Source organism: Meles meles, chromosome 9, assembly GCF_922984935.1.
Source record: "Meles meles chromosome 9, mMelMel3.1 paternal haplotype, whole genome shotgun sequence".
Classification (NCBI taxonomy): domain Eukaryota; kingdom Metazoa; phylum Chordata; class Mammalia; order Carnivora; family Mustelidae; genus Meles; species Meles meles.
Genome location: NC_060074.1, coordinates 73,386,991 through 74,361,140, shown reverse-complemented (window position 1 = coordinate 74,361,140; position 974,150 = coordinate 73,386,991). Strand labels below are relative to the sequence as shown.

The 974,150-nt window shown below is 39.5% G+C and overlaps 9 protein-coding genes, 1 long non-coding RNA gene, 2 other non-coding genes and 2 pseudogenes across 23 annotated transcripts; 6 read left to right on the top strand and 8 right to left on the bottom strand.

Moving 5' to 3' along the window:
• Positions 1–34,255: 34,255 nt before the first annotated feature.
• LOC123951265 lies at positions 34,256–34,359 on the bottom strand. The gene has a single exon (XR_006820410.1). It is a non-coding gene; the product is annotated as a U6 spliceosomal RNA (small nuclear RNA).
• Positions 34,360–53,521: 19,162 nt separating this feature from the next.
• On the bottom strand, positions 53,522–69,488 carry RBM45 (RNA binding motif protein 45). Of its 2 annotated transcripts, none has more exons than XM_046019108.1 (9): positions 69,042–69,488; positions 64,690–64,812; positions 61,804–61,930; positions 59,583–59,705; positions 58,523–58,708; positions 55,831–55,960; positions 55,572–55,656; positions 55,203–55,366; positions 53,522–53,722 (listed from the first exon to the last, which is right to left on the bottom strand). In XM_046019108.1, exons 1-9 carry the CDS (start codon positions 69,339–69,341, stop codon positions 53,530–53,532), a joined length of 1,431 nt encoding a protein of 476 aa, XP_045875064.1. In that variant the 5' UTR covers positions 69,342–69,488; the 3' UTR covers positions 53,522–53,529. The 2 variants fall into 2 exon arrangements, with proteins under 2 accessions (XP_045875064.1, XP_045875065.1); XM_046019109.1 differs by having other exon boundaries at positions 58,523–58,702.
• A 10,202-nt stretch (positions 69,489–79,690) lies between these two features.
• LOC123950661 (cytochrome c, testis-specific) lies at positions 79,691–92,289 on the top strand. Its single transcript, XM_046018853.1, has 2 exons — positions 79,691–79,859; positions 92,141–92,289. Exons 1-2 carry the CDS (start codon positions 79,691–79,693, stop codon positions 92,287–92,289), a joined length of 318 nt encoding a protein of 105 aa, XP_045874809.1.
• An 18,777-nt stretch (positions 92,290–111,066) lies between these two features.
• Positions 111,067–491,170, top strand: PDE11A (phosphodiesterase 11A). Its single transcript, XM_046018850.1, has 20 exons — positions 111,067–111,978; positions 161,206–161,364; positions 255,190–255,279; positions 259,425–259,565; positions 274,763–274,827; positions 302,903–303,035; positions 319,713–319,788; positions 322,741–322,808; positions 323,549–323,641; positions 355,312–355,362; positions 401,160–401,306; positions 401,546–401,653; positions 416,414–416,523; positions 425,715–425,805; positions 429,187–429,287; positions 441,708–441,785; positions 447,677–447,740; positions 454,384–454,458; positions 459,512–459,595; positions 489,708–491,170. Exons 1-20 carry the CDS (start codon positions 111,067–111,069, stop codon positions 489,861–489,863), a joined length of 2,802 nt encoding a protein of 933 aa, XP_045874806.1. The 3' UTR covers positions 489,864–491,170.
• LOC123950660 lies at positions 140,654–141,694 on the bottom strand (annotated as a pseudogene).
• An 8,222-nt stretch (positions 491,171–499,392) lies between the features above and the next one.
• Positions 499,393–502,959, top strand: TTC30A (tetratricopeptide repeat domain 30A). The gene has a single exon (XM_046018852.1). It carries the CDS (start codon positions 499,530–499,532, stop codon positions 501,525–501,527), a length of 1,998 nt encoding a protein of 665 aa, XP_045874808.1. The 5' UTR covers positions 499,393–499,529; the 3' UTR covers positions 501,528–502,959.
• Positions 502,960–519,423: 16,464 nt separating this feature from the next.
• Positions 519,424–557,064, bottom strand: LOC123950430. Its single transcript, XM_046018218.1, has 5 exons — positions 556,971–557,064; positions 554,990–555,188; positions 526,695–526,814; positions 523,222–523,354; positions 519,424–520,700 (listed from the first exon to the last, which is right to left on the bottom strand). The coding sequence occupies exons 1-5, from the start codon at positions 557,062–557,064 to the stop codon at positions 520,635–520,637; spliced, it is 612 nt and encodes a 203-aa protein (XP_045874174.1). The 3' UTR covers positions 519,424–520,634.
• Positions 557,060–559,820, top strand: TTC30B (tetratricopeptide repeat domain 30B). Its single transcript, XM_046018851.1, has one exon. The coding sequence runs from the start codon at positions 557,346–557,348 to the stop codon at positions 559,341–559,343; it is 1,998 nt and encodes a 665-aa protein (XP_045874807.1). The 5' UTR covers positions 557,060–557,345; the 3' UTR covers positions 559,344–559,820.
• Positions 559,821–567,069: 7,249 nt separating this feature from the next.
• AGPS (alkylglycerone phosphate synthase) lies at positions 567,070–715,953 on the bottom strand. 2 transcript variants are annotated; one of them, XM_046019212.1, is made up of 20 exons: positions 715,654–715,953; positions 680,959–681,048; positions 668,885–668,975; positions 666,660–666,780; positions 666,490–666,564; positions 662,155–662,226; positions 660,542–660,621; positions 649,192–649,272; positions 639,820–639,945; positions 637,421–637,529; positions 626,953–627,080; positions 617,052–617,103; positions 609,112–609,188; positions 606,669–606,781; positions 600,239–600,308; positions 597,433–597,494; positions 595,500–595,589; positions 590,326–590,425; positions 588,021–588,078; positions 567,070–572,707 (listed from the first exon to the last, which is right to left on the bottom strand). In XM_046019212.1, the coding sequence occupies exons 1-20, from the start codon at positions 715,911–715,913 to the stop codon at positions 572,586–572,588; spliced, it is 1,977 nt and encodes a 658-aa protein (XP_045875168.1). In that variant the 5' UTR covers positions 715,914–715,953; the 3' UTR covers positions 567,070–572,585. The 2 variants fall into 2 exon arrangements, with proteins under 2 accessions (XP_045875168.1, XP_045875169.1); XM_046019213.1 differs by lacking the exon at positions 649,192–649,272.
• A 94-nt stretch (positions 715,954–716,047) lies between these two features.
• On the top strand, positions 716,048–764,347 carry LOC123950902. Its single transcript, XR_006820315.1, has 5 exons — positions 716,048–716,133; positions 724,594–724,674; positions 725,142–725,225; positions 764,051–764,170; positions 764,293–764,347. It is a non-coding gene; the product is annotated as an uncharacterized LOC123950902 (long non-coding RNA).
• A 21,484-nt stretch (positions 764,348–785,831) lies between these two features.
• Positions 785,832–786,265, bottom strand: LOC123950429 (annotated as a pseudogene).
• Positions 786,266–826,846: 40,581 nt separating this feature from the next.
• Positions 826,847–861,557, top strand: NFE2L2 (NFE2 like bZIP transcription factor 2). 7 transcript variants are annotated; one of them, XM_046018342.1, is made up of 6 exons: positions 828,004–828,437; positions 828,480–828,565; positions 857,457–857,723; positions 858,221–858,310; positions 858,951–859,142; positions 859,813–861,557. In XM_046018342.1, the coding sequence occupies exons 1-6, from the start codon at positions 828,167–828,169 to the stop codon at positions 861,037–861,039; spliced, it is 2,133 nt and encodes a 710-aa protein (XP_045874298.1). In that variant the 5' UTR covers positions 828,004–828,166; the 3' UTR covers positions 861,040–861,557. The 7 variants fall into 7 exon arrangements, with proteins under 7 accessions (XP_045874302.1, XP_045874298.1, XP_045874297.1 ...); XM_046018345.1 differs by adding an exon at positions 843,662–843,849 and having other exon boundaries at positions 828,427–828,565; XM_046018346.1 differs by lacking the exons at positions 828,004–828,437; positions 828,480–828,565 and adding an exon at positions 826,847–827,006.
• Positions 861,558–866,589: 5,032 nt separating this feature from the next.
• Positions 866,590–876,591, bottom strand: HNRNPA3 (heterogeneous nuclear ribonucleoprotein A3). 4 transcript variants are annotated; one of them, XM_046018939.1, is made up of 11 exons: positions 876,460–876,561; positions 874,380–874,502; positions 874,145–874,291; positions 873,856–874,066; positions 873,504–873,593; positions 873,327–873,419; positions 873,162–873,239; positions 872,343–872,486; positions 871,123–871,245; positions 870,939–871,011; positions 866,590–868,161 (listed from the first exon to the last, which is right to left on the bottom strand). In XM_046018939.1, exons 1-10 carry the CDS (start codon positions 876,529–876,531, stop codon positions 870,959–870,961), a joined length of 1,134 nt encoding a protein of 377 aa, XP_045874895.1. In that variant the 5' UTR covers positions 876,532–876,561; the 3' UTR covers positions 866,590–868,161; positions 870,939–870,958. The 4 variants fall into 4 exon arrangements, with proteins under 4 accessions (XP_045874895.1, XP_045874894.1, XP_045874897.1 ...); XM_046018938.1 differs by lacking the exon at positions 866,590–868,161 and adding an exon at positions 868,892–870,846 and having other exon boundaries at positions 876,460–876,591; XM_046018941.1 differs by lacking the exon at positions 866,590–868,161 and adding an exon at positions 868,892–870,846 and having other exon boundaries at positions 876,526–876,575.
• A 69,019-nt stretch (positions 876,592–945,610) lies between these two features.
• On the bottom strand, positions 945,611–945,717 carry LOC123951220. Its single transcript, XR_006820370.1, has one exon. It is a non-coding gene; the product is annotated as a U6 spliceosomal RNA (small nuclear RNA).
• Positions 945,718–974,150: the final 28,433 nt, after the last annotated feature.

Genomic DNA, 974,150 nt, shown 5'->3' with positions numbered 1-974,150 from the left:
GGATGACGTACTAATGCTTCATTGAAAGATACAATCCCTGGGCATCAAGAGCAAGGAAAAGAGGACATGTGACAGGGAAGAATGAGAAGCAAATAGATGATGGTATGTTCCCAACCTGGTCTATGTTTCGTGAACCTGAAAAGACCCAGTTGCTTGGCCATGTAAAGTGTTTGTGGACAGGCTCTGCAGAAAGCTGTGCACAGGAACAGTCTATCCAAGTGAGGACCAAAGAAGAAACTTACCTGCAGTCTCCCTCCCCTCTCCTATTTCCCATTTGTCAAAATTTATCCCACGGGTGGTTTACTACCTAGCTTTCAGGCTGAATTATCTGACTCTTTTGGCAGCTACCTGACCAGCAAATCCATGCTCTGCAACCAGGCTATGGGATTTGTGCTGAATTATTCTATAGACAACTTGGTTATGCTGGAAGCTGTGTTTCCCAGAATCCTCTTTTCTCCTTTCCAGGTCTGTATGCATCCAGATGGATAAAACCGAAGTTGCTGGAGACTTGGCAGTCAAAAGCGAAGCAGCAGCAATTATACTCTCAAAGTTGTCATCCAGTAAACATGGCAAGAGCCGAATGTCCACGTGCAAAAGGGTTCCTGTTTGTTCTCAGTGGTCCCTGCTCTGCGTTCTCCTCTGCCCAGTAACTATGACCACAGTTGGGCTAACAGACTCTTTACAGACACTTTCAGAGATGGCAGCTGCCAAGGCCACAACCTTCCATGGACTTCTATACTTCTACACCAACTGTCCTCATGGTCCCACTGTAGCGGCTGGATGTGCCCAGCTTCCAGATTTCCCCAAACGCTTGGACTGCTTTATCTGTATGAGGGCTGATCTCTGATCTTGGCAACCCCTTTCCAGGCTCTTACTTCCCCAGTTCCTTCCACAAATGTAGACGTCTAATTCCCATAGGAAATTCCTTATTCATCCTACTTATGGTGCTTCTGCTTCCTGGATTGAACCCCGTCTGCCAGAGGCTCAAGCTTGTGGCTGGCCTGTGCATGGGGGCTTGTAGGGGACCTTGTAGGCAGTTGGGGCAGGGTGAGGCACTCAGGAACCTGGAGAAATGTGAAGCTGAGAGAATCTGAAAAGGTACTCTAGTGGTGTCCCATATGAGCAGCAAAAATATACATAGCTTTCCTTTGTGTTTGTTCATTGACAGTATTTAGCCTTGAAAATACTTTTATTATTACTGAATTAACCTACTTTGGTGAATTAGCCTCACAAAATGAAATGAGCAATGACTTTTTTTTTTTTTAACTTTCTTGAGATGCCATATTGGCTTCTTGAGTGGAAAACCATAAATGAAATCTCAGCTGGAAAATTTTGACCAGAATCTTCCCCCAGGTGTGGAAGCATCCTACATGAGTTTCCCACTTTTGTTACAAATGTGAACATAAAGATGGGCCTTCCCTTTGTAACTTACTCTCTGTGAAGTTGGTTTTTTTTAAACAAATTTACCATTTTGCAAGACCAAAGAACACAGGGGGGAAATCAAAAGGCAAACTCTTTGAGGCAATGCGCTCTTGCAGGAAGGGTGCGATGGGAGCTTCTGGGTTGAACGGCCTTCGTGTACTCTTAACCTTCAGCCCATTTGTCACACTCAGCACTGCCTTTGAACATGTGCATACACTACCCCATCCCAATTTCTCAATGCTCCCTAAAAATCACAGATGCTGTTGAAACTTTTTTTTAACCAAGAATATTGCCACCAAGAGCATCTGGCAAGATCAGAAGCCAAACTGCCTGGTCCCAAACTCCATTTGGTCCTATATCCTTCATTTCCACACTGTCGTGATCTGCCCAAATGAGCTGCTGATTGAGCCCAGAGACTACTGCTACATCCGCTTCAGAACCTTTCATTCAGCGTGCTTATCAGAGTCCCTGAAAGGGCAGAAAGAATTGGGATTTTGTTGAGCTTATCGGTTGCAGGTGTTTTGGGTTTTTGGTGCCTCTTTATTCATTTGATCCAGTAAATATTTATTAAGTATCTGCTATGTGTTAGGCATTTATTCTGGGTGCTTGAGATACGACTGAGCAAAACAGAACTTACATTCCAGCAGAGAGAGACGGGCAAGAAATAATAGACCTAACAGATAAGTAAATTACACAGCACATTAGAAAATCTTATGTAGGGGCACCTGGATGGTTCCGTCGGTTAAGCGTCCTGACTCCTGATTTTGGCTCAGGTCATGATCTCAGGGTTGTGAGATCAAGCCCCGCATGGAGCCCCTCACGGAGCCCCACCTAGAGCCCAAGTCAAGCCCACCTTGAGGTCCATGTGGAGCTCTGGGTCTCCATGCTCTGAGGGAGTCTGCTTGAGATTCTCTCTCTCCCCTTCCTTCTGCCCCTCCCCCTACAAGAAGGTGAGCAACTTCTTGCTCTCTCTCTCTCTCTCTCAAAATAAAGAAAATCTTTAAAAAAAAAATAAAGTCTTCATACAAGAAACTATAGAAATTGCACACATTGAGAGGAATGGAGGTGGGCTGCCATGTTGCAATATTAAATACACTGGTCAGTCGGGGCCTCACTGAGAAGGTGGCAGTCGAGCAAAGACTTGAAGGAGGTGAGGAAGTTAGTTGGGCGGATGTCTGGGAATAGGATGTTTCCACTCCAGTCAGAGTGACCAGACACTGCAAAATCCATGGAGTGGGGGTGTCTGGTGTGTTCCAGGAAGGGCAAGGAGGCCAGAGTGCCTGGACCAGAATGAGGGCAGGAGAGAGTGTGAAAAGAGAGAGGTAATAGGATCCAAATCATGTAGAACCTATAGGCCATAGTGAGGACTTGGAATTTTATTCTGAGTGAGATGGATCACAGGCCTATGTCGTGAGAAAGATGGTTTGACTCATGTTATAAAGGATCTGGCTGCTGTGTCGTGAATAGGCTGATAGAGGGACAAGGGTGGAAATAAGGAGGAGGCTGTGCCATCACACTGGTCAGCGGCAACAGTGGCTCAAGGCCAAGTGGTGGAGCGGAAGGGTAAGAAGTGGTCAAATTCAACATGTGCCTTAAAGGTTGGGCCAATTGGATTTTCTGATGGATTGGATTGTACATGCTGGTAAGTGTTTGCATGAGTTATAACTGAGGCTTATTTTTATTACACTATTCACTTGGTGAGGTTGTGGGGAGGAAACAAAGGGCCCTGCTGCCTCTAGATACTGGAGGATGTTGACCATTGGCAAAGATTCTAATGCCTGAAGGTGACCATGACAGTGCTAATACCATTATCTGCCCAGCCACACAATGGTGCTCCATGATTTGGGCTCTTATGAAACACACACAGACACACTCAAACATAAGATTTGTCCACATGGAAAAGTGGAATGTGTGGAGAGATGCACAACAAATCCCTTAAGAGCACAAAAATTCAAAATGAAATTTACCTTGAAATTGTAGAATGACAATAGCAAAATGGAACACACTTTGGGGTTCTTATCGCCCTGCTTCCTATCCCAGGGCTTCATCAGAAAACCAAGACTTTCGTGTGAGCAAACTCAGACCCAGAACATACTTACTTAGCCTTCAGGCCTTTTGCGGTGACTAGATCCTTAAAATACCCTGGTTGTTTCGTAAGTCCTCTCGCAGGCCTGCATGCTTTCCAGAGGAGCTAAGGGAGCTGAGAGTTCTCTAAGGATAGTTAGCACAGTGACGGATGCTGCCAACCTAGAGCATATGACATCTTTCTTCTGATTCCTTAGGAGGGTTATTTCTGTACATTTACCTCTAAACCTTCTACTACTACAAAGAATGGGGCATGTACCAAAGGTGTGGTGAGATGATTTAGCTGGTTCTCAGACATGCATGCAGACATTGATTCATCGATTGAGAATATAACTCTTTCCCTTCCTTTCCTTTCCTTCCTTCCTTTTTCTTTTTCTTTTTTTCTTTTTCTTTTGGAGGTGGGGGTTGACCTCAAGAAGCAAGGCTTAATTTGGTGCTTATATGTTTTCAAAAGCTCTGTTTAACATTTGCAAATCTCTCATTTTAACAAAAAGCAAGCAGATCCCAGTCTTGGGGCCTTTGATCTTAGTAGGATGGTTCCAGAATTGAATGATGGTTTATTTGTTGTCTTCACTGTATTTATTTTTAGAGTTATTTTCTGTTTGTAGCTTGTGATACAGTTGTGATATAAAGTTTTTTTTTAAAAAGATTTTATTTATTTATTTGACAGAGAGAACAAGAGAGCACAAGCAGGGAGAGCTATAGAGGGAGAGGGAGAAGCAGGCTCCCCACTGAGCAGGAAGCCCTATGCAGGACTAGATCCCAGGACCCTGGGATCACGACCTGAGCCCAAGGCACGGAGCCCCCCAGGTGCCTCTAAAACTTGTTTTTAAAATGCATTATCTGGGAATGCTTTTCAAAGGAAGTGTGTTCAGAAACATACTAGACAAACAATACCAAAGATGTTAAGTAGATATGGCCCCCCAAAATCTTTAGAGCAGTAAGAAAACTGAAAATTGAGAAAAACTGATCAACTGGAAAGAGGAAAGTCAGAAAGGCTGAACTTCTAAACCCAGTCTCAATCTCTTCTTGCTGTTTGACTTTGAACACTTTTCTGAACCTCTGTCTAAGCCCTAGATTCTTCCCTTATAAAAGAGTTGAAAAAAATTTCCAAACCTTACTAAAGTTGTGGTGAGGGCTGTCATAGTAACATATAAAGTATGTCCTGTACAGAAGGTTCTGGACAAATATTTGGGTTATCTCTGCCTTCCAAAAGCTCATCCTGCCTTGGAGATGAAACACAAATGTCATGATCTTCATAAAACTTTCCCTAATCCCTGCCAGGTTTGAGTGTGATCCTTAATCTCCACAGAACTGCTTCCTCTATTCCGCTGCTTTGTTTTGTTTTAAGATTTTATTTATTTATTTGACAGACAGAGATCACAAGTAGGCAGAGAGGCAACAAGTACGTTGAACCAATCTGTCTGCTGATGGGCACTGAGAAGGCTTGATGCATCAGCGCACAGCCTGAGAGCCTTTACACACAGAAGGCACTGCCCCAAAACAGAAATCACTGTCTTACACATAATATGGCCTATGCTGTTGAGATTAATAAAGTACAATTTAGTCAAAAGTATGACTAAGTTCGTAGTCAGTTTTGGTTATGTCTTTCCTCAACTGACACTCTCAGGAATGAGTGCAAAGTTTTGGTTTGTCTGCTTTTAATATTATGAGTCTTTGCACTGAGAGAGGTTAGGAAACACTAGATTAAGTGGCACATAAAAGCATTATATTGCCTTTGGTTTACACTTTCAAAGCTGGTATCAAGATATGTTTAGGTTGATACATCTCTTAATGGGGCTTCTGGATGGCTCAGTCATTGAGCATCTGTCTTTGGCTCAGGTCATGATCCCAGGGTCCTGGGATCGAGCCCCACATTGGTGCTCCCTGCTCAGTAAGAATCTTGCTCTCCCTCCCCCACTCCTTCTGTTTGTGTTCCCTTTCTCACTGTGTCTCTGTCAAATAAATAAATAGAGTCTTTAAAAAAAAATATTGTACCATAGTATTGGTACATGAGTTCTAAGTTCATGAGTTCTAAGCATTTCTTGCTTGATACACAGCATACCAAAAAAAGGCTACGTAGTAGGGTCAGGTGTCTGGCTAATACCCAAAGCACCAGTGGTTTTACTGGTACACCAACTATGCAGGGCATTATTTAGATATAACATTTCAAGTTCGTTTTCTCATTTTACTGTGTGGTCACTTTGTGAAACATGCAGGTAAGATATTTATCTAGCATAAGAGGGAACAGACACTGATTGTGACTTGCCTGGGGTCCCACGCGTTAATGGAAGTTCTAGAATACTGTTCTTGGCCTCAAACGCTTTCCCACTCCCTGACAAGTCACAGTACCCTGGAGATCTAGGCAGGTATACAAATGGAGACCTACATACCATGGCATAAATATTCAAAAGTAAGAAATCAAATGAACTGTCCCATAAAATATGGTCTATTCTCCTACTTTTTTAAAATTTAATTTTTTTTCAGTGATCCAAAATTCCTTGTTTATGCACCACACCCAATGCTCCATGCAATCTGTGCCCTCCTTAATACCCACCACCAGGCTTACCCATCTCCCCAACCCCCACCCCTCCAAAATCCTCAGTTTGTTTCTCAGAGTCCACAGTCGATTCTCCTACTTTAACAATGATACCTTTGGCATGACCTGGAAGGTATTCAGAATTTTGAAAGCCCTTGTAGTTCTAACCAGATGACTTAGCAGGGCAGCGAAGTACATCCCGTCCACATCCTGCCCTTTCCTCTCTCCACTTCCAACTCTGCCGCATCCTGGGAGGATCGTGCACTCACATGTGAGGACAATCCAGCCCTGACATCTAAGCTCTGCGTATCCTTCCCTCAAACAGTTGCCCTTCGGCACAGGGTCCTGATGGTCCTGAGTGTGGTATAGAAGAGGGGCCAAGGCTCTGGTGGGCATGCCACCTGGGGTCTCTCACATCCCATGCCCAAAGGGGAGGTGCATGGCTGGAGAAGGACAGGAAGCGACTTTGAAAGGACAGGGCCAGGGGTGCCTGAGTGGCTCAATGGGTTAAGCCTCTGCCTTTGGCTCTGGTCATGGTCTCAGGGTCCTGGGATCAAGCCCCACATCAGGATCTCTGCTCAGTGGGGAGTCTGCTTCCCCCTCTCTCTGCCTGCCTCTCTGCCTACTTGTGATCTCTTGCTCTCTGTCAAATAAATAAAATCTTAAAAAAGAAAGAAAGAAAGCACAGGGCCAGAGCAATGGCTCCCTCAGCTGACACAAGGACAGTTCTGATCTGCACTTAGAATTCTTTTTTAACTTTAGAATTTCCTGGGAAGAAAATTCCTTAAACCAGATGCCTCACTAACTCTAAGAGCTCGCAATCTTCCTATTTTATTATTAAACTCCATTTCATCATTACAGAACTGTAAAAATATTTAAGGCACTCTTTATAGTTCAACTTGCAAAACAAAAAAAAAGCTATTGCTTTAAATTGATGGAGGTGCGCCTGGGTGGCTCAGTGGGTTAAGTCTCTGCCTTCAGCTCAGGTCATGGTCTCAGGGTCCTGGGATCAGGCTCTCTGTTCGGTGGGGAGCCTGCTTCCCCCTCCCTCTCTGCCTGCCCTCTACCTACCTGTGATCTCTCTCTCTCTCTGTGTCAAATAAATAAATAAAATCTTTAATAAATAAATTGATTTGGAGATATTGATGAACAATCACAGTCAAATTCTTCAATATATGATATGGAGAGGAGATTACCAAAAGTAATTCATAAAATACAGACTCTGTTTTGTTTTGTTTTCCTCCAAATTCTAACTCATAAACTAAACAGATGGAGACCAATTTCCCTTTAGGGAGGTTAGTCTTTCATATCCGAAGACTAAATATATGTAGATGAGCAAAACAATATATCATACCGACCAGGCTTTTCTTAAAGAAGAGGACCAGAGGGGAGCCTGGGTGGTTCAGTGGGTTAAAGCCTCTGCCTTCGGCTCAGGTCGTGATCCCAGGGTCCTGGGATGGAGCCCCGCTGGGATGGAGCCCCGCATTGGGCTCTCTGCTCAGCAGGGAGTCTGCTTCCTCCTCTCTCTCTGCCTGCCTCTCTACCTAGTTGTGATTTCTCTCTGTCAAATAAATTTTAAAAAATAAAAAATTAAAAAGAATAAAAAAAAAGAGGACCAGAAATAAGTGTCAATTTAGGGAAGTGTCCTGAATATGTCTCTCCAAGACTCACCTTCTTTAAGTTTTCTCATTCCGATTTCCCTGACCTACCAGCACTTGACTCCCAGGAATTTTGGTGCAAACTTAAGATTCTTTCGTTTGGTTCCATTTACAGAGCTGGGACATGCTGACATTCCCGAAATACCTCCACTGAAGAGTAAGCGAAAGATAAATGGAAATAATTAACTTAAATACGGCCTTGCTTCCAGAATAACGTTTCTGGTCCTCAGCTACTTAACTGCATTTTAACACCCACAGGTTATAATTTCCCAGGGAGCTCACACAGTTTTCTTTCCCTAAGAGCTCCCTGCCTCTCTTTGCTGGGGACATCTGCTTACCATTTCAGTGTCCTAAACTCCCCAGGAATAATGTGCTTCTGTCCTGGGAGCGAGCACCAAATACCCAGATGCATGGTCATGGATATCTTTGGAACCTGTCACAGAGACTCTACTTTCAGCTGGAAAGAAAAATCCCTTATGAAATTAACTGTGAGGATATCATTGGTTTTTTGTTTTTTTAAGATTTTATTTATTATTTATTTGACAGACAGAGATCACAAGTAGGCAGAGAGGCAGGCAGAGAGAGAGGGGGAAGCAGGCTCCCAGCTGAGCAGAGAGCCCGGTGCGGAGCTTGAACCTAGGATCCTGGGATCATGACTTGAGCCGAAGGCAGGTGCTTAACCTACTGAGCCACCCAGGTGCCCCAAGGATATCTGTGTTTGATAGATAAGCTCCAGTGATCAACTCTCTCCATAGCTGAAGAACAAGAGAAGAAACTGCTCCTTTCCCCAAACACAGAGCCAGGAACTCACCCATTATCAGCCCTCCACAGGACTTATTGACCACAGAACAACGTGCAAGCATCAGCATAACATTAGTGAGCCCACATGAGCCCTTGGCTTGAAATAGTTGAAAGAGAAATACACTGAATTACTGCAGCCAGGGAGGACATTTAACAGTATTATGAAAAACGTCTAATAGTCCTCTTTCTTTCTGATGAATCAGAATCTGCTTTTTAAAGTGGAATACAGTTGAGAACTGCGCTGATCCACAGAGTAGCTGCTAGCCACGTGTAGCTATTTAAATTGTAATTGATACCAGGTAAAATTAAATAAAATTTAAAATTGAGTTCCACATTTGAACTAGCCACATTTCAATGCTCAGTAGCCACACGTGGCTGGCAGCTACTCTGGTGGACAGCACAGAGGAGAACATTGCCATCACCATGGCGAGTTCTGCGGGATGACACTGATCCAGAAAATATTCTTGCCACTAAAAAGGAATAAAATTTAACACGTTTCCTGTTACCGCAATTCTGGGCGGAACATGAAACAGACTCAGGAGTAAGATGAAAACTGCTTCTTTTGTTTACTATGTAACAGTTTTAGGACACTTATCAGCATTTTGAAAGGAAGAACCACCTATTTAACAATCAATGCATAGGAAAGAAAATCTGTGCTTAAAGTGAACTTTAAGGTGCCTGATGGAGAATAAAAATAAATATCCTGATGTTAAAAAGTGGAGGCTTGACACAGTAACGGAGGTGAAACCAAGAAGAGAAAATTGGGAGAACCAGGAAAAAGAGATTAGACTAGACCAAAACAGGTGTGATTGTCTTAGTAGCTATTACCTGGCTAAGAGATCTAGCAAGTTTTTCAGTGAGAAAGAACTGTAAGTTACTATCAGGAAACCAACACATGTCTTTTATAGTTGGCTACATATAACGGTGCTTAGTTACATAGTAAAATTGTGCATAGTGAAAAAAGATTTATGATATCAGAGCGTGTTCTAGGACGGCAAAAAGATCAGATGAGATGTCTTTATGACCATTGAAGCTATGAAGAAAGCAGACAAAAAAATAGAAAGAAATCTTAGAAAGCAGATAGACCTACATTTAATGCTACTTAGCTTTAATTATTTAATTTATTTTATGTTACCTTTAAGTATAGATTCCCTAAATCATTTGGTTCAGATATGTAAGATTTGGTTAATTCATTCATCCTTCCAAAGGTTTCTGTCTGGGCAATTGATTCTTTTGAGGACTGGCTATCAATAGCTATAATTTGGCTGCTGTTAACCATTTGCTCTCCTGTGCATTTTTTAAACCCATTGCTGCAGGATGAGTCAGACACAAATCTGTTCCAGAAGTAGACTGGTCATGATGAAGGACCCAGAATTCAATTCACTGTAAGAAGCAGGGTAGTATTTTTTTTCTTTTCTTGAATAATGGACTCAAGAAATACACACAAATACACATGCACACACACATACAGACACATACAATCAATTTTGAAGGCCCCCCCTACCTTGTGACATAACATGCTTCATAGCATATTTATCTTCCAGTCCTCTACCCTTGATCTTAGGTAGACTTCAGCAAAACGACTACTTTGGCCTATGGTGAAGCAAAAAGACAAAGTTCATCAGTCTACATACCACAGGGAGATAAGCAGAGTTTGATTAAGATGAGAAAAAATTAAATGTATTCCTACCTGCCTCTCCAAGGATGGAGGATGGAGAATGCCTCTGCAGCAAAGCCAAAACAATTAATAAGCTCCCAGTTCAGTCCATCCCACCACTTTCTCACTATCCGTTAATGCCCTCCGCTCTTCACACCCCTTTTTGCCCAGTTTCTATTCCAGGGCCCACCATTATAATTCTATAACAAAATATTGCTGATTCCTGTGTTGCTTTCCCTAATTAGCTAAATTCCAGCCCTGTAGAAACTCAACTACCCCACCTTCTCTTGTTCTGCATCTGAGCAGCTGAATGTGGATGGAGAAAAGCATACATTGGCTTCAACTACACCTTTGGAATCTCAGTCCTCAAGAGTGCCCTTTATGCAATACAGCCATCATACCACTTTCCTTGTAGCTTTCCTTTTGGGTCTCAAAAATACTATTTCATGCTTTCTTCTCCACCCTTACATCTGCTACATCATACCATGTCAAAACTCTCATTTGATAATCTTGCTTCATTCTTTGTTGAGAAAAATAGAAGCCATCCATCAGGAACTTCTTGTTTTCCACATTTACCCATCTACAGTCCCTGATTCCCCCTCCTATCAGAGGTCAGTGCCTCCTGTGCTTTGAATCCCAAGTGCCCTAGCCTCCTCAAGGACTTTGCTCCTGGAGTTATCAACCACTCCCTCTTCCTGGGATCATTTTTGACAATATACAAACATGCTCTAGTGTTGTCCATTTTAAAAAGCCTTCCTTGATCTGATCACCTCTCTAGCTGCTATATGTTTTTCTGTTTCCTTTCACTGGTAAATTTCTTTCCTTCTTTGTTTCCCATTTTCTCCATAGGCTTCTACAATGTGGACTGGGCCCTACACTCCAGGACTGTCCTTATTAATTAACACAAGTTATTCTTAGTAACCTCAATGTGGTCAGATCTCATGCACACCTTTCTAGCTACATCTTACTTGACCTTTTAGCTGCATTTGACAAGTTCCGTATTTCTTCCTTGAAGAATTCAATCTTCTTTCTTGATTTCTAGGGATTTTCTTCTATCATTTTGACTCAGTTCTTTCAATTTCTTCATGACTCTTCTTTTACCAACTTCTAAACCTTCAGGTTCTCTAAGCTTTCATCCAGGGCCCAGATGCTTCTCTTTCCTAGGTAATACCTCCAGTCCAAATTTCTCTGAGCTATAGACATTGTTTTCCAAATTCTGACTTAACATTTTCACTTAATATTTCCAGGAATTTCAAACTTAACCCAATGATTTTTGTCCTACCAAACCCTAGGGTTTCCTATCTCAGCAAATTATACCACATTCCACTTAGTTGCCCAAGTCAGAAATCTCATTCCTCGTATCTAATCAATCGTCAAATCCTGTTATTTTTACTGTAAATATGTGTCTAACTGTCAGTTTGAAGCTGTCATTTCTTTCTTCTCTCACTGGAAATCGTACAAAAGCAACAAGGAAGGGAGGAAGGAAGGAAGGAAAGAAGAAAGGAGGAAGGAAGGAAATAAACTCACAAGCTATATTTCTCATTATACTAAGGAAACAGCTAAAATCCCAAACCATAAAACAAGTGGAATGGTTACCCCAAAGCAGGGGAGATCATGCAGGGTGCACACTTAGCAAAAGTGGCAAGAGGGTTTATAGATGTAAATCTTAGAGACAGCAAAGAATGTTTCTTAAAGGTGACAGGTACACCTTTTTTTTCAAAATTGAAATCCCTTGTTTATAACACTAGGGACAAGGTCCACATGGTAGCCCTGAGAGTACCCTGTACCCGGGTTGGTTCTGAGAAGCAGGGGAAGTGGATCTAAATGAGGAAGCATAGAGACAAGCAACATTTACAGGAAGCAGAGCAGGATAAAAAAAAAAAAGGATCATGAAAATTCACTGCCTATCACCATTGGCTGAGGAGAAGTAAAGACTAAACAAAATTACACAAAAACAAGGTTATAAAAAAATTTCAGCTGGCTTGTGACTGGTCCTGGTCCTTCTTGCAAGTATTAATAGTACCATAGAAAAACTCAGCTGCTTCAGAGACAAGTAATCAAAATGGAATATGCACAGTATCTTTACAAAGTTGCTACACAAAGAAAAGAAACAAAGGGTTCATAAATCACACTTACCAGAAAAATGTTTCCATAGAGTAGATGAAAATTATGATCAAACATTTTACCACGAATCTTAAGAATGGAATGAATGAATCTCCTCTATAAGGAAAAGCCATAAAGCAGAGATACAAGAACTCCTGGAGCAGATGTTAACACAACAGGAAGAAACGAGATGATAGAGCACATGGAAGAGTAGAAGAAAAAAAAAAAGTAACCATCAGGAGAATGAGCTCAAAATGGGAAAAAGTACATGGGCAAATAGGTCCTGCTGAAAGTACAGGAAAGGACATAATTGCATGGAAATGAGGAAGTAAACAAAATGAAATGGAAATTTAAAAAATTTCTAAGGGATTAGAAAGCAATGATAGATATAAAAAGCAACAAAAGAGAGCCAATCGAATAACTGAAGTGTGAGGAAAACAAAGATAAAGAAATACTACTTACAGACATAGCTACAGAAACTTTTCCTAAGATAAAGGAATATTTGAACCTACATCATGAAAGGACTCAAGATATCCAAGGAGAAACTCCCCAGAACTGACACAGCCTATTAAAGTTGTTGAATTTCAAAGAAAAGGAAAATATAAAGCTAGGTTTAGACATCTATGTAGCCATATTCAATGCTACAAGGTCTTCAAAGGAAATCAGCAACCAAAGATGTTATCTAATTGTTGCTCAAGTGTAAAAGCAGAGCGTTTTGAGTATGCATATTATTCCCTTGAGGATTACCTAACGATTCTGTCAGATGACAAGCACAGGTGAAACAAAAGATGACCTAAGAAACTACTACAGAGGACTGTCAGGGAGCAATGAATATATTTATCTGAGAGTAAAACAGTATGGGGATTAGGGTTATAGGACAAAATATAAATCTTATATGCCTGACAATGCAAAAATGAAAAACTAACAAGAGTCACAAGGTGGAAAGAAAAAGTAAATTGCATATAAATGTGCTGATTTCCTTACCTTTAATAGCTCAAAGTCAATGGATAAATACAATATAAAATTGTGTAGTAGAGAAGAAGTAGGGGGTGGAAGAGAAAATATTCATTTAACCAATGCTTATGGTAGTAAAATAGTAGATATACCTACAAACAAAGGACTGGGGCATTATATAGAGTTGTATTGTAAAGATAATAACTAGAACGATACAAGTCTTCCTATTTAGCAGAAGAAATACACAAGGAAAAAAAATCATAAGAAACTGACTACTAGTGACTTTTTAAAATATGAAAAGCAATTTGAAAATAACATTAAAAAATTAGACCAGGGGTGCCTGGCTGGCTTAGTCAGTAAAGCATGTGACTCTGAATCTCAGGATTGTAAATTTGAGCCCCACGTTGTAGAGATTATTGAAAGATAAAAAATAAAAATAAAAAATTGAGACCAAATATAGCTGTTAAATCAATGAATATAAATGGGCTAAACTCATACCTTAAAAGAGAAGTACATTTTGATTGTGTCATAGAGCAAATTCAGCACTGAATCTAAGGGATCTACCTAAAACAAACTAGTTTAGTAAGGACAAAAGTTAAAGGCTGGGGCAAAGTAAATCATGAAAATACAAACAAAAAGAAACAGAAATGGTGATCTTATACTAGAAAAGGCTGGATTCAGGCCAAAAACTACCAAATGAAAAAAATAGAGCCCTTTATGACATTCCAAGGTAGAGTTCATAGGAGGAAATGAATAATTTATATCTGTTATCAAATAAAACAGCATTAACATTTATAAAGCAAAAATAGAAGGGGATGCAATAAGAAATGGAAACACATTCGTGGTGGGAAATTCATCACTTCAGTCCACAACAAATCCAGAAGACAAAAACCGAGTAAGATTATAGGACACTTAAATAATATCATGAGATAATCCTTATTATTAAAACAAAATATATCCTCAAGTGCCCATAGGAAATTAATAAAAATTGATTGTATTAATCCATAAAGAGAAACTCAATAAACTGCAGAAAGGAAGAAGTTGGACAACACTGATCACAATGCAGTAAGAGTAAAAATTAAGAGCAAAACCAGATTACACAAACTTCTACCGCTACTATTATCTAGAAATTTGAAAATAAGGAGCTCTCTTAACTCTTGGATACTAATGAAATCAAATGAAATTTGGATGCTGTATGGGAGATAACCATGACAAAAAGCGAAATCAGGGGCGCCTGGGTGGCTCAGTGGGTTAAAGCCTCTGCCTTTGGCTCAGGTCATGATCCAAGGGTCCTGGGATGGAACCCCGAATCGGGCTCTCTGCTCAGCAGGGAGCCTGCTTCCCGCTCTCTCTCTACCTGCCTCTCTGCCTACTTGTGATCTCTGTCAAATAAATAAATAAAATCTTAGAAAAAAAAAAAAGCTAAATCAGAACCAATGAAACACAGGTAAGGCAGTACACAAAGGTAACTTTATAGTTGTAAAATACTTCCATTAACAAAAAAGTAACAAAAATATATCAATTAATAAGTTAGAAAATTAAATACAAATTAATCTTAAGGAAAGAGAAGGATTGACATAGATAAGTCAAAAATTAATAATTTTGAAAATGTAAAAATAGTAAAACTAATACACATATGCAAAAGCTATTTTTAATAAAAACATAGTAATAGTATCATACAAACTGTTAATTAATCTTAATAACAGAGAAAGCATAAATACAAAGAATAAGACGTGAAAAGAATTGACTTATGCAGAAGAAATCAAGTGTCAGAGACAACTTTATAATGTATGAAAAGAAAGTTGAAAACAGGGATGCATAGATGAATGAACATTTGCAAAGAGCTTATAATCCTTATTTTAACAATAAGGACTATCTTATTCGTGATATTATTTAGGTGTACTATAGCCAGGTAAATATAATTTACCAAACTAACTGTGGAAGAGACAGGAAATTCGAATAGACCAATTCCCTACAGAAATAATAACGCAGTGAAATAACACAGTGAAAAATGTAGTCCTCTTTTCCCTACTCTTGATAAAAAAAATCAGGCCCACAGGTTTCATAGAAAATTCAGAGGAAAACAGATAGCTCTAATGCTATCTAAAATGTTTCAGAGCATTAAAGCAAGGAAATCCCTTAAGTAAATTTAATGAATGCAATGATTGCATCAAAAAAGACACACGGACCAATCTCACTTATGACTCTGACTGTAAAATTCCGTTAAAAAATTGTTAAGTAGAATTCAGTAGTGCAATAAGATTATAATACACCAGACCTAGTAAGGTTTACTCAAAAAATGCAAGGATAATTTAATATTAGAACATCTAAAAGAGTCATTCATTACATTAATAAATGCAAGGAAAAAATCATAAAATAACTTTTATATATGCCATTAAGGCATTATCAGTTTAAGAAAATAAGCTTCCTTGGGTGCCTGGGTGGCTCAGTGGGTTAAAGCCTCTGCCTTTGACTCAGGGCTTGATCCCAGTGTCCTGGGATAGAGGCCCACGTTGAACTCGCTGCTTAGCGGGGAGCCTATTCCCTCCTCTCTCTCTCTCTCTCTCTCTCTGCCTGCCTCTCTGCCTACTTGTGATATCTCTGCCTGTAAAATAAATAAATAAATAAATCTTTTAAAAAAAGAAAATAAGCTTCCTAAAAAAAAAAAAAAAAAGACTGTTATTTCCTTAACATGATAAGATATAATTACCTAAACCCTAAATCTAGCATTTTGCTGGATAGGTAAATACTACAAACTTCCTCACTATAGTCAGGAAAAACATAAGGATGGTGCAGAGGTTGATACTGATCATTATTTAACATTTTTTTGGAGGTACTAGCTAATGCAATTAGAGAAAAAAAAAAAACAAGAGATATGGGGCACCTAGCTGGTTCTGTCGGTTAAGCATCTACCTTCAGCTCAGGTCATGACCTCAGGGTCTGGGGATCAAATCCCACATCAGGCTCCCTGCTCAGTGAGAAGCCTGCTTCTCCCTCTCTCTCTGCTGCTCCCCTACTTGTTCTCTCTCTCTCTCTCTGTCAAATAAATAAATAAGATCTTTAAAAAAAAGATAAAATCTACAATATCATAATTTATAGATGATATTATTGTATACTTGGAAAACCTGAGAAAATCTTATAAACAGTAAAAGAATACAATAAAGTAAGTTCTTAGCTACTAAATTAGCATACAGCAATAAACATATATATCACTCTCCCTAAACTGGTCAGAATGGCAAAGGGATGGGGTTACACTGATTGTCATAGCAATAAGGCCACACCTGCAGTCACGGATGAGGTAAATCCCGCTCAAACAGTATGGGCTAGTTTCTCCCAAAGAAAATCTAGGTGCTCTCTGAAGGCAGAAAGAGGAGTGGATGCTGGGTAGACAACAAGCAAATGTCCACTCAGCCAGAGAAAGATTAGATATTTTCACTCTTGACACTAGTAACCGCAGTTAATCTCATCTCATAAGATGGAACAATAACCAATAGTATAGTGGATACTAAAAAAAAATACTTAAAGAGAAGCTAGCAAGGATAGTACAGTGCTGGTTTTGTTTTTTCCTTCGTCCAGCAATATGAAATGAAATATAAAATGAAATAATGATTCTCAAATCCCGATAAATCATAAAATGCTGTTATTCCTTTCATCTTCCTTCCTCCTCTCTCCTGTTCCTTATTTTCTTTTTTTGGCACAAAAAATTATCCAGAATAGTTCTCGAAGGGGACATTAATTCATCTGGGCATATAGGTATTAATGCCTTCTGCTACATAGTTATATAAAGAATGCTGAATAGTTACTGCTTGAGGTCAGTAACTTTTTGATATATAACATCTGGTTTATTGTAGATTATTGGAACCCAAATGCCTTACTCGTTAACAGGAGGCTCATATATTTCAATTATTCTCATTCTCCTTGGATGGTTTAAAATAATATATTTTTTAAAACGCCTAACAGCTATCTCTTATACTTTTATCCCAAATGGCTTTTACAACGGCAGTAGTTATGCTGTATTGATTATGTATTCATGACTTTCAAATACACAGATTATTATAATTGTATTTAAAAGTATACTTTGGAGAAGGATTTAAAAATAAAACAACAAGTTGCTTTGGGTATCTGAGAGATGAGTGAGAATTTCTTCAGAATGGATTATTCTTCACTAGATTAAAATGCAATAACTGTTTAAGATAGATTGAAAATAGAACCTTTATGATCCACAGTTGACTTGACTGAATTATAGTAATACAGCAGAGGAGAGATGACAGGTATCATTTGTGTGTGGGAAGAACATGGTATCATGTTTTGATGGATTTCATCCTGACGTTTATCTCTAGCAAGTATTACTGGAGTTGGGATGAGAATCTTAAAAGTTCTTACCCCCACCCAGCTTTATTGAGATGTAATTGACATGTAACATTGTGTAAGTTTAAGGTGTACAATATGATGATTCAATATATGTACATACTGTGAAATGATTACCACAATAAAGTTAGTTAACACATCCATCACCTTACATGGTTACAATTGGTGTGTGTGTGTGTGAAAACTTTTAAGATCTATACTCTCAGCAAATTTCAAGTGTATGATACAGCATTGTTAACTACACTTACCATTTAAAAGTTCTATTAAGCATTAATTTAATTATTAAGGTAAAATGATTAAAAGGAATCTTGCTTTTATGGTAATAATTAAGGGAGATGAAATAAATACACTAAGTTTGTGAAAGCATATAATTTAACTGTTGCTTGCATTTTAATGACTCAGACTTTAAACAACAAATATGAAAGTTTCACAGAAAACCATGTATTTGTGTTATATTATATTATTATATATTTATTTATTTTTTTTTTTTTTTTTTTTAAATATTTTTTATTTATTTGACAGAGAGAAATCACAACTAGGCAGAGAGGCAGGCAGAGAGAGAGGAGGAAGCAGGCTCCCTGCAGAGCAGAGAGCCTGATGTGGGGCTCGATCCCAGGACTCTGGGATCATGACCTGAGCCGAAGGCAGAGGCTTTAACCCACTGAGCCACCCAGGCGCCCCATATTATTATATATTTATAACAGATACCGCATGTACCAATTTAATCAAGTAAAATGACTATACTACTGTTTCAAATGCAGAATATAAAAATTATTGTATGCCATAACACAAACTAATATGATTTTTATTCAGTTTGAATAAAACATCAATTTTTTTATTTTTAAAAATATTTATTTATTTATTTATTTATTTTAAGATTTTGTTTATTTGACAGAGAGAGACACAGGGAGAGAGGGAACACAGCAGGGGAGTGGGAGAGGGAGCAGCAAGCTTTCTGCCTAGCAGGGAGTCCAATGTGGGGCTCAATCCCAGGACCCTGGGATCATAACCTGAGCTCAAGGCAGATGCCTAACGGACTGAAATACCCAGGTGCCCAAATAAAACTTTTATTTTTACTTATTTTTATTTTTTTATTATGTTCAGTTAGCCACTGTATAGTTAAAACTTCTATTTTTAAAATGATGTAGACACTATTTTCTGTCCCTTGTCCCTTTCGAAAGCAACATAAGAATAGATAACGACAAACACATTTGGCTTAAGCTAAAATAAGAATATGTTAAAACAATCAATTATTTCTTGAATAGTTAACGCAAACACTTTATAATATCCCAAAGCTAGGAAAGAATATCAAGTAAAAATAAACCTTTCTCTTTCCTGCTGCCAGTGTCCGATTCGCCTCCCTGGCAGAACCATTGGTACCGGTTTCTTGTGTCTTTCTAGAGCTGTTCAATACACAAAGAAGCTAATATAATAGCAGAAATTGTATAACAGTATCATTACCCTGAAGTTCAATACTGAAGTTTTTAAATTGAAGAATACTTCCTGGGGTGTTATTAATGTTCCATATTCATGCCTATAGACATACTGTATTCCACACCATAATTTTTTTAATCAATTCTCGAATGAGTCAGCGTTCTCCAGAGAAACAGAACCGATAGTGTGGATATGTAAACAGAAAGAAATTTATTTTAAGGAATTGGCTCATGCAATTATGGAGGGTAGCAAGTCCAAAGTCTGCATGTTGGGTTGAAAGCCTGGCGACTAGGGAAGAGGCAATGTTGCAGTTCAAGTCCAAAAGCCATCTGCCGATAGAATTCCTTCTTGCTCAAGAAAGGTCAGTGTTTTATTCTATTAAGGTCTTTAGTGATTGAATGAGGCCCACCCACTTTATGGAGGACAATATGCTTTACTTAAAGTCCAGTGATTTAATGAAAATCTCATCCAAAAACACCCTCACACAACATCCAGAATAATGTTTGACCAAATATCTGGGCATCATGGCCTAGCCAAGCCAACATATAAAATTAATTATTGAATTGTTTATGACTTTTAGCTAAAATAGTGCATATCCTAATACATAAATTAATTCACAAACATGAACATAATCTATAAAATAAACTCCCAGAAGTGGAATTGCTTGCCTATGGGTGTATGCTTTTAAAATTTTGATAAATATTGCCAAATTTTCTTCCAAGTGCTTGCACCAATTTAAGCTTACAAAGGATGAGAGTGTCTGTTTTCCCAAGGCTTTCCAACATAGCGTGTTAGGAAACTATTTGATCTTGGCTATTTTAGCCGGTGTGGTGTGAGTTAGGTAACTAATGAGAAGACATTGTATGCATTTAGCCAGGATGGCGTTCCCCATGACAAATACAGATTCAGGATGTATATGGTAGTGTTATCACAATGTCGGAATGAAATATAGAATGCAATTGATTTTAGTATTAGCATAACTAATCTAGGGTAAGAAATAGTATAGTAACCGATACTATTTTTTTTTAAGATTTTATTTATTTGACAGACAGAGATCACAAGTAGGCAGAGAGGCAAGCAGAGTGGGGGTTGGGGGGAACAGGCTCCCTGCTGAGCAGAGAGCCTGATGTGGGGTTCGATCCCAGGACCCTGGGATCATGACCTGAGCTGAAGGCAGAGGCTTTAACCCACTGAGCCACCCAGGCACCCATCAATATGATTTCTTTTTTTTCCTCCCAGTACTATTTCTTTAATTATAAGTGATCATTGAAATCATAAACTTCATAACTGACATACGCTAAGATACCATGTTAATCACAGATCAGAACTCTGGTGACACCGGGTTGAAACGTCCAAAATAATATGTAACAAAAGAGTTGATTAGCAATAGGGCCAACTTTGAGCATTTGTTTTTGTTGAAAATATGGTCTCCATTTCATTTACTAATAAATCATATGATTTGGTCTCCTTCCATGGGTGTTTTAAGTCATGATACATAAAAATCAGTCTTACTTTTTTTAGTTACAAGAAGCTCTGTTCATCAGAAAATGCACTTTCTGTTCACAGAAACAGATGGTATGTAATAATTGACCTTCTCAGAGAAGATCGAATTGAAATGTACATGAATAAAAGTATAAACACATGCATTTTGAAATGCTACAGGTGAATACAAAATTTCTAGTTAAAAACTTTCTTAAAATAGAGTACGCCTCTCATCAAATGTAGGTCTTGTCTTTAGACAATGGGTCTGAAAGAAGATAGGCAGCTTGGAATGAAGGAAATCATTCATCAAGGTACTCTGCTTTTCTTTTAGATCTCATGTGGAAAAGAGAAAAATAAGACAGTAGGGAATAAAGGACTCAAACTCTAGCTACCAAGGTTTCTTGATGTAGCAGACATAATTATCAAGGCTTCTTCATGTAGTAAGCACATATTAGGTTGGCTACCCAGCTCACATGGCCATGTTTGTCCTACTCATCTCATCCTTCATTTGTGGGAATGGTTCACCTTTCTATGCTGACCGAGGGTTTTATCCTATCACAGACTAACCTCCATCTCCCCAAAAGATATGCATATAACTAAAAAAGAATTAATCACAGTTCACCCCTTTGGCCATTGTGATTGGTCCGAGGCATGAGTGTATGATTTAGTTTATGCCAATCAGTGTCGTTGCCTGATGTTTTCCAGGTCGGGGCTAAGAGGAAGCACCTCTATTTCTGTTTGGTTGCTAAGCTATGAGGATGATGAGCATGGTTTCACTGGAGGCCGTATTTCTAGTCTTATGTGGAAATCAGGCCCCGAATCGTAAAGCTAATAATCAGAGACAAGCAAACTCAAGAGAGAGGAAGAAAGGGAGAGAGAGAGAGAAAAGAAATTTAAATCATCACCTCACATGCATCAGGATGGCTGCTAAAACAAAAAATAAACGAACAAAAACTGTGTTGGTAAGAATGTGGAGAAATTGGAACTCTTGGGCAATGTTGGTGGGAACAGAAAATGGTGCAGCTACTACAGAAAACAGGATGGCACTTCCTCACAAAAAATTAAATATAGAAATACTGATTCAGGGGCGCCTGGGTGGCTCAGTGGATTAAGCCGCTGCCTTCGGCTCAGGTCATGATCTCAGGGTCCTGGGATCGAGCCCCGCATCGGGCTCTCTGCTCTGCAGGGAGCCTGCTTCCTCCTCTCTCTCTGCCTGCCTCTCTGCCTACTTGTGATCTCTCTCTCTCTGTCAAATAAATAAATAAAATCTTAAAAAAAAAAAAAAAAGAAATACTGATTCAGGAAGTCCAATTCTGGATATAAACCCAAAGAAAGGGGCGCCTGGGTGGCTCAATGGGTGAAAGCCTCTGACTTCGGCTCAGGTCATGATCCCAGGGTCCTGGAATCGAGTCCTGCATCAGGGTGTCTGCTCCACGGGGAGCCTGCTTCCTCCTCTCTCTCTCTGCCTGCCTCTCTGCCTACTTGTGATCTCTGTTGTCAAATAAATAAAATCTTTAAAATAAGTAAATAAATATACTCAAAGGAAGTGAAAGCAAGGATGTGTACAGATACTTATATACCCATGTTCATAGCAGCATTCCTCCAAAGAGCTAAAAGGTTAATCAACCCAAGTGTGCACTGATGATGAATGGATAAACAAAATATGGTGTATACATACAATGGCATTTTACTCAGTCTTAAGATGGATGGAAAGGGGCGCCTGGGTGGCTCAGCGGGTTAAAGCCTCTGCCTTCAGCTCAGGTCATGATCCCAGAGTCCTGGGATCGAGCCCCGCATCGGGCTCTCTGCTTGGCTGGGAGCCTGCTTCCTCCTCTCTCTCTCTCTGCCTGCCTCTCTGCCTACTTGTAATCTCTATCTGTCAAATAAATAAATCTTTAAAAAAAAAAAAAAAAGATGGATGGAAATCCTGACACGGACTACAGCACGGATGAACTTGGAGATCATATGTGAAGTAAAATAAGCCAGTCGTCCAACGACAAGTACTATATGACACTACTTACATAAGGTACTTAGAGTAGTCAGATCCCTAGAAACACAAAGTAGAATAGTGGTTGGAAGGGGCTGGGGGAAGAGGAAAATGGGGAATTGTTCAAGGACAATAGAGTTTCACAAGATGAAAAAGTTTTGGAGATTGTACAACAATGAATGTACTTAATACTAAACCGTACACTTTAAAATGATTAAGGTGTGAGTTTTATGTTAGTGTATTTTACCACAATTAGAAGTTTTAAAATTTAGCAAACTCTTAAAATTGTTGGAAGAAAACATAGGTAAAAATCTGTTTAATGTTGGGATGCCTGGGTGTCTGAGTGGTTAAGTGTCTGCGTTTGGCTCAGGTCATGATCACAGGGTCCTGGGATTGAGCCCCGCATCGAGCTCCCTGCTTAGTGGAAGCCTGCTTCTCCCTCTTCCACTCTCCCTGCTTGTGTTCCCTCTCTTGCTGTGTCTCTGTCAAATAAATAAATAAAATATTTTTAAAAATCTAATGTAAGCATGATGTCAAAAAAAGTAAAAACCATAACAAAATGTCTTTATATACAAAGAATGTGTTAATGCTAGTTGTCTGTTATTCTTGGCATTATGACTCTGTTTTTTTTCAATTTTAACAAACTATTCTTCTGTAATGAACATTATTGATTTGCATAATTAGGAGATCTGATAATTATAAAATGAGATACTTTTTTTTCCCCCTCCATTCTGTCATTCACCAAAGATTGTGAAAAATTACAAAATTCGATGTTGGTGAAGGTACAGAAACGAGTACCCATATACATTGCTCATGGAAGTATCATTTGGTACAATCTTTCAGAAAAGCAATTTGGTCACATATATCAAAAGCCTGAAAAATATGTGTATTCTTTGATCCATCAATTCTGCATATGACTATTTATCTTAAGGAAATAAACCTGTAGCCTTAATGTTTAGCTACAACGTTTTTCATTGTTGATCTCACTGTGGTTCATAATAGTAAGAAACTGAAAATAAACTGAAGATCCAACAACAAGACAATGATTTTAAGTAAATTATAGTCATATTTATAGGATGTGCTTTATAGTCATTTAAAATTGCATTGCAGAAGAATAATAAACAATATGGAATAATGTTTATTGTACAGTGAAATTTAAAAGTAGGTTTTAAAACTGTATGGGTATTATGATATCACTTGTATAAAATATGATCTCTATATTACAAATATTATATAAAACTAGAAAACAAGACTAAAAAGTCATGTGTTAAAATGTTAACTGTGGGGGCACCTGGGTGGCTCAGTGGGCTAAGCCTCTGCCTTCAGCTCAGGTCATGATCCCAGAGTCCTGGGATTGAGCCCCATGTAGGGCTCCCCCCTCAGGTGGGAGCCTGCTTGTCTCTCTCCTCCCCGTTCCTGCTCTCTCTCTATCTCGCTATCTCTGTCAATAAATAAAATCTTAAAAAAAAAAATGTTAACTGTGTTTTTTTTCGAATGGATTATAAACGCTTTCTGGCATAGCGTAGTAAGTGAAATGTTTATGGATCCTCCAAATTCAGGTAGGCCCAGAAGAATGGCCCTATAACATCTGAAAATCCACTTTTTAAAAGTGAATCATCTGAACAACAAGAATTAGACACTACAGATTAATTTTGTGCTGTACCTGTGATTCTACTTACACAAGTAGTTGGAAACTCTTTGGGGAAAGGTCTTTGACACTTCTCTTTAAACTAATGGGAACACTACTTGAATAAATCGTTAACAGAGGAGAAAAAAAAAATGTGTCGATCTTTAGTTGGTTCCTTTGGAACTGTCCTAGAATATAAAAATCAATGTGATACCAGAGATTACATGAATAAATCTAAAATCTCATGGAATGAGAAAGGTTCAAATAACCCCAATTCTTAACTAGAGCTAGGGATACGACCTTTAAAATGAAAGAGCTGAGGTTAATTCATATTTCAAACTACAACAAGGTTTCACATTGCTGATTTCTGAGGTCTGTGATTTGACGAAACTCATGTCCTGATTATCCAAAACACAGAGGACACCAGTTTTCATAGAGGAGCCATTAGCTACCACTTTTACATCTTGTCAAAAAAATAAGGGCACTGGGATGCCTGGCTGGCTCAGTTGGTAGAGCGTGTGACTCTTTTTTTTATTTTTTTATTTATTTGACAGAGAGAGAGATCATAAGTAGGCAGAGAGGCAGGCAGAGAGAGGGGGGAAGTAGGTTCCCTGCTGAGCAGAGAGCCCAATGCGGGGCTCGATCCCAGGACCCTGAGATCATGACCTGAGCCGAAGGCAGCGGCTTAATCCACTGAGCCACCCAGGCGCCCCAGAGTTGGTAGAGCGTGTGACTCTTGATCTACAGGTTGTGAATTAGAGTCCCACATTGGGTATGGAGATTACTTAAAAACAAATAAGGGTGCATATGTAAAGACCGAAAAATGACCAATAAAGGACCGATTTTGAAAACAGAAAAGAGATTAGACAAAAATGAAACAAGCTTAATGTTTTTGTTGAAACAAGACCTTGAAGCACTAAGTTACAGCATTCATACCACGTTTTCTCAGTAAAGAAAAAAAAAATGGAAATAAGGATACGTGTTTTGTTAAACAGACAGTACATCGGATTTTTATAATTTAAACAGTTTAAAAAAGTGATATCCAAGACTACCTACTACAGAATTTTAAACCTCCCAGCCATAAAGATAGATTATCATTTCTTTTTTTTCTTTCTTTCCTTTTTTAAAGATTGTATTTATTTATTTGACAGGGAGAGAGAGCCAGTGAGCACAAGTTGGGGGGTGGGGTTGGAATGTGAGGGGTGGGTGGGAGGGAGGATGGCAGAGGGAGAGGGAGAATCAGGCTCACTGCTGAGCAGGGAACCTGATGCAGTGCTCCATCCCAGGACCCTGGGATCATACAGACTGAGCCATGCAGGTGCCCCAAATTATCATTTCCTTAACCTAAACATTTACTTGCATGGCCCACTGTCTGCTAAAAATAGATGTTAACAAACGAAACAGAGCTAACTTATGTTACTAAGAATTAAAGTGCACTGTGTCTGCAAAAAAATGACTTATTCTACAAACAATGCTTGGGGGTAAACGATTTATAGCAGTTTTTCAATTTGGAGTGGTTCCAAATACTAGCCTTTACCAAGATATTTTCCCAAGGACATCGTATAAGAGAACTTCAATTGTTGTGTAAATGGAGCAGAGAATCAACTATGTGGATGATACAGTAGGGTACCAAAAACATCCTTTTTTAAAAAATTTTTATAAAAAAAGATTTTATTTATTTATTTGACAGAGAGAGACACAGTGAGAGAGGGAATACAAGCAGGGGGAGCAGGAGAGGGAGAAGCTGGCCTCCCGCTGAGCAGGGAGCCTGATATGGGGCTCGATCCCACGACGCCCAGATCACAACCGGAGCCAAAGGCAGAGGCTTAACCCACTGAGCCACCCAGGCGCCCCCAAAACATCCTTCTTACTAATGTCAATAGATTCGTTGCTTTCTTTTGACTATTCTGTGGAAGTGCTCTGTTGTACTAAACCTCAAAGAAGTCAACAGTCTCTTCTGCACTCTTTTAAGGAGAATGACATGTTCCATCCACATCCCCCAGTGAGAATGAGTTACTCTCCTGAGAAAGGAGGAGCCATGGAATGAGTATCCTGGACAAGGTACCCCTGGGAAGTAGGGGTTAAAAGGGGTTGAAAGAGGTAGAAAATTGGGACGTCTGGGTGGCCCAGTTGGCTGCGTGTCTGCCTTCGGTTCAGGTCGTGATCTCAGGGGGTTCTGGGATGGAATCCTGAATCAGGCTCCTTGCTCCATGAGGAGCCTACTTCTCCCTCTCCCACTGCCGGCTCTGCCTGCCACTTCCACTGCTTGCGCCTGCTCTCTCTCTGACAAATAAATAAATAAAAGTCTTTTAAAAAGAAAAGAAAGAAGGAGAAAATAGCAAAGAAAAGAGAGAGAGAGGCTAAGACACACTTGTCTCAGTCTTGCCTTCCCAGGCTCCCACCTATGTTCTTTCTGCTCCCATTCTGCCTTTATATCGCCCACTTGGTGCTAGCTGATCAAGAAACAGAAAGTGGAGTGGACAAGAGGGCAGGTCATGAATCTTTTCAACGTGGGGAAAATAAAAAGAGGGAAGGCGATACAATTTTAATCTTATAACTTATAGCCTTGTTTAATAGTAAAAAATTGAAAAGTAATGATCCTTTTCGGCTCCAGAGAGAAATCTTTGAGACGGGGTGGCACAGGTTGGCTTCCTGGAGCAGACTCTGAGTTAGAGATGCTACAGGCCGGAGGTTCAAAAAAGAGCATTCTAGGGGCGCCTGGGTGGCTCAGTGGGTTAAGGCCTCTGCCTTTCGCTCAGGTCATGATCCCAGGGTCCTGGGATCGAGCCCCGCATTGGGCTCTCGGCTTGGCAGGGAGCCTGCTTCCTCCTCTCTCTCTCTCTCTCTCTCTGCCTGCCTCTCTCCCTACTTGTGATCTCTATCTGTCAAGTAAATAGATAAAATCTTTAGGAAAAAAAAAAAAAAAGAGCATTCTAGGGACCGTTGTCTGTGTAAGGGTAAGGGAAGGCAAAGAGAAGGGAAAAGAACTGGCAGAGGGAGAAACTGAGCTGTGACAGATTCTCAGTGAAAACCTTTGTCCTTTGGAATGTTCTTTAGATGGTTCAACCCTCCTAAGATACCCTGAATTGAGTGGGGCAAGAGGGCAAGGACTTTATACCTTCACACTGACCAGTGATTGGATGCAGAACACCTTGGGAAGGGAGTGTGACCTTAGGCAAGGGCATCCTCTTAGCCAAAGCAATCCCTAAAGAGGGCTGACGGGTGAGGGCGAATTTGTCTGCAGCATTCCTGAAAGCTAAGGGAATCAGGCCTCCATTCCGAAAGTAGATTTGGGTAGTGTATTACAGTGTCCACCACAGAGAGAAAATTAGTACCGACCACAGAGTTTGATGTATTACTCAACAAACATTTGTTGAAGATATGAATTTCCTTGCTTTGTCTTTCAAATTGCTTACCCTTTTCCAACAGAAAAGCGAGTGTGATATTATTAAGCTTTTATAGACAAACAATGGCTTTTGATGTAAGTTTTTGTCAAGAACAAAGACTGGCAAGAAATCTTTGTAATGAAACTATACCTGTGGCCAAGGAAAATGGCATTATGTAACAGACATCCGTGAGAGTCCGCGGTAATTTTATGTGCGTTTAGTTTTGTAATTTTTAAAAAGATTTTTATTTTATTTATTTGACAGACAGAGATCACAAGTAGGCAGAGAGGCAGGCAGAGAGAGGGGGGAAGTAGGTTCCCTGCTGAGCAGAGAGCCCGATGTGGGGCTCGATCCCAGGACCCTGAGATCATGACCCGAGCCGAAGGCAGAGGCTTAACCCACTGAGCCACCCAGGTGCCCCTAGTTTTGCATTTTTATAAAAATATTTCTGTTTTGAAACAATGTCAAACATACAGAAAACTGACCAAAAAAGTACGAAGAACTTTTGTTATTTGAACAATTTGAGAATAGGTTCCTGGCCAGATGCTCCCTTACCCCTTAATACCTTAGTGTGTGCTGCTAATATACAAGGACATATACAATATTCTTTTATTCTGTATATTCTAATATACATTGTATATTCTAATATACAATATTCTTTTATCTGACCATGATAAAACTAGCCAAGATCAGGAAACTAACATCGACACATTACTACCATCAAATCCTTAGACCCTGCTCAAGTTTTGCAAATGTTCCATTGCCATTTATAGCAAAAGGATCTAGTACAGAATTAGGTGTTGTGTTTAGTTTCATGTCCCCTTAGAAGTTTTCATTCAATCTCAAATAGTCCCTCAATCTTTCCTTGACTTTCAAGACCTTATCACTTTGGAAGATGATGGGTCAGTAATTTTTTTTTTAAAGATTTTATTCATTTAATTTGACACAGAGAGAGAGAGACAGAGAGAGAGGGAACACAAACAGGGGGAGTGGGAGAGGGAGAAGCAGGCTCTCCACTGAGCAGGGAGTCCGTTGTGGGGCTTGATCCCAGGATTCCTGGAATCATGACCTGAACAGAAGGCAGCCACTTGACGACTGAGCCACCCAGGCACTCCTATGGGTCAGTAATTTTTAGAATGTTCCCCAGTTTAGTCCTGTCTAATGTTATCTTACGATAAGGTTATGTTCCTTTTGCAGGTGCAGGCATCTCACAGAAGTGATGAAATATTCTCATTACTCTATCGGGTGGGGGTAGGTTCCACATTTTTAATTTGTCCCATTACTGGGGTATTCACCCTGATCATTTGATTAAGATGATGTCTTCCAGGCTCCACTATTATAAAGTAGCCTCATTCCCCCTTTTAATCCATAAATATTTTGTAGGGAGATACTTGAGATAACATAAATATCTTATTGTCATCAAACTGACGACTTATTTATATCAGTGTGGACTCCTGGAGTTATTTATTATTCAATACGTTATAAATTACTACTGCTATTAATTATTTTAATGCTCAGATCATCCCAGATTTATCCAGTGGTTATTCACTTCAAGCTGATGTCTGTCTTTTTGACTCCCCCTTCATCATTTTGGGAAGCATTTCCTTACTTTCTAATACAAGATGCTCCAGGGTTCGTCTGGACCTCCTCTGCCCAAACCCTGGAATGAGCCATTTCTCCAAGCCTCTAAGACCAGATCTCCATGAGTGCTCTGGACCCATGATGAGAATGTAAAAGAAATGCTCGAGGGGTCTATAAAAGCTAGATAATGGATTGTTTCTTGCTCTGTGATTTTGAAAGATACAACACTCTGTGCTTGAAATCCTAAGCTCCAAAGGTACAGATTTCCCAAGAGTTTATTGCAGTATCTTCACTGTATAGATATATCTTTAGCATATCTAGGAGGTAACGCACTTAATCATACTTGCATAATATAGAACATTTATATAACCAAGGCCCGTAAAGGGTGATAAATCCTGTTTAGAACTATTCTCTGGAAAGATCTGTGACCAGGGGTTCAGTGGTGTGTTTGGTGGACTTTAAGCAGATGACATGGGTTTGCGTCTCAGTGGGATCATCCAAAGTGAAAATAAGCTCTTCCTCACTAAGTTGCTATAAACATTAAATGAGATAGCTCCTGAAAAAGCGCCATGTAAACTGAAAAAAAAGTTATTTCAATATAAAGTTTTATTTAGAAATGCTAACAATCACTTCACTGTTAAAATCTCTGAATGTGAACTCCTTGGTTTTCTCAAGAAAAGAAAAACCAGTGTGCCCCACATCTCTAATACCATTAGACTTTTTAAAATGTGAGATTGCCTTTATATGCCCCATTTTTTCATAAGGCCTTTAATATATCACTAATGGCAATTCTGCTGAAACCTCTGATGATTATGCTATTAGTGCTTACTAACTTTCTCACATGCTTTGTTAATTTCAGACTATCTTCTCCTTTGAGGTCCTCCACAGATAAACTGTTAAGCTGTTAAAATTACTGAGAATGGACTACTATTGAAAACAAAAAGGCTGCAGGTTTTCAAAGGTAAGAAAATGGTTTGTTAGACTATGGGTGGCCTACGGTGGACCTGAATAATGTGTCACAAGGAAAGAGAAATGTTAAAGAATTCTCCCTTGTTCTTCAGTGGGAGACTTGTAGAAGAAACAAAACTATGAATCACTGTTAATTTTTTAGTATAAGAATGGTATTGTATTTTGGAGTCCTCATCTTTTAAAATACATACTGAAATATTTTAAAATGAAGTAGGAAAGAGATTTTTGCTGAGGAGAGTGGGTCAGAGTATACTTCAGGGTCAGCAAACTTTTTTTTGTAAATCCTAGATAATAAATGTTTTAGACTTTGCAGGCCACACAATTTCAGTTTCAACTACTAAACTCTACTACTGTAGCACAAAAGTAGGCAGAGGCAACATGTAGACAAAGAGCATGGCTGTGTCCCAATAAACTTTATTTACAGAAACAGGCGTAGGCTGGATTTGACCTGTAGGTCATAGTCTCTCAAACCCTGGTATAAATGAAATAAGACTTATCATGATTAATAGTTATGAAGCTCTGTCATGGGTACATAGAGGTCATCAAACTGTTCTGTGTATATTATATATTTGAATTTTTTTGCAATAAATTATGTATAGTAAAAAGGTCAAAAAACAAAAAAGGATAAAACCTTGTATAAGGCAAAGAGAATGGGATAACCAGGCTGTGATAAAATATATTAATATTTAATATACACATTTAAAAGTAGTCTATCTTAATGATTGGATTTACTGGGAAGAATAAGGACTATTTCCTATTTTCCTTTCATATGATTAGCCTGATCATTTTTCCAAATGTACTGAATTTGAATATGTCTCTCCTTTAAGAAACTGGTTATTTTTTGTAAGGTACTAAATTTAGGCATACTTCAGTACCAAGAAACATTAAAACAGATTTTATGTTTAAAAACCATCACAGAGGGGCCCCTGGGTGGCTCAGTGGGTTAAGCCTCTGCCTTCGGCTCAGGTCATGATCCCAGAGTCCTGGGATCGAGCCCCACATCAGGCTCTCTGCTCAGCAGGGAGCCTGCTTCCTCCTCTCTCTCTCTCTGCCTGCCTCTCTGCCTACTTGTGATCTCTGTCTGTCAAATAAATAAATAAAATATTAAAAAAAAAACAATCACAGAAATAAGAGAACCTTCATATAGTACTCTACCACTTTGGGTGGCAATGCTGTTAAAAGTTCAAGGTTCAAAGTTCCCTCTGCTCCAAGCCCATGGGTGTGATATATATGAAAGAAAAAAAATATGCAGCTTTAAAAAAAAGACACAACTTTGTCTTTTTTTTGAGGTAGGAACAGAAAAGAAATGCAATGAAGGAATGCGGGCTGGAGCCATGGGCCTGTTGGAGTGGGTCATGAAGTAGGCGGAAGCAACTGCGAGTCTACATTCTCTTTGGGGGAGAATAAAATTGCCCTAGATGAGATGGAGATCAGGGACAGATTTGCTGCCTAAAACAAGGTGCTGGCCCGGGGCGGGGGGGGAATCCTTGCTTACATTCACTCCCTTACAAGGAAACTTTAAAAAGCTACTGTTGCGTACTTCTTGGCCTTATAGCTTTCTGGGAAGCTGTAGGCTTCTGGAGGCAGAACAGAAGTGCAGGCTGGCAACCAATATCTCTCATATCACCATGGAGGATGAGATCAATTACTGACCCAAATTCTTCTCCCCTCTCTGTACCCATGTCCTTGCCATTCTAAGTTTGAAGTTCTTTCCACAAAAGAACTTTTCCACCTTTTGATTCTGGGCTCAGCCATAGAACGTGTTTTGGCTGGTGGGGGCTTGAAATGTGCTCATCTGATGGGGCTTATGTTCTTGGACCTCTGTCACCTCACTGAAAGGAGTTTTGCCCCAGAGTAGCTGCCACTCTTCAACCCGGGCCCCAACATGACTATCTGCAAAGCAGGACTGCCCTACCTGCCCACAGCCCCGCAATGTGAAGTGGAGTTGTTTTCACCGTTGCCACCTAAGCTGCTGTATCTGACCTGCAGATCCATGAGAGAATTAGAAGCTTATTGTTATGTGTCACTAAGATTTTGTGGTTGTTGGTTATGCAGCAGTAGCTAACTGATACAGAAAACCTAATACAGGGATGCTATGTAACAAAAACCGAAAACATAAGGTATTATCTTAGAGGACAGGTGATGGATGGTATGCAAACTATTACGGAAGTTGAAAAATGACATGTGTTTAGTAAAACTGTTACCTGTGGTAACATGAAGGATTGCAGGATGATTTCTAGGCATATGTTCAAAGTATGAATCAGTTAGTTTTAGTTTTAGTTTATAAGGTGCTATAAGAAAAAGATACATTTGGGGGAGAAAAACTCCTGCCAACTTGCAAGAACTTAGAGGAATTTAGAGTCCAGAACTTGTTTATTTTGCAAATAAACCTCTTCATCTCCAGCCAGTAAGGGAGTCTCAGATTCAGGTTTGGTTGGGGGGTCGATGTTAAACTAAGGGTATTGCTGTAACTTCCTGTATTAAGACATCTGAAAGACTTAAGGTGATGCCTGGGGCACCTGGGTGGCTCAGTCGGTTAAGCGGCTGCCTTCAGCTTAGGTCATGATCCGAGGGTCCTATGGTTGAGCCCCGCATCAGGCTCCCTGCTCAATGGAGAGCCTGCTTCTTCCTCTCCCTCTGCCTGCTGCTCTGCCTACTTGCGCACACGCTCTCTCTCTAATAAATAAAATCTTAAAAAAAAAAAAAAAGAATTAAGGCAATGCCTGGTAGAACCTCTCTGTTGGACAAATAGGTTTCTAGAAAGCTTAAGGGCAGGGTCTCTCAGAAGCCTAATGGGTGGAATCTCCTCATAATGAGGTCTAGAATGAGAGGCATATACCACAAAGAATCATAGATGATTCTGTCAAACAGAACTCACAGAAAACACAGAGAAAATCTATGTTTTTGAGAGAACTGTACTGATAAACCACCAGCTAAGACTAAAAGGGAATGAGACTGAGGTATAGAGACCACTGGGCCAAAAACTTTTTATAGGCAGGAAGTAGCTGAGAAAGTTATGTAGCACCAGAAGGGGCATATCCTCCAATTTCAGAAGTGACTAAGGGGGATGATAGAAATCTGAAGAATTCACCTTCTGGGAGGCAAAACCAAGAGTAGTAGAGAACAACAGATAGAAGACACTCTGTTAGGGAGCAGAATTAGGGTCTAATCAAGGAAAATTATTTCTTCTCATAATGGGGGTTCCTGGTAACATCTTTCCTTTAGTATTTTAGAACAAGTGAATGTTAATAATGCCTTTAAATCTCTCCCTTTTGACTAGGAGTTAATGGTAGTATCCTATCCTAGGTTCTATCATTCCATGTGGTATAATGGTGGGGGAAGATTACATCCCCTCCGCACCTCACACACATCTTAGTTCACAGGTTTCCAGATCAATGGGAACCACATTTAAGTTTGATGTATATCATAAATTACTGGATATTGATCATGATGCCCTGATTAGATGATGGTGTTAGGGGTGTTAGAATAAGGGTGAATCTGTTTATCTGTGGGAAAACACATCTCGGTGGAATAACCACTAATGGTTGCAAGAAGAAAAGTGAATCCAAGAGGAAGAAGTTGGATGCAAAAACCATGGTGCCCTTTATGGTATATAAATTATATATCACTACATTGTTATTTTAACAAAAAGAAATAAGAGTGAGCATAAAATATGTTGGTATATTTGAATATTGATTTTTTTAAAAATTATGATAAAAAAATTGATGCTAATCTAACCTTACACCCAATGGAGCTAAAAAAACAATGCCCAAAACCAGTAGAAGGAAGGAAATAATAAAGATTAAAGCAGAAATAAATGAAATAGAGACTAAAAAGAAATGATAGAACAGATCAATGAAACCAGGATCTGGTCCTCTGAAAAGATAAACACAATTGATACACCTTTACCCAGACTCAAGAAGAAAAAAAGAGTGGACTCAGGTAAATAAAATCAGAAATGAAGGAGGAGAAATAACAATTGACATCACAGAAATACAAAGGATTGTAAGAGAATATTATGAAAAATTATATACCAACAAACTGAACAACCTACAAGAAATGGATAAATTCCTAGAAACATGGAAGCTTTCAAAACTGAATCAGGAAGAAAAAAAGTTTTGAACAGACTGATTGCTAGCAATAAAATGGAATCAGTAATCAAAAAACTTCCAACAAAAAATAGTTCAGGACCAGATGGCTTCATAAGTAAATTCTACCAAACATTTACCTAATCATCCTTCGCACAGGGGCCATGTTAATCTTCGTGTCATTCCAATTTTAGTGTATGTGCTGCCGAAGTGAGCACCGATCAAACATTTAAAGAAGAGTTAATACTTATTCTTCTCAAACTATTCCAAAAAAAAAAATAAAAGAGGAAGGAATATTTCCAAATTAATTCTATGAGGCCTGCATTATCCTGATAGTAAAACCAGATAAAGACACTACAAAGCAAAACAAAACAAAACAAACCCAATAGGCCAATATCTCTTATGAACATAGATGCAAAATCCCCAACAAAATAATAGCAAACTGAATCCAAAAATACATTAAAAAGAAATCATTCATCACAATTAAATATGAGTTACTCCAGGGATGTAAGCATGGTTTAATATTAACATATCAATTAATATGATATATTACATTAACAAGAGAAAGAATAAAAACCACATGATCATCTCAATAAAGGCAGAAATATCATTTGACAAAGTATAAAGTTCATTTATGACAAAAACTGTCAACAAAGTAGGGTTAGAGGGAACATATCTCAACACAATAAGGTCATATATGCAAAACCCACAGCCAACATCATACTCAACGGTGAAAAACTGAGAGCTTTTCCTTCAAGATCAGCAACAAGACAGGATGTCCACTATCACCCCTCTTATTCAACATAGTGCTGGAAGTCCTAACCACAGCAATCAGATGAGAAAAAATAAAAGACATCCAAAGTGATAAGGAAGAAGTAAAACTTTCACTATTTGCAGATGACCTGATACTATATACAGAAAACCCCAAGACTCCACCAAAAAACTACTAGAACTGATAAATGAATTCAGTAAGTCACCAGATACAAAATTAATATGTAGAAATGTATTGCATTTCTATACAATAATGAAGTAACTGAAGATACTAAGAGAAATTAAGACAACCCATTTACAATTGCACCAAAAAAAAAAAGTTGATGTTAAGTTTTTAGACAACAATAAAAGATAGGAATTTGGTAACAGGTAAATAAAATGAAGTAATCTTCTTTTCCTGTTTGGAAAGAAGAGAGAATATTGAGTAACTTTAGACTTCGGCAAAAATTTTATAGATATGTATGTAGAATATAAGGGTGGTCACTTAGGAAGAGAAATATAATTTATAGCTTCCAAATGAGAAAAAATATAAAGGACGAGGAGAAAATATAGAAAGTCTTTTCAATCTAGTGAAAAACCAGAACTAAAGCATACGTAAATAATGGTATTCAGAACATATAAAATGGTAAAAAAATAAATCCAGATTTCATTAATCACATAAATGTAAATTAAGATTAAACATACTGAATAGTAAACAGAACCAGATTTCATAACAATATAAAACCAGCTACATGCTGTTTATAAGAGATACATCCAGAGTAAAATGAGAAAGAAGGCATAAAGGGATAACAATATATTACTAGGCAGAATTCTGCTTCTAGAAATGGTAGAGCAGCTTTTCTCTGACTAAGACTTCTGTAACAATTATAAATTCTGGGCAACATATTAAAAAACAGCTATCTGAAGGCACTGGAGAATGACCAAAAGCAGGTAGAAACTAAGAAGAATAAACATTTTGGGAATCGCACTGGGTGAGATTTGTTTATAGAACTTTTTACCTGAGGGTACTCTCATTCCTCTTGGGTGCAGAGATGCTATAACTCAGACAGACAGGGTACTTGGGTGGCTCAGTGGTTTAAGCTTCTGCCTTCGGCTCAGGTCATGATCTCAGGGTCCTAGGATCGAGCCCCACATTGGGCTCTCTGCTCAGCAGGGAGTCTGCTTCCCACTTTCTCTCTGCCTGCCTCTCTGCCTACTTGTGATCTCTGTCAAATAAGTAAATAAAATCTTAAAAAAAAAAAAAAAGAGGGGTGCCTGGGTGGCTCAGGGGTTTAAGTCTCTGCCTTCGGCTCAGGTCTTGATCTCAGGGTCCTGGGATAGAGCCCCACATCAGGCTCTCTGCTCAGCAGGGAGTCTGCTTCCCCCTCTCTCTCTGCCTGCCTCTCTGCCTACTTGTGATCTCTGTCTGCCAAATAAATAAACCAACAAACAAGAACTCAAACAGACAAGTGCAATCTTACTGCTTTGAGGAGTCATTTGGCTGAGTTTAGAGATGCCCAAACAACTTTGAAGTTAGGGAGGATAATCAAAAAAGGAGAGTCACAACAGAGAGAGTCCCAAATCTATTGAAGCTCACCCTAATTTTTAGCTGACTCCTTTGACTGTACTTATGCAGGACAGACTCCAAGGGGGCGGGTGGAAGGCAGAAAACTGCAACAGAAATTTCAGCTGCGGCCCTTTGCAAAAGAGATAGAGCTGGAAATTTGGGTCCAGATAGATTAAGTCCCTTCTAAGACAAAAATGAGCATTCTCCAAAAGCAAATAATAAAATCTGGAATCTCTACAATGATTTGTTCCCAAGTTCCTGTATACAGTAAAACATTATTTAAACATGTGGATGTTTATAGCAGCTTTGTTCTGCAAGCTGAAAACCACCCAAATGTCCATCAACAGGGAAATGGTTAAATGGAGGACTATTCTAACAATGGAATACTACAGAGACACAAAAAGGAGTGAACCACTGATATATACAACAGCGTGGATGTATCTTAGAGACCTGCTGACTGAGACATGGAAACACAAGAGTATTTGTTGTATGATTCCCTGTATGTGATGTTCTAGAAAAGGCAAAACTATCTATTGTGAAAACAACCAGAAATAGGATCATCTCTTGTGAGACTCAGGGGAGATGGGTATGAGGGAACCTGCTGCTTCAGTGGATAGGTCTGTACCGTGAAGAGGGTGGCTGTCAAGAACTGTGAAGGGTCTGAGATTTCACCCTAGTTGCAAGATAGCAAGTTAGCTTGCCCATCTTGTGGATGCTGGCAACAGACACAAAACCCCTGGGTCAGAGACAAAGAACTTCAGTATCCACAACACAGTAAGCAGTTTGAGCATCAGGTTTGCATTGGTTCCTCTTGTCCTCTAAGCCTTAAACAGGTAATAAAGAGGGGCCCAGATTGGTGCTGAGTATGCAGTAAGCTGGTGTCAGAACTGAAGATCCGCAGTCTTTTATAAAGGGTAGTAAGTGTACCTGCCCTTTGCTCTGAAAGAAGACATTATCTTTATTACACTGGACAGTAAACAAACTTGCTGTTTGCTCCAGAGGGGACATTACCTTCCAAGACTGTTCACTCTAAAAGCATTCCTGAAAAGAGACGGTGTGCCTCTGCTTGCGAGACATATGGAAACGCTCTCCAGTCGTTAGAAGAGTGTATGCATTTGTCAAAATTTACTGAATCTTATCTGCACACTGCACAGTAATTTTTACCTCAAAAAATAAAACAGAACAAAGACCTGTAAAACAAACAAAAAATGAGGTGTGCGCCAATTAAGGGGGACAGTAAAAGAGGAATTCTTTTGTTTTGGTGAATCTTTTGAAAGAGGTTTGGAAGGAGCCCGTCTGCTCTGCTCAAGTGGCAGCTGACCCTATAGTACACTATCTCTTCAAACTAAAGAAGAATTAGACTAATCTACAGAAGGGCAAGGAGGCTTTTTTTTTCCCTCTCTTCTTCTCACCAGTGCATCCCTGGGCACTCAGTACATAGGTGCTCAACATCATAGTTGTTAAGCTTGTGCAGCAATCAAAGTACAAAAGGAACCGATGCTTTCACCCCAAGGCCACTGAGTCACCATTCCTTTTCCTGCCATCTGTATTCCTTCTCTCCTTTGCTTTCTTCACTTCCTCTCATCTCACTTACACTTTTCTCTCACCCCACCCTCTCAAGGGGCCACACAAGGGAATAAAATTATCTCTCCATTACATGCTCTATTTTTTTACAAAGAAAGATTTTATACTTTATTCTTAAAGAACAGCATTGGAACTAGTGTGTGAACTTAAGTGAAGTCATGGAGTCCTACTTCCTGACTGTGAATATCAGCTCCATTATTTACTTGGTGTGTGTCCTGGTAGAAGTCATTCAACTTCTCTGTGGCTCATAGTTTTAATTCCATGGAACTGTTGGGACTGCTAAACGGGAAAAATGTCTTAAAGCGCCTAGGACAGTACTGACTTAGCAAGAGTTCAATAAATGCTACCTATCATTTCAAAATATCACCAAGATTTGTGTGTGGACTGACTGATTTAGCCATTAATCCATTTAAAAAACACCAGAAGCATAAAATTGAAATTAAAATTAGAATCACTAAAAATGAGCCTAGTAAATAGGTCTCAATCAGAAAAGAACGCATCTGAACAATTACTAGGATATTTATAAAAAATGTCGATTTGTTTACAGCATCTCTGTAGTGAGGGACATATATAGGACCCTTTATGTTGTAACTCAAATAAGTATTTTGTGCCCACTATGTGTAAAGTGCATAGCTGGGTTGGATATTACAAAAACAAACAGGTTTTGCTCACAGAACGTTTTCAATTTTGTAGGGGATACAGTATATTTTTAGATTTTAAAAAACTCATACATGTTCACCAAGGAAAAATGGGAAATAGTGAAAAGCAAACACACGCACATTGGCTTCTTTTCAAACTCACTCCAGTTTAAAAATTTATAAACCAGGGCGCCTGGGTGGCTCAGTGTGTTAAGCCTGTGCCTTCAGCTCAGGTCATGATCTCCGGGTCCTGGGATCGAGTCCCACATCAGGCTCTCTGCTCGGCAGGGAGCCTGCTTCCTCCTCTCTCTCTCTGCCTGCCTCTCTGCCTACTCGTGATCTCTCTCTGCCAAATAAATAAATAAGATCTTTTAAAAAAACTGCTTTAAAAAATTTATAAACCACACTATATGCAATTTTGTATATTACTTGCCTTCGCTAAATAGTAAGCATCATTCTCATGCTATCCCATAGTTCTGGAAGGAGTTGTTGTGTAATATTCAATTGCTGTGTATGGCAGTTTCTGAATTATTTGTTACAGCTGTTGATATTTAGCATACCGGTTAAGAATACAGGTTTCAGTGAAGACAAAGCGCAGCTTCCCCCTTTGCTGGCTGTGTGATCCTGGGCAAATTGGTTCATCCCTCAGAGCACCTTAGAGCCTTTTGATAAATCGAGAAAAATACTTCCTAGATTTTTGAGATGTATGTAAAGCAATTAGCCTAACGCCTGGCAAATAGTAACGGCTCAGTAAGTTGATTTATTTTTTTTAAGAAGCAGTTTTAGACATTTTGGTTCTCTCACTGATACGCATTCATACTTTCTTTCTCCATTCTATAGCACTCTTGTAGTTAGAGGGGAGGTTTAGACACTGCTTCACTTACTAAATATGTCAGGCTAATCCCATTTTTCCAGCTAGCCACTGTTTCAAGTAACCCAAATCTAATCTAACTGTCCACGGCATTTGCACAATCACAAGAATGGATAATCAATTTGCGGATCTCATTATGGTCCTATGAAGATAAATATTACAGTAATTTTTCTTCATGTGAACTGCTCTTTCATCAAAGGATTAAACCCCACTAGGCATGGTGAACTGTTTTTTGAAGATATTATTTGCACTTTCTAGTATCTTATTTAGATTTGTTTACATCCGTATCCATGGGTAAACTAAAATATATAGCTTTGATTTTAACTGTCAAATTTTAAGCGTTGGTATCAGGGTAATGTTACTTATGCAAAATGAAGGTGTGTACTCACCTTTTTCCAGGCTGCATGGAAAAACTTAAAAACCAGAGGAATGATATGCTTCTCAAGTCTGGAAGAATGGATGAAGTTATCAGGTCTTATTTAAGGATCTATAATTCATTGATAACTGCCTGAATTTCTTCTTTGGTTACTGACCTGCTCAGGATTTCTAATTCTTGTTGATTGGATATTCTAAACTGGTATATTTAACATTTTATAACAAACGCTTTAATTAAAATATATAATTGAGGCTGGGACTTAAGTTTCCTCTGTTTTTTCATACCATTGTTATTTCTGATTTTGAATTTTTTAAAAAAGATTTTATTTATTTATTTGACATAGAGAGATCACAAGTAGGCAGAGAGGCAGGCAGAGAGAGAGGAGGAAGCAGGCTCCCTGCCAAGCAGAGAGCCCAATGCGGGACTTGATCCCAGGACCCTGAGATCATGACCTGAGCCGAAGGCAGTGGCTTAACCCACTGAGCGACCCAGGTGCCCTGATTTTGAATTTTAAAAAATGCATTTGCTAGGTTGCCTTTTTACTTTTTTCTAATTTATTTCTAATTAGCCTTTATTGTTACTTTTTTCCCAGTGTTACGTTTAATTCATCCATTTCCCCTCTCTATGCAATAAAGGGTATCAATTTGCCCTTTAGCTTAGCTTTAAACATCATCCTCTACTTTTGCCATTTTTTCAATCTATCTTATTGCATTTTTTGACAAAATAGCTATTTAGAAGAGGGCTTTAAAATTATCTTCCAGGTGACTGTGCTTTTATTTTCTGGTTTTATTATCTTGTGATCAAAGAACACAGCCTGTACAATTTCTGCCCTATAAAATGCCCTGCAGGGGAATTATCAGGCTGCAAGAATTGCTTTCAGCAATTTGGCAGTCTGCTCAGATGCTGATGGAACATCCGGCAGGTGAGCACCAAATGCTGAACCATTTCATTCCTTCAGGAAAGCTGAGGCCCAGAGGGTCCAGGTTTGGAATAGAAGTGATTTCCTTGCAATGTGTCTTTAGGACAAAGAGGCCAAAGTTTAGAACAAGTTCGAGGGTTTGTTTTGTTCTGGATCTTGCTGTAAATATTCTAAAGCAGCTAATGTGCAAGAATTAAGAGATGTTTCTGGGTCCCCTATGCTGCCTGTCATTCAATATTACTAGCTGATCGATTTGTAAACTATTCGAGAAAAAATTGTATTTTTTATACTTAGTAATTTTCATTTTTACCTCCCTTCTTGGTTTGTGTTGATAGTTCCCAGAACACGTGTTAAGGTCTCCACCATAATCTCCACACTATTTCATTGATTTATTTTAAAAGATCTTATTTATTTGAGACAGAGAGCACGAATGAGGGGAGGGGCAGAGGAGAGAGAAGCAGACTCCCCACTGAGCAGGGAGCCTGATGCAAGGCTCCATCCCAGGACCCTGGGAACATGATCTGGGCTGAAGGCAGAGGCCCAACCAATTGAGCCACCCAGGTGCCTCTCTATACTATTTTAAAGGCCTTTTGTATTTCTCCATTTTAATATTATTCTGCATATAAACCCTAAGGTTTGTTGTCTTTCCTACTAATTGTAATTTTAGTAGTGAATATGCTATTTATTATACCTTCTCTAATTGTGCTCTGAAATACTTTAGTATTAGATGTATGTGACAGAATTTGATTAAAAGTAAGCCTTCAGAAAAAGCAGATCATTTAATTCTGTTTTTAGAATTTAAACAATTTAAACAGTTTTGATCCTAAGTGCTATTCTTATTTCTTTCAACTTTTGTCAAATATGCGATTCCTTTTTGTCTTTTTCAAGGATCTGGCCAGGAGACATTCTGTTATTAATTTTATTATTACCCACCTTAACAGATTTCAAATTTTTATTTATTTATTTAAAAAAGATTTTATTTATTTATTTGACAGAGATCACAAGTAGGCAGAGAAGCAGGCAGAGAGAGGAGGAAACAGGCTCCCTGCTGAGCAGAGAGCCCAATGTGGAGCTGGATCCCAGGACTCTGGGATCATGACCTGAGCTGAAGGCAGAGGCTTTAACCCACTGAGCCACCCAGGTGCTCCCCAATTTTTTTTTCTTTTTTAAAGTAGGCTCCACACCCAGTGTGGAGCCAACACGGGGCTTGAACTCACAACCCTGAGATCAAGACTTGCATTGAGATTGAGTTAGATGCTTAACCAACGGAGCCACCCAGGTGCCCCTCAAAAGATTCTTAAATTTACATTTAATTTTCAAAGTAAAAAGGAGTTTTTTTTTAAACAGAAGGTAGTATTTTATCCCTCATTTCACCCCTAAAAAAGAAACTGAGAATCTTTGGGCCTTCAGTAACTTAATCTGGGGTTAATAAACCCCATTTGTTTTTGAGATGTATCACTTAATAAATGTTTTAAATTATCCTAATAATTTTATTGATTTCAGTACTTACCAACTTTCTTTTCTCATTATTTTCTTCTTAATTTTGGTTCATTTTGATAATTTGATTATATTCAAGTAATTTTTTTCTATAAAGGGCAAATAAGTCGTGCATGTTGCATACCACAGAGAGATTTTCAGTGACAGTCACATGTGGATAACTGGAGAAATCCTGAACTACAGAACTCTGCTCCAATCCAGCTGGCATTTATTTATTTGTTTATTTATTTAAGATTTTATTTATTTGACAGACAGAAATCACAAGTAGGCAGAGAGAGGAGGAAGCAGGATCCCCGCTGAGCAGAGAGCCTGATGCAGGGCTGGATCCCAGGACCCTGGGATCATGACCTGAGCTAAAGGCAGAGGCTTTAACCCACTGAGCCACCCAGGCACTGGCATTTAATGTGCAAAAGGGATTTTCACTTAGACTTGAGCCTTTTCTTAGATCAAGGATTCTCCTATTAAAGCTATTGTTTAATTTGTTCTGTTGTTTTCTTTGGGAACACCTATTATTCAAAGGATAAATCTTTGTAATCAGCCCACTAAATTCATCTGAAGGTGCTTTTTGAGTTTATCTTTTACTCTGGTGCTTTTGGTGTATTGTAACATCTTTAAGCTGCAGACTCCCTTAAAGGGAAGCTTATTATGCAGAATACAGAACACTGAGGAAGGCAGCTCTGATCTGGTTGAACACCTTTCCTTTGTTGGCTCAGGAGACCTAGCAGAGTTCTGAAAACCAGTTTGATATTCACCTTTCTTCATTTGGGGTTAGATTTTCTTTAGCACTAGGACTATTGTTTCTGACACAAATTTTAATTTGACTTGTCCCGTTCTTTTCCCACTCTCTTACTCTTCTGCCCCCAACATCGAAAGGCTCTGTTGCACCAGGGTGGGAGCTGAAGCAGGTATTTTCTAATATTTCTTGCTATACATGCACTGGAAAAACAAAGCCCTTCCTTCTAAAAGCCTCAGGATATTGCTCTTCTCTCATAGGGCAGTAGTGTCCGTCCCATTAGCCTCATGCTGTTTTGCTTAATTCATTAAGAAACAAAAACGTTAATTGAAATGTAAGACAAATTTAAAAAAAACTGCATAAGCTGTTAAGCATACAGCTCAGTAAGTTATCACTACACTAGTAAAGAAAGACAAGAATACCAGCACACCATCAGCACCATTTCTGACTTCTCCCCACTCCATTCTGCCTAAAGATGTATTTTGCTTGTTTTTGAACCATTTTATAGTGGCACTCATACAGCACATTTTTTCTTGGATTGTTTCTTTTATCATCATGTTTATAAGATTCACCCAAATGGGTACATGTAGTAAGTTAGCTCCTGTCCTTGTTACAGAGTAGTATCTCACTGTATGCACTCTGTTGCCACTGGAATTGTTTCACTAACTTTGAGGTTATTGTGAATAATCCTAAGAATATTCTTCTCTGTATTTTTTTGTACATGTGTGTTCTTATCTCCGTTGGATACTTGCCTAGAAGTGGAATTACTGAGTTGAGGGTAGAGGTATGACGCAGCATTAGTTGGTGTTTGTCAAACGTTTCCAGAGTGTTTGGGCCGGTTCACCCTACTGCCAGCAGCTCAGGGGAGAGTTCCTGAGGCTCCACATTCTCACCAACACTTGGTACTGTCAGTATTTTAATTTTTTGCTGTTTATAACAGTGGAAGGGTATCTTAATAGAGTTTTAATGTGCATCTCCTTGATGAATAATATGGCTGAACATTTAATAGATTTAAAAATTATTCTTAAACTTGCATTCCCTGTCAAAGTAAGAAAGAGAATGTTTTAGTGTTTCCTTAAAAAAGATAAGGAATTTACTAAATTGTCCCTTCCTCTGCCAAAACAAAAACAAAAACATACACAAAAAAATGGAACTGTGATCCCTTCGTGGCCTTTTTTGTGCAATGCTCGTTCAAATCTCTTGTCCATTTAGTTACTCATTTCTCAGTGAGGAGAGGTTTAGCTAGGCCAGCTGCAGAACTGGCAGACTCTGAGGATTGCTTTCAGTTCTTTTTCAGTCCACTCAAGTGCTGATGCTAATCCAGCAGGTAGTCAGAAATGTTAAACCCATTTCATTCCTCCAGGAGACCCAAGGAAGTCCATCAGATGTAGGCTTAGCGTAGGCGAGGATAATGAATTTCCTTGCAATAAGACCAAAGTTCTTAGGAAAGATAGCTAGAAAGAACACCTTTTTTAAAAAGAATCTTGCACTAAGTATTCTAAATCTGTTAACAGGTAGAGGCTAAGAGATCTTTTGGGGTCACTTTGCTGTTCTTGTCGTTACTCTTCCCTTTTATGACTACCAATCCCCCCCCTCGCCCACCCCAAGTGATTGCCAGCTGTGGTTCTCTTGGTTAAGGAAAAGCTCCAGGGTAGTACACCTTCAGTGCCACCTGTTAGGAATCCAGAAAGCCTCTTCTTCTTCTTTTTTTAAAATTATTTATTTATTGGAGAGAGAGAGAGAGAACGAGAGAGAGAGAGCAAGAGAGGAAACAGGTCATCAGGAGAAGCAGACTCCCCGCCAAGCAGGCAGCCCGATGCGGGACTTGATCCCGGGACTCCAAGATCATGACCTGAGCCGAAGGCAGTTGCTTAACCAACTGAGCAACCCAGGCACCCCCAGAAAGCCTCTTCTGATGGGACTCTCAATAGTTGTCTCAAATGATTAGTGCAGCTTTCTTATACAAAGAGTAATAAGGAATGTTAGATGATGGGAGGCTAAGGCGTCATCTTGCTTCACTAACAAATTATTCTGACATGGAATTTGAGTCACCCACTTAAAAAATCTACCCTTACGGCTTTACCTAGCAAAAATTCCTTCTAATTTCCACTATTCCTACCTAAAGGTCTATGAATAATGTTTTTTATTTGAATGTTTCATGGGTATTTTTGCAGAAAACTGGCATAGGAGTGTTGCAGGTGTTTGTATTTATACTGCCTTTATTATCTCTTATTTTCTAGATGAGAAAACAGGTCCAAAAAGGCAATGTTGGTATCACATATGAAACTCGCTCCTGGGGGATCTGAAAGTTAATAATATCAGTAAGATCTAGAAGACATGATATTCCTATATGACAAGTAACTGAAAGCTATTAAGTAGAAGTATACTGCTAATCTTTCAGGATGGTAAAGGAAACCGACTTTCATTCTCCCCCCAACCCCATACTTTCTTTGAGTTATAGCAGTGAAATAAGACTGGACTGGGTGAAAGACAAGATTACATGACAGTGCCTAGGATTCCCAGATTCAGGGTAAAAGTGGAAGGAAATGAGCTCTGCTAGGAGTTTCTGGTGGAAGCCAAGAGAGTACCTAAATGGTAGGTGGGCCCTGGTGGGAGTTTGTGATGATAAAAGCAAGATGAGTGCTTTTTCCCCAATCTCCAAGTATGGTTTTTTAGTTTTTTGCCATTTTTGGTTAATTTTGGCCTTGCCAATGCAAGTCAGCAAGTTCCAGTTTTCAGCAACCCCTGCAGATTCTTCCTAAAGTCAGTCCTATCAGTAATAAATCGCAATCTCCTTGTACACTGTCCCCCAAGTGTCACATTCCTAAGTTACTAATGTACTGATGTGGAACAGGAAGGATCAATGATTTAAGAATGTAAACACTATTTTCTAGTGCCAAAACCCAATATAACACACTTTGTCAAGGATGAAAGGGAAAAAAATTAAATAATGTATTTCTGTATATCAATTCTTCTAGTAAATGAGGATGACTTTAATTAGATGACTTTAAAGTAGATGACTTTAATTTTCCTTTTAGCATTAAAAAACCAAACCAAACAGAACAAACAAGCCCAGAAACCCTCTGAGAACTCTGTGCTAATGAATTCTGTGACCTGTGTATTACTAATGCTGAAAAATGATGACAATATGTGAGCAAGAAAATCAGTTAGCAGCAACAGCATTCACCTACAAAACCAGAAACGGAGTACAGGCAGGAAAATTAAAAGAGTGTAGATTCATAGGAGTATCTGTGAGTAAGTACTCTGGTTATCCTATTGTGCTCAACATTTTCCCAATTTCTATAGAACACAGTACTTGATTTTTGTATTTCAAATACAAAAATGATTTTCCTGGTGCCCTCCCTCCACCACTTCTGCAGCAGCATTGTCAGAAAGGAGGTCTCCGGGGTACTGCAGGGGTTGTGGCCTTAGTCAGCTCACAGGTTAGTGAGCTCACATGGATCCTGACATCAAGACGTTGACTGCAATTCATCGAAGACAGTCAGAGAACTCTCTGTTCTATGACAGATAACCACTCAAATGGATTTTCACAGGGCCTGGTAACTTTCTCAAAGTATAATATTAGGGACCTCCATATTCTACTGAGGACAAGTGTTTTCTACCTTAAATATAGTCAAAACATTGTCCTTATAATGAATGAACTGCAACTTCATGTTAACTAAATATTTCTAGCTGATCCCCTAGTAATACCATACCTTCAGTTCCCAGGATCCATGTGTCCTTGAGTTACTGTTTCTAGAAAAGGAAATAATGCAATCCATTTATTAGAATTCAGATATTAAAATGAAACTTATCTAATAAGGATGACCTTTATGTTTTCTCCCTTTACTGAAGTCATGTGTAAAAATAGTTGTTATGATTTTAATATAGCTTACCATCCACATATGGAAAAAATTAAAATTTGCAGGTGGCTATACCCCTGGATGAAAAGGCCATATATACATTTCATTTGTTCTTGACCTCACTGACTTCTAGGCAAATAATTAAGAAGCTACTGAAAATTAAACTGCACCTAATAAAAGATTTGTGGGTACACCAAAAAAAGCATTCATTTTGTAAAAAGATTCACTTTGAGATTGTAAAAATACTCAGAGACATATATGTGTATTTCTGTACTCCTGTGATTATTCTATTTCAGTTTTTTAAATACCGATGATAATTACATCACCTTCATGCTCCTTTGCCATTTAAAAAGAATGATAACATATCTATATACTTCTTAGAGACAAAAATCTTTGATGATAATTCATTAAAATAATTTACTTCAAAATAAATGTAAATAAGAAATGAAATTAGGTAGAAATTTTGAGTGGCAAAAAGCAAATAATTACCATCCTATAAAAACATCAAAAAATATTTGCTAACATGAAAAGCTGGCCTGACATCTTGCTATGTATCTCTAAGACCACCTGTGTTTTTTAATTTGTTATTGTAACTCATTACTTACTGATATTAAAGCAGATGTTAAATTCTAAAAAATGCTTAAAGTAAAAAGACTTAGGAAGTTCTCAGAGTCTTATTTTTACAATAGTCCAATTTAAGGTCCAACATACAGAATCTCTTAAGGCCAGTATACTACAAAGTCAATTATCAAAATTGCTTAGGGAGCTTACAGAGAAACTCAGTTCCAGATGTGCAGACTCGGTGTACCTGTATCTTAAACAAATAACTGAGGTAATTCTTGTGACACTAAAGTTTAGAAGCACTGCTTTGGACAATACAAATCCTGTCATTTCATGCTCAAGTACCTTAAATAACACCGGAATGCCGCCCTTCAGTTTCCAAGTGGCAATGTTTATCACCACCTAGTGGTAAAATCTCTTATTTCTATTTTCTGTCTGTTCTTTGAGATCACATAGGTCCCAGTTAAAAGAGAATAGCATTCAGAGAATGTGACAATTTTAGAGTAATAATTCCCTTAGTATTTTGCATTAATTTTTATCTACAGTGGGATAAAAAACACACAAAAAACTTATAAGTAAAACCACACCACTACCACTGAGTAAAAACAGTAGTATATACTATAGAAGAATGTTTCCTAAAATAGGTTCATTGTAGTATCAGTGCCCTGTTAGGAGTATGCCTCTAAAAACACATTTCCCAGTGCAAACTATGGTCTTCTTTTAGAGAGGCAGAGATGATAAATATTAGCATATTAAAGGCTCTGGGAAGTTTCATGCTCAAAAAAATCTGTGCAATAATAACAAAACATTTTCTAAATATCTTCGACCATGAAAACTTTGTCCCTAAAGAACACTTACTGACTTCTCTCAAGACACTAGTATTTCAAGGAACATAGCTTGGGACATGGTACTCTACAAACAGCAAATCTGATACCTGCTTTCAGCATCTACAATCTACCAAAAAGGCCTGACAATGAATTTACAAGAAAGTTTGATCAGGGGTTATTTTAGATACTATTTATATTTGAACCACATATTTCAAAGGGAAGTTTATTCACGTGAATTGCTTAAATGCACACCTAATAAAAACCCCTCTATGTTGGCAGTTTTAGTAGCTGACATATGCCGAGCATCTAAATATCTACGTTCTTATACCCAAAGTGCATTTGAGAAGTAAACATTTAAGACAGGAGCACTAGATTATTAAACACGATTTCTTAGGTTTTAGAATCTCCTGGTTTTAAGAAAAATGTGACATTGTGGCTTTTAAAAATACACTTTTAGGGCTCAACTACAAGCGACAACTGAGAGATGGCAGCTGGAAAATGCAAGAGAAGGCTGCACTGTAAAAGCAGTGTTTCGCAGGCAGAGAACTATGCTACAAATCTCTTTAGAGTTTATATGAAGGAATCAAGGAACTAAATCTACAGAAGACACCTTATTGAAACCACAATTGGTTGCTGAAACTGGCTCTCTGACATCAAATGCAGAGTGGAGAAATTGGGATTATTTCAGCCAAACAGAAAATCTGGAGCTCAGGAGGGTATATGATAGCTATCACCTGAAAGATTCAACTTCTTCTAAATGGCCCAGTGAAAAACTTGAAGACTAAAAAGGTGAAAATTGTGAGGAATCAGATTTTCTCAATTATGAGGATTAATCAACAATGCAATGGACTCAGGTACGAGTTAAGAGAACACCTCCCCTACTTTTATACTGTGTAGATTAACCAGCTGCCAGATACATTTCTGGGGGAATTCAAGTATTCCTTGAGTGGTAGAGCCTGATAACCTGTGGGGCACAATCTGGTTCCAATCCGTGAAAATGAAACTATGTGCACAGTAAATGAGTTTAGGATGAATAAGTCTACCTGTTGGTAATTAATACTCAACTCTCCTCACTTAGGGTTTTTTTTTTTTTATTGTTGTTTTTATTTCAAATGAGAGCATTTACTTTCTTCTCAAAATATGCCCTTTGGTTCACAAAGATTCCATTCTCATTCAGTCAGTCCTGCCTGGGAAGATGAGATTGGAAATTTTCTCATCTATATTTACTAAAATTATGGATTCAAAAAAAGGATTTCAATTTTTCAAGGGAGGGATGTCAAACTGCAATACTCTCTTATGCTCAGTGAATTTAATCCATTATTTTGTTTAGCTTAGAATGTGAAGTAATTCTTAGAATTAGGAAATTCTTTAGAATTCCTCCTTAGAATGAGGAAGTAATTCAGTGGTTTTCATAATTGCATACCATTTATAATACCTTTTTTAAGATGCTGAGTTTCTGACTTAGATATACCTTTTTTGATACATATTATTCACTTTAAGAGCAGCTAAAAAGTTTTCTTGGATTTTCAAAATAAAGCAGAGTAGGGTCCTACTTTTTAATCTTTTTTTGAAATGACTATTCTTTCTATCATAGTCTGTTCTGAAATTACTCACACATATTTTTGCAGCAGCCATTATATCTTGTATTTATAAAGGGAAAACATCCGGTTTATTTATTTAAACTTATTATCAATAATAACCTGAGATTCTTTTTTAAAATTACCATTGCTCTATAATCTTCAAAGATCTTTACAAAACTACAAACAGATTTTGGTATAACTATAAAAATACAGTATAAAATATTTCTGGTATGTCTTTTGGCTCTTGCCTCAGATTAAGTGTAAGGAAGTAGCCAATCTGCATGTGTAGGTTGAGCAGCAAATTACCATATTTTATTGAATCTAAGATGCATTTGACTGAAGGAAGCACCATTATTTCATGTTCCATTAAGAAATAAAAACAGTATGGCACCTAATTGATATCAAGATGTTTCCAATTTCAGAAGTATAAAAATGTGAAAAAAGGTGCATCTCAAAATCAATGAAATATGTCATTTTGTCAAATTCTAAACACTATTATATGTTTTATTCTCTTCTTTCACATAAATAAGGCATGATTTAGTCAAGCAAAGAAAACTTTATTTCTGCTACATATAACAACATATTGCTCTAAGAAACAACTATTATATTAGTTTTAGCACTGACGTGTGAACTCAAAAATACATGTCAACAATCCGTGCTCCCCAGACAAAACAATGTTGTGCACAGACTATCAGGTATATGAAAAAAAAAAGCGGTCAACTGTCCACAGGGAGTGCGTCCAGTCACATTTTCAGTCAGTCAGCTGAGGATTATGTCATTATTTAGTCTTTGTTCTGTAGAAAGAACACAACAGAAGTATGAAAATCATCACCTGAAAGGAAACAGCTGTTGTATTTAGTATTCCTAAAATGTTAGGAATTTCCTTTATTTCAAAATAACCAAAGTTATCTGCTTACTTAATCATAGATGCCCCCAAATAAGCAAAACCAAACTTACTCAGAAGAATGATGTAAGGAGGTACTGAATTTCTGGAGGGAAAATGCTGTGAATTAATACAAAATCAGGAAGCTCTGAAATACTAAGATTTTTATTTTCCTCAAATAGAAAGAGAAACATATTTGGTACATTAAACCCAATTCAAAATAGAACTCAATCACTTTCAAAGTTATATTCTTAGACCAGTTTCTTTCCCTATTTCAAACGTATAGCTCACTTAATCCTAGGCCTATTTCTCAGAGACAAAAGGAACCAGCCTTTATGAGTGGTGCTTGTGTCCCCTAAAATCAAGGAAACAAATAAAAAAATGCTCCCCCTCCCAAAGAATTTCAATTGCCATAATCATGTAAAATTTTAGAAACTCTTTCATATTATTTTACTGAACCTTAAAGTAATACATTTATTTATGGGGTGCCTGGGTAGCTCAGTCATTAAGTGTCTGCCCTCAGCTCAGATCATGATCTCAGGGTCCTGGGATCGACCCCACAACAAGCTCCCTGCTTAGTGGAAGCCTGCTTCTTCCTCTCCCACTACCCCTGCTTGTGTTCCCTCCCTTGCTGTCTCTCTCTGTCAAATAAATAAAATCTTTAAAAATAAATAAATAAATAAAACCATTTATGCAATATACCAACAAAGGAAGAGAATCTCATGGAGTCCACAGTAAAGAGAAAATCTACAGCAAAAATAAATTTGAAAAATGTCCTGCAACTTCCAAAACATTCAAAACCCATACAGCTGGTTATGTCCTACCATTTTCAGCTAACCTGACCCAACTTTATCTTTGCTCTGAATAGGTACAACGGTTCAATAAAGGAAAAGAGGATAGATGTGTAGTTTAAGAACAGTCATGCTGAAGAATATGCACTTCCTCTAATGTGTAGGGAACAGGATGAATGTATATCACTTTTACAGGGGAAAATGTGGTATTATAAAGCTTCATTCGCACAGCACCAGCTGGCCATATTTTGTATCATTAAACTTTTAGTTTCTGACCATTTTGATAAGATGACATCTCAAAGATTCACTGAAATCACCAAGGCAAGAGTTTGAGCTCACACTTGCAAAACGTTATTGTATTTCATAAGGAATTCCAATTAATTTTCTCTCAATAACTCTATTAAAACAATCAGCCTCATAAAGGTGAAGAGATTCGCCCAATCACAGTCAGTTAAATGTTGATAGAATTCCAAGGCAGATCTTCTAATTTTTAAGTTTAATATTTTTGTACTATACAAATAATCACTAGGAAAGGCTCAACCACAGGAGTAATTCATGTATTTCCCCATATTAAGAACTTAGTATTACTGTCCTTTTTAAAAAACAAAGATTCTTTGAATAAAAGAATTGTTAGCTATATGTTAAAATATTCACAGACACAAACACATTTTAGCTATTTTAGAAGATAGCTTGTCTAACCAGAATTCAGGTCTTAACATTTTATTTGTAAATGTAAAAAGACAGCTTTGTTTTAAGAAGGACTTGCTAATTCTTTTTCATTGGCATTTTAATATTTGTATACTGTATGGGGTAATGGAAATGAGTTTTGTAACTAAATAAAACATTTCAAGACATTTCTAAATTAGGATTATTCATAATGGGCCCAACTGGCATTTCCTATTGCCAACTGCCTTCTAGGAAGGAGGAACTAATCACCTGACTTGCTCTATCAGAAAAAGGGTCATCACCAGTAAGGCTTGTGGAATTCATTCTGACACTTCCTGGTGGCCATAATTGGTCATAAAGAAAACAAAGGTAAAAGAAAATGGCTTTCAAGTCAGTAACTTCTAAGACAATCTTAAGGGCTTGCTGATCAGCAGTGGGCTTGGGAAGCTGGATGTGTGGGAAAAACTCTCAGCTGCCCCTGAAACTTAGAATTCACTGCCAGAATAAAAAAAGTGAAAGAGTTGAACATTTTTACTTTAAAGAATGTTTCCCTTGGCCATGGAGGTATGTGTTGACTATCACAGAAAAAGAGATGTAAGTTTGATTTCTGAAAACTAAAAGAAAAAGGAATTCATATTGCTGTATGTATTATTATAATAGACAAGAGTTTTTGGTAAATTGTCAGGATTCCTTTTTTAATACATATATACATATAATAATACTTTCTGAATATGTGGTTTTAATTTGCAAACTCACACATTCAAGTCCAAAGAAAAGCATTTAGGTTCAAAAGGTCCAAAAAGATATATTATTTGATAATGCTTTTTAGCCATTTCACTAGTGAGATGTCAAAACACTCTTTATAAAGGTTATTATAAATTACCTTAAGTTTTAACTCAAGACATTAATCCTTCAAGTTAAAGAACTTTATAACTATTTCAATTTTGAGGTTAGCTAAACATATGGTAAAAAGTCAAATTCTTAATATTTAAGATATTCACAAAAAACCCCAGTTTAATTTTCTACATTAAAAGCTGATTTTATTTCATAGAAAGGCAAAAACATTCTCTCAGTAAACATCAAAAACATTTAAGTTTATGAAGTTCAAGTTCAAAAAATATATTGTGAAATTAACCCAACCGGTGGTTTTATAACCTTTAAGTCACAATGCTTCTAACTGACAACTTCCAAATCCCTAAAAAGAAACTCTATACATACTCTTGTTATAATATCTGGCCAATGTGTTATTAAAATTCAGACTAAAAGGGGCTTACCTCAAAAATCAGTAAGTTCTTTGTCGTTTGTTAGATTCTTCTCTTGGGGAATCGGCCAGCATAACTTTAAGTCTGACTCCATTTAGGATCTTTCCATGTAAAGTAGTAATGGCATCATTGGCACTTATTCTATCTGCGTATTTGGCATACCCCACGTTTTTTCCCGACACAAGGTAAACTTCGATTAGGTTACCAAAACGACTGAAATGAGGTTAAAAAAAAAAAAAATCAAATGAAATTGATAAAAATACAACTGTTTAGTTACACTCCTCTCCCCACATCCCATCAAGTCAATCTTCCTTCTCAAACACATGCTCTATTAGTCAAGTTCTTTTCATTCTTATTCGGGTCTCTTTCCTCATTCTGCCAGTCATTATCTTTTCCTTGGAATGCTCTAACTTCCTCACTTGTTTCCCTGCCCTCTGGGCTTGTCCTTACCTAATCTACTATTTACCTTCCCAGTGATCTTTCCGAAACACAGATATGATCATTTCCACCCTAAGGATTCCATCCAGCGTAAGGACAAACTCCCCAGCATAGCCTGTGGGCTTTTCCTGATATGGGCCTTGTCTTCTCTCCACTTCACCCTCCCTTTCAAATCCCATGTTCTAACCATCTCCTTTCACATTCTCTCTTGCACGAATAACCACCCCCATAACATCCTTTCTTCTCTAAGTTGTTTTTATCTGCAGGTCTCCATTATACATTGCTTCTTAAGAGCTTTAGAACTAGATACTCCCCTTATGTATTTCATAGCCTGGATACTCCTTTTCACAACACCAGCCTCACTAGGTTGTAGTATTCTACTTCCTTATTTGTCTCCTATATGAGATTAACTTTCAGAGGACAAGAACAACTATGTCTTATTTCCATATGTTTGGTTTACGCAATGTCTCTTGCACTTAGTATGACAACTACCTGGCATAAAGGAAATGTTCAGGAAATAAACTACATGAATCAGTTAAATAAAAGACAATATATTTGAACTACTGGTATTTTGTGCAACTCTTCAATGAGCTTTCTATTTTTCAAAATTTGCTAACATTGTTATAAGGCAAATAGGAAAAAGACAAAAAAGAAATAAGTTAAGATTAAAGGAGTTCTATTAAAAACACAAAAATAAACAAGAGCTTTCCTTTTTCTATATTTATTATGTACTCTTACTTACAATCAAGTAATTGTTTACTCAATATAATCCTTAAGGATCCAACACAGTGCTAACAAAATAGAAATGCTATTTTCTATATTGTTTCTATTTCTGATAGAAAATTATTTCTATAATTCAACTCTGTTCAGTTGAATTATAATCACAAAGGAAAAGTTATGTAAAAAGAATTCTAGAGGGCAGGTCTACGCAGATTTGTATTTTCTATAAAGAAACAAATGATTTGTCCATTTTATGCATGCAACTTTTCAAAAACAATACTATGTTTTATATCTTCAAAACAAAATAACAGGAAATTCTGTGTGGAGACTTAGGATATATAAATAAAAAAGAAGAGAAAGAAATGATCATATATTTTAAAAGGTGATATAAATAGGAATTTTTTAAACTGCAGAACAAATCATTTCTATCTGTTAAGTATTGGGTATAGAAAGTTTCAAGTTTGTAAGAGGACTTAAATGACTGGTTTAAATAAATTATATTACAAAATGTAACTTTGTGGAATTGAAATCTTACCAGAATATATCCTCTAATACATCTAAAGGTAAAGGATGAGGATTAAACACGATAAAAAGTCTTTCTTTCACAGGAGTTTCAGGAGGGGCTTTTTTTTTGCATGATGGAAGTACAACATCTGTCTGGATTTGAGGCAACTGTGATCCAGAATTTCCTCCAAATTGCTGTTGAAGAGTTGGGTACAAAATAAGAAAAAGAAAAACTGTACTGTAAGGATTTTAAGCCAAGAGCTAAAGAGACGTATACCATGACTTCTATGTGACCTTGCACTGTAGCTCTGAACAGTTTCTTACATAGGTAACAAACAAAGGCCACATTTATTTTATAACCTACTGATGTATCATAGAGGTTAAGTTCTCACCTACTTACCAGAAATTGCTGCTGACTTGGGTTATTCCACACCATTGAGGCAAGTTGTGCTGCTACCATCTGCGTTGCCATTTTTCTAAGAAGACTAAAGAATAGAACTGATGATTTGCAGAAAACCAGAAACATTCAGTTTCTTACCCGTAACTTGTTTTTGTGTGACTTCCTCACCCAAGAGGTTAACTGATTTCCATTCTTATTCTTCAAGTCCTATCATGTACACCCAGAACCCTGCTTTAGACCCTCCTGAGATGGTACTTACTCTGTTGCATTACTTCCATCATCAATGAAGGAAACACCTATCCGATTCCCAGGAGGGTACTGAAACCCATGTAACTTGTATTTTGCATAAATAGCTGATGCTACATTGAAATACTGAACCACTCCATGACCTAAAACAAAGTAGAGAATATCAGGAGTTAAAAAGAAAAAAAGAGGGTACCTAAAGCCTGTCTTGCCACAAAATGAAGCAATATAGAAATAGCCTGGTATCACACAACTAGTAAACACAGAGTCAAAGGGACCAGAACACAAAGTTTTCTTATACATATGTACAACAACTATGTTCCTACAAAGTCTAAACCAGACTTAGGCAAAAATATAAACATATTTTAAGGAAAATGTTAATTATTGGAGCAAGTACTGCCCAATGAATTTAATTTTAAGATACAGGTGTTTCTTATATGATAGCTATACCTAAAACCAGTTCTTCTTAAATTTTTATTCTTCGAAATCTGCTTTGAAATTTTTAAATTTTCCCTATCATACTGAGTAGGAAATGAAATGAGAATATACAGTCTGATAAGAACATATAGTCATCAGGCTCACTGTAGTGCTAGAGAAAGGAAAAGTGATATTTATAAAAAAACAAAAGGTAGGGAACAGAGGCTCTCAGATTAGAAGTCACATATTTCACATTTCTTTGGAGAGCTTTCAGCTAAGCAGAAAGATTTCAATTCAGGAGGGTGATGCTGAAGTCGGGGGATAATTTTATACCAGAGTCCATATATGGATAGCCCAAGAGGTTATAACATAACCAAAAGGTTTTCATAATATATAACCTTCACATATAATATAACATAATAATAATATAATACAATACAATACAATATATATAGAATATATAACCCATATATATAACATAACCCACTTGGGGGAAAACACTGCTATAATCTCATGTTCCTCTCTAAACCGAAGCACCCCAACATTTTAATGAAATTAAAATTCAGTAAGCAAAGGAACATATAAAACTAATTCAGACAGAACTCTATGATGATACCTATATTAATAAAAAGTGTCCCAATAACACATATATTTTTTTATCAGACACATTCAACCAGAGAAAAGTTACAGAAGGTAAAAGAACACATTTCAACTTATCAGATAAAAGGGAAAGAAATACAAAACAAACAGAATTAGACATAACAATGAATGTGCCAAAAAACACAAACTGTGTGCCTTAGAATCAGAATACAGAATGATAGTCTAAGGCCAGGTTAGGGTTGGAGATGGTCCAAAGTAGGCTCAGACGGGCAGTTATGCTAAAAGACTAGGGCTGGGAAGAGTACTAGTGAGTAAAGTGCATATATCTGGGTGAAGAGTGGCACCATTCCAGGCTTATTAGCCCAGATGACTTGACTCACTTTCCTACTTCCCTTTACATCCATCACACCCTGTTAAGGGCTAAATCGAGTCTATCCATAGTACTAGAACAGATGCCAAGTATGACCTCTCCATACTACCCCTCATTTCCAATTCTCTAAAGCAAACCAATAAGCTCCCGAGATTTCCTGAGTACCTATCATGTGCCAGGACTTGCATTAGGTATTTTTACATACAGCATTCCTAATTCTTATCTAACCCGGACATAGAAGGTATTAATAATCCCCTTTTATGGATGAAGAGAGAGAGATTCAGAAGGGATAAGCAGTTTGTCAAGTTCTCAGAGCTACATGGCAGTGCTAGGATTTGCACCTGAGTCTGATGTGAAATGGAATGCCAACCATTTTCCATTATGCCACAATAACTCCATTTTTTAAAAGCCTTAAAAAAAACCTTAAAAAATTATGAAGATGGTTAAGCCAACACTAGATATTAGGTTTAGTCAATTAACTAGTTAATAAGTTCAAATGGCTGGTATTAGAGCCTTGCTTCAAATTTTCTAAAAAAAGATTTTATTTTTATCTTTTTAAAAAAAGATTTATTTGAGAAAGAGAGAGAGAGAGAACAAGCTGGGGGAGAGAGAGAGAGAAGCAGACTCCTTACTGAGCAGGAAGCCTGACATGGGGCTTGATACCAGAGATCAAGACCTGAGCCAAAGGCAGATGCTTAACTAATGACTGAGCCACCCAGGCGTCCCAGAGCCTTGCTTCAATTAAGACTGGGAAGAAGCAGAGAGAGAAGAAGAGCAATTAGATGCTTGAAATGAAGGGAAGGAGTTTCATTTTGGGTATAAAGTTTGGAAAAAAAAAAAGAGAGAGAGAGAGAGAGAGACACTTAGGGATGAGGAGGAAACTTCGAAGGGTTTCAGAACTTTGCCTAACGTTAATCAGGCGTATAGGGACCCATTCTGAGGTATTTTGGTTATACAACTGGAAACAGAATGCTCTATTTTGTGGAAGTTAAAATATTTTTAAAAACTGTGACATTGGCACGTACTGCATGGAGCACTGGGTGTGATGCCAAAACAATGAACACTGTTATGCTGTAAATAAACAAACAAACAAAAAAAGTCTTTTTTCCCCTTTTGTAAAAAAAAAAAAAAATGTGACATTGTATAAAGGAGATACATTCTCAGGGGTTTATTTGTTAAGTATCACTGTAATTAAAAGTTTAAAACAGAAAAAGAAAACAAAAAATTGCCATAGAAAGAGTATTTGACATAAAAAGCGCCACTGGAGAAAAGACATTTTAACAAAACACAGTAGATTAAAAAATAATAGACATTATTTTACCGTAATTAGAATAAGGATCTCGTTGAACTTCACAGTATTCCAATCCTGGTACTATATCAAAAATACTGAAAAGCTGCTCTTCAGTGAAAGGAACTCTTGATACAACTGACAGGCGTTTGGAGATAGCTTCTTGGCCTCTGTTGTCATTCTTGTCAAAACCTGAAAACTCAGATTGTTGTTCTCCAACAATATAAAAAGAAAAGTACATCTTTTAATTTCTATACATTCAAGAATTCACTTAACATTTTAGGTACAAGTAAATAAGATGAGCTGTCACTAAGTCCATTGCATTTGACCAAGGCACTATATTTTGTAGCACGCTCTTGGCCATTAGCACTATCAGAAGGGACCAATGGTGTGAAAACAGACAACTCTTCCCACTCCCCCGCTTTTGACACAGAAATATAAGCAGAAATGTGTAGTATAACTTCAGAGGAATATGTTTAGTATGCAAATCTGCAAAATATGGCAAGTATTTTGCCTATAACAAAGATTATGCTAAATAATAATTATGGGACTTACTTTTATCACTCACTTCTCCCTTTTGTTAACGTCTATGTTTGTCATTCCTTTCCTTCCTCTAGCCCTAATTTTAAAGCAGCAGTACTTTAGGGATAAAATCTTAGGACTTATACTGAGGGGATATCAGTATAGTCTTTTATACTTTTTGGTCCTAACAGAGGCAGAAGCTTGCTTTAAAAACTGGCAGTGATGTAGTTTAATATTTAGATAATACATAACTGACCATAGAGAACTATAACTGGAAATTATATAGAATTCTATAAGCAATGCTTATATATTATATTATGTATTATATAATACACAATGCTTATATAATGTATAATTTCCAATTAGTTTTCTACGTTACACATAGCGTTAAATATGCAAGTGTTAATATTAAGACCACAAGGAGTCATGACAAACTTCTCAAAAAAACCCCGCATTAACTTTAATTCACTAAGTGAGATTTACAGACTACTGATAAAAGAATATTTTCTAAAATCCAAATCCGACTGTATATATTACATACACTACTAAAAAGAAAGGATAGCTTACTCACCAAATGGAAACATATTTACTCTAGGTTCATGTCCCAGTGTCTCCTGCCTCATGTTACTGTAATAGTCTTGTTCTGAGGATTCAGATGCTTTATTTTTAGGTTCAGCCAAGATTGCCCTAAAACCTGAAAAAGAGAATCTATGACTTTCAAAATTCACAGCAAATTTAGCACACCTGCAAATAGACTTTATTGCTAGTGCTTGACTTAGCTTTAGAACTATAATTGTACAAAACAAAATCTACACAAAGGCCATCTGTACCGCACCTACTTCTTTGCTTTTTGGAAGATGGTAAAAAATAAATAAAAAGAGCAAGAATCTCAAGTTGTGGTCAAGGCAGACATTGAAGATCAGCAGTTCTACCCTATCCTTTCCAGTCTCTTCCCTATTACAAATAATACCCTGGTTTGTTCTCCCTGATTCAACATCAAAATCCTATAGGGCTCTTCACATTCAACCTGTCAGCAAGATTCTTCCTTTGAAATACACTTACAAGATGTTGTCTTTTACTCTAACTTCCCTGCCTTTGTTTCTAAGTCAGATTCCCTTCAATTAATTCCAACAACTCATTAACTGCTCTCTTTGCCTCTGGATCAAAGGTTTTAAGTAGGGGTTCGAAGATGAGCTTCAAAAAGTGGGAAGGTTCCATGAACTCTCTGAAACTTTAAACAATACGCTTATGTATATGTGCACATGTGCATATTTCAAAGAGGGTTCAGAGCTTTCATCATATTATTCTGTGGCTCCAAAAAGGATAAAACCAAGTCACTCTGAATTCTTTCTCTGAAAATCCATCCCTGATACTGTGGTTAGAGCAACTGTCCTGAAACAGTTGTTTTTCTCCTTTTAAAGCAGTCTACAAGGGAATCCTGAGGTTGAACTCTTCATAACCTCCCATATATGGAGCCACTGGACGTAGTTAACTTTGTCTCCTAATTTCTCAGTAGGATTAATTACGCCTTATTCAGACTTTTGCCTTCACAGTATGAAGCAAAGACATGTTTACCCCCAGCTCTGTGCCTTTGTTAACACTGCTCTCACCTTCTGTCCTGCCTACTCTATACCAGATGTCAATCTCACCTCTAGAGGTGTTCTCATGTTCTCAATGCACTTGTTTCTCACTACCGCTGGACCATACCACACATTTTTGAACATTTTCTCATTTGGCAAATATCTGTTGAGTCTATTATAAATGGCAGTTTCTTTGATAGAGATCTCAATAAATCTATACAGAGGGTCTATAACTGTACTAGGTATTAGGAATGAGAGAAACCAACAAACAAAACACTCCCTGCTTTCAAAGAGCCTTTAAAAAAAATCTTCTATTATTCTTTAACTATTTTTTGCCTATTAGAGATTGGCTACCCAATATAATTCCTTAAAAACTATATATTTATTTCCTTTGTATCTTTTTACTTAACATATTGCTGAGTATCCACAGGTACTCAATTAATGCTGGCTGGTTGAGAAATACAGAAGGATCTGAGAGGAAATTTTGATATGCACCTTAGGGTTATTTAAGAATTCTACTGATCAGCAATAATTCTTTCCAGTACATATATATCTTTCTAATATCCTAAAACCTACTAATTTAACTAATCCTCATTTCTAAAGGTCAATATAACTAGGAGTATGGCAACAAAGGATATTTTCCTTGGCTACTTTAAAATTCTTATTCTTCATTATATATAGCATTAACAGCACAAGATCCAATGTCATTCTAGCTCAAAATTAACCTAATATATATTTAGTTACCTATGTAGGCAAAATTTATACTATGTCCCATCCTTAACCTTTATGTTTATTAGCATATCCTTAATTCTATTTAAGGTGTAGTTTAAATATGAATAAATATACCAGAAAACTTGAGGTTTTTTTAAATAAAGAAAAAAAAATTTTTAAAAGCTGGAAAGGGTTAAGTCAATTTTTAATACTTAAAAATTTTAAATTACTATAGAAATAATAACCAAAATGTGCAAACAGTATTTTCACTTGCTAAGTTAATGCAGTTGCTCATATTTCTCTTGAAGACAGTGCCTCAGTGAAAGCTTAATCACAATCCCAAAATAATTTTCATCCTAGGTATATACATATATTTAAACTCATATTGCTAGGATTAAATTAGCAAGTATGCTTACTAGTAAAACCACATGTTAAATTCATTTATTTAGAATAATTAAAAGTTTTTAAAAAGTCTTTAACGTTAAATGAACACATCCTTACTTCGATCACAGTTTTCTATTGCTTGGGCAGCCTGTGATGGTTTTAAGTATCGAACATAGCCCAAACCTTTACTTTCTCCAGTTACTTTATTCTTAATAATGCTGCAATACTCGATATCTCCATATACCTATGAGAGTTAAAAGAAATGATCTTAGAGGAGTCAAAATCAATAACTGAACAGATTATTTCAGAACTTGAAGTTTATTTGTGCCCCTTATTTGCAAAACTAGAAATCAGAATTAGAATTTACATCCATTTTTAATAATAGAATCAAAATGTCACAAACCAATGAGGCATGAGAAAAAGAACCATCCTAATATAAGCGAATAATAACATAACCAAAATAATGATTTTCATTTTCATTTGCTAAGCATTTGCTTTACATATATTACCTTATTGCTATAACAATCCCTCAAGGATATACGTATAATATGTATGTGTATATAGATATATACATACATAATATTTATGTATACACTAATATATATTATATATATGGATACGTATTATACTATTTATCTCACAGACAAAGAAACTAGGTCTTTGAGAAATCAAATAATTTGCCTATGTCACAGAGGGTGAATAAGACTGTGTAAATGGTTTTGAAAGCTTCAGAGTCTTGGTCAGTGGTGATTACAAGCTGGAATTGAACCTTCTATATCCAAATTTTTGCTCAGTCCCTTATTTTTTTTTTTTTTTAAGATTTTGTTTATTTATTTGCAGAGATCACAAGTAGGCAGAAAGGCAGGCAGAGAGGGAGGGGGAAGCAGGCTCCCTGCCGAGCAGAGAGCCCGATGCGGGGCTCGATCCTAGGACCCTGGGATCATGACCTGAGCTGAAGGCAGAGGCTTTAACCCACTGAGCCACCCAGGCGCCCCTGCTCAGTCCCTTATTAACTGAGCAGTTTAGTTACCCTCTCTGTGCCTATCTCTTTACCTGCTAAATGGGGTTAAAAGTTGTACCTACTTCAGGGGCACCTGGGTGGCTCAGTGGGTTAAAGCCTCTGCCTTCAGCTCAGGTCATGATCCCAGGGTCCTGGGATCGAGTCCCGCATCGAGCTCTCTGCTCAGCAGGGAGCCTGCTTCCCTCTCTTTCTCTGCTTGCCTCTCTGCCTCCTTGTGATCTCTCTCTGTCAAATAAATAAATAAAATCTTTAAAAACAAAAAAAAAGTTGTACCTACTTCAAAGGGTTATTTTAAGAGTTAAATGAAGGGCACCAAGGTGGCTCAGTTGTTAAGCGTCTGCCTTCAGCTAAAAGTGAAATGAACTAATAGACCTAAAGTGTCTGGGATACACTAAACATTAGCTACAGCTGTTTGCCCGCTAACAGGATGTAACTGTGTATTCCTTTGAAGAGGAGCTTCTCAAAGTATATCACTAAAACACTGGCATGCTCAGAAAGTCAATTCTATGGAGAAATATGGGATATAAATTCTTAGTGTTTATTATTTATTTTTTAAAAGATTTTATTTATTTCTTGTTTAGAGAGAGACAGTGTGTGTGCGAGCAGGGGGAGGGGCTGAGAGAGAAGGAGAGAGAAAATCTCCAGCAGACTCCAAGCTGAGTGATGAACCTGACGCAGGGCTCCATCTCACGAACTGGAGATCATGAATTGAGCCAAAGTCAACAGTCAGATGCTTAACCAACTGAGCCACCTGGGCACCCCCTTAGTGTTTATTATTTATTTTACAAAATTTTTATATAACCAATTAACAACTTAATTATTATACATTTGGATAAAAATGTCAAATTTGTTCACTCAGAAAAAGATAAAAAGTTCTTACTATTGGAGGAAGTTTGGAATATATATGTTTGGTAGCTGTTATTTTTTTCAACTCTTGCGGTAGGACAGAGAAATTTTGGAAATTACTTTTTACTGTTTCTTTTCTTTCTTGCTTGTTGCCTACCTGATTCATATTATTGGGAAACTTAGTAGAAAAAGAATAAAAAATTACAACTCAAACTAATTTAAGAATTGATTTTTAATAATTTTTGTAGAAGTATATCATGTATATAAAAGTCAATGGCTAAAAAGAGATTTAAAATGATCTTTAAATTTCATTGACTATAATCTTGCTATATGGTTCAAAGCTGTAGTTTTTTTTCCCTTTAAATAGAACTCCTTCAGGGGCGCCTGGGTGGCTCAGATAGTTAAAAGTCTGCGGCTCAGGTCATGATCTCTATGTCCTGGGAATGAGCCCCACATTGTGTTCCCAGCTCACTGGGGATCTGCTTCTCTCTCTCCTGCTGCCTCTCCCCATGCTTGTGTCTTCTCTCCCTCTCTCTCAAATGAGTAAATAAAATCTTTAAAAATAAATAAAATAATTAAATAAAACTCCTTCGAAAGCTTAATTTTAGGACTAATATTCCATAAAGGATGAGCCTTTCTGTGAATAAGTACATCAACATGCCATAGGCTTAGGATAAATACTAGATAATACAGTTCACACACTCAGGCTTACTTGACTCCCCTCTCCATGAGAGCAACAGAGTGGTGAGAGGGTACTTTGAAAGTGTAAAGACCAAGAGCAGCTTCCAGATTCATAGAGCCTGGGTTTAAATCTTGGTCCACCACCTACCAGGTATGTGACCTAATTTAAAACTCCAGGTTTTATACTTTATTTTCCTGAATCCGTGTTTTCCTTAAAGGGGGAGAAAACACCATCATTTATATTTTCCACTTTTTTATGTTTTTTTTTTTTTTTAGTTTATTCTAGGTTTAATATTTTAAAACTAGATGGAAACAGATGACTTAAAAACAGTTATTTAATTCTCTAGCATCAATCTAATGACCTAACGCAAACAACGCTTAAGATTTAGTAACCATACAACCAATTTAGGATTCTAAGTTACCACAGATGCTAGTTGATTAGAAAACATAAGTACCTTAAATTTTTCCCGTAGATCTTCTTCGGTGTAGGACTTTGGTATCATAACGAATATTCTTGTGAGTTCTTCATCTTCAACATCGCGATGACTTCCAGATGATCTGGACTGAGCAATGAAAACCTAAGAAACAAACAAAATCCCCAAAATAATATTTAACTGTTTTCCTATTTCTTAGGTATACTTATTTCATTATTATTATGAGTTTCATGTTAGGATAAACACAATGTAATAGGATTTTGTCAAAAGTTTTTTTAAAGTAATCTTTACTGCAATGGGTTTTTTTTCTTTTTCTGCAGTGTTTTTTTTTTATTTATTTTTTTATATGAGATAATACCAATGTCTGCATTGTTTTTTCCAAATGTATTTTTACTTTCGCACTTTGGTTTACCAAGAGCAAGTCAGTACACTGAAAAAGAATGTGTGATCTGCAATAGCTGAGTACAGTGTCCAATAAATGCTAACTACAGTGATTAAAGTGTTAAGTATCACATCTTTACTGATTTTGTCTAGTTGTTCCAACAGATCCTAAGAGAGGAGTATAAAAACCTGATTGTGAATTTTTCTTTCTCCTCTTAGTTCTATGAAATAATGCTTCTTGTATTTTGAAGCTGTATTATTGGCTCCATAAACATGTGGGATCATTATGTACTTCTGACTGTCATTTTTATTCCTATGAAGTTGCCCTATCTCTGTTAATACTTCTTGTGTTAAACACCATTTTGTATGATATCACACAAACTTTTTCTATCCTTTCACTTTCAACCACTTTGTATCTTTATTCTTTACATGTCTCTTTTAAACAGTATTTAGTTTGGTCTTTCTTTTTTTTAATAAATCCTGATAATCTCTGCCTTTAATTGGCATGTTTAGTCTACTTATGTTTAATGTACTTACTGATATAGTTGGGTTTAAGTCTAGAATGTAATTATTTTTAATTGTTTTCTTTTTAATACGAAACTTTAAAAAAGGTAGCATAATCATATTCTGGATAATCTCAGTGACCATGTGATTTATGTGAGCAAGAAAATGCACCGGAATACCTGAGGCTCCATTTTCTACTATTAGCAATTTATTTTACTGAAACATCATCTGTGACATTAGATTACTCAGATTATTATTATTACTTGGATTATGATATGAGATTATTACTTATTACTTCATAAAATTGTTACAGTTTTATATTATCCTAAAGGAATGTTAAAATCTCTAATTAGGATTGTGGATTTGTTTATAGAGCTATAAGGATAAGAATTTTAATGACTAGTTTTGTTTTTTATTACCTGAAGACATGTAATAAAATTAACATAAATCACCACACGAAGCCCTCAAGGTTTCCTTTTTCTTCTACTTTAAAGGGGGGGAGGGTGGGGGCTGTATACCACTGAAATGGAATTCCAGAGGAGGCAGCAACCCAGAGGACTGAGAGCTTATAAAAGTCATGAGATTTCGAAAGTACTGAAACAGAAGATTGTATATTTGCTTAGAAAACAGCTGTCGTAGAAGTGTAGGACCTTGTTTACAAGATACAGCTGGAGACATATTCCTAAATAAGACTCCCTCAATAAACTTATGCTATATGCCAAGCAGTGTATGAGGTATTAGTAATACAGTACTAAGCAATACAAAAATGACCCACTAGAAAGTCAGTGTAGGGGATATATCACTAATGAATGATCAATAGAAAAATGAAATAGGAAACCTTTACGCATATAGGAAGAAACAGGGAAAAGAAAGAGTCTCAAGTAAGATTTGAGACCAGAAGTGTCATCAGATCACAAACTTCTAAATTTTAGAAGACTGGAGTGTTTCAAATTTCCAATAAGGCAGGCAGTGTCTGAGAAGAACACATGTATAATTAACCACTTAATGGAGATTTCTCCTGAGACTTTATGTTCAGACTACAAGCTCTAAATAAGAGGCATTCTTGCAGAGCTGAAGATAATGTTCTTGGTCGCAGAATAATTCTTACTTAGCCAATCTTCTGGTTGTAGGCCTAGGGCTATAATTTTCTTATGTGTCTTACAGATTCTTTGGAACTTTGCAAAAGCAAACTACACGAGAGAAGTTGAAGCTAAATTAATTTAACTGGAAGTACAGAAGAAACAAAAACAAACACAAGTAAAAAAACTACAATCCAGTGGAAGACAGACCCAAGCTGAACCCACTGAAAATGAACTTAGACTGCCTAGCTCGGTCCTGCACTGCAACAAACTTCTGGCTAAAACTGAGTGGACCAAAATATGAAAAAACAACTTAAACTTTAATTATTTTGGAGAATAACTTCTCTGTGGCTAAAAGGGAGGGTACATTTCAGTGCTGGGACTTTCACTTCTCTTGTAGGAATTTAATCAAGAAAAGGGAATTATATAGGTTTAAGATTTGGGGCATTTTTTGGGTTGTCCACAGATCTCTGTGGTTATACTCAAAGTATAAAAACCCTCTCTGGCTAATTTAATTAGAAGGAGATACAAATTATCAATCTAGGACAGGAGTCAGTAAACCACAGCCTCCTGTTTCTCTACAGCCCATGATCTAAAAATAGTTTTTACATTTTATTTATTTTAAAAGATTTTATTTACTTATTTGACTGAGAGAGAGAGACAGCGAGAGAAGGAACACAAGCAGGGGGAGTGGGAGAAGGAGTAGCAGGTCTCCTGCTGAGTAGGGAGCCCGATGCAGGGCTCTATGCAGGGCTCCATCCAGGACCCTGTGATCATGACCTGAGAAGGCAAATGCCCAACGACTGAGCCACCCAGGCACCACTGTTTTCACATTTTTAAAGGGCTGTTAAAAACAATGAGTAGGGGGGGGCGCCTGGGTGGCTCAGTGGGTTAAAGCCTCTGCCTTCGGCTCAGGTCATGATCCCAGGGTTCTGGGATAGAGCCCCACATCAGGCTCTCTGCTTAGCGGGGAGCCTGCTTCCCCCCCCCCCCCTCTGCCTGCCTCTCTGCCTACTTGTGATCTCTGTCTGTCAAATAAATAAATAAAATCTTAAAAAAAAACAAAAACAAATAGGTCACAGAGACTGTATGTGGCTCACAATGCCTAAAATATTTACTATCTGTCCTCTTACAGAAAAAGTTTGTCAACCCCTGATCTAGCATATGCTGTGGCCTTACAATAAATTTTATTAATGACCTGTTCTACTCCATTTCAGGGAGTTGGGGAGGTGGAAATAAAGGGAATGTCTATGGTCTACTGTAATGCTGATATACTCCTAGGCTCCTTCTCTTTTGTGGATGGAGGGATAGGCAAGACCTCCGGAGACTGATGCACAGTCTTTCACTTGTGTAAGTCAATATTAATGATATTCTTACCAGTTTTCTGTAGTAAATGGGAGGAAGAAAAGGAAAAAAACGTCAAGGGAGAAGGGAATTTTGTGGAAGTCTCCAACAGAATTACAAGACAGGTGAGGATACTGTTGAAGTAACTGTCAGGAGCCTCAGGATTGGGTCTGGAACTGCAGCGAGCCTGCTTCCCTCTCTCTCTTTCTCTCTCCCTGCCTGCCTCTCTGTCTACTTGTGATCTCTCTCTGTCAAATAAATAAATAAAATCTTAAAAAAAAAAAATCACCCTTCCTGCCACTTGCCAGTCTTCTTAATTTTATGCAAGTTTAAGTGCTGAAACAATAGAAATGCCTCCAGGGCGAACTAAGAGTATACAAAGAAGCATTAAGTAGCAATACAACCATATTACCATCATGATGATTTGGCCCTGCTTAAGGCAGGTTACTTTGGTTGCTTTCAAAGAAAAGTGGCAATAACAAAACGTAAGGTATTACTACTTTCACAAAGAGGGCTTAGTTCAGATGATCTTTAAAAACACAACAGTGTGGCAAATACGCAACAGCAGCAGTTATAGTCACCTTCAAACACTATTTACATGTACCCTTTCGTCTGGTACTGGGCAAACGCCCAACACCAGAGAGGCCACAGTTTAACACACTTTTATCAAGTTGTTAAGCTCAGCAGTAACCTGAAGAAAAGCAAAAAAATAAAAAAATTAAAAACAAAAACAAAAACACCCGTGTTTATGTAAACGGGGTTGTAAGACTGGAGCTTCAGGAGTGGGCGATGGAGTCCAGGGTTCCGGAGTAGTGACAGAGCGAGTGAGGGCAGGTCCAGTCACTGCAGCTCTGCTGCCCAAGTCCGGGCGGTCGTTCTTCCCGCACCGCCCAAACCCCGCACCCCTGTCGCGAACGCCATCCTCCCGCCCCCGGAAGGCCAAGAGCTGCCCAGGCCGCCCCAGGGAGCGGATGTATTACTTCGACCCCACGCTGACACAGCTTCAGGCGCGGGAGGCCCCACCCCTACCCACTCGCGCGAGGACCCCAACCCGGGCACCAGTACCTTGATGGGCTTGGTGTCGTTGGGGCTGAGGCACTGGCCGTGCATCTCCTCCATGGCCCTGCAGGCCTGCGAGCTGCGGGCAAACTTGACGAAGGCGATGCCCTTGGACTCCTTAGTGTGCTTGTCCCGCACCACCCAGATGTCCTGGATCTCGCCAAAGGGCGAGAAGCGCTCCCTCAGCACCGACTCCGGTGTGTACTTGCTGATCACCAGGAAGATGCGGCTGTTGGGCGGCTCGTCCAGGCTGTCCACGCCCGGGCGGAAGCCTCCGCCGCTCGCACAGCTGCCTGCTTCGTCCATGGCGCTCCGCCCCGGCGCGGGAGCCAGGCCCGGGTCCCCTTAAGGTCTCCTCGCTGCCGCCGGGCCCGCCACCGCCGCTCCCGCACAGCCAGCCGTTGCGGGTCCGGCGCTCCGCTTCCGGAAGACGCAAGAGTCGGGCGCCTGACCAGCGTCTGGTACCAGCTTCCGGGGAGCGGCCTGCAGCGCCCCCTAGCGATGCGGGGGGGTGGGGAGGCCGACCTGGTCCGGGAGCCCAATCTCGCGGAAACGAGGCTCACATGTCAGGGGTGCCATCCGCATTGCCTGTGGCCAGAACAGCCCTGTCTGGTGCACAGGCTTTCCCAGTGCTGGCTTTATTCCCACCCCTAGAGCCCAAGCATTCTCCCCTCAAAACTTGCCATCTTGGTTATGAGCTGAGTAGAAGACCACTATAGGATAAAGTTAAAAACCCTATAGTCTTGGGGTGCCTGGGTGGCTCATTTGGTTAAGCGACTGCCTTCCGCTCGGGTCATGATCCCAGAGTCCTGGGATCGAGTCCCGCATCGGGTTCCCTGCTCCTTGGAGAGTCTGCTTCTCCCTCTGACTTTCTCTCCTCTCATGCTCTCTCTCACTGTCTCTCTCTCTCAAATAAATAAAATCTTAAAAAAAAAAAAACCAACCCTATAGTCTTATTTGAGATCATCCAATTCGAGCCTCATTTGTTGAGAAAATTGAGATGAGGAAATCGAGGCCTTTGGAATAGCCAAAGACAGTAGGGATACAAATAACAGAGCCAAAACCAGAACCAGGTCCGTCTGCTGATGTGCTCAACTCCCACAAGCACCCCTGGGGACTTGAGGGCTGGAAGGGTGGACTGCTCAGCTACAGGGACTAGGAGAAATCTCAAGGAGAAGCAAAGTGGGAATGCTTACTGACTTCTAAGTCTTCTTGTTAAAGGGACTTGAGGACAGGTTAGTGGGAAACCTAGCAGAAATCCAGAAACAAGATCTGGATTTTGTAGTGGAGTTGGAATAAAATGAAAAGAATGAAACTGAACGTAGTCCAGGACCAGAACTCTTTGAATGCTCAAGTCCAGGTTGCTAAGATCAGGGTTGCTTTGAGTTCAAACAGGTAAGTACTATTTATTGTGTGCCAACTGCATGCCAGTTCTGTCTAAGGAGCTAGATACACCATAAGGAAAAGGAAAAACATGTTCTCTGTCCTCATAGAACTTTCTTCTATTGTGGAAAAATTACATGTAAATATATAGTGCAAAATAATGTCGGATTGTGTTAAATGGTTTTGCCACTGAACTGTGTGAGTTTGGATAAGTTACTTCATATTTCCAACTTCAGTTTCCTCAGCTGCAAGGAGAAATAATATTGCCTACTAAATGGGGTAGTTATTAAGCTCAGTTAATTCATCCATTTATTTAAGGACCAAATGTTTCTGACTGTCTACTGTGTATTGGGCACTGTGCTTTACTCAAGTGATATGGTATTAAACAAAATGATCCTTCTCTTCTCTTACGAAGTTAATAGATTAGGTTTATATACTTGGGATTTTATGAAATATATGGAGCTCGTAGCTTAAGGATCAAATGAGCTAATATGTGTACAATGGCACATGGAGATGAATTTTCTTGTTCCCTTTGATGAGGGTATCCACTCTCCCACTTTTTATATTGTATACTTGTATGATAGCAACTAAGAGTCAGGGATTGTGGGTTCTCACTCTGGCTGTAGCACAAAAGATTGTGATAATTTTTCCTCGCATTACATCCTGTATCTGTAAAGTAAGGACTCTGTTTACCCTGGATCTTAGCAAGTTAAAGAAATATCTTGTTTTAATTTTCCACTTCTCTTTATGTTACCCAAACCAATCAAAGTGTAAAAACAATGTGGCAATGTTAATAATTTTATTGCTGTGAGAATCTGAAGCTTCTAGCAACACTGTTTGCACACCAGTGCCATCTAGTGGAAAATGTATAATTTTCTTTCACTGTAGAGATGGGGCAACTTTTATTCTTTGTCAAAAAAATTACTGATTGATATCCTGAAAATTTGAGGCTGATGTTTAGAGCAGTTAATTTCTTTTCTTAAAGAAGAGAGAAAAGATCGCATGGAACAAAACCAGGACAGAAATATTAGGAAATGCTGGGAAAGCAAAATTTCTTTATAACTCAGTCATGCGAAATACCGCATATGCAAGGAAAATAAGAAATCTGCTTTCTCTAATGAATTTATGACTTCCCCATCTAGTTATTTTAAACAGCTTCCTTGAGACACAATTCATATTTCATACAATTCATCTATTTATGTTCAGTTAAATGGCTTTTAATATGTTCACAGCATTGTGCAACTATCACCACAATCAGTTGTAGAACACTTTTAATCACTCAATAATGACAGTTTTGCCATGTGTCAAATCATATAAAATCATATTTGAACATGAATCGCATGTAGCTAAAACAGCTGAAAATTCTGAGGTTTGAAACAATGATTATTAATCAGTGTTATATTAGAGAAAAGATGTGCTGTGCATTTGCAGATTAAATTTTTTCAAGGCTTTACAACATGTAGCCTATAATGCACAATTGTTTAAATGATAAGCACTTTTGTTGATTTTGCATGAAATCCAGTTTTCCCTTGATGCTTTTCTTCCAACATTCTTATAAATTTTTTTTAAAGAAGAGCTGATATTGTAACTTATTTTTGAAATGCAAGGAGAAAATAATAAATTCTTGTCATTGTTTTCCAAAATTTCTTTAACTATGATATAATTACAATGATATTTACTGCTATCAATATTAGTCTTCATACATTATATTTCAGTTTTGCCTTATTTGAAAATTTTAAATAGGCTTTACCACTGATATTTACCGATAATCAATTAGTAATTTTCAGATTGTTCTGTATGAATAAGGTCCAGAATGTCCATTTTTCCCAGCTGTAAGGCTATGAGGTACTGTGAATGTATTCAGTGCACCTACACTGGCATGTGGTAGGCACTAGAGAAATGGTAGTCTCCTTCCTTTTCTTGAGTTTCATGTTTTTGTTTGAGTTTGAGAATAATATTTAACACCTGATTTTTGCTCCCCCCTCCCAAACCTGGTCCTTTTCATTCAACTTTTTTTTTTTTTAAAGATTTTATTTATTTATTTGAGAGAGAGAGAGAGAGAGTACAAGCAGGAGGAGTGGCAGAGGGAGAGGGAGAAACAGGCTCTCCGCTGAACAGGGAGCCCAACTTGGAGCTCTATTCCAAGACTTTGGGATCATGGCCTGAGCTGAAGGCAGCTGCTAACCAACTGAGCCACCCAGGCACACCCCCTTTTCATTCAACTTGATGACATATGTCTCTTAAATATGTTGCTCATAGAACAGATTCATAGGTATCTCTTAGATTAGCTTCATTCAATCATCTGGTAATTGCGGCTATTTAAATTAAAATAAAAATTAATTTAAATTAACTATAAAATAATAAAAATTTCTGTTACTCAGTTGTATGAGCTACACTTCAAGTACTCAAAGTTACTTGTGTTTAGTAGATGCAGAAGAATTCAATCATTTCATTCATAAGAGCATATGGGAAAGACCTCTGGAGAACTTGACTGTGGTAAACTTCCCACTTACCTAACACACAAAATTGTTACTATTACAAGTACTTTGTTGAGCAATTAAAATTTTTTTTTAATATTCCTATTTCCCTGTCTCCTTACCACATATGTCTCACTGAAGTAGTTATGTAACCACAGGTAAGCAAATTTCCTAAATAAATTTAAGTTTGACCTGTCTGTCTTTAAAACTCTCATCTTCTCTTGTGGTCCATATACACTATGGAGTATTATGCCTCCATCAGAAAGGATGAATACCCAACTTTTGTAGCAACAGGGTTGGGACTGGAAGAGATTATGCTGAGTGAAATAAGTCAAGCAGAGAGAGCCAATTATCATATGGTTTCACTTATTTGTGGAGCATAACAAATAACATGGAGGACATGGGGTGATGGAGAGCAGAAGGGAGTTGAGAGAAATTGGAAGGGAGATGAACCATGAGAGACTATGGACACTGAAAAACAACCTGAGGGTTTTGAAGGGGTGGGGGTGGAAGGTTGGGGGAACCAGGTGGTGGGTATTGGGGAGGTCACGTATTGCGGAGGTCACGTATTGCATGGAGCACTGGGTGTGGTGCAAAAACAATGAATATTGTTACGCTAAAAGAAATAAAAGAAAAAAAAAGAAAAAAACCCCTCTCATCTTCTTGTAGCTTTTTCAGTCCTTCCCTCCATATCCCCCTTCTTGGTCCTTCAGTTCTAATTCTCTTTGTTTCTAGTCATACTTCATTGTGCTTTTTTTTTTTTTTTTTTTTAGCAAGCAGCTTGCAACCTTGCTGTCAGTTCTTATATTATTGTATTTTTTTCTAATGTAGCTCATTTATAGTGATTTAACTTTTAAAAAAAGATTTTATGTATTTATTTGACAGAGAGAAACACAGTGAGAGAGGAAACACAAGCAGGGGGAGTATGAGAGGGAGAAGCAGGCTTCCCACTAAGCAGGGAGCCGGATGCAGAGCTCCATCCCAGGACGGTGGGATCATGACCTGAGCCACCCAGGCACCCCATAATGATTTAACTTTTTTTTTTTAAAGATTTTATTTATTTATTTGACACAGAGAGAGAGATCACAGGTAGGCAGAGAGGCAGGCAGAGAGAGAGGGGGGGACGCAGGCTCCCTGCTGAGCAGAGAGCGCCACGTGGGGCTTGATCCCAGAACCCTGAGATCATGACCTGAGCTGAAGGCAGAGGTTTTAACCCACTGAGCCACCCAGGTGCCCCAATGTATTTAAATCTTGTCCCAACTGAATTGTAACTCAGAAAATTGAAACTGCAGTTCAGTGTTTGTCCAATTGCTTGGCACAGTGCCTTGCCCATCCTATTTGTTTTATTCTTTTGTTGACACGATATGATTCCTAAAATCACATGCTAATGGACCATTCATAAAACGTTGAGTTCCTACTTCAAGCAAGAACTGGGACACGCAGTCAATATGCATAGATAATTTAGCTCTTTGTTTAGGCAAAAGCTAAACAAATAAAAGATGCTTCTGGGGCTGTTGTGCTCAAAGGACGTTCACTTAGTCACGTTTCCACTCAGTCTGCAACTGCCCAGCAAGTCCGTCTTTAAGCTCCTGCGAGAATTGCCAACTTGCGGGATCTGGGAGCCAATCAGCGGTGCAGATAGAGCCTGGCCTGCTATTGGCTGGCGTCTACCAGAAGCACATGCTGGACTGGGCTTCCAGTGCAGGTGTTTGAGGCATTGCTCTGGGATCGCCAACACCAAACTTGCAGCTCAGGTTCTGGCCTGGCAGAGGCCCGACTACTTAAGGGTTCCCCAACGAGGTGGTGGGCGGAGCTGCTGACCCTCTGGTAGGTAGGGGGATTGGCTGGGAAGTAGTGGGCCTGGCAACCATGTGATCTAAGCACTGGTTATGGGCCAGAGCAATTTGGACTGGGGTTTACTCAGAAAGGAGTATCTAACAGGCTCCCTTTAGCCCTAGCCTGCTGGGGACTACGTGTCTCTAAGTGCAGCATAAAACTATTTCTAGTGAGGGGCCTGTCTGCAGCTTTTATGATTTCTGTGTGGAACCGATTCGGGGCAGAGCCTTCCGCCCATGGTTGGCAGAAATCAGCCTCCAAGTGGGAGTGGTGGCAAGAAGGACTGTGAGACTGGCAGTTTGGAAAGCTGGGTTCTTATTCCGGTTTAGGGATTCAGGCACAGCAGATTCGAAGAGGGAAAGGCTGTGGACATCTGTGTTTGGGTGGGGCGGGGATGGAGGGGGTTCATAGACGTTTACGCACGGTCACATCGTTCTGATGCATTCCACTTCCGTACTGATTCTGCAATAGCAGAATCCTACTTTATCTTTTAGTCTGTGTAGTATTCATCCTCCAGTTATTCCAGTGGGTTCTTCCTTCCACTTTTATTGCTTCGAGTTATGTGGGTTTTGTAAATCTTGAAAGCTTTATTGGTGCCTTGATTGTTCTTACCACATCCCTCTTTTTTTACGGGCAAAATTGGAGGTGGCAGTGGTATGTACCAACACTGCAGAGCATTTTATTTACTTCTCTTTAAGCATCTGCAGTGTGTCAAACATTCTGTTCAACCCAATTACGTAGTTTGTTCAACCCAATGTTACTTAGTTTGTTCCTATAAGGGATTTGTTAAAATTAAAAGAGACTGAAAATTGTTCTTCCTCTTACTTTTCACCATCTCTCTCCACTTCTCACCAGCTTGTGACTTAAAGCCGCTTAACTTGTGTGCCTCATTTTCCTCAGCTGTAAAAACAGAGATATTAACGGTATCTATCTCACATGGCTGGTCAGAGGAATAAATGCATTAATAATATATAAAGTGCTTAGCTATGTCTGGCCCACAGAAGCATGCGTAAGTGTTCACTACTCTTATCCTATTCATCATTAGAATTACTTCATTCTTGGAAGAGTGATCCTTCTCATACCAGGTGTCATATCTTTGCCTATTTCAGTGAGAAATAGGTAAAAATCTTTTTAAAGAAAATTTTTATTTATTGAGATAAAATTAGCATGTAACATTATACAAATTTTGGGTGTACATTATATTTCTTCTTTTTTTCATGAAATAATATCTTTATTATTATATCCTTATTATATCTTTTTTTTCTTCTATAAATTTTTTTCCCAGAGGTACAGGCCTATGATTCATCAGTCTTACATACTACCCAGTGCTCTTTGCATCATATGCCCTCCTTAATGTCCATCACCCAGTTACCCCATCCCTCCATCGCCCTCCTCCAGCAACCCTCATTTGTTTCCTATGATTAAGAGTCCCTTATGGTTTGTTACTCTCTCTGGTTTCATCTTGTTATTTTTTTCCTCTCTTCCCCTATGATCCTCTGTTTTGTTTCTTAAATTCCAGATATCAGTGAGATCATATGATAATTGTCTTCCTCTGACTTATTTTGCTCAGCATAATAGCCTCTGGTTCCATCCATGTCATTGCAAATGGCAAGATTTTATTTTTTGATGGCTGAGTAGTATTCCATTATATATCTATATATATCTATCTATGTCTATATCTGTATCTATATATATCTCACATTTTCTTTATCCATTCATCTATCGATGGACATCTGGACTTTTCCCATAGTTTGGCTATTGTGGACATTGCTGCTATAAACATTGGGGTGCATGTGCCCCTTCAGATCATTTGTATCTTTGGGGTAAATACCCTGTAGTGTACTTTCTGAGTTGTAGGGTAGCTCTATTTTTAACTTTATGAGTAATCTCCATACTGTTTTCCAGAGTGGCTGCACCAGCTTGCATTCCCACCAGCAGTGTAGGAGGGTTCCCCTTTGTCTATATCCTCACCAACATTTGTTGCTTCCTGACTTATTAATTTTACCCTTTCTGACTGGCATGAGATGGTATCTCATTGTGATTTTGATTTATATTTCCCTGATGCCAAGTGATGTTGAACATTTTTCCATATGTCTGTTCATATGTCTTCTTTGGAGAAAGGTCTGTTCATGTCTTCTGACCATTTCTTGATTGGATTATTTGTTCTTTGGGTGTTGAGTTTGATAAGTTCTTTATAGATTTTGGATACTAGCCCTTTATCTAATATGTTATTTGCAAATATCTTCTCCCATTCTGTAGGTTGTCTTTTGGTTTTGTTGACTGTTTCCTTTGCTGTGCAAAAGCTTTTTATCTTGTTGAAGTCCCAATAGTTCCTTTTGCCTTCGTTTCACTTCCGTTTGGAGACATGTCTAGCTAGAAGTTGTTGCGGCTAAGGTTGAAGAGGTTTATATTTCTTCTTAATAATGAAATATTATTAGAGTGCCAGATGATTATAGGATAAAATTGACTCACTTGCTATCCTTCCTAGTCTTCCTGCCCCCCTCCCTTGCTCTCACTGCTGAATTTAGTGGTTTTAGTGCACTTTGCAGATGGTCATATGTACTTACATAACTGTGATTAAAGATGGTGGCAGTCAGTGTCTTCACATGGTAAATATTGGTAGTTCAAACAATGACAATGGGCATTTTCTAAAAAGAGAATTGTATGTGAAATCTATTTGAGAAAAGAGGATTTTTTTTCTTTTAAACAAATGTCTGGTTTCTTGACTTATCCGTAACATTTAATAGGTATAAGAATCAATCTGATTTTTTTGCTTTATATAAAAATTGGAAATGATTCTTTAGCAGTACTTAGATGACATTTTCTATTTGTATGATATGGACTTTATGATTATTGTGAATGCATTTTGCTAAAGTCCAAAAATTTGTATTTGTGACTAAAGTTTCTTAATGGCCCCTGTTCAAAGGTTCAGTGAATTTTGTACCTATACGTGAACTGATAGAACTCATTTAAGTCGAAATTGAATGCAGTGTTTTGAGTGAAGTTTGGAATTTAAAAGTAAGCTTCTTCTGGAAAAATGGGAGTTGTTTTTTTTTTTCTGCTTTTTATCAGACCTAAAACATTGATTAATAGCTTAGTTGTTAGTCTGCCCAAAGAAAATTTCTGTCTTCCCTTTAAGTGGATTATTGACACTATTTTGGGTTTCCAAATAGATTTAAAGAAATTAGGGAGATACCAGAGCCCCTCAGTAGCTCAGTCAGTTAGGTGTGTCTGCCTTCAGCTCAGGTTGTGATCCCATGGGCCTGGGATTGAGCCCTGCTTTGGGCTCCCTGCTCAGTGGGGAGACTGCTTCTCCCTTTCTCTCTCCCTTTTCCCATGGCTTATGCTTGTGTGTTTGCTCTCTCAATTAAAAAAATAAATAAAATCTTTAAAAAAAGAGAAGAAATTAGATACTAATTTTGCAGGTTACTGTATAGGATGTACTGACCTTTCTGAGTAATAGCTAACTTTAGTTAAGACACATTGTATTTTTCAATTTTATCAGAATAAACCAAACATTTTTTATTTCTCAGTAGAGTTATAAAGGTAAAAATGTGCTTCAAACTGTACTGTCAGGGCATTAGGTATTTTCATGATTTCTCTAATAGTAATACAATCTCATATTGAAATCCATCCCCACACCTACTGCTCATGATCTAATTTTTCAAATTGGATTGAGCCGCTGCCTTCGGCTCGGGTCGTAATCTCAGGGTCCTGGGATAGAGCCCCGCATCGGGCTCTCTGCTCCGCCGGGAGCCTGCTTCCTCCTCTCTCTCTGCCTGCCTCTCTGCCTACTTGTGATCTCTCTCTGTGTCAAATAAATAAATAAAATCTTTAAAAAAAAAAAAAAAAGAGCAGGGGATGCCTGGGCGGCTCAGTCAGTTAAGTGTCTGACTTCTTTTGGCTCAGGTCATGATCCAAGGGTGCTGGGATTGAGTCTCGCATTGCATTCCTTGCTTGGTTGGGAGCTTGTTTCTGCCTGCCACTCCCCCTGCTCTTGCACACGCTCTCTCTGTCTGTCTCTCTCTCTGACAAATAAATAAATAAAATCTTTAAAAAAACCAAAAAGAGCAGGTAAACAAAACTTAGGTACTATATTTGTTGGCATTTCAAACTACATTTTTTAAAAACATTGAAATTATTTTAGTTTTTACCTAATTTTAAATGAAGGAGACACTTATTTAGATATGCAACAAAATTTTTGGTAGTATTAACCAAAATATCTTTGTACAAATTTTATTTTGTACATCACTGTATCATAAAATCTTCCCTGCTTAGAACTATATTTTCCACTACATTAGTGTTAAACACGTACTACTGCTGACTGAACTCAATAATGGTATTCGATTGCTTTGAGATACTGCTTAATTTAATCTGCTAGATGTGTTTATAGCTGAGAGTATAAAGTAAATGAGAAATTACGTGTTACGTATAACCTGCTGTGGCCTCATTCTTTTGTTTGATATTTAATTTTACAGGCTATTATTGCAGGCATATGAGTACTTACAAAAACATCAAATTTAAGTGCTTTTTGCATTTTGTTCTATTCGTATTATTAAACAAGGGGATGCCAAATTAGACTTAGAAACCTTGCATTGTTTTTTGCACATGTGCTTTCTGGAAGTGGAAAGAAAAAAGTGGAATATAATTGACTTAGGTGAATTACTATAGTTGTTTGAAGGCTGAAGTAAAACCAGGCTTATACCATAAGTTTCTGAAGTATCTATAAATCAAAATTTAAAATAAATCTGATAAATGAGATGATTAAGTCTTTAAAAAATTGGATGCTATAATCTGTTTGTGTTTTTGAGCACTCAGGCTTTAAAAGGATGCATACTTTAAATACGTTTTTGTTTAATATCATTAGTATTCATTTCAAAGTGTTGGCATTTTTTTTTCCAGCTTTGCAAATCTGAGATTTTTTTTGGACTGTGGTTTAATGTTTTGTTGCAGAACAAAATGGGAGATGCTGAAGCAGGCAAGAAGATCTTTATTCGAAAATGTGCTCAGTGCCACACAGTGGAAAAAGGTGGAAAACACAAGATTGGTCCAAATCTCTGGGGTCTTTTTGGACGAAAAACAGGACAAGCACCAGGATTTTCTTATTCAGATGCTAACAAAAACAAAGGTAAAACCTGGGCAGTTATGGGAGAGAACCAGAAACTTTGTAGCAAAGAAAGAAAAGCACCTGATTTGATATTATAGTAATTTCCTAGTTTATTGCATAAAAAATGAAATCCTTATGTTTATATTACTGAAATATTGATTTATATTATAAGATCTATATTTAGATATCTGGGTTTTTTTTGATCAGAGGAATTAGCAATTCTCCGTGGCATAGATTTTTATTTATATGAGGAATTTCTATTTTATGCAGCACATTTATGTAGAAAAAGCATGAGCTAAATTAAAAAGATCAAATCATATTTTAATGGCATAATGGTAGTTTTCTATTTGTAGTATTGATTCTTAGCAGAGTGGAGGGATATTATATAGTTTGAAAAATTATATTCAATGACTTTTTCGTTGGAGGAAAGTAGGTAGATGGCAGTTAAAATGAGAAGGCATTTTAGGTGTGAAATTGAAAATGGCTGGGAAAAACTATAATATCTTTGCAGAGAATTTTATTATTCCTGGATATACACATCCATCTATCCATCCATATATGCATAGCATTTACTTCAAAAAATAGGATGCAACTCTAAATAGATTGCAACTCTATTTCGAACTGTTCTTGGAGGCCTAGCATTTCTAACTGGCCCAAATTTCAGATCATTACAAACCTACTATTTGGAAAGGTTTTTATTTTATTTTATTTTTGTTCCTTTTTATTCTTTTTATTGAAGTGAAATTCACACATTAGCCATTTTGAAGTGTACAAAGCAGTACATTTTGTTTAGTTGCAGTATTGTATAATCAACACCTGTCTGTAGTTTTAAAATTTTTTCATTGCTTGAAAAGAACCCTCACATCTAATAAACACTCCCCATTTCCTCCTACCCTTAACCTCTTGCAAACTCTGATCTGCTTCTTTTCTTTGTGGATTCGCCTATTCTGCATATTTCATAAAAAGGAATCATAAAATATGACCTTTTGTGTCTGGCTTCTTTCACTTAGCATGTTTTCAAGGTTCATTGAAGTTGTAGCTTGTACCAGTACTTCATTCCTTTTTATGGCTAATCATATTCAATTGAATGTATATATCACAATTCGTTTATACATTTATCAGTTGGTGAACATTTGGATTATTTCCACCTTTCACCTATTGTGAATAATGCTGCTATGAATATTCGTGAATAAGCATTTGCTCGAGTCCCTGTTTTCAGTTCTTTTCGATATGTATAGATATGTATATCTATATATACGTTGGGGGTCATTTGTTAAATCTATGTTTAACTTCTTGAGGAAAGCCAGTTGTTTTCCACAGTAGCTATACCATTTTACATTATCATCAGTAATGCAAGATTCCTATTTCTCTGTATCCTCTCCCATGCTTTGTTATTTTCTTTTTCTTTTTAAAATTGCCATCTTAGTAAGTGTGAAGTGGCATCTCATGATTTTTTTTGCATTTCATTAATGAACGATGATGATGAACATGTTTTAGTATGCTTTGTTAAAAAGAAAACCACAGAGCCAAAATAGAGTCACCTGTGCTAGGCCCACAGCATTAAACCAGGACTTAATACCTAACTTAATTGTAGTTTCAGTTCTTCCCAGGAATGTAATCTTAACTGGTTAGTCTGGAATTTCCTGGTCGGTGCTGGAATCCACCCAGTAAGATCTTTTTCTCCCCCAAAAGGAGGTGAATTTGTCTGAAATAAGTCTTTCTTGTTGTTTATGACTTCCTTGTTCTATCTTTAAAAACCTTTCTCTTTCTGTAGCCAGTTGGAATTCCTTTCTATATGCTGCCTGTTTCATGAATATTGAATAAAGTTAATTTGGTCCTTAAATTCACTCAGTTGAAATTTTTTGTTCAACAACTTGTTGGCCATTTGTAGATTTGGAAAAATGTCTATTTGTATCCTCTGCCTATTTTTTTATTTGAATTGTTTGTCTTTTTTATTGTTGAGTTTAAGAGTTCTTTATGTATTCTGGACATTAATCTCTCATCAAATATGTGATTTTCAAATATTTTCTCTTCTTCTGTAGTTTGTCTTCATTTGTTTGATAATGTCCTTTGATTCACAGAAGTCTTTAATTTGTATAAAGTCAATTTATCTATATTTTTATTGATTTTTGGGGAGGGGCATCAAATCTAAGAATCTATCACCAAATCTGAGGTCATAAAGATTTGCCCTTATGTTTTCTTCTAATAGTTTTATAGTTTTGATCCTTAGATTTAGGTTTTTGATGCATTTGTACTTCATTTTCTATAGAGAGTGAGGGAATAGACCTACTTCATTCTTTTGCATGTGGTTATCCATCACTTCTCAGACTTTTGGTTAAGATCAAGTGCATGTGGTTATCCAGTTACCCCGCCCCATTTCTTGAAAAGACATTTTTTCCTAGTTGAATGGTCTTGATATCCTTGTTGAAATTCAATTGGCCATGTATGTTAGGGTTTGTTTCTGGACATTCAATTCTATTCTATTTGTCTATATATCTATCCTTATAACAACACCAGAGTTTTTATTACTGTAGTTTTGTGGTAAGTTTTAAAATTAGAAAGTGTGAGCCCTCCAGCTATGTTTTTCTTATTCAGTATTGTTTTGACTATTCAGGGCCCTTTGCAGTTCTATGAATTTGAGGATAACCTTTCCCATTTCTGCAAAAGAGCCTTTGGAATTTTGATAGAGATTGCATTGTATCTGTGGATACAATGTATTTCCATTTTAGCAACATTAATGTTCTGATCTATGAACATGGGATGCTTGTCCATTTATTTAAGTCTCCTTTCATTTCTTTCAGAAATGTTTTATAATGTTCAATGTAAAAGTCTTTTACTTCCTTGGTTAAACTTTGCCTAAGTATTTTATTCTTTTAAATTTCTATTATAAATAGAACTGTTTTCTTAATTTCTTTTTCAAATTGTTCATTGCTTATATATAGTACACAACAGATTTTTGTATGTTGATCTTATTCCCTGAAGCTCTGCTGAGTTAATTTATTAGTTATGGTAGATTTTTTGTGGATCCTTCAGGATTTTCTATATGTAGAATCATATCATCTGTGATAGAGGTAGTTTACATTTTTCTTTCCAGTTTGGATGGCTTTTCTTACTTTTGATTTTCCTAATTGCTCTGGCTAAGACTTCTAGTGGAATTCTGAGTAGAGCTGGTGAAAATGAGCCTCTCTGTCTTGCTTCTGATCTTAGGGGAAAGTTTTCAGCTTTTCACCTTGGGTCTGGTATTAGCTGGGGGTTTCCAAAAATCCCTGTTTTCTTGTTAAGCAACTTATCTTTTATTCTTAGTTTATTGAGTGTTTATATCATGAAAGGGTGCTGGAATTTGTCAAATTTTTTCCTGCATCTTTTGAAACAATCATGTATTCTTTTTCCTTTTGCTCTATTAATGTGTTGTGTTGATTGTTTTTCTTACGTTGAACCATCCTTGCATTCCTAGGATAAATCCCATTTGGTCATAGTATGTAATTCTTTAATGTGAATTGGATTTAATTTGCTAGAATTTTGTTGAGGATTTTTGCATTTATAGTGATAAGAGATATTGGTTTGTAGTTTCTTGCGGTGTCTTTGTCCAGTGTTGGTGTTTGGAGAAGTTTAAAATACAGATTATTGCTGCTATAAGTTCTCTTCATACATGATTTGAATTTGGTATTTTTAAAATGTCTTAATGGGTTTTATAGTGCTGTGTAGTGTTTATTTAATTGAGCTTTGTGTTTATTTAATTGAGCTATATTGGAGGAGAAGGGTTTAATGAAGGAAGTTGACATTTTGTGCATTATTATTATTATTATTATTATTATTTTGGTGCAAATGTAATAGCTTGTATTTTGTCAAAGGAGGGATTTTACTTATTCTAACCTGTATTAATATTTCTATCAAGATGGTGTTTTGGGTTTGTCTCAGTCTATCTATAGTGATGTTATTGACTAGAAATGCCTGGGGACACTCACCAGGGCCTATATTACTTATAGTAAACCCCTACAGATACTTCCTCAACCAAAGTCAATGCTGTGGCTGGACCAGACCTTGTGGTTCTCATTATGATTGAAACATGCACCCTATTATCAACCATCAGGGAACTTTGAAAAGAAAAATTTATTACTCACAAGTCTTGGAGGTTACATGACATGCCTGGGATCACATAGTGAGGTTGAAAGGAAAAGAGAGAGAGTGAGAGGGAGCTAGTGAGGAGGACTGGTGTTTTGCTTTTATTGGAGTAAAAGGTAGGGTTTCACAGGTACATTCTTTAATGGTGAATTTAAAACATAAGAGTGGGAATTGAAGCATGGGAAGGGAAAAACAAACAGTCCTCAAATGTAGTTATCTAGGTCTACCAGAGCCTTCTTAAAAAAAGAGGGGGGTAAGTTCATGGGTGGGGAAACTTGGCTCTATATACTCATGTAACTGGCAGTGTGTTTATTCAGACTGGATGTGTTTGAAGTAGATGCCTTGGCAAACAAACAAACAAAACACTTAATGCCACACATTTATATTATAGTTGAAAAAACTAATTGTCAGGTCCTACTCTACAGATAAGTGAGGTATAGTGAAATTTTTGTTATCTAGAATATTGGAGAAAGGGACCTGTTTATAGTCAAATGGTTTAGTTAAAACAAAATTAGTACATGTAGGATTTTCACAGCTTTTTATGTGAAAAGAAGATACTTTTCATCTTTCTGAAATGTTGAGAGCAATACAGTTTATTAGGATGGAGAGCTGGGGAAGTTGTTGGTCCCTAGACCTTTCTTGGGTTTCAAAGCAAACAAGGATGGAGTGGAGGGGGGGAATATATGGTAAGAATTTGAGGACTATATTAATTTCTTAGGGCTCCTGTAACAAAATATTATAAATCAAGTGGCTTAAAATAACAGAAATTTATGGTTTCATAGTTCTAGAGGCTAGAAGTGCAAAATCAAGGTGTTGGCAGGACCGTGCTCTCTCTGAAACCTGTAGGACAATCCTTCCTTGTTTCTAACTAGTTTCTGGTAGTTTGCCAGTCATCTTGGTGTTTTGGGCCTTCGGCCGCATAACTCCATTTTCTGTCCTTTCATGATCATGAGTGTCTCTGTCTTCACATGGCTGTCTTATAAGGATACCAATCACATTAGATTGGGAGCCCATCCTACTACAGTATGACCTCATTTCAACTTAACTAATCACATCTGCAATGATCCTATTTCTAAATAAAGCCGGGTTCTGAGGTACTAGAGGTTAAGACAACAACGTATCCTTATTCAGGGAACATCCATAATAAAGGACCTTATATACATATAAAATACATAGATAATTGGTAAAATACTTAAAATAAAATAGAATAAAATTTAATTTTTGGTCAAGGGTGCTTCAGAATCTTTAAATATCAATGTAATTATTATCAACACAATATCATTGTGTTTAGTATGTGCAAAATGTGATTAATAGGGGCACCTGGGTGGCTCCAGTGGTTTAAGTCTCTGCCTTCGGTTCAGGTCATGATCTCGGGTCCTGGGATTGAGCCCCGCATTGGGCTCTCTGCTCAGCAGGGAGCATGCTTCCTCCTCTCTGCCTGCCTCTCTGCCTTCTTGTGATCTCTCTCTCTGTCAAATAAATAAATAAAATCTTTTTTAAAAATGTGGTTAATAAGTATTCTATAATAAAGAATTTGTCTGGTCTTTGTCCTAGGTTCCTAGAAGGGAATCTCTAAAACCTTAGAATTTCCCAAGTGATAGGAGTGCCTCTTTTATTTAAGTTTGGGCCCTTGGACCACAACCTGAGTTTATGCTAATGAGATGACTTATGGTAAGCTTCTAGATAGTTTAAGGATGGGAGTGGCCAAGCTTGAAAGACCAACTGTGTGATTAGAGACTTGGAGCTTTGGGCTAGTTGAGTTATCAGTCCAACCTCCAGGTTAGGGAATAGGAGCTGGGGATTCAGTTTATCACATGGCTAATGATTCAATAGGCATCTTATGTAAGGAAACACAAATAAAAACTCTGGACATTTAATTGGAAGCTCTGTTTGAGCTTCCTGGTTGGTGAGCACATTAATGATTAGAAGAGTGATGAGTCCGGATTCCTTAGCGACAGGACCCAGAAGCTCTCTGTTTGGAACTTTACCAGGCTTCATAATATGGATCTCTTTATATCCCTGTCCTAAATTGTATCCTTTATATTAAAAGTGTAACTAAATATAGTGTTTTTCTTAGTTCTGTATTTTTCTTTTTCTTTTTTTTTTTTAAAGATTTTATTTATTTATTTGACAAACAGAGATCACAAGTAGGCAGAGAGGCAGACAGAGAGAGACGAGGAAGCAGGCTCCCTGCTGAGCAGAGAGGCCAATGCGGAGCTTGATCCCAGGACCCTGGGATCATGACCTGAGCCGAACGAAGGCAGAGGCTTTAACCCACTGGGCCACCCAGGCGCCCCAGTTCTGTATTTTTCTAGCAAATTATCAACCAGGGGGTCCAGGGAACCTTCAAATTTATAACCAATTGGTTAGAATTTGGGATGCCTGGGACCCCAGACTTGTAGCTGGTATCTAAAGTGAGGACAGAATTGTGGGGACTATGGAGTCTGTTCAAATTCAGGCAGTTAGGGTCAGATTTCACTTGCATCTATTGCAATAAGATTTCTAGTTGATAGAATATTGAATAAATCAGTCTGAAACTTGGATTTATTATTTCAATTTGTATGGTTCTTTAGTTTTTAAAGTAATATTTTTCTATAGTGTTATTTTATTATTTTGTTATCATATTACAAAAGCAGTCAACTTTTGTTGTTTATAGACTGGTTATAAGGTAATATTGATTTTTCTAAGTCCCAGTATTTTGAGGGTTTTATTGCTTGTTAGCATTGACTAGAAATAATATTAAAACTGATTACAGGGGCGCCTGGGTGGCTCAGTGGGTTAAGCCTCTGCCTTCGGCTCAGGTCATGACCTCAGGGTCCTGGGATCGAGCCCCGCATTGGGCTCTCTGCTCAGCGGGGAGCCTGCTTCCCCCCCTCTCTCTGCCTGCCTCTCTGCCTACTTGTGATCTTTCTCTCTCTGTCAAATAAATAAATAAAATCTTAAAAAAAAAAAACTGATTACAGAGCACCTGGGTGGCTCAGTCAGTTAAACATCTGCCTTCAGCTCAGGTCATGATCCCAGAGTCCTGTGATCGAGTCCCACATCAGGCTCCCTGCTCAGTGGGGTATCTGCTTCTCCTTCTACCTCTTGGCCCCTGCTTGTGATCACTTTCTCAAATAAATAAAATCTTTTTAAAAAAACAGATTACAAATATATCTTTTATTGTAGATTGTTGCCAAAGATTAAAAGCTGGATAGAAGGCTTGTCTTTAACATTATTTAAGAATTGGTAATAAAACTTCCCTAAGATTGTTTAAATACTATTGGTGACTGATTTGGGGATATAATATTACTATTTGTTCTACTGGTTACGTAATAAGCAGAATCGAATTGAATCCCTATATTACACCACTCATAAAAATTAACTTGAAATGGATTACAGACTTAAGTATATTAAATATAAGACTTGGAACTGTGAAACTTCTAGAAGAAAACATAGGGAAAAATCTCCTTGACATTGCTCTTTGTAATAATCTTCTGGATATTGACACCAAAAGCACAAGCAACAAGAACAGTCATTAAGTGGGACTACATCAAACTAAAAAGCTACTGCACAGCAAAATAAATAGTCAACAAATGAGAAAGCAGCCTATAGAATGGGAGAAAATATTTGTGAATTATGTATCTGATAAAGGGTTGATGTTCAAAATATATAAAGAATGGATACAATGCAATAGTGAAAAAAACAAAAAATTAAAAGGTCAGCAATGGAACTGAATATTTTCCCAAAGAGGACATATAATTCGACCACAGGTACATGAAGAGGTGTTCAGCATCACTAATTGTCAGAGAAATGTAAATCAAAAATGCAGTGAGATATCACCTCTTGCCTGTTAGAATTGCTTTCATCAGAAAGACAAGAAATAACAAGTGTTGGCAAAGATGTGGAGAAAAGGAAACACTTGTGAACTGGTGATAGAAATGTAAATTGGGGCAGCCACTATGGAAAACAGTGTGGAGATTCATTAAAAATTAAAAATAAGGGGCGCCTGGGTGGCTCAGTGGGTAAAAGCCTCTGCCTTTGGCTCAGGTCGTGATCCTGCGGTCCTGGGATTGAGCCCCACATTGGGCTCTCTGCTCTGCGGGGAGCCTGCTTCCTCCTCTCTCTCTGCCTGCCTGTCTGCCTACTTGTGATCTCTGCCTGTCAAATGAATAAATGGAATCTTTAAAAAAAATTAAAAATAACTATCATATGATCCAGTAATGTTCTCTGGGTATGTATCCAAAGGAAATGAAAATAGAATCTGGGAGAAATATATGCATCCCAAGTTCACTGCTGCATTATTTTAATAGTCAAGCTATGGAAACAAGCCAAGTGTTTGTCAATAGATGAATGGAGAAAGATGTGCTAAATATATAAAATGGAATATTCAGCAATGAGAAAGAAGGAAATCCAGCCATTTGCAAAAACTTGGATGAACCTTGAAGGCATTATGCTGAGTGAAATAAGTTAGAGAAAAAAATACCGTGTAATTTTAAAAGGCCAAATTCAGGAAGTCTTAAGAAGATGGGAGGATCCTGAACTCACCTCATCCATGTGGACACACTGAGATAATATACTAACCCTGAAAATGACCTGAAGACTGGCAGAACAGATCTCCCATGACTAATCACAGAAAGAGGGCCACATCAAAAAGGTTGTGAAAGAAGGGGTGAAAACATGATTGAGAACCAAACCCCATCATGCAATAGGAGGAACATCACAAGCACAGAGAAGCAAGAGGATCAGAATCCATACCAGGCAACCCTGGCACAAGAGACTCAAACTGGAAGACAAATCCCCACAACATCTGGCTTTGAAAATAAATGGGGCTTAACTTTAGGAGCCTCAACTTCAACAAAGATATAAAATATAAAAGAATCAGTCAGAGGTGAAGAATTTAATAATTGAAATAAAAAATACACTAGAGGAAATCAAGAACATATTAGAGGAGGCAGAGGAACTACCAGTGATCTGGAAGACAGAATAATGGAAAGCCATGAAGCTGAACAGCAAAAAGGTGAAAGAAAAACAAAAAATGAGAATAGATAAAGGGGTCTCTGTGACATCATCAAGCATAATAACATTTGCTTTGTAGGGATTCCAGAAAGAAGAGAGAGAAAGGGGGCAGAAAACTTATTTGAAGAGATAGTAGCTGAAAACCTCCCTAATCTGGGGAAGGAAACAGACATTCAGATCCAGGAAGCACAGAAGACCCTAACAAGATGAACCCAAGGAGGTCCACACCCAGACACATAATAACTGAAATGGCAAAAAGTACTGATAAAGAGATTTTCTTTAAAGCAGCAAGAAAAAAAAGAAAAGTTATATATATGAGAAACCCCATAAGGTTATCAGCTATTTTCTTAGGAGAAATTTTGCAGGCCAGAAGTGTATTCAATGTATTCAATGTGCCGAAAGGAAAAACCTACAACCAAGAATATTTTGCCCAGAAAAGTTATCATTCAGAAGGAGAGATAGAATTTCCCAAACAGAAACCAGCTTTATAAAAAAATATTAAAGAAAATTCTTTAACTGGAAAGAAAAGGCCATAACTAAAAGTAAGAAAATTATGAAAGGAAAATATTTCACAGTTAAAAGGAAATATAGTTATTTTATTTTATTTTATTTTTTTCAGTGTTCCAAAATTCATTGTTTATGCACCACACCCAGTGCTCCATGAAATATGCGCCCTCCATAACACCCACCACCAGGCTCACCCACCCTCCTACTCACTTCCCTCCAAAACCCTCAGTTTGTTTCTCGGAGTCCACAGTCTCTTATGGTTTGTATCCCCCTCCAATTTCCCCCAACTCACTTCTCATCTCCTTCTCCCAATGTCCTCCATCTTATTCCTTATGCTCCACAAGTAAGTGAAACCATATGATAATTGAATCTTTCTGCCTGACTTATTTCACTCAGCATAATCTCTTCCAGTCCCATCCATGTTGATACAAATTTGGGTGTTTGCCTTTCTGATGGAGGCATAATACTCCATTGTATCTATGGACCATATCTTCTTTATCCATTCATCTGTTGAAGGGCATCTTGGTTCTTTCCACAGTTTGGCGACTGTGGTCATTTATGCTATGAACATTGGTGTAGAGATGGCCCTTCTTTTCACTACATCTGTATCTTTGGGGTAAATACCCAGTAGTGCAATTGCAGGGTCATAGGGAAGCTCTATTCTTAATTTCTTAAGGAATCTCCATAATGTTTTCCAAAGTGGCTACACCAACTTACATTCCCACCAACAGTGTAAGAGGGTTCCCCTTTCTCCACATCCTCCTCAGCACTTGTTGTTTCCTGTCTTGCTAATTTTGGCCACTCTAACTGGTGTAAGGTGATATCTCAATATGGTTTTGATTTGAATCTTCCTGATGGCTAATGATGATGAACATTTTTTCATGTGTCTGTTAGCCATTTGTATGTTTTCTTTGGAGAAGTGTCTGTTCATGTCTTCTGCCCATTTTTTGACATGATTATCTGTTTTGTGTGAGTCGAGTTTGAGGAGTTCTTTATAGATCTTGGATATCAGCCCTTTGTCTGTAGTGTCATCTGCAAATATCTTCTCCCATTCTGTGGGCTGCCTCTTTGTTTTGTTGGCTGTCCTTTGCTGTGCAGATGCTTTTATCTTGAAGTCCCAAAAGTTCATTTTTGCTTTTGTTTCCTTTGCCTTATAGTTAATGCAGTAGGTTAATCACTTTTAAGTCTAGTATGGAGGTTAAAACTCAAAAGTGGTAAAATCAGTTACATCTACATCTAGCCAAGAGATACACAAAATAAAAAGATAAAATACGACATTGTATACATAAAACATGGAGGGGGAAGTAAAAATTTAGTGCTTTTAGAATGTTTAAACTTAAGGAACCATCAACTTTGTATAGATTGCTATGCACATAAGCTGTTATGTATGAACTTAAAGGTAACCACAAATCAAAAACCTATATAAGCTATACAAAATAATAAAGAGAAAGTAATCTGAGTGTAACACTAAAGAAAGCCATCACACTACTAGGGAAGAGAGCAAGAGAAGGAAGGAATAGAAGAGACTTACAAAAACAATCAGAAAACAGTTAACAAAATGACCATAAGTACATAACCTATCAGTAATTACTTTAAATATAAATGGACTAAATGCTCCATTTAAAAGGCACCCACAATAGGGTGACTGAATGAATAAAAAAAATCAAGACCTATTTATATGCTGCCTGGAGGTGACTCACTTCAGTTGTAAGGGCATACCAGAGGGATGGAAAAAGGTATTCCATGCAAATGAAAATCAAAAGGTAGAATGCTTCTTTTAAAGTGGTATGTCTGTGTTTCTTCTTTAATCCTGGCTCCCCTGACCCTCCATACTGTCAAATTGAATTTAGGGAGACTTTCACAGTCTGCTCATATACACTATACTCTTTTTGGGCCAGAGGACTATGATTTGCCCCTTACAATTTATCACCTACTTTGGAGAACTCTTCTTCTTTTGAGATCATTAGTGACAGGTGTCCTCTTACTCTGGTCCAGGTTTTATGTTTTTGGTAGTCTTCTGATTATATGAAGTTTGAAGTAATAGGTGCTCCCTCAATATTTGATCAAAGATGGAGTTAACATTTGTCCATATTCTTTCTGACTGGTTTTAGAAAGGAAAAAAGGAAGAGACAATCTTTCCCTCATTGTAAAACTGGTTTCCTGAAATCATAGCTTTTTGACAGAGATTTGGACAGAGGCAACATGCAATTATTGGAATAAAAAACATGAAAATATGAGTTAGCAGTCACAGATTCTTGACTTTAAGTCATCTTTTCTCTTAGGGCAAATTATTCTCCTCTGTTTGGATCATTTACTCATTTGAAAAATTAGGGGTTGGATTAATTTCTAAGATCTCTTCTAGAAGGAACTCTGTGATTATAGGAGGGTAGGGTAATGTTTAGGTCCAACATGTCTAGGTTGGCAGTTTATTGGTGTACTTTGTGTTATGCTGAACAGCATGTGGATATTAGATTTCTATAGGGAACTAGAAGAGTAGAGCACCAAAGACTAATTTTGGAATTCTCTTATAGGTCAGAAATTGTAAGTATTCCCAGTAATGAGAGTCTTCCTTTTGAATTCAAGAGTAATCTTTTGTTCACATATATAGGTCATATCAGAAAGTAAGCCTTACAAATATAACTACACAAACTTAAAACTTATTTTCACCTCTATAGGTGTTATCTGGGGAGAGGAAACTCTGATGGAATATCTGGAGAATCCAAAGAAATATATCCCTGGAACTAAAATGGTCTTTGCTGGTATTAAAAAGAAGAGTGAGAGAGAAGATCTTATTCAGTATTTGAAACAGGCAACATCTTCATGAAATGCTTTTGCAACTTAAAAAAATATTAGTTATAAGCCAAAATTTTCCAATTTTAAATATTGCATGTTTAAAGAAGTCATTTTAATTTTTCTTAATCAGCCGGTAGTAAATTTAACATTTAAAAATAAAAGTTGAAATTTTTTATTGTGTGTAATCTACTGATCAATGCCTTTCCGAGTCTGAATTGACTTTTGTCTGCTCACTAGGGATGTGAATAAGGTCAGCATTGAGGAAGAGAGGGAAGAAAACTGAAATCTTTTGTGCTTCAGTAATCCCTACATGCACAAAATATTTTCTAAACCTAGCAACTGCTATTGATGATGGAAATAATTTCTATGTATTTATTTCTATGTAATCTATATGTAAACATAGCAGACATTACCTTTAGTTTTTATTAAGCTATGTTTGGTTATGTGTTTGTCTTTTATTATAACTTTATTATATTTGTAGTTACAACTTTATTACAAGTAACTTTAAAAAAAAGGTCAGGAAAGTGACGTCAAATAATTGATCTTACCTTAGGAATATGATTGGAATGAAAAGCAAATTGTTGACCACGAGTGACATGAAATAAAACCTAGAGAAAAGGAGAAAAGTATGTTCTATGTTAATAAGAATTTATGTCACATAAGATATAATATTTTTGCATTAATCTTTTTATGGTACCTTTCTAATCCTGTAATGTAAGGCTGGACTACATGGAGGGATACCATGTACTCTGTAAAAGAGGGAGAAGAAAAAAAAATAGCCTTTACCATTGATGTGGAAAGACCTCCCACCTCACAATAAGTGGCTATGAGACATGGCAGAGCAGGTCCATCGCAGGGGGATGGGGGATGTGGGGAAGGGAATAGTGGCTCTCTGTGGTGTGAGGTGGCCCCTGAAATGACTCCGCAGTCCTACAAGCACTCCATTACCCAAATGTATGGCCCAGTGCAAGAAAGAGAAGGTATTTCCTTACCAAGGTGGTGGGTAATGGACTAGTCAGGGGTCATTACGGGTGAGAATATGATGTCTATTATTTAACTGACAATTCACAATACACCCCTATAATGTAGATTTTACTTTCTCACTGAGACTTGTGCCAGAACCAGCATTTGGATTTTCTGTCCCAATTCCTGGTGACTTTTAACCATGTCATGGGGATAATATGTTAGTTAACTTATTAGCAAATGCTACTACTGGGAAGTTACCCTAACCAAAAATTCCAAAGTGAGGGGTACATGTTTGAAAAAGCTGTGATTTCCAGAAGGTTCTATTATGTCAACTAAGTGCTTTGACTCAATTTTAATGCTTCTGGCAAGTGGAAGCTCAGTGCCACTACTGAATAGAAGAGCATGTCCCTGGGGACCAAATTCAGATGAAGCTGAGCTTGCTACTCTCCTAGGAGAAATTCTTTGATGACAGCAGAGACATCTGTAGGGACTCCAAGAGTGTATTAGGGATATTACCAGTCTCAGCTGAACTGGGTTGACAAGGATATAGAATTTGGTGACATACCTCATATTTTAATTTACACTGGACAGAGAACTCTGTAAGAAAGAAGTTTAACTTAATTCAGATTTGTAATTATAGCTCAGATTTACACAACTCTGACAGATGGACTTGGTGGCTTTGACAAAAGGCCACATTGCAGGGAGGCAAGAAGGAAGGTTTTAGGTTTGGAGTTTAAATACTTTTTGACACAGGAGAAGCAGAAAGAAGATAGTATGAGGAGAGCTGGAATGGTAAAGGGCAGCTGGGTGGAAATAGAGAAGCATTAAGTAGATTTCTTCCATTTGAAAAATCAAACTGATAAGATGTTGAATGCTGCTTTACATTTATGTTTAACTTAGTAACAGCAAAATAAATACCTCTTTGCTGGTAGTTAAAAAAAAAGTTTGGAGGAAATTTTGCAAATAAATGCAGTAATTAAGATTCTATACTATGATAGGCTTTATTATTGAATGAATATATGTGATCTCTGAGAGGCTTAAATCCATCTTAGGGTCAATTTACATGAAGGGACTTCTGGGCACTGTGTAATTTACCTTGTGTCAACTGTGTTTGCCAGACTTCTCTTCTCCGTATGGTTCCTGGTTAGGACTCGTCACATGAGAAATCTGCCTGAGGTTTAGAGAGCAGTGGAGTTAGGCAAAGGCCTTAACATTTGTAAGGTGTAAGGTCAGTGCGGGGCCCCGGGTGCAACTCAGACTTGTCACTAATCTGTTGATAGGAGCCTTCATGTGGTGGCCAGCAGCTGGGCCCTCAGCTTCTCCAACTTATACCAGATCTCTTTCAGTTTGAGTCTTGGGCCAACCACATAATAAAGGTTTGGAATGAGAAACAGACAAAATGGTACCAGTTTGTTCTCACAGGTTTGTCCTTACTCTTCTTACTTTGCTCCCAGCTCTCCTTCCTGACTGTCTGCCCTACAGTAATTTTAGACCCATCACCAAATGCGCAGCCAACAACCTTCCATAGGCTTCACCAGATCTCCTTTGTGGTCTTAGTGACTTTGATCCTTTAGGTGCTCGCTTCTGGACCTGTGTTTCTCAGCTTCTCCCCAAATTGTGTAAGGTCTCCTTTGGTAACTCCCTTATTCACATCTCTCACAGTGGTTCTGCATCCCTGGTCGAACCCTAACTGAAACAGGGACTGTGTCTGTGCAACACACCTCCTTACAATAACAGGAATCTCCAAGGGATTACTCTCTAGGTACTCTCCAACCTAAATTTGGGGTACTTGAACAGAGCAAAGGAAAGAATAGTGAACTTTACAACCATCTAAGGTTGTCAAGTTACTGAAGTCTGTTGTCTCCTAAACTTGAATTAAAGATTCAATAGAAAAAAGGTTCACATTAATCAGAGAACAGATTGCTATGTTTATGAAATCTGGAAGAAGTAGTATCTTTGTTTTATAGGACCATTAACAGGAACCAGGAAACTTTGGTAGAAAGGAATTGTTATGCTGATTGCATATCAATAAAAATATATTTGAAAAGTATTACAGACAGTGGGATGATTATATAAGACTTACCGCTTTTACCATAGGCAATTCTAAAATATATCTTGATAGGGATCTGGAGGAATTAAGTGTTGCATCATTTAATTAAAGTAAAAACGTGAGATCAGTTAACTTGGCAATTACTTGTGTGTTTCAAAAGAAACAGAGGGAACTCTTCAGAAAGCAGGGAACATTCTTAGTTGCTGTGTTCTTAAACTTTTTAAAAGATTTTATTTATTTATTTGACAGACAGAGATCACAAGTAGGCAGAGAGGCAGGCAGAGGAGGGGAGGGAAGCAGGCTCCCTGCTGAGTGGAGAGCCTGATGCAGGGCATGATCCCAGGCAGCACTCGATCCCAGGACCCTGAGATCATGACCTTAGCTAAAGGCAGACGCTTAACCCACTGAGCCACCCAAGTGCCCCTTAAATTTTTTATACTAGTGAGTGAAGTACTTTCCAGATGAAAACCTCTAGTCAGTGGTTCTTGTGGAAAACAACATACTATTTAGTTTTCAAGAAAAGTAATTTTTTAAAATAGAACCCTTGTGTCCCACAGGAAATTGTGTATAATACAGCATGATTTTGAGAGTATTTGCTTATTCTCCCTCATCACCACATTCTTCTAAAATATTAACATGAGGAAAAATTAAGAATCAAATTTTCTTCTCTATATTTTTTCCTCAGTGATCATTATCATCAACTTGTGAGTTCAAAATCACAATTTCATGCAATTCTTTAGCCTGAATTCCTCATTCTCCACAAAGTGGAGACTCATTTAAGCACAGTATATTATGGTGTAGAGGCAGGTGGGAGTGGGGCACCACCATGGGGGTGCGGTGCTGCATGAGGGCACAAGAGCTGATGACAGACACTAAGAAGGCACAGGAAGGGATGCAGAAAAGGGCACTATTTATAAAATTTGGGAGATGAGACCAGATCTCTCATTCTCAAGTGTATTTTATTTTTTTTTATTTATTTTTTTTTTTTAAGATTTTATCCACCTATTTGACAGAGAGAGATACAAGTAGGCAGAGAGGCAGAGAGAGTGAGAGGGAAGCAGGCTCCCTGCCGAGCAGAGAGCCCGATGCGGGACTCGATCCCAGGACCCTGAGATCATGACCTGAGCCGAAGGCAGCGGCTTAAACCACTGAGCCACCCAGGTGCCCCTCAAGTGTATTTTATTTGTACAACCATTTGTTTCTCTTCACCCAAAACCATAAATTTATTAAGTTTATTACCAGTCGTTCAAGTAATTGCAGGTGGCAATTTCATTCACCAAATACCTGATCCCTACATAATAAGGATCACCATTTTTCTGGCTCTACATAACAGTTTCCATGCCACCCATTATCTGATGCTAAAGACAGGGTTATAGAGCAGCACCCTACATCTAGGTAGTGTTTCTGTATTAGTCAACTCTGCTATAATAAGAAAATCTTACAGACTTACAACACCAAAACTTCTATTGCTCATTTATGGGGCATGTAGCCTGTGGCCAGCTTTGGCTCTGTTCAAAGTGTCTTCTCATTCTGGGACTCAGATTAAAGGGGAAGTACCTATATGGGACATTCCCATTCTTAGGCCAGAGGGAAAGATCAAAAACCCTGAAAGTAGCTCCTGATGCTTCTTCATAAAGCTTCTGCTCAGTTGTGGCATATGTTATGTGTGCTTACATTCCAGTGACCAAAATATTAAGTGGCCAAGCCCAATGCCAATGAGATGGAGAGGTATACTCTCCCTGCAGGAGAAATGGCAAGTCACGTAACAATGTTCGGTCATCCTATTAGAAGGAAGAGGGTAGTGAATAATGGCGAACAAGATACTGTCTACCATAAACATGCATAAGCATTTCCTTTGCTCATATTTTTGCTTCAGTTGCTCTGTTGGACCCAGCCTCTTTGCTCTTTAAGTTACATGTTGTCTGGACCAATCACACCCTAGGTGCTAGCTTTGCTCTTTTTTTTTAATTTGTTTTTATTGAGGTATAATTGATACATATCATGTCAATTTCAGGAGTGAAACACAGTGATTCAATATCTGTATGTATTGCAAAATGATTACTATGTTGAGATTAGCTAGCATCCATCACCATATGTAGTTACAAAAATTTTTTTCTTGTGATGAGAATGTTTGAATTTATTCTCTCAAATATACAATGTGGTATTATTAACTATAGTCACCATGCTATACATTTCATCCCCATGACTTATTTTACAACTACAAGTTTGGGAGTGCCTGGGTGGCTCAGTGGGTTAAGCCTCTACCTCCGGCTCAGGTCATGATCTCAGGGTCCTGGGATTGAGAACTGAGTCAGGCTCTCTGCTCAGCAGGGAGCCTGCTTCCCCCTTCTCTCTCTCTCTGCCTGCCTTTCTGCCTACTTGTGATCTCTGTCTGTCAAATAAAGAAATAAAATCTTAAAAAATATATAAAAAAAACCTAGAAGTTTGTACCTTTTGATCCCATTCACCCATTCCTCTCACCTCTGGCAACCACCAACTTGTTCACTGTATCTATGAGCTTGGTGTTTTTGGTTTTTGTTTTTAAGATTTCACATATAAGTGAGATCATAACAATATCTGTCTATTTGACTTCTTTCACTTAGCATAATGCCCTCAATGTCCATCCATGTTGTTGGACATGCAACATGTCTTGCAAATGACAAGATATCATTCTTTTCTATGGCTGAATAATATTCCATTGTATGTATATACCACATTTTCTTTATCTATTCACTCATTAATCAACAGACACTTTGGTTGTTTCTATATCTTGGCTATTGTGAATAATACTTCGGTGAATACGGAGATGCATCTTTTCAAATTAATGTTTTTATTTTCTTTGAGTAAATACCAGAAATGGAGTTAGTGGATCATATGGTAGTTATATTTATTTTTTAAGATTTTATTTATTTGAGAGAGAGGGAGAATGGGTGTGTGGGTGAGAGAGGGCACAGTGGTGGGGAGGGGCTAAGAGTAGGGGAGAGGGCAAGAACGCTCCCCACTGAGCATGGAGAATAACAAGAGGCTCGATTCTAAGACCCTGAGATCATGACTTGAGCCAAAGTCAGACATTTAACTGACTTGAGTCACACAGGTGCTCCATGGTGGTTCTGTTTTTAATTTTTTTAAGGAATTGCCTTACAGTTTTCCATAGTGGCTGCACTAATTTACATTCCCATCAACAGTGCTTAAGAGTTCTCTTTTCTTCATATCCCTGCCAACATTTGTTATTTCTTGTTGTCAGCTGCCATTTTAACAGGTGTGAGATGGTATCTAATTGTGGTCTTGGTTTGCATTTCCCTGATAATTAATGAAGTTGAACACCTTTTCATGTACCTGTTGGCCATCTGTATGTCTTCAGAAAAATATCTTCTGCCCATTTTTAAATATTGGATTTTTTCTGGGGTTGTTTTGTTTTGTTTTGCTATTTGGTGATATGAATTCTATATAAATTTTTATTATTAGCCCCTGATTGGTTATATGATTTGCAGATATTGTCTCTCACTCAGTAAGTTGCTTTTTCATTTTCTAGATGATTTCCTTTGCTGTGCAGAAGCTCTTTGGTCTGATATAGTCGTACTAGTTTATTTTCACTTTTCTTACTTTTGCTTTTCATATCAGATAAGAAAAAATAATCGCCAAGACCTATGTCAGGGAGCTTGCTATCTATGTTTTCTTCTAGGAGTTTTATGGTTTCAGGTTTTACATTCAAATCTTTAATCCATTTTTAGTTAATTTTTGTGAATGGTGTAAGACAGTTTCCAAGTTTCATTCTTTTATATGTGACTTTCCAGTTTTCCCAATGTCATTTATCAAAGAGACTGTCCTTCCCTACAGTGTATTCTTGGTTCATTTGTCACAGTTAACTGACCACATACACATGGGTTTATTTCTCAGCTCTCTATTTTGTTCTATTGATCTGTATGTCTGGTGGCTTTTTTTTACTTAATTTAATTGTGTGTGTGTGTGTGTGTTCCAAAATTCATTGCTTATGTACCTCACCCAGTGCTCCTTGTAATACGTGCCCTCCTTAATACCCACCACCAGGCTCACCCAACCCCCGACACCCCTCCCTTCCAAAACCCTCAGTTTGTTTCTCAGAGTCCACAGCCTCTCATGGTTTGTCTCTCCCTCTGATTTCCCCCAACTCACTTCTGCTCTCCATCTCCCAGTGTCCTCCGTGTTATTCCTTATGCTCCACAATCAAGTGAAACCATATGATAATTGACTCTCTCTGCTTGACTTATTTTATGCCAATACCATACTTTTTAAATTATGGTAGCTTTGCAATATAGTTTGAAATCAGGGAACATGATGCCTCCAGCTTTATTTTTCTTTCTCAAGATTACTTTGGCTATTTGGGGACTTTTGTGATTCCATACAAATATTAGGATTATTTATTAGTCCTATTTCTGTGGAAATGCCATAGGAATTTTGATAGAGATTGCTGAGAAGAGAGCCCGATGTGGAGCCAATGTGGAGCTCAATCCCAGGACCCTGAGATCATGACCTGAGCCGAGATCAGAGGCTTAACCCACTAAGCCATCCAGGTGCCCTGATTCTTTCAGTTCTTGAGCATGGACTGTCTTTGCATTTGTTTGTATCTTCAATTTTTTTTTCATTAATATCTTGTAGTTTTCTTTTCCCTTTTTTTAAAAAAAGATTTTATGTATTTATTTGACACAGAGAGAGAGATCACAAATAGGCAGAGAGGCAGGCAGAGAGAGAAGGGGAAGCAGGCTCCCTGCTGAGCAGAGAGCCCGATGGAGGGCTCCATCCCAGAACCCTGAGATCATGACCTGAGCCAAAGGCAGAGTCTTAACCCACTGAGCCACCCAGGTGCCCCTTGTAATTTTCTTTTTTTAAGGATTTTTTATTTATTTGACAGATGGAAATCACAAGTAGGCAGAGAGAGAGGAGGAAGCAGGCTCCCCGCTGAGCAGAGAGCCCCATGAGGGGCTCAATCCCAGGACCCTGGGATCATGACCTGAGCCGAAAGCAGAGGCTTTAACCCACTGAGCCACCCAGGAGCCCTTTTTTTTTTTTTTAAAGATTTTTTTTTTTATTTATTACCCCTTGTAATTTTCAATATATAGGTCTTTCACCTTGGTTAAATTTATTCCTAGTTATTTTATTCTTTTTTTTTTCTTTTTAAATTTATTTGACAGAGATCAGAAGTAGGCAGAGAGGCAGGCAGAGAGAGAGGAGGAGCCAAAGCTCCCTGCTGAGCAGGGAGCTCGATGTGGGACTCGATCCCAGGACCCTGAGATCATGACCTGAGCTGAAGGCAGAGGCTTAACCCACTGAGCCACCCAGGAGCCCTTTTTTTTTTTTTTTAAAGATTTTTTTTTATTTATTACCCCTTGTAATTTTCAATATATAGGTCTTTCACCTTCTTGGTTAAATTTATTCCTAGTTATTTTATTCTTTTTGACGCAATTGAAATGCAATTGTTTTCTTAATTTCTCTTTCTAATAATTCATTATACCAGTGTGTATAAATACAGCAGGTTTTTGTGTATTGACTTTGTATCCTGCAACTTTATTAAATGTATTAGTTCTAACAGTTTTTTTGATGGAGTATTTAGGGTTTTCTATATAATATTATTGTATCTGCAAATAGTGACAGTTTTTCCTCTTCCTTTCCAATTTGGATGCATTTTATTTCTTTTTCTTGCCGAATTGCTTTAGTTAGGACTTCCAAAATACCATGTTGAATCGAAGTGGTAAGAGTGGGCATCTTTGTCTTATTCCTAATCTTAGAGGAAAAACTTCTAGGTTTTCACCACTGACAATGATGTTAGCTGTGGACTTTTCACAGATGGCCTTTGTTATGTTGAGGTGCATTCCCTCTATCCCTATTTTGTTGAGAGATTTTGTCATTAATGGATGTTGAATTCTGTTAAGTGCTTTTTCTTGTATCTGTTGAGATGATTGTATGATTTTTATTCTGTATTTTGTTAATGTGATCTATCACATTGACTAGTTTGTGGATATTGGTTGCATCCCTGGGATAAATCCACTTGATCATGGATGATGTATGATCCTTTTAAGGTATTGCTGAATTTAGTTTGGACCCTACTTTTATATTAGTTCTTTAAGCAAAAACCAAATTATTCATTGTGGAATTTCCCCCAATTTTTTCCGTCTTTTGTTCTGATTATTAGTAGATCTACACTTTGAATATTAATACTAATTGTGGATTATTATTGAATATAAACAGTATCATATGGCATTTAAGAGTATTTGTGTTTCTTATATAGATTTCATTGTTTGTTATACTCAGTCAGTGGTATCTTATGTTGTCATTTGTACTTTAGTGTAAATATTCTGTCTCTCTAGCTAGACTGTAAACTTTCTTTGAGGAAAGGAATGTCCTTACATTATTTTTCATCCTCAATATCTAACTCAGCCTTTGATAGTTTAAGATATTTGTAGGAAAGTTACCTTATAAAGATTCAAGGTATTTTAAAAATATTCAATCTTTCCATATTCAACTACATTTGAGTTTCCAAATTAGAGAAAATAGTTTGAAATAGTTAAAAGCCAATCAACTTATTTTATCAACAAATCGTTCTTCAGCAAGATACTTTAATTATTGCTTATTTTTCTTCTGAGATAAAATATCTATTTTTAAAAAAGATTTTATTTATTTATTTGACAGATACAGATCACAAGTAGGTAGAGAAGCAGGCAGAGAGAGAGAGGAGGAAGCAGTCTCCCCACTGAGCAGAGAGCCCGATGTGGAGCTCGATCCCAGAACTCTGGAATCACAGCCCGAGTCGAAGGCAGAGGCTTTAACCCACTGAGCCACCCAGGCACCCCTAAAATATCTATTTCTTTTTTAAAGATTTTATTTATTTATTTGACAGAGAGAGAGAGATATCACAAGTAGGCAGAGCAGCAGGCAGAGAGAGAGAGGGAGAAGCAGGCTCCCTGCTGAGCAGAGAGCCTGACGTGGGGCTTCATCCCAGGACCCTGAGATCATGACCTGAGCTGAAGACAGAGGCTTAACCCACTGAGCCACCAGGTGCCCCCTAAAATATCTAATTTTAAGAAGAAAACAATATATAAAACACTTATGGCAAATTATTGTAGTATATTTTTCTCTTTTTTTTTATCTTTTATTGGGTAAATTTGACATCAACATTGTGTAAATTAAAGGGATACATCATGTTACTTTGATATCACATCATACCATAATATGGTTGTGGTTGTAGTGATATTTATCATGTTACTTACTTGTAGTGCAATATTACTGTCTATGTTCAATAAATTTTGCATTACATCTCTGTCGCTATTTTAGTACTTGTTACAAGTTTATACCCTTAAACACCATGGATCTTATCCCCCATCTTGCTTCCCCTGGTAACTGCTGTTTACACACATTCTCTCTCTCTCTCTCTCTTTTTTTTTTTTTGTACATGTTTGACTTTTTTAGATTCCACATATGAGTAATATCATCAATACTTGTCTGGTTTATCATATGAAACTTATTTTTCTACCTTCATTGGTCATGATGGTCACCTGGATATCTTTGAAATTTTTAAAAAATTTGCCTGCTACATACTTACTATTCTTTAATACAATTATGAATGCAGGTAGGCTTATTGATCAGAGTTGTTTCAATTTCTAAACATTTTTTTTTAAAGATTTTATTTACTTATTTGACAGAGAGAGATCACAGGTAGATAGAGAGGCAGGCAGAGAGAGAGAGAGGGAAGCAGGCTCCCTGCTGAGCAGAGAGCCCAATGCGGGACTCGATCCCAGGACCTGAGATCATGACCTGAGCTGAAGGCAGTGGCTTAACCCACTGAGCCACCCAGGTGCCCCAGAGTTGTTTCAATTTCTAAATTGAAAGAAAAAGATAAAAGAGCAAGGAAATGTGCTTTAATGTAAAAAAATTTTTTTAAACAGAGGATTAAATACACCATGTTGGGTTGAACAAATATTAAATGATTTATAGCAGATACCTGACCAAAATGTGTGGAACCAGGAGGATAGATCACAATGGAAGACAGAACACAGTTTCATAATATGAAAGCAGATAAAACTTCATAGAGGATAATAATAAGACCTATTTCAAATAGGTCTTAATGGAAAAATAGAAGTTTGAGAGGCAGGAGAGGGGAGAAGAGCATTTCAGGAGAAATCCCAGAAAGGAGAAGGTATCTGTATGATGGAGAATATACAGCAGGGAGTAACAGAAGATAAGGAAAACAAGAGAGATGGAAAATAGAGATGCAATGATAAAGGATCTTCCATTAGCTTCTCAGGGCTCTTGTAACAAATTACCACAAACGTGGTGGCTTAACACAGCAGAAACTCATTCTCTGATAGTTCCAGAGGTCAGAACTCCAAATTCAAGGTGTTGGGAAAGTTGATTTTTTTCTGGATGCTCTGAGGGAGAAGTCATTTCATGCTTCTTTCCTAGCTTGTGGTGGGTTGCTAGCAATCCTTGGTGTTCCTTGGCTTGTAGATTCATTACTCCAACCTCTACTTCTGTCTTCACATTGCCTTCTTCTCTTTATGTGTCCCAGTCTTTTCCTCTCTATCTTAGAAGGAAAAGTGTCATGGGATTTAGACCCACCTTGAGATCCTCAATTACACCTGCAAAGACCCTCTTACCAAATAAGATCACATTCACAGATGCTGGGAGGATATAATTTTTGGAGGGATCCCATTCAACCCACTGTACATCTTTGCCAAGGACTTAATCCTATAAATAACAGTTTATAGGCAAGGCTGTGCTATTATTATACTGGTTATGTGGAGGATGACACTGTTTGTTAGAGAATGGACAAGTGATGAAGACTTGAATTAAGTCAAGTGGGTTTGGAGAAGAGAAGCTGGATTCAAAAACAAATTTCTGAGGTAAGGTAAATCTCAGGTTCACTGTTTAAGATGGGGAAGAATGAGAGTGATTTTGGGAATGATAAATTTGAGGTGTCTGTGAGGCTTATAGGAGCAAATGCTTTGTAGCTGTTGGAAATGTGGGTTGGGGATTTAGGAGGAAGCTTGCGTGGTTAACTGTTAAGTCAGTGGCTCCCAATAAACTATACCTGTGAGTATTCATATTCTTGTCATTCCTCTACCTGACTCTGCACTTGGCTATATGACTGGCTTTGGCCAATGGGACATTACAAGTATGATGCAAACCTGACAAGTCTTTGTATAGAAGAGCAGTGTGGCAGCAGCACTTTTTATGTGAAGGAGAAAGTAACTTTCACCTTTATGCTAATCTAATTTACCCCATGTGGCATTTATTCACCTACACAGTTAGTTTATAAATTTATTATTCTATTGGGAGTTACTGTGGGTTACAAAAGTGTACTGGATTAAGATGAAATCACTACTAGGATAGGGAATAATGACTTAAATATAGGTACATGTTTAGATTCTACACAAATAGAATGGGGGAAGAAAGTGCTTACAAAATTTAAAACCAGGTAAGGTACCTGCAATGGTTAATTTTCTGTGTCAACGTGAGTACGCAGCAGGGTACCCAGATTGAACATTGTTTTGGGTGTCTGTGAGGGTATTTCTAGATGAGATTAACATTTGAATTTGAGGACTAGTAGATTGCCCTTTCCAGTGTGATTAGATACCACCCATTCATTCCATTGAAGGCCTAAATAGAACAAAAGGGAAGTCAGTCCTTTTTCCTGCCTTATCACTTGAGCTGGAACACCTCTTCTCTTCTTCTCCTGCACTGGGACTGGGATTTATATTATTCTTTTGCCTTAGATCTTTGGACTTGGGCTAAATTATACTACTGGCTTTCCTGGATTTGGATTTCCTGGCAGCATATCATAGCCTCCATAATCATGTGAGCCAGTCTCTTATAATAAATGTATGTATGTATGTATGTATGTATGTATGTATGTATGTATATGGATATAATACTTTTTGGTTTTATTGGTTCTGTTTCTTGAAAAACCCCAAATAGCTCAACTCCTCAGGTTTCGGATTTGGCATACACCATGAACAAATTCCAATATTAAATTCCTATAAGGATAAACATAAATATCTCTGTGTGGAACTTACAGTTTTGAGAACTTTAATCTTTTTGGAATTGGAATAACCCTTTTTAAAAAATTTGATCCCATAGACCTCTATTTCCTAAAATAATAATACATCCATTTAAATTTTTTTGAAGTCAATGTTTCATTTTGAAAATTGTATCAACCTATTTGATGATGCCTATTGTTCACATAGTGAAAGTCCATTTTAGGAGATGGAATAATTAGGAGACAAGCTTAGGAGGCAGAAATTCACTGGGCTTCAAGATACTGATTTCAAGTTTGGATTGTTGGTAAGGGTGGGATGGAATCTAGAGCAGATCAGAGGTTGTGCTTAGCAGATGACACTGGAGGAGGCGAATGTCTGCTCTAGATATCAGTTTCCACATGTACAAAGTGAAAGTAGATTATTAGATGATCTCTAAAGCTTCATCTCATGCTAAAATGTAATGGGCCTCCTTTGGAAAACAGAAATTATCTTGCATGTGAACCAGTGCTTTGACAGGAAGAGTGATCAATCAATAAATGCTAATTGACAATGGCAGTGATAAAGTAATGAATACTTGCATCAAAAAGGAAGACCTTATTCTTGAAAACTGTAAGCGGGAAGGCCCTTTTATCTTCTCCATCTTCCCATGAGAGGGTACTGGGGCAGTAGTTCTGTCTCGGAGAGGAGAGGGGGTAGATAGAGTGGGAGTCTGTAGAGCTTCTTCCTTGAGCTGATTGATTTATCATCACAATAACATAACTTTTCAGGATTAGTGTCCTACAGTAGGGTTCTATTGACTACAAATGTTATAGAATCTATTATAGACAGTTTTGGTGGAATTAGCAGAATTATGCAGAGAAGAGGGCAGAGTTGCAGAAAATTGTTTGGAGCATTATTTCATAAGGAGACATCTTCAAGATTCCATATTGGGGGGCGCCTGGGTGGCTCAGTGGGTTAAAGCCTCTGCCTTCGGCTCAGGTCATGATCCCAGGGTCCTGGGATCGAGCCCTACATAGGGTTCTCTGCTCAGCGGGGAGCCTGCTTCCTCCTCTCTCTCTCTGCCTGCCTCTCTGCCTACTTGTGCTGTCTGTCAAATAAATAAATAAAATCTTTAAAAAAAGAAAAAGAAAAAAAAAGATTCCATATTGGGCCAAATATTTTCCACTTGTCCCTCCATAGTTTATACAGATCCTTCTTTGTCCCTGCTATTCTCTACCTGGGAAGGATGACCCAAATGGATTCTATGAACAAGCTCCAGCTTGTTCTAACATTCTGGCTTCTAACTGGGTCTAGTCATGATAGGAGGGAGGGAGAATGAGTTCAAGGTATTTATTTCTGATATTCCTCCTTTGAGGTCAACTTGAGCTGTTGATGTCTTTTGATAGGCTGTCACTACTCCTCTGAATGCAGTTGTTACTATATAAGTCTCTGTCCTTTTTTCTGGTCACCTTCCCCTTCTGCCTCCCATCAGGACTGGGGCTGGTGATTTCTCTCTTGCCTTAAGGCCCAAGTGTCTTCCCTATCCCAGTGGTTTACCTATATTCCACCTTTGTAATCAGTCTCCTTATAAATTAACTCTCTTGAAATTATTTTGAGTTTGCTCTGTTTTCTCTTGGCACCATGACTAATACACATACCATTCTACAAATTGAAAATGAAGAGGAAATGGCAATTGAGGCCACATCAGCATACATCTTATTATATGTGTATAATATAGCCCTCCATCGATAGCCGGCCATTGCAGCCCTCTGGACTATCTTATGAGTATTCCCTGTCACCTTCTTACTTTCTTCCTCAACCATTGACTCCTTCAGTAACCTCATAAACCAAGCCAGGGAAAAGGTTGGAGCCAATTCAAGACCAAGCCACAAATGCTCAATTCACTTTTCCACCCTTCCTGGTATTCTCTACTCCCACTGCTCTTAGTGCTGTAGACTGTGAGATACTCAATCAAAGGCAGAGGTTTTGTCTTAGTCTCTTTCCTCTAAGAGCCTGGAACACGATAAATGCTAACAACTGCTTTTATAAAAAATACATGGAAGATGGGGTTAAAGAAATGGCTAATTATGAAACCTGTTTCCAAGCAGACCAGGGCTGTCCTCTCCCTTCTTTGAGGATGCTCAGTGCTTTTCTTACCTCCATCTACAACATTGCTGCTGTATTATGACCAGTCTTATCCTGGTAAACAGTTTTTTGTTTTGTTTTATAACAGCTTTATTGAGATATAATTCACATACCATGCAATTCATCTGTTTAAAGTGTACAATTCAATGGATTTTAGTATAGCCACAGAACTGTATAACGAGCACCACAATTAATTTTAGAACATTATTTTCATTATCTCAAAAAGAAACTCTGTACCTATTAGAGGTCATCTGCTTACTCTTTCTCCTCTCCCCTCATCTCCTGGGAACCAGTAGTCTACTTTCTGTCTCTTTGGATTTGTCTATTGTGGACATTTCATATAAGTGAAATACAAAATGTGGTCCTTTGTGCGTGACTTCTTTCATTTTGCTTAAAGTTTTCAAGGTTCCTCCAAGTTGTAGCCTATACAGTGCATGTATCCTTCCTTTGTTTATGGCCAAATAATGTTCCACTTTATGGATATACCACATTTTATTTATCCACTCATAAGTTGATGAACAATTGAACTGTATTCACTGAATGTTGGTAAATGTTTAACAACAAGCAATGTGGAAAAAAATCCTGATTTGTAGCATTTTTTATATCTATCATGTAAATACTCCCATCATGGATGACTGCAAGCTGCATAATGTCACAGAACATGGAATTGGAAAGAGAGGCTAAAATAAGCTCTGTGAGCCCTTGCAAGCCAGTTCCAGCATACCACTTTGACCATCTTTACTGATGTTCCACTCAAGTTACCAGAGATAATGTGATCACGTGCAGTGAGGCTGTTATCACTTTAGGATGATAAAAATGATAATATAAGAGTAATACAACAGCGAACATTTATTGAGTACTTTCTATGTAGAAGGCACTGTGCTAATTGTCTTTGAAAATTTAATTCTTGATCACCACTATTTCCTTAGCAGCCTACATCTCCAAACTACCAATATTTTGTGCTTGAGTCAGTGTCTCCTAGGTGGTCTTCCTCCTATTTCTTAAATAGGCTTAAATAGTTAAATCCCTTAACTATGGCACTTGCTTCCTCTACCTGTTATTCTCTTTTTCCCAGATATCAACATAACTCATCCCTCATTTCCATCAGATCTCTGCTCAGATGTCCCCTCCTCAGAAAGATCTTTCCACTGCCTTATCCCTTTATCTCATTCTTTGCCAAGTTTTGTTTTTCTTCACAGCACTTATCACCAATGTTCTCTTATTCTGTATATTTATTTTTTTATTTGTATATTGGCTATCTCCCCACCATAATGTAAGCTCCATGAAGACAGAGTCTTTGTTTTGTTCATAGTGGCGTTTTCAGTGCTAAGGCTGTATTCTTTTTTTTTTTTTTTTAAGATTTTATTTATTTATTTGACAGAGAGATAGAGAGAGCACAAGCAGGCAGAGTGGCAGGCAGAGTGAGAAGGAGAAGCAGGTTCTCCACTGAGCAGGGAGCCCGATGCTGGACTCGATCCCAGAACCCAGGGATCCTGAACTAAGCTGAAGGGAGCCGCTTAACCAACTTAACCTGAGCCGAAGGCAGAGGCTCAACCCACTGCGCCACTCAGGTGCCCATAAACAAAACTCTTAAAGTGATGAATGCTGGGGTGCCTGGGTGGCTCAGTTGGTTAAGGGTCCAGCTCTTAATTTCATCTTGAGTCATGATCTCAGGAATCGTAAGATCCAACCCTGCATCTGGCTTAGCACAGAGTCTGCTTGAGATTCTCTCCCTCTCCCTTTGCCCCTTCTCTCCCCTCACCCCCCGCCATGCACATGTGCACTCTCTCTATCAAATAAATAAATAAAAATATTTGTTAAAAAACCCATAAACTGATCAGTGCTAGTAGATAGAGCACGCTGATCTCAGGGGTGTGAGTTCAAGCCCCATGTTGGATATGGAGCTTACTTTTAAGAAAACAAATAAAGGGATCAATACACAGCAAATGCTTGATATACCTTGTATGCTTAGCTCTGAAGACATCTTCTGGGCAGTAATTTGTAAGGTTACTGTAAGAGGACTTACACAGACAGTGACTTTACAGTGCTGCCCTGTGGCAGACACACACAGAGGACTTACACAGTAAGTGTAAGTGTAAGATAACAGTAAGTGTAAGTCCTCTGTGTGTGTCTGCCACAGGGCAGAACTGTAAAGTCACTGCTTGCTTCCTCTCTAGCTCTTCTCAATTACCCTTATTGCTGGCATTCTGTAAGGATATGTCTGGATTGTCCTGCTATCCCAGGGAACTGGATAGTTCCCAGTCTGCTTTTGTTTCTCACCAAAGAGGAGACCCCTGAGCATTAAGAAGGTGTTATCAGCCTGTTGTTCTTTCCTTGAAAATCACCTACATTTAACCACTAGGTTTGGAAAAGGCCCAATGGAAACTTGATGTTATTCTCAGTCTAACTAGCTGAGACAAGGCAGATCTGGAGCATCCCTAGGTCTGGAGAAAGAAAAGCTACTTAGTGAGGAGAAATCCTTACCCACAAGATCTAGGGTGTTGGTAGGAAGGGGAGCATTGGTAGCCTTGTCAGATTGAGTGGGGAAAGAAGAAAGATATGGTCAGTCATTCATGAAAAGAAGAGAAACTACCCATGACATGCAGGACTGGCTTGGAAGGAAGCCCCCTGAGGGCCCTGAAGTCCACCTTGCTACATGCCCTGCCAGGCAAGGTAGCCCTAATCCAAAGAACTGTGTTTTACATCCTCCCTCCATGTACTATCTTTACCCACTCTCCCAGGTCCATGAATTTGGTTAAAATCATAAGCTAGATGGGTGACTTCATTTGCTCATTTCGGGGAAATCCAGTTCCATTAATATTTGCTGACTGCCCACAGGAGCTGGGCAGTATTAACGGGCAGTCCCAGGAATCCTAGGAACCAACGATCCACAGTCACATCCTAGAAAAATAATCCTCCCTTTCCCTGAGCATCCTCATTCCCTCAGAGTCAGTTTCTGGGTCTGATGCCAGCAATACACCAACATGTCCTAGTACTTGGGCTCCCACTGGGCTCCGCTGGGGCCTCCTGGAAACGCTGGAGGATTAAGCGGCGGGGAATTGGGAGGGCTGGGGAGGTAAGGAAGGAAGGAGGTGGAAGGAACAAGGTTGCGTTTCCCCCTTTAATCGTGTTCCAATCAGGAGTCGGCCTCGTTCCCAGGCGCTGATTCCGGCGGTCCAAAGACTTCCAGGAACCGCCTGGCATCCTGGGCGGTGGACTTTGCTGGTCCCGCGCCCGATCTCCCTCCTCCCACTCCTTTCCTCCCTCCCGGCTCCGTGCCTCACTCAGGGGCGTGTCCTGCCCTACCTCCTTTACACAGTGGTCCACTCATCCGGTTCCAGCGGCAGCGGCGGCGGCGGCGGCGGCGGCGGCAGCTGGAGCGAGGACAGCGATAGCTCCGATTTTCCAGACGGGAACTGTGGCGGCGGCAGCAGCTCAGTGGGGGCACCTGTGCGGAGCAGGAGTTGCAGGACGAGGGGGTGGGGTTCCTGCCAGCCACTCTCTGAGCCCGAAGGAAGGGGCATCTCCCAGCTGCTCCGCAGAATCTCGCAGCTGGGAATACTGGTGGGAATAGACATGTGCAGGACCAGCTAGAGGGGTAGGGTAGGCAAACATTCGGTCCAAGTGTAGAGTGGCAGTGAAAGCTGTGTCTGGGACCATGACAGCCTCCCACCTGGACTTTGGGGAGGTGGAAACTTTCCTGGACAGACACCCAGAGTTGTTCGAAGATTACTTGATGCGGAAGGGGAAGCAGGAGATGGTGGAGAAGTGGCTGCAGAGGCACCGGGAGAGTCAGGGGGCTGTAGGCACAAGGCCCACAGTGGCCGGCACCAGCAGTGTGGCTCACAGTGGTGGCTCAGGCAGCGGCCGTGTTGGTGGTGGCACTGGACCAAATAACTCTGCCAACAGCCAGCCTGCTCCGGGCGGCGGGGACTGTGGTGGGGTTCCCCTGAGTCCCAGCTGGGCCAGTGGCAGCCGGGGCGATGGGAGCCTGCAGCGGAGAGCTTCTCAGAAAGAGCTAAGGAAGAGTTTTGCTCGCTCCAAGGCTATCCACGCGAACAGGACCTACGATGAACAGGTGACCTCCCGGGCCCAGGAGCCCCTGAGCAGTGTGCGGCGGAGGGCACTTCTCCGGAAGGCCAGCTCCCTGCCCCCCACCACGGCCCACATTCTCAGTGCCCTGCTGGAATCGAGGGTGAATCTGCCTCAGTACCCCCCTACAGCCATGGACTACAAGTGCCACCTCAAAAAGCATAATGAGCGTCAGTTCTTCCTGGAACTGGTCAAGGATATCTCCAATGACCTTGACCTTACCAGCCTGAGCTACAAGATCCTCATCTTTGTCTGCCTCATGGTGGACGCTGACCGCTGCTCTCTCTTCCTGGTGGAAGGGGCAGCTGCTGGCAAGAAGAGCTTGGTCTCCAAATTCTTTGATGTGCATGCAGGAACCCCACTACTGCCCTGCAGCAGCACAGAGAACTCAAACGAGGTGCAGGTCCCCTGGGGCAAAGGCATCATTGGCTATGTCGGGGAGCATGGAGAAACAGTCAACATTCCTGATGCCTACCAGGTAGGACTTTGCAATGTCCCCCTTCCAGAGCCCCACTGGCTTGGAATCTAAGCCTTCTGTTACCCTTTGGCATCCAGGAACACATTAATTTAGATTCTTTACTAATCTTGCTACTTAAATTCCTTCTGAGTTTAGACCAGTTAGAATGTTACTACACCGTCTTTGATACAATGGTCTTTTCCTAACACACGGTGGGTTGTGAACAGTTCATAGGTCACAAGGATAATTTTGCACTCAATAATATCACATGTTTCTCTGTCAAGATTCCTTGTCTTTAAGCATTTCAGTGTATGGTTTTAGACTGCAGTTGAGAGGTGTTTGAAAAAAATGCTCCAGAATACTAGTGTTAGTCTGAAAAAAATGGGATGTTGGTGTCTCTGATGTCTTTTGGGACTGTAATAAGTTTCATTCTCTTTCAAAGTTGGACAGGAAACAAAGTACCAAGCTACTTTCACATCCCTTACCTTAAAGTTGCATACATTTCAAGGCAGGGAAGTAGAAGAGAGGAGGAAAATCAGAGGAAGAATGGGCCATTTTAGTTGTTTCTGTTACTGAGTTTAGAAAGGTTGGACAAATAGAGGGATTATTTATCCTGAGGTTTGAATACAGCATTTTCTGCAGGCAGCTTTTGACAGGACAGAGCAAGTAGGTTTTTAGTTTGTGAAACAAATAAATATTGATAATTTTTTTAAACAACTCCAAAGGCAATCAGCAGGGTAAACATGCTAGTTTCAAGTGGAAAAGGAACCCCAACTGTTTTCTGGTATTACTAAGCCTTTCATTTTCACGGCGATTTGAACTTGATATTAGATGCCAGATCCAAAAGCCAGTCAGTTCTAATTTCTGTAGTGCCTCTTCACTGAATATGATGAAACTGGGTGTGGTGTCTATGAGACTTCTTCAGGGTTCCTGAGAACTACAAGTTCTTATTCTTGGTTATGAAAGTTTTATGGTCATTTGCTGAGCACTTCTTTCAGGGTCTAACAGAGCTACCTGTTTCTCTAGAGTTCGGTAGCTGTTGTTCAGAATAGCGAATAGTGGTAGGAAGGACAATGAGGGCAAAATTTTCTCTATTTCATCTGAAAGTTGACAATTTTACATAGGAAATGGAATAGTTTGGACTAAAACCGAGTTTCACATTTTCGTGGGGTGTCTGTCAGCATAACACTTTTGTAGTCGGGGATGCCTGTCAAAATGCCGTCTTCATTAACCTTTTGTTATTGATTAGGTGTCTTATTCATTATACCCTCTCGAAGGCTGATAGATTTAGGTCAAGCAACCAATGAGTGAATTTGCACAAGTGTCTGTTTCTCTATGATCTTGAAAAGCCATAAGAAGAAATGAAAACATTTAACAGTTGCTATGTTGAAGATTCTATAAAAAGTTGAACAATCACAAAGTATTTTCCTTCCCATTAATTCCACATTCTTATTGTGTGTTCGGGGAAAAAAAATCCCTTCCTAGTTGGATGGCACTTGTTAGAACCCAGAATTGCTGTCTTTCTCTTCATTGCCTTTACTTTTCTCATTCTTCCCCAGCTGATATTCTCCCATTTCTATAGTCTTTATTTCTTGCTCTCCTCCTTCAACTCCCAACTTGTATTTAATATTGTCCCCATCACTATCTTTTCTTCCGGAGCAGAAATCCCAGCTTCCTCACAGTTGGCTTGTCCTCCTGCTGCCTGGGATTGTGGCTAGAGGTGGTTACAGAGAGGTTACCAGAGTTACAGACAATTGGGTTTGTAGCAGCTGGTATTTCTTCTGGGCCCTACTTGTACTCTGGACAGAATGTAAAGCAAAGTTGCCTTTGATATTGGAAGCTGACAGTGGGAAGGGAGAGTCCCCAGGGTGGCAGCGATGGCTATGGAGAAGACCAGGTTGTTGGGAGGACTGGCAAAAGGCAGGCAGGGGGAGGGTGTGCTATTGGCTGAGAATTTGAGATCTGTCTGTGTCATGCTTTGTCTTCATTTCGACCTGGTCAGGAAGTTTCTCTTTTCTTTCAACACTGGCTTCTATTATATATTTCTAGATTTTTAACCTGGTGTGTTTTTCTTCATTTTTTATGCTACTCTTCTTTTAAAAAATACTGTTTTTTTCCCTTTATTATGGTACACCATGATATGCAGCCACCATGAGTGTCACCTGGGAGAGTTTCTTAATCTCTAAGTCTTAGTTTCCTCATCTGCGGTATGGGAATAATAATATCTATATGGCAAAGATAAGATAATTGTTTGGAAAGTAAAATGAGTATTGCATTATAGCCCCTAAAACAGTATCTGCCACATTGCAATTGCTCAGGAAATGGTAACAATTTATGATGATAATGATGATACTAGTCTGCTAGAATTCTTTTTCTTTATCTCATTTTCAATTGTTTTTCTCCTGATCTGGGGCTGAGATGTGGACTCAGCAATTTTGACCAACCTACTCTTGCCCTGAGCCATGTTCCATCCTTAAATTAAGTATTTCAGCACCATCTTTACATTCAAGGAAGTTAGAAATATCTATCCTTCTACCCTCTACTTCAGATTCCTCTAAATGTGATTGATAACACTTGACACTGTCCTGTCCTATCAAATGTTTTATCCTTTGTTCCTTTTAGAAACTCATACAATATAAAACTTTTATGGAGTTGTATTAATGCTGCATCCTTTCTAAATTCTAGCATTCCCCCCCATCCTTTCCATTTCTGACTCTTACAGATTTCTCTTAATGGAAACTGACAACCTTTCAAATGCATGTTCTTTTATAACAGTGTTGCTATAATTCTGATCATATATAAACATTCTGAAGTTTCTTTGTAAAAATATAACCATCCTCTCTGATTCTTTATTACCTACTATGTTTTTAAGGTGTTTCTTGCTCAGATTCAACTAGCACTCTTTTTCTTCTTCCAGAGGTGAAATTTTTACATGCAGAGTTTCAAAATTTGATCATTTGAAAATTAGATTCGTGATTTTTGTGGGTTCAGAATATGGGTGAGGGAAAAGCATTAAAGATACTTTTGGAATTATGATAATAAGCATGACATTCTGGAGTCAAGAGTAGATTAATGAAATGCTAAAGTTGAATACAAGTTTTGACAGCAAAAAAACCTCCTCAGATTATTTCATTACTTTCCTCAACTCATCTAAAAAAACTGACTTGAAATTAGAAGAAAAAAAATTGCAAGTGAATAGAAATTCATTTTAGCTATCCTGTATGGATCATAGTGATTGCAATTTACCTTTTTTTTCTCCAACAGTTATAAGTTATTTAACAGCCCACTTTAATATAGTAATGAAAAAATTGCCCTCAAGAGGTTGAAAATAAGAGCACTCAAGTAACAGGTGTTCTCTTTGAGATTATTCTGAGCATTCAGAATATAAAAACATTGATAAAAAGTGTGAGATGGTATTTTTGTTAGTGTTGATAATGACAATACAGGTGTTTGATGGGCTTTGGGTCTGAAAAGCAGCCAAGATGTTTTGTTAGGTGAACTGGGAGGAGGAAAGGGCATGACGCAGAAGGGTTGCAGGTGTGCCAGGCTTTCAGAAAACCTCATCTGTTTACACTACAGATTCATTTATTCATTAGTTCCAACAAACATACACCAAGCGCACATTGTACCTAAGGTCTGGTAGGGGGACTAAGGCCTGGGTAGGGGGGCTGTGGGTCTACAAAGGTGAGAGGACACGATATTTGCCCTCCAAACATTTATATTTGAGGGGCATATACTTTACACAAACAAGTGAGTACCAAGTGCTGTCCTTAATAAATGTTGCAAACTAAATGATTAGTCACAGAGGAGAATGGAGTCCCATTATGACTAGCCTCATGATGGAAGACTTCATGGAGGAGGAGCCATTCAAGCTGAAAAAAAGGTTTAGATTTCACCATTGGAGATGGTTGTGGGCCTGGGGGTCGTGATCCTGGTGCAGCAAAATGGCTTCAGCAGAGAGACAGTCGTAAGCAAGTACAAAATGCATATAGAGCACAGTGAATGGTTTCATTGGACCAAAGTATTGCCCATGCTATACAATGAACATGCAAAAGTAAGATGAGGGCAAAAGTAGAAAGAACCTTGAATGCTGACTAAAGAATTTGAATTTTACTAACAGTCAGTGACCAACATTTATAGGGATCCTTAAAAACATTTTAGCAGGACCAGGGTGGTGTTTTGGGTCACCTAGTGGCAGTGGCCAATAGATTGAACAGGGGGAGGCTCAAAGCTATGGCAATAATTAGCAGTCTATTATGATGGTCTAGTGGAGCCATGATGAACAACTGAACTAAAGCAGGAACCGTGGGAATGGGCAGCAGGGGATGGAAGGAAGATGTTCTGCAGGTGTGGGGTTGGGCTAGGAGGAAGGGAAGTTAGTAATACTCTGGAGGATATGGAGAAGGGTGACATGGTTATCAATAACAGGAAAAGAAATTGGATGAGTAAATATTCTAAGTAGAGCCAGCTACATAATTTGTGGAGTGTAGTACAAAATGGTAAAGCAGGAGCCTGGCGGGGGGTGAAGTTAACCTTCTCTTCCCAAGTGTATGCTGTCTCAACCCACAGCAGACAGGTAGCTCCCTCATGATTTCAGACCTTCATGCTGAGAAACTCTAACTGAGGGATAGGTAAGAGGCCCTCACTGAGTTCCCTGCCTAATTGGTCATAATGTTGCCAGCTCTGGGTGCGGGTGACCACTACCTTGCTCCTCTCTGTGCTGATATGGGACATGCACCTGACCCTCCCCACACTCCCAACCAGATCCCAACCAGGAGCAGAGGGCAATAGCAGATGTAGGGTATTGGCCTCTCACTCAACCAGGGCGGCATGGTTGTAGTCCCTGGTCATAAGGGGAGGGTGATGAGGTGGGAGGCTAAGGGAGGCCCGGGACAAAACAGAGCATGGGTAAATGACCAAGAACCAGTCCTGGCCAGGCAATCGGGCAAAGACTGAGTGTGAGCCAAGGCTTCAAGATTTAGGGTCATATGCCACTGCTTGATTGGACTTCACTTAGCACAAATTCAAAGATAAAATTATTAAGGGTTTCGTATAGTACAGCATTAAACCTCAAGCAGGGGGGCCCCTAGGCAACTGTACCAGTCATGTGTCCATGAAGCTGGCCCTGAGTCTGAGTCATTTGGAATGTTAGGTGGAGAAGTTCAATTTTATTTCAGCCTAGTGTCTACTGCTTCCTCTCACATGGCCTCAGCTCCATTCTAATTAAATTAGGTGCCATTTTCAATGCTTGGATTGTGCTTTTCTATTTCTGTGCTTTTCTTCCTTTCTGCCAGGACTACACTTTCTCCATAGTTTCTCATTCAAATCTTGCTTTGCCTTCTCTTAATATAAGAAGGGAGGAGAGCTGATTGCTTATCCTTGACGAGAAGTGACGGAAAACAAACAAAAATGATCCCCAAGTTGTATTTAAGAACACATTCTACTATACCGCCATATTTATTCTATGTATTAAATAAGAATATGAATAATGATATTTTATAATTCACTGTCAGTGAATTTCATTTTAGAATATGCTCCACTAAAATAACTACATTTCAATGTGTTTGGCTTCAGAAGGGATTGATTTCATTTACCTAGAAATTCAGTGCGGAATATGCTTCATTCCCTGATGAGCCACTGCTGGCAGACATGGGTCTGTGGTCCCGTGATTGAGTTGCTGAGATTTGCTTAAAAGGCAGATCCCACCCCAACACTTAAAAGGAGTTACCTGAATTCTTACTTCAGCCTTGCACATAGCATTTTCAAAACTCCCCTAAGCCCACAAACATGTTCACTAGGCTAGAACCAGAATGGATTCTGTGCTTGAAGCAGGAAGCATTTGCTGTTTCAACCCCTCTCCTGACAGACACATGATCATGATAAACACAGTGACAAATTGCTTTTGCTGCTCTGTACATGAGGATAGATTACAGAGAAGTACAGTTCTTACAGAGTCCTACAGATTCCTACAGAATCCTGGGGAGGTAATTTAAGGTTAACTTAATTTTTTCCCAACCCATAAGCTAAATGTTTGCTAATCTGACCAATTTATTTTGGTTCCTGAGGTTTGGGTCACCTGTTTATTTGCAAGCCTGGCTTAATTTGGAAGTTAGTGTTTCATGTTTAATATAGTGTTGAAAAGTCATATGAAGCTTTCCTCTGAAATAGCTTTGAGTTGTTTCACAAGAAAGTCAACCAGATCCTTGACGTCCACTACTTGCTACTTTAGTTACTTATTTTAAGGGTGGTGTTTTGCAATATAACCACGTTCTTTTGGAAAGTGGAATTTGAATCTTAAAAGAAGCCGTTTAGTCATAAAAGGGTGGGTTGGGTTTCTAATATTTTAGGAGAAACGTTGGTTCCTGGCCATTTATAGGCATTCAGGCTAAATTTATTTTTATTTATTTTGGGGTTTAAAATAGTAAAGAAGTCCTCCTGGTATTAAAAAAATGTGCATTTTCTATAACTCCAGTGGTTTCTTATTAATTGGTTGATTTCACTGACTAAACAGTGGTTTTATACATTAATCATGAATTCTCTTTCCCATCACAATATATAGCTTTAGGCTACTGCAAATTTAGTACAAGAAATTTTTTTTATCTCAATGAAAAAATGAAGAATCTTTGAGAGCTTTTTAAGGGTGTCAATTTTTTAAGAATTTAAGTGTAATGATAGAAGGCAAACTGAAACTCCACTGTGGATTAATAATAACTCTATTTATGGAGCACTAATTATGAGCCAGGCATTAGTTCATTAGGAAGCATGGTCTGTTCAATCCTCTTGACAATTCCCAGAGGTAGCTATTACTGCCCTCCTCTTACAGAAGGAGAAACTGAGGCTTGAAAGGGTTGAGTGATTTGCTCAAAGTCACTCAGGGGGTGAGTGGTGAGAGAGATGGAATTCCAAAGGAGATCTTTGGACCGTAGAGCCTTCAGGCCCACCATCCCCGGTGTGGCGTCTACTGACCACTATTACATGCACACTCACAACTGTCCCTTTGCCTTCCCCTTTTCTCTGCCAGTTTAAATCCTCTCACCCCTCAAAGCCCCACTTCACGAAGCTCTTGCTAATCCCTGCCCCATCCCACCCAAACTAGACAGGATTTCTCTCTCTTTGATCTTCCATAATGCTTAATGTATTTCTATTTTCGTAGTTTTATAACTGTTTGAATACTACATGACCTTTCAACCATGAATTCCTTAAGATCGAGATTGTGACTTCTTCACTTCATATTCTGCAATAGGTCATAGATGGATTAATGCAAATCTTTTCAACAGAGTAGTTACACTGATACCCCCTTTATGTGGTCAATTCAACCACCTCTAAGCACAAAGTTCAGACTGCACAAGCCATATAGAGAGCTAAACCAGGAAATTCATCCCCTGAGCACATCTTTTACTCTTTAGACCTGATTTTGTACATTTTTTTCTTAAAGATTTTACTTATTTATTTATTTGACAGAATGATAGAGTGAGCAAGAGCAGGAACACATGCAGGAGGAGTGGGAGAGGGAGAAGCAGGCTCTCCACTGAGCAGGGAGCCCGATGTGGGGCTCCATCCCAGGACCCTGGGATCATGACCTGAGCTGAAGGCAGACGCTTAATGACTGAGCCACCCCAGGTATCCCTTGCAGATTTTTTTTTTTTTAAATAGGGCTTATGAAGCCCAGATAACTGGCCAGTTACCTGAATTGCTTGTCTGCATTAATCAGATCTTCTTATTAGTTGCTGGACCTCTGTCTCCCCAGCCCCTTCATTTTTATTTATTTATCTATTTTTAAATTTTACTTCATTCCATGTGGAAACCATGGCGAAAAATAGACTGCCACTAGCCAAATACTAAACTAGCAAGAGCCCGCTGCCAACTTCTTCTTGGCCAAGCATAAGATGGAGCATGGCCATTCTGGCTAACTGAATTTTCTAATTTTCTCATGATTACCTCATTCATTCAATACAACTTCTTGAAGGTAAAACACTCCTTCCAGGATAAGGTCTAATAGATGTTAGAATTTTTCTCTGAAAGTCTTTCAGACATGAGAGATTATATTGACTAACCTTGTAATATTTATTTTTTTAGCAACATTGAACTTCCAAGTTTATTGATTACATTTCTTATGTTTCCCATACTCTGAAAAAGTCTCAAAAAATTCAACTTCTGAGATGGTTATATTTACAAACTGCTTATTCCCAGATGTAGTTATTAGATGCCCATGGGGCATGTCCAAGTGAGAGCTATCTCTTTCCCTTCTATTCCCTATAGTTAATTAACATCAATAAACTGGGCTGGTTGCTACAAAACCTCTCCATCCTTCCTCCCAGCTGAAATAACAAAGTAGCTAATGGTAAAACAATACAACTACCCTTGGTATATAGATATGAACCACCACCCCTACATCTGAAGTGGAGGGGGCAACTACCAGAACGCTGAGGGAGAGTTCCAGCTGTGGGAGAGGGGCCACCCAGCCAGAGTTGTGGCCTGAGGGAGAAGAGCTCAGCCACTGACGAGCGTGACCTGGAGGAGAGGGAGCCAGGAAATGTTACCCTCCTCACGCCCTCATCTCCTGTCAGTGTCACTCAGTGGTTGAACCCAGGGTTGGTTGAAACCAAGAGGGCAAAGGGAGTCTTCCCTGGCACAGCGATTCATAGCAGTCAACCGTCTGGCACAGAACAGAGTAGTGAAATGTGCCAAGAGCCTCTGGAGAGCCAAATGGGGACTATCCAGAGTCATCAGGTTATTTCTTATTTTACTCACTGGGAATGTGAGTGTGTACAGAGACCAAGTCAGGTGGGAATACCCATCTTTGACTCAAACATTGAATTCCATCAGCATATAGAAAATAGTGATTGAAATCTGTTGAAAATGAGTTCAGAAATGCCATATTGGTATTTGGCCTACTTGTTCTGTCCAAGTAGTTTTGTTTATTCTCAATATGCTATTTCCCAGAAGAAACTCCATAGGAGGCAATCTGGACCAAACACACCTAACAGGGAAGAGATGACTTTGGACCAGTTAATGGAATTTTTTTCCCTAAACAACCTGATTAAGCCCATTTGTCTGAGAAATGAATTCATCAATTACTAATCATCTTGTTAAACTGTAAAAGCCATCAGCATGTAATAGAACATGCTCTAGACTTGGAGATAATCTTGAGTTCTATTCCCAGGTCTGCCTTAGTGTTTTCAGCTATAATAAAGGAATGATATATCTGGACCTGTCTACTCCATGGGATTTTGTAAGGATCTACTTATTAAAACCATATTAGATTCTAATGAGATAACAAGGAAGAATATTCAAAAAGATAAAGAATATTCAAAAGGATAAAGTAAGAAATGTAAGACTTTATGCATTTTTTAAACTTTTAAAAAATATTTTATTATTTATTTGACAGAGAGAGAGATCACAAGTAGGCAGGCGGAGTGGGGGCGGGGAGCAGGTTCCTTGCTAAGCAGAGAGCCCGATGCGGGGCTTGATCCCAGGACCCTGAGATGACCTGAGCCAAAGGCAGAGGCTTAATCCATTGAGCCACCCAGGTGCCCCTTTATTCATATTTTTAAATGCACAGTCCAGCAGGCTTTATTCACAGGGCCTGGCCCCAGAAAGGTCCTTGTGCATGAAAGGAGAAATTTGATTTAAAATGTGGTAGTAACTGTATTGACCATATTTTCTTATTTTCCATATTCTTGATGTTCTGGTTTTGGAACCCCTGATCCTACAAAGACTGCCCCTCTGAGGGGTAACTAATTCCTAGAGAGAGAAAAGGAATCCCCTGCAGGTGCACCTGTGCTGTACAAACCAACCAGCCCAAAGAGGCCACATCCCCAAAAATCTCCTTTATCAGACTCTCACACATCAAGCCCAAAGCCCCCTGCTTATGTCACCCCAGGGCTGGGTCCCAGACAACTAGGGACCACCCCCAGAGTCCAAAGCCTGCTGAAATTCTTCACACTACCCAAAACCTAATTGACCCAAGGACCCTACCTTGCCTCTGCAGTTTCTTCCCAAGAGAATCCCAATAAAGGCTCTGGGCCATGTTCTTCCCTCTCCATTTCTGCCTCCTCACTGACTCTGGTTCTTCCCTATGGGCCCTGCGTGGTATGCCATGCCTCCTGTGCTTGGGGATTTGTAAGTATAACCTTTCTCCTTCAAAACAATGATTTCCATGTCTGCGTGTCTTACAATACTGGATTGAAACAAATCTCAGGCACATGTCAGGATAGTACCATACAGACATGATGCCTTATACATAGGTGATGATTCCTTCAAAATGCAAAGTAACCAAATGCTTTAGCTGAATTTTGGACTGTCAGGATTTACTGGCCATAATACATATTGTGCATATGACAAGCATAGTTACGTTAATTTTTTTTGCAACTAATGAATATGTCTATTTTTCTAGTGTAACGTGTAATCCCAAAAGTATACATTGGGTTTCTGTGCTAGAAATTCCCCCATAAAGTCTCCAGATTGACCATTTGTAGTTTTATTCTTGAAATGCTAAAGATTTTTTTTAAAATGACAGTGTTTGGATCTAGTACTTGTAAACAAAATAAATTGTAGCAGCTGACATTAAAGGGTAAATGAATAATAAATCATGGTGCTTATAATCAAGCTCTAAAAATTTATTAGGCTAGGTGAAATCTATGACACAATTTTATTTTAAATGTGTTGACTATTCAAAGATGGGCTTTCTTTATTTTATGTTTTTCTGTTTAGATATGTTGTTAATTTTATGTTATGCATTATCCTTGTACTTAGGCTACCTATATTTATCAGATTGTCAGAATGTCTTAACCTTTACTTTTTTCAATTTAAAGAAATTAGATGTTATTCCTTTTTCATTTAAATGGCTATATGCAGTTTAATAACCTAACAGTTTTTAATGGGTATTTGGCAACTTAATGTGCATGATTACATATTTAAAGTTTTAATAACATCTGTAATGGAATTAAGAACTGTAGACTTGGGACATTGTGGGAAAGATTATCTCAGGGTTGCTAAGGAAACCAGTCTAGGTTTTTCTGCATAAATTTCTCTGGAAAGGTGAGGCTATTATCCCATCCCTAATGGCCACCTTTATGGAGCATCCGCATTCCCCCCCTTAGCTTCTTCTTTTTGCTTCTAGAGAAGCACTAACTGATAGGGTCTATGCTTTATGCATCTGTTAAGACTGGTTCCTTTTTCTCTCTTGAGGGATGTGAGAGCGGGGTCCGATTCTTTCCTTACTTCCTCTTCTTTGAGCCTGACTTTGAAAGCCCAGGACAGCCATAGCATCCCGTTTTTATTATAGCCCAGAGACTAGTATGCAGAGAAGCAAAGAAGAGAGGAGCCAGTGGCAATGAATTTGCCAAGAGTTGACCAAGCAGGCTGAGGAGTACAGAACCTCTGGAGAGGAGGCCGATAGCACAGCCGGGATCCAAGGCATCTTTCCTCTCTCTCTTTGCCATCCATGTCTTAAATGAGGAAACAGAGAAGTAGCTTCTGATTTGGTCCCTTTATGTTTTCCATGCCTGCTGTGAGTCCCATTGATAGCCAGAAAGGAACTGGCACTAAGGGAGTGTGTGCTAATTTAAAATAGAAAGGGCAGGAAAACATTTTTCCACCTCTGAATTAACCAAATCGAGATGATCTGCCAGGTTAAATAAAAGAACAAAAGGTCAGCCAGGGAAAGAGGAGCCACTGTCATTGTCAGGATGTTTTATACCTAAGACCTTGAGTTTCTGTTGAAGAAACAACCGATTTTATTCTTAGAGATAATTCGGAAGGATCAAGCACTTATGTAGGTAATGATGTGGCAGAATTAATCACTTTTGTGGCAACTTTGTGAGACTGTATAATTTAATGCAAAAGTATATGGAAATCATTTGATGAAGATGATATGGAAAGATATGAAGGTATAAAATGAAATAGAGGTGTTTTCAATCTAGTGAATGAAGGTACAGTTTACTTCCAAACCACCTCCTTTTCTTTACTCTTGACTGTTGATCCGACCCTCCTCCTTGAATGCTAACTCAGCGCTTACTACAGTATCTGGCATATAGTAAGTAGAATCAGTATAGTAAGTAATATAGAATCACGCTATAGCCTTTGTTTTGTCTTCAGAGTGACATGCCCTGATGAAACCGTTATGTAGCTTAGTCTGTCTCAACATTGGCACTCTTGACATTTTGGACGTTTTGGAATCCCACCAGATGCTTCTCCATTGTGACAATAATGTCTCTAGACACTGTCAAATGTCCCCTGGGGGCAAAATCCTCTTCCCCCCTTTTAGAAATCACTGATGTAAGACGGTTGGGCAATATACATGTACTGCCTTAAAAATAGCTCCAACTTCTGATTTAGCAATTCCAGATCATTCTAAGGAAATTTTTATAGGTATGTGCAAAGACTTGTGTAATGAATATTCATGATAGTGTTATTTATAATAGTGTAAGCTTATCAACCTAAACACCCAACTAAATGTTTGGATAAATAGATTATAGTACATCATAAAATGGAACATTTAATCAGAGGAAGTTGCCCACAAAATATTAAGTGAATGAAACATATCTATAAAACAATAGCATCCCGGTTTTCTTAACAACAATAACAACAACAAAACCATGAGGGAGGGGGTTGGATTCAGAATCAGACAGACCGAATTTGATTCCCACTCCCACCCCCTTGAGAGCTGTATCATATTTTACTTCTGTGATTGTTAGTATCTGCAGCCCTAAAATGGGGATAATGATACCTATGTTAAAAGGTTGTTGTCAGGATTAAGTGGCATTATATATGAAAGGTGCTTACTTAACATGCTGTTTGTTACATCATGAGGACTTAGTAAAAGTACTTGGAATAATGCATGGGGAAAGGCCAGAAGATGATTCACGAGAACATTAATAGAGGTGGGCTTCTTTTTCTCTTTTGTGTTTTCTTTTATATGTTTTTCAAAAATTTCCACACATTTGTGTTTATTAATAGAGTAACTGTAGTTACTTTAACAGAAACACCCCGTGAGCTCAATGGTAACTCAACGGTAACTTATTTCTCTCTTGGGAAATTCAGCAGCTCTTGCTGATTGACGGGTAGCCGTCCTCCAAGAGAGCATTCTTTCTTGCCTCCACACCACGGCATGGGGCTTCAATGTGTGATCAGCAGATGGAGGGGAGGCAGAAATGGACAAGCGATGGGGGAGGATTTGTCGGTCAGGTTGGAATTGGCACACATTATTTACTGCTCCCATTTTGTTGTCTTTCCAGGCTCCAGAACCCAGACATGTAGCCGTACCCAACTGCAGGGAGGCTGGCAACTATAGCTTAGCCCTGCCCTAAAGTGGATCAAAGACCAAGAACCATTTGGTCATCATCTATAGCCTGAAGTGTAGGATCTTCCAGTGGGGAGCCATCCTCTCCAGAGGGTTCTGCCAGTTGTCGCAGGCTGCAGCTCATGTGTGTGACTAATTTCTCAGAACAAGATTTGAGAGGGAAAACCAGCTTTGGAAAAGGGACCTGAAACACATGGAGAGAGGATTCCTGCTGTTTCAGTTTCCATTGTTGAGAATGGATTGGAGGATAGGACTCTGTAGGTGGGAAATTTGCTGAGGAGATTGTGGTCTCTAATCTCAAAGGTCTAAAGGTTACCAGGGATGGAGCTAGACCTGGCTATGTAATCCATGGGGTTCTTGAGGCCAGCCACCCTTGCCCACGACCAGCGGTCCACCCCAAAGGACTGCAGCCTCGGTGCAAGAACAGGCTTCATATGTGGATCAGGGGTGGGTGGGAGGCCACTGCAGAGCTGCTTACTGAGCACACTATGGTGTTAACAGTGGAAGCAGCCGGAGCTTTGCTCCACCCCGACACACCATAGGTTCCTGATTCTCCTCATGCCCATGCCCACAACCTCACTGGGAATGGAGGGCAACAGCAGAATGTGAGCACCCTCCCATCCCAACCCCCATCAACCTGACCCTGTTGCAATCCTGGGTAGAAAGAGGTAGAGGTCATGGGGCTGGGGTAAGGAGCAGGAGGCTGAAAACCCATCAGAAAGCCAGCTTGTGTGCAGCCCTGGGGCATGCTCCATCAGACTTCATGGACAAAACACAAATTCACCTTAAACTTCAAGTGTGTGTATAGGGGACCCTTTTCAGCATGGGACTCAGTGTGCCCGCACTGGATGCATACCCATAAAGCCATTCCGGGCTGGTGCCCACACTGTGTTTTTGTCTATAAGAATAATGAGGATGGCAAACTCTCCAAGGAAGTTTACTATTTTTCTATCTACTTCTGTAACACTTCACCCGAACGACTCTTGCTATTTATTCCATTTTTGATCATTTTAATTTTGGCTCACCTCTTTCTCTCCATTAAACTGTGAGCTCTTTGAGGGCAGATACTATGACCTTCTCAGCTTTACAGCACTCCCTGCATGTGGCACAGTACCTAGCATGTAGTAGCTAGGTACTCAATAAACATTTGTTATGTGAATAAGTGAGGAAAAGGAGAGTACAAGAAGTCAGTCAGTAGGGCAAGTGGCTTAGGTATTAGGACTAAGTTATAAGGCCATATTAAGACCAGGGGTTTAGCTGATAAGGTTGAGCTAGGCCACTTCATAGGACAAGGGTCCTTTCATTTTCTCATACATAAGGCCGGGTTGGGTTGCCAGGTGAAGGGGTCAGGTACACAAGGCTCTGACAGTCCAGGCTGTGAATTACTTACAGAAGTGAAGGCACAGGGAACCGCGCAATTCATCCATTAACAGTAGAGAAGAGGAATTAGCAACGCTGGGAGGATGAAAGCAAGGGAAGAAAGGTATCAGCTACGACTAACCTAACAGGCCTGGGGCCTTGGGAAAACAGTGATTAGCAAAGGACGTGTATTCTTCTTTTCATATGGTTATTTAGATGGCAGTTATTTAGATGGCCTATTTTAGGCCAGGCAGATTGATTCGCTAGGGAGAGTGTAAAAGGTCAGACTGGGAGCTCTCTACTTTAGGGGTGGTAATTTAAACCAAAATAATGTAGACAGCCCAGCACCAAGCCTTTAATGAAAGCGAACACGTCACCACCACCACTTCTGTCTCCCGCCAAAGGACCACAAGTGTTCTCATTTCTCTGCCAGGGAGCATCCTCTGAGATTGTCAGATTCTTTTTTTAGACTCTGGATATTTTTATTTGGGTTATCTATCGTTACCCTAGGAAATGGTAACGGTCCGTTGATAAGTATGCAACTCTTCAGGGGTCACCCGTGACCAGTTGTGCTGAACAGTTAAACGACATTTCTAAAGACAGCAATCACAGTCACAATCGCTAATGCTCCAGAGTTCGCTGGGACCAACAAACACATTAACTTAACTTATTTCAGAGTTCCCTTCACTGTTGGCTTGCTTCAACCTCTCACCTTTCCTCTCTCCATTTCTTTATCCTGTGCTTTCCATTTCCTATTTTCTGGCATGTCACACCTGTCTTCCTGTTGAGTAATTGCTTCCCCTCGTTCTTCCCAACTACCCTCTCTCTTCCTTTTGCCTTTTCTGTTCTCCCCACCCCACCTCCTGTCCTTCATCCTGCCTGTCCCTCTTTGCCTTATTCTATCTTCTCTTTTCCATGTCTGTTTCTGGCCCTCCCTGACATTACTGACCTTAACATAAAATGGCTGTAACACAAGAATAAGTATTTGTTCCCAGTTTTTAATTTCCCAAGCAAATTTTTAAATCTCATAGATTCCCTCAGAAAACAACTGAGTTTCCTTTTTACTTCTATGTGGCCTGTAATTGTATCTTTCTTTTTAACTTTAAAATCAGATACATGAAATATTTTTCTTTTAAAACACACAATTTTAATTACATTTCAAACTGTTATCCCATGTGGCCCTTGGTTGTAATTTATTTCCTGAGAGTCAGTGCCTTGCAATATGAGAAAGACCTTGCCCCTCGAGTCCATTCTAAGTAGAACAAGTGACAGGAAATAGTATTTAAACAATTGGTATATAACATCCAGCCTTTTATTAAAGTGAGAAGAATGATAAATATTATTTCTTTGGTATACCTCTTAGATTAGTATCTACCAGGAACTTTTAGCAATGGCAACACCGAAGTCACTATGCCAGGAATTCTCGGGCTGATTGCTTGTTTGAGGTCCTGTCTCTGTTAACCTAAAGTTCCTCTTAGTGAATGTCTCCTGCGGCCTTATTTTTTTCCCTTTTGTACACAGAAAAGAAATCTTTTCCATCCTCCTGAATCCACCAGGAAGCATGTGGGATTTAATCACCTCTGTTATTATATTGCTTTTCCCCCAATGTACTAACGCTCCGAAACTTGCTTAGTCATTTGTAAAATTCAGCCACAGGACTTGCTGTTGCCCTTCCACGACAATCCATCAAAGGAAAGTTAACCAAACTTTATAAGCTGTGTGGCCCTGTTTCCTAGAGCTGATATTTTCTCTTGACTGAAAGCCACATCAGATCTTAACACCTGCATCTTTCTTCATTATTTCTAGCAGAAGGTAATGCCCGACTTATGTGTGGACGTGTGTTTTTTTAATCATCCAGCTTTATAAAAGATAATTTTTTCCTTCCTTGATAAGCGAATCCATTTATTATGAATGCATTTTTAATTCTGAAGTTCTCTGTAAAGATACAAAGCTGAAGAATAGGCCAGAGGCTTCCTAAAGCAAGTCTGGTGACCCTTTCCTAAGGCTTCGGGGCCATAAATGTCAGAGTTAAGATGAGTGTGTTCTTCTATCACTGTCTCTCCCATTCTTGGACTCTGAGAAGACCCAATACATAACATTTCTCTTTCCTGCCCTGAATTGGCTGAGATGGGTGAGAAGACAGAAGAGGAAATAGGACATTAAAATATTACATTTATGGGGTGCCTGGGTGGCTCAGTGGGTTAAAGCCTCTGCCTTCGGCTCAGGTCATGATCTCAGGGTCCTGGGATTGAGCCCCGCATCGGGCTCTCTTCTCAGTGGGGAGCCTGCTTCCCCTCTCTCTCTGCCTGTCTCTCTGACTACTTGTGATCTCTCTCTGTGTCAAATAAATAAATAAAATCTTTTTAAAAAATCACATTTATAATTTGTCGAGCAGATTCTGGGGTATGGCCTTATATTTAAAAGCTTACAATATTCATCTCCAAAATTAAATAGACCTACTCTCCCAGATACAGACAATACTAGATGCTTACAATCTTCTCCACATAAGGGCCTATTCCTTTGAAACTTACAGCATTAAGGAACAGAGTAGAGGAATGCTTTCTGTGGGTAGCCTGACTCTAGAAGGTTAAGGGGAGCAAGGGGCTGGGCCTTGCATACTAATCAGGTAAGTTACCATGCCTTCATAGGGAGGAGCAAGGGGTGGGCCCAAAGGCTGGAAGGTTAAGGGAAATCTATTTTCACAGAATCCAGTCGTTCCTCCTCTCACAGAAGCCATGCCACCTCTCAAATAGATTATTTTATCTGAAACATTGAGAGAACACTCAGTGCCCCCACACTCTCCTTCTCCTGCTTTATCTTCCTTGTCTTCAGTTAACCAAGCCAGAAACTTAGGCATCTTCTCTGATTCCTTACTTTTCTTCAACCACCATATTAAATCCATCAGAAAGTTCTTTTGATTTACTCTAACAGAGATACCAAGTCTATCCACTTCTCTCCATCTTTGCTGCCACAACCCCAGAGCAAGTCACCATTATATTTCAACTACGTTATTGAATCTGCCTCAAATGTATCTCTAATTCTGCTCATAATCAATTCTTACATATGATTTTTATGAAGCGACAAGGAGTCTGTCTTGAATAGCAGTGGCTAGGAGGATGGGGTCAGATAGGAAGATGGGGCCACTTTGAAGACAATGAATGATGGAAGGCTTCTGAATAGGAGGGGGACACAGATCTGGGCTGCTCTGCACTCGTCATCCATGGGAGCTTGGACAGATAACCTGCTCTCTGTGGATTTCAGAATGTTCATATGTAACACGAGAAGGCTAGGAAAATGATTTCCAAGATTTCCAGTTCTAAAATTTCATGTTAATTATGGAAAGGAAGAGGAAAAACCTTACAAAACACCTCTGCCCGTGCTGAACAATTAGTATCTTTCTAGCAAGACATGCTTAGTGTTGAATGAGCCACATGCCTGAGTCACTCGATAGTTACTAGTTGCTGCTCCGGAATGAGCCCTGGGTGCCTCAGGGCTGCCATCTGGCTGGAGGTGTAGACTAAGAGATTTGTAATAGAGCTCTATTTGAGTAGCAACACCTTGTCTTTATATATCTTTGGGAAAGTTGGGAATAAGCCATTCCTTGGTAATGCCATTGGATGATATCTCTAAGAAAGAAATGATTTGTGTTCAGGTTTGCTTTTGGGTCTTCTCATCAACTCCAGTAGAGGATATAGCCAACTGTTTTGTCGTAGGATCTGAGCCTCTTTATCTCTAAGTCAAAAAGAAAGTTTCAGCAGAATTATTCCAGTCTAAGAGCACAAATGAGTCTACACAAACAAGAGAGAACTTAGACATAGCAATAGTGGACAAAAGATATCGAGTAATGTTCTCTGTCCCAAATTAACAACTTTACAACCTATGTAATTCTACTATTAGAGCTTAATTTCCCTCAATATTTCTGGCTTTTCCAACTTTAAGAATTTCCAACTTTGAGAGCCCATCATTGATCAAGTTAACAGTTAACACTAATGGGAATAAATCAACCACTTGGTAAGAGCAAGAATGGGACCAGGAAATGTTCATGGACTGAGAAAAGTAAGGGAACCAAAGATAAACTGGCTAGTTCAGCTTTTCCAAAGGCAAACCATGTTTAAGTCATATCTGCCTGACTTTGATGGGCTAGATATCCTCTGTCTTAACTCTATGATTTTCTCATCCTGAAGTTCTGATCTGAATTCTTAAATTATACAAACAAACACGGGTGCTTGGGTGGCTCAGTTGGTTAAGCATCTGCCTTCGGCTCAGGTGATGATCCCGTGGTCCTGGGATCAGCTCCGCATCTGGCTCCCTGCTCAGTGGGGAGTCTGCCTCCCCCTCGGTGCTTCCCCCATTCATGCTCTCTCTCAAATAAGTAAATAAAATCTTTAAAAAATTATATAAGCAAACAAAAGCCTTAGTAGAAGGGAAGCCCAGGTGATTCTATTACAGAGGTCAATCACTTTCTCAACATATTTCTATAAAGTACTTAGACAACTACTCCAGAATTGTTTTATGTTGTAAGGTTTGTAATAAAATCTTCTGAAAAATGCATCTTAAAGGGAACTAAATTGGACATTATAATGGCAAGAAAAGACTTCTGCCAGTAAATTTCATCTTTACTTTTTATAAGTCTTAAAGTATCAGTTGCTACTATAATTTGTTTTTTGGCTAATACAAAGGCAAAGAACTTGTATCAATTGGACTAAAGAAAACTAAAGAAAAGTTAAAAGCAATAAAACTAAAGAAAAACTAAAGAGAAATTAATAGCAATAGCTAACATTTATTGAATATATGTACTAGGCACTGTGCTAAGATATAATTATCTCACTTAATCCTCATAAAGATCTATGAAATAGATACTATTACTTTCCACATTTTACATACGAAGAGAGGGTTAGTAACTTGCCCAAGTTTATACAGCTAGTAAGTGATGGAGGCAGGATGCAAGTCTACATTGTCTGACTTTGTCTACACTTTTACTATAATGCGAAGTATTAGGGATTATGCTCATGTTCTTACCACATGTTCAAATTTTTATCAGTACTGTCCATGAAAGAAGAAGGCTCCTTGACAGAATATGAAATGTCAGCAATTCACACCCATGGACATCAGACGATATTGATTATTTACATGTAGTGATCCCAGCAATTGAATCATATTTGGAGAGCTTAGGACAAGATGCCTCAGGAAATGTCAGTGCATGCAGTGTAACCCCTTAACGCCGGAGCTGGCAAAATAATAATAGTAGTAATAGCTAACGTTTATAAGGAGCTTAGTGTGTGCCAGGCATTGCCTTAAGCACTTTATATATATTAATTCATTTATTATGCACAGCAATTTTATAAGGTAGGTCAATAATCCATCATACAGCTGAAGAAACTGAGGTACGCAAAGGTTAAGTAATTTCCCTCAGATCACATAGCTAATAAGTTGGAGATCCAGGGTTTAAGCCCAGATTATTTGGAGCCACAATTTGTATTCTTATGATCTGATGCCCCTGTTGTGCTATATAAACATTATGTAACAGGCTACTCAGCAACATCTTTTCATGATGCCCTTTACTGAAGTTGTGAGACAACTTTGATGTGGCTCATATAGTTGATCTCTCCAGAAGATGAGCTGTGAGCGTGCAACACGGATAGTTTCTTTAAAAAGAAAAACCTTTAATTTTTCATCACAACTGGTCGGTACCAAAACCTGTGAACAAAATCGGTTTGCATCATTAGGAATTAACTAGAGGAAATTGTTGACAAATTTCCCATGCTATTTTAGACATATTGATAATCTGCAAGGCAGAGATAGAGTTGTTCTTTGCAGATCTTATAATTGTGTGTGTGTCCATTTTAAAGTAAGAGATGTACATGTCTCTCAGAAATGACCTGGAGCTCTGGAGTATATAAACAAGCAAATTATCCTGGAATAAATTGCACATATCTCTTTACTGTGAAACTTTGTGGAAGCTGTAGGTGAACTGTAAGTCAGGCATAGAAGTTATAGCCACAAAAGTGATTTATTGGCCCAACAACTTTTTGTCGTTTGGCTGGAGGACAAGTTCTTTGGGGGCATTTGTTGCTTTAGTCATGGACTGGTTTGATTGCTGGGGACAGACACCCACTGAAGCAATCAAATATAATAAGTGGGGCGAGGGATGACATCCCAGAAATAACCTCTAGGGAAATCTCCCAGAACACAGACAGGAAGTTAAGCAAGCTTTAAGGGGAAAGGATTTGGCAAATGGAGAGATCCTGATGATTCTAGTCTGAATCCTCTTCTGTATTCTGAATGTGGTGGCATATTTGTGTAGCATTTTATGATTTATACAGTGCTTTAGTCTATATTATTTCAGTCTATCCTCACTTCTGTGAAAGGTAGGAATCATTATTCTCATTTAGAAGGTGAAGAAATTGAGGCTGAGAGAGGTTAAATGGCCCAGAATTTTGGAACTAAATAGTAGCAGAACTGGGACAGGGAAGTCAGGACTTTAAGGATCACATTCAGCATTTTTTGCCCTTCCCACGAACTTCCTTTATGACTGTGATCATGACAGGTTTAACCCAAGGGAATATATTGGGAAATCATATATTATACTTATATTTCAACTTTCACCTTTTGGAAAACAAAGTAAAATCAGGATTCTAGCTTCATTTTCTTGGGTCATTTCATCATTTCTGTGAAATGGGCTGTATCTGGGAAAAGAGATTTACAATTCTCTATGTGCCTTCTCTTCATGAAGCATGAGCTTTAAGCTTTTGGAAAGCATACTTGATTTCTTCTGTGCTTTCCTTCTGCAGAAGTCAACCCTTGCTGAAGTATTTAATCATAGGCTAGAAAAAGAATGACCACCCTGTTGAATCTGGCGAACAAGAAGAATGACAGTGTTAACTTCTGACTGTTTTGGTACATTAAGTTGAACATAAACTACTGTTTATTACCACTGATGGATCTCCTGGTTGTGGAATTGCATCTCACAGCAACATAGGCAGTGGCCCTAAGCGCAAACAGCTAACTCTTCAAAATAGCATAGTCTTATGAAAAGAGCCTAAGCTTTAGATCCTAGCATCTCCAAGTCAGCACTCTAACTCAGTTATTGGTAAATTACTCACATTAGGTAAATTTACTTACCTTCTTTTAGCCTCAGGTTCCTCATGTGCATAACAAGGCCAATAATATTCACTTTGAGTGGCTGCTGTGAATATCATATGTATGTCAAACACCTGGAACAAATACCAGGCCCATGGTAGTCTCTTGGTAAATGAGAACATTCATTTTTATTATCAGAAGGATCAGTTTCATAATTATGTCCGTTCCTTTATAAGTTAAACAGATCACAAACCTCTTTTAGTATCTCTTTGAAAGGCTAACTTACACAGGCAATGCTAGAGTAATTGGTATGAATTGTCTACCTGATGCTGTCTACTGGCTCAGAAGACCAAGATTGAAAGCCAGAGTCATGGACTCTCTGTTGCTGCAAAACCAGATTGTGTAGCTGCTCTCTCTTCAAGGCAAGTTTTAATGTCAGTAGGCTCCTGACCTGTCTTTATGTGCATACACACACACACACACACACACACACACACACACACACACACACACGCAGGCACACACATTCATCCATATACACATCTATCCATCCATCCATCCATCCATCCAACCAACCAACTAACCGTACATGCACTTAACACTGCAGGCTTTGGCTAGTAACTTGAATTTAGTATAAAAGGAGGGCTCAGGGGGTGCCTGGGTGGCTCAGTGGGTTAAAAGCCTCTGCCTTCGACTCAGGTCATGATCCCGGGGCCCTGGGATCGAGCCCCACATCGGGATCTCTGCTTAGCGGGGAGCCTGCTTCCTCCTCTCTCTCTGCCTGCTTCTCTGTGATCTCCATCCGTCAAATAAAAATAAAAAAATCTTAAAAAAAAAAAAAAAAGGAGGGCTCAGTGGAGAAATTTCCTAAAGAATCCATGCTATTTATAAGGCATCAGTGTGAATCATCTGCCCATGACAGATACTGTCCGTGAGGAAAACAGCATTGCTTCTCATCAAAAAGCCATTTCCCGGGGCGCCTGGTTGGCTCAGTCATTAAGCGGCTGCCTTTGGCTCAGGTCATGATCCCAGGGTCCTGGGATTGTGCCCACACGGAGCCCCACATTGGGCTCCCTGCTCAGTGGGAAGCCTGCTTCTCCCTCTCCTACTCCCCCTGGTTGTGTTCCCTCTCTCGCTGTGTCACTCTGTCAAATAAATAAATAAAATCTTAAAAAAAAAAAAAAGCGCCATTTCTTTTTTTTTTTTTAATTTCTTTTCAGCGTAACAGTATTCATTGTTTTTGCACCACACCCAGTGCTCCATGCAATACGTGCCCTCCTTAATACCCACCACCTGGCTCCCCCAGCCTCCTACCCCCCGCCCCTTCAAAACCCTCAGGTTGTTTTTCAGAGTCCATAGTCTCTCATGGTTCACCTCCCCTTCCAATTTCCCTCAACTCCTTTCTCCTCTCCATCTCCCCATGTCCTCCATGTTATTTGTTATGCTTCACAAGTAAGTGAAACCATATGATAATTGACTATCTCTGCTTGGCTTATTTCACTCAGCATAATCTCTTCCAGTCCCGTCCATGTTGCCACAAAAGTTGGGTATTCTTCCTTTCTGATGGAGGCATAATACTCCACAGTGTATATGGATCACATCTTCCTTATCCATTCGTCCATTGAAGGGCATCTTGGTTCTTTCCACAGTTTGGTGACCGTGGCCATTACTGCTGTAAACATCGGGGTACAAATGACCCTTCTTTTCACTACATCTGTGTCTTTGGGGTAAATACGCAGTAGTGAAAAGCGCCATTTCTTAAATTCCGCTTCATAAATGTGTACTGAATACCTATCAGCCAAGTATGATTGTGCTAGTGTAAAGCTGCATTGTATGAACCATAAACAGAAATGGGCTTTATGAGAATACTGTTTAGAATCTATGTTTAAAGGCTTATAATTCATCTTTATCCTGGAAAAGGAAAGGGAGAAAAAAATCCGTAAAATCTTCCCCTTCAGCATCTTAAATGTGTTCCTCACTATCCACAGCCAAGGAGGCCAGTATCCTTTGATCCTAGGAAATTGTTTCAGGCCTTGCCTCCCACCAAAAGCTCTGAACTTTCCAGTGTTTTTCTTTGAAACAGTGTACTTTGATTGTTTCTCTCTGTCTGGCTCCTCTAATTGACTTTTTTTTTTCCTGATTGACTTTTTTTACATGCTCCTCTCTGTTTTCTGATTCAGCCTTCTTTTCTTTCTTTCTTTCTTTCTTTCTTTCTTTCTTTCTTTCTTTCTTTCTTTCCTCTTTTTCTTCTTCTTCTTTTTTTTTTTTTTTTTTTGGTAAGATTTTATTTATTTATTTGACAGAGAGATCACAAGTAGACAGAGAGACAGGCATGGGGAGGCAGACTCCCTGCTGAGAGAGAGTCCAATGTGGAGCTCGGTCCCAGGACCCTGAGATCATGACCTGAGCCGAAGGCAGAGGCTTTAACCCACTGAGCCACCCAGGCGTCCCTTAGCCTTCTTTTCAAATGCTCCCTATATTTCCCATCGTCTTCCACCTTTTGACTACAGCACATCCTTACACTGAGCCCAGGCAGCTGCTGTACCACACACTGATCCAGATCCAGATCCAGTGTCCTGAGCCCTCAATTGCCTGTTAGAGGAGACAGGAATAGAGTTTAGGCTCCCTATCATGACCTTTCAAAAGTACTTAACCTTTCCTTGGAAGTTTATTAAGAAACTTGGCCAAGATGCATTGATTTTTGCTGGACCACAGAAGAGTATTTTAGCTGTATAATTCCTCCTTGTGATGACTTTAAGAGGTTTGTTTTATCTCAGATCACTGCTAAGGCAAATATAACTCTAAATCAGTTATTTTCAAAAATATGGATTATTGGGATTATTTCTCATCTCTTTTTATTTCAGTTGAGTTGAAAGAATTTGTGGCTAAGAAATTTACAAGCTGCCATGATCCTGTTTCAGGGAAGAGGCCAATCTGAAAAGATGGTGTCAGATGTCCTGTGGGTGGATGGTCTAAGATGACAGGTCAAGGAAATTATGCAGGTTTTTGTTACTCTGCATCTCACAGCTGGAGTCAGTCCTGATGAATTACTAAGGGCTTAAAACTTCCATCTGGTGTGTGTGTGTGTGGGGGGTGTGGGAACCTCCATGAGATCAAATTTAGAAGCACAAGGTGAAATACAAGAGGGAAAATTTTTATTTCAACCCTAAGTCTTTACTAGTCTTCGTGGATCTGTGTACTAAAGTTGGTTCAAATTTTTATAATTAAGATTCAGATGATGTGACATATAAAATCTGAGTACACTGTGTGTTGTGTGGATGTGAAAAATCAAGCAGTCCTATGTTAATACCCAGGCTGAGTCACTTACTGCCCACAACCTTGGGTCATTGTTTTACTGCTCATTACTTTCATTTTCATACATGTAAGTTACCTACTGTGCAATTCCCAAGGTGTTCTTCCCAGTTGACAAGAACAGAGCCATTAGAGGTATTAGAATCTTCTGTCATTGGTGTTTTGGATATATTTCTTTAGTACTCTGAACCACAGAATAGAGGAAACCTAAATCCTTTGTTAGCCCCTGCTGTCAAAACTGAGTTGTAATTAAGCCTACCAGGTACATCTTCATTAATGAAAAGTGGGGTCAAAGGGTACCCCATTCCTGGTTAAAATACTTCAGTCAAGGGGGAGATGGGTGTTATGCCTACTTGGAACCTAGTTCAACATTGGTGAATTATTAATCTTCTATTTCTTGTTGCTTGCAACAGTGATTTAGTACGAGGTGATTAACCACCTACCCTTTTAAAATTGTATATATATACAACTAATGAATCATTGAACACTACATCAAAAAACTAATGATGTACTATATGTTAGCTAATTGAATATAATAATAAAAATCAAAAAAGAAAAATAAATCAAATTGTATATATAGTGAAAGTTTGTTAGATGTTTTATAATATAAATAGATAAAATATATAACTCATATGGATTTCATTAATTATATATCTTTTTAGAATTATTGTATAAACACTATGTGATATGTGAAGTCAGTTGAGCTGTATTATATCCCTTTTCTTATTTTCTTGTAAGAAAATGACCACACTTACTAACTGTCCCCTTTGCTCTCACAAGACAGCATACTCATTACTTAGACCCCTACAGAAACAGGAAAAAGAAATAGGAATATTTATACGGTTTCTTTAAAAGTTTTTGAAAAGAAAGGAAAAACTCCTTTTCTTTAAATAGGAATAAAGATACTTTTTAAAAGTCAGTTAATTTATTTTTTAAGTAACCTCTACATCCAATATGGGGCTTGAACTCATGACCCTGTGATCAGGAGTCAGATACTCTGCTGACTGAGCCAGCCAGGCACCCCAGGAAAAATTTCTTAATGTGGCAGAGTTATTTTTGTTACCATCTAAAGTTTCTAGCAGATAATAAATATGGCTCTTATGACAAACTTATGCTCAAGGGAGTCCTTTAGTTCATAGGCAGTTCAGGTAAATATATGGTAACATTTAAGGGGATAATGCTTGAAATACTCTCTTTTCTTACAGAAAAGATATGGGGAAGGTATGAAACTGGACAGATAATATTTCAAAAGGGGAATTAAGTGCTTTGATACCTTGACAATGACATCTGTCATACATGTGGAAAAATGGGAAAACTATTGCCACATGGACTTAAAGTAAATCCTGGGTTCTGCCACTTCTGAAAAATGTTTCTGCATGTGAAAATATCTCATTGTGACTTATCGAGTTAGAGGTTATTTGGAGAAATTGCATATTAAAAAATATGTCTGCCTGCACATTATTATCAATCTATATTTATTGATTAGATTCTTAATTTAAGATTACTTGTCGGCAGCATCAAAGTCATAAAAGTTGTGGACAAAACACAGTGGAAAGGATGGAAAGGACTGTTGAGAAGGAAGGTGGTCCTATTTAGTAGATCATCTGTAATACATGGTAATGTTAGTGCACAGTACAAGAGTGAGAAAAGTGAACAAATTGCGGTGTGTATGTGTAGTCCTCTGAATAAACATTCAGTTTTACTACCAATAATCCCATGGAGTAAAGTTTTAACTTAGTGGTTTAGCCACAATGTTCCCATTAACATAGTGAGAACAGGTTGTTAACTGCTCATGTATGTTGCTAAAGCGTATCCCTTAGAACTCTGCAAATTAAAGTAACAGAATGTGTGCTGAATATATTGGCCTTCCAGTTTTCATTGTATCGTCCATCTCCTTTTTTTGGACATTGTGAAATGTATCATATAAACCAAGGGGGAAAGGAAAATATGTATACCCAGCATAAAGAATAATTATGAACTGGACATTTTTCTATTCCACCAGGTTTAAATAGAAAACACAGCCATTAGCACTGAAGTCTTCTGCTGCCCCTTTATAACTATATTGTCCTCCTTCCTGAACCTCACCCCTGTTATCACAATCCTGAGTATTGTGCAATTATTCCCTTGCTTTTCTTTTGTTTTTATGGCTTTTCCACCTATGTATGTTTTCCTACAGCATACAATTTTGTTTTATCTGCTTTTGAACTTGGTATAAATGGAATTATTCTATGTATATTCTTCTGTTTCTTGCTTTTTCTACCCAACATGTTTTCAAGACCAATTCATGTTGAAATGCATAGTAATAATATCCAATGATATGTAACATTCCTTTGAATAAATATATCACACTTTACCCGTTCTACCGTTGACGGACTTTTGAGTTACTTCTAGGTTGCTGTTGTTGTTTTTCCTGCTATAAACATTTGTACATGTCTCCTGGTTTACAATGTCCCCATCCTAGTCTTCAGAACCTGTGACTGTTACTTTATGTGACAAGAGGGACTTTCAAGATGTGATTAACCTAACAATCTTGATATGGGGAGATTACTCAGGATTATCTGGGTGGGCCCAATACATAGTCATAAGAGAAGGAGGGGGGTCAGATTGAGAAATTAGAAGATGCTGTGCTGCTTGGAAGTGCATTTGAAGATGGGGGATCAGGCCATAAACCAAGGAATGTAGACAGCCTACGAAAGCTAAAAGGAAATGCTTTTCTAGGCTCCCCTAGAGCCTCTAGAAGGAACACAGCCCTGCTGACCTTGAATTTAGGACTTCTGACCTCCTTCTGACTTCTGAACTGTAAGAGAATAAATTTTGTGTTGCTTTAAGCCACTGAATTTGTGGTAATTTGTTAAAGTAGCAATAGGAAACTAATATACTTGTGTGAGAGTTTCTTTGGAGTATACATGTACAAGTAGAATTGCTGGGTCATTGTTAATGCACATATCAAATTTGCTATAGATGACAAACTATTTTCCCAAGTAGGGTCACACCAGTTACACTCCCTCTATCCATGTGTTTGGTTTCAGTTGCTCTACATTCTTAACACTTGATATTATTTCTGCCTTCTTCATTTCTGCCAATCTGCTGTGTTGAAAGTTGCATCTCATTGTGGTTTTAATTTGTATTTTCCTGGTCATTAAAGAGGTCCTCAAATCACCCCCCCCCCAACTCTTTTTTTTTTTTTTTGAGATGGTGATACCATCAAGCATAATTTACCCAAATTATAAAAACAGCAACCTTAAAATCATGCACACTATTTGACTATTTCACAAACTTCTTTTCAAAATTATATCAACTTTCCCAGTATAAAAAGACTCCTGTATATTGCTTGACAATATTAAACTCTGAAATCAACTTTAGAAAATAGGGAGTTATTTTCTCGTTTTGGCTTTAATTTTTTGTTTTGTTTTGTTTTTAACCAGTTTAAAAAATATGGTGGGAAGTGTGTTGGAAGAGGTAGAGAAAAAGGGGTTTACCCCTGATGGATTCAACATATTTGAAAATGTGGAAGTAACATAAAGGAAAAACTTCAAGAGCAAAAATATAGTATAAATAGCTGCCTTTCAGCAAGATGAACAGATGAGAAGTTTTTGTATCAGTTGCTTCTATGAGAGAGAGGTGTTCCTGAAAGATATGTGTTTATAGAATCTTCTGTAGGATAATGTTGGCTATCTTGAATGAGTATGAAATTGTACAAAAATGATATTGAAAGAGTCCAGGTACTTTCCTAAAAGTTTACCCGTTCCATCACTTAGATAGCCAGTTTATGAATATATTCAATATTAGCTCCCTCACTCATAAGTCCACTTGGGAGTCTCCCAAAAGCATTAAGTTGCTATTGTCTTTTGGTGGATTAAAATATTCTGGTTTTGTTAAATGTGTGTATTAATTCCCCTCTTTGTCCTTTGAAAGCCTTATTTTCATCAAAATTTGTGAGGTTAGACACTTCTTTGATATTTGGATGATAATACTCTTGTAGTATATCACCTATTTTATACAGAAAATATGAACACAGGGATATTGTGTTGTTGGAGCTTATCAAATAAATTCTTATTTCCTTCCTTGAACATGACATCAGATCCTTCCATAATTTCTTTAAGTTTAGCTTTTGATAAAGCTTGTTCAACTGGCAGATTATATGACTTAGTGTTCTATCCTACCATATAAGGATAGTTCTAATCTCTGGTAAGAACAAGATCAACTTTAATAACATAATACTTTTCTTTTAGTTGAATATATATTTTTTGACATTTACCTATAAGTAGTTTACACTCTCCCGTTGGATTTGTAGGTGTTTGCAATGTTTAGATAAGCTATCGAGCTGATCTCCTGTTACCTGATGTAGTCTCAGGCTGCTACTTCTCCGCCATCTTGACTCCCACCTACCTATAAGTAGTTTACAGTTGTTGATGATATTATAACACGTTGGAAGGCAGCTATGCTCACCACTATACCACCAACGCTGCACTTACAACACGTTGGGCATCTTTTCCCTTTCCCTTGTATTTCCTGAGTGTGATATCAAAGTCGATTATTACCAGAAGTATGGCAGCTCCTCCTATGACAAGACCATGGTCACAGACAATTTTTTTCTACCCTTGTAGGATTCTTGATGAGAATTGGATGTTTCTAGAGTTTTGGTATCCTTTTCACAAAGATAGCAGACTTTAAGTTAGTCATTTCTTAGCTATTCAATATTCATCTTTTTTTTTTTAAAGATTTATTTTTTTGACAGATAGAGATTACAAGTAGGCAGAGAGGCAGGCAGAGAGAGAGAGAGGAGGAAGCAGGCTCCCAGCCAAGCAGAGAGCCCGATGCGGGGCTCGATCCCAGGACCCTGGGATCATGACCTGAGCCGAAGGCAGAGGCCTTAACCCGCTGAGCCACCCAGGCGCCCCTATTCAATATTCATCTTAATGATCTTGATATTCCTCTGTATCCTTCTCTTCAAGGTAAATATATGTTGGGTCAATACCACCAGTGCCACCAGCACACAGTCTCTGGCACTGAGCCCACTGACATAGCCAGCCAGGGCCTTCATTTGTCTCCTAGCCAGGAAAAGAAGAGACTGATTATAGTGGGCAGTGGGGCACATACATGCTTTACAATGAACCCTTTGAAGACCAACCTCCTTAATGGTTATATATATTGTAAATATCTTTCCCTACTTTATTGCTTGCGTTTCATTCTTTTTTAAAAAATATTTTATTTATTTATTTTGGTTATTATAATTATTTGAGTCTAAAATGAGTTATTTATTGACAGCATATTGATGGGTCTTGTGTTTTTATCCATTATGATACCCTATGTCTTTTGATTGGGGCATTTAGTCCATTTACGTTCAGGGTAACTGCTGAAAGATAAGAATTTATTTTTTATTTTTTATTTTTTTAAAAAAGATTTTATTTATTTATTTGACAGATAGAGATCACAGGTAGGCAGAGAGGCAGGCAGAGAGAGAGGAGGAAGCAGGCTCCCTGCCGAGCAGAGAGCCCGATGCGGGACTCGATCCCAGGACCCTGAGATCATGACCCGAGCCGAAGGCAGAGGCTTTAACCCACTGAGCCACCCAGGCTCAGTATTACCTGTAAGATGACTGTTACTGTATATTGTCTCTGTTCCTTTCTGATCTATGTTACTTTTAGGCTCTCTCTTTGCTTAGAGGACCCCTTTCAATATTTCCTGTAGGGCTGGTTTAGTATTTGCAAATTCTTTTGTTGTTGTTTGTCCTGAAATCTCTTTATGTCTATTTTCAGTGACAGCCTAGCTGGATATAGTATTCTTAGCTCTGTATTTTTCTCATTTAGTGCTCTGAATATATCATGCCAGTACTTTCTGGCCTGCCAGGTCTCTGTGGCTAGGTCTTCTGCCAGTCTAATATTTATACCATTGTAGGATACAGACCTCTTGTCCTGAGCACTTTCAGGATTTTCTTTGTCTCTGAAACTTGTAAGTTTTACTCTTAGATAATGAGGTGTTGACCTATTTTTACTGATTTTTGAAGGGGGTTCTCTGGGCCTCCTGGATTTTGATGCCTGTTTCCTTCCTCAAATTAGGAAATTTCTCCTTATAATTTGCTCCAATATACCTTCTGGCCTTCTCTCTCTTTCTTTTTCTTCTGGGATCCCAATTATTCTAATATTGTTTCATCTTATGGTATCACTTATCTCTTGAATTCTCTCCTTGTGATCCTTGTAATTGTTTATCTCTCTTTTTCTCAGCTTCTTTATTCTCCATCATTTGGTCTTCTATATCACTAATCCTCTTTTCTGCCTCATTTATCCTAGCAGTTAGAGTCTCCATTTTTTATTGCACCTCATTAATAGCCTTTTTGATTTCAACTTGGTTAGATGTTAATTCTTTTATTTCTCCAGAAAGGAATTCTCTAGTATCTTCTATGCTTTTCTCAAGCCCAGCTAGTATCTTTATAGTTGTCATTCTGAATTCTAGTTCTGATATCTTACTAATGTCCATATTGATTAGGTCCCTGGCAGTTGGTACTGCCTCTTGTTCCTTTTTTTTTTTTTTTGAGGTGAGTTTTTCCATTTTGTCTTGAGAAGAATAGATGAATGAGAGAACAAAATGGTAAAAGGTAAAAATGACCCCAGCAAAATATACACTAAACAAATCAGAAGAGACCTGAAACCAGGGGGAAAAGAGAGAAAGAAAGAAAGAAAGAAAGAAAGAAAGAATATGATCAAGCTGGTGAATAGAACACAGCCACACTAAATTTTGGGTGTAGTTTGGTCTGTTAGAAGAAACTGCCTTTTAAAATTTTGAAGAAAGAAAAACATATATATACAAAAATGGGGGAAATACAATGAAGGGATGGAATATGACTGTAAAGAAGAAAGTTTAAAAATATTTTTTTAAAGATTTTTTTTTAATTTATTTATTTGACAGACAGCAAACACAAGTAGGCAGAGAAGCAGGCAGAGAGAGAGAGGAGGAAGCAGGCTCCCTGCTGAGCAGAGAGCCTGATGCGGGGCTCGATCCCAGGACCCTGGAATCATGACCTGAGCCGAAAGCAGAGGCTTTAACCCACTGAGCCACCCAGGCGCCCCTAAAAATATTTTTAAAAAGGAGTTGATAAGAAGTTGGTAGAAAAAAGAAAGAAAAAAATTTTAAAATAAAAGGAGAGAATGTGATCAGGCGGGAGACTAGAACAAAGTCATATGCCAAATTTATATTTTGGTCTGTTAGAAGAAACTGTACCCCAAAATTTTAAAGAAAGAAAAATATATATATATATACAAAAAATAAGGTTAAATACAATGAAGGGATAGAATATGACTGTAAAAATGAAAATCGGAAAGGATTTTTTAAGAGGAACTGAAAAGATGTTGGTTAAAATAAGAAAGAAGGAAAATTAAAAAAAAAAAAGAAAAAGAAAAAATAAAGAATTTTTTAAAAACTTGACTTTGAAAGGCTAAAAAATCATGGGAAAAAGCCATAATGTTATCTGCTATATTCCCCTAACACTGGAGACTGGCAGTTCTCATTGATGGGTAAACTTGGTCTAGGCTGAGTGTTCTTGCTGATCTTCAGGGAGAAGAGCCTGTTGCAGTGATTCTCAGGTGTCTTTGCTCAATGCGGAATTGCACCGCCCTTGCCAGGGGCCAGGCTAAGTAATCTACTCAGATTTGCTCTCCATAGCTTTTGTTCCCTGAACGCTTTCCATACAGCTTTGGAGGATGGGAGTGAAAATGGCGGCCTCCCAGTCTCCAGCCCCGGAGGAGTCGGAGGAGCAGAGACCTTGGGGTCCCCCTCTTCAGTGTGCCCTCAGAGCAAAGCAGTCAATCACTCCTGTCTCCCTGGTCTCAGGCCGCACCGACCTCACCTGGCCTGTGACTGAGCATTTCTATCTTTGGTGAATGGCTATGTTTGGAGTCTCCAAACCCAGTCTATTCCTGCAGTGTACTCCCATGCTGCTCCTCTGGGTGAAGGAAGGGGGGTCTTCCCGGATATGCTACTTGTGGGGTCCCTGCTCAAGGAGCAGTGGCCCAAATGTGCCTTGGATCATGGTTTATGGCAATCCCAAGCTGAGAACCTACTCCTCAGCTGCATCTTTGGAGCCTGCCTCCCCACTCTGATACCTGGGAGCTCTGCCACACTCAGCACCCCATCTTTCTGTAACCCTGAGGGTCCTGAGACCACACTGTCCCAGTGAAGATTCCACCCCCTGCTTAGCCACTGGTGTGATGTCCCTTCATGGAGCAGACTTGTAAAAGTTCTGATTTCGTTCTCCACTGCTCTTTCAGTTGCTGGTAAGTGGCTGATGGAGGCTCCCTCCCCCACCCCCAGCCTATCTTCCCAGATACCGCCTCAGATTCACTTCTCTGCACGTCCTACCTTTTAGAAAGTGGTTGTTTTTTGTTCATAGAATTGCTGCTATTCTTTTCTTCAATCTACTGTTGAGTTTGTAGGTGTTCAGAATGGTTTGATAACTCTCTAGCTGAATTCCTGGGAACAGATAAAATTTAGGTCCCCTACTCCTCTGCCATCTTGCCTGTACTCTTGCTTTCATTCTTAATGGTGAGTTTAAAGCCTGAGTTTTACTGTGATTTATTAATCTTCTCATTAAATTTTACATTATTTGCTTCTTATTTAAGAAACAAGGTTATAGAGAAAATATTTGATATTGTCTTTGGCAAATTTTATAACTTGGTATTTTATATCAAGTATTTAATTGCAATTCATTTTTGTGTTGGTATACAGGAAAGGGATACAACTTCAAGTTTGTTTCTGTTTGGTAAAACAATTGACCTTGTGTCATTTATTGATTAGATCACCTTTTCTCATGACCCTTAATGTCTTCTTTGTCATAAATTCTTTTTCCATATAGGCATGGATTTATTACTAGGCCCTCTATTCTTCCTTTGGACTATTAGTCTGTGCCTGCACTAATATCATACTGTCTTGATTTCCATTGGTTATAGTAAGTCTTGATATCTGGTAGAGAATCTCCCAACCCCTCCCCACACCTTGTTCTTCGGGAGTATCTTAGCTTTTATTGGCCCTCCTTTCTTTCCTGTAAATTCTGTAATCAGTTTGTTGAGTTCTGTTAGAATTGTGCTGAAGTTAAAGATCAATTTGGAGAGAATTATAATATACTTTATGATATTTAGTCTTCTTAACTGATAATATGACAGATCTTCCCAGTCACTATTCTTTAATGTCTTTCAATGAAATTTTTAAGCTTTCTCTATAGAAGGTTTAACATTTTTTACTTTCTTGTAGATATTAAAAAATGTTTTTTAGCTATTTTAAATTGTGTGTTTTAAAAATTTACTTTCTAGCTAATTGTTGTGGATATCTAGAAATGTAATTCACTTTTGTATATAGATTTTGATTTAACATCTCTTACTAAATTAAATTCCTACTTAAAATTTCTTTTGGCAACATGACATAAATAACTAAAATGTAAATTTTAAGGGAAAGGAAAGTAGTATTTATTAAGTTTCTACTATATGCCAAATAGTTGACACAGGTTATTTCACTTAATCTGCACAATTATTTTATTGCTTATTTCCTCAGCAAACATGTATTAGGTAATCCCTATGCGTTAAGGTTTTTTTTTTCCTTTAAGATTTTCTGCATAAGCAATCATAGCATATACAAATGATGAACATTTTTGTTTCTTTTCAATCCTTTACCTTTTATTTCTTTCTCTTGCTTTACTGTGTGTAAGGACCTCTAGTACTATGTAGAATAGGTTTGATGAAAACAGACATTCTTATCTTGAACTTGAGCTTATAGAGGATGCTTTCAAAGTCTCTTTGTTAGGTATGAAGTTTCTCTGGGTCTTCTGAAATGCCCTTAATTGGGTTAAGAAAGTGACTTCCATTCCTAGTTTGCTAAGGAGGTTGTTTCTCTTCTTTTAAATCACAAATGAATATAGAAGGTTATCCATTTTTTTTTTTGGCTTCTATTAAGATTTGATTTTTTTTACCTTAAATTATTAATATACTGAATTACTTTAATTGATCTTCTCATGATAAACTAATCTAGAATTCCTAGTAAAAACCAATTTGGTCTTAATAAGTTATCCTGTTTATACATTGTCTGATTTGTTTTATAAAAATGTTTATTTTCAGAGGTTTTGCATCTGTAAGAGATTGGCCTATATTTTTCTTTTCTTATAATATCCCTGTCTGGTTCTGAAATGCGTTATATTACAAATGACTCTTTTTCCATGGTATGGAATCGTTTGTGTAAGATTAGAATTTCCTAATGCTTGAATGGTAGAATTTCCTGGAAATTCATCTGCATCCTGTGTATGTGTGTGTTTGTTTGTGTGTGCATGTGCACACATGCCTGCACACACACCTAATGGGACTACTTTATTTTATTTATTTATTTGACAGATAGAGATCACAAGTAGGGAGAGAGGCAGGCAGAGAGAGAGAGAGGAGGAAGCAGGCTCTCTGCCAAGCAGAGAGCCCGATGAGGGGCTCGATCCCAGTACCCTGGGATCATGACCTGAGCGAAAGGCAGAGGTTTTAACCCACTGAGCCACCCAGGCGCCCCCCTAATGGGACTATTTTAAACTACTGATTCAATTTCTTAAAAGCTTTAAAGAGCTGGTTTTGTTAATATGTATGGATCTATTTATTTCTTCTAAGTTTTCAAATTAATAGACATAGAGTTGTTAAAACATTTTATCTGTTTAATCTCTGTAGCAATTATAGCTTTACCCCCTTTTTATTTAAAAATTTTAATGCTTTTCTGGGGCATCTGGGGAGCTAGATTGGTTAAGCATCTGCCTTCTGCTTGGGTTGTGATCCCAGCCAGAGTCCAGGGATCGAGCCCTGCATCGGACTTCTTTCTCTGCAGGGAGGCTGCTTCTCCCTCTCCCTCTGCCTGCTGCTCCCCCTGCTTGTGCTTTCTTTCTCTTTCTCTGTCAAATAAATTAATAAAATCTTTAAAAAAAAGTTTAATACCTTTCTTGTTTTTTCCTTTTGATTATATTCTCTAGATTGGTATATTTTATTACTTTTTGGACCTTTATTGACCCTCTTCATTATATGTTTATTTCCTTTATTGTTGACTTCAGCTCTTATTTTTATCATCTTCTCTTGTCTTTTTGAGTTTTGTTTGCTATTCTTTTTTTCTAATTCCTTGTGGCTGGATATTCACTTCACTAAGTTGAACTTTTCTTTCTTTTCTAATGTAAGCATTTAAGAGTAAAACTTTAAGAATCTTTATAACTCGGGGCACCTGGGTGGCTCAGTGGGTTGGACCTCTGCCTTCAGCTCAGGTCATGATCTCAGGGTCCTGGGGTGGGGCCCTACATCGGGCTCTCTGCTTGGTGGAGAACCTGCTTCCCCCTCTCTCTCTGCCTGCCTCTATGCCTACTTGTGATGTCTTTCTCTCTGTCAAATAAATAAATAAAATTTTAAAAAAAGATTCTTTATAACTCTGTTACACAAAACTGTCCTTGTTTTGATACATAATACTTATAACAGCACCCTGTTATTTTTCTAAATATTTTCTAAAAAGTTTATGATTCCATTTTGGTTTTTCTGAATGATAAGCTGTTCAGCAATATATATTAAATTTTCAAATATATTATTTATTTTATTTTTCTAACTAAAGTGCACTGTAGTTAAATGATGTATTCTGTATGATACAGTTGTTTGACATGATGATTTCAAATTGGCCAGCTTGATGATCCACCTTGTAGTCAGTTTTTCTAACTGTTTGATGTCCGCATGACCAATAGTATGAAGTGTCCTGTGTTTGGGTGTAGGGTGTAGCCAGATGTATCAGCTGTTCTTGTATATGTGCATGTTGGTGGGTAGGATATGGTGGGGGGAACATGCTCATAAGGTGTTCTTTCTTTTTAAGTAAACAGAGGGATTGAGACACTACGAAGTTTTAAAGTTGAACTTCCCATTGCCATTAGAAGCCTGTTACTGCTTCATCCATGGGAGCATGAAAGAGTCTTGTAGATTTGGCACGCCAGGGTTTTTGTGGATTTTGCTTCTGTTGTTCCATCCTATGCATACCCTAAACCAGGGAAGAATGGTAGGTGGTTAAACTGCTCATTTTATTAAAGTGAATTGAGATTTACGGAACGGTCATAGAATGGTTCCTGACCTTGTCTAATCTTTCTAACCCGCCAAACCCAGACTGGAAAACTGTGATGGTTGGCTCTGCCAAGGACTTGATCCAGTTTGTAAGAAGGCCATTACGGTGTTCTGCCAGCCAGTCAAGGAAATATCTGGAACAAGGCAGCAGGCAGGGAGAACAGTTTCAGGAGGGGCTAATTCATCCTATCCAAGGCGGAATAATTTAGACAAGACTGCCAAAAATCAGTGTGACTCAGTTCTCCAGGATATCTTTCTAGAAGGCTCCTACTTATAAGCATTTCTTAGAAAGCATCTTGGTGCTTTATCCTGGATAAGATGCCCTGAGTGCTGAGTCCACTCCGGTGTCTGTCCAGATTATTTATGAATGATTTGTGTTGGTGGAAACAAACCTCTGAGAGACCTAACCACATATCAACACCTTCAGTTTGATACATGGCTCTTCGTCTCATATTAGAGGGCTAGAGATTCATGCCCCACTGTTTTGTGATGCACATGACCATATAATTTCTAGGGGGTGTCCAAGAACTCTCAGTACTGCTGCTTACTTGCAACCAAGCTAGGATGAGCACCAGTGAAATGGAGAGCCTGGTATAGGACAGGAAAAGAGGATTTCAGGGACATGGTGGCTTATAGAGGGAATGCAGTGAATATGGAACCAACCAGCCCGAGGGAAGTAGTGACATGCAACTTGCAAGTCTTCTTCCCAGTGAAAGAGCCTGATCTTTTCTAATGTGAACTTTGAGTGGTTGAACACTCTTGTGGCCGCAAGATTTGTTCTTAACCACTTTCTTTCAAGCTTATTATCATCTACTGGTTTAATAGTTTGTTGAGAATTTTGTTTTGTTAGTGTCAGGCTGCTAATTTTTAGTTTCTAATATTTATCCTTTTGAAAATCAGGATGTTTTCTAGCATTATATACACTGTGCCACATATAGTGTTGTGATGTTTAGCAATTAAATGTGGAGAAGGTCAGATTCAAAGAGTTGAAAGATCATCTATATGAGAAAGTTGCCCAACAATAGTATCTCGGCAATCCTTTTGTCCTTTGTTCTCTGTGATTTTCAGAAAATATCAAATTCCGGGGCGCCTGGGTGGCTCAGTGGGTTAAAGCCTCTGCCTTCGGCTCAGGTCATGATCCCAGGGTCCTCGGATTGAGCCCCGCATCAGGCTCTCTGCTCCGCAGGGAGCCTGCTTCCTCCTCTCTCTCTCTCTGCCTGCCTCTCTGCCTAGTTGTGATTTCTCTCTGTCGAATAAAAAAAAAAAAAGAAAATATTAAATTCCATTGACAGTCTGTGTAGCAGTTCAATTGGACTGAATTTTTTTTTATTAAATTTATTTATTTTTTTCAGCATAACAGTATTCATTGTTTTTGCACAACACCCAGTGCTAACTGGTGAATTTTTATGGTAAAAAATTTCATAGCCAGGACAATGATAGTTTAAAAAAAACAGCAGGGCTATTTAGACTGGTGCTATATCCTGCTAAAAGTGTAGAGAGCCCTAGGATGCCTGGGCAGGAAAGGTCAGGCCTTGATACAGTTGCTAACAAATTAGTTATATTTTGAGGCCACTTTTCAGGTTATCTCAATGACCCACAGTTTGAAAAGTACAAGGAGGTTTCTGCTGGAGGTGGTCTTTGTTAGTTTTATTTATTTATTTATTTATCTGAAGAGAGAAAGAGAGCAAGTGAGCTCAAGTAGGGTGAGAGGCAGAGGGAGAGGAAGAAGTAGGCTCCCCACTGAACAGGGCTGGATTCCAGGACCCCGAGATCATGACCTGAGCCAAAGACAGAAGTGTAACAGATGCCACCCAAGTACCCCCCTTCATTAGGTTTTAACAAATGGTGAGACCAATTTTCCAGTGTATCACTGTTACGGTCATACTCCCAACCCAGATCAGATTTTTCATGCATCACTGTCTTGTCCTTGGCTTTCCCTGTATTCCTGGTTCCTGACTGTTTGGTGCCTGAACCATGACTCCATGCTGATCAACCCTTCTTCATATTTGCAGACTTCTTGACCTTCCTGGTTCTACCTTATAGCCTTACCTCCATGATTCACTGCAGTTCTTGGATGTCTGCTCTGTAATAGGAAGGAAGGTGCCTCTAGCTGACTCTTTGCATAGCTTTCTCTTCAGGTACTGGCCTTTTCTCAGACATTTTAATTACACACAGCAAAACTTATAGAGCATGGAGTTGTATTTTAATTCTACATACAGTATATCTGCAGACTTACAGTATATTTGTAATAAGGATCTGTGTTCTCTATTAAAGAAGTGTAATAATTCATCATTTTCTTTTGTACCACCTCATCTGCAGTTTTGGTTTCAACTGTGTTGTAGTTTTTCCATTGTCCTGTGTCTTTTGCCTTGAGATATATTTGTATTTGTCATAAGAAAGATAAACAAAAATAGCCATGATGACTATAGTAAGGGCCAAAGAAAAGTGCCAACTAAGAAGGGAAGAACAAAGAAAGAACACCAGCAAACCAAGTTGACTTTAGCAACATAACTAAAATGGATAACCACGCAAGCAACTAGATAATGACAATGACACCAAATAACGAGTTCAAATGACAATAACAGTGGTTTTGAAACCTCATATTAAATTCTTTTATGGCAGAGGTTAACTGCTAATTCAATTTGGAAGATTTAAATGAAAGTATGCTCATTAAACATTTACCAAAGAGGGCTGACCTCTATGTATTTGCAAACTGCTCCACCACCCACCATAGCACTTAAGGTCCATTAAAAAAATTAAGCCTCTAAAACGTATGTATTTTTGGGTAATATTTTGTACTATTCAAATCTAAAGATTTTTCGTGAAAGAATTCAGAGAGACAAGATTTTTACTTACTGGAGGGCAATGACATTCTGTGAACACATATTAAGAACAACAATGAAAATTTTGTACTTTTCTCAGCAAGCATTGACTTAAGAGGCCCAAAGAATTAGCTATCTAGTTATTATGTCTTTGTTTTTATGCATTATAATCTCAAGCCTTACCTCAATTCAGAACAATTAGTTATCCTTAAAAGCAGGATAGTACATTTGAAATCTTTAAAGATGAATCAAAATTTTTGAGAGCTTAGACTTTTAAGCATTTTCTGGAGAATAAGTGATGTTTATGATAAATCATAAATGTAAAGGAGATGCTTTTATTAATGAGAATCAAATGAGTGTTACTAATTGATATACCAATAAAAGTAATTTTTGTTTAAGCCTCAGACAGTTTGGCAATCTATCAGTTTGAGTTTCAAGGTTTATTCCTTTTACAGTTCATATTTCCATTAGCTTCTCTACATTGCAATTCCATTTGGAAGTTTAAAAAGATATAGATAAAACCTGGGACTGAACTTGGTATCCAAACCTTTCTTTGCGGGGGTGAAATAGTAAGGTGCTGGAGAAGTGTGCAGGCCTGGTAGGTTCAGCCTTAGGGGAAAGTGGATGGAGAACATAACAAAACAGAACAAAGCTAATACATATACTTGTCCTGAAAGCTCTAAAGCAGAGGTTTGTAATCTATTCCCCTCAGACCCCTGGAGGCTTGGAATTATTAAGGGACCTCTATTTCAGTTGTTCTTAACCAAGTCAGATCTCCTATCCAGCCCCTCCTCCCATCTATATGATTTAACTGGTCGCGGTGGGGCTAGGGCCACAGTAATTACCTAAAGCTCCCCACATGCTTCTAATGTTAGCAAGGATTGCCAACCACTGTTCTATTCCTATGAATGTATAAGTCTCTGAAGAAAGAGGAAATACCATATATACACATATATCTTGTATCACCTTTTCTCTATAATTTATGGACACAATGACTCAGATACAAGTTCATTAAACATTTCACGGAATTAATAGGGCCTTTTTGCATTTACATGTTTCCTAATATGTATGTTCTAAAAACAAGGTTACCATCCTGTGGACATTCTCAGACTTGAAAAGTTTGATCATTTTGGCTATGAAGAACCCAAGGTGGGGTTGAAATTGTTAAAACAATCATCCTTATAGGTTAAATGGTGGTCAAGACCAGTTCTTGGCTTAATCATGAGCACTGGAAAATTTTACTATAAAGTGTTGGGGAGAGAAGCTTTAAATACCGAGAGGATGAATGAGATCTTATATGATCCATGCTTGTCATGAATCTGAAATCTGGATAAAATTCTTAGCTCTGGTTCCTGCTTTGGGGAACCTGGAGTGGCTTCTTAGAGAAGATGAAAAGAAGAGATGGACTTCCTTTTGCTTTGATGCTCCTTACGTGTCTCTAAACTGTGTCCCTTTGTGGCTGGCTGGGATTCTTGAGTGCAGTGAACATAGCTCTTTTCTTAAGGACCTGAAAACTCAGACTACAGAAGTTCATTCTCTCTATACCCCCAGTGGATCTTATAGGTAAGACCAATTTTCTGGGTGTGCTATGTGGCATCACATTTGACTGAGGATAGGCTGCAGATCCTGAGGAAGAAGTGTACCAAATTACTGTTCTCTATGTAGTGGGCAGAGTTCAGTTCCATTGCTAAAAAGTAAAAATTGCTCTTGGCCTTATTACTTTTCTTTTAAATATTAAAAATCATAGCATCATATGCAAAAATAGGTCTGTACAAAAGGCTGAGAAAATCCCTGCACTACTTTTTATAAGAGCAGTTATACTTAAAATATTTGAGATAGGAAAAATATTATGACATAAAAATACTTAAAGCAAGAAGAGTCTACCACAATCATGAGAAACTCATTCCAGATTTTAACAACCTTATTAAAGAAGCCCTTACTTTAACTTATTAGAAATCTCACCTATCATAGATCATTTCTTGTTCTTTTGTCCTAAGGGAGATGATGAGTAAAAATTGGACACCATTCTCCATGTGATATTTCATTATAGACCTAGAGGCATTTGTTAGTTTCCTATTAAAGTTGCTATTTTCAGCAATAAATAGGCCAGTGATTCTATCTTATTGGTCCTGTTTCCTCCTTACTTGGCCTTCTTTGCTTTTGAGTGGGATGAACTTCTGAAGACCTCAGGTTAAAAGTTATTGATCTCTTACCTAAACTATCTCTACTTTCCATTCTAAGTACTTTTCCTGAAATTTAAAAAGGAAAAAAAATATGTATTGTTTATCTCTTAAACTACTTTGGGGGAAATACCACCGTATGGATGACCTATACTCAACTAAACCTCTACAAGGGAACTCCTATTCCCACCTCCGAGTCTGTCCTTCCCTGTGTTTCTCACTCAGTGAATCACTCTGCCACTCACCCAGGTACCTATACCTAACATATGGAGTCATTTTTTACTCTTTACAATCTTTCATCAAATTAATCAGCAAGTCCTACTGATTCTACCACCTAAATATCTTTCAACTCAGTCCATTCCCATCACCCCCACCATCATTAACCCCCATCACAGTCCAGAGATTGTTTGTCTCTCACCTAGATCTGTTGCTTCCGATCCATTCTTCACATGTAAGCCAGAGTGGTATTTCTAAAGTGAAGAACCAGTTATATCACTCCCATCCACTTTCTTAAAACCCTCCAGTGCCCTCCTCTTCCTGTTATAAATTAATAATTCTAAACCAGGTCACTAGGCACCCCTTCATGAGTTTCCAGCCGGTTTTTCCTGTCCCATCTCAGACCCTTCATTTGAGAGCTATCTTCAACTTCTTTCAATTCCTCAAACTTACCAGTTTTCTATTGCTTTGCATTTTGGGTACCATTTTCTCTTTCTGAGACATTGATTCTTTGGGTGTCAGCTTAACATTTCACTTTCTTTGGAGGATTTTTTCTGACCTTACACTAAATGTGACTTCCAGCTACATCTTCCAAAACATCCTATGTTTCCCTTACTACCACAATCATTTGTGGTCATTGCTTGGCAAGTGAAATCTATTTTTTTTGCTGTCTTCTGTTTTTAAACTTTCCTTCCCTATATCACATCAGAGTAATATGTTTCTTTAACTAATTATTTCCCTAGTTTTCTTCTTCTCTTACAATTAATTTATACCTCAGTTTTGTGTTCAACTTTCATTTTTTTAAATTAAGAAATTAGTTGAGAGATTAATATACATTAAAGTATACAATTATATCAGCTCTTCTCACCTCCCATTAGGTGGCTTCTATCAAGTTTTTGAGTAAATTTGTGAGAATTATCCCATAAATAGTGTAATGAAGACTTGGACAAAGCATATTTTAAGATGAATTATTTTTTAAACACTAAAACCTAATGAGATAAATCTTTCGGCACAGCTTATAAATTGGAAGATTAACACCACATGTGTCAACATAATTATTTTTTTGCTTTGCATTAGAAATTTATCAGATGGATACAGAGAGTTGGAGAGGTGGTAGGAGGGTTATTAATATTTTTGTGCCCCCGGTCATGCTGAAGCATCTCCATGTCTATTATTCTCATGGGACTTTGGATAGTTTGACAATGAGTACCCCACAGTCTTTGTGGCTGGTCTACACAGAGTTGGACTTGGATGGATGAGGTCCTTCTCCAGAGACGAGAATTATCACAAAGGTAAGAACAGATGGACCATGTCTACTCCAGAGTGGGTTTTTAAGTCCAGTCTAACACAGTCCATCCCATCTGATATGCAACCACTAGAATATGTGATGCTCTCCTCAGTTCTTCCCATCTTAGGCCTCTCCCTATCAATGAATTTTATTGATCTCACCAGTAACTAATCTCTTTAATGATTCAGGCCAGTTGTTCTCATATGAGAATCACCTATAAACATTTTAAAAATGCCAATGTCTAATTTCATTGATTCAGTTTAGAATGGAGCCCAGGATCTGGTCTTTTGAAAATCTTCTCAGGTAATTCTCACACGCAGCTTGTGATTGAGGTCACAGGATGCACATCACCTTGCTTAATAAACTGATTCATCAACCTTCTTGAGTTTCTATCTGTGGACTTTCACCTTATTCTGCATCTCCTCCATTCCAGTAAATGGCGCTTTCATCCATAGTTTCTCAATTTTTTTTGTTTAAATTTTTTATTTAAATTCTAGTTAGTTAACATATAGTGTATAGTGTATAGGAGTATTGTACTCCTGAATATTAGTTTCAGGGGTATAATTTAGTGATTCATCACTTGCATATAACACCCAGTGCTCATCAAAAGTGCCTTCATTAGGGCACCTGGGTGGCTCAGTGGGTTAAAACCTCTGCCTTCGACTCAGGTTATGATCTCAGGGTCCTGGGATTGAGCCCTGCATCGGGCTCTCTGCTTGGCAGGGAGCCTGCTTCCCTTCCTCTCTCTCTCTCTGCCTGCCTCTCTGCCTACTTGTGATCTCTGTCAAATAAATAAAATCTTAAAAAAAAAAAGTGCCTTCATTAATACCCATCACTCATTTAGCCCACCCCCTGCCCACCCCTCCAGCAACCCTCAGGTTGTTCTCTATAGTTAAGGGTCTGTTTTATGGTTTGCCTCTCTCTTTTTTCCCGTGTTCTTCTGTTTCATTTCTTAAATTCTTAAATTTCTTAAATTTCATTTCTTAAATGAGTCAATATAGCTTCTCAAGTTAAAATGAGAGATACATCTTCTTTTTCTAGCCCTCCCAACCTCAACTAATCCATCAGGAAGTACTGTAGACTCAACTTCTAACCTATCTGCCTTACCTTCATTGCCTTTCTCTTAACCCAGACCATCCTCTTGCCTTGCCTGGACCATTGAAGTTTCCTAATTGGTTTCTCATATTCCAATCCTGTATTATTTTCCACAAAGTTCTTAATTTTTTAAACATGGTTTTAAACTTTTTATTATAAAATATTGAAGCATTTAGATGGAAATAGGCCCTCTAGGTTTATAAAATCTTCACATTGTATTATATTTGCTTCACAATTTTTTTTCTAAAGAAAAAAAAATTGTTGGTAGAGTTAAAACCTTCTCTATACCCCTCCCTGATGCTATTCCCCCTTCCTTCCCAGAGGTAACCACTTAAATAAATTTAGAGTTTATTATTCTCATGTATGCTTTATACTTTTGGTACATATTTGAGCCCATACACAGTATTTAGTATTGTTTTTAAATATTAATGGTATTATATAGATGGTATGAGATTACAGGTTGTTTATTTTACTTAACATGTTTTTTAATATTTGTTCATGTTAATATAAGCAGCTTTAGTTTACTCATTAAAATTGTTGCATAGTATGATATCAGAACAAGAGAACATAATTTGTTTATTTTTCTATTGACCAAAATTGAAATGGTTTTTCATTTTTCTTTTCATAATTGATGTTGCAGTCAACATTTGTGTATTTCTTTTCTGTACATGTGCAAAAGTATTCTAAATATACACTAAGGAATGAAATGTGGAGCCTTAAGTCCTTTCCAACTTTTCTATATTTTGCATAATTGCAGTACAATCTTAAAAAAATTCCTATGACTAAAAAAAAAACTATTACGTAGCATCTATGATATGCCAGTAGGAAGCAGGAAACGAGACAAAATCTCTGCTGTTTTAGATCTTATATACTAACAGAGGGAGAACAAGTAAACTAGTAAGTGATTTCAGGGCATGCTAATTGCTGGATAATGAGTGATATCATCCTCTGCTTCAAGATCTTCAATGATGTTCCATTGTATTTAGGGTTAATGTTATAACTCCTTTCCAAACCTGTAAGGCTTGCTACCATCTGGCCCCTGCCTCCCTCCTTTCTCCCTTTGACTCCCTGTGCTTTTGCCACACTGACATTGGAGTTTGGGGAACTTACTAAGTTTTTTCCTTCTTCGGGACCTTCATGTGTACTGTTCTAACTTCTTGGAAACTTCTTCCCAACTTTCTTTGGCTAATCCCTACTTATGATGCAAGCTATAGCTTACTTGTCCTATTTTCAGATAGACCATAGACATAAGTACCTCCTATTAAGTCTCTCTCATGACACCCTGCTCGTTTCCTAGTATCACTTACTACAACACATGATTATACATTTATATGTCATCTGCCTCAACTACTAGATTGCAGGTTCTGTGAAGGCAGGGATGATGCCTCTCTTGCTTCCTGCTGTATCTCCTAGCTCACAGCTTGGTGCATAATTGTTCCTTAGTGAATTTTTAAAAAATTAATACAAATTAGTGTTTTTCTGAGAATTTGGTTGCAGGCTCATTTTGAGCAGGAGATTTGGCTAATCTGGGTTTTGATTTCCCTCTCTCCTTCAGTTCTCTTTAGGGTAGCTTCCATGAGTCCCCAGATCAAAATCAGGTCTTAGTATGGAGTTAAGGGCTCTTGTCCTTGTGATACTGAAGCTAACAAAGATGATATAATAGAGAGATAACTCATCAGAAGGCCAACAGTGTTTGGTTTTGAGGTTGTCACCCTGTCCCAGTCAGCCTCCCTCCACTCTTAGATGAGATTCATAGCTCTAGATGGTAGTAGACAATGGGGCTTTGTTGCTTTTTAAGTCTCTTTTCAGAAAGAATATTGAAGTCCTTGGGAGAAGCTTCACTCCACTCAGCCCCTTGCTTGAAGTAGTGAGCCAGAATCTAGTTTATCATCTTCCTTGGAACATTTTTAGTCCCTATTAGCTTTTCTTTGCTTTTCTTTTTTTAATTTATTTACTTGACACACAGAGAGACAGAGCACAAGTTGGCAAGGAAGCAGACAGAGGGAGAGGGAGAAGCAGGGTCCCTGCTGGGCAAAGAGCCTCTGTTACCTTTTTCAAGAGCCAGTCTCTTCTCTCTCTCTCTCTCTCTCTCTCTCTCTCCTTTCTTCCTCCCTCCTTTCTTTCTCTTTCTTAACCATTTGAAAGTAAGTTGAAAGTATTATGGCATTTCACACCAAAATACTATAGCATGTGTAAGGGCCTATTCAGCCAGAGCAGCCCCACCCCAGTTGAACTGCCATTTTGTTGTAAAACTTAAATTGACTTTGCCCCCCCCCCCCCCAGGGGAACTTACTTAAAAACAAGTCCCGGAAACCAGTCCCACGTAACAAAGTCCAAGTACAAGGGTGGGTCAGGCCAGGTAGAGCCATTCAATCAGTGGGGGGGGGCGCATACTGTCTCCTAGCTACCAAGGAGTATGGGCCCCCGCCCTTTGGGAGTCTTTGGCACCAATCCTAACCAAGGTGCGATAGGCTAAATCAAATGTCTACTCGGGTAAATTGTAATTCAAGTGGTCACCTAGCATGACTGTGCAGCTTTCTCTGTGTGTTACAACTTCATTGGCCCCCTGTGTGTGGCCAGGCCCAACCACATGGCCTTTGCTCTATAAAAGTTAGTCTGGAAAGCAGGGAGGGGTCACCCTCTCTGTAAGAGGTGTGGCCCTGGCCAGCCAGTTTGATTCCTGATGCTTGGCACGAAATAAAGCTTTGCTTGACCTTCGCTTTGTATCAGTCTCGCTCCTTTAATCATGGACCCATTATTGGGGTACCCAATTTTGGGGGACCCAGCACCATGTATATCCTAAAAAAAGAGCATTCTCCTATTTAATTACAATACCACTACCACACCTATGAAAGTTTATGTTAATAGAACAATACTACCGAATATAATGTCCATGTTCAACTTTCTAATTGTCACCCCTCCACACCCAGAAATTGTGTAATAATTTTCAATGAAGGATCACACATTTTATTTAGATTTCAGGTCTCTTAAATATTCTCGAAACCAGCACAGCTCCCATGGCCCTATTTTATTTTTATATTAAAAATTTTTGTCTTTCATGATATTGATTTTTTTAAAAAAGATTTTATTTATTCATTTGAGAGAGAGAGAGAGGCAGAGAGAGCACAAGCAGGGGGAGAGGCAGAGGCAGAGGGAGAGGGAGAAGCAGGCTCCCCACTGAGCTGGGAGCCCAATGTGGGGCTTGATTCCAGGAGCCTGGAGATTGTGACCTGAGCCGAAGGCAGATACTTAACCATCTGAGCCACTCAGGCAACCCCGATATTGACATTTTTGAAGAGTTCACATGAGGCTTCTGATAAAATGATCAATAATCTGATTTTTCTTAGTTTTCTTTTCCTGAGTGGTCAGGAAATGTTGTTACACATTTGACAAGAACACTCCATGTTTTTGATGATGTCCTCATCACATTGCATTCCATCAGGAGGCATATGATATCATTTTGGCTCATTAGTGGTAATGTTAAGTTTGATTACTTGTTTGATTATACTACGTGGTGTCCACCCTATGTCTTTACTATAAAGACGTCATTTTCTCTTTGAATTTAAGAGGGAATCATTGGAGTGGTACCCTGAGACTTTGTGAATATTCTGTTTAACAATAACATTTCACACAGTGGTATTAGCATCCATTGGTGATCCTTGCTTGTATATGTTATTATATTGGTAGTTGTGAAATAGATAATATATAATTTACCATTCCTTCTACATTTTTTAAGCTGACATTCTATAAAGAAGCCTTTTCTCTCCTCCCTCTTATGACATTGTTTTTTTGTTTTGTTTTGTTTTTTTAATAGTATCATTGTGAGCTCAAAGGTTCTTTTCACATAGGACATTTTGACCAGAAGTAAAGTGGTGCTTTTCTGCATATTTTTTCATAGTATGTAATATGAATTTATGGTCTTTTCTTTTATGATACTTCATAATCAGTTGTCTATGTGAAATAACAGATTTGAATTAATAACATAGTGTGGAGTTCCACGAAAAACACTTGCCCCTGGGGGGCACTTGGGTGGCTCAGTTGGGTAAGCAACCAACTCTTGATTTTGTCTCAGGTCATGATCTCAGAGTCCTGAGATCAAGACCCGTGTTGTGTTCTGTGATGGTCCCCATGATGGGCATGGAACCTACTTAAGATTTTCTCTCTCTCCCTCTGCCCCTCCCCCTGCTCTCAAGTGTGTATACTCTCTCTCAAAAAAAAAAAAAAAAAAAATCCAAAAAAACAAACACTTGCCCCTTCTCTAACTTTGAGGGTTTAAAGTTTTTTTCATCATTGACCATGTTTAACAACTATGGTAGTGATTTATTTTCATTTATGTTCCTTTGGTGATTTCAACATGAAATCAAATCTGGTATTGTTACTAAAAATTCATTGGGTAAAATTCCTGGTGATAAAACATCATACACAGAAATACACTTCTCTCTCCTTCTGCCTGACAACAACACACATGCATTTAATGCCCTTTCTGTCTTATTTTTAGGATCGAAGATTCAATGATGAAATTGACAAGCTAACTGGATACAAGACAAAGTCACTATTGTGCATGCCTATCCGAAGCAGTGATGGTGAGATTATTGGTGTGGCCCAAGCGATAAATAAGATTCCTGAAGGTGCTCCATTTACTGAAGATGATGAAAAAGTAAGTTTTCATGCCTTTTGTGACTTGTATGCTCCTTGATCATTGATTATTATTCTCCCTGAAAAGGACAAGATTTGTGTGAATAGTTGTTAGATCAACCTGCTCATGGATCAAAGAGCTTTTTCTCATGTTACACAAAATGTAATAGAAACTTTGGATATTTCATAGAATGTGGTAAAATTGTAAATAATTACTTCATCTTTTTCTTAGTTTACTTTTTATTGCAAGCCTCAGTAGTATTCTTTCCTTGGTCTTTATCTTCCTTATAAGCAAGCTTTTTAATTGAGGATCACACCACCACTGCACATGGCCCAAGGGAAGATAGGGAATTAGGAAGATGATTGAGTTTCAGAAACTCAGCACTTGCTCTTGTGTTTTCATAACTACTACGAAGAATTGTTTTCTGAGTTCTTATATAAAAATCTCAATAAAATGAATGTTATTTAATCATTATTCTAAATTACTAAGTAAAAAAACATTATTTTTTGTCCCCAAAGAGCAGTTGATTTGGTAGAAGTGATGTATTTTTGTTCTGAAATTTTAAGTTCTTTTACCACAGTTTATCCACCAGCTCATATTAAAAGAGAGACTCTTCAAAAAGCTGGAGTTCTTTCTGGCTTTGAAGCTCTTACCTTCATATTGCATAAAATCTGGTGGAATATTTATGAAATTTATATAAAAGCAAATCTCAAATTAGTTTAAGTTTGATGACTGCCATATACCTATTTGATTAAAAAAGACACTTTATAATTTAACCTACTGGATGTGAGCTTGCTATTTGCTAGTGCTAATTACTAATGCATTAAATGAATGCAAATGTTCTGGTACAAAAGGTCAGAGTAAAATATGATTATAAGGAGACAAGATTTTTAAGTGAAGAGAGTCCTTTACTGAGGTCATACCTGTAGTTAAATTTGAGTATCCCAAATCCCGGAAAAGGTTTATAAACCTTTGCAGTTTATGTCTTGAAGGAAAGACTTCTTTCAAGTAAGAGAAGATGTGTCGCATAGTGGCTGCATACAGGCACAACAACAGTCTACCCTGGTTGAAATTCCTTCTTTGCCATAGCCTGTGTGACCTTGGGCAAGTTGCTTAGCTGTTCCGTGCTCCAATTTCCTCCTCTTGGAAGAGAGATGATAATAATAGTAAGTGTAGTAGTAAGCATCTCATGAGGCTATGGGGGAGAGCTTGATAGGACCTCAGACAAAGTCTCACTGATTCAGTGAAAAACTAGTGTGAAGGCACTTGTATTGGGGCTGTAGGAAGCACAAAGATAAATCCCAAGTGTGTTATGTCATCCTGGCGCTGAACAAGGCAGAAGGCAAGATCATCAATAAGATGACCTAGAACATGCTATGAATGCCTGGGAAAGGGAAAGTTTCTCACCTGAAGAACCTGAAGAAGCTTCTAGGAAGAGGCAACATTTGCTCTGATCTTTCAAGAAAGCCTAGGCTTCCATAAGACAGAGTCAGGTGAAGGTGAGGGCGTTTAGGGATATATACAATGGAGGCTGCCTCATTCACTCTGCAAATGCTTCCATGGAATGTATTGATAAAGCAAAAATGTTATTTTGCACCAAATGCCAGAGTTTTATAATGATGTGCCTTTTATAAGGATTCAGATAATAGGATTCGAGTTTTGTGTTTTTCTAAACACACAACCACCTGCCCACATTTCCCAAACAGTTTAGTTGATGGATGGTAGCCCTGTCTTTACTCTGCCTCCTTCATTTGAAAGGATCATGTTATATATTTAATTCTCATCTCTGATTGTGCTTATGTTAGATTTGTTTTCTGGACTTCTCTTAGTGGTTGTATACTTATGGCCTAGGGCTTCATGGGCTCTGAATGATTTTCTGCACCTGGCTTTGTCTTGAACAGCATCAGTGTTTAGCTCTACTGAGAATGAGGGCTGAGACGGAGGTCCGGCCCCACTGTGGACAAATGGGCCTGGTTTGGGTGAGACACTTAATCTTGTGACTCTCTGTTTTTTTCCCCATCAACTATACTATTCACCATTTACAGCATGAGAATTAAATATGATCATAAATTGCAAATACTTTGTAAAATATAAGATACTAGGTAAATAAAAACCATAAATTTTTAAGTTAACATTTTCCCAAGAGATTTAAATGGTTCTTCTATATTTGTCACTTATCCTCAGGCAACTTATTTCTTAGATTCAACATTGTTTGAGTATCACATTTCCTCCATGTGTTATATTTTTCTCATTTGCAATTATCTCATGTGCCCACAATAGCATTTTATTTTTCAGCCTCTACAATTCCCTCACCTGATTTAAAAACCCTACTCTAGTCTACTTCTTGGATGAAGTCTTACCAGTTCAGGCAAGTTGATTATGTTCATGCAGGTGACGCTAGATGGAGAGTGTTTTACCTCAACTTCTATATCTGGTTATTGTTCTTTCCTGTAAGGATACTATATATTATAGACAAAACAGAAGTGGTGAAGAAGAAAAGCAGAAAACAAAATCTAGAAGTGATTAATAGGAAAGAACAAGATCTGGAAACTTCTTTAAAATAAGAGAAGATGTGGCATAATGGCTGCATATAGGTCATAGCAACAGTCTACCCTGGTTAAAAATCCATCTCTGCCATAGCCTTTGTGACCTTGGGCAAGTTGCTTAGCTGTTCTTTGCTCCAATTTCCTCCTCTTGGAAGAGACATGTTAGTAGTAATACTTATCTCATGAGCTATAGGGGGATTATATGAAAGAAGACAGGGAGAGAACTTGGAAGAGCACCTAGCACATAGTAAGTCCTCACAAAAAATTAGCTCTCACTAATAGCACATTAATACATACCAGATACAGTCTGGTCTCAGTTCAAAAACTAGCTCTATAGGGGCGCCTGAGTGGCTCAGTGGGTTAAAGCCTCTGCCTTTGGCTCAGGTCATGATCCCGGGGTCCTGGGATCGAGCCCCACATCGGGCTCTCTGCCCCGCAGGGAGCCTGCTTCCCCCTCTCTCTCTGCCTGCCTCTCTGCCTACTTGGGATCTCTGTCTGTCAAATAAATAAATAAAATCTTAAAAAAAAAAAAAACCAACTAGCTCTATATAAGTGGTCTATACATTTTTATTAAAGACAGCCTACATACCAGTTCCACTATTGGAGTTACAACAATGAAATGAGGCTTATGCGTCTTTATAAATTTACATTTCTCTCGTGTGATTGTTAATGAACAGAGTATTTTACTTGGCACAAGGAAAAAGAAAAGTCTCAGCATAAGACTATGCTTATGCTATTTGTATTCTACTTTTTAGAGTTATTTCTTACATATATGTCCACGTGTGAATGTAGTTTACATTTGCCATTATTAGAGATTATGAAGTTTTTTTTCTTTTTCTACATAACCTTGTTTGCTTAGTCACTGTCCTATTACTAGAAATTTGGGTTATTTCCAGTTTTTCACTAATTCAAAATAGCCCCTGAATGAATATCTTGAACAAATTACCTTTTTCTTTTGTGTTATTTCCTTGGGGTATATTCCAAAGACTGAAATTACTGAGTCAAAGGGCAAGAAAAGTTTTATAGCTCTCATTCCAAGATACAGATAGCTTTCGGGAATACTAAACCGATTTACAATAGTAGTAGCTTGCCTATACCTCTTTTCTGCAGAGCCCTGCCAACTTTGTTCAGTCCCCATTTTAAAACTCAAATTAGTTTTCCTCAGTCTGCCAGCCGGCTTCAGACAACCTCCTCCCACACTCACCAGTATTAACTTAAGCAACATAACTTTCAGTATGGCCTGCAAGTAAGGGAACAAGGAAGGGAACTGGAAGGTCCGAACTCAGTGCTAGGTAGGGGACTCCATATCAGATAGTCTCCAAAGAAGATTCAAGTCTTTGCCCTGCTGCTTATTAGCTGAGTGACCTTGAGCAAGTTGCTCAATTTTTCTTAGCTTCAGAACCTCCATAATAGCATTGTGGTGAGGGATAAAATCGGTAGAGATGTAAAATGCTTAAGGTAGTACTCACCAGTAAATGAACTTCATGAAATGTTGTCATCCATTTCAAAGTAAGACTAAAATAATTTGAACCTTATTTGTGATTTTACTTTATACACATAACGGCTATGTCACCGTTTATGTGGATAGTGGGAAATTTATTGCACATTTAGTGTAATGTGACTTGTAGATCCTGATATCTCAAAATGTCAGCTTCTGGAGAGTATCAGCTGTGTTGTGTTTGGTATAATTCCAAACATTTTACAATATGAGAATCAGTAAATTATTTTCCCAGGATAAACCGAAAATTAAATGTAGTATATTCATTTCTGGGTTATTTATGTATCTAACGCAATTGTGCATAAGATCATACTGTGTTTCTTGAAAATTCAATGCCTATATTTCAGTGGCTGTGCTGTATCACATAAAGTTGATGGAAAAGCCTGGAAAGGTCATCAAGATAATTCCCACCAACCCTGCCTTCATCCAACGCAGGAATCTTTACTTGACAGAGTCATCCAGACCCTACCTAAAAATTTCACTTTTAATGACTTTAAAATCATCATGCTCTTTAAAATTCTAGCACAATAGCAGCTATTTTATCAGCAGTGGTTAGAGTTTTGAGTGAAATAATAGTCTACCATAGGCACATATTAATAATTTAAATTACATACTGACAAATTACTAGTTCTGTAAATCACATTGGAAGTGCACACAAAGGCAGATCATACAAAGGAGATGATTGGAATTCCCTGGTTCACTTCGTGGGTTTCTAGCAAATGTCCCTGTTCTTCAGTGATATGTGTAAGCTAGCTGATTTAGTTGGTATGATTATGCTGCTTGCATCCAATTAATTTATCACTTTGGTATTCTTGGGTGAGTGAAGAGAGGCATTATTTTGTAGAATAAAATGATACCTGGATGGGAGCAAACACTGATGATCTATCAAGGTGTAAGGGCAGACCAGATGAAACCTGGACTATGGAAATGAACATGGGCTCTCACCTGTCTTTGCCACGTTACCCATACCTGGTCCCCAAAGAAGCCATTTCTTATTGCAGTGTTGCATAAAGACTATGTCTATTGCGTTCACTTTCCAACAGCTGACATATAAGCAGTTGTAGCTTGAAGTTCTTTAGCTAATCTCTACAGGGTTTCTTTAGTGTGTGGTCACCACTCCCCAGCTCCTAATTCAGAATGTTCAGCTACCCTGCTGCTCTCCCTCATGCCAGCATGATCAGACACCCTGCCTAGTTGGGATGCAGCCAGCCAAGCTTGGCTTCCCGGGACTGGCCACATTCCAGGAATTCGTTGTCGAAGATGCTGCCCTGCCAATTGGTGTTGAGGATGGTGTACCAATGATGCTAATGAGACTTGCAGAAGCTGGAGTTTTGTTATTTACAGCAGGGCTGTGACTTCCAGCCGAGAACTGGGAAGGATTTGATAAGCTCTTAGCTTTACACTTTTAAGCTGTTCCTGATTGTGCAAAGCTTGTGTTTAGGATCCTGGTGAGATGTCAAATGTGCAAAAGGTATTACAATTCATTTTGGTGAGGAAGAGGGAAATTGAATATGTCTTGCTGATAGGAGTGACAAATTGGGGGTCCCAGAAGACTGAATGCAGCTCACAGATGTGTGACTTGTATGGAATTTGACTGGCATAGGATTGATTTTATTTTATTTATTTATTTATTTTTAGTCTTTTAGGTATGGCTGCAAGCTTTAGTTCTGCCATAATAGCCAATCCCCAAACAACTAGTCAGTTTAATAAAATCAACTTAATGGAAGCAAGACAGACAGGTTTTTTTTCTGTCATCTTTTGAAGAGTTAGTTTCTATACAAAGGTACTTTTCAACAAGTACTTCTCAAATAGTTATTATTTTGAAAAATATCTTGTATGCATGGCTAATAGTATTGCAATTCCGCCAGGTAATTTCATGTGCTTTCTATTAATGCTCTATTGTCTTTTGGATACTCAAATGCTAAATGAGCTGTGAATTAACTAATTGTAAGAAGTGACTTTTTTGTTCTTATCTCATTTTACCCCTTTTCTACCTATATTCCAATTAAGTTAGGATCATGTGGTAATGAAATTATAATTAAAAATCAGTGTTTAGGGGTTCCTGGGTGGCTCAGTTGGTTAAGAATCTGACTCTTGGCTTGGGGCTCAGGTTATGATCTCAGGGTCATGAAATTGAGCCCCATGTCAGGCTTGTGCTCTGTGGGGAATCTGCTTGAGATTCTCTCTCTCCCTCTCCCTTTGCCCCTCCCTCCAATCTCTCTCTCTAATCATCATCATCATTATCATCATCATCATCAGTGTTTAGCAAAAAAGTTTTAGAAGTCCTTGCAGAAGGCTCTTGATTTCAAGTTATACTTGATCAATAAAATTCAGTCCTAGAAAATTCTGGATGAAATCTCCTAACTCTTTGATCACAATACTTTATCTGCATTTAAGTTGGCTAGTCACTGCACTATTTGCCTTTTAAGAGCAATTACTCAGGTCCCATATGATCACTGTGAAACTACAAGAGCTTCAGAGACTCATTTGTTCATATTCTATATATTCCCTGGATTATATCTTACTGAGAGGTTCAGAAACAAACAAGATCTACAGGAAAACCATTACCAACACAGACCCTGTCAGAACTCAGGTTATCATTGTGGACTTTAGCTCTATTCTCTGCCTCTTCCTTAGGCTGTCTAACTTCAGGGTAAGAAAGCAGGTCTACCTGTTGGGACCATCTTAGGGGTTCACATTCGACAAAAAATGGTCACTCTGTCCCAGATTTGGTCTTGTGCTTGACTTATATTCATATCTAACTGCACAAAAGTCTCTTCATCTTTATCCTTTTCAAAGGTTTAAGTCCAAGTCTGACATCTCAGATGTAAGAAGACACTATTCCAAAAGTGATTATTGTTTGTTCTTAATAGTGGTTCTAGTATTTTATAGCGTGACATTTTTTCACATGTCCCTAATGATTGCAGCTGGATTTTGACTAACAATTTAGAAAATATATAGTGACCAAATAATCAGGCAGTAAAAAAGAAAAAAAAATCAGCAATACAACAATTGACAAAATGAAGGGCAGTTCCTACTGGGTGCATTTATATGTCAGATGCAAATAATGCTTGGTATGCATGTAAGTTTGCAGGCCCCTTGCAGAAATTCTGATGTCATCAGATGGCTGGTGATGCTGGCATTTGTAATTTCCTGCTTTCTTAATTTCTATTTTTTATATTTCTAAGAGTTACCAAGGAAATGATAAGTGCTTAGATGTAGCATCTTTCTTTCTATGTCTTTCCATGTACTTTGCAAAACCTTGGAGAGTAGCTTGCATTTAGCAAGAACATGAAAGAGCAGAAACATGAAACAAATGAACTAAATAATTTACATGGTAGTAACTGTTCCAATGCAGAATGGAGAGGATATTGAGTGATCATCGATCTGAACATCACTCATTACTGACTGAGCTTCTACTTAACACACACTATGTATGAGGCACGGTTCCCAGTACTGGAGTTAAACTCATGAATAAGAAGGACAAAAATTCCTCCTCTCCGAGTTTAATTCTTGTTGCAAAAACAGACAATAAATGAAGTAAATATGTAAGTATATAACATAACTTTAAGTAGCGACTAGATGTACAATTTTTATAAATTAGATAATTCAACAGTTTTTTTTCTGTAGCTTCTACTTATATGAGTGTGCTTTATTAAGGCTAGGTAATATCAAAAGGGCTCGCCATAAAACAGCATCTTTTACTAGGGAGCAAGATTTGATCCAGAACTCCTTCTCAAATAACTATGATAAATTGTGATGGACTCTTCAATTGAATCTCTTTCTGTTTTTCTCTGAACTCCATGTGTTCACATAAAGTGTGTGTCCCTCTAGGCTGCCTTAGGCGCTAAACTTGAAGTACAAGAAAGTGTTGTCTTTTTATTGCGCTTACCTCAAGTGTCTTTGGGCTATATCTTCTCATGAGTATCATACTAGCATTATGGTATCAAACTACTATCAACTGAACTGGGGGTGTTAAGAGACTTGTTGACCTTAAACCTGACATTGCCAGACTGCGGAGATATAGACTGGATGGACAGGACTCTGGGGCATCTGGGAAGGAAAGGTCAGGTGCTGAGAGGAGTTCAGTACATTCTGATTTTCAGGGACCAATGATACATCTATGGCTTTTTACTAGCTGGCAGGACATGAAGTACTCTTATTAGTCAAGTCACTTCTAAAAGTGCAAAATGACAAAAAACTGTCATATAAACTCTATCCCTGATTTATACATAGCTTGGACAAGGGAGGATGATATGCAATTGCAGATCAGAAATAAATAAGCACTTGACAGCAGGAAGAATTATTTCTAAAGAATTAGAACAGGGTGTTGTGGATTCTTGGTTAGCAAAGCTTTCAAATTAAGACAGATTAAGACTAGTCTTTGAATAACTAGTTTAGTGTTATTGTCTGAAAAAACAGCAAGGTTTCTTCTTTTCACCTTAGAGGCTGAAATACTTGAATAGGAATTTTGAAAACTTAAGTCAAATTCTTTTTTGATTAAAAGTGAAATTTAGTAGAATTCCAAGTACATTCAGCTATCTTTGAATTAGACATCTTAGTCTTTCTTGTTTTATTTTCCTTTCCTTTTGTGAAAGATTATTTTCAAATTTCAAAAGTAATGCAAGCCTATTATAGAAAATTTGCAAAGTACAAAAATAAAGGGAAAACTAAAATCACCCATAATCCTCACGTTCAGAAATAATTCTGTTAATATTCTTGATGTATTTCCTTTTTTTTTTTTTTTTGCCTATGAATGAAGATATATTTCCAAATTTGTATCATGTAGCATAACTGGTATTTTGTCATGCTTTAAACACTTCTTCAAGGAGGTAATTTAAGTGTTTGCATTATGTTCTACTGTGTAATTATACAATAGTTTATTTAATCTTTTTTTCCCCCCCTCAGCATTTAGGTGTTTTCCAAAATCATGTTCTGGGCTCCTGGGTGGCTCATTGGTTGAGTGGCCTGCTCTTGATTTCAGCTCAGGTCATGATCTTAGGGTCTTAGCATCGAGCACCTTGTGGGTTCCACACTCAATGGGGAGTCAGCTTGAGGATTCCCTCTTTCCCTCTCCCTCTGCTTCTGTGCCTGCTCATATGGGCTTTCTCGCTCTCTAAAATAAATAAATCTTTAAAAAATCATGTCCTAATAAAATTATAATGAATGAACTTCTTTGTAAATAAACCTTGGAGTCCATCTTAGGATAGCTATATTAAGTTGCTGTTTTGTAGGTCAAAAATACTGGTAATTTTCTACGGTTCAAACTGATACTTAGGGTTACTGGGTCAAAGAGATTGAACATTACTAATTTTTACAATGGCGATGTTGTGGTATAATTGCATGCAATACAATGCTTTTATTTAAAGCATACAATTCAGTGGTTTTATTTAAAGCATACAATTCAGTGGTTTTTAGGATTATTTGTAGGGACGTGTAACTATAACTGCACTCAATCTGAGAAAACTCTCATCCCCAAAAGAAACCCCATACCCATTAGCAGTCATTCTCATTTGCCCCCAGCCCTCTCAGTTTTAGGCAACCACCAATGTACTTCCTCTCTTTATGGATTTGCCTATTTGGGCAATTTGTAAAAATGGAATAATACAATACATGGTCTTCAGTGACAGGTTTCTTTCACTTAGCATAATGTGTCCAAGATTCACCCATCTTGCAGCATGTATCAGTGCTTCTTCGTTTCTTTTGTTGGCTGAATATTATTCCATTATATAGATACACCACATTTTATTTACCCATTCCTCCTCAGTTGATGGACATTTGGGTTGCTTCTATTTCTTGACTATTATGAATAATGCTGCTGTGAACATTCGCATACAGATTTTCATTTTTTAAAATTAACAAATAATGTATTATTTGCTTCAGGGGTACAGGTCTGTGAATCATCAGTCTTACACAATTCTTAGCACTCCCCATAGCACATACTCTCCCCAATATCCCTCCTGCCACCGATTTTCATTCTTCTTGGATATGTACCTAGAAGTGGAATTGCTGTGTCATATGGTAGCTCTAATGTTTAATCTTTTGGGGAACCACCAGATTGTTTTCCAAAATGGCTGCACTATTTTCCATTTCCACCAGCAATGTATGAGTGTTCTAATTTCTCCCTATCCTTGCCAATACTTGGTATTATCAGTCTTTTTGATTATAGTCATCCCAGTGGGTACAGAGGGGTATTTCACAGCAGTTTTAATTTGCCTTATCTTGATAGCTAATGATGTCAAACATCCTTTCATGTGGTTATAGGTGGAACATTTATTTTTATGGCTCATGATAAATTTGACCTATTTTCCTCCCCAGAAAGTGGTGTTACTTTATGATGCTAATAGCCGTATATCAACTCACTGAAATTTTACCAGCTTCAATATTAAAATTTTTAAAAATTGTGTTCCTTTGGTTTCTAATTTCACTTTATTTCCATTCCTTTGATTTATCCTGTGTGTGTATGCATTCCACAAGGAATGAATTAACCATTGATCTAAGTTAATATATTTTTTTGATTCTAGAAAAGACTAGGGCACCTGGGTGGTTCAGTTGGTTAATCCAACTCTTGATTTCAGCTCAGATCATGATCTCATGGGTTGTGAAATCAAGCCCTGCTTGGGGCTCTGCACTCAGAGGGGAGTCTGCTTGGAGATTCTCTCCCTCTGCCCTTACCCCCACTCACACTCACACATTCTCTCTCTCTCTAAAATAAATACATAAATCTTAAAAAGGAGAAAAAGCAAAAAAGACTAGCCTGAAGCAAACTGACCTAAGCCAGTTGGGCCACACACAATTGTTAGGTTGTTCATAATAGCACCTGGGTACATCATACTGATTGCCAAGAAGTTTGCAGTAAGTAGGAGTTGACTACTCCCTATCCTATAACATTCCCACTTGATTTTTTAAAAAAGATTTTATTTATTTATTTGACAGAGAGAGAGAATGAGATGGGAGAGGTCAGAGGGAGAAGCAGATTTCCTGCCGAGCAGGGAGCCTGATGCGGGACTTGATCCTGAGACTCCAGGATCATGACCTGAGCTGAAGGCAGTTGCTTAACCAACTGAGCCACCCAGGTGCCCCTGCTACTTGATTTTAATGAAAGGTGATCTCAGACCAAATTCTGCTGCTTATAAAGACATTCATTTAAAAAAAAAACTTATTGGCAAGTCAGGTCAAATAGTTCAGACACTATTCAATAAGCTTTATGAAGTCTAAGTTCTCTTAATGTTAGGTGGTCAAAACACCTGAATATCTCAGAATCTCAGAATATCTCGGTATCTCAGAATCTCAGAAGCAGACTCTCAGAAGCAGAATCTCGTTGCTCTTGTGGTGGACATCAGACAACCAGAATCCTTTGACAGAATGGCAGGATTGGATAGCTTCAGGCTCCATCCTTTATACACATTTGGAACTTGCTAGATTTTTATACCTTATTAATACAAGGGTTGGGGGGATGTCTGTAGAATATTATTACCAATGCGCATATCCTGCATACCACTAATTTCAATAATTACCATCCATATCTAATATCCATTGTACTGATTAATAAGCTATTAATTTCACCAGTGAAAGTCCATTTTTAACATTGACAAAGCACCGTGCTATATTAATGGCAGGCAAAACTCTCTGGAGCACTTGTAATAGCCACATTTGGAGTATGGTTTTTTGATTATACCTGGAGGGCGAATTCTTGATAAGACAACTGTCTGTTCCTCAGTGGCATATTAGACCTGCCCCGCTCCATGGGCACACATAATTTCACATTATCTTTGCTAAAGGAAAAGTAAATTTTAGACATAAAAGAGCATGGAGTATCTCCCCATTTTTTTTTTCTTAGAAAGAAGTTTTTTTCTTTTCTTAGAAAGAAAACAAGAATAAATAAAACCATTTATTGTTTACTCTGTGATAAGTGTTCTGCATACATTATCTCATTTAACCATTTAATCTCCAAAAACCCTGTGTGTAATTATTATCATCCTCATTTTATGGATGGGAAAACTAAATGTGAGGGATTTTAATAATGTGTCCAGGATCACTTGGTTTGTAAATGACAGATCTGGGCGTTGTCTCTGCCTGCCCATCTTCTTATGGCATGTTGGAATGCTTAGCAGATGTTTGTTATTTTCCTATTATGTCATCTTCACTTTGGAGACTCATGAATACTCCTGATGTACTTGCATGGTTGGTTAAATAAAATGTGAGATTCTGCATATTTAATGAATTTCAGGGAGAGTGTATGACGAGTAAAATGTAATTTCTAAATTACATTGCTGGAGGCGTTTTGGCCTTTTATAAATATCTGTAACCAAGTTTGAGTTTTATGTCCATAAGAAAAATAAAAACACTAACAGGCTAAACAGTTAGGAATTATTAAGAAATAATGACGGCTTCATATATGTATAACTATTAAGTAGATGATTTAATATTTTCCTTTTATTCCATTTTCGTGTTTCACTGACAAATAAAACATTTTACATTTATGTTTTTTAATGTATTTTTCCCCCTTGAGGATGAAAAGCAGGTGAGGATAAGTCTGACTATAGCTTTCTTTTGCTTTTTGCAAGTCAGAATTTGCACATAGTGTTCAATTTCACTGAGCAGAGAAGTGAGGTGTTCCACTGAATTATCTCTAGCTTAGAGGGCTGTTTTTGTTTGTTTGTTTGTTTGTTTGTTTAGCAGAATTATGGAGTATGCGGTTTAAATGAAGCTACATTATATTCTTGGAGAACTCAAATAGAATATAAGATGACTTGGTAGCATACTTTATAATTTTTATTTTAAATAATGTATTTTTTTAAAAATATACTTGGATATTTATTTTTTTCTTTTCCTTTTTTTTTTTTTCGTATCAGAGGTAGAAATGAAGCCATTTCTTTTTGTCATTTTCCATTATTTCCTTTTATTTCTCCCACATGTGCCCTGGATAATATCCTGGCTAGATATGATTGTAGGCTATTTGCACTGGCAGATTCTGATTCCATTGCCAATCAGCAACAATAGGAGCATTGTCTCCCCCCACTTTCATATTCTGCACACTCCACTTAGAAATGAGAAAAAGTCTCAAAGGTAGGCACTACTATATTACCAAAGCAGGCAGCAAAGTTCCCCCCGGGGAGGCCCTGAGCTGGAGTGAGAGCATGTTAAGAGGGAGAGAAAGTAATGAACACTTTTGAAAAATGAGGTTATGTAAGTTAGAGCTGCCCAGAGATGCTCTGAAAGTCTATTAGACACAGTTCTTTGAAAGGGGTTTAAATGAAACTAAATGCAGTAACAAAACTCTCTCACTGGAGAGAATTTAAAATGATTCCTCAGAATTAATTGACACTATCAGAAGGCTGGAACATGCTTGTCTGTCTGAAAAGTGTATTTGGTGTTTTGGAAGGGTCACTTTCTATAGCATGTAAGTGACTGGAAAATCAATACCTTTTCTTGAAAGCTGCCACCTAGTTTGTAGCACTGGGTAGTTATGTCCACCGTGGCATCTGGGAAGTCTTCACTCCATCTTTAGTGCTTGACTATTTGGTTTACTTCATTTCCCAAACCTATCCATATCTGTTTTCTTTCTGTCTCTTAAAAAAAACCCAAAAAAACAAAAATGAAAAACCAATGTGTTTCTAATTAATCTTGCAAATCCTTTAATACTGACATCAATTTTGTTTGTCATGATTTCTCAGTAGTGCTTGTGGTTGAGTGTAACTGAAATTTGTTCTAGGTATTTTGTCCAACTTTCTATTTCCAAACCCAAAGTGAGCTTTTAGAATAAGCTGTGAATTATTCCCCCCGTCATGAAGACAAAGAATCACGGTCCTCGGATGAATCTTTAGGTGTCCATTGCTCCTTTTTGTGTTTGACTCTAGATTTAGTTTACAGCCTCAACTTAGCAATTTGACATGATACATTCATGATTTGGATAGTCATGAGACCATGGGAGTTTGCTGTTACTATTCTTTTAACTTCTAAGATAAGGTGATGGGAATTACTGTCTCTTTAAGACTGACTATAAATTCATTTTATTCTAGATCCAGAATGTCCACCGTTTTAAGATTTAGTTCTGATACTTGTGGTTTGTTGTCATGGGAGTTTCCATTGCTTTAGCTTTGAAGACCCATCCAGATGAAAGCAAAACTGTAAAAATTATGGCAAACCTCTGGTTTGCAGCATGGATTTCTTAAGTAGAAGAAAACTGGAAACCAAACTGTTTCTTCATTTCTTGTCTTCAAATTGTTGCCAGGGGGAAGATTATGCACAGATCATTGGGTTAAGCAAGGGTTATTGTTCCCCCTGCCATGCACAGAGTAGTAAGTCATTCTCCTTGAAATTACATCTTCACTAGGACCAGTATCGAAAACATAGTTCTACTTGTGTTGGAAGTACAAGGTCACAGCCATTCACCTGGAAGATGATCCTTCACAATTATTCCCAGAAAAATACTTTGGAAAAATACTCTTGGCTCTTCATGGTTCAATGATGTAAAATGTTTGTACTGAACTTGTTATGGGCACTAAAGGCAGGGAGCTGGTCCAACAGATAGACCTGTGGTCTGGTGCTATATTTGGCAAGACAGTCAACTGGAAGATGGCAGGATACATGCCAGTTCATTCCACTTACCATCTTAGAAGTTACTGGCAGCGTCAATCATTATAATAACAGCAGAATTTACATTTGCAGAGGCTTTAATCTTCACACATATTTAACCCATATGATTCTGTCAATATTCTTATGAGATAGGTAAGACAGTTGTTGGATTTTTTATTACAGATGAGATAACTTCAGTCTGTCTCATCTAGCAAGAAATTAATAGTGGAATTGGGACATTAGTTTGCTTTCCTCTCCTGCTGGCTTGTCATTTTTTGTAAACAGCGCATTGACTATTCCCACTAGAAGGAGGAGAGCTCAGAGTAAAGAGTACCCTTTGGGTTAATTGTAGAAATTATGCCATTTACTATACCACAGTGTACAGCTAACTAATCAGTGGGAAATTGAAGATCATAACAATGAAATCACAGTTCTTCATGTATGATGAACAATGAGTTGTTAAAGAGATAAAGACAACGTAAGAATCTTATTTCATTTCCAAATATCTTACTTGATAAATCCTCATGGAAAATTAAGAAACATCTGAATTTTGATTCAGCTCTGAATGTGTGAAAATCATAGAAAACAAAGACATTTGAGAAATTATTTTCTTCAAACTTTCACTTTACAACTAAAAAGAGAGAGAAGTTCAGAGACTTAAAATCATTTGTCCCAGTTTACACAGTTAGAAAATGCCAGAGCTAAGAGTTGAGTCTGTATCCTCAAACTCCAGTCAGTCCTGGGCTTTACTCTGTGCCATGCTCATGTTTGGCTGCCAATGGACAGAGGGTCAGATCACAGTGACGGTCCCATTCACCTCCGGTACTCTGGTGAGCAGTACCACATGGAGAACCTCATTTTATGGGTAGGAAAATCCTGATTAAAGAATGTCCCCAGTGTGCTCGCTTCGGCAGCACATATACTAAAGAATGTCCCCAGAAGCAATTAGTATGTCAGTCGTGTAATGTCTCCCAAGTGCTCTTTGTCTGTCTTCTCACAGATGAAGGAGTCTACAGTGTTTCTGCTTCCACAGTGAAAAGGATTTGTGGAAAATCATCTATATATTTCAGCTGTAAGAGCTGAGAATGAAAAAAAAAAAAAGGAGACTTAAAAAAAAAAAAAAAGAAAAGAAAAGAATCTCTGTTCTCCAGCCAGCATTGAAGTAAAGTACATATTGTCATGTTCTTTGACAATCTCAGTCATGCTGGAATCATGTCAAAATACTCGGTGAGATTCTAGACTGGCATAGTTTTGACACTCTCAAGCTGATATTTGGATAGAGCAGTGTTATATTATGTCAAATTGAGGAATCTTCAAAAAATTGGTATGCAAATCAGCAGTCTACTTGGCTTAAGAACCTTAAAAAGGATTACAACTATTTAACTATCTACTGTGATCATTGATTTTTGATAGTTAACACAATGTATTTAAGAGAAAATAAACCTCTGGAGTAAAACTATATGGAGTGTACTCTTAACAACTCTAAGAAATAGAAAATATTGGTCAAAATGTGTTTTGAGTAAGTAGGAGGCACAGGTTTATTGGAAAGACAAATACTATGAGTGGTAGGAATATTTTAGTAGCTCCTCTTTATCATCTCACTACATAAAACATTGTGTTTCAAGTGTTTTTGATGCAGGCATTTTGTCAGAATTAAAGTCGTTAAGACAGTCTGTAATCTTGTCCTACCTTTAGCACCCATCCCAATTCTGGGCAATTTTTACTTTCCACTTTATTAATTTATATGTTGTTTGGAAACTTGTAAACTTTGGGTCTGTATTGCTTTTATTTCTGAAATGAATCTTGTTTGGTGGTGTATTGTTTTGATATATTGCTGGGTTTGGTTTCCACTTGATAAATAAGATCAATCTATAGCTTTTTCATATCATTTTTTAAAAGATTTTATTTTTAAGTAATCTCTACACCCAGTGTGGTGCTCAAACTCACAACCCTGAGATCAGGAGTCGAGCACTCTACTGACTGAGCTAGCCAGTTAGTTCTAACTCTACTATTTTTATGAAGATTATTTAGGCATATTATTTTAAATTTAGGGAAAAAGCAGTAAAATATTGTTTTGTCTATTATAACTGGGAAGTCTCCAAAGGGTTATCAGACACTCCCCAAAAGCATTATTAAAAATAAGTTTTACTCTAAGTGTAATGTGCTATTTACAGAAGAGTTAGAAATTTAATTAGCGTCTCTTGCACAGTCTGAAGCTGACAATAAGAGATTTTATTATGGCCCAGATGTCCTTCTCCCACATCTCTAATACCTACTCAATTGAAAAGGAAACTTACAGGAAGAAGATAATGCTTTTCTTTTAAGTAGATGTTTTGTAGCACATGAAAACTCATGCCCTCATAAGAATCTACAAGAGTCCTGTCTTGATTGACCAAGAAGATATTACTGAATGACCCTTTCTACAGTTTGTTTTATGGAAACAATACATATATTTTCATTTCCAAATATAAGGCTGTGTTATGTTCTAAATATTTTTTTCAAACTATCTTGTCAGAAACCTTTAACTCTGAAAATCACTGCTCTAAATTTCTACAGTAAAAACTGTAAGTTTTGTTGTTGATTGAAACCACATGATTTCAAAGGCAAAAGTGTCACCATTGTGACTTTAAAGGTGGAATTGCAACATCTGAGATGCAGAAAACTCAAGACACAAGTGAATTCTCATTAACTGTTATTTGATTGGAATAATTCATGCTTCCTTCTGAGGTGAGTGCATGGTCACTAACTGTAAGTAGTTTGTACTACATTAAGTTACCTCCATCTTCACCTATCTCCATTGGTGATGGGATGACGTTTACCAGAGAAAGAATGTCTGTTTTGCTTATAAATAAAATATATAAACACAAACTTTCAAAGCTGAAACAGTAGTAGTGTACTTTTTAGGCTGGAACAAAATGTCACACAGTTAACATTTTTTCTCTCTTCCCTCTCTTCTTCTCCATCTTGTTCCATAAAGGATCTGAGATAACTGATGGGAAATATTAGGATATGAATAGAAGTCTCATTGCCAGATGAGGCGACGAGCTAGAAGTTCTCTACGGCTCTTTTTTTCTTGTAGATTTTGGGAAATATAAGGGCTGAATGCTGCTTGGATGTGACAGTAGTTTCTGACTACGTTCAGTCTTGATCAGAATGTGTCATTGATCCACCATCTTTCTGGCATGGGATGGGGCTGGAATATCCTAGTGACTCCTAGTACTGAGACAGATGCTCCTAGGTCTCAGGTTGAAGGAATTTCAGACCAGGGGCAGTGACTTACTGAGAATGCACAAGACAACACTATTCAAGGAGATAAAACATTGTATGATCTGCCAACCAGGAAAGCTGTTCTCTCGAGGTGGGGAAATTCGTCAACATAATGAAAAATGTTGTTAATGCATCGGTACTACTATTAGGATTTGGGTTGTAGTGGGTCAGTTAGTGGATCCATTTCCCCACCGTGTAAATGGCAGAAATCCCTGATTTGTGCATGGAGGAACACACAGGAAAAAAAAAAATCCTGTTTTACAGAGGAAATGAGCTTTCATTTCTTTTCTTATTTATAGCTTACCTTGGGGTGTGATAGGGAGATTTCACCTTGGGTGGAGTATTCCTCTGAACTTCTTTCATTCTGTGCTATGACTAATAGCTTTTTCTCATAACCACATCCAGGATTGATAACTGCTTTAGGAAACAGCATTCCACATCTCTAGTGAGCTGCAGCGTATCTTTCTTGAAGCGAAGTGAATTGCTTCAATTGTCCTTCTTCTGTATTTTCTGATGTTATAGAAGCACTAAAGCTATTGGTTGTGTTAGACTGTCTGATGGATACTGAGGGCCATTTAATAGCATGTTGCACAAAACAACTGAATCAGACTCTGAGCTCACCAAAGTTCAGCAGGAAAGCCCATTTCCCCGTCCTCTCTATCACACTGAAATTTTATAAGCATAAGTGGTGCGTTCTTATGTACAGAAAACACACTATCCCGGGTGTATCTGGAAGACTTTGGTTAGTTTTGAGCAAGGGAAAAATAACAGGGCTACCGAAGACCTCAAGAAGATATCAGAGACTCTAACTTCAATATATCTCTCGCCCGCTCATTTGTTGTAAGAATAGCTTTCTCCACAGCTACTCTCTGTGAACCTTGCTTGACTTACCCTTTTGACTTCCAGCACTAATTCTTGTCTTACTCCCAGAGCCATAGACATGAAGAGAGCATGGTCTCCCACATGGGAATAGGCCTGGACAGTTCAGACTCTGTGGCAGGACCAACAATAGAATTTGTAGGGCCCAGTGCAGAATAAAAATGCTGGACCCCTAGTTTAAAAAGTATTAAGAATTTTTAGGGGCACTTGGGCGGCTCAGTCATTAAGCATCTGTCTTCGTCTCAGGTCATGATCCCAGGGTCCTGGGACTGAGTCCTGCATTGGGCTCCCTGCTCAGCGGGAAGCCTACTTCTCCCTCTCCCACTCGCCCTGCTTGTGTTTCCTCTCTCGCTCTCTCTTTCTCTCTCTGTCAAATAAATAAATAAATAAAATCTTTAAAAATTAAAAAAAATAAGAAGTATTAAGAATTTTAAGCCTGTGACAGTAGGGAGTGTTAAACAAAGCTCAGGATTCTTCTAAGCATGGGGTGCTCTGTGACTCCACTGGTTGAATGCCCGGAAAGCTGGCCCAGCTCATTGGTCTAGAAATCCAGAGAGAGAGGGACTTGCTTTCAATCTACAGCGTTTAAAAGCAATAATGGAATGGATAAATTTTTTCAGATGGCATCTCAGAAAATTAACTTTAAGGAAACCACTGAATTCCAAGGTGGATGATAATAGCTCGCACTCCTTTATTTAGTAGCAAACTCCTTTTTCTGAGAAGTTTCACTGGGTAGATCCAAGAGTTTCTTATTTGTGCCAGCCTCGGAGTCAAGCAGATCCATGGAGGCATTGAGAGGTGACTCCTGAAGGCCCAGTTTGGGTAGAGGTGACATTCTCAAATTCCTGGGATAATCATAGAAGGTTCAAAATCAATGTTTTATTTATGTCTCCAGACCTGATTCGCTTTAATTAGCCAGAGCTTTAGAGTAAAGATTCTCACAGAACTTAAAGAGATGAGAAAACGTCTCCTTGCAAGATCTGGTGTGTGGCAGTGGTGGCACCCAGGGACTTCTCATGTTTCACTCACTAGAAATTATGTTTGTACTTACACTTCTCACTAGTGACTAGTGTTGCACAGCTGCTCAGCTTTCAATGGATGGACTGCGACAATGGAGGAAAAAGCATTAACTACTCTGAGGGAATGTTCTAGAGCCATTGAAAAGCTCGTGAAAGAGTATTGTCTGATTCTTTTTGCAATAATACAAAGTATTAAGTATTAAGTATTAAGGAAAAAATGAAAACATATAATAAATGATAAAAATTAAAACACAACAAAGTTCTAAATTTCTATAAGAAGAAAGTAGACCATATCTTTTTTTTATTTTTTTTATTTTTTTTTCCATTTTATTTATTTTTTCAGCGTAACAGTATTCATTCTTTTTGCACAACACCCAGTGCTCCATGCAAAACGTGCCCTCCCCATTACCCACCACCTGTTCCCCCAACCTCCCACCCCTGACCCTTCAAAACCCTCAGGTTGTTTTTCAGAGTCCAGTCTCTTATGGTTCGCCTCCCCTTCCAAATTTTTTTTTTTTAATAAACATATAATGTATTTTTATCCCCAGGGGTACAGGTCTGTGAATCGCCAGGTTTACACACTTCACAGCACTCACGATAGCACTTACCCTCCCCAATGTCCATAGCCCCCTCCCCCTCGTTACACATAGAATATTTATTTCCAAACAAAATAATTCTAGAGACAACAGTCTATCTTCTTTCTTTCCCCCTCCGTTTTCTGTTCATCTACCAGTCAAATAAAACATCTGTTTATTTCTGATGAGAAAAATAGCTCCTGCGGGGACGTGAAACTAACATTTACAGAGGGGTTCACTGTGTTAGACACCTTTGTATATAACATCTCTGCTTTATGCGATTACCCAGTTTGCTATGTATCATTGCACTTGGAGATAGGGAAAATTTGGTTCAAACAGTAAACAGTTCATTACTGGGTATTCCTCAGAGTACTGATTCTGTAAGTTCTGTGATGTGGAATACTTGGGAAAATACTTGATTTTATCAGGCATTAGGGAAGATGATGAAACTTGGAGTATATAATTGACACTTTTTGAGGCCCTTGTTCTTTGTCCTTTTCACATGAGAGTTAGTGGCTTCTGTGTCCTTGGTACTCACTGTAGGAAAATCTGCTGTCAGAAAACAATAAAGAAAATAGTATGCACTATAGCACTGGAGACATCTGTAAGCCTAGCGGACGGAGGGTCTTCATGGAATCCTTGAGATTTTACAATGTACGCAGATGTCAATGGGTAGATCTGCCTTTTTAAACACTCAGAAGTATATAGCTTTAGGAATGTTTGTTGAAAAAATTAGACGCTAAGTATTATATTCAGCTTTCAGAGTTAACATGTTAATTTCCAAGATTTAGATCAGTTATCAAACTATAGTTCTTTCAGTAAAATAATGTTAATTTAAAGTTATTGTATATTCTGTATAATCTAAAAGATATGACTGTACTAGATAAGATAAAAAATAGGATCACAATCATATATAAGAAAGCTTCTTATCTGATATGATCAGGACTGGTAATTGGTTAGTTAAGCCCCAAATTCACTGAAATAATCCTTTGCCTCTTAAACATTTTGTTTTAATTTAAAATATTAATGAACATTCATTTGGTATCTCATCTTGTTGGGTATGTGTTTCCTTTGTGGACTCACTAACTAGAGGAACACTTCATTTTCCTTATTTAAACAACACCCATAATGTGTTATCTATGATTGATCTCTTGGTTTGATTTAAAATGGAGCTAGAGGTAAGAGGAATTTGTGAAGAAACCTAAAGAAATTGAGAATCCTTATAGGCTTTTGTGATTTTTCTCTGATTTTTTACAGCTATTTTACCCACATGTAACTTGAGAGCTCTTATTGATGACACAATTTTATCAAACTCTTTGGCTTTTCACTTAATTTTCCTAGAAAAAATAAAATAATTATTTTTTCTTGTTTTTTTGGCTTATGTTATAAAAAGCATATTTGAACTTAACAATAAGTGCAACTGACCCAACCAGGTTTGGGAACAAATACAACTGGCATGTGGTAAGCAAACACAGCTAGTGGGAGCAGGTAGATGCAGGAGTATAGGTTCCCGGGCCCCAAACTTGCACCATGCCCTGGATATGTCTGCAGCATCTTCCACCCTGAGACATTTAGGGAGCTGGGGAGTCAAGCTCCTACCACCAAATGAATACACTCCCATTCCTTTCTCTCTTCTTAGCCATGTAGCATAAACTGGTTTGGGAACGAACTGTGGCAATCCATTAATAAGGTTTAGTGATATTAAAATTCAATACTCTTAGCTATTATTTTCCCAAAAAGGCTTACTATTCATCTACACTATTTACTTTAGCTGCCAATCCTGCTTGACATGTAGATTTTTTGAAGAAGGAAAGCACTACTTGAAATACCATAGCCTGAATGGCTAATAGGCACAGCACAGTGTCCCGTATCAGAAGCCATGGAGGAGAGCTCCTGAAAATCAAATATGCACTTAATTTCAGCTTATCAAATGCCAGTACACTTACTAGTTTTTCGAGCAACTGGAGTGTATTTCACGAAAGGGGCTATTTGTGCAGTTTAGAGGTACCTGAGGGAAGTTGGAAGGCTCCTAGTAAGAGTTTTTGAATTTCTACTGTATGAACTGCAAGGTGGTCAATAACAACTAAATTGGGACACAGGATGCCTATGTAATGTGCCAAGACCGTAAAGCTGGGCAACTCTGGAGTCGGGTAGACCTCAGGCAACACACTGCCAACCATCATGCCTCTACCTCCGCTCTATAAGGCAAGCCAGGGCTTTGGCATAAAGTATTCTTGAATTCAAAGCTTGGCTCTTTCACTCAGTAGTTGTGTAAACTTGACAAATTACTTTTGTTTCCTCTTTTTTAACAGGGAAAGCATGAGTACTAATCTTATGGGATATTTTGGCAAGGTTTATGTGAAAGGATATCTACTTATCACAAGGCCTAGAGTCTCATAAGAATGTAATAAATGGTAAGCTTTATTATATTATTATTTTTATGACTTTGGGGACATAAGAATTAGATAGATTACTAAGGCCAAGGAACTTTTGATTTAATTGGGGACTGAAACATGTAAGTGGGTGCAAATTAATGTAGAACCAGCAATAAAAGCATTAAGAATAAAATTCCATAATTTGAAAATGCTTGAAGGAGGCACAGGCATAGCCTTGATTTGCTTTCTTTCTGGATTTACTTTGACTCAGTTAAAAGTGTCCATGTAATGGAGAGCCTGGTAGCTTAGTTGGTTAAGCATCTGCCTTTGACTTAGGTCATGATCTCAGGGTCTCTGGCTGGAGCACCACATCAGGCTGCCTGCTCAGTGGGGAGCCTGCTTTTCCTGCGCCCTCTGCTGTTTCCCCTGCTTGTGCTTTCTGACTCTCTCTCACTCTCTGTCAAATAGATAAATAACATCTTTTATAAAAAGTGTGCATGTAATATATACAAATATGGAACCATTATGTTATACAGCTATAACTAATACAATGTTATAATTTAATTATATCCAAATTTTAAAAAGTGTGCCTATGCCATTCTTACATACCTGCAGCAATATGCTATTGAGTTCACAAGAAAATTAGTAATTCCAGATTTTTATATATGGACTATCTAACTTTTCATTTGCCCTACTCTTATAATCTTTTTAGATTAGCAAGCAATTTCTGCATTTTTGCTCTGCATCATTTTTACTCTTCCATTCAGCCCCAGTCTAAAATCAGCGTAGTATTAAGGCACTCTCAAATTAGAGTAGATCATTTCTAGTGACTGGCACATTTCAAATTGGTATAACAACTCCTTTTTTTCTCTAAGTCCTGCAACAACTGAATAGCTGCTAAGTAAAAGAATTTCTAAGAAGGAAATATGAGTACCAGTGTATTAAAGAGAAGATATGTTTCACTAATTGATGCTACTTTGGGAGTTGGCTTTATCATGCCCTTCTGATTAAGAGTCCCTCATCGGCTTCAGAATATTTTATCTGGAAGGTCACTTTTCTAAGCTGTCAATGTCAGTTGGCTTGCTTAGTTGACTGAAACAATCAGATTACACAGACTTGATGACTAAACTTGTTTATGCTATGGTTATATCCAGTGAACCAGCAATTCTTAGTTTTTGGTCTGTCTTGCGCTTCAACTATAAATTCACTGGGGCCATGTATGTAAAAATAAGAAAGACTAAGGAACTTAGAACCTATAAAAATGTTTTATTTAGCCCATCAAATAATAAAATCTTCATGAGTTTATGTTTCATTTTTCAAGTAACTAGTTCATTACAGTAAATAGTAGGAGTCCTTAAAGTTGCTTCTTAGGTGTAGTGGAAGACCTGGAGTGTGTTTCCTATGTAGTCATTATAACTACTTTCTTTCCATTTATGTAATCTTTCCTCATCCTTATTCTGTGTTGCAGTCTCAGAGGTTTTTGGTTTACTTTAGAGCCACATAGATTGGAAGTTTTTAGAGTAGATGCTGATGAAAATAAGCGCCAATAGCCCATTGCTTATAGTGCCATCTTGTGGCCGTAATCCATTACTGTACCCATGAGCAAGGACTGCAGGTCCTCAGTTGAGGCCAGATGTATCCTTAAGAAGTATAGTATTGTTTTCATCTAACTACTTGAGAAAACTGAGGTAAACACAAACCATAGTTATAATGAGCATTGACTACTGCTGAAGACAAATTAAAAATTAAAACAAATCATCTCTGAATTATTTGCTGGAATCAAAGGGAAAATGTGATTTGCTCTATGAAGGTTTGATTGGTAATTTCATTTTCATGATCACTTGCATGGTACAAATAGAGGTAGGTTTACATTTGGATTCTTTCTTCTTTTTGGGGGGAGCACTATCAAGAAGTTACATTTGGCTAGTACTTTTTAGAGGGAAAAAAACATTTGGTGCCTGAAATTTCATCTTGTTAAATTGTAAAATAGTTGGGTGCTTGGATGGCTCAGTTGGTTAAACAACTGCCTTCAGCTCAGGTCATTATCCTGGAGCCCCAGGATAGAGTCCCGCATTGGGCTCCCTGCTCTGTGGGGAGTCTGCTTCTCCCTCTGACTCTCTCCCCTCTCATACTCTCTCTCTCTCCCCCTCTTTCTCTCTCTCACTCTGTCTCAAATAAATAAATAAATCTTTTTAAAAAATATGGTCCATATATACAATGGAATATTATGCCTCCATCAGAGAGGATCAATACCCAACTTTTGTATCAACATGGACAGGACTGGAGGAGATTATGCTGAGTGAAATAAGTCAAGCAGAGAGAGCCAATTATCAGATGGTTTCCTTACTTGTGGAGCATAAGGAATAACATGGAGGACACTGGGAGATGGAGAGGAGAAGTGAGTTGGGGGAAATCAGAGGGGGAGACAAACCATGAGAGACTGTGGACTCTGAGAAACAAGCTGAGGGAGCTGGAGGGGAGGGGAGTGGGGGATTGGGTGAGCCTGGTGGTGGGTATTATGGAGGGCGGATATTGCATGGAGCACTGGGTATGGTGCATAAACAATGAATCCTGGAACACTGAAAAAAATAAAATAAAATTACAAAAAAATTTGTAAGATAGTTAACTAATTTCTTGTCTCTATTTGATTCTTCTCTTCACATTAGCATATGAATATCTCTTTCTCTGCTACTTGTTCTTTTAAAGGAAGTCACTGACACATTTGAATGAATATGGATCAGTACAGCCTGACATAAAAAATAAAGGTGTTGGGGCACCTGGGTAGCTCACTTTGTTAAGCGTCCAACTCTTATTTCAGCTCAGTTCATGCTTTCAGGGTCTTGAGATTAAGCCCTATGTTGTTGGGCTCCTTGCTCAGCAGGGAGTGGGGTGGGGATTCTCTCTCTCTCCCTCTGCCTCTCCTCCTACTTGTATGTGCTCGCTCTCTCTCTCAAATAAATAAATAAGACCTAAAATAAACAAGTAAATAAACATACTATGTCTTCTACTGGCCTTCATTTTATCCCCAAATATTCCTATTTTATTTCTTATGTAACTTAATATGCAGACTTTTATAGGTGTACCCATGACTGCAGTGTTAGGAGATCAAACCTTCATAGCATGTTGCAGCTTTGGATAAAAATATGTCATTTTGTAAAGCATATGAAATAGAGATGAATATATAGCATTTGGGTATTGTGTTTTCTTCATGAGAATGGGCTTAGAATGAGAGTTATGGCAGAGAAGACTGCACAAGAGAAAGTCCATATTACTCATTAAAACATTTAAGGAGAAAACAAAAGAAATTGGCTGAAAACAATCCAATTTGATTAGTAAGTGTGTAATTTATACTCATTTAAATTCCACTGAAGAGCAATTCTCTTCCAGTTGTGATGAGCATAATTGAGATTGTTACAGGAGTAACAAATGGTTCAGAATAGAGGTACATGCTCTTTTTCTGCAGGATATACTTTTGCAGGCCTGGCTGCGTAGTCTGTGGCAATTTTCCTTTACAAGATATCTCTTGTAAAATATCTCTAGCAAAATAGCTTAGTAAATAATTGTTATGGGCTGATTGTCTTCTCCTCAAAATGATAAGTTGAAGTCCTAACCTCCAGTACCATAAGGATGTGACCTTATTTGGAGATTGGGTCTTTACAGAGGTAATCAATTTAAAATAAGGTCATTAGGGTAAGCCCTAATCCAATAGGACTGGTGTTCTTATAAATACGGGAAATTGGGACACAGAAACATATTCCAGAGGATAGACTATGTGAAGTGACACAGGGAAAATGCTGTGTGAAAACAGGGGCAATGCTGACATAAGCCAAACAATGTCTGGGGCTCCCAGAAACTAGAAGAGGAAGGATCCTTCCTCTAGAGATTTCACAGGGGTATAGCCCTTCCAACACCTCTACTTAAGACTTCTAGCCTCTAGAACTGTGAGATAATACATTCTGTTGTCCTAAGTCACACAATTTGTAGTGCTTTGTTAGAAGAGTCCTAGGAAACTAATGCAATCATGACATTGAACTCGTACTTACTACATTGCCCTCTGAGTACTGATAAGAATTGTCTCATTTACACCTAAGAACAACCTTTAGAGGTCTGTTATTATCTTCGCAAGATACTAACTGATGAGGATACTAACTTACTGAGAGGTTAAATTATTTGCCTAAGATCATAGTTAGTAAGTGAATGAGCTAGGGTTTGAAGCCAGGTCAGTTTAACTCTAGAGTGGGGTGTGTGTGTGTGTGTGTGTGTGTGTGTGTGTGTGTGTGTGTGTGTTTTCCTTACTGGATTGTTTAGGGCTGCAGCTACCTTCATACCACTCTCATGTCTCCTCTAGAACCATTCACCTCCATTTGGAGGGGAATTTCTCTTGGCATTCACTGGCAACCCCACACTCAGCTTTCAAGGGCATGAGTAAAACTCCATTTCTCTGACAATAAAGGGTGGGTAATATTCTCTTGTCTCTTTGTAATTTGAAATGTATAACCTTATTGGCCTCTTCTCCCACACCTCTCCATTTCTTTCCGCCTCTTTCCATCACCCAAATCAATGTAGTTTAATGTGTGTATCAGAGTGAAAAATCTACATTGAATCAATTTTCTGCTTCAAAAGAATTTCTTTTAAAAAAAATCCGACCAATGTCTTTGTCAAAGACTAAATAAACCTACATTGAACTGTGTATATCAGAGATACTCAAAACTGGGCTAACACTTAAAACCCAAAATGTCATCAGTGAAACTAATCCTGTCATTCTGAGAGCAGAATTGTTTTTTGAAATCTCAGAATGAGTGCCTTTTGGGTTAATACTTATTTCTGGTATGGTTTAATTCCACTCAATGTTCCCTAAAACCAAGAAATAAATTTAATTTATAACAGTGTCATGGATTGGTACAGTTAAAAATGGAATTCTGGTTAGACCAATAGTTAAGGAAACAGCTGATTATAAATTAGTCATATGATATCAAAGCTAAAGCCATCAAATTAGATTTCTATGAGTTCAATAGAGATAAAAAGAGAATTAGAAATCTCAGGTTATATTTGACGTTAACCTCTAAAATTTCTCCTTGTCGGATATTCTTATTGTTGACTTTGGATGTCAACTTCTGCTCTGTCTTCCACATTAAGCAGTAGGTTTTTAAGTTTTTGACTCTAACCCATAGTCACAACAGTCAGGGTAAGAGTTTGGGGATGGTAGGCAGTGTCAGCGGCTTCAGAGAGAATAAAAAGGTGACTAAGAAGACCTGGTACTTAGGGGATCAGTATTTACTGAAGCAAATGTTTTTACTGTGGTTTCATCAAATGGTCATCTAGGGAATATCTAGTCATGCACGAGTAATAGAGCTGTCAGAGGGATAAAAGTCACTGGATTCTAGAAGACTGGTCGCTGAGCAGCAAGAAAACCCTACTGCGTGGTAGGTGTCGTATGCTCCAACAAACATAGCTGTACAGACAGACCGTCCATTAGCGAGGTCCCAGGCAACTCACTAAACAGCCCGCTATGCACGCTGAGTACTGAGCTGGCTGTCTGACCACAGTACAAAGATAGCAACCCTCTGCAGTAGATATCCTTTCACTTCTTCTTTTCAAATTGTGGTTTTTTTTTTTCTTTTCTCTAATATAATGTTTATACAGTGTGTGGGGGGGGAGGGAATCGGGAGTTTTACATATTTGTAGATTGGAACTCATACAGCTTCGGTGACTTGCCCAGGGCCCCAGAACTAGGAAATGGCTGTATTGGTGAGGCCAGGAAAGCTTCCAAGTCAGCAATTATTCTGCCCCCACTGATCCCTTCCATTTTAGGAGGGTTTTCCCAAAGCCCTGGATTTCCATCCTGCTATCGTGCCTGACTAAACTAAATTAAACTCAAACTACGTTAAACTAAATGATTAAAACATAGATCTGTCCTGAGTTGAGAAATGTCAGGTAGGGACACTCTTTACTGACCCATTATTAGCCACCTGGCACACATTTACATTTATAACTGAAATGTCATGACACGATACTCTTACCCTTACTATGGTCGATGCACTCTGATATTTTTTTGGCCTATTTTACCTCATTTACAAAAATGTTCTTTTCAAGGCTTAATTGATTTCACAGCCCAACTAGTGGGTCGAGACTCGATGTTTGAGAAACATTGCCTTTGAGCCCTCCTTGAGTGTCCTGAGTCACAGCACAGACATCTGATAGGGCCAGCAGAACCTGTCTACTCTGTCTCACACCTGTCCTCCTAAAGTGCCTTCTCCTCTCTAGCTCTATCCTATCACTACCTTAGTTGAAGCTTTTCCCATCTATCATCTGATTTATTTCAATACATGCATCGCACACACTCTCTCTGACCACAGTAGTGATCCAAAGCTTTTCTTCTCTCTGTGAGGCCCTCACTAACCTCTACATTAGTCGCATTCAGTGAAAACTGGCTCCTCAGTCACAGAGAAAGTATCTGGCAGCAGCTCCAACCCCTAACATGACCTGCTACAATGCTGGTCACTTCTTGCCTCTATCCCAGGGATACCCCTACTTCTGTGCAGGGCCAACCCTCCCCATCTACACTGGACCCTTTGCCCACCCACCTTTTCCAAAGCTTCAGTTTTTCAGCTCTCCCTTCTCCTCAGACTCCTTCCCCAATGCTCACTTCTCCCAGTTATAAAATAGCTTCCTTTCAATTCAGCGTTTCTTTTCTCTTCTCTCTCTCTCTCTGCCTTCCTGTCAGGAACAAACATCTTAAAAGATGATTCTACCCTGGTGTGGCCACTCCATTCATTTCCACTTATTGTTCACTCTAATATAATTTGGCTTTCTCCCCACCACTTCACTGAACGCTTTCACTGAGGTTGAGTATTCCCTTCCTGCCAAATCCCAAGGCATATTTTGAATCAACAGTCCTTAACCAGAGAGCAGTCACCAATAGTTTTGAATCTTTCTGGTCTCCTTCTCTCCTTATTTTCTTCCCATGTCTCAGACCACCCTTCTTTTTTTTTTTTTTAATTATTTTATGTTAGTCACCATACAGTGCATCATTAATTTTTGATGTAGTGTTCCAAGATTCATTGTTTACATATAACACCCAGTGCCCCATGCAATACATGCCCTCCTTAATACTCATCACCAGGTTTACCCATCCCTACCCTCTTCCCCTCTAAAACCTGTTTCTCAGAGTCCGCAGTCTCTCATGGTTCATCTCTCCCTCTGGTTTCCCCTCTTCACGTTTCCCTTCCTTCTCCTAATGTCCTCCATGTTATTCCTTATGTTCCACAAGTAAGTGAAACCATATGATAATTTACTTTCTCTGCTTGACTTATTTCACTCAGCATAATCTCCTCCAGTTCCATCCATGTTGATGCAAAAATTGGGCATTCATCCTTTCTTATGGCTGAGTAATATTTCATTGTATATATGGACCATATCTTCTTTATCCATTCATCTGTTGAAGGGCATATCAGCTCTTTCCACAGTTTGGCAGTTGTGGACATTGCTGCTATGAATGTTGGGGTACAGATGGCCCTTCTTTTCACTACATCTGTATCTTTGGGGTAAATGCCCAGTAGTGCAATTGCAGGGTCATGAGGTAGCTCTATTTTTAATTTCTTAAGGACTCTCCATACTGTTTTCCCAAGCGGCTGCACGAACTTGCATTCCCACCAACAGTGTAAGAGGGTTCCCCTTGCTTCACACCCTCTCCAACATTTGTTGTTTTTTGCCTTGTTAATTTTTGCCATTCTAACTGGTGTCAGGTGGTATCTCAATGTGGTTTTGATTTGAATTTCCCTGATGGCTAGTGATGATGAACATTTTTTCATGTGTCTGTTAGCAATTTATATGTCTTCATTGGAGAAGTATCTGTTTATGTCTTCTGCCCTTTTTTTGACTTGATTACCTGTTTTTTGGGTGTTGAGTTTGAGAAGTTCTTTATACAGAACTTCCCAGAAGCTGGGATATCAGCCCTTTCAGACCATCCCTTCTTTGGCTCTTCTTTTTCTACACAAGCTTCAGTATTCAAGATTCTTTACATAATCATCTTCTAGTCTTGGTCTACAGACTTTTTTTTTTTAATTGTCTTTTTTTTTTTTAGGTTTTATTTTTTTGACAGATAGAGATTCCAAGTAGGCAGAGAGGCAGGCAGAGAGAGAGAGAGGAGGAAGCAGGCTCCCAGCCAAGCAGAGAGCCCGATGCGGGGCTCGATCCCAGGACCCTGGGATCATGACCTGAGCCGAAGGCAGAGGCTTTAACCCGCTGAGCCACCCAGGCGCCCCTTTTAATTGTCTTTTTAATTTCAGTGGCGTTGCCTACCACTTTTACCTTGAGATTCCTAAATCTCTCCTTTTAGCTCTGAAGGATACCTGGTTTTGGTGGATTTAGCTTTTACATCCTACTGCTAATATTGCTTTCATCTAAATTAGGAAAACATGCAACAAAGTGACATATGTTACTTGCTCTCTTATGAGAATCTCATTGGCACCTAGATGGTTCTAGTTCTAGCAGCCCACAATGGGAAGTTACCACTCAATAGTCACATTGCCTCTTTTATAACTATTTTTTCCCTGAATTTCTTAGAGGTTCTTATTTTCTAGAATTTTCTCTTCGAACTGTCCAACTCTTATCTACCAGCTTGGAAATAAGTTGAGTGACTGGTGTCATTGTCCTTTTCCTGCCATTTTATTAATAGGCAAAAAGGGAAATATCCTTGTGACCTTAAATAATGAAACTTACTATAAAATCTTGGTTTCTTTTCCCCCACACTTCCCCTGCTCTTCCCCCTTCTCTTCTTTTTATAGACAGTTGATGTCCAGTCAGTAAAGAGTGTCCCTACCTGACATTTCTCAACTCAGGACAGATCTATGTTTTAATCATTTAGTTTAACGTAGTTTGAGTTTAATTTAGTTTAGTCAGGCACGATAGCAGGATGGAAATCCAGGGCTTTGGGAAAACCCTCCTAAAATGGAAGGGATCAGTGGGGGCAGAATAATTGCTGACTTGGAAGCTTTCCTGGCCTCACCAATACAGCCATTTCCTAGTTCTGGGGCCCTGGGCAAGTCACCGAAGCTGTATGAGTTCCAATCTACAAATATGTAAAACTCCTGATTCCCCCACCCCGCCCCGCACACACACACTGTATAAACATTGTATTAGAAAAAGAAAAAAAAACACAATTTGAAAAGAAGAAGTGAAAGGATATCTACTGCAGAGGGTTGCTATCTTTGTACTGTGGTCTGGCAGCCAGCTCAGTACTCAGCGTGCATAGCGGGCTGTTTAGTGAGTTGCCTGGGGCCTCGCTAATGGACGGTCTGTCTGTACAGCGATGTTTGTTGGAGCATACGACACCTACCACGCAGTAGGGTTTTCTTGCTGCTCAGCGACCAGTCTTCTAGAATCCAGTGACTTTTATCCCTCTGACAGCTCTATTACTCGTGCATGACTGGATATTCCCTAGATGACCATTTGATGAAACCACAGTAAAAACATTTGCTTCAGTAAATACTGATCCCCTAAGTACCAGGTCTTCTTAGTCACCTTTTTATTCTCTCTGAAGCCACTGACACTGCCTACCATCCCTGCATCCTTGAACTCTTCTCCTGGCTGTTATCACTCCATGCTGTATGGCTCACTCTGATTCACCACCTGCCTCAGTGTTCCCTGTTATACCTGCTCAGGCTCATCTCCTTTACCTGGTCTTGAAGTGCTGGCATCTCCAAAGGTGCTATCCTCTGCTCTCTTTTCTGTTCTTCACTCTATCCCTCCAGAGTGTCATTAGTGCATTCTCACCATCGTGTTGAATGAAGGTCACTAAGCTTCTTCATTTCTGAAGCTCCAAGGATGCACAGGTCATTTCTACTTGGATCTTCTGCTGGCTTCTCAAATGCTACACATCCCGAACCAAACCCACTACCTTCCTGCACTGGTACCCCAACTTTGGTCTTCCTCTTGAGTTGTCGGAGTTATTTAATGAAATCACCATTCTTTTAGCAACCAGCCTAGAGACCTTGCCATCATCCTTGATTCTACCTCTCCCTTTAATTTCATGTCCAATATCCAGTTAGTTGTCAAATTCTATCAGTTTTTCTTACAAAAGACTCTGGGATCTATAACATTTAAAAGTGATAGTTTATGGGGCACCTGGGTGGCTCAGTGGGTTAAAGCCTCTGCCTTTGGCTCAGGTCATGATCTCAGGGTCCTGGGATCGAGCCCCACATTGGGCTCTCTGCTCCGCGGGGAGCCTGCTTCCTCCTCTCTCTCTGCCTGCCTCTCTGCCTAGTTGTGATTTCTCTCTGTCAAATAAATAAAATATTTTTTAAAAAAGTGATAGTTTATAACTCCATATGGTTGATTCTTGCTATCTCTCTGGAGTACTCTTCCTGAAGTTAGATCTCTACAGTCCTAATATGACCATGTCACTCACTTAAGTCCCTGAAAACACTCTAGTGCTTCTAGCATAAAATGCAAACCCTTAAGATAGCATTTGAATCACTTCAGTTGAAATCATTTCAACTACTTCTTGAATCTCATTTCTAGACACGTTACCCAAACATTGTTCACATTAAGTCACATTGGAATTCTTGCCAATTACAGGACCCAAAATGCATCTTCCCATTTTATGATCTTCGCTTTTTTCAATTCCTTCAGTCTAGAGTTCAGTTAAAGTCACTAACATTTATTGAAAATTCACTATAATGCTACTCAATAATGTTTGTTAGATTGAAATATCATGATTAGCTTCTCTCCTGAACATAAATACGAAAGCAGAGGTCAAATCTTTATCATCTTCTTGCTTCCAGCAATTAGCAGAGTGCCAGAAATATAGTATGTACTCAAGAAATATTTACTCTGAAACAAGAGCTAAAGAATTACTAGTCTGCCGGGTTATATGTATTTTTAATATCCATATTTCCCCCAAGGAGACACAAAGTAGTAAAATAACCAGTTAAAGAAATCAAATCAGCATTCTTTACTACCCACTAACATGAATTGTTATTCACTAGGGGGAGGATAGCTATTTACAAGATTGGTGCTGACATAAATAGTTGCAAACCACTTTTTTAGTCACTTAGATCTGATTGAATGTTTGTAGTAATGAGCTTGCTTATAATTTTTCTCTACATGAGCTTTTACATATAGAGGACCCTCAAGTTTTAGTATCATATATTACAGGTAACCTATCTGCTCCCTACTTTCTGGTAACAAAGGTTCCCAATACAAAGTACATGAAACACTGGGTGTTTGTTTAAATCTGGATCATAATTAACAATGAAATTATGGCTATGATGAAAACACTATGAGTCTTTTTAATAGCCAAAAAGTTGTTTCATCCTGTAGGAATTTACTTGACTGTGGACAAATAAAGTATTTTTACCTGAATAATTTTTTTGAAACAGCAATATCCCGAAGCTTCAGTTTATTTAACTTTGTATATAATAATTATTTTGACCTTCTCAACCAGTCAGCATTGATTAGGAGAGCACCAAAATTCTAAATCTTTTTTAGTTTGTATAGAAAAAACAACTTCTTCCTTAGGATAGTTCTGTGATACAGATTAAGTTGGAGTCAATTAAAGAAAATCTACCAAATACAAGAAATATTTATCTTCTTAAGTAGGTTTGCCTGAGTGAATTATTTTATTATTTTGGGAACCACAGGGAAATTTCATTAGTGTTGGCATAAAATTAAATATATATATTGATAAACCTTTATTTTTTTAGGAGACAAAATAATCTCTTACAGTTATGAGGTAGAATAAATATGGTTTCTCTGTCTTTTTAGTCTGTGATAACACGTCTATGTGGGATGATTCAAAACTAGCACCTTGTCTGTTTCAATCATCACTCTCCCATTTGAGAGGATGGGAGAGTGGTTAAGGACCATGGGCATTCATATCAGTCAGACTGTGGTTTGAATCTTGGTTTCACCATTTAGTAATTGTGTGACCTTGGGCAAAAGGCCTCCTCTCTTTCAGCTTCAATTTCCTCATCCATAAAATAGATATTCATTCATTTAACGAATGTTCATTGAGCAAGTTCTATGTGCAAACTCATGTTCTAGGAATCTGGGAAATAACAGTGAATGCAACAGGCAAAAATGTTGACCTTCATAGAATTTACTTATAGTAAGACAATAGTAATAGTACCCACATCTGTGATTGTTGTGGAAATAAGCTGATACAATACAAGTATACTGCTTGGCACAAAGCCCAGCGCTAATATATGTAGTTCCTAGGGAAAGTGACTGGTCTAATTTGACAGGCATACAGAGGAGGAGCTGGGAGGGTGTGGGAAACCTTGGGAGAGGGTAGGTCAGGTCAGGTTGTTGAGGCTGAAGTTTATTGAACACTTGCTATTTGTCAGACCCTGTACTAGGTGCTTCTAACTTACAATAATTCAATGAGGCAGGTATTTCCCCAGCACCTAACCCAGTCTGAAGGCATAGGGCTGGATGAGGGAGGCCACTGGAAACATCTGAAGCTTGGGTTACAGAATGGCTCCAGTTCCCAATCAGCCACCATGCCCTATCCCTAAGCTGTTATTTGTGACTGACTAAATATTCTCCTGAAAGTTACTCTGTGCTTGTGCTTTAAGGTAAGAGCTATTGTATTTTTTTTTATTTTTTACCATTTCACTTTCTTTTTTAAATTTAAATTCAACTAGCCAACATCTATTTCATCATTAATATCAAATGTAGTGTTCAGTTATTCATCAGTTGCATATAACAACCAGTGCTCATCATATCATATGCCCTCCTTAATGCCCATTATCCAGTCACTGAGATTCTTTCAGTTACCCCATCCCCCCACCAACCTCCTTTCCAGTAATCCTCAGTTTGTTTCCTGTAGTTAAGAGTCTCTCACAGTTTGTCTCTCTCTCTCTGATTTCTTCCCATTTAGTTTTCCCTCCCTTTCCCTATGATCCTTTGACCAGTTTCTTATATTCCACATATAAGTGAAATCATATGATAATTGTCTTTCTCTGATTGACTTATTTCGCTCAGCATAATACCATCTAGGTCCATCCATGTCAATGTAAATGGAAAGATTTCATCCCTTCTGATGGCTAGGTAATATATATATATATATATATATATATATAAAATCTATCTATCTATCTATCTATCTATATCCCACATCTTCTTTATCCATTCATCTATTCATCTGCAGGTGGACATCTGGGCTCTTTCCATAGTTTGGCTATTGTGGACATTGGTGCTATAAACACTGGGGTGCAGGAGCCCCTTGGGATCACTACATTTCTATCTTTGGGATAAATCCCCAGTAGTGTAATTGCTAGGTCATAGGGTAGCTCTATTTTTTTTTTATTTTAAAGATTTTTATTTATTTATTTGACAGAGAGATCACAAGTAGGTAGAGAGGCAGACAGAGAGAGAGGGAGAAGCTGGCTCCCCGCTGAGCAGAGAGGCCGATGCGGGGCTCAATCCCAGGACCCTGAGATCATGACCTGAGCTGAAGGCAGAGGCTTAACCGACTGAGCCACCCAGGGGCCCCAGGGTAGCTCTATTTTTTAACTTCTTGAGGAACCTCCATACTGTTTTCCAGGATGGCTATACCAGCTTGTGTTCCCACCAGCAATGCAAGAGGGTTCCCCTTTCTCTGCATCCTCACCAACATTTGTTGTTTCCTGACTTGTTCATTTTATTTTATTTATTTTTTTTTAAAGATTTTATTTATTTATTTGACAGAGAAAGATCACAAGCAAGCAGAGAGGCAGGCAGAGAGAGAGGAGGAAGCAGGCTCCCTGCCGATCAGAGAGCCCGATGTGGGACTCGATCCCAGGACCCCGAGATCATGACCTGAGCCGAAGGCAGCGGCCTAACCCACTGAGCCACCCAGGCGCCCAGTGACTTGTTCATTTTAGCCATTCTGACTGGTGTGAGGTGATATCTCATTGTGGTTTTGATTTGTATTTCCCTAATGCTGAGTGATGTGGAGCCTTTTATCATGGGTCTGTTGGCCATTTGATTTCTTCTTTGGAGAAATGTCTGCTCATGTCTTCTGCCCATTTCTTGACTGGATTCTTTATGCTTTGAGTGCTGGGTTTGATAACTTCTTTATAGATTTTGGATACTAGCCCTTTATCTGATATGTCATTTGCAATGTCTTCTCCCATTCCATAGCTATGTCTTCTCCCATTCCATAGGTTGCCTTTTCGTTTTGTTGACTATTTCCTTTGCTCTGCAGAAGCTTTTTTTTTTTTTAAAGATTTTATTTATTTATTTGACAGAGAGAGAAATCACAAATAGGCAGAGAGACAGGCAGAGAGAGGAGGGAAGCCAGCTCCCCACTGAGCAGAGGGCCCGATGTGGGGCCTGATCCCAGGACCCTGAGATCACAACCCAAGCTAAAGGCAGTGGCTTAACCCACTGAGCCACCCAGGCGCCCCGGAATTTCTAGGCTTCTTTCTGGATGTATCTGCAGAAGCTTTTTATCTTGATGAAGTCCCAACAGTTCACTTGCTAAGAGCTATTTTAGACATTATATTTCTGAAAACAGATTTTGAGAGAAGAGCAGAGAGCAGGGCAATAATGTATTGGATATTTCTCTGGACCTGCTCTCTTACCTTGTAGGTGGACAAGAGGAGATGGACACTTTGAGTAGCTGGACCCTGGTTTAAGTGGGCCACTTAATTTCATTCAACTTGAGCTCATTTTTCAAAGTTGGGGAAATAACTTCCTTTCTTTGGGGTCAATTTTCGTATTTGAAGTTTTACTAGAGGATTTTAAAGATCTATTCCTACTCTGATATTTTGTGATTCTCCATGTAGGAGGAGGTAGATCACTGAATAGTAATTCGTATTTGTGGGCATCTGGAATTCATGGTTACACCCGCACACACTCATGCACATTTCTTGTTGGTGCTTCCCCTCCATATAGTGCTCATCCTGAAATGGCAGAAATAGTGGCCACGGAACAACTGATAAAACTGAGCAGGAATCCTTACAAATTTAGCAGAAGATTATTTGATAATTTCAAAGCAGTAGATTTTACTTTATTTTTCTGTGTTTGAGATAATTAAAGGACATAGATATAGAAAGCTTATTGTTAAGGTTTGTTTATTTTTCCCACGTAAGGTATAGAGAGCTGGAATAATTCCCACCACTCCAAACAGTTTCTCTATTTAGTTTTTAAAATTCTTGTAAACAGTTTTTTTTCTTTTTTTAAAGTAAAACCATGGGTTTTGGGAATTAACAGTCCAAAACTTAAAAAACAAAACAAAACTGGATACTATATTAACTAAATCTCCAGATCTGAACATTCCTGGGATTGTTTTTTTCCAGGTTTTTCTCTCCCTTGCTTCTGTTTTTGTTTATTGTGATGACAGAACACACCTTAGTTTATCTAATAAATATATTCCTAAAATAGGAATCAAACCATATTTAAAATTTAGTAAGGATTTGCTGTTTAAATAGCTTCTATTGTAAATTTATTTTTCACTGTAAGCTATTTGACCCTAATTTATCTTTGATGAATGCTTGGATTTTAATCTGTTAGGTTTGTCTAAATCAAGGCACATCAGTTAACCATTGGATCTATTCCTGTTTATTGCTCTCATAAAATCTAGAGCTATCACTTTAAAATTTTAAAATCCAGAATCTCCTGTGGTTAGCATAAGTTACTACTATCAGCAATGTAGGGTTTTTCTTTATTTACAATGTATTTTATATCCAAGATAGTATAGTATATATATATATAAATTCTGTATATAATTAAATGGTCTCGTTAAGTTTAACTGAAAGATTAAGTATCTTCCTTTTACTGATTGTATATCTACAAGCTATGACTGGGGGTATTGATATATTTGTGTCCATTTTTTCACTGAACAGATATTTAATGCCTACCATGTGCCAGGCGCTGGGCTAAATAAAAACACTGAGGAATGTAAAGTATAATATATGATCTCCTTTAGGAACTCACAATTTATTAGAGGAAATAGATATTAACACATAAAGAGTTACATGATATAAGACAAATTTCAATATGAGACAACAACATAAAGTAGTCTCTCCCAAATCGTGCTGTATGAGATGATTTTAGGTAGGAGACGTGGACAACACTTTTCACATTAATGGTTATATTTTTATTGTATACATATTTACAATTACCTTCAATTTATGTAAAGTGTTAATGGCTTTCCACTATGGTCATAATCTAAAATTTCCTATAAAATGAAATGTATTAAGTAAAAGTACAGCAGTTCATGTTAAGAAAATATTACAGATGAAAACAAAGCAGGTAGTATGTGGAAATGGAATAATAGTCAAGGATACATGAATACTGCAATTTGGGAAACAAATGAAAGAAATGTCACCAGTGATTTTGTAGCAAGGAGTCTTACCAGCAATTACCAGCCTGTGTGCCAGAGGGAGGCAAGGTTGGAGGGGAGGGCAGGCTCCTAGGAGAAGGAAATACTTAAGACTGGTTAGAGAGGAGGGAGAATAAGGCCAGAACTCATAGTACTTAAGGAATGTGGAAGCCAGAATTCACATTATAGTGAGAGGCAGGGAAAGTGTAGAGTGGAGTTTCTGTGTAGAGGAGCTGAGGATGTGAGATAGAAAATGTAGGCTTGAAGGAAGATGATATGGGGCGTTGAATGTTATGCTGAGAAATGTGGACTCTATTTGCTATTTATATTCAAGATTAAGCATTTTATTCCACATGGGGCCAACATCCAGGAGGGATGATCGGGGGGGGCTCTAAAAAGCCTTCTGGATCACATATATATCTCCCAGCAAGAGAGTCTCAGCATCGTCATTACTGAAGGATTTGCTGTCCTTTCCTACTGATTATGGTTCTATAGCAATTAGTAGCTTGAAAAACCCTTCAGTCAGAAGGCAACATTAGGATATGGATCCATTTAAAGGGAGGGAACATAGGGCAGGACTATAATGGATCAACATATGGACTGCTGGGCAGCCCAGATAGCTTTATCTCAATAGTTTTGCTTAGGGCTGACCTGTCTTCTTGCAGCAATGACGTTCCCATAAGAGTTGCAATAACACGTTACTGGATTTGTCATTATGTGTTTCCTTTTTTTCTTTCACTCTTGGTAGCTTTTCTGTTTGAGACAATCATATGTAACTATGGCAAGTCTCAAGTTCTTTTCATAATTGCCTTTAATTCTCTCAAGTGATTTTACTTTGAGACAGCCTTGGAGTTCGTTTAACAATGTGCAAATTCTCTTAAGTTTATTCTGTAGTATGTTTAAATAAAAATTTGGCTTTAAAAAAATAAACATGAAATGCCTAATGCTTTGTAATGAAATTCAACTTGGGAAAAGAATTTGTAAATAATGAAAAATATTACTAATTTTGCTATTCAATTGAATTTTTTTCATTCCAAATGAGTTCCAAAAGGGTACCTTTAGCTTCTTGGTAATGCAGTGGTACCAAAGTAGAACTATTTTCAAATTGTTTTTAGTTTTCTGTGGTGGGTGAGAAGGAGAACTCTGGGTTCTGATCTCTACTTCAGCTATAGCCAATCTGCTTTAATTTATTTTTTATATCTCTCTCTACTTTGAAACTCTAAAATAAAGATGAAAAAGATAATGAAAACCATAAGCCATGGGGTACTTCTCCAGTGGTCCAGAGATCAAAGCAGTAATGACGGTAATTGCTCATCACCTCTGTCAGGGGGTGTGGGATAATTACTAAACCTTTTGTGATATATAGATAAGCAAGGTCATCACTGTTTATGGCTAGGGTCAAGAATTATCTACTTAGAAAAAGAAGAGAGTTTTTATTTAATTACTCTATTAAAATAAGTTATAATAATTTACTCTACTCGTAAACATCAACCAGTATTCCTAATATTCCTAATACCTAAGAATTTAAAGGCATTATAATTAGAGTAAAATTTAGAGCAATAAAATATGTATAATATATATTTAACCTTCTTGCTAATGCTTGATAAACTTGTATCTCTACTTCTACCTACCTAAATTCAACTATATACTTTATTTGACTTTTAGACATCTAACTGATATGTCAAATCTAATACGGACCAAACAAAAATTTTGTATCCTCATTGCAACACATTTTCCCCCAACTGTTCCCTATTTCAGTAAATGACCCTACCAGCTACCTTGTTCTTCAACCCCTAATCCTTTTTCTCACTGTTTAAATCCAGTCAATCCATAGGCAAGTCCTTTTGCCTATATATTTTGGCTCAAAATATATCCAGTCTCTCCATCTTTACAGTTAACATCCTGGTCATATTCCAAGCCACTAACGTTTTTTGCCCAGAGTATTGAGATAGCCTCTTACTGGGTCCTCCTAATTCTGCGAATGCTGCATAACAATCTATTTTCCATACAGTAGCCAAGAGATCTTTTATTTATTTATTTATAAGATTTTAATTAATTTATTTATTTTGACAGAGAGAGAGAGAGAGTGCACACAAGCAGGGGGAGCAGCAGGCAGAGGGAGAGGGAGAAGCAGGCTCCCTGTTGAGCAGGGAACACTATGTGGGGCTTGATGTGGGACTCAATTCCAGGACCTGATCATGACCTGAGACCTGAGCTGAAGGCAAACACTTAACCAGCTGAGCCACTTAGGCACCCCCCAGGGAGATCTTTTTAAAATGTGTATCAGATCATGGCACTCCTCTAGCTAAAGTGTACCCCTACCTTCTCACTCTATCCACATTCTCAGCCCTGGCTTATAAGGTCCTACCCAATCTGGGTCCAGTCTTCCTTTGAGACACTTCTACTGCTGCTCTCCATGTCCTGTACTCTCCAGCTACAGTGATATTTCTGTTCCTGGCACATGCCAACCTCACTCCAGACTTGGGGATATTATACATGCTCATCCCTCTTCTTGAGAATCCTTGGTCCTCTGATCAGCTTCTTGTCACTCAGATGCCCCTTCCATGGGGGGAGATCCTTCTTAAATTTGTTCTACCACTTTCAAGTCACTCTTCTCATAAAACAAAAATTATCTCATTCATTTCTTTGTTTTATGGTTTGTTGTCTGTCTCTACCTCCTTTTCCTCTGGAATGTAAGCTACATGAGAACAGCAACCTTATCTTTGTGGGAATCACTCATTCCCAGTAATAAGCACAATGGAACATAATAGAGACTCCATAAATTTTGTTGAGTTAGCCAGTTTATGAATTCTGTATTTTTTCTTCCTTTTATTTAATAAATTTAGGGAGAGAAATCTTTAGCTCTTTCTCTGAGATTCTGTTTGCTCCTACTATTGCATCAATCTCTATTTAACTGTAGAATGAAATTATATGGAAATAGGAAAAATATAGCTCTTTGTTCTCCTGAACCCAGCTCTGAGAGTTGCTCAGTTTAGAGAATTATGTTCTTTCCTAATGGCTTTATTCTGTTGAAATTCACCAGAGGTTTTAGCATTTCTCCTTTGATAGCTGTTCTTTCCACTTCTATCATGAGACAGAAATCAGAGGAGGGAGATTAATTATTCCCAATGTGTACAAGAATGGTATTTCGTGATTGCCTCTTTAAAACTACCGGGGAATAATTTACCCCTCTCAACCTTGTCTTACTTCCCTTTGTAGATACGGATTTGTTAGTCTGACTTTTCTCTCCACATCCAAAACAAAATACCTTTATTCAACAATTAGGTAAGGTTGCACAAAAATTTGAAGTAGAGATAGGATGATAGTAGTTTCACAGAGGGCTTGTGGTGATTTGGGGAGGCCCTTGTGCTTCTCACTTCCATTCCTCCTTCCGGTTAACCAAACCCTGTTCACCAAGCCCTTGCATGTATTGCTGGGGGAAAAGCAGGCTGCAATGTACTGTAGGGTTCTACCCATTAAAATGCATTGAAAAAAAAAAAAAACAGGAAGGGAAAACAACAATACACAGGTCCTCAGTAAGTGGTTTTGGAATTATAAACATTTTTATTTTCTTTATATATTTTGAGATTTCCTAAGTTTTAAAATGGTAACATGTATTACTTTTATTTATTATTTTTATTGCTCTCATAATCAGAAAAAAAGAATATTCTCCAAAAGAGAGAATTGTTGGAGCTAAAACCCTAAGGTGGGCTCTGAGCACCCTGGCTTCTGGTCATCTTTCTGAGTGACTGTCACTGAGCCTCTAAATCTTTTTTGTTGTTGTTGTTGTTTATTTACAGCATAACAGTGTTCATTGTTTTGGCATCACACCCAGTGCTCCATGCAGTACGTGCCCTCCCTATTACCCATCACCTGGTTCCTCAACCTCCCACCCCCCCCGCCCCTTCAAAATCTAAATCTTTTTTTTTTATATATTTTATTTATTTGACAGAGAGAAATCACAACTAGGCAGAGAGGCAGGCAGAGAGAGAGGAGGAAGCAGGCTCCCTGCAGAGCAGAGAGCCCGATGTGGGGCTCGATCCCAGGACTCTGGGATCATGACCTGAGCCGAAGGCAGAGGCTTTAACCCAGGCACCCCAGCCTCTACATTTTATTGCTAATAATAACCTGGAGGATCTCGTAGCTCAGTGGGCTTTGTGTTCTTTTCTGGTTCAAAATGCTGGTTTTGGATTCATACCTGGTTTGAGGTATAATTCTTTTCCAGACAAAACTGGTTTAAAGACCACATTGTACTACGTAATGGAATTTCATTTCTTCCTGAGCAACATCACCCAGGGGAGGGTTTTTTTTTTTGGTTTTGTTTTGTTTTGCTGTTGTTTTTAGGATTAAAAAAAATTACTTCCATTTAATCAATAATATTTGGTTCAATGAAAAGAAACACTATTGAATTTAACAGTTCTAATGTTCTAACAATTGGAGATCAAAGACTATTGAAAATAAAAGAATTAAGTTTACCCTCTCCTTTATCCTTTTTTGTTGGGAGAAATAGCATATGTTACATACAATATTGGGTTTTCAGGAAAGGAGGAAATACTTGTACATTTGTGGTTTTAAGGTTGGTGACATACTTTTCCAAGTACCTTGCTCCTTCAAATCTGATGAATGAAACAGCAACTTGTTAGAAATGCATATTCTCAGGCCCACCATGGACTACTGACTCAGAACCTGGAATTTAACAGATCCCTGGCCCATTCTTATGCACATGAATTGACAAGCTTTGTCTTAGTATACTTTGGGGGTTTCCAGGGCCAGATTGCTCCATTTATTGTCTTTCCTCCTTTTCTTCTCTCCAACTCCCATTAAGAACTCATAGAGAAGTCCATAAAGCAGGAGATCTGAAGTTGGGGTCTGTGGACCCTTATGAAGAGTTAGTTGTAGGTGGTTATTTGTGAATCCACTGAAATTCCACATAAAAATTATGTGTGCATATGCTTAGTTAACTTTCATTATAGTCTCATGAAATGGAAAAAAAATAAAAGAGTCAGCCATTTCAGGCTGCAAAAACAGATACCATATTCTGCCCTGAAAGATGGAGTAGGATAATTCTTGTAAGTACAGAATTATTATCCTGGGAAAAATCTAGAAGAAAAATCTGGTAAGTCTTTCCTATTGTTTTAATAAAAAAGAATCAAACTGACCAGAGAACTGATCACACAGATGAGGAATTTTTGGAAGCAGCTTCCTTTTTCCCAAAAATTGAATTCTACTCCACTGTTCCTGATGTGTTTAGGTTAGGAGAAAATTTCCTGTTCAGCTCCCATAGGTCCTGCATACTTTAGGGTAAAGAAGATAAACTTTTTCCTAATATTAATTTTGTATCTTAATTCTATCTTTTTTATTATTTTGAGTGCCTAGGTTAATGCTCCTTAGCCCTGGCTGCATATTAGATTCAACCCACACTAGACTAATTGTTATCAGAATCTCAGCACCTCTGTTGTGAGGACCAGGCTTGCTGGGTTTTGTTTTTGTTTATTTCATTTTGTTATGTTCTAATTCTTTTGGGGTAGTTTTAAAGTGCGGCCAGGTTAAATACCATTTTCACAGAGCAATGTATTTGATGAATTCCAGAATGCCTTTCTTGGAGAACTGTGTTTCTTTTCTACCTAAGGGACACTGATTCCATTTCCTCTAGACAATAATGTCTCTTTTTCTATTGGAATCTCATTATATATGTGCCCTGCTATGCTATCTTTCTTCATCATGTCAAACTGAAACTGATGTGTAAAGAAGTTGGTCAGATCTGGAACTTATTTCAAGAGCTATTGAATCTTTGACTTTTTATCTGTTGTTCTAATAATCAGTCCAACTCAGAGGTTTCCTGAGTTTGTATATTATGAATGACTTTTCAAATACAAAAGATCTGAAAAGGACCTCTCTTTCAGGCTCCTTTATGAAGGACACTTGATAAGCTATGAGAAAGTATAGAAATGAGTAATTATACGTAACTAAATAACTTTTTATTTAGATTCAATTAGTTAACATATAGTACATCATTAATTTCAGATGTAGTGTTCAATAATTCATCAGTTGCATATAATACCCAGTGCTCCTCACATCATGTGCCCTCCTTAATGCCCATCACCCAGTTACCCTCCACCACCAACCTCCCCTCTAGCAACCCTCAGTTTGTTTCCTATAGTTAAGAGTCTCTCATGGTTTGTCTCCCTCTCTGATTTCTTCCCATTCAGTTTTCCCTCCCTTCCACTATGATCCTTTGCCCTCTTTCTTATATTCCACATATGAGTGAAATCGTATGATAATTGTCTTTCTCTGATTGACTTATTTTGCTCAGCATAATACCCTCCAGTTCCATCCACGTCAATGTAAATGGAAATATTTCATCCTTTCTGATGGCTGGGTAATAGTTATATATTTATATCTATAGATCTATCTATAGATATAGATACATATAAATCTATAGATATATCTATATAGACCTATAGATATAGATATCTCACATCTTCTTTATCCATTCATCTGTTCATCTGCAGATGGACATCTGGGCTCTTTCCATAGTTTGGCTACTGTGGACGTTGGTGCTATAAACACTGGGGTGCAGGAGCTCCTTGGGATCACTACATTTCTATCTTTGGGATAAATCCCTAGTAGTGCAATTGCTGGATCATAGGGTAGCTCTGTTTTTAACTTCTTGAGGAACCTCCATACTGTTTTCCAGGATGGCTATACCAGCTTGTATTCCCACCAGCAGTGTAAGAGGGTTCCCCTTTCTCTGCATCCTCACCAACATTTGTTGTTTCCTGACTTGTTCATTTTAGCCATTCTGACTGGTGTGAGGTGATATCTCATTGTGGTTTTGATTTGTGTTCCCCTTATGCTGAGTGATGTGGAGCCTTTTATCATGTGTCTGTTGGCCATTTGATTTCTTCTTTGGAGAAATGTCTGCTCATGTCTTCTGCCCATTTCTTGACTGGATTCTTTATGCTTTGAGTGCTGGGTTTGATAATTTCTTTATAGATTTTGGATACTAGCCCTTTATCTGATATGTCATTTGCAAATATCTTTTCCCATTCCATAGGTTGCCTTTTCATTTTGTTGACTATTTAGTTGCTCTGCAGAAGCTTTTTATCTTTTTTTTTTAAGATTTTATTTATTTATTTGACAGACAGAGATCACAAGTAGGCAGAGAGGCAGGCAGAGAGAGAGAGGAGGAAGCAGGCTCCCCGCTGAGCAGAAAGCCCGATGTGGGGCTCGATCCCAGGACCCTGGGACCATGACCTGAGCTGAAGGCAGAGGCTTTAACCCACTGAGCCACCCAGGCACACCAGAAGCTTTTTATCTTGATCAAGTCCAATAGTTCATTTTTGCTTTTGTTTCCCTTCCCTTTGGAGATGTGTCTAACAAGAAGTTGTTGAGGTCAAAAAGGTTGCTGCCTGTGTTCTGCTCTAGGATTTTGATGGATCTCTGTCTCACATTTAGGTCTTTCATCCATTTTTAATTTTTCTTTGCATGTGGTGTAAAAAAATGGTCCAATTTCATTCTTCTGCATGTGGCTGTCAATTTTCCCAGCACCAGTTATTGAAGAGACTGTCCTTTTTCCATTGGATATTCTGTCCTGCTTTGTCAAAGATTAGTTGACCATGGAGTTGAAGGTCCATTTCTGGGTTCTCTATTCTGTTCTGTTGATCTATGTGTCTATTTTTGTGCCAGTACCATGTTGTCTTGATTACAGCTTTGTAATAGAGCTTGAAATCTGGCATTGTGATGCCACGAGCTTTGTTTTGTTTTATTTTTTTCAACATTCCTTTGGCTATTCAAGGTCTTTTCTGACTCCATACAAATTTTAGGATTATTTCTTCCAGCTCTGTGAAAAAAGTTGATGGTATTTTGGTAGAGATTGCTTTGAATATGTAGATTGCTTTGGGTAGCATAGACTTTTTAACAATATTTGTTCTTCCAATCCATGAGCTTGAAATGTTTTTCCATTTCTTTGTGTTCTTCCTCAATTTCTTTCATAAGTTTTTAAAGTACAGATCCTTTACCTCCTTAGTTAGGTTTATTCCTAGATATCTTATGGTTTTTGGTACAATTGTAAATGGGATCAATTCCTTAATTTATCTTTCTTCAGTCACACTGTTAATGTATAGAAAGGCAACTGATTTCTGTACATTGATTTTATATCCTGCCATGTTGCTGAATTCCTGTATGAGTTTTAGCAATTTTGGGGTGGTGTCTTTTAGGTTTTCCCAAAGTATCATGTCATCTGTGACAAATGACAGTTTGACTTCTTCACCAATTTGAATGCCTTTGAATTCTTTTTGTTGTCTGGTTGCTGAGGCTCAGTATTCAGTCCTATGTTGTACAACAGTGGTGAAAGTAGGCATCCCTGTTGTGTTCCTGACCTTAGGGGAAAGCTCTCAGTTTTTCCCCATTGAGAATGATATTCACTCTGGGCTTTTCATATGTGACTTTTATAATATTGAGGTATGTTTCCTTTATCCCTATACTGTGAAGAGTTTTAATCAAGAAAGAATGCTGTACTTTGTCAAATGCTTTTTCTGCATCAATTGAGAGGATCATGGTTTTTGTCCTTTCTTCTATTAATGTGACATGTCTTGTTGATTGATTTGGGAGTGTTGAACCATGCTTACACCCTGGGAATAAATCCCACTTGGTCATGGTGAATGATCCTTTTATTTATTTTTTTATTTTTTTTAAAGATTTTATTTATTTATTAGAGAGAGAGAGAGCAAGCACAGACAGAGGCAGAGGGCGAAGGAGCCCGATGTGGGACTCGATCCCAGGACGCTGGGATCATGACCTGAGCCGAAGGCAGCCGCTTAACCAACTGAGCCACCCAGGCGTCCCAATGATCCTTTTAATGTACTGTTCGATTCTATTGGTTAGTATCTTGGTGAGAATGTTGGCATCCATGTTCATCAGGGCTATTAGTCTGTAATTTTCCTTTTTGGTGGGGTCTTCAGTTTGGGATCAAAGTAATGCTGGCCTCATAGAATGAGTTTGAAAATTCTCCTTCAATTTCTATTTTTTGAAACATCTTCAGAAAAATAGGTATTAGTTCTTCTTTAAATGTTTGGTAGAATTTCCCTGGGGAGCCATCTGGCCCTGGACTCTTGTTTGTTGGGAGATTTTTGATTACTGCTTCAATTTCCTTGCTGGTTATGGGTCTGTTCAGGTTTTCTATTTCTTCTTTTTCAATTTTGGTAGTTTATAAATTCCCAGGAATGCATCCCTTTCTTTCAGAATGCCCAATTTGTTGGCATATAGTCGCTCATAATATGTTCTTAAAATTGTTTTTATTTCCTTGATGTTGGTCGTGATCTCTCTTCTTTTATTCATGATTTTATTAATTTGGGTCCTTTCTCTTTTCTTTTTGATAAGTCTGGCTAATGGTTTATCTATCTTATTAATTCTTTCAAAGAAGCAGCTCCTAGTTTCGTTGACCTATCTACTGTTTTTTGGTTTCTATTACATTGATTTCTGCTCTGATCTTTATTATTTCTCTTCTCTTGCAGGGTTTAGGCTTTATTTGTTGTTCTTTCTCCAGATCCTTTAGGTGTAAGTTTAGCTTGTGTGTTTGAGAATTTTCTCATTTTTTGAGAAAACTTATATTACTATGTACTTCTCTCTTAGGACCATCTTTGTTGTATCCCACAGGGTTTGAACAGTTGTGTTTTCATTTTCATTTATTTCCAAGAATTTTTAAAATTCTTCCTTAATTTCCTGGTTGACCCATTTATTCTTTAGTAGGATGCTTTTTAACCTTCAAGTGCTTGAGTTCCTTCCAAATTTCCTCTTGTGATTGAGTTCAAGTTTCAAAGCATTGTGATCTGAAAATATGCATGGTATAACCCCAGTCTCAGTCCCAATCACTAGTTGAGACCTGATCACATCACCAGTTGTAATCTATTCTGGAGAATGTTCCAAGTGCACTTGAGAAGAATGTGTATTCTGTTGCTTTAAGATGGAATTATCTCTATGTATCTGTGAAGTCCATCTGGTCCAGTGTGTCATTCAAAGCCCTTGTTTTGATATAGTGTTCCATGATTCATTGTTTGTGTGTGACACCCAGTGCTCCATGCAATACATGCCATCAAAAACTAATTATGTACTATATGGTGACTAACATAACATGATTTAAAAAAAAAAAAAAGCCCCTGTTTCCTTGTTGATCTTCTGCTCAGATATCTGTCCATTGCTCTGAGTGGGATGTTGAAGTCCCCTACTATTACTAGTATTATTATCAATATGTTTCTTTAATTTTGTTATTAATTGTTTTATATAATTGGCTACTCCCAAGTTAGGAGCATAAATATTTATAATTGTTAGATGTTCTTGCTGGATATAGTGTCCCTCTTCATCCCTTACTATAGTCTTTGGTTTAAAATAATTTGTCTGATATGAGGATTGCTATCCCAGCTTTCTTTTGATGTCCATTAGCATGATAAATGGTTCTCCACCCTCTCACTTTCAATCTGGAGGTGTCCTCAGGTCTAAAATGAGTCTCTTGTAGACAGCGTATGAATGGGTCTTGCCTTTTTATCAATCTGATACCTTGTATCATTGATTGGAACATTTAGCCCATTTACATTCAGAGTAACTATTGAAAGATACTAATTTAGTGCCATTGTATTACCTGTAAAGTCCCTGTTTCTGTAGATTGTATCTATTTCTGGTCGATGTTACTCTTGGACTCTCTCTTTGCTTACAGAATCCCTTTTAATATTTCTTGCAGGGCTGGTTTAGTGATCACAAATTCTTTTTGTTTCTGTTTGTCCTGGAAGCTCTTTATCTTTCCTTCCATTCTGAATGGCAGCCTTACAGGATAAAGTATTCTTGGTTGCATATTTTTCTCATTTAGTACTCTGAATATATCTTGGTGGCCCTTTCTGGCCTGCCAGGTCTCTGTGGATAGGTCTGCTGCCAGTCTAATATTCCTACCCCTGTAGGTTAAGGAGTTTTGTCTTGAGCTGCTTTCAGGATTTTCTCTTTATTTCTGAAATTCTTCACTATTATATTTCAGGGCCTTGATCTATTTTTTTTTATTTTTAAAAAAGATTTTATTTATTTATTTGATGAGAGATAGAGAGCATGAGTAGGCAGAGCAGTAGGCAGAGGGAGAAGCAGACTTTCTGCTGACAGAGGCATCTTGTCCTGGGGTTTTATCCCAGGACCCTGGAAATATGACCTGAGCCGAAGGCAACTGCTTAACCAACTGAGCTACCCAGGCACCCCTATTTTTATTGATTTTGAGGGGAGTTCTCTCTACCTCCTGGACTTGAATGCCTGTTTCCTTCCCCAGCTTAGGTATGTTCTCAACTATGTTTGCTCAAATATACCTTCTGTCCCTCTCTCTCTTTCTTCTTTTGGGACCACAATAATTCTAATATTGTTTCTCTTTATGGTGTTGTTGATTTTTCAGAGCCTCCCATCGTGGTCTGTTAGTTGTTTTTCTCTCTTTTCCTCATCTTTCTTCCTTTCCATCATTTGTCTTCTATGTCACTGACTGTCTCTTCTGCCTCATTTACCCTAGCTGTTAGAGCATCCATTTAGACTACATCTCATTTAAAGCATTTTTAATTTTTAATATTGGCCTGATTAGATTTTATTTCTGCATTAAGAGATTCTCTAGTGTCTTTTATGTTTTTTTCAAGCCGAGCTAGTAACTTTATAGTCATTATCCTGAATTCCAATTCTGACATTTTACTTATATCCACATGGATTAGATGGCAGAGAGTATTACCTTTGGTTCTGTCTTTTGTCGTGAATTTCTCCTTCTCATAATTTTCCCAAGAGAAGAATGGATGAATGAGAGAGCAAAATCAAAATATCAATCATGACCCAAGTGAAATACACACTAGACTAGATAAATCCAAAGAAGTCAGAAACCAAAAAAAGAAAAAGAATAAAAGAAGAAGAAGAAAAAAGGGGAAAAGGAGAGAATATAATCTTCCAGTGGACAAAACAGGGTTATCCACTTGGTCCTAAGTGTATTTTGGTCTGTTTGTAGAAAAGAAAATAACTTTGTAAATCCCAAAGTTATAAAGCAAGCAAAAACTTTATATATATATATATATATATATATATATATATACACACACACACACACACATATATATATATATGATAAAATTGAATACGGTGAAAGGAAGCCAAAAACGAAGAACATATCAATAAAATGTAAATGTAAAAATGAAAGTCAAAAAAGGCTTAAAAACAAAGAGTTGATAAAATAAGAAATTAGTTGAAAAAAAAGTAAAAAAAGAAAGAACAGAAAATTTTAAACTGAAAGATAAAAGAATCATGAGAAAAAAAACTCGAATTCTATATACTATTTTCCTCTAGTGCTGGGGTTTTGCCATTCTGTATTCTCCATAAACTTGGTACTCACCAACTGGTCTTCTGGGAGAGGGGCCTGCTGCACTGATTCTCAGGTGTCTTTGCCTGGCCAAGTCACACTGCTTCTTGCCAGAGAACTGGGCTCCAGTGTAAGCTGCTTTTGGGTTGCTGTATGTGTTTTCTATTTCCTGAAGGCTTTTCAACCTGCCTTAGAGGATGAAAATAAGAATGGCGGCACCCTGATCTCTAGTCCTGGAACTGAAAGGTCATGGCCCCTTTCTTCAGTAAACCCTCAGGGAAAAGCAGAATTCAATTCTGTGTGCGCCAAACTCTGCAAACTCTTGTGATGTGCACCTGGGCAGATCCTCTGTGGGCGGTAGAGGAGGGGGAAGGTCGATGTGTTTCTGCCCTTTTAAGGCCCCTGTGCAGGAGGGGTCACCCAGTCATGCTGAGGTTCAAGATTTATGGCAAAATGAGCTGAGAACTCTTTCCCAGGCCCACTGATTGTAGCTGGTTTTCCCACTCCACTGATTGGGAACTCTGCCAGCTCAGGCATCCCTGTTCTTTCTGTGATCCCAGGGATCCTGAGACCACACTGTCTCACTTAGGATTCTGCCCCACTTTGCCACCTGAGCACCTTTCAGGTAGGGATGTCCCTTACTGGAGCAGACTTCTAAAAGTTCTGGTTTTGTGGTCCAGGGCTCTATCAGTTTCCAATAGCTGGCTTATGGAAGCTATTTACCCCCACTGTTTATCTTCCAATATATCCCTTCAGATTCACTTCTCCACACCTTCTACCTTGCAAAACGTGGTTGCTTTTCTATTTGTAGAATTCCAGCCATTCTTTTCTTACATTTCAGGTTGAATTCATAGGTGTTCAGAATGATTTGGTAGATATCTGGCTAAATTCAAGGGACCAGATGAAATGAGGTCCTGTACTTTACTGCCATTTTGCCTCTCTCTAGCTATAACTAAATAACTTAATTATACGTAACTTGGTTCCTCCCACACCATTTAGGATTACTTGGATAATGTTATAGGTATAAAATCAACAGTCTCTGACACTTTGAAAGCCTAAAAACAAATAAAAGTCTGTAGGATTTGGGATTCCAAAGAGAACAGGAAAGAGTATATAGACTGAATATATTTACAGTCACTAGGAATGCCTTTCATTAAACAAAAGAAGTAAAATCCTATGATAAAATTCCCTTTTATAAAGGATTTTCTTAAGACACATGCAGAAATGAATGCAGAATTTCATATATTCACATTTTCTGTGTTGTACTTCAAACATTTCTAGCATTATTAGATTTTGCAGCCAGTCCCTTGAAAAATAACCTGAATTTACTTGTGTATTGTCCTTTTCTGAAGGAGATTTTTGACAATATAAGCACTCATCTTCTCACTTTTGTGAATTTCTATGAGAATTAGTGGGATTTGTGTTCAGCTCATGTTTACCTCTGTGGAAAAGATTCACCAAAGTTTCATTTAATCACTGTTTCCTTCCAGATCATGAGAATGCATGCCTGAGAATGATAAATTAGCTTTAACCTCATTTGGGGGATGGGAAATACGGAATGGAATTACAGAATAATTCAAGTCTGATGAAGATATTTTTGAAGTAGCTGTTTGTATTCAACATTAATGAAAAAAATTAGAACTGATTGTTTTCCTAGTATTCAGTGTTCTCTAGCTTCAGTGTTCTTTATAAATATTCAGAAGGATGTATTATAACTTATATGATACTAACTTTTCTAACCTCTTATATAAACAAGTGATTTTCTGTTTGAAATGGAAAATGTGGGTCACCTCAGTGGTGTGTCATCAGGTAAGTGTCTGACTCTTGGTTTTGGTTCAGGTTATGATCTTGGAGTTCTGAGATTGAGCTCCATATGGGACTCCATGCTCAGTGCAGAATCTACTTAAAACTCTCTCTCTCTTTCTTCTTCTGCCCTTCCTGCATCTCTCTCTCTCTCAAATAAATAAATAAATCTTTAACGAAAAGAAATGGAAAATGCACATAGGTTATATTAATGCTTCAATCTTTATAGAAGATTGCTCAATTGGAGGACCCTCAAGAGGGTTTTTGTGATAAAGTTGCTCTTCTTCTTGATGTGCTTTGGCATTGGAATTTTTTTCCCCCCTGGTGAAGGCTATAGTTTTGTGGCAATCACACCTTTGATATTTCCTTCTTTTTCTAGCTTGCAAAAAGAAGTCCCATGTCTGAGCTCATGAATGATCTGCCCATTTAACTTAAGTCATTTTGAGAGATGTTCCTCTTAGTTTAAGTCAAACTAACATAATCTAGGACATTTGGCAATAAAATTCAAAATACATTTTTCTCTTTTGGAGAAAACAGGTGATTCTCTGAGTTGTGAAAGTTTACTAGTTGTTCTAATTCAGCCCAAGTGTATGAGTGCCTAAAATGTTCCAGGTTCTGTGCGAGGCATTCCAGGGAAAAGAGTGAACACCTTTCAGTGAATCACATATGAGAGGGAAAAAAGAAAATTAAGGACTATAATATAACATTGTAAACACAGTACATAGGGCAGGGTGAGACCACAGAGAAGTTACAAATATCTCTGAGAGAGTCAGAGAGGGCTCCAAGGAGGAGAAATGTCAGTTATCAATATCATCTACTCAGTTACAAGTAACAAAAACTGATTTGGGATAACAAGCCAAAAGAGAAGAAAAGACAGATCAAACTGCTAGAAGAATATGAATTTCTGACAGGTTAAAAAAAGAGGGGAGAGCACTGAAGAATCAGGCCTCAGAAAGGACCTAATTTGGGGAGTTCTGGGCTCCTAAGTAGAAGAAACTAAAGGATAGTTGCTAAAGGGAGTTGCTGAGGGATGAATCAACAGATGTTTTCTGTCCCTGTGTCACTCCTCAAGATTTTCAAGAGATGCAGCATTATTTACAATAGTCAAATTATGGAAACAGCTCAAGTTCCATTGACTGATGAATAGAGGAAGATGTGGTATGTACACACACACACACACACACACACACACACACACACGAATATTACTCAACCATAAAAATGAAATCTGGCAAGGACATGGATGGAGCTAGAGAATATAATGCTAAGAGAAATAAGTCAGGTAGAGAAAGGCAAATACCATATGATTTCATTCATACATGGAATTTTTTTTTTAAGATTTTTATTTATTTATTGGACAGAGAGAGATCACAAGTAGGCAGAGAGGCAGGCAGAGAGAGTGAGAGGGAAGCAGGCTCCCTGCCGAGCAGAGAGCCTGATGCAGGACTTGATCCCAGGACCCTGAGACCATGACCTGAGCCGAAGGCAGCAGCTTAAACCACTGAGCCACCCAGGTGCCCCCATACATGGAATTTTAAAAAACAAAACAAATGATGGGGCGCCTGGGTGGCTCAGTGATATAAAGCCTCTGCCTTCGGCCCAGGTCATGATCCCAGGTCCTGGGATCGAGCCCCGCATCGGGCTCTCTGCTTGGCGGGGAGCCTGCTTCCTCCTCCTCTATCTCTCTCTCTCTCTCTCTATGCCTACTTGTGATCTCTCTCTGTCAAATAAATAAATAAAATCTTTAAAAAAAAAAAAAAAAAACAAATGAGCAAAGGAAAAAAAGAGACAAACAGTAAAACAGACTCTGAACTCTGAAAGAACAAACTTATGGTTACCTGAGGGGAATTAGGTAGAGGGATGGGTGAAATAGGTGATGGGGATTAAGAGTGCACTTCTTTGATGAACACAGAGTAATGTATAGAATTGTTGAATCTATCTTTCATATGGATCAATGAGGAAGGTTGTTTCAGTTACACACTTGTGACAGGATTTGGGGGGGGGGCATATTTTCTAAATGCTGTAATCTAAAGTTTCTCCTGCCCTCAGGTAAAGCACTTTTTCTCTGTCTCTGTCTAGAGGATGTGAGGGGGTGTGATACTTACTTTAATCCTTTGTGTACTAGAAGCCTGCTTTTCTTTTCTATACCATCTTCTTTTGTTTAAAGTCCAAGCTAACTCGTGCAAATAACCTCAGAAATGACAAAGTCCCATCTTCTGAACATTTCCTTGAGAATATCTGACACAAACCCTAAATGCATGTAGGGAACAAACAAACAGCATTAGCTTCTAAGTGTATAAAGGATATCATTTAAAAATGGCTCTCTCAACAAATGGTGCTGGGAAATTGGATATTCACATGCAAAAAAATGAATTTAGGCCCTTGCTTTACACTGTATTCCAAAATTAATTCAAAATGGATTAAAGATCTAAACATAAGACCCCAAACTATCAAACTCTTTAGAAGAAAATGTAAAGGGAAAAGTCATGACGCTGGATTTGACAATGATATCCCAGATATGACACTAAAAGCACAGGCAACAAAAGCAAAAATAGGGGGCTCCTGGATGGCTCAGTCATTAAGCGTCTGCCTTCAGCTTAGTCATGATCTCAGGGTCCTGGGATTGAGCCCCACATGGGGCTCCCTGCTCAGCAGGAAGCCTGTTTCTCCCTCTGCCACTTCCCCTGCTTGTATTCCTTCTCTTGCTGTCTGTCTGTCCATCTGTCTCTCTCTCTCTCTCTCTGTCAAATAAATAAAATATTTTTTAAAAAAGCAAACATAGGGGCGCCTGGGTGGCTCAGTGGGTTAAGCCGCTGCCTTCAGCTCGGGTCATGATCTCGGAGTCCTGGGATCGAGTCCCGCATCGGACTCTCTGCTCAGTGGGGAGCCTGCTTCCTCTCTCTCTGCCTGCCTCTCTGCCTACTTGTGATCTCTCTCTCTGTCAAATAAATAAATAAAATCTTTAAAAAAAAAAAAAAAAAAAAAAAAAAAAAAGCAAAAATAGACAAATGGGGATACATCACACTTTAAAAACTTATATGCATCAAAGGACACAACCAAAAGAGTAAAAAGGCAACCTACAGAATGATAGAAAATATTGGATAAAATATTGGATAATAATGATAATGATTAATATCCAGAATATATAAATAACTCATGCAACTCAACAACATAATAACCTGATTGAAAAAAGGGTTAAGGACTTGAATAGACATTTCTCTGAAGATGATATACAAATGGCCAATAAGTTTATGAAAAGATGCTCAACATCACTAATCACTAGAGAAATTTAAGTCAAAACCACCATGAGCTATAACCTCAAACCTACTAGGATGGTTACCATCAAAAAGAAACCAAAAATCCCCCACAAACTAACAAGTTATTAGTGAGGATATGGAGAAACTGGAATCCTTGTGCACTATTGGTAAGATTGTAAAAGGTTACTACCACTATAAAGAATATTATGGTGGTTCCTCAAAATTTTTAAAATAGGACTACTATATGGTCCAGCATTTCCACTGGTCCAGCATTTCCACCTCTGGATATTTATCCAAAGGAATCGAGTGCAGAGTTTTGAAGAGATACTTGTACACCCATGTTCATAGCAGCATTATCACAGTAGCCAAGAATTTGGAAGCAACCTAAACATCTACCAACAAATAAATGGAAAAACAAAATGCAGTATGTGCAGACAATGGAATATTGTACAGCCTTCAAAAGGAAGGAAATCCTAACCCATGCTACAACATAGATGAATCTTGAAGACATTATACTGAGTGAAACGGTCCAACAAAAAGACAAACACTGTATGATTCCATTTATATGAGGTACCTGGAGTAGTCACATTTCATAGAAACAGAAAGTAGAATGAATGATGGTTGCAAGCAGCTGGTGGGGGAGGGAGAAAAGAGTTGTTTAATGGTGGTGTTAATTTAATTTTTGCAAGATGGAAAGATTCCAGAACTCTGTTCTACAACAAAGTGAATATATTGAACAGTGCTGACCTATACAGTTAAAATGGTGAAGACAGTAAATTTTATGTAGGATACTTTTTAAATTACCATGGTTAGTTGGGGCAGTCGTAATATGACTCAGAGCACTCTGTGCTTTGGAAAAAAATCTGGATTTCTATACCTGAAGTTTTCCAGGAAGAATTGCTATGCTGCTATAAAACACATGCATCAAGAAGAGTGTTTGAGGGATTTAGGCATTTAACTATGCCGGGGGTGGGGATCCTTTGGTAGAAGGATTAGAAGAAAGTATAGGTTTGGATGTGGTAGACTCTCAGCTTTGCTTCTTACTGGTGGAAAGTTTAGGGGCATGCCATGAAGCATCATGTGCTTTAGAATCTGCAAGATAAAGGCTCAACTGTGTGCTCTTGTTAGAGATTCACTGCGAAAGGTATCAGAAGGTCTGCCCAGCATTCTGGTTGTATTTTGTTGTTGTTGTTTGTTTGTTTTATTAACATATAATGTATTATTTGTTTCAGGGTTACAGGTCTGTGATTCACCAGTCTTACACAATTCCCAGTACTCACCATAGCATATACCCACCCCAGTGTCCAGCCACCCCATCACTCCCACCCCCCTCCATTCTAGCAACTCTCCATTTGTTTCCTGAGATTAAGAGTCTCTGATGATTTGTCTCCCTCTCTGGTTTCATCTTGTTTCATTTTTCCCTCCCTTCCCCTATGATCCTCTGTCTTGTTTCTCAAATTCCTCATATCAGTGAGATCATATGATAATTGTCTTTCTCTGATTGACTTATTTCGCTTAATATATACCCTCCAGTTCCATCCACATCATTGCAAATGGCAAGATTTCATTTTTGATGGCTGCATACTAATCCTTTGTGTGTGTGTGTGTGTGTGTGTGTGTGTGTGTGTGTGTGTGTGTACACACACATATATATATATGTATATATATATGCAACATCTTCTTTATCCATTCCTCTGTCAGTGGACATGTGGACATCTGGCCTCTTTCCATAGTTTGACTACTGTGGACATTGTTGCTATAAACATGGCACCCCTTGAGATCACTACATTTGTATCTTTAGGGTAAATACGTAGTAGTGCAATTTCTGAGTCATAGGGTAGCTTTATTTTCAACTTTTTGAGGAACCTCCATACTGTTTTCCAAAGTGGCTGCACCAGCTTGCATTCCCACCAACAATGTAAGAGGGTTCCCCTTTCTCTACATCCTCGTGAACATCTGTCATTTCTTCTCTTGTTAATTTTAGCATTCTGACTGGTGTGAGGTTTTGAGGTTTTGAGGTTTGAGGTTTTGGTTTGTATTTTCCAGATGTCTAGTGATGTTGGACACTTTTTCATGTGTCTCCAGCATTCTCTTTAATTCAGTGATTCCTAACTTATCTGGCAGAACCCTTATTATTACCACACAGAAGACAATTTAGGGTAATTTCTTGATGATTCTTATTTGCAAAGAGAATTGCTTACATTTAAAAAATAATTTTAATGCACCAGAATGTTTATTTTCTGAATGAAATTGATAATGGCATTAGCTAAGAGCACAGTGGGCTAATAAGGCAAACGATTATAAATAGGACCTGCATCCTTCACTCAAGCAGCTGCTGAAATCTCACCTCCTTTAGTAAGCTTTTCTAGAATAAATAAAGTGGCATAAATTCCCAGGACCCCATTCTGTCCGAATCATCATTTCATGTACTTGTTTTCAAATACAGTTATAGTAATATCAGAGTTGCCTTTTGGCCTGATGCTTTTGAGGAAACATAGCCCAACAACAAATAGGTGATTTCAGTTAATTCAGTTTTTTTCCATCTTGGAAGAAAACACTAAATTGGAGATTATATTCTTAATATATAGAAAAAACTTTTCCTTAAAAAGCAACCTTATTTTTATAATGGAAAACTTAAAACTTTTACAGATTAGACAGAATAGTGTAATAATCTCATCTCAAGTGTCATCACTACTCTTGGCCAATCCTGCTTCATTGTATCTTTTACATCATTCCTCCCACCACTTATCTTCTCCTCCGGTCTTATTCTGAAATACACTTCAAACACCATTCAATTTTATCTATAAATATTTCAGTCATAGCTCTCTAAGAGAGAGGGATTCCTTCTTTTAGAAAACATAACAGTATCATTTGCAAATATCTTCTTCCATTCAGTAGGTTGTCTTTTTGTTTTGTTGATGTTTTCCTTCACTGTGCAAAAACTTTTTACTTGAGTGTAGTCCCAATAGTTTAATTTTGCTTTTGTTTTCCTTACCAAAGGAGTCATATCTAGAAAAATGTGTCTACAACTGATATTAAAGAGATTACAGCCTATGTTTTCTTCTAGGAATTATGGTTTCAGGTCTCACATTTAGGTCTTTAATCCATTTGGGTTTATTTTTATATATGGCAAAAGAAAGGGGTCCAATTTCATTCTTTGGCATATAGCTGTCCAATTTTCCCAAAACCATTTGTTGAAGAGACTTTTCCCCATTATATATTCTTACCTCCTCTGTTGCAAATTAATTGACAATATAAGCATGTGTTTATTTCTGGGCTCTCTATCCTGTCCTATGGATCTATTCTTTTGGCAGTATCATACTGTTTTTATTACTATAGCTCTTGTATATCTTGAAATCTTGGATTGTGATACCTCTAGTTTTGTTCATTTTGAAGATAGCTTTGGCTATTTGCAGTCTTTTGTGGAGAAGATATTTGCAAATGCTATATCCAATAAGAGGTTAATATCCAAAATCTATAAAGAATTTACACAACTCAACACCAAAGAACCCCAAATAATCCAATTAAAAACGGGCAGAAGACATGAAAGGCATTTTTCCAAAGAAAACATACAGATGGCCAGAGACACATGAAGAGGTGTTCACCATTACTCATCATCAGAGAAATGCAAATCTAAACCACAACAAGATATCACCTTACACCTGTCAGAATGGCCGAAATAAAAAACACAGGGAACAAGTGTTGGTGAGGATGTGGAGAAAAAGGAGCCCCTCTGCACTGTTGGTGGGAATGCAAACTGGTGCAGCTACTGTGGAAAACAGTATGGAGGTCCTCAAAAAATTAAAAATGGAATTTCCATGTGAACCAGTAATTCCATTACTAGGTATTTACCCAAAGAAAATGAAAACACTAATTTGGAAAGACATAAACATCCCTTTGTTTATTGCAGCATTATTTACAAAAGCCAAGATATGGAAAGCAGCCCAAGTGTCCATCAATAGACGGATGGTTAAAGATGTGATATAAACATAGAATGGAATATTACTCAGTCATAAAAAGGAAAGAAATCTTGCCATTTGCAAAAACATGGATAGAGCTAAGGAGTATAATGCTAAGGGAAATAAGTCAGTTTGAGAAAGATAAATATCATATGATTTCACTCATATTTCAAGAAATGGAACAAATGAACAAAGAAAAAGGAGACAAACAAAAATAACAGATTATTATTATTATTATATTCAATTAGCCAACATATAGTATATCATTAGAAAAACAACAGACTCTTAACTATAGAGAACAAACTGGTAATTTCCAGAGGAGAGGTGGGTGGGAGGATGACTGAAATAGGTGAAGAGGGTTAAGAATACACTTACATGTTTGAACTGTTGAATCATTATATTGTACACCTGAAATTAATATAACTCTGTATGTTATTTATACTTGAATTTAAAAATAAAATAAAAACTAAATACAAAACAAAAACGTAATACTATTATCATACTAAAAAATTAACAATATTTATTTGCCTCATAAAATTGTTCACCAGTTCATTAATCTGTTCAAAACAAGGTCTACATGATTAGCTGATATGTCTTTAAGTATTTTTAAAGTATAGATTCCCTCTCTATTTCTTTTTCCCCTTTCAATTTGTTTTCTGAAATGATGGCTAGAGTAATCAACTTGTGCAAGTTTGCCCATAATTTTCCTTGTGTTAACACTGAAAAATCTTATGTTCTGGAAAGTCCCTCAAACTGGGGATGTTTGTCTTACAAAGTTCCCCACAATATGGATTTTACTGATTGCATCCCTATAGCAACATGTTTCTCTATCCTCTTTTTTATGAATTGGTGGTCTAGTGTTTTGTTTAAATTCAGTTTAAATCTATCTTCCTTCCTTCCTTCCTTCCTTCCTTCCTTCCTTCCTTCCTTCTTCCCTCCCTCTCTTTTTCTCCCTCTCTTCTTTCTTGGCAAGATTACCTTATTGGTTATAGTATTGTACACCTACATCAGGAGGTACATAATTTCTGGTTCTCTATCTCCTGTGATGTTAGCAGTTGTTGATAAACAATATCTAGATTAGCAAAACATTTTAAAAATTCTTTCTCATCTCTTATTTCTTCCCTTGTCGAAGATATTCCTGGTTGCATACTCTCTTAGACTCAGCCTGCCATAAAAAATACCACAGCCTGAATGCCTTAAAAGATAGAAACTAATTTTCTCACAGTTCTGGAGGCTAGAAGTCTGAGATCAAGCTGTTGACAGGGTTGTTTCTTCTTAATTTATCTTTCCTTGATGTGTAAATGGCCATCTTCTTCCTACATCTCCAAACTGTCTTCTCTTTCTACTCATCTGCTTCCTCATCTCTTCTTTTTCTAAGAACACCCATCATTGGATTAGAGCCCACCCATATGACCTCATTTTATGTTAATTACTACTTTAAAGACTAACTATGGTTACTTTCTGAGATACTGGGTGTTGGGACTTCAGCATGTAAATTTGGAGGGGGGACACAATTCAGCCCATAACACATACCAAACCCTGTTTATTTCTCTTCCTCCTTCCTAACAGGATTCCCCCCGCCCCGCCCCCGCCTCATGCCTGACTACCATGAGTTTCAGGGAAGGGAAGCCCATCCTGTGCACTGGAGGGTGAATTGTGGTTGATCTAAGCCATACAGTGGTCCTATTTTCTTTGCCAGGGAACGGTTTAAGCTTGGATATAGCATGCCATTCTGGCAGTGAGATGTGAGAGTCAGCTGGGAGTCTTCTGTAAAGGGTTTTCCTCACTGATAAAAAAGATTTCACAGGAAAAGAAACAGAGCTTCTTTTACTGAAACATGAGGGAAGCAGGCTGACCCTGCTGGATGACGTGACATTGAAATTGACAGGGATGGCAGAGCACAGGAATGGAAGTCCTGGAGGAGACGGTGAAATCTGAATTAATCCACTTGGCTTCCTTACTTTGGAATTCCTATGTGTGATGATGTCTTCCCTTTGTTTAAAGGCACTTTTAGCTTGGATTTCCGTTCCTGCTTTCACAGGTATCCTCCCTAAATGCTGTCTCCTACACTTTCAACAGCTCCAAACCCAGCTCTTGTCACCCTTCACTCCTCCCCTCCAAACTTCCTCTTCCCTTCCTTTTCATCATAGTAGTGATTTTTCTTCCTTTCCACTCTAAGTTTTCCCAACCTTTTCTAGTCACTCCTTCTCTTCTACCTCTCCCTGTGGTTGCAGGCTAAAGAGAAAGGTTGTGAATGCTAACAATTATAATTGTTGCCTGTCTTCATATATGTACTTTCCTCTTTTTCACTCACCTAGTGATTATACTAAAGTCCTAGTGATTGTGCTAAAGTCCTAAAGTGTTAAAGTCATTTCGGTGGTTGGCATGCTCTTCAGAAAAAAAAAAACAACTCTATACTCCTCACTTTATTTCCTGGACATACCCCTTCTATTGGATGAGAGGCAAATCTGCTTCCTGTCTGGGCTATACAGGATCTTCTCTTCATCTTGGAACTCAAGGCAAAGTTTAAGTGTTTTTTTGCTTGCTCCATTGCAACTTTTTGGAAAGAAAATGGAAAGAAAGTTTAGATCATTTTTGTAGGTAAATTTTATAAAGAGCCACACCTTCTTGTCAGTGAAGCTTTTACTTTATTATTAAATTCTGTGTTTAATCCATTATTTGTCTTTTATATCTCCTTGGGGTGACTTATATAACCAAGTGCCTAAAAGAGGGTGGCCATATAACTTATCATCCAAATCGGGCCACTTCTGCAAATCAGAGGAAATGGGTCAAGAAGCATAAGCCAGATCTCCCAAGCCAAATGTGAGGTACATTCACTCCAATTAGAGCACTGTCAAGGCATTCAAAGCTTTCTTTCCTCTGTAGAAATGTGTAAAGAGACGCTTCACAAATATTTCTGGGACATGGCAATTATTTCTAACAGTCCCTGTAGCAGTCAGTCCAAATTTTCAGAAAATTACAACCCCTAGGAATATCAGAGAGGTATTCAAAATACAAAATAATTTAATAAAGGTATTCCTTCAGATCATTACATTGATCCAAAGGGGCATATACACCCTAATGTTCATAGCAGCAAAGTCCACAATAGTCAAACTGTGGAAAGAGCCCAGATGTCCATCAATAGATAAAGGGATAAAGAAAATGTGGTGTATATATATATGCCACATTTTCTTTGCCGCATTTTATAAATAAATATATGTGTGTACACACACACACACACACACACTGAAATACTACTCAGCCATCAGAAAGGATGAATACTTACCGAATACATCAACATGGGTGGAACTGGAGGGTATTATGCTGAGCAAAATAAGTCAATCCGAGAAAGAAAATTATCATATGGTTTCACTCATACATGGACTATAAGAAACAAGGCAGAGGATCATAGGGGAAGGGAAGGAAAACTAAATGCAGAGAGGGAGAGAAACCATGAGAGACTCTTAACTATTGGAAACAAACTGAGGGTTGCTGGATGGGAGATTGGTGAGGAGATGGGGTAATGAGGTGACGGGATTAAGGAGGGCATATGATTTGATGAGCACTGGGTGTTATGGGAAACCGATGAATTATTGCACTCTCTATCTGAAGCTAATATGTACTATATGTTAGCTAATTGAATTTGAAATTTAAAAAAGAAAAAAAAGATTTTCCTTAATTTTTTAAAACGTTGGGAATAAATTAATAAATTTTCAGTCCAAGGCACTTTTCTGATTTCACCTACCCATGGGAGAGCATCTGAGATTGATCAACTTCAGGAACAAGTCCTTCTCAACACGTTTTCACAGTAGGGAAGATCTGTGAGCAGTAGATCAGTGATGAAGGAGTTACCAAAAGCTCTGTTTAAATCACATGAAGGGCATGGAGGTGGCTTTCTGTCCATTGTTTCAAACCATGGAAGTAGAGTGACAGTTTTTTCTAGAAACGGAGTGAAAAATAGATCCAAGTGGCACTAGCAGAATGTGAAATGACAAGCTGTGGCTCTGACATTGTCACACAAATGCCAAAATACAACCAAGCTCAAAATAGACCAGGCATAGAAAACATGAGCAGTGTGTTCTGGGAGTGCAAGGAGAAAAAAAAAAAAAACATAAAAGAATATTCTTTATTATGGCTCAAGACTCACTAATATTTTTCAAACTTCAGTCTGCCTAGGAAAATGTCCACTTGCATTTTTTTTTCTGTCAATACTTCACACTCCTCAAATGACATCCCACCCATCTTTTGCTGTGGTTCCTTATGATAGCAGGTTAAGAGATGTACATAGATGTCACAGAAGAAACAGAATTGCCCAAAGAGCTAGGGGAAAAATAAAGGGAAATTACATAAAGGTAATACAGCATGTGTTGACAAGTGATTTTACATTCCAAGATACAAAATGGAGCAGATTGATAGCTAATTAGGTATTTTGGTCTTTCTGGCATCTGCTTGAGATTAGGGAGGTGGGAATGAGATCCTTATTATTCCCCAAGCCAATGTTAATTGTTTTACTAAATGTCACATTTCTGTTAGGTGTTATGGTCAGAACCAGAACTCAAACCCAGATCATCTGACTTTATATCTGAAGCTCATTCCATCAACATGCTTCTGAGCAACAGTAGCCCCCACACCATGCACACAGACACATCTGCCTCTGGTTGCCCCTTCCCCTAGGGCAAGGACCTGACTCAAGCTGGAAGGGATGAGGCAGGGGCTCAACTTTGAGTGTGGAAGGAGTGGAGAAGCAGCTGGTTCCTGAGGTCTCTTGGGTATAGCCTATTGATTTGTTGTGTCATGTCTGTGAACACATGCAAACTTGAGCTTGCTATGGGCTTAGATGCCAGATTGAGTTGATCAGTCCTTGCACCAAAAGCAAAAACACTCCCTTGAAAATATCATACCTAGATCAACACGGTAAAATGATGTCTCACAGTAGTGTTCACTACAGCTAAGCTACTGTGACTTTTCTGGACCTAAACAAATTTGTAGCTATTCTAGCCCACTGATTCCCAACACAGGAACTCCTGCCCCTAGCTGTGTAAGAAGTTAAGTGGTAGTATTAAGAGTTGGGGCAGTGGGAATTGGTTAGTAAGAGGTGGTATCCATGAATAATTTAAGTAATACAAATAGACTAACAGAGACAACATGCTCAATCAACCAGGACAATTAACCAGATTAAATTAACCAGGTTAAATAAAACAAGGTTTTTAAATGTCTTTTGGTGGGAGTTTTATCAATATTCTTAGCAGAAGACCTGATTCACACTTCCAATATGTATCTGATGAATTAAACAGTGAGAAACAAATCATTATCAATAATGGCAAATTCAGAAAAAGATGAAGATTTGGGATGCCTGGGTGGCTCAGTCAGTGAAGCATCTGCCTTCAGCTCAGGTCATGAGCCCAGGGTCCTGGGATCGAGTCTCGCATTTCCCTCAGCCTACCACTCCTCCTGCTTGTGCACTCTTTCTTTCTCTCTCTCATTCTGATGAATAAATAAATAAAATCTTTTTAAAAAGATAGAGAGAAAGATGAAAATTTTAACAGATGGTACACAAAACAGGAAATAAAAGCAAAAGCTGTTCTTGTTGGTGAAGAGCATGGGAATCAGTGGATTAGCCCATGGCTGATTATGGGTCCCAATGGGAGGTAAGCTGGCTATGAAGCCACAGTGCAGGAGTCTCTTTGATGTGCAAGTTCTGGAACTTTTTCGTCGAGTTTCACAGACCAGTTAAGAATCCAACACTCTGTGGATCCTTACAAGGTCCCAGTTGGTTCATGGATCCTCCTTTGGATTTAGGGCAAGTAACAGAGGGACCAACATTTGTGATTTACTCAGACTTCCCAGATTCTGGACCTTGTATTCTTCAATGTGCATGAAAAAGCTTCCCTGTGAATACTTGTGGAATGAGACTTCCTACCCTTTCTACTTTTCTCTGCATCTCATTTCCAGGTAAAGGAAGAGTTGGGCCCCAGAACATGGTAGTTATTCAGTATTCTACTTTTAACTGATTGTCACTTCTGCCTTTGACTTGGGCTTCCCTAGGATGGACACTGGGACTCATGCCAGAACTATGTTGTCTTTCCTGATCTGGTTTTAGTTTACTCATCCAGGTATCAGATATGGCTGTTGTTTACCTGCAAGGTAGGCATTGTGCTGCTGCTAATACAAGCTTGCCTTCTTGGGTGCAAACCTTTCACTCTGTAAGCATATATGAGTTGTCTACTGCATGCACTGAGGAACTTGTTCAAACAGTACTTTTGTCTCTAATACATTTATCAGAAAAATTAGCTTCAGAAACGCTAGTCATTTTCTGACTAGGGGCACAAATATATAATAATTTTGTGAGATAGCTATTGAATTGCACATAATTAGTTGATCAATTTAGCCTCAAAGAATAAGCCTCAAATTGAGCAAAGAGAAATCTAAAGTATTAACTGCCAAACCACATACATAGACTGACAAAGTGAACAGCCCACTCTTATTCTATCAAACTTTTAAAAGGCGATTCATTCCTATTTCTTGTCAGGGAGTGTATTTTGTTGATTATACTCATATTTATCCTAGAACTTTGGTTTATTAAGTAAATAACTTGTACAAAAGTAGGATTATTGTTCAAATAGCAATTACCTACTTATAAATTTTATTGCTGTCTTTACATTCCCACAGAAAAACAGGCTGGAGGAAAAGCAACACTGTATACTGTGGTTTCTGTGCTGAAAGTTTGATGTGAAATGGGGGGAAGCTTTATAAAATTCTAAACGGAATTTATTCAACTACAAAATTAACTCTCTCTCCCCACACCCCCACATCCACCCACATACAAACTCCTGAAGTAATTTAATCAAAATTAAATGTAAAAGAAACCCAAGAGCTTCAAGCATACATATGTTAAATAAAGAGAAGGCAAACCCCAGAAGCTGCTCAAGGGAATTAGAAACTGAAGCAAGAGTCTTGTCCTTGTATAGATGAAGCTTCAAGTTCATCCTAGCAGGATTTAAAATACTGATGCCATCTTTGGAATGCAGTTCTAAGATAAGTTTATTTAAAAGTATAGCAGTCTTCATTTCTCAAGGTTAATGCACTTACCAAGTATCCATTTTATTTTGATCTTACTGACCTCTAATCAGTGTTCCTGAACGTTATGCTCAAGAGTCTCAGAGAACTAAAGAATGGTCTCTCCAAATATGGTCTCCAAACCACAGAGAATGTGGATGCCTCATGGAGGGTGAGCAGGAGAACAGAGACTAGCTGAGACTTGTGGGCTGGGACTCACCGCTCTTGGAGAGAGACAGAGAAGACGGGTGGGTCAGATTTCCTTGAAAATGCTAGCAAATATCCTGAAGAAAAAAAGATTCATTTTGCTGTAGGTAATTTTTTTTTTCTATTCTTCCCTCCAACTTGACCTAAAGGAACACAGCTTAGGTGTTCGAAGTTCTCAAATGCCTTTATTTTGAGAAACATAAAAATTGAAAACATAACTTCAAGGTTATTTCTAGATAATTCTGTTATTTGCTTTTTTTGAGAGGAGTTGGGGAAAATGGCATAGGGAGAGGGAGATTGAGAATCTTAAGCAGGCTCCACTCTGAGCGTGGAGCCTGATGATGCAGGACTCAATCTCACAACTCTGAGATTGTGACCAAAGCTGAAATGAAGAGTTAGACGCTCAAGTGACTGAGTCACCCAGCTGCCCTCACCCCCGACCCACTGCTTTTTTTTTTTTTTAGATTATTCTGTTACTTGGAACAAAGTTAATTCTTCAGTTTCAGTCAGGATCAGAACTTGTACAAGAACTCAAGATATTGAACCTATATTATCATTTTCTACAATTTATTCTTAGAATCACAGAAAATAAAATCTTGACATTCTGTCAAGTGATTGTCATGTAGCTTTGTAAGTATTCATTAGATGAGATTTACTAAGTGGTATTTCCTCTAACTTATGTTCTTTTACTTTTTTCTTTTTTTTTTATTAAGTTCATTTACCATCTTATGTTCTTACAAAAAAAAAATCAACCAACTTTAGTTTTTAGAGCAGTTTTTATTTCACAGCAAAACTGAGTGGAAAGTACAAGGAGTTCCCATATACCTCTGTCCCCACACATGCATTATCCCCATTGTCAACATCCATCACCAGAAGAGTACATTGGTTATAACTGATAAACATATACCGGCACGCCATTTCACCTAGAGTCTATAGTTTGCAGCATGGTTCACTTTTGGTGCCATCCATTCTATGGGTTTTGACAAATGTGCAGTGGCATGTTTCTACCATTGTAGCATTCAACAGAATAGTTTTATTGCCCTAAAAATCCCCTGTGGTCCACTTTTTCATCTCTCCTTCCCCCAGACTCCTGGCAACCATTGATCTTTTTACTATTTCCATAGACTTGTCTTTTCTAGAATGCTGTGTAGTTGAAAGGCTTCTTTCACTTAGTAATGTCCATATAAATTTTCTCCATGTCTTTTCAGGGCCTGATTTCTCATTTCTTTTTGTCACTGAATAATACTTGAATATTTGAATGTCTGGATATACCACAGTTTGCATATCCATTCACTTTTTGAAGGATGTCTTGGTTGCTTCCAAGTTTTGGCAGTTACGAATAAAGCTACCATAAACATCCATATGCAGGTTTTTGTGTGGACATATTTTCATTTAATTTGAGCAAATACCTAGGAGTGTTATTGCTGGGTCATATGGTAACAGTTCATACATTCTTTTAAAATCCACCATAATAATATATGATGAACCTGGCATTGTAGCATTTTAAATTATAACTTCAGAGCTTTAAGTTATTCCTTTACTTTAGGAAATTAGTTACTATTAGTATTTCTCTTTCAAAAGTAGAAAGACTAATGCAAAGATTGAAATATTGAAATAGTTATTTTCTTGTCCCAATTTACCAATAATCTGATATGTTATCAGCAAAAACTTATTAGAATATGGAAAATGTGTTTTTCTAGAACTCATCTGTCTAAACATGTAAGTATTAATGATTTTTTTTTTTAAGATTTTATTTATTTGACACACAGAGAGAGATCACAAGTAGGCAGAGAGGCAGGCAGAGAGAGAGAGGAGGAAGCAGGCTTCCTGCTGAGCAGAGAGCCCGATGCGGGGCTCGATCCCAGGACCCTGAGATCATGACCTGAGCCGAAGGCAGCGGCTTAACCCACTGAGCCACCCAGGCGCCCCGATTTTATTTTTAAGCAATCTCTACACCCTACATAGGGCTTGAACGTACAACCTGGAGTTCAAAAGTTGCACGCTCTACCTACTGAACCAGCCAGGCACCCCTCAATGCTTTTATTACTTACTAGCCACCTATAGAGCAGTTTTACCTTTGACAGTGTGACACAACAGTTTGGTATCCTGGAAGATTTTGTTCTATAGATTTGTCTTGTTTATATATATATATAGTTCTATAGATTTTGTCTCTATAATTTCAACAGTTAAGAGGCACATTTTCATCCTCTTCACATTTTCACTGAGCACAATAAATACTGAAGATTGGATATTTAAGAAATATTTGCTAATTTGACTTAAATATCAGAAGTGACAGTTTCTACATTAAGGCAAAATTTTCTATTATGAATATAAATAACTGAGAAAGAGAAAATGTATCAGATGCAAAGGATGGCCTGACCAGTTCCATTAGCTATCATGCCTTTTGAAAGATTATTAACAGGAAGGGAGATACTGCTTGGCTTTGTATTTTATAGGTGTAGATCAGGGTCAGTTCTTTAAGGGGCCAGGAGGAGGTGAGAATAGGATATGTGGATGTTGGGTCCAGCCTATAAATGGCCAGGAGTACCCTGACCTACTGGCATTAGGGAGCCACTGAGGTCACTGAAACAGGAGAGTTCATGATCAGATCTGGAGAATAAACGGTGGTAGAGAGGAGGGGAAACAGTTGAGAGACATAAATCCGTAAAGAGATTTTTCTGGTGGTGCAGGTAAAAGCTGAATAGGACTTGCAGACTTGGAATAAAAAAGTTATCAGAAAGTTCCAGTCCATTATTTCCTCATAGTGGGCAGGAGTTCTGAGAAGAAAGGTCTAAAAATGTGTGAGGGCAGGTAGACTGGTAGAGGAAAAAGCTCTAAAGGAGAACTGGTAAATAATGAACAAGATGTTATCCCCGTTACCTCATGGACTTCAAAAAAAATCAATGGGTAGATATGGAATACTTTGAAATTTTCAACTCCCCTTTGAAATATTTCTGAGTGCCAGTACTTTTCTTCAAATTGTTCAAATCTCACAAGCTAAAAGTTGGCCCTGTCTCCTATTTCATGGGTTCTGTATTTTACTGCCTGAAGTTGTTCACGCTCAGCACCTTAGTTTCCTACCTGATTATTGGGGTTGTATCCACTGAATTATAATGCAAACACAGAGGAGTTATTAAATTATATATCAATGAATCAAGTGTTGCCTTTATTGAAACCTTAAATTGATTCTCTTAGACATACAGTCTACTTTTTAGACTGTAAGATGGTTTCTAACAAGAAAATATGAAGCTAATATTTTGCCACAAACTTTTCCCTAAACTATCATGAAACCAAGAATAAAAGAATGTTTGAGTTCCTTTTAACTTTTTTTTTTTTTTTTTTTAATTTTTATTTATTTGACAGAGAGAGAGATTTCAAGTAGGCACAGAGGCAGGCAGAGAGAGTGAGAGGGAAGCAGGCTCCCCGCCGAGCAGAGAGCCCGACGCGGGACCCGATCCCAGGACCCTGAGACCACGACCCGAGCCGAAGGCAGCGGCCCAAACCACCGAGCCACCCAGGCGCCCTCCTTTTAACTTTTAAAAAATATTTAGTAGCAATACATTCTCCCCCCCCCCCAGAAAATGAAAAAGACACTTCTGAAGTTAGCTTGAAACTATTTATTAAGGCTGTGTACTCTATGTAAACAAAAATGAAATTAGTGCTGTTTAACATATAATTCACACAAATAATGCTTCCAATGATAAAAATTGTTTCTTTTGGTTCCTATTATCTTCATTAACTTTGTATATTGATATAGATTTGGAGAGGATTTTTGCTCTCCCCTGTTCTTTCTCAAAGCAAGAGAAGTTGATGTGATCCAAAAGTTGGTTCTTCATCCCCTCCAAAACACCTTTGTCCCCTTAAACTTCCTGCTTCTTGGGTGTCATGAGAAGACTGGCATTCCATCCTTCCTTGATAATGAAATGTACCTAAAAAGAAGCTTGACAGCAGATGGAACATGAAGAAACACATTAAACCATAAAGATATATGTGTATGTATATGTGTGCTTACATCAATTCATGAATTATTTCTTGAGAAAAAGTTTTTTTTTATTTATTTATTTGACAGACAGAGAGATCACAAGTAGGAAGACAGCAGGCAGAGAAAGAGGGGGAAGCAGGCTCCCTGCTGAGCAGAGAGCCTGATGTGGGGCTCAATCCCAGGATCCTGAGATCATAACTTGAGCTGAAGGTAGAGGCTTAACCCCCTGAGCCAACCAGGCACCCCTTGAGAAAGTTTTGTGAAAGACCTTGTGCCCTGTTTCACAGGAATGAGGAAATGAATAAAATAATGACTCTGTCGTCATGGAGTTCACTCTCTATATGTGGATTTGACATTGGATCTTATAAATTCCTTGAGTTGACAGCCACATTTAAGTTTTGTGGTCATTAGAGCAGTCATGAAATCAATACCTAGAGTAAGTCTGCTAGATATATTTGTAAGGGAAAGATCTGCCCTTTAAGACCAAAACAAGTAGTAACATTGCTTTTAGTTCAGGCAGAACTCTACTTGGTAGTCAACATTTCTGTAATGTCAGCTTGAATCAGGGTCTGATTTGATTATGGTCAAGGATGTTTTAACATATAGATGTAAATCCAAACTCCAATTTGGGTTCATACATGATCATTTAACAGTTGATTTTAGTAAGTGAGGGCAAGAATTTAAACCTATGGCCCACATTCTGAACTTTTCTTTTAAAGGAAAGGAAAAGAAAGAGAAGATGGTGGGGGGTGCACAGTTTTTCTTTAAGCAAATACAAGTTCTGTTTCACTTGGTCACTTTTTAAAAAAATTTTATTTATTTATTTGACAGAGAGAGAGAGAGAGAGAGATCACAAGTAGGCAGAGAGGCAGGCAGAGAGAGAGAGAAGCAGGCTCCCTCCCGAGCAGAGAGTCTGATGCTGGGCTCTATCCCAGGACGCTGAGATCATGACCTGACCCGAAGTCAGAGGCTTAACCAATTGAGCCTCCCAGGCGCCCTGGTCACTTGTTAAATAATAAATTACTTTAGGGTAAAGTCAGATCTCTGTGTTTCTTGTCCTGGTTAATGTGTGTATTTATGTATGACATATTCTATATGCTCTTTTAGATATTATTTTATAGGCTGTGCTTTTTAATCAAGTCATTCTTTTATTTATTTAATATATATGTCCTAGCATACATGTGCCAGGTGCCAGGTGCTAGGTGTTATGCAAGATGTTCAGAAACACCAACAGGATGCTCTTAAGAACTGAAGACTCCTTTTTAGGGTGAGATTTCAAATTTTATGAAATTTCAAATAAGTGAGGTAACACTGAGAATTTTGTCTGAAAGGAAAGTTAATGATAATTTTCCCAATCTTAAACTACTTGTGTACATTTGTTATTTTGAGCCCACAGCATCTTGGTAATAGGAGCTTTGATTTCCCCCTAGAGAGCTATCCTATTCCTGGTCTTTGTTTCTACCCCAAGCTCAGTGATGGGCATATTAGGTGTTTGGTTTTCTTTGGCCTCAAGGATGGGTTCAGCAATGATCATGTAATCCAATTAGGTAAATGAGGGCTAGTCCAGCATTTTTGTGCACACTATCAGGGAAAAGAAACTCCCCCTATACTGCTAAGTTTCATCTTAAATGATGGTCTAGGGCTCCTATGCTGCTTGAGAATAAAGCCCACATAAAGGAGAGTGGAGATAAGAGGTGAATAGGGACAGCATTTTACGACCTCATTGAGGTTTAATTCAGCCCCTGCCGGAGCTAGTTCTACCCCTGTACTTTTTATTACGTGAACAAATATATTTCTTATCTCTGCTTATGACAGATCAGTTGGGATCTTTTTCACTTGTAACAGAAAGTATTGAAGGTATGCTGTGGAAACATATATTGAGGTCTTACCTTGTACCTAGGCCCTGTGCCAAGTGGCAAAAGGGAAAAAGATGAGTAAGCCATTGTCTCTGCCCTTGAGCAATTCATAATCTATCCAAGGTTATAGATACTGGTACAAATGAACTATAATATAAAACTGCTGTACTAGTGATATGTACAAAGAGCTATAAAAGCATGATAGAGTACTGGGCATTTATTTGGTGGAGTGGAAAGGGTGGCAGAAAATGGTAGGGCAAAAGGAAAGATCCAGGAAGATGTCATCAAGATGATCTTTGAACTCAGCCTTCTAAAATAAATAGAGTTTAAAAGATGGACAGAGTAGACAAGAAAATTCTAGAATGAGGGAATAATGATGGGAAAAGACAAGTATAAAACTTTATTATGCACAAGAACGAGTAACCTCCTGTGGCTAGCATACAAGGAATGTAGAGAGAGAAGAGTGTTGGAAGATGAGTCTCAAAAAATATGCTGGGGCCCGATTCTGAAGGGCTTTAATTGCCAGGTCCTTTAGGAAGTAGGAAAACATGGAAGAGCCTGGAGGGTAGCTTGGATTGGGGAGAAGGTGAGGCAGTGGGAAGTGATGGGATGATGAATGCAAACAGACAATGTTGAGAGATAACTGGTAAAATCAAGACTTGGTGATGTGTTTAGTATGGGGCTTAAGCTTTTGTATTCAACCCTTGTTTGAGAGGAGGTGCTTTGCTAGGATACCACATTCTTTTCAAAAGAGAAATGTTGAGGGTGGTCAATTGTTACTTCTATCTTGGATAAGGCATTTAACATGCTTTTGAGATATGTAAGTGAAAATATTGAGTAAGCAGTTGGATTTGGGACTTAAACTCTGGATTAGGAATACAAATTTGGAGGTCATAGGCAAGTAGATAGTAATTTAACCTAGCTTTGCGGATAAGATTTTCTAGAAAGAAGTGAGTGGGATAGGAAGTCCCTTGAGGAACTCTAACAAGTAATGGTCAGATGGCAGAAAAAATTGCAAAAGAAAATGAGAATGAACAAAGTCTTTTAAGATTAGCAAATATAAAATATTTCAGTGGTACTCACTTGAGACAGCTTTCTTTTTCCATTCCAACTTCCTATCTGTCATGCTTCCCCATTTATCAAGTGTTCCTGGAGGGGCCACATTTTTGGGACATAGGGAAGAAGTTAGGTTGAGGATGCATTTAGTTTGAGTTTAGTAAGATACATTTATATGATTTTCATTGCCTTTTGTGTAGAGTTAAGTTGTTGCAAGGCTTATGTTGCAAGAATGGCTTCCCTGAATACTCTTTTATTCACTATCCCTGCTCACTCAGTATCTTGGCACAAAGGTTCAAGGCTAGAGGACACACAGGAATATGAATGTTTTCTATAGTACATGGCCTTAGAAGTATTCACAGTGGAGGAGAAATACAGCCTGAAATATATGGGGACAGAAGCTAGTGTATGGAAAATTGTAATCATCAGGTGTGTAAAATTTGGTTTTTAGAGATGTCTAGTTAAAGCAGAAGTTCTCTCCTGTCAGAAGCATATTCATTAATGCAGCATTTACAGTGATAAACACAGCAGGCTGGCTGGCTGGCTTTCTTGTTTGCTTGCTTGCTTTCTTACTGTTAGGTGAGAATTATGCAACATAGAATTGATCAGAATTTCTGCATTTGTAGGACACAATCCTGTACTAGCATTGCAAATAAGAAATAAATCTCTGGGTGAAGTTAATTGTAATATGCATTTTAACCATCAATAATACAGAACAAATATTGATTGCTCATGCTAGAGAAGACAACTATTTTTCTATGTGTCTATAGAAAAGTAATATTAAAAATTGTTATCATATGCAGAAGCAATCAAAAAGCATACTGTCAAAAGTTTAGGAAAATTAATATAAATATGCTGTTTTGGGAGATGCTGTAATGTTTGTGGTATTTGTCAAGTTTTAAAAATTTGTAATATATTATGATTTCTTTCCTCATTCTAAATAAATATTCATTTTATAACTAATTTCCTTTACTTTTTTTTTAAGATTTTTATTTATTTATTTGTCAGAGAGAGTGAGCACAGGCAGACAGAGTGGCAGGCAGAGGCAGAGGGAGAAGCAGGCTCCCTGCTGAGCAAGGAGCGCAGTGTGGGACTTGATCCCAGAATGCTGGGATCATGACCCGAGCCGAAGGCAGCAGCTTAACCAACTGAGCTACCCAGGCGTCCCTTCCTTTACTTTTTAAATAAATATTTTTTTCATTTATTTTGAGAGAGAGCACAAGCATGAGTGGAGGGAGGGGCAGAGGGAAAGGGAGAAACAGACTCCGCAATGATCAGGAAGCCTGACCAGGGCTTGATCCCAGGGTCCTGGGATCATGACCCGAGCTGAAGACAGATGCTTAACTGACCAAGACACCCAGGCATCCCTAATTTTGTTTTCATAATTTTGTATTTTTTTCTATGTATGTATGTATGTATGTATGTATGTATGTATGCATGCATATAGGCTCCACACCCAGCCTGGGGCCTAAAGTGGGCCCTGAGCTCAGAACCCTAAGATCAAGGCCTGAGCTGAGATCAAGAGTTTCATGCTTAACCACTGAAGCACCCAAGTACCCCTTGCATTTTTTTCTTAAAGAGCTCCCTTCCCAAAGTGTACATTTCAGGCCTTACAAAATGTGAATTTGCCCCCGGTAAGATGTAAGCACATTTGAGTAAACGCACATTTGAGTAAACCTGTCAGGTTATTTTCTTAAAATAAATTTCTAGGAATGGAATTGTAAAGACAAAGGGCCTTGTAAAGACAAAGACAAAGCCCTTGATACATTTGGCAAAACTGTTCTTCAGAAATGTGACACCAATGCTCCTTAAAGAGATGTCTCTTTCCCACATTATTATTAGTCTTGGATATTAGTTTTAATTGCGGTATTTGTCAATCTAGTAGGAAAAATGTGACAGTTAATTGTTATCTTAGTTTATACTTATTTGATAATTAGTATATTAAACATTTTTCATTTATTTTTTAGTTATTTGTGGGGGTTTGGGGATAGTTTTTATGAGGTTTTTTTTTTTTCTGATTGCTTTGAGAGTATTCTTTTCCTATTTAGGGTATTTATAATTATCATAAACTTTGCAGATCATTTTTCCCAGTTCATTTTGCCTTTTAGCATTAATTTATATCTTGAGACACAGATGTTTTCACTTACAAATATATCCAAAATCTCTCATACAATTTTCACATTTGGTGGTAGGATTGGAAAAGACTTTCACAATTAAGGGCTATGTATATAAGTATTTATACTTCCCCCATGACTTGCGTAGTTTTTTTTTTTTAGCTTATCATTAATCTCTCTGGAATTTTTTTAAGAAGTTCTTCTAATTTTAAGTTTTTTTTCCCCAAAGAGTGAAATATTTTTCCCAATGTGATTTGTTGATTAAACCATCTTTTCCCATTGATCTGAAATGCCACCATTGTCAATACTCATTTGTTATACATCCTGGTTCTGGACCTCTGTTCCATTATGTTGTGGAATTATTATGTCCCTGGTGCTACTCTATCTTAGCCATCATAGCTTTACTTACTGCCTTCTCTTATTCCTTTCAGTGTTGGTTAGTGTTGTATATTTCTCATTTCATTTGAATTTAGCATTACTTTTTTTTTTCAAATTCCAAATGTATCATTTCAATTTCCACTAGAATAAAATTTACAGAGTAATTTAGAGGGAAAATTGATCTCTTTTTAATATTGAGTCCCTTCATTTAGAAATACGACATGTTCCTCCACTTTTAAAATACTTTTTAATAGCATTTTAGCTTATTGAAACTTTCTTAGGCAATAGGTAGTAGATTTCATCAAATGACTTTCCAGAATATTAAGGTGATCATATCTTTTCCTTTACAAGTTAATATGAAAGTTTGTAATAATTGATTTTGCAATATTGAAACATCAGTTTAGTGAATAGAAATTCTAGGTCATGTCCATTTTTTTATATTTGGGTAAATCCAATGTTCTTATATATATATATATATATATTTGATGTTCTAATATTTTTATTTAGGACCTTTCTCACTTATTTTCATAGGGGACTTGTTTTATGGGTTTAATTTTTGTGCTATTTTTATTAGGAAGTGCTTTCATAATTACTGTGCCTTCAGAAAGTATTTGAGGATTTTCCACCTTTCTCTGTACTCTAGTATAGTTTGAATAGCATAGTCATTACCTTGTTTTTGAAAGTTTGAAAGAATTTGCTTATGAAACCATTTAGACCTGGCACCTTTTCTGAGACTGATTCTATTACAACTCTCCTTATTATTTATTTCTGTGGTGATTTGTTTACTCAGATTAACTCATTCTTATTCATTCAGTTTTGTTAATTTCTATTTTCCTTAAAATGCACCATCAGATTTTCAAATATATAAGCTTAGGGTTGTGCAAAGAAGTCTGTTATAATTATTTTAAAAAAATTGTAGCTGTGATTATATTTTTATCACTTCTGTTTTAGTGTATTTGTGGGTTTTTCCCCATGATTAAACTACCTAGTGATTTATTTGTCTTACTAATTTTCTCTATAAGCACAATTTCTGGAATAATTTATCAGTTTTACTGGTTGTTTTCTCATTTATTATTTTCAGCCTTTATTTTTATGAATTCCTGCCTTCTGCTTTATTTGGGCTTGTATTTTTATTCTTTCTGCTTACTGTATATGTAATTTAGCCCTTAAAATAAATATTTGAACTATGAAAAGGAACAACACCTAAAGCAATTGATGAGACCATATTGCCGACAGACTGAATCTGGATGAAAAATGAAAACTGGATGGGAAAAATAAAGTATTTTGGCTCTGAAGATAGCTTCCTAGCCTGTGAGCTAGACTGTTCCAAGATACGTAATAAGAAACCTTGCTGAATTACCGATGAATCCCATAGAAAGCTTTCCCCTCACCTCTTTGGATTGCTACCCAACACTGGTAATACAAGCAAACTTCAGAGATATTGTGGGTTCAGTTCCAGACTACTGCAGTGAAATGAATATTGCAATAAAGCAAACCAAATGAATGTTTTGGTTTCTCAGTGCATATAAGAGTTGTGTTTATACCAGATCGTAGACTATTAAGTATTCAATATGTCTAAAAATAAAAAAGTGCGTACCTTAATTAACAAATACTTTAATTCTAAAAAAAATGGTAACCATCATCTGAGCTTATAGCAAGTCCTAATCTTTTTGCTAATGGAGAGTCTTGCCTCCGTGTTGATGGCTGCTAACTAATCAGGGTACTGAAGGTTGGGGTGGCTGGCAATTTTTAAAAATAAGAGAGCAGTGAAGTTTGCTGCATCTGTTGACTCTTCTTTTCACAAATGATTTCTCTGTAGCATGTGATGCTATTTGATAGTATTTTACCCACAGTAGAGTTTCTTTCAAAATTGGAGGCAATCCTCCAATTGATGTTCCATTATCAACTAAGTGTATGTAACATTCTATCTAAGTCCTTTGTTGTCATTCCAACAATCTTCACAGCATCTTCACCAGGAGTAGATTCCATCTCAAGAAACCATTTTTTTGGCTCATCCCTAAGAAGAAACTCCTCCAAGTGCCTGTGTGGCTCAGTTGGTTGGGTGGCCAACTCTTCATTTCTACTCAGGTCATGATCTCAGTGTCATTGGATCAAGAGCTCCAAGTCAGGTTCCACACTCAGTGGGGAGTCTGCTTGAGGATTCTTTCTCTGTCCCTCTCCCCACTTGTGTGCCTGTGCGCGTGCTCTCTCTCTCTCAAATAAATAAATAAATAAATCTTAAAAAAAAAAAAGGAACTTGTCATCCATACAAGTGAGATTGTAGCAATTCAGTCACATACTCAGGCTCCACTTCTAATTCTAGTTCTGTTGCTATTTCCATCACATTGGCAGCTACTTCCTCCACTAAGTCTTGGACCCCAAAGTCATCCATGGGGGCTGGAACCAACTTCTTTAAAACTCCTCTTAATGTTGATATTTTGAACTCTTCCTATGAATCACAGATGTTCTTAACAGCATCTAGAATGGTAAATCCTTTCCAGAGTGTTCTAATTTACTTTGCCCAGATCCATCAAAGGAATAACTACCTATGACAGCTTCTGGCCTTATGACATATATTTCTTAAATAGCATGACTTGAAATTTGAAATGACTCCTTGATTCATGGGCTTCAGAATGGATGTTGTGTTAGTAAACATGAAAGCAACATTAATTCCATTGTCCCTCTCCATGAGAGCATTTGTATGACCAGGTGCACTGTTGATGAGCAGTAATATTTTCAAAAGAATCTTTTTCTCTGAGCAGCATGTCCCAATAGTGGGCTTAAAATATTTAGTAAACCATGTTGTAAACAGATGTGCTGTCATCCAGGCTTTGTTGCTCCACTGATAGAGCACAGGCAGGATAGATTGTGCATAATTCTTAAGGACCTTGGGATTTTTGGAATGGTCGGTGAGCATTAACTTCAACTTAAAAATCACCAGGTGCATTAGCCCCTAGCAAGAGAGTCATCCTGTCCTTTGAAGCTTTGAAGCCAGACCTTGACTTCTCTTCTCTGGCTATGGAAGTCCTAGATGGCATCTTCTTCCAATAGAAGGCTGTTTTCTTCTACATTGAAAATCTGCTATTTAAGTGTAGCCACCTTCATTAATGATCTTAGCTAGATCTGGAGAACTTGCGGCAGCTTCTACATCAGCACCTGCTGTTTCCCCTTGCACTTTTATGCTGTGAAGATGGCTGCTTTTCTTAAACCTTATCCACTAACTCTGCTAGTTTCCAACTCTTCCTCTGCAGTTTCCTCACCTCTGTCAGGCTTCATGGCACCCAAGAGTGATAGCCTCATTCTGAATTAGGCTTTGATTTAAGGGGATCTTATGGACAGTTGGATCTTCCAGCCAGACCACTAAAACTTTCTCCATATCAGCAATAAGGCTGTTTTGCTTTTTTATCATTCATAGGTTCACTGGAATAGCACTTTTAATTTCCTTCAAGAACTTTTCCTTTGTATTTACAACTGGCTAAATGCTTGGTGCAGGAGACCTACCTTTTGACCTATCTCACTTTCAATATGTCTTCTCTTACTGAACTTTATCATTTCTAATTTTTTATTTAAAGTGAGAGACACGCAACTCTTCCTTTCACTTGAATACTTAGAGACCACTAAAGGGTTATTAATTGGCCCAATATCAATATTGTTATATGTCAGGAAATAGGGAGGTCCAAGGAGAGGGAGACAGGGTGGGGAATGGCTGATTGGTGGAGCAGTCAGAGCACACATTTACTGATTATACAGAGACATGGTTTGTGGCACTGTGCAATAATTACAATAATAATATCAAAGATCACTGATCATGATCACATAAAAAATATAATAATGATGAAAATGGTTAAAATTTTGAGAGAATTACCAAAATGTGACACGGAGACATGAAGTGAGCAAATGCTATTGGAACAATGGTACCGGTAGACTTGTGGGATGTCAGGTTGCCACAAATCTTCAATTTGTAAAAAATACAGTATCTGCAAAGTGCAGTGAAGTGAAGCACAATAAAATGATGTATGCCTATAAATGATTAGCCCTTCACAAAGTTCTGTGTGTTTTTAGGCTAACCTTTAAACTCTGTCTTTGAGGCTGTCTATTAAAAATGTCTTAAATTTAGTAAGTACCAATTCAGTGTTTTACTTGTGTAGGCACAACTTACAGATTTGATCAAGGCTTTTACACTTATAATATTCATTTTAGGGCCAGTCCTATTACATTAATTAAATATTAATGCTCTCAGCATATTTTTCATAGCCTTCCCTGTTTCTTCTCCACTGGAGAATATTGCTGGAAATTAAAAAATAGTGTGGTTTATTATCCATGTCATTGGCTTTGCATTTTGATGATAAATTATTTTTGGGAAATGAAAAAAAGATATATAAGTAGAAGAATCCCCTCTGGGTCTCATGTGTTCCTCTGAATAGCAATTTTATATTTCCTCACTATTTTTCCTGAGATTATTACATATCTTCCATAAGCATCTATAAAATACTAAGCCATAGTCTTAAATATTCAAGATACTTTCTGATGAGTTTCTAATGAGATTTTTTGGAAAATACTGTATCTGATGAAAACAGGCTCACACAATAGTAGTTTGAAAAAACAGTTTTCAATATGTATAAGGCATTTATAATATTTATTTCTTCTATTCTTTAATTGTCACAACAAGGTACAGTGAGACAGTCACGATGTTTAAATTTATGACTTTTCTGAATGGGAAAGCAAAGATTAATGAGTTCTTGGCACATTGTGGAGATGAGAATGTCTTGACTATCATTACAATACTCTAGAGATAGTAAGGGATGGCAAGGGTATGGGATGGAGACCTCAAAATCTACTGAATTGCTATCATGTGCTTATGCCAATGTACAGATAGCAATCAAAGTTGGCTTTGAGAGTTTGGAACTGAGTAAACAGAACATTAAATGTTCATTTGGCACCTGTAGAGCATTTTTGAAGCTCTCTTTCTTCAGGAAGAGAAGGGGATTGAAATGGTCAACTTGGGTTTGGAATGCTTAGTTTGAGTTGAAATATCCTATAGGCAACTGGTGACATGGAGCTAGAGCACAGAGAAAAGGTCAGTGCCAGAGAGCCATCTTTGAGAATCATCCCTGAGGTTACTATTGAAGACACAGATAAAAAAGAAGAGACTTTGCACTTGTCTAGTTAATATTGTTGAATTCAGGATCAGTTTCAATTTAGGACCAGAAATGCCCAAATTAAACCATGAGATAAAGGAAGCAAATGTTCCTAGAGCTCAACTTGGTGGATTAGGTGTATGAGAAACTCTGAAACCTAAATCTGAAAAATCGCAGAGGGTGGCTGAGAGAAAGTGTGGCTAGGGACATGGGAGATGGAATTCAGAGCCAAAGGGAATTAGAGATGGAGCAACATTTAGGAGTGAGGCAGGAGAAGCAAGCAAGTAAGCAAAAGAAGGAAGTTTCTTGGCTGCTTAAATATCTGACCCTACCAAATTTGCTGTCTTTTCTAGCTGATTCTTTCTCAAAGGTTAACTCTTGGATGGCTAACCTGCTTTATTTTGTAGTATTTTTTAAAGGATTTATTTGTTTATTTGAGAGAGAGAAAGGAAGGGAGAGGAGTAGAGAGAAAGGGAGAGAGAAGCTCAAACAGACTCTCCACTGAGCATGGAGCCCAATGTGGGGCTCCATCCCACCACCCTAAGATCACTACCGGAACTGAGACCAAAGTTGGACACTCAACCAACTGAGACACCCAGGTGCCCCTGTAGGATTCTTATATTATGAGAATAAATAATTCCTTAAAGGGAGAATGTGGAAAGAGAAGGTTAGAAAACCAAAGACTGAATCTGGGAATATAACTTGAATAGGGGTGTCAAAAACGCCAAAAAGAAATAACAGTGTATAGTGTATGGAAGCCAAAATTTTAATATCTAGCTGATGATTAAGTGGCAAAGGCTTTAAAGAGAACAAGGACATAGATTAGTTGTGGGTTTTGTGATCCAGTGAGTGGGAGATCAGCTTCCAGTGAGCCATTTTTATAGACTGAAGATTATAAGCCAGATGATAAGAATGAGGACCTGAAGGTAAGCAGATGAAAACAGCAATACCAAATGAAAGGAAAGATATTTACCTTTGAGAGAGAAGGGATGATCCAGACACAGGAGATCAAAATATAGAAACAATGATGGTGGAGAGGAAGGGCCCCCAAATCCCATGGAAATGACAGAAATGAGAACACTGGGAAAGAGCTTACCTCCATAGGCAAAACATGGCCTTTCCCTTGGGGTTGTACAAAAGGATACTGTCCTGGGTACACTGATATTGAGAATAAGGCTGGAAGTAGATAAGGAAATGTATTAAAATCTTTTGATTAATCCTAAAGTTCTCTGAAATCAGAAGAGAAACAAATAAGTAAAAAATCTAGTTAAGCTTTACACAGATATAGCATGTAATGAAACCACAGACTGGGAGAAAATCTCTGCAAAACATAAAAAGGACAGGTATCCAAAAGATATAAAGAACTCCCAAAACAAACCAAGCAACAAACAACTTGATTTAAAAATGGCAAAAGAGCTGAACAGACATCTTACTAAATAAGATAGGACAAATAAACATATGAAAAGATGCTCAACATCCTATGTCATCAGGAAACTGCAAATTTAAACAACGGTGAGATATAATGAAATATCTATTAAAATGTTTAAAATTCAGGATTCCTGGGTGGCTCAATCAGTTAAGCATCCAACTCTTGATTTCAGCTCGGGTCTTGATCTCATGTTTGTGAGATCAAGTACTATGTTGGGCTCTGTGCTGGGCATGGATGCTGCTAAAGATTCTCTCCCCCTCTTCCTCTCCCCCTCCCCGCTGCTCACTCACTCCCTTTCTCTTTCTCAAAAAAAAAAAAAAAAAAAAAAGAATGTTTAAAATCCAAGACACCGATAACAGCATTTGCAGAGAAGGATGTGAAGCACCAGGAACTTCTATTCATTGCTGGTAGAAATGCAAAATTGTACAGCCACTGTGGCAGACAGTTTGTCAATTTATTACAAAACTATATTTTTTCCATACAATCCAGCAATCATACTCCTGGATATTAAGCTAGATGAGTTGAAAACATGTCCACATAAAAACCTACCCATGAATGTTTATAGCAGCTTTATTCATCAGTCCCAAAGCTTGGAAAAAACCAAGATGTCCTTCAGAAGGTGAATGGGTCAACAAACTGTGGTACATCCATATAATAAAATATTTTTCAGTGATAAAAAGAAATAAAAAGCTATCAAGCCATGAAAAGACATGAATTCACCTTAAGTGGATATTGTAAGCAAAAGAAGCCAACCTGAAAAGACTGCATACTATATAACTCTGACTATATGACATTCCTGAAAAGACAAAATTATGGAATCAATGAAAAGATCACTGACTACCAATACCAAAGGTTTGGGGAGACAGAGGAAGGGATGAATAGGCAGAACACAGAATTTTTAGGTCAGTGAAGTGATTCTCTGTTACACTATAATGGTAAATACATGTCATTATACATTTGTCAAAACCCATAGAATATGAAACAGAGTGAGCCCTATGTAGACTATAAACTTTGGTCAATAATAATATACCAATATTGGCTCACTAATTGTAGCAAATGTACCAAACCAATGTAAGAGGTTAATTCTGAGGGAAACTGTGTGTGCTGGAGGAGGGAAGAAAGAAATCTATGTACTTTCCACTCAACTTTTTGGTGACCCTTCAACTGCTCTAAAAAATAAAGTCTATTAAGAAAAAAAGACAAAAAAGGAATGGAGTACTGATACATGCAACAACATGAATGAACCTTGAAAACAGTATGCTAAGTGAAAGCAGACAGACAGACACAAAAGGCCACATATTGCATGAGCCTATTTATATGAAATGTCCACTACTTTAAGAACCAGCAATCACAAAAAAGAAAGAACTAGATAAATAAGATGGTGAAAGGAAGGATTCTGCTACTATAATAGGAGGCAATAGTATGAAACTGTTCTAAAATTTAAAGAAAAACTAATGTGTTTCTCATTAGAAAATAGCCTAAGAGGAATTTTTCTGTTCACACAATGATTATGATATAATAAGGTTTTTCTAGCAACAAGGTGTTGATACCAAGATTAAATTACTATGCAGCGTAGCTTCTTGCATTTATACCTGTGCTCAGTAATTGGAGAAATCACAAAGACCCTAAAAGCTAAAATTCAAGAATGGCTGGATCAAACTGTAGTTCAAACTGACTTCTTACACTAACTCTGAGTTACAAAAATGAATGGAGCAAATGGGCAGGATGAGATATGTAGGTCAACCTGCTTATAAAAATAACGTTGACAGGGTTATATAGGTAGATACATCTGTAAAATTTCTTTATACTGTGAGAGGGAGTAGGCCTAAGTTTACTGAGTCATAATATCTATTTATCTTAGACAAAGCAATCATAGCTTGTAGGGCTGTTGGACCGTATCAAATAGATGACAACTGCTAATTGTCAAGTAAGATTCATGATTTGCAAAAATGGAAGATGGTTATTATGCTTAGAATAAAAAGAGTGCTCACTAAGCAGTAAAAAAAATAGAATGTCCAGGGGCGCCTGGGTGGCTCAGCGGGTTAAAGCCTCTGCCTTCGGCTCAGGTCATGATCCCAGGGTCCTGGGATCGAGCCCCGCATCGGGCTCTCTGCTTGGCTGGGAGCCTGCTTACTCCTCTCTCTCTCTCTCTGCCTGCCTCTCTGCCTACTTGTAATCTCTATCTGTCAAAAAAATAAATCTTAAAAAAAAAAAAAAAAGAATCTGTTTCTTGGTTTGCTTCCCCTTTAAAAAAAAAAAAAAAATAGAATGTCCAGTAAAAGATAAGCAAAAATAGGCCATATTAAAAAACAGATAACCAACAAATTATGAAAATTATAAGCAACAAATATGGATTTATAAAGTTATTATAATAGCACTAGTAATCAAATAAATGTAAGTTAATGTAATAATGAGTGCTGATTTAATCTGTCAGACAAGATTTTAAAAGAATAATAATACGCAATGTTGTACAAGGAGACATAAATGAATTCTCTGATGACTGTTAGTGGGAGTATAAACCGGTAGAGAAATTTTGGAGGACAAGTTGGCAGTAGTTATGAATATTTTTTTTAATGCACATTTTCTTCAAACGAAATTTCACTTCTAGAAATCTGTCCAGCAGAAATATTGTCCAAGTGCACAAAGATGAATTCATAAGAAAGTTCACGACAGTGTTATTTGTAATACAGAAAAATTGGAAACAATATGAATATCAATTAATGGATACATTCACCTGCTAGAATATTCAGCAAAGATTAAAAAGAACTAAGTAGGTTTCTTTGAATGGATATGTAATGTTTTCCAAGATATAATGCCAAGCAAAAAAAAAAAAGGTGTAAAATATAACCAATAGTGTGATCCCGCTTGTTTTTACAAATACACCCAAAACTAGGTGTTGTATGTAGGCAGTTAATTTAAAAATGTCCAGAAGAATACTGTAAATGCCTCTTAAGGTTGTTCTTTGGGAGAGGAGTAATTAGCAGGATAGGAAATGAAGAGGTATCTGTAGTTATTTTATTGTATACACTCCTATACTGTTGCATTTTTTAACAGAAAGTAAAAATTTGTGTAATATTAGGAGTTATTAAAAATGTACATGCATAATAACAAATTAATATTAGTAAAGCATTGGGAATATTTCTTGGTACAGAGAAAGTGCTATGTAAGTGTGTGTTAAGTTAAATAAATAAGTTCAAATATTAGGGCTTTATCCTAAGAAAATAATTATGAGATGTGCAAATATTTAATTGCAAGGATACATAACCCTGAGATTGTTAAAGTTAGAAGTGACCAAAATATCCAACAGTAGATGATTGACTAAGTGAAAAATATTAATCCATACAGTAAGTGGGATTTTTGAACGATAATTTTTAACAGCTATATTGCTTTATATTTTGCATGCCACAAATGCACCCATTTTAAAGAGCAATTCAGTGATTTTTAGTAACTTTATGAGTGGTGCAAAAATCAGCGTAAATCAGTTTTAGAACCGACCCCCAGTAAGATCCCTTATCTCATTTACAGTTAATCTCATTCCCACCTGTAGCCCAGGGAACCAGTAATCCACTTTCTTTCTGTACCAATTTTCTTTTTCCAATCTATACAAAGGGATATTTTGCATTGGTCATAATAAATGATAGTTGATTATTAAAAGTGAAAAAAGTAGATAAAATATGACATTTAGGATTAGCCTATTTGAATTTGTATGGAGAGAGAGAGGAAAATTTGAATGTCAGTCTCCAAAATGTTCATAGTGGTTACCCTTGAGTGCTGGAAATATGAGTGCTTTTTTTTTTCTGTTGAAATCTTATGATCCCAAAAAGACAATTCAAATTATCTTGGAAAGGACAAGTTTCCTAAAATGGGTTCTTTCAGGGTTTCCCCTTCAATGCAGTGAGTAAGAGGGTGGGAATTTAGAAGTGAGAGGGTTATTTTTTCTGAAGTATCCCACTTCCAGAATGGTAATATGCATGCAGGTAATATGCAAGATTCAAGTGCTCAGCAGATCAGAGCCTGCAAGAAGTCCAGTAGGCCCTGGGGTTGCAAGGCTGCCTGCCAGGCATCGGCCCCAGCCTCTGTACCCTTGGATAAGTTTGCCTCTTAGGGATCTTTTAGCCAACACTAGCCTCAGGAAGAGAGGTGAAGCTAGTGGAAGGGAGCTAATACCAGTTCCCCTGGGCTCCCAGCTTTGATTACCAGGGGCAGAAGCAGAAGCACCTACTCCTACTGCCTATCTCCTCAGAAAGAAAAGCAGAAGAGTAAGTTTTTCTGTCTCCTTTATTTATTGCCTTGTTCTTCCTCATCTTTTTTGAATGAAACGGGCTCCCCTCTATTCTCTCTTGAGTGTTAATTTTTTAAAAATTTTTAAGGTTTAAAAAATTTTTTTTTAATTTTAAAATAAATTTATTTATTTTTGAGAGAGAGAGCATGAGCACGAATAGGGGAAAAGGTAGAGGGAGAAGTAGGCTCCCTGCTGAGCAGAGAGCCCAATGTGGGTCTCCATCCCTGGACCTGGGGATCATGACCAGAGCTGAAGGCAGAGGCTTAACTGACGGAGCCACCCAGGCATCCTTAGAGTATTAGTTCTTAAAGAAACAATTTCCAAAATTATGTTTTGAATCAATCTATTCCACGGCAATGTTCTTTCAAAGTTGGGACCTTATGTCTCTGTATATTTTGGGGAGGCCATTTTCTTCAAAGATGTCTCATCACTGACAAGAGAAAGGCGTGCTTTAGCCAAGAGCATATACTTTGGTATGAGGCAACATGATTCATTTATGGTTCTGATTCTTGAAATAAAACTCTGACCTATTGTCTTTACTGAATTCACATAGAAAGAAAATTGCAGTGTGCCAAACTATACCCGTGGAAGCAGAAATTTTCTCTGGAGAATCTAGAAAACTTCAGACTCATTTCTTTACTATTGTATTTATTTATTTATTTAAGATTTTAAAAATTTATTTGTCAGAGAGAGGGAGCGAGCACAAACAGGGGGAGCAGCAAACAGAGGTAGAAGCAGGCTTCTTGCTGAGCAGGGAGCGTGACATGGGACTCCATCCAAGCGCCCTGGGATCATGACCTGAGCCCAAGGCAGATAGATGCTTAACTGACTGAGCCACCCAGCCATCCCTAGTTTTTTACCATTTTAAATATTCTATTCTAAAATATGTGGGAGGTAGTATTTCATTATGTGAAAATAATGTGACTGCCTCCATAATTTGATACCTTATTTTCCAAATTACTTGAAGACTTTATTTAGTGTTTGAGTTACAACATCCCCAGTTTCAAATCAGTGGGGCCCACCCAGCTCAGGGAAGTTTTGCCTTATAGTTCCGGCCAGAGGGCGGAAAGGACCTGCGAATGCAAATCACAGGGTCGGCACAGAGACAGATGTTGCATGATGGTGGGAAGACCTTCTCTCACCCATTACTTGAGCTGATAGTGATGTGGCTCTTCAAGCGATTTGCCTTCAGGAGTGGAGTCCATAAAGGGGATGGCCCAAGGCCCTCACAGAATCTCCATGTCCTTTAATGATACGTAATTGGACCAGCCCAGACCAGGAAGCTTTAATAATCTTTCTCAGTGCTCTGTGAGTTTGAAAAGGCTCAATACCTACTGTCTTTCTTTAGGACATTGATCAAGGGACCCAGTGCTTCTATCTTATGCTTATTAGTGACACTTTTCCTGAATTTCCAGGGCTGAAGGGACTTTTCTGCACTGTTTAATGATTTTCAGTTTAACTCCCTTTCCACGTGGGATGTTGTAAAGATTAATTAGCCGATGTTCATAAAGTGCTTTCAAGCTGAAAAGTACTGCACAAGCGTGTAACAGACTCATTAGGTTCTTAGTCATTAAGGTTTTCTTAGACCTTTCGCATTGAAACTAGATGATGAAGGCCAAATTAGTATTTTATCTTGGAGGAGGGGGACTTCAAAAGGAGAAGAACAGAGCAGTATCTCTCTTTCTTTGTTTAAAAAAGACATCTGTTGCACTGGGCGTGAAAAAAAAGATTTAAATGTTTAACTTTTCATTATCTCGTATTTCCATACTGCTACTGCTTCTGCAGCTTCTCACTTCCTCCTTTCAAAATTCATTTTCCTGATTCTCCAGAACATTTATTTAGAAACTCTTTGGATCATATTGTCGTATAGGTGTCCATAGTGGAACCAACTCTGGCCTCAGAGTGTTGAATTGTTGTACTAATTAATGACACTGGAAAGTCATTCCCTTTGTAAATCAATCCCCTCTCAGTTTGCAATGTGTCATAAGTGTGTAATATTGTCTCCATCCTCAGTAATCTTTGGCTAATATATTTGGAGTTCTATATGATTCGGTGAAGCCTTAGACTGAGGCTGGGAAAGTACAGACTGACCACCAAAGACAGAAAGAGGTCCTAAGAGAAACTAGAGACAAAGATGGATAACCTACAAAGAATTAGACTGACAGCTGACTGTTTTGGCAGCATCAGCTGTATGTGAATTCTATTATTATTGGAATAATATCTTCTAAGTACTGAGAGAAATAGCTGTCAACCTAGAATTGTATACCAAACTAAATTACCTTTTAAGATTGATCATAGAATAAGAACAATTTTATACAAAGCAAAAATAACACATTTGCCAGCAGTGCTAAAGGATAGCCTAAAGGATTCAAAAAGAGAAAAATTATTCCAGAAGGAAAGAAAGAGATGCTAGAAGGAATGAAGAAGAAAAAGTGGTAAACATGTGAGTAAATCTAAATAAGCATGAATTAATAATAATATGTCCAGTTTGCAATAACGAACAAGATAGGAGTAAAAAAAAAGTAACATATAGCAGGAAAGTTAAAGTAGTGTTAAATTTAGATTTTATTAAGTATACACATAGACTTTCTAGTTTTAATCACTAAAATAAAGGAAACGCAATGTGGTGGAGGGGGAAATCAATGAAATGAGACAATAAGATAAATAGCAATGAGCTCAGTAAAAGGGAATAAAGAAATTTAACATGGATCTCAGTAATTGTTCCTGGGACTCTTAACCTTATAATTACAAATACTAAGTAATTAAGTTACTAAGTAACTATATCAGGGAGTTCATATCAATATACCTACAGGACAAATGAAAAACGAAATACTCTTTTTTAAATTTTTTAAGAGATTTTATTTATTTATCAGAGAGAGAGAGAGCACAAGGAGGGGGAGAGGCAGAGGCAAAGGGAGAAGTAGGTTCCCCGCTGAACAAGGAGCCTGATGTGGGACTTGATCCCAGACCCCTTGGATCATGACCTGAGCCAAAGGCAAACATTTAACCAACTGAGCCACACAGGCATCCCAAAAATGAAATAGTCTTAATGATATGTGAACAATTGCTTCTGACTTGGGATGAAATGTTCAGTAACAGCGTCATCTTGATGACACAGGTCATGGGTTTAGGAGAGGAACCTCAAATGTAGGGAACATGGATCTTTCATAATGGACAGTAAGCCTGCTTAACCTCTGCCCCAGAGAGAGAGACACTATCTTAATTACACTTTGTAGTAAACAAGTTTGCTCTTCACTCTGGAAAAGACACTGTTTTATAAGGCTGTTCATTATACAAACACCTTTGAAAGATAGAGCAATGATTTTGGTTATAAGCGGTGCAGAAATGTGACAGACCCGTGGAGCGATGTCTCCCAACAAATCAGGCTAATTTTCTAAAGCCTCGGTTTTCCCATCTGAAAAATAGAATAAATGGTATGGCATATGTGATTATAAGGATCAGAGTGTAGAGTGCATATAAAATGCTTAACTTCATATCCAAAGACTGTGTCAACATCAATTACTACTACAAATGATTATTTTTTAAATAAAATGTGGGCATGTTTATTGAATTCTTTGTTTTCTCCAGCAAGCAGAATATTACAGCTTATGGATGTTTCTCCTTGTTAGATTCACGGTATATTAGAACTAAAAAGGAGGATTAGCCAGTGAAGCCAGGCATTTTATAGATAAGGAAATAGGTTCAGAAAGGTTAAGTGACTTATTGGCTTTCACACAGAACAGCCATATAAAGGACAATGGTCATCTAATTTAAAATTCACATTCTTTTTAATTATACACAATGCTTGGAGTTCATAAATGTTGGTATTACAAATGAATTGAAACAAGCCTACATATGTTAGAAAACATTTCACATATTCATTTGGTCATTCTCTTCTACCTACTTGCCTAACCTATAAACCACCTTAAACATGGCCTCTGAAGGCAAATAAACACAGGAAGGAAGGAAGGAAGAAGGAAGAGAAGAGGAAAGGGAAGGGAAGGAAAGGAAAGGACAAAGGAATGGAAAGAAAAAAGAGGAGGTAAAATAACCTGTATCTTCCCCTACCCCCCACCTCCATCATGTCACCGCCTCCACAGCAGAGAAAAAAACAGGAAACAACAGGAAAACACATTCTGTGTGTGTAAGTGATGTTGGAAGTGGTCCCGTTCTGGCTAATGACAGGGAAATTCTGACAGACTATCTGGCAGCTTTCTGTCAACAGCTTTATCTGGCTTATCAACAGACTTCCTAAGGCATGAGGGAGAGTGGTAAGGAAGGGGAATAAGGGGGTGACAGAAATAGTATCTCATTCTGAGAGGCAGCATGTTGTAGGGAATGGTCATCAGTTGTAGAATAAGATGACCTGAGTTCCTGTGCGAGTTTGAGCAAGTTACTGGATTTCCTGACCGCTAAAATGTATTTAAAGTCTCTCCGTGAAAAGTTGAAGAAATGAAGTGAGAGTGTCTGGCACCTAGTAGATCCTCATTAAATAGAAGTTCAAATCAAATTCAGTGAAGGAATTTATCCTGGAAGGATGTGCAAAAAAATTAACTCATTAAGTTTGTACCGCTACTTAATCCCAGTCCTATTGTGTCTCTTTCTTTAAGCCTGCTGTCACCGCATTAACTTGTACAGCATTGTGCAATACTTGCTGGGACCTGAAGTCAGAGTTGAGTATGCCCAGGTAGCCAGGGCAAGATTTTAATAGGAAAGAAGTGATAGGGAATGGGGATTGTCCTTCATCTTTTGTCTTTCTCAAGCCCTCTGCAAAATCAATTCAGGTTCTGTGTAATTGTGTTTTGTGTGTCCCCGGGGTGTGTCACGCTGCTCCTGCTGTTCTTGTCCCTCATCCCCACAGTGAACACTGCACTTCCCTCTTCTGGGCATGCAGGAGCTGCTCTGTTTTGTCCCTGCTCTGTACCTCTTCACAGGACATTGCAGTGTGGGGTGTATGTGTGTGACAGAGAGACAGATAGACAGGCAGAGACAGAAAAGGAGACAGAGGAAGAAGGATGGTGGAAGAAAATATGCCCTTTTCCTTCTGCTTCTAGAAATCCCAAAGCAATATTGCTCGTCACAATGTTCCATGTTGCAAAGAGTTTAGGGAAATCTATTCCTTTGGTTTTACTTGGGGCATTCTCTCTCTCGTTGGAATCAGCAATGCTGGAGATAAATTTGAGTGAGAGTGTCAGGCAGTACTGAAAATAAGTGTTGATGAAATGATAAGAAAGTCTTTGTTAGGATTGAGGCCTCCCCATCGAGCTGTTTCTTCCCATAGGAGAAGTGTGCTATCTGAAAGGCTCTCCAAACTTTCCTCGAACAGCCTTCTGTAGGATCATCCCTCACATTCGCATTCACATCCAGTTATGTCAACAGAACAGTGGGCACAATTTGAGCTCTTTTGCACAAGCTTATTAGACCCTGTGGCCCCTAAGTTCTTACTGAGCCAATCTACTGAAATTCGTAGCTGGCAGAGTGCTAGGGTCACGCTGAGAACCCTGCTACACATACACATGCACTAAGAAATTGACTCAGCCTGCCGGCCTCCAAATGTGAGTGTGGACACTTGCCTTAGATTCTAGATGTATGAGTTTATTCATTTATTCCTTTTTCACTGATCAAGGAAGGGATACACAGATGATTTAGGTATAGTTCCTATATCATAGTTTTTAGTGATTTTCATTGTCTGTTGCTTCACTGTATATGCTCATTGATGTGACTGACCCTAGTTAAAGCTTGACTGAGACCGTCTTACAGTTAATGATGAAAAATATCCCTTCTGAAGTTAAGATGCTAGTATTGACAATTCCATGCTCAACTTCTGTGCTGAAGAGAATGTATTATGACCAAACCAATGCAAGGAATATGGAATTTGGGGCAGTAATATTTTAAAGTTCTTAACACTCTCTTTGCCCCCAGGTTATGCAGATGTATCTTCCATTTTGTGGAATTGCCATATCCAATGCTCAGCTCTTTGCTGCCTCGAGGAAAGAATATGAAAGGAGCAGGGTGAGTAGAAAGAAACACTGTTGACAACCCTTAAAGCTCTCTGACTTTCAAGGATCTGTGAACCATCATGTGTTTTAAAACCAGCAGATGAGGTTTGAATAGTCTGGGAGTCCTTTCTATTTGTTTAATCCTTCAAGTTTATGGTTGACGATACCTTTGAAGCAATAAGTGCAAATGGAAGTGGATGCACATTCTCTGTTGTTTGGGGCAAATAGTACCAGCTTCTTTTAAACACGAAATTAATTTCACATCTGTGAAATTAATTTTCTACTTCTATTAATCTACTACTATAAGGTAGTAGATATACTCTTATAGCCTTGAAACAATAACACACTTTAGTGATATTTTTACAATTTAGTTTCTTTAAGAAGCAAGGTATGTTACAAGTGATTTCAACCCACCTCATTAATTTTGCTTTTGAATTAAAAGTTTTTCTGGAAGAGCATCGCTAGATAACTGGACAACAATGCAAATACTTTTATAGGATTATAAAGAAACACACACAAAGAGGGACTTTCACTAGCTATCCATGTGATAGGAAGGAAGGTAGGAAGGAAGGAAGAAAAGGAAAGAAGGAAGAAAGGGAAGGAAGGGAGGGAGGGAGGGAGTCTAAATTATATTAGACTCATAATACAATAGATACAGGTAGGTATAGATAGGTATAGTAGATAATAGAGAAGCAAACAAATAAGAAATAATATAGTATCAGGTAGTGATAAAGAGATAGAGAATGATCATTGAAGGATGGTTTGAGAGGATGTTTATTTCAGAGCATGGTCAAGAAGTTCTCTGTAACATGTTATTTGAGCAGAAACCTGAATGAAATGAAGGTGTAAAACCACACAAAGATTAGGGAAGAGCAGTCCAGATAGTGGAAATGTCAAGTAGAAAGGCATGAGGCAGGCAAAACCTTGGTCCATATGTCTAGGGAGCAGAAAGGAAGAACTCAAATAGCCAAAGCAGTCTGAAAAAGAAGGACAAAACTAGAGGCATCACACCTCCTGATTTCAAACTATAATGCAAAGCTCTTATAATCAAAACAGCATGGTACTGGCACTAAAAATAGATACATAGACCAATGGAATAGAATTGAGAGCCAGAAAGAAACCCATGCTTATACAGTCAACGTATATTTGACAAGGGAGCCAAGAATACTTAATGGAGAATGATGTTGGGAAAACTGGATATTCACATGAAAAAGACTGAAATCAGACCCCTATCTTTCACCACCCACAAAAATTAACTTGGTATGGGTTAAAGATACAAATGTAAGACATGAAACTAAAACTTCTGAACAAAACATAGGGAAAAAGCTTCAGCGATTTTTTGGATCTGATACAAAAGGACAAGAATAAACTAGCGGGACCACATCAAACTAAAAATCTTCTGCACAGCAAAAGAACCATCAACAAAATGAAGAACCAACCTATGGAATGGGAGAAGATATTTGCAAATTGCAATTATGTAAAGTAATGGATGTGTTAACTGACCTTATTGTACTAATCATTTCACAACATGTGATGTATCAAATCATCATATTTTATACCTTAGACATCCAGAAATTATCTGTCAATTATATCTCAATGGAGCTAAGAAAAAAGAAATAATGTGGCTGGGACTAGATCAGTGAGAAATGAGAGATTCTCCCCCAAATTAGCGATGAAATAGACAAAGTTTATTGATGTGGGAAATGAATGAAAATTACTTTTGGCTTGTACAGCTGGCAAATAAACGGGCGGGCACAGGACTCTAGAGTTTTGCTGAGATGTCAGGACTCAAGACTCATATATGGCAAAGATCAGTATATAGGTGATATTTAAAAGTAGGGCACTGAGCGCATCAATGTGGGGGAGAATATGTGGATAAGAGAAGGGAAGAGGTCCGAGAATGAGCCCGGGAACAAAAGATGGCACTAGACGAAGGAGGGGGGCAAACACAAGGGAAATCAAGAAATAGGGAGTATTCAGTTGTGTGTTGACTTTCCTATCATCAAGATTTTCTTCCCTTTTTCTCCCATTGTGGAACAAGTCTGTATTGTTATTTATGAAACTTTTATCACTTGTTAGTAAAGCAGCAATTTTTAATTAGAAACAGTAAAATTACTATGATGTGATTTGTCAGTGCAAGACTCAAGGCACAATTAGTTTTTCCTCCGAGATAAATATTCTTGTATATGGGTCCCAGAGGCCCTATCCACACAGTCACAACAAATTGAAAAGTTAAATAATTGTTCAGTTAATAGGATCTATCTGAAGAAATAGCCTGGATGATTAAGGAAATAATGTTTTCCCCCTTAATAACAGGGAATGGTGTTGGTAATTATTCAGACAATTGCCTCATTTTTAATGTTATATTTAAATATGAAATTATTGCACATTGTTGACTTCTTAGAGCAATTTGCTGTCCAAATGTTAACCAGTCAGGATATAATCAAAACTTTTTTCACCTCCTGGTGTATCTCTGCTTCAGGATCATAGAGCCACCCAGGGCCCTTACCCATACTCACAAGGTCTCTCTCTCTCTCTCTCTCTTTTTTTTTTTAAAGATTTTATTTATTTATTTGATAGACAAAGATCACAAGTAGTCAGAGAGACAGGCAGAGAGAGGAAGCAGGCTCCCCGCTGAGCAGAGAGTCTGATGCGGGGCTTAATCCCAGGATTCTGAGACCATGACCTGATCCAAGGGCAGAGGCTTTAACCCACTGAGCCATCCAGGTGCCCCATTCACAAGATCTCTTTAGAGAAAATGCTGCCAAGGATATTTGATCCTCTTTTAGATGCTCAGTGAACTAGACTCATTTCATGGATCCCTTAACTCATTCAAATGCTTTTCTACCAGAATAGACTCAAAGAAGAAATTTTCACATGTTTCCAATGGTTTCAGGACAAATCAAATTCATTACTAAAGTTGAAAATTGGTCATAACCCTGAGATAATCCTCAACAACATCTACCAGAACAGATGTGAATTTGAAAACCCGCAAAATCCTTTTGTGAGAGGTCAGACCTGAGAGGGTACCTTTTATTAGGTTCTGTTGAACAAAGCACCCTCTGGCCAATTCACTGGCTGTGTAATTTTCTGATTGCTTTCTTGTAGGAGCATAATATCTACTACGTGTACATAGCCTGCTATTCTGAAATCTCTGGGAAGAGTCATGTAATTAAAAATTCCAAATAAATATTATTTCAATGCAAAAATTGCAAGCTTATTTAGCTGGATAAAATGAGAGGTTATACAATTTGATTTTTAAGTGACTATGCTGTTTTCAAGTTAGAATTCTAAGGTTTTTTTTTTTTTTCTTTGTGCGTTTTCATTGTGTTGTTTTAACAGAAATTTTAGTGGATTTCTTTTCTGAGATATATTTTAGTATTATATTTAGATTATATTATATGTTTTCCTGGACAGGTGAGATTAAGCAATACTTCTTATGTAGAGGGATTAATGGGGATTTTATATACATTTTTTGAAGGCTCTGAAGCTTAATTAGCATTCGTCCCTATAATTCTTTCAGGGTTCTGTGAGAGATGTGTATTAGGGAAATAAGTCTCAAGTTTGATCATGAACCTATTTTTTCCTGAGGGTGAAGAAGAGCTGCTTTGTAATTTTCTGAAATAAATGTGCTTTGGAGAGAATCGGGTATTCATAATTTATAAAATGTTGGGTTTACAAAAAACAGACTCTTAACTACAGAGTTCTGGTGGGGGGGAAGGGTAAATAGGTGATGAGGATTAGGAGAGCATTTGTTGTGATGAAAATAAACAAACAAATAGATTTTTAAAATGTTGAGTTTATACCTAGTCACGTTGCAGAAAAACTCATTGGGGCAGGGGTGGGGAGGGAAGCCTAGAGTTCTAGCCAACTAAAACAGGATCGTGTGGTCATTAGCTACTCGGGAGATAGTCCTATAGCTATATGTGGAATTTACAGGGCATTATATGTATTGGCACTATTCTCAAGTTGTATTTTGCAGTTCAAAACTGTGTTATAAGCAAAATGATGGAATATGTCGAAACAATCATCAATGCTCTAAAAAGTAGCCACACAAATATATTTATATTACAACAAAGACTAAATGGAATTTTGAGAGAAAAAAATTGTTTTATTCAGTCTATGCCTACCTAAATACATCCATTTTGTCTTTCCTAGGCTTTGCTAGAGGTTGTTAATGACCTCTTTGAAGAACAGACTGACTTGGAGAAAATTGTCAAGAAAATAATGCATCGGGCCCAAACTCTGTTGAAATGTGAACGCTGTTCTGTTTTGCTCCTAGAAGACATTGAATCACCAGTAAGTCATCTTTTATCATTGAGAGCTGAAGACTGTGTTAATGGACTAAAGTTTCTTTTATTTGTAATTTAGCTTGTGAAATCTTTGCCTGAACCACTCTCTTCATGACTCTTCTAACCATGAGGTCACTTTTCATAATATTAAAGTTTTTTATTTTCTTTTACAAGTATTTTCCATCTTATTTTGCTGTCACCTTGGAAACATAGGCTCTTACATTGATGGGAACATTGAAAATGGATCCCAGCCCTGAGTATTGACAGAGCAGAGAACCGAGGGCTTAGCTGGTTTGCCCGGTGTCTCCCAGCTGAATAGACGTTAGCTCAAGTGTCAGGCTCCCATCCTGTTCGCCAGCATGAGGAAGACCCTTGGCACCTTCGGTCATGGACTGCAGTCCAGGCAGGGTTCCACAGCCCTCTTATGAGGAGGAAGAAAACAAATCCTGGGGAAAGCAGTGCCCTTTGCTGTTGGGCTCAGATGGATTGTACTTGTGCTGAGGGGAGTGACAGGCCTCAGCTGGTCTGTGCTCTGCAGCAAAGGCTTGAAGAGCAGTCTCCAAGTTCTTTATGTTGCTCTGGAGCTGGGATGCTTGCACAGAGCATGCACCAGGTGGAGGCGGCTCCTGGCCTCTTCACCGCTGGGGCACCTGTTATGCCAAGGGCAGGCATCGAGCTAGTTCAAGGCCTCCAATCTATAGCAACTTGGCTTCAGCTTTCTGTTAAACCCTTCGGCTCTTTGAGAGGAAATCTGTTGGGTAAATACACAACAGTATTGAAAATAATGATCATCATCAATCTAACTTCTTGAAAGTTAAATGACTAAACCCTTAGCAGCAATATAATATCTTTACCGTGAAGTGTCTTCAAAGACCAGGAATGTCTAGCTATTTAAGTGCCGTTTTAATGCCTCAGAGGATGGTATTTTACTTTACTTTACTTATAAAAGGTTATTGTCTTTGCCTTTAGGTTTGTTTCCCCCCAAGAATAAGAACCTTAGGGTAAATTTTGGAGATATAATAATAAGTATCATAAAACTTACAACATCATTTTTAAAAATCTATATATGTTTGAAATGTTTAGGAGTATTTGTCCATATTTTAGCAGAGCTTGGCTTTATTTCTACTTCAGTAGGTGTGGTTTAAACAAACGGTAGCTTTGCCATTATCCTGTGACTGTAAAACTCAGTGGAAGCCTGGGAGAACAGCACTCACCCCTGCCCCACACAATAGTCCGCATTTATGGAATGCTTCCGGATGTTGCATGAAGGACTGGAATTCATTTAATTCCCCCTCATCCTTATGAAATAGGTATAATTATCATTCTCATTTTATAGAGGAGGAAATGAGGCTCAGAGAGTTGAGTGACTTGCTGGACTCTCCCCCACACCCGCTGACTTTAAAGCCCCAGAAAGGAATGGGGAGAGGTGGGGGTGTTCGATGGTCCAATGCTCCAGGCAGGCTGTAGCTCTCACTAAGCAAGGGCGGGAAGAGGCAGCTGTTGGAGTCTCAGCTTATGTGAGAGGCAATCTGCAGGCAGTGATTCGGGGTGGTGCAGTAGCTGATGATGTAACCAAAAGCCCAGCTCTGTCCACTTTCCCGTCCATGTCTCAGTGCTCGGCTGCCTTTCACCCTCATGGTGCAGGAGGCTGGCACATCTCCAGGCAGTGTACCATCATGTAACTGTGTCCCAGGAAAGGAAGAAAGGAAAACTGTTCACATATTTCTCTTTTTCTCAAGGGAGAAAGTCTTTTCCAAAAGAGTTTTTTTCCCAGCTGACTTTCCCGTGGGACCCACTGGTCAAGAACGAGATGTTGCTCACATCATTCATATACTTAATATTTTTCCATTCTTCACCTCTCGGTCTCTGATACAGGTGTGTTCTAATGTTCAGTATAACTGGGATTTATCAGTATCTTCTTGCCCAGTTCCATAGGTCGTTGATTTAGTTGTATTAATATTACTTGTTCACCCATTTTTGAGTTTTGGATTAGAGCTCATTTTGTTGGGAGGGTGTTTTGTTTGTTGGTGCCATTGCTTTCTTTGGCTCTTTCTTGTACTCTTTCCTCCCTGTCTAACAATTTGGGTAGTTCCTTGGTCCCTAATCAAGAACCAGGTCTTGGTTCTCCTGCTGTCTGGTAATATTACCCTAAGCCAGGAGCAGTATGGTTCAGATTCTGAGGGTGAAGCTAGGTCACGTGTTTCCAGAGAACATTTCTAGTCCCCAAATCCTAGTAGAAGCTGAAATTCCAATCATTGCCAACTGCCTGTTTCTGGTCTTAGAGCATAATAGGTCTATGTCTTTGGGTGTGGCCCTTTACAGACCTTTTCTTTTTGGTCTTCTCTGCCACCCTCCCCTCTCCTTTTTCTGCTTTTTAACCTCTAGATGTCTTTTTGGTTTTCACTTTCAGTATTTTATCAGTCTGTGCTCTGTTTTTGAGAGAGAACAGATGTGTCCAAGCATTAACTTATGGCATCATGTCTGCTCGTGTTCCATATGCTACTTTTTACAATCATGGGTGGGGGAAGCATCATTTCAGGAAAAAAATCTGCTGGAAGTTTCCTTCCTCTAAAAATAACTTTTGCTTTTGTCTGTTTCATTAAATCATTCTTGGAAACAGAAGTTTCCGATTATTGCCTTGTGGTTTGAATATTTAAAAAGCTGGTTATTTCAGATGTATAATATTTTCTGGCCTTTGTTCATTTGAGGGAAAGAGGAAGAAAAGAAATTGAAATCTTGTTATCAAAGCTTTGACTCATCAAGCTCTTACCTCAGTGTTTAGAAACTGCTTTCCTGGTCTTCAAACTGAGCAGGCAGGTGTTAATTGATCAGTTCACTCAGTGGATGCCAAAAATAGAAACAAGAAAAGCCTTTCTTTCTGGCCAAATTCATATTTTACCCTCTTTTGGTTCTGTTAAATGTTTCAGTCAATCAATTTTAAGTGACTTTGTTGATGGTATCTTCCACTAGACTGAAGAAATAGAAAGATCGCTCCATAGCTAGCTACTGTTGACATTAGGAAATATTTAGTGCTCTGAACTGATATTCCCTGCATAATGTTATGCCATTTCATGATCCTGTCTAAACAATTCCTATCCCGTTCTAGCTCATGTATTTACTTTTATCTCTGGTTGGTTTTTTTTTCCCATGCTTCAACAAGGAAAACAAGAATGCAGACATTTTCATGGCAAAGTCCTAAAGCACTGTCTCAGCCCTGGTGTTTTCTTGTGTTCTCCTTTCATGAATCATCCCAATGGCTGGCAGCTACTGCGTGGTACAGAACTCCAGCAAGGACTTCATCACCCAGCTTATAACGAGGAAGCTAGTTTCTGGAGCTCACTGCCCAAACCAGGAAGCATGAGCTACACTTACTTTTAATATGTTCCTTAACTTCTTAGTTCTTGTGTAAATACACATACAATTAAGCCATTGTACTAGATGATCTTCCTGAATCCCACACTTGAAAGGAAGAGACAGCCTATGATTCAATCCCCTCCATCCTGAGTGAGTGGCAAAAATGGCTCTAGGTTTCCTTTCTATTTCACTTTCTTTCCACTTTCCCACCTTTCTATAGCTTGCCTTTCCCCTCTAAGGAAATCAATGTAAATTCTTTTTGATTTTTGTTCCAAGTACTTTTTCTTGAGTACTAAGTTGCAACTATCTAAAAAAAACACTGATGATCATCCAAATAATCATTTAAATATATGTGTGTGTGTGTGTGTATACATATAAACTCACATCATTAATCATTACTATATCATATTATATATCTGTTATATTAACTCACTTTAATAATTTTATATCAATATATTAACTGACATCATTAATCACTTATGCGTTAACTATATGTATATATGTGTGCATATATATATATCTCTCTCTCTCCAACTTCTGGACTTCAGTCCCCACTGCCCATATCCACCACATACTGCCCTAAATGTTTACTATTTCTGAGATTTCTTATTTCAGTTAATAGAATCATCATCATGTAGTAAGTAACTCGAGCTAAAACCAGTACTTTCTAAGTATTTACCATTTATATTCAATCATTTGTAAGTTCTGTTGCTTTTATGTTGAAACCTCATTTCTAGCCCCTTCCTCTACCTCTTCTACCACTGCCTTTACTCTGTCTTTACTAATCTCTTAGCTTCACATTTTCCTCGACTCATTTCACTTGCAAATGGGGCAGTCTTCTTCCTTTCCATCAATTCTTAATACTCTTTTTAGTTCTCTTTCTAAAACATGCATCTGCCTCTCCCATGATTCAGAATATTTGGTAACTGTCTATTGCCTACACTGTAAAGTTCAAATTGCCCAACATGCAAGGTTCATCACCTCTGCTCCCAACTTAACTTTTGACTGTTCTTTCTGGTCCTCAGCCTCACCCTTTCCCTTTCTTCCTCCGCTGTCACCTCCCCATGGTCCGCTTATGCATGCATTTGCCTCTGTATCTTTGTACATGTTGTTCTTGTGGAAGACAAAATGCACCAAACAATTAGGGAGATAATTTCATCTAGGCTATTGCAATAAGAACATTCATTTTTGAGGAACATCTCAAAAAAGGGAAGGAAGGATGAAGACAGGTCTTATTTTGGAATATGCTAGGGTGGGTGGTCCTTTGAGGTTAGCCAATTCTGGAACAAAATGGTAGGAGGGATTTCTTTTGTCAACTCTGTACTATTTTCTGTAAACCCCACCTCTCCTGTCTATTCTTGATTTTTCTCTCCTTAAGTCAGTGCACTTGAAGGGCTTTCTTGCCCACTGGGTTCCAGTTGAGTTTGAAAAACTGGAGGGATCAGCAGAAGGTTTTTTTGTTTTGTTTTGTTTTGATTTGTTTTGGTTTTTTGGTTTTAAATTTATTTATTTATTTACTTATTTTAGAAAGAGAGAGAGAGTATGAGCAGAAGGGGCAGAGGGAGAGGGAGAGAGACTCTTAAGCGACTTCACGCTGACCATAGAGCGTGACGCAGGGCTTGATACAATGATCTCAAGATCACAACCTGAGCAGAAACCCAGAGTCAGATGCTTAACCTACTGTACCACCTGGGCACCCCTAGCAGAAGATTTAAGGGCTAGAGGGGAGAGAAATTGGGGATAATTATTCCTCTTGATCTTTCTCTGCCAGTTGTTAGAGGTGGCCGGATTCTTCCAAAACCCCTCCATAGTTCTAGTGCCTCAAGGACACCAAAGGCATTATTCCCTCCCTCCTGCCATCCTTCCTTCTTTCTCTCCCTTGTTCTCTGTGACCTTTAGACATGCTCCTTTTGACTGCAACCTTTCCAGAGTTACTAGTTCCTGGGACCTCACCGTTTCTTACTGGTTTCTTTTAACACTGCCCACACTTCTGTAACTAGTCCCTTTATTGAATTAGGTTCAGTTAAACCCTTTTTAAGGTTTTTTCTGCTTTCAGCCCAAACTGACCTATTTGGTCCCTCAACCCAGAAAACTTCCCCCACTACTCAGCCTAGAGCATGCCTGCCCACCCTGGAAGACACAGTTCACACAAAGACTTCTTCAACACCCTCTTCTGTGAATGTTGAATGTATATTGTGGTGAAATTATACTTTTGTGAACTGTTCCCCCCACCCCTGCACTATTTTGTGAGTCCCTCAAAGACAGGACATGATTTATGCCCCTTTGGTATTTCCAGAGCCCACAATGGTGCCTGTACACTAAGTATTTGATAAATGTTGATTGAGTGAGTAGGTGGTTAGAGTAAACTACTCATCAACATAAATGAGAAATTTATCAAGAAGAATGGCAGTGATGATCATCTAGTTCTTCTACCCTATAGAATTGTCCTCTTGTGGAAAAACATGGATTAAGAAAACTAATGAAAAAATTGTGATTATTAGATTATTCCTATTTTCTTTTTTGTGGCAGAAATGTCTATTTGAGCACAGTTTTTGTTTCTTAAGTTGTTTTTGAATTTCAAAAGACAGAGAGAAGCCAAACCAACCAGTGCTTGATAAATATCCAAATCAAAGACTTCTGTCCGTGGAGCTTTTCCAAAGAACAGGCAGAGATGCTGGGGGATATTTTGTTTACTTCACTGTGGCATGTGTAATGCCTTCCCCAGGGTGCAATACTCAGGGCTGATCAACAGCCAGGGAGCTCAGAACCACTTGTTCAGTTTCATTGACCTATAAACCACTTCTGATATTTCTCTTATAAGATTCTCTTTTTACTTAGTGTATGTGAATGTGGCTATTTATTTATTTAATCCAGGGTCACATAGTACATCTATTATCAAATCAGACTTGGATTTAGAGAATAAATTTTAAAAAATTAATGAGACTGAGGACTATACAATTGGTCCAAGTCAAGAATAAAGCATAAATTTTATTCTCTTCTTTTATGCTCTTGTCTGTTTTTTATTGATCGTAATCTCCACAGTGACACTATATATCCCATTAAATTGCACTGAAATATTTTAGCTGTTTTTTCTGTTTCATTTTTTTTTTAAAGATTTTATTTATTTATTTGACAGAGAGAGAGATCACAAGTAGGCAGAGAGGCAAGCAGAGAGAGAGGAGGAAGCAGGCTCCCCGCGGAGCAGAGAGCCCGATGCGGGGCTCGATCCCAGGACCCTGAGATCATGACCTGAGCCGAAGGCAGCGGCTTAATCCACTGAGCCACCCAGGCGCCCCTCTGTTTCATTTTTTAAACCCAGGTGTCTGACTATAAATAATTTTCTACTTGAATGCATTATAATTTTAATAAATATTTTAAAAATATTAAATTAGGGCATGGCTGCCTAGGGTTTTGCATTTCAAATGAAGATACTTTTTGAGAGTGAAAAGAGGCACTCTTAATTATTGTTTCAGGACAACGGGCTTAATTAAAGTGGGACAGTCCATGATAACTGGGACATGTGCTTGTCCTCAAGTGTATCCCCCACCACTTACTGTGGTGCCTAAAATTTCCATCATTGCAGTCTTGTTTCAGATGTGAAGATTCTATCTCCAGAAATCCCCTTTCTGAGTTATAGATAAATTACATAGGAATATAATTTATGATATCTATAAATTATCTGTAATTTATAGATAAATTACATTAATATATTAATCTATCATCTGTCATTAAACTTAGCAAAAAATAACCAGTTGACTTGGTACAGAGATGGCTTTAGACCAGATGTCATCAAACTCTTCTATGAAGGGCCAACTAGTAAATACTTTAGGCTTTGTGGCCCATATGGTCTCTGTTGAAGCTACTCAGTTCCACTGTTAGAGCAAAAAGCAGCCACAGGTAATATTTAATTAATGAGCGGGTTCTGTTAAAAGGAGACTATATTTATAAAAGCAGGTGGTGGAGTAGCTTTGGCCCATAGGCTCTTTTGCATACCCCGGCTCTAGAAGAATGAGAGGCAAGCAGATCAGTCTGCAGTTCCAGAAATGTATTACTTCTCCGCTGTTCGTCAACATGGACCAAGTCCCACGGCTATGTTCCTTTAAAGGCCCAATATTCTGATGACTTAGCAGGTTCATTGGCTGGGCAGGTTCATTGGCTGTGAGTCTAATCTCATATTGTCCTACATTCAGAAAATCTGTAAGAGGATTCCACCAGCAGCCCTGGGCTCCTGACTAGATGTCTAGACTATGATTTCTATGATAAATCCATTCTAAAATGGTCTTAAAGCCCTTCATGGTCAGATCATCTGGGACCAGACTAACTTCATTGATCTTATCTGGCTTACAGTCATCAGTGGGTTTGTCCTCACAGTTTCCATGCTCTACTTATATTTGACCACTCTCTAGATGGGACTCAAGCCTGCTTCTCTTTTATTCTTACATTGTTTGCTATCATCTTGAGGCCCTTAAATGTTGCATTTCTCTTACCCACCACTCCTGATTCCTTTCCCATGCCTCTGAAAAATCCTCTTTCATACAACTTAATGTTCAACTGTAATTAGTCTTACACAAGCGAATTTTTGTTACTTCATGTGTAAAAGTGTTTTTATACATTTTTCAAATATGTAGGTACTTTGTCTCCTCTTGGTTTATACTTTTACCCAATTAATTCTCAAAAGCATTTAGGGAACCCTTCAGTAGAAATAGAAAAATTCATAGTGAGCAAATACTTTCTGAGCGCTTATTAGTTGCCAGACATGCAAAATGAAAGGCAAAATTTCAGATAAAATGGGAGAAAGAAAAAGTAGATGTTATAAGCAAAACCAAATGAAATCAATAATCTCAGAACCAAATTATGCTTCAAAAAGAGAAAACTCTGAAACTAAAACTTTGCTCTGAGCTTCCTAACAGCTAAGATAAAAGAAAAAATTTAATACATTTTATAATTCTGTTTTTATTAGTAAAAGGAATCACATCAGTTGATCAAGAAAAATCTTCCTGGCCTTTAAGTTTAAAGTTTTTTCCCCTTTAAAATATTATTTAGGGGTGCCTATGTGGCTCAGATGGTTAAGTGTTGGTCTTCAGCTCAGATCATGATCTCTAGGTCCTGGAATTGAGCCCCAGGAGGGAGTCTGCTTTTCCCTCTCTCTCTGTTTCTCCCCCTTCTTGTGCTCTCTCTCTCTCTCTCCAGCTCTGTCTCTGTATCTCTCTCAAATGAATAAATAAAATCTTTAAAAAGTATATTATTTAGAGGTTAGAGACCTTATTTACTATTTTTAATATCTTTCTTTGCTATCCAATATACCTTAATATTGCCTTAGATAATCAATATTAGCCAAAGATCAGTCAACATTATTCTCATTTTTCTTCTAAGGACACAAGAACCTATGAATTATCACATAAGGTACAAAGAAAGGGAATATAACCTTTAATACCATCCTCACTTCTGATACCAATTATAAGTTCAAGGGTTCCCCAGACCATCTTCAGTCTCAAAAGTTTGCTTAGAAGGGCTCACAGGACTCACTGAAAGCTGTTATACTCATGGTTATGTTTTTTTATGGGAAAAGATACAGATTAAAATCAGCCAAAGGAGAAATGCATGGGCAAAGTCCAGGAGGGTCCAAATGTGGAGCTTCCACTTGTCCTCTCTCCATGGAGTCATGGATAGCATTAAATTCTCCCAGCAATGGTATGTGACAATGTACATGATGAAGTATTGCCAGCCAGGAAAAGACATCAAAGACTTGGCATCCAGAGGTCTTTATTGAGGCTTAATTACCAAAATTTAGTTGGCCACTTACAATAGCTGACCTCAGTCTCCATTCCTTCCAGAGGTCAAGTGATACCACATGACCCAGTGCTGCACCTGTGCCCCCACAACCCCTGCAACCACATTGTTGTGTGGCTCAAATTACATTGTTCTATCTGGCTGGCCCAAGGTGACCAGGTAAACAAAGTCACTTTTATCAAGGCCTTTGGATAAGCCCTGGACATTCCAGGGGCTTAACATTTACCTCCTAGAAGCCAAGGGCAAAGGCCAGACATTCTTTGCATAAAGTTAATTCTTTATTACACACAAGGTCAACACTATGGTTCATGAATCCAGTGTCTGACCAGGACACCATGGACTGGTTTATTGGGGGACACAACTGGTATTCTCCATGATATAGAGTGCTAAAGTCGAAGGATAAACCTTGACTTTCCCTTTACTCACTAAACATAAATTTAGAAAATAAAACCAATAAAATAAAATAAAATATTTGACACTGTTTTTCTTTATGACATATGGTTTATATTAAAATAATAAGTACTACAATATTTTTTTAAAAAATGTTTTTTTCCTTTTGGTAGTTTTAAAGGGTCCTGCTTTGCGTACCAGGGGTTCAAACACTGACATTTCATCAAGAGGTTAGTTGTTTATCTTATCCATCCTCTTTATCATTCTAGATGTATTAAATATTATAGCTTTAAAATTCCAGGATTTTCTATTCCTTTTCTTATCAGCATTATCCTTTAGCATGTTTTTTTAAAAAATTTTTAACATTTTTTTGGAATCTTTATTCTCTTTGAATCTCTGGACATTTCTTAGGTTTTCCTAAGATGTGGAAAGCAGAAGTTCACTTATTATTTCAGAAAGCACTAGTCTTGAGAAGCCAGGGCAAATTAAGCTCCCTTCCATACAGTAAACTTCATGCATACAGAGGTTTTTGCCCATTTACTCTCCCACATGTAGCCCCAGAGCCCTGTGCTCCTTGATACATATAGACACTCAGTATTTATCTATTGTGTTGAAGAACAGTTTTCAATAAAAATCCCTGCATAAATCTAAAGCAAGCATGTACCAAATCTTTAACTCATTAAAGAGAGAAACCAAGTGAGGTGGTAAAATAGGTACTAAGGGGGCACCTGGGTGGCTCAGTAGGTTGAAGCCTCTGTCTTCAGCTCAGGTCATGGTCTCAGGGTCCTGGGATTGAGCCCCACATCAGGCTCCCTGCTTAGCGGGAAGCCTGCTTCTCCCTCTCCCTCTGCCTGCTGCTCTGCCTGCTTGTGACCTCTCTCTTTCAAATAAATAAATAAAATCTTTAAAAATAAAATGAATAAAATAAAATAAAATAAAATAGGTACTGAAGAAAGCTAGGGTAAGATTGGTAGGTTAGATTTCTAAAATGGTTACTATCATCCAGGATCATAAAATTATGGGCTTACCTTTACTACTGCACAGAAATCATTTGTATTTCTACTTGGATAAAAATTCATTTGCATTTCTGCTTGGATAAAATTCACTTGTATATTGTCAAACTGTTCTTTGTGGCCTCAATGACTCACTGAGTGTCTGCACTCACCTGCTTGTTTTGAACTTTTACGAAGTTAATGCCCATTTCTGGGTACCTATCCCCAACATGTATGTTTAAGCAGTAAGCCTCACAGTGATTTTCCCATTTTGTCCCTTCCCTCCTCTCCATGTTGACCCAGTTACATTCAGATCTCCCAAAGAGCAGGCTTCCCAAGTGCCACAAGCTACCTTATCCCTGGCCTCAATAAAGGAACTTACCCATGGTCCTTGCTTTACTCTTTCCTTGCCTGCCGTGACCAAACTTTGGGCTTTGGGTGACTTTATATGATCCTCTGAACATACTGTGCTCCCCTCTCTGTGGTCTGTGATGAATTCTTTAATTTCACACGCCTTTCCAAGTATCATTTGTGGAGCTTTGTCAGAGTGATCCCTAATGATCCCACAAGGGGAGCTTGGCTTACTCTCTCATTTACAACCCAATTTGTACTGCTATCAGTTTTCAGGAATTATTATCTATCCCTTTAGGGTTGTAAAACTATTCTAATCAATAGTAAGAAGGAAGCCAAATGAAGTACTCCTCAGTACTGTTGGGAAGTTTAATCTCATCTATCAGGTCAGGCAATTTAGAGGTATCTCCTTTTTGAGGGGTGCTTGTGTAGCTAGTTGGTTAAGCATCTGACTTTTGATTTGGGCTCAGGCTGTGACCTCAGGGTGGTGAGGTCTAGTCCTACATCCAGCTCTGTGCTTTGAGTGCATACCCTGCTTAAGATTCTCTCTCTTCCTCTTCTTCTGCCCTCTCCTACTTGCATGGTTTCTCTCTCTCTTTAAAAAAAAAAAAAAAATGTGAGTTCTCTGGGTGGCTCAGTCAGTTGAGTGTCTGCCTTTGGCTTGGGTCATGATCCCAGAGTCCTGGGATTGAGCCCCGCATCTGACTCCCTGCTCAGTGGGGAGTCTGATTCTCCCTCTACTCTTCCCTCCTGCTCATGATCTCCCTCCCTCTCTCTCTCAAATAAATAAAATCTAAAAAAAAAAAAAAGTATCTCCTTTTTTATTTCCAAATGCAGAAACAATTAATAGTTTCCTGGTAATTTGATTAGTCTTATATTAAGTCATGTATTTTACTTGAAGCTACTATTAGTCTGTGTTTATTCAAATTCAGTCAGTAATGGGTACTTGAAAAAGACCGAGTTTATCTAACAATTCTGACTTTGAAGGAGTCATGTCTAAATAATTTGGTGTCACAGTTTTGCTCATGTTTATAAAAGCAGTGAGTAGTGGGGAAACTGGGGGCTGTAGAATCAGACTGACATGGTTCAAATCCCAATCCTGCAGTTTGGTTATACGGTTTCCAAGAAACCACTTAACTTCTCTGAGCCTTAATTTCCTTTCAATAAAATGGGGATAATATTATCTCCCTTGCCAGGATGTTGGAAGCATTGATATCTACATAAAAGTTTGGTCATAATGCATGTAAAATGCCTCACACACATTTGCAGCAAAAAGGGAGAATATTGTTGTCTTAGTCAGTTCAGGCTGCTATAACAAATTATTATAGAATGGATGGCTTAAAGAACAAACACATTATTTCTCACAGTGCTGGAAACTGGGAAGTTCAAGATCAAGGTACTGGCAGATCTGGTGTCTGGTGAAAGCATTTTCCTGGTTTGTAGATGCCTGTCTTCTTGTTGTATCCTCACATAGCAGAGAAAGGGAGAAACAGGCTCTCTCTGCCTCTTCTTATAAAAGTACTAATCCCTTATGAGGTTTCACCCTCCTGATCTAATCACCTCCCAAAGATTCCATCTCCAGATACTACCACATTGAAGATTAGGGTTTCAGCATATGAATTTTGGAGGACACAAACACATAGTCCATAGCAACAGCATAAACATGGTGAAATAGGGAAAAAAAATTCTGTCATCTAACAATATAGTGGAAAGAAATCACAAATCATGAGCGATCAAAGCAGAGATAGAGGACTAACTCCCTCCTTTTAAGATCTGTGACAATTTTCTATAATGCAAACATAAATGAAATACTACTACTTTGTACCTTATTTTTGTTTTAAGTTTAAAAATTATTTGGGATATAGTTTGAGGGATTTATTATTTGGTGATAGCAGATAGTTTCTTTGTGGCTTCCTAGCCTTGTGAGACCCAAGAATATTACAAGTGGATAAAGATTTCTAAGTTGGGGAGGGCATGTTTTGCATGGAGCACTGGGTGTTGTGCAAAAAGAATGAATACTGTTACGCTGAAAAAATAAATAAAATGGAAAAAAAAAAGATTTCTAAGTGATTGGTTTCTGTTGAAGTCCTCGATTAAGATAGATGTTCCTGGTTATTTTTGCTATGTAACAAATAAAGCCAAAATTTAGAGGCTTAAATCAATGTTATGTTCACAGATCCTATGGATCGGGAATTTAGAGAGGGCAACACAAGGATGGCTTGCCCCTTTTCAGGATATCTGAGGCCACACACAGTTGGAAAAACATAGAGACCAGGGGTGACTTAAGGACTGGGAACTGGAATCATCTGAAGCTTTGTTCATTCCTATGTCTGATTCCTAGACAGGAAGAACTTAAAGCCTGGAGCGTCAGACCAGAACAAATACATGTCACATCTTCTATGTGTTGTGGCTCCTCTTCAGCAGAATGGCCTTAGGGTAGCTGGACCTCTTACATGGTATCTCAGGACTCCAGGCACAAGTATTCCATCAGATGACACAGAAGGTGCATTGCCTTTTATGACAATCCCAGAAGGCATATCACATCCATTATCTACACTCTCTTGGTCACAGTGGTCAGTAACCCACTTAGATTCAAGGGAAGAGAACATAGACCCTACCACTTGGTAGGAGGGTGGCAGGATCATATTGTAGTGAAGAGTGTAGGATAGGAAATATTGTCAAACTGACCACAATGAAGAATTTTATAGAGACTCTGTTCATGCTGGAATATGAAATGAAATTTGTGCTCTAATTGTCAAGGGCATTTCCTTGCAGTTGGTCTATTGTCACTGCTCTGTATTCAACTAGTCACACACAATTTTCTTTGTGCTGGGCTTTTCTTTTCTTTTCTCTTTTTCTTAATGTTGCATTTTCTTAGTTTGGGTTCATTACCTCACTGATAAAGCTGTTTTAATATTTAATCTATTTCCAGTTTCCAAATCATTTTCTCAGGTGCCCATCAATTCCTCATAAGTGGTTAATTTAAAAGGCCTTTGAAGCATGACTGTATCCAGCTAAGGCAAATTTAAATGTCAACCTTGGAAGCATCCAGTGACATTCAGATGACTCCTTTCCGTATAAGAGCCTCAATTTTTTTTTAATCAATTGATATAGCTTGTCAAAAGAGGGCCAGAAATGGTACTCTTCCCACTCAAAATTTTTAGTGTGTTGAAAGACCTGACACTTTAGAATCAGGCAGACTTGCTTTAATCCCAGGTGCCCCATTTAGTTGTGTGAAATTGATCAAATTTCTTAAACATTATGGGTTAGTTTCCTCATCTATCCACTGAAGATAAAAATCCTTGCTTTATAGAGTTGTACTAAGGAACTTAAATAGTCAAAGAAGCTTCTGATGTAGAGCCTGGTTTATAGTAAGAACTCAATAGTAGCTAATAATAAAAACTACCTTTACATTTCCTGTGTCCAAAATTCTCTTTCAGTGTAATAAATCTTGATCAGGTTCTTGCACTGAATATGCTGGTTTTACAAGACAGGTGAGAGAGGAACTGTCCACACTAGGGATGATCCTTGAAGAAGATGGCTTTCTCTTTACCGTTGGAGCAGGAGGCAGGGGTTGATGGCAATAAAATGTTTACCTGAGAACAACGTTAAATCAGGGAAAGTGACTTCAGGAGCCTTGGGTTCATGGAGGGCGTACTGTTCCAGGTTTTGTCTCTACCTTCTTCTCCATGTGTATTGATTGGATTGTTAAAGGGGCAATACAAAGTTAAAAATGTTTTCAAATGAGATGTCCCTTAGCAGGACTACCACAAGATAGCAAACACCTCACTGTAAAAAAACAACACATTTAATTTTCCGCCAATGTTCATTTGTTTTGTTTCTCTATGAGGAGGGAAAAAGAGAGGAAAACCAAGAAATAGACTCCTAGCTGTAGAGAACAAACTAATGGTTACTAGCGGGGAGGTGGGTGGGCGGGATGGGTGAAATGGGTGACAGGGATTAAGGAGAACACTTGTTGTGATGAGCACCGGGTGCTGTATAGACGTGTTGAATCACTATATTCTGTACCTGAAACTTAATACTACACTGTATGTTAACTAACTGGGATTGAAATAAAAACTTGAAAAACATATATGCATATTTAGTAAAATGTATTAAAACTTTGGCAATTGTGTGCCATGTTAGATGTAAAATCCAAAATGTAGGATAGAATTTTCTCAAGTCCCTTGAGACTTCTCCACTTAAAATTGCTCTTTAATCTCCAATTTTTGTAATTATCATTATAAGCCTGAAAAATGTTTGTTGCATTATGTTAACCTGCAAGAAGGCGTTAATTGACTTGAATTTATGTCTTTCTGTGTGGCAGGTGGTGAAGTTCACCAAATCCTTTGAATTGATGTCCCCAAAGTGCAGTGCTGATGCTGAGAACAGGTAGGGCTTGTGAGTTTCAGGTTTGTCTTTTGCTCCTTGTCTTCAGTCCTTGGTGTTGGCAGCATCATGTAATTCTTTGAGGATAGGGGTTCTTTCTTTAGATCAGCAAGTGCAGACAAATACCATCACTCTTCTGTATTTCACAGCTTAAATAAAAACTGCTGCCTTTCTATGTCAACTGTACCTCAATAGTAAAAATTTTCAAGAAACTACAGCTTAAAAATACATGTGTCTACATTGCAGAATAAAATTGCAAATGAATGAAGTCAATTTTTAGAGATTCCCTAACTATACAGACAGCCTGATTTTCCACTTTATTCTGTCCCTTTGCTTCTCTTCCTCCCTTTTGTTTGCTTATATTTGGTCAATAATGTACCCTTGGGAAAGAGGGAGAGTGTCCCTCTTTCTTTTTTCTTTTTTGGTCCCATTGACATCTTTGAGGTAAAGGTGAGGGTTGGGGACAATCAGTGCATTTGTACTGCTACCAGTTGAGATGCTACCAAAGTGGATTCTGTTTACTTTGGTCCCTTCTAGAGGAAGGGCTAAGAAATAGTGAAACTGACTAAAATGCAGAAATATGGAGAAAGACAAGTAAGTATTTCTGCCTGCGTGATGATGATAATGATGTTAATACTGATTCCAAGGCAAGCAAGATAAGCAGCTTCCAAGCACTGAGTGCCAAATGTGCCAGGTTCTATCTAAAGGCTTTATAGGCCTTTAATCCCCAAAATAATCCTATGAAGTCAGCTTCATTACCCCGGCATGACAGAGGAGAAAACCAAGGTTCAGCGAGTTTAAGTGACTTGTTAAAAGTCCTGCAGGCAGGGGCGCCTGGGTGGCTCAGTGGTTTAAAGCCTCTGCCTTCAGCTCAGGTCATGATTTCAGTCCTGGGATCGAGCCCCACATCGGGCTCTCTGCTCAGCAGGGAGCCTGCTTCCTCCTCTCTCTCTGCCTGTCTCTGCCTACTTGTGATCTCTCTCTGTCAAATAAATAAATAAAATCTTAAAAAAAAAAAAAAGTCCTGCAGGCAGTAAGTGGTAGCCACATCCAAGGACAAGGTCACCAAATGAACCATGAGATACTATGGACTCTGAAAAACAACCAAAGGGTTATGAACGGGCGTAGGGGGGTGGGGGTGGGGTTGAGGAACCAGGTGGTGGGTAATAGGGAGGGCACGTACTGCATGGAGCACTGGGTGTGATGCCAAAACAATGAACACTGTTATGCTGTAAATAAACAAATAAAAATTAAAAAAAAAAAACAACAAAAAAACCTCTCCCAGCCTCTGAACTTTGATCCTATTCCCACATATAATTTACAACCTGGTAGTTAATCTCATTCAGTGAATGTCTGTTGGGTGAATGTTTCCCAAATCTGGCTGATTAATCAGAATCAAGCTTGCAGAACTTGATGAAGACAATTCCCAGACCCCTCACTGAGAGATTTTTTTTTCCATTTTATTTATTTTTTCAGCGTAACAGTATTCATTCGTTTTGCACAACACCCAGTGCTCCATGCAAAACGTGCCCTCCCCATTACCCACCACCTGTTCCCCCAACCTCCCACCCCTGACCCTTCAAAACCCTCAGGTTGTTTTTCAGAGTCCATAGTCTCTTATGGTTCGCCTCCCCTCCCCAATGTCCATAGCCCGCTCCCCCTCTCCCAATCCCACCTCCCCCCAGCAACCCCCAGTTTGTTTTGTGAGATTAAGAGTCATTTATGGTTTGTCTCCCTCCCAATCCCATCTTGTTTCATTTATTCTTCTCCTATCCCCCTACCCCCCCATGTTGCTTCTCCATGTCCTCATATCAGGGAGATCATATGATAGTTGTCTTTCTCCGATTGACTTATTTCACTAAGCATGATACGCTCCAGCCAGGACGAAGTTCATCTATCAAGGAGAAAGCAGATTCAATTCCTAAGACAGCAGAGCAATTCCAGAGGAGGAGAAAGCAAAGCACGGAACTCACTGAGAGATTTTGATTCCACATGTCAAAATTGAAGTCCTAAAGATTTATATATTCATTAACATATAATGTATTATTAGCCCCAGGGGTACAGGTCTGTGAATTGCCAGGTTTACACACTTTACAGCACTCACCATAGCACATACCCTCCCCAATGTCCATAACCCAACCACCCTCTCCCTACTCAACCACCCACCCCCGCTGCAACCCTCAGTTTGTTTTATCAAATTAAGACTCCCTTATGGTTTGTCTCCATCCCAATCCTATCTTGTTTCATTTTTTCCTTCCCTACCACCCAAGCCCCCCACTAGATCTATATATTCAAAAGGTTCCCTGGGCACTACCTGATTCAAGATGTAATATTCAAGGGTAATTTGATTTTATATATCCATCATTGCCTTAAGTTTGGGAAATAGAAATCAGTACATTAAAATCGACACATCATTTAGTTACTTTAATTTTTATCCAGTGCATGAAATTTAAAAGAGGCTTTTGCTACAAACCATATAATTCCATTTACAAGGCACTTTTGAAAAGGCAAAATTATAGATACAGAAAGCAGATTAGTAGTTTGTAGGAGCTAGAGGTGGAGAGAGGGTTTTACTACAAAGGGCATAGGGGAATTTTGGGGTGTGATGGAATTGTTCTCTATCTTGCTGTAGTTGTGGTTGTACGGCTGCATTTATCAAAATTTGCAGAACTGTACACTAAAAAGGGTAAATTTTACTGTCTGTAAGTTATACCTTAAGATGGGGGGAAAGAGTCCTTTCATAAGAGGCTTCTGTTTTCCTGCAAATATATTTATGTCCTCATCTGTATTTAATGTCAGCCAATCTATACCTAAAAAAAATATTTCGGCATAGAGAGTTACTAGTGGTGTATGGAGCAGTTTTCCTAAAGTCTTCATGTAAAATAACATGAAATATATTAGAAGAAAATGGGTATTCCTACTTACTCCTTGAGCCAGTTACAGCCTCATGTAAGCTCTCCAACATACATGAGGGGGGAAAGGTTTATGGAGTTATTAAAACACAACCTTTGACATACTAGTACTTCAATATTGTTCTTTTTTATGCTACTGAATGTGTCCTCTTGGTCACTGCAAAGTTAAATATTTGTGATCTTTCAATTGTTTTTAATGATGAAAGAATATCTATGTCAAAACAGAATGACCCAAAGCCCAGAGTGTCCTTGGCAAACTTTCTGATAATAAAGAAAGAAAGAAGGAAAGAAAAAAAGGTCAGATTTTCTTTAAAGAGACATTTGAAAAGTGCCTTTGAACTTTGACATTATGAAGGAGTACACTCCATCATTCTATTTGTGGCCTTTAAATTAATTTAGAATGTTCATTTATCTCAGAAGACCTTTCCTGCATTGTCTAGTAATTTCCCTCTTGTAGATGTGGGGATCCTTCGGTCATTTATTGGAAGTTAAAGAAATAAAGACAAGTGGCTCCAGCATTTACCTCACCAGAGGCTGTGGAAGAGTCATTGAGTCTACAAGAGTCTATGAGTCTACAAATCACAACCTGCTCTCAACACATTGTAAATCTTTCCTTTAACCTTTCATCACTTAACATCTTCACTGTAGATAATGTCCATTAGACACCTTAGTCCTCTGGACATCGTTCAGTTATAAGATAGCTTTTGAAGATAATGTCTATGGTTTCATGCAATAATATTTCAGGGTACAGTTTTGTTTTTTTTTTAAGATTTTTTTTTTTTTAATTTATTTGACAGAGAGAGATCACAAGCAGACAGAGAGGCAGGCAGAGAGAGAGAGGGAAGCAGGCTTTCTGCCGAGCAGAGAGCCCGATGCGGGACTCGATCCCAGGACCCTGGGATCATGACCTGAGCCGAAGGCAGCGGCTTAACCTGCTGAGCCACCCAGGCGCCCCTCAGGGTACAGTTTTAATTCTGATTAATTCTGGCTTAAAGCTTGATGATTTTTATAGACAGTCCTTGAAGACTTTTTTTTTTGTTTTTTTTTAATAAACAGGGGCATCTGGGTGGCTCAGTGGGTTAAGCTCTGCCTTTGACTCAGGTCATGATCCCAGAGTCCTGGGATTGAGCCCCGCATCGGGCTCTCTGCTCAGCAGGGAGCTTGCTTCCCCTTCTCTCTCTGTCTGCCTCTCTGCCTACTTGTGATCTCTGTCTGTCAAATAAATAAAATCTTTAAAACAAAACAAAACAAAAACAACGGTTTTGTTGCTAACTCATCATTTTTGCATATTGCCTGTTGGGCTAACTCCTTTGTCATGGCTGCACTTATCTTGGTCTTTGTGTAATTAATACCAAGCAGTTTTAGAGTTAGAAATGATCTGATGTATTTCTGTCCATGAAGAATGTACCCTCTCTGGGGCATCCTTGACAACCCTTCCAGTGATAAAATTCTCACTGTGCCACCAAGGGCTTTTTCTATGGATGGGGTTCTCTCATTGTCAGAAGAGCATTTTACGTTCCTATAACTTCCACCTATTTGTCCTGAACATAGTTGTTCTTTCATTAATTTTATTCCTTCATCCAATTGCAATATGTAGAATACCTACTCTGTGCTGGGAACTAGATAGGTCATGGGGCTACAGAGGTTTTTTTAAAAACCAGCAGTCTCTGCCTTCAAGGATCTCAAGGCCAATGAACAGCAGTCAGAGTTGGTTAAGAAGATAATATAACCATAACTAGATTTCAACAGGCCTCCAGCCTGTGGCTATAAGTAGAGTCACATTAACAGTGATAATTTATACTTAGCTGCTGGTTGTTTCTGCCTTGTAGTGGAAGCCCCTTTCAAAAGTCACTCTTACACTAGTTCTGGGGGTCCCTAAGATTTAAACAAACAGAAACAAAATAATTTTCTTACTGACTTGTCATTTTCCCAAGTGTCCACTCCTAAAACCTCTCCCTCTGGACATGACAGAGCAGCATCTGCTGGGCATGGGATCCCTCACCCACTCCAGAATCCACTGCACTGTCTCAGAGTTATCGGTGGCCTTTCCAAATCTGAGCAAGGCTGGGTAATGAGTGCGTAAGTGGGAAGAGGGCTCACCTTCCCTACCACGTGTTATAGTTTGTTGTTGGGCCCCTAAACAGCTTTGCATGTACCCCATTTTTTCCAAATCTTTCGTGCCCAAAGCTTTTGTCTGTAGCCCTTCTTTCTCTGTACCTTGGACTTAGTCCATGGGACAAGGCTTAGAAACCAGAACCCAAAGAACAACCCATTAAGTTGCTCTCTTGGTTTCCCACCTTACTTTCTTGTTGCCCATCAGGTTTAGGTGCTCAAAGCCTCCCCCTCACAGTCCCTTTCTCTCATTGCACATTGCCTTGTGCAAATAAATGCCTTCTCGTGTACAGATGTAGCTCAGTTTAGGCTCTTATGTCCTGCTATCAAGTAAATCAGTGACTGTTAAGCAAGTCAACACTTCCTATAAAAGGTTTGTGCCAGGTGGTTTTCTAATAGAGAGGAGGGGCACCCAACTCATGTGGATAACAATGGAAGGCCATGTTTGGGGAAAGCTTTTGGATGTGATGAAACTTCACTTAGCTCCTGTAGGATAATGGAAAGTTAGTGACCTTCCAGCTACCTTCCAGGAAGAGGAAACATTGTAGACAGCGGGACAGAGGTGAGAACGCTAATGATGCATGTTTCAGGATCTTTAATTTGAGCTGTGAGCTGTTATCACAAAAGTTATCATAATCGATGTTGGGGACTATTAACTCCCTGTAAGGACATCCAGCTGCCCAGAATGTCAATGGACTGGTGCAGGGGTCTTATCAGGTCCTGAAATGCTCAAGCCCTCTTAACTGGCCTAGAGACGGGCTACATGCTTACTCATAGGGGAGTAATCACAGTCGGGGACATACTGTGATTTGTATCTTGAAAACTCATCTGGGCAGTAGAATGGGAGAAGAGCTGGAGGAATGGCAAACTAAAGCCACCAAGGGTTTGAATCTACTGCCTCGCCCTGGTGGCAGTGGCTCAGTAGTGGAAGACTGCCGTGGATCTGCTGTGCTTACTTCTTCCAAGTCAGCAACTGCTATTCTTAGATGATTTTTATACTTCATGGGTTCCAGACTCTTTGCCAATCTTTTCGCTCTCCCCTGGATGTGCTCTAGCTTGCCGGAATCCTTCTTAAAGTGGTATTTCCCAGAATGGGACATACTTTCCAGTTTTTTCCAGAATCAGAACGTATCAGAAAGTGATAAGTACCTTACTTTTTTAGAACATAGTACTGTTGATGCATTATTTACAGTCATCTTGTCTTCTCAATGATGACTTTTAAAAAAAAAATTAAGATTTTATCTGATTCATTTGATTCTCAACCTCCTCAGATCTCACTATTAGAACCTTTCCTATGAAGCCTAATTTCAGAATATTTAGTGAATCAACTTGAATAAACTTTCTTGGATCTCTTATTCAAACTTTAAAAACCTCTTTTCTGAGGGGCGCCTGGGTGGCTCAGTGGGTTAAGCTGCTGCCTTCGGCTCGGGTCATGATCTCAGGGTCCTGGGATCGAGTCCCGCATCGGGCTCTCTGCTCGGCAGTGAGCCTGCTTCCCTCTCTCTCTCTCTCTGCCTGCCTCTCTGTCTGCTTGTGATCTCTCTCTGTCAAATAAATAAATAAAATCTTTAAAAAAAAAAAACAAAACCTCTTTTCTGTCCTCAGTGGGAACAGGTAGTTTGAATGATCATTGTACCTTAGAAATGGAAAAAGAACTTTTATGGACATCTTAACAGAAATTTTTATTTAGTTTGAAATATATTTGGCCAAATTCTGTTGATCCATCTCCTAGGTATAGGTTTAGATGCTACTTTGGAAATTGTACCTTCTCAGTTGTGTTACTTAAGGTATTTTTTAAAAAGCCAAATATCTATAATTTCTAGAAGGTAACAAACAGCTGATTAAAGGGGAATTTTTCACATTTAATGGAATATAGTGGAAACATTGTTATTTAAAACCTGAGCTCTGTAACCACTTTGGCCTTCTGAGAATAAAGGGAGGTATAGGGGATAAAAATTAAAATTTATTTTAGTGGGAAGGGGTACCTTTTTTTTTTAGCTTAATCTTTATGCTATCTTTTTCATTTGTTGTGACTAGAAGAAGAGGAGAAAATCTCAGAGCAGCTAAAGGGCAAGATGTTTGGTTTAAGGAGCCTTTTGGCATGCAGGTCAGCCTGGAGAGTGGAGAGCTAAAATGTTCTGTTTGAAAAGATTAGGACAAATAGTTCAGAATAATGACTCCCCAAAGATATCCAGCTCCTAATCCGTAAGGCCTGTGAATATTAGCTGGCAAGATGGACTTTGCAGATCTGCATACGAATCTTAAGATGGGGAGAATTATCCTGGGTTATCAGAAAGGTTCAGTGTAATCCTAATGATGTATTTTATGGTGACTAACATACCACAATAAAAAAATAAAAATAAAAAAAGAAGAAACAACAACAACAACAAAAATCCTAAGGTCCTTATAAATGGAGGAGATGTGACAAGAGAAGCAGAGGTCAGAGTGATGCGGTTTGAGAAAGACTTGACCTGCCCTTGCGGGCTTTGGAAATGGAAGAATGGGACCACGAGACAAGGCATGTGGTCAAGCTGAATAGTTAGAAAGGGCAAGGAGATGGATCCTACCCTAGAGGATGGAACAAAATTGTAAGATAATAGCTTTGTGCTATTTAAAGCCACTTAAGTTTGTGGAAATGTGTTATAACAGCAATAGGAAACTAATACAGGGATTTGAGTTTAAAAGGAGTCTAAGAAGAAGATAATTCAGGGGGAAAAAATGGAGTAAGAAGAGGCAAACCAGGTCTTCAAGAATCAAGGGGGCTAAGAAACATGGGTAGAGGCTTGAACTTAAAGGAAAAACATGACCAGTGAGAAATTCCCGGGACAGGACAGGTAATGGATTTGTCTGAACTGTCTGCTGTGCTCAGTGTTAAAATATTGCCCTCACTTTGTCTTTTGTTTGCTGTCTTCAGTGGCTACTGGAGCTCTGGTGTTTCATCCAAAGGCTTTTCTGAGCAGTCGTTCTTACCTTGCAAAACCTAGAAGTTATACTGTTACAGGCCACTTCTGAGAATATAAAGATAAAAAACAAACAAACAAACAAAAACAAACAAAAAAACCCAAGAGATCCTTGAATACTCAGAGATATGTAAGGTTAGAAATTTGTTCTCTTTTCAATTATTTCAGTAAAAACTGTTTCCTCGGTCCAGTGGGTTGAATAGTGTCCCCTCAAAATTTGTGTCCATCTGGAACCTTAGAATGGGGCTTTATTTCAGGGCACCTGGATGGCTCAATCGGTTGTGTCCAACTCTTGGTTTCAGCTCAGGTCATGATTTCAGGGTTGTGAGATCTGGCCGCTGAGTGCAGAGCCTGCTTGAGATGTTCTCCCCAACCTCTTCCTCCCCCACCGCTCCTGCCTCTGCTCATTCTCTCTCTTTCTTATAAATAAATAAAATATTTTTTAAAAAAAATAGGACCTGATTGGCAAGAGGGTCTTGGCAGATGCAATTAATTAAGGGTCTTGTGGTGGAATCATGCTGGATATAGGGCGGGCCATAAATCCAATGACTGGTGAGGACATTTAGGGACATAGGGGAGAAACCATGTGAAGACAGAAGCTGAGATTGGAATGATACATACAAGTCCAGGAAAAATAAGAGCCATCAGAAGCTGGAAAAGGCAAGGAAAGAATCTCCCCTAGAGCCTTTAGAGGAAGGATGGCCCTGGCAATACCTTGATTTGGGTCTTCTGGCTTCCAGAATTGTGAGAGAATAAATTTCTGTTGGAAACCACCAAGTTTATAGAAATCTGTTATGGCAGCCCAAGGAGACTAATACACTCATGAAATGAGGAAGATGAAATAGATAATGTCTACCGAATGTCTCTTCCAGCAACAAAGTTCCAGGAAGCAATGAGTCTAGAAATCAACTATTGAGTATTATAGGGATTTTTAAAATCTAATTAGGAAAAGAGAATTAACTGTCATTGAAAGATTCATATGTTACATTTATGTTGTTTAAGTTAATTTCATAAACGCCCAACGCATTAGATTTTATTGTCCTCATTTTATAAATGAGGGACCTAAGACTCAGAGAGGGTAAGTAATTTGCATACATTTGCAGGTTACTAAGTGTTGAGTTTTTGTTCTGAAAGAAATGCTACTGGCAGCACTCCCCGTTTTCCTGCCGCTTCTGCCTGGAAGAAATTCTTTGGCCATCTAATGCTTTACTCTATTAAGGCTGAAGCTTTAATTGGGTTTAGATGCTGTTTAATGTGTCTCTAATAAGATTATACTATGATCCGGCATTGAAATGAACAGTTATTGTTTCACAGAAAAACATGGAAACAAGAAATGGAGTGTAAATTTGATATTAGTGATGAAAATGTATATTGTTAGGAAACAATGGTCTAGATGTTCTTGCAAATCAAGAATGGCCATGGCCATCTAGATGAATGGCCATGGTCTAGATGTTCTTGCAAAGCAACAACTGAGGAAGAAACTCACAAGGAGATAAGCTAGACTATGCTTTGTTACTGAAATACATAATAAAGGATCACTTACCAATGCCAAGTCATGCAACTGAAGACAAGAGAAATTTCCAAAGCACTCACAAGAAATGAAAGAAATTTCAAAACAGTAAGAGGCTGGTGTAACCATCTTCATGCATGATTGAGACTGCTATTAAAGTGTGGATTATCAATTTGTCAAAAACTCCCAATGTGTCGGAGGCTGTTGAATTTCTAGGACAAGTGATTCAATTAAAGAAATAAGGAAACTCTGAACTTAGTCAAATAGGAAATACTGAGAAAATCCCAGTATCCTTTGCCATGCTTGTCAGTGCCAAAGTTGCTAAAATGACCACCCTCAAGAACATAGATTACAAAATGTGTCATTTCAACATAACAACGTGTGTAATGTCAAATGGTTAAAACTTGCCACTATATTTAATTTTAGACTAATCAAACTAAATGTGGGAAACGGAATTTTGGCTTCCGGGGCCCTCAACTTCAGATGTCATATCCATGAATTTGTTACATTTCATGGCCAAAGACAGTTGCACACGCAATTAGTCAATTGATGTTAAAATAGGGAAATTATTTTATATTGTCCGGGTGGCCCAATCTAATCACAAGCCCTTAGAAACTTAAGAGCTTTCTTCCAGTTGAGGACAAGAAAGGAAGCCAGAGAGATGTAGCCAATAAGGGAAGTCAGAGATTTAAAACACAAGCAGGATTTGACACATATTGCAGGCTTAAATATAGAGAGGGCCACGTGTCAAGGAAACCATGACCACAGCGCTGCAATTACAAGGAGTTGAATTCTTCCAACAATAACAAGCTTGATTCTTCCCCCAGAACCCCCAGCGAAGTTGCAGTTCTCTCAACACCTTGATGTTGCTCTTGTGAGATCTTGAGCAGCAAATCCAGCTAAGCCATGACAAACTTCTGATCTCCAGAACTGTGAGATAATAAAAAGGTATTGTGCCAAGCTGCTAATTTTGTAGTAGTGTGTTGTGCACAGATAGGAAACTTAAGGCACTCTTAGTGCATGAGTTTGAACCCAGTCTCGTATGAGAATGAATTTGAACTCAGTGATGTGAACACAGAAGCACAGATAAATAACTGGCGGCTGAACTGGTGAATGAGCGGTGCGTAGCCAGCCATGTAGAACAGATGACCAGGAGCCCTGCCTACCTAACCTTCGAGCTTCCTTAGGTCTTGACTCAGTTTTAGATGGGGGGCTGCACAGTTAAACATTTGCTGGTGGCATGACTGACAACAGCAACCTCTTAAAATTTCTGGCAACAAACCAACTGAAGATCACTCGAGGGAAGAATATGAGACTGGTTTTGCCTAAAAACTTTCCAGTGACGCTTCCTACTAAGTTCAATAGAACGCCAGCATCAAAGCTTGCCGGAGGGGGCTGGTTATTTGGAAGAGAGTCTTGGAGATGAAAGTGGAGCCCTCTTCTAAGAAATGCTGCATCCTCAATATCCTGACAGCTAAGAGGATGTTATCTGCAAACACCGATGACTGCATTTTGAAAAGTGATTCAGAAGAGTGACACTGAATTTGAGGAAATTTTAGAAATGTCTTAGTCAATTTATTTTACTTATAATTTTTCCTTTTATATATAGTCAACTTGTATAGTTTAAATTTTCCATCAAGAATGACATATCATAAAATTTATACCAAATCTAAAAGATTTTTTAACATAAGATTAAAATAGTATAAGTGATAAGAACAAAACCCCTCATAGCATTTTTTGTCCTTTTTTTTACTGGCTCAAAAGTAACAATGCATCTTATAATTGATGATATTGTAGATTCCATCAAATGACATGATCCTTCCACACATTCTTTTTCCTGTGGCTTTTATACCCCTCAGCTCATTTACACCTACCCCTGAAGGTGTGTATATCTCAACTCTGAGAAGCACCTTAGGGGACTGTTAGGGTTTCTTTCAGTTTTAGGTTGGACAGTCCTGTGATTCTTCTCAACATTAGTTTTCTGCATTACATTTTTTAGATCAGAATACTGAAACTTATGTTTCAATGCCTTATTGATTTTTTTCCTTTCCTTGCAATTCTGTGTGGAATCTAGTTTTGCAAACAAGTTACTCCTTCCAGCTGTGGTTTGCTTACTTTCCTTCTCTTTAACTCTTTCCTTTAGGCTTACAGGCCTCATGGCCCAAATCTGGCCAGTTAATAAAGGGGAACTGACTTCTATGAGATGTGACTATAATGAGACAATATAGGAGGAGCTCCAAGATTGACTCATGAGTCTGTGAATAAGACTCCCAGAGAGGTTCTTTGTTCTTGTCCAGCAGCCATGATGTATTCAGGAATCAACTTGGAATAGACCATCGTAGCCTGAAAAGACTAACTATGATGACTGAGGATTTTGTTTATTCACTTTATTGTGATTGTGCCCTGCAATCATATTGTACATTTTATAACCCTGAGATGCACCTGGCCCAGGCGAGATGATCTCTAGCACCTTTCCAGATTACAAATATGATTCTGGGCTTACACTTCCAGAAAGTGTGATGTAACCCACCTTCACTTGCACATTGCTACCTAACCCTGATGAGGATTTTAGGAATCAGAAATTCTTCTCCTACTTTGAAGAAAGTTGCCAAGTGTCTTCACTGTGAGTCCTAACTGTGCCAGTTTCTTTGGGTGTCCTTTAAATGGTGGCTTTCAACCTTTTTTAATTACAAACTATAACAAAAGATATATTTTCTATCCAAATCTAGTTAATGTACATAAATACACACAAAAATGTACACATACTATCGCAAACAAGTTTTATGAAACTATACTTACCTTTACACTGTATGTATATTTTGATATATTCTATTCTTTAAAAACAAACAAACAAACAATCTGCTGTCCTCATTCACAAAATTGATTTCATGATTCACTATTTTGCTGTGATCAGCTGTTGGAAAAACACGGCTTTAGACTCATAAGCCTTGTTTGATTTATACATGTAGTATGTGTGGCCTCAGTCCATGCCTATACTCATTATTTTTAAATATGGTGGTCATATGAAACATACAACCCAAACTTTCAAGAAATTTTTCACTCAAATATATGTTATGCTTCAAATTTGTCATCTTGGAGAGCGTTTTGTTTGTGTAAGGTTTGCACTAGTTAGTACAAGTGAATGAAATGTGTTATACAATCTGTTGATAAGGTTGACGGTCTTCTTTGAGCACTCTGAATATGTCATACAACGGCCTTCTGGACTCCATGGTTTCTGATCATGGACCTCTTAAACTTATTGAGAATCACTTGCATGTGATGAATCACATCTCTTTTGTTGCTTTCAAAAGATTCTTTCTTTGTACTGGTTTTCAACAGTTTAGTCAGGTTGTGTATGGGTGTGGGTCCCTTTGAGTTTATCCTCAAATGAGAATTTGTTGAGCTTTTTGAATGTATATATTAATATTTCTTTTAACCAAACACGGGAAGTATTTAGCCATTATTTCTTCAAATATTCTTTCTGCCCCTTTTCCTCTCTCCTGCTTTTCAGAGAGTCCCGTAATGTTCATAAGCTTGATGGTGTCTCACATGTCTCTGAGATTCTACCCTGCTTCCCAAATCAGATATTCTTGATTAATCCATCTTCAACTTTGATGATTCTTTCTTCTGGCTTCACAGTCCTTTGGTTGAACCCTCTTAGTGAAATTTTCATTTCAATTACTGCATTTTTCATTCTAGAACTTCTTTTGTTCTTTTTTATAATTTCCAACTCTTGGTTAATATTCTGTATTTGTTGAGATGTTGTTGTCTTACTTTCCTTTAGTTCTTTAGATTTGATTCCTTTTGGTATTTTGAATATATTTATAATAGCTCAATTAAAGTCTTTTTCTAGTAAGTCCAACATCTGGACTTACTCAGGACCAGTTTATGTTGATTGCTTTTTTGCATGTGTACCTTCCCATTTCTTTGTATATCTCAGTTATTTGTTGTTGTTGTTGTTGACAACTGAAAATTTTAAATAAGGTAGTGTGGAAACTCTGGAGATCATATCCACTTCCCACTCACTCCGTCTAGGGTTTGTTGTTGCTTCTATTTGTTGCTGTTGTTACTGCTGCTCTTGGTTGTTTAGTGACTTTCCTGAATGATTCTTTGTTGTGTGTGGCTCCTGAATTCTCTGCTTGGTTAGCTTCTAATCAGCTAATGCCTGGACACAGGTTTCCTTAAAAGACTTGAGCCAATAAATCTTCCAGCCTCGCTGAAGGAATCTGTTTGCATGTGGGTGATACCTTCAATTCTCTGAGGGGAAGTTTACATAGCTTTTGCTTTCTGCTTACACAGAGCTTCAAGGTCAGCCAGAGGTAAGGGATTAGGGCCTTCTTGGTCTTTCCTGGGCATACATGCAACTCTGCAAATGAGTATGACCTTCTAGATTTCCAGGAATATGTCAGAGCTTTTCAAAACCCCCTAGGATTATCTCATTTCCATGCTGCTTCTTTCAAGTTTTCTAGTCTACTTTGTGTTAGCTGCAACTCTTATCTGCAGGTAGCTACAGCAGATGCAGTGTTAAACAATTGCTGCTGGTTTTTTCCCACAAATGCCCCTGAGGTGAAGGCTGTTCTCAGTAAGCAAGCCCCAAGTCAGGTCGAATAAAGTCAAGCTCTGTGAGTGGAGGTTTCTTTTTTTTTTTTTTTTTTTCATTTTATTTATTTTTTCAGCGTAACAGTATTCATTCTTTTTGCACAACACCCAGTGCTCCATGCAAAACGTGTCCTCCCCATTACCCACCACCTGTTCCCCCAACCTCCCACCCTTGACCCTTCAAAACCCTCAGGTTGCCCCAACCTCCCACCCCTGACCCTTCAAAACCCTCAGGTTGTTTTTCAGAGTCCATAGTCTCTTATGGTTCGCCTCCCCTCCCCAATGTCCATAGCCCGCTCCCCCTCTCCCAATCCCACCTCCCCCCAGGAACCCCCAGTTTGTTTTGTGAGATTAAGAGTCATTTATGGTTTGTCTCCCTCCCAATCCCATCTTGTTTCATTTATTCTTCTCCTATCCCCAGAAAGGGGAACCCTCCTCCACTGTTGGTGGGAGTGGAGGTTTCTGATGGAGCTGCCAAACAGGTCAAAAAATGACAGTTCTCTGGGGATAGGACTTTTAGGGAGCTCCAAATCTGTTCTCCCTCTGCCAGTGGCTGCTAGGATGCTGATTTTCACAGCTTGCATGATTATGTAGCTCTTGGTCTTCACAGCTACCCTAGGTAGAAGAGAGGGGGATGGGAATAAAGTCCATTAAAATGCCCCCAAAACTTGCTATCTTTATAGAGATTCTAGAATAAACACTCTTTAGATTTTTTGCAAGCCTTTCCTTAATTTGCAGAGTTTTTAATTTTGTCAATAATTTTGACAATTATTGCTAGTGTTCTTACTACTTTTATGGGGGAACAAATTTTCAATGGCCCTTCTTCTGCCAATTTGGAATACTGTCCTCTTCTTTTTACCTTCTTTTTAATCTCTGTTACCTAGAGTGATAGGAAGTGGTAGACAAACCCACACACTGGTGTAAGACAAAACATCTCCATAGTATATGATGAATATATTCTTTTTTTCTACCTTCTTCTTCATGTGTCTTCTTTCTTCTGTGCTAGAAAACATGTGCTAGGAAGCCTGTGATGGGTATTTCGTATGAATAAAAAGATGATACCTATTCTGAGTTCAAGAAAATGAGAAAACCTTTAAAATGTTAAAAATTAAAACAGCACTGTCACCACCACCCCAATCATCTTGGACCAGAAGCAAGATTTGTGTTGCTATGTCACTTCCTTTAAAACAAGAGCTTCAGGACAGACATTTTTCTTGACTATTGTCTAGCAAGTTCAGGGCTGCTAAACCTCATGATGCCAATATTTAATGTTGCTAATTGAAGAAGAGAGATGCAGATGGCCCAGGAGGTTCATTTTTATCCCCTTTCTATTGTTTAGCAAGGAGGTTTTTCAGCAGATCTGAGTTTACTCAGCAGAAGACAAGATTGCTACCAGAGACTGAACTCTGAGGCTCCCTCTTGGAATAAAGCCTAGTTCTTAACCAGGAAACTCTATTGTGACAGAGTCAACTATGTAGTTCTGATTCATTTCCCTAAAAATATACAGAGTGTTGTGAGACTGGAGTGCTTCCACTGAAACATTTTATATCTGATCTAAGCATACCTCTCAAGGAAACTTGTCACTTTGATACTTCTGGACTTGTGTGCTTTCCCCCCCCCAAATAACACTATTTTATAAATACCCTCCATGATACTAGTGGTATATATGTTCATGCACCATTTGCATGATGCTAATCATAAGAAATAAACATAAATGAAAGAGAAGAAACATTTTTAAGATGCAGTTGTATGTCTTCCAAAATCTTAAGAAAGTCAAGGACATGTATTTCTCGAGTGACTAACCTTTACCTCCTAACCATATGTAATTTCTGTTTTTTCTTTTTCCTGCCTTTGAACATAAAGACTGAAATGAAAGACAAACTCTCTCATTACCCTGGTTTATTTTGGACCCATGGGCTTGTCACTCTAGAAAAACTGTCACAGAGGAGAAGAAAGCTATAAAAATGTTCCATGAACAACAACGCACATGAATAAGTACTGAGATCAAGCATAATAAAGTATCCCACGTAGGTCAACTGTTTCTTCGATTGATGCCATGCAGTAAACAGAATTATGGCAACTTGAAGGCCTTAATGATTGGTTTTTATATTTGACTCTTACTTTTGTAGGTCTCTTATTTAACAGGCTTGAGTTACTATTTTAACACATTGAGTCCACTTCTCCTTTCTTGCTGTGTTGTAGACATATGCCCAGAGCTTGTTAAGAACAAACCATAAATGACTCTTAATCTCACAAAACAAACTGGGGGTTGCTGGGGGGAGGTGGGATTGGGAGGGGGGAGGGGGTTATGGACATTGGGGAGGGTATGTGCTATCGTGAGTGCTGTGAAGTGTGTAAACCTGGCGATTCACAGACCTGTACACCTGGGGATAAAAATACATTATATGTTTATAAAAAAAAAATTGGAAGGGGAGGCGAACCATAAGAGACTATGGACTCTGAAAAACAACCTGAGGGTTTTGAAGGGTCAGGGGTGGGAGGTTGGGGGAACAGGTGGTGGGTAATAGGGAGGGCACGTTTTGCATGGAGCTCTGGGTGTTGTGCAAAAACATGAATACTGTTATGCTGAAAAAAAAAAAAAGGTATGCCCTCAAAGATGGAAGAACAGATGGATGCAGTTGGCCAGAGCACCCCCAAAGAGAGATGTGGTGAGGCTACTTGGAACATCTAGTAGGATAGGAATTTTAACTGTGTGCTCTATTATCAACAATTTTGCCAGCTAGCACATTTTCTCTTCAGTAAGTCTCCAAATATGAAAATGATGCCACAGTCAAAAGCAGTTAACATCTCTCCTGCCCCAGGAAAGAAGCAGTTGAACAGAGCATGTCTCACCTTAGTGTTTTTAATAAAAGAAAAGTCTTTGTGATATAAGGAATTGATATTTATGAGAGCTTTTTATGTGCCATGCATTCATCAATGTTATATTATTGTATCCTCAAATCATCCCTATAAAATGCATTTTATTCCCCCTATTTTCCATTTTGGAAACTAAGAGTTATTAAAATTTTATCTGTAGTCTCACAACTAGGAAATGTTGGGCCAAGATATGAAAAACCCTTCCAGATTTGCTTGGCTGTGAAACCAAGCAGTTGTCACTGTATGATGCTAAATTGTAGACATCAACCACTCGCAGTGATGCCATCTGACACCCATCCGAGAGTCACAAGACTCTTCCCCAAAGTGATACCAACTCCTGTGAGTGATAAATCTCATCACTCTAATGGTACAACTTGAGGAAAGGAAGGACAGAAAATGTGTTCTTTGGCCACCATGTCTTAATTTCTAATAACACAGAATGCTTCAAACAGGAGAAATCAGAGTGTGATGAAGTGTCCTCAGGCAAGACCTTAAAGATAAGTCCACCAGGTCATGGTAAGGTTTTGGAACTGCTGCAACTTAGAGCATCTGCCTCACTTACCACACTGCGACAATTGACAGGCTAGCTCTGCTTGCTAATTGCACTCTCTCCCATTACTTTTTATGACTGAAAGATTTGTTTGGTAACCTTCAAAGATATACTGAAACCAGTAGGGAATTATTCATGTCTCAATTCTGGGTATTTAAGACTCTCTTGGTGGGGTGCTAGCTTTGAGTCCCACTGGTACTGACTTAGTTCCTTAATCTCCTAATTGAAAGACAACTTCAAATAATGTTGCACAGCATGAGGCTTCAGGAAGGACCCAGGGATAGAAAGGTTTACCCAAAGAGAAAAAGTAAGGAATAGAGTGTCTCTCTGTGAACCAAAGCTCAGAATGACCTCTAATCAATGAAACAAAATGGCAAATAGTATCAGGCACAACCTATAGATCAAAAACACAGTTTTTGTTTGCAAAACAGAAAAAAGAAATATCTGTCCTAAAGAGTTCTTGGAGTTCCTGTCCTGTTTCTTTGCCTTTCTGAACCCTGTCTCCACTGGATAATACTGAAGAAAACAAAGGGAATTGACAATCATTTCTTGACAATGAGAAAATCGATGTGCCTAAATTGACACTTCTGCTCCTGACCTAATGATAAATTGTTAGTTAATGGTCATGGTTTTCATTATTAATTGTTATAGCACATCAAGGAGAATATATTAGTGTAGTCTTGAAAATGTTAAATTTGAGGTGCCTGGAAATGACAAGGAAGAATTGTCCAGAAACTTCTTGGATATAAATGTAAGGAAGTCAGGAATCAATGGGCTGCTGCTGTAGATGTCGAAATCATCAGTATATATTTGGTTGTGGATACAAAGTATGTCCATGGGACCACATAATAGCCTTATTGATCACTTCTACCATGTATCCTAAGTTTTAGCTCTAATATTTATCATATCAACAGAAAACCTCTACACTTCTAAAGCTTTACTCATGCTGTGTTTTTGTCTGGATTGTTTTTAGGAACTTTTACTTTTGTAAACACCAACTTAGACCAGCTTCCTTTTGGGAAGTAATTTTCCAAATACCATTCCCAGCCCAAACAAAACTGACCCTTCTTTTCTCTGTTCCTATAATGCCTGTACATTTTTCCATTAGGGTATTTACCATAAACCACTGTCACAGTTTGTGAGCTCCCCAAAGTTGTGGCCCCTTTAGTTTCTTCCTACACCTCTTTCTGTGTAGGTAGAGACAGTGCTGAGCTGGCTTTCCATCCATATACAGATGGGTTCACATTGCCAACTTCTTTAAGCAAAAAAGGAAAAGACCTTTATTGATGTGTTTATGCAAGATTTGCCCCATGACCATCCAGCACTTAGTAGGGAACATGATCATTCTTGAATGACCAACACCTGGTCATTCTTTTTTCTTCTTCTTTTTTTTAAAGATTTTATTTATTTGACAGAGAAGGATACAGCAAGAGAGGGAACACAAGCAGGGGGAGTGGGAGAGGGAGAAGCAGGCTTCCCGCCAATTGGGGAGCCCATTGTGGGGCTTGATTTCAGGACCCTGGAATCATGGCATGAGCCAAAGGCAGACACTTAACGACTGAGCCACCAGGCACCCCAACATGGTCATTCTTGAAAGAGCAAATTCTTGGGAGTCTCTAGTGAAGACTAAACTCTAGGGTTGAGAACAAAAATGTCAATATAAACACAGTCTAATAATTAACACTATTTTACTCAGGTACTTCATCTTCTAATTTAGAGACTCATTTTGAGAATTAATCTTTTACAGAGACTTTAGTGTATTTTTCATATAGCTTTCTCTGTTTGAATCTTTAGCTAAGTTATATTTTTCACACAATTGAAGATGGTGAAATTACTTGTCCCAGGATGTTTTATTTTGTCTTCTTTTGTTTTACTTGTATGGATTTTCGTCCTCCACTACTTTGCAACTTCTTGTCCTCAGGTTTATATCTTACCTCACTGGTCCTCACTTCAGGGGCAACCGCATTTCAGGAACTATGTGTTATCTATAATAGGGCAATTCTGTTTTACCTTCCACTGTCAATATATTTGAGCTCGTGAAGCTCTCTTTGAAGTCAATGTGGGTCTCGCATTTGGGACTCAAGATAGCACTGAGACAGAAGACTAAACTAGCCCTTTGAGGGAAACTCACTTAAAAACCTGCATCTTCGGGCGCCTGGGTGGCTCAGTGGTTTAGGCCGCTGCCTTCGGCTCAGGTCATGATCTCAGGGTCCTGGGATCGAGTCCCACGTCGGGCTCTCTGCACTGAAGGGAGCCTGCTTCCCTCTCACTCTCTCTGCCTGCCTCTCTGCCTACTTGTGATCTCTCTCTGTCTGTCAAAATTAATAAATAAAATCTTAAAAAAAAAAACAAACCTGCATCTTCCTCGGTACCTGGTTCTAGTGAATACAAGTAAAAGATTTCTTTACAATTTTCATGTTATTTTAAACAAATCTTGATTTTAGAGGGGTCTACTTTTTAAAGAGTTAAAATAAGCTAAGTGGTTAATTTTTACTTTTTAAGGAAGAGTCACTGAAGTTAGGTGACAACTGTATTTATTTTCCTTTTCTCGGACTCTTATTTCCTTTTTTTCACCTCCATTTCTTTCTTTTTTTTTCTTTTCAGTGTTCCAGAATTCATTGTTTATGCACCACACCCAGTGTCCATGCAATACGTGCCCTCCATAATACCCACCACCAGGCTCACCCAAACCCCCACTCTCCTCCCCTCCAAAACCCTCAGTTTGTTCCTCGGTGTCCATAGTCTCTCATGGTTCCTCTCCTCCTCCAATTTCCCCCAGCTCCCTTCTCTCCATCTCTTCATGTCCTCTGTGTTATTCCTTATGCTCCACAAGTACACAAAACCATATGATAATTGGCTCTCTCTGCTTGACTCATTTCACTTAGCATAATCTCTTCTGGTCTCATCCATGTTGATACAAAAGTTGGGTATTCATCCTTTCTGATGGAGGCATAATACTCCATAGTATATATGGACCATATCTTCTTTATCTATTCGTCTGTTAAAGGGCATCTTGGTTCTTTCCACAGTTTGGCAACTGTGGCCATTGCTGCTATGAACACTGGGGTTCAGATGGCCCTTCTTTTCACTACATCTGTATCTTTGGGGTAAATACCCAATAGTACAATGGCAGGGGCATAGGGAAGCTCTATTTTTAATTTCTTAAGGAATCTCCAAGTGGCTGCACCAACTTGCATTCCCACCAATAGTGTAAGAGGGTTCCCCTTTCTCCATATCCTCTCCAACACATGGTGTTTACTGTCTTGTTAATTTTGGCCATTCTAACTGGTGTAAGGTAGTATCTCAGTGTGGTTTTATTTGAATCTCCCTGACAGCTAATGATGAACATTTTTTCATGTGTCTGTTAGCCATTTGTATATTTTCTTTGGAGAAGTGTCTGTTCATGTCTTCTGCCCATTTTTTTGATGTGATTATCTGTTTTGTGTGTGTTGAGTTTGAGGAGTTCTTTATAGATCTTGGATATCAGCCCTTTGTCTGTACCATCATTTGTGAGTATCTTCTCTCATTCCGTGGGTTGCCTCTTTGTTTTGTTGACTGTTTCCTTTGCTGTGCAGAAGCTTTTGATCTTGATGAAATCCCAAAAGTTCATTTTTGCTTTTCTTTCCTCTGCCTTTGGAGACATATCTTGAAAGAAGTTGCTGTGGCCGATGTCGAAGAGGTTACTGCCTATGTTCTCCTCTAGGATTCTGATGGATTCCTGCCTCATGTTGAGGTCTTTTATCCATTTTGAGTTTATCTTTGTGTATGGTGTAAGAGAATGGTTGAGTTTCATTCGTCTACACATAGCTATCCGATTTTCCCAGGACCATTTATTGAAGAGACTATCTTTTTTCCAATGTATATTTTTTTCCTGCTTTGTCAAAGATTATTTAACCATATAGTCACGGGTCCATATCTGGGCTCTCTACTGGTCTGTGTGTCTGTTTTTGTCCAGTACCATGCTGTCTTGGTGATCACAGCTTTGTAGTAAAGCTTAAAATCGGGTAACATGATGCTGCCAGTTTTGTTTTCCTTTTTCACCATTTCCTTGGCAATTCAGGGTCTCTTCTGGTTTCATACAAATTTTAGGATTGTTTGTTCCAACTCTTTGAAATATGCCGGTGGAATTTTGATCAGAATGGCATTGAAAGTATAGATTGCTCTAGGCAGTGTAGACATTTTAACAATGTTTATTCTTCTGATCCATGAGCTTGGAATGGTCTCCTATCTTTTTGTCTTCTTCAATTTCTTTCATGAGTGTTCTGTAGTTCCTCAAGTACAGATCTTTTACCTGTTTGGTTAGGTTTATTCCCAGGTATCTTATGGTTCTTGGTGATATAGTAAATGGAATCAATTCCTTTTACTATAGCATCAGACTCTTATTTCAAGGACTTTTTTTGGTCTGCTGATTTTTCTTTCTTTAAGCCAGAATTTATTTTAACATCCCCACCTTAAAGGTCAAAATGGTTTTATGATTTGAATATAAGAAGCTATTAAACATAGATATTAAAACATACAAACTTTAGATGTATTTTAATGGTTTCTCAAAACTTCTGATTTTCAATAAACTGAATGTTGTATAGAATTGTAAGCCATTTTTCTCTCTTTGTGGTGCACTGGTGTACAGTAAGTGTCTTGGGAAAATAAACACAAACCCAGAAACACTCACACCAGACATCCACTTGCATGAGATGATCAGTAAGTGTCTTTTTCTTTTTGCTGAAAGAAGGGCCAGCCCACCCTTATTCCCTGCGTATAACAGAGAACAGTATGGGAGAAGCCAAAGGGACTATTTAATGAGGAAACTTGTGACAGTGTAGATATAAACAATATGACCTTGGGACCTAGGGGCCAAAATACAATGCAGAGTGTGGGGGAGAGGATTCTTCCTTTGCCCCATGAAACTTAAGCACCCTCAAGTGCCTGGTCTTCTATTGTTTTCCACGGCTTTGACAAGGGGACTTGAGTGAAAGAATAAGTCTCCCTAGAAACTACAGGTGGGGAGAGGACTTGGAGGTGTCTGTGGTTTTGCAGTTATGCACGTGGCAACTAAGAGCCACTGAACTGACATGATCTCATTCGCACCCACAAACTACAGAGTAATCCATATTGATGTGTTTCCAAACTGCGGTAACTCTCCTTATCTTGGTTTGGCCCAAACTGAAGATATTAGTGCTGGATTTGATATCTCTGGTCAGATTTAGCGAGCTCTAGAAAGTTGACTAATTCCATTTTGGATATTAATTTAAACTTCTAACAACCCATTAAAAAAACAAGACCTGTTAGAAACTATCAACCCTGACTCTTCTGGGAGGAACAAGATCTAGAGCAAAGGTAACGGTCATCCCACCTCCACCCTGCTCAGACCCCATGGAGAAGACTCTTCTGGACTGCTTTCATGATTAAGAGGACTATTAATCAGCAGGACTACATAGAGGACTGGAATAGTGAGAATAAGGAAGGCATACCAGAGGAGGAGTCACTGGAGAAATTAGAGCTTGTTAAAAAAGAATGGTCTCAGGTGGAAGACTATGGGGAACATGTTAATTATTGCCAACTATATCAAGTGCGGTCAGCTAATGAGATCCCATGGGACTGGGAGCAAAGGATGATGATTAGGAAATAAGCTGAGCGGCCACAAAATGGAATGGAATATTTTGGTAGGTAATGAGTTCCCTGTCACTAAAGACATTCAATTTGATATTAGATGTCCATTTGTCAGAGAGATTGGAACAGGGCCATTGCCAGCGCATACAGTGTCTCTGTGAGAATAGAAAAAGTACTCCCTCTAAATGGATGCAGCTCTAAGTCAACACGCGTAACTAGATTAGATTTCAGCCCCTATTTATTCCTTTTACAGGGAACCCCTATACAGGGCAAGACCTGCATAACCCACATGGCTGTGTCTATGATCTTAATACGTTCTGCTCCAACAGCAGTCAAAAGAGAGGAAGCCACACAGAATAAAAGAGCTCTCACCAATCAGAAGGAGTTGACTAATAGGAGCTTAAGGAAAGAACTGATCCTTTAAGCCAGATGTGTCCCTCAAGAAACAGAAATAATTTGGGCCCTTTCCTTTGTGGTTGAATTCACAATACTTCATTGTGAAAATGTAAAAGGCTGCTGTCACGGTCAGAATTGACTTTAGAGGGTGTTAAAATGTAGATACTTTTTAAAACTATTTACTGTAGGCTAGAAAATATGTTAAGCACTTGTATAAATTCTTACCTTAATCTGCACAATAAGTACTAGTATTATACTTACTTTACAGATGAAGTGTAACCAACTTGTCTGAGATCACTTTGCAAAGAAGTGGCAAAATAGGTATTTGAATCAGTTATATTTGAATATAAAATTCATGGTCTTTTTCAAAAGACAAAATTATCCTTTTGAAATAAAGCAAGGTTTTTGGGGGCACCTCGGTGGCTCAGTCTGTTAAGCCTTTAGTGATCATGATTTAGTGATCATGATCCCAGGATCAAGCCCAACATTGGACTCCCTGCTCTGCAGGGAGCCTGCTTCTGCCTCTGACCCTCCTCCCTCTCATGCTCTCTCACTCATTCTCTCTATCTCCCCCCCCCTCAAATAAATAATAAATAAATGAAATGGGAAAACAGGGGCACCTATGTAGCTCAGTCAGTTAAGCATCTATCTTCAGCTCAGGTCATGATCCCAGAGTCGTGCAATCAAGCCTCACATCAGGCTTCCTGCTCAGTGGGGAGTCTGCTTCTCCCTCTCCCTCTCCCCCTGCTCATGCTCCCTCTCTCTGTCAAATAAATAAAATCTTTTTTTTTTAAAAAAAGGTCTTAGAGAGCTCTAACTCAACATCGTAATTCTGCATTACAGTAAAATTTTAAGATTTGTAAGGTTGAATTGGTGCAAAAGCCGGAATGTGATAAGAATGCTCGAGTGACAGCCATCCTTCCTGACTTTCTCTCTGAACATTCTGTCACACTGGGCCTTGGTTTCTGTACCCGTGCACCATGAAACTGAAGAAATGGAGAGGTGGTTTTCAGAACACCTGCTTGCACTGTTGCAGCTGTAGGGTCCCTAAAATCTCCCCTCCCCTCTGCAGCTGTACCCCTATGAGAAGGGCCACAGGTGGCTGCTTCCTCCCTGCACTTCATTAGCATTCCTGATCTGGTAGAGTTGAACTTGGTAACTAGGCAACACAGCCATGTGACACATTTTTCACTTGAAATTTGAACTGGGCCCTTCAAGTGTTCATTGTGTAAGTGTCACTATGTGTATTTCTCACCTCCCCATCAAGGTGGCAACCCCCGTGAGGGGAGAGAGCATAGCTTATACTTTCTAGAAACCACCTCAACTGTGCTTATGTGCAGTGCCTCGTACAGAGTTAACTGTCTCACGTTGTCCTACAATTTTAGCCTGATTGCAATACATACGCAGCCTGAACTCAATCCATTCTAAGCATGTTTAGATTTAGAATGACTCTTCCAGGAGCCCCTGCTCAGTAAGTGTTTTCATCATCATCTTCTTGAGAATTTTGTAAGTAAGGACCTACGACTGGATGATCAAGATCAATGTCTTTTCCTCCCTCTTCGTTTGACTGTGAGCAGTCTTCGACTGCAGTGTTTCTGATCTGCAGTGTCTCCCTGAAACTCTCTGTGATGTGGACTCTCGCTCCCTTCCTTTCTTTAGGTGAGACCCTACTGTTCTTTCTCTGCTTCTACTCATCAACTTCCTTCCCCGAGAAGCTACAGGATAAGCAGAATAATATTAGCCGAAAGTTCTGTCTCCACTTGGGAAAATTACTTAACATCTCTGAGCCTCAGTTTTCTGATCTATAAAATGTAGAAAATTGTACCCGCCTCATAGGATTTATGTGAAAACAAAACAAATTAGATAAAGCATCAAGACAGACCCTTGGTCTACCGTGGGTGAGGATAAATTTGCTTTCCCTTTTTTCTTTCTTCTCTATCCCCTCCCCCTTTATTACTGCTTTTCTTCATCTTTCTTCCCTCAGATACAGATTTCCCTAGGTATTCGCTCCCTGGATGATCTCATCCATTGTATTCTCTCTGAAGGTAATCCCAGCTCTACGGTATTTTCAGTCCTAAAGGCTTGATATGGGTTTTGTTCCTGGGTTTTCAACGATGAATAATGTGTTCCAGGTCTACAAAATGTCTGTTATCTTTCCTCATCTCCTGCTTCTCAAAACAACTCATTTCTCATAGTGCCACGGGCATGCAGGAGCAAAACGTAGGCCATACCAGCTGCGCACCCAGCCCCGCAGAGTCTAATGCAGGACCTCCTGCGGGACGGGCATTGTCACCTCCCACCTGCACGACTTGGCTGGTCTCCCCTTCATCTCTCTTAGCCAGTTTTTCTTGCTCCCTGTCCCTGGATTGAGCTTCCTGAAGTCACAGCTCCAATCATGTCATTTCCCTGCTCTGTACACTCCCAACAGCTCCCCATCCCCTGTGACTAACGTTTCAGCCCCTTGGTCAAAGCTGCCACCTTTAAGTCCTGATCTTCTTTTCATGCCCGTTCCCCACCATTTGGACCCTGTGCTCCCACCAAAGAGGATTGCACAGTGTTCCAAGGACACTCTCTGTGCTCTTTTCCCTTTGTGTCTCTATTCCTGCTGTTTCCTCCTCCCCTGGCGCTCTCCTCCTCACCAGCCCCAGTCTGCCCTTGCTGAACACATGCCCACCTGAAAGACCCAGCTCCCAGGTATTCAGGCTTTTTGATGAAACTGGTTTCTTCCTTAGGGTGTTCACCTCTGGCCCTTCACCTCTCCGTGCCCCAACCGTTTCTTCCCTCCGTTCTTCCCTCCTTCCTGCCCAGCACTCTCTAGTTCAGCATTTTCCACACTGTTTTATCACACAGCACTTTCTGAGAATTGCAGAATAGAATAAAGTACACAGATGGTACAGAGCGAGTTGACAGACTGACTCATCGCTGCAAGAAAGGAGCAGCGTTCAGTCATACTATTTATGAATTTAGAAATGGCTTCATCAAGCTGGATTCTCCTATCAGGTGCATTATCATGTTTCCACTTCTATTTTGCTTCCATGGCAGCACAACACAAAATGTCCCTTCTCACAGATATAACGTAGCAGAGAAAATAAAACATGGACTTTGTTAATGTCCCTTTGTTTGTCGTAGAAAAGAAAGGTGCTGTCTTATCTTTGAAGTCCTCTGTCTTCTTACTTCTTTGATTTAGGCACCATCTGAGAAATACACGACTCTGCTTTTTAGCAAAACTTCCGCTTCTGAGCCAGAGATCCAGAGCGAATAAGTGGATGTGTTAGTAGTGTTTATTAGGCAAGAAGGGATGAAAAGCATCACAAGTAAATGTTACACTCACCAGACACAGACACAGTCATTCCGGATGACGTCTACAGATGGTGCTAACGGATGTCTCGGCTTCCCACCTCTTCATGCATCCGAGGTCCTCTCTGTGCCCCAGATCCTCCAGACGGCACAAATTCCAGACCTCAGCATGTGGTTACACGGTAACAATGACTAGTGAGAGTGTTTAGAATCTTCCTTATGTATATAGCAGTTTAAATTGAAAAGCCAATAGAGTTCTCACTCTTCTTGCTGTGGTACACTCATTCACGTGTCCTGGGATTGAAAACATCGCCCCAGTAGACTTGCATTCATTTATGTAATTTCAGTTATCACCTGCCACACCACAAACCTCACAGCCTCCACAGTTTTGCATTTCCCTAGCTTCTGGCAGTGCTCAGTTTGTACTTGGGGAAGAAGTGGTGGAAGGGAGGGAGGGAATAGGGAGTCTTAACTAATTCTTACGCCCTTTCTGTAAATTCAATGATTGTAGCAAACGTGATACAAGGGAAAGGTCACAAAACCATTTTGCATAAAATTCCTGTTCAAATCTAATGTGAATATAATTTAAGTGGTTAAGGTTAGGGGTCAGTAAAATTAAAAGGGACTTTTCAGTAAGATTTTGTAAGTAAGAAATATGTTTTTGTTAAGAAACTCTGAGACGTACTACAAAAATAGTTACGTAATTACTAGATTGCACATGGTCAAGATCTGCTCTTTTGCTGCCTTTAAAATTTTGTAAACTCGTATGTTAATTTAAAAAAAATTTGTAAACTCCTAATTTATTTCCTGATTTTTTTCCTCATTCTGGGGCTTAATATTTTCCTTTGTCAAACGTCCAGTCTGCTCAGTTAAGGGGTGTGAGCTGGGGAGGTCCGTGGAATTTATTATCCCATGGTGTTAGCATCCTCTTGTCAATTTCAGTCATTACTTCATTTCTTACTTTATGTCTGTTTACTTTGGCCCAAATACAACCTAGAGTTGTTCTCTGGATCATAGAGAATCTATTATTTCTTCCCATGGATCTGATTATTTTACATTACATTACATACATTACATTACAAAACAGTAAGTTTTTTTGAAGGAGCTACAGATAATTACCTCACTTTTTTGTGACTCAAGTCACTTATCCCTTCTTAAAGGGGAGAGATGATCCCACTATGAGTGTAGTTTTATGAGATTTGCTTTCAAGCAAACTTATGCTTCTCTATTTTCTGACTGCCTCCTTTGGTTTTGATAGTTTCAAAGAAAGCGTGGAGAAATCATCATATTCCGACTGGCTCATAAATAACAGTGTTGCTGAGCTCGTAGCTTCCACAGGCCTTCCCGTGAACATCAGCGATGCCTACCAGGATCCTCGCTTTGATGCCGAGGTAAGAGGAATTCTCTGGGTGCAGTCTTAAGGTTCACTTGTCACCCTGGTGATGGTTTGGTGTTGAAGCAAAAGAGGGACATCATATAGAACCACAGCAAGCCCTGAGTTTACAGGCAATTTTTTTCTTTTTGCATCTTTCCCCTATGATCAGATTTTTAGCATTGCCTACCGTAGATTACCAGAAAAACCTCGTCTCTACTCTGATCCATGGCAAAATGGCTATCTGTTCTGTATTAGTTTGATGCTGTTTTACAATTACATATACAAGTACCTATATCTTGACTCATGAACATTTTATATTAAACATAATTTATATTAAACTATGAAATAGTTATCAATAAAAATGTATATATAACATAGTTATTTCCCAGTAGATGCTAGAACAACTACCATGTCTTTTAAAATTGCTCCTGATAAATGGTAAATTGGTTTGTTATTGTTTAATGTTAATTTTGTAGGCACATTGTGCTATATGCAGAATATATTAAAGCAGTATAGATTCTGACTTGCAGATGTTTAAATTCTAAGTATCTACAGTATCATAGAGATAAATTTACATGAATTTATAAAATACCTGTATGTGTGTGTGTGTGTGTGCAATAAATTACACGTCTTCGATTCTAGATTGCCAAGCTAAGATCTAATGAGTAGCAGGAGTTTTTTGGCAAGGAAGGTGAGGAGATGTGTTCCAGGCAAGGCTGAGAGAGCATGGGGGCTGAGGGTCTGGAGAGCTGAGATGAGTTAATGCTGCCGAAAGCACCAGGTAGAGAAGGCTGGAAGTGGCAGCAGAAGCCAGATTGTTCCAGGACCTTGAAAGCCACGTTACGAATGCCCTGTGCTGTCCTATGTCTGGGGTGGGGCATGATGTGGCAGGAGGCTGCAGTCTAAACTTAACTTCAAACTTCAGTCATGTCATCTTTGCAGATCTCTGCAGGGAAATTTTTCAGTCCCCAAAACTCACCACCTCTCAGTAGCTGCCTGGAGCTTTCTTCCCCCAGGCTATGTCCCCTAGGAGTTTCTAATAATTCCTGAGCATGGAGCTCAGCTGCTCCTACCTTGCAAATCCTTTCACAAACTCCCAGTCTGGGTTGGGAGTCTCTGCAGCGTGCTCCCTCTGCTGTCCCAAACTTGACCACCCTCTGGCTCTCTTCAGTTCTGATGCATTATTTCTGAGTTTTGACTTACCTTCCTTAGGAAAGTACACAGTCTAAAGCTTCTTTAGTTGTCCTCCTTTGTGGGAAAATACCACCACCTTTGTTCTGTGGCAGAGCCGAAATGATTTATAGAGGTCAATATTTGTTTACTTTACTAATATGATTGGGTTAGGACTGCTATGACAGGGTTTTGTGATTTGCTGTGTTTCTTTCTTCCTTGCTTTTAGAGAAAGAATCCTGAAGAACAGATATCTAAACACAGCTTTATGAAGGAATGGTCTCAGTATTCTATTACTGACATCAGTAATAGCTAAACAAAACTGAAAGGCTTGAGGTTGAGTTCTTTCCCAAATTTTAGCACTAAGTTTGGTATGGATTACGGTTATTCTGCTCTTAGCCTTGTACCTTAAAGTTAAATTCTGGGGAAAAGAAAGAATCAACAAATTAGACCATTTTAAAAAGTTGGTTATTAAGCCATATGTAAAGATATAACAAAATACAAGGCAGTGAGCACCCACTACCCAGTTTAAGACAAGAACATGACTATTACTTGTGAATCCTTGTACTGATCTTTCCTAATCCCTCCTTCCCCTTAACTTTGCCTGCAGAGGTAAACCTATCCTAATTTGAACTTAACCTTCTTTTGCTTTTCTGTATAGTTTCATTGCATATGTCTGAATCTATGCCAAATAGATCATTATACCTTGCATATCTTTGAACTTTATATACATTAAATTATACTGTATGTATTCTTCTATGGCTTGTGTATTCGACCATATGTTCCTGAGTCATGTGAGTTTGCAGCTCATTCATTTATTTTCCCTGTGCCAAGTATCCCACTGTATGAAGAAGCCTTGCTTTTTTTTTTTTTTAAGATTTTATTCATTTATTTGACAGAGAGAGAGAGATCACAAGTAGGCAGAGAGGCAGGCAGAGAGAAAGGAGGAAGCAGGCTCCCTGTGGAGCAGAGAGCCCGATGCGGGGCTCGATCCCAGGACCCAGAGATCATGACCCGAGCCGAAAGCAGCAGCTCAATCCACTGAGCCACCCAGGTGCCCCCCCTTGCTTTTTTTTTTTATCCACTATGCTGTTGATGGACATTTGGGTTCCATGTTTGGCTGTCACATACATAACTGCTAAGGACTAGTGTCTATACCGTGGAGTCTGACAGGCTGGGTCATAGGCTAGCAACATCTTCGCCTTCATCAGGGAAGGAAAAATTCTTGTCCAGGCATTGCTCATTTTTTTTTTTTTAATGAAAAACAGCACTTGTAGCAAGCACAATTCATATCTCAAGAATATTTCTTGCTCATACAATTCAGTGATGTTGGATATGCCATCTCCTTGTGTCTTCAGACTCTTGCCACATCTCTTCCTGATTAGTGAGTGATACAGCCATTTTACATTTTTCTCTGCACTTACAGTCCATTCCAATAAAGCAGCATGCTCCACTCATCTATAAAAAGAACAGTGTGGACTCTTGAGAAGAAATGCAACAATTACTTCGGTGGGATTGGACCCCAAAATGTCGTGCTTTTATCCAGTAGTTAGAGGCAACGATGCCTGACGACAGTAAACTGTGGTAGGTTAAGCAGTGACTATTTCGTGAAATCACTTTCTTCCCTCTGATAAAATAAAGCATGTACTTATACCAACATTATTTCTTGGTCTTTCACCTAAAATGCTTTCAATCTGCCACATATCTAATACTGAATTTCAAATGCAAATCTGAAGACGCATCATACTTGATTTTTACATGGTCTCTTTGCATTGTATTGGAATTTAAAATTATAAATTTAAAATTTATATATAAAGTTATATAAATATTTTTATATATAATTTTATATGTATATATGAATTTCTAAATTTAAAATATCAAATTATTTATGTTTCCCTTCTCATGGTAAGGGAAAAAATTGGTAAGGAGTTAATCCATGTAGATGGAGGTGAGAATATTCCTGCAAGCATTTAGTAGACATGTCCTATGAATGTGTGTGTGTGTATGTGTGTTATGTATTACACTAGAAAAAGCAAAATTATTTATCTGCGTAGGCTTCCTCCCTTCTCAAGTATATTTTGCCTCAGGGACAGGTATCAACTGTTTATGTTAATAATGAATGAGACTCCAGCCTAAGCCATGATGCCAAGAGGCTAAGAGGCTCTAACCTTCTCCCCATGAAGCCTGATGTAAGATGGTGTAGATCATAAGATAAAAACAACCATTTCAGATAATATTTCTTATTAATGTTTTAAGTGTTTTCCTCAAGATAAAAAAAAATGTCATGACAAAATGCAATTGCTTTGTTCTTGCACTAAAAATAATTCTGGAATCATCCTAGAGGTAGAAGGTAACCTTTAGAACTGTGTTGTCTTCCTGCAAAGGTTTGAGTTCTCTCTTCTTGGTTGACTATGGACCCATAATTTTTATTGGTAATCATACTTGAGTAATTATTTATTACTGGTAGAATATAGGGAAATAATTTTTTAATCCAGGTTAAATGGAGTATCTCCCAGAGTTCTCTCCACTGGAAAAAGTGCTTGCTTTTTTGTTCTCTACACTCACTGACTTCCCTGAATAGTTTGAAACTGGTTAACAAGAATGATAATGGTATCATGGGTAATATGCAGAATGGTATCATGGGTAATCCCTTTCAAAGCATCTCCTATTTTTCCTACAGATTTTCTCAACATAAGTCTATATAATGAACTTAAATTTGCCAGAAATATATTTTCCTGAATGTTGGTATCTATCCTAAATTTCTCAATGGCTCAATGGCTAATTCTGGCAACTTGAATTCTCTTTACTGAACATGAAGAAGGACCCCAATTCATCAGACAATGTAGTGTCCTGGGATAGAACCCCCCAAAATGGATTGGTCTTATTCTGGGATTTAATATTATAGATGTGTCAACTTTCAGTTAATAGGAATATTAGAGATTTCTTTTTTTTAATTATTTTATTTTATTTATTTTTAACTTATTTGACAGAGAGAGAGATCACAAGTAGGCAGAGAGTCAGGCAGAGAGAGAGGAGGAAGCAGGCTCCTGGCTGAGCAGGGAGCCCAATGTGGGGCTCAATCCCAGGACCCTGAGATCATGACCTGAGCTGAAGGCAGAGGCTTAACCTACTGAGCCACCCAGGTGCCCCAGAATATTAGAGATTTCTTTACAGATGAGGAAACAGACTGACTTGCCTAAGACCACACAGCTTCCTTGAGATAGGGCCTAGAACAGACTGGCCTTTCTGATTCCTAATTTAATTCCCTGACTGGTCTCCCGTAAGAACCAGCTGCAAAGGAGTTGCATGGGCAATGGAATCACCATTCCCATCTTCCCTCTATCTGCAAAGGCACATGAATGTTGGCCAGCAGACCTACCTCTTTGTTCTGTCTGCTCCACTCACCTGCTGTGTCATCTTAGGCATACCACTTGCATATACATTATAACATGTGAAATTATATACAGTTTATAAATGATGCAGTTCTATATAAATATCAATGAAGATATTTGTCTGATTAAGGACTACTTTCTGGGGCACCTGGGTGGCTCAGTGGGTTAAAGCCTCTGCCTTCGGCTCAGGTCATGATCCCAGGGTCCTGGGATCAAGCCCCACGTCGGACTCTCTGCTCGGCAGGGAGTCTGCTTCCCTCTCTCTCTCTGCATGCCTCTCTGCCTACTTGTGATCTCCGTCTGCCAAATAAATAAATAAATTAATCTAAAAAAAAAAAAAGGACTTCTTTCTTTTTGGGGGGTGGGAGCAGGTTGGAAGAAGCAGGTCTTTTTCTCTAAAATGTGGGACCTTTACACAGAGCAGCAGACCAGCAGACCTTGATTATAGACAAACCAGCTTCAATTCTCTTCATCCCCAGACACAGTAGGGAAGGAAGAGGAAAGTTGCTAACCAAAAAGGGGAGTTAAGGATGACTGTTTGTTGACAGTAAACTAAAGATGGTGGCACTAATCTGATAACCTCTAGGTCTTCAAGTTAGCCAGGTCTCTTCTTGTCTTCTCAGAGGAGGAACAGTAACAGATGTTAGTTACAGAGGTGGTGAGGCTGGATACATGTCCTATGGCCTTGGGCTGCCGTGGAGAGATGGTCACCATATCCTCTCCTCAAGGAGCCAGCAAAATGCAGACTTGGCTCTTCACAAGAATGGCCAGACATCCAGGGGCCAGATTACCAAGGCACATTAAGGATGATCAAATTTCTGGAGTCAGCCAGCCACACTGTCCAAGTCCAAACAACCCACCAGTCTTTAAAATGTATAGCTGAAAAATCGATTACTCTGGTATATTTCACATGCAGCCCCATTCCCCACATTCAAATCACAGTATCCGTTAAGGCAATAGATAAACTCCAGAATCTCCGTGGCTTAACACAATAGGAGTTTAATTTTTGTTCCTATTGAGCCCAAACGGACTGTCCTGATCATTGGTACTGCACAGGGAGATGTTATCTTCTCCATGAATGAAATCATCCTGCAACCACCAATGAATGACTTGCCCAGTGAACCATCTTGTGGAGTCTTCAGATCACCAGCTGGGCGCCAACCCCAATACATCTTCTCATGTGCATTTGGTAGTTTCTTCCCCAGTTTAAATGAACACGGGAAGCTTGTCAATTGGGGGATTCACGATGCCAGTGGCTATTTTCTGTTAATAAGAGAGAATTTACTCTGCCAAGCTCTGCCTTAGCTGTACAGCTAACGTGGAAACTAGATTTCCAATTTTGGTGTCTTTCCTACCTTATAATCACTTCTGGGAAGTCCTCACAAGCTCTGCCCAAAGATATGCAGCAAGAGAATGATCCTTACTTTGAAACCTCAGTTTTGAAACTGTTGGTCTTCCTTTTAATAGAAACTACAAAGGAAAGTGTTTCATGTGATATAAAGCCCATCCCAGGTGCTGCCAAGAACTTGCTGTGAAGGCTATAGGGCAAGTAATCATAGTTGTCTACCTGCTGGGTATTCTCTTTGTGACTGTATTAAATGTTTAATGGAGTTCCCTCCTTGTGGGGAGGAGAGCAACTTGGAGGGCAAGCTGCAGTGATTACTCGCCTTCTGTCTGCCTGTTTGAGTTGACTCTGAGGAGTGGCACCTGCTGGGCTTGATGGCCTGCATGGTTTTAAGGCCAGACTCCTTGGCTTATGGGTAGAAAATCATGACAGAATGGTTATATAAGATACACACAGAGCAGAACTAAATTTCTGAGCTCCAAATTCTGCGACCTTATGAAGATCACGGTATGTTCATTCTGTTACAAGACTCTGTTACATCTTCCATGAAAAGGATGGAAGAGAGAAAAGATATACCTGATTATATTTATTCACTGTGGCTCAAGAAGCACTCATGTTCACAGGTTGCCATGTAGGTGGGTTTTTATAGTCTTACCCATCATTTGCTCCTTGGGAAGAAGGTGTCCATGCTCGGCTCCTGAAGATACTGACAGAACACCATGTGTATCAATTTTCTATTGCTGCATAATGAGACACCACAAATTCAGCAGCATAAGACAAACATCCATTTCTTATCTCACAGTTTCTGTGGGTCAGAAAACTGGGCACTGCATAGCTGGGTTCTCCACTCCAGGGTCACACAAGACTAAGATCAAGGTGTTGGCTAGGTGACATTCTCATGTGGATTTTGGCATTTTTCAAAGCTTGTTCAGGTGATGGCAGAATTGAGTTCCTTGCAGTTGTAGACTGAGGTTTTCCTTTTCTTAATGACTGCTGCTAAAAAGTCTCTCAGCTGTTAGAGATTGCCCTTAGGGACTAGCCATACAGCCCTCTGACAACATGGCAGCTCACTTACTCAAAGCCATCAGGAGAATCTGACACAGTCAGCTGTGACAAAGGCTTACCAGGATGTCAGGAGTGACTTACATAATCACAAGAGTGGCTATCCCATACCTCTGCCACATAACATAACCTAATCTAGGAACTGATGATCCTGTCACATTTATGAGTCCTGCCCACACTCAAGGGGAGAGGATTCTACCAGACTTGTAAAAAGTGGAGTGTGGGAAATGGGAAGAGGCCTAAAGAGGGCATCTTTAGAATTCTGCCTACCACACTATAATAATGACTACACTTGCATCCACACAAAGTATCTCTATCCCATAAGATCTTCCATATGTCCTGCTATGGAGTAATGTCCACAAGAAAAAAGCCACAAAGAAGTACATATAGAATAATGTATAGAAGTATGTAAGGAATGATATATGTACATATATACACATATTTTTCTGGTAGACCCCTCAAACCTAACACGTCTAAAACAGAGCTCACAACTTTTCTTCTCCCAAGCCTACTCCTCTCTCTGTTTCCCTATCTCTATTAGGCAACTCAATCATTCCTGATGCTCATGACAAAATTTTGTAGGCATCATTCTCTCATGTTGCACATCTAACTCATCAGGAAGTCCAGCTGGCTCTACCTGCGAAATTTATCCAGAATCTGACCACTTCTCACCACTCGACTCCTACCATCCAGTCTAAGCTACCCCCATCTCTGGGCTATTTCATGCCCATGGCTTCGTCATCTCTGCCCCCTCTACACTCTGTTCTCAATATAATAGCTAGATGCTTTTATATGTTAGGTCAGCATATCACAACTCTGCTCACAAACTCTTCAAAGTCTCTTTATGCCATCACTATAGGAAAAGCCAAACTCACAATGCTTTCAGAGGTTTACAATGCCCTTCATAATCTGGCATCTCATTAACTGACCCCAGCCCTGACTCCTAATTCTGCAGCCACACTGGTCGTTTTGTTATTCCTAGAACATACTGTTCACACACCTACCTCAAGGCCTTTGCACTGGCTATTCCTTCATCTGAAATACTTTTACCCCAATATCTCCATAGTTCAAATCCTCACTTCTTTTTTTTTTTTATTTCTTTTCAGCGTAACAGAATTCATTGTTTTTGCACCATACCCAGTGCTCCATGCAGTACGTGCCCTCCCTAATACCCACCACCAGCTCCCCCAACCTCCCTCCCCTCACCCCTTCAAAACCCTCAGATTGTTTTTCTGAGTCCATAGTCTCTCATGGTTCACCTCCCCTTCCAATTTCCCTCAACTCCCTTCTCTTCTCCATCTCCCCATGTCCTCCGTGTTCTTTGTTATGCTCCACAAATAAGTGAAACCATATGATACTTGACTCTCTCTGCTTGACTTATTTCACTCAGCATAATCTCTTCCAGGCCCGTCCATGTTGCTACAAAAGTTGGGTATTCATCCTTTCTGATGGAGGCATAATACTCCATAGTGTATATGGACCACATCTTCCTTATCCATTCATCCGTTGAAGGGCATCTTGGTTCTTTCCACAATTTGGCGACCGTGGCCATTGCTGCTATAAACATTGGGGTACAGGTGACCCTTCTTTTCACTACATCTGTATCTTTGGGGTAAATATCCAGTAATGCAATTGCAGGGTCATAGGGAAGCTCTGTTTTTAATTTCTTAAGGAATCTCCACACTGTTGTTCAAAGTGGCTGCACCAACTTGCATCCCCACCAACAGTGTAAGAGGGTTCCCCTTTCTCCACAACAACACATGTTGTTTCCTGTCTTGCTAATTTTGGCCATTCTAACTGGTGTAAGGTGGTATCTCAATGGGGTTTTAATTTGAATCTCCCTGATGGCTAGTGATGATGAACATTTTTTCATGTGTCTGATAGCTATTTGTATGTCTTCATTGGAGAAGTGTCTGTTCATGTCTTCTGCCCATTTCTTGACATGATTATCTGTTTTGTGTGTGTTGAGTTTGAGAAGTTCTTTGTAGATCTTGGATATCAACCTTTTGTCTGTACTGTCATTTGCAAATATCTTCTCCCATTCTGTGGGTTGCCTCTTTGTTTTGTTGACTGTTTCCTTTGCTGTGCAGAAGCTTTTGATCTTGATGAAGTCCCAAAAGTTCATTTTCGCTTTTGTTTCCTTTGCCTTTGGAGACATATCTCGAAAGAAGTTGCTGTGGCTGATATCGAAGAGGTTACTGCCTATGTTCTCCTCTAGGATTCTGATCAAATCCTCACTTCTTTTAAAGTCATCTTTCAAATGTTACCTGGTAGTAAGGTCTAACAACCTTGCTATTAAATCCCCTTTACCCTGCCCTATTTTTTTTCTCTATAATTCCTAACACTTTCTAATATGTAATCTATTTCTGTATTTATTTATTTTTGCCATCAGTCTTCTCTCACTAAAATGTAAGCTCAGCGAAGGTGAGGATTTTGTCTGTTTTGCTCACTGATATCTCCCCAACAAGTGGAATGATGTTTAGTACTTAATAGTCATTATTGTTCAGTGTTGTTGAATATTTTATCTATGTTATTTATGAACATATATATTGTTGAATATATCATAGATTGATGTATGAGCATATTATATATCTGTAGGAAAAGATCAAGAAGAACTTACACTAAGTTGTTAATAGTTGCCATGTCTAGAGAGATGACAAAATTTGAGATTTGGATTTTATTTTTACTTAAAAATTTCACAAATATTTGTATTATTTTTGTAATCAGGCAAAATTATAAAGCTATTTTAAAATTTTAGACCCTTTATGTCTTATGTGAAATTATATTCTGCCAGGCTATTGTGAGCCCTCTAAAAACCATAAATTATTACTCAGAGCCAGAAGTGAAAAATAATGCAAGATTTCTAAGTAAATTAACTTGCCTTGTCATATCTTTGGGGAATTCAGATGGTTATTCTCTATTGCCCTAGCCAGCATAGAGTGCTGCCTGAATTTTATCCTAGGATCCTTCTTTGCCTGAGACTGTCCCAACAGCATGTGAATAAAAAGCCTTTACAGATGAGCTGCTGCTGCATCGGGTGACTTCTTGGAGTGCATATTCTATTTACAAATACAGTCACCCTGACATTTATTCTGGTCTTGCTTTTAGCTGACATTGTGCTTATGAATTCAACTCCCAATAATTAGTTGCGCTCTAGTGCATTATCTGTGAAGCTTTCTCCCTTTCTTTTCATACTAGATTCAAAAGAATACCTTAAAACAAACACACTAATGTACAACTAGGCATTATTTAGTCATTATAAGCTGTAATATTCTATTGCTTAATTTAGGATTTCCCCCCATTTGTATGGTCATGGAGAGAATTTTCAGAGCCATTATTTATGGAGTTTGTCTTCTGTCTGGAGCAGGAATGACCAATTGGACCCAACATTTAAATAAGAAAGATTCAGCAAATGGGGGGAGTTGGGGGGAAATGGCAGACAATAACTAAAAAGTAGGGCAGGCCTTATGCATGGATGGTTTGGTGATGTATGTATTTGTTACAAATTTAGGAGCCGTGGGAAACTCATCAGCACCCAGATCTCCTCTGTCATGGGTGGCTGATGCCCAGAGTTACACTGTTAAATCTAAGGTGTCATTACCCTAAATCTATCATGCTTCAATTCCAGTTTTTCCATATGAAATTCTTTCTCTGATTTTTTTTTTTATTACTAAAGCCTGTTGAAGACAACTCAATAGTTCTTGCCCTTGTCACGTAGCACTTAAGGATAATGGGCCTCCAGGCTCTAAGATCCTTTGACTTAGCACATTAAAGCCCATTTCGCCTGTCAGAGCCTCAGAGCCAAGCACTCCCGTAGTCTGGGATGCTGAGTGCTAGCCCAGCAGGACAGTTCATTGTCTGTTTCCTATAATGCCTTCTGGTCTATCAGCTATGCTGCTGTCACAAAGGAAATGCACAAAATTGAAACCATTACGTGATAGAGCTCCATGGATCTGCTAAAAACCATTTGCTTACCAGCAACCTCTCAGTTGCTGATACTTAGTGTAAGCCAGTTTGAGATACCTCCCGGATAGTAAGGTTTGAAGACTGGACAGTGGATGGAACAATTCCAGATGACCAGGAAGGTGAGGAGGGTTAGGAGGATTACTAAGACTTGACTAAAGTATAGAATGGAGAAGCTGTGGGCAGTGAAGCAAACAAGGGTCCTCAGAGTGGAACAGACTTCACTGCATAGGTGGTCAAGACAATGCCTCAGTTCTAAGCCCAATGATCAGGGATTTTTCTAGGAGTACTTTGTCAGAAATTTAAGGAATCATTTGTAGGTATGTTCTAAAAGCCATTAGGACTGATCCTACATGTAGATAAGGTAGGCAAAAAGAAACTGCCTCTCTACTGTTTCAGAAAAACCAAGGGACTGACGTCAGAACATCTCCACACTCAGCTTGTCCTAGCGTCAGAATTTCTCTGGTAGACTGACATTTGGGAGATAAAGTATTGCTTTAAATTATTGCTGGGGCGCCTGGGGGCTCATTCAGTTAACCGTCTGCCTTCGGCTCAAGGCATAACCCTGGCATCCTGGGTTAGAGCCCCTCCTCGGGCTTTGCACTCATCAGGGAGTCTGCTTCTCCTTCTCCCTTTGCCCCTGCCAGTTCTCCTGCTCATACACTCTCTCTCTTTCTCTCACTCACTCTCTCTCTCTCAAAAAAATAAATTCTTTTATTTATAACTAAATACATACAGACAGACATATATACTAAAATTGTACCTACATTTGTAGGGAAAGGAAACACATTGAAAAATAAAGAATAGTGTTACAGTACCACCGACTCACTTAACATTTCCACTGACTGCCTTTGAGAGGCTGGAAAACATCTCAAGTGTATTTTGATGGCTCCAAGTAGAGGCATGCACTGGAAAGACCCAATGAGGACACTAGACAAAATGTTTAGGCATACACATCTTTAACTGGAAAGAAGTAGGCACTCCCAGACAATATGTTTAAGTATAGCCTTTTAGAAAGGCTGATTAGTCTCACATGGTCTAACATCTGGGACTCTAACGATGTGAGTTTTGAACTGAGAATGTTCGGGAACCCTGTGGAACAGTGGGGCCGATATTTGGGGGCAGGTATTCCTCTCAGTATTAACATTTGCAATGTTAGTGTTAATGTTAATTAACATTTGCAATGTTAACGTAAATGTAATATTTACACTTACAAAACACCTTGCAAACTTTGAAATCCTTTCACACATATTCCTACAAAACAACTTGGAAAATGAGAAAAAGCACAAAGGAAAAAAGATGAGAATTGGCTATAATGCCAAAATCTGGAGACAGCCAGGGTTGACATTCTCGTGTGCATGAGATAAATGTCAGTAACAAAACTGAGACATAGAAAGTTTTGGTGACTTGGTTGAGGTGAAGAGGCCAATAGATATTTTTGAGCTCCATTGACTGATACGATCTGAAGACCTGGGTTATCCGATGAACAGAGATGATTCTTTCCTTCTTACTCTGTTATCCCTCTTCGCTCCTGTTTGGGGTTCATTCTTCAGGTGTCTGGTGCTTCCTTTGATGGGCTTCATCTCTTCTCCTTTAGCCCCTGCAGAGGATGATACATGCTCTCAGTCCTTGCTGTTTCATATGGTCGTATCGACTAATCAGGATTTATTTAACTTTTCAGAAACAACAGCATTGCCACAGATAGGCAAGTCGGTGGGGGGAGGGTGTTGCCTTAATATCTTAAAATAAAAAAATTCATTCTCATCATACTCTACCGGGCTTTCTCCCCATGTCCCGTCATGCTGGGCTCATCAAACCTGCTGATCATTATCACTCTCTCTTCCTTATTCTTATCGCCGATTAGCGCCAGCTTCACTTCCTTCCCTCAGCTGCAGTGGGAATGATTTAAAGACATTCTCAGCATTCTCTTTTTGCCCCTCCTCTCCTCTTGTGTTCAGTCCATACAAGCCTCCAGTGTTGGATCTGTGCAACTCCACTCTCTCAGTGTGGCCTTCCTCTCCTCTAGAATTAACCACTTGAATTCTGTCTTTCATCCCATCCCTTCTTGCATTGCCTGTCTTTGTCTTCAGTCATCCCATTTTTGGTGCTTCAATGACCCATTTTTGGGGGCTTATCCTAAATTTGAGCCTACTGTTCCACGTTAGTTCTATTTAGAAAATAACTTTCCCCCTTGTCTACAAGTAATTCACTATCCAAAATTTAGAAAGCAGAAACAGTAGTTTAAAAACTCCCCTAGACAGAATTCTTTCACAATATATACATGCATCAAATCATCACGATGTACAAACAGAATATGTTATAATTTTGTCAATTTTACCTCATCAAACTGGGGAGGAAAAGTGGTGGCCAGAGCTGAGCCGGGATGGAGGAATGAACAGGTAGAACAGAGAAGTTCTGAGAGGCAGTGAAACTACTCTGTGTGATACTGTAATGGGGGATACAGGCCATTACACAGTTGTTAAAACCCGTGAAAAGTACAGCTTCAAGAGCCAGCCATAATGTGAACTGGGGACTTTGTAGGACAAATGATGTATCAGGGTGAGTTCATCAGTTATAACAAATGTAGCACACTGGTGATTGATGTTGATAGTGGGGAAGGCTGAGGTGAACGTGTGGGGCAAGAGATGGGAACTCTCTGTACTTGCACTCATATTGCTGTGAACTTGAAACTGTTCTAAAAAGAAAAGTCTACTTAGAAAGTAAAGAAACAGAAATTCCCATAGGCCAACAATTCAGAGGTACTTAGTGTGGTTATATTTCCAGGATATTCCAACATATATGATAACTGTTTGTACACCTACAGATACCCACACTGTTATCACTTAATGTATTAAAAATGTCCATGTTTAACAAATATTCTTCTATAGCATGATTTACATTCAATGGATAATATTCCATCGTGTAGATGTGCTGTGCTTTCCTTAACCAGCTCCCTAGCCTCATCATTAGTAATGCTATGATTGACACCTTTCTATGTAACTTTTGTGTGTAGCTATAATAGCTACCATAGAATAAATGTCTAGACACAAAAATTGATGGGTCGAAGGATATTTATACTTTTTTCGAGTCTGGATACACATCAATAAATCTGTTTCCGAAAAGGTCGCAACAGTGTATTCACACATTTGAAATGCTATAAAGCCTTAAGTTTACGAGCATGAGCTTTGGAACTCTTTTCCATCCCAGCACTGACCCAATCATCTTCATTCCTCCCAAAATACCAGGTCCCCTCCAGTTCAATTTTCATCCTTTTCGCCTTTTCCTTGCACAATTTCTTCCTTGGTGATTTTACTCACTCACTCCAAACCAGAGGCTGATGACTTCCAGATGAGTGCCTCAGCTCCTCCGTCTCTCCCACCACCATCTCAGTTGTAACTTGAACTCAGAATCATTTTGCTCAGACTGTGTTCCCCACATCAGGGAACTCCAGCCGCTCTTACGCAAACCAGAAATTTCCATGTTATCCTTGGCAGGGATGGGAGAACCTCCTCAGAAAATGAAATTCTTTGGGGGCACTACAATAATAATTTTTGGTAAACAAAACTCTTATTTCACTGATCAACAGCCTGAGGTTTTTCTCACCACCAGCCTCTCAAGCTGTCTCTCTCCTTGTTTCTTTTACTCACCGCATGTTCTCATCTGAGGAACCTCGTTCCTCAGCTGCTCCAGATCTCCCAGGAGAGGTTAGAGTGGGGCTTTGGCTGGCCCAGAGTTGGCAGAGGCAACTGTCCCTCCTTCTCCATGCTGGCTCAGGGCTACCGACCGCTGTGTATGACACTCAGCGGAACAAAGTAGACCCAAGCATTCTAGCGCTGCTCTGGCTAGCCCAAGTCTGCAGCTGATACCTCCCAGACCTCTGTACAATGGACCTCCTCCTTCCTGCTCCCTAGCAGTGCTGTAAGTCGGACTCTAGCCTAAGGGAGAGAAAGAAAACCACTTTGTCTCTTCTGGACGATAACTCTGATGGATGTGTTTGTTATTGTCTGACTTTCTTTGAACCAGTCTTTTCACTTTCAAGGCAGTTAATCTGAGTCTTACCTGAGAGGGAGGAAGTGAACAGTACCTACCTGCAGGGTTGTTTTAACAAGTATATGAAGTAATGCCTGTGAAGGTGTTGAACCCAGTGCCTGACAGGAAGTGAACATCCAGTAAGTGTTAGCTCAGCATCATCAGCGCCATCATCGTTCTTGACCATCCACTTGTAAGGATCTAAAGCTACCCTTTGATTTCTCTAAACAGAGTTTCTGGCTTTTCTATAGTATTTTGAAATTGCTTTACTCGGACCCTTATTTTATCTTAACTGTTTCTATTTTTACTACACTGTGAGCTCCTCACACAATTGTTTAAATTCATTTTTGTATCCTCAAAACCCAGCCATGTGTGTGGTGCATAGGGTGCGACAAATGAATAGAAGTTAGAAGAGTCTTGACTCTTAGCCCACACTGTTCTCAAAAATCACTTCCGGTTTGATTGCAAATCTAAATGTGAAAGCTAAAACAATAAAGATTCTAGGAAAAGAACTGGAGAATATCTTCATGAGCTAGGAGCAGGGAAAGATTTCTTGAACAAAACCAAACAAGTACTTTTAAAAAAGAAACAAACATACTGGTATCAAGAATAGAAGATCTCTGGAAAATTAATTTCTCAGAGGAAAATCAAAACAATCTAAAAATAATATTTAGGTGTGTAAATGAACTTCCAATTTCAAATGTTTAAAATATGTAGCTCTTAACTTCTACAATGACCATTTTAAAGTACATTTTTTATCCCAATAACCATATAAAACCTTGATACCTTGTTTTTTTTCCTATAGCATTGGGATGACATGTTGACCTTTCTCACTAGATATCAAGGTCATATGAACTCACCAACACCCTATCAGTCTTTAGTAGTTCTTATCTAACAGTTAGACATGGACCATTGGTTTTAATATTAAGTGGAGCTTATTACTGAATGAATGGTTTTTGGTCCTGGTAATTACATCTTCATATTTTAAATATGTCATCTGACATTATGCTAGAGTATAGAAAGAAGATCTCTGAACCTCTACGTTTATCATATGTTTTCTCAACTTTAATTTTTTGTGTATGACTTTATAATATATACAGTAAATTAATGATGTCAAAAATATAGAGTACTGGGGCATCTAGGTGGCTCAGTCGCTTAAGCATCTGACTCTTGATTTTAGCTCAGGTCGTGATCTCGGTGTTGTGAGATTGAGCCCCCCTGGGCATGGAGCCTGCTTAAGAGTCTCTCTCTCTTAAGATTTAAGAAAAAAGAGAGAGAGAGAGAAGGTATTAAAAGTATATATGCATATGGTAGCATTAAAGGCTCAAAACATTTTCACTAACAGATGTGCCCAATCAAAGAGAATTGACCACTAGTTTAAATAAAATGTTTTCAATACTCAGGGAAGAAACAGTTTCTAGAATTTTTGTCTGGTGGTATGATCATGATCAAGAGTTTTACATTCAGATCTCTGTGGCTGCAGGGATTGGGGGAGGTAGTGTTGTGTAGGGTCTTTTGGTTGATATTTGATTGGGGCTTAATCTCCTTAAGGTGTTTATTGTGATGTTTTAAATTAAAAGAGGCAGGTGAGTGTCTGCATTAAAAAATAGATTATAATGTGTCTTTTTAAAAATTATTTTAAAATGTCTGTTATGAAGAGTGGTAAGCTTTTGTTAAGTCAGAAATGGGTGAATAATATTTAATTTTAATTAACTACTTTCTTATATCCTAGGCTGACCAGATATCAGGATTTCATATAAGATCTGTTCTCTGCGTCCCTATTTGGAATAGCAACCACCAAATAATTGGTAAGACATTACCTAAATAGTTCAAACTTCTTTTTAACTTTTTTTTTTTAAATGTTAAGGGAGGGTGCAGGTGAGGGATGGTGGGAGAAGGAGAGAGAAATTTAAGCAGACTCCATTCTGAGCGTGGCATCCATGCAAGGCTCAATGTCACGGTCCTGACATGATGACTTGAGCCAAAACCAAGAGTCAGATGCTTAACCAACTGTGCCACCCAGTATAAACTTCTTTTATAAAGAAAGACAAATTTACTTTAAAATACACCACATCTTTTTTTTTACCTGCTCCCCCCTGTTGCACTTGATCTTAGCAAAAAGGCCAAGAAGTGATAGCTGCTCCCCTCTTTTATGTCCAGGACTCATCAACCTATGTTTTATTCCCTCATATCATTTCATAGGTGTAGACTCCTGATGAATCTAGATGAGCCAGAACAATGAACAAAGATTTTTTCTTTAAACCAAGAATTTTGAAGTTGGAGAGGATCTCAGAAATCTACTAATAGAACTCTCTTATCTTACCTTGTGGAAATCGAGGTGGGGTGGGGGAATCACACAAAGACAAGAATAAAGTCACAGAACGTTAGTTGCAGGATCAGGATTACAAGTCAGGCTTTCCCAACTCCTCTACAGATTTTCCCATTCCATCTACATGCTTACATCTACGCTTTTATAGGTGGAGTACATGCAAAGGACAAGAACATGCATTATTAGACATACTGTGCAGCGTCTTTCTGTCTGGATGATTCTGAAACAGGTTATACTTGACCCAGAATAACAGAACTTTGGTTCAAGCAGCTTCCAAGTTTTTCACCCTCCTTTGCTCCTTTCCCTCCCCTCAGAACCTTTGTCAAGAAGTATTAAACCTATGAAAGAAGTCAGTGGGTAAGGTAGAGAAGTCATAAAGAGTAGAGGTGTTAGTTAAAATTATTGAAACATAATTAAAGCATGATTTTTTCTAAGAGACGTAAGGTAATTAGTGCATTGGCCTTTCTTTGTTTCCCCCCAACATTGCCTATTAAACTGTAAGACCTTCTACTTATCAAAGGATTTAGTATTCTGGAAATAAAATACTGTCAAGGCTTGGACTGTAATAGAATTTTTTTCATCAGCTCGCTTTTTGCAGAAAAAATTTTCTACATCAGTGAACATAAAGAATGTTCAAAGATTTCGGAATTTGAACCCCCAGTACGAAGTACTGAATTGCATCATGTATGCTTTTAGATATATTTAAGTTTAAAGAGAAGAGGAAGTGCATAAGAAACACTGTTTCTGTGCTGTTGATGTCCAATGGCAATCTCAAATACAGTCCTAGCTTTCCTTCCTAACAGTAAACATCTGTTATTCTTTCAAAATCAAGACTGCGGTTTGCCTTTTACATGCCAAAGACTTTCGTTTCATTATATACATCATACACACATCATTATTTAATGTCTTCTAGCGTATGATGACTTACTTACCTAGTGGGAATTTAGGTGTTTTAAAAAAATTGGGGGCACCTGGGTGGCTCAGTGGGTTAAAGCCTCTGCCTTCGGCTCAGGTCATGATCCCAGGGTCCTGGGATCGAGCCTCGCATCGGGCTCTCTGCTCAGCAGGGAGCCTGCTTCCCTCTCTCTCTCTGCATGCCTCTCTGCCTGCTTGTTATCTCTGTCCCTCAAATAAATAAATCTTTAAAAAAAATAAAAATAATAAAAAAATTCAAGCATGCTTTAGAGTTATAACTATGTTTGGTTTGTACCAAATGGGGACATGGGAGAATGTTTTTCAGGATTGTTCAGTGTTTCTGATTAGAGCTGTATGTTTTGAGAGTCTTGCCCCAAAACATCTGGTACAGTACTGGAAATGAACTTGAGAAAGAGGAAGTACATAGGAATTAAGTTTGCTAGAACCGTATGTACCCGATCAGTAGTAGACAGCAGAACTAACCTTGCTTTGAAGGTTAACTGTGCCACCACCCCCCACATTTCTTGAATGTTCACTCCATGTGGAGCAACATGCTTTAAAACATTCAACCATTATCTCATTTCCTCTTCATAACCTCTGAGATAGTCAACATTTTCATCCCCATTTTATAGATGAGGACTTTCAGGGCTAAAAAATGTTAGGTAACAGCTGATGGTGGAGTTGAGATGTGAAATGAGACAGTGTGACACCAGAGCCCATGTTCTTTTTTTTTTTTAACTAAAATATAATGTATTATTTGTTTCAGGGGTACAGGTCTGTGATTCATCAGTCTTACACAATTCACAGCACTCACCATAACCCATACCCTCCCCTATGTCCATCCCCAGCCACCCCATCCCTCCCATCCCCCTCCACTGCAGCAACCCTCAGTTTGTTTCCTGCCATTAAGAGTCTCTTATGGTTTCTCTCCCTTTCTGGTTTCATCTTGTGTCATTTTCCCCTCCCTTCCCCTATGATCCTCTGTCTTGTTTCTCAAATTCCTCAGATCAGTGAGATCATATGATAACTGTCTTTCAGAGCCCGGGTTCTTAGTCACAATGCCATCCTGCCTCACTCAAGCGCTGTGTTCCACAGGATTGAAAACATAAAAAACTACAGATACATATGTATATATACACATGTGTATACACACAGTTATTAACACTCAGTGATATAGCTAATTGCATATATGTAAATATGCATGTGTATATATGTCAGATATATCCGAGTCACTGTGCACAGTCATCTTGAAAACCATATTTAAAGAATCAGACTGATGCCTGGTAGAACTCCAGGCTTCACTGTGACTCAGTTTAGATACCACAGCCTTGAAGATAGACTGCATCGATGTACCTCAGATCTGTCCCACGGCGACAGCAGCACTGGGGAGACCAGAGATTAAACTCAGTGTCTAAAATTACCTAAGGGAGGTATCAAGTCAGCTGGGCTTTATTAGATTATAGTAACACAGTGGCCAGTGCTAAAAATGACCACGTAAACCAAACTCTTCCCACAGGAGTGGCTCAAGTGTTAAATAGACTTGACGGGAAAGCTTTTGATGATGCAGATCAACGACTTTTTGAGGTAAGAAAATAAATTTGTGCACCAAAGGCTAGCGATGAGTCACCAATAGTCTCCTGGTGGCAGCTTGTCAAAATCTGTCAAGAGTGTGTGTATAGTGGCGAGACCGCCAGCCAGCTCCACAGCATGTTCAGTCATCTCCTTTCTTGGGTTTTCAAGCCTCCCTTTATTCCAGTCTGCCCTCTAGCTGGAAAGGTTGGCCTCGAACGGGCATCCTTGTATACTTGGCACCAACAAAGTAGCCAACATGAAAACACCATGATTATTTTTCCTCTAGGAAAGAATACCTCACAGCTTCTTTACAGTCTGGTTCTAGATCTATCTCCTTCCTTTTACCATTTACCTAATGGGTACGCTCACTTGGTTTCCTCACCAAAATATTTTATAGCCTAGCCACTGAAAGAGGGTGCTTTAGTTTAATGGAATGAAATTACTAAAACCAGTCCGTGACCTAAATAAATTAAGAACACGTTTGATAAGACTATAAGTATGTTTTAAATTTATAAAGTCATTTCTTCACCAGGACATTATATTAATAATTTTTTCTCATGTGCAATGTGAGCTATAAAGCTGTTACATGACAATAGTAATTAAGAATTTTAATGTGTGTATTTCCCCAAGGCCTACCTCTGTGTACAATAAAATTATATTTTCAGACCCATTTCTGATGACTGCCTGTTTTCCTATTAGATTATACCAATGAGTTATTGCAATTTTTAATTAGTGGGCTTTCTCTTTCCTAGGCTTTTGTCATCTTCTGTGGCCTGGGCATCAACAACACAATTATGTACAATCAAGTGAAGAAGTCCTGGGCCAAGCAGTCTGTGGCTCTTGATGTAAGTTGGTATTTATGTCCAAATCATATGCTTTAAAAGCCCTCATTTTATGAGAGGAAAAAAAGTCCTTATTATGGGACTAATTTCTCAGTTTTTAATTACCTATTCATTGGGCTTTAATTATTTTAGAGTCATGTGTTTGAATTTGATGAAAGCCACTAACCCTCTCTAGAACAATGCACATATGCACATAATTTTTCATACAGTCTTGGGGAATTCACAGATTCCTTGAAGGCCATCCATATGTTGCCCAGTTAGATATAGATTTTATGTGTTAGGTTTATTAAAAGTGATGATGCAAAAATAAGTTGTTAGGATTTATTTAAAATTAAATGCATTATGAACTTACTTTGAATATGTAAAGGTAGTCTGAAATTCACAACTTTTCTTACCAGAGAAGAAAACTTTACTGTGAAGATATGTGACCCAAGTGAGGGAAGCTTCTGCTGTTCTCCAACTCCCCCACCACAAACATGTACACCTCCCACTGAGAACTCCGACCTATTCCCCAGACAAAAACTGCATCTCCCCTCAGACTAAGTCGAAAAACAGTAGTTCTCCTCTGAGTCCCAGCTTGCTTCTTTTTCTCAAATGGTACAATGTTCTCTTAAAGTACTAAGATGTCGAACTCTACTTACAGCATTAGAACAGAAACTTAAAGATTTAAAAGTATTCTGCTCCAAACCCATTATTTTTTTAGCAGCAATCTAAATCTATAGCATTTTTCTTATTTAATTTAAATTCAATTAATTAACATACAATATATTGTTACTTTCAGAGGTAGAGGTGAGTGACTTATCAGTCTTATATAATACCCAGTGCTCATTACATCATGTGCCTTCTTAATGTCCATCACCCAGTTACCCCCTCCCCCCACCTCCCTCCCCTCTAACCCATGGTTAACCGGTAAACCATGGTTAAGACTCCTATAGTTTGTCTCCCTCTCTGATTTTGTCTTGTTTTATTTTTTCCTCTCTTCCCCTGTAATCCTGTTTTGTTTCTTAAATTCCACATATGAGTGAGATCATATGATAATTGTCTTTCTCTGATTGATCTATTTTGCTTAGCCTCTGGTTCCAACCACGTTGTTGCAAATGGCAAGATTTCATTTTTGTTGATGGCTGAGCAGTATTCCATTTTTTCTGTGTGTGTACACACACACACACACACACACACACACACACACACACACATCTTCTTTATTCATTCATCTGTCGAAGGACATCTCAGCTCTTTCCACAATTTGGGTATTGTGGACATTGCTGCTATAAACATTGGGGTGCAGGTGCCCCTTCAGATCACTACATTTGTATCCTTTGGATAAATACCTCATAGTGCAATTGCTGGGTCATAGGGTAGCTTTATTATTATTTTTGTTTTTTTGTTTCCTCATGTCTCCTTCCCATTACTTGACTGGATTATTTGTTCTTTGGGTGTTGAGTTTAATAAATTCTTTATAGATTTTGGATACTAGCCCTTTATCTGGTAAGCCCTTTGCAAATATCTTCTCCCATTCTGTAGATTGATTGTCTTTTGGTTTTGTTGACTATTTCCTTTGCTGTGCAAAAGCTTTTTATCTTGATGAAGTCCCAGTAGTGCATTTTTGCCTTTGTTTCCCTTTCCTTTGGAGACGAGTCTAGCAAGAAGTTTCTGCCGCCAAGGTCACAGAGGTCGCTGCCTGTGTTCTCCTCTAAAATTTTGATGGATTTCTGTCTCACATTTAGTTCTTTCATCCATTTTGAGTCTATTTTTGTGTATGATGTAAAGAAATGGTCCAGTTTCATTCTTTTACATGTGGCTGTCCAATTTCCCCAACACCATTTGTTGAAGAAACTATCTTTTTTCCATTGGACATTCTTTCCTGCTTTGTCGAAGATTAATTGACCATAGAGTTGAGGGTCCATTTCTGGGCTCTCTATTCTGTTCCATTGATCTATGTGTCTGTTTTTGTGCCAGTACCATAATGTCCGATAATTACAGCTCTGTAATAGAGCTTGAAGTCTGACATTGTGATGCCATCAGCTTTGGTTTTCTTTTTCAATGTTCCTTTGGCTATTCGGAGTCTTTTCTGGCTCCATACAAATTTTAGGATTATTTGTTCCAGCTCTGAAAAAAGTTGGTGGTGTTTTGGTAGGGATTGAATTGAATGTGTAGATGGCTTTGGGTAGCATAGACACTTTAACAATATTTGTTCTTCTAATCCACAAAATGGAATGTTTTTCCATTTCTTTATGTCTTCCTCAACTTCTTTAATGAGTGTTCTGTAGCTTTCCAAGTACAGATACATTGCCTCTTTGGTTAGGTTATGGGTTTTGGTGCAATTATAAATGGGATCTACTCCTTAATTACTTTTTCTTCTGTCTCACTGTTAATGTATAGAAGGGCAACTGATTTCTGTGCATTGATTTTGTATCCTGCCGCTTTGCTGAATTCCTCTAGGAGTTCTAACAATTTTGGAGTGTAATCTTTCAGGTGTTCTACGTAGAGTAGTATGTCATCTGTGAAGAGTGAGAGTTTGACTTCTTTGCCATTGAAGATGCCTTTTACTTCTTGTTGTCTGATTGCTGAGGCTAGGACTTCTAGTACTATGTTGAATAGCAGTGATGATAGTGGACATCCTGGCTGTGCTCCTGACCTTAGAGGAAAAGCTCTCAGTTTTTCCCCAATGAGAATGATATTCATTGTGGTCTTTTCACATATGACTTTTTTTGTTATTGAGATATGTTCCCTCTATCCCTACACTGTAAAGAGTTCTAATCGAGAAAGGATGCTATACTTTGTCAAATGCTTTTTCTGCATCTGTTGAGAGGATCATATGGTTCTTGTCCTTTCTTTTATTAACGTGGTATATCACATTGATTGATTTGTAGAATCCCAGCTGGTTTTGATGCAAGATTTATTGTTTTCCCCAACTTTTGGTCTGTAGCTATCATCAAAGATTCTTTTTATATCTGTGAAATCCTTATTAAGTAGGACACATAAAATATCACATAATACATGACATCATCTAGAAACAGCACAATATAATACATGTGCAATCTTCAAAATATCCTGTGTACCAAGCAAGATATTGGTAGAAAGATAAAACCAAGGGAGAAGATAAGTAGGCAACACGGTGGTACTTGCAGCACTTTGTTTTAAGGTTTAAAGACATAAAATTAGTTCTTTACCAAAAACTTTTCTACCCTTAATTGGACTCTGAACTCTGGAAGTACAGGGATTTTACTTTTTTATAATCTTATTCCCAGTTCCTACCAGAGCACTTAGCACAGAGAAGGCATTTTTTTTTTAAAGATTTAAAGACAGAAATTACAAGTAGGCGGAGAGGCAGGCAGAGAGAGAGAGGAGGAAGCAGGCTCCCTACTGAGCAGAGAGCCTGATGCGGGGCTCGATCCCAGGACCCTGGGATCATGACCTGAGCCGATGGCAGAGGCTTTAACCCACTGAGCCACCCAGGTGCCCCGAGAAGGCATTTATTAAATGGTTTTTGGACAGATGGAGGGAGAGAGGAAGGAAAGAATGGGAGAAAGGGATTCTCCTGCCCAATGAAGGGAATTTTTATTTCTGGTTTTCCCTCTGAGTTCTGCTTTATTTATATATAATATCTTTACAACAAGGAATAAAAATAATATCTGCAGGATGAATTAATAAACAAGTAAACTGTAAATATGCAACCTAAGAATCACTAATAAAGCATTAAGCTCTATGTGCAGAAGAATTTTCACATCCCAGCTCTGTCACCTACCTCAGTTGTGAGAATTAAATGAGGTGATACATGAGATTTTAATATTCCATAAATTAATTTATAGTAATACCAATAATCACCACATTATTTCTTGCAGTAGTATGTTCATTACCGAGAAATCACCATAGATTTAAGAAAGAAAAGAGGGCAGGAATTTTGAACAACAAATGTTGTCATGACTCCTTCACCATCTTCAAATTTTGAACTCCACAGAGTTGCCTCAGCCAGCTTCAGTTTCTTTGAAAACTTTATTTTCTGCAACTTTGAAAAGGACACACTGTACACTAGTCCCACACAAACTCTATTTCATCTTGTCGTGTTATACTTCACACAGAGCTGCTCCTACACACCCACATTCGAGCTCCTCACTGCCCCCTGGTGGATCTTCATCCCGCTGAGAATGGCAGCAAGAGCTGCCATTCACCAACGAGAGGCAGCACTCTCCCGAGGCCTAGTCCCCACCCACCCTCAGGGAGCCACAGCAACCTTAACCTACAAAGTGCTAATACAGCCACAGTCTCCTCACCCAGGAACTGCTCATTTGGGTTCATAGTGAATACCCTCTTGTTTGTGTAACTCAGATACCTTCTATCCTTACACACAAAAATTATTGCTGACACTCCCAAATTTCCAGCCCAAGTCTGGGCCTCCTGGCAGTCTCGCCCTTTCAGAAGTTGCTCGTATGTGCAGTTGTATGTTCTGTGTGCTTGCCCAGTCACAGCTCTGGTGTCACCATCTTGATCTCATCCCTCCCCGCCCCACTCAACCCCTACCTCACTAAATACCAAACTGATGTCTAATGATCAGTGTGTTTTGGGGGGTGCCCCCATCCCACTCCCTCACCCAGGAATCCATATGCAGGAATATCTAGAAGAATGTCTTATCTCAGGGCTTTATGAAGACAAAAGATTTATTGAGAGCTACTAAACGCAAACTCCGAAATGAGATCTACATATACTATAATATACATTAACTTTTGAATGAATATATATATTTTAAATTTATGAACTTATAAATACTGTAATAAAATTTTATGTAAATATTTCTGTTAAAAACCTTTATTTATAACCAGCCTATTCCAGAAAAGAGTTTAAGTTACTTTATAGGAATGTAAATAATCCAGCAAATATTTTAAGGTAAAATAATAATGATGACACTAATAATAACAGCAGCAACAATAATCAGCGAGAGAGAGAGAGGACACACAAGCCAGAGGGGACAGAACCACACACATTGCCATTCTTCTATTATCTCCATCCCTCCTTCCCAAGGACCTGGGATGACCCTGTCCTCTTTCTCTAGTGTAGCTAAGGAAAGACTCCCTACTTGGATCTGGGCAGGTTCTTCTTCTACTTGTATTGTCTCTTTTTTTTTTTTTTTCCAGATTATTTATTTATTTATTTGACAGAAATCACAAGTAGATAGAGAGGCAGGCAGAGAGAGAGAGAGAGAGGGAAGCAGGCTCCCTGCTGAGCAGAGAGCCGGATGCGGGACTCGATCCCAGGACCCTGGGATCATGATCTGAGCGGAAGGCAGTGGCTTAACCCACTGAGCCACCCAGGCGCCCCGTGTTGTCTCTTTTTTTACTTACTCTCTTCAGTTTTTTTTTTGCTTGCTCTTGCACAAGAAGATCTTTGTCTAAATGTAGCTTTCCGGGGGCACCTGGGTGGCTCAGATGGTTAAGCATCTGCCTTTGGCTCAGGTCATGATCCCAGGGTCCTGGGATCGAGCCCCGTGTTGGGCTGGCTCCCTGCTCAGCGAGGAGCCTGCTTCTCCCTCTCCTTCTGCTGTTCCCCTGCTTATGCTCTCTCACTCTCTCTGAAAAATAAATAAATAAAATCTTGACAAAAAAAAAAAGAAAGAAAAGAAACTGACAGACTATTGGGGCGCCTGGGTGGCTCAGTGGGTTAAGCCTCTGCCTTCAGCTCAGGTCATGATCTCAGGGTCCTTGGGATCAAGCCCCCCACATCGGGCTCTCTGCTCAGCAGGGAGCCTGCTTCTCCCTCTCTGCCTGCCTCTCTGCCTACTTCTGATTTCTCTCTCTGTCAAATAAATAAAATCTTTAAATGTAGCTTTCCAATTCATATATATATTCATATATATATAGTCTTTGTGTAGTGTGTGTTTTTTTTTTTCATTTGGCAACAAGAGTGAAGGGAAGTAATCCATCCCACAGCTCCCAGTGACAGTAACCCCCCTAGAAGCCTTTCCCTCCCCAGAAAGCAGGCATGCATATTTCATGGCCTAGAGAGGAAATATGAACACATTTCTTCCTGCAAGTTCAGGAGACTCTTGAGAGCCAACACAACATTCTCTTGTTTTTTGTTTTTTGTTTTTAATTTTTTTTTAAAGATTTTATTTATTTATTTGACAGAGAGAGATCACAAGTAGGCAGAGAGGCAGGCAGAGAGAGGAGGAAGCAGGCTCCCTGCTGAGCAGAGAGCCCGATGCGGAGCTCGATCCAGGACCCTGAGATCATGACCTGAGCCGAAGGCAGAGGCTTAACCCATTGAGCCACCCAGGCGCCCCATTCTCTTGTCTTTTAAGAATCCTTTCTGCCAGGCATTTTTTATTTTTATTTTTTAAAGATTTTATTTATTTATTTGAGAGAGAGAGAGCACAGGAGCGGGGGAAGGGTCAAAGGGAAAGGAACAAGCAGACTCCCCACTGAGCAGGGAGCCCAAATGCTGGGCTCCATCCCAAGACCCCGACATTATGACCTGAGCCAAAGGCAGACACTTAAGCAACTGAGCCCCCAGGCGCCCTCCCCCACTGCAGAAGGAGGCTGCTGGCTTTAAGCGCCAGGCAATGCGGGGAGATGATTTAGAGCCCTGTCTTTGACATTGGTCTCATTAGTCTAGTTAGGACTGAATCCTGATTCAGGTGCTCTGGTTCTTGGACAACTAAACTTCTCAATCTTGTTTTTTTCATATGTTAAATGGGTATGATAAGAAGGGTGTTTTAACAGTTAAATAAAACAAGGCAGGGAAAGCACTGAGGGAGTGTTTAGTTACAGTAAGCACTTAATAAAAGCTACCTGTCCTATTAACCAGAGCACTTGCTGCCCTCTAATCTGCACCGAGTCCTGAATGCTCGGACCAAGAGTTGGTGTAAAACTGTGCTGATTGAGGGGCTGGGGAAGAGGTATAATGTTTTGCTTCTTTTAATGAGGAGGATCATTTCCTGCTTGAAGTGTCAACTACAAAGAGATCCCTAATTTCCTAGATACTTGGCGCGCTCCGTGTTCTGCCACTGAGCATCCCAGCAGTGTCACCCCTGCGCCTCAAGGCTCACCCCTACGCCCCATGCTCCCCCTGCACCCCAGGGCTTACTTAATGCAGGCCCATTTTCTGTGGCTCCTGTCGCCTTGTAGGTTTCTACAGAGAAGTCCAGGAGGTGTAAATACAAATTTTCCCATGTCAAAAATAGCCATGCAGGTCTTGGAAAGCTATACATCACCAAGGGCAAAGTCTCTGCAAAAGGCCTGCCAGGCTAGGGGTCCCTTCCCTCTTGCCACATACTGGCAACTTCAGCTCTTTTTTTTTTTTTTAAGTTTTTATTTATTTATTTATTTGTCAGAGAGAGAGAGCACAAGCAGGGGGAGCAGCAGCCAGAGGGAGAAACAGGCTCCCTGCTCCCACTCAATCCCAGGACTCTGGGATCATGACCTGAGCCAAAGGCAGACGCTTAACCAAATGAGCCACCCAGGCGTCCTCTAGGCTCATTTTAGCCTAATCCACAAATGACAAAAGAATCACAATATGAACATACCACATACTTTCTTCTTTTCTGGCCTTTAAAAACTGAAGTGATTAATACATTGTCTGTATTTTGCTTAACAATTGAAGTATAAAACACTATTACTTTGATGACTGTTTTTCTTAATTTCTCATAATTTAGTTATGTAATTCTATTCTTAAAGTTCTTTTTCCTAAATATATAAAACTAATAATCTAAGACTCTTAGAGAGCAGAAATGCTCTTAAAGCTGAATAATGGAACAAAGAGAGGAATTTACTATCATTTTTAATAACTCTAATTTTATTATCCTGGGTTCCATTCTATCGGAGTGCCAAGAGCTTCACAGGAAGTGTACTAATGGATGTTCCCATTTTCTGAGTGTGAGAATCCTATGATAAAAGGGGGAAACTTCACCTGAAAGTCCAGTGGACAAAGAAAATACAGTATGAATGTAAATCAGAATATTACTTCTTCATTTTGAACACCAAGAATTGTCCTTTGGGGTGTCTTTCATAGAAAATGCTAATAAAGAGTTGCCTGATACTGATGAGAAATTTTCCAGGAAATAGAAGTCAGCATATTAAGGACACCTTCTACCCTCCTATGATCAGAGGAAGGAAGGGATGAGGTCAGACAGAGGGTGTGGAAAAGGCATGTGGGATCAGGAGCCAAGCCCCATTGATTCTAGCTCCCCAAGTCCTCTCCCATCCATTTCTTCCTTTCAAATTGCCACAGCAGCCATCCCACTTAAGGGCTTCATTACCTCTTGACTGAGCAATTGTAATAGCCATCTATCTGTTCTTCCTAAACCATATTTCAGATTGCATCATTCACTCACTCAGAGATCCTGAATTACTCCTCCATTACCTATCAGAGTACAAACTTCCTGGCCTTTGGGGCCCTTTGAAAGTTCATACCAAGCTATTTTCCTCCCCCCGGCTCTCATTTCTCTTTTCAGAGTATTCTATGCTACTTACAAAAAACTCAACTACCTCGTAGTCTCCAAGTCAGCCACCTGCTTCTCTGCTGTCTGATCTTTAATATCATTTCCACCTCAGTTACGCTCTGTTCCAACTATGCTGTCTCCCCTCAAAGTTGTTATATCATTCAAAGCTCAATTTAAATGTAATCTTTCCTATTAATCTTTAAATCCCATGCTTACTTATTCCTGTCTTTGTCCTAGATTATAGTTAATTGGGAGTCTGTATGTTTCCCTCTGCTAGAACGTGTGTGCATTAACGTACGTGCTTATGTCCTAGCTATTCTTTATTCCTTTCGGAGAGAGTGGTACTCAACAAAAGTAGATTGAATAAATGAATACACGCAGCCACGGATAATTATTTTGGCCTGCCATGTCAACATTCCAAATGGGAACAGCTTGGGCTGTGCTAGAAGAGCTGGCCACTGACCCATACAGCATACCTCCATATTCCCCTTCTCCTCTATAGGCCGTGAGTGTCAATTATTTCTATTTATTTATTTTGGGAGAGATCTCCTCCAAGATACCATCTTCCCTGAGCTATTTCCTTAGATGATGATCAAGGGGCCAACCTGGCTTCCTGGAGATAATTCTGCCATGCGAAATCTCCTAAGCTTCAAGGAGAAAATTTTCTCTAATGGGGTGATTGACACATAGGATGCTAACAGAATGCCATTCCATTCTTTTTTTCATCTTTCTTCCTTTAGACCTACCCTCTTGAACCAATCTTCCCTGCTCCTGGATGATCTCTCTGGCTCTCGTGTAGGCTCTTCTGATACATTCAAATGTTAAATAGCCTCTGAGCGTCTCCCCTTCCCTAGGATTAGAAGCTATGGTCAGGAGACGGTCACAGTGGGCTTCTTTATTCTCCTTCACTTTACCTCCTTCCCAAGACAGGTGCAGGGAGCAAAATGGAAGTAGGATAAAGAGCAAACTCTTACACGACTAGTGCTGTCCTAACCTGGTGTCAAGGCCCTCTGTGTCAAGCACCAACATTCTCTTTTTATTGTGAGTGGCTTTCATGAATTCTTCGAAGAATTCTGGGGACTAGGAATCTCCTGTTGACAGTTCCTGATGTGGGTTTACCTTTCCTGACTGACAGGTTATAATCCTTTCTCAGGCCCTGGTTTCCAGTGACCCATACAGACCCTTCCTCATGGGGAAGGGGGGATCCCTCATGGGGATCATCTCACTCCTTCAGAAAGTCCTCTTTCCTAGGATCTATGTTTGTTTTTCTCCTTTATTTATTGTGGTCAAATAAACACAACATTAAAAAAAGTTTACCCTTTTTAAGTACAGAGTTCACTGGCATTTAGTGCATTAACAATGTTGTGTAATCATCACCAACATCCATCTCCAGAACTGTTTGCTCTTCCCAAACTAACATTCTGTGGCCATGAAATACTAACTTCTCATTCCCCTTTCCAGCCCTTGGAAACCACTCTTCTACTTTATGTCCATGAACTTGACTCCTCTAGATACCTCATGTAAGCAGAATCATACAGTATTTTCCTTTTATGACTGACTTATTTCACTTAGCATAATGTCTTTAAGTTTCATTCATGTTGTAGCTTGTGTCAGAATTTCCTTATTTTTTAAGGCTGAATAAAATTTTAAGGCTGAATAAAATTCCACTGTCAGTATGTACCATAATTTGTTCATCGGTTCATTGCTTCAATGGTCACAGTCCTTTTAAGACTAGTTATCTCTCATTAGTCCATTTGGCCTATGGAATCACATATCTTGGACCCTTAGATTGCACAAAGTAGCACTCTCCTTCTGCCCCTTAACCTTTAGAATCTTTATTTTTTTCTTATTTTTTTAAAGATTTTATTTATTTGACAGAAAGAGAGAGAGAGAGAAAGAGAACACAAGCGAGGGAGTGGCAGACAGAAGGAGAAGGTTCCCCGCTGAGCAAGGAGCCCGATGAGGAGCTCAATTCCAGGACCTTGGGATCATGACCTGAGCAAAAGGCAGCTGCTTAACTGACTGAGCCACCCAGGTGCCCCTAGAATTTTTAGGCATGAATCAGTGACTAGTGTGTTCCTACACCACCCTCTGGGGGTATACATATTGGGTTCTACATGTGGTTTTTTTAAGAAACTCTAACCAAAAGATTTTAAATATTGGGTCCTCTCCTGAATTGTTTCCTTTGTCTCATACAATGCAGAGATGGGGAATGAGTACCTTAGCTTGAACGTAGCAGAAGTAGTTTGGGGCATCATCTTTCCAAGTCCTGTATTGGTAGCCTAGATGGCCAGGAACCTCCCTTTAGAATGTAGTGTCTGTTGTTCTCAACTATAAAGTCAGACAGAAAGAGTTCCATTTAAACATGCTGTTATCTACCAAAATGACTTTCCAGACTAGGTTACTGTCCAACCATGATCCAGTGATTGTCTGAATGATAAATGTCTACCCTTGGAAGATCTTTATTTGTAGGTTCATTAGCTACAGGTTATCAATTATAAGTCCAAATGCAACACTCGGCAAAAGTGGAATTGTTCCCATTTGTAAAATCTTCTTTATTGAAAACATGTTGCATTGTATAAACCCTTCTTTTTAAGAAAGGATAGAAAGGAACCCTGAAAGGGTTATATGGTCATTATTTCCCCATTGCAGCTACTACTACCTCTTAAGTTTCTTTTAAAACAAATAACATTTTGGAAGCTGTTCTTTGTGAAAATTTCTGGCTCTTAACTGAACTGGTGTATAAATTATGATCAAATAATTGTGGTGGCTTTCTAAAAAGCCCTAAGAGAATAATCATGCCAACTTTCTTGAACTTATTTGAATATAAGGTACGGGAAAGACCAATTAAACAGATAGCATGAGCGTCTTCTCTTCACTTGCTACTTTGAGTGCAGGGTTCAGACAGAAACCAGGGAAACAAATATGGTGATTGTTTACATTTCTGTGAGGGTTCACTGAAGAGGAGGGGCTTGAACTTTCAGGTCCGAGGCTATAGAGCAGGATGCAGCAATTTCATTCTGCCCATCAGTGTTGAAAGCCTTCAGGGAGCAAAATAGCACCACCTAGTTGAGGCCAGAGCCTTGTACACCAAGTCTCGTAATCCCCCCTGCCCCTCTCCCCCGTGCCCTGGACACTCATTTCCACTAAACCAAGTCTGCCTGAGAATCAGTGCAGCAGACCCCTCCCCCAGAAAACCAGTACAACTAGCTCCCACCAAGTTTATTGATCATAGAGTGCTGCAAATCTTCAGCTCTAGGGAAAGTAGGATTGAGCTTCCTTTTTACTCTTATTCTTTATTTCTTTTATTTTTATTATTTTTTTATTTATTTTCTTATATTTTACAATTCCCTTTAAATTTTTAAGTTATTTTTTAAATTTATATAAATATATTTTCATATTTTTAAAAATTTTGGTCTACTTCCATTTTATTTTATTTATTTTATTTTATTTTATGTTTTATTTTGGGATCTAGATTCTTTTAACAAGCAGACCAAAACCCAGCCAGGATCTAGTTTTTGTGTTTTGTTTAGTTTGGTTTGATTTTCTTGTTTTGTGTTTCTGTTTTTCTTAGGGTTTTTTGTTTTTTCCTCACTTTTTCTTTGTTTGTTTTTTTTTTTTTTTTTGCTTTGTTTTTGTTTATTTGTTTGTTTTGCTGGGTTTTTTTCCCGAGTCTTTTCTTTTCTAAACAAAATGACAAGATGAAGGAATTCACCCCAAAAGAAAGAACATGAGGTAGAACTCATGACCAGGGATTTAATCAATACAAGCATAAGTAAGATGTCTGAACTAGAATTAAAACAACAATTACAATGATACTAACTAGGCTTGAAAAAAAGCATAGAAGATACTAGAGCATTCCTTACTATAGAGATAAAAGAACTAAAATCTAGTCAGGCCAAAATTTAAAATGCTATAACCAAGCTGCAAACACAGATGGGGGCCATAAAAATGAGGATGGATGGAGCAGAGGAGCAAATCAGTGATACTGGAGATAAAATTATGGAAAATAAGAAAGCCAAAAAGAAGAGGGAAATAAGGGTAATGGACCATGAGGTAGACTTAGAGTACTCAGTGACTTAGTAAACTGTAACATTCATATCATAGGCATCCCAGAGGATGAGAGAGAGATAAAGGAGCAGAAGGTTTATTTGAACAAATTATAGCTGAAAAATTCCCTAATCTTGGTGGCCATCACCAAGGCATATCGTAGTCAAATTAACAAAATACACAGACAAGGAAAGAATCTTGAAAGTAGCAAGGGAAAAAAGGTCCTTAACGTACAAGAGAAGACAGATCAGGTTTACAATGGACCTATTCACAGACACTTGATGGGCCTAAACAAAGTGGCGGGAAATATACAACTGAATAGAAATATTAGCTGAATGGGAAAAATATGCAGCTAAGAATTCTTTATCCAACAAGGCTGTCATTCAAAATAGGAGGAGAGATAAAGAGCTTCCCAGACAAACAAGAACTATAGGAGTTCATGACCACCAACCCAGCCCTGCAAAAAATTTTAAGGGGGACTCTTTGGAGAAAAAAAGACCAAAAGCAACAAAGGACCAGAGAATATCACCAGAAACACCTCTACAGATAACAGAGTGGCACTAAATTCATATGTCTCAGTAATCACTCTGAATGTAAATGCACTACATGCACCAATCAAAAGACATAAGGTACCAGAATGGGTAAAAAACAAGGTCCATCTCTATGCTGCCTATAAGAGACTCGTTTTAGACATAAAAAGACCTGCAGATTGAAAACGAGGGGATACAGAACCATCTGTCATACTAATAGATGTCAAAAGAAAGCTAGAGTAGCCATACTTTTAACTAGACTTTAAAATAAAGACTGCAACAAGAGATGAAGAAGGGCATTATATCATAATTAAGGAGTCTAACCGTCAAGAAGATCTAACAATGTAAATTTTTATTCCCCCAACTTGGGAGCACCCAAATATATGTCAATTAATAAAAAACATAAAGAAACTCATTGATGATAATATAATAATAGTAGGAGACTTTAACACCCCACTTACTGCAATGGACAGATCATCTAAGTGGGAAAATAAGGAATTTTTTCATTAAGGCTGTGAATGACACACTGGGCCAGATGAACTTAACATATATTCAGAACATTTCATCCTAAAGCGGCAGAACACACATTCTTCTCAAGTACACATGGAACATTCTTCAGAATAGATCAATACTGGGTCATAAATCAGCCCTCAACAAGTACCAAAAGATAAAGATCATACCATGCATATTTTCAGACCACAGAACTTTGAAACTTAAACTCAACCACAAGAAAAAATTTGGAAAGACCTCAAATACATGGAGGTTAATGAATATCCTACTAATGAACGAATTGGTTAACGAGGAAATTAAAGAAGAATTTAAAAAAAATACATGGAAGCAAATGAAAATGAAATCAAGACAGCCCAAAACCTTTGATATGAAGCAAAGTGACCCTAGGAGGGAAATATGTTGCACTACAGGCCTACCTCAAGAAGCAAGAAAAGTCTCAAATACACAGCCTAACCTTACACCTAAAGTAGCTAGAAAAGGAAGAGCAAATAAAGCTTAAAGCCAGCAGAAAGGACTTAATAAAGTTTAGAGCAGAAATAAATGATAATAGAAACCAAAAAGAAACCAGTATAACAGATTAACAAAACTAAGGGCTAGTTCTTCAAAAGAAGTAATAAAATTGATAAACTCTTAGCTAGACTTATCAAAAAAAAGAGAAAGGACCCAAATAGAAAAAAAATCACAAATGACAGAGGGGAGATCACAACCAACTCATAGTTCACACTCTCTCTCCCTTTGAAGCTTCAGATTTTTTTGTTCCAGCTGACTCTTGGTTCTTGTATGCACCTCCAAAAGTCCAGACTCAGCATATCTAGCAGTTATAATCTCCATTAAAAAACAAATATTTAAGCACCTGGGTGGCTCAGTCATTAAGCGTTTGCCTTCAGCTCAGGTAATGGTCCCAAAATCCTGGAATCGTGCCCTTCATCAGGCTTCCTGCTTGGCGGGAAGCCTTCTTCTCCCTCTCCCACTCCCCCCACTTGTATTCCCTCTCTCATTGTGTCTTTCTCTGTCAAATAAATAAATAAAAATTTTTTAAAAGACAAACAAATATTTTTTTATTAACAGAATACTGATTTGATGTTTTCATTTACAGTGGTTTATCTTTAACTTCTCTCCTTGGCTTTTCACATCCAGACACCTGCCTGTCCCAGTCAGTTTTGTTCCTGCAATATCTCCACTTTCATGGTTCAGATCTTTATTTCTTCTTCCCTGTATTAGTTCTACTTACCCAAGCTAATGATCCTGGCTCTAATGTCTTCTCTGCTCACCCATAGTACACTCAACATACAGATTTATTCTCCTAAAGTGCCATAACTTATCATATCTGTCTCTAAAACCATCAGTGGCTCACCATTGCCTGCAAATTAGAGTGATAAAAGATGTAGAGTATTTTTATGAGAAGAAATCAAAATCAGTGGTAACCAGTGCTTGGAGCTAACCATTTTATTATTTGAGTTTACATTTTTTTCTTTCAACCATTTTAAGATATCACAGTCTTCTGGTTTTCACTGCTACAAATTAAAAATCTACCATCATTCACGTTGTTCCCTTAAGTATAATGTACCTTCATTTCTCACTGATTATAACATTTTGTTTTTGTTACTTCTAAGTTATTTTGTTTTAGGCATATTTCTTATAAACTGCATACATCTGAATTTAATGTTTAAATTCAATTTGAGAATCTTTGTTTTTGATGAAAGATTTGGCTTTACTTAAGTTATCTTTTTCTTCCCGAGTTTTTACTTTCTTATATTTTGCTTTTTCTAACTTTTACCATGTGGATCACATTTTTTTTTAATTTTTAGAAGTTTTTTTATTATGTGTCTTTTACAAAAGCATTTTTAATCAATATTACTGTAATTAATAAGGCAAAAATGAACCAGTATCTTTTATCTTCTCACTATGTAGGAAAATGAATCGTGTGCATTTACCTGCAGTTGCCTGGTTTTGTTTATGTATTATAGGATTTTATAGGATTTTAATTACATGATCATGAACAAATTGTTACATTTACACACTGCAGTTATTTTTTCAAAAATATTACTCATATTTTTCAGTACTAATATAACTATATTTATAATACTTATTTAGACATAGATTTTGCTTTGGTACCCTAATTGTGTCCATAAAACCACCTAAAAACTTACTAGTTTTACAATAGCAATTTTGTTATTTTTCACTAAAATATATCTTATATGTCACAAGTGCAAAAAGTGTTGCCCCATGCCTCTTCCCAGAGACACCCACCACCACCCCAGAGGTAACTACTGTTCTGTTTTTCTACCATAGATTAGTTTTACCCATTCTAGAATTCCACATAAATTAAATTATACAATATGAAATCTTTTGTTTAATGCTTCTTTCAACCAGCACAATGCATTTGAGGGTCACCCATATTGAGAATATATGTAAGTTTATTCCTTTCCCACTGATGATTGGTATTTCACTGTGGAATTATACCACAATGTGTTTATTCATTCTCCCATTGATGGATACAGAGGCTATTTCCAACTTGGGGCTCTATGAATAAAACTGCATGAACATTTTTGTAAAAAATATTTTTATAAACATATGCTTTTATATTTCTTGACCTAATACCTAGTACTTGAATTACTCTATCAAAAGGTCTGTGCATATTTAGTTTTTTTTTTTTAATATTTATTTATTTATCTCAGAGAGATAGAAAGGAAGAGAGTGTGAGTGAGGGGAAGGGCAGAGGGAGAAAATCCTCAAGCAGAGTGCCGCACTGAGCATGGAGCCCCAACACAGGGCTTGATCTCACAACCCATGAGATCATGACTTGAGCTGAAACCAAGAGTCAGACCTTAACCAGCTGAGTCACCCAGGCACCCTATATATTAGTTTTATAAGAAAATGTCAGGAATGTTTTTCTTCTGGTGTGTAACTATGAAAGTTTTAGTTGTTTCACAGTCTCATCAGTATTTGGTGCTATCATTGTTTATAATTCTAGCCCTTTGGTAAATATGTAGTGATATTTTATTGTGGTTTTAATTTTAAATATACAATACACAGCAATATAAATATACAAAATATACAACTAAAATAGTTTGGTATTTTTCTCATGTGTTTATTTACCATTTATAGATCTTTTGTGAGCTCCCAAATTTCTGCCCACTTTTAATTGGATTCCTTGCCTTTGTATTACTGGATGGTAGGAGTTCTGTACATATCCTGGATACTGATCCTTGGTCCGATATATGTGTTGTAAATGTTTTCCTCAAATCTGTATCTTGCTTATTCACTTTCTTCATGGTGTCTTTTGATGAGCAGATGTTTTTAGTTTTGATGAAGCCTAATTTGTCATTTCTTTCAGTTTTAAGGTTATTGCTTTCTGTGATATAAGAAACTGTTACCTGCCCACAAATCAAGAATACATTCCCCTATGTTTTCATCTAAAAGCTTTATGGTTTTAGCTTTTACATTTGGCTCTATGATCCATCTCAATAATTTTCGTACATGGTAGTGGTTGAGGTTCATTTTATTATATGTCCCATTTATTAAAAAGTCCTTTTTTTCTCCATTGGAATGATTACTTTGGCACCTTTGCTGAAAAACAAATGACTATGTAAGTGTCAGTCCACTTCTGATCTCTCTATTCTTTTCCAATGATTTGTCAATCCTGAACTCTTGCATTAAAAAAAAAAAATTTTTATTAACTCCTATCAGGATATAAATTCTGCTATTATAATTTGGATTCCCTTGAAACTTTCCCATATTCTAACCAATCCCATTTGCATGTTGTTGACTGTGTATTCAATCACTATTAAGTATTTGTTGAGTTACTTTGTGATGGATATTGTTCTAGGTACTGAGGATTCAGCAGTGAGCAAACAAGTAATATTCCTATTCTCATGCACCTTGTAGTCTTTGGGAAAAGGCAATCAGTAGATAAGCAAACAAATAAGCTAGCAAGATAAATTCATGATTATGTGTCATAAAGAAAACAAAGCAAGATGCTTTAGTAAAGAGTAACTGGAAATATGTGCTTTTGCAGATATGTCGGGGAGAAAGTGACAGTAGACATTTGTTATCTCATTCAATTTAAAAAAAAAATTTTTTTTTAATTTCATCCAGACCTATTTTACCTATATGATTTTCTGCTCCAGCTTCTTGAATCTTATTGAAGACACCAAGCATAAGATTTTTGAAAGGCAATGGCCCTTGCATGAGATGCTATCAAAGGTATATTTTCTCTAAGCTTTCAGTATGAGGTCCCCTTTCCCTGGGACTTCAGTGTTTCCCAACTGGCAAGGCTTTGTGGCTGGCCTTAGGCCTCTCTCACTGTCCACTTACATACTGTTGAATCCCCCAAGAGGGCCAGAATGGAGCCCTTCAAAGCATGGGACCCAGGCCAGGTACTTGGACTGCCACAGTCTCCCCAATACAGACAAAGGCTGAGTACTTCGTGGTTCTGGTCCTCTTCTCTCTGAGCAGGGCTCTTCTTTCTAGATCCCTGTGCATTGTCTCCATAGATCTCAGTCTCCAATTCCACTGTCCTAGCCCATCCACCATTCTCTCATCCATAGCCACTCTTGTCCACCTCCAATCCATCCTCTACACAGCAACCAGGGTCAAATTCTACATGTAATGGGGATCCCTCTATATAAGTTCAAGAACAGGCAAGGGAATGAATGCCTCAAAAGTTGGAAGGGCAGGCACCTCTGGGATCAGGTGTAATTGGGAAGGGGTTTCCACGATCACAGTGATGGGAAAGCTAACCAGATCATGTCAGTCTCTTGCCTAAAAACCCTCAGTGTCTTCCCATTGATGATAATAAAATCCTTTATTAGCCCAGAAGGCCCTGGATGGCCTGGACTCTGCCCAGCACCTCTACCTCATCTCAGGCCACCCCTGCCTCACTCATATTAGCCTTAGAAGCAACTTCACCTTCTGCCCAAAATATCTTCCCCCCACCCTTTGGTCTGGCTAACTCCTTTTTATTTTCCAGGTCTTACCTTAAATACCATATCAGCAAGGCTGTCTCTAACCAACTTTCCTTCCATGCCCCACACTTGGCCCACCCCTATTCTCATTCAGCATTTTGCTAATTGACTCTGTAGCTATTATTTCAATGCATATGTTTGCCTGCTTAGTACACTCTCTAATGCTGAAACAGAAGTTCCATTAAGACAGGGACCATGTGGGGACGCCTGGGTGGCTCAGTTGGTTAAGCGGCTGCCTTCGGCTCAGGTCATGATCCCAGCGTCCTGGGATTGAGTCCCATATCGGGCTCCTTGCTCAGCAGGGAGCCTGCTTCTCCCTCTACCTCTGCCAGCCTCTCTGCCTAATTGTGATCTCTCTCTCTCTAACAAATAAATAAAATAAAATCTTAAAAAAAAAAAAAGACAGGGACCATGTGCACAGTGCTTGGCACAAATTAAGTCTTCAGTAGATACTCCTTGATTGGATGAATGGCTCATGATCTAGATACCCAACTGAGATAATGCTGTTTCCTGACTTTCTCAAATGTCATCTGATCTCTATGGCTACCAACTTTAGGTCAGACAGATTAAAAATTGCCCTTTTTAGTCTTAACTTTTGGACTTCCCTTCCTTCATGGCAACCAGCCATCCCTGTGGGTGACAGTGGCTCAAAGTAGGCCTGGTCCCTCCTTACTCCTTTCACTCCAAAAGGGGCTCCCAGCAAAACCAAGCTGCATCAAACATAACGTTCTCCATGCTTCCTGCATAACCACTGCAATAAGCAATATTTCTTTCTCCCAAATTAGCAACCACAGTAGCCTTGTTGGTTATGCAAAACCCATGAGGGAAGAGGTATAGAAAATATATAAATACTCAATAATGGGCTGCTTAGAAGTATGCCAGTAAGTGAAATCAGACTACTAATAGTTCCAGATATGTAAATTATAGATTTGAAAAGCCATTGGCACATATTATAGTCACATATTATAATATAGGCACATATTATATATTTAGACACAGTAATAACCATTCCAGTTGCTCAGTTAGTCCAGAAAAATGTTACGTTCTCTTCTGTTTGAATTAACAAACAAGAAAAACAAGCAAGGAGTTTCATTAGAAAAGCATTTATGAAACATTAATACATATAATAACATACATGATTAAGAAAAACAGTCTCACATTAAAACAAAATGTGGGGAATAATGCAATTGTGGGAAAGGAACACTTATTTTGAAGGAGTTATAAATGATAGTCCTTTATGTGTTTGTATAGGATCATATTAAATCACACTAAGAATTATCCAAAAGAAACCTTTTTCATTTAACTGTTAATAGCTGAGATCTTTAATGAGAGACTTACTAAAACTTTTATTACTTGGGAGAATTATTACCACATACAACTTTTTTGAAAGAAATAGTGTGTTTCTTCCACCCTAAGGACATTGAAATGATTGACATTAATAACTAAGCAATTCCTTAAAGTAACAGAAAAATCCAATCATAATCCTTCACTTATAAATAATTCTCTTCTATAGGTATCAGAAGATGTTTAGTCAAATCAACAATGTTTAATGAGCATATACTACATGTACTATACATGCTAAATATAAAGAATATTTAATGAGCATATACTGTAATCTCACTTATTTGGAGATCCTGCCTACCAAACACAACTCTTTGAAACTCAGAAGAGAATCAGGAAATAAATGAAAGTCGAATAACACCACAAAATTCCTATACTAGAATTCATACATTGGGCATATCTGCTCTGCTTTTAAACACAGTTCTAACACATCTTGCTATATGATTGCCTAATCCGTTGTGATATTCATTAGGTTCATGAGCAAATATTTCTGATTCTGTCCCTCTTGAGCTTATGGTATGGTTACACTTTTGCACTCCCTTGAAGTTAAATGAAGCCATGGGCCTTGCACTAGCCAGTGAAATTTGAATGGAAAATGCAGATATCTCCCCCTTCTACTGAAGAGAGAACTGAGCATCACATGGGGTGAGCCATTAGGCTAAAGTTACAGGGCTTGTGAAGCCAGGATTATGAGCTCGGTCAGTCTGACTCCAAAAGCCCCTGTGCTCAACTGCCAAGCTATACTGCTTCCCAGTGTCATTGTACTGTGGTGACAAATTAAGAAAACACTTCACTAAATGAAAGGAAATGGCCTGCCTTTAGAATTGCTGTACATAATCCATAAGTCAATTAATCCACACAAGCAAAATCAAGTACTACTATTGACCCATTTAAATAAGGAAAGACGGAGGTCATACTATAAGTCAGTGGCAATTCAGGGATGAATTCTGATTTCTGTACTCAGAAATGTTGTAGAGTTCACTTATGTGATGACATGATTTTAAACAGGATTTTGATCCAATTGCTTTCATAAACCAAAATGAAACTAATTTCACTTATTTTATATTTCCATTTTCAACATAATTAAGAAATGAAAAGAAATCTAGTTACATGAAGTGGAATTAGTAAAATAAAGCTAAGGAAACATTTCAAATAAAGAAGCTATTCAGATCACACTGGGATTTGGGAGAAGATCTAGACGAACTTTATCTCTTTCCTCTCTACTCACTCCAACATCCAGCCAGTAAGGTCCACTCTGATTTCTAGGCATTTTTAACCTGGAATCCATGGGTGAGATTTAGACCGGTGGTTCTCAAGGTCTGGTGTCCAGACAGCATCAGCATCACCTGGGAACTTGTTAAAAATACAAATACTCTGGCTCCCTCCAGACCTGTGAACTTGGGAACTCTAAAGGCAGGGCCCAGACATCTGTGCTCTGATGTACACTAAAGTTTGAGAATCACTGAGCCAGTGAATGACTTAAGGTGTGTATGAGAACTTCTGATGTATAACAATATGGGTGAAATATTATCTAACTATAGGTACAGGCATTTTATGGGAAAATCCTTGGCAAGCCCTCTTGGGGGTAGTAAAGATATGATGGAATAGGTTTTAACTGCCTCCAACAACCAAAGGGTGTAGAAGACATTCTGTGTGAGAAGAAGAGAGAATTTTGTTATTTTACATTTGAAATAGAGGGAGAAGGGAGAAAAGTTGAAAGGGAAGAATACATTGGAGAGTAGCCAGAAAAATGAAGAGAGGCTGCAACTGAAGAGATTAAGGGTCAGTGAAATTCCCATTGGTGTAAGGAATCAAGAGGCATTTTGAGAATGGTGAGGCTGGCATTTGATTTGAAATGATGTAACCCCATCTTTTGTTTTTCACAAAAAGAAGAGAGAGGGGAGAGAGAGAGCTAGAGAGGAGAGGAGGAGGAAAGGAAGAGAGAGAAAGAAAGGAGAAGGGAGGGAGAGAGAGAAGGAAGGAGGAAAGAACAAAAAGAAAATCTTCTTGATCTACTGAACTCATGAATGCTTGATGTGAGTGCACCTTTTTATGAAAATTTAAAAAGGAGTTGAATTTCACATCTCTGTACAATGGATACAGCATAAAAATACATGGGAACTTGAAGGCCAAGGCCAATATGAACCTGCCAAGAATTTGCACATACTTTGAAAAAGGCTTTGAATTTCCGTAGTATTGCATGGTTTTAGGGGTTCAAGCCAATCTTACCTAAGTTTTGAAAGACAAGCTTTAGTTGACAGTTGGAATACATTACATAAATTATGGATGACATGGAGTGGCAAGTCCCAGTTGAAGACTGATGTTGTTTTGCTTATTTAATGCTCCTTATCCACTATCCTAAAATTGAGTGGCTTAAAACACTCAACATTTTGCTTATGATTGTATGGATCAAGAATTCCAAAAGGGCTGGAATAGATGGTTCATCTCAGATCCACATGTTATCAGGTGGGTGATTGGGGCTGAAAGATGTATTTCAGGACAGCTTCTTCACTCACTTTCATGTGTGGCTTCATAGTGCTCCTTGACTTCTTTCTCCTTGCATTTGGCCTTTCATCCCTCAGGCTTCTTTAGTGGTTTAGGGCTACAAGAGAGAATGTTTCATGGGCTAGGCAATTGAAGCTTCCAGTCACTTAAAGCCAGGGCCCAGTACAACTAGCACAGCATCACTATTATATATTATGTTATTAGTGAATAGTCACAAACCCTACCTGGAGTCAAGAGGAAAGGACGTAGACTCCACTTCTCATGAGAAAAATAGCAAAGGATGTGTGGCCTTCTTCATCTCTGTGGATAATAATTTGCATGTAGTTGCAGAGGACCTGTTGAGTTTCAGGATTTATGCAATACAAAATATGTTATCCCCTGGCAAGTGTACCTGTACCAATATTTATCAACTTACAGGCAAAGGGTAAAAGATAGTTTGAGTAACTACCAAAGGAATGTCAGTGTTGTCATTGTATCCTAGCTCATAGGTAGTATTTATAATTATGAAAGTATTTTAGAGTCTTGCTTTTCAAGATTAGGTTGAAATTTGGGGAGTTGTTACTAATATTATCATTTTAATTTGGTAATGACATCGAATAATCAGGTTAAACCTTTGCTTTGGGTGAATAAATGATGAAGACACAACTCATCCCAAGTTGAGGGCTCTCTCAAACCAATGGAGATGTTGACTCCGCACCTTTGAATGAAACAAATGCAAAAATGGCACGTCTGTTCTGTCAAGGAGATTCATTAATAGGGAATCCAGCGAAGATGAGCAGTTCTCACACTGACTTAAAAGTCTAAACTTCTAATATAGGGACATCTTTGTCAAGGTAGATTTCAGAACACCAAGCTCTTTGAAAAACTTCTATTCCCATCTCACTGAACACAATTTGGTGGGCGCTTTTTTATTCTTTCTGTTTCTATATAAAACAAGAGGCTTGTTACATCAAAACTAAGATGATTCTTTTAAGTGCCCACTAAGATGGACCCAGTAGGAACTTGATATTTCTTGCAACCACAGTTTCTTTTTTTCTTTTTTAATTTATTTATTTGACAGACATAGATCACAAGTAGGCAAAGAGGCAGGCAGAGAGAGAGGAAGGGAAGCAGGCTCCCCACCAAGCAGAGAGCCGGATGTGGGGCTTGATCCCAGAACCCTGAGATCATGACCTGAGCCGAAGGCAGAGGCTTTAACCCACTGAGCCACCCAGGCGCCCCCAGAGGCTCATTTCTTATATTCTGATTGCATATATGGAGCACAAATGCCACCACTCTTCTTGCCCAACGCCTACTGAAGACATCAGTAATCAGTCACAGCGCACAGTGCTGGCCTCCTCCATAAGTCTCAACAACCATTTTCAGCACAGTGGTTCATACGACTCCCAGCAGTCAAAAAAATTGAGGCCCCAAGTAAAATTTATTTGGCAGGAGGGGGAAGGGAAGCTCCAAATGTCTGTTACAATGGCTTGCACATAGTAGGACCCACCTAAATATGTGTTGATAGGAACTACAGATGTGGTTCTTGCATGTAGTAGTTAAAAAGCAGCAGATCTTAAAGTCCGGCAGACAATTGGTTATTTATTACCCCAGATTCAGCAGGTATCTTCATTCTACTTTAAATTCAAAAAGGTCAAATCTGTTTTGGATTTTTAAAAATATTTGTTTATAACAGGGGCACCTGCGTGGCTCAGTTGGTTGAGCTTCTGACTCTGGATTTCCGCTCAGGTCATGATCTCAGGGTCCTGGGATGGAGACCCAGGTAGGGCTCCCCACTCAGCATGGAGTCCGCTTGTCTCTCTCTCTCCCGCTGTTCATCCTCTCTCTCTCAAATAAATAAATAAATCTTTAAAATATATATATATTTTAGGGGCGTCTGGGTGGTTCATTTGGTTAAGCATCTGACTCTTGATTTTCACTGGGTTCCTGATCTCCCCGCTGTGAGTTCAAGTCCCATGTTGGGCTCCATGCTGGACATGGAGCCTACTTAAAAAAATAAATAAAATAAAATACAAAATAAAAAATATATATATTTTAATGGCAGATACATTCTGAAGGTCGTGGTAACATATCACATAGCAGACGCAGGTTTCTGAAGTTCCTTTGTGAACATTCCATTCCATTAAAAAGCAAGCAGTTTCTCGGTTTCTACTTAAGTAGTAAAAGCTACTTAAGTTTCTACTTAACAGTAGAAACTGATGATCTCTGTTTCTACACCTTCATTCCGTGGAAGTATCTGTGAAGCTTGTCATCCTTTTGTTAAGAAATCCTCGAGTATCGTTCCTCACTGAGATGGCACTTCCGTTAGGTCATTCCAAGCAAATGGAAGTTCTTTTCCTTTTGGGTCGTCATCATCCTTGGCTGGAGGCCTATGGCTGCTAGCAAATCTTCTTTATTTCTATGGAGCTCATCAACATAAATTAATTAGGACTTTACTTTGGACTGGCTTAACTTAACTCAGATATGTTTAGTTTCTAAATGCCACCACGTGCCACTTTTGCCACCAGAGTCATAAACACTTCAGTAAGTATTTATGCCGTTCCTTTCTGCCCGAGACAGCCAGTCTGGGGCCTCAGCGAGGGCTGTGTTCCTCCTCCCTGTTAAATAGTTCTTTATAGTTGTGCTTCTCTCAGCCAGTATCTGTAATGGTCCATTTCTCATCTTAGGAGCAAATGACTGCCCAGATCTACGATAAATTAACATTCAAAACTATTGATGTGAGAGATTTGCTGTCAGCTACTCAAGGGCAGTTCCTGGGAATTCAAGGGGAGCACTGGCTCTGGTCTTGAACCGCGTTTGACAGAGGGCAAGCCTTGGTCGTGTTTCGTAGCTCAGTTCATTGTTTTTCTTTTGAAATGCAGCTAATTGTATTTTCCCACTGTAGAAGCGCCACACAAAAACATGAGTTCTTTACCCTCTTGTTCATGGGTCTGATGATTGCTTTATCTTGCTTTTCCTGCATTTTTTGTTTCTTTGTTTTGGTAAGAGCAAGTTCAATCCAAAAGCTAATTGTAATTGGTAGGGTTTTGCAAATAGTAACTTATTTTTGGAGCTATTAAGATTTCTCAAGTTAGGGGGTGCCTGGGTGGCTCAGTGGTTTTAGCCTCTGCCTTCGGCTCAGGTCATGATCTCAGGGTCCTGGGATCGAGCCCCGCATCGGGCTCTCTGCTCAGTGGGGAGCCTGTTTCTCCCTCTCTCTCTGCCTGCCTCTCTGCCTACTTGTGACCTCTCTCTGTCAAATAAATAAATAAAATATTAAAAAGAAAAAAAGATTTCTCAAGTTAGAGTTCACCAGCAAAACTGAGTCACTAGTTTTTACTTGAGAAGTTTTCTAATTTAATACAAACACACAAGATAAAACCATCTGGGATAGAAATTTTCTTGTGAACATTTAATATTTGTCAAGTGTTCTGTGGATCAGTTTTGTACATAAGCTTTATACAAATTTATATAGCCATCAAAAAAATTGACAAGTGAGTATGTTATGGCTAAACTCATAACCTAACAATGTTCGTCATAGAGAAAATATTTGTATAATTAAGATTTGCAAAGGCTTCTTTCTTAAAACTACTACAATGCATTCATAGTAAAGCATTTTTACTAGACCAAAGATATTACCACTCAAAAACCGATACCTAGATTCTTGACATGAAATAGACAGTTGATGGAATTCTTCTAAAATTAATAGAGTCTGGACTCATGGAGGAAGTGCTCACTTATCCAAGAGGGTCTGACAATAGTAGTTAAAAAAAAACTATAATTCTTCGGGTGTCTGTGTGGCCCAGTTGGTTAAGTGGCCAATTCTTGATTTTCACTCTGGTTGTGATCTCAGGGTCATGTGATCCAGCCCCACCTCCAGCTAGGAGCTTAGTGCGAGTCTGTTTAGATTCTCTTTCCCACCCCTTCGTCCCCAGGCCCCTGCATGTGCTCTCACTCTCTCTCTCTCTCAAATAAATAAATAATCTTATATATATATATATATATATATATATATAATTCTTCATTTGCAACAACGTGGATGGACCTCAACAGTACTGTCCTAAGTGAAGAAGTCAGACAAAGACAAATTCCATGTGATTTCACTTTCATGTGGAATATAAAAAAAGGCAAAACAAAGCAAATGAGCAAAAAACTAAACACTTTCTTAAATATTGAGAACAAACCAGTGGTTACCAGTCAGAAGGGAGTAAGAGGATGGACAAATAGGTGAAGGGATTAAGAGATACAAACTTCCAGTTATAAAATTAAAAATCACAGAAATGAAAAGTATAGTATAAGGAATATAGTCAATAATATTATAATAACATTGTATGGTAACTATACTTATTGTGGTGAACATTGAGTAATGTGTAGAATTGTTGAATCAATATTTTTTTTAAGATTTTATTTATTTATTTGACAGACAGAGATCACAAGTAGGCAGAGAGGCAGGCAGCGAGAGAGAGAGGTGGAAGCAGGCTCCCCGAGGAGCAGACAGCCGGATGTAGGGCTCGATCCCAGGACCCTGGGGTCATGACCCGAGCCGAAGGCAGAGGCTTTAACCCTCTGAGGCACCCAGGCACCCCATTGTTGAATCAATATGTTGCACACCTGAAACTAATATAACATGTCAATTATACTTGAATAATCTTTTTTTTTTAAAGAAAAACCTCCAGTCCATGTCTATTTATCTATCTACCTATAAATATATATATTATTCTTTAAGTTTGATTCTCAACTATAGAAATTTGCCTGATCTTTAGTCTTTAGTCATTCGTTGTGCCATATGGTGTCATATATGTGTATATATATACATATATATATGTATGATTCTCTTTTGAATATTTTGAATATTTGCTATGCTAAAAGTAATCAGGAATTACTTTTGTTTTATTTTCTTCAGTGGCATCCATCCACAGATTTGTCACAAGATCTTAGATTAATAGGGTTATTTGGCATTGCTAAAAATATTCCAGACTCAAGGCATTTGACAGGTTTGTCAAATAAAATACTGAGGGAAAAAAGTCACTGGGAGATATTGCGGGGTGAGGGTGGAGGAAGAGCATGAATATTCTGGGATGTGGCTTTGAGTTTTCCATATTTGTTTCTAGCCTTTTTAATTTGGAGAGCGTAGAAGTAGGGTTTCTAGGTAAAAACACAAGGTTTTTAAAGGTTTAAAAACACTAGGTACAAACGCGTAGTTAAATTTGAATTTCAGATCAATAACAGTATTTTAGTAACAGTATGTCCCCAATTTTGCAAATATTGATTGTTGATCTGAAATTCAAATTTAACTGGGTAATCCTGTATTTTTATTTGCTAAATCTGGCAACCCTACCTACATGGCTCAGTTTATGCTCTAAGACATATTATGATTTCACTGAGGAAAAGATAGCCATTAAGGCCACTCATAATATAAGCAATGAAGCATTATGGGAAATGGAGAGCTTCTTTTAAGATCATTTTATTTTTTTAGCCCTTGATTCACCAAATATCTACTGAGTACCAACTAAGTATCAGGCACACTCCTAGGGACAGGCTATCCATGGGGGACCCAAACCAGACCTGATCCTTCCGAGTGCTTACAGTATAGCGGGGGAAGCAGGTGATGAACAAGCTAACTAATTACGCCAACTGTGGTAAAGTGGTGTGAAGTGGACAAAAGTCTTTCTCTGCAGTAATTGTCTGCTTCACTGATTCAAATATTTTCAATTAAGTGGAGTTAATGGCTCCTTTTTTCTTTCTTTCTTTTTTTTTTTAATAATAAAGGTTGTGGGCAAATTTGATTTAAACAAGGTGAGTGGGTGGTGTGCCCTGAATACTACAAGCCTGGCTAAGCACCATCTGGTGGTAGAGATTTTGAATTTCAGCTTGAATTCTTGTGCAATTTTCTTTTTTAAAGTAAAGATAAATTTTGCAGATTAAATCTGCAAAGAGAGACTTGTAAGTTGTAAGAAATTTTAATAAAATGACATCCAAATTAAAGTTACCAGAGTAAAACTGAACTAAAAGAACAAAATCCATTCAGTTATTTTTACATTGAAAATATCTATAAGTACTTATGATCCAATGAAAATAATACTAGGATGACACAATACTCTACCAAATACTTATATGACAGAAATGTAATTAAATATTAATACAAGAGCTGTAAGTTGATTATTTGTGTGCCAACCATTTGACATGTATTATCCCATGTAACCTTCCTAAGAACTGAGTGAGGTACAGGACCACATCACAGAAGTTTCCCCATTAGAAAATATCTTGGCTTTTAATAACCAAACCTCATAGAACATATTTCTTTCTCAATACAACATTTTTTTAAAAGACTTTATTTATTTGACAGAGGGAGAGGAAGAGCACAATCAGGGGGAGCAGTAGAGGGGGAAGCAGGCTCCCCACCAAGCAGGGAGCCCGATGTGGGCTTCAATCCCAGGACCCTGGGATCATGACCTGAGCCGAAGGCAGATGCTTAAGGACTGAGCCACCCAGGCGCCCCCTCAAGACACATTGTTGTGCCTTTGTTTATACTGGGAAAAAATATACTCCCCAAAAACTCTGTAATTGTTTTAAACAAAATGAGATATGGGAAAATTTTTGATTTACATTGCAGATAGACTTGGTCTAACGTCCAAATCATGTGTAGACAGACATGTTGGGAACCACACAGAATCTAACAATGAGGCCGTGCATCTCGGCTGTCCCTGCTGCTGCTAATATTTAGCTCTTGTTTTTGCTTCATGGTATCTGACAATGTGTCCCCTCCCAAAGATGAGAAAGTTTTGAGAAAACTAAGGGAAAAGAGGCGAGTGATCAAAGTGCTGACAATGGGAGAGAAAATTCTACTGAATAGAGAGCAATGTTTGATTAAGACGTTTTGGTTATTATCAGAAGATAAACACTTGAAGCAATTTATAACCTAACATTTTTTTGTTTCATACGTACAGATTCATTTTACTGTGTTTTCATTAAGTTTTAGGAAGCCCTTGTAGCTTTTATCATGTATTATAAATTTTTTTCAATGAAAAATAATGGAAAACAGGTTCCCTGTGGGTGTTTTCAGGTGGAACCTGATTTCCAAGAATGGATTACTGGTGTTAAGCAGGAGATACCCGGATCAAGCCCCACATTGGGCTCCCTGCTCAGTGGGGAGTCTGCTTCTCCCTCTACCCCTCCCCCCTGCACATGATCCCTCTTTCTCTCTCAATAAATAAATAAAATCTTTTAAGAAAAGGAATGGGATTGGTAGCATAAAATATACAACGTATATAAAGTGTGTGTGTGTGTGTGTGTGTATGCCTTGTAACATACCAACACTGACTTAAGCAAATGTGTGTTTATTTGTCTTACATAACAAAAGTCTGAGGCAGGGCAGTCCAGGGCCAGACTCATTTCTCTCTCCCATTCTGCTCTACTATCCATTATAAGGCATCACTCACACTCCTAGTGGTCACCTGACAGACACCAGATTTTGCTGCACCCCAAGCCTTGCAGCTGTTTTTCAGAGAAGAAAAAGGAAAGAGGCAGCCAGCCCCAGCCTTCCCACTTGTATTTCACATTCCCACTCCACATGACTGCCCTAGCTGCCGGGAGCCGTGAATTCAAGCCTCTGAATCCTAAGTTACAGTGAGCTTATTACCACAGAGCTTGAGGTCCTGCTGACCTGAGGCATCATCCGCTGTGGTTCAGCTGTGGCAATGCTCTTCATTTTGGGACACTGGCTCAGGGAGCAGCCCTTCTGGGGGCCACACGCTTCCCACCATGGAAGGGAGCAGGAGATGGCAGAACCATGTGATGGCTCTTACAGACTGCTCAAAAACAGGATCTGCCGCTTTTCCCCACATGGCATTGGCTAAAGCTAGTCATATATTAAGGCTGTCAGGAGGACAGAGAAATATAATCCTCTTACAAAAAACATCACAGATGCTTGGGCATATCAATATAATCTTTCCTATGTGAAAAAAGCAAGCTAGTGAGACTAGACCGGAAATGGAAGTTGAGTCAGCCATCTGTAGTGTCTGCCACAGTTCACACACACACACACACACACACACACACACACACACGCACACCATCCACATTTTTATTTATTTATGGTCCAGAGCATTCCACAGAGCAAGTATTCATGTCCTTTGGGAACTGTGGTCTTGAGCCACAACATGTCCCTTTGACAAAATAACTAGCTATAAAAACATCCTGCCTTAAAATACTTAGCCTTTAGCGGGGACTACAGTTCCATTCAGCATTATAGTAGATTCCTTTGCAATTGCACAAGTAACAATCTGTGTCACGGTTATTGGAAATTTTGTGTACATTAAAATCCACTGTTGAAGACAGCCTCTTCAGTAAATGGTGTTGGGAAAACTGGACAGCTACACACAAAAGAGTGAAACTGGACCATTGTTTTACACCATTTACAAAAATAAATTCAAATTGGATTAAAGATTTGAATGTAAGACCTGAAGCCATAAAACTCCTAGAAGAAAACATAGGCAGAGAAGCTTTTTGACATCAGTCTTAGCAATATTTTTTGGACTAGTCTCCTCAGGTAAGGGCAACAAAAGCTAAAATAAACAAATGGGACTACGTCAAGCTAAGCTTCTACACAGCAAAGGAAACCGTCGACAAAACAAAAAGGCCGCCTACTGAATGGAAGAAGACCTTTGCGAATCAAACACCTGATACGTGGAATCTAAAAACAAAACAAAAGAACAAATGAAACAGGGGCGCCTGGGTGGCTCAGCCTTCGAAAGTGTCTGCCTTCCGCTCAGGTCATGACCCTGGAGTCCCTGGATGGAGCCCCACATCTGGCTCCCTGATCAGAGGGGAGTCTGCTTATCCCTCTGCCCTGAACCCAACTCTTTCTCTCTCTCAAATAAATAAATAAAATGTTAAAAAAAAAAAAAAGAACAAATAAAACAAAACAGAAACAGACTCATAGAAACAAGAAACAAACTTCTGATCACCCAAAAGGGGAAGAGTTGGGCAGGGGGAGGTGCTGATGAAATAGATAAAGAGGATGAAGAGATCCAAACTTCCAGTTAGAAAATAAATAAATCCTGGGATATAATGTACAGCATAAGAAATACAGTCAATAACATTATAATAACTTCATGGTGACAGATGGTAACTAGATTTGTCATGGGCATCATTTTGTAATGTGTGAAAGTATCAGATCACCATGACATATATACCTGAAACTAATAGGATATGGTATGTCAATTACACTTCAATTAAAAAAATCCACTATTGTCAAGGTGATATAATGAACTGTGTTTATTTGTAAACCAGGAGAATTTCAGAGAATAGTCATGTCTAGTTATTAAATGGTTCATTTTCCCTTTTCTTCTGAATTAGGTGCTGTCATACCATGCAACATGTTCAAAAGCCGAAGTTGACAAATTTAAGGTAAGGAAGCAAAGTGTGCCCTGCTAGTACATGTTAAGCTCCACACAGCATTCTGACCAGTTGTCATTTGCCTCTGTACAATCATTCCTGCCCACTAGGTATTAGGGAAAAGAACTGAGCAAAGGTGTGTTTGAATATTTCAGTCTTAGAGGGGAAAAGGGACTTACATGTAACTGAGTAGCCCCTTCATGATCATTTAAATGATTCAGTATTTATTTCTTTCCATTTGTTAAGTAAGTGTGATATTAGAAAAAAATCTGTGTTATATTATGAGAATCGGGATACCTGGCTTTAACATTCATTTTCCTCCAACCTTCTATTCACTTAAAATCTGTGTACTTTCATCTGTAAGAATAAGTGAAGAGATTAGGATAATACTAGCTAACATTTGCCAGCTGCTTTTTAACAAAGCATTTTACCTATATAATTCCTCAGAGTCTCATAATCCTGTGAAGTACATAGTCATACAGCTGAGTCAGTTGAGGCATGGAGATATTAAGTAGACAGGCCAAGGTCAAATGATTGTAAGGGGTAGAGCCAGGCAATCTGGCCCTGGAACTGGAGTTCCTAACCACCGTGTTCATTGCTGTTCAGTGGAACCTTCTTCCAACTCCAACATATGGTAAGTCTGTAAATGAGTCTTACATATTCTTTACCTTTGGTTGTTTTTGTTGTTGTTGTTGTTGTTTTTACCTTTGTTTTTTTAAGATTATATTTGTAAGTAATCTCTACCACCAACAGGAGGCTCGAACTCACAACCCTGAGATCAAGAGTCACATGTTCCAACTGAGTCAGCCAGGCACCCTAGATATTCTTTTTCACCTTGGTCACCACCATTCTCATAAAGGCAGCACCAGAATTCTTGTTCCTTGCCGTGCGTTTCTAACCAGTCATGGTCAAAATGTGAGAGTGTGGGAGACCTGAGTTTCCTCCCTTTTGAAAGCTTTGGTCTCTGCCTTTTTAAGTGTTTATGGAGGTTCAGAATGATCAGCTTAGCAAACACAACAGTAAGAAAGATAGTGTTTTCTATTGTGATATTTGTATGTAACAACCCTTGGTGACTGCTACTCTTCTAAGAGTTTCGTTTGCATGCAGATGCATTCATCTTCCCAGGAACAATGGTCCAGAGACCTTTGGACCTGATCCCTGCAACAGATCTTTAGAGTTGAGGCACATGAGTAAAGAAAGGGGATAAGGGAAGACTCCAAACTCAGAGTGGGGATGAGGGGACTGCTCAGAAGGGCGGGGAGCAGCACACTGAGCATGGGTGCAAGCCAAGGGATATGGTGCTCTTGGCTCAGTGAGAGGCTTAGGAAAAGAGCTGCAGTGGTGACCCAGACCAGGATGGACATGTTGCCAGCAAGAGGTGACAGCTGACAGCAGAAGGAGGAGAAAGAACACCCCAAACTGTGGCAGTCAGGGCCTGTTGTTAGGGAGATAAACATCTAGCTTATCAGCTAGAATGTGAATGTCATCCAGGTATCCCTTCTTGTATGTTGTGTTCACTGCTCTATCCCTACGGTTCTGGGAACATGGTGGTACTTAGTAAATATGTGTTGGATGGAGGAAGGAAGGAAGGAAGGAAGGAAGGAAGGAAGGAAGGAAGGAATCCATAAAGCATCAGTGTTCTGTAATTCAAAACAATTACTCATTAAGAATATGTTAAAACCATAGTTACCTATGATTATTTTTTATCTTCTATCTATTTTATAAATATGTCCATGAAAACTAGGTACAGCTTTTATACTTTAATAAAGTTTAGTTACCTAGAAATCCGATTTAGTGAAATAACTGCCACCAATATTTTACTGTTCTTACTGTTTTGTATGTTTACTGTTATTATATTATCATCATTGCTAGAATAAGGAAAGGACCAGCAGGGAGAAAGACAGCAAGGCTTACAGTGGGACAGATACGACTGCGGGAGCTATTTGATGGGACACATACAGAGGCACAGCAGGTCAAAATCAATAGCTGTGTACCCTCTAAACATACCGCCCTTTGTTCAGCTTTAATTCTTTTTTTTTTTTTTTAAAGATTTTATTTATTTGGGGCGCCTGGGTGGCTCAGTGGGTTAAAGCCTCTGCCTTCGGCTCAGGTCATGATCCCAGAGTCCTGGGATGGAGCCCCACATCGGGCTCTCGGCTCCGCAGGGAGCCTGCTTCCTCTTCTCTCTCTCTGCCTGCCTCTCTGCCTACTTGTGATCTCTGTCTGTCAAATAAATAAATAAAATCTTTAAAAAAAAAAAAAGATTTTATTTATTTATTTGACAGAGAGAAACACTGCGAGAGAGGGAATACATGCAGGGGGAGTGAGAGAGGGAGAAGCAGGCTTCCCGCCACGCAGGGAGCCCGATATGGGGCTCGATCCCATGACGTTGGGATCATGACCCGAGCCGAAGGCAGAGGCTTAACCCACTGAGCCACCCAGGCGCCCCTCAGCTTTAATTCTTAATTCCATAGAGTAAGGAAAACACCACTGTCTTGGAATTTGCCATGCTTTTCTATTGTTAGCTGGCAAACTTACTAAAAATATGAAGTATTTAAATTTGAGATCAAAGGGTTATTTCATCTTAAAATTATCAAGAATATTAACTGATTTATTCCAGATTTTATCCTGAAAGATATTGGTAAGTATCTTATTACAATGTAATTGAGATATAGTAGATAATTTCACCCTAATGGCTTTCTTTTTCCTGATATACAAAGTAAACAAAACATTACCATAATTGGTGGCTGATGTCTTATAACTGCAGCACTAACATTAAAATGTAGTCAGCTTAAAATAATCCTGCACATAAGACACTGAAAAGTATTTACTGAAATTTCACACTGGAGTGTGTGCAATGGCAGTTTCCTAACATTGTAGCTAAATAGCAGTGAATAAATGCTTTGTTTTGACCCAAATGTACAGAAAAACCAAGCTTGCATTTGAATATATTGTAACCTCTGCTACTTACAATAATTTTTTAACAGAGATAGTAAAGAAAACAGAGAGAGATTTGAAATCTGGAATCAGAGTTATCCATAAAATTTCATCATTTTAGGATGACTGAGTCAATGTATTGGGTTATGTGCAGCTGGGACCAAGCTATTGATCAGTGATTCAGAGATGAAGTCAGGGTTTGGAAGGAAATACCATCCTCTGGTGCTGACAAGGACCTGGAGGTCAAATACACACATACATAGGCGGGACTCCGGTAGCAGCTCAAACCGTGCCACAGCTTGGATTCAGATATGTTGAGAACACCACTGAGAAGAGGTTGTTTACACAAGAGACTAGGAGGCCTGCCAGTTAAGAACTCTTGTTAGTGGAAATTGAGGCCACAGGCCTCAGTGTCTGAATGATTTCAAGTTCAGCATGGGGTTTGTCTCTTGGATTTGCTCCTTACCCCAGCCTCCTATAGATTCATCTTCTCAGCTAAAAATGTGAATGGACACTAAAGGTATGGACCTCAGTACAGTTTCAGGGCAATGAACGACCCCGAGAGCATGAGGGTTCCAGAGTGTGGATAGAATGCTACAGAAAGTGGCAGCCCAAGAGAAAGGAAGCCTCATATAGACCAGAGGGAAGGCACCTTCTATCAAAATGACCAGCAGAAGCTGAAGGAATCAAGGCAGGCTAAGTGGCCACACTTTAAGGATAAGTAAGGTATACATACCCTGAGAACTCTGAGAAATAAGTAGGAGAGATGGAAATCCCATAATTTTGGAGAGTACAATACATACCATTAATTACTTTCAATTCACTACCATTTGTACTCCTTGGTGGAATAGTTTTAAGGAACATAGATTTCACAGATGATAAACCTATAGCCAATCTTTAATAATCATTAATGCAAGGCTAATATCACCTTACCTTTTTTCATATCTTGTCTTCCTATTTCATACCTGTCTGTGTTTGGGGATTTCTTTTCCTATTGTAGAATGCTAGGGTAGAGGGAAAAGATGTTTTCATTTCTGTTTTGTTTTGTTCTATTAGCTCCATTTCTCCTGTTGGGTAAAGTCTCCTTCATGGGTGAGTGGTGGTGGGTGGATGAAGGGTGGTCAAAGTGTGAAAACCATTCTAGAACTTTTGGATTATCTAGCCAGAATAAGTAGATGAAACAACATATAGTTGCTCATCTAGGAATGTCAGAACCTAAGCTTATTTTTGTGGTTCTGATATATTATTTATACTTTGGGAAACAGTCTTTTTTGGAGGGTCATCTAAACACAAAAAGATCACAGAACTTCCTGGAACTAATGAATTAAATTTTTCACCAAAGTCTGGTTGAGGTTATAATGTTAATAATTTGTCCTTTATGGGCTGGTTGCCCTGTGCATCGAATGAAGAAACTAAAGAATGGTTTTTGTCGTCATTAACATTTACTGATCTTCCTTGAACGTGAAGTAAGAAAGGTGTTCCCAGAAAATTTGTGCAGATTTTAGTGCCTGTTTATATCTCTTGTGCTCTGTGCTAACGGGAATAATGTATAAAGACCATATTGACAATTAGATCTCTTTGAAGATGACTGGCTTAAAGGCTTTTAATAACCTAAAGATGCCAGCTGTGATAACATAAGAAAATGAGTTTAGCACACCAATTATATGCTCCTGTAATTTTATGCACTTTCCTAAGATTCCAATGCGGTGGACAGACCAAAGAGTTACCACTATATATGCCAGTTTACCAATTAAAATCAACTCATGGATGTTCCCATGTTATATTGCCACCTTTTATCATCCCTTCTCTCAATTCCAAACTGCATGGGTTATGGCTGCAATCAGAGATGAACTCGTTTACGGCACCATTTAACTGCCTCAGTAATTAAACACCGATAACTCATGTTGGGTGTTTGGGCTTGGACTACCTCTTGCGTATTTCAAGTTATCAATATTAATGCCTCGACCACAAATTAACATCCTGGTAAAGTAAATAAAATAAAGTGCCCAGGAAAAGGTACCCCTTGTGGCCTTTATGTACCAAAAGAGGAATGGCCACATCAAAAATAGGATCTTACAACCTCCTCTGTAAGATAGTAGGTAGGGTACAGGCTGGACAATGGGATGGGGTATACTAGGCTTTTTTTTTTTTTTTTAAGTAATTAAGTTTGAAGAGACATCTTTGATCCATGAAATATTCAAAGGTTATCATAAGTCCTGACAGTTGTGCGGGTAGATGTGTCTGTCATAGGTCCTGCACGAGGGTCCCTGCACAAGGAGGAAGGGGTTGGGGCTCACCCTCACTGGGCTGGTCAAGGAATGGATTGCCTCTTCGCCACTGAACTCCCAATGGATGCACCTTTTTCTAATTGCACAGAGACAGAACATGTGCTGCCTACTGCCCCACCAACTCTATTTCCAGAGCTGTGGAAATAGTCCCGTCCTTGCACTGGCCTCTTGCAGAGGAAAACCCCATGTAGACAGAGGGTAACACCATGGCACTTACCCTAACCCAAGTAATGAGGCAGCTGCCAAGGAGGGGAGGGGTCAGGAGAAGTCAGGATGCCTCAGGAGCCCAAGGAGGACTCCGTGTCGTAGAAGCTTGGGGAGCTCATGTTCCCCCACCACAGTCAGCAGGAAGCACCTAAGAGTTCCTCCCTGGTAGGCTGGGTGCTTCCACAGAGACACCATCCATGACCTCAGGGTGCCTGCTAGGGAAGAAGACCTTCATCTTGTTACTTTAGCCTCTGCCCTCCCAGTCTTCCTGAAATGCCTCCTTTGGAACTCCCAACAACCAACCACTTTCCGGTTCACCTCTGCTTAGTTCTAACGTTGTTTAAAAGCTGCCCTCGCAGCAGTCTAAATGGAACTTGGGAATCATCTTACACCTAACCTACCCGGTCTCCTCTCTTGTCCCCGCCTCTTGACTTGAGGCCTCTGTTGTTAACTTAAATAGTATCTATGCCAAGTTTAATTTCCTAGATTTTTTTTATTTTTATCATCAGGGAGTTCTTGAACCTTCAGCAGGAAACTGGCTGCAGGGGAAACCTGTGGGAATCTGCATCCAAAAAGGCTTGTCCTGCTCCTGTGGCAGGAGGCTGAGCTGGGCAGCCTGCATTGCTTAGGACATGTCCATAAATCCGTGGAGTGCTTTGTGTTCAAATGTCCGCATGTTCGTATGGGCTTCTCTTTATGAACTGTCTCTTCGAGGAATGTTAGGTCAGATAAAAGATAGTTACACTGTGGGTGCCTGGGTGGCTCAGTGGGTTAAGCCTCTGCTTTCGACTTAGGTCATGATCTCAGGGTCCTGGGATCGAGCCCCAAATCAGGCTCTCTTCCCCCGCGCCCCCACCTCTCTGCCTACTTGTGACCTCTCTCTCTGTCAAATAAATAAATAACATCTTTTAAAAAAAATAATTACACTCTGTCACTGTTGAGTGTCGACAACACAGAGGAGGCAACGGTGTGAGGGGAGCCTGGGCTGAAGTCCAGCCCAGGCTTTCCCATTGCTGCACTATGCGGCTATGAGTTGAGGGCTCTTTAAAAACTCACCTGGTGGAGCTCCATCCCATGGTGACTCTGACCTCCTCTCTAATCAGCTTCAACAGTCATCATTTGTCACTTCTTTCTGTTTGGAAACAAAACAGGGACACCATCTCTGAAAGGTCATGAGGAATGTTGACTTTCCCTGGGAGGAAGGATGTGCCTGGAAGGGTTCTCCCCTCTTCTTGCTTCCACACACTAACACAGCTGGTCCACTGTACTCCTGGAGTGGCACACATGAAGGCCCAGGGAGTCTGCCCTGTGGGAACAAAATAAAGGGCAATTCGTTTTTGGTTTCAGAACAGTGATAAGTCCTGAAGGTCCAGGGAAGACAGGAGTGGAGGACAGTTGTGTGGCCCAGTTAGAATGCTGACTTCTGAATGGTGAAGGGAGCTATAGAGGCCAAGGTGGTCAGAACTTTCCAGAACATTGGGCATCTGGGACTGTATCACTCTCCTTTCTGGTTTGCCTCTAGTTAAAGCAATCTATGACAAGAGGCATCGAACTGGGAAATAAAGAACTGATACACCCTCCCCTCAGTGATGTTGATTTGGCTTAGCAATCATAATGGTTGGTTTTCTCTCTGCATCTCCTTCAGTGTACATAGGTGCTACAAACCCTGACTGTTATGCTTCCCTCCCCATCCTCTCCAGAGGCCCACGTTGAATATAACTGTCCACTCACCTTTGAGTCCTCACACCTCCTCACTCCCATGGGCTCTTCCCTCCATTTGGACTAAACATGTCTCCCATGCTCCCCCACCCACCGCACCCTTCACGCCTGTCCGCACACTCACAGTCTCCACTAGCTCAGATCCTCGTTCTTCTTTCTCATGCAGACATTTGGTATGCATGCTCTCCTAGCTGGTCTCCCTGCCTCCCTTTCTCTCTCACTCTTTTTTTACTCTTTAAGTAAGCTCTTAGACCCACCATAAGATCTGCTCCCAAATTCATCCTGTGCATAGTGGCCTAACAGTATTCTGCTGGTGCCGGTTTCCATCTTATAAAGCTCAACATTTTCTATAAGCCTCTAGATTCCATCATTTCAAATCCTTCATTTGGACATTAAGATGGGTGGAAGACCAGTGGGAGATACAGGCTTCCAGTTACAGAATGAATGAGTTACAGGAATAAAAGGTACAGCAGAGGGAATATAGTCAATGATACTGGAGTAGCATATGGTGACAGATGGTAGCATAGCGTAATGCGTAGAGAAGTTGAGTCACTGTGTTGAACACCTTAAACTGATGTGACCTTGTGTGTCAGCTACACTCAAAACATCTAAAATAAATAACTACATTTGTTATAATAATACTTCTAAAAAGTGCTTTGAACTCTCAGCTCCAGTTCACTTTTCCATCCTGTTTCCCATGTTCCCACTGACCCACCCTTCATATGAGCTCTATTTGATATTTTCTGTCCATTCTCTGATCTCTGTTCCCACTCCTGTTTCCATCTCAGCATGTCTGGAGTCCCGACAGTGCGTCGGCTCCTGCTCGGTTGTGCTCTCCGTGCAGTCGTTCTCACTGTAATTCAGGCAAAAGTAACCAGCTAGTTTTGCCACTTTTTCATTATACTTATCAGTTTCTACCTTGTGATATAAATCTTTGTGCACCTGTCCATTCACCTGATTAAGCCAGGATCATTTTCAGAGCAAACCCTGGTCTTACTCATTTTCATAACCCTTGTATTTCCTTAAGTCATGTCTTGCACCTGGGAGCTGGAAAATTTTCTACGAAATTCATTGAACTATTTGCAGTTTTATTGGCAGAAGTGGTTACAACATGTGAATAGAATTTGGAAGCAAGCGTCTACGACTATAAGAGTGTCTGCAAATTGTATCTCAGCACCTTGTTTTAAGTTCTAGGTTGCTAGCTTTCTGAAAAGCCTGAACTATATGAAAATAAAGAGATTCGGTTTTTTTGTTTAGGATACTCTCTTTGGAGTGTTCAGTAATGACAATATCTGCCCTTCCCTACTTTGGGCAAAGGCCCCTTGTCATTAATTCTTAGTAGATTTGGCAATTTCTATAATACAAATACACCTTGGAGGTGTTGAAGTTTTGGTTCCAGAGTAGTGTAGTAAAGCGAATATCACAGTAAAGCAAATATCACAATAAAGTGAATAAGTCAAATGCATTTTTTGGCTTCCCAGTGTATTTAAAAGTTATGTTTACACTATACTGTAGCCTATTAAGTGTGCAATAGCATGATGTCTAAAAACACAAAGTATATATCTTAATTAACAAATACTTCGTTGCTAAAAAAGGCTAGCCATCATCTGAGCTTTGAGCAAGTCATAATCACTGATCACCTATATATAATAATATATATAAAATATAATAACAATGTCACAGTTTATAGTACTTTGACAGTTAAGAGACTGTGACACAGATACACAAAGTGAGCAAATGCTTTTGGAGGAATGCTGCTGATAGACTCACTCAACACAGGGCTGCCACAAACCTTCAACCTTTAAAAACCAAAGTATCTGTGAAGCACAGGAAAGCAAAGTGTTTTTTTAAAGCAAAATGAGGCATGCCTGTATTAAATAAGACTCTTCACTCATGTAGCCTGCTACCACCATCCAGAAGACTAAATCTGTTAAAACTATTCTTTTCTTTAATCTCAGGATGCCTTTCTAAATTCTTTTTATTTGTATGGTCATGAGTTCTGTCCCTTCTGCCTATTTTTGAAATTACGTGCTCCTTTGAGTAGTTCTGTGTCGTTTCTCACAGTTCGCAAGGGACCCACCAAAAATCATTTTAAAAAGTGCATAAACCGGGGCGCCTGGGTGGCTCAGTGGGTTAAGCCTCTGCCTTCAGCTCAGGTCATGATCTCAGGGTCTCTGGGATCGAGCCCCGTATCGGGCTCTCTGCTTGGCAGGGAGCCTGCTTCCTCCCCTCTCTGGCTGCTGCTCTGCCTACTTGTAATCTCTCTCTCTCTCTCTCTCTATCTGTAAAAAAAAAAAAAAAGAAAAAAAAATTAAAAAAAAAAAAAAGTGCATAAACCATGATTCTATTGATCTCAAAGCCGGACATGAAATACCAAGTTAGGAGAAAATATCTCGCTTGCCAGAACAGTCCCTTTTGAAGCAGTCTTTGTAAGACCATGGACAAAGGAGAGAGAATGAACATGACAAAGCAGGCACCAGATCTCTGGGTTCATTTAAAATTGCTAGACCTCAGGTTTCCTCGTCTGTGCGATGAAGCCATTTTCAGCTATAAAATGCTATAATGTTATGAGCCTATAAAATGTATCTCCAGGAGGGAAGGGGAAAATAAAACACACAGCAACGTAAAGTTGACAAAACATCTTGGGATTCTTATAATTTCTAAATACCCAAACCTTTAAATTTAAGCTTTATTTAAAAATGTGGTTATTTGCTGGAAGACTTGGCTCAGCTTGATGTAATTACATATTATAAGTGATTTCCAAATCCCACCATGGCTCTTTTATATTTGAAGGGTAATAGTATACAGTAATACTTGTGAGAAAGATCAGTGATTATTTTAGGTAGGACAAGAATCTCAACCTCATCAGTTTAGAAAATATACACTAGGGCTACCTATAAATGTTTAAAGAATAATAATGCCTCAAATAATGTATAATATGACTTAGCAGTGTATAAAAACATTTTCCTTCTCATTATCTTACTTGAACCTCACACCTCTTAGTGAGGGCAGGGTCATTAACCTTTACACACAAGCTGACCAAGAACCAAAGAACCAGCAAGAAAAAGGCACATGCTTGGCTTTGATTTTCCCTCTCCAGTGTTTTGTTTTGACCTTGAAGACAATACTTCCCTTCAAGTGCTGAATAGGAAAGTATAAGCAATATCATGGAGTTTTATCCTGAAGTCATTTCTTTTGATTTCCCTGTTATTCTTGGAAACTCTGGCATTTTGACAGTTTGTGGGCCAGATAAGTGTGAATGGTGATGATGTCTGGGGAAAAAAAGAATTTGGGGCTGAACTTAACATAGACATTTAAGAAGAGGCTTTCATGATGCTCTTTAGTCAGTCGAAATATAATACTATTTTATTAGAAACTTCTTTCTGTATTGGGGTTGTATGGTCCATGTGACTTCCAGCCCTGTTGTTTCAGACTGCTTAGAAACCTAAGGAAACTGGAAACAGAAAACATTATGAAGATATTGCATCATTTTGAGCAAGGAGGTATATGATCCATTATTCTGGCATCTTGCTTGTCTTCCTTATGGTCTGATTGGCTATCTAGCTGTATAGAAATCTCTCGACATCTGGAAAGCTCAAAGGAAAGAGAACAGTCCCACTTTATTATCCTGTGTTCTCCAGGCCTGCCAAGTACCTTGTAAGAAAGATAGCAAGGGTATGAGATTGCGAACATCAGTTTAAGGCTGAAGCACTTGTCAGGAGATAAAGTCTTATGTTTAAGGCATGAGAACTCATGAACTGGAGACTCTTTGGGGGAAGATATGAAGTGAAGAATGGGAGACTGGGTTTACATTTGTATGTTTCTTACACTGATGCACACGGTATTAGGGACATCACGGACAGTAATTTTCATATCTGAAATAAGACAACTTTAACATAAGACTCTAAGCTAAATTTTTAAGGACTCTTGAACATTATCATTCCAAATTAACTTCTGTCTATAGCCTCAATTTTGTATGTGTGAATATGTGTGGCGTGTGTGTTTTTGTGTGTGTGTGCGCACGGACGTGCGTATGTGTGTACATACTTCAGCTTAAGGGATAGTCGAATGATTCAGTGTTTCAATTCTGGCGTTAGAAAAAAATGGCAAATCATTGTCTCCAAAGAGACAGGTGATGGGAAATCTGTGAGAAAACAAGATCTGAGATGAAACGCTTTGGCCACTGGGTGCCATCCTTGCTCCACGTAAGGATTTGCTGAGCCACATTTCTAGGAAAATGGTTGAAACCTGAAAGACGGTCACTGAAAGGTAATTTGAAGATATAATAATGTTTGTGTGTGCACATGACCTGGAATATGTTAGTGACACAGCAACTTATTTATCTGCTAAAGCCCGAGGTGGAAGGACTGGGGAGATCACCCCTCTGGTTCAGCCTTACCAACAAAGCCTGGGTAAAGCCCTCTTGCCGGCTGTATTCCAATGAGCCAGTGGGTACAGAGGAGGCACAGTGGAGGTGCTGGGAGTCTATGGGGAGGTGGTGTAGTGGTTATCCAGAGGCCAGGTGCTCCATTAATTATTTGTATGGTTGCATATCGTGTGGTGTGCACATAGCGGGCCTTGAACCCAGCCATCCGTGTGGCTGTGCTCTATCCCTTCCAATGCGCTCCTTTCATTACCAGAGCTGGTGGAGCCATTCAGCACACTTCCCTTTTCTAGGAATGCTGGGGATGCATGTTGGCGGACATAGGAACTCTCTTTGAGGTGCTTTTTCTTTCCCCGGAAGCAATTCATGGGGTCTGCAAAGACAACACTTTAACCAGGCACCAGAATATCCCTAGTCAAGGACACAGTATCCATGCAGGTTTTTGCTATCTTTGGATTTAACACTAATATATGCAAAGCTGAGAAGTTAAACTCAGCTTTATGACCAAGAACAGACACGGAGACTATTCTAAGACTGTCCTGTAGGACAGACTGATGTTTCCAGCTAGGGCCTCACACATGTGGTTGAGACTAAAAGGAATTAAGGTGTAAACAAGTAAGAATTTTAATAAAAATCGAAAATCTGTGATTTTCGGGATCCAAGGGATCCAAGCTCAAAATAGGTTTTACCCCATTCCCCCAGGTAGGGACCGTGCAGCCTGCCTCACCATTGGCCCGAGAAGCGGCCCCAGTTGCTTCCAGTTGCTTCCTCAGGTTCTCATCACATCCCCACACCCACGAAAGGGGAAAGCATAAGAAGTGCTGGTGAGAACTTTGAAAGGGCAGGCTTTTCTCAACCTGCCCAGGGATAAAAGGTTTAAATGCCATCCTGCTGTTAAGCATCCACAGGTGTATGGACTTTAAAACACATTTTTCTGGGCTTACCGTAGGATAACAGGATACCAGTCGTTACATACTTCTAAATATTGCTGCTTGCTAGGAGTTGTGTTGTAACAGCTGTAGCATTCCTTCTGATTCAACGTGCTTTCACCACCGTTATTTCACTGGATATTAACAGAAGCCCTTAAAGGAGGCATCAGTGGCTTTATCCCACTCATGGGTCAGGCCGCTGAGGGAGACCACACGCTGCCCGTTCGGAGGCCTCCTTTCTTGCCAAGGAGGTCCTTTTTGGGACTCTCCTACCCAGTATGTGTTCAGTTCACGCAGCATGATGGTCAATAACAAACATTTAAGGAACATTTTACCTTGTGCCAGTTCTCTTTTCAGCGCCTTACCTGTACTACAAAGTAAGAAATGGAGATCTAGGTGGGCATGCTGAATTTGTCCTATTCCCTTTCGAAATAGACGTGGGACACTTTTTGTTTTAGGTTCTTCTGGTCCTGGTTTGGCCCTGTCCTTATGGTCTGATGACGAGCCCTTCTGACATCTAAGGCTTAGTTCTTGATAGATGGACAAGTTCAGATTTCAACAGGCTCTGCGAAGGGCGTGTTTGTTTGTTCGTTTGTAAAGTGACGCAGTAGGAAGGCAGCCCAGGTCTACCGCGGATGAAGGTGTGCTTTCCAGACTTCGGCCCCAGGAATAGCAACTTCAGTGGACGGTTGTGGGATCTAAGAGTGATTTTTCCCCTTGAAGCATAGATCCCAAACAGCTCTTGTGCTGAATGATCCCATTCCTCAGTATACCAGGTTCATTTCTCCCAACATGTATTGTAATTCATCTTGGGCTTTCCAGAGACAGAAGGGAGTTCTGTGAAAAACCAACTTTGTGATGGTTTTTGCAGGAACAGGTGGCCATCCTCACCACTGGGCTTAAATTTGTCAAGCAACTCCATGAAGTTTGATTTTTTTTTTTTTAATTTTTAAAAGTTTGATTTTTTAAAATCCATGAAGCTGGATTTTAAAGAAGAACACTTAGTACTCTTCCCCTCACGACCAGCAGGAAAACACGAGAATTAAGAAAAGAAAAAGAGGGAGACAGGTTTTCAGTAACTACATTGCTCTAATATGAAAAAATCTTAGGACTCATTCTCCCTTTATTTTTTTATGACACTATCCATTTTCCTTTATTTACTTAACTTTTTTTTTTTACTCACCCTCCCTTTAAAACCAAGGAGAAACTTTTTCTTCTGCCTAAAATATCTTTCAAACCATCAGTGATCTCTTTGAAAACAACTTTCCTCTTGTTCTCTGAGGAGTTAAGTGTGAGAGCCAAGGCTGATTATTTTGATAAGCCCCTTAAGAACCAAAGGTCCAAGTATTCTGTTTTCCCTGTGTGCACTGGGCTGTGATCATGTGTCTGTCTCCACATGAGCTCTTTTTCCCACTGCATAGTGATTCACTTATGAGAAGGCAGGATGGAGGGGTTGCAAGGTACCAGAAGTCAAAGTCTCCTTCCTCTGTATGATACATGTAAGCTCAAAGTCCCTCCCAAGAAGTGTCACAAACAGGAGAGCACTGTATACCAAAAGGACAGCATGCCCCGCAGAATGTACTTGGGCAAAGCCCACTGCTGCAAGCAGACCCACCCGGCCACTCCCAGAGCTGGAGGCAGCAAGCCCCCAAGGGGCCCCTTGAACCAAATTGCAAAACCCTATCAAGGCAGCTCTTAGGCCCTGGATATGCTCCCTGCAGCCTGGCTTTCCTTACAAAAGGGTAAACATTGCCTGTGTCAAGTTTTTCATCTTTCGGCCACCCTCTCCAGAAAGAACTCTGTCCAAGTTCCAGTTCAAAGGATCTCAAGAAGATTTTCCAGTTGGTCCGGTTTGGGTCAAGTGCACAGCCCTGCGCCAACCAACAGTGACAGGATCTTGTCACAGAAGACTATGTCAGCTCCAAGATGGAAAAACATGGTTGGAGCACGACATGGTTTCTTTGAAAGGAGAGGGAGTGTTGCTGGGGTGGCTCAGTCGGTTAAGCTTCCAACTCTTGATTCCAGCTCAGGTCATGATCTCAGGGTTGTGGGATTGAGCCCCGTGTCAGGCTCCAGGCTCAGTGCAGCTGCTTCTCTCTCTCTCTCTCCCATAAATAAATAAATAAACAAATAAAATCTTTTAAAAAGAAAGGAAGGAAGGGTGGAAGGGAGGGAGAGACGGAGGGAAGGTGGGAGGAAGGGAGGGGCGGGGGGAGGGAAGCAATACTAGGCAGATAGTAAAATAGCAGCCTTCACAGGTGAGGTGTACAGGCACATAACTTTACGATGTGACTTTTGATCCTCATCCAACCTACCGTGGCCTGTCTCATGGAAAGCACACATTTCCTGGAGCACAGATGAGATGCTCACAATCTCCCCCTTCATAATTCATAATTGTAGACACTGGCGACACCCACCATTGACCTGTCAGCCATAGTGGTTTCCTAAGAGACTTTGTCTAGATTGCATTATTGAGAAGAATGTTTTCTTATACCCTTAAAGCATTTCTATTTTCACCACTAATCCCACTGAGGGTCACCTTGATTTGGCTCTCAAACTCACCCAAATTTTATAAAGCAGATAAATATAACTTCCAGGGATATGCCAATTAAATTGGCCCAGGAATTCCTCATTAACAATTGTCTCATCCTATCACCTCACAGCAGCATCTTTCCATTGCTCTTGAGTCCTGGGGGCACCGATGCAGACCCAGGAAAGCTCCTTAAAACTGGATCAACCAATAACCCACAGCCCTCTTCTCGGGTAGTTATTTCTTCATGAGCTAAATAGGACTTCCTGGAGAATTGAGCAGATCGAATAAGCCAAACATCCCAAAGATCCCGAAGATCTGATGTTTGAAACTCAAGAGTAAAAACTCAATTCCTAATCTACTTCTTAGCCTCATTAGAATTCAATTAGTAGAAGGACATTCTTTCCCAGAAGTTCTTTGGCAGATTTGTGTATGAACAGTTAACCCGGTGTTAGCAAAAGCAGTTACTTGTACCCAAACAGCTTTCTCTGGCTGCAAAGAGAAGCCCAAAGTCAGTTAGACAAGACTTTGCTTATCCTCCCACCAGGACGCAAATATTTTAAGTGGACAGAGTGAGATAAAATGCAGTCGGTACTGTGCTGACATGACACTGACCACATCCTGTGGCTGCTGGATTTTTGGACTTGAAGGTCAGGGGAGGAAGGTGAAGGAGAGGACACTAAGGATAAGGAGACAAAGAAAAAATTTTAAAGGCTTCCTCATCATCGTTTAAAATTATTTCCCTGTTTAAACAAGTTTGGAGTTTAAAATGTATCAACACGTAACTACAAAAAGTATGTAGAAATGCACATATATTTCTAGGACAGGGAGAACTGCTAATCCAACCGTGAAAAGCAGGATATTTGAGGGTAAGACAACCTTGAGTTGTCCCCCCTCCCCCTTTGATTTCTGCAGTGTTCCCGTAACTGTTCTTCAGATGCCTAAATGTAGACTCGGGGAGATTTATTTTTCTTCTAACAGGGTATGTTATAGTTGTCACTCAGCCTTGAAATAGTTTTCCTCTCCAGTGGAACATAGGGCCAGTAATATATTTGCATTGCTATTGCCACCTGTCATTCACCTGCCAACCCAATGCGTCAGCATTGCACAGGACCCCCAACCGGCCAATGGCAAGCTTTTAAGCTGCTGCATTTATGGGGCATATTTTCAAAATATCTGTAGTCACCCAGCAACAGGAAAAGGTATTTCATTGGCTCACTCGCTGCCAGCTAGAAAGGAGGACAGTCCGGATAGACTTCAGCTGTGAAGATCAAGATGAGGCATTGGAAGAGGGGCGAGGGGGCAGGGGTTCATGGGGGAGGGGTGGATGTTTGAGCACAGGAGCCTCTCAGCAGCCAATGTGATGTTTTACAAGTATTGCGTAAAGCATGATGCTTTTATCCCCCCAGATTTAAGAAAAAAAAAAATCAGATGTTAAAGAATAGCCGGTGGGGGCGCCTGGGTGGCTCAGTGGGTTAAAGCCTCTGCTTTCGGCTCAGGTCATTATCCCGGAGTCCTGGGATGAGCCCCGCATCAGGCTCTCTGCTCAACCGGGAGCCTGCTTCCCTTCCTCTCTCTCTGCCTGCCTCTCTGCCTACTTGTGATCTCTGTCTGTCAAATAAATAAATAAAATCTATAAAAAAAAAAATAGCCAGTGTACAAGAGCAGGTAGTTTTCATCTGCAGTGTCATGGGACGCAGAAGAGATCAGTCTGGGCTCCCAATCTTATTTGCCTGATCAAACGGAGTGCTGCTGAATTTGGAGCCCGAGTGAGAAATAAATTAGAGCTTTTTAGTGTGGAAACACTTAAGCCTTCCTCTACTAGAGGTAGGATGCCATCTATAGTGGGTATTCTAAATGCAAATCAATCCCATGAGTTACTTTATCAATATCTAATCTTGTGAATTATTTTGCCCTTAAAAAGTTCTGCCTAACTCTTCAGGCTGACCTCTGCCCCACTCCCAAGAAAACCCAGGAGAGAGCCATAGAGCAAGTCCATGTGGCCTGGGCCTTAAATAACGGGCTATGTCCTCTGCCTTCTCCTTCAGCTGTTCCCATGCAATCTATCTATAAAGGAAAGCAAGGTTTCCTCTTTCTGATTTTACTCTTTTATTGTTACTTTGGAACAGAAAATTAATACCGATTGGGAGCATATGTAAAATCAAAGCCATTGGGGAATGCTCCGTAAACTAGGCAAGGAAAAAAAAGACTTAAACTGACGACACCCAGTCGTTGCTGAGAATCCAGCCTGATCACTTTAAGCTGTATGATGGAAGGACATACACGCTCAATAAATAAAGACTGTTAAACACAAGGATTCGATGCCCGGAGCACGTACGTATCTTGTCACTGGTCTCATGCAGGGCAGACAGGTTACTAGAAGAGCTCACTCAGCGCCAGCTCGTCCCTGCAGATTCACGTGAGCCGCTGCTCTTGCTGGCTTAAAGCAGCAACATGGAGGGAAGGGGCTGTCTGCTTTTCCAGAGAGTTAGATTGGAAATTAACCATAATTACTAGTAATTATAACTAACAGCGGGCAATGTATTAACTGTAGATCTAATGCTATTACACGCGTGTCAATTCTGGAGACTCATATTAATAAATTAGTATGTGAATATCATTCCTGTGTATCTCTTAATGGATATAAAAAAGCATGCAGGAAAACTGGCCTTAGCCAGACGCTAAGCTACATGAAAACTGCTTTATCTTTGGTGCCTAACACAATGCCTGATAGATGGTATGTGCTCAAGAAATATTTCTGGAGTCACTAAAGCCATAAATGGATGACGAAATTGATGAGTCCATAAATGACACAAAACGTGTGAATCCACCTGAGTTTCACAAGTGACGAGCCTCGGAAAGTTGTGAAACATTTTGATCTTCTTTGAAATGTTTAGATTTACGCAACTCATGAAAACTAAACGCAGGAGACCTGACTTATAGTCTTGTTCTCTCAAAAGTCTAGGAGATAGATTTTTCTTATTACCTCATTTATAGATGAAGAGACTGAAGGCTAAGAGGGAATGTGACTCTCTTAAGGTCACAGCGTGAATAAGTCACAAGAATAAGAGTTGAACCTGGGTCTAATCCCAAGTTCATGTTCTTACCATTATGCAAGTCGTTCAGCACACCTGTGTGTTTTTTAAGTACTGAAATACGCACCCCTGGGGCAAGACATGTTGCCTTCCCACACAGCATTACCACTTTTCCTGCTCCAGAGCACAGACTAGAACATTGAGGAGAAAAGGCTTCTGACATTAAGATGCCATTTTGGGGTTGACACGCAAAAAAAAAAAAAAAAAAAAAAAAAAAAAAATTGAGAAGTCAAGTCAAAATAATGAAAAACCTGCAACTTTCTGAGTGCGAAACAGGTCATCAAGCTCAGACTGGAATCTCAGCCTGTTGTTTCTGTTGGGCTCTGCAGAGGTGGAAAATGTCAGTCTGGGCTTGGGTTTGCCACCATCATCATCACAAGACCTGGGTTCAAGGCCCAGCTCTGCTTCACATTTCCAGCTGAACTGTGGGCAGTGACCGTAAAGGAGTTGGGCCCTTTGAACCTCCCTTTCCACAGTCTGAAAAGTAGGACAATAGGAAACACCCTGAGGGTTAGGGTACAGATGAAATGTGACGACAACATAGAAAGAACTGTATTTATCCTAGCACGTTGCCAATGCTCTGATAAATATAAAATGTCTTTTCTCTTTCTCCTATACCTTTAAATGAAAATGTTGAAGAATCACATGTGTTTTTTGGGTTTTTTTAAGATTTCATTTATTTATTTGACAGAGAGAGAGATCACAAGAAGCAGGCGGCGGGGGGGTGGGGGTGGGAAGCAGGCCCCCTGCTGAGCAGAGAGCCGATGCGGGGCTCGATCCCAGGACCCTGGGATCATGACCCAAGCCGAAGGCAGAGGCTTAACCCACTGAGCCACCCAGGCGCCCCAAGAATGACATTTGTTGAGCAAATTATAAAATGACTGAATTAAATTACCCAGTTTTTCTCCCTGGACTTTTTCATCAGCAAATGTGGGTTCCTTAAGGAAGAAGAAACATACATTTTCCATTCCAGTAAGACTTCAGAAAAGCTCAGAGACAAGGTGAAAATTTGAGCTAGAAATTTACATGAGATAAGGCTTTCCAAGGCTCCAGGTACCAGGCTATTTCCCTGACTTTCATTTCCCAAGTGAGCTACACTAATGATGGACATTTCAGAGTTTTTTCTCACCCACTAGCTCAAGTGGGAGACAGGCTACCATAAGTCATAGAGAAAGTCTTGGAAGGCTTGCCTACAATAGAGGTCCTCACCGTTTTTCACGAGGAAGAGCAATTCCTCACTTACCTGAAGTCGTGATACAGCAGATACAGGTTTTCAGGGAAGGATCTGGATAAAATGACAGCCTGTTCCTTCCCACTGAATATGGCAACTACCAAAGAGTATGGTAGGGAGTTGGCCAGTGAAACCAGCAAATCAACATGTCAGCTAAAACTTCAAGGTCAATTAATGATACAGATCTGACCCCAGGGAAACGTCTTTCTCTGACACATTAGAGCTCTGTTCTGTGTACTGGAGAGGGGACCACTGGGGGCATAGTTGCAGGCCTCTGCCAGAGATTCTTAGCCCTGACTGTCATTAGACTTACCCAGGGAAGAGAGCCTTTAAAAACAATACCATTACCTGGGTATCACCCCCAGATCAATTGAAAAGAATAGGCAGAGGACTGGCATTGGCATACATATTTCTTAAAGCTCCCAGGTGAGTCTTTCATGGAGCTAGGAATGAAAAGTACAGCCCTAGCTAATGTCTTCCAGACTCGTGTCCTATTAGAAACACCCATCCACAGAATATTAATAATGCGATGTGCCACCCACCTGCCCAAAGTGTTCTGATAAAAACTCGATTAAATGAAGCTAAAAAGGTGATTTTACTACACCATTTCTGAGACCTTGTGCCCTGGTGGGCATTGTGTCTCGTACAGTGGAGTATAACAACTTTGCACAGCCACTTTTGACCACACCTTTTTCAAAGTGCACCTGCTCATGGCTCTGTAACAGACAACGCCTGCCTGAGCACAAGCTGGTCTGGGTCTGCGGGTCCTCAAAGGAAAGGCACAGGGAGTCCTAAAAAGAAAACAAGCAGAGGCATCCGCCAGCGGCCACATTCTGTGATCAGAAATGACGAGGACCAAATAAACTACTAAAAGGGTGGCAAAGACCCCGGAAAAATGCGCTGTAACCAAATGAGAAGAGACCCCAAATTGTGGGGGGGAGAAAGGGGATAAAACAGCTTCTGAAAAAAAAAGAAAAAAAAAAAAAAAAGAAAGAAAAAAATTTAAAAAATAAAACAAATAAAAAAATACAAAAAAGAAAGAAAAAATATATATATTTAGATGAACTAGTCAAAAAATGTTAAAAAAGAAAAGGGTAAAAGTTTTAAAAAATTTAGCAGAAGAAGAAAAAAGAAAAAAAGAAAAAAAAATTGAAAAAAGAAAAAAAAATTGAAAAAAGAAAAAAAAATTGAAGTAGCCGCAAGACTAAAGAATCATGGGGAGAAAGCCATGAGTTCCGTGCTTTGCTTTCTCCTCCTCTGGAATTGCTCTGCTGTCTTAGGAATTGAATCTGCTTTCTCCTTGATAGATGAAATTCGTTCTGGCTGGATATTTTGTTGATCTTCTGGGGGAGGGGCCTGTTGTAGTGACTCTCAAGTGTCTTTGCCCGAGGCGGGATGAGGACATGGAGAAGCAACATGGGGGGGGTAGGAGATAGGAGAAGAATAAATGAAACAAGATGGGATTGGGAGGGAGACAAACCATAAATGACTCTTAATCTCACAAAACAAACTGGGGGTTGCTGCGGGGAGGTGGGATTGGGGGAGGGGGAGCGGGCTATGGACATTGGGGAGGGGAAGCGAACCATAAGAGACTATGGACTCTGAAAAACAACCTGAGGGTTTTGAAGGGTCAGGGGTGGGAGGTTGGGGCAACCTGAGGGTTTTGAAGGGTCAGGGGTGGGAGGTTGGGGGAACAGGTGGTGGGTAATGGAGAAGGCACGTTTTGCATGGAGCACTGGGTGTTGTGCAAAAAGAATGAATACTGTTACGCTGAAAAAATAAATAAAATGAGAAAAAAAAAAAAAAAAAAAACATATTATAATACAAAAGAAAAAAAAAAAAAAAAAAAAAAGAAATGACGAGGACATCCAGATCCTGGCATTGATAGTATTCTGAGCCTGACTCTTTAATGCTCGTTGCTCATCATTAAATAATAGATGCAATAAAGACTTGTCTCGGAAATTTCCAAAGATCAAGTCACTTTAATTACGGTAACATATATTTCAAAGCTGTTCCATTTTTATTGTCAGTATTTCTATCCTGAAAAGAAAATGTGTTGCTGTTTTGAGTTGTAAATTGCCTCAAAGAAGGGGAGCTCCTGAAGATTCATATTGCCTTAGAAAAATATCCAGAGACGTTCAGGGAGCAGGTCTTTACCTCCAACCAGGGATCTCGGAAAGGAGGTGGAAATAAAACGGAACTGACAATGATATTGAGCTTGAGAATGTGCAGGAATTAACGATGTACTAACTGTCTAACTGCCTAAAATAAAAATGGGTAGTCAGTGATTTGTATTTTACTGGGCAGAGGTGGCAAGGTTTCTTATGTGTGGCTGAGATTATGTACTGTTGTAAATGAAACCTAAACTCCAGTTTTCAGGATCGGAGAAAGGAGCTCCCTGGGCCTGCATCTTCCCTTCTTCCCAGGATGTTCTCAAAATTATCTGACCTATTCCTTTTCCCAACCAGCTCATCATTTTTCCATTCGTACTTGGGAATACGTAACAATCAGCAATTTCTAAGTCACAGTAAAATGGTGACCATACTTCATGCCAAATGGCCAAGAATGTTAGAATTTATTCAAATGAGCTGTAATGAAAATAACAGTAATGACAATTATTATTATTACTATTATTCTAGTTAGCATTTGTTGAGCACCTACTATGTGTCGGGCACTGTATATGTGTTATCTTGATTGAATCATCAGTATAACTGTGAGATTAGTGATTTGGGCCTTCTGGACCTAATGGGGGACCTTCAGCTCAAACATGTAAAATAACTTGCTCAAGTCAGCATTGAAGCTAGGATTGAAACTACTGTCGATAAAAGAAGAAGAAGAAGAGGAGGAGGAAGAGGAAAGAGAAGGAGACGGAGAAGAAGAAAGGGAGGGAGGAAGGAAGAAAGAAAAGAAGGAGGAAAAAGAAAGAAAGAAAGGAAGAGAAAAAAACTGTGGTCTATAATTCTCTTTGCAGTAAGCCCTTCCCTTAAATGTATGGTATACAGGGCGCCTGGGTGGCTCAGTGGGTTAAAGCCTCTGCCTTCAGCTCAGGTCATGATCCAAGGGTCCTCGGATCAAGCCTTGCATGGCTCTCTGCTCAGCAGGGAGCCTGCTTCCCCCCTCCCCCCGTGTCTGCCTCTCTGCCTATTTGTGATCTATCTGTCAAATAAATAAATAAAACCTTCTAAAAAAAATATATGGTATACATTGTTCCATTAGTTAAGGGAAATGACAATACAGAGGAGAAAATGATACATGTTTATAACTTTACACATGAAATATTTCAGAACACTGAGTCTTCAGTCTCTATAAATATTTTTGCAGCTTTTGCAACTTTTAAAAGACAATTTGGCATCATGTAACCACAGCCCTTCTTTACAAAACGATGCATGGGCTTACAATAGCAGATTAGTAGACATGTATATATTTCTATTTATAGAGATAGAGTTACATTAACATACACCAGCTTTTATTTTGTCTAGTGAGCATTCTTTGATGTCTTTATTATGGGAAGATGACTTTCCAGCCCCATCTCTGTGGCACATCAACTCCTAGTTCTTTAGGGAGCTATAATCACTGGATTTCTTTACCTGGCCACATTCCTTTAATGAGCCCCTTCATGACACATTTATTGGTAAGAAAGATGGCTAGGGTAAGGACCATTGTCTGCAGCCACAGAAAATAACTAGGCTAACTAGCTTCTTAATCCCACAATCACTACCCAGAAAGAGAGGTATAATTCTGACATACTGAATTCATCTGAACTATGAATCTAATGTTTGGTGACTCTGGGAAGGAAATATAGAAAAGAACCACACCAAAAACCAACCAACAAAACAAAACAAAGAACAGTTAAAAGATGAACTCCTATTTATCTAGCAAAAATAATGTTAGATGGTTGCTAAAATATACTGGAAGGATATATGGGAAAGTAGTCCACTCTGGCCCATCCTGGCAATAGCATACATTTGACTCAAAGAAAATAGCTTTTGGCATTTATCCACATTATTTTTACCACCTTATTCAAAAGCAGAACATTCCTAGTTCTGACAAAAAGCTATTTTGATATTTTATTTTTATTTTCCAGAAAATAGTTTCCAATGCCGAAGAATAACTTTACCAATATAAATAATCTGCCTTCAGGTGTTTTATATCACATTCGATGACAAACTCAAAAAGTAACATTTTGTGCTTTGACAGCCCATGAAAGCCATTATCTCTCTTCATAGATCTTTCATTCAGAAAAAAATTTGAATTTAGAGGATTTATGGTCCGATCAGAAATATTTGAATAAAGGATTTGCAGCTTTTAAAATCAATATCAGGATTTACTAGTAAAAACCTAGAGCCAGTGGGTGAAATGTTATTGCAATCATTTATCCTTTGTGACCTTTAAAAGAATTTAAAAAATAACTGCTGTCTCATGCCCATAGTTTATATCCACCAACACTAGGCAAGAGCAGGCAGCTTTTTTCCTTTACCCGGTGGTACATGACTTTTCCAAGAATTACCCAAATACTGTTGCTATGAGGAAGAGGGCACTGGGTGATCTCGGTATTTAATAAAACATGAATAGGTAAGACAGAGAAAGGGTCTTATTCCCCTGGTGCATCTTTATAAAAGTAACTGGAATGATGAGAAATATGACGATTCATTTTCAGAATATAAATTTATAGTCCGGTCTACTCTTTTAGAAGGGTTAACATGCTCCTCTTCTATAGTGGTCCATAACATGGACTCAATCTAAAACTTCTGTTTAATCAAATCATTGTCATAAAGGAAAACTGTTTCCTTTCAGTGGTAGTTAAATTAAGACTATTGTCTCTTGAATACATGCTATTACTTATCATTTATTAGATTTATTAAAGTGCTCCCATGTGCTAGAATTTTCTTGGTATAGAAGTATAAATATGATCATTATGTTCAAATGGGTAACCTGAAATACCACATACTCAAAGCAAAGCTACAGAATGTGACTAATTAGAGTCTGATTTAAGGGAGAGGTTGAACAGAGCACCCTGAAAGTTGGTAAATTTGGCCTCAAACTGGAAGGGGACTTGGTAGGGGCAGTAGGGTCTGGTCCACAGAGCCCTGGATCACGAATCGTGAGATCTTGATCCTGGCTCTGACACCAACAGGTGCTCTCACCGTTTGGCCTACATTCTCCTTAGCAAACTCTGGTGCTGCCCTTGGCCCATCGGGCGGGGAAGTATGGAGACTTTTGTGCAGGGAGAGCTGGAGGCCAGGCTTCCGGGAGTTCGGTGCCCAAATTGAATGATTACAAAGTGGATACTCAACAAGTTCAAGAGCACGTTAGTTCCCAGAGTGGGGCAAGTTTAGAAATGAGAGACAAGTTTTCAAAACAGAACACAGCCAAGGGAATATCAGGTACCCTTTCAGGAGAAGTGAAGCAAGACCCTGACAAAGTCTTTGGTGCTTCTCCAGCTTCTCAATGTCCTCCTTCTCCCCCACTGGTGAGAATTCTATTCCCAGGACACCCTATTGTTAAATGGAGGCAACAGGTCAAACACTTCCCCACTGCTTCTTTCACCTTCACCTCAGCAGACCTTTAGAACGTTCCTACTCCCACCTCTAACCAGCTGCGATCAGGAAATGTTTTCCTTCCTTTCCTTCTCTGCTCCTTTCCTGTGCTTATATATCTCATGCTATCCCCCAGACCTTGATCTTGCCATCAAGGTGTAATGCTTTTTCTTCTAGATGGTTATGAGGTTCCCCCTGGCAGTCACTAACTGTCTCTCTTATTTCAGCAATCCTTACATGACATAGATAGTAATAATTCCAGTCCATCTCTCACTATTTCCATTTAGATTTAGCTCTCTATATTGTAAGTTTCCTCGCTCGCCAATTTTTCCTATCCTTGTCATCTTACACTCTCTCAGAATCTCTGTTCAGACTTGCTCATTTGGTTACAAGCGCTGAATCCTTACCTAGTCACAAATAGCTTCCCTTCACACCAGCGGGTGAAGCCCATCTTTGCCAGGCATAGGAATTCAGGACTGTAGTACTTTGTCTCTCTCACATGGGCATAGAAGTTGTCTTTTGCTTTCAAGGTTGCTTTGAGAAACGAAATACCAATCTGATTCCTTTTCTTAAGATCTCATTGTTCATGTTTAGCAGTTTGTAGATTTTTTTTTTCCTTCTACCTCAGATTTCAGGAATTTTATCAGAATATGTCTGGGTATGGGGCATTTTTCATTGTTTCTATAGACTTCGGTCTTTCATCAATTTAGGGAGATGGCCTATTTTGGTTGTTTAACTATTTCCTCTCCTCGGTAAGTTGCTTTTTCCCCTCCTGGAATTCTTGGTGTTTGTTCATTTCCTTCTGGATCTATCCTCCAGATATTTTGTCTTTTCTTTCCAGATTTCTATATCTCCAAATGTTTCTATTTCTCTTTGTGCTTCAATATATTTCTTTCACCTGACCTTCCAACTCACTACTTCGGATCTAAATGAGACCTATCTTCTTCATTTATCTACTGATTTTTTTTTTAAAGATTTTATTTATTTATTTGACAGAGAGAGATCACAAGTAGGCAGAGAGGCAAGCAGAGAGAGTGAGAGGGAAGCAGGCTCCCCGCCAAGCAGAGAGCCCGATGCGGGACTCGATCCCAGGACCCTGAGATTATGACCTGAGCCGAAGGCAGTGGCCTAAACCACTGAGCCACCCAGGCGCCCTACTGATTTTTTTTTTAAGTCACATTTTTTGGTCCCACTTTCCTGCAGTTATCCTTAGATGTGATGGTGATGATGGTGATGTGCAAAATGTCTACTGTGTCTTTTAGCAACTCTATTTCTCTCTGGTGGCTGGTTGCCTTCCTATATGTGTTTATTTTTCTTTCTTCCTGGAAGTCAGGTCTGGTTCCTTGGAGGCTTCAGTGGCAGTGTCCAAGGAGCATGAGACATCTCAGAGCACCTCCCTCAAGTAAACAGTGAGCCAACAGGGCATGTTGTCAACACCTACACAGACTTCAGCAGAGGAAACCTTGGTTTCCTTGGCCTTGCTTGACTGGCTACAAGGAATGAAGCCATTTCTGCCTTTCACTGGTAAAGGAGGACTCAGTTCACCTGAGAAGTTTGCAGGGGAGAAGGTGAGGAGGGGCCAAGGAGAACAGGTACACTCACTGGTGCCATTGCTGCCCCCCATCCTAGAAGGACCACTGGGGGGTGAGTGTTCCTCAGATTTTCAGAGCTCTCCGGTGCAGGGTGCAGGCTCTCACCCAGCCTGGAGCATCCAATGCCAGCCTTCTGACCAGAACATGGGCACAGTCTGGATTCCTCTGGTACCCTTACAGCCATAAAAGACTGTCAGTTGGGGGCAGGGGACTGGTGGTCATGTCCCAACATGGAGTCTCACCAGCATCACTTGGGGAATACTTAGAGAATAAAGACTCCAGGGCCTGCATCCTAGACTTACCAAAGCAGAATTTCAAGTTAGGTTCTGGAAATCCATATTTATAAGCTACCCATTTGGATCTAGAATGGAACCAAGTACCAAAACCACTGACTTAATGTGGAAGCTGGTGCTTTCTGCCTAGGGGTGCTAGGAGCCACTCTAGTGTTGATACGGGTTGTATATGCTCTGATGAGCGTTCTGGCCAATGTGATTTTATATGCAACAGTGCCAAGTCTCCAAAGACCTGAGATACACTCAGTCTCTTTTTCTTTCTCAATATGGCAGTTGTTCTCCCTCTATTTTTTTTTCCCTCCCTCTTCTTATATCATGATTTTTCGGTCACATACAAAGTCTGCTATTGTTTGGGATAAGAAGGAAAAGCATCCATGAATGGAAACAGTTATTCTTTGCTATGGACACTGGACCTAAAAAAGCCATGGCAATATAAAATAAGGAGAGTGTACAAAGGAAAGGGTCATTATAGCAACTCTCATTAGGTTCCCTTGAGGAAAGAACCACAACAGAGATTTGTTCTAGTTCTCATTGTATGTCAGCTGTCCGTCAGCTCTGGCTGGCTCCTTCCACACATCTTCATTCCAGGGCTTGAGCTAGAGAACTGGAAACCACATGATGGGCCCTATAGATTTGCCCCCTGTGTGTATGTGTGTATTTGGCGGGGGGGGGGGGGGTGTCCGGTCACCCTCACTCACATCCCATAGGCCAGAACAAGTCATGACCAAGCCTGAGGTCAATGGGCAGGGAAATATTGCCATTCCACAGGAGGCACAGGGTCATGTGGTAGTACAAAGGCACGGAGAATCTTCTCATATGGAGAGAAGCAAATCATCAAGAACAATAACAACATTCATCATAGTCACTGTGCGTCCCTTTCAGAAGTTATCCCATGAAGAGGCCCAATCAGGAAAATCCCCTGAGAAACATTGATTGAATAACATAATCTGGACCAGTGACCTGCTGCACCTCCTGCCTGGTAGATCTCCTGGCAGGTCCTCCATGATTCGGGAAGCAGGGAATCTTCTTTCTCCTCCTGCCTCCCACAGTATGAATGTGCCAAGAGGAATTCAAAGAAGGTTTGAACATACTTTAGTTTTGTGCTAATCTATCTAATGTTACATAGTCAAGAAAAGCATGGAACATTGAGAGTCTTCCCACTCATCAGCAGTCTCCCCCAGCACAGAGGATCACCGGCAGACCTCAGAAAAGTCCTACCAGGTCACCAGAACACATTTCTCCTCCTGCCTTTCTCTCAGTGCTCTCCCCCATATTCTTTCTTTTCCTCCTCCAGGATCTCTGCCCTTTTTCCATGTCTAGTCTTTTTTTTTTTTAATATTTTATTTATTTATTTGACAGAGAGAGAGAGTTAACAAGTATGCAGAGAAACAGGCAGAAAGAGGGGGAAGCAGGTTCCCTGCCAAGCAGAGATTCCAATGCAGGGCTCGATCCCAGGATCCCGAGATATTGACCTGAGCTGAAGGCAGAGGCTTAACCCACTGAGCCACCCAGGGGCCCCTCCATGTCTAGTCTTTTGAGCTTCCTTCCTTCCTATGTTTCCTGAGCTGGAGCCCCACTTTGGTCTTAGAAATGTTGAGGTCTCCAGCCCTTCTTGCCTGGTTTCAGTGCTGGTGCAGGGGCAGAGGAGGAGGGAGGGGAGGGAAGCCCCAGGGTGGTCTGGACCCCAGGTGGCAGCAAGCTCATTTTTCTTTTTGAACGATCCAGATACCTAAAAAGTACAAGCCATCTCACCCAGCCAAGACTGCCATAGATTTAGTCTCCTACTCACATGTTCTCTCACTTCCAACTTGAATTTCACACATCGGGGCTCTTCAGCAACCTCTTCCTGAATCCCAGCTGGTTAAAGCTCTCTGAACCCTTACTCCAACCCTTCTCTTCCCTTTTTTCTTTCAGAGCTCTCATGCCTTCTTAACTTACTGGGGCTTCTTACCAGAAGGTTGGTCAACTTCTCTGAGCCTCGCTGGGTTGTGAATATTCAAAGAGAAAATAGCTGTGGTGGTACCCACTCAGAGAATGCTAGTTCCTTTCTTTTTATTTCTCTTCAAAGGATCTGAGAGAACTATTCCTTCTTGGCCATCCTAAATTAGGTGCGGTTGATTTTGGAGACATTTCTCCCCTGAGCCCTCTTATTCCATGCTTGCCTAGTTCAGAGCATACAGTGAGCACCTGATGGCTCAATTTCTTTCCCTCCTCCCTCATTTCCATGCCCCTCACCTCACCAGCCATGCCCTCCACATGTGTCCTCTTCTAATCTCCTTTTCTGCACAGCCAAAACAAAGAGAGCAGCATCTGCACACTTAACTCTTGTGTGGGGCTAGCAATCAAAGATCCCAGGGATCAGAGACTATGAGAGTTTACCAAAGAATCAGGAAAGCAGCAAAGTCCCATTATTTAAAACTTAATTTCTACTTCTGCTATCTATAATCAAGCCTTGATTCTTCTATCCCTCTCCTTGTTCCAAGGAGAATGAAAGAAAAACCATTATAGACAGCTTTATCAAGGGACTCTTTACATCATTAAATTACTGTTGTTTATATGGAAGCAGGACATGAATTCAAAGACATGTTATCCACAAATTCCAGAAGCAGCCGAGGAGGGATGAGCAACTGATATTGAGCTGCCTGGTAATTCCCTTGTGGTAAGGGGCAGCTGGGTGCCTGGGTGCCTGGGTGCCTCAGTGCCTTAGTTGGTTAAGCATCTGCCTTTGGTTAGGTCATGATCCCACAGTCTTGGGATTGAGCCCTATATTGGACTCCCCACTCAGTGGGGAGTCTCCTTCTCCCTCTGCCCCTCCATCTGCTTGCGCGCTCTCTCTCTTCTCTCTTGCTCTCTCTCTCTCTCTCTCTCTCTTTCTCTCTCTCTCTCTCAAATAAATAAATGAATAAACTCTTTAAAAAAAAAAAAAGAAAAGAAAAAGAAACCCAACCCTGTACATTAGAATGTGACTGCATTTAGAGACAGAGCCTTTAAAGAAATTATTCAGGCTAAGTGAGATCCTAAGAGGGGCCCCCATCCAAAATGACTGGTCCTTAAAAAAAAGGAAGTGGCATAAGGGAAGCCCACACACTGAGGAAAGGCCAGGTGGAAGCCAAGGAAAGAGGCCCAGGAGAAACCAAACTTGCCCACACCTCAGTCTTGGACTTTCAGCTTCTGGTCCTGTGAGGAGGTACAGTGCTGCTGTTTAAGTCCCCCAGTCTGTGGTACTTGCTGTGGTGCCCTTAGCCGACTGACACACTGCCATCTACTGAGGGCCTACTGAGGGCTGGCACGGTGCTCACTTAGCCCTTTTAGTGACTAGGAGAGTTCTTTTTACGCTCCTTTTTCAGAAGAGGAAGTAGAGGCCCAAGGCCAGAGCTCTAGTAAGTGGTGATACTCAGATTCAAAGACATAAATAACTGTTGGCCCCAGACAGTATGCACCGAGCAGACTGCCAGCCCCCATTTACTCAGTGCTAGCCATGAAAGCAGTACTGGGCTGAATAATTGCTGGCACTTGAGAATCTTAATCTTTTCCTTATGCAACTTATAAATGGTAAGAGACAGACTTACAAATATAAATACAAGCCTACATACCGCATGGACGAGAACATCTGGCATGAATAAAGCAACGGCAGCATCGCTGTGAATGTAAGCTAAGAGAGCGCTCGGATGATTGCGAAGATGGCATAGGGTAACGATCACACACAGAGAGGGCAGGGAGCAGAAATCCAGCAGTTTTCTATTTATGTGACCTTGGGGAAGTTACTTACATTCTTAACTTCAGTTTCCTCATTAATGGTAGATGGTGCTAAATTGGGCCTAATAATAGAGCACTACCCATCAGGTTGTTAGAGGATTCAACGAGATGCTATAAAACCCTTTGCATGATGCTTGGTACATGGTACATCTCAAGAAGTGTATCACAATCATAAAAAACAAAAACAAAAACATTCTTCTAATGCGTATTCTACTAGGAACTAATAAAAATCGCCAACCTGTCCAAACATGGTTGAGTTCTCAACTGCTTAAATGAAAATTATCAATGTTGTTAAATTTATGAATATTTTCACTGACCCTTATGTGTGAGTTTCTAAATATAATTCCACTTCCAAAATATTTTTGTCCTATCCAGCACATTTAGCTTGAGTCAGATAGCAACGCACAATACCAACAGCCCAACTGGGCAAAATGAAAATGTTCATCATCAGTGTGGGGATGATGGACTGACAGAAAGGCAGGACACAAAAGACTAATAAAATATCTGATAGAAGTCAAAAAGCAAATTAAGAATAAAGCGTGCATGCGCATACAAGCGTGCGTGCGCATGACATTATGTGCGTGGAGGTATGTGTGAGTGTTTTCAGGAGCACCTCCGTCCATCTGGGAATAAATCCAAGTATGATTCAAGACACAATTCAAGACTTGTGGCTGAGGAATCAGCACTGCACCCCACTTTCCTCACGGGACAGATTGCTTCTTTACTGCAGGTGATTGCTTTATTCACCCCAAACTTCTTTTAGAAACTTCTTTTAGAATGCTCCATGGGCTTTTATGGCACAAACCAATACAAATATTTACTGGATCTATAAATAAAACTATACAAATTCTTGTTTATCTTGCTGCATAGAAGAACCATGAAAAGCACGTGGAAAGTTGAGTCTATTTCTCTCCACGTAGTTCCCCAACTACATGGTGAGGCAACAGCAGAGAGATGCTTAGTGTCAGAAGTGACAACAGGCTTTACTATACTTTTAAAAAAAAAACATTTTATTTTTTGAGGGAGAGAGAGAGCACAAGCAGGGGACCAGCAGAGGGAGAGAGAGAAGCAGGTTCCCTGCCAAGCAGAGAGCCTGACAATGCAGGGCTCAATCCCAGGACCCCAGGACCACGACCAAGCCGTAGGCAGACGCTTAACTGACTGAGCCACCCAGGCACCCTATATTTTTTGATGCACAGAATGGGAAATAGTTTCTACTAAATACATGAATATTGAAACATGTACTCTGATCAGCTCACTGGAAAGGGATGATTGGGTGGTCAACCACATATGTCCATGGCAACAGACTGTACTCCTAACCCAACTAGCAGGCCAAGAAGAGTATGGAATTCTGAGTACGGAACAAGGGGAGATAGAGCATGGGATCAGGCCCATAACAGGAGTAGAAAACGTGAACAAAGCCCTGTCCTGGTCACTGAATCACACCATCCTCTTCACCCCCAGTATGGCCCCCTCTTGCTATTAGCTTCTAGTTTTAATCCCATTGTTCAAGTTCTGCCCGTCAGTGGTTCTGTTCTCATGGTGGGGTGTGGAACTTTGCAACAGTGCATTGGGACCCATCACTCCAGCATACACAAGGGAGGGGCAGATGGACGTCTACTAAAACCATAAAGAGAGAAAGTTGAGCTTCTAATTCTCTTTGATCTCCCAACATTATCCTTCTCTACCATTCACCAGTCTCCAGGCTCCATGCCCCTTGGTGTCCTCTATGCTTAGCCATTATGGTTCAGCATTAGTATTTGCTTGTTCTTGTGAATTCTTATTAGTGGAAATTCTTTGATAAGCCTGTTATTTCAAAGTACAGAAACGAGAGAGTATGATGTTCCTTCATCTTTAGCAGTTTGTTAATAAAGTGCAGGACTAACCCGCCTGGTCCCTATTACTGGTTTCTAAACTCTGACCCATCACCATGGGCTGATGTCCCAGACAGCTTCACTTTTTGAAATAGCACCACTTGGCCGTGCTATTTTAGGTAGTCAGGATAGAGAGCTCACCTGGAATTGTTGATCTTCCCCTACCCCCATCCTGGCATGTGCAATTATCTGTTCAACTCATGTAGAGATCATATATGTGCATAAAGTTGCAGGTTTTTTCTTTGAATTATTCTAACCAAGAGTCAGGAATTTCTGGCAATCTTGCAAGTTTCTGTTTGTGAAATTAACATCTAAGCCTGCTCACTACATCCAAACCTTTGAAAAAAATTACAGCATGCCAAGGCTAACAGCAGAAGTTAACAGCGTTGGGTGCAATGTTTTATTTTCTAAGATGCCTAGGTTGTTTTAAAACTAATATAGAAAAAAAAATAAAAAATAAAAAAAAAAAAATAAAACTAATATAGAGTGGCTACTCATTGGAGTAGATGGTATTTAAGCTATAAGAAGCTGACATTTGACGTGTCCTTTTCTTTTAAAGGGGAACAATGTTGACTGAATCTGTATTATTTGATATAGAATCTGTGTCATTTCCTAGAGGATGATCTAGGTTATCTTCTACGTCTCTTTTGTAATATTCTTTAATTTCCTATTCCTCTTTGAGTATTCTTCAGGTGGACTTAGGGACTTGAATAAACTGCCAGTGAGTCTAGAGTTTATCCTCACTTGTCACACAATTACAGATTCCCTGTTATGTGTCCTCAAGCTGCCAGGCACCATAGTGTGGAAGAAGCATGTGTGGCTATGCCTTCCCTCTCCTGGGTAATACTGAAACAAAGAGGGCCATCAAGGACTCAAGCAGCACTCACAGCGCAGCAAGTTCAGGCTGAGGTAAACTGGAGGCTATTAAGGTCCAACCAAGTGAGTCAGAGGAGCAGGATACAGAGGGCATGGTGGCCCTGTAGGGCCGAGATGAAAGGAAGCAGTTTGTTGGGATGGACAGGCAGCACTTGCTTTAGGGCATTCATATCTCACATCTCTTAACTTTAAAGTCTAATGCGATCAACCCAACCTTGACTGGCTGCAAATATCCCCCCATCCTCTCACGGCTAAGACATGGGAAGAAGCTCATGATAACCTCACAGGATCACCACATCGCGCTCGTGCATCCACTGCAAGGACTTATCTCCCTCTTGAAAAGCTGAAGCAAGCTCTTTTGGCACTCAGAGTCACTCAGCTGATGAGCTCAGATTAGAACCTGAGGACCAGGGCCACAGGCTGAGAGGTCCCTCTGTGTGTCTCCAACTGCAAGTAGCCCTGGTGATGTAGACACGTCACTCAAAATTAGAAGGCTGTTTGACTCACTTATTTCACCTGATCTTGGATTTCTGCACATGTGGGTGTCTACACATGGTGAATTCACAGAGGTAGTTGGCAGTAGGTCCCACAAGTTCAAATCCATGAGACGATGTGGTGGCATGGCTTGGGGAGTACTAGTAAACTAACTTTCAGCTCGATCATCAGGTCTTCATTCCCTCACTCCATAAATGTTCAGGGAGTTTCTTCCAGGTGTGAGGCACAGCCCTGTGAAACTCTACTGGACACTTAGGACATAAGAGTAAACAAGACAGACACAATCCCTACCTTCCTGGAGCAGAACTTTAACAGATAGTTACACAGCACATTACTGATGACGCAAGGATGCCATCATCCAGCTTCCCACCCAAGTGCAGGTGTGCAGAGTGCCCCCACCAGCACTCTTCAAGGTACCTAGGACCCTACCCCTCTTTCTTGGCTTTATTGGTGGCCTTCAACACTACGTGTTTGGGGACTGAGCAGAGGGGTTGTTGCCCAGACAAGTGTCACTCCCACTGAGTGGTCTGCAGATGAGGGGCTGACGCTGATAAGCTAAGACTTTACCAGTCTCCATGGGACAAGCAGCTGGTGAGTCCCTGAGTGCAAAACGGGGGAGGGAGCCACTCAGCGAAGGCAGGCAATCCATGCGTGAATCCTGATTCTGCTACATGTGGCTCCCAGGAGCTCATACATGCTTCCAGGGTGGTCCTTGTCTAGGTACATGCAACTGCTTCCTTGGCAGATGCCCCAGGACCAGCTGCTGTGCTCCCAGAGACCCTCTCCTTCCTTTCCTACCCCACTCTGTGACCCCGGCGAGATGGCGACCTTCTCTCATCTCCCCCAGGGGCTCCTTTAGCTCTTTCAGAATAGATCCTGATGGCCCACTGACTCAGAGCCCCATTCAACTGAGAACAAGTTCCTTTTCATATTTTCCCAGAAGGGGAAGGGAAGGGTTTGCTGCTGAGTGCAGCGAAGAAAGGGAAAAACAAGGACATTGTTTTTCTGTAAGAGTAGTCCCCAGTCTATCACCTGCCCCAACAAACACTGTGACCAGAACTTTGAAGGTCGGCTTCTCAGAGCTCTGACCACAGAGGACAGAGACTGGTGACTGCCCAGAGACAAGGAGCAGGCTGGCAGGGACAGTGAGTGGAAGTCAGGCCTGGAATTACAGGCAAGGCACACTCCCGGGCTGTGCTCCAGGACCGCAGATGGGAGCCTGGCCAAGCGGCTGCCTCACAGGCTCTAAGGGCCAATTAGAGCAAGTCCTGAATCTAGCCCTTGTCATCAACCTGGGGCCCTGGAGGTCTGTGCCTCCTGGTTTTGTGCTCTCTGCAGGTGAGCTGGGAACTCTCCTCTGTCCATGCTGTTCTCTGCCTGCAACCATCAGTGTTTCCTGAGGACTGAGGCTCCTCAGGAGCTTGTGTTCATCCTTCAATGCCCACATCAGCAACCCTCCTCCACTGTGTTCCTTGGCCACCTATAAGCTCCCTCCCCTTGTTGCCTCTGGACTTGCCGCTTCCAATTTTTCACTAATCACTCTGTTTCCTCTTCTTTCTCCCTGCATAGACAATGAACATCCTGGGAATGGAGACTGCCTCTTTTCTTAGGTTTCAATACAAGCTTTGTGACCTTGAGAAAACTTTTCATCATAGTAACTATTTTTAACATTTTAAATTATTCTCAATACACTTTATAAAGCTGAATTTAATGATGATCTAGAATGAAGGCAGAAAGGGGCGCCTGGGTGGCTCAGTGGGTTAAATCCTCTGCCTTCAGCTCAGGTCATGATCTCAGGGTCCTGGGATCGAACCCCACATAGGGCTCTCTGCTCAGCAGGGAGCCTGCTTCCCCCCTCTCTCTCTGCCTGCCTCTCTGCCTACCTGTGATCTCTGTCTGTCAAATAAATAAATAAAATCTTAAAAAAAAAAAAAAAGGAATGAAGGCAGGGACACTAAACTAGCCCTATTTCCACCCGTGCCCCCCACCCTCATCACGGCACTTCCCGCACTGTATTGTCACTACCTGTTGGTTCCACTGTGTCCCCTGACAGACCGCCAGCACAGGGACCACACTGATTCCAGAAACATATTGGTAGCACGGCACCGCTCGCGCCTGTCGTCGGGTTAGGTACCCAGTACAAGTGTGTTCAACAAACTGAGGGTTGCTGGGGGCGGTGGGGCGAGGGGGATAGGGTGGCTGGGTTACAGACATTGGGGAGGGTGTGTGCTATGAGGAGTGCCGTGAATTGTGTAAGGATGATTCACAGACCTATAGCTCTGAAGCAAATAGTACCTTATATGTTAATAAAAAAAAAATTATTAACTATGATGGGGCCCCTGGCTGACTCAGTCAGTGGAGCATGCGACTCTTGATCTCAGGGTTTGAGATCAAGTTTGAGCCTCATATTGAGTGCACTTAAAAATACAATTAAAAAAAAAAGAATCATTAATAACGTAATAAAGCCTCCATAAAAATCCCAAAAGTTTGGGGTTTGAGGAGCTTGATTTGGTAAGCACATTCACATGCCAGGACAGTCGTGCACCCCAAATCCATGGGACAGACCTTTCCAGACCTCACACTATATATATCTTTGGTTCTTCATTTTTATCCTTTAAAATATCCTTGGTAATAAATCAGCAACAGTAAGCAAAGGGAGTGGGTAGAGTTGGTCCCTCGGTCTAATCGCTGAAATTCCTTATGTCCACTCCCTCCTTCTTTGAGGCTATCAGTATTAAATTACTAACAGGTATACCAATGACGTGCCACCAACAACCATGATTATATGATCACTATCAGTCACTGTTTCCAATTTTCAGGCACTGTGCTGGACCCTGGCCCTGAGTGGGCGTTACTTCGTTTACTCATCTCGGCAACCGCACAACATAGTTTTATTATTGTGTTGTCAAGGAACACACTCAGTCCCAGGCTTCCCTCAGGGCCCCTTATCAAGTAGGGTCGGGGGTAGGTTTGGAGCCCACATCTGTTGTGAAGGCAGCTGCAAGGTAAATGTAATAAATAGCTTCAAGAAAAAACAAGTATTAGAATTTAAACCACGCTTTTTCGAAACATCACTGCACAAATCCCTATGGAGCCAAAGCTTTTCCTTGGAGGATTGTATTGTTAGGTTGATGTTTTACCACTTGTTGGCAGTGAATAATTTCCCCCCAGATTTTATGAAAATTTTCAAACATAGAAAAAGTCTAAAAAATTGCATAGCAGACTCTCATCAGTCAGTGGCTTTTCATTTCATTGGGGGAACCCCTTATATTCTGCCTTCCATCCCCCAAATTTGTACATCACCCAGAGCCACCCCAACTCTGAGGAATTCACTGCCATGCTTCTTGAAGGGATCTCTTCACAACAATGGTTGTCAAACATTAACAAGCATCAGAATCAAAGGGCTCATTAAACATAAATAGAGTTTTCCGGTTCATAATTTGCATTTCTAACAAGTTCTTCCGTAGTGGCATAGCTGGTCTGGAGGCCGCACTTCAAGAATTAGTGGCTTGGGAAAATCTTCCCTAAAAACCACAAGAGATATTTCTCTGTTAACTCAGAGATAGCATAGCTGTGTCTCTATGGGTTTCCTTAGCCCCTGTCTTTTTAAAAAAAAACTTACGAACTCTGTAAATTATCTAACACACCAGATTCTCTTCATAGTGGTTGCTAGGAAGCTTACAGACAAATTTCTGGCTGTCCTTACAAATGTCTTGACGCAAGGACATGCATTCTGTCTAGTAACTTCACTTATGCTCATGATTTATATTCCTTTCCATAGTTTCTCTTTGATTTCTCTTTCTGGGCTATTTTTATTTTCTACTACTCTTTGTTATTGCATGGATTTTCGAAATCCACATTAAAAAGTTTTTGGAACAAACCAGGTTATGTGTGTACCACTACCACCAGCAACAACAAAACAACATTTGTATATACCATACTGACTAAACTTTAATAAGAAAGCAATAAACTTTTTTAACAGAAACATTTTTTAAAAGAAAAATTACTTCACAGCACTCACCTCATTCAGGGACATTGGCTTGATTTTAAATTAAAGATTCAACACATCATCATCTCTTAGTGCTGATTCTCTTTCACCTTACCCTCTGCCTTTAACACCACTGTAATGTACTCAACGCAAGACAGATTAATCTTATACTCTTAAACTATCTTCTTTCATAAAGAAACTACAGAAAACACGGAAGCATATAAACAAATATTGCATCAACTGACCTGGGATATCTGCATGTGTTTTGTTTGTTTTTTTTTAAAGACTTTATTTATTTATTTGACAGACAGAGATCACAAGTAGGCAGAGAGGCGGGGGGGGGGGGGGGGGGGGGGGGGGGGGGAGGGGGCGCGGGGGCGGGGAGCAGGCTCCCTGCTGAGCAGAGAACCCGATGCAGGCTGGATCCCAGGACCCTGGGATCATGACCTGATCCAAAGGCAGAGGCTTTAACCCACTGAGCCACCAGGCTCTGCATGTGTTTAAGAAGAAATGCTTGATACCTTTAAAAAAACTATAGTGAATTACTTTTTATTTTATCTTAAATGTTATACGCTAGAAAAAATAAAATCTCTTTTAAAATGACCAGTTTCTGTTGAAAGGCAGTATTGAAATTTTCAGTGCTGCTGTGGAGACTGTTTTGCTGATCAACATAAACAAGGAGGGCGTGTTAGCAATATGAAAGAGCCAGTGTTAAAAAGACATCACATAGAAGAACGTTTCTCTGTTCCCAAAGGGAACACTCACTCTGAGGTTTCTTTTACTTTTTGTTCTCACCATGATAAGAAGACTCTGTGGGAATCATGCCTCCTGAGGCTTATGTTAGTGCGTGAAAGATAACAAAGGTGGTTCCTGAGATCAATAGGAAACAGATCAAGCTGAGATTGTTTAGCTGGAACAGCTCAAACAGACATAAAAGAAAGGCCAGAAGATTTTTAACTTCCGGTGAAATTTCTGAAAATCGCATGCCAAGAGATAATAAATGTTCCATTCTCCTATTAAGAGATTCAAAGTAATAGATATACTCAAGCCCAAAAAAACCAAAGTGAATTAAGCAGTAACTGAGAATAACTGAAGGTTAGTAAGAAAAGGAACATACTATACCTAGGAGTTCGTATTTCTTTAAACTTTCCTCTCTTTTTCAATATAGTGATTATTGACAACAAATCTTCCTTGCTTTTACACACTTAAAAAAGACAAATACATAAAATGCCCTTGGACTCGGTTAGCCGTGTAATGGGAAGTGTTGCCACTGTTTAGGTGAAGCTTAAGTATTCATGTATACCAAGATTCTGGGAGGAAACAGCCCTCAGCATGTACAGGAGAGTCACCTGGTGAGTTCGTTAGCTACAGAACACATGTTAAACCAGAGGAGTCAGAAGAAAGCTACGGGGCCCTTCCCCCAAATCACAAATAATCACATTCAAACCAATGGGCATATCTGATCAGGGACCTACTTCCTGTTCTAATGGGCATACGGGAAAACCCTAGAGTATAAAGTGACCGTAAATATTACAGTGATTTCTGTAACGGCAGAGAAGGACAACATCACTGTAGGATAGTGATAGATAGTGATAGATGAGATAGGAATGCATGAATGGAAATGAACTTGTAAAGAAGATAACGTTTAATTTCAGTTGGCACAGGGTAAGGAAGAAGTAAACCCATATGGGGGCAGGGTGGGGGGCGGGAAGTAGAATAATCTGAAACAGAGAGGGAGAGATGAGAATAAGGGTAATGAAATGCCCAGCCTGATGCTTCCACAGACGACTGGAAGATGGTAACTTGGATGGGCAAGCTAGGGAATTTTACTTCATTCAGGAGGCCACATTGAACACTTAGAGGTATTCAAAGAGGGGGTTACAGTGTAGACTGAGTTAAAGGCATAAAATCTATGTTTTAACATATAAACATGTTAAAATATACTATGTTTATATTTTAACCTGAGATAGGATAAGGCCTTATAATTGTTCTTTTAAAAATATTTCTTGAGAATTCTTGAGACATTTATATTCTCTCTTATGTTCTAAATTTTACTGTTTCCACATATCAATTGAGCCCATGAGCTGCAGTGTGTGATCATCTCATTATTGTATGTCTGGCCGCAGGAACATGACTCAGATCTTCACATGACTGCCACACAGGCCACCAGCTGGCCCCCCAGCTCTTTGTGGCTTCTGGTGGTGTTTTGTAGACAAGCATGACGGGTGTCGTCTACACACGAGCTGGGTGGTCAGCATGTCCTCCGTCGGCAGAGCAGCTCGCTGCTGGAACTCGGGTCGTGCTCTCTCCTTTGAGTTCTGTATCTTTCCCCACACGTTTCACATGGCATGGGCTCCCAAATAGCCTACCTTTCCTGTTTGAAAGTTGATTTAGGAAAACAACATTATACTGCAACTAATAAGAAATCGTTTCCTCTTTTCCTGAGCAAGAGGAAATTCGTTAAATGTCACTCTTCGCCTCTGGAAATGTGTCTGCATACCACCTAAACTACTAGCTCCTTCTAGTGCTATGAGTCCCGGTAAAGCCTCAGTGCACGCATATGTTTTAGGCACTTCTCCACTGTGTCCCAAAGGTCCAGAGAAACTTCCCAGGTTTCTGACAGAGGATCCTTCAGCTTCGTGTTCTCCACACAGCACCTCCGCTGTCTGCTGCTTCCCTTACTGGTGCCTGGCCAAGAGTAGTTACCAGCCCCATATGCGCTCTGCTTTCCCATCGGAAGCTAATGCCATTTGCTGGAAGTCTGCTTCCGCTCCCTCAGAGAAGAAGTTATTTTTTCAGGATGGACTTGGGAGTATGGAGCTGATTCCGTGTTCCCTCTAATCCAAACAACACTAACGACTGGGTCTATTCTAAAGTAAGTTGTGAACTTAGAGTCTTCCCAAACGAACCCATAAAAGACCAAAACATTGTCCTCTCAAATGGTTCCAGGCTGCTCACCAAGAAAAATGGATCAATAATTATCTGGATCTAAGTCCCAAACACCACCCCTGGTGCACCCAAGTTAGCTTGCATGAACAGGGATGAGGGAACCCCTTGGCTTGGCATCAGCCCATTTTTAGAGGCAACGTAGTGATTAGGAACCAGTCTCTAGAACCAGATGCCCCAGGTTCAAATCTGCCTCTGCCAGTCCCCACTGTGCAAATCTAAACAGGTTGCCTATCATCTATGCCAGTTGCCTTGTCTGTAACATGGGATTAAAAATATTCCCTACCTCTTCCGGTCCTTGTGAGAAGCAAATGAGTTAATATGCTTAAGATGCTAGAACAGTGCCTGGCATTTGGTAAGAGCTATAAAAGTGCAGTGAAATAAAGAACTTTGCAGTCGCTTCCACATTCCTACAGCCCAGGCTCCTGTCTTCCTTAAAACAGGATCGTAAAGCCCCCAACTTCTGCTCTTGTCCAAAGGCGTCCATGAGTGAGTGGACTGGATTGGCAAAAGTCATTTTGCCTTTGAAATGCTTGCCCCGGGACCCCACTCACTTTGTTCTTTCTTCCCATTTTCTGAACATCACAAAATGTAATATTCATGTGTCAGGGGATCCAGGATTGTATTTTAACATTTTATGGCCTCTTTGTAAAGCTACTTTCTCAGTTTTAGAGGAGGCAGTTTTATGACTCCCTTTGATAACCACTTAACTATTAAGACCCAAACAAAGAAGAGGAATGGTCAAAGGATATCAGGTACTCCCAGCCAGCTAGAGTCCCACTTCTTGAACATTATTCAAATTAGCTCCAGGACTCATAATTCTGTGTTTTCATTTATTGCTGCAGTAAAGTAAATGGTTCTTTTATCCAAATGTTATTTCCTGGCTATTAATTCAGTAGTTATTTTGGATTGTAGCACTCCTCTTTGATTTAGGGATATGGTGCCTTATAAATATTTAAAAGTTGAAGACTGACACTTGGAGAAATTGACTTTGATTTGTTTTGTTAATATCCTATGTCTAGAGTAATTATAGGTTTGGAAGATGTGGTCCCATTCTCTACTTATCAGAAGATACGTGGAGCTTGTGTTCTATAACAAGGAAATTTGGCAACAGAAAACTCTTCAAATCTTTTGCAGACAAGATCTCTGTGCATACCTCCTCAGGACACACAGTACTCTTAATTCTTCATAATTTCCTCCAGAAACTGCTCTTAAACCCAGGAATGTGGATGAAAACGATCTCTATTTCTCAAAATAGCAGAAATTGGCCATTTCTGAAAGGCTGGGGACTTTCTCTGCATCTACAAGTGCCAGCAAGGGTTTACGACAGGGCTTGGGGTGATCTATAGACTGGTATGATTTAACTGTGGATCAATCAACATATTAGGGGAAAAAAGACAAGGTCAATAAGTATGGGTCTTGGTGAACCAGAGGTCACCCTACGTTTTTCAACCTAATGTTCTTATTTCCTTTCCATTAACATTTCATAATGAAAAAATGCCTATATTCTTTAATTTTTAAGATAATTAAGTGAATTTAGTGCCTTTGAAGGGTAGAGGATTTATAATGGCATCAGAGACTACACTATTAATAATCCACAAGACAGGGGCCACCTGGAGAGCAGCATGGCCTCCAATGCCATGTAAGCAGCTCGGCAACCAGCTGGGAGGGGCTTGGACTTCCTCTGCTGGCTCAGGACCAGACTCCACCTGAGAGCAGAAACACTTGTGTATTTCGGGACAGGGCTCCTACCTTCCTAGGAAGTGGTATTCCAGTTGTATCTGGGTTTGAACTTGAACAAATTGCCATGAGTACAGATATTCTCAGTACAGAGAAAGCCCTTGAAACATGTGGTGGAAGTAGAGAAGTAGAGAGTAAGAAACACCACATTCACCTCTAAGATTGTTACAGTCTAAAAGGCAAGATCAGGGGGCGCCTGGGTGGCTCAGTGGGTTAAAGCCTCTGCCTTCGGCTCAGGTCATGATCTCAGGGTCCTGGGATCGAGCCCCGCATCGGGCTCTCTGCTCAGCAGGAAGCCTGCTTCCTCCTCTCTCTCTCTGCCTGCCTCTCTGCCTATTTGTGATCTCTCTCTGTGTGTCAAATAAATAAATAAAATCTTTTAAAAAATTTAAAAAAAATAAATAAATAAAAGGCAAGATCAGGATGGACACAGGTGAACACACAAGGGAACAGATTAAGAGAAAGGGGAGTGCACGGTTGCTACCAGGCCCATGCACATAGAAACAGAGAGACTAAATACCAAAGGCCAGCTTATCTCTGAGTTCTCCAAGCTGATCATTTAAGGCATCATTTAATAAATTGAGTTTATTTTGGATTTTTGGATAATCAGTGATTTTTGGATAACCATGGTAGAGGGAACAGACTCATTTTCTTTTGTTCCTTCCTCAGGCCCCACTAAAAAACCATGAAGAAATTTTTTTAAAAAATTTTTAAGGAATAAGTTCTCAAAAACAAAGAAATTGGGAGAGGACTTAACAATAACAAAATTTAGAAAACAGACGGATAAATATTAAGTAATTTAGCAAACCCAAGAAAGCCAAAATAAGCCAACAATGGGAAAAGCTGAGGCAAACACATTTATACCACAGAGCCCCTCCGAGAGAGCTCCAGAACTGGCTGTGAAGATGAAGGTAGAACCATGGAATCTAAGAAACAGTGACGTCTCCAGATCCTTTGTTTCAGGGCTCCACTTCCTAAATAACGGGGGTCGTGTGTAGCTTAAGAGCGTTCAAGAGCTGCTCTTTGGGTTAGAGAGACACCAGCACAGAGCTCCGAGGTAGGCCCACCGGCTGCAGACCAGGCTGAATGAAGAGCTAGAAAGGGATGCTGAGGCTCCGCCCCCAACCCCCTTCCCAGCCAGGCTCCACCCCCAAGATTTTTGGGGAATCTGAGTAAAGAGCAAAGCCCTAAAGATACCCACGCTTGGTGGCTTTCGCAAGGAAACAGGTCAGTTAGATTCCCCCTGCAGAGAAGGCTACAGAGCTTTAACGGGAGCTATAGAACCCAGCTTGTAAACAGAAGCTGAAAATCCAAGATGACCATACAGCTAAGGAAATCCTCTAACACTCTCAACCCTGTAGTATATAAAAGTGATGCCTCGACAGATAAACTGATTAATACAGAAACTAAACCATGAGCATAAAATGGATAAAGAAAATATTACAGTTGACCCTTGAACAGCATGAGAGTTAGGGGTGGGTGTCAAAATTCAGTGTAAAATTTTGACTCACAGAAAACATAACCGCTAATAGCCTGGTATTGACCAGAAGCCTTACCAATAACATAAACAGTCGATTAACACATATTTTGTATATTGTAAGTATAAGGTACTGATTCTTACAATAAAGTATGCTAGAGAACATGAAACATTAAGAAAATCATATGATGAGGGGCTCCTGGGTGGCTCAGTGGGTTAAAGCCTCTGCCTTCAACTCAGGTCATGATCCCAGGGTTCTCGGATCGAGCCCCACATCGGACTCTCTGCTCAGCAGGGAGCCTGCTTCCTTCTCTCTCTCTCTGCCTGCCTCTCTGCCTGCTTGTGATCTGTCAAATAAATAAATAAAATCTTTAAAAAAAAAAAGAAAGAAAGAAAATCATATGATGAAAAAGAAAATACATTTACAGTACTGTGCCATATTTATTGAAAAAAGCCACATAAAATGGACCCATGCAGCCCAAACCCTTGTTGTTCAAGGGTCAGCTGCATACACATGCAATGGGATATGATTCAGCTTTAAAAAAGAAGACATATTGTCATACGGTACAGCGGGAATGAACCTTAAAGACATTACGCTAAGTGAAATAAGAAAGGCAAATACTACATGATTCCACTTACATGAGGTATCTAAAGTAACCAAACTCATAGAAACAGGAGAATGGTGGTTGCTAAGGGCTGGAGTGGAGAGCAGAGAGGAGAGTGGGGGGTTGTCCATTGGGTACAGAATTTCAGCCACACAAGGAGAAAAAGTTCCAGATACCTATCGTAAACTGTGTGCATATAGTTAATACTGCTGTATTTGTTCATTGTGTTCTTCTGTGTTGTGGGGGTTAAACAGTGTTCGGATTTTAAGCTAGAGATATAAACTCTTATGGAGGAGCATGGAGTTGGGAGGGAAGGATTCTAGAATGCTTGGAGGGACCAGTACTGGATTTCATTGCTCAGCCAAAATAGTCTCAGGGTGAAGATAAATCCTTGAGTAATTTACACCCAGTGAATAGACTAGAAATATGAACCCAGAATGTCCCTGATAACCTGAAAAGTAGAAATTATTCCCTTACCAAGAGTGGCCCAAAGGATATGGTGAACGCAAGGAAATCAGCACAAAAATGGTTCCCCCAAGTTTTTTTTTCTTCCCTTTAAATTTGTGGGCGGGGGGGGGCGGGGACTGAGGGACAGCTGCCTAACATGAGTGTTTTGAAAACTCTGAATATGTATGACTAGTATTGCACTTACGTTGTGACTAGACGGTATTGTACATTTCTCTTTCGGTGAAACATACGCTGGTGCTGATCCTCCAAACATCTCTATTCTATTAAGAAAACATTTTTGCCAGAGCTGCTGTGTCTGATCCTTTCCATCCTTCTGAATATACAGAACACATGTGCAACAAAGTGCATGTGCCGAGATACAGGATATAAGGATACAAGAAACAAGGAAATAAGGATACAAAAAACAAGAATATAAGAATACAAGAAACACTGCAAAGAGGTGTGTTCCCATGTCCTCCTCTGAATAGCAGCAATTAAAATTCACAGCTGCTGGCTGCCCAGATGTTTCTTGCATTTAGAGCTCTGTAATATGCATCAGAATATATTGTATGACTGCAGTTTTCAGTAACCGAGACAGCTTTGTATTCTAAATTCTGCAGACGAGATCCAGTGTGTATATTTTTTCTTCAGATTAGCTTCCCTTCCTCCCCCCACCTTCATTTGCTTGGGGCATTTGCAGTTGGGAAACAAGACATTTCGAGCTCAGAGTTTAGCTGTCTTGGAGTGTAAGTGCAGGTCAGGTCTGATTTATGTGGCATGTCTGATAAGCAGGAAAGGAGAGCAAGATGAGGGGTTTGGAAAAGCTGGTGAACTTGGCTTGACTTATGGCCTCTGTTCTGTAGGCAGCCAACGTCCCTCTGGTGTCAGAACTTGCCATCAATGACATCCATTTTGATGACTTCTCTCTCGATGTTGACGCCATGATCACAGCCGCTCTCCGGATGTTCATGGAGCTGGGGATGGTACAGAAATTTAAAATTGACTATGAGGTAAGATGTTCTAACAGGGTGATCCATCTGAGTCAACATGGTAGCCATGTTTCCCAAACTCGACTAGAGGATGACATCACTCAGCCTGTACCCCTCCTGGGATTACCGTGAGGACCCTGGGAGGTTTGTGGAAGGACGCTTGGGTGGTGAAGGTCACTCAGATGTAACGCACTGTTTTGATAACAGCCCACTGGGGACACGTCCATGCACCTGATTACACCTTTCCCTTCCCATTTCAGACACTGTGTAGGTGGTTATTGACTGTGAGGAAAAATTATCGAATGGTTCTCTACCACAACTGGAGACACGCCTTCAACGTATGCCAACTGATGTTTGCGATGCTGACCGTAAGTGTGCTTGGTGGTGGTGGAAGGTCATCTGTCACGTGTATGGACCTGTAGGCCTTCTCCTTCACATTTCCATTTCTCTGACAAATTGCCACATGATTTATTTTACACTGGAACTTACCTGCCCCGGTTATGGGAATGTATATTTCACAACATTTTCTGGCCTTTAAAGGAGTAAAATCACTGACACCCTAAAGTAGATGTAGTCTTGGCATGATTGCGTGAGCCTCTTTTCTATGTTTTATCTTGGGGAACTGGTTCCTTTTACCAAAGAAGTGCCTGGATTTTCAAAGTAATCTTTCTGCAGTGGATAGAGGCCTGAGTAACAGAACAAAGGGATCCTTGGATAAAACTGTCAGCTGGTGAAAAGCCGTAGTCAGGCCATGTGACATTGCCCACCAGAACGTGGAAATCCTGGAAGAATGATAATCTGTGAGATGCCCAGGGAGGCCAAGGGAAAGAAGTAGTGGGAGCAAAAGCTGTTAGGCCTTTGGGGCACACCAGGCCTAAAATTTCTGTTCTACAGGGTCACCCACGGAAAGTGATAATCTGGTTTTTTAGAGATGGTTAGAGCCACTAGCCAGAAGTAAGTCTTGAAATTTAACTAAAAGCAAATATTTGTGGCAAAGATTGAAACCAAGGAATAAGCCTTGTTTTGGCCTTACCTCCACTTACACTGTTAAACTGTAATCAAGTAAAATGTTTTCTAGCTTAAATATGTTGGCTTCTCTGGCCTCTTGGTTTTATACACATACACATATGTATATAAACACATATATGTACATATATTTGCATGTATCAACATATTTACCATACAAAATGGAAGAAAACACAAGTTTTAGATTATTGTAACATAAACCTAAGTACCTTACATCTTTGTACCCACACTAAAATTTAAGCCCAGAATAGGGAACTCCAAATGATATACCTTTTTCTTTGGTCAAATGAACAACTGTTCTGCTCCTTCCTTATGAATTGCTCTGTCCCATTTTCTTCCTATGAAAATTTTACTCATCCTTGAGGGCACTGATCTATGCCAGTTTTCCACAGAGTCTTCCCCTATATCCCTAAGCATCAGTAATTACTTCTATCTCTGCACTGTGTCTGGTACAACACGTCTTTCTTTCTGCTGTGTGTCTTAAGTCACAGATCACTTATTTTGCTATAGAGTCAGCAGGTTGAGGCCAAAGAGATCATTTCTTATTCTTTCAACAACATTCATTTGCTTGTCCAACAGTTATTTCCTGGGTCTTGCCAGCACTTTCCATGCCCTCATACACTTGGTAGGTTTTCAACAGATGTGTGTTAGATTAACTTGAACTCCAGTGTGCATTTAGCATGAGAAGGTGGGACAAAAAGGTCTTCACTTTTACACTGGAGGACTTCTGTTTTGGATCTTCAACTGCTAAAGGAGCAAGCAGACTGACCTGGAAAAAACTGGACTGACCCTGTCCTTCTGGAACATACCCCGTGAAAGCAGTTGGCCAGGCAAATAAGGGAGGAAGATACTTTGAACTATTAGCCTTAATTGCTCAAGTGCCAATGTTGCTTAAAAACAAAACAGAATAAAACCGCTTTCATCTTGCTTTTCCATATCAGGTCTCAGTAGACAAGGAATCCTTTCCTGTGTGCAGGGTTTATGCATCTGGCTCACAGAAGACATTCAATGAAGAAATTGTTAATCTGTTATTTTGGAGAACCTATGGATTTACGGTGAATTGCCAAAAATAAGTCAGCAGGAGCCTTGTTCGACAAAGGGAAAAAGGAATGGCTTTGCTGTTATAAGTTAGAGATGTGAAAGACAAACGTCAACAACAAGCCTTCAAATAGTTGGGGTGGGGGAAGTTAGCAAGAGCAGCAGGGTCAGGGAGGACGCTTAGGAGTAAAAGGAAATACATACCCAGTTTTCTTCACTATATGTTTCCAAAATACAGATGATGTTGATCCTTTTCAGGAACTGGAAGAAAGCAGAACTCTCAAACTCTGTTATGACAACGGAGGTATTCATGCTGCCAGAATCCTTCAAGGGTATATTTGTTTTTGCAAGTATACTCAGCAACCTTGAAGAGTAGCCCTGTGTGAGAAGGCTTGGGTTTTGTTTTTGTATCAATGTTAGCTAAAAAATGGGAGAATTCTCTACTAAAGTTCCCACCCTGGCTTTAAAAAGAATACACTGGTGAATGTTATTTTTTTTCTCCCTCCTATTGAATTGAGAAGCCACATCTGGAAAAGATATTATTTCCTGCCCATTAAATTTTGCTGAATTTGACTAACGGTTACAATAGGTTGAAAATGTCAACTTCTGTCCCTACTACAAGCAGTCTCTTCAACATGACCATGGGCAGCCTGGTTAATGAGATTTTTTAACTAAGAAAATAATTACATAGGTGAGAAAAGATTACTTGGTCAGTGAAGAAAAAATGAATTTAATTGACTCATCAGTTCTAATTTCTGGAATAAGACCTCAGCTTATGGCAAAATGATAACCTCACTTCAGTGAATGGGCATTAACATTTTAGACTCTCCTGAAGACTAGTGGGGATTTCACTGTTCTGTTATCACTAGTGATTATATTTCCATTCTAGTTATCTCATATTCTATTGCCATGTATTGAGTTAGGAAAAAATATAATACACCTACTAACCACTGGATTCTTTCTGCCTGAGTCACAAAGCCAAGAAAGTGCACATATGCTGAATTTTCCTCTAGATGGCGCTCCAAGGCAAAGTTTCCCAGGCAGTTGCCAGGCAAGGAGGAAAAAAAAATCTTCCCAACCTTCCCTGAAAGTACTTCTTTTTTCCTAGGAGAGGAGATCATGCGGCACACACTCCCACATTCTTTTCTTAATAGAGGCACCAACAAAGCCAGTGTGTCCCAAAAAAGCCTCTCCTATCAGGTCAGACTGTATTATGACTGCCTTGCCCACAGAGCTGTTACGGGAATAATACAACTTTCTCCATGTGACCTTGTATCTGTGCGTGTGTGTATTTATCTAAACCCATCTGTCTCTGAGAGTGGGAAGATGCATAGTTGTGTGCCATTGCTGAGCAAATTATGACACCATGTACAACCGGACAAGCAAATAGTAAATCTACACACCAGCTTCCAAACCTTTAACCCTAAAATCATTTTGAACATGGAAGATAAACTTATTGACTCAGAATTATGTTTTACAAAAGTATTTAACCTCATGTCTAGGTAACAAATCGGTTTTGTTCCTTTACAAGGGAGGAAAAATGAACTACTTTGAAGAATAAGCAATTTGATATAAAACGGTGGAAATTTAGTTCACTGGGAACCCTGCTAATGACTAATTTATTCCACACCTCTGGCCTGAAATTCCCAATTTTGAAATGAAAGCTCTAACATTATCCTTTGCTTCTAGAGATATTTAGGTAGCTAGAATTCACCAAATATTTTGAATTCCTTGGCTAAATGCAGCACGTCCTGCCAGTTACTTGTTGGGGCTGAAACAAGGAATAAAAACCTGCAGATCAAGAAAAATCACACAAATTCTCTTTATCTATGGAAGCTTGTAGAATAAATATTCCATTAAGCACATACATAATGAACAATGAGAAACAACATCTCTTCTATTCACAATGCAGACCAGATAGAGAAAACAACTGTGCTTTTGTTTGCATTCTGTGAAATAAAAGGTATGCGGCGGTGCCAAGGTTGCGGAGACATTTTTCGGTTTTATAAATGATGTATGAGTTCAGACAGATTCTCCAAGGCGTGGGGGGTGGGGTGGAAAGGTTTCCTTAAGAGTCGGTGTTCTTTACTATCCCATAAATGTACTCATTAGCACTTTGGGCCATGCCCCGCATCCTGTCGGGCTCAAAAGAGATTAATTTGAATGAGTGCATTTAGTTGAGGGTAATATTATTCATGTTGCCTTGTGTCCAGTTTTTAAAAAAAACTATAAAACGATGAACAACGATCGCCGTTAGAAATCTTGTTTTTTCTTTATATCGCACTGAGGTTCAGCTCGGGTTCATTTGGAATATTATGATCCTGCAGAATTCACGGGATATGAAAAGGGAAGAGCACATGATCGCATTAAAATTTACGGCAGGGCTGGCGGCATGGCGTTGGTGGGGGATCGCAGTTAAACACTAATAATAACCAAGTATCACAGCAAACACATTGACACCCCCTGACATTTACTGGGAGCTTCTTAAATCTTAAATGTGGAGGTAGCCTGTTGAAGTCCATATTTGTGTTGTCAACAAGGTTATTTTCAGAGATAAGCCAAATCATTTTATTGATAATTCAAACTAGAGAGCAGAAGGGACGTTTAGGGAGAAAAATCCATCCTCTTCTTCAGCTTGAGGATAAGGCGCTGTCTGCTGTCTGCAGTTTTCAGAGAAGTCCTTGATTTTGGAGATAGAAAATTTATTCTGGAAGGAGATCTGAGAGACACAATTGGAACTCTCCCCCACTCCCTCCCCCCTGACCCCCCTCCCCGGCCTCCCAAGAAGGACAGAGCCAATTAAATGTTTTTAGAACCTATTAAATTTTTAAATAAAATATTTTCACTAAGTAATCAGAATCCTAATCTTAACAGAAATCTAAATTTTTTTTTTGTAGATTGTCATATTGAGAGGTCCAGGAGATCTACATGTTCTGTTCTGTAACTGCCTATTAAAGTAACAGACAATGAGCATGTTTATAATCATCAAACACCATTTTCACATTGTATTTCCTTTTCATATAAGGAGCAACTACTGTATTTACTTGAAAATAAATGCAGCATCATCGTAAGAATGCGATAAAATCAGCATGTTAGAAAAACCAGCTCTTTAATCTTCATGTAGGTATGTCTTGACTTCTAGTGTAACTTCAAAGATGGCAAATTTTCAGTTTAGGAAAGGAGTGATTTTCAGTGTATTTGCAGAGTATCAGCCCTGAGCACTAATCAGTTTGAATACTGTGCTTAAATTACATTTCAGAATGCTGCCTTTTCATCATTTAGGAAGGTTTCTATTTTTCTTCTCTCTGGCCACCTCTGAGAGCCCCAATTAGGCACTCCATGCTTCTAGTTGACATTCCCTTTATCCACATTTATTTTATAAAAGAAAAAAGGCAAAGCCGCACATAATTAAGAACCCGGTGTGCTAATAACCAAACATACAATTGGGCAGAAGGAGAAACCAATCCATTTCCTCACACAGGAGAGTAACCTCCATAACTCACTTTAAGCGCTGCCATTCATGAGTTATGGGTCATTCCCTTCCTAGTGAAAATAAATTCTCCCGCACCATCAGCCAGAGCTGGGTATTTTTCTTAGGACATGTAAATTGTAAAAGTGTATGAACATAATCATGTCCGGCATTTCAGAGAGCGTATAAGCTCTCGTTCATGGACACAGGCTTGGGAGGAAATGAATGTGGTTTCAGGGCTCTGGCTGCCTCGTTACAATATAGGATTTTTGATTAAAGGGAATTTATTCTTGAGATTTTTACGGTGTTGGTAAACTGCTTAATCTGTCGCTTTGTGTTTTATGACACCAGCCGAGTCCTCCAGGTCAGGGAGACCCGGCAGCAAAGCTGTGGTCATTCATCACAGCCTCTATTCTCCCCGGTTTATAACTTAGTGATGGCACTTCTGTGGGGCTGGAAACTGGCACTTCAAGGTGTCAGACTGGGAGCTTTAAAAAGTTTTAATTCTTCGTGAGTCCGGTGTTTAATTTTGGCTCAATGATGGCTAATAAAAATTTGGGTAAGCTTTGAAGAGCCCTCATAATCTTGAAATTCATCAACCTGGCTTCTCATACTTGGAGAGGTCTGTCTCTGCACAATTAATGCTCACCAAGTGATCTGCCTCATTTTCTGTGCTCACAAACCACATGCTGTATTATATTCAGTGCGCAAGTAATTTATCTTAAAGTATAAACCACCTTTCTAAACACAAACAAAAAATCTTTGTCCTCAAAGAATCACAAAGCACGTATATTTTTAGTGTTGAAAGCTCAGTCCTTAAGAATCCAACATGCTTTTTCTTGTTTCTTTTTGAAATACACTGGGTGCTGTGTGCACACCAATATGTAGTCCTTGTATTATCTAAATTGAAGTAGAAACTTTGTTTTTTTCCAAGTTTTATTAAGAAAGCCACCCTGAAATTTCCCTTATACCATTTGTATATCTTTTTACACATTTTATCAAAATGTGAGAGAGGAGCTATTCGGCCAGTTTTTATTTGACTACATCTGGACATCTTGAGAATGAGATAAAGAGTGTTGACAGATGCTGGAGGTTTGCTTTGAAAGACCCTAGGACACAAACAAACAAAACAACCCATGCATGTGAACACACAGAACACATAGATGAAACGGGACCAGCAAACCACGGAGCCTGTTGAAGTTGGATAATAAAGACATGGGAGTTCATTATAGTATTCTATTTTTTGTACGATTTCAACTTTCCAAAGTGAATAATTTTTTTAAATTATGGTAATAGGTATGTTAAAAATTAAGTCTTGGAAGCCATTAAAAAATAACTCCATAAAATTTATTAAAATCAATTCAATTTTTTTCATACATCATTCATTCAACATATGCAATTACACCAGACAGACCACTGAGTTTTGCTCCCTCACCTGTCTCAGACTTACATGGGCAAACAGTTGAACATTACTTGAGGGTGACAGCCACGGTGTATCCAAAATATGATGTAGGTTTTACCGTTTGATGACAAGTGCTGTTAGAGGCTTCTGGTTGGAACAGAAAGTATTTTGATGTAGACTATAAGATTTTCCCAACTCTTAGCGTGATAAGGGAAGGGTCACTATAGATTTAAATCAGTATTTGGCTGCATTTATCTTGAGGAGAAAGAAAGGCAAGTTTGATGAAAACTACCCCTGGTCCCATGGATAATTAGACAAACTACAACTGGTTTGTGTTACATTACATGCTTTGGTGAAGGGGATATGTAAACATAATGTTGGATGGTGGTCCCCTAATGGCTGAAAGTGTTCTCGTCCCTGGGCCTCAAAAATAGGGCTAAAGTGCCTCTTTTCCAGCTTAGCACAGAAACCCTGGCAGATGAAGATTACTATAAATGCCAAAGGGATGCGACCATTAAATCCAGATGTTCTGGTTTGTGCAGTAGGGTTTTTTTTTCCCCCCCAGTAGGGGATTGTGGCTATGAATTCCTGTTCTCCTCCCCATTGTGTTTTCATCCCCCATCAGCCCTGGTTGGCAGAGGTAGGATCCTGTTTTAAAAAGAAGATAGACTATGGCATCAAGTAGTGTAAATTTATTCATAAGCACTCTTGGTAAGCTGTTGAAATCTGCTTCCATCTGAAAGCTTGAGAAAGCCTTCTGCCTAAACTCATTGCTTGGGAGCAGTTGAATAACGTTGATGCCTGTCAGCCTGCTGCTTGGATTTGTATGTTGAGAGATACCCATTCCATCCTGAAGCCAACAAAACAGAGGCCCAAAGAGAAACACGCTGGGCTTGTTGTACGTGCCTGTGGAGGCCAAACACGTGCCTTAACAGCCCTCCCTGCTGAGACCCACCCACAGTAGTCTATGTGCTCAGTTGGGAGGGTGACTGGAGGCACCCTTCTCATAGAGCCTTTGGTTCTTGCTCGCAGATCTAAGTTTCACAGATAGACATGAGCATCTGGTATGTGGCATTTGCAATGAAACCCTCGAAGAGTGCTCTTCGGCTAAAGTAAATTTGATTTTAATAACATATCAAACAAAGGCCCCAGAAAGTGACCCTGCAACACTCTGCACACTAGACATTAAGAAAACCAGAAATCAAAAGCTTCTTGTCCAAGGGCTGCATTTGCGCCCCAAGCTCACATCACTTTGAAGTTGGAGTCATCTATAGGTCCGCTGAGACATGATGGAGATTAGGGACTCTTCTAGAGGGCACTTCCTTGAGAAACCATGGTCTTCTAAACCCCTTGGAATGATCTGAGCTCTTCTTACCCAGAAAAGAGAGAAAGATGAAAGGGAGAAGAAAGTCTACAAAAACTAATCGCGTTCCCCCTCAACTTGAGTCAATCCACTGGGGGCTCTCTTTAGTGCCCAGCTGTCAGCATCGTGGAGGAACATTCGGAGCCAAAAACTTTCAGTTTGGAATTTCTACGACCATTAGGAATTCCTAGTACATCACTGGATTCCCTCCTTCTTAGTCTGCCACCTGCTAGATCTTGAAATCAACAGGAAGAACTCAGGAAATCCCTCATCATTCAGTACCTCTGACACAGACGTGCAAAAACTAATGTGAAGGCAGAAATGTCTGGCATCACTCTCTCAGCTTGTTAGGCCGGAGCTGAACATACGACAAAGGGGCTTGCGGTCCATAGTCTACCTTTTCCAGAAACAGAGCAGGGGTGGCTGACCTCTTCCAACAGTACTCTCTCCAAAAAACTCGGCCGGTGCTGTGATGATTTCTCTCTAGAAAAGGGACCTTCACAGCTCTGCTTGGGCTGGCCAGGGTCATGCCTGTCTTCTTCCAAACTCTCTTTCTCATGCCTGGAGCAGTACACGGCTTCATAAGTATTTGCTCATTGAATCAATGAATGAACGGACACTTTTCAGGGTGTTAGTGCTTCCCTAATGCCTATCATGGAGAAAATGCTTAATGAATATTTGCTCGATGAATAGATGAGAGAATGATACTTGTGAGGTTGTCACTATTTTGTTCCAGGGTAGGACAGTTTGATGAAACATGGGCTTATTCAAAAAACAAAAAATAAAACAAAACAAAAAAAAGAATTTACATACACACACACATATATATTATATATATATTTTTATATATGTTATATATAACATATATTATATAATTATATATATTATTTTAATGCATAAATGTTTTTTAATGGAAATTTTGGACACACAGGAAAATTTTTAAGTCAACTGTGATCGTATTACTGGTAACATTTTGATGTCCTGACAGTCCTTTTTTTATGCATGTATTGAGTAAAGTTGGGATGTTACATATAAACCATTGTATCTTTCTTTTCTCTCCAAACCTCATTTGTACGTCACTATGATCAGTTCCCTCTTGATGCGTCAGAGCTCATGCTTAGGGGTAAGACGTTCAGTGGCTCTGTGCTATCCGCCAATCACCACTCAAGGATAACAGCATCTGTGGAATAAAGCACACCTCAGTTGATCCTTTAAAGCCATGTCATCTAACACTGTATCATCAGGAGAGTGTTTAAAAGCCCCCTAACCACACCCACGCCCTCACGTTAGAGGGCTGAGTAGCGGAGTGGATGAGAACACCCTCGGTAGACAGGTTGCCTGAGCTCCTATCCACCTCTGTTACACTCTAACAGTGCGTTTCAGAGCCTCAGTATCCTCGTTGGTAAAATGAAAGATAAGAACAGCATCTCCCTTCAAGCGTTCTTATAAGGATTCAGTGAGTTACTAGATTCGAAGTATGTAGAAGAGTACCTGGTGTTCTCTCAGCACTAAAGAACTGTAGTCTGCTCTCAGCGTTGTCCTCAGCCTTTTCTCAGATATGAAATCATTATCCCCATCACCAGTGGCTTGATATACAATAAGCATTTAATAACATTTGTTAAGTGAGTGAAGCCTCCATAGCACCATCTAGATTGTGTTGATATCATGCCTCTTGTTTCTTAGACGTTTTTGGATTCTATAGAGCAGCAAAGCTGCAGTTATCTTTCTCTGCCCATGATTTCCTCCACTCGCTAGAGGGGTCAGCTTGGAAATGATAGTATATCTAGCTGGTTGATCAGATGATAGGAAATTACTGGGTAGACTAGGATACCCTGTGAATCAGTCTAATTGTCTGGGTTCTTTGGATGCCAGTGATTATATGCTTGGGTGGCTGGGAGTAGGATTATCCCAGCGTATGTTTTAGCCCAAGGAAGAACAATCGCTGGAAGCCTGCTCAGAGGGTAGTCACAGGCTTTTCTGGAAAGGGTGACGTGAGAAGTGGGTCTATATGACTTGACTGTTTCTTCACTTAGATATAGTGTATATCTAAGTATATTTATAGTCAGTAAAATCCATAATTATTGGGTCAGGAACAGAAAAGATATAGTTGTATTTGAAAATAAAAGAATAAAATAGAGTCGGGCAGGGGACAAATACATTAAAATATACTTTCCACTGCCACTGTGTTTTCTTTTGAAAGTACATTGTCCTCAGCAGGCAGTTGACTTTTTCTCTTCAACTTGGGTCAGTGTAAGTCTGAATGGAGAGGGCGCGAAGGAAGATGGATGTGGGGGGAGGGGCAAATGGACACTTACTGGCAGGTGGACACTTTTCAAGCCTGATGATTCTCAGAAGCCATTTACCAGGCAGCTTTAAATCACAGTCAAGAGATAGGTGCTGCTTCAGTAATTCAGGTAAATATGAGAGAGGTAAATATGTTCTGTGTGACTGCAAGTGTGCTGGACTTCAGGGACTCTTCATTCTGAGGATCTAGAGGTGGGGTCCATGGTCTCTGAATACCATAAACTTATAGAATAATTTCTGGGAAGAGGAGCCATGATTTTTATCAAAGTCTCAAAAGTATCCATGATCCAAATAGTTTAAGACCTACTTGTGGGTTCCCAAGAAGGGGCAAGGGAGGTGGGGGGGGGGGGGGGTTGGCGGCATAGAACATTATAGTAAAATACATTCCATCGTATTATATAATGGATGATAACTGATGGCTTAAAAATGACTCAGGATTCTGATCTTGAGTCTATTAGAGGCATTCAGTTTCATCTTCTAATTAAATTTCTAGTCTAATTACCTTGCTTTAACATTATCCTTATTCTTACTATTCTAATTCATCAGCTCATTCTAATCAATAATATTTTCACAGGCAGAACCTCTGTAAATTTTAGTGCAGTTCTATTGTTTTTTACAGCACTGATTTCTACAGTATTCTGGATAATTATGTCATATATTATAGGCTTTGAGGACTTACTTATAATGAGCAGATCCAAACCAAACAAAGCTAACTTACAGTTTCTATGATGACAGAGATGATATATAAAGACATTTATATTCCTTCTTTCAAAATCACCCTCCCAAAATAAGAACAAGAAATGGATACAAATTCCATATGTTATGGAACCATAATATATGAAGGCAGAAAATGGAGAGAGGATGGCTCATAGCTTAGCAAAGAAAAGGAAGATCTACCCAGGTGCCTTCAAGGTGAACCACTAGAGGAAATAGTCCACGTGAGAAACATCTCTCCAGAATCTATCAAGGCTCAGGAACTGGAGGTATCAGATAATTTTTTTTTTAATTGAGTGGAGTGGAGTGAATGGGTGCCAAAAACTCTGAGCCCCAAAGTCTCCACCCCTTCTCCATGTAGTCAGAGGGCTACTCTTCCCCTCACTTATGCAGAAAACCAGAATATTTGCTGGAGAAACTAGGCTCCAGACTTGGGGACACCACCAAAAGAAAAGTTGAGGTGAGATACACCCTGAAAATGAGAGAATTAAGCAAAAGTCTGCATTCTCAAAGATGAGAAGATACAGCTCTCTTTTCTCAAAATGCCAACACCCATGTTTACACCATTTCCAAGCAAGAGATTGGCAAGTCCAGAGAAAATGAGTTTAGATACTGACATTTGGGGATTTCCAACAGAAGAACAGCTGGCCATCTGCTCACCTGGTGGTAAGGCCCAGAAATCTACAGACACCACCTCCATGTGCTGGTGTGAGGTGAACATCATAATGCTTTACTCTTATATGAGTAGACACTCAAGGATATCAGGCATTTGGGGGAAACCAGCAAACGCAGAGAAAAGGAGTTCAGAGGAAAGAGGCAATCAAGGAGCAGAAGAGAATTTCAGAGGAATTATAATGATTATCTTCCAAAAGATGAGGTGATAATGCATCCATGAGAGAAGAGCATGCTATGAGAAAAGGAGCAACAGATAAAATGCTTACAAATGATGACTCCTGGAAAGTAAGAGGGAAAAGTCAATGTGAGCAACGGGAAAGAAGAGACAAGAGTATGAAGAGATCAATACAGGAAGCCCAACATCCAACCAACTGGAGTGCTATTCAAATAGGACCCCAAAAATAGGGGAAAGGAAATTAAAAAAAAAAAATAATAAGATTACAGAAACATTGTACTGAAGAAAATGAGTCCCCAGGTTGCAAAATCCTCACCAAGCAAAACGATGGAGAAAGAAGTTCTAAACCAAAGCATTATCTTTGTGAAATTGCCAAAACCCAGAGATAGAGAGAGGATTCTAAGTGAAAATCAAATAAGTCTGATTTGTTAGGAATAAAAATTGGATATACTTCTCAAAAACAACTTCAGAAGTAGAAAACAACAGAGCCATCCTTCAAAATTCGGAGTGGAAATGTTGCAAGCTAGAATTGTAGGGAAAGCTAACAACTGAATAGAGAAATAAAGTCATTTTCAATCATGCAAAGCTTCCAAAGTTAACACACTCCCCAGTGTTGAAAAGTTAACACCCTTTCTCATGAAGCCACTGGCAGATTTGCTCCTGCGAAATGAGGGAGGAACTGAGGAAGGAGAGAGGTTGGGATGCAGGACCCTGGAGGTCAACCCCAGGAGAGGAAAACTGGCAGCCCACAGAGAATCAGACCAAAGAGCAGGACCAGGCTACCGCAGGGAGTCCCCAGGACAGGAAGGCATTGAAGAAACACCGTGACCCTTTGGAGAGTTGTGTAGAAGGTGAGAAGACTTCAATGTTCAAGGAAATCTTAACTCCAGGAAATAAAAACATTTACATCATAAAGGAAACAATCCTTGAATACTAGTTGGCTCAGTCATGAATATTTATGGAATGTGACTCTGGATTGCATTGTGAGTGTGAGAGGTGAGGGAAAAGAGGAAGGGAAGAGAATTCTCACCCACCACAAGACCAAGACATCAGTGTTTAAGGGGAGATTGGCGGCTGGATGCTGGGAGTTTGCCCACTTCTGCCACATAATAGCTGTGAGTCCTTGGGAACGTTACTTAGCTTCTCTGCCTCAATTTCCTCATCTATACCCGGGGATAACAGTGGTTCCTACCTCACAGGGCTGTGGTGAGAATTAAGTCAGGGAAACAGCTGCAGAGCTCTTAGGACAATGTCGGCAGAGAGGAAGGACTATATACATACTTTATGAATAACCAAGTGCCAATAATATGGACATACTATCTAGAAATATGGTAGGAAATAACTACCAAATTAGAGAAAGGAAAGATTAGGCGCCTTTGGGAATCTGGACAGGGGAAGGGTGAGAGACTACTGGTTTTGATTCGAAGCCTCTTACCATGATTTGATTTTTGTTTTTTAACTATTCAGGTAATACTACAAGTAAAATAAAATTAACTTAAAATGAACAGCCAACTCCAAATTTTAGAATGAAGGGGCGCACACAGCTTTGATATGGGCTATTTAACCCCCCCAACAATTTATAAACATTCCCATTTGCTATGCTAGGGAAATCATGTGTATTTCTTTTTTTTTATATTTTATTTATTTATTTGACAGAGAGAGAGGTCACAAGTAGGCAGAGAGGCAGACAGAGAGAGAGGGAGAAACGGGCTCCCCACTGAGCAGAGAGCCCGATGCAGGGCTCGATCCCAGGACCCTGAGATCATGACCCGAGCCGAAGGCAGAGGCTTAAACCACTGAGCCACCCAGGTGCCCCAAATTATGTGTATTTCTAAATGTAACAGGGGATCCAACTTAATTTTTTAAAAATAAAATTGTCAACACCGAGACTTATTGTTCAGTTATTTCTGCAATAAAAACATAATTAATTAAAAAACAAAGTTTTCATTGCTCTAAAGAAGTGTCTTATAGACACTATCTAGTGGTCCAAGGTGTGGGGAAAAAACATACATGAAAAAGGAAGCAGTGTGAACCCTACTTTCCCCTCCCCCTGCCCTCTGATAAAGATTTTAATAAGTAATGAAATGGAAGACTTAACTAAGGAAAAAGGGGAAGACATAAAGGCTTTAGGTCAAGAAAATGCATGGACTTGTGTTTCTAGAGGCTCACTTCCTCTTCTAAGCTAACCGAAAGACAGCAGGAATCAACAAGCGTTGGTTCCCTAATTACATCACACTGCTCCCCAAAGATCTCGCACCCAGCCTACGCATTCTTCGAGCATGCTACCAGAGGCTAAGAAAAAAAGGATTCCATACAATAACACTCCACCTGGTCCTCAATCTGTGTTGCCTAATCCTCTGCCAAATCCTGGTTTTCAAGACCTACCCTGCCTGCCTCATTTGAATTTAATCTGTCCTCCAACCTATTATGAATTAAGGTAGTCACAAGGTAAGTTCTAGAATATTATGTAGCAATTCGAGTAGCTCTAAGTTTCTTCTTTTAATATGTACATAAAAGGTGTTTTCTGTTGCCTGCCTTCGTTGGAGTGGCCACTGGTGGGTGTAGCTTTCACTTCTCGATTCACAGCCCCCTTTCATCCTCGTGCCTGATGCTCATCATTGCCACATAGAATCACAAAACACATTTTTCTCTGGGCTGCTGCCAAAATGTCACCGTATCTGGATAGCACAGGCTCTTCTCTAAAAAGGGAACAAATAGTCTGAACTGTGTCCTGGTGTGCCGGGGTGGGCCACTACAACAGCTGGCTAATTCATCACTAGCTCGTGGGGACCTTAGTCTGTGCAACTGACCACCCAACTGACTGTCATCGAAGGGGGTGGCAGTTAATCATTTCCTTAAATGATGTGAGTATGAAAACAGAGCTGATTGTTGCTGAGGGGACGAATCTTATCCATCCTCCCTGCCCCAAGGAGTGACTCGTGCCATTTTCCCTTTTCCCCAGACTGCAGGGTTTCAAGAGATTCTGACCGAGGTGGAAATTTTAGCGGTGATTGTGGGATGCCTGTGTCATGACCTCGACCACAGGGGAACCAACAATGCCTTCCAAGCTAAGTAAGTGTTCTAATTGTTGTTATTTTAATGCATTTGCCTTTCTGTTCAGAGCCAAAGGTGACGAGTGCTAAAGAGTCAAGCATTAATTTCTGGCATCGGAGGCCAAGGCCACACAGGCTTGGGTGTGCATGTCATGGGGCTCATCTATCTTTATAATTCCCTATTCTTCTTTTAATTGCAAATTTGCCCTTCATGTCATGCTTGTTGATTTGGTCTGTCTCTGTTGACCTCAGTCAGATAACAAAGCTCCGATTTTAAAAGGCTTTTTTTTTTTTTCCCTCCCAGAGTATTTGCCTTCATGGCATTATAAGCATCTTGGAATTGCCACTCTCAAAATTAGGTTTTAAGACTATTAAAATAGAAGTGGTCTTAGGAAATTTTATGAAGCAAAATATCTTTCTTCACCCAATAGAATCTCTTGCAGGTTCTTTAATGGTGGGTGTTGTATAAACTGCAGTGAAGTAAAGCAACGTGAGGAAGAGGGTCTCTGCTGCTCTCATCCCTCCCCCCACAGAAAGGTGAGAAACAAACAAAGGATTTCATCAGGACTGGGGATGTGCGAGCACCTAATGCGCACAGACAGAATGATCTGCCCCTAAGCAGTTTGGACGGGTCAAGACAACTGTTGCTTGGTAGCTCACACTGTGGCCAAGGCCTTAGAATGTATGGGGGTTGGAAATAAAACAAAACCCCACTCTCCCACTAGACCCTTACATTGAGGGTCTAGTTTCAATGTTCTTTTTATTCTCTGTTTGCAAACAAAATGATATGGGAGTTCCAACTCGGAGCAAAAAGTTTGGGGCTGGAGAAGTTAAGGAAGGCTTCAATAAAGAAGTAAGATAACTGCGAGATGACGGGTTTCAAAGCCCCCGAACAGATCTACCACCACAGTATGAACGTGAATAGGCCATTGGAGGTCAACAGCACACCAGTCGCTTTGTTTGAGGCCTGGCGGTCCTGGCACCTTGCATTTACTCCTGATCGAGCAAATGAATTTTTATCTTACACACCTCTCTATGCATCCTGGATGCTATCACAGCCCATTGCTTCGACCCTCTCTTCTCAGTAGGCTACGATTTCTTGACCGTCTTAACCTTCTGTGACATCTACTTTGCAAAAACTCAGCCCCAGTTCAATCAAACAATTCTACTTCTTGCTCCTCTACCTAGACTTTTAAATGATTTAGGAGAAGTGTCACAGTTGTGAGAGTCTGAGACATACCAAATATATATTGTCCCAACCCAGGTGGCGGCTCTGTGTTCCCCCGGATCTTTCTGCATCCCTAGTCAGCTCCATCCCCCACTGCCCTTAGCAGTTATATGTACCAAACTGTTCTCCCTTCCTGAACCACCTCCTGTCTACCACCACCCCCGCACCACTCAGCAGATCACCTTGCCTCCTCCTTCACCGAGAAAATTGAGGCCATCAATTGAGCACTCCCTCAATTTCCGCCCCTGCCATGTAGAAACTTATCTGTCTGGCCCCATCCTTTCATCCTTCTCTCCTATCTCAGCCAAAGGGCTGTGCTGCCTCCTCTCTGAGGCTAATCCCTCAGCTTTGGGTGCCATCCTTGCCCTCTCCTGCGGAACCCCACTCCATCAATCTTCCTTTCTCTGCCTTGTGTCTGCTTCCCCTTCCTACTAGTGCTCAGCATCCTGTTAATGTGAACGATTCTCTCCCATCTTGAAAAAGACACCTCACTCCCCACTTCTCCTTCCGGCGTCCGTTCTCTTTCTCTTTCTTTCTTTCCAGTCAGGCTTCTTGGAGAGTTGCCTGTTCGTTGTCTTCATTTCCTCAGCCCCTGTCTTCCACATGACTTCTAGTGCCACCTTACCAGGGGAGGCCACCAATGGCCCCCTTTCCCAAAACTGAGGGACACTCTTTTTCTCCTTCTTTCTTGGCCCTTCTTGCCCTCGGGCACATTTTACCACTCCCTCCTTCTGAGAGCTCTCTTCCTATTGGAGTCCCCCACTTCCCTCAGAATCAGTCTTTCCCTCTCCCTTTTCCTCTATCCCAGTGAATGGCAGCACCAGAAATACACAAGGCACCACAATCTTCTCCTTAGCACCCCTCAAGGTCCACATCTTTGCATCCTTACTGTAACTGTTGCTTCTTCATGTCCGTCCTGGATTGCTACAACAAGCAGCCCAATTTCCCTCCTCCAATCTTCCTCCTCCCTGGCACTCTAGAAAAATCGTTATAATTCACAAAACTGACTAGATCACTCTCCTGCTTAAAAGACATTCACTGGCCTCCAGTGACTTTCAGGGTAATATTCAATTGCTTGGATTAGCCCCTGAAGGTCCTTTTCAGTTGGGCTCCTGCCCATTTTTCCGGCCCAACAGCCGCGCCCCCCCCCCCCCACTCCCATCAGCTCATCAGTGTTCCAGACAGAGGGGCTGTTAGAGTGCTCGAGGGGGTTCTGCTTAGTCTCCTCTCTGCTCCCCAGTATGCTGCTTCCCCTGCCTGGAATGCCCTTCTCCTTTCCCCGAAACTCCTCTGAAAGCATCACCCTCTGAGTTTTATCCCTGAGGTGCCATCCCCTTGTCAATTTTCTGTGCCCACATAATGCCCTCTGCTTTTTCAAAAGCGTGCATCTCACTACATTTTAATTGCTGATTTACTGCTGTGTTTTCCTTCTTCCTGAGTACCTGTGATGAATAACAAGTACCAGGAGCATAAGAAACACACAAGGAATGTTTGATGAATGAATAAATGAATGATGAATGTATAAATGGATGAGATAAGTAATTTAAGTAATTTAAGTATTTAACATAGCTCAATAAAGTTTCCTGATTTCTTAAACAAGTATAATCTTTTATAGATTGTTATAAAACATAGTTTTTATACACATAGGTTTGATGTTGCACTAAAGACAATAGTGTCCCTGGGGCCTACTGAAGCGTAAGCTGAGTATACTCTCATTACAGGGTCTGACAACTCCTTATGTTTGAATTCCTGTGTCTGCGTTTCATTATTTTTTAGGATGCCTCTCTCTCTTGGGTCAATGGCGTCACTGTCAGCATATCTTCCTTTAGCACCCTCTCTCTAGCCGCCTACCGTTCTGCCACTTACACATAAAGAAGAGATAAAGGTATTAGAATTATGCTCATTAAACAAGACTGAGCACCTTGTGGGTTCTTTTTAACAGTTAAGTGCACAATACATGTGCTCAGATACCAATGTCCTTTCCCAGAGAAAGCCTGAGTATCACACTGGGAGTGGCGGCCCTTCTTGTTAGTTGACCTCTCAGCTCTTTGGACCAAGAAAACACAGTAAATTAAAACCCAGCTAATCATATTTTATCTGCCAGGGATTACCACGATCCTGACTCAGTTAGCTGTTGAGATCTAAGCTGCAGATCCACAGAGGCTTGACAGCTGTAGGTTGCTATTCTGGGAAATCTGTGATGACCACACCAATAGCTAAGAGAAACAAGAAAGGGAATCTGCAGAGAGAAGAGAAGAAAGTAGGTATTTGGAGAGAAACAGAAAAGAGAGATTGCACAACCCTAGAGAAAGACAGAAAAAGCAGACTTCATCCCTCCTTTCCACAGCTCTCCTCCCTTTCCAGGAGCCCCAGCCACACCTGTGATAACTGGGCTCCATCAGAGTTCCTTTTCTCCCTTAATCAACCTTCTCTTTGGTGAAGCTTCTTCTAACTGGTTTCTGTTCTTTGCAACTAACAGGACCTGAGACCAAGAGAAGAACTACAATGTGTTTTTCCTACCTCCAGTGCTCACCAAAACACTTGTAGGGTATATCTTTTTATCTCCATTTAACAGGGAGGGCCTGAGCCTCAGGAAAGTAATTAACTTAACCAGATTCATACACCCAGAATGTGGCAGAATGGTATTCAGACCTGCGCTACCTGATTCCAAAAACCATTCTTTAACCACCGCACCATACTTTCTTTCATGACTTTGTAATACTTATTTGGGGCCTTTGAGCTTCCAGTTTATTGGCTGCTTTGTCATATACATGAGTTACAGAAAACAGAAATATATTTTGACATCCAGCAAATCAAGACGCAGAGCCATAAAAAGAAAGACCTGAACAAGACCTTAGTAGTCGTATTTTTTTCAACACCTTAATTTTACAAAAATGGAAACTAAGGTCCCCAGTCTCAAGTGACTGGTGTGAGATTAAACAACTTTCAACATATGAAATAGGTATTAAGTTGATGATATTAGAATTCAGTTTTTTTTTGCATCCTCATACCACATGATCAAATCTACCCATTCCAAGATATTCTTGACGTGTTTCCTCGAGACGATTAATCTTGTACACGATTTACCAACTCACAGGATGTCCATTAACCCTGCTTCTACCAAAGCAAGTCACTCTTGAACCCAACCTCAGTTAAAATTTCCTTCAACAGTGAATACTAAAAGAGACATTTTACATCATGGGGAAGGGATTACCTTTTCATTGATTAGAATAAGACTTATTCAGTAAGCATGCCCTTGTTTAGAAAAGTGCTAAGAAGAAATCTAATCCTTATTTCCTTTGTTATTCCACAATAATTGAGTGCTTTTTTGTGTGCAAGACTCTGTGCTAGGCATTGTGGGAGACATAAAGAAGTATAACCAACAGTCCCTTCCCTTAGTTACAGTATAATTCCAACCTTTCAAGTGATTTGGAAATGGGATTTAAATGCACCAATTATTATGTGGCAAAGCATACAGTACCTTTTATTCATATATAAAGCTATAAACAGGAGACATTTAGCAAGGGACAAATTACTATATAAAATGCAAAATGCCTCTACGATAAAAAGTTGTGACTTTAGTTATAGCACAATATGATTTATTCTCTTAGCCTTTCTGATGAGTGAACCTTTTCATTTTCATATTTTATTCTTAATTTTTAAGTATTGGAGGACAGGCAGTGAATGATCAATAGGCAGAGAGGGCGGCCATCCCACCATGCTTGGCAAGTGCTCTGTGAACACCTCTCTCCTGTTTTCTCCAGGGACTGTCTTTCCCACTCATCCCCCTCTCCATTACAGCTGCCCCCGATGATTAAATATCAGTACCAAGCAGCTTTATAGTATATTCTCCTAGGAGACTTCTTCTATTCATTTCTAGCATAATCTCTTATACTCATTTATTGGGAATGAAAACCCATCTTGTCGGTTTCGGCCGGGTCCCAGAAGTGAAATCCTGGGGCACATTAATCTGCCATGACAGCCTAATCCCATTCCTCACCACCTCCCAGCAATTCTCAATTTCCTAATTACCTTTCATAGTTTTCCTTTTAAAACTTTCCCATAAGCCATGGCCACACACTTCCATCACATCTCTCTTTCAAAGAATATGCACATCTGGCAAACTTACGCATGTTTTTGCACGTCTATTTTTTTGCTCCCTGGGCAAAGTGCTGAATGCCTGCAGGGAAAGAATTTTCACTTCAACTTTTCTTTTTAGTAAGTCTCTCCTTGGTGTGTCATTTCAGAAATGAGAAACTTCAATACGTCGGGATGACTTAATCAATAAAGAGCTTCGTGAATAATCGCATGTATAAATATTCCTGTGCTTCTGGGATTTGGATATGCAATATGGATATCCACAATTTGGAGATATATAGAGCTCCATAATTTGGATATGTAATATTTACGTAATTACATTGTGCGTGCCCCAGAGCTCTTATACGATGGATATACTTACCACAGACAATTAAAATGAGGGCTGGAGTTAAGCTTTGTTTTTTTCCATATGTAAATAATATGGGTATCTTTTCATATTTTACATGAAAAACTGGAAGTATACCTTGACACTAAATGTATTACATGAAAGACATGGCCTCTTTTAAAAAATGGTTTTATGACAAAGTAAAATTGGTTAATACCGCATATGATGTTCCCCCCTGCCAAGTCAGTGTATTTTCACATATTGACACCACTGGGAAATCCTACAATTTAAAAAAAAAAAAAGAGCTTAACTTTTTAAACCCAGCATTTTCCAAATGTATTTGACCACGGGACCTTTTTCATTTCTGCCCATATGCCATTTCATATTTCAAAGAACTAATATTCTGCAGACTACTTTTTGATAAGGTATATATATCCTAACGGATGCATTTTATTTTTTGCCACTTACATCAAATTTAATGTCTATGGGCTTCACTCCTATGGCCTAGGAGGTTCATAACCTAGTGGCAGGTAAGGCAACACCCTCAGTGAGACTGGGCCTGAGAGAAAAAGCACCACGAGGTTTTGCAGTCTTAGAAAAATTGACAAAGACCAAATCTGGTAGTGTAAACCAAGGATCCACATGGAAATGGAAGTATTCTTGCTTTTACGATTTTACTCTAGAAAACAAAGTAGGTTTAGTCTCAAGCTCTACTTCATGAACGCTAAGATGGCACCTTGCTTGCAGAAAGGCGAGCATTATTAGAGCAAGTCTAATCAGAGAAATTCTCCCGCACAACTAGAGGGACTGTGAGCTTCCTGAGGGCAAGAGCCAAGTCTTATCTATCTTTGTACATTGCGTGCCTGCAGCCTGGCACTGTGAGAGTCATTAACACTTGATGGGTGAATGAATGATAGATGAATGAATGAACCACAATGTCTTCCTCCACTTTTTGTAGCCTCAATCTGCTTCAGCTGCAAAATCTACATATTTTTGTGATGAACTCAGTATTGTGTGGGAGTCCAGAGAATGTAAGATGCAATTACAAGGGGGAACAAAGAGGGAAGCTGCTGCTGGAGATACTCAGACCGGGGACAGTCACATGGCTGCATTTCCGCAAATGCCCAAGAGGACATCTGATTGAACGCGGCACTCAGAAGACCTGTGGATCTGGGGAAGAGGGAGAGGAGACACTGGAGTATTTGTAATAAGGTGTCCCCTGGTTGAGGGAGGAAACATCCCAGTCATCCTGCAAAAAGAAAATATAAAGTAATCTGTGATCCTCTAGCTGGTTTAACTTTTGTGAGGTCCGCTAAACCAACATGATAAAGGAAGAGAGAATATGTTGCATCGTGACCTTAGCTTGTATCAGTGACTGTTATCAGGATTCACATCACTAAGTTAGGGGCATCTGGGCATGGCCGGCTAATGGAAACAAATCACAGGAATCTGAGCCTGTGGTTAGCAGTCGTACAAGTAGAATTCTCCATTAAATTTTGAAATCTTCTTTCATTGATGACAACCACCTTGGCAAAAATGGAGACTCAGTAGCAGAAATGAGAAAGGTATCTTTCTCGTGATGTAATGAGAAGAAATTTACAAGCTTGGATTCCAGGCCAGAACTGGTACCTGCCAGCTGTGTGGCCTTGGAAAAGTTGTGTAACTTCTCTGAGCCTCGGTTTCCTCCTTTGTAAAATGAGAGAAATTACACTTATTTCATGGTGGTTGTCAGGACTAGATGAAATGATATAGTAAGTCATTATTATGTTGCCTAATGTATGATAGGTAGGTACTCATGATAGCTATTATTATTAATAACATTATTACAAAATATGCTAACACACTTTTTACTGTCAACTTTCTAGTTCAAACTAAGTCTCTAGCCACACCACTGTAAGCTTATTAGCCAAGCAGCTAATTTTTTTAAGCATCTATTCCATGCCAGGTAATTGGATGTGACATCCACATAGGACCTCCTAGAACTTCAAAAACCAAAACAAAGGGATACAGTGAACACTTTGAAAAATGTATTTTCATAAAAATGACCTGTGATAGAAAATACTAACTAAAATTAAATATTAATTAATCAGTGACTACTAAGATTAGCCCAACAAATTTTCACTTATTTAATGATATAAATTAAGGTAAGACTTAAAGAAATAACACATACCCGATTAAAATCTAATTCCCTCCTTACCAACTGTATTCGTAATAATCCCTGTGGAACCCTGTGTTTCCCCCAACATGTGGTCAGCTTTGAGTCTTTGCAAGGATCTTTGCAAGGACCTTTGCAAGGTCCCTGGGCTCCTGATCTGGCTGGGACCTTGGGCCGCTTCACAATGGAGATGGAAGGCAGCTTATGACCAAAATCCTTCACATTGACCAAAAATGCAGTTTTTCCTTCTCTCATTAGCAGGGCATACTGTGAGCTATCAATCTCTGGCATTTCCAAGTAAAAACCAAATTGCCCTTTTAACGTCCAAACTCTCTAGAATGAGCAGGAAAGAATACAAGGACCTGGATGTGTCAATAGAGTCCTGGGACTGCCCTTTAAACTATAGGATTCTCTGGATCTCTCTTAGCTCACAAGATGCTCTAATCCCTAATCCACAAGAGCTGGAAATGAACACACTTGGACATTTCCAATGAACACTTTGGTTAACTGATACTGTTGAGAATTAAGTTGTTCTACATAAGCAAGATTTATAGATAATTCAAAATAATGTTTTTCAACTATCAATATTTTCTTTTTTAAAATGGAAATATATATGGGTTTTAACTGATTTATGGGATTTACTAGACTGAAGTCTACTACATGTCATGCATTATGATAGGCACTTTCAAATATTTTATTTTATTTTTATAAATAACAGGAGGTAGATAGCATTATCATAATTTTAGGACAAAGAAGCTGAATCTTAAGGCACCCAAGTAATTGTCCAAAGCTATTACCAAGAGCCAGGGTCTGACTCCAAAACCAGGGAACTTTCCAGAGTTCTACCCTGGGATATAATGGGACTGTGGGCTGGGAAACAGTAGTAGAAGCTTGTTAGCCATACATGTATTGTTAAATGGTCTCTGCCCTATATTCCAAGGATTTTTTCCATGGAGAGTTAAATGCATTTAGTATAAGACAGTTAGTTGTTTGGACCCTTAGAGGCTACATAAGGCTACATAAGGTTTAGTTCATGAATCATATCCCCTGAGCTAGAATCATCCACAGCACTTGGCTTGGACCTGGAACGCTTTCTATGTTGTTGTGTCACGGGCATTACCTTCCCTTATGACCACATGTCCTATTCCTTACTAGTCTGTAAATGTCTCCCCAACATGGACTCGGTCTCATTTATTGCTGTATCATCCACAGGCTCTAGCCTAACACACAGAAATTTTTCAAAATGTTTCCTTCATGGATAAGTGAACTACACAGTTTCCTGAGAATGTAGATGCTCATGTTCCTGGGCCAAGGCAGGAAAAGCAGTTTGATCCAAAGTGCTGGTGTGGGAGAATCGTTGGCAGATGGAGGGCCCAGGTCACTCACCCTTCTGTCCTCTTTCAGGAGTGGCTCTGCCCTGGCTCAACTCTATGGAACTTCCGCTACCTTGGAGCACCACCATTTTAACCACGCTGTGATGATCCTTCAGAGTGAGGTACAGACCCAATGTTCTGCTTCCCCCTTGGCAGTAAACCATAAAGATGATGTTTGCTACCTCTTTCTTTCTTTGTAGCATCTCAGGTAGATATGGAGAAGAGGGGCGTGTTTTTCTAAGCCAAATGATTGTTTCTCTTGGTGGCTTTTAAAAATTCTTTCAGATGCCTGACCAAGAACCTTATTCAAATTCTTCCTGAGTGGATTCATTTGGGTCTCATTACCAGTAAGAAGACTTCTCAGACTCACTCAGCAGAGGGGACTGCATATATAGCTCGTCACCAGAGCACAGGCTTGCCTTCCTGCAGGACGGAAGCCCACTAACAGAGTGACTTGATCCCAGTAGTGAGCGGCCCAACGTTCCCTTTTACAAAATCCAAAGCCATTTGAAAAGACGGTAGAAGTAGAAACAGGGTGAGAAAATTACACTTTATTAGCACAATTGAGAAGGCTATAAAAGATAAAAGAACCCAAAATTGCTGGTGGGAGCAGTCTGAAAGTGAGAATTGCAGCTAAACTTGAGACCCTGGGCCAAGGCCATATGCCTTATTTTGTTTCATGTGGCAATGCAGGAGTTGGAAATAGTTGGATTTTTGTACTTTTAGCTCTCCACGGAGAAAAAGAAAAACCACTAACTGACTCTGGCTGAGGCATCTGAGTTTTAAATTGCCAGGAAAGGATCTGTTTAATTTTCTGCAGGCGTACAGACTTTTTTTTTTTTTTTTAGGCCAAGAAGGGATCATCTGTTCCCCATTATTTGTCAGTTCTCTAGCTGTGCCATTAATTATTATTATTATCATCATTAAGGCCCTGCTTCGCTGGAATAGCATCATTAAATATGGAGGGTTTTTTCCCTCCAGCCTATCTTGAGAAAGCATGCCTTTTGCAATATCACGAAAGCCTTCTTCGACCCCATAAAGGAGAGGCAGCACTCCGGAACCCAGTGCGTCTGGGGAAGGGCAAACCCGCTGGGGGAGATGCATTTTCAGTTGGGAATGAAACATCAAAGGTTAGGCTCTTGGCAACTTTGACAGAAACCAGCATCCCAGCATCTGCAGCTCTGGGATTTTCCTATGTAAGCCGTGTTTTAGATGAGCGCTGTGGAAGACAGCGGGAAGGAGGGGAAGGAGGAGCTTGGGGGCAGACTGTCTACTCTGTACTTCTGACCCCAGAAACTACCCGCTTTGTAACAACAGGGACTATAAACAGGGTGGTGGGTTCTCTCGGAAGGTCATTTGTTTCCTGGGAAAAATAAACCCCACTAACATAGAATTTGCCTTCAGACAAACAAAACACATTGGCTGGCCCTCACTCCAGGGTTCTCTATGAAGAACAATAATAATGGAACCACACCCCTGAGCAACTGGTGTGTGGGTCGTGGCCTGGCGCTTCCCTCACTTCCCCTTCTGTCCTGCTCCTCAGAAAGGCAAACATGCCGATATCATTATGACTCCGCTTTTCAAATGAGGCAGAGGCTGGCGGAAAGTTGCTCCAGACCTTTCTCCCTCCACATTTGGTTTACTTTTCATCAATACCACTCCCCCCTAAACAGGGAGTAGAAGCAGTGTTTCAGGGAGACAAATGTCTTTCAGAGACTAAACCCTCAAGGCACCGTAGAAGGTCAATTTACATACAAGCAATACTCTGATTACAAATTAGCTATTTTTTTTTTTATTAAAGCTTATCTGGCTAGCTTTTTCACTATTAGCTGTAAGTTGTGTCAGTTACGACATGTGCTTTAAAATTCGTAAAGCACGCTCTCTCACAAAATGATCAAGATCCTTGAATTTAGACCAAGTCTCTCCTGAGCGCCACATATTTTTTACTGTAACTTGCTCTTAAAGGTTTTATCTCTTTCACCAGGAAATGCTAGGCGCACAGGTCTGGATCCGGGTGACGATTTTTCCATAGTTTCCACCCATTTTCTCCCAGGCCCCCAGCATACCAGCCCATGATTAATCCATGGGGCAAGGCTCAGGCAAAGAATCCTGGGCAGAATTATGGCATGGCCTGTGTTTAGTTATTTGTCTTCTTCCTAATGGCTGAATTAAGGGTCTGGAAGAGTTCATTTGAAAATTATTATTAATATTCGACCTGGTCGCAAGTGGAACCAATATACTCTAGTCTTTGAGGAGTGGAGAGTTCACCCAATAAGATAAATTAACTCAGGGAAGGAGATTATTATCTGGTGCCTGGTAAAAACTAATTTGCTAATTGATATTCTGGTTCCCTAAAAGAATTAATTTACCTCTTGGTAGAGAATAGTTTATTCTCAGGCAGTCATTCTGCCCCTTCCTCCTTCAGCATCTTCTGGCTCTCAACACTGGGTTTAAAGCTCCTCTGGTTCCCCGGCCTTCTGTTTTTGAGTACTTAATTCATGCTAGGAAAACCTGGTCATTGAAAAAGTCCCTGGCTTTCAAAGCGAAGTAAGTGAATTGTCGGTCACTGTACATAAGGATTTTTTTTTTTACTTTATAAAAACATGAAAGAACTGTCTCATGCAGCTAAAATACAGTTTGATGAAAAGAAATGTGCTTTGCAAAGGTTTGGAGATACAGGTGCAAGTTTTCCTAGGTCAGAGTCCTTTTACCAGTCCCAAGAACCATGCCAAGAACCTACCGTATACATTCTAGCCCCTCAGTGATGACGTACTGAGCTCAACTACCACACACTTCATTGGGATGTATCTTCACAATTTCATGCAGGGTTTCTCAGACTCAGCCGTGTTGCCATGCTGGACTAGGTAAATCTTTGCTGTGGGGGCTCTCCTGTGCATTGTGAGAGACTAAGCAGCATCCCGGGCGTTTACCCACCAACAACATGCCCAACCAGTGTGACAATCAAGTGTCTCTAACTGCTGCTAGAAGTCCCCATTGCCAAAATCACCCTCAGCTGAGAACCGCTGGTCTAAGGGTTTTTATTCTTCGTCCTTGAAGTCATTTGTTGCCATAGCGGGTGCTCCCAAAATGCCAACCTAAGTCTTTATAAGTGAAACTAGTGTTCATTTTAGGGTCAGAAAGATTCCCAAATGTTTTGCCAACTTCTATACCCAGTAAATTCTACAGGAAGTGGCAGTCAGATGGAGTTTGTTGGGACAAACCTGACCACAGTAAGTTTAAACATTTTCAGAGTTTCCTGTTTAGGACTAATAAAGTCTAATAAAGAATAATAAAGTGCCCCATGGTGGCCCTCAAAAAGGATTGTACTTTCTGACTTTGCTCTGTCTTCCTGAGAATCTGTTTGTATTTGCACAAAATGTCATTAAATTGTTTTAAATGGTTTTATCATGTGCCCATATATTTTTTTTAATATAGGAAACATATGTAATCAACATCCTCAGAGCTAATGTTGTCTTTCGTGACCTTTTACTTTCTCATTACAGGGTCACAACATCTTTGCTAATTTGTCCTCCAAGGAATATAGTGACCTTATGCAGCTTTTGAAGCAGTCAATATTAGCAACGGACCTCACGCTGTACTTTGAGTAGGTATTGGCATTTGATCTATTTGACAAATGGATATTTAAAATTTCATCCTGTAATTAATTTTCAGGTCCGTGTTTGAGGTTGCCTGTTACTCTAACACTGGTATCAATGTGTAAATGAGCTAAATTGTTGTTGTTGTTTTCCTCTCATCTAAATGAACTTCATTAAGGTGGCATCTGTAAGACAAGAAAATCAGGGCTACCATTGTGAAATTTACAGCTTTCTTCTATTTTATGAGCTTTGTGGGAGACTTTTGACTCTGAAGCTAAGTGATGGCCATTTTCATTTTAGAGACTGTCTCAAGATTGGTATTTTGGACCATTATTTCTGGTCAGATCCATAATGGCTCTGATGATGCTAATGAAACATTTGTTGCTGAAAGGTTGACTTGAAATCCAAGTCTTCCTTTCTTGCCTCTCCTCTAGTTCTCTTTCCCAGAAGAAAGGTCCCCTTTACTCCAAAGTTCAAGCCTCCATCTGAGATGGAAATTTCATCGCTCTTATTTCCTCCAAGACCTGCTCTGCCCTGTAACACCTCTTTTGGCAGCCTGGAAGTCTCTTCCTCCACTAATATGCAGTTTCCTCTTAAAGACCCATTTCCCTTCCTTAACAAATTCTTTCACTGGATCCCATGGAGATCTTTAACTGCTTTTTGATTTGCGTTTCTTTTACTGACTACCTTTTAAGATGTATGGAACACGTTAGTACCTTTATTTTCCTAACACCTATTTACACTTTGCAGACCCATGTGCCCTTTCACATTCAACCAGAATTGTTCTCTCAGAGGTCACCAGAGACTTCCTTGTCCTCGCATCCAATGTCCACTACTCATTTCTGATATTGTCTAGCTTCATTGAGATCTCTGAAGGTTTACGGACTTCTTACTGTCAATTTCTACCCTCTTCTCTTCCCCAACATCCAGCTCCTTTTTGTCCTCCTTTTCTGGGTTCTTTGTAGGTATCTTTTTGCCTTGTTCCCACAAATAAGTTCTTGAACCCATGTTCTTCTCTCTCTACTCAAATTTGTTCCCTCAGCCTCATCTCCACATAACCCTGTATAGGTACATAGAAGGCTCTGGAATTCTTCAGTCTAACACTCCCTCACATTCTAATCCTGTATCTCCAACTTCCTTCTCAAAAACTTTCAGTGCCTTCGTTGCTTTCAAAGCAACCTCGAAACCTTTTTTCAAGTTTCAAGGCCTTCCACAATCTGCCCCCAACCTTTTTTCCTCCTTATCTTCCACTTCTCTCCTACCTGATTTGTCTACTCCAACCAGACTGGTCTACATATTACCCTTTGAAAACATCTCATGAGGTGCGCCTGTGCCCTAATCACACTGTTTCTGCATGAGATCCTCTCCCTGCACCACTCCCCCACCCCCACCCCCGAGCCGAACATTCCTTGAAGGTTGGTCTCCTCCATCACCTTTTCTAGAAAGCCTGTTCCACTCTCTTTGAAATCTTACTGCACGTTGGGATTGTGTCAGTTCAAATTATATTCAATTGTAAGGGAAAGAAACCCCAAAATAGCAGTGGCTTACGTCTCTGTCACGTAAAAGAAATCTGAAGATCTGCAATCTGGAGTTGGTAGAGTAGTACACTAAGTCACTGGGGACCCAGTGTTCCTTTTATGTTTCTGAGCTGCTGCCTTCAGCACGTGGTTTCCACCTTAGTCCAAAATAGCTGCTCAAGCTCCACCCATTATGTCTACATCGCAGCTGCAGAAAGAAGGGATGGTGCGGGGGTGGTGCAAAAAGTGATGCAAGCTATCTTTTAGAGGAGTTTTCTGGAAGCTCTGCATAACATGTCCACTTACATTTCTTGGTCAGAATTTAGTCATTCAGCTATACCAAGGTTGAAGGAAGTTTGGGAAAGGAAGTCTTTATTCTGGGTAGCCGTATGCCCTAGTAAAAAAAGGTAGGGGCCCTATTATTAAATAAAGAAAGGATGGATATTAGAGTACACAACTAACAATCTATGCCATAAGTATTTATTGTTGGATTCTGCTGAATGACTTAGTATATGGTATTGTGGAAGGAGAAAGGCTTTGAAGGTATGCTGGTCTGGATTTAAATTGCATTCTGGCACTCTAATTAAACCTGGTAGATTGAGCCCAGTTGTCTATATCTTCTCTCTCCTGAAACTCCACTGAAAGGACACCAAATAAATTTAAAAGAAAAATAAAGGCATAAATCTGCAAGGAGAAAGAAAGAGGACATACCACAACTGAGAAGAGATGTCAATACATTAGTGAAAAATGGAAGGCTGACCAACAAATGGTAACTGACCTAAAAGAGTAGAAGTGAAAAGCAGGACCTACAGAGGAGAACAGCTCTGAGAAGCAAGATAATTTGCCCTGTAAGAGCTTGTTTGGAGCCCAGAGAGAAAACGTGCCATGGAAAGGGGATATGACTCTCAAAGCTTAAGTAAAACAAAGAGATTGATAGAAAGCCAGTTTATACAATGCTCGGAGCCCACAAAGTCTTCCCCCAAAGTAGCCAGTTAGTTTGCCTTCCTCTACCCCTGGAGATAGCTAGAGATTTATTCCCTGGAGAAATGAAAGAGCAGCCTCTGGACTGAGGAAAGTACAACGTGGGAAGGAGATACAGAGCTCAGAAGAGGGAATGAATTGAAATGGAACAAACCTCTGGATTGAAAACCCATAGCCCAGTCACCCAGAAGCTAAGAGTTCATAGATCATATACACAGGGATGTCAGATTTAGCAAACAGAAATATAAGAAGCCCAGTTAAATTTGAATTTCATATAAACAATGAATAATTTTTAGGATAAATTTGTCCCATGTAATGTGGGTGTGGGATGCATACATACAACTCATGCTCAGTCTTTCAATGCCTTACTATTATATTCAAACTGATATGGGGGATCACAGGAAATTTTGTGAAGGCCTCCCATATGAAATACAGAAGCCAAAGAAAATAGGAAAAAATGATATTCAGAGCAAACAGGGAGAAGAAGAAAACAAAACCCAAAAACCCAATACCCTTAGACAGCTAAGATATTACATCCATGAAACAAGAACAGGATGCTTTAAAAAATAATAGGAGTGACCATAGAAGAAGAAAAATCTCTTGAAATTAAGATTACTACAGCAAAAATAAAACCGGAAATGAAAGCAGAGGAAATACACTCAAAGAACAAAAGGCAGCAATATGGAAAACACTGTTTTGGGGGGGTTTTGTTTCTTTTTTAAGATTTTATGTATTTTTTTTAAATTTTTATTTATTTATTTTTTTCAGCATAACAGTATTTATTGTTTTTTGACAGAGAGAGACACAGCGAGAGAGGGAACACAAGTAGGGGGAGTAGGAGAGGGAAAAACAGGCCTTCCACTGACCAGGGAGCCTGATGCAGGGCTCTGTCCCAGGACCCTGAGATCAGGGCCTGAGCCCAAGGCAGACGTTTAATGACTAAGCCACCCAGGCACCCCAAGGAAAACATTGTTTTGTTTAACGACTAAGCCACCCAGACACCCCAAGGAAAACATTGTTTTGTTTCATTATGTGCTTTTCAGTACTGTTTGATTTGTTAACTACATGCCTGTATTACCTTGATAAATATATTAATTAATTTTTCATATATTTTTAAAAACAAAAATTCCAGCTCTGTCACCACCTGTCTGTGTGCCGTCAGACAAATTAGTCTCCTCTCTGAGCCTCTTTTCTTCATTGTAAAATGGAGATAACAATACCTATGTCATCTGTCTTTTGCGTCTTATAAATGCCTGGCAACACCTGCAATCTCATTGCTTTATAGCCCATTTATTTGGGGTATTTTGTGACCCTCATGATTAACTTACCTATCCCAATCTTCCATTTTTTTCTGGAATGATATTCCTTGATTTGGGATTCATGGAGGCCTATATCCCTTCAATGTTTTTACTTCCTGTCTCTGACACTTGCAGGATTTTGTGTTACTTTTTCTCAAAGTCGAAGCATTTTCCCAAGCCAAGTTTCCAAGTAACTTCTAAGGAGGAAAAAAAAATTCTCCCCAGTTGGAGTCCATTTATCAAGTCCTGTTAGGGATGTGTCGAATCACAGAGTGACCGCTGGGACGCAGCCAAGGAAGTTGGTTGCAACTCCTTTTCTCATTACTCTGTTCTTATCTTAATGCTGCAGACCCTGCTGTTTGCTGACTCTCAAAGAAGCCAGCTTGTTCTCTTTTTGTCAGCGTTATTGTCTTTTGAGGTACCAAATAGCTGCTCCTTCCCTAATCTAGACCTTCAGGAGGCTGATTCACTTGCTTGTCTAAAGTTGCCTTAAAGTGTTGCCATATTTTTAGCCAAAACAATCCCTAGGGTTAATGAGGGGAACCGCAGCCACTACAAACTGTCACCCAGATGCTTTTATTCACAAATATACAATTGTGGAACTGGAAGGGATGTTACACGTGATGTAATCCAATTCATCTCCTTTATTTTGTAGATCAGGTACTGAGCTCCAGAAGGTTAAATGGTGCGGCTTCGGTCTCATAACTAATTAGTGGCTAAACTGAAACCCACACCTGCTTTCTCAGGGCTTTTTCTGCAATCAGGGTGTTCCTTCTCTCATGGAAGAATCAAGAAATAGCTGTCATTTGTATCGGGGATACATTATATGGGACATTGACCTTCCCAGATGTATATCAATCAGTTTACTTTGAAAACTAGCATTTCCCCTTTCCCAAAGCAGAACTGGAGACAAGGGCTTGCGTGCAGTTAGCATAGCTTTGGAAGTGACGTCAGAAACAGGAGGTTGGAAAGCTATTATAAGGACACATCTCCTAGCTGGTCATCACTGTGGTCAACTATGCTTGATCCTGCCGGGATTGTCTGAAAAGCCTCAATGCTGCACCTCAAAAATTACCCATTCACCTCCATTCTCCACTAGCCAAGGTTGTTCCATGGGTGTGAACTCCCAGGACTTGGGACTTCGAGGACATACACATCCAAGGGCTGGAGATTCCTCCAGCAGTCCTCACCCCACACAGGAAGTCAAAGCAGCTTCCCCACCCCTCAGCCCCCCACCAGCAGGAAGTAAGTGAGGCACCACGCAGCTTGGGCAGGAGCTCGGTGCAGCAATATCTGAAGAAAGGTGGGCCCGGAGGGTGTGGGTGGCCTGGCACAACTACTGTCTAAGGGTCTGAATTATCTCTGGTTCTTCTGCCCTGACTACTCAAATTGAAAGTCATGGGGCACCTGGGTGGATTAGTCCATTAAGCCTCTGGCTCATGATCCCAGGTCAGGGCTTGATCTCAGGGTTGTGAGTTGAAGCCCCACATTGGGCTCCACGCTAGGCATGGAGCCTACTTTAAAAAAGAAAAAAAAAAGTCCTGATACTCTTGAGGTCAACCAAAAAGAAAGCTTACTGCCTTCCTCCCCTAGGAAAGCGAAAGCACTCTAGAAAGGGCCAGTGCAGGCAAGAAGAAGCTCTTTTGCATCTTTTGGAGCATTTATGACCCATTCCACAGGAGAGATCTCCTGCCACGTGCCAAAAGAGGAAAATAAGATTCCTATAAATATGGGAACCCTTTAAAAAACAACCACAGAAACTTGTAAATTTAATTTCTAATGGCTTTGGGCATTTGGGGAGTTCTATACCACAAGTGATAGATGAAAGCAGAATTCACAGGTTTAAAAAAACAAAAATAAAACAAACAATTTTAAAAAACTTTGGTGTGAATTTCTAGGTTTCACAACCCAAGTCCAGGGTTAATTCTTTAGTCTGATTTTCCAACTCACTGAAAACATTTTCCAGTTTCTGCTCAGTGATCTTCTGAAATTGATTTCTGTGCCTGTTTCTGTGTCCCTGCAGTGAATAAGGTTTTGATAATTAAATAGTAATTTCAGCATCTTAAGCAGGACTTAGATGTACCCTATCGGTAACCAGCCATGTGACTTTGAGGGAGTCACTCACTTAATCTCTCTTTACCTTGGGTTCTTGTCAGCAGCATGGGGATAGGCATAACACCCGTAACCATCCCCTAAGGTCTTTGTGGTGGCCAAAGGAGATTACCTATTAGAAAGATTATTTGATAGTTTAAATAATTAAGATTTCAATAATCTAAATAATGTAAATTTAAATCATTTGAATTTGATAACTTTGATCACTGAAAATACCTTATAAGGAAAAAAAAAATCACTTAGTCAGAAAACTTAATAGAAATTACCCCACAAAGGATGCCGCTTGTTGGACTGTGGGTAGGCAGAGGAAGAGGTCCAAAATTATAAACATTAAAACTTCAAAGGGAAGTCACAAATGCCCTATCCTTTTGTCTGCGTGAAGTCAACAGACATGATTATTAATAAAAACAACAACTAGTATTTCCTGAGTGCTGACTTAGGAGCTTTATATACACATTATCCCATTTAATATTTAGAGCAGTCCTGTTAGCACAGGCACTATTTTGACCTCATTATACACATGACGGAAACTGATGGTCGGAGACACTTAGTAAACTGTTCACAATGTTAATTGATAAAGGTGAGATCTGAACCAGGAAGCTGGACCCCAAACTGTTTTTAATGACGGTGGCATTCTCTCTGCAGTTCTACAACTATTGGAACTGAAGCCAAGCCTGGGAACACTCAGGCATTAGGGGCAGGAGTCACTTGAGTGTGCCCATGCCTGAGGCCGGTTGCAAGCACACTAGGCAGCCAGCAGGTAGCAATTCAAATAACCTCCATCAGGAGGGCGGGGAGGTGGAGGCTCCAGGTTAGAGCTGCTCAGGAGCCTGTCTGGTGGGGCTGAGAGGGCAATCGGAGGCTCTTTGTCTACACTTGAGCTAAGCTGGGGCATCAGAAGTTGGCAATTCTTTAGCTTTAATACAGTCGACAATAGCCATTTAGCAACCATGCCCAAAGGCTGTGATCACATGCCACTCTATCTCTCATCCAGCATCCAGCAGGCGCCTTCACCATCCTAGCATTACACCAGCTTCCTGTATCACCGCCATCATGGCAGCCCTGTGAGTGCTGACCTCTCCCTCTTGGAGGCCCAAAACCTGACACACTCACTGCCTGATGTAATGAGCTCTCAAAATATTAGCTTTTTGATATTGAATTCTCGTACCAGCCTTCAAGGTAGATATTATTATCTCCATCTTAACAGATCAGGATACATGCACGGACTTAGAGAGCATAAGTAATTTCCCCAAAGTCATCGCATTGTCTGTGCTCACATCTCCATGCCACATTGCCTCAGACCACTATAAGAAACTGAGAATTATCCAACACTTCAGATTTTACACATCCATTTGGATGCTCAATGCTTTTCCAACTGGCTCTCTAAATTAATCAAATGGATCTTCAAACTGAAATTTTCCATTTCCCTTTGTGCTCTACAACATTCATCAGCAATTATGGAAAATGCCCAGTCTAATGGTATCTTTGTCTTTGTCTTTCCAAGGGGAGGCAAGCAGTAGCATTTTTCAAAAACATCTGATAATGACAGCAAAATGTACTAAATTATCTTAGATTATTAAAGGAGTTATAGTTTGATCATCCTTTTAAAATTAGATTACTGTCTAGAACAATTTATTTTTTTAAATACAACAGGAACTCAACAAATGCTTCTACTGCTATTCAGGCAGGACTAATCACTCATTCATCACTCAACAAATGTTTATTAAGAGCCCACTCTGCTTAGTATTTTCAACTTCTGCTGCTGCCGGCACTCAACTTAGCCACCATATTGGAAAGAAGAAAGATAATCAATGCAGAATAAGGTATAATGACTTACAAGTCTTAACCCATTCCTATATTTTAACAGACCTTAATGAATTAACCTGCTGAAATTATTCTATTATTAGAACAGGCCCCACGGCAGGTGGACGGAAGAAATATTTTGCCCCCTTTTGGTGTATTTCAAAGCATTTTCACATATATTCATCCCCATGTCCCCACCCACGTGATATGGCAACTGAATAAAACATGAGAAATTCATCCACTAGCATTTATTGGTGTCTTCTTTATACACTTCTCCAGGCAGTGTGCTAGTTTCTGGGAATGCACAGGCAGGTAAGACCTATCTCTTATCTCAGGGGCTCTGCACCTATGGGGATGAGAGAAAACTAGTAATTACCAGAGTCTGAGGAGCGCTATGGCCAAAGTAAATGCAGGAGGCACTAGGGCACGTGACATCTAGCAGTGCCTTGCACCATCTCTTGGTCTGGTGATTGTGCTTGGACTGAATGACTCTTAGGCCCTGTGTTGTCTAATCTTCGGCCATTCTCAACATTCAGGCATTCTAGCCTTTCTGTTTCCTGCATTTCACCATTTTATTCATATCAGCAAAAGCCCAGCTTCCAACAAGTAACTTCATTCAGGGTCTTATCAGTGCTAGTCTAAAGATAGGAGACAATTCTCTTTCAAAACTGAATATATAACTTTTTCCTTTAGTCATAATTACTAGAGTTAACATCCATGTATTAATTTTCTATTCCTCTCAGGTGCTTTGGTGCCCAAATTCCATAAATCTCTCCGGAGTCTACATTTAGCAATCAACCGCAAACCTGTGACTTGCCTGTTGAATAAGCTGTAAGAATACCAAAAGAACAGATCTCTTCCCCCTCTCCCCACAACCTCACCCCCCTCAGCACACACACACTCCTATCACTGCTACCTGACAATTCCGGGGCTGACACTGCAGACGATCACAAGGACAGGACAGTTTGTCAATTTGGCAGTAAATCCTTCCTAACGTTCATGGACTTTTAGTAGATTTGGAGCAGTGAGACGAACAGAAAGATAAAGAATGTGTGCACATATATGCATGTGTAGATATATAAATTTACCCCCCCGAATGGTTTGATTAAAAAAAACACAGAAATGGTGGTTTCTCACTTTACAAATAAAAGGTATCTTGTGCAAGATAGATTACAAACCAGAAAGATTTTTAGTGTGGTGATGGGTGACCAGTAACCAATCTTTAGAATTATTTTTGAGGGTAATTTTAGCAGTTCTGTTCAAATGATGCTTTTTTAAAGACTGCTATTTTTCTAAATGGAGCAGATGTCAGGAGAGTAGGATAAAAGCCTAATAAAAACATATCTGATTATAAATGAGATTTTCCAGTAAGTTGCTTTTCACTAGCCGAGGTATTTGCCATTGTCCTTGAAAACCAAGGTTCCCAGTGATCTGCTTGGGAAGTTAATGATACAGTTCCTCATGACGGAAGAGCTTGGATCCGGGGAGTTTTAGGTAACTTTGTAGTTTTGTAGATGTTCCTTTTAGGAGTCCTGTGTTTTTAAAAGTGCCCCTATGTCTAACAGTTTCACCTATGCTCGTGCTGTTGAGTCAATATAATCTACATAGACATACACATATAGATGCTAAAAGGAGCAGCTGTGAGGGCAAATGCATTTCTCATTATCACAGTGGCTATCCCATTGTTGCTTTGTAATGATCATCACTAAGGAGGAGCTCAGAATTACGCCCCCTGGAGCCGTGAACGACCAACTTGGCTCAGGCCATTTGCCGCTTTTGTGTGGGGCATCCCCTTCTTGATGCCGGAAACACCTGTCTGGTGCCCACCGCGGGACTTGGCATCTGGCACGCCCGTGGAGCATGTGCCTGCAAAGCCATTACATCTCATGAGGGCTGTGGGCCACTGCTGTCCATATCCTCTCAACACGCTGGGCTCTCCGGCCCAAGGATTCACGCTACTCACGGTTTACAAAGATGACCTCAGAGGCCAGAACCAGGAGGCTGGGTGCTTAGAATCTCCCCAGATAAGCCCATAACTGCCATGGGACCTGGAAAAATCACCTCACCTACCTTCATCTTGAGTTTTCTCACCTCTGAAATGAGAGAAACAGTAGATGTTTCTCAAAGGTACCATATGCCTCTAAGAGACTATAATTATAATGAAAACACAAACATAGAAAACAAACCACTCTATGACCCAGCAACAGTACGTAGGCGTGTGCCTGTGTGTGTGTGCACGCGTGTGCATGCATGGAGACAGGCAGAGAGAGAAAATGCACACAAATTCACAAGGAGACATACACAAGGATGTTCATAGCAGCATTCTATGTAATACATAATAGCAAAACAACTGGAGATAATCTAAACCTTCATCCTCAGGAAAGTGAGTAAATAAACAGTGTATAGTAATACACAGAATAACCACATAGAACTGTACATAACGCCGTGGGTGAATCTTACAAATGCTGAGCAAGAAAAGCAAGTCGTTAACGAATACATACACTACAAGGACAGCATTTATAAAGTCTCAAAATATGCAGAGCAATAGTTTGCATGAATCTCCTATAAAATTAGAAGGCTCTATACGAAGATGATTTCTACAAATTTAGGAAATGGACATCTTGTGGTGGGAGGGAGGGAGGCAGAAGCAAGAGAGCAGAGCTACTCAGGACCTCGGAAGGGTCAGTAAAGCTTTATTTCTGGGCTGGATGGTGAAGCGGTAGATGCGTTCTCTATGTGTATACCTTTTAAAACATATTGAGCATGAATAAAAAATTTGTGATGTGACCTTTGCATATCATTACTTCCAAATCCTTTTTGCAGCCTTATGAAAATGATTAAGCCCATCTCCTGATCTTTCAAGATGGTTAATTTTCAGGAACTTAAAAAAATTTAAAATGCACTTTGGTTCCAACTTTAAAGTATCTATTTGACTATTTGTGTGAGCAAGCATGTTGCCACATGTATGATATACACGGTTTCACCAGTGACTGAACTTGACAAAGCTATGGTGTTCAGAAAGTCCTGTTGCCTTCTGAGGTCATAGTCAAACCTTTGAACATGAGAATAAATATCAAGAAATAGCCATACTTTTGTCAGTGGAGAAAAAATAAAATTAGTATGTCACATTTTTCTGTGCCCTACAGATTCTTCACACCCCTTCTCTATTCACCATCCCCTAGGGACAGTGGATAACCCATTTTGTCCCAATGCAGTGGAATCTAGTTTTGTTTTAACACAAGGGGAAGCCTATAGCCAATTTTGGGTCCCGTTGATTTAAGACTTTGACACCAGCAACTCTAGGTATTAAAGTTTCCATAGTTGGGAAGTCTATCCTTAAGGTTCTATTCAGTTGCCCTATCACAGATTTGCATTTTTTAAAACATTCTTTTCTACATCGAATTAACCACCTAGGTAATATGGCTCCATTTTGCATCAGGGATATTATGTCTCATATATTGAAAATACTCTCAGCAGATATAACAATATTAGTGGAAGGGGGAGGGGGTCGGACATCAGATGGGAATGATGTTCTTAAACTTCCCACAACTTGTTTTGTTGTCCTCTTGGTCTCGTGGGAATCTAGTCTTCCAGAATCTAAGGGAGCTTTGCTTGGATAGATTTTATGTTGTTTTCTTATCACAGTCTCTCCAATGGCAACTGTGAATACTCCAGTACCATGAGAATAGAGGTGAAACCAGTGGCTGGAGAATTATTGTTAAAAATGAATAGGTTTCCGAGGTAATCATTCTCATGGATGTTGTAGACACAGGGGATCCAAGAGTGAAGAAAAGGGGCCAGGCCCTTGCCCTCATGCAGTTTGCCTTCTAGTGATTTCTTAGAATAACTCAGAGGATTGAAATGACATCAGGTGCAAATGATGACAAGGATAATGAGACAGGCAAGCTCTTTCAGAAAGACTTCCATGATGTTCCATGACCCTCCAAGTTAAGCTCAGTGCCTTCTTCTGTGCTGCCCAGGACACCCTGGGCATATCTTAGCCACTTGGGGTACCTGATATCTCTAGGTACAGACACTACGCCAAGTGCTTTGCATTTAATTCTCACAATAACAGCCATAACTGTGTGAGTTAGCAAATACGATCCCCATGTTAGAGATTTGGAAACGGAGGCTCAGAGGGTTTACGTAACTTCCCAACGTTGCACAGCACAGAGGTGACTGAGCCACTCTTCAAAGGGTTATTTCTGACTCCACAGACCATGTGGTTAAGCACTGAAATGCTGAAATCCTTATTTTCTAACCCAGAAAAAGCATTTGCCCTGAATTTACTACCGGGGAGTTTATCTTATCTCAGATCCTCATGCAGCTCAGTTCTCTGTTGAATGATAAAAGAACATTCCAAAATTGTTCCCGCTTTTTATTTGTCCTTGCCTCCCCCCTCTGACTTTCAGTGCCCATCACAAGAGCTTCACAGCCAGTAATCCTAGATGCGGGACCACATTGTTTTCTGTTTTATGGCTCGATAATCTCCTCTGCTGTAAATACATTCAGAAATGATTGTGGCTTTTTCTTGAAGCCTCAACATTTTTAAAAAAGTGATTTATTTTGATAGTGCTTTAGCCTCATGATTTCAAATATTAAGTTACTTGGTTCAGGTGATCTTATATTTTCCCATAAATGTGTTTATGTCGCCCCGCAGACTGAGAAATTTCATTCCAGATTTTTTTTCTTTCTTCCTTCATTTGATTTTGTGCAGGAGGAGGACTGAATTCTTTGAACTTGTCAGTAAAGGAGACTATGATTGGAACATCAAAAACCATCGTGATATATTTCGGTAAGAAGCAGCTCTTGTTTATGTGTTTCTTCATTATTTGAAGATTTAGCCATGGTTTTCCGACAGTGGTAAGGGCACACATGTGATTTTTTTAAAGTAACAAATCTTGGCTTACATGTAAAACATTCAGAGAGTAGTTGAATAATTAGAGAAAAGATAGATGGCTCGTCTTTTCATCTTCTAATCCATTAATATTTTTGCTCCCTCTCCATAAATTTGCCTTCAGAATTAGAAAAGGGTGTTCAAATTGGTTCAGTTTCAGCAGCTGTGACTTCCTCTTTTTCCTGGGGAAGCGGGGTGGGGGTGTATGTTGAGGGGAGAGGTAGATTTTTGAACTTTAGAAAACAGTGTTAGCCAAAATAAAGTAGAGAGTTAACTTTGGGAAGTTTTTTTAGAGACAACAGGCATTGTAGATAGAAAACCAATTGCAGCGATTTGGGTGGCAGAAATAAGGAGTCTGTTCTAGACTTTTCACCGGACTTCTTCCTAGTTGTTTAGAAAAGACAGACCACCGCACTTACGTGGCACATCTGAACACCCTGACTGGAGCCATGCCGCTGGCCAGGCTCTGTTCCTCTTTCTCTCACCCACCCCCTACCTCACCCACCCCCAGACCTTTTGCAGTCTTAGTCCTGTTCCAAAGCTGCTGAGTATTCCTGGGAAAGCTTGTGAGGCCTGGACAGACGCGCACTGTGTCTGTTCCACAGCCAGGTGACTACTAGAATCACCCAGAGCAGGACCCCTGTCGTGACCGACCCATAGCTTCGATGCAAACCTCCCCCAACCCCTGTACCCCCCAAGCCCCCACCACCACCTCCAGCTTCCAAACCCAGGGCTGCCTGCCCTCCTTCTGCCCTTCCCTCTGCCCATGACCTCTCTTTACTCTTTCTTAAGAACTTCTCACCAGAGGCCCTCTGTTTCTCCCCTCCTGCGGCAGTATTTTTCTCTGCTATCTTCTCGGGCCTTTTTCTTCTTCCTGTCCAGGGTGGGAGGGGACCCTTCCTCTCTTCAAAACTAGCCCTTCCCAGGTGTCCTAACTCTGTTCCCTCCACCTCCCCCACCCCTAAACTTACCCTACCAATTATGTTCCTTTGGCATTTTCAAAATCTGTTTTTTTCCCTTCAGGACCATTCTAGGCCTAAAAATATGCTCCTATCTCCTCAGGCAAAAAATAATTATCGCTAAAATCTGCCCTCTTCTCAAGGTCCAATCATAGTTTCCTTCTTAACCTTCAGTCCCACATTTGATTCACACTCCTCCTAACTTCTTGCAAGGCAGTGTTTCTTTTTAAATAATTTTTAGTTTCACAAGTAATTATAGGAATATATTTTTCTGTAATAAATGAAAACATGACAGATGAGCCCCCAGACCTCCCTGGGGCTTCATTCTCCATTCCCATACCGACACACAGATATACACTCTGTTATCAACTTATATCCTTCCCAACCACTTCCAAAGCATTTATATATGTATATATTCTAAGGAAAAATTCTGTTGAGTATGGACTTGTCTGTTCTAACATAAGTTACATATGTATATAGCAATCTGAACTGGCTTGTTCACTCAACCATATGCCTTGGAAGTTCTTCCGTGTCGTACCTTATCAGCTTTTCGTATCGCACAGTATTCCAAAGTACGGATTTACCACAGAGTAGCTAGCCGTTCTCTACTGAGGAATTCAGTCTGTGAAATGGGACTTCTGCTCCTTTTCAAAGTCACCAGTCACCTCCCAAGGATCAAATTCTAGGGCCCTTGTTCTCTTCCTGGATCTCATCACAGTCCCTGATTGCATTGGCCTTTCTGTCTTGAAGCTCTCCCGGGCCTTGGAGTCGGCTGAGCCTTGTGCTTCCAGATTTTCTACTCTCTTTTGACGCTTGCTTCTCCTCTTCAGCCTTCTTCAGCCCTTCCCCTCTCCACCACCCCCGAGATGTAAGGACCTCCCAGGACCTATTTTCAAGGTTCCTCTCTCGATCCTCAGCCTCCTGCTGGCTTTAACTACCACCTTTTCTCACGGGGCTCCTGCCCTGTCTCTCCAGCCTGGCCTCTCTTCTAAGCACAACTCTTAAAATGCCAGAGAGGGAGTCAAGTATCATATGGTCTCACTTATTTGTGGAGCATAACAAAGAACACGGTGGACATGGGGAGATGGAGAGGAGAGGGAGTTGAGGGAAACTGGAAGGGGAGATGAACCATAAGAGACTATGGACTCTGAAAAACAACCAGAGGGTTTTGAAGGGCCGGGGGTGGGGGGCCGTGGGGGCGGTGGGAGGTTGAGGAACCAGGTGGTGGGTAATAGGGAGGGCACCTACTGCATGGAGCACTGGGTGTGATGCCAAAACAATGAATACTGTTATGCTGTAAATAAACAAACAACAACAACAAAAAAAAATGCCAGCACTCATTCCACATCTCCTCCCAGGTGTTTTCTGCAGAGTTTTTCAAATGTTTTTTTTGACAGGGAACCCCAAATGGAAGAAAAATCTTATTTGGAAGGAGACCGTGTAAAATAGAGGTGCTCCAGGAGCTCTCTATGGCACGCCCCGGCTTTGCCTTCCCTCCCCCATTTCATGGTTAGACTCTGACCGACCACAGTGCACCGAGGGGCAGGGGGCTCCAGGGACCACCCTCTTAGAGAACTTGAAAATAGCAATAAAACCAATTAAAAGTGTGTCTGCTTTTTATCATCACCACGTGCCTGCAGTCTAAACAATGTCAACGACGAGATATGTTACCACCTCCCCCCACCCCCGCCGCCCTGAGAAAAATCTTGCGTTGGTAGAAGCCCTAAACAATTGCTGAGATTACTGTTGAGTATCAACATAATTGATATAAAGCTTCAGATGAGCACAGGATTACTTATCCTTTAGTTGGACGCGTGCGGCCCCTGTAAATTCATTGCAAGAGTGCGCGGGGCCGTCAGCCGCTGACTCGGGTGGGCGCCGAGCACACTCCTGGGGCAAGTTCCTCACGCTTCAGAGCCTTGGGCGCGGGCCCCGCGGCTAGTTGGTGTCTTTGACCCTACGGAGCGTCACATTCCTGCTTTCAGACAGTATGTCCGGAAGAAACAATGGTGGAACGGTAACGGCGAGGACGAAAAAGCACAGCTTGACTTACTTCACTTCTGTCATTTTGTGTTGCCCGTTTGGACGTCTTATAGGTGTTTATAAAAATTTAAAAACCGTGACACAGAGAGCAAAGCGCAAAGTGCGCTTTTTTGTTTGGTGAGCGCCAAATTCAGTTCATACGTGAACTATTTTACTATGAATCTGTTTTTTACATGACAGTGGGTTCATTTTCATTGCTCATTGTTTTAAAACTGGAGAACTAATCAAGAAAATAATGGCTAACACAAGATTGTTGTTGAAATGACTTAGCATATAGAGGGGAGGTGCGATAAAAGCATCAGAAACTCCGGGTGCAGCCCCTCCCCCCACCCCCGCCCCTACCAAACCCCATCCCCTCTACCACGCCACCTCCCCACCCCCACCACAGAGCTGGCTGTGCCCTCCATGCTCCTGATCATTCATTCCAGCACACACACACCCCACCCCCACACCGCAGACTGGACTAGAATTATGGGGACCTCAAGAGTAACTTCTTCCTCCCTCCTCTCTGACTCTAGAAAAGACCTTTCAGTTTTTCTAGAGGCTCGATCTAAACAATACAGAATAACACTCATTCACCCCCTTTGGTTCTTCCTTTGGAATCTCTCAGCCTTCTCCTTGTCTTTGCATTCTCCTGCCCTTCCTTGTTTTAGACCCTTATCAATTGATACTGTCCAACTGGTCTCCCTGCTTCCCTTCTCGGCTTCTCCAAACTCTTTTCCCACCCACCACCTAAACTTCTGCCTGCAAGGTCTAACATGGTCTAGCTTGGTTGAGCCCCCAACTTTAACAGACTCCCCTGTGCCAGTTGGATAAAGGTTTCAAACTCCCCCACTCCATCCTCCCACGCAGCCTTTTTCTGTCTTCCTTCTCAGTATGGACTTCCTGCTCCACTGTAGGGAAAGAGAGACCCTTCGGTCAGACTCTGTGGATTCCAGCTCCAGCTTTGATGCTCCCTCTCTGTTTAACCGCTGGCAAACTTTCTAACCTGTCTGATCAAGGAATGCAAAACACTATTTACTTTATAAAATGGAGGAAATAATAGTATCCCTACCTCATCTAGAGACTCCGTAACTTACTCTGTAGTGCTTGCTCTATTAATGGTCCCTATTAGAATGATCACTACCTGAGCACCTAGACAGATGCTCAATACACTTGTTGATTGGCTGATTAATGGTGATAGGAATTTGAGAAGTAAGCCTTGAATTATCAAGCAGAGGAAACCAAGTCTTGTCCAAGTTAATGGTACCAGTAGGCAACCTCATAGAGATTCTCTCCTGTCTGGGAGAGAGATTGCAAAGTTCAGTGCATTACCTACAGTCTTGTCTCCCTCTGATACCAGCAGAACCTGAAAGGAGAAGCACCTGAGTGTAGCAAGAGGGGGTCTGGTAGCTTTGTCTTAAACACAGAATCCTGAATCCTTACTCACTTTGGGAAAGTTACTTAATCTCTCCATGCTTCCATTTACCTCTCTGGAAAATGGGAATAACGGTCCCCTCCTCTGAGTGTTCCAAAGATTCATTTAGTTAGTAATTAGTGGGTCGGTGCTTAGTATGGCACAGGCAGAGTGCTTGTCACAAAAGCTCAAATTTGAAGAGTGCACCTCTGCATTGCTCCTTGTAGCGCTTAGCACAGGGGGGCTTGAGGGTAGATGCTGCCCAACTCCTGGAGGGAGCTGCTGAGGCCCGGGTGTCTGGCGGTGCTTTGAATGACCCATTGTTACCTGCCACGCTGCCAGGCTTCCTGGAGGGGTTTCCTGGGGAAGTTACACAAACCCCACTACCATCACGCTCTGCCATCTGGGAAGCAGACATGTTTCCGAGGCATTCGAGTCTGGCAGGGTATGCAATGTTAACACCCGACATCAGGACAGCCCCTTGACCTCTAACAACACACCCCTTTCTTCCAAAAGGAGCCGATCGAGATGTGGTCTCTTGACTCCAATCCTTCATCGCTTTTCATCACGTACTGCTGGCTTCAGTACAAAGAAAGCAAGTTTCGGACAAAGGGTGCGCCTTGTTTTTCCCACCTCCCCACCACATCAGATGATAAGCACCAGAACTATCCACGATTTAAGTTGTTCTCTGTGTTTCTATATCTGTGGTTCAGGGTGAATTCTAGTTAAACCCAGTAGAAATCTGCCCCTCAAAGGTCTGGTTCAGATCTTCCGGTGCTTTCTTAGCTGCTCGAATGAATGAAAGCTGCAGCAGAATACGTTTCTTCTTCAGAAGGCTTGTAAAACATGTTGCAGCCAGGTAATAAACTGGAGTGAAACAGTGTGGCTCTCCCAGGAAATCTCAGCTCGCAGAGCAGGTGGAAATGAAGGGGCTCCTATGGTGGCGGGCGCCTTGCCTCTTTGTTATAGGTTTCCATCCATTCCCATCAATCAGCCATAAGTTGGTGAAGATTTGTCAGCTATGTATCTGGTATTATAAGGTGATTCCCTTGCCACTAGTTAAAAATAAGACGTGTTGTCCATTAGGGATTTTTTAAAGTAGTGCTTGCTTAGCTCAGGTATAGAGCAAGCAGCGCTTTTCCTCCCTTGATCCGCCGCAGACATAACAAAAGGGAAGCCAAGCCGAGGCTGTGTGTGAGCTTTGTCCTAAGCAGTGGCCACATGATGGAGATGCTAAACATGGGGACTGTAAACAGTGCTCCCCTTGTTGAGGGAAAGACGTGTTCGAGTTGGCCTTGGTCCCATTTTATTTATTTATGTATCTAGGACGGGTTTGTTTAGGAATGCAACAAAAGATTATTCAGGCTGTTTTGTTTGGTTCTGTTTTTCAGATCAATGTTAATGACAGCCTGTGACCTTGGAGCTGTGACCAAACCGTGGGAGATCTCGAGACAGGCAAGTGGTGATTAATGGCAGGGCCTGGCAGAGGAGGGACTGGGGGCGGTGAGGTGGGGGGTGCAATATTCCCAGAGCCCCAACTCCTGGGCACTGAAGCCCTAGTCAATTTGCATCAGTATTAACATGGTGTAAAAAATAGCAGGAGGCTCGGGCCAGACATACTTTATTGCACGGTCGTTCTCTAACGTGCTTCCACTGAGTCATAATGTGCCTGATTCTCTAAGATTTTTTTAACATTCTAAATCCAGATAATGCATTGACCATGTCCTAAGGCAAGAGTTTCACAAGTGGCATTTTAAAATAGGTAATCAGATTTTAGCCCAAGGTCTGCCTTTTTCTCATCTTAAGAAAAGAGAGAGAAAAAAGAAACCAAGGAGGTCAAAAGGAAATTTTATTTTTCTTTTTAAAGACTATTTAGAGATCAGATCACTTTGGCCAAAGTGTGCAATATCCACATTTAATTTGTACCAAAAAAAAAAAATCATGCCTTTACCACCTATCCGGTTTCACTGCCAAACGTGTCAGTTTAGATCAAGAATAGTTTTCAAGCCAGTAACCACACAGTTTAAGATCCTTGATTCCTGATAGTATTTGGAGAATAATATCTTTTAATTTTATGAGGCACCTACTGTGTGGGGTCTAAAACAGTGACTTGGTATCTTAAGTCTCAACATTTTAAGGAAAATAAAATAGATTCGTATAACAATAAATAACTAATATTTATTGACTGAATGTCTAATACCCAATTATCTAATTTCAAAGCCCCTCCCCCTACCTTTGATTTAGGTAGTTACTCCAGTAGGCTGAAGAATAGCAACGCAAAGATAACAGATTCTCATTTCTGGAACCTGTAAACATTGCCTTAGAAGGAAAAGGGGTCTTTGCAGATGTGCTGAAGTTAAAGACTTCAATGACAATCGTTATCATTGTCATTATCCTGGATTATCCAGCTGGGCCCTAAATCAATGACAGGCGTCCTTAGAAGAGAGAGATACAGGGAGATTATACATTCAGAAGAGGAGAAGGGGATGTGAAGACAAGGCAGAGAGTGGAGCGATGTGGCCACAGGCAAAGGAAATGTGACAGTCACAAGGACATAGGAAGGACAGAGAACAGATTTTTCCCCTAGAGGTTCCCAAGTAAGGTTGGCCCTGGCCACACCTTGATTTCTGTCTAGTGAACTGATGTTGAGCTACTGATCTCCAGAACTAGGAGAGAATAGATTCCTGTTTTGTTTTGTTGGTGTTTGTTTTTTTTTTTTTTTAAGATTTTATCTATTATTTGACAGACAGAAAGCACAAGCAGGGGGAGCAGGAGAGTGAGAGGGAGAAGGAGACGCGCCCCCCCCCCCCCCCCCCCCGAGCAGGGAGCCCAATATGGAGTTCAATCCCAGGAACCTGGGATCATGACCTGAGCCCAAGGCAGACACTTAACCGACTGAACCACCCAGGCATCCCAGTTCCTGTTGTTTTAAGCCACCAAGTTTGTGCTCATGCCTGGCAACTCAGGGGAACTAATACAGTTCTTACCCCTGTGTCACAAACGGGAAAAGCGAATCCTAGAAAGGATAGCCGGACGTGATAAAGCTGGTGAGCAGTTGGTATTCAAATCCCAGCAGATTAGGCTCCAAAGCCTTCGTTCCTGGCAGAGCCTTACACTGTCTCACACCAGATATGTCAGTCATTTTTAAATGATGTGTGTGTGTCAGCGAAATGAGCTGTTATCCCTCAGCCTCGGGGGCTTCAAACAACGTACTGCTCATGAACGTGTGCCTCCAGGGTCAGTTGGTCTATTCCTTGTTTTGGACTGAGGCTGAAGGAGGAGTTACCATCTGGATCAGTCCAACAGAGGCCCTAGACTGCCTTGCACTGGCAAGAAATTCATTAGCCAGAACTTGTCGCAAGACTCTACTCAACCGGGAAGTATGATCCTTTTCTGTGCCCAGAATGTAGAAAGCCAGAAATAGTTAAGGAATATGTGACTACCATAGTTTGCCCTTCTAATCACCAAAAGTGTGATTCTCTCCCTTCCTGCAGGCAAAATATACTCGGCTTTTCCCAAGAGAAATGACCCAAATGTCCCACTAGTCATAGTATCAAGCTCAAAGGCCAGGATCTCTGGGAGATTCATCCCAGTCTCTACATCAGGTCTGGATTTAAAGTCCTTCACACACCCCAAACACAGCATCTGACATACACCCAAACAGTGAAATACTCATTAGAATAGTCCCAATTTGAAAAGAAAGAGATGGCCAACATTTGACAGTTAGGGGGCCGTAGTAATTCCAAAATCCCACTGGGCAGTCACTGTGAGGCTGTCCACTCTGTAGTAGTCTCTGGTTCTCTGCAAGATGCTCCCCAACCATCATAATTCATGATCACTAGAACTATCCCAAGAAATTATCCTTTTCCGTTGTCCTCCTTGGCTATATCCAAAGGTCAGGCAGTTTTCCAACCTGTTTCCCACCCAAAGAAAGTTGAGGACCCAAGGCCTGTTTTAGGTTTTAAGAAGTCACTCTCCTATGGGGGTTATGGCATCAAACTCTCTTGCCCATTTAGTCAGCTTCTTATGTCTTTGATTCTAGTCATTTCCATTTGCCAATAATCACATCCACAGTTCTATTCTAGACAGACTTCTTAGATCTGCTCTCTTTGCTTCCTTGTTTGCAAGAACAAAGAAAAATAACACATGTACTTCTTTCTTCCTCCTCCATGGCGCTATTCCTAGCAGTCAGGGCCCAACAAGTGCCAGTGAGAGAATCATGTAGTAAAATCATTTCTCTGGGCCAGTTTATACAACTGAAGGGATATCCTGTGTACCACCTAATTCATTCAGAGTCCTTAAGTATGAGTGTACTGGCCATACCTTTGATTTTTGTTTCAAGGCTGAGTTATTTGTTCACGTGCTTGCTTTAAGATTTTATTTTTAAGTAATCTCTATACCCAGCGTGGGGCTTGAACTCACAACCCCAAGATCAAGAGTCACATGCTCCACCCCCTGAGCCAGCCAAGTGCCCCACAAGGCTGAGTCTTGATCAGCCTTTGTCATTCAAAACATATCTTAATTTTTTATTTTTACAGTTTGGGATTAAAAAGCAGCTTTATCTTTCATCCCTGAAGATGAAGACTCTGAATTTGTGACTCTCTCTCTTCTTTTCATTCCTGAAGATAAACCTGCCCATCCTTTCCTGAGCTCACTTCTTATAATACTTAGCAAAACATAGTCAATAGCAATCATCACAGGCTACTAACATTCGTTCGCCATTCTCTTTCCCTAAGGCTGTAAATTCATTAGATACATTATTTGCTTTACTTCAGTGAGAACTGCATAAAATCTGTTGCTGCCGTGGAACATGGGCCATCATCCTCACAGCCTCCAACAATGTCTCCTCACTGTCTGACACCTGAACCCCACACTGATGCCACCTAGGGTCTTCTTATTTTTCTTCCTTCTTACTGTCTTTTTCTTTTAACCGCAGCACCTCATTTCCATGCTGATTGTTGTGTTAGTCAAAACTAGGGTAGGCTATGCTGCAGTGACAAGTATGTTCTCAAATCTCAGTTGCTTAACTCCAAGAAAAGTTCATTTCTTTGCTCCTGTCACAGTCCAGTTTAGATGGGGCGGTTTCCCTACAAAGTTCTCCTCCAAGAAATAGTTCTCCTCCAGCCGAGCCTCGGCTTTCATCTTAGTGTGACACATCTGAAGTTACGTAAAACAGACTCAGTGGGAAAATTCTGTACGGCTGCGTGGCTTGTTTCCACATCGCTGCCCACTCTCTGCTGCCCCGTTGTGCGATGGCTCCCTTACAGTAAAAGTTGGGGAACAGAGAAGAAGTAGGTATCTTCCAGGTACTGGGGAAAAGTGTAGTTGCGGGGGTGGCCACTGTGATTGGGATGGAAAGAAGTGGAAGAGTGGAGAGTGGGAGGAAATTTAGGGGACTGGGGAAGAACCAAGATGATTGGAAACGAGTGGAATGAGGTACGGTATGCCAGGCCGCTCAGAAACCCCAGTGGAATGCATGTCAGCAACTAAAGGAGCAGTAGCCCACTTGGGAGCAGGAAAAAGGCAGGAGAAAATCCTTAGGAGGAAAAAGAGTTTCTGCATTAGTATTTTAGACCAACCTGGGAGGCCCATTGGCCACTTGAAGGTGGTCTTCTTGGTCACTGACGTAAATAATATTTTATTTTTAGGATGTGAAGTTCTGCTGAGACCCAAAAGTTCAGGGAAATAAAACACAAAACCATGTTTTTCCAGACATTTCCATCAGAAATCTTGTGCAACTCTAAACTAGAGATCTCATTTGTGTTTGTCTCCAAATCGAGTAGGTTAAAGTGTTTTCAAAAACATACTCACTTCTATGGTTTTATGAAACATTTGAACAAAAATAATGGAAACTTCTTTTAAAAATATAGACATATTTCTAATTTCCAAGATGTTGATTTTTTTTAACATTTCCTTGCAGTGTTTTGTTTTGTTTTTTTTTTCAAACTGGTGTCTATTCCAACCCTCCTGCCTCACACATGTGGGTTTCCCCAGTGATCCCCCAAGGCCTGATTAGAATCTCAATTTCCTTCTTTAATAAAAAATTCAATCAGGAGCTACTTAATGTTCCTGATTGGGTTTTTTAAGTACAAATGAAACACTGGTACACGTTGAGCCATTAAAAAGCACAGGGAAGATAGCCAGGACCACTTTAGAAAGATCGAGGACAGGATTTTGTTTTAATTTCTTTACTTTCCAGGGGCTATGGACCTATGCAGGACTCCTACCTTGGGGTGATCTGATGTGCACATTTGCATTCTTTAGTGCAAAAGACCCACCTCAGAGCAATCTGAGGTAGTGTTCTGGGAGCTGAATAAATGAGGCCAGGCCCTTAGGGGACCATTTCTTCTTTCAGGAAGGCCGGAGACAGAGAGAGAGGTCTGGAGTGCTAATGGGAAAGGTAGTGGCAGAGACTAGAGACAGAGAAGGGAATCAGGCCCTAGAAAAACTGAGCCAGCCCCACTGGTTTTACGCTATTGAATTTTCAGAAGGTACCCATATTCCTTACTAGAAATGTTTAAAATCAAAAAAAAAAAAAAAAAGAAAGAAACAAATGTTTAAAATTTGAACTGACTAGATATTCTATTTCTTTATAAATGAGCTACATACTTGCTAGTCTCAAGGCAGGGGTTTGGGGGGAGGGTGTCAGAGAGAGATACAGAGAGACAGAGACAGAGACGGAGAGAGATGTTTTTATGGTTTGTTTTGTTTTTTAAAAGATTTTATTTATTTCATAGAGAGGGAACACAAGCAGGGGGGATGGGAGAGGAAGAAGCAGGCTTCCCACTGAGCAGAGAGCCCGAAGCAGGGCTTGATCCTGGGACCCTGGGATCATGACCTCAGCCAAAGGCAGACACTTAATGACTGAGCCACCCGGGCACCCCTGTTTTTATGCTTTATCAATGGTTATGATTTATGGTTGGCAGAATCTCTTGAGACATACAGTTAGGTAAATTATCTTGATTCTGTCCACTTGTCTGAACTGAAACCATTTTAGCCTTTTCCAGACTTAGAATATCATCTTTGTAAGAGCCTGGAATAGAGGAAAAACTAGTCTGGGGATCCAAATCTTCTTGCCATCGAGTTTTCTGGGATTTTTTTTCCTGCTCTTTCAAATTTTCTAAATCCAGCTAGTTCATCGCAGAGATTTCCTAGATGCACACTATAGTGTTGTTGAAAATACTTGTTGAACACTTACCTGCCGTATCATTATGCTTCCCATAAGTGATCATTGGAAGCACAGGGCTTGGAGAAGCTTCTCTTTAGCTTAACAGTGATCAATGAGCAACTTCAGATCATCCATGCTAATTGGTGAAAAGAGGAAAAATAGAAGTCCTTACTTTGGAAAAACCTACCCATTCAGGGTAGAACCACCAATTCCATTGTGCTTGTACCAACCGGATCCTACCATAAATGAACACTTATGTACCTAGATTAAGACAGTCTGAAGACCAGAACAACATTCTTCAAACTGCATCATGACACACTATAGAAAAACCTGGGATGAACAGTCACTCTAGCATTAGTCCTGCCCTTGGCTGATGGCTCCAGTAAGAAACAGAGGTGGCCCTGGGGTTATCTTTCTCCAGAGTGCATGCAATTAGCAGTAGGGTGAGGCAGTAAAGAGTTTGGGGGTGGCAAATGAAACTAAGCTAAGATAAAAGTATGCAACAAAGTGAAGAATCTATGTAGAAACAACCAAAAGTTAGCTAAATTATTATTACAAGTATATCATATTATAAAAACAAAAAAATATTATTAGGCATTATTTGTTTCATTTTTCTGCAGTCGGAACATTTCCTTCTTTGAAGGTGGCAACCCAGTGCCTCATCCTGAATATGCAATCTGTACTCTCTGAGATCGTCTACTAGCATGCATCTCAAAATGCCTGTACAAGTTCTTCTGATTAGAAGGAAATCAGCTTCATTGATTAAAGTCTGTAATACCTTGAAACAGAAAATGTTAATGTATTTCTTCAAAAGCTTTTTTAAATGATTTTCTGGGTTGAAGATCATCACCATACACAGAGGGCAGAAATAACTTCTGAGTCTTATGTTACATCACACATAACCATAAATTAAATATTTATATGTTTCAGGTGGCTGAACTTGTAACCAGTGAGTTCTTTGAACAAGGAGATCGGGAGAGAGCAGAGCTCAAACTCACTCCTTCAGTAAGTTCATGCTTCTAACATGACACATTTACCCTTTGGAGCGACATTTTCGAAAGTAAATCCAAATCATAACTTGAAAGTGGGAAGGACTGAAATTTGAATTTAAGGAAGCACTCCTGAAAGTTTAAAACTTTAATTAAACTTAGATCTAAACACTCTTATTCCCAGGTTTCTGATTAAGAGTGGTGAGCTACTTAACAAGTATTTCCTGAGCTCCCACAGTGGGCCAAGTAGGCATGAAGGAGGACGTGCAGAGTGACATTTGAGTAGCTCAAAGCTCAGTCCTGGCATTTCATATGCGGTCAGTAGCCACTTTGGATTAGAAATACAGACAAAGTCAAAGGCAAGCTGTTCAGCCTCGGGCAGCTAGAATGGACAGCCACAGTGATAACGGGTGTTCTGGATTTTATTTTCCAATTTCAGACATTCCAAAATCCCAAACCCAAATCATTTCAAGTCTCTTTCTTTTCTTTGTTTGCAAAATGAAAAGTTTCACTTGGGGAACTCTCAGTTCTGTTGACTGAAATGCCATGTTCAATGGAATCATCCATTCGATTATTATTTGAAAATGCTTACTTGTAGGCTCAGGATGATGGTGTTTTTACTCAAACAAGACAAAAGACATAAATGCTTCCATCTCCACCCACAATGAGGGGGTGGCCTCTTTATTCATAATGAAGGGTTAGTTAAAAACATATCACCCAACAACTCAAGGAATGACGTAAAGTGTTGGAAAGCCAGACCAGCTCAGTAGACTGAGTGCGGCTCAAGGAACGTGTCTGTTGTCAAGAATGTCTGTTTCTGAGGATTCAAGCCAACTGACTTTTGAACATTTGGAGTTATTTATAAGATCTTCAAGTTTTCAAGGAAAGGCACCAGAACTGGCTTCTAGTTAAACAATGTCACCTGCTTAAAGTCAGACCTCAGAGCCTTACAAATGTTGACTACTCCTAATCGGTTGCTTACTTATGAAAGGTCGGAAGACAACATTGGTTAGAACACTCACCCAGTATTTTAGTTTCCAAAGCGACATCTATTGATACTGTTTCCAAAACCTCCCTTTCCTCTTTTTTGGTGGTGTCACCAGATTTGGTTATAAAAATAAAGACAATAGATTGGGATACATCATTAACGTGTAAAACCTCGTACAACCCCTATTTCTCTCAGCTACGTACCTATTTTTCAAATTAAATCTTTCCTCCACTTAAAAAGAACTGTTTCACAGGCATCCTCTGAAGGGTTTATAATGCAGCAGTACCACAGGTCATTTAATTAAATGAAAAAAAATCTGAGTCAGTTGCCAGCACTGGCGAGCTGGCAGGCGCAGTGACGCAGCACTAAGGAGCCTTTGTCTGGAGGCTCAGGTAAGGCTTTCTCCGAAGACGTAAATGAAACTAATTTTGCAGTGGAAGCATAGCACTAAATGCTACTCTCTCCTCACAAAAGCTTACTTAACATTGTGTTGACAGTCTCCGGGCTGCTATGGCGGGGCTATTTCTCATTAGTCCTTTTCCAGAGAGGTCTGGAAATGCAGGCACCCAGAGGTGACACCAGCTGTGTCTGTTAGTATTTGATATTTAGGAAGAAAATTGTCTGGGAGACCCCATTAGGTGTCAGGGTCCTAAAGGTCATTAAAGTAACCAAAGGGTTAATAGTGGAAGTAGTGAGTCCATTAATAAAACATGCTTGAACACCTCCAGGTAGCCAGCATGAAGCTGGGCACTGTGCATCCAGCCATGAGCAAGACTCCATCTTCTGCTCTTCCCCAAAGCTTGTCAACGGATGGGGAATAGAGATATTGAGTAAATAATCACTCGGAGCACCTGGGTGGGTCAGGTGGTTATGCGTCTGCATTCGACTTAGGTCATGATCCTAGGTCCTGGATCAAGCCCTACATCCGCTCCCTGCTCAGCGGGGAGCCTGCTGCTCCCTCTCCTCCTGCCTTCCCCTCCCTGACTTGTGCTTGCTCTCTCCCACATGCTCTCTCTCTCAAATAAATAAATAAATAAAATCTTTAAAAGTAAATTAATAATCACTCATAATCAACTACAAGATGCAAAATGCTGTAAAAGGAAAGCATAGGACAGTGTGTTATCTCACACTTTCACTCAAAAACATTTATTGAAAAGTGACTGGTCTGGAAATCAACTCTTACAGTATGATCTCCAAAAGGATGCTAAGACAATTCAAGGGGCGGGGGGAGGGGTGGGGAATAGCCTTTTCAAATAGTGCAGGGACAGTAGGATATCCACTGCAGATGAGTCAAATTAGACCCCTGCCTCTCACTGAACCCCAGAATCACCTCAAAGTGGATCATAGACCTAAATGTAAGAGCTAAAACTACAGAAAACTCAGAAGAAAACAGAGTGTTAATCTTCTGGATTGGATCTGGCAGTGATGTCTTATATCTGACACCAAAAGCATACGAAAAATAAAATAGATAATTGGACTTCATTAAAATGTAACACTACATCTGAAAGGACACTCTCAAGAAAATGAAAAGACACCTACAGGATGGGAGAAATTATTTGCAATTCATATCTGATACGGACCTGACATCTAGAATATATAGAGAATTATGAACAACTCCTAGAAAGACCACCCAATGTTTAAAAAGGGCAAAGGATCTGAATACATATTTCTTCAAAAATATATACAGATGGGCCATAAGCACATGAAAAGATGCTCAACATCAGTCATCATCAGGGAAAGGCAAACCAAAACTGCAGTGAGATACCACTTCACGGGGACCAGTTTTGTTTTTTTTTTTAAGATTGATTTATTTATTAGACAGAGAGAGACAGAGATCACAAAGTAGGCAGAGAGGCGGGCAGAGACAGAGAGAGAGGGGGAAGCAGGCTCCCTGCTGAGCAGAGAGCCCGATGCAGGGCTCGATCCCAGGACCCTGAGATCATGATCTGAGCCAAAGGCAGAGGCTTAACCCACTGAGCCACCCAGGTGTGTGGGGACCAGCTTTAATTCAAAAGACAGACAACAGCCAGCGCTGAGGACGATGTGGAGAAATTGGAACTTTGTACACTTCTGGTGGGCACGTAAAATGGTGCCGCTGCTTTGGAAAACAGTGTGGCAATTCCAGGAAACATGAAACATTAGACTGGGCATGTGGCCCAGCAGTTCTGCCTCTAGGTCTATCCCCGAGAGAAATGGAAACGTACATCCACGTGGAAACTTATACATAAACGTTCCCAGCAGCATTACTTACCAGAGCCAGAAAGTACAGACAACCCAAGTGCGTATCAGCTGAGGATCGGATAAATAAAATGGGGTGTAACTATACGGTGGAATATCATTTGGCCAGAAAGAGGGATGAAGAGCAGCTGACTGCTGCAGGAAGGAAACTTGAACACAAAATGCTCTGCGAAAGCCCATCACAGAAGACCACGGATCATTCGATTCCATTTATATGAGTGTGCAGAAAATATAAACAAAAAATAGTCTCGTGGTTGTCTAAGGCTAGGAATTTGGGGGACAATGAGGAGCGACTGCTAATTGGTATGGGATTTCATGCTGGGGTGATTAAAAATGTTCTAAAATTGTAGTGATGGTTGCACAACCAATGTGAACTGAACCCCCCCCAAAAAATAGTTCCGTGCAGCAGAAATAGTATTTAAGTAAATAAGAAAAGTTCAGACAACTCTGAGAGCTCAAGATTAAGTAACGGAATAATATTTTTAAAGGAACATTTCAGACAAAGACTACTGCAACTCACAAGATCCATTCCTCCCTTCCGCTGGCACACGTCAGTCTTCTCCAGATCCTGGTGCTCTTTCCTGGTATTTCACATTTCACGTTACAAGACAAGGATGAGCAGAGTCTGTGGGAGTCAGTGACCTCCTCCCCGATTCGGAGAGATTTCCCTCGGCATCTCCCTTTTGTCTTCCTGTGAGCCTTGGCAGCTCGTGATTTCTGTCCTACCCACTCCCACCCTCATTCATAAGTCCGAAGGATGCTGGCTTTTTCAACATCTCCAGGCCAAGGGAATGCATTGGATCTGCCCTCGTGACCTATGTAAACACAAAAAAATGATGTAGATGCCACATGTTATCTCTATAGAGGAAAGATCTAACCTACTTTAAGACAGTAATGCATTGGGTTATGGACATTGGGGAGGGTATGTGCTATGGTGAGTGCTGTGAAGAGTGTAAACCTGACGATTCACAGACCTGTACCCCTGGGGCAAATAATACATTATATGTTAATAAAAAATAAAAAATCTTTTTAAAAAGACAGTAATGCAGGGAAATGCCGCTTCTTAGAGCCTGGCCTTACTCGTGGAGAGCAGACAGAGGGACATGCTTGATGGAGTAGAACTGGTGGTTGTTTGTTCAAGAACCCACGTGAGCCCCAATTCCAGTTGATCAGTTCCCTTTTCATGTTGCCCACCAGACCTATGTCACTTCTTTTTCTTGAAAAATATACCTAAAATTTCCAAACATTATAATATCATGAAGTTTAAAGGCTGGGAAGGAGGTGAGTATGGGTCACTACCACATCATCCAACCCATGATAGATAAACGCTCAGGATTTTATTAATGACAGAACCTTGTTGAGAAACACACAGAGTTGTCAAACCAAAACCCCACCCTGAAAAATTAACACAAATAGTTTCTATTTAAAATCAAACTGCTTTAAGGATCTTTTCTAATCTATCCCACCTTCTTTCACTATAAAAATAAAAGCCTGCATTACTTTTGTGGCAGTAAAACCTATCCCCTTCCCCTTGACTTGTACCCAATTCCCAGTGACCTGAAGACTTGATTTAGTGGCCATTACCTATATCTGAAGGCAGATTTTGGCCCCAAGGAGTTGCGTGCTGTAAAGTTCAAATAAATTCGCTTACAAATCTCATAAAAAGAGGTGAAAATACTTTATTTCTCATCATAGATAAAGGGGGGAAAAGTACATGTAAAGACTGATTGTGATTTGTGAAGTGTTCAGTTGGTAAAAATTGGATCATTGTGGCAAAGTGTTTGACAAAGCACCTGTAAACTACTCCAACGTAATAAAGCAAGCCTTTCTTCCCCGATTCTAGGCGATTTTTGATCGGAACCGGAAAGATGAACTGCCCCGGTTGCAGTTGGAGTGGATTGATAGCATCTGTATGCCTTTGTATCAGGTAATCGGGATCTGGGAGGGCCCACGTGTCCCGACTGAGCCGGGAGAGAAGGGCATATGTACTCCATGAAGGTAGAGCCTTAGAGAACCTCCAGGATCTGGGCATTGCTAAGAACTCTGGCTGTGGTCCATCTCTTCTCAGGTTTTAACCGTCTCCTAGGAAAAGCTGGTGCCAGGAGGCCGGAGGCCTGAGTTCTCCTTCTAGGACATAATGTCCATGGGCCTTGAGGTCCTCCTCTCTAAACCAGGGTTAATCATGTTTTATCTCAGTATTTCCCAAGCTGTGTCCCAGGGAACACAAGGACCCAGAGCCACAGCCTGATACAAATCTCTTCAAAGAGAGCTCTCAGAGTTCTCCCCACAACTAGAGAACCTGAAACTCAGAGAGTCCTTTAGGAAAGAAACACATTTAACCTTGATTCATTCCACATTTCTCTAACATCTGACTGTACGGGTCTTTTCCTTTTCCTTTTCCTTTTTCTCTTTCTTTTTTTTTTCTTTTTTTTTTTTTTACAATTTTTCTTTTACTTCTCTGAATATCACCTGAGACACAAGAGCTCCAGGAAACCATGAAACGTGGTTTTCTGGCCTGGCCCCATGGTCTGGGCCACAGAGTTTTCAGAGAACCTTCCATCTTCAAAGTCTGCCTCCCTGAGATGCGTGTGACAAAGGCTGAGCCCTACATTCTGAGCAAGGTGCGCTGTGCCTTCCTGCTCTGCTGTCTGGGTTTCAGGCCTCTGCTCCTGGCAAGGAGACGAGTGTCACCGGCTTTGAATGTGCATGCTTCACATTTTGAGTACAGATCAGGGTTGGCTTCAGTTAACACCAACAATTCAGTGTACGTTGGCTTTTAATTCTACTACTAAGCGTTTGCTTTCATGTGTAAAACCCGGTGAGTTCTTTACCCCCTACCCGGCTCAATCAGACTGAGCTGCTTTTCTAACTTCAGACTGAGAAGCGCATGCAGGGAACGTAAAACCGCTGGAGTTTCTCACCCTGTGCAACTCCATTAAAAACACAGTATTGTTTTTTAAGGACCTCACAACCATTAAGTTTCAGGCTTATCTACTACTTCGTTTTTAGTACCTTTAGGAGCTGCTGAGCCCTGTCACATTACGCTAAAAAAAAAAAAAAATCTAGAATACTGTCTTGAAGATGAAAATGTAACTTTTTAGTGACTATAAATACCAAAAATAAGTTCATTTCTTTATTTTATGTTAGCCATTAAATACATGATAGCATAAAAATGAGGCAAAGTTTTAAAATAACCTAAAATAGATTATTTTAGGGGCACCTGGGTGGTTCGGTGGGTTAAGCCTCTGCCTTCAGCTCAGGTCATGATCTGATCGGGTCATGATCCCAGAGTCCTGGGATCGAGCCCCACGTCCGGTTCTCTACTCAGCGGGGAGCCTGCTTCCCCCTCTCTCTGTGCCTGCCTCTCTGCCTACTTGTGATCTCTCTCTCTGTCAAATAAATAAAATATTTTTTAAAAATTTTTAAAAAATAAATAAAATAGATTATTTTAGTTTTAAATGGCACATAATGTTCTTCTGTTTAATAATGGACAACTGGGCGAAAAAATCAGGAGTGATGTGTACTGTATTATAAGAGGATCTTTAACTCCCTTTTCTTCCTGTCCGCTTCTCCCATCCTTGCTCCTCTTGGATCTCTGCTTATGCTGGGCCCCTAGGTATAAAGCCCACAGCTGTTGGGTCAGATATATCTTGCTTTGCCAAATTCACCTTGACTATCCATGTTGAACTATCTGTAATTTATTCCGTTTCCTGTGCAGAGTTATGCAATAAATGGGATGAATTCTTACCATGAATAAATTCATTTTACTGTAGGTAAAGTTTAAGAGGATGAAGACTTGTTATTGTATGACTGATGAATTTTGAGTATTAGTTTGCAAAGCTACTTTGGAATGGACCCAAAGTCCACACGTCCTTCCTATGTGATTAGTTATAGTAAATTCTGGAAAGCACTCTCATGTGCTTTTACATGCTAATTTCATTGTTTGGGTACTGATTCACGATCATTTGGGCTTATTTTATACTTCCTCTTAAATACTTTGAAATCTTTAGGTTAAAAAGGAAGCTGCTTGAATTTAAACTGAAAACTGAACTTCTCAGAACTTAGGGAGTAACATTACCACATCAGATTATCTTTTATTCCTGATTTTCCTTACCTGTTTTACTTTACTACTTCTCTGTGAGATTAGATACATCTGCTATTTTTATCCACAGAAACTTAAGTTACAGACACTTTAAGTGACACTCTCTCACCAAGCTAGAGTTGTGTCTCACCCATCTGTGGCCTTGGTTTTGATGTAGTAGCCTTTCGACCACCCATTCCACTTCTGCTGGATATTTCTTCCACAGTCTTTCTTATTAAACTGATGAGAGAATCCTGGCATTGTAAAGAGGAATGTGGAGGAGCTCTTTGTAAAAGTTCATGTTCATTTCTGCTGCGATACCTTCTTAGTTAGCAAAGCATGAAAATCATGCTCATTTTTTAATGTATTATCATCACTTATTTTTAAAAATAACAGAGAGGAGAACCTGAGTGGCTCAGTCGGTTGAGCATCCAGCTCTTGTTTTTGGCTCAGGTCATGATCTCAAGGTTGTGAGATTAAGTCCCACGTTGGGCTCTGCGATCAGTAGGGATTCTGCTCAAGATCTCTCTCTCCCTCTTCCTCTGTTCCCTCTCTTCCCCTCGCTCTCTCTAAAATAAATTTTAAAATCTTTAAGAAATAATACATAAGTTAGTAAGTAAAAAGATAAAAACAAATTTTATTTTTAAATTATAACTTCTGTGAATAAGTCTTTGAAACCAATATTTCAAAAAAGCCCTCAAGATGAAACTTTGTCAAGCAGTTTTAAGTATCCTCTCCAAGAGTCCCTATTTTGCCCCATTTCATGCTGTTGGGGGGTTGGGACTTGTCTGTAATTTAAGTGGGTAAGCTGACATTAACTGTCCAGCTCCCGAAATGAAATGGAATGTGTCAGTGGGCAGCAATCAGCATCAGTGCAAAGATACAAAACCTTGACGAGACAATTCACCAAGCAAGGAAGGTCACTGATGTGACATTAGTCATTGAGACAAGTGTCTGCAGGAACTCTTGTCGCTGACAGGCCAGTTTGAGGTCTTGACCATGAACGTGTAATAATGAAGAGTCTGAGAGGATAGAAAACACATGGGAAAGTATGCAGGTGGTAGGCATCCCAAAAAGAGACTGATCTGAAATGACCTGGACTGAGTCGTAGAGCGCAGGAATCCAGGGTGGCCTTGCTAGGTCAGTCAGGGCACAGGGCAAAAGAATACAGAATAGTCCATAGGAGACAAAGAACTTTCCTTTTCATGGCCAGGGCCCTGACCTCGAGGTGGAGCGGTCTGGGTGGCAAGAAGCCTCATGTGGCACCCTAGGCAAACAGATACTTGTGGAGAGAGCTGAAACAAATGCCTGTGCTGGGGGGGAGCAGGGTGGAAAGATGCCCTCTAGGGAGGGTGGAAGCTAGCCGAAGCACGGGCCAGGCAACTGAATGGCAGAATACGGACCAAATTTGGAAGTGGGTGAGAGGCAGCTGAACAGTAGATACAAATACGGTTTTAGGACAGCTTTTTTTCTTTGAATTTTTTATTTAAATTCAATTGAATTAACGTATAGTGTATTGTTAGTTGCAGAGGTAGAATTTAATGATTTATCAGTTGCATACACTACCCAGTACTCATTACAACAAGGATGCCCGTCTCCCAGTTCCCCGTCCCCTCCACCTACCCTCCAGCAACAACTCAGTCTGTTTCCTGGAGTTAAGAGTCTCTATGGTTTGCCTCCCTCTCTGTTTTCGTCTTATTTTATTTTTCCTTCCCTTCGTTGTTTCTTAAATTCCACATATGAGTAAGATCATTTGGTGTTTGCCTTTCTCTGGCTGACTTTCTCCCCTTAGCATAATGCCCTCTAGTTCCATCCACATTGTTGCAAATAGCAAGATTTCATTCTTTCTGATGGCTTAGTAATATTCCAGTGTATGTGTGTGTGTGTGTGTGTGTGTTGTGTGTGTGTGTGTGTGTGTGTGTGTACCACATCCTCTCTATCCATTCATCTGTCAATGTTGATGGACATTTTGGTTCTTTCCATAGTTTGGCTATTGTGGACATTGCTGCTATGGATATTGGGGTGCAGTGTGTCTGAAGGTCACTACATCTGTATCTTTGGGGTAAATACCTAGTAGTATAATTGCTGGGCCATATGGTAGCTCTATTTTTAATGTCTTGAGGAACCTCCATACAGTTTTCTAGAGCGGCTGCACAAGCTTGCATTCCCACCAATGGCGTAGGAGGGTTCCCCTTTCTCAGCATCCTTGCCAACATCTGTCATTTCCTGACTGGTTAATTTCAGCCATTCTGACTGGTGTGAGGTGGTATCGCATTGTGGTTTTGATTTGTATTTCCCTGATGCCGAGTGATTTGAGCATCTTTTCATGTGTCTGTTGCCCATGTGTATGTCTTCTTTGGAGAAATGTCTGTTCATGTCTTTTGTTTCTTGGGTGTTGAGTTTGATAAGTTCTTTATAGACTTGGGGGCACTAGCCCTTTATCTGATAAGACATTTGCAAATATCTTCTCCCATTCCATAAGTTGCTTTTTGAACTTCATTGACTTTCACCAAGTAAATTGGTTTCACTTCATGGTTTTGAAAAGGTTGTGTTTGTCAGTTATAAAAATAGATCAAGCACTTTCCTCGTTCATTTCAGTTTGCTGAGTTATGTCCCTCTGAGCCGGGGGTAGATTATCACTATTCCCAGGCGCCTGAAGGGCTACTCATTTGTGTGCCTAGGTGGGAACTCCCACAAACTACATTTTGGACACTCGCTGCATTTAAAATTAGAACTCATCTCTGAGACAACTTCAGTTTCCAGCCAATTGGTTCCTATGGTGAAGGAAAACCAGGCTAACTCCTCCAGTCCTCCTAAAATCTATTCATTAGGAAGTGACCTAAGTAATCTAGTGATTGACTGGAAGTGACTGAGAGAAAATATATTAAAAAGTATATCAACAAAGCAGTGCATAGGGAAGAAGCATGCAGAGAACACGCCCAGATCTGTGACTAGTTATGGAGTTGGGAGATACAACATACTTGTATACATATATTTAGACATGAGTATATAATTCTCCAGAACTTGCTCATCTTTTCAATCTGATGGCTCCAAACTTTTCTTTAAAGAAAATGGAAAATGGTCCTCACAGGCAGAAGTCATGATTTATCTGTGACAGCATTTTAATCAGGAAGCATATAGGAAGTCGAGAGTGGGCAGGGAAGCATCAGAGCGTGTGCCCCAAGAGGAGACTAAAGCCTGGTTAGTTAGCTCTGTCCTAGCAGGGTATCTTGAAGGAACACATTGACATCTGATTCCCGTGCTTTCTGCTGTCTTTGCACCCTGCTGGGGATCCATTAGCCTGCTGCTCAACATCTTTGGAGGGAGAAAAAATAAAAAGGAAGAAAGAAGAAAAAGAAAAAAAAAAGACACCATCAAACTTTGAAGTCATCGCTGCACCAGCCTTAGGGGTAAACAGAAAACCTGATGTGGCAACATCACACTGAGCTTCTCTTTGCAACAGCAAGCAACGTTTTCATTCGTGACTTAATCAAACCTCAGTGTACCTAGAATCTCAATGATGCGCAGAGGTGTTATAAATCTTCTGTTGTTAAGGGTTGAGGGATTTAATTTTTATTATGAACGTCATCGTATTTTCAGCGCATCCCAAACAGGTTCTTGATTTGGGGATGGCTTTTTTCACAGACATTGCCGAAGGGCTTACCTGGACAGGATCTAGCCAGAATAATTCCGTCTCCATCAGAGGAAGGAAAAATTCTGCGAGAGTATTGCCTCTTTATAAAAATGCCATGGGGTTCCTGCAACAGGCAGAGTTTCTGTTCTGATTACAGTAGCTTTTGACATTTTTCTGCCTTCAGTTGTAATTGCTGTTTTGAAAATACATTCGCCTAATACAATTATTAATAAACTCTCTGAAAGAAGGAAGGAAAGAATCTTTAAAATATAATTAGAATTGTAAAGAATGGGAATTAGAATTGATAAATTGGAAAAGAGGCTCAAAGTGCTAGGATGATTTTTCTGGACTTTTTAAAAAGTTCTTTAAAAACAACTTAAAATTCCCCAGATGGCTCATGCCTTGTGTCTAATTTTTTAAAAAAGAATAAGTAATGAGCTACGGAGTGACTAGTTAGAATATAACTAATTATATTCTATAGGGACTAACTAGTCACTCTTCCTCTTAAAAATCTATAAGGAGGGGCGCCTGGATGGCTCAGTGGGTTAAAGCCTCTGCCTTCCGCTCAGGTCATGATCCCAGGGTCCTGGAATCCAGCCCCACATCGGCCTCTCTGCTCAGCAGGGAGCCTGCATCCCCGCCCCCCCCCCACCCGCCTCTCTGCCTACTTGTGATCTCTGTCTGTCAAATAAATAAAATCTTTAAAAAAAATAAATCTACCTTAAAAAAAAAACCCATAAGGAGGGGCGCCTGGGTGGCTCAGTGGTTTAAAGCCTCTGCCTTCAGCTCAGGTCATCAGGTCATGATTCCAGGGTCCTGGGATGGAGCCCCACATCAGGCTCTCTGCTCAGCAGGGAGCCTGCTTCCTCCTCTCTCTCTGCCTGCTTCTGCCTACTTGTGATCTCTGTCTGTCAAATAAATAAATAAAATCTTAAAAAAAAATTTTTTTAAATTTTTAAAAAACCTATAAGGAATAGAATGTGGATACTTTTTTCATCAGACACTAAAAAAAAAAAAAAAAAAAAAAAAAAAAGGACACAACCCAAATCAGTTTTCTATACATATTTTCTCTACAATATTTAGTATTCTTGTGGATGAGAGGAAGAGATAGTTGGGGCTAATTTCTTGCTAGTCTTTACAAGGAATGACATTGTGTGTAACTCAAAAAACGAGAGAGAGAGAAGTAACTTCCTACATTCTCTATAATTTATCCATCTGGCTCCACTTTTCCTGGTAATTGGGGGAAGGGAGACAGTCAGGGACTGGTACTTAAACTTGACAAATAAATTTTAACAATTTTTCCGGTTAAAACCAAAATGTGAATAATTCCGAACTGAAGCTATTTCTTCTACCCGGCTGCCATCTGGGGCCAGGGGGGCTCCCCTCTCTTTGTGAGCCCTCTGTGAGCGTCCGGGAGAGGGACCCAAGCACATATGCTGCTTGTTAGGTCTAAACGGGCTCAGAGAGGTGGCCGGTCAGGGCTTCGCATGATGCCTTGCTGGCCTCCACGTGACGGAGGGTGTGACGTGCACTTGGTGCAGGCCCTGGCCACTGGCTGTGGCTGCTAGCGTCTCCCGGGAAGCCCCCACCAGCTTCCTCTGGTCAGATCTAGTCAGCTCCTTCTCTCGTCAAGTGCTCAGCTCCTGTGGCCCACCCACGAGCTCCCAGCTACTTTCTCCTCACCCCGCGGTCCACACAACTTCCTCTGTCCTTTCTAATAAGCTGTCTGAGGGCAGTGCCTGCTTGTTCTAGGAAAATTCTGTCATTTTCCTGAATTAGGCTCTGAGAGTCAAGAAACAAGCCCTCCCTTGACTGCCCCCTCGCAGACTTTGTCCCCCAAGGTACAGAGAGCCAAGACACTCACTTCTCATTTTCCCTTTCTCACCACCACCCCCCCCCCACTTTCTGTCTCTCTCCATTCCCTCTTTCTCTTCTCTCTCTTTCCCACTCCTCCTCCTCTGCCTGCATTGCTGCTTTCCCCCTGCTGCCCCCTCCCCAACATGGAAAGTTTTTTAACTTTTTTTCTTGTCTGATGGGAGCTACCCTTATATGGTCTCCCCTATGCTGTCTGCACTAGAATTTTGTGGTCAGACTGGGTGATCTGACATAGCCAGATTTGGTTCTTAATAGGTCAAGGAGAATTCTGGGATATAGACACCCCCTCTCGCACCACACAAAGCTGGCATTCAGGATTATAGTCTCTCAATGCCAAATGCTGACAGTTTGCTGTTTCTGACAGGAACTGCCATTTGCCTGCAGGAGGGGCGCCTACTGAGTTAATGGGTGGGAGGCCATGGGCATGACGATTCAAGCAGAACAAAAACACATGGGTTTAAGATTTTCAAAATATTGTCCTTGTCACATATTTTATACCTAAATCTGAGTGCTGATAGTAAAACCCGTTTGCTTCACAATTTTCCAGGTCCTATCAGTCAAATACAAATGGCAGAGAAATGTGAACATTTGGAAGTGTCCGTCTTAGGCAGTTTCTAGGCCCGTCCACGATGGCCTGTCCTCCGAACTTTGGCCAGTGATCTTCCTTTTAAAAAACTGGATCACGCCTCCCCCTGCTTAAAAACCTCAGTTGAGGTTACCATCTGTAAGATCCCTTCTGGATTTCTTGCTTTGGTGTTTTGGGGCACCTTCCTGAGGCCCCCGGCCTCTTGGCCTCATCTGCCGGTGCCTCACCCACTTCCTCAGCCAGGGGCGCCCTTTGTCCCAAAGCATAGGCCTCCCAGCCCTCTTCTTCCCTGGCCTTTGCTGTGCTTCCCTCCCTCTCCTTTCTACTTGGCAAAGCTTTCCTCCCCCTCGATATTTCTGTGGCACTCTGTCTGTCTCTTCATAACGACGCATTAACGCTCCATACTGTGAGTGTCTGGCTGGCTGACTGCCTTCCCCAGTAGACTGGTTTCTGGGGACCATCATGTTCCCAGTACCCAGCACAGTGCCCAGTACTGCTCCGTGAACATTTGTGGAACAAATGAATGAAGAAACAGAGGAATGCATGATGGGTGCAACACCACAAAATTAAGTATAAGCAGCGGAATGTGCGAAGTAGGGTTTATAACATCATGTTAAATTATCATCTATAAATATATAAAACCTTTCGTCAGTGTGCACTGTTCTATTCCTGCCCATAATCTGAAGTATATGGCCTATGATATCTTTTTAGAAAGCGGTTTAGTTCTCATCATGGTTGAATTGGCCCTTAATTCTCATATAAAAAGGCCAGTTTATAGCTGTGAATTTTTCAGGGTTTTGACTTTTTCAGCTAGGAAATACATGAGATTTTCTTTTATCCAGCATTGGCAGAAAATATAGTCTTCTAGTTATTTTAATATTCACATTAATAGAGAGAGCTAGCATACAGATATGGGTATATATATGGATCTCAAGAATTTATGTCACGCATTGTATACATGTGATTTCAACATATATTGAATTATATTCAAATTATAATCAAATTATAATACCATAAAACATGCTAAGTTTATTATGATTAAAATGTAATCTTTCTTTGACTTAGAAGACTTTTCAGATTCCACATTTCCTAACAGTTACCATTACTACAAGTGTCAGATAATCGCGTGCTGCGAAGAGGGAAGTGCTGGACAGGGCTTACTAGCAGAACAGCATTCAAGTTCACGTCGCTGCCTGCATCAAGCATGGTATGTGACAGATGACGGCATCTCACACCCTTGGCTACATCTCAGAGTTCTTCCTGAATATCTGATGTGCCAGGATGTTTGATTTTAGAGAGAATTTTTTCACCTCCAAAAATGAGTTTGGCTTGCAACCAGCTCTATGTACATTTTCTTGTAAATAAAATGGACCTGATTTGTTTCATGTCATGCAAATCTAAAAAAAAAAAAAAAAAAAAAAAACCTGTTCTTTATACAGTAGTACTTAATCTACTCCTATTCCTGTGCATTTTATGAGTTCAAAACTGCCATGATGAATCCATATTAAAATGCTATAATCTGGTTTAAGAAAAAAAGATAATATATAACCTAATAAGGCTTCTGAAGGTAGAATTTAAGATAAGACTACTTCTCCTTATCTGGCTGGTCAGCATAAATAACTCATTTGAAAGGGTTTCTGCTTGAGAATCAAGAAGCTAAAAATGACTTACCTCAAGTCCATACAAGGCCTGGAATGTTGTCTTACATTGCTTCCCAGAACCTTTAGAAAACATATTTTAAAAGCTGATTTACCTCTTTTTCATGGTTCTCTCTTCTTTGAATCTCTTCAGAAAAAGAGGAAAAGAGAGAGGGAGAGTGGGAAGGCAGGAGAGAGAGACAGGGAGAAGAAAATTGCATTTTTCTACCAGGAAATGAATCAAGGCTTCTTTTAAAGATTGTTTTTTGCACTGTAAGTGCCTCTGCGAAATTTCTGCAATTTAATGTGCATTTGGAAGGTCAGCATGGCTTGAGCTCGTGGGAAGTGAGGCATGAGATAAACATAAAGCATTCTTATTATGCTATTGCCAAACAGAATCTTCTGTACTACTCGAAATGTTTCCTAAGAGAATTCAAGGAGGCACTATCTGGATGACCAGCCATCACAACTCTTATATTTAATTATCTGAGCTGCAGCCATAAAAATATGAAATAAATCACTCAAGGCACATTGGCTCATCTAGCAAGCAGAAGCTAGATGGCCATGTGGCCGGAGAGAGCCAGGCTCTCCACCTCACAGACCGACCAATATGGCAGCCCAACAGTTGACTTGTTAGCCAGGGTCTAAAACGAAGTTAAAGACTTCTACAAGACTGAATGCTTGGAAAAGAAGACATTCAGTATTAGAGTCCTGACAGACATGGGGTATCCTAACGCACATTTTTTTTTCAGAAAGCAAATATTTGTTGAATACTGACTGCGTTTACAAGGTACTTTTAGAGATACAGTTTAATTTGACCCTAACTGTGAAGAAGAAAATACTTCATCCTGGATCTGATAATGTCTAATGGTCTAAGTTTAACATATGAGAAAAGTGAAAGCTATAGAAGTTAATGGACTTAATTCTAGTGAAGCAGTGAATACAGAATAGAGCTGGAAATTCGAATCCAAGTTCTCTCTGTCTTCTTCTGCTGCTTTTTCTCACTATATTGCCCCGAGGAAGTAAAAGCTGATTCCATTCTGGCCAGTAGTGCTCTATTTTTGTAAACTTCCCATTTATAGTGTGAAACCCTGAATCCTTCAGAGGGGAGGATACAGGGACCAGAGCAGAGATTCCAGGGAGAGAAACTCCTCGGAGACCAAATGGACTCATAGATTCTGTTTAGCTGGTTACTACAGAAAATTCTCTCAAGAAACATGTTATGTTAAGCTGTTCTTGACCTAACACTTTCAGTTGCAAAGCAGGTTGACATTGCCAATAGAAGATGGCAGACTGGCCTCACTAGTTATCTCCTTATCCTTCTGAGAATTCCATTAATATAATAATAAAGGAATTTTTTAAAAGGTTTAAACTTTCTTGGGTATTGAAAAGAAGGTGAAAAATTTTTGAGGAACATGGTATTAAAAAAAACCTAGATTCCCTTGAACAGACTGTTAGTATAAGTAAGGATGTTAAGGACTCTGCTAACAAGGAAATAAGGAACATGGTAGAGAAAACATATCGCCTTCCAGAATACTTGAATCATTAAGAGCAGGCTGTTAGGAGGAATAAGGACCTCACATTTTCTTCTTCCTGAGGTAACCCTTTATGCTATTGTCCACATGGAAACATGAATTTACCCAGAGACACTAGTGTATTCTGTTTTGGTCACTTAACATAGCATTCTAACAAGTACCCACGTTCCTAAGCCAATTTTCATGTTATCCTTTGAAACAGCAGCCTGGTATTCCAGTCAGTTGACTTTTCATAATTTATTCAGTCATTACCTACTTTCTTTTTTCTTTTTGCGGAAAGAGGTAATTCTGAAATGAACACCTTTGTTCAGTATTTTCTTGACTTGACTTTAAAACTATTAAGCATGATGCAAAATAATGAAGTTGTATTTCTTTAAAAAAAAAAACAAAACCCAAAACTCTCAAAGACAACAGAATGTGAGAGGACATAAGATCTCCTCCAATATTAAAAGCTGGCAAGGAACTAACATCCCAGAACGTCTGCAGTTGCAAGTGAGCTGATCTGTCGTTCAGAGGGTGCTCCTGAGAGGCTTAAGACTCGGAGGGGCCCAGTACACCAAGAGGGGGTGTATTAGTTTTCCAGGGCTAAGAAGTACAACAAACTGGTGGCTCACAACAACAGAAATCTATTCTCTCACAGATCTTGAGGTTAGAAGCCCAAAATCGAGGTGTGGCAGGTTGGTTCCTTCTGGAGGTTCTGAGAGAGAAACTGTTCCATGCCTTTCTCTTAGCTTCTGGTGGTTACCAGAAATCCTTGGTATTACTTGGCTTCACTCCATGCACTACATTGCATCACTCCAATTTCTGCCTCTGTCTTCAGGTGACATTCTTCTCCCGTGTCTGTGTCCCTGTATCGTCATACGGCCTTTCTTATAAGGACACCAGCCATTGGATTTAGGGCTTGTCCAATCCAATATGACTTCATCTTAACCTGATTACATCTGCGAAGACCCAGTTTCCAAATAAGGTCACGTCCCCAGGTAGCAGCGGTGAGGACTTCAGCGTATCCTTAGGGGAGGGGTGGGCACAATTTGATCCACAACAATGACGTGATGGCATAAGCCTGGAAATAAACAGAAAGGTTAGAAGCCGGTGAGTGGAACTTCAGTACACACATGGCCAAGGTAAACCACCTCTGTCCCTGCTGCCAGCCGGGAGACCAGAAAGCTCTTCCCACAGAGCACTCATCCAGAGAATTCATGACTGAAATTAGAAGCCTGTGGAATGACTGCCTGGACCCCCAGGTGCCCTCCTACCCCACACTCAGGATGCCAACAGCCAGAGAGCCCAGGAGCAGAAGAGTGGGATTCTTCTTAAGAGAAACGGTGGCCTCAGAGAAAGGATCTGCACGTATTTGCACTTGGGACGCTCTCAGTGGGAGTCAGCTCCCCGAAGGATGCCCTTTGAATGAAGCTCAGGGGTCAGCGCACACACAGCCCCCCACAGCTTCTGCCCTTCTCGTCCCGCCAGCCACACAGCCTGGGATCTGTCTTTCCGTGCCTTGCACTTGATTTATGCAAACAGAGAAGGACCACTGGCTGTTTCAGGAGAGCCTCCAATATGAAGGAGTGGAAGCAAATCAAAAGACACGAAGGGAAAAAGGAATTCAGAGTATACAGTAAATACAAAAAAAAGAAGACAACTTCAAAAAACCTGGTATCAAAAAAAAAAAAAAAACCTGGTATCATTGATAAGACCGGAAATACATTATAAAACAAGACCAGGTTCCGGTTATTATTTTCTCATTGCCACATCATGACTTTTCTCTTCCTCTGGGTCCTCTGTCCCCACTCAGACCTTGGCACACTCAGCAGGCCCTCTCCGGCTTCATGCCCTCAGTCCCATCCGCAAAATCAACTGGGGAGTTATCTAAAGCAAATTTGATCGTGAGTCCTTCAGACCCTCCCCGTTCTTGGAGGGAAAAGTCAAAGCTGGCATGTTTGACCTTCCTCTGCTCACCTTCTCTCCCTCCTTCCTCCGTCCCCTCTGCTCTTGAAGTAACTGGCCACCAGCCATTTCCCAAACTGCCACTCCACTGGTGTGCGAGCGTGCACACATGCACACATGCGTGCACGCTCGCACACCATGCCTCTGCTCACACAGCGCTCACTGCCCGCACTACCTCTCCCTCTTCTCCCCCAGCAAACCCTACTCTTCCTTGAGGAATCTGCTCAGATGACAGGCTCCTGGTAAAAGCTCTGTTTCCTCCCTGGAGGTAGAGACAGAGCCTCGGGGCCCCTCTGCATTTTCCTTCATTAGCGCATTGCACTGATTTGCATTCATCGCATCTGTGGCTCAGCAGCAATGCCCCGCACATGCAGCGCCACCGCCCTCTGCCCTCCGCCTCGTGCAGGCTGTTCCTCAGCTGCGGGGAGACCCCACAGGACGGCCTTGGCAACACAGCCAGCAAGGACGGGGGCAGAAACGGGAAAAGAGTGGGTTGTCGCTGCGCCCCTGGGAAGCCCTTGGGTCCCCTCTGCGGCGTGTACTTTCCACATGCCCTGAAATAAGCCATCATTCCCGAGGTGCCCTGTGGCGGACGTTAGCATTTCTGTCTTTATTTCACGGCTGAGAAAGTAGGGTGGTTATACTAGTTGTTCACAATCACCCCGGTTGATTAGGAGGAGTTTCAGCCTACCAGCCGTTGCCTCCTACCAGCAAAGGAAAGGATAAACTACAGAACCATAAAATAACAGAACAGGAAGAGTAATTCTTCAGGTCCTCGCCTTCCTATGTCCTCCGTAGTCTCAGTGCTACTGATGCTCTGAAAGGCCAAAAACTAAGTAGGAAAGGAGAAAGAGAGCAACAAAGACCCACAGAGGACAGGGCAGAGAGAAACAGAAATGAGACCTACGACGGGCCAGTAGGAGCTGAGTGTTTTTATAAGCATCCTCTTTCAAAGCCGCCCTCCACACTCATAAAATCTAAAGCTTGCTATCCTCCGACTTCTTTCTTTTAAATATTTTATTTATTTATTTCACAGAGCACAAGCATAGAGAGGGGCAGAGAGAGAGAGACAGGTGCAGACTCCTCCTCGAGCAGGGAGCCTAACGGGGGCTCGATCCCAGGATCCTGGGATCAGGACCTGAGCCAAAGGCAGATGCTTAACCAACTGAGCCACCCAGGCACCCCTCCTTGGACTTCGTATGGTGATCACCACAAGCCTGTAGGTTGGACCGAAAGTATCTCCACTCTGCTACATTTTAAAGATCTTTGGTTTTACAAAGGGACTCTCTTCTTGGAGCAAAGGGAATTGATGACAGTTAATAACAGCCTTTCTAAGAGTCTGAACTGAGGGAGAGGAGGCAAGTGGAAATACTTTGGGAAGAATAAACATGATAGGTTAATGCCCTCCATACATGTGAGTCATTATTATTGTTACTATCATTAATATGACCCCCAAGCTTCAGTGGCCAGTGTTGTAAATTGGAATAACAGCCAAACTGCCCAGCTTACTAAGATGTTGTGAGTCTCTAATAACATTCCTGAGCACGTACTATGTGCCACGCACCAGTCTGACCTTCCAAGCATTATCTGATTCAGTCTACTTAGAGGTAGCGGGCCAGATACTACTATCATCCTCCTTTTCCAGATGTGAAAGCTGAGGCGGGAGAGTTTCTGTATCTTGTCCAAGAAGACACAGCTATTAAGTGACAGAGCTTAGATTCTTTCTGCTTCCAAATCTGGACTCCTGCTACCACCTGAGAGAGAGAGAGAGTGTGTGTGTGTGTGTGTGTGTGTGTGTGTGTGTAGGCCTTAATGTGCCACAAACTTCACATCCTCAGTGGGTCACTGTACATGAAGACAACGTGCTGTTGTGATATGAAGATTCTTGACAAGAAGTGAGCTTGCAAATAATCTGTAGGTCGGGAAAGCGGTAACTTGAAAGGTCACTTGTGACCCAAGTTAATAGTGGCAGAGCCGGTTTACAGCCCAAGACTTTTTTTTTTTTAATATTTTATTTATTTGACAGAGAGAAATCACAACTAGGCAGAGAGGCAGGCAGAGAGAGAGGAGGAAGCAGGCTCCCTGCGGAGCAGAGAGCCTGATGTGGGGCTCCATCCCAGGACCCTGGTATCATGACCTGAGCCGAAGGCAGAGGCTTTAACCCACTGAGCCACCCAGGCGCCCCAGCAAGACTTTTGATCTTCAGTGATGGTTTGTCCCCAAACACCCTGCCATCTATGGGGAAAGTCTGAAACGTATTATCTCAGAGTATCCAAAGCTATCCTGAAGGGACAAAATGTGAAAAGGAAGTCTACACGAGTAGTGAGGCAGATTTCCAGCAAGCAGAAAGCTGACTGAACCAGGGAGTTTGTTTTGAAGGACAGCATGGTGAACCGAGATGCCTCGGAGAACAGGGAAAATGGAATGAAAAGTCAGCAAACAAGATAGAAAAGACAGCCCTGAGAGGGCCTGAGAAACTGAACAGAAAATCTGAAGGAAGATAAATGGATAATTTAACAGCCATTCAGTTTTTAAGAAAGACAAAGAACAAGCTACATTGCATCAGAAAAGGCCCAGCAATGATGATGGATGGGGCCCTTCAAATGCGTGGTGAACACAGCAGAATCCCAGTTGCCTGCCCAATTCCCAGCTGAGGGCACATTTGAGGAACTAAATAAGGATATGAGACTGATACGGATTGAAGAGTTTTTCAGAATCTATTTAATAGCCAGGCAGGGGACATTGATCGCTTCTCAGAGGAAATGTTTAGGATCAATGAGGTAGTGGGCCCTTATTTGTGATGTAGGGGGGAGAGTGGCCTGGGGGAGGGGGTTATAATATCGTCGCATAACATATACATAACAGTATCGCCGCGTACTTGAACGTCCTGAAATAATTTTTGAGTTATGGTGGTGAAATACTAAATTCTTTTGATCTTCATGAACTAAGCATTTCTCTTCTTTATCCTTGTATCTGTAAGCCTTCTTTCACTATGAACCATCAGGTAGATGAGGTGTTATTTAATAAGTCTCACACATGACTGAAGATTGCTAGTTCCTTTATCAGTTCATGATAAAATTTTTTAATACAATATTTTACTGTTAAGTACTTTATACACATCCAGTGAACAGAATTCAAAAGGCACGAAAGTATTAGAGAAAAGTGACCCTTCCTCACACTCGGGTCCCTTGGGGGCCACCACCTTTAAAGACTTTCTCTTGTATGCATCTAATACACAGTGCTTATACACTGTTTTTAAAGATTATTTATTTATTTATTTGAGTGGGAGAGAGAGAGAACACAAGGAAGGGGAACAGCAGAGGGAGAGGGAGAAGCAGGCTTCCCGCTGAGTGGGGAGCCCAATGTGGGGCTTGATTCCAGGACCCAGGAATTATGACTCGAAGTGAAGGCAGACGCTTCACCCACTGAGCCACCCAGGCGCCCCATACAGTGTTTTCTAATGCAGCATATATGTGTATGTACACACACTCTGCTCATAGATATGTATATACTTGTATGCACGTGTCTACATATGTATTATGTATGTGCACATATATGAGCATAATACATCCTGCCCCAGACCATGCTTTTTCACACTTAATATATGTGAGATTTCACATATATTTCATACTTAATATATATTTGAGATTTTCCTGTTTGGTGCCCAGACTTAGATTTTAAAGATAAAGAATAAAATCTTGAACCGATAATTAATTACTTAAGGACACCGATGTCATTTCTCATAGTTGGCTACTGTAAACATTGTCCAATAAGTATTCTTGTAAATGCATACTCTTCACACTTTATTTGTAAGATAAATACTCAGAAGAGGAATTTACTGGCCATTTGGCACACAAGCATTTGACATCTTGATAGGTATTGCCAACTTTCCTTCTGTGGGGTATGAACCAATTTATATTCTCACCAGGAATATGTGAGGGACTCCTCTTTCCACACCCTTACTAATAAACTATGTTATCAAACTTCTTGAATTGTGCTAATAAGATAGTGTAAAGCTTATCTCATGGTTTTCATTTGCATTTTTCTATATCGTAAATGAGTCTAATCATATTTTTAGGATAGACTTGTCAGAAGTAACTAGTATTTTTTCTGTAAACTCTTCATATTTTTGCCATTTTTTCTATTCGGCTGGCAGTCTTTTCTTTTTGATTTGTAGGAGCTCACTATATATTAAGGAAATAGACCTTTATCTGAGCAAAAGTGGCAGATATTTTCCCCGGGTTGTCATTTACCTTTTTCCTTTGTTTATGCTGTAGAAAAATACATCGATTTTAAGTAGTCAAATTCAGGACTCTTTTCTTTTGTGGTTTTGGATTCCAAGTCATACATAGAATGATTTTCCCATTGCAAAAAGATAATGAAGAGTTTTTCTCAGAACATCTTTTAGTATTTTATGGTTTTTTTTCCTTTACATTTGTACCCTGATTCATCTGGCTGTACTTTATTTTGTTGGATGTGACGTATGAGGTCAGAATCCAACTAGGTTTTCAGATGACTCCCCAGTTTTCCCAGCAGCTTTTGACTGGTGTTTTTCCTTAGGATTTAAAAACTCACTTCCATCATACGCTAAGTTTCTTTAAATTTAACTCTATTTTTTGTCTTTCTCTTCTGTTCTATCAATCTGTCCACCTTGTCATACTACCTTAATTAATGTCTTTTATAATATGTTTGAATGATAACCCTAGTTTCACCCTTTTTTTCTAAGAATGCTTGTTTATCTTTCCATGTAAGTTTTAGAATTTAGTTCTAGTTTGTCATTTTATTGGGCTACTTATTTACTTTTTTTTAAGATTTATTTATTTATTTGACAGAGAGAGAGAGATCACAAGTAGGCAGAGAGGCAGGAGAGAGAGAGAGAGAGAGACAGGGAAGCAGGCTCCCTGCTGAGCAGAGAGCCTGATGCAGGGTGTGATCCCGGGACCCTGAGACCATGACCCCAGCGGAAGGCAGAGGCTTAACCCACTGAGCCATCCAGGTGCCCCACTTATTTACTTTTAAATGGTCCCTAAGTTGAAAGATAGAAAATAGTTGCCCATTAGGAAGTTTCTATTCATAACATTCTGAGGTTCCCATCCATAAACTGCACTTCAGTAATGTAATTAAAAAAAAAAAAATGCCCAGTGTTGTGGTCCTGCTGTCCCCCCACACACAAACTTCTCCTGTATCATAGCTTTTGGGAAAGTTAGCAATGTAATTAAAGAAGAGCCACGATAACATGCCCTGGACCAGATCTTAAAATGACCACGTTGACCTCTTTCTTTGGACAAAGAGAAAGTCAGCTAATGAAGAAACATCCTCCTCATAGACCCAGTAGTGTCTGCAAAATATTCCTTTTCTTCTCTTCCTAGTCTCTCTCTCCAAACTCTCACTTTCTTCATTATCTTATAAAATGAAGAAAAAGAAGGTCCTCCTACCATACAGAGAGAGACCAACAAAGGACTAGAGGATTTTTGTCCCAAGGATCTTGCATTTCTCACAGATGCTCTGGATCTGGGGCTCTGTAGATGTGGGACATTGGGGTGCATGGGCCTTGAGGGCTCTTTCCTCAGCCTGTGTGGTACTGAGCATGGGGACACCTGTAAAGCCTCACAAGAGATGTTCCCCAGTCATCTGCATGGTGCCCACTATACAGTTCATCAGTACCAATAATTAGTGTTTTGACTCCTTTGAAATGCTCAAATACAAGCTAAAAAAAAAAAAATCGACGATCAAAATGCTCATGGAGTATTCTAGAATCCTTTCTTGAGGCCCCATAGCACCTTCCTCAGAATACTATTCTCGCCAAAGGCATGGACTTGCAACTCCATATTTATACAACCCCCGCCCACGTAGGCACCCCATCCGTTCTGTTCAGGGAAGCCTAGGACTCAAATAATTGAGAAATCCACACAAAATGTTTAGAAATCCACACAAAATGTATTTAAACAAACTGAAAATGTTTAAATGGTCCTTCTTGCACATTGAACTTGGCCAAAATAATCAAGTCTATGTATTTCTATAAAATCGCAGATGGTGGAGTTTTACCGGAAAACATCCTGGTGCTCGGAGCGGTGTGGCTGAGCTTTAGTTACATGCTCTAACCACCCCTGCTACGAAGCCCCATTCATCAAAGGCTGTGGCTTCTGGGTCAGCAGCCGTTCCTTCCAAGTCAGATGTTGCCTACACCGTGAACATGATTGATTAGCTACCAATACGCTCTAAAAACCCAACCAACAGGATAACCTAGGACAGTATCCTAGAGGGGCTCATTATAACAGAAGAGATGGTTCTCCTTGCTCCCATTTACACAAGCTGTCTTTGGGCCTGCCTGTTATTTACTACTTAAAACCCTTGTTTTATTTTCCTGGGGCAGGAGAGAGTAGATGAGTCACAGATAAAAGAGTCACTGTCTACGTCTAATGTTTGGGAGATGGTGTTTCTTCGTTACTCAGGGAGGCTGTCTCCATCCCCTGGGTTTGTCCTGAAACAGTGTCCCAGGCCCCAGAACAAAAGAGTCGCCCCTCTCTCCTGACACTGCAGTTAGGTGAGACAGACACCTGTCATTCCCAGCGTCCCAGTGAGAACCCTTCATGGGAAGACACCACGGGCTCTGTACTCAGGCAGGCCACGACTGACTTTGCAGCTATGCTGTTTTTTAACCGTGTTCACACTGGTGCCTTTGACTTAATTTCCCCCAATCTAAGGATCCTCATCTGTCAAAATGGAGTCAATAATACCAATCTCCCCACACTGTTGTGGGGTTTAATCAGCTCGCATACGGAGAGATCCTCAAATGGAGCCTGGAACATGGGACACATTCAGTCCTCAGCACTGAGTTCATTTTGGCAAGATGGGTTTTCCTGTCTGTCACGGCAGGCACATGGCAGCCCACAGAACTGAATGCAGTTTTTAACACTGTGAACTGTCCAGTTTCCCGGAGGCCCCACGACTCCCAGCTGTCTCGTGAAGCCTATTTCATGCATTAACTCTACAGGCCTGTCCCTGTAGACATTTGAGTTTAGGACTCTTGCCCTATATGATGGAAATAACAATGCTGTTAATCCCAGGAGAGACTAAAATTCCTGCCTCATTAATTCAGAATGTTAATGTCATTTGTAAATATCATTTTCCACAGAGGAATCCCTTGAGTGTATAAATACAGTAAGCAAAACACGTAACCTGAGAGGTCAGGAAGGGACTGCAAGCAGAAAGAAAAGAGGGAGAGAAGATCACTACCGAGCACTGGAGCACCTGCTTCACACCTTGGAAAGAAAAGGATCTAAGTTATTACTAGTACTGTAATTAGCTTTCAGGATATTAGACATTGATACTACAAACATCAGTGTTATAGCTGGACCAGACTATGCCCTGAGGATTCTCGTTAAAAATCTGAATCACTCTCACATTGGATTCTAATGAGCTCACGTGCTCTCTTAATAAGCATTACCTCTGTGGCTTTATCATCTTTACCGCCCTTCGGGTAACTGCTTCACATTATTTAGATTTTAAGATCTCAAATGTCACTAAAATTTTTCAGAAAGTTCTGACAATGTTTTTTAGCATTTGCAAAATTTGGACACAGCCAAGCTGTTCCAGCTTCCAAGTAACAGATCTAGAGAGTAGATATCACATGTATAGAAAACCAATTTTCTCAAATGGAGAAAGCATCTCACCCACTACGGCAAACAGGAAGTAATAACAAATTCCCACTAAGGAGAAAGTAACAGCTAGTTGCAGTTTGTCCTTTCTGTCAGAGCTCACCTGGCCCACAGGGAAAATGGTGAGTCCCGATTCCCTTGAGAAGCTGAAATTCCACAGGACTGCTGACTTTGCCACCAGAGGGAGTTGGCATACACTGTTAGCATTTTCTGAATCCCCATAACATGGCAGGCGAAGAATGAGCAGCCTGTTAAAGAAACTGGCAGACTCCTGGGATTCAAGGAGAAGGGAAAGAACTGCTAACTGATCTCTGACCCTCACTAATCTAATTGATTGGTAGAGAGCACGGCCCAGTGAGTGTCAGCAGCAACTTTGTGTGCTGAGGAAGCTGAGACTTCCTTAGGTCAGCCACCAGTTCAAAGTCTGGTGGTGGGGGTTCAATCTGGAGTAATTCTGGGAGTGACAGAGGCAAATAGTGACAACAGGAAAAGACTATTTGGAGCTCAGAAACTCACTCAAATTAGTCTAAGCTGAAATGGAAATTGATTGGCTTAAGAAACTAGTGAGCTGAGAGGCACAGCTGGCTGGGTGGCAGAGCTAGAGCCAAGGGATTCAAAGGATACCATAAGATATGTCCCCTTTTTCCGCCTCCTACATATCTTTTGGCATCATTCTCAATCAGCCTTTCCTCACACGTGCTGGCAGCTCTAAGGTCACATGTTTGTTATAGGTATTACCACACCAAAAGAAACATGAAAAGGAAAACCTCATTTCTAGCAGTCCCAGGTAAAACCTAGAGAGAGCTCTGATTGCCTTACCTTGAGCCACAGCCCCATTCCTACACCAGTCACCGGGGCACTCTTGTTGGTCAGGCCTGAATTACTATGCCTACTCAAAGCACATGGAATGGATTCTATTATCAGAGGAACAGTAAAGGGACAGTGTATAGCCTCTGCTGTCTCTTACAGTTCATTTATAACCCACTATCATAAAAAGTTAACTCATAATTCCCCAGTGCAAGGGATCAACTAGAATTCTTTGACATCTGCATAGTTCGACAGAAAACAGAGACCTATAACATGACATCAATTCTCTCAATTAGGAATTGCACACAGCTTGACGGAGATCTGAAATCACAATAGCTTAAACAAAGTAGGTTTCTTTTTCTCTCTGCTTCACAATAGTCCAGAGAAGTCCACTCTAGACTGCTATGATATAGTAGTTCCATAGCCATCAGAGACCCAGTCCCTGTTTATCTTTCCTTAGCACATGGCTCCCATACTCAAAGTTGCCTCATAGTCACAAAGTGGCCACTATAGCTCCAGCCATCATGTTAATAATTCAGCACCAATAAAGAGTAGGACCAAGAGCAAAAGAATATACCTCCCAGCTGAATTAACCCCCATTTAAGAGTTTTCTCAGAAACTCTTCCTCATGAATTCTGCTTATAGTTCCCCGACCATTCCTGATACATATTGGGAAGGCAACTAGCAATCTCTGTTAGAAATACCAGAGTCTTGGCAGAGTAAATGACCCTGTCCCCAAATGGGGCAGAAGTCATAATGCTAGAGCCCTTTGAACTCCACTGCAGTCTAGCCTGGGGAGAACCCAAGAGTACACAGTCCCTGGCCTAGTTATATGTGTAACGTTTGTAAACGATAATTATTAACTTTCTGACTTGAGCAAATTACACACTAAAGATTTATTTTAAAACTGGTGTCTTTAATGTGTAAAAACATTTATTCACAGAAGTCTTGGCTTGCTTCTGTGTTCACCATTAGTGTCTGATTATTTGTTTTTCGAAGCAAGTTTTTAAAACTGCTGGAAGCCTCCTATGGTAGTTAATACATTATCTTAAGCAATTTAATGCAAATTAATTTTTACACAACCTTGAGTTTCAAAGGCCGTTGAACTGGGAAGAGAAGGAGTGAGGTTGAGGAGGAATCTGCTTGCTGCCTTCCATCTGGACCCCACAGCCAGCTCCATCTGCTCTCACATGTAGTAACTAACACTTTGGTGACTCCCCTGCCAAACACACCATGTGGAGTTCAGCTTTTCTCTTTCTTTCTTTCTTTTTTTTTTTTACTTAGGAAAATACTAGAAAGATGCATAGAAAGATGAGGATTTCAGGTTTTCTAGAAAACTTAATGGGATTATTTGGGCATTTCAAAATTCTGCTTTTGTACCCTAACCCAAGTTTTCCTTTGGGTTTTATGGGTTTTTTTCCTATTCTGTTTTATTTTGGATTCCATTCTCTTTTAATACCGTGATTCTCCTTTTCTGGTAGAGTCTTCTAGCACGTTTATATCAAATGGGAGCCACTGAAAGGCTTAGGGTAGAGAAGGGCGGGCTGGAATCTGTGGCTACAATGTGGATGGCTAATTGGATGGGGGAAGGGGAAGGCAGGCATCTTGATATGAGAGGAACAGGTTAGAGCAGTTGGGAATCTGACCGTCATCTAAACCAGGGTTGGAGACACGGCAAGACACTGACATGCAAAGATACCTTAGAAGCAGGATTAATAGGACCTGGTGATAAGTTTGATTTTTGGGGGCAGGGGGCTGAGGGAGATGTCACGGATGGCTCATAGATTTCTGGGCTCAACAGTTGTGTGGAGGGGATAATGTTCAGTTCCCCACGAGAGTAAACTGAAGAGGAAGGTTTGGAGGAAGGTGATGAGTTCAGGACAAGCAGTTCACTACCTCTGGCCTTCGCAGAAGAGTGGAAGGCTGGTGAGCCAAATATGCTCCTTAGCCAACAGCACCGCTGTTGGCTGCCACCGCTGCCGTGTGGCATGGAAAATTCAGGACTATGTCAGCTTGAACCTCTGGGAACCAAGAAACGTAGCTGTTCAACAATGTAAAAGTTTGGATTTCCTCCCACAATTGGCCCCTTCCTTCTGAAGGTGCATACCCTCAGGAGAAGCTGTCTTTGTTCCTCAGAGATGCTCTGGCCAGTCCTGTGAACCCAAAAGAATCTCAGGGCCTGCCACCACTTGCACGCACTCCTGCCCCTCCCGGTGAAGCTCTGTGCAGAGATGACACCAGCTGGTCACACATCGGTGATTTCCCATTTCAAGGTACCAACCCTCAAATGGGCTTTTTGACATTTTCCACTCAGAAAGTAAATAATCCTGGTAGTAAAGTGATCGTATCTTCATAACAGGGATATTGCCTCAAACAGTTGAGATGGGCTCCAAGTCTGATTTTATATTTTATAAAAAAAATTGATATTAAAGAAATACTTTATTTTTTATTTTTTTTTTAATTTATTTGTTTGAGAGAGAGAGCGGGAGAGCACAAGCAGCGGGAGGGGCAGAGGGAGAAGCAGACTCCTGGCTGAACAAGGAGCCTGACACGGGACTCGATCCCCGGGTCCTGGGATCAAGACCTGATCGAGAGGCAGACACTTAACCCACTGAACCACTCAGGAACCCCGAAGAAATACTTTAAATTCATTCTTTTCCACCATGTATTGTACCTCTTAGTTTCTGATTATTTCTCTTGGGTAAGGTGGGAATGAGGGAAGACAGAAAATACTAAATATTATTGCCAGCACTCTGGAATTATATAATTCAACCATAGGAAGTGAAAACCGTCTTCTCTCTTTGGCCTTTTAAAAAAATAAATGAATAGCCAGCTCAGATAACTCCCTCAAAGTTTTTTTTGTTTGTTTGGTTGGTTTTTTTTAAGATTTTATTTATTTATTTGACAGAGAGACACACAGCGAGAGAGGGAACACAAGCAGGGGGAGTGGGTGAGGGAGAAGCAGGCTTCCCGCTGAGCAGTGAGCGGATGCGGAGCTCAATCCCAGGACCCTGGGATCATGACCTGAGCTGAAGGCAGACACTTAACAACTTAGCCACCTAGGCTCCCCAACTCCCTCAAAGTTTTGAAAAGATATTAATGACAGAGTTGGACATTTTCAAGTTCAAAGACAAATGTGGTTTTAATTTGCTGGTGCTCCTTTACGCCCCCTTCCAACAACAGAATAGAGGAGTAATGAGTCTTTCTAAGAATATGGCTTTCTCTTTATCTCTTTGTCCCACATCTGCCCCATCTATGGAGCAGTTGAGTTCTAAGAAGTAACTGCGGTCAGCTAATAAGCACACACCAGGTCAGATGACAGTCTATGTGGACCACGATGGCAGAGGGAAATCAGGGCCAGAATCTGAGTCCTAGCAGCTTGGTAAGCTGATTTAAAAAAACATGGTCTCAGGAATAATGGTAATAGGAGGGAATACTATATTCATTTCCCAGGAGGGTCATTCTGGGATTGTTTTTACAGCAGCATTCTGCAGCAGGTCAGAACGTCCTGACCCCACTCTCAGCTACCGGCAGCTGTCTTAGCCTCACCCCTTCTTCCTGCCCCTGCTCTGGGGGCAGAGGAGAGGAAAGGTTCTTGTTCCCCAGGGCCGCTACAGTAGGAGCTACAGACATAAAGATGACAGGCTCTGGGGCGCCTGGGTGGCTTAGTGGGTTAAAGCCTCTGCCTTTCGCTCAGGTCATGATCCCAGGGTCCTGGGATCGAGCCCCACATCGGGCTCTCTGCTTGGCAGGGAGCCTGCTTCCTCCTCTCTCTCTCTCTGCCTGCCTCTCTCCCTACTTGTGATCTCTATCTGTCAAATAAATAAATAAAATCTTTAAAAAAAAAAAAAGATGACAGGCTCTATTTCCACTCTCCGTAGGAGCTCACAGGATAGTCCCCAAAACAGAGCTGTTTAAAACCACTGATAAGGGACTTCCACTGCTGGCCGTGAGAGAGTGATGGGGGGAAAGCATGAAACAACAGTCTACAGACAGTGGACACAGGCAGCATGCAGTACAATAGCGTGATTCCTTAGAGAGGGGAACGAATGAAGTGAGGCCTGCCATTGTCTTCGCTGGCTGCTGGAGACAACTTCCAGGCTGCGGCACAGGGAGGGAAACCGAGGCAGAGCCCTGCCCTCTTACGGAGCTGGGGAGACAGAGCCCGTGATCTGGGGAGGCCAAGGAGGTTGGAGTTCCCCGGAAAGAGGACCAGAGAATCTACCAGAGAGGGAGAGGGAGAGAGCTCCAGAGATCTGCAGAGCCATCTTGAGTGCTCTTCGCCGCGTGCATGTGGGGAGGGTGCTAAGGCTGAGGGGGAGAGAAAAAAACAGCAAAAAGGAACAAGTAGAACAATGCTCAGAGCTCACACAGGCTGGGGAGCAGTCCATGCTCCCACCAGCCAGAACGTGAGAGAAAACCCTGGAAATGGATGAGGTACCGGCTACAGTTCTCAGAAGATTATTGTCTCAGTAGTGGCCCCAGATTAACCCTAACCTAAAGGCTGCTCTGGACCAACCTAGCAAAGCTTAAAAGTGAGCCTCAAAAGGACCAGATTATTTCCAAGTCACCTAACCACATTCCAGAACAAAACTGAAAAATGTTTAAAGAAGTGCAAAAATAAATAAATAGATTAAATAAAAATCCAGTACACAACAGCATAAAATCCACAATGGCTGATATCCAGTCAAGAATTACCAGGCATGCAAGGAAGCAAGAAAACTTGGCCCATAATAATGAGAAAAAAAAAATCAATCAATACGGACTCAGAAACGATACAGATCATGGAATCGATAGAGAAGGACATTAAGACATTTATTATGTTTTATATGTGCAGAAGGGTGGAGAAAAGATCAAGCATGATAAGCAGAGTGATGGAAGATACAAAAAAAAAACAAATCAAACTTCTAGAAGTGAAAATTACAGTTTTTCAGAGGAAAATGAGAATAGATGGGATTCACAGCAGATTAAGCTCTGCAGAAGAAATCTCAGTGTTGTAGCAATAGAAAATTAGAATTCGGTCCCTCTCCTCTCTGTACACTCCAAGTGCTAATTTCTACACAGTACATTTGGGCTCACTCAAGCATCATAGTAATGTTGTTCCACAAAGTTTTTTGGGTTTTTTTTGTTTTTTTTTTTTGTTCCACAAAGTTTTGATTTCCCTCCATCTCTGAGAGAAATCTCCAAAATGTTAGTGGAAATCAACCTAATTAAACACACACACACACATATAATAATGTATTGTATGTATGCATAATACATGTCATACACATATTATTTATGTGTATATATTTTCTATATGTGCTTACATATGAAGAAAAGGTTTCTTGCAGGATACCCAAGAAATTGGTAACTTTGGTTGCCTCTAGGGAAAGAAACCAAGTGTCTGAGGCAGGGATGAAGGGAGATATTACATTGTACCCTTTTTACCCTTTATATACATTGGACTATGGGAATGTATTACTTATTCAAAGCATAAATAAAATGTGGAATGAACTGTACCTGGCTGGTCAGAAGGGGACTCAACAACAGAGTGAATGGAATCAGGAAGCAAGGAGGTCCCTCAGCCACTGGGATGACTGGATGCCCAGGTCTATGGTCCGGAGTGGACAAGGGTCCAAGGTGCTGTCTGCGGTGGGCCAGGGGGAGCTTGCATGAGCTTGGGAACCCCCGCATGAGCCAGACAGTTGCCCCAAGGGACAGTAAGTAGAACATCCAAAGTTGGGGTTTTAGGTCAACGCTGACCTACACTTGGAGCAGCACATGAGTCATCAGTCCTACGGTGCTCAAGCAGATTCCAGCTCAAAGGGCCATTAGGTAGAAGTAACAAGGATACAAATTTCAGTTCAGTCTAAGGAATACGCTAAAATCAGAACCATCTGTAAGGTAGTGAGTTCACCGTCTCTGGGCATGTGTAAACACTAAGAGTCACAGAGGAGATTCAGCATCCCAGGGCAGATCGCACCAAGTATCTAACCTTTAGAGTCCCTTTGCATCTGTATGGAGAGCGACTAGACAGGTGTTAATTGTCCCCTCTCTCTGGCGAAGTGAAGGACAAGTCAGACAGGACTTGCAAACGAGTAGCACTTGCACAGAACTCATCAGGCATCACTCACTGTTGAGAAGTTTTTAGGACTATCCAAGTTTTTCTGAATAGTAGGAGCAATTCCCTTACTGATGGCACAGGATGGGACTTTTGCTACCTTAGCCTAGACCAGCACCAACCAGGGGAAAACGATATTCTACTATAACAATTCCATGTTTAATTGAAGAGACTGTGAAAGAGAAGGACTTCTGAGAAATATGTTCTGCTCCCCCCAACCTGGAATTTTTTTTTTTTTTATTCACCACAAAGGTAGCAAGAAAGAGAACAAAGAGCTAGATAAAGGAAAGAAATCTCCATTTGGGGCTAAGCCAAATAAACTTAAATGGTTTAAGGAATAAATTGGTGGAGTAATTCGAATCATGGGCAGGTGCTATGAATGTAATTTAGTAAATGCTCGGGAACCTGCCAAGGAAGAGAAAAATGTGTTGTTTTTGAGATCATTTCCCAGCAGCTTCATAAAAGAAAACTGATTACAGGAATTTAATAAGTAAAACAGAGCCAGAAATATAGTAATCAAATGAGTTTTTAATTACATTTCAGGCAGAAAAAAATTCCAATTTGTGCTCCTGGGATTAAAAAAAAATAAGTTCTAGAGAAATGCTTTTGTAGCAGGAAAATAACATAAACACTAATTTCCATAGGAATTATAGTAGTCAGTTTAATTAAAAGGCTTGATCAGAGTGAAGAGGAGCCAGTGCCAAACTATACTAAATAAAACCGTGGCATTCGTTGCTACCCCCACGCTATTGTCCAAATAAAAACACTGTGCATCGAGTAGAAAGCAATAACCTGCATTTTTTTCACAAAAATAAAGGGGATTTTGATCACTACCTGAGTTATTATGTCACTATGTTTTATTTTCATATGGAATGGCTTATAAATCTAATTTAGAATTGAATGGTGGCTGGTGTGATAAAGACCGCTTTCAAGAGAGAGAATATGCTCCGTTTAAGAGACATCCGTGTGAAAAAAAAAAGAGAGAGAGAGAAACATTCGTGTGAAGGGACCCCATTTCAGCCAGGTTGGAGGGCTCACGGCTCAGTAGGATCCCTGGTTACTTCTGGGCTTTTCAACAGCCACTTAACTAACTAACATCCAGTTGCATTTAACTCCTATCCTGGAGTCAGGGCTATCTGAAGAGATAGATCAGGTCTAATTGTTGATTTGCAATCGTGTTAGGGAGGGACACCCTCTACATGAAGGGCTAGTCTTTCCTCCTTTGGGAGGCTTTACTGTGACCACCCCCCACCCCACACATCCTGCTTGAAGAAGGCTGTTCTGAAGGTTTGCTGACGTTGCAGTGGCTTTGTTTCCCTCGGGACAGATGGGACACACCCGCAAGGTGTCTCCATGGAGCGAGGGGATCATCTGTGGCCACAGCATGAAGACCCAAGGCATTGGACAGGAACACTCCCTTTCCACGGGCGAACACCCCCACAGCTCCACGATCCTTGTTTTATTCATTGCTTTGTTCCATGACAGAGGCCATCCATGTTTTGTAAAGCTGGAAGTTTATACCATTAGGGAGTAGGGGACACTTTTTTTTTTTTTTATAACAAAATTGAGTAAAGGAGAAAATATTTAGGAAAGTCTCCTGCAAGTAGGACCCTGAATCCTCGGTTGGCCTCCAGCCTCAGCCTGTGTGTCCTCTTCCCTCCTCCCCTCTGCGGCACCCGGCCCTCACCTCCCCATTCCTGTCTCCCTTCTTGCGCATCCATCTCCATGTTCACATCCACATCTGTACATTTAGCGCAGCTCCCAGATCCTCAGCGTGAAAAATGAGCACCTTCTCTTCTTTCAGGATGTTACCTGGCCTTTCTTATTCAGGTGAGTCCACCCAGAACCATCCATGGTGAAGCAAATGGAGGGTATACCTTGGTCAAAACTGAAGTTCATGGTCTATTGAGATCTGGAGGTCTCCGTGGCAGGCAACAATAGACATATTAGTAATGTGTGAGCTGGGTATTTTGTGTCTTGCCTTGTCTGGGTTCTATTAATGTAACACAGTGGTGTCACGTGCATATTTGCTTCTTGTAAATAGCTCTTGTTTACCAAAATAATTACCACCTCTCATTTCTTACAGCCAGTTTCCATTGTCCTCAACAGTGAAAGCTGGAAAGTCATGTCAGTGACTCGGGTTCTTCTCCTCCACCTGTTTTTTGTTTTCTTTCAGGCATTGGTGAAGGTCAATGTGAAACTGAAGCCGATGCTGGATTCCGTGGCCGCGAACAGAAGAAAGTGGGAAGAGCTGCACCAGAAAAGGCTGCTGGCGGCTGCCTCTCCCTCCTCCTCCAGCCTCATGCTGGCCGCAGGGGAAGACAGAAACTAACCGTCCAGCTTCGCTGCCATGGCAAAATGACTGTGTCCTGACGGGCCGGCTTTGTCCAGTCCACAGCATCCCTTTGTTGCTTTTTGCTCCGGCGGACACAGAATCTCAATTTGTGCGGGGGAAGCTCGCCTGGGCTTTTACCTTGAAGTGCGGTCAGCAGAGGAGAGCACAATGGGAGGGATGGAGCAGCAGGTGGGGAGGGAGAGCCGCCGGGGGCCCTCAGCTTTCCCTGGGAGCATCCAGGGGCTGAGGCTGAGACGGAGCTGCTGGGCAGAGGAGCCAGCACCTGAGCACAGCCAGCTGTGGTCCTCCCAGCCCAGGGAGCCCGGAGCAGTGAGGACACCCTTAGCGCTGCTTCACTTCCTAGCTCACCCTTCATTGGTTACAGGCTAAGCAAGGCCTGCCTTTGCATCCTCTCCTGAGCCCTCTTTTGTCCCGAGAACCCCACTTTGTATTCTGTAGCGGTATCTTATTTTTATCCTAAAGCTTCTTAATGATGGATCAGAGCCTTTAGAATTGCCTAAGAGATAAACTCTATAATTGCCTCCTTAAGAGATAAACTATAGTATCCTTACAAATACCAATCATTTCTAGTTTTCCCCTCAAAAGGCCCATAGTGGGGAGACAACAGATGTGTTCGTGTCACTGGTGTTTACACAACATTCATAGCACTGCATTGGGATCGCAGTCACCGTTTTCAGTCTTTTAAAACCAAACCTTCGTTGTAGACCAAGACTTCTCCCAGAAGGATTGGGGTAATAGACTTTAATTAAAGGAGGGATGAAAGGAAGTCCATAGCTGGATTTACCACAAGTAACATATGAATACTTAGGAACTATTCCCAATAGCAGAGACATTTTATGGACATAGAAACACGGAAAATGATCAGTGACTACCCTGAGTTCTCTTAGGGTATTTCTGTATACTATGTCAGGTTCCCACCAAAACCAACCTAAAGCCAAATGCAGTGGTCCCCAGTTTTTGATTTTTCCTTAAGTGTAAGAAATAATGCTTGAAAACTGAAGAGATTACAGTCTGGTCAGAAGACAAATATTATCTAGGAAACTAAGTTTATAATTAAAATAAATGATATTAAATCGATGCAATGACCACAAAACTCCTTTGCTCCCCATTTTACCCAAGAGATTGAGGACATGGTTTGGTTCATCCAAAGAACACTGGACTAGAAGCTAGACTTCCTACCCTGGCTTTGGCAGGATTGATTGGGTGACTGTTGACAAGTCACCTAACTTCTCCCAGCCTGTTTCATTTGTCAAATAAGATTACATTAGGAAAAGATTTTCAGACATATTTTAACCTCAGAACTCTTTGTGCAAATAAATCTTACGAGGAATGCCCAAGATATAAAATATTTAATAGCTGAAATTCTCTGTTTGAAGCCAGGTTGGGGGAACCAGAACCCCTGTAAATTCTCCTCTCTTTGATTACACACGATGTGGTCCATAAAGGAGCTCTGAGGAGTTGGAAGATTCCCTGGACTAGATGTACCTTGAAGTCCGTTCCAGCTCTGGAAAATCCTAAGTTCACCATTTTTGTTCTTGTTGTTGCTGGTCAATATCAGTTACGAACTTGACTCCTCAAGTATTAAAGAAATAGGGGCTGTGTTCCTCAAAGAGCACGGTTTCCCCCGAGAGAACACAACAGATATTCCGACAATGTTTAAAGAATGGGTAAATGAAGGTACCAAAAACGGGAGGGAAGAGCAGGTATCAATGGAGAAGATGTAAGATTCTTTTTTTTTAAGATCTTACTTATTTATTTGACAGAGAGATAGATCACAAGTAGGCAGAGAGGCAGGCAGAGAGAGGGGGAAGCAGGCTCCCCGCTGAGCAGAGAGCCCGATGCGAGAGAGCTCGATGCAGGGCTCGATGCGGGGCTCTATCCCAGGACCCCAAGATCACGACCTGAACCAAAGGCAGAGGCTTAACCCGCTAAGCCACCCAGGCGCCTCAATGTAAGATTCTTTATGGCAAGAATTAAAGTAACAGAAAATTATAAACCAGGCCAGGGGGTGGGGGGTGGGAAATGAAGACGAGGACGAGAAGCAAAAGACACCCCAATAAGAAAAGATGCCAAGGCAGCTGGTAGGAGGACCACCAAAGGCAAAGTAAACGTCAATCCAAACAAAGAAAAATGGCGCTTCTAACCACCCCCCACCCAAATGAGGTTGCAGAATCCTGCCATCAATTGCTTAGAAGAGAGAGACACTGGAGGGGGGTTTGGCCAAAGAGAGAAGGAGGGAGTGGGAGCCTGAACAATAAGGTTCCTAGCTCGCCTTCACAGCTGCCTCTGCAGGAAAGGCTGGGGGAATGGGGGAGAAAATGAGTGCAGGGGAAATTGCCTCTGCAGAGCAGGTAAGAGGACATTGTTCAGATTTATGGATTTTATTAAGCCAGTTTTCTAAATCACTCTGCTATAAAGGAAAATAGCTTCTGCCACGCTGTCTCGCCTCCTTCAGGTGAGGAACAAAGCGGGGGGCGGAGTTGGGGGCAGACCCTGGTCGGGCGGCTGCGGGCTGCCGCTCAGAAGCACTGCAGGTGTTTTCAGCTATTGCCACATCGTGTTTATAACACAAGCGGGAATTGAAAATCAGTCCGCGTGAGGCAGAGACAAACCCACATCTGTTATCATCCCCAACAATAAATAAATAAATAGCCCCGACAGACGGATGCCAGTCTATCTAGAGCAAAATTTTAAAGCATGTGCTTTATGATAAAACTAGACCCAGGGTCCGACAGAGACTGCAGGCGGCTGGGGGTACTGTGGCCGACCCGAACGTTGATGCTACATATTGCTAAGGGGAACATAATTTATTGCACAAACCCTACGGCTTCCACGAAGGTTGAGCTTTCCTCTCATTTTCTTGCCTTTTTATTGGCTTCACTGCACGGTTGCCAATAGCAACAGCCACTGGTAGCAAGGGGAGTTCAACACCATCGCAATCTGCCATACACTGGAGCCCTGACAATGTCAACCATCAATCAAGTAGCTGTTTGTAATTGCCTCCATCTATTTTTCCTGTCTCGAAGTATCTTTCCTATTGTGGGTCAAAATTCGGGAACTGCTGACTAATGCCATGGGTCTGTTCCTCAGAGACCATGAAGCAGTGGAAAAGGACAGCAACGCCCTCCCTGTGCAACCCCCCAGGGTTGGAGGTTGAACACTTGCAAGTTGGAGATATTTTTAATCCCTTTTCTAAATAATGCATAATTTTCCAAGACTGTGAGGTATGTGTGGTTATCTATATACTCTGCTTTTCTGCAAAACACAGAAATTCTCTCAGTCTGTATTATCAGTGTTTATTTCCTACTGGAGGAAGGCATTTGAAATGTGAGCCTTCTTATAAAACCTTCAACTGACCAGATGATGTTCACTTCCTTCAGTCTCTCGGCCATGGTTGTGATGACTTCATCCTGCTTTCTCTGCCTGATGTATTTTTTCAGACACGATATTTATTTTCTTATTAGTCAAAATATACATAATACACGTCCAGCCTATCATGTAGTTTGTGATCCTGGCGGGGGTGGGGGGGGGGCAGCGTGCAAACTCAAAAGGGCACCAGGCAAAGCTCAGCTGACGGGGACCCTCATCCCCTTGGCCACCAGCTGGACTCTCCAGGTCCTGGGTTTCCCACCTGCAAAATAAAAGTGCTGGCTCTTATTCAGTTCATTTCTACACCAGAGGACCATGCTGTATTTTTTTAAATGTTTTCCGCATAGTAGTCTTACTTACTCTTCTCAAATAAAATAGGAACAAACCTAGAGGGGTCATCTTCTAAAGACAAAATAAAAAGTTACATCCATGGGATAGATATAAAATACCCTTACCACAGATACATCAGAGCCTGCCTCCAGTGATCCTGAACGCTATGGTCATCGGTACAATTTCTTTAAAAATATACCCTTTTACTTCGTAGAGGACAATTTTAGATTATCTCATATCTAGATGTCCTGTAAATGGCAGTCACTTTAATTTAGAAGGCAATTTATTAAGTGAGTCAGATGAAATTAAAATTGCATGTGTTTCTTATTTCTAAGATCTGAGAGGTCTCTACATTTCCAGGTATTTTATATTTGTATACACACCAGGTTGTGTGAGAAATAATCTTTAAAATTTTGTTAGCATCATAATATTATCTAATATTAACGCTACAGGAATTCAGTTGCTTTTATCATGTATTGAGATTTATCATACTTTATCCACTTACCTTAGGTCATTAAACAGAGTCTGCTCAATTTACTTTGCGGTACAATTATTTTAAAATCCATTTCTCCTGCGGACTCTTAATGAATTGCGGAAAAAATATAGTCTTGGTCCCAGAAATAGTGTGAAACAACTCCCTTCGAGCAGGACAGAAATCTAAACATACTGGGGAAGATTTAAATCTAAAGAAAAATGTCTGGGCTGGAAAAAAAAAATCTCAAAGAAGTTTCATTAAACAGAACAAACCTAATTTGGGCCCCTAAAAACTTGGGCCACGCCGGCACACGGAGGTTTCATTACCTGCTTCAACGTTAACAGTCTTTGAAACAGTTGTTCTGCCGCTTGCTGTCAAGAACTCCCCAAACTCAAGTGCGGCAGGAAATGTAAAGGTCGAGCCTGGCTACAAGAAGGCCAGAATTGCCTAAGTGAGCAGTCAGAATCCCAGACAGAGATGGCAGAAACAAAATGAAGCATGTCCGGGGACTGTCATGAGCAGCACACAGCTCAGCACTGCCTGGTGTCCTGCTCACACAGTTTGTGTTACTCTCTTTTCCTCATCTAGAAATCTGGGGTTACATCTTCTCTAATTTAATTCTGAACATTCTTGCATATTTGGCACATCTCTCAACAGGGCTAAAGATCAGCTGTTTGTCTGGGGGCATATCTATACCAATGTTGCCCAAGGTATACACTGGTACAGAAATATATTTATTAAGTAAATGAAGTATTCGCTGTATCCAAAAATGTGCTATTTGAAGCTATCATCTTTGTGTTCACTTTGTGTGTGTGTCAATGTGTGTTAGAATCTCCATTTGTTTTCTTTAGATGTAGGTCAAATCATCTTTAGAAGAATTAAGAAAGGAGAGAGAAAGGGAGAAAGGATGGGGAGAGAGAATAAAGAAACAGCATTCTATGGAAATAAGAGACTAGGTTTTGTTAAGTCTCATTTCCATGGGAGAAAACTGCTTTTGCCATTTTATTTTGATATACAATAATCTAAAAAGGATCCCCTCCGGATTTGCTTCCTTATTATTATTCTACACAAAAGAAGGGAAATATGTCTTCAGCTGAGTTGTCTGGAGTCACTCCCTTTGTGCACATTTGCCGGGCTGATGTTGCACTGTAAGAACACGACCTTGCAGACCGGCATGGCCATTTCCCAAGCAACCAGTTCATGAGTTTGAGACAGTCCGCTTTAAGAGACCTAAATATCTCTGTTTTTAATAAAATGCTTAAGGTTTAATGAAGCCTCTGGAATAATCTTTCTCTCTCAAGAAGGGTGATTTAAAGGCTGAAAGAGGCAAGCATGCATCCGAATAGCGAATAGCGACAATTTAAATTCTGTCAATTCAACGCATTGACCTTGTCTTGATCTGTGATGTTTGCCCATATGAGAGGGATACTGAGACCGTCCTGTTCGTGGAACATTTTAAAGATGACAAAAGGTTCTTCGAATTATTGACGATTTTCTGGAGGGAGAAAAATCTGTAGGCCGAATGGGGGCTCCTGTGTCCGTTACAGATTGCTCGAATTTGCATGGGCAATTACACAAGGGGATCACATCAATGCAGGGCTGCCAGCCACACTGACGCCATACAATTACACAATGGCTCCGGTGCTTAAACTTTAAAATTCTTACACCATTGTGCCTGTTCTATTAGAACAAACTGCAGCAAATGATCCAAAGCCAATTCAAATGACTGGAGAGGAGGCGCCCAGGGGGAGCGAGGGAAGAGGGGCAGTGTGGCTCCTCCCGGCCCACTGAAGCAATTGCCAGGTCCTGCAAGCGGGCTGCAGCCACCACAGGCTTCTTTTTGCGCTTTGCCCATGATTTTCCATGGGGCCAATGATAAGAGTCACCTAATGCATAGGAGGCTGTGAGGATTCATGAGGGGAGTTAGGCAAAGCAGGACCTGGTCCTGGTACAGAAGGTACTTCGTAAACACGAGGCTTAGAGTAGCTCTTTCTTTGCATGGTTGACTGCTTTCTTTAAATGTCAGGATCCACAGTTGTGCCTTCTCTACTAATTCTGTTTATAAACCAGAATGCTATTGTGCTCCCCCCATAAGCTAATTTACATAATAACACTGTAAGCACCCAAATGTAAGCTACTTGATTTAAAAAAAAAAAAACCCAAGGTATATCTAAGAAGGAAATCTAATTAAAATACTAATAAAGCTGAAACTACCAGCAAAAAGAGAGCTCATAATGAGGTTCAATGACTTAGTATCTGAGCATAAATGTCCCCAAGTGTTGATCTGGTATACGACCTTTCCAAAAATGTTAAAAGATTAAACAGATGCTCCTAAAAGTCAATTACGTTGCCAATTTGGCACTGATTTATTCTTTTCCCCTGTTTATTGATGAGAAGAAGCAAGGTAACTGAGCTCCTAAAACTGGACATCCTGAAGAAAATGGCCTGCAATGAGAGGGATAAAGAAAGAACAACTGGCAAATGGTTTTGCAGAAGGTCTTCCATTGTCAAGGAAGATGTCTGCCCACAACTGTGGTAGTTGAGATACTCAGAAAAGACCGCTTTACCTATGGGAAAGGATCACATTTGCAGGATAAATACAAAATCATACCTTCCAACTGTTTCACAATGCTGAATAGATTACACATATATATAGAACAGGATTTGATCATCTTACAGTTTTGCAGACAGAAACATAAGCATATGAAGAACTAAACGTCATGTTTTTAGCCCCTACGCATTTTGCCTGAATGGAAATCTTCTACGTGGTAAACATGCATCCTCCCTTATGCAGCAAAAGCTATCAAGTCCAACACCATTTTCTCAACGCCTAGTTTCTTTCAGTAAAGCACTAAACCATTTTACTGCAACCACCAAATGCTTTCTTATCGCTAGGAATGGTATGATACATTTACTTTTTGATACATGCTCTAGTTTTCAGGATTCTGTTGGAAACAAAATGAGCCTTTATGACATTTTATAATATTCCATCCCATTTATTGCTTTCCAGAATTTCTATCATTAATTAATGGGCCTCCTTTCACCCTCCCCCCCAAAAAAACCTAATCTATTCCCCAACTGCCTATCAGAGACTAAATAAAAGTCAGTCTATCACAGCAGCAGTGATGGTCATGCCAATTTCACAGTGTGATTTGTGCACTCATTTCATTTTGAAAATGACCCTGCCCTCCATCTGTCTAAACCGAATGTCCTGTGCTTTTTTCAAGCCAGGCCTTGGGAGCAGCAGCACATGAAATAAGGGGAAAGACACAGAGCAGCCTCCCTCTTGTCCCCATCAGCTGCCACACCCACAGACAGGTACCAACACAAATAGGGGACCCCAACTGATGCCTGAAGGGATGGAAATTTGAGAGACAGCAGATAGTCCTTCTATTTTTCATCCATTTCCAAGAAGCCATTCGAAGATGAATGCTTTACATGATACAAATATAATTCTGAAAGAAAGACTGACAGACGGAAGATAAAAAGATAGTTTCCCATTTCTATGTTCTGTTGTCTTACCTTGATTTAATAGTAACTTACCCAAGTAACAGTTCTCACAAAAGGATTTTAAAATATTGAGCCTGAGTTTCCAAGGGACAAATGTAGTCAGGCAGCCATAAAGGTGAAGATCCTTCCACACCTCAGTTATCAGCCAGCACTAATCAGTCTCTACCAACTCACATACCTGCTGAGTTGAAGGCCCTAAACGGGTGCAACCCAGAGGTTAGTTTGAAAGAAGTCTCTGAGAAGAGTTCTAGTAGTTCTCACTGCCTGTTTTCTCGGGTTATCTTAGGTGTGCAAGAAACCCCCCTCAATCCTCTGAAATGTGTGCAGTTTGTTCCTCTCTTGGTATTCATGCAGTGATAAGTTCCTTTTCTGATCCCACTCAGAACTTCACAGTTCTATCAATTTCTCAGCAAGAAAAAAGACTGAGTAAGTACAAAATTCAGCTGTTTTCTGCAGTCAAATGCTCTACCACTGAGCTATACCCCCTATTCAGCTGTTTTCTGATATGAACAATCACACACCCAGAGAAGTCTCCTCCTAGATAGACCAAGTGACTAGAAGCTATACCACCCCACCCACTAATTAAGTCCTAACATCTGCTCACAGCTGCCACTCACATCTGGAAGTTCAAATTTCTACTGCCCACACCAAGTCCGTTGGCTGAATGGAGGAAAATGACACTAATCTTCCATTCTACAAACTGGCCACAAACACTGGGCTCTTACAAACTCATCTATATGGGATATACAGAATGAGTTATTTATCAGTTACTATTACCTACTGAAACTAGATGTTGGATATCAGGGTACAGCTGTTACCTACCTACCTGTGTGGTCTTAAGCAAATAACTTAAATCTTTCCAGTACACAGATTCTTTATCTGTAATATACAGAATATGGAGTGGTTATTAAGGTCAGAAAAAATGTATATAAACGGCCTAATAATACAAGATGGTTGATGTCGGGTCTCAAATTTACATACAGATAAGGTGCATGGGCAGCGAAACTATACAGGAGGAGGATAAAGGACTTGCACTTAAGTTTTTAATCAAACAGCAAACGCATGCTTTTATTTGGACACCGTTTATCTTGGGGACTAGACAGACCAATGCAAATGATAGAAGACCAGTGGAGATCTAGGTAGATCAAGAAGAATGGTTTCTTTTTGTAGTGAAAGCCAGAGGACTAGGGCAGGAGATGCAGCCAAGTTTAAACGCAGCCATCTGCTCTGTAATAATTGTTTATGAAAAATAAGGGGACTGGAGACACTTGAATCTAAAAATTGAATGTCTCACAATACCAAATGCTAAACCATTTCCTACCGTCATCTGTGAAAACAATAAAGATAAAGACTTTTGGTCTCTCCTTATTACCTCCGTAGAAAGCATGCCCTCGAGGCAGCTTTAAAAAAGACCCTACTCTAATTACAGAGCAATTCCAAGGAGACAGTCCACCTTTTCCTTCCCGCTAATTTACACACAGAACACGAACCGATATCGTTTGAATGCACTACACACTAAAAAGGCTTAAAAAACAAAGGATTTCCCTTCCTCCCCGACTGCCAGACAGCCAAGTCATAAAACCGGTAGCCAGCAAACTCCTTAACTCTACGGAAAAAAGACACCTCATCTCCCTTCCTGTGAGTTGGTCCCGCGAGACTACGCACCCAGCATGCAATTCGGCCACGTTCCGGCTACGCCACGACTAAAGTGGTGCATGCCGGGAAGTGAAGTTTTCATCTCTGAGCTACCCGGCAGCGTTTGTTCAGTCTTGTGTGACTAACGGCCTTAGCAACATAAAGTCTTCGAGGACAGGATTAATAATGGAAAGACTAACTTCGTTGACTACTTTTTATTCCTTTCGGGTTTATTCCGTTACAAAGTAATCTCAACAAGCAGCCTTCCGTTTCCGGCGGGCTCGTTGCCGTGGTAACCAGCACGCACCACCACCGCGGCGGTTATGGCCGGGCTCAGCGGCGCGCACATCCCCGATGGGGAGTTCACCGCCGTCGTGTACCGCCTCATCCGCGACTCCCGCTACGCCGAGGCCGTGCAGCTGCTGGGCGGCGAGCTCCAGCGGAGCCCGAGGAGCCGCGCCGGCCTGTCGCTGCTGGGCTACTGCTACTACCGCCTGCAGGAGTTCGCGCTGGCCGCCGAGTGCTATGAGCAGCTGGGCCAGCTGCACCCCGAACTGGAGCAGTACCGCCTGTACCAGGCCCAGGCCCTGTACAAGGCCTGCCTCTACCCAGAGGCCACGCGGGTGGCCTTCCTCCTGCTGGACAACCCCGCCTACCACGGCCGGGTCCTCCGCCTGCAGGCCGCCATCAAGTACAGCGAGGGCGACCTGCCCGGGGCCAAGAGCCTGGTGGAGCAGCTGCTGAGTGGGGAAGGGGGCGACGACAGTGGGGGCGAGAACGAACTGGACGGCCAGGTCAACCTGGGTTGTTTGCTCTACAAGGAGGGACAGTATGAAGCCGCGTGCGCCAAGTTCCTTGCGGCGCTCCAGGCTTCGGGATACCGGCCTGACCTCTCCTACAACCTGGCTTTGGCCTATTACAGCAGCCGGCACTACGCCTCGGCTCTGAAGCATATCGCAGACATTATTGAACACGGTATCCGCCAGCACCCGGAGCTAGGCGTGGGCATGACCACGGAGGGCATCGACGTGCGAAGTGTTGGCAACACCTTAGTCCTTCACCAGACTGCCCTGGTGGAAGCCTTCAACCTCAAGGCCGCCATCGAGTACCAACTGCGAAACTACGAGGTGGCCCAGGAAACCCTCACGGACATGCCACCTAGGGCAGAAGAAGAGTTAGACCCCGTGACCCTGCACAACCAGGCGCTCATGAACATGGATGCCAGGCCTACCGAGGGGTTTGAAAAGCTGCAGTTTTTGCTCCAGCAGAACCCCTTTCCCCCGGAGACCTTTGGCAACCTGCTGCTGCTCTACTGTAAGTACGAGTATTTTGACCTGGCAGCCGATGTCCTGGCGGAGAATGCCCATTTGACCTACAGGCTGCTCACACCCTATCTCTATGACTTCCTGGATGCCATGATCACTTGCCAGACAGCCCCAGAAGAGGCTTTCATTAAGCTGGATGGGCTGGCAGGGATGCTGACTGAACAGCTCCGGAGACTCACCAAACAAGTACAGGAAGCAAGACACAACAGAGATGACGAAGCTGTCAAAAAGGCAGTGAATGAGTACGATGACACTCTGGAGAAGTATATTCCCGTGTTGATGGCCCAGGCAAAGATCTACTGGAACCTTGAGAATTATGCAATGGTGGAAAAGATCTTCCGCAAGTCTGTGGAATTCTGTAATGACCATGATGTGTGGAAGCTGAACGTGGCTCATGTCCTGTTCATGCAGGAAAACAAATACAAAGAAGCTATCGGTTTCTATGAACCCATCGTCAAGAAGCACTATGACAACATCCTGAATGTCAGCGCTATTGTGCTGGCTAACCTGTGTGTTTCATACATCATGACAAGTCAGAATGAAGAAGCCGAGGAGTTGATGAGAAAGATCGAGAAGGAGGAAGAGCAGCTGTCCTATGATGACCCAGATAAGAAAATCTACCACCTCTGCATTGTGAATTTGGTGATAGGGACACTCTACTGTGCCAAAGGAAATTACGACTTTGGTATTTCTCGGGTTATCAAAAGCCTGGAACCTTATCAGAAGAAACTGGGAACTGATACCTGGTATTATGCTAAAAGATGCTTCCTGTCCTTATTAGAAAACATGTCAAAACACATGATCGTGCTTCGTGACAGTGTTATTCAAGAATGTGTCCAGTTTCTAGAACACTGTGAACTTTATGGCAGGAACATACCTGCCGTTATTGAACAACCCCTGGAAGAAGAAAGAATGCATAGTGGAAAGAATACCGTCACATATGAATCCAGACAATTAAAAGCTTTGATTTATGAGATTATAGGATGGAATATGTAGTAATGTCTGATAATGGCATTTATCAAAAAATGGCTCTGTTATTTATATTTGGTCCTTTACCTGTATTTATCTTTGGCATCATCTTCACATGTTACATATTGAGCTTTGTACACTTAAAATTATAACAACAAATATTCTGCTTGAGGAATCTTTCCATTTAATTGAGTAAGGATCCCTCAGTATGAGCTAGCTCACTTTGGTATTCTCTGTGCCAGAGGTCACCAGGTTTTGCCCTCAAGCAACAATTGCTGGAGCGATGTTTTTGTGTGAGCAAATTACCCTCCATAGTTTATATTCTAATTTTAGGCTATAGAAGAGAATGAGGCATGAGTCAAAGAACTGTTAGAGTGGGTTTTTTTGCATTCTTCTGGTGACCACTATGTAAATGATTGCTAGACCATGGCTGTACCTTTCTTCAATCAGCAATCAAGACCCGACCATTGTGCCATCCTGGGATACAATTTGTGGTCCAGTAAGACCAATTCTGACATTAACTATATGCCTCCACTCCATTTTTTTTAGTTCTGTATACTTTGGGTCTCAATTGAGTCAAGTTTGGACCTTGGCCTAAGCTCTTATAGACTTAAAAGTACTAAATGAATGAGAATTATTTTTTTGGTTCTTTTCAGGTTATGAGGTTTGGTCCGTGGTTTAATTTTCCTTCCATAATTTGATTGATTGGTTGATCTTAAGTTTTATACAATACTTGCCCTAGTTTTCCATTTTTGATTTTCCAGGATTGATTGTGCCTCCTTGTGAATAGTGACAAATAATCAAATGTAAAAGCTTTCTAATGTGTTCAGCATAGGGAAAAGTAAGCACTGAACTGACAATGAAAAGAGTAAGATGAGTTCCAGACTGCCCACAGTCAAGTTTTTACCTTCATAATTTCTTTTACCCCTTGAGGTGCCACGTCATTTGAACTACTAGATGCTTTTTACAAATACTTCTAGATGTAACGTCTGATTCCACAGAACCATACAGAAGAAAGTTGACTGCTTTTGTGACCTGTCTATTTAAACAAGTCAGTCAGGAAACAATATATATAATTACATTTCAAATGAATATTTCCTGGTATTTGGGGTTACGGTAGAAGTCTGTTGTCACTTTTTGTTGGATACTACAACATACTGATTACTACTAAGAAATACAGATTTTTTGCCTTTTTCTACTTGGAGCTTTTTCTTAAGACTCTATGAAGGTATAAAAGGCCAGTCCTTGTTCTCAGCTCTGGGTTGTGCATAAATTAAGAATTTTGTAAATATTTAAAAATTATTTCACTCACTCACCCTTTTAGTTTTATCCACTAATTTATCTATTTGGTGGGGAAGAGGAGATTTGATTTTAATTCTTCCAAAAAATGTTATACCACAAGTGATAGTAAATGACATATACTCCAGGAGTTCTATTAACAGGATATTATAATATGCATTTTTAAGTCAATTATTCTTTTTTTTTTTTTTAAGATTTTATTTATTTATTTGACAGAGAGAGATCACAAGCAGACAGAGAGGCAGGCAGAGAGAGAGAGAGGGAAGCAGGCTCGCCGCTGAGCAGAGAGCCCGATGCGGGACTCGATCCCAGGACCCTGAGATCATGACCTGAGCCGAAGGCAGCGGCTTAACCCACTGAGCCACCCAGGCACCCTAAGTCAATTATTCTTGAAATAATTAGAGCTCCTCCTATCCAAGGTGAAGGTCTCCAGCTGCCAATCTGCCAGAAGTCTGGAAACAGAGAAACAGGAGAGGTGAAGATGAAGCAGAGATGTAGCTATGTGATTTACTTCACAACCCACCTTGGATCCTCCTCATGTCCAAATCTCAGTAGTTAATCAAATGTCTGCTGCCATTAACAGAACAGAAGTAATGGATAACAGAGTGAAAGTAACAGATGCCAGAGCTACTCCTGTAACTAACTCACTAAATCGAATCATCAGTCCTTGCACCCTTGTTTTATTTAATACAAGGAGGAGAGGTCATGCAGACGTTCCAAAAGGACAAAGCCACAATGAGCAGAAAGACAATCTCCAGCTTATAAAGCTTTCTCTTGGAGAGTTTTCTTTCTCTGCCTTCAAAGGGTCTATTTAAGAGATAGAAATGTTTACTGCTACAGAATGTATCACAAGATAAGAAATGAAAAATCTATCTGCCTTACTGCTCTCCTTTTCTTTCTCTTTTTATCTTTTATTTTCTCCATTTTGTCAATTATAGGGACACTTCTCTGACAGCTGGCAGTTGAAACCACAAGCAGGTATAAAAGATGCATACCAACCTTTTTGCAATAAGTGTCAGGTAAGTAGCACTGTGATTATCACAGTGACTGTAGAAACCATTTAACCATGCATTGTTGCAAATTGAGATAACACTTAGCAATAAAAAGTGACTCTCAAATTGGTAAAGCCAGAGAAGATTTTAAGAGGACTTAACCCAAAGCACTGGATCTATATAATTTGCAGAAATCTTTATTTGTATACTTGCAGTAATCCTTATCTTTTTCTCTTTGACCTCAATAGAAAAACAGTGAATGAAATTTTAAAGAGTACAGTGTTTTTTTTTAATGTTCTATGATACTAGGAATTAAATATACTTAACTCTAGAGAAGCCTTGCTTTTCTGTAGCTATAATTTTTATATTGAATATATATAAATATATATATATAAAATATAAATTTTATATTGAAATTTATATTTTATATTGAAAAATAGAACCAAGCATTAGCCAGAGGTAATTAATTCATTAGTCATAGGTATAGTGTGGTCTTGTTTTAATAGTTCCCTTGGGGAGGGGGGGGGAGTGAGTCTTTACAAGGTGATTGCTTTACACTTAAGTCCATAAGAAACCAAGGTTCTTTTGATTGTTTAATTAAAATCAGTGCCCTTGGATTTGGGCCAAGATTGACCTATCACATATTGAAATTCTGTCTACAACATTATAATGTGTCTATATTAGAAAAGGAATTGCCCTCATAGGGAAAAATGTTCAGAAAATAGAGAGTTCTGTGTACATTTCTAGAGTGAAAGATAGGCATTTGCTAGTTTAAAAAGGATCTGCTGATAACTTGATTGTAAATATTATCAGGTGGACATGTAAACTGAGTCCAAGTCCTTATTTGAAAGTGAAATTTGCATATTTGTGAAATTAAACACATCATCATCAAGGACTGGATCTCTCCATTCAAAATAAAAAATGGCTGAAACTATTGTGCAAACAAGACTTTAATAAGGTGCATGGAAAAGCATTTATTGCTATGATTATGTTTCCAGTTATTTTAGTATAGAGGCAAATGCTTGAGATAAAAGACATATTACTAAAGGTTTTACCAGGCAACGGCTGTAAAAGTTATGTCCACAAAGTGTCCACAGAGTCTTGAAGAGCTTATCAAGATCCACCAGGATCCTACCAGCTGGTTAGTGTTTCTGTCTCTGCTGCATAAGGTCAGAGGCTATTCTGTGAAGACTCAACATCTTGGTCTGAGTTACTCCAAATTTGACAAAGCCATGCCCTGGAGTTTACGCACTTCGGATATGAAAAGAAGAATATACAGTCTGGGGAATAAAAGGCTTGGTCCATTTGTGAGCCAGGAAATACTATATTTAGAGCAAGAGATGATCACACCTTAACACTGTAAAGCAAAAGAAAGCTTCAGGAATTGAATCATAACAGTTTTCTAAAAAAGATCCTATTACAAAGGCAATGTCACATACCCACATTTCGTGTGTCTCTGAGAAAGGTAAAACTTTTTCTATAGTTAATACAGCATTTTTGTGTACTGGTCTTGTAGTCTTGTACTGACTCATTACATTTAAAGTGTTTTGGCAATGTGCCAAAGGACAAAGGTGAGCTATGCATGATTTGACCTAGATGCTGCACGTAGTTACTAGTCCTTTTCAGAAACTAAGGAGACTAGTTTTCTGACAGGGGATGGAAGATCGATAATGAAGTAGTTGGAAAAACTGTAAAATGATTCTAGAAATAATCATGAGGAATCTAAAATGGAAAATCATAAATGGATTCTTCTGTGACATTTGTAGATATGACTTAATAGATTTTTTAAATTACAGATTGGGTTTACGATAAAAATGTGGAATGCATCCGCAACAGGGAGCCCAGGGCTTGAACTAGCACATCTCTTAAATCCTAAGATGAAGGCTCACAGAGAATACTATGATTTGCCCAAATCACAGAATCAAACAGTGGCAAAGCCAGGATCAGAATCTAGGGCTACTGACTCTGATCCAGTGATCTTTCTACTCTACTACCATTTAGGGTTTTGTTTTGTTTTCCAAATTATTCTGACACACTATCAATACTAAGTATTTCTTTTTCCAGAGCTATGACTTTCACTACTTCTGTTGCTGCTGATTGTTTCATTGGTGGTGTAATAAGTTTTTCCTAAAGTACACTCGGCAAACACATTCCCGCGCCAGTCTAAATTATATTCTAGTTTCCAAGTGTGCCGGAGGGGACTGGAGCAGGCGCCGTGTGTTGTTTGCAGCAGGCACAGATTCAGCTGTGGCACAATCTGGGTTGGGCACAAAGATTATTGACCCACCTGTTGCTTCATCAGGTCGTAAAAAAAAAATCACTTTATGAGCCTTCTTCAAGTTAGTGATTTTCTTCTCTCCATTGTGGTCTCTAGCCACCAACCACAGTAAAAACAGCTGTCAGAGGCTTCTCTGCACCTCAAGTGCAAAGGGCTACGTATGAGGCACTTATTCAGAAAGCACAGTAGAGGGCCAGCTGCTTTCACAGGTATTTACAGAGTGTTACCAGAGACTTCTGAGGCTCCATAAAGCTTTACCTTTGCTCGCAAGACCCATTTGAACCAAGACCTTAAGGGCTTACTTACACTCTCTCACAAGATTGCTTACTCGGATTAGTTTGGGTTTGGGGGAGGAAAAATTAAAACAAGCTAAGAACAAGAGTACAGATTATGTCCCTGTTTTCTACCTCCTTTCCCCCCTTTGAACTAATACCCCTCAGTCCTCACTCTATATTAAAACCAGCCAGTAAACTTTTCAAAATTCGGATGCGTAGGCCTGAACTCCTGAAGATTTAGCTTCAACTCATGGGGATGGCAGTGGAAGGGAGGGATCAGTCTTTAAATAAAGTCCCCCCAGATGGTTCTAATGTGTAGCCAAGGTGGAAAACCACTGTTTTCTATGAACAACGGTAACAGTGAGCACGTGAATGCTGCATGCTGGCCACCATGGGGGTGACGTGGGGCGGGGCACAGTCTATATGAGAATAAAATGGCCTGGACATCCAGTCCAAAGAAATGATAAAAAACAGATCATTGGGAAAAGGGCATCTGAATTTTTTTAAGGCATTTGGTCTGGGGTATTTGTATATAGCTTTCAGACTAGTGAAACCTTTTTGTTTTTACTTTTCTTTTATTCCAATGTAAGTAACAGGGTGTTACATTAGTTTCAGGTGTATGATATGGTGGTTCAGCAATTCTATACATTACTCAGTGCTCATCCTGGCAAATGTACACTTACTCCCCTTCATCTATTCATCCACCCCCCACTCTCCTTCCCTCAGGCAACCATCCATTATTCTCTGTATTTAAGAGTCTGAGAAAAAAAAAAAAAAGCCTCTTCTTTTTCTTTGTTCATTTGTTTTGTTTCTTAAAATCCACATATGAATGAAATTATATATTTATCTTTCTCTGACTGATTTATTTCACTTAGCATTATACCCTCTAGGTCCATCCATGTTATAGTGAAATTTTTTTTTTAAGATTTATTTATTACTTGAAAGAGCTCGTGAGGCAGGAATGGGGCAGAAGGAGAGGGAGAGAGAAACTTCAACAGATTCCGCCCTTAGCCTGGAGCCTGACTGGGGCTCGATCTCATGACACTGAGATCAGGACCTGAGCTGAAACCAAGAGTCAGAAGCCTAACTTATTGCACCACCCAGGCACCCTGAAATCTTTTTTTTTTTTTTAACTTAATATCATGCATTCAAGGATTCTTAAGAAATCTTTGGATTTCCTAGAGGGAATGTGGAAAATACTGAAGTTATCTAGAAGCCATTTGACAGTGGAAATTTTTTAAAAGATGGTTTCCAGAATTTAAGAGTATTTTCATGCTTTTTTTCTTCAAAGACTCAGAAGTATCACTTACTGTCATCACTTCTTAATTTAATACACTTTGCTATAGTCAAAAGTCACTCTATATAGGTATTATCTTAACCATGCTCATAAATGGTTTTGATTGGCTTTGAATGCATCCAAATTTGTCTCCCTAATATGGACCACATTCATCTGGTCTCCCTATAAACGTGGATTCCTCCAAACCTGACTCCAGTCCCATGTGTGCATTTATATATGCACATACATCTTTTAGGATTTACATTGAAAATACAGTAATATTTAGTGGCTATGGCAATTTATAATCCAGATATTTGTTCTAAATTTATGCTGCTTTGCCGCAGAATCACCTGGGGAGCTTTTAGAACTCTTCATGCCCCAGCCTGCATCCGGGAACTTCAACTTTCAAAATGCAGCCAAGGTTGAAAATCAGTGGTCTAAATCCATTGTTATAATCCCCCTTTACCATGATTAATTTCAGGATAAACATGTGGTCCAATCCCTACTAAAGCATGAGAAGTCTCTTGAAGGGCTGCTGAGAAAGCTTTTCTTAAAAAAAAAAAAAAAAAAAAGATATAAGGATTCTCCTCCTCTGAGCGTCATTGATCTGAATCCGCAGCCACCATCTTATAACCATAACAGAAACTAACCTAAGTTTGAAGTGTGGCGGGGGGTGGGAAGAACTGGAGTCATTATGTCTTTGAGCCACTATATTACCTTCCTTAGAACCTGACCTACCTCTGAGTCTCCTATAGAATGGAAAAAATAAATTATCTTATTGTTTAAACTTGCCTGAGCCAGATTTTTTTGTTACTTGTACCTAAAAGCACCCCAACTACATTCACCATACTTAGGTGACACAATTTTGAGTGTTATCCAGGAGGTGATGAATTTTTATGCGTGGGCCAACACTATAGTCACCCAGTCTTCCTTGAGACCCAGCATCAATCCTTAGATACCAGTGAACAGGACAAAGTTAGTGGACCTTTGTAAAGACACTGCCTGAAAACTTGCCTTCGTTTGTATTAAATGTTCATGCAGTCTTTTGAAAATTGTAGCAGCTACTCATGAGATTGATAATGCTATTCTTGGGAGAGCATTCACTTAGGTAGAAGTAAATGCAGAATCAAATTGCTCTACCCAGAAAAGCTGCCCTGTCCAAGGCTTGCTCTCTGTTTCTTGGCAGAACCACAAGATAAACACCAGTGCATACCGTGACTCATATTTTAGAATTTCCTCCACATTCTTATAAGGTTGATTCAGTGAAAGCTCAATAATATTGGAATAAAAATGAAAATGAAAACAATGGCAGCATTTATTCACATATAGTAAACCTAAGTGTTAAAGTGAGGTAACCTAATCTTTTTACCAGTGAGAAATGCTAATCCACGTTTTCCAGCTTTGGCCCTTTCCAGTCATAAACCTGGTTATAGGAAAAGATTCATAAAAAATACTTTAGTTTTTGATAATCCCCACAGCACAGCATTCCATGTATCAGGCCCAACTTATTCTGAGTTGTTGGCTTACATCAGTTCTCTAGAAGAAAGATGAAGAAAATTCAAATTCAAACCGGATGGTCCTTATCACATGGGGAGATTGGGACAGTTGATTTACTCATATAATCTCTTTAAACATCTACCAGGAGAGGTTCTCAGACAGAATTTATTGCCTTCTCTGGCCATCTTTGGACCTACAAAAAGCAAAGCAAAATCCTTCAATGAAACCTGAAACTCTAGTCACTGGTTTCCTGGCTGATGTCATTTCAAAGGCATGGCGCAGCCCTGTGATAGCTACAGCAGAAATCTGCCTCTCTATGGGGTTTCCATCTGTTTGCCATCAGAAAGGACCTTTTTGGGGAGCCACAGTAAATGCAGAGCACCCATTCCTCCCTGTGGGTTCTGGAGTCTTGAATTAATGTTTTCAGGATCAGTTGTTATTAGGATTGAATAATGCTTAAATTTTCCCAGAATAAGAAGGTATATAGAATTACATTGCTGTAACTTTAGTTTTCATCTTTGTGGGTTCTCATAAGCTATTTTGTATAAATTTTCCCTATGATTCTGAAACTACTTTGCAAATGTAACCAAAATGAGAATTCGGTCACTGAAATTCTTTCCTTTGGAAGAAGAGTGTTCTATATAATTTTCTATAGTGAACTTCTTATAAAACAGCTGGCATTCCAACTCTTTCTGAACTCCTTAGGCCTAAAGTTTTAAAAAATATAAATTTTGTCTCAAAAGGTTATTTATTTACTTTTCATTAAAGTCAACAGAAATGATATACTAAGTTAAAGCAAAGAAAATAAATTATAAAATAAATTATAATGACAAGAGTTTTCAAAACTGAGATCTTCTATGGATAGGCTTCAACACAAATAATCTACTGTAAATAACCGGGCTTCACAATGGTACCAAGCTAAAACTAGCTGGGGACTGAGTGTGTTCACCCAGCAACAAATGCATAATGGTCGCCTTTATTGCTAAAGAAACAAAGCTTGAATTAATAACACAGGAATGTTTAATAAGGGAAAAGATTTCATGAAGATCAGCCTTTTTCTCAACCCCATCCTCCCCTACAGGTATTCCAGCTTTCACAGTGCCCGGACAAAAACAGACTCCCCATTCTATTCCTCAAGGCATAATTTATTAAATGTGTTTTTATGGATTGGGCTTTCTGTGTTTATGTGCCATTTCCTCAGAGAAGGCTGACTCTAAGGATGAATTAGAAACAACATCACTTTCCAATATTCCTCAAGTCCCAATTCCTAGAAAAAGACATGAATACAAAGGTCCTTTTATTCCTTCTGTCAATTACCAGTTTGTTTCAATATGGTTTTCCTGGAGTTCAGTATCAAATGAAGCACAGTCTCCAATGGGCGATAGAGAGGGAAAGTTTTCCTCACCTCATGGGGAAGAGGAAGTATGAGTATTGAACCAAAGGACTCTGAGAGAATGGAAAGGGGAATGAAGGAAGATTCATGACAGAGGGTAAGGCATGAGGGAGAGGACAGGCGAAGAAAGACAATAAAAAACTTGCCTTTGATGGAAGGATGAAATTCTTACTACTATATTTACATGACTTAAACATGAAGTATATTTACCTCAGTATTTCTTAAAGCATGGTAAACATGTGATAATTGAATGAGAAGAATTTAGTTAGCACAGAGAACATTTTTTAATAGCCATATATTTATTTTTTTGGTATACATACATACATACACACACACACACACACACACACACACACGACACATCAAACCTGAAAATTCATGAATTCTATTGCATGAGATGAGGCTAAAATAAAAAAAAAATGGCTTGACTGAAAGAAAAATATGAAATAATAAGACACAGTAAGTACTTAGCTGTGGCAAGAAGCATGTCAGTAGTACTTGAAGAGTTTAAGAAATCTTAGTTTAGACAAATGGAGCACAGAACTCCATGTGAGGGTGTGGAAGAACCCTACTCTTCACTGAGCAAAGATGGAATTTTTACCTATAATTGATTCAGTAAGTATATGTTAAGGGCCTCTATTTTCCGAAAGCTAACTTCACACTTAAATACAGAGATTTTTGCCAGCTACTGTGAAAATTTCCTCAGTAGAATGTTGCCTAACAAGGGGTGCCTGGGTGGCTCAGTGGGTTAAAGCCTCTGCCTTCGGCTTGGGTCATGATCCCGGGGTCCTGGGATTGAGCCCCACATCGGGCTCTTTGCTCAGTAGGGAGCCTGCTTTCTCCCCTTCTCTCTGTCTGCCTCTCTACCTACTTGTGATCTCTGTCAAATAAATAAATAAAATATTAAAAAAAAAAAAAAAGAATGTTGCCTAACAAATTTATGACCAAAAAAGTTTAAACGTTCTAGATCTCTAAAAGCTGACATTTGGGTATTTATATTTCCTTCCAATTCTAATCTGTTCTGATCCTATGATTTTTTTCCCTCCATTTCCCGCAAACCTAACAAGTTCCGACTTTTTGGTGGGAGATTAATTCCACCAGTAGAGGGGGCCTCGCTCTGTGTTAACAGTGCTCTGAAAGGCCGAAGGGAGGTTACTCCACTCAGAACAGGATCGCCCCTTCATTTGTTTGCCTAGGACCTTGTGGCTTTTCTCTGAATTAGTAATTTTAAAAGGAGACCGCCAGCTGGTGGAGAAGTCTGGGATGTGCTGGAACACTTCAGTCTCGGATCCAGTCTTGTGTTTTCATACAGATCTGGTGTGCTGCTGTACAACACATCTAGCTAAAATAGTGAATGTTTTAATTGTTACCACATTTTTCATATGTTTTTAGTAGTAGTTCCGGGCTGACTAGGCAGGAGTCCAGTTCTGTTCATTTTGAGTTGAATTCAAAGTTCTGAGTTGGAAGAATTTTTAAGAGCATCTGTTCCAACTCCTTCACATCACAAATGAAGGGCAGACACACTCAAAGCACTTATTTCCATAGAAAGATACTAGTGTGGAAACAGAACTATTCAGGGTATATAAAAAACAAAACAAAGCTGTCATTTGCAGCCTGCTTAGTCCCGACTGCCCCTAGGAGCTGTGTGGTAGCTCATTTAACCTTTGGGTCTCAGTTTCCTTTTCTGTAAAATAAAGGCACAGAACCAGGGAACAACAGCGAGGATCACTTCAACTCTATTTTATTAGGCTCTCGGCTTCTAAATGATTATTGCTTTGGTTTCCATTTGCAGGCAATTCTAAGGCTTTTTGTTTGCTTTATTGTTCATTCATCTTCATTAAGTTTATAAATGTGTTTTACCTTTATAAGTATAAAAGGAATTAAAACGCAACTGCAGAACAAAAAGTTAAAACTCCACTGTGAACACAACAATCAAAAATATAATCCAGACAATAAAAGAATGTAGAAAAGTGAAAACAAGCTGGAGTATCAAGGCTGTAGAGCTATGAATGATTTGTCTTTTAAAAATATATATTTACCACCATTGGGTAATAAACATAATTCAGGAGGATGAAAAAGTCCATCTAAAAGGCAACGTCGAGGTTAACAAGTATCAAGTACAGCCAGCTAGAGATTTTAGGAGGTGGAATGAAAGCAATCAGCAGGCCTTCAAGCCCTCATTCCCAGGTCCCCCACTCCTGGTGTACTTCAGCCTTGCAATAAAGCTTCCCATTTTTCAGGATATTAAATTTGAGTTCAGGGAAAGCCAGACATCATGTAATCACCGTTTGGAATTACAGTGTATATCTAATAAAAGCCCACAGAACTTGCCAAAAAAAAAAAAAAATTTTTTTTTTTTTTCCAGAATCTTTTAAAGAGCTATGTGTTTGCTAGGAAGAAGGGAGGTGGGAAAGAAATCATGTGTAAAGGGAAACTTTTCACATAACAGAGGCAGCTCCAGACCAGGCACAGATCCTGGCAGATAACCTAAAATAGGGACCCCCCACCCCTTTCTCTGAAAGAAAGGAAGGAAGAGGAACAGGGAAACTAGTCTCCACCACAGACTGAAGACACCTTTGTTCAGACTGGACCCTAGGGAGGTCCACCCCACATGTTTCCCCCTCTGGCATCACTGCTCTGTGGAGAAAGCCAAATTCTTTCTCTGATTGCTATGTAAAATGAATGCAGGAAAGTTCTGATGATTCACCCAATTAAAGCAATCACATTTGGATTCATGCTCATGGAGACACAGGGCCAAATTCATGGGTGGTTGTATGGTCACACAAGGCTCTGCACACAGAAGCGTCCCCATGCTAGGTTTAATCCTCTGCTGTCACTGTTTTTAAAATTCTCAATAATTTATGAACAAAGGACCCGCATTTTCATTTTGCACTTGGGCTTCAAAACTGACATAGCTGTTTTTGGCTGGGCATTTTTATGAGGCTGTTCATAATACTGCATACTTTTCTTCTGTTGCTGCAACATTTCTGACATGCTTAATCATAGCCTCATGCACTTTGAGAGCCTGGATCTTCCTAAATGTTCCATTCGCAGCCTGTGGGCCTTTTCCACGAGGATTCATCCTCTCACTCTCAAAAACTCCAAGTCAGAGCCTGCATCTTGTCAGATACCATCCAGAGTGCATTTTGTCTCTTCTCCCAAACATCCAGAGGCTCAGTACTCTTTATATGTGGGTGCTCTACGAATACACTACCCTCTTAGAACCAACAGGAAAAGCAGTTGAGTCCTTTTTGCCTGGGGCAAAGATTAGCGTAAACTCCCGCTCCTCTGAGCATCCAAGTTGTCCTGAAACTGGCCTGGATGTGGCAAACAACAAAGAAGCCCGGTGTGCTACTGAATCTTGCTCAGGCTTCTGTTGACCCTTAACATGACCTTGGTCTTGCAGGTCAGAGTCTGCTTTCAGGCCTAAAGTTGTTCCTTCAAGTGGCTAAAATACAATGATTTAACGATAACTCTGGATTCCAAAAATCTACAGCAAGAACTGGCAACCTTCCCACCTCATCCACATACAGAAGGCCTGAGGAGGATGGGGATGGCCCCAGGGGTAAGAGAGCTCCTTTAACATCCCAGCAATCTTCCCCACCAGCCCCCCACCCCAACTGACGGCAGAGCAGAAAGGAAACAAAACACCGTTGTGCACAAAAGATGGAGTTTACTGCCTCCAGGAGAAAGGGGATGAGGGAGAAAGAGGGAGAGAGGAGGAAACACATCTTGAAAATTTGGGAAATACTTCTCAAAATCAATTTACATTGTATCATCCCTGAAAATTAATGTGAGACAGGCAAACCCAACGTAAGAGGTGAAGGAATGAGCATTCCTGCCGCTCACCATGGTAGAAATAATGAAAAATGAATCTGACCAGTAGACTTCAGGCCTACTAACCCTTTTCCAGGCAATAAGGAGACCTCTTCCCTGGCTGTTTTGTGAGGTTTAAACAGCAGGGGGCATCACTAATCATTTTGTAAGACCCAGATGGTTTCTGCAGACCAAATGGCAGGGAAGGGGTGGGAGTTGAGTTTTCACAAAGGAAATGGGTGTGCACCTGAAGGCCAATGAGCTGGTTGTGACCCAGGTTGAGACTGGTAATCTATAAGGGGTTTTCTCCCCCTGAGAAGGCCTATATCTTTACAGGGCATCCCCCTTGAGATTCAGGGCAAAATCTCAGTTAGTTGAAGTCCTGCCTTTTCCTCTGCTGTTGAAGGAGTGGAAAATTTTTCCCTTAGTCTCTTCTAGGTTCTTCGGCTGGTCTAACAATTAAATTGACAAAAGACAGATTAACAGGAAAAAACAAACTTAATCATGTGTACGGGAGCCCTGTAAAAATATGAGACTCAAAGGCAGGTCAGCTAATTGTATATGTCATCCTGAGCTAATGAACAGGATAGGGGCCTGGGGCTTGAGAGGGGAGGAGGGCAGGTCGCAGGAAGATAAAAAGAGCCACTGTAATTAGATGTTTGCCATGCCGTACAGATAGGTCAGATAAAAAGTTATCTCCAGTAATAAATAGCTCTCTTTCTGGGCCAAGCCTCCTATCTCAATTCTTTAAGGCAGTGAAGGAAGAGGTGAAAGTTCTTCCCGAGTCTGTTGGGTCTTCATCCCTTTCAAATAATCCACACAGGGGTGCCTGGGTGGCTCAGTGGGTTAAAGCCTCTGCCTTCAGCTTGGGTCATGATCCCAGGGTCCTGGGATCAAGCCCCACGTCTGGCTCTCTCGGAGAGCCTTCTTCCTACCCTCTCTCCCTGCCTGCCTCTCTGCCTACTTGTGATCTCTGTCTGTCAAATAAATAAATAAAATCTTAAAAAAAAAACACATCTGCACAGCAAAGTGGTACATTTTGGGGTGGCATATTCTGCCCCCCTTCACTATCTGGTTCTTTTCAAAACCATGGAACCTTGGATGGACTCATGGTCCAGGGGATGGACATCACTTATGGTGTAGATGAGGACTCAGAGGGTTTAAGAGAACAGGTAAAATGAGGCTCTCTCCTTCTTCCATCAATGCCTTCTGAAAGAGAAGAGACTGGATACTCGGGAAACCAAAAGAAACTGCCCTACTATCAAGGCCTAATAGGGAAACTGTACTGTTTCTGTTCACCTTCAAAAGGAATTCTGTGGGAGGGGCATTCGGCATCAAATCGCCATCCAATTTCTATAACACTGAAGACAAAGAGGGCCTTAATATTTCCCTCAGCTTGACAAGCCTTTGGAAATGTAATCATCAAAGGAGATAGTAGCCTTCCCCCCCACCCTCCATTTTCCAGTTCCTGAAGAGTAAAAGCCTAACTTCTGGGGATACCTTGTTCTAAGCTGTAAAATGAATACTTGTAAAGATACAAAAACTTATTTTTCCTTAGGTCAAGTCAGTTAGCAAACACAGATGGGCTATGATCATTCTCTCAACCCCAGTGCTTGAAAAGTCTACCACGCTTTGTTGCAGTGGAGTTGAGTTCAGACTGAGTTCTGGGCTCTCTTCCCTAGTGCAACAGCCTTGAATGAAGTCCTCCTTGGATGTTTAATTTTGGTCCATACAATTTTTGCTTTGACACCAACAATGTAAATACTGTCAGCCAAATTGTGTTGTGTTCCTGCAAATCCTGATTGCTTTGCTGATGAACAATCAACAAGGCAAAGTGCCTCTTGGTTTGTGCATCTCCGTGAGGGATGTTGGGAAGGTACGTCTGGGTCAAAGTTGACCCAGGAAGGAGGGATGTCACCAACCACTCTCTATAAGGGGGACATCTTCAGGGAGCAAGAAGGGGCCAGCTGGAGCTGGTCTGCTGCTGTCCAAAGTACAGCTTTCCTAGATTTAACAGAATCTGAGAGAATATCCACTTCACACCAGGCTCTGCTCTAAGCACTCTCCAATAATAATCATTTAATTCTTACAATAACCCTGTGAAGCAAGTTTTATTAGAAGTCCCACATTTTCAGGGAAGGCACATCTCTGGCACGGCAGAAAGCTTAAGTAAACTTGCTCAAGCTCACACACTTCGCAAGCCGAGAAGCCTGGCATTTTAGTTCCAGCAGCAATGTTTTAATGCCAAATTCTGCAGCTAGAACCAAAGAGCACACAATTCCAAGGGATGGTAGTAGGCCCAGTGAGACCTGACCAGGAAACGAGGTCTCCAAAACCAGAAAGCAATTCTCTGTTTTGGAAGGAAAGTGGCCCATAATAGCCCGTCCGCCATGCACCCACCATGTCCTCTATCCTATAGGACAGGACTGTCCGGCACCAGCAGTCCACCATCTCCTAAGGTTCGAGAGATTCCTATATAAAAAGTCCTGTAGATCCTTTCATAAAACTGCTTTCACAATGAGCACAAGACGGTCAGTTCCAGGAGAAAAGCCTGTTTTTCTGCAAAGGACTGTACAGAGGTGGCAGTGTCTGAGAACAATTGAACAATATCCATGTTTTTTTCCTCCCTTCAGTTCTGACGCCCAGGATGACCTTGGCTAATCTCTGCAATATATGCTTAAAATGAAGTGGTGGCTTTTGACTGCCATCAAGGACAAACCAAATTCACATTCAGTGTGCAGGGTTGCTTTTCTCTTCTCTTTGTTCCCTTGCAACATACTTGCCTCCCTTGCTGCTTCATAAAGTGGGAGAGAAGTCCTTTGGCAGAGTGAATGGATGATTGTACCAAAGAAATAAAGCAAAGTGAAGTTGCATTTTCAGTTCAGCTGCACAAGAAAGGGTCCCTTCGCTGGATCCCTGAGACACAGCCACCCTTTGGCAGAACCCCAGGTCTCTGCTGGGTCAGCCCTGGACTAGGCAGGAGGAGACCTGGGCTGTGGCACCCAGTTCACCACCTCATCCCACTCAGAACCTTCCTTTTTCCATCTGTGAAAAGTGACTCAGGATATCTGTGCTTTGTACTCTCCAGGGCTAGTATGAGGCTCAAATGAGATAATGTATGTAAAGCGCTTTGTAAACTGTAAAATGCTCTACAAATGTAAGGGATTATTATAAACCACAATACAGCGATGTTTTATGCTTTTATAAAACTACTGGCTGGAACTGCAGGAAGGGGAATCCCTCTGGTGATTTTTATTTTGGAAACAGGAGGACTTGGGTTTGCTTCCTTGCCAGGAATTGGATTCCTGGCAGCAGCTGTTTATTCCATTTCGCCGGGCGACGCACATATGGCCGCCGCGCGCCTCCTGCGGAGCTGACAATATGTACTGCTTTGTTTGAGCACATCAAGGAAAAGCTCTTTTCGCCTCCCTCGCTATTTCCAACTTGCCAAGTCTAACACCTAGGAAATAGAGACTTTCAAGTCGCACTTCACCGCGGCAGCATTTGGGTTTTTTAGATGAGAATTTTTTTTTCCTCCTTAGCAACCAGAAATTTACAGGCAGACTCTCACCGTAAAAACAGCCTTCCCTTGAACTGTTTGATGCTTTTATAAAGCTTTGCCTTGGTTCAAATGAACATGATATTAATATTTGTCCGGGAACCGAGCTTGGACCAGCTGAAAGGGATTAAGCTAAGAACAGGGTCTCCCCACCCGCCCCCGCGCGCCCCTCCCCTGCTCCCCCGCGTCTCCGCAGCCACAGCGAGGCGGGCGGGGGGCAGCTGGGTGACCTGGGGACGCCAGGGAGCAGAGTGCCTGCCTCTCTGCACCTGCCCCTGCGCTTTGCTGCAGGTAGCCACTCGCTGCAGGCTGAGGTGTGTTGAGATGACTCTACGTATAAGAACTACTACTTGCTTGTAAATGTCAAGAGGAATTATGAACGTCTGTAGAAAAGTAACTGTTGGACTAATTTCCGGTTCCATGGAGCAAACGCACTACCCTATGTATTTAGAACTTGGTGCTGACAGCCAGGCCATGGCAAGTTTCAAGGTTATAGGATCATAAATGGGATTAGATAACCCAGACAGTGTGGCTCAGGCTCTAGCACTTTTAAAACATTATTAAAACCCCAGAAAAAGGCCAAACGATTTCGGAGGGAAAGTAAGATATAACAGACCCTCAACAAAGGGAAAATGGAATCCTGGAGATGGTTCTAGGGATTTGTTAATCCCCTGGAGCATTTCTAGAGTACATGTTAGAATAAATAAATATTTTAGGACATAAGACATAAAGAAGCAGGTCATGATTTATAGCATAGAACGATTTTTCTATTAGATTTGAGCCATGGAAGAAAGACAAAGAAAAGGACAAGGAATGTGTACTGAGAAAACCAAGACTGACAGTAAGAATCTGCAATTCCAGATAGCAGAATTTAGTGCACCACCTGGAAGTCTTTGCATTTTAAATTATCTGCTTCTTTTTAATTGACCAGATTAATTATTTCTACCTTGCCACTTGGCAGGTAGGTCACTGTTCCTTTTCACAACAATAATGAACCCATTCACTTTTTCTCCATGTAATTAAGACGGTGAGTTACAGATCACATTCTTAAATTGGCTTAGTGTACAACCAACTCAGTCTTTATTAAACAAAATATATGACATCAAGTATTTCTCATTGAAAAAGTGTTGAGTTTCTACTGAGGTTTCCTCCAGTTGTTGTGAGAGTGGTGACTTTGTTCTTTTTATTTTTTGGAAAAGAAATACAGACCTATAAAGATTATAGCATCCAGGGTGGTGTTTCATTCTTAATGTGCTTACAGTCTAGAGACCTAAAGGACAGCTGATGGATTAATGTTCAAGTATTTCTTTTTTTTTTTTTTTTTTTTTTTTAAAGATTCATTTATTTGACAGATAGAGACCACAAGCAGGCAGAGAGGCAGGCAGAGAGAGAGAGAGAGAGAGGAGGAAGCAGGCTCCCCGCCAAGCAGAGAGCCCGATGCGGGGCTCAATCCCAGGACCCTGAGATCATGACCTGAGCCGAAGGCAGAGGCTTTAACCCGCTGAGCCACCCAGGCGCCCCAATGTTCAAGTATTTCTAATGCCACCAAAATTCTGACCAAGGCCTTTCATGAGCTCTTTGAAAAGAAATAACTTTGGGTATACTGTTAAAGTTAGTTAACTGAAATATATTGCCCTCTTCTGTTAGCTTTATTTCTAGGCCATTTAGGAAACCCTAGGAACATTAAGAGTTACTCAGTGCATTGAATACAGTAGCGGAACACAGTAGAGAAAGCTTTGTTTGTGGTGTCTATGGCCCTCCAGAGAGCAAGCTTTAATTTAAGGCAACCCAAGCTGTCTCCCAAAGCACTAGGCTTCATTCAGGCCTTCTGGATCTCAACCTTCTTCCCAGAGAACTAAATTTAGAATGAAAGTTTAAGGTGTTTTAAATCTTTCCAGGACCTGAATGGGATTTTCTCCCAGAAAATGAGTCTGGTAGAGCACCTAATCAAGAGGAAAACTGGACAGAATGCTTAATGGTGGTCACCTTTGCTGTTGGCAAAAGACTAACAACACAAATCTAAAATATTAGTAATACAGGTGCATTGTTTTTACATACTGAAAGCCTGTGAGAAATTCTGTTTGCTTTGTCTGAATACATGGGGTTGGGATCAAAAATACAACAACTGAAATTTTTCTAATTCTTTGCCCCATTTCTTTGTAGAAATGGAATATTCTAGTCACATGTAATAAGCTCTACTAATCACTGTGACAAAAGTGCTCAAGTTTGTAACGTAACTTACTTCCCAATTTTTTAACTGAACCTACATTTTGTAATCTTTTGTTCCACAGTTGTAGAACTTCGTGGTGTTCTTTTACTGTTGGGATTTCAGGTGGTTAACTGCTGTCCTTCCTTCCAACCCAAAATGCAAGTGTGCGGTAATGATCTCCATGTGCCTCGATAAAGGCACATTGGCCTGTGGTTGTGTTTTAAATAAGTGCCTAAACACACATACTCATACAGAGTCACAAAGTCAGCAGGAATGGCATTTCATCTTGGTCGCACTGTGGGCAGACTGTGGTTGTGACAAGAAACATACAAAGCTAATTGCAGTGTGGCTTAGCAAGGCTCTGTCTTCTGCACTGAGAGGGGCAGCTTAAATGCATTTTACCCATTGTTGGGATGGCTTGAAACAGCATGCAGTCTATGAATAGGGCATTTCAAATTCATGTCATATAAATATGTGGGAATAGAGGTGATGGGAAGAGAAACATATCCTTTTCAGGAACTGAAGTCCTTATACGTGCTGTTAGGAGTCCTCTTTGGGGCCTATACCCAAATTGTTCTGTGCTGGATAAAGCCGAAGACTGGGGCACTGGAAAGCACAGTAATAAAAGAGAAACGTGCTCAGAGAAATGAGGCTTTCAACTTTCAGGAAGCGAACCAAACTAGGAAGCCACCTCAATATATTACCAGTCTTGGCTGGCCAATTTCACCACAGGGACCGAGTCATTCCAAATGACAGCGAGTCCATCTCTCTGTTTTCTCCTCCAGGAATAGATGCCGAGAAGCAAAAACATCTGCCTTGGGGAAATCTTCAGGCACTGTCAAAGTTCCCTGCTCCCCCTTTAACCAGATTTTACTGCTGGGCTGGCGCAAGAGGGCTGCCTGACACAGCACTTGGGACACCCGCCCCCCGCCCCCACATACTATAATGTAATCAGCTGCTCTCACTGCTGGCTCAGGCCTCTGGAGCCACATCTTTACTAACACCTCCGCTTCTTGCCTCCCTCTTTCCCCTTCCCACAATTAGCTTATCTCATTTCAGGATGGCGTCTAGATTAGGAGCCTTTGGGATGCTGTGGGGGGCGGGGGGAGAAAAATAGGAACCAGGACTAGATTAGGTCTTGAGAGCTTATCCCCCTGTATAAAATATTGAATGTGTCACTTAAAAATAATAATCACCAGGGATCTATCCAGTGATTGCAATACTGGTTTTCAGTTTCCCCCTGAAAAGGGAAAGACAACATGGTGAAGCCGCACAAAAGCCTTTGTGACCTTCTGCTCAGAAGCGGCATGTGTCACTCTGGTAATACTTCATGAGCCAAAGAAAGTCATATGATCAGGTCTCACATCAATAGGGTGAGGATGTATAATTCTGTCCCACAGAGAAGCAGAAAATATTTTGAACAATATTACAATCATAGGCCAATTATCAAACAGATATTTGAAGCTAAAAGTCTAGAAATTAATGAAAATGAAAAAGGAAAGGTATAGGGAATGAAAAGACAAGATCTTGGTCAAACTTGAGTAGCTAAAGAGAACTGGATGTCTGATTATTACAAAGGCTGAGCAAAGATCCATGTCTGATGATTGACTTGGAGTATTTTATAAATGACGTGGATAGAATCTGGCAGAGCTGGCTATCTAGAACTTAGAGCTAAGGTGCTCTGAAGAAGTGAAGTTCAAGTTAAGTACGCACAGCCGTGTGGTTGCAGAATGAGAAAGGTTACAATCATTTGTCAGTATGGGGTTCAAAGCTCGGCACTTCCTGACAAACATGTCAGCAATATGGTTCCCTCTATAACGAAAGACATCTAGACACACCTGGTGGTGCCTAGCAGTTGCGGGGCGGGGGGTGGGGGGGCAGATGTGGTCCTGAAAAGAGTGTAGCCTTGAAAGAAGAAACATCCTCGTTTAAACGGGGCCACAGGCAACTCTGAGAGTTAGGACGTCTTAGACCATGACCTACTGTTGGTTACCTAATTTGGAGTGTTGACCTCACTTCTACTCAGCCAGGAGCCTGGTAAAGGAATTTCTTTCAAGATCAGATGAAAAGAGCTAAAAGGTCCCTAGCCGTTTGCTTCAGCTTCACTCAGTTAGCTAACAGCTCAGAGTCGGCTGAATCTCCTCAGCCCATCATCATCCCTGGCCCTTACTCAGCTCGATGACAAGGGAGAACTCTGGCTCATAAGGCAGATTTTTCCACACCTGCTTCCACATCTGCCTGGATCGGAGTGAATGCGGTCAGTTTTTGGCTTCGCTTAGACACAAATGTGTGCTCCAGCAAAACCCTGAGGCCCCACTGCAGGCTCTCGCACAGACCCACTGCTCCCCGGAAGGCAGCCTGAGTGAGTGGTAGAGGGACACAGAGGCTCTCAGTTATGACCCCCTGAACTTGCACAACCAGAAACGCTCCACCCAGCTGCACACTCACTGACAAGGAGGTGGAATCCCGGGTACAGGCTTCTCACAAAATAGCACCAGCCGTTAACTGGAAGCCATGTAGCAAGCCTGCGCTGACGTGGCCTCAGTGGCTCTTTGCCCTCTCCCCATCTGAGACATGAGGATGATTAATTAGAAACATCCCTGTTAGAAACCCACCATCTTGCTGTGCCTGCCTATTCCTTTGCATGTATTAATCCTACCTGCATGGATGAATGTCAGATTCCTTATGGGGGTAACTGGTTCTGAGGAGGAGGCCCAAAGCTGCCCTAAGTGAATACGAAGCTCAGGAGATGTGCAGGTATGAAATAACTGGGTCATATACCAGACCAGGAGAATGGTTTCAAGGCGAAGTGTTTCTAAGGCTGACCGAAGGACTCTGCTCCCTCAGGATGAGGGGACACACGGCGGGGGATAGGCAGCAATGTCAGCTAATCCCATGCCGTGGAAAGCCATAGGGGTCCACTGTTTTTATCTTTTAGATATTTACCTCCTCAGCACTCTTCTCCTGTCTTCTGGAAAGAGTTCAGCTCCACTGGCCACAAGAGTGGGAACATGTGCCCAGTTTGGCCCCATCATATTAACTTGTATACTTATTTTTTAAACGTGGACAGAGAATCCAACTGGGACTAACTGGACTCCTTCCCTGGGATTTTTAAATGATAACTTACCTCTTGGATCAGTGAAGCTGATGGTACCACATTTGGCCACCTTGGCAGGAAGGCTGTGAGCATGGTATTTCCTTGGAGGACAAGGGTGGGGATCGGTGAAGCAGGCACAGGACTAATGTGTTCCAGTTCGGGTCTGAAGACAGAAAGAAAGAAGCAGCAAGGACCACATCTTATTCTTACTTGCATCGCCAGTGCCTATATGGTAGCTACATATATGTTCAATGAATGGATAAATGCATAAATGAACATATGAGGCAACAAATGAGATTAATGAAGCAGAAGCAAGTGCTACTCAGAAGACAATTAGTCTAACGCCAGGACAAGAAGGAATCGGGACACTGCTCAGCAGCCCTCCTGGACCAGAGCTGTGCCTGGCAGACACTTGTATTCTGGACCCAGACCTGCCCCTCACAGGCTGCTTTCTCAGAGCGTGAGCAAGGAAAAATCCTGTGAGCCAGGTGCTTCGCCCAGAACCTCCCTCTGGCTAGGAAAATCCCCCATGCCAACCACAGGGCTTGACCCAAGAGGCTTCTGGAACAGGAGAGGACTTTAGTTGCACTCTCTAATTAGTCTTGCGTTTGGCAAGAGTGGCTGAGAGCATCAAAAGTCTCTGATCAAACAGATGCTTCTCCTGAGCTCTAACAACTAATAAAGTTGTCAACTATGTTAAGGAACAAGAAGCCATAAAATGGTTTAACAGCCCAGTGCCTTGGTCAAACAGACATGAGAGGAAGGTACTGGATTTTCACCCAGAAGGGGATGAGTCTGAGTCTGAATGACCTGGAACAAGTCACTTAACCTGTAAGGCCCTCATTTTCTTTTAAAATAAGGATAATCACTTCTGTCCTCCCACACTTCATTTGGTTGTAGTGAAGATCATTTTAGACAACGTTTATGAAAAGAGTTTGTAAATGGACAAAACATGGGTATGAGAGATTGTTACTAGTGTCACCAAGCAATTAACAAAAAATGGATTGGTGCTGGGAAAATCTGGAGGTAAAAAGGTCAGTTAGGAGACTACAAGTTACCACCTATGGGAAATGCTAACTTGAACCAAGGCAGAAGCAATAGGAATGAGAAAAGGGACAGGGACTCTCCCTTAATTTTCTGCCCATATGAAGCATCTGAATTGTTAAATAAATAAATAAATAATCAGCAATTCTCGGTAAAGAAATCATCTTTCTTATCAAAACATTACTTGTTACAGTAAATTATCTGTTTCTAAATTCTGAATTTCTCTCTTATTTTTGTGACACAAGTGAGCTTGGTATGTATTTTATTATTGCATTTATCACCCTGATTTAATATATTTGTTAAATTTTTCATCTCCTCTCCTAGACGTGAATCCCTGCAGGGCAAGGGCCATGTTTTATTAATATTTGAAATCTCTCTTGGTGCCTAGCACACTGTTTAATGCATAATAAACAGGTACTGTTTGATGGATGAATGATACATCATATCACTGTGGATTAACTACTGCAAATCATCACGATAACCTTGCAAGGCAGGTATTTTCATTCCCATTTTGCAGACGAAGAAACTAAGACTCAGAGATTCTTAAGTAAATAAGTTACCCAAGGTCCCACAGCTGGTAGAGTTTGGATTCAACTGTCCTGCTCTTGAGCCCACACCACCTCTGCCTGTTTCCTCAGGGCCCAGCAGATAATGACAGCTCTCGAGGAGTACGTCCTTGTGCTTTTGCATGTGTCTTCCAGTTGCTGAACTCCTATCCAACCCCATACTTGTCTTGGCTGGACACACATTTTACTTTGGGGAGAAGGGAAAGAGCCTCTGGGAATGAGGCATGGTGAAGACCACGGGAAGGACCGAGGTTGTAGGTCCTCTTCTGAAAATGATTGGCTTCTTCTGGGCCAAGAGTCTCAGGGATAAAGCCTGAGACAAACCTTCCTTAAATTATTTATTTATTTATTTATTTATTTATTTATTTATTTATTTAACAATGAGAGCAAGAGAGCTCACAAGTGAGGGAGAGGAGCAGAAGGAGAGGGATAAGCAGACTCCCCACTGAGCACAGGGCTCAATCCTGGGACCCTCAGATCATGACTGGCGTTGAAACCAAGACTCAGCTCCACCAAGTAAGCCACCCAGGCTCCCTGAGCCTAATACAAATTCTTAAACAAAACTAAGGGAAGTGCCCATTGCACTGAACTTGAGTAACCCTGCATGCCCCCACCTGTCCTGTGGGTCTTCATTGATTCGGGATGAGTAAAGAATGGAGAGAATGAAAAAGCTCAGGACCCCACATCTGTCTAGCTAGGAAGACAGCTAGCAAAGACTATCCAGAAAGGAAAAAAGGTTTCCAGCACCACTAGTAGTCTAGGATGTAGAGTTTTTAAAGGCTCCTTGTCACTGATAAGGGAAACCAAGCTACTCTTGTATGTCATGTCCCTGCTTTGTTATTGTTTTTGCTTTTTAAAGGTTTTATTTATTTACTTTAGAGAGATAGAGAATGAGAGAGGGAGGGCATGAGAGGGGAGAGGGTCAGAGAGAGAAGCAGACTTTCCGCTGAGAGGGGAACCTGATGTAGGGCTCGATCCTGAGACTCGATCCTGGGATTCCAGGACCATGACCTGAGTTGCTTAATCAACTCAGCCACCCAGGTGCCCCCTGCATTATTTTATTTTGTTCACATATCATAAGCACATCTGACCTGCCTGGTCCAGCTAATATATTGATATGCAAATATGTTCCTCTAATATGAGATCCAGAATTCATAGTGATATTTGTAGAATGCAATTAAAAATTGCTTCACTTCTGGGAGTCTGGGTGGCTCAGTCGATGAAGCATCTGTTGACTTCATCTCACCTCATGATCTCGGGGTTGTGGGGTCGAGCCCCATATAGAGCTCCATGACGGGTGTGCAATTTGCTTGAGATTCTCTTTCTCTCTCTCCCTTTTCCCCTCCCTGCCCCTCTCTTTCTCTCTCTCTCTCTTAGAAAAAAAAATTGCTCCATTTCATTGTAAATTTCATCATAAACCAGTGACAATTTTACTGAGACAAGTGGTATCAGGCACTAGAGATGAAAGGATATTTAACTAAACTCAGAGAGTACAGGAAAGTATAAAATGTAAATATATGAGAGGATATAAATTGTAAAATGTATAAAACATAAATGTCTCCTTTCTGAACAGCTACCTATCCCACTCCCTCCCCAGAGGGATAATGTTGATAGTTTCTGAAGTATCCTTCCAGAAATGTTTCCACATCAGTATAAACTTACTTACAAAATGTATATCCTTTAAAAAAAAAAAAACAACAGTAAGGAGTTCATATTACAGATGCACTTTTGTACTTTGGTATACCAACACAATACATACTATAAATAATAGAAACTATTATTAAGTGGTTTTAAATGAAATAATGACTTTTGAATGAATAAATAAATGAATAACACACACTGTATGCTTTGATATGGTCCTGAAATGATCATGTAGCTAAAATATACACACACCTTGCTCTTATTTCCCAATTAGTCCCACTTTCTGGTTTTTGTGCCCTGTCAGTCAAGTAGGAGCATGTGAGCACTGACCTCCATGCGACTACGTCGTCTGGAAATCCCAAACCAATGGGCCTGGGAAGAGAAGAAGTAGGTTTGTTTTTCATTGACAACCTAAGCACATACCTCTAAAATCTCACTAATTTAATTGAAATGAGGCTGAGTTATAGGATAATTCTATAGGTACACTCTCACTGAGACCTAAAACATTTTTTTCGAACAGTGTTCAGGCCAGGTGACTTTAATTAAGGAAGAAGATTCATATGCTATTTATTCAGTCCTGTGCGTATCAACTACAGATATTCTAAAGCCCTGACATCAGATTCCTATTAATCCCTTCAGCAAACAACTTTTGGGCTACTGGAACAAAGATCACTTCCATTGGCAGTTAGTGTGGAGGAATGGAGTCTGACCACATTCCTGAGCTGGAGCTCTGCTTCAGTCCTTCCACGGAGCTTCACAGTAGGATGGGGAAGGGGCTGAAGGAAGAGCTAACCTAGGGAAGGTGCTGATGTGCACCCAACTGGTCTCTCCCAGGTTGCAACAAGCCATGGAAATCCCTAGAATCTCAACTGGCCTCTGGGACCTCAGAGTGGGAAGCCCAACCAAGGCTGACTTCATGGTCTCCTTAACGTTACCCTTCTCAAAGGCAAGCTCCCAACTCCTCCCTGGCTCCCTACACAGTCCCTATCTTAATATCCTGCTGGCCAAGCAGCTAGGTGCACAGATTTGTTCCCAGCAGGGACAGACCTTAGGGGTAGGGGTAGGGGTAGGGTTAGAGTTGGGGTTAGGGTTAGGGTTAGGTTAACCCTAGGTTAGGTTAACCCCAACCCTAACCCTAACCTTTTGCACCACCCATTCCAATATGCCCATTCTCTACTACCCCATGCCACATAGGAACAAAGATCTTAACCAACCCAAAGGCCTGATGGGAGAGGAGAACTGGTATCTATCTGGAAGACTTTTCTCCCCCACCCCCCACTGAGATCTGTGGTAGTGGGAGTGTAGAATAGCTCAACTTTTCTCCCTGAAGGAATGAGACACACAGGCATTCATACCCTGATTCCTTCACTCAATAGACCTACCACTATGAGGCTTCTTGACTTCTTTGAGTCTCGGCTTCACAAACAGCAGAGGGAGGAGGACATCATCTCCTTCATAGGGCAGTTGTAAGAATTAAGCTACACAAAGCCTAGTGGTTCCAAGGGGTAGACTGCCATGCTAACGTCCGTTTTCACAGTTTGGTCTTCATCTTTATGATGGGACCACTAACCTTGGTTAACCAAATCTCTCATCACTGCTAAAAATCCCTCTTATAACACATGTGTATCAAGTAAAGAGAAGATACACTGTTTGTACTCCAACTGGGAATATGTTTGGTACCTCTCTGTATAAAACACAAGACTAGTTGGGGTTTCATATGGTTTTTGTCTTGTGCAGACATGCTTAAGCAGTACTGGCTAAAACCGCAGGGGATGGATAAGCCCACATGTTAGATGATGTGACAGCTGACCAGACATGCCTTGAACTTTGAAGTTGCCTAAGCCAACCAGTTTATTAACCATGGTGCACTTTTTAAGATATGAGATCAAAGGTGAGTCTCTCCCTGCCCTCCCTTGTAAACAGTGAGACACCCACACACTTACAAGGGGAACTGACCATGCAAGGAGGTGTGTAATAACTGCCAAAGAGTGGCACAGGCAATACTCTAACAGCACAAACTGGACATCTCACTACAAGTGCAGAGAATTTAGAATTGGCCCTTCCGGGGCGCCTGGGTGGCTCAGTGGTTTAAGCCGCTGCCTTCGGCTCAGGTCATGATCTCAGGGTCCTGGGATCGAGTCCCACATCGGGCTCTCTGCTCGGCAGGGAGCCTGCTTCCCTCTCACTCTCTCTGCCTGCCTCTCCGCCTACTTATGATCTCTCTCTGTCAAATAAATAAATAAAATCTTAAAAAAAAAAAAAAAAAAAAAAAAAAAAAAGAATTGGCCCTTCCGCACCACGACTTCTGTGTTCTGAGCTGAACCCGAGCTGAGCTTTAGACCTTGAGGTCAGTTATCTATAATCTCATCTTTGGCCCTCACTAGAAAGGCAACCAAGTTCCTCAAGGGCCTTCCTGATGGCACCTAGGATAATGTTTGGAACACAGTACTTGGTCAATTAATGATAAAACTGATTGACACTTAAGGCTGTCAGTTGCCTGATTTTTAGACCAGGCATACATATGGGATAGGTAGCAGGTGCCTGCTCTGGGCAATTCTAATGCTATTGTTATTGTGCCTTTAATATTTCTTTGCAGAAACAGAACACAAACATCTGGCGGGCTGTGAATGGGGAGGGAAGTAGGAGGGCTTTTTCTTAAAGGAAGCTCAAAGGCTTACAGAGACAGAAGTGAGTCCCGATCCCACTACCAACAGATGTTCTGCAATCACTCCTGGCTGCTGGAGACACTGAGAGCTGAAGTTCCCAGGTGGTTCAGACCTGCCTGAATGTGACAAGGAAGGCCACTCATTAGAGCCCCCAAACCATTGCCCCACGCCAATTTCAGGGTTCCCGGCTGGGTCTGCCTTTCTGGGTACACCACCTGAGCTACAAAGCCTGGAAGACTATCTTGATGGCCCCATCAATTTGGCAGGAAAAAAAGGCACTGAGATATCAGGCAAGCTGCTATTAGTGCCCGTGTTTGTGATCTTCTGGCACTCATAGCGCACATTGGCTGGCTTTCCAGCTTGCCCTGGCACCCAGGCCTAGCGTTTCAGAAAGTTCTGGCAGCAGAGCCTGCAAAACGGTAACTTTAAAAAATGTGGAGAAAGCTAATGTCGCATTGGCAAAGCTCACCTGGGGCCACCTCCATCTGTCGGCCCCTCTCTTTATGGCTCTGCATTTTACTTTCTCTTTAGTGGTCAGAGCCTCTGCTGTCCTTTCCATGTTCTCACTGGGAGAGGTCTGTGGATGGTCTTCCACTGTCCCCTGGTTTATGACTCCCTCCTCCTTACAGTTTGACAGCTGGGCAAGACAGCTGAAGCAATTCCCGTAAGGGCTGGGAGTTAAGACCGCAGTGGAGAGGAAATGGCTTAGGATGCAGTGTACATACCAAACTCCCTACCACAGATGGGCAGAGGGGCTTGCACAGAGCCTGAGATGGTCATAATGGGGCAGCAGGAGTGGTCTCAGGTCTCCTTTTGCAACACAAGGCAGAATGAACAGAGAAAATTGTATAGGGCTTTTCCTGATACCCTCTGGGCTTCAGCTAGAGTTCCTTAGTTGCAAGCAACAGAAACAAAGTATGTTTAAGTTTTAAAAAAGGAACTTGCTGAAAGGATACAGGGTAGCTCACAAAACAGAAGAGGGTGATTAGCTTAGTCTTAGAAAGGGCAGGAAAAAAAGAAGGTCTTGGGATCAAGGTAACAATCCATAAGAACATATGAATTTCTTCAGAATACTTTTTTAATTTATTGATTTATTCCAGAGGGGGGAGAGGCAGAGAGAGAGGAAGAATCTCAAGCAGACTCCCCGCTGAGCACAGAGCCCAACACGGGGCTCCATCTCATTACCCTGAGATCATGACTTGAACTGAAATCAAGAGTCAGATGCTTAACCCACTGAGCCACCTCAGTGCCCCCAGAACATTTTTGGGCCACCTTCTGTCTGTCATGTGAGATCACAGTGAACGGAGGCAGGTTGCAAGCTAGGAAGAGAGCTCTCAACAGAAATCCACCCTGTCAGACTTTGATCTGGGACTTCTAGCCTCCAGAATTGTGAAAAAGAAGTTTCTGTTATTTAAGCCACCTAGTCCATGGGATTATGTTATAGCAGCCAGAACTAAGAAAAGGGGTAAACTGTGAAAGATTCTGCATAAACCTTGACATCACTTTGAAGTTTTTGTTTTTGTTTTTAGGATGAGTTTTGGTATTTTTGCATTTTGCCTCAAAATAGTCTTATTTGCTTTGATATAAATATATTGTTTTCAATCACATGCACAGTGAATCAGGCCATAGCGATCTGCTGACATCTAGGATCCAAAGCCCACCATACCCCGCTCTGCCACCCAAGGGGATTTAGAACCCAGTTTCAAAGCCCATGTCAGCGGTTTCTCCTCAAAGCCTTTGCACACTTCGCTCTCTGCTAGAACATCCTCTAACTCCTTTTTGCCAAGCTGGTAAACACTTTAAAGAAAAACTCAGTTGTCACTTTTGGCTTTTTTTTTTTTTTAAAGATTTCGTTTATTTATTTTTGAGAGAGAGAGAAAGAACAGAAGGAGAGTAAGAAGGAGAAGCAGAATCCGCGCTAAGGAGAGAGCCCGGTGCGGGGGGCTCAATCCCAGGACCCTGCGATCATGACCTGAGCCGAAGGTAGATGCTCAACCCACTGAGCCACCCAGGCGCCCCGTCACTTGTGCTTTTATGATGCTCCTGGCCTCACATCTCAATATGGAGCCGGCGGACATCCTCCTTTCGGCACTCACTAGGCCTTTTGCAGGTGTCCAGCCCTTTATTACTCACATGCATGTTTATGTTTGACCCTACTTAATTGTTAAGGTCATGGAGGGCAGGCAGGAGCTCTGATTTATTGATGAGTGCCTAGGCCCAGAGGACGGTGAAGCATATGCTTGTAGATAACAGTAAAAGAATGAATGAGTGAAAGAATGAATGAACTCATAAATGAGCTTCAGTTAAAGCAGCAGTCATTTCTGTGGGACATTCTTGAGAACAGTGGTAAAATGTGAAACGTCTCAAATGGACCGTGAAACCTCTATCTATGGCTAACGGTGGCAGCAGGGGGCAAGGTTAGGTCTGCTCCAGAAGGTGCGACCACAGAGCAGTCTCATAGAAGGAGGGCAATAGCACAGGGGGTCTCCTGAGAGTTCTGCAACTTGTATTAGTGAGCTTGCTCCTGAAACCCTCGTTGCCTCTCCTACTGAAACCCCTTTCTGAACTCTAACAGAGTTGAGTCCCTTAGTACCCAGGCTTGGATTAGCATTTATTTAATTAGGATGGTGGCCTAAAAGCCAGCCCTCTTCAATCACTCTGCGTATCAATGCCAGGAGTACTCAGCTCCATGCAAAATTCCACCTCAATCCACCACATACCCGGAGAACATTGCCTGAGGAATTAAAGCTCCTTCAGTCCCTAGCCTCAACGTACATCTCAATAGTAGTCCACGAAGTGAATTGGCAGCACTGGCTCTAGGTATTCACAGTAGTGAATTCAATGGACAGAACTTCCAGCCCTTGGGTACCTTCTATCCTTGTAGCCTTGTCTACCCCACCTCCATTCACCATCTTTCCTCACCTGCTCCCCATTACCCCCATCATACCCCCTCATTCCCATTTCCGTGCCTTTGCAAAGGAGTGTGTCTTTTCCACCATTAGAATGTAAACCCTCTGAGGGCAGAAATGGGTTTCTGTTTCCTTCTGGTTCTTGCTCCCTGCTCTCTCTGCACATGGAGCTCCATGAATACGGACTGAAGCAGGGAAGTTAGTTGGCAGGAAACAACTCTGTGGGGCTCTCCCTGACATTGTGGCTTCACTTCCCACTTCCCAAGAGACCCACTTCTTTCTGTTACTCTGTCTGGGTCCTGCCAGCTTAGGCCCTTGTGGCAGTCTTTCAGTTTAGGGTGATGCCCTGCGTCAGGGCTCTGGTAATGTGAGAACAACCCAAGTCTTGATGGTGTCACAGGCAGACATTTTCTTTGAAGCTTGACAGAACTGGCCAGGGTCTTTATTCCTTTCTTGATTTTTCCAGAATAGAAACTACACACACACACACACACACACACACACAGAAACATATTCTAACTCATGGGGATTCTTTTTATTTTTGCGAGTGACAAGGATGTTACAGCAGAGAGAAAAAATAAGGCAGCAAGAGGACCTTCAAAGAGCTGGGGTGTCCTCTCAGGAACTCCACTGCCTACACACATGCACAGAGGCACACAGGGCAGGGAGCTCACAGCGTGCACTGCCGCTAGAATGGAGACTCAACACTGGTCTCATGAACATCATGTCCAGATGGTTGCCCTGGCATAGTCAGACAAAACCTGTTCAGAACACAGAGACTGCAGGCTGTGTCTCTCCTTCACAGTGGAAGTCATGACCAGCACCATTTCCCACTACCTCCAGCCATTCATACTGCAATCTGCCAAAGGGGAAGAAAGGGAAGCAGTTCACAGACATCATTATCACTTGCTTTGCGAGGTGGTCTCCTCCTCTAAACTGATCTTGTCTGCCAAACACGGCAGCCAAGATAGCTACTGCTCTCGGATCAAATCAAAGGAGAGAGGAATTTCAGGGAAAAAAAATAAAATCCTCCTAGATAGCAAAACCCACAATGCTCTGGGGCCACATCTAATTAACTTAGAGCCTCTGATGTCAACAGCTTCCAAGGCTGGTATGGTGCATTCACAAACACATTCCAGGAGAGTCAACATGATCTGGTGTTGACACAGGCCCATAACTGTCAGAGGCAGTAATTTTCAATTTATGGATGCCATAAAGCTTTGGCGATATGATTGCTACAATGTGTGGTGTGTGTTTGACAATAAGCAGGAGGTGGGGAGTTGGGGAGTACTGGCTCCACATTTGGCCATGGCCATGGGCTCATGAAGGCAAACCTGTAGTGATTTCTGCTATTGCAAAGCAACTGCAACAGAAGCTCCAACAATGAACTTAAGACTGTTACATGGTTCTTTATCAGCAAACTCTAGAGTTCCATATCAGACCAAAGGTCATTATTTAGTCAATAAACATTGATTACCACCTATCATGTGTCAGGCACATAATGCAGAACCAGCACAATGGAAGCACAAGAAACAGGGTGTACTCAATAATAGGTCTCCTTGTTTCTAAGAATCCTCTTGGAGGAACAATGGAGGAAGGAAACAAAACAAAAGGAAACGAGGGGGATAATGAACACAGTTCTCATCAGCTTTTGCACCTACCACCTCAAAGATTGGTTCACATGGGCTCCAACAGGAAGAATAACTAGTTCATTGTCTGAGACCCAAAGATAATAGGTCTGATGATTGGCCAAAATAAAACATAACCAAAAATATTCATTTATGATTACTTATAGACCAAGGCTAACACATGGAGGTCCTCAGAGTCTAGGGTTTGAAAGCCTAGGCAATGTGGCCTCAAGCTGGTATAGAACAGTGCCTGTGGTTTTATGTATATGTATGCATGTGCATCTAAGTCCAAATCTCCCCAAACAGATCCTTCCGGTTCTCAAAAGTAGAGGTAGTTGGGTCATTGAGAGCTATGTAATCAGCAAATGTTTTCTAACCACCTACAGGACACCAAGCTGACACAGAGGGGCAGACTGTGTGACTCTCAGAAGTTAGTGGACATCTGCTTAACAACAGAAAGGAGAGAACCTGCTTAGATTAATAGTCACACACTCATTTTCAGGCAATTCCAAGTAGGAAAGACTTTTCTCTTGAACAAAAAGAGATAAAGAAAAATGTTACCACTACTCATCAGACTGTCTAAAATCCAGAACACAGACAATACCAAGTGCCGCCAAGAAAGGGGAGCCATGGGAATTCTCAGACGCTGCTGGCGGGAGTGCAGAATGGTATGGGCACTCTGGAAGATGGTTTCTTATAAAACTACCCATACTTCTACCATACATCCCGGCAATCATGCTCCTCCATGTTTACCCAAAGGAGCTGAAAACTTATATCCACACAAAAACCTGCACACAGATGTTTTTAAGGCAACTTTATTCATCACTGCCAAACTTAGAAGCAACCAAGATGTCATTCAGTAGATGAATGGACAAATAAGCTGTGGTACATCCAGACAATAGAAATATTCAGCAGTAAAAAGAAATGAGCTATCAAGCCATAAAAAAGATGAAAGAAACTTAAATTCATATTATTAAGTGAAAGAAGCCAATCTGGAAAGGTTACATATTGTATGATTCCAACTATATGACATTTTGAAAAAGGAAAAATTATGGGGCCAGTAAAAAGATCAATGGCGGTCAGGGGCTTAGGGGAGGGGAGGGATGATTATGTGGAGCACAAGAGATTTTTTTAAGGCAGTGAAATTATTCTGTACAATACCATAATGGTGAATACATGTCTTTATACATTTGTCAAAAGTCATAGAAGTTACGACACCAAGAGTGAATTGTAATGTAAACCATAGGCTTTGACTGATAATATGTCAATACTGGTTCATTGACTGTGACAAATGTAACATTGTGGTGGGAGATGTTAATGGTGGGGGAGCCTGGAAGTGGGCAGGGGAGGGAGTATATGGGCATTCTCTATACTTTGTTTAATTTTGCTCAACTTTTGTGATTCCAAAACTCTAAAAAAAAACCAAAGCCATAAATAAACAAACAAATGGACGAATAAGCAAGAGAAAATGGCATTCCAACTTGTGAACACTTGAAGAAAGGAGTGGATCTGATGGGTAATTCTCTCAGCGAGGGCCCTGAGCAGATTTCTTGGGTTGTTTTTGACAATGAAGTAGTTTACATTTTTAGGTGAATATACAGCCATATTTAGAGCTGGGATAGTGGTTCCAATGAGCTAGTACCAGCCTCAGGAGTTGGGCCATAGCTTCCAACCCAGGAGCCAGACAAAGTCCACATAAGGAAGTTGGTGTAGTCCAGAGCTCTCAGTGTTCCATGGCCAGGAAAGATTATGCTGAAGAGTAAGAATGCTTGACCAGGCACAGTAACATGGCTGTGATATACTAAGTGAAAAAAGTACTTTGCAGAGAGCATAAATGATCCCAATTCTATTTGCTCTTGGACAAAAGACATACCAATTATTAACAGCAGTTGTCTCGAGATGACAAGCTAATGGTGTGACTGTTATGTTATGCTTTATGCATTTCTATGTTCTAAATTTTCCACAGTGTACAGATGTATTATTTTTTAATCAAAGGCAGAAGAGAGAAAATATAAGAAAGAGAATGCTTGTTCATCAACAGAGTTCCCATTGAAGGTTTGGGTTTATCAAGATGAAAAATGACCAGCAGATAAACCTCCCTAACATCTGACTCAGAGCAAGCTTCTGAAGAAGGATTGCAGTACACTTGGGTTAAAATAAAAACTGCACAAGAGAACATAAACCCATATGTGTTGTTTTTAAGTCAGCCACATGGGCCATAGCAGTAACGATCTGCCCAGTTCTTGTCCATTCCCAGAAGAGAATCAAAAGAGCACAAATTGGGGCGCCGGGGTGGCTCAGTGGATTAAGCCGCTGCCTTCAGCTCAGGTCATGATCTCAGGGTCCTGGGATCGAGCCCCGCATCGGGCTCTCTGCTCCGCGGGGAGCCTGCTTCCTCCTCTCTCTCTGCCTGCCTCTCTGCCTACTTGTGATCTCTCTCTCTCTGTCAAATAAATAAAATCTTTAAAAAAAAAAAAAAGAGCACAAATTATTTGAACATGGCAGGTTTTCCCATCAAGGTTCAACCTCTTCATGCATGGAAAGAAAAGACTCTTTCCAAAGCTGAAAGGGCCAGAATGGTAGTGTCTTCAGCCCTAAAACTGATACAAGTAAGTCAACTGGAGTTGTCCGCCCATGCGTTCAAATCTTAATAGGCTGAGAGTAAGGAGGTGGGGGGAGGAGACAGAAATTAAACAAACCTGAACCACAGCCAAAATCAAAACCCAACACCTTCTACTTGATGTGATGGCTCTTCCAGGAGTCTGTTAACACTTCATAACTTAACTGACACCCACAAAAGAAACCTTTCCACAGGCAGAGCACATAACAGTGTGTCCACACACCCAGAAGTGATCCCAGTCTCTGGAACCGAACAGACAATTAATTCTTCCCAGAAAGGCTCTGCAGTGAAGAAGCAAAAGATTATGGGGACATTTTTAAATGTCCCTCAACATTCCTGAGTGTGATTTGTCCATTCAAATTCTGGGAATACACATTTTTGCATTTCAGTGAAGGGCTCTTGTTTGACATGTGAGATAGTGGATTTCCCAATCTTCTCTGGAGGGCCAGATGAGAACTTGAGGATGGGCTGTGAGTTCCTACCCAGAGCTGTTGGCCCACTGAGGTGCTGTCACCTTGGGTCCCTCTAACATGAGAAACATCCTAGTCAAGGTCACTGTGGCAGTCAGGGGCTCAGTTGAAGGTCAGATCTACAAAGTCAAGCAGGTGTCATTCCCATCCTGGGCTTAAAAAAAAAATACCAGAGCCAGGGGCCCCTGGGTGGCTCAGTCATTAAGTGTCTGCCTTTGGCTCAGGTCATGATCCCAGGGTCCTGAGATTGAGCCCCTGCATCAGGTTCCCTGATCAGCGGGAAGCCTGCTTCTCCCTCTCCCACTCCCCCTGCTTGTGTTCCCTCTTTCACTGTGTCTCTCTGTCAAATAAATAAATAAAATCTTGAAAAAAAAAAACTTGCTGGTATTTAAAAATATATTAGAGCTGAAAAATTCTCTGAAGTCATATAAATTGACAGATATCTCATTAGGAGTTAGGGACGTAAGGTTAGGATTAAGTATGTGTTATTAAATATTAAATGGCCTTTCTAGATTTTTATGATGTATGAATAACATTGATAATCACATCTCCTTTATCCTTCAAAACAAAGCAATATGATAAGTAATATTGTCACTATCATTTTATTTGAAGAAACTGAGCCTCAGGGAAAATGCCTTGCCCAAGATGGTAAGCTAGTAAGTGACAAAGCTGGGGTATGAACCCATATCTTCTCACTCAGCACTCGGTCCACATCGCCTACCCTTGGGCAGCTAGCAGAGCACTACAAAGGAATTTCCAAGCAGGACTTGGAATGTAAGCCTGGACAGTCTGAGAGCCTTTCCAGGACAGGAATCATGTCCTGTTTACCTTCATCTCAGGGGCTGATGAAACAGGTGAATGATAGAGGAAGAGAAATCAGGAAGACTTAAGGAACACAGTGGGACTCAGTGGCAACTCACAGACTAATGGCTTTGGGCGAACCAATGTCTCATGATGGGCTCCATCAGAAGGTAAAGCAATGAAACTTCTTAGAGCACCTCCAAGAGCCGGCTTGGATAGTGGCTGCAGCTCTGGGCATATGTAAACCTCCCTCCCTGACCGTTGGGGACTTTCAGAAACAATTTTGGGCCAGTTCTAAGGCCTAATCTTTCAGCCACTGAAGACTGAAGCAGGTAAAATTTAAATTATTTTTGTATTTAAAGATACTTGTTTTTACTTTTTATTTTTTTAAAAGATTTTATTTATTTATTTGACAGACAGAGATCACAAGTAGGCAGAGAGGCAGGCAGAGAGAAAGGTGGAAGCAGGCTCCCTGCTGAGCAGAGAGCCCAATGCGGGGCTCAATCCCAGGACCCTGAGACCATGACCTGAGCCAAAGGCAGAGGCTTAACCCACTAAGCCACCCAGGCGCCCCTAAAGATACTTGTTTTTAGACAGTAAACAAGTGTTGGAGAGGATGTGGAGAAAGGGGAACCCTCTTGCACTGTTGGTGGGAATGCAAGTTGATGCAGCCACTCTGGAAAACAGTGTGGAGATTCCTTAAGAAATTAAAAATACATCTACCCTATGACCCTGAAATTTCACTACCGGGTATTTACCCCAAAGATACAGATGTAGTGAAAAGAAGGGCCATCTGTACCCCAATGTTCATAGCAGCAATGGCCACAATTGCCAAACTGTGGAAAGAGCCAAGATGCCCTTCAACAGACAAATGGAAAAAGAAGATATGGTCCATATATACAATGGAGTATTATGCCTCTATCAGACAGGATGAATACCCAACTTTTGTATCAAAGTGAATGGGACTGGAGGAGCTTATGCTGAGTGAAATAAGTCAAGCAGAGAGAGTCAATTATCATATGGTTTCACTTACTTGTGGAGCATAAGGAATGACACGGAGGACATTGGGAGATGGAGAGGAGAAGTGAGTTGCGGGAAATCGGAGGGGGAGACAAACCACGAGAGACTGTGGACTCTGAGAAACAAACTGAGGGTGTTGGAGGAGAGTGGGGTGAGGGATCGGGTGAGGCTGGTGGTGGGCATTAAGGAGGGCACGTATTGCATGGAGCACTGGGTGTGGTGCATAAACAATGAATCTTGGAACATTGAAAAAATAAAATAAAATAAATAAATAAAAATAAAGATACTTTCTTTTGAACTTATAATCTAGAGTGGGTATCCTTCTAAATCAGTAAATGTATATAATCTGCATCACAATGGCTAATAGTTATATTGTTCTCCACAATGAATAAGAACAGAATTTATTCAACACTCTAGGGGCACCTGGGTGGTTCAGTTGGTTAAGTTCCTGCCTTCGGCTCAGGTCATGATCTCGGGGTCCTGGGATGAAGCCACGTATCAGGTTCCCTGATCAGCAGGGAGTCTGTTCTCCCTCTCCCTCTGCCCTTCCCTCACCTTGTGCCTGCCCTCAAATAAATAAATAAAATCTCAAAAAAAAAAAAACCAAAACTGGTACTCCCTTGATGGTCACGTATGTTATTTCCCATTTTTTGCTATTATGACCACACTGCTATGAACACCCTTGCAAAGAGAGTTTCTGAACTTAATACAGAGGATTGGATGGTCAAAAGAGAAAAGGTGACTTTCAGCTTGGGGAGGAAATTTAGGCCAGGCTTCATGGCACATGTGAAATCTGAGCTGGACTTGGTGGTCAAGTAGAGATTATAAGGTGAGGATAGGTGGAAAGGTAATCCAAGTAGATGACTGACCTAGAGCAAAGGCAAACAGCTGGGAAAGCATGGGGGAAGAGAGCACTATATAATGAGATTAGAGCACAGAGGGAGGTGATGAAACAGAGGGGCTGAAAATAAGATTTCCAAGTAGGTTTAGACAAGACCAAGGAGGGCTCTGACTGCCAGAGAAAGGGGTCCATTCCTGTAGATCAACAAGATGGTTTCATGCTGACTCATTCATGTAAGAGATCATCCTTCCAGGCCTTCGTACTCAATGTGTAACTCAAAGTCAATTCTCCTGCTAATGGTAATAAAGAAAAAAGAATGCCCTTGATTCCAGATTGGAATATTAGAAAAGAAAATTCACAGACTCAGAAGTTCAGTGAGATATGCATGAAATCACTTGGTATGGATGCATCATACAGTAACTGTTCAAAAAAAGGTAATTATTAGCATGCATAACCACAACAAGAGGTCATTTTGAAATTCTGGGATTCTGCATTTATTCTATTTAAAAAAATTTTTTTTAAATATTTTATTTATTTGACAGAGAGAGGTCACAAGTAGGCAGAGAGACGGGGTGGGGGTGGGGGTGGGGGGGAAGCAGGCTCCCTGCTGAGCAGAGAGCTCAGGAGATCTTGACCTGAGCTGAAGGCAGAGGCTTAACCCACTGAGTCACTCAGGCGCCCAGGATTCTGCATTTAGAAACAGCTTTTCTTCATGTTAACTTTGCTCTCCCTGCATTTGTGTTTTTAGTTTCCAATAATGTTGCATGGGGAGATGGCAAGTTCGCTTTAAGGAGAGAAAAGGAGAAACCCCACACACCCAGGAGGCTACTGGAGCTAGTTTTCAGATTGCTTTATCTCTTTAGTATTCAAATCCTCACTAGCCGATCATCAAATTCACTGCAGTCTAAACTGGCCTATGATATTTCTTCTGTGTTTGGAGTTAATATTAGAAATTAAGATTTACTGCATTTGCAGACCAGTTTTAGCCTTTTCATGAAAAAAATGGAGGCAATAGAGACCCACTTGTCCAATGTGTCATTTTAAACACGGTGGGCAAGCAGAGGGTGGCAGCTTTATTTATCACCACAGGCTCACTGGAGTGCTGGTAAATGGAATTGCTTGCTCTGCCAAGCTCACAGGGAAGAAGCACAGCAGAGAGGCTGAGTTTTTACAGCAGCTCTGTGATCTTGAATTATGAAAGGATTAGACAAGGTTTGAGAGAAGGGAGGCTCTGTTGTTTTTCTTCCTTCTTTTGTGAAGATTTGAGGGTGAGGCTAGCCTAGAATAAAGCCTAGAATAAAGACAAGAAAAAAATCACCAGATGATCCTCATTGGAAAATGGGTTGGGAGATTTCTGATTTATTCCCTCTGGTTATTTGCCAAGTCAGAAATCATGATGCAAATAACGACTTCTCTCGCTGGAGTGTGGAATTCATTAGTGTTAGACTTAAAGTCTTGCTGGGTCCCTGAAGCACTTGCTTTCCCCAGCAACCTCAAGGGCCACACAGTATTCCGTTCCATGAATTTGAGAGTTGAACCCCATGTCTGTTTAATGACATTACTGATAAGTGAACTATATTTTTTGGAGATGCTTATCTTTTCTCTCTGCTGCTGAACTGTGTCAAATCGAACTGACCTGCAAGCATTTGGATATTTTCTTCAGTGCAGACGCTACAGATACCACTAGAATCATTTCCTGGCCAATCCCTTACTTATCTCTGCCTCCCTACCCTTTAGACCACACCCCCAGGTCTCTGCTCATCTCACCATCCTTGAGGGCCTCTGCAAGGCATGTGTCTGACAGAGACCATCTTCCTGGGAACCTTATTCAAAGGCTTCAGTGTAATGGGAGATTTCTCCCTGCAGATGCAACCTCAGGTTACCTCTCCATCTTCCTTGGCAGCTACCAAATTCTTGAACAAGTAAGTCATGCTGTCCCTTATCTCTGGGCCTTTGCAAAGACTAGTCCCTTGGGAAGAAATGCCCATCTGTTAAGGTCAGCAAGGGCTGTCATAACAAAATACCATAGAATAGGCACCTTAAACAACAGACATTTATATCTCACCGCTCTGGAGCCTAGAAGTCCAAGATCAGGGTGCCAGCACGGTCAAGTTCTGATAAGGGCTCTTTTCATGGCTTGCAGATGGTTGCCTTCTCACTGTGTTCTCATGAGGTGGAGAAAAATATCTTTCTCTTCTTCTTATAAGGACACTAATCCCACCAGGAGATCCCCACCCTCATGACCTCAACCAGCTCTACCTCCCAAAGACCCCATCTCCAAATACCATCACATTGGGAATTTGAGCTTCAACTTATGAATTTTGTGGGAATACAAAGCATTTAGTTCATAACACCATCCCACCATCAAAAGGCTTTGCTTCAAGACTTAACTTAAATGCTACCTCTGCTGGGCATATTTCCTGAAATGCTCAAGGCTATATTCTCTTCCAGCATCCTGTGTTACTACAGTACTTGTCACACTGAATTGCAACTGCTGATGTATCTATAAGTCTTCTCCTGCCAGGTTGAACTCCTTGAGGGCAGGAACTATTAGGCATTGATGGATCCCTACTACTCAACATAATATCATGCATATAGTAAGCATTTAAATGCCTATTGCCTGACTGCATTAGTCAGGATCATGCTAGTTGTTTCAACAACAATGACATTAAAGACAAAGAAATTTATTTCTCGTACACATAACAGTCTAGTGCAGTTGCTTAGTAAGTAGCCTTCCATGGGGTGATTCAGGAACTCAGGCTCCTACATTGTGGCTCCTAAGACTGTAGAGTACCATTCCAGCCAGCAGATAGGAAAGAAAGGATAGAAACAACACACCTCTTACCCAATCACTTCTGCCTGGAAGTAACATGCTTCTCTTCCAATCATGTCCCATTGGTAAGAAGTGGCTCCAGCCACATACAAGGGCTGAGAAGGCACGGGGAGCAGGCTGGTGAATATGATCCCTGATGGACAGTTGCTTCTAACTACTCCTTGTCATGGAATGAATGAATCAATGAACAAATGAATGAATGAAATCAAAGATACAGTACAGTGGAAAGAACACAGAAATGCTGGAACCAAGAGGCAAACCATATTAAATCACTCAACACCCTGATGTTATAGGAGAAGAAAGCAGTCCACAGTATATGACTGGCCCTAAGCTGTTTAGTGGAAGACCTGGGGTTTGAATTCAGGTGACCTTGGTTCTTGCCCTAGTTTACTGAATGGAAAAGCCACTCCCCCCACCTCTCTGAACCTCAGCTTTGTCATCTATAAAACAGTATTGAACTAAATGGTCCCTAAGATCCCAGCACAGAAAAGAGGCCACAACCAAGACCTTGAAGGTTTGCTCTGAGAATGGTACAGTTCATGTCTCTGGGATCATACTTGACAACCGAGAAATGAAAATTTAATCTATTGATCAGTTGTTTTATCTGCATATCCTAAATCATCCTTCAGTGAAAAGAACTACATTGTGAAGGTACTTAGAAACAGGCAGAGCATTATCCACATACATTTATTAATCCATAATTAGCCTCCGTTTGCACCTGAAGTCAGTGAGCATGGGCTGACCACCTGTGCCATTACTCAGGCCAACTTCAGACCATCACACAGCAAGAACGAGAGTGAGACTGTATCTCAGTTATTTCAGATGAGAATTTGACACCTGATGGTATTCTGATTCTTTTTTTGTTTTGTTTTTTAAACTTTTTTTTTTTTAAGATTTTATTTATTTATTTGAGAGAGAGCATGAGAGAGGAGAAGGTCAGAGGGAGAAGCAGACTCCTTGTGGAGCAGGGAGCCCGATGTGGGACTCGATCCCAGGACTCTGGGATCATGACCCGAGCTGAAGGCAGTTGCCTAACCAACTGAGCCACCCAGGCGCCCTGTTTTGTTTTTTAAGATTTTATTCATTCATTCATTTGAGAGAGACAGAACATGTACATGAGTCGGGGGATGAGCAGAGGGAGAGGGACAAGCAGACTGCACTGAGCGCAAAGCCTGATGTGGGGCTCAATCTCATGACCCTGAGACTGTGACCTGATGAGACCATGACTCAAGCTGCAATCAAGAGCCAGAAGTCCAACCAACTGAGCCACGCAGGCATCCCAATGGTATTCTGATTCTTTTTTTTTTTTAAGATTTTATTTATTTGACAGGCAGAGATCATAAGTAGGCAGAGAGGCAGGCAGAGAGATAGAGAGAGAGGAGGAAGCAGGCTCCCTGGTGAGCAGAGAGCCCGATGCGGGGCTCGATCCCAGGACCCTAAGATCATGACTTGAGCCTAAGACAGAGGCTTTAACCCACTGAGTCACCCAGGCGCCCCTTAATATTATCTTCTTAATGTTCAGAATTCTTCTTCCTTTCTATTTCTCACCATGCATTTCATGCTATTCAGATGTGCTCTGAATCTCAAATTTTAAAACACCTGGGTAGAAAAGATAAGACAGGACTGAAAGGCATGCTAACTTCATTAGAAGCCCATTTTAGGAAATAAAAATAATAAACGTGAATGACAGAAGTTTTCAAAATGAACTTCAAATGGGAATAAACAAACTTAACTAGTCATTTTTGAGGAGTTACTGTGAAACTTCAAATGTTCCTCAGCCCCAAGACTTTCTTTTAACTATAATGACTTTCTAGATTGATTCTTAGCTAAATGACTTAGGCTTAAATCCTCAAAGTGCACATCAGTAAGAAAGTGTCCTAGAGGCTCTTGCAAATTTTATTTTTGTTTAGACCATTACGTTGCCTCAGGAGAAAATGAAAGGGTTCCCCAATGTTCTGAAACCTATGTATTCCCACGTCAGTGACTCAATAAACATAATCACGCCCTCCTTTACACTTCCCAAACTCCAGGTCTTCTCACTATGAAATCTTGTTCTGACTTAAGTGCCTTACATCCTTGTCCTATTCCCTGCCTACCCCCTGCCCCCATATATCTCTTAGGAAGAATATCACTTCCTGGGGTTAGAAAAGGGTAGCATAGAAATGATGCTGCTTTGAAAGTTATTGGCAAAGCACTTCCTAGGTTCAACTTGGCCAGGGAGGCTTCCCCACCCTCCTCCAGCAACCCGCCACTGCCATTTCACACAGTGTACTTTCCACCCCAAATCTAGAGCACTGATCTATAAAGAAGAAAGGGAAAAGCAAGCTGTCTATAGAGTCTTAATTCTTCTTCATGGAATAAAGCAACATGTTACTGTGGCTTTTGACCTCCAGGGGTTGGATTAGATGATTTTCCACATGGTTTATTGTGAAAGGTTTTATTGCACATTCACCTCACAGATCCCCCAACAATTTAATTGCCATAAAAACAGCTAACATATGTGGCAGGTTTTAAAAATGTCCATCCACCAAATGGATTTGCTTCTCGTGTGGCCGCCCAGAGCTGGCAGCTTTTCCTCCACATACCTCACTCGGGTTCTAAGCAATAGGGTTAGAGAGTCACCCTGAGGAGCTGTAATGAATGTGGCTCTCAGGAGACAGGAGATAGACTCTATGCTTCTACGACCCTCAGAGACATGCCTTGGTTGCCATTTTTCTTTTTCTATACTGGTGGGAGTTTTGCTTGCTTGTGTTTTTTTCTTCGGGAAGTGAGTTTTTAAAGAACATTCTCTGTGGGCCATCAAATTTTGTATAGTCCTTGATTCTGTGAACACAGAATGACCTAACAGGGCTCATGGCCACTGTCTTCATGGGCTAGTCCATCATATTCTCCCGAGTGTTCTCATTTGCATGCCACCACCATTAAATACCTGTTAGAAACAGAGGGAAAGAGGGGCGCCTGGGTAACTCAGTCAGTTAAGTGTTAGACTCTTGATTTTGGCTCAGGTCATGATCTCAGGGTCCTGAGATCAAGGCCCATGTTGAGGCCTGCAATGAGCATCACAATGGGCTCCACACTAAATGGTGAGTCTGTTGGAGATGATCTCCCTCCCTCTTCCTTTGCCTCTTCCCCTGCTGTCTCTCTCTCAAAATAAATAAATCTTCAAAAAAAAAAAAAAAAAAGAGGGAAAGAAATCCAGCATAATCTATTAGAAGCAATGCAATAATTTCCTTGGTAAGAAGTCGCTGTCTTTACATCCCATTAGCTAGTAACAATACTAAAAAAATATATATGGATGCACTTCTCTTTACATAACAGATTTTACTTCTCAAAGTGAGGCTGCCTTCTGAGAAATCTTTCAAGGTCTAGTTAATTAATGTCTCCTCCACAGATATCCAATAACCAGGTGTGATTTCTCCCTTGGCCTCTCTTTTGTTACTTGTCATAGATTCCCCTGGCTATTACTGGGCGATCCGAAAAGCAGCCTCATAGAAATCTGAGCACCAACCTGTTAACAGCAGTGCCCCATTCTTCTTCAGTAGTGGTGCCCGCTTTAGCTGCCTATAACCTAGCCTGAAGAGGACACTGCCCATCAGAGGAATACCAGTATCTATCTCTAGGTGCCAGCAAGATTTCCCAAGCTCCAGGTACCAAAAGAAAGCTGGGGAAGGTCAAGAAAGCCCTCCTCCTGTCCTGTTCCCTCAGACCCTAGAATTATCATCTGGCTTAGGAGTCCCATCCAGGCCCAGTGAAGTCCCTCTTGGGCAGCTCTATCAGTTTCTGGTTTGAAATTTAATCCAAAGGACCACTGAGGGTCCTTCCTTTCTTTATCCTCCTAGTCCAACTGTCATTTTTGACCCCCTCTTCTCTCCCCTTTAGAAACAGAACAAGAGTGGAACATTGCTTCAGGGGCTAGTAGCAGAATTCATCAGGTGGAGACTTGTATTTGTGTACCAAACATGTGGATAACTTTCCCTACCAAACATGATAACTACCAAACATGTGGATAACACTTTGGCTGTAGCAAGATGGTCCATAGGAGATAGGCTGAATGAGACAAGAAGGCTTACAAAGTGAGAAGAATTTTTGAGTTTCTCGGAGCAGTGCTGGAGGAATAGGGGGCCTGAAAAAGGGGAGACGTCGGGAGAGATGAGAAGAGATGATGAGAAGGGATGGCCTAGGAAGAGAGCAGGGAGTCTGTAACTCAAGAGAAGAGAAAGTAAGTGAAAAACCCCTAGTGTAGTATATGATTTTTTACAATAGGGATAGCTAATCTTTTCAGTACAAAGTTGTTTATTCTGCCATGGACACCAAATTTTTATTAAAAGGAGCTGACTTAGGGGCATCTGGGTGGCCTAGTCAGTTAAGCAGCTGGATTTCAGCTGAGATCATGATCTCAGTGTCGTGAGATTGATCCCTGTACAGACTCTGTGCTCAGCGCAGAGTCTGCTGGAGATTTTCTTCCTCTGCCCCTCCCCCTGCTCTCTCTCTCAAATAAATAAATAAAATCTTCAAAAAGAGCTGAATTAAATTCATTCAACGAAACAAGCTACAGGATTAAAAATGATGAAGATCATTATTGCTTAATGAAGATATTTTAATTAGTTCAATATATCAAAATATGTCACATATATAGAAACCCCAAAAAATTAAGTTCTTTTTTTATACACAGACATACTATACCTGGGATAAGAGATAAGGTTTTATTGCTTCTCTTTAACCCAATTATTCTCACATACATCCCCCTCCCCAATGTTACTGCTACTTAGTGCCTTGTGGGAGTGGTATATGGGAAAGTGTAAAGAAAATGAGCATCTTCCATATTTGTATAGTTGTAAGAAATAAAGATTATGCCAGGAAAAGTAATATTTAAGAGAAGTCCGAGTTCAGTGGAAGTAAAAAATCTGAGTATGACACATTGGGGATGGGGTAGCCAGATAAAATACAGAAATGCCCAGTTAAATTTGAATTTGAGATAAATAGATGACTTTTCAATATATGTCGCAAATATACTTCTCCTTATACTACATGTCCTGTCTGCAGTTTTATTTGCAAAAGCTGGCAAACCTGGAGTAGGGGGATACTGAAATATGTTAGTAGTAAAAAAACTTTTTATGGGCACTTAGGTGGCTCAGTGGGTTAAAGCCTCTGCCTTCAGCTCAGGTCATGATCCCAGGGTCCTGGGAGGGAGTCCCACATTGGGCTCTCTGCTCAGCGGCGAGACTGCTTCCTCCTGCCTGCCTCTCTGCCTACTTGTGATCTCTGTCTGTCAAATAAATAAATAAAATCTTAAAAAAAAACTTTTTAAATGTCATAGAAGTGATTTGGTACAGTTAATGTCTGGATTAAATAATACTGTACAGATTCAAAGGTATTCTATTTAGAATCAGGCTCAAAGAAAGCCCTTCACTATGAAACACACCATCTGAATATACCTTTGTAACATCAACACCTTTAAGGAGGTCCTAATGCCATTGACTAACTGTCTAGAAAAAACTAGCCATTCTGTCTTTAAAGGGAATTGCTAGTTAGACCCTTAAACTTATACAGAAACTAATACTAAAAAGGCAAGTGAACAGCCTCCCTTTTGACTCCCTCCCTATAGGATAAACAGAATGAAATGTAGCCTAAGGACCCCTACCTAAGGAAGACTGCAGTTCTCAAGGAGGCCAGCTTAGTCATCAAATAAACAAGTTCGGGGCCCTTTCCCCACTCTCCAACTACCTTGTTTTATCAGGCAGCAATAATCATGCTCTTAAAATGTCCAAATCTTGTTTTAAAAAAGATCTAAGCCATCCACAGAGGCAGAGTGAAAGAACAGGAAATACTTCTCAATTTAAAAAAAAAGGTTATTATGAAGGTGCTTAATAAAATACAAGGTAAATGTACTTAAAATTATAGCTTAAAGTGAAATGTGGGGAACCTGTTTCATTTTTATTAAAGCTGGATTTATTGCTTTGGTTTATTAGTTTATGTTCTCAGAACTTAATTTCGTCTCTAGATGATTTGCCCAAAGGAAAGCAGATGGGTCAGCTGTGTTGGACCATACCAGCTAAGTGGTTGTGATATAGGTATTAACTAACTTTGGCCTGCATCAGCCACTCCCAAAGAAACAAAAAACATTCCAAAAAATCTTTCCAACTTACTCCCAACTTCATCAGGATGAACTTTTTATTAAACATCTTTTTTTTTTTAAATATTTTATTTATTTGACAGAGAGAAATCATAACTAGGCAGAGAGGCAGGCAGAGAGAGAGGAGGAAGCAGGCTCCCTGCGGAGCAGAGAGCCTAATGTGGAGCTCCATCCCAAGACCCTGGGATCATGACCTGAGCCGAAGGCAGAGGCTTTAACCCACTGAGCCACTCAGGTGCCCCTAAACATCTCTTTTTATAACCATGTGCTTTTTAAACTTTGCAGTGAAACTTGACCTCTTTCTCTCTCTGCTATCTGCAAGCTTAAATCCCACCCATCCTCCAAGACTTCTGGATGGCATCACTCCACTTCTCTAACCTGTCAGCTCTCAGTAGGGGCTGCACCACTCTCAGGGGGCATTTTGAATATTTGTGGGGATGTTCTTCTGGTAGAACATCTCAGAAGATTGTTGTTCTGGTATTGCCTAGAACTTATATGCATGAAACTACATACTATTCTATAGAAACATTTTCCATTTATCTCTTCTTCATATTATAGTAAGGGCATTATTTTATAGTATTGATTTAAAAATTAGGTATATAAGGAAAAGTAAAGGGCCAAGAGCAGCCAAAATGCTTTAATTTATTATTATTATTATTATTATTATTTAGGATTTTATTTCTCTATTTGAGAGACAGCACATATGTGCATGAGTGGGGGCATGGCAGAGGGAGAAGGAGAAGCAGACTCCCCTGGGAGCATGGACCCCAATGGTGACTCGAACCCAGGACCCTGAGAATATGACCTGAGCCTTAGAAAGATGCTTAACCAATTGAACCACCCTGGTGCCCTGACAGTTCACTTCTGAAAGTGGGGTATTGCCCAACCATATTTAGATTTATAATGGAGCTACAGAAATTAAGACAATGTTGTGTGGGTCCCAAACTTTGTCCCAAGCTGACAATGGAAAAGAATAGAGAGCTCTAAAACAGGCCGATATACACAGGAAACTTGGTATATTTCAGAAAAGCCATGTCAAATTGGGGTACACTGAGAGACTGTTCAATAAATGGAGCTAAAAAAAGAAGGTTATCCATTTGGAAGAAAATTAGATTGAATCTCTACCTCACAACACACACAATAATCGACTCCCAATGCATTAAAAATTTAAATGAAGAAACAAAACTTTTAAAAATATATGTGAGTATAATGTAGCCGTGAAGTAAAGAAGTTTTCAAAACAAGATATAAAAAGCACTGAGTATAAAAGAAAAGATTAATAAATTTAACTACATTAAACTTAAGTACTTTACCTTAAAGAAAGTGAAAAGTTACTAACCGGAAAAAGAAGCCTGCAATTCACATTACTGATAAAGATTAGTAAAAGAGTATACAAAGAGCTCCTAAAATCCTAAGAAAAACACTAAGAACCTAATAGAAAAATGAGCAAATATAAGATTGGGCTTGTCGCAAAAGAGAAACTATATATATGGCCAATAAATATGAATTTTGACAAGATGAAGTATTAGAGAGAATGCAGATTTCTAGAATCTCTTATATGCTGCTGCGGGGATGTAAATTAGACCAACTATTAAGGAAAACAGTTTGGGTTATGCACAACATTAAACATCCAAATATTCTAATGACACAATAATCTCACTTATAGGCATATATACAAAAGAAATCTTGGACCTGTACACCAAGGAGTATGTACAAAAATATGTCACAGCATCACTTTTCAAAACAGCAAACATTGAGACACAACCTGAATGCCCATCAATAGGACAGTAAGTAAGTAAACCTGGAATGTTCACAGAATGGTATGTAACAGAGTAGTCAAAACCAGTGGACTGCAGCGACATGTGCAAAAATACGGATGAATCTCAGAATTACAACATTACAAGAGGAGATACATGTGAATACTTTTGATAAAGTTAAAACAACTAAAATAAAAATATGTTCAAGAAACCCATATAGATTCAATGAAACTGTATAGAAATGGAACCAAGATGGGGTGTCTGGGTGGCTCAGTCAGTTAAGCACTGACTTCAGCATAGGACATGATCTCAGGGTCCTGGGCAAGCCCTGCATCAGGCTCCTCACTCCGTGGGGAGTCTGCTTGTCCCTTTCTGTTTCCCTCTGCCCCTCCCCCAACTCATGCTCTTCTGTGTCTCGCAAATATATAATTAAAAATCTTTAAGTTAAAAAAAAAAACGGAAGAAAGACAACACCAAACAGGATTTTGGTTAATCAGGATGAAAAAGCTAAGAGGATGGTTTGGGAGACATCTCCAGAGTCAGATGTAGGTTATGGTAAAGGATCTACTTTTTATGTTGGATGGTGCCATCATTATGGTTTTTACATTATTAAAAATAGTTAAACAAATAAACAGAAGACTAGAAGAGGACCATGAATGGACCAATAATGGAGATTATGTCAGTGATTAAGGATTATGACTGATCAGTTCATGTACCTCCTAAGACTTTTTTAAAAAGAAGAAAAAAGGGAAGGAAAACAGGAAGAGAACTTATGTGTATAGGATGTTATATATCATATACAAATTTCATTTCAAAACAACAAAGAGGGCCTTGGAAAATATTTGTTATAAAAGGGAAGAGCAGGGGCGCCTGGGTGGCTCAGTTGTTAAGCGTCCGCCTTTGGCTCAGGTCATGATCCCAGTGTCCTGGGATCGAGCCCCACATCAAGCTACCTGCTCAGTGGGAAGCCTGCTTCTCCTTCTCCCTCTCCCCCTGCTGGTGTTTCCTCTCTGGCTATCTCTCTCTCTGTCAAATAAATAAATAAAATCTTGTAAAAAGGTGGGGGGAAGGAGCAAGGTATCTGTGATAGAGCTATATACCACCACCCTAGCCAAATGCTGGTTTGTTTTTACTCTAAACTCTGAAGCTCTATGTCATGTTGTGCCAACTCGTTAGGTACCACACATATTGCCTGGGTTGTGGATTTTCAATGTACTTAAAGTATCTCCCCTGGTCGATGAGTTTCTTGAAGGTTCTGGATTCTCCACAATACTTTATTGAATGAACAAAATATACTATTTAATTTTGTGCTTTAATTTCCTGGAGAAGCAGGATTAGTGAAAACACCAATTTACACCAGACCATTGCCCCTCCACTTTCTGGAGTTTATCAGGCACTCAGGAATACAGCATCTGAAATGTCAGGAGAACATCTATTCCTGGACGCAAATGTTTAACTTACCCATTAGGTAGCAACCATCCCTTTCAAAACCATTTGAACTTTCAGTCTAAAGACATTCCCATACATGCAGGCAGCAAGAATCATTAGAATGAATGACCACATCTTACACACTTGAGACAGAAACTCTCACTTAGGAAGCAAAGTCACTGGGAGTTTTGTTTTGCACAAGGAGGTTCCGCAGAGTAAAACCCTAAACAAAGAAGGGAGAAAAAGTGCCCTGAATCTTTTTAAGGGTCCCAGGAAGAGATGAAGGGAAGCCATTTAGGAGATTTATCAAAGATCCAGGAGACAGATGGTGGCAGAAAGCAGAGCAGCAGTAGTGGAATTCTGAGAGAAATATACAGAGTTGACATATTTCAAAGGCAGATTGTCAGAATTTTATTCACTGGATTCGGGGAGTACAGCACCAGGAGGCTTGAAGGAGAGGCTTGGTTTCTGAGTTGGGTTCCATGGTCCACCAGCACAGGCCCTGGGAGTGTGTTCCATAACTCTCTATAGGAAAAGCCTAAAAAATACTACAGTACTTTTGAGACAATTAGATGGCTGGTTGTCAAAGCCAACATGGATGGCTCTTTAGTACTGTAAGCCAGAAAACGCGCTCAAAAGCTGATGACAACTTTCTTTGATAAGAATAGCATCTTCTGGGGGCGCCTGGGTGGTTCGGTGGGTTAAGCCTCCACCTTTGGCTCAGGTCATGATCCCAGGGTCATGGGATCAAACCCCTCATCTGGCTCTCTGCTCAGCAGGGAGTCTGCCTCTCTGCCCACTTGTGATGTCTGTCAAATAAATAAATAAAATCTTTTTTTTTTTTTAAGATTTTATTTATTTATTTGACAGAGATCACAAGTAGGCAGAGAGAGAGGGAGAAGCAGGCTCCCTTCTGAGCAGAGAGCCCGATGTGGGGCTCAAAATCAGGACCCTGGGATCGTGACCTGAGCCGAAGGCAGAGGCTTTAACCCACTGAACCAGCAGGCATCCCTAAATAAAATCTTTAAAAAAAAAAAAAAAAAAAAAAAAGAACAGCATCTTCTGAGGCGCCTAGGTGGTTCAGTCAGTTAAGTGTCTGCCTTCAGGTGAGGTCATGATCTCAGGGTCCTGGGATAGAGCCCCACATTGGGTTCTCTGCTCTGGGAAGAATCTGTTTCTCCCTCTCCTTCTGTGTGCGTGCTCTCTCTCTCTCAAATAAATAAATAAAATCTTAAAAAAAAAAAAAAGAATAGCATCTTCTGACCATGGACTTCACAGACCTTTCCCACCCAATTTATTATTTTCATGGCTAAACTGCAGAAATAAGAACAAGCATAGGCCATATCTGACTATGAAGGGCAACAATCTTGGGAGAAAGAAGTGATACTACAAATCATTTCTTGCCTCTTAGAAATGTGAAAAAATGCTCAAATGAAGTGATTTGGGTACCAGTCCCATCAGTGCATTCCACAGCACACTCCAACCCTAGGGAATAAGTTTTTCAAGGGTAGTACCACCATTATGGCTACTCTGCTAATTCCTTTTTCTAAACCATGTTTTGTGATCTCCCTAATAAATTAGTTTGGATAATAACATCATAAACCTCAAAATAGAAATTATTTGAGCAAAATCAAGATATATGAAGAAGGAAACATATTATGATATAAAATATTAATAGAGCTGGAACTACCTGAGGAAAAAGATTAAGTCTCAGTGAGGTTAAATTTCTCACCGTCTGAGCCTAAATGTTCCCACGTGTGACTTCAGCATACAATCTTTTCCAAGAGTCTTAAAAGATTGAACAGATGCTCCTAAAGGTCGGTGAACTGCATTACAACTTTGGCACTAATTTATTCTTTTCTTCCCGTTTATGGGTGAGAGGTGAGAGGTGGTGGAAAGCGGGTCAGTTCTATCATCATCAACAGACACACAGGGACAAAATACCAAGCTGGACTCCAGAGGAATCAATCTTGCCATCCTGCAGAAAATGGCCCAGACTGGATGGGAAACAGAAATAATAACTTGGCAAATGGTTTTGCAGAAGGTCTTCCTTTATCAAGGAAAATGTTCAATCATAGCTGAGGTTGAAATACTCATAAAGGGGCGCCTGGGTGGCTCAGTGGATTAAGCCGCTGCCTTCGGCTCAGGTCATGATCAGGGTCCTGGGATCGAGCCCCACATCGGGCTCCCTGCTCCGCAGGGAGCCTGCTTCCTCCTCTCTCTCTGCCTGCCTCTCTGCCTACTTGTGATCTCTCTGTCAAATAAATAAATAAAATCTTTAAAAAAAAAAAAAAGAAATACTCATAAAAAACAATGTTTACTAAAAAGAAGTGGTTATTTTTACAAGTTAAATAAGAAACAGTCATTTCCAATTAGCTTTATAAGAGAATGCCAAATAGAATATCGATGGGATTTAATCATCTCATGTTTTGGCAGGGACAAACATGAGCACATGAAGAGCCAAATACCATGCTTTTAGCTCCTATACATTTTGCCTAAATTGAATTCTTCTCTATGGTCAACACGCCTCTGCTTATGCAGCAAAATCCACCCTGAGTCCAACTTCATTTTCTCAGAGCCTAGTTTCTTTCAATAAGGCACTGAATCATTTTATTGCAACCGCCAAATGCTTTCTTATTGCTAGGAAAGCTACAATACCCTTACTTTCTGATACATGATCCAGCTTTCCAAGATTTTGCTGGAAACAAAATGATCCTTTATGACATTTCATAATATTCCACCCCATTTATTGCTTTCCAGAATTTCTATCATTAATTAAGGGGACTTCTTTCACTACTGCCTCCCCAAACTAGTGTATTCCCCAACTGCCTATCAGAGACTAAATAAAAGTCAGTCTATCACAGCAGCAGTGATGGTCATGCCAATTTCACAGTGTGATTTGTGCGCTCATTTCATTTTGAAAATGACCCTGCCCTCCATCTGTCTAAACCGAATGTCCTGCTTTTTGCAAGCCAGGCCTCAGGAACAGTAGCACAGGAAACAAGGAGAAAGACACAGAGCAGCCTCCCTCCTGCTCCCCATCAGCTGCCTCATCCACAGACAGGTAGCAACACAAAGAAAGGACCCCAACTGATGTCTAAAGAGATCAGGGAAATTTGGGGGAGAGCAGATAGTCCATTTTTCATACATTTCCAAAAAGCCATCTGGAGGTGAATGTTTTCATGATACAACTCTGAAACACACGAAAAGATATAAAAGGCAATTTCCCATTTCTATGTTGTCATTTTACCTTGATTTAATAGCAAATTACCAAAGGTAATAGCTTCATACTTAAGAACTTAAAATACATTAAGATTTCAAAATATTGAGCCTTTTGGATATTTTTTTTCAAGAGTTAAGTGTCAATCAGGCAGCCATAAAGGAGAAGACCCGATTTCTTGATTATTCAGCCACACTAGCTAGCATCCCTCAAGCCATGTACCTCCTTTGGTTGAAGACCAGAAAAGGCTCCAGCCAGAGACTAGGTTGGAAGAAGCTTTTGAGTAGGGATATAGAGGTCTTCTCAGCTGCTTTTTCAGGGAATCTTGAGTGGCCCAGAGACCCCTCAATTCCTCTGAAATGGGTGCAGTTTCTCCTTTTGCCAGTATTCATGCAGTGAAAGACTCCTTGTCTGGTTCCATCTAGAAGAACACAAGTTTGGCAGATTTCTCAGCAAGGGAAAAGAATGCTTAAGTACATGAATCAGTTGCTTCATAATTTAGCATCCAGATGCCTTACTGAAATCTCTTTTTAGCTATAACAGGTGACTAGGAACTACACTGCCACACACCAATCACTTCCTTACATCTGCTGACAGCTGCAACTCAGGCCAGAAAGTTCCAATTTTACTGCCCAAACCAAGGTGGTTGTTTTAATGGAAAAAATAACAAACAAAAAAACAAGACACTAGTATTTCTGCAAAACTGGGCTCTTAGGTAATACATACATTGAATTAATTCAATAGTCTCTCTTTCCTAATAACTTAGATTTCGATATCATGGCTCAGCTGTTCTTTTTTTTCCTCTCTGTCTAATAAGCAGAATACAAGGTGATTACTAAGCTGAGAGATAATCTATATGAACAGTTTAATAGAGTGCCCTGCAACACAGCTGATATTGGCTCCAAAATGAATTTATAGAAAAGGCTTATAGGCTACAATACTATTGAGGCAGGTAAGGGATTTGCATTGAAGTCTTTAATTACATAGCAAAGACATGTTTTTACCTGGACTATGTTTAGCTTCGATTGTAGTGAAGCCAATGGAAATCTGAAAGGCTGTGTCAGACTATGAAAGAAAACCCCATTACCCCAGACGCACTGCATATGATATTCATATCTTATAGATATTTTTTTTTCCTTTAGAGAGGGACATACACACACAGTGGGAGAGGAGAATCTTAAGCAGGCTCCACAACCAGTGTGGAGCCCAACATGTGGCTCAATCCCACAACCCTGATATCATGACCTGGGCCAAAATTAAGAGCAAGACACACAACTGACTGAGCCATCCAGGCACTCCATAAATTATAGCTAATTTTATTATCTTAAGAACTGCTGCTACCTCACTGGGATAAGCCAGTTGTGTCTTTTGCTATTTTGTCTACCTTTGTCTCTAATTTCTGACTGAAAAATTATACTCATCTCTCACAAATTTTAGTCTCCACATCAGTCTAAACTATGGGTATGTTTTTTATTAGTGATCCATTATAATTTTACAGGATAATTATGTCCCTAGTTTTCCACTGTCCCATGAGGGACAATATTAAATTCAAAAGTATTTACATAGATATAGCCCAGAGGTACTAACATGGAATCTAGAGCATCTATTCCAAATACATGACAAAAGAACAAAAGAAAGTCCAGGATTTTTTCGTACTGGAACAAATTTCCAGAGATCCTCAAACTAGGAATCCGAGGTTAAAAAAAAAAAATTTCTTTTTAACTGAAATAAAACATTAAAGCCTGACAAGTACATGAATCAGCCACACACACACACACACACACACACACACACACACACACACACACACACACACACACACTAGGTTTGGAGAGTTAGAAGAGTTAGAAACTTGGTCGTGCTTTTATTTTCATCCCACCTTGGAACACACACACACACACACACACACACACACACACACACACACACACACTAGGTTTGGAGAGTTAGAAGAGTTAGAAACTTGGTCGTGCTTTTATTTTCATCCCACCTTGGAACACACACACACACACACACACACACACACACACACTAGGTTTGGAGAGTTAGAAGAGTTAGAAACTTGGTCGTGCTTTTATTTTCATCCCACCTTGGAAAAGACCATTTTCTCCACCGTCTTTCTAAGGTAGTGAAATTCGGAGATTCAGGGCAGAGGGTAGCGCGAAGTGTAAACGCTAACGAAAAACAGTCAGAAAAACCTCACCGCCTGAAGACTGTGCGTCCGCCCGGCGGAGACTACGCCTCCCAGCATGCAACGCGGTCACGACCTTGGAAGCGCCGCGATCGAACCAGAGCATGACGGGAAGTGGAGTTTCGGTCTCTGAACTACCCGAACAGTTTCTTCTTTGGTAACGCGGCTAACACTCTGGAGCCTTGGTGACAGCCCAGACATGAAATAATCAAATTAGTGATTCCTTTCTAACCCTAGTCTGGTCTTCCCTTGCAACGTAACATTGGGAATAGACCAAAAAAAAAAAAAAAATCACAAAAAGAAAAAAAACCTAACTATTCTATGTATCTTCCGCTTCCGGCAGGCTCGTTGCCGTGGTAACCAGCACGCACCAGCACCGCGGCGGTTATGGCCGGGCTCAGCGGCGCGCACATCCCCGATGGGGAGTTCACCGCCGTCGTGTACCGCCTCATCCGCGACTCCCGCTACGCCGAGGCCGTGCAGCTGCTGGGCGGCGAGCTCCAGCGGAGCCCGAGGAGCCGCGCCGGCCTGTCGCTGCTGGGCTACTGCTACTACCGCCTGCAGGAGTTCGCGCTGGCCGCCGAGTGCTATGAGCAGCTGGGCCAGCTGCACCCCGAACTGGAGCAGTACCGCCTGTACCAGGCCCAGGCCCTGTACAAGGCCTGCCTCTACCCAGAGGCCACGCGGGTGGCCTTCCTCCTGCTGGACAACCCCGCCTACCACGGCCGGGTCCTCCGCCTGCAGGCCGCCATCAAGTACAGCGAGGGCGACCTGCCCGGGGCCAAGAGCCTGGTGGAGCAGCTGCTGAGTGGGGAAGGGGGCGACGACAGTGGGGGCGAGAACGAACTGGACGGCCAGGTCAACCTGGGTTGTTTGCTCTACAAGGAGGGACAGTATGAAGCCGCGTGCGCCAAGTTCCTTGCGGCCCTCCAGGCTTCGGGATACCGGCCTGACCTCTCCTACAACCTGGCTTTGGCCTATTACAGCAGCCGGCACTACGCCCCGGCGCTCAAGTACATTGCCGACATCATTGAGCGTGGCATCCGCCAGCACCCGGAGCTAGGCGTGGGCATGACCACGGAAGGCATCGACGTGCGAAGTGTTGGCAACACCTTAGTCCTTCACCAGACTGCCCTGGTGGAAGCCTTCAACCTCAAGGCCGCCATCGAGTACCAACTGCGAAACTACGAGGCGGCCCAGGAAGCCCTCACGGACATGCCACCTAGGGCAGAAGAAGAGTTAGACCCCGTGACCCTGCACAACCAGGCGCTCATGAACATGGATGCCAGGCCTACCGAGGGGTTTGAAAAGCTGCAGTTTTTGCTCCAGCAGAACCCCTTTCCCCCGGAGACCTTTGGCAACCTGCTGCTGCTCTACTGTAAGTACGAGTATTTTGACCTGGCAGCCGATGTCCTGGCGGAGAATGCCCATTTGACCTACAGGCTGCTCACACCCTATCTCTATGACTTCCTGGATGCCATGATCACTTGCCAGACAGCCCCAGAAGAGGCCTTCATTAAGCTGGATGGGCTGGCAGGGATGCTGACTGAACAGCTCCGGAGACTCACCATACAAGTACAGGAAGCAAGACACAACAGAGATGATGAAGCTGTCAAAAAGGCAGTGAATGAGTACGATGACACTCTGGAGAAGTATATTCCCGTGTTGATGGCCCAGGCAAAGATCTACTGGAACCTTGAGAATTATGCAATGGTGGAAAAGATCTTCCGCAAGTCTGTGGAATTCTGTAATGACCATGATGTGTGGAAGCTGAACGTGGCTCATGTCCTGTTCATGCAGGAAAACAAATACAAAGAAGCTATCGGTTTCTATGAACCCATCGTCAAGAAGCACTATGACAACATCCTGAATGTCAGCGCTATTGTGCTGGCTAACCTGTGTGTTTCATACATCATGACAAGTCAGAATGAAGAAGCCGAGGAGTTGATGAGAAAGATCGAGAAGGAGGAAGAGCAGCTGTCCTATGATGACCCAGATAAGAAAATCTACCACCTCTGCATTGTGAATTTGGTGATAGGGACACTCTACTGTGCCAAAGGAAATTACGACTTTGGTATTTCTCGGGTTATCAAAAGCCTGGAACCTTATCAGAAGAAACTGGGAACTGATACCTGGTATTATGCTAAAAGATGCTTCCTGTCCTTATTAGAAAACATGTCAAAACATACGATCATGCTTCGTGACAGTGTTATTCAAGAATGTGTCCAGTTTCTAGAACACTGTGAACTTTATGGCAGGAACATACCTGCCGTTATTGAACAACCCCTGGAAGAAGAAAGAATGCATAGTGGAAAGAATACCGTCACATATGAATCCAGACAATTAAAAGCTTTGATTTATGAGATTATAGGATGGAATATATAGTTATGTCTGATAATGTCTTTTATCATAATTGCTTTATATATCTGTATTTATAGTTGTATCTCTATTTAGCTATCATCATCTTTACATTTGTCACATGTTAAACTTTGTACATTTGAAAATCATATTAATTAGATTAACCTTATTTTAACTTTGACCTAGAAAGATACATGAAAAATTATTTTTACTTTAACTTTTTTACTTATTTTAACTTTAACCTAGAAAGATACATGAAAAATTTGAAACTGAATTGGGACTCTGTGTTTATTGGAACTTGTAGTGCCCATGTTCCCTCTCCTTTTTTTCTCAGTTGTGCTTGGCTATATTTAGAGTGTCCCCTGCACAGGGATTACAATTTCCAGCACTATCTTGTCACGATCAAGCCCAGAACAAAGTAGTTAACATAGAGGATTTCTATGCTTTTAGTATTAAGTTTTAGGGATTGTGTGTTCTATTCTCACGTTACCCTCATATTAATTTAAAATGCACACACGTTAAAAAAAATAAAATAAAATAAAATGCACACACGTTGCATAGAGTTTAAGATGTTTTGGCAGGGTTTTCCAATATAGATTTAACACTTTCTGTAACCAAAATTCCTTAGGTGATAAAAGTTCTTGTTTTCTTAATGGACAAGATTCAGTGGGAAATCAATTATGGTGCTATGGTATAAAGACAATAAACAATTGCTAAAAAAACAACTTTACATAGTTTTCTTTTGTTCCATTTGTTAATAATGTGTACGTATGAACAAGATACGCTGTTACTTTTTCATAACTCTGCTCTCATTTATGTCTAGACAGTGACTAAAAGCAGAGGTACCCTGAAAACTTACTCTTTTTAAAAAAAAATTTTTTTTTAAATATTTTATTTATTTGACAGAGAGAAATCACAACTAGGCAGAGAGGCAGGCAGAGAGTGAGGAGGAAGCAGGCTCCATACGGAGCAGAGAGCCCGATGCGGGGCTTAATCCCAGGACCCTGGGATCATGACCTGAGCGGAAGGCAGAGGCCTTAACCCACTGAGCCACCCAAGCGCCCCCCCCAAAAAAATTTTTTTTAAAAAGAGTAAGTTTTCAGGGTACCTCTGCTTTAAAAAAAAAAATTTATTTATTTAACAGATCACAAGTAGCCAGAAAGGAAGGTAGGGGGACTGCGGTGGGGGGGGGCGGGGGAGGAGCAGGCTCCCTGCTGAGCAGAGAGCCCGACAGGGGTCTCAATCCCAGGACCCCGAGATCATGACCTGAGCCGAAGGCAGAGGCTTAACGCACTGTGCCACCCAGGTGCCCCCTAAAAACTTATTCTTAATTCCTACCTACTTAGGATAGGTTAATGCTGGAGTTGTTTCTGTGTTGTAGCCTCTCTGGTAAGGAAAAATCTACCCCATTCCCGTGACCCCACCCAACTTCTTTCCTACCTCTATCACGGATGAAAAGTTCTGAAACCTTATCTGGTAGATTCATAATGCCAGTTGCATACCCACAGCGTTCCCAAGGAGAACTCTACTCATTCTGCTTAGGCATTTTATTTTATGAACCATATATGAGCTTTACTATTTGTTTACCTACCCTTTATCCATAAATGTAACTGTCAACCCCAAATTGACCTGGTTCAGAAAAGAAAGTATTAGGTTGAATTACATGAAATTGCTGTTCTTCAAAGTTATTGACCTACAAAACTAGCAGTTTCTCATAGTTCAATCTGATAGCTTTCAAGTAATAGTGAGTCCCTGCCATAATAAAATGACGATTTTTTTTTCTCCCAGGAGAAATCCCTTATGTGCAGCATAAACCCTTTGCAGCATGACTTCCTAGGTGCTCAAATTCTATTAGATCTGTTAGAAAATTTGGCCTACCATGAAGTCCAATGGTTTTAAATTTATAAACATTTTTAATCTTAATTATAATTATGTATAATATCATTTACCATAGATGTTTGATCCCATGTTTGGAAGACAGTTCATGTTTAATGACTTCAGTGCATCCCACAGCACAATTCTGTCTCTGGGAAATGGTCTTCATTTAACAACTTTTATACTAAAAGTATTGCTGCTTCTTTGTGCAGTAGCTCTATGCGCCTCTCAATCTCCATAGTCCCTTAAGATTAGGAAAGTAAATGAACTGAAATCTTCTTTTCAACAGCCATGTCAAAATTCTGATGTTTTTGCAGCTTTCTTCTATTTTTTTTCTTTAAAAAAAGCAAAAAAAAAAAAAAAAAAGGTGTAAGTAACGTTAACCACCCAAAAGCAAATGTTTTCCAGATTCCCTTTTGCAAATAGCCTGGCCTTTATTCAGTCACATTTTATTTACCCAGGTGCTGTGTGTTTGTGGTTTGCATGTATGTGTAATTTAGCTTTCCAGAACATAAAAAGCTTTTCAGAACAGTTTTAACCCCTTGCCGCTGGGCAGCTGGGATTTCCTGGTTAGTAATGAATCAGGAAATCCTGACTGCTCCTACCTCTGAGTAAAGGAATAAAGGTCAATCAGGGCGTTTGTCCCCTTCCTTACCCAGGCTCTCTGGAGAGGCACCCCTCAGATTGACAGACTGCTGCCTGGCAACAGTAAAGACTTTTGAACCACACCTACGGAAGCTGCCCTGTCTTCTGAATGTTAGAGGAGACTGAGGACATTCCTAACTCTTCAGACGTTACTGTCCTTTATTTTTAGGAGATTTTAATATATGTGTGTGTGTGTGTGTGTATATATATATATATGTACATATATATGTACATATATATATATACATATATATATATATATTTTTTTTTTAAGATTTTATTTTGTCAGAGAGAGAGAGAGAGAGAGCGCGCACGTGCACAAGCAGGGGAAGCCACAGGCAGAGGGAGAAGCAGACTCCTGGCTGAGCAAGGAGCCCAGTACGGGACTGAATCCCAGGACTCTGGGATGATGACCTGAACTGAAGGCAGACATTTAACCAACTGAGCCATCCAGGTGCTTGAGGATATATATTTCTTTTAAATTCACCTCGGAAGTACTTAGCTGTGCTTATTGATACTATGACACTAACAAATGACTTCACAATGGCTGTATTTTGCCATTTAACTGAAGGCTTTCATCATCCCTAAAGCTCTGATGAAAAGTTTTGTTCTATGCTCTTACAACATTATGTATTAAGTGTCAAAAGCACTTTTTAAAGAATTTATTTATTTTTATCAACATATAATGTATTATTTGCCCCAGGGGTACAGGTCTGTGAATCGCCACGTTTACACATTTCACAGCACTCACCATATCACATACCCTCCCCAATGTCCATAACCCAACCACCCTCTCCCTACCCTCCCACCCCCCAGCAACCCTCAGTTTGTTTTGTGAGATTAAGAGTCCCTTCTGGTTTGTCTCCCTACTGATCCCATCTTGTTTCATTTTTTCCTTCCCTGCTCCCCAAACCCCCCACCCTGCCTCTCAAACTCTTTGTATCATAGAGATATAATTGTTAAAAGCACATTTCTTGACAAAAGGATTTCTGTATATTTCTAAAGCATTTACTCTGTTTTCTTCATCATGTCTGCATGGTATATTTTAAAGGAATCAAAGATTAAATCCAGTATTTCATAATCCTAGTCAACCCCCCATCTCCACATATTCAGAATATAAACCTGTTTGTACACAAGTAGTTATTTTCATTTTCTCAGGCATGAATAGGAACTTGATCTTTCCATGCAGAACCACCAGCAGACTCTCTTGATCAGAGACATGACTGCCTGACAAAGGATTCCCATTCCCCGACAGCCTTCTTTGAATCTGGCCTCAGCTGTGGCACGAATATTCACACTAACTCCATCTGTGAGGTCAGATGCATAGTGATTACCTCTGACCTGTTTATAAGAAGTCAGGAACTAGGAGAACTGTGGGGATAGAGGGCGGTCATCAGGCAATGAAATCATAGGAGATGATCACACTCTCTCCCTGCAGAGTGAGACAGGAATACAGAGGTATGGCATCCCAAACCTCAGAGGAGCTCCTCAGATCAAATCCATATAGAACTGCCAGTGATAGGTTCAGCCCCAGATTCTAACAATTTGTTTGTGGAGCGCTATGGGATTGATGCCCAGATAAATAAGCTTACTAGAAAATGTTAGGTAAGAAAGGGTAAATGACTTGAAGAGGATGCTTTAAGGGAATAACCTTCTGACCCCCTGTCCTGTAACTTGGCTTGGGCCTATTTCCACACTTGAATATGGAGGGTTAGCAGTGCTGGAAGTCTGTCCAGGTAAGTAGGGTATAGCTGTTTAAAGTACCTACTTTTAAAAGGATAACATCACCAAAGCGAAGCTTTTCATTTCAAGTGAATGCCAGCATTTTGAATATAAGTTTTTGTCTTAGGTTCCTTAGTCTTTTTCTTAATGGTTATTGGTCTAGATCTAGAAATACCTTGGAGATTGTGGTTTCTTGATGGTATTCTCTGACACACTAATTCCTAGCAAGTGTGACTTGCAGCTCACAATCTACCGTTCACTAACTGCCTCTTATCCTTTGTCTTGTCTCTGGGACTAAAGTGACATTTGGGCTTTTTTGTATTCACTTATTGAGAGCTGTACCCAGAGTATTAAACAGAACATTTTGTGAAGAGCCACTAACTCTGGGTTCTTGGCTGTCCAACCACAGAAGCAGAATGACTGTAACCACCAGATTCTAAACTTATACTTTCATTCTAGCTACAAAATACACACAACTTTTTTAGTATCCTAATGTAGCTCAAATCCTTCAGCAGCAACTTTAATTCTTAAATTAGCAGTTTTAAGCAACTGTGACTTTCCATAGATGGGCTCTAGATTATAATAAAACATTTCCTTAATCTTAACAGTTCTTTCAATTTCCAGTCTCTTTATGGGAAGGTATAGAACTTATAGAAACAGGTATTCTTACATTTTTAAGTGCAGCTCAAAGGAATACAGCATTAAAGCTCTAAAAATGCAAATTTATTAAGGCCATCAAACACAGCACTTCCTTTATAAGTTTCATATTAAACCTATAAAGGCACCAAAACAGGACCTTCTGGATGAAACATTTACAGAGCAAAACAGTATCTGAGACAAAAGACATCCTGGTATTTTTCTATGGTGTGTAATCCTGAAGACAGTGGCCTCCACTTTGTAGCTAGGAGAGATTCCATTTCCTTACTTATGCCCTCCTGCAGAGGGCAATGACTATTTATATAGTCTATATGTAGAATATATACAATCTACTTTAAAAGCAGAAATTCTGTATATGTCATAGATACCGAATACAAGCAGCCTAGAGCAGTGAAGCAGCCAGCAGAGGCACTGGACTTAGACCCACTTGCCAGCTACTTACGAACAGTTGATGTTACTCAGCCTCACTAAACCTTGGTTATTTCACCAGTAAGAAAAAAAAAAGGATAATACCACTCACTTCACAGGATTATTTTAACAATCATTACCTCTTGTCTAGGGTTAAATCTCAGCACAGTGTCTGGCTAAAAAAGGATGAATTAAAAAGTAAATTGGTAATGCAATCATCATTTCTAGGGTAGTATTCAGCAAAAATATCCAGACTTAATCAGAATCACCAAGTTAGAAGGGACCTTAGAGATTTTCGTTTTACAAAAGAAATTGGTTCCAAGTAGGGAAAATGACTTGTAGCTGGTAGAGGAAAATGGATCACACTCAAAATTCCAGAACAGAACTCTTTCCATTGTGTTCTTAGGCTTTGGAACCCCATCCTCTCTTATTTTACAGCTTTATAGTGACAAAATTTCAATTTTTAAAGAGCACTTTCCCAGGTGTACTGTGGATACAACAAGGTACAGAAGATGTGACAGAACTGTGTCAGAATGAATTTAAGAGGTTGTACACCAGCCAATATTAGACCCAATCAACAGGTCGCATCATAAACTGGGTTTAAGTATATCGAAAACAGAAACACGCCCCTGAGGCCAAACGCAGGCAAAAGTAAATGTGATGGCAGACCTCATCTGCTTTCCTCCTGGGCTAGGACAAGACACTTGACAGCAAGCTTCATCAAAGGATTTCAGTCTGGCAACTGACTTAAGTAAATGTAATTGCATGTTTAAGGTTTATTTGAAATAACTGTTGATTGATTCATTGGGACAAAAAGCCTATTTGTGGACAAAATATAAAAATGTAAAGTGGACAATAGCACCTGAAGTGGAAGAATAGCTGTCTGTGCCCCGAAAGCTCTTTCATGGATGTGTTACCGGGCAGACTCTCATGTACTCCAGTTTTCTGCCATTACTTGCAACCAGATCCAGACATACTATGTCTCACTTCTACTAAGGACCTAAAACTGGATGGAACAAAAAACATTCTGGATCAAAGTCAAGATTCTTAAATTTTGAAACTCTGGAATCAAATCCAGCAAGATACAGATTTTAGTAAGAATAAATATAACTAATTGGACTTAAAAAAAAAAAATCAGACTCCAGGGAGATGTGGCCAAAATGGCATAGGCAGAAAAGACAAGCTTTGTTAAATTCAAGTTCAGTGTGAGGTGACAGTGCAATGTTCATCAAAAATGCATTATTAGTGACTAGAATAAGGAAAGCATTGCTACTACTCTGGCACATACAGGCCTAGACGCTTCACTTTAAGAGCATCGAAGAGGAGGCACGTGGTGGCTCAGTCAGTTGAGCATCCAACTCTTGATTTCAGCTCAGGTCCTGATCTTAGGGGTAGTGGGATCCAGCCCCACTCAGCATACAGCCTGTTTGAGATACTCCCTGCCCCTCCTCCCTGATTGCTCATACGCTTTCTTCTAAAAAAAGAAAACATAATAATAAATAAAATTTTAAAAATAAAATTTTGGGGCACGTGGGTTGCGCAGTCGGTTAAATGCTGACTCTTGGTTTGGGCTCGGGTCATGATCTCAGGGTTGTGAGGTTGAGCCCTGTGTCATGCTCTGCAGTCAGCAAGGAATCTGCTTGAGACTCTCTTGCCTCCTCCCTCTGTCCCTCCACCTGCTAAAATAAATAAATCTAAAAAAACAAAAAACAAAAAAGCCCCACCGTATCAAGGAGGCACACAGGAAGAGAGACTGGGATGGTGACGGTTCTGCAAGTCACAGGAGCAAAAGCTGACTGAAGAAGATGTGGGGGAACCTGAGCTGCCCTTCACTAGAATACCTGGACAATTCTCTATGATTACAGAGCTAAAAGTCACCTCGGTGAATAGAACGGGAAGGTAGATTTGTCTAAACAGCAAAAACCTCTTAATACTGGAAGATTTCAAGCTGGACCAGGCTTTCTGAAAAGGCAATAAATTCCTATGTGGTCACAGCAAATGTTCAGAAGACCGGTTATCTGTGGCCTGGGGGGATAGGGGAAATTAGACAATTATGTTTAGGAAAAGGTAAGATGAGAGGATTTCTAAGGTTCATTCAGTCCAAGCTCATACGAGCCAGACAGAAAACTTCTTTCTTTACTTAACTAAGAGCTGAAATCTTAGTGAGGCAAGTGGTTATTGAAATGTACCAAGGAAGGTTAGGTTCAACAGGCTTGATCTTCAGTCATTTCAGAGCCCAGAAAACTGTAACCTTCCCTCCAGTACAGGAGCCACAGGCAGGGAGAAGATCAGTATCTGTACACATGTCCTTCAGTAACAGAGATGGTACTCATGGTTACAGACTATATTCTATCCACTCTCTGGCAGCCTAGCGTGACGCTGCTGAAATAAGGTTAAATGGGATCAACGTGAAATAAGCAACAACTTCTGTAACAATGAGCGGTTTTGATATTGTTTTATTTCTTCCCAGCACATCTTAAAAATCATACATGGGCATTTGCTTATAGAACAGTACAGTCTAGGGAAAGCAATAAAAGGAGAATCCGAACATACACCAAAAGCACAGTAGATAGACTATGTTTTGAGCCCTTGTGGAAAACAGTATGGCTCAGTCTGAACTGACAAAGCTGCTTTGAATCTCTCAGGAACTTCCCTTCCCACTACGTATCAACATTTAAACTATAAACGTAAAGAACTGTTTGTATGCATTAGTTACAGCAATATAATGGCTTACATACAAGAGCTTACCCACATGTAGTTCCCAAAAGATCACTACAGTACTGGCAGGAATATGAACTGCCTTGGAGGAAGACTCAGGATAAGATATTATTCAAGTCAAGTTGTATCAGAGCCAAAGTATTTCACAGGCTTAGCAAAAAAGGACAAAAATTAAGAGATATAATCTACACATATTTCTCGTGAGATTTATCATTGTCCAGGAACAGAAATACTCATTATTCTGAAGGCACCATCACAGAAAAAAAGACTGACACACAATATAAGGAATAGAACCCCCCACCCCAACAGGCCCTGCTCCTCAGGGAGCTGTGTGAGCTAACATCCAAAACCAAGTAGTGGGTGTCTCAGGGACTGAGTGAGTAGGCCACATCCACTAAGCCACATCTTAGGGCTACTAAGTTAGGGCTACTAAATTGGGACAATAGGAATGAAAATCTAAGAATGAAAGTACCTATAAATCCCATCAATTGAATGGATATATGAAGTACAGGTCCACCTTATAACTAGTGAAACAGACTAGAACAGGTGATCCAAACCCACACTGTGGAAAGGATTTTCAGTATTTCTACACATAACTACTTAATTCCTGACATATTCTTAAAGAGGAAGAGCCCTGAACTACTAAACAATCTCAGTCTTTAAAGACTTAATTATCCTCTCCCACTCATTTTAAACAATGGCTATTTCATGGAAAAAAAAAAAATCCCAACAAGGCACTGTAAACTTTTGGGGATATTCCTTAAGAGGTCCAAAAAAATAATTATTTATATAAACTGTGTACCAGTATAAGCATTTCATGTCCTTTACGGATATGTGAACAAGATTACTTTAAGGGTTAAACCATAAGTTTCATAGGGTACTCATATTTTTCATGAAAAACACTGCTAACAATAAGATGCCTGAAAAACAGGTATTTGTGCAGCTTAGAAATCCACACTATAACATTTTTCTTTTCCTTCTCTCTCCACCTTAGATTTGGAAATTCAGTCTCTGAAAAATGTTCTTAATGATACTTAATGTGTTATTTTTCTTCCTTGTGGGGAAAAAAAAGTTATAAAAAAAATCTCCTTTGGGAACCAAAAAAGAAATCTTTTCATGTTCACAGAACTCAAGTTCCTTCATTCTGTGATGGTTCTTTGGCTTGAATGTTCCATATATCAGTGGTCCTCACTCACGTTTGTTAAGGAACTGTTGTGGTTAGACGAGCACAGTGCTCATTTTCTGAGGATCTTCCTAGGTTCAAATTGGAATGCTTCAGGTTCAAGGGAGACTAAACACCTCCTAGGAATACAACATTGATTTAAAAAATAATTAGTGATAAAATCTAGCTAACTATATTCTAAAGGGGCTTGATTATGCTTCATTAATAAAATTATAAAATTTTGTTTTCAAATCAGTGGAAATATGAAGATGAAAAACTAAAAATGAAAGAAAAACCCATATGCAAGCAGAAAAATGAACTTCCCACTCCCTTTGAAGAAAACAAAATCTCTTGGACCTGGGTGCATTTTATTAATGATATACATTTCTATAACCTGTTGATGTTACAAGTAGTTTTTACAAATTCCACACTGAAGGCAAACAGTGTGGTTTAGGAAGCAGAAAGCCAAGTGTCTTACATCCTTCATAGCAGACAGCATGAAATTCAATAGTTAAAAAAAATCTTTTACATTTTTTGAATTGTATCAATGTATACATTCTTTCCTTTTCAGGACCCTGAAATGAGTAAGAATTCAATGAATGTATTGACATATGGTTCATTTGGAGCCTTGAACAAAGCCACACTTCCATACTCGTAAAGCCAAAAGTGATTCTGGATTCTTCAATCCAAAACTGGCACTTGTTATTTTCAGCTTTTCTTCCACCATGAGCTAAGCCCTAATTAAAAGCAAAGTTGCCAAAGATTAAGTGGTAAATGAAAAGCTATTAAAGCTATCCTTAATGCCTGTCTCAGTGTTTCTTAAAATGCAGACACTGTCCACAGCATTCCATTGTGCCTGCTTCAAGCGCCAGCACATGCAGCTTCTGAATCAATCCATGATAAGGAACTGTTTGTGTTCTACATTTATACAGGATAGATGCTCAACCACACCCAGCCCCATTTGAACAGCTGAGGTTACACGCTTCAGCTTGGGACTACAGGGCTTCTTTGATTAGCTCTGATTAAGAAGTTGTAGCTAAAAAAGAAAAGAACAAAAGAAAAATCTCTGGAGCCAGCATGCAGAAAGGCATTATCAAAAAGGTAAGCTAGGACTTAGCAGTTACTAAGAGAATATTCTGAAAACCAGGTTTCCTTGCAACCATCTGTATCTGACACACTGATGGAAGCTCATCCTTCACTGTGCTTTTGTTTTCCAAAATACATCAATACATTTAAGAAGGCTTCCAGCTTCATAAGTAGCTCTTAAGTAATAGTACTAAATATGTAAGTGTTTAGGATGTAAATTCCCAATTCCTCCCAAGACGAAAGAATTCAATCCTCTTTGTGGTAAAATGCTGGACACAATAAACATGTGACTTCCACAATTCTTACTAAACGAAAAAAGCCCAAGTTACTCAGTATAAGAAAAAATTCACTTTTGCACTGTATTTTGCACCAAACATTAAGGCATCAGTTTTTCTAAGGGTCAATAAAGCCTGCTCATATTGAGTCTTTAGTATTCAATGCCACTTCTGACTACCAACAAGTTCCTAGTCCCACTAAAACCTCAACCCAAATGTAACATCAACAAATATTAGAAATATGACTAATTTAAGAAAGACAAGTCAATGTTTATGCTGTACTAAAAATCAAATCGGTTATGAGCTTTTAAAATTTTAAAGAAACTTATTCAAAATGAGTTTAAAAGCTCACATAAACAATGTACTCCAGGCTTTAACTTTTATGAAGCCATTTTCAGACATTCCAGAAATATGAGGCAAGGTTTAAGTGCCTCTGTGCATAATCAAGAACCCCGTTCTCCACAGAAACTAAGTATATTCCGAGGTATCTCTCAGAAGCAGGTGTGAGAAAGTGGGGGACAGGGTTTCTGATTTACTAAATCAGAGTGAAACAGCACTGGCGAGTGTTCATGTGTTTCAAAATACTCCCTGTAGAAATCATTCCAAGAACAGAATGTAGTCGTCACTATAAAATCAAGGTTGGGGAGTCCTGCATACATGGAAGAAGAAAAACAAAGACATAAATCACTAATTATTCCGTAAGGTTCATGTAGAACAGTGAACACAACAATTTTCAGCTGTGATATTTATAGTTTCCTAAAACCAAATACAGATTTCTGAGGTTGTTGAAATCTGAATTCCCTGGGAAGAATGTTAGAACAATCACGTGCAAAGGAATGGGTCTGCTTATGAATCTGTAAATTTTATTTAAAAAAAAAATTACTCAGAAACATGGATACACTCCAGTGAGATATTACTACTGTATTAAGTTTTACATTTTGATTACCAGTTAGAGAAATTACCTTCATGAATAGATAGATGCATTTTATAAAGCTGAGATTTTTATAATTCTAGAGGCAAGTGGAATTTCCTCATCAAGCATCCAACTATTTCAAATAGCAAGGGCTTTTAAAGCTAAGATCTGCTGGAAATTTTATAATTAAAAATAAATCACCAGTGAAGAGAGGCAGCTTCTAATAAATAAACATTTAGTTTTTGTTGTTAAACTGATATTTAATTTTGATTTGCTTACAGATTTTAAGTTTATTAGTTTGAGGCCAATTTTATTACAAATTGTTTTATCATTTTGAAGTCTTAAAAATACCATTTTGTCAATTTAAATTTTCACTTTTCTGGTTAAGTATACTTCAGATATAAAAGGTATCAAACTGCCCAAAAATACTTTGGAGCTGTTGCTACATAGACAGACACTGTGTCCTTTTAAAGGATCGTCTGCACTTTGACTTACATTATTTGATCAAGTATTAATTTTAAAAAATTATCAAAAGTTAGGTATTACATTAAGAAAAGAATCCATCCCAAAATGTGAATCATGAACCTTGACAGACAGTGATTCAAAGTAATAATTTCACTTATTTTAATATCCAGGTTTGAATGTAAAAATGTCTGCTAAATGTGATTAATGTTCTCCCTATTATTTAAGAAATATGACATTTCAAACTTTTGATTATGGCATGTGTATTAATACATTTTTTTCAAAATTTAGGTTAAACCAGTAATTCAAAAAGGCGTTAAATCACTATTAAAAACTAAACTGAAACTTTAGTTTTATATGAAAATTTATCACGTTGTTTGGGTTAATTAAAAAAAATTGTCACTGAAACTTGAAGATTTCAAATTCAATAGTTAAATGATAACTGTGTTTCATTAGCCAAATGATTCTTTAAACTGGAGATATGAAGTGTAAGGAATCTTCCTTCTTCTGCTCCTGTTGAAGCTTCTTCTGCGTCTTAGCAACAAGAATGTGAAATCAGAAACATTAGGACTGTTAAGCTTATAAAAGCATTCATTTCATGGTAAAACTGTCCTTCAAATACAATGAGTGATAGCTCAGTTTTTCTTATACAACATATTATGAAGGAACTAGGATATAACAAGAGGTTTTCTCAGTTATACACGTACAATTCATACCTCAGTAGAAACAGAAACACGGAAAACTAAAACATGTCCCTAACAATAATTTTTAGACTGACTTAAGGTCTGTAACTGTATACTAATTTCAAAGAAAAATGTAGGCCAAGCACCTCACAGAACTGAAGGTATCCTAAGTAACAGGTTGCCTATGTTCTTTCCTGAGTACCCTCCTTAATGGCCTACTCACACTAGAATTTGTAATCACTCCGCAACGGAATCCTTCCCTAGATATCTGCTCCCCAGCGACGCCCTTTTGAAAAAGAGCCTGGATAAGCAGTGGATGATACCCAAATCTGCCTTTGTTCCCAAGGGGAGGCATCAATACAGAGCAGCTGGCAGCATCTTCCTTTGAAATAACAGCTAGCAGCCTTGTGCTGCCTGACTAAAATTTGAAATGACAACCAGTTGGCGATCAACTGATGCACCTACAAGGAGAGAGATTTAGGAATACCATCTGTCAATCCATAGATGTAGAAACAAAACAAATACAGAATGATTAACAACTTATTTTCAACCAAAAAACAAATTTTGCTGAAATACAGTCCATGATATATTTGATTACTGGTATAACCATAGTTGAAGACTTAAAAAAAAAAGTGACTTTTTTTTGTAACAACAGTAATGGATTTATAAAAGGTTTTTGTTTCCAAAGATGTTATTGGGGTCCACATACTCCTTGACAGACTTCAGCATCCCAAAGCCAACATCAGAGATACTTTCCTTTAGCCACTGCTTCCGTAACTTGCCCACTGGAAAAACAAAATAAAAAAATGCTTCAGTATACACTATGATGCTGAGAACCAATCAATCTTGTGACCATGAATGAACAAACACTGTGTGATAAATGCTTTTATTCAAAAATGAGAAATGTTTTGCTTTATTTGATTTATTGAGCCCACCAGACTATCAAGCTCATTAAGCCCAATGTATTCCCAGGGGAAGCCTGAGCTCCACAGTGTCTCCTTTCTCTGTAAACTGTGAAACGGAGATGAAGGAAGCCTGGGCTGAGATCAGGGCCCACTTCACAAATAACAAAATGATAAAAACATGCATTTCAAAAGAACCCTCCTCCTATCTTAACTACCAAAACACGCCAAAGTTTCAGAGAAAATGAAGTTAACTAAAGAAAAACATCATCTCCAGATGAATTTATTGGAACTATTATAGCAAAAATGGAAGGATATATATACATCCATAAAATACTGTAAAGCTTAAAATAATTAAGGAAATCTGAACCTGTAATGGGTTTAAGAAAAAAATGTGGTTATGAAACTTTCATTTGCATTTTATTTTCATATTGCTTTTAAATAAATTTACATGTTCTCTAATAATGGTTATTTTCTTCCTACTGTTTTTCCAGAATTAAAGATTTTTTTTAAGGCGCTAAATAAATACCTAATCCATTTAAAACTTAATCTTCTACTTTTATATATTATATAATATTCCCCTTTTCTGTTTCCAGCTCTTGCTAATTTAAGAATAATGAAGTAATATGATGATCCACAGCATAAATTATCTTTTTGAGGGCACCCAATGAAAAAACAAACTTTTCTAAGCAGAACTTTCATAAGAAAGGATATGGACTTAATCTGTAAAAAAAATTTTGAAATGTTAACTTGCTTTGGCATTAAGAAAAGCAAAGCAATATGCTAATTTATCTGTGGCAAAATGGATAAATCTTTTTAATTTACAGATAGGCTTATTTGTAGTTAGTACTTTTCAAACATATTATTGTAATAATTGAATTCAAATGGTCATTTTCCACAAATGTTCATTAACGATCCAAAGTCATCAACAGTGATTTAATTGGCCAACTGAAATGGAAACCTTCTTTCATTAAAGTATTCAGCCTGTCATTCTAAAATGCAATCTCATTTATCAGACTGCAGTGATACACTGTAGCATCTGCCATTTGGAGCCTTAAATATCATTTCAGGCTCAACTGAAACCATCTTTGTGTCCAGTTCTCCAGTAAACTATCAAATTGTCATTAAAATTATAGCATGATACCCTTAGAAAGCAAAGGATTTCTGCTTGACTTCCAGAAATAAAGTTTGCTGGAATTAAGATGGGGAAAAATGAGAGCAGGAAAAAAAATCTTAAATTCAAAAAGAAAAAAACTGTTTAAAAGAGCTCTAAAACCAGAAGCCAAACAAAACAGATTCTTATTCATGCAATCTCTACCACCAAAAAGATGTTCTACCACGTCCTCCTACTAGCTCCCGAAAGGACAACTCACTACAATGCTTTAGCCTTGGTTTTGTCATCTTCAAAGGGATTAGAATCTATGAAGTCTTTCAACTCAAACAGCCTATGATTTTAAGCACTCAAAAAAGTTACAAATCAGTTATTTTCCGATTTGCTCCAAGGGATTTAAAAAAAAACAAACACAACTACTTTGTGAGTGATAGAAGTCGCATTATTATAAGCTACCCACACGGAGGCAGCTCTAGGGAGAGGGGTGAAGAGCAGTCAGTGTTAGTCTCTGTTATCTGTAATATAGTTTCACTGAATGTGTCCTGTGGTTATGGATGTAATTGTCCTGAAAAGACTGCAAACAACTGCTCCAACAAGATGGAGCACATTAGAACCTCAGCAGGATGCCCAACAGCTAGCTTGTCTGCCTGGTTTTACACCTCTAATAATAATGCAATTCCACAAGGAGCTGAACCATCCTCTGAGAAGCCACCCAACAGCCATTGCATATTTAATGAAGTTGCTCACCAAGCGCTGGAAAACAGAAGGTGCTTGGAGTGCATCATTAGTTCTGTCAGAAGGATAATTTACACATCTATCTTGTCAAATTTTCTATGGTTTATACTTTTACAATAATCAATCTAACATACATTTGATTAGTGAACTAGAAAGTTAAAAAAAAAAAAAGGAAAAAGAAAAAAAGCAGTTGGTTGTGGTCCCTCATAAACATATTTAATGAAAGAATTTAACCCCTTGATGGCAGAGGTCTCTGAGCTTCTTCCATCAGTGATGACAGAATTTGATTTGAGGTCAGAAATCATGGCCTATAAAATTAAAGTGACCAGGAATCTTTTTAGTTTTGCTTAACAATTAGGTCAGCTATACTGTAGCATAAGTGTACAGACAGAAAACACAGTTTAAGTAATAATCTTCAGCCTTCTAAGACTTTAAGATGATTAGTAGAGATAGTCTTCATAAAATGCTGAAGAACCTTTGGTAGCTATCGCAGAAGAATCAATAAGTGAAAATAACAACAAAGTACCAAAGGCCAGGGGCACCTAGGTGGCTCAGTGGGTTAAATTAGCCTCTGCCTTCAGCTCAGGTCATGATCTCAGGGTCCTGGGATCGAGCCCCGCACTGGGCTCTCTGCTCAGTGGGGAGCTCGCTTCCTCCTCTCTCTCTCTCTGCTTGCCTCTCTGTCTACTCGTGATCTGTCAAATAAATAAATAAAAATCTAAAAAAAAAAAACCAAACACAAAACCCAAAAACCCAAAGGCCAGATTTTTAATCTCAAAGAGAGATTACACTTCAAAGTAGAAGATTTTTATTCTAGAGCTAAACAACAACGCTAATAATGTCCTTTGTACAATCCTTACCTGCACTGCATTTAGGCATTTAGAAATTAGTTGACTGTACTGGTCAGGACACGTTTAACACACATGTGCACAAATACATGTGTGCTTAAACATTTGCAGAGCTCATTTCAGAAATGGAGGAAATGACACTCTGTCCTTATGTAGCATGCCATATTGGACGAGGAGAGAATGGATAAGAATAGCAAATAACAGACTATTTCAGCATCCCTAGCATGTATTCACACGTTATTCATGACAAGACATTTATGTACATTCTTACCACATGAAGTTTATGCCTCTTTCTGAACCTGGGTTATTCATAACCACTGACTCAACTATGTTTATTTGACTTCTGATTTTCCAGAAGTTAGCTAAGAGCTAACACTAGAGCTACAAAATGCTAAGATAGGGACCTTGTACTCCACAACTCACAATTATCCTATTGATGCCCAAAGTCTAAAGCCAGGTATTTAAGAGGCTTAGATATATTTTTAAAAATTCAAAAACTTGGGTGCCTGGGTGGTTCAGTCAGTTAAGCCATCTGCCTTCAGCTCAGGTCATAATCTCAGGGTCCTGGGACCCAGGCCTACATTGGGCTCCTATGCTCAGTGGGAAGTCTGCTTGTCCCTCTCCCTCTACCCCTCCCCCTGGTCATTCTCTCTCTCCCTCTTGAAAAAATAAAATCTTTAAAACAAAAAAATACAAAAAATACAGACCAGCTAAATGCTGAACGTTATCAAAACTAAGGGGAAAGGTGCGCCTGGGTGGCTCAGTGGATTAAGCCGCTGCCTTCGGCTCAGGTCATGATCCCAGGGTCCTGGGATCGAGCCCCACATCGGGCTCTCTGCTCAGCAGGGAGCCTGCTTCCCTTCCTCTCTCTGCCTGCCTCTCCACCTACTTGTGATCTCTGTCTGTCAAATAAATAAATAAAATCTTTAAAAAAAAAAAAAAAACTAAGGGGAAAATTCTTTTTCTGCTCAAATTAAAGTGGAATTCACCTTTTTACAACTTAATATCTAATTATGTGTATACAGATTGGATAAGACAAGTATTTTATGTTCCTCCACAATATATAGTATATTTTTTAAAAACTACTTTTGGAACAGAGGAAATGGAAGTGTTTAGGGGCAGTATTTGAAATCTCAAGTTCAACAATCCCTTCTGCATGCTTAAGCTCCAAGAAAGAATGTATTTTGTGATATGAATGACCAAACATGTACAGGGAGTATGGAAGCACTGGGTGTGAAAAATGAAAAATATATATGGTAGCTAGCCTAGTCACCAAAAATTATCTGGAACTACTCTTTGTGGTCTAAGGGACTGAAGGCTTCACAGAAGCTACCAAATAGTCCTGTTTGTTTTTTTCTAAGATTTTATTTATTTGACAGGGAGAGAGAGAGATCACAAGTAGGCAGAGAGGCAAGCAGATAGAGAGAGGGGGAAGCAGGCTCCCTGCTGAGCAGAGAGCCCAATGCGGGGCTTGATTCCAGGACCCTGGGATTATGACCTGAGCCGAAGGCAGAGGCTTAACCCCCTGAGCCACCCAGGCACCCCATCCCAAATAGTCCTGTTTTAAAAAGGATAAAGCTTTAAAAAAAAGGGGGGGGGATAAATCTGGGGTCTGCTGGCCAGAGTTCTTTTTAGCTAAATTAAAAACTTTTTGAATTATGAATCTGATTATAAGATTGCAAAGATTACATGCTTATTTAAAAAACAAATTATGAAACAGACTGTACATTTAGGATTACCAAAGCTAAAGCTCAGAAGTAGAACTCAGCCACAGCTAAAAGCACGTAACCATTACTATATAACAACTATATTTTGAAAGTTCTAGTTTGGGCATCCTGCATATCACTTTAGCACTACTCTATAGGTCAGATTTTAAAGAGAAAATCTTGACTTAGGTGCTTGTATGAGCGATCTGAGCATTAACTTTGTATTACAAGTTTTAATTAATCCAACCAAACTACTGGTGAATTATTATGTAAGGAATCAGTGCTGGAATATGTGTTGGAATCAGCCCAAGAACCTCATGCCATTTGCGGTTCTGGCCCCATGAAACTTATTAGGTACTGGTAAGAAGAGAGAACATGGACAACATCCACTCTGAGGTAATCTGACTGCGATGATGCTTCTTCAGAGCAAGGGTTTCAACATGAAAAGAGGATGCACTTGTCCATGCATTTGTGCTACACAGCACATTTTTGGGTGTGTTTGGTTTTGGTAGAGGTACATGCTGAATGTTAGCCAACAGATCTCCTACTGAGGGATGCTAACATCCAGACTTTAAAGGCACATGAGATGGGACTATGCCTATCCAAGAGTTTAGTTTAGTGCTTTGTGGATAGTTTAAGTCATGTTTCCATTTCTTTTTTAGATATTCGACTTATTTTCTACTAATGAAATTTCCGATATTGAGATGACAAAGGCATGGATATAACAGACTTTAATAAAGCAATTAAAATCTAACAGGATTTTTCTTTTATTCAATATTTAAAATGTGAATTTTTTTCATGCTCAGATTTGATCTGTGCATTTCACACAATAGCTCGAAGATCTTATTGATCCTTGAATAGGTCTTTATAGAGATTATGAAATAGAACAAAAGTCTGAATTACTACGGCCAATAACAGATCATAGGAGATCCGTCTTCAGAATATAACCAAGTGATAATTCTGCTACATTTTCCCCACAGATGGCTTGACACACTTGCAATTTAAACCCAAGTTGTCAAGTAATGCCTATACAATGGAGTAAAAAGCAAGTAAACAGGTGAGATAACATGAGATACATAAGGGCAGAAGAAAAGTAGAAAACATCATATGCTCCTTGAAGACTAGGGCCATGTTTTATTCATTTTTGTGGTTCTGTGGTAGAATAGTGTATGTCACACAGTAAGAATTCAATGTTAGTAGACATAAAAAATAAATACTGAACCACAGTTATCTGTAAGTCTTGTTAGATTAGGAGCAGAAATTCAAGTATCTAGGGAAACCTATCTGAGTTTCCTTAATTTCCATTGCTTCTATTTGCCTTGCACTTCCTATATTCTGATGTTATTTCTTGGATATAAGCAGAGCTATTTATTTTATAGTAGCTAAAACAAAAGGTCAGTCAAAGAACCTAAAGCTCTTTCCTTCAAATCTCTATAACTCTTTGGACTCTATCAGTGGTTCTCAATGAGGGCAATTTTGCCCTCCAAAGTACATACAGTAATGTCTAGAGACATTTTTGGTTGTCCTAGCTGGGATGATGTTACCAGCATCTAAAGGACAGAGGCCAGGGACACTGCTAAACATCTTAAATGCCCCTAACAGTCTCCAGAACAAAGGACCATCTGCAGTGCCGAAATGAAGAAATCCTGGACTAGGTGCTTCCAAGGGGCTCTCTTAGAAGCCCAAACAGTTTCCATAAGGGTAACATACTCTCACTGCTACAATCAACTGTATCAAGGTGAACTTACTCTAAATTTGAGGCTACTGACCAAACTGAAATTCTGGAGAAAGGATAAACGGAAGTTACATCTTAGAACATCAACCACTGATGACAAATGCTACTTTATTTTATTTTACTTTATCTACTTATTTATTTAAAGATTTTATTTATTTATTTGACAGACAGAGATCACAAGTAGGCAGAGAGGCAGGCAGAGAGAGAGGGAGAAGCAGGCTCCCTGCTGAGCAGAGAGCCCGATGTGGGGCTCGATCCCAGGACCCTGGGATCATGACCTGAGCCGAAGGCAGAGGCTTTAACCCACTGAGCCACCCAGGCGCCCCAACAAATGCTACTTTATTTTAAAAGTTAACTCCTAAAAACTTGAATTTAATATCTATTGAAAAAAAACCTGTAAGTCATTTTTTGTGCCATTTTTCTACCCAATGCGTGAATATATATATATATATACATATATATATATATATGAAATAAAGCTTAACAGCACGATCTGATACAACTCTCTTATGATGATGGAAATGTTCTTTATCTGTACTATTCAGCATTGTAGCTCCTACCCACATGTGGATATGAGCATTTGAAATATAGCTAGTGCAAGTGAGGAAATGAATTTTTAATTTAATTTTATTTTTTAAAAAGATTTTTAAAATTATTTATTTGAGAGAGAGAGAACACAAGCAGCAGGGAGAAGCAGAGGGAGAGGGAGATGCAGCTGAGCAAGCAGCCTCACTCAGGGCTCAATCCCAGGACGCCAGGATCATGACCTAAGCTGAAGGCAGACACTCAACCGACTGAGCCACCCAGGCACCCCATGAATTTTTAATTTTAATTAATTTTTTTTAAAGACAGAGAGGTAAGGGAGGGGCAGAGGGAGAGGAAGAGAGAGAATCTTTTTTTTTTTTCAAAGAATTTATTCATTTATTTATTTGAGATCATAAGTAGGCAGAGAGGCAGGCAGAGAGAGAGGAGGAAGCAGGCTCCCCGCTGAGTAGAGAGCCCTATGTGGGACTCAATCCTAGGACTCTAGGATCATGACCTGAGCCGAAGGCAGAGGATTTAATCCACTGAGCCACCCAGGCGCCCCGGAGAGAAAGAATCTTAAGCAGGCTCCATGCCCCTTGCGGAGCCTGACAGAGGCTCAATCTCACAACCCTGAGATCATAACCTGAGCCAAAAATCAAGAGTTGGATGCTTAATGGACTTAGCCACCCAGGCGGCCCTAATTTTAATTAATTTTAATTGATTTAAATTTAAATAGCCAAAGGTAGCCTAGTGGGTTTTGTTATGTATTAGACAATACATAACAACATTTTAAAAAAATTTCAACTAACATCACTTTTAATAGATTCACATCTGAAAATATCTATATGGTTTTTTTTCTGTTATACATTTTTAAAATTTAAAATCTATTAACTAACATATAGTGTATTATTAATTTCAGAGGTAGAGTTTAGTGATTCATTAGTTGCATGTAACAGTCAGTGCTCATTACATCACGTGCCCTCCTTAATGCCCATCACCCAGTTAACCCATCCCACCACCAACCTCCCCTCCAGCAACTGTCAGTTTGTTTCCTGTAGTTAAGAGTCTCTTATGGTATATCTTCTCTGATTTTGTCTTAATTTATTTACCTTTCCCCTCCTCTACGTTCATCTGTTGTTTTTTTTTTTCTTAAATTCCTCAGACAAGTGAAGTCATATGATAAGTCTTTCTCTGACTGCTTATTTTGCTTAGCATAATGTCCTCTAGTTCCATCAGCTGCACTGCAAATGTAAGATTTCATTTTTTTTTTGATGGCTGAGTAGTATCCCACTACACACACACACACACACACACACACACACACACACCCCTACATCTTCTTTATCCATTCCTCTGTTGATGGACATCTGGGCTCTTTCCACAGTCTGGTTATTATGGACATTGCTGCTAAAACACTGGAGTGCATGTGCCCCTTCAAATCATTACATTTGTATCCTTTGGGTAAATACTTCGTACTGTAATTGCTGGGTCACAGGATAGTCCTATTTTTAACTTTTCGAAGAACCTCCATACTGTTTCCTAGAGTGGTTGCACCAGTTTGCATTCCCACCAACAGTGTAAGAGGGTTTCCATCTCTCTGCATCCTCATCAACATCTTTTGGGTGTTAATTTTAGCCATTCTGATGGGTGTGGAGTGGTATCTCATTTGATTTGTATGTCCATGATGAGCATTTGAAAATATCTGTTAGAATTAACTGTTTATCACATGAAACTACAAAGTTAATTATTCTCTAACAATCTAATAATGTAGTATAGACATTCAGACTAAAAACATCTTACTTAGAAGAGTCTTGGATATAAAACTGCTGGGACCTCTTTAGAGGTCCAAAGAGAAATATTAGTATCAAGGCCATCTATTCTATGATGGTGATATACCTGAGGGTGTAAGCTACAACAGGCATCTTCTGGAACTGTATACATGGAAAGGCACAGGGATCAATACATCCTTTACAACAGATTTTTCTGTCAGTTCTCAAATCTGTTTGTCCTATGATATAGCTGTAATAATTAAATGCTCAGTGAAATTATGGGTCAAATTGGCTGGTCTTGAATTCTATTTACAACATTGCTTCAGTGGAAATATATTAGTTTTGTGAGAAAAAGCCAGTCACAAAGCAGGAACCAAAGGAAAAAAAATTAATTTAAAGGACAAAACGAACTTTCTGCCATATTATGGTAATCTGATACTCAATATTGGAAAGGCTATACTTATCTGTTAGGCATCAAAAGATCAAAATCACAACCAGGATACTGATATTGATATACAGATACAGAACAATGCCATCACTACAAGGATACCTGTGTTGTCTGTTCTACAGTCACCCCTTCCCCACAACCGACCTCTGGAAACTGTTAATCTGTTCTCTATTTCTGTAATTCAGTCACTTCAAAAATGTCATAGAAATAGAATCGTATTGTATGTAATCTTTGGGGACTGGCTTTCTTTTACTCATCATAATTCCCTGGAGAATTACCCAAGTTATTGCACGCACCGAAAGTTGCTTCCTTCATAATGCTGAGGAACTGTCATGATATGGATGTGCCAACCACTAGCTGAAGGACATCTACACTGTTTCTAGTTTGGGACTATATAATAGGTAAAGCTGCTCTAAATACTCATGCAGAAGTTTTTGAGTGAGCCTAAGTTTTTAATACCCTGGTATACAATCCCCTGGTATATATAAGAGTATAATTGTTGGGTTAAATGCTAGTTGCATGTTTATTTTATAAAAAACTGCTGAAGTGTCTTCACATCCCTTCCAGCAATGTATTATTGACCCAGTTTATTCATATCTCACCAGCATTTGATATTGTCACTATTTTAAAATTTTAGCTTTCTGATATGTGTATAGTGATTTCCCTTGTGGCTTTAATTTGCATTTTCCTAGTAGCTAATGATGTTGAGCCTCTTTTCATGTGATTATTTACCACCTATATATCCTCTTTAGTGAAATTCTTCGTATCTTTTGCCCACTTTCTAATTGGATTGTTAGCATCTTACTGTTGAATTCTGAGAATTCTTTTTTTTTTTTAAGATTTTATTCATTTATTTGACAGACAAAGATCACAAGTAGCCAGAGAGGCAGGCAGAGAGAGGAGGGGGAAGCAGGCTCCCTGCTGAGCAGAGAGCCCCGATGCAGGGCTCCATCCCAGGACCCTCGGATCATGACCCGAGCCTAAGGCAGAGGTTTTAACCCACTAACCCACCTAGGCGCCCCGAGAATTCTTTATATATCATAGACATAGGTCTTTTGTTGGACATGTGGTTTGCATGTCTTTTCTACCACTCTGTGGCTCAACTTTTCATCCACTTACCAGAGTCCTCCACAGAGCAAACATTTTTAATTTTGATGAGATCCAATTTATCAACTTTTCCTTTAAAGGACTATACTTTTGGCGACCAGCTTAAGAACTCTTTGCCTAACTCTAGACCCTGAAGATTTTTTCCTGTTTTCTTCGAAAAGTTTTATTATTTTATGTTTCATATTTAAGTCCATTATCTATTTTGAGTTAATTTTGGTATAAGATGTTGAAATTCAGGTCAAGATTCTTTTTTTGGGGGGGGGGCTTACAGATGTCCACTTACTACAGGACCGTTTGTTGAAAAACTATATACTTCCTCTACTGTATTACTTCTGTATTTTATCAAAATATTGTTATCAAAATCAGCTGGACATACTTATTGGGGGGGGCTTTTCTATTCTGTTCCATTGACGATGTTTCCCTCCTCCAACAGCACAGTCCTGATTTTACTAGAGCTATAAGACTTGAAATCAAATAGATAGATTCCTATGACTTTAGTCTTCTTTTTCATAATTGTTTTTCCTAACTGTTTTGGCTATCTAGTTCCTTTGTCTTGCCATATAAATTTTAGAATAATCTTTAATGTACCTACTAAAAATTTTGCTGAAGTTTTTACAGGAATTACATTAAACAAATAAGTAAATCTGGAAATGGCTGTCTTCACTACGTCGAGTTTTTAACCAATCTATGAACACGGTTTCTCCATTTATTTAAGTCTTCTTTGATTTTTTTCATCAACATGCTATAATTCTCAGGATACTGATCCTGTATATATTTTGTTAGATTTATGTCTAAGTATGTATAAATTTTGTTAGATTTATGTTCACTTCATTTTCTTTGATGCAACTGGAAATGGCATTGTATTTTTTTAAAAAAGATTTTGTTTATTTATTTGACAGACAGAGATCACAGGTAGGCAGAGGCAGGCAGAGAGAGAAGGGGAAGCAGGCTTCCTGCTGAGCAGAGAACCCTATGTGGGGCTCCATCCCAGGACCCTGGGATCATGACCTGAGCCGAAGGCAGAGGCTTTAATACACTGAGCCACCCAGACACCCCGGCATTGTATTTTAAATTTCAGTTTCTCTCTGTTTTTTCTTCATATTAGAAACATGATTGATTTTTATGCGTGCTCTTAAGTTCTGCAGTTTTGCTGATCTTGTTTTTAGATTCTTTGGGATTGTCTACATAGACAATTATGGCACCTATTAATAGCAAGAATTTTATTTCTTCCTTTCCAATATGTATGTCTTTTATTTCACACTACAGTTTTAACAAAAGGCTTTAAAGCCAATCTTTTGCTCATTCTTTTGAGTCGTCTCTTTTTTACTTTTAAAGTTTCTGATACTACCGGATTCTGTTAAGACCACAAACAAACAAAAAAACAAACAAAACCTTGGAGCAGCTACCCCACAGTTATTCTCTGAACAATAAGAAATAATTTTGGCTAGGTAAAAACACCAATATTTAAACTAAGACTGGTTTTATTTAATCAAAAAGTTATACTTCCTGACAAGGACTTAGGTATAATATTAGCCAATGAACAATTTAAAAACTTAAGTCATAAATTGAAATTAAGGACATGGCTGGTAAAAACTCTTTAAACTGACCAGCTCGTCAGTTATAAAAACAAGCACTATGAAGATTAAGTTAAGCAGACTTTATATTTCCTATAGCCTCCAGTTCCAGACTACATCTGTTTTCTTTGATACACAAAACCAGAGTTAAAATAGCTCCATTTATCACAGCATGATTGTAGGCAGACAAATCAGCCTGTCTGTTTCCAGATAGTGAAAGCAACCGTTATTAATCACAATTACAGGCCAAACCCTCTAAGAGAAATTGCATCAATATTCTCCCACCGCCAGCCCTTCTACTCTTGAACTCAAAAATGGTACTGAGAATGTCATGACACTGCCTGAAGGTCAGTAAATAAAGATGACACTATGAGGTCAACTTGAGTTTTAAGTTCAGGATGCAAATTAAGGAAAATCTTTTTTTCACATAAAAAGAAGTGATCTCTCAAAAGCTCTGTCATTAGTTAAGTTTAGCAGGACAATTAAACCTATTCAATTTCAAATTTATCTAGAAAGGTTTCTGTTTTATGAAACTACACTGAACAGCACAGGATATTTGACATTTATAAATTAGATGATTAACTTTAAGCAGGAGGCATTTATGAGAGTAGACATTTTTGTATAGCATATTTTGTAGCCAAGAGTGTAAAGGAAATTTCTTTCATACAGATTATAACAGAACTTCCTATATAATGAGACCAGCTGCAGGTTACAACTGAAAATATGTTAGGACAATTGTTGTGTCATATACTTTAAATGTATGAATGTATCCTTTTCACATAAACTGTAATCCTTTCTTCAATGGTTAAGAATATAAACCAGAGTTTCCATTTGGAGTTGTCTATTGCTATTTTTTTTTAAGCTACTGGTTTTTTTTTTAAGCGCCTACTATATGCATGGCACCTTGGATACTTTACATATCACATGTAATTCTTATAATAATTGTATTTTAAATTATTATTTTAAATGTATTAATATACAAGGTAGGTACTATTAGTTCTATTTCAGAAGAGAACACCAGCTCAGAGAAGTTATTTCCTTAAGGTCACCAGCTAGTTAAGTGCAAGAACCAGGAGTCAAATACAGATTTGATTCCAATGTCTGTGTTCTTTCCCCTTGTTTATAAGCCTCTCAACCTTTTATTTGCTTTAAGACAAAGTCTGAATGGAACCTTAAGTACATAATGCATCTATGGAAGAATACTAAAATGGCTGCTGTTATACAGTTGTAGAGAAATGTATGTTATTTTACCCTACTTTCTACTGAATAACTGGCTCTAATATATTTTCTCAGAAATATTATGGAATGAGGTGCCTGGGTGGCTCAGTGGGTTAAGCCTCTGCCTTAGGGTTATGAACTCAGGGTCCTGGGATCAAGTCCCTGTATCGGGCTCTCTCCTGCCTCCCCCTCTCTCTCTGCCTGCCTCTCTGCCTACTTGTGATCTCTCTCTCTGTGTCAAATAAATAAATAAAATCTTAAAAAAAAAAAAGAAATATTATGGAATAAACTGAGCCTTTTCATCATTAAACATGACCCCATATTCAAACAAGGCCTGACTATTAAATATTTGAAGATAAATGAGCATTGAGACTATAGCCATTTTAATACGAATGATTCAGAGCTATTTGCAAATTTGCAAAACAGCTCCAAATTCTGTGAGCACTTGGGCACTTAGCCACTCACTTAACATATTCATTGAGCATCTACTATACAGAAGAGCCAGTAGTCACTGTTCTAGGGACTGGGAAACACAGTGATGAACAAGATAAAGTCAATAACCTCACTGAACTTATTCAAATGATGAACACAGAAACTAAAGAACAGGGAGGATACCCCTAAGAAGCTGACATTTTTATCAGAGAACTAAACGATGGGAAAGTGAGCCATGAAAATATCTGGGGGAAAAACAAGAGAATGGAAGAACAGCAGAAAAAAAAGAAACAGCAAAAGCCTTGCAGGCTTTTTTTTTTTTTTAAAGATTTTATTTATTTATTTGACAGAGAGAGATCACAAGTAGACAGACAGGCAGGCAGAGAGAGAGAGAGGGAAGCAGGCTCGCTGCTGAGCAAAGAGCCCGATGTGGGACTCGATCCCAGGACCCTGAGATCATGACCTGAGCTGAAGGCAGCGGCTTAACCCACTGAGCCACCCAGGCGCCCCAAGCCTTGCAGGCTTTTAAGATTTAAGAAAATCTGGGGATTTCCCCTTTGCAGGGGAAAGGGGGTTGGTATGTCTGAAGAATAGCAAAAAAGCCAATGTTGCTAGAGTAAAAAAGTAGTAAGAGATGTGGATGGAGAGATAGAAACATTTATATCCTTAAAGGTCCCGATAAAGAGTTTGGATTTTATTTTTAGTGTGAGGAGAAAGCACTGAATTTTGGGAAAAGATTACTCTGGCAGCAACAGAAATGACAAGGGATCAAGAGTGGCAGTAGAAAGACTAGCTAACATGCTACTGAAGAAGTCTCAGCAGGAAGAAAGAGTGATTTGAACTAGAATGGTGGTAATGCTTTCTGGTAGATGAGAATCATCAGCATATCTTTAAGTCCTGGGACTGAGGTAATCACCATCAGAGTGAACACAGAAGAACAAACTGGCTCAGGGAGAAGTCCTGGAGGACACTCTAATACTTAGAAATTTAGAAGAGGGCAAACTGGTAAAGGGAAAGCATCTTCATTTTACTAGCACATCTGAAATATACTTTGTATTTAGGCTTACCTAGTTTCTTTTTCTAAGCACTAGAGGAAACCAGGTAGTTTAGAGTTTTTTCTATGCAGCTGTAATTTTTGAGAACACAGAAAACAAAAATATGAGAAATACAATAAAAATAAGATTTCTATTTAAATGAGGCAGAATCTTAATAAATTAATACATAATCAAACCTAGCTACATTCAAGTTCAAGTCAATAATTTCTTCTTTTTTTAAAAAATATTTTATTTGACAGAGAGAGATCACAAGTAGGCAGAGAGGCAGGCAGGCAGAGAGAGAGGAGGAAGCAGGCTCCCTGAGGAGCAGAAAGCCCAATGCGGGGCTTGATCCAAGGACCCTGGGATCACGACCTGAGCCAAAGGCAGAGGCTTTAACCCACTGAGCCACCCAGGCGACCCCAAGTCAATAATTTCTAAAATCATTTCATCAAACTTGGGAATCTTTAACAAAGACCTAGGGCCTAGAACCTGAAAATGCAAATAAATTACTGAAGTTTTATTGTAACATGATCTGACCTATATTTATTTTGTTACCTGATACTGACAACATGTTAAAAACCTACAGTCAGGAAGTAAAAAAAAAAAAACAATCTGAAAGTCAAATTGATTTACATGTAAGAGCTCAGAAAACAATAAATGTCTATGATGTGGAAATTAAAATGTTGACTCATTTCCGTTATAACATCTAAAGCATGGCAAGTAATTAACTTCGTGTTTAAATTAGAGAAATAAGATTTTATACTTTAAAAGAAGAACAGTAATGTTTAATATTTCTTCTGTGGGTTACCACCACAACTCTAGGCTACCTCAATGACAGACATACAAACTCTCAAGAAATATCAGGTGCCCTCAAATTACGTACTGTTGTGGCTCTCCCCAGCACTTTATCAAACCAATTATTTTTAACAGTAGGAATATTAGAAATTCTACCTCCATGGTGATGCGACAGACTCCCTCCATTAGCAAGGATTTCTTCTCTAGCAGCTGCCTGTATTTGGAAACAACACAACAAACAGTTGCTACTTAGGTTTCACTTTGCAGGGAAAGAGTAAAACCCAACTCCCAAAGGAGGCACATACTTCCTGGGTTAAACAACAAACTGGAAGCCTAATTTTCCTTTCTCTTGGGTTAACTACATTTAAGAAACAATTAAAATATGCAGCCTAGCTTTTTTTTTTTTCTAGTTTTTTTTTTCTAGTGAATGGTCACAATGCCTACAATGGTCACTTCAAGATTCTAGAAAACAAAAAGAAGAAAAATGATCAATTCAGCAGCACTACATTGTTAATAATAATAAAAAGTTTTGTGAAGACAGTCAAGTCTTACTCTGAAGTAAACATCTTACTATACCAACAAATGTTACTAACTCACACTTATTTTAACTGCTTGTTTTAACATTTAACTGCTTATTTTGTGTCTACAAAAGTACACTAAGCAATTTACCTGCAGCAACTCATTTATTTTCCACTACAGCCTTATGGAATAATTACAATTATCCATATTTCACAGACAAAGAAAATGAGGCGTAGATGGTTAAACTGCTCACCAAATATCATAAAGTGGGCATCAGACTCAAAATCACTTGCAAAGCTACCAGAGATCAACCAGAAAAGCCTTTATGAAGAACATTACTTTTTTTTTTTTAATGTAATTTTATTTTTTCAGGGTTCCAAGGTTCATTGTTTATACACCACACCCAGAACATTTCATAGGTCAATTCCTGGAACAAATTATGGTCAGACCTATGGACATTTAAGTGCAAAAAAAAACCCCTTATTTTCTCCTCCTAACATGTTTGACCCTGATTAATCTCCTTATAGAGCATTAAGGTTAGAAAAATAAACACTTAAAGGAAAATAGAGAATGACTGAAGTGCCGAGTGGAAAAAAGGGAACAGAAGTAGAATTACTTTCAATTCATGAGTATATACCAGCCATGAGATGAAATAGCTACAGTGCCTAAAACTCAGAATTACTCAGGTGTGTATAACTATCAGGAATTAGGCCAGGGTAGAAGAGGGCCCAGGCAGGACAGATGGACCACATCTCATTGCAAAGTAACTTTATAAACCCTCATCACTTAGGATTTAGGGTTTTTCAAATGAATCCAAAAAATGCTAGCATTATACCTTCTAACAAATTATTTTAAATAATTATTTTAAATTTAATAAATTATATTAATTACACAAATAATTTTAAATAAGGCAATAACTACTTAAAATTCGTAGTGCTTAGAGAATGGCAGTTTGGATCGGGGAAAAAGGAATAATTTCACTCTTGTAGTACAGGGACAGGACCTTTGAGTAGTCAGAAGGCAACCAAAACACTGAAAGGCTAAACTGATGGAAAAGTATTTGAACTTTTGGGGGTGATAAATACATTCATTATTTTGATTGAGGTGATATTTTCACAGGTGTAAACATATGCAAAACTCATCAAAATGTATACTCCAAATACGTGCAGTTTTCTCTATGTCAATTATACTTCAAAAAAGCTGTTTAAAAAAAAAAAGGCATAGGAGGCAGCCAACCAAATCCTGCTATGGTTTGAGTCTAAAAGTGTGGCACTGAAAATCATTGCGTGGTGCTACCTTTGGCAGGCATGCAATAACACTAAGACACAAGGTTTTAAACACTAGTTTAAACGGGAGCACACCTAAGGTTTTAACAAACCTCAGTCTCCTCCCAGTTCCTCTGTAGTTTAGTCTGTCTCCTCAACTCTAGGCATACTTATAATGACAATTGGAATCTTAAGGCCACTGAAGGAATGTTAACAGAAACTAGCAGTAAATGAACCTCAGTGGCCTATGTATAGCTATAGCAAAACAGAAAATTATAAAACTAGAATGAGGATATTACAGCAACAAAAAGCAAGAACATCAGGGCTGCTGACTTCAAGTGCGGCCACCATCAGCAAATGGATGTACTGCCAAAGTGGTATCAAGGATTCCTAGTCCTTTGGTATTTAAGTTAATCAGGTTTTATATCCTGTAAGTAACAACCAAAGAATGACAGACTACAGAATATGAATTCTAACATCTCTAGAGAATATTCATTTTAAACTCACAATTCAGTATACAACTCAGTGCACCAAATATGCTTCTCATTTCTATGAACTACCAACCAGGTAAGCCATTGAGTGATTAAAGAGAGTCAAACTAAAATTCATAAATTGATAGGAAAGTTTATTTAAATTAATAAAAGAATATAAAAGTATACTCATGTATGCAAAATTACCTCTGTTTGTTCAAACACAGTCAGTGGGTCACTTATTCCCCTGTAGTTAAAGGCAAAGTAGAAATAGATACATGCACCTGCATCATAAGTCTGCGTCACCCTAAAAAACAAAGAGACAATCCCCACAAGATTTTAAATTAAGTGAAATCAGATTTAACATTTAGAAATGTAAAGGTAAGATCATTTAATTTGCTTAAGCCATAATCTCATTCTCTACCCAGACTCTGAACTCCATGGAAGGAATGGAGATTGGGTGGATGAAGGAAACACAGGAACTATTTGTACTATTTTTAACAACTTTTTTTTTAGTAAATCTGGATTATTACCCAAAGAATTTAAAAAATTAAAAACAATGTATATTTCTCCAATTGATCTGAAATAAACAAAAACCCTACCTCCTCAGAAGAGACTGGTTTGGTTTGGTTTTGTTACAAAGTATAGGGAAGTTAATGAAGTCCCCAAACAGAGTAGATGGGACTTGGTGATCTATCATAAGCCTTCTAAACTTCCTCAAAGTCAACAAAATAGGCATGAGAAAGTAAACCTTGGAAATAAGAGAAATGTTCAAATACCAAAAATGATCAGGCTGGGTAAAATACAGCATCTTCACTAACTTCATATTAATAATTATTAAGAACTTTGGAAACAAATTGCATGATCAGATCGAATGCAGTAACATGGCTTTAAAATACTGTCTCTGAAGGTTTTACTCTAGGTCCCATATATGCGCATGTTGTATATGTGTTTACAAACGATACCAAGCACATCAGATTATTTATTTATTTATTTATTTTTTAAAGATTTTATTTATTTATTTGACAGAGAGAGATCACAAGTAGATAGAGAGGCAGGCAGAGAGAGAGAGGGAAGCAGGCCCCTGCTGAGCAGAGAGCCCGATGCGGGACTCGATCCCAGGACCCTGAGATCATGACCTGAGCTGAAGGCAGCGGCTTAACCCACTAAGCCACCCAGGCGCCCCGCACATTAGATTATTAAATCATATATATGACATATATCTGGGCTTTCAAAGTGCAATTAGGTGAAGCATTTAAAAGAGGGCTAAGATAATCATAGATCTGTGAGTGCAATTTACTGAGGTTCCTACAAAGAATTTAATTTAACAGAAGGAGCATACAGAGGAAATACTCTTTTTACTACAACAATACAAATAGAATCTAATCTAAAATTTTAATGGCCTTTTAGGCCAAATGTTAGGTGCCTTAGCACAGAAGAAATGAACTGTTTAACAATGCTACTGTCAATTTGCCAGCTGTGTGTTTCTTCTAGTGTTAATTCACACTCATAAAAAAGATCCCTTGAATGTTTACATTTTAAATACCAGATTTACACGGTTTAAGAAAAACTGGAGAACAGTTTTAACTATGAGGGCACTATCATTTAGGAATAATCAAATTTAAATACATTGAAAGGATACCTGAATGAAATGAGTTTATAGCAGTTAGTAAAATATGTATCACTCATATTTGAATCAATATCAATAAATAGAAAACACAACTAAATACTAACAGAGCATTGCTACCTTCCAACAAATCTAGGATCTATACCACAGAGTTCAGTTTCAATAGATAAACAGGCTTCTAAAAGTCATATAACAAAGTTTCACTGATCAGTAACTCAAAGACAAAGTAAAAATAATAAAAAAACCATTTTTTTGAAAACCTCAATTTGGATCTACTTCAGAAACTGACTCAGGTCTATACCTTTTAATAGATCAATGCTATCATTTAAGACACTTAAATACCAACAGTTTCCAAAATTATCTGGACAACTGATAGCAAGCCTGCCAAGGTCATTACATTATTCTTTAATTTCTAATAAATTTTTGGAGTTCTTATGTTAGACTCACTGGCCAGGAATTCCTTCCCATAAAACTTCAGAAAATTTAGAATTAGAATTTCTATTCCAGTATAAAGTACATTTTAATGGACAGAAATGAAATAAATGAACCCAATAAATGTACCCTACAGCTAGTTATTTTCCTTGGGATCTTTGATTTCAATGAGAGCTATAATTATTTCAAGTTAATTTTGGAATAAATTTTTAAAAGGTTTAAAAAATGTATCTCACACATTCAACATTTACATTCAACACACAACAATCTCCTTGGCCCACACTATTAAGCGGCTCAAATCAAACTAAACCAAAATCAAACTCTGGTTAAATGTTAATTTTATCAAGTATGAGATACAAGAAGTATATTTACAATTCCTTACCAAAACCATTCAAATAACTAGACTGTACATTCTAAATTTTGGTTTTATAAAATGATCACAGAAGCTGAGCATTTAAGCTTTTATCAGAAAATCATTCTTAAAAATATAGCTGCTTAATAAATGACATATGTCAAATTTAGTCTATCTACCTACAATACATAATAAAGAGCCTTAGTTAAAGCCCTTATGAGATCCTTCTGAAGATCCAAGACTTGTGGTATCCTGAGGGCAGAATATTTTCCTTCCCAGTAACTTACAGTAAGTAGTGGTTTGTCACAGTGATATTCTCATAATGGAAGGGGAGAAGTCTGGACAGAGAAATAGGGAGGTGGGGCAGAAGAAGGAGGAGGGGACAAAATTATTAAGTCGCTACTTGGTAAAACAAAGGAATAAAAAAATTCTCAACTACAAAAAAATAGATTCCATTATTTAAAGTATTTCAAATTTTACTGGTAACAAATGACTTTTGGATTATTAGGCCTGATTTGCTCTCAGTATTACAGTAGGAGGCATAGCAGACCAGACTATCAAAAGAATTAAGCATCAATTTGGGTTCATAATATAAACGAACAGAAAATTTTTTCTTAGACTTTAAGATAAAAACTTACTTTAAAAGACATCTCCAAATTTAAAAAGAGAGAAAGAAAGAAAGAAAAAGAGAGAGAGAGAGAGAGAGAAGGAGAAAGAAAGGTGTATATTGTTACACCTTTATTTGGAGAAGTTCTCTCCAAGATCAGTCACTAGGTTACCAGCAGGTTTATCAAGTTATAAGTTCTTTATTGTACAAAGCAAGGTCCCTATTTTTCCCTTCCTTTAGATATCAAATGACCAGTCAATAATCCACATTTTGAGCTTTTATGTTTTTAGATTCATCCCCAAATACACTTGTTCTAAAACATGTTAATACACAAATTAATACATAGGTTCAGTACTTCCTGAAATGTCATCAAACCCTGATACTCTCCGTCCCACACAGAAGCCAAAAACACAATTTCAAGTAGATCTTTCAAGCTGACATGAACGTTTAATGTCTAAGAGGATTCTCTCAGATCTCATGTTAGAATTTTGCTTTCTTACCCCAGCAAAAGCATAAAAATTTAGCAAATTCTGAAAGATCTCTGTCCCAAAGGGGGCAATAAGTAGAACTAAGAAATACAATCTGGTAGTAGGGAAGTACAAGATGAGGATATAAAAGATAGAAAAAAGAAAAAAAATCAAAAGAAATAGCAGTCTGAAAAGCACAGAAATATTTGTAGTCTTACAAATGAAATATATGCAAATTATCAAGCGACTTAACAACTGGATGCCTTCATGAGGATTTGTCATTGGAGAAAAAAAACAACACCTAAATTTCCCTCACTAGCACTAGTATAGGTTGTCTACCTCAAGTTTCATGTAATGACCTCACAACAATTCAATGGCATTCATATAGCCCTTCACATACCCTCTCTCACATTTCAGACTGACAAGCCTCATCAAGTAGATGGTATTACACTGCCTTACTAACGATAAACTCTGAGCTCTAAGAGATTAAATTACTAATAAACAGTAAAACAGCGCCTTCATCTGTCATACACATGTAGTGTTACAAAAGAAAGAAATTTAAAAGTAAACAGGAAGTTGCCATGGCCAAACAGTGGCCAGCAGGGCCTGGTTCTCGAGCTGGATTAGGCCCAGGTCTGCCTTCCCAGGCTAAGATTAAGTGATTCTGAGCAAATCAGAACAAGCATCACAAATAGAAATATACAAAAATGGTATTTTGGTGAAGTATATCTGTTGTTTAGAGTCCTGCATCAGGTATACTTAACAATAAGGATAATACATTATTTCCCAAATTACCTTAACTTCTAATTTTGCTTCTATTGTAATTTGTGCTTATGTCTATAATAAATATTGAGTTATATTCCTGAAAACCACACACACACACACACACACACACACACACACACACACACACAGAGGAGAGGCAGTTATGCAACATAGAATGTTTAAAAAATTTTAAAGTGCTAGATAACTACTGTATCATTTACTTTAAGGATCCCCTTCACATAATCTCCCCTAATTTCCCTTTATTCTCCATTCCAATTAATTCTATAACTTTATAGAGAAGTCAAATGCTTGATTCAGTCTTCATACATTTAACCTTCTGGTGTTTTATACAGATCTTTTAATAAGAAAAGACTGACTACAAAGTGCCCCTTCTCAAGAAAAACCTCCTTTTGGACTGCTGCTATCTAACAAAGAGGACAAGACTTTCAGTTAACTGCCCACTGTGGAAGATATCAGCTACATGGAGTGTTTTAAATTTAAATTATTTGAAATTAAATAAAACTTAAAATTCAGTTCCAGAGTCACATTTCAACAGCTCCACAGCCACATGTGGCTTGTGGCTACCATAACAGATAGGGGAGACAAAGAACATTTCCATTGCTGTAGAAAGATCTATTGAAAACAACGACTTAATCTTTATTTGGATATTTTGCTCCACTCATTCCTTTATTCTATGCCCATTCATTTAATCAATAACAAAGTGGTTAAAAGCGCCTTTTGTCTATTGAAGAAAAAGTTATGTTGAGTGTGTATTAAATTATACTTTCTTGAATATATATGTGATTGACAGCTTCAGTGAATGAAGAGGGAGTACTTTACTTATTCCAGGAGCTCCAAGGTTTGGCTCTGCACTATCGTTCTGTCCCAGTAGGATAGACGGCTCACTTATGGAAAGGTATTCTACTCCTAAAGTGCTAAGGACTGCTTTAAAATCCTAGTGGCACAATCCTAAGAAGGTGGCAAAAGGGAAGTTTAGGAAAACTTGCTAAATGGAATAGACTGAAGATATTCCTCAGCTGGCAAATATTACACTTCTCCACTAATTAGAAAATGTGGGTTGTTTTTCTTTTCAGGGTAAGTAGTATAAGAACAACAACAACAACAACTCACCTGCAGGTAGAAAGAGGAGCAAACTGAACACCCTTCTCTTTGCATTCCCTTGTTATTCGCTCTTTTACATTTCTGCAGAGATCCACAACCCTAGAAAACATCATTGAACACAATACAAAGTTTTCAAAAAATTTTCAAAAATGTGAATAAATGCTAGTTTACCTGGCATCCTTCCACTTACAACTTCAAAGGAGCAAGTTCTTTCTTTTTTTGCCATAGAAAAGACAGAAGTTAGAAAAGCATACTCAAGCCTCCTGAAGGCAATTTCTTATATTCAGGCAAGCCCAATTTCAAAATAAATTTAATTACAGGATTTGAAAAGCTTTTAAAAAGCCATAATGAACATGTTAATGAAAATTCAATTCTGGGTTTATAGGAATACTAACCTGTGTCCATGTCTAAAACATTTCCCTTAATATAAAAATAGTAGTCATGATGTTATACCAAATGTCCAATAGCCTATTGTCAAGCACCGAGCTAAAATATAGCTCAACAAAGACTTACTGGACATGAACTATGTGTAAAGCTATGCTAGACTGATATTAAAAGTCAATGAAAACAGATAGGTAAGAAATAGCTCTTAAAGGGAAGAGGGGATTGATAATATTCAAAATGTTAATCCTTTTTTCTAGATTTTAAATAAACTTTTTATTTGAAATAGTTTTAGATACAGAAAAATCACAAAAACAGTACAAAGAGTTCCTCTTTTCCCAGTATCCTCTAAGGTTGACATATTATATTAACCATGCCAGATTTGTCAAAACTAAGAAACTGACCTAAGGACATCACTATTAACTAAAACACACACTATATTCATATTTCATCAAATTACAAAATTCATTTTGACCACAAAATACTGTTGTTTTAAAATATGAAGGTATCCGATTTCTTTTTTTTTAGTGTTTTGTTTTTTTTTTAATAAAGAGAACCTTAGGCTTGATTTACTTATTTATTTATTTTTAAAGATTTTACTTAATTATTTGACAGAGAGAGAGAGAGACAGCGAGAGAGGGAATACAAGCAGAGGGAGTGAGACAGGGAGAAGAAGGCTTCCCGTGGAGGGGGGAAGTGGGCTGGATCCCAGGACCACGGCAAGGATCATGCCGTAAGCCAAAGGCAAACGCTTAACAACTAAGTCACCCAGGCGCCCTTTGTTATTTAGTTTTTGATATAATTTTTAAGGTCCTATTTGGGAGTGGAGGAGATCTAATGGTGATGTATCCATATTTGGGTAACAAGCTCAGGAAAAAGTTCTGAAATAGAAAGTGGATGTCAATCATAGCTTCTAGGGTGGAGATCCAGAGACAAAAGATTTGACAGACAAAAGATTAATCTTACTTAATAGTACCCCTACAAATATCAAAAGCTAAATCATTTATTACAAAAGAAGGTTAGCAGTGGTTTTAAAATTTGGGGGGACTTTTCAGAGAACATTTAAGCTATTAAGCACTTAAAATTTTACACCAAAGCTAGTGAAACTATACAGTGACATTTAAGTGCTCAATAAGATTCTTTAAACGTAGACTTCAGTAATATCTTCTTCTTCTCTGGGACATGGACAAATCTGCCTCAAACAAACAAAAAGGCTCACAAATATGACATTCTGAAGAAGATATTGATTTTTTTAAAGACTTATTTATTTTAGAGAGAGAACACGAGTGGAGGGGAGGGGAGAGAGAGAGGGAGAGAGAGAATTTAAAGCAGACCCTCTGCTGAGTCAAGAGCCCAATGCAGGGGCTCAATCTCATGACCTGAACTGAAACAGAAAGTCAGATACTCAACTGGCTGGAACCACCCAGGCATCCCAAAGATATTAATTTAAAGTGTTTCTTTACAAAAATTTAAAAATTTGTATATTCATGTACAAAGATACATTATTTCAGCAACTCCTATAGCATATTTGAATAATATTAGGCATTTTATTATATTTTACCTGTCCCAAGGAGCAGAAGTCTCGAAAGACTCTCCTAATACATAGTATTCCAAACCCAAGTCCTGTTAAAACATATATACAAAAATCAAGATATTACAACAGGCACAGAAGAATTAATACTATTATAATATTGCTAGTATTTCACATAATTTTTAGTATTACCTGTTTCTAATGTAACCTCCACTGCTCTTTACTCTCCATTCTATAAAAGCACTAGAAAGTGGCCCTGAGAGTGAGCTATAACCTCCAGGAGGACAGGAATTTTGTCTGTCTTACTGTCTTATTGTCTTCACACACCAGGCAATGTGCCTGACACATGGCAGAAATTTAAATATTTCTCCAAGGAATGGAGTCTCTATCTAAGAACTGTCTGAGTACATGTAGATACTAAGACTGATTTTTTAGTAACCTAAACAGCAAATTAAACAACATTAAAAAGTGGTCAGGAGGATGGAAGGACCAGGCCAACAGAGAAGTGGGGGAGGGGGACTAAAGGAAGAAGGTATCTCTCTCCTGAAATCAACTTTTCTTTAAAAACAAATTAGAAAATATAGTGCTCTCTTTGTAGTAACTAAATAAGATAGGATATCTGGAAGCATCTCTGCTAGGAAAATATATTTTATAATACACAAGATATAATTCTTATTTGGTAACTAACTTACCATACAAATTTCTTTTTTTTTTTTTAAAGATTTTATTTATTTATTTGACAGAGAGAGATCATAAGTAGGCAGAGAGGCAGGCAGAGAGAGTGAGAGGGAAGCAGGCTCCCGACGAGCAGAGAGCCTGATGTGGGACTCGATCCCAGGACCCCGAGATCATGACCCGAGCCGAAGGCAGTGGCTTAAACCACTGAGCCACCCAGGCGCCCAAATTTCTTTAACCAGAATACAATTCTGCTTTAATACCAAAACTGGAAAAGGCAATTCATAAGCCACCACAGAAGTGCAAAGATAGGAAAGAAAATTGTATAAGTAGAAAAATCAATACATGTTAAATTTTCACTTCTAGCAAAATGAATCATTTCAATTCTACCACTGGTTGAAAGGAAAAATCCCCAAATTACTGATCTAAAATATGTGGATTTTCTCTTCTGCATTCACTTATGTAGTACATACACTTGGTGACAAGGTATTAAGCACTGGGAAAATAAAAAATAAGACAAAACAAATAATCACTCCGCCCCAAATCTCAAAATTGCTTCTAATTCCGTTTTAACAGTGTCTATGCTGTACTTGTTACAGTTACATTTCATTTTCTAGAATTCTAAATTCAGTATTATGGGAAAATGGTCAATATACTTAGAGAAAATGCCCAACAAAACATTTATATATATTCAGATTGCTTACTATGGGAGAGCTTGGGGTAGTAATAGTCTATGGAAGTAAACATTATTAATAAGACCTAAAATCACCTATTACTTTTCATGATCTGTAAATCCCTTAATCACAATTTCGAACATAACATACAAGCAATAAATGTAATTTTCCTTATCAGCATGGAAGAATGGAGTTGCCCAGGAAAACGTATATGCTTCAACATTACTGCAACCTAAAATTTAGATCTTACCAAGGATTAAATTATTTTTTTAAGATTTTTTTAAAAAATTAACTTGACAGAGAGAGAGAGCACAAGTAGACAGAGTGACAGGTAGAAGCAGAGGGAGAGGCAGGCTCCCTGCTGAGCGGGGAGCCCAATACGGGGCCAATCCCAGGACCCTGGGATCATGACCTGAGCTGAAGGCAGATAGATGCTTAACCGACTAGGCCACCCAGGTGCCCCAAGGATTAAGTTAATTTTAAAACGAGAACACAGGGGCGCCTGGGTGGCTCAGTGGGTTAAAGCCTCTGCCTTCGGCTCAGGTCGTGATCCCAGAGTCCTGGGATCGAGCCCTACATCGGGCTCTCTGCTCAGCGGGGAGCCTGCTTCCTCCTCTCTCTCTCTCTCTCTCTGCCTGCCTCTCCCCCTACTTGAGATCTCTATCAAATAAATAAATAAAAATCTTAAAAAAAAATAAAATAAGAACACAATCCAAGCTTTCTTAGAGAAGTAAAAACAAATTTTATATAAGTTTATATATTTCCTTCAGAACAATTTCCAAGTGAATATTTAGAAAATTCAGCACTTAGGAAAGTTAAATTCTCAGTAGGACATCTAAGGAATGACTTTTTAAAATAAGACCCTTCAAATTACATAAACAAGCAATATTTTCAAGATGTAACCCTAATAAGAGCAAAAACAATTATAAAACTTGAGTTTATTATAGCCAAAGTAGAAAAACAAAATGAAATAAATGAATAAACTTCTGAAAGAATACTTTATCAGTAAGGATAGTAGACTTTTTTTTTTTGACAGGAAGATCAAAATATTGTCTTTATATAGTAGACTCTTGATCAACATGACTAATAAAGTTTCTCACAAATAGAAAATCTGGAATTAGAAAAATTTTAGACAAATTATTTTATTTAGATTTAATTTTATATAGCAAGCATCACCAGTGAACCAATTACTACGTGGAACCAAGTTAAATACCAATTTTTAAAGAGTTAAAGAAAGATTATATATCTTTAGAAGAGATTATGAACTAGTCAGAGTAGAATGACCTAAATAATCTTTAAATTCCTCGAAAACATAGAAGGAAGATTTCACTGGGCTTCTGAACACTTGTAAGCTAGTCCTACATTCATGTAAAATGATGTGGTACACCATACTAGATTAAAATTTAAGAAAATAATTTTATTCATTCAAAGTAAGGAAAAGTATGGTCTGCAACATAAACTGACAAGGGAAATACGAGATAACTTACTCGAAGGTATGCGATGACATAGGTCAGCAAATAACCTCTCTGCCCATTATCTTCTCCAGCTGCCAATCCACTGTAATTAAAGAACGAACTGTGAATATATATCATATGTGTTTATTAAAAATATATAAAACTGGGCGCCTGGGTGGCTCAGTGGGTTAAGCCGCTGCCTTTGGCTCAGGTCATGATCTCAGGGTCCTGGGATCGAGCCCCACATCGGGCTCTCTGCTCAGCAGGGAGACTGCTTCCTCCTCTCTCTCTCTCTCTCTCTGCCTGCCTCTCTATCTACTTGTGATCTCTCTCTGTCAAATAAATAAATAAAATCTTTAAAAAATATATATATATATATATAAAACTAACCAAACTAATATGACACCTGAAGATAACTGCTTACAAATATTACATTGCATCTGATTTTTATTTTATTTATTTATTTATTTATTTATTAAGATTTTATTTATTTGACAGAGAGAGATCACAAGTAGGCAGAGAGGCAGGCAGAGAGAGGGGGAAGCTGGCTCCCCGCTGAGCAGAGAGCCCGATGTGGGACTCGATCCCAAGACCCTGAGATCATGACCCGAGTTGAAGGCAGAGGCTTAACCCACTGAGCCACCCAGGTGCCCTCATTTTTATTTTAATCTAATTTATCACAAATGTATCAAAGAGCTGTCAAAAGAATGAGCTTGGATAACAAAAACCTAAAAATACTTATAATATTTCAGTTTGGTCATTAATTTCAAACTTTTATCTATCAAACTAATAAAACTGACTCATATGAACTCAACTACTTCTACCCATACTGGCAACAGAGAATTAGCCAGGAGAAACAAATTTAAGAAAACTTTAATAAACTTCACAAGCATAACAAGATACCTAAAATACTCTTATTTTATTCATATATTCTTATCCATATATTCATGTGTCATTATAGTCTTATAAACATATAAAGATGTACAATGATGGACATCTTCCAAATGCCAAAAAGTTTTTTGCATACTCATGCACACTGCATATGAAGTAACAGACACAGTGTTTATTTTATGAAACTTGTAACTTAAATGAGACAAAATATATGTACACAGAAATATTAAAGTTTATGAAGCAACATACAGACAAAAGAAAACAGGTAAGGTTTTATTACTATGAACTATTCATTTCTGTTTGAAAGTAGTTTTATCCACAGAAACTGTATTTGGTGATCTAGTTAGAACTAATCCCATATGACATATAATTCAGTCCAAGTACTCTGCTTTGTGAAAGTCATTTTTATTCTACTACCTTCAGTAAAGAGCTTTCACTTTCGCTTGTTCCCATTATCAGACAGAAATTAAATTTTAACTATTCTTAGTCAACCCAAAGTGCCCATGGGAAAAAAAAAATCCCTCAATAAAACCAGATGAAAAGAAAAGTGTACTTTCATGTGACTTTCTTGGGTCATAATGGGTGATTATCTTCTCTGTCTCTCTGCAGAATGCCATAATTACACCTCCTTGGTCTCAGCATGCTAAGCCCTTAACCACAATGTTGCCTAAGACTCAGGTCTTGAACCTCTGTTATTTGAGCCTTCTCTGGAAGAATCAATTTTCTTATTGCTTCGATTAACACCTTAGAGTTAAGTTCTTGCTTCCCCCTAAGTTTTGCTTGGATTTAGCAGTAAGTAAGTAATACTGCATAGATGTACCCTTATATTACATAAATACTGTAAGGCAATTTTAGGCTCAGATGTAAGGGCCAAATCAGATTTCCTGACTTAGAATATAGCTGCCTATAAACAAATCAGTATCACCCAGGGAAGTGGCAAACACTTGACAGGAGCAGCTCTAGCCTTACAACCACTTGGGAATGGAATACAATGAAATGAAATTGGCAGGGGGTGGGGGGGTGGGGGGGCACTGTTTGTATTACTAAATGTTAATGACCAAAGAAGACAAAACTTAAAGTCAACCAGTTGAGAGTGAAAAGTAAGAAGAAATAATATAATTCTGGATTGAATATATATGGATTTGAGGTCAGGGTAGGAGGTCAAATAAAGCTCCAAAACAAGAAGCAAACAAGTCAGAAGGTTGCTGTGGTAAGGTAAGTGCATGGAGGAAAATATCTGAGTCTATATGAAGCAGAATCAGACACTGAGTCCAAGGAAGAAAAAACACTACTGAACTAGGAAACAGGAACAATTCATCTTGGGCCTAGCAGCAGAAAGAAAGGACAGTGAAGACTAGCAAAGGGTGCAGGAGACCTGTGCTGGGAATCCCTGAGGAGGCACGCTCTAAGCAGGTATTTGGTGGGAAGTAACAGGTAGGGACATTTAGTAGACCTGTCTCTCTTAAATCAAGATGAGAAAAAGTCCTACTCTGCAATCCCATGTCAAGCTATTTTTCTTTAGATCCTGTTCTAACATATGGTGGGGTGGGAAGATCTGCTTCACTTTGGAATTCAGTGTGACAAACCACATAGAAACATGCATTTTCTTATCCAAAACAGGAAAAAAACAAAGTCATTCTAATTACTCATAAATCCCAAAGAAGAAGAAAAGTCATTCTAGGCTTGCTTTTCAGAATCACAGGTTTTCTGGCAAATTTAGCTTTCTGTAATTTCGATCTCTCTCTCTTTCGCCTTCTCTTTCTCTTTCTGTAACTTTCAGAACTCTATCTTCTAGACAGGATTACTTTAAAATACCATGTATAAACAAGAGTAGGGTGTAGAAATTAAATGCTTCTAACTTGCCATTTTGCAGCCATTTTGGTATTTAACTTGGATCCAAGTAGTAATTGGTTCACTGGTGAGGATTGCTATATAGAATTAATTCTAAATAAAATATGTCTAAAATTTTTCTAATTCCAGATTTTCTATTTGTGAGAAACTTTAAAAGTATACTAAGGTTCAAACCACTTTATGGCAAAGTAGCAATATCCATCTCTTACTTCCTACTCCCCTCCACAAATCTCAAACATCAATTAACAAGGTTCTTAAACAAATTTAAACCTGTTTCATGAGAAAGGGCTGGAAAGACTAATGAAAGAGGAATGAGAGACAATCTTTTTATATAAAAAAGCCATCTGGTGAACCTAATCACTCTCATGTTGAATTACATTAAACAACTTAAGCACACACTTTAAAAATAACAATAACACATTACCTTAAGTTCTATGATAAATGTCAATACATCCATCATGATCGCTGACAGGGAATGTTTATTCTGTTTAACCCTTAGAGAAGTTAAAGTATTTTGCTAGCAAACATAGATAAACAACCAAAATATGATTATTCAACAGTTGCCTATTATGTTCCATTGGCGCATACGTGTTCAAAGGTATGTAACAGTGTTAGGGTAGGGGTATAAGGAAAGAAGGAAAAATGGCTAAGATAACACTTAAAAATGTCTAAACTGTTGGGAGTACTTTATTTAAAATAATCAATTCAAAGCTAATGAGGTGGTAGGAACAGAAGATAAAACAAAAGAACAGAAAATAAAGGATAGATGAATAATGTCCTAATTCAAAATAAAATACGCGAACTAAACTAACTAATCAAACTTCAGCAGAAAGAAATTTATGCTGCTTTTTAGTTATGCAGAAGAAATCATTCATTGGGGAGCAAGGATTGGCCAAGTGACATCTTAAGTAAGAAAAATATCCCTGAATCTTTCAGTGATTAGAACAAAGAACTACTGCCTAGGGAGAAACACGGAGAAAACCCGGACTTCTGCTAGAAAACAATATGAAGATATTTCCAAGTATCAAATCAAATCAAAACCAAAATAGCCCTAAGTCATCTGCCTAATGACAGCCAATTGTTAATACAGAAGATTTCTGCATCCAAATGAAGGAAACCAGGATGAAAGTACATTAAGAAACTAATTATAACATAACTAGTAAGTAGCAAATAATAATAGCCAAAAAACGAGACCCCAATCAGAGTTTGAATTTAATGTTTTGCCCTTGCTTTAAATAGGTATCTCACTTACTATAACCTATTTTAATGGATGATTTTGATATGTTTTGTTTGATATCAACAGATAACTCGAATGAACTCAGTAGTTCTGAGGCTTCAGTATCAGTATCTAAAAAGACCTGGATGCATCTTAAGGAAGTTCATTTTTAACTTCTAAGTTGTAAATGACCGGAATTACATGGGAAAAACAAGACAAATTATATGACAGTAGAATTCATGACAGTTGGCGGCTCAACTTAAAACTGACAAAATGGCTATGATAAATACCTAAAGATTAAAGAGGGGCACAGCAGTTAGGCATATATGAAACAGAATAAAAATTGTTAGGGAAAAATATTGTTTCCTTAATTCTTTCAACAAATGTTCAATCAAGCATCTAGTATATACTAGGCATCAGCAGTGATATCCAAGAGAAGACAGGACATGTCCTATAAAAATTATGTCTTATCTCACATGAAAAGGCATTTTGCCATCATCCTACCCACCCAGTCCAATAGGAAATGTAGCAAATGACTAATGATTCTGCTGGCTACTCTGAATTGTAATGACACTTAAAGATACTATAAAGTAGAATTTCTGTACATGTGTATCTATGTGTGGGGGTGTGTGTGGGAAGTAGGTTGAGGACCAAGGGATTAAGGTGAAGCTAAGCAAATTTACCTTATTTATATATCATGATTCAAATATTATAGTGTACATTTCCCTACAAGTGCTGCTGAACAATTCTGAAATACCAATTAAATATTTAAATATATAGGGTGCCTGAGTGGCTCAGTGGGTTAAGCCTCTGTCTTCGGCTCAGGTCATGATCTCAGGGTCCTAGGATCGAGTCCCACATCGGGCTCTCGGCTCGGAGTGGAGCCTGCTTCCTCCTCTCTCTCTGCCTACTTGTTATCTCTCTCTCTGTCAAATAAATAAAATCTTTAAATAAATAAATAAATAAATATTTAAATATATAAAAATATTTTTAAATATTTATTTAAATATATAAAAAATATTTTTAAGTTTCAACCTCTTTTTAAGGTTAGAACAGAAATAAAAGATTTACTTTAGATATAAAAGGTTTTCATCTAAACCACCTTAATTTTTTCTAACACCATGGATTTTAGGAAATAAGTTTAAAAATCAAATTTTGTATAAACTCCCAAAACTTAGAAACTAAAAAGTAGGTACACGTACATTTCAAAAATAAATTCAGAGATTAGCCTGTAATCTAAGCCTTTCAGTTACTAACTGAACTTTTATAGCACAATTACTCTTAACTAACTTAGTTAAAAAATCAGTAATTCTCAGAAAAGGTACTGTGAAAGAGGAAAAGTGAAAGATTAATTAATTTCATCTTTTACTAAAGAAATTCCACTTGCCAATTTCAGAATAAGGTAAAAATAAAACCGAGAAATTAATTTGCAATACTCAAAAACAGTACAAAAGTAAACTAAAAATTAAGCCCAAGATTAGATCTTTTTCCAAGAATTCTGCATTTAAACACTAAGTTCAGAAAATCCTAACAATGAAGGGCTGAATATTGTATGTGAGAAAAATACATAAAAGTGAGGCATTCTAAAAGACAAGGCTACAAATTAAGTGCCCATTTATTTTCATAATAGCAAAAAAGGGAAATTAAAGTAAATATTTACAAAGAACTCAGATTAAACATAATGTATATTTTAAGCTCTGAAATAAAAAAAGGAAAATGTTATCCAGGAAACTTAATTTATGTACTTAGAAAGGAAAGGAAAAAAATGTAGTCCTGATAAATGGCATTTTCACTATAGTTCTCATCAATCAATCTCATAATCCATCAAGCAGACAGAAAGAAACCACCCAATCATTATTCAGTTGGTTATAGATGTGAAATGTTTTCTGTTTCTTTATACCAGCACAAAACAGTAAGTGACAAGGGGCGGAGTATAGAAAATTTATCAAATTCTTTTGTTTAAAAAATTTCCTTTTAAAAACATACTAATAACATGTTTTATACATATACAATTACCACTAAATAGTAAGAGGACTATGAATTTTTCATATTTTACTCTAGTACAATGAAAGCAAACATTATAAAATCAGCATTAATGGAAAAATATAATAAAATATTTAATATCATATATATGATCACAAATTTTAGATATAAACCAACACATTTTTTTTTAAACCAACACATTTTAAGTTGACTATCATATACTACCCAAATTTAATACTTGAAAGGATACATTAACAACTGTTTACAGATACTAGAATTTTATTTATTTATTTTTTAAAAGATTTTATTTATTTATTTGACAGAGAGAGAGAGATCACAAGTAGGCAGAGAGAAAGCAAGCTCCCTGCTGAACAGAGAAGCCCCATGCATGGCTCAATCCCAGGACCCTGAGATCATGACCTGAGACAAAGGCAGTGGCTTAACCTAGTGAGCCACCCAGATGCCCCTGATACCAGAATTTTAGATTAACATTCTCTTGCCATTATGAACTAAAAGCCATACCCAAATTTTGCAGCGATGTCATACACTTGTTTTTCATGTTGAAGAACCTTCTCACGGTCGCCCTCAAATAGTAATGTAGCGACAGTTAGCTGATTTGGATCAAATCCTTTGAACTACCAAAAAAAAAAAAATTATTACAGATAAGTCTTATCCTACAAAACAGTAAATCAAAATACACTTTGCTCATTTTTCTTTCTGATCGGGGCTCAAAGATACCAACTCTTGAAAACTGAGCTTTGGAATTTTACATGTAAATCAAAAAAGAATGTTTAATGCACCTAATCAGGTTATTACAAGTAACAAAGCTATAGAAAACTACTTATTTTCAAAGTGTGCCAGGGTGTCACTTATAATAACATATGGGTAAGCAGTACAACAATAGAACATGTAAGAATTATAGCTGCAATAAAGAAGCAAATAGAAATACCAAATGATAGAATATAATGAATTAGCAAGATGTAACATGGCAAAAAGTAAAAAATAACAGCATCCTTACATACCAACAATAATTTCTTATTAAATAACATTTCCAAAGGAGAGCTTACATATACAATTAAAATACTTAAGAATAACCATAAAAGGAAATATGTAACCTCATTAGGAAAACATGTCTAAAAATGGATTATAAAGACACATGTTCTAGAATGCCTCAACTAAGCATATAAATCTGTCAATTCTTTTTTTCTTTTTTAAAGATTTGATTTATTTATTTGACAGACAGAGATCACAAGTAGGCAGAGAGGCAGGCAGAGAGAGAGGAGGAAGCAGACTTCCCGCTTAGCAGAGAGCCCGATGCAGGGCTCGATCCCAGGACTCTGGTATCATGACCTGAGCAGAAGGCAGAGGCTTTAACCCACTGAGCCACCCAGGTGCCCCTAAATCTGTCAATTCTTGCTCAACTTAATATACAGGTTCATTCCAATTCTGATAGAAACCTTAATGGACTTCCTAAGGTGGTGAAGAGTTTCTAAAGTTTTTCTAGGTTGACAAACAGTAGGCTATGATGGAAAACAAGGAAAATTCTAAAAAACAAGAACTAGACCTATAGCAATTAAATCCATTTAATTTTTCAAGAACAAAAACTCATTTAAAAAAATGTGATACCTTTATAAAATTCAATTTATATAAACTAAACAAACAAACCAAACAAACAAAAAAAACAGTTCACCTTCTCCTTCCACCCCTCAACCCCTAAAAACAAAAAAAGTTCATCTTCTTTTCCCACCCCTCACCCCTGTCTCTGGCAGTTACCAGTCTGTTCTCTGTATCTATAAGCTTAGTTTTTTGTGATTTTTTAAATTTTTTTTCCAGATTGCATATATAAGAGAAATCATACAGTATTTGATACATTAAAATGGAGTCTACGTCCTGAGTCAGTAAATAAGATGTCTCAGACATGGCAAGTTAATGTAAGAGAAGCAGGGATTAATTAGTTAATGGTGCTGCCACAACTGGTTAGCAATTGGGGGAGTACAAGGTGAAGGTTAATTTAGAGCTTTATCTCAAATCATAAAACTGAAATAAATTCAAAGAGTAATAAAGATAAAAATTTTTTAATTCCCACTTAACAAAAAAAGCAAGAGAGAGAAGAAATGCTCCCAACTTAAAAGTGGTTAAATAATCACAGGAAAAGATACAAAATTTTGAAACTTTTGCACCAAAAAGAAAAACTCTTATTAAAAAGGGAGTCACCCAAATAAATAAATAAATAAATAAATAAATAAAAAGGGAGTCACCAGAGTCAAAAAATTATTCACATTTATGACAAAGGCATCTAATAATCCCATTACTCAAATGGTACATGCAAAGTACCAAGGGAAAAAACCACGAAGTTGCCACCCTTGGCAAAATAACCATACTGAACTAATGCAGACAAAAACTCTACTAGGAATTACAGGAAAATGATGGGTCTCACTGGAATTTCAATGAGAAACACTAACTAAAATAAAGTACTACTTTCCCCCCCTAGATTCAGTACATTTAAAACATAACAGAACACAACTCCCACATGCCATAGCAAGGATGGAACAAAGAAACAGCACCGGTGTGTCCCTAGAGGTAATGTAAGCTGGCATAACCCTTTAGGAAAGGAATTCAGCAAAGATTAAAAAAAAAAAAAAAGTCCACACTCTCATTTCACTAGATACAGATATCTACTACAAAAAAAGAAAAGAAAAAAATCAAACTATAAAAAATCTTACATGTATAAAACTGTTTGATGTTATTTTTAGGAACTTCATATCTGGAAAAAAATTATTTCTGAAATTAAATGCATAACTGATTTACTTGATAAAATATGTATTCCAACATAAAAAATAATAATTAAAAATGTACATAGCACCATGAAAAAACATACCTGATAACAGGTACATGTGAAGGGGAGAAGGCAGAAAACAAAATATCATAAGCACTTATAATTTTAGCATTTTATAAAAATTCTTACCTTCGTAATATAAAATTTCTTTAAGCCATCCAAAAATGATGTGAAAATAGAGGAAACCTGAGGTTTAAGAGCATGACCTAAGAAGAAAAAGTTCATAATTTAAATTAATAGTAAATTCTCTTTTTCAAAAGATTAAGAGGCTAGTTTAATTTAGTATCCTAAAAAAGTGAATGTTTCATGTCTCCTATTTTTTAAATCTTCCTACGTTTTATATATAGCATATTGATATTAATATCTACATCTTTTAACTATTTTCTTTCAAAAGTCAAAATTTTCTGTTACAAAACCTCTCTTGTTTCTTTTTGAATTCAAATTACTATATGTAAATACTACATATAGTTTAAGTTATTTTTCAATGGTATAGTTTATACATAGTAAAATCACCTCATTAATTTTTATTTCATTAAGAACAGCCAATGGTGGCTGAGTTTACTTTTATTTTTTGTAATTATGCAGAAACCATTCAGAACTATAACCGAATATGCAGTCAATGCCAAGTTTAAGATTGTTTCTTAATTAATTCTTAATTCTTCCAGAATTCTTGGCATAAAACTAGTAATTGCTTCCTTAATCACACCCAGAGAGTTAAAATTGCCAAAATAACATAAACAGTGTCTCAGAGTCTGTTAAATTAACATCTTTGCCTGCGGATTGGGCTTAATTGAGTGAAAGTCTTTTACTGTCTTCTCATTGTTTTCAGAGTAACAACTTAACTCCCATGACTGTTAGATTAAGAGTCATACATCTGGCCTTACTGCTAAACCCCATTCAGAAAAATGGGGCATACCATTTACAAAGAATTTTTATGAAGAATTTTACAGTCTCTAGTAAATCTGAAGTTATTTTCAAACAAAAATTTTATTTTTTAAAAAAGGCTTTAAGATTTTGGGATGTTGTTTTTGTTTGTTTGTTTGTTTAAAACAGATCTCTTCTTTAAAATAGGTGCAAACAGCAAAGGAGTTTCTTAGGTGGGGAGGGGAGAGATTTTTAGAGGGAAAAAATAATTACTTGTATTTTTTTTTTCCCCATTCATCTTTTTTTTTTTTAAGAATCTGAATCTGTTATACTTACTATATTTCTACTACTTACAGTAGGAAATTGTGACATGAAAGACCAAGTAACATAAGTCTTTTTTTTTTTCCTTTTTTTTTTTTTTCCCTTTTTATTAATTTTTTCAGCGTAACAGTATTCATTCTTTTTGCACAACACCCAGTGCTCCATGCAAAACGTGCCCTCCCCATCACCCACCACCTGTTCCCCCAACCTCCCACCCCTGACCCTTCAAAACCCTCAGGTTGTTTTTCAGAGTCCATAGTCTCTTATGGTTCGCCTCCCCTCCCCAATGTCCATAGCCCGCTCCCCCTCTCCCAATCCCACCTCCCCCCAGCAACCCCCAGTTTGTTTTGTGAGATTAAGAGTCATTTATGGTTTGTCTCCCTCCCAATCCCATCTTGTTTCATTTATTCTTCTCCTATCCCCCTACCCCCCCATGTTGCTTCTCCATGTCCTCATATCAGGGAGATCATATGATAGTTGTCTTTCTCCGATTGACTTATTTCACTAAGCATGATACGCTCTAGTTCCATCCACGTCGTCGCAAATGGCAAGATTTCATTTCTTTTGATGGCTGCATAGTATTCCATTGTGTATATATACCACATCTTCGTAACATAAGTCTTAACCAGAGGTAAAGAGTTAGCTATCACTACTGGGTATTTACCCCAAAGATACAGATGTAGTGAAAAGAAGGGCCATCTGTACCCCAATGTTTATAGCAGCAATGGCCACGGTCGCCAAACTGTGGAAAGAACCAAGATGTCCTTCAACGGACAAATGGATAAGGAAGATGTGGTCCATATACACTAAGGAGTATTATGCCTCCATCAGAAAGGATGAATACCCAACTTTTGTAGCAACATGGACGGGACTGGAAGAGATTATGCTGAGTGATATATCAAGCAGAGTCAATTATCATATGGTTTCACTTATTTCTGGAGTGTAACAAATAACATGGAGGACATGGGGAGATGGAGAGGAGAAGGGAGTTGAGGGAAATTGGAAGGGGAGATGAACCATGAGAGACTATGGACTCTGAAAAACAATCTGAGGGCTTTGAAGGGGCAGGGGGTGGGAGGCTGGGGGAGCCAGGTGGTAGGTATTATGGAGGGCACGTATTGCATGGAGCACTGGGTGTGGTGCATAAACAATGAATTCTGTTACGCTGAAAAGAAATTAAAAAAAAAAAGTTAGCTGTCCATGCTATAACTGAACAAAACAAAAAACAACAAAAATAAAGGGCAGATTAGATAGAGATCAACCTAGCAATCTTTTCAAGTTCCTGGATCACATGTTTGGGAAATTTTTTTTCTTTTACTGTATCCTGTCAAAAAATGTTTCTCCAGCATAATCAGTGCCTTAAAAAATACCATTTCTAGAAAGTATAAAGTTAGAAATAACATACCATCAAAATATTCACTTCCTGTCCCAAATGGAATTTATCTTACTTTAATAATTGGAAATGAATAAACATAAATGTGTATGTTAGTCATATTCTTGCAAGAAACTGAAGTTATCTGTTTCCATATAAGCCTTCTGATCCACACATCTTTACATAATTTATGGGGACTCCAAAAGTCACTAATGTGAAATAATCCTTAAGGGTCATCTTAACACATGGAAATTTATTTGCACAATTTCCATTAACACTAGTGGGACTTAGTCACATATATCCCAAATAATGAGTTGACATGATAGCTTTGAAGAATAATCATCATAAAAGCGATACTATCCTTAAGTGTGTCAAGCACTAGTAGTCACCTAAGAGGATATGATCTTTTATTTATTCTTAAATTATTGTTGCCTTTCAAATTAATTACATTTTAAATATATTTTGGCTATTGTGTTTATTTTTTATAGTAAATGAAGGAACTAGGTTTTCAACTTTACTAGGTGAACAGTCTGATTAGTAAATTTGGTGTTGTTACACTGTCAAAGAAGCAATCTCAAAAGGTGAAAAAAGTCTTGGGCCTTGGAGTCAGATTTGCGTTCAACCCTGGCTCTACCACATACAACCTGTGGGCTTTGACTGAAGCCTTTGTGTCATTTGTAAACTGGGAGTCACTTTCAGGAACAGCTGTGAGGAGTATTTGATAAACTATGATAAACTATTTTGATAAACATATTTATCAAACATATTTAAACATATGTTTTGATAAACATATTTGATAAACTATGATATTGTGCCTGGCACGGTAATAAGTGCTACTCAAGATTTGTTCACCCTCTTTTGCTAAGTGGATGATTAAGTCAATCAACATCAGGGCCTACCATATGACAGGTGTAGGAGATATAAAAATGATAAAGAAACATCCCCTAAATTTGACAAACTTTAGTTTTTCAGAGGAAATCTATAGATCACTTCAATATACTCAATGATATATATCATTTCAAAATATTTAAAACATATCATTTCAATATAATAAATTGAAGGGTTGCATCAGAGGTAGGAGTGCAATTAAAAATACTAACATCTAATAATAAGGCTTGTGCTTTGTTAACCACCAGTATGGTAAAAACACCGGCAATCAACTAGTTAAAAAGTCCTAGACATCCTTGCTGTGCTAACTGTTATTCTTTAGTTGCCTGATCATGGAGCCGTGACAAGATACATAGATGGAAAGGCTTCAAAAGGTAGTGAGAAATCAAAAAGATTATAGATAGCCAAGAAGCAGAATCAGATCTGTCTGTTCAACAAATCACTTTAATGGCCATGTAAACAGTAGAAAGAAGAGATACAGTCCAGAGGTAGATGGCAGAACCTGCTTTAGAATATGTTCCTAGACAGACCAATAAGAATGTGGAATAGGGATGACAGATGGCCAGAGTAACTTTGCTTTAAACCTTCATTTTAAATTGTTAAAATCCCAGTTATAAATAAAATCTAGTCAAATCAGTTAATTTTATAAATGTGTCTATGTCTAACATAATTCACTATAATAACAGCATATAAATGGATAACACAACATTATTAATCAGATACATGGCTCTCTTCAGACCTACATCTCTAGGGGCACCTGGGTGGCTCAGTTGGTTGAGTGACTGCCTTGGGCTCAGGTCATGATCCCGGACTTCCAGGATCGAGTCCCGCATTGGGCTCCCGGCTCCTTGGGGAGTCTGCTTCTCTCTCTGACCTTCTCCTCCCTCACGCTCTCTCTCACTCATTCTCTCTCAAATAAATAAATAAATAAAATTAAAAAAAAAAAAAAGACCTACATCTCTAAATGCAGGCCGAAACACACAGAAGTCTTCATTTTCATTTGATTTAACGATTTTATTATTTATAGGACACACTTATATTAAGCTTTTATCATTTTGAAAATAATTTACTTAAAGGAATAAAAGCTATGACTTAGAAGAACCTAATTTTAAACCTAACTCTTGAATATTATTAACATGACTTCCTTAAGTTTCTATATAATAATCACTCTTCTCTATATTAAAATCTAAACTGCTTTTAAGTAGAACAAAAACCTGCCTATCTTAGCCATTATATTTACTACTGAGCAATCATTCCTATAATTTCAGACACTGCTCTGAAGACTTCAATTCTATAAACCTGGATCCCAAACTCAATTTCAGCATATGGGAAAAATATAGAAGCAATAAAATTAGAATTTAAAAGATGATAAACTGCATCAGAAAGTCGAATACTTAAAAACAAAATAGGGAGAAAAAGAAACATGGTTATCTGCTAGTGAATTCTCCACAGATTATTCCAAATGGTAACTTACAGGCAACCCACTGTAAGATCTCTTCCACCAAATCATCATCTCTTCCTCTAGACAGTTACTCAATGCACACAGTCAGTCAAATCAGAAATCTGGGAGTTGCTCTCAACTCTTCCCAGTACTGAACCTTGGCAAACTGAGCTTTGGGAAATCTCTGCCTTATTCTTTACCTCCATTACTCCTGCCTTGATCAGGGCCCCCCAAATTTGCCTCTTGAAGCATTTCAACTTCTATTCCACACTTGCACCATTCTACTCCATCCTGCATAAAGCTAGTAGGATGGAGTTTTCTCTGATGTAAACCTAGTTTATTTATTACCTCTACAAGAAATCCCTCTGCTGGCAAAATAAAATCCAAATTGATCCTGCTAAGCCCTAGTGCACCCATCCAATATCTCTTGCAACAATTCTCACCCACCCTCTGTTTGAGCCATATTGAACTATTTGAAGTACAAACATGCCACTGAGGTTTTAAAATTCCGTATTTTTTTGCTGATAAGTGAACAAATTTGGTAAAGGGAAAAGGCAAACTTGTATTCCCCTTTTAAAACTTAGCTTAAGCATTACCATCCTTTAAGAAGCCTTTCCTCAAATATCATTCTCAATGGGGAAAAACTGAAAGCTTTTCCGTTAAGGTCAGGAACACGGCAGGGATGTCCATTATCACCACTGCTATTCAACATAGTACTAGAAGTCCTAGCCTCAGCAATCAGACAACAAAAAGAAATTAAAGGCATCCAAATTGGTAAAGAAGAAGTCAAACTATCACTCTTCGCAGATGATATGATACTATATGTGGAAAACCCAAAAGACTCCACTCCAAAACTGCTAGAACTTGTACAGGAATTCAGTAAAGTGTCAGGATATAAAATCAATGCACAGAAATCAGTTGCATTTCTGTACACCAACAACAAGACAGAAGAAAGAGAAATTAAGGAGTCAATCCCATTTACAACTGTACCCAAAACTATAAGATACCTAGGAATAAACCTAACCAAAGAGGCTAAGAATCTATACACAGAAAATTATAAAGTACTCATGAAAGAAATTGAGGAAGACACAAAGAAATGGAAAAATGTTCCATGCTCCTGGATTGGAAGAATAAATATTGTGAAAATGTCCATGCTACCTAAAGCAATCTACACATTTAATGCAATCCCTATCAAAATACCATCCATTTTTTTCAAAGAAATGGAACAAATAATCCTAAAATTTATATGGAACCAGAAAAGACCTCGAATAGCCAAAGGAATATTGAAAAAGAAAGCCAAAGTTGGTGGCATCACAATTCCGGACTTCAAGCTCTATTACAAAGCTGTCATCATCAAGACAGCATGGTACTGGCACAAAAACAGACACATAGATCAGTGGAACAGAATAGAGAGCCCAGAAATCGACCCTCAACTCTATGGTCAACTAATCTTCGACAAAGCAGGAAAGAATGTCCAATGGAAAAAAGACAGCCTCTTCAATAAATGGTGCTGGGAAAATTGGACAGCCACATGCAGAAAAATGAAATTGGACCACTTCCTTACACCACACACGAAAATAGACTCCAAATGGATGAAGGACCTCAATGTGAGAAAGGAATCCATCAAAATCCTTGAGGAGAATGCAGGCAGCAACCTCTTCGACCTCAGCCGTAGCAACATCTTCCTAGGAACATTGGCAAAGGCAAGGGAAGCAAGGGCAAAAATGAACTATTGGGATTTCATCAAGATCAAAAGCTTTTGCACAGCAAAGGAAACAGTTCACAAAACCAAAAGACAACTGACAGAATGGGAGAAGATATTTGCAAACGACATATCAGATAAAGGGCTAGTATCCAAAATCTATAAGGAACTTAGCAAACTCAACACCCAAAGAACAAACAATCCAATCAAGAAATGGGCAGAGGACATGAACAGACATTTCTGCAAAGAAGACATCCAGATGGCCAACAGACACATGAAAAAGTGCTCCACGTCACTCGGCATCAGGGAAATACAAATCAAAACCACAATGAGATATCACCTCACACCAGTCAGAATGGCTAAAATTAACAAGTCAGGAAATGACAGATGCTGGCGAGGATGCGGAGAAAGGGAACCCTCCTCCACTGTTGGTGGGAATGCAAGCTGGTGCAACCACTCTGGAAAACAGCATGGAAGTTCCTCAAAATGTTGAAAATAGAACTACCCTATGACCCAGCAATTGCACTACTGGGCATTTACCCTAAAGATACAAACATAGTGATCTGAAGGGGCACGTGTACCCGAATGTTTATAGCAGCAATGTCTACAATAGCCAAACTATGGAAAGAACCTAGATGTCCATCAACAGATGAATGGATAAAGAAGATGTGGCATATATACACAATGGAATACTATGCAGCCATCAAAAGTAATGAAATCTTGCCATTTGCGATGACGTGGATGGAACTAGAGCGTATCATGCTTAGTGAAATAAGTCAATCGGAGAAAGACAACTATCATATGATCTCCCTGATATGAGGACATGGAGAAGCAACATGGGGGGGTAGGGGGATAGGAGAAGAATAAATGAAACAAGATGGGATTGGGAGGGAGACAAACCATAAATGACTCTTAATCTCACAAAACAAACTGGGGGTTGCTGGGGGGAGGTGGGATTGGGAGAGGGGGAGGGGGCTATGGACATTGGGGAGGGGAGGCGAACCATAAGAGACTATGGACTCTGAAAAACAACCTGAGGGTTTTGAAGGGTCAGGGGTGGGAGGTTGGGGGAACAGGTGGTGGGTAATAGGGAGGGCACGTTTTGCATGGAGCACTGGGTGTTGTGCAAAAACAACGAATACTGTTACGCTGAAAAAAATAAAATGGGGAAAAAAAAAAAAAGAAGCCTTTCCTGACTCCCCATGTCAACCAACATGCAGCAAAATTCAACATGCTCAACCACTCCTTCATTTGCACCCTAGGGTACCCAGTGCACTCTTCTTTCACAACACCCGCAATAATCCTACACTCATTCTTTATGTAATTGTCTGTCCTCGTTAGACTGAGAGCTTCCTGCAGGACAGGAACTATCACATTCATCTTCCTACCTCTTCATTCAGCACTCTTCCTGGCAGGTAACAGCTGTTTCACAAATTTTGTGGCTTCATGAGCAGTGTTTAAAATGACAACTCCTTACTTACCAAACTGAAACTGTTGGTTGTCCATGAGGCGGATAGATGCAGGAGCACATCTCTATTTTAAAAAGAAGAAAATGTGACATAAATTTAATACTGTAGAGAAGCTACACAGGTAGAATAGAAATGTCATCTTTCTGTATTTGAGATCAAGAGTAGAGTTCCTAGGACTATATACAGTAAAAAAAAAAAAAATCTTAACTTTTTATATAACTTTAAGATGACAAAACATCAGTGACTTCTATAAAATACTTGGAGGAGAAATCTCCATGTATAATACATAAACACATATGTTGCCAGATCTTTAATTTGTCTGCGACTAGATCTTCTTCATGCTTAGCAAAGATCTATGGAAGCACCTAAACAAAATATTGGGGCTTGAAGTGGATTATTTTGGAACAAAGAAGAAATTTCAAAGACTAAAATCAATGCCTAGGACATTACACCACTTGTGAATTATAATGTGTCCTCAGGTTCTTATATCATCTTTTAAAATAAAGAAGATGATGGTGGATATACACTTCTAAGATGAAGAAGATGATGGTGGAAGTTTTGTGAGTATAAGCACTTTAAAAAAAATTATCTGTGATGCCTTCATACGTAACTCTAGGAACTGCCCTTTTTATCCCTTCTCATAATCCCTTTTAAATAGAAAATTCTGGACACTATCAAACAATGTCCAGAATTCTAAAATCTTTCAAGGTTACTTGTATGAAATAGCAACAAAACTCTGAGATAACATTACATATCTAAAACTATGCCAGTATTAAATTCAGTCTAGGCATCACACTAAATGCTACAAGGAAAGAAAAATGAGGAGAGCTGATAGCCATATAAATTTTGTGATGCTGAAATACTACAACACAAACACTAGAAAGGTTTAAGTTAGCTATAATTTTTCCATAACATTAAAGCAAGCTGGACTCCAGAATTTTATTTTCTATGTAAATTTTTAACATGATTAAAGTTCTACCAAGAGATTACTTTCAGATGACAAAATTTTCACATTTATCAATAAAATTTGCATCAACACATTAAGATTTATGCAGATCATTCAAGAGAACAAAAGGTACTATATAATTGTGCATTTTTGCTACTATTCACTTTTAATTAAATGAATACTTAAATTTATAAAATCACTCACAATACACATTTTATTTCACCCAACAAAATGACTAGATTCTCATTTTCAACACTACACAATTTATTTACTCACCTTTGACACTAAAGGTGAGATAATTCAATCTATATTTTAAAAAAGTCACTGCCAAATCTAAAGAAACAGTACTAGGTAATTTTATATATATATTATAATGATAACCTATGCCTCACTTTTATAGAATCCTGTGATGTCTAACTTATCTTCACATGTCTTATTTAATACAAGAAACAACCCCATCAGGGTAGCAGAACCGGTATTATCCCCATTCTTCAGATGAGTACATAAGAACCAGAGAAGTTAAAAGACTTGTCTAAGGTCATATGACTGCTAAATAGACAAAATTAAAAGACAAAAGTAGGACCAAGATATACCCTAACTGCTAGAAAAGCAGTATTTCAAATACACCACAAAACTTCCCAAAAAATGACTTAACACACCACACACACACACACACACACACACACACACACATCTCTTTCAAGTCATATTTGAAACAAAATGTATGTGAAAACTATCTATTCACTATGCAGTTATAAAATAAAAAATATACAATGTGAGTAATTTCAAATCTTGGTATAAAGATACCTTTGTAATTGGGTTATACTTCTAAAAACCAAACTAGTTTCCAAAATACTAAAGAAAAATCAACCTTCATAAAATGTTCCTATTTAACAGGCATATCAACTTTTTCAAAATTTATTTTTATTCTTATTTTTTTAAGCAGGCTCCATGCCGAGCATGGAGTCCAACGCAGGGCTTGAACTTAAGACCCTGAAATTAAGACCTTAGATGAGATCAAGAGTTGGACATTTAACTGACTGAGCCACCCAGGAGCCCCAGGTGTACCAAGTTCTAATAAGACATATGAAGCCTGCTTAGACAAAGTTTCTTTTCTTCGTAAAATAAATAGAGTATCATATAATAAGCAGACTTATATGTTCTGGCTTACACACACCAGTAACGTATAAGAAAGAATTCAGATCCCTTCTATCATTATTAGAGAACAAACATTTTTTTAAAAGAATTTACTTTTAAGTAATGTCAACACCCAACATGGGACTCAAACTACAACCCCGAGATCAAGAGTCAATGACTAAGCCATCCAGATACACCCCCACCCACAAAAAACAACTTTTAAATTCCTAACAACAACCTTCTAACTTCTATCTCCTACTGCTACATAGATTCTACTAGTCCTATACCTACAGCAAGTGCTATTAATGAAAACAACCAGCACAGGACACATATACCAGAAAATGGCAGGGATGTATATTAAGTCTAGTACAGCTAATTTGCAGTGGAATTCCATCTCTGAAACAACTAAAATACAATAAATATGCAGGCCTTGATAAAATCTTGGTTTGAAAAGACTATCTACAAAATACATCTTGGGTATAACTGAAATTGTTCCAGTTGTACCAAGATGTATTTTGTAGATATACAGAGGAGCATTACTCTGTTCTTTTAAAGTTTCTATAGGCTTAAAACTTTCAAATTAAAAAACTGGAAAACTAAGTAAGCTTCAGGGCACTTGTACATATAACAACTCACACTCAATAATATTGACCACGATTTTAACCTGACAGCTGAGTCACATAACTAGTAAATCATGTACTATTCCTATTTATAATGAGGCAGGGTAGATGGTTACAGACTAACACGTACCACAAAAGAATGAAAAGCTAAAGAAAGTTTATTGTATCTAGATAATAAATATTAGTTTTCAATACTGACTTTTAAAAAATATTTTATTTAATCTGTTTATTTAGCTTTATAATAGCTTTATTATTAAAGCTATTATTAAAACAGACTAAATAAATAACTTTATTTAGTCTGTTTTCATAGTGCCACATCTTTTAAAAGTCAGTAAATGAGTTTTTTAGTTATCACAAGTAAAGTCTCATGAGTAAATTCCAATTCTCTCTCTCATAAAATACATTCTCAAATTAAAAAACAGCATCTAGATTGCTTTATGATCCTCTGGCAACTGATAATCTGTAATGACTGTGCATCATTCTAAAAACACAAAGCAAGAAAAGTCTCTTAGAGTTTTACATGAAAACTTGCCACTATAACTAATTAAGTTTAAGTTCCTATAATCAAAAGATCAAAATATTACTCTTAAAAAACAACAACAACACTCAATCTGGGTAACTCTACCTATGGTTAAGATCAGGTTATGTTTCAACTGCTATAAAACCTCATTTGAAAACCTAAAAATATTTCCTTTAAAAGTTAGAAACATCACAAATCCTGAGAATTTGAGTTCTAAATTCATTCCCATGCTATTCAATTATGCTAAGAGTATTCCACAGATGAGGAAAGGGGGAAAAGGGTCCTTGAGTTAAAGTGACCCCTGGTGGTTTGTGGTCAGAACTAACCTGAGAGGGAACAGTTATAACAAGTATTTTTTTTTTTTTTTAAGATTTTATTTATTTAATTGACAGAGAGAGAGATCACAAGTAGGCAGAGAGGCAGGCAGAGAGAGAGGAGGAAGCAGGCTCCCTGCGGAGCAGAGAGCCCGATGCGGGGCTCGATCCCAGGACCCTGAGATCATGACCTGAGCCGAAGGCAGCGGCTTAATCCACTGAGCCACCCAGGTGCCCCATAACAAGTATTTTTATTGGTGGGTTAATAATACGCATTCAGGGAATTTAAGGAACACTCAAACAAAATTTGCTTACCCAAACAGGAGTTAATGAAATAACTGATATATTTTCTACTATGATAAATGTATTTTTACTAGAATCCCTCATGTCATCTGACTTTTACCCAAGTATACTTTATATTAGTAAATAATCTGAAAAGAGATGAGAAACTCATTACTGACTAATAAGGAAATACCAAATTATCTTTGTTCTATCCGAAAATAAATAAATAACTACATTGACCTGAGAGCACAAGTGTAGACTGACTCAGTTAAATTGCTGGAAATCTCTTTCCTTTAATGACACTACAACCAGGAATTTACTTGAATATAAAACCTGAATAATAAAAAACAATCACTGATTAGTCTTATTTACTGAGTAGAATTCTCTATACTAACTTAAAAACCAACAGATTTCTCAATCCAAACATTCTCTCCAAAAAATAATCCCTATAAGAAACACATCAGAAAATTTCTGCAAAATCTGTTTTTATGGACTAAGTCATATCTCTTTCTTATCACAAAGAAAACCAGAACTTGCACTGTAGATGTGACACATTATTTGTAAAGGTATCTCTTAGTTTACAAGTTCTGGAAAATCAATACTAAAACATTTCAAATGTCAGCAGGATTTCTGCTATTCCAATTTCATAAAGGTGAAATATAAAATAAAAGCACTGAATGGTAGTCCCATATCTAAACTACCTTGGTTAACACATGAATCTTCTTTGTATTGAAAAGGCTTGTTTATTCAAGAAGTAAATCAAAACATTCTGTGTAGACTCAAGAACAGCCCAAATTTCTGAACCGTGAGTCTATTTGGGAGATAGTCTAGTAATTTCATACTGTATCAGAAGCCAAAGCTCCAATACCAAACTCCTTGTCCCTAACCATACAAAAATTTAAACACCTAAAATTTATCATGATATACGCCACCTGCAGAGACTGCTAGAAGCCAGGAACTGTCTATTTAACTTACACAATATCCAATGTACTTTGTTGGATATAAAGTTAAGAGCACACTATCTCAAATACAGATACACACACAAAAATAAGTTAATAAATAAATTCAAAAAAGGGTATGTGAAGAGAATTCTGTTAATTGCAAATCTCCAGAGAGAAGAAACTTAAAATGTAGACAGGTAATTGGTTATTCCTCAGAGCTGATACCACAGATGAAATCAGACAGCATTTAAGGCTACTGGTATAACTATCAGTCCCACTTGAAGTGACAGCTAGGAGTCCACACTGTAAACAATAAGAATGTTCTTTAACAAGAGAATTATCTCTTGGTTTTAAAGGATGAAACAATACATCTTATAGAGTAGGTATTTCCCTCCATTTATATTAAGGGAAGAGCCAAAAGTTAATGCCAAACAGTCTCTGGTTCATCATTTTTATTTTTCATTTTTCATTTTCATTTTGTAATGACTTGTTCTGACTAGCTCCTGGTTGAAAGTAGGTCTTGTAACTGTCCTCAAGTTTAATACATTTTGCTGGATCACAGAGTACAGATTCCAATTAATCAAACATTTGTCGAGGTTACTTACTCTGCTTCAGAGGAAGGAAAGAACATGCATTCACGTGTGCATGCATGCACACATACACACACACACAAACACACACACACTCATTTAAAATAACAATGCCATTTTCTACATGTAACAAATTATTTCTAAGAATTACCACTGAATATAAAGAAGTTTTAATTATTTTATAATGTAAGTGCTAAACCTAGCTCCTTTTAATTTATTTCAACCCCTCTAGGATAAATTAAGTTTAAGACAGGACAATCAGAATTGAGATATAACAGTCTGAGGTATCAAACATGAACTATGTACTTCTTTCCAAATTATGGTCTAAACTCTCTAGGAAACAACACTGTATCAGTTTAAAATTGCTTAAAATAAAAGTGATGGTAGGTAGAATGGGCCTCCCCTTGTCAAAAGGGAGAGAAAAAGATGCCTTTTAATTTAAAAACCTAGTTCTTATACTGAGGAAGACTTTTCAGAGGAATGCATACTGATCTGTGCCACACATACAGTCTTTCCCATTAATGGAACAAATGATCCTCCCTCAATACTACAGGGCAGAACTCGTAAGTTTTTACTGGGAAGGGGAAACCCCAGACTTCAAAAATTGCTTTTTTTTTTGAACTAAGTTCTGAGCTTAGTTCAACACTTTTCCCTTAAAACTTTATAAAGATATCCATGTCATCTTTAAACAAACAATAAGAGAATAATAAAATACACCTGAAACTGATATTCTGATTAAGAAACACTTTCTCCTCTCCTGAGATGCTACAGAGGGAAATCTATTTTCTCAGAAAGTCTTAAAAATCACTTACTTACCCATCTACTGAATTAAGTTGGAGATTATACTGGATTGCCATTTGTAAGATAGAATCACATTAATCTTCCACTAAATCTTCCTTTCTAGTTCCTCACCAGGCAGTGAAGTATTGAAAGAGGACAATCCTCACATGGACAAAGATTAGTTGAGAGACCTTAGTAGAATCCTTCTGCTGTCAGTATAAAGCTGTTTAATTTATTTCCTTCAGTAGGAAAAGTGATGAAAATAAGCAAAGAGCCCACTTTGCTATTTGTAAACAAGCATGTATATGCCTTTCCAAAAGATACATATCCAAAGTATAGTTTCCCATTTCAAAAGCAACTTGGGTCTGAAAATACTGCAAAAATGGAAGTACTATGAAATGACAGTGAGAAATTACAAGCAGCCAACTCATTATTCAATCAAGAATTTGGCACAGTCATAAACCATGTACCATCTATTTTAATGGATCTTAATTCTCCTGCTATCAGTTGAAACTCCAAATTGCAAATTGAAGAACTCGTGCCAAAATATGATCATTTTCTCAATTTTTTCTGCCTCAGAATACTGTTACAAAGCACTACAGCACACACAGTTCCATTCTTGACCTACAAGATTTGTACATTCTGTAAACTGACATGTAAATGCCCCTAAACCATAATACAAGGATTTATCCATTTCCAGGGAAGGTAAACATTAATGCTTATGTGCAGAAGTAAAATATGTATGCTCCCCAAACAGCGGAATATCTCCATCTCCAAATTGCAGTAACTATCCTAATTGTTTCATTCATACAAGCAATTTTTGAGAGTAAAATATTATGTATCTAAGCTCTTTAATCAGTTTCAAGCAAGGAAAGCTCTCTAGTTGCATGGTATGTATGTCTTTAAACTGTCTATTACTAAGTACACAGAGCCACATTATTAAAACTGTAGATTAGAAAGGAGCTTTTTTCTGATGTCTTTAACTACAGGGTGGCACTTTGTCAACCATCACCTTTGTTTACTCCAAACCATATACCCAATACAATTTTGTGTAGTCAATTTAGATTATGGTCACTGGTGAATATACCAAGAATTCTTTAAATGAATAAAAGGGCAATTTTTACTGACTTATGCAAGGATGAAGGAAAATTTCACCCTCTGCTTTTTATTAGCACAAGCAGTTTTTCTCTGTTACTTTCTACCAGGGGCATATTAAATTGTACCAAAAACCACATCAGATTATAGCAACTATGTTTAAATCCAACATTTCCATTTTAATAAAATTATAAATTTAGGATTATGATATATTTGTACATCATTTCTCATTAATGAAAGCTAAGATACACATATTTATAATATGGAAAAGCAGGAAAGCACGAAATATGTCTACCTCTACTTCAAAGATCACATAACAACACTTTCTGACAAGTCTACTAAATCTGTTCTAGAATCGAGATCTTGCGAAGGGGCAGATTGGGCCAACAGAGACTGAATGTTACCTCAATGAGATCTTTTGTTGAAAATACATACATACCAGATAGTTTTATAAATTCTATGATTTAAAAAAAAAATCCAATTTGGCATTCCTTCTCATTTTGCCATTAAAAAAACAATGGCCAATTAAAAAGATGTCATTCAAAACTTGAAGAGAGATAAACTGTATCTTTTACTATAAAGCTTTTTTGGGGAGGGAAATAATCAAGCTTGACAGAAAGCAAATAAAAGTACTTAACGCAAAGAATAAATTATAACACCAGGTGAAAACACTTTAATAAAAAAACATTAAGACTGAAATTAATAGGAAAATATAATTTAATTATGGAAAATGGTCCGTTCTAATTTTTAATTGGTAAACTCAGTTATTTTGTAAACAAAAGAAAACAAAAACCTAGCTTTCTACTCTTCTAGGTTTTAACTACCTTGAGCAAAACCATGAGGCTTTGCAAATAGTTCTTTAACTCTTTAACACCTGGGCTATCTTAAATTTGAAATTACTCTCCTTTGCTTCTAAGTGAGGAAGGTTTTGGCAACAATATTTAAAACACACTTGAACTTTACTGCTCAGTGCTCAGATATTACGTTAGAATAACAAATATTTACTCTTAAAACTTATCTCCACTCCTTTATTCAATAATCCTGCTTTTAAATATTATAAATATTTAATAGTACATGAATTATACATAATATATTAATATTTAATAATAGATGTGCTAATATATATTTATATATTAAAATAATATTTAAATATTATACCATCTCATTATTTTAGCAAACATAGCATAATACTTACTGTGTATTTTAGCTCTCTAACCATAACATAATATCCACAAATTCTAGGAATTACAAGCTCTTGTAAGAATTTCAAATATTAACATTCGCTTTTGCTTTAACACCACCAAAGTGACCTGCCACAAGTTCAAGAATGTTCACTCCGGGACTATATTTCTTTATTTAAACTCTTCCCCCACCTAGCAGTAAGACAATCGAGATTAAGGGGGCTATGGCTAAGTTTTGTTGAAGGAAGCAATCTGATAAGTAACTGAAGCTACTTAGAAATTATAAAAATTATCTTTGCCAACCATGAGATTAGGTGACCATGTAGCTGGGAATGTCCTGCAAATGGAAAACCGACAGAAAAAAATAAATGTCTCAGAAAGCAAAACTAAGTGTATGAACTCAAGAACACTGGAAATGGGAAGTGAGTAAATGTAAAATATTTCTGCTAATTTTAGTTTCTTTAAACCATTTAAGAGTGGTTGTCTTGGGATGGTGGGAAGATAAGACTCTTAACCACTTTCCATTTTAATACCTTACAAAGTCTACAATGAATATGGAATGTCTACTGGATATCATTCCTTTGCCTCATCGGATCCTCCCTTCACCCTGCTCATGACACCTGGAAGCTGACCTATATGGGTGAGGTCAGAAAGCTCCCTTGCCCTCAAGATTCCAGTATTATATAGCTGATGGGAAGTACTAACGAACTCCAGGAGTTTGGAGAAAGCAAGAAGAAACAGGCTAGAGTATTTTTCCTTCCTACTGAGAAATGTACAATAAAATTTTATAAAAAACCACTGTAGTTCAAACAATGAACCAATGCCTAAAGAAATGCAAGAATTTCTACAATGATACATAGAACATAGAAATAATATTACGTGGCATTACCTGGTCTTTTAAAAATCCTCAATAATACATCTTTTTTTAAGAAGGAAAGAGAAAATGGGAAGTCTTCTTAACTTACAGCCAAGTATATTATATTATGTTATGTTATTTAATTCAAACTATAGCTTATGTAGTATTATAAAACAAAGCAGGACATAGTAGTAGCACATCCTAAGAACTGAGAAAGTTTGATATACTATACTTAATTTGTTTTTTTTTTAATCCTTGACAGTCAGCCATTATTTTAACTTCGATAACTGTCTTAGTTTAGGAAAAATTACACTTCAAATTAATCACAAAATGTCCTACCTAAAAATAATTTAAGAAAACATAACATTCATTAAAGGCAGAGTCATTCAAAGCCATCAACCCAAGTACACATCTTACCTTGGCTTAAAATCACACAGCACCCTTTAAACCAAAATAGAAAGAAATAGCAACTGCACTTATAGGGATGATTTTTACATTACCTTTTCATAGAGAACTGGGTAAAAACCACATATATAACTATAACACAACTAAATATGAAATTATCTGTGACATATCAAAATCAATTATGCAGTAGAATTTTTAAAATATAAATATAGATGGGTGGGATTTTGTTGTTGTTGTTGTTTTTACCTGTTTTGCAATTTCTCTTAAACAGGCTACTCCTTGTTCAAAATTAGGAAAAGCTACTGAGCCATACTTTTGGTATTCAGGGATTGGTCTGATTTTTATTGTAGCCTCTGTTATCACACCAAGAGTTCCTGAAAAAGAAGGGGGAATAATCCAATATATCACATGCCAATTTTCTAAATCATATTTAAATCTATTTTATCTATTTATTCTATTAATTTATTCTATCCATATTTAAATCTATTTATTCTATGTGGGGAATAATGGCTTCTCAAGTCTTTTTAGAAAAATAACTAAACAAATTTTATACTTTCTAAAAAAAAGGCTTTGGAATACATTTTTCTTATGTATAAATACTTTAAAACTTTTTTAAGGTAACCTTCCTATAAGAAGGTTACTTTTAAATAGTTTTAAAAGTATTACAACCTATTAAAAGAAAAAATTTTTAAAAACAACAGGTTTGTATACCTCAAACATTCAGACAAAAGTATATTTTGATATTTGTGCCTACTTTCACTGTGACAAAAATTTGCTGGGGCAAAAAGAAAATTCTATGAGAATTTAAAAATGATAGAAGAAATTAGAGGGACTATCATTACCCTGCCTTTTTTCCTAGGAATTCATACGAAGACAATGGCAATACTAAGATGCCCTTGTAAGACACAAAAAACCCCAAGTATTTCAGAGACAGAATAGTTGCCATAAATATCTAGTACAAGAGAACCACAATGAAACAAATGCTCTTTCCTTATGTGGAAATGTTCTCCTTACACGGAGGAGGGACAAATCAAAGAGGAAAAAAGCAAGTTAAATATAAACTACATTCTATGAGATCTAAGTAACTATGCTAAAATATCTGAAGAGACATGATTAAAATGATTATATTCACAAAGCCAAGCTTTTCAAATTAGTGGTTTCTGATGTACAAATGGCAGAAATTATTAATACTATTAGTAAATTTTCTGAGAATGATGAAAAAAAGAATCAAGAAAGAGGGAAATCGCTGAATTGGAGAACTTAATGATAACAACAGAAATAAATAAAAAGTATCACAAAAATCAAAGCTCCCAGTAAATTTATAATACACCCAAAATGTCAATACAGGATACAAAATTAAAATAAGAGTTCATTAAAAAGTAAATTACATTAGATCACAGTATGCTCATCACATATACAAATGACTGCCTACCAAGATATCAAATATGACCCTGTTATAATTTGTAAATCACAAAAACTCTGCAAGTCTGGCCCAATTAATATTTAAATAAAAAGTAAATATATCTTGTAAATTTTAAAAGATCACAAAAGTGACTAAGGCTTTATCTTTTATTTCAGCATCTTTATTGAAATATAATTCACAAAGCATAAAATTCACCCATTCAGTATGTTTTCAGTATAATCACAGATATATGCAACTATCATTAAAATCTAAGTTTAGGGGGCACCTGGGTGGCTCAGCTGGTTAAGTGACCAACTCTTGAATTCAGCTCAGGTCATGATCTCTGAGTCATGGGATCAAGCCCTGTGTTGGGCTCTATGCTGGGTGCAGAGTCTGCTTGTCTATCTCCCTCTGCTCCTTATTGCCCCCCCACGACCGCAGCTCTCTCTCTCAAATAAATAAATAAAATCTTAAGAGAAAAAAATTCTAAGTCTAGGACATTTTTATTACCCCCCAAAAGAAACCCCGTTCCCATGAAATAGCCATTCCCCATTTCCCCACACATACATTTTAGCCCCAGACAATCATTAATCTTGTAAAATCTCATAAATCTCTGTAATCTATAAATCTCTATAAATCTGTAAATCTCGTAAAATCTCTATAAATTTGCCTATTCCGGACATTTCATATGGAATTTTACAGTATGTGGTCTTTTGTGACTGGCTTCTGTTTTCAAGGTTTATCCCTATTATAGCATGTGTTAGTACTCATTGTTTATTAATTGTGGACTATTACTCCATTGTATACATAACTCATTTTGTTCATCTATTCATTAGTCAATGGACATTTGGGTTTCCACATTTTTTAAAATAAAACACACACACACACACACACACACACACACACACACACACACGATGCATAGGGCAAAGTAGGGGGGAGGGGGCTCAGAGTTCCTATGCCCTCTGCAGATGCACTACCCTCCCAGTACCTCCATGTGTTCACCATCCTGCAAGCTCCCTGAAACCCACGTTTTAGTGATTTTTATGGAGGCTTCAATACATGGGCATGATTGATTAAACCACTAATTCAATGTCCAGTACCTCTCCCCTCCCTAGAGCTGAAAGTTCCATAGGTTTCCACATTTTGGCTACTTCATATGAATAATGCTACTGTGAATATACATGTAAATTTACATACATATTTTTGTGTGGATGTATGTTTTCCTTTCTCTGGAATATATGCATGAAGACTTTTTTAATTTTAGAAAAACCTCTGGTCCTATTCCATATTACCCTATTCTCAGTTACCTTTTCTTAAGGCTACATTCTGGGCAAGTACCACCAAGAGGCTGGAGGAATGGGAAGGAAGTTAGTTCCCTTCTTGTACCCACCTGGTGGGACAGAGGCTCTACTTGGAGTGACACACTAATACTAGGGTCCCAATTGCCCTTAGCCTGGCTCGTAAAGAGATGGCATCTTGCCAGGAGAAGCAAACCAAGAAAATCTGTTTTCCTTTCCCCTTTTCCCTTGCACTCAGCTACCAAAGTAGGGAGAAAAGCATGCCATTGCTCCCCTCCGCTCCCCTCCTGAGCCATGCTCAGAGACTCAGAGGCTCAGAGACCCAAGCTCGGAGACTTGGTCTCAAGGGACTGAGGAGGGAGGAGGGGAAGGGAATACAAGCCAAAAAGCAGTTCCTAATCTCTTTCTAAAGAAAATTATTTTGTTTGCAACAAATAGAGCATGGAAAAGTTCAAGCCTAAGAGCACTCTCAAAACAGTGGAGGAGGGGTGCCTGGGTGGCTCAGTGGGTTAAAACCTCTGCCTTTGGCTTGGGTCATGGTCTCGGGGTCCTTGGATCGAGCCCCACATCGGGCTCTCTGCTCAGCAGGGAGCCTGCTTCCTCCTCTCTCTCTCTGCCTGCCTCTCTGACTACTTGTGATCCGTCTGTCAAATAAATAAATAAAAATCTTAAAAAAAAAAAACAGTGGAGGATGTGGTAAAAGGCAACTGGGAGGACATAGGTAAATTTATTGTAGATAAAGGCAACACTGTATGCCAGTTAGTTTGCTTACATAGAAACAGTGCACAAGATGCCAAATATGCTCAGAAAAGAATCCCAAACACTAACCTCAGGAACTATCCCTTCTAAGAGATACACTTAAAATGGGTGAATTTTACGGAATGTGAATTATATTTCAACGAAGCTATTAAAAAATAACCATTATAAGTTAATTAATTCTCTAAACGAATTACAAATGAAACTTGAGCTTTTTTTTTTTTAAATAAGGAGCTAACAGTTATACATTTTACAAATTGGAAAATTTGTATCTTACACTATAAAAGTACCTTATGCTATAAAAGGCACCTAAGAGAACTTCTAAATCTTTGCCAGAGAAGAGGCAAAAGGCTGACAAGTAAACTACTTGTACTATGATGTCCCCTCATCTACCAGTACAGAATTATTTACCACACTTGTTCGTTCCTATCAATACAAGTGGTATCACTTTAATTTTTAAAGTTGCTAATTTTCCTAGCACTATGCTGACAGTACCACTAAGCTTATTTGTAATTCTTTCAACCCTTTTTACATTTATAGAAGCTCCTGGTAGCCTTGGAATTAACACCTCATATTAAATGTCCTTTCTACAAATGAACTGAAATTTGACAGGCATATAATCCTAAACACAGGAATCACCTCTATTTAACTCTAATCTGACCACAGATTACAGAACACTTTAATAAATACTTGCTGAAACTCAAAAGTCACCAGATTGAAATCCATTAAGGAAAAGGTCAGAATAAGCCATGATTGCAGACGGGAAAACTTTTCTTCTTAAAACTAAACTCCAAGTTCCCAGGTTTTTGTGAAATCTTTCCTTAACATCTGAGAAATGGAGCCATTTGAAAATCCTTCTTTGAATTATAACATATAATATTATCTAATACAACAAATATAATCCAGGAAAAAGCTGGAAACCATTCAAATGCCAATCAATGAGGGTCTGGCTAGTGTACAGTCAGTAGCTGTCGAAAAGAATGAGGTGGCTCTAAAAGTAATGATATGGAGTAAGCTTTACAAAAGGAAGTGCAAGCAGAGTAGTAAACTCTTGTTTGTGCTTTTAAAAGAGCATATATACACACTTAAATATAGCACAAAGTGTTTACTGTAAACAAAGGAAATGCTCTGAAGAAGGGATAGAAGGCAGATTTCCCATTATACATCCTTAATACCTTTTGAATTTTATACATCTGTCCATATTTTAATTTTGTGCATGTAATTACTATATCCAAAAAGTTTACTTTAAAATATATATACCTTTACATTAGGAAACTTCTTTTAAAGTTCTAATTCTACAGTGGAAAGTGACCATGTCTTAAACTTCTGCATACCTGTATTGCTTCCTATGTAGATGAGGCACTCTCAAGTAATAAAACCCACCATAACATTGTAAGTGAGGTAAAAAAAAAAAAAAATTGTAAAGTGACACTCTGCATTATCACAAGGTTAATGAAATGCCCAAAGCAAGTCTCTGCAACTATCCAGCTATGAGTCTACAGGGAGTTCCACTGTGAAAGCAAAGCCACCCAGGTCTCAGAGAGCAGCTTCCATTCAAATTAGCCCATCACAAATGGATATATCTAAATTCACTCAATCAAATGGCTCGTTTCTGTTGTGTTTTAATAATAAAATTTAAAATAAAATAAAATAATTAAATTTAAAAATAAAATTTATTGATTCTTTTGCTTTGGGAATGTTATGCCAGTGGAATGATATAAAAGACTTGAATTATTATACCTTGAATATATGTACATTATATCACTTTATACACTTATATTCTAAATCTGCTTTATATAATTGCTTATAAATAATTCCATGGCAATATGACATCACAGAGGCTTATATATACATCATTCACTTTTTTGTTTCATCAAAACTACACTACAATAAATTTAAGAATTTTCTAATCTATAATTTTCAAATATAATGTTTCTTCTCAAGAAAACTGAGAGCTTCACGGGCTATTTGATATAAAATGCAAGTATTTGCTTAAAGTAAATAAATTCTTTTGTAATTTGACAATATACTTCCAGGTGACTTCAGGACTAAGAAGAATGTAAGTCATTTGACTCTGAATCTTCCCTCTCTCTCTACCTTCTCCTGCGCCAAAACATAAAAATCAACAAGAAACAGAAAACCACAAATAATATTGAAATAAAACTTTCACTATTACTAGGAGACAAAAAAACACTCTGACCTTCACATTACTTGTTAAATAGAGATAAAAAGAAAAAATTCCGAAAGACCTACTATAGCCTTCCACCTGCTGCAAGCTTCTAAGGGTTGAAAGTAAGGGGAAACTTAAAAGATTTTATATGGAAAAACAAAGAGTATATGAGGACCTGGAGAAAGCAAAGACAAAATCAATCACAGACACCAAAAGTGCAACAGTAACACCAAAATCCTGTACAGGGAAATCCATAGCCCTGGCTGTGGGGAGGGGTCTGAAAATGGGAAGAACTAGAAAGGCATCCTTAGAGAGACAAGAGGAGTATTTCAGAGGAGCATCATATTCAGAGAAGTATGGTACTCCTTGGAGACAAAGTAATGATGGGAAAGAATGAAGTAAGAGAGGGAAATTAAAGATCCTATAGAAATAAAAAAGAAGACATGCCATGCCTTCTCCCACCAAAATACCACCATCCACAAAACAAGTAGCACAAGAGAGGGAAGTAGCACGGGAAAGGACATTCCCAAACTAGGAAACACTTTCTAAGTAATAAATAGCAATAGAAAAAAGCAGACCAAATCCACAAAAACTACTAGAAAAAGACAAAATGTAAATAAAAGCTTTTCTGCTGATGAAAAGTCTCTCTCCTAAACCAACCATGATCGTGAAAAGAAAACAGTAATAAACATCTCAAACTGAATTAAATATTGTCAAGCAAGCCTTTGGGGATATTAAAAAAAAAGAGAAAAACAAAACCTGAATCAGAAATACAATCATTAAAAGTTGGCAAAAAGCAAGAAGAAATGGGGGCGCCTGGGTGGCTCAGTGGGTTAAAGCCTCTGCCTTCAGCTCAGGTCATGATCCCAGGGTCCTGGGATCGAGCCCCGCATCTCGAGCCCTGCATCTCGGGCTCTCTGCTCAGCAGGGAGCCTGCTTCTTCTTCTCTCTCTGCCTGCGTCTCTGTCTACTTGAAATCTCTGTCTGTCAAATAAATAAATAAAATCTAAAAAAAAAAAAAGCAAGAAGAAATGAAATGAGAGATGACTAATCTCAGGAAAGAAAAAGAGCAGCAACAACAATAAAACAACATATAAAAAATGAAGGCTAAGTTATAAGGTATCCAAAGGAGAACAGAGAATAGATTCAAATGAAGACTTAATAGAGGGCACTGAAGAAGAGCAGGAAAATAATGAGGGGACTGAAAATGAAATTTTAAAAAAGCTGGGGAATTAAAAAGAGTTAGTCACTCCCTGAAATGCCAAACAAACACAGTCAAACATAGTATAATTAGTGTCCCTGAAGAAGAAAAATCAAAACGAAGGGGGGGGGGGACCCCTAATATTTAACAGTAGATCCAAAAAAACTTTCCAGAAAGAATAAAAGATGTAAATGTAAACATAGAAAGGGTCCACTGGGTGCCATGCGAAACAACACAGAACAATCAACTCTGAGCTATAGAAGTAGTAGACTGCAATAATTAAAAAATCCTCAGGACACTCGGGCAAAAAAAGGGAAACAATCTACAAAGGCAAAAGAACTAGCATTAGATTTCTTTAAAACAACATATAAAACCAAGCAACACTGGAGCAGCATTTTCAAGAATCAAGGATACAAAGTGCAACCCATGGACATTATAACTACTCAAGCTGTCTTACAAGTGTCAAGGTCATACAAAAGGTAAAATTACACAAAAGGACTGATAATAAGCATTTCACTTATTTCAACATAGAGCAAAGAAGAAAACAAGGGTGGGTCATAGGCTTAAAAAAAATAAAAATGTAGTTTTAACCATTTTTCAAATGAAAGAACAAATTATTTTGAGTTACTAGTAAATTTCATACATAAGAAATTTCATACATAAGGAAAGATGTAAAGCATCTCAGAGGCTTTGACTATTATAGTGTCTAAAATGGAAGGAAGCTGCTAATTGAAAAAAATCATTATGAAAAATTTGTAACACAAAACAAGATAAAAACATTAAATTCAACATGGTTAGTCACATGGAGAACTTCGTAGGATCAGAAAAATACATTCTAAGGGCACCTGGGTGGCTCACTGGGTTAAGCCTCTACCTTCGGCTCAGGTCATGATCTCAGTGTCCTGGGATCGAGCCCACATTGGGCTCTCTGCTCAGAGGGAAGCCTGCTTCCCCCTCTCTCTGTCTCTGCCTGCCTCTCTGCCTACTTGTGATCTCTATCTCAAATAAATAAATAAATCTTGGGGAAAAAAAAGAAAAGAAAAATGTATTCTTTAATGATAATGCTTTCAAGGCTATCATGAGATCATTTTAACTATAGCAAAAAAAGTTTTTTTAACTTGAAGAAAAGTATATGATTCACATTTAAGGCAGAAGGTAATTATTTAGATGGCTCAAGACAACAGATAAAAATACATATTATGAAAGAATATGAACTTGTTGTGATGAGTACCAGGTGATATACAGAAGTCTGAATCACTATACTATACTCCTGAAACTAGTATTATATTGTATGCTAACTAGAATTTAAAAACGTAAAAAAAATAAAATTCTAAAGTAAAAAATAAAATAAAAAGAATATGATTTCACATAAATTAACTTTCTCAATCATGCTGTCTCCCGGCCTACATTAAGATGACTCTGTATCCACATACAGAGATGGGGATTAAGAACTATACTTGTATAGACTATACTTGTAAAGACTACTGATGCCAAAATAATAAATAGCAATGATAGTAATAAACTTAACATTTGTTGAGTATTTACTAAATGCTTATAGACTGCTTATCATAATCTCATTTAATCCTCACAAAAGCTTATGAAAATGGTTTCTTTTATTATCCTCATTCTATAGCTGAGAATACTGGCATAGAAAATTACCTAATTTAAACAAAGTTACAGAAATTTATGTGGTGGAACCAGGACTGAAATCCAGATCTGAAAGATTTCATCATTCATGCTCCTAAATCATTTTACATATATGTGTATAATAAAATCTCACTTAAATACAGTAATTTGCCCTAGTGTATGTTTAATAAATCATACTTCTTTGCTTCCTCTATTATGAGTTTACCTTTCTTAAATTCAGAAAATAATTTATTATTGAGAGAGGTAGTCTAGTCATTTAGATACAGTTTAAACTATTTTATTTTATTTTATTTTATTTTTTTTAAGATTTTATTTATTTATTTGACAGAGAGAGATCATAAGTAGGCAGAGAGGCAGGCAGAGAGAGAGGAAGAAGCAGGCTCCCCGCGGAGCGGAGTGCCCGACGTGGGGCTCGATCCCAGGACCCTGAGACCATGACCTGAGCCGAAGGCAGCGGCTTAATCCACTGAGCCACCCAGGCGCCCCAGTTTAAACTATTTTAAAAGACATAAAAGACCAAATTCTCTCTCCAGTTACCCTATAACCCTTACCACTCTACCCTAGACTTGCTGCCTACTACACTCTTATAGCTAAATCTTATGTTCCTGTTACACTGAAAACCTGGCAGCTTCACCACACAGCTTCACTTTAAGTCTGCCCACCTGCAGTTCTCTCTGCAGGGCAACTAGCTCACCACCTTATTCCATCAATTCCTATCAACCTTCAGGAACCACTTTAGCCATGGCCCCTCTGAAGAGGTCTTCTTAAGCACTCATTAAAATGAACTTTGTTTGTATTTCTCCTGCATTTACTTCTAATCATACAATTTATCATACTATATTATAAAGGTCAATTGTAACCTGTGTCCCTTCAGTGTGCCAGAACAGTACCTAGCACCAAAATTTTAAAATACTAAGTGAAGGGAGAAAAAAATGTCTGATACGGTTACTTAAAAAGATCATTTATATTTACAGAGTTGACTCCAACTATATATGTACCAAGAGTATAATTAATAACTCTCAGTTTTAATACCTATTACTCAATTTGATACCAGGTGGCAAAAGGTTATATATCTTAGTTAACTTTTGGATGATATGTTAGTATTAGAAGTTGCAGAATATTTACCAAAGAACTATATTATTTTAAGGGAATTTAACATTTTTCTCATAAAAATGTAGTTCTATTTTTCCACAGAAGAGTATCCTGATCAGAAAATAAATAAGAAAGTAAACTGGTAAGACATCTTGACAAAGGTTTATCATTGATTATCATGAAAAAATATTTAAGCTATATCACTGCTCATCAAATCAACAGTTGACCTCTAACATGTCACTGAGACATAGCTTGTTGTATTTTCCCTCTTTGATGTTTCTGTCAAAAGATAGGATTGATGTCCCATCATCCTAGTTTATTATAATTGCTCTCTCATCCATGAATACAGCTAAACGTTTCAAAAATCTATCTCTTTTTCAGCTTGTACCATCTTCTAAATTAGTAATGAGTTCCTCCACTAAGTTAGAGACACTTGTTTTATCTTATTTCTCTGAATTTAAGGGATATCCCTCTCTGCTATTCTAAAAATTAAAAAACACGACAATGTTCATCTTATCCATAACATTCACCGCAGAACAGTTAGTTTGCAAAATAGAAGGTCGGTTTTTTCCTGATCAGTACAGCAATTAAATGTGAGATAAAGAACTACATTCTAATCAACCCAGCATTAAGTAACCAAGCAAAGAATAGTAAATAGTTAAAAAAAGAAAGTCCAACATACGTTTTAAAAGATATATAAATCAACAGGATTTTAAATTCCACTTCTTCAAAGAATCAAATAGCAAATAATAAAAAGTACAATTACAGAAAGTCAAGACACTAAGACAATACTTTCTCAGCCCTTCCCCCCTGAGAAGTCAGACAAGGTTAGAGAAAGCAAACCCTTTTAAATCTTAACAACTACTCTTCCTAAAAAACTGTAAAACAAAAATAAAATACCAAAAGGGCTAACTTATCTCTAAAACTATAAAGACCAAAATGTAAAAGGACGTTTAATAAGATGTTCTCATAATAAAAACTTTATGAAGTACTAAATTAAAGTAATAAAACTTAAAAAAAATCACCATTCTTTAAATATATAAAATGTGTCTTTCTTTCAAAGATCTTATATCACAATATCACAGATTTTCACAAAACTGAGTCACTAACCTATAATTTTTTGTAATAAATTTAGTTATATTTACCTTCAGATCCCATGATGAAGTGATGGATATCAGGGCCTGTTGACATACGAGGTCCTTGACAGCTTTTTTCTATTATACCTCTAGGTGTTACCATTTTTATATGAACCACCTGTTTAATACAATGCATGATGTAAAGTCTACATATTTGTCAGTGAATGTTGTGCATATGTGTACACACAACCATCTATATTTATAAAAAAAAAACTCTACTTTAAAAAAACTCTACTTTTAAAATAATAGATTAAGTGGATAAATGGTGACACCCTTCAGAATTCTAATATCTTTTAATAATTCTTAGACTAAAAATAAATTTTATATAACTTTAAAAGAAGAAAAAATCATTCTAAGATTGTTACTGATTTGGGTATGTTCATCACCTTAAAAAAATGAAAAGCACTTTTCTTTAAACCAAATTTAGTCTAGGATTATCCATGTGGCAAAAAACTAAAGGACAAAAAAAATAATGATCATATTTTAATAGGTTCATTCTTTCACTTAATTTTGAATGAAGCACTATTAATAACATCAAGCTGCTTCGATGCTTAGAATTCTAAGAAAAAATTTACTCTTGCCTTATTCCCACCCTCAATTTATCTACTTTGCTCACTTAGTAGAAAAGAATGAAAAGAATGAGAGTATTAATTATAATCAGGTAAAAAATGGGATGAAGAGAGAGATGTAGTGATTGAACTGAAAAGAAGAAAAGAGAGATGCATGTGATACAAGTCTCACACCAGTGAGAATGTAAGCATACTCGAGGGAGAGGGTCACTCAAAAATAGTTCCTGAAATTTAAATCAGGAAATGGTTAGGTGAAAATCCAACACATTTTTACAACAGCTTTTTGACAGATAAACAAAAATAGTCTATTTATTATTTAAGGAAATGAGCAGAGGACATCAATAAACAATTCACAAAATAGAAACCAAAAATCACCAATGAAGACATTTTAAAAGTTACATTCATTAGCAATTAAAGAAATAAAAAAAATTAAAAAGACAAAAATATAAATAAAGGGTCGAGTAAAAGAAATATTCTCATAGTGCTAGTAGGAATGCCAATTGGCACAAATTTCTATGAAACATTTTGGCGATAAAAATTCAAAGACTTAAAAAACATAAATGTCTTGATTCAACAATGCAAGTCTTAGGAACTTCCCCAAAGTGATTAAAGATGTATGCCAAGGAAATTACTAAAGAAGATATTTTCCTCTTTGTTTTCTACAATTTTGAAATCAAGAAAAATTTAAAATATTCACTAATCGGGAATTACTTTAATAAACAATGAATTACCAGTAAAAGAGAATTATACACAGTCTAAAAATGATAGTATATAAATACATTTGTCTTTGTTCTTTTACAAGTTAATATATTGATAACATAGTCTAAAGAGATTAAACATAGCATGATCCTTTTTTGTATCAAAAGCTAGATACACACACGCAAATAAGCACATTAGGATATACGCTTATAATCTGTGGTCCTTAAGGCTCTCCAAAAAAGGAATAAAATAAATTATATGCTTTAGCAGTAAATGCTTACTAAGTGTAGCAGTCTATCACATGTTAACTAAGATAAAGTTTTTATAATCCAACAGTAAAAGGACCAAATTCTCTCCTCTGAAATTGAATGTTATTTTATTTGCAAAAAGAAAAATGTGATTTCTAAAAATATCCTCAATTTTTAAAAAAAGGATAATGTGAACATTTTAAGTGTTTATAATAAACACTTATAATAATTCCATGCCGTGAATATCATTATTCTACTTTACAGAAGAGGAAAGAAGTTTAAAAAGATGAGCCAATTTGTACAAGGTCACACAACTAATCACTGGAAAAGCTACACATGGAACAAATGATATCTAATCCCTAGTCAGAATGCCCACAGTTACACTATTATCACACTAACTCCCAGAACACTGGCACCAGATCAGCTAAAATAAAATGGTGTGCCCATAAACCACTACAGGTCATACTGCCACCTACTAGAACCTTTTTAATCAGACTCTCTCATTCTATAGAGAAAAAAATTTTTTAAGAGAAGTATAAACTCTCCTAAGGCAAGAGTGGCAATGATGAGATCATCTAAATAAATGGACTAAAACCTTGGTGGACTTGAAGACTGAGGCTCCATGAGGCTTATAAAATAATGCTTATATATTTTATAAGTCAGATACTATGAAGCATCTATAAAGTTGAAATATCAGTCACTTGAAAAGGAGCACCTGTAAATAATGACCACAGTTGTCTTTAAACTGTTCCTATTACACACAGTCAACTTCACTATAATTAAAAGGGGTATACTTTTGAGAAGACCCTACCATACAACTCTAAAAAGGGCTTTAATCATTTTATAGTAATATACTAATCAATTATGACATAGTAACCAGAAAAAAATTTACCAGGTCCTCAATATTGCCATAGATATTCTTCTTCATGCCCGATGCCCGAGTAGAAACCCATCCTCCCACGGTGCTGAATTCCAGGGAATCTGGTTCATGACCTGTACAATAACCACTTTCTTTAAGCTGAAAAACAAAAAATGTAGTATTTTACTAGTGAGAATGGCACCATTTCATATAGCATTCAACACATTAACTTATTTTTCAGTGTTCCAAGATTCACTGTTTATGCACCACACCCATGCAAACCATGCCCTCCTTAATACCTACCACCAAGTTCGCCCATGCGCCCACTCCCCTCCCCTCTAAAACCCTCAGTTTGTTCCTGAGTCCACAGTCTCTCATGTTTCACACTTTAAAATTTCCATATGTCACTGGTATTTGGACTCATTAAAACCCATGTAAAAAAAGAAATACTTTTATCATGCTCATCCAAAAAAATTTTTAAGCTTTGGCCCAGTGGAAAACTTTATAAAACTGAAAAATGTGGACCAAAAGATGGGCTTGCTAGCCAATCTTATTCCTTTCATCCTTTTAAAATAAAACCAACTACCGTCCCTACTTTTTTTTTTTTTTTTTTTTTTTTTTTACCACAAAGAGATAACTTAAATACTTACGGAGATCAGATTATGTTTAAATAACTGCCAACTTCACCTAAACACTTTCAATAAATAAAGCACTTAATCTCTTGTTTTCCCTATCCTAACATAATATGCAGCAGGCCTGCAGAAAATATAAGCAAATTGCCTGTACTTAATTCTCTCAAGGAGTCATGTGTTTTAATGTACAGCCATCTGGCTAGGTTTCCTGCATGTAATACAATCATTTATTTGTGATGCAGATCATGCATTCCTGTACATTAAATAGTCACTTGTTTCTCATTTTTCTATATTAGCTTGGCTTTGCCATCTGCACAGCACCTGAAGTTGAATGGATGCCCTTTACTGCAACACCACCAAAGCCATTCCACTGAAATCATTTTAAAGACTCAGTCATCTCATGTCAAATGGTACAGACACCACCATCTGCACACTCACTGTCTACTGCACTCAAGCCCATCAATCTGTATTGACCATTTTGATAGTCATCCAGTTAAGCAACTGCTTCTATTTTCCAAGTAAGCCATGCAGAGATGTAGAATATGTCAGCTATGTTTGTATCCGTAAGTATGGTATAAAAGTTGTGATCCAAGTTGAGAGAACTTAATAAGTTAAACATAATTTGTTAGCTTTTGCACATAAGCATTGCAAATTATTATCTTTTCTAACATTTTTGCTAGAAAAACAGCATTTAAAGATATCAATTATTAATAATAAATTTCACTAAATATTCAAGTGTTTAATTTTAAGAAATTACTAACTATTCACAAAGAAGTACCTTAAATGTATGAACAATTTAAAATGAAGATCATCAGAGTGTTATTTTATAGTTCTTCCTTAACTCCCAATCTATATTCATATTATTTACTCTCAAAAAAGACTACTGTTACTCAATTTTTCTGAAATTAGCAGAAAAAGGAAAAACACTAATAGAGCACTTAGATATCCTAAGCACTAAACAGTGAGTTTTCATATATTCTGATGACAAAATCTCTACATTACCTACACCAAAACAAATTAAATCTAAACTACTTCTGTAAGTACATCCAATGTTACATATAATTTGCCTCTTAAGACTGTAGGTTTACTTCATTACCTTCCTCAATTATAAAGTGGCTACCACAAGCCAGGAATTATGTAAAGCAATGAAAATGAGGATATAAAAAGAATGGGGGTTGGGGGAAGACAGTCTCTATGCTCAAGGACCTCGACCTAGCACACAATTTTAAATCTACTACTTTGTTAAAATCTGACTAACTTCCTACTAGGTAAGTGAAGTAAGTGTAATAGTTAAGAACCTGAACTTGAAACTTGCCATTTATGCTTGCTAGGAAATCTGCATGTTACAGTACACTTATTAATAGGAAAGTTTTTGGCATATGGTTGGGTGCTTAATAAATGGTATCTATGACTATATACATTCAGCCACTTTTTCTTCTAAAGGCTAAGTTTTGTTTTTGTTTTTAAGATTTTATTTATTTATTTGAGAGAGAGTGAGAGAGCACAAGAGTCAGGTAAGGGGCAGAGGGAGAAGCAGACTCCCCGTTGAACAGGGAGCCCAATGTGGGGTTTGATCCTGGGAGTTTGGGATCAGAACCTGAGCCCAAGGCACATGTTTAACCAACTGAGCCACTCAGGCACTGCTTACTGTGTCTTTGTTAATGCCATTAGCTGCATCTGAACAAAGGTTTACAGATTTAACTCATATAGTTAATCAAATATCCTTTTTTAATAAAATAAAATAACCTCTCCTCTCCATCTGTATCCCATAAAACAGAATAAGAAATTTGTCTTACTCATTTCTGTACTCCCATTCAATATTAAAACAAATACTAACTATGTTCTAGGCATAAGACACATCACTAAGAGCAAATTCTAAATTGCAGAGCTTGTTATTATATAGAAAGAGAAGGAACTGAAATTAACAAAAAACATAATTAAGTAAATACAGAACAATTAGAAGTATAAAGAAAAAATTAAAAGTGCAGCAGAGACATTCACCCAAGTTCAAGTAAAAGGAACTAGATACATCCTCTCACATGAAAAAAAAAAAAAAAAAAACCCTGAAAAAATATAGGATACAAGTCTTTAAATAACTGGACATGAGGTAATAAAGGGCTGTGATCCCTTGAGAAAGCAAACAAAGGAACTGAATACTATGAATGCCCCTTGCTTATGCTCCAGATGGTGATGCAGGGAAAGAGAATCCAAGTACAACTCTGGCCAACACTGTATGTGAGGTAAGGAGACTGAGTTTGAAGTTGTGGGAAACCAAAGCATATAAAATTCACAAGAGAAAGTACTGAAGAGAAGAGAACAGCAAAGAGAGAAAACCCTGGAGATTGGCAGAGGGTCCCCTTTAAAGTAGTCAGCAGAGTAATGAAAAGCACATACAAGTGAGGAAACTACCCAGGGTGAGAGTTTAAAACAATGCAAAGGATTCGAGAAAAGTACTAGCACTCATACAGGCCCAGAAGTCTATTCCCACCAGCCTGACTTGGAAAATTTTTCCTTCACAAAGCATAAGACAGAACATCCAAGATGATCATTCTTCAGTAATGAGAAATGATTAGCTTTAAGACTGAGCACTGTTCCTGAACCCACCTAAAAGATCACAGAAGCAAGAACTAAAGAATCAAACTATATCCAAATATCTATATCCCAGGAAAAAAAGGCTCAAGAATATTTATAGAACTGAAAAATATCCAAGACCTAACAAGATGATATTCACAATGTCTGGTACTTAATAAAAAATTGCCAGGGCACCTGGGTGGCTCAATGGGTTAAAGGCTCTGCCTTCGGCTCAGGTTATGATCTCAAGGTCCTGGGATTGAGCCCCCACATCAGGCTCTCTGCTCAGCAGGGAGCCTGCTTCCCCCACTCTCTCTGCCTGCCGCTCTACCTACTTGTGATCTCTCTCTCCCTCTCTGTCAAATAAATAAATAAATAAAATCTTTTTAAAAAAATTGCCAAGTGTACAAGGAAGCAAGAAAACACAACCCATAATGAGGAAAACAATCATTATGAGGTAAATAATCAAAACCAACCCAGAACTAACACAGATGTTAGAAATAGCTGACCAGGACATTAAAACAGTTACTTAACTATATGCCATATGTTCAGAGTAGAGACATAGAAAATATAGAAAGACCCAAATTAAATATCTAGAAAAGTAAGAAATATAATGTTTGAGATTAAAAAATACACTTTGTGGGGTTAAGAGCAGAATATATTCAGCAAATAAAAGATTAGTGAACTCCAAGATGTGGCAAAAGAAACTGAAGAGAAAAATGAGAAAAGCAGGGCGCCTGGGTGGCTCAGTGGTTTAAGCCGCTGCCTTTGGCTCGGGTCATGATCTCAGGGTCCTGGGATCAGGTCCCACGTCAGGCTCTCTGCTCGGCAGGGAGCCTGCTTCCCTCTCACTCTCTCTGCCTGCCTCTCTGCCTACTTGTGATCTCTCTCTGTCAAATAAATAAATAAAATCTAAAAAAAAAAAAAAGAAGTCTCTTATTAAAAAAAAAAAATGAGAAAAGCAGCAGTAAGCTGTAGAACTTCAAACAGCCTAATATATAAGCAAACAGAGTCCCTAAAAGTCAGGTGGGGGAGGGAGAGTCAGATAATTGAAGAAATAATAGCCCCAAATTTTCCAAACGTGATGAAAAGTATAATTGCACAAATAAAAGAAGCTCAATAAAGCCCCAGTGTAAGAAATACAGACACAAAAAAACCCTACACCAAGGTCTATCACAATCACGTAACTCAAAGCAGTTATAAGAAAATCTTAAAAGGAAAACTGAGGGCAAAAAACCCCACAGAATGTACAAAAGGACAAAGATAAGATTTCTAGCCAGAAACAGTAAAGTGAGACAACAGTGAAGCATTATCTTTATATTACTGAAAGAAAAACACTATATACTTATCATTCTTTTTTTTTTAATTTTTAATTTTATTTATTTGACAGAGATCACAAGTAGGCAGAGAGGCAGGCAGAGAGAGAGAGAGGGAGAGAGAGAGGAGAAAGCAGGCTTCCCGCTAAGCAGAGAGCCCGATGCAGGGCTTGATCCCAGGACTCTAGGATCATGACCAGAGCTGAAGGCAGAGGCTTTAACCCACTGAGCCACCCAGGTGCCCCTCAACTTATCATTCTATACTCAGTTAAAATACCTTTGAAAAAACAGAAAAATAACCTTGAACTATTAAGCAATTAAAGCAAGACGACAGGATACATGATAAATATACAAAACTCAATTGCTTTCCAATATACCAACAAGCAACAAGTGGAATTTAAAAATAAAAACATAATGCCATTTACATTAGGCCCACCAAAATGAAATACTTAGGTATAAATCTAATAGATACCTTACAAAATCTATAAAGAAAAGTCAAAGTTTTAAATAAATGGAGAGAAATATCCCATGTTTATGGAAGACTCAATATTATCCTGATGTCAGTCCTTCCCAAATTGATCTAAAGATTCAGTGTAACAAACCCAGTCAAAATCTCAACAAGGCATTTACAGATATTAAGAAACTGATTCTAGAGTCTATATAGATGGGCGCCTGGGTGGCTCAGTGGGGTAAGTGTCTGCCTTTGGCTCAGGTCATGATCCCAGGGTTCTGAGATTGAGCCCCACCATCGGGCTCCTTGCTCAGCAGAGAGCCTGATTCTCCCTCTCCCTCTGCCTGCCACTCGGCCTACTTGCGCTCTCTCTCTCTGTCAAATAGTATATAAAAAATCTTGAAAGTCTTGGGGCACCTGGGTGGCTCAGTGGGTTAAGCCTCTGCCTTCGGCTCAGGTCATGGTCTCAGGGTCCTGGGATCGAACCCCGCATCGGGCTCCCTGCTCAGCACGGAGCCTGCTTTCTCCTCTCTCTCTCTCTCTCTGCCTGCCTCTCTGCCTTCTTGTGATCTCTCCCTCTCTGTTAAATAAAAACAACAACAACAACAACAACAACAAAAACTTGAAAGTCTATATGGAAAGGGAAAAATCCCAGAAGAGCCAACACAATTTGAAAGGTAATCTTTTCAACAAATGTTGCTGAAATAACTGGATATCCATATGCAAAAAAAAAAAAAAAAAAAAAACAAAACTTCAATCCATCCTTTGCACCATACATAGACATTAACTCAGAATCTTCAAAACTCATCAGAGACTTCAATGGAAACCAAAAACTATGAAACTTAGATGGGAGAAAATCTTTGTAACCTTAAGTAAAGCAAAGATTTTAAGATATGACAGCAGAACCATGAAATATAAAGTAAAAAATTAAATACATTATGGAATTCACCAAAATTAAAAAGATCTATTCTTCAAAAGACTCTGTTAAGAGACTGAAAAGACAAGCCAAAGACTGGGAGAAAATATTTGCAAAGCATAGATTGGCAAAAGGACTTTTATCCAGAACATGTAAAGAATTCTCAAAACTCAATAAGAAAACAAACCCATTTAAAAATTAGACAAACAACTTAAACAGATACTTCACCAAAGACACATGGACGACAAAGAGCACTTGTAAAGATCACCAGACACTAGAGAAATACAAATTAAAACCACAATGAGATACTGTAACACATCAAGTAGAATGACTAAAACTTAAAAGACTAACATTAACAAGTACTAGAGAGGATGTAGAAAAACTGGAATTCATACACAGTGCTAGTGGGAATATAAAATGATGCCCTGTGGGAAAATGTTTGGTAGTTTTTCAAAAAGGTAAATATATACCTACCACTTGATTTAACCACTTCATTTCTAAATATCTACCCGAGAGAAATGAAAGCATATGTCCATTCAAGGATCTGCACATGAATGTTCACAGTAGTTTTACTTGAAATAGTCCCAAATTGTAAATAATCTAAGTGTTCATGGATAAACAAACAGTGGTATAGCTATACAATGCAATACTACTGAGCAATAAAAAGGAACAAATTGATATATACAACAATATGCATGAATCTCAAACTAATTATGCCTAGTGAAAGAAGCCATACCCTCAGCGCCCCCACTCAAAAAGAGTACCTGATTAGTTTTCAGTAAAATTGTAGGACAATTAAACAAAATTACAATGATAGAAAGCAGATCAACTTCCAGAACTCTGACATAACACACGTCTGTTATTAAAAAAAAAAAAAAAAAAAGAGGCAGATCAGTGATTCGTCAGGGGTGGAGGGTGAGGGTTGGATGGAGAGAATCATAAAGCAAGAGGAAATCTTTGGGTTTGGTACAGTGTTCACTATTGTGATTGTGGTGATGGTTTCATGATTGTACTCATGTATCAAAACATATCAAATTGTATCTTTTAAATAAGTGCAATTTACTGTATGACACTTATACTTCAATGAAGTTACTCTACAACAAATCCATAATTGACGTGTTAATGATCTCCCTTAAATTGTACACAAAATAAAATCAATGTAATTTACAAACTAAAGAGATTAAAACATGTGCTACCCAACTTCTTTGTGTCATTTTAAAATTTCTAGAAGGAAAAAGCAGGATATTTTAAGCTGGTAACCTCAGCTTATTAAGAAACTGAAGAGTACACAACTTTAATGAGGAAGAACTTGAACTGGGATCAAAATGGCTGTAGAAACTACATTACAGTTTACTGGAGGCAAAAAAGAAAGTTCTATATTGGCATTTAGGGAAATGAACTAGTAGGTAAAATATCAGAAGTTCCCAGTCTAGGAAAATGTCATTTAAATTTCAAGGAAATATGTTCTTTGAATTTTAATTCTAACCTTTCAGAAAAAAAAAAACTTGAAAAGGTTAAAATACTCCATCAAATGCTGTAATAAAAGAAGATATAAAATTAGACACATGAAAGGCCACCCTTTGTTATAAAAAAAAAAAAAACTGGTGTGTTGATAGTGCCTCATTCAGATATAACAGAAAACTAATATGGGATTTTTACAGTCTTTTTCATTCAATACTATTATTCTTCCCACATAAGTTCATTATATACTATAATAATTAAATCCATTACCTGGGTTTATATAAAACCTTGGCTTATAAAAGATCTTTAACACTGCCTCAACTACTATGTTCAATTTCATTCCAGTTCTATCTTAGTGCATTAAATCAAAAATAAAGGTAATAGTTTAATAATTTTTTTCAAAGCCTTTCATTCAGAATGGGTCAGTGGCATACCAATTTCATTCAACTTTTTTCCAAGAAATAAGGAAAAAGACAATAAAAATAAGACCGACAAAGATGTCTCGTCTCTCTCTGTCCCACTCAAAGGTAGAAGAGAAGAGCCTCTGTAACTCACGTTGAACAAAGTGGTCACTATATCACCAACAAATTAAACTTTCTAATTTTGGTTTATAAAAGCTGAGTTACAGTCATCTTGACCATGTCTGAGGAAGTTGGAAATACATTTTAATAATTATCTGCTTAGAATGCCAAACTTTAGAAATCTAAAGTTTTCCAAGAATTCTTCAGGATCCTAAAAAAAGTGCTACAAGGTCTCCAAGAGTTTGACTAATTAATGAGATGCAGTTTTCAATGAAATTAGGCATTGGGGCATCTGGGTGGCTCAGTTAGGCACCTGACTCTTCATTTTGGCTCAGGTCATGATCTCAGGGTTGTGAGATCAAGCCCTATCAGGCTGCACACTCAATGTAGTCTGTTTGAGAGTCATCCCCCTTCCCTCTCCCTCTGCTCTTCCATACCCCTCCAACCCTCTCTCTCTAAAATAAATAAAATCTTAAAAAGAAAAAGAAATTAGGCATTGAAAAGTTAAATTAATAGCAAATACCGACATCTACCAGTTTACCCAATTTATCAACTTCTGAGAGTTCAATGTCCTCTATGTTTCACCTTGCTCAAATCTTACTCATTTATTTTAAGTCACTATCAGCTCTTGCCTGAATTATGCCAGTAACCTTTTACCACCCTTACATGCCCGACCCAACCTCCATACAGGAACTAGCCAGAACTACCTGAATACAGAGGTAAAGTTCAAAATCCTAAAAGGGACTTTGTAAGGCCCCTTTCTAATCTGATCTGTTCATGTTTCCTGGCTTCATCCTTGACCACTACTACACATATTCCCATCCAACATATAAACACCAATCATGTGTATTCTCCCGTAAACACACACTAGACTTCAGCCACACTCAGCTGTCTGCAGGCCTCCCCAAACCAACAGCTGCCCTAAAAGCCTCTGCACTTGCTGCTTCCTCTGATTGGATTATTCTCTCCACTCCCATTTTTTGCTGACTTTCACCCATGCTGAAGTCTCATTTTAAATGCTGTGTTCCCTGTGATATCTTCTTTGCCCAATTCCTTCCCTGCTAACCCTGTCTGATGAGCTATAACACCCTGCATTCAGCCTTCACCTTGCAATTCTCACTCTGAATCATAACTGTCTATTTACCTAACTTTACATTATAAGATAAGCTTTCCAAGTGTAGGGGTTGGGGTCTTATTCACTACTATGTCCTCAGTGCCTGACCCACAACAGAAACTGAGCAAATCTGTTCAGAGAATGTGCTGTAAAAGATACTCCATTCATAAAGAGGACACAAAGCAGGGCACCTGGGTGGCTCAGTCCAGTAAGCGCATGACTCTATTTTGGCTCAGATCATGATCTCTGGGTTATGAGATCAAGCCCTGAGTCTAGCTCTGTGCTCAGCAGGGACTCTGCTTGAGATTCTCTCTCTCTCCCTCTCTGCCCCTCACCCCACTTGCTTTCTAAGTAAATAAATCTTTAAAAAAATAAAGAGGATACATAGCAATTTTGAAAATCTTAATTAAAGAAGTAACATACCTGTCTTTCCAACTCTTGTCCTGTGATACCAGCCTCCACATGAGCTGTTAGATTGTTCTCATCAACCCAGAGGATTCGATTCTGATGCAAAGGGAGAAAAAAAGTCTCATCTCCAATGTCTAATCCAAATGTCTCATCCAAATGTCTATTGACATTTTCTAAGGAAATATAACTTCCTAACTCAAGGAAGCAAGTGACAAGACAGAAAACTAGCAACAGGGTTACCCATGCTACTACATTACCCATATATCCCAGACTACACAACAAGACAGATATAGTAACAAAGGCAGTATATTACATAGGAGTTGGTTTAAAACATTAAAACACAGACTCTATCTTTATTCAAGGATTAGTTTGAATTAAACTCTACCTCTTACCTTAGCCAAATTATGTAACTAACTTTAGTGTTTCCTCATTTGTAAAGTGTGAACAGTAACACTACTCATAAGGTTGGTGTAAGGATTAAATGAGATACTGCACATAAAACTTTAGCATACGGGGGTGGCTGGCTGGCTCATTTGGTGGAGCATGCAGCTCTTGATCTCAGGTTGTGGGTTTGAGCCCCACAGTGGGTGAAGAGATTATTTAAAAATAAAATCTTAAAAAAAACCCGCTTAGCACACAAAGTTCCTGGCATTCTGCAAATACTCTCTATTAATAGTTAACAATCATATGTAACTCAAGAATATCAAAAGATGGCTACTGTGAGACAAGAAAAAGTCACATACAAAGACATAGGATAATACTAAATGGCACTCCTGCTTTGTTTTTAATCCAAAATAGGACCAGGACAGAAACCAAAGCAGACCCCTGCCTCCTGTTTAAAAGAAGGAACTGAGTATCAACTGGCTCAACTTACCAAATGTAAGACTGCCCAAAAAATGTTTTTAACATTTTTGGTTAACCTATTTTTTGTATATATGAATCTCTGTGAGTTATTCACCAAATAAATTTTAAATTTATATTACGTTTTATTTAATATTCTTTTCAATATTTATATTTAATATTGTTTATTTATAACTATAAATTATACTTTAATATAAAATTTATATTATAACATTGTAATATGAAATCTATACTATAATACTTAATATTATTTACATTAACTATTTATGTTAAATATGTTAAAATTTATATTATTTAATATTTGTTTATATTAATTTTAATTTTAAAAAAATTAAATTTATTTCTAAGTAAATTTTAAATTTTCGAAACAGACTTCTTCCCTCTTCTGAGCAATCAGGTTAACATATACACTCTTCTTCTGGATCCCAGGGAAGCTTTCTTTGCACTTTGAAATGTTCGATTTCATGGCAATAACTAACACAGTAAGTTTAGCTAATAATAAAAAGGAAAGAATACAACAGACAATATGAAACTGTCTGCCTATATTTCAAATTTGCATACAAATAACTGTACTACTTAATTCACAGGATTATGATAAACATCAAATAAGGTGATATATGTGAATGTACTTTTTGTTTTGTGTTATATAAAACTCTCATTTGAATTATACTCTCACAATAAGACAACAGTAATTTTAATATAACCAAATCAGTCTTTTGGTTCTAAAGCCACTAAACAAAAGGAAGTATTAAACTGAAGTAAAAAGACAGAATTCAGTAATCTGTTGGTACCTTATAATAACTTATACACATCTTCTCCTCTAGTAGGTTGGCTTTTTTTTTTTTTTAAGATTTTATTTATTTATTTGACAGACAGAGATCAGAAGTAGGCAGAGAAGCAGGCAAAGAGAGAGGAGGATGTGGGGTTCGATCCCAGGACCCTGGGATCATGACCTGAGCTGAAGGCAGAGGCTTTAGCCCACTGAGCCACCCAGGTGCCCCTAGTAGGTTGGCTCTTAAAGAGATTACGTACTTGTGCTAATTATATACCTTCAATTTACCAGGAGCCCAAACATATTTTTGGTAGGAAAAAAAAAAAACAACTGAAGGAAGCACAGAAAAAAACAAAAAAACAAAAATACAACCCTTTATCGGTACTCACAGAAAAGCTCAAAGAAAATATATATAAAATACCCTATTATATCCAGTATACACTACCCAATACAAGTTAACAATAAAACTTTGAGACCAACAGGTCCTAGTATTATTGTATGTATTTAAGAAATAAAGAAATAAAAAACTGGCATAACTATATTACACATACTGTATCAGAAGTACTCTGTGCAAAATCATGCAGAGACATAGCTTATCAACTCTAAAGCAAATCACAATTTTAAGTACCACCCATCCACTACAATATTTAAGACAGTTCAATATTAAAAGCAGTGAATATATAAGGTTTTTCTATAAAATAAATGGTTAAAAACCTGGCATTTAAAATCAGGCACAGAATTTTAAGCATCTACTCAGTGTAAAGACTTTTATATTATCTCACTTAATCTTCACAATTATCTTCTGGATTATTACTGTCTCTATTTTACAAATTCATTAACAGATTTAGTGGTAAATTTGTACACAGTAAAGTATACATATACAGAAATCCAAACACATCCAAAGCCTATTACAGAATAGGCTACTCTTCAGTGATCTTCTAAGGAAACTGCCTTTTCTTAAACTCCGGGGTAAGGACAAAGGTTAATGGGGAACTTTACAGAAGAATAATCAGGCTGTTACCATCTGAACATCCTGATTAATTTTAGCAACACTTGAAGTGGACAACCAGGTATTATGTCCCTCCTGATGTGATGTGACGTGAGGTAGAAAAGCACATCACCATCTACAAGATATCCTTGCTTAAAAAAATAAAATTTAAAAGCTATGCCTGAATCTAACTAGACTTTATATCTGACTTTGAGTTTAGAGGACATACAAAGCCTAGAGGAAGAGTTAAATGACACCAAGATGAAATGACACGGAAATTCAAAATATGACACATTTTATACTGCAAGTAACCTACATTTTCCAAAAGTCAGTAACATTCAGAAAGAGAAAGAAGGGGGTTTCAGATGAAATGAAACAGGGAAACAACCAAAAGCTAACATGGGCCTTGTCTGAATCCCCCTATGAACAAATGAAGTATAAAAGAAAGACAATTTTGAAACAACTATAACATCTGAATGTGAATTGGATATTAAATGATATAAAGAATTCTTTTTAAATTTGCCAGAAGAAATAATAATATAGGGAGAAATGCCTTTTAAAAACAGATACATAAGTAATATTTAGATAAGTAGCATATCAGGCTTTACTTTTAAAATAGTCAAGAGGACAGTCTAAGATGATGGAGGAGTAGGAGACCTTAGTTTCATCCGGTCCCCGGGATTCAGCTAGCCAGCTATCAAATCATTCTGAACACCTGTGAACTCAACCAGAGATCAAAGAAAAGAATAGCTGCAACTCCACAAACAGAAAAGTGACCACTTTCTGTAAGGTAGGAGGTGCAGAGAAGTGAATCCAAGGCAATATATGGGAAGATAAACCACAGCAGGAGGGAGAAAGAGCCTATGTAAGCTGGAACCAGGAAGTGATATAGCAACAAAGCACAAAATCAGAACTTTTAGAAGTCTGCTCCAGTGAGGGACATCCCTGCCTGAAAGGTGCCCGGGTAGCGAAGGAGGGTGGAATCCTAGGCAGGAAGGGGTGGTCCCAGGATCCTTGGGATCACAGGAAGTCCAGGGTGCCTGAGTGTGGCAGAGTTCCCAGGCATCGGAGTGGGAAAGCCAGCTGCAATCAGCAAGCCCTAGGAGTGAGCTCTCAGCTCAGGGATGCCATATACTGCCACCCATGGCACAGCTGGGCAACTGCTCTTTGAGCAGGAGCCCAGCAAGCAGCAGAACCAGGGAGACCTCCCTCTCTCCGCCAGGAGGACCGGCACAGATGCACACCACAGGAGTCTACAGGGTTTAGAGACTTGAAATGGGGCTGCGTGCCTGATATAGAAACACTCGGTTATAGGACGGAGACCAGAGAGACAGGAATAATTGACTGCTTTTCCCTGAGAGTGCACTGAGGAGTGGGGCCCCAAGCTTTCAGCTCCAGGGCAAGAGACTAGAAGGCTGCCATTTTCATTCTCATCCTCTAAAGTGGCAGGAAAAGCCTTCAAGGAACAAAAAGCCACAAAGAGCAATCCAGAGCTGCTTACTTAGCCTGGCCCTCTGCCAAGGGTGGTAAAATTCCACTGGGGCAAATACACCTGAGAATCAATGCAACAGGCCCCTCCCCCAGAAGATCTGCAAGAACATCCAGCCAACACGAAGTTTACCAATCACACAGAAATGTAAAACTCCAGCACTAGGCAAAAACAGTATACAGACTTCATGGTTTTTTTTTTCCCCACAATTCTTTAGTCTTTCAATTTTTTTCTTTTTTGTTTTTCAACCAATTTCTTATTTTATCAATTCTTTCTTTAAAATCTTTTTTAAATTTTCATTTGTACAGTTAAACTCTATCCTTTCATTGTATTTAATTTTATTTCTGTATATATATGTTTTTCTTTCTTTATAATTTGAGATACAGTTTAACAAAGCAACCAAAATACATTCAGGACATAGTGTATTGCTCTGTTCTGTTCACCTGTCTGTTTATATTCATTCTTTCTTTTTGTCTTTTAATTTTCATCTTTACATTTACATTCCATCCTTTCATTGTATTTAATTTTATTTTCATACATATACAAGTTTTTATTTCTTTACAATTTGGGGATCTACTTTTCTAACAAACAGACCAAAATACATACATGATCCAGGGTATTGCTCTGTCTGTTCACCTGTCTGATTACATTCTTTTTTTCTTTTTTTTCGGTTTCAGGTATCTTCTGACTTGTTTAGTATATATTTCTCTGGGGTCGTTGTTGCCATTTTAGTATTTTGTTCTCTCATTCATCTATTCTTCTCTGGGCAGAATGACAAGATGGAAAAACTCACCTCTACAAAGAGAACAAGAGGCAGTACTGACTGCCAGGGTCCTAATCAGTATGGATATAAGTAAGATGTCAGAACTAGAGCTCAAAATAACAATTATGAAGATACTAGTGGGGCTTGAAAAAAAAGCACAGAAGACACTAGAGAATGCATTTCTGGAGGAAAAAAAAGAACCAAAATCTAATCAAGTCAAAATCAAAAGGGCATTAATGAGATACAATCAAAATGGGGGCTCTAACTGCAGGATAAATGAAGCAGAAGAAAAAAATCAGTGATATAGGAGACAAAATGATGGAGAACAAAACTAAGAAAAAGACAGAGAAACAACTACTGGATTATGAGGGGAGAATTTGAGAGATGGTAAAACAATATTAGATAATTGGTATCCTGGTGGGGGGGTGGCAGTGGAGAAGGTATATTGGAGCACATTATACTGGAGAACTTCCCTAATCCAGGGAAGGAAACAGGCATCCAACTCTAGGAAGCACAGGCAGGCACTCTCCCCCAAAATAAATAAAAATAGGTCAACACCCTGACATATAGTGAAACTTGCAAATCTCAGAGATGAAAAAAAAATTCTTGAGAGCAGTTCGGGACAAGAGGTCCATAACATACAAAGGTAGAGACATTAGACAGGCAGCAGGCCTATCCACAGAGACTTGGCAGGTCAGAAAGGACAGGCATGATATATTCCTGTGCTAAATGAGAAAAATATGCAGACAAGAATACTTTATCCAGCTAGGATGTCATTCAATAGAAGGAGAGATAAAAAGCTTCCAGGACAAGGGCAGCAGGGTGGCTCAGTTGGATAAGCTTCTTCCTTTGGCTCAGGTCATGATTCCAGGGTCCTGGGATTAAGCCCTGTACTGGTCTCCTTGCTCAGTGGGGAGCCTGCTTCTCCCTCTGCCCCTCCACCCGCTCCTGCTCTCTCTCTCTCTCTCAGATAAATAAAATCTTTAACCAAAAAAAACAAACAAACAAACAAAAAAAAAACTTCCAGGACAAAAAGAAACTAAAAGAATTTGTGATCAATAAACCAGCCCTGCAAGAAATATTAAAAGGGACCCCTTACGCAAAGAAAAAGCCCAAAAGGAACACAGACCAGAAAGGAACAGGGACAATATACAGAAAGTTACCCTACAGGCAATACAATGCCACTAAATTCATACCTTTCAATAGTTACTCTGAATGTAAATGGGCTAAATGCCCCAATCAAAAGATACAGGGTTTAAGATTGGATAAAAAAAGCAAGACTCATAGATATGCTGTCTGCAAAAGACTCACTGTAGACCCAAAGACACCTTCAGATTTAAAGTGAGAGGTGAAAAGCCATTTATCATGCTAATGTACATCAAAAGAAAGCTGGGGTGGCAACCCTTACCTCAGACAAATTAGATTTTAAACTAAAGACTGTAATAAGAGATGAGGAAGTACACTATATCAGAAAGGATCTATTCAACAAGAAAATCCAACAATTATACATATTTATGCCCCTAACATGGAGCAGCCAATTATATAAACCAACTAATAACATAATTAAAGAAACACATTGATAAGAATACAATAATAGTATCACACTCACTGCAATAGACAGATCATGTAAGCAGAAGATCAAGCAGGAAACAAGGACTTTGAATGACACACGGGACCAGATAGACTTCACAGATACAGTCAGAACATTCTATCCTAAAGCAACAGAATATACATTCTTCTCGAGTGTACATGGGAATATCCTCCAGAATAGATCACATACTATGTCACAAATCAGGCCTCAACTGGTACCAAAAGACTGTGATCATTCCCTGTATATTTTCAGACCACAGTGCTTTCAAAGTTGAACCCAATCATAAGAGGAAATTTGGAAAGAACTCAAATACATGGAGGCTAAAGAGCATCCTACTAAAGAATGAGGGGGTCAACCAGGAAATTAAAGAAAAAAAAATTTTATGGAAACAAAAGAAAATGAAAACACAACTATTCAAAAACCTTTGGGATGCAGCAAAGGTGGTCCTAAGAGGGAAGTAAATAGCAATAGAAGCCTTTCTCAAGAAGCAAGAAAGGTCCCAAATATACAACCTAACCCTACACCTAAAGGAGAAATAGCAAATAAAGCCTAGACGCAGCAGAAGAAGAGAAATAACAAAGATTAGACCAGAAATCATTAAAAAAAAGAAACCAAAAGAACAGCAGAACAGATCAATAAAACTAGGAGCTGGTTCTCTGAAAGAATTAATAACATTGATAAACCCCAGGCCAGACTTATCTAAAAGAAAAGAGAAAGGACCCAAATAAACTCATGAATGAAAAAGGAGAGACCACAACCAACACCAAAAAAATACAATTATAAGAACATATTATGAGCAACTATATGCCAACAAATTAGGCAATCTGGAAGAAATGGATGCATTTCTAGAGATGTATAAACTACCAAAAGTGAAACAGGAAGAAAACCTAAACAGACCTATAACCAGCAAGGAAATGGAAGACATATTCAAAAATCTCCCAATAAACAAAGTCCAGGGCTGGATGGCTTCCCAGGGGAGTGCTACCAAACATTTAAAGAAGAAATAATATGTATTCTTCTGAAGCTGTTTAAAAAAATAGAAAGGGAAGGAAAACTTCTAAACTTGTTCTATGAGGCCAGCACTACCTTGATCCCAACACCAGACAGACTCCACCAAGAAGGACAATTACAGACTAATAACCCTGATAAACACGGATGCCAAAATTCTCACTAAGATACTAGCCAACAGGATCCAACAGTACATTAAAAGGATTATTCACCACAACCAAGTGGGATTTATTCCTGGACTGCAAGGATGGTCCAACATCTGCATATTAATCAGTGTGATACACTACATTGATAAAAGAAAGAACAAAAACCATATGATACTCAGTAGATGCAGAAAAAGCATTTGACAAAGTACAGCATCCTTTCTTGATTAAAACTTCACAGTGTATGGACAGAGGGAACATACTTCAATATCATAAAAACCATATACGGAAAGCCCACAGTGAATATCATTCTCAATGGAGAAAAATTGAGAGCTTCCTCTAAGGTCAGGAACATGGCAAGGACATCCACTGTCACCACTGTTGTTCAACATAGGACTAGAAGTCCTAACCTCAGCAATCAGACAACAAAAAGAAATAAAAGGCATCCAATTAGCAAAGAAGTCAAACTCTCACTCTTTGCAAATGTCATGCTACTCTATGGGGAAGACCCAAGACCCCACCCCAAAATTGCTAGAACTCATACAGCAATTCAGCAGAGTGGCAGGATATAAAATCAATGCACAGAAATTAGCTGCATTTTTATACATTAAGAATTAGAAGAAAGAGATATTAAGGAGTTGATTCATTTACTATTGCACCAAAAACCATAATATACCAAGGAATAAATCTAACCAAAGAGGCAAAGAATCTGTACTCAGAAAAAAAAATAGAACATTCATGAAAGAAGTTGAGGAAGACACAAAGAAATGGAAAAAAGTTCTATGCTCATGGATTGGAAGAACAAATATTGTCAAAATGTCTATGCTACCTAGAGCAATCTATACATTCAATGCAATCCCTACCAAAATACCATCAACTTTTTTCACAGAGCTGGAACTAATAATCCTAAAATTTGTATAGAACCAGAAAGACCCCAAATAACCAAAGGAATGTTGAAAAAGGAAACCAAAGCTGCCAGACTTCAAGCTCTATTACAGAGCTGTAATCATCAAGACTGTATGGTACTGGCACAAAAACAGACACATTGATCACTGGAACACAACAGAGAACCCAGAAATGGATCCTCAACTCTTTGGTCAACTAATCTTCAACAAAGCAGGAAAAAATATCCAATGGGAAAAGGGCAGTCTCTTCAACAAATGTGTTGAGAAAATTAGACAAGCCGCATGCAGAAAAATGAAACTGGACCATTTTCTTTTTTTTTTTTTTTAAGATTTTATTTATTTATTTGACAGACAGAGATCACAAGTAGGCAGAGAGGCAGGCAGAGAGAAAGGAGGGGAAGCAGGCTCCCTGCTGAGCAGAGAGCCGGATGTGGGGCTCGATCTCAGGAACCTGGGATCATGACCTGAGCCGAAGGCAGAGGCTTTAACCCACTGAGCCACCCAGGTGCCCGAAACTGGACCATTTTCTTAAACCATACACAAAAATAGACTCAAAATGGAGGAGAAATCTAAATGTGAGACAGGAATCCATCAAAATCCTAGCGAACATAGGCAGCAACCTCTGTCACCTTGGCTGCAGCAACTTCTTGCTAGACACATCTCCAAAGGCAAGAGAAACAAAGGCAAAAATGCACTATTGGGACTTCACCAAAATAAAAAGCTTCTGCACAGAAATGGAAATAGTTGACAAAACCAAAAGAATGAGAGAAGATATCTGGAAATGTCTCATCAGATAAGGGGCTAGTATCCAAAATCTATAATGAACTTATCAAACTTAACACCCAAAAAAACCCAAATAATCCAATCAAGAAATGGAAAGAACATATGAACAGACATTTCTCCAAAGAAGATAAACAAATGGCCAACACATGAAGGAATGCTCAACATCTCTTTGCATCAAGAAAAAACAAATCAGGGCGCCTGGGTGGCTCAGTGGGTTAAAGCCTCTGCCTTCGGCCCAGATCATGATCTCAGGGTTCTGGGATCGAGTCCCGCGTCAGGCTCTCTGCTTGGCAGGTAGCCTGCTTCCTCCTCTCTCTCTGCCTGCCTCTCTGCCTACTTGTAATTTCTCTCTGTCAAATAAATAAATTAATTAATCTTTAAAAAAAAAAAAAGAAAAAAACAAAACCACAACAAGATATCCCCTCACCCATCAGAATGGCTAAAATTAACAAGTCAGGAAACAACAAATGTTGGTGAGGATGCAGAGAAAAAAACACCCTCTTACACTGTTGGTGGGAATGCCAACTGGTACAGCCACTCTGGAGAACAGCATGGAGCTTCCTCGAAAAGCTGAAAATAGAGCTACCCTATGACCCAGCAACTGCACTCCTACCAAAAGTACAAATGTAGTAATCTGAAGGGGCACCTGCACCTCGATGTTTATAGCAACAATGTCTACAATAGCCAAACTATGGAAAGAGCCCAGATGTCCACTGACAGATGAATAAAGAAGATATCGAATATATATACAATGGAATACTACTCAGCCATCAAAAAAATGAAATCTTGCCATTTGCAACGACGTGGCTAAAACAAGAGGGTATTATGCTAAGCCACATAAATCAACAGAGAAAGATAATTATCATAATATCTCACTCATATGTGGAATTTAAGAAACAGAGGATCATAGGGGAAGAGAGGAAAAAACAGAACAAGACTTAATCAGAGAGGGAGACAACCCATAAGAGACTCTTAATCATAGGAAACAAACCGAGGATTCCTGCAGGGAAGGGGGTAGGGGGATGGGGTAACTGTGTGATGGAAATTAAGGAGGGGATTTGATGTAGTGAGCACTGGGTATTACATAAGACTGATGAATCACTGACCTCTACCTTTGAAATTAATAATACATTATATGTTAATTAACTGAATTTAAATAAAAATTAAAGTCGAGAGACAAAGAAATATAAAGCCAATAGGATAAAAAATGTCAATAATTACTTAATCTAGGAGCCCCTGGGTGGCTCAGTGGGTTAAGCCGCTGCCTTCGGCTCAGGTCATGATCTCAGGGTCCTGGGATCGAGTCCCACATCGGGCTCTCTGCTCAGCAGCGAGCCTGCTTCCCTCTCTCTCTCTCTGCCTGCCTCTCTGTCTGCTTGTGATCTCTCTCTGTCAAGTAAATAAATAAAATCTTAAAAAAAAAAATTACTTAATCTAGAAAATGGATATACTATTGTCTCTACTTCGGTGTTTGAAAAAAATTTCAAACTAATAAAATAAATAATAAATAAATCTTAAACTTTTTATATTAATGAAGGCATATGCAACCACAAATATTGTTGACTATATAAAGTTTAAGTTCATTCCCAAATCAAAGCTTTAACATGGCACAATGTCCAAGTCTTGGACCATAGCGAGCCAAAGGGTCACAAAATAATCCTATGATTAAAATTAGTTTGCTCTCCATTCTTCCAGAAGCAAAAGTGCAAGAGCATTGAAAATTTGGGGGATAAGTCTTGGTGTTTCAAATCAACCTTAAGTAATAATATTTGTTTTGCTTTTAACAATACAAATCAGGTCATCTATTGTATCAATATTCCAACCCATGCCTCTCAAATTATCAATTTCTCAGGCTAACTTGGTAGAAATTACCAAGATATAAACCTGAGTGTAAGTGGACTTAGCTTTCTGAGAACTGAAGACAACGGTAAAAGACAGTAATAAAATAAATTTAAAACAAAATGTACCAAAATATACCTTTTTAATGACAACTAAGACTGAGCCATAAGAGTTTTTTTTAAAGCAAACACTATCTTCAAATATGCCTGAAATTATCATATACCATTTGTGAAGTGTCCAAAGAAATAATTGTTCTTGTCTCATCTGCAGGACACATTAGGCCATATGATACACTTGTTCCTCCTGCCAAAATAGAAAACAATTTTAATATTTTATTTTTTAGCTACATTTCTAGGGCAAATCCCCAATACAAAGTATACAAACAGGCCTGCTAGAAAAGTAATACCTATTTCTACTTTGCAAAATGTAATTTGCAAATGCTAACACACTAAAAGCAAACTCACCTTTATTTTATGCTGCGTGCCAAAATGAAGAAATATTATGGAGCTGAAAGCAATGGGATATGGCTCCATCCCCTGGGCACACTCAAGTGACGCCCCTAGCAATTTGTGAAACTCCAAAAACATGATTAGAAAAATTCTAAGCTAATGATTACTCTGGAGATATTGCTTAAAAGAAAAAATACTTCCTAATTCAACTAAAGACACCTTACCTTAATTATAACATTCATTTATCATTCGAAATATTTTATATTGTCATACAAAAAGACTTTAATAAATCAGAATATAAGAAAGTTAAAATTGCCCAGATTATATAATATTCAAACAAATATATGTTAATGATGAAAAGGTGATTTTAATATAGAATAAATATATACAAGTATATAACCAATGCACTCCTGTTTCCCATGAACATTTGCTATCAAAGGAGAAATGTTTTCTTGATACTAACATAAAATAATACTGCATTTAGTCTTTAATCATCTGTCTTACCATATACCAGAGTAAATTCTTAATTGGTATTTCCATGTGTCTTTTAATCAAGAGATTAAAAAACTCTTGATACGAGTAAGAATTACAAGAGGTGGTGATCTACTATATTCAGTTTACTTTTACAAGGTGAGACCATGAACTGTCAATTAAGAGCATGCCTGTAATTAGTAAAAACTATTTGCTTGTCACAGTCATTTGAAATCAGAAAAATATTTCACTAAAAGCAGCACTGTAGTGCCTTTTTTTTTTTTTTCTATGAACTAAAAGTATCAGCTGAAGAAGGAATCTGGAGCTGATTTGTTTGGGGTCCCACTTCTGTTTCATCAATGCTAACTGAATCAGTGAAGTCAATTTCTTTTGGCTTGTGTAGGTTATTAGAATGTGGCTGATAAGTGATCAATAGATCAAATTTGTCTTAAATGCAAATTTGTCTTAAAATGCAAAGCAATGTTAGTTTTCAACATTAAAATGTATTACTCATCTGGTCATCATTGTCCTAGCTGATCTTTCACACTGCATAGTGTTCCTTCCCAAAAGTATATATTAGATATATTTAGCCTCTGAAAAATAACATTCTCTCCATAAAGAAAAAGGTTATAAAATAATTACTAAGGTGGGAACATTTTCTTATTTAAGCATTAAGTCACAGTGTGAATTGGGATCTATATGGCAAAGAACCCATGAACAACATGTTTCAAACAGTTTAGGTGATAGATCTACTCAAAAATGAGCATAAACAAATTTTTCAGAATAACAATATCATAATTACAAGAATGCTTGCTTTCAATGGGATGATACAAATATTTAGAATACAAATAATTTAAATAAAAATAAAAATAAAAACACATTTACCATATTAAAATTTAAAAGGCACAATACTTACCACCAATTGGTATGATACAAAGGTTATATTTGCATGCTAGGTTCACAATCTTAACTACATCATCATGGCATGCTGTTGAAAAAAAAAAGGAAAATAAATTAATCACTAACCCTGCAAAGTAAGGTCCATGAAGTTCTTTAGTGTATAAACTTTTTCTTTCTTTATTCACTCATTAACACATATTAAACAGCTATATTAAAACAAAATGTTTACTATTTATCTTTTTAACTTTTCACTTTTAAATAATTTCATACTTATAAAAAGGTTGTAAAAAGGTACAAAGAATTTTCTTCATCCAGCAGCCACAAATATTAACATCTTATATTTTCAATTATCAAAATCAAGCAATTTACTATTACAAAATACTATTAACTAATACATAGGCCTTATTCAAATTTGTTCCACTAATGTCCCCTTTTCTGCACCAGCCGATTACACACTGTATCTAGTTGTCATGTCTCCTTACTCTTCTTTATTTTTTGTTTTGAAAGATTTTATTTATTTATCTGACAGAGAGAGAGAGAAAAAGTGTGCACAAGCAGTGGGAGTTGCAGGCAGAGCAAGGAGCCTGATGTGGGTCTCAGTCCCAGGACCCTGGGATGTTGACCTGAACAGAACGCAGACACTTAACTGACAGAGCCACCCAGAGACCTCTCCTTATTCTTCTTTAATCTAAGAGAGTCCCTATTTTTTATTTTCATGGCCCTGACACTTTTGAAAAGCACTGGTCAGTTACGGCATAGAGTATCGGCCAATTTGGGTTTCTGCCTCATCATTAAATTCAGGTTACACATCTCAGCAGGAATTCCACAGAAGTGATGCTGTGCCTTTCTTACTCAGTAACATCTGGAGGCACATGATATAGACAGGTCTCATTTCTGAGACCTGCTAACTTTCATCCATTGGTTATAAATGTTAACTTTCATCCTTTGGTTATAAAGTTAACTTTCATCCTTTGGTTATAAAGTATCTGCTAGGTTTTTCCACTATAAGAAGACTATAATTAATAAGTATCTTGTGGGGAGATAGTTACTCTATATAAATATGTTTCTCATCATACTTTCACCCACTAATTTTTGCAGCCACTGATTCTCTGTTTTTTAAGCAATTTTTAAAATGCTATACATAATGTACTACATATATTCCTTTCTATTGTACAAAACTAAAGAGTAACAAAAACCTGACAACAGAAGATCTTAGATACAAGACACAAGATGCTAAACCTCAATTTGACTAGCAATAGAGCATTAAGTCAGGGACCAACATGGCAAAGAAACTATCTGAGAAAGATAAATCTTTCTCCATTTAATATGGCATGGCAAAGAAGAGAAAAAGACTTGACGCAAGGAAAAGAGAAAAAGACTTGATGCAAGGAAACGATGCAAAAATCAAGTATTACCTGCTAAGAGCTTGAAAGGGAAATTAAGGATGTAAAACATACAAGTGAATATCCATTAATGAAAGTAAAAATATTGTTTTATAAGAGTTATCATTTCTCAGGTTTGTTTAAAACTAGGAATATATCATTTGTGTCATTCCAATTTTTAAAAAATATTTTATTTATTTATTTGACAGAGAGAGAGATCACAAGTAGGCAGAGAGGCAGGCAGAGGGGGGGAGGGGGAAGCAGGCTCCCTGCCAAAAGAGAGCCCGATGCAGGGCTCGATCCCAGGACCCTGAGATCATGACCTGAGCCAAAGGCAGAGGCTTTAACCCACTGAGCCACCCAGGCGCCTCGTGTCATTCCAATTTTTAATAAAAATCCATTTTAAGTTTTCAGATTAAGCTTATAAAAATCACTATGTGTGGTAAAATTTTTTACTAAGTGGAATACCAGTTGATTAATAACTAATAAAATACCCAAATAAAAATGCTTTAACAAGACTAAACTACTTCTAGGACTGTCACCTAATCAGAAGCTTTCGTCAACCACACTATACAATATAGCACTCCCTCATCCCACTGCTCACCTATACAGCTCTCTATTTTCCTACTGTGCCTTTTCTTTACAGCACTTATCCCCACTCAATACATTATACATTCATTTCTCTTTTTCCTGTCTCCTTCCTCACTAAATTGCATGACACCTGAGAACAGATTTTTGTTTTGTTCACAGCCCATCCTTAATACCTAGAACAGTTCCTAGCACATATTTTCACAGGCCTAAAGTTTTGGTATTTAGACAGTTAAAAATAATGCATAAATACTAAGTTTAATAAGTAAAATGATTTAAAAATATGTAATTGTTAAGGGAGACTTTATTTTTATAAGCATACTTAACCACAGACAACATGAATGAGTGACTATTTGTCCAAACTAAGTGAAAGGCAGAGATATTCACACTGTGTTAAGGTTCACAATGGTGACAAATCCTGGTTTAAGGATGAGTCCAAATCATAAAAATTACATATATTACAAGTTCTTATGCTTAAGAACTTAGACATCCTATTAAAAAAGAAGCCCTAGACATCCTATTAAAGCAAATATACAATTCAGATTCAAATTATAGCCAGACTTAAAGACATCCACAAGGATAGATCTCCTAGGTACGTGTATCCAAATGGGGAGTGTGTGTGTGTGTGTGTGTGTGTGTGTGTGTGTGTGTGTGTTCAAACTGTAGGATGAGATAGCCGCCTCCACTCTGTGGCATACCACATTGTCTAAATTGCCACATTGTCTCAAAACTTGCCCTCATTCAAGGACAAAACCCGAACTTTATCACCAACAGAAAATTTACATTAAAGTTAAATAAAGGCCTCAGAAATCTGATAACCTGTTGAGGGGGTAACTATTTCTAAGAAGTCATTATACTGAAAGATTCAACAGAATAAAATTATAAACTTACCTCAGGTATCTTTATTCTATTTATATAGATTCCTGAGGTACAGAACATGACGGTAAAGAGAATATTTTAGAAAAACCAACCTCTCAAGAGTATATGCGACGGTTGGAGGGAACAAGAAACTTGAAGCATGAGAGAGAACCTTACAGGCTATTAAGAAAAATCCAGCTATGTGTTGATAAGGGCCTGATTTGAAAACTGATACAGAAAAAAATAAAAAGGACAACGTTTTAAGAGAACTGACAAATGGGACAGATTTCACAGAACAAAGAAAACGTTTATGCAACAATAGACTAATTCTGCATGTTTCCTAAACCTGGATTTTTAAAAAATATTTGTATTTCCTAAAGCAAGACCTACATTTTCATTATGGTAATTTCTCAGTACTTTAATAGTCAGACACATGAAGAAAATACCTAGAAAGTATGCTTGAAAGTTCTACTCAAAATGTATCATCAAAAGATGGTCTATTAAAGCTTCCTATGGAAAATGAAAACTGATAAATTTTGCTTTCATTTTTTCTAGTAAAAAAATGGAGGAAATAAATCCTCCCCAAATCTTGGTAAAGAAGTAGCCTAAAGCTACTAAAAGAATACTGGGAGAATATATACCACAAGTATCAAGACAGTAATTTAATCTCAGCTACACATGCTCTTGGATTTTCCTCCTATGTATGTCACCTCCCTCCTACCTCTATATTAAAGTATGATTTTCTCCTTCAGATACTCCCTGTAAAGTAAAAGGATCACATCTAAAAACAGATGAGCCAACTTTTGAAAAATAAAATACTCCATCTACTCCTTTAATAGAATCTAAAGAGGAAAAAAGGACCAGACCACTGGAACTTTTTTAAATGGTAATTATGGACAGTAAGGTATACTATATCAATTCTGCTTTAAATTTTCTACTAAGAGATAGATATAAAAATCATATAAATATACTGACTATCTAATCATCAGCAAGAGCAAAATAACAACATAAAACTCATCCATCCTCTTTCTTGAGCCAAAATCATGAATGATATTAATTTTTCAGAATTTAATTATTTATATCAAAGACAACGGGTATCTTAAACAATTTGTTTCACCACTTGGACATAATGCTTTTTAGGCCACAAGCTGATATCAACAAATTACTACAACAAATTTGCAGGAATTAATAGTTAAGAGTTTCTCTACCTCTGAATATATCATTGATCGATACTAATTTCATTAAGCTTTCAAATTAACCAGAAATACATTTTTTTATCTGACCTCCCAATATGATATTAACATTTAAAATGAAAACTTAATCATCAGCAAGATCAGTCATGAAAACCAATAGTTCAGTATGCCCAGATCAAGAAAGAATTATATGACTTTTGGTAAACTTTAAAAATACAGCTACCTGTACTTTTTACAATGCCTATGTTCAAAAGTACGTATTTCCAATACTAAATTTACTTAAGATTTCACAATACTAAACTAATGACACAAAGAAAAAAAAGAACTTACTTGGCCATAAAACTATATCAGGAATTCGCTGAAACATTCCTTCCCTGAGCAAAAATATCTCATGAAGACAATGACCTGTTTTGCAATTTAAAAAAGAATATGTAAAAACATCTTAAATTATAGGAAATTTTTAAATTAAAATCAAATAGTGCTTCTATAAGGTTGCTTACCATGAGCTCTAAATACTCGATCATCTGCTTCTTGTGAATATGAAATATTAGTCTCTTTAAGTTCATGAAGAAAATCTTCATTTACAATAGAAGGAGGTGTATCACTAGGATTTAAGGATGCCTAGAAAATAAAATTGGTTTCTTTGACTTATTTCTAGAAAATAAATTCTGAGTATCTGGTTAGGAGAGTGACCATAAAATGTAAAATTTTAATATCCAAATTGAGACAAAAGCATGAGAAAATACCAAGCAACACATACGGAAACCAACTCTGTGACAATAACAAATTATAAATGGTCCCGTTAATCACATTCTGTAACATAAGTTATAGAAGCCATGTTTCCTCTTTTGCATTTATGCCCCACTTTTTCATTGTTTCTGAAAACTGCAATCAAGAACAGAGAAGATGACAAAGTCTCAAATCTTTCATTTTAGATCAAGGAAACTGGGGAAAAGCCAACTTTTTTCATCATCTACATTTTCACCTGTAGATAAAATTTACCATTTCTTATAGTTCAATAATTATTTTAAAATGATCAACAAGAAACCTCATAATAAGTAACAGGTCCATTTTCACAGAACTGCTTTAAAACTTGTAACATTATAATTTGATACTTAATTTCAACTAAGAGGTAAGTTGGGGAAAAAAATCTTTAAAGCTATGCAACACGGGGGAAGTCACAACTTCTTCTTCTCTTAAATGAGATTATCACCACTAAATTTATACAGCTACCATAAAGGAGAAAGGTTAAATGTCATAATTTTTATGAAAAGCATCAAAAACCTGCCTACTATATATGTAGGTAGCCTCTTCTTACATGTAAGAAGAGGCTGACCAAATCAAACCTGCTATTAAAAAAAAGAAAAAGAAAAGAAAAAGCTATGCTATAGTATTTGGAAAAAAGAAAATATAAGAATGTGTAAAAAAAATATATGATATTTACATACTGTTAGTATCTTATTAAAGGGTCTGCATTTAATATTCAATTATATGAGAAATATTTATTGAGTGTGGGTTATATACCAGGCAATGTTCTAGGCCTTGGGGATACAGCAGTGAGATAATCAGGTAAAAAAATCTTGACCTCAAGGAATTTATGCTATGGTGAAAAGAAATGACCATAAGGACCCCCAACAAAACATACATATTACTATTTTGTTGTTAAAAATTGAAAAGGGCTCAAAATCAGAAAAAAATGCATGTAAAACTGGCGAAATTTCCGAATATGGTATACAGATTGCATCAATGTAAAAAAAAAAAAAAAAAAAGTAACTACGAATAGTCAAAAGAAATAATTAAGGAAATAAAAAAAAGATCTTTTAAGAAAAGTTGAAAGAATTTGGTTTAGGAGGGGTAAAAATTAGCTGTTAACATAATTTACTTAGTAGGATAAAATGTAACTGTGGATTTAGAAATAAAACAAACAGTAGGTGAATATTTAAGTCCTTAATAACATGTTGGATACAGTAGAGAATATAGTATAAGCCACAGCCCCTGTACTTATAGAACTTATATCCAGTTTAGAGGGACATGCAGAATACCATCCCATAGTAAATAATAAATAATAAAAACCATGAAGAAATGCTATTTTGTTAGTTTGATATGAATACAGTTTAAAGGTTTTTAACCCTAGCTTAAGAAAAGTGAAAGTACATGAACTAAAATTATCACTCATATCTTAATCAAATTTTTATTTTTTTGTAAGTCTTCTAATATTCTAAATGTTTTGATATTAAATGTAAAATTACATTTATTTCCAATTATTCTATATTAATCCTGGATTACTGTCAGTACATTAAATATCCTAAAATTAATAGCAACTTATAATATTTTTCTAACAGTCCTCCCACAGAATTAGTTCATGTGCATTTTACTACCACCCTATGAAAGGTAGAATGGACAGTTATTGCTCTCATTTCTCAAATTAGGATAACTATGGCTCAGAGAAGATAAAAAGTTTACCAGACAAATCTCAGATAAATTTTGAGATTGGGATCTAGATCTGTGATACTGAAAAGTCATCCCTAGAAAACCGAGCAAGGCCAATAAAACCAGTAAACTTCTTAACAAAAAAAAACCAAAAAAATTACAACAAATGCATTAAAGCAATTATAACAAATTACAAAGATAAATCTAACTGATTTGGGATTAAACACATGTCCATGCACACACAGACACACCCACACAGACTTAAGCATACTAGTCATCATTCTTATTTGCTTACTTTAGAGGTAGTTTTATGCTCCAGACTTACTCCAAGGGTATTTTGGATCCAGTCTTTAAAAGTTGGTAAAATCATACCACTAAGAGGGTACCTAAGATTACAAAGAAAATAAAACATTAGAGTAAAGGACCTTCATTTAAATTTAAATCTTAGCTTTGGCTTCTAGTAATGGTCAAGTTGTTCCTATTAAAACAACACCCTCTCCCTCCACATATAACTATAAACTCTGGACAAAAACAAAAACAAAAACAAAACACAACTCTGAAGGCAGTACAGACAGATAAAAGCAGGCAATAATAGAGGGTAGGGGGTGTGATACACTTAGAAAAAGTAAACAGCATTACATAAGTTTCCGAGTTTTTTTTATTTTTAATACAGGTTTTAGACTGAGGAACAGACCAGCTGGTACCATAAACGGAAACAAAAATACAGAAAATCTATTGTCTTCCTGCCTTGAAAAACCAGAAGGCAGTATTTGCAGTGAACACAACAGCTGGGAAGAGTCTACACAAATCACAGAAAAGGAGAGAGTCATTGAGTGATATATGCATAAACTCTGTCCACATGCTTAGCTGACCTTGAATTACACACATATGGAGCCAACTTGAAGCAGCCCAACTAAGCTTAAAAGAACTAAGTTGCTCACCACCACAGGGGGAAATGGGAATTTGAGAATAGTCAAGTTAATTACTTAATGTTAAAAAAATAAATAAAGCCCCTTCAGAAGAGCATAATAGAATACAGGGTTTCTACAACAGACTATTTACATTATCCAAAATGCACTCCAAAATTACTAGACACAAACAAACAAGAAACTGTAATCCATAATCAAGAGAAAGGGCAACAAATAGGGACTGACCCTAAGAAGAACTAAGACACTGGAAGTAGCACACAACCATTTTAAAATGGCTATAACTATGTTAAAGGACAAATGGGAAACTATGTTTCCAGTGAGAAAGAAAAAAATCTCAGCAGAGAAACAGAAACTATAAAAAGAAAAAAGCAGAAATTCTATATTTAGAACTTTTAAAAATTCACTGAAAGAACAGAAGGGCAGACTGGAGATGCCTGTAAATGTACAGATAAAGTAAAGTATAAAGTAAAGTAAAGTAAAATGTACAGATATGTTTTATTAACATATATAATCCGAAGGGCAGAGAAAAAGATTGAAAAAATAAACAAAGCTTCAAAACCCTATGGAACAATAGCAAAAGACTAACATGTATATAATACACACAACATACACATAAAGTCCCAAGAAAAAGGAAAAAAAAAAAAGAGGGAAATAGAGTAAAACCATTTGAAGAAATAATGGCAAAAAGTTTCCAAATTTGATGAAAGATACACATTTACAAATTCAAGAAGGCCAGAAGACACTAAGAAAATAAATGCAAAGAAACTCACACTACGCACATCATAGTCAAACTACAATTTAAAAGTAAGAGAAAAGAGGGAGAAAGAAAATGTTAAAAAGCATCTAGAAAAAAAAATTAAAAAAAAAAGCATCTAGAGAAAAATGACACATTACATACAATGTAGTAACACTAAAAATTATGACCAGCTTCTCGTCAAATATAATGAAGTCCTGGAAAAAACTGAACATTTAAAAAATCTATTTATTTATTTATTTGAAAGACAGAGATCACAAGTAGGCAGAGAGGCAGGCAGAGAGAGAGGAGGAAGCAGGCTTCCCGCTGAGCAGAGAGCCCAATGTGGGGCTCGATCCCAGGACCCTGGGATCATGACCTGAGCCGAAGGCAGAGGCTTTAACCCACTGAGCCACCTAGGGGCCCCAAAAAACTGAACATTCTTAAAGTGCTGAAAGAAGAAGAATTTCAACCTAGAATTCTGTATCTGGTGAAAATATACTTCAAAAATAAAAGTTAACTCAGGATGCCTGGGTGGCTCAGTTGGTTAAGCCACTGCCTTCGGCTCAGGTCATGATCCCAGGGTCCTGGGATTGAGTCCCGCATTGGGCTCTTTGGCCAGCAGGAAGTCTGCTTCTCCCTCCTCCTCTGCCTGTCACTCTGCCTGCTTGTGCACTCTCGTGCTCTCCCTCTCTCTCTCTCTGACAAATAAAGAAATAAAATCTTTAAAAAAAAAAAAAAGTTAACTAAGACATTTTCAGATGAAAACTGAGAGAACCTGGTGCCAGCCGACCTATACTACAAGAAATGTTAACGTGATTCCTATAGGCTGAATGGAAATACAACACTTACTATAAACTGAAATCTTCAAGACAGAATAAATAACAGAAAGTAAATAAGTGGGTAAACAAAATGACTTTTCTCTTAATTTCTATCCAATATTTATGGCTTCTAAAAATTCTGTCATGGAACTAGAGGATATTATGTGAAGTGAAATAAGTCAATCAGAGAAAGATTATTATATGATCTCGCTCATATGTGGAATTTAAGAAATAAAACAGAGGATCATAGGGGAAGAAAGGAAAAAATAAAACAAAATGAAACAAGAAAGGGGAGACAAACCATAAGAGACTCTTAATCACAGGAAATAAACTGAGGGTTGCTGGAGGGGAGGGGGGGCAGAAGGATGGGGTAACTGGGTGATGGAGATTAAGGAGGGCACATGACGCAATAAGCACTTGGTATTACATAAGATTGATGAATGACAGACCTGTACCTCTGAAACTAATAATACATTATATGTTAATTAATAAATTAGAATAACAAATATTAAAAATAGCCCCCCAAACCCAAATTCTATCACTATGTCATAGAATTTATGATGTGACAAGTATAAAAAGAATACAGAATGGCAAATAAACCTACAGATTTCAAAGATACTTAGATTTTACATGAAGTTGTACAAGAAATTTAAAACACATAAGAGTTCTATAGAGTAGGAACAGTATGGAAAAAACTAGATTTGCTACTCAGATTTCATTTCCTACATTTTTCATCCCAATCCTTAGTTTATATGAAATATGAAAATTATTTTATATACATAATAAATCCTAAATTATATATATAACTTAGGATTATTACATATATATTTTTATATATTATAATTATATATTTATATATATATATAAAGACTGGTGCAGAAAACTCAAGTGCTTTGAGATACAGCTTTTCAGTTTTGAAAATACTTGCCAGAGGTGGCAAAATATTAAATAGCAGTAAGTGCTAAAAATAAAGACATAAAATAAGTATCCTACCCTAGATTAGTGTAGTGAAGAAGGCTGATATGCAAACAATAATGACCCAGTGTGTTATAACAGCACTAATATAATAGCTCTCTGAAAAGACCAAAACATTTTAAAATGTGTATTTTGAAACAGTACTTTAAACTTTTTCTTAAGTAAATACATACCATTATCATGTGCCAGGCATTGTTCTAAGTGTTTATGTATATTAACTTATAATGTTAGGAGGTTTGTGCTCTTATCCCTATTTTATAGATGAGGAAGGCAACAGAAATTAACTTAAGATGTGAAGTAACTTAAGTAACTTAATCAAGGTCACACAGGTAGTAAATTACAAAACCAGGATCTGAATCAGGTAATAAGGCTTCAGTCTGTGCTTTTAAGCCTTACATGATGCTGCCTTTAGTTTGATTCTTCCCTTACCACCATTCCAAGTGAGATCATTATTCTAAAATTCTTTATGAATGATATTTATAAAATCATGGTACTTACATTCAGTAAATTTTTTTCACTACAATGATCTCACAACTTCTCTACTCCCCCAATAAAATGATAATGAGACAGCCAAATAAACCTATATTATAGCTGCATTATTTTTGTTTGATTTTATAAATATTTTACCTATATGTAAATGTATGTACGACATACATTCAAAAATACAGACAAATAAGTCTGGAGCTGAATGAATTTTTACAAAGTAAACCTCCCATGTAATCACCATTCAGATCCAGAAATAGAACATTTACCGGTACCCCAGAAACACTCCCCTTCATGCACTTTCCAGGCACACCACCTTCCCTCACACCAAAGGAACCACTATCCTGTTATCATTACAGAGTAATTTTGACTGTCTCTGTACTTTATATAAATGAACTCAGTTAATAAAATGTACTCTTCTGTGTTAGCCTTCTTTTGCTCAAATACTATTGTGAGATTTATCTTTTTTGATACATCTAGTTAACATTCATTCATTTCCATGGCTTAATTCCACTGTGTGAGTATAACTAGTTTCTTTATCCACTGTACTGTTGATAGACAACAGTGTTATTTAGTTTTTGGTGCATGCAGGGACATTCCTGAACTTGTTTTCTCAAGAATGTATCACATTTTTCTGACAGGTATATAACTAGAGTGGAATTTCCAGGCCATAGTCTATGCATATGTTCAACTTTAGTAGATACTGGTAGATAAGTTTTCCAACATGATTACCACTAACAGTGCTATATGGACTTATTCCACATCCTTCCCACACTTGGTGGTGGGAATGAGAAACACTCTACTGGTAATCTCTTAACCATTTTAATTTGAATTTCACTGGTAACGTATGGGTTTGAGTTTCTATCCAAATGGATAATAGATACAGGAATATTGTTTTCAAAGCCAGTTCATCTTTTGCTCATTTTCCTATTGGGTTACTATCGTTTTCTCATCTATATATAAGAATTATTTATATATTCTGAGATCAAAGACATATGTATTAAATATTTTCTTCTGCTTTTGCCTTTTTTTTCCTTGCATTCTCTTAGTGGAGTCTTTCAAAGAAAATAAGTTTTATATTTTAGTATTATCTATCTGATTCATTTTTTCCTTCCTTTATAAAAGTTAACACTTTTTGTTCTCTACTTTTTGACAACCTCAAATTCAGAAAGACATTCTGCATGTTCTCCTAGCAATTTTACAGTTTTAGCCTCTACATTTAGGTCTACAGTCTATCTGGAATTGATCTCTGTAGCTGACATGAAGTAACATCAAAATTAATTTTTTCCAAGATGATAGTTCAAATGGCTCTACAGCAATCTTTATTTCTTGCATGTGTGGTGTGTGTGGTATGTGTGTGGGTATGTGTGTTGGGTGTGTGGGTGTGGGTGTGTGTATTTAAATGGAGAAAAGAAGAAATACTCTAGTAGTCACTACCCACTCCAGATCAAAAAACAATTTAAAAAATTATAACTAAACATGGGCACCTGGATGGGTCAGTAGGTTAAAGCCTCTGCCTTCGGCTCAGGTCATGATCCCAGGGTCCTGGGATTGAGCCTCGAATCGGGCTCTCTGCTCAGCAGGGAGCCTGCTTCCCTCTCTCTCTGCCTACTTATGATCTCTCTCTATGTCAATTAAATAAATAAAATCTTTAAGAATAAAATAAAAATAAAAAATAATAATTAAACAAATACTGACAATGAATCAGAATAAACAATAAATTGGTCTTAACATCGATGTGAAGCAAGTTATTTAAAAAGTTCAAAGTATAATGTTTACTCAAAAGGTTATTTCCCACTCATTTCATCAGAACTTGAGTACCAACAAAGCATTTAGCAACTAGCCTCAAAAGATTACTTTGATATCACAAAGAAATTTTAAAGAGCCAGTGGGTAATATATAAACTCTGTTCAAAATTAAATATATATTTATAATAATGCAGAATTCAACATTTAAAAAGCTGGTATTAGGCCCCATCCAAAGGAATGCTTAATTGAAAGTGACAACAAGCATTCATTTTGTCACATAATTTTAACAGTAACACAGCAAGGGTTGAGTGGGTGTCACTCCTCATGTTAACTTCAAATTATACAACAAAAGTCCTATCTAAAATTGTCAAATCAGTCTTTACATAAACATTAACAAAACAAAAATGACAGAGAAAGGATAAAAAATGAAGAACCCATGTGTTTTAATCAAACCAGTATCTTTGTTTTTTTTTTAAAGATTTTATTTATTTATTTGACAGAGAGAGAGATCACAAGTAGGCAGAAAGGCAGACGGGGGGGGGGGGGGGAGGGAAGGGTGCGGGGGGGGGGGGGGGGGAAGCAGGCTCCCTGCTGAGCAGAGAGCCTGACGCTGGGCTTGGTCCCAGGACCCTGAGACCATGACCTGAGCTGAAGGCAGAGGGTAACCCACCCAGGCACCCCTGCCAGTTTCTTTACGTTAAAAAAAAAAAAAAAAAATCACAAGTGCTAAAAATCAAACTGAAATGGTGTGTTTGAAGTACTACATAATAATACCTTTTTCATAAATCTAAAGAAATTGAAATGAGGGATGCCTGGGTGGCTCAGTGGTTAAACCTCTGCCTTTGGCTCGGGTCATGATCTCGGTCCTGGGATCGAGTCCCACATCGGGCTCTCTGCTCAGCAGGGAGCCTGCTCCCCCACCCCTGCCCCTATGCCTACTTGTGATCTCTCTCTGTCAAATAAATAAATAAAATCTTAAAAAAAAAAAAAGGAAATTGAAATGAAAGAAAGTATGGGGCTCATAGCTATAACAATGACAGACAGTCATTCAACATAAAATCTTCCTCATTCCAACTGAGGTAAAGTACAAATTCTGGAAAGCTGGTTGTTAACAGATATGCCATTGTATGTTAGTAATGTCCTACCAAAAGACCAATTTGGAACATTAGGTTTTAATGCTGGGTCTTTATATGTTAAATGTACAATTAATTTGGGTCTCCATAAAATATATTAGACCCTTGATATTCATGACAGAATCATATTCAGACCTTTGTGGATCCCTTAATTCACAAATAACATTATCCATAAAATAAAAAAGTGACCACCTTCAAGATACTTGAATTAATAGATACAGAATTGGTGTTATTGCCATGTGTAAAATTTAAAATTACATTCTACCATTAAATCAAACACAATATATTTTCACATCTGAATGCATAGTATTTTGGACTCTGAAGAAGTTATCTTGTGTGGCAGAATATTTGATTTAAGATTTTGCTCCACTATCAGGGTGCCGGGGTGGCTCAGTTGGTTAAGCATCTACCTTCAGCTCAGGTCATGATCTCAGGGTCCTGGGATTGAGCCCTGCTCCTGCTCAGCAAGGAACCTGTTTCTCCCTTTTCCTCTGCCCCACCCCCACTCATACATGCACACTCACTCTCTCTCAAATAAATAAAATCTTTAAGAAAAAAGAATAACTGTTTCTTAAAAAAGGAGAGAGACTTTGCTCCATTATCTACAATTCTGCACAAAACATATGGTTCAAAAAGTCATGTCAGAATATAAACCATTCAACTGTACTTTTTCTTGCATCTAATGCCCTGGGATTTGAAAAACAGTAAAGGAAGCCTGACTCAATAATCATAAAACCTAGCATATTGCCAAGCATTCCAAAAATCTTACAAAATATCATGAAATAAAAATGAAAACTTTGAAGCCAAAGAAGTAAATTAACTGAAAAGAAACATTTTAAGAAAAGTTAAAGGAATAAGAGGTTTTTAAGAAATAGCCAGGTAATAACTTGCTTATTACATTACAGTAAAAATAATTTATATTTATATTCAAAACTATAAACAAGCATTTAACACTCATAAGACTGTACTGAGTATTGCAGGACACAAAGACTTGGTATTACAACTTTTGTTTTTAAGAAACTTACAACCTGAAAAGAAGGAAGGAATGCAGGCAGGAAGGCAAGGAAGGCAGGAAAAAAGAAAGAAGAGAAAAGAAAAAAGAGAAGAGAAGAAAAAAGAAAGGAAAGGAAAGGAAGGAAGGAAAGAAGGAAGGAAAAAATTAATTTACAACTTAGTTTACTCAAAGCTACAAAGACACTTGATTGATAGGATGAATATATGGGCAAGAAACATGCAACTTTTGCCAGAAATATGGTAAGAGGAAAGCCAGGTACCTATATCAATTACTGAAACAGGTGACTCCCGAATGAATCTTTAATCACGATTGAAGATGAGTTTGAGAATTTTAAGGAATGGTTCATATTGTAAATACAAGGTGAGATCAACACTCCACCTCCCGTCAGGACAGGATTAACAATATTGTAGAAGATACAGAACCAGGGGAAGCATTCAAGACAAAGAAATCACTGTGTGGAAAGAAAATCCTGTGAACATAAATATCCAAGAAGGAGGTGAACATCAGGATTTACTGTGACTAAAGACAAAGCACTCCCAGTCTGTGGCTGTGCACAGAGGCAGCAAGACAGTAGTAGGCACGAACTCTATTCTCAGAGTGAGTTCCTAATAACTGCTAAGCAATTTAAAAATCTTTTTATAATCTGACAAACCTTAATGAAAAATTATGTCACTGAAAATAGAAAGTACATAAACCCAAACAAATTCTCTCCATTTAAAGCACTAACTTTTGCTTTGTAAGCACCAATTAATATTTAATACCTTTAAAGTCAATGAATAATGACACTTTCCAAAAATTTTAGTTTGTAGAAAAATGTAGCATTAGCTCTGACAATATGTATTGCCTTCTGCTGTTGAAACCCAGGAGGACTCAATTCATCTATATCCAGAAGGAGTAAGAATGGCAAATTAATAAACCTAAGGATTTATAACCTGACAAATTGTAAATATGTTCAAAAGATAAGACTGTGTTCAGGGAAAAATTTTTCCCAAAGATCTGTAACAGTTTGTAATAACTGCTTTTAATTTAATGGCTGGAGTGCTTGCTTCGACAGCATATCATATACTAATTTAATGGCTGGGTTTGAAATGTTAACGCCACCCTCCCCAAAATATACACACTCAAACACATTTGCTTAATAAAAATTTCTTACCTGTTCAATGTCTTTGGATCAAAAATAAGGGAATCCCCCAAAATTTTCACTGACCCTCATCCTTGGTTGACAGCACCTAAGAATTCCCCTTTTTTCCCAGCTCTGTTTTATACATTTCTTAGGATATTTTATTCATGTTTTCTATACAGTTATACAGTACAAATGGTCTGTAATTTTTCCAGTCTTCTACAATACTAGAATAAAAAGTCTTTATGAAGAATTTCAAAAACTGTCCTCAGTCTACTATTATTAATACAAAAGGGTGAATTAATACTGTTTAGCCTAATCAGTGTTTTCTTGTAACTCATCCTTTCTAGTCATTCTCTAAGAATATCACAACCTCCTTTTGCATCTGCAAAGTGCCATTCACTAGAAAAATAGGAATCTCTCTCACAGGGTAATTTTTTACAATATGACTAACTCTGCTGTGCTAGTGTATAGCAGATAGAAGGCTACTATAAAGTGCCTACAGAAGCACACTACAATAGAAATGGCACAAGAACAAAGCTTAAAAACACATGGGTTTCAATCCCAGTTTCCTACTGAGCAAGTGACCTCAAATAAGCTCTCTAACCTCTCTCCTCCTCAATCTCTTAATTCTTTTTAAGAAAATACCACTACCCATCTTAAAGTTATTTTAAGATAATTCAGCAGGCACTCAATTAAATAATAGCTATTATTACCTTAAAGAATGTTTAAATGTTTTCTGATAAAAACCAGAGAAATCCCTAGGAGGCTAGACTAAATTTATAGAAAGCTATGATCCAATTCAATCCGGTTTATTATCTGGTCTATGACAAGGTAATGGTACTTCTGGAAGCACTAAAATAGGAACTGACTATTATTTAATTATTGGTTTTAGTTATTAAATAGTTTATGTAGTACATATTTAATCTTAGAATATTTAAATCCCATTTCTGTATTTGGAGAACTGCCTTCTAGATGAGACTTAGTGAGAAGCCAAGGCTACCTTTCCCTAAAGCAAACGTGCCCAAAAATCTGCATTACGGGTTTCCCTTGTAGGCTCTGCCAGTCAGATGCACCCCATTCTCTTTCCTTTTTTTCCCACTGGACCTGATTCAGGAGATAATGCAAAGAAATGAAGGCTTTAAGGAACTAATTCTGGTTAGAGTGGCAGCAGCAGCAATCTTCCAAAGTCAGAAGTCAAACAATTACATTCTCTGGTTCTATTACAACCTGGATAAAAAGCTCTCTTAAGGCCACTGAATCCCCTTTACTCTGAACCTATATTGTTGGGAGAGTTCCAAACAATATATTTTACATTTTATATTCTATATATCTTAATATCATGAAGGCCTCTATACATGGAAAACGGAATAATCTAAACATTAATGAATACACTGGGGTTCTAATGTTTTTCCTGACTATCTCATGAGTGTGGCACTCATGTGTCAGACCTCTACAACCTGATCCACTCTGTGAAAACTGACAAATTGAGTGCCAGAACACCTGCAATAGGAACAAGCTTCTGAATCCATGGCACTAGTAAAATACAATTACTTGTGATATTTTCTGTGACTGATGATTCATTTCGCACACACAGACTTCCAACACAAACCACTAACTAGCCTACAGTGCTCCACACAAGTCAGGAGGTGTCTAATGCTTTCAGTGGCACCATGCACAAGTCACAATTTGCCCCCTCTCATAAAATAAAGATGCCATATTTTCTAGGTCCAAAGAGAGAAAGAAATGAAGACAGGAGAGGAGAGGAAGTTGATTTTCTAAGTTCAGAAGATTTACTTTTCCCCCCAGGAGATTATGCAAAGCCAGTTTCCACATAGATAAGTTTCTATCATATTAGACACTATTCCACTTAAATCACAAAACACTCAACATTTAGAACACTGGTAAATTTAATTTTAACCAGAAATTCCTTCTACCTGATTTACACAATTTCTCAACTAAGCCTCCACCAACATGCTGCCCAGTCACACTTAAAGATGGGAATGAGAATACAGACATTTTTTCTCCTATTAAAAAGCAAATGTCAAATGTACATTTCATACCTTGGTTAAAATTAGTCCCTAATCACTACTCCTGAGGTTTTGTTTCAGGTACAAAGTATGTTTAAGTCAGAAACGGAAATGATCATGTTGCAAAGAAAGAGAATTTCTCCAAAGGAATAAAAGTTTTCCTGCTGTTATTTCTATATATCAACATCCCAAAAATATTAACCTAACCATATTAATGCCCAACAGATATTAAGTCAAAGCACAATACTGGAACAGATTCGAAATATATCTGATCCAAGTTTCTATCTATTCTCAATTTTTAATTTATAGAGCTAGCATTCAAATCTTACGCATTTGTACACACTGTCCTTTCAAAAGTTAGTATCAAAATTCAATAGACAAACTACCCAAAACACCAACTTTAGCAGGGTCAGTTCTTAAAATCAACTAAGAACTTACTTTACAATTCTGTCTGCATCTGGAACAATAACAATACAAATATTCTTCGGAATTCTTATCCACACATTACCAAAAATATTTCAGGAATGTCAAAGTTACCTCACAAATGATTGCTCTTTCTTCATTATTTCTTCCCTAATGTATCTCAGAAAACTAATTTTAAAAATACTATTTATGGGGCACCTGGATGGCTCAACCAGTTAAGGGTCTACCTTAGGCTCAGGTCATGATCCCAGGGGCCTGGGATCAAGCCCGGTGGGCTCCCTGCTCAGCGGAGAGCCTGCTTCTCCCTCTCCCTCTGCCACCCCCTAAGTCCCCCGCCCCACCCCACCAGCTTGTGCTCTCTGGCTCTATCTCTCTGTCAAATAAATAAATAAAATCTTTTAAAAAATTAAAAATTAAAATACTATTTATATTCACAAAGACCTAAAATTGTTTACCTTCCATAATAATCCACACCCAAAAATAAATTCCCAGTCCTAAAAATGGAGTTACTTCAAACAAGTCAATGGCATGAGATTGGGTGGGAGGACGACTATAGGCGTTTTTGGATCCTGATTCAAACTACCTATAAAATGGCATATTTTAGATATCAGGAGAAATGTAGACTGGATAATCAGATATAAAATTTCTCTTATTTTGAGGAGTATGATAAAGACGTTATTATGATTAGCTGATATTAGGTCCTTATATTTTTAAAGGAGACATATGTAAATATTTAGAAGTGACATGACAATGCCAGAATTTAAAATACCACAGACAAAAGAAGGAGTAATTATGTCAAAATGTTGATAACTTTAAATGGAGAGAGGAGTCATTATATTACCCTCTCTATTTTTACGTATGTCTATTTAACATAATTATGTTTGCTATTTATGTTTAAAGTTTTTTATAGAAAGAAAGAGGAGGGGAAAAAAGAACAAAAGAATAAAGCAACCAGTTACCTTTTCCCAGTTAACTCAACTTGGCCTTTCTTATTGAAGAAGAACTTGGAATCATTATATCCCCATCCATTCCATTTCATAACTTCTTGCCTAGTAATAATAAAAAAACATGTTAGACCTATGTTAAATATCTCATAACTGAACAATATATCATTGATATTAACTTTCACAATCATTTAAAAGACCTTATTCCACTAATATTACATTGATTTAAATAGTATATCAAAATGTCTATGTGTTAATATTTTTAAATACAGAATCACTCTGATGAGCAGCATCTGTTTCCCAAAGGGCAACAACTAAATTTAACGCATTCAAAGAAAAAAAAAAGGAACAAGAGAAAAATATAGAGTATGCATCAATTTGTATTCCTTATTAGTTTACATTATAGTATGGCCTAAAAAATTTTGCAATTAAAATAAAACTTGAATAAGAAGCAAATTTTTGCCTATATTAGAAAAATCACAATTATTTATCTGCTATGATGAAGACGACCAATTTATAGAGTCAGTTCACTAGTAATAACGCTCTTAGTAGCAGAGACTTAATAAAACAGATTTAAAAATCTGAGAGCTAGGTTTACAAATATTCTGAATCCTCCAACTTCCATGTCACTACCAATTTCTATCTCAACCTACATATTAACATAACAGTTAATGACTACACCAATTTTTATTATTCCAAAATGATATGGTACTTTGAATTTCCAAAATGCTAGTATTTCATTGTCTTCAATATCATTTTCGGGGCACAAGGGTGGCTCAGTCCTTAAGTGTCTGCCTTCAGCTCAGGTCATGATCCCAGGGTTCTGGGATCAAGCCCTACATCGGGCTCCCTGCTCTGCAGAAAGCCTACTTCTCATTCTCCCACTACCCCTGCTTGTGTTCCCTCTCTCGCTGTGTCTGTCAAATAAATTTAAAAAAAAAGATTCATTTTCATAAAATCAAGGACTCAATGGGGCGCCTGGGTGGCTCAGTAGGTTAAGCATCTGCCTTTAGCTCAGGTCATCATCACAGGGTCCTGGGATTGAGTCCCATATCAGGCTGCTTGCTCAGCAGGCCCTGTGTGTGCTCTCTCTCTGACAAATAAATTAAAAAAAAAAAAAAAAACTCATTAAATTTTTTAAGGAGATTTTATTTATTTGAGAGAGAGAGAATGAGAGAAAGAGAGACAGCATGAGAAGGGGGAGAGTCAGAGGGAGAAAGAGACTCCCTGCTGACCACGGAGCCAATGCAGGACTCAATCCCAGGATTGAGGATCATGACCTGAGCAGTCATTTAACCAACTGAGCCACCCAGGCGCCCCTAGACTCATTAAATTTTTAACATTACACAAGAAAAGATAGGTCTAAGCCTGTGCAGAACACAATAAGCAAACACACTGAAGTGTTCTTTCAGCATTTATTACATGTTTTAGCATGGTATCCTAGTATATCTGGGCAACAAATCTTATTGCAAATTCAATTATGCAGTCCATGATGAAAATACTTAAAGAAAACTCTTCTCTATACAGAAAGTTATTTGCTGCATTAAAATTTCAAAATATATCACACAAAAAAAATCTGTGAATATGTGTGGTGATGGATGTTAACTAGACTTACTGGAGTGATCTTTTCACAATATATACAAATTTTGAATCATTACGTTATACACCTGAAATTAGTTACATGTCAATTACATCTCAATCTTTAAAAATGTCAAAATAAACAAAGATGTACTCATCAGAAAGCATTCTAATTCTCCATAATTCCCAAGGAAGAACAATATGTCAACTGACAACCAAATGTTTTATTACAATCATAATTCTTCTTCCAAATCAAAGACTTTTCAAACAAGTAGAATATTAACATAGCACAACTGAACCAAGTACCATCATTAACTGGTCTCTACCTATATATAAAATTAAGAAAAAGAAAACTAGGCATGCTCTCTTTAAAACTACAGTTTGGAAAACAAAACAAAACAAAACAAAGCTACAGTTTGGGGCACCTGGGTGGCTCAGTGGGTTAAGCCTCTGCCTTCCACTCAGGTCATGATCTCAGGGTCCTGGGATCAAGTTCCACATCGGGCTCTCTGCTCAGCGGGGAGTCTGCTTCCCCCTCTCTCTCTACCTGCCTCTCTGCCTACTTGTGATCTTCCCTGTGTGTCAAATAAATAAATAAAATCTTTAAAAATTAAAAATAAAAAATAAAACTACAGTTTGCTATGAGTAAAAACACCAGTCCCTAAACAAAAACAAACTATTCAAAATATCTCAAGAGTATCAATCCAGAGACTGGATTTGTAGATAAGCTTGTTAATGAACTATCACCCAACGTTTTCTTCTGATTTCACATTCCTACCTCATTGCAGAATGAGGTTCTGGAAGAGAGCTTTTGGAAAAACCTCATGGCTAATGTCACCACTGACTTACCATTTTCTTAAGATTACATTTTCTAAAAACGAATTTAAGTTATTATCTGTTTCACTTTTTTCATAATTATATTCTTTTCACTTTCATGAAGTATAATTTACTTAGTACTTTGTATTTCCAGAATAACTTATAGGAGGATGATATGTACATTTTAATTAACATTTTTACTTAATGTTTTATAATATGGCATAAATTGTTTATTTATGAAAATAAATTTTCATTTTGTTAGTGAATTTAAATATTTGTCATTTAGTCTGTACTCTATAAAATAACAGTTTGGTGTTACACAAAATAAATTCAAAAATACCAATATAGTCATTTTGCTTTGGTATTATAATCACTTGGCACTGGGAAATTATTTCAGTACAGATGTTGAATTTGGCATGTTTACATAGCTTAACAATGAAAATCATTTTCCTTAAAATTATGTTTAGAATTTTAAAAAATTATTCCCATAAGCCTCAAAGTAAAAAGTGAAAACCTGATTACATGTGTTCACTCTTAGCACTGCACAAGAAAAATGAATCAAGGAAAGCAGGAAATTTCTGCTGCTGCGCACTCAAAAATAAGAGATTTACATTCTGCAGAATCACTAGTCTTAAATTTTCAGTTGGGTAATAGCCTAAAGAATTCCCAAGTTTTCAATTATAAGCTAAAGTTATTTTTTTTAAGGTATTTTTTTCTCTCTTTTCATCTCAACTAGAAAATTCTGCCTATAATATTTATACCATTACCATTTATATATCATTACATATTCATACCAACTTTTGGAGCCTTCCCAGAAGTTGAAATGTAGGCATTTGTAATCCATTCGTGCAACCGCAACAGTGTTATGTTGCTGAAAATAGTATATATTTAAAATCTAGGTTACCCTAAAATCAATCTTCTGATATCTTCAAGTACCCCACATATTATATTAAAAAGTAGGCAAATTTCCTAGGTTTCTGGTATTAAACTTTTGTATACAAGTATCCCCTCAAATTACTAATATTTTTCACGACAGTTAAACACAGCTATGTGATTGATTATACATTAAACTTTCAAAATAATTTCTTATACAGAAGAAAATAATGAGTAACCTGAAGAAACCTGAAGAGCATTATAGCATTAACACTTTAAAAGTTAATAGTAAAACTTAACAGCCATAGAATTCTAAAGTTAAAAATATCCTCAGAAATCACCCAGTTCAACTGCTGAGTTTTCAGATGAAGAAACTTCTGCCCAGGGAAGCACTCATGATTACACACACAGGTAAGCTAGTTGTGAGCATCAGAAAGTGAACCCCCAGTCTTGTGATATCCAAAACACACTAAGTCATGCCCTCAAGTAACCAAAATGATTTAAAGGAACTCTTCTTTCAACACATCAATATTTCTCAAAGCACTATTCCAAGTTATTATTATAGTCATTCTTCTGCACTTGACATTTAAAAATCAAGGACTATGGTTGTGTCAGTAAGCCAAATGCCCTTACTTCCTTTATCTATAGTATAATGAATTCTGGCATTCAGAATAATGATCCCAAAGCATGGCAAGTGCTAAAATGAAGAAAGATCAAAGAATCATCAACATTCCATAAGATTCAAATAAAATGATTCAATTTTGTACTAACCCCAGAGATAATTAACCAAACTGATCCCTCAGACTTTCCAATTCTCAGAGCTAACTACACCAAATTTAATGTCTTAAAAATATAAGATGCCTCCTCCTGCCAAGAAAAAAAAGTTGGGTTGATTTTACTACATGAAAAATGAAAAAAAAAAAAAAAAAGTTTTACACATTTACTTAACTAACCATAGTACCAAATGGTGAAGAAGCACTTTGTATTAGCTGGCATTAACAAAAGAAAAGAGACTTAACATAGCATCATGTATACACAAGGTGGCAGTATTCTTCCATGATATACATATTCATTACTCTGCATTTTCCCCATGCTGCTGTCTGCACAATACTGAAATATTTAGATTTAACATTATTATTATTATGAAACCCAGAGATCCTTTCTTAAAAATGGGAGATACTCACTTTTAAATCTCTGCATATACATAGTCAGACGACTCCTCTAATAAATTGCAAGCATCCTGATACAAAGGCATGGCTTCTACCATTATTATTTCTAATCATTTTTTCATGAGAAAATATAGAAAAGGAAAATATGCTTTAACCTAATTTTATTTTGACTCTGCAATAAAAAATTCAACAAAGTAATAACTAAAAACAATTTTTTCCAAAATAATTCCAATAATCAAAATTCTAATAAAAGATTCTTCACTACTTAGTTCAGACGAAAACCACATTTTTATCTATCTTTTCCAGTTTAAACAATAAGAAAAAGATAATGTGTTCTCAGAGATTTTAGAAAATAAAAACCAAAGTACAAAACTTAAGCCTCAATCCTGGATTTTTTTTTTTTATTTGAGAGAGAGAGAGAGTTCAAGTGTACATTCAAATGGAAGGAGGGGCAGAGGACAAGGGATTGAGAGAATTTCCAGCAGACTCCCCACCCAGCATGGAATCTACTGCAGGCTGGATCTCACAACCCTGAGATCATGATGTGAGCCAAAACCAAGTTTAATGCTGGATTTCTAACAAACCATGCTCAATATCAGATAAAATCATATTAATCCAATATGTAGTACAATATGTATAAAAGTAAAATATCTGTATACCTCAAGACCCAGAAAACCTAAAGGAAATTATGAAAGTAAAGTTTAAAAAGTTTTGAGAAACACACCAAGATTTGATCAATAAAACAAATATATCTCTGCAAAGACCAGCTAGAGAAAATTCCTACAACTGAAATAATAATCCCACTAACTTCTTTTATTTGGAAAAAAAAAAACAAACTGAAGCTGAGTTACCATTAGAAATATAAGGGGCTAATGAGGGGAGAAAACTATTCTAAACTTAATTTAAAATGTATACATTTTAAAATAAATTTAAATATCATATCTAGTCTACAGGTCCTACAAAATTATTGCTTTTTTTAAAAAAAGGTTTTAGGGGCGCCTGGGTGGCTCAGTGGGTTAAGCCGCTGCCTTCGGCTCAGGTCATGATCTCAGGGTCCTGGGATCGAGTCCCGCATCGGGCTCTCTGCTTGGCAGAGAGCCTGCTTCCTCCTCTCTCTCTGCCTGCCTCTCTGCCTACTTGTGATCTCTCTCTGTCAAATAAATAAATAAAATCTTTAAAAAAAATAAATAAATAAATAAAAAATAAAAAAAGGTTTTATTTACTTATTTTGTCAGAGAGAGAGAGAGAGAGTGTGTGTGCTGGAATAAGCACAAGCAGGGGGAGCACAAGCAGGGGGAGCGGCAGGCAGAGGGAGAAGCAGGCTCTCTGCTGAACAAGAAGGCTGACAAAGGATTTGATCACAGGGCTATGGGATCATGACCTGAGACAAAGACAGACGCTTAAACAACTCAGTCACCCAGGCATCCCTACAAAATTATTTCTAAAAACTCAATAGCAAAACTATATAAAACTATTTACAACGCTTACTTCCTCAATCTAACAGTGCCAACTAATTTCCCTTTTGCTAACCTAAGCAGCTTAGTTAAAAGTACAGTAATGTGTGTATACTATAAAAGAAAGTCCCTTTACTAAAAAGAATAGAAAAAAATTAAAAAAAAAAAAGATATGGAGGCAACTGGGTGGTTCAGTCGGTTAAGCTTCCAACTCTTGATCTCAGCTCAGGTCTTAATCTCAGGGTGAGTTCAAACCCAGGCACTACCCTGGGCTCCACAAAATAAACAAACAAAAAATAAAAGACATGGATAAATTATCATCACTTAACACTGCTACAAATATCATGATTCCAAGACTGTTAAAACATTTGATTTGGGGTCGCCTGGGTAGCTCAGTGGGTTAAATCCTCTGCCTTCGGCTCAGGCCATGATCCCAGAGTTCTGGGATCGAGTCCCGCATCAGGCTCTCTGCTCAGCAGGGAGCATGCTTCCTCTTCCCTCTCTGCCTACCTCTCTGCCTACTTGAGATCTCTGTCTGTCAAATAAATAAAATCTTTAAAAAAAAAAAACAACATTTGATTTGGAATAAATAGATGTCATCAGCCTCTGACAGCTTGATACCATCAAACATCTGAATCACAGAATACTACTTCTTGCCCAGATATAAAACTCACCAAGTGAACTCTTCTAATTACACTTTATTTTCTACCAAGAAAAAGTGGCCAACTGAAATGGCTAGGAGGTTTGATAATTGTGTTTTTTCACCATGAATTAGTCCACTGACATTCTAATTAACGTTGGCCATTAATGAGAATAGTTTACACAAGTCAGACTACCTAAATATGATGGACTCTGAGACCCTGGCAAGATCAGGTTGATGGGAAGTTCAACAACATAATATCCCTGCCCTCTAAACAGTGTACCTTCTCTTTGCAAAACCTGCACAGGATCATGCTACACTTAAAACTTCAACATGAATTTCAATCTTCCCTCAAAATCCCCATTATAAGTTTTAAGTCCCTACCTGCCATAATAAATTTGGCCCTTCCATGTAATAAATCATTAATCAGCTTTCTAATTTCTTCCAGTGTGATAGTGTAAAATAGATTAAATATAAGATTCATGACAGAGAAAGTTAGCAAGAACGTGGAGAAGAGGAACCCAAATGCATTACTGGTAGACTACTCCACAGAGCAATCACGTGCTAAGTTTTCATAGGTAATGCCATTTCTATGACCCAGTTGTACAACTTCTTGGTATATATTCAGGAGGAATTCACACACAATTCCATAAAAGAACAGCTTTGATATATTCCCATGGAGCATTATTTTTGGGTAGCTAAGGCATCACTAGAGGAATGGGTAAGTGTTAAGTAAATTCGGTGAAATAATATGCAGCAACCAAAAGCAGTGAGGAAGACAGATATATATATATATATATATATATATATATATATATATATATACAGAAACATGAAAAGATTTTTCAAACAGTGGCAAACACATAAGGAGAAAACAGTATGATCTATAGCATAATACTATTTTTTTTTTAGTTCATGGCATTTGTCTATGAACAAATGTGAGGCCTTGTTTTTTTTCTCCTCCATCTCTGATTCCTAATCCTATCTGCCCCTTCCATGGGCATTCATGAATGTTCTTGAATATATGTGTATGTGTTTAAAGTAAAATATGTTACTTTGTGTGTATATTTTTAATTTGACTAAATAATATTATGTCATTACACAAATGCAATGGACTAAAAAGTATCATTACCACAACTCTATATCTCAAGCAAATATGCTGCTCAGCCCTTGAATCTCAGTGCAGTTTCTCTCTGTTCTAAAAAAAAAATAATAATTCTTTCTTTCACATATACATAGATATTCCATGATGATTTGTTATAAAACGCACTATCGGATTTCTTAGCAATTCCCATAAATTTTTTTTAAATAACAGAATTTCATTCATAATGAATCAGTTTCAAATATTCCTCAAGTCAAATACATATTTGATTTTCTAGAGTCAACTTTTTAGTTTACAAGAAACGGGTACTTCATTGAAGAAACTTTTTAAAACTTGAATTCAAGAGTCAATAATTGTGTCCCCAAGGTTGAAATCCTATTATACCTGCTATGAATCATTGAATGAAAGAAAAAGGAATATACAGCTATAGGAGAAAAAAAAAATCTTATAGACAGAGGCACAAAGAAGCAGCAAAAGAAGGGAAGACTGGGGCAAATAAGGCAAGGCCAGCTTTAACCCTTGGCAGAATAATCTGGTTATTCACTGCAGGCTCCTGGGGTGCCTTCTTTTACCCCCCAAACTTTTCTTAACACACACCAAATTCTACCAACTGGAAATTCATTATTGTTTGAAAAATCTCTTTGAAAATAGAAATACAGACCATTAGTCATTTATACCTGTAGTAGTATATATTCCAAATATTTAGTGCTAGGGCAGGCATGTTATATAAATATGTACTCACACAAGCCTGGTAACGCCATTCCAAACACCTGGAAAGACATAACTATCTTGTCCCTTACCTTCATGTCTATCTAGGTCTATGTAGTGAGGAAACAGTTCTAATCAGTATCAGGGAGCTGTCTTGGCAAAAGATAAAGCATATAAGATAAAGATATACCCTTCCCTTGACCATGTGAGCTCTCTAATCCATACTTTTTTTTTTAATAAGATTTATTTATTTTTTTGACAGAGAGAGATCACAAGTAGGCAGAGAGGCAGGCAAAGAGAGAGGGGGGAAGCAGGCTCCCTGCTGAGCAGAGAGTCCGATGCAGGGCTCGATCCCAGGACCCTGAGATCATGACGTGAGCCGAAGGTAGAGGCTTAACCCACTGAGCCACCCAGGCGCCCCTCTAATCTGTACTTTAAATTTCATGTTTATTCCCCCAACTGTCCACTACAATCTAATCAATATGGCAATTTAGGCAGCGAATTCCAGACTTTGTCTACCACCAGCTGGGAAAATGCCAATTCACTTTTATTGCTCCCTCCCTGCTTGCTAGTAATTGAAATAAGAATTATATCACAAGCTTATTATACTGACCAATCTGTAAGTGACCAAAAACATTTCTAGTACAGTCTTACATTTTTACAAACAACAAAGAAAATATGATTGTCTTCAAAAGTCTGTATGCCATTTTACAACAGAAACCAAGCTTCAGAGTTCTCTCTCAGCTGTCTTCCAGAGTACAACCCAATAACCTTGACAAGACCCTAAAAAAGCCAAGACTAAAATCCATACCTGTTTAATATACATAGTATTCTTGCTTTAAACAAGTGGGATTTTTCTATTTAGTATAACAGTAAGCAGCAGCCCCTTCTACTTTAAATGACAGGTAGCTGGGATTGTTACCTTTGCTTCTGGCCACAGAAAAAAAAAGAACCCCACAAAGTTTGAAGGGAGAGAAAAAGAAATATTAAAATCATGGCCCAATCACAATCTCAATAGAGGTTCCCAAACATCTTGGGAGTATAAATGTCACTTTAGGTATTCATTTTGAAAGAAGAGTTCTGGATATCACTCTAGACCTAGCCAATAATTACAATCTCTGAAAGTGGGGTCTTAGAATATAAACATTTTTTATAAAGATTTTATTTATTTATTTGACACAGAGAGAGAGATCACAAGTAGGCAGAGAGGCAGGCAGAGAGAGGGGGAAGCAGGCTCCCCGCTGAGCAGAGAGCCCAACGCAGGACTCGAGCCCAGGACCCTGAGATCATGACCTGAGCAGAAGGCAGAGGCTTAACCCACTGAGCCACCCAGGCGCCCTCAGAATATAAACATTTTAAGTAACACTACCCCAAAATTCTCATACTAGCCATCCACAGACCATAATTGTGTAAGCACTGCCTTAAGGCACGAGGAAAAGTTGAGAGCAGAAGCCTCACCTGTTGAATAGCCACAAAGAATACAAAACCTTAATGTAAATGGTTTATCAACTTACTCTTACCCAACCTCAAAATCAGAAGGGACTGGAACCGGTGGGAGAGAAGGGGACAACTTTAAATTCACTGCAGGAATAAATGGACCTGAGGAGAATTCTGCAACAAAACAACAGGGCAGCAAGAGGGCAAAGTGAGGGCACTCACCATGTAGAAGACAGGGGAAAGGCAGGAAAAGGAAATGGGAGATTTGGTTATGTGACAGAGGAGGTAGACAGGTCTACAGTCAAATTTTAGAAAGGATTATCCTGTTAAGGGGGAATGAAGGCTATACTTTCTGACCCGAATTTCAGCAGTCAACCTGTTATGGAAATTTTCCTAGTTTACACATGTTAAAGGAGTTATAAAGTATAAAAATTAAGATAATGGCTTATCAAATAACTTACCTTTAGCACAATATGTTTATTCAAATTCCAATTTATGTATTCACCAAGGCCACACATCAAGTAGAGGCAGCAACTCCTAAGAGCCACAGGGAAGAGTTGCAAATGACAAGCAGCACAATGGTAACCACTGTGTGCATCACACTGACAATCAGCACACCATGTAGGACAAGAAATTGCTAATTCTCTTTACTCTCTGGGTCTTCCTTTTCTTCCTAACGCATAAGGTGGTATTTATTAGAACTTCGTTCTCAATATTAAAATGCCATGGCTGCCACTGCCTATGCTTTCACCTTCAGACATTATTCCAGCACCAGATTCTTCTTACTCTTCCTATACAGTATACTGCAATAGTAGTAACAGTGTGTAATACTGTAAAGCTGAAGGTTTTATAATCATTACCTCATTTCTTTTTCACATTAAAGTATGTGAGATTAATGATATTAGTTTTATTATTCCTATTTAAAACATAAGAAAGGGAGTAACCTGGGTGATTCAGTCAGTTAAGCGTCTGCCTTCAGCTCGGGTCAAGATCCCCAGGTCCTGGGATGGAGCCCCACAACAGGCTCCCTGCTCAGTGGGAAGCCTGCTTCTCCCTCTCCCTCTGCCCTTCCTCCCCCATTGTGCACGTGCACACGCACGCTCGCTCTCTCTCTCTCTCTCGCTTGTTCACTCTTTCTCAAGTAAATAAATAAAATCTTTAAAAAATAAAACATAAGAAAGGTTTAGAAAGAGTAGCTTGTCCAGAGTTACACAAACAGTACATGACACAACTAGTATTTAAATCTTGGTCTTGTGGCTCCAACGCTTCTTAATTACCAAGCTATGATTTCAGTATATTCACTGGTTGCCACAGGTGGAACACAAAATATTACAAAAGCTCAGAGAATATAGTATTCATCTCTAGCTGAGAGGAAAATGCTTCACTTCCAGTTGCTTTGGAAAATTCAATAATCAAGCAAAAGCATAAAAGCACAAGGACTTTCCCATGCTAGTAAGTAGCGCAAATTAGCTAAAGCATATAGCATATGCAAGAAAGTCATGGAGAACAGCAAAAGAACTTTGAATACCAAATTAAGAGATTAAGCTTTATTACTCCAATAATCAACAGGGAGCAATAGGATCAAAACAGTATATTCTTTGTTTCACACAGCCACCAAAAGCAAAAATCTAACAGCATCTGCTTTAAAATTTTGCTATACTCCAGTGTGGATGAAACTCCAATTCTTTAACATAGCGTACAATGTCTTTTGCAATCTGGCTCTAAGTATTTTTACCTCCCTTAACAATGATTCTTCCAGCCACACAGAAATTTAACACATTTCCTTATACACACCATTGATCTTTTATGCATATATTTATATATACACATACATATATATGTATATAAACATATATACACACTTCCCTATCTGAAATACTCTTCTCCCTCTAGAAAACTATTTATCCATCAAGAACCAGTCCAAAAGTTACTTTTCCTCTAAAGCCTTTCCTATCTTTCTCAGGAAGAATTTATGGCTCCCTCTGTATTACACTGATTATAGCATTTACTATGTCATAACTTCTACATATCTGTCTATATCTCTACTGGGCTGTTAATAAATTTTGCGACATTAGAATGTAGCACAGCACTAACAGGTAGCAAGTACTCACACTTCCTCTGAACAAAGATTGGTCTGGTAATGGAATGGAGAATCATCTGAAGTGGAAAAAATAAAGGAAGACCGGAGTAGATGTGAGACAATTAAGATTTCATCTAGGTTGGTGTCAATGGGAGAAAAGCAAAAATGTCTTGATAATCACAACTAATAGACTCTATCTGGTATGTTAACAGCCTGGATAAGGGAGAGGGAATGGAGCTCAGCAAGGCCTTATAACTGAGACATTGGCTTTGAAAGGAATCTAAATAAGAAGTAAACAGAAATAGTGGAGTATTAGGATTGAATACTAGTACTAGGCGAAAATAACGACCTTATACATGCATAATAGGTTGAAGAATTCAGCAAGACAGTCAGAAATGTACATTAAAAATGTGAAAATGGAAGTTGACAGAAATATTAGAAGTTCCCCCCAAACAGTGGTAAAGCTAATACAGTCTGAATCGATGAGGTTATAAAGAAAGAAAATGTTAAGAAAAAAAAAAAGGACTGGGTACCTGGGTGGCTCACTTGGTTAAGCAGCTGCCTTGGCTCAGGTTATGATCCCAGGGTCCTGGGATCAAGCCCTGCATCAGGTTCCCTGCACAATGGAGAGTCTGCTTCTCCCTCTCACTCTGCCTGCTGTTCTGGCTACTTGTGCACTCGCGCTCTCTGCCCCTCCACCATCAAATAAATAAATAAAATCTTAAAAAAAAAAAAAAAGAAAGAAAGAAAAAAAAGGACTAAAAAATTAATCTCAAGGATTTGTAAATTTAGGAAGCAGAAGGAAGAAAAGTCAGCAAAATCATGGCCAGAAGAGTAGGAAGAAAACCAAGATAGTGTAATAACATGGGAGCTAAGGAAAGAGATATTAGGTACCAGGTATTGGAAACTACTCAATAAAATGACTAAGGACTTTATAATTGGATTATTGTGGCTTTTAAAAGAGCTGCTTCAAAAGAGTAACACGGGCTGAAAATAATCTCAATAAATTGGGGCGCCTGGGTGGCTCAGCAGGTAAAAGCCTCTGCCTTCAGCTCAGGTCATGATCCCAGGGTCCTGGGATCGAGCCCCGCATCGGGCTCTCTGCTTAGCTGGGAGCCTGCTTCCTCCTCTCTCTCTCTGCCTGCCACTCTGCCTACTTGTAATCTCTGTCAAATAAATGAATCTTTAAAAAAAAAAACTCAATAAATTATCTGAGTGTGATTTTAAGAAGCAGGAAAAAGCAACAAAGAAAAAAAGACTGATGGGGTTCTGGGAAAATGGCTAAGTAGGAGGATCCTGAGCTCACCTTGTCCCAAGACACACTAAGATAGAGCTACACAAGTACAGCTAACTCTGAAAACCACCCAAAGACTGTCAGAACAGACTTTCCACATCAAAAGGGTAGGAGATGCAGAGACATAATTGGGAACCAAACTCTGGTCCCCACCCGCACCTCTCCTGCTCACCCTTCCCTCCCATTCCCACCAACCCTCTCTCAGGAGACTAACCACAAACAAGAGGGATACCACAAGCAGAGAGAAGTGAAAGAATCAGACCCCACCCTAAGCACTCCAGACTTGGAGGCCCTTGGAAGACAAATTCCCATAACATTTGGCTTTGAAAACCAGTGGGGCTTAATTCAGGGTGTTTTTGCAATAAGCAGGGCTTAACTCTAGGTACTTAAAAAAAAAAAAAAAAAAATCAGTCAGCATAGCTCTGGGAGACACCCAGGGGGAGATTACAAAACAGTCTCCACCCTTAAAGGGCCAGCATAACAAATAACCTAGCAAGATACAGCATAGAAACAGCAGTTTGAAAAGCACCTGGATATAAAGACAGTTTATTCACTAATCTCAGAAGGGCACTAGAGGGACAGGGCTCCTTAAGAGACTTCTCCAAAAACAAAAATGCTGGTGGGCACCATTTCTCTCACCCTACCCAAGCCTAGATAGCCAGTCACACAGGAACCAGCAAGGACACTCTCTACCTATCTTGTTAGTACAAGGCACACTGCAAATGTTCTGCTTTGGATCCACCCCTCCCAACCTGACCCACTCGGCAGGTACCCTTCAAAGCAGCTCTTGCCCGACTCTCCCTGGAAGCTACCCCAACAAGGACCAGTGCTACTTTAAAGTGATTCCTGTCCTGGGGAGTGGGGAATATAACCACACACCGGTGTGCCTGCAGTCCCAGCAACAAACCTCATAGCTAGCAGTGCAGAGAATATGCCCTTCTGATTAGTCCTGGACTGGGAGAAGGCATCTGGTCTGATGGCCCACCCTGCCCACAAATGAAAGCCTTTCAGAGGACAGTGTGAGAAGAGCACCCTGCAAGTCAGTGTGAATACAGACCAATAGACAAGCTGAGGACGGTCACCTGGTCTGACTGCTGACACTATCCAACCATAAGCAGTGGCACCACATTGGCCCCTTAACAACACAAGGACCAAACCTGCCCAGTGCATCCACAAAAGGCAAAGAGACAGAAGACTGTGTCCCAAATGAAAAACAGGACAAAGCCACAACAAAAGAGCTAAAGCAAATGGAGATAAGCCTAGGTGGCTCAGTCAGTTAAGTGCTTGACTCTTGATCTCAGCACAAGTCTTGACGTCAGGGTCGTGAGTCCAAGCCCCACACTGGGCACAACACCCACTTTAAAAAAAAGAAAGAAAGAAAGAAATGGAAATAAATTGTATGCCTGATAAAGAACTCAAAGTAACAGTCATAAAGATACTAGACTTAAGAAAAAATTCAGTGAGACTGTCAACAAAGAGATGATACATATATAACTATATGTCAACAAAGAGAATTAGATATATATAGTCAGAAGAACAAAATAACTGAAATTAAAAATACACAAAGGAAAAAAAAATACACAAAGGGAGGGGCACCTGGGTGGCTCAGTGGGTTAAAGCCTCTGCCTTCGGCTCAGGTCATGATCCCAGGGTCCTGGGATCGAGCCCCACATCAGGTTCTCTGCTCAGCGGGGACCCTGCTTCCCTCTCTCTCTGCCTGCCTCTCTGCCTATTTGTGATCTCTGTCTGTCAAATAAATAAATAAAATCTTTAAAAAAATACACAAAGGGAACTGACAGCAAATTAGAGGTGGCAGAAGAAGAGATCAGCAATCTGGAAGACAGGGTAATGGAAAGCCACTAAGGAGAACAGCAAAAAGGAAAAAGAAAAAAAAAAAAAAAGAATAACAAAAATGGAGACTAGGTTAAGTGAACTCTGCCACATCATCAAGTGTAATAACATCAGCACTATAGGGATCTCAGGAGAGGAGAAAAAGAAGGGGGCAGAAACCTTATCTGAAAAAACAGTAGCTGAAAACTTCCCTAATCTGAGGAAGAAAACGGACATCCAGATCCAGGAAGCACAGAAGGTTGCTAACAAGATGAACCGAAGCAGGTCCACACCAAGACACATAATTAAAATGGCAAAAAGTAATGATAAAGAGGAAATCTTAAAAGCAGCAAGAGAAAAGAAAACAGTTACATATAAGGGAAATCCTACAAGCCCATGAGCTGATTTTTCAGCAAAAAGTTAGTAGACCAAAAGGGAGGTGCATGATGCATTCAAAGTACTGAAAGGAAAAACATTCAGCAAAGAATACTCCACCCAACAAGATTACCATTCAGAATAGACGGAAATATGGTTTCCCAAACAAAAGTTAAAGGGGTACATCACCATTAAACCAGCCTTATAGGAAATGTTAAAGGGAATTCTTTGAGTAGAAAGAAAAGTCCATAATGAATAAGAAAACTGTGAAAGGAAAAAATTTCACAGGAAAATGCAAATATGTAATAAGAGTAGATTTATCACTTATAAAACTAGTATGCAAAGAAGTGGTAAAGTCAATTACATCTAAACAAATCAGTCAAGGGATTCGCAAAATAAAAGGATGTAAAGTGTGGCATCATATACACAAAACGTGGGTGTAGTAAAAATTTAGTGTTTTTAAAATGGTTTCAAACTTAAACAATCACCAATCTGACACAGACTGCTATACACATAAAATGTTATATGTGAACCTAAATGGTAACCAAAAATCAAAAACCTGTAACATAAAGAAAGGAATTCTTTTTTTTTTTTTTTAAAGAGAGAAAGGGAGAATGTGCACATGTGGCATGAGAGAGGGGCAGAGGGAGGGAGGGACAGAGAGAATTCCTAGCAGACTCCATGCTCAGCAGTCTGGAGCCCAACATGGGGCTCAATCCCATGACCCAGAGATCATGACCTGAGCTGAAATCAAGAGTTGGACACTGACTGACTGTGCCACCCAGGCATCTCAAGAAAGGAATTCAAACGTAACACCAAAGAAAGCCATCAAACTATAAGGGAAGAGTAAAAGAAGAAAGAAACAGAGAAGAACTGCAAAAACAATCATAAAACAAGTAACAAAATGGCAATAAGTACATACCTATTATTAATTACTTCAAATGTAAATGGACTTAATGCTCCAGTCAAAAGACATAGGGTAAATTATACTGGAATTTTTTTTAATTAAAAAAAAAAAAAAAAAGGACATAGGGTGACTAAATGGATATAAAAATAATCAAGACCCATCTTGCTACCTATAAGAGATTCACTTCAGAACTAAACAGTTTGATTGAAAATGAAGGGATAGAAAAAATTTACCATCATATGGGAGCAAATGAAAGCTGAGGTAGCAATATTTATATCAGACAAAACAGACTTTAAAACAAGACTATACCAAGAGACAAAGAACACTACATAACAATAAAGAAAACAATCCAACAAGGGGATATAACAATTATAAATACCGATGTACCCAACATGGATGCACCTAAATACATAAAGCAGCAATTAACAGACACAAAGGAAGAAACTGACAATAATAAGATAATAATGGGGGACTTTAACACCCCATTTATATCAATGGAGAGATCAACCAAACAGAAAATCAAGAAAATGCTTTAAATGACACATTAGACCAGATGGACCTAACAGATATATTCAGAACATTCCATTCAAAAACAGAATTTACATTCTTTTCATGTGAACATGAAACATTCTCCAAAATACATCACCTTAGGCCACAAAACAAGTCTTGATAAATTTTAAGACTGAAATCATATCATGTATCTTTTCCAACCACAACAGTATGAAACTAGAAACCAATCACAAGAAAAAATATGGAAAGAACACAAATACATGGAGGCTAAATCACATGCTACTAAACAATGAATGGGTCAACTAAGAAATCAATGAGGAAATTAAAAAATACAGAGACAATGAAAATGAAAACACAATAGTCCAAACTCTTTGGGATACAGCAAAACCTGTTCTAAGAGAGAAGATTAGAGTATTACAGGCCTACCTCAAGAAAGGAGAAAAATCTCAAATAAATAAGTGAACCTAACACCCTAAAGAGGTAGAAAAAGAACAAACAAAGCCCAAAGCCAACAGAAAAATGAAGTACTTAAGATTAGAATAGAAAATGCAATCGAGATTGTAAAAACAATAGAATAGATCAATGAAACTAGGAGCTAGTTCTTTGAAAAGATAAACATTGATAAATCTTTAGCCAGACTCATTAAAAGAAGAGAGTGAGTGCTCAAATAAAATCAGAACTGAAGACTAACAACCAACACCACAAAAATACAAAGGATTATAAGAGAATATTATAAAAAATTATATGTCAACAAAATGGATAACCTAGAAGATGTATAAACTCCTAAGAACATATAATCTTCCAAAATTGAATTAGAAAGAAATAGAAAATTTGAACAGAATGATTACTGGCAATGAAATTGAGTGCATAATCAAAAAAATTCCAACAAATAAAAGTCCAAAACCAGATGGCTTCACAGGTGAATTCTACCAAAATAATCTACCAAAATTTTAAGTAAGAGGTAATACCTCTTCTTCTCAAACTATTCAAACCAAACAAACAAACCAGAAAAAGAAGGTGGGACTGGATGGCCCAGCTAGTTAAGCATCCAACTCTCGACTTCAATCAGGTTGTGATCTCAGGGTCGTGAGATCAAGCCCCACATTGGGCTTCATGCTCAGCAGGGAGTCTGCTTGAGATTCTCTTCCCCCTTCACCTCCCCCATTCACATACACTTTCTAAAATAAATAAATCTAAAAAAAAAGAAAGAAAAAGGAAAACTTCCAAATTCATTTTATAAGGCCAACATTACCCTAAAACCAGAGAAAGACACTACCAAAAAAGAAAATAAGAGGCCAATATCTCTGATGAACACAGATGCAAAAATATTCAATAAAATACTAGCAAATCAAATCCAACAATAAATTTTAAAAATCACTCACCATGATCAAGTTTTTATTTATTCCACGGATGCAAGCATGGTCAAATATTTGCAAATCAATTAACATGATACATCACATTAACAAGCGAAAGGACAAAAATCACATGTTCATCTCAATAGATGCAGAAAAAATAACTGACGAAATACAAAATCCAGTCATGATAAAAACTCTCAATAAAGAAGGTTTGGAGGGAATATACTTCAATGTTATAAAGGCCATATATGAAAAACCCACAACTAACATCATCCTCAATGGTGAGAAACTGAGAGCTTTTCCTTTAAGATCAGGAACAAAATAAGGACTTCCACTCTTGCCACTTTTATTCAACACATACTGGAAGTCCCAGCCAACGAGACAACAAAAAGAAATAAAAGGCATCTACACAGGTAAGGAAGAAGTAAAAGTTCCACTGTTCGAGGATGACATTTTACTATATATATAGAAAGCCCTCAAGATTCCACCAAAAAACTATTAGAACAAATAAATGAATTTGTTCAGTCAAATCGCAGAACACAAAATTAATATACAGAAATCTATTGCATTTCTTTCTTTTTTTAAGATTTTATTTATTTGAGAGAACGCATAAGCAGGGGGAGTGGCAGAGAGAGGGAGAAGCAGGCTCACTACTGAGGGAGCCTGATATGGGGTGCAATCCCAGGACCCCTGGATCATGACCTGAGGCACCTCTGCTGCATTTCTGTACACTAATAACAAAATAGCAAAAAGAGAAATTATGAAAATAATACCACTTACAATTACACCAAAAAGAATAAAATACCTAGGAATAAACCTAACCAAATAATTCCAGTTACAATTACACCAAAAGGAATAAAATTAACCCTCCAAAAACCATTAAACACTCTTGAAAAAACTGAAGATGACACAAACAAATGGAAAAATATTACACGCTCAAGGACTGGAAGACCAGTATTTTTCAAATATCCGTATTATCCAAAGCAATCCACAGATTCAATGCAATCCCTATTAAAATACCAACATTTTTCAAGGAACTAGAATAAATAATACTAGAATTTGTATGGAACCACAAGAGTCCAAATAGCCAAACAATCCTGAGAAAGAACAAAACTGGAGGTATAACAATCACAGATTGCAAGATATACTACAAAGCTATAGTAATCAAAACACTATGGTACTGGCACAAAAACAGACACACAGATCAACAGAATAAAATAAAGAGCTCAAAAATAAACCCATACATATATGGTTAATTAAACTACGATGAAGGAGGCAAGAATACACAATGGAGAAAAGACAGTCTCTTCAACAAATGGTGCGGAGAATACTGAACAGCTACATGCAAAAGAATAAATGTGCACCACTTTATTACACCACACACAAGAAATCAATGCAAAATAGATTAAAACTTTAAATGTCTGACCTGAAACGATAAAAATCCTAGAAGAGGGGCGCCTGGGTGGCTCAGTGGGTTAAAGCCTCTGCCTTCGGCTCAGGTCATGATCCCAGTGTCCTGGGATCGAGCCCCACATCTGGCTCTCTGCTCAGCGGGGAGCCTGCTTCCCTTCGTCTCTCTGCCTGCCTCTCTGCCTACTTGTGATCTGTCTGTCAAATAAATAAATAAAATCTTTAAAAAAAAAATCCTAGAAGAAAACACAGGCAGTAATTTCTTTGACATTGGCTGCAGAACCATTTTTCTAGGTATTTCTCTTTGAGGGAAAGGAAACAAAAGCAAAATTAAATACACCAAAGTGTAGTTTAGGATTACACCAAAGTAAAAAGCTTTTGCACAGCAAAGGAAACTATCAAAACAAAACAAAACAAAACAAAGGCAACCTACCGAACGAAAGATATTTGCAAATGATACAGCCAACAAGGAATTAATATCCAAAATATACAAAGAACATACACAACTCAACACCAACCCCCTCCCAAAATAATCCAATTAAAAAATGGCCAGTGGACCTAACTAGACATTTTTTCCAAAACAGACATACAGATGGCCAACAGACACATGAGAAAAGATGCTCATCATCACTAACTGTCAGGGAAATGCAAATCAAAAACCAAAGTGAGATACCACCTTACACCTATCAGAATGACTAAAATCAAAACCCAAGAAATAAGAACTGTTGATGAGGATGTAGAGGAAAAGGAACACTTGTGTACTGTTGGTAGGAATGCAAATTGGTACAGCACACACTCTGAAAAACAATACAGCAGTTCCTCAAGCCTCAAAAGATTAAAAATAGAATTTCGATATGATCCAGTAATTCCATTACTGGGTACTAACCCAAAGGAAACAAAAACACTAATTTTAAAAAATATATGCACCCTTGTTTACTTAAGTATTATTTACAATAGTCAAGATATGGAAGTAAACCAAGTGTCCATCCTTGGATGAATGGATAAAGAATATGTGTGATAATATGTGTGATATTATTACAATGGAATATTACTCAGCCATAAAAAAGAATGAGATCTTACCATTAGCAGCAACATAGATGGACCTCGAAGGTACAAGGCTAAGTAAAATAAATCAGTCAGAGAAAGACAAATACCACATGATTGTGCTCATGTGTGGAATTTAAGAAACAAACAAACAAGGGAAGAAAGAGACCCAAAAACAGACTCTTAAATACAAAGAACTGGTGGTTGCAGAGGGGAGGTGGGCAGAGGGATGGATGAAATAAAGGGGATTAAGAGTATATTCATCTTGATGCACAATGAGTAATACACAGAATTGGATCCTTATATTGTATACCTGAAACTGCATGTTAATTATAATTTGATTTTTTTAAAAAATCATCAACTAGGAAAAAAAGAAAAAAAAGATTGAGGCCCAAGAGGAAAACAAAAGGATGACTCATGGAGCAAGATTCTGGGGAAGGAGTCATCAAAAAAGACAAGCAGATGATCCGGCTGTGACATATTTCTAAGTATGATAACCAGAGTAAGTTCAGTTCATTTAGCTGCCTGGGCAACTATTTTTGAACTAAGATCACCACCACTCTTTTCTAGGCAATTGCTGATTAGAACAACGTAGATATATGACCCAGCTATTGGGAACAAGACAGTTCAATTATTTGCTACTAACTGGCTGAATATCTGGGAGTAGAGGGGTTACCATATTTTACCATTTGGACAAAAGAGCTGAAAAGGCTGATTTCCTTAGAGAAACATGTAGCAGATACTAGCAAGAAGTGAGGCTAGCAAGAAACCTGATGACTTTCTGGGTTTTAGTTCTAATCCCACCCTGAGGAAAAGCTCTATTCCTGCCCTTGAGGAAGGTGCCCTGGTATTTTTTTTTTTTTTTTTTTATAGAACGAGAGTGAGAGAGAGAGAGACAGCACACAAGCTCCAGGAACAGCAGGCAGAAGAGAAGCAGACTCCCTGCCAAGCAGGGAGCCTGATGTGGGGCTTGATCCCAGGACTCCGGGATCATGACCTGAGCCAAAGGCAGATGCTTAACCAGCTGAGCCACTCAGGCAACCCGGTGTCCTTGCACTCTTCTTTTTTCAGTTAGCGCAAATTAATTGATACTTTTAATCAAAAGTCCTAATGAACACACATGCTAACAAATAAGAATTCATTCTTTAAAAAGGTTGCCTCTTGTATAAAATCTGAAGACAGGCATAGCAAACTAGAATGTACTTTCTGAAAATAATGGCAGATGGCAGGAAAGAACTTGGAAATAAAGCCAAAATCAGACTGGGAATCTAATAATTATGTTGGAAAGCTACAAATATTTCTCAAAGACAAAGCAGACAAAATATTATCTGGAAATCAAGATCAACATAAAAGAACAAGAGCAGAACCTTTTGCTTTTAAAAAAAATAGACGTTTAAAATTTTACTTCAAAAAGGGATTACCACTATGTCAAAACACCAATTCTCAGATAAAAATGTCCAATAATTGAAAATGTGAAAATGGAGATTGAAGAGTCAGAGATATTAACTTAAAAATTCCCTCAATAGTAGTGAAATCTAATACAAGAGATTTTACTTCAAAAATGAAGCTACTAATTTTCTTTAAAATTCATCAAAAATAAGATAAGACTAACACTGAATGGAGAAAATGATGAATTAATGGACAGATATGTGATAAGGAAACACAGTATGATGTTATGGTAGAATCTAAGTGATTGGTATAAAAATGTTTATTACAGGGCACCTGGGTGGTTCAGTGGGTTGAGCCTCTGCCTTCGTCGGCTCAGGTCATGGTCTCAGGGTCCTAGGATGGAGGCCCACGTCGGGCTCCCTGCTCGGCAGGGAGTCTGCTTCTCTTCTACCTGCTGTTCCTGAGCTTGTGTGTGTGTGAGCGCGCGTGCTCTCTCTCTCTCTCTCTCATTCTATATCAAATAAATAAACAAAAATATTAAAAAAAAAAAAAAAAAGAGTACCAGGGTACCTTCCTCAAGGGCAGGAATAGAGCTTTTCCTCAGGGTGGGATTAGAACTAAAACCCAGAAAGTCATCAGGTTTCTTGCTAGCCTCACTTCTTGCTAGCATCTGCTACATGTTTCTCTAAGGAAATCAGCCTTTTCGGCTCTTCTGTCCAAATGGTAAAATATGGTAACCCCTCTCCTCCCAGATATTCAGCCTCTCTGTCTACTTGTGATTTCTCTGTCAAATAAGTAAATACATAAATAATTATTTTTAAAATTTTTTTAAATGTTTATTATAAAATTGATTTTCACAGTATGTTTAAATTTTTTCAACATAATATTCTGGAAGAAAAAGAAAACTACAGACATTATAATTCTTTTTTTTTTTTTTAAGATTTTTATTTGATTGATAGAGAGAAAAAGACAGCTAAAGAGGGAACACAAGCAGGGGGAGTGGGAGAGGGAGAAGCAGGCCTCCCGCTGAGCAGGGAGCCTGATTTTTTTTTTTTTTTTTTTTTTAAAGATTTTATTTTTATTTATTTGACAGAGATCACAAGTAGATAGAGAGGCAGGCAGAGAGAGAGAGAGGGAAGCAGGCTCCCTGCTGAGCAGAGAGCCCTATGCGGGACTCGATCCCAGGACCCCGAGATCATGACCTGAGCCAAAGGCAGTGGCTTAATCCACTGAGCCACCCAGGCGTCCCAGGGAGCCTGATTTGGGGCTCGATCCCAGGAGCAGGAGGCAGACGCCCAACGACTGAGTCACCCAGGCGCCCTGACATTAGAATTCTTAAGTTGCATCGCAAGATGTAGAAAGATTTGACCAGAGTATGAGCCATCTGAATAAGCATGTACTGTACAATATTTACTGATAACAATAAGTGATTTAAACTGGCACACCTGGGGTGCCTGGGTGCTCAGCTGGTTAAGCATCTGCCTTCGGCTCAGCTCATGATCCCAGAGTCCTGGCATTAAGCCCCACATCAGGCTCCCAGTTCAGCAGAGAGCCTCCTTCTCCCTCTTCCTCTGTTGCTCCCCCAGCTTGTGTGCAGTCTCTCTCTCTCTCTGTCAAATAAATAAATAAATGTTAAAAAATAAAAATAAATAAAGTGGCATATCTTAGCCAGTTGCCTCAGCTCTCTCTCCTCGTCACCTCCAAGGCCTAGGCAAAGTTAAGCAATATTTCCTAGGCTCTCTGTGGTCATGTTTTGGAATCCCCTTAGCAACCCAGGCCTAAACATTGCATTTTCTTTTATGTGAATTTCTGGAAAGCTGCTTTCTTAAATTGTAAGATATAAATCTGCTCAAACATGAGAGGAGTCTTTCTCCTAAGATTCCAATAATTTCCAATTCTTTATTCTTGGTCAAAATTAAATCTGAAGAAGCAACTGTGCTTTATTTCTGCCTCTGCCCACTGAGATGAATGAATAATGTATTCCAATCGTTCTTTAACCCATTTAAAAAATTTCCAATGTCCTTTAACCCTTTTAAAAAATTTGTCTTATGGAAATTTTTAGGGATTTAATTGTAAAAAGTTTATCACAGCATTCTTTATAATAGGGAAAGACTGAACACAATTAAAAGTGATACTGTCCTGGTTGAACTTAGAGTACCTACATATAATGCAATACCTGATGAGTCCCTGAGGATGAGGTTGCCATTAACATTTCTTGACATAGAAAATGGTGGTTTCAAGACATTATTACAGCACAACTTTACACATATATGCCATATCTAAAAGATGTCGAGAAGCTATAGCGTTTATCTCTTCATTATTTTCAAAGTCTTCATTTTGATTGTTTTTTTCTTCAAATAAATGTGTTACATTTCAGCATCAATTAGGTACCCTTTGATTTTTTTAAATTGTAAATTAACAGATATTCTGCTCTCAGAATAAGACTTCTAAAAGCTATCCAGGTAGCTGAAGGCCCCCAACAATACTGGGCCAAGTGCCATACCAGTTCTTCATTACACTGTCCACATTCTCTTACTCTAATTCTTCTGATTCTATTTTCATCCAAATGCTCTCATCTATGTTTTACCCTCAGACTTAAGAATTTTCTCATAGCATCTTAACATAGAAGAGCACTCCTCCACCATTCTAATCTATGTTTCTTTGAAATGAAGAGGCCCTTCCATTGCTGTACGAGTCATCATTCCTCCCACTTCTTGCCTATTCTAGCACTTAGCACCCTGCATTAATAGAAGACATATCAGTTTTCCTTAGTAGACCTACATGTCCCATAAGGCAGAAACTATGTGCTAATTCTCCCCAGCGCTTAGCACATAGAAAACAATAATCAACTGCCAACAAACTTGAGTAGATAGAAGTTTCAAACAGCTGAGAAGATGCCAAGAGGTATCTAGCTGCTTTAAATGAATTAAAGTCTCCAGGCCTAAATATTATATCGCATGATACTTAACAATGATTTTAGAGTTATTATTTATAATATAAGAAATCATGGGGGAAGAGATAACTGACAATTACCCAGTCTCGATTCTCAAAAATAAAAAGATCCGGGCGCCTGGGTGGCTCAGTGGTTTAAGCCTCTGCCTTTGGCTCAGGTCATGATCTCAGGGTCCTGGGATCGAGTCCCGCATCAGGCTCTCTGCTCGGCAGGGAGCCTGCTTCCTCCTCTCTCTCTCTGCCTGCCTCTCTGCCTACTTGTGATCTCTCTCTGTCAAATAAATAAATAAAATCTCTAAAAAAAAAAAAATCCTCAAAACACACAGACCCGGGGCGCCTGGGTGGCTCAGTGGGTTAAAGCCTCTGCCTTCGGCTCAGGTCATGATCCCAGGGTCCTGGGATCGAGCCCCGCATCTGGCTCTCTGCTCAGCAGGGAGCCTGCTTCCTCCTCTCTCTCTCTGCCTATCTCTCTGCCTACTTGTAATTTCTGTCTGTCAAATAAATAAATAAAATCTTTAAAAAAAAAAAAAAAACACACACACAGACCCTGAAGCCTGGTGTCCGACAAGCAAAGATCTTCCAGAGAGTGGCATAAGGAAACTTGTGGAAGTTAGAAAATGTAGGATGAATAAGAGACCTTGACTAAAACAGAAGAGACAGGGAAACTAAGAGCTAAGGTTTCAACAGTACACACTTTAAACAGTGCGGGGGTGGGAAGATTATGAATTGACTCCAGCTGCACTTGTTACTTGCCTAAAACACACATGTGCATCCCCGTAAGGTATCTGCCCAGTATTTCTGTGCCCAGAACGCTCACTCAACTAGATATCCATAGAGCTTAACACTCTCATCTCCTTCAAGTATTTGCTTAAATGTCATGTTCTCCCGTGATGTCCTTTTTAAAATCTGAACACTACCCCCTTACTCTGTTCTTTTTCTTTTTTCCATAGCACTTAGCACTTTCTAACACTTAGTAATTGACTTATTTACTGTTATTAATTATCTATTTCACATATAAGAATATAAGTCCCATGAAAGAATAGATCTTTGCCTATTTTGTTCACTGATGTAGCCCAAACACCTAGAACACAAATGACCAATAAAAACTTGTTTAAGGGGCACCTGGGTGGCTCAGTAGGTTAAGCCTCTGCCTTCAGCTCAGGTCATGATCTCAGGGTCCTGGGTTCGAGCCCCACATCGGGCTCTCTGCTCAGCAGGGAGCCTGCTTCCTTCTCTCTCTCTGCCTGCCTCTCTGCTTACTCGTGATCTCTCTCTGTCAAATAAATAAATATTTAAAAAAAAAAACTTGTTTAATCCACAATATGGTTTTTTTTTTAAAGATTTTATTTATTTATTTGACAGAGAGAGACACAGCGAGAGAGAGGGAGAAGCAGGCTTCCCGCCACGCAGGGAGCCTGATATGGGGCTCAATCCCATGATGCTGGGATCATGACCTGAGCCGAAGGCAGAGGCTTAACCCACTGAGCCACCCAGGCGCCCCCACAATATGGTTTTAAGAAAGATTTTGAAGAAAAAAAATGACTAGAACTGGTGATATCGGCACAGTATCAAGGAAAAAGCTCTAGACTTGAGATAAAAGATCTGGATTCAAATCTAAGCCCTACCACTTAGTATATATAGCAAATGACTGTTTTCTAGCAAACGTCTGCAAACTTCAGTTACTAATCTGTAAAATGGGTGGTTGTAAAGATCGGATGAGATAAATGTGTATAAGAGTATCAGTTGGGTAAGCATCTGCCTTTGGCTCAGGTCATGATCTCAGGGTCCTGGGATCGAGTCCAGCATCAGGCTCCTTGCTCAGAGGGGAATGTGCTTCACCCTCTGCCTGTTGCTCCCCCTTGCTTGTGTGCTCACTCTCTCTGACAAAATAAATAAATAAAATCTTAAAAAGAGGGGGAGAGAGAGAGAGAGAGAGAGTTCAATCTCAAAAGAAAAAAAAAAAAAAAAATGAAAGGAAAGCCAGAAAGGTAACTTCGTTTGGAAACAAGAAAGGACAGATAATGAGTTAGATTTCAATATACAGTTGTGCTGTTCAACATGGTATATAACTAGCCACATATGCCTATTTAAATTTAAAAATTAATTAAAACTGAATAAAATTTAAAATTCAGCCCTTGGTCATAATGGTCATATTTCAAGTGCTTAATGGCCCACATGTGGTTAGTGGCTACCATACTGTATAGCAGATTATAGAACATTTCCAGCATCACAGAAAGCTCTAGAGCACAGTGCTGATTTATACACTTTGAGTTGACAGCAGAATAGAAATCGAGTGTTATTTTAATATCCCTGATGCTGGATTCCTGGAAAGCTCAGGATGAAGAAATGCAAAATCCAACCACATAAACAATCTGAGTTGGAATTGCAAAATGTGAATATAACAAATGAAATAATTCATATTATTTCATTACAAGGCCCTAGAATACATGAACACACCCAAGTTGATAATATGAGGTCAACTATAAATAGAGTTTGGAGAAGCCCAGTAAAGTTACCGACAAGAATTTGGTCAGCATGCCAGCTTAAATCTCTGGTTAGTAACTTCAGATATGCCTGCAGGACAAATATTACATGCAATACAATAGTTTTCTTAGTGAGTGATAAGATACCTATAGCTCCAAATCTCACCCAAGAAGCAAACTCCCTCGTCAAAAGTAACTGCAGTTACCTAGAATGGTATAGCCTTCCTTAATGAATAAACTTATTTCAACTATAAAAAGATCTAGAATTAAATATACAAATGCTTGAGAAGGGACTCAAAATCAGATGTTACTGTTTTTGTTTCAAGAAAGCTATGCAGAAATTGATCTTTATATACTTAGAAAATTAAGAGGATCTCACTTATAAGAATGACTGGCTTGTAAAAAATTTCAAATGTGTAACTGAATTATAGATTTAGACTTGTGACTTTAAGCTAATCTTATAAGTTTATAAATAACATTTGAACACTGCAGACTTTAAGGTCACAGTGTTTAATAAGGCGGTTTAATGTTTACATGAATGATATAGTATCTAGGAACATTTTATTACCTCAAACAAATGATATACTTAAGAAGATTGAACATATTATACACTAACTACCATTTTAATTATTTTGGCCTATTTCTATGCAGCAATATCTATAAAAACATTAGATATGTACTTCATATTAAAATCAATAAATTTTCAAACCTAAATTTAGCAGCCACCTAAATGCTCATCCTGAACAAAATGGATAAACTGAATGGGATGCCTGGGAAGCTCAGACGGTTAAGGGTCTGCCTTTAGCTCAGGTCATGATCCCAGAGTCCAGGGATAGAACCCAGAGTTGGGCTTCCTGCTCAGCAGGGAGTTTGCTTCTCCCTCTCTCTTTGTTCCTCCCACAGCTCCCCGTTCTCTCTCACTCACTCTCTCTGTAAATAAGTAAATAAAATCTTTAAGAAAAAAACACACACATAATGTATAACTCACAGTGTATCCAGTGGAATACTACTCAGCAGTAAGAATGAACAAAATACAACTAGACATGAAAACATAGATGAGTATTACAAACATAACGAGAAGGGAAAGAAGTCACATACAAAAGAATATACACTGCATGACTCCATGTACACAAAGTTCAAAACAAGCAAATCCAACTCCAGTAAAGGTTGCGGTTATCCTGGTGGGAGGTGAAGAGGAACATGAAGGCTTCTGGGGACTGACTGATAATGTTGTTTCTTAATCTAAATACTGATAAGATAGATGTGCTCACTTTGTGAAAAGTAATTAAGCTGTAAACATGATTTGTGCATCTACTTTTATAATAAATTATGTAATAATTCAATAAAGTTTAACAAAAAAATAATAAGTATATACACAAACATTTATAACCACACAAGTAAGATTGTAAGCCACGTACCATCCCTAATTATCCCAGGACCATGACTACTAGGTGTACTATACTTTGGAAACATTAACATATCAAAGAAAAGGGGAAAGGAAGGACATGTCCCCAGAACAGCAATAATTCTGGTGTAGAGCTAGAGTACACAGTAGGTACCAAGGAAATCAGAGGCCTAGAAAGGCCAATTTGTTCCCCTGGAAGACCTTAACTGCCCTAACCAAGAAAACTGTGGAACGTATTCAGTAGGCAACAGGAATGACACACGCAAATGATGCAGGTGGAAGACTACCTACCATAGGGGCGCCTGGGTGGCTCAGTGGGTTAAAGCCTCTGCCTTCGGCTCAGGTCATGATCCCAGGGTCCTGGGATCAAGCCCCACATCAGGCTCTCTGCTCAGCGGGGAGCCTGCTTCCTCCTCTCTCTCTCTGCCTGCCTCTCTACTTACTTGTGATCTCTGTCTGTCAAATAAATAAATAAAATCTTTAAAAAAAAAAAAAAGACTACCTACCATAAAGTTTTCAACCCTTTCCCTTAATTTACTCAAAAATGTGTCAGTAATACCTCCATTCTCCGGCATCCAGTTTCCAGTCTGGAGGGACTTCAGAAGAGCAGCTGACCTGACCTCCCCAATGGTCAGTCACACAGTCATCCCTCCTCATGGGAGGAGTGATTTACCTGGTTAGTAATTTCTGAGAAGAGGCACCAAGCGTCTGGAGTCAGCCTTCTCTCTCCTTACAATCTATCAGCTATAAAGTGGTTATAATAGAGTCTCTCTCAGGGCCATGTATAAAGCTTACTGGAGCTGGCTCTGCCCTAGTAGGGGAGGCCTTCTGCAGTCCAGCATTACCTGTGACTGTCTACCCAATTCAGAGTAATTATTAGGTAGTCCAAATCTAAGCCATATTCTCCAACCAACTTTATTTGTAATAAAGCTGGCATTTTTATCTCCACCTGTCTATACGTATTCTCAATTGATGCTGAACTCAGATGTGGGACATTGATAAAATTAAATATTACTCCTAAAGCGTAACAAATGAAGAGAATACTAATGGGGGGAGGGTGATTACTATTTCATGTCAAAAGAGTAAACTCTACTCAGGATATTTTGATTTGGTTTGGAGTTGAAATTAACATACTAATCTGCTGAACAACAGAAATTCTCTTCTCAATAATAAGAAAATAAAATTGAAAGGAGTAATACTTGCTTAGCATTTCCTTTTAAAGTGTTCCATAAAGTATATCATCTGACTACAAGAGCACTCCACTCCCCTGCAGCCTAAAAATAGATCACTTAATTTATTCCTAGATATTATTAAGTGACTGGGGGTAGGTGGCTTTATAGTAAGTAACTTCCTGACATAAAGAAGTCTACTTGCAGAAAATGTGGTCCATTCCAAAATGATACTTGCAATCTAAGAGAAATATGTTTCTGTTTTATTCTCAAATTGTTCTCTCCCACAAATGAAACAGCAAAATCCACTCATAGAAGGAAATAGGTTGGTCTATTTTTTAAAACCATTCATTACGTTTTCGAAAATTAAGAATTTCATAAATCATAATCATAATTTCATAAGAATTTCATAAATCATAATCATAAATGGTTGAAACTTGGCATGACAAAGATGCCTTCCTAGGAAACATTTACACAAGGTCAACTCAGCTTTTTTCTGTCTGGAAAACATCTACTAAGGATTCTGGGAGCTCTTAAATAATACATCATTTTTTAAAGAATGGTGTGCATAAATGGCAGTATAAGTAAATTAAGCAATTGGTAGCAGTCTTAATCAGATCTTCTTTTGTTCTGAGGAGAGTTTATAACCTCTGTAAAAATTGCCATAGAACAGTTCTGACGAACCCAAACCACAACTGGGAAAGCCGTTAACAGTGCAGAGGGACGGATGTCACAAGGGATTTTTTTCTTCACTTTTTCTAACATTAAAATAGCTTTTTTAAAACTGAAAAAATCCAAAACTAAGGTATAAAAATGTCACATACTTAATTGGCATTTACTATGATTTTCAAGAATCTAAAACTGCAACCAGTAGCAAGATTTAAAAAAGAAACTGTTCATGCAATTTAAAGAAAACCAGAGGGTCCAAAAGCAAACCATCACTCTCAAAACTCTGCTCAGCAATTTCAAATAATGAGAATATATATTCCTGGATAGAAGTAATTAGAACCAACTCATAGGAGACCAACGTGATAAGTGCAACTGGTTATGATTGGCCCACCCTTTTAAATATCCATGTTGCTCAAGACTCTTACCATCCCTCTTCTATTATCATTGCTCCAAAACTCCCATGGCATAGAGTCACGTAATTTTATGTATTACTTAATGCACTAATTTCCAAAACTCAAATCCATCTTTTTCTCTATTTTCACTGCCATCATCTTGATTTAATCCTTCATTATTTCTCACCTGTTCCACTATAACAGCTCCCTAACTGGTCTTCCTATGTGCATTCTCATCCTTCTCCAGTCTATTCTTAACCACTGTACCTGGATGCAAACCCAAACCCAATATGATCAAGTCTGTTCCCAGCTTAACTGCCTCAAGGGTTTGCTGTTACCTAATCTCCTTGGCTGCTTCATTTTTCTTCATTACACTTATAAACATCTGACATACTATATTACTTATTTGCTATCTCCACCCCAACTAGAATGTAAGTCCATAAGGGCAGAGTTTTTGTCCACTGCTATGTGTTGCATAGTAAGCACTGAAATAGTCACACATGAATGAGTGAATGAGTAAACGAATGAATTAATGGACTGATGATCTACAGGCCAAGGCCTCCACAACTGGCCAGAGCCCTCCTCTTTTTACACCACTCCCACCTCTACCAATACTGAATTGTTCAATTACCTAAATACAATATGCACTTTCATGCCCCCTTGCTTTGCCATATGCTATTATCTTTGCCTGGAACTGTCTTCACCATCCAATCAATCTGCCACACCATCATCCATATTTTAACTGTCTCCAGAAAGCTTTCCCTGACCCTAAAGATAATCACTCTTTCTTTCCTTTGTGCTACATCTATCTATATCTGTATTCATAGCAGCTCTACTCAAACTGTACTGGAATGTGTATCTCCCTTACCACTGTGAATTCTTTGAGGCAAGGACAATTATTCATCTCTCTGCCTTCAGTGCCTAGGACAATACTTGTCATAAAGCAACTATTCTATAAACATTGGGTAAATTAACATACATATGACTGTCCTGTAAGGGAAATGAAAACATTAAGTTTCAAGAAGTCACACCTTCAATTCCGTGATGATAACCAGCCCTGAGATAGAAGAATTACAACCAATGACATCATCCAAGGTAATGGAGAGAAGGAGTTATACAAATAACACACATCAGCAAGTGATTCCAAAATAAGAGACAAACAGTCACACTCACACTTTATTAGATTTACATGCTGGCTCCTTGCTCCATCATTCGTCTTCCCTTTAGACTCAGCTTGGCTGCTGGCAAACTGAAGCCCAGCTAAGCAAGAGGAAGTTGAAGGGAGACCTTGGTTCCCCAACAGCAATATAGCAAGTAGATCACTCTCCAAGGGAGATCACTCTTCCATCTAATAAAAGTTTTTATGTTCCCTCATATTTTGATTCAAACTTCAAAACAGTTGTACAGGGCTAGATTTTACCACTAGCCACACCTAACTCTGAACCAAAGACCAGAGAGCTTTCTAACCATAATCTACACCAACGATAGGTAACAGTTGTGCCTTCTGTCTATGGAGTAACCACAGAGACCAGTCACCTTCAGCCATGGGAAACCTCATTCATTACCCCAGTGTGCCTTATAAACATTATTATTTTTCTCCGACTACTGCAGATGAAGGCCCCTAAATCCAACTATAAGGAACACCTGACCTACCTACTTAGTTCTCAGATTGTGAACATGCATAAAAATGTACATCATAAGATACATACAAATGAACAGACATAAATGTACATGAAGCCATTTGGGGGAAAAAAGTTTTAAACCCAATGATGGCTCAAATAACATCAAGTGAAGCCTGAGGCCAGGATGTGATCCTTGATTCCTCCCTCCCCCATCATTCAGTAAGCAAATTATAAAAAACTTACGTCTTAATATTTTTTCAAATAGGTTTGCCTACTCCCAATATTATGCCTTAGTTCAGAATGGCAGTATTTGTCATCAGAGTAATAGTCTCTTAACTGGCTACCCTGTCCTTGGACTCAATGAAAATTGCACCTACCATTTCATCCGAAGGGTTATATAACCAGCAGTGCACTTAAAGCACTTGATCACTTAACTCCATGTTGCTGAATTCTCACAGCAACACTGCAGAGTAGGAATTACTGTCCTCATTTTCACAGACAAGGAACTGAAGCTCTGAAAAAGGTTAAGTCACTTGCCCAAGGTCATGCAACTAGAATCATGTAGTGGAAATCCAAACTCAGGTCTTGGTTCCCAGCCTTAACCTTCTGCTTAACCTTCTTCAATTCCGTCCCCCAACCTTTCTAAAAGGTAAATGTAATATTTTGCCCCACATAAAATCCTGCAAACAAGACTTGCCTCCAGCCCTCACCCTCTGTCATTCTCACCCCCTCATACCCCAGTGAACGTCCAACAGTTTCCCAATTTGTCTTTCGCTGCTTTATCTGTGAACACAGTTTTTTTGCCAAAAACACTTTTCTCCTTTGGCAGGTTACTTCCAACCCAAACTTCAAGATTTACTCAATCCTTACTCTGGGAAGCCTTCCCCCTGACATACAGACCTAAAACTAGGGTTAGTGACCATCTGCTATGGTTATCAGCTAAATTTCTTACCACACTCTATTATGACTTTACCCTACTAGGCTATTAGTTCCTTAAGTAAATACTGCATTTTGTATTCCTGATAGAGTAAATACTAGCAGACGAAAGGACTCATGAATGTGGAATTAATAAATGAATTCACCACAAGCAGTTCAAGTTAAGAAACTGACCCTAAAGTTAATACGACCTACTCTGGAATTCTAACATGCAACATCTGAAGCAGGCTTTGTAAATCTGTTCTATTCTTCATCTGTAGAAAACTCAGAGTTTGAAGAAGAGTAAAAGAAATAATAGACTTAACACAATCTCTGGCACACTGAAAGTATCATTAAACATTAGCAACACTTTTTTTCCCACTCTGAAAGTTCATCCACATGACAAAGCCACATCTCAGAAAATATTTTCTCTGGTAGCTGCCATCAGCGCTTAAGAGTTCTCCAAAAAGTAGTAAGCCAGGATCACTTAAAAACATCCTCAGCCACAGGCAAGTGTCTTTCCGCTTCTAGTTACAGCAGAGTTCAGTAGTCACCACCACAACCTAAATCATTTAACTAGTATCTGAAGTTTTTTGCTTCTTACCCATCCCTCACTTTTCTCCCTTCAAAGTCAAAGACCATGCCCCTAAGCAAATGGAAACCTGCTCCCACAGAAACCAGTCAGCACCTTCCCCCAAGAACCACCTCTCCCCACTCCCAGGCTAGCGCGAATTTGAAGAAAGCCATCACCTAGTGCAAACTTAAATCTTGGAGGATCATGTCAGAAACCTTTCTATCCATTCGAAGACCTTATCCCCAAGTATTAATTCAGGATAATGAATCCCTGGCATTAAGACTCCAAGAAAACGGGTCCCCCTGAAGTCTTCCCCAATAACGGTCCTTCAGATTTGTTACTCTCAAATAGTGACGAAAATCCACCATTCCATCCCGCCCCCTTCCTGCCAGAGTCCAGGGTCTCGTCCACTCTCTCTCGAGACGGTTCTTCACTTTCAGGGACCGGGATGCTTTCCTCCCACCGGTGTCACCTCCCTTCCCACCTTGCCTTTGCCCTCCCGCTGCACAGGCCTAGCCTGGTCTCGCCGCCAGCCAGCTCCAAAGAGCCGCTACTCACCGCTTTTTGGGGATGGTGCCTGACTCCTGCACGGCGGGAGTGGCAGTGGGCGCCGCCGTGGCCGCCGACGCGGCTCTCCGCGCTTTGCACTCATTGGTACTAACAGCCTCCTGGGGCCGGCCCAGCAGATGGCCCGAGAGAACCCGGAGCCTCCGCCCGGCGCGGTCCCGGTCTGGGTCCGGGTCCCGGTCCCGGTCCGCTGCAGAGCTGGAGCCCGCACCCACGTCCGTTCCACCCGCTGCAGCCTCCGCCTCCGCCATGGTTTCCGCCTTGTGCCGCCGCCCCGGACCGCTGGGCGCGGGTGAAAGGTCGCTCAGAGCGGCGCCCGGCGCGACCATTCGCTGCGGCGCATCCCGGCAGCCACCGCGGCGACTGGGCGGCGGGTGCCATGCGCCGGGAGTCTAGCAGTCTCAGCTCCCGCCCACCGCGCCCGTCCGCCCTCCGCGGTCACGCCTCGGACGGCGAGCACCTGCCAAGCAGGTGAGTTTGAGCTGTCCCAGATTGGTCCAGACACGGCTGGGTTGAGCTGGACCAGAATCCAAACCACAAGCTTCCCGGGATGGTCTAGTACTTAGGGTGGTGACCTCGGGTGTCGCCTTGGCCTCCGGAGCAGCCTTTCAGGGCAGACGCCTAGGACCAGGGTGCTGCTGGACCTGACAGCTTAAGAAGCGCCATTCTTCCTTTCGCTCAGGTCATGATCCCAGGGTCCTGGGATCGAGCCCCGCATCGGGCTCTCTGCTTGGCAGGGAGCCTGCTTCCTCTTCTCTCTGTCTCTGCCTGCCTCTCTCCCTACTTGTGATTTCTATCTGTCAAATAAATAAATAAAATCTTTAAAAAAAAAAAAAAAAAAAGAAGCGCCATTCTTTTGAATGAGCTCCTGCTGCCCCCGTGTCCCCTCCGCGTCTCTAAAGTAACTCAAAACTGTCTCGTTGCTTGTAACCATTAGAGCAAATAGCGGTCATTTTCTCCTCATCTACTTAGTAACTGGCACTGTGCTTAATGCTAGATCTCAAGTAATCTCCATTTTACGGATGAAAAAACTGAAGTTCAGAGACACTAACTTGCCTGAGGAGGTAGAGCTGAGTTGCAACCGAGATTCTTTTTCCATTCCTTACTGAATGCTATGCCCTTCCCTACTTTATTGCTGCAGATAGAATTACCCAACAGTTGTTCTTAGGACTTCTTGCTTTTCTACAAATTGACTTTCTGGATAATAACACTTGGTGAAATTAGGGGGATCTCACAGGGCAGTGCACCTTGCAGATCTAACCATCAGAAGTAAAGTTCCTTTTTGCATAATGAGCAATTCAAAGATAAGTCTTGGGAATGGTAAGAGAAAGGGTTGCCATAGGCATTCCAAGCCCAGTGAAGTCACCTTCTTTCCAAATAACCACCTTCTTTCTAACAGAGGCTCTGTGAAAGAGTTAAGAAATCCCAGGAGCTATTTGGCTAATATAAAAGAACTACTTAATAATTCTGAGAAAATTCAGACAATGAGAAAGATGATTTAAATACCAGATCTCCAGCTCTTAAAAGATAGTTCAGCATTAAATATCCAGCTTAGCTCTGGAATCACTGAGCCCTACTCCTGTGTAGCTGCTCTTTTTCTAAATTGGCTATTTGGAATGGAGAAGAAAAGGAACAGGAGCAAATCGCTGAGTGCTCAAAGGGGAACTCCTCAAGCTTGAGAGTTCAGCCAATCTAACCCTCAAGCTTCTCACACTTTCTACATGCTACTAGAAGAACATTAAAATTTGCTTGCAGTCATGTAAAATTGGTTTTCTTGCCAAAAATGCTATTAATAAGCAATAACTTCCTCAGAATTTTTTTGGAATGAGACTGGTCTATTAATTTTTGCTTGACTCTCAGAGAGCTTAGTCTAACACTAGGCAATAGTTAACTGATTTCTTCGCTGTTGTCCAAACTGAGGTATGGATATACTTCTCACCAACTCGGAGGAGGTAAAATTTATAAATTTTGCACATATCAACAGAATAACAAAAAGACTTTTCTCCTGGGTGGTGAAAGGTTTGATATAAACCAAAATTTTATACCAGTGGAAAAATTAGTGATATTTTTCAAATATATATATATATATATATATATATATATATACAGTAATGAAATACAAGCAGTAAAAACATACGTACCTAATTCATTACAATGTGCTAGGAGATACAAAAGTATGTAAGTCAGTGCCTCATCTGTATGATATAATCAGGCTAATTAGGAGTTAGGATATATTTGGGGGGGATGTATGATTCTGTTGGGTGAGATAAGTGTGAGATGGGTGAAAGGTTTCTTACCCTCTCTCCTAACAAGAACAAAGCCCAAGCAGAGTGCCTTGAAATTTATTTCAAAGAGAGAATGTTCCACACAAAGTATGGTCCATTGAAATGCTTATGATTCCCACAAAAAGCAAAACCTCAGTGAATGTAACATTCAGGAGGGCCATCTCAACACACCTCTTCCTTCTGGGTCCTGGAACACTTGGCCCTTAATAACCTGGATCCAATGAAGGGCAGATCACATGTACAGAAACAAAGGGTGAGCCTAAGAACAAAAGGAATTTTAAATGGAATGGCTTTTATTTACATTTATGATACCTCTTCTGACATGAGGCACAAGAAAAGTCTAAATAGGATAGTACCAAATTACATGCACCACATTACTGCACTGACTTCCATTACTTCTCTACAGAGCTGCTGGTCTGTTCATTTTTACTTGTCTCTCAAGAGAGCTTAGTCTAACACTAGGCAATAGTTAACTGATTTCTTCACTTTTGTCCAAAATGAGGTATGAATATGCGTCTCACCCATTCTCAGGAAGAAAAATTTATAAATTTTACATATACCAACAGAATAACCTATTTTAAGGAATTCCCTGAATGAAAGAATTCTTGCATTTTATACATTTTTATTGTAAAATATAACACAGAGAAAAGTGAACCAAAGCATAAATTATCACAGATCAAACACCCATGTAGCTTCCATCTAGATTGCGAAATAGAACACTGCCAGCACCCGGGAAGTCCCCTTTATGCCCTCTCCAAATGGTTTAGCCCTTCCTATCTGCCAAAACTAACCACAATCCTCAGTTTCATAGTACACATTTTCTTGTTTTTCTTTATGGTTCTAACAATTAAGTATGCATCCCTTACCAGCTCTTTAAATTTAAATAATCATATGGTACATTCTTTTGTGTCTGGTTTCTTTGACTCAATATTATGTTTGTGATATTCATCCATGTTATTGTGTGTAACTGTAGTCCGTTCATTTTCTTTGCTGTATAATATTCCTTTAAATATATATATATATATATATATATATATACCAGAGTTTCTCTATTCTATAATTAATGGACACTTGAGTTCTTTCCACTTTGGGACTATTGTGGATAAGGTTGCTATGAACATTTTTGCATATATCTCGAGGTAGACATGTAGATGAATTTCTGTTAAGTGCCCACGTAAGAATAACATTACTAGGTCACCAAGTATGCATATGTTCAATAGATAATGAAATGCCAAACTATTGCACAGAGATTGTACAAATATATCCCAGGAGCATATGAGAATTGCCATTGCTCTACCATATGTTATTGTCAGTCTCGTTAGTTTTAGCAATTATATACTATTATCTTAATTATGATTCTGATTTATATCTCCCTGATTTTACTAATGAGATTGAGGGCCTTTTTTGTATGTTTGTTGACCGTTTGGATATCATCATTTGTGAATTTGTAATGAAGATAAATCTCTTGTATTGCCTTCTAGAAGCCTTATTGTTTTTCCTTTCATCTGTAGTGTAACTGGAATTGATTTTTGTTTATGGGATAGAGATCAAGTCTCTGGGTTGTTTGTTTTTTGTTTTTTTTTTTTTCCCATATGAGAATCCAACTGTTTTGGCACTACTTGTCAAAAAGATCTTGTTCCAGGGGTGCCTGGGTGTCTCAGTCAGTTGAGCATCCAACCCTTGATTTCAGCTCAGGTCATCTCTGATCTCAGGGTGGTGGGATCAAGTCCTGTGTCAGGCTCTGCACTCTGGGGAGTCTGCTTGGGATTCTCTTTCCCTTGCCTCTGTCCCTCTCCCCACCCACCCCCACCCCAGGTTGTGCATGCAGACAGGTTCTTTCTCTCTAAAAAATAAATAAATAAATCTTTAAAAAAAAAAAAAAAAGATCTTATTCTAATTGCCATCTTTGTTATAAGTCAAGTGTCCATATAGCCTTAGTGTATTTCTGGACTCTATTTTATTCATTGGTCTATTTGTCTATCTTATGCCAGTATCACACTGCCTTAACTTATTGTACATTCTTTTAGATCTTCTACATACATTTATATCATTTGTGAACAATAACAACTGATTTTTTTCAGCTGATTTCTTCCCAATCCTTACACCTTGTACTTCTTTTTCTTGCCTTCCCTGGCTGGCTAGAACCTCAAGTACAATATTGAATAGACATTGTGAGAGTAGCACCCTTATCTTGTCCCTGATTTCAAAGGGAAATCTCTCAACATTTTGCCATTGTTTGAAGTGGGTTGCTGATTATTCTTTTTTTTTTTTTAACCTTTTAGCAGATTAAGAAACTCCCTTTCTAATCCTAGTTTGTTGAGAGTTTTGATCATAGATGGATATTGAGTTTTATCAGGTTTTTTTTCCTGCATCTATTGAGATGATCACGTGATTTTTCTCTTTTATCCTGTTAGTACGGTAAATTACATAGAACAGTTTTCCTCTGTCAACCAGCCTTGCAATGCTAGCATAATTCCAATCTGGTCATTGTATTGGCTTTTTTAATGGACAGGTATTGGCTTTTTTATATTTACTGAATACCGAGTTAAAATTTGTTTAAGATTTTGTATATAGTAAGGTTGGTTTGTTGGTTCTCTAATAGGAACATGTCAGCTTTTGCTGGCCTCAAGAAACCAGTTAGCAAGTATTCCTTTGGTTTTTAAGTCTCAGGAAGAGTTTGTGTAAAATTGCTTATTATTTCTTCCTTAAATGTTTGTTAGAATTCATCAAATAAATAGTCTGAACCTAGAGTTTTCTTTATGGAAAGGTTTTTATTTATAGATTAAATAGTTTAATATTACTCAGATTTTCTATTTCTACTTGTTTCAGTCTTTGACAGTATTTTTCTAGGAAATTATCTGCTTCATTTATACTTCCAAATTTATTGACATAAAGTTTTTCACAGTATCCTTTATTATCATTTTAATGGCTATAAGATCTTCTATAATGTCCCACTTTTCATTCCCAACATTGGTTATTTCGCTATCTTTTTTTTTATCAGTTTGCCGGGGATTTATCAATTTTATACTTTTTTTTTTTAAGATTCCATTTATTTATTTCACAGACAGAGATCACAAGTAGGCAGAGAAGCAGGCAGAGAGAGAGGAGGAAGCAGGCTCCCCGCTGAGCAGAGAGCGGATGTGGGGCTCTATCTCAGGACCCTGGGATCGTGACCTGAGCCGAAAGCAGAGGCTTTAACCCACTGAGCGCCCCTATACTTTTTTTTAAAGAACCAACTTTTGATTTTGTTGACCCTATTATATGTATGTTTTCTCTTATTAATTACTGCTGATATTCCTTATCCTTTCTTTTCCTTTCCTTTCCTTTTTATTTTTGTACTTTCTTGAAATGAAAACTTAGTTCATTGATTTTTCAGCCTTTTTTGGATGCTTGTTTTCTAATATATATGTTTAGGGCTATACATTTTTCTCTTAGTAATTGACTTCATTCCCCTTTTGATAACAGTATTTTTGTCACTATTCAGTTCCAAGTAGTTTTCATTTGTGTTTGAAAATAATAATTTACATTGGGGAGGGTATGTAATATGGTGAGTGCTGTGAAATGTGTAAGCCTGATTCACAGACCTGTACCCCTAGGGCAAATAATACATATATATGTTAAAAAAATAATTAATTTTAAAAAAGAAAAGAATAATTTGTATTTGCTCTACTTTTGGGATATAGTAGTGTTCCCCAAATACAAATTTGGCCTGATCATTATATTGTTTAAATCTTAATATCCTAACTGATATTTTTGTCTACTTATTTTTATCAGTTAATGGAACATGTTAAAATCTCCCACTATTATTATGGATTTATCTAATTTTCCTTGTATTGCTAATCTTTGTTTCCTGTACTTCAAAACAATATATTAAACATGTCAAAATTATATTTTCCTGATAAATTGAACCTTTTACAGTCACCAAATATCCCTTTTTATTTCTAATAATAATTTTTGTATTGAACTCTAGCTACGCCAGTGTGTGTGTTGGGGGTATCCTATCCTTTAACTTTTATTTAATCTTTCTGTATTCATATATATTTAAATGTGTCTCTTGTAAACAGCCTAGGTGTGTTTTGTTGTTGTTTTTTTTTAATATTCACTTATTTTATTTTAGAGAGGCAGGAAGGAGAGAAAGGGAAGAGGGAAAGAATCTCAAGCAGACTCCCTTCTGAGCGGGGGTCTGATGTGGGGCTTGATCTCACAACCCTGAGATCATGACGTGAGCTGAAATCAAGAGTAGCCCGCTTGGGGCGCCTGGGTGGCTCAGTGGGTTAAAGCCTCTGCCTTCGGCTCAGGTCATGATCTCAGGGTCCTGGGATCGAGCCCGCATCGGGCTTTCTGCTCGGCGGGGAGCCTGCTTCCTCCTTTCTCCCTCTCTGCCTGCCTCTCTGCCTACTTGTAATCTCTGTCTGTCAAAATAAATAAATAAATCTTTAAAAAAAAAAAAAAAAAGAGTAGCCCGCTTAACTGACTAAGCCACCCAGGTACCCCCTATGTGTTTTCTTTTAAGCAGTGTAAGTATAAAATATTGGGTTATTTAGCCCTTTTGAGTTCAGTTGACTTACTAATATATTTGGTGTAATGGCTGAGAACACTAGCCTCAGTGCCAGACAGACTTTGTTTCAACTATTGGCTCTATCGTTGACCAGATATGTTATCTTGAGCTTTTCACATTAATGTCTTTGGGCTTGGCTCCTCATCTATAAAACTGAAATGGTAATGACTACTTCCCAGAGCTATTAAAGGATTAATGTGCAAAAAATATAGTAAAATTTAATTGCTATTATGGAAGTGAAAATGAGGCAGGTATAAGGGTGACAGCCTTCCTAGAAAAGATAATTGGTGTTAGAGGGAGAAGAAATAAGGTTGAATGGGTAATGTGAGATGAAATCATCAAAGCACTGAAAACAGTAGAAGAGTAAAAACTTGACCTGGTGAGAGCTATTAGAAGTTCTTGAGCAGAGGATTTTCATGATAAGCCTGAAAAGACTACTACTTAGGAATTCATTCTCAAGTGGAAGTCAGCCTATTGGGTATACCCGAGGACCTCTTTAGTGGTTGTAAGAAGAAACCCAATTAGCAAATGACAAATGACGAGGACCTAAAAAACCACAAAAGAAGTTAACAATGTATTTGAATGACAGGGGAGCATTGAACTATGGTTAGCTGTCTACTCCAGTAAGGGGCACTGACTTAGCTTCGGTAGTGAAGCTACCGAACAGGGGGTTCCATGTTCTGTTACAACACATTTCTATTTCAGGATGTCACAATCACACTATATAGATTAAGGAGAAACTGACTTAATCAGCCAAATCATTGGGATAGAGTTGAAAGTACTTTATGTTCTCTTATGATCTATCTTACTGTGCAATCTAAAATTCTTTGTTTCTTTATTTCTTCATGTTACAGGTAAGAGCAATTTCTAACCTGCCTACCTGTCAGATTTACTGTAAAATGATAAGTGTGCAAGATTTTGGAAACCAAAATCAAAGTCACTTTAAAATAATTATTTTCTTTGGGACATATAAAAGCAGGATTTGATATTTATTAACACTCTAAAGCAGTAAACTTTTTAAAATTTTTTAAGTCTCTAGGGCTTTCTTATAATCTTAAAAATTGAGACTGCCCCCCAAAGCGCTTTTGTTTATATCTATTTACCTACCTATCTACGTAACTACCTATCTACTTACACCATATTAGAAATTACTATTGAAAAACATTAAAGTATTTCTTTATTATTTTATAATAAACAAATATTAATCTAAATAAAATACTTTTATTAAAAATAACCATATTTCTCAGAAAAAAACTGAGAAAAATGGCATTCCTTTACATTTTTGCAAATTTCTTTAATGCATAACTTAAAAAGAAGACAGCTGAATTTTCATATCTGCTTCTGAATTCAATCTTTTGAGATATCACATGCCATGTAACTACTGGAAAACTCGACACTCATGAGAGAATGAGGTGAAAAAGATAAATAACATCTTAAATCTTATTATGAAAATGGTTTTGACCTTGCTGACCCCCTGAAAGCATTTCAGGAACTTACAAGTGTTTCCAGACCACATCTTGAGAACTGCTGCTCTGAAGTATTCCTATAGATGTCTGCTGAAATGTTTGCTAGGTTTGACTCTAAACAACTAGATGCTAGAGTAGTTCTATTACCATAAAGTAGTATGCAGTGCCATTATTGATAAAAGACAACGTTGTCAAAAATATTTAAGGCATAATTTAATATTTTGATACATTCTATATGAAATATATATTTTTAAATTTTATACATTTTGAAAGTGATTCCTACACTTTAAATCAAATTTTGAAAAAATAAAATTTTGAAGTGCAATTCATATATGAACAGAAAATAAATTCTTATAACTGGGCTTAATGAATTTAGGTGACTTGTGACAACATGTTTTGTTAATCATTAATTAAATTGTTGACTTACCTTGTAAATTCAGGCTCACTCCCATTTTGGGCTTAGATAGTTATTTTTATCATCACATTAGATAAGCGGTAAATAATTAAAAGGATGTTGGGGGCCAATTGTTCCCAATGCGATTTTTTTTTTAAAGCTGTGAGGATCATAACTTGGAAATTGTGTATTCACAAATCCTAGCATTTGGACTTTTCATACCTCCAGGTTTCTTAAGCCTTCCTGATTAGCCATTTGTATGTGTGGACAACAGCGATCAAGCACCCAGGAGAAGAAATATTCTCAAAGGTAAATCCTTTCTGTCCTATTTCAGGAATGCTGGGAATTGTTTTTTCATTGCTCAAACATATTCTTTGGGGATAAAGAAACAAAGTAAGTCTTTGAGTGCGCCAATACTCCTCCAAAGCTCCAAAGAGCCAAGTTTGAAGCTGTTGTGGCAAAAAGTCAGTGGTTTCCGGGAGCCTGTTACTCAACTCTGGCGAAGTCTACTTTTGACTGCTTCAGGACTATATACGTCTTTAGGAATCCCTACTCCATACTTAGGAGAACTTATGGTGGAAATAATTTTCCTGCTTAACCCTTTGTAGGTGTCCTTCAGCTCGCTCTCTACTCAACCATTTCCTATTATTATCTTTCCTGAATAGGGGAGCGGTCTTTACTTCCCACTGCCTTAGGTTGTTTTACAAGAAAGCTACTGTGAATGTATTAGAGATACACACACCTCTAACGGTCATCCCATTCTTATCCTTTTACAGTTAAAGAAGTTTTTTCTCTAGTCGTGCTGAACCATGGCACTACCTCCGACCACCAGCAATCATATTTCCTTGAAGCCTAAAGAGGTATGAGAGCTACTTTGAATCAAATGTTTAAAATGATATACTAACTACCATGCAGTGTTTCCACTGTACCTCAAAATCTGCTTTTAAAGGAACAATATCAGGGGTGCCTGTGTGGTTCAGTCAGTTAAGGGTCTGCCTTTGGCTCAGGTCATGATCTTGGGATCCTGGAATCCAGCCTCGTGTCAGGCTTTGTGCTCAGTGGGGAGTCCGCTTGTTCCCTTCCCTCTGCCCCTCACCACACTTGTGCTCTCTCTCTCAAATAAATAAATAAAATATTTAAAAATAAAAAACAAAATGTTGACATATTAAATGACTGTATTTTCAAACAAAGGTAACTTCTTCATGCTCTTATTTTTTTTCCTAATTCTTTAACAAACCCCCCTTTGTATTTTTTCTTTCTTTTAAAACCTATCTTTTTTCTTTTTCGTTTTTCAACTTGAGTCAATATAATCAGAGCTAGAAAAGATGTATGGAAAGTAGGTATTCAGGGTCACTAAAATGAGGCAGTCATGGGAAAACAACTAAAGCTAATGTTGGGAGATCCTCCTAAGAGCAATCAAGGCAGGAAACACACCTCAAAGTTTAGCCCTGAGTAGAACCACTAATAGCTAGACTGCAAGGCATGAAAGTGAAGATGGTCATTTCAAGGCCAACTAATTCTGCTAAAGGGGACCCTTTTAATATATACTCTTTAAGGACATTTTCTGACCCTCTGAATATAGTCCTCAAAATGTATCCTTGGTCCAGCTTGTTTTAAGCTTGTGTGCAAAATAATGGTGTGTTTGAAGTATTAGGTAATTTTCCATTTCTGTTTTAAAGGGAGTTAAATATCAGGAGACTGTGATCCATTTCTTATTTCTTCTTCTTTATTTTTTTTTTTCTTTTAAGTAGACTCCATGCCCAGTGTGGAACCCAACATGGGGCTTGAACTCATGACTCTGAGAACAAGACCTGAGCTGAGATCAGGAGTCAGGCATTTAGCTGACTGAGCTACCCTGGGGCTCCAATTCATTTCTTATTTCTAAAAAAAAAGAAAGGAAAAAAAGAAAGCAAAGGGGGAGAGAGAAAAAGAGAGACAGAAAGAAGAAAGAAAAGAAAAGAAAAAAAGTCCAAAGCTCCTGGATCAAAAGTAATATTCTGATTTGCTCATGTGTGGTTGAGGATGGAGCAGAGCTGAAATTCACATTACTGAAATTTTAATTATAGCCAGTTCTAGTGATTTATTTTTATGATGAGCCATATGATCCATAAATAGCTTTTAAGCCCATCTATTTAGTCACAGTTCAGGTTAGAAGGTTGCCTATGTAGAGTAGGGTCATAGGATGAGCCTCCAGAGAGCAAGCAGGAGGCTGGTAGAGGGATGAACATCAAAAAATCTCCTACAGGGAGACAGTGCAACAGCTGGAAAAACATGATACCAGGTGCAATAATAATCAGGAAGACATCTAGGCCCCACAGCAGTCAGAGGTTCTATCAAAGGGACGGGAAGATGTTTGAGTCAATGAATCACTCTGTATACTAGTTCTGGGTGGTGCTTTTAAGAAGTCAGGGAAATCAACCTTCAGTGGCTACCCATTAACCTGCTCATTTGCTACTTAGCTACAAGTACATGTGTAGTCAGCTCCATCCCAAGTTCTAATCATGATTTTCTAAAGAGGACTCCATTATCAAGGATGTTTGTTTATTATAACCAATCTGCGGATCTTCCAATAGATCTTAAAATGTCAGGAAAAAGATTTCAGAAACCCAGAATTCCACATATGAATACATAAAACCACCATAATGTTGTGTGAAAATTCCATGTTAGCTTACAGGAATTCATAAAATATAGGTCAAAAACCAGTTACACAACTTGCTTAGAATAAAAATATATTTCAGCTAAGGCACATTTTCCTTAGAACCAATCCATAAGAACAACAGGTAAGTTTCTGCTTCCTAGCTTTGAAGGATTATTAAAATTGCCTTGTCTATGGAAAAATGTGATGTTTTGGGTTTTTACCCAAATAATCTAGTGCAGGTGATCTAGGAAGGCAGCAAGCAGATTAGAGAATAGTCCAAACAAAATTAGCCATCTTAAAGCTGGGTGGTGGCTACATGAGGATTCACACACTCTTTCCTTTTATGTATGTTTAAAATTTTCTGTAATAAGAAGCTTAAGAATTACATTTTAAATATTAGCTCTGTCTTTTTTATTACTACTTCAAAAACAATCAATAAAGATTCTAAAGTTTCTAGAAAGCGTAGTAAAGTGTAAAGGAGAAAAAAAATCTCAGCATGCATAATGACCTTTCCCAACACTCAAATATCAAATATGCTAATAATGTTACTTCATAAATGTAAATTGATCAGTGGTTCTAGTAGTCCCAAGTAGTTTTTAACGTTCATGCCATGATTTCTCTGTTATTAAATGAAACTGCTCTTACCCCATGTTTGTGAAAGTGAGAGATGATAAAAACAGCTGTAAAATACATTGTGCTGCTTATCCACTCAGAAGTCATAATTGCAAGGTTAGATCCAATGGTGAACCATCGTGAGTAAATAGATACCAGAGAGAAATGTTTTTGTCCTTCACGATTTGAATGAACTCTGTCAGGGAATAAGACATCATCAGGTCAATTACTGTCTGCAGTAGCTTTGCAAAGCATCCTGAAAAAGCACTGATGAGAAATTAATTGTCACCTGCAAAAACAGTAAGAGAGTAAGAGAGGTCATTTCTTCAACCTAACATAAAGCCAGTATTTCCCAGTTCGGTACACGTCAATACATAATCCAATACACTCAGTATACTGGTTATCAGTTGCTAAAATTTAGCAGCTTAAAACAATAAACACTTATGATCTCATAATAGTGTCTAAGAGTCGGGAACCCAGGAGTGACTCATGCAGGTTGTTCCAGCCCACAGTCTCTTAGAATGTTGCAGTCAAGCTGTTGGCCAGAGTTGCAGTCATCTCAAGGCTCAACTAGAGTCAAAGAGTCCATTTCCAAGTTCACTTCACAAGACTGTTAGCCAGCCTCCATTACAAGCCTTTTTTGTAGTAGGCTTCATAGATGCCATCATGACATGGCAGCTGGTTTCCCACAGAGTAAGTATTGAGACAGAGGGTGAGAGAAAGAGAAAGAGGAGACCAAGCAGACAAGAGAGCACATAAAATAGAGGCCACAGTCATTTATAATCTAGTCTTGGAAATAACATACCATCATTTATGTCTTATTCTGTTGGTCAGACAGACCAACCCTAGTACATCATGGAAGGGGAGACACAGGATGTGAATAGCAGCAGGCAGGGATTATTGGGGACCATTTTGGAGGCTAGCTACTACATGTAGGATAGAAGAAGAGCAGTAAGTCTCAAATATTAGAGATAGGATATATGAAGGTAGATTTGCAAGGGTTGTCTTTGAGTGAAGTATAGTTGGACTCTAATCTATCTAGGATGGTTTTGTTAACTAAAGAGGGTGCCAAACAGTAACTTTCAGTCATGTAAAACTTATTTTAAAAGTGCAAATACTTACTGCTATAAATCTCTGTGTATAAAAGCAGAGAACACTTATCAAGCACCCAAACCAAGGGATGCCAAGCTTATTTACATTCAGAGCTAAATAGATAGCAGTGGTATTTGCTTCTAAATTCTGTTTTATCCCCGCCCTTCCCAAATGGGATCATGCATGCCTCTCTGCCAAAAACTGGCTCCTGGTTTCTAGTCCCATCCCTAGTGGACTTCAGTCTGACTTGGCACAAATACGCCAGCCTGGCTTTTTTGTTGATTTGTAATCTTAACCACCCCAACCAAAGAATCATGGTAGAAAAGAAAGAAAATACAACAAATGGTTTTTGCTGTCCACAACCTTAAAATTTCAACAAAGGAAGTAAATAATCTTCCATACCCATAACTAGAGGCCTTGAAGAAAACATTGGAAAATTTATAAACTGATAGCCCCTCGCTATTCCTAGGCCTCAGTTTATACATACCAAATTAAAAGTTATGCTTCAGTCTCTTCCTCTGTATTCATCTCTAAATCCACACATCTCTAAATTCAACACACAGTGTTGATTTCTAGCACTAGTGGCTTTGAAAAGCATTTCAGGGTTTCCTACCATACTTTCAGAATGCAAGTCATCATTGCAAATAACCCAATAACTTCATAGTAATTGATATAGGTATATCACTGAAGTGTGGACAAATTCCAGTGCACCTAGAAAAGCCTATTTTTTAAAATTATGATGTTGATGAGATTATAATGAAGTATGTGATGTACTGGCAAGTAGGTATTATCTCATCAAAAATAAAAACTAATAACATACTCAAAAGTAGCTCTAAAATTGATAAACAGGGGCGCCTGGGTGGCTCAGTCTGTTAAGCATCTGCCTTTGGCTCAGGTCATGATCCCAGGGTCCTGCAACCCAGCCCCATGTCAGTGGGGAGCCTGCACAGGGAGCTAGCTTCTCCCTCTTCCTCTGCATCGTCCCCTCACTTGTGCTCTCTCTCTTTCTCTCAAATAAATAAATAAAATCTTTTTAAAAATATAAAACTGATAAATTATGCAAGTCAGAGAATGATTATTTAACTACCATAGAAGAAAAAGGGAAAGATGAGTGACATCTTTTCACTTTCATAATAGTTATCATGAAAGAAATAGGTTTAATGATAACTTTACTCATTGGTAAGAGAGACTTAATCATTTTTGCAGTCAGTTGAATATAAATGAACTCTTTTTAATGGAAAGAGTTTGATGCATGTGACTCTTCATTCTGAGCCTAATAGTCACTATTAATCATTATCTCCTCCCAACCCAACAGTCTTCTCAATATCCTACAATTCTGAGGTGCAGATTCCTTTTTGAGTCCTTTCTTGATGTTATCAGAACATGTGGAATTATATTGTTGTCAGGTTTTTTTCTTCCTGTCAAGATAATTCACTGGTATCTATTTAAAGTAGGTTTATGTTTTTTTGTGGGGTTTTTTTTTTTTTTTTGGTACTGCTCTAAAGAATGAAGACCTATACTGCACCCCCCCAAATAAAATAAAATATTTTTTATTCTTTAACAGATAATTACATAGTTCAGGATGAAGAGACACTCCTCTCTGATTTACACTCCATGCATTATAATGTTTATGCTGCCAAATTATTTAGGTTTTCCTCTTAGGTTCACTTTAGCAGACATTTTTCCCCAGGGAAGAACAGTGTTGATCCTAGCAGTAGGTCTAATTCCTTTCTCATATGTTTATTTTTGAAGAACTCCCACAGACTGGCTTGTCCTTAACCACAGGTAGAAGTTTATCCTGTATGATTTGTGTGTGTGAAGTAGGAGGCAATGAGGGTGCTGTTTCTTAGCATAGGAAATAAATCTTTTTTTACACAAACATGAAAGAAAACCTCATAAAAGCTAGGTAATATCTCACCAAAGAATAAGTGAGTAATAGCAGATTCTTTCCTAAGAGCAAGTTTTGATAGGTCAGAAATAGAAATACTACACGGATTCAGCAGCTAAGAGGGAGTTCAGAGGTCAGACAGAACATACCTACATCTAAGATCAGCAGTCTGTCCTTCTATCCAGGTTCTACCTAAGGGCAGAGCACCTCCAAGATTTCCAGAGGAATTAAAATAAATATATGGGAATATTCCTTCATATTGTGACTTCAAAAGTATTGTCAACTCATTAAAACTCTTTTTATTATTTTTTCATTTAAAAAATTAATCTTATAGTCACTCATATTTCAGGGAATTTTCTCCAATCCTAGATGAGATTCCTTGAGGCCAAATTACCTAAGAGTAATATGAAGAATGGTTTTTTATTTTATAAGGAAACATGAGAGAAAGATAAATAAGAAATGAGATGCAATCTAAAATGGATATAAAAAGGGCACCTGGGTGGCTCAGTTGGTTTAATGTCTGCCTTCGGCTCAGGTCATGATCCCAGAGTCCTGAGATGGAGCCCCATGTCAGGTTCCCTTCTGTGAGGGGAGTCTGCTTCTCCCTCTCCTTCTGCCCCTATGCACATCACCCCCCACCCACTGCTCATGTGCTTTCTCTCTTGCTCTCTCTCAAATAGATAAATAAAATCCTTAAAAAAAAATAAAATGGATATAAAGGTTAACAGAAAGGCATTCTTCAATTGTGTATGTTAAAGGAAGAGTGAGGAAAATCTCACACATACTCCCCAAAACAGGGAAGCAAAAGTGATTACAATTGACCATGTAACAATAATTGTTTTTCTTTGTTAATGGTTTCTAGGTGGTGGTGGTTTTATCCCCAAATCTTAAAATAATTTAGTTAGGTACAATAGTTGGTCTTGATGAAGTAGAATAGAAATCAAACATTGGGTCAGAGATGTTATTTTTAATTGCTGAATATATTTAGCATGAGGGTCTGATGGTATACACTTCACAGTATTAGTGAGGGAAAGAAACCTGCTTTTGTAGAAATAACTCAAAACCCTGAGTCAGGAGATCTGGATTGAAGTTCTGGTTGTATCACATTTGCTCTCTTCTCTTCCTTACCTTTGTTCACAGTTACCTTTTAATCAGATCTTGTTTACCTGATGGACTATTGTTAAGTTCACATGAAGTAGTACAAATGAAGGTATGTTCAAAGTTAATAACCCTAAAAAAACACCAGTATTCCTAAGAACATGTTGTCTTTTGTCATTCTGCTTTAGACCTTGGAAAGTAAAACTTACTAAAACTTGCAAAAAGATAAATGAAATATTTAATGCTAGACAGAAAGTAAAGGACAACCCAGCTTAGTTCAGTTTTGATATACATAAAACAACTAAAACAGGGGCACCTGGGTGGCTCAGTCATTAGGCGTCTGCCTTCTGCTCAGGTCATGATCCCAGAGTCCTGGGATTGAGCCCCACATCAGGCTTTCTGCTTGGCGGGAAGCCTGTTCTTCCTCTCCCACTCTCCCCACTTGTGCTCCCTCTCTCCCTGGGTCTCTCTCTGTCAAAGAAATAAATAAAATCTTAAAAAAAAAAAACTAAAGTCAGTAAAATAATATATTAATCCATCAGGAAAGTACCAATTCCTTGCTCAGAAAGCAATTAAAATGGCTTCTTAAAGAGAAGTGATACCAAATAAATTCATTTTATAACATAATAACAGGCTATCCAAATAAGAGGAAAATAACAGGTAAGTCTGCTTCAGACACAGTTCAAATGCTCACAAATATTTAATAATTATAGAAAAACTAATAACACTTTATATTCTATTTCACATTCCCTTGCTCAGTCTATGACTAATAATTGCTTATCGGTTTAGGCAAAGTTTTGGCTTTAGCCTTAAGGTAGAGTGTTAGGGTTTCTAGAGTGATAAATGGAAATTTTAATATAAAATATTTTTTTAAGTTGAGATTCTGTACAAGTGTAATGTACACACACACACACACACCCCAAATATAATATAATGGGAAGAACTGCCTACATTGAATCTGGATTTCTGCATTCTACCCTAGAACCAGTTAGGTGATCAGACTAGTTTGGTAGTTATACATCTGGTTCTGGTGCCCTACTGAAAGTCGGTCTGACACCAAATAGCCATTGGGCATTTTCCGGTGGCCTATGGAATATTCTGTGTTTTTCCCCCAGAGAAAGAGAATGGATTGCAGGGATCTGCCACTTTGGAAATTTATATAGTTGGGGGTTTCCCAGAGTAAATTTAGTAGGATGCTAGTTCTTCTGGAGACTGAGCATGTTCCTGTGGTTCTACTGTCATAACTTTGGGAAACACTTCCCACTGTAACTCTGCCCCCTTGAAAAGTCAAATTGCCCGTTTACTCATTAAAGGTCCCGAAATTCTTTATAACCCTGTGTAATAGAGTTTCATCCACAGAATGATTTTCCTTCTAACACTTTTGGGATACATTGTCTTAATTTTAAGGTCCTACAGAATATATGCTCAAGATGTGAATAACCAAGGCCAGCACCCAAAGAACAGTGATCATTGATGAAATCATTCTGCGAATGGTGGCCCAGAATAGTCAATCCGAGTTTCATTATTAATGTCCTGAATGAGGGTTGTGGTAGCATATTCTTAACTTGAATATGAGACTAAAGCTAAATCTATGTACTAAAACCTTTTTCTATTAGCTGTAAGTTAAGCCAATTGTGCAGAATCAAGCCTTTTAGACATACCTAGAAAGCTTATTCCACACACAAACATTCACATATACACATATAAATTCAGTGTTTCTGTACATGGAAGTCAAAATCAAGATGGGTGACCAAATTTCGTGAGCCTGCTAATTCCCTGGATGAAAGCACGAGAATTCAAGATGATACTGAAACACTCAGCAAGTGGTAGAATAGAAGAAGCAATGAGTCCACTACTTCTTAGTTAGGATGAAGGGAGGGGAGGGTTACAGATTTATAAGAACATTATAAAAAGGAAAGGAAGGAACTCATAATACCTCAGCACATGGCAAGAATCATGATGCTTCTTGGGGCGCCTGGGTGGTTCAGTGGGTTGAAGCCTCTGACTTCGGCTCAGGTCATGATCTCAGGGTCCTGGGATCGAGCCCCACATCGGGCTCTCTGCTCAGCAGGGAGCTTGCTCCCCTTCCTCTCTCTCTCTGCCTGTCTCTCTGCCTACTTGTGATCTCTGTTTGTCAAATAAATAAATAAATAATTTTTTTTTAAAAAGAATCATGATGCTTCCAAGTGTACTCCTTTATTTCTTACTTGAGAAGATGATAGGAAAGTTGTATATGGTGGAGGATGAGATATTAGCAGCTCTGTGTTTGATATTTAACTTGATCTGACAACAACATTATAGGGAGAGTGGAGTTCAGAATTGGACGAAATGTCATGTTTGTATAAAATGGACAGATTTTATACCTAAATTTCATGAATTTGGGTATAAATTCCCCACCCTGAATTTCATGAGCAATCTTCCTAATCTTTTTCAGTTTTTTAATCCAGAAAAAAAAAAAACCCATCTTTGTGCATTTATCCATTTTTTTTTTTTTTTTTTTAGAAAGTGACCTTCTAGGACTGCATCTTTGGCATGCTGTAAGTGGGTGTAAGCATGCTGGGGGTGTTCAATAAATGATGAAAAAAAAGTTTAGATGAAACGCACAAAGTCAGAAAGTTAATAAGGTCCAATTCAGGGTTCTTAATGCCTGAGTTTCCAATAAAGCCAGATCTCACTTGCATTCTTTTTTTCTTTATTTTTTCCATTTTATTTTATATTATTTCTTCTCAGTGTTGCAGCATTTGTTGTTTATGCACCACACCCAGTGCTCCATGCAATATGTGCCCTCCATAATACCCATGACCAGGCTCACCCAACTCCCCCACCCCACCCCTTCCAAAACCCTCAGTTTGTTTCTCAGTGTTCACAGTGTCTCATGGTTTGTCTTCCCCTCCAGTTTCCAACCTACTTCTCCACTCCATCTCCCAATGTCCTCTGTGTTATTCTTTATGCCCCACAACTAAGGGAAAACATATGATAAATGACTGTCTCTGCTTGACTTATTTCACTCAGTGTAATCTCTTCTAGTCCCATCCATGTTGATACAAAAGTTGGGTATTCTTCCTTTCTGATGGAGTCATAATACTCCATTGTATATATGGACCATATCTTCTTTATCCATTCGTCTGTTGAAGGGCATCTTAGTTCTTTCCACAGTTTGGCGACTGTGGCTATTGCTGCTATGAACATTGGGGTACAGATGGCCCTTCTTTTCACTACATCTGTATCTTTGGGGTAAATACCCAGTAGTGCAATTGCAGGGTCATAGGATAGATCTATTTTTAATTTCTTAAGGAATCTCCACACTGTTTTTCAAAGTGGCTGTACCAACTTGCATTCCCACCAATAGTGTAAGAGGGTTCCCCTTTCTCCATATCCTCTCCAACACATGTTGTTTACTGTCTTGTTAATTTTGGCCATTCTAACTGGTGTAAGGTGGTATCACGGTGTGGTTTTGATTTTGATCTCCCTGATGGCTAGTGATGATGAACATTTTTTCATATGTCTGTTAGCCATTTGTATGTCTTCTTTGGAGAAGTGTCTTTTGATTTCTTCTGCCCATTTTTTGAAATGATTATCTGTTTTGTGTGTGTTGAGTTTTAGGAGTTCTTTATAGATCTTGGATATCAGTCCTTTGTCTGTAATGTCATTTGCAAATATCTTCTCTCATTCTGTGGGTTGCTTCTTTGTTTTGTTGACTGTTTCCTTTGCTGTGCAGAAGAAATAGAAGATATCCAAATTGGCAATGAAGAAGTCAAACTCTCTTTCTTCGCAGATGACATGATACTTTATATGGAAAACCCAAAAGACTCCACCCCCAAGCACTAGAACTCATAAAGCAATTCAGTAATGTGGAAGGATACAAAATCAATGTACAGAAATCAGTTGCTTTCATATACACTAACAATGAAAATACAGAAAGGGAAATTAGAGAATCAATTCCATTTATTACAGAACAAAGAACCATAAGATACCTGGGAATAAACCTAACTAAAGAGGTAAAGGATCTGTACATGAGGAACTACAGAACACTCATGAAAGAAATTGAAGAAGACACAAAAAGATGGAAGACCATTCCATGCTCATGGATTGGAAGAATAAACATTGTTGAAATATCTATACTGCCTAGAGCAATCCATACTTTCAATGCCATCCTGATCAAAATTCCACCAGCATTTTTCAAAGAGCTGAAACAAACAATCCTAAAATTTGTATGGAACCAGAAGAGACCCCACATTGCTAAGGAAATGTTGAAAAAGAAAAACAAAACTGGGGCATCACATTGCCTGATTTTAAGCTTTACTACAAAGCTGTGATCAAGACAGTGTGGTACTGGCACAAAAACAGACACATAGACCAGTGGAACAGAGTATAGAGCCCAGATATGGACCTTCAACTCTAAGGTCAAATAGTCTTCAACAAAGCAGGAAAAAATATCCAGTGGAAAAAAGACAGTCTCTTCAATAAATGGTGCTAGGAAAATTGGACAGCTACATGTAGAAGAATGAAACTCAACAATTCTTTTACACCATACACGAAGATAAACTCGAAATGGATAAAAGACCCCAGTGTGAGACAGGAATATGTCAAAATTCTAGAGGAGAACATAGGGAATAATCTCTTCAACATCGGCCACAGCAACTCCTTTCAAGATATGTCTCCAAAGGCAAAGGAAACAAAAGTGAAAATGAACTTAAGGGACTTCATCACTTGCATTACTTTTAAACTGTGTTGGGTTTTAAAACCTACTGATGTTGTTTCCTTAAAATAATTTACTGTTAAATGTTGACTCAAGTGCCAGCATGTTTCATTGTACTGAATTACTGTGAAAACAGCAAATACTTTGAAGACGTGTATGGTCAAGACATGTTTTGCTCTATTATCTCTCCTGGCTTTGGAAATTAGAGAACTTGCTGCAAACAGCAGGATTAGTTGATCACAAAATGAATTACTACTTGCTTATGGGAAATCATGAACTTCTCATTACTCTTTTCATGGTTTGTCATGCATAACATTTTTAGCAAACCTGGTCTAAAATTTATGCAAGTTATTAGTCAATTTTATCTATAGACCTTATCAAGTCAATGATGTCAGCTCAGCTGTTGGACATATTCTTTAAATTTATAATCCAAGTCTCTGTTTAGTGTATACCTTGCATAGTAATTAGCTCTACGTTCTTCTTAGTATATTCTAGAATTGTAACTTCCAAGTGCTTGGATTGGCTACACCTGCAATAACTAATTTCTTCAAATCTGCTGGTGCTGCCACTGTTCTGTCAGGCTCCGATAGAAACCTGAAAACTCTCTTTCACTTGTCTCCTGTCCTTCCACTTCCATTCTGACCATCACCAAGTTATACTAGAAAAGGAAAGGCCTTTTCTTCACTATTCCGACCAATTCCCACCACCATGGTTTATGCCAGGCCATATCTCCTCACTCCCAGCCATTCTAATTTTCTCCAAGTTCCCTCTTTTTAATTATTCTTAACCTACATTCCTGCCAGAATAGTCCTACTAAAGTATCATTTATAATACCTTTTACCAAGTCTGACTTCTTCAGACCTCAGTGATCTCTACAAATTCAGAGTACCCCTAGCACTTATAGTCAGGCCCATACAGCTTAACACTTAAATATTTCCACATGGCTTTATTTGAATTTATTTTGTCTTCCTTGAGGAAAAAGAATTTGTCTCATATTTCTTTTCAGCTACTGTAGCCCCTAACATAAGACCTGTTCAAGACCAGCTGTCAGGGTCAAGTACTGCCCAATTAGTACTATTTTAAATGTGCCATAGAATATTCTTTACTATGCCAGGAAGAAGTAGGTTACCATTCATTCCTGCATCATGCACTCATCAGGTATTTTTGAGCAAACTCTCTATGCCAGGCACTGTGCAATGGATGCAAAGAGATAGAAGCCTTGCCCTCAAGGAGCGGGTGGCAGAGTCAGAGAAGTACAGCGTGGTGAAGATAGAGTACACTGTGTGCAAATGCTTACGGGCACCCAGAGGAAACACAACTAAATCAGACTGGAAATAGTAAGGAATGAAACATCATTTTCCAAAGTATGTTTCCCGGAGCACCAGTCTGCAAGATTCTCCATGAAAAACAAAACGAAATGAAACAAAACAAAAAAAAATGAAGGTTTCGTGGTCAAATAAATGAGAAACCATCATTCCCATGATGTATACCATCATTCCCTCTCCCAAAGAGCTACCAATCCCATTAGCACACTAATGCCTTAGAGGAGTCCTGTGGTAAAGAAACCTGTGGGAAACCCCATTGTGAAATAGAGATGTTCCAGTCACCAGGAGAAAAGTGGTGGCTGAAACCTTTGGGTAGTTGAGGTCACGGAGGAACTGATAGAGAACAGAGGTCTGAGGCCCAGAACTAGGAAAATACCAACACTTAAATGTGGAGTGGAAAAAGAGTGGCCCAAAGGGAGACTAAAGTGAACTGGCCATGGATGTACAAACTCAAAACAGTGGGAAAACAGAAGCACAGGGAAAGGAGAGAATTTCAAGTAGGGGTTGGCCAGAAACATCAGAGCCCCAGGTGAAGACATTAGAGTGTCCCCCAGATTTAGCTATCATGAGGTTATTAGGGGCATTTGCAAGAGTGTTATCAAGGACATGGAAAGAAATGGGGTTGCAGGATTGAGGCTGTAAGGAAGTAGAGACAGTAAGTGTAGACTGGCCTTTTGAGAATTTGGCTGTGAAGGGTCAGGAGTAATACAGGAAAGGAGAAAGAGAGATGCACCACTGAAGGATGGTTATTTTACAATGAGGAAATCAGAACCTCTTTGTATGCAGAGTGAAAAAAGTCAATAGAGAGGAAAGAATAAGAAACAGGACCGTTGGGTGAGAGGGGCTTCATAAGGCTGGGTCGCTAAGACAGAGCAGAGGGGACAAATCACAGGTGAGGTGGAATTAGGCCCAGGTAGAAAGAGGGAAAAAAAAAGATGGGCTAAGAGAGAAAGACAAATTTGTAGGTGGTAAGAGAGAAAGTTATTAATAACAACATTAATTAATGTTCATGGTGCCAGCCACTGCACTAAGTGGTTTATATAGGTTGTTTAATTCAATCTTTACAGTAACCACAGAAGGCACTAATATTATCCCAGTTTTACAGACAAATTGTCTATAAATTTGGTGGAGAGAGAAGGCATCTTGTCATTTAGGAGAGTCAGGATGCAAAATCAGGTCAGTCAGTTAAGCATCTTCCTTCAGCTCAGGTCATGATCCCAGGGTCCTGGGATTGAGCCCCACATCAGGCTCCCTGCCCAGTGGGGAGTCTACTTCTCCCTCTCCCTCGGCCTCTTCCTTCTCCCCCTGCTCATGCTTGCTCTGTCTCTCTCAAATAAATAAAATCTTTTAAAAAAGAAAAGAAGAAAGATCTCTGGCCTAAAAAGTACTGTCTAGGAAGGAAGTTCTTCCTTAGTGTTCTCAATTTTCAGAATGAAACAGGAGGCAAGGCTCTTTCTCAAGAGTAAGCCAGGGAGGTGTCTAAGGAACAGCGTACTCATGACCGGAATACCTGCAGAGAAGAATGGTGAAGAGCTCTCACTAAGGACACATTTGAGAGCATAGCTAAGTTGAGGAGCATGCTTTGGTAGAGACTTCAATTCCTATAACCTGTGACATTCCAGCACACTGACCATCTCCACCTGCTATATACCAGGGCCTAGATAACAGGGCAGAAAAGAGATTGGTGGCAACTTGTAGACTCCTGGAGGAGAGACCACACACATCCTCAGAAGTGACCACCAGTAGATATAATGTGGTTTGCTCTCCTATAGATAAAAGCAAAGGACTCCAAGATACCAGAGGTAGGAGAGGGATTTACTCCAATTAAGAGAATTGGAGGAATCTAGGGATATAGGGGAAATTCCAACCAGCTCTTGCCATATAAAACTTAGCAAATTTCAAGCCTACTCAACCGAGAAATGAATTGCCAGAACACAAAAGGAAGATCAAATTTAGGGGAAAACCATATGTCCAGTTTTCAGACATGTTGATTTTGAGATGCATACAGTTTTACTACATGGACTTGAGTTTGGACTTGAAAGTTATCACCTAACGGTAATAGTTCAGAAGTTCACACACCAGTTTCTTGTACACAGAGAAAGTAGAAAGTAACACAGAGCTATCTCACAGTTTCTCCACAAATAAAGGCAGAAAGATAACAAGGCCACCTGAAGTATGACTAGAGTAACACAATGATCCCGTTGAGCACGGGAGCACAGTTCTCTGGCAGTGAAACCAAGATGGAGAAGTAGAAAAGGCCTAGAATACTTTCAGGGCATGGAGTAAAAGAGCCCTTAGGTGTAATTAAGAGATTGCATAAGGGTTCTAGGAAGGATTCTTATTTATACAAAGGGATGTGGTATTGGAAGAATTACAAAAAAGCTTCTTTCACAAGCTTGCCTGGAGCCAACCTTGCAGGAGATTATGGCAAAATTCTCCCAGGTTCAATAGTAACGCCACCACACAATTGAGCAAGGTCCTGAGTCACCCATGCTGTCTTTACACTCTTTTTTCTAGTCCCTGCTGTCTCTGTTGTCCTCTACTCACTGACCTTGCCCCACTTACTCCTCTTTGCCCTAACAGCCTATTTTTACTGTAAAGACACCCCAAAATGACACATTTATAAAAAGAAAATTATTTTATTGTTTTACAGTAAGCTCCAAACCCTGTGTATGTTTGTGTCCGCTTAAATCCTGGCTTTCATCTTAAAATTCAAATGTGTGAGGAACCCAAAGAGTATTCCAGGAATAGCCCCTGGTAGTAAGATGAGGCAAAAGCCATCTCAACCACATCTGGCAAGTGTATAAGGAATTGCTGGTTAGGCATACTTCCTTTATCTACACTGGCAGTTACTCGTAACCACAAACCTTTATTATTGGGTACCACTCTTCATAACTTAAATTTACAGTTTCAACTCCATCTAAGAGAATACAGCCACCAGAACTCAGGTTCCAGTCCCAAACTCATTGCTAGCTACCTGTGCTGCTACAGGCATGTTAACCTCTTGGACCCTTATTTCTTCATCTGAAAAATAGAAATAATGCTTGCCTTTCTTCACAAGGCCCTAAGAATCAAACCAGATAGCTATTAGATGGAAACATTCTTTTATGAGTATCATGATACAAAAATAAAGGGTTGTTATAGTTATAATGACTTTATTGGTTGTAGTAATAATTGTTATTATTGATAACAGTAGTAAATAGGAGGAGTTTATGTCCCCACAGTCTCATGGTATAATCCCCAAGGGCTATACACTAAGATCTTAGCATTAAAGAGCCCATCCATCTTCTACATGGCTAAGTTCAATAGCAGGCAGGGAGAGAGAAAGGGAGAAAAGGTGGTAAAAATAAAAGGAGAGAGAGAGGAGGAGAAGGAGGAGAGAAGGAAAGGAGACAACAGATGGAGAGACGGGGAACAGGGAAGTGGGAGAAGTAAAGAAAAGGCCTTCCCTGCCTGCCTTGGGCCTCCTGAAACCCCGTTTTTCAGTCACTAAAAGGTGGCTTTTAGAAGGGATTCTTCCCGAAGAGGTCATTGAAATCATTAGCTGAACTGGATAAGCTATGAATCCATAGTGTTTGGGGTAGTTCCTGGTCTTCACACTTGGCCCTTGGAGAAGGAGATACTGAGGAATGTGGTTTTAATGGCAGCAAGTAAAAAATGTTTTAAATGACCAAGGATGTGATCTTGGCTCAGTGGTGAGCTACTATTTTGCATGAAACCCAACTTGGGGGAAAAAATGTTTTGGGCTACATTTTTTAAAACTCTAAATGAATACCTCTCCTCTATTAAGTCCCCTAGTGAAAAACATATTTTATAATACATATTGCATATCTGTTAATAGAAAAATGTCAGTGAGCAAATTGGCATATCTTCTAATTGTCCATCTTGACAATTGTCTAATTGTTAATATCTGGGCAAAGCTGAAAAGTAGCAAAACAGATGCTATTGACAGATTTTTATTTTGATTAGCAGCATAAGGGAACTAGTATGGTGAGGGTGCTTGGGGTTCAGCAAAGGAGAAGAGGGGAAAGAAACAAATGTCTAAATAGTTATTAAAAGATTCCAATTTTCAGGGTGCCTGGGTGGCTCAGTTGGCTAAGCATCTGGCTTTGGCAAAGGTCATGATCCTGGGGTCTTGGGATCTAGCCCTGTAGCAGGCTTCACATTCAGCAGGGAGTCTGCTTGTCCCTCTGCCCTTTCTCTTTCCCTTCCCCCTCTCTCCCCCCACCCCTGCTCACACACACTATATGTGCTCTCGGTCTCCCTCTCTCAAATAAATAAAATCTTAAAAAAAAAATTCGAATCCTTCACATTTCCTCACTTTGGAAGAAACTTAGAGTTTAACTTCTGTGGGATTTTATAGATTTTTTGTGTATATGTGGCAGTAGATGCAGAAAAACATCTTAAAACATACCCAGGCTAACGTATAGAGGGTCAGGACCCATTCCTTCCTTCTCTTTCTCTCAGTCTCTTTCTGTCTCTGTCTCTCTCTCTCTCACACGCACACACAGTCACACATCATTAATAGTTTCTGAGGTTTATTTTTAATTTATTTTTATTTCTCATATACAAAAGCCTAGGAATATACTCCTCTTTATGTATCATGAGAAAATATGTAGGTGCAATATTCAGGAAGTTAAACTAATTACCTTTACCTGCCAAGTGAAGTAAAAAGTCTACCTCTAGGATTAATATTTTATACTTCCTTATTGTCTTGAATTACATAGGTATATAAAGGGTGTTTTCCTTTAAAACACACACATACACACGCACATATATGAAATATGAAAATCAATGGATTGTTGAGAATGAAGCAAAACTGCACATTTACAGAAAGCCAAGACATGTGCTATAAAATAAAAAAGGAGATTGAGCTGGTTCAACTGAAAGACCAGCAATCATTTCAGACAACAGTCTTCCTTTTCAGCTGAAAATAGGAAAATGGAATAGCACAGGTGAGAGTCCTCCTTGACTACTCCAAAAATCTGTTGGATATTTTTTTTTAATATTTTTTTATTAATTTGACAGAGAGAAATCACAATCAGGCAGAGAGGCAGGCAGAGAGAGAGGAGAAAGCAGGCTCCCCGCGGAGCAGAGAGCCCGATGCGGGGCTCGATCCCAGGAGCCTGGGATCATGACCTGAGCCGAAGGCAGAGGCTTTAACCCACTGAGCCACCCAGGCGCCCCCAATCTGTTGGATATTTAATGTGCCCTTTACCTGGCTTAATGGAAGCCCACTGCTCCACTCTATTTAAGTGAAGGCAGGAGCCTTTCAAACAGTAGGAATAGGAGGAGAAGGAGGAGAATCAGTTCTCTTCTGATTATAAAGTAATTCATAAGGAAAAATTTAATAAAAACTTTTGTTCATTGTAGAAAAATTGGAGTGTGCCAGAAAAGATAAGGAAGAAAATAAAAATAGTTTATCATTCCACCACCCAGAAAGATAAGCTGATCGTATTTTATTGTATTCCTTTTTAGTATTTTTTTTTTTAATGTTAAACTGTCTTTGTTTGGTACAAGAAAAATACCATCATTTGATGCTTTCAACACTGCTGGACAAGAAATAAATTAAAAATGCAAAAATAGGGGTGCCTGGGTGGCTCGGTGGGTTAAAGCCTCTGCCTTCGGCTCAGGTCATGATCCCAGGCTCCTGGGATCGAGCCCCGCATCGGGCTCTCTGCTCCGCAGGGAGCCTGCTTCCTCCTCTCTCTCTGCCTGCCTCTCTGCCTACTTGTGATCTCTCTCTCTCTCTGTCAAATAAATGAATAAAATCTTTAAAAAAAATGCAAAAATAAGAGAGAAACAATAATTGCACCCAGTTAAACTGTGGGTGGGAAGCTGTACCAGCCTCCAGAACTAAGTATTTGAAGAAAGAAAGCAGTTGTGAGCCATCAGCAGAGTGGAGCAGAAAGTACACACAGAAGATTTTCTCCTGCTGCTATCTTACTGTTACCCCACTCCGTGACCTTGGGAGAAGGTTTTTCCTTCTCTAGCCTTCATTTTCTTCGTCTTTAAAGTATGAGACTGCAGCTCAGCAGTTCCACAAACATTAGTAGGTGTTTTTCCATGTGATGGAAAATAGAGATGACAGGCAGGAATTATCTACTCTAATCTACCGGGTTTTGCAACTTAGAAATGAAAATCAGGTAAAATTTCCTGATATCCCCTGATATTTAAAATGCCCCCTGAAATTTAACAGAAGAGAATCTGAAAATTCTTGGTTTAGTGAAGTGGACAAAATGCTACCCAAAGTTCTCATTCTGAAATTCTGTAATTCAATGTCACAAAGAGTCAAATGCCTCTTTAAGATACCACCCTAGGGGCGCCTGGGTGGCTCAGTGGGTTAAGCCTCTGCCTTCAGCTCAGGTCATGGTCTCAGGGTCCACATTGGGCTCAGCCCCACAATGGGCTCTCTGCTCAGCAGGGAGCCTGCTCCCCCCCCCCCCCCCCCCCCCGTCTTCCCCCTCTCTCTCTGCCTACTCATGATCTCTCTCTCTCTCTGTTGAATAAATAAATAAAATCTTAAAAAAAAAAAAAAAGATACCACCCTAAACCAATATTGACCATTTTCATGCTGACAACAATCAGTAAATTGCTGGAGAGACAGGAGGACCCCACTTTCAAAGCAAATGGAAACCAGAGCTGAATATTCTGTCCATTCTGTTGTCATTATATATTCCCTAAATACCAAAGACCAACCTTTCAAAAATTGAGCAATAAAAATCTAGCCCCACTCCAAATCATTCTCCTTCTGATCCTTCTTAACAAATTCCACCTCAATCTAGGAATTTAGCAACTTTGAACTTTCTCTTCCATTTCCAATGAAAACCTATTGGAAAGTAGTAAACAGGAGTCATTTATAGCTTAGTGTATTTCTCCCAAGGATATTTATACTAAATCTTTATATGGTAATCGTTTAAAAATTTGGGGGGCACCTGGGTGGCTCAGGGGGTTAAGCCTCTGCCTCAGGCTCAGGTCATGATCTCAAGGTCCTGGGATCAAGCCCTGCATGGAACCCTCTGCTCAGCAGGGAGCCTGCTTCCTCTTCTCCCTCTGTCTGCCTCTCTGCCTACTTGTGATCTCTCTCTCTGTCAAATAAATAAAATCTTTTTAAAAAAATGTTACCACTTAAAAAAAAAATCCTCCTTGAAAGAGGATATATCAATGAGTAGGTGGAAAAGGTATATTTAAAGCAAGACAAAAGAACCTTCTGCAGTTCCCTAAATTAATACAAGATATGGAGAGCCTTTGTCCATGAGTCTTTCAAATTCAGGAACAATGTGGATTCTGTCTAATATGGGTCATTCCCCAACTTCACTAATAAGGACACTTCTCCCTCTCTCCCCCAACTTGGAGCTACATAGAAATATAATACTAAAGAGCCATTTCAAGAGGTGGAGAAGAGATTGTTTGCTTTTTTCAGTTCTTTTAGGAGGCTGAAAGAATTTAGGGAGTTGTCCCAATTTAAATGAATTACAAATTGGATTACTAATTGATATATTTGCAAATAAATGGTTCTTTTAGATCAGTACTATCCAACAAAACTTCAGTGATGATGGAAATGCTCTGTAACTGCACTGCCCATGAGTTAGCCATTTAGCTCCTTGTGGTTACTGAGCACTTGCAATATGGCACTTGAAATTCAGCAACTGAGTTTTTTATTTTTATCTAATTTTTATTAAATTTAAATAGCCACATGTGGCTAATGGATGCCATATTAGCACAGTTCTAGATGATTCTTTGTGGAAGCTGATTGGGTGCCAAATACCCTATTGACCCTAACAAGACAACTTCATTCAAGTAGGATGAATATGTCTTTAGAATTTCAGGTCTATTGTAATTACACTTGTTGGCAAGTCAGAGGCAGTTGCTATTGACAAGCCAGAAAATCTACAGAATTGCCATGGAAACCCTGTTGAAAGAACATAGGGCAAACCAGTATATTGCTGTTAAGCTAGACTCCAGTAGGCCCCAGCCTATCCCTCAAAGTGACCCAAATAAAGCCAACTTAATGCTTTTTTTTTCCCCTTAAATTTGTGTCTGCTGGGAGTTTTTCAGGTTTCTATGTCAACCCTTGTTACAGGATATCTTGAAAGGCTCGCCTATGACTAAAGATCCTCTGAATTTATAATTTTTTTCTGACTAATAGAATGAGGAAACTATGACTATTATCTATTGTTCTTAAGCAAGACCTTTGGGACCCTTCAAAGAAAGAGATTGAATATTTATTATAAGGAAGGAGAATTATACAGTGTATAAAGGCCCTTTGTTGAAAATTTGGTTTTGATAATTACATTTTTATCTGAAGGCCCTTTGTCAAAAATCCCTCTTTGAGAATTATGCTTGCTGACTCCTCAGATAAAAAGAAAAGATAAGGGAAATGCTTGGCCATCAGTGTTTTAAATAAGAAGGTTTCAATGTTACCACTGGCCCTTGATTTCTACCTCAATTGACACGTCAAGGAGGTCCAACCATTGCCCAAACCTCTCTTGGAAGAGTTAAGTTTGCCAGAGCCTCAATTACCTGTTACTTGTATCCTAAAGTCCAGGGTGCTCCCCTGGCTACAGAGGCCACAGTTTGCAAGAGCAGATAAACATAGAGATCCCTGGCCAGCCTCCCCATGCCTGCTCTCATTCCCATTAAGAATAGAATTCAGGGTGCCTGGGTGGCTCAGTGGGTTAAAGCCTCTGCCTTTCGCTCAGGTCATGATCCCAGGGTCCTGGGATCGAGCCCCGCATCGGGCTTTCTGCTTGGCGGGGAGCCTGCTTCCTCCTCTCTCTCTCTCTGCCTGCCTCTCTCCCTACTTGTGATCTCTATCTGTCAAATTAAAAAAAAAAAAAAAAAGAAAAGAATAGAATTCATTAGAGGGGGCGCCTGGGTGGCTCAGGTCATGATCCCAGGGTACTGGGATCAAGCCCCGCATCGGGCTCTCTGCTCAGCAGGGAGCCTGTTTCCCTTCCTTTCTCTCTCTGCCTCTCTGCCTACTTGTGATCTGTCAAATTAAAAAAGAAAAAAAAAATGGATTTAAGAAAAAAAAGAATAGAATTCATTAGAAATTACAAAACCATCTTTACTGCTATACGTTAAAACAAAATTTTTTTTCCCTTGGCCCTTGAACACTGAAGTGCCTGGAATGGAGGCTTAAGTCTTGGCCACCCTGGGTAAGTACCCTAAGAGGCTGTGGCTGAAGAAACGGAGATGAACCCAGGTCCTTGGCAAGGTCACTGGGTTTCTTGTGTTGTAAGGAAAGTTGTTGGGAAACTGAGGACTTTTGTGAAGTGGGAATACTTGTTTGAGACAATAATAGCTGCTGATATGAACAAAAACAGATAAAGGAATCACTTCCTAGTCAGGAGCCAGAGAGAGGAATGCACACTTGAGCACTGTCTCAGTTTAGTTTTGAAATGTAGGTGGGGGGAAAGCTCTCTAGTTGCTTCTAATAACTGGCTTGCTTTCTTTCCCTTCCCCACCCAAATCTATGTGAGTTTTTGGGCCTTGCTCTTCATACTACGTTAGACTTACAGCCCTTGTTCTATGATCCCCTTACTTTAAGAAAGCAAAGACACAGCCTTGGTCCACTTTTTACTAGAACTCCCGGCCCAAAACTTACTTCATATGCCACAAAGTTCCTGTTTCCACAGCAGTAAGGAAGCCCTTATCTGTTCCCTATTTCCTTCTCCTTTCCACAATGAAATGATAGGAGCCGCGGAACTCTAAATTGTGCTGAGAATATATAGCTCTCAGGATCTTGGGTCAGCCCTTACACTTTGCTATAATCATGCTTCCATTCAACAAATATTGTCTAAGTGACCGCAAGGTCCAAATCTAGTACTAGGTGTTGCTTCAGCAGACAGGATCCTCAAACGTGGTTGGTTACAGCTAACATTCACTCGAAAGGGTGATTTTATCTCCACCCAAGACAGGGAGGCTGGGGGATTCATAACGATATATTTTTCCAACTCAGCGTGTAGAGTTAATCCGTATTTACTCAGCTACTCTCTCTTTCTAGTTGATTATAAGTTTTCTCTTTCCTCTTATAACTTCCTAGCATCCTTGCCTGTTGCCTCTGGTTAAGGTTGAGCACAAGATTCTGGAAAAAGAGTGAGAAAGCCTAGGGTGTGACCCCACAAGACACATCTTGCCCGTTTCTGTATATGGGGATTAGGAAAAGAATGCCTGATTCTTGAAGTTCTCTTCTGACCTGGGCAGGTTTGGGAGTGTGGGGATTCTGGCATGAAGAGAAAGAGAGTGCAGAAAAACAGTGCAGTCTTGTTGTCATAAAATCTGGTCCCCTCTTACACACATACACTCTCTGACTTGGTCAAGCCATGCTCTCTTCAGATGGTGCCCTCCTCCTCCCGACCTCACTGTCTCACTGTCTCACTGTCTCCACCCCAATCCAAGTTACCTTCATTTGTTTGCCTGGACTCTGGGAAGGCAGGCCTCAATAGCCTGCTGACTGGCCTTTTTACACCTGTATTTGTCTCCCTTTGATCCTTTCTCCATTCTGCACTCAGCATGACCTTTCAAAAAGGTGTTGCTTCCTGGTATGCAAGGGTAATGACTCAAATCATGAGTGGGGCCTCCAAGGCTGTGCACAAGAACCTTTCAGCCACCTCCTTAGCCTTCTCACTGTTTGTGGACCACCCACACTGTGCTACCACCAGCCTGGTTTCCGCCCTGTCCTTAACCCTAACTCCGGCCCGTGCACCCCTACTTTTTCTTCAGGGTTCAGCTCAAATGTCACTTCTTCAAAGACAACTTCCCTAATACGTGAGGGCCCTGGTCAGAGGCTCCCTTAGCATCTTGCCCTTCTCCTTCACAGTGTTTATTGCAGTTGCAATTCTATACTTCGCTGTTTTTTAAAGACTGACTGCTTAGTCAGAACATAAACTTCGTGAAGTCAGAGATGATGGAGGTCTCTCTCACTGCTCTAACCCCGCATCTATCATAGTGTCCAGCACATGGAGGGGCTTGTTAAGTATCTGTTGAATGAATGGCCACACTCATCCTGTACAGGTGCACACAGCCCCTTTCCTGATACACAGGCTCTGAGCAGAGGGAAATTACCCTGTTCTTACTGTGTCCTCTGTGTGGTTATTCTTTTTATTTTGATTAGGCTTGCTTATTTTTATCCTCCATGCCTTTACGTTTTATTTCCAAACAGCGAGAAAGAACCCCAAGTGGAAATGCAGCTGGTTCTTGCAGCACACCAGTGTTCTCAGGACACACCCTGTCGTGTCGCATTTCCTTTACAGACTGAAACCACCAAGAGTTTTGTGTGGCAAGTCTTGAATTCTGATTCCTAGTCAGCTAAAGCAAGGTCCGTCAAAGTCCCAAACACATGCCACATTCTCTCTGAAAGCCTGCCTGTTCTTGTCAGAACGCCTCCTCTCGCCCAGGTGTTTTGTTTTTACCCCTGTTTAGCAGATATATTGCTTGTTTGGTTTTTTTTTTTAAATCACAGTTGTTTTGATACCCATCCACCTAACCTCCTAAACTCTGTTTTGAGGGCAGGTACGCTGAACTGATATGTTGTCTGAATCACCTTTGTATCTCAACATCTAACACAATGTTAGGTATTGATTAAACTAGCTTGATTTTTTTCCCCATTGTTGTAGTGCAAGACTGGGCCTAAGTCCTTTAATCTGATCAGTTCCATTCATCAATTTCATCGTATGTTCTCCCTCACTTCCACAGAGAAGTACAGAGAATAGAGGCATCCTGTCCTCTTTGCCTTTCTTATGAAAGGTTACTAAAAGAAGTGCAAGAGAAGAAAGAGGCTTATAAAGATATAGAACAAAACAAGTAATGCCAACAAATACATAACACTGGGTATGGTGTTTGTTTAAAGCCTCATGGCTATTTCTCATAGCAGACGATGAGAAGTTTCAAATGCCTGGAGCATCCACTGAAACTAATATCTCAAAAAAGAAATAGCCCATGTGCTGATAAATTGAACTGCCTTATGGTTGATTCTTAGAAGGATAATACCGTGCATTGTATGCCTTGCAGTGGAAATCATCCTCCCTAATGTGTAACCACCTAAAAATGATACATTCACTGAAGCCAAACACATAGATCTGGGAATTTAGGTTCTAATCCCTTTTGCCCCTGTGTGGCAGAGTGACTTGGGCAAGTCTATTACCATGTATAGTTAGTTGCCTCATGTTACAGATTTCAAAATAGAAAGCCTACTAAAGGAACTTTCTTTTATTTCAATCATCCCTCATGGAATCATGTGTGGACTTGCAGAAGGATCCTGTCAGGCCTTGACTATCAGGTGAGAAACTAAACTTTGCCATTATCAAAGATCAAAGATATAATATGGTATGATATCTGGAAAAAAAATCTTTTTCAGATAAAACCTCTTCTTGTCAATCGCCAATTTCTATTGGGCCATTTCTCCCCCCACGCGCCCCCCCCCCCCCAGTTCAACTAGTGTTTATTAAAAGCCCGTTACTCAAAAGAAATGACATATTATGACAGAACTACCAATTGGGAAATGTGTGCTCAGGGGCCTGGGTGGTTCAGTTGGTTAAGTGTCTGCCTTCCTTTGGGGTCATGATCAGAGGGTCCTGGGATCAAGTCCTGCATTAGGCTCCCTACTCAGGGGGAAGTCTTCTTCCCCCTCTGTTCCTCCTTTCCTGCTTGTGCATGCACTTTCTCTCTCTCTTGCAAAAGTAAATTTTTTTTTTAAAGGAAAATGTGTGCTCTAGATCTTGCTTTGCCACAATAAGCGGTGTGATCTTGGATGCTGAGAGTGACAGTTGCTACCTATGAGCACCTATTCTGTGCTCCCTGTGCTAAGCACTTTATAGGTTTCATTTCCTTTAATTCTCACAAAACTGAGATTCAGAGAAGTTAGGTAACTCGGCCCAGGTCACATAGCAAGTAGAGTAAGTGAGTTTTTTCCACTGACTAATTCTCTAGACTTCGGTTTGTACCATCTGTAAAATTAGGGAATTTCATTATGTGATGTCCATGGATAATATTAAATAAATTTAACTTATTTGTTGACATTTATTATGGACAATTTCAAACTTTCACGAGAGTCGAGAGTCTTGTCCAATGACCTGTTCCCCCGCCACAATAGTCAGCACCTCATAGCCCTTCTCTCTTCATCTATTCTCCACCCGCTTTCTTCCCTACCCCTGTGCCCACTGGATTCTTGTGAAATAGTCTACATATACTATTTGATCTGTAAATGTTTCAGTATCACTAAAGAGCTATCACTATGTTTTAAAAACATAGCTTCAATACAGTTAGCACATCTAAGATATTAACAGTAATTTCTTAATATCATAAATATCTAGCATTTAAATTTTTCTGATTTTTTTTTTCTGCTTGGTTTGTTTAAATCAGAAACCAAAGTCCTCAATTGTGTGTGGCTGCTATGTGTTTTAAGTCTCTCTGAAGCTATGCTTTTCTCATGTCCCCCATTTTTGTTTCCCTTGTATTCGTTGAAGAAACTGGGTATTCATCCTAGAGTTTCGCACATCTGGATTTGACTGTATTTCTCAATTAACATATTTATGTGTTCCCTTTATCACCTATAAAATTCTAGTTAGGTCTAGTAGTTTGATCTGGTTTAGACTTGATTTTTTTTTCTTTACAAAAACACTCCACAAGGGTAAGGAATATTTCCATCAGGAGATAGTGGTATCTAATCATCTTTCTTTATACGTTAACAATCCTTAAAGATAATTGCCTGGCTCCATTATTTCCACTGGGGTTTGCAATTGGTAATATTCTAATTATATCTTTTCTTCTTCATTTATTAGCTAGACTATTTCTATAATACCTATTTCTACAATTTTCCTGACCTCAACTGGTTAATTGCCATGAGACACAGTTCATAAAAGAAAGGCAGATTAAATGCCTGATTCTTTCCTTTTATTTAACAGTTTTCAGAATAATGACTTGGTTCGTTATCATCCTCTAAAGGTGACTGAGGAAACTGTTTTTAAAATATCATTATGTTCTCAGGATTTAAACCCATCTAATGTGTTTGATCAGTTGCGGTTACTCTTACGAACACTCCGATTATAGGAACCTCTTTGAGTTGGCTCCAGGATCCTTTTGACACATAGTAGTCTTTGATAGCTTCTTCACTTTTTGTATGACAAGATGTCCAGACTCATACATTTCTTGCCCCAGATCTCTAATCAGACATTTCTCTAAGAATCCCTAGGGACTACAATCTGGGCAGTAATAGTATTTCCTTCTATGGTTTGTTAACTGCTTCTAGGCCTTTTCTGTGAACAGAAATATGAAAATCTATTATGAGTTCATACTGATATTTTCTATTCAAATTTAGGATTACAGAGTTTTACTTCTTTGATTTTATAATTGTATTCCATTCTTTTTGCTGAAAATCTTGTCCCCTCCTTTTAGAATACTTTAACACTTTCAGAATTTTTACAGAAAATTTAGTCATTAAAGATAATTTGAGGGGCACCTGGGTGGTTCAGTCACTTAAGCATCTGACTCTTGATTTTAGCTCAGGTCATGATCTCAGGATTGTAGGATTAAACCCCAAGTTAGACTTCACGCTCAGTGGGGAGTCTACTTTAAGATTCTCTCTCCATCTTCCTCTGCCCCTCCCCTTATTTACTCTCTCTCAAAATAAATAAATTAATTAAATCTTTTTTTAAAATAATGTGAAAATTTTTTGCAAGTTTTTTTTTTGTTGTGATGGTGGTGGTGGTTTTTGTTTTTGTTTTGTGGGGTTTTTGGTACTGAGGGTATATCCCACCAGGGGTAAAATTATACAATGTGTTTAATATCACTGTGTTTTAATACCACCGACACTCAAAATATTAAACAACGAGTCAGAACCAATTAGCCCCCCACTATGCCATGATATAAATCTTTAGTTGTGGGACTGCAGAGAGGTAGAAGAGGGGTAATATCTCAGGGCCACAGAAGCTCATCAACCCGTATAGAATTGATCCAATGCTTTAAAAACTGGAAATGCCGGGGCGCCTGGGTGGCTCAGTGGGTCAAGCCTCTGCCTTCGGCTCAGGTCATGATCTCAGGGTCCTAGGATCGAGTCCCACATCGGGCTCTCTGCTCAGCAGGGAGCCTGCTTCCTCCTCTCTCTCTCTCTGCCTGCCTCTCTGCCTACTTGTAATTTCTCTCTGTCAAATAAATAAATAAAATCCTTAAAAAAAATTTAAAAAAAAACTGGAAATGCCATACTCTGCATCCTGGTTTGTTATAAGCTTTGGTATGTTGTATCTGAGTTCCCTTCTAGCTCCAACAGGAACCTATATATCACTCAATTGAGATGTCCTTTTCCTGCTTCCTTACCCTATTAAGCTTTATTTGTACATATGCCTGAAAATTTTACAATTATACAGATGATTCTTTTATGTGATTCTGGACGTTCTGACCAATAAAATAAGCAACAAAACAGAAATACAAGCTGTAAGTATTAGGAAATATAATTACAGTATTTGGAACCACTGTGATTAGATACCTTAAAACAAGTAACAAATCTTATATAGAATAAGCAATCAAGTAGTAATTATAATTGAAGTTAAATATAATTAGTCATACAATTTTCAGCTGTTTTAATTCTACTAAAATTACTTAAGAATTACCGTCATAGATGTCAGTGAGACTGCCTTCCCCAAAAGCTCTTTCCTAAGATATCCCCCTGCCCCACAACCATCCACATGGCTATAAGCAGAACTTCTCTTGCTTATATGACCCCATTCCCCTGGTCAGACTTGTTGGGTCTGTGGGTAGGAACCTGGCCTCAGCCAGTATAATCAAAAGTTTCCTATGGATTTTTCAAGCTGGGGTCAAGAAAGAGAGTCATTTATATGGTTTTAAAAGACACTGACCCAAAGAGCTGCTGTTGTCCAAGTTTTCTGCTTTGTGGGGAAATCCTGCAGTGAGAGCAGATGAAGCTGACGTGCAGAGAAGAGCCAAGCCAACTGTGAAAAGGAATTTTGATGGCAGTGGATTTCCTGCAGTTGTTCCTGAGGCCAACTGCAGCCCTGCGCATCTCTTAGGTTGGTTTTATAATGCTTCCTTGGCATTTATAAGCCAATTATTTCTCATTTTTGCCAAGGCTAATTCAAATTAGATTTCTGTCACTTGCTATCAAAAGAACTCTCACTTCTTTGACAAAAGGAAATACATTGAATAAATCTTCCATAAATAATAGATTTATATTTGAGTAATGTCAGCTTTATTATACCACATACAAATCCTCTCAGTTCCCTCACATATTATCAATAAAAAAATTCAGAATGTTAATGGATTATGTGATTATTTTTAAACTTAGATTTTCTTAGTGGGATTGGTGGAAAGGCAGAACATAAGTCTGGAAAAGGGACTGAGATTAGAACATACAAAGACTTAAATATCATGCTAAAGAGTTTGAACTTTATCTTATAGGTAGTGGGGATCTAACTGGAAAGTTTTCAAGCAAGTAAGTGATCTGTTTGGATCTTTAGGATATCCTGGTGGCAGTATGGAACTTCATTTAAAATGGGAAAATAGGGGCATCTGGTTGGCTCAGTTGTTAAGCGTCTGCCTTCAAGCGAGGTCATGATCTCAGGGTCCTGGGATCGAACCCCACATCGGGCTCCCTGCTCAGTGGGAAACTGGCTTCTCCCTCTCCCACTCTCCTTGCTTGTCTTCCCTCTCTCGCTGTGTCTCTCTCTGTGAAATAAATAAATAAAATCTTTAAAATAAAATAAAATAAATTATGATGGGAAAACAGGAGTGCCTGGATGGCTCAGTCAGTTAAGCATCTGCCTTAAGCTCAGGTCATGATGCCAGGGTCCTGGGATCAAGTCCTGCATTGGGCTCTCTGCTCAGCGGAGAGTCTGCTTCTGCCTGCTTCTCCCTCTGCCTGCCACTTCCCATGCTTGTGCTCATACTCTCTCTCTCTCTCTGTCAAATAAATAAATAAAATCTTTTTTAAAAATGGGAAAATAGTTTCAAAGGTCCTTATTCTGGAAATCCTAATAATGTAAAGGCTATTCCAGGTATATGAGGCGAAGTTGATAAGGGACTCACCTGGTTGGAAAAGGGAAGAGTTCAAGAGAAATTTCAGAGGTAGACTTGGCAGTACTTAACGATCGCTTGGATACAGGTAATGAAAGTGAGGAAGTATGGGAGGACTGTGAATAGATGGAGATACCATCAACACAGGAGAAGGTGGAGAACAGATTTGAAAAGACACTAATCTAGCTGAGCATCACCACTGACCTTTATGATCCATTTTAGCAAGTAAGATTGTTCTGTCCCCATGTAGCACTCACAGAATATCTCATTTCAAAGACAGCTGTAATATGATTATATCTTGACAGGCTGTTTGTACTTTATTGGAATTTCTCTAGGTAAGAGGCCACGGAAATCATTAAGTTCTGGAAATTTAGGACTCCTACTTGGTCTCTGATAAGGAAGGCATTAACTATAGTTTTGTCATGCTGGTGTGTGTCTGTATAATATAATACATTTTATGTAATATATCTAAAATAGTATATTCTATTGACTTTATTTAGTGAATATAATTAAAAGAATAATTATAGCCAACCTAAAATTTTGTATATCACACATCATAAAGAATACCATCAACTCATTGCCTACTCTGTGCTCATGGTTACAGATAGGGAAATGAAAACTTTATAGTGAAATAAATTGGAAAGGATATAATAGAGTGATATGAGACTCAGATTTTCAGTGTAAATATTTCTATGTTCAAAGCAATTAACCAGAAGGCACATTTTTGCTATAACTTCTCTGGGGAACTAAATAGCTCTTGTCTACTGATTTCTAAAGCAAAAATATCAAATGCCAACAAGGTATTCATTCTGTATTAAAAACAGAATTAGATACTGTCCCAGCTTGCTCACTGCCATTCCAATATTTTCTGTAAAGTGTGAAAATTCCAATTTGTGAATGGCAATTTTGTCAAAAGTAAAAGCTCAGCAGCTCATAGACGTAAGTAACTGACATCTTTAGAATTCTGACAACTCTGATGAACTACCGGGAACTTTGGCTGAATTCCACTTGGTTTGGTTTGATTTCCTTATATCAACACTGATCAACAGAAGTTAAAGCAAACTGCATGTGTAATTTTAAATTTTCTAGTAGACACGTTAACAAAAAAAAAAAAATTAGAAGAACCCTGTGAAATTCATTTTAATATTTTATTTAACCAATTTTTCCCAAAATGTCCTTTTAACATACAATCAATATTTTTTAACTACTAATGAAATGTGTTACATTATTTTTGGATACTAGGTCTTCAAAATCTGGTGTGTGTTTTACACTTACAGGATATCTCAATTCAGACTAGCCAAATTTCAAGTGATCAGTAGCCTTATGTAGCTAGTGGCTATCATATTGGACAATACAGCCTTTATATAAGAGAAAAGTTACAACTGGACACAATGTCTTTCAAAGAATTAATCTGCCTTACCTTTAAATAACATAATGACTACAACATGCTTAGCACAGGCTTAGACACTTAGAGCTGGAAGGCCATTCCAAGCCTGAGAGGAAAATGTTATATAACAGAGATTATATAACATTCAAGTATTTAACCTTTTTTATTCTTTTTTTTTAAAGACTTATTATTTATTTGACACAGAGAGAGAGATGATCACAAGTAGGCAGAGAGGTAGGCAGAGAGAAAAGGGGAAGCAGGCTCCCCGCTGAGCAGGACTCGATTCCAGGACTCTGAGGTCATGACCTGAGCGGAGGCAGAGGCTTAACCCTCTGAGCCACCCAAGCGCCCCTAGCCTTTTTTATTCTGGTCTTTACCCCTGCCATTCTGTTTTCTCTGTTTTGAAGAACAGAAATGATGGTACTTTTCTGTCTCAATAAGTTATGAGTTAAATAACGGGGAACAGTGAAGTTGCTATTAAGTGGGACTTATTCCCAATTACAGAAGTAATATGCTATTCAGAGAGGGCACTAACCGGAGAGGCAGACCTGAGTTTCATCCTGTCTATGCCACTAGCGTACATCCTGAGATAGTTCAAGTCAACTCTGGACATTTTCTCATCTCTAAAGGAAGACGGCAGGGTGCCTGAGTGGCTCAGTCTATTAAGCGTCTGCCTTAAGCTCCGGTCATGATCCCAGGGTCCTGGAATTGAGCCCTGCATCGGGCTCTCTGCTTAGGGGGGAGCCTGCTACTCCCTCTCCAGCTCCCCCTACATGGCATGTTCTCCCTCCCCCGCTCTCTCTCTCTCTCTCTCTCTGTTAAATAAATAAATAAATAAAATTATTTTTAAAAAATAAAAATAAAGGGGCACCTGAGTGGCTCAGTGGGTTAAGCCTCTGCCTTCGGCTCAGTTCATGATCTCAGGGTCCTAAGATTGAGCTCCGCATCAGGCTCTCTGCTCAGCAGGGAGCCTGCTTCCTCCTCTCTCTTTGCCTGCCTCTCTGCCTACTTGTGATCTCTGTCTATCAAATAAATAAATAAAATCTTTATTAAAAAATTAAAAATAAAAACATATAAGGAGGATGGACTAGATTAGCAGCTTTCAAACCATGCTCTGAGGAACCTAAGGGTTTATAAGGGAAGATTGAAGAGGAATTAGGTGAGATCTTTGCCATACACACTCACACACACCCTACCATATTCAACTACTGCCGGATCAAGCTTGTTTTAATTATTAATCTCCAGTATAAGCTCCAAAGCTAATTAAAATTTTAAATATTATAACCAGGGAATTTGATCATCTCTGCTTCTCTTTTCAACAGTATAGGAAATCATATTCACATCCCCTGTCCGTTCCTAAAGTTCCTATCACGTGCCTTTTTCTCAAACATCCTTGTCACCAGTCTTACCCCTCTCGAGTTGCTGCTCAGGTTACAAAATCAAATTGTTAGACACTGCTGATACCAGGCAAATTGAACAATGAGATATATTATTAGTTCAAGTTCTTCCAATTGTGAGGATTATCCTTTTCCTTCGTCCTTCTGGGCTCTGTGGTCATGTGAATACCCCTGTGAAGTCATATGTGTAAGGGACAGCAGTCTGACATGATTAAGCAACAAAAGAATATAGGCAACTTGCTCATAAAATTTACTTGCCTTCAAAAACCTGTCCAAGCCTGGTTCTACATATACCTTTCCAACTTGGGCTAGGAGTCTCAGATAACATCTGGATCACGTTGAGCAATTGAGATTGCAATCACTTGGTGTCCCAGGGTTAGTTGTTACAGTGGGACCCGGTAGCAAGACTCTAAAAATCCAAAACAGTTCACGAAAATAGTGCCTCTTCATATTGGTAAAGTGTTCAGGTACAATGCTTTATCCCTCACTTTAGAATCACAGCCACACATATTCTGTAAAGGCGTTTGTGAAGAATGGCTTCTGGAACTTATTGAAAGACATGGTTGAGGTGAGTGGTTGGGTCAGAAATGATAAATCCACCCCATCATTCCTGTCTCTTAAAATTTTTAAATGTGTTCTTTTACATTTTATTGAAGAGATTTGCATCTTAACTTCATTTTACATGAGTCACTGTTATGTCCAGATTTCAGTCAAACTTTAGCAGAACAAACAGAATTATCTTCTCAAGCTAGAACAGTTAATCCAGAATCTCTTATAAACCCTGTTTGTAAATCAGCTCAGGATTCAGTTGGGTCCTCCTCTCCTTCATCCAGCATTCTTAAAATATATTCTAACCCACTCCACAGATTAATTAGCAAAACTCTTCAATTCCTTTGGTGCTAGAGCTATCTCTTCCTGAATTTCACTTTGTAATTGGAACATTTTGTTTGAAACATACCAGAATTTAATTCTAAAGACCTGGAGATATTCGGAGTAAGAGTGGTCATTAGAGGGTGCCTGGGTGGCTCAGTGGGTTAAAGCCTCTGTCTTTGGCTCAGGTCATGATCCCAGGGTCCTCGGATTGAGTCCTGCATTGGGCTCTCTGCTCAACAGGGAGCCTGTTCCTGCTCTCTCTGCCTGCTTGTGATCTCTGTCTGTCGAATAAAGAAATAAAATCTTAAAAAAAAAAAAAAAGAGTGGGCATTAGAAAACTGGCTTCCTCGGGGCGCCTGGGTAGCTCAGTGGGTTAAGCCTCTGCCTTCGGCTCAGATCATGATCTCAGGTCCTGGGATTGAGCCCCGCATCAGGCTCTCTGCTCAGCAGGGGGCCTGCTTCCCCCTCGCTCTCTACCTGCCTCTCTGCCTACTTGTGGTCTCTCTCTCTGTGTCTAATAAATAAATAAAATCTTAAAAAAAAAAAAGAAAAGAAAACTGGCTTCCTCTTATAAGGAAACTCCCTCAAACTAGGTGCTTCAATATCATCAGACAAAGGAGGAACAGCCTCATAAGCAAACGGAGATAATGCCTCAGCTTGCAAGGGAGATTCAGTGGAGTTTAGGTGTGAGAGTTATCTAAGTTCCCCAAATTCTCTTCTACATGGCATTTTTTTAAAGATTTTATTTATTTGACAGACAGAGATCACAAGTAGGCAGAGAGGCAGGCAGAGCGAGAGGAGGAAGCAGGGTCCCCGCTGAGCAGAGAGGCCGATTGGGGCTCCATCCCAGGACCCTGGGATCATGACCTGAGCTGAAGGTGGAGACTTTAACCCACCGAGCCACCCAAGCGCCCCTCTACATGGTATTTTAATTTTAAGACTATAACTCTTTTTGGATCAGCACCTTAGCATATATTCATGTAAGACTCCCAGATAAGGAGGTGAATTCAACTGATTTGTAAACAATCAGAAAAAACAAATATTGAGTTATAGCTATCTCAGTCCTAGGGTGATAAGAATTTCTTTTACCAAATTCTGGTTTGGGTTTCATTTCATGTTTTAAAATGAGAATCTAGAGATTTCGTTTGTTAATCTCTTCTATAGAAACAGCTAACCTCAGCACACAACTTTTGAATTCCTCATATCCTTCATACTGTTCTATGGTAACAACGGTTAGGTCCTCCATGCTCTTGTCTTCAATGCCCACCTTAGTCCTAATGTTCACAGGCACTAATTTCTTTAACCATAACAAGCCGTGGTCTTCCAGCATCCCATCTCTGAATATTAATTGGGTTTTTATTATCTTCGAACATAATGAGTCTAGATAACTAGTCTCATTTTGTTAAGAGTCTGTTGTTTATAACCAATTCCCCATCACCAGTTTCTATACAAGTCAGGATTCATAGTTGCAAGCATTAGTAATCAACTCTAGGTAGCTTAAACAGAGTGGAGTTTGTTGGAAGGAAAACAAGGGCTCACAAAATCTACGGGAAATTTAAAAACAAGGCTCAGAAAATGGATAGGAGCCAAAAGAGGGTGGCAACAGAAAACTCAGCCAAGAACCTCTGTAGAAACAGTCTGGTTAGAATGCTGCCAGAACTTGGCCAAGAGCCGTTATGGGAAGCGGCTAAACAGAATGTTTTCAGTGACACTGTCGCCACCAGACGTTCTCTTCTCCTGGATTATTGAGGTCACTACCATCTCTGTAAATAACTTGCTAGTCCATGCACCTTTGTATCACTCCTTCTAGACTGAGTGTCAGAATCCCACTGAACAAACCTCAGCTCTGTGCTGATGCCCTTCCTGTCTTGAAGAGCGACAATCTGCCCTTTTTCAGTTTCTATACTGGGAAAAGTGCTGGGATACAAAGTAGCCAACACACATGGGCACACACCCACACAGCCAGGCCACCATACCCTTGGGTTTATTTCTGGATTTGCTCTTCTGTTTTATTGGTCTGTTTATTTTGTTATCACTATGACAGTTTTAATTGCAGCCATTTAAAAATTTTTTTTTAATTTTATTTATTTATTTGACAGAGACGGAGAGAGACAGAACACAAGTAGAGGGAGTGGGAGAGGGAGAAGCAGGCTTCCTGCTGAGCAGGAAGTGGGGCTCCATCCCAGGACCCTGCGATCATGACCTGAGCCGAGCGCGGATACTTAAAGACTGAGCCACCAGGCGCCCCCATTTAAAAATTTAATATTTATTAAATTTTAATATTTAATATTAATTTAATATTTAATATTAAAAAATTAAATATTTTTTAACATCTGATGGTTCAACCTTTCCCCCTCAAAAGGTTAAACACTTTTCTTGGCTCTTCTCAGCTTAATATTTATCAATGAATTTCACAGCTCTTTTATCATGTTTCCAAGAATATCCCATTGGAATTTAATTGGACTTGTATTATACTTATAAATACATTTGAGAAATAATTAAAAATTTTTACAATCTTGAATCTTCTTATCGAAGAACATGGTATATCTCTATTTTCTTAAGCCACCTTTTATACTCTTGATATAGCTCTCTTGACTTAGATTTGGCACACTTCTTAAGTTTATGTCTTTTTTTAGTAGGATAGCTAGAGTTTGTTCCATTTTATTTTCTTCTAAGAGTTTCAAGGCCCTTCTTTTGGCCCAGGCAAAATCTTAACATCTCATTATTTTACTATGCAAATCACTCTATGATTCTAATTTCCCTACTGAGCTGAATGAGTCATTAAGCTAAATTCTTCCCAGGTTTATACAGTTTCTATTACTGAATTAAATCATATACTTTATATTTTATAGTATGAATTTGAGTTTGAAAGTTAAAAGTAAGGAATGTTTCTCAGGGGAGTAAATTCAGGGAAAAAAGTTTACCAGAATTGGATAAATTGGAAGATGGCGGCTACTGCACTGGTACTACAGTACCCCCTAGTGGGCACAAAGAAACATGGTCTTGTTTATACCACGAAAGAATCTAAAGGAGCCTTAGTGATCAATTAGATCAACGCTAGCTTCCTGACAAGCAAGCTGAGGAACAATAAAGGGGAAATGAGGGGCCAAGTTTACATGGCTGAACCAACGCTAAATCACCCACCACTGGTCCCTCACTTGCTTGTTTTCTTCCTTCATTTTAAACATGTGCTATGCACCTATTATATAGCAGGACACCAAGAATACAAGTATAAAAAATACTGAGTCTTTGCCTTCAAATTTAGTTTTCTTACAAGCCTGCTAATTTTATCCACTTACAGGGACTGAATTTGTTAGAGAATGAATACAACTCAGCAGGGGAAGGTTCTTAGTAACCACACAAACTGACTCACAATGTGATTAATGATTATTGAGATTTGATTGGGAAATAAATTTGCAAGTGTGGATACTGCCCTTGGCCAAGTTCAGACCATTTCATAAAGAGAGAAGACTTTATAGATTCATAACCGTGAATTCTTTTTTTATTCTAATTTTTATTTTATTTTTAAGTTTTTATTTATGTATTTGAGAGAGAGTGAGAGAGAGCATGAGAAGGGAGAAGGTCAGAGGGAAAAGCAGACTCCCTGTGGAGCTGGGAGCCCAATGCAGGACTCAATCCTGGGACATCCTGGGACTCCGGGATCATAACCTGAGCCAAAGGCAGTCGCTTAGCCAACTAAGCCATCCAGACATCCCCTGTGAACTCTTTTGTAAAAAATGACAATAGGATATTGAAGGTATTCTTGTGTGCCCACCACCCAATCCCAAACATCATCATTTGTGTGTACTTTGTTGAGCAAATCTTTATTTAGGACCTACATACTAAGCACTGTATTTAATATGGTAAGGAGAACAGACATGGTACGATGGTTTCTGCTCTCATAAAGCCTACAGTGTCATATATGTATATGTATGTGTATAATTCTCTACCTCCCAGGAAAACCATTTTCTCACTTCAGTTTGGCAAGTCATATTTTTAGGTTACAGAAAAAAGGGAGTATGTAAACGTTTTCTAAAATTACTCTGCCCCACCATCTTAGGTACCATAAGGATTTGGGGCAAACAGGACTAGAATTGAAACTCACCCCCACAATTTACAAGCAATCAGACAAACTGATTCTCTTTTCTGAGCCCCAGTTGCTTCTACAAAATGAAAGTAATATGTGTCCCTTGTGAGAGATGATAATTTATCATTATCCTTATTAATACCTAAACAGAGACATTACTTTTTAAGTCAAAAGCATGAATTATATATTTCCTTTCCTAAAGTACAGGAAAATTATTGAAAGAGAAGCATTAATATTGTTCACTTAGTTTCACCAAGAATGTCATTTTTCAGAATTAATACAGAAATATTCTCATCGCCACTGACATTTTAATTTAAAAAAATAATAATAAAGCGAAATCCTCAAACAGCAGATACTACTACAACAGTATTTCTTGAAGGCCATTTTCTTCCATGGGGGAAACAAAGCCCTAATATTTCAGTTATGATTAATAAATCTGGTATAATTATTTATAATTTTAGTAAATTGTATCTGACCTTAGCACGCCACTTATGGAATGGTTTGACAAAGGCAGGAATAATATTTAATCAGTTTTCCCTCTTCTCTCCACCAAATTGTACTTGCATAGGGTGAGAGCACCCTCAATGTGGCTAAAAAGACCCTATCTTATTATGGGCTAGTTGACGTACAAGCTGTGAGAGATAATCTAGCCTACGTTATACGTAAACTTACTTTGTTTTCCCTGGAAGTAGCAATTATCAAATCCTACTCCCATAACACTTCATTAGGGAAAAAATAGTTAAATTCCCCAATCTCTACTCAAACCAAAGCAGGCCAACTGCCTTTCCCTGTTGTAGTATTTCCTAAAGTTTGCTCCACACAAAACCAGTCCTATGAAAAGTCCAGGGTTTCAAGGTCAAGTAAGTTTGGGAAATTTTGCCCGGCATTCTCCTCTCTTGAAAGTTCAATGTACATTGGTAAATTACAACTTATCAGAAGTCCTGCTTGTAATAAAGAAAAGTTTAAAATTGTTTACCTAGCATTCCCCCCAATTTATTTGACCAATATTTCACCTATAAACAGAACTAGTAGTTTCTGTGGAACATACTGACTTCAGGAAACTGCCCTACTGCATTCAAAGGCCCTCTTTACCTTGTTAATTCACACCACACACACACACACACACACACACACACACACACACACACACACACACACACGCTCTCACTCACTCACACACATCCTGGCATTTCTTCTCCAAATCCTGCAGGACTGAGAATATGAGCACTTTCAGTAATATTTTAACTATGGACACCAGTCTGGAGGTACTAGAAAGTTAATACAACTGAATTTTACTTATGTAAGAAGTCAGTTTGAATCCAGGAAACGGCTTCCCCGCAATGCCTGGAATGTTGTCATAAAAAACAATAAACAGATATCCAAGTCTTGCCTTGTATGTGGGAGGGACGGAGAGAGAGAGGGAAAAAACATAAAATTATCACCCCAAATCTCACTGATGTTTCTTACAGTTTTCTACAAATTAGTATACAGAGTCCATTTTCCCGTACTCCATCTTGGGACTTCCAGTTTACCTTTGTGTGTTTCTAACTCTCCTCTCTAGATGGCAGCACAGATGAAAAAATGCCAGGGAAGCTCAGCGCCAACTGACTTCAACAGCAGCAACTGGCTATCCACTGCCTACCCTCGACTCACCCTTCTTTTTTTTTAAGCAGAACCTAAGGTATGATGATTACACTTAATTTTTTCGACTAGATTGAATCAGTCATGTGGGGATGTAAAGAATTAGTGACAAACATATCAGTGAATGAGGAAACTGACCACTTAGCATCTCTCCCACTCTAGCTGTGTTTTCTATATCTTAACCATAACGTCATCGGTGTTCCCATGCCATGCAGAAGAAAGTCATATAAGCATGGTCGTTTGCATCATGACACCGGGCATCTGATACGGCCAAACTCCAAGCCACCTGGTTTGCTGTGAGTATTGGAGTCATTTCAGATATAAACAGTGCTATTTACTGACCCTTTTGTCAACCGATGCTTTGAACCTACTGTAAAATGATCCCCATGTCACCAGACGCTGCACTGAAGTTTAAGTAAGCAAGAAGGTAACACTCCATTAAAAGCATGCAACTTACGGTGGAATTTACTATGCAAGAGAAAAGGAGTAGAACAGACTTAGAGAGAAGAACTTTATACTTTACTTCAAAGCCCCACTAAGGTTTTTTAAAACATTATTCCTCATGGTGTTAAAAAAAAAATTCAACTGAGTAAATTTAGAAATCAAGTTTGCTTTATTCAACAGTTCATGAATCAGGCAGCATCCCATCTAGCAGCTAGAAAGGAGCTCTGAGGAGCTGTACAAAATGGAAGGCTTTTGTAGAGGCAGGGATAAGGAAAAGGCAGATAATCTCATCTTTCTTTAGGGGATGGAAAGGACCTCTCAGGCAGGTTACCTCACTACTGCTGACCAGGAAATTTCAGCCTGACTGATTCAAGGTTACATTCCTGGGAGAGGCTGAAACTGCAATTAAGTTAGGTATTAAGTATTTGTTCCCTGGTGTAGGCTTAGCATAAATGACTCCATTTTGGGCCCGTTGTTTCTTTTTTTAAACAGTGGGGTCTACCAGCAAGATGTTTGTAGCAAAATCTGCTGACAAGGAGAACATAAGGAAGGTACCCCTTCAACATATGGCATTTGAAGGGCTCGGGGGTATCCTAAAGAACACTAAATTGTTCATGTGTAATGAACTGAACAGAAGCTAAAATGTGACCTGGACCTTTTAAACAAACAACAAAAACAAAAGCCTCACCATGGAGACTGAACATAACTATAATACATAAATAGACCAACCTGAGGCTAAGTGGATTGCCATTCACACTTAAGAAAAAAATCAATTTGCAGTGTATCAGAGTCCTTTTAAATTCTCTCTCTCTCTCTCTCTGTCTCTCCTTCTGTCTCTCTCTCTTTTTCTTCAATGAAAGCAAACATTCCAGGACGTTACTCTAAACACTGTATCTTTCCTTGAAGGAGTACCTTTTGATATTCCTTGGGTTGTAATCGGTTAATGCTATGATGAGTCAGGAAATCTGCCTTTCCCAAAACAACTCCTGGTGCTCTAAGGTTACTGAATACTTTACCCCTGGACTCTTAAGTTGAGAGACAAAACTGAGTCCTAAAACGACTAGACTAAGAGGCATTGAGATAATGCAGAATATGAGAGATTGAAGTTGGGATATTGACTATCACCCAGCCCCTGGCCTGCACGCATCTCAAGAGCCACACCACCATACACCACCCACAGCCCTCTGCTCTGGCACTTTCCTTGGAGCCTAGACCCAGATTATTCTGAGACCCATGTCTCACAGGTGTCACATACCCAGGACAAAGCTGAATCCCGAGAGCCCTGCCCCATTAATTCTGTTGCATCCGTGCAGCTGTCAAACCCGCCATCCCTGAGACCCTTGACACCATTGATGTGTGCCCAAGAGGGAAGCCCTTTCAAGGGGTTATATCCTCCCTGAACTCTCATCCCCATACTTGATTTAGCTTCTGTCCCCCTTTTCCTCCTAAACTTTTCCTCTGTGACTGCCGGAATCCCATTTCTTCATCAGCAAAGACCCTGATACTCCCAGCCTCTTCACTGGACATTCTTTAGCTTTTGGGCCCTAACGTGGCTTCCCCTGTAGCCCTCATGAGTGGAGGCTGCTGAGTCAGGCACCCTCTGTCAAACACTGTTGTCTCCACGGTCCTCAGTTCTCTGCCCTCTGAGACCCAGACTACATACATAGCCATCAGGTCACACTCTCCACCTCAGCTGTCATCCACTGACTGCCTAGCTATGTCCTTTATTTAGTAGAGACATTAGCAATGAACCCCGGTATCCCTTTTCATTCCAAATTCTGCCAACAGTCGAGCACGTGTGTTATGACCATGAGGCACACTTGATCTCTCTCAGTTCCTTGATTCCATCTCTGATTTCCTTCTCTATTCTGTTTCAAACACCCAATCTCATGGCCACCCCAGGCTCGGTCATCAAGAAACCACAAGCACCTCTGAACTCATGACTTTCTATTCCTCTAGTTTTTTTCCTCTGGTTATTTTTACTGTATTGATTTTTTAAGCTAATTAAGAATTCTGTGTTCTTCTTTCTCCTTATCTACCCTCCACTTGCTGGCTCCTTTTCCTTCTTTATCCAGAAAAGATTCCATGTTTTCTAATGTTAACCTCTGACATGTGGCCCCAACCCCATTGCTCCATTGCTCCATTATTCTTGTTTCATCTGCCTGACAAAACTTGAATCTAGTTGTTTGCCTTGGCCGTTCCTTTGCCTGGGCTACTGGACACTGCCGGAGAAAACTGCATGGTCATACAGACTGGGCTGCCCAAAATTCAGCTCAGCAACCTCACTCGGGACTTTGTACTGCCTGCCATCCTACCACATTCCCCTCACCTGCTTGCTCTTTCTTTCTGAGTCACCAGAGCAGCTATTTCGGGAATTCCCCTTTCCAAACCTCCAAGCTTGCCTTCTTTACTCTTCACTGTAGGTGGTTTTATTTTCCACCTGTCAGGGGGTGAAACAGAAGTTATGAGATGTGAGTAGTCTCAGGTTTCCAAGCCAGCCTATCAGCTTGCATCTTTCCCCACCTTGCCACTTTCCTCGATCTTACCTCTTTACGAAAGATGTTCCCTCCTTCCTCTAAGGCCCATGTCTTGGCCCGTGGTGTGGGTCGTCTCTCCTGACTTCTCATTCACCTCACTCTTGGTTATTGTTTCTCGCTCTTATCTATATATTCAACCTCTTCTCTCTACTGGTTCCTTCCTCCTCAGTTTCCAAAAAAAGCCACATTCCCCCTCCATCTACAGCCTGGTCACTCCTTGCCAGTGGAAAAGTTATCCACTTAGAAAAGTTATAACTTGGGAAAGTTATCTCCACTCACTGTTTTAACTTCCTCGCTTTTCATTCACTCTCCCATTCTTCTTTCTCCAAAATAACCAGTGATCTCCCTGTAGCTGCACTCAAGGGACAACTGTCAATCCTCTCTTTACTGGACATTTGACATGTCCTCCTTTTCATACTTACTATTTCCTGGGCATCTGTGACACCCCCTGCATGCTCCCAGATATCTGTCCAGCCCAGACCTTTCTCTTGAGCTTCATTTTAGGCATCTCCACGTGTAGGTTCCAAGGCATCTTAAAGTGAACTCATTTCCTCTTCAAACATGTACCTCTTCCTGAATTTCCGTAGGAGTGGTAAGCACTACCCTGGACTCACTGATGCAGCCAGAAACTTGTGTATCATCCCTGACTGCTTGGTGGAGAGAGGATGGAGGTCCATGTATGATTGGCTTCATGGCGTGATGGAGTGTGAGCTCTTCGTCTGATCTCATCTGGGTGGTTTGAATGCTGGCATGAACTGCTAATGCCACTGTTGTCTACTCTGTCAGTCCAGCGGGGCCCAGTGTTTGTGACCCTGGGCTCTGATGGGCAGTGACGGGCTGGCTGCGTATACATGCGGGTCCCACGTAGCTTCATCTTATAGAGGAGTAATCACATTGCCTGCAACCCAAGCAAACAATACAGAAACATCTCTTTCTTCTGTCCAGCACATCCATATCAGGTCATTTCTTCTCCACTCATAGCACAGACAGGAAAAATTGATTCATATTTACACATGTGTACATTGTTTAATCTCATTAATTCTCATGTGTGGAATTGCGTTAATCTCAAACAATAGAAAAATTAATTATTTAATCTCTCCCAATTTCAGTTTAATCTCTGGTTAAAGAGCAGAATCTTTTATATTTCATTTTTACAATGTAGGTCTGGGTCTCTCTCTCAGCATCAGATTATCTCCACAATATTTGATGTACTTTCTACTCTACTAATAAGAGTCTGGTAGTGGTGGTGGTGGTCATGGTGGTGGGGGGGGGTGTGTGTCTGTGTGTGTGTGTGTTGGTTGGTTTGGTGTCAGGGTACAGGTTACAGTTCAGAGCCCAAGGAGATGAGTGAAGAGAGTGCATTCCATTCATGCTTCACATATCATCCTATCACATGTTCTTTCAAAATCATAAATCTGATCAGATCATTCACCTGCTAAAAGCCTGTCTGTACCTTCCCATTGCCTTTCGGTAAACTCTAAACTTTTAAACTTGACTTACAAGTTGCGATCTGTCCCCAGTTTAACTCTCCCAACTCATTTCCTGCAATTTTCCCTCTTCTTTCAGTTCCATGGACTCTTTGTGCTCTCTTTTGCCTCTGGACTTTCTAACATTTCTAGAGGATTTTCTCCAACTTTTCCCTATGCCTGGTTAATGCCTGCACATTCCTCAGGTCTCAGAGTAAATGCCAGCTCTCCAGGAAGTCCTTCTTGACCTCCCTCTCACCCCTGACTTTGATGTGTCCCTTCCATGTACTCCCATAATTTTCTCAGGTCATAGCATTTATCATATTTTAATTTGTTTTATTTACCAGCTTTCTGTCTAGACTATAAATGCTTTCAAGACAAGATTGTTTCTATCCTGATCACTGCATACCTCCAACACCTAGCACGTGCCTTATACATGGTAGGCGCTCAATAAATATTTGTTAAATAACAAACGAATGAATGAATGAAGAATAAACTGAACATGCAAACCAGATAAGATCTGGCTTCATGTGCACTGCCTTTCACCTTAAAGCAGGACACAGTACTTTGCCGTATTTCTCTAAAAGTAAGTCAACCCCACAAAGCAGCAGATTTAACTGAAGATTTCATGAAGAAAGTGAGAGAATCTAAATGGCAGGCATTTCTGTTCTCCCTTCAATGTCTCTCTTTGATTTCCAGATGTTGGGCCTTCCTCTCTTTTGACTCTCCTTTCTTCCCTGCTCTGTCACCCCCAACTCAGCCTCTACTTCCTTCTCTAAGGAAATACCCCTCTGGGAGGACTACAGAGGATGAAGTGGAGAAGGTTGAGACAAGTGTCCGTGGCTACCATTTAGAAAACAATTGAATGAAGACAGGCAGAGATGATGAAGGCCTGGACCAAGAAAATGACAAAATGAAGAGGAGAGGGTGGGTTGAAGAGATGTTTAAGAGGGAAGATCAATAGTATGTGGATACTGATCGGACTAGGGGTAGCAAAGAAAGGAAAGAGAGGAATATAGAATATATCCCAGGTTTTAGTGAATGCAAAAGAAGGGAAGGAAAGGGTGAAGGAAGGGGAGGAGGGAAGGAGGAAAGAAACAGAAAGGGGAGGCTCATGTTGTAGAATCTTAATTTCTTTCATTAAGCAAAATGGGGAAGTGATATGCAAGAGGTAGGATTTGGACTTGGGGGAAGTAGGAGAGATATAGAAAAGAAAGAGGGGAATGTCATAGGAAGGCATGTACTTGATTGAAAATTCAAAGAATCACCTTTAGTAGTGAAGGCTCATCTGGTACAGTCACCTGACATAGTTTGGATCAGATTTCTAAATTTTCTCCAGCAATATCTTCTGCTTGGGAATGGAAACAGAAAGTACATGATGGATTTCATTCAGGGTAGGGATTAGGAAGACAGGAATGAATGAAGGACCAAGGAGATGAGGGTATCTATCAGGATCATTGCTGAAATCATCAACACCAATAATAGGCTAAGAGGAAGTGGGTCCTTGGCACTAGGAGAACAGTGGAGGGTGAGAAAGCAAAAGTCACAGCAAGGAAGAGGACAAACAGGGAGTTCAGCAACCTTTACAAAAATAACACCAGAATCTTCCAGACGTTATCTCCATAAAATGAAAAGTTGAGTGCTCCTTTAAATCATTAACTAAACTGGCATTCAGATCTGGACAGACTCTCCCAGATTGAGCTATTCTGCTTTGCCAAGAATTGATAAGCTTCTGTGAACCCTCCAGGGTGAGTGAGGCATGATCCATCTTCCCTGTCTGGACAAGCTTGATCTGGCCTTCCTCCTCCTGCTGAAGCAGGTCTGAGGTATGTGCCAGGATTCCGTGTCTTAGACTAATTATCCCATTCCACAAGGTAGAGCTCCTGCTGATACTGCCTTTCAACTTTTAGAGGGCCCTTCTCTGACCCACCCTGGCTGAGCCCCTCACCACAGAGTGAGGAGACTGGGATGAAGGGGATGTACTCACTCAGAATCCACATCAATCCCTACTCAGTCACAGTCTGGATAACTTGGACCACCTTAGAATTCCTTGTCTCGGTGCCCCAAGTTCACTTCCAAGGCCTGCTTACGCTTCTCCAGTCCTATCCTCCCAAGGGCAGACCATGCCGCCAATATATGCACCCCGTAGCCTAAAGATGGCCAAGGAGAGTCTTAGGGGTATGCACAGAGTGTGGTATGTGGGCTGGGGCATCCACACATCCCAGACATGTCTTAGTCAGAGCCGGGAATGGGAAAAGAAAGTGGATAGCTTCAGCTCTCCCCATACCTCCATATCCTGGTGCAGAACAGCAAAGTCTAAGAATTACACATTCAGACTTGGACTTCAGGTCATTAGGTAGACAAAGTTATCAAGTTAGGAAAATAGAACATATTTTATTTATAACTTTTACATGTACGTATGGAATATGGACATCCATTTGTACTTTTACCCTCAGTTTCACAAATTTTAGGAGGCTGTCTTGGCTCCTGCAATGTATTTTTTACCTGTTGTGAAGAATAGCTCTTCAAAAATTACTATTCTAGGCTTATTTGACATAATAGGTCCAAAATGTATCCCAGACAGTAAAAAGTAAAAATCCTGTTTTGGATTTCTAAAAAGTTTTGTTACCCTAAGCACTTTCCCCAATTTTTGATATCATTTGATCTCATTTGATAGAGTAACCTTGCCTGTTTTACTAATGTCCATATTTAAGGTAAATTTTCTAAAAGAATCTGTAAACATTTTTAGTATATTTACACGTATATGCAGTTAATGCCACAATTTTAGGACATCTTCATTACACCCAAAAGAAACCCTGTATCCATTAGGAGTCACTCCTAGTCATTCTGCCCTAGCCTTAGGCAATCACTAAGCTATTTCCTGTCTGTATAGGTTTGCCAATTCTGGACCTTATATATAAATGGAATTGTATAATGTGTGGTCCTTTATGACTGGCTTCTTTCACTTAGCTTAATACTTTCAAGGTTTATCTGTGAGATAAATACTTTCTTTTTATTGCCAAACAATATTCCATTGTGTGGATATAACACATTTTATTTATCCGTTCATCAATTGATAGAATTTGGGCTGTTTCTACTTTTTTTCTTTTTTAAAGATTTTATTTATTCATTTGCCAGAGAAAGAGATCACAAGTAGGCAGAGAGGCAGGCAGAGAAAGAGCGGGGAAGCAGACTCCCTGCTGAACAGAGAGCCTGATGCGGGGCTCAATCCCAGGACCATGAGATCATGACCTGAGCCGAAGGCAGAGACCTAATCCACTGAGCCACCCAGGCACCCCTGTTTCTACTTTTTAGATGTCATGAATAATGCTGCTGTGAACATTTGTATACTAGTTTTGGACATGTTTTCATTTGTGTTGGGTTATATACCTAAAAAGGGAATTGCTGGATCATATGGCAACTCAGTGTTTGGCCTTTTGAGAAACTGCCAGACTGTTTTCCTAAAAGGCTGCTTTATTTTACATTCCCACTAGCAATGCATGAAGATTCTAATTTCAGTACTTCCTCATCAACACTTGTTATTATGTCTTTTTTATGCTAACCATCTTAGTGGCTTTGAGGTAGTATCTCACTGTGATTTTTATTTGCCATTTTCCTGATGACTAATGAAATTGTGCATCTTTTCATGAGCTTATTGACCATTTGTTTATCTTCTTTGGAGAAATGTCTGTTCAGATCTTTCGCCCAATTTTAATTTGGGCTGACTTCTCATTATTGAGCTGTAAAAATTCTTAGTGTATTTTAGTTGTGGCTCTCATGTCAGATATATGATTTGCAAATATTTTCTTCCATTCTGTACATTTCTTGCTGGTGTCCTTTGAAGCACAGAAATTTTTAATTTAGATAAAGTCAAATTTGTGTATGTTTTCTTTTGTTGCTTGTGTTTTTGTTGCTGTATATAACCAACCATTAACTAAAGTTGCAAAGATTTATGCCTATGTTTTCTTCCAAAGTTATAGTTTTATTTATTTATTTATTTTTAAAAGATTTTATTTATTTATTTGACAGACAGAGATCACAAGTAGGCAGAGAGGCAGGCAGAGAGAGAGAGAGAGGAGGAAGCAGGCTCCCTGCTGAGCAGAGAACCCAATGTGGGGCTTGATCCCAGGACCCTGAGATTGTGACCTGAGCTGAAGGCAGAGGCTTTAACCCACTGAGCCACCCAGGCACCCCTAAAGTTATAGTTTTAGATCTTACATTTAGGTCTTTGCTCCATTTTGTGTCAAATTTTTAAAAAATTTTATTTATTCATGAGAGAGAGATCACAACCATGGAGAGGGGCAGAGGGAGAGGGAGAAGCACGATCCCAGAAGAGCAGATGGGGGGCTTGATGTGGAGCTCAATCCTGGGACACTGGGATCATGACCTGAGCTGACTGCAAACGCTTAACCAATTGAACCACCCAGGCGCCCCTGTGTTAATTTTTATATTTAGTGTGAGGTAAAGGTCCAACTTTATCTTTTTTGCATATAATATTCAGTTATCCCTAACTATATGTTGAAAATACTATTCTTTCCCCATTGGATTATCTTGAAACCCTTGTCAAAAATCAGTTTATCATAAGTGCAAGGATATATGAGTTTTTAAAATACCACTTTTCTGATATCTATAATTTCTTTTTTCTTTTTTAAAGATTTTAAAAATTTATTTGAGAGCGAGAAAGAGAGAAAGAGAGAGAAAGTGCATGAGCAGTGGGTAGGGGCAGAGGGAGAAGAAGAAGCAGACTCCCCGCTGAGCAGGGAGCCCAATGCAGTGCTTGATACCAGGACCCCAAGATCATGACCCGAGCCAAAGGCAGATGCTTACCCAACTAAGCCACCCAGGCACACAAATAATTTCCCTTCTAAAGAGGTAATACAATAGGTTGTATCTCAGGTTACTGTGAGCCTTTTTTAAAAAAAATTATTATTAATTTTTTTCAGAGAGTGCGGAAGGCCAGAGAGAGAGAATGAGAGGGAGAATCTTCAGCAGAGAGGGAGAATCTCCATGCCTGGTTCAGAGCCTGACACAGGGCTCAGTCTCATGATCCTTGAGCCTAAATCAATCACTTAACTGACTGAGCGAGCCAGGCACCCCACTATGATTCTTTTTTTTTTTTTTCTTTCTTCTTTTTTTTTTTTTAAGATATTATTTATTTATTTTTTTTTTCAGCGTAACAGTATTCATTCTTTTTGCACAACACCCAGTGCTCCATGCAAAACGTGCCCTCCCCATTACCCACCACCTGTTCCCCCAACCTCCACCCTTGACCCTTCAAAACCCTCAGGTTGCCCCAACCTCCCACCCCTGACCCTTCAAAACCCTCAGGTTGTTTTTCAGAGTCCATAGTCTCTTATGGTTCGCCTCACCTCCCCAATGTCCATAGCCCGCTCCCCCTCTCCCAATCCCACGTCCCCCCAGCAACCCCCAGTTTGTTTTGTGAGATTAAGAGTCATTTATGGTTTGTCTCCCTCCCAATCCCATCTTGTTTCATTTATTCTTCTCCTTTCCCCCTACCCCCCCATGTTGCTTCTCCATGTCCTCATATCAGGGAGATCATATGATAGTTGTCTTTCTCCGATTGACTTATTTCACTAAGCATGATACGCTCTAGTTCCATCCATGTCGTTGCAAATGGCAAGATTTCATTTCTTTTGATGGCTGCATAGTATTCCATTGTGTATATATACCACATCTTCTTTATCCATTCATCTGTTGATGGACATCTAGGTTCTTTCCATAGTCTGGCTATTGTAGACATTGCTGCTATAAACATTCGGGTACACGTGCCCCTTCAGATCACTATGTTTGTATCTTTAGGGTAAATACCCAGTAGTGCAATTGCTGGGTCATAGGGTAGTTCTATTTTCAACATTTTGAGGAACCTCCATGCTGTTTTCCAGAGTGGTTGCACCAGCTTGCATCCCACTATGATTCTTTTAAATCAAGAAGTTCAGACTAGAAACTGCTTTAGGGGGCACCTGGCTGGCTCGGTCAGTGGAGTGTACAACTCTTCATCTCAGGGTTGTGATTTTGGCCCCATATTGGATATAGAGATTAATTAAAAATAAAATCTCTTTATGAAAAACCTACTTTAATAATTGTTTTTGTTCTGCTATAGCTATTTAGAAAATTTTACTTGCAACTAAACATTCTTCCCCTTTAGAAGTGTTTTACTGAAACCGAAAACAAAAATCTGAATAAACTGGGGAACTGAGGACACACCAAGGATCTTTTTAATCTTTGGGTTTGTGTTCTAATTTGTCCTTTTTGTAACACCCCCCCTTTTTTTTATCCAGAAGAGTAATGTTAACTTTTTACAAAATTCATGGACATTGATCAGCTCTCTGGTGTTTGAAGCCAGAATATACTTCTTGGCTCAAAGATCCCTTTACACCACTTTTACATGTTGGAAAAAATTAAACATGGGCTCTAATCTCATACACAAAGAACTAGGGTTGTTTCCTCAAATGAGACAAGGGCTTAGGATGAAAACGTGTTTAGGTTAAAATGGTTTTCTTAAATCTAATTAGCTCCAATTCTAGGCTTATTTTATTGTTCCCTGTATTTTGTTCCCATTTATACTGATGAATAATGGATTGAATTGTGCTTTGTCATTTATATCATAAATATTTCCTTTAGGTTTGAGTGCTGTGAAGTTCTCTTTTAAACTTGCAAAGGGATTAAACTTGGCAATTAATTCGTATGTCAGTTGTTAGCAAGGTCTAGTAATTAAAGTCTACTTCAGAGTAAGTTATTAACTCTCCAATAAAAAAAGTACTTTATCAACTTATCAGTTTTAGCTATTTATTCTAGTTGACAGATGAGATAGGGAAGTTATTGACCGGACATAATCACCTCTGTACTTTTACCACTGAACACTGGGGTCAAATAGAAATCTAGGTTGTTCAAAGTCATAGTTTAAATCTAGAATAAACCAGTTCAAGTTGATGGGGTAGAAGAGGGTGCCCTTGGATCTTGTTACCTTTGCAATACCATTTCCTTAAATTTTGTAAAGCCCATTTTTACTCTGTTCAAAATTCTCAAACTTCTAATTAAAAACAGCCTAGGATTTCATATTGAGATCTGAGATATGAAATTTACTTACTGTTTATATTTTTTACAGCTTTAACTATAATCTCCCTGCTGTACATTATATGCCCATGACTTCTCTATTTTATAACTGGAAGTTTGTACTTTGTCTCTCTTTTTATAATACTTTAAAAAATCCTAATATAATCTTTTTAAAAAATTTTAAATGCTATAAGTCAGTTATATCTCAATATTTTAAAAAGGTAAAATTTAAAAAAATTTTAACCCTTTTGATGCCTTCTTTGTGAACAAACTAAAGGAGAAACTCTAGTTGACTGTAAATGCCTAGGACACAAGAGCAGGCTTTTATTTGCAGACATAAGCTAGTCATGAGTTTCCATCTCATGACAGCAAGTTTCCTTTTTTTCTGCTTTGTTTCTTGGCCTAACATCTGGCTATAGTTTCACAGTTTGAGGGTGCCCCTATGCACCCTTTGCTTTCCCCTGGTTGGCTTGTGATGAACTACTGCCAAGGTCAGTCCAAGTCTGACTCTTTCTTGTGGTCAGCATAACTGCAGTAGTGGTTCCCAAACCCAGCTGACCATCAAAATTTCCTGGGGTGGTTTTTAAAGAGTTTTCAGGACTCACCTCAAAGGTACTGAATCCAGAACTTTAGAGTAGAGCTGGTGAATCTGTATATTTCAAACCTTCCCAAGGTGAAATTGATGTTCAGCCAAGTTCAAGCTATGGTCCAGGACTCTCCAGGTGTTTGGCGGTCCCATGGGTTTGGCCTTGGAGCATTGCCTCTGAGAAGCTGCCAGAGGATTCCAAAATATTCATGGGTACCTTCTTGCAATCTGCCCTTAATCTTGGCAAAGAGTCCTATGTTCCTTCTCTGTCCACTCACACCTCCCTCAGACTGTCCTTGTGACTTACTTGCTCCTTCAAACTGCCTGGAAGTGGCACTACGGAAAATAAGATAGACTTTGGTTCTGACAAATCTGCCATGGACTTTTGGTCCAGCCTGCTGTATGGATGCTATTTGCCTCATTTGTAAGTGAAGATAATATCGTCCTCTCAAGGGTGAGGACCAGGAGAATGTATTTACATAGCACCTAGAACATAGTGCACCTTGCATGATGCATTATTGTCTGTTTGGATTTACTTGTCCACCTCTATGAATATGGTGGGTTAAAGAAACTTGCTCATCAGTTTTCCTGATTATAACCTCATTGATTACTCTGGGCCGTGTTTCTCAAAGTAGGGGACACAGACCCGCTGCATCTGAATAGGAGGGAAAGAGGACAAAAAGCTGGTCTTATGCAATTCTAACTTTCTATACTTTTAAATTTTTTTTATTGCAGTATAACATACACATGGAAAAGAATTTTTATTGTAAGTGAACAGCTTAGTGAATTTTCATAAACTGAACACACCCATGTAACCAGCACCCAGATTAAGAAACAAAACATTGCCAGCATCCCAGAAACCCTCCTCTACGCACGGAACTTTAACACTGTTAGAGTTAACACTAGCTAACACTGTTAGAGCTAGTGGTGGAATTCTCCTTTACCATGGTCCCGCCTTTCCCTCCTGAGCCAAATCTGCATGTTGTGTGAGCCCTTCCCAGTCTAGAGGCTAGGCCTGTAGCCTCACATGCCCCCTTATAATGATGTGACTTCCTTTGTAAGAAGGGTCACAAAGGGTGTTTCCATCATTTATATTCCTAGCATACACCCTAAACTGTTTAAAGTAAATGAATTCAGGTCCTGGCCAACAAGGAGTGGAGATCAGTCATTGCCTGAAAGCATCAGCTTATTACAACACTCCAGCATTTTCTCACGGAAGGGTGAATGAGGTGGATTCTAGTGTAATTACCTTTGTGTAATTGAAAACTAAATCACTGATGACTGCATAGTTTAAATACCCATTTAAATACTTCCATTTTATTGCACTTATTTTTGCAGGACTTGCTACCACCAAATAGGCTATTAATTTTTCTAGTGAATTAAAATCTGAATGGGTACATTAAAAACAAGCACAGCTCAAATAGATGCCCTCTTTTCCCAGAGATCGTTAGAGTTTTTCTTTTTATTTAATCCAGCTATTCAAATAATGTATTAGACCAGGACCTGTAATAGTACAGGTCTTGCCCAAAAGAGATCAGGTTTTCTCTGTAATATGATTTATGCAAGATTTTAAATAGTAGGACAAAAACCTGTGGTGCTTTTGCTTATATCTTCTCAAATATTAACATGCATAACAAATCACATGGGGGTTTTGTTAAAATGCAGATTCTGATTTGGTGGGGCTTGAGGCTGGAGATTCTGCATTTCTATCAAGCTCCCAGATGGTGCTGATGCTACTGGTCTGAAGGCCACACTCTGAGTTGCAAGACTGTTCAGAGTAAGCAATGACTCAAAGCCTGGACACATATCTGAGCTCCAATATCCTGGTATATAAAGACTATTTCTAAAGTCTCTTCTAAATGTGTGAATCTACAATTCCTCTCTTTGCCTATTAATTTTTCTTTTGACCTCTGATTCTTATTGTTTATAAGCTGTTATCTTAAATATTGTTCTGTACTGGGAAGCCAGACAAAAACTGTTGCTTATGGTTGGCAAGTTTTATTTTTCAACCTTCTACAAATCTATCAGACCATAACCTAAACTTGAGTCAGCAGTTTAAGATTTTGGTCAGATAAACAAGAGTGTACCTAGGAGTAAACCAAAAGAAAAGGACAGCTAGTTCCAGTTCAAGGTGATGACATAGGAAGATCCTGAGCTCACCGTCTCCCATGGACATACCAAAACTACAGCTGTATATGGAAAAATGCAATGTAAGGTCTGAGCCCATGAAACTCCTGTAAGAAAACATAGGCACTAAGCTACTTGACTTTGGTCTTGGTGATGACCAATGTCAATGTCAACAAAAATAAACAAATGGAACTATATCAAACTAAAAAGCTTCTACCTAGCAAAGGAAACAATCAACAAAATAAAAAGGGAACCTAACGAATGGGAGAAAATACTTGCAAATCACCTGTCTGATAAGGGGTTAATATCCAAAATATACAAAGAACTCTTACAACTCAATAGCAAAAAACAAAACAAATAAACAAACAAAAACCACAAAAAACAAGCTGATTAAAAACTGGACAGGAGATCTGAGCAGACATTTTTTTCAAAGAAGACATACAGATAGCCAAAGGAACATGAAAAGATGTTCAACATCACTCATCATCATGGAAATGCAAATCAAAACCACAATGAGATATCACCTTACACCTGTTAGTATGGTATTATCAAAAGGACAAAAAATTTAAAAAAAAATAAATTTAAAAAAAAAAAGGACAAAAAATAATAGCTTTGACAAGGATGTGCACTGTTTATGTGGGAATGTAAATTGGTGCTGCCACTATGGAAAACAGTATGGAGGTTCCTTAAAGAACTACACATAGAAATACCACATCCAGCAATTCCACTTTTGAGTATTCATCCAAAGAAAGTAAAAAACACTAATTTAAAAAATATGTGCACCCCTATGTTCATTGCAGCATCATTTGCAATAGCCAATATATGGACACAACCTAAGTGTCCATCTACATATGATGAGACAAAGAAAATGTGGTGTATATATATACATATAATGGGGATATTATTCAGCCATTAAAAAAGAATGAGATCTTGCCGTTTTGACATGTATGGACCTTGAGGGTGTTATGCTAAGTGAAATAATTCAGAAAAGAAAGACAAATATTATATGATATCACTTACATATGGAATTTTTTTAAAAAATCATAGATACAGAAAACAGATTGGTAATTGCCAGAGATGGGTGATGTGGGACGTGAAATGGGTGAAGGGAGTCAAAAGGTACAGATTTCCAGTTATAAAAAAAGTCCTGGAGAGCCAATATACAGCATTATCTATAGTTAATATTGTATTGCATATTTGGGGCCCCTGGGTAGCTCAGTGAGTTAACCATCCTATTGGTGGTTTCAGCTCTGGTCATGATCTCAAGGTTGTGAAATCCAGCCCCATGTCAGGTTCCATGCTCAGTGCAGAGTCTGCTTGAGATTTTTTTCCCACTCCCTGTTCCTCCCCCTGTGCTCCTCCCCCCAACTCATGCTCTCTCTCTAAAAATAAATAAATAAAATATTTATTTAAAAAATTGTTTTTCTTATTTGAAGTTTGCAAAGAGAGTGAATCTTGGAAGTTCTCATTACAAGAAAAAAAGTTCTGTAACTATGTATGGTGACAGATGTTAACTAGAGTTATTGTGGTGACCATTTCACAATATAGACAAATATCAAATCATTACATCGTATGCCTAAAACTAATGTAATGTATGTAAATTACACTTCAATTTAAAAAAAAAGAAAGAAAGAAAAAGAAAGGGACAACTAATCCTACCAGAATAGGCAGTACTTTTATAAATACTGTTTTCAAATAGCAACAACTGGGTAGAGTTGCAGAACAAAGATGTGCAGAACAAGAAAAGTTCAAAGAACTGGTACCATTTAGCTGTGAAGAGAAGACAAAGAATGCCTTAAGAATCATCTTTGAATGGCAGCGGAAAGCAGTATATCCTCTGCAGTAAATGGGTTTACAGCACATCAGAGTAGATTTAGGTTAGCTCTAAAGCAGATCTTATGGTAATGCTGATCTTAGGTGTTGGGATTGCCAATGGTAACTTCCTTTTTCAAAGACATTTAAAACCAACCTGGACCCTACCACATTGCCTATCAGTTGTGTTATAAGTTGATGTATCAACCGGAGTTCAGTGCAGACACCACTCTTGGTGTTGAATACAAGGAATTAGGTGTTTCCAAAACAATTAGGTGGGCTGGAAGAGCAGAGGTTAGAGGGCGGCCCTTAGGCTTCCAAGTCATACTACACAACAACAACTTAGAGATCAGGAACCTATGGAGACCACAGCTGGCATTCCAGCCACATCTCACCAATGGAATTGGTGGCAATGCAGAGGCACAGAAAGTCTGGCTGTTGAAAATCACATCTAATGTGGCAGGCATATCAAAAAGTAACAGAGAAAACTAACAGGCAGGGGAAAAGAGCCTCCATCTTGCTTTTATCTTCCAGTCTCACATTATTATACCTGACTGGCAAAATCCAAATTGTATACTGAATCCTATTAGCAGGAAAGTCTAAGAATTATAGTTGTTGGGATTTTTTTTTTACAGAAATTTTGAATTTTTTTTAAAAGATTTTATTTATTTATTTGGCAGACAGAGATCAGAAGTAGGCAGAGAGAGAGGAGGAAGCAGGCTCCCTGCTGAGCAGAGAGCCCCATGCAGGGCTCGATCCCAGGACTCTGGGATCATGACCTGAGCCGAAGGCAGAGGCTTTAATCCACTTAGCCACCCAGGCGCCCCGAGTTGTTGGGATTTTTTTTAAGTCAGTTTTCACTGAAGTATAACATATATACAGAAAAATGCACAAATCACAATCAGGTACAGCTTGATGAATTTTTATAAAGTGAGTGTTCCCATGTAACCATAACCCAGACTGGAAAACAGAAATTACTTGTACACCAGAAAGCCCCCCTCATGTTCTTTTCTAGGCTTTATCCTCCCAGAAGCTACCTACTGTCTTGGCCTCTAACACCATAGAGCAATTCCACAAAGTAGACTTCAGTTAGATATATAAATGTGCGATTTCTGGGTTATAGGGAAAGCATATGTTTAGCTTGAGTAGATACTACCAGTCTTCCAAAGTGAGGGATGTACCCTGCCACATCCTCACCAGAACCTTGTATTTTCCACTTTTACATTTTAGCTATTCTGTTGAAAGGCTAATACGATGTGTTGAAATTTTATTATGGTTTTAGTTTTTATTTTCCTGATGTCTAATAAGTGGGGCACCTTTTCATATGTATATTGGCCAGTGAGATATCCTCTTCTATGAACTGCCTATTTTTCACCCAATTTCTTATTGGCTTGTCTGACTTTTCCTTCTTTGTAGTTCTTTATTCTATGAGTCCTTTGGTGAGTGTATGTATTGGCAATACCTTTTGCCATTCTGTGTCTTATTTGTCCATTCCTTTAATAGGGTCTTCTGATGAAGACATTGATAATTTTTAAAAAGATTTTATTTATTTATTTGACAGAGAGAGAGAGAGACAATGAGAGAGGGAACACAAGCGGGGGGGGGGGGGGTTGGAGAGGGAGAAGCAGGCTTCCCATGGAACAGGGAGCCCGATGCAGGGCTCAGTGTGGGACTCAATCCCAGGACCCTGGGATCATGACCCAAACTAAAGGCAGACACTAAACGACTGAACCACCCAGGTGTCCCGAAGACATTTATAATTTTGATGTAGTTCAGCTTATCAGAGGCTTTGCTTTATGGCTCCGTTATTTAAGAAAATTTAAGAAATTTAAGAAATCTTTGCTGACTCTGAGGTCACAAAGTATTTTCCAATTTTTTTGTGTGAAAACTTTGTTTTACTGTTTACATTTAGATTTACAATTCATCTGGTATTGATTTTTGTGTATGATGAAAAGAAAGATAGAAGTTTTGAGACTTCCAGCTCCTATAATACTGGAAAATGGCAATGGGGTGTCTGTGGAAGGTGGTGAAAATGAATGCTGAATGCCTAGAGACCATGTCTGACAGTTAGGCTGCTGAGTTTTTACACTGTAAAATAGGTAGCTCCAAATGGCGAATTTTTCTGAACCTCTTTTCAAATATCTGTGATAGTGATTTTCCACATTCCATCCTTCCCAAATGTCAACACTCCACCTCAGGCAGTTGCTTTGTATGTCTCCTTTCTTACCCCACCTCTTGGAATGTCATCACTGTTGCAAGAGCACTGTGTTCTTTTTCAGAAATTGCCGTAAGAATTGATCTGCTTCCAAATAAATGAAAAGACCAGGGTTGAACTTGGTGAGTAAATGTGAATGTTAGTACACTTTTAAAGCAATGTAGTTTTATTGCCCAATCTAAGAAAGTGTAGTCAGGGGGTGTCTGGTGGCTCAGTTGGTTAAGCATCTGCCTTCAGCTCAGGTCATGATCCAGGAATCCTGGAATCAAGCCCTGTGTCAGTCTCCCTGGTCAGTGGGAAGTCTGCTTCTCCCTTTCCCTATGCCTCCTCCCCTGCTCATGTGCTCTCTGTCAAATAAATAAATATTTTTTTAAAAGTATGGTCAAGGGGCGCCTGGGTGGCTCAGTGGGTTAAAGCCTCTGCCTTAGGCTCAGGTCATGATTGCAGGGTCCTGGGATCGAGCCCCGCATCGGGCTCTCTGCTCAGCGGGGGAGCCTGCTTCCTCCTCTCTCTCTGCCTGCCTCTCTGCCTACTTGTGATCTGTCTGTCAAATAAATAAATAAACTCTTTAAAAAATAAAAATAAAAATATAAGTATGGTCAAGTATAGATCATTGTCCTAAAAGGTTTGGGGACATGGAAACTAAGTGTTCATCAACAGATGAATAGATAAAGAAGTTGTGGTTTAGAAATGCAATGAGATATTATTAAGCCATAAACACACACACAAGAAATCCTACCTTTTGTGACAACATGGTTGGACCTAGCGGGCTTTAGGCCAAGTGAAGTAAGTTAAAGAAAGAAAGACAAACACTGTATAATCTCACTTATTTGTGCAATCTTTAAAAAGAAAAAAAAAGACCTCATAGGAAGTGATCAGACTTGTGGTTACTAGGGTGATGGGAGGGGGAATTGGTGGAAACTGGTCAAAAAGTAGAAACTTACAGTTATAAGATAACAAGTACTAGGAATGTAATGTACAACATGACAACTGTAGTTAACACTCTGGGGCACCAGGGTGGCTCAGTTCATGGTTTCTGGAATGGGATGGGTATCTTAGCTGGTCCTTAATTAGTTCACAATATAATGTCCAAGCCTGGTTTATGTCGTAGGTATCCCATGGCCCCTTCATGTCTAAGAGGCTTTTGTTGCTTCCGGGTGCCCTAGAGATCTAACCATCTGCATAGATGCACCTGACAGCCCTTCTAGGTTCTTCGATTCCTATTTGCCAGGCACTCCTCTAATTACTCTATATGCATTGTCCTATTTAATCATCATAGTAATCCAATATGATAGTTCCTATTTTTATCCATATTTTATAGATGAGGGCTTTAAGGTTAGGTAATATGCCCAAAGCCCTTATAGCTCCTTAGTGGTAAAGCTTTTGCTATGGAAGGATTCTCTTTACTCTTTTGTGTAACTACTCATTAATAATTCATTTGCCCACCCTTGCTCTATCTCTCAGATTTTAGACAAATCCTGTGCTATCATCTCCACTTGTGTTCAAATTTATCTTTGCAAAGACCCAGCACATCAAGACATGCCAGTTATCTTAATCTCCCTATCTGTTCATGAAGCAAGTATTTCTAGGCATCAGCTGTATGTTCAACGCAAATTCTGACAACTGACTGAGATAGGGAGCAAAAGAAATACAAGAGTCCCTTTCATAGAAAACACAAACGGAATTTAACTTAACTAGAAAGAAACCCAAGTTTCTCAATCATTAGCCATGAACAGTTATTTGTTGTTCTTGATGGTTCTTCTGGGTCATCTCCCAGAGGTAGCATAACACTCATTTGAGAGCTACTGAACCCCAGAGAGTCCACCTTCCCCCACAGTCCTCAGGGTCCAATGGATCTCAAGTCTCAGTTTCTCAGTTCTCTACTACACTCGAGGTTTCCATAGGGATTAGGATGAGGATGGAATCTCCAGGAAATTGAAAGTGCCATTTCAAAGTCAATGAATTTCACTAGGTTTTAGGAATAAATCTGGTACCCAACCACTAAATATAAGTTTTTTAAAATGGAAAAATATGAGCATATCACCCCAGAACAATTTTGGTTCCCAGTCTGGTCACATTCCTTGATTATGAACCATGTTAAATTCTTTCCATTTCTTAGATATCTTAACTCATAAACCTGGCCACTTTAAAGGGAAATTTCTGGTATTTTCTCTCTTTTTTACTCCCAATTATTAATTTAAGCAAGTTAATGCTTCTGTCTACTTCAGGCAAAACAAAGCTCTCTGACAGGAATCATTTAAGATTTTACAGAAGTGTTTTTGCAAAGTTCTAATTATGCTTATTTGTCTCAAAAGTAATTCCTGGGGCACTTGGGTGGCTCCGTGGGTTAAACCTCTGTCTTCAGCTCGGGTCATGATCTCAGGGTCCTGGGATCAAGCCCCTCATCAGGCTCTCTGCTCAGCAGGGAGCCTGCTTCACAACCCCCATCCCACCCCCACCTGCCTCTCTGCCTACTTGATCTCTGTCTGTTAAATAAATAAATAAAATCTTTTAAAAAATATGCACATCGAAAAAAAAAGTAATTCCTAATTAGCTGAATGTAAGATGACCCACAGTAGGAATTAGTTTTACTGGAAGATCTTAGCCTGTATTTCTGTGTCCATGAGTTTAGTCCTAGAGAAAGGAAACTCAGAATTATTTGCTTCATCCATCATGTAGGTCTGGTACAGGAACCTGCTCAAACTGTCCATGAGCCTGATGGGAAGTAGAATGTCAGGGCTTTGTAAGAAGAAACATAAAATCCCTGAACCCAGAGAATTAGCAGTTCATCTTGTTACTTCCTCCTCAGATGAAGAGCAATTTCAGTAGGATGAAATCCCTGAGCACAGAAGCACAGAACCTACAGGAAGGGGAGCGTCCTGAAATGGAAAAACTTTAAACTTTGTCTTGAAGAATTTTTAAGCCTCTATCCACCTCAGTTTTGTTATCTGCTTTTTAAGGGGGTCTTAATATCTATTTAGTAGGAGTATTGTAAGACCGAGTGAGATATGTGAAAGTGCCCTGTAAAATTTAAAACAATATACATACCATTACAGATTTTGAAAATTCATTTTTGTATGTCCTTTGCTTTTTTAACCTAGAAAATGCCCTGATCGGCCATAATGACCACATTACATATTTTAAAAGCATTGCTAGACTTTGATGATGGTGGTATGTAGTAGCAATAGCAAGGAAAACAGAAAGAGGAGTGTGCGTGGTGAGGTATGTGTGCATGTCCATGTGCTGGATTTTCTTCACGCCCCAAGATGATCTGTGAAAGCCTTCTAGAGTTCAGATAGGAAGGAATGTAACTTACATGGGGAATCTACCCAGACATCAGAATTCACTTTAATCTTACCACCAGAATAATATCCATCACAAGTTCATTTCACTTAAAAAAAACAAACACAAGCTCTGGCCAGTTTTGTTAAAGAAAAATTTTACATGATTTGCTTTTCACCAGTCTGTTCTGGCATGCTTCTAATGATATCAGAATCACCTGAATCAATGATAGTCAGTGTGCATACTCTGTAGTGTTACCCAAATGCTGTGCCCAGTTCAATATTATTGCCACTATAATGATGTGATGGATACCAGTGTTGGTCAACAGGGCACCGTGTTCTATTTCAGATTTCCTCAAGGCTGGGCAGTTGCTGGTGAGGATGGCCAGTTTCACTTTTCCATGTCTGACCATTTTCAGAGTCTGTTCGTGCCCCAGCACGTACTTTCTACTTTCAATAATGACTTGGAGTCTGGAGTTGATTAACTCCAGTGACTTTTCGTCTTCTTTGCAGCCATCATCCTCCTGCCTTACACGTAGGACAACCCCAACCAAGAGTAGCCGCCAAGATGGCTGAGAGCCAGAAAGGGCCATTATTATTTTTTTTTTAAATAGCTCTTTTTATTGCTAATAGCTTCAAAAACTTGTTTTTGAGATTTCTTTTTACTTTGTTACATTGGTTAAGTTACCTTAAATTAGACTTCAGATAAGAGTTTATCTTAAGAATGCTCTGTTTTTAAGAGATGAGATGAATTCCAGTCTGAAGCAAAAAGACCTGGAACAGATACCTCTCTCCAATTCCAATCCAATGGAACCCTTAGGCTGAATTCTCTCTTTAAAAAAAAAAAAAGAAGGCTGAGATGTGAGGGTGGAGAAAAGAAAGCTGATAGTGACTCACTCCAGTTTTTGGAAGGAGGAAGATCATGCTTCCACCCCCACAAGCCTAGTGCTGGGAAATCCTACTTCGGAAGATGAGGCAGATCTTGACATGAAAAAGTTTTGTTTTTTTAAAAGATTTTATTTATTTATTTATTTATTTATTTATTTATTTGTTTGAGAGAGAGAGAGAGCACAAGCATGAGCGGGGGGGAGCAGGGGCAGGCGGCTGCGGCGGGGACAGTGTGCAGAGGCAGAGGCAGAGGGAGAAGCAGGCTCTCCACTCGCTGAGCAGCGATCCTTACTTAGGACTCAATCCCAAGGACCCTGGGATCACGACCTGAGCTGAAGGCAGACGCCTAACCAACTGAGCCACCCAGGTGTCCTGACATGAAAAACGTTTTTAGTAGTGTCCCACCCTAGTTAAAAAAGCTATATTCATTGTTAGCTTCTAGATTGCACAGTTAAGAGGTAAAAACAACAAATACCCATTGCGCTTAAAGGCTTTAAAAATGCACATATCTTTTGGGGAGCAATTTCAATTTCAGAACTGTATCTTTAGAAATAATTAAAGATATGCGCAAAGATTGAGCTCCTTACTAGGCAGATCATCTCAGCTGTGTCCAGTACTTTCTCCATAAGCATCTTTGCTATAGACATCTTTGCCACAAACATTTTTGCCCCATAATAACTGGCTGTAAGGCAATTTCGCCATGAAAAATAAAATAACTGGTTGACAGTTTGGTTTCATTTCTCCATTGGTAAAGTTCCCATTTTTATATTATTTAAATCTTAGCTAGTTCTCATAATGGTCTATGCAGCAATGAGTAGACATGGTGGTCTTAAACTAGTAGATGATAAATATGTACATCAACTTATGAGAAAATATGGTGATAAACTTACTAGAAGTGTGAAATAAGAGAGTATAAAGCCAAACTGCATACTAGACTATACTATAGAAAATGATAAAATATCAGTTACAAAGGTAACAAAGATCAGTAACAAGTGCATCCTAGAGTTAACATTTCTTCCACATTTCCTATGGAACTTTGGAACATAGATTAGGGGCTTGTGACAATAGGCAAAGGACAAACAACCACATCGAAGGCTTTCACAACCCAGTACAAAGCTCAGTTACAAATATACATCCTGGCACTTGGAAAACTGATACCTCTCTTAAAGTAAGAAGAAATTAGTAATTAATTTATTAACTTTTTTCCATGTTTCACTATGTCCTTATTAATATCTCCTTTTTATTTTTTCATTATTTTCTCTTTTATGACATAATTGCCTTCTGGCCAATTAGTTATGCAGTGAAAATGTTTGCAGTACTGCAAAGTTGTCTACAGCAAAAATGTTTATAGTGAAACTATGTAGGCTATATTTACCATACCAAAATAGTAAAAGCAAATACATATCCAATAATAAGAGTTTAGTTAAATACATCCATAGAAGGTATACTATTTATGTTTAAAGTAATGTTATAGGAGGGTGCCTGGGTGGCTCAGTTGTCAAGCGTAATAATAAGAGTTTAGTTAAATACATCCATAGAAGGTATACTATTTATGTTTAAAGTAATGTTATAGGAGGGCGCCTGGGTGGCTCAGTCGTCAAGCGTCTGCCTTTAACTCAGGTCATGATCCAGGCGTCCTGGGATCAAGCCCCACATCAGGCTCTCTCCTCGGAGGGAAGCCTGGTTCTTTCTCCCTCTCCCACTCCCCCTGCTTGTGTTCCCTCTCTAGCTCTGTCTCTCTCTGTCAATTAAATAATTTTAAAAATAAATAAATAAAGTAATATTATAGGTAAATATTTATTAATGTGATAAGATTTCTAAAGTTTAGTAAATTAGAAGAGAAAAGACGGTCTTGTCGGGACATCCTAATGTCACCTCTTATTATCTCATTATTTTCATGAGTAACAATGTTTTAGGTTGACAACTTAGGTCTTAAGAGATCAATGGTGATCTGAGGATTAAAACGTAGCCTTCATCGACCCAAAATATTTAACATTCCTTCACACTTTACTAATAGAAGGTTGTGTCTTCCCACTAATTTGTACATTTGCAACATAATTTAAATGATTTCTGTGCTATAATTCTTCCTTTGCCTTAGATCCAGTCTCTGAACTCTGCAACCCCAGGTATTGACCAGGGCAGGCTGCATCACTCAGGTTCCCTTGCTGGCTGGCTTCTCTGTTGGTCTGGCCAACGGGAGGCATCCGCATGAGAACAGGTGCCAGGAGGAGGTAGATAATCATGGTATTTGTCCTCAATCCCTCCCTGCTTGGGTGCTGCAGACTTTGGCAGAAGGGGTGTCTCTCCATGAGGGTTTAGGAATGTCTCATTGTTAGTTCTGAGTCTCCCCACAATCAGGTATTCCCATAGCTTTCATCATGCCTCTTTAAGTAGTGGCTTTAATAAAGGCTCTTTAAACCCTAAAAAAAAATTTTTTTTCTAGAGTTTATTAAGGACAAACACTGGTGACAACCAATATGTGCTCAGTGGTTCCATTTCATAAAATAAATAAATGTGTGAATATAAGCATATTTTTAAAAACTCTTAAAGGGCTTCTGGTTCAAGGTGGTAGACTGAGCAGATGCATTTCCTCTCCTCTTGCTCTCCAAGTCCCACTAAAATAATTTTAAAATACACACATTCATGAAGCGCCTGGGTGGCTCAGTCGGTTAAGCGTTTGACCCTTGATTTCGGCTCAGATCATGATCTCAGGGTCGTGCGATCAAGCCCTGCATTGGGCTCCCCACTCAGTGGGGAGTCTGCTTGAGAGTCTCTCCCTCTGTCCATCTGCAGGCTCTGTCTCTCAAATAAATAAATAAATCTTTAAAAAAATTTTTAATTAAAAATACCCACAACATTCACAAAGAACATAGTTTATAAAAGTGCAGAAAGGAGCTCCCAACACTGGGTCTTGCTCCTTCTCTCAAAGTGGAAAGAATGCCAACAGATGAGACAAGAGGTTGGAAAAAGATTTTACATTTTATTTCATACTTTCTGTACTATCTGAATTTTTTCATTAATATGTATGTATTTTTGTAACTTTAAAAGTTAGTAAAGGATAGATACAAATGTATTATAAATACAGTAGCATCATTTAGCATTATCATCACTAGGGTTCACTTAAACTTAGTAAGAGTAGGTGGCAAAAAAGAAAGAACAAAGAGGGAAAGTGGAGAAAGAAAGGAGGAGGGGAGAGCAGTTGAGAACATATTAAATGGTATGGTGATTTCTGCCTTATCTTCCTTTCAGTTAGCTTGAACTTGACGCAAAGTAAATATGAAGGAGGTAATGTGAATTTGAACCATTTCTGGTTCCATGTGCTTTTCATTCTTTGAGTATCTAGTCATACTGAGTGCGATTCTAGTGTTAACAGAAACTTTTATTTTTGTTTCTTAAATAACAAGGGTTATAAACACAACTACTTCATTAACTGTTCACTGAGGAAGCAACATTCTGTTCCAAAACTGAGTGACTTAGGGTATTTTCAAGGGTAATTATCATTCCTCCCTGAATTTAGAAGTTAATTCCCAAAACAATGGAAAGCCACTGCAGAAATTAGTAATCAGTGGTGTATTAAGGTGTTTTTTGTTTTCTCCCCTCAGTCTTTTGTCATATTTCCTATTTGAAATATGAGAAAGTCTTCCTTTTTAATAAGAAGACTGTATTTTAAAAAATTTTTAACACTACCTGTACCTCTCATTCCACCTTCACTAGGCTGGTGGACCCCCATTCGCTCCTCTTCTCCAAAGGCAACATGTTTCATGACTCAACTCCAAGAGCTATCTATCTTCTTTCCTCCTACCACCGCAAATGGAACAATTTTTATGTTAGAAGATACATAACATCCTAATTTTATGCCTTACAAAACTCACTCAATACCCTGTGTTAATAGCATGTATAACTAGCCCCTCATTTTTTTGTCTTTTCCTTATATAAAGAGCTTCATGAAATTTTAAGAAACTCAAATTTCTAGGGGCACCTGGGTGGCTCAGTTAACTGAGCAATCCTACTCTTGACTTCGGCTCAGGTCATGATCTCAGGGAGATGGCTCCACCCCGAGTGTGGCTCCAGACTCAACAGGGAGTCTGCCTGTGGGTTCTTCTCTCCCTGGCCCTCCCCACCACTCTATCTCTCTCAAATAAATACATAAATACATCTTTAAAAAAAAAAAGAAAGAAACTCATATTTATATTCATCTGTAGGAAGACTGTTTTTTGGAAATTTGAAATATACAGAAAAGGCCATTTGTAGCAGAAACATTAAAGAGGCTACTACTTTATTTTATAAATTAAAACGTCATCCAAGAAACCTCAGATAACCTGGAAGAGGAACTCATGTACGGATGATTAATCTGTGCTTGTGCCTGCAAAATTGAGCAATCAGGGTTGGACTGTCCCCAAAGAACAACTCTGAAATCCTGGAAGGGCAATCCAGCCCTTATCTCGCAGGCCCGTGGGATAGCCAAACCCTTTAGATGCTTTAGAAGTTAGAGAATAAGAAGCACTGAGGGCAGCCTGCTCTTTCAGGGGGCCAAGCCCTGATGAAATATGTCTAAACCAATAGCCTGACCAGGTTACGGGGCTAATGGTGTGGGTCTATAGAAAGTGAGACTCCCAAACTCTATGTTCTCTATGGAGGATAGATACTTGGATATAGACACCTAATCACAAATTAAGGATCCAGTTTTAATTCCTTATTACGTGATGCAGAACACTTAATCTCCTGCACCCTTGTATGTTTATAGATTCAAAATGGAAAACATACTCTTTGTTTATTTTGCATATTAAAGGAGAAGCTTCTTTTGTGTATACAGTGCTGAGGTCCCAAGGTATAACTGTAAGCTTTGATTAGGAAAGGGGTGAAACACTCTATCTACAGCGAAGATGTTGGACCTTTTTAGTGTGGGAGCTAGCAGACAAGCAGTTCTTGATGAGCCCAGTGGGAAGCCTGGAAACATTTTCATGTTCCCCTTTGGCATTTTGCAACTTGTTTATTTGTTAAATTAATACCTTGGCAACAAGAATCTGATTTTTCTTGCACAGAATCCATCTCTAAGAAAATGCACACCTAGAAACTGTTGATAACAATTTGCTTGCCAAATTAGAATGAGCCCATTGACAGGGTTGGCATGGATCAGCCTTAATCCTTTCTCAGGGCACTGAAACAAAAGACACAGGGGAGTAGCTGTCAGGGGTTTTCATGTGAATCCCATTCTGCCTGACTGTTCGCAGGAGGCCTGCGCCACATCCCCCTCCCCTGCCATCTGCTGGGGGTGCTTTACAGTAAGCTCAACTGAACCATATTCAAAGACTCTCAAACAGCTACAAGTCCAGATAAAAGTTCTGAAAATCCTTCTTGAAACAAGATTCACTGAGATGCCTGACCACACCCCAGCCTGGGCCTCTTTGCTCATCACTTCCAAGATCTCAGACTAGCTGCTCAACTAGCTGCTCAACTACTTACCACCTAGCTGCACTCCCAGACTCACTACAAGTTCTTTAGGACATCCCATCCATTGCACCATTTCACTCAAAGCTTAGATACGCAAACATTTCTTTCCGGTTCAGACTGTGCTCAGCAACTCCAGTGCCATTTTCATTACTATTACCATATTCCATCCCTACCAAGCCTGCTGGGTTGGGCCTATCCTGGATTTCCACACCCCCACTCACCCACTTCACCCTACCCTACCATCTTTGTTCAGTCACTGCCCACTTGCAGAAGGCCACAGTGTAGACTCTGCAAGTCTGTACCACTTTGCCCCTTAATCACCTATGACAGACCTCCAGCTTATCCCTTAAGGTCAACAATATTTGATAAGAAAGATGTCAAAGGCGTATTTTCTGCTCCCCCTGCACTTTAATTCCTCCTTCTTTCTCTACTTTCTGAGATGGGAACTGAATAGGGAAATACCAAATTGTTCTGGAGAGGGTGAACTAAATGTGTTTAGCTTATGGAGCCTGGCTTCAGAGGGAGGAATTGGAATCCTACCCATCCAACTGTGATATCCAACTTTAAGCCTTAAGCATCTAAAAGAAGAACAGTTGTGAAAACACCCAACTTCTTGTGAGAGCCAGACCAAACGAGGTAATGGATATATGAAAGCACTTTGTCAACTGTAAACCATTTTAAATCAGACAGGTCACATTAACAATCATTTTAGTGATTCTTGTCAGAAGGAAACAGCCAAGACCTGGAATGAATGGAAAAGTCAGTAAATCTCCCCTCTCCTACCTCCTTCTCCCTGGCCTCACCCCTCAAGTTCCAACACTCACTGTCTTCCTATCACACCCAATCTCCCACTCCTTTTTCCTCACCCAGATTTCCTTACCCCCTCTAGTACCAGGGGAAGCTTCTCAACTAGCTATTGATTTCATCAGATTATAGAAATTCACGATAAGGTGTGAATGGGGATTAATTCTGGAATACATTTATACATATATATATATATTTTAAAAGATTTTATTTGACAGAGAGAGCACAAGCAGAGGGAGCAGCAGTCAGAGGGAGATGCAGGCTCCCCACCGAGCAAGGGGCCAGTCGCAGGGCTCGATCCCAGGACCCTGGGACCATGACCTCAGCTGAAGGCAGACGTTTAACCGACTGAGACACCCAGGCACCCCCATTTATATTTTAAAAGAATTTGTTTATCGAGGGAATTGCATATTGATAGAATGGTCTTAGAGGGAAAAGGGAAAATGACTTTTTTAATGTAGTTTTGATTTTTGGTTGGTAGTTTTGATTTTTATATAGTTCTGATTTATTTTTTCGGATTTACATGTGCTAGTCAGCAGAAATCGTATTTTCACCAAAAACTATGCACAAGAATGTGCACAGGCGCATTATTCTGGCCCAACCAGAAACAATTTGAATGCTCATCAGCAGTAGAATAGATAAAGTGTAATCTAGGGGCACCTGGGTGGCTCAGTCAGTGAAGCTTCTGCCTTTGACTTAGGTCATGATCTCAGGGTCCTGGGACTGAGCCCCAGGTCCGGCTCCCTGCTCGGTGGGAGCTTGCTTCTTCCTCTCCTTCCTGCTTGTGCTCTCTCTCCCTATCACTGTGACTATCTGTCTCTCTCAAATAAATAAATAAAAATAAAATCTTTAAAAATAAATAAAGTGTATGCTAGTCACATAATGGAATACTACACAGCAATGAGAATGAAGAACTAAAACTTTATACAACAACATAGATAATATCTCACAGACATAATAGTGAGTAAAGAAAGCCAGGCACAAATGAGTACACACCATGTGATTGCATTTATATAAAGCTGAAGTCAGGAGTACCTGTGTGGCTCATTTGGTTGAGTGTCCAACTCTTAATTTAGGCTCAGGTCATGATCTCAGGATCCTAGAATCGAGCCACGAGTCAGGCTCTGAGCCTAGCAGGGAGTCTGCTTAAAGATTCTCTCTCTCCTCTCTCTGCCCCCCCCCCCGCCCCGCTCACACATGCACATGTGTGCTATCTCCTTCTCTCTCAAATAAACAGATAAATCTTATATAAAGCTAAAGTCAGATAAAATGAATCTCTGATGTTAGAAATCAGGATTGTTCACCCATTTGGTGGGGAAGTAATAGTGACTAGGAAGGAGACATGAAGGAACTTCTGAGGTCATAAGAATGTTCTATTCCTTGATCTGAGGATTGCTTACATAGCTATAAAGATTGTGTGAATTCACTGAGCTATAAATTTATGTATGCATGAATACATACTTAAAACATGCATACATGTTAAACTTAAGTATAGCATGCATGTTATACTTAAAAGTTTATTTAAAAATTAGCAATACATGTTTACTGTAAAAAAATCTAGAATATAGAAAATGCCTACTGTTAAGTGATAGCTTTCATAAAAGGTAAAATCATGACTCATATAAATATACAATGAGCACATATCAAAGGTTTTATTTAACTCATTAATTAATGAGGAAACCAGTAAGATGTTATAACCAGTTCAAATGGATTTGTATTATGGAGATTTTTATTATCTACCAGACAAAATTCATTTCCATTGCATTAATGGAATCATTTGCATAGCTATAATAGGAAATATTTGCATTAATATCAATTTTCTACATGTTAACCTCTTTCTCTGCAAAGTTGTAAAATAATGGCCAAGGACAATGAAAGCAAAAATAGCCAGAATGGATGAGCTAAATTTCACCCACTAAATTTCAAAGATTTTTGTACAATAGAATAAACCAAAACCACCTGTAATCCTTCTGGTCAGGGATAACATATAGTAATTTTGTGCCATATTTTTTTTTTGAACTTTTTTTTTTTTTAAAGATTTTATTTATTTATTTGACAGACAGAGATCACAAGTAGGCAGAGAGGCAGGCAGAGAGAGAGAGGAGGAAGCAGGCTGTCCGCAGAGCAGAGAGCCCAATGCAGGGCTCGTTCCCAGAACTCTGGGATCATGACCTGAGCCGAAGGCAGAGGCTTTAACCCACTGAGCCACCCAGGCGCCCCTTGTGCCATATTTTTTTAAGATCTACTATTTAAGAGAGATAGTTGGGGTGGACAGGGCAGAGGGAAAGGGAGTTCCTCTGAACGTGGAGCCCAGTGGAAGGCTCAGTCTCATGACCCTGAGATCATGACCTGAGCTGAAACAAATAGTCATACATTTAACCAACTGAGCCACACAGGAACCCCAATTTTGTGCCATATTTTTTAAGATCACATGAGAATTGTCTTATATCTGTAACAAAACTTTCCTAACTTTAAAAAAACAAAAAAAAGCTGGGCACCTGGGTGGCTCAGTCGTTAAGTGTCTGCCTTCGTCAAGTGTCTGCCTTCGGCTTAGGTCATGATCCCAGGGTCCTGGGATGGAACCCCGCATCGGGCTCCCTGCTTGGCGGGAAGCCTGCTCCCTTTCCCACTCCCCCTGCTTGTATTCCCTCTCTAGCTGTCTCTCTCTCTCTCTCTCTCTGCCAAATAAATAAATAAAATCTTAAAAAAAAAAAAAAGCTTACTTAGCTGTTTCCATATTGAGTAGATTTTTCCCTTGTTCCAGATGCATTTGTTCACATTTCTGATTATTTCCTTAGCATACTTTCTTAGAAGAAAAAGTACTAGATCAAATAATATGATCATTGTAAGACTCTCGATACATATTGTCAAATATTATAGGAATACTTTCAAACACATAGTTAGGTTGGAGGAAACTAATGAGGCTACCTGCATACTCCAGTAATAGTATAAAATTTCAGGAGTAAGACATGTGTTTACAGTCTTGCAACTATCCACCATCTGCCCTCTCCTTTGCTTCTGGACTTCACCAATACTGAGCAAAAACCTAGTTACTGGCCGAGGAAAAAGCATGGATTGGCATAGCAAACTACTAAAATCTCAATTCACACCCAAATCCATGACTGCAAGAGGGCTGCCTGCACTGGTGGCTTCATCTGTATTAGGTTATAAATTCCCTGAAGAATTCTTCAAAACACAACTCATAGGACTTCCATAGGACTTCCTGTGTTCACATGTATTTTCTGATCTGTTTGCCGGTCTGATGTTATATATTCTATGTACTCGCTTCAGCAGCACATATACTAAAAGATTCTATAACCTACACATCTACATGTATTTAACCATGAGACCTGAATTATTCAATTATTCAGTCGTGTTTATCATTGCTTATTAAGTGCCAGGGACAGTGGTGTGCTAGGCCTGGGGTAAGTGGTAAGCAAAACATACTTGTTTCTGTACTGTCCAGGAAGTATGGCTACTACATAATATATAAGATATAACCATATATATGGAGTGAACACTGTGCATTTTAATGTCAGTGTATTTATGGTTTTATTGTATTTGTTTATTGTTCTCAGGAGGTAGGTCTTCTCTTTCCAAGTAGAGAGATGCTCTTTTTTTTTTTTTTAAGATTTTATTTATTTGACAGAGAGATCACAAGTAGGCAGAGAGGCAGGCAGAGAGAGAGAGAAGCAGGTTCCCTGCTGAGCAGAGAGCCCGATGTGGGACTCGGTCCCAGGACCCTGGGATCATGACCTGAGCTGAAGGCAGAGGCTTTAACCCACTGAGCCACCCAGGTGTCCCAGAAAGATGCTCTTTGAAGTCAAGGGCCATGTCTTTACTTCTCTGGCATCTTCTAAAATATTGAGCTTTTAATTGGTGCCCACTAGAGAGCAAACCAAGTGAAAACATTAGTGCCTCTTGTCTGCATGGGTCAAGCAAGCTATTCCTTCTAGCTCTTCAATATCTCTTAGAATCTCTGTGGGAATAAATAATAAATGATGGCAAAACATTAATTTATTATATGTTATCATTTTAAAGTTTATATCTTCACCAATAGGTGGCACTATCCATTTTAAAGCTATATTTTATATTGTTATAGTCCAAAGTTATTAAGTATGGAATTCATTCAGTAAATGTTTATTGGGCACCTTCTGTGTGTAGGCTGCCCAACTGGTGACCACTAACAGTAAAACATAAAATACTACAGATACGCTTTTCATGTATCCTTTTCCAATAATACCCTAAAGAGCATTTCACTGCCAGATTTCATTCCTCATTTTAAAAATAACATCTAAGTCTTGAGTAATGACTCAGAAACAACAGTCTTACAATTGGGTGTGTGTGTGTGTTCCGACTCAACCTAATATTTTATTTAAACGTGGGGAGAGCAATGCAAAGTTAAGTAAAAAGCAAACCAGAAAAATCTGGATAGAGGGAACAGGGATTCAATCTGCAGAATTTAATCCATGTTGGCTTTTTAATTAACATAATTTACCCCTTCTCATTGAAAGGAACTTTCTTTCCTTTTGGGAGATAACAGAAGTGTGATCCAGGCATTAAAGAATTATTTCTACAGTTTCTAAGGCTGCACAGTCCCATCTGGAGATAATAAAAGGTCCCATTTCTCTCTGTTTATTTCATTTCAAAAGGTTCATTCTCTGGAACTGCCTGAGGTTGTGAACTGTAGAGCATTTGCCAGCTAGAGAGGGCTGCTGCCTGAGAACTTCTCAGGAAGTCTCTAGTCCCCAAGAGAACTCGTCTGAGTGGAAACCAGTCCCTTCTACCCTTCCCAAGGACATTGCCTTCTCCACAGGCTGAACACAGAAAAGGGGCGGAAAGAAACAGGGAGGGGGGGCTCAGTGGGGAAAGGAACTGTAGTATTTGCATAGAACACTGTATAATGGTCATTAACTTACCCACCTACTGTTGAGAGAAAAGGGAACCTCTCACCAAGTCTATGCCTCTTTTCACTGAGCTTCTTTTAAGTGCAATGCATGGCAGTAGGTACTTAGGAGATGCAAAGATGGAGCATCCGGGGATGGTTGCCATCCAGGAGCTCCTTGTCTGCAAACCAAAAACTTATGTAGTAGTGGTGAGAAAAGTATGGGCTCTGGGGCTCTATTCATCTGAACCTTAGCTTCACCACTAAATGCATTCTTGAATAAATTATTTAATCCCTTCGTGCCTCAGTTTTCATAACCTGCAAAATGGGGATAATAATAGTTACCTCGTAGAGTCATTAGAAGAATTAAATGAAGTAGTGCATTAAGATTTTAACAAAGGATGTGTATTGTTAATACAAATAATTTTAATTAAAAAAGGAAATGTTAGGTATCCAGAGGTCTAGAAAAGAGCTACGAAAACTCAGAGACTGGAGCAAGAACTTTTTAGGGGGGCAAAGCAGAGCAAAGCATTCATTGATAGCTTCGTGAAAGTAGCATTGTAACTGAGCTCTGAAGAATAAGTAGTATTCACCAATGAAGAGATAGGGGAAAGGAGGGTACTCCCAGAAGATAGACCGTGAACAAAGATAGTGGGAAAAGGAGGTAAGAAAGCAGAGTGTTTGTAACAGAAATAATAGTTCAGTTTAGCTGGTATGGGGGCACATGAAGGGAAAATGAGTGGTGGAAAAGTTAGCTCCATCAATAGGCTGGAGTTATGGGCAGGGCGTATATCAGGCAATGGAGTTTGGGCCTTTTACTCTGGGCCACAGGGTTAGGACTTCAACATATCCATCTGGGAGGACACAGTTAAGCCAAGGGAAGAACAGTGTGAAGAAGGGGAAGAAAGGGAAGAATGGGGGCTGGTCAGTGTGGGAGAGGTGCAGGTAGAGTTTTGAACGATAGAGGATGGCGGAGGGGCTTTTGGACTCAAATGGGGCTGAGTTTGGGATGCTTATATTGGTTTATACAGACCCAATTATATCTCTAGCTTTAGAACATCATTTTTTAATTATCAGGAATTGACTTGGATATGTAAGTTAGGTGCTTTATTAAAGCTCCAGTGTACCTGGCCTTGGTCTTATGCTGAGGCTTGAGATGCTACTCTGGTTGGAAGTGGAAGGCTAGGACACTTATCCTAACGCTGATTTATGGCAAACCCATCATGTCTACATGGTTTGCTGTTATTTGAGGAGACTTGGGGCTAGAAGAGCTGATGGGGGAAGGGGCCATACTTCTAAGCAACCCTGGGACTTCCACTGGTCACCAGCTTATCCTTTCATTTTACTGGCCTTTCAAGATCTATTGTAACTAAACCAAACCTGTTAGTTGGAAATGAAACCAAGACTATGTGATTTTCATGTTCTCAGACTGTCTTGCTGGGTCCTTGCACATCAACAGAGAGAGGGAGCAGTATGTGAGTTAACTTTTCTAGAATAGTAGTTTAAGCATTTTGGAAAAATGTATAGCAGCAGCAGTTTTGCATAATGGTGATGCAGGGCCTTGCTACCCTTGAAAAAGTGGATGAAGAACCACACACAACATAAAACCACAGCCTGTGTTGCAACAACTCACACAAACAAGATACACATTAAATTTAGTACCGTTAAGATGGGATAATCCAGGTCACCCACCATTGTCCCAAGATTCTTCTTCTTCTTCTTTTTTTAAATAGGCTCCATGCTCAGCACAGACTCTTGATATCAGCTCAGGTCTTGATGTCAGGGTCAAGAGTTCAAGCCCTGTGTTGGAGCCTACTCAAAAGAAAAAAAAAAAAGAATACACGTTTATATGCACTAATATGAAACTATCCCCAAGATATCATCTTAGGTGAAAAAAAAAACCAGTTTGCCCATTTATGAATATTAGAAAAAATATTGTAAAATGGTATACATAGCATGCTATCGTCAATACTCTTTAAAAAGAGATGGATAGGGCGCCTGGGTGGCTCAGTGGGTTAGGCCGCTGCCTTCAGCTCAGGTCATGATCTCAGGGTCCTGGGATCGAGTCCCATATCGGGCTCTCTGCTCAGCAGGGAGCCTGCTTCCCTTCCTCTCTCTCTGTCTGCCTCTCTGCCTACTTGTGATCTCTCTCTGTCAATTAAATAAATAAAATCTTAAAAAAAAAAAGAGAGATGGATACACACACATATACACACAATTGTGGTTCTATCTGCAACAAATATCTCTAGAGACATATAAAAGAAATCAGAGCTAGTGCTTATCTCTGATGAACAGAACAGGAGGACTGAAGAGCTCCTCGGGGAGGCAAAATACTTCTCACCCTTTTGTACAATTACATATTTTAAATCATAAATGTTTATTGCCTTTTCAATTATTATTTTGAAAGAGAGGGACCAAGGAAAGAAGGTAGACTCTGAAATACGGAAGTTTCAGACCCTTCTCTGAGGTTCGAGATCATTACTGGGTTTCTGGGGAAACATAGTGTAGCATCGTGGGCTAGCCTTGGTTGAGTGTTTGCTTTGTGGCCACTTCTGTACTGTGTGTACCTTATCACAGTTAAACCTCACAACTATACAGGTCATTTTATTTTACTCCGCCTTACAGATTACTCTCAAGCAGATCTGAGTCTGGAGAGCAACCTGAACAGATCCTCCAGAAGTAATAATCTAGAGTAGGCCTCCTCACCACTGTCCCATCCCTTATTCGACTCGGTTGTTAAGGATACTGAGGGTCTCCTAGGCCAGTGGTTCTCAAAATATGGGCTCCAGACCAGCAGCATCATTGTCTGGGAACTTGTTAGAAATGCAGATTCTCGGGCCCCACCCCAGACTTGTTGAATCACAAACTCCAGGAGGGGAACCAACAATCTCTGAGCCTTCCAGGTGATTCTGATACAAGTTAAATTTGAGAACCACAGACTTAGGCCTAGGGCTCCACCCGGAAATGTTGAAAAATAGCAATATCTGAGTCTTGCCTGCCACCAGAGATTCTGACATAACTGATTCATGATGTGGCCTAGACATGGGATTTTTCAGGGCTGCCAAGTGATTGGAAACTACTGTAACCTAGACCTTTCGAAGCAGCTACTGGCATCTGGGAATGGCTAATGGCACACTTATGGCATAAAATCAACTTCCAGGAATTAGCAAATATGTAAGAGCGTCACAACTTCCCAGTTTTGAGTCCTATTCCCTTCTCCAAATCCAGCACCTAACCCTGCAGGCAGAGCCATGGGTGGACAGTGCTCTTTTGGCTAAGCAGGTATGAGTTTATTAGTTTGAGCACGTTAAATTACTTACTTTAAGCCTATAAATTCAGTCTTTAGTGAATGTTGAAAGGGGCAGGAGAGAAGATATCAAATTGCCCACAAAATAATTGAATAAGGGAAATGAGATCTATAGATGGCATAGTAAAAGACTAATATTAGTAGCTCAGTATTTCTTAGACTTAAATATTTTATCCTGAAGTTCACATCTTATCACATGGTACATCTCCAGCACAATAGAGATTCAATTGGTATTTGTCTAATAAATGAATACACTAATTAATACATTTATGAATGGTTACAATTGAAGGAGAGGCTGATTCTGTCTTGGCATCCACTGCTCAACCTACTACCAATGCTATTCTGGGAGTGAGGCATGGGGGAAAAAAGTCCATTGGCAATAAATGTGCTAGGATCAGGTGAGAGAGCTGAATATCCCCTGAGGAAGACTATAAACCTAGATGGGGAGGAAAGAGGCAAAGCAGGTGTGGTGGTCATAAGAGCTAAATATTTCCAGGTCTCCTCCCCCTGATATAATGGGATGGTATATCCCCACCTGTGATATTGTGATTTATAAGAAATATATATTTGGTCATTCGGATGCCTAAAATATGTTTCTTATATATATCTGGTCTTTGTCCACAATTCCTGACCTACAGCTCCTGGAGGCGCCTTTTGTTATGTTAATGAGGTGACTTTTGGACCTTCCCTAAGATTGGGGGCTGATTGGCAGGAGAACGTACCATGTGATTGGAGAGTTGGAACTCTCAGTTCCCCATGCCCAACCCCACCCCTGACCTCTGAGGAGGGGAGAAAGCCCAGAGGTTGACTCACTCCCCAGTGGCCAATGATTTGATCAATCATGCCTATGTAATGAAGCCTCCATAAAAACTCAAAAAGAACTGGCTTCAGAGAGCTACCAGGTTAGTAAACACGTGGGGGTATTGGGAGAGTGGGTCATACCTGGAGAGGGCATGGAAGCTCCAGCTCCTTCCCCCTTGCCCAATGCACCCCTCCTTCCCTTTGGGTTTCATCTGTATCCGTTATCATAGCATATTATTATAAACCAGTAAACATAAGTAAATGTTCCATTGAGTTCTGCAAGCCACTCTAGCAAATTAATTGAACCCAAGGAGGGTGATCATTGGAAATGCCAGTCTATAGCTGGTTGGTCAGAAGCCCAGGGGACAACCTGGGTTTGTAACTAGAATCTAAAATGAGGAGGCAGTCTCATGGACCTGAGCCTATGAGATCTGACCCTATCTCCAGGTAGACAAGTTAAGAATTGAATTAAATTGTGGGACACCCATCTCGTGTCAGAGAATTGGATGGTGGGGGAAATACCTCCACACATTGCATGACAAGAAAGGTCAAAAGTGTTCTCTGAAAGTAAAGGACGTACACATGGAAGAAAAGAGATAGTAGGGAACAACTGGATTTTTTCCCCCCACTCAGGAAAGAAAAAACTTGAGTTTTTTCCTTTATTCCACCCCTCAGAATTCTCTGTGCCACGGGACTTGCTGGGGGAACTGAAAAGAGCTGAAGTGTGCTTTGCTTTAAGCGTCGGTGTGTGATCTGTCCTACTTCTCTGTGGGGTGACCATCTTTTCTGGTTTACCTGAGATTGAGGAATTTCTTGAGTTGTGGAGGTGTGAGTACTAAAATTGGGAGAGTTCCAGGCATCATTTCGGATAGAGATCATGCCATCAGCTTCGGTCCAGGAATGAGGGCAATTTGCAACAGAGCCCCATCAGGCCAGAGACTCAGAACGTTGGATAACTCACCCGTAGACACACTGCTGTAAGATCAGGGATGTATTTCAGACCACATCTGCCTGACTTCAGAGTCCATAGTCATGGCCACTCCACCCAGTGTCTATGGCAGTTATCTTCTTTTATTTTGTTTTCAGTCTTGGCGACTCTGGTCCACAAAGGTAGGTGAAGATAGCAGCTTTCCTAAATTAATTAAATGACATTCATTCCACATTTATTGTGCCCTACTGTATTCAAGACTCTCAGCCTTGGTATCATGGGCTACACAAAGATGAAGAAATGCTATGATTTCTTTCTTCAAGAGATGTATACTGTAGAGGGAAGGTAGACCACACAAATTATATCACAAAACAGAAGCTGATAGGTGCTATTAAAACATTTTATATACTTTTCTGTACTTGGCAAACTGATCACAATAAGCACATAGTAGTTTTATGATTCTAAAAGCATTTATTTTAGGAAGCAACAATTAAAACATTTAAAGTATCTTTATTCCTCAGGTCACCAATTCTCAGTATAACAATAATAATAGTGGCACCTGGCTGGCTCAGTCAGTAGAGCATACGGCTCTCGATCTCAGGGTCATGAGTTCAAACCCCACATTGGGTATAGAGATTACTTAAAAAAATAATAATAATAATATTACCTAGCAAAAATACATTAATGCTTTCTTTTTCTGAAGGTCAGTACCGTTCATTCAAAGATAATGGTACAGTTGCACCTATGGCCTACAGGATAAGGGCTTTGAGATTTCATTCAGTTGTGCAGACAGATTTCCCACTGTATTCATGGTTCCTCATTCACCCTGTGTGACCAAGGGCTCAAGTCTACCTGCCCCCTAGGCAGGATTCTCTGGCATAGATCAAAGCAGTTAACTGGTCCAAAAGAAGGTAGTCTTTGTTAGGGAATAAAATGACCAGACCTTCCTAGAGATCTTTCCCAATGGTGCAAAGGCATTAAGAATAAAGACTTACCCAGGGGTGCCTGGGTGGCTGTCATTTAAGTGTCTGCCTTCAACTCAGGTCATGATCCCAGGGTCCTGGGATTGAGTCTTGCATTAGGCTCCTTGCTGAGCAAGGAGACTGCTTCTCCCTCTGCTTGCCACTCTCCCTGCTTCTGCGTGCACTCTCATGCTCTCTCTCTGACAAACAAATAAATAAATAAAATCTTTAAAAAAATAAAAAAAGAATAAAGACTCACCCAGAGAGAGGGTGGTGACCAGGCATGACCAGGCATGTGGCAGAGAAAATCTGAAACCTGGGGCCTTGAAGATAACAGAGCTCTCTTGCCAGCTCTGGACAAAGAGAGTACAGTTTTGGGGAAAAGCATTACTGTTCTTCTGTCTGCGGTTGGCTAGCCTCCCGGGTGGCACTGAGGTTGTGGTCTCTGAGTACAGTCAATAATACCCATTGCTCTGGTGGCTTGAGCAGAAGTTAAGCTACAAATGCATGTATGTTGGAACTGTTTGGGGAATGGGAGTAGTAATAAGCAAACATGCAGAACCTACTGCTTTGAGATGTTTAGTAACAGCTGTGTTCCCTACAGAATGGGTTTCCTCATTGCCTAGATCCAAGAGCATCTCCTGGGTCCTCCCTGTTAGAATGCTGAGTGTCCACGGAGAGTTTGAGATGAGGAGAGAGGAGGCCACCTTCAAGCTAAGCCCGTGCAGTGATCAGGCAAGGGACTTCAACAGCAGCAGCCGCGGTGAGAATGGTGTCTGTCACCATTGGAGCCTGGGGTCTGTCAGAGCCAGGATTATAGGTGACCGTGCTTCCACTGAGCAAGCCAGACAAGACTTGAATGTCATCATAACCTGTGCTTGTGACGTCTTTGCTCAAGAATAGCACAAACTGAATTTATATGTTTGTCATAATGTCTAAGGAAAGATATTGACTGAGACACTCCTTCACTCTTGAGGCATCTCATTTGATAGATAGATAATATGAAATATGTATATATATTATAATTCTATGTTACCCTATTACAGTACCATACCAGTCAGGGCTAGATAGGCTACATGAACACATAACCCAAAGGTATTATTGACTTGACATGATAAAAGTTTATATCTTACATCATAAGCCAATGTAGGAAGGGGGCACTCTTATGCAACTCCTCCAAGTGGTGACTTGGCAATTCATCTTAAAATGGCATCAGCTTCAACCTATGGCCTCAACAGTTGCCAAAGACGGAGAAGGGAATATATATAAGACCACAGAGGGGGATTTGTAGCTAGGTCTACAAGCACTGTTTGTTACTTCTGCCATATCCCAGTGGCAGAACCCAATCACATGGCTCCATCCTAAGCGCAAAGGAGGCTGGGAAACATTGGGAAATGTTATCTTTGGTGTGCCAGGAAGAGAAAAAGAAATTGACGAGTCTTTTCCACAAGTTTCTATAAGTCGGAGTTATTTCATCAGATTTTTCTTCTAATTATGATTTGCATCTGATACTATCTAGGCTGGCTCAATGCCTTGTGCTATATATAATGACATCCACAGGTAGCATCCCGTTCTCACAACAGCACTATGAGTTGTCAGGATGGGTGTTATTATACACATTTTATAGACTGAGGACCCTGAGGCCCAGAGTAGTTACATGACTTGTCCTAAGTCACATACTACTAAGTTACAGAGCTCTTCAGGTTAGTGTCTCTCCAATGTACCACGTTGTCTTCCACAGAAGCTCAAACTAGATTAAGGCAAAGATCTCAGTATACATATGCAAGTGTGCCAAAGTGTGTCTTTATTCCACTATAATCAACCCACTTTCTCTTTTAAGCTCTGACTCTATATTGGAAAGTGGTGTTGGCAATGACTTCCACCATTTGGATATCTCTCTACCTTTAAGTTTGAGTTGGGATGCAGTTGGGTACACAGGTTAGTACAAGGTATTGGAGATCCATTTGTTCCTCAAGTCAGGTTTGAGGAGGGACCAACTAAAATGTCTACAGTTCCTTCTAGTCTTCCCACAGATACTGATACATCTGTGCCTGCTGCCTGGTCATGTGGCCTATTCATGTCCAGCAGCTCCCTACTTGGGAGACACTCCAGGGTCTGGTGAGTTCTGTAGGCCCACACCACACAGCTGTTCTTCTTCCCAGGCTTGTTGTCTTCCCGAGGTAGAAGGGCAGGGCAGGAAGGAAGGACCCATTCATGCCTTTGCTCTCACTTTTCATCAATCTCTCCTCCTACCCCAGTGAAGGGAAGAAAGCCCCACTGTCCTCAAACGTTTTCCTTCTAAACCCTTTGGCTGTATTCCAAATCCTCTCCAGCCCTCTGAGGGCTTTTATACACAAAACACAACTCACAGAAGTTTTGTTCTTGTTTTGCTGTTTACCCTATCACATCATACCTTTACCTTAAGGTAATGAGACAAGGGCCTGCTGTCCAAGGCATGGAGGTGAAGATAGGGGAATACCAAGGGAAAAAAAAAATTCTTATCACATGTGTATCACATTTAACTTCATCAGGTCCTTGTGAGGTGAAATCTTTGTGTCATTTTCCTAAAACTAATAGCGAGGCAGGGTGCCAGGTGGCTCAGCTGGTTAAGTGTCTGCTTTTGGCTCAGGTCGTGATCCCAGGGTCCTGGGATTGAGCCCCACATCTGGCTCCCAGCTCACAGGGACCCTGTTTCTCCCTCTCCTCCCTGCTTATGTTCTCTCAATATTTCTCTCTTTCTCTCTCAAATAAATAAAAAAAAATAATAATAATTTTAAAAAAACCCACAAAACTAAGTGAGGCGAAGAAGCATTGATTGATGGGAGTTCTTCTGTCGAGGGAACTAGCAGATTAAGCCCGGTCCTGGGATCCAGCCCTGCATTGGGCTCTCTGCTCAGCAGGGAGCCTGCTTCCACCTCTTTCTGCCTGCCTCTCTGCCTACTGTGATCTCTCTCTCTCTCTCTGTCAAATAAATGAATAAAATCTTTTTTTTTAAGATTTATTTATTTATTTATTTGACAGACAGAGATCATAGGTAGGCAGAGAGGCAGCCAGAGAGAGAGAGGAGGGGAAGCAGGCTCCCTGCTGAGCAGAGAGCCCGATTCGGGGCTCAATCCCAGGACCCTGGGACCATGACCTGGGCCGAAGGCAGAGACTTTAACCCACTGAGCCACCCAGGTGCCCCATGAATAAAATCTTTTTAAGAAAATGTACATTTTCCCTTGTCCACCTCAACTGGGATGGCTTGATGGTTTGATCTATATTCTTGGTGATTAGGTTTTCACTTAAGAATTGGGAACTTGGGGACACCACAGTAGTTAAGCAGCCAGTTAAGCAGCTGACTGTAGATTTCAGCTCGGGTCATGATCTCAGGGTTGTGAGAACGAGGCCTGGGTCGGTCTGACTCCCTACTCAGTGTGGAGTCTACTCTGCCCCTCCCCCTCATTCACGCCTGTGCACTCTCTCCTCTCTCAAATAAGTAAATCTTTAAAAAAAAAAAGAAAGAAAGAAAGAAAAGAGGAGCATCTGGGTGGCTCAGTCAGTTAAGTGTCTGCCTTCGGCTCAGGTCATGATCCCGGGGTCCCGGGACTGGGCCCTGTGTCAGGCTCTCAGCTCAGCAGAAGCCTGCTTCTCCGTCTCCCCCTGCTTGTACTCTCTCTATATCAAATAAATAAATGAAATTTTTTAAAATTAAAATTTAAAAACAAAAAATTAAAGAAGAGAGGAGCATCTGGGTGGCTCAAGTTGGTTAGGCATCTCCCTTTGGCTCAGGTCTTGATCCCAGGGTCTTGGGATTGAGCCCCACGTTGGGCTCCCTGCTCAACAGGGAGCCTGTTTCTCCCTCTGCCTGCTGCTCCCCCTGCTTGTGTGCGCTCTCTCTTTCTGTCTCTGACAAATAAATAAATAAAATCTTTTTTAAAAAAAAGAAAAGAGAAGAATTGGGAACCTGGTCTTCTTAGAGGAAGACTCACAGCTTCAAAAGCCTGTCTGTGAATGATTTACTAGTGTTCTAAATGTGGAAAAGGTGATTTGTTTCTCTGACTGTTTCAGTGTTTATCACTTCCCCTGCCTCAGTTATGAGCACACACCCTAGAGTAAATCTGTTCCCCGGGGGGACAGGTCATTGTACGGTAAGCACACCTACCGTGCTGAGAGGAACAGGAAGGCTTATGGCAGTGTAAGTGGAAAGATCACTTATTGCTAGAGAGAGCTGAAGAACTCAGACCAAATGACAGGTGAAGAGATGCTGCCTTAAAGCAAACATTGGTTAAAAAATTCTGTTTTGCACCAAATCCTATTGGCAAAGTGGATTTTAAAATCATTTCAGAGCATACGAAGCTTTCAAAAGATGTTTGTTTTAAAGAATACAGTAAGCTCTGTGGTCAAAAAGTGAAGTTCGGTAATGCACAGTAACAACCGTAGCATAATAACCGGCCACAAAATACCAGGTGTTCAACCAGGCCTTTTCTATCCATTTAAGAGAGCCAAGCCAAGCAAAAACGCCCTGCCTAGCCCTATCCAGAAGTTCAAAAGCTCAGCCTTTGTCACCAGGAAGGAATTAATTCAAAGAGCAAAGCCGTTAACTGGCACAACCAGGCATTTTGTTGTAAACACCTTATTGCTAATATATGTTGAGAGCTGAACTTTCTCACATTTGCAAGAAGCCTGCTTGAGAGGGAATTTTAAAAAGCCAGGCTTAAGGCTGTTTTCTTTTTTGGATTTCTGATGACATATCTATGGGATGTGCATAACAGGGAGGTCTGGCCTTGGAGTCCAAAGACTCCCCCAGTTATCATTTGACCTAAGAGTTAGAGTGTTCCCAGTCTGGTGAACAGATCGCTTTAGTGTCAAGGGAATGAAAGTGCAGAACACAGACAAAACACAGAAGTGCTATAGGGAAGAAACATATTAAGAGACCTAACAACGCACTTCCTCATTAAATGTAAGGAAACTATTTCCTAGATTCTTTGAGCCATAAAAAGCCAAGTGCATTTGCTTAAGTTAATAAATGTTATTTAATTATATAATGACAGTACTGCAGCAAAATGTTTTGTTTCCTCTCCTTTCATTGCTTCCTGTTAGTTACTGAGAGAAATCCAATGTAACTTTTTTTTTTTTTAAAGATTCCATTTATTTATTTGTCAGAGAGAGAGAGGGAGTGAGGGACCACAGGCAGACAGAGTGGCAGGCAGAGTCAGGGAGAAGCAGGCTCCCCGCTGAGCAAGGAGCCTCATGTGGGACTCGATCCCAGGACGCTGGGATCATGACCCGAACCGAAGGCAGCTGCCCAACCAACTGAGCCACCCAGGCGTCCCTCCAATGTAACTTTTTTATACTCCACTAATGATGAGGCTATCTCATTTGTTCTGTTCGTGCTTCCCGATATATGTGTATGTGGGTATATAATCAAATTGAATAAGATGATCACATTGTGTGGTTGCTACAAACACAGATGTAAGGTTAAAGATGGGGCCCAATTTTGCTAGAGCAAGACCCCATTATAAAAGCCCTTTGCCATGCTTCAGAATTCAGAATTAGGACATAATTCCTAATTATATTCCTAATTATTCCTAATTCCTGTCCTGAGAGAAAAGGAAGAAACTTCAATTCTCAGAACAACTGAAAAATCTGAGGTATAACCTTATTCTTCTTTCCTAACTCTGGGAGGAGAATGAAGTTCTACATTCAGCTAAGGTACCCCATCCCCCTTGGTCTGTTAGTGCTGCACATCCCGGGACAATCTGGGGCTCCCTATGCTCAGCTGATGGAGTCCACGGGCCCTCTGTTCTTCTTTGCAGCTAGTGGCCGAGGAGGCAGCAGTATAGCGACACCACTGAACGGGAAGTGTGACAGGGACTGTTCGGATCACCTTCTCACCTAGTCAGTCCTCTCTGCATGCTTTCTCAGTGGGCGCCTACCCGCCTTTCATACATGAGGAGACTGAGGAAAAGAGAGTAGGTTATTAGACTTAACCCTGTGGAATTCCTGTGTTTGCAGGTCAAAAGGTCTAATATTGACGATTTCATATGATTCGACCTAATACTTGCCCAATATTACAGAGTTAGTAGGGGGTGATGCCAGAGTTTGAATTCTCAAGTACCCCAAAATAATAACTGCATATCTATTTCATTATTTTTTTTAAAGATCTCATTTATTTGACAGAGAGAGAGAACAAGTGGGGTGAATGGCAGAGGTAAAGGGAGAAGCAGGCTCCCCGATGAGCAGGGAGTCCAATGCAGAGCTTGACCCCAGGACCCAGGGATCATGACCTGTACTGAAGGCAGATGCTTAACCGACTGAGCCACCTAGGAGCCTCTGTATTTCAGATGACAGACTGGGACTCAGGGCAAACGCATTTAAAAATAAATAAATAGTGGGATCAGTAGACTACTTCCTTTCTTCTCCAGTTTCTGGTTTCAACTACTGACTTTATTCACGTCACACTGTGAAAGTTGGCTCAGGTCAGACAGGAATGCCCTGCCTGTGGCTACCGTTCCTGCTGTGCAGCTGCAATCAGCCCATCAAACCAGCTCTTCCAGGCTGGCTGCCTCGAAACGCCTATCTATAAACATATCCCTTCCAAGACAACACTGAGCCACACAGGCCATCACCCCAGCTGAACTCCCACGGTTAGGGCCACTTGGCTATAGCCACATGCCTTCCTCCCGGAGCCATTGTTCAAATTCCTCTACAAACCCCATCATCCTTTCCTGTTAACACACCGATGATTAGTTTATCATCAGATTACATGAACTTAGGACTTGGATCAAGCGAATTTTGTTTGAGGGCTGATGGGTAAAGTCAGGAGCATGAGGATGAATCGTGAGCTGTCAGATGTGGCAGTAACTTTAGAAGCTGTATTGGCCGATCCCAGCATTTTACAGCTGAGGAGACCTAATCAGGTACCAGGGCCTCAGCATCTTGATTTTTAGGGTGACCAATCACCCCAGTTTTCCAGGGACTGAGGGGTTTCCTGGCATGTGGGACTTTCAGTGCTCAGCCTGGGGAAGTCTAAGATACCAGAACTAGCTGGCAACTCCATTTGGATCCTCAAACTCCTCTGCTTCTCCTGCTTCTCTGGCCAGGTCAGACTCGAGCAGGACCCTGCAGCGAGGGCTTCAGAGCTGCTCGGTACAATTCAAAAGCTCCAGGTGGGAAGATGACCGCAAAACACAAGTTTACATGGCCCAGTCTCATCAGGGCTAGTCCCCGAGGGGTCAGTCTCTAGGCTCGAACACGGAGGCCACAAGGAAGCAGCCATGCGAGGTGAGGTTGTATCTGCCTCATGACGAGACCCCGAGCCTCTGGGGCCACAGCATTTGGCCAAGCTGAGTCCATCGAGTCAGTCTCTGAAAATTAGGCTGAGGTCTGGTTTATTCAATTCGTAGAGCTGAGCTGCTGTATAAGCAGAGCCTGCAAGGAGAGGGCTGCTGCTATTGTCCGCTCCGTGCAGCTGCGGGGAGGACAAAATGGAGAAGTACTCGGGCAGGGAGAAGGGTCAGCAGGGTGCTACCATAGCTTCCTTTTTCAGAAGTTTTGTCATTCAGAGGTTTTGAATCCTGCAATAAGCAGTCATTCTTGGCTAACCTTGGACTTTTTCCCTTAAATGTCTTGCACCTAATTTTTAAATATTTCTTGGTTTTACTTCTCTTCCTAGTCTATTTTGTCCCCAGCCCTTGGTTGCTTGGCAGTTGTCGTCCCCATTGGGCCTGCTTTCTGTTCTGCTCGGACCTAGCCTCTAGTTCATGCCCTAAATGTGGGGGTGAGTATGTGTTGAATAGGGAAGGGATGAAAGGGGAAGGCAAGGAAGGAACAATGCAAGGATGCTAGTCAGGCAAAATTGTCAGACAATACAAGTTCTCTGTAATATTCTTTTCTCTGCATGCATTCCTTGAAGCTATCCCCCCCAACACACCTGCTGGAATCTAAATTTGTCCTGATCCTCCATTGTTCTCAACCATTCGTGAGATATCCTTGTTAGTGCCCAAATAACAAATTTGTTGATCGGGTAAACAAATCACTTATAATGGGAAGTCAGAGGTGAATACCTCAAAAATAAATCTTAACTGTGACTTGTGCAGTTAATATTCCTTCTAGGTTGTCTTAATACATTAGTGAACTTAATTCCAGTGGAGCGATCTGAAAGCAGGGGAGGAGGCAGGCAGCACAGTGGAGGATTATTTTGGGAAGAGTTCTGGTAAGTGTTGCCAGATTTAGCAAAGAAGAATTCAGGATGCCCGGTTGAATTTGAATTGCACATAAACAACAGAGAATTTTTTAGTATAAGGATGTCCGTTGCAATATTTGTGATATACTAAAAATTATTCATTTATCTGAAATTCAAATTTAACTCAGTGTCCTATATTTTATCTGGCAACCCTGTGACCCATGAGGTCTCGGTAGAAGGCCAGGATTGCTGCAGAGTCTGGAACACTTTCCAAATATCTGGCAGAAGGGAACCAGTCCACCCGAGAGAGCAACATGTGGTACAGTCTCTGTTCTCAAAGCCAGGTCCGCTGATGCATGGGGGCATCTGAAGTAGACCTGAACCGAAAACCCCTGGAGACCTGCCAAGGTGCCAGTGAAAAGGGCGTGTTCTGCTGGATCCTTCCCAGAAGATACAGTGTCTTGTTCCGGTGCTGACAACTAACCTATCTGATATCCATTGCACTAAAACATTATTTTTAGATCTGAGGAAGGACTGGCAAGGTTTTAAAAATAAGGTACTAGATGTAGGGAGAACTACATTTGAGAAGCTCATTCCTGACCAGGAAATGCAGGCCATGGGCCTGCTAACATGAGACCTAGAAAAAGATGGGTACCAGCAGCTTTCCACATAAAAATGCCTAGGACTAAGACCCCACACTTTTCTTATAAACAAAAATGATGCTACTGGCTTCAAGAAAATTGCTTTTACCACCTGTAATAATCTTTTTTTTTTCCGTAACGAATGATGAGAGAGGCTGTTTTGTTACCTGGTTTTGGCTTCTGCATTGAATCTACCTTCAATCCTTCTTCTCCAACCTGCTGTGTGTCCTGGGAAGCCAACCCTTAAGGACTCCCTTCTCCTCTGTCTTCTGGTTAGGACCAGCCGAGAGGAAACATCAGCAAGAGACTGGAGGTTGGGAGGACAGATAAGGCAGAAGAATAGATCTGGGGTGCTTGGGTGGCTCAGTCAGTTAGGCATTAGGCAAGTGGGGGGAGGGGCAGAGGGAGAGGATTCTCCTGCACAATCTCTCTCTCTCTCTCTCAAATAAATAAATCTTTTAAAAGAATTTTAGCAGAGTCCCAATAAAAATATCAACTTTTATTCTCTTCGAACCTGACAAAATAATCCTCAAATTTGTATTGGGAAGAGGAGAAGAATAGCCAGGGAAGTTCTGAAAAGAGAAGAAATATGTACTTCTGTGTGTGGTAGAAGGTGGAATGGCTGGCCCTACTAGATATTAAAACACATTATAAAGCCTCAATAATTAAAACACTGTGGGCCTAGTCCATGAATGAACATATAGATGAATGGAACAGATGAGAATGTTCTGATTTAGACCCAAAGAGATGCAGGAATTTGTATGAGATAAAGGTGACATTGCTAATTGCCAGGGAAAAGACCATTCAGTAAATAGCACTAGTATAACTGAATGGCCATCTGGAATAAAACGGGACCCATATTACACACTATACATTAAAGTAAATTACAAATACCAGATAAGGTTTGTTTTTTTTTTAAAGATTGTATTTATTTATTTGACAGAGAGAGACATAACAAGAGAGGGGATACAAGCAGAGGGAGTGGGAAAGGGGGAAGCAGGCTTCCTGCTGAGCAGGGAGCCCAGTGCTGAGCTAGATACCAGGACCAGGACCCTGGGATCATGACCTGAGCCCAAGGCAGAGGCTTAACTGACTGAGCCACCCAGGCACCCCTCAGATAAGTATTTAAATATAGAAAATTACAACTAAAATCACTAGAAGAGGGGTGCCTCGGTGGCTCAGTTGGTTAATCGTCCAACTCTTGATTTTGGTTCAGGTGATGATCTCGGAGTTCTGAGATCAAGCCTTGGGTAGGTCTGGGTAGGTCTCCACTCTGGGCGTGGAGCCTGCTTAAGATTCTCCCCCCCTCCCCACTGTTGTCTCTCTCAAATGAATAAAATAAAATCACTGGAAGAGGGGTGCCTGGCTGGCTCAGTTGGAAGAGTATGTGACTCTTGATCACAGGGTTGTTGTGAGTTTGAGACCCATGTGGGGTATAGAGGTTGCTAAAAATAAACAAACTTAAAAAAATTATGTATTTAAAAAGTAATAACAATAAAATCACTAGAAGAAACTATGAGAGAATTTCTTTATAACCTTGGAATATCTTTGTAAATGTGACTGAAAAATCCAGAAGCCATTTAAAAATTGATAAAATTGATTACATTAAAATAGTTTCTTTTGGGAATAAGAAAAATCACCATCATTAATGTTAAATGACAAATGGGGAAAAAGTATTTTCAACTCAGATAACAAAGCACTAATATCCCTTATATAAAAGCACTACTAGAAATAAGTAAGACAAAAAGTTGATAACCCAAAAGAAAAATGGGCAATGGAATGAATAAACAACCAAAGAGTTCTGGTACCAGTTCCAACAAGCAATTCTCAGACACCAGTTGGGTGTCCTACAAGTTAACTCCATTCTGATACTGTTTACCCAGAGATAGCCTCAGATCCCATAGATTAAGGTTTCAGTCCTGCAAGACTGCCAACCCTCCACTTCGGATGCCAAAAGCAAGTCCAGGTTGTCACCTGTGCTTCCAAAGTTGGGTTGTAGATTAGAGAATCCAACAACCCCCTTCTTGGGTTTGATTAATTTGCTAGAGCAGCCCACAGAACTCAAAGAAACATTCTACTTCCTAGATTACCAGTTTATTATGAAAGGATGTAACTCAGGAGTAGCCAGCTGGAAGAGATGCACAGAGCAAGTAAGAAGAAAGCCACAGAGTTTCCATACTCTCTGAGAGCTCCACTCTCCCAGAATCTCCACATGTTCACCAACCCAGAATCTCTCTGAGCCTTTAAAGTTTGTTTGTTTTAAAGATTTTATTTATTTATTTGATAGAGATCACAAGTAGGCAGAGCAGCAGGCAGAGAGAGAGAAGCAGACTCCCTGCTGAGCAGAGAGCCCAACCAATGCAGGTCTCGATCCCAGGATCCTGGGATCATGACCTGAGCCAAAGGCAGAGGCTTAACCCACTGAGCCACTCAGGCGCCCCTATTTTTTTTTAATGGGGTCTTCATTACATGGGCATAATTAGTTAGATCATTGGTCATTGGTGATTGAATGCAATGTCCACTTCCTCTCCCATCCCAGGTTAGGGAGGTGTGACTGAAAGTTCCAAGCCTCTAATCAAAGATTGGCTCCCCTGGCGACTAGCCCCCATCCTTAGGTGCCGTCCAAAAGTCACCTCATTAATATATCAAAAGATATCTTTATTGTGGCTCATCATTTAGGAAATTCTAAGAGTTTTAGGAGCTCTGCCAGAAACTTATGAAGACCAAATACATATTTCTTATTATAAATAACAAAGTCACACCTCACAGAAAAGTACATAAATATGTGAAGAGATATTCAACTTCACTCATAAGAGAAATGCAAATTAAAGCTCTGTTGATATATCATTTTTTACATATCAGATTTTCAAACACCTAAAAGTTGCATTATTTTTATGGGATTGTAAATTGATACAATTCCATGGAGGGGAATTTGGCAAAATCCATCAATCTTACAAATGTACATATCCTTTAACCCAACAATTACTTGTAATCAAATATATCAAATGAATATATTTGACACATACAATGGCCTAGCTACAAGGTTAGTCATTGTAGCAATACTTGTAATAGCAAAACTGGAAACAATCCAGTGTCCATCAGTATGAAACTGGTTAAGTGAATCATAATGCCTTCTATATATTATAATATTATTCAGCCATAAAAAGACAGAAATACATAAATGTATGTATGTACATAAAAATGTGCTGTACTGGGTAGCTCAGTGGGTTAAGCCTCTGCCTTTGGCTCAGGTCATGATCCTACGGTCCTGGGATTGAGCCCCACATCAGGCTCTCAGCTCAGCAGGGAGCCTGCCTCTTCCTCTCTCTCTGCCTATTTCTGCCTACTTGTGATTTCTCTCTCTGTCAAATAAATAAATAAAATATTCCAAAAAATAAAAAAATATGCTGTACTGATATGTAAAAATCTCCAAAATGCAGTATATACTATCTACTGTCCTTTGTGTGAAAAAAAAATATATATATATATACATATAAGTATGTGTTTGCGTATGCCTAAACTACTCTGAAACAACAGTCCAAGAAACCTGTAACAGTGGATCAGGAAGAGATCTAGTGAATGGGAGACAGGAATGGGAGAGAAATTTTCACCTTTCATATTTTTTAAATATTTGGGTCATGGGTATACATTACTTATGCAAATATTAAATACTGTAAAGGTGCTTCTGAAAAAAATCAATATAGAAATGCCTAAAGTAGGGCTTGAATATTTCCCTACTCCTAAACCTACCACTCAGAGAAGGCCAATGTCAACAGATGGCTATTGACCTTAACAGACTGAGTCACTGAGAAGGAGATAGGATACTTTTTTAAAAATCATGTATTAGGCAAGGAAAACACTATTTTCTGAGTCTCTGAAATGTTGTCATGGCACTGCCAAATCCACGTAGACCAAAGATGAGAAGTGGAAATAAATATTGGCCTCCTTCTGCACACTTACTGTGAGCCGCAGGGCTTACAGCACATTCAATCCTATGTAAGTTTGGGCATATGTAAAATTAGAACTGGAATAATTCTGAATTAGGTAGCCATGTAAAAGTGAATGGTGGAGGCCATTAGCTCTAATGGGCTAAGTATTATGTGGATATGAAATCAAGACATTAACATTTCAGCAAATGAAAATGTTTATGTAGTCTGAAAAGTCTTGGCAATGAAAACACAGAATTCAGCCAGCAAAGGCTTCTAAATTACAAACATAAAAGAGTTGCAAGGAACACTAAAAATTATTCCTGATTTTCCACTGCTGTTATTAAAAATTATTAAAAATCTTTTCTCACTGGAATCTGACATTCCACTGGTGCAATGAAGCAAATACCACGTTACCAAGATCCCCTCAAGATCATGTTCTTTGACTCAGAACATTCCTTGGTGAGTAGTAAATGAATGTTATAAGTAGCTATGAAAAAAACATATAGAGCCTCCCCATTTCAAAGTAAATATCAGAGTCTCTAGCCAAACCAGCAGTTGATATTTTTAATACATGTGCCTTATTACAACACAACAAACCAGTGTTTATACAGTGCACTCTCTTTCCTCTCTTCTTATAAAAGTGGTGTGTTGATGTTGGAAGAAACTTTAGAAATCAACAAGTCTACTCACACAATCATTCATTCTTTTAGCAAATACTTATCTAGTGCGCCCATGTTATCAGACAAAGTAAAAAGCAATAGGATAAGATGACGGGTAACACAGTTTCTGGCCCTTGCGAATCTTGCCTGAACTAATTCCTTTATTTTTATTTTGAAGTATCTCTAGGTCTCGAGTTCAGACCAGTGCTTCTTTTGATTATGCCAAATATCGAGCATTTATGAAAATAACTAAATCTAAAGGAATGGCAATTGCCTAGTGTTACTCCAAGCTTTTCACATAGTAATTTTGGGGTTTGGGATTATCATTTCAGAGGATCTAATTGCTCCTCATCTTCGCAAATAACTTTATATACATTATAACAGCTTCACAAAACTTCCGTTTCACAGATGAGGAAACTGATGTTGGTGAGGTTAATCAGCTTTCCCTGTAAACAATGCATTTCTGAGCAGCTTAATGTCAGTTCAAGAAGACCATAAAATGACACGGGATACCTATGTGTTTTGGTCATTACAATACTCTGCATTAAAATGATCAATGTATAAATGAAGTTAGTGGTTTTTTTCCAACATTATAGTCCTTTACCTTTTTATCCTCAAACCTTTTTTTTTCAATATTTTGTTTATTTATCTGACAGAGAGATAGAGAGAGCACAAGTAAGCAGAGTGGCAGGGAGAGGGAGAGAGAAGCAGGCTCTCTGCTGAGCAGGGAGTGCGATGCACTGCTCGATCCCAGGACCCTGGGATCATGACCCGAGCCAAAGGCAGCCACTTAACCAAGTGAGCCGCCCAGGCACCCTTATCCTCAAACCTTTTTATAACCTTATCTTTTGTTCAGTTGAACTGTGTTGCTCTGTCTTTTGAATAGCCATATCAAGTCTATTATATTTTTTAAGTTACTATAATATTTTTACATTATATTATTATTATGTTTTTTAAAAGTTACCTGATTTTTCTTTTTTTAGCCACATTGGTGTGACTCTTCACCTAACACACAAGCTCCTCTGCTTTTAAGCCTTCCAGGGAGCAAGACAATCACTTTACAGTGAATTATTGATGCTCAGCTTACTCAGAGTAGGGTTTGGATTTTTGCGAAGATCATTGGATTTTGCATAGATCATGAAGGTGATCTATAGTAAAAGATAATTTGGGTAGAGTCTTGTGATTGAATTTGCCACTGATTGTAGGTTAATTTTAAAGACCTTGGACCTTGGAATCAGACCATAAAATCTGAACTGTACTCCTTAGAGCGATACTCTTCAAATGCACCTGTGAGCCACACAGGTATGTGAGCAATCACATACAGGTTTCTAGGGGCTCTTGTAATTTCTCTTTCTTTCTTTCTTTCTTTCTTTCTTTCTTTCTTTCTTTTTTTAATGTATCTACACATTTGGATCATTAGGAGAGGGTTGGTAAGCAACAATCAAAAAAGAAAGACAATAATGTGGAAATCTTAAATTTAATTTCAACATAAAAATTATACTACAGCATATATATAGCTTTATTATACTCCAACAGCATGAAATTATGTTATACCCTTCAAAGTATATCATACACTTAAATGATGTTCATGGCAAAAATTATGGTATAGATTATAATCTGTATGTTGTTAAATTATTCACAAATACTTGATTTATTGTGAATAAATTATTGTAAATAAGAATTGGGTGGTATCTTGGGACCTAGGTTGGCCTAGTGAAAAAGCAAAGGTTTTGGAATGAGCTAAACCTAGGATTCACATTAACTCTGCTGTGGAAGCTTGGCCAAGTTATTGAATGGAGTTGTGTGACCTTAGCCAAGTTACTACATCAGATTGAACTAAGATTTATCACTTGTAAAATGGTTGTTGTGAGAATTAGTAATGACTGACAAAAGGTTTGGAAGTAAAGGCTCTTACAAAGTAGGTGCTCAATAAAGTCAAGTCTCACATGGGACACTTCACAAAGTATGTACAATGATTTTGTATTAAATTGAATTGATAAAGAGGAAATTAAATGCTGGTGTTATATGACCTTCCTCCTGGAATGGACAATTGAAATTGAAAGGACATATTTCCTGCTGACAATACAGTACTTACTTCCCTAGGAGATTAAAACAGACCAACCTTAGTAAGAAATGTCTCCATAATGTTCCTTTATGACGAAGTCTATAGTATACACAAAAACTTATGAATAAGTATTGTCACAAATCTTATCTTATGAATAAGTATTGTCACAAAATATCTATTTTTTCAGTGTTTAGGTCTTTGTTGTTATCATTGTTAATAAATCTTCAGTGACTTTGTCAGGGTAGTAGATGATTTTAACTAATTCAGTTTAAACTGTTTATGGTAACTAGGGTTTCAAAGAGAGAGGACTCAAGGAGGTAAAAGAAACAGGTAATATTTGTTGCTTCTCAACACAGTTCAGAAAGTATAAGTAAGTAGGTCCACCAATGCATGGTGCATAGAAGAAATTCTGAGATACCAGTAGAAAGCAAAAGCTTAGTATTTTATAGTTTCTTTTTTATAAACTCAAATTTGCATTAGGATGCCTATTTTCTATTTTCTGGAATTTTTATGTCATTTAAATCAATAGTTAATGTTATTTTTCCCCATAATTCCTCTTTGATTATCTAACAGCAAAATTTCTTTGTTCTTTTCCCTAAAGGGAGGGGAGAGAGGCAGAAAGAGAGGAAGAGGGAGCAAGAGAATCTTAAACAGGCTCCATGCCCCATATAGAGCTCCATCCACACATGGGACTCAGTCTCACAACATTGAGACTATGACCTGAACCAAAACCAAGAGTCAGTTAATCAACTGACTAAATCATCCAGACACTCCCACTAAAACTGTTTTTTTGGGGGGAAAGCATTGTGTCAATTTTTCATAAAAATGAAGAGACAAACCTGACCCTGTGCCATTAGGTTGGGTAGATCCACTGCCCCTTTCTGTGGCATCCACCACTTCCTGGCTGTGGGCAATGCTGATGTTTCATTACTGGACCTTAAGAGCCTTGAGGGTAGAATTCATATTTCATTCATCTGGGTCTTCCCTCACCCCCCCAGCATGGAAAGTACCATCAACTGTTATTTTTTTAATGATTAAATTGCCTAGATACTTTTTGACAAAATATTTCAGAAAACAGTTTTACTCAAATTCCCTGATTAACAATTTTTTTTTCTTTTTGACATCCAAGGGAAGCAGCAAATCTTCATGCTTAAGGACTTTAGTGCCAAAGTGACCTGCTCAGCTACTTACTACTTGGCCATAGATAAAAAACAGGCTAGCCACTCCAGGCCTCTGTTTCCTCATTTTTAGAGAAGGTAATAATATACCTCTGTCAGGGTGCCTGGGTGGCTCAGTCAGTTAAGTATCTGCCTTTGGCTCAGGTCATGATCCCAGGATCCTGGGATAAGGCCCCACATCAGGCTCCTTGCAAGGAGCCTGCTTCTCCATCTCCCTTTGCCTGCCATTCCCCCTACTTGTGCTTGCTCTCTCTCTCTGTCAGATAAATAAATAAAATTATATATATATATATATATATATATATATATATATATATATACCTATGTCATTAGTTTTCTGAGAGGATTAAATAAAATGATCCATGTAAAGCGCATAGCCCATAGTCAAAACTCAATCTTATTTTACTTTATTTTGAGATTTTTATTTATTTATTTGAGAGAGAGCACAAGCAGGGGAAGGGACAGAAGGAGAGGGACAAGCAGACCCTCTGCTGAGTGGAAAGCCTGATGTGGAACTTGATCCCAGGACGCCAAGATCTTGACCTGAGCTGAAGTCAGACACTTAACCAACTGAGCCGAGATGCCCCTCAAAACTCAATTTAAAAAAAAAAAAAAGATTTTATTTATTTATTTGACAGACAGAGATCACAAGTAGGCAGAGAGGCAGGCAGAGAGAGAGAGAGGAGGAAGCAGGCTCCCCGCCGAGCAGGGAGCCCGATGCGGAGCTCGATCCTAGGACCCTGGGATCAGGACCTGAGCCGAAGGCAGAGGCTTCAACCCACTGAGCCACCCAGGTGCCCCTGAAAACTCAATTTTTAAAAGGCAAGTGAACTCATACATTTATCATCACAAACTTTTTGAAGTTTATGAACCCTGAAGAATGAAATATTTTATCTTTCATGAGGAGAAAGAAACGTGATGGGGGCACTTGAATGGCCCAGATTAAGCATCTGACTCTTGATTTTTGTCAGGTCATGATCTGAGGGTTGTGAATTCAAGCCCTGCATCAGGCTCCATGCTGAGCGTGGAGTCTGCTTGAGATTCTTTCTCTCTCTCTCCCTCTGTCCCTCCCCTAGCTTTCCCTCTCTCAAATAAATAAATAAACAAAATATTTAAAAGACAGGGGCGCCTGGGTAGCTCAGTGGGTTAAAGCCTCTGCCTTCGGCTCAGGTCATGATCTCAGGGTCCTGGGATCAAGCCCCGCATCAGGCTCTCTGCTCCGCAGGGAGCCTGCTTCCTCCTCTCTCTCTGCCTGCCTCTACCTAGTTGTGATTTCTCTCTGTCAAATAAATAAAATAAAAAAATATATATATTTAAAAGACAAACAACAACCCCCCCCCAAAAAAAAAGAAAGAAAGAAAAGAAAAGGAAGAAAAAAGAAAGAAATGTGATGGAAGGTTACCTAAACCTTACCAGGAAAGATAGCTTTAAAAACTGGCAGCGAAGTTACTGCATGTTAGGTTTTTTAGAAGCACACAACCAGAGGAATTTAATTTATTGGAAGAAGTGCAAGGATTATAATAGTATATATTCTTGTCAGTACATTTTATACCAACACTCTTAGAGCTTTTCATTAAAACAGAAAAACAAAAACCCTACCATTAGGTAGAGAGGCTGAAGTTGCAAACAGTTCATTTAGTTTTTTTCCTGCCCTTCACTTTGAGGATCTTACATGTACAAATCCTGTTCTCATATTTGTTTGCAAGTTTTCTCTCTAGTGAAAAATATTTTATCATTCTGTCTATGGGGAATTAATTAAACAGAAGGTGGAAAAATGTCATCTCCAAGGAGTCTTGCTGTCAGTACTCTCAGTAAATAGAGCACAGCCAAGGGACTCTACAGAGACCTGACCTCGAGTGGACTGAGACTGGCTTTAGAATTGGCCAGCTTCATAAAATAATTTTCTTGAGTTTTGAGCAACTCACATCATTGTTTTGTAGCCCTCTGACTTATAATACTGGACCTAATCACATCACCATGATTTGTAGAAAATATTTTTTAAATATATGAAAAAATTATCATCTTTAAGAATAAGATGCTAGGATATAAATAAAATTTGCAACTAACCCTTTAGGGTTGGTCCAATATTAAATTTGCCTTCATAAGTCCTAGTCAAGGGCATCTGGGTGGCTCAGTCGGTTAAGCATCTGCCTTCAGCTCAGGTCATGAGTCCAGTGTCCCGAGATCAAGTACCAAATCAGGCTCCCTGCTCAGTGGGAAGCCTGCTTCTCCCTCTCCTGTTCTCCCTGCTTGTGCTTTCTCTCTATATATAGCAAACAAATAAATCTTTTTTAAAAATTAAAAAAAACAAGAAAAAGAAAGAAACTCTCAGAAAGAAAGAAATTCCTGGTCAATTTGTTTCATGAAAAGAATGTACTACCAGGATCAGGAAATGTTATTCCATTCCTGCCTCTGCCAATAGCTAGCTGTGTGATCATTGGTAACCACTTCACCCTTCAGTTTTTTCAAATGTAAAAGTAGAGAGTTGGGCTAGATCAGGGAGGAAAAACACCTAATATGTGCCACTATTCCTGTCATTCTGTGTCCAGGGCAGACATTATTTTTTTTTTTTTTGGAAGATTTTTTATTTATGTATTTGACGGACAGAGATCCCAAGTAGGCAGAGAGGCAGGCAGAGAGAGAGAGAGAGAGGAGGAAGCAGGCTCCCCGCTGAGTGGAGACCCCAATGCGGGGCTCGATTCTAGGACCCTGGGATCATGACCCGAGCTGAAGGCAGAGGCTTTAACCCACTGAGCCACCCAGGCACCCCCAGGGCAGACATTATTAATCAACCACTGAAATTTCTCTACCAAACTGGGAAGCTGCTTCTGAATTCTCAACAAAGCATTGTAGAGTTGGTAATCAAAGTAAAACGTACTTGCCACCTTTGGGCCAGCTTTAAAGGTTCTTCAGATTCTGGTATTACTCTAAGGCCAAAACAAGAATCTATGAAATAGCAAATGCCAAAAGACAAATACCATGGCAAATCTTACTTCTCTTTTTCACCTTCCAATCTCTGAGAGTGTTAAAGACTTTGCCTGAAAGTCCTGTCCATGAGGATACTTTGCTCTTCCATGATTGCATTCAGCTTTTTGTTTGTCCAGAATGAACAGTTTCATTTTTTTCTCTAATTCTAAAAATGCTTACTGTAAAAATCTGAACAGTGCAGAAAAGTACAAAATAAAAGTGAAAATTATCTGATACCCAACACCACTTATTACTATTTGGTAACTGATCTTCCAGACATAGCTCTATGTATAAGTCTTTTTCTATTGCTCTATTTTTTTAAATATGCCAATGTTATGTATCATTCTGAAGCTATGGCTCTGAGTCTCTACTCAATGTACTCACAGAACTCCATCTTTGTGTGGGGACTCCTATTCTGAGTGAAACTTTGCAAAGATAGCAGTAGATTGAAAGAATAAAGGATCTTTAGACCCTTACCACAACCGCACTTAAAGATGTGGTCAAATTCTCCAGGCTCCACTCTGTAGAAACAGAATGAAAAGATTTGCAAAGCTTGTGGTTAAAATTCAATTTGAAAATGAAATGGACCCAGTGGCTCGGGAGAAAAGCAAGTGTCCTCCTTTACCCCATACTCCACCCCCACTTTTTTTGCTTATTATTATAAAAGTAATATGCGTTTATTTAGGAAAATACAGACAGACAAAAATGAGGGGGAAAAAACATAAGTAATCTAATCAGAATATTTGTGATTGGGGCGCCTGGGCGGCTCAGTTGGGTAAGCATTTGCCTTCGGCTCAGGTCATGATCCCAGGGGCTCCACCTGATCCAAGGGTCCTGGGACAGAGCCCAACATTGGGCTCCCTCCTCAGCGGGGAGCCTGCTTCTCCCTCCCCTCACTCCCCATACTCTCTCTCAAATAAATAAATAAAATATTTTTTAAAGAAAGAATAATTATGACGAAGATTTTGGAGCATATATGTTTAGTCTTTTTTTCCCATGCATATATATTTATATAAGTATCAACACATAATTCAAAAGCACTCTTTAAACTGGGTTTTTCTCTTCACTCACTGCATTGCAGTTTCTGCAGAGCATTGTTTCTATTATCAGCAGGAAACTGTACAAGTTAAAACTGGCTTTGGAGATATACAGCTCTTTGTATCAGTAGTTTGCATAGTGAGGTATGCACACCAAGGAACCAAGGTTATGGGTGTGTTTTGAAATTAATACACCAATTACTTTGAATACTGCCGTACAGGAGTTCAGTTTATCCGCTGGCCACGCGGCTCCTGAAGTTCAAATTCCCTCAGCAGATATTCAGCAAGAATCTTACATAACTGGTATAAATGAGGTCATTCTGAGGGCCAGAGAATTTCTATATGCATTTATATCTCCACCTATTATTGACGAAATGTCTATGTTCCTTAGGGGTATTGTGATAAGAACATCTCGTCATCCACCATCATCTATCTAATGGTATGATACTGAAGTATGCTGTGAGAAGGTGACTTACTTTTTAACAAAGCAACAAGTCTATATTATAAGAAAGATATCTTCCTCACTCACAGGGAAGTCAATTTGCTTCAAAGGGTTTGAGACTCTATTAAATTGCAAAATACCATCCCTATATGTGCTCCCAATGATGGTGAACAAACAAAAAGCAGTCAGGAGAAACCTTGCCTTTGATATTTAATATATGCTGTTTTGTTATCTATTGCTGAGAAACAAGCCACCCCCAAAATTTAGTGGCTGAAAACAATTGATTATAATCTCTTGCCATTCTCTGGGCTGATTAGGCACAGCCAGGCAGTCTTCCACAGGTCTTGCTTGGAGTCTCTCATTGATGATGTCAGATAGCAGTTGGGGGCTGGAGTGCACTGGGAGCTTGACTAAGTGGGCTGGAAGGTTCCAAGATGGTTTTTTCACTCCATGTCTGGTGGTTTGGTTCACACAGCCTTCCTCTCCACCTGGAATCTCTTCCTCCAGGGTTTCTGATAGACTTCTTCCATGATGGCTGACTTCTTGTAGAAAATTTAAAACTTTCAGGACTTTTTGGCTAGGGCAGAGACCTGGCATAGTATCAGTTTCACCCTCTTTCCATAAGTTAAAGCAACTCAGGGCCAGTCTTGATTCAATGTAGGGGACTATAGAAGCGTATCAATATGAGGAGGGTTGGTTCACCGGGTGCCATTTTTGGAATCTAGTTACCCAATATCCTCCAACTGTATGCTGGACAAATTTAGAATTTTGACTGTAATTCCAAAAGATATTTTCTGGCTCAAACACAGAGTACAATTAAAAAGAAAGTGAAGGGGCACCTGGGTGGCTCAGTGGGTTAAGCCTCTGCTTTTGGCTCAGGTCATGATCTCAGGTCCTGGGATCAAGCCCTGCATTAGTCTGCTCAGCCGGGAGCCTGCTTCCCCCTCTCTCTCTGCCTGCCTCTCTGCCTACTTGTGATCTCTGACAAATAAATAAATTAATTTAAAAAAATAAAATAAAATAGAAAGAAAGTGAAAAAAAAAAAAGGGAAGGAGCCTCAAGGTGATGAAGGATTTTGAAGCAGTAGGTGCTTTCATAGCCTTGTCAAACTTGGCAGATTAGATCACAGAGAAGGTGAAATAAATGGGTCACTGCATCACCACTATCCAAACTTTGTGTACTCAGAAGACTTAATAATGCTTATTTTTAAATGATAACTCTAGGACAAAGTATTATAATTCTGAAACATTTGAAGCATATTTGGAGGGTTGTTTTTACATAGACAGCAGAGAATTCAGACATCAGTGGAAATGTGCAAGATTTAGTATAGCATGTGAAACAAATTGGGGGAAATTTTAACTATTAGCTTGAGGAGCAGGCAGTAAAGATTCCCATGGCACCAGGACAGAAGAAAACCAGCATTTTCTTTCCTGTTCCTCTGGAGCTTCTCAGTGCATTGTATCTGTGTCCCCATAGCACAGTAGGAAAGTTTACAGAACACGGAAGAGTCCAGGTTCTCACATGAGGACAACGTCATTTTAGTGTCTACAAAGACTGGGAACTTGTTTGACATGGATGGTCTGAGACTAGGGTTCTCTTTTCTGGTGTGGAACCACCGTTTAAGACCAAGCAGCTTTCATTAATGTTTATCTTCTTTAACGTGTTTAGACTGCTATCATATTATTCTCCTCCCTTTGAAAATATGTACTCTGGAGGTGCCTAAAATAATACACTCCCAGCAATTGCAGTTTTGAAAAATAAAGGTTATTTCATGTATTAAACTCAATGGAAATGTGTTGCTTAAAAGGAAATACCAAATACTTTATAAACTCCTTGAGGGCAACAACTGTGTCATATATGACTCTGGTATGTCCTACCTCCGGGGTTCATTGTCTACTTTCTCCCATGAAGTAGTTTTAATAAGTAACTTGAATTGTTAAACAATATACTTCTGTGCCCTTCTTTGACGCAGAAATGTCTTTTCATTATGTCTCTGCTTGTTTCATGTCAGGTTCATTTTAAGTAATTGCTCCTAAGCTTGTTTTCAATGTTCAGATCATTTTGCTGGCTTTACAAATAACAGCAGAAAAGGTTTAATTCAAGTTGAAGATGTTTCCTTCAATTAGAAGCAATTAATTTAGGCTTCATTTACCTCAAGGAATATTTGAACAAATAAATTTACAGATAAATCCTGGGAGTGTCAAATTACGCAACCAAGAGAAGGTAAGTTCTTTGCAGTTTTGGGGGGGCGTTGATCTGCAATAGTCAGGCTTTTTTTCCCCCTGCCAGGTTCTTGAATGAAATAGTAAAACTTCTAAGAACACTGTCTACTTCACCCAGCTTTGCTTAATTCCAAGAAACTAGAAACTTAAAGAAAGATTATTCTTAAAGAGTTAGAAAGATTGTTGATGCATAAAACAAAACCATTTATCTCTTCTCTCTTAAGATTTCACAATATTCCTGTTTTCAAATAATTGAAGTTTTTTCGTGGACAATGATTACTTTTTAAATAATCGCTTTTAATGTAAAAGGTAATACGTATTCATTGTAGACTTAAAATTTACTTAAAGTAACGAGAAAGGTAAAAATCATTCGTGATATTACTACTGTTTTGTTGAACTATTTTTTTCCTAGACACCGTATGTTTTTACAGGACAGATCCATACTACCCAAACTATTTCATAATTTGGTCTTTCTTATTCTTATTCTTAAAAATTACGCTGGGTACGTGAAAGAAACTTGTAGAGATTACGGCATGTTGTAGTACTGCAGTGTTCAAAGACGCCATCTGTACTGTGGTGTGTGCGCTCTGGTGGGAGGAGAAAACTCTTGCTGGGCCATACTGACGACCACTCTCCCGACCCAAAGAGACCTCCCCGTTTGCCCTTGGCGATCTGGGCCTAGGCGGGAGTGCCAGGGCGGGGGAGTAAGCAGAGGGCGTTCAGGGTGACTGCGAGCACGAGATCCCCGCGCGGTCCATATCTGCCTTGGGCGAGTCTCGCTGGCCCCCGCCCCGGAGGGGACCGAGGGCGAGAGGGCAGTCCGCACTGCACAGGGCCTGGGTCCAAACCTCTAGCCTCCGCCCCCAGGGCTGGCGCCACTCTCGAGCGGTGGAGTGAGATAAAGCCCGGCAAGGTTCTGCATTTCCAAATCAGGGAGGCGCAACTCGGATACCGGCGCCTCTGCCGGGTCTCCAGGCGTGTTTGTTCCAACTGTTTAAACTGTTTCAAAGCGCCCGAATCCGAGCGACCTTCGGCAAACAACTCTTAATCTCGCGGGCCGAAAGCCTAGGTTTTATTTGCGGGGGGAAGGAGGGGTTGAGCTCAGGGAGCGGGGAGCTAATACAACCCTCTTCCGGGCAGCCCGCCCGCCCGTGGCCACCCATGGCTGCCACCGGCCACCCACGGCCGCCCCCAAGGACATCCCCCCTCGCCACCCGCGGCCAGCGAGCTTCTTGCGTCAGCTGGAGCGGGGGTGGGGGATTTTCGGAAGCTCGGCCCACGCCGCCAGCCAGGGAAGGAAGGACCTGGGCTCTCGCCCCGCCCTCGGGGGGCGGGAGGCGGAGCGGGGCAACATCCCGGCTGGCCACTCGGGCAGTGTCACGAACTAGCGAGTGCCGGGGATACTGGAGGAGCTACCGCCGCTGCTGCCGCCGCCGCCGCCCGGTCCGCGCCGCGCCTCGGCAGCTGGGACACAGCCGCCGTCGGGGAGCGCCAGAGTACGGTCACGAGCTCATCATGATGGACTTGGAGCTGCCGCCGCCCGGACTCCCGTCCCAGCAGGTGCTGCCCAGACCCTGGGAGCCCCGCGGTGGTGCCCGGACGGGGGCAGGGGAGTGAGGGAGCCGCGGATCGGGCGGGGACAGCCGCAGCCAGCGTCTCTCGTCTACCGCCGGAGTCCGAACTGCAGCGGCCGCACAGTAGAGCCGCTGCGTTTGCGCCGGGCCCGGGTCGGGAGAGGAGCGAGACCTCCGATGGCCACGAGGACCCAAGGGGCAGCGAGGGGGTGGGGGGTGCGACCCCCGAGGGTGGCTGGGTGGAGGTCTGGAGGCTTCGTTCTCGGGCGTAGGGGCCTCGCTAGCCCCGTCCCCAGCTTCCGGAGCTGGGACTCCGGAGCCCCAGCTGGCCCCTGGAGTTAGAGGTGGCGGGGTTGGAGGAGGGGGCGGACGGTGGCGGTCTGAGCCGGCGCGGCCCGGCCCTTCCGGGGCTGCGCTGCTCCTCCGCCTCGGAGCCGGCAAAAATGTGCCTAGTCACGGGGCCGCTCTCGGGGGAGTTGAGGTCTCCTCCGGACTGGGAGCCCCTGCTCTGCCGCCGCCCCCATCCATGGCCTCCGTGGGAGCGGACTGTGGCGCTGCGCGCCCACCCGCTGAGCCGTCTAAGGGCGCTCCTTCCTGAGTAATCCGTCGGTCTGTCGGTCGGATCGCGGGTAGGCAGCCTGGCGGGAAAGCCCAACCCCCAGGGTGGGGGAGGGAAGAGGTCACGAAGTGCCGGGCGCGTTCCTGATGCCCCGACGTGCGGCGGCCGAAGGGGCCCTGCGCGCTCGCTCGCATAGTGGGAAAAGTTCGGACTCGCAGATCGGAGGTCATCCCCTGGCAACCGGCCGGTAAATGGGGGTCGAGGCGGCGGACTGAGGTCGGATGCCGCCGCGCCCCAGCTCGATCCCCGCGCGGTGCCTCCCGTGGCGCACGCCGCGTGCGTGGACTCGGCCTCCATGAGAGTGGCCGGTTGGCTGTCACGGCGGCCCTTGGTTGGCCCTTTCCTGCTTTATAGCGTGCAAACCTTGCCGCGCCAGGGCCAAGGGACGAGTTGGAGCTGTTGATCTGTTGCGCAATTGTTATTTTCCCCAGGGCGGCTTTGTCTTTGGATTTAACGTTTCAGAATTGCAATTACAAAATGTGTAAAGCAGGATATTCTGTTCTGTGCTGTCAAGGGTAAGAGTTTCGAGTGTAGATTAGAATTTCTCTTGATTTTAGGTTGTTAGTAAGATTTCTGCTATCATAAACTATTTCTTCCTTGGATGCTTTATATAGTTTTTCTGTTTTTTAAGAATTTGCCTCGATTTCTTAGCATGTTGCTTCTTAAGGCAGAGGGAGGGGACACTTGTGTTTCATAATGTTTTGCTAACAAGTTTTGTAAATTGTAAAAGTGAAAACAAGTTTCTGTTCATACTTTGTAGGGACTTTTAAAGGAGTAGATATTTATACTTACAACTTTTTTTGGTAATTGGTTCCTTAGGAAAAAAACACTTGGTTCAAGGAAATGTGTAAGGTAAAAAGTACTAAGAGCGTATGTTTATATTCTTATATATTTGAAGTTTTACACTTATCTTGAAGATTTAAAGATTTTAAGTTATTGATATTTATTAATTGTGCTTTTTTGTTGTTTGAAGCTGTTTACCTTGAACTTTCTCCCAGTACTGATAAGGATCGTATTCCCCCAGCTCCCACTAGTATGAAGTAAATTGTGCTTTTCAATTTAGCTGCTATTCAACAGTAATTCATATAGCTGTGTAGCCATTTATATAGTAATCTTCATGATCAAAGGATATGAGGCTAATGGACTTTTGCTTTTCTAAACTGTAGCCTAGAGTCCTCTGCTATTTTTAAATAATAATGGTAAAGAACTGTGTAATTTAATATTCCATGCATACAAAAGCTCATAAAGCATGTGTACTGCTTTCTCTTTTAAAAGTGAATATACAGTTTTATTTGATAAGGTAACTACGTTTCCACCTTTAATCAGACATAATTTTCATCTCTGAAGGCTATGAAAAAAACGGAGTAAAATTTAGAATCTGTTTGATCTTAAATAATTTTAGGTATTCTGCAAAGATTTCAGCAGAGTCAAAAATGGATTCTGACCTCTGTCAAAGAAATTGCAGGTGTGGGGTGGTACTAGGATACAATTTCTCATCCTGTGTGTGGAGGAGATGTTGATAAACAGGGTAGTAAGGAGAGCCTTAGATTCTGTATTTCCATTAAGTGGAAGAAACCATCCATTACCCTTTCCAAGGGGGTCTTGGGGAGATAAAGTACTTTTATACAAGAAGGGATGAAGTTGATCTTGGACTAGACTGATAAGATAATTTTTAAAAAGAAAAATAGGACAGGCCCCTCATCTGAATGAATGTTGAGCAAAGAACACCTTGACTTTTTTAGATACGATTTTTTAGACTTTTGAGAGATTATGAAAGCCGCATGTTGGAGAATAAATACACAATTCACAGTAGTTTTTCTGCATTAAAAATGGGCCTTTTGGCATCTTTCTTGTTAACTTGGGTTTTTATAAACAATGCTGGAAAAAAGAACTGTCTTTAAGATTACTGGGATGAGTTGAAAGTCAAATAGACTATTTTTTTTTTTAATACTTACTTTCATTCAGGATGAAATATCCTTCAGAGCTATATGGAAAAGGACCCCTCTGTGGACTGTAAGCACATTTTTCTGGGAATTGCCTGCCTCCTGGCTGGGCATAATTTAAAGGGGGGTTTGCATAAATAATACTTTCTCTTTAATTTTTCCTTGATCTGGGGTTAATTTTTCAGTGCAAACTCCTGGGTGCAGGAAGAATTTGGCATTAAGATGGTACTAGATGAATTATTGGGCACTTCTTGCGTGCCAGGCACTGCAATAATTGCTTCACATGCATAATTCCACACTAACCCCATGGGAAATACTATTATCTCAAGTTTCCAGGGGGAGTAAAGGGGCCAAGAGTCCTGCTTAAAGTGCCCCAACTGTTTTTTTTTTAAATTAATTCATCTGTTTATTTAAGTAATCCCCGCCCCCAGTGTGGGGCTCAAACTCATGATCCTGAAATCAAGAGTCACACACTCCTCTGGCTCAGCCAGCCAGAGACCAGAGGTGCCCCAGCTATTATTGAGTGTGAAGATGGGAATCACACCTACATCGTCTGACTCCAGTGGCTTTTACTCACCACTTCCAAAGTAGACCAGGACCACTTAAACTTTAAACAGAAGGAAAAGCTCATACTTTATTTAAAAAGTGGATTAATTGAGGAAAAACTCGGGAAAGGAAAGGCAGGAATTAAAAAAGATTGATCTCTGCACCTTTTCCACTTAACAAGAAATTCAGTAACTGTGTGTGTATTGGAGGTGGACCTTAAATACAGTGAGAGTAAGTATAGCCTGACAATGGAATTATTGCATGGGGACCTTTTAAGGAAGGTACAGACCTAGAGGGGTTTAATTTAGAGAGGCAAGACCTTTTGTTGTTGTTGTTGTTTTTTGTAGATTTATTTTTAAATAATCTCTATGCTCAGCTTGGGGTCAAACTCACAACTCCGGGCTCAAGAGTCTCATGCTATAGTGAACCAGCCAGGCACCCCAGGACCACCCCATTCTGAAATTCTGGAATTTCAGCAGTGTTCCAGATTAAGGATAGGATTGGGGTTAGGACATCACATTTTTCAGGGACCATTTTCCTTTTTCTTAACTAAATCTGTTAGCTCCAGACTCTTTGTTTACCTTTATTTGTCTTGTTAGTTGGTATATTCTCCTGTTCCATTGACTTTTTTTGTTTTCCAGTAGTAGTCAAAAATAAATTTGATGGTGAAGATACATAGTATGGCGAAGAGTGGGAGAGATTGGGTTAAGCTAGGTTGAAGGTCACTGGGTAGGATGGGGAGAATCTGAGTGGAAAATGGCTAGGAGAAACCTGTTGGCTCAAATTTAGCACGGGTCTCTTGTTTGGGGCATTTCTGAATTGAAGCAAGCATAAGAGCTCAAATCTGTCTCGGTGAAGCTTAAATTAGGGTTTTGAGTTAGTACATTTCAAAATTAAATATATTATTTCTTAGTCTTTATTGTTAAACAAGCACTTTCAGAATTATTGTCTTACTTGTCTAATTAAGGATGCTGCCATCCAGTGGATCCTGGTCCAGCCACTTTGAAGGTTTGCTGAAATGTGCTGCACACCAAGATACAGGAAGAGAGGTTTACTAAATGCAGTATTTGGCCTGCCTCCTTTACCTTTGGCTGTATGTTTGTTTTAAATTTACCATAATATGGAGAAAAGAATTTATATTTTGGTAATACTGTTTCTAGGGGTTACTAAGATTTCACTGCCACCTGCTTTTATTTTTTTATTTTTTTAAGATTTTATTTATTTGACAGAGAGAGATCACAAGTAGGCAAAGCAGCAGGCCCGGGGTGGGGGGGGGGAGCAGGCTCCCTGCTGAGCAGAGAGCCCGATGTGGGGCGATGTGGGGCTCGATCCCTGGACTCTGAGATCATGACCTGAGCCGAAGGCAGAGCTTAACCCACTGGCACCCCTGTCACCTGCTTTTAAATATGCTCCAACGAACATTTATTTAAACAGCTCTAAGATACAGGCCAAGGCTTTTTCAATTGCTCAGTTGATAATGGTGTGTTTTCTAGAAACAAAAGCAAAAATACATTCAAGTTAATAATATTTACATTCCCAAACAGTATTGGAGGGGGGAAATGGTGTTCTTACACTAACCTCCCATACACATGGACACCCCCCTCAAAAAATCAAGACTGCTGAACACAATTCCATTCTGCCTAAAGTTGGGAGTTTTCTATGTGTCAGCCCCTGCTACAGTAAACTTTTTAACTATTAAGAATTTTAGGAGGAGTGCACCCGCCTGGATCAGTTGGTAGAGCATACAACTCTGGATCTCAGGGTCTTGAGTTTGAGCCCTACGTTGGGTGTAGAGATTACTTTATAAAAAAAAAAGAAGAAGAAGAAAAAGAAGGATTTTAGGAACTCTAAGTGTAGAAGTCACTTAACCAATCATCTTTGTTGTACATGGCCTATAATATCTGTGTGTCATAAAGCCTCATATATGAGAGTTGCTGTGTGTGTAAGCATGTAAATTTATTTGGCCTAAGCTCTGGTGGTAAAGAGAAATCCAGGACATGAGAAGGATTTAGAGCACCAAGTCCATCTTTCAATGGCCCTGTTGATAACTGACTCTTGAGACTCATTATAACCCCATCAAGAGCCTGTAGTAGTCACTCCTTTCTCACAAGCCTGGAAATGGAGACTTTGGGGCCCCAGTAACAGTATAGTGGCCAGATCTGAGCTTTCCATTGCCTTTTTTTTTTTTTTAAGTAAGAAAAGAGTGGTTGTGTAAGAAAAGAAAAAATCAAATCATTTTGGCTTTGAAGCCTGAACCTAGACTTCTTATTTTCTGTTAGCAATTTTATTAAATCACTTCTAAAAATCTCTGATACTTGTCTTGACTGTGTATCTTTTTTTTCCCCTGTACACCTAGATTGTAAATTCGTTGAAAGCTGGGCATAGAATTTATATTAGTGTCCTTTTTTTTAAGAACAGCTTTTTGAGCTAGAATTCCCATGCCGTATATTCCACCCATTATAACAAATTCAGTGACTTAGTGTGTTTAGAGTTGTGGAGCCATCATCACAGTCAGTTTTAGAACATTCTCATTACCCCAAAAAGAAAGCCCGTACTTACTAGCAGTAACTCTCCATTTCCCTTCAGCTCCCTTAGTCCCGGGTAACCATGCAGCCATCTCAGTCTCAGTGGAGTTGTCTATTCTGGATATAGCGTATAAATGAAATCATACCATTTTCTGTGATTGGCTTCTTTCAATCGATGTGGTGGTTATAAAGTCTGACCCTGGGGTAGCACAGGACTTCATTTATTTCTGTTACAGAGTACTATTCTACTGTATGGATCTACCCCCCATTTAATTTATCTTCTCATCAGTTGATGGGCTTTTGGGTTGTTTCTACTTTACCTATTTCTTTTTGTTCCCTGCAACAGTGGTTCTTAAATTTTGTTGTATAGTAGAATCACCATCAGTATTTTAAAATACTGACATCCAGGCCATATCCCTCATTAAATGAAAGTCTGTGACGATGGGACCCAGGCAGCAAGTTTTTGTTTCGTTTTTGTTTTTAAAGCTCCTGAAAAGGGATTCCAGTATGCAGTCAGGTTTATGAACCAGCTCAGGTCTTGGTACCCGTCAAAGATACGGTATTCGGATGTCTGTCTTAAATCCATGAAAAGAAGTGGTTTTATATTTGATCACTGACCTTCACAACCTAAGGTTACACCTAAATCTGGGAACTGTTTTAAGATGCCTGGCAAAATGTTTGAAATTCACTACATATAACTTGAGCTTTTTAAGCTCTTGACGTTGATTTGGGTGGCAATTTTGTTATCAAAACGTTTTCTCCAAGTGGGTCAGAATTTTCCTGTGTTTGGTGGGGAACGTGACCTGTGATCCAGACTCGCAAAGAAAAGGCAGTGAGGGCAGTGTGCTTGGGTACATGCTGGGGAGTGTGGAGGCCAGGACAGACTCTGCTTTATTCCAGGAAGTTCTTTGCTCCACATTCCTCGGCCTCATTATCCTATTTAAAAAGAACAAAAACCTTAAATCTACAAGGCAGCTTTTAGCAGTTCATTTTTTTGACTCCCTGTGTTCTGCCTGGTGAAGTCTACTTTATATTCCGACCTCAGTGGCTGCCAGTGGCTTTCTGCCGTATGTCTTTGGAAACCGAGGCTAATTTCTATCATTTGTGAGTGTTGTACCGCACAGGAGTACCACTGGGGAGACCCAAAGGTGTGGTTCGGGGCCTTCTGAAGCTGGCGTAGCTCCGCCTGGCGGGCGGGGTGGGAACAGGCAGCCCGTTCCGGCCTCAGCACAAAATAATAACGCACATGCATGTAGAGGCGAGCCTATTCCAGCCTGAGGGTTTAGAATCCAGGGGGAAAGGATTATGGTGTTTTGTTGCTTTCTGTGAACAGAATTGGAACGCATGTATAATACACAATGAACTGTAGAATGCTGTGTCCTGTAGAATGCTGCTGCTTCTGTAGGAGCTTGAGGTTTGACCTTTTTGCTGCTTTGTTTTATAGTATTGAATTGATCCGGGGAATCTTGCTGCTGTGTCTACAGAGTGTTGAGGAGCCTTGAATTTTTTGATACGGGGGGAAAAAAAAGTATTAACGTTAAAATCCTGGTAATGAAAACCACCCAAAACAAAAACTGTATGTTTAATTGAAGTAAGGGAAAAAAATGGCCAATATTTGAAGTTATTTTTGTTCTTGGTAAGTCTCAATGAAACATAATTAAAATATACATTGAGAAAACAGCCCCAAAGGACAGGAACAGGGCTGGTTTACTTTGTGCTAGCTGTGGGCCCTGGCCTGTGTGTTTTTCTGCTGGTTCCCAGACTGAGATTAGGACCAAGAATAAGAACCATTCTGTGAATTCAGGCTTTTTTTTTTTCCCTCCTCCAGAGACAGAGGCTCACCCTGTGCTGGAAAATTCTTTACCCGGCTGCGTGTTCGGGAGAATCCTTGGGGCAGCGGATTTAGAGTAGGATGATGACTCTGTGAAGGAAAATTCCAGGTTCTGTTTGAGGTGGGGGAAAGGTTCTATCATGAAAGGGAGAGAGATTGGGAGGAATAAGAAAACAAGCTTAAGGGATTTCTTTTAATGAACCCAGGGAGAATATAGACCTTTTGGATTCTTCCTGAGGAAAGCTTCAGATGGACCTGGAATTTTTAACCAAAGATCGCCTAAATCTTTACTACTTTGCAGCTTGCCCTTAGATTCTGCATGTGAGGAAAGGGAGAGCATTTTTGAGTATTTACTTGTGCTGTTTACACTCATAACCTTTATTTCTTGTAATGACCCTGATAATACAGGTTTTGGTCTTTCTTGAGAAAACTCTTTGGAGAGGTTAAGGAGTTCAGTTTAGGAAACCAGAAACCACATTATATTTCAAGCAGGGAATTTAATATAGGAAATTAATTCTTTAGGTGATGGACAGACAACCCAGAGATGAGCAGTTTCAGGAGGCCACTGGCCTCCAGAAGTTGGCACCACGTCAGGAGCTGGTAGCCCTGAGAGAAGGGCTCTCCCTCCCACCCCGCAGCACCCCTCCTGTACCCCTTCTAGGTAGCTGAGTGCACATATGTGACCACTGGGCAATTCAGTCATAATGTAATCTTAGAAATTCCTGTGGAGGACAGACATAGTCTCCACTCGGGGAGTTCCCAATTTGGGGGAGTGCCCCCATTGTTGGTAGGTCAGGTGCTCCCTTCCCCTTTGAGGTGTCCCTGGGATGCAAGGGCAGGATTGATTCCGCTTAGGGCTGCTTCTGGTGTTGCTGAAGGACTTCGGCCTCTGGGTCCTGAACTTGGGGAGTTCAGAAAGGAGGGGGAAAGTATATTGAGAGCTGGGGAACCTCACATCTTTTCTCATTGATCCTGATAAGTAAAGCCTTTTCTTGCACAGAGAGATGGGAATAGAAATGACTCCCCTAGATAGCTCATCCTTCTCCCTTTCTTCAGCATTGCTGGTGAAGGTGGTAATGGGTGGGGAAGAGGGGGGAGGACAGTTATTCTTTGCAGTTCACCTTTTACCAACTCACTAACTCACTTCTGGTGTGAAAAAGAGTCAACCTTTTGATGTTACAAGGCATCTGAATGGAGACAGCTAGTGATTTTGTAGGGAAGGAAAGGAAAAGAAGCTAAGGATCACAGAACACCTGCTAGCACTCTAGTAGGTCATGGGCGTGTTCTCTTACTTGATCTTGACAATAAATCTATGGTGATAAGAGCCATTACCTCCATTTTACAGACGAGGAAACCTATTCAAAGAGGTTAATTAAGTAACTTGTCCAGGGCCCTGTCCCTCACGATGGCAGAACAGGAATTTAGAATGCCCATAATCTCTGTCCTCCCCTCCTTGTTTTCCTCCTTCCTTCCATTTCTTTTCTTGTCTAATGACTGTGAGTGTTGTGTTAGGTGCTCAGGAGTGAGGGACTTCTTTACAAAGATGAATTAAGGCAGTGTTCCTACCTCATGGATCTTGCTCAGTGTTCATCGGAAGGAGTGAGTGCTGCTGGCCAGGGGCTGGACTTCTCTTTGGGGTGGAAGACTGTCCCACGTTCCAGGATATTCAGCACCATTGTGACAACTAGAAAACCCGTCCCTCATCCCATCCAGGATCAGTTGCTCCTCGGGGATAGTCCCAGCCTCATTGGAACCATGGTGATCTGCTGACTTCTAGAGCTAGTTTGCAGCTAGGACGTTACTACTTAGGACTTAGCTACAGGAAAGCTAAGAATATTACAGTAATCCCTTATTATCTGTGGGGATAAGTTCCAGGACCCCCAGTGGATGCCTGAACCCAAGATAGTGCTAAACCCTATATATACTATGATTTTCCTATATCTACATACCTGGGACAAAGTTTAATTTATTATTTAGGCACAGTAAGAGATTAACAACAGCATGATAAAATAGAACAATTATAACAATGTAATGTAATAAAAGTTATGAACGTGGTCTCTGAAAATACTATATTATACTCACTCTTCTTGCAAAGATGTCAGATGATAAAATACCCGCATAATGAGATGAAATGAATGACGTAGGCCTTGCTATGGCTGCTGTTGACCCTGTGACAAATACGTCAAGAGAGGATCGTCTGCTTCTGGACCTTGGTTGACTGCAGGTCACTGAAAGTGGTGGAAAATGAAACTGGGGATCAGGGGGCTCTCCATGGGTCCTTCCCTTGTTCTTTGTAGGGAAGCCCCCCATCTCCAAAGATGGCAGCGTATTCACACCTTTTATTTTGAACTAGAAGGGAGTGATAGAGAAAGGGATGAAAGCTCCAGAAACCAGAAGGCCAAGTACATTTCATTTATTCCGGTAGAGTGCTGGGTCCAGTTCACTTAACACAGAGTTCAGTGTCATTCGATGCCCTAATCCTCCCCCTGCTGATAGTTAGCATTTCTCAGGCTTACAGCTGCAAGGAACCTGTCCTCAAAAGATAAACTACACATTGTTTCAAATTTTCAAGATGAAGTTAAAGGTCATGTACCATATCTCTCTGGGTCTTTACTGCCATTTCTACTGGGACTTCGTGAAGGAGTCTGAGTACTGAGTATAGAATAGTTGAAGAGGTTAAGACCTTATGGTAATAAATTGATGCTTTGAAAAAAGTCTAGAATATGGGGCCAAGTGAGGTTGCCATGTTTGACCGTTAGTCTGAGGGACATAACTGCTGTCCTCTAAGAACATACACTTAGCATTTATGTTGACTGATGTGCTACTCAGGTTGCAAGATTCTTTGGTGGCTTTTTGAAGATACTGTTTTGTTGATTCCCACAAAAAATCAGTTATATTGTTAACTTGAAGGGGGAGGTGTTTATAGTTTTTAAGGTGTGATACATTGTTTTTAGTAGAGCACCCAAGGAATAATTTGAAGTATCAGTAATATGAAGTGATTTGAATAATTAAATAATTTTTCTGTGACTAGTAGTTGGGTCATAACTGATATCAAACATGGTATCTTTGTTGTTTAATTATTTAAATAATTAGAATTCTTTGATCCCAGATGCCTTAGGTATACAGTTAAAATACTGAATCCTGAGCCTAAATGAATACTTACTCATTCCACAAATATTTATTAGGTACTTACACACCCTAGGAACTTCCAGGGCATGAGATTAATAGATAATACAGCAAATAATACAGCAAGATAATACCAAGATAAGACCAAGATAATACAGCAAATGTGTTGTCTCTTCTTGACGGACTTTTGCTTTTCAAATAGCCCTCCTCCCAATCAATCCCTTTGCTCTTTGTACACCTAGATTGTACATGTTTCATATCCATGAGCATAAATTACTTTACATCTGTGTCCCTTCTGCTTAAGGTATGACTTTCTCTAGGGCAGGGACAAAAAATGTTTTTTATTCATTTTTATAACTCTGGTGTCTGGCATCATGCCTAGTGTCCATGTAGTAGTAGTTGCTCAGTAAAGTGAGGGCAAGCCTGTTCCTGCTCCCAGGAGCTTGGTATTTATATGAGCTCATGGTGACGTGTGACAGCTCTGTGACAGTACAGAGCAGAAAATACCATTTCCAACTGGGGTGCTCAGAGGGGACATCTTGGCGGAGGTAGCTTTTTAACTAGTTTTGTTGTTGAAGTCAGTCAGATTTCTTTGGCTCACGCTTCTGTTGGAAGCCTGAGGAAGGCTGCAGGCAGGAGCTAGGCTCAGGCAACCGATTGGATCACGGTGGGGGGTGAAAAGGTTAATCTGGGGCTGACTGTAGAGTCCTGCAGTGCCCACATGTGGCGTTTCAAGTTTTACGCACAGAGCTCAAAATCACAGAAGGCTTTGAAAAGGGCAAGACGCGTGAGCTGGATGTGGACAGGAAGTTATTATGGCCCATGAATCAGAAGAGGGACGGGCTGGAGGCAGAGAGAAGGATGGGGGGGGCAGAGAGGTGTGAGAGAGGCCTAGCTGACTAGGCATCAGCACGTGTACTGAGGATCTGTATTGGTAACTGGAATCTGTGCCACCTTTGTTAGCCATTTAAGAAGATGCTTCCAGCCCCCTTTTCAAAGGAGGGGAGATGTCCTCTTTCTCTTGGCCCCATCCTGATAGCACTTGTGCCCAAGCTCGCACCCCCTGCTGTTCCAGTGTTATGAGAGAAAGCATCTGCCACTGTATTCGGTCCCCTGATGGGAGGGGAGGGAGGAGGAGCCCGAAGTTGCAGCTTTGCTGGAGGGATTGCTCGTTTTCTTCTCCAAGGTGGCGCAGAGGGAGTTTGTTTCTTCGTGCCCTCCTCTAAGATTGATTCACTCTTACTGCCTTTATTCAGCTGTTACAGGCTCATCCTTGGCTTCCAAGCCCAGTGATGAGCAGTATTCACCCCAGAGAAGAAAAACAGACAATGTCCTCCCTTTTGTCCTCCCCTGCGTGTTTTGCTTGTGAGCCCCAAGCCAACGGGGGAGGGGGGCGGGGAGCATCTAACAATACCAGTGGTGGCAGCTGCAGTCTCGGGCCCTCCCAGTGCTGGCCAGGGTGCTCGTGCTTCAACACACTGATCGCCTCCTGTGCGCTCCTGATTCTGCCCTGTGAGGTGGACACGATCCCTGTCTTGCAGGCAGAGAACCGAGGCTTCCAGAGGCTAAGCTGCGGGATATTCCAGTGTCATGTGCTTCAGTTTCCTCATCAGCAGAATGAGGAGGACCCTGACCCTGGCGCTCTTACAGTTAAGCCAGAAAAGAACCAGCCCGAAAGCGAGCCCCCTGCACACCTTCAACAAACAGTGACTGTGCTTATTGTTACCACGATTGTGTCTCTTCTCCATCAGGGATGTTTGATGTGCGGGGGGCTCAGATTTCTTGAGCACACCTGAGGAAAAAAAAACCTCCTTGAATTCTAGCTGTGTAGTGGCATGAACATTCATGCCCTTTTTTGCTCTTTGCTGTAAACATTCTCCTGTGGTCTTCCTGTGCATGTCCCTCATCTTGGGCACTGAAGTCTCCAGAGACAGAAAACCAGTCTGTGTGGCAAGACGTCACGAGTGCCCTGGACCATAGAGGGCCGCCTGCTGCCCTGGTCTCCCCTGTGGGACCCTGCAGCCTTTCTGCCAGATTCCCTGTAGTGATGCGGATAGATAAGCCATCTCATTAAACTCCTTCCCAGACAGACTTCTTCACTCGTGGCAGAACTGCTTACTCTGGGGTTCTGGGCCTGGAAAAGAAGCAGCGTCCACAGGCAAGTTGAACAAGCAGAAAGAGTTTGGGGAATAGAAGTGTATTAGTACAACGCCACATGCAAACACGAACTGAGCTGATCCTGCGACCTTGTCCTCTTCCCAGTCCTACCCCTTCTTTTAGTCTTTCAGGACTGAAATGTTGCTTTTGTAATAGCTACCCCTGAGTAACTGGCCTTTAAAAAAAAAGGAGTAGAATGGTAAAGGGAAAGAAGACCTTCTAGAAAACCCTTGAGGGGAGATGACACAGCTGAAACGGTCTTATACTCACTACCCTTTGATGTTGCCATGCAGATGTCGGTACATAAATAAATTATGACCTCACCTTCTATTTTTTATGTAGTAGTTAGACCCAGAAGCCTAAAAATTAGAGGCTTCCTCGTGTTCGTTTGACATCGCAACAGGAGTTGAACTTATTAACAGTTTTAATAACTCAGCCCTGGTTGTCCTTTATATTTTTAAGGGGCGTTACATACTTTTTTTTCTCCTACAGAAAACAATTCTGTGAGGCTAGTCTTAGTGTCCCAGTTATTCCTGATAGTAGTGGCACGGTGAGGCTACTTGGCCAAGTCCAGGCTACTCTCTGCAGCTAGGTAACAGCAGAAGCCTAGCTTATTCTGAAGTAAAGCCATTACTTGAGTGCTTCTGTGACATGCAGCTGGGTTGGATCTCATGGTCATCTAGGAGATGGGGGTCTTCGTGCTTCAGTTTCCTTGCTCCAAAAGGGGATGATTATTATACTGCGACCTTGCAGCTCGGTGTGAGTAAATGAGTTAATAGACACAATAGACACATTACTGCAAAAATGTCGAGCACATGGAAAGGGCACAGTAAATGGTAGGCATAATCATTAGTATTACTTCGATTGCGTCATACCTCTCTTTATCTGGATTTGGAATCCTATGGCACAGTGATCTTTCATTCTCAAATCTTAATGTGAAGGCTCACCAGGTAACCCTTGTCCTTACATACTTATTTGACAAGTTAATTGAAAAGATTTACATTAAGGAAAATAAGAGATTTCTGGACAGATCTTAAGAGCATGATATAGGATATTTGCACCAATTACAGTTTTTCTGTAAGAGGTCCAGATTGCTGCCTGGCGGTTGGCAACAACAGTGGGTATTGTGCGTCCTCAAACTTATGCATCTGAAAGTAGCTGAAATAGTTTCCCAGCTCAGCTTAATTCATATCCTTAGTTGGAACAGATAGTGCTTCCCCATCACCTAAGCCCCCTGTTTCTCCCCCATTCTTCCCATGACTTTTGCAATAGTCTGGTAATTGTGTATCATCTGGACTAGACAAGTGCTGAGGGACTGTCAAGGTCCCCTCAGTCATTAAGAGCCCCGTTAGGCATTCAGAGTCACACTCACGCTTGCAGGTCACTGTAGTAGCTTTTTACAAATAATTGCTAGCGGCATAAATACTACCTAGTGAAGTTTGGAGGACTTAATGCTCCCATTGTATCCTCAGGAAGAAATTTGCAAAACAGAAGAGTTTGGCTCACTAGAATTTCTCCCGTAGGAGTGTGGAGGCCTGACTTTGTAAGCTCCCTCCGAGCTGTGCCCCATCATTAACCAACTTGTCATTTCTGAGCCCTTGAAATGGTACTAATGCAACTGAGAGACTGAATTTTTAATTTCAGTGAATTTTAATTTAAACTTAAAAACTAAAAAAAAAAAATTTAAAACCAGAAACGGTGTTAAGGTTTTTTGTTAATTTTATTCTGGGAGTACACTACACTTGATGTGATCATGACCATGAGATTTGCTGTAGTGGATATTGAGTGTCCTCATCAGAAGTATCCACTTCTGATACCTCATTGATAATTTAAAATTTTTGGTTATGTGTTAAAATGATTTTTTTATTTATTGGATTAAATATATTGTTAAAATTCACCTTTTTTTGGTCTTTTCACTAAGGCTACTAAAAATTTTTATTTTTTTAAATAAGATTTTATTTATTTATTTGACAGAGACAGATCACAAGTAGGCAGAGAGGCAGGCAGAGAGAGAGAGAGAAGCAGGCTACCTGCTGAGCAGAGAGCCCGATGCGGGCCTCCATCCCAGGACCCTGAGATCATGACCTGAGCTGAAGGCAGAGGCTTAACCCACTGAGCCACCCAGGTGCCCCCAGAATTTTTAAATGATACAGGTGGCTTGCATTATTTTTCTGTTGGACAGTACTGCTTTAGAGCATCTATTTAGGTAGCCAAAATTAGCTTGTCTTAAAATTCAAAATTAGATTTCACACTTACATTTTGGACATCATATGGTCAGAGGTATTTAGAGGAAGGGATCTTAGGAGTTACCTAACCCAGCCTTGTCCTTTGGCAGAGGAAGAACCCGAGGCTAAAGCATAACGGTTAAATGGCAAGACTAGACGGGGACTGGAAACCAGTGTTCTTGATAGCCTACGGCCTTGGGTCTGTGGTTTGGTTGGCCTTGGAAATGGCTGCAAAGAACTTAAACTTCCCCAGCTCCAGACTGAAGAAAAGGCCTTTCAGAAGAAATTATTTTCAGTGGTAAGGAAAAATAATTTTTTTGCTTTGCCTACTAGTGGATTGGATGGTCGATTCCGGGTTTGACATGTGTTTTTGTTGGGCTGTATAGTCATGGGGGAATAATAATAAGGTAAAAATAATTCCCATGCTTTGTGGAACATTTACTTTGGGAACCTCCACACATCTGGCTTTAATACTTTAAGAAGTCCTGTTCCCAAAGCCAGAGGATTTTAAACCAGACCACAGCTTTTGTCTTTGAGAAAAAGGCTAAGAGCTTGACTTCATGCGTTTATTCTTTAGGTAGGTTGTCTTAGGTCATTTGATAAAAGTCTAGGCCTGTTTTATGGTATTGTTTTACAAGGGTAGCAAAACTGATTGAAAGAAAGAAGCCACCACAAACTACAAGGAACACCCTTAGAGCAAACCTGAATTTTATTTGTATTTTGAGGCGTGGAAGAAGGAAGGCAGGCATTATGATTTACCAGGTGGTGATTTGATTTATGAGCATGTCCATCAGATTCGAGGAGGCTGCTTCTGCCTAAAATGCAGGTGACAAGTATGCAGCCTTTGACACGCAGCCCTTCTCAACCTCAGTTTCTTTATCCCGCTGATCTTCACAGAGTAGCGTGAGGATTAAACGACATAAGAATGCACGTGAGGGGTGCCTGGGAGACTCAGTTGGGGAGTCTCTCTGACTCTTGATTTTGGCTCCAGTCATGATCTCAGGGCTGTGAGATCGGGAGCCCCGAGGTGGGCTCCGCCTTGGGCATAGTCTGCGTAAGATTCTCCGTCTCCCTTTCCCTACCCTTCTGCCCCTCGCTGGTGTGCACATGTGCTCGCTTGCACTCTCCCTCTTTGACTTAAAAAAAAAAGAATGTTTGTGAAAGAGTTTTCTGATCTTAAAGCACTGTGTTATGGGCTGCTGTCTTCAATGGCTTTCTTTCTCCTACACAGTGTAGAACTAACTCTTGGACTACACTTGGTCTCAGTGAACGCTTGATGATTCCATCAAGTTTGGAATGTGCATTTAGTGGGTACATGGCCTTATCTCTGGGATTTGGGGATTTGGGACACTGTCCCCGCTGTCCACGTTGATCCTGAGTTGCTTTTGTTGTGGTAGCAGAGACGATCTGCCTGAAGCTCTGCCTGAAGCGGCTTACCTCTGTTGTGTTGAGCAGGGGCAGTCTTCAGGAAGCTATTTAGAGCTAGGGAGTGGGGGAAGGAAAGTCCTGCATGGAAAAATGCATGTTAGACATTGGTCAAATAACAGGGTTTTATAGGCCATTAATTTGGCTTCAGGGGTCAGTGCCACACAACAGTTTTGTGAAGGTCTGTTTTCAGAGTAATTCCCAATATTTCTTGTGTCCTAAGTAATAGATGTTGCAGTAGAAAGTCCCCCTTAAAATCTAATTTGTGTTAGGTTGACCATATGACCCCTCCTTGGTTCTGCTTCATCATATGAGACTTAGGGACAGTTACTCATTTAGCCTCTCATGGCCTCAGGAACCTCATTTATAAACCTGGGGTTTGGACTGTGGTCTCCCAAGATCACAGCCAGCTGTCCTTAGTCTGTGTGTACTCTAAAGTAATTTAATGACCAAGAAACCTCTGTTCCTGAGAGATTCATTCCGAGAAAGTATGCTTTCTCCTGGTCTTTAAGAACTTGGGAGAGGGGCAACTAGGCTGGACTTGCTTTTTTTTTTTTGATATTTGCCTTGTCTGTGAGAAAGGCAGAGGTTTCTGGTTCTGCCTGACCTGCTGTAGTATTTGTGCTATTGAGGCCTTGCCCAGCCTCTGACTTACCTGTGTGTACCGCTGCCTCTCCGTCCCTTGCTGCTACAAATGTTCCGCTAGCTCCAAAGGCAACAACCAAGGTTAAGTTGGCAGGAGCAAGCTGGACCTAGACTGGTGGTTAGAGAAGATCTGCTTGCTGGCCAGCCGACTGTGATGTTTATCTCACTGTTAGCCTTAATTTCATTATTAAAAGGTAGAAGGAGGGGCTGGTTTTGAAATGGTTCTGGAGTTAACATAGGAGACCTTGTACGATTAATACGCGTTTATCGTGTGGGTACCACATGCCAATACCATACAGGGTAAGCGGGACACATGACTGGGAGATGGGCACCCCACAGTGTTGGGGGGAGTGTAAAAGGCACAGCTGCTGCGCAGAGCTGTCCGGCAGTGTCTAACCTCATGACAGGTGCCGGTGCAGTTAGCCCTTGAACACAGGTTTGAGCTGTGCTGGCCAGGTCCGCTTATACACAGATGGTTTTGGCTACATGTATTTTCTCCTTCTTCTGATTTTTCTTAATAACGTTTTTCTTTTCTCTAGCTTACTTTATTGTAAGAATATAATACATAATGCATAGAACATACAAAACCTGTGTTAATCTACTGTTTGTTACTGGTGAGGCTTCTGGTCAAAAGTTACACGTGGGTTTTTGACTGTGGGAAGGTTGGTGCCACTGACTTCCACGTCGTTCAAGGGTCAGCTATACTGTTTGACCCAGCAGTTCCACTGATAATTCTGTATTCCACGGATGTCTTCACACACTTTTTTGGAATGATTTCTGTATAAGGATATTCATTATAGTGTTATTTGTCATAGTAAAAGATCCAAAAATCACTTAAAACCCCAATGAGGGACTAATGAAATGGTTATGTTATGAAATAATACATTATTCTAGTGCATCTTTATGGTGAAATACTGCTCAGCCATTAAAAATAATGGAACCAGGAGTCTGACTGGCTTCATCGGTGAAGTGTGTGGCTTGATCTCAGGGTGGTAAGTTCAAGCTGCATGTTGGGTGTAGAGATTACTTAAAAATAAAATCTTGGGGCGCCTGGGTGGCTCAGTGGATTAAGCCGCTGCCTTCAGCTCAGGTCATGATCTCAGGGTCCTGGGATGGAGCCCCGCATCGGGCTCTCTGCTCCACGGGGAGCCTGCTTTCTCCTCTCTCTCTGCCTGCCTCTCTGCCTACTTGTGATCTCTCTCTCTGTCAAATAAATAAATAAATTCTTTAAAAAAATAAAAATAAAATAAAATCTTAAAAAATAATAATAATACTAGAACATCTCTATGCCCTGATTTAGAACTGTCTCCAAAATACATTAGAAAGTGGGGAGCACAATGATAATACACTATTGTGTGTATTTAATAGACTATCTTCCTAAGAAGTCATAAAAAATTGATGCCAGCAGTTGCCTTGGGGAAGGTAATTAGGTGATTACTTTTGCATCTTTTAATGCATGTGTATGTACCACATACACATGTGTTATCTATTTTAAAAAGACACTGTCATGCCCTAAAGTCGTTCACAGTTGAATCAGAGCATTGTAAGAGAGCCCAGAGAAGACATAAGGAAGTATGGGGTAACTACTGTCTTTATGGGAAGGTAGACTGAAATGTGGATGTCTCCTGGTACAGCTAAGTCGACCTGATTTGCCAGCAGTCATCAGGGCAGCAGGTCCGAGTGTGAAGAGGGACAGCTTCCAAGTCTTCCTGGCCTGCCTGGGGAGGGGGCACTGGGGCTAAAGCGGTTTCCAGACCGTGTCCTGTTGGGGTGTGAATGCCAGGGAGTGGCCCCACAGCTTGGGAAGAGCCGGGCAGGCCCAGAGTCTGTTCTGAGTTGGAGTCCTGGCTCTGCCACTTGCCAAACATGTGATTTGGGGCAGGGTTCCTTGGTGCCCAAAGCGCAAGTGTGTTCATCCCTAAATGAAGATAAACCAGCTCCCTGGGGCACTGCGGGGAAGCCAGAATGAGATCTTGCCCGCAAATAGCCCATGAGTGCCTGGCAAAGGCCAGCTGTAATAGGAGCCCACAGGCTGGCAAGTTAGAGCAAGAGAGAGTCATTTAAAAATTAGGTTGGAGTGAAAATGTATCAATGTATCTCTTCCCCTCTGCCAAATAACTTGGAAGAGTTGCAGAGTAGAGAGGTTGGTAGTTTGGGAATCCTTGACCTCTGACCTTGGGGCAAGTCATTTCATCCTCGGGCCTGTTTCCCTGTTTGAAAAATGAACGGGGCGTCTGTGTGAGCCCTGTGGTCCCTTCCAGTTGTAGCATTCCCTGACCATGTGGCATGAGCAGTAATGCCCAGCTCAACTGACCCTAGTCACGCTGACGGAGAAGTCCGCGTGTGGGGAGGAAGTCTCTGCATCAGAGAATTGTCCCTGTGTTGGGGGAAGCCACGCCCCTGTGGGTAGAGTGGGGGGGCACACACTACCCCCACCAAGAGGGGAGACCAGGAATGCCTAAAGTGAGTGGAGTGGTGATGTGTTCATCCTTCTCTGTTCTCTCCACCTCCATTACCTCCTTTGCTTGGAGTAGACCTTTGCAGACCAAGCGTTAACCCTTGTTTATCGAGTGGGACATTCACGTCCACACAGTTGTGACTCTGTTGGTTGTGACCTCGGTGAAGTCTGTCTGTGTGTGGCTTAGTGATACTTGCCTTCATGCTGCCTTGGCTCCTGTGTGCGGCTCAGCGTGTCCGAACTAAGATCAGAGACTCTTTTTTTTTTTTAATATTTTATAAATTTGACAGAGAGAAATCACAATTAGGCAGAGAGGCAGGCAGAGAGAGAGGAGGAAGCAGGCTCCCTGCGGAGCAGAGAGCCCAATGCGGGGCTCGATTCCAGGACCCCAGGACCCCGGGATCATGACCTGAGCTGAAGGCAGAAGCTTTAACCCACTGAGCCACCCAGGCGTCCCAATCAGAGACTCTTTATTTCCTGTCCCCCGGGCACCTTGCACAGTTGCTGGCCTCTGAGAGGTGCTCTGTACACACGTGTTAGATGGGGAGGCGGAGTGATGATCCGTGTACGGTAGTTACAGGCACGAGTCTTGTGCTCTGGACCCACCCCCCGTATTATAACTACCACCATCCCAGTAAAATGAGGTTTTAGCCATCTGCAGTGCATTATTTCAGGAAATAACTTCATATTCAGAAGACAGCATGCAAGAAAAAAAAAAAAAAGCTAAAAAACAGACCCCTTAGAATGTATTTTAACAAATCTACAGTTTAAAAAAAAAAACCAACTTAGTGTTTTAGGTAGTTTCTATGTATTACCGCATTTTGTGTGTCTGTATTTTATATTCAGCACGCACCCCCCGCCCTGGCAAACAAGGTCTTTGGCTAGTGGCCGTCACCTACCACATAGTGCTTAACTCAGCCTCCAAGCCTGGGTGACTCCCATGATTCTTTCTTCTTTTTTTTTATTATTATTTTTTTTATTTTTTTTTATGATTCTTTCTTCTTAAATCTGAAAAGGAGCTTTAAGCTTAAAATAAATAATTTCTTTTTACAAATGCATGACTCTGGGGCGCCTGGGTGGCTCAGATGGTTAAGCATCTGCTTTCAGCTTAGGTCTTGATCCAGGGTCCTGGGATTGAGCCCTGCATCAGGCTCCCTGCATAGCAGGGAGCCCGCCTCTCCCTCCGCCTGCCACTCCCCCTGCTTGTTCTCTCTCTCTCTCTCTCTCTCTGACAAATGAGTAAGTAAAATCTTTAAAAAAAAAAAAAAAAAAAAAGCAGGACCCAAAGAGGGTGAAGGATCACACAGGGTGTTTAGAAGTAGCAGAAATGGCTGTAAAGAGCCCAGCCGTTGAGTTGTGCTAGAGCACTGCTCTTCCTCCTGGCGGCCACCCTGTAGGAGGAAGGCACACCAGGATGGGCAGGCAGCGCTGTTGGACCTCAGCGTGGATGCGTGAGCCATGTGGTGTGTTCACATCTGGTGAATTTCAGTAAGGCAGGTAGAGGGTTTAGATCCAGTGCTTCTGAAGATTCTTCTGGGGCATTCTGTGTGTGTGTATATGTGTGTTAGGTGTGTATTTCCCAGTAGTAGTTGTTGTTTTTAAAGATTCTTTTCATTGGTTAGAGAGAGGGGGAGAGAAAGCATAAGCAGGGGTGCAGCAGGCAGAGGGAGAAGCAGACGCAGGACTCGGTCCCGGGACCCTGGGATCATGACCTGAGTGGAAGACAGCCAGCCGCTTAACCACGTGAGCCACCCAGGTGTCCCCCCAGTAGAATCATTCGAATAGTGATGGAAGACCTACTCAGAGTTCCTCTCATGTATGGAGGTCAGTGTCCAGAACTGAATGTATATATGTGGCTTGTTAAAAAAAAAAAATGCAAAAGAGGGGCGCCGGGGTGGCTCAGCGGGTTAAACCTCTGCCTTTGGCTCATGGTCCCAGGGTCCTGGGATGGAGCCCCGCATAAGGCTCGCTGCTCAGTGGGGAGCCTGCTTCTCCCTCTCTCTGCCTGCCTCTCTGCCTACTTGTGAACTCTGTCAAATAAATAAATAAAACAAAAGAGATTAGAAAAATGTATCATCAAGTTTGCTTATCAAACCAAGCCATTCTCCTGGCAAACTCAGGGTAAGCTGTCCCAGAAGCCCTCCCAGGCCTGGCAGCCACATCCACCCAAATACCCAGGAAGAAGTCTGTTGGGACACAGGTGTGAAACTCCTCGTGGAAGAGTTGGATCCGTGCACTTTTTGCAGCAGGTGGGCTCACCGACCCTTTTGGAAATGCAGTGTCCTTTCTGACTTCTTTTTGGCTAAACACGTACATGCCTCCTGAGCAAACCAGCAGTCCAACTTCCTATTCTGTTCACTGTCCGGTTTTGCTTTATCTTTGTATTGTGTTTGCAGCTTGCAGACAAGCATAATGGGTGAGAGTTCCAGTAAACCGGCTGGATCATATTTCTTAGACTGAGTCATTGCTGAGAAACTTGTTTGTGAACAGGAAGCAGCCCATGAAAATGTCTGTGCGTAGTAACACGCTGGACTCAGGAAACTGGACCGTTTTCTAGTTGCGAGACAGAAAGGTGGGAAGGATGGTTCTAGTCCCCAGGGAAGAGCAAACTCGTGATCTTGGGTTTTAACTTGTCGAATAATTCATCTCTTGGTATATGTGCAAGAATTTTTATTGTTAGAAATCGCTGGTTGTTGAAGATTGGGGAAATAATGCTCCATAAGATTTCTCTAGAAGGAAAACTTGGACTAGTGGTAACTATTACTACTTACTAGGAGCCTCTGCAGACATAGAACTTTCTGTTAGGCCAGTTATATTTAAAAATGGAGCTGTAGTTACACAGAAGTGACATCTGTACTTGGCCTAGACTGAAAGGCCCCTTCCACACCTAACATTCTGTGGTTTACGTATGAGTATACACACACACACACTCACACTCTCTCTCTCTCTCTCTCTCTCTCTCTCTCTGTGACTCTTACCTACTTCACAGTTACTGTAGCCAATATATTTAAACGTTAGCCCATCAGTCCAGTAGAACCAACAGTGAAAGAATAACCTGTCATCTGCCTTCTCTAGAATGCTCACTGAAAAAACAATTGGCATTGTGTTGTGTATCTTCTACCTTTTTTTTTAAATTAATTTAATTATTTGTGAGAGCGAGGTGGGGGAGCGGCAGGCAGAGGGAGAAGCAGGCTCCCCGCTGAGCAGGGAGCCCAGTGTAGGACTCAATCCCAGAACCCTGGGATCACAATCTGAGCCAAAGGCAGAGGCTTAACCAGCTGAGCCACCCAAGTGTCCCTGTTGTGTATCTTCTTGTAATGAAGCAGTGGGAGAGAAGCTAAAAGAAGTAAATGGGCAGATAATTATTTATGAAATATAATAGTCATCAGTGAAAAATATTTTAAAACTACACCAGCTGTTGTCATTTTATTTTTTTTTCAAGATTTTTTTTATTTATTTGACAGAGACAGCAAGAAAGAGAACACAAGCAGGGGGAGTGGGAGAGAAAGAAACAGGCTCCCCGCTGAGCAGGGAGCCCGATGTGGGGCTCATTCCCAGGACCCTGGGATCATGACCTGAGCCAAAGGCAGATGCCCGACGATTGAGCCACCCAGGCACCCCTATCATTTTACTTGATTTATTAAGGACTGTGACTTGTGAGTCAAGGAGAGATTTGTTGTTACCATTTCTTCAGAATTCGAGCAGGCCTTTGGTTGTGTTGTAGCCCACTTGGCTCTTCATGTCGGACGGCAGGATAGGACTCATGTTCCATCTGGTTTTGATAAAAAATATTTGAGCATCTTCTGTCAAAAAAATATTAACCCAGGGGCGCCTGGGTGGCTCAGTGGTTTAGGCCACTGCCTTCAGCTCAGGTCATGATCTCAGGGTCCTGGGATCGAGTCCCGCATTGGGCTCTCTGCTCGGCAGGGAGCCTGCTTCCCTCTCACTCTCTCTGCTTGCCTCTCTGCCTACTTGTGATCTCTCTCTGTCAAATAAATAAATAAAATCTTTAAAAAAAAAATATTAACCCAGATTTCATTTTCAGGTGAATAATACAACCACCTGGGCATAATCTAAAGACTGACATGGATGGGGAAAACAATTACTGAAAAATATCTTGGACTCTGAATGCCAGTAATTAATATTTGGATGAAGGAGAGATCTCAAGGAGAATAGACTTTAAAAGCCTCATTTACTGGGGTGCCTGGGTGGCCCAGTGGGTTTTAAAGCCTCTGCCTTCAGCTCGGGTCATGATCTCAGGGTCCTGGGATCCAGCCCCGCATCCAGCTCTCTGCTCAGTGGGAAGCCTGCTTCCCCCTCTCTCTCTGCCTGCCTCTCTGCCTACTGGTGATCTCTGTCAAATAAGTAAATAAAATCTTTAAAAAAAAAATAAAAGCCTCCTTTACTACTTTCTTAATGGAAATACGTGATTTTTAGGAGTAGCTGGAGACATGGTTTCATGCTTACACAGTAAATAGAAAGTGAGTTTTCATGTTCTTTTCACAAGCTTCATACTCTGTGGAGTTAATTTTTTAAGTTGATTAGTGAAATTTGTTTTTAGAAGCAAACTTCCCACCGCCTTCCCATCCTCAAGACAAAATAAAGGATGGGAGAGGGAGGGGAGGGCAATGGGTTGGGAGGTGCAAGTCTCGTTTACATGTGTGAATATATTATAGAAGCCATTTTATTTTTCATTTCAGATATTTTCCCAGAGCCTCAGATTACAGATTTTTCTTAAGAGGAGATGGTGCTATCTTGCCTTATCTTTTCTAATTATTTGGATCATCCGAGTATGAAAAATGCTGACTTGTTCAAGGCCTTTCTCCTTTCTTTATCCTGGAACAGAGATGTTTGTTTCAAAGTGGTACGAGTTAATAATCCAACTTCAGATTCCCCAGAAAACGTATAATAGATTACACGGATGGCAAATCATGATATATACATTTTAAATATGAAGAATTCCTTTGGACCAGATGGTGATTTAATGAGAATTGTCAAACATTTATGTTTCTTATTAAATTGTCATCTTTTGTGTAAGCCAAGCTAGCAGCATAATTTGCAACACACTCAGGAATCACTAAAGGACAACAACAAAAAAATTCAAGATGCCTAGCGGCTCCATATGGCATGTAAAGGCTCACAGCCAGCTCTTTCCCTAGTCCTGAGGAATACCTGTTGGAATGCTGTGGGAACTGTCCCCCTGCTTTCCGCTCCTTCCCCAGACTCTACTGAGCTACCATTTAGTGGAGTGGCCTTCCTCTTCAGGGGCTTGGGAGGGGATAAGACGCTCTTCTTTCTCAGGGCCTGGGATTTATGTGCCTTAGAGCAGTTTTAGCTTTTCCTTTGGCATTTCCCTTCCCCACTGTCCGGTGTCCTGTTCTTGTTTGTTGATGGGCTCCGCCCAGACGCCTTCCGCTCAGATGTAGCGCGTGTCTAGGGATGGGTCATTTTTGGAAGAAGTCATGTGCCCAGTCATGGGGCTCCTTGCAGGAAGTGCTCCCTGCCCGTGAGGGTAGCACAGAACAGTCCTGAGGCCATGGGGCTCCCCAGCGGCAAGTCTTGGGTGGACACAGTTCTCATTTTCAACATAGAGCTTTGAGGATTTCAAACAATATCATATCCCCGAAGGCGTGTTCTTTTGAAAATGATGTGGAAATGTGAGTAACACAGAGGATAATACATGAAGGCCAGGACAGGAAACCCATTGTTGCTTCATTATAAATTTGATCAGAACATCTGCTTTAAGGAATTCGAGGTGGTTAAGACTACCCATGCTTTTATTTTTAAGCAGAAGGTTTCTTTTAGAGACTTTTCATAGCAACAATAAATACTACATCAAAATAAACTTTAAAACACAGAAGGAGAACTCTGAGGACACTTTGAAACCTGTTTGGGGCCCACTGTGATCTCACTGAAGGCTGCCCAGTCTGCATTAAGAACAAGTAGATGTTGTCACTTGAAACCTCTTTTGGTGGCATTCCGGGTGGAGACAGTACGCTCGGGCCATAGGGGTCTGCCTTCCCGGGAACAGGATGTTCGAGAGCTGGGCCAGGTGATGCTTCGTGATCTGTTTTTCCTGTGTGTTGATAAAGATCCATCAAGGTGTCCTTTTCTGAGCATGTTAGGGAAATGTTTAAAAATTGAATCAGTTGAGCTATGCATTGATAGGTAGTCTTGACGGTCGAGTGGGTATGGGTGGGTGTGTACATGAAAATAAACACAAAAGTGTGTGTTATGTGTTTTTGTTTTCAATGCATGTTGCACAAGCCCATGAGTCCGTTTCAGACCCTCCCTGAGGAGGAACCAAGTAGCTTCCTCACTGAAGGTTGTCGCAGGTTCCTACTACACTTAGGCCCACAGCTTCATGATCATCCATTTGCCTCGAGTTCGATCTTGCTCCTGTGACAGCGAGTACTAGAACCATCGCTGCCAGCATGCACAGCAACATTCGCATGGACTTTACATGTATAGAGCGATTTCTTTCACGTCTCACTTGATCCACCAACATCTGCGGGATAGGGGTGGGATAGAACAGTTAGGTCGTGAACGTGGAGCTAAACTGTCTGAACCCACTCAAGACAGCACATCTGGAGAAGGAAAGGAAGGAATAGAGTTGTATCAACTCTTGGTGTGACCGTTACTGATCATTTTCGAGTAAATTACAGTAGAAATTTTCTTTCAGCCCATAGAGCTGGGTTTTGGGGATCCTCTGAAATAGTCTGGTTTGTAAGCAGGTATTTGTAGCATAAACTGCTTCAGTGTCCTTTCAGTTCTTTCAGGAACAAATCAAAACTGGGTGTTCCTTTTGATCCTGGGATCGCTTAACAAGAAGTCCCCACCTGGGCATTCTGGGGAAGTGAGGGAGGGATGCGCCAGAGTGACCCCAGCTGCAGGGACACGTGTGTGCGTGTGTCTTCTATTGCTCTGAAGAGCTCAGCACACTGTCCGCATCCGTTTTTGAGAGGGACTGGAGTTCAGCTGAGACTGTGTGATCGTGCATTCTTTTCATTTTCAGCGCTGGCTTTTAGTGGATGTGAATAGTCTGAAGACCTCAGTATCTTGGTGCCTTAGTCCAGTTCTCCGAGCTGGTTGGGATACTTGGCTGGGTCTGAACCTATTGAGAAGCTACGACCTAACCAGATCAGAATTTTAAAGTTGTTTGGTTTTTTTTTTTAAGATTTTATTTGACAGAGAGAGAGAGCATGCGCAAGTAGGCAGAGAGGCAGGCAGAGAGAGAGGGAGAAACAGGCTCCCCACTGAGCAGAGAGCCCAATGCGGGGCTGGATCCCAGGACCCTGAGACCATGACCAGAGCCTAAGGCAGAGGCTTAATCCACTGAGCCACCCAGGCGCCCCAAGATCAGAATTTTAAAGTAGCTTTCTCTCTGCCTTTGGATAAAACATGTCCATTAAAATAGAGACCCATCATTTTTAACCTGGAAATTTATTTTCATGCTTACTGTTTGTGGGGAGCTGCCTGAGGAGATAGCCACATATGAATAAATGCTCTGTGGTTGCTGTGTTCTTGTCATGGCCAGGAAGATGACTTGAGGGGATGTGCTCAATCCAGCCTTCTGTAAACTGGCCACTTTTTCACACCACCAAGATATTAAAGCAAAGTGTGTGTGTGTGAGACAATGGATTTTATATCCTGTCCACTGGTCAATGATCAGATTTTATACTTTTTAGTGTAACCTGTGGTTTAAGACAGCACAAGTCCAAGTTTGGGGCTGCCCAGGACATATCCCTGTACACTTTCTAGCAGTCTCCCTTTTGTTCTAAACCTCGGTATTTTCATCTGTAAAATAAGAATGTTGTCTACATATGGTTGTCTTGTGGATTTGTTTGTATGTAGAGTGCTTCAAATGATGCCTGACATGTAGAAAGCCTTTGACAGACGTTGGCTGTAGTTCTGAAGAGCTACAGCTGTTCTAACTATACCTGCTGTTTGGGGGGAACACTTTTTAACCCTGCTCGAGGCTAGAAGGATGATAAACCCCAGGAGCAGGGAGGGTTTCGTGGTGTTTAGGATTCTCCCACCAAGTCTGTAGCGATGGCCTCTGCTATCCATGTCGCTGTGCTGCGTTTAGGCTGGGTGGCCTGCACCTCCTTTGTCGGGTAAAAATAGCCTGACTGCTCAGTGAAGCAATAACCGTGTTATTTTTGTCGTTGGAGGCGGAAAACAGTAGAGTCTAGACACACGGGGCAACTCAGTGCAGCCTGCCATCACCAGGACCAAAAATGTCGGTGCTGGTTGTTCACACTGTGTCTACCCTGCCTTCGGCCCCAACTCCCTTCCCCCATGTCTTGATTTTTCTGGTCTCAATCTCATTATATTATTTTCAGTATAGATGGCTTTCTCCGATGGAGAGTGATTTAAATTTACTACCTGTGTAGGCTTTCCCAAAACGAAAGGTATAAATCAGAAAAACTGCTTTTAACACGTGGTTAGGAAAGTCTGGACGTGGAACCAAGGCCTAGCTTTGTTACAGAAATCAAAATAACCATCCCTCATTGTAAGATTCTCCCCGTATCTTAAAACTTTTGGTAACTTCCATCCTTCCCTGGAGCCATGTTTTTTTGTTTTTCATTTTGTGTTATTTTCTTAAGAAGACTGCTTGTGACTTCTCAGAAGTGAAACTAGTGAGCACTACCTCTTTCTCAGGGCAGCCCCTTGCTTCACCCATGGGTCACAAGATCACCATTAGCTAGGATTTTTCTTTATTAATTTTTTCACGCCTCAGGAGCTAAAACTCAAGTCAAGAGGAAATTGTTTTAATAAATGAGTCATGGGGACAAGAATAGCAAGAAATGATGGGGGGAAATAACTTCATGTAGGAAATACCAAAAGGTGAAATTTCACAGCCACTAGATTGACATTTAACAAGGGTCCCGTTCCCCACCTTCCCCCCAGCTGTAAAATGGGTATTTGCTGAGTTTAGAAAAAAATTCCACATATTTGATTATGTTTTCCAGATTCCATTTCTCATAAGAAACCAGTGGCTTGGAGTCCTTGCTGTAATTTCTGTATTCCATTAAACAAGTATGGGATTTCTTTTTAATTCAAGAACTTCAATGTGTAGCATGTCACGTTGCTCTTCAGTGACCTCTGCCATCATCCAGTCTTTAATAATCCAAGTAATAAGTGGTTAGAATGGATGGCTGTGTTTGTAGGTTGTTGTTTCTTTCAATGAATAGATTCATTGAATGGAATTAACTGTGCCCTTCCAGAACATTGGATCTGTGTTCCCATTCAGATGGTCATCTCCCTACCCCCAACCATCAACAATGGCATAATGTACATTATATGGTACCTGCCATTTTAAAAACCATCTTAACCATGGTGTCTTTTTTTTTTTTTTTTTTTTTTAAACACAGGACATGGATTTGATTGACATACTTTGGAGGCAAGATATAGATCTTGGGGTAAGTCGAGAAGTATTTGACTTTAGTCAACGACGGAAGGAGCATGAGCTGGAAAAACAGAAAAAACTTGAAAAGGAAAGACAAGAACAACTCCAAAAGGAGCAAGAGAAAGCCTTTTTTGCTCAGTTACAACTAGACGAAGAAACAGGTGAATTCCTCCCAATTCAGCCAGCGCAACACATCCCATCAGAAACCAGCAGCTCTGCCAACTACTCCCAGGTACCAAAAACTCAGTTCTTGGGAAGGTGTCAGGGCTTAAGGAAGACATACTGGCCCAAGAATTAAAACATCTGGATTTGCATTCCAGCTTTGTCTTTTTTACTGTCTTCATGACCAAATCAAGTCAGCTTCCCAACCTCAGCCTCCTGACAAGTTCAACACCTGACTGACTGCCCTCACAGAGTTGTAAGGAGTGCGAGGGCATACGTTACATTGACAATGCTTTGTAAGCTGTGGGAACAGAACGTGAGGATCTAGCAGCAGTAAAACTAGTAGTACAGATTGCTAGCGTTTTGTTTATAGATGAGCAGTTGAAGCTCAGAGCACTCAAGAAATTGGGGAAGCCAAGATTGGAACCCAGGGTCTTGTTGGTTTGATTCTGTGCTCTATACTAAACTGATTTCTGAAAGAAGATAAGCGTTTGGTTAACTGTATTATAAACATTGTCTGACACTGAGCAGTCTTTTTCTTCTTTGATGTCCTTCCCTTTTATCTAGGTTGCCGACATTCCCAAACCAGACGCTTTGTACTTTGATGACTGCATGCAGCTTTTGGCAGAGACATTCCCGTTTGTCGATGACAATGAGGTATAGCATTTGGCTAACACTGAAGCTCCCCAACTATATTTAGTATGTCCTATAAGTGTGACTGCATTTAAAAAAAAATTTTAGGAGGAAATTTTGTCGAAGAAACCTTAGCCTACAGTTAACTTCACAATTTTAAAAAAAAGCAAAAAAAAAAAAAAAAACCCCCAAAAACCTGCATGATACCAAACCAAAACCACTTACCCCTGCAGAAGCATGGATCTGCGTAACCATGGAAACAAATAATCCATTGGTTATAGGTACTTAGAAATAAATTTTGGTGAGTAAAAAGCAAACCAGGTAATAAACCAAGACTAGCTCAGTTAACAGTTTAGTGTGTGTGTGATTGAAGCCCTATACTAGGTATTTTTACCAAGAGATACAAGTTAAAACTTCAAGATTGTTACATATTTTGAAATTTACCTTCAAATGCATAGCATAAAACAGTTAAAACTAGTAAATAAGTCCATCTGGAGTCAGTTGGACAGGGGAGAAAAGACGTGTTTTCGTTATGTAGAAACAGGGGTCATAGTGGTTCTAACTAGAGAAGTGCAGAACTGTTAGCCAGGTCCAGTGTAAGGTGTTGTGATGTTCTTCAGTGTTGCTCGCAGACTCACGTAGATACACGCTTGGTCAATTTTAGGTTTCTTCAGCTGCGTTTCAGTCACTTGTTCCTGATATTCCCAGCCAAATGGAGACTCCAGTCTTCGTTGCTCCTAATCAGGCTCAGTCACCCCAGACTCTCCTCGTTCAGTCAGTCATTGCTGATCTAGACAATATGCAGCAGGACATTGAGCAAGTTTGGGAGGAGCTATTATCCATTCCAGAATTGCAGGTAACTAAGATCTGCTATCAGTAGACGCTAAAGACACTCATATTCAGTACCTTTAAACTAATTACTGCAGTTATTTACATGTCACCGACTTAGTGGAAGGCTTGGAGGGGGCTTTTAAATCATCGTGAGAGGGCTGCCCAGTTGATAGAGCATGTGACTCTTTCAGGGTTGGGAGTCTGAGCCCCACGCTGGGTGTAGAGGTTACTTAAATAAATTTAGTCATGAGGGCTGTCCGTGCCCACTTCCGTGCACTTAATAAAAGTGTACTGGATGTCTTGAGGAAAGAGCTGATCTTTGTAGACCAGAAGTCTGATCTAGGAACTTTGAAAGTAATACGTATGCTTAGACATAAATATCTGTCAGAAATGGGAATTACCTGAATTACAGAAGAGCCTGGAAAGAACGGGGGTGGGGAGAGAGTTTACCATCAGATGCAGATTATCTGCTATTAAAAATATTTGCCATCACGGGCACCTAGATGGCTCATCACTGGAGTGTGTGAATCTTGGATCATGGGGTTGTGTATTCAAGCCCAATATTGGGGGCAGAGATTACTTAAGAATAAAATCCTTAAAAAGTAAATAAATAATATTTGCCATGAGATACAGATTATCAGCTATTAAAATATTTAACCTGATTTGTATTTAGTAAAAATTTCTTTTCCACACAGTGTCTTAATATTCAAAATGACAAACTGGTGGAGACTAGCACGGTTCCAAGTCCAGAAACCAAAATGACAGAAATCGACAACAGTTACCATTTCTACTCATCAGTGCCCTCACTGGAAAAAGAAGTAGGTAACTGTAGTCCACATTTTCTCAGTGCTTTCGAGGATTCCTTCAGCAGCATCCTCTCCACAGAAGATTCCAGCCAGTTGACCGTGAACTCATTAAATTCAGATGCTACAATAAACACAGATTTTGGGGATGAATTTTATTCTGCTTTCATAGCAGAACCCAGTAGTAGCAACAGCGTGCCCTCCTCTGCTACATTAAGCCAGTCTCTCTCTGAACTTCTTAATGGGCCAATTGATGTTTCTGATCTATCACTCTGTAAAGCCTTCAATCAGAACCAGCCTGAAGGCACAGAATTCAATGATTCTGACTCTGGCATTTCACTCAACACAAGTCCTGGCATGGCATCACCAGAACACTCGGTGGAATCTTCTGTCTATGGAGACACACCACTTGGCTTCAGTGATTCGGAAATGGAAGAGATAGATAGTGCTCCTGGAAGTGTTAAACAGAATGGTCCTAAAACACAGCCAGTACAGTCTGCTGGAGATACAGCCCAACCCCTGTCACCATCTTCAGGGCACAGCGCTCCTGCACGTGATGCTCAGTGCGAAAACACGCCAAAGAAGGAATTGCCTGTAAGCCCTGGTCATCGGAAAACCCCATTCACAAAAGACAAACATTCGAGCCGCTTAGAGGCTCATCTCACAAGAGATGAGCTAAGGGCAAAAGCTCTCCATATCCCATTCCCTGTTGAAAAAATCATTAACCTCCCTGTTGATGACTTCAATGAAATGATGTCCAAGGAGCAATTCAATGAGGCTCAGTTGGCATTAATTCGAGATATACGCAGGAGGGGTAAGAATAAAGTGGCTGCTCAGAATTGCAGAAAAAGAAAACTGGAAAATATAGTGGAACTGGAACAAGATTTAGATCATTTAAAAGATGAAAAAGAAAAATTGCTCAAAGAAAAAGGGGAGAATGACAAAAACCTCCATCTACTGAAAAAACAACTCAGCACCTTATATCTCGAAGTGTTCAGCATGCTCCGTGATGAAGATGGAAAACCCTACTCTCCTACTGAGTACTCCCTGCAGCAGACAAGAGACGGCAATGTATTCCTTGTGCCCAAAAGTAAGAAGCCAGATATGAAGAAAAACTAGATTTGGGAAGATCTGACCTTTTCTGAGCTAGTGGGTTGTTTTGGGGGGGTTTTTTTGGTTTTGTTTTTGTTTTTGTACTGTTATACTAAAAGCTCCTACTGTGATGTGAAATGCAAAAATATACTTTATAAGTAATTCTATGCAAAATTATAGTCAAAACTAGTATAGAAAATAATACAGACTTTAAAAAGCATTAAAATAAGTCATCAGTATGCTGAATCAGTAGTTTCACTTTAACTGCAAACCTAATTTCTTAGAACACCATTTGGGCTAGTTTCTGTGTAAGTGTAAATACTACAAAAACTTCTTATTTATACTGTTCTTACCTAATTTGTTACATTCATAGATTTATATGATATCTGGCTAAAAGCAAATTGTTGTAAAACTAACCACTATGTACTTTTTTTTATAAATACTGTATAAACAAAAAAAGGCATTTTTTTATATTAAATTGTTTAGCTCTGGCAAAAACCAATTTAGTTGAAAAGCTGGTACTAATAAAGGAATATTACTGTTAAGTTCTTTGGAATTCATTTGCATTTATTTAGTTATTTTCCATAACAGTAACACACTTAACATATTCACGCATTTTACATTTTCAAAATGTTTTCAGTCACTGAAAATACGACAAGCATTTTATACTAAACTTCTGGTTCCAGAGATTAAAAAGTGTATCAAGAAGTTATTTTCTCTCTTCAATATCAAGTACCTCTCAACCAAGGAAAATACTATATGTTGACATGAAAACATTTGTGTTTATTCACACCAGTGCATGTTCGCCTACCATGTGCTAGGTATTTTTTAAAATAGAGGACACAGTGGAAATCTCTGGGTTTTTTTTAAGATTTAATTTTTATTTGACAGAGACACAGTAAGAGAGGGAACACAATCTGAGGGAGTGGGAGAGAGAGAAGCAGGCTTCCTGCTGAGCAAGGAGTGTGATGTGGGGGGCTCAATCTCAGGACCCCGAGATCATGACTTGAGCCAAAGGCAGACACTTAATGACTGAGCCACCCAGGTGCCCCAAAATCCGTTTTTGAAGACAGCAAACTTTACACGTGCCAGGATTGGGAAGGCCAGTAGAAAGGAAGCATTGCGATTTGAAATAGGGTTGGAGAGGCATCAGGATGGCTCAGTCAATTCGTGTCTGACAGCATTTCGACTCAGGTCATGTTCTTAGGGTCATGAGATCAAGCCCCATGTCAGGCTCTGCACTGGGGCATGGAGCCCGCCTATGATTCTCTCTCCCTCTGCCCCCATGCTAGAATAAATAGGGTTGTGAAGAAGAAAAGCCTTACTGAGATGGCAACATCTGAAGGTGAGGGAGACCTGTTCTATTAGCTAAAAAGAGGACTGCAGACAAGACACCAAGATCCAAAGGCTCTGAAGCCTATTTAAGACAGAAAAAGGACTGCATGGCTGAAAATGGAGGGGGGAGAAAGAGGGCATGTGACACAGAACCCCTAACATCTTCATGATGGCTTTGGCTTTTACAGAATGGGGAGCTGTGGGTGTTACGTGTTAAGTTTTCTTAGCCTTATGTGTTGAAAATAGTCTAGAGGGTTAAGATGGGAGCAGTTAGGTGAATGCGGGGAAGCTCTGAAATAACTCACATGGGAGGGATAGTGTTTTGTCTTGGTCTAGGGTGGTGATAGCTGGAATGAGAAGGCACTGGATTCGGTACGTTTCAAAGGTAAAACAATTTTCTGATAGAATGGATGTTGGGTGAAGGTGCACTCAAGGACCTGAATATCTTTAAGAACTGAGTTGCCCTGAGATGAAGACTGCTTAGAAGGGAAGTCTAGGTGGGAAAGTCCGTTCACTTTAGGACATACTGAGAGATTAAACATAAAAATAAGACAACAGTTCAGGCCCCACAAAACTATCTGTAGGCTCTCCAGTAGACCACTCAGCATTGATTCACTATTTCTTCATCTAATCTGTCTTACGTTTTTGGAGTGGGGAAATTGAAGTTATGTACATAACTCGAGATTCATCTTGAGAGTTATGTACATTTAGAGTTAAGTACATGTAGATTATTCGCTGAGTCCTATTAACCCATTAGCAGTGACACAGTACAGAGGTCCAGAGGCCCTAAAGCCAGATTGGCTGAGCTTGCTGCCACCATTTTCCTGGAATGACCTCCAGTAACTCAAAGCACATAGGCTCACTTCCTCATCTGTAGGGCAAGTATTGAGTTACTACACAGTAAGTACTGTGCCTAAGCTACATTAAGCATTCTGCAAATAGGTGTTTTCTCATTTTCCTTATTAGCCTTACTAGGATGCCTTTTAGCTGCTAGTGAAAGAAACTGAAGTCACATTAGCAAATTAGAGAATCTGACTCAAAGGACAAAGCTCAGGGTTGAAAGTGAATTCAAGAACTAACGGGTGTATCTTGATACTCATTCAGATTCTGCCCCGGTCCTCCTCCTGCAGTAAAGTATCGCCTGTAAGTGGTGGTGTTGAGATCCTGGACACTTTTCCAAACCCCCCAAAAATAAATCTCGGGATCTTGACAAAAGTGCCCCACCCTTAGACAAAATTATAGGTGTGTGAGCATATTGGGGATGTGGCATGAGTCCAAAACCAGCAGCCCCACCTGGAACACCTGGAACGGGTTGGCACTGAACAGGGGTGAAAAGCACTGCCAGGCAGACTGCAACTGACTTCTAGCCAGAGAGGAGTTCATTCAAGTAACCATAGTTCTTTACAGTACCCGAAAAGCTGACTTTGAAGTACTAAACATACTATGCAGTTAGAAACCCAAAATTTTAAACACAGCAAATCCTAACCTCATGACAAAATGAAGCCAAGTGTTCATTTCATCAGGACATGAGTTAGAGCTTTTTAGTGTCCTCAGATTAAGTTTCGCAATTGTTGAAATATTAGACTCATTTTACAATCTGTACCTATGCCTTTTACGCTGACATACGTCAAGCATTCTCAGAAACCTTAGCTGAAAGATACTGTATTTGTTATGCAAAGAAACATCTTGCTGAGATTTCTCAAGGCCAGGATTTTTAGCGAAGGGGTGGCTGCTCAACTCGTACTTCTTGTACCATACTTGTTTTTCAGCCTCAAAACATACACAAAATAATTCATTCCTATTTTTAAAATTGCAGGACAAGTTCAGTTTTCAGTTGCATTTTATACTTTTTGGGAGCTGAAGAAAAATTCAAAGATCTCAAAAACTTTCACTGCATGTGGAGGAAAAAAACCTCTTTAAGACAGTGGCATAACAGTGACCCCCCCTGGGTGGCTCAGTCAAGGTCAAGCATCTGTCTTCCACTAGGGTCATGGGACAGAGCCAAGTTGGGCTCCTTGCTCAGTGGGGAGTCTGATTCTTCCTCTCCTCCCCTCTGCCCCCTACTTCCGTTGCTCTCCAATCTTTAAAAAAAAACACACACACAAAAAAAACTGGCATAATTAACCTTGTCTTCCATTAAAATTTTAACTATGCTTGAAGATATTAAGACAGTACCCATAATTATTACCAAAAGTATCTTTAGGGACCATGGGCTAGGTAACAGATTAAGTTCTTTAAACCCATTATCAGATTTAACCTTCAGGCTTAATGAGGGTAGGTATTATCTCCATTTCACAAAGGAAAAAAAAATTGGGCCGAAACAGTTACTAATCTGGATAGAATGTCAGAGAATTTCGAACTGAGTTACTGATGACATTTAATGAAATTTAAAATTTCCTTCAATATTAGAGACAACAAATCACACTGGTGCTTTATTAAAAATCCTTACCAGATACCTGTTATTTCAGAATACCATTTATGCATCACAACCTCAAAGCCCAAAGTCAGACCCACTAACCTCATTTAATACTTGAAGCATATGCTATTAAATTAAACTTAACTATTTTGATCACTATTGGGGGGAGGGGGCATCTTACGCAAGCTCCATGCTGAGCAGAGCCCAATAATGGGGCTTATCTCTCAACCTGAGCTGCAATCAGTTTGATGCCCAACCAACTGAGCCACCCGGGTGTCCCTTGATTACTATTTTCAATGTAATGCTTAATTCCACGTATTTATGTATATAAAACCACCATTCCTAGGGGTCTGTTGGCATCACCTGCCTAAGTGTAGCATGCATAAAAAAGAAACCCCAAGTAAACTTGCCAAAGCTCACAAAACAACTTCTGTATTTAAGTATTTTACTGTTAAACTTGATCCTAACAAAAACCTAACTGAATTTTCCAACCTATTAAGGATGTTAAGAGGAGACAAATGAGATTAAATCCAAATAGAGCACCTATCAGTTCTTTTCCTAAGTATTTTGAAGAACAAAAATTTAGTCGTTTCTGTCAATGCAGACTAACGATATATTTTAACGTCAAGTGTTACTACTTAACGTAGGATTCGCCCTTGTGATTATAGGCCCTTTTAACAATTTTAATGGCTATATAGAATAGGTGACACTTAACCATTTCATATCTTAAAGCTGCCAACACCCCTGTACTTAACTTTATCTAATTATCAATAAATTGTTCAAGCTGAGTATCTTGGGCAAATTCCTATTTCCTAACTAGCTTTCAGTATGATGTTCACTTAACCTTTATCACTTGAAAGGCAGTTCAATGCAACCTGCCATTACTGGATTTGAAAAAAATCTAAGCAAAAATGGTATATTTTACCTATTAATCTTAACCCCTTCCCAATCCTTGGTACCTTCTATACAATCCTAACTTAAATCAACTATAACATAGGTCCAGTTTTTGCAAAACACTCATCTCCAAGATTTAGTCTATGAATACATGGAAGATTCCAATGTTTTGTTGCTGAATAACATTTTCATTCTGAAAGACAATTTTACTTATTCCGGTAGAAATTAAGTCCATCCTTGCTGAGTTACTTTGGAAGTCAAATACTAAAACAGGATAAGGTACTTAAAGCTGCAAAATGTGAAAACCACCGCACATATTGCATTGTAATCAAAATGTGTTGCAATCCTAACAGCTCAAATTCCTCACACAACTTCAACTATATTTAATATGCTGTTATTAACACTAAGAATCTAAATACTTGTGCTATAAAGTTTTCCTAAAAGTCACAATTCTCAAAGCCCTACAACAAATTGATCACTTTGCGCTTATCACCTTTATTTGGGTTAAAATGCACCACTGCAGTCTGACAAAATTTCATGCTTTTTCCTTCCAGCCCACAATCACACCGCAGTAGACTCAAGCAATCCACTGCCTTGGATAGGGGTGGGGAGAGTTCATCCAAAATCTGAAACCCTGTCCCCATCTCTCTTCCCGAGTATCCATAACCTTTTATTTTTTCCCCAGAAGTTCAGATTCCTCATCACCCCATCTCACCTATTGGTATGCAAGACTTAAATCCTTAAGTAATACGTTTTTGGTTTATTTTTCCAACATGTATTTCTAGTGTCATGTATTTATTTTCCACTGAACAGAATCCATTATCTTTAACCGCTATATAAACGACCATTCCAAGTTTCCTGTTATTTTACTAATGTAACATTCACCTAGTGTTTAAATCACAACACTGTGAAGCAACAAAACAACACACACATTTCTAAAAATATTTTAATGAAAAAGTTATCTTTCTGTAAACATCTCATTATACTACAAATGAAACATTTGAATCCATTACAGACCACCTCTTAAGTCTTAAAAATCAGGATAAAACATTGAAATTTAAAAGTATTCTTGAATATTATATAGGCTAACAATCCTTACATCACCCCTGCATTAACTTGCAAATCATTCAACTACTTGTGACATCAATTACTGGAACTTCGAGAGACTGTCCATAACTAGAAATGTTTCAAGTTATGACTTACATAGTGGAACTCTTAAGAAACAAGCTTATTTCAGTTGTTCAGATCCTTAACAAATGATCTGTATTACCCAATTTTCTTCAAGATTTCAGTGTGTATCAGGTTATTTTTGAAAAAATGTAGCGTGGGAAGCAGTAACGTGAGATGGCTTGACAAGATCGATTGAAATGTTTTCAACCATTTCCCCCTCCTTAGAACTTCCTATTTTTTTTTTTAAACTGGTACTATGAAGAGCACATTTTCAGGAATGACAATGGAACTACATTTAAATAAAAGCAATTTATTTTGTTAAGAAATGAGATGGACTGTAAAGAAAGAACAATGCCTTTTAAAAAAAAATGTTTCCTATCTTATTTCACACTACAACCACTTAGTAAAGAAAATTTATCATCAAAATGCTATTACCTTCTTCAACACTTCTGTGTAGAAATTCAATCCTGATTTAGGTACACAAACAGAGCCAACCAGTCATTTTCTGAGAATAAACTCTGGCGAACTGAATCTACTATGTATGAACTTCGTAATTAGAAACTGCTTTAAACCTGCCCAAGTGTGTGCCCAAAACAGGGCTTGAACTCATAAACCCAAGCAAGAGCTGCATGCTCAACTCTACCAACTGAGCTAGCCAGGTACCCCTCAAATCTCAACTTTTAATAAGCCCTTTTGGGGCAGCAATAGCCCTTATGAATAATCACCAACTGATAGAATATAATTCTGTTCTTTGGGAAATCTTTTAAAAAGGGAATAGCATAATTAGGGCCCTACTATTTCTGGCTAACTGGTTAAAAAGAACCAAAAATGTATCCTATTCAAGTAATTCCCTGAATTTACATGCAAGAGAATTTGAGGCCACTTGAATGAAGACCATTTTTCCATCTGTATCACCTGGCAATTTTGGAAGTTCATTCTAAGGTGTTTTTCATAGCATGAGGACTGGCAGCTTAATGCTTCTGTTACAAGTGTTCTGCTTACATTACGTTACTCCTCTTATCAAAAACTAACTTTATCCTAAAGACACCAAGAATGAATCGCATACATGGAGCCATATCTGACTCAAGATACTCATGGTTGTTGCGAGGGCCTAAAACTTTTAAAATGTGTTGGATGTGGTTCTCAAAGTTATCAGCTGAGTAATTCTGCCAGTGTACCTAATAGTTTGAAAATATGTAATATGTATTTGTAGGGAAACAAATGGTGTCATCAGCTTTTACTGTGAGCTACAAACCTTACCCAGCCAGAAACCTTCGTATTTAAGATGGTAGGAAAGACATTCCTCATTTAGGCAAGAAGGGTTCTCATTCAACCTGCAAATCAAAAAGATTACTCTTACCTTGCTTTACAAAAAATTACTCTTTAATTAGTGAAAAAATTCAAATTCAAGCCTTACCTAATGCTTATTGCCCTTCCTTGCAGGTCTAAATGCTAGACCTAGTGACTGTGGCAACTATCTCTCATTGATGTTCCAATAGGCGAAGAGCTCCTTCCTGCTAGACTTTCTTCGATATTTCAGTTGTAATAAGCAGATTTAACTAGCTTTTGGAAAGTTGCTCACTATCACCATAGTATCTTATGCCTTCACTTCTCTGTAGTTGAAGCTCTTGCTGCTGCCTTGTCATTCTTTTTTTATGCTGACTTGTCCATACTCAAAAGGCTGCTGAAGTCCTGTCTTAGTGAGTCTCCTTTGATCCAGACTGTGCTTAAAATGCACACCTTAGGTCCTTTAAAGCTGGTTAAATCGCTCTCCTCATGGCTTACTTTTCCACACTGTTCACAAGAACTAAGCTAATACAACTTATAAACAGGTCACATACACAGATTTCACCTGCTTATAGGTTGCAAACATCAACTTACTGAAAATATTTTCACTATTAAACTAGTTCCAGAACATAAAAAGGTTGTTAACAGTACAATTAACCTCATATACCATTAAAGGATACTGTCAAGGTTGTGTCAAACAATTTCACAAACATAGAAACAGGAAATGTTAATCTCCCCCATTCCTTCAACCTTTATTATATGAATAAAAGAACTTGAGACAATTTAGCTCAATTTTAATAAAATGTTTCCCAAGCAGTACTTTGACCAGGTACCCAGGTTTAAGTTATGAACATTGACAGTGTCCATTTATATAACCACATTGAAGTTGTTAAAGACTTAACCATTTTCTAATATTAGCCTATTTTCTACGCTGCTTATTCACATATGTCCATTAACAAATGGAATGTTGTCTGTTACATTTATTGGTTTGTGAGTGTTTTCTGGAAAACTGCAGTATCTGTGAAGACCGATTTCCATGCTGGCATTGCATGCATCCAAATATTAATAATGCACAAAGGCACAGAATTAGAGCAACAAGAGAGCATATTCAAACACTAGCACGCCCCATTCCCCTTTTTATTGCTTGTTTTGCTTAGTACTTCTGAAAACAAAAATAATCTTGAATTCAACGTTCAACTGCCCAAGAAAGATAACAGCAGAGCACATAACTTAGGGCTCGAATGAAATTGTAAGCACTAGCTGGCGCAAAACAGTAGACATTGGTGTTTATATATGACCTTATCTGAAACTCTTCTCAACCAAGGTCTTCCAAACCAAACTGTTAACTCATACCAACACGATTCAGGTTCAAGCATACACATGGAGTAACAGTGTGTTCTTTTGTATTTTAAGTGAGCAAAAACTCAGACTATTCAACTTTGAATTCAGGTCTGTGGGAAAGTGAGAAGCTTGTACTAAGCAACTGTGCTACACTTCTACTGCAGTGAAGTCATTTAGGATTTTATCTAGACTGTCCTTGGTTTTATCCAATAGAGAGGGTACAAACAGGAAAGCATGCCAGCCAGTTAAGGGTTCAACAATGCATGATTTTTATTCTCTTGCTTCTGAAAGCTTGTATCAAAAAAATATATATATTAAACCAAGGAAAATAACCAAAGATTTATGGGCCTCTTGTGCTTTGAAAACGGGAAGAAAAAAAAATGGTAGCCACTAATTTGCTCAGACACAGCACGCTTAGTGGTCCTGTATTTTTAAGTTTTTAAGAACAGTTTTTAAGTGAAAGGGAAAACATCCACTGCCCCTTTCCAGAATTTAAGCAAAGGGCAGCAGACATTCTTTACACCCAAATAAAACTATGGCAGTTCACATGTGACCAAGGTGAATGTAGAATGGAGATGTTTTAAACATGGCTAGGACTCTTAGCAAACTAACACACTAAAATCATATGATTACATTTTGAAAGAAAATGCACAAAAACCAAATCGGAATTTTGAGATTTTTTTTCATTTGAAGGTAAATCTTAATGCTATTAAATTCACAAGTATGCTAATTTAAATACCCAATTCTATTTATCTAAAACACACATTGCAAACATACAAATTATCTATTCTCTCCACATGTCAGAGCCCATTCATTTCATGGTTTGGAAATGCGGAGAATAGATTCCCCTTAAACTGCAAGTCAGCAGGTGTTTCTTTACAGTTAACTTTAGCAAAATTCATACAAAATAGTAATTAACAATGATCTTCTTTACTTGTTAACTCACAAGGAAACACCTTCAAAACTGCATTTTGTTAAAGTTTCTGTACTAAAATGTAGAAAAACTGAACTACACAAATATTGAAAAGTTAAAAATTCCTTAATTTTTTATTCCTGGTACCACTACCACAATTTACAGGGCAATATACCTGATGTAATGAAAAGAAAAAGAAAAAGACAAAGCTACAACAGATAAAAGACCTCAGGAATGTACATCTAATTGACACTACATTGCATTAATCAATAGCTGCACTTTTTGCAAACTGTGGCTATGACAGTCCTGAACAAGAAGGGTTTCCTGTTTAAGCTGCAGTAACTTTTCTGACTATGGATCATCGTTCCTTCTGTGGCAGATTTTTACAGTTCCTCTAATGCATTTGGGACGACTGTCTCAAAGTAACCTGCAGCTTTCCTGACAACTCCTCGCTCTCTCTCCTGCTAAGAACTGTAGCCTGTTGAATAATACAGGATAAAAAAATTATTACACTCAGTGAACAGTTCCACATATTCTTTATCATCATGATAAAATTTTAAAGATACCTACCCTTTTCTTCTGAAAAATTTTTAGAACCTTCTGCTACCATATCCACCACTTCCACCACCAGAGCCATAACCACCTAGAAATACATAGGTTTTTTAAAAAATATTTTTAAGCTTTTAATTAAGAAATCTATGAAAATTTTTAACCAAAAGGGGTAGGGGACAGGGAAGGGAAGAAAAGTACTTACCACCATAGGGACTTCCCGAGCTTCTTCCACCAAAACTGCCCCCCTTCATGGGTCCATAATTTGATTGCTGTTGTCCACTATAATTCCCAAAATCATTATAGTTCCCACCACCACCATAGTTACCTGAAATTACAAAAGTTGTATTGTGGTTAACCTACACAATTATTTTCTTTTTAATATACTGATTATTATCTTTCCACAATCATGACATCACTCTATTACAAGGCGACCCTTTGAAAACCATATATAGAGGTATCAACTCCATAAGAGGGTCACTAGCAGACCTCAGGCATTAAGTAGGAAGAGAGGATATAAAAAATGAAGATGGTCCAGGAAAATTTGCATGTATACAGATAGGTGCCATCTTTCGTCCACATCAGATGCCACACCCTAGCACACATTCTTGCCTTCATACCACTATCATCAACTATACTTGATCTGCTCTAATTTGGACTAGCACTATTTTTCAGTCAGTGACAAAGAAGGTATTCTAAATTGGCTGTTAAAAAAATTTTTCTAGGGGCGCCTGGCTAACTCAGTGGGTAGAGCATGCAACTCTTGATTTGGGGGTCACGAGTTCAATCCCCATGTTAAGATAAATGTACTTGGGGGGGCACCTGGGTGGCTCAGTGGGTTAAAGCCTCTGCCTTCGGCTCAGCTCATGATCTCAGGATCCTGGGATCGAGCCCCGCATCAGGCTCTCTGGGCAGGGAGCCTGCTTCCTTCCTCTCTCTGCCTGCCTCTCTGCCTACTTGTGATCTCTGTCAAATAAATAAATAAAATCTTTAAAAAAAATAAAATGTACCTAGGACATTAAAATTCCAAGTAGTTCTGTCCCCTGAACTCCAGGCCACACTCTATTCATTTCAATGTGTCTGCACATTCAATTTGCTGTTCCCATTTGTCCAATTTAAAAGTGCCCAGAATCAAAATTCTAGCAATAAATACATTACTGAGAAACATACATTTCAATTACATAAAAATGTTGAAAAGTTGAAAAGATGTTGAAAAATTACATAAAAATGTATGAACACAAAAAGAACGTTCATATTTTACCAATTTGCTAAACAGCCAGCAAAGCAAAAAAATTCAGTTTTAATCATTCATCATTTCAGTATTTTCTAGTATTACTATTTGACCAAATGTTGCATTTTAACACATTTTGAAATATGTTATTAACTATAAACAATCTTGAACATTCAAAACAAGTGAAAGCTTACCACCTCCAAAATTTCCTCCTTCATTGTAACCATCATATCCTCCACCACCACCTCCATATCCACCTCCTTGGTTTCCATATCCTGGTCCACCACCTCCATAGCCTCCTCTACTACTGTAACCAGGACCACCACCATAGTTGCCACCTTAAGAAAAATGGAAGTCACACAAAAACATCAATGTGGGAAGTTAGGTTACTGAACTCTAATTCGTATTACAATTGATCAACTTGGAAATAAACCAGTGACTTAATTTAACACAAGACTAGTTAACACCTCATTAACAGCACTGAAAACCTGGGCTAGGGGCACCTGGGTGACTAACTCCCGTTAAATGGCTGCCTTCCACTCAGGTCATGATCCCAGGGTCCTCGGACTGAGCCCTACTGAGCCCTACATCGGCTCCCTGCTCAGTGGGGAACTGCTTCTCCGCCTCCCTCTGCCATTCCCCACCTCCCCTGCCTGTACAGTGCAAAGCAGCAGCAACAGCATCAGCAGCACCGCCTAGTGAGGACGGAGTTTAAGAATTCTTAAGTATCTTTTCATACTTAAAAAAAAAATCGTTCTAGTTTTTCAAAATTTAAGTTCATTAATAAAGAAAATAGTAAACAATCCCCCGAGACACAATTCATCTCAAATGCTAGTACAATAAATGCTACTGGCCAAAAAGGAACTAGCTAATGTTACAAATTTAAGGGGGGAAAGTCTATTTTAATGTAGTCAAACCATGCAAATTATAACTGAAATTAAAAATATAAATATGTAACTTTCCATGAAGTATAGAAACAAAATCAAAACATCAACTATCCATTAAAAACTTACCATCACCTCCAAATCCATTATATCCACCATCACCTCCTCCGTAACTACCTCTGCTGCCACCACCACCACCATAGCCTCCTGAGGAAAAACAAGGTATGAATTAAAAACAAACATACAACTTACCAATAAACTTCAGGTAGACACAATATTAGATCACCCTCTTACCTCTTCCACCAAAGTTTCCACCGCGGCCAAAGTTACCACCACCTCCAAAGTTTCCTCCACGACCCATGAAGTTGCCAGATCCACCTCCACGACCTTTAAACAAGGGAAAGGGAGAGCTTTAAAAACCTTACAAATACCACTCACACCTATTCTATGTGTATACATTGTACTACTCACCTCTTTGTGATCCAGCAGACTGCATTTCTTGTTTAGAAAGGGCCTTTTTCACTTCACAATTATGCCCATTAATAGTGTGGTATTTCTGAACTAAAATTTTTTTAATCAAACAAACAAACAGAAGTTATTTGATGTCTGGAAAAACACATCACGACATAACTTATTAAATATCAAGAAAGTAGTCACTTCAAGAACGAGGGAGTGTTCCAGAACGTCATTTATGAAAACTGAACCATATGCTTTATAGGCTATTAAATGCAATACAAAATGGTAACGCAATTTGGCAGATCTAACATAGCACAAAGGGACCTTTTCTGTTTTCTCATTCAAGTTCCAGGAAGTTTCTACTTACCAACAATTTTATCAACTGTATCATGATCATCAAAAGTTACAAAAGCAAATCCTCTCTTTTTTCCACTCTGCCTGTCTTCCATAACTTCTATGGTTTCAATCTTGCCATACTTTTCAAAGTAGTCTCTCAAATTATACTCTTCTGTATCTTCTTTAATACCACCAACAAAAATTTTCTTCACTGTTAGATGGGCACCAGGCTTTACAGAATCCTACAGATTAGAAAATAAGTCAAAAACCAAATTCTCCAACTATCTCACATATTACACAGCATAATATTATGAAAATACCTCTCTAGAAACAGCTCTCTTTGGTTCCACTACACGCCCATCAACCTTGTGTGGTCGGGCACACATTGCTGCATCCACCTCTTCAACACAAGAGTAAGTCACAAAACCAAAACCCCTGGAACGTTTTGTTTGGGGGTCTCTCATCACCTATAAAACAAAATTTTAAAGTACTGAAATACATCTGTACAGGCCTTACGCCCCTTAACAATCTTTTTTTGTTCCTTTAGCAACTCACCACACAATCTGTAAGTGTACCCCATTTTTCAAAATGTTCTCTTAAACTATCATCTGTAGTTTCAAAGCTCAAACCACCAATAAACAGTTTTCTCAACTGCTCTGGTTCCTTTGGATCATGGCCCTGAGGAAACAAATACATTTTAATTATTTCTTTTAACAGATAAATTGCTGAGATGCACAAGTCTTTAATCTGCTACAAATACTTAATAAACTCAGTATCAGATTCCTGTACTATTAACACTGTCGAATTAAAAACTGGAGTAAGACCAACACCAACTGATGAAAGGTACCCAAATACCAAAAAAAAAAAAAAAAAAAAAAAATCTACACAGCCTTACAAATGCCAATATCACTCCAACTACATTTAAGTCCAAGAAAATTCCACAATCAAAAGTCCCTTAACTTTAGACTACAACTAAAGTATCTGGGGACAAGTTATTTTAGAAGTTGCTACTGACAAACTGCTCTTTAAGTAAGAAAACAAAGTGCTGTAAAAGTAGTGTTCTATCCAGACCATTTTTCATGTCTTCCCTCATCAGTCTACACTTCAAACATTAAATGTTAAACCACAAAACTGAAGTATGTAACTTAAAAGGTTCTGAGCGGCAAATTTTTTAAAAATCCATCACTTTCAAGCATATCAAGGTTAAAATAGGTATTCCTCAATTCAAGACTAAACCAGCATTCTTCCCCCACCCCTCCAAAATTACAAAAAGACACAGACCATTATCTTGATAGCTTTCTGTAATCAATTTGTTTTAGGCTATATACTGTAAAGTTACCTATTTGCACTTGTATCACACGGCAAAAATTTCAAAAACATACGGTCACAAAAAGGGCAAGCTGCACTTATATTAAATGCAGAATTAAATAAAATATATTTTGACAATAATGGAGCAAAGGAGAAACAAATTTTTAAAAAACTAAGATACGGCCTGAATTGTTTTGCAACTGAATTAGCTCCTCAGTAAATTAACTGCCATTTAATGCATGCATTAAGTATAGTTCATCCAAAGTCCTTAAATAAAGGGGCTCACATTTACATTCTAATGTCTTCGTGTGTCTTCCAAAGTAGAGATGTTAAGGCATTTAATATGAAAAGACTGTCACATGCTAGAAAAAAATGTTAAATGATTAATAGCCTAAAGCATCAATTCACTTGGTCTCATCTTTTCAAATCTTGGTTAGTTGTAATTAACCGACAGAACACAGAAAGGACAGAAAACAATTATAACCCACACAAAATTATCTCTAACATGAAAAATTCAACTGTGGTTGCAATCCTCTCAAACAAAAATCCAAGAAACTACAACCAGAGCCGACCCACACGACGCGAAGATACGTATAATTCTAAATAGTTTAGCAAGAATGGCAAATCAGAAGTTATTTTAAGGCAGCAAACTTTTTTTTAAAATCTCGTACTGTCAACTGGGTACTGAGAAGAAAAAAACAAGGGAATTAAAATTCTCGTCGCCTTAGAGATCCGCAAGGACTAGAAACGCGCCGGCATTAACTTCAGCGAAAGCAGTAGGCCGCAGGATCCGAAGACATTTGTGGCATTTTCTGCCGGGCCACCTCCTCCCGCTTCCTTCCAATTCCGCGCTCTCTTTCCGGGCGGCGGAGCGAGGCGGCGGCCATTGCGGCCCAATGCGCCATTTCGTAACGCGGCAGCGGATCAATGTCAATGTGGCCGCCGCCCGCCTGCTCGCTCGCTCGCCCGGATGTGACTGCTCGTCCCCTCCCCTCCCCCACCGCCTCCTCCCAACCGCTCCCGCCGGGGCCCGCCATGCCACCCTCGGCCTCGAACGCGAGGCCGCGCGGCCGACGGGCCGGGTCCCCTCCGGAGGTCTCCCCAACCACGCAGCGGCTCCGAAGGGTCACTTGTGCAGCCAAAGGAGAGGGCGAGGAAGGCGAGGGGCCCCAAAGCGGCCTCTGAGGCCCGCTCCCCTCCCCCCCACCGCCCGTCTCAACGCAGAGCGCGGGACGGCCGATCCGGTCCACCCGGCCTCCCCGCTCCCACCGAGCTAGGTCCCCCATGCCGGCCACTACCCAACAACCCCCCGCTCTCCCCCTAATACCTCCTCCCCCCGGCGGCGGCGGCGACGGCCGGAGTCGGGCTGGGGGCGACCGGGCGGCGGTTTTACCTCCATTTTGAGACCGGACTCGCCTCTTCCAACTCGAGTTCAATATGGGACCGAGAGGAAGAGGCGGGGCTAGTCATCACGTGACGCGCTTTCCGCGCGCCGCCGTGCTGGTGGGGGAGGGGCGGGCCGGGAGGGGCGTGGCCAACTGGGCGCGAAAAGAGAATGGGCGAGCGGGTTGGCCGGCAGGGAGCGGGGGTGGGCCGGGGCGCGGGAGCGCGCGCGCCTCGCCAACTTCCAGTGCGGTGCCGCCCTTTCCGCCGTTCGCGCCCGGGCTGCTGCGGTGACGTCAGCTCGGACCCAGCGAATGGTGAGCGCCCACGTCTGGAGAACGCCTTATGACCGCTTGTCCCCGGAGAAAAGGCCTTTCTCTTTATTCTGGCGTTTTTTCCCCTCCCCCACGTAGACCTCTCGGTATTCATTTACGAATTCATTTCTTTCCCGTGCCTGAATAAAACCGCACTTTTCTCTCTTGTACTTAAAGGTTGCCCAAAAGCCCTGTGGGCTTCTCGGCATCTCACACGTTTCCGGATGCCAGAGACCATTTTCTTTGCGACGCCCACTGTGAGGGCTGCACTGAACGTTCTTGCGACCCTGACTTATATGAATCAATGGGCACCTTGGAAGGGCCTCAAAAGCGCGGCTGACAGTGAAATTTCACCCTTAATGAGCTGAGGCAGAACTGGTCGAGATCAGTTCATTAAGTACTCACCGAACTCAAGAAATCTGTCCACTGTTTACTAACTCACGGTTACTGTGGAAAGAGCTGAAGCAGCAGTTCTCGCGGATTTAATATAAGGAAATGATTAACAAGATTTCTAAAAGGAAGGATAGATAGGCTCCCTATGCGCGAGTGATTTTTACTTTAATGTTTCCAACTCGGTCTCGAAGTATAAGGAACGAGATAAAGAGTTAAAAGCCAGAGATCTAATAATCCTTAATCAAACCAAGTAATTTTAAATTATTCGATCTCACTGAGCTTTAGTTTGAGTTTTTTTTTAATGAAAATGGGAGTGAAATTAGGTGATCGCCGACACCTGTGAAAACTGTAAATTAATAATCCAGGGATCATGTTTAAACAAAGGTACTGATTAAAGTGACCGCAATTTACAAGTCTTCCCTGCCCTGCTTAGAAATGCCCTGTATTTTAATGTAGCAGTTTGTAAGAGCATCTTCTTTAGATTTGATCAAGCCCTCCCTTGGAAAGATTAGAAATAAAATAATAAATATTATAAATTGCTTGAAAAAGAGTTTGTGTTAAATGGAGAATGGAAAAAATAAACAAAAAACCAAATGGGGAACGGTTGGTTTGGAGTTTGGAAAGGGGAAAACAAAAAGTAAGAATTTGTTGATATTCATCTATCACTGCCAAGCGGAACAGGTGTTTTCTTTGGGAGACATGAACAAAAAGTACTCTGTTCTGCGGCAGAAACCAGTCCCCAGGCCATAATATAACTTGAATGAAATAACCCTCCAAACCAGACTCCTCTTGTTACTATGATTCCAAATCACAAGCGAACCATTAAGTGTTCTTATCTGGTACTCCTGATAGCCACAAACAGTAGTTAAAACGTTCAGAAAAAAGCATACCCTTAGTGATTTGTTTATACATCAAGGCTTTGTGAGTTTGATTACTGTGAAATAGTCATGCATAACTTAATCAATATTGAGTACTTAGGAAAACACAAAGTTAAAGACCTTAGGAAGATGGTATCCACACCAAGATATATAAGAGGTGCTTCAGAAGTGATCAAGCAGTCTGATCACTTGGCTTCACTGTAGGGAATGTTTGTCTAGATGTTTTCTAACCAAGTTATTCCTAATCAATAATAACAATCATAATTTGCTATAATTCTTTCTTTTTTGAATTGTATTAAATTCTTTTTTTTTTTTAAAGATTTTATTTATTAGAGAGAGAAGGAGGAGAGGGAGAAGCAGACTCCCCACTGAGCAGGGAGCCTGATGTGGGGTTTCATCCCAGGACCCTGGGATCATGACCTGAGCGGAAGGCAGATGCTTTACCGACTGAGCCACTGAGGCATCCCTGAACTGTATTAAATTCTTTTATTCATATGAGAAATGATGGGAGATGTGATAATAAGTACTTCATCCAGGAACGTGGTATGTCAGTCCATTTATTCTCCTCTTTTGTCCTTCAGTAAGTATAGATTCCTCTCTTTGGATTTGTCCAGGTTTGTTGTTCATCCAGACTTTGTGATTTTTAGACATTAGCTATTTTTTATGCTTTTGTCTAAACTTGCCCTCCAGCCCTGCAGCCACATGGTATCTCATACAAATAGCTATGCTGAGTTCTTGACCTTGTTGGATACAGACTTGAACCTTGGCTGCTGTCTATCCCTGTAATATATGAGGGGGAGGCAGGGGACAAGGGCCCTAGGGTGAGATGAGGTGGCAGACACACTTTATAAATAAATTATATCAGGGCCTCTAAGCTTCTTCCATATCACAACACATACAGAAAATGATAATTTTTGCATAGCACCCTAGGTTACATAAACAAGATTTGGAAGCATCTAAACGATGGTTAAAAAAAATTCATAGCATTACTTTTAAATTATATAATTATAAAATAAATTACAGTGTGTTAGAGAAGATATTAAAAATTACATTTGAATAAATCAAAATTTTCCACATTTTTTAATGATCAGTTTGAACTTGTTTCTGTGAATATATTTTCATACTAGGTTCTATGGTTGAAGTGACTTTACGCAGTTTCTGATCTAAACTTTTTTTTTTTAAGATTTTATTTATTTATTTGAGAGAGAGAGAGAGTATGACAGCGGTAGGGGGGGTGGCTGGGAGGGGGAGGGTCAAATGGAGAAGCACACTTCCCGCTGAGCAGGGAGCTGGATGCGGGACTCAATCCTGGGACTCCAGGATCCTGACCTGAGCTGAAGACAGTTGCTTAACCAACTGAGCCACCCAGGTGCCCCAGCTTTTTTTTTTTTTTTTTTTTTTTAAGATTTTATTTATCTATTAGAGAGAGAGAGAAAGAGCACAAGTGAGGGGAACAGGCAGAGGGAGAAACAAGTGCCAGGCTGTGCAGGGATAAAGGAGTTGATTTTTTCTAAGATTAATAGCAAATTATGGCAGAGTCAGAACTAAAAGAGAATGGAAATTGAAAATATTTTGGAAGGAGGAAGGTAATTCTTAGGAGGAATTGTGGTATACTGGATGTTTTGTTATCCACCACTATATTCAGAATGTAATAATAGCTTTATTTTCCTAAAATCTTGGTTTTTAAATAAGGAGTATATAAAGTAAAACATAAAACAAAATTCCATTTATATTTCTCTAGACCTAATGAGTGCATTAAAAATATATGAATGTGTATGGGGCATCCAGGTGGCTCAGTTAAATGACGGCCTTCAGCTCACCCAGGTTATGGTCTCGTGGTCCTGGGATAAGGCCCCTCTCGGGGCTCCCTGCTCAGCAGGAGTCTGTTTCTCCTTCTTCCTCTACCCCTTCCTTTGCTCGTGTGCACCCCGTGTAGAATGCCTTGTCATACACCCATGAGGCTGACCCTGGTGCCTAGCGTAGTGCTGTCTAGAGTAGGCTCTCGGTCTCTTAAGCAATTTGTTCACTTTTCATTTTGTGATGCATCTACACTTCCTCATCAGCGCCTCGGTTCTTAAGTGGTCATAATCTCGTTCATGCCTCAGGCTATGGAAATACTTTCTTCAAAGTCATAAATGATTATCTAACCATCGAATTAATTTTTCTAGTCTCAGTGTTAATCCTTTTTACTTAGTTTAGGCTGCTTTAACAAAATACCACAGACTGGGAGAATTAAAAAAAACAAACAAACATTTATTTTTACCGTTTTAGACTGGGAACTCTTATCATAGGTGCCAGCCAGTACACTTGGGTTCTTGTGAGAACCCTCTTCCTGACTTCAGATGACTGCCTTCTTTCTGTGTCCTTATATCAAAGAAAGAGAGAAAAAGAGAGCTAGCTCATGTGTTTCTTCTTTATAGAAGGACACTAAACCCATCATGAAGACTGTACCCTAATGACTTGTCTCCTAAAGGCCTCATCTCCAAGTGCCAACACATTGGGGATTAAGGTTCCAACATGAATTTGAGGGCAATACACATAATCAATCCATAGCATATCTCCCTAACCCGGGGATTGACAATACTGGCTATCCCTCCTTTTGGTAGTCTCCTACCTTGTCTTAATAAAGGACATTGATTCTCCCCTTCACCGTTCTCTCTGCTCCCTTCTGGATCCTTTCCTCCATTTCCTTCTCCCTCTGTTTCCATGAGATTTGTAACACCGAGAATCCTCAGGGAATCTCTGTACGTGCTTCCCAGGTTAAAGTAGTGGTCAGTTCTGATAAGTGTGTTGAAATGATGGGAGAGATCACAACACCCTCCTCCCCAACACACACACACACACAAACACACTCCCCACAGGTGGGTGAGTTAAAGGATGAGGTAATTTGATACTGAAAGTAATGATAAATGCACACTGATTATGCTCTCTCCCAGACAGGTCCCAACTTGGAAGTTTGAAAAGGGTAAAAGTCTATGTAATAGATCTTCTCCAAACGGCTTCCCTGCACTTCCCTTGTCACATCTTGTGGAATGGATATCTGTGATTTCACCTGCCTAGCATCTCGTTTCCTTCTAGTAATCGCACTCTGATTTTCTTATGGAACTACCCACTTCTCATTCTTAGACTGCAGGGTTCAGGGGGAGCTAGCTGATCCCAACCCTGACGGCAGAAACCCCTTTTGACTTAGGGCTGGCCAACTGGAATATTGTATCCCTTTGTAACTTAACTAAAGAGTTTGCTCCTTGGTGAGTTACAAATAAAGAACTACACCAAATGGAGTTGTCCACAAAGGAAACTTTATCTGCAGCTCGCAAAGAGATCACAGGAAATAACTTCCAAAGCTGTGACTCCCCAAGCAGGGGTGAGTGGGTTCTTTTTATTTAGGGTTAGGGCAAATATTTAGAAAGGGGAGTTTGGTCATCATATGCAGAGATCAGCATAAGGTCATGCATGTATATTTAGGAAACATGCCTATACTGGTGTTGAATGTCATGTTAACAAGGTTTGTACTCCTCCTTGTTTGGAGATTTTAACATAATGAGGGAGAGGTAACTAACTGTCCGACACACCAGGGCCCCCTTGCAAGGTCCATCTGTGCAGGTGTGAGTCACTGGTTGAGTTCAAACTGGTCTAGGCCAGCAGGAGCTCTTCCTGTTGTTTGCCTCTAAAAGATAAGGTTGACATTCTTATGAAGAAGGGGGTTGTTGGGGATCTTGCTGGTGGCACCTCTAAGATATGGTCATTGGTTTAGGATTGGGCAAGTGACTTATCATTCATTGATTATTTATTCACTCAGAAAATACTTATTGAACATCAACCATGTGCCTGAAAATGTTTTAGGTGCTAGGGATACAGGGGGGAAAAAGGATGAAAGACAACATGCATGGAGCTTACATTCAAACCGAGGAAGGCAGACAATAAACTAAATAAATTATATAGGAATAGAAAACAGCAAGTGCAGAGACCCTTGTTAAAAAGCAAAATTTAAGGGCACCTGGATGGCTCAGTGGGTTAAAGCCTCTGCTTTCAGCTCAAGTCATGATCTCATGGCCCTAGGATAGAGCCCCACATCAGTCTCTCTGCTCAGCAGGGAGCCTGCTTCCCCCTCTATCTCTGCCTGCTTCTCTGCCTACTTGTGATCTCTGTCTGTCAAATAAATAAATAAAATCTTTTAAAAAAAAAGCAAAATTCAACCGAGTAAATTTTATTTTATTTTGTATTTGTTTTTTTTTTTAAGATTTTATTTTCTTTATTCGACAGAGACACAGCGAGAGAGAGAACACAAACAGGGGGTGTGGGAGAGGGAAAAGCAGGCTCCCCGCTGAGCAGGGGCCCAACGCAGTGGGATTCGGGGCTCGATTCCAGGACTCTGGGATCATGACCTGAGCCGAAGGCAGATACATAACGACTGAGCCACCCAGGCGCCCCTCAACTGAGTAAAATTTAAAGGTCAAATTGGCTTTATTAAACAATTTGTGAATTAGGGAGCATCCCACCTAGCAAATAGAGGGACCTCCTGTGAAGAGCTGTACAAAATGGAAGGCTTTTATAGAAAGCAGAGTAGGGCAAGAAGTTATAAAAAAGATGAAAGAAAGGATTGTTTCAGGCAAGGTCCTTCCCCTACGGGGAAGAATTCGGGGGGCAAAGTGTCTTTTTTTTTTTAAGATTTTATTGATTTATCTGACAGAGAGAGATCACAAATAGGCACAGAGGCAGGCAGAGAGAGAGGAGGAAGCAGGCTCCCCGCCGAGCAGAGAGCCCGATGCGGGACTCAATCCCAGGACCCTAGGATCATGACCTGAGCCGAAGGCAGAGGCTTCAACCCACTGAGCCACCCAGGCGCAGCAGGGGAAAAGTGTCTTTTTTTTTTTAAAGATTTTATTTATTTATTTGACAGAGAGATCACAAGCAGACAGAGAGGCAGGCAGAGAGAGAGAGAGAGAGAGAGAGAGAGAGAGAGGGAAGCAGGCTCGCTGCCGAGCAGAGAGCCCGATGCGGGACTCGATCCCAGGACCCTGAGATCATGACCTGAGCTGAAGGCAGCGGCTCAACCCACTGAGCCACCCAGGCGCCCAGAAAAGTGTCTTATTAGGTCGATTACCTCATCTTCCGTTAGGGTGGGTGAAGAGGGCCCAGGTGACAGATTACCTCTGTGGTGCTACCAGAAAATTCCAGATTTTGACTTAAGATTCCACACCTGGAGAAGTTTTGAAACTGCAATTAAGCCTTGATTTCCTGTGGTGGGGCAAGTGACTCCATCTTGGGCCCATGGCTTTCTTTTTAACATCCCGAAGCTGGGTCTTGTTGGGAGTATTTGAGCCTGCAAGTTCATTTGGTGGGAGCAGAGTGAGTGAGGCGGAAGAGAACTGAAGAAAGATTAGAGATAATAAGAGATGTGATCATGCAGGATTTGTAGGACTTTGTAAGAATTTTGGGTTTTACTGTGACAGGAGAAACCGTTGGATAGTTTTGAAGCTTCAGTTTTTACAAGATTGCTCTGAACTCTAGCAGGTAAAGCACTTATTATCTTTGTTCCATTAAGTTCTGTTTCTGGGGTTTTCTCTTGTTCTCTTTTTTTGCAGGGGGAGATATTTCTGTTTCTTCCTTTTTTTTAGATTTAGTTTGAGTGAGAGAGAGAGAGCATGTGCATGAGCAGGGGGGAGGGGCAGAGGGAGAGGAAGAAGCAGACTGAGCCACCCAGGCACACCTGTTTCTTCATTTTCCTTAAGTCTCTGTCACCTCTTCCAGTCTTGAGGGAATAGTCTTGTATAGGAGATGAACTTTATCATTCATCCCTGCCCTGGTTCTTGATCCTCTTTCAAGTTTTTGTGATTGTCCAAATGCAAGCCAGATGTTAGAGTCAGGGAAATTGAAACCTGAGTGATAGGTTAGTTAGAGATGGACACTGGATTTATCCCTGATGGCAGTAGGGCTGGAGTAGAGAAGGAAACTGTACTAGAAACAAGAGCCAGGTGTTAGTGATGTAGTTTTTGAATATAGGTGAGGTTTGGTGGGCTCCGGAGCCGATGGACAAGAAAGAATTCTTGGGACGTGCATCTTAAATTAACATAGGGAAGTGAGAAAACATCTTGGCTAGAGATAAAATATATGGAGAAAATAAGATGACCTTTCGTCGAATTTGATGCTAGGTAGTTGAAAGAAGATGAAAGGTAAACTTTTGAGTTAGCAGAACCACTTCTAATACTTAGTAGCTGTGGGAATAGTGATACATTCTTTAAGGGTTGAATGAGATAATATGCAGGAGTGTCCTTAAAACACAACACAGTGCCTACTTGGTATTCCACTAGAGGGGAGGGATTTGGAAAGCCTCAGGTCCTCAATGGTGACAAAAACCCAGTAGAGAGTTGGTATTAATCTCTGATCAATGAATGCAATTCAAATCCCACCCAGCATGATGGTCGTGCACGATAGGTAGAACTGAAATGACTTGGGGCTAGGGGGACTCAGAACTGGTGAAGTTGAGGGTGAACTGTCAACTTCAGTCCTCAGAGCTAAGGTTAGACTTTGGAACGAAACTGAGAGGAATTGAGCATGAAGTAAGAGCCAGGTGTTAGTGATGTAGGTTTGTGTTTTTTGTTGTTGTTGTTTTTGTTAAAGATTTTATTGATTTATTTGACAGAGGGGGAACAAAAGCAGGGGGAGTAGAAGAGGGAGAAACAGGCTTCTAGCTGTGCAGGGAGCCCCATGTAGGGCTGGATCCCGGGACCCTGGATCATGACCTGAGCTGAAGGCAGATGTAATTTTTGAATATAGGTGAGGTTTGGTGGAGTCCAGGAGCCGATGGCCAAGAAAGAATTCTTGAGACGCCTTCGGTGCATAGTGGTGGCTTTTACTGAAGTGTGGGGACAGGACCCGTGGGCCAAACAAGCTGCTGCCCCCTGCTGCCCCAGGATTGTGGGAAGCAACTGATTATTATACTTTGGGGTTGGAGGGAGGTAAAGGTAAAGGAAGTTCCAAGAGGATTTTCGTATGTTAAAAGAAGACTCCTGAAATCTGAGGCCTTGCTGTTACTGTCAAGCCAAGGCTGTTTTTCCCACTAGCAAGACATTAACTCGAAGACAGTTGGGAGCCTCCTGGAGGAACGTTATACTCTACGGGCCAGAAGTATCTGTCCATGGGCTGCAGGTTATAAGGACATTTAATTTTATCTACATTTCCTTGTGCCTTTGTTTCCCATACCATGAGGAGGGAACTAGGCAGATGAAGTAAGAGGAAGGAGATGGAAGTCCTAGAAGAGGGATTGACTTAATTTTGGTGGACAGTTTCTCCAACTCAGGATTACTTTCCTCCAACGGGCAGTGCTCTATGTAACCACCCTGATGTGGTATCTTGGTAGTTCTCCGTAGCCAGGCCTCAGTTTTATCCTAATTTCTCAACTTCAGTTTTCCACCACCAGCACCACTCCTATTCCTCCCCATCAAAACTAAATTAAAACCCTAATTTTGATTTACTTATGTTAATTTTAACATTAGGTACCAACCTGGCTTCTTTGTGGATGAGAAATATCAGTGCACACTGAAAATAGAATGAAGTTTAAGACTCTGAAGAAAAAATTGGGTGGGGTTGCTGTCAGTACAGTTGGTCTCAGCTATTGTTAGGAAGAAAGTAATCTGATTGAAAAAATGAGATTAACGTCCAAATTGACTGACAGACCTTAAATTCTCTCAGGGCTACTTTTTTTCTATTTTAATTATAAAACTTTTTTTAAAATACAGGGGCGCCTGGGTGGCTCAGTGGTTTAAGCCTCTGCCTTCAGCTCAGGTCATGATCCCAGAGTCCTGGGATCGAGCCCCGCATCGGGCTCTCTGCTCAGCAGGAAGCCTGCTTCCTCCTCTCTCTCCGCCTGCCTCTCTGCCTACTTGTGATCTCTCTCTCTGTCAAATAAATAAATAAATTATTTTAAAAAAAATAAATAATAAAACTTTTTTAAAATACAGAAAAATGGAAAGAACTGTACAAAAACCACCTTTATACCTACCAACCAGATTCAACAATAATGAACATTTGCCACATATTTTGTGTTTCTGTATGGAAATACATTGCGAACATCATGATGCTTTTCACCTAATACTTTAGCCTGCATAACCTAAAAATAAGGACATCCTTTTCTATAATCACATTACCATGGGTTTTTAATTTCTTTATTTTATTTTATTTATTTATTTGACAGACAGAGACCACAAGTAGGCAGAGAGGCAGGCAGAGAGAGAGGGGGAAGCAGGCTCCCTGCTGAGCAGAGAGCCCAATGCGGGGCTTGATCCTAGGACCCTGGGATCATGACCTGAGCTGAAAGCAGAGGCTTTAACCCACTGAGCCACCCAGGAGCCCTGGGTTTTTAATTTCTTAAATGTTTTATAATCAATTGCAGTGATTATTCCTTTTACTATGTAAATTGCCCCAAATTTGTCTTCTATGTCCTTGTGTCATGTCCCCACTATTTTTTTTATTTAAAAAAATATATTTTTATTTATTTATTTGACAGAGAGAAATCACAAGAGAGGCAGGCAGAGAGAGAGAGGAAGGGAAGCAGGCTCTCCGCTGAGCAGAGAGCCCGATGCGGGACTCGATCCCAGGACCCTGAGATCATGACCCGAGCTGAAGGCAGCGGTTTAACCCACTGAGCCACCCAGGCGCCCCCCCACTATTTTTTTTTTAAGATTTTTTTATTTTTGAGTAGTCTCTATACTTGGCATGGTGCTCAAACTCACAACCCAAGATCAAGAGTCACATGCTGTACCAACTGAGCCAGCCAGGCATCCCATGCACCCATTAGCCTTAAAAAGTTTTATTGAACTCTCTCTCAGGTGCATTTGAATTTTATTAATCAAAGCAAACTGTAGATGGTGGAATTTTAGGTAGTGTGTGGAAAGATTGGGAGATGAGGAAAGGGAGAAAGTGGCCTATAGATATGTAAGCCAGTAAGATTGTCTTTAGAGTCTGCTAGCCTAGGCTCATCTTGACCTGGGGAATCTTCCCTTCCTTCACGCTCACAATCCAAGATTCACCAAAGGCTCCATTGTTTTTCAGAATTTTTTGGCAGTGGGAGGCTGAAATTATTATATGAATGTTTCTCTTGTTTGTAAATTAAAAACTGCCTACATATCTGTGTAGAAGAGTCAAGATAACATGACCCAAATACAATTGATTAAAGTAAAACGGGGGTTCCTGATTGGCTTAGTCAGTACAACATGCAACTCTTGATCACGTTGGGGTGCGGGTTTGAACCTCACATTGGGTGTAGAGATTACTTAAATAAATAAATAAATAAATAAACACTAATTTAAAAAAAAAATGAAAGGGAGGGGTACCTGGGTGGCTCAGTGGGTTAAAGCCTCTGCCTTTGGCTCGGGTCATGATCTCAGGGTCCTGGGATCGAGCCCCTCATTGCGCTCTCTGCTCAGCGGGGAGCCTGCTTCCCTTCCTCTCTCTGCCTGCCTTTCTGCTTACTTGTGATCTCTGTCTGTCAAATAAATAAATAAAATCTTTAAAAAAAAATTAAAGGGAAATACTCATCAGTAGTAATATGGGACCTTAAATGAGGAAAGCACGTAGTTAAAAATAAGAGAATGGGTCCAAAATGAATTCATTTAGGCTAAGTCCTACGTCACTAATCCAAGACTCAATCGCAGTTTCACTCACCCAAAAATGGACTCCTAAATGAGTCAGTCAGGAATCACCTGATCAGCACTATTTATAGGTCTTGTGACTGACAGGCTCCAGCCATCCCCTAAAGGAAAGTAACCTTGTGATAACCAACAGGCTCTTTTGCCCAGCATAACTTCCCCATGTCTGCTCCCTTCTGCCCATAGAAGTCTTTGATCGTGTACAGCTCCTTAAAATGCTGTTCTGTCTGCTCAATCGGATGTTGCCCTATTTGAATTGATTTTGCTCAAATAAACTCAAAATTTTTAATATGCCTGTGTATCTTTTAACACACGTTAATGTGTACGGTGATGAGAGACTTCTGACTGAGACAGCACACTTTGGGCCGTTTATTCACAGAAATCTGGCTGCCTGGCACCTTGTTCCTTCATGGCCTTCTGAGCTCTCACACTGACAGCAAATCCCACAGCTTTGCATTACCGTAGCTATCCCAAGGGAAAGCCATGTCTTAAGAAAACTTCTTGTGACAATAATACCTTAACCCAAAGCAAACATTTTCAAAGGGTGGGAATGGGATCACTGAGAAAAGTCAGTGGAGGAATTTGATTTTGGAGGGAGGCTCTTTTCATAAGTCACACCATCATAGCTACTTCCTGTTCTGCTACCTATCTCTCCCTGCCTACAATCTTATCATTTTATGGCTGTGAACATGCAGAAGATAGAGAAGATTAAATTACCCTGAGTTATGCAATCTCCTTTCTTATAGAAGGAAGGACAAATGCTTTCCTATTGCTGCGATATAGTAATGCTCAAGACATATTTAATGTAGGAAATTTAAATAACTCTGTAAAGAATGGAAGAGACACTTAAGACTGCTAGTCCTTTCAATAATCCCCCAACCTCTTTCATTCTGTTTACTTGGATCCCTACATAGATTTTAAATACTTAGGCTTTATGTGCAGATCTTCATTTCCCTGTGTTTCCCTTTCTTCTGGTTCATCTGGTCCTTTTACTATTATTGCCTTAGTTAATATCCTGGGATCTAGTGTCATGTGCTTCCCATCAAAAATGTTATTATATTTCGGTTTTCCTAACAAGGAGCTTTGTGATTTCTTGATGTAGTTAAATATTTCCTGGAAACAATATGAAGGGGATTCTGTTAGTCCTATATACTATGTAAACTTATACACAATCTTAGAGGACAAATAATTCGTAAGTTAAACAAGGACCTAGATTTGATAGGCTTACATGTAATTCAGGTGTCCCCTTTCTGCTTTGGTACAGGGAGTAGCTAAACCATCTCAGGTTCTCTTTCACCCTAGAGCTCTGCTCAAAGTCTCTCTGTAAAAGGAATCTTGGTATGGGCGGTTAAGAAGTTACTTCTCTTGCCTCCATATCATTAACTATAAATGGAGAAAACCACGTGCTAAGGAAAGTATTTTTATTTACAATTATTCAGCTAGGCAAATAAAATATGCTGGTTATCACGGCAGCATATCTTCTACACATTCCTTAACCTCCAGAAGTGTACATAAATATTAGAAAATAGAGGGGCACCTGGGTAGTTAAGGGCCCAACTCTTGGTTTTGGCTCAGGTCCTGATCTCAGGGTTGTGAGATCAAGCCCCACATTGGGCTCCAAACTCAGCATAAAGTCTGCTTGAGATTCTCTCTCCTCCCTTTGCCCCTCCCACTTGTGCTCTCTGTCTTTCTCTTTCAAATAAATAAATAAATCTTTTTAAAAAGTGAGAAAAATAGAATTTAAAAAGTAGGTATAGGGGTGCCTGGGTGGCTCAGTGGGTTAAGCCTCTGCCTTCAGTTTGGGTCATGATCCCAGGTTCCTGGGATCGAGCCCCACATCAGGCTCTCTGCTCTGTGGGGAGCCTGCTTCCTCCTCTCTCTCTGCCTGCCTCTCTGCCTACTTGTGAGCTCTGTCTGTCAAATAAATAAATAAAATCTTAAAAAAAAAAGGTAGGTATAAGAAGAAGCAGATTATTATAAGGCTTGAAGGGTGGGCATCATTCCCTTTGTTCTCTTAATAGACATTTTTCTCCTACATTTATTTATTTTCACTGTGGTAAAATATATATGACATAAAATGTATCATTTTAGCCAATTTTAAGTGCAAAATTCAATGACATTAATTATATTCACAATTTGTATAACCATCACTGCTATTTCTAAAATGTGTCTATTACTGCAGCCAGAAACTCTGTACCCACTAAGTCATAACTTCCCATTCCCCCTTCCTCCCATCCCTGGTAACCTCAAATCTACTCTCTCTCTCTCTCTCAACTTGTCATTGTAAAGGGCTTTTTTCCCCTAAAGATTTTATTTATTTGAGATAGAGAGGACTAGCAGGGGAAGGGGCAGAGGGAAAAGCAGACTCTCCGCTGAGCCAGGAGCCCAATGTGAGGCTCAATGTGGGGCTTGATCCCAGCACCCCAGGATCACAACCTGAGCTGAAAGCAGATGCTTAACCAACTGAGCAGGCACTGTTTACCTGTCATTTGTAAAAGGTGAACTTTGGTGGCTATGTGGATGGGAAATGGCTTAAGGAATGCAGAGGAACAAGACTTAAGTCTTCCTTCAAGTAACTCAAAGGAATAAACTTGGAAAACCATGGTAGTGCCCTTCTCTTTTTCTTTTCTCTGATTGTAGTATTAGTTCTCATCAGCAGAGCTGGTGATCTAGCTGGCAAAACTGGGAAATTAGGATTTGAGATGCAAAGGACGCAAAAATAAAAATCCACATAATACTCAGCATTGGAAACCAAAGGACTGTTATGTATGTCAGTAGGCTTGCATGCTGAATTTTTATCTTAGGAGAGGATTTTTCCAAATCCTTTTATTATTCATTGGCTGAAACAGGAGGGACCAGTTCATAAAGTTCTGTGGTATATAGAGAGGATATTCTTCTTTTTCTTCTTCTTCTTTTTTAAGATTTTATTTATTTATTTGATACAGAGAGAGAGATCACAAATGGACAGAGAGGCAGGGAGAGGGAGAAGGGGAAGGAGGCTCCCCGCTGAGCAGAGAGCCTGATGCAGGACTCTATCCCAGGACAATGAGATCATGACCTGAGCCGAAGGCAGAGGTAACCCACTGAGCCACCCAGGCACCCTGAGAGGATACTCTTCTGTTTATATTAATAAAACCACAAGTCTCACAGCTCAATAGCAGGAAGAGGGAATAGTTAGGTTAAGTTTGCCTGCACGTAACAAAAATACTCCAGGTAAAAGTAAACGAGAAAGAGGTTTGTTTCTCCATCGTATTCCAGAAATTGTTGTGTTTTGTTTTGTTTTAATTCACAAGGTTGTACAAATTTGACGTGGCATTCAATAAGACTTGGAGACTTAGACTCCTTCCGTCTTCCTATCTGCTATATTTCACCCAGAAATTTAATCTACCTTGCACCCAGTAAGCAGAAGGAAAGGGGAGTGAGGGTACATCACCTTTCTTTAAGGATATTTGCTGCAAACTGCATATACACTGTGTGTTATTATCCCATTGGGCAAAACTTCGTCACATGGCCATAACTGACTACACGGGAGCCAGGAAGCGGGAGCTCTGTCATTATGGGAGAAGGCACATACAGATATTGGGGAATAACTAGCACTTTGTGCAACAGAAAGAAAGGTAGTTTGAAGAATAAGACTTCCAAGGTGGAGGGCACTACTGAGTAGAAGGCCATGATCAGGGGTCTGGGCAGCCCGAAGGCAACACGGTAGGAGGGAATGGAGTGTCAAACGTAGGTCAGTTCTGAATAAGTCCAGAGGCTGGAAAGTGGGTTTTGTTAGCTGAGAAAGTAGCAAGTGTTCTCTATCCTATCGTTTTGGCTATAACTAGTCTTATTCAGTCTTTACTACAAATTATATGTGAAAAGACTGCTTTGGAAAATGCGTCCCAGGAGGGAAGGGAGCCTGATGGCTATCTCTGTTCATCACACTGCCTAAAGAGCCTGAAGGTAGGGTTAAGGCTACGAGGAAAGACCTTAATCAGAACCTGGAAGACAGGGGCTGACTTCTGGCCTGCTGCGGGAGCTGGCTCTGGTGAGCAGCGGTGGGGGACGGCATATACTTTGGGAGGCATACAGCTCTGATGCCTTCTGTTTGTGAGGGCCTCCGCTTTGCTCTGCCATTTAATTTATGCCACATGGGCACAGAGGCCACATATATAGTGATTTACAGTGAGGATTTGGGAGCCAGACTGTATGGTTTTGAACCCCAGCACTACCCCTTGCTATGTCTGTAACTTTCCTAGAGGAGAGGAGGTGCTTCATACGAATACCTTCCTCGTACTCCATGACTACAGGATGTAACCAAGACCAGAGGTATATTATCATTGTAAAGTTCCGTATGGTTGGTCGGACCAAACTGAGATTATTTGCCTATATCTAAGTACAAGAACAACATCTGAGATTCTGTTTTCTCCCTACAGCTCTGTTAGCATCTGTCCTGTTATGTCAGAGTTCTTACAAGTGGTCCTGTTTTGGTTTTTTAACAAGGTTTTTAGAAGTTTCTTGTAAGAATTGATTTAATTAAAACATGATATGTAGAAAAACTAAAAAAAAAGTTATCTATTATGTATTATGTCTCAGAACAAAATGGAGAAAATGGCTGAAAATATGGAAGTTATTTATTTATTTTAAAAGATTTTATTTATTTACTTGTCAGAAAGAGAGCACAAACAGGGGGAGCAGCAGAGGGAAAAGGAGAAGCAGGCTCCCTGCTGAGCAGAGAGCCCAATGTGGGTCTCGATCCCAGGATCCTGGAATCATGACCTGAGCCCAAGGCAGACATTTAACCAACTGAGCCTCTCAGCCATCCCCAAAACGGAAGTTTTTTAAAAAGGAGTTTCCAGGGGCACCTGGGTGGCTCAGTGGGTTAAAGCCTCTGCTTTTGGCTCAGGTCATGATCCCAGGGTCCTGGGATGGAGCCCCGCATCGCATCGGAGTCTCTGCTCAGCGGGGAGCCCGCTTCCTCCTTTCTCTCTGCCTGCCTCTCTGCCTACTTGTGATCTCTGTCTGTCAAATAAATAAAATCTTTAAAAAAAAAAAAGGAGTTTCCAGAGGCTCCAGATATATTGATTTTCATCAATATTGATATAGTGTGATGTAGATGGTGACCTATAATCCTTGCAAAAGTTAGTAGAGGAATAAATAATGCTTTCAGTTGCATCATCAATTCATGCAACAGAAATTACCTTAAATCCATAATATATGACAGGCACGAATGGGGTGAAAACTGTGTTAATGAATTATTTTTACAGTTAACCAACATAAAATCCAGACAATGTTATTCTGCTATTTATATCACAGCTGTGTGCTTTCGGTTGGTCCCTTATAGCAATTATGACAATCACAAAACTGCAAGTAGAAAACAAAGTCCGGGGGTGCCTGGGCGGCTGAGTTGGTTAAGTGTCTGCCTTTGGCTCAGGTCACGATACCAGGGTCCTGGGATCGAGTCCCGCATCAGGCTCCCTGCTCCGCGGGAGGTGCTGCACCACCCCCACCCCCGCCGCTTGTTCTCTCTCTCTCTCTCTGTCAAATAAATTAATAAAAATCTTCAAAAAAAAAAAAAAGAAGAAGAAGAAGAAAACAAAGTGCAATTCAGATTGTTCTCAGGAGTAAACATAAGAGAACATAGCTAGACCCCCAGTACAAACTCAGCCATTATAAGAAATACACTATAAAGATTGTAGGGATAAAGTAAATACAACCCTGAATGTCTTCTCTTTTTCCCCCCTTTCCTTTTGCAAGATATAAGTAAACTCCATTTGGTAGGACTAACCATGTGGAACTTCTCATGATAATGCATCTGTGGATTTGTTTACATCCTATAGCTGATTCACAGAGCATGCTCACCATCATGCGCTGTGTATTTATTTCAAGCTTACAATATCAACGGTGAATTCTCTTCAGTTCAAGTACAGCCATGGTCTTGTAAAGTTGTAGTTGTATTATCCTAAATACTATTAGATGTATTAGGAAAGCCAGATTAATTATTTTCAGTTTATATCTCAGATTTCTGCAATTTTTATTATTTTAATTATCTATATATTGTAATTACATTTCTGCTATACTTTTTTTTTCAGTAGGTTAATTATGTCTTGGTGAAATGTCCTTAAGTTCGATGATATCATATGAACCATATAAAAATAATAATTATAATATTCTAATATGCAGTGATTTAGATTTAAAGCAGTTTTAATGAGTTCTAGAAATAAAATTTATATATCACTTCATTAATATTGTTTTAAGTTTGGATTTCTCTTAAACATTAAATACTTCTATTAGGTATAAGACAATTTGAAAAGCAGAAACTTATTATTATTAAATAATAGAGCAATAAAAATGTTTTTGGGGGGAGGAGGAAGAGAAAGTTCAAAACACCTAAGCAGTGACCTAAACAGCTTACTAAATCATTTGGCATGAAGCACCCCAGAGTGTGTTAACATGTTCAGAACACTTAATTCCACATATCTGAGGGAGAGTATCACATACTTTGATTCCCCAATTTGAAATGATTTTGAGTTTTTTGTCTTTTCGGCTGAAAAAATGACCTCGATCTCTCAGTTTTGGAATTATACATTCCTTAGCCTAGACCTTATAATAAGTAATGAAGACAAACCAGTGACATACTGGTGTAACTGCTAAAGTTAGAACTGTCGATAATCAGAGTTAAATCTCTAAGAAGCAGAAAACTGACTCTCCTTCAGTGAGTGGGTTATTATTTACTGAGAGGTAGAATATTGTAACGTGGGGTAGCTAATGGGGTGGGTAAGCAGGCCTCCAGCTTGCTGGACCTGCTGGTCCTTGCTTCTCTAGTCTCCCTGGGTCTCCCAGTCTGTCTTCAGGAAGCACTTCGGGTCGGTTAATTCCAGGCCAGGCACTCATTGTTCCCAGTAAACTAGCAATGTAAAACATTGTAAACCGAGACCTCAGATGGTCCATGAAGTCCTTTGAAGTGCTGCTTTCTGTTTAACTCCCTATCACAGGTCGAGCCAGTCCTACAGGCAGTCACTGGGGTGTATCCCCAGTTGTCTTAGCTTCTTCTCTTTTTGTAAGTAAGGAACAGAAATCTAATTAATTCAAATTAAAAGGGTGGGGACACATGATAGCAAAGCTCTCACAAGATCAAATGTAGTCAGACTTCATGGGAAATAAGGCTGAAACTGAAGCTATCAGGAACCAAGGAATCTACATTCTTCCTTTTGCAGCCTCACTGGGGCCAACTGGTGTCTCCTTTTCCTTTCTCTTAGCACATTTTCTCCACTTTCCTCTTTCATGTTGCTGGCACATTAACGCACCTGTTCCGGAAATGGCAGGCAGTCTCCAAGTCTGACCTACCAGCATAGCTTCCTTTAGGCTTTCAGTGGCTGTTCAAAGTATTTGAGAGGAGTGGTGGTGAGGGGAGAGAGACAGAATATGATCTGATACAGGGAAGCCAGTGGATGGACTAGTTTGACCTCAGATAGCGGTCTTTGAGCCACCAACCAAAAAAAACAGGAGTTGTAGGACTCCTGGATGTTTAAGATCAGTCTTACCCATCACAGCAAAGAAAATGAAAGATGAAATGCAAAGCCAACTGGGAGATCAATGACATCTGAAAATAGTAACAATTACTACGTTTTCATCCTCCTTGATATTTTCTCTTAGTATGCTAGCTAGATTTTATGATATTCAGTTGGCAAGAGCTTAAACACTTCGTGGGAGCAATACTGACACAAGAGAGATGATCTGTCTTTCTCTGTGTGGTGAGGAGACAGCAATATTACCGCCATCCTCTCACCAGACACCAGAACTGCTGGAAGCTGGATCTTGGACTTCCCAGCCTCCAGAACCATAAAAAATGAATGTCTGTTGTTTAAGTCATCTATTCTGTAGTATTTGTTGTAGTAGCCCAAACTAAGATAGGCAAATAAGATCTAATAAAGTTATTTAAAGATTTTTCTCTTGATGCTTGATAAATTTTAAGAATCGTGCCCTGGAGTGACATGTAATTGTGAGTGTGTTGCTTAATGTCTAGGGACTTCACTTCTTCAGAGTTACTATAATTAAGTTCATAATAATGAAGTTCCAGGTATATTCAACCCATCAAGAAAGCATTGCCTGATTGGATTTCAAAGGATTCTACACCTCAGGTATTTCATGATTATGATATTATTCACATCTAACTTTCTTTATATTTATGAAATTTTATTATAAGTCTTAGAATATTAGACCTGGAAGAAATGTTAGAAATTATGTAGTCCAACTCCCTCATTCATTAATACCATATTTCTTCCTTCTAATTATTGATATACTGTTGAGGTAGCAAAAAGGAATTAGAAAAATCTGGAACTACATCAGATGAAGTGCTTTTTGTTTTTTGTTTTTGTTTTTTTAAGATTTTATTTATTTATTTGACACAGAGAGAGATCACAAGTAGGCAGAGTGGCAGGCAGAGAGAGAGGGGGAAGCAGGCTCCCTGCTGAGCAGAGAGCCCGATGTGGGGCTCAATCCCTGACCAGAGCCAAAAGCAGAGGCTTTAACCCACTGAGCCACCCAGGCACCCCTGAAGTGCTTTTTGGAAAGGAAACAAAACTCAGAGGAGGCCTTTATCTTTATCAATAAAGCTTTACTCATTTACCACATAATTATTACCTGATGGATTTTTTTTTAAAGATTTTATTTATTTATTTGACAGACAGAGATCACAAGTAGGCAGAGAGGCAGGCAGAGAGAGAGGGGAGGAAGCAGGCTCCCTGCTGAGCAGAGAGCCTGATGCATGACCTGAGCCGAAGGCAGAGGCTTTTAGCCCACTGAGCCACCCAGGCGCCCCTACCTGATGGATTTTTAAATTTTGAAATAATCGTAGTATTCACAGATATGAAATAAGAAGGTGGCCATGTTTATGGTTTCTGTTACGGGAAAGGAAACCAATTTTTAGGTGATTCTCCCACATTCGTAATTATCTGAGCCTCAAATATACATAGACGTTAAAAGAATCACTGATGTTGAAATTTTTCTATGTAGACAAATTTGAAAAACTTACTATAGTCTTATAATACATTTTGAATGGTATGCTATTTGACAATGAAAAGTTATTTCTATATTTATTAATATCTGTAATGCTCTGATGGAGAAGGCACCATCTCAGCTGTAAGAAGCATGTGTTCTAAAGTCCTCAAACTAAAGTCTTCAGGCCCAAACATTTCAGTTTTATTCGTGTTTTAGTGACCACACACCTTTGAGAACTGAAAAGAGTCTTTCAGCATAGCGATGGAAAGGACAGACAGCTAGGCTATTTTTAGTTGCCAAGAACATCACATTCTAGCCAATACATTTTTTACATGATAGTGTCAGCCAAGTCCGAGGGTGTCATTAAAGTATCCCTTAAAGTGTGGAGCAAAGATTGTTTCTAAAAAGTGTTCATAAAGTCAAACTCCTAAATAGTAAAAAAAAAAAAAAAAAAAAATTTAAAAAGAGATATCTAAAATTTAGAAAAATTCTTGCTTATTCCTTTGAGAACTTGCTTCACTAGAGTTAAATAATTCTCAGGTAAAAACAGTACAGTCATTTCCCCCATCCCTGGCTCTCTGTCGATTTTGACACTAGATTTTGTGCTATTTCCTGCACTGTGAGCTTGAATTTCTAGGCAATAAAGATAACAAGGTAGGAACAGTGTGGCTCCTTCTTTCCACCTATATTTAAAAGATAGGAGGTAGCTGGAAACTTACATGTAAAGAGCCCACTAGTGGGGCACTTGAGGCTCAGTCAGTTAAGTGTCTGCCTTTGGCTCAGGTCATGATCCTGGAGTCCCAGGATTGGACTCCACATCTGGCTCCCCATTCAGTGGGGAGTCTGCCCCTCCCCCTGCTCCTCTCTCTTGCTCACTCTCTTTCAAATAAATAAATAAAATCTTAAAAAAAAAAAAAAACAAAAAAACAGCCCACTAATTACCAAAGGTGATTGCAAATTGTTTCAGTGAATCCTTTTATTGGCCATAAGTAGGTCAATTATCTCCATTTTAGAGAGTAGGACAGGATGGTCGGAGACGCTAAGTAATTTGCCTAAGGTCATTTGGTGAATAGAAGTGACTGGAAGAGAACATGTCTGAGCAGAAACAGAGATAGCGTGAGATGAATGTCTCACTCAGTAAGCCACTCACCCTTGTCTCTCTCCACGGCGCTTCCCCAGACAGTAGAAGCAGTAATAGCTTTGGCTGTCCTGGGCCTTTGTGCAGAATGAAGGCAACTGCCATCCCATAGAAGCTCTAAATTCTAAAATAAAGACCATAACCTGCTGAGTATATTTGTAGTAAGATGCCATAAAAATGGAAGGATGATATTGAATTGCTTCTTTTATTAGCAGTTTTGTAGTGAAAATTCTCCGTAAGGAGTTGGTATAGTTTACCATGCACTGTGATGTAGGACACCTGTACCAGAGTTTTCTCTTCTGGTGACCTCAAATGAACTGTAGAGGCTTGTTTTTGTGCTTTCAAATCTTTCCTCCTTTGGTTCTTTCAATTTATGGGCAATTCATTTCTTAAGACTCAGAATTGGCTTTCAGTAAAGATCTTTGTTTCTTTCCAAAGTGGCGTGAAATTTAGATGCTAATTGTGTTTTGTTCGTTTAATTAGATGTATGAGTTAAGCAACTAACTACCTTATCACAAGATACAATAAATTTCTGAGATTAAAGAACAAAATGGCATAAATTGTAATCAAAATGGTGTCTGATGTCAGGGCACCTGGCTGCCTCAGTTGGTAGAGCATGAGACTCTTGATCTCGGGGTTGTGAGTTTGAACCCCATGTTGGGCGTAGAGTTCACTGAAAAAAAAATGGTGTATGATATCATTTCATGCAAGAAAAATGAATGATTTCCAAGAGCTCTCCCTGAGAAATTAGGTTGAGAGACTGGCTAAATCCTCAAACCCTCCCTACCTCCTCATCCACAAGAGAAACAAAGCAGATATTTTGCAACACACAATTTAAAGTGAAGCTGTAATTATCACCTAGTAATCTCTCCTCATCTAATTCCTAACATCTTCACACCATTCTGCTTTGGCAATTCTCTGCTCAAAATAAATCCGGCACTATAAACTGTTGAATGTCAATAACCAATTCCTTGGCTAGATTTACATAATAGAATAACAAAACAAAAATGGCCGCATAACAAGCACAGCCTGTAATCTCTCTGAATAAAGATATGCAGCCACTCACACCAACCGCCAGTGTATCCCGTGCAGGTAACTGCAGAAAAAGAGCAGTGCTGACATGGCAGACAGGCAACACTTGGGAAGGCCTCCAGGCCGAAACCGAGCAGATCCAGTCTACTGCCCTCAGCTACCTACAGAAAGACATGCACTTTTGTGGTTTCCTTGGGACAGCCCCCTCCCTTCTGGAACGTGCTTTGGCTGCCTGGAACCCCCAAATTCCTTGTCCAAACACCCTGGAGTGTGCATCAGAGCCTGCGGTGTCCCCTCTACATTCTTTGGTTGGTCTAATAATTAATTTGACGTAAGACAGATAAACAGAAAAAAAAATTAATTTCAAACATAGGGGAGGGGGGCCTGGGTGGCTCAGTGGGTTAAAGCCTCTACCTTGGCTGAGGTCATGATCCCAGGGTCCTTGGATCAAGTCCCACATCTGGCTCTCTGCTCAGCAGGGAGCCTGCTTCCCACCCCACTCCCCCTCGCCCTGCCTGCCTCTCTGCCTACTTGAGATCTCTCTCCCTCTCTCTCTCTCTCTCTGTCAAATAAATAAATAAAAAATCTTCAAACATAAGGGAGTCTCCCTGAAGCGACCAAAGCAGGCAGCCTTTATACCTTTTAAACAATGAAACAATGATTTGTAAAGAATTGACAAAAGGGTTTGGGTTTGGGGTAGCAAATAAACGAAGAAGTAACCAAGTTTGTTTATATGGCCTTCTTGGCCCTGAATTCCCTATCTGTGGTGATAAGGATGCTTTCCTCCCTCCCGGTATGGGGAAGGTAGCCTTCACTTGGGGAATTTATTTCTTGATTTTAGGGGAACAAAGGACCTTCTTGTACCAGCTATTTCTTAAGTAACTTTAGTTCAAAATAATCAGTATGTCAAAGTGGCATATTTTGGGGTGACCCGCCCTGAACCCTATCATTTGGCAGGCTACCTCATGGCACAGCTTTCCCATACAGCCTACCTGAGCATTGTTTCCCTGCTTCTCCTCCCTCTCACAGCCCTGTGTTTATACCTACCACATAAAAGCAAGAACACTCAATTTCCTGTACACTTTGTTGTTTAGTAAATTGGGCTAAAACATCGGCCCACTATATGAATCAGAAAAAATAAAATTGTGAGAGTATGTGCAAACAAGTGGTATTTTATCTTAAGGTACATTTTTTTTTAAGATTTTATTTATTCATTTGAGAGGGAGAGAGACATTATAGCAGGAGGAGAGGCAGAGGGAGAGGGAGAAGCAGGCTCCCCGCTGAGCTGGGAGCCCCACGTGGGTCTCAATTCCAGGATCTGGAGATCATGTCCTGAGCAGATGCTTAACTTTATCTGAGCTACACAGGTGCCCCAAGGTGCATTCTTTTTAAAAATATATGTATTTTATTTATTTCTTTTTAGAGAGAGAGAGGGAGGGAGGGAATCTTTTTTTTTTTTTTAAGATTTTATTTATTTATTTGACAGAGAGAGATCAAAAGTATGCAGAGAGAGAGAAGGAAGCAGGCTCCCTGCCGAGCAGAGAGCCGATACGGAACTCCATCCCAGGACCCCGAGATCACGACCCGAGCTGAAGGCAGAGGCTTAACCCACTGAGCCACCCAGGCGCCCCGAGGGTGGGAATCTTAAGCAGGTTCCAGGCTCAGTGCAGAGCCCAATGTGGTGCTGGCTCACAACACTGAGATAATGACCTGAGCTGATATCAAGAGTCAGATGCTTAACTGACTGAGCCACCCAGGTGCCCCCCAAGAGCAAGAGCAAGTGGTCTTAGGAATATCTGATAAAAACCTATTTTTATACCAATATTTTTAAATTGTATATGTGATAAGTAATTGTTTTAATATGAATTTGGAGACGCTCTAGTGCTTTGAGAGAATCCCTAGCGCTTGTCTCTTTTCTTTCTTTTTTTTTTTTTAAGAATTTATTTATTTGACAGAGTGAGAGAAGGAGAGAGAGCACAAGCAGGGGGAGCAGCAGAGGGAGGAGGGGGAAGCAGGCTCCCCACTCAGCTGGGAGCCCGATGCGGGACTCCATCCCAGGATCCTGAGATCATGACCTGAGCCGAAGGTAGAGGCTTAACCCACTGAGCCACCCAGGTGCCCCTGCTTGTCTCTTTTCCCTCAGACTTCTGAAACTCTTTCTTATACCCTAATTGATCAAGAATTTGAAAATCAACTATATGTGTCGTTCCAAATCTTCGGAAATGCTAAAAAGGGCTTAAGACACCTTTTTTGTCCTCATAATATAGGTAGAACCGGGATACAATAATTTAGACGTACTGACTCATGTGGTCTTGACCAAAGTGCCTCAGGGAAGTGGGGAAATTATAGATGGTCTCAAAGATCTCAGAAGATTTCATGATGGAGAGATAAGAGTTCTGCCTCCAATTCCAACATGGAAGGGAGTGTTTCCCCGCACCAACCAGCGATTCTTAGGCCCCAGCTGTCCTACAATTCAACCCAGTGCTGATACTATCTGCCTTGAGATAGCATCAAATTCCACAGATTTAAAAGGCTCAGTCCTGCGAGACTGCTTCTGACCCGCTTCAGATCCCAGTTGCAGGCCCCAGTTATCACCTGTGCTTCTGATGGACCGGCTATAGATCAGAGGTTCCAGAACCCAGGGAAATATGTTGCTTACTAGATGACTGGTTTGTAAAATGATGTAACTCAGGAGCAGCCAGGTAGAAGAGATGCCTAGGGCAAGGTGTGGGGAGAGGGGAAAGAGCACAGAGCTTCCGTGCCCTCTCTGGGTGTGCCGTTTCCCTGCACCGCCATGTTTTTACCAACGTGGAAGCTCTCTGAACCCCATCTTTTCGGTTTTTTATGGAGGCTTTATTATGCATGATTGGTTTTATCATTGGCCATTCACTCACTTCCAGCCCTCCTCACCTCCACAGAGGTGGGGTGGGGGGACTGAAAGTTCCAACCCTGTAATCACAGGTTGGTTGTCCTGGTAACCCGCCCTCACCTTTGGTGCTTTCCAAAAGTCACCTCATTAACAGAACAGAAGACATCTTTATTGCTCTCCTCACATGGGAAATTCCCAGGGTTTGGGGAGCTGTGTGCCAGAAACAAGGATGAAGACCAAATATATGTCTCTAATGATAAAACACAGCATCACAAAATGAAACTTTCAGATGGCATTTTTAAGGATGGATAATACCTGAATTGGTAGAGAGGATACAGAAAGGTGCTCCTAGTAAGGGTTTCAAACCCTGAGTGAAGGCCTGCAGACTGGATTTGGTACTTGGGAAGGATTCACCATTCTTGTATTCCTTGTAATACTCCTGGGGGTTACAAACTGCTTGGACCTCACCAGTGAAATCCAGATTCATCCGTGATATAAACAATTTAATGATTTGGGGCACCTGGGTGGTACAGTCAGTGAGGCGTCTGACTCTTAGTTTTGGCTCCAGTGGTGATCTCAGGGTTGTGAGATTGAGTCCCCTGTTGGGCTCTGCCCTCAATGCAGAGTCTGCTTATGACTCTTTCTCCCTCTCCCTCTGCCCTTCCCCTTCACTCTCTCTCTCTCTAAAAAAAATCTTTAAAAAAAAAATTTAATGATTTGATAATTTTCTTAACAGCAACAAACAAAGCTGAATTTAAACTTCAATTCTGGGTCTTCAAACAAATTTTCAAAAGGGCCATCTCAATTTTGTTAAATAAATAAACACTTCTGGGGCACCTGGTGGCTCAGTTGGTTAAGCGACTGCCTTCAGCTCAGGTCATGATCCCAGGGTCCTGGGATTTAGCTCTACATCAGGCTCCCTGCTCTGCCGGGGAGCCTGCTTCTCCTTCTCCCTCTACTTGCTGCTCCTGCTGCTTGCGCTCTCCTTCTCTGTCAAATAAATAAAATCTTTAAAAAAATTAAAAATAAACACTTCTGATGAAAGGTCCCTTATAGATAATTTAGATGCTTAACAGTAGTGACAGATGAGCACTGTCTTACTGAGCACGTCTTATATGTGTATATAAAGGTTGAATCACTATGTTGTATACCTGAATCTCACATATAGTTTGTCAACTATACATCAATTAAAAATTTTTTTAAAAAAGAAAAAAAATACATATTAAGTAGAATTGTCAGAATATAGGATTATTTACGTAAGCGTGGACACAGATAATAATTCACTTTAGAATAATACTGACTTATGGGATATCCTGGAGATAAGCAAATTAATCTCATCAACAAATGATCTTCTAGTCCCTTATTTAACGTTCAAGTATATGACCTGTAAGTTTTTGTTGATCTGGGAGTGAAATTCAAGAATTTAATTTTACTTCAGTACAACTTCTTAGTTAGGGAACTCACAATTCAGTATAAAAACTCCTACTTGAATTTAAATAATTGAATTCAATATAATTGTTAAGGAGTAATTTATGAAGGAAAGGAAGATAGAAAATTAGGAAAAATTCCCAAAGACTATGCAAATTCTTGTTAAGAGGACAGATTTTGTTCTCAGACTATCAGCTATAAATTTCTCCTCTTTGAGTGAAACTAAAGTTTAAAAAATTCAGTATATGAAGTATATACTGATGAGCCAATAAGATGAAAGAATTTGCTTCAAAATATTCCAGGAGAAAAAAAGTTGGGAGAAGAGCAGATAGGAGGAGCAATGAGAGGTGATAGGTCATGAAGTTTCATTATTCCTTCTCTCTCTTTCATATATATTTGAAATTTTTTTTTTAAGATTTTATTTACTTTTTTTTTTTTAAGATTTTATTTATTTACCTGACAGACAGAGATCACAAGCAGGCAGAGAGGCAGGCAGAGAGAGAGAGGAGGAAGCAGGCTATCCGCAGAGCAGAGAGCCCGACACGGGGCTCGATTCCAGAACCCTGGGATCATGACCCTTGCCGAAGGCAGAGGCTTTAACCCACTGAGCCACCCAGGCGCCCCAGATTTTGTTTACTTTTTTGACAGACAGAGATCACAAGTAGGCAGAGAGGCAGGCAGAGAGAGGAAGGGAAGCAGGCTCCCTGCTGAGCAGAGAGCCTGATGCGGGGCTTGATCCCAGGACCCTGAGATCATGACCTGAGCCGAAGACAGAGGCTTTAATCCACTATTTGAAATTTTTATAATACGATTTTTAAATAAAATCCAATGTATTTTCAGTAGATGACAATTGATGAATCAAAGCTAAATTTTCTTCATTCTCTTCAATGGGTTTGTAAATCTGTACTAGGGCACGTCAACAAACTGGGGCTTGTTACTTAAGCTAATTACAACCTCAGAAGAGACTAACTTAACCAGTTAGTCAGGAATTTTCTGATTGGTACCAATGAGGTAATCTGTCACGTGGGCCCTCTCTATCACCACCCCCAAAGGAAGGTGAGGTAATCTGTATAATAAGACCTCCTGCTCTTCCCCCTCAGGAAAGTGACCTTGCCTGAAACAATGCTTTCTTTTGTTAATTACTTCCTTGCCCCACCCTCCTTGCATTTTGTACAACTCTTCAGAGCTCCTTTCTTCTTGCTAGATGGGATGTTGCCCAGTTTATGAATGACTTAAGAAAGCCAATTAGATTTTCAGATTTACTCGGTTGAATTTGTGTTTTTAACACATCAGTTATTTTTTTTTTTTTAAGATTTTATTTATTTATTTGACAGACAGAGATCACAAGTAGGCAGAGAGAGAGGAGGAAGTAGGCTCCCTGCAGAGCAGAGAGCCCGATGCGGGGCTCGATCCCAGGACTCTGGGATCATGACCTGAGCCGAAGGCAGAGGCTTTAACCCACTGAACCACCCAGGCGCCCCAACACATCAGTTATTTCATTTCAGCTAACTGTTGTTATTGGGGTGAATGAGACAGGAGGGGATAGACTAGTCAGGAGGGATGGGGCTGAGTTGTTGGAGGTATACAAGGAAAATAAACAGGTTCTAAGGAAGTTTACAAGAGTTAGTAACTGCCTAAGTCAGTGGGAGCTGACGTTTCTTCAACTGAGTGTATGATGGTACCACTAACTCCTGAGACTGTAAGGATAAGGTAGGATACAAGAGGAATAAAGAAAGACGTAAAGGGCATGGTTTGGCTGGGCTGATTTTGAGGCACATAAAGGATATTCTCCAGGAACATCTCCAATCCAATCCTCTCCTCTCCTCTTCTCTTCCTTTCAATTTTATTTATTTATTCCAGAAAGAGAGAGAGGAAGAGCAGAGGGAGAGGGCAAGCATGGGGCTCCATCTCAGGAGCTCCATCTCAGGACCCTGAGATCATGACCTGAGCTGAGATCAAGAGTCAGATACTTACCTGACTGAGCCACCCAGGCACTCCTCCAGGAACATGGTTCAATTTTTTACCTTGAAATAAAAGACCACCATCCTTTTTATAGAAACTACACATTGATATTTTCTGAGGTATTCTTCCTTTATATGGGTTTGTCTGCATAGTCTCTACGGGCAGCTTCAGGACGGTTCTGGAACCTCACTGGCTAGCATCATGTTGCTGAAAAAAATGTTTTCAGGATAAAGAAATTAAACAGTTTACATTTAATTGCAAAAATAAACATAAGAACTGCCAAATCTTGATCATACTGGTATTTAGTAGTACTTAGCAATGATTTATTATCATTTCCTCCTCGCAATTGTTATCTCCTCATTGTGGGTTGAGTGATTTGACCAAAGCCTAATTGCTAAACAGAAGTGAAGTCCAAATAAAACTCCATGTTTTTATTCGCTTTATCTTAAAAAAAAAAATCTCCACAGCATTTATGAAATAATAAAAACAGACTCATGAGAGAACCAGTAGCATGTTCTCACCGGTGGTGTTTCTCAGGGGAGCTCCAAGCAACAGACGGAAACCAGAGTTCCCTCCCTTTCCTATTGCGCCTTCGCTGGGTTCATCTTCCAGTAAAAGAGTATCCTCTCTGCTTATTTCTCTTCAGTTCATTGGCCTATCACTTCCAGGTTAAACAGAAATTTCCGTAGATCCTTTTTATATTTGTATTTATGTATGGTAGCTTTCTCTTCACTGCATTCCAGGACAACTATCCACCACTAACTAGGCACATTTTCCTGCCTTCCTTACAGAGAAAGATTTTAGTGAATATGTCACTTGTTATGATTAGATAAGACACAAAATGTGACTTCAGATTAATTTCCTTTTTTAGTCTTTATCCAATTTTCCACAGACTGCCTCACTCCTAACCTAAAGGGATTACCCCTGAAATAGTTTTCATTTTTTTCACCTTTGCATTTGTTTTGCTTCAGGTACTTTTGAGAATGCTGGCTAAGAGTTAAATCAAATTTAAGAAAGATTAAATTCTTTTGAGATTGGGCAATTCTGTTCTCAAACTTGCTTTAAGAGCTTATGATCTGGCCACATGAAAGGCCAGAATGAGAACAGAGACAGCTAGGAATCTGAAGCAGGCTACCAGTTGATCTAGGGTCACAGGAAAGAGAGAGGTGCACATGACCTTTAACACACTAAATCTGCCCCAGTGTCCACTTGGCCTAATTGATGTGTCAGGCTCAGACCAATCAACAACATCTCCTTTTGGGGATTGGTTTAGACAAAAGTGAAAAAGGAAATTAGAAGAAAGGAGCAGCGCCTCAACTTTTATAAACCCAAGGAAACAGAATACAGTCAGGTTTTGGTGAGTGAAAGCCTACCGTGGACAGTATTAGGGATGAAGTTGGAATGACAAGCCTGGGTAGAGCAAGGTAACAGGGTTCCTGCACATCAAGAAGAATCCTGAAGAAGAGGGTCTCTGGAAGGAAGGGGAGCTGAAAGGGAGAAAGTGGGGCATCAAAGACTAGTGTTACCTACAATCTTACCTATGTCGATCCTAAAACACTTATTATCTTTGGCTTAAATCGTACCAAGGTAAGATCTGCGTTACTCCACTGACATTTTTGGCAATAGAATAAAATATTTGGGAAACAAAATACAGAGTACATTAAATTACACTTTCTTTTACTTGATGCCTTAACTTTTAAGAACAGAGATGCTGGGATACTTGTAGGTAAGCTTTTAAAAAAGATTTTTAAAATAAGATTTTATTTATTTGAGGGAGAGAGAGTGAAAGCACAAGTGGGGGGCCACAGGGGGAGGGAGAAGCAGGCTCCCCACTGAGCAGGGATCCAGATGCTGGTCTTGATCCCAGGACCCTGAGATCCCCAGACCCTGACATCATGACCTGAGCAGAAGGCAGAGGTTTAATGGAACCACCCAGCTGCCCTTTTTGACAGTAAACTTTTAAAGGAGAAACGCAAGTGATCTGGGGGCATAAATGAACATTTTCACACAGGATTTACTCTAAGATATCAGCCAATCAAACAAGTATTTATTGAGAAAACAAGGTGGGTATATGGGTCACACTCCACATTAATTCTTGCCTCAACAATAATCCTCTGCTAATGATCTTTTTGTGTGTGTGTAAATGCTCATGAAACATCTGTTTAACTAATTATGCTGTTGACCTTTGTCTAGTATAGGAATTAAAATCATACGTCTTTAGTATCAATCAACTGTTAATTTTGTTATTTTCACAAACTCTAGATCTATCTGCTCTTAATCTGCCATTTTATTTGAAGATCTGATTTTAAAGTAATTAACTTAATTTCTTCTTTTCTTAAAGATTTTATTTATTTATTTGACAGACAGGTCACAAGTAGGCAGACAGGCGGGGTGGGGGGGGAAGCAGGCTCCCTGCTGAGCAGAGAGCCCGATGCGATGGGGGGGAGGGGGGCTGATCCCAGGACCTGGGATCATGACCTGACCTGACCAGAAGGCAGAGGCTTTAACACACTGAGCCACCCAGGGACCCCTTAATTTCTTCTTTTCAAACCCCATTTAAAAATTATCTGATGAGTATGTTTTTAAATTCATATTCAGAAAAATTATTTGTTGCAAAACTGACTCATTTTGAAAATGGAATGATATTTTTTGGAAAGTTAAAACTTTCATTTTGAGGGGCGCCTGGGTGGTTCAGTGGATTAAGCCGCTGCCTTCGGCTCAGGTCATGATCTCAGGGTCCTGGGATCGAGCCCCGCATCGGGCTCTCTGCTCCGCAGGGAGCCTGCTTCCTCCTCTCTCTCTCTGCCTTCCTCTCTGCCTACTTGTGATCTCTCTCTCTGTCAAATAAATAAATAAAATCTTTAAATAAAAAAAAAAAAACTTTCATTTTGAACTTGCTGGCACATGAACCAATAAAAGTGCTCCTAGAAATATCCATGGTGCTAAACTATCATTTTTTAAAAAGTTAAAACACAGTTTTCATGCAAATATATAAGGAAGATGTATCAAAATTTCATCAGCTCATTAACTGATGAGGGAAACAGTAAAAGTAAGATTAATTCAAAGGATATTTTGAAGAACATATTTTTATCAATAATTATCAGTATTGATAAGTATATGTATATACACACATATACATATGAGGAATACTGACATCAGTTTGTCAGTAGATACAAAAGTGGTTAAAATCCTTTAGGCCAATAGAGTACAGTGTTTACTCTTTCCCTGGTCATTTATCATGAAACTTTACCAGGGTCCTACACCTGGAAATAGATGCCTCCCCATCTAAGGGTTACAGCTTCTCGGCTTTTTCCAGGCAGGATCTATGTACAATGATAGCAGAGACATGTGGGGAGGAAGGTTTGGGGGGTGGTTCTGCCTTCCTAGAAACTAACTTCCCTTATGTCAGAAGAATGGCGGTTCTGATACCTGGGCTTAGCAGGCCAGCAGAAGTGCATGGCTCAGTCATGTGTCCTGTTGCCATGTCCCCTCTGGAAGAGATGGCCATAAAAGCTGTCCTCTAAAGGGTTAATGGGGTATAGTCTAGATTCTTATCCATGGGTGGTCAGGAATTTGGGGGCTGCCCTGTCTAGACACAACACACCAATTATTTTTAAATGGTTAGATGAAAACCAATCATACCTTATGTTTCAAACCTCACAGTGATGATGATTTTGAACATTGGCTGCATGTTAGAATCAGATGGGAAACTTTGAAAATTAAGTCTTGATGTCCAGGCTGTTCCCCAGACCAATTCAGTTGTAATCTTTGGTGGTCAAACCTGGGCATCACGAGTTTTAAAAACTCCACAGATGATCCAGTCATCAAAGTGGTTACAGCTAACTCTTCTTTTTGATTATTTTAGGAGATGCTCTTGTGACCAAAGAAATAAAGCCTGTTACAAAGTGGCTCTTGCTTAGAGGATCCCAGAGAGAAGGACAGTCATAGGGATCCTCATGAAGATTTCATTGTATCATTTGTATCCCTCTTAAAAAAAAAAAAAAAGATTTTATTTATTTGACAGAGAGAGACAGGGAATATGAACAGGGGGAGTGGGAGAGGGAGAATCAGGCTTCCCGCTGAGCAGGGAGCCCTATATGGGACGTGGGGCTTAATGCCTGAGCCAAAGGCAGACGCTTAACGACTGAACCACCCAGGTGCCCCTGTATTCCTCTTTGCTTGTTACTGCATTGGTCCTATTTTATTTTCCCTTTCTCTTTTCTTAGGACATGCTTTCATAGGGCCACTTGATCACTGTGTGTGTAAGCAGAACGAATTAATTTTGAGGATAGCACTACTTTACTTGCCTTGGGTTACTTTGTATTTCCACCAAAACAGGACAAAATAGGGGGGTCCAAAATTTGAACTGGGACCACAGCTGTTCTCAATGAGGCAAGCTTTTCCACCATCCCGTGGGGGTAGAGAGTGTTTAGATCAGCTTGCCACTAGGAGCTTTCTAACAGAAATGCAAAGTAGTTGAAGTCATTAAAGGGACTTTATTCTACCCCCTACACTAGGAATTAGGTAACGTTTCTCACCACATCTTAGAGCTGCCCTGAGAATGCCATTATCCTCAAACATCCTTAAAAGAGGAGCTAATTAAAGGCTAAGTATTGTTCATCATTAAACTAAAGATATTTCCTATAAAATTTCAATTTCAGAACAAGCAGGCCTTTAATCCAACATTCCCCTGCTTTCAAATCCACCCCCTGTCTAATATACACACGGGTTTTATGAAACATTCACATATTAAAACTCAACATTCGTGATTATGATTTAGAAAGTCCACAGAGGTTCAGTTAACTATCACTGATTTTCATTCCTTTTTTTCTTAATTTTTATTTATTTATTTGACAGAGAGAGGTTATAAGAGAGTACAAGCAGGGGGAGTGGCAGGCAGAGGGAGAAGCAGGCTCTCCTCTGAGCAGAGAGCCCTACGTGGGATGTGGAGCTCAATGTCAAGACCCTGGGATCATGACCTGAGCCAAAGGCAGTTGATTAACCGACTAAGCTACCCAGGTGCCCCACTAACTTTCATTCTTTTCATGGATGTCTTCTTCTTCTTTTCTTTCTTTTTGTAAGTTTATTTATTTTTTAGTATCTCTACACCCAACGTGGGGCTCAAACTCACGACCCCGAGATCAAAAGACATGCTCTTCCAACTGAGGCAGCCAGGTGCCCCTTCCTGGGACTTCTTTATTTCAGTGTAGAGTCAAACAGGGAACGTAGATTTTCATCACAGAGAAATCTAGATTTGAATCTCTGAATTCTATGACTATGGCCAATATATTTAACTTTTCAATGCCTCGTTTTCTTTGTATGATAGGTAGAATTAATGTGGGAACAGTGCAATTATGTGTGAAGTTTTTGGTACATAATATGGAATCAGTATTTTATATTAAAGTTTTAATTATCTTTTAAGTGATCTCTGCACCCACCGTGGGCCTCAAACTCACCACCCTTAGATCAAGAGTCAGTTGCTCTACTGACTGAGCCAGCCAGGTGCCCCCAATTCTTTTTTTTTTTTAAACCTTTTTTCTCTATCTTGCTTTCTGCAGTAATAACCTATGACCACTGAGTTCCCACACTTGACTGTAAATGCCATGAAAGCAGGAACTCCTATCATTTACTCTAGTGCCTGGAGTAGAGGGGGGATCAATTTATATTTGCTGAATGCTTGTCTCTCGTAAGTGTGCTCAGAATGTCATGTGAACAAATACCTTCACTATGACATAAAAGAATTTCAGGACACAATCTGGTGATGAATGAAGGAAGTTCTAAAAACCCAATCTCATGTTACTCACTCGAAAACAAGCCCAGTTTTGCTCGGTTGTTCTTTTTTAGTGTTCTGGCATAGGATTGAAGGTGTGGGTTCTGTAACCACAGAGCAACACGACCTGGTCTTGAACCCTGACTACATTACTTATTAGCTGTGCAGAAGCAAGCATCCCATTTCTCAATTTTCTCATGTGTAGAATGGGTATAATAGTAATACCCATCTCACAGAGCTATTGTTGATGGTTAAGTGAGCGAAAACACATGGAAGTGTTTAGACTAGTGCTTGGCACACACTGAATGTTAGCTCGTCTAGCTCCTTCCCTTGGCCAGCCTATGCTCGTTATCCTATCATCCTTCTATTCCCCGGATTAGGATGAATTGTCTATTTGGCTTTCTGGTTTCTGGAGAAGTGGACTGAGTCCTGGCTTTGCTCTCATTCACCCGACTTGCCCTCCAGCATCGACTCTGTTCTTTCCGTAGCCACGTGACTGTCGCGTGGGCCTGGGTGCTGGAATCTCTCCGGTATTTCCTGGTTATGAGGGTTTCCCATCTGAGCAGGTTCCCTGTGGTGAGCTTCCCTTTAGGAGGCATTGTCTCTGTCCTCTCCAACCTTGCTCCTTCCTGGAGGTCTTCTCTCCTAAGTTCGTATATTTTAGATCCTCTCTTATGATTTCTCCTGAAAGTCTTTCATCCTTCACAAACTCCTCTCCCCAAGCCCTCAAGCTGTCTGGTCTGATCCAGAGGACTTATCTGTCACCCATCATGTTCCTTCCCCAAGTCACCGCCCCTGCCTCCCTGACTTCGTGGCAAAGTCCCTCTGGGAGCTGTTTGCTTAGAGTCTCAGAAAAGTCTGTGTGTGTATGTATGCAAGGCATTTATTTAAATACCGCCTAGAATGAAAATAGATCACCCAGCTCCCTGACTCTGCAAAAAAACAACAATAACGATAAAATGAGGGCAACCTGGGGCTCTTGAAAAGCAGAACTGATTTCCAGAGCCTCCACACCTAGCAAGTGCCCAGCACATAGTAGGAGCATCATACATGTGTGTGGAATACTGACCTGGCCCAGCTTCCCAGCCCAGCTATAATCTGGGAAGGACAGCCTGAGAAGGCTCCTGACTTTACTTAATTTTGGAGATCAGGCTCCAACCCCCCCTTTTTTAGGTTAACTTGACCTGCCCATGAGAAACTGCAAAGATTTCACTGTAGATTCCCACCATATCTGAGGAAATGTTTATTTCTTGTTGTCTGATAGCAGAATCCAACAGTATTTTAAAAAATAAGTAAGGTGGCTAGAGAGAGCTGTGAAAAGAAGAAAAAAAATGGAGTGGTTATTTGCTAACAAGAGAGCAAACCCATAAAAAGAGGGGAGAAAACGTGGGTTTTGCTAAGAAGTGACACGAACTGGGATCCCTAACCAGTTCCTCCTTCCACGTTTCTGTCCGCAGGGCACTGTCTCCCCTGGCATTCTCTAACTGGGCATCTCTCTTCTGTGACGATGGCTGAGGGTTGTTACTCCCTGGGCATTCTGAGACAGAATGACCAGAAGGGTCATTTGCTTCTGGCCTTCTCTCTAGACTCCCCCAAATCAAAAGATCCGCATCCTTCAGGTCTAAGGCTGGGAAGGTAAGGGATTGAAACGCGCTCCGCTTCTCTACGAATTCCTCATTCAACTAGGCTGACCAGCTCCAGATGTACTAGAACTTTTGAAAAGAGATGGGGAAGGAGAGGGAAGAGGGGGGTGGTTTGAGAGACTTTTGAGAGCAAAAGATAAGGAAAAGGAGAGGGAGGGAAAGTGGGAGTCAGATTACATCTGTGCCTCTGACCTTTAGAATTTTAAGAGCAAATTTTTGTGTGTCCTCTTTAGAATTCCATACAGTGCTATATTTGAGACAAAATGTATATAAAGTATATATTGGGAATGTCCAAGATGAAAGTCAAAGGTTATTTAAATCAGGGAGGGAGTTGTCTATTGGGGGATCTCTACTGTGTATTTTTAGAGCTCTCATTAAATCATAAGATAAGGCAAGGGAAACAGGATTTCTAAGTACTGCTAGGAGGCAGTTTAGCAATCTTTCAGCAGTTTTAGTAAGCTTTCAAAAAGCTTCCCTGTTTAAAGTTATCTCACTGAGAGTTCTCATGCTGTGCCCTTCGGTGTTAAGGGAGAGGGGACTGAGTGGTGGGGGTGGGGGTGTGGGGGGCTGGTGCAGGGGTGTCTGAGGCTCGCAGCCCAGAGGAGCAGATTTGGTGTATCTCTTCCAAGTCTTCATTCAGTGATGGCCAAGGTGGGAACACTTATACTACAGAAAGCAGTGAACCTCCACATCCGTGTTTCTTGGAGAGGTCCTTGTTAAACATTTACCAGCACATCCCCAGATCAGATCTGCTTTTCTCTGTATTTATGTAGATAACATCTGTGTGAAATACAGCTTTTTTTGAAAAAGTTTTGTGGCCATGAAGAACTTTGAACACCATGCTTCAGATGGATTTTTTTTCTTCCTTTCTGAGTAAAATGCGTAGTGAATATTATCCGGATCTTCCCCAACTTATGATAGGGTCAAGTCCTGATAAACCCAGCAAAAGTCAAAAACGCATTTAATGCACCTAATCTACTGAGCATCACGGCTTAGCCTCGCCTAACTTTTTTTTTTTTTTAAAGATTTTATTTATTTATTGGACAGAGAAAAATCACAAGTAGGCAGAGAGGCAGGCAGAGAGAGAGAGGAGGAAGCAGGCTCCCTGCCAAGCAGAGAGCCTGATGCAGGACTTGATCCCAGGACCCTGAGATCATGACCTGAGCCAAAGGCAGAGGCTTAATCCACTGAGCCACCCAGGCACCCAGCTTTGCCTACCTTAAACTTGCTCAGAAACTTAGACTGGCCTACAGCTGGGCAATGTCCTCTAACACCAAGCCTGTTTGTTAACAGAGTGTTGAATGTGTCATGCGATTTATAGAATACTGTGCTGAAAGTGAAAAACAGAATGGTTGTATGGGTACAGAAAGATTTTGTGAGGGTGCTTCCCCCTACCATGATGGCAGGGTTGATTGGGGGCCGGGGCTGCCCAGCATCACAAGGGAGTATCGTACTGTATGTTACTAGCCCCAGAAAAGATCAAAATCAAAACTGGAAGTGTGGTTTCCACGGAACGTGTATCACTTTTACACCATTGTAAAGTTAAAAAAAAAAAGTCAAACCACCGTAAGTTGGGGGCCACCTGTAATTTGAAGAACTATGAATCACATCACTTTATTTTAAGAGACTGTAGTATAATTTTATTATTTACTAAAACTATAGCAGTTACATTCCATTCCAGAAGCTTTCTAATAAATCTACATAAAACAACTGCATCAGGTACTTCAAAATGTTTTAAGATACATCAAAAGAAAAAAAATCCTTGGTTGTAGGCTTGGAGTTTGGTAAATATGGCTTTATTGGATTAGTCAGCTAAGTAATTACAGAAATGGATGTGTTCCAGGAAATTGCCACTCCTCTATGTTTTAATACTGCCAGGGAGCAGAATTAATATTTCTTTAAGTTCTGATTAACTTTTTTTCTCTTTTTTGGCTTATGATACTGAAATACTGTATTCATTTATTCCACATTACTTTGGGCTTCCTAATTGTTTTTTCTCACATGTTTTTTGTAGCGACTCCTTAAACTTGCCCTCTGAGGACTCTAATGGTCAAGCCCATGACCAGGAAGCACTGGTGATTTAAAAGCCTTAGTCACTCTCCCCAGCTCTCCCCCACCTCTCCTCGGACCGCTCCTTTCTCAGGCATTGCTAGGTCAGATTTCAGGTCACCATTTGGACTATTTTTTACTTTGGTCTCTTATCCCACAAGGCTAGCTGGCTTGAGGGGTGGAAGATGCCAAGGTGTAAGATGGACTTGAGGAAAAGGAGAGACCTCATTTTGAGTTGAGCCTAAACCATCGACTTGGGCTAGGATCAGGGAGCTCTGCATTGGGGTTTTAGGCATATGGTTTTTGGATTTCCATTTCTCATCGCTTCTAAATTGCTTTCCCAGGGGCTATGGGGAGGAGAAGTGGCTGTACCCACATGGGAGCTGGGTACTTTGGAGTCCTTTGGCTTAAAAGCATGCTTATCCTTCCCATCAGGGCCTCCATGTGTGGTTCTGGGGTTTTGAACTGCAGGTACCAGCCCCCATCCTCTCCCTTGGCCAGGCTCTGTGGCAGGGCATCTTTTTCTGATGAATACGAAGGCACCCCTGAGGCTTGTTTTCTGATCTGCTAGCAAATCCTGCTGAAGTCTGCAGCAGTGATGATCCCATTGGGTATACAAGATTCTGACCCTGTGTCCCAGTTTCCTAGGAACTCGAAAACAATCATCAGAGTTATTCTGAGGGCTTGCTTTGGCAGCACGTGCACTAAAATTGAAGCGATGCAGAGAAAGCATGATTGGTGCCTGCCAGTGGCCGGGGTGGGGGTGGGTTTAATGCGTAAAGGGAGTCAAAAAGTTCAAACTTCCAGTTATAAATAAAAGTCATGGGGATGTAATGTAGAGCATAGTGACTCTAGTTAATAATACTGTATCATATAATTGAAAGTTGGTAACAGAGTAAACCTTAAAAAACGTTCATTATAAGAAAAAAAATTCTATAACTGTGTATGGTGATGGATGTCAACCAGACTAATTATGGGATCATTTTGCAATATACACAAATATCTAATCATGATGTTGTACACTGGAAACTAATATAATGTAGGACAATTATACCTTCATCATCACAAAAAAATAAAGAATGACTTAGAAAGGGAAAAGTAAGTCAGTCCTTGCTCATGCAAATAAGCCTCCTGCCCTTCCTTGAAAATGCAGTTCTTCTGTGGGGAGTCTTGTGCATCTCACCCAGACGCCCTTCTCCTACCCCTACTCATTTGCCAGACTTGTCTGGATGTGTTTAAATTTAAGTAGCAGATCCAGTTTGAGTTCATTGCCAGAGGCCCCTTGGGCTTCCCCAAGGCCTGCCCCACCGGTCTGACAAACACACTCAGGCATACGGGAACTCCCCCAATGGACAATAGATTTCCCACCATACAAACAAGGCCAGGAAGCGGGAAGAGAAGTGGAGGTCAGAAAGGAGAGTGAAAATGCAGTGCAACTTGGTGCTGCCCCAGGTCCACTTCAGATTTGCATCTGGGTGGCTAATTCAGCAATACAAATCGCTGTCCTCCCACTGGTCTACCCTGCTTCCCTCCCCGTCTTAGACCATAAATCCTTGGAGGGTCAGGCTCCCTCCTGGCTGAGCTGTAGTGTTGACCACAACGGCTTTGGAAACATTTTTTACAATTAAAAAAAATTTTTTTTTTTCTGCACAAGGAAGGATGACCAAAGGATGACCAAAAGTGAACTTAGATGTGAAACTAAAGCCAGCAAAAAGGCTTTTACTTTGCTTTGCACTGAGTACTTTGTTAAAAGAACAAGGCTCCTTCTGCATTGTGTATCCTTTGAATGTGCCCAGTGTTACCAGATCACCTGCGGTGTGCATGCAAGATGTCATCACTAATTCCTGCTGTCAGCTTCAGTGAGACGCGATGGCGAAACAACTCCCCAGAGTTAGAATCGATCACATTGATCGGTTTTTCTTCAGGTCTGGTCTATGCAAGAAACAATGAAGGTGGAGCCAAACTCACTATCCCTGTTTCTTGTATTTCTGGGACTGGTAGTGAGAGATCATAGAAGAGAAAAGAAATTTGATTTTTGTGATTTTTTTTTTAAGATTTTATTTTTAAGTAATCTCAACACTCAGTCTGGTGCCCGAACTGCTACTGAGATCAAGTGTCGCATTCTCCACTGACTGAGCCAGCTAGGCACCCCTGATGTGCTCTCTCTCTTTCAGTATATAAATGAAATCTTTAAAAAATATATAAGATAAAAGTAGCCAGATGAACAAGTGCATGGAATTAATACAGACAGTATCATTTCAAATTCTGTTGAAGGTTATAAATGAGGATTCTTATCTCAGAATTTTTTTTTTTAATATTTTATTTATTTGACAGAGAAATCACAACTAGGCAGAGAGGCAGGCAGACAGAGAGGAGGAAGCAGGCTCCCCGCGGAGCAGAGAGCCTGATGTGGGGCTCGATCTCAGGACCCTGAGATTATGACCTGAGCTGAAGGCAGAGGCTTTAACCCACTGAGCCACCCAGGTGCCCCTATCTCAGAATTTTTTTTACCAACGCAGATGTTGGGGGAGGAAAGAACCTATCCCCAACAACAAAATAAATTCAGGTGGCCTCAATCTCTCATCATCCACATTAATCAATATTCTAATTACTTCTGCATTTTTATAAAAGATGATCGTGATGGGGGCTGTACAATCCTAGCACCAGCATCTATTTACAAAACAACTTTAAAAAAAAAATTATTTATTTGTCAGAGAGAGAGAGAGCGCGGCAGGGGGAGCACCAGACAGAGGGAGAAGCAGACTCTCTGCTAAGCAGGGATCCCGATGTGGGGGCAGGACCCCAGGATCATGACCTGAGCCCAGGGCAGACACTCAACCGACTGAGCCACCCAGGCGCCCCATAAAAGGACTTTCTGAGAGTGAGAGCAGAGCAGCAGCACGCTGTCTCCTGTCATGTAGGAAAGCAGTCCACAAGTTCTGGCGGAGCCTCAACGAGCTTTTATCTCTCCCCCTTCCCTTGCAGCTCCAGATGTGGCCAGGAGACCAAGTCCCACCGAGGGGGAGTTGAGTGGAAGGGAGACCTCTTCTGGGAGCCTCCTGCTGTTTGGAATTTTAGAACATGAGCACCTGGCTATGCTCCCCTGAACAGCCCAACAGGGGAGCTTGGGTTCCTAAAACCATGCATATTCTGTCAGTTCTGGCCCTTCCATCCCGACTTGTATGTGAGAATGAAATTTAATCTGTGGCTTAACACAACAAACGTTTATTTCCTGATCCAAACACTTATCCAGTGCTGGTCCGTAGAGAAATCTGCTCATCGAGGGCCCTGAGAGACCCAGGCTGAAGCATTCTCTCTCAATCAGTGCTTCCTCGGACTGTCCAGACAGGCAAAGGGAAGGTAGTCAATTGTACATACCTGAAGCTTCCACCTGAAAACCTACATTTTCACACATGTGAAAACACACATCCCTTTATTGGCTAATATAAGTCAGATCAAAATGCCTAATCTCGAAGAGGGTGGGGAAGTACAATCCTTCCATGTGCCCCAATGGGGGAAGAAGCAGAGTACGTGAACTGTCCTGATGAGTACGAGAATTTCTATCTTGTTTAAGCCGCCGTTAGTTTGGCTTTTCAGCTACTTGCAGCTTCACTGAATCCCAACCAATACAGGAATGATGGCATCAATGCTGTAATCAGTAGGAAGTGTTTGTCGAAATCTCTGGAATTCCCTGGATAACAGTAGTAGATAAAAAGCAATCATAGGTTTAATGAAACACAGTATAACCTCAGCATTTGGCTGGTTTAGGAACATATTCTGATCTGCTACAGGTAAAATCAGGTCCGTCTGCCCCTGTGCACCAACACAGAAGGCATCTGTGGCAGAAGGCTGACAGGTATTTCTTTCTTTTACCCAGACCTATTGTGCAACAACAGCCATTAAATCTGTAATCCAGAGTGTTTATTTACTGTGTATAGGTGTCACGTAGAAGCAGGCACAGTTCATTAAAAAACAACAAAAAAAAATCAGGTTAGTCTTATGGGAAACATTCTATAGGCTATGGACAGAGGAAGTCCTCTCTGTTACTGGAAAGAAAACCCATGTGTGGAACGGTCTGCTCCTGATCACTTGTAGTTTCATTCTTGAGCAGGAAAGCAGAGCTGTATCAGTTATGAACTTGAAGGACAAAAGCAGCTCTCGAGACACCAAGCAATAGCCTACGTTACAGGTTTAACACACTCCTTTAATTTCATGGGAAAAAATAATGAAACTGGGGAAAAGTATTTATGGAACTGGAGGAGAGCATATTTTGCTGGTTTTACTTTATGTTTGAAGTTTTGGGTATAGCTCTGCTCATAAATACTGAAATGCCTAGCATAAAGAACACAGCCTGGGGCATACCCCATAAAACTTACAGTGCAATTAAATGAGCAATTTCCACTGGAAATAAAATGGGCATGTTGAGTGGAATATGAATTAAACTATGCGTAAGACTCAGGCTTGCACTAGGAACCTGCTGGATTCAGTAGCAACTGATGCAGTCCGGCTATAGGTCAAGGCCAGTAAGTAACAAAAGAAAATGGCAGTTAGCATGAAGATCAAGGCATTCCAAATTGTGGTTAACGTAGTTCCCCTGTCATTATGTCTCCTGGAAAGTCCCAGCCAAATCAGGCCTGGTAACAGAGAGTAAGTCTGACACTCCGTGCTGCAGACATGCTGAGCTCTTCCATTGTGTCTGCTCTGCAGAATTTTTGACAGTCTCAAAACTTTATTGTCACCTTCTGAACAGTCCCTCCTTCATCAAAGTCACCTAGGTGTCATTGGGTAAGTGTTTGTAAAGATTGCAAGTGGAAGACTGAAAAGCCACCAAAACAAACAGCAGTTGGTATAACACGTCACACTCTGTCCTGGTTCATTTCTGGGACCTTATTTGGAGAGGAAAGGACAATGACTCACTGATATCCCAAGGGAAAACTCAGCTCAGGAAAGGTTTAAAACTGCAAGTCTGAGGCACCCCTTGTATACTTTGGCTCAGGGAGGGACAGGCTCCTAAGTACAGAAAACACGTTTATCTCATTCGTTCTGGAGGTGAAGCAAATCCGCCCAAGATAAAGCTTAGTATTTATTCTTTGAGGAATTAGCGTCAGGGTGAGGGAAGGAAAGCTTGCTGTTTTTGTGCCCTGGAAAGCCAGGGGAAGGCTGTTTTCGAGAAGCCTGTTCTCTCCTCCCCAGACCCACGTGGTCCACCTCCACTGTCCTGGAGGAGCCTGTTCTCTCCTCCCCAGACCCACGTGGTCCACCTCCACTGTCCTGGAGGACACGGGCAAACAGAGTGGATAATATGTACAAGATTCGAATGGGTATTACCTGCCATTTAGACTATTCCTAAGTTAAACTAAAAAGTATTGCTCCAGAAAATTATATTTCACTGTAGTTTTGTCTAAATTCTCCTTCTCTTGCCAAAATAATCTGTCTGCCACTTTTCTAATTGTAAAATTGTACTACATATATATGAAGTTTGCTCAAATGAAAACCAGTATTTTCCACGGCAGCAAATGCTTTGAATTTTTCACATACGGTTTTGTTCCAGCCAGACCTCTATCTCAGAGTAACTACTTGTATGACGATCATTTATGTTGTGAACCGAAAGTGCTGTTTCCTCTCTTTTGTCCAGGAGCCATCTTTCCCTAAAATGAGCAATTATGTGCGTTTGGCTGCCATTCCTGGCCACAGAGTTGCAGCCATGGTGGTGTCTGGATGGCCTATGTTCTGCTTGCCTGAGAGGAGGCAAGGACAGCCTGGGGGAAAGCTGGTCTTGTGGAGCGTGCATGCTGGGAGCGCAAAGCTGAAGCTAGTTACAAGGAAGGAGGTGGAAGAGCGAATTAGGAGCTAAGGCAGTAAAGTGGCTTTTCATGTGTGACCCTCCTATGTTGGACATTTCTGTCTTAGACTAAAGGCATAATAAAAGAAGGCACTTTATTTAGGTTAACAGAGCATTATATAACTGGAAAATTTTACAGTTTTATATGCATAGCGAATAGTTGATGGAGGAAAAAAGGCTTCTCCTCGGTTTATTATTTAGATAAGAAAAAAATTCTTCAAGTTCTTCAGTGATGTCTTTCTCTCTTTCTCTTCCCCTCCCTCCCTTTCTTTTTTCTTTCTTTCTTTCTTTCGACAAAAGCTAGGAGGCATAAAATGGGCTTATTTTAATCAAAATGGCAACCTCTGCGGTGCTGCTCTGCTACATGATCACAATTAAAATCATTTCATGTTTTCCTCGGATTAACTGCGGTCAGTTTGGAAACAGCCTTGTTAATTTAGCAGGCTGTGACGCAATGTATCACTGCATCTTTAGAGCTCTGGCGCCAGCTAGTGGTAGGAGAGGGGAGCCGCGTGGCCCTTCTCAAATCAGGGGAGGCGGCTCTCATCTTGTCTCCCCTTAGCCCTCGTCCTTCCCCATTTCTTCCCCTCCCCCTCATCATTATAATGGAGGGTCAATGCCGCTTGGCCGGAGAGGGGCAGGCGGAATTGCAGATCAAAGTAGAGAAAAATGGTGGGCAGGGGCGGAGAGAGGAAAGGCCAGACAAGTGCATTCCGTTCTTCCAATGGATTTGAGAAGAAATCATTTATTTGAAATATTCCTGCCATGTTGATGGAGCAGCTCAATCTTTTGCCAGTGGACGCTTAGCTTTTTGTTTTTCATTTGTAGAGATATTTGAATATATACTTAGGACATGTAATTTGGAACTTCACCACAAACAGCACTGAAGACAGACATGTTGTAAGTCTAAATTTGTGTTCATTTTTAAGTAGCAGATATTTCTACTGTGAACAAGCTCTGCTACCTTCTCACTGGTACAACTCTAGATGAGTAACTCTCAAATGGTTAATAAAACAGAAACCCCTTAGGACAGTGTTTGTAGCTGGTACATTATGAAAAAAAATATATAATAATTTCAGGCAAAAGACACTTTGTTGGGCGAAGCACGAAGTAAATCTAGGCTTGGAGCCCAATCTGTCCTCAAGTTGAAATAGGTTATAAGGATCTGCAGGAAAACTTCAAACATACAATATGTACTTTAAGAACAAATAATCTTTGGCAGGCCATTTTTCTAATTTAATTAAGCTATAGCTGATCTTACTAGGGTTATGGAGGGACTTCAAATGCTAATAAATAAAACCTGAATCTGAGAGATTTCTTTCATTAAATAGCAGGAGTGTTTATAACTTTATTACTTGTTGCTAAAATCAATTATTAGTACTAATATTAGATGTGGAATTTATAAGGAAAACAAACTGAAGCTTGTAAAGAACTTAAAAAAAAAAGTCATTTGTTACTGATCAGTGGGTGTTGTATGCAGCTGATGAATCACTGAATTCTACACCTGAAACTAATAATACAGTATATGCTAACTAAATTGAATTTAAATAAATAATTTATTATTAAAAGAAATGTCATTTGTATATCTCTATGTCAGTTCTAGAGAAAAAGGATAATCTGAATGAAAATTTCTTATAATAACATTTTTAGAAGGCAGATCTAATTTAAGTGGAGGTTTCAGGCAGAAATTATTGTCACAGTCTTCCCTGGCAGCCGAAAGTGTTACTCTGCTGTTGGAGAAACACATTTAAAATCTTCTCTATGGGAGACATCAGATGCTAAAATAACCAGCTGCTCACGGGGCTGCTCTGTGAGATTTAAGTAAACTGGAACTTTGAACTTACTTTGCACTTCTGCTGAAAGCTGCATATTTCATATTAAAAATTCACCTAACCTCCCTTTCAACCAAGTTAAAGTATAGACATCTTCTCTTTGGTTTTAAAGCATCTTGTAACTTTTGGTCTATAATTAAGGCCCTAGTTAAAAATCTTAAAATCTTCAGTTTATCTGGTCTCCTCTGAGTCTCTTTTATCTTTCTTTGTGATGGAAGCTGAACTTATCTAAATGAATATGAGTTTTAAGTAGTATTATTTTTATTATTTTTGGAAAAAGAAAATTAATTTTAACGAGGCTCTTTCAATGACAGTAGATTAATTGAAACTGAAGTGAATGATAGAGTGGAATTGTCATAAAATTTGGGGAATTACAGTAAGAAACTAATTTATGTTCATTTAAAACAGTTTTGTAGTATGTAACTACTTATTTTAAACGCTGAGTTTGTGATTAGGTCTATCTTTAAAATTGTTTAATGGTCGCCTTAAAATGTTTTGATGCCTACTATAATCCTTATGTAATTTCCCATATACTGCCAAGTAAATGCTTTGAAATGTCTTTCCGTCATAATTTGAAATTTACTCATGAAGAATTTAAGATTTATCATTTGGGTTTGATTTCTTATTACTTTTTGATATTATAAAGTTAGACATTAGCTCTACATTGCAAAATAAACACATTTGAAGGAATAAGGAATATACCTGAGTGTCTATATATATGTATTTCTTCTTTGGAGACTTCTCTGATGATTTTGAAATAGTTATCACTATTTATAAATGGTTCACTCAATTTGGATTCTCCTTTCACTTGAAATAGTCTATAAAGTTTTAACAAAAGAAATAAACATAGGATATCATTTTTATGTGGTGGTGGTGTTCTTGAATGTAGCAACATAAAACCAATCGTAAATACAGCCAGACATTCAGATGTTCACATTCAAAAAGACAAGGCATACCAAAATGCATATGTACAGATAATCAAATATTGGTCTGGCTTCTAGATTGCACGGTTCCTAAATAGCACAGCCATCCCTCACAGAGTGATACCGGGGCTCTCTACAGACCTCCTCATTAGGAGACTCTGGCAGAGTCTGAGGAGGAGACGCATCTGCCAGCAAAATGCTACAGATGGTTCCCCTCATTAGCCTACAGAACTCCAAGCAACCATCACGGAGGAGGCCTGGGATCTCACTTGGACAAGATGTTAAGCTAGCCTCCTGTTCAATGTCATTAGGACTTCTCCAAAATAATCTCCTTAGTGTATCCTGTTAGGCTTGGGCTGGTCTACACGTCCCGCTCGCAGAGAGTCAAGATGGCGGCACAGTGTCCAACTTGCCGAGGGGCGTGATGTGATTTTCAGGCTTGACAAAGTTCCATGGCAAGTCCGACTTATAAACTTCTTTATCTAAATGCAGTGACAAGACATTCCTGATGCTCCCCGGAAGCTCATTAGCGTAGCTTTTGGAATTCCAGGCAATGCTCACTTTCACGTACCTGCTTCTTTATTACACTAAATGCACTGACGATCTCATGATCTCATTTCTCCTTTCCCCCTCGACCTACTGATTTATTGATAGAATGGCATTTTAATTTTGTTTTGTTTACCCTTTGTTTATGAATCAGCCTTAAAATCAGGGCACCAAGCCCTGGCAACCGGAAATGTTAGTTAAGTTTAGCCGTAGAAACAGCAGGGGGAGCCCATACTGTTTTATGCTCTGCAGTTTCTCTGACTGAATGATTATTATAATAATTATTATAGTTGTTGTTTTACAGTTATAACAGAGATGTTTACAATCTATGTACATTTATAACATAGATGTTTAGAATTCAGATAATCACCATGTGCTAGACTATTATAATTTTAAGTCACAGAGGGTCAATTTTTATTCTTTAATTATATGAAATTATTAGGAAAGCACTAAGAATAATTGATAGGTAACAACTTGGCAGTAGGAATTTTCTTCCCTGCCTTTTAACCCAGCGAAAAACTTGCTCTGGATTTTATTTCTCAGAAAATGAAATCAGCTAAAAATCCCTGTATAATTTCTTGTGGCTGTTCTCTGGCATTTACACTTTACACCTTTTATTATTTTTTTTTCCTGAAATAAAGTGTAAAAATTAAAATATACCAACTGACATATTTTTGAGACTGTAATAGTGGGGGAGGTCCTACCACAATTGCTTGGTATTCTAATATGAACCAGACTTAATTTTCCATTTTGAAGTTAATAAAATGCAAAAGCGCAGTGGCCTTTAATATTGTTTTCTTATTCTTGATGAGATCCTTGGGTCAGTAGGTTTTCACTACCATAAAATAATTCAGAATATCTGAATGACTTTTTTGCTCTCTAAATAAGCCACTGTAATGTCTCTAGGCATGTGTTGTATATATTGGAGCCCATCCTAGATTATTGTGCTCTATTGGAGTGGAAGGAACCCAAGAGTGATACTCACATACCTGCATTGGTGATTTTGCCCATGCTATCAGAAAAGTCACCTCACAGCATGACGTTTCATTGTGATGTTAAGAGGGGTTTGTAAATTTAAATAATTTCTATTGAATAATTTTTGAATTTCTTAAGAAATAGCTTAAAACTGGGGTGTCTGGGTGGCTCCGTGGGGTAAAGCCTCTGCCTTCAGCTCAGGTAATGATCTCAGGGTCCTAGGATCGAGCCTGCTCCCCACCCCCTACCTGCTTCTCTGCAGTATTTATTTTAAATAAATAAATAAAATCCTAAAGAAAAAGAAATAGCTTAAAACTGAGCATCAGCTGTACATTGATGGGAATACTGAATGTTGGTACAATACATGTAATTAAAAAAATAAAGAATTAATTTTTTCTTTTCCATTTCTTTTCTTTTCTTTCTTTCTTTCTTTTTTTTTTTTTGCCAATAGACTTTAAGATTTAAAATTCTGTGATGGGGGCGCCTGGGTGGCTCAGTGGATTAAGCTGCTGCCTTCGGCTCAGGTCATGATCTCAGGCTCCGCAGGGAGCCTGCTTCCTCCTCTCTCTCTGCCTGCCTCTCCTACTACTTGTGATCTCTCTCTCTGTCAAATAAATAAATAAAATCTTTAAAAAAAATAAAAATAAAATAAAATTCTATGATGGATCAACAATTCTGTGGATCCATATTTCTGGTTCCCTCCATGCTGAAATTTTTAAAAAAATGCAATCAGAGTGATCCGAAAAGTTTAGAAGAGTAGCATTTGAGCAGAGCTTTGAAGTTTGGGAAGAACTTAGACACTTCAGGCAAAAAGGTCATAGTTGGAAAGGGTCACAGACCAGAGCATAGGAACCTTGGCTACGTACAAGGAATCGAGTGTTATCATGAAGTTTTGATGTGCAGCTAAGCAGTTAGAACTTTATTCTAGAAGCAGAGGGAGCCAGGGAGGGTTTTAGAGGGAGACATACTCATAGGAATAATATTCCAGAGAGATTGATTTGGTGACAGGGAACAGGATCCTTGAAGATTTAATCAAACTGATTTAGCGTCAGCATTAGAAAGCGAAAAGAATTTATAATTTAAAGTTACTGTTTTGGGCTCCTGGGTGGCTCAGTCGGTTAAACGGGTGTCTTCAGCTCAGGTCATGATCCCAGAGTCCTGGGATGGAGCTCCAAGTTGGGCTCCCCGCTCAGTGGGGAGTTGGCTTCTCCCTCTCTGTCTGCCCCTCCCCCTGCTTGTTCTCGCTCGCTCTCAAATTAATAAAATCTTCCAAAAAAAAAAAAGTTTCTGTTCACATAATTTTAGAATATGATGTAAAGTGTTTTTATATCATCTTTCTTGATTATTATAGTCAGTGCTAAAATCCAGGAGAACAAGTCTGAGTAGAGCTGTGTGTGAATATTTTCTTTCCATGAATATTAATAATAACATCTTGCATTTGGGGAGAGCATGTTTTATTATTCCAAATATCAACATATTGTTTTGTTCTTTCACCAACCTGGTAAGGTTAACGGATACTTATAAAAATAACAGGTGTTACAAGCCTGACCCTTACCCCCAAGTTGTCTTTTTGGTCGCATATGTAAATGTAGATTGAGAGATTAGACTGAAGCTTATGGCTCTGTTGGTTCTCTGTGAAGCATTGACAGTATTATTCTCTGGTTATTTTAAAAAAATATTTAATTTATTTTTTGAGAGAGAGAGAGAATGAGCAGGGGGAGGGCAAAGGAAGAGCAAGAAGCAGACCCCCTGCTGAGCAGGGAACCCTACATAGGCAAGATCCCAGGACCCCGAGATCATGACCTGAGCCAAAATCAAGAGCTGGACGTTTAATTTACTGAGCCACCCAAGTGCCCCCTATGGCTATTTGTTTCAGAGAAGCTTTGAATTTCATTTTGTATGTGTCTTACACCGTGGTCCTATTTTGCTTCAATTATATACTCACAGCAAACCCTTTTGGGAGGGAAATAGAGTGTCATCCAGTTATATGTGTTGTTTAGTATATTTTTTTTCTGAAAAAATTTATAATTTACATATATGCTATATTGGTATTGCTATTAATACTGTCTTTTACTTGATCCAGAAAGAATGAGAAAAGGTACAGTAACATTAAAAAAGCAAAAGTGACTCTTAATTGTAGACAGAGATCTTTAAAATTTTAGTAAAATATATTTTTAAAAATTTTGAGGCAAATATAGTTTAGGTAAAAATTTGAAGAAAATACAGTTTACATCAATAAATTTAAAAGGCATATATTATACTTTAAAAAAATACCAGAATATATTGGCCGAGGGAGCCCAGTAAGACAATCATGTTTTTCTAAATTACCTCACCCAAAGTGGGAACTTAGGTGAGACTGGGCACGTTCAGGGTGGTAAAAAAGTGGAAAATTAGAATAGTTAGCTGCTCGGTATTTAAACTCTCTTAATGCAGTGCATATGTTTGTCTATTGGACTAATAGTACCAGGATTCCTGCAACACATCATTTGTGGTTTATATAGCCATAACGATCTACTTTGACTTCTGTGTCAATGCTCGGTTCTATCTAACTTTACAAAAATATATAGGACTCTTTAGACCCCATGTTTGGCATTATCACAATTTTTGCTTGGCTCAGACAGGGCAGGTTGATTATCATTAAAGTGTTATTTATTTCTATTTTATTAAGCCCCTTTTACATTCATGTTACAGGTTAATTTATACTTTTATTTCATGCACTACTTGGCTTTACTGATTAATATGCCCCATGGCATTCAATAAAGTCAGGCAGTGGAGGAAATAAGAGTGGTATTAATTTCTAACATTGCTATAAATTTGCCTTAATAAAAGTAGCTCAATACCACTGCAGAAGTAATACAATGGATGCTTCCAAATTGTTAACAAAGATGCAACGAAACAATTTTCCTTTCTGAATTTAACATCCCCCAATTGCCTTTTCTTTCGAGTGTTGAAATGAAACGTGCCATATATTTTTTCCCTCTTTAAAAGGTAATCCAGTAGTTGGCATAATACGACAGTATGCAGCCCTGCATTTGACTTATACCAACACTTTACCCAGACTTAAGGTTACAAACTATGCAAATTAACCCAGGCCCACAGGCTCTTGGGGGTGTGGGAGAACGACTTTGTTCACTTAAGAATTTTCATAAGGATTAAAATTATCTAAAAAAAAAAAAAGAGGTCTCCAGCATCAGTTATTTGTTCTTCTTTAGTGTGTTAATGCTCAGTCCCAATAGTAAATATTATTACTGTGGGATCTGAGAGCATGAAGGGGCCGGTGAGAAATCTGTGCCCTAGAATTATTAATTTTGTCAGTTAACCCACCACTCCCACCCTAACTGTTTAATTAAATAAGGTTAGAGTTAGGATTCATAGGAATTTATGAAGACAAGGACACACTACCACCCACTGATTTTGGGGTCACAGAATTTTTTTTTTTTTTTAAAGATTTTATTTATTTATTTGACAGAGAGAGATCACAAGTAGGCAGAGAGGCAAGCAGAGAGAGTGAGAGGGAAGCAGGCTCCCTGCCGAGCAGAGAGCCCGATGCGGGACTCGATCCCAGGACCCTGAGATCATGACCTGAGCCGAAGGCAGTGGCCTAAACCACTGAGCCACCCAGGCGCCCCGGGGTCACAGAATTTTGATGATAAGGAATGTACTCCATTGATTAGTAACTAAATCCATATATTAAAAGACAACACATTCTTTCCTTTTTCTTTTTCTTTTTTTTTTTTAAAGATTTTATTTATTTATTTGACAGAGAGAGATCACAAGTAGGCAGAGAGGCAGGCAGAGAGAGAGGGGGAAGCAGGCTCCCTGCTGAGCAGAGAGCCTGATGTGGGGCTCTATCCCAGGATTCTGGGATCATGACCTGAGCCAAAGGCAGAGGCTTTAACACACTGAGCCACCCAGGAGCCCCTCCTTTTTTATTTATTAGATTGTAGCTAGGCTGGCCAAAAAAAATTGTTCAAAATCAGACATTTGCCATCATTTCCATTATTTTGAAAGAATTAAATATACTTTATTTACTCTCAAATTCTCCCTTCTCTTGCCTTTCAGTAATTTCTTAAATTTTCCATAATTTCTAGCATTTATGGATTGGGAAAAAATTGATTAAAAAAAAGCAAACAACATTAAAAAACTCTCCTTTGCATAAAAGTGTCAGGAAATGTGTTCATTCAACAGATAGATATTTGTTGATTAGCCTCTGTGGCAGGCACTAATCTCATCCTGGGGACAGAACTGTGAGATAGTTATAGCCTCTGTCTTCTTAAAATATGCAGACTTGCTCTTTTATTTACTTTCATAAAATGAAACTTCCATAAAATGGTGGTGAAATTTCACACAATAGTAAGGAAGATATTTTGGGACAGATAAAGAATTCTCATTTGGGGTCTGTTTGTCTTTTGAATGGATGAGGAACTTCTAGATTCCTTAAAGTCCCTCAAATCATACCAAAGTAGCGCACATCTTTTCTCATAAAACAGTTCAAGAAACAGTGGAAGAGTGAGTCATCCTACATACGCGATGTGCTCAGGAGTATATTTCTTAATTTTTACTAAATCAACCAATTGGAGTGATTCTGCCAAACCCCGCCTACTCCCCTCACGGCCCCCCAGCTCAACTCAAATAAATCCGTCTTTTAGCGAGGCAGATTTGATCTTACTATGTTTTCTCTAGCTCATCTTTTGGTTAAAATCAACTTTCAGGTGATTCACATTGAAAAGATGTGTTTTCATGTTCGTGTATTTATGCAACCTCCAGTTTTATGCCAAAATAAAATCCCCTCTTTGCTGTTTCTATCACCAAGCCCAAACTGATCCTCTTTGCTCATAAAAACGAGACTTTCAGAATAAGTATTTTTTCTTTTTTAATTTTCTTTTATTATTATTATTATTTAAATATTTTATTTATTTATTTGACAGAGGGAGAGAGATCACAAGTAGGCAGAGAGGCAGGCAGAGAGAGAGGGAGGGGGAAACAAGGCTCCCTGCTGAGCAGAGAGCCCGATGCGGGGCTCGATCCCAGGACCCTGAGATCATGACCTGAGCCGAAGGCAGCGGCTTAACCCACTGAGCCACCCAGGCGCCCCTTATTATTATTTTTTAAAGATTTTATTTATCTATTAGAGAGAGAGAGTGCTCAGAGGGATGGGTGGGATGGGAGAGGGGCAGAAGGAGAGGGAGAAGGGGACTAAGGGGACTTCTGCTGAGCAGGGAGCCTGATGTGGAGCTTGATCCCAGGAGGGCTCAATCCCAGGACCCTGAGATCAGAACCCAAGCCAAAGGCAGAGACTTAACCCACTGAGCCACGCAAGTGCCCCAAGAATTAGTATTTCTGGATCATTCCTCAAACCAGTTTTTAGTAAAAAGTTATTTCAGGAGAGTATTCTACATCTCCATTCAAGAGCAAAGCAACAATTTTGGAAACTCAGGAGTGTCCCATCTTAGAAAGTTAGTTTTACCAAGTAAAGAGCACTTTGTTTCAAGAAACCAATTTATATCCAGATCCTAGAGAATACGGAACTTGCATTGGGTTAATCTTTCTGTAACGTTTACATACAAACATGCTGACTCAATGAACTGCCTCAATCCAAGAGTAGGAAAATCTGACCTGTTGGTAAAATGAGTTAGGCAGAGGAGCTCAAGTCAGTTAAAGTGGCAGACTCTTGGTTTTGGCTCAGGTCATGTTCTCTGGTTGTGGAATCAAGACCCTTGCGGGCTACCCACTCAGTACGAGTCTGCTTGTCCCTCTTCTGCTCCGTCCCACCACGCCCTCTAAAATAAATAAATTTTAAGAAATCTTCAATAAATTGAGATAGGCAGTGAATCGAAACAGAATGTAAGGTTATATTTTTAGCGAATAGGAAATGAAAATCTACTGTTTGCAACAACTCAAGACTTTGAATCCATGTATAATTACATTTCTTGGAATCCCACCCCCCAATGCTATCTAATCTGAAGTAATAGGAAATAAAATACAAGTTAAACAATACCCCAAATGCCTTCATCTTAAATTCCTATTCTATAACTCTAAAAGCCTTAGGAGTCTCTAAAAATGTATTTTAGTAAGTCCTTTGCAGAGCTTTCTGGGGTTTAATACTGAACAGAATGGACTAGTTGCACAAATATGATCATTTTGCAAATATTGGCATAAAAATTTATATATAAAGCAAAGAGAATTTATTTGATTGGTGAGAACTGGAGAATATTGTTGCAACTTTAAATTTTAGATGGCTTCAACTTAAATCTTCGGTTAAAACACATGATCAGAATTCAACAAAATTATGCGAATGTGAGATGAGGGGTGTCAAGATTTCCCCCTCTGTATTTATTTTTTAAACAACTCTATTCAAGAATTACTACCCTTTGAGGATAAGGATATTATTTTCTTTTTGAAGGGCTACATTGTACTCTATAGTGTGACTGGTACTGTCTTTTGTGCCATTATTAATACATTTCCTGTTTAAGGAAATGACTTTTTTTTTTTTACATGATAGTTTAAACTTCAAAATAAGTGCTATTGACTTTTAAAATGTCTTATCTTACCAATGTCATTCTGGGCATGAAGAATAAAGTATGGGAAATGCTTGTCATAATAATCCTATTGTCATGAGATTCTTCTTTTTGAATAAAGTGGCTCGTTTGGTTTTCCTTTTTAGGGGGCAATTGGGAGAGAGAAAGTAAGTTTCATAGATAAAACAAACAGATCCTTCACTTTTAGATGAGTGATTTTTAAAAGTACAAATATATAATATCCCTCTAATATAAATAGAGATCAGGAATAAATTCCAAAGTTCTTGTCTTCGTATTTCCAAAGGCCATGCAAACCTCCTCATACAGTTCTAGCTAATGAATTTTGTTTCCCTTCATTTTTACTTTTCTGTTCTTACTCTGTTCTTCAAAACCATCACTTAACCAGATTTGAATTGCAATACGAAGCACAGAAAACAGCAATAGCAGAGGTTAAGCTTGCGGTATTGCATTTTTCATTTTATGTACTTTAAAGCATATTTCACCAGTGAATAATGTATATGATTAATGTGTATTTAATAAACAATGTTGATTCCACAGTGAAAATTCCAGCATTTATTGAGTGGAATTTATTTATATATTCATTTAATTTCCCATACTTCTGATATTTTTTTCAGTTATAAAATTTTTCCTGAGCAGAGGGCCTGATGTGGGGCTCGATCCCAGGACCCTGAGACTGTGACCTGAGCTAAAGGCAGAGGCTTAACCCACTGAGCCACCCATGAGCCCAAGGCCTTCATTTAAAACCAAGGTGACCCTCAGTTTTGAAAAGTAGAGAGCACTATAATTAATGGTTAACAAATTTTAGTTTGCAAAGTGCACAAGTGTCTTAATTGTGCATTAATAATAATAACAAATAATGCTTATTGCATAGTTATTTGTATTAGGCAATGTGCTAAGTGCTTTATGTACATTAGTTCATTAGCCTCACAAGTCAGAGAGGGTAGATATTTTTACCCTCACTTTAGAGTGAAAAACAAACTTGGGATGGATGATTTATTTAAGGTCCCACAGCTAGTTACTGGTTGAGCTAGGATTTTAACCCATGGCTGTCCATCTATACTGTACATTGAACAAGATCAGACAGCTTTAATTTACTTGTAAATTTACTTGTAAAGTTTTTGATTGGTTAAATATCAGGTGGAAAAATATAATAATTATGACAAGACCAGGAAATGCTGGAAGATAGGGTTTAAGGGCCAGGAATATGGCACATTACTCTCTTCCTTTGTAGAAAGAATGAGAGAGAGAGATTACAATAGAAGAGATCGCCGTGCAATACTGTGAGGTGAGCATCGATTATTTGCCCAATTCATTAATTCACTTAAGCAGGATTTTGTTGGTCACTGTGATGGGTGGTGGTGTACGAAAGTGGGTAAGAAACAGTGTCCACCTTTGAAGAGTGTATATAGCCTTATAAGAATATAGACCATTATATAAATAGTGCAATAACTTAAGAATAATCAGGAATTGTACCAATGACAAAAGAAGGGATGTAATCTAGAAAAAGGTGGATGGTACCTGGAAGGGAGACTTGTCCTGAGTTTTGAAGATTGACAAGTGAGGCAGACAATATAGTGAAGAGTGAGGTGGCGGGGAAGGGCTTTCCAGGTAGAGAGAGCAGGTGGGATAAAGGCAAGAAGGTCCAAAGGAATTTGGGTGATGGGCAGACAGACCAAGTTCTCCAGCACTGAGGATTATAGAGGTTCATATGAGGGCTCTAGGGAAGAGGCATGATGAGATCTACCAGTTAGGATAAGCCCTCTGGCTAAAGTGTGGGGAAAGAATTGGGGAGGGTCACAATAGAGAGGACCAGGTAGGCGGCTGGGGGAAGACAGAAGAGAAATGACAAAGGCCTGACAAGTGGCAAGGGTGTGGTGAGAAGAGGACAGCTCAAGGACAGTGTCCAGCGATGTCGAGAAAATACGTTTGTTGGGTTCCAAGAAGGTCCCTGGTGACTCTTACTGGAGCCATCTCAGCTGAGTGATTCTTGAAGCTGGTGGGGTTGAGGAATCACCCAGGGCTGAGTGGAAAGGAAATATAATGAGTGCAGTTTCTTGAGTTTTCTCCTTTTCTACTCCCTGTGAGATTTCCTCCTCTATCCCCAATATCAGAGAAAGAAAAAACAAACAAACAAAAAAACCATTCGGGCGATTAATGAGAACCAGCCTCATAATGGGAGCTTCAGAACGACCCCAGGAGAGGCCCTATGGTGATCTCGTTTCGTAGATGGAGAGAGCACAGAGTTTGAGAGGCTTCATACGCCAGCCCATGGCAAGTAGCAGCCCCTAGTTCAAATCCAGGTCCGTCTGCTTCTTCTGTCTTCTAGAATTTGGAGTCTTCATGCCTGCTCTTTCCCCCTTTCCCTGCACATCTGCATGAATGATGAGTAAAGCTTCATGTGTTCTTTTTCCTGATGCATTTTTGGAATGAACATTAGATGTGCTTATTTTACATTTTTCATGGTGAAATATAACTTACAAATAGAAATGTAACATAACATGAGCATACAGTTTGAGGGAGCATCACCAGACCTCCAGAAATTGTCTGCGTCTCCCTTCCTGTTATTCCTTCTTCTCTGAGGCCGCCACTAGCCCAGCTTTGGTGTCTCAATAGTTTCCCAATCTGACTTATGCAGCCCTAAATAATAGTTTAGTTTTGCCTTTTTGGGCACTTGATGCAGGCAGAATTGTATGTGTTCTTTTGTGTCTTGCTTCTTTTGCTCAAAATTATATTTTGTGTTGGGTGCCTGACCTCAGTTGGTAGAGCATGTGACTCTTGGTCTCGGAGTCATGAGTTCATAAGCCCCATGTTGGGGGTAGAGTTTACTTAAAATAAAACAGACTTTAAAAAATACAGTGTTTGGGGCGCTTAGGTAGCTTAGTCGTTAAGCATTTGCCTTCGGCTCAGGTCACTATCCCAGAGTCCTAATATCGAGCCCCACATCAAACTCCCTGTTCAGCGGGAAGCCTGCTTCTCCCTCTCCCACACCCCCGCTCTCATCCCCTCCCTCGCTGTGTCTCTGTCAAATAAATAAAATCTAAAAAAAAAATATGTTTATAAAAAATTATATTTTGTGTTTTGTATGACATTAGTGCATTCATTTTCAATGCTGAAAAATATTTGATTGTATGAATTTACCATATTATCTGTTTTATTGTCTAGGGACATGTGGGTTATTTCCAGTTTTGAGCGATTATGACCAATGTTGTCCCTTTTTCGGTTAAGTCAAAGGCAAGATGCTCTAAGAATGCAATTTTAAATATCTTTAAATATTTTAGGGAGTTGGGAGCTCTTTCTAATTTTCTTGAAATGAAACCCCACAGGTGGCTGCTGTCGGATTCCTGATTTGCTTACTCATGAGGCCAAGCCTGAGGACTGTGAGGAGCATTTCTAAATTAAAATGTTTAAAGAGGTCAGGTGAACTGAAAACACAAAGAAAGAGTTATTACCAGATCCCCCATTTCCCCTAGCTTTTCCACTTCATTGTTGCAATCTTAGCTAAATGCAGTCAGCTTGCATATTTTCCTACATCAGTCCTTTGATCAGCAAAGTAATTTCTTTTCCTTCCTCTGTACAAGTCTTTTAATTATAGTAAGCTCATTCTTTGAAGAACAAACATGGTAAAAAATATGAACAACTTGAATAATTTTAGCAGCTATCTAAAATAACTGGTTTTACATGGGATAAAATGATAACTATTTAGCTTGTGTAACATGAACCACTGAAATATAATACAACCAGTAATAAGATCAGAGTGTATCATATATTTAATAACAACATAGAAGACAGACGGAGTGTAGCATAGTGGTTCTGAGTCCAGGCTCTGGAGACAGGCTGAAATCAGGTTCCTGTTCTACCTCTTACTCCCCACGTCAGCAGGGTGAATTTCTTAACCTTTCAGACTCGGCTCTCCTGAACTCTACAATAAGGATGGTAGTAGTACTTATTTCATAAGGCTGTTGTCATCATCCGATAAGAAAATTATGAGAACTTACAAGGCCTGCTAAATTTAGTAAGGCTCAATGAAGTTAGTTGTTGATGTATTTATAATAAATACCAGAGTATTTATTAACAGATCTTAACAGAGCTAGTCATTTACTTAACGTCATGGCTGTGTATTCAGCATTTAATAGGCTCCTGGACTGTCGGAGAGGCTGAGTCGTACAAAAGTACTATTTGTGGAGATAAGCAGTTAGGAAATCACAGACAAGGGGCAACTGTTCAATATGACATGTTGGGATGTCGTGCACCTGAAACTGTATGTTAATTATAGTTCAGTAAAAAAATTTAAAAAGAACAGCATAGGGCATAGTCAATAATACTGTAATCACGTACGGGGTCAGATGGTGAGTACACTTGTCGTGGTGAGCCCTGCATGATGTACAGAATTGTCGAATCACCGTGTTGTACAGCTGAAACTAATATAACCCTGTATGGCAATTATACTTTGATCAAAAAACAAAGACCTGATTGGTAACATAAAGTAAAAAGTAATCGTGGATCAGCCAGGGGTACAGCTTCCCAGGAGTTGTCTTTTGAATTTGATTTTATACTAACTGACATCACGTGGCCAAGAAGAAAGTGGAAGGCCTTTCACCCAGAAGGCCCGTGTGTGCAAAGACATCTCTTTTGGGAAATGTTAGGAGCAGACGGTATTGGGGTGAGGAGGAGAGAAATAGTTGGTGGAGTGTTTTATAAGAAGCATCTTTAGCATGCATGTATTCTTTAGATGTTAGGAAAAATAAGGATTCAGTTTCATTTGGATTGCCCTATTGAATCACAAATACTTAAAGTAAAACATAATCTTACAGTATCCATTTTGACAGATTATAAGGAAGAGAAAATGGTAGTATTTGGGCAAAATAAACTTTTCGTATTTTCCTTCTCATAATAAATATATAAATAATGAAGCACGTTTGACATTTCAGAGACTTAAAAATTCGTATTGGAAAACCAGGGCTGAAATTCCTTCAAAAGTCATTTGAGTTAATATATATTCTTCTTTTTCCTTGTTTTTAGATAAGCCTCCTTCCTCACTGCTTCGATTATCGTTTGAGGCAAAACGTTTTTTGTTTTTTTTTTTTTAAACAAGGAGGCAGTAGGGATTGTTCCCAGAATCTCACACAGCTCCCCAATCTCTTGCCGACTCCCCTAGGTCTGTGGAGTCCACTAGATGGCGCCCAGATCTACCTCTGCGTCCTGCCTGCGCGGGGCGCAGGTCCTGGGAACAGCGGTGGATTTTCTAAGGACTGGAGAGATCAGTAAGGTCCGTGTGCAGCAGCTTCCTAAAGATCTGCTCCAAATGCTGTAAGCCAAAATGCCCTAAGCCCGTTCACACTGGTATTGTAATGAAATCACCAAGTATGAGCAACGACTTTGAGGTTTTGAGTCCGAGAACGCCTGTCATTTCGCAGCAGCAGACTTAGCTCCAGGCAGCGGGCAGACAGGCATTTATTTAGTGGCAGTTCACAGCCTGTTCAGGGGCAAATGGCTTGCTGGCGACTTAGAAGCTACGTAGTAGCTACTCTTTTTTTTTTTTTTTTTTTTTTTAACATAGTAGCTACCCTTAACGCCAAAATACTGATGTAGGCCACGACACTGCTATTTGTGGAGAACGGAAAAAGGGACAAGAGGATGGACAGGGAAAAAGGAGAGATCTTAATATTAGCTTTCATGCATGCATGATCCTCTGCCTTTTCTGTCAACAACTGAACACTTGAGATGCAAAATCGAGGGTATATTCTTATGTAGGTTTCACATATTAGCAGATGACGTGTTTTGTTTTTCTTTTGAATGGCACTGGGCAACTGCCTTTATTTCACAAATGAAACGCTGAAGGCTTTGTAGAATTATTTTATACTTTATTAAGATTCTTCTAGAAAGGGACATATCTCCTCTTTCCAATTCAGAGTAGTGGATAATGACTTTGGCAGCATTTCCTCGCCTCTTTCAAGTTTATGGGAGCCCATTTCTCATCATTAGGCTTAAGATGCAGATCGGAAAGAATGAGCCTCATTCTGGAGCTTGTCACATCAGTGTGGCTTCTTAGGTGATTAAAAAGAAGCAGTGGAATCTTGGAGAAAACATCTGACAAAAGGTAATGGAAACACAGTTAATAGATGAAAATCCGTGATGGGTTAGGCAGAACCAGCGGCGAAAACCCTCTCTGCTAGAGGACACATGTACATTTCGGCTCAAGAGCAGAAATAAGACTATTCTTCTGAGGCTCTTAAAAAACCTGACCTGTTCTGGCCCCACAAACTGAGGTTTATTTGGGGCTCCCGAAGGTGATTATACTCAGGAGGGGGTGTTTTTTCCTGCAGTTAGTTTAGGAACTCAGCACCAGTCAAATGCTTCATGCAGCTGCGAGTTGGCAGGTTAAAAGGTTTGGAGCTTCGTTAATTAAAGAAATTGTAGGTTCGTTTTAATTTTGGTCAAAAGAGATTCTGTTATTTTTAAAGTTCCTGTGGAATAAAACAGTACTCTTATTTCCTTTGCTCGTATTCGCCCAGCTCTTATTCTGTCCCCATCTTTTGCTGTCATGATAATGGAAGGGTTCAACAGAAAATTCTTAACATCTCCTCAGACTTATAATTTGGGTTCAGGGCTACACAATAGTTCAAATAAATGTTTTTAGAAAAACACATAATATGGGGTATATGGACATTGTGTAGCAATCAACAGAACTATTTCTTAACAAATGTTTTTGTTAATAATGTTGGTTAGGCTAGAAGTAGACAATTAGGCTTTAAACTCAATTCTGGAAAGTATTTTGTCTGGTGTTTAGTTGGTTAGCTTATTGTTTTGAGGGAGGGATTGATATGCCATGTAATCCAGAAGTAAAGTACTTTTTCAAAGTGAAGACATTAATTTTTCTTCATTAAACTATGATATTTCAATATGTAACTCAGAAAAATTGATTTCTGGTACATTACTAGTAGAAAAATCTGGAGGTGACGAGAAGGATGTCTAAAAACCAGACAACGGTTAACCGTATAAATCTCTGCAAGTAATATACTTTTCACCTCTGGGTGCCACTGTTCAACTGCTTCTTGTTTTTTATGACTGTTGAAAGCCGGATGCTTCCTGTGGATGTATTCCTAAAAGAATCTGTTAAAGAGACATTTCCTCTATCTCTAGTTATCTGCTAAATAACTTTTCGGCACATGGATGTAAATTCAGCATGGTTGCAATTTGCCATTTTAATTACCGAATGATGACCAAATAACATTGAAGATTGTTTATATGGGCAATTGGCCAGGTTAAAAGCTTGATTTCATCTCCCGTGGAAATAAATCTTATACTTACCTTTTGGTAGGCATTTAACCAGAAAAAGCCATCAAGACACAAGGGAGTTTTGGCTTAAATTTGTTGCCATCTGTAGACATGATTTTAATTCTGCACAAATATTTCCATAGAAATCAGTTTTATAAAGGGAAATAATGTGTGGACATGGGGGGAAATTAATCAATTAAAATATAATTTTGAGAATCTAACATTGTTAACTGAGATATTATTTTTCCACTTAATTTGAAAGCTTAACTGCTTCAGTGTTCCTATTAAAAAAAACTCTACAAAATATATTTCTGTATATTTTCACAAGTCTTAATTCTCAGGCACAATTATTTTAATAACTAAAAATAAGAACCGTATTTGTAATTTTGCAAAATGTACAAGTAATCTTTTCTTTTTACAAACCAAGCTATGAATTAGTATTCTGTACCAAGAAACAAATGCACACGTTTGGTTAGTTTTTAAATCTCCAATTATTTATTTTAAACTTGAGGTTCATCTGAAATGCCAGAAGAAGGAGTTATAATGCCAAGGTTAATTTTGTTTTGTCATATATAAAGTAGTTAATCTAAAAATTATTGATTGATATTCTCCCTCTTTTAACTCTTTTAGGACTCAATATTTAAAGCAAAACTAATTTATCTAGGTGTTCTACGGCACAAAATTAATTCTACTGGGACTGGGCCAGGCCAAGCCTCATTATGGAACGGTTCCTCTTGCTGAACTAGCCTAAACCTGATTCATACTAGAATATTTTTTTCAAAATTAGTCACAACACAGAACTTAACCCTTGAGATGCCATAGATTTGATCTTCAATATTACACTTATTAGGCCATTTGACAGCATCACAGATGCATTAAATGAGAGTATGTTTTATCTCTGTTGGTGCTGAGGCTGGGACTTTTTAAATTAAGCAACTGTGTTTGAGTATATTGGAGGGGTTTTAGTTTTGTGATTCATGTACCAGAGTTGAAGTATTCATTAAATAAAAATTTACCTCTGCTCCTGTCTCTGTCCCCATAAGCCTATTGCTGACACTGTCTTTTTTCATTTGTATGTGAAGTGGTAAGTTTCTGTCTTTGTCTGGGTGGCCAAGTAGTTGTTTAGAACTCCCAGATATTTGACACACTTTCTTTGCTCAAATGTCTGATCAAACCGATTGGTTATTTTGGTGTTTTTGTACGTACATTGAGCCCAGGAGTGTAAACTGTTAAGCATCCATAATTTGTTGCAAGTACAAAAGGAGTTTTCAGCATCATACTTGTTTTTCGTGTGTGTGTGTGCAGTTTTCATTTAATGTGTGTGCGAATATTATGGGCACGTGAATTTTTTTAAGCATCAAAATTTTTATGTTGACTTTTTGCTTATTTACTGGTTTGTGAGGATTTTTCACTGGAGAATCTCTTGCATTTGCATTTTAAGTTTCTCTGCTCAGTGTAGGCATCTTTTTTTTTTTAAGGGTTTGTTTATTTATTTCACAGACAGAGATCACAAGTAGGCAGAGAAGCAGGCAGAGAGAGAGAGGAGGAAGCAGGCTCCCCGCTGAGCAGAGAGCCCAATGCTGGGCTCGATCCCAGGACTCTGGGATCATGACCCAAGCCGAAGGCAGAGACTTTAACCCACTGAGCTACCCAGGCATCCCTCAGTGTAGGCATCTTACCAAATTTTTTCATGAAGTAGTTTTCTCCTTTCGAATTGCCTAATTTTCCAATAAAATGTTACTAATTTGACACAGAGTGTGTATATGTGTGTGTATGTGTGTGGCTAAGAAGAAATATTTATTTGGTCGTAGTGATTTTGTGCTCAATCTACCAGTGGGGTCTCCCACAGAGAATCATATGGTGGTAACCTTGAGCGTGGTTAGATGTCTTTATGAAGGAAAAGCAATAATTTAGTCTTTAGGTGGTTTGCTTGATCTATATGCTAATAACACCCCCATGGATAGATTTCCTTTAGATTAGTAAATCGACTTGGCGCCTCAGTCACATAGACACACACCAGCAGAAGTTGTTGCAGTTATGTTGGGTGGCCTAATTCATCCGCTTAACTCATTTTATCTGAAATGCAGTAACAATTGCTAAATTTTCCTAATGTAAAAATATCCTAATTCAGTTATTCTAGGCTATCCTTAAACACCGAATAACAGGATTAGTAAGTAAACATTTAGGTAATTCAGTGGTGCTTGATAAGGAAACTCATTGATTTACATAAAATTAAATTGTGAAAGTCACCTATATAGGTCCTATTGTTTCAACTAAAGTAGGTTTAAAAAAAAAACTTTGTAAAAACATAGACCGGCCAGTGAATTTAATTTCTCCATAAAATAGTATTTTAATAGAAACTCTTGCCTTGTGAAAACTGAGTTCTCAATCTCTAATGTGCTTCTGTTATAAATCCATTGTGATAGGTAAACTGCATAGATTCCGTTCTCCTCCCTTATATTCTTATTAACTTAGATGCATTAAGAAAGAATAAGACTCTAAGCTTTGTGGAAATTTAATAAACATTAATTTTTTAAATTAACAATTTAAATATAATCTCCAAGTAGATGCAGATCTGTTTTAGTTCAAATCTGTTCACGATAAATAACGGGGTCCAGGAAACTTGGGTAAGGTTTACGGTTCTCCCTAAGAAAGTGTGCTTAGAGCTTGGCAGGGAATATTTTTCAATTTCTTTTCCCCCTGCTGTCTTCCCTCTGCGGAAATCAGTACTCCCAGGCAACAGGGAAAGAAAAACTCCTCCCCCCCCCCAAAAGAATGCCCACTCCCCAGTTTCGGTTCATTTTTTATTTCAGGTGGAAAATCCCCACTGAATGAACTAAAAAAAAAAATTAATGTATCCTGGGAACATGCCGTTCAGGATTTTGGAATGGGAACTTCAAACGAAGTTGGTAAAGGAGTCAAATGCGTAAGTGGAAACTTTGAGGAAACTGGCAGTAGGAGACTGGAAATCAGGCAGTCATTTACGTTTTTCTCCGCCACCCTCGGCATGTGAGTACAAAGCCGGGAGCTGGCGGGGCTGTGAGTCAGAATTCTCCTCTCAGGAACTGAGCAGAGAGAGATTCCCAGCATCTGTTTCCTCCACTATCACCCAGAGGATACTGGTGGTAAATCACAGGGAATAAAAATAGCCTTGGAAGTCTGGTTCCAAACAAATGTTACACATGGTTGGCTATGTGATCGTGCTGTGGAGTCTCTTCTCTTCGAAATCTTCCTTAGCTGATTAATAGATACATTATTATTTTTACCTTCGTGAGTTACATTCTTAAGCTGTTCATCAGAATGTTGAACAAAATCTTGATATTTTGATTGAACTGAATTGAACTATTACCTCAACGACATGGTGTTTGGTATAAAAATACAAACCATATAGTTCTATGAAGGTTGGTCTATAATCAATAATCACAGGTGGTAAAGCTTTGCTTCAGAGACCAGAAACATGTTTTTCTGAAACAGAAACACTGCTGCACGCTTCTTACAATAACCCAATTGCCAGTAGACTCATAGGACCTCTCTGCATTTTGGTTGCAAGAAATTTTATGGCTAGACTCTTACAATTGAACACAACTTAAGATCCTTGAAGGTTATATTTCACATATAAAGAAATATTTCTTAGGTCTGGCTGGAATTGTAATTTGATATTAAGTTATAGCTTCAGATTTTCAACAAAAACAGCAGCTTTAATAAATGAGATTAGCAAGTGGTGAAAAGTTCAAAGCATTTAATGGAATTGATCTACTAAATTAGCATTGACAATTTTTAGTGGCTATCTTAAATATACATTATTATCATGAAAAAATTAGTCCAATTAAGCCTTTGCATTTGGAAGATGCCCAATCTGACCTTGTTCTACTCAATGTGAAAAGTGAGAGGGTGTCTAGGCTTATTTAAATTTGGTGCTAAATCAGTAGGTTTGGGGGACCCTTTCACTGCTATTTGGAAAGCAGAAGAAACCCAAAGGTTCTTTATGGTGACAGATAAGTTATTAGAACAGTTATGTATTGCAAATAAAAACAATGGCTGAAGAATAGAAGACTGTAATATTCAATAACTACATTGGATGAATCAATAAGAGCTGGGTTGTTTTCTCACAATTTCTCACTACAACCATATATTACTGGGTATACTGAACACATTAAGTACAAAAGTCATGCATTTTGAAATGGAAATAATTCTATTATATTCGATATCAGGTTTTATTTAGAGCATTCTGAATTACTAAATAACCAGCTAATTTTTAAGGGGTATAAATATATAAATATATGCAAATATACATGAAGAGAAAAGGATGGGACTTTCCAGAAATCTACTTCCTGTTGCTCCACAGTATATTTTTAATTCTGTTGATGTGGACCTCTATGATGCATTCAACATAAATATTATAAAAATCAAATTGGGTTTTGCATTTTTATGCAAAGCTTCTGATGATGTCTGATTATTCATATTTGTCATGAAATTATGAAACTGTGGGGCTCTGGCTCCGGAAGGGGGTTGGTTTAGAGAGGTCAGCTCTTTAACTGACTTGGGCTCACATATAACTCTCATCAGTGGAGCTGAGGAGCCAGCTCTTTTGTGAAAGCATTTGCTAAAATATATTTTAATTTTGTCATTGTTGATGTTGTTACTCTCCATTACAACATTTAATGGCCCATTTCTCTAATCTGGGCTTCTTACTCATCCACTTGGGACATTTTTAGCAGAAAAAGATATCTCCTTTGTCAGATTTTGTAGAAAAAATGTCTCCTTTGTCAGATTTCTTCAGAATTTGAGATTGTAACTAATACGTCTCAACTTTCTCTTCCAAAAATGGAAGAATCCAGTTCTATAAACTCATAGTCCTGTTCTCATTTACTGACCTCGCAGCATTTCTAAGTTCTCCCCTGAATGGCTGGAAAATTATTCATATCCATCTTTAAATACAGAGTTCCAAGAGTGAGCTCAGTGTTTTATTGGGGTATCCTGAGGAAGATGGGAGGATGATCTCATTCATTCTTAAGGATTTATAGAAAGGTCCCTCTTGCCAGGCTCGGCTAGGTGCTGGAAATACAGCAAAGGAAAAAGAAAGAAAAAAACTTGAGGGAGAGCAAGGCTTGCCAAGAAATAATGACAGCAGCCCGTGGTTTAGACTGATGTGGGTGTGAGCCACGTGCGTGTGTATGTTACAGCCCTGATTCCATAGCCGTGTCAGAACACTGCTCTAACTGCTGTTGCAATGCCTATCGGTAAGTCAGCTTTCTATCCAAATCATTTCTAATTCTTTATCTCCCACAATCGAGGTATATTTGGAGCACATTTTTCTTAGTAAGTTTAATCCAGAATATTGTTTCTGGTTATTTATACTGGTTCATCTTAGCTTGGTGTTTTCTCTTCTGAACGCCCTTTTTAGCCTCTCATTGTTGTTCAGTTTGATGTTACAAAACACTATTTGTGATCTCCTAAATTCGAGAGGTTTAGCTTACTGCTTCCTCATCAGCTGGTGAAGAGTTGTCTGCTCCTGTTCCTATTTTCCCAGCATGTCTTATAGGACAGGATCTAAAAGCCTTCCTCAAGGAAAGCTAGGTTTTCATCGGCTTAAGTTCTGTGATCTACCAGGTCTGCTACTTTCCTTCGTTAAGAAGCTGACTCTCCACCACCCAGACGTTCTTTGTGAAGTCCTGCTGCTGGTTCATGATCATATACTAGTGAACACACTCACGAGTTCTGGTTGTTTTGGTCCTTTTTCCAGTCTGTAGACATCTACTTAGTTCTCTGAATATTACACCAAAGCAGAGATGATAATTTCATATGACTCATTCGATGTTGTCAGATGGAGAAAGTCAGAACCAGATATTTTCAGAAAAGGTGGCAAGTCCCTTATCCTGGTTGCAATCAATCACTTCAGCATCAGTTCCTTCATGGTCTGCTCTAATCATGGCATGATGCGAGATTTTATGTGGTCACTGTGGGCAAGTTTTCCCCATTTACTAATTGGAATACACCCTTTAGGTTTATTGTTGTAAAATAGGACATGATAGATAGCAAAATGATTAAAAAAAACAAATCAGGGGCGCCTGGGTGGCTCAGTGGATTAAGCCGCTGCCTTCGGCTCAGGTCATGATCTCAGGGTCCTGGGATCGAGCCCCGCATCGGGCTCTCTGCCCCGCAGGGAGCCTGCTTCCTCCTCTCTCTCTGCCTGCCTCTCTGCCTACTTGTGATCTCTCTCTCTCACTGTCAAATAAATAAAATAAAAAAAAAAATCTTTAAAAAAAAAAAAAACAAAAAAAACCAAATCACCTGTAATTCCCCTATCGAGAGATGATCATGTTAACATTTTGGCATCTACATTTCTGAGGCATATCTGTTTATTAAACACACATAATATTTTGAAACTTGCTTTTTTCACCTAGAACTGCACAAAATTTATTTTTCTAAGGTAACACACATCATACAACCATATAAATTCGACTTGCCAATATCAAAACTTTGTTGTGTGTTTTTTTTTTATTGTTTAATAATACTTAACTCCCTGAGTAAAAAGAAACCCTTCCTTCATACATACCCTTCTGTGGCACTATCTCTTTTTTAATTAATTAATTAATTTTTAAATAAACATATAATGTATTTTTATCCCCAGGGGTACAGGTCTGTGAATCACCAGGTTTACACACTTCACAGCACCCACCACAGTACAAACCCTCCCCAATGTCCATAACCCCACTCCCCTCTCTCGACCCCCCTCCCCCCAGCAACCCTCAGTTTGTTTTGTGAGATTAAGAGTCACTTATGGTTTGTCTCCCTCCCGATCCCATCTTGTTTCGTTTATTCTTCTCCTATCCCCCTAACCCCACATGTTGCATCTCCACTTCCTTATATCAGGGAGATCATATGATAGTTGTCTTTCTCCGATTGACTTATTTCACTAAGCATGATACCCTCTAGTTCCATCCACGTCGTCGCAAATGGCAAGATTTCATTTCTTTTGATGGCTGCATAGTATTCCATTGCGTATATATACCACCTCTTCTTTATCCATTCATCTGTTGCTGGACATCTAGGTTCTTAAAAATATGGAATGCTTCACGAATTTGCGTGTCATCCTTGCGCAGGGGCCATGCTAATCTTCTCTGTATCGTTCCAATTTTATTGCATGTGCTGCCGAAGCGAGCACGGCACTATCTCTTTTAATTCAAGTAGATTCTTTATGCTGTTAGTAACTGGTCTCTGAGAGTAGGATCTGTTTATGACTTATTCTTATGCTCCTTAAATTTTAGCTGCATAATAATTATTTATTGAATTAATGAACTTTAGTCATGGGAATTGAAATTCTGAATCTTTGGGTTTTAGTTTTAGGTTTGCTTCTGATTTTACTTACTTTCTAAATAGATTTTATTTATTTATTTGACAGAGAGAGAGCAGGCAGAAGCAGGGGGAGCAGCAGTGAGAGAGGGAGAAGCAGGCTCTCTGCTGAGCAAGTAGCCCAATGTGGGACTCGATCCCAGAACCCTGGGATCCTGACCTGAGCTGAAGACAAAAGCTTACCCGACTGAGCCACCCAGGTGTCCCAAACTTTATTACTTTTTTTTTTAAGCAAGTGAAACATATTAAGCAGTTAGAAAATATAAAAAAGAAAATAATTCTACTATCCAGAAATAAACCTGTTTTTATTTTGATGTTTTTCCAACCTTTCTTTTCTATGTATTCCTATGCATATGAAACATGATTTTCACTTAGATTTTTATTAAAATGGGACCATAACAAATCGCTATTTATAATTGCTTTTTTCTCATCAATATAACACTGTTACATGATGGATATATGCCTAATCATCTGTGTTGATGATTGTATAATATTCTATAATAGTGATATGCCATAATTTATTTACTCTGTTCTCCCTTATTGGGTATTTAAATTATTGTCTACTTTATTTATTTTAATTATTTTTAAAATATTTTATTTATTTATATTAGGGAGCAGACAAGAGAAAGAGAATCTTAAGGCAGGGAGGGACAGAGGGAAAGCAGGCTTCCAGCCAAACAGGGAGCCCGACACAGGGCTTAATCCCAGGACTCTGAGATCATGACCTGAGCTGATGGATACTCAACCACCTGAGCCATCCAGGCACCCCGGGTTGTCTACTTTAAACATGATACAAACAGCATTGTAAAAGATACGCTGGTTCATACATCTTTGGGCACTTGCCTACAAAATGTTTTAAAATCTTCTTTTAAACTATCAGAAGTTGAGTGAGCTTATAGTCCCTTTTCCGTCCATCCCCATATTAAAACAAAATATAACCTATTTGCATTTCTTTAGTGTATGAGATGGCCCAAGATTTAAAAAATTATTAAACCAGGGCATGTTCCTCTGGTGGTGATAATGGAATTACTTTCTATCTCAAATTCATTCTAGAAGACTTGTTTGGCTTCATTTGATCTTCTGTGACATACAAATGGGATTTATTTTTTCCTTAGAGTTAGTCCTATGAACAGAAGAAACAAAAATTTAAATGTTTACATTTCCTGGAAGAAGTTTATAAATCCAGCTAAATTTTTGTGTCATTTCATGAAAGTACAGGCTTATAGGGAGACTGGTTTCTGTGATCAATTCTATTCTCCAGTTTCCATTTTGTAGGTAGGGATAATACTAATCCCCCTTCTCACAGGACAGGAAGAGTAACAACTAATGGGAACAACAGCAAAGTCACCATAAGTGGCTATGAAAATGTGGGCGGTATTACAGAAGTGCCTTCAGTTAGAAAACTCCATGCAACTTGCATCCATATCTGTGAAGTCTCTTTTTTTATTCTTGAGAAAAGCACTTGCATTTTCCTCAGCTGTTGTTTTAATGCTAAGCAATGTTTATACCAGATTGAAAAATCTATTGGATCAAAACGTTTGTAAGAAAGAAAATGGCCGAGTCAAGTCACTGGTGTAGATAGAGTAGGAAGACCAGAAATTCCAGTGCTCCCATGTTGTCCTACTGGGTAAGTCACATGCTCTCCCTGGCCTTAACCTCTTAATCTGTATTTAAAATAGCTAGTATTTATTAAGCATTTACTAAAAAAAAAAAAAAAAAAAAAAAGCATTTACTGAAAGATAGGTTTTTTTCCTAGTGTTCCTCCCAAATATATATTTTTTACTTTTAGTTCATCTTTACAAAACTAATGAGGTAAATTTCATCATTACCCTGTTTTATAGAAGGTAGAGCTATATGGATGATAGTCTACTTGATCGACTTTATAGAGTGGAAGATGACAGAGTCAGGATTTGAACCCCAGCCATCGAATTCCAGAGTGTGAACTCTTAGCCACAGAACTAGTTTGCTTATTTTATTTATTTATTTATTAAAAAAGGGTAGGACAGTATGATCTTCATGTTCTCTTCTATCTGTAACTCATACAAAACTCTAACTTCAAATAGCTCTGTGAAAAATAAAAAAATGAAAACATGAGGAAAAGCTAAAAAAAAAAGTATATACATATTTAAAAACAAAACAAAACAAAAAAGAACCCAAAAAACCAAACCCATCTCTTATGACTTACATATGCTCCCAAACATCCAGATATCTGATCTCTGCCTTTTTAAAAAAAATTTTTTTTTTTGGCTCTGTACCCAGTGTGGAGCCCAATGTGGGGTTTGAACTCAGAACCCTGAGATTAAGACCTGAGCTGAGACACTTAACAAGCCGAGCCACGCAGCTGCCCCAAGATGTCTGCCTTTATAAACTTTTTAATCTTGATGTTTTACATTCTGGGTCCCCAACCTCTGAGGTTGTACTGTCATGTTTTTGTGTTTTAATGCTGGTTAGGTCTAGGTGAAAAAAATCAGAAACTGTAGGAGTTGACTACCTGAAGGTGTCATAGTTCAAGCTCTAGAAAGAAAATAAAGTCATTACTATGAAAGAACTTTGAAAACCAGGATTGCAGTGTTTACTCATTTTGATGGTATCTATCAGGCTAGATTTTTTTTTTTTTAAAGATTTGTTTATTTATTTGACAGAGAGAGAGAGATGGCAGAGAGAAAGAGAACATAAGCAGGGGGAATAGGAGAGGAAGAAGCAGACTCCCTGCTGAGCAGGGACCTTGCAATCATGACCTGAGCCGAAGGCAGATGCTTAACCTACTGAGCCACCCAGGCACCCCTCATGCTAGATTTTTAAAGAACTTCAGCTATCCAGTTTGTGGTAGAAGAAGCACTAAAAAACATTATACATTTTGGGAATGGGTGAGAAAATAAAAAGTTGCTACTATTTTTGCTTAAAATGAATCCCTGTTAATTAGAGATTGTGAGATTTTACAATTGGGAGCTAGAGAATAAAGAGAGATTGCTACTTTTATTTATTTTTTTTTTTTAAGATTTTATTTATTAATTTTGACAGAGAGAGATCACAAGTAGGCAGAGAGGCAGGCAGAGAGAGTGAGAGGGAAGCAGGCTCCCTTCAGTGCAGAGAGCCCGACGTGGGACTCGATCCCAGGACCCTGAGATGATGACCTGAGCCGAAGGCAGCGGCTTAAACCACTGAGCCACCCAGGCGCCCGCTACTTTTATTTTTAAATGAATCAGTGCTGTAAACGGAAATCTAGTCTTATTAAAAAATGGAGGGAAATAGCAGGTCATTATTTAGTTTTGTCAAGTAATACAAATAACATTAAATTTAGTTGATTAGAGATTTTTTCTCCCCCAAATAATGTACCAGGAGGAAGTGGCCCGGGTTGTGATGTCTTAGAATTAAAAAAAAAAAAAAAAAGAAGAAGAAGAAGAAGAATTAAAAAACTTTATAAATCGGCAAAATTTCATCATGGTTTTAGTTAGTAAACTCATTGTGTTAACAGAAATAAATCTATAAACACGTCATGGATTTTCACACAGAAATTTGGAATATCCAGGTAAAAGTGGTGGGTCTGGCTGCCCAGAACTGTTCTCCAGCAGCTGAGCTGTTGTGTGCTTGCTGGTGTAACCATTCCAGAACCACAGAATGATCTGCAAAGCCGAGGGCAGGGAGGAAAGAGGTAGGAAGCAAGAAGGGAAGACAAGAACCATGGCTAACCAATGCAGCCTGAAGGGAAAGGTGGAAGACATCTAAGTCTTAGGCCAAAGAGTCAAGGTAAAGTCAGCTCTTACAAAAAAGTGTTGTGGGATCTTTGGCCCCCAGAGAACTGACAGGTCACTGTTTTATAGGTCTCACTGGGAGACATTCCTGCAATAAGTGGTATGGGACTCGAATTTGAATTGACCTACTTTCTTTTCTTTTTTCCTTCCTTTCTTTCTTTTGTTTAAGATTTTATTTATTCATTTGATAGAAAGAGAGAGAGCACAAGCAGGGGGAGCAGCAGAGGGAGAGGGAGGAGCAGGCTCCGCATGGAGCAGGGAACCCGACACAGGGCTTGATCCCAGGACCCCAGGATCATAACCTAAGCCAAAGGCAGATGCTTACCCAACTGAGCCACTCAGGTACCTCTATTTTATTTTTTCCTAAGGAGGCTCCGTGCCCAGCATGAAGCCCAAAGCGGGGCCTGAACTCAGGACCTTGAGATCAAGACCTGAGCTGAGATCAAGGGTTGGACACCTAACTAACGGAACCACCCAGGTGCCTCATGAATTTATCTTGCTGAGAAGGAAGCTACTGGAACCTTGCTTGCACACTGATAGCTCCAGAGATCTGGTGCCTAGCAGGATGAATTGTGGTGTAAGGAAGAAGCACAGGGTGGGAAATGGGGTGGCTGGATTCTAACGCTGGCTGCGTCCCCTGGGCGAGTCTCTTACCCAGTCTGTGCTCAGTTTCCTCTTATACAGAGCAAGAGTTTCATATCGGATCCTGGTAAAGTTATCTCTCAGATCATTCCCAATGTTCTCAGGGATCCTATTCTCAGGGAGCCTGGGTCCTCAGGACTGGGAGTTTTTTTGCTCAGGATAATTGCAGTCGCAGTGGCTATGAGACAAACTTTGTCCTTTGTGTCACTGTGAATGCTCAAGAGGAATGCCTATTGACATGAATATTGAGGTTATTTTTAAAGCTTTTTTTTTTTAAAGATTTTATTTATTTATTTATTTGACAGAGAGAATGAGATCACAAGTAGGCAGAAGGGCAGGCAGAGGGAGAGGGGGAAGCAGGCTCTCTGCTCAGCAGGGCCTTGATCCCAGGACCCTGAAACCATGACCTGAACTGAAGGCAGAGGCTTAACCCATTGAGCCACCCAGGCACCCCTAAAGCTTATTTTGATATGTTGGTATATTCTACTCTTTCTTAAAGTATTAAATTGGTTTCATGTATGTACAAGAGCTCATATTCCCTGTGAACCTTTTTATTTTGGAACTTCAGTAGAAAGAAATGCTGTCAGTTAATGTTAGGTCGATAAAGCATTCTGATAAAAGGAGTTATTTTTGTTCTTGGTCTGACTCTAGAATTATCAAGAAACGAGGGCTATGTTAATAGAATCATGAGGAAGCTATTTATAAAAAAAACTTCTTGATAAATAATTTCATGAAATGTGATTCCTAGCTATTTACCTATATCCTCTACCTTTTCACCATTAGAATTAAGGTATTTACACTCCTCAAAAAATAGTATCCCTCCTATAATAAAATGATCAGCTATTTAAAATTTATTTAAATTATTTTAAAATGCAAACCATGCTAGTGTAATATCTCATCATTCCACTGAAGAAATACTTTCTTATTTGAGAAGTTTGGAAAACAAATTTCCAAATAAGCAATGTTTCTTTACTTGTGTATGTAAAAATGGCTAGTTATTTGTTTTTGAACTGATATGGATCCAGAAATAATTCTTATGAAAAATCCTGGCTTTGCCTGCAGGTTCTTATTGATCCAATTCTGCATATAGAAGAATGGCCAGAATCTTGGTCAGACTCCCTAATGTTACCCAAAGATATGAATTTTACTATCAGTTCATTTGATTACTAATGCTTACGGATTCACTTCAATCACTAATCAAGAATATTAGTCATTTAGGCCTAAAAGTACCTGTTGCTCAAATCCCATCAATTTTTATTAGTTTAAACAGGAGGTTGGCAAACCTTTCCAATAAAGGGCCAGGTAGAAAAATATTTCAGTTTTGTCAATTATATGGTCTCTGTTGCAAGTATCCAACTCTGTTGTTGTGCAGTGCAAACTATATTGGCTGTGTTCCAATACAACTTTATTTATGGAGACTGAAACTTGAATTTTATGTACTTTTCAAATGCTTTATGCTATTATTCCACTTTCTATTTCTTTTCAACCATTAAACAAATGAAAAAATCATTCTTGTGAACCATGCAAAACCAGGCAGTGAGGTGGACTTGGCCTGCAGGCTGTAATTTGCTGAAACTTAGTATAGAAAATTATTTGTGAAGAAATATTGGAAAGATACAACTGATCATTTGTGGCTGAGAGTATTCTAAGTTCTAGCCAGTGGAACATGAGTGGAAGTGATGTGTTGTTGTTTCCAGGCCTGACCCATAAAAACCTCCCATGCATGTTCCTCTTTGTTCTTTCCCATATGCTGAATATGGTGGGGACCCAAGATGGAAGGAGTCTGGTTCTCGTTTTGGCTTTATGTGAACAAGAAACACATTTCTAGGGGCTCCTGGCTGACTCTGTCAGTAGAGCATGTAACTCTTGATCTCAGGGTCGTGAACGATGGGCCTGGAGCCTCCTTAAAAAGAAAAAGGAAGGAAGGAAGGAAAGAAGGAAGGAAGGGAGGAAGGGGAAAGGAAAGAGAAAGAAAGAAAGAAAGAAAGGAGGAAGGAAGAAAGTAAAGAAAGAAAAAAAGAAAAAAAAAGATAGAAATCTTCTGTTCTCAAATCACCCAAATTCAGTGCTAAGCCTCTGCGATTTTCAGGCATTTCTATGTCCGCAACTAGTGGTATCTTAACTAATACATCATTAATTCTTCCAGATGTTTTTGGTTTGGCTTTTATACTAAATTGAAGTTTCAAGCATTGCACGCTAGGATGAACTTCTCTTTGGTCTCTTCTCCTCTTCATTTCCTCCTTCTCACATTTAACTGGCAGATCAGAGACGGGATTATTTTTCATGTTCGAGAATATAGTTTGGTGGCCATTAGCTTTTACAGAAATGTTACAAGAAATGAGACACATGCTTTGACTGCAGAAATATTGGTGAGGGAACCGTTCCCAGTATGAAGCCCACCTGAGAAATTCTTTTAGAACTTGGGGCCAGGAAAAGCTTATCTTCCTCTGAGGAACTTGTATGTTTTCTTATCAACAAAGAATATCATTGATTGTGCCTGATTGTATTCCCTTTTCCCTTTTCCCTTTGGTTGCCAAGAAGCTCAATGCCAAATTTTTGGCTCAACATTTGTAATTTTATCAAACCTGTGGCCTACAAATCTGCATTCTTAGTTTCCTCCTGGTCTTGACCTTCTATTCTGCTGTGTGTTTTCCTTGTTCCTGATTTTTTGGTTATTTATATTTTTCAGTTTTATTGCTTGTTTTCTTGTAAGCTTCCTCAGATCCTTTGTGGAACAAGGTGGGGTAAATAAAAAAATGGCTTCAGCTTATTAATAGAATATACCAAAAGTGTTCATTAATTACCAATTTAGTCATTTGGGAACTAGAACTTCAAATTTATTTATTTTTAGGTTCTCTCTTTAGTCATCGGGTCTCCTGGTTTGATGAAGGAGTGATTTTACAATAATGAAAGTTGAAGATCTTTACATTTCTCCATTCTACTTGAAAAAAAAAAAGAATGTCATTTTATCAAAAGTTCGTATTATTTGCCATAGAAATTGTAGGAAGTTTGTAGATACATTTGACTGGCAGGTGATAGACTGGGAAAAGATATTTTCATTGTTTAAAAGCAACAAAGAATGAATACAGAGAATATACAATGACCTACTGCAAATCAACATGAGGAGAATAAGAAACCCAACAGAGAAATGGTCAAAAGATACAGATAAATTATTTTCACAGGGAATACTGGAAAATCTAACAAAAATATGTATGAAGACATGCCGAACATTATCAGTAATCAGAGAACAGCAGATTTATACAAGTTATCGCTTCATATTCATCCAACTGGCAAAAACTAAAAGGTGGAGAACAGCAAGTATTGGCGAGGATGTGGGCAGCAGGAATCCTTAAGTACTGTCGATGCAGGTCTGGACTATATAGCTATTCTGGAAAGCCATGTGTCAGTATTTAGTTCAAGTGTATGAATACCTTATGATCCCATCTACATATATATTCCAGATAAATCCTTCCCCAAGTCCACTAGGGGAGGCACAAGTAGTTCATCCCAGTCTTATCTGCGGTAGTGGGGTGTTGGAAGCACCCAGTGTGATCACCACAAACAGTGAGTGACTAAAACGCGGTGGAGTCCTATCTTGCAATTATGTGGGAAAATAGAGATTTATTGTAACATCTTATGATTTTAAAAGTTAGTGTTTAGTGAAGAGTGTATGAGAGAGAGAGAGAGAGAGAGAGAGAGAGAGAGAAATTTAAAACAGCCACAAAGAGAATAACACAACATAATTCCAAAGTATTTGGACAAATTAAGGTATCAAGTCCACTGGAGTACGTAAGCATGTAGTGGAGAGGGTAGGAAGGACAGCTGACCTCCTACCCTCTCAGCGACGGCTTTGAACTTACCTGTGTTTTGTAGCAGCTGAAACAAGAAATCTGTGTCAAAGTCTCTTGTCTTGGTTAAGGAGGCACCTCTGGCTTTATTTATTCATTCACGCATGTGGCAGCGTGGTTGGGGGCATGAACCCTTGGGCCGGCTCCTGGCTCTGCTGTTACTTACTGTACGACTGTGGGCAAGTTGCTTAATTTGATATGCCTCAGTTTTGTTATCTGAAAGATGGGGAGAATCGTGGTTCTTACTGTATAAGGTTGTTGTAAGGATTAAACAAGTTAATATTTTAAACCCCTTGGAATGGTGCTTGATACATAGTAAGCATTATGCAAGTACTTATTAAATAAATAAAGCCATTGACAAATACTGGAGCACCTAACGTAAGCAAGCACTGTGCTGGGACTCTGGGACTACATCTCAGAAAAGAGGACCTTGTTTGCTATTCTTCATCTACCCTGGACCTGGAGTCCTGGATCTTAGAACTTGCTTCATGGTTCATCCCCAGGCTCCATCTATCTCTGTGCCTTGGTCTTTGTTTTCTTCTCCCTTGTTTGAATCTGTCTTTGTTCTCTGACAAATATCCTAATTACTGAAGGTTTGGATACCTGGAGAGGTGCACTGGTATTTGAGGACCCACTCTAGGCACGAGACTCTTGTAGAATTTAAATGTACACATGATAACTACTCTTGTAGTTTGCACCTAGTGGTTCCACTTGCCTCTTCTCTTTTTGCTGGGTGCTTGCTGGGACATTAGTAGGTCTGCCCAAAGATTCTGTCTTTATTAATCTTTCCATTATAGCAAAAGTCCTTCCCAGAGTTTCCAGCCAGAAACTTAGGAGTTAGGTTTGATTCCTCCTTCTTTCCCTACCTAATCAAGTCCATCAGCAAGTCTTGCTAATTCTACTTCTAAAATACCTCTTGAATCTGCTGTCATCACCCAAGTTCAACTTGTCACCTTATGCTAGGTCCTTTGCAGTAGCTTCTTAACTGTTTTCCCTGCTTTCACACTCTCTCTCTTTTTTTAAAGATTTTATTTATTTGTCAGAGAGAGAAAGAGAGCACATAAGCAGGGGAAGCGGCAGGCAGAGGGAGAAGCAGACTCCTCACTGAGCAGGGACTGGATCCCAGGACCCTGGAATCATGAGCAGAGCCGAAGGCAGATGCTTAACCAACTGAGTCATCCAGGCATCCCTCCGCTTTCACTCTTGACCCCAGTTTCTATATGGCAAAAAAAAAGCAAATTGTATTTTAAAAATGCAGATTGGATTATGTCTGTCTATGCTTATACCCTTCAATGACCTACCATTGCACCATTAGCGCTGCCAAACCATTATTTAATTGATGGAAGCAAGTTTTAAAATTTTTATTATAATTTTTTAAAGATCTTATTTATTTGAGAGAACGAGAGAGTGAGAGAGCACAAGTAGGGGGAGCAGCAGAGGGAGAGGAAGAAACAGGCTCCCCACCAAGCAGGGAACTCCATGCAGGGCTCGATCCCAGGAACCCGAGATCATGACCTGAGCTGAAGGCAGACACACCTGACTGAACCACCCAGGTGCTCCCAGAAGCAAGTTTTTAAAATTAAATAAATTTGATGTGTAACATTGTGTAAGTTTAAGATGTACAACTTGTTACTTTGATATATTTATATTTTATAATAATATGATTGCTGATATGGTGATATTTATCATATTACATCCTTATAATACAAAATTCTTGTCTATATTCATTATATTGTGCATTAAGAACCCATGACTTATTTAGTACTTATTACAAGTTTGTATCCGTAAACGCCTTCTCTCTCATCCCCAACCTCAATCCGTGGTAACTACCATTTTACTGTTTTTTGTAGGTTTAACATTTTAGATTTCACATATAAACATTGTAGGTTTAACATTTGTAGGTTTAACATTTTAGATTTCACACATATACCATATAAGTGGTATCAAATAGCACTTGTCTTTGGTAGGAGCAAGTTTTAACCCCAGAGATTTTTGCTATAAATTTTCAAAATTAAGGAAAAAGCACAAATGCAACATTTGTTGAGTATTCTCTGTTACTAGATATTGTGCTGATAAAATTAGTTGGCTTGGGAAGGGGGAAGACTGAGGCATAGCTAATGCCTCATAGCTGCTGGCAGTCTCAGCTGTGAGAGACTGGTTTCTACAGTCTTTTTTTCTTTTTCTTAAAGATTTTATTTTTAAGCAATCTCTATACCCAACATGGGGCTTGAACTCACAACCCCGAGATTAAGAGCCGCAAGCTCCACAGACTGACCCAGCCAGGTGCCCCTGGTTTCTGTAGTCTTTAAGCGGGTGAGCATCTCTCCCTGGCTCCCCGAGTCTTCAGTTTTGGGGGGAAGGGTTTGTATTGTTTTCTCCTCAGAACCATGGCCCTAAGAAAGTCTCTTCTAGCTCTGAATGGAATCGGGATCCAGGAGCAGCCTGGGGTCAACACAGGATGTGGGTGAACCAGCGGAAGGGCACTGAGAAGTCAGGACCAGGGCAGCAGACGTTGCCTGAAGCGGGGATAGATGGCGCCCGCATGAGGCAGACAGAGAGGGCGTGCAGGCGAAGGTTTCAGGCTGCAGTCCAAGCAGCTGGGTCAGGATTGGAGGAGCAGGTGTGAAACACTGGCGTAGGTCGTCATGGCCGAGGGGAGAATGTGGAAGTCCTAAAAACCTGACGGGGCTTGCTTCAATCCTTTCCTCAAGTGGCAGGATAGCTTTTTTTTTCTTTTTTCTTTTTTTTTAAACTGATCCTCTTTCTTTTCCTGGTAAGCCAGGTCACCACAGACCTTGTCAGAATTTAATACTGTCTTTAAACAAGTGGGTCTCAAGCTCGTGAGAATCACCTGGGGAGATTTTGTAAAACAACTAGGATGCCAAATTGCATCCACCTGAGACCCATAGAATGCATCTCTGGCAGGGGGCAGGGTGGGCTTAGTGGGGGGCGGTTTGGGTTTAGGTGGGGTTAGGCTAGCTATGTGTGATTTTTTTCTTAAAATTCACCCTGGGATTCTGAGGCACAGTGAGGGTAGAGAACCACTGCTTTAAGCCCTCCTGTTTTGAGCAAACAGGGTCATTTGCACCATTTGAAATAATTTTTTTAAAAGATTTTATTTATTTATTTGACAGAGAGAGATACAAGTAGGCAGAGAGGCAGGCAGAGAGAGTGAGAGGGAAGCAGGCTCCCTGCCGAGCAGAGAGCCCGATGCGGGACTCGATCCCAGGACCCTGAGATCATGACCTGAGCCGAAGGCAGCGGCCTAAACCACTGAGCCACCCAGGCGCCCTGAAATAATTTTTTTTAAAGAAATCTCTACACCCAGCATGAGGCTCGAACGCATAACCCTGAGATCCGGAGTCACATGCTCTTCAGACTGAACCAGTCAGGTGCCCCTGAAATCATTTAAACTAAGGCGAGTTTGCAACATTCTAGAGTAGTGCTTCTCATACATTGATGGGCTTGCAAATCACCTGGGGGGTTTTGTGAAAGAGCAGATTTTGGTTTAAGTGGCTGAAAGTGGGACCTACCACGTGGCATTGCTCACGTGCATCCATGTGATGTGGGAACTGCGGAGCAGAGGAGCATGTGGAGCACAGCAAAGCTTTAGATCTGCTAGTAGTGGATGGCTGAGGCTGTGCCAGTCCCTGCGCTGAGCGCCCTGGAGTCACTGGATTCTCACAAGCCTGTGCCAGAGGTCCTGTTCTACAGAGGGGATGACTGAGCCCTGGCCAAGGTGAGCAACTTTCCCAGAATCATCATGCTGGTAAGTAGCAGAACTAGAATCTGAGTCGAAGCCGAGGGCTTCAGAGCTTAACCACAATGTACTACAATTTCAGCAGCAGGGTGGGTCGTGCAGGGACTTAGCCCCAGAGCGGTGTTCATAGAATGGTATTTTTACAGGGTCGTGTATTTGCCTGAGATGGTGCCACATGAGGGGTATAAAAATGGAGAGGGGCGGGGCGCCTGGGTGGCTCAGTGGGTTAAGCCACTGCCTTCGGCTCAGGTCATGATCTCAGGGTCCTGGAATCGAGTCCCGCATCAGGCTCTCTGCTCAGCGGAGAGCCTGCTTCCCTTCCTCTCTCTCTGCCTGCCTCTCTTGTGATTTCTGTCAAATAAATAAAAAATCTTAAAAAAAAAATAGAGAGGGGCTAAAGAGAGCATGACCAAACCTGTAAATATATCTGTTCCTTCCCCACCCAAATGGTTAGTAGTTACCTACTCTCAGATAATGTGCTGGGGATATGGAGATGAGTCAACAGGATTCCTCTCTCCCAGGAATTCACTTTCTTGTATCTGGGCAACAATAGTGCGACCTGTTGTGCCAGAACAGAGGTCTGCCGTAGGGAGCGCAGGAGGGAAGAAGTGTCAGGGACGGATTTGCTAAACTACACCAGCGTAATACAGAACAATGGTGTCAGAGGATAACAGTAACATTTCAGAGGGTACTGAGGGGACAGCTCTGGGCACGTGAGGTATGATGTGTTCATGTGTGATTAAATCCATGGTATATCATCATGGAATTTTACTAGAGACCCACTCTCAGGAAATCCCTAAAAGCAATAATAAGTGGTATTTCAGAAGGTGTCTAACTGACAAATGCCTGGAAAAATCTGGTTTTGTCGCTCTAAGTAAGAGCAACGGTTGCTATGCCAACAGGGAGACTACGTTGGGTCTGGTTTGGTGTACTAGTCAGTACTACAAGCTAGTTGGGCTTGCAATAAAAATAACCCAAAACATCAGTGGCTAAAAGAAGAAAGGTGTATTTCTTGATCACCCTTGATGTCCAGTGTGGATTGGTACATAGAGAAGGAGGGGAATTCTGCTGCATTCTACATCTCCTAGAGAGATGGCAGTTTTACCATCTTAAGAAGTGACCTGCAGTACAGTATTTCAGTGCTCCTCAAAGCAGAGAGGACAGGCATGGAGTCAAGAACTGCCAATTAACGCTTCTGCCTGGAAGTGATTCACTTCTGCCCTCATTTCATTGGTCACAAGTAATTATAGGGTCATATCTAAGTTCAAAGGGATGAGAGGGTTAGAATCTTTGTGTTTCCTGAATATCGGGGGTCTGTAACTATATCTGCTAAAGCCAGTCTCCTCAGCTCCACCCATGTGTGTTGGAAATAAAAAGTTGTGTTTTTCCACATGAAGCACAAAATGACTTTGTTACTATCAGTTATCATTCCTTTAATATTTTATTTTAAAGATTTTATTTATTTGCTTATTTGACAGAGGGCGTGCACAGGTAGGGGAAGCAGCAGGCAGAGGGAGAGGGAGAAGCAAGCTCCTAGCTGAGCAGGGAGCCTGAAGTGGGGTTTGATTTCAGGACCCTGGGATCATGACCTGAGCCAAAGGCAGACACCTGACAACTGAGCCCCACCCAGACGCCCTCTTTCTTTTTATATTTTAACATATATGGGATTGTTGGCCATCAGTTTTTATTTAAAAGTAGTAGAAGCTAAGTTTTCATCAATATTAAAACTATTCTTTTAAAGCTTTGAAATTAAACTACCATAGCTATTACTTGAGACAATTCCAAAATATGAATATGAATTCCAAAATCCAACCAGAATGAGGATTCTATGACAAAAATAATTATAACATATAACATAGTAACTTTATATAGGATAACTTAATAATATATAAAATATAATTATAACTGGATAAAATATGAATTCCAAAATCCAACCAGAATGAGGATTCTATGACAAAAATAATTATAACATATAACATATTAACTTTATATAGGATAACTTAATAATATATAAAATAATTATAATTATAACTGGATAAACGTGCCCCTGCTGAACATCTAGGGATTATAAGAGCAACGTCCATATGGAAGCTATGCCAGTGAGATGCACACGAGAGGAATTTGCTGTTTTGTTTTTTTTTTAAGATTTTATTTGTTTATTTGACACAGAGAGAGTGTGCACAAGTAGGCAGAGCAGCAGGCGGAGGGAGAGGGAGGGGGAAACAGGCCCCCTGCTGAGCAGAGAGCCCCATGCGTGGCTCAATCCCAGGACCCTGAGATCACGACCTGAGCCGAAGAAGGCAGAGGCTTAATGAGCCACCGCTGAGCCACCCAGGTGCCCCTGTTTTTGTTTTTTTTTAAGCTGCCTTCACAGTCTCTCACACGTTGCCACCCCATCCTCCCCTGGGCTCAGGAAATATGGGAAAGATTTGAGGAGGGGGGACGGTGGAATCTATGGAGGTGGGGGAAAGGGGACCAGTCTGGTGGGACTAAACAAACGCTCTGAGAAATAGTGGCTCGCCCTATGTCTTCCTTCTCTCCTTGGTTGACGCTCCAAGTGGTAAGGGCACTGTTACTCTCCTCCTTAGCTATGTCCTCCGGAGACTGGTGCTGTCCAATAGCCCTTTCTACGTCTGCGTTGTCGAATACGGCCGTCTCTAGGCACCAGAAGCTGTGGAGCACTTTGAAGTGTGCCTGGTGCAAATGAGGAATGAAACTTTGGATTTTACTGAACTTAACACACTTAAAATTTTTTCTTTTTTTTTAAGATCTTATTTATTTATTTGACAGAGATCACAAGTAGGCAGAGAGGCAGGCAGAGAGAGAGAGAGAGAAAAGCAGGCTCCCTGCTGAGCAGACAGCCCGATGCGGGGCTTGATCCCAGGACCCTGAGATCATGATCTGAGCTGAAGGCAGAGGCTTAACCGGCTGAGCCACCCAGGTGCCCCAACACATTTAATTTTTTAAAGATTTTCTTTATTTATTTGACAGGGTGATAGCACAAGTTGGCAGAGCAGCAGGCAGAGGGAGAGGGAGAAGCAAGCTTTCCGCCAAGCAGGGAGCCCCAGTGGGGCTCATCCCAGGACTCTGGGAGCATGACCTGAGCCGAAGGCAGAAGCTTAACCCAGGTGTCCTGAATTTAACATGTTTAAATAGTCACAAGAACGTGGGTGTTGGGAGAGAGAGGGTTGCCTTTTCTTGCTTTCCTGGTGTAGGCTCTTCTGCACATGACAACTACTGAATCTCTCACACAAGGGATTGTTAAGGATGAGTTTGGCCAGTTCGAGAGAGGGGTAAGGGGAAGACCTTGTGGAGACCTGAGCCAGCAGCCCTGGCCCCTTCTTTGGCCCAGGTGGCCCAGGCTCCTGTCATCAACAGTGGGGGCCAGGGGACCACATGATGCCCAAAGACTTGCAGACATAAAAATGGGGGACTATCAAATGAATCTCAGACTTCGTACTTTTTATTTTATTTATTTTTTTAAAAAAGATTGTATTTATTTTATAGAGAAAGAGAGGGGAGAGGGCATAGAGCCCCACACTGGGCTCAGTCTCACAACCCTGAGATCAGGGCCCTGAGCTGAAACCAAGAGTTGGCCCCTTAACTGACTGAGCCACCTGGTGCCCCAGACCTTGTCCTTTTTAAAAGGAAGGCAAGGGGCACCTGGGTGGCTCAGTTGGTTAAGCAGCTGCCTTTGGCTCAGGTCATGATCCCAGGGTTGTGGGATCAAGTCCCACATGGGGCTCTCTGCTCAGCAGGGAGCCTGCTTCCCCCCTCTCTGCCTGCCGGTCTGCTTACTTGTGCTCTATCTCTCTGTCAAATAAATAAATAAAATCTTAAAAAAGGAAGGTGATGGTGTTAGGCATGGGAAAAAGAGAAAGGAGCAAATGAAGCTAGTGTAGTAATCGTTTAATGTAGCATTACATCTATTTCTTTGTAATATATTTAGGTATAAAATCTTTATTGTGCTCAAAATTCTTATTAAAAATGCAATGAACTTTAGTTTGCACATTGGCAGCCTTTTATCCCTCAAAGCATTCTTTTGTAAGGAATGATTTTTTTTGATGGTAGGGGTTAATGAAAGACATGGGCTGTTATCTAAAGGAAGCAAATGCCGTCAAGCGTTCACCAGCGGCTCCTGTGTGCTGATGCTGGGCTAAGAATGAATGGGAAGTTGCAACACAATTTGTATTTTATTTTATTTTAAAGATTATTTATTTATTTGACAGACAGAGATCACAAGTAGTCAGAGAGAGAGGGGAAAGCAGGCTCCCTGCTGAGCAGAGAGCCCGATGCGGGGCTCGATCCCAGGACCCTGAAATCATGACCTGAGCCGAAGGCAGAGGCTTAACCCACTGAGTGACCCAGATGCCCCCACAATTTGTATTTTAGAAAAATGACTTCTTAGCTGTCAAGTCCCCCTGAGTTGTTTCCTAGAATCCTATATACTGTCCTCCTTTTGTCTGCTGTCCATTCTGGAAAACATTTGCTTTTATTATACAATTGTAAGTTAGTGCTCATACTAAATAATTTAATGAACCGAGGTGCATCAGACCTCACGTAGCCTCACTGACCTCCTGTAGACCCTTGAGCAGAGGCCAATACAGAATGTGTTGGCGAGATGCTTAGATTTTATTCTTGGGATTTGATGTGAAAGCAAGAGAATGAAGAGAGGTAGGAAAGCAAGTATAATTTTGAGACATTGTGATTTAAAAAAAGATAGAGGCGCCTGGCTGGCTCAGTAGTAGAATGTGCAATTCTTGATCTCGGGGTCCTGAGTTCGAGCCCTGTATTGGGCATGGAGCCTATTTAAAAAAAAAAAAAGAAATTCTGACTTTCTGAATTAAAACTATAATTCACCTTAAATAACATTGGCGCAGAGGAAGTTCTATTCAAAACATAATATTCAATGACATCAAATTTTTCTCCCCCACCAGAGCGTATGTATAAACAGGAAAAACTTTTTCAGTGGAAGGTTAATTGTTGACATCACCATATTTACACTGAAGTGGAAGACCATTACTAGTTCCATCCCCTGTAGCATTCCAGAGCCTACCTGTGTTTTACTCTGACATTGTCCCAGCATAGAATTTTGATATGCTAATTACTTCTCCAGATCATACCCATGGTTCTGATGCTATAAGACAAGTGTTTAAGGTTTAGTTTTTGAGTTCAGAATAATTGGGTAATTCGCGTCATCCTGTGAGAAGTTTCCCCTTTTCCTGAGTCTTCTGATTAATGGCTCTATTGTTATTGTTGGAGTGGGTTGAGCTCCATAGAGCCATGACGCAAAACTTGATCTTTGGTAGAAATACCTTACACATTTATTCCTTCCAGGAAACTAAAGGGCAACAAAGCCACATTCCATGTTGAGAACCTGGCCTTTTGCACCATGACCTAACCTGTTCCAGGTGAAAAATACTAGGTCAAAAATAATGTCAGAGGAAAACTTTTACCTGGGTTCTTGCAGGGGTCCTCAGTCCTAGCTGTACATTAAATTGGCTGGGGACTAAAAAAAGAAGAAAAAAGTGAAAAAAAATTGGCTGGGGTGATTAAAAAAACAATCATTTTGGCCCCCTCAGAAACTTGTTAAAAAGACTGATTCGGGGGCCCCATCACAGACCTACCTGAATTGAGACTCTCCGCGGGAAGGCCTTAGGTATCCGTAATTTTAAACAAGACTCCCAGATGGTCAGAGAAATTTGGCTGACTTGATTTAGGGTGTCAGTCTTGGGAAAGAGCACTTAATATCCCATTTTTAAAAATGAAGCTAGTTCTAGTGCCGATGGCTTGTCTTCCTCTACTTATTCACATATGAATACTATCGAAAAAGAGATTTTAACAGAAGAGAAAGTTTACCATTTTAATCTCCAATCAAACCAAGGCTCTGATCCTAGAGGGGAGACTTCAGGTAGTAAGGGGAAGATTTTCCTATGGCAGCTTTCAGCAACACCAGTCAGCGTGCTTTGTCTCAGAGCCTAGCACAGTGGCTCTCAGCTTCTGCCCGTTTTAAGAGGGAGCTTAATTTTTTTTTAATTTAAATTCAATTAATTAACATATAATGTGTTATTAGTTTCAGAGGTAGAGGTCAGTGACTCATCAGTCTTATATAACACCCAGTGCTCATTACCTTACGAGCCCTCCTTAATGTCCATCACCCAGTTACCCCATCCCTCCAACCCTCTTCCTGCCAACAACCCTCAGTTTGTTTCCTATGATTAAGAGTCTCTTATGGGGGCACCTGGGTGGCTCAATGGGTTAAGCCTCTGCCTTCGGCTCAGGTCATGATCTCAGGGTCCTGGGATCGAGCCCTGCATCGGGCTCTCTACTCAGCAGGGAGCCCGCTTCCCTCTCACTCTCTCTGCCTGCCTCTCTGCCTACTTCTGATCTCTGTCTGTCAAATAAACAAATAAAACCTTAAAAAAAAGTTTCTAATGGTTTGTTGAGGGAGCTTAATACTAGTGGGGGAGTGTCTTGGGTTCCTCTTATACTGTGAGATGAATTTGTCAATCTCCAGATGAAATAGCCAGGGATTCATTAGTTCACACATTGCTCCTTTTTGATAGATAGTTGAATATCGACCGTATGTCACACTCTGTATTAGATGCTGGGGAGAACCGAATAAAAGGAACTGGTAGACTAGAGCAGTGGGTCTCCAGGTGTCATCTTGGACCAGCTGCAGTAGCCTTCCTGGGAACTTCTTCGAAAAGCAAGTTCTCATGCCCCACCCCAGACCTCCGAATTCAGAAAGTCTGAGGGGTGCGGCCCAGCATGGGGCTTTAACAAGTCCTCCCGTGGCTTAGATGAAGTTTGGTAACCACTGGTCTCTAGGAGGAACATCAGTTTAGCAGACTGTGGTAGGTACCGTGGGGATGGAGAGGGGGCTGGAGGCTTTAGGGCTGCTTCTAGGGGAAGGCAACATTTGAACTCTTAGAATTATTGGTGCAGAGTGGGGAGAAGTGCTCTTGGAGACGTCAGCTAGGACCACACAAAGAAGGTGGCATTTTACTCTGAATGCGGTGTGGACTCTTCCTGCCCCTACATCCGTGTCGTTTGTACTCGGTATCATCTTTCGGCTGGTCTTTCAGCTGAGTGGTGCTGGGTTAGAGCCCTGTGCTTCACGTGCTCCCACAGAGTGAAAAGTTAGAGACATCTAGACAGAAACAGTTCCTCTGGCATGAAAACATTGAACCCAGTAGGCATTAAATAAACATTTGGTGAATGAACGTGGAAAAGTGGACAAAGCTAGGACTTGTGAATGCAAGGAAAATGTATAATGTGAACATGGCAGAGTAAGCATTGTTTCTGAACTAACTGAAAATCCCGTGGTTTTCAAGGATGACACAAACCTTTACTGGTTTACTGGAAGAAGTGAAGGAGGCAGAATCACCGTATGGGAGGGCGATGGAGAGACTCGCTGCTTCTCTGCCTGCTCATCTCCGGTCCCCTGGGTTTGCCTCCACATTTGCACAGTGCGGTTACTGAGCACCAGCTTGTTCTGGGAAATGGACACATACTATTTTTTAACGTATTCAACAATGCCGTTGGCCTTGTTGAATCACAGGTTTCTGGAGTCTGAGGAAGAAAACGATTTATCCGGAGATCTCTGGGAAGAGCATTACTCTGCACTCAGGATCTGCCTGAGCTGAGGAAGCTGGGCTGGAAGGAGGAGAAGTGACTCGTTCAAAGTCAACAAGCTTAGGATGGGAACAGCCAGATTCCGAAAGCAGGACGGTGTAAGGGGATTTGTCCTACTGCTCCATGGGACCAGAGGGAGACGGAGTGTCCTACCCTAGGAGATGGCCTGTTGAAGTCCAGACATGCCAGGATGACTCATTCGTTCTTCACTGGCTCTACAAGCCCCTTTCCTTTCCCTGCAAATGCAATTTCCACAGCACTGCCTCACCATAGCCACAGGTAGATCTAAACTTGTGCAAAAGATACCAATTGTCTGTTTTCAAGTGCAGTGAATGTTTGGACTTAACCGTTTACCTTATTGTAGCTAATGATTTATGGGATTTGTTTTTATGGTTTGGTCCAAACAATAAATAATTGTTTTATATTTATAGCCACATAAGGAGCAATCTTCACAGACCTCAACTGCCAGATTTTTCATTTTATTGGCCCAGCATTATACGACTCTTTGTCTTTTCCTTTTTTTTTTTTAAAGATTTTATTTATTTATTTGACAGACAGAGATCTCAAGTAGGCAGAGAGGCAGGCAGAGAGAGAGAGGGAGCAGGGTAGAAGCAAGCTCCCCGCTGAGCAGAGAGCCCAATGCGGGACTCGATCCCAGGACTCTGGGATCATGACCTGAGCCGAAGGCAGCGGCTTAACCCACTGAGCCACCCAGGCGCCCTCTTTGTCTTTTCAAATGGCATATGTCCTAGGCACAAAGTGGACTGACTTCTTGTGACTAAGATTTTTTTTTAAGATTTTATTTATTTATTTGTCAGATAGAGAAAGAGAGAAAAAGAGTACAAGGAGGGGAAGCAGCAGGGAGAGGGAGAAGCAGACTCTCCACTGAGCAGTGAACCCAATGCGGGACTCAACTCTAGGACCCTGGGATCATGACCTGAGCCGAAGGCAGATGCTTAACTGACTGAGCCACCCAAGTGCACTTCATGACTAAGAGGTTTTTTTTTTTTAATGTTTTTTAAATCTTTTTAAGAGTTTTATAAATTTAATTGTTGGATTTAAGTCACTGCATAAATGCTGGAAAAACAAGTATACGCATACATATGTCTGTACATACATGTATGTGTAAACACCAAAAATCCATTTTATAGTATATTCTTGTACCTAGCATGGATAATGTACTGTGTGTTATAGGTTTTTGTCAAAACTGAAGGAGAAGGGTAATAAATCACGTATTTTAAAAAAGAGCCTCACCCGTTTAATTCTGTTTTTTTCTTTCTTATACTACAGTAAACAATGAAAGTGATAGATTTTGGTTAAAAAAGAAAGCATTTTGTAGTTTTATTTCAAAGACTGTTGGCAAAATTTTATAGAAGACACATTTCCTAACTTCTCATTTCTATGTTCTGGCTTATTAAAAAAAATATGGTACGATATAAGCTAAACAGTTAATAGTCACTTTCTATCATTTCAGTTGGAGTGTAAGCTGTCCCCCCCACCCCCCGCCCTCGACAATTGTAAATGTGTTTGCTTTTTTGTATCCTTCCACTATAGCAAATTGTGGGGAAAATATAATAAGAGACTCAGAGGAGGAGGAAATCAAGAAAAATAACACCTCTTTCAAATATGGAAGCAGTTGTTTCTTGGGTGTATGATGGAGTCTCCTGGGAAGCAACCAGAATCTGAGAAGGTCTGGCTCATCTCTAGCGGCTCTCGTCATGATGGATAAACTAGAAATGGACTCAGTACAGTTTTAGAGAAGAGTTCCCTCTCCTTTCCATTTTCTTTGCCCTCTTTTAGTTAAAAACAGCAGATAGTAACTCTGATTAAAACCTGCTATCTGGATATAAACAAGAGTGCTGATTAAAAGGATCCCTTTGCCAAGGGAGATTCAGCTAGAGTGCCCATTTTTCATTCAAATGATCCAGCCTAGTCAAAGTAGCTTCCAGCTCTATGTATATTGAATCACCATTAACCTACTGGAAAAATGGGAACACAAATACACACTTTCTTTTTATTTTTTTTTATTTTTTTTTAAAGATTATTTATTTATTTATTTGACAGAGAGAGAGATCACAAGCAGGCAGAGAGGCAGGCAGAGAGAGTGAGAGGGAAGCAGGCTCCCCGCCGAGCAGAGAGCCCGAGGCGGGACCTGATCCCAGGACCCCGAGACCATGACCCGAGCCGAAGGCAGCGGCTCAAACCACCGAGCCATCCAGGCAAAGATTTTATTTATTTATTTGACAGAGAGAGATCACAAGTAGGCAGAGAGGCAGGCAGAGAGAGAGGAGGAAGCAGGCTCCCCGCGGAGCAGAGATCCCGATGCGGGGCTCGATCCCGATGCGGGGCTCGATCCCGATGCGGGGCTCGATCCCGATGCGGGGCTCGATCCCGATGCGGGGCTCGATCCCGATGCGGGGCTCGATCCCGATGCGGGGCTCGATCCCGATGCGGGGCTCGATCCCGATGCGGGGCTCGATCCCAGGACCCTGAGATCATGACCTGAGCCGAAGGCAGCGGCTTAATCCACTGAGCCACCCAGGCGCCCCACAAATACACACTTTCTTATTCAATGAACGTGGCAGGTTGTCTGATAATGCAAGGAAGCAGAAGAATTTCTTTATGGCTTTCCAATGGTCTTGACAGAATCCCTCGGTCAGAGAAACACACTTCCCTTCTCTTCCAGAAGTCCATCTGGAATCTCGAGATGTGAATTTGGAGTTTGGAGAAGTGGGCTGATTTGTTTGTAATGGGTATTGGTTAGAGTGTTAGATGAGGAGTCAGTGTTCTAGGTCTTTGCAGCTGCAGAATGGCCCAGGACCTGCAGTGTCTAACATCTGGTGGGAGCTTGTTAAAACTGCAGAATCCCGAGTTTCACTGTTCACTTTCAAAACTAGGATCTGAATTTTAAAAGCCCCTTGGGTGATTCATATATATATTAAAATTTGATAAACATTGGTTAGCAATGGTTCTCAGACTTTAACCTGGATCAGAATCTTTTGGAAGGTTTATTGAAACAAATTGATGGGTTCTGTCCCTAGAGATTCTGATTCAGTATGTCTGGGGTGCTGTCAGAGTTTACACTTCTCACATGTTTGTTCCCAGGTGATGCTGAGGCTACGGACCCTGAGACCGCACTGAGACCCTCCACTCAATGCAGTGTTGTCTGATAGAATTACGATGTGAGCCGCATATGTAATTTAAACTTTTCTAGTAGCCACATTTTAAGAGTAAAAAGTGAAATTATGATTTTTAAAAGGATTTTATTTATTTATTTGAGACAGAGAGATAGAGAGCATGAGCAGGGGGAGAGGCATAGGGAGAGGGAGAAATAGACTCCCTGGTGAGCCAGGAGCCTGATGTGGGGCTTGATCCCATGACATCGGGATCATGACCTGAGCCTAAGGCAGACGCTCAACCATATGAGCCACCTAGTCACCCCAAAAGTGAAATTATTTTTTAATATCCTTTAAGGTAGAGTATCCAAAATGTTGTCATTTCAACACATGATCAATACAAAAAATTATTAATGAACTTTTATTATTTTTTGGTAGCAAATCTTTAAAATCCAGTGTGTATCTTAGACTTACAGCACATCTAAATTCAGGGTAGCCATATTTCAAATGTTCAGTAGTCACCTGTGGCTGCTTAGGGCTATCTGACCAGACAGTGTACTAGGGCATTGGTTTTCCAGTGTTATTTCAGGGACTGTCACTGTGAAACTTGCATGGACCTTGGGTGAGTTTACACCATTCATTCATTCATTCATTCATTCATTCATACATACATACATACATTTATTTATGAGAGAGAGAGTGTGTGTGTGCGTGCACACAGGAGCAGAGGGAGGGGCAGAGGGAGAGGGAAAGGAAGAGAAACCGACTCCTCACTGAGCTCAGAGCCCAGCACCAGGCAATCCCCTGACTTGGAGATCATGACTTCAGGCAAAATCAAGAGTCAGACGCTCAGCCAACTGAGCCACCCAGGCGCCTCTGAGTTTACTCAATTTAGATGATGCTCCTTTATCCTGAGGCTATCTTTCCTCATTTTTGTTGTTTAAATGGCCTCTCTCTAATGCAATACTTTTCAAAGTGTGGTTCCCCAGACCGGCAGTACCAGCATCGCATGGGACCTTTTTAGAAATGCAAACTCTTGGGCCCTGTTTTAGTCCTACTGAATGAACAACTCGGCGGGGGAGGGGGGGCGATCGGTCTGCACAATCCTACAGGTGTTTGGATGCATGCTGAAGTCTGAGAGCAGCTGCTTTAATGGAATGATGGGGATAAAATAAGGGGTAGGCTTTAATGATTTTTTTAATAACTGTAGTTGGCAAAATAAAAATTGGCAACATGATGCTAGTCCCTCAGTTGAAACATGTATTTTTTGTTTATGAGATCTGAAAGTCAGAAAACCAATGTACTGGAGGTTACTTAAGTAATATTTTGTGCTGCTGTGGATAATAAATAGTTCAAAAAATAGGAAAAGGACAGGAAAATGAGTGTGTCTGTAAGCATACAAATGAGTTGCAGAAAGTCAATGCTTGATTCTCATTAGTAACACTTTCATGCAATAACTGCTGGAAAATGAATACACTCACTAAACAACACTTACTAAGAAAATGCACATTTCCTATGCAAAATAGTGAAATTAGTCAGAAGAAAAAAATCCCATAAATATTGATGATCTCATTCTCTAGTTCTCTGGTAATTAGTATTTGGCTTTTATTACTACAAAAGTTGTTCTACAAAAATTATAACATCTTATCCTTAAAAAATCAGGAAACAAAACCTTTTATGAATTGTGTATTTCCTTTTAGAAATGTTACATAATAAGGCATAGTGTTAGCATATTATTATATTTGGTTCCTGCTGCTGGACTAATATTGAAATGGGATAGAGTAGGTGAAATATGGAAGATAGTAAAAGGAATTAAGCATGAATGATTGGACAAGATTGGACAAGAACCAAAAGAAAAATCTAATAACTTTAAGAAACAAGTACATATGCTCAGGAGACCCCTGAGACTCAGAATCTCAGTCCTGGGTTCACTTTCTGTCTCCATATTTGATGTTAGCCATTCTATTCTAAGGCTCAATTTCCCTAGATATAAATGAATTGCAATGGCAGAATATGTCAAGACTGTTGATTAGTGAACCAGTGTGTGTGTGTGTTTGTGTGTTTTAGTGAACCGAGGTTCTTAAAATTTTTTAGATCCCAGAGGAAAACAGGCTTAAGAAGTCCAAAGCATTATTATTTCCCTTTTACAAGAAGTTCCTGTCAGGCCCGATCCAGAGGAAATTCAGGGATATAAAGAGAAAAGGTATGATAAGAATGACCAGTTCTATTGTTCTTTGTGAATAAGGCACCTACTTCTACTTAATGCCAAAATTAGAAATCTCCTTTGTAGTTTGGAGGTCTAATAGGCCTCTGGGTTTGGTGGGTGGGTCTCTATTTTTAATCTCTAAAGCGGAAGCCAAGTGGATCATTATTCCTTTGGAGACCATAACGTTGTGTTGCCGAGGGTGTAGTCACACGCCACGTGGGGCTCTCGAGCTCTTGTAATGAGGCTAGTCTAGGTGGAGATGTGCTGTTAAGTGTAAAATACACACTGAATTTTGAAAATTTAGTATGCAAAAGAGTGTAAGGTAACTCATTAATAACTTTAAAGACTTTGGTCAGTTGTTGAAATGAGGCTACTACTAGTTTAAAATTACATCTTTGGCTTATGCTGTATTTCTACTGGATAGCATTGCTATCGAGTGCTATTTCTGAAGTATTATGAATGCTGTTAAGAATTTAGGGGATGTAACATAATTTTCTACCATTTTGAGTTACTGTGAAAACCTGCACTGTTTAGCTGAAACCTGTTGCTAGATACACGGGGGTTGTGCATGAAAGTACTTCTTTCCAATTTGATCATAGAGAAACCTCAGGTTCTAGGACTCCCTTTTCCAAGTGTGAAAGAGGAAACTGAAATAATTATTCTTGTAACTCAGGAAAAAAGAGTTTTGTCTGAAAAATTCAAATAAAACAAATATCAAAATTCTTTAAATATATGTTTTACCTATTTTTTTAAAAAGAGTATTTATTTATTTATTTGACAGAGATCACAAGCAGGCAGAGGGGCAGGCAGAGAGAGGGGAAAGCAGGCTCCCCGCTGAGCAGAGAGCCAGACACGGGGCTCGATCCCAGAACCTTGGGATCACGACCCGAGCCAAAGGCAGAGGTTTAACCCACTGAGCCACCCAGGCGCCCTTTACTTATTTTTTACTATAAAATAAAGCAGCATACAAAAGAATACATGAAAATAAATGTGTACAGTTAAAAAAATATAAAATGGATTCCTCTGTACCTAGCACCCAGGCTGAGAAATAGAACCTTCCCATATCCCAGAAATCTCCTTTGTGTCCTTCTCCTTCTCCTCTGAGACTGTCTGCAGTTCTGAACTTTGTTAATCCATTCCTTGCTTTTCTTGGTGGTCATCACTGCCTATTTATATGTTCCTTAAACATTGTACTGTTTAGTTTTAAAACTTTATATGAGTGAAAACATACATACGTATTCTTATATGCATATACCATACATATTCTTCAGTGACTTGTTTCCTTTAACATTTTATTGATTTTTGAGCTCCATTCATGTGGGCTTGTAGCTGTAGTAAACTAATTTTTATTGCTGTGTGGTGTTTGATTATGAAAGTGTATCACAACTTATTGGACTAGTTTGTTGAATGCATTCGAGGTTGTTTTCTGGTTTTCACCGCAGGAAACAATGCTGTTAGCCATGTCCTTCTGCATGTCTCCTGGGCACATCCACAGATTTCTCTAGGATACATAACTTGAGAGTGGGAACATGAGATCACAGAGAACATACGCATGCTTAATTTTACTGGGTAATGCCAAGTTGTTTTCTGGAAGTGTACCCATTTCGTCTCTCACCAGCAGAACATTCTCATGCCTCCTCAGTTTTGTAAAAGGCCCTATCACACTTCTTTTTTTTTTTTTTTTTGACAGAGAGATCACAAGTAGGCAGAGAGGCAGACAGAGAGAGAGGGGGAAGCAGGCTCCCCGTTGAGCAGAGAGCCTGATACGGGGCTCGATCCCAGGACTCCGAGATCATGACCTGAGCTGAAGGCAGAGGCTTAACCCACTGAGCCACCCAGGTGCCCTGGCCCTATCATACTTCTTAAGCCTGGCAGCTTTGGAATGGTCTCTCATGGTTTGAAATTCCATGATTTGCCAGGAAGCTGAACATCTTTTCTCGTGTTTATGGGCTATTTCTGCTCCATTTTTCTATTTGGATAGTGGTCATTCCTGCTGATTTTCAGAAGCTTTCATATATATTTGTATTCTTTTTTTTTTTTTTAAATATTTGTATTCTGATGCTTGATGTGCTGCAATTATCTTCCTCAGTTTGGGCTTGTCTTTTCATCTCTTATAATGTTTTTCAAAAGACAGAAGACATTAATTTCAATATAATAAATATTTTCCGTTATAATTTGAACTTTTTGTGTCTGGTTTAAAGAGCTCTCCCTAGGGGAATCTGGGTTTCTTAGTCATTAAGCGGCTGCCTTCTGCTTGGGTCATGATCCCAGGGTCCTGGGCTCGAGCCCCACAACAGGCTCCCTGCTTGTGGGAAGCCTGCTTCTCCCTCTCCCACTCCCCCTGCTTGTGTTCCCTCTCTTGTTGCCTCTTTCTCTGTCAAAAAAAAAAAAAAAAAAAAAAAAAAAAAAAAATCTTTCCCTAATTTGAGACCATAAAGATGCTCGAATTATGGTCTTCTAGAAATTTTATAGAGTTACCTTTCACATGTAAGTTTTTAGTTGACCTGGAACTGATGTTTGTTTATTGTGTGAAGTAAGAGTTTAATTGTTTCACATTGAAAACAAATCGTTGGGGCGCCTGGGTGGCTCAGTGGGTTAAGCCTCTCCCTTTGGCTCAGGTCATGATCTCAGGGTCCTGGGATTGAGCCCCGCATCGGGCTCTCTGCTCAGCGGGGAGTCTGCTTCCCCTCCTCTCGTGCCTACTTTTGATCTCTCTCTCTGTCAAATAAATAAAAACTTTTTTAAAAAAAGGAAAAATATGTCGTTTGCAAATATCTTCTCCCATTCTGTCTTTTGGTTTTGTTAACTGTTAACTGTTAACTGTTTCCTTTGCTGTGCAAAAGCTTTTGATCTTGATGAAATCCCAATAGTTCATTTTTGCCCTTGCTTCCCTTGCCTTTGCCGTTGTTCCTAGGAAGATGTTGCTGCGGCTGAGGTCGAAGAGGTTGCTGCCTGCATTCTCCTCAAAGATTTTGATGGATTCCTTTCTCACATTGAGGTCCTTCATCCATTTGGAGTCTATTTTCGTGTGTGGTGTAAGGAAGTGGTCCAATTTCATTTTTCTGCATGTGGCTGTCCAATTTTCCCAGCACCATTTATTGAAGAGGCTGTCTTTTTTCCATTGGACATTCTTTCCTGCTTTGTCAAAGATGAGTTGGCCATAGAGTTGAGGGTCGATTTCTGGGCTCTCTATTCTGTTCCACTGATCTATGTGTCTGTTTTTGTGCCAGTACCATGCTGTCTTGATGATGACAGCTTTGTAATAGAGCTTGAAGTCCGGAAT

Excerpts from the sequence above, each read along its gene's own strand:
- RBM45 (XM_046019108.1), bottom strand. The coding sequence starts at position 69,341 with ATGGACGAAGCAGGCAGCTGTGCGAGCGGCGGAGGCTTCCGCCCGGGC. Across the intron at positions 61,931-64,689 it reads ATCTACGGGAAAAATTTAAG|GTATATGGAGATATCGAGTA; the intron begins GTACTTATGTTT and ends TAACTCTCATAG. Across the intron at positions 53,723-55,202 it reads GTATTAGAGGATATATTCTG|TCGTTTTGGTAACCTAATCG; the intron begins GTAAGATTTCAA and ends ACCTCATTTCAG.
- LOC123950661 (XM_046018853.1), top strand. The coding sequence starts at position 79,691 with ATGGGAGATGCTGAAGCAGGCAAGAAGATCTTTATTCGAAAATGTGCT. Across the intron at positions 79,860-92,140 it reads AGATGCTAACAAAAACAAAG|GTGTTATCTGGGGAGAGGAA; the intron begins GTAAAACCTGGG and ends TCACCTCTATAG.
- PDE11A (XM_046018850.1), top strand. The coding sequence starts at position 111,067 with ATGACAGCCTCCCACCTGGACTTTGGGGAGGTGGAAACTTTCCTGGAC. Across the intron at positions 322,809-323,548 it reads CAGATCAACGACTTTTTGAG|GCTTTTGTCATCTTCTGTGG; the intron begins GTAAGAAAATAA and ends TCTCTTTCCTAG. Across the intron at positions 459,596-489,707 it reads TCTGTATGCCTTTGTATCAG|GCATTGGTGAAGGTCAATGT; the intron begins GTAATCGGGATC and ends GTTTTCTTTCAG.
- TTC30A (XM_046018852.1), top strand. The coding sequence starts at position 499,530 with ATGGCCGGGCTCAGCGGCGCGCACATCCCCGATGGGGAGTTCACCGCC.
- LOC123950430 (XM_046018218.1), bottom strand. The coding sequence starts at position 557,064 with ATGCTCTGGTTCGATCGCGGCGCTTCCAAGGTCGTGACCGCGTTGCAT. Across the intron at positions 555,189-556,970 it reads GGACGCACAGTCTTCAGGCG|ATGGAACCAGACAAGGAGTC; the intron begins GTGAGGTTTTTC and ends GTGTTCTTCTAG. Across the intron at positions 523,355-526,694 it reads AATTGGGAAATAAGAGCAAG|ACCCGAACTGGAACACATTA; the intron begins GTGTGTGTATAT and ends TTCTGTCTTCAG.
- TTC30B (XM_046018851.1), top strand. The coding sequence starts at position 557,346 with ATGGCCGGGCTCAGCGGCGCGCACATCCCCGATGGGGAGTTCACCGCC.
- AGPS (XM_046019212.1), bottom strand. The coding sequence starts at position 715,913 with ATGGCGGAGGCGGAGGCTGCAGCGGGTGGAACGGACGTGGGTGCGGGC. Across the intron at positions 617,104-626,952 it reads TAAGAGAAATTGCAAAACAG|AGATGTGCTCCTGCATCTAT; the intron begins GTAAAAACAACA and ends TTTTTAAAATAG. Across the intron at positions 600,309-606,668 it reads GACATCGCTGCAAAATTTGG|TGGATTGGCAGCTGGAGAAG; the intron begins GTATGGCTTTTA and ends CTTTAATTACAG.
- NFE2L2 (XM_046018341.1), top strand. The coding sequence starts at position 828,167 with ATGGCTGCCACCGGCCACCCACGGCCGCCCCCAAGGACATCCCCCCTC. Across the intron at positions 857,724-858,220 it reads GCTCTGCCAACTACTCCCAG|GTTGCCGACATTCCCAAACC; the intron begins GTACCAAAAACT and ends CCTTTTATCTAG. Across the intron at positions 859,143-859,812 it reads TATCCATTCCAGAATTGCAG|TGTCTTAATATTCAAAATGA; the intron begins GTAACTAAGATC and ends TTTTCCACACAG.
- HNRNPA3 (XM_046018938.1), bottom strand. The coding sequence starts at position 876,531 with ATGGAGGTAAAACCGCCGCCCGGTCGCCCCCAGCCCGACTCCGGCCGT. Across the intron at positions 872,487-873,161 it reads TAATGGATTTGGAGGTGATG|GTGGCAACTATGGTGGTGGT; the intron begins GTAAGTTTTTAA and ends ATTTTTCTTAAG. Across the intron at positions 871,012-871,122 it reads CTCGGGAAGTCCCTATGGTG|GTGGTTATGGCTCTGGTGGT; the intron begins GTAAGTACTTTT and ends ATGTATTTCTAG.